Source organism: Geotrypetes seraphini, chromosome 3, assembly GCF_902459505.1.
Source record: "Geotrypetes seraphini chromosome 3, aGeoSer1.1, whole genome shotgun sequence".
Classification (NCBI taxonomy): Eukaryota; Metazoa; Chordata; class Amphibia; order Gymnophiona; family Dermophiidae; genus Geotrypetes; species Geotrypetes seraphini.
This window is the reverse complement of record NC_047086.1, coordinates 120,116,258-121,223,492: the sequence shown is the minus strand read 5'-3', so window position 1 is coordinate 121,223,492 and position 1,107,235 is coordinate 120,116,258. Positions and strand designations below refer to the sequence as shown.

General features: G+C 42.4%; 4 protein-coding genes and 1 long non-coding RNA gene across 17 annotated transcripts; 4 read left to right on the top strand and 1 right to left on the bottom strand.

Moving 5' to 3' along the window:
* Positions 1–71,361: 71,361 nt before the first annotated feature.
* Positions 71,362–74,268, top strand: LOC117357601 (interleukin-17F-like). Its single transcript, XM_033938426.1, has 3 exons — positions 71,362–71,415; positions 72,033–72,274; positions 74,031–74,268. Exons 1-3 carry the CDS (start codon positions 71,386–71,388, stop codon positions 74,266–74,268), a joined length of 510 nt encoding a protein of 169 aa, XP_033794317.1. The 5' UTR covers positions 71,362–71,385.
* A 15,649-nt stretch (positions 74,269–89,917) lies between these two features.
* On the bottom strand, positions 89,918–116,377 carry LOC117357194. The gene is made up of 3 exons (XM_033937568.1): positions 115,943–116,377; positions 94,384–94,625; positions 89,918–90,155 (listed from the first exon to the last, which is right to left on the bottom strand). The coding sequence occupies exons 1-3, from the start codon at positions 116,375–116,377 to the stop codon at positions 89,918–89,920; spliced, it is 915 nt and encodes a 304-aa protein (XP_033793459.1).
* A 27,100-nt stretch (positions 116,378–143,477) lies between these two features.
* Positions 143,478–149,892, top strand: LOC117357603. Its single transcript, XR_004538832.1, has 3 exons — positions 143,478–143,583; positions 146,085–146,228; positions 149,535–149,892. It is a non-coding gene; the product is annotated as an uncharacterized LOC117357603 (long non-coding RNA).
* Positions 149,893–151,324: 1,432 nt separating this feature from the next.
* Positions 151,325–151,578, top strand: LOC117357602 (NADH dehydrogenase [ubiquinone] 1 alpha subcomplex subunit 3-like). The gene is given in 2 exon segments (XM_033938427.1): positions 151,325–151,472; positions 151,475–151,578. Coding segments are annotated over 2 exon segments (252 nt in total).
* Positions 151,579–202,965: 51,387 nt separating this feature from the next.
* Positions 202,966–1,003,822, top strand: PKHD1 (PKHD1 ciliary IPT domain containing fibrocystin/polyductin). 13 transcript variants are annotated; one of them, XM_033936724.1, is made up of 66 exons: positions 202,966–203,141; positions 208,971–209,095; positions 210,964–211,041; positions 235,267–235,411; positions 249,685–249,775; positions 263,282–263,339; positions 271,488–271,566; positions 283,647–283,718; positions 295,918–295,982; positions 300,424–300,463; positions 301,519–301,589; positions 302,328–302,429; positions 307,222–307,314; positions 310,239–310,380; positions 312,956–313,070; positions 318,380–318,655; positions 321,686–321,775; positions 325,661–325,751; positions 329,652–329,794; positions 334,428–334,558; positions 336,493–336,677; positions 345,485–345,623; positions 347,371–347,531; positions 355,694–355,878; positions 361,475–361,597; positions 364,987–365,092; positions 369,377–369,652; positions 381,044–381,174; positions 381,345–381,480; positions 383,963–384,158; positions 386,843–386,910; positions 391,123–391,301; positions 392,610–392,736; positions 420,231–420,377; positions 449,540–449,765; positions 464,053–464,203; positions 601,314–601,470; positions 633,279–633,491; positions 654,892–655,099; positions 657,752–657,906; positions 664,307–664,501; positions 666,064–666,189; positions 677,573–677,706; positions 680,930–681,042; positions 684,133–684,238; positions 696,761–696,895; positions 701,512–701,647; positions 703,297–703,543; positions 721,265–721,442; positions 728,579–728,774; positions 747,101–747,166; positions 751,931–752,059; positions 773,819–773,956; positions 781,255–781,368; positions 786,298–786,385; positions 790,653–790,807; positions 793,354–793,503; positions 797,176–798,051; positions 803,011–803,173; positions 810,544–810,704; positions 901,398–902,427; positions 931,661–931,787; positions 936,138–936,225; positions 950,060–950,167; positions 969,028–969,183; positions 1,003,227–1,003,822. In XM_033936724.1, the coding sequence occupies exons 2-66, from the start codon at positions 209,041–209,043 to the stop codon at positions 1,003,661–1,003,663; spliced, it is 10,758 nt and encodes a 3,585-aa protein (XP_033792615.1). In that variant the 5' UTR covers positions 202,966–203,141; positions 208,971–209,040; the 3' UTR covers positions 1,003,664–1,003,822. The 13 variants fall into 13 exon arrangements, 11 of the variants coding, with proteins under 11 accessions (XP_033792615.1, XP_033792613.1, XP_033792607.1 ...); XM_033936722.1 differs by having other exon boundaries at positions 391,123–392,174; XM_033936716.1 differs by having other exon boundaries at positions 391,123–392,736; positions 773,861–773,956.
* The last annotated feature ends 103,413 nt before the right edge of the window (positions 1,003,823–1,107,235 follow it).

The following is a 1,107,235-nucleotide window of genomic DNA, read 5'->3' as shown; positions in this document are numbered from 1 at the left end:
ATACCTACATTCTCAGATTTTCCTTTACGCAGATTGTCTTGACCTTCTTCCCTGTTCCATTTTGCCCTGACTGTACCTATTTTCGCTGACTGTACCATTTTTTCGCCGATTGCACCACAGTTCGCTGATTGTTCCTTTTTCTCTACTTGTACCAATTTTCTCTGGCACCTATTTTCTCTGATTGTACCTTTGTATCATTTTCGCTGATTGTCCAGCCCTTCTTCGTTATAAACTGCCTCAAACTACTATGGCTTTGGTGGTATATAAGAAATAAAATTATTATTATTATTATTATTAAGGCAGAGCTTACAGGAATGGGATAGGGAGAGGGACAGCGACAAAACAGACGGGGCGGGGAAATTGAGTTTCTGTGGGGATGGGGGACAAATGTTTGTCCCCGTGTCATTCTCTAGTTTACAGTATGAATGTAGCCAAAGGTGTCTTGCTGGAAGTGCTGTGCTGAGGATATAGATTTGAGGTTACTGTAGAGGCAGCATGCACGCACTGACCAAGTTCCTCTTAGTCCAGGGTCTTTGAGCAATGGTAACATCTAGAGACTGGACTCTGGAGCTCATGATTTCAGGGTTCTGGAAGGGAGCCCTAGTCACCAGCCTAGAAGTGTTGCTACAGTGACTGGACTTTAATTTAAAAATAAGGAAGAAAAATCCCATAGAAACATAGAAGATGACGGCAGAAAAGGGCTACAGCCCATCAAGTCTGCCCACTCTGCTTACCCACCCCCTGTCTATGCCCTAATGACCCAATTTCCTTATCTTGACCCTCGTAGGGATCCCACATGGGTATCCCATTTATTCTTAAAGTCTGGCACGCTGTCTGCCTCGATCACCTGCACTGGAAGCTTGTTCCAATGATCAACCACTCTCTCTGTGAAGAAATACTTTCTGGTGTCGCCATGAAATTTTCCGCCCCTGAGTTTGAGCGGGTGCCCTCTTGTGGCCGAGGGTCCCTTGAAAAAGAAAATATCATCTTCCACTTCGACACGTCCCGTGAGGTACTTAAATGTTTCGATCATGTCTCCCCTCTCCCTACGTTCCTCGAGAGTATAGAGCTGCAATTTGTTCAGTCTCTCTTCGTACGAGAAACCCTTGAGCCCCGTCTCCTGTGTCCTTCCAAACAAAGGCTTATGGTGCTGGATCATAGCCTTGATTATGATTGAGCTGGAATCCCAAAAGAGCTTGAACAAACAGTAAGTTGAAAAGAAAAACACGGTGGCTCAAAATTTAGTGTTTATGTGAAAAAGCCAGAGGTCAACTTGCATCCCTTGTTAAGTCGCCTACATACCAGATCCAATCTCTGAGCATCTAAGGATTTTAATTTCACACTTGCTGCTGGTGCTTCTAGTTTTAGTTCTTTGGGGTATGCCTGTGAGAAGCTGCTAACGTTCTGATTTTCATTCCTTTGATGCAGTTCTTATTGTGGTCTGATGGATTTTGACTTGATTGCAGACAGGTGAATGACACCCAGCATCTGAGAACTGCTTACAGCTTTGTTCTTATTACCAGAATATATATATATTTTTTTAATGTACATGGACCATGTGCTCAATTACCCCCTTAAAATGACAAGTTTTTAATCCTTTAATTGGCAGATGGTGAAAACAGCTGCTTCATGTAACTTGATGTTGAATGAGAACAACCGTGCCAAGTAACAAGCATTTGAAGAAGCTATTCTCCCCAAAGAGCCATTAAAAACACATGTTGCCTGTACAGTACACAACAATGTGCAGACCCATGATTTGTAGAAAGCTACAAGATCCTTTCACATTAATTTTCACATTTGACTTTTTTTGTTTTGTGTGGAGTGTGAGTATAAGGGTTGCTTTATATGTGAATGTAGGAGCAAAGTGGCTTTAAATCAGGACTTCAAAATGTTTGCTCTGTAATAGTTATCAATAAAGTTTATACAAAATAGATCTAGGTAGTTTTTAATCATGTTGATAATTATAATAGAAGGAGTTGAGTTACTGCTAATGTTTTTTTTTTTTATTTAGCTCAACATGTATGGCATTGTGGTAGTCTACTTTGTACTCTCTGGCCTTGTTGGCATCAGAAATTTAGCAATAGCTTACCCCAGGAATGTCGCTCATTTTAGTGTTTGGCTGCACCAAGAAACATAAAAGCGTAAGGATGCTAATTCATGCAGGTAGAGGGTCCCCTTGCATGTTGTGACCAACTGGGCAGGGATGCATTTGCATACATTATGGTAATATTTCATAGCACTACTGGATATATATTTTGTGATGAGGCTGAGGGATGTGACTAACGGCTCCAGCATCCCAGCTCCCATCTGAGGAGCAAAACTGAGCACCCCTACAGGGACCACTTAACACTGGCATTAGAGAAATAAAGAAAAAATAGCTGGTGGCAAATAATCTTTTATTAGGAATATTGTTTAGTTCCATTTATATTAGCCACATAGGCAACTACCTAGGCCTGCTTTGATGCGGGCTCACTCAGCCCTACAATCTAGGTCTCTAATAATCACTTTCTAGCAGGTAAGCACAAAAAAAAAAGTAAAAGGAAGAAAACCAAAACAGCACTATATTACTGACTTGGGACACTAGGGCAGCTAGGTGACTGCTGAAGGAGAAGTTCAGCTATTTCAGCCACACAGCATAGCTGATCATGCAACTGTAAAAGACAGCTAATGTATGTATGACATCCCAGTACTGTGCAACCCATGGGGATTTTGCAGGTATAAAAAAGAAGCGGCTACTTAAGCTGAGTAGAACTGGCAGTTGTTGCAACTATAGTATGAGCCGGTTATTACAAGTAAGCAAACGGTGACTGTTGCAAGTATATAACAGAGGTGATGGTAGCAGGAGCGACACAGGTAGATGTAGTAGGACAGCAGCTGCTTTAGGAGAACAATATAAGTGACTGCTGTTACACGGGAGCAACCTAGACGAGTGCAATCCCAGTGGGTGAGTTTCTGTGCCAGATGGTTGCTGCCATTTGAGCAGCACAGCTGGATGTTGCCACTGTGAAATACCAGTGGGTGCAGTTAATGTGCAGTACTGATGCTACTGAGAAACCATGCCAGTGGGTGCAAGTGCACAACCCAGATGGACAACTGCACATCCTGGGGCTGGGAATCTTAGAAAGATATAGAAAGAACTGTGTGCACTAGAAGTGGAGGTGAACCACAGCTGAATGGAAAAACTGTAACTGGACCAGCTTTGAATTATCAGTGGCTACCAAACCGCTTTGCTCTTTTTTTCATAATTGAAAACGCTAATATCATGAATCTGACAAACTAAATAAAGTAGCATGTTGAAACATAGTACACTCATCAAAGCTGGTAGAACACAGCCAAGAGTTGCATTGTAGAGAATGAAATGGGGGGCAAATTTGTCCCTGCAAGTTTTGTCACTGTCCCATTCCTGCAAACTCTGTCTTAACTTCAGAACCCTCGAATACTGAGGTCGCAACGTTAGAGGGAAGGCTTCCAGAGCAGGCGCTGGACGCTTCCCACAGCTTTGCGCAATGCAGCACTCAGGGAGCCGGCCCGAAGACCCATCGTTGATCGCACCGTGGACCAGCCTGATGTTAACACCAGAGGGCAGGCCAGAAGGCAAGGCACATGGAGGGAGGAGACAACAACGGTAGGGGAAATGCTTTTATTTTTTTTTATTTAGTGATTTTACATCTGCCCTAATTGTCCTGTCTGTTTAGGAAGGAGTGCTTTTCTCTGGGGGGTTGTACTGCTTGCAGAGTCTTGCATCTTAGGGTTTGTTTGTGAATATTAGTACTTTTAATTTTTGGTCCTGCATTTGCATGGGGTTATCTGTTTTCTGCTAGGAATGAATGTTGAAAAGCATATGTGTATTTTAATTTTGTGGTTAACCATTATGTGTTGTTATACGATTATATTGTGTGTGTGTGTATATGTATATATATATATATATATATATATATATGAAAAATGGATGGAAAAAATTGTGTTACAATTAGTACTATTATGGGGGCGGGGTCTGGGGCGGAGATTGAGTGGAGATGGGCACGACTTAGCCCAGTGTTCTTCAACTGATGGTCTGCGGACCGGTGCTGGTCCACAAAATAATTATTTTATTGCTGCTGGTCCATAGGTGTCAAAAGATTTAAGAACACTGCTTTAGACTGTATCTGTTCTTATGTGCAGCAATCAGTTACTAATTAGTTAGCCATATTTTTATTTATTGGTATTTTAATAGTCACCTTGTTGAAGAGAAGCACCCAAGGCAGGGTACAGCAAGTATCTCTCAACATTTAAACCCCTACCCTCTTTTACAAAACCGCAATAGCAGTTTTTAGCGCAGGCCGGTGCACTGAATGCACTGCTCCCAACGCTCATAGATGTCAAAAGGTGGAAGAACACTGCCTTAAGGGATGAGTCCCAAAAACTATTTTCTTCCTCTGTTTTCATCCACTGACTGGTAGAGGGGCACAATCCATTGGTTTGACTGGTTCGAAAGAGCGCTATGGAAGAAAGTTTTTCTATGTAGGTCTGCAGTGTGCTTTTTTTTTTTTACAGGGTTTGTTTACTGGAGCTCTGAAGGGATTTCTCCTCTACCCCTCTCTCCCACCACCTCAGGTTTCTACTACTTTAGGAGAGGTGGTGTTATAGGGGTCCATATTAAGTTTTCTGCTTGCTGCCCATTTGGTCCTAGCTATGCCATCCCTGGAGTCAAGAGCCCTGAGACAGGAATCTCAGGTCTGTGTACAAGTATAGTGGTTGGTCTTCTGAGGGCAGAGATATGGATTCTAGGTCTTTATGCCAGACATAGAGGTTTTAGAGCTCACATACAGAATTCCAAGGTCCAGATAATACCTAGCTCAGGGCAAGGGTTCTTTATTCCTGGAGGTTTGGAAGCTTTCCAGCTCAGGAGTTCTGGAGCTGGAGGGGGAAAGAGGGTTTTTGTACCATATTAGTAACATACTAAAAGACAACAGTTAAGGACCACTATGATCCATTGTATCTGCCCGGTAAGGTTGTTAGTTGTACCCTGCCTCTCCCTGCTGGTTACTTCCCTTTATGCCCTTGTTTAGAGTTGTATCTGCTGTTCCATGAAGGTTACATCCCATGTCATAATACTCCATTCATTAGATGTATGAGCAAGACTTACCTTCAACTTTAAATCCCCTCAAGTTCACTTCCTAGTACTGTATACTTTCATTTTTTTTCTATTACTTTTTTCTGTCAGTTTCCCTTAGGCTAGATTAATGTTAAATCAATGAGACTAGCAAATTAAGTAACAGAGTAAAGTAAACCATTTTCAACTTATTTTTATTGTCAGACATCCAACAGCCATTTAAGGTAATTCAACAGGTTCATAAATACAAAGAAATAAATATATGAAAACAGATTGCCAGTACTCAGGAAAGTTTCACATTTTTCTAATACTTAAATGAAAATTAAAACACAAATAATAACGGAAGCACAGAAATAGAAACTGTGACCTTAGATATAAGGCCAGCTCAATCATTAGGCCAGCTAAGGACCTGTTTTACAAAGCCGCGCTAGCGGCTGCTGCATGGTAACGGCCCTGAAGCCCATAGAGATTTAAACGGCTTCGGGGCTGTTGCCGCGCGACTTTGTAAAACGGGCCCTAAGTGGCTGTCTAGGGTGGCAGCTTCTGGTAACTGCATTCAAAGCAAAACAAGCTCAAAGAACCAGTGGCATGTACTTATACCTGCAGGGATAGCAGGCATTTTTTAAATATTATACTGATTATTGAGATAATAAAGAGGCAATAAAGTCAAACCAAGGGATAATAATTTTATTTTAGTTTGAAGTATTGTGAGTGAAAGCTTAGCTCTTTTCCTGAAGAAGCAATCAACTGGCTAGTCACAAATGAGAACTACCACCAGCTCCACGTACTGTAGAAGTAGTTGCTTATCCATTCTTACTCTAGACGAGAGATCATTTTCATGCACCTTTTTTGACTACCCATGCAATTTTTCCTTAAATGAATCACCCTTATTTTCTACCTAACTCATTGCTGTGAGCCCCAATGATTCGGTGTTGAAATTTGTGGGATACAAGAAGTTGTAATGTATTATGTTACTGTATCATATCTGTCTATGTTCCATCTCTGCTTACACTGGCATTGGCATTCTAAAGAAGAATCGCTGAACAGATGCCTTAAATGTAGGCCATTCTTCAAAATTGATAAGTAGACAAAGACTAATTCAAAATACACACTAACCAAAATCCAGTGAGGTGGATTCTATTGACTGCGGGGTGTCAGATTGACCATATCAGCAGGTCTGTCAATTCCTCATTCATCCCCTACAGGCAGTATTTTTTATATCTTTTTTATATGCTTTTTATATAAGTATATATTTATGAACTTTCATTTTTGACGTTTTTTCATAATAAATTAGTGATAAGAACAATATTAAAGGTGACTTAGCTTATTTCTGTGAGTATATAAGTCATACTGGTTTGAAGTTTTTTTTCCTCCGATGTTATACATAGAACACTCCCCTCTGCCAACGCGTTTCGCCAGTCTTTCTCAAGGCATGGGGTTCTGATGCATAAAATGTACCTAGTTTGCGTATCAGCCGCTGCGTATCAGCCGCTGATACGCAAACTAGGTACATTTTATGCATCAGAACCCCATGCCTTGAGAAAGACTAGCGAAACGCGTTGGCAGAGGGGAGTGTTCTATGTATAACATCGGAGGAAAAAAAACTTCAAACCAGTATGACTTATATACTCACAGAAATAAGCTAAGTCACCTTTAATATTGTTCTTATCACTAATTTATTATGAAAAAACGTCAAAAATGAAAGTTCATAAATATATACTTATATAAAAAGCATATAAAAAAGATATAAAAAATACTGCCTATAGGGGATGAATGAGGAATTGACAGACCTGCTGATATGGTCAATCTGACACCCCGCAGTCAATAGAATCCACCTCACTGGATTTTGGTTAGTGTGTATTTTAAATGTAGGCCAGCATTTTACAGGCCTACATTTAAGGCGTCTTGTCTGCCACCTATGGAGATGCATAGGGATGCTTAAACACGCCCAAGGCCACTTCCAGGTGAAACCATGCCCTTGCCCCACCTTCGGCGTGCTTAATCATCTCTACGTGTCTCCGTAGACCCGCGACACATGCCTCCAATGTAGGTGTCCTTCCCCCTTTTTATTTTTAAAACATGCATCCCAATGGGCTGAGAGATTGTGGTAGGATGCCTAGCGCTGCCTACCATTGGGATGTGCGTTTGCAAATTCAGATCCTTTGGAGGCAGAGTCGGCCCTTAAGCCACCAGGTTTACCACATAAATGGTACTGCATAAAAGTCTGCCCTATTTTTATGTGGCAACCCATGGCTGTATAAATGCTTAAGTTGATATTCAGCACTTTGTTATAACTGTCTTAAAAAATAACTGGATATTCAAAACTGGAGCTTTCACAGGTCCCAGCTTAGAATAGCCAGGAGTAATGCCCTCGACGGTGAGCAAAAACACTCATGTCATGACCGTGAGAGACCCTGCTTCTGGCTACCAGTTCAGTATAGGTTTCAATATAAGATATTAATACTGGCTCATAAAGTATTATATTCTGGTGTTCCTATTTATCTACCAACACTGACTATCCCACCTGTACTCTTCAATTTTTAATGGACGACAGACTTGTCATTCTCCATTGATCTAAGGCTGTGGGAATCCACAAAAAAACCTCAGCTTTTTCTGCAATTGCTTCTGCTCTCTGGACTTCTCTGCCCCAGCATCTCTAGCTAGAACAAATATTTCCTCCTTTTTGTGCTGCGCTAAAATCTTTCTCACTATGCTGACTTTCTGAGCAACCAGAGCATGTGAGGACGCAGTGTTGGAGTGCCAGGGTGTGATTGGCATATCTATGAATGCTTGACCCTTTTCTTTCATTGATGGAGTTCTGCTTTTAATTTCTTCTATGAATTGGTATCTTATTGTGTACCACTTTGACTTGTTTTACAAAATGGGCAGTATATTAAATTTACTAGATAATAAACTGCCAATGGCTGAATATGTACTCCTATTTCTTTATGCATTGGACAGGTACTGAATACTGGTTAAACTCTTGCAATACAATTATTACTTTTGAAATGAACCATAGCATAAGAAAAACTGCTTTCTTGGATATGTTGTTCAGTTGGACAGTTTATTCAAAAGCAACTGATCCAAACATACTATTCTGCTATGTTAGCTTTCACTATATGATTATGTCCCTATTAGCTTCCCTAGATTTACTGAACTATTAGGTAGATCTGGGGACCAATGTAACTCTAACAACCTGACCTCTCATTCCCAACTCTGAAAGATATAAAATACAAGACATCTCACAGCAAATCATTCAACTACCAAATTGCAAACATGTGGAACTCACTTCCTATCGTAATTTATATAACCATAGTTTTGCAAAAATCTAAAAACATGAGTTTTGTAAGAAATCCCTACCAGGAGTCAAAAGAGACTCAGACTAATAATACAAGTCACCCCCCAAAAAAAGCAATGTTAATGGTTTATATTACCTCAGACTGATAACAATTTGATAACTTTATGTAGCATGTATAATTCTTTGCAGCATATTTAACTCTGTACAAAAATTCTATGTAACAATAGATCAGAATGGGATCATTTAGCACGGCCATTTCAGCATGGCCCTTTCATTGCAGCTGTTTCAGTGTGGGACTTTTCATTTCTGCCCTTTCCTAGTGGACAATGCGTGCAATGTTTTAAAGCCTACCATAATGCTGGCAGCACGGGGGTTGTCTAGGGTGTTGGGGGGGGGGGGGACATTGCCCCCCCATGAGTTTTGAGCTGTCAATCTGCATTGAACCACCAACAGTCCCAGCGTCATTTGAGGGGGTTTTCCACCCAAATGAACTTTAAGCTGTCAACCTGCCTTGAGCAGCCATCAGTCCCGGTGTCATACAGGGAATTCAGGAAACGCCTAAAAACATACCTGTTCCAGAAATACCTAAACAATTGACCTGCTCTCCCTCTCCCTCCCCCCTCCCTATTCCACCTGAACTTGCAGCACTGTTATAAATATAATCTGTTATCTTCATCTTATCGTAACTTTACGTTGCTATTTATCCCCAACAGGTCCTGTCGGACATTACCTACTAAAATGTACATATTACATTTTCGCTCAGCAAATTGTATTTCTATACTATTGCCTCCTGAGGTCTCTGATCTCTGTATTTCCTCTGAATATCTACTTATTGTATTTCGCTGAATGTCCAGCACTCTTGATTGTAAACCGCCTAGAAGTCGCAAGATTGTGGCGGTATAGAAGAATAAAGTTATTATTATTATTATTATTTAGGGCGGGTGCTTGGACAGAACCTACTGAAAACTTGTTATATTTGACAAGTTCCAATTTACAAATGACAGAATTTTTACTTTAATAATCAAACTCCAAGGGGGGTGAAAAGCCACAGGTGGTTCAGTAAAGAGTGAAATTGGCTCTAGTAATTTATAGAATGTGCTTGCAATAAAAATTACTCTGCTTGTAAACAGCCATGCTGAAATAGTCAAGGTGAATTAGGTACGCTGAAACAGCCACACTGAACTGGCTACGCAGAATCATCCTAGACCCACAATATGGGCTTGATCCAATCCAAACTTTAGTTTTACATATCGATTCATCCCTATAAGAGGGCTCGACTCAGTTAACCAATATTAAAAATATACAAAGAATTATAGAAAACTTTAAAGGTCTGTCTCCCAGTATGGCAATTTTTATATTCAATTCTTATGAAGATTCAGCAGGATATAAGATTGCACATAACATAACTACTTTTGCTACTACTTTTGCTGTGTCTGCTAATTTATGCCCTTGTAATAATGGTTACATTGGAAAGACAATCTTCTTGGCAGAACAGTAATATAGTTTAAGTAAAAATGCAAAAGAAATTCCATTGGGGTCTCTTTGTAAACAAAAATGACATCTTTTTTTCAGATCTCTGTTAGAACTATATGGAAGACTTTAAAACATTGCATGCATTGTCCGCTAGGAAAGGGCAGGAATGAAAAGTCCTACACTGAAACAGCTGCAATGAAAGGGCCATGCTGAAATGGCCGTGCTAAATGATCCCATTCTGATCTATTGTTACATAGAATTTTTGGGTCAATAGAAGTTAGGTAAGCGGATTGACTCTTTGAAAAATCATCTGCATTTTTATAAGATGTTTGTGTAATGATCATGATTGAATTTAGTTATCAAAATCTGTGGGGTTGGGGATGCTACAGGCTAGGGGACTGAAAGTCGGTTGAAAGGCTGAAGCTTTGCCTAGGCTGCCGATCACACTTGTATTGGCTCTAAGTCAAATTTCAAGTTTTATTTTAATTTGATATACCGCCTATCATTAAGTCTAAGTGGTTTCCAAACATTGTTAAAATAAATATAAAAAAATAAAAAAGATATTCAAAGACAGATACGAATAACAAAGACTGTAACATAAGAGTGATTGCTGATTATGCCCTGAGCTATTGAATTGCTATTGCTTCCATAGCTTTGGAGGTTGCTACTGTTGCCAGAGGCATAGCAAGGGGCGGAAGAAAGAAGGCATACTGCATTCCTACCCCTCCTTCAGGGAATTGGGGAGTCTCCTAGCCATACTCCACCCCTGTGTTTTTTAAATTCTGCTATTCTTCACCAGCAACGAGCAGGATTTTGTACCTGCTGCTCATGCTAGCTTGAGCCTTCCCTGTGATGTAACATCCTGGTCCTGCGAGTAGGGAGTTACATTAGAGGAAAGGTTCAGGGTTGGCGTGAGCAGTGGGTAGGAGTCACTACTTACTGCCAGTGAAGAATAGCAGGATTTAAGAGGTACTGGTGGGGAGGGGTACAACTACGAGACCCCCTATCACCAGGTGGGAGAGCAAAAACATTGGCTCTCTTTCCCTCCCCCCCCTTCTCACCATCTATTACCCTACACAAATTATCTGCTTGGGGAATTTGGCTAGTGGTTGCACGTTAACTTGTAGTCCGACTTGGGAGGAAAAGGTATGTACATGGAGCATTCTGTTATTTGTAGAAGTAATGCTGGACTAGGGTAGCTAAAAAGTACTGCTGATGAAAACAAGCTCACTTTGTTCCTGTGGGTTGGCCACACTTTAATTTGCATGCTCTGAGTACTCTATATATGGTTTGACACAGGTGCATCCAACAGTGACTGTCATTTTCTCCAAGCTGTAGGTGTAGGTGTTTGGCTCCTTCTTCAGCACAAGGATCTCCTGTCTAATTGGAACCGAGTTGAACTTCATGCCAAGGTCAATACAAAAGTCTGTCGAGCAGTTTGCCTGGAAGATGTCAGATGGGAATCTCAGGTTGTTGCTGTCCTTTCTGTGAACAAGTTGAAGAAAGTTTAGAGGCACAGTTATGAGGAATTGACAGGGATATATGGAAAGATGCTGGGAATGGTAGAAGAAAGGTACGGGAGAATTATTCCAATGTACAATAAACTGCCTAGCTCATATCCACAATTGAAAGTGCTCTGCTCTCCCTTTAATAAACAGAATAAATGGAAGATGCCAAATATTAGCTTAGAACTGCATAAAACCAATGGAGGTGGTCAAATATGCCACCTGTGATGGCACCCTTCTGGGTTTCCTAGTAGAATGGAAATTGGGTCTTTATAAAGTTTCCTTCTGAGCTTGCTGAAAAGGATCTTGTTTTCATTGCAGTACAACTTTAGACATAATGCTGGAACTCTTTTGACTAGAACAAATGAATTAAATCTATGATTTAAAGACGCTCTATCTTAAACTAGCCCTGATATCCAGCAATGTTGAAATGCTTCATCAGAGAACATGGTTTGTATTGACATGGAAAAACTTTGTTACACTAAGTTTTCTTATTTTATATATGAAGCAGTCATCAGCACATTTGATCCCTGTTGAGCAGGGATCTCAAAGTCCCTCCTTGAGGGCCGCAATCCAGTCAGGTTTTCAGGATTTCCCCAATGAATATGCATTGAAAGCAGTGCATGCACATAGATCTCATGCATATTCATTGCAGAAATCCTGAAAACCCGACTGGATTGCGGCCCTCAAGGAGGGACTTTGAGACCCCTGCTGTTGAGCCTTTCCCCCTACCCCCATCTTCTTCCTTTGTGAAATTCCTCATGGGAGTGGTTTTCTGACAGAGCTTAGAAAGAGGTGTTTATGAACAATGGGTTTGAACAGTTATCTGTTTGTGTTAAAACTAAAAAGGGGTTTCTGTCTATCACTTATCTGACTGCAAGAGGATTGTATACAATTTATGAAAGTTACATGGCTGAGTGTGCAGAGGGGGTGGGTAACTCCATATGCAAATAATGCACTGAGGGATGAACATTCAAACACTTGGATGAAATGTTATGCGTTTTAAGAGGTTATCTAATGAATGGGAATTGGGCTCAGCAGAACTGAAGCAGAATAGCAGAAGTGGATATCTACTCTCCACTAGTTCAGAAGGGAGAAGAAATGGTGAGGATAACAGAGCCAGCCTGCTGAAAGGGAGTCTAGAATCTATGAGTTTACACTGCCTAGAGTCGTATCTGTGCACTATATTCCTTTGGGAGGTGGTTCCCTAGATGGGAAACTCTGTCACTGGCTGTCACAGAGCTCTTTTTAAAGCTGGTGTTCTGTGTACCAGCAGAAGTGTACCACTAGGGGCACTCTTGAAGAAAAGGATTACATAAGAAAAGGAACATAAGAATTGCCATACTGGGACAGACCAAAGGTCCATTAAGCTCAGTATCCTGTTTCCAACAGTGGTCAGCCTAGGTCCCAAGTACCTAGCTAGATTCTAAGTAGGAAAACAGATTATAGCTGCTTATCCTATGAATAAGCAGTGGATTTCCCAAGCCATCTCAATAATGGCCTATGGACTTCTCTTTTAGGAAATTATCCAAACCTTTTTAAAATCCTGCTAAGCTAACTGATTTCACCACATATTTTCTCTGGTTTGTTTTATTTTATTTTTTTCAATTTATTGTTTATTCTCTGGTTTGTTTTAAATCTACTACTTAGTAGCTTCATCACATATCCCCTAGTCCTAGTATTTTTGGATAGAGTGACCAAGCAATTCACATCTACCATTTCTACTCCACTCATTATTTTATAGACCTCTAACATATCACACCTGAGCCATCTGTTCTCCAAGCTGAAGAGCCCTAGCCGTTTTAGCCTCTCCTCATAGGGAAGTAGTCCCATCCCTTTTCTCATTTCTGTCACCCTTCTCTGTACCTTTTCTAATTCTGATATCTTTTTTTGAGATATGGCGACCAGAACTGCCCATAGCCCATAGGGTGCAAATATAAGAGACACCATCAACAACTGCTATCGTATCAAGCAGCCATATGGGGTAAAGACCTAGAAAAACTAATTACGCACACAAACAACTATGAAGAATTCAGGAAACACCTAAAAACTTACCTATTCTTGAAATACCTAGGTAACGAACCGGAACATCAGCCCCCCTCGTAACATCATCACATACTTGAACCTGTAAATTGGTAACCCTAACCCCTAATCACTAACTATGAACACTCCATTCAATCTACGGATTATTTCTACTTCTGTATAAATAGCTTGGCACCTCCCGGCCTTGCAGCACACAAACTGTAGTTAACAGAATTAATGTTATCAGATGTACACTGCTATACTCTTTAATTCGTCGTATGTACAGTTTCCCTTTATTGTATTTACAGTTTCTCTTATTGTAAACCGCCTAGAAGTCGCAAGATTGCTGGCGGTATATAAGAATAAAGTTATTATTATTATTATAGTATTTGAGGTGTGGCCATCCCATAGAGCGATGCAAGAACATTATAACATTTTCATCTTTGTTTTCCATTCCTTTCCTGAAAATTCCTAACATTCTATTTGCTTTCTTTGCAGCCACCGCACATTGAGCTAAGGATTTCAAAATATCCTCAACAATGACACCTAGGTCTTTTTCCTGGGCAGTGATTCCTAACACAGAACCCAGCATCACATAGCTGTAGTTCGGGTTCCTTTTTCCCAAATGCATCACTTTGCACTTGCTCATATTAAACGTCATCTGCCATTTTGATGCCCAGGCTTCCAGTCTCACAAGGTCCTCTTGCAACTTTTCACAATCCTCTTGTGATTTAACAACTTTGACTAGCTTTGTGTCATCAGCAAATTTAATTATCTCATTAGTTATTCCCATCTCTAGATCATTGATATATATGTTAAAAACAGCAGTCCCAGCACAGACCCTGGGGAACCCCACTATTTACAAACACAAAGGGACTATAATAATTTTAAAAAACCCTCAAATACCCTTAGTGCAGATCCTGTTCTCAAAAAAAGAGATTTCACTTTTTACTCCTTTACAATAGCATAATTTTAAACCTCTTCGTAAGGCTCAACAATGCACTGTGGATTTAAAACTCAAAAAGCCACTACTTTGCTTCAGGAATCTTGAAAAGGGGGAGTGAAAGCCTCCACCTCGTGCCTGCTACTAATTTTATAACCATTCAGGCTACCATTAGAGTTACCTCATTGACATAAAGAAAATCCTCCTCCAAGTATTCCTATCTTCAGTAATAAATATTTTTTCAATAATAAATCCTTTGGCTGAGCAGACTTGCCACAAGAACAGCAGTGTGTATGAAAGACACGTGGGCCTGATCCAGTATAGCGCTGGGAAAGATAAGTGTTTATCATAACAGTATTAGTAACATTATATAGTGGCACACAATCCGGACGCAGTCCAATTACATTAGCGGAAGCGATTTTATGGTCACTTCTGACACTGCTGTTCTTTAGGAGTTTAGAGTAGGGCTCCCAGCGCATGTGGATGGAAATTTATTGAAATATTTGAAAAGTATTTATTATTGAAAATATATTTATTACTGAAGATAGGAATACTTGGAGGAGGGTTTTTTTTTTTAATGCCGATGAGGTAACTCTAATAGTAGCCTGAATGCTTATAAAATTAGCAGCAGGCACGGGTCTGAGGCTTTTTCTCCCCCTTTTCAAGATTCCTGAAGCATAGCAGTGGCTTTTTGAGTTGTCCACAGTGCGTTGTTGAGCCTTAGGAAGAGGTTTAAAATTATGCTATTGTAAAGGAGTAAAAAGTGAAATCTCTTTTTTTGAGAACAGGATCTGCACTAAGGGTATTTGAGTTTTTTGAACCCCACTTTGTAACCTTCTCCATTGAGAATATTGACCATTTAAACACACTCTCTGTTTTCTGTCTTTCAAACAGTTCTTAATCCATAAAATGACATTGCCTCCTATCCCATGACTTTCTAATTTCCTCAGACGTCTTTCATGAGGCACTTTGGCAAATGCCTTTTGAAAATCCAAATACACAGTATCAACCAGTTCACCTTTATTCACATGTTCATTCACCCCTTCAAAGAAATGCAGTAGATTAGTGAGACAGAGAGCTCAGAGGGACCAGAGAGCTCAGGGCAGAAAACCAACAGCCCTTGGGAGCTAGGCTCAAGGCAAATGGTTTTGGGGAGCAGCTCAGGGCAGAAGAAAAGGGCCTACAGAGGCACTATCAGTGCCTGAGGCGACCCTCTAGAAGGAGCCCTGTTACAGATGGTCACCGAGCCTTGATGTGGGCTGGTAACTGGGACCCCTAGCAGGAAGCTACCCCAGAAGATCCTCTCGAATTAAAGGAAGGCTACTGGAATGTGGATCAGCAGTAGTAGTCCAACAATGCTTAAGACTACATTCTTTGTTAGAAGTATTGTAAATAATGATTCTTGTTTATTCTGGTTTTGGTTGCCATATAACAGAGCACTGTGGATAAATTGTTCTTACTGAAGGACTTGAAATGTTTTATTGATTGTATAAATTTTGTTTTCTGTATGTTTTTATAGTTATTTTATGAATGTTATTTGTAAGCCGCCTAGTAATAGGCAGTTGAGAAGTTTGTTAAATAAATAGGCACCAGACCACTGGGGTGCAATTGGTACCAGAGGCCCAACAAGGGAGAAGTCTCCCTGGAGACTAATGGCAGAGGTGGAGAGCTCTTGGGATGGCCATGGCCCTCAGACCTAAGAGATAACCACCAGGAAGTTGCCAAGAGGCAAGCCCAACAGCTGGGAAGGACATCATCCACCTACACCTAAGAGCTTCCATATATTGGGTGAGAACTTGGGGACTGGACAAGAGTGCATTGTAAAGGGAAGGAGGAATCTAGGTACACATCCATGCCCACCTAGTGACTAAGCTAAGAAGCTTGGGAGGAGCTTACAACCACAGTGTTGGCAGTCAGAACTGAAAAGGGCTCAAAGGTTTTCGAAATGCTGGATTTGAAATGAGAATTAAAGATTCAAGAGACTATAAACAAAGGGTTTGTATATCTGAATAGTATATAAACCCTGTTGAATTATCTGCACTACTATTGGTTTAAGTGTGGAAGTACTGGAATTGTTAAAAGCTATTCATAACAATTTGTTTATTGATTAGGTCTATGTACATAGCTCAAATGTTTATTGATTAGGTCTATGTACATAGTTCAAATAAATCAGTTTAATTTATTAGCCAACCTTGTTCATAGAAGCTTTTTTGGGATTTTCCTGGGGGAAGAAGAGGGTGAACCCACCAGCTAATACTTGTTTTCCCCCAGATGGAGGCACTGAGTGAGGGACGGAGACTCCAGCCAGGTTAGGTCCCAGACCCAGAGCTGCCCTGAAGGGGGCATTACATTTGCATCATGTAACGAGGCTGAGATTGCTTAACTCATGAATGAGAGCATATTTAGAAGAGTTACTTACATGTAATTCCATGGGGAAAGGGAGTGCTTGCTAACATCCCTCCAGTGGCTTTGTTTGAAGCTTCTGGTTAGGTTAAGCTTCATGGTGAGACATGCTTTGAATTGCTTATTGGGTGGTCGTATGGCTTTATGCTGATGTTTCCTGGCTCTGCAACAGTGGCACCTCTTTGTGTGTGATCTTTCATGCTTGGCTTCTGTCAGATGAGCAGTCACGACAATAGCCAGCAATGCCAAAGCCTTTAGGAGAAAAATAATTTAGTTAAAATTGATGTAGTGGTGTATTTGGCCTCAAATGTTATTGCTGGGACCTAAGGTATACCAAGGAGTTCATAACACATCATCTGTGGAAGAACTCCTTGATCTGATTACAGATATGACTTTGGGGCTTATTTTCAAAAAAGATACACATCCAAAAGACAGCACTTGGACGTCTTACTAGTCAAAACGTCCAAGTGGGCATTCTCAAAACAGACTTTCTAAACGTCTTTCTGGTGGTTTTGTCTCCATATTAGAGGCATGTTTTGGGCAGGCTTAGGACTTGGACATTCTGCAGGCATAATCAAACCTTTAACAAAACATCCAAGGCTTTTTTTTTTCTTTTTTAGACATTTGGAGCTAGACCTATTTTAAAAGTGTCTAAATGCTATAAAGGTGCTCAAACTGACCAGATGACCACTGGAAGGATTAAGGCGTGACCCTCCCCCCTTACTCCCCCAGTGGTCATTGACCCCCTCCCACCACCCCAAATTGTGAAGAAAACCCAGTACATTCTAGTCTGTATTATGAGGGGGTACTGAAAATTTCTCAGCTCAACCAACCAACTTCCTAAAATCTTAGCATTATAGCTGAAAAGAGTGTTAACTTATTTCCTTACTTGCCAATTTGCAGAATTGTTTAAGGTCATTGATTGAGCCATATCCACATCATTCTCCTCTTGGTTGGGCTGAGAACCCTTCGGCGCCCCCTCTTACAGCTTTAGCCACAGACAACTGAGCCTAGCAGAGAAGAGCAGCAGGACACTTTTAAGGGGTACTGCAGTAAATTTCACAATTAAAAGTCCCAGGTATATATAATATAACTTTATTCTTCTATACCGCCATAACCATACGATTTTTAGGCGGTTTACACAGAAGAAGGCTGGACATGTCACTCTAACCCATCCAAAACCTACTGTACCTACGTACCTGCAGGCATAAGGACTATTGTGGTGTACAGGTGGGTAGAGTAAGTTTGGGTGGGTTTGGGAGGGTTCACCATACAATAAAAGCAGGTTATAGTGACATGTGTAACTGAGACTTTGAAATGTGACATTCACTGCAGTACCCCCTAGAGTGCCCCTCTGCTGTGCTCAGCTCTCTGTGAACAGTTTGCTAAGAATGCTGGCTGCTAGTATGTCCAAAAAAACTGGCTTTTGTGCCTTTTTCATATGGACTACTTTATATTAGAGAATGGCCCCAAAAATATACGTACTAAGAACCAAAAATGTCTAGATAGGTCATTAAAAAAAAAAAAAGACATCTTGCTGTTTTGAGAATTGATCTTTTCTCTACTGGATTTCTGGACATCTTTCCCAAGACATCCAAACTTAGATTTAGACATCCTATCAAAAATGCCCCCTCTGAGTTTCCCTAAGCTGGTGATAAGTTGTATATTGCATAGACACCATCGATGGATATGTTGCGGTACATCAAGCACTATAAATAAGTAAATAAATAAAACCATGGGAGACTTTACATATTGAAACCCCAGATACCACCGCAGCTATCTTCCTAGACAAGATATAAAATAAGATCAGCATACATCTCAATTATATTAAAAGCAACCACAGATAAAAATGGAAACTACAAAACTAATTAGATTGTGCATACAGTATAGTAACATATGGGGTCCTTTTACTAAAGTGCGCTAGCCAATTTAGCGTACGCTAAATACTAATGCGTCTATTATATTCTATGGATGCGTTAGCATTTAGTGAGCACTAATATTTTTAGCATGCGCTAAATCGGCTAGCTCGCCTTAGTAAGAAAGGGGAATAGTAACATAGTTATGCCTAATATGTTTTAGCACTTCTGTATCTGCTTTAGGGGCACATTGAATAACCTACAAGATATGTCTACTAACCCTTAAATTGATATTTTATAAATCTCCTTCCTTTATTGATAGTCTTAATACACTATGCCCCCACCCGATCACTTAGATCTAATGATCAACGTTTGCTGGTTGTCCCCTCTCTTAAATCCATTAACACACGGAGACAATATCTTTTTTTCAGTTGTCGCTCCACAATTGTGGAACTCCCTTCCACTACACATAAGGGAAGAACGTCTCATTGATAGGTTTAAAAGCAAGTTAAAATGCTTTCTTTTTAAAGATGCTTTTGACTGCTAGCTTTTTATAGTTAGGTCACGCCTTTTAACTCCAACTTTTGATCTTTTCTTAATTTTTTAATTTAATTTTATCCCTCCCTACTGTTATATCCGTTATCTGTCCCATTTACTATCATACATTGTATTTCTTCCCCCCTCTTCCCTTTTGGCCCTGTTTATGTTAAGTTTTGTGTCTGTTATTTGTATTGAAGCCTTGTATTTGTATTTGTTGATGTGTTATTTTTAGACTTGTTCATTGCTTTGTGTTACGATTAAGTGATTCATCAAATTTTAAATACAAACTTGAAACTTGACATGAATGACTTAAAAATAAATAATTTTTTTTATAAAAAAAATGATCATGAGTGTGAAATCACACAGAGTTATACCTCACAGTTACAAGCAAGAATTACTAGTGTAAAACCCATGTGTAAAACTGGAGAAATGATGAAAAATGAAACCCAAAATTATAGTTGTATGTAAGGGGTTCTCAAACTCCAGACATAAACTAAGTGCCCCTTTTACAAAGCTGTGGTAGTAATGCTGCCACGGTAAAAGCACCAAAGCTCATAGAAATTGAACGGGCTTTGGTGCATTTACCACAGTAGCATCACCACCATAGCTTTGTAAAAGGGGCCCTAAGAGAAAGAAAATATTTTAAAAACATAGAAACATGATGGCAGATGAAAGCCAAATGGTCCCTCTAGTCTGCCTATAAATATTGTAAACTATAAAAACTAGAGAAGAAAAAACATCCTTGTTCCAAAAATGATGGGAACAGTGAGTGCACGCTTATTTGATCATATTAATACATCTTATTTAGCAAAACTGCCCTTGATACATTTGATAAAATCCTATGGTACAGATCTCAAAACAAAAGCAGCCCAGGCCTCTTTGTACTTCTGAAACCACAAACTTCACTTGCTTTTAAAGTACCTATATTACTTTAGTCCTATTGGGGGCAGCAGAGGACCATTTTTGCCTCAGTAAAACTTCTCATAAGTTGTCTGTGCCTGTAATTTGCATATTATCAAAAAATGAAAGTAAAAAAACAGCCTGATTATAAATGGATTGACTGTTGAGCTGGATGTAGTGTGCATGTTGGGTGCTTGTTGTGTGGCATGGGGTGTATGGCTTGCTGTTCGATTGCCTGTGCATTGGAGGGAATTTATACCGTAAAATGTTATGGCCGATGGTCTAGTCTGGCTTTGTACTCATCGCGGGCCTTGTGGGTCTGGGTTGGCCTGTTGTTGTTTTTTGCTGGACATTGACCGGCTTCTCGATGGCCTATCTTGTACTGTGGAGGCTTGTATCCGCTTGTTTTTATTATTGCTCTTCTTGTTCCTCTGCTGGTTGTACTTGCCCTTCTGGGCTGTTTGCCTCTCAATAAACAAATATTTTTTTTTTAAAAATGCTAACAATGGGAGTCACCAAATGTTAAAAATAATATACAATATACTCATAACAACATAAGAGAGTCTCTGAGGGTGTACAACATATACAAATCAATTTTAAATAAATAAAAATAATGAAAAAAACCCAATGAATGTATATTGGTATTAGATCCCTAGTATGTGTCGAATGAGGATAAAAACTTGTGTCAAAAAAACTTGTACTGTAATTATGGTAAATTGTAACCTGTTGATTCTATATTATGTATGTTAACCTGTTACCCATTCTAAGTTCTTTGGGAAAAACGGGATAGAAAACAAAATAAAAAAAATAAAATGACTAAAAATAAAAGCAGCCAAAGAGTAAAAACTATGGGGTCCTTTTACGAAGGTGCGCTAGGGCTTTACGCACAGAATAGCGTGCGCTAGCCGCTACTGCCTCCTTTTGGACAGGCGGTAGATTTTTGGCTAGTGCGCGCTAATCCAGTGCATGCGATAAAACCGCTAGCACACCGTCGTAAAAGGAGCCCTAAGGTACGCTAGCCATTTTAGCATGCGCTAAATATTAGCGCGCGCTAAATGCTAATGCGTCCATTATAGTCTATTATATCTCTTACCTTTATAAGAGGTCCCCAGAGGGTGAAAAAATATTTACATGTAAAATAGTATAAATCTAACCTACCTCAATTTAGCTTACTTAAATCACCTTTTTAATGCCAAAAATATCATGATGAGATAGATCACATGGGGTCAAAATTTAAAAACACATAGAAATACTAAAAATTCCATTAAAATAGCTCTTTTTTATTTTAAGGACCTCCTGAAATAAAGTGTACCTCCCAGTTTGAGAAAATATCAGAAATGAGAAAAGACTGATTGAGAATTTTCTGGAAGCTTGGACTATCCATATGTGGATGAAAAAACAACTATAATGTCAGAGCAGGTTGATACTTGGAATACATTCTTTAGCTAAAATTCTCAACCCAAACTGCACCACTGCATAGATAACAACAGAAGCAAGACAACAGAGGTGAAGATGGTAGGATCACAAAGTCCTTCTGGCTCTCATTTAGTTTAGGTAATAGAGGTGGTGGAACTGGGATTTAGGTAATAGAGGTGGTGGAACTAGAGTTACCATACATCTGGATTTACCTGGACATGTTATCTTTTTGGAGGACTGTCCAGGTATACAGATGGATTTTGAAAACCCGGCAGTTTATAATAATAATAACTTTATTTTTCTATACCGCCAACACCCAAAAAGTTCTAGGCGGTTCACAGAATACAAGGACTGAACATTCCAGTGATGATACAAAGCACTCAAAAAAGCAAAGTACAATATTTCAATTATGAAAAATACAGTATGAAACTATGACATAGTCATCAATCAAGTAACAAATTTTTTGAACAAATAGGTCTTAACTAGTTTTCTCAATGTGCAATAAGATGCGGATTGTTGAATCAAATCGTCTAACCATACTTGAACTTTACCTGTTTGATAAGCCAAAGATCGATCAAAATACTTTTTATAATGGCAATTTTTGGGATTAGGAAAAGTGAATAAACTAGAATGCCGAGTCAATCTAGTCTAACAGTACAATTCAAAATGAGAGAAAAGATATAACGGAGCTAATCCAAGTAACATCTTATAGCAAATACAAGCAAATTTAAAAAATACTCTTGCTTCTATTGGCAACCAGTGCAGCTGACAGTAATAAGGGCTGACATGTTCCTGTATTTTCAATCCAAAAATTAAACGGACAACCGTATTTTGTATTAGCCTTAATCTTCCTAGGATGGTTTTATAAGCTCCCAAATAGATTATATTGCAGTAGTCAAGAAAAGATAAGATTAATTATTGAACTAATAATCTAAAAGAGGTAGGGTCAAAGTATTTTTTAATGGAACGCAATTTCCATAATACAAAAAACATTTCTTGACAAGCATATCGGTATGTTCCCCCAGGGTTAAATGACGGTCAAGTATAACTCCTAGAATTTTAAGAGGAGAGACTATTGGATATTCTTGTCCTCTTAAATAAAGAGTGTTATCTGTAATTTTATCATTAGGACTAGCCAGTAAAAATCTGGTTTTGTCAGTGTTTAATTTCAGTTTAAATTCAGTAGTCCATTGTTCAATCCGATTTAGGATAAAAGTGATCTGATTTTTTATTTCAGTAGTAAAAGAAATAACTGGTATCAGTATGTGATGTCATCGGCATAAATGTGAAAAATTACATTTAAGCTTTGTAAAAGATTGGCCAAGGAAGCAACATAGACGTCAAACAAAGTGGATGATAATGGTGAACCTTGAGGTACCCCATAAGGGTTACTCCAAGAATTGGAATACAGACCATTAATAAAGACTTCATATGATCTTTTTTCCAAGAAACCCTGAAACCAATCTCAGCCATTTCCAGAAATTCCCATAGCATCCAAACAACCTAATAGAATCTCATGGTCCACCAAGTCAAAGGTTTATGAAGACTCCAGCTCTGCCAGAGCTTGGAGCTGTATCTGAGAGGCCTCTGAGCATGCGTAGATGCGACACAATGATATCACATGCATACATACATGCATGTGACATTGTGTCACATTGTGCATGCTCAGAGGCCTTCCAGATGCAGCCCCGAGCTCAGGGAAGGTGAGGAGATGAAGTTTGTGTGGGGGCGGGGATGGGGCAGGGCCATGTGTCTTTTTTTTATTTAAACAAATATGGTAACCCTAGGTGGAACCAGCCTAGGACAAATGTGTAGATCTAATAGACAATAAACTGAACCAAGTTCAGGAGAAATTAGATGATCTTCGCCTTGACTTTACGGAGCTCCAACAATGAGCATCTTGGAATGCTGTGTGCAGGGCATGATGGATACAGATAACCAAACTCAGCTAAAAGACAAGCTGGCTATATTGCACAAAATATCTGTGCCATTGAAAAAAAAATGGAACCCCCCCAGGCGGTCCAGTCATTTTTTTCTGATAGCTAAAACCCCTGGTTTATTTTTCATAGCCAAGTGACGTTAGTGCATCAATCGCTTGGCTACTTTGCATTGAGTTTTAGCTAATTTACATAGCCAGATCAGAAAATGGGCGATCGAGGGGAAAAACATGTGGTGAGCTGTTTTGTGCATCAGGTCGGTACAAGTGATTGTCGCTAAAGCTGGGAAAACAAGTTTAGCGATGATCACTGACTTTAATGCATCTAGCCTATCTCCTACTGGGGCGACAAATCTTATTCGCAACTCTGTAAACTTCTTTTAAGAGTATTCAACTCACTCAAGCAACACTCACCCCCTCTTCTACAAAGCCGCGCGGCAACAGCCCCGAAGCCCTTTAAATCTCTATGGGCTTGGGGCTGTTACCGCGTGGCTTTGTAGAAGAGGGGGGTTTGAGAAACAAACATTTCTTTCTTTCAAAATACTTCTTTCCAAACACTTTAGCAGAATGCAGTCACTCATATGAACACTGTTCCTTAAGAAAAGTCATGGAAAATTCAATTACTTTTGCAAACTTTTACAGTTCACAGAAACTCTCTCTCAGAAAACATTTGCCTCTTCAGTTTCGAAGCTGCTTTCTCCCTGCCCTTGTGACCCTACTACATTAACCCCACCCCCCAAAAAAAACAAGAGTTCAGTGACATAGAAACATAGAGTGTGATGGCAGAAGAGGGCCGACAGCCCAACAAGTCTGCCCACTAAGAACCCTTCCTCCCCACTAAGAACCCTCCCTCCATGGGTTGACTTTGAGAGTAGTGCAGCCAGTCAGCATACAGTTTTCATAATCTCTAGGCAGAGCTAAACAACCCGATTGTAAAATAGTTCTAAAATAATAGCTTAAAACGTCATATTCAACTTCACTTATGCATGTAGGTAAGCACCAAACTTTGCTTCTAAGCAAAACTTCCCACAATTTAGAATTATTTGATTCTGAACTATTTTAACTAAATGGAACCTCTAGCAGTTCTCCAGCCACTGACTGTACAAGCAAACAGCACTGCACAGGAGCCACCCATCACATTCTCAAGACCCCCAGAAGCAGTGGCGTACCTAGCATATGTGACACCCAGGGCCCATTATTTATTGACCCCCCTATCTGTATGAAAACATGATTTTTAGTAACAATCCATACGTCACCCAAGAGTGTACCTAGGAAAAAGCAGCATCTTACATACTACAGTAAGCAGTACAACATCAATACACCCATTGTAAAACAAAGCAAGCCAGACTAGTACAGATCTATCCTGCACAGTCAATCCTAACAGAAAACCATGTCTTTTAAACACACAGAACACAGAAATATGGAATTTGTTATCACAAACTAACCACTCCCCCTTTTACAAAACTGTTGTGTGGTTTTTAGCCATGGTGGTAACAGCTTAGACTCTCATAGAATTCGGAGCATCAGAGCTGTTACCACAATGGCCGGCACTATAAAATGCTCTACAGTTTTGTAAAAGAGGGGACAAAATAGAAATACATAGACAAAGGATAAATTGAACCACCAAGAAGCTGGACTCTGCATACAATGCAACACCACAGAAAAAGTAATGCATCTCCTCTAAAGCAAAAAATAAATAAATAGAATTTTTTTTCTACCTTGTCTTTTCTGGTTTCTGCTTTCCTCATCTTCTTGTCATTCTCTTCCTTTCATCCACTGTCTACTCTCTCTCTGCCCCTTCTATATGGCATCTTCTCTCCTTCTATTCCCCTTCTAGAGACTTTATGCCTCCCCCTTCCATCTCTCCCTTCCCTCCCATTGGTCTGGCATCCATCTTCTTCCCTTCCCTCCTCCAATAGTCTGGCATTTCTCTCCTCTCCTCTTCTTCCTTCTCCCATATCCCCATGGTCTGCATTTCACTCTCTCCTCTCCCTTCCCCCACTTCCATCAGCATCTGCCCCCTTTCTTTCCCTCCAACCCAATTCCATGCAGTATCCCTTCCCTGCATACTAATTACATCAGCATCTGCCCCCTTTCTTTCCCTCCAACCCAATTCCATCCAGTATCCTTCCCCCTTGTCTCTCTCTTCTTTCCCTGCACACCAATTCCATCAGCATCTGCCCCCTTTCTCTCCTTCCACCACCCTTCCATACCACTCTGACCCCCTTTCTCTCCCTCTGCCACCCTTTTGTGCTCCTCTCTCCCTCCAAACCAGCAAGGTCCCGCGATGACTGCTTCTGCTGCCTCTGTTCCGGAACATGTAAATAACATTGGAGGGGGTGGGCCGGCAGACGAAGGGAGTTGCGACAAAGTCCTGTGATGACTGCGGTTGCCAGTCCACCCCCTCCGACGTCATGTACGTCTTCTGGAGCAGAGGCAGCAGAAGCAGTCATTACGGGATCTTCCTGCACTTCAGCGCGGCTGCTGATTATGCTTCAGAATAAGTACGGCAGCCGCACTGAGGTGCAGGTGCCGTTTAAAGTAGTGCGGGAGGTTCTGGACCCGGCCGGCTGTGCATCCCCCTAGGGCTGGCACCCGAGGTGGTCGGCATGCCCCGCCCTTGGTACGCCACTTTTCAGAAGTCTCTTCCAGCCCCAGTTATAAAAAAAATTTACCTCTAATTTATATTAGTCTCCTCATTGAAGAGAAGGGTAGGACATTTCAATGGGTGTTGTACAAAGGGTGTCTGAAATCTATATTGTGATGGAGGAATTTAAATTATACTTAGGGGATTGGAGTTAATTTAACTTTTGCATTGGGTTTATAGGTCTGGGTACATGAGTTGAGTTCACTTTTTATTTTTTGTCCTTTAGTGACTTACCAAGTAGGTGATGCCTTAAAACACACCTCTTTGGTATGTTATTTAATTCATCTCTATTTGACTTTTATAGTACTGTAGTATTTATGTTTGTATAGGCATGTTTTAGTCAATATCTTTTTAAGGCATGTCTGCTTTGATTTTAGGAATGATACAGTATATTTATTAACACTTTCATATGAGAGGCATTCAATAATTTATCTACCTGAGTATGAAAGAAACTAGCAAGCATGTTGAAATAAGTCTGTGCATGTTGTGACATGTCTAAAGGTTACTCATGCACAGTTGCAGCTCAATGCGAGTCTAACATTCCAAGAGACAGGATGTCAGGAGAGTCCTTGTGCAAGTCAAGTAAGAAATAGCTAGCTTTGGAGTACTGTTCAGAGATAAAAATTTCTCACAAAAGAAGGGAAAAAGCCAAAGGAGATCTATGAACCCATGACTGCAGTTTATGGTGAGTCTGCCCTATCAGCCTGCAAGCAGTTTAAGTGGGGTACAGAGTCCATTGAAGATGATCCTAGCAGTCTGTGGAAGCAACTTCCACAGAAATGTGCAAGGAAGTCGAGGATATAACTTTGTCAGACAGACAAATTAAAGTTTCCCGAATAGCTGAAGAAATGGGCATCTCGGCAGATATGCTTTGGAAAATAATTCATGAAAAGTTGGGCATGTCCAACTTTCAAGATGGGTTCCAAGAATACTGACACTATGTTAGAAGGCCTTGAGGTTCCAGTGCTCTCAGGAAAACATGGAGATGTTCCGTGAAGACCAAGTGAATTTTTTTTCATCATTTGATGCCTGGAGATGAGACTTGGGTCTATCACATTCATGTTGAGTCCAAAATGGAGTCAATGCAGTGGAAGCACAAGTCATCCCCCACCCCAAACTATTCAAGTCAGAAAAATCTGCAGGCAAAGTCATAGCAATTGTCTTCTGGGATGATGAACGTTTGCTTCTGGAGTTCATGCCACATGACCATAACCAGGGAGAGTTATATCAACAAAATGATTGCGGGAGTCAATCAAGGAGAAAGATGAGGAAAACTCACAGTAGGTATGCTGCTTCTTCACGACAATCTGCCAGTGCACATTTCACGACAATCACAGGCTGCCATCCGAGAATGTGGCTTTCAGCAGCTGAACCAGCCACTCTACAGTCCTGTCCTGACTCCCTCGGATTATTTCCTGTTCTGCGTTTTGAAGAAATGTTTCCGTGGACAGCACTTTTCAAATGTTGACGACATCAAGGAAGATGTGACATCCTGGTTTGAAAGTCAAGAACAAATTCCTTTCAAAGGGATTAAAGTTATTGCAGGAAAAGTGGATGAAGTGTATGGAGTTATCGGGGAACTGTACTGAAAAATAAAACAAAATTTTTTGAAAATTCTTTTCTTTCCTACTGAGGTAGATAAATTATTGAATGCCCCTCATATGTGTATTTGCTAACATTAGTGATTATGACTTAACTAGATTTGATTTAATTTTAAGACCATACTGGAACAGACCAAAGGTCCATCAAGCCCAGTATCCTGTTTCCACAGAAGCCAGTCCAGGTCACAAATAAATGGCAAGATCTCCAGATACAAAATAAGTACTGTATATAATATGTAAACCGCTTCAAGTTCCATCCCCTTTACCTTTCTTTTTTCTTTTCCTGCCCTCTGCCTACTCCTCATAGTCTGCCTATTTAGAATATTTTCAATTAAATATTTTTATAAGTGTGCATTTCTTGTTCCTTTATTTATTTTGCCTTTAACTTTTGTTTCTTTCTCATTCCTTTGTCTTGATCCTACATCAGTTTTTCATGTTTTCTTTATTCCTATTTTAATTTTTTCTTCATTTCCCTTTCGTTACATCTCCTCCTCCCCCCCTGTTTCAAGAGGCAAAAAAAAGAGCTATTATGTAGTACTGGTACATGTTGTCTGGATAAAGAAAAAAAACAACAACCCTGATTCTTTGCATAGCAGTTTCATTTATTTTGGATTGAAGTCTAACTTTTGTCCAAGACGAGACACCTTCTGTTCTGTAATGCAGATTGAAGCTGCAATATTTCCCTGTAAAACTGGCCATTCAAAAAAATGACTGTACTTGTGGTATCACTTCAGGGACAGTAACAAACTCCTTCCACTACAAGAGACTTTCCCCTAGATTGCCCAAATTTGGACGTGGATCCAGACCCATGTACTTGTATAAACTAGTCAGTTAGGGGCTAACAATCAATTCCAAGTACTGGATTTAGCAAGCACTTAATTAGGATTTATTTGTAGCTGCCCTATTCTGTAACATGTGTGCCTAAATGTTATGGTATGCAATTCCAAAGGGGGCATGATAATGGAAGGGTACAGGCGAGTCAAAGGTGTGCTCAGGATATAAATACAAGCCCGGATTCTCATTGAGATGCCAAAAGTTAAGTGGCTTGGAAGATTGGCTTAAATTCTTCAACTTTGTATAAGGTGAAGTCACAGAATTTTCTTAACTTAAGGTGGTGTTGTAAATCACCTTAATTGCCTTATACCGACACTGCTTTCACTCTCTCAGCCCTCAGAGATGCCACCAGGGGATCAAATGATCATATCCTCTGGCTTTATGCACCTAATCTTCATAGGGTTGATATTATATTTTTAGGTATGTTTTTAATTTTATAATTTTATAATTTTATTATTTACTCTTATTGATAATTTTTTAAAACAATAAATATACTAAAGAGTATTGATACTTAGCTTTATACGGAGTGGTTGCTGGAAAGGGATAGACAAGCCAACATGTTTCACCCGTAAAGGGGGTTTCCTCAGGGCTATTACCCCTGTAACAAAAAAGGCTGGCTTCAGTAAAAAACTAAGTCAAATAACATACACTTATAAATATAACAATTGTATCTGTACCTTGTTTATTCGTTGTTCACGACGTGACCACACGTCGTGAACAACGAATAAACAAGGTACAGATACAATTGTTATATTTATAAGTGTATGTTATTTGACTTAGTTTTTTACTGAAGCCAGCCTTTTTTGTTACAGGGGTAATAGCCCTGAGGAAACCCCCTTTACGGGTGAAACATGTTGGCTTGTCTATCCCTTTCCAGCAACCACTCCGTATAAAGCTAAGTATCAATACTCTTTAGTATATTTATTGTTTTAAAAAATTATCAATAAGAGTAAATAATAAAATAATAAAATTATAAAATTAAAAACATACCTAAAAATATAATATCAACCCTATGAAGATTAGGTGCATAAAGCCAGAGGATATGATCATTTGATCCCCTGGTGGCATCTCTGAGGGCTGAGAGAGTGAAAGCAGTGTCGGTATAAGGCAATTAAGGTGATTTACAACACCACCTTAAGTTAAGAAAAAAAAGTTAAGTGGCGGCAGGCATCCTATCACCGCCAAAGTTAATTGTTTTAATTAGTGCTAAATGATGTGGTAATTGACTGCATAATTTCAAACCAATTAAAAAGTAATTTAAAAATAAAGCGCCGCTACGTAGCTTCCAGGACCGGTGCCTAGGTCCCCGGTAGCTAGTGGCACATAGTGAAGCCAAAGCCCAGAAGTGGGCATGGCTAGGGGTGGTGCCAGACTTCAGTGGCATTATGCGCTGCTGGCTGTGATTCTTACGGGACCCTAAATGCCAGAAATGTAGGCTTGTGAAACCCTGGCTAATATTTCTGGCGCCTAGGGTCCTGTGAAGCCGCAATTCTGGAAGCGCTGCCTGTCTGTGATCGACACGCAGCATGCACCCATTTTGTAGATGCCTGCCATGGTAGGCACTGTTTAAAGCAGTGTGTCGCAAGATTTTTTTCTGCCCCGGTACATTAAACTTGGGCCCACATTTGGAGGGCCTCTGCACATGCATGGATGTCGATGCAATGACATTATGCACACAAGTGACATCATCATGTTGATGTCTGCGCATATGCAGAGGCCTGTGTCTGGAGGCCTCCAGACACAGGCCCTCCAGACACAAGCCCTGAGCTTGGGGACTTCCAGACACAGGCCCTGTGCTTGTGGACTTCCAAAACCTGGCGAGACTGCAGGGTTTTGGAAATCCCTCTATCTGTTAGCCCTGAAATTGCTATATTGGGGAGGAGTGGAGAGGAGGAAAGGTGTCGATGCCAGCTGACTTGCGTATAGGACGTCTCTCACAGCATACCCAGAATCTCACTGTGGCACACTAGTGTGCTGTGGCATACGGTTTGTGATTCACTGATTTAAAGAATCATCCCCATAGTGTTATGGAATACAGTCAAACCTCGGTTTGTGAGTACCGTGGTTTGCAAGATGAGCACAACATTTTTGCAAATCGTGACTCGCAAACCGAGCGTTGACTCGATTTGCGAGTCCCCCCCCGCCCGCGAACCAGCATCGCCCCCCCCTGCTCACAAACGCCACCCCACCGCTAACTGGCATCGCCCCCCCTTGCGAATGCCTGCCCGCCCAAACCGAAGCCTTACCCCCATCTGGCACCGGCACAGGAGGTGCCGGTGCCCAAAGATTGGAGAGAGGTGGGAGCCAGAAGGCCTTGAGCATGCGCAGATGCTCAAGGCCCAGTCTGGCAAACAGCACGATCTTCAGGCACCAGCACCTCCTATGGGTTGGTGCTGCATGCTAGTGACAGATGGGGGTAAGGCTTCAGTTTGGGTAGGCGGGTGTTCGCAAGGGGGGGGTGATGCCGGTTCACGGGGAGAATGTGGAAGCGCACCAGTGGCCTTGGGTGGGGGTGGGGGTGGGAGGTCTTTTGGGGATGTGGTGGGGTGGGGTGGAGCAGCACCAGTGGCCGCAGGAGGGGGAGGGGAGGTGGAACCAATCAAGTGAGTTTCCCTTACTTCCTACGGGGAAACTTGCTTTGATATACGACTAATTTGGTTTACGAGCATGCTTCTGGAACAAATTATGCTCGTAAACCAAGTTTCCTCTGTACCTGAAATTGTGTGCCTAGTTGCTATTAGTTGGGTGCCAGCATTTAATAATAATAATAACTTTATTCTTATATACCGCCAACAATCTTGCGACTTCTAGGCGGTTTACAATGAAGAGAAACTGTACAGACAGCGAATTACAGAGTATAGCATTGAACATCTAGTGATAGTAACAGGAGAGTTACAGGGTCTGTGTATTACACGGTTTCACAATGAGTAGCATTATACAGTCGACGATATTCAGAGCATAAGTAGGAGAAGAGAAAGGAGATTGTGCTTTGAGTTACAAGACTGTGAAGGTGAAAAAGATAACATAAGATGTTGATGAGAAGTAAGTTGTTAACTTGGTACATTTGAACGAAGGACGGGCACCAGTGGGAAAAACTGGTAACAATTAAAGATAGAAATTTTGGCAAAAGAGGGTAGATGGACTCCTTGGGATGGGAGGAGGCTCCGATTTTAGGGGAGAAGTCTGGTTAGGTTATAAATTTCTTAAACAAGGTGGTTTTTAGTTCTTTCCTAAAGATACTATATGATTCTCTGGCGGCATCAGTAAAGTAGCCTGTCCAAGTTTGCAGTCTACCTGCTTGGAATTTGAATGTTCTATCAAAGAAGGTGCGATATCTACAGCCTATGATATTTGTGTAGGTAAAGAGGTTACGGTTTCTGGTAGGCCTAATAGAGGAGTGGAATTCGAAGTGAGGTAGTAGGTAGCTGGGGGCCAGTCCCCAGATTAGTTTATAGCAGAGGCAGGAGAATTTGAATAGAATTCGTGCTTCAATTGGTAACCAATGAAGGAGTTTGTAGAATGGACTAACATGATCGCTCTTCTTTAGTCCGAATATTAGACGGATGGCCGTATTTTGAACTATTCTCAGTTTTCTCACATTTTTTTTAGATATTCCCAAGTAGACAATGTTACAGTAGTCCAGGGTGGATAAAATCATTGATTGTACCAATATTCTGAAGGATAGCGGGTCGAAGTATTTTTTTATGGTTTTCAGTTTCCAAAGGATGAAGAAGCATTTTTTAGTCACCGAGTTTATGTGCTCGGTCAGGGTCAGGTGGGTATCCAGGGTGACTCCCAGTATTTTTATGGTTTTTAGTATTGGGTGATCATGGCCGTTTACATATATTGTAATTGTGGAGATTTTCTCGTTTGGGCTAGCAAGGAAAATCTTTGTCTTTTCTGAGTTTAATTTCAGTTTGAAGTTTAAAGTCCATTTTTCTATTTCAAGCATGATGGAGGAGATATGTTTTGAGTTGGTTGAGGTCACATTTGTTATTGGTATTAGTATGGAGATGTCGTCTGTGTATATATAATAAGTTAGGTTAAGCTTTTGTAAAAGGTGGCCTAGAGAAGAGATGTATATATTGAACAAGGTGGGAGATAGGGGGGATCCTTGTGGGACTCCCGAGGGGCTTTTCCAGGGTTCAGAGTAATTTCCTTCATGGACCACTTGATAAGATCGTTTGGTTAGGAAACCTTGGAACCAGGTCCACACTCTTCCTGATATTCCCATTTCGTCGAGGCACCTAAGCATAGTTTTGTGGTCCACGAGATCAAAGGCACTGCTGAAGTCTAACTGTAGGATCAAGGCGCTGGAACTTTGATTGAAAAGGTCATATAGGTGGTTAAGGAGAGAGCCTAGGACTGTCTCGGTACTGAATCCTTTTCTGAATCCAGATTGGTGGTCATTTAGGAGAGAGTACTTATCTAAGTGATTTACTAATTCCAAGTTGACCAGCCCTTCCAGCATTTTGGTGAAAAAGGGGGTGCTCGCTATGGGTCTGTAGTTGGACGCCAGTGTGAGCGAGATCTTCTGGTCTTTGGGTATGGGTGTGATTAGGATGTGTCCCATATTTTCCAGGTAGGTTCCGTTTTTGAGAGAGTAAGTTGCCTAGTTAAATAGGTCCCTCTTAAATTCTGGTATTGCATCTTGCATGATCTTAGACGGACATTCATCTAGTAGACAATTTGATTTGGAGTATTTGTTGAAGAGTGCAAGGAAGTTATTCCAATCTGGGGGCTCGAAGTGGTTCCAGCTCATATCGCCTTTGGATTCACTACTCTGCGTTTTGAGGTTGAATTCAAGATTGGGTGGAGGAGGGGGTATTGAGGCTCTGAGGTCGGTGATTTTTTTCCTAAAGTGGTTGGCTAGGGATTTGATCGTGATGGTTATGTAGTATCTGTGTGGTGTCTGTTATTTTGCTTACTAGTTTGAATAGTTCTCTACTGTTTGTATTGGTTGTTCCTATTTTCTGTGCATAACAGTTATAATGCTTTTCTTTGATCCGATTCTTGTAATTTTTCATTTTTTGTTTCCATTTAATTTTATCTTCCACTTTGTCTGTTTTTTGCCATACTCTTTCCAGTTTTCTGAGATCTTGTTTGAGGGCTAATAATTCGGCGTCATACCATTCTTTTGATGCCCTTGTGTTCTTTTTGTATGATTGAACAGGAGCTATTTGATTTAGTGTGTCTTTTGTGAATTTGTCCCATCTAGTGGGGAAATCTTGCTCTTCCTCTATTTTGGGGTGTAGTTCATAATGGGTCCAGAATTCTGTTGGATTGGTGATGTTTCTGCAGGTGACTGTTTTTTTCAAACTGGTTTTGTTTATATCTTTTGCTGTTGAGTGTTTCTTTTGCCAACATAATTCAAAATTGAAAGTATAGTGATCTGACCATATGTTCTTAACCCATTTTCCTGCATGGTATTGTATTTTTTTTTTTTGCGTCGGGGTCTTTGAGGGAAAAAGTGACGATGTCCAGTTGGTGTCCCTTTTCATGTGTTTCCTCTTTGTCAGGAATTTCAAAGCCCAGGGTATTTAGGAACAAGTCGATTTCTGTCACTTCCGGTTTTTCCTTTTTCTCTAGGTGAACATTTATGTCTCCCAGAAGTAAGTTGTATGGACCTTTTATGGTATTGGATGAAAGGCATTCAAAGAATTCTTCTTTTGCACTTGACCATTTATTGGGGGGGATGTAGAATAGTGTGGCTATTAGAGATTCTTCCAGTTCCGGGTTGGTGATCTTGCAGGTGATGATTTCCAGATCTTCAGTGATTTTTGAGTCCATTCTGGTGAAGTCAAAGTAGCATTTAAGGATTATCGCTAGGCCCCCTCCTCTTTTCCAGCTTTGGCAAGTGTACCGTATTTTCACGCAGATAACGCGCACCCGTGTATAACGCGCACACGGGTATAGCGCGCAGAAACCACGATATTATATATAAAAACTTTTGTATACCGCGCTCACGGGTATAACGCGCATGCTGCCCGACTGTCCTTTCGCCCGCCCCGACTCTCCTCTGGCCACCCCGACTCTCCTTTCGCCCGCCCCGACTCTCCTCTGGTCACCCCGACTCTCCTTTCGCCCTCCCCAACTCTCCGTGCGCTGTCCCGACTCTCCGTTTACCCGCCCTGCCCTGCCCCCCCCCCGGTCGGGTTGGGCCCATGTGCCTCAGGCCACGCCCCCAGGTGGGACCTAAGGCTCCAGGGCCTATTCTGATTGGCCCACGCGCCTTAGGCCCCACCAGTAGGCGGAGCTTTGGGACGGATGGGCCAATCCGGCCTCATTCCGTCGTTGGCTGCCTGCCGGACAGGCGGGTTTGGCTCCCGTCTGTCCGGCCAACTACCAAAGGTACGAGGAAGGGGGGTGGGGGTGTCGTGGGGGTCGGCCAGGGGTGTCGCGGGTCGGCTGGGGGGGCGGTCGGAGGTTCTTGGGGGGGCGGTCGTTGGAGGGAGGGGGGTTTGCGTCGAGGGCAGGAGGGCCTGGGATCCCTCCTGCCCGTAATGTAGTGCGGGGTGGGGGTAGGGGGTCGCCGTGGCCAGGAGGGTTTGGGCTCCCTCCTGGCCCGATATTGTCGGGGAGTCGGCCGGGCAAGAGGGCTTGGGCTCCCTCTTGCTCCGATCGCGGGTGCAGGTGGGAGCGCGTGCGAGCGGTCGTTCGGGGTGGGGGTGCGAGCGGTCCTGCTGGGGGGGTGAATCGGGCGTCGGGCGGGGTGGGAACTATGTAGAAAAACTTTTGTATACCGCGCTCACGCGTATAACGCGCGAGGGGTATGCGCGGTAGGTAAAAACGCGTATAACGCGCGCGTTATATGCGTGAAAATACGGTAAGTGTTCACGCATGCTAAACTAGGCATCCTTTACAAAATACTAGCTTAGTATGCATCATCTTGGTACCTAACTGGGCACCATTTACAGAATCTAGCCCTCTGTGAAGTAAAACAGAACCATACAAAGAAGTTACACAGAACCTATGTAAAAATTTATCATACCATAACATTATTAAATCCTAAGACCCACACTGCACCAACACGTGCATGAAAGGAAACACTGCAAATATTACTACAGGTCCAAAAAGAAAAATCAAATATGTCTCTGAGGAAAAAAAAGTAAACTGGACTGCTTCAGGTCCCTACGTATGAAATATACAATAGCAAAAAAGTCTCCATTCATGCTTGAAAACCATCGACAGACCCTGACCTGATTCAGAATAAAGAGCCACAAAAGAGAAATAAAGGTGCAGACAGAAATGAAATGGAAACCCCAAAAAGCCAGATTCTTTACCCTGTGCAATACTAGAAAGAGAAAAATAGAAATGCATTTCCTTCTGCACTTTGAAAAATATAAAAACAGAAAAGAAACACATTTCCCAAAGCTGACATAATCCAGTCCCTAAAAATTGAAGAAAGAAAAAAATAACCCCCTTTTGTTTTCTAACTTTGGTCATTTTATTTTTCTAATTAGGATGGTCCCAGTTTTATTTCCAGTTTTCCTACCTTTTTCAGGGTCTCCTTTCCATTTCTTTTTTCTTCCTGTTGCCATTCCCTTTCATCTTTTTCATCATCATTTCTATATTATATTCCTCATTTTTTTCTTTTCTCCCACTCTCTTATCCTCAATCTTTTTCTCTTCTCCTTCCTGCCACCTTCCTTTTACCTGTCTAATCTCCTCCCCATTACCCCGTCTCTTTCTCCTTTCTAGTCTACTATTTCCTCTGTCTTTAAATCACTCCCTAATCCTCCGCCTTCTGTACTCCCTCCAAGCTCATCTACCTTTCCCTGACTCTCATTCCCTCTCATTTCTAGCTCCTTTGCTGCTACTTTACCGTTCTTGGATCAAGCTCTCTTCCCTTTCTATTACCTCCACACAGCTTCTCATTTCCCCCTCTTTCACCTCCTTCCTAATCCCAATTCCACACTCTCTCATCTTCACAAACCTCTTCTTTCCTCTGTCTCTCACTTTTACAATCTATCTTACACATGGTCATGCTCTACGGCTGACAGTTATGGGGATATAACCTTTGCAATAGTACCCAGAATGGGCTGACTGATATCTTGTAGCCAGTGGCATACCTAGCATATGTAAAGAAATAAACACTTTCAATAGTGATTGCTGTGATGTCCTATAATATGATATGAGAACAGCATAGGCTATACAATAATTCAAAAATGAAGGAAAAAGCCTCAGAAAGGGCCCTCCCACCTCCACCGAAGTGGTTTGTTAAAGGTGGTCAAGCGGTCACCTCATTGGCAAAAATCTTCAGTATATGTTAAAGCCTAATGCTGTGCTTTGCTAATGAAAATAAAAGATAGAAGAAAAATTTCAAACGATCAGCTGAAGATAAGTTGAAATTTTTCTTCTATCTTTTATTTTCTTTAGCGAAGCACAGCATAAGGCTTTAACATATACTGAAGGATTTTTGCCAATGAGGTGACCGCTCGACCACCTTTAACAAACCACTTCGGGAGGGCCCTTTCTGAGGCTTTCTCCTTCATTTTTGAGTTATTGTATAGCCTATGCTGTTCTCATATCATATTATAGGACATCACAGCAATCACTATTGAAAGTGTTTATTTCTTTACACATTGTGGATTCATGATATCTGGGTCATTTGTGGATATCTAGCATATGTGACAACCGGGGCCCATCATTTTTTGATACCCCCTCCATCTGTATGAAAACATGATTTTTAGTAACAATCCATACATCACACAAGATTGTACCTAGGAAAAGGCAGCATCTTACATACTGCAGTGAACAGTACAACATCAATACACCCATTGTAAAACTAAACAAGCCGGACTAGTACAGATCAATCCTACACTGTCAATCCTAACAGAAAACCATGTCTTTCGAAGACACAGAAAACACCTTCGCCTAGTTTGGAATTTGTAATCACAAACTAACTACTCCCCCTTTTACAAAACTGTAGTGTGGTTTTTAGCCATGGTGGTAATAGCTCAGATTCTCATAGAATTCTGAACATCAGAGCTGTTACTACCACGGCCGGCGCTAAAAAATGCTCTACAGTTTTGTAAAAGAGAGGATAAAATAGAAATACATAGACAAAGGTTAAATTGAACCACCAAGAAGCTGGACTCTGCACACAATGCAATACCACAGAAAAAGTGATGCATCTCCCTTAAAGCAAAAAATAAATAAATATAATTTTTTTTCTACCTTGTCTTCTCTGGTTTCTGCTTTCCTCATCTTCTTGTCATTCTCTTCCTTTCATCCACTGTCTACCTTCTCTCTGCCCCTTCTATATGGCATCTTCTCTCCTTTTATTCCCCTTCCAGAAACTTTATGCCTCCCCCTTCCATCTCTTCCTTCACCCCCGGCATCTATCTTCTTCCCTTCCCTCCTCCAATAGTCTGGCATTTCTCTCCTCTCCTCTTCTTCCTTCTCCCATACCCCCATGGTCTGGCATTTCACTCTCTCCTCTCCCTTCCCCCCACTTTCATCAGCATCTGCCACCTTTCTGTCCCTCCAACCCAATTCCATGCAGTATCCTTCCCCCTTATGTCTCTCTCCCCTTTCCCTCTACACCAATTCCATCAGCATCTTCCCACTTTCTCTCCCTCCACCACCCTTCCTTACCATCCTGACCCCCTTTCTCACCCTTCACCACCCTGACCCCCTTTCTCACCCTTCATCACTCTTCCATACCACCCTGACCCCCTTTTTCTCCTTCCACCATCCTGCTATGCTCCTTTCTCTCTCCATCTAAATCAGCAAGGTCCCGCGATGACTGCTTTTGGTGCCTCTGCTCTGGAAGAGGTAAGTGACGTTAGAGGGGGGTGGGCCGGCAGACGCAGGGAGTTGCAGCAAGGTCCCGCGATGATTGCGGCTGCTGGACCACCCCTCTGATGATACTTCCGGAGCAGAGGTGGTAGACGCAGGCATCGTGGGACCTTCCTGCACTTCAGCGCGGCTGCCAACTCTGGTCCGGAGTAAGTACGGCAGCCTCGCTGAGGTACCATTTAGAGCAGCATGGGAGGTTTTGAACCCGGCCGGCTGTGCACCTCCCTTGGGCTGGCACCTGGGGCGGTCCACACCCCCCGTCCTTGGAACACCACTGCTTGTAGCATATAATCTTTATGATATAGCTCCTTCTTACCTAGTCAATAGATTTTCTTTAGCATCATACAGACACAGTAGAAGAACTCATCCTTTGTTTAACTTTTCATCTGTCCTGGGTTGCAGGAGTAAAAAATTTCTTAATCATACTTTGGCATCTCAGGCAGCTCTTCATGACAACAAATTCCGAATATTGTTACTACCTGTTTTTATGGACATTTTAGAAAACAATTGAAGACATCTTTTTTCTAAATATTTGACTGTTTAATGAATCATCTTATTTTATGTAACATGTTTACTTTTATAACTTTTGTAAATCGCGTTGAATTTCTGGTTACGCGGTCAATAAACACAAGGTTATATTATGTTATGTTACTTTTTAGGATCCAGTCAGGGCTAGCATTCTCCATATCCTTTACAATTATCCACCCCTCATTCCAGATATTCTTGTCTTTCACACCTCTTCTTTCAGACACTATTCTCCCTTCATATCCTCTTTCTCCATATATTAATTCCCTCCTCACATTTACTCTCCATCTTTAGTGGACATTTTCCCCTTCTTCACTAATTCCAGACACTGTTTCCCTCCTTGTCCCTGTTCTCTCTCCAGACACTCTTCCCCACTTTACAACCATTCCATCCTCCAGATATTTTTCCTTCCTTTTCACTCATTCTTTGTATATTCTCTTCATTCCTCAATCCTTCCTTCTCTCTCCTTCCCTTTCCCTTCACTTCCATTGAGGCTCATTTATTTATTTCAGAACATTTATAACCCACTGGTCCACAGAAATAGCCCCCAGTGAGGAAGAAAAATCCACCTACAGTATGCTAAAACATAAACTAAAAAGTATTACAGTATAATATAAAATAAATAATATAAAAATCACTTTCCCACTGGGGTTGCATTTAAGCATCATAAATGAAGTTATGGTTGTTGATCTGATGAGTTTTGTATCGATACTATCCTCTTTCTATTTAGGGATTCTATGGGCTCCTTTTACAAAGGTGCGCTAGCATTTTTAGCGGACGCACCGGATTAGCACATGCTATAGCGTGCGCTACCTGAAAAACTACCGCCTGCTCAAGAGGAGGCGGTAGCGGCTAGCGCGCCGGACATTTTAGCATGCGCTATAACTGCTTGCGCGCCTTTGTAAAAGGAGCTCTATGGTCTATCCCATACATTTTTTAACTTGGTCACTGGTTTGCTTCCACTACCTAGTCTACAGGGAGGGCATTCCAGGCTTCCAACACCCTTGATGATGAGTGTGACTCTTGGGCAGACTGGATGCACCATTTGGGTCTTTATCTGCCATTGTTTACTATGTTACTGTGTAAAATATTTATCAAGCCTTTAAAGAAAAGCTTAATATCCACTTTGACCCTCTTAACTGTTGGACCTCTGGAGATTATGATGTTTCCTCTTCCAGATATTATTCCTCCCCCTCTAGCCTGTTTCTCCCAGGCTCTTTCTCCATCTTATCTCTCTCTTTTATTTGACTCTTCTCCCTTCCACCCTGCCACCAATCTCTATGCTGAGGCCAAGTTTGACCGCACGGTTACCTACCTTCCCAATACTCCTTACTGTGGATCTTCCCCAGGCCAGATGTAGAAGATGCATTTAATCACATGCCACACATTGCTTTTGTGGAGACAGTCTAAAACAGTAGATGATGGCTGATAAAAGACCTGTACGGTCCCATCCCAACCAGTCTGCCCAAGATAAACTCATAGCATTTGAGACTCTCTTCACCTTCAGGCATTCTCAGCCCCCATTTGTATCAGTGAGTGTGGAGTTGCATCTTCAAGAGCTAGTGGATCCATAGTGCAAGTTTCAAGATGAAGTGAACAGAAGACCGAACTTAGATTTTTTCCATAGTTGAATACCTCTGAAGTTTTGTGTTTTTTTTTAACTTGACCGAATGTGACAGCACACTGTATGACCATAGCTCTTTTTCAACCAACTCTAAGGGGTGTTTTTTTCTAAGCAGCGGTAAGCACTGACACATGCTTACCACAGCAAAAAAAAAAAAAAAAAAGGCTTACTGCTGTGTACTCGGATATCCCATGATAATATTTGCATGTGTGCATACTACCTAAAAGCTAAAATTAAAAAAAAAATTTTTTTGCACTGGGGGCAGATCCAGGGAGAGGGGGGTTAAATAGTGGGCATGTTCTGTTCTAATCAGTTAGCAACAATTACATTGCTGTGTGCTAATTGATCAGCATACGTTTAGTAAGTAAGCCCTTTCCATCTACGTAATGGGTGGTGGTAAGGGCTCACACACTAATTAGAAAATTAGTGCATGGCTATTAATGGAGAAAATAGAAAAAATTGGCTTCTTTATGTCAGGGCTAAAAATGTCCTTAATGAGCAGGAATGACCTGCATAAGGTTGTGCTAAAGTCACTTTTTACTGCAGTTTGGTGAAAGGGTCCCTAAATCTTTGATTTTTTTATGCACTTGGCTGTTCTCAGTTCTTAAAAACCTGTTGGATGTTGAGAGATTGCCAATTTTGTTAGAGCATCTAAGACCTTCTCTATTATTTCTTCTCTCAGCCTGAATTATACCAGGCTGTGTAATTTGTGTTTATCTCTGAGAAAAGGTGACTAAAGTATCAGACCCAAAGTGTTGAGAGTGGCTGATTTTTCATCTCATGAGTCCAAAAGCAGTCTGTGGAAGTTACATGTTTGAATTTCTATAGTTTTTTATTATTATTATTTTTATACTAAAAAGATGGCATTTGGACTCTTAGATTACAAATTATTTGCTCTAACATTATATTACAAATTATTTGCTCTAACAGAATTCATTAGAATTTCATTTTTTTGTTTCTAGATACTTTAGTCACCTTTTCCAAGAGATGGTCACAAATGTTCTTAGAAGTGGTGCCCTTCTCCATGACAATTGAAGGTAACTTACCAGTATCTCAGTTCCCTTCAGCCGAAATGCCATACTCCCTTGTCAATGCTGTGGGACTGGAATGTTCTTTGTTGTCTCTTAGACTGGATGATGTTACAGCTATGCTTGTGGGGATTTTATAGGGTTGTTAAATATTCCCACCCCCATCCATATTCTTATAATAACACCAGTTACTAGCTATATTTTTCTGTATTTACAGATTGCATTTAGGTGGGGAAAACCCCAGTTCTTCGTCTCGCACTCCAAAATGAGCATGAAACAGTTAACCTAATTAACACTGAGCTTGCATTTCTCAACATACAAAATGAAACCTTTGAAATTAACACAACACTTAGAAAGGCAGCAAAGAAGCACTTGAAGCATCTTTTTATTTAAAATTTCCTTGTAAATGTTTGGTAAAGTTTTCTGGGACCCCATTCAATTGCAGCAGTTTTTATTAGCTCGTGAACAGAAGTGAGATCTTACTTTATTTTTTTACCTTGCTTTTCTTTATTCATTTGATGAGAAATTTGGTTGGATGTCAGAGTCCTAATTTAGTAGGGAATGATTTGTGTTCTTTAGAATTCAACCCATTTCTTTGTTTTTCTTAAAACTAAGTTTAAGTGGATAGATTCCTAGAAGAAAAAGGGATTGGGGGGTATAGATAGGTATAGACCATTGCTCAGGCAATGGGCCTGATGGGCCGCCGCGGGAGCGGACCGCTGAGCAGGATGGACCTATGGTCTGCCTCAGCGGAGGCAACTTCTTATGTTCTTATGTTCTAAGTTAGTTAAAATACAAATATGTCTCCCCATTTAGTGGGCTTGTAAAGGATTGTTTCTTTTGTAATATTTGTTCAAATTTCGTATTGTAACCCTTTTTTTCTTTGATATCATTTGATATTATAAATGTATTAAACTTATAAATAAAGAAAAAAAAAAAAAAAAAAAAGAAAGGCAGCAAATAATTTTCTAGTCGTTATAGCAGTAGGCTAGAAAGCTGGGGTTTAAATGTTGCTTCTTCCACAGATGGTTCTTCACTCTCCATTGTCTCAAGTATAACTTTAGTACTGGATTAAAAAAAAAAAAAAGACATTACAGTCAAACCTCGGTTTACAAGTGCTGTGATTTGCGAGTGTTTTGCAAGACGAGCAAAATGTTTGCAAAATCCGCACCTTGGAAACCGAGCTTGCCTCGATTTGCAAGCCCCCCCCTGCGATCCAGCATCCCCCCCACTCACATCAGCCCCTCCCGCCACAATCGGCATCCCCCACTCACCCACCCACCCAAACACAATCGCTTACCCCGCTTTGTCACTGGCACCAGCACCAACGCACAGGACATGCTGGTGCCAGTGCCCGAAGATCCTCCCTGTTGCTTGTGCTGGGCCTTGAGCATCTGCGCATGCTCAAGGCCTTCTAGTTCTTGTTCTCTCCGAGATTCTCAGAGAAAGTGCCAAATGAACCTGATTGAATTTTTTGATTGGGTGACCAGAGAACTGGATCGAGGACATATGCTAGATGTAATTTACTTAGATTTCAGCAAAGCCTTTGATAAGGTTCCTCATAGGAGGATGTTGAACAAACTTGAAGGGCTGAAGTTAGGAACCAAAGTGGTGAACTGGGTTAGAAACTGGCTGTCGGACAGACGCCAGAGGGTGGTGGTTAATGGAAGTCGCACAGAGGAAGGAAAGGTGAGTAGTGGAGTCCCTCAGGGTTCGGCGCAAGGGATGATCCTGTTCAATATGTTTGTGAGTGACATTGCTGAAGGGTTAGAAGGAAAAGTGTGCCTTTTTGCAGATGATACCAAGATTTGTAATGGAGTAGACACCGAAGAGGGAGTGGAAAATATGAAAAAGGATCTGCAAAAGTTAGAGGAATGGTCTAAAGCCTGGCAACTAAAACTCAATGCAAAGAAATGCAAAGTAATGCATTTGGAGATTAATAATCGAAAGGAACCGTATATGCTGGGAGGTGAGAAGCTGATATGCACGGACGGGGAGAGGGACCTTGGGGTGAAAGTGTCTGAAGATCTAAAGGCGAAAAAACAGTGTGACAAGGCAGTGGCTGCTGCCAGAAGGATGCTGGGCTGTATAAAGAGAGGCGTAGCCAGTAGAAGGAAGAAGGTGTTGATGCCCCTGTACAGGTCATTGGTAAGGCCCCACTTGGAGCATTGTGTTCAGTTTTGGAGACCGTATCTGGCGAAGGACGTAAGAAGACTTGAAGCAGTCCAGAGGAGGGCGACAAAAATGATAGGAGGCTTGTGCCAGAAGATGTATGAGGAGAGACTGGAAGCCCTGAATATGTTTACCTATGGACCGGCAGAAATAAAAGAATTATTCTGTGGACCGGCGGTTGAAGAATACTGGGCTAAGTCATGGGCCAGACCCCGCCCATCTCTACCCAATTTCTACCCCAGACCCCGCCCCCATAATAGTACTAATTGCACCTTGCATGTCCCATGCCTCATCTGGAAGCCTTCCCTCTGACGTTGCAACGTCAGAGAGAAGGCTTCCGGTTCAGGCGGCCCGTAGGAGCCACTGCCCGTGGCTTTGTGCACTGAATCAGTTAGGAAGATGGAGTTGGCTTGAAGATAACCCCGCATCGATCGCACCGTGGATCGGCGGTTGAAGAAAACTGTTTTGGGCCTGATGCACGTGCTGGCCCTGTGGACCGGCAGGAAATTTCTGTGGACCGGCACTGGTCCATGGACCGGTGGTTGAAGAACACTGCCCTAGAGGAAAGGAGGGACAGGGGACATATGATTCAGACGTTCAAATACTTGAAGGGTATTAACGTAGAACAAAATATTTTCCAGAGAATGGAAAATGGTAAAACCAGAGAACATAATTTGAGGTTGAGGGGTGGTAGATTCAAGAACAATGTTCGGAAATTCTACTTTATGTAGAGGGTGGTGGATGCCTGGAATGCGCTCCCGAGAGAGGTGGTGGAGAGGAAAATGGTGACTGAGTTCAAAGAAGCGTGGGATGAACACAGAGGATCTAGAATCAGAAAATAATATTAAATATTGAACTAAGGCCAGTACTGGGCAGACTTGCACGGTCTGTGTCTGTATATGGCCGTTTGGGGAAGGATGGGCTGGAAAGGGCTTCAATGGCTGGGAGGTTTAGATGGGATGGAGTAGGTTTTAACGGAGATTTTGGCAGTTGGAACCCAAGCACAGTACCGGGTAGAGATTTGGATTCTTGCCCAGAAATAGCTAAGAGAAAAAATTTAAATTGAATCAGGTTGGGCAGACTGGATGGACCATTCGGGTCTTTATCTGCCATCATCTACTATGTTACTATGTTACCCATTCCACTCCACTCAGTATTTTATAGACATCTAACATACTGTATCTCCCCTGAGCCATCTCTTCTTTAGGCTGTAGAACCCTAGCCACTTTAGCCATTCCTCATAGGGAAGTCATCCCATCCCTTTTATCATTTTGTCCCCCTTTTCTGTAACTTTTCTAACTCTGCTATATCTTTTTTGAGATATGGCAACCAGCACTGCACACAGTTTTCAAGTTGTGGCTGTACAAGGGCATTAAAATGTTTTCATCTATGTTTTCTATTCCTTTCCTGATAATTCCTAACATTCTATTTACTTTCTTAGCCTCCATCGCACATTTTGCTGAGGGTTTCAACGTATCCTCAACAATGGCATCTAGATCCTTTTCCTGGACAGTGACTCCTAACATAGAAGCCAGCATCACATAGCTATAGTTCGGGTTTCTCTTTCCGATATGCATCACTTTGCACTTGCTCACATTAAACATCATTGATTTCTAAGTTAAAAGTGCTTAATCAGACAAGTTATGTACAGATATAGCAAATAACTCAAAGTTGAAACTTATCTTATCAGCATGTGTAGCAGCATTAAGAACTCCCAGCCCAACCAACGATGGCCAGCGTTTCACCAGATGGCTGCATCAGGAAATGTCAAGGACTGGATCTAGAAAAAAATAAATGTTATATCGTAACAAACATAGAAACATAGAAGATGACGGCAGAAAAGGGCTACAGCCCATCAAGTCTGCCCACTCTGCTTACCCACCCCCTGTCTATGCCCTAATGACCCAATTTCCTTATCTTGACCCTCGTAGGGATCCCACATGGGTATCCCATTTATTCTTAAAGTCTGGCACGCTGTCTGCCTCGATCACCTGCACTGGAAGCTTGTTCCAATGATCAACCACTCTCTCTGTGAAGAAATACTTTCTGGTGTCGCCATGAAATTTTCCACCCCTGAGTTTGAGCGGTTGCCCTCTTGTGGCCGAGGGTCCCTTGAGAAAGAAAATATCATCTTCCACTTCGACACGTCCCATGAGGTACTTAAATGTTTCGATCATGTCTCCCCTCTCCCTACGATCATGATTTGTTAAACAAAGCTTGCTGATAATTGTATTCCACCTGTTTTCACTAACTTTTGACGGCACTACAGCACGCTCAGTGCTGCCCATGCGAAGATGGATGTCTCGCGTCTGCAGATACTTATGAGACACACTCCCACTAATCCATGATGTAACATCCAGGAAGAAAAGAAAGGTTTGTATGCCTATGAAGTTAATTGCCTTCTCGAGTTAGATGAAGGTTTCTTCCCTGACGAGATTCTGAGGCATTTCCTTCGGATAGTTAAACTAACTAAATTATAAAGAGACAGAAATTCTACCTGTTTTCACATCTATATTGTACAGATTTTCTCAGGTTTAGTTATATGATTTATTAGGTTTGGTGTTGGAATTATAGTGAACCCCACTATTTAGCCTTCTCCATTGAGAATATTGACCATTTAAACCTACTCTCTGTTTTCTGTCTTTCAACCAGTTCTTATTCCATAATAGGACATTACCTCCTATCCCATGACTTTCTAATTTCCTTAGAAGTCTTTCATGAGGTACTTTTGTCAAATGCCTTTTGAAAATCCAAATGCACAATATCAACTGGTTCACCTTTATCCACATGTTCTTTCACTCCTTCAAAGAAATGCAGTAGATTGGTGAAGCAATATTTCCCTTGACTAAATCCATGTTGGCTTTCTCTTATTAATCCATGCTTATGTATATGTTCTGTTATTTTATTCTTTATAATAGTCTCTAACATTTTGCCCGGCACCAACGTCAGATTCATCAGTCTATAATTTCCTGTTTCATCTCTGGAACCCTTTTTAAAAATTGGCATCACGTTCTGGTACTATGCTGGATTTTAAAGAAAAATTACAAATTACTAACAATAGCTCTGCAAGTTCATTTTTCAATTCTATCAGCACTCTGGGATGTATACCATCCAGTCCAGGTGATTTGCTACTGTTCAGTTTGTCAAATTGACCCATTACATCATCCAGTCACAAAGATTTCTGAGTTTCTCCAATTCATCACAAGTGAATACCATTTCTGGCACCATAAACTCCCCCACATCTTCCTCAGTGAAGACTGAAGCTAAGAATTAACCCCCTCCTTTACAAAGCTGTGCTAGCGTTTTTAGCACTGGCCACCATGGAAACAGCTCCGAGTCTCATAGGAATTCTGGCTCTTACCAGCCGGTGCTTAAAATGCTAGCACAGCTTTGTAAAGGAGGGGATAATTTAATCTCTCTGCTATGGCCTTGTCTTCTATGAGGGCTCCTTTTATCCCATGGTCGTCTAGCGGTCCAACCAATTCTCTCCCTGGCTTCTTGCTTTTAATATACCTAAAAAAGATTTTACTGTGTGTTTTTGCCTGCAACACAATCTTCTTTTCAAGGTCTTTCTTCGCCTCCATTATTAGCAGCTTGAATTTGACTTGACATTCCTTGTTTTCTGTCAGATCCTTCTTCTACTTGGATTCTCTTTTAGCTCTAACAGCTTCCTTCACCTCACTTGTTAACCACAGTGGCTGCTATTTGGTCTTCCTTCCTCCTTTTTTAATACATGGAATATATCTAATCTGGGTTTTCAAGGTGGTATTTTTAAATAACGTCCACGCCAGATGTATATTTTTGACCTTTGCAGCTGCACCTCAAGTTTCTTTTTTTTTTACCATTCTCCTCATGTTATCACAGTCTCCTTTTTTTTTTTTTTTTAAACTAAGTGCTGCTGTGCAAACTTATTCCAGGGTTTATATCAAATCTGGTCATTATGATCACTGTTAACAAGCGGCCCCAGCATCATTACCTCCTTTACCAATTCATGTGCTCCATTAAGAACTAGATCTAGAATTACTTCACCTCTTGTTGGTTCCTGAACCAGCTGCTCCATAAAGCAGTCCTTGATTTCATCAAGGAATTTTATCTCCCTAGCATGCCCTGATGATACCTTTACCCAGTCAATATCGGAGTAGTTGAAATCACTCATCATTACAGTGTTACACTGTTTGTTATCCTCCCTAATTTCTGATAACATTTCAGGATCTGTCCATTCATCTTGGTCAAGTGGATTAAAGTACACTCCTATAACTGTCCTTTTCCCCCTTACACACAGAATTTCTATCCATAGGGATTTCAAGGTGTGTTTCTGCTCCTGTAGAATTCTCAGTCCATTTGATTCAAGGCCCTACTTAACATATAATGCTATGCCTCCACCAATTCGATCCACCCTATCACTACGATATAACTTGTATGACGGTGTCCCATTGGTTATCTTCCTTCCACCAGGTTTCAGAGATGCCTATTATATCTATCTTTTCATTTAGTGCAATATATTCTAACTCTCCCATCTCGTTTCAAACAGTGTTTGTCATATCTGTTCACAATTTGCTCCGCAGCTGGCATAGATAATTTGCAATCTTTAAAATCAGCCTGCTCTGTATTTAAAGAAACCTGGTCTACTGTGGCCTGTATTGCAATTTCATTGTCTTCCCTTTTGTGATGATATCTTTTGAGCGACTGTCGGTCTTCCACCAGTTTCTAGTTTAAAAGCTGCTCTATCTCCTTTTTAAATGTTGTTGCCAGCAGCCTGGTCACACCCTGGTTAAGGTGGAGCCCATTTTTGCAGAATAGGCTCCCCCTTCTCCAGTATGTTGCCCATTTCCTAACAAATCTAAAACCCTCCTTCCTGTATCATCGCCTCATCCATGTATTGAAACTCTGGAGCTCTGCCTGTCTTTTGGAACCTGCACGTGGAACAGGGAGCACTTCTGAAAATGCTCCCTGGAGGGGGTTTTGATCTTTGAATTAGTCCAATAAAAGGATCACCTTATTTCTATTTATAAACATTTATCAACATAGCTACAATAATATTTTATCCTAAAGAAAAATATATATAATTTTTTTTCCTACCTTTGTTGTCTGTGGTTTCTGCTTTCCTCATCTTCTTGCCACTCTCTTCCTTCCATCCACTGTCTTCCCTCTCTCTGCCCCTTCCATTTGGCATCTTCTCTCCGTCTATGCTGCTTCCAAAAACTGTCTGCCTCCCCCTTGCATTTCTCCCTCCACCTCATTGGTCTGGCATCCATCTTCTTTCCTCCCCTCCCCCAATGATCTGGCATCTTTCTCTTCTCTTCTCCTCTCCTCTTCTTCCCTTTCCTCTCCTCCACCCCCCCCCCCCCCGGGCCTGGTATTTCACTGTCTCCTCTCCCTTACCTTTCCTCTTCGTCTCTTGTCTTCAGGCTCAATTTATTTTCAGTATCCGTCTAGATTAAATTCTTTCTTACTATCTAGTCCTCAATTGCCCTCTTTTCACTGTGTATACATATAGTTTGCCACCTCTTTCCCTCACCCCTCCAGTATTTCATGAACTCTATCCTCTTTTCCCCATTTAGCATGTGCCCTTTTTTATTTATCCCCTCCTTCCATCATGTGCCCTCTTTCTCTACTCCTTCCATCCAGCATTTTCTCCCCTTTCTGTCCTCTCCACTAACATCCAGTATCTGCTTCCCTCTTTCTCTCCGCCTCACTTCCTTCCTGCATCTGCTTCCTTCTCTCCTCCCCACTTCCATTCAATGTCTGCTCCCCTTTCCCTCTCTCTCATCTGCACTTTCATCCAACATCTGCTTCCCCCTCCCCTCTCCACTAACATCCAATGGCTGCCCCCTTTTCTCTCTCGATCTACCTCACTTCCATAAGCATCTTCCCCATCTCTCTCTCTTCACCCCACTTCCGTAAGCATCTGCCCCTTCTTTCTCCCTCCAACCTAATTCTATCCAGTATCCTTCCCCATTCTGTCTTTCTCTCTTTCTCCCTACACTCCAATTCCATCAGCATCTGCCCCACCTCTCTCCCGCCACCCCATTTCCCTTTCCCTTCACCACCTTTCCATACCAGCATCCTAATCCCTTCTCTCTTCCTCCATCCCAATGCCATTCAGTATGCTGCCCCCCTCACCTCCCTATCATTGCTATTTGTTTCTCAAACCGGCAGCTGTAGCTGTAAACTTAAAAGCAGTTATCACGGGACCTTCTTGCACCTCCCCACGGCTGCTCTGGAACAAGGAAGTAACTTTGGAGGGGGTAGACTGGCAGCTGCGGGGAGGTGCAGGAAGGTCCTGTGATGGCTGAATTTAAAGTTTACTGCCTTTGCTGCTAGTTCGGGAAAGCAGCAGCGGCAGAGTAGGGCCGGAGATCCTGAACCCAGTGTGCTGGTTGTGCACCCCCGTAGATCATGCACCTGGGGTGGACCGTCCCCCTTTTGATACGCCACAGCCCTCAAGGTCCATCCAGTCTGCCCAACAAGGTAAACGGAGCCCTGCCCACCACTCCGTGTAGGCCCAGGTCACCCATGTTTCAATGCTGGTTGTGAAGTCACCACCATATCAACCATATAGGTAGCCAAACTTGATGCGGATGATAAGTTGAATACTGTCAGCCAGACACCACGTATCAGTCAAGATGCTTTCCCCTTCCTCTTATGCCGAAGTCTCCCCATTCACAGTATGTAAAATAAAATGATCGACATACTAGAGTTGTCGAACTTTCACCTGTCTTTTGCCACATGCGGGGCACAGACTGCACACATCTGTCTGGCATCGGCCTCCATTCCCCCATGCTGGGTTTGGCCACTCTTCTTTTTTTTCATTATTTGTGGGACAGACCATTCAAGTCTGTCCGGCATCGGCCTCAGATTCCACTATTCTTACCCAATATAACACCTCAGTAGCCATGTTGTGTTTCCATCTTCTTTCTATTTAAGCATCTCCTGTTGCTATCTCATGCAGTGTTGACTCTACCACCTCTCTCGGAAGGGTGTTCCATGCATCCACTACCTTCTCTGTAAAAAAGTATTTCCTGACATTACGTCTGAGTCAACCTCCATTCATGTCCTCGAGCTCTACTACACCTAAGTCTCTGAAATAGGTTTGTTTGAACATTAATACCATTCAAGTACTTAAAGGCCTGTATCATTTCACCTCCAGTCTCTACCCATACTTCTTATGGCACAAACCCTGTACCATTTTTGTTGCTTCTTCTGAACTGCCTCAAGTCTTTTTAAATCCTTGTAGAGATACATCCTCCAAACCTCTAGAAATGATTTTTTTTTATGGCAGAAAAAAAGTAAGATGGTTGAGAATGAAGTGCTATGTATGCTATTATAGATAGCAGACACTTGATATGGAAGAGAACTATCTTATCACTTTTTTATAGCATAAGGTGGAAAGTGTAGAAGTAGGTTATTTTTTGTCCTTAAAGATTTAAAGGACAAGAGGCAACTAAAAGGGCTTGTACCTTCAAAAATCTTACATACCTGACAAACTTCATTGAACATAAAGGTGAAGGTTTTATGGGGTAAGCATTTAGGCACATATAGTTTGTGCCAGCTATATACATGTATATGTGCACACTCACTTGTGAAAATGCCAAAATCTACCTAATCACAATTCTATAAATACAAGTATACTTTAAGTAACATGTATTTTACAGGTACTGTGTGGCTGGGACCTCCATCTTAAGTGTGTAACATATAGAATACTCTATGGGCCTGATTCTGTATAGGAAGCCCGGTCTCAACAGTCGCATCTCCAGCTCTATATTTCTTGCTTGAAGAGGTAGCCAGTGAGGATGATGTAATAAAAGCATACCATGATCATAGTTACATGATTTTCAAATCAATTTAGAGGGTATATTCTGCAAAAGTTGAAGCCTAGATCTTGAATGTACTCATACAGAGAGATCAGCATACAATGCATTACGATAATCCAGGTGTGATATCAATGCATGATATAACAGTTGAAAATACTCTTCAAGTGACAAGTTTTATTAAAATTTTATTAATTCACTTATCAGGATTTCTTAGCGAATTACAATAAAAGATTTAAGGGATAAAAAAAATTACAACACAAATAAAACTAAAACTTGGACATCTTGACTAACGGGAAAAGTAAGGTTAAAGGGTATAAAATACAATTGTAAAAGAAAAGAACATTTAAGGGAAGGACAAAAAGTGCCGGGAACCAGCCTGTGTTTCCTTGATAGTTGATGAACAGAGTCTGGAAATGAAAGTCGTCATAGTGTAAATGCTTCTTTAAACAAAGAATGAATATACTTGGTGTAATCTGAAGATATTTTTATAACAACCAGATTTACTTGTAGTTCCAGTGCAAGTATAGTCTGCAGAACTATGCTAAATACTTTGATAGAGTTTTCTACTGGAAGAACTATTCCTGATGTTAGAATTCAGAACAAAACATACAGAATTTTAGATGCTCTATTATAAAATTGCCCTGGTAGTGATTGCTACCTATTATGTTTATCATGGACTGGTTTCTTACCTAATACTTTAAAATGAAACTTTTTTCTGCATCAGGAGTGCTTGCCTTAAATGATCCTTTTGGAAATGCAGCAAGGAAAAAAAGGAATCACAGTGCATAGCTATTCACACCATTTTATGATATACTATCACATGCATAGAAGTTAGGTTTTGACTGCCAGAACAGTGCTACCCCCCAAATATATAAGTTAAAAATGCTCTCAATTCTAAAAGGGCAAAAACGTAAGCAATTGTTCTTTAGTTTGGAAACAAAAAAGGGGGTCGAGCACGTCAATGAGTGGGCTGTTGCAAATGGAAAAAAAAGGGGAAGATGAGCAAATGCTGAATGCTAGAAAGTTACGTGTGAGGTTGACTGTGCTCCACTTTCTTTAGCAATGATTTGCATTGAAAAGAAAACACGTCATAGTGTTGATCCCTTACCTTTTGTGGATAGTTCTGGATAGCATATAGTGAAACTTTATCTGGCAAGGTATTTGTTAAGGCATTTTAGAACTAACTCAGAACACCATGGGGCTAAATCTGTAAAGCAGGTGCTAATGTTTACATGCCAATTATGTATATAAATGTTTAGAATACCAGCATGTAATAAACCATTATTAAGGTGGGCTTAGGGGAATTCACTGCTTATTCCTAGGATAAACAGCATAAAATCTGTTATACTCTTTGGGATCTTGCCAGGTACTTGTGACCTGGATTGGCCACTGTTGGAAACAGCATACTGGGCTTGATGGACCTATGGTCTGTCCCAGTATAGCAGCTCTTATGTTCTTATATACGTAAGCAAAAAAAGGAGGAACTGGAGTATAAACACCACTGTAAATGTCCCCAAAACTCCAGTTAAACATGAGCTGGGTACTATACCAATTATTTCCCTCACTCTCAATACCAGTGAATCATTTAGATCAGGGATCTCAAAGTCCCTCCTCGAGGGCCGCAATCCAGTCGGGTTTTCATGATTTCCCCAATGAATATGCATTGAAAGCTGTGCATGCACATAGATCTCATGCATATTCATTGGGGAAATCCTGAAAACCCGACTGGATTGCGGCCCTTGAGGAGGGACTTTGAGACCCCTGATTTAGATGAACTTCTTTTAAAAGGGGAAAATTGGCTCAGAAGCCACGGGGCATACATTTGCACCGGAGCTATGAGAAAGAGCTAAGCGTTTTCATTGGCTCCCCCATGTTTCGATCATCGGCTAAAAAAATTCTTTGAATAGTATACATTTCAAAGTTCAAATACACTGATAGCTATATTTTTCAGCAATATCTCAGCAAGATTAAATATATATTAATGAATGCCGCAGTGCCATCAATAGAAGTGTGGTGGAAAAGCCTATGGTGCAGCACTGTGTCCAATTTTCACATAATTTCATTGATCTTAGATGTTTTGTGATAGATCACATTATTGAAAATCAGCGTGGGGGGAATAGGAAGCCCGCTCCTGAGGCGGGAACAACAATGGATCTAAAAGCTAAAGTCAGTGCAGCCAACAGGGTTAAATGCATCCATAGATTGGGTGAATTTTTATTAAATTAGAATCATCTCTTTAACTGTATTGCTTTGAGGTTCTGTTTCTTTTGTTTTCTTTGTTGCCCCTTGAATTTCTGTTTGGCGATAGGAGCAGTCTACTCATGATCAATTGATTGAAACTGTAGCTGCCTGAGTCTATCACTAGAAGGTATCGCTGTGATTGGCTCAAGAGCAGTTTATTTAAATAGACGCTGGGGCGCCATTTTAGCCCTGATCTTGTCATCAGATTGCATGTGTTTTTGCCACTTTAGGTAATATATTTTTTTACCTTTAGATAGATTCTAAATCTGTGTATGTCATTTCTAACTTTTTGAATTTTCTGTGCAGAGCCCTGATGAAACGATTTACTCAGTCGTGAAACATTGCCCATCGTCGGCAGAATACAGCAGGGATTGAGTCCCGGTTTAAGTTTAGTCTGTACAAAGACAGAAAGTGAGCTGATACAGAGACACGGAGTAACCAGCAGTACTCAGTGGTGCATCACACCTCCAAGTTAAGCTATGCTTGCGGTCAAGATGGCGGCGATGTGAGGAGCAGTGAGAGACGAGCCGAGATCTCTCTGAGTTTGAAATTATACCTCGATGCTCCATACGAAGAGGAAAGGGGTGGTTAGGGGTCCTTCCTCACCGGCCCTGGCGTCCACCCCGCTCCAACAAACCATGGACCGCTTCTTTTCTGCTCTTCCGGCACCAGCATTTTCCGGAGTGGAGAGCCTGGCTTTGGGCGGCGAGTTGAGGGAGTCGCTTGCCCTTTTTGGCATTGAAACATCCTTGTCTCCTCCGGTTGCCCTCACACCTCCGTGTCCAGCGACCGCCGAGACGCTGGGGCGGGAGGCACGCGATCCCGGAAGTGGAGGCGCGGGGTCTCCTGGCGGGGGTACGGCATCCGAGTTTGGTCAGCTGATGGAAGCAAGCAAGAGTGGGGAGAATTTGTCTTCACCGACGGAGGTTTCCTTACACAATATCTGGTCGTTGCTTCAGCGGATGGAGACAAAAATGGAAAAATCTTCGGAGGAGGTAACAAAAATAGGGGAGAACTTAGACTCATTGACTAAAACTGTGGAAACAATGAAATTGAACTCTGTTGCTCAAACTAAGCAGATGCAGGAGGAGATACTGCATCTACAACAGTTTAAGGTGGCTTCTATTAAAGATAGTACTTATATACATAAAAAATTAGAGCAATTTGAAAATTTTAATAGACGTTTGAACCTCCGTATTTTAAATTTTCCCCAAATTCCGGGTATATTGCCTTTTGACTTATTGAAAAGATATTTGATTGAAAATTTAAAGATTTCCTCAAATTGTATTCCTCCAATAAACAAAATTTACTATTTACCAAATAAGAAGATATCTGGAAGAGAAGGAGGAGAGAATGAGATTGAGAAAGATAAAAAACAAAAAATAATGAAATAGAATTTGCTAACGTGACTGCTCTTCTTGAACAAACAATATCTGTTGACACTGATAGAGCTATGCTCTTAGTATCATTTGTTTTTGAACAAGATGTGAACATGATTATGAAATTGTTCTTTAAAAACTCACAAAAGTTATTTGGGGAACAGAAAATATGGATATACCCTGACGTCGCAAAGACTACGCAAGAACGGAGGAAAGAATTTCTTTCTATGCATCAAGCTACTATTAATTTGGGAGCAACGTTTCTTCTAGCATACCCCTGCAAATGTTTGGTTAAGTATTTGGGAGTCAAATACACTTTTTTTTCTCCAAACCATCTGAAGGAATTCCTAGATGTGAAGAAGATCATTAAGGACTGAGGGATAACGAAACTTTAATAGCTGGTGCTAGATACATTAAGCCTATTTGTTAATTAAATTCTTCTTTAATTTTTCTCTCATATATTTTCTTGAATGACCCCCCAAAAAATTGAGGTCTAAAAAGGGGATAAAGAAATACTTTTTATTTTCATATGTATGAGTTTATAATACTTCTGTGTAGTTTGCCTCCCTGTGCTTATTGTAGCAAGATGTATTCTTGTAAGTTTTGTTGAATATAGAAATAAACAATTAAAAAAAAAAAAGCTATGCTTGCTTTTCATTTCATAATAGATATTTAATCTTGTTGAGATACTGCTGAAAAAAATAGATATCAGTGAAATGTATGCTATTCAAATAATTTTTTTAGCTGATGATAGAAGTATGGAGGAGCCAATGAAAACGCTTAGCTCTCTCTCATAGCTCCGGCGCAAATGTATGCCCCGTGGTTTCTGAGGTAATTTTCCCATTTTAAAATAAGTTCATCTAAATTATTCACTGTTATTGAGAGTGAAGGAAATAATTGGTATGGTACCCAGCTCATGTTTAACTGGAGTTTGGGGGAAATTTATAGTGAGACATATATATGTAAGCACATGTGCACACATATGTGTGTAAATACAAAAAATCCACTTATTCTATAAATACGCATATATTTTACACAGAAGGTTTGGATAGGTTCCTAGAGGACAAAGGGATTGAGGGGTACAGATAGGAGTAGAGGTAGGTTATAGGGATAGGAATAGAGGTAGGTTATAGAAATAGTCAGGGACCACTGCTCAGGCAATAGGCCTGATGGGCCGCCGCGGGAGCGAGATGGACCTCTGGTCTGCCTCAGTGGAGGCAACTTCTTATGTTCTTAACACGTATTTGATAGGTAGGTGTATGCAACATATTGATTCTGATACATAAGGTTTCATGGTGAAAGTTTTATGGGGTAGGTCACTAGGTCTTTCCTCAATCCAAAGCAGTTTGTATGCCATGTGTTGCCACCCTCCTGGCACTTTTAGCCGGCTATGGGTCCCTTATTGCCTTTATTGATCACAGTAGCAGTTCGACAGCAGAGATCAAGCATCGATTAGCACTTGGGCATACAGCCATGGTGAGCAAAGATGTCTCAGTCACCATCAAACAAAGACTGATTACTGCCATGAACACTCACAAAAGTACGGATAGGAACATGTTTTTAAATTTCCGCAGCTGTCATCCAACAAGTCTTAAAAGGAATTTGCCTTTTTCACAATTCTTATGCTTGAAACGTAATTGCTCTACTATAAAGCATTTCAACTGGCAATCGAAGCAGTTAATGCAGAAATTGGAGCTCAGTGGGTATCCCAAAAATATCTTGGAAAAAGCTTTTAAAAGAGCGAAATATTACCACAGGGAATGATTATTACAAGAAAAAACAAAAGGAAAAGATAACCAAGAGGAACATACAATGACCTGTGTATTAAAATATTCAGCCCAAGGTAGCAACGTAGCAACTATTCTAAAAGACAATTGGAGAATTATTAAGACAAATCCGATATTTGAAAATATGGACTTACGTATTGCATTTTCAAGGGAGAGAAGCCTAAAAGAAATATTATCTCCAATATCAAGGATTATAGATAATACCACCGATAGGAATCTTTTACCATTAGGATTTTCAGGTGTGGCAGATGTAATATCTGTGTGATCATGGTGTCTCAAAAAGAACTTACAAATCCACTAGATGGTAAAATATATCCCATCAAACAATTTTTGACCTGTTCTTCTGATCATATTATTTATGTCATCTGTTGTCCCTGCAATAAATTTTATGTGGGTATGTCAACAAGGCCATTTAGAACAAGGATGACGGAACATAAATCTAATTTAAAACACAAAAAATTGAATGCCCCTTTGGCAGAACATTGCACACAAATGCCACATAAATTTGATGACTTAAGGTGTTTTTGTATTGATAAGGAGACGCAGAATATTCGTGGTGGAGACAGAAAAAGAAGATATTTAAACTAGGCACTCTAAAACCAAGGGGCTTGAATACGATCATGGATTGGAATTCTTTTATCTAAAAATTTACTACACAACCAGCCCAGGCTAATGTCAGCTTCAGTGCAGATAAGCTGACATTTGTAAACAGCATAGACCAGGGGTGCCCAATACGTCGATCGCGATCGACAGGTCGCTCGCTCAGGTGACCCCAGTCGATCCCAGAGCGGGTTCCTTTCTTTCCTTCTCTTTTTTCTCCTCCTGACTGGCCTGCCTCTTGAAGAACGCCAGCCAATCAGAGTGCTGGAAGGGCGGGGTGAAGGTCGGTGGCGTACCAAGAGGGGGGAGGTCCACCCCGGGTGCACAGCCGGCCAGATCCGGGTCCTCCTGTCCTTCCTTTCCCCCAATCCGCGCTCGGGGCTCGCGCCTGCCTAGTCTGTGCCGCTGCCCAAATGGTGCTGTTGGTTCTTGCGAGACTCGCGGGAGTTGACTGCACCATTCGAGCGGCGGTGCAGGACCAGGCAGACGCGCTCGGGGCTCGCGTCTGGATTTCACTTCCGGCACAGATGGGGGAGCCTGCCGAGCTGACACCATTCGGGCAGCACGAGACCAGGCAGGCACGCTCGGGGCTCACACCTGCCTATTACTGCCGCTGCAGATGGAGACTTGGGCGGCTGTCCAGCAGGGAAGGCTGCCGATGCAGTGCAGGACCGCCAGGATTGCATCAAGGTACCGGGGGTGAGGGGATGTTTAAATATCAGGATAGCCATCTAGGGAGGGAGGGAGGGAGGGAGGGATTTTAAAAGGTCCTGAGGGTGAGGAGATGTTTAAAATACCAGGTTAGCCATCTAGGGAGGGAAGGAGGGATTTTAAAAAGTACAGGGGGTATGATTAAAAAAGGTACTGGGGGTATGTAGGGGGATGGTTTAGGGTACGAGAGGGGTATGGGGCCTGCCTGTCACTAGGTCTGCCTGCCTTCCCTGTGCCCTGTCCCTGCCTAGCGGCAGTGGTTTGGGAGAGGGCAGGGAGACAGAAGGAAAGAAGGGAAACAGAAAAAAAGAAATGGGGCATGAAGAGAGAAAAAAAAGGGAGGCAGGGAGAAAGAAAGGGAAGGGAGAGAGGAAGAAAAAGTTGGGGGAGGGAATGAGGTCTGGAGGAGAGGAATCATACAGGCTGAAAGAAGGGAAGAAAGATTGGATGCACAGTCATAAGAAGAAAGTGCAACCAGAGACTCATGAACACCAGACAACAAGGTAGGAAAAATTATTTTATTTTAAATTTAGTGATCAAAATGTGTCTGAATTTATATCTTCTGTCTATATTTTTCACTATGGCCCCCTTTTACTAAACCGCAATAGCGTTTTTTAGCGCAGAGAGCCTATGAGCGTTGAGAGCAGCGCTGGGCATTCAGTGCAGCTCCCTGCGCTAAAAGCTGCTATTGTGGTTTAGTAAAAACGGGGGGGGGGGGGGGATATATTTGTCTATTTTTGTATGGTTGTTACTGAGGTGACAGTGCATAAAGTCATCTGCCTTGACTTCTTTGAAAAACCCCCGGAATAGGAATGATAATTAACATTTTCTCAGCGTACAGTGTGCTTTGTGGTTTTTTTTAATTTTATTGTTGGTAGATCATTTTGACTTGGTCATTTTAAAAGTAGCTCACAAGCCCAAAAAGTGTGGGCACCCCTGGCATAGACAATAGTCAGCTTCAGTGTACATAAGCTGAAGCTTGTACACAGCACAGACAATAGGTTCTTTTAAAGAAACATCTTTATTTTCCCACATTTTGTGGAATCCACCACCCTTACATGCACACACCCTCACCACCCCCACCCCCACCCACATACACAACCAACACCAGCCTCTTACCTACCTCCCCTTCCCCTTCCCTCGCCCACATGGTCTCCCACGGCCCCTGACAGCCCTCACAGCTCCACCTCTAGGTAGAGATGAAGCCTCTGGACCAACTGGGACAACATCAATGTCTGAGCTGCCACTATCACTGAGCTGCCACTATCACTGCTGGAGTCAGTGTTCTGCTGTCCAAAAGCTGGCCATGTCACCTGAGTGGAGGAAGGCTGGCGTGGAACAGGCCCCAAGATCTGGGGGTGCTTTCTTTTCTCTGTGGCTCTGCGTCCTGTTGCCACTGAGCCAGTGCTGGAGGGTGGTGCAGGCACCTGATCAGTGTGCTGGCTTGTGGAGGGAGTACGATTTGTAGATCTCAGCTCACTCTTGGAGGCCTTCCAGCTTTGCAACGATAGCAGTGTTGGCATGCAAAAGCTGCCTCAGCAGTTCATTGGTCTCCCGTTGGGCCTCCAATGACTGCTGTCTTGCCTCCACACCCTCTCTCAGCAGCTGGAGCTTCTGCTGCCGATATCCCTCCAGGGTCAGATTGTGCCCCAGTAGCTTCTGGGCCAGTCTCAGTAGGTGGTGACGCTGGCGACTGGGTGCCCTCCAGCGGCCAGGCTGTGCTCCCTCACTGCCCTCCTCAGTATCCGCAGCCACATTGGCAAACTGCTCAGGCGGTGGGAGAATTGGCAGGTCCTCATCCCCATTGGCAGGCTCCTGTGGTTGGGTGTCCTGGGACTCGTCAGGTTCCTGCTGGCTGACTGTTGCAGCTGTCCCTGCACAGTCAGTGTGTCGATGCCACTGCATCCGGCCTCATCCTCGTCAGAGCTGGCATCTACATAGGGGAAAAGCACATATGGATGTCACAGCACATGGAGCAGAACCAAACAGGTGTTATGGAAAGGTTTGAAGAGCAGGTGTACTTACTGGCCCATTAGAGGAGTAGAAGAAGGAGGATGAAAGAGAGTTCTCTCAGAATATGGCACATAGGTGTGAGACTGGGGATTAAGACAAGTACATACCAGAAGGCTGTACAGGTGCGGCAGCTGAAGTGTCCTGTGTGCCCACACCATAGGTGGAGGTTGCTGACCCAAGGTGAGCACCAGCTGGTCCATGGGGCTGAGGTCTGCCATGTCAGCATCCGGAGGCCGGTTGCCTACCTAAGCTCAGACCTCCCTTTTGATGGCTCTCCATTTCTTCTTGCAGTCCTCCACATCTCGCTTATGGCGGTGGACTGCATTCAGGCGCTGAGCTATTGCTGTCCACACTTTGCTCTTGGAGTATGCCCCGAGTCTTTCTCCTTGGGGTGAGAAGAGCTGCTGGTGGTGTGTGTGCACCTCCTGCACCAGCATTTCTGTCTCAGCCTGGGAGAAGTTAGGCTTCCGGGACAGAGCTTTGACCGGTTTGGGAGCCATGGTGTCAAAGTACCCACATTTTTGATAATATGAGGTTAGACGTATTTATTCGCAATTAAGCACGTCCAACAAATCGTCAGTTGGACGACTTCACGTAATACGTCCATCTGGTCGGTTATGGACAAATCCGAAACACGTCTAGGCCACGTTTATTGGTACGTTTAAATCCAGGGAGCCGGGATATGTCTACATCAGCACGAACATCCGTCTCCTATCTGATCGGAGACACTGCCCTATCTACTGATGCAATCCTAACCTGTTTGCTGGATGTTACACATTACATCAGGGGTCTCAAAGTCCCTCCTTGAGGGCCGCAATCCAGTCGGGTTTTCAGGATTTCCCCAATGAATATGCATTGAAAGCAGTGCATGCACATAGATCTCATGCATATTCATTGGGGAAATCCTGAAAACCCGACTGGATTGCGGTCCTCAAGGAGGGACTTTGAGACCTCTGCATTACATGGTCTGCCTTTTCAAGCGTGCGGCTGTATTCAGGTAAGCAAGTATTCCTGCTTCATTGATGATGTTTTACATGCTTATAGAAATGGCTGGGCTCATGTTGCTGGTTACTCTCTGGAAAGCCTGTTTGAAACAGCGTTTAGACAAGCAGGGGGAAGCAATCTGCATAGGGGCCATAACAGGGTAAGGGCAAAGACTGGGTGAGCTTCCTAGAATACACCTCATCCCTCTCCCCGTCCCCCATCCCTGCCTGGGGGGGGGGCTCCTTATCCCACAATGCCACCACCTTCCCCCAATGATTGCTTCACCTTACCCCCTCCCCTCGCCTCCCCTGGATTCGTTCCTTACACACCCTTGATCCTGGCCACAGGTGTATGTGTGGCCTTGTTGGTGGCTCAGCTGTTACAGCTTTTTGGTGTCATTGGGAGGGGGGAGGGGGGAATACCCTCTCAGTTGACACTGGTCTGCTTCCTAGTGCCTCACCTCGCACATGTGTAGCTCCTATGGGATCTAACTGATTGCATATGAACGACAGCATTGCACAGCAGTCACCAGCTCCATTTTACATGGGTCCTCAATCATAATATGTCCCTTCAGTCGAGGGTTAGCACAGACCTCTAGAAAGAGGGGGAGCTATTCAAACAGTCAGGTGTTACATCCATTGCAAATCATGGAACTCACAAGTCTACATCTCTCCCCTTTTTCTTGAACTATGACTAACACAACCTCTGTCTCAGGTCCTGCATGTGACATGGTCCTGGTCTCAGCCAGATCTTACTTACAAGATGGCCACGTTCTCACTTTCAGTTGGCTGCCTGCCTGCCCTTTTGTTAGGTGCAGGTCAGTGGCATGATATCAAGGGATCACACATGACACCCAGTTTAGAGGTAGATATCTGGTATTTATTTTGGTCTGTTTTTGTAGTCATGATTCAAATATAAATGCATACACCTTTGCTGAGATAGACATGAATAGTAGAACACCTGGTCACAAATGACTGTCATAGAACAATCGCCATACAAATATGTACGCATTATGAGAACATACAATATCATACTTATGGAAACAACATGGCACACGCCTGTTCAATTGCCCCAACATGCCTAACACTGCTCCAACCTGTGCAAAGTAAGCGAGCAGTTCTGAGCCTCACATACCTTTTCATTTGTAAGGGTCAGAAAAGATCAGTGAGGGCTGTCCTGCTGCAGCAGCCTCTGTCTCCAGAGGTTGCGGCTTCTAATCTCAATGGTGCTCCCTGTACCCCTGGCCTGGTTACATCATCATCCATTGGCCCATAGGTTATAGAAGCTATTTGTGACCTCAGAAATGCAGCCTAGCATTCCCACTTTCTCAGTGTTAATCTTTATGGCCTCCTCACCACATCCCATCTGATGGTAGGGTCTTTTCATTTCACTGGACACCTGTTTTCCACTGATATGGAGAGGGTACACCTTATTGCGTTTAACACTGTCCCACCATATGCATGTCTTCCTACCCTAGTCATGGGATTGGAACACACCTTTAGTGCAACTATTGCACACCTTAACCATCACTGTACAGTTTGCATCTGTACATCACATCTCAACACTTGCAATCATTGGCAGAGCATATGGTGACAGCATTGTACACGACAGCCAGTAACATCAAGTAGGTTAACATCCAAGTAAGTCCCAATGAGATACAGTAGGTAAAGTCTCCTGAATATGTGAAGGAGAGGCCGTGTGATGTCCTTTCAGTCATTGGATTTCTGCCAGCTACTTGTGAGCTGTCACGGACACTGTTGGCAACATGATTGGGGCCTCAATGGCCCATTGCCAGCTTGCCCCTCAGGTTTGCCCCTTCATCCCCTAAATGGGCTCCTTAAAGATGGCAACCAGCTACCGCAGAAGGCTGACAATCTCCTGCAGAGTCTGCATAGTTTTGCACCTCCCCTCCTGCAGTTCGCTGCGCATTTGTCCCACAACGTTGAGCAGCTGTCCATACGCCTCAGGAGGGGGAGGAACTATTGGGGCTGCTGGCTGCAAATCATGGCATGGGGCCAGGGCTGCTGCCTCCACGACCACCTCTTCATCCCCTTCAAGAGGGGGCATATCCTCATAGAGGTCAGGGACCTCCCATGCGTCCTGCTCCTCCACCACGTGCTGCTGCTCCACCTCCACCTCTACCACCTGGTCCTCCATATCCGAGACCTCCACCACATCCTCAGGTGGCAGACTTTCCTCGGAGGCAGAGTAGCCTTCCACCTCCTGTTCTGCCTGTGCCTCTGCCACTGCCTCCCTGGCTGCCTGTAGGCACATATCCTGCACCACCTCCTGGGCTATGCCCTCAGCAGCATGCTGTGCGCGCCCTGTGTGCAGTAAGAATATGAAGTGAGGGTTACCATAGCGTGCATTGGTTGCATACTACATACACAATTACCTATCAACCCCCCCACCAAACCCAGTGAGACTAAGTGGGAGACAGGTCAGGCCAGTGTGTGAACACATATGTAAACTACTTTCTGTGTACAGTTACATCGGTATACATCTAAACAAAAGGTGGCCGGCTTATGCAGGTGACACTGAATGGCCTTGATGTATATGTTGACACAGTGGACTGACCGGTATCTCATCACCCACATTTTGGATGGCAAGAGGTTGCATACCAGAACAGCTGCCAAGGAAGAGCACATTCACAAGAAGGTGAGCTTTGAGAGGTAGCAGACACGATATGACATAGGATAGAGGGTGACAGGTGCAACTATGAAGCACACATTATGCTTAGAATCGGATAGTGTTTCTCTGAACCCCTTCTCTGCAATGAACTGCATTGTCAAGGAGGCATACCTGAACAAGGGATATATGCCTCCACAACAGCAGGCCTGACATTGGTCTGGAGCTATGAAGGTGACCTCCAGACCAACATGTGGCTGGCAGCTTCTGAGGCGTATATCCCTTGTTCAGGTATGCCTCCTTGACAATGCAGTTCATTGCAGAGAAGGGGTTGAGAGAATGAGCACTCAGTATGCTGCCAGCGCCGATATCAACTGCAGAGATATTCATTGATGTGACCATTACCTCCTGTTCCTCCATTATAGCTTTTTAGCATCTGATAGTCACCTCCACGTTTCAAGGTTTTTGGTATGTCTTACATGGCTGTGTTGGTGTGTGTGTGTGTGTGTGTGTGGGGGGGGGGTGCTGCCACTTACATCCAGCTCCGAGGCGGTGTCTGATGCGCTGGATGAGGGCTGGGTTTTCCCAGTGGACCCTGCGCCACCTGCGCCTCAGAGACTCGAGGCCCCGGTACACACCATAACGCCTGCAAGAAAGATATGGGGGAGAATAGGGTCAGTTGACAGTCCTTTTCAAACATATGCAGGGTTATGAGGGCACTGAGCACATCACATCTGTCATGTATATTCTGATGGGGTAGGGACATATCCAGAAATGAAACATCTGCCTGCCAAGATATTGTTATCCTTCTTTATCTATCTATGTTTCCTTTATATATATATATATATATTTTTTTTTTTTATGGAACACAGAATAAGCAAGCAGTTCCTTGAAAGATGGGGGTGGGACCAATAGGTGACAGGTTTAGAGACTAGGACACACTGGCTATATAGTGATAGGTACTCTGGACCAGGCCCTCATGGCAACATTGCGGGGTGGTCTTCTGCCATTGTGGCCAAACACCTGTTCCTCATACTGGAGGCAGAGCTCCACCAGGGACTCGGTCTCCCCTAGGGAGTAGTTTGGCTCCTTTCGCTCCACAATCACACCCGCAAGCACTCACACAAGCTCTCACACACACACTCACACACCCTCTCCCACACTTACTTTGGTGGCCACACACTCTTCCTAGCACGCCCTTCCTCACTACATGATCTTTCACTCCCACTATCACTCCTACTGTCTCTCCTGTCTGTCTCCCTTACACTCTCTCTCACTTGCTCTCACACACACACTCACAGAAATACTCTCCAAACACTCAATTCCACTCAGTAATCAATATAAACTAACCTATCCTCCACCAAACTCCTACCACTCTCCTAACTCCTCACACAACACCTACTACACCCACAAGGCTCGCACTTCCACGTGGTGGTTTATATATGGGCATGCAGGACGTTATTGGGGACAGTGTTACATCAGTAGGACATGTGTCAGGACAACTATAGATAAAGAGCGCTATACGACTAGCAAGTCATCCAGCGGATTGTGGCGAAGATAGTTGTACGTCTTGTTTGGACGATTGACATTTTGGTAGGTAAACTTGGACGCTTCAGTATAGCGTATGTGGACGTGTTTATGTTGGACGTCTTTCGTGCCGATAATCGATTGACTTGGACATCTTTCCTTTATCGACACATTTTCCTGGACATCTTACGCCACCGATGCATAGAGCTTTTATACGACCTATTGATTATGCCCCTCCACGTTCTTTAACAGACTCCTTGTACTACTATCTGTCATTCTCTCAAATATGTATATACAGGAATCTTATGTGATGTGACATATGTATACTGTTATTTTATTATTTTACTAGCTGATGCCCCGGCGTTGCACGGGTATTTAATTATAGCAATAACACTGTAAATGGATTCAAATAAAGATACTTTATAGTGGTGAATGAAAGTATTTTTTTACAGCTTAATAAAAAGTACAATATTCAAATTATAATGTGAAATATTTGACAAAATGAATACAATACAACTAACGCAAAACGTGATTATAAACAACAATTTTAGTTTCACCTCCTGGAGCAAGAACATATAAATTCTTGGGTGAACCCACCCTTGAGCAAGCAAAATAGAGTTGTGGGCCGTGAGACCCCCAGAACATATCACCCCAGGTAGTGAGGGATCTGCATACCAAGCTTCGTCCAAATCGGTCAAGCCGTTTTTGAATTACAGTGAGAATGGCAGCTTTTTACATATTTTCCATTGACATGAATGGGTGAAATCTGATTTTCTGTTTGTAGCTCCGCCCACGTGTGCAGGAGGGCCGCGAGACCCCCAGAACATATCAACCCAGGTAGTGAGGGATCTGCATACCAAGTTTCGTTCAAATCGGTCAAGCCGGTTTTGAATTGCTGTGAGAATGGCAGCTTTTTACATTTTTTCCATTGACATGAATGGGTGAAATCAGATTTTCTGTTTGTAGCTCCGCCCACGTGTGCAGGTGGGCCGCGAGACCCCCAGAACATATCACCCCAGGTAGTGAGGGATCTGCATACCAAGTTTTGTCCAAATTGGTCACAGTGAGAATGGCAGCTTTTTACATTTTTTCCATTGACATGAATGGGTGAAATCAGATTTTCTGTTTGTAGCTCCGCCCACGTGTGCAGGTGGGCCGCGAGACCCCCAGAACATATCACCCCAGGTAGTGAGGGATCTGCATACCAAGTTTCGTTCAAATCGGTCAAGCCGTTTTTGAATTACTGTGAGAATGGCAGCTTTTTACATTTTTTCCATTGACATGAATGGGTGAAATCTGATTTTCTGTTTGTAGTTCCGCCCACGTGTGCAGGTGGGCTGCGAGACCCCCAGAACATATCATCCCAGATAGTGAGGGATCTGCATACCAAGTTTCGTCCAAATCGGTCAAGCCGTTTTTGAATTACAGTGAGAATGGCAGCTTTTTACATATTTTCCATTGACATGAATGGGTGAAATCTGATTTTCTGTTTGTAGCTCCGCCCACGTGTGCAGGTGGGCCGCGAGACCCCCAGAACATATCACCCCAGGTAGTGAGGGATCTGCATACCAAGTTTTGTCCAAATTGGTCACAGTGAGAATGGCAGCTTTTTCCATTTTTTCCATTGACATGAATGGGTGAAATCAGATTTTCTGTTTGTAGCTCCGCCCACGTGTGCAGGTGGGCCGCGAGACCCCCAGAACATATCACCCCAGGTAGTGAGGGATCTGCATACCAAGTTTCGTTCAAATCGGTCAAGCCGTTTTTGAATTACTGTGAGAATGGCAGCTTTTTACATTTTTTCCATTGACATGAATGGGTGAAATCTGATTTTCTGTTTGTAGTTCCGCCCACGTGTGCAGGTGGGCCGCGAGACCCCCAGAACATATCATCCCAGGTAGTGAGGGATCTGCATACCAAGTTTCGTTCAAATCGGTCAAGCCGTTTTTGCGTGATCGCGGCACATACACACACACATACATACACACATACATACCTCCGATTTTATATATATAGATTATATTACACACGTCTGTCCTGTCAGTTGGTTTAGTTGTAGGACGTTTCCTACTTTCATTACACCATGATGCAGTGATTGACCCTACATTCTATAATTTGTCATTTATTGGCTTGTATAGTGGTCAATTTCTTGCTGTTTTTTTTTAATCTATAGAGAGTCAAGTGACTTGCCCAGAATCACAAGGAGCTGCAGTAGGAATTGAATGGAGTTTCCCAGCAGCTCAGCTCACTGAATTAACCATTAGGCTGTGTAAATATAGTCATTGTTGATAGAAACTGTGATGTCTAGAAAGTTAAATTTATCTGTAGAGAAAACAATTTTGAACTTTATTGAAGGATGGGAAACACTGAAAACTGATATTGTTTTGAGAGTCTTTTCTTCCTCAGTCTACATTATTTATTTATTTTACATATTTATACACCACTTACAAGTTATATCATAATTTTTTTTTTTTATCAATATGCTAGTAATATTTAAAGTGTTCAGCAAAAAGTAAACCAACAAACAAAAGCATAGCTGTATGGCTGGGGGGTTCACTGAATCCCCTGAAGGCCCTGATTGCATGCCACTGGAAGCGTTCCATTCTCAGTAGTTTGTGCATCTGATTGTGTCATTAGATTAATAAAGGTGGTGAGGACTGCATCCGTGGGAACAAAAGGCAACTTTTTGCTATCAGGCAAGCCTTACATAAAAATAAAACAGATATTTGAGTCCCTTGCATGACATCATTCATAATATCCAACAAACATTGCTGTGGCATGGCTTCCTCAAGTCTGGAAATGCAGCCAACTCAAATGTAACCATAATATTTACCTGAATGTTAATATCTTGGGACAATCCCATATGCAATCTGCTCAATATTCAGAGCTATTTAGCTGGCTAAGAATGGCTCCTAGTTGGCTAAATAGCTTATAGCCTCCTAAATGCTAATATTCAGTATGAGATGGTAAGAAAATATAAGAGCTTAGTGGCTAGCTAGCTATGTCCAGTTACTTACCCCCCCCTTTTTTTATAAAACCGCGATAGGGGTTTTAGCAAAGACTACTGCGTTGAATGCTCTGCTCTGTGGTTCTCCAGACACTCGTAGAGTTCCTATGAGTGTTGGGAGCAGCAAAGAGCATTCAGTGCACCAGCCTGCACTAAAAACCGCTATTGCGGTTTTGTAAAAGGGAGGGTTAGACAGCTATCAATGAAATTTAGACCATTGGCCAGCTAAGTTCAATGGCAAATCGGGCCACTTAAATAGATGGCCTATCTTTGGCTGCTATAAACTTAGCCAGCCAGCGCTGAAAATCAACAGGACTGGCTATGTTTTTAGTGGCCAAAAATAGACTGAATATTCAATGCTGGTCACTGGAAACAGCTCGGCATTGAATATCTAGGCTCAGTACTGACTGCAGAATTTAGCCCAGCTAACTCCTGTGGTCTGATTAGGCTCAATGTTTATATGTCACCTCTTCCATGCCACATTTAAGACATCTTCCAATTGATGGGAGCCCCAATTTCCTTGCTCTTCAGGGGTGTATATATAGCTTAAGTAGAAATTTGTAGTGAAGCTCCTGAAGCTATATACACCAAGCCTGGGCTATCTTGTAAGCTATGCAAAAATTGTTTATGGAATAGTTGTAAAGGTCCTGGGTCTACTTTTCCATTTTACTGTAAAGAGGCAAAGTCTCATAAATATTTTTAAAACCCACATAGTAACAGCCTACCAGGCCTTTATGAACAACTGGAAGGGGCCAGCATTCATCAAACTCTGATTCTTGGAAATCGACAATGTATGATGTTGACATACTGAGATCAAACATACAGTAGGTAGACTGAATACTATTATAATCCAAGTAATATGTAGAAATAAAACAAAAACACAAAGGAAAAACAAATTAATCCCACGAAAGCCAGATCATCTTACTCTACTAAATGTGACACCAATTTTAAGCCCACTTTACTCTAGCGGAGGTAACATGGGTCAGTTATGCCTGGATGAAAATCAACATTGCCAATTATGGGTAAATATTTAGAGTGGTGAGAGTATAATACAAACTTCTTTCTGATGAGATTCCATGTTCAGGGCATCGGTTTAAATAATAAATGAGTTTTTATTTTTTGGGGGAGGTTCTTTGCCCCAGCATGCAGTATATATAAGAGGGCTAGGATTCCTCCTATCAGTTTCTCTAATGTAATAGCACCGAATTTAGAAGTATGAAAATCCAGTCTCAAATATAATGTAATTGAGATGAACGACAATAAGCTTGAAGATCTGGAAATCCCAATCCTCCCTCTTTTTTTCAAGAGTTGCATATGACGTATACTCATTCTAAGTTTCTGAGACCCCCACAAAACCTTTCTCATTATTCTATTCCATGTTTGAAAATCTCTTAAAAACATAATAATTGCCATACTGGGACAGACCGAAGCTCCATCAAGCTCAGTATCCTGTTTCAACAGTGGCCAAGCCAGGTCCCAAGTACCTAGTAGAAACCCATTCCAGAGCTGAGATTGTGATGTCAAAATGCCTCATTCCAACCTTATCAGTGATGTCACAATGGCTTGATTGTCCTATACTTGGCTCACATAAGAGTTGCCATACTGGGACAGACTGAAGGTCCATCAAGCTCAGTATCCTGTTTCCAACAGTAGCCAACCCAGGTCTCAAGTACCTAGCTAGATCCCAAGCAGTAAAACAGATTTTATGCTACTTATCCTAGGAATAAGCAGTGGATTTCCCTGAGCCATCTCAATAATGAGTGGCAGGCACTGCAACAAATACTGTATATCCATTGAGGGAGAATAATCATTTTTATTAGGTGTATCTTACTCCACAAAGATATAGGGAAGGGATGCCATAACTTACAAAGATGTTGAGTTTCTTTAAGTAACTGAACAATATTAAAGGAATATAAGTGAAAGAGTTGATTTGGAATGAAAAGGACTACACTTCTCCCTCCCCATTCGCGGTTTCAGTAATCGTGATTTTACATATTCGCGATTTTTGAGGGAGGGGGGAAAAAGAAAAAAAACAACATCCTTAAGTCTTCCCCCCGGCATCCCGGCCTTACCTGGTGGTCTAGCGGGCTTTTGGGGCAGGAGCAATCTTCCTACGCTCCTGCCCTGTGCAGATCGCCATTAGGAAATAGCTTTAGGGAGTTTCCGTCGTAGTCTCGAGAGACTACGGGAGCTCACAGCAGCCATTTCCTAATGGCGATCTGCACGGGGCAGGAGTGTAGGAAGATTGCTCCTGCCCCGAAAGCCTGCTAGACCACCAGGTAAGGCCGGGAAGGCGGGAGGGAGGCGGTGGTGGGTCAGAGCCAGATATTTGTGGTTTTTCGCCATTCGCGAATCCAGAGAGAGAAGTGTAAATATTTAATCCAATTCCCTGCCAATCAAAGGGGAAATCTCCTTCCCATTGTTCCCTCAGAACCTGGGTCAAGATTAAAACTTCCAACTTATCTGCATTTATCCATAAGTAGCCAAAATCATTCAATATAGAGTATGTAAATTGTGTGATAATGATCTGTGAGGATTGGTGTTACCATCAAATCATCTGCAAAAAATGCCAGTTTTTAAACTCTTTCCTACCCATCAATATCCTAGGTTCTGGTGCAATTTTCAATGCCAGAAGTTTCATACATAACACAAAATGTGCCATGGACAAGTGGCAGCCCCTCATCCCTCTCTTGATAACAAAAGGAATGGAGATGATGCCGTTAAGTAAAATTTGTGTCCAAGGGCCCACATATAACTGGTTTGATTGAGTTTAAATTAATTTACTTGGTAACCAAACCAACAGTGAACATGGTCTGATTTTTTAGTAGATAAAAAGTCTGATATAATAATAACCACAAAAAGGATGATTGCGCAGATTCAAAAGCCACATGGAAGGAAATGACACCACCACATCACCACACATATTTTCCTATCTTGTAGTGAATTCATCACACCTGGAAACTCTAGAAAGCCCTGAAGCCTCCATAAAAAGACCCTCACTTGAGATTCAGACTCAGACAACTTAACAACGTGAACAAAGAGAAAAGATAAAGAGCGAAGACAAAGCAAGAAAATTATGAAGACTTTCACAACAAATACAGCAATGGTGAGATCAAATTTTGATTTAACTGTTACAACACTCACACATTTTGATATTTTAGACTGTGTGAGTAAATAATTTGTCCATCATCAAATCTCTCTCTTCTATACCATAATCTTGTTGCTTGCCATCAATGCAAGTTTTTTCCTGGGTTTTTTTTTTGTTTAGTTAGGCCAGGGGTAGGCAATTCCGGTCCTCAAGAGCCAGAGCCAGGTCAGGTTTTCAGGATATCCACAATAAATATGCATGAGATAGATTTGCATCTCAAGGAGGCAGTGCATGCAAATCCATCTCATACATATTCATTGTGGATATCCTGAAAACCTGACCTGGCGCTGGCTCTCGCTCTCGAGGACCAGAATTGCCTACTCCTGAGTTAGGCTAACCAACAGAATATTAAAATATATTTATAGAAGTTAAAAATGAATATTTTAGTTCTGCTTCATGCATGAAAACAGATTTTAAACCATAATAGGGCTCTCAAACCGATTTGGGTTGCTGGTCAGCTTTTCTCATGTTGCCATGTTTATGCGTTACTCAGCATCCAGAGGAAGGTCTGGGCTTTGCTTGTTTTGATGTGGTTCAAAAGAGATCACTAACGAAGATACACTCTTCTCTTGCAGTTTCGGTCAATGCTACTGATGCTTCTCCTTGCATTTGCTCTGAAGAGTTCGGTCAGGGGTAAAGTATTACCATCCAGCAAGAAGGGAGACTCTGCTCTAAGAGTGAATAGTAACTGCACAGCCAGAATAAGCCCCAAACTGCCTGAACACATCAAGGTTGACATCAGTGTTATCAGCAGGAACCAAGTTCAGTCCCTGGGCCATGATGTCAATAACCGCTCCCTCTCACCATGGGATTACAGGTATGATGTCTTAATGAGATCTAAATTTCTAGGGACACTTTTTACGATGTTTGAAAATATTCCCAGAAAGTTTCTCATATAATATTCATTAAAGAGATGTTTCTTTTTAATGAATCTATTGATTTACTCCCAGGTACCAGCAGTATAAATTCAAAAAAATTGATATAGAAACATAATTAGAACATTATCCTTCCAATAGTCTTAATTATAATTCTAATTATGGAAGTAATTCCTCTTCCCAAAACAGTGTCAATTCATATTTTATTTAATAGTCCATTCACCTTATTATAGTATGCTTACAAATGAAAATAAAGTTTTTATATTTTATTGTGTAATGCAAAAAAGAAAAATCCAACGAAGTCTGCAGCAAGCAAACAACAAAACAAAAACTGCAGACAAGTACTTGTCTGCAGTTTTTGTTTTGTTGTATATTTTATTGTGAAACAGCATTTCTTCATCGCTTACGATGGTCATAGTTTTGTAGCACAGGTACCATATTCTAATCTATGCTTTGATCAGCTGCACAATCAGATAGATGAAATGCCATTTCAGTTGAATAAAAAGTTAGTTTTAATACTCCTTTCTGAGGATTTTTGCAGTGTGCATTGGTTTTTGCTTAATGCAGTGGGCCTGATTTATCAAGCATTTTTTCCAAAGCTAGGATTAAAGCTCCATAAATCAGCCCCAGGCAACACCTGCTCCACAGTATCAAACTAACACTAGACTCCCATCAGGAAGACCAAGAAAATGGGGTGTTTAACTACTGCTGATATATAGCGGGTTGTGATACGTTTTGCTGGTTGAAGTGAATGTTGAGGGCATAGTTGGTTAATTGAAGTCTGAGGTTCTCAGGAAATGCACATTTTTTGGTCAGACGCTATGAGTCCTTTGAGGCGTGGCCTCAGAGTACCGTAATTCTGAGTGATAGTTGCAGGACCATTGAACTGATAGATTTGTTTGCAGTCTTATCAGTTGGTCATTTTCTGTTCATATTGCTACTAAACCGCAATAGCGGTTATTAGCGCAGGGAGCCACGCTGAATGCTCCGTGCTGCTCCCAACGCCCATAGGAACTCTATGAGCATCGGGAGCAGTGCGGAGCATTCAGCGTGGCTCCCTGCGCTAACTGCTATCGCGGTTTAGTAAAAGGAGGGGGGGGGGGGAATAGTTAATTTATATGTGGTGTATTCTGTCCATCTTCCAACAGCAAATAAGTAACAGATTCTACTGTGTAGTAACTAAGAGCAAACTGTGGTTAAGGAACTGCAATGGAGGTTGTGATTTTTAGTCAAAATTTAAAAATGAAGAATACAAATGCACATTTTTACAGGGTTTATTTTGGATCTTCAGAGTTATGTGTGTTTTCCTGAAGAACAAATGTTGACATGAAATGTAATAGAATGTATGTGCATAATTTTGCATCTGATTAAATGCTAGTCATTGTGTACACTCCTCTCAGCTACTGATATACTCAGGTATTCTAAAATCAGACAGGCGCATATCCTAATAAAATTGCACAGTTAAACAACAGTTGAGGTAAGGTCTTTGATAAGTCCTTAGCTTAGCCGAGCGCTTAATCACCGATTTTCCTTACTTCCCAATAACAGAGCTCTATGAAATTGCAATTTGATGATTTGTCTTAGACATAATATCTAAAATGCAACAAAAGTAATACACTGCTTTGCTAAGGTTTATATTTTCTGTATATAAACTAACCTGATTTCTTCTGTCCCCACATCCTTCCTTCCCCCTGGCAGCTATGATATAGATCCTCACAGGGTCCCCAGTAAGATTGCTGAAGCCAAATGCCGGCACTATGGATGTGTGAATTCTAAGGGGAAAGAGGACATCAACATGAACTCCGTACCCATCAAACAAGAGATTCTAGTCTTGCGATGGGAGATGAAGGGCTGCAACCAGGTCTACAAACTGGAGAAGAAGATGATCACCGTGGGTTGTACTTGTGTGAAACCCATTGTTCACTACGTTGAGTAAAACAGGAGAGAGATTCAGAAGCCTAGGTTAGAGGAATAATGGTTACACAAAGAAAATACAGCTAAGAAACACTTTGGGGACAATTCTATAAAGTGGCACCTAGAAATTGGAGCGTCTTACACATGTCAAAAGTGCCATAAACTGACAGTTAATTGTTTGTGTGCACCAGGCATTATTCTATAGGGTAGCACTTAAGTGCCATGGTGCAAGGGAGCGGAGCACAGGGAGGTCAAGGACTTCCAGTTAAGCACGTGAATTTATAGAATGCTAAAAACTATATGTATCACTTCACGTACTTATACGCACCAACTTACACCTGCCATTGACATGGTGAAAGAGGGCATGCCAACACATACGAGGGGCTACTGAAAGGTTCTCAGCCCAACCAACCACTACTACTACTATTTATTATTTCTAAAGCACTGGAAGGCGTATGCAGTGCTGTACATTTTAGCATACAATAAACGGTCCCTGCTCAGAAGAGCTTACAGTCTAATTTAGCTACGACATTTTGGGATTGGAGAAATTATGGTAGAGGAAATGATACAGTGATAAATTATGAGAGCTATTTTGGCACTGTAGCTGAAAAGAGTGTTTTCTTATTTTGTTGTTAATTTGCAGAAACAAAATTCTAGTTTTGATGTTGTTTCCGATCATTGATTGAACCTATTCTTGGTTGGGCTGAGAACGTTTCAGCAGCCCCTCATGCATGCATCAATACTGACCTTATCCTAGTATTCTATGATGGAATCTTGGCACTAAGATGCCATTTTAGAATTGGAACTCCTTGAATGAGGTGCCAATTTATAGATCTGCCCTTTTTATTTCTTTAGGAAAAAAGATCTACTCACTCCCCTCCCCCCCCCCGCTTTTTACAAAACCACGCAAGAGGTTTTTTAGCACCGGCCAATGCGCTGAATGCTCTGATGCTCATAGGAACTCTATGACCGTCAGAGCAGCGCCAGCCCGTGCTAAAAACCTCTTGTGTGGTTTTGTAAAAGCAGGGGGGAAAGTAGTGCACATGGAAAGTAGAATAATTGATTTTTCTTCTAGGTCACTATTTTGTACTGTAAGGCCATTCAGTTCTATTAAGATGTTGGAAATGCATTGATTTTGCAGTCTGAACTCTTATTAAGTTATATCTGTGACATGTTAAATATATAGGTTTTTTTTGAACCAGCATATATTATTCTTTTGGTTGTACGCATTTCTGAAATTCAGATCAGACTAGCATTTATAAAATGCAAAAATGTAGCAATGTTTAAGTTGCAAACATTTAAAAATTAAGATTATCAAAGAATATTTATATTTTATGTACAAAATCATTTGTATCACTATTACAGAAGTAAAACTAATATATTTATAAATATTTATTAAAATTGCATTTGATAAATAAAAGTGTCCAAAAAAGATTACCTTCATGTATTTTCTTTCTTCCACAATGCCATTATTATATGACTTGGTTAAAATGTATATGAGTGTACAGCACGGCTCCAATTCATGAGACGTAGGCTGGGTCAGTCTTGCTTTTACCCAAACTATATTAATGGGTTTGAAACTTATATTCTCTTAGAAGTTCATAGATGTAATAGGGCAAATCAGAACTCAGTCACCCTGCCACTATGGCAGAATTATCTGGAATGGTACGTTCTTTAGCACTCTCCAGACCAGTAGAGGTTAACTTTACGATTGGGTATATATCTAATCATGACCAGCAGGTGGAGACTGAAAACAAAACTTTGGGACAGTATATCCTAGCCCCTCCTCTCTATTTCCCTCAGTCTTCTTTCAGTCTCCAGCAGGTGTTGAGTGATCTGTACCCATCTCCCTTGGTAGGGCTGTTGGAATTTGTTTAGGGGTTTATTGTCCCTGTTTTTAGCCGGACGGAGCTTGGACGGACTCTGTTTGGGGGTTCGTCCGACCTCGGGGGTGTCAAACCCGGCGGGTCACGAGCGGGGTCCCTCCCCCCACTTCCTCCACCTCCCCATATTTTTTTAGAGGAGCCTCAGCAGTAAGCCTTGCCCCCTAAATCAAGCAAGGCATATTGCTTCGAGAGCCTGTGGAGTCTGTTCTGTGAAAAAAAAAAAAAAAAAAAAAAAATCCTGAGGTAGTGCTGGTCTGGAGGGTTGTATCCCTTTAAGAAAACTGTATTTTACTGTATTTTTTCAACTAACCGGCACTTTTTTACAGCTAGGTCGCGTATGGAGCAATGAGCACTTCTAAAGGGAAAAAGTGCTCATTGTGCTCCAGACGCGAGGCACTCGCGGCCGGCCTGTGCAAGCGGTGTTCAGGCCGGTGCGGTGGAGGAGCTCCGTCGGCAGCGGCTGCAGGCGCCCAGAGCTCCCCGCCGATGGTGCCTCGCGAGTCGGCAGGGAACGGTGGAGAAGCCCGGTCTTCTCCGTCCGCCCACGGAGGGATTCCCCGAGCCGCCGACGGTCGGGTTTTAGAGGATTCCCTCTCAGCTGATATTTTGACAGCTGATGCCGGCTTGCCTGTTTTAGCAGGCTGTGGAGGGAGCAGTTTTGGCGGGAAAGACGCCATTTTCTCTGTCTGGCCCCTCCATTTTGTCTTCCACCTCAGGTGACCTTCCCCCTGTTTTGGCTAAGCAGGGGCAGGTTTCTGCTGGGTCCCCTGCTGTGGCAGGGAGTCCCTTGGGACCCTCGGGGGGTTTTTCCCCTGATTTTTTCTTTTCTTTATGCAAAGCCTATTTTCAGGCGGCTGGGGGTCCCGGTTGCGCCCAGGGGGTCTCGGGGGGTGGGGTTTCCTCCGCGCTCCCTGCGGCTTTGCCTCTCTCGTCTGACGTGACGTCCCCTCCGCCGCCTCTCTTGTCCAAGCGTCCGCGGGTGTCGTGGGACGAGGATTTGTGGTCGGAGGAACGTGTCGGTCTGGAGGAGGACCTGGACCCTTCTGAGGAATTCCAGGACCCTCTGGAGGGGACGGAAGCTGGCGGCGGGTTGTCGGGTTTCCCGTTCTCCAGTGACGAGGCGTCCGTGGTGCGCCTTTTTCAGAGAGATGAGCTGCCTGACCTTATTCAACAGGTTTCTTCGGCTTTGCGTTTTGAGGACGCGCCGCCGGAGACTCCGCGTGTGGGGGACCCTCTGTTACAAGGGATCCGTTCCGTTTCCCGCTCTTTTCCTATGCATCAGGATATTCGGGATATTATTCTTGAGCAGTGGAAAACGCCGGAGACGCCGTTTCGGCTGGCGCGCAGCATGGCTCGCCTGTATCCCATTCCTGAAGGGGATCGGGCTACGTTAGCTTCGCCAGTCGTGGATGCGGTGGTCTCGGCTATTTCCAAGCGGCATACCGTGCCTGTTGAGGGCGGTTCTGCCTTGCGGGACTCTGAGGAGCGCAAATTGGAGACCATCCTTAAGCAAAATTTTCAAGTCTCTGCCTTTGGGGTCCAGGCGGCTATTTGTGGGGGACTGGTCGCTCGCGCCGTGTTTCGGTGGGCGGAGCGGGTCTTGGATCGAGAGTCTGACGACTGGTCTCTGGTGGATCAGGAGGTAGCGAAGATTGAGATGGCTGCCTCATTCCTCTCGGATGCTCTGTATGACTTGGTGCGGATCTCGGCTAAGTCCATGGCTTTTGGCGTGGCCGCAAGGCGTGTGTTGTGGCTGCGCGCTTGGGCGGCGGATGCTGCGTCCAAAGCTAAGCTTACTAAATTTCCCTTTCGGGGGTCGTTTTTATTTGGAGAGGACTTGGATAAGTTGATTCAGACTCTGTCGGACTCGAAAGTTCCCCGTTTGCCGGAGGACCGTGCCCGCCCGGCGTCTCGGGGTGGGGCGGCCCGGGGGCGTTTGCGGGAATTTCGCAAGTATCGCCCTGGGCGTGGGGCTGCTTCTTTCCAGTCTCCGGGGTTTTCCCGGGGTCGGTTCTTCCAGCGCATGCAGCCCTTTCGGGGGGCCCGTCGGGGGGCAGGGAATCCCTCCGCCGGTTCCCCCGCTTCCCGTCCTGCACAATGACGCCTTGCCGGCGCCCCCCTTGGTTCCGGTGGGGGCTCGGCTGCGCGAATTTTTCCCCAAATGGGCCGAGATCACGTCCGATCAGTGGGTCCTGGAGGTGGTGCGGGACGGTTATGCCCTGGAGTTCGCCCGCTCTCTGCCAGATTTTTTCCTCGCTTCTCCATGTCAGACTCCGGGGAAGACGCAGGCTTTTCGCCAGACCCTTCAGCGCTTGCTAGATCTCAGGGCAGTTGTTCCGGTGCCCCCTTCGGAGTGGGGCATGGGCAGGTACTCCATTTACTTTGTGGTGCCCAAGAAGGAGGGGACCTTTCGGCCCATCCTCGATTTGAAAGGGGTCAACAGGGCTCTCAAGATTCCCTCTTTCCGTATGGAAACTCTGCGGTCGGTCATTCTGGCGGTTCAGCCGGGGGAGTTTCTCACTTCTCTCGATCTGACGGAGGCCTACTTGCATGTTCCCATTCGGGCCTCTCATCAGCGTTTCCTGCGCTTTGCGATCTTGGGTCGGCACTATCAGTTCTGTGCGCTTCCCTTTGGGCTGGCCACGGCTCCCCGGACGTTCACCAAGGTGATGGTGGTCGTCGCGGCAGCCTTGCGGTCGGAGGGCATTCTGGTACACCCCTACCTGGACGACTGGTTAATTCGGGCCAAGTCGTTGCAGGAAAGCTCCCGGGTTACGGCTCGGGTGGTGGAGTTTCTCCGGTCGCTGGGCTGGGTGGTCAACCTTTCCAAGAGTCGGTTGGTTCCGGCTCAGCGTCTGGAGTACCTCGGGGTGCTGTTCGACACCTCCTTGGGGAAGGTCTTCCTCCCAGAGGCCCGGGTGAGCAAATTGCAGTCTCAGATTCGCCTGCTTTTGGCGTCCCGGTGTCCTCGGGCGCGAGATTTCCTCCAGGTCCTGGGGTCGATGGCGGCGTCCCTGGACGTGGTGAGGTGGGCGCGGGCCCACATGCGTCCTCTCCAGTATGCTCTGCTCCGGAGGTGGTCTCCCCAGAGGCACGGGATGGATGTTCCGGTTCCCCTGCGAGGCTTGGCGCGCTGCAGTCTGCGTTGGTGGCTCCGGACCCCTCACCTAGTTCAGGGGGTGGGTCTGGATCTTCCGCAGTGGACGGTGCTCCTTACGGATGCGAGTCTCCTGGGTTGGGGGGCCCAGTGCCTGGGTCACTCAGCTCAGGGAACCTGGTCCACGGAGGAGGCCTCCTGGTCGATCAACGTGTTGGAGACCAGGGCGGTCCGGCTGGCGCTGTTGGCTTTCCACTCCCTTTTGTTGGGCAAGTCGGTCAGCGTCCGGTCGGACAATGCCACGGCGGTGGCTTATGTCAATCGTCAGGGGGGCACCAAGAGCACTCTGGTGGCGCAGGAGGCGGCTCGGCTCATGGTTTGGGCGGAGTCGCATCTTCTGGACCTCTCGGCCTCTCACATTGCCGGGGTAGAAAACGTTCAGGCGGACTTCCTCAGTCGTCACTTCTTGGATCCGGGAGAGTGGTGTCTCGGCGCCGAGGCGTTTCAGTTGCTAGTGCGTGCTTGGGGGCAGCCCCTGATGGATCTGATGGCTACAAGTGGCAACGCCAAAGTACCCCGCTTCTTCAGTCGTCGCAGGGACGGTCTGGCCGAGGGTCTGGATGCTCTGGTCCAACCGTGGCCAACGGAGGGGCTGTTGTATGTGTTCCCTCCTTGGCCATTAGTGGGCAGAGTACTGCTTCGCGTTGTTCGCCATCCGGGGCTGGTGGTTTTGGTGGCTCCGGATTGGCCTCGTCGTCCGTGGTATGCGGATCTGGTGAGGCATCTGGTGGCGGATCCTCTTCCTCTGCCTCTCGGGTGCGATCTTCTGACGCAGGGTCCCATTCCCATGTTCGACCCGTCTCCCTTTTGTCTTACGGCTTGGCTCTTGAAAGGGGCCGCCTGAGTAAGAAGGGATATTCCGACAAGGTGATCTCTACACTTTTGGGGTCCCGGAGGCTTTCTACCTCTCGGGCGTATGTACGGGTTTGGCGTCTTTTTGAGGAATGGTGCCGAGCGCGGGGAGTGGTCTCTTTTCGCGCTTCTCTGCCTAACATTCTAGAGTTTTTGCAGGATGGCCTGGATAGGGGCCTGGCCTGGTCTTCTCTTCGGGTTCATCTGGCGGCCCTGTCGGCTTTTCGGGGGCTGGTGACAGGTCAGCGTTTGTCAGCCATTCCTGATGTGATTCGCTTTCTTAGGGCGGCCAAGTTGCTCCGGCCTCCCATAAGGCCCTCGGTTCCCTCTTGGGATCTCAATCTGGTTCTCTCTGTTCTAGTGCGCCCTCCTTTCGAGCCGTTGGATGGCTGTTCGTTGAAGGACCTTACGCTGAAGTCGGTCTTTTTGGTGGCCATTACTTCCGCTAGACGGGTGTCGGAGCTACAGGCTTTTTCTTGTAGGGCTCCCTTCCTGGAGTTTTCTAAGGAGCGGGTTGTTTTGCGGCCTGTTCCTTCCTTTCTGCCGAAGGTAGTTTCTCCTTTTCATGTCAATCAATCGGTGGTCCTCCCGGTCTTGGGTAGTCGGGAGGGTTCTTCTGAGCAACGACAGCTGCGCAAATTGGATGTCGGTCGGGTACTCCATGCTTATGTGCAGCGGACCCGGGAGTTTCGGAGCTCCGATCATCTCTTTGTGCTTCTGGCGGGTCCTCGTCGGGGGGCTGGCGCTTCTAAGGCTACTATTGCGCGCTGGATCAAGGAGATGATTGCTTCCGCTTATCTTCTGAGTCAGAAGCCGGTTCCGGAGTTTCTCAAGGCTCATTCCACTAGGGGTCAGGCGGCTTCTTGGGCTGAGTCGTCGCTTGTGCCTCCGGTGGATATTTGTAAGGCTGCGGTTTGGTCCTCCTTGCATTCTTTTGTTCGGCATTATCGGGTAGATGTTCAGGCGCGTCGGGACGCGGTGTTCGGTGAACGTGTACTGGTATCGGCCCTTCGGGGGTCCCGCCCGTGAGGGGACTGCTTTGGTACGTCCCAATCGTAAAGTTAACCTCTACTGGTCTGGAGAGTGCTAAAGAAGGAGAAATTAGGTTCTTACCTGCTAATTTACTTTCTTTTAGCTTCTCCAGACCAGTAGAGGTCCCCACCCTGTCTGTTGTTGTTGTTGTTGGGGCTGTTGCGCGGGCAGTTTTTGGTTTTTGCTGCGGGTTCTAGTATTTTTCTAGGGCCGGGGAGTATTGAAGAACAGCGGCTGTGGCTCGGCTGGCTTAGCTGGCGAGCTGTGGGGACCTTCTTCCTTCGGGAATTTCTCCTCTGCATTTTCCAACAGCATTTTTGGGTATGTTATTTGTTACTCCTTTCGGAGTATTGTTTTTTCTCTCTGTTGTTTTCCAGTTCTTGGTTCTGCTTGGCTATTCGGCAGACTGAGGGAAATAGAGAGGAGGGGCTAGGATATACTGTCCCAAAGTTTTGTTTTCAGTCTCCACCTGCTGGTCATGATTAGATATATACCCAATCGTAAAGTTAACCTCTACTGGTCTGGAGAAGCTAAAAGAAAGTAAATTAGCAGGTAAGAACCTAATTTCTCCTTTTCTAACATAGAAACATAGGGCTCCTTTTACTAAGGTGCACTAGCGTTTTTAGCGCGTGCAAAACCGCACGATAGACAAAAATAATAACGCAAGCTCTATGAAGGCATTAGCGTCTAGCGTGCGTGGCATTGTAGCGCGCTAATGCCCAAATGCACCTTAGTAAAAGGAGCCCATAATGGCAGATAAAGGCCAAATGGCCCATCCAGTCTGCCCATCCGCAGTACCATTATCTCTTCCTTTCTCTCAGAGATCCCACAGAATTACTGTAGCATATTCTTCTAGGTTTTATAACAAAAATACTCATGTTTGGAATAGGTGGGTTTGTGATATTGTGGGGACAATGAACCATAGTTTATCAGATACTAATTCCACCCCCCTTTAACAAAACTGTAGTGTGCTTTTTAGTGCCGGCTGTGGTGGTAACAGCTCTGATGCTCATAGGTATTCTATGAGCGTCGGAGCTGTTACTGCTATGGCCGGTGCTAAAAACCATGCTACGGTTTTGTAAAAGGGGGGGTCATTAGGTATTAAAATTTATTATAATAAAATAAACATAGGAAACTAGCAATAACAAAACTAGCAATAACAAAATAAAGAAGAAAAATAAAACTTTTCTCCTCACTAGGAAATGCAAAAACAAAGTCACCACTTGCTTCGAGAAAACTGGCATACATACCAAATTCAGACATACTACTAACTAAGTAGATAGCAGTATGATTGTAGATAAGGACCACAAGGCATACTCATTCTACCTAGTTTCCTTCCTGGCTCAATAAAAAAGAAATCATAAAGGATAATATTGTGTTATATGAATCTGTCTTAGTACTCACTGTCAACAGCCTCATTCATTGTCATGCTGTGTATAGTCTTAGGGCCTCGTCTTACATACCACAAAAGGGTGAACTTAGTACCAATTCTAAACAGCATAATAATAATAATAACAGTTTATATACCGCAATACCGTGAAGTTCTATGCGGTTTACAAAAGATTAAGCAAAGGTACAAATTGATTGACTTTAAGAGGGGTGGAGGAAAGAGAATTAATAGGACAGGAAATCCATTGTTGAGGAGAAAGTGATCAATAGGACAAGTTAATCGCTATTGAGGGGAGAGAGATGAGTGGATCAGTTGTCTAGATGCTTTAGGAACAGGTGTGTTTTTAGATGTTTCCTAAATTCCTCATAAGTAGTGGGCGAAAGCAATTGTTCTAGGTCTTTACCCCACGATGCTGCCTGGTGTGAGAGAAGGTGTTCATGGTGTTTTTTCAGTTTATAACCTCTCACTGGGGGGGAAACGAAGTTGACATGCAAAGTAGGCAGGGACACGATGCACTAAACAAAACCCTGCAACACCGACTGGGCTGGCCGATCAAAAAAAAGCGACTTCTGAGGACCAGTCGCTGAAGCCCTTTGTGACTGCCCTGCCTTCTGCAGCCCTGCTTTCTGCCCTGTCAGCCCCGATCTCCTGCTGCCTCAAATGCCTCCTGCAGCCCTGAATGTGCCTGCCTGCCTTCCAGCCCCGAACCCAAACACCCTGTCTGCCTGCCCCGACTCGCCCACCCTTCCCCGCACTGTAAGCCCGTGGTTTTAACCTGCGGGCTTAAGCGGGTTAAAACCACAGGCTCCAAAATGTTCCTCGATTGCCTATTTTAAAAAATCTATGTCGGCTTTGAGGTCCAGCACTTTTCAGGTTCCCTGGCTGTGCTCAGTGGTTTAAAAAGCAGATCCCCCTTCATTAAAAAAATAGAAGAAGAAAAACCCCCCACAACAAACTCTGACAGCCTGGAGGTCCAGCGCATGCTCAGACCATCTACAGATGGTCTGCGCCTGCACGGGGATCGCTGTAGAGTGATCCGTGCTTGCAGATGGGGGCGTTCCTCTGATCGCCCTCATCTACATGTTGGTGTTTGCTGAATTCATCGGAGCTGCCCGGATCGGGCCTGTTTGGGCAGGTTAGTGAATCCTAGGTTTGTTAAGGGCAGCAATTAAATGGTTTAAAGAATTCCTAAGAAAGCCAAAGTATTGTGTAAGAAAGAATGATAGTGTGTTATCTTTGTGACAGGCTCTGGAGTGCCCCAGGGCCCGCTGCTATCAGCACTGTTATTTAGCACTAGATTCTATAAATGGCACCTACAAAGATTGGTGTTGAAAAATAGCACTTAGCCTATAAAGTTAGGCACCATTTATAGAATAGCACTTGGTGCCATGAACCGCACCTAACTTTAGGCGTGGCTATTTATACCAATTGAAATGAGGTGTAAATCCTTGTGCCTAATCCCCCCTTTTATAAAACTGTGAAAGCGGTTTTAGATCCCCCTTATTCTATAACCATGTGCAAAAACCGCAGGAATGCCTCTGATCTGCCCATGACCCTCTCATGGCCATGCCCCCTTTTTGGAACTGCATGTAAAATTTACATGCAGATCCCACACCTAAATATTCAGTTTCAAATTTTAATTAATCCCAATTAGCACCAATAATTGCTTGTTAAGATCCTTATTATTAGAGCTAATTGGCTATTCAATTAAATTGCACGTGCAATTTATAGCACTTTTTATAGAAGGCTGTTAATGTGTATCTTTAGTTCTTTGGGAAAAATATGGGCATTTATATCCTATGCAGTTAATATTTTACACTTATAATAATAACGGTTTATATACCGCAGGACCGTGAAGTTCTATGTGGTTCACAGCGTCTTTATGCTCTGAGCTGTTTCCTCCACTGCGATCCTGCCTCTGACGTCAGAGGAGGGTGGGACCGCAGCAGAGGAAACAGCTCAGAGCGCAAAGATGCTGTAACTGCGATCTTCGGCTGCAGGCTCCAGCAATAAGGTAAATGGTTCGGGGAGACCATGAGCAACACAGAGGCCTTCCTGGGGGGGGGGGCAGTCCTTCGGGGAGACCAGGAGGGAAGCCGGACTGCAGCACTTCCCGACTGACTCTTCCCTGCTCGCCCTCTAAAACAGGTGCGGCAGCGGCCAGCCAGCAAGAGCAGCACTGCTGCTCCTGCTTTAGGGGGCGAGGGGAGAGGGTCCAAATCGGGAAGCCGATTTTTTAAAGATTTAAATCGATTCAAATCGATTCACCCGAAGTGAATCGGTGAACCGATTCGAATCATGAATCGGGCAGCACTAGTGCCAAGTAGGCGATGTTACAATAATCAAGTTGACTTAGTATAAGGGATTGTACCAGAATTCTAAATGATGAGACATCAAAATAAGCTCTAATGGACCGAAGCTTCCAGAGAGTGAGAAAGATCTTTCTAATTAAGGAGTCTACCTGTTATTTCATGGTCAGGCTCTGGTCCAGTGTTACTCCCAATACCTTCAAATACCTCCCAATACCTTCATAGTGGATTGAATGGGATAACTAAGGTTATTGATGCACATTGATGCTTTAGTGTCAAGTGGGTGTGGCGATGCTATAAAAAAATTTTGTTCTCTGTGTTTAGCTTTAGTCTGAATTCAGTCATTCACTTATGTCCTGAGTCAGATTCTTTTAAAGCAGTGGTCTTCATTAAATTTTAAGCTGGAGCCACTTTGGATCCAACTGAGCTGAAGGAGATCCATCAACTATCTTCCCAGGTGAGAAGACTGACCATGTGACACTACTGACCAGTATGTGTCAATGACATTTACCCCACCAGCCTGTCTTCAGAAGGTGGGCATTTCCAAATGCATTTTCTTCATCTACTGAGAAATGCCTTCTCCTTTCAGCTTGTGGCTTTTCCTTCCATCTGCTTTCCTCTTTGTGTGATGAGCTTGGGAAGAGAGGCAATTAGTAGCAGAAAAACAGCCAGAATGATGAAGAGGGCCGCCACAGAGGACTTCAGGAGCTGTCATTAGCCCCAAGGCCTTGCATTGAAGAACATTGCTTTAAAGCAGGGGTGCTCAAATGGTCGATTGCGATTGACCAGTAGATCGCAAAGGCAATGCAAGTTGATCACATTGCCTTTGCGATCTTGTTCTTCCTGCCTCCCCAAGCCAGGCCAGGCACATAAAAGCACCCGACCCACAAGCCTTCACCTCTGACGTCAAGTCTGACATTGGAGAGGAAGTTCTGGGCCAGCCAATCGCTGCCTGGATGGCCTGGAACTTCCTCTCTGATGTCAGAATTGATGTCGGAGGTGAAGGCTTGTAGGTCCGGCACTTGTACGCGCCTGGCCTGGCTCAGGGAAGCAGAGAGAAATCACCATGGTGGCTGGGGGGGGGGGGGGGGGACATGGAGAGAGAAAGAATCAGGAAGTGGAGAAATTGGCACGATGACTTGGGGGGGGGGGGTAGTGGGAGAGAGAAAGACAGGCAGGCAGTGGGAGAGAGAAAGAAAGAGAGATAGAAAGAAAGGCAGAAATAAATAAATATTGGATTTATAGTCAGAAGGAAGTGCAACCAGAGATTCATGAAATCACCAGACAAAAAGGTAGAAAAAATGATTTTATTTTCAATTTAGTGATCAAAATGTGTCTGTTTTGAGAATTTATATCTGCTGTCTATATTTTGCACTATGGCCTCCGTTTACTAAACTGCAATAGTGGTTTTTAGCGTAGGGAACCTATTAGCGTCAGGAGCAGTGCGGGGCATTCAGCGCAGCTCCCTGCAATAAAAAACATTATTGAGGTTTAGTACAAGGGAGGGGGTATATTTGTCTATTTTTATATAGTTGTTACTGAGGTGACATTGCATATTTTAAAGTCATCTGCCTTGGCCTCTGAAAACCCCCCCCGAATACAAATTATAACATTTTCTCTGCATACAGTGTGCTTTGTGTTTTTAAAATTTTATTGTTGGTTGATCATTTTGACTTGGTTTATTTTAAAAGTAGCTCACAAGCCAAAAAAGTGTGGACACCCCTTCTTTAAAGTATCAACTGCTAGGAGAACCCAAGGGCTCTCCTTCTGCTGGGCACTCCAATTTGAATTAAGGATTTTACGAATATTATCTGGAGCATAATGCTCCATAATAAAACCTGACTGATCTAAATCTGCAAATTATTTATTTATGTTTTTTAAAGGTCACTGCATATATATATATATATATATATATATACACAATCATTCAGTACTATCTCCTGAAAGTTATCTCTTAAGTGAATCAAAAATCGCAGCATGGTTCAGTTGAACATTTTCATGGCGCTAACTGATTCTCAGCAATGCAAAACCACTGCTTTGTGGTTAGCCACTCCATAAAATATTGAAGTGTCCATTATTCATCGAACTGGTGGTTTTCAGTACAAATGTTTACATTTTAAGAACATAAGAATATAAGCAATGCCTCTGCTGGGTCAGACCTGAGGTCCATCGTGCCCAGCAGTCCGCTCACGTGGCGGCCCAACAGATCCAGGACCTGTGCAGTAATCCTTTATCTATATCCCTCTATCCCCTTTTCCAGCAGGAAATTGTCCAATCTGTTCTTGAACCCCAGTACCGTACTCTGCCCCATTACGCTCTCTGGAAGCGCATTCCAGGTGTCCACCACATGTTGGGTAAAGAAGAACTTCCTAGCATTCGTTTTGAATCTGTCCCCTTTCAACTTTTCTGAATGCCCTCTTGTTCTATTATTATTCTAGATAGAGACATGCAATAGGCCTATTCAGTTAGCACTCTCATTAGCAGAGACAGAAATTCCAGAACATTATGCAAACAATGTTGGAGATTATTATTAGCTGCACAAAATTGATAGCCCAATGGAATGGAGAACAAGACTGAAAATATTATAATGCTTTTGTATTGCTCCATGTGGTGACTACACCTCAAATATTGTATGCAGTTTTGGCCATTGCATGTCAAAAAAAGATATAATGGAATTAAAAAGGTATAGAGAAGGGCAACAAAAATGCTAGAGGGGATAGGATAATTTTCCTATGAGGAAAGGCTAAACTTGGAGAAAAGACAGCTGAGGGGAGTTATGATAGTCTATAAATTACTTAGGGCTTCTTTTACTAGGGAATCCTTTTACTAAGGTGCTCTAGTGTTTTTAGCACACGCAGCAGATTAGCGCGCACTAACCCCGCGCTACGCGGCTAGAACTAATGCCAGCTCAATGCTGGCTTTAGCATCTAGCATGTGCGGCATTGTAGTGTGCGCTATTCTGTGTGTTAAAGCCCTAACGCAGCATGGTAAAAGGAGCCCTAAACCATAGAAGATTTGGGTGAAAAAATATTTCCTCCTATTTGTTTTAAAATTATTTCCATGTAAAATCAGTATATCAGAAAACAGAATCTATGTCCTTTTTATCATTTTTAATATTTGTTAGAAAGAATACCATTGGAGCAAGCTGAGTTCTGATTTTGCCCAGTAGCATCTATGGACTTCTTAGAGAATATAACATTCAAACCCATTTGGGTAAAAACAGGATTGACCCAGCCTTTCTCTCATGATTTGGAGTCATCTGGAAGATAATATTGTACTCTTCTGTACATTTTAACCAAGCCAGAAATAATGTCATTGAGGAAGAAAGAAAATACTTGAAAGTGATTTTTTTCTGGCATTTTTATTTACCAAATGCAATGTTAATAAATATTTATAAATACATTATTTTTTACTTCCATAATAGTGATAAAAATAATTTTGTACATAAAAACATAAATATTCATTGATAGTCTTTTCTAAATGTTTGCAACTTAAACATTGCTACATTTTTGCATCTTATAAATGCTAGTCTGATCTGAATTTCAGAAATGTTAACACCTAAAAGAATAATATTTGTTGATTCATAAAAACCATATATTTAAAATGTCACAACTATGATAACTTACAAAGGGCCGCTGAAAAGCTCTCAATCCAACCAAGAAGAGAATGATGCGGAGCCATGAAACTTACAAGTTATTCCACACTGTTCTTGACACTTTTCATATCATTGAAATGAAGTGTCAAGAAAAGTGTGGAATAATTTGTAGGTTTCAAGACTCCACATTATTCTCTTCTTGGTTAGATTGAGATCTTTTCTTTTCAGCGGCTCCTTGTCATGAGTTCAGACTGCAAAATCAAGGTATTTCCAACATATTGATAAAAATTAAATGGCTTTACAATGCAAAACAGCGAAAGGAGAAAAATATCACCTATTCTACTTGCCATTTGCACTGCTGAGTTAGGATTCAGTAGAGGTCTTTTTACTAAACTGTGGTAAAACCGTGACCCTAGTGTGCCTTTTCGCAAGTCTTACCTCAAGTTTATTAAAATTTGATAAATCACTTAATCAAACTTCTAAGCGATGAACATAAATAGAATTTATAACATTCAGTGGGTACAATATGCCAGATGTACAATAGACCTACACAACTTACGGTGCCAAAAGGGAAGGAGGGCAGGAAATACAATATTTAATAGTAAAGAGAACACAAAAGGGGAGAACAATAGGGTGGGAGAGTAGAAACTAGCAGAAAGAAGACAGAACAGAAAAAAAGAACAAAGATAAAGAGATGCCAATCTAACATGCTCTGGCAATTTAGGGCTCTTTTTACGATGGATGCGGTAGCGGCTAGCACGCGCTATTCCACACGTTAAGGCCCTATCATACCTTCGTAAAAGGAGCCCTTAGAAAGGGGGTGAAAACTGTACTGTTTGAGCGCTTCTTTTTTCTGCTGTCTCTCTTGTGCTGTTTTGTAATTGATTTTGTATGTAATTTTTGTTCCCCGCTTAGATTTGTGGATAGGCAGGTTATAAATAATTTTTAAATAAATAAAATAAATAAATTTATACAGCAGCCAGAAAATGCCCTATTTTCCTAATTAATGGGCATGCACTAATGTTGCCATTAAATGTGCCGTCTTTGACAAAAATTAGTGTGAGCCCTTACCATCACCCATTTTATAGGTGGTTAGAGCTCATATGCTAATTCCCTTAGACTACAGTAATGCAGCTGTGCTAATTGATTTGTGCTATGAAACCCAATCTCCACCCCCTAGATATGCCACTCTGAGACAAATTCATGAATTTTTTAGCATGTGGGATTTTTTATCAGGATGCCTCAGCACATCCCACAATAAACCCTTTTAAGTTACAGTAAGTGCACACTAGGGTTTACTGCAGCTCAGTATAAGGACCCCATAGTCAGTAGATTTCTCTTTTGTAAAGAAGTAAAGCGTTTCTTAGTTGCATTATCTTTGTATAATCGTTGTTCCTCTAACCTAGGCTTTTGGGTCTCTCTCCTGTTTTCTCATAGTATTGCAGGTGTTCTACCCAATGTAGTGAGAAATGTACTTCACACAGGTACAACCCACAGTGATCATCTTCTTCTCCAGTTTGTAGACCTGGTTGCAGTCCTTCATCTCCCATCGCAAGACTAGAATCTCTTGTTTGATGGGTACGGAGTTCATGTTGATGTCCTCTTTCCCCTCAGAATTCACACATCCATAGTGCCGGCATTTGGCTTCAGCAATCTTACTGGGGACCCTATGAGGATCTGTATCATAGCTGTGTGTATTGGAGGGGGGGAGGGGAGGGATATGGAAAGAGTAGAAATCTGGTCAGTTTACATAGAGCGATTGTTAACCTTAGCAAAGCAGTGCATTACTTTTGTATATTTAGGTATTATCAATGTCATCAAAATGTAACTTTATAGAGCTCTGTTTTCAGGAATTAAAGAAAACAGGTGCTTGAGCATTCAGTAAAGCTGGGGATGAATCTTACCACAACAGTTTTTTCATTGTTATTTTATTGAGTGATATGCTTGTCTGATTCTGGGAACATCACCTACTGTATATTAATTGCTTTTACTGGCTTAAGTGTTATTTTGACCTATTTAGAAATCAGATGCCTTATTGGATGGTCTTAGAGACAAATGGGCTAACCCTCAATTTTTCTGCTTTGTGACTTCATGGAACTAGTCCATGAAGACATCAGTATTATAAGTGGACTAAGCTAAAAGCCCATTAATTTTGCAGATTTTTGCACATGATCAAACAGACTTTCTCTATTGGCCAAATGGACATCAGGTGTGAAAACTAGGTTTAGCCTCCTTGTCTGTAAGACCATCCAGTTGTTCACATGTATTCTACTATATATCACGAATACATTTGCTCTTCAGACGTATGTTAAGGGTAAACACTCATAACTCTTAAGATCCAAAATAAACCCTGTAATGTGTTTCCGTTGGTCTGTTGCATTCTTCCTTTTGAATGTTGGCTAATAATCACAAAGCAAAAAAAACCCAGAAACTGCAGTAAGGATGCGGAGCAGAAAACCAAAAAGGCAGAAAAATGTACAAGGTGTAGGAATTTATTCAATAAAAGTCATAAACATATAAACAGCATACATGAAATAAATGTATCCAAAAACTGGTTCTTGTTCTCATGTGTACTGGACCCATGAGAACAAGAACCAGTTCTTGGATACATTTATTTCATGTATGCTGTTTATATATGTTTTTATGACTTTTATTGAATAAATTCCTGCATCTTGGCTAATAATCACAATCACCATTGCAGTTCTTTAACTAGGGCAGGAACCACATTTTGCTATTGGTTACTGCAGAGTGGAACCTGTTACTTATTTGCTGTTGGAAAGTGAACAGAATAATTAACATCTAATGTAATTATTTTATCTAAATAGACAATGGCCTGGTGGTAGGAGACTGCAAATATATTGGTTCAATATTCCTGCAACTGTTACTCATACCTATTGTACTTTAGGTTGCATCCTGAAGAACCTATGGTAATTTGAGCAAATTATGTGCATTTTCTTTGAAATTCAGACTTCAATTAATCAGCTATGAGGTGCCGCCCAACCAAGAAGAAAATGATGTGGAGCCACGAAACCTACAAGATATTCTATACTTTTCTTAACACTTTCTGTTTCATTTCATATCACTGAAATGAAACGTGCCAAGAAAAGTGTGGAATAACTCGTAAGTTTCATGGCTCCACATCATTATCTTCTTGGTTGGGCTAAGAACTTGTCAGCGGCCCCTTGTTTGCACTTAACATCCACTGCAACCAGCAAAGTGCATCACGAGCATTAAAATACCCCATTCGCATGGTCTTCCTGATAGGAATCCAGTGTTACTCTGATCCTGTGGAACAGTTCTTGCTTTGGTTTTTTCCTACCATATGTTGGACTTGATTTACTTCACTTTATTTCCCTTAGACTAGTGGTTTCTAACATGTAGCTTCATAAGACCCTTACTGAGTCAGACCAATGGTCCATCAAACCCAGTAGCCTGTTCTCATGGTGGCCAATACAGGACACTAGTACCTGGCCAAAACCCAAGGAGTAGAAATATTCTATGCTACCGATACAGGACAAGCAGTGGCTTCCCTTATGTCTTTCTTAATAATAGACTATGGATTTTTCCTCCAGGAACTTGTCCAAACTTTTCTTAAAACATGCTTCAGGGCTGCATGCGGCCCCCAAAGTCCTCTTGAGGCCCTCAGCTGGTTGAAATGCTCTTCAAATCCTTTAGGTAAATGCATTAATTTCAATCTAACCCATTTTTTATGGTAACTGCACACAATCACTTAATTGTGTTATTTAGGTGTCTCATTTATTGAATTTGCTACTGTTGACAATCCAGAATAAAGTAAGTTTTTAAAATATATCCTTGAAGTATTGTAGCATCAATATTAGCATTAATTTTTAATGTTTAATACTAGGGGCTCCTTTTATCAAGCCGTGCTAGTGGTTTAACGCGCATAACAGCGCATGCTAAACTGCCGGCCGCGCTAGCCACTACTGCCTCCTCTTGAGCAGGTGGTCGTTTTTAGCCAGCGCGGGGATTAGCGCGTGATGAAAAGTCATGCGCGTTAACCCCGCTAGCGCGGCTTGATAACAGGAGCCCTAGGTCTGAATAAGCAGGTCAAGGAAGTTTACAAAATTACTAGTATGTGTAAGCTTGAAATCTTTTAGTGGATCTCCTAGCTTTCTTGTATTCACACTGCGTCCCTTTACATGAAAAAGGCTGGGGACCACTGATAGAGAACTGGGGAAAAGCCTTAATAAATCAGGCCCACTACATTAAACAAAAAAACAATGCAAGTTGCAAAAATTCTCAAAGTGAAGAGAAATAAAACTAACTCTTATGAACTGAAATATAATTTCATCTATCTGATTGTGCAGTTGATCACAATATAAGTTAGAACATGGGACCTCTGCTACAAAAATCTGACTGTTCTGACCCTTGGATTCAACAGAAAAGTCTCCCTTAGCTTCGTAATGGAGAAATGTCATGTAGCATAAGTATCTTATTACTGGGCAGTGTGTGGCTCAGTGGTTACCACTACAGTCTCAGCACCCTGAGGTTGTGGGTTCAAATCCTATGCTAATCCTTATGACCCCAGGCAAGTCACTTAAGGGAAAATTCTAGGAGATGCACCCAAAAGTTAGGCGTGGAATTAGGCACCGTTCAGCGCGATGCAAGTAAAATTGGGTGCAGTTTAGTGAATCACGCTGAGCGGCACCTATCTTGGAGGTGCCCAATGAATAGGCCAGCTCTAGGCACAACTAAAAGTTAGGCAGCCATGTGAATGCTTAAGCATGCTTAAGAGCAGCGATTCTGGAACAAGATGCCTACAACGAAGCCATGCCCACGCCTAAGATGCATAACACCTATTTTTAGAGGCGCCTTGTTACAGAATCGCTTTTTCTTGATAGGCCTATGTTTCAATTATTGCTATTTAAAAAGCTTAATTGAGCTTGTTATTCAATTTAGATAGACGCCTCTCTAGGTGGGCGCCATCGAAATAGGTGCTTAACATTAGGCGCTGGTTATAGAATTTGGTCCTTAATCTCTCATTGCCCCAGGTACATTAGAGTGTGAGCACACTGGGACAGACAGGGAATACCTTAATGTAAAATAGAGAATGACACAGGGATAAATTTTCCCCATCCCTGAGGGAACTCATTTCCCCGTTCCATCCCAGAGAGTTTTTTTCTTGTCCCTGCCCCATTTCTGTCCTCATCTGCACAAGCCTCAAACACTTTAAAATCATAAGTGTTCGAGGCTTGTGCAGTTAAGGCAGAGCTTACAGGAATGGGACAGGGACAGTGACAAAACTTCGGGGACGGGATGAGGAAATTGAGTTCCTGCAGGGATGGGGAAAAATTTGTCCCCATGTCATTCTCTAATGCAATGGTTCCCAACCCTGTCCTGGAGGACCACCAGGCCAATCGGGTTTTCAGGATAACCCTAATGAATATGCATGGAGCAGATTTGCATGCCTGTCGCTTCCATTATATGCAAATCTCTCTCATGCATTAGGGCTAGCCTGAAAACCCGATTGGCCTGTTGGTCCTCCAGGACAGGGTTGGGAACCACTGCTCTAATGTAAAACCCACTTAGGCTATAAGTGGTATATAAATACTAGATAAAATAATTATAATATAAAAATTATAGCATGATTTCTTAGCATACTTAAGTTGACATTTTTTGGGGAAGATGAGTCATTCCCTTACATAGATTTATATTTAAGTCTGATCACTGATGCTGTTGGGAGGATAATATTTATGACCAGTCTAAATCTTCTACAATTTCTTGTAATTTATACTGCTGGTGTCTGGGAGTAATTCAATGGATTCATTAAAAAGAAACCTCTCTTTAATGAACATTATTACACGAGAAACATTCTAGAGATATTTTAGCATGGATTGGTTATTTCATACATCATAATGTGTCCCTAGAAATGCGAATCTCATTAAGACATCATACCTGTAATCCCATGGGGAGAGGGAGCGGTTCTTGACATCATGGCCCAGAGACTGAACTTGGCTCCTGCTGATAACCCTGATGTCAACCTTGATGTGTTCAGGCAGTTTGGGGCTTATTCTGGCTGTGCAGTTACTATTCACTCTTAGAGCAGAGTCTCCCTTCTTGCTGGATGGTAATACTTTACCCCTGACCGAACTCTTCAGAGCAAATGCAAGGAGAAGCATCAGTAGCATTGACCGAAACTGCAAGAGAAGAGTGTATCTTCGTTAGTGATCTCTTTTGAACCACATCAAAACAAGCAAAGCCCAGACCTTCCTCTGGATGCTGAGTAACGCATAAACATGGCAACATGAGAAAAGCTGACCAGCAACCCAAATTGGTTTAAGAGCCCTATTATGGTTTAAAATCTGTTCCCATGCAAGAAGCAGAACTAAAACTAAGTCATTTTTAACTTTTACAAATACATTTTAATGTTCTGTTGATTAGCCTAACTCGACTATCAAAATTCACAGTAAACATGCATTGATGCAATTAATCAAGGAGGAACTAGAATACATATAAGCAAACAAAGATTTTAGTTTGGAAGAGAGAGATTAAGGAATTTTCGCTCACACACTCTAAAATGTCAAAATATGTTAAATGTGATTTTTAATAGTTAATGTCTAAATATGATCTCACCATTGCTGTATTTGTGAAAGTCTCCATAATTTTCTTGCTTTGTCTTCTTTCTGCGTTGTTAAGTTGTCTGTGTCTGAATCTCAAGTGAGGGTCTTTTTATAGAGGCTTCAGGGCTTTCTAGAGTTTCCAGGTGTGATGAATTCACTGCAAATGATAGGAAAATATGTGTGGTGATGTGGTGGTGTCATTTCCCATATGAGCATCCTTTTCTGACTACAACTTTCTTTCTTTCTAGGTGTCCCTTTATGAAAGGAAAATCATGAACACCTTGGGGTTAATTCAATAAATGGTGCCAAAATTTAGGTGATGGGATGATGGGCAGTGAATACAAATTTTATAACAGCAGTTCTGCCTGGAATTGCTCTTACAAAATACTAGCTTAAGCCCACTTCTACATCCCTAATATTAAGCATGCACACTTACGCAAGTTCTATTTCAGACCTAACTTCCTCCGGCCTGACCCTATCTCTCTCATGACCATGCCTTCCCTTGAAGTTGCACGCACTAGAATTCAAGAGCATAACTTACAGAATAAAAACTAGGGCAATTACATACATAACTGCTAATTATGTACCAATTAAAACCAATGATAGTCAATAACTGGCTTTTAACTCCAATTAATAGTTAGTTTATTGAATTAAGTTCTACGGGTAACCGACCTTATTTTATAAATTGCCCACATAACTTTGCACATTTCTTCCGGATTCTTTATAGGTCGCCCAAAATTGGGCACCCAGTTTTGAGTATGGCTAAACTAATTAGTCAATCAGGAGATAAATATTGGTATTGATTAGCATTAATTGGGATTTAGGCTTGGATCTCTCCTATACCCTATTCTATAACATGCGTACCTACATTTTATAGAACACAATTCTAAATGGGTGTGACTATAGAAGGAGCACAGGCAGATCAATGGACACTCCTAGAAGTTAAATGTGATGCAGTGACATAGCGAGAGTAGGAGGCGCCTGGGGCAGTGGTGCCCCCACACCCTCCGCGCCAACCCCCTTCCTGCACCCTCTTCTCCTGCACCACACTTGCGCCCTCCCTTCTCACCCCTCTACCTCTTTAAATCGTCACCAGCGTGAGCAGCTTCTCCAGCCTGCTGCTCCCCCTGCCTTTCCCTCTGATGTCACTTCCTGGCCTCGCAACCCGGAAGTGATTTCAGAGGGAGCCAGGCAAGTAGCAGGCTAGAGTAGTTGCTCATGCTGATGAAGATTTTAAAGAGGTTTGAGGGAGCAGGAAAGAGAGGGCATGAACGTGACATGGCCCCCCCATGTCATGCTCACGCCCTCCCTACCCTGCGGAGCGGTGCCAGTGCTCCCACTGAGATGGTGCCCGGGGTGGTCTTCTCCCCCCCTTACTACGCCACTGATGTGATATTATAGAATGCGGTCAATTGTGTGCCCAGATGCCATAAATTAGGTGCCAGTATTACACTGTGTTTTAGCAGTCATAAATTCCGGTGTCCAAAGTTAGATGCGAAGACTTGGATTCTATAAATGGTGCCATGATCGGTAGCTGCCCACAAAAATCAATGCCAATCGCATATCAATCACGAAATAGCGCTGTTTATAGAACTGTGGCTATCTCACAGGCAACAGAACTGTAGGCTCGGGTTTCCAAAGCCCATACTTCTAGAATTTTCAGCGCCTATCTGTCTTGAGAATCGCAACTATGGAGGCATATACTGTCACTTAAGAGTGCTTCCAGTGTTAACCACACTTATTTTACCCTAAGGTGCCAGTAGGGTACCTCCGTAGTCGCAGTTCCATCTTTAGTGTATAATTGGGTACCCAACTTTATACTAAAGATGAAATTCAATAAATGGCACCCAAATTTAGGCACAAGGGTGATCTGCGCTAAGTTACTATTCTCTACAGAACACACCACACCCCCTTTATAGAACACTGGCATAGCATGTGACCTGATAGCAGCAGAGATGCCAGTCAACAAAGATGGCTTACGACAACTCAGGGTTACACACAAATAAGAGTGGAAAATGATTTCTTCAAACCAAGGAAGTTATTTTAGAACCTGCCTCATAGCTGGTATCTGTATAAAAAGTGACAATTTTAGAATATATATATACTGTATATTTTCTTTTCTATGTGCAAACAGTGGTGGCAGACACACCAAAGCAAGCATATCAGAGCCCTAAAAGGACTTCTTAACTTTAGAAAAGCTGTAAAAACCTACCTTTTTGCCTGGTCACTCCCTCAACTCTTCACCAGCATCAGTAAGTAATCCTATATGAAGATATATTTTGCAACACACTTTATGTAAACTCTATATTGTAACACTGTGAATGTAAACTGTAACCCGTTCTGAACACTTTAGGAAGGACGGGATATAAATCTATAAAAATAAATAAGTATACACGTATCTGATGGATTGGCCACACAAACTTTGGAATGTGTATGTGACCTTCCCAAACCCTGCACGAACCTGCTCCTGGGAATTCCTACTCTGGGCTTCGACATCAACTCCAGAAGTTGGAACTAAGAACAGTGCCAGGTGAACTTCTACGGTGGGTGTCCCAGAAATGCTAAAGAAAGACAATCATGGTCAAGTATTTTACACCACATTCATTGTTGGTTTAATCATGAATTGATGACTGACTGTTGGGAAGACTGGATGGACCGTTCAGGTCTTTATCTGCCATCATTTACCATGAAAAAACATAAGAATAGCCTTACTGGGTCAGACCACTAGTCCATTTAGCCCAGTATCCCATTTTCACAGTGGCCTGACAAACCCCCCAAAAGTAGCAACATTCCATACTACCAATCCAGGGCATGCAGTGGCTTCCCCCATGGCCCCGTTGTACAGGGCCATGGTGAGACCTCATCTGGAGTACTGTGTGCAATTCTGGAGGCCACATTACAGTAAAGATGTGCGCAGAATTGAATCGGTTCAGCGGACGGCCACCAGGATGATCTCGGGACTCAAGGGTCTCTCGTACGAAGAGAGACTGAATAAATTGCAGCTCTACACTCTCGAGGAACGTAGGGAGAGGGGAGACATGATCGAAACATTTAAGTACCTCACTGGACGTGTCGAAGTGGAAGATGATATTTTCTTTCTCAAGGGACCCTCGGCCACAAGAGGGCACCCGCTCAAACTCAGGGGCGGAAAATTTCATGGCGACACCAGAAAGTATTTCTTCAGAGAGAATGGTTGATCATTGGAACAAGCTTCCAGTGCAGGTGATAGAGGCAGACAGTGTGCCAGACTTTAAGAATAAATGGGATACCCATGTGGGATCCCTACGAGGGTCAAGATAAGGAAATTGGGTCATTAGGGCATGGACAGGGGGTGTGTAAGCAGAGTGGGCAGACTTGATGGGCTGTAGCCCTTTTCTGCCGTCATCTTCTATGTTTCTATGTCTCAATAACAGACTATGGACTTAACTATTCTGAGAGCTTAACTATTTTGAGTGAAAAAAAAAAATTTCCTCCTATTGGTTTAAAAAATATTTCCCTATAACTTCATCAAATGTTCCCTAGTCTTTGTAATTTTTGACGGAGTAAAAAATTGATCCACTCTGTCACCATGTTACTATACGAATATAATAGAATATGTAGAATCACTCCATGCAAATCTTTTATATCCAATCCACCTTCTAAGCACCAGTATTTGTCTTGTCTTATTCCCTCTGTAATTCCTCCACCTGAGCATAGTGAATTAATATACTTTCTTGTCCCGTTTGTCTGTCATGACTAGATTGTAAGCGCTGCATATGTCTAGTAGCATTATAGGAATGATTAGTAGTAGCAGTCTGTATTACATTATGTCAAATTTTGCATACCCAGCTTTCTAAATGTAACATAGAAAGCCCTCTAAAATTGCCCTCCATGTAGCTGATTTTAGAGAGCCCTCTTCGCCTGCTTCCTTTGATCTTCTCAAACATAATATCCTTCTCCTATGATCTTTCTCTTCTAACAGTGTGACCAAAATAAGTCGTAACTTCATTTGGGCTTCGAGTGACATAGGGCTAGCTTCACTAAGGCCACGTATCTGATCCGTGAGGGATCCGATCCTATCCTTGGCTGGGGGGCTGATTCACGAAGTGCCCTCATGCAAATGAGGGTGATCTGAATCATGCCCCCAACCGCCCGTACGGATCGCTTTCCAGCGATCCTGACGCATGTGCAGACCATATTCTTTGCCTGTAGATGGTCTGTGCATGCGCTGGCCCTCCGTGCCCAGCAGAGCTGGAAACTTTTAAAAAAAACTTTAATACTTTGCGAGCCCATGGTTTTAACCCGCTTTAAACCTGCAGGTTATAACCATGGGCTTGCATTGCAGGGAAGGGCAGGAGAGTGGCAAGAGGAGGGTTGGGGTGAGAGCAGGGCGGCAAGAGGAGGAGATTCGGGGTGAGAGCAGGGTGGCGAGTCAGGGCGGCAAGAGAGATTTGGGGCAGAGAGCAGGGCGGCAAGTCAGGGAAGAGATCAGGACGGCGAGAGGAGAGTTAGGGCAGGAGAGCAGGAGAATCCAGGCAGAGAGCAGGAGATGCAGTCGGAAAGCACGTGAGCGACTGGTCCCCAGCAGTCGCTTCTTTTGTTGATCGGCCAGCCCAGTCGTTGTTCCAGATTTGCTTAGTAAATCACTGCCTGCCTACATTTGCATGCTGTTTCCCCTCATTTGCATGTGCGGATCGGATCTGACGTTTCTCGGCACCAAGGTTAGTGAATCAGGTCTTGGAACAATCGGGTCGCAAAGTGGTTGGGACGATCAGTGTCCTTAGTGAATCTAGCCCACAGTTGGTTTGATATCTTCCAAAACTGATTCTATGCAGAATATGATTTCTTAGGGTGCCGTTTCATTGTTGTCTACATATTCTATTTTTAGTTTGCAGTTACACTCTCACTCAGTATAGAATAAGTATCTTTGTGTGTGTTAAGAAAAACATACTTTCCAGATTAGTTCTTCTTGTGGTCGATGGCACACAAAAAAAGTCTTCTCCAGAACCAAAGCTCGTCTTGTTTCTGTAATGTCCAGCTTTCACATCCGTAATTGACCATTGAGAAAATGAATACGTGGACAAGTCTGATCTTCATTTGGAGTGTTATTTCCTTGCCTTTGAATACTTTGTCAAGAGCCCTCATTGAAGAGCAACCCAATGCTATTCTGTGGAATATTTCTTCCCTGCTAGTTGCTTCTTTATTTATGAAAGAGCCCAGAAAATTGAAATAATTTACAACTTCTTTTCTATCACCTTCAAGCTCAAAATCTTCATAATTTTCCGTGTTCATGATCTTCATCTTGTTTATATTCAGTTCCAATCCCATGTTATGATTTTCAGCTTGACTTTTCTCAGTAGATACAGCATGTCTTCTTTGCTGCTGTTGATGAGCGTTGTATCATCTGCATAGAGCACTAGCTTTTACTGGGATTAATTTACAGTGCTGTGCAAAATATAAAGACAGCCAATGTAAATTTGAAAAGACTGACATACCAAGCACCACATAGAAATAAAACAAAAATGGAAAATAAGATACCAAATCCATTTTTCAATTAGCTTTCAGAGGCCAAAATCTCCTTTCTCAGGTCAGTACCATATACTGCTGCTATGGTATCCTTTCCTGACCTGAGGAAGGGAGTTTTGGTCTCTTAAAGTTAGTCAAAAAAATGTCCTAAAATTATTCTAATAAAAAGATCATCATTTCCATTTTCAAAGTATAAACATTTATTAACACAGTTATTACTACCATATATACTCAAATATAAACTGTGATTTTTGGGCCACAAAATTGGCCTAAAAATGGGGGTCCGGGTTTATATTTGAGCCAACACCCCCTCCCAGAATTTTTCAGGCCACCACTGCCAGGCTCTGCCCCCCTCCTCCCTGCCCTATCCTCATACCTCTGCTGATCCCTGGTGGAGGTGCAGTGGGCAGGAGCAAGCTTTCTGAACTCCTGCTCCGCTGCTAACCAGCTGCTGCAGATCATGTTTCTTCGGCCGCTGAGTAGCACGAGCAGGAGTGCGATTTGGTGCTGCTGCTTGGCATTGAGCGGCTTCCTTACTGGGATCCTGTGAGAATTTGCAGAAGCCAGTAAGGAAGCCGCTCAGCACCGAGCAGCAGCAGCAGCAGCAGCACCAAATCGTGCTCCTGCTCGTCCCGCTCAGCCGAAGAAACTGGAGCTGCACAGCCGGTTAGCAGTGGGGCAGGAGTTTGGAAAGTTTGGTCCTGCCTGCTGCATCTCCACCAGGGATCGGCAGAGGTATGAGGATAGGGCATGGAGGGCGGACAGAGGGCAGATCCTAGGAGGGAGGGTTCAGAGTCTGATAGGAGGGAGGGAAGGAAGGGTGCTGGGTCAGAGCTTGACAGAGGAGGGAGGGAAGGGTGCAGAGCCTGACAGGGGAAGGATGGAAGGAAGGGTGCTTGGTGCAGTATCTGACAGGGGAGGGAGGGAAGGGTGCAGAGCCTGACAGGGGGGGAGGGAGGGAGAGAAGAGTGCTGGGTGCAATGCCTGACAGGGCATGGCACTTGAATATTAAGCGGCCCAACTTATATTCGAGTCAACCATTTTTCTTCCTTTTGGGGGAAAAAGGGGGTCTCGACTTATATTCGAGTATATACAGTACTTTATCCTCAAGCAAAAAAAAAAACCCCAACCCAACACAAACCTTTTATCTACCTTGGTTGTCTCTGGAATTCTGCTTTTCTCATCATCTCTTCACTCTCTCATTCTTTCCAATGTCTGTCCTCTTTCTGTGCCCCTTCCATATGGCTTGGCCCTCTTTCTTTCCATTATATCCATCCCAAGTCCCCCATCTCTCCATGATCCATCATTTCCTTTCTGTGTTCGTCAGTGTCACTATTCAACCTCTTTTCCAGCATCACCCTTCTGTGTGCCCATCTCACCTATATGCCTATCTATATACCTATCTCACCTCTTTTCCAGAATCTTCATTGTGTCCCTGTCCTTATCCTCTCCCTCCCCCCCAAGTTCACCAGCTGCCCTCTCAATGTCCTTATCTTCGCCTCTTTTTTCAGTATTGTTCCCTCTCCGTGTCCCTATCTCCTCTCCCTCTTTCCAGCATTGCCCCAACTGTATCCCCATTAACCCTCCATTTCAGTATTATCCCCCTTTGTTTGCCTATCTAGCCTCTTTCTGCTTTGCCTCCCTCTGTAAACCCATCTACCCCCCCTCCCTTTCAGCATTGCTCCCTCTGAATCACTATCCTTATAATTCTCCCGCTTGCTCCTTCTTTGTGTCACTATTTGTCTCCATTTTCAGTGTCCCCTCTCTTCCCTTGTTCCCACACTCTGTAGCCAGCATCTTTCCACCCTTCCTCTAGCATGTATGATGTTTTTCCTTTCCTTCCATCCCCCTCCCTCCTCATCCACAAGTCCTGCATTTGGTCCTCTCCCTTCCATCTGCACCCGCACTCCCTTCTCTGCAGCCCTCTTTGGCAACTCTTCAGCGGTAGTGATTAAGACAGGCTGCTGATGTCGGAGCCTTCCCTCTGTGAGTCCTGCCTGTGCAGAAATAGGAAGTTGAAACAAATAGACGGGACTCACAGAGGGAAGGCCCCAACGTCGGCAGCCTGTCTTGATCACCGCCACTGCAGAATCGCCGAAGAGGGCTGTGGGGAAGGGGATGAGGGTGCAGGTGGAAGGGAAAGGGACAGATGGGAAGGCTGCCAGAAGAGGAAAGAGCTCCGGAGCATAAGCCGACCACGGCAGGGTTGATTTATTTTTTAGGCGGCTACTGCCGCCCCACAAATGGCAAAATCTGGACTACAGCAATGAATTAGAAAAGCCGCCCAAACATCCGACAGAGCCCCCCATAAGAGGACATATGATGTCATTGTGCCAACATCCACGCATGCATGAAAGCTTCCAAATGCGGCATTCAAGCTTGGGGAAGTTTGTCAAGGGTGGGGCTGGGGAGGAATGGGGCGGAGCTTGAGGTAGAACGGGGCAGGTGAGGGGGTGGAATGGGGCGGGAATAAGGTGGGGCCAGACATCCTCTTTTTTCTTATTAACCATCTCTTTTTTTTATAATTCCTAGCATCTTGTTTGCTTTTTTGGCCGCAATATGGATTTAAAACAAACCAGAAAATTTTTTCTTCACACAATGTGAAATTTACATTACATTACATTACATTACATTACATAAGCAGCATAAAATCTGTTTTACTACTTGGGATCTAGCTAGATACTTGGGACCTGGATTGGCCACTGTTGCAAACAGGATACTAAGCTTGATGGACCTTCGGGCTGTCCCAGTATGGCAATTCTTATGTTTATATGTTGTGCATCTGTTGTGTGAGTGTATATCCTGCACCTATGGTCGGAATGCAGCTGTTAGATGCAGGACACATACTCACACAACAGATGCACAAACAGCTACTGGCAGCTTCAGACCTGCTGGAAAATTTTGCCCTTTTGAGCATTACAAGAAATGCTAATTTTAATCGTAATGAGCTCCTTGTAATGCATTTGCATAGGGTTTTTGGTGGCTGCTACCACAATTGTAGAAGCCCCCAACAACCCTTTTGAGTACTGGAGGCTAAGCTGCCTTGCAAGTAAGACTGGCTACAACTAGTGGCATACCAAGGGAGGGAGGCAGGAGGGCAGTACACCCTGGGTGCAGCCCAAAACAGGGCACTCCGAGTGAGGGCCTGCATCATGGTCTGACTCCGGGAACTTCTTATGGCAGCGATAGAATTTTGAATTCACTGCTCAGTTGGCATCAGGTCTTCCTCTCTGCCAGGTCCTGCCTTCATGGAAACATGAAGTAAGCAGAATCCGGAAGAGAGGAAGGCCTGATACTGCCAAAACCAGAAAGTTCTGAATGCTGCACTGCCAACTGGGGGATGACAAAGAGAGAGGGGGGGGGGGGAGAGACATGCTGTACCCGATTTGGGAGAGGGAGGGAAGGAGAAGGAGACCAAGGAAGGGAGAAGAAAGGAAGAGAGATGCCAAACCATTGGAAAGGAAGGAAGGAAAGGAGATGCTAGACTAGGGAGAAAGGAGGAAGGGAAAGGAAAAAGATGAGATACCAGAACATGGAGTGGAAGGGAGAGATGGTAGAGAAGGAGAGGGGAGAGATGGCAGGGCATCAGAAAGGGAGGGAAAGGAAGGAGAGAACATGAGAGGGAGAGATGAGAAGAGAAGAGAGGAGAGAGATCCAAGGGAAAAGGGAAGCAGATGCCAGACCATAAGGTGAGTTGAGGTAAGAAAGAGGGAAGGAAAGGAGAAGAGAGAGATGTCAGAGCATGGGGGAGGGAGTGAAGACAGAAAGAGAAAAATGGGACAGAGAAAGAAGGCAGGCGCTGGATGGAATGGAGAGTGAAGAGAAGATGAGGAAAGCAGAAACCAGAAATGACAAAAGCTAGATAAAATATTTTTTGTTGTTGTTGCTTTAGAATAAAGTAGTATTGTAGCTGTATTGATAAACATTCATAAACAGAAAATAGAAATAAGGTAATCTTTATTTTGGATTAATTTTTATACATTTTTTACTAACTTTTGGATCCCAAAATCCTCTTTCAGTCAGTGGCGTATCAAGGGAGTTCGGGGGTTGGGGCCAGTCTACCTCAGATGCAGCTTCTAGGGGGTGTTCCTCCGATCGGCCCCAGGTGTCACATATGCTCCTGGCTACAACCAGTCTTACTTCCATGGCAAACTTTTGAGAATCTCTCCCTGAGTGTTATCTGCTATACAGAGTAATAAGCTCAGAAAGAGTGTAGTCTCTGAGCTATTTTTTCTCCACAATCACTGATTTGTGCTATTTGTGGTTTGAGTTGCTTGTGATCTGTGGTAACTTTCTTATTATACAATAATTTTTGGATGATTTTACAAATAGAATTATTACAACATACAGTAAATTATTCCTGTGTATGGGCTTCATTGGATGAATTTTTGGCTGAGGGGTGACAAAATGAGAAAGAACACACATAAAAGCCATCCATTTTTTTTCTGCAACTGTGGTTGCCTTTCTCACCTATCACCCTTCATGTCTCAAGATCATTATCTGTTTTTTTTTTTTTTTTGCAGAAATGCTGAATCTAGGCCAGTTGACAAAGCAGTTCTTGCAAATTTTGTGGTAAACATGTAGATGTATAGAATGGAAATTTACTTTTTATAACTGTACCATTGCACTAATTGACTCACATGTTTCTACTATCCTGGAAGTCTCGCACTTCACTGATCTTGGAAGGTGCCAGACATGCAATATTCAACTCTTCCATGCCAGTACTAAACCCCATAGGCACCGAAGTTTGAGAAAAAAAATAATAACCTGAGACAGTGGGCTGAGTTTTGTGCTTGCCTCAGTCATTTGTGTATCTATTTTTTCTACCAACTGAACCCTGGGTTCCATATCAGAAGTTGCCATACAGGAAAAGAAGCTTGGAGTTAATCACCCTTGATATTCAGCAGGACTTAGCTAGCTGGGAATGGCTCCTGGCTTCTAAGTCCCGTTTGGTTGGCTATCCGCTGATATTTGACGGAAGAAGCCGACTATCTCCTGCAGAATATCCAGCTTGCCAGCTAGCCAAGATACTGCTACTATCACCACTATTCATCACTTCTATAGCGCTGAAAGACATATTCAGCACTGTACATTTAACGTATGCAGCGCTGTACATTTTGACATTATAAGCTCGGAAGAGCTTACAATCTAACTATGACTGGCTATGTCGTGTGACATAGCTGGTCACTGCCAATTTTCATCAGCTGGCCGGCTAAGGCACATGGCTAGATAGACCTGCTTTTTAGATGGGTCTATTATTGGCTGTTAGCTTTAGCCAGCCAGCCAATGAATATCAGTTTGGCTGGCTAAGTGCAAATTGCCAAACTCTGACCCATATTTTCAATGCTGATGGCCAAATATGGCCCCCGCATTGAATATCTGGTATCACTACCAACCGCAGGAGGTAGCAGAGCTGCCTCCCCCAGTATCAGACCCAATATGTTGAAATCTTCAGTTCAGTTTGTGGTGGTGGTCAAGAACATAAGAACATAAGAATTGCCGCTGCTGGGTCATACCAGTGGTCCATCGTGCCCAGCAGTCCACTCCTGTGGTGGACCTTAGGTCAGAGACCAGTGCCCTAACTGAGACCAACCCTATCTGTGTACGCTCCGGTTCAGCAGGAACTTATATAACTTTGTCTTGAATCCCTGGAGGGTGTTTTCCCCTTATAACATCCTCCAGAAGAGCGTTCCAGTTTTCCACCACTCTTTGGGTGAAGAAGAACTTCCTTTTGTTTATATGGAATCTATCCCCTTTTAATTTTAGAGAGTGCCCTCTTGTTCTCTCTACCTCGGAGAGGGTGAACAACCTGCCTTTATCTACCAAGTCTATTCCCTTCAGTATCTTGAATGTTTCTACCATGTCTCCTCTCAGTCTCCTCTTTTCAAGGGAGAAGAGGCCCAGTTTCTCTAATGTCTCGCTGTAAGGCAACTCCTTCAGCCCCTTAACCATTTTAGTCACTCTTCTCTGGACCCTTTCAAACAGTACCGTGTCCTTCTTCATGTCCGGCGATTAGTGCTGCACATAGTATTCCAGGTGAGGGCGTACCATGGCCTTCTACAGCGGCATGATAACCTTCTCCGATCTGTTTATGATCCCCTTCTTAATCATTCCTAGCATTCTGTTTGCCCTTTTCGGCGCCGCCGCACATTGCGCGGATGGCTTAATCAACTTGTCGATCAGTATCGCCCCAGACATCCTGTATTTGTATATAAGATTTTTGTTATCGACATGCATCATCTTACACTTATCCACATTGAACCTCATTTGTCATATCGCGGCCTATTTCTCGAGCTTGTTTATGTCACGTTGCAGATCTTCGCAATCCTTCACTACTCTGAATAACTTCGTATTGTCCACAGATCTAATCACCTCACTCGACTTACCAATTTCTAGATCATTTATAAATATGTTGAAGAGCACGGGTCCAAGCACCGAACCCTGCAGCACCTGTAGCACTCCACTGGTGATGCTTTTCCACTCTCTGTTTCCTAACCACCAGCCAGTTTTTAATCCACGTGAGTATTTCACCCTCGATTCCATGGCTCGCAATTTTTTGAAGTAGTTTTTCATGCGGAACCTTGTCGAACACCTTCTGAAAATCCAGATATACAATGTCGACCGGATCACCCTTATCTATCCGCCTGTTTACTCTCGCGAATAAGTGCAGCAAATTCGTTAAGCAAGATCTTCCTTTGCTGAAGCCATGCTGGCTGGTCCTCATCAGATTGCATCCGTCAAGGTGCTCAATGATGCGGTCCTTTATCAACGCCTCTACCAACTTTCCCGGTACCGAGGTCAGACTCACCATTCTGTAGTTTACCGGATCATCCCTCAAACCTTTCTTGAAGATCAGCGTAACGTTCGCCACCTTCCAGTCTTCCGGAATCCTTCCTGATTTGATTGACAGATTGGCTATTAGTTGAAGTAGTTCAGCTATAGCCCCTTTCAGTTCCTTAATTAACCTCGGATGGATGCCATCTGGTCCCGGGGATTTATCATTTTTAAGCATATCAATCTGCCTGCATACCTCTTCTAGACTAACTGTCAACCCTGTCAGTTTCCCGTCTTCATTGCCCGCGTATAGCCTGTCGGCTTCCGGTATGTTATGTATATCTTCTTCGGTAAACACAGAAGCAAAAAATGTGTTCAGTTTGTTGGCAATGGCTTTGTCCTCCTGTAGCACTCCCTTTATTCCATGGTCATTCAACGGCCCCACCGCTTCCGTCACGGGTCATTTCCCCTTAATATATTGAAAGAACGGCTTGAAGTTTTTTGCCTCTTTGGCTATTTTTTCCTCGTAGTCTCTTTTGGCCCCTCTTACCGCCTTATGGCACTTGCTTTGTTGCTGTTTGTGCTTTTTTCATTTTTTATCTGTTTTTGACCTTTTCCATTCCTTAAATGAAGTCTTCATGTCTCAAAAAGGAAATAGAATGTTAGGACTTATGTAGAAAGGATTAGGGTTCTGTTCTTTCATCACTTCTTTTCAACATATTTATCAGTCCGTTGGCATCTCTTATCCAATCTTACAGTATCAGGTTTACATATACACAGATGACATCCTTCTTCCTGTTTCTCTGCTTCATATTGACTTATCTCAATTACAGGTCTGCTTCTATGCAGTCACAGTTTGACTTTCTAGACAAAAGCTCAGACTTACCAGACAAGACTTCAGATTGCTGGATTATAAGATCACTTAGTCCTCCATCAATTCCAGGTACACTTTTTGATTGTCAGATTACTCCCATTACAGGTTTTCATAAACTCTCATCATCCAAAAACTTTTCATCATAAATTCTCTTCATCAACAAATTTCTAATGTAGTGAAATCAGATTTCTTTATATTATGGATTTTATGTACTCAGAGATTTCATAGACTTTGATTCACTCCACACTGCGATCCATGCCTTTTTAATGTCTAGATTAGACTACTGTAATTCTATCTCTGAAGGTGTACCAATGGTTCAGATTAAACACTACAAAACTGTGCAGCTTGTTTTCTCCTCAGAGCCTCAAAATTTGATCAAAATTTGATCAAAATTTGACGGCCCTTTTCTGCCATCATACTCTGTGTTTATATGTTTCTATCAATATGTTGGCGCAAAATGTTTCTCTAGATTTAGAAATGAAAGTGTCTCTCAATATTGTCAGTGGACAATGTCTTGGGTGTTCAGGTTATGAAGACTGTTTAAGCTAGTGTTGGCTCTGCTTTTTTTGTATATCTTGACTTGTAGTTTTGGTTTAATAAACCACAGGAAAAACAAGTCTAGGCATACAACAGATGGAAAACTGAGAATGAGTTTTAGATATTAAATATAAGAGAAAATAACTTTTTCTTTCTATTGGAGAAGGATATCATTAGCACTGTAGCACTGTAACTTGAGCCAGGTACTACTGTACCTTGAAATGTTTCATTTAAAAGAATGGCAAGTGAGATGTCTAGATCTTGATATGTTAAGGTATGGAAATCCCAACTAGGATCCAGGTTTTGGCAGTAAAAATTGTCTTCTTCAGGGGATATACAATTAACTGGAAATATAAATAAGAACATGTAAATATGTACATAATTCTGTAAAAGCAAAAATCTAAAAATGAAAATAAAACATCTGCACAGTTATAAAGATCTGAACTGACCCAATATCTGAGCAGTCCAGATTTTGGAACTTCTACTGTACCAGCACTTGATTATATCAGGTCTTTCCAAATTTGCCCTTATGGCCCCACAATCCATCTTTGTCTTCCAGTTTGTTCAACATATGCAAATCTATCTCATGCAAATTCAATGTACATCACTTGGAAAGCTAAATAGCTAAAGGGTCACGGGGACAGGTTTGAGAAGTGTGGGTGGATGGAACTCAGATAAATGCATTTTTAATGTTCTTTAGTGGTTATCGATATGATTTTTAAGCAAGCCACAAGACTCTTTATGTGGTGAGGTACAGACGGAACAGAAAAGATGTTTGTGACTTCTGACCACATTATACAAGTGTTCATACCAGAATGACTGGAAAGAGGAAATTAACATCTCAGAAATTATTCTACTAGTCACTGCAGGTGACCTACTTTTCTAGAGCTTGTTAGACAATGCCCTTCCTCATTACCGTACTCATGTGGATGGGAAGAGCTCCATTGCAACTACTTCAAACTGTCTGAGAAAAAAAAAAAATTCTGAATCATAGTGAGGAAACATTACGTTGCTGCAGAAAATACACACTGACTCCAAATTAGAGAATGATATGGGGACAAAGTTTGTCTCCATCCCCGCAAGCTCTGTCCCCATCCCCACCCTGTCCCTATTGTTGAAGATTTCCTGAAATTTACAGGTGTGATAGGTGTTGCAGATTATATGAAAACTGAGTTTGTGAATAAATTAAAACTAAGTGATTATATATTATAACTAGTGTTTAAGCCCGTAACATTAATGGGTGCTAGAATAGATGTGTAAACTTTTAGCACAATGGGGCACTGAGGTGTTTCTTTCTATCTTTCTCTTTCTTTCTGTCTTGCTTTCTCCCTGTCCCCCTTTCTTTCTTTCTGTCTCTCTCCCTGGCCCTCTGTCTGTTTCTCTCCCTGCCCCACTGTCTGTCTGTCTGTCTTTCTTTCTGTCTGTCTCTCTCCCTGCCCCACTGTCTGTCTGTCTTTCTTTCTGTCTCTCTCCCTGGCCCCTTGTCTGTCTTTCTTCGAAGGCATGGACGAACAGAGGCACAGAGTTTCAAGTGCACGTGCATGCTTATTATTGATAAAATCATTTCCCCTACCTTTGTTGTCTGGTGACTTTATTTTTCTGTGCTTTTAACTATGTTTCCAGGGCCTCCTGCATGCTTCTCCTCTAGTTCTCCTTCCCTCTCCTATCTTCTCCCTTTCTTTTACCTACCCCCCTTGTACAGCAGTACCCCTTATTCCTTCCCTGCTCTCCCTGTCCAGCAATAGCCCTTCTCCCTTTCTTTTACCTTCCCCCTGTCCAGCAGCACCCCTTCCTTGTTCCCCCTGTCCAATAGTAGCCCTTCTCCCTTCCTTTTATCTCCCCCTGTCCAGCAGCACCCCTTCCCTGCTCCCCCTGTCCAGCAGTAGCCCTTCTCCCTTTCTTTTACCTTCCCCCTGTCCAGCAGCACCCCTTCCTTGTTCCCCCTGTCCAATAGTAGCCCTTTTCCCTTCCTTTTATCTCCCCCTGTCCAGCAGCACCCCTTCCCTGCTCCCCCTGTCCAGCAGTAGCCCTTCTCCCTTCCTTTTACATCCCCCTGTCCAGCAGCACCCCTTTCCTGTGTCCCTGTCCAGCAGTAGCCCTTCTCTCTTCCTTTCACCTCCCCCCTGACCAGCAGTACCCTTCCCTGCTCTCCCTGTCCAGCAGTAGCCCTTCTCCCTTTCTTTTACATCCTCCCTGTCCAGCAGCACCCCTTCCATGCTCTCCCTGTCCAGCGTCGTGGAGGGAGGACAATCTGTAGCACAAGGAGAACTCTTCTGGTTTTCGCAATGTCGCGGAGGGTAGGCAATGTTTAAACTGCCGCAGGCTCCAACGCTCATTGTCATGATGGTGAAACCACCACACACTCCTTCTTGCCACTACGCATTCAGAAACCATCGCATGAAACCATGCTCCTTCTACTGTGAATGAGGTGGCATGGAGGCATGGAGCACGGACGCGAGGAGTTTGAAGTGCGCATGCATGCTAAGGGTTTTATTATAGCGGATTTGGGAACTCAGAAGAGAGATCTAGTGAAAAAGTCTGAGACCTTGTAATTATAGATTGAAAACTTAAATTGCTGTATTTGCACTTTAGTTGTGCTAAGGAAGTTCAGAAGGTGACTTTGTGACTCTTAAGACATAGGCAAATTTATGTACCATTCATCATATATATCCATGGGATTTCAAGATAAGGTTCTCAGAGGAGCAGGAAACTTGGGGTTTTTACAGAGAGAATCTGTTTCTTATAGATTAGAACAGGGGTGGGCAACTCCGGTCTTCGAGGGCCAGAATCTAGTCGGATTTTCAGGATTTCTCCAATGAATATGCATTGAAAGCAGTGCTTGCAAATAGATCTCATGCATATTCATTGGGGAAATCCTGAAAACCCGACTGGATTCCAGTCCTCGAGGACCAGAGTTGCCCTCCCCTGGATTAGAACATACAATGCTAATTGGGAGGTCATACAGAAGTTAGGATGTATCTGCAGGATGCAGGCCTTTTACTGACATGATTGGTGTCTGAAAAGGTCAGAGTTCAAAAGTCTGTTATTTGAATTCACAGAACAGAGTCTCTAGCCCAGTCATGTGGGAGAGAGAATCCATTCTGGCAATTCTTATGGCCCCACTGTTCAAGTCTTCCAAACGTGATGAAAGTGGCTCCGATTAATTTCAAAGTCAATCTGCTAGTTTGGGTTAACCTTCAATTATCCACAGGGAAGTTCCCAGAAGATCAGGGTCAAATTGTGATAACACCTATCAAAAAGAATATTAAGGAATCATCAAATAATATATCTAATTTCAGACCCATCACAAGTATTCCGCTGGTTACTAAGCTAATGGAGGGGATGGTAAATGCAGAACTTATTATCTATTTAGATAAGTTTAACATACTGCATAATAATCAATCAAGTTTCAGATCTGGCTTCAGTACAGAAATAGTTATGGCCTCGCTATTAAATCACTTATATTTTCTTTTTAGTCAAGGCACTAGTGCTATGATTCTGCAGTTGGATCTAAGCTGTGCCTTTGACCTGGTGGATCATAGCATATTTGATTGTCTGGAATCCATGGGTATCACAGGAAACGTTTTTAATTGGTTCCAGGGTTTCCTAGGCAAAAGATCCTACTGGGTGTTCAAGGATGACAACATATCTTATAGCTGGGACAACACTTGTTTAATATTTATCTTAATTCACTAGGTAATTTGCTGCTAAGTCTAAAGCTCAATTTCTACATTTACGCAGATGACATCACTGTGGTTAGCCCGTTAACCTGTCTGTCATCTGATTTTATTAACTTCTTAGCTAATATTTAAATCAAATTGAGCTTTGGATGATTGTTTTTAAATTGAAATTAAATACTGAAAAAACCAAATTTTTTTAGCAACGCCCAATGAAAGGATAAAAGAAAACACGATTCACGTGAACGGGCGGGAATACAAAATTGAACAATCCATAAAAATGTTGGGTGTAACTCTCGATAAACATCTGACCCTGGAAAAACATATTGATCTACTGTTTAAGAAATGTATTTCGGTCTTATGGAAGCTCCGCACCATTAAGAAGATTTTTGATGAACCTTCTTTTCGTTTGCTGGTGCAGACATCCATTTTGAGTATTTTAGATTATTGTAATATTATATACTAGTTTTTTAGCCTGTTACATTTACCTCCTCCCTGTCCAGCAGCACCCCCCCCAATTCCCTGCTCCCCCTATCTAGCAGTAGCCCTTCTCCTTTACTTTTATCTCCCCCTGTTCAGCAGCACCGCCCCATTCCCTGCTCCCCCTGTCCAGCAGTAGCCCTTCTCCCTTACTTGTACCTTCCCCACTGTCCATTAGGAACTCTTCTCCCTTTACCTGCAAACCATGCAGCCTTGGGGCTTTTGGTAGGCCGGGCTACCTTACATTTTAGAAGTCCCCCACCCCATTCCCTGTGCAGCAGGGAAGCAGCATTTATTTTTTTTTCTGGCTGGCTCCCTTGTCAAATTTCAAAGCCGAGGGCAGCGACGGCTCCTCGACCGATCCGCGCTTACAATGGCCCCACACTTGTGGTCTGGCTGGCTCCCTTACTAAAGCTTTTGGAGGTGGCGGCTCCTCTTGAATCCAGCCCTGTGTCCAAAGCTTCTTCGAAGGCTGGCTCCCATGAAAATGTTATTTTTATGTTTAAAGCCACAGCGGCAGCTTCTCTCAAGAGGCACACCAGCGTCGGAAGCCTTGTCTAAAGTCATGTCAATATAAGAAGTTTTTTGCCAGAATTTTATCATTCCAGGCCGCTAAACTGAACATATGGTTTGGAAAACCTATACTTGAGGCTACTTCTTATTTTGATTTTAGAAAATCACTAAAGAAATGCCTGTTTGACATGTTTACATTTTAGTTGTGATACTGTTTTAACTTTTTCTTGCTTTTTAATTCTTTTTTATTGACTGTGTTATTATGTACTTTATATACATTGACTGTATGTATCTTTTCTGTTGTGAACCGCTTTGAACTTTTGGTATAGTGGTATACAAAAAAATAAATTATTATTATTATTATTACTGTCCCCATCACCCCCACCCTGTCCCTGTCTCTGCAAACTCTGTCCCTGTCTCCATGGACTCTGTCCTCATTTGCACAAGCCTCAAACATTTATGATTTTATATTTAAATCTTTTTATTAAAGTATTAAAAAGGGACAATATTCTGTACAACTGTTTATAAATCACAAATAGAGCCTTCCATTTCTATTTGGTTTTGGTACAACCTTCCCAAAGATTCAGTTGTGTATGTTTTTACATCATTTGTGAAGGTAACTGGATTGTCTTTCAGACATGGATGTAGAAGAGAACCTAAACTGTGTACTAGATGAACTGGAAAATAAGTGTCTGTTAAATGTTAGAAATGTTCCTTGATGCCAGCAATAGTGGATGAATCTGTTGCAGCTGGGCATATGATGGAAGGATGTTGCAGATGACAGACAAGCCACAAATGATGTTGTATAACAGTTGCTCATTGAAATCCAAAAGCAGTTCTGCAGCGGACCTTAGGAAATTGGAAGAATGGGCGTCTATATGGCAGATGAAATTTAATGTGGATAAATGCAAAGTGATGCACATTGGGAAGAATAACCTGAATCACAGTTACCGGACGCTAGGGTTCACCTTGTGGTGTTAGCGCCCAAGAAAAGGATCTGGGTATCATCGTAGATAATACGATGAAACCTTCTGCCCAATGTGCGGCAGTGGCCAAAAAAGCAAACAGGATCTTAGGAATTATTACAAAAGGGATGGTTAGCAAGACTAAGAATGTTATAATGCCCCTGTATCGCTCCATGGTGCGACCTCATCTGGAGTATTGCATTCAATTTTGGTCTCCTTATCTCAAGAAATATATAGCGGCACTAGAAAAGGTTCACAGAAGAGCGACCAAGATGGTAAAGGGGATGGAACTCCTCTCATATGAGGAAAGACTAAAATGGTTAGAGCTCTTCAGCTTGGAAAAGAGACGGCTGAGGGGGCGATATGATTGAAGTCTACAAAATCCTGAGTGGAGTAGAACGGGTGCAAGTGGATCGATTTTTCACTCCATCAAAAATTACAAAGTCTAGGGGACACTCGATGAAGTTACAGGGAAATACTTTTAAAACCAATAGGAGGAAAATTTTTTTCACTTAGAGAATATTTAAGCTCTGGAATGCGTTGCCAGAGGATGTGGTAAGAGCGGATAGTGTAGCTTGTTTTTTTTTTTTTTATTATTATTTATTTATTCAATTTTCAAAATACAATTCAAGATTTACTTGTACAGAAAGCTTTTTAAGTCAAGAAAAGAAAATCATAACAATATTATAAATTTTTAAGGATACAAATTAACTTAAATCGGCTCAAGTCCACAAATGATCCAAAATGTAATTATAAACGGAAAATACAAAGAGATAATATTAAGGAAAATAATGCAAGTCAGCTGATGAGGACATCTTAAATTTCCTATACTCCTCCATTCTTTCCCTTCTCAAGCCGAGAAAGAGATAGGAAAGTTGTCAGCTGGTAAGGCTCAAAGAAAACATATTTTTGAGAGTTATATTGTATAACACATTTACAAGGATATCGTAGGAAAAAAGTTGCTCCAAGAGCTATAATTCCTGGTTTTATCATAAGAAACTCTTTTCTTCGCCTTTGTGTGTCCCTGGCTAAATCTGGGAACATTTGTATTTTGAATCCCATAAATTCCTTTGCTCTATTTTTAAAGAAAAGTCTCAAAATCCAGTTCTTATCCATTGTTAGAGCTAAAGTTGCTACTAATGTTGCAGGAGTAGCCAACTCTTTGTCTGATAATTCCAATAATGCTGATACATCTATTGGACCTTGGCTGTCTTCCTGTTGCTGAGTTTGATTTTTCTTGGGAAGATAGTACACCTGTGTAAATGGAGGTAATGAACCCTCAGGAACTTCTAGTATTTCCGTCAGGTATCGTTTTAACATTTCTCGCGGGGTAATTGTTGTAATTCGTGGAAAATTAATCACTCTGATATTGTTGCCTCTTGAAAAGTTTTCAAATGTTTCAATCTTCCTTCTTAAATTAACATTGTCCTTAATTAAAGTCTCTTGAAGTTGTTTGGAAGATTTTAATTCATTTTTAATACTGTCCAATGATTTATTTGAGTCAGCAATATCTTGCTTTATTAAAGTAATTTCTTTTTCTTGGTCTTTCATTTTCCCCTCCACTTGCACTTGTTGAACATTAATTGTCTTCGCCATATTAGCAACCAGGTCCCACAAGGCATCTAATGTAACTTCCTGGGGCTTAACTATAATAGGAATTTGTAAGTGTGTATTCAAAAGTTTATGCTCACCATTCGACAGCTCTCCTCCAGTTCCCTCCGCTTGAGTGGGTCCAGTTTTAGTTGTTGCAGCACTCCCGTCCGTATTCAGGCTCTCCTGCATAGCCTGTGAACCTGACACGGCTTCTTCAACACAGCTCCGTGCAGCCTCTAGGGGAGAGCTCATGCCGACTTCCGGTTGGCTCTCTACCCCTGGGGAGCTGGTTGCACGGGGGTGCAGAGGAGGAGGTCTTACGTCGGGGCTCAAGGTGGTCTCCAAACTTCGGTGAGACACCTCTGCTCCGTTCCCAAGAGGTGTCTCTAACTGAAATCCCGACGTCGCCATGGTGTCCTGAAAACGCCGAAACAGCGCTTCAATGTTGCCGGAGGTAGGTGTTCCGGAGCGCAGGGAGGCCCCACCGGTGCTCTTTCCCCTTCTTTTTGGCATGTTTGAGGCAAAATTCCGCTCAAAGGAGCTCAAAAAGCTTCCAAACTTTAGCGTCAGTTCGGCGACTGATTCAGCAGCTTGCATCCGCGGCCATCTTGGATCAGGTCCTAGTGTAGCTTGTTTTAAGAAAGGTTTGGACAATTTCCTGGAGGAAAAGTCCATAGTCTTCTATTGAGAAAGACAAGGGGGAAACCGGTGCTTGCCTTGTATCGGAAGCATGGAATATTGCTACTCCTTGGGTTTTGGTCAGGTACTAGTGACCCGGATTGGCCACCGTGAGAACGGGCTACTTGGCTTCATGGACCCATTGGTCTGACCCAGTAAAGCTATTCTTATGTTCTTATGAGTTAATTTGCCAACTGTATAAGATGTGCCAAATTTTTACATATTGCTACTAGTCTCAAGTTTTTGTAGAATGACATGGGGACAAAGTTTGTCCCTATCTCTGCCAGCACTGACCCTATCCCTGTTCTCTCCCTGCCCGCTGGTACCCATCCCTGAGCTAGATGCACTAAACAGGATCAGTAAGACCTCATGGGTCTGCTCCGATCTGATTTTTGGCCAATTCTAAAAGAGCTATTGATGCACTAAAAATGTTGCATGCAAATGATTTGTATGGAGGGTCATCATAATCCCCATCTCTCCCATCTGATTGATCGCTGATCGCTGTGAGATTTACTCTCACACATGCACAGAGCCAGCAGGGGAAGCCCGAACAGCTGAGAGGTAGGGGAAGCCCCAAAGCAGCCTCCTGCCAAAGGAGGCCTACCTTTAACCATCCCCTGCCCTCCCTCTTCTTCCCCAAAAAGGCAGGAGGGATGCCCACTCCTTCCTGCCTCTGGATGCTCCCCCGAACCCTCCCCTGATACCTTTTTCCAAAGATGGAGGCAGGAGGGAAGCATTGTCCCGCCACCTTCAAGGCCCGCCAATCCAAAATGGTAGGCCTTCTCTCCTTGGTGCATCATGTGATGTATGGGAAGGGGCCCAAGGGGAGGGGCCTTAGGCATCTGAGCCAATCAGGGTCTTGGTCCATTCCCCATGCATCACAAGATGCACCGAGGAGGGAAGGCCCACCATGTTGGATTGGTGGGCCTTGAAAGTGGAGATACCATGCTTCCCTTCTGTTTCCAACTTTGGAAAAAGTACTGGGGGGGGGAGTCGGGGGTTCAGGGGAGCATCCAGTGGTAGGAGGGAGTGGACATCCCTCCTGCCTTTTGGGGGGGAGGGAAGGGGGAGGGTAGGGGATGGTTCGGGGTGGGCCTCCATTGGCAGGAGAGAGTGGACATCCTTCCTGCCAGTTTTCTCTCGTGTTGGGGGGCTTCATGGCAGGAGGGAAGTAGGTATCCCTCCTACCAATTTTCTCTCATGTGGGGGGGAGGCATAGCAGGAAGGAAGTGGGCTGTCGGTTCCCAGTGTCGGTGCTGGTTCATCAGGGGGAGGGTTACATCAAAGAGGGAAAAGTGTGGCGCAGTGGTTAAAGCTACAGCCTCAACACCCTGTGGTTGTAGGTTTAAATCCACACTGCTCCTTGTGACCCTGGGTAAGTCACTTAATCCCCCCATTGCCCCAGGTACATTAGATAGACTGTGAGCCTACCAGGGCAGACAGGAAAAAATGCTTGAGTACCTGAATAAACTCATAAACCATTCTGAGCTCTCCTGGGAGAACGGTATAGAAAATTGAATAAATAAATAAATTGGCAGGGAGTGCATTTTTTCTTTTTTAAATAGGGCAGATATTGTGCATGTATAACATGCACGTGCCCATTAAAAAAAAAAGGGGGGCTGAGCTATGGTTAGACAGGTAAGTAACTGGTCTTGACCAGTCACTTTTTTGTGCATCGGGAAACCATTTTAGAGCATCAATCACTCTGCTAGTTTACATGGCATTTCCATATTAATGAGCTTATTTGCATGGTCAGATCGGAGAATGAGTGGTTGTACAGAAAGCCACGTGATGAGCCATTTTCTGCATTGGGTCAGTAAAGGCGATCATTGCTAAACCAGTCAAAACTAATTTAGCGACAATCATTAGAAGATCGCTGACTTTAGTGCATCTGGCCCCTTGTGTCATTCTGTACTCCAAATTTCACAGCTAACCTCCCTCTACCCTAAAAAAAAATGTAACAAATATCTTTCCAGCTTCAAGTTTTTAAAAGGTTCAAAGAAAGTTTAGGCGAAGATGCTAAAAGCAGTGACAAATGTATTTGCAAGAAATATGTGTGTGCCCGCTCCTGACAGCCTTCTGACCCATACTAAATCAGGTTAGAGCAACTTATGGTGTTTTAAATATTTGTAAATTGGACTAACAAAATTATTTTTAAATACATCCTTCATGAAGTGGTTCCCAAACTACGGTACCTGAATGTAACTTGCCTCATGATACTACTGAAAAGATGGGAGCTGAAGTCAAGTAAATAAATATACTTTGGGTTAATGTCTAACATGGGATCACAGCAGTAGATGTGATCACATGAATAGGGTTATTCTCTCTCCCTCTGGATCTGCACTATGACCCATGTCTAGTAATGATAGTCACTCGTTGTCAGAGGATTGTGGTAACAGCAGTTAGCATCGTTGGGTTTAAAAAAGGTTTGGATAAGTTCCAGAAGGAAGAGTCAATAGTCTGCCATTGAGACAGACATGAGGGAAGCCACTGCTTGGCCTGGGATCAGTAGCTTGGAATGTTGCTGCTATTTGGTTGTTTTATGACATCTCGCTTGCCTTTCTTTGTTTGTTCAATACAGGTCACAACTAGCACCTGGCAAAAAAAACCAAATAACAGCAATATTCCAAGCTACTGATCCTAGGGCAAGCTGTTGATTCAAGGGAAAGAAGTTTTGAGAACTTCTGTATAGTGCACTAAAGCAGTGGTTCCCAACCCTGTCCTGGAGGAACACCAGGCCAATTGGGTTTTCAGGCTAGCCCTAATGAATATGCATGAAGCAAATTTGCATGCCTATCACTTCCATCATATGCAAATCTCTCTCATGCATATTCATTAGGGCTAGCCTGAAAACCCGATTGGCCTGGTGTTCCTCCAGGACAGGGTTGGGAATCACTGCACTAAAGAATGCTGTTTACAGTCCATTTGCAAAATTTTGGCCAATTATTGTGAAAATAAGATTAGTTATATCAGGAAAGATTTGGAGAAAAATGTTAGTGGCTTTTCCTCTTACATGTGATGTAGATTATCAATTTTTTGAAGTATTGGGAATAGCAATAGACTTTCCAGATCAGGGGTAGGGAACTCCGGTCCTCGAGAGCCGTATTCCAGTCGGGTTTTCAGGATTTCCCCAATGAATATGCATGAGATCTATTTGCATGCACTGCTTTCAATGCATATTCATTGGGGAAATCCTGAAAACCCGACTGGAATACGGCTCTTGAGGACCGGAGTTCCCTACCTCTGTTCCAGATTTTCTCCATTGTCTATAGCAGTGGTTCCCAACCCTGTCCTGGAGGACCACCAGGCCAGTCGGGTTTTGGGGATAGCCCTAATGAATATGCATGAGAGAGATTTGCATATAATGGAGGTGACAGGCATGCAAATCTGCTCCATGCATATTCATTAGGGCTATCCCCAAAACCTGACTGGTCTAGTGATCCTCCAGGACAGGGTTGGGAACCACTGATGTATCCTACAAACTTTAGGCGCGGTTTACAGAATACCGTTCAGCAGAGAGTTTTTTGGGGACCATATATGGAATTCACCCCTTTATATCCAGGGGAGTCAACTAAAGCAGTGGTTCCCAACCCTCTCCTGGAGGACCACCAGGCAAGTCGGATTTTCAGGCTAGCCCTAATGAATATGCATGAGAGAGATCTGCATATAATGGAGGTGCCAGGCATGCAAATCAGCTCCATGCATATTCATTAGGGCTAGCCTGAAAACCTGATTGGCCTGGTGGTCCTCCAGGACAGGGTTGGGAACCACTGGTCTATAGTGCAGGGGTGTCCAATATCGGTCCTCAAGGGCCGCAATCCAGTCGGGTTTTCAGGATTTTCCCAATGAATATGCATGAGATCTATTTGCATGCACTGCTTTCATTGTATGCTAATAGATCTCATACATATTCATTGGGGAAATCCTGAAAACCCGACTGGATTGTGGCCCACGAGGACCGACATTGGACACCCCTGCTATAGTGGAACTGAAAATTGCCTGAAGAAAGTAGTCTACTAGTTGTAAATTGGACACCACAGTTAATAAAATGGTTCTTGTAATATTCTCAGTGTTTCCCTATCAAATATGTATTAGCCTAGATATCTTAAGGCTTGGATTGTTCAAATATATTAAATATATTTTTTTTAAATGTGAGGGTTCAGGCTACTTTCCAATTTTCCTTTTTGAATAAAAATAATTGAACATAGGGCTCCTTTTGCCAAGGTGCGCTAGCGATTCTAGCACGTGCTTAGCGCGCATTACATTGCTGCGTGCGTTGATTGCTAATGCCTCCATAGAGCTTGCATTAGTATTTTTCGTGTAGCGGGGGGTTAGCGCACGCTAAAAACGCTAGCGCACCTTAGTAAAAGGAGCCCATAGTATCTTCTTAGAGAACATAGCTGAAGCCATTTTAGAGTTAGAGGTACCTTTGATACTGACGCTCTGAGATTCTCTGGCTGATAATATTCGACATTTTTTTTTTAGACAAGAGGGAGTTTTCACTGCTGGCAAGGTCCAAGGTATTGCAGTTTCTTGTGATTCTGGACAAATTATTTAATCCTCCATTGCTCCTATATAAGAACCTACATCTAATATGTAAATCATTTCAATTGTAATTATAGAAAAGTATCTCTAGTGCCATCCCCTTCCCTTCCTCTCAAGAACAATGCAGTTGAACAGGAACTTTATCCATTTATTGGGTAACTTTATAACCAGGTGTCACAGTTCAAGGCAACCAAAATGTGCTTATTTGATACAGAAAAGTAGATGCATAAGTTTCTATATAAAATACTAGTGTAAGTGGTTAAAAATATATCTGAACATAAGGTGTGATCACTTATATTTGCCCTTGAGATATTGTAAATGAGCATGCCTACATTTTGTAAATGGGTAGATACAGTGGCATAGCGAGGGAGTAGCACTCGGCATAGGTACGCCATGCCCTCCATACTTTTTTCTGTCACTCGCGTGCCCCCCCCCTTTCATACTTCTTGAAATGTTTGCTGGGGCGAGCAGCATCTTCCACCTTCTGTTTGCACTCTTTCTGACATAATATCCTGATCCCGTGACTGGGAAGTGATGTCAGAAGGCAGCCGAAGCTGGTGTGAACAGGAGGTGGAAGATGATGCTCGTGCCAGCGAACATTTCAAGAGGTATGTGTGGGGGGGGGAGGGGAGAGGTGCCAGTGCCCTTGTCAAGATGGCATCCAGGATGATCTGCCTCCCATCCCCCATACTATGCCACTGGGTGGATAAATTATAGCATTTTATAATCAAAACAAGCACTTGCTCACACTGCCCATGCTCAGCCTAAACTCCAAATCTATAGCGCCACTGGCACTGTTGATTATTATCTACTCCTTGGCACTCTATGCTCTATCGGATTTCATGACTTTTCTCTATCTTGATTTTCTTCTTACCTCTCTCAACATGTTTTCAGTGCTTGCCTTTGAGGTTCTTGACCTACCACTATTCTGTTTTTGCTTGGTATACTTCAAGACCTTGTTTAGGAATTATTTTCTTGGTGCTCCAATCTCCTCTCATAGTGCTCAGTAACATTTTTGTTAATGCTGGTGATGACCAGATTTACTTCTCAACATTAGAAATTTCACCAAGAAACCAGTCCCATATCTCAAGCTGGGTGTCTGACATCTCTGCTTGGATGTTCCACCATCATCTTGAATTTAACATGGCCAAGATGGAACTTCTTACTTTTCCTGCAATGCACTTTTCCTTTCCTTTCCTTTTTTTTTTTTTAATCTCTAGGGTTGTTGCTCTTATTTTTCCAGTTTCCTTGGCTTACTACCTCACAGTGACCTTTTATGCTTCTCTTTCCTTCTCAAAAACATTGCTAAAGCTTGCTGTTTTTCGTTTTCAACATTGCTACAATCTGCCACTTTCTTTCTCAGCATGTTACCAAAACTTTTGTCCGCTCTCTCATTACTTGCAATTTAATCATTATGGTTCTCACATGGAATCATCTTTTTCCACTGCATTCTATTAAAATACAGCTGTTTAACATATCTACCTTTAATATTGCTAGGACCATGCAGCTTCTCTCTCTGTCATCACATTGGCTTTCCATCTGCCTCTGCATACAGTTTAAAGATCTATTTCTCATGTACAAATGCATTCACTCTGCAGCTTCTTATGACATATAGTATATAGCACTGGTCTCAAACTCGCGACCCGGGGGCCACATGCGGCCCGCCAAGTACTATTGTGAGGCCGTCAGTATGTTTATCATAATCACAAAAGTAAAATAAAACAGTTTCTTGATCATATGTCTCTTTAGCTATAAATTACAATATTATTATTAAGACTTTGCCAAAAGGAAAGATTTATAAACTATAAAGAGTTTTACCTCATGCAAAATTGTCATTTATTTCATAAGACATTAACTATTTTTTTCTGCAGCCCTCCAAGTACCTACAAATCCAAAATGTGGCCCTGCAAAGGGTTTGAGTTTGAGACCACTGGTGTATAATATTCTCCTCTATCTATATTCTCTTCCTTAAGAACTCCGTTTATCTAGCAAGTCACTCTTACTTATGCTCTTTTCTTGCATTGCTACCTCCTGTCTCTATTCTTTCAACCTTGATGCACTGTTTGTCTAGAATAATTTTGCTGAGTGTGAGCACCATGCTTCCTCTCTTCCATTTTCAAATCCAGACTAAAAGCTTAGCAAAAGAGATTCTTTTACATCTTGATATTATGTATTCTCCTAGACCAGTGGATCCCATCCCTGTCCTGGGGGACCCCCAGCCAGTCAGGTTTTCAAGATATCCCTAATGAATATGCATGAGAGAGATTTGCATACCTGTCACTTCCATTATATGCAAATCTCTCTCATGCATATTCGTTAGGGATATCTTGAAAACCTGACTGGCTGAAGGTCCCCCAGGACAGGGTTGGGAACCACTGTCCTAGACCCTCTTGTTTGCCATCAATGTCTTGACTAGACTGTAAACTCTATGGAACAGGGGCTGCCTCTTATATGCAATTGTATAGCATTGCATATACTAAGGGCTTCTTTTACTATGCTGCGATAGCATTTTTAGTGCACGCAGGATTTTAGCGTGCGCTAAACCCGTGCTACGCAGCTAGAACTAATGCCAGCTCAATGTTGGCGTTAAGGTCTAGCACGCATGGCAATTCAGCAATTCAGCTTTCGAGATCTTGTCTGACTCTTCTTCAGATGTTGAAACAACCACTTTTCTCTAGGACCAGATCTGTCTGATCGAGTTGTGCAGTATGTTACACTCTGAACCAATACGTCTCATTAGCAAACCTTTTATGCACAGAAAACCAAAGTGTTGTCCACACAACTGCCACTCGTGAAACCACAGTATGAAAGTCAGCATTGAACACTCTCTCATGAGTCCTGAGCTAACCTCAAAGGTATTTCACTTTCAGCAATCTGTGCAATCACCTAAAATAGGGAAATTGATGATTCGGGAATCTCCAAGATGAAAACTTTTATTGAAAAACACCTTATGATGTAGCACTCAACTACTCCATGATTTTATCTTGGAGATTCATGGATCATATTTTTATTTTTTGGTTGTTCACGCTGTTTTCTGCCACTTTTAGCTTTCTTTTTTATTTTTATTGCCACTTTTAGTGATCTGTGGGAACTGCATAGTTTTCTTTTTCTTTGCTAATCTAAAATAAAACCTTAGAGCTAACTGATGCCTAATGTGTTTTTTTTTTGTTGTTCAATTAGGTTGTTGGTTTTTGTTTTTTTTTTAAATTTTTATTGATGTTCCAAACTTCAATAGTACAATACATAAATATATCACATATAATAAGTCATGGCTATCCCGGTCATGATAAAGAAAAGACAGCCTTTATATTGATCCATAGGGGGCTAAACATGTAATGATGTTCCATAAATGACCGCCTCATACGTTAGTGGGATTGATGATTTCAAAATGTTATTAATCCTACACCATATTGACCTCCAAAAGTTAAATATCAAAGGACAATAGAACAACAGATGATCCAGCATCCCAATGTCTAGATGACAGAGCCAGCAATTGGGTTTTTAACATCAGATGTTTTTCCCCCTTCTGTTTTCTTCATTGGAACCTTCACTGTATCCCATGAATTTGGGAATAGTGAGAACTATCCCCTCCACCCCTACTTACTACAGACTCTAGGATCAGTCACCTATTCACAGTTATTTCCTGCACCCTGCCTTTCACTATCAAGTACCACTGAACAGGGATGGATCTCAGGTTTGTTTTCAATAGACTTATTCATGCTTTCCGGTATTCTTCTTTTCTGCTATTAAGAGGCCAGGTTATCTGACCCAGTCTCTGTTTTTTGATAGCGACGCTAGAAAAGGTTCAAAGAAAAGCAATCAAGATGATAAAGGGGATGGAACTCCTCTCGTATGAGGAAACACTAAAAAGGTTAGGGCTCTTCAACTTGGAAAAGAAACGGCTGAAGGGAGATATGATTGAAGTCTATAAAATCCTGAGTAGAGTAGAACAGGTACAAGTGGATCGATTTTTCACTCCGTCAAAAATTACAAAGACTCTATTCTTATGTTCTTATGTCTAGCTCTGGATGTCTAACCCCCTCTTCTATTAAATTACGCTAGCAGTTTTTAGCGCAGAGAGCCACGCTGAATGGCCGGCGCTGCTCCCCACGCTCATAGGAACTCTATGAGCATCAGAAGCAGCGCGGGCCATTCAGAGTGTCTCACAGCACTAAAAACTGCTATCGCATTTTCGTAGAAGCTCTGTCCTGCATGTCTTGGGAAATGTTTGATTATGACCGCATGACATCTAAGACCAAATTCCGCCCATAATACACCTCGAACACTTGGGATGTATAGCGGCTGGAAGCCTAGACCGACATCCAGAAAGACGGTTTTGAAAATTGGCATTTAGATGTTTTTGCTATTTATGCTGTTTTTTTTTACATCTTAGGGCTCCTTTTACTAAGATGCGCTAGCATTTTTAGTGTACGCTAACCACGCGCTAAATGAAAAATACCAACGCAAGCTCTATGGAGGCATTAGCGTTTAGCGCGCACGGCATTGTAGCACACACTAAAACCGCTAGCGCACCTTAGTAAAAGGAGCCCATGGAGGGGCATAATCAAAAGGGACATCTAAGTCCGTTTACGTCCATCTTACAAGTTGTCCAAAGTAAAAAACAGCTTAAGACACATTTTCGAAAAATACGTCCAACTTTTTTTTTTGTTTTGAAAATCATCTAATTATACATTCTGCCGATCTAATCTTCCAAGCTGCTAAATCGTCCATCTTTATACCACATTTTCGTCCAACTTTTCGTCCAAGTCCAAAACGCCTAGAACAAGCCCTGTTGGACGTGGGAGGGGTCTGAAAAGTGATGGGCTGCACACCCAGACATGCCACCTAAATAGTGGGGTACCTTACAGGGCACTGCTGTGAACTTCACAAAAAGGATGCCATGTCTTCTCCTCCCTACAGCTCCCTTATAGGTTACGGTGAGCCCCCCAAACCACTTCCAGAATCCCCTATACCCACTTATCTACCACCCCAATAGCCCTTATGGCTGCAGGAGCCATTTATATGCAAGTAAAAAAGGGTTTGGGGGGTGTATAGGGGAGTGCACATGTTTCAGTATCAATGCAGTGATTACAGGGGCTTATAAGCATGGGTCCTCCTCCCCATGGGTCCCTAACCAACCCCCAAGATGACTTAAGCTGCCTCTGTGCTGGACGACTAGGCTTTCCTATGCCAGGCGGCCAGGTGATGATGGTCTGGAGGCTGAATTTTAAAGGTGGGATTAATATTTTTATGGGGGTGTGGGTGTCGGTGATCACTGGGGTAGTGTGTGGGGTTCTGTTTTATGTGTTTGCAGTGCTTATCTGGTGACTTTAGGTGGATTTTTGCGACTTAGACCATGTTTTACATGGTCTAAGTCACAACGTCCAAGTTCCGTCAATTGTGGGCTGTATAACTTTCGGTTATACATGCTGTACGACTAAGTCTAAGCCAGCCCACATCCGCCCTCGACACTCCTCCTGAAATGCCCCGTTTAGCTTTGGTCGTTCAGCAGCACTATGAAGGCCTAGGTCGTTTGGAAATACGTCCAAAACCCATTTTTAGTATCGGAACTTGGACGTTTTTGAGAAATGTTCGTCCAAGTGCCGACTTAGGCTGGTTTTTGGACGTATTTCTCTTTCAATTATGAGCCCCTTAGTGTTTTGAAATTGAGCCCCATAGTGTAAAAAAAACCCTTTATTTAATAAATTTAAAAAAATGATAGGAGAAAATTTATGGTAACTGAAAACATTACTGTTGTCAAGAAGAAAGAATATCATAACTGTGATTATGTTTTATTAATTATAAATGTGCTCTGTGGTTGTGGGTACCTGTGACCTACATTTCTTTCCTCAAAATGTGGGAACTAGTGAGGGAAGAGTGTGTAACAGTATGTCACTGTTTCATCAAACCTCAACAAGTAGAACCCAACAGAAAATCATCTCATTGTGGGGCTGGGGGAGGGGGGATTAGGTCAGCCATTTACCGAAAGATTGATTTAAGTGGGTCAAGTATGTCAGGTCATTTTCCATTACTGAATCGAGTGCTCCATCATATACCGGAGATCTTTTAAAGGCAGAATGAGAGAAAATGACTTGCCATTTCATGGGGGATGGGTGTGGGTGTGGGTGTGGGGGGCATTTTGAACTGGCAGGAAAGGAAAGCCTAATGCTGACATCTCTATGGTGTATTGTGGAAGCTGACAACACAGATTGTCATGTGTGCTAGGAACACAGGATGTGATCTGTGTTAGGAACACAGATTGAGAAATGCCCAAGTACCTACTTTTGACACCAAGTAGATGACTTGCAAAATTTTTTCAAACTTCAGTAGCTGGGGCATAATTCAAAAAAGACAAAAACGTAGCATTACCAAAGTGAGTCAGCCACTCCTATTCACCAGTTTGGCATTTCCCGTTGCATATTTTCCCCAGTGATAATATGAGAACCCGAATGCTTCTCTTTTTAATCAATTACCTAATTAGAGTGCTGCGTAGATTATTAACACGCAAGCGATTTTCCAATTGTTCCAATTTATGATACAAAATCATAGCTGAGGTACTAACTGATTGAAGTACTTTCACTTGATTTTGCATCTCCTCACTAGCAGATTTAATTTGTAACATCATCTTGTAATACAGAAATAGAAGACAACTTGAATAGAAAAAATACATAAATCTAATCTAATCTAATCCTTAGGTTTGTATACCGCATCATCTCCACGTTCTGTGCTACTTTCCCTTTAAGTAAATTCTCAGTCCAGGTGACAACTCGCCAAATATCTTTTAAGGAACTATCACCTTCAGGAACATCTTGAGTGGAAACCATCTCAACCATATCAAAACTGACCGGTTGCAATTTAGCTACGTTATCAGTCCCTTGAGATGCTACAATGGGATTTTACATTATTTCAGGTTTGTCCTGCAACCCATTAGGTATGGACTCCACCTGAATATGTACCTTATTTTTCACTCCATAAGATGCACCCTAGATTTAGAGAAGGAAAACAAGAAAAAAAACATTCTGAACCAAATTCTCCCTGCCAGGCTCTGTACCCAACCCCATACTCCTTGTCGGACTCTGCACCCTGTCCCCCCTTCCTGCCAGCTTTGTACCCCTGTCCCCCGTCTGGTGGTCTAGTGGTATTGCAGGGACAGGGCACAGGATGGGCAGGGACAGGGCAGGCAGGCCTAGTGGCAGGCAGGCTGGCCTAGTGACAGACAGGCAGGCCCCATACCCCTCATGTACCCTAAATCATCCCCATCCCCCCTACGTACCCCCCAGTACCTTTTTTAATCATAGACCCGTACCTTTTAAAATCCCTCCCTCCCTAGACGGCCATCCTCATATTTTAAACATTTCCCCACCCTCGGTACCTTTTAAAATCCTTCCCTCCCTCCCTAGACGGCTATCCTGGTATTTTAAACATCCCCCACCCCTCGGTACCTTGATGCAATCCTGGTGGTCCAGTGCTGCATCGGCAGCCTCCCCTGCTGGACAGCCGCCCAAGTCCCTATCTGCCGTGGCAGTGAGAGGCAGGCGTGAGCCCTGAGCGTGCCTGCCTGGTCTCGTGCCACTGCCTGAATGGTGTCAGCTCGGTCCAGCGCTGCATCGGCAGGCCTCTCCATCTGTGCCGTAAGTGAAAGGCAGACGCGAGCCCCGAGCGTGCCTGCCTGGTCCCGCGCCTCCGCTCGAATGGTGCCGTCAGCTCTCACGAGTCTCACGAGAACCAACAGCACCATTTGGGTGGTGGTGCAGGACCAGGCAGGCGCACTCAGGGCTCGCGCCTGTCTTTCACTTCCGCAGCAGATGGGAGAGCCTGCCGATGCAGCGCTAGGCTGATCTGACACCATTCGGGTGGTGGCAAGGGACCAGGCAGGTGTGCTCGGGGCTCGTGCCTGCCTGGCAGATGGGGACACGAGCGGCCGTCCAGCAGGGGGGCCTGCCGATGCAGCGCTGGACTACCAGGATTACATCAAGGTACCGGGAGTGGGGGTGCGTGGTATTCGCTGCATAAGAAAGAGCAAAGTGCGTCTTATGGAATGAAAAATACGGTATATCTGCAGGCAGGGGTGGAGGGGATCTAGTGTCGGGACTCAGAGATAACCCATCTGAAGAGAGAGAAGGCAAAAATGTACTGACAGTTTAAGTAATTCCAGTCAAACGTTTGTCCATAGCACCTTTAATCAGCAAGTTTTTTCACATATCCCTTTTGTTTCCCCATAACTCACTGTATAGCAGAGCTGGCTAATACACTTCACTCTATAAAAGAGCTGGCTGATATACTGGGAGAGTGGAGTGGAGTCTGTAAACATTGCAGGCAGAGATGGAAGGCTCTTTTCTCAATTCCAACACTCTCCAGAACCTCCTGTCCTCAGTTTCTCTCCATGGGTTCAATAGATATTATGCTTGCTATATGCTTTTTTTCTTGTACTCCCTGAAGAGGTGGTGGAGACAGAGACTGTGTCCGAATTCAAAAGGGCCTGGGATGGGCACGTGGGATCTCTCGGAGAAAGCGATAATGGTTACTGCGGATGGTCAGACTAGATGAGCCATTTGGCCTTTATCTGCTATCCTGTTTCTATGATACTCACCTCTTGATGTGGACTAATACATGATTGTGTTTAATTGTGATATTTATTTGTAACCTTTGTATTTTTTCTGAGAATGTTGTGACGTAGTATCATATTTTGCAAAATAATAATAAAATAAATGGCCACTCTGACCCCCTAGGCTTCCTCATATGGCACTACAGAAGTACTATGAGATGACTGTTAGGGGTTATGGCAGCCCTTTGGTATTCTGATGCAGTCCTAGTCAGCAGAAGCGTGCCTTAACTGCCATCAGGGTACCACTGGAACACAATGGAGGCCCTAGATCTCCTCTTCCAGTCAGAAGATACCGTGAATGACTGATCAATGGAATTCCTTCTTTGCCTGCTCATGAAAAGAACAGCTAGCAGTTTACACAGGTTACTTTTTTTGGCCCTTGCAGCCCTCTCCCGCTCTTCCATTTTGACCCCTTTTGCTGCAGCTGCTGACTGCTGTCCTGTGTACAGGCTGCCTTTTCAACAACAAAGCGAGGTAGGGGAGGATTTGTGCAGAGACGATGGAGCGTAAGGAAGCTTGCTTCTGCTAGGGTTCCAGTCTGCGCTCAGCTCTTCTTCAGACTAGGCAAACTCTCTGCAGTCCACCTTAAGAGCAGCTTGGGGGAGGGGGATTCTGCCGTGGTGCTGAACATTGTTTCTGGTTTAAGGTGAGCCTGAGAAAGGAAGGGGAAGACAGTGCTGGGAACCGAGGGACCCGTGAGGCAGCTGGGTAGAGAGCTCTGACTGAGGAGGGTGTGAAGCACTCGCTGCTGTCCCTGCAGCCCTCTCTGCCTCTGATCCGCTCCTAAACCACATTTGCGGTTTTCCAAAATTCATTGGCGCTCCTGGAATGGAACCCTCACAAGTTTCGGGGGAGTACTGTACATGAATTTAATCAGGTGCTCAAACATTTTTCACTCTCTGTCCTGGTGGGCTCACAATCTATCTAATGTACTTGGGCAGTGAGGGGATTAAGTGACTTGCCCAGGGTCACAAGGAGCAGTGTGCGGATTTGAATCCACAACCTCAGGCTGCTGAAGCTGTAGCTTTAATTACTGTGCCACACACTCCTGTATCTCTAGGATCATGCCTATAAAACAAAAATGAATTTTCTTTAATAACAAATAAGTTAAAATCTTATCCCTTTTTCAGTTCTTTAATTCACACTCTTCACTTGTATGTAAGCATCTACACAGTTCCTTCCATGAATTATGTGATTTGAACTTTTACCATCTCTTTGACGATGTGTAGTTGGTACTTAAAATGTGTTGTAATATTCCTGCAAAGTCTCTCTGGTTTCAGCGTCAGTGATCGAGGATATCAGTACTGCCGTAGCTGGTTGAAGGGGACCAAACCTCCTGGGAAGACGGACTTGGTTCCGTTTGACCAGCCATAGCAGTCTGCAACTTGTGTCAGCTTGTATCCGTTCTAGGTTCTCTTACCTGCAACAAAAGTAGAGAAAATAATTTTTTGATGGAAATGCAAACAACTTCTTACTGATATCATGAATTTGCAATTGTAGATGATCTTGTTTGATATAAACAAAGTCTTAACATTAATAGCTATTTTTAAAGTCAAAATAAGGATGAATGAGCTTCAATAACCAAGTACTGGACACAAATTTAATGGAATAATGAGAAGAAACTTAGACCTGTCATGAATTTTTCTCAAATATCTTTAGTGTTGAACATTTTATTGATAAAAAATGCCATACGAAAAAAGAAAAAAAAAACATTCAACAATAATACCCCATCAATATCCCCAACCCCTCCCCCTATTCCATTCCCCCTCCCACCACCCTCAACAAAGCCCCATAAGGGAATCAAGACCCACAAAACAAACCAACCTACTACACAACAGTAACCCGGGAATCTGGATTCTTATAATCCCCGGGCCCCAGGAACCACACTGGGCCAAGTACCATCAGAAACCCCCCCCATACCCAATCAAATCACACAATACAAAAAACCCTCCCTAAAATCCCCCCTCCACTATCAACCAATACAAAAATAAATTATAAAAAATACCCATAATCCATCCGGATCCTCTAATATCTTTAAAATGTTAGACCCAACCCATGGCATAGGCATAGCAGGAGTGTGGCTGCACCCCCTCACCTTCAACTCAGGCTCCCTCTGCTTTCATGGCTGACAGACAGTGGCATAGTAAGAGTGAGGGTGAGGGGGAAGTCTGCCCTGGGCACCCCACCTCCTCTTCGCCCCCCCCCCCCCGCCTCTTCCCATTCCTCCCCTCCATGCATGCACCTTCCCTTCCCTTCCCCCATACCGCTAGTCAAAGTTGTTGCTCGTGGCAATCAATAACGTGCTCTTCGTGACCTCATTGGCTATCCCGCTGACGTCACTTCCGGGTGCTGCGCATTGGAAGTGATGTCATAGAGAGAGCTGACGGGGTTGCGAGAAGCATGTTGTTGACCGAAGTGAGTAACAACTTCAACTAGAGGTACAATGGAAGGGAAGGAGGGGGCACATGAAGTAGGCGGGATCAGGGAAGGAGCGGGGGCAGAGACAAGGGTGGGGGAGGGGCACCACTGCCCTGGGCACCTCTCACCCTTGTTACGCCACTGCTGACAGGGATGCCAGACCCCATCAGCTGTGTCTGCAGCAGCACTAAATTCAGCAGATGTGCCTCGGCTCCTAGTTCTGGCTCTCTTGCGCATGATCAACTCAGGTCTAAATGAACATGTATGGAAGAGCTGGCATTAGCAGCCGAAGCACGCCTGCTGTACGAAGTGCTGCTCATTCAGCACAGGCGCGACTCAGGGAGGAGATAATCTTCAATTGGCAGGACTTGGTATCCCCGCCAGCAAAAGTAAAATTTTATTGCGGTGGGGAGGAAGAGGGTCTGGCTATGCTGCTGGCACTCAACTACATACTGGCATTACCATGAATAGGGTATTTAAGACTGAAGAATAAGTGTGCCTAGAATTGGCCTATTTAATGGGCACCTCCAAAATAGGTGCCGCTCAGCGTGATTCACTAAACAACACCCAATTTTACTTGAATCACGCTGAACAGTGCCTATATAGGCACCTAACTTTTGGGCACTTCTTATAGAATTTGCCCTTAAGTAATTAAAATCTTGGATGCTAATTTAAATACCTGCAGCAGAAAATGTAACACAGATGCCTAAAATTCCTATAAAAATATATAGAAAGGCTTGATGTGAAATGTGCCTAGCAGGTCTTCTACTAGTCATGTGAAGAGCTACTGAAATGAATTTCAGACTAACTGGGGTTTGACTAACCTCAAAGGTTATCCCTCCATCTGCTTGCCTTTGTATGAAGGCACAAGGATGAAAGGGATGATTTTTCCTTTGTGAGTTCAGAGGACACAGACACCTGCCATTTGTCTACCAGGCATCACTTATGAGAGAGCAACGCTGGCCACTCCAGCTGCACTTGAGGAGATCAGCAGATTGGCATCTGCCAGATCTTGAGATGTAAGGCACATGACAACATTAAAAAAATCAGGGACAAAAGTAGCATTCCCCCCCCCCAATTCTCTGGGGCTTATCTCCACATGTGTGCCTCTTGCCAACACACTGACAATCTTCTAGGGCCTTACACCTTATTTTCTCCTGTCACTGATACAGAAAAGGAGAATCACTGTTCTCATTTCAATCCTCTTCTATGACTTCAGGCTTTTGGGTCAGCAGCAGAGCAGTAACCAAAAAAGCAACACTAATTATTGAGAGCACCCTCTTTTTTTTCCTGTAGTCAAGGGTGGAAATTTTACACTTGAAAATGAGTTTCCAAGAACAAGCTTGTTTTGAAATCTGCTCTTTCAGAATATTAATGTATAGAAAATTCAATAGGGAGTACAGTTCAAGGGCATAATGATGTAATATATGGAAGTGTGGGGACAAAACCAGTGACAGAATTCAAAAACATGTGGGATAAACACAGAGGATACTTATAGAGAAAGAGGAGGGAATCAAAGCAAAATTAAATAACTTTCACACTATAATTGAGGTGTAGAGGGGTGTACGAGGGGTTGGCTGTAAGGTCCTCAGTCCAACCAACAAAATTGGGGCAGTCTCCATCGAGAGCTATACTATACACTTAGGCCCTGATTCTCTAAAAGTGCGTCCCGATTTTAGGCAGCTGTAGGCGTCCTACAGCTGTCTAATCAGCCAATCGGGATGCACGTTTAAAAAAAAAAAAAATGCTCCCCAGGCAGGCCGCCTATATTGAAGGCGAGGCCCGCAAGACACCTAGGCCCTGATTCTGTATAGGACGCCCGGGAGAGGCGTCCTATTCAGAATCGGCCTAAATTAAACCCCGATTCTGTAACCGGCGTCCATGTTACAGACGCGGGTTAGAGAATCGGGTTAGATTAGACACGGCCCGCTACACTTATCGCGGCAAGGGATCTCTCTGCCGCTATAAGTATAGCGGGCCGTGGCCCCCTGACCGATCACTGGCAGGAGGGTGCCCAAACCCTCCTGCCCGAAGACGCACCCCCCCCGACACTACCGACCGCCCCCCCGACACTACCGACCGCCCCCCCCGACACTACCGATCGCCCCCCCCGACAATATCGGTCGCTGGCAGGAGGGTGCCCAATCCCTCCTGCCCGAAGACGCACCCCCCCGGCGCTAACAACCCCCACTCCACCAAACCTGTTCTTATAGATGGGTCTTGTACGTCGAGCAAGCAGGCACGCCTCGTCGAAATGAGGCGGGCCCGCCCCTTCCCGGCCTATCCCCCAAAGCCTAAGGCCTGATTGGCCCAGGCTCTAGAAGCCTGGACCAATCAGGCCTTAGGAATAGCGGGTCCGCCCATCCCTACTAAGTCTAAGGTCTGATTGGCCAATCAGGCCTTAGATTAAGTGGGGATGGGCGGACCCGCTATGCCTAAGGCCTGATTGGTCCAGGCTTCTAGAGCCTGGGCCAATCAGGCCTTAGGCTTCGGCGGGATGGGCCGGGAAGGGGCGGGCCCGCCTCCTTTCGACGAGGCGTGCCTGCTTGCTCAACGTACAAGACCCATCTGTAAGAACAGGTTTGGTGGAGTGGGGGTTGTTAGTGCCGGGGGGGGTGCGTCTTTGGGCAGGAGGGATTGGGCACCCTCCTGCCAGTGACCGATATTGTTGGGGGGGGGGATCGGTAATGTCAGGGGGGGGGGGCGGGCGGTAGTGTTGGGGGGGGCGGTCGGTAGTGTCGGGGAGGGGGGGTGCGTCTTCGGGCAGGAGGGTTTGGGCACCCTCCTGCCAGTGATCGGTCAGGGGCCACGGCCCGCTATACTTATAGCGGCAGAGAGATCCCTTGCCGCGATAAGTATAGCGGCCGCGTCTACTTACAATGTAGACCAGCATTTTGCTGGCCTACATTTTTAAGCTTCTCATCTACTAGGGAGACGCGTAGGGCCGCCTAGGTTCAGCCTAAGGCCCGCCTAAGGCCCTTAGACGAGCTTAGGCATCTTGCGGGTCTCCCTAGGCTCCCGGAGGCGCCTTCAGGCCTGCTTGGGGAGCATTTTTTTTAAAAAAACGTGCATCCCGATTGGCTGATTAGACAGCTGTAGGACGTCTACAGCTGCCTAAAATCGGGACGCACTTTTAGAGAATCAGGGCCTTAGGGCCTCTTCTATTAAACTGCGCTAGCAGTTTCTAGCGTGGGGAGCCACGCTGAATGGCCCTCGCTGCTCCCAATGCTCATAGAGTTCAGCGCGGCTCTCTGCGCTAATAACTGCTAGCGCAGTTTAATAGAAGAGGGGGTTAGTCCAATAATTTTCCATTCAGCGAGGAGCTATTCTAGCACGGAGAGCCATTCAGCGCGGCACTCTGCGCTAGAAACTGCTGGCGCAGTTTTGTAGAAGGGGGGGGGGTAAGTGTATAGCCCTTGAAGGAGACTGCTCCAGCTTTGTTGGTTGGACTGAGAACTTTTCCGTGGCCCTTCATAACCTTCATGGAGCTGCAGGTATAATTCTAGCTACTTTATTGGGCAAAGTTGATGGACCATATTAGTCTTATCTGCTGTCATTTACTATGTTACCAAGTAACCCTGAAGCTTGAAACATAAATAAATGCATTTACTCCAGCTGATAATACAAGGTGTTAGAAATATTGACCCTATTCGATATTTAAATGCTTTTCATTGCATGAATAAAACAACTAGTTATAAAATGTCAATCAGTGTTAAAACATGGTGTTTATCTGGTTTTCTTTTTTTTTGGTATTATATGGGTGGAGTATAACAAACTTTCCTGTTTTGTTTACTTTGGAAAATATGTCAAAATCCTCATTTCAAAAATGGTGTTTGATGCACACCCACATATTCCTTATATAAAAAGTATATTCAATGTACATACTGTACAAAATGCAGCCGTAAGATTCATATATTGATTATGGAAATTGGAACTCCTACAACCCTACTACTTGAAACTGCATTGGCGTCCCATAACTGCAAGGATCAAGTTTAAAATTAGGCATCACTGCCTTTAAGATCCTGAGAGAGAATGTGTCCGACTATCTTACAAGAGTTGGCCATCCAGGGTGCCTCCAACAGATATTCTACCAGAAATCTTTTCCACTTCAAATTCCCAGCATGCAACAATATAAAGTCTACCGGACAAATTATCCTATCCATAAGAACATAAGAATTGCCGCTGCTGGGTCACACCAGTGGTCCATCACGCCCAGCAGTCCGCTCCCGCCGCAGCCCCAAGGTCAAAGACCAGAGCCCTAACTGAGATCAACCCTACCTGCATACGATCCGGTTCAGCAGGAATTTGTCCAACCTTGTCTTGAATCCCTGGAGGGTGTTTTCCCCTATAACAATCTCCAGAAGAGCATTCCAGTTTTCCACCACTCTCTAGGTCAGTGATGGCTAACCTTTTTGAGCCCGAGTGCCCAAACTGCCGCACAAAACCAAAGAATTTCCTCAAAGTGCCAGCACGTCAATTAAACCTTAATAACAAGATTTTAGTATCTAAAAACTCTTTATAAAGTTGCCTGAACTATGTAACATCATTTTTAAAGGTTGGAATCTTTGTATTGTCAGAGAATCAATTTGATTCACAATCCTTTGGTTTTCATTTCAATTTATTGGCAATTTATAATGTTTTAATGATTTCATTCATGGGCCGAATACACACATACTTTTCTCTGTCGCCGCACTCTTTGACCAAAAGATTTGTAAGCCTGCAACCACGTCAAGGTAGACTCTTTCAGCAGCTCCTCTCCCTCCCCCTTACCTTTGTGGCCAAGTCAAAATGATCTACCAACAATAAAATTTTGAAAACACAAAGCACGCTGTACGCAGAGAAAATGTTAATTATCATTTATATTCCGCGGGTTTTCAAAGAGGTCAAGGCAGATGACTTTATGCAATTTCACCTCAGTAACAACTATACAAAAATAGACAAATATTCCCCCTCCCTTTTTACTAAACCGCGATAGCGGTTTTTAGCGCAGGGACCTGCACTGAATGTCCCACGCTGCTCTTGAAGATCATAGGCTCCCTGCGCTAAAAAACGCTATTGCGGTTTAGTAAAAGGGGGCCATAGTGCAAAATATAGACAGCATATATAAATTCTCAAAACGGACACATTTTGATCACTAAATTGAAAATAAAATCATTTTCCTACCTTTGGTAATTTCATCAGTCTCTGGTTGCACTTTATTCTTCTGACTGTGCATCCAATATTTCTTCCCTTTTTTCAGCCTCCCGTATGCTTTCTCTCCTTCAGACCTCATTCCCTCCCCAAACTTTTTCTTTGTTTCACCCTGCCCCCTTCTTTCTTTTTCTCTCTCTCCATACCCCCTTTCATTCTGTATGTCTGTCTTTCTCTCTCTCTTCGTGCCCCATTTTTCTTTGTTTCACCCAGCCCTCTTTCTTTTTTTTTTTTTTGGCTCCCTGTCCCCCCCTTCCTTTCTTTCTCCTTGCCCTCTCCTATGCCACCACCATTGGGAAAATGCTGCCACCGCCACTGGGGAATAGGCTGCCACTGCCGCTCTCGGGAACAGACCGGCGCCGAGTTCGCCCTGCTTCTCTTCCCCACGGGGCCGACCAACTCTCGCCACTCGACGTCAATTCTAACATCGGAGAGGACGTTCTGGGCCAGCCAGGCAGCGATTGGCTGGCCTAGAACGTCCTCTCCGACATCAGAATTGACGCGGGTGGCGAGAGTTGGTCGGCCCCACAGGGAAAAGCAGGGAGAACTTGGCACCGGCCTGTTCCCAATGGCGGCGGTGGCACTCAAGTGCCTAAAGAGATGCAGTTTGCCAGCCTAGGGAGAACACTGGAGGGTGGCCAGCTGTGCACCCCCTTGGGGCATAAAACCGGGGCAGACCGCCCCCACCCCCACCTTGGTATGCCACTGTCTGTACCTCACTCCCTCCCTATGACCAAAAATTCTCCTTTCTTCTATTCCCCGTGTACACAACCATCTCTTTCCCTCCCTTCCTCTCTCCCAAGTCCTTGCCTTCTGTGTCCAAAAACACATTCCCTCCCCCACCTCAGCATCTCTTTCCCTCCCTTCCTCTCTCCCAAGTCCATGCCTTCTGTGTCCAAAAACACATTCCCTCCCCCACCTCAGCATCTCTTTCCCTCCCTTCCTCTCTCCCAAGTCCATGCCTTCTGTGTCCAAAAACCCATTCCCTCCCCCACCTCAGCATCTATTTCCCTCCCTTCCTCTCTCCCAAGTCCATGCCTTGTGTCCAAAAACCCATTCCCTCCCCCACCTCAGCATCTCTTTCCCTCCCTTCCTCTCTCCCAAGTTCATGCCTTGTGTCCAAAAACCCATTCCCTCCCCCACCTCAGCATCTATTTCCCTCCCTTCCTCTCTCCCAAGTCCATGCCTTCTGTGTCCAAAAACCCATTCCCTCCCCCACCTCAGTATCTCTTTCCCTCCCTTCCTCTCTCCCAAGTCCATGCCTTCTGTGTGCAAAAACACATTCCCTCCCCCACCTCAGCATCTCTTTCCCTCCCTTCCTCTCTCCCAAGTTCATGCCTTCTGTGTCCAAAAACCCATTCCCTCCCCCACCTCAGCATCTCTTTCCCTCCCTTCCTCTCTCCCAAGTTCATGCCTTCTGTGTCCAAAAACCCATTCCCTCCCCCACCTCAGCATCTCTTTCCCTCCCTTCCTTTCTCCCAAGTTCATGCCTTGTGTCCAAAAACCCATTCCCTCCCCCACCTCAGCATCTATTTCCCTCCCTTCCTCTCTCCCAAGTCCATGCCTTCTGTTTCCAAAAACCCATTCCCTCCCCCACCTCAGCATCTCTTTCCCTCCCTTCCTCTCTCCCAAGTCCATGCCTTCTGTGTCCAAAAACCCATTCCCTCCCCCACCTCAGCATCTCTTTCCCTCCCTTCCTTTCTCCCAAGTTCATGCCTTGTGTCCAAAACGCACTCCCTCCCCCTTTTGTGTTCCCCGATTGTCTCCCAGCCCATCTTAGCAACTTTCTCAGCAAAATGTAGCTCGAGCCGCGTAGGCTTGTCTTCTATTTCCTGCCTTAGGAAGGCCTTGCAGCTGGCACGCGCAGGGCCGCCATCAGGGCAGTACTACCAGGGGGTGCACAGGAGAGAGAGCTGAACGGGGACGATGGGGGACCCGCGGGGTTAAATATAACTCGAGCCGCGAGGCTCGTCTTCTACTCCGACTGCCCTGCAGCTCACACAGTCGATCGGAAATCTTCCCCGACGTCAGCGCTGACATCGGAGGGCGGGCTTAAGCAAAGCCCGGAGAAGCCCGCCCTCCGACGTCAGCGCTGAATTCGGGGAAGATTTCCGATCGGCTATGTGTGCGCGGCAGGGCAGTCGGAGTAGAAGACGAGCCTCGCGGCTCGAGTTATATTTAACCCCGCGGGTCCCCCATCGTCCCAGTTCAGCTCTCTCTCCTGTGCATCCACTGGTAGTACTGCCCTGATGGCGGCCCTGCGCGTGCCAGCTGCAAGGCCTTCGCGTGCCACAGTTGGCACGCGTGCCATAGGTTCGCCATCGCTGCTCTAGGTGAAGAAGAATTAGCAAAATGCTGGAACCAACTACTACTTACATTATGATCCTGTGACCACTATATCTGGTTCAGAAAGCTATTAAAAACATTTCTGTACCAAGACAGGGAGCCAACCCTGAAGTAACTAAAATGGTAATTGTAAAAGCCCATTTCTAAACTGCCTAATGCGACTTCTGGGACATAACAACAAGCCAACAATGACCAAGAAAAAAATGATGTGAATCCATGAAATTTACACGTTATTCCACACTTTTCTTGATATTTTTGTTTCATTTCATACTGAAATGAAAAGTGTCAAGAAAAGTGTGACATAACTTGTAAGTTTCATGGCTCCACATCATTCTCTTCTTGGTTGGACTGAGAACTTTTCAGTGGCCCATCATATAACCCCTTGCACAACTTTTAGGAACACCCCTGCCACTCCCCTGATCATGCCTTCTTTTGAGTTGCATGCTAGGGGATATAGGCATGCAAGATTATAGAAGAGGGTGATGGATGATGCACGTGCATATTTCAGTTATTGCCAATAAACTGAAATAAATAAGATCCATGTGGAAATTTTGGTGCCAAAATCTCAGCGCCATATATAGGATCTGGGGAAAATGTGTCATTGTAAAGTCTATGAATTATTTTTACCTGTAGACTTTGGGGGTAATTTATAAGGGGCATGTACTTTAAGTAGTAAAATACATACCCACTTTCAGGTATATTAATCATATATAATAATAATAACTTTATTTTGTATACCGCCATACCCAGAGAGTTCTAGGCGGTTCACAGCAATTAAATTAAGATTACAGACATAGTAGAACATTGGAGTTAACCATTTTAGGAATATACAGGTCTTTGTAATTGACAGGAGTATGCAAGAATGTACAGTAGGGAAAGTGCGGTCATTGAGTTAAATTGATTAGGTGGGCACAATAAGAGGGGAAGATGGAGGTTCTCGTGAGTTGGTGGGAGTTAAAGGAGTGAGATGGTGTTAGGGATTCTGTCCATGGAATAAGTGAGTTTTGAGTTTTTTTCTGAAGTCAAGGTAGGTAGGGGCGTCAAGTACAATTTGGGATAGTCATGAGTTTATTTTGGCTGCCTGGAAGGAGAAGGTTTAGTTAAGGAATCTTTTGAGGTGGCATAATTTTAGGGGGGGGGGGAAGGTGAACAAATAAGTTCTGCGAGAGTATTTATAGTTGTGATTTAGCTTAAAGTGCGGGTTGAGGTAGCTTGGGGATAGACCAAATACAGTTTTGTAGCAGAGGCATGCGAACTTGAAAAGGACTCTGGATTCGAATGGCAGCCAGTGCAGTTTATGGTAGAAAGGGGTGATGTGTTCCCATATATGTGTGTATATGGCAACATACCATACATGCATAAATAAACACACATAGAAAAGTATGCATCATATCATGATCATTATCCAGTTCTTAAGTTATTAATATTTTGCTCACTCAAATCCAGCAATCAACAAAAAAGAATAAGTGTGAAGCAATATAAGCCATATATAGCTTCACTATAAGATCTCCTATGTAGGTCATCAGATGTGCTTTCCGTGTCTTGATCACTTTTAATCAACAGAAATATGTGCACAGCTTAGGCAACAATTTTGTAAGTTTAATCGTTACTTAGCACTCCTCATTGACCCAATTTTGTACGCTTTACTCATGTGCTTTTTTTATACACTTTATTTATGCATTTTGTTTAAATACTAAATAGTATCAAAAGTTCCAATTTTTAAATATTCTTAAAAAGCACTTATCTGTGTGCTCTGCTCTATTATGCCAGCTGGGGATGATCTTCACCCGACATGTTTCTCGAATGGCTGTTTCAAGGATGCCTCCTGTGAACACCGTACAGTCCACTTCTCCCCGTATCGAAGTGGACTGAACGGCGTTCACAGGGGTCATCCTTAAAACATCCATTTGGTGAAACATGTCAGGTGAAGATAGTCCCAAGCCAGCATAACAGAACAGAGCACACGAATAATGCTTTTTAAGCGTCTGGAGGGCATCTGAACATGTGTAGATGTTGACATGAAGACATACATGCATGTGCACATGCATATGATATCATTGTTCCAACATCCGTGCATGTGCAGATGCCTTCCAGATGTAGCCCTGCAGTCAGGGGCTTCCAAAACCCATCTAAACTGCCAGGTTTTGGAAATCCCTCTAGGCACCTGAACTGTCCTCTAAAAAGAGGACATGTCTGGGTTCCCCCAGACGTCTGGTAATCTTAGTCATGGGAGTGGCTGAAGAGAGAGAGAGACAGCTGTGAGAGCAAGGAACCCTTCCTCTCCCCTCCCCCTCCAATAGTGGTAGATGAAGGTGATAGTGGTAACAACAGTGGAGCTTCAGTGAAACAACCAGCAGGCTGGCCAGGAGGAAGGGCCCAGCAGCCTTAATGAGACCTAACAGGAAGCCAAGGCAAAGAAGACAAGTTCCCCTATAACTCTCCTGAAGTAGCTAGGAAGAAAAGATGACCCGCCCCCTGAAGAAGAAGTAGGGCTTTCAGGCAGCATCAATAACAGAAATAGAAAAGATGAATGGAAGTGACAGAAAAAAGATAAGAGCCACTTGGAGCATTGTGCCTACAGCAAGAAATGAAGAAGACCAGTGACACCTACCGGTATGTGTAGAAGACAGGAAGCTTGGAGGGAGGGGGTGTAGAGCAGAGTAAGGAAGATAAGACCCCTGATGAAACAGGAGCACGAGCTGAAGAAACTGAGAAGCTGAAGGAGGCTAAGCTAGCAGCACAGATGCTAGGAAGCAACAAGACAGAACCAAGAGCCTCAAAAGCTGAGTGGCCATGAAAGAGAAGATAGAAAAAGTCTGAAAGTGACCAGGACCCGGCAGAAGTAAGACTGGAACTGCTAATTTTGCTGCAGACTGCAAGTACCCAACTGAAAGAGGTGCAAGCAACTGATGCAGAAAGTGGAGGAGTGAGATCCTGCTGCTAAGACTAGCAGACAGCTAGTACAGAAGTGCTATGTGGAAACACATCAGAATTACTATAGTGGCAGAAGACTCTAACCCAATTAGAAGACATCCACTTGAGAAAATCAATGGATTGTTAGGGCTGTAACTGAAAGAAATTCTCTAACTAGATAGAAAAATGTGTTTTATTTTTATTTGTAGCTTAGCTAACCAGTACAGAGGAGGGCACACAAAGAGATTAGACATATTTGTGTGTGAGAGGTCTTGAAGTGTGTGTGACCTTCTAGCCTTTTGTTAGGTGTGCCAAGGACAAGAGGAAATTTATAGCCCAACGTATGGGAGAGGAGCAGCATATCCAGAAACCCTGCTTATTATGCATTTCAGGACACCTGCTCGGCAGCTGTGGATAGACTTCAGGCCGGGCTTAAATATCTCTATCATATCTGTGTCATAATGGCCCTTTGCAATGGTACAAGTTGGGCTACTTCAGTACAAAGGAATCAGAAAAATATAAGCTTAAAAATATATTTGATAGGAAATGTAAATGATATATCCTAGAGCAGTGGTCTTCAATGCAAGGCCCATGGGACAATGATGGCCTGCGGGGAACTCTTTGGCAGTTTCTGCCATCATTTGTGGGTTTTTTTTGTGTGTGTGTGTGTGTGTGTCTACTCCCACTCTTTGCAGATCTGTGGATTTCCCCCTCCTTCCTCAGGTCCTTTAAATTTGTGAATCTTCATCGAAGATTAAGGCAGGCCAACATTAGACAGCCTGGGGGCCTTCTCTCACCTCCTCCAACAGCAACATTCTGTTGCCATGCAGGCAGAACTGGTGAAAGGGAGGCTTCAGAACTGCTTGCTATGGGCCTGCTTTAATTACCAAGGAAGACCACATGTTTATAGCACCTAGGAGAGGTAGGAGAGATTCCAGACCCATGTGAGGAGAAAGGAAAGGGGAAGAGGCGTGAGAGTGAAATGCTGACTTAGATGCTTGCTCGAGGAGGGAGGATAGTGGAGAGAAAGATATGCTTGGGGAAGGGGGGATAGGGTAGAGAGAGAGAGGAATGCTTGATTAGGGCAGAAGGATAGAGGCAGGAGAAAGATGCTTGCTCTGGGGAAGGGAATACTGGAGAGAGATAAGCTTGGGGAAGTGGGATGGGGAGAGAGAGGGGTGCTTGATTAGGGGAGGGGGATGGAGATGGGGAGAGAGAATGATGTTTGATCTGAGAAGGGGATATAGGGAGAGAGAGAGAGATGCTTGCTCTGAAGAAGGGAGATAGTGGAGAGGAAGATATGCTTGGGAAGGGGGGAGGGAGAGGGATGCTTGATCAGGAGAGGGGAGCGAGAAGCCATTGCATGTGGTGAAGAGTCAGCAGCTTGGCAAGGCACAAAGCTTTACCTTCTTGCCAAGCTCAAATGTCAGCTTGAGTCTGTATGATAGGTGACTGTATTGCTGGAGCATGTAATGAGATTTAAAATGGGGCCCATGGAGACTTTTTGGGGGAGGGCGTGGAGTTGTCAGGATATTAATGGCCAGTGGCACAGGCTAAGAAGATTGAATAGAGGTAATAGAGGTGTTTGAAACAGCATTTGAAGTGCCAAATATGTCAGTATTTTTGTGCTTTTATGGACATTGTGTAGTTTTTACATGAGGTCACCCCTTTCCAGTCTAATTATTTGAACATAATAAACCTCGTGACAAAACATGTATCTATTACAATGCAATTATTACTGAAATAATTCTAGAGTTGAAAAGTCCATTGGAACATATAGTTTGATAGTCTTGCTTTGCATTGCAGAGGACCCTACTTGAACTTGTAACTATGCATTTGTAACTATGACCTATGACCATTGTAACTTCCTGGGTAGCTGACTCAACCCATTGCACTGTAATCTAACCTTGAACTGAATAGGTAAAGACAGAATAGAAAACCTGATTAACACAACATAACTCTGGCTTTCACATTATAGAAAGAATCTTTGTAGAAGTTGTCTCAGGATCCCTGGGGAGAAAGTCAGAGGAACAAAAAGCAGGAAGGGAGAGAAAGACAAGGGATCTAGGACTTGGAACTGCAGTGGAGGCAGCATTTATAGCTCAGGCAAAGGAAGAAGACTCATATGATACCTCCAGTTAGCTAACCTTATACCAGCATTGAAGTCCTCCTCTAGGCACTTGCCTCTGATACTTCAGAGCAGCACAAAGAGCTGTGAGATAGTGAATGAAAAGCCAAAAGAGAAGCCGTCTTGGGCTAGTCTTTCATGATGTCAGCAGAAAGGGACTGCTGGGTGCTCTTGCCCAGAGCAATAGCTTCAGGATTAACAGCTGATTGCCAGCTAGGTTGGGTTGTGGAGGCTAGGTGTGAGGAAGAGGCTGTAGCAACAGATTAGAAATTTCCAAAACCAGATTTTTACCTTCCACAAATTTCAACAAATCATTGATGCAGAACCACAAGGACAAAAGCAAAAATCTCAGATCATGTCTTGAAAATAAGAAATACAAAAGTGTTTCTGTAGTTCTAATAGACTGTAGAAAAATACAAATTTAATAAGTTCCTCATTACTTTTTTCTTTCCCCCTTACTCTTTTCCTTGTGAACGCCAGTCTTCTGGTAAATTGTAGATTGTGAGGCCTGTTATTAGGGGTCATGGATCTGATATACTACTTTTCTGTTAGTAGCACCAAGATGGTTTACATATATTACGCTATTTATGCCATTTTTCTCCATTTCAGGACTGTACTAAGCCACATTCATAGGCAGTGGAACACTTTTTCATTTGGGGGAGGGGGCAGCAAAGGTTCCACCCTAGTCCAGCAGGATCCTACGGCTTGACCTCTCTCCAGCTCTCGACTCCCCCACCTAAATTCCCCGGCCGCAGAGAACCTCTCTCCCCAGTACCTGGGCTCCCTGTCAGCATGGACACGACGCAGCAACTCCGTGGCAGCTTTCTCCCCAGGGCCCGGGCTCCCCGCCAGCCATCGCCACCTGCTTCTTGGCCTCGTCCTGCAGCCTGCTGCTCCGAGGCTAATACAAGGGGGTGTGGAGGGCATCACCCCCAAATGTTGAATCAGATTCTTTGCGGCGAGTTCACCGCGTTGAAACAGCCGAGCTGAAACAACTGTGATGAACTGGCTGCGATAAATGTCTGTGTTCAATTGTCCTAGAACCTCTGAACTGTGTATGCCTCTAAGTACTTTAGAAATGATAAGTAACAGTACTAGTAGCAGAAAATAACAGTTATTGCCATTTTGGTTTCCATTTCAAACCTCATTATAATGCCTATATATTTTCTTTCTGCAGAGGATATGTATGTTGCTTTGAATACATTCTTTAAAGAGACTTTTCAGCAGAGGCATTACTCTCCAAACCATTCCATTAAGAAAAAGCTATTGCTTTCTAATCTTATCTGAAATCACAGGTTTTGCCTTGCCCTGGAAGTGGATTCTGTTGCAATTAAGCAGATTTGAAGGTCACGGTTGCCCTCTTCCCCACCCCCCCCTCTTGGAAGATGATAAGTTATCCGGAGGCATAGGGGGGGCTAGGGATGTCTTTCATGATCAGGGTAAGTGAACAGATGTCAGTTTAAAAATGAAAAGGCTTAAGGCTTGAAGCAGGAAGATGATCTCAGTGAAACCACACACTTCCTTACATTCCATAGCAGCGTAATTCATATGGGTACATAAAGAAGTGTGTTACCTCACATGAGAGACTGACCTTTGCCAGGCACTAAGAGAACTCAGACTGTTAAACACACACACACACAAGCAATTTTTTTGGTCTTGCCAATACTTTTGTTCTCTACAGCAGAAGTTTCAATACAATGTAACTTGGTCAGACGTGCACAAAAAAAAAAAATTGACCTTGATTTAGCTTTTATGTCCTGACAATGTCTAAGCTCTTGGTCAGCAGATCTCCATTGGACAAGGAGGGGATAGCTCTCCTGCCAGCCCAAATCTCCTTTTCCTGCAGCATGAGGAGAAAAATAGGTCACGGAGTGATGCTCCCCATTTACTTTGTCATATCCGCAACTCTGCAAAGTTCCAGATTATGACCGAAGGATGCAGATACTGAACAGAGAACTCTTCTTCTTTGGGTGTTTTTCCTTATTTCCTCCCTTCCCTCCTCCAGTGACCACCTCTAAGTGGAGGGGCTAAAAGGAAGAAAAAAGCTGGCTTCACGCTCAAAAGCCCTAGTTCAAAGGCAATTCCAGTCCACAGTTACTCTCTTTCTTCGCCATGCTGGCTCTTTCATATTCTGTTGACGTATAAGCTACTAAAGTCTCAAGTGCACCATGTGGTGGACTCAAACCACTTTGCCAGATTTTCAAGGGGTACGACTTAGCTTCCAAAGTCATAGTCACAAACCTTGCTGATATTTTCATAATGTTCATAATAAAATCTCTTTTGCTTTTTTTTATTTTAATCTCTTCTCATTCATTGGTCAGTCTAGCAATGCAGGTTTTAAAATGCAACTAAACTGTATTTCTTTTTTTTTTTTTAAGTGATGAAAATCAAGGGCATCAGTAAGAAACAGGAACTGCAGGGCATCTCAGAATCCTTTATAAAACTGAGCTGGATTTCAGCCCTTGTTAAAAAAAACAAAAAGGGAAATCGATCTGTTTAGTACTGAACACAATTCCCATTTTCACAGGTATTTCAGCTGTCCTGGGAGCTCAAGTTCACATACAAGTTTTCCACCCAGCTCATTTGCATGGGTAGCATCCTTGCATGCAAATGATATTGCTACCCAGAGGGAAATTTTGCAGGTTGGTACACTAGTCACTGACATACCACCTTCTCTATGGAGATGGGCTAGAACAGGGGTAGGCAATTCCTGTCCTTGAAAGCCACAGGCAGGTCAGGTTTTCAGGATAGCTACAGTAAATATGCATGAGATAGATTTGCATCTCAAGGAGGCAGTGCATGCAAATCCATCTCATACATATTCATTGAAACCTGACCTGCCTGTGGCTCTTGAGGACCAGAATTGCCTACCCCTGGGCTGGAAGGAGAAGGATGCTAGAGGGTCATATGCTTGTGTTGTAGAACTATGGTAATACTTTTTTTCCAAATCCCACGGAATGTGACAAAACGGAATTGAGAAGCTATCAGAGTTCTGACTTGGATATAGTCTCCTTCTATATCTTCTGAGTTTAAATAAAATTGAAGGAATTTAGGGTTAAAAAACAACAACATTCCAATGTCTGATTTCGGTCACCTTAAGCTACTGATTTGTCACCATCTAGAGCAGTGTATCGCAAACTGTGTGCCTCCTGAGATCTCTGGTGTGCCGCGGCACACTGGCAAGGAGGAGAGTCGTCCACGCCGGCTGCCTGCCTACAGGAAGTGCCTCTCACGGTGAGAAGCCTGTCCTGTAGGAAGTTAGCCAGCTCAGCTGACCCTCCTCCTGGCCGGCGTCTCTTCTCTTCTCCCCGCACCTCCCAGATCCCTGTAATGGCGGGGTCAGGCCAGATGGGCCTCCGCACATGCGCGGACATCGACGTGATGATATCACATATGCACGTGATGTCATCGCATCAACTTCCTGGTTCCTTCCTGCCAGGGTACTGGTTTTAGTGTGCTGCCAACCGGAAAGTTTGCAAAACACTGATCTAGAGGATTCCAAAATATAAAGTGGTAACAATGATTTCAATATCTAACAAATAATGCCTCTGATAGCTGCTTATGCAATTATTAAATGGAAACACCTATACAACTTAGAAGGCTTCTCATATTCATTAATAAAACTCTTTATCATGAGATGCCAATACTCCTCCTCCTCCTCCTCCTCCTTATCATTTCTATAGAGCTACTAGATGTACTCAGCACTGTTCACTAAACATGTAAGAGACAGTCCCTATTTCAAAAGAAGGTTCTTCTCTGTGCTGACTGAAATGAAGCATGCACATAACACATGGAATAACAAAATGTTTGAAAGAATTTCTGGTAGAAGAGCTTTTTAAAGGTGCATTTGTATCAAGGCTTTTGTAAAAGTTGAGGTTTCTATTAAATTACCCCTCCCCCTTTTACAAAGCTGTATTAGTGGCTGATATACAGAAAAAGCCCCGAAGCCCTTTAAATCTCTGTGGGCTTCAGGGCAGTTACTACATCGGTAGCCACTAGCAAGACTTTGTAAAAGGGAGGGTTAGGGTTTCATTCTCACTATAATTGTGCAAACGACCAGGTTTTACTAGCTTCAGTCTTCTTGAGTGCATTGGCTAATTAAGATAATTTAGGGCTAAATTTACTAAAAGGTACTCTCACCTTAGTTGGTTAAGTGCCATCGACTTGTGTTTGAGTTTTAGCGACTTGATGAATTACAGATCTAAAAAGAGATTGGTTTTGTGCTAGTCCAGTACATGCATAAAATCCTTCTCCAGCACCAAAGTTCAAATGAATCAGTCTTTTTTCTATAGTGTCCATTAATTAACCACATTACCATAAACTAACCTGCATTAATAAGTCCCATTTTGTGCAATGGGACTTATTTTTTGAAAAAACACTTTAATGCCATTAGTGTTGTAGCTTTCAAATATTCCATTCCAAGTCAAAATAGATGACAAAAATATCCCAAGTTGAGCTACACTGTATTTTTATTCTGAGGCTTCTCTCATTCTATTGGAAATATCTGAGAAATCTCTATCTCTATTGTTAGCAATCAAACTGTGAAGAGTCTAGAAAAACTCATACAACCAGGTCTCAAGAAGAAAAGCTGCCCAGTGCAAAATTTAAAAAAAGATAGATCACATCTACATATCTGACCATGCGGATAGAGAGATAAACATATATTAAGTTTATTCATTCCATATTGATAATTAACATGCTACTGAGACAGCCAGAAAACGCTCTTATTCTCATTACTTACCCAGACTATGGTACACCATCCCCCCATCCAAGATCATTGGACAGTCTATGGAACTTCAGGAAAGCTGTGAAAACCTTCTTCTTTACAAACCCAGCTCCCTAACAACCCGCGCCTGCATCCCTGCCAGATGGATCCTCCAGGCACCGACTAATAGACCAAACGGAATCTCACCAAAACTCGTATGCCACCACGAATATTACTTGAATTACTACCACCTGAAAAGAAAACTTTTTACCTCTGTTATGCCTATCTATACAGAAAATGCTGCAATTTTAAACAATGTCTGTATCTAAGTCTGTATGTTACATCTACACTGTAAATGCTGTGTCCTATGTCTTCCAAGTCTGTACTTTTAGTCTATACGTTACACCTATACTGTAAATGCTGTAATCTAAATCCCTACGTCCGCCAATCTCTGTATTCTCATGAAAGATTGATTCACTTTCACTGCGAATGTACTCTTGTAACCCGTTCTGGGCTCCTTTGGGAGGATGGGCTAAATAAATGATTAAATAAATAAATAAATATGGATAGACTTTTGTAATGCAGTTATACCAACAGAGATAGTTATTACAGATATATATTGGTGTAGATTATATACCATAAAGTTACCTTAAGACTGAGAATGTCTTCTGTCCTCCCTATGTCTGTCACATCGGTGCGTCAGGCTGCAGACAAGATACATTCACCGTGCTTCAGAGTTCACTCCTAAAGGAGGTCTCTTTCAGAAATGGTATGCGGCCTACTCCTAGGCCCTGGACACTTCCAAACTATGCTTCTACCATTTGATTTTTCTCTCTTTCTCACCTTTTCAAGAGTTAGAAAGACTAAAGTAGCTTATAATTATTTCTTTGCTGCCCTTCTCTCAATATTAGCATTTTAGCTTTATCGACTTTGTTACGAACTATTTTCTTTTAGAAATGTTCCCTGAGGTTAACTTTTTTGTGTTCCATTTAGTATCACATTTCTCATTCCCCTTCTAAATGCCTAACTTTTGCAGCTGCCAATTTAGTTATGCTAACAATTAAGCCTGAAGCTGATGCCTGCTTTCCAACATCATTCTTTTTTTAATCCTCTTTTTTCCTGGTTTGCTCAGCTATCCCCAGAGACCTTCGGGTGTCCCCTTTCCTGGTTCTCTCCTGAAGAACTTCTTGGTTTATGACTTGAAAAGGCCTGCCCTCTGCCTTTTGTATTCCTGCCACCCCAGCCCCCAAGCAGTTCTCACACCTGTCTGTGTCCTTTAGAGGCCTACATAGGTCATTCTATTACCTCCTGTCCACCTCAATCATGGCAGTGACAAGGCATGGAGAGCTGTAAAATTACACCTCTTCAGCTGTCCTGCTATATGAGGGAACATCCTCCATTCTAACCTATATCAGATGGGACAGTGGTTTTCTGTTTATAGCACAAGCCAGGGGAAAGGCAACATGATTTTTATCAGAAGAAAACCATGTGAAATTTTAAAATTGGCTTTCATTTTCATCACTAGACTAGGAAAGGGCCCAATAAACTCTTACCAATGGGAGCTCATGGTCACTTTGCACATTGCTTTCTGACTACAGCTATTAAACTCTCTATTTACTTTCTGCAGGTCATTACCAGAACCTCAACATGTGTGCAGTCTGAAGGCCTCTTTCCTAGATATTGCTTGTTCATGTAACCAGTGGTTACAAAATAAATATACAGTATATGTTACTGCTGGCCCAGGGCAGGAGAGACCTGACAGAGTTTTTGTTTATATTTTAGAGTTAAAAGTTTATAGTTTAAAGTTAAAAGTTATGAACTGGCAGCAAGATGGCATCTAAAATCGGTAGCTTCATCAAGAATGCCTGGACAAAGGAGCTTGTGATTACGGCTGCTGTTGTTATCGGCACTGTAGCTGTGGTGACGCCTTTTGTAAGTCCCTACACCAAATACTCTGTAATGATGAACAAGGCAGTGCCCTCACCTATCCAGTGCCGCTCCGAGACAATGGCAACATGCCAGATGTTCCGAGTCACCCCTGCGAAAAGCTCGGACCCAACCTAGAGTGGCTGAAGAACCTGTGATCATCCATCTACTACTTTACCTTAGCAGGCTTGTGTCTAACCCCGTGGTGGCTACTTTGTGTCCTATTTCAATTTCACTGCTTGGTGCTGGATTGGGCGGCAGGCTTTTGCCACGTCTGTTCTTTCTGGTCACAGGATTTTACCGTCTCTTTCACATGTAGCCCATTAAAAAGACTTTTGTACAGTTGGAAAAAAAAAGTTATTTTTATATTATCCAGCAAAGATAATGCTGTAAATGTGCAGGTGTTTCCATAGAATGTCAATACATGAAGCCAATTGGCTGGAACAAGTCAGGAAACTGCCTGAGTAATGGCAGTTGGGAGTGAGAGCAACTGAAGACCTGCTGAGATAGAGTGACAGGGTGCTCTGTGTGAGAGAAAGAAAATTTAGGTTTAAAGTGAGATTTTTGAGTGAAAGTATTAATAAATTATTGAATGTCTGAAAACTGAGAATCTGTGATCTACTTAGAGTAGTTTTTCAGCAGATTTTAGTGTAGAATTTGGATCTATAGGTTACCAAAAAGTATGTAATTTCAGTTCTCAGCAGAGATAAAACTAAAGAATATTTAATTACATTCTTTCCTAAGGTGAGAGCTTTGTTAATTTTAGGACAAATAATTTTTTTCATTCCCTTTCCTAGAGACACCCCACCTCACAATTTCTAGGCCAGCCATGTCCAATAACAGCTGTAGCATGATACATATTTCACCTCAGAGGAAGTAGACATGTTTGATACACAAACTTGACATCATTGTGACATTATCATATACACCTAGATGGCAGATTGTCACAAAAAAAAAAATAGGAATATGTGCTGGAGTACCTGATCATCTATCAGTTTCCTGTAGATTTGAACCCTTGGAAAGATGGAAGAAGTAACTTTAACCACGAAGACTCATCAGCTTCCTTTTAGGCAGGGGTTCCTGTGGTATGAGATGATACCTTAGGAGATCATAGCCATCTCAGTGTAAAAATAAATTTTCCTCTGGACCTTGGAAAACGACAGAGTGCAACTGTAAATGCCAAAGTCCTTTCTAATGAGTCCAAAAAGAGGATGTGAAAGTACCAGGAGGGTTTGCAGTGGATTTGAAACCACCAAGGCTCTTTCTGAACATTTATGTTGTGATTTGGGATGGCCTGGAGGTGTTGGGGTGATATAGCATCAGGAGACTCATAGGACAGGAAGCCTTGACCAGAAGGGCAGCTGATATGGTTCAATGGTTAAAGGCACTTCTTCCATCTTCCCAATGTTGTGGGGTCAAACCCCCAGGATAGTCAGGAACCCCAGCATATATTCCTTTTTTTTTTTTGTGGCAATCTGCCATCTAGGTGCATATTGATAATGTCAAGATTGTGCATCAAACATGTCTACTTGCTCTGAGCCACAGCCACTGTGTGTAGGGTTTCTCTTCTTATTTTCTTAACCTTTGGGAATGAGGGTTAGTATGCAATATATTTTTTTCATGTGCTTTGCTTGAGTAATGCATTAAATATCTCTTTCCATTATTATTAAAGAGGAGTACTCTTTATCCTAAAAATCAGAAAACCCATATACCTATATCTGGCTGCCTCCAGCACGCCTAACTCATTCCTAACGCACACCCAAAAGTAGACTGGTTTTGGAATGCCTTCATTTTAGATGAAAATATTGACGTCTTAGAATGCTTATGAATGCTGAGCACCTTGCAATTGTGCAAATGGGTGTCCATATTAAAACCATGTCCATGTCTATGTTGTTAGACGCATTTTTTTCCAATATGCATCTGTGAGATTGTAGACACCTCTTCTGAGATGTCCAACTTCTTGGATGTCCAACTTCTTGGACTTCTTTTTGGATGTCCAACTTCTAATTACTGCTTGTTAAAGTCATTAATTGTGCTTATTATTCAATCTATTTGGATGCCTAAGTGTAGTTCTAACCCATTTTCCTTTTGTCTCTTGTTTGTCTGTCACATACTTCCCCTTTTAATATGCCATGTACTAGTTGATGTTTCTTTTAAATTGTATTTCTTCTGTATGTGTTAATGGCATTATTTTTATTTTGTATTATGTTTCTGTTTTGTTTCTATATTTTATCATGTAAACTCGCTTAGAAATTGGATAAGCAATCAAATCAAATTTTAATAAAAACTTGAAACTATGGACGTATAATTTGCTCCTGAATATTGCTTATATCTGATAGTAAAGTTAAGGGGTAACTGGATCCAATTTAGTAGAAGTAATAGGTAGTACTATTTTAAGATTAGAATTTAAAATTATTTTGTAAAGAATTTTTTAAAAAAATTGTTTTAAACTGATTTTATGAGTTTCAGATATTTATTGGGCCGGTGTAATTAAAACTATTATTGCATTCTAACAGTGTTATTTAGTTTTGAAAAATATTTAAGTTCAGAACTGATTCTTTAATCAACTAAAAAAAGCCTCCTGGTCAGGTTCTTCTTGACACTCACCCCAAAGTCAAGATTTGGCTGGTGCATTTCTCTGTACACATCTCACCTCTAATTCATGCACTGAGCTTGAGGTAACTCAGTTACTGACAACTACAAATTTTAGGTGAAGCAAAGCTGAGGTGTATGGTCAGCAGAGTCGGGGTAGATTACATTCAGACTGGATATTAAACATTAATACTAATATTGATTCTACAACACTTCAAGGATATATTTTAAGAATTCATTTTATTTTGGATTGTCAACAGTAGCAGATTCCATAAATGAGACTCCTGAGTAACACACTTAAGAGATTGGTTGCAGTTATTATATCAAGTGGGCAAGATTGAAATCCAACACATTTATAGGATTTGAAGAGCATATCAGCCAACTGTTTGGGATCCACAAGTTGGAGATCACTGCTGTATGAAGCCCCAGTTCTAAGAACACTACTACAGCACTGCATACCACATGACCCCATGTGAGTAGGGTGTTATCCCACTGTATCTGGGATAACAAAATGGCACCAACCATCGACTCAAGGTTTTGAAAACTACTTTGTATACAGAAGCTTTTATATAAGGAATAATGTTGTAATAAATTTATAGGATCTGTTTAAACTTGCTGTATGTTGAATGATGATTATGTATGTACTTTTGTAAATTGCTTGGGTTTAAGCGGGTTAGAAATGTTATAAATAAATAAAATAAATAATTATTTACCAAATTAAAATTAACATCACGGTATTACTGTAACATTTACTATTACTGTAACATTGTATCTTCCTATTATGTAACAAATCAATCTTTTTTTCGATCTAATACTTCTATTGTATTTTCCACATTGTGTTTTCCATATTGTCTCCAACCATGGTACATGGGCTTGCCATGCCACTGGGGCTTGCACACATCTGAGAAGCTGAAAGCTATGCCATTGGTAGTCTCACTACCAGCAGGCTCTCACAAGGTGGACATGTTTCAGTGGAGATGCCAGACTAATAATGTACAGTACTATCCATCTGGGCAGCAGCACATAGGCAGTGCTGGAGATGGAGGATTACATTTAATGTGACAGTGGTGACAACACTGAATTTATACTGTGCAGAAGAAAGGCCCTGCAATCTATTTCTGTATTCTGCCAAGAAAACTTGATCATGAGACAAAGAATTGATGTATAGTGTCATCTGCCCAACCCTAGCCCTAGACGCTGAAGTGTCATGGCGGACAATCTGACCAATTCTATCGTGCGCCTCAAAATGGAGGATCATCCTTCAGGGAGGCACCAGCAGTAGTTCTCAGAGTTTCAGTTTGTCTGGCAAAATATAAATGCCAAACATAACACAGAAACCCCCCAAGCAGTCTCAAAGTAAATTAAGTTGGTTTTATTGTGTTCACTGCTCATCCCAGTAAACAAAAAAACAGTAGACAAAGGCTTGGCCCAAAGGCCCTTCTTCTATCAGCAAAAAGAAAGCAAAAACCAAAACAAACCAAAACAAAAAACCACACACAGAGCAAGAAAATCCACTGCTGCAAACAGTTCATGGATAAAGAAACAAATAACAGAACCAAAAATGCCCCACTTTTGGGTTTCTTTCCTCCAACAGCAAAAAGAAACTGGAAGGCAAACAAATACTGTGAAAGTTTTTGTACAGACTTTTCCAGGACTGGCAACCGGCCACACCCTACCAGGCACCCGGGCTTCAGTAGCCTTCATGCAGTCCTCTTCACTGGGCCCTTTCCACATTATATAGCTAGGTAGGTATTAAACACAGTTCAAACTTCAGGGATTTCTGTCCAATTGCCTGCTACACCCTAACAATAGCAGCATCCTTGCTCCTAGGGGACAAGTTGCTGAGTCTGCTTTAACTTTTTTGTGAAACAAAAAGTTTTCCCACAAAAATATCCACCCAGATCATAGCACAACTCACCAAACAACTCATGCACTCCCCAGCAGTTCCAACTGTAACTTGAGGCCTGGTCCACAACAAGGTTAGGCCTCACAATGGGTAAAGAAAGAAACCCTCCCAAAACTTTCTTCCCCAAAATACTGCCTTAGTCTTTAAGCAAAAAGTTAAACAGTCCAGGCTTCAGTCTATGCTCCTTTGCAAACACAGACAGCAGCAAAAATAACAGTGGTAAACTTCAGCATAATCAATTGCAAGTCATGGACAGATTTACCTCCATGGCTTCTATGGTTCCTGGCTCAGGTGCTGCTATTTCCATAGCCTCATCTGCCTCTAAGAGGGTACTCTCTCCTTTCAGCCGCTGTTTGCTCTGGAGAGACCTTCGGAGAAGCTCTTCTTGCCAAGCTCTCTCTAGCTTCTGTGCACTGGTCTTACGTTTCTCTGGACCATACCATAACCTGCCTGACTGAGGAGCAGGCTTCTGCTTGCTCTGGCTCCCCATGTGGCCACCTAGGATATTTTCTTCCCTATTCATTACAGGAACCTGCCTGAATCCTTGTTTGGGATAGTCAGCTCTGGGTGTGCTAGGCTTATTTCTATAGTAAGCCTGATCTTTTCTGCTTGAGGGGGACCCTGCAGCTTTGCCTTTCAGAGTGACAGGGCTGACTCTAGTGTCTGAAATGTCACATTCCCCCCCTCGTTAAAAGCTGGCTATCCCCAAAATTCAGAATAGGGTAAGAATTTTCAGGCATTCTAAACAGGATGTCAGCATTGGAATGGAGCTTCCCTGGCCAATGGACCAACTTAAAATGGAACCTTTGTAAAGCTAGATACCAGTGTGTTAACCTGGCATTGTTATTGCACATGGTATGAAGCCATTTCACGACAGCATGACCAGTAACCAAGGTAAACTCGTGTTCACCTAGTGTTCCAATGTTTGCATGGCCCATTTGGCTGCTAGGCATTCCAGCACTATTATGGCATAGTTACGTTCATTGGCGTGTAACTTCCTACATAAATGCAATAGGGGCCGCACACACACCTGAACCTCTTGACTGAGGACTGCACCTAAACCTGTGCCTGAAGTGACGGCCTGAAGTATTAAGGGTTTTTTAAAGTGTATTGCAGCTAATAATGGCTGATCGCATAGACTTGCTTTGAGATCCTTGGGGCTTGGGGCTTGGGGCTGCCCACTGAAGGGTGTCAGGCCCAACCTTCTTTAGCAGGATAGTTAGGGCCATGGCTCTAACAGCAAAGTATGGGATAAACCTTTTATAATAACCAATGAGCCCCAGGAATGCTCTTAAGTGTTTTTATGGTCAGTTGAGGATAAGTCCTAATACACTCTACTTCTGTTTTATCTGTCCTTGCCCTACTAGGTATTTCAACTTTCTCTGCCCTAGGAAACACTTCTTAGGATTAATTGTGAATCCTGCTGCTCTAAGAGAGCTGAGAACAGCTGCCAAATGCATCAAGTACTGCTTCCACATGGGGAAATAGATTACAAAATCATCGAGGTAGGCTTTGGCGTACCTGTGGTGATCCCGTAGACCTTGTTGACCCCCTTTAACAATTTGAAGCTGCCCCATGAAGTCCAAAGGGCATCCTCCTGAATTGATAAAGGCCCTTGGGTGTGCTACAGGTTGTCTTTAGTTTGATCCTGTCCGAGAGCAGGAACTATCAATAGACTTTCGTGAGGTCTGGGGTAGTTAGAAATTGGGCCTGACCCAGCTGATCCAGCAGCTCATCTACCATGGGCATATGTAAGGCATCAAACTGTGATACTTCATTCAATTGGCGGAAGTCTATGCAAAACCATGGTGTGCCATCAGCCTTTTGGCACAATCACAATCGGGCTACACCATGGGCTTTGCAAGGGCTCTATCACCCCCAAGGCTAACATTTCCTTCACCAATTCCTGAACCAAGACCTTCTTCTCTTTAGAAAGTTGGTAGGGCCTTACTCATACTATTTTACCCGTGATGGTAGCTATGCTATGAGTTACCACCTCAGTAAGGCCTGGCACTACAGAAAATGCATCCTTATAACTACCAACTAAGGCCTTTAGCTATGTATTTGCTTGAGACTGAGTTCTACCCCTGTGTTAACCTCCTCCTTTTGGCTGAGATTTGTTACTTGAGGCCCCAGGTCATCTTCTTGGCAACACTGTGCCAACAGGGCTAGGACTTCCCTATCCCTCCAGGGTTTTAGCAGGTTAATATGATAGGTCTGAACCCTTCCCTTATCATTCTTAACTCTATAGTTTACCTTGCCCAACTTCTCAACAACAGTAGCGGGGCCCTTCCATTGTGCTAAAAACTTATGAGGGTCTTAAAGAACAAGGATTAATACTAGGTCCCCCACTTGGAACTGCCTATCCTTGGCTTTGCGGTCATAGTAAGCCTTTTGCTTGTGCTGGCTCCACTCTAGGTTGGCTTTGCCTAAATTGGCCCCTTGTTACAACCTATTCCTGAGTTGTTCCAAATATGAGACTATATTGGTCCCTGTTTCCTCATGGCAATCCCATTTCCCTTTAACCATATCTAAGATCCCTCTTGGCCTCCTACCTGGTCTCCCACTTCAATTTGGGTTGCACTATTAGGCCCACACGTAAAATCCACATATTTACACACCCAACAATAAAGGCCTGCCATTACAAAAGATTCTTGGACAGAACTCTAGCCTTCCAGGCAGGTAAACTGAACGACTGGCTGGGTAACATTATCATGCTCTCCTCATCCTATATTAGTTTTAGAAAATTAGGAAAAACAAAATTGTTTAACCGATTTGTCACCTAAGAATTTGTTGTTCATTATCTCTCATATTCTGTAAACTAATCCATTGCTTCTACATTGTAACTATGTCACTGACTGTTCAGCTCTTCTTATTTGTATTTGCATTCAGTGTACTTGTATTCATTGTTTCTATATTGTAATTATATCGCTGCCTGTCCAGCTCCTCTTATCGTAAACCGCCTTGAACTACCATGGCTTAAAACTTTCCTATTCCAAGATGCCTTTACCAAATCCTAATCCTTACTTCATCTATTAAATTTTCAACACTCTCACGATTCTTATCTTCTTCATTAGGGCATCTCATAACATCACGCACAATTACCCTTCATGTTCTTTCCCTTCCCACTATATCATTTCTTCTAATATCATGTAACTTTTCCCCTCCTCCCCATCCATCCTCACGGTCGTGTTTGTCTGTATATGTTTAATATGTTTCCCCTATACTCTTTAATACACTATTAACTCGTTCTTACTCTTTTATTTTATTTTAAATTTTTATTGTTAACCGGTCAGATATTTGCTTTATGATCGGGATATGAAAAACTAATAAACTTGAAACTTGGCTTTGGCGGTATATAAGAAATAAAATTATTATTATTATTATTATACAGTACTACTCGAAAGGGTCCAGAGAAGAGTGACTAAAATGGTTAAGGGGCTGGAGGACTTGCCGTACAGTGAGAGATTAGAGAAACTGGGCCTCTTCTCCCTTGAAAAGAGGAGACTGAGAAGGGACATGATCGAAACGTTCAAGATAATGAAGGGAATAGACTTAGTAGATAAAGACAGGTTGTTCACCTTCTCCAAGGTAGAGAGAACGAGAGGGCACTCTCTAAAGTTAAAAGGGGATAGATTCCGTACAAACATAATGAAGTTCTTCTTCACCCAGAGAGTGGTAGGAAACTGGAACACTCTTCCGGAGGCTGTTATAGGGGAAAACACCCTCCAGGGATTCAAGACAAATTAGACAAGTTCCTACTGAACCAGAACGTATGCAAGTAAGGTTAGTTTCAGCTAGGGCACTGGTCTTTGACCTAAGGGCCGCCGTGTGAGTGGACTGCTGGGCATGATGGACCACTGGTCTGACCCAGCAGCGGCAATTCTTATGTTCATATGTTCTAAGTGTTGTACAATAAAATTAAATGGGGAAACAATCAAGAGACTAAAAATAATACAGGACAGGACTAGAAGAACCATGGCAACACTTGTATATGGGTCCAGTCAGCTTCTTTAGGACCCGAGAATGGACGATCATGGGCTGCCTGTAAGATCAATTTCTGCAAGCCCTGGGGCACCAACTGCTCTTTCATCTCCCCAAGCCCCTCCTGATACAGCAAACCCCTCTTGATCTTCAAGCATACATCCCCAGATTGGGGCTCTGAAGCCCTTCTCCAGACCTCCTGCAGTGAGGGGTCTGCCCTTTGCTTTGCCCTAAACATAGGAAAAGTTTCTAACATCTCCCGTGGCAACCAGGGAACTTCCTGGGCATGGGTCACTTGCTTTAGGGCCTGATTCCTATGTTGCCACTGATTCCCTACAACTATGAGCTTCTTTAAACTTATACTTTTGGAAGGCCTCTTCACTGAAGGGAAAAATTCTCCCCAACTCCTGTTTGGGCAGACCCTGGGAGCACGTGTTTACCAGGCTCTGTCTGGATTCCCGGTACTCGGCTAATGCGGGCCAGTTCCTATCTAATATGAGATCACAGGGACTCTCTGGGCCAATAGCTAAAAGAACCAGATGGATCTTGTCCCTATGAAGGATAGTTGTTGGCCTCAGGGGGTACTGGGTACTATCCCCATGTATATACCTAATGGCTATAGTGGCCCCCCTTTCATCTTCCTTCTCCCCAGGGAACACCCTTTTCCAAAACTGGGTGGCCATCATTGTTCCACCATGGTGTCTATCAAGGCCTCCATCACCTGACCTCCTATTGAAACTAGGGCTGAATATGCTCCTGGGATACCCTCACGAGAACCACAGGCTATCATGAAATCCCTTTTTTCTTTACAAAAGTTTTGAGTATGACTTTTCCCACACCTATAACACTGGGGACCTGCCTCCTGAGGACCCATTTTATGGTCTGGGGTTGTAGGGAACTTACGGACATGGTCTCTGAAATAGAGGTTTCTGTCCCCCTGAGACTGACCCTTTGCATCCTCTAACTTAGGAGTGCGATGTGGCTTCCCCTCTTCTTCAGACCCTCAGGCATCTAAATATGCTTCTGTTACCTCCAGGACCTGAGATAGGGTATGACAGCCTTGCCGCCTAATCCATCCTCTTAGGTTTTTGGGCACAGCTTTGAGCAGTCGTTCCTTCACAATTTCTGTAAACAGTGCCTTAGGATCAGCAAGGTAAGGCTGTAGCTACCTTTCCACCAATTTAGTCAATCTTTGTAGCAGAGCCTTGGGTCTATCCTTTTCTAACATTTGTGTGGCCCTGAACTGTTGTCTATAATGTTCCTGGGTGGGTGAGCCTTAACTAAGGTGTAATTTCCTGCAAGATCTGAGCTAAGAGTTTGAAAGCAGCCAAGGTCTCTCCAGCAGGGCAGTAGGCAGACAGCCCACTGGCCGGGTGGCCAGCCTGCAGCCATAGCTTTGCACTTGGAAAGAATTTAAAAAAGTCATCCAGAGTATCTCCAGGTGTAATCTTGCAAAGGTTCAGTAAAGCCAAAGAATTATGTCCTACTGGATGCTGTGCAACTGCATTTACAACTTTAGGAGTCCCCACATTCACGGCTGGTGTGTGGAAAAACTGTGCAAAGATCTTAGTCTGTTCTCCAAGAGCTGCTAGTAGTTCACCCTGCTGCTTCCATATGGCCTCCTGGCTTCCCCACCAAACATCATGCTTCGCCTTGAGGATCTCCTGCAAGTCCTCACTCTGCCTCTGTCTCTCTCCGGCCAGCACTGCTCTCAGCTGCTGCAGATGTACGTCGGTAATCTGGAATGGGACAGAGCAAACAAAAACACTACGAAGTGTGGTATCTTCCAACCGGGATCACACCCACTTCCCAAGTAGGCCCAGCCAACCTCCCCGCTGAAATAGCAGCCAGTCCTCACCAGCCCCCATCTAGGTACTCTTACCAGAGGTGCTGATGATTCTGCATACTATTTCGGGTACACTGCCCTGTGCTCCGGTTGGCCTGGTTCATCCTGGGAAAACCACAATAGCAAGGGTTTTTTTTCTGGATGGTACCCACTTTGTGGAATAGATTGCCAGTTTTAATCCTTAGTGCATGTTCATTTGAGAACTCTAAATCTTCACTGAAAACATTATTTTACTTTGGCATTAAATTTAAAGGGTGGATAGGATTAAGTGAGTTTTCCTGCTTGTTTGGAAAATGCAGTATGTCTTCTACATTTGGACTGATCCATTGTATGTTTTGGATTGTTTGGCTCTGAGTAGTTGTGCATCGTTCCTATCAAAATAATAGAACTCTTTTACAAGGTGGTGCTGAAAAGTTCTCAACCCAACCAACCAACTTCCTAACTTCTGAGCATTATTTTACCACTGTAGCTATAAAGAATGTTATTTTATTTCGTTACATGCCAATTTGCAGAAATGAAATTCTATGTTTTGACATTGTTTCAGATCACTGATTGAACCATATCTATGTCATTCTCAGTTGGACTGAGAACTTTTCAGCGTTCCCCCCCCCCTGTAGTTGTAATCTACTGTGATCTGTTTAAGCCTGTTTAAGTCCAAGTACAACAGTAGAAAATCCAAGTCAAAAGTACCTGGCAAGATCCAAGAGGTAGATTCCATGATGCTTATCTCTAATGATAAGCAATGGATTTTCCCAGGTCCACTTTAATAACGATTTATGGACTTTTCCTCCAGAAACCTGTCCAAACCAGTTTTAAACCCAACTTTGCCATCTGCTTTCACCACATCCTTCATCAATGAAATCTCAAGCTTAATTATGAAGAGAAACAAAACAAGGATCACCTGCATGAAACTTTACAAAGAGTAAAGAGCTTTTCCACACCTGGAGAAGTGGATGGGGCTTGATATACCACCTTTCTGTGGGTACAATCAAAGAAGTTTACATATAGGCACTTATTTTGTACTTGGGGCATTGAAGGGGTAAGTGACTTGCCCAGAATTAGAGAATGACACGGTGACAGTTTACCCGCGGCCACCGCATTTAAGCCGCGGGTCACCGCCGAAAACGGGGAAGAAAACTAGCAGTCGCTGCGGTGACGGGGACAAGGCCATTCACCGACCGCGGAAACGGTGAACAGGTTTGTCCCCGCGGGCCAATGTACCCCCTTCTAGGAACCGCTATTTACCACCCGACGCCCGATTCACCCCCCCAGCAGGACCGCTCGCACCCCCACCCCGAACGACCGCTCGCACGCGCTCCCACCCGCACCCGCGATCGGAGCAAGAGGGAGCCCAAGCCCTCTTGCCCGGCCGACTCCCCGACGTCCGATACATCCCCCCCCCGGCAGGACCACTCGCACCCCCACCCCGAAGGACCGCCGACTTCCCGACAATATCGGGCCAGAAGGGAGCCCAAACCCTCCTGGCCATGGCGACCCCCTAACCCCACCCCGTACTACATTACGGGCAGGAGGGATCCCAGGCCCTCCTGCCCTCGACGCAAACCCCCCTTCCCCCCCAACGACCGCCCCCCCAAGAACCTCCGACCGCCCCCCCAGCCGACCCGCGACCCCCCTGGCGACCCCCACGACCCCCCCACCCCCCTTCCCCGTACCTTTGGTAGTTGGCCGGACAGACGGGAGCCAAACCCGCCTGTCCGGCAGGCAGCCAACGAAGGAATGAGGCCGGATTGGCCCATCCATCCTAAAGCTCCGCCTACTGGTGGGGCCTAAGGCGCGTGGGCCAATCAGAATAGGCCCTGGAGCCTTAGGTCCCACCTGGGGGCGCGGCCTGAGGCACATGGGCCCAACCCGACCATGTGCCTCAGGCCGCGCCCCCAGGTGGGACCTAAGGCTCCAGGGCCTATTCTGATTGGCCCACGCGCCTTAGGCCCCACCAGTAGGCGGAGCTTTAGGATGGATGGGCCAATCCGGCCTCATTCCTTCGTTGGCTGCCTGCCGGACAGGCGGTTTTGGCTCCCGTCTGTCCGGCCAACTACCAAAGGTACGGGGAAGGGGGGTGGGGGGGTCGTGGGGGTCGCCAGGGGGGTCGCGGGTCGGCTGGGGGGGGCGGTCATTGGGGGGAGGGGGGTTTGCGTCGAGGGCAGGAGGGCTGCAGTGCAAACATAAGCCTTTCATTAAGACAATCCTGGTTCGCTTTTCCAAGTTAAAACAATTAGAAAAATATTTCTGGAGTGCTGTAATAAATTAAAATTAATAGTGCTCAGAACCCCCAAGGTAACTTCAGGCATCATTTTGAAGCTGGGGGGGGGCGGTCGTTGGGGGGAGAGGGGTTTGCGTCGAGGGCAGGAGGGCCTGGGATCCCTCCTGCCCGTAATGTAGTGCGGGGTGGGGTTAGGGGGTCGCCGTGGCCAGGAGGATTTGGGCTCCCTCCTGGCCCGATATTGTTGGGGAGTCGGCGGTCCTTCGGGGGGGGGGATGTATCGGACGTCGGGGGGGGGCATCAGGCTTTCAGGATGGGGACAGACCTTCAAGGGGGGACAGTGCAGGGAAGTCAGGGAATTTATATTAATTAATTTTTTCTCTGCGTGTTTTGTTTTTGTATAGTTATTAACTAATATTTAACTAAGTTTTAAAGTTTTAAAGAATGTTTCCTTTATACGTAAATAAAGAAAAGTGAATGGGATTGCAGTGGCGGTGACGGGGCGGTGAATGGGGTGGCAGTGGCGGTGACGGGGCGGTGAAGAGGATGGTGAGACGGGGACGGGGCGGTGACGGGGATGGTGAGACGGGGACGGGGCGGTGACGGGGATGGTGAGACGGGGACGGGGCGGTGACGGGGACCAATTTTTTCACCGTGTCATTCTCTACCCAGAATCACAGGGTCTCAGGCTGCTGTACTAACCACAAGGCTATTCCTCTACTTCTTCAGGAAGAAGATCACATTCACAACCTCTCACCCTTTCCCCAGATATCTGTGACATAGAGAACATAAATACAGGACTGATAGACATAGATTTCTATTCAAGCTCAGCTAAGCCAAGAAATGGTAATCAGGGCTATTACTCAGATATACGTTTTGTTTGTGCATCATTTCTTTAAAGTTATGCTGGATCACTTGTCTTTTGCATCAATGAGTTCAGAACTATGCAGTCAGGTCCTGGGTCCAGAAGACAAATTACTCCTCATCCACCCTAATTGAAGAACCATTAGCTTGGGTGGAGGAAATTTATCTCAAAGGTAGCATATGACTCAGTTCTGATATTGCTTGTTGTCTTGTTTTACTGTAAAGGGAAGGACAGTCTGAGACAGGGTTTACATATTGTCAAAGTCTTCTCCAAAGCTGCTGTGTCCATGTGTCAAGAGGAAGATATATTAGCAACCTGATCCTAGACTGACTTAATGGATTAGACTGTGTATTAGGATTGCAAGCTATCTACAAATTTGCCTGAAAGAGTGATCCAGTTAAAGATAAATCCTACTGCATGCAGGGACTTGTAGTTTTTTATTTCCCTATTGCAAGGATGCAGGAGTTTGAGTGCTACAAACAGGTCTGGTTTTCAGGATATCCCTATAGAATATGCATGAGATAGATTTGTATACAGTGGTGATAGTATCCATGCAGATCCACCTCATGCATATTCATTAGTGATATCCTAGCCTGGCTTGTTTGTGGTACTCAGTTCCTGAACCCCTACATTCCAGCCCTATTGCATTCCCTAAGAAACTCAATCCTGCAAGTCCCAGTGTACAGGGGTAAATCCCAGATTGGATCAAGATGTTTGGCAAACCTGAAGCCAGCTGAGATCCCTAACTGTGCTTCACATTGTTCACATTCTCACCATATTTGTACATTCTGTTATGTCTGTAATACTAGTAAGCATTAGTATAGCTTGCCTGCTTATTTTATTGAGGAGGGAGGGAGTGAAAAATACACAAAGGTCATATTAGAAGTGGGGATGGAGAACAGCATTAGTACCTGTAATATTTGAGGATGAAAAAACATCCACCATATCCACTCCATGCATATAGGTCAGGAAATAACTTCATTACTGCCCTACATAGAGGAGATAGCTAGCTAGTCTCCACTAGGAACATGATAGGGTGAACACAATAGATGTGCTGACTATAGCTCACCATACAGCTACAGCTTTACTGTACAGTCTTTATAGATTTCCTCACTCTGAAGTCTCCTCAGGCTTTGTACTAAAAGCAAGGACTCATCTGAGTTATATTGGCAATTGTAAGAGACTCTTATTCAGCTAACCCTTACTTCTGTAATCTTGATGTGAACCGCCTAGAACTCCCTGGGTATGGCGGTATACAAAAATAAAGTTATTATTATTATTATTCGTGTCACCAGCCAGACTCTATATTTCTTGAATGGCTTTCTTTAATAACATGAAGTAAAGAATAAATACTCACAATTAATGACTTCGAGGCATTTCAACTCTGTCATAGAATCTTCTTACTCTACTAGCTTTCTTTAGCCAAAAAGGGAGCTGGGAGTGTGTCCACACCTTGTGGAAATAACACTCTTCTCCAGTTTTAGATATAAAACTAAGCTGTTAGAAATAAAGGTGAAAACCTGGTGGGGGAACAATGTTAGATTTAGGTTCTCAAACAGTCATGCAGTCTGCAAATATGGCAACTGTTGTCTCTCAGTCTGAACAAAAAGGGAGGCAGGTTTAAGCTCTGTGGTGCAGCCTAGCTTGCTGGGAGAAGCAAAGCCCTCTGGGGATTTACGTCCACAGAGAACACTTTACTCATGCATCTCAGCATAAACACTTATATTAGTTCTTATATAAGAAACTGAGTAAATGGCAACATAAAATGGGGCAGAACAGTAGAGATACCCAGAATTGCTAAGGATAGGTGCCTTTTTTAACTGAGATCTTACATAATGTATTACCTGATTAATCTTACATAATGTATTACCTGATTGATCTTACATAATGTATTACCTGATTAATCTTACATAATGTATTACCTGATTAATGATCAAATTTTATGGCATAGTTTTTGTAACTATGTAAAATGTTTGTTTGTCTAACATTTATGATTGCAAATATGTAAACCATATAGGTAATATATGGTATATAAATTTAAAAATAAAAAAGTAATAAATAAATATGATAAACAAAGTACAGATAAGTAGAGTTATCAGGACGTATGTAAATCTAAGATGAACATAGATCACAATACAGATATGTGTGCAAATAAGTAGGATTTAGTATGAACATAGTACACGATAGTAGTATTATATGTGTATATACATAGGATGATTATGGTATAAATGTGTGCATATATGTAGGATGATTATAGTATAAATGAGTCTGTATTGAAAACCATTTCAGAAAACACTAACTCTGTATTGTAACACCTTTACAGAAGCTCATGCATTGTAACATCATTACAGAAGCACATGTAAACTGTACTGAATTGACTTCCCAGTCATTAGTAGCGGTATTGAAGCTTTCAATAAACAATAAACAAACATATCAATAAACCTGCATTAAGATACTATTTTCAGAATGGCTTGCTACTGCAGGAGCTCCCAAGATGATAATACTACATTCAGAGCTGACAAGTTACCTGTGCCTAGGAGGAGGGTTTTAGGTTAGCCCATAGTTTCTGATTTCTAATTTTTGTGACTTTCTATACTACTGTCTGCAAACCACAGTTCAGCTGGGGATTTCTTCCAGTGCTCTGGAATATAGTTTGTGGTGGTGACCACTGCTGCTTCTCAGTATATTCTAGTTAAACCAGAGTATGTTAGCATACATCTGATTATTTCAGTTGCCTTATTTTCCCTTTAGGCTATTCCATTTGCAATTTTCAGTTGAATGAAATTTCAGAAAGCCCTTGTCCTCTTTCCCAGATAATTTACCTGGATGTGTGAGTGGTGAGCCCTGAAATCTTTTGCTTGCCATGGTCTTAAAGTCTTGTAGTTTGTCCAATACCAAGGATGATCCTTGATTATTCTGACATAAATAAATGTGTACCTTGAGTAATCTTCTATAAAAGTCACAATTTCCTTGATTCTGTATAGGTCATCCAAATTTGGACATGGATTCCAGATCCTTGTGTAAAATAATTAGTCAGGCAATAACAATCAATTATTATCAGTATAAGAATCTTGGAATGATGATGAGCAGTGATAGGGAGTCAATGTTAAGTGATCAGGACAGGAGTGACATGGTCTAAGTAAGGAGCTCCCATCAGAAGTTTAATTGCCATAATTCCATAAGGAAGAGAGCATAGAAGAAAAAAGTTTGTATAAGTTTCGGGACAGGGAGAGTGAAGTCACTGTCCCACATATGAAGCTCAAGGGACCAAGGGGGCCAAGTTTTCAAGGAGAGAGATTAATGTTTTAGGCTTGTTACTAGATTTGTCAATGAGAGAAGAGATTTAGGACCTCTTAGGTGCACTTCCTTCTTAGAAATAGCTAGGTGGGCTTTACATAGTAGCAGTGAGGAACAGCATGATGATTCTAAAGTTTAAGTAGGTGTATGTCAACGAGAAACTAGGGATTGTGATGATGTAATGGTAACCTGACACAGGGAGGCAACTGAAGGCCAGGCAGAAGACCAGGTGGGTAATAGAGAATCAACAGAATTCTCAGCATATGCAACAGCATGAGTCAAAAAGTCATAGTTCACAGAAGCAAAGTTCCTAGAAAGCCTCAAGTCTGGCAAGGGAGAAGGTCAGGAAAAAAAATCTAAGGGAAAAAGAAATAAAGAAGCGATCTTACTAAGACAGATTGCAGATGGCCATATCCTTATTTATTTTTTAGTATTTATTTACCACCTTTTTGAAGGAATTCACTCAAGGCAGCAACTCTTTAAGAGATAAACAAGAAGTGGGGTTAAAAATCAGATCCAGATTATTGCTAGCTTGATTAATTAGGGCACTGCTGTTCTGAGTAAAATGCAGGTTAGAAAGAAAGACAGTGAAACTGGGAATTGAGGCAGAGGCAAGAACAGCTTTATCACTATCACAAATGGAGAGTGTACCATTCAAGATCGGCAATAATAAGTGAAAATTCTTTCAGTGAGAGGTTTCAATCATATCTCAATTAGGTAGCATGAGTCAAGTCAACTGACTAGTGAGAAGAAGCATTTTAGAGCAAAGGGCTCTAAATATTTAGGAGGCCCAGGTGAAGAAAGGAAGATAGGAAAGAAGGGAAAGGAGTTAGATAGTGAAACTGAACTGTGGAGTTGTAATTGAATTTTAAAAGAACACCCTGATATATTCATTTCCGAGCTAATGAACATTTATGCTAAAGAAATGTAGCTTGTTTTTTTTTTTTTTACAGTAATGATGAAAGTGGCAATGTGATAATTATTTAACCTAGTTTTGAAATAACAGTGATTACTGAAAATAGATTTGTAAAAGTTCAGGCTCATATAAATTACTTTGGAAAAATAAAAGAAGCACAAAGGCATAAATACAGATTTTAATAGAAGCAATAGTTTTAATATATACTGTAGCTTAGACACAGAGAAACCAATTACAAGACTTTTAAAAGTGAGCTGCTGTTGTCCCTCTGCTCTGTGGTCTGTGAGCATAGATGTCCGTCCCTCAGCCACCAGCTGTTCCCCTTGAGGTTTATACAGCTGTTGTTGAGGTAGGAGATGGCACAGTGCAAAGACATTGCTCATTCAGAACTAAGAGTCCCAGAGGACCTGGAGAAGGGAAGGTCAAAGGTGACAAAACAGGTGGAGAGAAAGACAAAGGAAACAGTGACAATTTAGGTCAAAAAAGGAGACTGCAGACAAATCATACAACAGTAGAAAAAAATGTTGGCTTGCATTGTGACAAAATGCAGAGATCTATAATCTACTTCTGTGCACGATGTAAATAATGGGTACTTTGCTCTTCTTTTTTATTCAAGCACATAAGAGGTTAATGTTAGAATAAAGTAGGTGCTAATGTTATATGCCAGTTGGACACATAAATGATTAGAATGCATATATGTGGGCACACGTGCAATTCCAGAATCTGTCCCTTCTACCTTGCTGTGCCATATGCTTGGAACAAGCTGCCCAAATCCCTACGGTAGACTCCATCTCTGGCAGTTTCAAGGCCAAGTTGAAAGCCCAACTCTTTGAGAGTGCTTTCAATTCCTAACTCCTCTCACCTTGGGTTTCGCATCCCCAACTCAATATATATCCTACCTACACTTCAGAAAATTATTAAAAACTAACCTATTTAACCGATTTGTAGCCTAAGACCCCTTACCCAACCCTTGCCCCCTAAGATCTCTTTTTTTCATACCTTTGCTTCCTGCTCACAGTACATTTGACCCCTTATATTGTACCTGTTTCATGCTTACATATATTAATTGTATCTGTATCTGCTGATTGTACCCATTCGCTGATTGTCCAGCCCTTCTTTATTGTAAACCGCCTCGAACTACTACGGCTTTGGCGGTATATAAGAAATAAAATTATTATTATTATATCATGTCTATCTGTCAAAGTTAGATTGAAAGCTCTTCTGAGCATGGACTAACTATAAATGTCAAAATGTATAGCGCTGCATACGCCTTTGAGAGCTATATAAGTGATTAATAGTAGTAGTAAATGCCAAATGCCTATGCAAAATTATATAAATATATATTAATTGCAAGATAGGCATACACTTGGGTGGAGCCAGCAGCATAGCGAGGGAAGGAGGTGTCCGGGGTGATGAAGGCCATCATCGCCGTACTGTGCACCCCCAACACTCTGCCCCACCAAACCTTGTTCCCTGTACTTTTCCCTGCCGCACCATGGCTCTATGTACCTCTTTAAATATTTGCTGGCAGCAAGCAGCATCTCCTACTTGCTGCTCGTGCTGGCCTCAGCTCTCCTTCTGATGCCACTTCCTGGTCCTGCTCTACATATCTTACATTCTAGGCTGTGTCAAAAAACCATCCATCTACATCAAATATATCTACATCAAATAATTGAACCAACAAATCATAATAAGACAATACATTGCATTTGCTTACCATAAGAACATCATTAATTCATTAAATCTAATCTAATCTAATCTTTGGTTTATATAATGGATCATCTCCCAGTGGAGCTCGATTCAGTTCACATATAATTAAGACTAGAGTACATAGCAGAAAACATAGGTGAAGGAAGAACTAACCCTTCCGTAAACATCTGAAAACCTGGCTTTTCTCAAAAATTTAACCACTCCCTCCTCATCTGACATCCTAGCTCTCTAACACTCTTCTTTCCTCCGATCTTCATCTAACCCTTTCCCTGGAGTTCCTTTCTCATTACAATCCCTGTAAACCGTGTCGAGCTCTATGACCATGGAGATGGCGCGGTATACAAACCTAAGGTTTAGTTTAGTTTAGTTTAATTAAAAACCAAAGTACATAAGAAAAGCATAATAAAAATAACTACAATATTATCATTTCATTGAGGCTGTAGTTAAACCATTTTAAAATTGTGGGAACAAAATTTTCAGGAATTTACGGAATAATTGCAGCTGGCCAAAAAGCCTAATGGAGTCAGGAAGTTCATTCCAGATCTCTACAAACTTGAAAACAAAAGATCGACTGAGCTTCCCAGCAGATTTAATTCCCTTAAAGGAAGGTAAAGCTAACTTACATCTTTGTGTGTTTCTCAAATGGCAAAGTCTAAGGGTATTCCAACATAAGGGGACAAAAGGATCAAAAAATATTCCATAGAGAAGCTTGAAAATTATGCATGTGCATTTAAACTGGATCCTAAAGCGAACTGGGAGCCAGTGAAGCTTTATCAACAAAGGGAAAACATGATCATACTTTCGTTTCCCCAAAATGAGCTTAGCTGCAGTATTCTGTATTAACTGAAGTCGTTTTAGACTGCTCTGCTTAATGCCCAGATAAACTGAGTTATAATAATCTAGCTGAGAAAGCACAGTGGATTGTACCAATACTGAGAAATGTTCTTGATGGAATAGTTATATGACCTTCCTCAACATGCGCAGACTAAAACAACACTTTTTTGTCAAGGAATTTATCTGTTCATGAAATGTAAGTGATGAGTCCAAGATGACACCCAGGACTCAAGATGAAAAATCTATATGGAATGCGATACCTGTTTTTAATGTAACAGAGGAAGGGAGGTTTTCTAATTTTGGCCCAATCCAAAGCAGGGTGGGGGGAGGTTTTCGGTGGGCCGATCGGGGGTTTGGGGGGGGGGCGTTTGTTTGGGGGGGGGGGGGTTGCATCAGGGCAGGAGGGCCTGGGATCCTTCTTGCCCGGATCTTAGTGGGGTGGGGGATAGGGTGGTTGCCTGGGCAGGAGGGCTTGGGCTCCCTCCTGGCCCGATCATAATCGGTGGGGCCAGGAGGACTTGGGCTCTCTCCTGGCTCAATGTCGGCGGGATCAGTTACACATGAAATAATATATTACTTAGCTGCCAATTGGTGTTAATAAACAACTATTGGATATGACTGGTATTAAGTGGTTCTGATTGGTACTAATTAATAATTACTCATGTAACTAAGCCCTAAGTTACTCATGTAACTGCCCTAATTCTATAAACTGTGGACCAGATTCTTTAGAGTGTGACCAAAGCTGCACGTGGAAATTGGTGTGCACTGCTATGTAACTTAATTGCTTAACCAATCAGCACCGATAAGTGGCAATTAACAAATAATAATAATTGGCAGTAATTGGAAGCTATACACAACTTTCTAAGTGCATTCTATAAAGTGAAGGCACCTAAATCACTGTTTCCCAAGTCGGTCCTGGCGATTTACATACCAGCATTGAAGACAGCGTATGCAAATCAACCTCATGCATAGTCATTGTGGATATCAATGTCGTAATCTGTTGTAAATCTGCTTGTCAATGCAGGTCATTTGCTAAGTGATGTAAACCGCCTAGAACTCGCTGGGTATGGCGGTATATAAGAATAAAATTATTATTATTATTATTATTATATCCTGAAAAGCTGACTGGCAAGTGGGGTGTGTGTGTGTGTGTGTGGGGGAGGGTACTACAGGACTGTCTTGGGAAAAGCTAGCCTAAACATGAATCACATGTACGGGTGCTAAGAAAGATTCTATATATGGTGAGTGCCTTTTATAGAATTGCACTAAGCGCCATTCTGGTTGGCGTCAAATATTTAGGTGTTATATGTAGAATTTGGGTGTGTGTGCACAAAATCCGTAGCACACAACTGTGAAGAGGGTGGACCTCAGAGGGGCCCAGCACTTGTGCACATGAGGTGTAGCAGAGCTTCCCAAATTGTGGGTCAGAACCCCAACCTTAGGGATCATAACCAGAGTGAGCTTTCCATTGGTACATCATTATTCTGCACCCCTGGGGGGGGGGGGGGGGGGGGTTCACATAATTTTATTTGGCCACTATCATGGAGTCATGTCCACAAAAATATTAAAAGCACTGGGATCTTGTTGAATACTAGCAATGAAACATTTAACTGTCAGAAATTAGATATAAACATTTATTCCAGCCATTCAGCTAGCATAAGTGCTCGAGACTAAAGTGCCAGACTGTGGACTTATTCTATAATGGCAATTGCACATGCTTAACTAGGGGCATAGTCTGGGTGGACTCGCAGGGAATAAAATGGTGACAAAATCACCATCCCCGCGAGATCTCTCTTTTCCCGTTCTGTCCTTGCAAGCTCTGTTCTCATCTGCACAAGCCTCAAACACTTCAAAATCATAAGTATTCAAGGCTTGTGCGGCTAAGGTAGAGCTTGCAGGAATGGTACAGGGACAGAACTCAGGGGTATGGGATGGAGATAGAGAGATCCTATGGGGATGAGAAAAGTTGGTCCCCATGTTATTCTCTACCCAGACTCCACCCCTACACTGCTCTGGTACTGACCTAATACTGCTGAGTAAGAAGTCAACTAGTTAGTAGCAATATTTAATCTATTAACCAGTTAACTGGATAAAGTTAAGACAGCAAATAGGTGACTCCAACTTTATGTAGGTAGGTACCAGACTAAATATTGAAGGTGCCCAAGTAAATGCCATGGCTAGTATATACCCAGATATTTAGTGTTGTCCAGATACAGCCTGGCACCAAATATCCAAGTCTAAAAAGGCCTCAGTTGCTGACATTTAAAAAAATACATACTAACTCTATATAAGTTTTATTTTCAATTAATTTATTTTCAACAATAATAATAAGCTATCACTGAACTGTATAGAATGACCTTTGGTGAAGAAAACAAAATCATAATCAACATCACCATTTTAAGAAAGAAAACAAATTATATCAAAGAGAATCTTTAAAGCCCTCAATAAAGGAAAACAAGACGATAAAACATTGAAGAAGAAAACTATTTTCAGGAATATAATCAGACATTAAATTGTCAACCAAGCAAAGTTACAAATGCAGCATTATTAGAGAGAAACTGGTGCAAACTCGACTAGTCTCATCTGCTAGAAATTGCTGAAGCTGTTCAGGTTGCCAAAAAATATATTTAGGGGGGAATTCATCAAAGGGCGCTAAGGGGCTCATAATCGAAAGAGAAAAACGTCCAAAAACCGGCCTAAGTCGGCACGTGGATGAACATTTCTCAAAAACGTCCAAGTGCCAATAATAAAACCGGGTTTTGGACGTATTTCTAAATGACCTAGGCCTTCATAGTGCCGCTCAACGTCCAAAGCTAAATGGGGCGTTTCGGGAGGCATGTCGAGGGTGGGAGTTGGGCGGGATGTGGACCAGCTTAGACTTAGTCATACAACATGTATAACCAAAAGTTTAACAGAGCCTAGACGTTGTGACTTAGACCATGTAAAACATGGTCTAAGTCACAAAAAACCACCTAAACTCACCAGATAAGCACTTCATACACATAACACAGACTCCCACACACTACCCCAGTGATCACCAACCCCCCCCATAAAAATTATATTCACAATTTTAAATTTCAGCCTCCAGACCATCATCACCTGGCCGCCTGGCATAGGAAAGCCTAATCATCCAGCACAGAGCTTAAGTCGACTTGCTTAAGCTTAAGTCGACTTGGGGGTGGGTTAGAGACCCATAGAGAGGATGCCCATGCCCATAAGCCCCTGTAATCACTGCATTGATATTGAAACATGTGCACTCCTCTATACACCGCCAAAACCCTTTTGTACTGGCATATAAGTGGCTCCTGCAGCCATAAGGGCTATTGGGGTGGTAAATAAGTGGGTCTAGGGGATTCTGGAGATGGCTCAACGTAACCTATAAGGGAGCTGTAGTGAGGAGAAGCCATGGCACCCTTTTTGTGAAGTTCACAGCAGTGCCCTGTAAGGTGCCCCACTGTTTAGGTGGCATGTCTGGGTGTGCAGTCCATCACTTTGCAGACCCCTCCCACGTCCAACAAGGCTTGTTCTAGGCGTTTTGGACTTGGACAGAAAGTTGGACGAAAATGTGGTATAAAGATGGACAATTTAGTGGCTTAGACGATCAGATCGGCAGGACGTATAAGTAGATGATTTTCGAAACGAGAAAAAAGTTGGATGTATCTTTCCAAAATGTGTCTTAAGCTGTTTTTAACTTTGGATGACTTGCGAGATGGACTTAAGACGTCCCTTTCGATTATGTCCCTCCACGCGTCTGCAATCATGCTAGTGCACAATAACTACTACAGACGCCCATTATCCATTATATTTCTATGGGCATCTTTAGCGGTTGATACATGCTAACATGATTGTGAGCACTGATAAGCTTATCTCCCTTTGATGAAATCCCCCCTTAGTTCCTTGAGATTTCAACATACATTTACATGAAATCAAAGAAAAAATTGCACCAATATTAGGTTAAAAACTGTATTGTGTAATACAACCCATGTGTCTTCCTTTCCCTAAGACTCCTGAGGAAAGTATAAGCTACTACTACTGCTATTTATCATTTCTATAGTGCTGAAAGGTCCCTGTTCAAAAGAGCTTACAATCTAATTTGGATAGTCAGGACATTTCAGGTTGGGGAGTTCTAGCAGAAGGAATAATACAATGGGTATGAGTATCTGACAGTGAGTGGGAGTTACGAGTTGAAAGCAGCTTCAAGAAAGTGGGCTTTTAGCTTGGATTCGAATACTGCTAGAGACGGGGCTGCCAAAATATAGACCATGTTTGGTCCTTAGTATATCCACTAATCTTGATTTTGCTTCTTCATTTTTTTTTTTATAACATTTTTAATTTTGAACTCCTCTCATCCTGGTAATTTGTGGCTTTTCTACTCTTTGCATTTTTGCTTTGATTTTTGTGGTTTTTTAAAATTTTTATTTCAGTATCAAGAACATTATGGGGCTCATAATCAAAATGGAAATACGTCTAACAACCGGCCTATATTGGACGATCAGTAAGACAAGTCGTCCAAGTGCTGATAATCAAACCGGGTTTTATACATATCTAAAAATGACTTAGGCCTTTTCAGTGCTGCTGTTCGACCAGAGCTAAAAGGGGCATTTTAGAAGGAGTGGTGAGGGCGGGATGTGGGCTGATCTAAATTTAGTCGTACTGCAAGTACTGAGGGCAGATGTGAAGAGGCAGACAGAACTACAGTCAATAAATGCATGGATGAGGAGATGGTGTGAGGAAGAGGGGTTCCACTTCGTGAGGAACTAGATAACATTTTGGGGCAAGAGCAAGATCTTCAGGAGAGATGGACTGCACCTGAGAGCGGCGGGAACTAGACTTCTAGTAAACAACGTCAGGAGAGGAATAGAGCAGGCTTTAAACTAAGAAGAAGGGGAAAGCCGACAGACGATTTGGAAGAAGGTATCCCGAGAGGATACTGAGTGGGAAAAATGCTGGGAAGACACAACGGGCAAAAAACAAGAGTTGACAGATCAAGAAGAGGATGATAAGAAGATTGTAGCACAGGAAAAGAAAATGAAGACAAAAAATACCAGAACTTAAATTGCATGTATACTAACGCAAGGAGCCTAAGGAATAAAATGGGAGAATTAGAAGTCATGGCCAAAAAAGAGAACCTAGACGTCATTGGGGGTCTCTGAAACATGATGGAATGAAGAAAACAAATGGGAAATAGCACTACCAGGGTACAAACTCTATCGCAAAGACAGGTCATGCCAAAAAGGAGGAAGAATAACCCTATACATAAAGGATAACATACACTCAACCAGAGTGGACACAGCGGCGACGACCAACAAATTAGAATCACTATCTATATATATAAAATCGGAGGTATGTATGTGTGTATGTATGTGTGTGTGTGTGTGTGTATGTGCCGCGATCACGCAAAAACGGCTTGACCGATTTGAACGAAACTTGGTATGCAGATCCCTCACTACCTGGGATGATATGTTCTGGGGGTCTCACGGTCCACCTGCACACGTGGGCGGAGCTACAAACATAAAATCAGATTTCACCCATTCATGTCAATGGAAAAAATGTAAAAAGCTGCCATTCTCACTGTAATTCAAAAACGACTTGACCGATTTGAACAAAACTTGGTATGCAGATCCCTCACTACCTGGGGTGATATGTTCTGGGGGTCTCGTGGCCCACATGCACACGTGAGCGGAGCTACAAACAGAAAATCAAATTTCACCCATTCATGTCAATGGAAAAAATGTAAAAAGCTGCCATTCTCACAGTTATTCAAAACCGGCTTGACCGATTTTAACGAAACTTGGTATGCAGATCCCTCACTACCTGGGGTGATATGTTCTGGGGGTCTCGCGGCCCACCTGCACACATGGGCGGAGCTACAAACAGAAAATCAGATATCACCCATTCATGTCAATGGAAAAAATGTAAAAAGCTGCCATTCTCACAGTTATTCAAAACCGGCTTGACCGATTTGAACGAAACTTGGTATGCAGATCCCTCACTACCTGAGGTGATATGTTCTGGGGGTCTCTCGGCCCACAACTCTAAGTTGCTTGCTCAAGGGTGGGTTCCTCCATCAATTTATATGTTCTTGCTCCTGGAGGTGAAACTAAAAATTTTGTTTATAATCACGTTTTGCGTTAGTTGTATTGTATTCATTTTGTCAAATATTTCACATTATAATTTGAATATTGTACTTTTTATTAAGCTGTAAAACAATAATTTCATTCACCACTATAAAGTATCTTTATTTGAATCCATTTACAGTGTTATTGCTATAATTAAATACCCGTGCAACGCCGGGGCATCAGCTAGTAGGTTATAATACCGGGAAGGAAAGGGCCCGAGATAAGGATGGGCCTGTACTATCATCCACCTGGTCAAACTGAAGCAAACGATGAAGAAATCAAAGCTGAGATGAAGCGAGAATGCAAAAGCGGTAACACGATTATTATGGGAGACTTCAACTATCCCGGGATAGACTGGAGTCTTGGAAACTCAAAATGCGCTAGGGAGACCGGACTGGACTGTTTCATGGAGCAGCTTGTCAGAGAACCGACGAGAGGGAATGCCACTCTAGATCTAATCCTTAATGGGCTAAGAGGACCTGCAAAGGAAATGGAAGTAGTGGGGCCGTTGGGAAACAGCAATCACAATATGATCAAGTTCAAAGTTGAAATTGAATATCGAAGGGAAAGAGAACCACAGTGACAACTTTTAACTTCAAGAAAGGAAACTATGAAGCGATGAGAGTAATGGTAAGGAAGAAACTTAGGAACAGCTCAAAGAAATCGCAGACTGTAGAGCAAGCCTGGTCTTTATTCAAGGACACAGTGAGCGAGGCACAAAATCTGTATATCTCCAGATTTAGAAAAGGATGCAAAAAGAGCCGAACAAAAGACCCAGCGTGGATAACTAAAGAAGTGAAAAAAGCGATAGGAGATGAGAAACATTCATTCCGGAAATGGAAAAAGGACAAAACCGGGGAGAACTTGAAAGAAGCACCAAAAAGAATGTCATCTTGTGGTGAGAAGAGCAAAAAGAGAATATAAAGAGAGGTTATCCAGGGAAGCACGAAATTTAAAATCGTTGTTCAGATATGCTAAAGGGAAGGAGCCGGCAAGGGAGGAGGTGGGACTGCTGGATGATGGAGATAGGAAAGGAGTGGTGAAGGAGGAAAAAGAAGTGGCAGATAGACTAAACATGTTCTTTTCGTCAGTATTTACAATAGAGAACACATCCAACGTGCCGGAACCTGAAAAAATCTTCATAGGAGATCAAGCAGAAAAACTAACATCCATCGAGGTTAGCCTTGAGGACGTACACAAGCAGATAGATAAATTAAAAACTGACAAATCTCTGGGCCCAGACAGAATCCACCCTAGGGTACTGAAAGAACTAAAGGAGGAAATAGCGGAACTACTACAGCAGATTTGTAATATATCCCTGAAAACAGGCGTGATCCCGGAGGATTGGAAGATAGCTAATGTTACACCTATCTTTAAAAAAGGGTCAAGAGGTGACCCGGGGAACTACAGACCGGTGAATTTGATTTCGGTTCTGGGGAAGATGGCGGAAGCGCTGATAAAAGACAGCATCGATGAGCATCTAGAAAGGAATAAACTTATGATAACAAGCCAACATGGCTTCTGCAAGGGAAGATCATGCCTAACAAACTTATTGCACTTCTCTGAAGGAATAAACAAATGGATGGACAAAGGGGACCTCATAGACATCGTATACTTAGATTTCCAAAAAGCCTTTGACAAGGTACCCCATGAACGCCTACTGCGGAAACTGAAGAACCATAGAGTGGAAGGAGACGTACACAGATGGATCAAAAATTGGTTGGTGGGTAGAAAGCAAAGGATAGGAATGAAGGGCCACTACTCGGACTGGAGGAGGGTCACGAGTGGTGTTCCGCAGGGGTCAGTACTCGGACCACTGCTGTTCAATGTATTTATAAATGATCTAGAAACAGGGATGAAGTGCGAAATAATAAAATTAACAGACAACACGAAACTATTTAGTGGAGTTAGAACTAAAGAGGACTGCGAAGATTTACAAAGGGACCTGAACAAACTAGGAGAGTGGGCGACAAGATGGCAGATGAAGTTTAATGTAGAGAAATGTAAAGTCTTGTATGTAGGAAACAGAAACCTGAGGTACAGCTATATGATGGGAGGGCTGGTAACGGGTGAAAGAAAAGGACTTGGGGGTAATAGTGGACAAGACAATGAAGCTGTCAGCACAGTGTGCAGCGTCCTCTAAGAAGGCGAATAGAATGCTAGGTACTATCAAGAAAGGCATTACAACCAGAACGAAAGAAGTTATCCTGCCGTTGTATTGGGCGATGGTGCGCCCGCATCTGGAGTACTGCGTCCAATATTGGTTGCCGTACCTTAAGAAGGATATGGCGATACTCGAGAGGGTTCAAAAAAGAGCGACACGATTGATAAAAGGTATGGAAAACTTTTCATATGCTGAAAGATTAGAGAAACTGGGACTCTTTTCCCTAGAAAAGCGGAGACTTAGAGGGGACATGATAGAGACTTACAAGATCATGAAGGGCATAGAGAAAGTGGAAAGGGACAGATTCTTCAAACTTTCGAAAACTACAAGAATGAGAGGGCATTCGGAAAAGTTAAGAAGGGACAGATTCAGAACCAATGCTAGGAAGTTCTTCTTTACCCAGAGGGTGGTGGACACCTGGAATGCGCTTCCAGAGGGTGATAGGACAGAGTACGGTATTGGGGTTCAAGAAGGATTAGACAATTTCCTGAAGAAAAAGGGGATAGAAGGGCATAGTATAGTAATCTTCTATTTATACTATAGATAGAGGATTACTATATAGGTCCTGGACCTGATGGGCCGCCGCGTGAGCGGACTGCTGGGCATGATGGACCTCTGGTCTGACCCAGCAGAGACATTGCTTATGTTCTTATAACCGAAAGTTTAACAAGGCTGCCTGGCCGGAACGTGTACATTGTGACTTAGGCCATGTACAACCAGGTCTAAGTGCCTAGAAGGTATCCAGAGTCACCAGATAAGCATTGCAAACACAAAGTACAGACTCCCAAACACACTGCCCCAGTGATCACTGACCTCCCCACAACACCATAAAAATCGGAATAAAAATGTACATACCTGCCTTCAGAACATCAGCACCTTGCATAGCAAAGCCTAGTAGTGTGTGGGGTGGGCTAGTGAACCATAGAGAGGAGGACCCTGGCCCATAAGCCACTCTAACCACTATATTTATGTTGGAACATATGCACCCCCAAACCTTAATGTACTGCCACATAGGTACCACCTGCAGCCGTGAGGACTATTGGAGTGGTAGACAGGTGGGTCTAGTAGGTTTTGGGGGTGTTTTGGGGGGCTCACCTGACCTATAAGGGAGTTATGATGAGATGTTTATGTGGCACCCTTTTTGTGAAGTTCACAGCAGTGCTCTGTAAGGTGCCCCACTACTCTGTTGCCATGTCTAGGTGTTCAGTCCATTACTTTGCTGGCCCTTCCCACATCCTAAAGGTCCTTTCCTAGGCGTTTTTGACTTGGATGAATTTTTGGACAAAAGTGGTGTATAAAGACTTAGGGCTCCTTTTACAAAGGTGCGCTAACATTTTTAGCACACGCACCGGATTAGTGCGTGCTATAGCGCGCGCTAGCTGAAAAATTACCACCTGCTTAAAAGGAGGCAATAACGGCTAAAGCATGCGGCATTTTAGCGCACGCTAAGCGTGCGCTAAAACCGCTAGCACACCTTTGTAAAAGGAACCCTTAGCAGTCTGGGCGATCAAACATCTGGACATACAGTTAGACGACTCTTGAAAAACAAAATATTTTGGACAAATTTTTTGAGAATGGACTTTAGACAGTGCTGACTTTGGGCGACTAGCGACTTAGGCCCAAAACGGACTTAGACGTTTCTTTTGATTATGCCCCTCTACACCTATATGTTTATGTTTTGTTTATTGGAATTTATAGACCACTATTCGATACACCATCATAGTGGTTTACATACCATAGTATTATTATACCTATATAATTTTTATTTCTTTGTAGGTGAATAGAGTGATGAAACCATCCACAGTATACCACAGCAGACATCTTGCTTTTTATTTGGGGACGGTTTTGTATTCATTGGTGCTCCACACTGAATATCTTGTAGCATTCTTGGAAGTAGTTTCTGCATACTCACTTTGTCTTTTGCTTATCTGTCTTTTCTATAAAAACAGAAGCACTGAAGCATCCAATCCTCCCCTCTAACTCCAGCAACACTTGTCCTGTCATGTAGCCAAAATAATAGCAAAATATTTGCCTCATTCCGAATAAATCTGACGACTAGAAACAGGCTCTCAGTACAGCTTTTTTATTGTGAGTGATTAATAATCCACATTCCCCCAAGATTTCAGGATCAATTAGAAAAATGCTGGCCTCCAAGAATGGGCAATTGGGAGAAGCTGTTTTCCCCATTCATTCAAAAGAAATCAGCTGTTCCACCTGTTTTCACACTCGGACATGGGGACTAGTGTTGGGGAAGCTGCATTTATGGTATTTCAAATATAATACATTGAACAAAAGGTATTTCATGTGACAAGGGAAACAAATGGTCTTTGGGCTTATGACAGAAAGAATAGATAATTGTTTTAACATATTGACACACTTATTGTAAGTTCGAAAATGAATAAAGATTTAAAAAAAAAAAAGATGTGATTCATAGAATCCAATCTCTTAAAAACAAGAGGTTCTGGGGGCTGTTTGTATGTAAAAGGTGATTGTATAACAGGGAGCCACATTTATACACCACTTGAGCCTGTACCAATATAGAATACTGTCAGCTTTTGATGCAATAAAACCCCAAAAGGAGAAGTCCCCTATGAAAAATATGGTTCATAGACGAAAGCATGAGGACAAAGCCGCTAAGACAAATGTGTGCAGGACCTCAGCGTGCCGGATTAAAACTTTAAACGCTCCAAGGGGATGTGTGTGGGGAGAACCCCCCTGAATTTACTTAGAAGTGTTGGTGCTGCCATTGAGAGGTTTGGGGGGAACCCCTCCCCCCCATTAGAAAGGAAAGTGTAATTTTTCCCAGTGTTTTAGTAAAAAATTATAGTTTACTCTTTATGTGAGGGGGTTTCCCCCACCACCCCAACGGCAGCGGCAACACTTCTAAGTATAGTGCAGGGGGTGTCCCCGGGGGGGGGGTTTCCCCCTACGCTCCCTCGTAGCACTTTAAAGTTACCTTTTAATCCGGCACGCTGACATCCTACGCACATTTGTCCTAGCGTCTTTCTCAGCGCGTGATTGTCCGGTGCGTTGTAGTCCCATCACCAAAAATACTACACTTACCCAATCACTTGACTAGAGCTCCAGAGTCTCTGGGTCTCTTCTTACCCGTACCATGACAACAGCAGAGATCAAGGCATTTCTGAACAAACTCATGCTGGTTCCAGACTGGCCATCACACACCCATAGGTATGTAAAAATGACAACTGAGGCTGTTAGTCATGTGTACTGTACAATCAGGAGAGGAAGGAGCATTATATTAGGGGTCAGATGGTCAGCATGGAGCTCATGAGCTATAACAGAAGCAAACAAGATATGGACGCTTTGCTGGATTTTGTTAAATAACATTAAATGAGCTGCATAAATGACATTTAAAAGACAATTATGTGGTTACAGATGTAGTTCAGACAATTTGTATGTTCAAATAAATATTATATAATTTCTACATATTTCAGCTGTGATTTGATGTAGGTAAAACTCACTTTAAGCAGGTTCTGAAGATTACTTTAGGTTCAGCATGCAAAACTACATAATTTTCCCCCCTCCCCCCGCAGTTTGCAGTGCTGGCCGCGGTGGTAACAGCTGTGACACCCACTATAAGCATCAGAGCTGCTACCGCCGTGGCTGGCGCTAAAAACAGTGCTATTGTTTTGGAAAGGGGGGGGGGTAGGTTGGTCACTAGTAGTTTGTACTACACTATATAAAATGTATAACTGCTCTAATAAAAATTACAGCTAAATTTCCTCTTCATTTTTACATTATATTCATTAAAAATAATAAATTTCATAATTTTCTGAAAAATAAAAATTCTGTAGGAAGATCATTCCAAAGCTTAGCACCAATATATTCAAAAGATTTACACCCTCCCCTCCTTTTACTAAGCTGTGGTAGAAGTTTCTACTGTGACCCGAGCGCTATATACACCGATGCTGTTCTGATGTAGAGAGCTGCATGGGAACGGGGATGATGGGAATCCCGCGGGACCCGTGGGGATCCCGCGGGGTTCCCCTTCGGGTCACGGGGATCCTGTGGGGTTGCCCCTCCTGGTTGCGGGGATCCCATGGGGACGCCCCTCAAGGTCTCGGGGATCCCGCGAGGTTGGGAGGCAGCTTGAGCCGACTGGCTCGTCTTTTTTTCCTGCCCTCCTGCAACGTGCAGCGTTCCCAGCATGCCACACGTAGCTGACCCGGAAGTCTTCCCCCCGTCTTGAAAGGGATGCAAGAGGGAGGAATGCTGGACATAGTGGTGAAATGAATGGAGGAAAAGTTGTGGCATGGTGCTGGAGAGGGGTGATAGGATAAATGTTCGGCATGGGGCTGATGGGCAGGGGCAAAAGTTGAGAAAGGGATAAATGCTGGACCATGGTAGGAGGAACCAATGGACAGCAACAGAAGAATTTACAGGGACAGTGGAAAAAAGAAACTGGGACCAACTTGATGGAAAAATAAGTCTCCAGACAACAAAGGTAAAAAACGGAATTTATTGACTAAAATATGTTAGCTTTGAGAAATGTATATATACTTGCTGATCCTTGCTGTGACTGGTGGAGATCCCCGAGTACTGCCAGCAGAGGACCTCCTCTAGAGACGGCCAGAACTCCCCTCCACCAAGCACAGCAGTCACTGGCAGCATCCATGAGCCACTGAGGTGCCAGCATCTGTGACTCAGGGATGTTACTGCTCCCTGCCAAGCTTGGCAAAAGGGACCCCTGACCAACTGCAGAGGAAGTCCTCAGCTTACAGTTTGGGGGGTTCTCATCAGCTGAGTATTTATATTTACATTAGAGGCTCTGGCAGAAACCAGTTTACAAAGTATGTATTCTTTCCAATTAATATTTCCAAATTAATAGTGTCTTTGCTTATTTGTAAATGGGTCTCTACCAGAGCCTTTAGTTCAGTAGCATAATTAAATGAAATAACTACTTCTGAAGTTTATAGGGACAGGTGGGGACGGATTTGATTCCAGCGGGGACAGATTTGATTCCAGCGGGGATGGGTGGGGATGGGTTTGACTCCTAGTGGGGACGGGTTTGACTCTACCAGGGACGGCCAGGGACGGGTTTGATTTCTGTCTCCGCGCAACTCTCTACTCTGATGCTCATAGAATTCCTATGAGCGTTGGCGCAGTGTCAGAGCATTTAGCACTCTGGGCTGCGGTTGAAACCTCTACCACAACTTAGTAAAGGGGAGGGGGGAGGTGTCACTGAATAAAGGCTTTAAATGAATATTTTTAGCCATTGAATAGCTACGGTAAGTTTCAAACACTGTTGAAAATGAGAAGCAACATAAGAGAAGCTCACTTTTGAACTTTGTTTCCCCTCCAGTTAGAGGATGTAAACTCAAAAGACATCATCAACACCTTTTCTCACATCAGGCAGCACTATGGGGTAAAGATCTAGAACAATTGCTTATGCCTACTACTTATGGGGAATATAGGAAACGCCTAAAAACATATCTGTTCCTGAAGTATCTAGGCAGCTGACTCGTACAACTCTTTCTCCACAATAACTGATCCCTAGAGCTGTTAATCACTAGCTTTTAACTCTGTTAAGTTCACACATTCTGTACCATCTTTTAATCATTGTAAACCACACAGAACTTCACAGTCCTGCGGTATATAAACTTATTATTATTATTAAAAGAAGTCCTATGTCTGACCATACCATGTTCTCTCATTCAATGCTCTTCCATACTCTGTCATATTGTTTGCCCTCCTTGTCCTACTCTACCAGTGTCCCACAAACTTTGTCGAGCTGTGGCACACTATATGTTGTGGCTGCGACTCAAGGCATCTGGAAGTGCGCGGATGTCTCTATGATGATGTCACGTGCATGCACGACACCATCACATCGATGTCTGCGCATGCACGAAGACCCTTCAGACAGGTCCCGAGTCACCAGTTTGGGGGTGTGTGTGCCAGCAAGAAAGAGGCACTGAGAAGAAAGGCGCTGGCGCTAGCTGATTGCCTACAGGACATGCCTCTCACTGTGAGAGGCACCTCTTGTAGGCAGTCAGCTGGCGCCGGTGCCCCTCCTCCTCCCCAGTGTTGCAGCACACCTGAAATCTCAGGAGGCGCACAGTTTTTGATACACTGTACTACACTATAATACAGTATAATATATTATACACCATATTCACCATACTATGTCTGCCATGCTACAATTTCTCATACCATGTTTACCACACAATGTGGCTGTTCCATGTCTCCCATGCTGTTTCATCATCCACACTTGCCCTACCGTTTTTGCCAAGTCATGCTTCGTAATACCATGCTTGTCATGCTATGTCTCACTATTCATATTATGTTTTACCATACTTGTTACCTATGTTTGCCATCTCTGTCAAACAATGGTTGCCATGCTATCTTCTACCATACTAAATCTGAGAGTATGGCACAGGGGTTATAGCTATGGCCTCAGTAGCCTGAGGTTGTGGGTTTAAACCGCTCCTCTCGGTTTCTCGTATGCTTGATAATCTAAAATCGGGAGCCTCAACCCTGATGAAAGTAATCTGAAACATGGGCATGTTGGTAGAGGCGCTCCCTTAAAGATATTCAAGTTAAGTACTTCACAAAAATAAACTGTTAAAAAAAAATATATTTATGAATAATTAGGAGAATTAAAAAATATAAAACAAAAAAGTATATCAAAAATATTGAATATATGATCCTATGAACAACGGGTTCAGTGATTTGTTTCACGAGAACCATTGGGGTAGTTTGACCCTCTGAGGATCGTTACCATCCCTAATTGTATTAAGGTATGGTAGGAAATTTGTTAAAGGCAATTCTTACAATGGCACCAGTTTACTCTCTTAGCGAGACCACCAGTTCTCCTGCAGTGTAGGGCACAAGATCCTTGTTGCCAGGCAGTGGTGAAGTGGGTAGCCACAGTAAGAAGTCCCAAGAAGGGTCTGAAACGAGCTCTACTGCTGAAACCAAAGAAGCCTGCAACCTGTTTCAAACAGCTGCAGCTGGCAATGAATGTGACTTAGCATATTCATTTACCGTTTGAAATGCAGCACATGTAGCCAGGGTGATGATCCTGCTTAGGATTGTGTATCACTGTTAAAAGATGTGGTGAGACGCACATACCTTGCACTTCTGAAAATGACAGTGGTACAACCTATCCATGTCAAAGGGATTTAGTTGACTTGCTGCGCCCTAAACTCAGTAGCAAATGCATTTGCAGAATACTTTTTTTTTTTTGGGGGGGGGAGGGGTGTAAAAGACAAACAACAAAGACAAAAATTTTTCAGCAAACCAAACCCATAAGACAATGAGACTTTAATCGTATAGAGCAGTGTTCTTCAACCTTTTTACACCCGTGGACCGGCAGAAAAAAAATAATTATTTTGTGGACCGGCAAACTACTAGGACTAAAATTTAAAAACCCCGTTTCCGCCCCATCTCCACAAGTCGGTCCCCACAGATCATCTGATCCCATCCACACAAGCCTCAGTTATGATTTTATATTGAATGTATTTTATTAAATTATAAAAAGAAACAATATTCTGTACAATTGTCATTTTATAAATACAAATAATTCAGAGCAGGATCAACAAAACCCCTGTCTCCCCTCCCCTTCACATATATCCCCTCTACTATCAAGAAAACTGAACAAGCTAAATTATTACAGAATGCTACACAGAAATATCATGCTAACAGAATACTGCAGTCACACATGACAGGAATAGTTTTAGGGGAGTGCAACTAGGGCAACTGCCCCCTGGTCAGAGAGCGCCCTAAGCCAGCTGGAAGCTAAAGAAGCACTGCCTGGGTTTTGCAGTCCCCAGTTATGTCTAACACCAGCTCTAGCAGGATATATATTCCAAATCTGATATATTCTAATCACAAAATAGAAATAAAATTATTTTTTTCTACCTTTTGTCGTCTCTGGTTTCTGCTTTCAATCTTCTTTTCACTCTCTTCCTCCCAGCGTCTGCCCTTTCTGTCTCTTCAATCCAGCATCTGCCCCTTCCATCCACTGTCTGTCCTCTCCCCTTTCCATATGGTGTCTGTCTTCTTTCTATGCGATGGTGCGCCCGCATCTGGAATACTGCGTCCAATATTGGTCTCCGTACCTTAGGAAGGATATGGCGTTACTCGAGAGGGTTCAGAGGAGAGCGACACGCTTGATAAAAGGGATGGAAAACCTCTCATACGCTGAGAGATTGGAGAAACTGGGTCTCTTTTCCCTGGAGAAGAGGAGACTTAGAGGGGATATGATAGAGACTTATAAGATCATGAAGGGCATAGAGAGAGTAGAGAAGGACAGATTCTTCAAACTTTCGAAAAATAAAAGAACAAGAGGACACTTGGAAAAGTTGAAAGGGGACAGATTTAAAACGAATGCTAGGAAGTTCTTCTTTACCCAACGAGTGGTGGACACCTGGAATGCGCTTCCAGAGGGAGTAATAGGGCAGAGTACAGTACAGGGGTTTAAGAAAGGATTGGACAATTTCCTGCTGGAAAAGGGGATAGAGGGGTATAAATAGAGGATTACTGCACAGGTCCTGGACCTGTTGGGCCGCCGCGTGAGCGGACTGCTGGGCATGATGGACCTCAGGTCTGACCCAGCAGAGGCATTGCTTATGTTCTTATGTTCTTATGCCCCTCTCCCCTTTCCATCCAGCTTGTGCCCCCCTCTCCTTTTTACATGATTCATTCCAGCTTCACTGCTCTCTTCATTTTTATCTCTCCTACACCAGATCTATCATCGTTGTCCCTCTCTACTTATTTTTCTGCTGACCCCTTCCTATCATCAATCTCTCTACTTTCTCATGCCTGTGTCTCCCCTTCCCCTCCTCTAATCTCTCTGCCAGCTGTTTCCTTCCTTTTTTCATTCTCCCTTCCCTCCACCTCCTGTCCAGCAGTAATTCTCTTCCCTCCTCTGCCAGCAGCATCTCTCCTTCTCCCTCTCCAGTAGCAGCTGTCCCTTTTTTTCCTTGCCCAGCAGCTTCCCAGATTCCTTTCCCTCCTCCCCTCCCAGAAGCATCTTTCCTTCTCCCTCTCCCTCTCCAGTAGCAGCTGTCCCTTTTTTTCCTTGCCCAGCAGCTTCCCAGATTTCTTTCCCTCCTCCCCTCCCAGAAGCATTTCTCTTTCTCCTTCTCCCTCTCCAGTAGCAGCTGTCCCTTTTTTTTCCTGGCCCAGCAGCTTCCTAGATTCCTTTCCCTCCTCCCCTCCCAGAAGCATATTTCCTTCTCCCTCTCCCTCTCCAGTAGCAGCTGTCCCTTTTTTTCCTTGCCCAGCAGCTTCCCAGATTTCTTTCCCTCCTCCCCTCCCAGAAGCATTTCTCTTTCTCCTTCTCCCTCTCCAGTAGCAGCTGTCCCTTTTTTTCCTGGCCCAGCAGCTTCCCAGATTCCTTTCCCTCCTCCCCTCCCAGAAGCATCTCTCCTTCTCCCTCTCCAGTAGCAGCTGTCCCTTTTTTTACCTGGCCCAGCAGCTTATCAGATTCCTTTCCCTCCTCCCCTCCCAGAAGCATCTCTCCTTCTCCTTCTCCCTCTCCAGTAGCAGCTGTCCCTTTTATCCCCTGCCCAGCAGCTTCCCAGACTCTGATAGTGGTTTTCTCCCCTCCCAGCAGCTCTTCTTACTTCCCAGCGCAGCGATTCACGAAGGCAGCCTCGAGTCCTTTGTTGGGTCGCGCCGCCTCTGAGGAAAGAGGAAGTTGCATCATCAGAGGCAGCCGTGACTCAGCAAAAGCCCCGAGACTGCCTTCGTGAATCGCTGCGCTGGGAAGTAAATGAGAGCTGCAGAGAGGGGAGAAAGCCACTGTCGGAGGCTCCCTAAGATCTCTCCGGCCCAGCGCATGCTTCCAATGCTGATCTTGCCGGTCCTGCGCGGACCAGCAGGAAGTTGAAATGAGTCAATCTTGCCGGCCCTTCGCGGCCCGGCAAAAATGTCCTGCGGACCGCCACCGGTCCGCGGACCGGCGGTTGAAGAACTGTGGTCTAGAGCCAGAGCTTTTTCATATGCTGGACCAGCACTTTGGAATCACTGGTCGAATAAACTTCAAACAAATCTTCCATATCCTGCATTTTGGAAACTTAAGTCAGTTCTCTTCCAGTATTATTATGCATCATTCTGGAGGTCTGTTGGTCAGGCTGTTCCCTGATTTATTTGATATTTAATAATATCCACTCATACAATATAATCTCGTTATAACGGACTTCAAAGGACTTGGAAAAACGGTCCGTTATATCCAGAGTTGCATTTTTTTAAAACTTTATTTAGGGCAACTTGAAACAACATAAATCGATGAACAACAGTCACTGCACAAACATATCAGCAACATCAATAACAAAACTCAGCAAAACATTGGTATGGCACGAAATGATTGCAAACCAGAACACTGTTCCGGAAAGATAAATACTCTGTCATTTTGATACTATATCACCGGCATGCCATGTGCCTTGTAAGCGGAGCCTGCATGTCCGTTATAGCCGAATAAAACTATAGCTAAAAGCAGCTCTGGGGACCAAAATAGTTGTCCATTATATCTGAAAGTCCGTTATATGTAAGTCCGCTATATCCGATGATTTTCTGTATGTTTATAATGGTGCACGGCTGGGCTCAGCGGACCTTGTTCGCTATAGGTGAGGTTCTGTTATAAGCGAGTCAGTTATAACGAGATTATACTGTACCAATTGAAAAATTGTTAAATTTGCTGTTTATTGTAAACTGTCTAATACTTTTGAAAAGGTGGTATATCAAATTCAATACATGCAATCCAATTCAATAAGGAAGGAGCAGTAACGACAGAACAAGATTCAGCCAGCAGAATATACAGTGAGATAAGAGGGAGCAACATAGCTAAGGACACTGAAATCATCCTCTACCTATGGTTAGGTCCTCTTTTACTAAGCCACGGTAGAAGTTTCTACTAGGGCCGGCCCAGGGCACTAAATGCTCCAGCGCTGTTCCGACGCTCATAGGAATTCAATGCGCATCAGAACAGTGTCGGAACATTTAGTGCTCTGGGCTGTGGTAGAAACCTCTACCACGGCTTAGTAAAAGGTAAGGGGGGGGGGATTAGTTTGCTAGGTCAGAAAAAGCCCACTGAGAAAAAAACCATCAGATTTTTATCCCCATTTTAAATTTTGTGAAAGAGCTTTCCATACTATTTCCAAAGGAAGGGAGTTCCATAAAACAGAGAGAAAGAAGCTGAGAGTGGTACGTTGGGTACAGTCTAGATCAGGATTGTCCAACATCGGTCCTCAAGGGACACAATCCAGTCGGGTTTTCAGGATTTCCCCAATGAATTTGCATGAGATCTATTTGCATGCACTGCTTCCATTGTGTGCAAACAGATCTCATGGATATTCATTGGGGAAATTCTGAAAACCCGACCTGGCGAAGGCTGAGGTTGGACATTCCTAGTCTAGATGGGGGTGGGTGGGGATTGTTAAAAGTGTGATTGGGATGACTAGTTGCATTGCTGCAATCAGCCTTCACCCTAAGCATGTGCTGGTGTTGGCGGCTCAGGGAGCTGTCACAGACTGCCAAAGTGGAGCGCGGCTTTTTTTGTACCATCGGTGGGAGGTCTTTAGCTGACAGGGACTGGGATTCCCACCAGTTCAGGTAGAGGTCCTTTTACTAAGGCGCTCTAGCCATTTTAGCGCGCTAAATATTAGCGCATGCTAAACGCTATCGCGTCCTATTGGACGCATTAGCGTTTAGTGCACGCTAAAATGGCTAGCGCACCTTAGTAAAAGGGCCCCATAATTTCTTATTTTAAGTTGAGTGTGTGTGTGTGTGGGTGGGTGGGGGGGAAGGTTTGAACCCAAATAAGAAAAGCAATAACAACAATGTCACTAACAATTGTAGTATTGTAATACGTAGTAAAACTCTGTGCCGGCAATTAGTAAATTCTTTTCTAAACACGTTTTCACTGTGCACTGGATGGCTGGACACCTTCCTGGTAAACAGATATGCTGTGTGTGTTTCAAGTTTTTCAAGTTGAATTTTAATTTGATATACCGCCTATCTAATAGTCTAAGCGGTGTACATACAAAGTTAAAATATATTAAGTTAAAAAAAAAATTTGTTGACAAAGACAGATACAAATAAACATTAAACCAATACTCGCTACAAGAGGGAAGAAGGGAGAATAATTACACTATATTTCTAAATATATATATATATATATATATATATATATAAAAGAGGGTAACACAGTAGAGAGGAGATATTAGGAGTAAGTCCTTTTTTTTTTTTAATAAATCTTTATTGATTTTCAAGTAGTAACAGTGCAATACATATGAATCTGAGTCTTGATGATTGGAATTATGCAGCGAAGGCATCTTTAAACAGAAATGTTTTAAGGTTGGATTTGAATTTCGCTAAGCAGTCTTCTTGTCATAGGTCAGGGGTAGGCAATTCCGATCCTCGAGAGCCGGAGCTAGGTCAGGTTTTCAGGATATCCACAATAAATATGCATGAGATAGATTTGCATCTCAAGGAGGCAGTGCATGCAAATCCATCTCGTACATATTCATTGTGGATATCCTGAAAACCTGACCTGGCTCCGGCTCTCGAGGATCGGAATTGCCTACCCCTGTCATAGGTGGTTAGATGTTATCACTTGGTACCAGCCATTAAAGCTAAACTAGTTCTCAAAAATCCAGATCCGGGATACAAAACTTCCCTTTCATACTAACAAATTATTCCTTATGTAAATCAAACCATGTAGCTGGAGTAACCTGTGATGCCCTTAAACAGTAAAGCTGTTGCAACTCAACTCTTCTGGTCCAGCCTTTGAAGGCATACAACCAGCTTAAATATACAGTACACAAACTGCTGCAGAGAAGCATGTTGCCTACAATGATTTTCGTACAGTAGTCCAGGCTATGGTTCTGTCAAGACTTGATTATTGCAATGCCCTGTATCTTGGAATAACAAAGGCGAGCTGCATGGCATTACAGGTTGCACAAAACGCAGCAGCAAGATTGATAATGGGATTGTCGAAATATGATCACATTTCGCCTCATCTCCAACAATTGCGCTGGTTACCAGTTGTTTTCAGGATACAATATAAAGCAGTAATGATTTGTCATCAATTCTTGTATGGAATCATACCAGAATTGTTTAAAAATAATATGCGTAGTTACTTATCAAACAGATCATTACGTTCTGAGAATTTAGATTTACTGAAAACAAATGCTAACCTGAGGCACGTGGAGAGTGGTAAAATGACTTTCTGTTGTGCAGGAGTTAAAATATGGAACTCCCTTGTGGGCCAAATACGAAACTGCCGTGAAAAGGGTTGGTTTAGAAAACTACTCAAGACACAATTATTTGTAGATGCCTTTTTCTAGTCAATAATTTCTTTCTCTGCCATAGTTGTTAAATTATTCATGATCTTTTTATATAAGTCTTGGTGTTAGTTTGCAGATATGATCTTAGAGGATTGTTTGTGTGTCTGTTTTATTTTTATTTTTTTATAATTTGATGTATGTAAATTATGTAAACCATTTAGTTCTAAACGGTATAGAAAATTTTAAAATAAATAAATAGGTGATACATACACAATATGGGGCTCATAATCGAAAGAGAAAAACGTCCAAAATTCAGCCTAAGTCGGCACTTGGACGAACATTGTCAAAATACGTCCAAGTGCTGATAATAAAAACAGGTTTTGGATGTATTTCTAAATGACCTAGGCCTTCATAGTGCCACTGAACGACCAAAACTAAACAGGGCGTTTCAGGAGGCGTGTTGAGGGCGGGAGTTGGGCGGGACGTGGGCTGGCTTAGACTTAGTCGTACTGCACAGGATCGACAGAACTTGGACGTTGTGACTTAGACCATTTAAAACATGGTCTAAGTCACAAAAACTCACCTAAAGTCACCAGATAAGCACTGCAAACACATAATACAGACCCCCACACACTACCCCAGTGATCACTGACCCTCCCCCACCCACATGAAAATATTAATCACAACTTGAAAATTGTGCCTCCAGAACATCATCACCTGGCAGCCTGGCATAGAAAGCCTAGTCGTGCTGCACAGAGGCGTCTTAAACCATCTTGGGGGTAGGTTAGGAACTCATGGAGAGGAGGACCCATGCCCATAAGCCCCTGTAATCACTGCATTGATATTGAAACATGTGCACTCCCCTATACACCCCAAAACCCTTTTGTACTGGTATATAAGTAGCTCCTGCAGTCATAAGGGCTATTGGGGTGGTAGATAAGTGGTTCTAGGGGATTCTGGAAGTGGTTTCGGGGCTCACCATGACCTATAACGGAGCTGTAGTGAGGAGAAGACATGGTACTCTTTTTGTGAAGTTCACAGCAGTGTCCTGTAAGGTACCCCACTATTTAGGTGCCATGTCTGGGTGTTCAGTCCATCACTTTGCAGACCCCCTCCCACGTCCAACAGGGCTTGTTCTAGGCGTTTTTGACTTGGACGAAAAGTTGGATGAAAATGTGATATAAAGATGGACGATTTAGTGATCTGGACGATCAGATCGACAGGACGTATACTTAGACGATTTTCGAAACAAAAACAAATTTGGACATATTTTTTGAAAATGTGTCCTAAGTTGTTTTTGAGAAACAAAAAGCTGCTATGCTACTAGTAACCCTAAGAGAGAAATTGCCTGTTACACAATGGCCAGTCCTCTTCTCCTGGCTTACTGTTATCCAAATCAGGGCTGTGGCTCACTGGATGAGCTGCTGCCTCTTTACCCAGAGGTTGTGAGATCAAATCCTGGTGCTCCTTGTTACCCTGCTAAATCACATAATTCTGCAACACCCACCACTTTGAAACACCACAGCAACAAAAAGGCAGTATATAAGGTCCCCCTTGTCTTTCCTTCCTGCCCTTTTCATCTTCAATCCCATTACATTTTCCTCCTATCTGTTTTCCCCTCCCCCAACCCTTCCCAGTGGCCAATCGACCCTTTTCTACCATCCCTTTCCTCCTTTATCTGTACCTGTGCTGGTTTCTGCTTGGTTGGGTCTTTCTTCCCCAAAGGACGGGTGCAGTCAGGGTTTTTTTAGGGATTAACCTTCAAAATGCAACATATACAATCCTAAAAGGAAATGGTACTTCATTAATAAGTTAGATGAGGGACACAAGGCAACTTGTAAGTACATCTGAAAGCAGATTAATCGCTGCCAGGTAGATTGGACCATTTTGGTTTTTGTCATCGTTTTCTATGGTAGTTTGTTATTTATATATACTGTATATACAGTAGCTCTGGAAGGACACAATGTTTAGCTCCTGACCAAGGACCACCACTGCACCGTGAGGACTAAAGTTAAAAATGGAGTAAAACTTAACAGTTTGACTGAAGGCTTATACACTTCTCCCTCCGTATTCGTGGTTTTGATTATTCACAGTTTTTAGTTTGCTGGCTCCTCCCCCATATTACATCAGCTTGCAAAGAGAAATCGCTGATTCCAAGCGTTTACAGAGAAAATCGCTGATTCCCAGCACTTTCGTCACCATGTTTTGCCTCTCCTTCAGGAACAGGCCAGGTCATGTTCGTGATTTCACCATATTCACGATGGTTTGTAAGAGAAAACAGTGAATAACATATGAAAAAGTTATTCACGGTTTTTCTGTATTCGCGGGTCTGTTAATCCCCTATCATAGCAAATACGGAGGGAGAAGTGTAATACTTTGTCCCCAATAGAAGTCAGCTCTGATTGTGCCAGGAGAAACAAGCAAGAAAAACAACACAAAAACAAACAAAAACATTTGCATTGCACAAACATAGGAGTGGAATTTATTACATAGCTATTATATAGGCTTTATATATCAGAATATTCTACACTGTATGCATGAATGTATGCAGAGCATGAGATGATTGATACATCCAGTATCCAGCCTTAGCACCCTGATGTCCTTTCCTGACAGGTGGTCTGGAGCACATTGAGTACAGATTTCAATCTATGTAACAGTACTCTGACCACAGAACTTTCTCTGTCTTTTTTTTTTCTGCATGGCAATGACACTTGCTATATCCAGTCTGGCATTATATGTCTGGAAACTTGGAATTATGCAATATGATAAACAATGATCTATTTATGTAGAGTCACTATATAGTAACTGTTGGTTTTTAAACATTTGCACATGGCAACAGAACTATACAGGAATTGTACAAATGGGTGCAGAATGATTTGCTGGCACTGTACCTCACTTCTATTCTAACATGCTGCTTATAAACATTTGCAGCTCTGTATTGCAATGGCCAGTAAGGGATTTCGGATTTAACTCATGCCTTTCCAGTTACTGAAAGTGAGTCTGGTATATACTGTCCTGCTCCCAATCATCCCTCAGTCTACAAATGGGGATCACACCGCAATCTTATTTCTGTTCCTTTCCTGCCCCATTCCTCCCTGCCCTTCTCTTGCTCCCTGTGGAATGCCCAATCTATCTCCAACAAACTTACTTTCATCCATGACCTCTTTATCTCTAGAAAGCTCCACCTGCTAGCACTAACTGAAACCTGGATCTACCCTGAAGACTCTGCTTCAGCTGTCGCCCTGTGTCAAGGAGGGTACCTTTTCTCACACATGCCTCACCCAGATAGTCATGGAGGTGGTGTTATACTTTTACTCTCACCAACTTGTAAATATCAACCCCTTCTTCTGCCTCAATCTCACCATTATCCTTCCTTTGAAGTTCAATCCATCCGTCTATTCACCCCTCTATCTCTCAGAGTAGCAGTCATATTTATCAACCCCCTTATAAGTCCTTCTCCTCCTTCCTCATTTACTTTGACTATTGGCTATTGGCTCTTCTTCTTTCTTAAACCCTCATCTCCCTCCCTTATCGTCAGCAACTTCAGCATCCTTGCTGATGACCCCTTTGACTCCTATTCATCCCGGTTTTTTTCTATAACGTACTCATACAATCTCTAGCTGTGCTTCACTGCCCCTATGCATCAGAAAGGCCACTGGCTTGACCTCGTCCTCTCCTCCAACTGCTCTATTACCGAATTCTGCACCTCAAATCTTACCATCTCTGATCATCAGCTGTTAACCTTCACAACTCATCACCATCCTCCAAAAAAACCCGATCAATCACTACGTTTACATTTAAGAACCTTCAGCCTATTGACCCTAGCATATTCTCTACCACTGTCTCATCCCTCCTTTCTACTACTATGTCACACAAGTCTGTCAATGAAGCTGTCCTCTCCTATAACTCCATTCTCTCTTCTTCTATTGATACCCTTGCCTCTCACATTACACATCTTGTAAGATGTGCCAAACTCCAGCCCTGGTTGACCCCCAAAATCCTTACCTGAGCTCCTGTGCCTGAGCTGCTGAATGTCTTTCTTAAATCCTGAACACATTCTGACTTCTTACATTTCAAATTCATGCTGACATCCTTCCAATCTACCCTCTCGCTTGCCAAACAAGATTACTACAACCGTTTAAATCTCTTAGTGCCAACCCTCACCATCTCTTTGCCATGCTCATCTCTCTACTCAAAGTACCCCCACCTCCTATCCCCTCCTCATTTTTCCCTCCTGATGATGGCGGAGCTCTTCCGTGACAAGATTCACAAGATCCACCTTGAATTCTCAACCATGTCACCTTCCCCACCACTCCTTCCAGCTGTCCACTCTGCCAACTTTCTTTTAACAACCTCTACCACCTTTTCCTCCTTTTCTGAAGTCATGGAAGAAGAAATTGCTCACCTTCTCTCCTCCTCCAAACCCACATCTGATCCTCTGATCCGATTCCTACCTGCCTACTCAGAGCCATTGCTCCCACTGTCATCCCTCCTGTCTGTCACATCCTCAACCTTTCACTCTCCACTGCACTGGTTCATGATGTCTTAAAACATGCTGTAGTTACACCTCTCCTCAAAAAAACCTTCACTAGACCCCATATCCTCCCCTCCACTATCGCTCCATCTCCCTCCTCCCCTTTCTATTCAAACTACTTGAACGTACTGTTCACTGCCGTTGCCTGGACTTCCTTTCTTCTCATGATATTCTTGACCCATTTCAATTGGGCTTTCACCCTCTCCATTCTACGGAAACTGCCCTTGCTAGAGTCTTTAATGACCAGTTCCTGGCCAAATCTAATGGCCTCTACTCTATCCTCATTCTTCTTGATCTCTCTGCTTGATCTCTCTGATCTCTATGCTGTCCTCGCTGGGATTCCAGGGTTCTGTTCTCTCCTGGTTTTCTTCCTATTTCTCCCGTCGTATTTTTGGTTTTGGTTTTGGTGGACGATCCTCTTCTGCCATCCCACTATCTATCGGTGTACCTCAAGGCTCCATCCTGGGCCCTCACCTCTTCTCCTTATATACCCACTCTCTCGGTACACTGATCTCCTCCCATGGTTTTCAATATCACTTCTATGCCAATGATTCCCAGATCTCCACACCAGAATTCAGGCCCGAATCTCAGCCTGCCTGTCTGACATTGCTGCTTAGATGTCTCATCCCCCATCTCAAACTGAATATGATTAAAACTGAACTCCTTATCTTTCCACCTAAACTCACCTCCCTCCTCTCGCCATTCTCTCTTTCTCTGGATAACACTCTCCTCCTTTCTGTCTCATCAGCTCGCAATCTTGGGGTGATCTTTGACTCCTCTCTCTCCTTCTCCACTCAGATCCAACAAACTGCTAAAATCTGTCACTTTCTCGTCTATAATATTACTAAAATCCGACCTCTCCTCTCTGAACACGCTACCAAAACCCTTATCCACGTTCTAATCACATCTCGCTTAGACTACTGAAATGTACTTCTCTTAGGTCTTTCACTCAACCATCTCTCTCCCCTTCAATCCATTCAAAATGCTGTTGCACAACTCATATTCCATGAGAGCCACTATGCTCACATTACCCATCTCCTTAAATCACTCCACTGGCTCCCCATCCATTTCCGAAAACAGTTAACTCTTCTTACTGACTTACAAGTACATTCACTCTGTAGAATCCTAAATATCTCTCCTCCCTTATCTTCCCCCCTATGCTTCCCTCCCCCATGAACTCCGTTCTTCGGGTAAGTCACTCTTATCTGTACCCTTCTCCTCTACTGCCAACTCCAGATTCCGTCTCTTCTTTTTAAAAACTGCTTTCAACTCTTAACTCCCACTCACTGTCAAATACTTTTACCCATTGTACCATTCCTTCTACCAGAAACTCTCCAACCCTGAGATGACCTGTCTCTCTGTCCAAATTAGATTGTAAGCTCTTCCGAGCATGGACTATTGAATGTTAAATATACAGCACTGTGTACACCTTTCAGTGATACAGAAATGAGAAATAGTAGTACTAGTAGGTAGTGGGGGGGGGGGGGGGGTTACCCTCTCTCTATATAATGGGTTGTCTGCAGTGAGATGCCAGTTTTATAAGTCCTAGTTAAGTGATAAGTGGTATTCTGTAACTTTAATGGGGTTCAGCTTGAGGGACACAGAGTCCATTCCAAGCGGGTTACAGACAATAAAAATTAGGAAATAGAAAGGAACGCCACAAATCAAAAGGTTCAAAACATTTTGTCTCTCATGCATCCTCCCCTGATCACTGGCTCAAAAAATCACCAACTGGCCCAATGGATCAAGTAACTGAGGATTCCAAAAATGCCTTCTGAAAATAATAAGTCTTGAAAAGCCATTTAAAGGTGGACAATGAAGTGCCTCTGACAACTGACTCCAGAAGACAGGGCCTACAACTGGCCACAGAGTATCCCTAAAGGTTGCAGTGGGAACCTGGCAGGCAAATGGGACCTGTGAGGAGCAAAGGGATCTCATGGGGACCTATGGTAATATATACTGGGATAGAAATGCTGGAGAAGACCCTACACGAGTTTGAAATAGAAGAAGTAAAGAGTAAAGAGTACTCAAAATTTGACATGCAGCCAGTGTTCGGTCTGCAATAAAGGGCATAAATGCAAGAGTGTGTACACAGTGGGAGGGGTATGAGCGGGTCCCACATTTGTTACCACTTCTTGAATTTACCTTTAAATGCTTAATATCCTTTTGTAGATGGTCCTCCAAGTTAGTTGTTTGTGGTATTATTCCCCTGGGTTTTTTGAATTTATATGTGCAATAATACCTTTATAAAATTACTCCCTAAATATGTCTGCTCATTGAATTAGATCACCAATTTGAGTATCAATTTAGTATCACAGCAAAATATTGCTCAAGTGTTCGGTGAAGGACTAGAGAGTCTTTTACTGATTTTTTTTTTTTTTTTCTTTACAGACATTGCAGCCTAATTCAGTTCAAGGGTAGCAAGAAAGACCACTACTTTTTTGATATTCAACATCAAATCTACTCTGTCTTATTCACCTTCCAACCTTCCACCTCTGCTTCTGGAACATTCTATATTAAAGACGGGGCAGCCCCAAAATTATGGTTCATTTAGTTTCCTGTGTCATTTGAACATAAGAATAGCTTTACTGGGTCAGATCAATGGTCCATCTAGCCCAGTAGTAGCCTGTCTTCATGGTGGTCAATCCAGGTCACTAGTACCTGGCAAAAACCCAAATAGTAGCAATATTCAATGATACTGATCCAGGGCAAGCAGTGACTTCCTTCATATCTGTCTCAATACAGACTATGGACTTTTCCTCCAGGAATTTGCCCAAACCTGTTTTAAAACCAGTTACATTAACTGCTCTCACCACAACCTCTGGTAACAAGTTACAGAGCTTAACTATCGACAGTGAAAAAATATTTCCTCCTACCTGCCCTTCCAACTCCTCTTCTTATCCAAGCTACTTGAACGTACTGTTCACTGCTATTGTCTTGACTTTCTTTCAGCTCAAGCTATCCTTGACCTGCTTCAATAGAGTGTTTTGCAGATTCTTCCTATGTATGCCTGAAAAGGGGGAGGGGGAGGCCATTTTGTAATGTTGGAGTGTTCTTGCCTTGAGGAAGGAATGTTTGACTGAAGTCTGGTTACATATTCAAAATGGTTTACATATATATGAGAGTACTTATTTTGTATCTGGGCCCATGGAAGATTAGGTGATTTGTCCAGGGTTGCAAGGAGCAGCACTGGGATTTGATCCCACAGCCTCTGGTTACAGAGATAGCAGCTCTGCTACTAGGCCACACCTCACCTCTAAAAGGTTACAAAGATTGCCTGTTGTGATCAGGCGGTGAGTGAGAGACCGCATTTCCAGGAAGTGAGGATGGATAGGGAGATCTGGTCCTGAGTGTGAGTCTGGCATCTGGGAATGACCCAGTAGGACACATAGCTGGGAAGAGTTCAAGCAGCTACAGCCTTCAGTTGAGTTGCTAAATGGGATGGGCTGGAGGAGAGATGGACTGATTGAATTCTTATAAATAGTTACCTATTGAGAATTTCAGTCACCTCAGAGAGTTATCTGTGGCAAATATCAACAATCAAGGAACTATTAGCTAAAAAGACCTGTTTGTTTGCTATGCTCCAGTTTCGACAGCAAAAGTTCCAGTTTAAAAGCATTCCTGGAGTGTGAGAGCATTTTTCATGAGATTGTGTTACAGGGATAGCTAAGGTAGTACTTTAAATCCCATGGCCTATTGGGATTTAGCCCAACCCTAGCCTATGCTCAGCTTGACAACCTGAACTCTGTTTTGTACATCCTAGTCTCAAGTACCTGTTTTTGAAGAGCATAACTGGTGCTATGAACTCTGTAAATGGGACCAGGGTTATACTCCTGTTAGGCTTCTCCTTATAAAAAGAGTGATCAAGATCAGGGCACCGGAGTCTCTAATGAGTGAGAGAAGGGGCTTCAACAATGTGAGAGCAAGGGGAACCTCCTAATGAGTGAGGCTTGGCATCTCTGCATTGCTGTGTATGAAATTCAGTAGACCCTTATGCTGCACTATGAAAGTCCTTGAATGTATGGCTGGCATCCGCTGCTATCCTCAGAGTAACCTAATGGCATATCAGCAAAAAGAGCACAAGTGGGAGACTTTTGTGTACCCTGGTTCTAGAGCTCTGGGCTTCTTTAATGAGTCATACATACGTTGACAAGCTTTTAAAGTTCGTATTTCCAGCACTGGAGTGACACCTAGTGGACCAATTGACATATCCCTGAGGCAGGCCTCCAGCAGGAGGCCAAAACACGGACCGTGTTGGGTCATCTATTGGATCCTTTTACAACAAGGACATTACACGTATAGGACATTTTAGTCATGTGTTTCTACATGTATTTGATTTTGAGTATTATAGAAATACACTTCCTCCTCCGTATTCGCAAATTCCATATCTATGGATTCACTTATTTGCGGTTTTAAACCACAAAAATCACTCTCATTTTTCAGGCTATTTTAAGCTCTGTAAGCCCCCCCCCCCCATTTAAGCCTTACCTGGTGGTCTAGTGGATTTTCAGGACAGGAGCGATTTTCCCACGCTCCTGATCTGTGCAGATCGCTCACAGGAAATGGCTCGAGAGACTATGGGAGCTCAAGGCAGTCATTTCCTGTGAGTGATCTTCACGGGGCAGGAACGTGGACAGATCACTCCTGCCTGAAAACCCGCTAGACCACCAGGTAAGGCTTAAGGGGGGGGGGGCTTTCAGGGCTTAAAATAGCCGGGGGAAGCGGGGGTTAGAGGCAGAACCGGCCCAAATTTTATTCACGGTTTTTTAATATTCATGGGCCGGCTCTGCCCCTAACCCCTGCGAATACAAAGGGGAAGTGTAAAGGATTGTTCTTCTCAAGGTTGATGTGTTCTATGCCACTCCCTACTTGTGCGCTTTTTGTTGGACTTTGCATGGGGTTTCTGTTCCCTTTTCTTTGCTTTACATTACAGTAATGGCATATCAGAACCTTTCATGAAATTCATTAACCGATGCTACTCATGCTTCACCCTGTATCCTCAAATTCCTCAGCAGCAGCTCCTGGCTAGCACTGATATTAAGCTTTTTTATGGGAGAGGAGCAGTTAAAGCACAGACATATTTGTCTATCCACCAGAACAGAATTTGAGTCTCCTAGTCTGAGAAAAGTTGTAAACTGCCTCCCAGTGGTCTCTTTTTAATAAAATTCCCTGTACTTTTTTTTTTTTTCATTCTAAATTCATTAAAAGTGCTAAGTAGCTTGTTAATGATTAAGTATGTCATATGCTCAGCTAGATACTTTTTACACTGACCACTTTCAGGTTATTCACAAACTAGTTTTGTGAGTTGCAGGGGTCTGTTGGAATAAATTACAGCGCCAGCTCCTGAAAACAGCAGACATTGCTTTTCCAAACTGATGTACTGTTTTCTTTTGAGATTTTTTTTTTTCCCCCCGGTAATTGATAGTATCAGGGAATGACTATTCTTTACGAAAGGACAATCTGGGAGACAACAGGACAAAGTGAGTATCTGGGAAGATATTTTGAGAGTAATCCAGTCATACTTACTGATGTTGAGAGCTTGTCCTTGAAGGTGATGGGGCTCCCCAGAGATTCTTGTGATTATCTATGGTTGGGGTCACTACCATGAGTTTTGTCCCATTGAGTAGGGTAAAATGTACAGCCCTCCTTTTCTGAGCAGTCAGAACTAAAACTCCATGCATTAAGCAGGATGAACAAACAAAAATGGGGCAAGAACCTCTAAAAAGTCGAGAGTAGAGTGATAATATGGATGACAAAAAAACAATATGATATAATCACTCAATCGTAGATGATTACTTGCTTCTGAATTGTGTACAACTGTTAGTGAATTTATATGCTCAGAGAAATGGAGGTGATAACAGGGAAACCCCAACACTACCACCTCACCGCCCAATCATCGCATAATTCAGAAAACTAGTTGTAAAGCTTGTCACTATTATGAATGTTTGCATTGGTGCAAAAATAATAAACATTATGTTATTGGTCTGAAACAGCAAACTTATCTTTAGCTTGCAGGTTCTGATGATGGGGCGGTGAGGTGGTAGTGTTGGGGTTTCCCTGTTATCGCCTCCATTTCTCTGAGCATATAAATTCACTAACAGTTGTACACAATTCAGAAGCAAGTGATCATCTACGATTGAGCGATTATATCATATTGTTTTTAAGCAGGGTGAAGGCAGAACTGATGGATCTGCCTTTCCTAGCATTGATCAGTAAATAGATTACTGCAGGATGTCCTTGTTAGAGACGTCATATGTGGAACCTCACTAATCCTTATAAGAATAGCTCTTCTGTCAAAAATTGTATTACTGACTATCTCTAGACGCATTCTCTTACCTCTCCTTGGTAACCTTTTCAGCTTTATTTTTCCCATTCCTTTTCTTGTCCCTTCCATAATTGTTTAATGTCCTGTACATTTTGTAGTTCTTCCCCAGTTTACCTCATGTTTATGAATTTGTCAAATTTATCCTGTCTATGTGTGACCTTGATTTGTACTACTACGTTCCCTTTCTTTTAATATTGTACGCCGCTCAGAAGCGTAAACGTTTGTACATGTAAGCGTTTGTATCACATTTTAAATAAAACTTGAAACTTGAAACGTAAAAGGTCGATTTAACGCGCACTAAATGCTAACATGCCCATTATATTCTATGGACGTGTTAGAATTTAGCACGCGCTAAATCGGATAGCGCCTTAGTAAAAGAAGGGGCGGTTTTTAGGATATCCACAATGAATATGCATGAGAGAGATTTGCCTGCACTGCCTTCTTGGTATGCAAATCTCTCTCATGCATGTTCATTGTGGATAGCCTGAAAACCTGGCCTGCCAGTAGATCTCGAGGACCGGACTCGGGCAGCCCTGGGTTAGACTTTCAGCAAGCAATATAGTTCTTCACATGACAAGACAGCGCAGGAAGAATGTTCATCATGTAAGGACCACCAAAGCTGTGCTTTATTTTCTTAAATGACTGTGGAATGTGCAGTCAGAGAATTTCTTTTTTTTGTCTCATTTCCTATATCATTTCTGGAAATGTTCATTTTGTTCGGAGGGTTTTTTCCCCCTTACGCATCATGGGGGCAATGTTGTTAAGAATTCACGCCCTTTTAAATTCTTACGCGATGGTGCACCCATGCTCACACTGCCGGGAAAGAGTGTGCACTCTTCTGAATAGTACGAGGGGAGTGCTGAAAAGTTCATCCCAACCAAGAAGAGAATGCTGTGGATATGGTTCAGTCAATGATCTGAAACAATGTTAAAAAAAAAAACCCCATAGGACTCCTTTTACTAAGGTGCGCTAGCGTTTTTAGCGCGCGTTGAAGATTAGTGCGCGCAAACACCGTGCTACACGGAAAATACTAATGCAAGCTCTATGGAGGCGTTAGCGTCTAGCGCGCGGGGCATTGTAGCGCACGCTAAGTGCGCGCTTAAACCGCTAACGCACCTTAGTAAAAGGAGCCCATACAATTTTGTTTCTGCAAATTGGCACTTAACGGAATCAGCACCCCCTCGTAAATACTCTTTCCAAAGAGTGAGGAATTCTGTCAGAAGAGCACACAGTCTTGACAGTACAAGAAAAAAGCATGCATTTTTTTGTTTTCTTATGCTTGTTTTTGTTAAAAAACAAACTATTAACATTTTCTGTCATTTCAAATTTATTTATTTAGATTTCTGTCCCGTCCTCCCGTGAGCTCAGAACGGGTTACAGAAGAACATTCGCAGTAGATTACAGTAGATACATTTGGTCAGAATATATTAGACATGAACGCACATCCTTAGAATTTATCTTTGTTTATTTGTTTTTTTGCTCTCATCTTTTTCTTTAGTATGTCAGGGGTGAGTTGGGCCCAGAGCATATGTTCAGAAATGATTGCTGTCTTCTTTAGGTAACAGTAATTACCGTATTTTCACGCAGATAACGCGCACCCGTGTAAAACGCGCACACGGGTATAGCGCGCAGAAACCACAATTTTATGTACAAAAACTTTTGTATACCGCGCTCACGGGTATACCGTGCATGCAGCCCGACTGTCCTTTCGCCCGCCCCGACTCTCCTCTGGCCACCCCAACTCTCCTTTCGCCCTCCCCGACTCTCCGTGCGCTGTCCCGACTATCCGTTCACCCTCCCTGACTTTCCGTGCACTGCCCCGCCTCTCCGTGCGCTGTCTCGACTCTCCGTTCACCCTCCCTGACTTTCTGTGCACTGCCCCGACTCTCCGTGCGCTGTCCCGACTCTCCGTTCACCCTCCCTGACTTTTCGTGCACTGCCCCGCCTCTCCGTGCGCTGTCCCGACTCTCCGTTCACCCGCCCTGACTTTCCGTGTACTGCCCCGACTCTCCGTGCGCTGTCCCGACTCTCCGTTCACCCGCCCTGACTTTCCGTGCACTGCCCTGCCTCTCCGTGCGCTGTCCCGACTCTCCTTTCGCCCGCCCTGCCCTGCTCCCAGCTCTGTAAGCATGCGCAATGGTCTGAGCATGCTTGCCGCTTAGTTTTCACCAAGGCTGTTTTTCTGGTGGTGTGCTTTTCACCACGTGGCTGTGGCCCTCCTCTATCTGGCCTTGTAATTTGTAATGGTCGGGTTGGGCCCATGTGCCTCAGGCCACGCCCCCAGGTGGGACCTAAGGCTCCAGGGCCTATTCTGATTGGCCCACGCGCCTTAGGCCCCATGGGACGGATGGGCCAATCCGGCCTCATTCCGTTGTTGGCTGCCTGCCGGACAGGCGGGTTTGGCTCCCGTCTGTCCGGCCAACTATCAAAGGTACGGGGAAGGGGGGTGGGGGTGTCGTGGGGGTTGGCCAGGGGGGTCGCGGGTCGGCTGGGGGGGCGGTTGGAGGTTCTTGGGGGGGGCGGTCGTTGGAGGGAGGGGGGTTTGCGTCGAGGGCAGGAGGGCCTGGGATCCCTCCTGCCCGTAATGTAGTGTGGGGTGGGGGTAGGGGGTTGCCGTGGCCAGGAGGGTTTGGGCTCCCTCCTGGTCCGATATTGTCAGGGAGTTGGGGAGTCGGCCGGGCAAGAGGGCTTGGGCTCCCTCTTGCTCCGATCGTGGATGCGGGTGCGGGTGGGAGTGCGTGCGAGCGGTCGTTCGGGGTGGGGGTGCGAGCGGTCCTGCTGGGGGGGGGGGTGAATCGGGCGTCGGGCGGGGTGGGAACTATGTAAAAAAATTTTTGTATACCGCGCTCACGCGTATAACGCGCGAGGGGTATGCACGGTAGGTAAAAACGCGTATAACGCGCGCGTTATATGCGTGAAAATACGGTATATATTTGAAATGCAAGTTAGAGTATTGGTTGTCCATCTGGATAGCCTATTATCAATAGAATACCAAATTAATTTGGTCAGCAGAAAATCTTTTTGCCTTGTAGGAAAATTATGAGTTCTTTATATTTTGATGAATCTGTTTTTGAAATGTAATCTATGTGGGACGTATGAAGTGCCTTTGGAAGAGATCGCACACAGTGCAGAACACTGCAATAAGAATGATTTTTTTTTTTCAGTTCCTAAATGTGATCATAGAACGGCTTATGTTACTAAGCTGCAGTGGCTGCCAGTGAACGCCAAAATTTATTTTAAACTATCTATTCTGATTTTTTAAAATTTTATATGGCTTGCCTCTACAGTATTTAATGGACTTAATGATGCTATCATTAGGTAGGTTAGGGCATTCCTCTCGTAAACAATTTTACATTTATTTTCCATCCCCAAGATCAATTAAGCAGTTTAGCCAATTGAGAACCTCTTTTGTCTGTCAGACTCCTTCAGTTTGGAATGATCTTGCATTTTCAATAAGATCCGAAACCAATTATATGGCATTTAAGAAATCTTTAAAAACATTCTTTTTTAGGAAATTTGTGTTGACAAATTAATGTGGTACTGTATGTTATAAATTGATATATATATATATATATATTTTTTTACTATATCAGTACGTAGTGTTTCTGGGGCTTTTTCCAGTAGGATATATTCTTATTGTAATCTGCCACGAACTCTTTGGGAGCCATGTTTAGAATCTAGCCTTATGGGTCAGATTCTGTATAGGATGCCCGGTCTCAGAAGCCGCCTAAGCAGCTTTTGAGAATTGCACACAGATGTCCTATATAGAATCGCATCTGTCCTCACAGACAGATGCCTAAGCCTGCCTAACACCATGATTCTCTAACCTATGTTCATGTCACAGTTAGAGAATCGGGTTGCCGCTGAGCTGATTGCGGCAAGGGAATCTCCCTGCCGCGATCAGTTTGCTGGCTTACATTTCCGATGCCTAAGGCCGTTTAAGCTTTCCTAAGGCCACTAGTCAAAGAAGCCACTGAGTGCCGGGCAGGCAGCGCCAAAGTGCGCTCCTGCTGGTTGCCGCTCAGCAGCAGAAGAAATCAGCTGCCACCGACCGGGAGGAGGTAGGAAGATGGGGCAGTGTGCACTGCAGAGCCTGGGAGGGAGGGGGGAGGCTGGTTGAAGAGCCTGACAGGGGCTGGGAGAGAAGGGAGCTGGGTGCCTATTCTTTGGACGTCCAATTGCCAATTATCGCTTGCTAAGACCCTTAAATTGCCATTAAATACTTAGTGTGGACGCCTGAGTCCCGCTTAACTTTAGGCAGGACATAGGTGCACTTAGGCGTCCTTTATAGAATCAGGGCCTTAGTGCACAACGTCATGGCTCCTAACTTTAGCTGAACTGTAGAGAATTACACCAAAAAGGAAGCCCAAGGAGGCCTCAACGACGAGACAATCAAGGCACAAGAGCGGAGTCATGAGGATGAGATGTCAATAATTCAGCCACGGGAATAAAGTCTTCAAGTCCTCACAGTGGTACTATCAATAATGTGAACTTTGAACTTTACACCCATGGCTGAATTATTGACATCTCATCCTCATGACTCCTTTCTTGTGCCCTGTAGTGAATTACCCCTTAAATCAGCTATTCCCCATCCAGCCCTCAGGGCACACCTAGTCCCTCTGGGTTATTAGGATAGCCTGCAAATCTATCTCATGCGTATTCATTGTGAATATCCTGAAAACCTGATGGGACTAGGTGTGCCCTGAGGACTGGGTTGGGAACGGCTGCTTTAAAAGCTTTTGCACACAACGAAGAGGGGGGAAACATAGTGAAATGGACATTTTCTGTTTGGAGTCTTCTTTTTAATTGACAGGCAAACAAACATGTCAGTGGTATTTTTCTATCAATTTTTAAATGAAGGCACTATACATTGCTGTTTGAACTTGAGCGACTACAAAATCTGAAACGTTCAGTGGTTCTTCGAAATGATATTTCTTTCCTGACACTATGCACATTTACCGTGGCTGTATTTTTTTTCCCCCAGGGACTGGACACTATTTATAGTAACCTAATGCATGAAGGAACTGTGAAGTCACCTTTGTTAAAGCTCAGTGATGATTGTGGTATCATTCTTGGCTTTTCTTAACACCATGGCATTGCACATTGGTGGTGAGTGTTAAAGAGGCCTTTGACATACTATATGATTTAAAGGGTCTGTGTTGAATAAATATGACACAGATATTTTGACTTCTAATTTTGGGAGGGCGAGTTAATGTTTGATATATTTTAAGAGAGTATTATGCCTTCTCTCCATTCTTTGTCTTCTTAAAATAGAAAGCTTTCAGATAGATCCATATCAGAACGAGGGACTATGAACTAGTAGTTAGGAATTTTCTTTCAAAAAGCTGCCTGAGCAAAAATATTTAAGGAAAATGGTAAACTCGCAGAAGGGAAATGCATACAGAAGTTCAATATTTTCACTGCATCTTATTCAATGGTAGATGGTTTTATCGTGGGCTGGTGAATTAAATGCTCTAATACTCATTGAATTCCTATGAGCGTCGGAGCATTTAACTCACCAGCTCGTGGTAGAAACATCTACTGCCGTTTAGAAAAAGGGACCCGTTTTTATAATTGTAATACTTTTTATTATTTTAAACTCAACAAATACAAATTTGAAAAGACAGTACTAGCAAAGAGCATAACAGTAACTTAACAGAAATGAGAATAGCAACATAATCTTAAAATAGACCCTTAGAAATGCAACTATAAATACATAATCATACTAATATTAAACATCCATATAACAAACCCCTACAACAAACACAAAAATTCTAAGTAATCATTGTCATCAATTTAAAATGTAACAACTCCTTTCACCAATAAGGGGGTCCTTTTACCAACCTACAGAAAAAGTTGGCCTTAGTACACCTTTATGAGGGTTTTTACCACTTGTAAAGGCCATTTTTTCTGCCCTAGAAAATGGCCAATTTTCTATTTTCTTAATTTATGGCCATGCACTAATGTCATTAGTGCATGGCCATTAACAAAAATGAGTGCATGAGCGCTTACTGCCTCGCATTTTGCAGGTGATAAGGATTCAGTTAGCACATAGCTATGCAGATATGCTGACTAGTGCAGAAACACCCTCTCTCTCTGCTCCCCGAAACACCCTTCCATGGAAAAAAAATATAAAAAATTATTTTGTATGCGATTTAGGCCAGATTCTATAAACAGCACAGTTGTCAATCAACTGCTAGGCATCTTTTATAGAATCCTGCCTAGTGTGACTAGGCATGCTTAGGTGTCATTTGGTGTCCTAGAGGTAGGCGCCGGTATATTAAGCCTAATTTACCAGTGCCTAACTCGGATGCTTAGTGATGCTCAAGTCAACCTATTCTCCGCCCCTAACCATAGGTGTCAGAGGGCACTTCGACATAGGTGTCACTAGTCGCCGCTCTGAATTCTGCACGGAACTCTTATTTTTTTAAAAATTTATCAATTAATTTCAATGGTGCGGTCAATTACCACGCCATTTAAGCTAATTAACTTGAGAACATAAGAATAGCCTTACTGGGTCAGACCAATGGTCCAGCCAGTCCAGTATCCCGTCTTCACGGAGGCCAATCCAAGTCACAAGTACCTGGCAAAAGCCCAGATAGTAGCAGCATTCCATGCCACCGATCCAGGACAAGCAGTGGCTTGCGTGCGGATCTTAGTTAGGTATTCGTGATTAGGGCACCTAAGAGTGACTAACTTAGGCGCCATTTATAGAATCTGATCCTCTGTGCAAATATCAAACTTATTGCAGGACGTCTGATCGCATCTGCAGCTTAGGAAAAAGAACCCCTAATGTTCACAGACTTTCTACAAAGTTATAAATACACAAGTGTAAAACTGTTAGGTGGTGAGAAACAGACTTAAAATACATTTTCCGATGAAGCTTTGAGTATGCATTTTCTGAGGCCTGACCTATAAAATGTGTTACAGTTTCTTGGAGGTTGATATCTAGTAAGGGATGTGCTCTTTCTCCATAGAATCAACCGTCAGTTTAAATATAGAGCCAAAAGCGGGGAGCGTAGCTGGTGGAACATGGATCATATTAACATTTGATGGTGAGTTTGGCACTTTCAATAAGAACTGTTTGTGCATGTGTGTGTTTGTCTTTCTTGGGAAGGGTAGTAAGAAGGTAACCTCTTAATGTTATAAACCATTTTTGCATGCATTATGCTGATTTACACATGTCAATAATAATAATAATAACGACTTTATTTTTCTATACCGCCACAATCTTATAACTTCTAGGCGGTTTACACTGAAGAGAACTGGACAGCGAATTACAGAATAAAAATAGCAAAAATACAACATATTTCTCAAAAGTCATCAGTATAGAGTTATTAGTTTTAAAATGGTTTCTGATTAGGAGATAAATCTGTCAAACAATGCAGTCTTAATTTCTTTCCTAAATGCGCCGTTGGTCAACCTGGCTCCGTTGATGTAATTGCCTAGCCAGGTTTGCTGTTTGCTTGCTTGAAACTTGAATGAGCTCTTATAAAATTAAGTCACATCTAAAAGTATGCATGTGCTTAGTAGGCAGGCTCAGGGGCAGAGTTTGGGTGGATCGTGAGCAGAGGCATGATTTACACACATATTGTAAACACATACATTCACATCTGCTACTGAGCAGGCATAATTTCATACATCTTCATTCCAGCCACAATTGCTACTGGATTTGTGTTACTATTTTATAAAGACACAAATGCACCTATGTGTCTTTATAAAATGAGTGAAAAATAGGTACATTTCTACCCTATTAACTGTCTTAAATCCTACCCCCCTTTTACTAAGCCACGATAGAGGTTTCTACGGTGGCTCAGAGTGCTAAATGCTCTGACACTTATAGAATTCTTATGAGCATAGGTGCGGCATCGGAGCATTTTGCACCACAAGCCATGGTAGAAACCTCTACCGTGGCTTAGTAAAAGAGGGCCAAAATTATCCTCTTAGTGGGCAGTTCTATAAAGTTAAACACCAAGATGCAGTACTCTTAATTGCTAGAATATTAGTGTACGTCGGCATTTATATGTCAACATTTAAGTACACCCACGGGTTACCATATGTCCTCATTTTAAGAGAACATGTCCTGCTGTTGGATTTCTTCAGATACGTCCTTGAGGTTTTTTTTTTAAATTTTTAGGAAAATATCCACTTTCTTTTTTGTGCATATGACCTACCCACTTAGACTTCCTTTTACAAAGCTGCGCAGCTGAGTGCCACGTGGCAAATGCTCTGACGCTCATTCCATAGGCGTTGTAATGAGGGAGGCCATAGGGGCCATGGCCTCCCCCCAAATTGCCAGCTACAAATACCTCTTGTGATGCTGCAGTAGTGGGACTCTCGTGGGAGCGGCATCTTACTACTGGTTGGCTCCCTGCCGCTTCCCTTCCCTGACATCAACTCCTTCTCCTCCACCACCACTGCCACAGTGTATCTACATCAAATATCTTGAAAAATCACAGCACCACCCTGATTTTAGCCACGGCATCTTCTCTCCACTGCAGCCTGCCCCAGCGGAAAATGGAAGTTGTCAGAGAGGGTGGGCTGCAGTGGAGAAGACGTCAGGGCTGGCAGCAAGGTGGCACTGTGCTTTTATAATACATTTAAGGTAGACACATGGTGGGAGGGGGAGGGAAGGAGTAGATGTCAGTGAAGGGATGCAGCAGAGAGAGCCAATCAACAGGCATGGTAGGGGGAAAAAGAGAAATGGATGTGGAGTGGGCAAAATGGGGAGAGGGATAGAAATATTTGGTAGAGAGGGCAAGATGGGAAAATGGAAAGATTCAGGGGAGGGTAAAGAAGGAGGAGGGAGAGATGGACTACTCTGGGAGAACAGAGAAGGGAGAGATGTCAGGCTTGGAAGGATGGAGTGGAAGGGCAGAAAGGAGAGATGCTGGACTTGGAGAGAGAGAGAAAGAGAGGAAAGAAATGCTGGGTTACAAGGGTGGAGTAAGCAACATGGAGGGGAGATTCTAGAAATGGTGGATTCATGTGAGAGAGTTGTCAAGGAGAGGAGTGAGCAGAATAATGAGTATAGGAGGGTAGAAATGTAATGGGAAGCAGATTAAAGGGAACAGGAGGATCAGAAATGTGAAAGCTAGGGGATGAGAGGAGACAGAAAGTTGATTAGATAAAAAGTAAAAAGGAATAAAGCAATGTTCCCTCTAAGCTGTATGGCCGCACATCTTTTGGTAGCAGGCTACACAGCCAGCACATCAGGACCTCTGGCCATACTCTGCTGCTGCCTGTGGTTTTGTGAAGAAAGAAGTTCAGCTGGAAAGAAAGAGAAGGAGGCTTACTTGGATGTCTTAGAGCCAGCAAGAACACAGGTACAGACCCTTGGGATGAAGCATGAACTTGGGACACAGAAGGGAAGAAGGGAGAGAGGCGCGTTGGGTCATAGAAGGGAGGGAGGGGCGCATTGAGACACAGAAGGAAGGAAGCATAAACTTGGGACAAAGGAAGGAATGAGGGGGGGCATGATTTTAGGTCACAGAATGATGAAAGGGAATGTGTTGGGACAAAGAAGGGAGAGAGGAGTCACAAACTTGGGACAAAGGCTGGAAGGAGGGAGAGAGGGGGCACAAACTTGGGACACAAGGGAGGGAGGGAGCATGAACTTGGGACATAGGATGGAGGGAAGGAGGGAGAGATGCTGAGGTGGGGAGAGAATAGAAAGGGAGAATTGTTGAGCATGAATGTGAGTGAGAGAGAAAGAGATTGTATACATGGGGAAAGGAAGAAAGAGGAGAATTGTTGGGCATAGGGAGGGAAAGAATTGTTGGACATGGTGGTAGGAGAGAAGTGAGGTAGAGAGAGATGAAAGGGAGAAATGTTGAACATGGTGGTGGAGGGAATGGAGGAAGAGATGTGGCATGGTGCTGGAGAGGGGTGATAGAAGGAGAAATGTTGGTCATGGGGCTGGTGGGCAGGGGCAAAAGATGCTACACATAGTCCAGGGCATAAGACAGGGAGAAATGTTGGATGTGGCAGTAGAGGGAGTTGATTTGATGGTTTACAATACTAATACAATTGAAATGAGGGATACATTACGGACTATAAGAATACCCTCTCTGTCCCAGCGGGCTCACAATCTATTTTATATTAAAAATAGAAGAAGAATTAATTCCTAAAGAGATATGAAGAAGAAGAAGTGTACTGTGGATTCAAAAAGGCATACAAAAAGGCTGAACAAAGAAACTACAAAATACAATATAAAGACATAAATAAAGAAGTAGAAAGCAAAAGAAAGGGCAAAATGTAGGCAACCCTATAAAGAAGTGTAAGATACAATAAACCCCAATCAGTCTTAAATAGATTTCATGAACAGCTCATCTGCCACAGTTGGAAAGATGTACCCTGTATCCCTCTCTCTCTCTCTCTCTCTTTCTCCACTCCCTTTGCAGCAAGGGAGGGAATGAAATAGAGAGATGATGAACAGTGAGAGAGAGGGAAATGTTGCACATGGCGGTGGAAGAGAGAGGAAGAAATACTTTGTGCTTTGTGGTTTAATTTTGTGGTTACCATTATGTATCATTAATAAGATTATATTGTGTGCATATGAAAAATGAATGGAAGAAATGGCATTTACAATTAGTACTGTTGTTATGGGGGCAGGGTCTGGGGTGGAGCTGGGGCACTTCTGGAGCAGGGTCTAGAGCAGAGCTTTTGGGCCCCCCAAACAAAAAAGCATTCCGCTGCATCTGGCTCATTCTATTCCTTTGGGTTTCGGAACATTTACCATGCCTAGGATAACCATATGGCTCCAGAAAAAGAACAGATTGAGACACCTGAGTTTTACGTCAAATGCAAGTAAATCCCGGATGTCTCAATCCATTCTCCTTTTTCTGGAGCCATATGGTAACTCTAACTATGCTGGCCCACGCTGCCCGCTTTAGTAATAGAGGGGATTAATAAGAAAAAAAAACATCTCTGGCCTATTAGTCTGGACACATAGGGGTGCTAAAGAGACAGAAGAGAATTGTTGATCTCCTCTATTTCCCTGATGATTGAATCAGTCAGAGGAATTTTGTTTGTGTAACAGAACTTTAAGCATCTTCACATGTATCTCGTAAGTCAACCAAAGTTGACTCTTCTGATAAATAGGCTTGGGCTCAGCCGGAAATCTGGAAGTTTTTGAAAAGCTGATTATTCTCTACTGCTGTGCTGTAAATCAGTCACTATTTGATGTGTGTTCATTAACTAAAAGCCATTTACTACGATTAAATATTTCTGTAATAAAGGTAGTAACCATTTCTTGGGTTCTCTTTTGTCCCTCCCCAAAGATGACAATTCTACTCAACCACTTATGCTTTATAAATACAAGGCATAAATGTATTTATTTAGTTTTAGAGCCCGTCCTCCAAAAGAGCTCAGAACGGATTACAAGGATACATACACATAAGTTTTCAGGATCAATATCATACTGTACATGGTACAGGATCAATAACAAGTTACAGAAAATTGGGATGATTTTAGATAACACACATGCTATGGGGAAACTAAAACATATATTAGTGAATCTATATGCTACAGGATCAATAATGAGCTACAGGATCAGTACACACATGTTATGGAAAACTGAGAGGGTTTTTCATAACGTTCATTCTATGGAGAAATTGAGAACACGCATGCTTTAGTGAATCTAAGAGTATACAAGCTATATAGAGTCTCAGGATGGTATCTGCAGGGCTGTAATAGATTAGAGCACAGATTCAGGGGCCCTGAGTTATGGTGCATTGGGTCCTGGTTGGTTAAAGTTTGAGGCCAGGAGCGAGTTGGCTCACGAACAGGAGCGTGTTTACTGCCTTCCGTAAAGGCAGTAGGTTGCCAATTTCCCTGATGGCAGAAAGGAAGTTGGTTCCATAGTTTAGGCATGCTGAAAGAGTACGATCACTTCTTGGCTGTTTCCAGGTGGAGGCAGTTTGCTGGAGAGCTGAACAGCCTGCGTTCAAGTTGTGATCGTAGGGGATGCCGAAAGTGGTAGATTCAGAGCTTCCTTGCTATGTAGTCAGAGATCATGTCATGGAAGCGTTTAAAGGCTAACATTAGTTTTTGAAAATAGAGCTCTGGTATATTGGAAGTCAATGGGCCTGGTTCAGTGCAGGAGAGATGTGGTTGAAAGGGCCATGATTCTGTAGGAGTCTCACTGCTGCATTCTGGACTCTGTAATTGGTGTTGCTTCTTGGCCTTTGTAGACACTATTGCAATAGTCCAGGTTGGCCAGTACGAAGGCTTATAACAGATGGATGAAGTCTGTTTCAGAGAAGTAATGGTGGATGGGTTTTAGTTGTCGTAAGTAGTAGAAGGAGGTAGATGCTACCTTGGAGATTTGGGCTGATAGAGTCAGGCCAGCATCCAGCACTCGGCCATGTAATTCCAGCAGTACTGTTTCGGTGCTGTGATAGCTTCTGAAACCAGATTGGTGTGTGGAGAGAGTATTCTGGTTCTTTGATGAATGTGATTATTTGGTGTAGCAATGCTATTTTCTAGGAGCTTCGATGCAAAGGGGAGGTTGGAGACTGGCCTATAGTTGCTCGGTGGGTCTGTTACTATAGTGTGTAACTTATTCTTACAGCAGTAGTGTAGCCAGATATACTATGTATTATGGAAGTCTCAGCTCAAATGGGCACACAATTCTACCCCTCTCATGCTATCTGACCCCACCTCTGCCCCTGCACCAGCAGCCCTCAACAAAAAATAAATACTGAGCTGAAAGCACTGTCCATGCAGTGCTCTTACAGTGGCAACACATAGATAGTACACCCAACTGAGGCAAGCAGGGGAGTTGCCTGTTCTGGCCGCCAGAGGACTTCTTCAGCTGGCAGTCTTGGGGATCTCCGGCAGCTGTAATAAAGTGTGAATCCCCAAAGCCCTCCCTACCCCCCCCCCCCCCCCGTGGCTATGCCACTGACTTACTCGAATAACTATAACTGTCTTGTGGGTAACAGCTAGTATTCTATAAGTTATGCCTGCAAATGGTGTCTATGGTGACTTGTTATTTGTATGGAATGAAAGGGTAATACCCTGCATTCTGTAACTTCTCCACATGCATTAGGGACTTGTGAGACATTACAATGGGCGGGATGTCAAGCAATATTATTACCTCCCTTTTACAAGGTACTCTCTGTGTAGATCAAAGGTAAACACAGCAGAGTCTGGGGAAAAAGTAAAAAACAAAACTTGCCTCAGCCCTGGAAAAAGATTCTTCAATAGGTTAGGGAGCATAATAATACTGTGTTCCAAAATAGTGAATGTTATTGAGACAAAAACAGAGAACAATAGCTGACCAATGTAAAATCAAGATTTTAATTTATAATTCAGATTCTCTTCCAAATTTAGGTCCTCTTTTACTAAGCTGTGATAGAGGTTTCTACTGTGGCCCAGGGCGCTAAATGTTCTGATACTCATAGGAATTCTATGAGTGTCGGAGCATTTAGCGCTCCAGGCTGTGGTAGTAGGGCTACCATATTTCTGTCCATAAACCCCTGGACACGTGACCCCGCCCCTTTCCACCTCCAGCCCTGACCCGTTCCACCTCCACCTCATCTGCGCATGCTCAAGAGGCTCTCCAGATGTGGCCGGAGCTTGTCAGGTCTTTCCAAAACTCAGCCAAACAGCTGAGTTTTGGAAAGTCCGTCCTGGAACCCGGACAGTCCTCTAAAAAGAGGACATGTCTGGGTTTTCCTGGACATCTGGTAACCTTATGTGGTAGAAACCTCTACCACGGCCTAGTAAAAAAAGAAAAAAAAAAGTGTGTGTGTTGGGGGTGGGTGGATTAATGAGCAATCAGATTGGGAATCCCATTCTTCTTTGGATCTCAGAATCACATGCACTTTGTACTGTTTTGAAGGAAGACCAATGTCTTTCATCTTTAGACATATGGGAAGAGTTCTACTAAATAGCTTCTGGGATTTAAAAAAAGGCTTGGATAATTTCCTAAAAGAGAAGTCCATAGGCCATTATTGAGATTACTTGGGGAAATCCACAGCTTATTCCTGGGAATTACCTACGTACTTGGGACCTGGGTTGGCCACTGTTGGGACCAGGATACTGGGCTTGATGTACCTTCAGTCTATCCCAGTATGGCAATTCTTATGTGCTCTAATGAGGGAAATAGAGAGGCTCTAAAGTCTCTTGACCCACAGACCTCAGAAATGCCTCGGGGTATGTTCCTAAGTCTTCAGAGAACATACACACCACAAGTGGCACCCATAGTCGTCATAGGTCTAATGTTAGTTATTTATATTTATTTAATTTAAATAGCTTATATAGATATTTTAGATATCAAAAAAGTACTCATCTTTTGTTTACATCTACGCGGGTGGGGGTAGGCACTCCGACATAGACTATGTTTCGCCCACACGGGCTGTATCAAGGAATCCCCCTGCGAATAATAACATTCTATTAGAATAATTTAAATGTATAATACTTTTAGAGCAATAAAAAAGCATTCTATCATACCTTACATCCAGCGACTCATGCTTCCCGCTGTAGAGTTTTATATAGGAAAACATGGCCGCGGCGTTCTAAAGCTATAAATAGCTGAATTCTAACGTAATGACGTATATCTAGCGTCAGACACACCTCCTGTCTTAATTCCCTGTCAGATCTTCAAGGCTTCATTCAAATTAAAGAGAACCACTCGATTTCAGCGTTAAGTCCTAAAGGTATCACAGTATTTAATCTGTAAATCCACTTCTGTTCTTTGAAATTTAGTTTTTCTTTAATATTTCCACCCTCCCACCCACTAGAGACCTGATCTATGACCCTCCATTTAATATCTTCAATTGTATGCTTTTTCTCCCTCCAATGTAGAACAAGGGGGGCCTCTAAATTCCCTGTTTTTATTCTAGACTTATGCTCTGTTAGACGAATATTAATTTTCCTGCTTGTTCGTCCAACATAAAGCAATTGGCAAGGACACCGAATCATATAGATGACTGAAGAGCTCTGGCAGGATGTATTCGAGCGAGCTCGATAGACAGTGTTAGTCCCCGGATCCTTCCAAGTGGGACCTTCAAGCGTTTGATCGCACCATTGGCATTGGGCACAAGCTTGATGGGTAAATGTAATGTTGTCATCTCTTCTTTTAATTTCGTAACGGTGTGTGGATAGAAATTCCCCCACTGTCTTCCCCCGTTTATAAGAAACAGTAGGATAATCTTGAAATTGAGGGCTGAGTTGGAGAGTCCGCCAATGATTCTTAATTATTGCAAAGAAAGCAGTACTTAAAGGCATATATGGAAGTACCATTATTAGCTGTTCCTCTAAAGGTTCTATATTTTTCTCCCTAAGGAGAAGAGGTCGTTGAGCAAACTTTGCCCTAAGATAGGCACGTTTGACTGATTTACGAGAATAGCCCCTCTCGTAAAACCGATCACTAAGATGTTTAGCTTGTATTTCGAAATCTTCATCTGAAGAGCAGAGTTTCTTAATACGTAAGAATTGACTCACCGGGATATTAAACTTCAGAAGAAAAGGATGATAGCTAGAAAAATGGAGGAAATGATTTCTATCCACTTCTTTCCGGAATAATGTTGTTCTAATTTGTTGTTTACCATTTTTTATCAGGAGGATATCAAGAAAAGAGATATGATTTTCATGGTAGGTCATAGTGAATTGCAGGTGAGGGTTGAGAGAGTTCAGCCATATTAAGAAATCATTCAGTTCGGATTCAGATCCGTCCCAAAAAATCAGAATATCATCCAGATACCTTTTCCAGAGGATAATATGTTGAAAATTGGAAGCAGGAAAGACTTTAGAAAGTTCAAAATGGGCAACATATAGACTTGCCAAAGTAGCCCCCATTGCCACACCCTGCGTTTGCTTATAAAAGTTCCCATTGTACCAAAAGAAATTTTCGGTTATTACTAACCTAGCTAATGCTAGAACCCATTCATATTTAAACCTGCCCAAATCTATCTGCATAAGAGTCTCTTTAATCACCCCTAAAGCAGCTTCTTGGGGTATTTTTGTATATAGAGATGTTATATCCAGAGTCACAAAAAAGGTAATATCCCCAAATTTTTTGTTATCTTCTAATATACGTAATAAGTGAGCAGAATCTTTTATATAGGATGAGATTTTCAGGACTTCTGGTTTTAGAAAGTGGTCCACAAATTTGGACAGTGGTTCTAGAATTGATCGTCTCGTAGATACAATAGGTCTCCCCGGGGGGTCTTTAAGTCTTTTGTGTATCTTAGGCAGCATATAAATTTTCGGGGTGGATGGTCCTACTTCTAGAAGGAAATCAGCTTCCTTCTGAGTCAAAAATTTTCTTTGCATACCTTCTTTGATAAGTTTTTCAATTTCCAATTTCAGTGTCTCTGTAGGATCTTTATCCAGCTTCTTATAAGCTAGAGAATCTGACAGTTGTCGGTTGACTTCTATATCATATGCTTTTCGGTCTTGTATTGTGATGGCACCCCCTTTGTCAGCTCTCATTATCATCAAATCAGAATTATCACAGAGTTCTCTTAGAGCAAACTCTAATTTTTTTGAGAGATTATATATCCTATTACCTCCATAGTATTTTTGTTCTAACTCACTCAGATCTTTCAATACTAGATCTCTAAAGGTAAGGAGAAAGGGTTTAATAAAACCGGGAGGGCACCATTTAGACGGTCTTTTCATAATTGAAGTATCAGATCCGGGAGGATTTTCTTCAAAAAATACCTTCAATTGTAGCTTCCTGAAAAACCGAAAAAAAGCAATCCTCATTAGATATGAATCATATTTAACTGTGGGTACAAATCCTAGGCCGAACTGAAGAACTTGAAGTTGAAGAGCTGAAAGTGTGGTTGAAGAGAGATTAATCACTGTTTCTGATATTGTTTTGAGCGCAGGCTCGGGCCGGTTTGGTCGCGAGGTCTCTGTATGAATTTCCCTCGTCCTTTGGGTGGTTCGTTTTGTTTTAGAGACGACGTTGAGCTCTCTTCTGTAGTTGATTGTAGACTAGAGCTATCAGTGGTTTCACCACTACTTCCATCTGAAGTACCAGTAGATCCATCAAAGACCACTTTTTTAGTGGTATTATATGGCCCCTATATGGATCTACTGGTACTTCAGATGGAAGTAGTGGTGAAACCACTGATAGCTCTAGTCTACAATCAACTACAGAAGAGAGCTCAACGTCGTCTCTAAAACAAAACGAACCACCCAAAGGACGAGGGAAATTCATACAGAGACCTCGCGACCAAACCGGCCCGAGCCTGCGCTCAAAACAATATCAGAAACAGTGATTAATCTCTCTTCAACCACACTTTCAGCTCTTCAACTTCAAGTTCTTCAGTTCGGCCTAGGATTTGTACCCACAGTTAAATATGATTCATATCTAATGAGGATTGCTTTTTTTCGGTTTTTCAGGAAGCTACAATTGAAGGTATTTTTTGAAGAAAATCCTCCCGGATCTGATACTTCAATTATGAAAAGACCGTCTAAATGGTGCCCTCCCGGTTTTATTAAACCCTTTCTCCTTACCTTTAGAGATCTAGTATTGAAAGATCTGAGTGAGTTAGAACAAAAATACTATGGAGGTAATAGGATATATAATCTCTCAAAAAAATTAGAGTTTGCTCTAAGAGAACTCTGTGATAATTCTGATTTGATGATAATGAGAGCTGACAAAGGGGGTGCCATCACAATACAAGACCGAAAAGCATATGATATAGAAGTCAACCGACAACTGTCAGATTCTCTAGCTTATAAGAAGCTGGATAAAGATCCTACAGAGACACTGAAATTGGAAATTGAAAAACTTATCGAAGAAGGTATGCAAAGAAAATTTTTGACTCAGAAGGAAGCTGATTTCCTTCTAGAAGTAGGACCATCCACCCCGAAAATTTATATGCTGCCTAAGATACACAAAAGACTTAAAGACCCCCCGGGGAGACCTATTGTATCTTCGAGACGATCAATTCTAGAACCACTGTCCAAATTTGTGGACCACTTTCTAAAACCAGAAGTCCTGAAAATCTCATCCTATATAAAAGATTCAGCTCACTTATTACGTATATTAGAAGATAACAAAAAATTTGGGGATATTACCTTTTTTGTGACTCTGGATATAACATCTCTATATACAAAAATACCCCAAGAAGCTGCTTTAGGGGTGATTAAAGAGACTCTTATGCAGATAGATTTGGGCAGGTTTAAATATGAATGGGTTCTAGCATTAGCTAGGTTAGTAATAACCGAAAATTTCTTTTGGTACAATGGGAACTTTTATAAGCAAACGCAGGGTGTGGCAATGGGGGCTACTTTGGCTCCATATGTAGCAAGTCTATATGTTGCCCATTTTGAACTTTCTAAAGTCTTTCCTGCTTCCAATTTTCAACATATTATCCTCTGGAAAAGGTATCTGGATGATATTCTGATTTTTTGGGACGGATCTGAATCCGAACTGAATGATTTCTTAATATGGCTGAACTCTCTCAACCCTCACCTGCAATTCACTATGACCTACCATGAAAATCATATCTCTTTTCTTGATATCCTCCTGATAAAAAATGGTAAACAACAAATTAGAACAACATTATTCCGGAAAGAAGTGGATAGAAATCATTTCCTCCATTTTTCTAGCTATCATCCTTTTCTTCTGAAGTTTAATGAGTCAATTCTTACGTATTAAGAAACTCTGCTCTTCAGATGAAGATTTCGAAATACAAGCTAAACATCTTAGTGATCGGTTTTACGAGAGGGGCTATTCTCGTAAATCAGTCAAACGTGCCTATCTTAGGGCAAAGTTTGCTCAACGACCTCTTCTCCTTAGGGAGAAAAATATAGAACCTTTAGAGGAACAGCTAATAATGGTACTTCCATATATGCCTTTAAGTACTGCTTTCTTTGCAATAATTAAGAATCATTGGCGGACTCTCCAACTCAGCCCTCAATTTCAAGATTATCCTACTGTTTCTTATAAACGGGGGAAGACAGTGGGGGAATTTCTATCCACACACCGTTACGAAATTAAAAGAAGAGATGACAACATTACATTTACCCATCAAGCTTGTGCCCAATGCCAATGGTGCGATCAAACGCTTGAAGGTCCCACTTGGAAGGATCCGGGGACTAACACTGTCTATCGAGCTCGCTCGAATACATCCTGCCAGAGCTCTTCAGTCATCTATATGATTCGGTGTCCTTGCCAATTGCTTTATGTTGGACGAACAAGCAGGAAAATTAATATTCGTCTAACAGAGCATAAGTCTAGAATAAAAACAGGGAATTTAGAGGCCCCCCTTGTTCTACATTGGAGGGAGAAAAAGCATACAATTGAAGATATTAAATGGAGGGTCATAGATCAGGTCTCTAGTGGGTGGGAGGGTGGAAATATTAAAGAAAAACTAAATTTCAAAGAACAGAAGTGGATTTACAGATTAAATACTGTGATACCTTTAGGACTTAACGCTGAAATCGAGTGGTTCTCTTTAATTTGAATGAAGCCTTGAAGATCTGACAGGGAATTAAGACAGGAGGTGTGTCTGACGCTAGATATACGTCATTACGTTAGAATTCAGCTATTTATAGCTTTAGAACGCCGCGGCCATGTTTTCCTATATAAAACTCTACAGCGGGAAGCATGAGTCGCTGGATGTAAGGTATGATAGAATGCTTTTTTATTGCTCTAAAAGTATTATACATTTAAATTATTCTAATAGAATGTTATTATTCGCAGGGGGATTCCTTGATACAGCCCGTGTGGGCGAAACATAGTCTATGTCGGAGTGCCTACCCCCACCCGCGTAGATGTAAACAAAAGATGAGTACTTTTTTGATATCTAAAATATCTATATAAGCTATTTAAATTAAATAAATATAAATAACTAACATTAGACCTATGACGACTATGGGTGCCACTTGTGGTGTGTATGTTCTCTGAAGACTTAGGAACATACCCCGAGGCATTTCTGAGGTCTGTGGGTCAAGAGACTTTAGAGCCTCTCTAACCACCACGCTATTCTTTTGAATATTTGGAGGGGTTTCAAATATAAGAGCCTGATATAATTGACTTCTAATGAGGGAAAAGCACACAAACCAGTCTCTGTAGCTTCTTTCCCAATTCTGCACCACCACCTAGTGGTAAAACACAAACACTACATATACACATTCTCGGTATTAGAGACTATGTTTATCTTTTATCTATGACAAGCTTTTCTGTAGTTAAGACAAATAGTTCCTGTACAGATTAATTTTTAAAATAAAAGTTTAACATTTCTTGCACTTTTATAGAACCATATGTAACTGGTCAGACAAGTTTGCATAACTCTCGCAAGGTACTAGTCCCCTTGAGGCCATCTTCTGTGGCATAGCCCCTGGTAGACCATTATGGACCTAGCAGACCCCCTGAGGACAGGGGTGGGGGAGAAGAGCTATTTTCAACACCCTAATGTAGAGACAATTTCTCACTCTTAGAGTTTTTCTTCTCCCACTCAAATATTCAAAAAGAAAATGCTGACCATGCTAATGAGGTTCAGTGAATCAATGCAGTAAGTTAATCTGCTAACTCAGAGATATTCAACAAGTCAAGGAAAGGGACTTGTGTACTGCCTTTCTGTGGTTACATGTTCAAAGTGGTTTACATGTAGCAGTGGCGTACCTAGGGTATGTGGCACCCGGGGCCCATCATTTTTTGACACCCCCCCCCCCCCTCATGGAAAAAATTTTTTTTTTTTTTTTGCAATAACCATGAAATGGAATAAATGGTCAGAATAGAAACAGGCAGTGAAAATTTTCTTTTATTGAACCTCATTTATGTAACCATTATTCCAAACATAACATAACATAAATTATGTCGGAATTGTCATGACATCAGAAGTACATATGGAGTAGTTGCAGGTGATGCTTGGGACAGTTCTGATTATGTTAGTTTGGTTTTATGTGTTTTTTGAATAGAAGGGTTTTTATTTCTTTTTTTAAGGTTTTGTAGTTTGTGGTCGAGGTCAATAGGTTGTAGAGTTGGGGGTCAAGTGTTGCAGCTCGAATGGCTAGGAGGTTGTCGAACAGTTTTTTTCTTTTGACGTTTTTGGTTGGAGGGTGTGTGAATGGTGCGTGAGTTCTCCTATGTCTGTTTGAAGTGGATTGAATTATTTAGCTGAAGAAATTAGTTACCCCCCCATTCCACACACATTAATTCTCTTCCATTTTTGTTCCCATTATAAAAAAAACACTGATAAGTTCCCAGGAAAAAAATACATTAAAATAAGAAGTGAAAACAAAGGCCCCTACAGATGAGAACATAACATAAGAATAGCCTAACTGGGTCACACCAATGGTCCATCATGCCCAGTAGCCCATTCTCATGGTAGCCAATAGTGCTGCCCGATTCAGAGAAAAATATTTCATTCGATTCGATTCACCCTGTTGAATCGATTTTTCGATTAGATTCACTGTTAATGACACCGCTTTTTAAGTTTAAACAAAGTATAACAATAAATTTCACAACAACAATAAATTTCACAAAGTACTTAAAAATAAAAAATCACATTTTTCCATTAAAGCAGTTCTGGAGACATTTGCTTGAACAGTCTTTTTTCCCAGTCCATAAGCAAGCAATATGAAAAAGATTTCCTTAATTATCTACTCAAACATTTTTGCTATTTACTTTCATTGTACCTAGACTATTATTCAGTAGAAAAAATTTAGTTTGTTCAATCAAGCAGAACATTCACTCATAGAAGTCCAATGTCCACACAGGATTTGATTGAACAAACCATATTTTTTCTACTGAATAATAGTTTAGGTATACTGAATAGCAAAAATGTTAAAGCCACACAGAAAAGCAGTAAAAGTCAATAGGTTCTCCAAGTGGGAACAACCTGATGTCTCAGCACTTGAGGAAAAGACCACGTAATAATGTTTATAAGATAAATCATATAAATGATTATACTGAAGCAGGGTGTCCTCAGCGTGAGAGGTAAGCGAGAGGAGAGAATTCTCCAGTGCTTTACACAATAAGGCTCCTCTGCCTGCAGTGCACACCATCATAGGACACCTCAGGTGTGCTCAAATTAATCAATGTGATAAATTAAACAGTGATAAACAATTGGTCAATCACAAGAGTGCAAGATCAAACAGGTTGTTCCCACTCAGAGAACCTATTGACTTTACTGCTTTTCTGTGTGAGTAGATAATTAAGCAAATTTCTGATAGCCTACAGAACTGATTCTCACTTTCCATCCCCAGCCCCCAAGACTTACCAGACCCCCCCTGCCGATGCATTTACTTACTGCCTGAACTGGATATTAAATCGTGGGGAAGAGAGGAGAAATGCGGGGAAAGAGCCAGCCAAAACTAGTATTTGTTGCTGCTGAGTGCACCAATCCAGGGCAAGCAGACGCTTCCCCCATGTCTTAATAACAGACAATGGACTTTTCCTCCAGGAATTTGTCCAAACCTTTCTTAAAACCAGCTACGCTATCTACTTTTAACATAACTTCTGGCCACTTCATTTTTAAGCTTAGATCTTTCCTTCCAAACAGAGACCTTGCTAGATGTCAAATACAGCACAAGGTAACTTCACATGGACTTAACTGTGCAGGAAATGAATCTCCTCATACACCCACCATATAGTGCAAAAATGTGCAAAGGTCTGTTTTTTTCTTTCGATCACTACATAGCCTAATGCCACACAAGCAGCGCTGTTACAAACATATTCTGAAGGTCAATGCTAAGGTTGACAAAGTTTCCTTCCTTGGACCAGAAGGAGATACTGACAAACCACTGGAAGAGATTCTAAAACAACTACCCAGAAATAACACCCAAAGACCCACTCAGTGTGTGAACCAGTTGAGTGGAGTGGACTAACTGGGGGTGGAAATGGGCCCAGAGTTTGCTCAGCAGAATTTCCCAGACTACCTCTTCCTCTCAACACACTGACATGCTACCACCACCACCAACACTAGGAACACCTCACCGAGTATGCCAGCAATGCTTATAAACTTTATAAAACACATTATTATATTTTCTTATAAAGCATATATTTTAACTGAACTCAGCCTTGCCATTCACAAAAATAGAAAAGTTCCCATTTCAAGCTGTCTCATGTACACTTTTCAAATCTAACATATTGTAATCACAAAACAGAAAATAAAATTATTTTTTCTACCTTTTGTTCTCTGATCAATATTCAAATCTTGTTGGTCCCAGGCTCTTGTTGTCTTGCTTGCCAGGGTCTCCTTTCTCCATGCTAACCATCCGTCTGCCATCTCTGTTCTCCCCTTCCGTTTCCCTTCCCTCTCCCGGAGATCTGGCATCTTTCCTTTTTTTTGTCTCCATCCACAGATTCACCTTTTCTCAACTCCCCACCACCCCAGGATCCACCATCTCTCCCTTTCTGTTCCCAACTATCCTCCTATCCAGTATCTCTATCCCCCCTCCACACCATCCCCTGTTTCCAAGTTCTCTCCCTTTCTGTTCCTTCCCTCCCTAAATCCCATTATGCACCATCTCTCTCCCACTCCTCTGTTTTTAGACCCATTATTTCTAACCCCCAAAGTCTGGCATATGCACGTATCTTTGAACCCCCCCTTCCCTCTCTCCCTCTGTGTACTTTTACACCAGGACCCCCCTCCCCCGAAGGTCTGTCCCCCCTCAGAAGGGCTACACCCCACCCCTGAAGACCTGCACCCCCCGAAGGACTTTACCTCCCACCCGAAGGTCTGTCCCCCTCTGAACGCCTAAACCCCACCCCTGAAGGCCTGCACCCTCCCCGAAGGATTGTACCCCCCACCCGAAGGTCTGTCCCCCCCCTGAAGGCCTGCACCCATCCCGAAGGCCTGCACCCACCCCGAATGCCTGCACCCACCCCGAAGGCCTGCCCCCACCCCGAAGGCCTGCACCCCCGAAGGCCTGTCCCCCCCCCCTTGAAGGCCTGACCCCCCCTTGAAGGCCTGCCTGCTTGTCCCCCCTTGAAGGCCTATCCCCCCTTAAAGGTCTGCCTGTCCCACCCCCTTGTAGGCCTGTCCCCCCTTAAAGGTCTGCCTGTCCCACCCCCTTGTAGGCCTGTCCCCCCCTTGAAGGCCTGACCCCCCCTTGAAGGCCTGCCTGCTTGTCCCCCCTTGAAGGCCTGTCCCCCCCTTGAAGGTTGGCCCCCCCCCCAAAGGCCTGCACCCCCTTGAAGGCCTGTCCCACCCCCTTGTAGGCCTGTCCCCCCCTTGAAGGCCTGCCTGCTTGTCCCCCCTTGAAGGCCTGTCCCCCCCCTTGAAGGCCTGCACCCCCCCTTGAAGGTTGGCACCCCCCCAAAGGCCTGCACCCCCTTGAAGGCCTGTCCCACCCCCTTGTAGGCCTGTCCCCCCCTTGAAGGCCTGCCTGCCTGTCCCCCCCTTGAAGGCCTGCACCCCCTTGAAGGTCTGCACCCCCCCCCCGAAGGCCTGCACCCCCCCGAAGGCCTGTCCCCCCACTTGAAGGCCTGCCTGCCTGTCCCCCCCTTGAAGGCCTGCACCCCCTTGAAGGTCGGCACCCCCCCCTGAAGGCATGCACCCCCCCTGAAGGCCTGTCCCCCCTTGAAGGCCTGTCCCCCCCCCTTGTAGGCCTGCACCCCCTTGTAGGCCTGTCCCCCCCCCCTTGTAGGCCTGTCCCCCCCCCTTGTAGGCCTGTCCCCCCCTTGAAGGCCTGCCTGCCTGTCCCCCCCTTGAAGGCCTGCACCCCCTTGAAGGTCTGCACCCCCCCCGAAGACCTGCACCCCCCCTTGAAGGCCTGCCTGCCTGCCTGTCACCCCCCTCCCCCTTGAAAGTCTGCCTGCCCGCCCGCCCGCCCCACCCTGAAGGCCTGCACCCACCCCGAAGGCCTGCACCCCCGAAGGCCTGTCCCCCCCCCTTGAAGGCCTGACCCCCCCTTGAAGGCCTGCCTGCTTGTCCCCCCTTGAAGGCCTATCCCCCCTTAAAGGTCTGCCTGTCCCACCCCCTTGTAGGCCTGTCCCCCCTTAAAGGTCTGCCTGTCCCACCCCCTTGTAGGCCTGTCCCCCCCTTGAAGGCCTGACCCCCCCTTGAAGGCCTGCCTGCTTGTCCCCCCTTGAAGGCCTGTCCCCCCCTTGAAGGTTGGCACCCCCCCAAAGGCCTGCACCCCCTTGAAGGCCTGTCCCACCCCCTTGTAGGCCTGTCCCCCCCTTGAAGGCCTGCCTGCTTGTCCCCCCTTGAAGGCCTGTCCCCCCCCCTTGAAGGCCTGCACCCCCCCTTGAAGGTTGGCACCCCCCCAAAGGCCTGCACCCCCTTGAAGGCCTGTCCCACCCCCTTGTAGGCCTGTCCCCCCCTTGAAGGCCTGCCTGCCTGTCCCCCCCTTGAAGGCCTGCACCCCCTTGAAGGTCTGCACCCCCCCCCCGAAGGCCTGCACCCCCCCGAAGGCCTGTCCCCCCCACTTGAAGGCCTGCCTGCCTGTCCCCCCCTTGAAGGCCTGCACCCCCTTGAAGGTCGGCACCCCCCCTGAAGGCATGCACCCCCCCTGAAGGCCTGTCCCCCCTTGAAGGCCTGTCCCCCCCCCTTGTAGGCCTGCACCCCCTTGTAGGCCTGTCCCCCCCCCCTTGTAGGCCTGTCCCCCCCCCTTGTAGGCCTGTCCCCCCCTTGAAGGCCTGCCTGCCTGTCCCCCCCTTGAAGGCCTGCACCCCCTTGAAGGTCTGCACCCCCCCCGAAGACCTGCACCCCCCCTTGAAGGCCTGCCTGCCTGCCTGTCACCCCCCTCCCCCTTGAAAGTCTGCCTGCCCGCCCGCCCGCCCCACCCTGAAGGCCTGATGCCCCGACCCACCCCGAAGGACCATTCGCCCCCCTGGCCTCCCCGCACTACCTATGAAGCAGCCGCAGCAGGATCGCGACGTCAGCTATCTTTGCGCTGCTTAGGAGCTGCTTCCTGCGCCGGGCTACCTTAAGCTACTGCCCCCCCCACGCCCGAAGGACCGCTCGCCCCACTGACCTTCCAGCACACCTATGAAGCAGCCCGCAGCAGGATCGCGACGTCAGCAATCCCTCAGCTGCTTGGGCGCTGCTTCCTGCGCCGCGGTCCCGCCCCCTCCTCTGACGTCAGAGGAGGGACGGGACCGCGGCGCAGGAAGCAGCGCCCAAGCAGCTGAGGGATTGCTGACGTCGCGATCCTGCTGCGGGCTGCTTCATAGGTGTGCTGGAAGGTCAGTGGGGCGAGCGGTCCTTCGGGCGTGGGGGGGGACTGAGCGGCAAGGCCGGGAACACCCCCTCAGGGCTGGTACCCGGGGCGGCCCGCCCCCCCGCCCCCCCCCTAGGTACGCCACTGACATGTAGACAGGTGCTTATTTTGTACCTGAAGCAATGGAGGATTAAGTGATTTGACCAGCATCATGAGGAGCAGTGCTGGGACTTAATCCTACAACCTCAGGGTTGGGAAGCAGCAGCTCTGCCACGAGACCACTCCTCACCTGATAGCAATGTTAAATGAGTGCTGCACCAAAGCCTTTGTGAGAGGGTCAATGCATGTGACACAAAAATGGAGGGGATGCAAATATTGCAGCAGTAACTGCTCACCTCAAAAATGTGAAACAAAAAGGAAACAAAAGACACAATAAACATTGGGCTTCAACGCTAAGAAATGTAAGGTCATGCACCTCGGTAGCGGAAATCCATGCAGAACTTACACCTTAAATGGAGAAACATTAGCTAGGACTTCAGAAGAACGAGATTTGGGAGTAATCATCAGTGCAGACATGAAGGCTGCCAAACAAGTGGAGAAGGCCTCATCCAAGGCAAGGCAAATGATGGGATGTATCAATAGAAGCTTCGTCAGCCGGAAACCTGAAGTTCTAATGCCACTGTACAGAACCATGGTGAGACCTCATCTGGAATACTGTGTGCAATTCTGGAGACCACACTACCGTAAAGACGTGCTTAGAGCCGAGTCGGTTCAGCGGATGGCCACTAGGATGATCTCCGGGCTCAAGGGTACGAAGAAAGACTAAACAAATTGCAGCTCTACACTCTGGAAGACATGATTGAGACATTTAAATACATCACAGGACATGTCGAGGTGGAGGACGACATCTTCTTTCTCAAGGGACTCTCGGTCACAAGAGGGCATCCGCTCAAACTCAGAGGAGGGAAATTTAATGGTGACACCAGAAAGTATTTCTTCACGGAAAGAGTGGTGGATCACTGGAACAAGCTTCCAGTGCAGGTGATCGAAGCCACCAGCGTGCTTGACTTTAAGAATAAATGGGACATCCATGTGGGATCCCTACGGAGGTCGAGTCAAGGATCTAGGTCATTAGCACTCAGACTTAACGGGGTGGGTCAGTAGAGTGGGCAGACTCGATGGGCTATAGCCCTTTTCTGCCGTCATCTTTCTATGTTTCTACTTGTTGTCTGAAGTCTTCCTCTAGGTCAGGGGTAGGGAACTCTGGTCTTCGAGAGCCGTATTCCGGTCGGGTTTTCAGGATTTCCCCAATGAATATGCATTGAAAGCAGTGCATGCAAATAGATCTCATGCATATTCATTGCGGATATCCTGAAAACTCGACTGGAATACGGCTCTCGAGGACCGGAGTTCCCTACCCCTGCTCTAGGTCCTTTCCGCTGTGGATCTAGGCTCCTTCCTCCATATCCTCTTCCTTCAGTCTCTTTGGAACCCTTTGGCAGGATCTCTTGGTTCCTCATCTCTCTTTTTGAGATCTGAAATGACGCTTCACACATTTTTATATTGGTAGGCTCCCTGAATCCTGGTTGACTCCTATTTGGCAATATCCTAACAAATATCTTGTAAGTGCCAAGATATCCTTGACACAAAAACTTGCCAGACATCCTTTCCCTCAGAAGCTCCATTGGTTACAGACCTGCCAGTAATCTGCTCCTGGCTGTGTGTCCTCGTCCCCTGCTATCTTCCTGCTGATCATAATTTCTGCACAGCCTCACATGAAAGGTTGGCTATGAGGGGATGCTGAAAAGTTCTCAGCCCAACCAACCAACTTCCTAAATTCTGAGCATTATTTTTCCACTTTAGCTGAAAAGAGTGTTATCTTATTTCATTAAGTGTCAACTTGCATAAACAAAATACTATGTTTTGACATTGTTTCAGATCATTGAACCATATCCACGTCATTCTCTTCTTGGTTGGGGTGAGAACTTTTCAGCATCCTCTCATAAACCTTTCATACCATCCCTTTTCTGTCTCCTGGGCCTAAGTGCAAACCCAGGACACCTCTGATTAGGAAGCTCTATACACCAGGTAGTCAACTTGGCAGAAAGGAGTTAAAATACAGAAGCATTACCCTCGTGTGAGATATCACTTTTTTTTCATTTACCCCAAGAATGCGGTGGATACCCCCTGCACCAGGCCTGAGACTCCTGGCTGATGAGTTTTCATCTGGCTTCTATACGGCAGAAAGGGGGAAAGAAAAAGAAAACATTCCCTTCAAAATTCTCTCTTTATTAACTCTTAAACTCTTCACTTGGCCTTCCTTATTGGGAAGCCAATTAGAAATTTCCTCACACCTCCTATACAGATGCTGGGAAAAGTGGTACCCTTAATATAGCTAATCCACTAGGCACATAAGAAAGGTACACTGACCATTTTTTGGTTAATATTTAGCTGGTGGTGGTTAATGGGTTTTGTTTTGTTTTTTTGTTTAAATGCTGACTGCAGCCAGCTAATTCAGTGGTTCATCTGAGTTTTAAGTGACACCTGGGAGTTATGTGGGTACAGCCTATATTCAGAGTTGTACCTACAAAGTCAACTGGGCAAAGTTAGGGCTGCCTTTCATTCATCTCTATGCAGGTACCAAGACCAAACCTCACTGATTCATCTCCAACTCTGCCCCCACACTGCCCTGGCACTATTCAGCGAGTGCTATGGCAGTCACACCAGATTTTGAACAGCCAACATCCAAGTTCTGTCTAGGCAGTGTTGTAAAACTTTTGGTTATACATGCAGTACAACTAAGTCTAGGATGGTCCACGTCCCCTCCCAAATCCCTCTCTCACCACTCCTCCTAAAACACCCCTTTTAGCTCTGGGCATACTGCAGCACTGTGAAGGCCTAAGTCAGTTTTAGATACATCTAAAACCCAGTTTGATTATTGGACGACTTGTCTCACTGATCATCTAATGCCAATTTAGGCTGGTTTTTAGATGCAGTTAAGTGGTGCTGAAAATCTGGAGATAGCCTGGTTAAATGATTCTTCATATCAATCACCCCCCTTCCTTGATACTTAGGTCCAGATTCTCTAAACAGCGCCTTTTTTAGGCACTAGTAGGGCACCTAAGCTCAGTGAAAAACACCATTTAAATGCCGGCTTTCACAGATTTTCAAGATGCCTTCTGGCACCTAAAATAATCAACGGGAATCATGCCTCCACAGGCACTTTACAGCGCCTAATGCTACTATGGGCGTGGCTAATGACTAAAGTGGCGTTAGGCGTCGTAAATCGCCTACAGGGGCACAATTCACATCAGAGGTAAGTGCTGGAAATGTAGGCCGAGAAAACCCAGGCCTACATTTCAGGCGCCTACCTTTGCCGGAGGCGCCATTTTCTAACCGGCGCCATTGACATGCAACCGGTGGCTGCCGACAGCGGTGCCTGTTAGAGAATCTGGGCCTTAGTTTTTCCAGAGTCACATACTTTAAGTACCTATTGACTTTTTGAAATCATTTTTCCACTTTTTAAAATCATTTGCAAAGATTCATCTCTGATTGCTCTTGTGCATGGACAACAAAAAAGCAGGAAACAGCACAAATACATAAGCAAACCAAATACTCTAGAGTGATACTGGCCTCCTGAAACAGAAGGAGAAGTCCATGAAGATAACACATTTATTGATAGAGAAATTTGACATGGGCCGTGTTTTGGCTAACAGCCTGCATCAGGGATCATCTGTGGAAAAATATCCAATATTTCAAAGAGTGCTAGTGAACAATGGGTCATCAGCCAGTAGCACAAATTGCATCTTGAAAGGTAAAATATGTACCATATTTCAAATACCAGAAGAAAGCCCATATTGGGTCTCTCTGTCAATAAATGCAATAATTATCTTCAAGGACTTCTTCCATTTCTTGAGGCCAATGTCACTTGGGGGCTCATAATCGAAACAGAAATACATCTAAAAACCAGCCTGGGAGGTGTTTGGGGGGGCTCACCATGACCTATAAGGTTGTTGTGGTGAGATGTGTATGTGGCACCCTTTTTGTGAAGTTCACAGCAGTGCCCTGTAAGGTACCCCACTACTCTGGTGCAATGTTTGGGTGTCCAGTCCATCACTTTGCTGACCCTGCCCACGTCCAAAAGGTCTTTTTCTAGGTGTTTTTGATTTGGACAAATTTTTGGATGAAAATGGGGTATAAAGATGGACAACTTAGCGGTCTGGAAATCAGTTAAACGATTAAAAAAAAAAAAAAATAATAAGTTGGACGTATTTTTCAAAAATTGACCTTTTCCCATGTCTGACTTTGGGTTAGCAACTTAGGCCCAATACGGACTTAGACACATCTTTTGATTATGCCCCTCCACCTGTTCTACATGAAAATTTGTTCTGCAGTTTTTCACAAAATGGTTCATTTAAATAGACTTTTAGGGCTCTTTTTTACTAAGGTGCGCTAGCGTTTTTAACGCGCGCTACAGATTAGCGTGCACTGCTCCCCACGGTATATGTAAAAACTAACGCAAGCTCAATGGTGGTGTTAGCATCTAGCGCGTGTGGTAATGCAGCGCGCGCTAAGCGCACGCTAAAACCACTAGTGCAGCTTAGTAAAAGGAGCCCTTAGTGCATCCTCTAATTTGTAGCAAACAAAAATGGACCAAGTACATAATTTCTGTAATTCAGATATGTTCAAGAAATTATTGCTGACTTGTTGTTGATGTCCTTCCCTTTGTTTGTGGTACTGTTTACATTCTAATGAATCTGTGTAAAAGCATCTTTGTTACTTACGCTAACCAAATAAATAACCAAATGAAAGTAACCCTGATTTTAGGAATACCTCATAACTTAGATCAGGGGTGCCCAACCTTTTGGCTGTAAAAAATGTTTCTGGGGCCGCACAAATGCGCAAACACTGCAGCAAGACAGAGGAGGTAGCCGGTAAGATGGTAAACACCCAGGGGCAGCAGAGGAAAACACTGCATCGCCCTCGACCGGGGGCCTCACAAAATACTTCACGGGGTCACATGCGGCCCTTGGGCCGCAGGTTGGACACCCCTGACTTAGATGGTCAATATCTCTCATTGTAACAAAGTGGACTCAGACCATTTTTATTCTAAGGGGCTCAAATGGAAGCAGTAGATATAGTTGAATAAATTAGGACTGGGAGACAGCCCTAAAACTCTTTTTCTGTTTCCTAAGGTCTCAGCTTGCAGCAGTTGGATCTGATGAATTCTGCAAATGGATCTGTGCCGGAAGTGTATCTAGTAAACCCAGATGTGCCAAAGATTCCTTGTGATGTTCAACCAGTGTTGTCAGATTTATCTGTCATCAAATGCAAGACAAGGTACTGTACTACCGTATTTTCACCCATTTACCGCGCACCCGTGTAAAACGCGCACACGGGTATAGCGCATGGGGAACATTTATGTAAAAAAAGTTTAATATAGCGTGCACACGCGTATACCGTGCATGCTAAAACCTCCTCCCGCCTACTCTGAACCGGCATCCTCCCCCCCGCTCGCTTACTCGAGAGAGCATTTTTTTTTCCATTCGAATCCGGCATTCCCCCTGCGAACCGGCATCCTCCCCCCCGCTCGCTTACCCGAGAGAGCATTTTTTTTTTTCATTCAAATCCGGCATTCCTCCTGCGAACTAGCATCCTCCCCCCCCCGCTCGCGTCACCCCCCTCCCCCGCGATCCTACATCCCCCCAGCTCCGCAAAGACAACTCTTACCCGATTGGGCACCAGCACCAATGCACAGGATGTGCCAGTGCCAGTGCCCGAAGATCCTCCCTTGTTGGGTTGTGCTGGGCTGGGCGGTGCGAGAGAGATCCTCCTTCTTTCTGTGCCGGGCTGGACTAGACTTTGAGCATTTGCGCATGCTCAAAGCCTCTGGTCTCGCTCTCTCCGAGATTATCTAGGTGCGCTAGATGCTAATGCCTCCATAGAACTGGCATTAGTAGCATGGGGTTAGCATGTGTAGCATTGTAGCGCGCGCTAAAAACACTAATGTACCTTCGTAAAAGGAGCCCTAAAACTGAATTATTAAAAAAAAATCTTAACGATTGATAATAATTTATTGTCAAAACTATATCTATTATTGGTGAAAGTGGGAAAAAATTAATCAAAACAATCAAAAGAATGCTCCACTTTTAAAGTTGAAAAGCTCACTCTCAATGGAAGAAAAAGACTCAGGGTTTTTTAGGTAAGGCATAATGCTCAAACCTCCTCCACCAACATCATGGCTCAAAAAACTTACTTAAGGAGTGGTAGTTTTGCACACCCTCTCTGGAAGTTTTTTGAGCCAATGATGTTGGTGGAGGAGGTTCGAGCTTTATGCCTTACTTAAAAAAACCTGAGGCTTTTTCTTCCGTTGAGAGCGAGCTTTTCAACTTTAAAAGTGGAGCATTCTTTTGATTGTTTTAATAATAATTTATGAAATTGATGTATTTGATAGTTATTTTTAATGTATGATCCTGACAGAGTATGGAATCAGTCTCTTGAAGTGTTATCCTGCTCTTGACCCTTTTGAGGTGAAAAAGTGGGTTAGAAAAACTCAAAGCAAAGAAATAGGAAGGAAAAAGAGGAGATACTGAACCATGTTGGGGTAGGAGGAGGACTATGCTATGGGGATGCTGGACTATGGTATGGGAAAGAAAAGGGGCAAAAAGATGCTGGATTCGGGGGTGGGGAGAAAGAAAAGAAGTGGAGATGCTGGACCACTGGGGTACAAGGGGATGCTAGAATAGACTATAGGAGGGGAAGAGAGGGGTAGGAAGATTGTGGACTACACCGGGGGTGGGGGGTGGGATGGGTGGAGAAGAGAGACGTGGAAATGATGGACCATGGGGAGTTGTTGAACCTTTTCATGTCCCTAATTGCCATATAACAACTGGAATACATTTTTTTTTTAAATTATTAATTTATAATTTTACATAAATTTCACAAGATAATCTTGCTCCATGAAATACAGGGAAAGAAACATTTCATAAAAATAAATTTAAGTACACAACTCTTACAATATACAGTATAATCAAAATCATACTAAAAAACCCTTCTTAGACCACAATATTAGGGGGGAGTGATCAAAGTATTTGAGAGTAAATGTACATATAATTTTCCCCCAAAAGAAAGGCTTAGTGGTATTTAACAACTGTTATATTTTCAAAAATCCCTCATAATCATTCCTTGATGATCTTTTTGATATCTATAAACTCCTTCAAATGGTCAGGAGAGAAAAAGGTGTATTTGATTCCCAAGTACCTGACCAAGCACTTACAAGTATATAAGAACATAAGAACATAAGAATTGCCATCTCCGGATCAGACCCATGGTCCATCGAGTCCGGCGATCCGCACACGCGGAGGCCCAGTCAGGTATACACCTGATTGTTCTAATCATCCATATCCCTCTATGCCTCTCATAAGGAGATGTGCATCTAATTTGCCTTTGAATCCTAGCACAGTGGATTCCTTAATAACCTCCTGTGGAAGAGCATTCCATGCGTCCACCACTCGCTGCGTAAAGCAGAACTTCCTGACATTTGTCCTGGACTTGTCACCCCTTAGCTTCAAACCATGTCCTCTTGTCCGTGTCACATTGGACAATGTAAATAATTTGTTTTTCTGCTCTATTTTATCGATGTCTTTCAGTATTTTGAATGTCTCTATCATGTCCCCTCGCAGCCTCCTCTTCTCAAGGGAGAACAATCCTAGTTTCTTGAGTCGTTCCTCATATTCCAATTTCTCCATACCTCTTATCAGTTTCGTTGCTCGTCTCTGCACCCTCTCCAGCAGTTTTATATCCTTCTTTAGGTTGGGAGACCAATGTTGTACACAGTATTCCAAGTGTGGTCTGACCATTGCTCTATAAAGCGGCATTATGACTTTCTCCGATCTACTCGTGATTCCTTTCTTTATCATGCCCAACATTCTGTTTGCTTTCTTTGCCGCTGCCGCACATTGTGCCGACGGCTTCAGGGTCCTATCTATCAGTACACCCAGGTCCTTTTCTTGTTCGCTCTTACCCAGAGTTGCTCCTGACATTCTATACTCGTGTTCCTTATTCTTACTACCTAAATGCATTACTTTGCATTTCTCCACGTTGAACTTCATCTGCCATTGCTCTGCCCATTTCTCTAGCTGATACAAGTCGCTCTGGAGTTCCTCGCTATCTTCCTGCGATCTGATTTCCCGGCATAGCTTTGTGTCGTCTGCAAACTTAATGATCTCACTGGATATTCCGCCTTCCAGGTCATTGATATATATATTAAATAGAATCGGCCCAAGTACCGAGCCCTGGGGCACACCACTAGTCACTTTCTCCCAGTCTGAGAACTTCCCATTTATGCCCACTCTCTGCTTCCTGTTTTCCAGCCATTTGCCTATCCACCTTTGTATATCTCCCTCTATTCCATGGCTTTGTAGTTTCCTGAGAAGTCTTTCATGCGGAACTTTGTCGAATGCTTTCTGGAAGTCCAAATAAATTATGTCCACCGGCATTCCACTATCAATTTGCTTGTTCACGGTCTCAAAAAATTGAAGCAAATTCGTTAAACATGATTTCCCTTTCCTGAACCCATGTTGACTGGGTTTCAGCAAGTCGTGTGTATCTAAGTGCCGGACTATGCTATCCTTGATCAGTGCTTCAACCATCTTTCCAGGGACAGACGTAAGGCTCACTGGTCTGTAGTTGCCCGGTTCTCCTCTCGATCCTTTTTTGAAAATGGGCGTGACATTCGCTATCTTCCAGTCATCTGGTATCTGTCCAGTTCTGATTGTCAGATTGGTGAGTTTTTGCAATAACTCTCCGATTTCAATCTTCAATTCTTTTAAGACTCTCGGATGAATTCCATCCGGTCCAGGGGATTTGTCACTTTTAAGTTTGTCGATCTGGTAGTATATCTGGTCCAACTCCACTTCAACTGTGGTGAGGCTGTCTTCTATTACTCCATTAAACACTTTCATTGCCTCTGGTATTTTTGCAGTATCCTCCTCCGTAAAGACAGACGCAAAGAAGGAATTTAGTTTGTCCGCAATTTGTTTATCTTCCTTAATGTACCCTTTTCTTCCCTGGTCGTCCAGGGGTCCCACCGCCTCTTTTGCGGGTTTTTTCCCTTTCACGTATCTAAAGAAGGGCTTGAAGTTCTTGGCCTCTTGCGCTATTTTTTCTTCATAGTCCTTTTTGGCATCCCTCACCGCCTTGTGACATTTCTTCTGTTCGTCTTTATGTTTTTTCCATGCTTCGGTCGTTTTGATGTGTTTCCATTTTTTGAAAGAGTCCTTCTTTTCTTTTATGGCTTCCTTCACCTGTCTGGTAAGCCATGCCGGTTCTCCCTTACCTTTTGTTCTCCCTTCCTTGGAGATCCTCGGAATGTGTAGGTTTTGTGCTTCTGTGATAGTACTTTTCAGTAGGGACCATGCCTGGTCTACTGTTTCAATTTTATCCACCTTTTTCTTGAGTCGTTGTTTCACCATGGCTCTCATGCGATCGTATTTGCCCTTTTTAAAGTTAAAGGTTTTGGTTAAGGTTTTGGCACTTTTTCTATTCCCGATGTCAAGCTTAAAGATGATCACATTGTGATCGCTCGTCCCCAGCGGTACCGTAACTTCTACTTCTTTTGTCGGTCCCGTGAGGCCATTTAGCACCAAGTCCAGGGTGACGTTGCCTCTTGTCGGCTCTTTCACCATTTGTTCCAGGAAGCAATCCCCTAGCGCCTCCAGGAACTTGGCCTCCTTGCCGCAGTTGGAGGTTCCTAGTTTCCAGTCTATCCTCGGGAAATTGAAGTCTCCCAATATTATTACATTGCCCGTCTTGCATTCTCGTTTGATTTCCTCTATCATTTCTAAGTCAGTTTCATCCGCCTGTCCCGGGGGACGATAAAAAAGGCCAATTTTCGTGGCTGCACTGTTTTGTCCAGGAATCTTGACCCAGAGGGACTCTAGCTTCTCTTTCGTTTCCATCGTAGCCACTTCAACAGATTCTACTCCTTCCTGCACATATAGGGCAATACCTCCACCTTTCTGCCCTACTCGATCTCTTCTATATAGTTTGTATCCCTGAAGTACTGTGTCCCATTTGTTTTCTTCATTCCACCATGTTTCTGTTATGCCAATGATTTCCAACTTATCATTTCTTGCTATTGTCTCTAGTTCCCCCATTTTGTTTCCTAGACTTCTAGCATTCGTATACATACATTTGAGTTCTCTTCGAGTTACTTTTATGGACTTTCTACTCTTTGCTGTCCTTACTGTTACTTTCACGGTATCCTTAACCGCTCCAGTGTTGTTTCCCTTGTTTGTTGTGCGGTCTTCCTCTCCTATGTCTGAGTTGTCCCTTTCTGCCTTGTCTTCCTTATTTGCTGTGAGATCGTCCTCTCCTGTGTATGAGTAGTAGCCCATTGTTCCTACATCGGGGCATCCTGTCGTCCGTGCCATCGACTGGTGGTCGACTGTCGGCTTTCCCCTATTTATTAGTTTAAAGCCTTCTCGATGGCCCTCTTCAAGTTGCCTGCCAATACTCTCGCTCCTTCCTTGTTGAGGTGTAGTCCGTCCTTTCTATAGTACTTGCTTTTCCCCCAGAACGCCGTCCAGTTGCGCACGAAGTCGAAGCCTTCTTCTTCACACCATCGTCTCATCCAGGCGTTAATAGCTTGCAATTCCCCTTGTCTCTTTCCATCCGCTCTTGGTACTGGGAGGATCTCGGAGAAGGCCACCTTAACCTCCCTGATCTTCAGCTGTCTTCCAAGTGAGCGGAGCTGGCCCTTCATCTCTTCCCTGTCATACTTCTGTCCGCTTACATCATTTGTTCCCACGTGGATGAGCACAGCAGTATCCTCTCCCCCTGCACTGTCTATGATCCTGGAGATCCTGTTGGCCACATCCTTCACTCTTGCTCCAGGCAGACAGGTGACGATTCTGTCCTCTCTTCCTCCTGCGGTGTGGCTGTCCACGTGACGTATAATGGAGTCTCCTACGATGATCCCCTTCTTCTTTATTCGGGGGTTTCTTGGGGGTCGTAAGTCCACGTCTTCGGTATAGGGCCAGTCTTCTTCTTCCAGTGCTACTCTTGAAATTGTTTTCGTCTCTTCAGATGGGGGGACGTCTTCCTGTGATCTCTCTCTTCCTTCTGGTGTGCGGATATCTCCTACCTCATCTTTGGTTTTTTCTGTGTTAGCTTGTGTGTCTTCTCTCCTCTCTTCCAGTCCATCTTTCTGGGTATCCTGGGTACAGCTTTCCAGTCCTGGGATCTCTACGTGTTGCTGGTGGGCTTCCTCGATGAATCTTTCTAATTCCACGATCCCTTCGCTGGTTTCGGGCTCCCCTAGCAACTTCTCCTGCATGCAGTTTTCCTCCTTCCTGGCAAGGAGTTCTTCGAGTTCCATCACAGTTCCCTCCAGCAGCCGAACTTGCAGTTTCAGGCTGTCCAGCTCCTCACATCGGCTGCAAATGTATGCCCTAGTCCCCGAGGGGAGGTAGTCATACATATTGCAGCCGGTGCAGAAGACTGGAAAGCTCATCTTCTGGCTTCCGTGGGCGCTCATGTCTTATTCTCCTTCTCAGTTGTGTGTGTCCTGTCCTCTTGATAGCAGTTCTTTTGTTGATCGCTGGTTTTGGTTGTGCTGGTGCTGTTGAGCTGTTTGGGAGTGCTTGTCTCGCGGTGTGCTGTGTGGCTAGGTAATAATACACAAAAAACAAAAGAACAATAGACAATAACTGGATGTTACTTACGTATTGGGGCTCCCTGTTAGTCGGCCCTGCTTCCTGGCTCCTTCTGCAGGCTCCTTTGCAAAGGCGCTCTTGCTAAGGCGAGCGCCTTTGCCGCGCGCCTTCGCCGTGCGCCGAACGGCTGGGCGCCGTTGGCTCCCTTCCTCTCAAAGGGAGCCCGGGCCGATGTGACCTGTGACGCGCGGGGGTGGGCGGAGCTAACTCTCGCCGCGACCCTGATCTGCCTGCCTGCTATGTCCTCCTCCCCTCTGTGTCTCTTGCTTCCTCCCTCTCCTCCGACTAACCTGCAAGGAAAAAGCAGAAAAACTTTAAAAAGAAGAGACGCCGCCGCAGTTCACCTCGTGCCCCGGCTCTCCTTCTCTCAAAGGGAGCCCGGGCCGATGTGACCTGTGACGCGCGGGGGTGGGCGGAGCTAACTCTCGCCGCGACCCTGATCTGCCTGCCTGCTATGTCCTCCTCCCCTCTGTGTCTCTTGCTTCCTCCCTCTCCTCCGACTAACCTGCAAGGAAAAAGCAGAAAAACTTTAAAAAGAAGAGACGCCGCCGCAGTTCACCTCGTGCCCCGGCTCTCCTTCTCTCAAAGGGAGCCCGGGCCGATGCTAATAAAAATGTTGCGTCCAATTTAAGTGTATCGACGTAGGGAAAGGAAATGTTTTCTTCACTCTTGAGTAGTCTTAGCAACATCAGGGTATATCCATATTTTCTGATCTCCGAACAATTTTTGAGAATTTTTTAAAATATAATTTCAAAATCATATTAACACCCTGTTCAAAAACGAAAGAAACCAACAGAATAGCTCTATCGGTATCTGCTTTTAACTTTTGTTCAAGTAAAGCAGATACATTACCAAAGTCAATCTGATTCTCTTTTCCACTTTTTTCTTCTTCTTCAGTTTGAGGCATCTTTTTAGTCAGAAGGTAATAGATTTTATTAATTGGAGATATATTGTTTGAGGAAATTTTTAAATTTTCAATCAAGTACCTTTTAAGAAAATCTAGAGGTAATACTGCTGGGGACAGTGGAAAATTTAAAAAGCGAAGATTTAAACATCAGTTGAAATTTTCAATTTGTTCCAATTTCCTGTGCATTAATAATAGTAATAATAATAACTTTATTCTTGTATACCGCATTACCATGGAAGTTCTATGCGGTTAACAAATGAAGAGACTGTACATTTACAGCGAAGTTACAATTTCAGTAATGTTACATTTACATTTTAGACGATACATTTTCAGTAATGTTACATTTACATTTAGACGATAAATTTACGGTGAAGTTGTTTTTTTCAGCTAGGTTGACATATACTGAGTAGTTACATTTGCTGTAAGTTACATACAGCGGTGTTACAAATAGCAGTGTTACATAGGGCGGTGAAGAGTCTGGGGTGAGTCGAGGTCAGAGGAGGAGGCAAGGAAGAGGGTGGATAGATCAGAGGAATTTGTCAAAAAGGTAGGTTTTGATTAACTTCCTTATTGTTTGGTAGGGGGGGGGAGGGGGGAATTGGAGATGAGATGCATTTGTTCCATTTGCCCGCTTGGAATGCTAGGGATCTGTAGAGGAATTTCTTGTAGAGGCAACCCTTCAGGGAGGGAAAGGAAAACAGGTAGGTATTTCGAGTACGAGAGGGGCCAGCAATTTCAAGGAGCTCAGATAGGTAATTGGTGAAGAGCCTGCTAAGGTTTTGAAGCAGAGGCAAGCGAATTTAAAGATGATTCTTGCCTCCACCAGTAGCCAGTGGAGTTTAGTGTAATAGGGGCTAACGTGGTCATATTTTTTGAGGCCGAAGATGAGGCGGACTGCAGCATTTTGTACTATTTTTAAACGTTTGATGGTGTTTTTATAGGCTCCCAGGTATATGATATTACAATAGTCCAGTATGCTTAAGATTAATGATTGGACCAGTAGACAGAGGAGAGGTGGTCAAAGTGGCGTTTGATGGTGCGAAGTTTCCAGAGGGAGCAGAAGCATTTTTTTTGGTATTATCCTTAATTGTTGCCATCTTAAATTGCTGCAAATTATGTATCTCATCCTGGGTTTGCCTGGCCTTGGCTGTGAACTCCGTTTTCATTAAATCTACAGTTCTAGTTAAGGAATCTAGGTTGTCAGTTATTTTAGATACCTCTTCTGTAGATTTAGTCATTATTGTCTCCTTTCGTTGGAGGAGCCGCCATATATCATTCAGGGACGCCTCTGTAGGAGCAGGTGTAGTTCCCTCTCTCTTGCTTGCAAACAACAGCTATTCTGCTGCAGGCATTGTGCCCTCGCTGGGAGACCCCCACGTATCCACTTTCGCAATCGTGAGTCTCCTGCTCCAGCGCCGCAGCAGTTGCTGGACACAGAGGGTTGAGGGATGCTGGAGGGGATAATGATATTTCCATGCCCGAAAGGGCAGAAGATTCTCCCACATCTCTGCCCAATGCTGAGCTCTCCATTCCTCCGGATACGTGCGCAGGTGCAGGGGATGCCAAGAAGAAGCGATGCATAGTCTGCTGGATCGGGGTAGAGACCAGAGCTGATGAGGAAATGATCCTAATCACCCCTTTCCTCTTTGTATGGGGCATAGCAGCAATGCTGAAGACTTTCAGCGCAGGAAAACTGGGAAGACAAATCAGTAGAGGAAACCAGAGAGCATTGCTCTCTACTGCATCTCCCTCGGCTTCTCAAACCACCGCCATCTTGCCACGCCCCCAGCAACTGGAATAAATTAAGCATGGAAGGAGGAGTGGCCAAGTGGTTATAGCAGTTGCTGCAGCACCCTGTGAGTTTGATATCTACTACAGCTTCTTGTAATTCTGGGCAAATCACTTAATCCTTCCTTGCCCCAGTTACAAAATAAGTACCTGTCTTAAATATGTAAACTGCTTTGATTTTGTAACCTCACAGTTCCATCCTCTATTATAGGTATGGACCTTATTTCTACATCAGCACCTTACAGTATATCGACTGTATATCTTGTTAAAATTCCTTCCATAGCACAATGTCCTCACTTATTTGACATATTTTTGATAAACAAGCAGAAATTTTCCTATCTATAGTTTTTGATTGCAGTTTGGTATCTTTATTGTCTCTTGGTTAAAGTCTAACAGCTGAATGTAAAAGCTGAAATTTCCTGTTGTAGAAAATGATTTACAGGTGGATTTAGTCATTTATTTTTTTTGTGATGAAAGAACACATTAAGTATTTTAACCCTAGACCTGCCTGCTTCCAGGTTGACACTAAGGCACTCATTCTGCAGTAAGAATGCCGCTGACCCTCTGGTATTTTTCCAGGGGGGAGTCTTTGTATCTGTTATTCTCTGCTAGGGAACATGGAAAGGACAATATTCAAAGACATCAATGTACACGTGCAGAAATCAGGCTTTTGAAAAGGGCATGCTGACTTATAGGATTACAGGACTACATCTCTGTACCTCATATTATGGAGTACAGAAGTTGTTGCCCAAGCTCTGTATTATGGTTATATAGATAAGGGCTTGTACCCCCTACATTATTTACTGATTACTTAAATGATTAGAAGAGTAGCACTTATATTCATATGTGTGCTCATAAATGCCTAAAGTTTCCATAAGTGATCTCTTCCTCTCAGTATAAGCATATCTTACCTAGTGTGTATTGTACAGGAAAGAGTATATACAAGGGTAGACCCTGGGTGGGACTTACACTTATCCTCATACCTTATTATATTCTGCATCTCTGGCCTCTAGGCATGGACACTTATACTAGCTCTATGGATGGAATAAGTGCTCTCACCTAACTTGGACACACTAACCTGTCTGAATTCAAGAAAGCCTGGGATAGGCACGTGGGATCTCTTAAGAGAGAGGAAGAGATCATGATTACTGTGGATGGGCAAACTGGATGGGCCATTTGGCCTTTATCTGCCATCATGTTTCTATGTTTGTTATGCTAGCATTCTATAAAGAAAAGTAGGCACCATCTTTCCTTCATAGAATAGGTGTCCCTTAGGCATCTACATATAGCTGCACTGTTAAAGAATTACAATAGCTCGTCTAACTTGGCCTCATCCACCAAAACTCCATTCAAACCACTTCCCATGGTTACACTAATGATCTACAACTACACAAGAGACAGCGCCATTAAACAGAACGATGATGGCATCGCCATCCAATAGCTACACACTACTCCATTTTTAAGAGTACCGTCAACTCCGATGAGACAGCCTTACTCTCAACCAAAAATGCTTACTACACAAATAATATTAATGCAGCCCCTAACACTGCTGTTTGTACAAAAGCTTGAAGTCCTTAACCTCATTTCATACCCCTAATAATCAGGACCAAATCCCACCAGCTCAGTCATTGGCAGATGCAGTTTATAATAAAAGCTCTACATTACATAATAATCAACTCACATAGACATCTTCATTTGCATTTATCTTTTCACCTTTTCCACCATCATCAATTTACTCCCCTAATCCTGCACTTGTTCCTCAAAGTACTTTTTCAAATTTCAGTCTAATTATGATTCCTGAATTAGGTAGGGTTATCAAACAGATGAATATAACTACTGCTCCTCCAGATCCTATTCCATCTACTCTGCTTAAATGCATACTAAACTCACTGCTCCCTTTTATCCATTGTATAATTATCCATAGTCTTTGTACAGAAATTGCCCCCCAAATCAAGGATACCTCTGTATCCCCCACTGAGCTGATTAATTATTGTCTCACTACAAACTTACCTTTCATTGCAAAAATTGTTGCAGCAGTAGTCCACCTACTACTGGACTTTATTTCCAAAACTCGTATACTTCATCCAATCCAAATAGCATTTTGTCACCATCATAGCATAGAAACAAATCTATTGGGAATTTCCAATTTCATCTACTGCTCTTGACCTCGTAGACCATAACTTGCTTCTTCAATGTCTCCATGGTACTGAATTATCCACTACGATCCTGGACTTGTTCTCATCTTATCTAGAAAATTGTTGCTATACGGTTCTCTCACACAAGTCTATATTACACTCCTATTGTCCAGGAGCTGGAGTCCCATAAGGCTCCATACTGTCACCTTTACTATTTAACATCTTTCTTGTCCCCCTTCTCATACTAGCACAATCACTCAAACTATGATTGTCTATGCTAATGATATTTGGATCCTCCACACCCTAGACTCTGACCTTTTTTCGTACAATCTCTCGGATAAATGAGAACTGACTCAAATTTCTCCATGGCTTCATGACCACCAATCTTGTCTTAAACCCTGACAAATCTAAATTCATGATTTTTGCTGAACAGAAAATAACTACTTTACCACAACCCAATCTTCTTCGTAATACTCCTGCTCCCCAAGTCGAAACTACATGCATACATGTTGTCCTGCTAGATTCAGACCTTACCTTTCATGCTCAAAGTTCTCATGTTGTTTGCCACTCCTTCTTTAAACTCTGGCTCATTCGGTCTGTCGGGTCTTTACTTCAGCACTTAACATCTTTATTCATTCTCGGCATATCCCAATTAGATTACTGCAACTCACTTTTTAAAGGACTTAGTCAAAGAACTCAAATGATGCCAGACAATCCACAACACTGCGATCTCATTCCTCACCACCAGATGGTATGACCATGTCACCCCTCATCTTAAAGCAGCCTATTGGCTACCAATAAGTAACCATATCACATTTAAAGTCTTATTACTGGTCTTCAAAGTACTGATCTCAGATGAACCACTTTACCTTTCTCATTGCCTAATCTCTTACAGTCCATCATGAACACATAGGGCTCCTTTTATGAAGGCGCGTTAGGGCCTTAATGTGCGGAATAGCGCACGCTAAAATGCCGTGCGTGCTAGCTGCTACCGCCTCCTCTTGAGCAGGAGGTAGATTTTCAGCTAGCGCACACTAAAGCGTGCGCTAATCCAGTACGTGCGCTAAAAATGCTAGCGCACCTTCATAAAAGGATCCCTTAGATTAGCACATCGAAACAGGCTAGTCACTCCCACCTACTATGATACAGTATGCAAGCACATCAGACAGTCTTTCTTTATAGTCCAAAGTCCTTATTTAAGAAATTCTTTACCCCATACCCCTATGCCAGCAGACATCCCTAGATCATTTTAAAAGCGAGCTGAAGACCTTCCATTCCACAACACATTCCACTAAAATTCCTTTTCTTCAGCCATAGCACATCCTGTTTTGTTTTGTTTTTTTTATCCTACCTCTCTTTCCTATCAAAATTGTAGTTCTTCCCTCCCATGCTATCTGCCTTTTTTCATATTTTAGATTGTAAGCTACTCTGAAGAGTCCCAATAGGGCTTGATAGTAAAATTTAAATAAACTTGAAACTTGAAGCCGTTCCATGTATTCACCTCTTTTCCATGAAGTATTTGCTTAGGTTACTCCTGAGTCTATTCTCTTTTACCTTCATCCCATGCTCACTCATTCTGGAGCTTCCTTTCAATTGAAAGAGACTCACTTCATGTGCATTTATGCAATGGAATTATTTAAAAGTCTGTATCATATCTGCCTTCTCCCACCTTTCTTCCAAAGCCTATGAGGAACTGTTTCAAAGGTTTTGCTAAAATTTAAATACACCACATCTAGCGCTCTGCTTCGACCCAACTCTTTGGTTACTCGCTCAAATAAATTAATCAGATTTGTCTGACAAGATCTGCCTCTAGAAAAACCATGCTACCTCGGGTCCTGCAGTCGATTGGATTCCAGAAATGTCATTATTCTCTGTTTTAGAAGTCTTTTCATTAATTTACATACTACAGCGGTCAGACTAACTGGCCTGTAGTTCTCAACCTCCTCCTTACTTCCACTTTAGTAGAGAGGAACCACGTCTGCCCTTCGTAAGTCTTCCAGGATCAACCCCTACATTAGAGAAGCATTGAAAAGATCAGACAGCAGAGCCACCAACCCCCTGTTTCACTAAGGTACGCTAACCGATTAGCATGCGCTAAACGCGTCCATAAACTAACATGCACGCGTTAAAGTTTAGGCACGCTAAATCGGTTAGTTGTGGTAATTGGTTAACGCACCTTAGTAAAAAAGGGCACATGATTTTGACCATTTCCTTCATTACCCTCAGATGTCTGCTATCCAGTCCTCTGTAAATTGTTCAAGGACGACTCTGCTTTTGTTTCCCTTAATCTATGAGCACAGAAAATAAATATTTGCTAAGCAATTCTGCGATATCCGTGTCAGCTTCCACATATTCCTCCCCTTCAACCTTAAGATCAGAACTGATTTTATTTTATCGACCCTTAAGCATACACATCCAAGGTGGGGGTGGGGGTGGGTGGGTTTGCATTGGAATTTAATTAGGAGAAATATATGGAGGGTTTCCTGTAGGTATGTACTTTTTCTGATTATTTGGTGGGGGGTGGGGGAAATAGTTGTACATTAATGTCTATAAGTTTAATCTGCATTTCGTGTAAACTTATGTATAATGAAATTGTTTGTTTGCACTATGGTATTTTGGAAATTTAATAAAGATTTACAAAAAAAAAAAAAAAAGAAAAAAAGATCAGAAATTCATCAAATGTAATCTTCGGATTGCCTAACAGTTTTCTCTATATGAAATGGTGTAAAAACAGTCTGCATCTGTAAGCGTGAAAACAATTGCTTCTGGCCCTCAATATGCATGATACAAATAAGAAAATGTTTTTTCAAATAATTTAGAAACTTTTTGATCCTGGAAAATTTATATTGTAATGGCCCAAGATGATCTGGATAATCTAAATCATAATATACGCATACCATAAATCTGTGCAAAAATTGGTTTGCATTCATTGCAGTCTGTAAAATGCCTCCTTCTGCAGGCCAGGGAAGAATGCTTGAGAGTGAATCATCTGGATTAATCAAGCACATAGTAACCACCTGCGATAATCTCAGGGAGAAATTGTTTGGTTTTCTTGTGTTCTTTTAGGATGTCACAGCAGGAGGGCTTATACAGGCTGGAGGTCATCGTTACTGGGCAAGCTGTGAACTACGTGTGTGACAGGAACTGCATGTTCAAGGTACCATGAATTGTCTGGTGTATCTCTCTGTCTAATGGAACCTCTTTACCTCATCTTGGACATTATCAGCACAATTAAAATATGAAGTTATGCTTCAGTCCGAACCTTACATTGCACAAGGAACTTGATGCCTTCTACTTCAAGTCCAGGTTCAAACCACAGTTCCCGCAGATTTATTTTTTTTAAGTTCAATAAGTTTTATTTAAATTTTCAAGAAAGGTACAAAAATGTAACAACAATGGAAGAGAATACGGAAGTGCAGTACACAATTCAAACGCACTGTAGCAAGCATTAAATCATCCGAAAAATCAGAAAGTGAAGCATATCATAGAGAAATTCATAAGCAGAATAACCCAAAAGTATATGAAATATATCACAATTCAGACATAAGGAGAGAGCAAAAGCTGCCAATTTCGCTCAAATGAGTGTAAAGATTTATTTTTAAAGGCAGCAGCTCTCTCATATTTAGCTGTGACACAAACCATGTTCCACCAGCCCGCAGATTTATTTAAAAAATTATATACCGCCTATTAGCTATGCGGTATACAAATTACATACACATTATCTTGAGCTACTTATCCTCAAAACAGCAGCAATTTAGATGACTATAATTGCTGGGCAAGACCAGTTACTTCTTGTGGAATGTAGTAGGGATGCACATGGGAAATGTCAAATATTTATGACATGGGCAAACAAAAATGAGCAGAAAATACCTGAAATTTCATATTTTTCTTTGCCATCAATAATAGGCACTCTTTTTAAAGAAGCATGCACTATTTGCAAAGAAGGAATATTCTTTATGAAAGAGCAGGTTCAAAAAAATGCCCAGAAACCCCCCCCAACAAAATGAACGTTCCCATAACTGACATGGGAAACAACGTAAAACAAAAATGTTCTAGCTGCACACCACTAGAACGCGCAGAATGATAGGAGCTGATCTAACATAGTAACATAGTAGATGACGGCAGATAAAGACCCGAATGGTCCATCCAGTCTGCCCAACCTGATTCAATTTAAATTTTTTTTTTTTTTTCCTTCTTAGCTATTTCTGGGCAAGAATCCAAAGCTTTTCCCGGTACTGTGCTTGGGTTCCAACTGCCGAAATCTCTGTTAAGACTTACTCCAGCCCATCTACACCCTCCCAGCCATTGAAGCCCTCCCCTGCCCATCCTCCTCCAAACGGCCATACACAGACACAGACCGTACAAGTCTGCCCAGTAACTGGCCTAGTTCAATCTTTAATATTATTTTCTGATTCTAAATCTTCTGTGTTCATCCCACGCTTCTTTGAACTCAGTCACAGTTTTACTCTCCACCACCTCTCTCGGGAGCGCATTCCAGGCATCCACCACCCTCTCCGTAAAATAGAATTTCCTAACATTGCCCTTGAATCTACTTGATCTGCAAGTGTTCCAGCAGTCCAGATAAAAAGCAGACAATATACAGTGCTCTCCTGGTCTTTTGCGGTCCCAGTCATTCGCGATATTTTCTGACCGCGAATGACCGGGCAGGAGAGGACAGCCGGAGCGCCGGCGAGTGAAGGAAATCACTCGCGGTATGCTCCGACTGCCTCTTCCTGCACTAAAGTTGGGCCTCACCAATCAGGAGCTGCTTTGACATGCAGCTCCTGATTGGTGAGGCCCAACTTTAGTGCAGGAAGAAGCGGTTGGAGCATACCGCGAGTGATTTCCTTCCACTCACCGGCGCTCCGGCTGCCCTCTCCTGTCTCCCCTTGCTAAAAACCGTATTCGTGGTTTTTCAACATTCATGGGGGTTCCTGGAACAGAGCCCCCGCGAATATCAGGGGAGTACTGTACACTAGAGAATGACACGGGGAAAAAATCTGTCCCCGTCACCGCCCCGTCACCGGCCCACCATCCTCTGCACCGCCCCGTCACCGCCGATCCCTTCACCGCCCCATCACCGCCACTGCCATCCCATTCACCGCCCCGTCACCGTCCCCGCTGCATCCATATAAGCCTTTTTCCTTTCACTCCCTCCTTCCAATTTGAGCCGGGAACACTAGCGATCGCACGGTCCCCGCGGCCACTACCTGCCTGCCCGGTCGATCCTGGTGTTTGGCCGGCTCTCTCCCTTCTCCTCACCTTGGTTTGTGGGTTTTCTTTTTCGGCAACCTGCGCGCTTTCCCAGGGAGCCGCACACGCGCGGCTGCTCAGTGTTCGATCTTCTGCTCTGCTGCAACTTCCTGTTTCCGGTTGCGTCAGAGCAGAAGATCGAGGCTGAGCAGCGGCGGGTGTGCGCGGCTCTCTGGTAGCGTGCGGGTCGCCGAGGAGGAGGATCTGCGGACTGGGATGAGGAGAGGGGAGAGAGCTGGCTGGACACTGGAATCGATTGGGCGGGCGGGTGTGAGCTGCGGGGACCGCGCGATCCTTCATGCCTCACTGCGGGGGACAAGACCATTCACCGCCCCGCGGGCGGTGAATGGCCTTGTCCCCGTCGCCGCAGCGACTGCTAGTTTTCTTCCCCGTTTTCGGCGGGTGACCCGCGGCTAAAATGCGGTGGCCGTGGGTAAACCGCCACCGTGTCATTCTCTACTGTACACCAAATGGTGAAAAAATAGTTGATAATTTATTGAAAACAGAAGAGATAAAAACAGTGCCCAATGTGGCCACATTTTGCGCACATACAGCTGCGTCAGGAGCAGATAACTAGAAACTGTAAATGAATGAAGCTTTGTGGAGCACTGTTGTGACCCTGTTGGTTAATTGCCAGGTTTGTTAACTCTAGAGGGAAGTGTGTCCCATTGGTTCCCTTTAGTTATCTGTCCCTAATGCAGCCGTACTTAAGTGAAACGTTGGCCACTATTTTTATCTTTCCTGTTTTCAATAAATTGTCACATAAAACTGAAGTGACACATTAACAGCCTGTTATAGAAAGCCGCGTGGCAACAGCCCCGAAGCCCATAGAGATTTAAAGGGCTTCGGGGCTGTTGCCGTGCGGCAGCCGCTAGTGCGGCTTTGTAAAACAGGCCCCTTAAAATCCCTAAAACATAAAATAACTCATCAATGCCAAACTGTTTCTGGAACTTGGAGGCTTGGTGGATGGCTGTCTAACTGCCAAGCTCCCACCTTTGAGCATCATATATTGGATTTAAAGCAATAATTTTTCTCCTGATTCATTTAAAATCTGTGGAAATTTCATCAACTAAACAAAAGTTACAAGAAACTCCTGCTAGATCAACAGGAAAGATCAAGAGATTAAAGGAGGATTCACAAACTTCCAGTGAGGTTCCTTTACCAATGAATGCCTTAGATATGATTGAGGTAAAGGAAGCATTAAGAAACATCAATTTAAACCTAATTGAAATGAAGAAAGAAATGAATCTTATGAACAGTAAGTTTGATATATTAAATAATAGAATGGACAAATTGGAAGATAGAATGGGAAAATTTGAAAACATACAACAAAATGTCAAGGAAGATCATAATATTTTGATGGAAATGAATAAAAAAACTTATAGATATGCAAAATAGGTCTAGAAGTCAGAATTTAAGAATAATTGGTTTAAAGGAAGGTGCTGAAGGGAAAAACATGATCTCTTTTTTAGAAGAAGCAATACCAAAAATTCTTCGAATAAAAATTAAAGGTGCACTGGAAATTGAGAGAGCACATAGAATTGGAAAGAAAAATGCTCAACATCAAGAAAAACCTAGAACTGTAATATTAAGACTATTTAGATTCCATCAAGTACTAGATATTTTAAAAGCTGCAAAAGAGGCAAAAAAATCTAACATACAAAGATTCCAAGTTGGTCTTTCTCCCAGATTTTGCATAAGAGACTGTCCAGGTCAGGAAAATTTTTTTACAACTTAGACAACCTTTGAAAGAAATAGGAGCTCAGTATAGATTATATTATCCTGCGTTAATGAAAATCACATACAAAGAAAAACTTCATCAGTTTAATGATACGGTAATTTAGCGCGTGCTATTCCATGCGTTAAGGCCCTGACGCACTTTAGTAAAAGGAGCCCTAAGATTGCAAAATTGTAAAAGGTTATGATTTTGAATTTCATATCTTGTATATGTTTCTTTTTGTAAACATTTATTTGAAAATTCTAAATAAAAAAAAAAAAAAAAAAAAAGAATGAACAGGTTTTTCATAACGGCAAAACACTTATAGGGTGTATGTAGTCTGTATACTTCTAGAATACTGGTACGGTAATAATTTTTCTTTCATACTGCTCCTAGCAGTTTCCTCAAGCTCACTTGCAAACAGCTTTCTTTGGGCTACAGTGCTATAAAACATTTACACCAAAGCCGGGGGGTTTACTATATTTGTATCCTATCCAACACAACCAAGTCATCGCAGTAATAATTTTCAGCCAGGGGCCACAGACTGCATCTCTCCCTGGTACAGACCACTAGTCCTGAGGTTGTGCATGTAGACTCACGCAGCTTGCTGTGACCCTTGGCAAGTCACCTGCTCCCCAGATAGACTGTGAATTCCCCTGGGAGAACGGTATAGAAAACTGAATAAATAAATAGGTGTTATTGAGTTTATTCATCCTATAGATCTGAACAATCCTGGTGAAGTAGCTATCATTAATGAAAAACTTGAAAGAATTAAACTCTGGTTGGATTCAAACATGTCCTTAAACGTTGATAAGCCAAAAGTCATGACTTTTCCATTCAAAGAAGGATTATCTATACAGGCTCCTTTGAAATTTGACTCTTCACCCATCAAATCTGCACCTTCATTAAAATTGTTAGGGGTCACTTTAGATAGCAAATTTTCTTATCATCTCCATATTAGTACGGTCGTCCAGTGATGTTTTCACCGGCTAAGAATGATAAGATCAATTTCTAAACTTTTGGATACTGCATCTTTGAACATCCTAATCCATTCCCTTGTTATTTCATGTATAGATTACTGCAATGCCCTTTTTAAAGGAATAACAAAAAAAGAACTTAGGTGACTTCAGATTGTGCAGAATACAGCAGTAAAAATAATTTATAATGCAAAGAAATATGACCAAGGGCTCCTTTTATCAAGGCACGCTATGGGGGTTAGCGCGTTAGACATTTCATCACGCGCTAACCCCCACGGCAAGCCAAAAAACTAATGCTTCATCAATGGAGGTGTTAGCGACTAGCGCGGCAGGTGGTTTTAACGTGCGGTATTCTGCGTGTTAAACCCCCTACCGCGTCTTGAGAAAAGGACCCCCAAGTCTTCCCCCTTCTGCATAAAGTACATTGGCTACCTATTAAGCACCAAATTAGTTACAAAATTCTCCTTTTAACCTTCAAAACCCATTTATATAATCAGCCAGAATTTATTGATAAACTACTTATTCTATATAGCCCATCCAGATCTCTCCATTCTGCAGCTCAAAATCTCCTTAACATTCCATCCTTAAAATATATTAACACTTTAAGATCCAATAATTTTGCAGTGACAGCACCTTCCCTTTGGAATTCCATTCTTAATTACATAAGGGAAGAAACTTCCTTAGGCCCTTTCAAGATTAAATTGAAGACTTTCCTATTCATAGACGTTTTTGATACATAACTGCCCTCGTAAGGGCAACAATCTCATTGTTGTTTTTCAGGTCAGCCCTCTCCTTATTATTCGCCCCTTATTTGTTTTTTCCTTTCCTTATTGTAGTTCTCCCCCTTTTCCCTCTTGTTTTAACTTCTGTTGGTCTGGTGTATGTATTTTTGTTTTTACTGACCAATCCCCAGTAATGATATGTTCTGTTTTTAATCATTTGTTTTTGTGCCATTGTATGCCAATTATGAATTTTATTGTACACCGCTTTGACTTTTAGACTAAGCAATATAACAGATTTTTAATAAACCTTGAAACCTTGATAGATGGTACTTCTCTGCTCCCATGGGCTATGTACACTTAAGAACATAAGAAATGCCTCTGCTGGGTCAGACCTGAGGTCCATCACGCCCAGCAGTCCGCTCACGCGGCGGCCCAACAGGTCCAGGACCTGTGTAGTAAACCTCTATCTATACCCTTCTATCCCCTTTTCCAGAAGGAAATTGTCCAATCCTTTCTTAAACCCCAAAACTGTTCTCTGCCCTATAACGTCCTCTGGAAGCGCGTTCCAGGTGTTGACCACACGTTGGGTAAAGAAGAACTTTCCATAGCATACCCAACTCCCAGGGCAGGATTAACCAATAGGCCACTTAGACACATGCCTAGGGCCCGAAATGGTCAGGGGAGCCTGATGAAGGAGGGCATCAACATTGGTTTTTCCAAACGGCGATGGGCCCCTCGATCAGCAACGCAGGCACCCCCGATCGGCAATGCGGGTAAGAAAGGCAACGAGAACTGTAATTGTGCAAGCGGTGCTGCTTGCCCAAAGCTTCCCTCTGACGCAGCTTCCTGTTTCCGCCTGGGCGCATGGTGGAGTGGGGCGGGGCAGGGGGGCCCAGTATACTTGTGTGCCTAGGGGTCCTCGACGAATTAATCCTGCCCTGCCAACTCATATCAGACTTGGGGAGAAAAGCCCTGACCTAGGAACCCAAATTGCCCCTACATGTTCTTATTCTGCTCTCTATCTGCTCCCAGGAACGCCTTTTTGCAATCTACTCGTATTTAAACTAAGGGCTCCTTTTACAAAGGTGCGTTAGGGCCTTAATGTGCGGAATAGCGTGCGCTAAATTGCTGCGCGCTAGACCTTAACGCCAGCATTGAGCTGGCGTTATTCTAGCAGCGTACCGCGTGGTTTAGCGCATGGTAATTTTGTGCGTGCGCTAAAAACGCTAGCGCACCTTAGTAAAAGGAGCCCTAAGTGTCATGAAAACTCACATGTCATTTTTGGCTGGTCGAAAGAGCCTGTTTACAAAGCAGTGCTACAAAGTGTCTTTAGTGTCCCCTTGCAAGGGTCTTTCCTGTGTACCTAAGCCATTTTTAGCGCAGCAGTAAAATGGCCAATTTCTGAATTTTTGCATTAAGTATCAAGCACTAATGTTAAGGGCAATAACTATTATCTTCACATTCAATAATAATTCATCAAAGTCTTAAATATTATTGAATGTGAGGATAATAGTTATTGCCTTTGATCTTAATACACAAAAAATATACAAAAGCTTGCCATTTATTTTCAAGCACTAATGTTGCCATTAGAACATAAGAATAGCCTTACTGGGTCAGACGAATGGTCCATCTAGCCAAGTAGTCCATTCTCATGTTGGTCAATGCAGGTCACTAGTACCTGGCAAAAACCCAAAAGGAAGGGGGGGGATTTGGGGGGGTTTGGAGGGGATCTGTTTTTGGGGAGGGGGATGCTTAGCTTGTTTCGATGCCCTAGGGTCCTCAGAGCCCAGACCCTGGGGGGGAACTTGGTTTGCGACTTTCTATTTTCTGCCTGGCATTTCACTTCATGGGGGGGTGCTGGTGGGGAGGGTTTGGGGGTGGAGGGAACTTGGGGTGGTTGGGTATTTTTTTGGGTAGGTATATTTGACATGTTTGTGTTAGGTTGTCTTTGCTTATGCAGACATTGCCTCTGTTTTTTTTCTGTGCTGGCATTTGTTGCTGCTGTATTCACTTCTGCGTGTATTTTTTTCATGTCAATAAAAATTGTTTACAATCTAAAAAGATTAGCCCGTGAGTCCTTAATGCCACTTATTTTGTGGGCAATTGAAGCTCACATGCTAATCAGTTGCCACAGACATGCCCCTTCCGTGGTAAAAGTAAAAATATATATTTTTTACTGCATGGTGTGCGCATGCTAATCCAGAACTTACTACAGAATGCCTGAGTGCAACCCGCAGTAAGCCCTTATAACCTGCGGTATACACCTGCTAGTACGTACTGCAGCTTGGTGAAATGATCCGTAAAGCAGGCAATTATTTGCCAGACCAACTTGCTTGGTAGAAATGGCTTTGAAAGTTGTTTTTTCCACTCTTTATTGAGCATGTATGGGTTTTAGTGCAGCCTCTGTGTGCTTATGGTTAATTTCTTACCATTGTAGAGTCCTGCATGCTTTTTATACCAGGTTTCTCAAAAATTGTCATGCCTGCATGGTCTCCTCTGAACAGGTCACTAGCATGTTTTAAGCAAACTTCCACTGGTAGCCTCTCTTTAAGCACTATACAGGGAATGAGCAAAAGGTCAATGTTTTACTAAACTGTACATTAAAAGTAAACAAAGTATTTTGATGGTTCAAACAGCTCAGAGAGCTAATGAAAACCCACCAGGGGACTTGGTTAATGAGACACATTCCAAGCTAAATAAAACACAGTATCTCTTTGTTATGGGGCTTGGAACTTGTGAGCCGTATTAAAGATTAATTTTTTCTCTCCAGTAGACTTCAACCTGCTGCAGGCAGTAGCATGTTCGAATGGCTCATGGAGGGTTTGCTTACCAGCTGGCAGTCACTGCTTATCACTCTAATCTTTTTTCCTTTTGGTGGTTTTGCCTATTGACCTTACTTCTGTGCAATACGCAGCATGAGGGGGAGCTTGGTTTTGAGGCTCATTAAATTTTTAACTTGTGCAGGCTTTGATTTGGAGAGGAAGCCAAAGCCAATAGATGCAGATTTCTAGAAAGGGAAAAGAAGGGAAAGCTTAACTTTAAAATCTTAAACTCACTAACTCTGCTGATGATCTCTGTTGTGTTGTAATATGCTACAGCAGTGTATCGCACTAGTGTGTCGCACGAGATTTCAGGTGTGCTGTGAGACGCTGGGGAGGAGAGGCGCCAGCGCCAGCTGACTGCCTCTTGTGGTGACAAGCACATCCTGTAGGCAGTCAGCTGCTGCCAGCGCCTCTCCTCTTCCCTGGCGTCTCACCTTTTTTCCGCGCTTCTTCTTTGTCACTTCTCTGCCCCCACTGGAAGCTCGGGGCCCTGTCTGGAGGGCCTCCGCGCATGCACGGACGTCGACGTGATGATGTCACGCATGCATGTGATGTCGTCGTGGCGACGGCTGTGCACTTCCGGGTGCCCTCGAGCCACATCTGCCAGTTTAGTGTGCCACGGCTCATAAAGTTTGCGAGACACTGCGCTACAGCAAGAATTCAGGAGTAACTCATGTCTGAGTACTAAATAGAAAGTACTCACAGTGAATCAGAAGCAACATCAAATCTAATATAATAAAACCTTTACCTGCGCATGCGCAATTGAATGTGTTATATTTGTGGCGCGTTTGCGGCAGTGGAGCCTGTGGCAGTTTGATTTGTGGCGGTAAGAGGAGCATTGCTATTGCTGACGTTGCTTCCAGCCTAGGGCAGGGAGGTAGGCTTCAACTCGCTGCTCCTGCTTGCTTCAGGCCTTCCTCGCTGCCGGGATCCTGCTCCTGCCTTCGCGGAAAAAGAAAGTAGGTGGGAACTGACAGCGATTAAGGACCGAAGCAAGCAGGAGCAGCAAATTGTGAATGCTGCGCTGCCGACGGCTGTGTGAGACCTGGGAGGAGAGGGGGGGGGGAACGAGAAACGCTACTGATGGATGGCCTACTACAGGAGAGGGGGAGCAGGGAAGGGGTTCTTCTGGACAGGGGGAGGTAAAAGGAATGGAAAAGGGCTACTGCAGGACAGGGAAAACGGAATGGGTGCTGCTGGACAGGGGGAGGTAATAATAAGGGAGAAGGGCTACTGCAGGACAGGGGGAACACGCAAGGGGTGCTGCTGCACAGGGAAGGATGGGAGGGAAATTCTGCTGCTGCATAGGGAAGGGGGGAAGGGAAGAGGAAAAGGGGGCCAGGAAGCAAACTTACTATGCTTTGGGGGAAGGGGTGTACTGAGGGGCAGGCAGCAATCTTGGTTTGCTCTAGGGTGGGGGGGAGACAGAAGGGGGCCCCGGGAGAGACAGAAAGAAAGGAAGGCAGGCAGGCATAGTGCCACAGAGAGAGACAGGCAGGCAGGGGGCCACAGAGAGACAGAAAGACAGGCAGGCAGCGCACGAGAACGAAAGACAAACGCACACAGAAAGACAGCGGTCAGGGAGAGAGACTGAAAGCAAGAAAGACAGACAGACAGGGGGCCAGGGAGAGAGACAAAAAGAAAGAATGACAGACAGACAGGGGGCCAGAGAGAGAGATAAAGAAAAAAAACCAGCCAGCCAGCCAGCGGCCAAGGAGAGAGAGAGAAAGAAAAAAAGGCAGACAGACAGCTAGTGCCAAGGAGAGAGAGATAAAGAAAAAAAACTAGACAGCCAGCCAGCGGCCAAGGAGAGAGAGAGAAAGAAAAAAAGACAGCCAGACAGCTAGCGGCCTTGGAGAAAGAGACAAAGACAAAAAGACAGACAGACAGTGGCCAAGGAGAGAGAGACAAAGAAAAAAACAGACAGACAGTGGCCAAGGAGAGAGAGAGAAAGTTTTCATTAAATTTTGTGATCTAAGTCTACACATCTATTCTAGCACCCGTTAATCTAACGGGCTTAAACACTAGTTGATAATAAAAGGAGGCTGTAATTTGTCTCTGCAGAATCAGTTTTACTCTTTAAATTCCAGTTTCCTAAAAGTGATTATATCCTGGTTGGTAGGGTCTATATTAGATAATGACATGGGGACAAATTTTTCCCTGTCGGAACTCATTTTCCCATCCCTGCGACTTCTTTTCCTATCCCTGCCCCATTCCTGCAAGCTGTATCTTCATTTTAAAATCACAAGTGTTCAAGGCTTGTGCAGTTAAGGCAGAGCTTACAGGAATAGGATAAGGACAGTGATAGTGACAAAACTCCTGGGGATGGGACGGGGAACTTGAGTTCCTGCGGAGACAGGGAAAAATTTGGCCCTATGTCATTCTCTGCTCTATAGCAGTGTTCTTCAATGCAAGGCCAAGGAGACCTCAAAGGTAGTGCCAATCATCACTCTGTTTAGTTTTTTCTCCACTACTTTCTGCCTCTCTATGCAAGCTCAGACAGAAAGTGGGAAGCAGATGGAGGGAAGTGTCACATGCTTGAAGAACAAGGCATTTCTCAATAGAAGCAGAGCATGCATTTAGAAATACCTAAATCCTTGAGAATTCCCTCACTGAAACATTTGAAGGTGGGCTGGAAGGGATGAAAATCATTGTCACACACTAGTCAGCATTGTCATGGCCCTGCAAGGGAACATATTTGGTGGCTTTCCTTTAGCTTATTTGGATCCAAAGTGTCCCTGAATTAAAAAGTAGTGAAGATCTCTGCTCTATAGAGATATTGGCCTTTATTTTTCATGTTATAAATTTGTGTACAACAAACATGGTAGCATCCAAGTTGCCTAATTAATTTGTCCACATTGCTAAGGATGCATTTTAGCTGCTGGTCCAAAGCTGCAAGATTTCCCCTTGTCCAGGATAATCTGTTTTGGACCCCTCCTTTGCATTTCATCATCTTCAGTGGAAGAGTACACATGATTCACACTTAGCTTCCTCCAGCAATGCAATAATCTAAATACGAGGGGGTGCTGTAAAATTAGCCCAACCAACTTCCTACATTCTGAGCTTTATTTTGCCACTGTGGCTGAAAAGAGTGTTATTTTATTTTGCAAAGTGGTAATTTGCAGAATCATAATGCTATGTTTTGACATTGTTTCAGATCATTGATTGATGGAAGTGAATAAAAAGAATAACTTGAAAATATCTAAAATACTGTGTGCTAAAAAAACATAATGAATAATGAAAGTTAAAATATGGGTCTCATAAGTACATGTCTTTTAGGTTTTAAGTTGTTTCATTTCTCACTTTCATTTCGTTTCTAACATCTCAGTTATACCCTCTTTCCTTACTTATTTTTACCATGTCATTGTACTGTGAGGTTCCACTTATGGAATGTTCATTCCAGGCTCCTTTCCATTGTTCTTTTATAAGTTCCCAATATAATTTCTTAGCACTTTTTTTCACCATTCTGGTCTCTAGTTTTCCTTGTATGCACAGTTCAACACCACTTTCTACTTGTTTCTCTTATACCGTTTTGGTTCACTAGATTTATCACTGTCTCCTTATGGACTATGCCGCTGTGGTTTTCCAAATTTCACACTTTTCTCTGGCGTTTTTTCCTCTTTGGTTTTCCTTTTTTCCTTTCGCCTTCCATAGTTAGGGTCAGCACCTATCCCCTTTATCTCGCATTGTGTTTTTCCCTCACTTCGCACTCTCTCTGATATTTCTCTCCATCGGTTCTTTTCCCACTGGTCAGTGTTTTAGACAAGACCCACTTTCTTTCATTGGCACCACACAGCACTAGGCTCACCCTAACACGTGGTTTCCTCCCACTATCCAACGCTCAGATAGAGGTCTCATGCTTTTTAGAACACATTTGGCTACTCATATTTTTGGTCACACTTCTTTTTTTCCTTTTCTTCTCTCTTCTTCTCATTCCGCGTCAGAATTCCATCAGTACGTTATTATTCATATTGTTGGGGCCTCTGTCTTTTTTCCTTTGTTGCACAGTTTTTGGCATATTTAGCTTATTTTAACTTTCATTATTCATTATGTTTTTTTAGCACCCAGTATTCTGGATGTTTTCAAGTTATTCTTTTTTTGTGCCAATTCAGATTTCCTTCAAATGTCTTCATTGGCATGTCTTTATTTTGCACCTGCACCACCTTCATTACCACTTTCTATTTCACATCAATGCTTTTGTATTGCATGCCATCTTTTTATTATTACTAGCTCACGTTGAACCTATTTATTCACTTCCATTTATACACACTCACTTATCATCCTTCCATCAGATCTCACCTCTTTTCAAGCATCTCATATTGTTAGCACCTTTTTGCAGTTGCATGCAATAATTAGGCCCACATTTTATAGAGTAGCACTAAAGACATTTGCATATTAATGCCAATTTGTGATGTCATGCTGATCCATAAGCACACACAGTTAGCACCTAAACTTAGACACTCCTCATATAGAACTGCCCCTCACATGTAGATCTGTAAATCGATTCTAAACATGCTGTTTGCTTAGCGAATTCGTGGTCCAGCGTTTGTGGACTCAGTCGTTCGTGGTTTTTCACTGCAACCGGCAGCCACTTTAACCATGTGGTTGCTAGGACCGCAAAGACTTCTCTTCATGGACAGGATAGCCTCTTCAACGTCGCTTTGTGCATCTGCTGCCAGGAAATCCCTGACGCCGCATTCTTTGCCAGAGAATGGAAGCCCTTTGCTGCCGCTGCCGTCAGAGAAAAAGAAAATGGCATCTGCGGTCAGCACAAAAAAAAAGCAACTGGCTCCAAAGGCTTGCAGAACCTCTTCCCGGCAGGTTTACATCTTCTAAAAAAAGTTTAAACTATGAAATATGCTTTTTTTTTTTTACCACATCCAATATTCGCAAATTTCAGGGGAGTACTGTACATTTATTTTCCCCCCTGGGAATGTGCTCATGGGCAAGAACTATTAATCTAAGGAGATGGCTTTACAAAATTGTCCCCATAAGGCTTTTCCTGCTGCATTAATAGAACTGCAAACCTAACAGATTTAGGATTGGATAGAGCAAAATGGTGTTTTAAAGGCTGGCTTGTCAATGTTAAATATCAAAGTATGGCGATATCACTTTGGAATTCAGCTGAGAATAGTGTGTCAAGTAATTTTTTATTTTGTTGCCGTATTTTAGTTTTCTTCTGATCAAACACCAGTGATTTATCAAGTCAACCCACCGTCAGGAGTTCCAGGTAAAATGATTTTTATTAAAAGATGATGTTTGAAACATGCACATTAGTAATAAGAGGTATTTAGAGTTATCCAGATCTGTTATCAGCCCTGGGAAGGAAGCCAAGATGTAGGAAAGATAGGGAGAAAGAAGTTTGAGATGCAGGAAGGAAAGGTTTATCGTTTATTTTAAACCAGATTGAATTGTGGATGACTGAATTTAAAGTGAAACTTAATTCTGAAAAAACCAAATTCTTCCTGGCGATTCCTAATGACAAAATTAAAGATATGTCGATATTTTTGAATGGTCAGGATTTTCCTATAGACTATTCCATAAAAATTTTGAGAGTGACATTGGACCGGCATCTCACCTTAGATGAAGATACGGATTTGTTAGTCAAAAAATGTTTCTCAGTCTAGTGGAAACTCCGAACCATTAAAAAATATTTTGATATAGACTTCCCCCTCCGTATTTGCAATTCCGTATCTACAGAGTCACTTATTCGCGGTTTTAAACAAAAAAAAAATTATTTTCATTTTTTGGGCTATTTTAAGCCCTGTAAGCCCCCCTTAAGCCTTACCTGGTTGTCTAGCGGGTTTTCGGGGCAGGAACAATCTTCCCATGCTCCTGCCCTGTACAGATCACTCACAGGAAATGACTCTAGAGACTACGGGAGCTCAAGGCAGCCATTTCCTGTGAGTGATCTGCATGGGGCAGGAGCTTGGGTAGATCGCTCCTGCCTGAAAACCTGCTAGACCACCAGGTAAGGCTTAAGTGGGGGCTCACAGGGCTAAAAATAGCTGGGGGAAGCAGGGGATAAGGGCAGAACCAGCCTGAATATTATTTGCGGTTTTTCCATATTTATGGGCCGGCCCTGCCCCTAACCCCCGCGAATACGGAGGGGGAAGTGTAGTATCATTTTGTCTGCTAGTTCAGTCTTCCATCTTAAGTATGCTTGACTATTGCGATATTATTTATTTGGGAACATACAAGAAAACCTTGAAAAGACTTTGAGTTATTCAAAATTCAGCAGTTCAGCTGATTTTTGGTTTGAAAAAAATGGGAACATACTTATTATCACAAACTACATTGGTTACCAATGGAGGCAAGAGTTTTGCAGTCCAACATCTGGTAATTTGTGTCATCTTCCATTCTGGGAGAGGGGAAGGAATAGGAGGGATGATAGTAATATGTATGGAAATTATTGAATTGTATATTTGTTTAATTCATTCATTACAATGTTATAATTGGAAATAAAACAATTGGGGGGGGGGGGAGGGAAGGGGGAAAAAGGGTGAAGGGAACAAGGGGAGTGTATAGAGGTAGGAAATAGGTCATATGGAAATATATTTTGGAGGAATGATAAAAATATGTATGGAAAATAATATAATATAATGAATATAATTGTAATGAATATCTTATTGTATTATATTATTATATATTTATTTGATTCCTTCAATAAAATGTTATAAATTACAAATTTTCCTGTATCTGTTTTAAATCAGTATTTGGTATGGCTCTTGCGTACCTGTTCTCTTACTTTTTTCTAGACCGTTTTAACAGGCCTACACGCAGAATCCATATGTTTGCTTACCCAACAGTAAATGCTTGTTGTTTTAAAAGATTTCTTGCATTATGGGTAGGAAAAATGAATGACTTGGCTGGGTAATATTATGCGTGCTCCATCTTATTTTATTTTTTGAAAATTAGTACAAAAAAACACAGTTGTTTGATCGATTTGTAACCTAACAATTCACTGCTTTAATTTTTATCTTTTTATCTTGTATGTATTTCTGATGATTTGTATTGTATTTTTTTCACTGATTGTCCAGTACTTCTTATTGTAAACCACCTCAAACTATTATGGCTTTGGCAGTATACAAGAATACAAATTATTATTATTATTATTTTAGCTCTGTCTGGTTAATATACTGTAGAGAATAGGGATTTGCTGTCATTTGTAATAAAATGCCATTGACTGGTATTAGAAAGAGTGAACACTATCCCCCCAATTCTGTAAATTGCACCCAAAGTTAAGCGCACAATTGGGCACTCGGCTATAGAATAGGTTCAGTTATGTGTGGAGCTTAACCCTCCCCCCCCTTTTATGAAGCCACGTTAGGGTTTTTTAAAAATCTCCAGTCATAGAAACATAGAAACATAGAAAAAAGTGGCAGAAAAGGGCTATAGCCCACCAAGTCTGCCCATTCCAAGTATCCCCCCCTGAATTTACTCCCTTAAAGATCCCACATGAGTATCCCATTTTTTTAAAAAAATCCGTCACGCTACTGGCCTTTATCACCTGGGGTGGGAGTCTGTTCCAATGATCCACCACTCTTTCGGTGAAGAAGTACTTCCTGGGATCGCCATGAAACTTCCCTCCCATGATTTTCAGCGGATGCCCTCTGGTGGTCGAGGGTCCCATGAGCCAGAATATATCATCTTCTGACTCGATGCGTCCCGTGATGTACTTATACGTTTCAATCATATCTCCCCGTTCTCTTCTTTCCTCAAGTGAGTACAGCCGCAACTTCTTTAGTCTTTCTTCATACGTGAGATCCTTGAGCCCCATGACTATCCTGGTGGCCGTTCGCTGAACCGACTCGATCCTCAGCATGTCCTTTCGGTAGTGTGGGCTCCAAAACTGAACACAGTACTCTAAGTGAGGCCTCACCATGGCTCTGTACAACGGCATCATAACTTCAGGTCTCCTGCTGACGAAACCTCTACGGATACACCCCATCATTTGTCTTGCCCTGGAGGAAGCCTTCTCCACTTGATTGGCAACCTTCATGTCCTCGCTAATGATCACTCCTAGATCGCGTTCCGCCGTGGTCCTAACCAAGGTCTCACCATTTAGTACATAAGTTCTACGTGGGTTTCTCCTGCCCAAGTGCATTATCTTGCATTTTTTAGCATTGAAGCCTAGCTGCCAAGTTTTTGACCATTGTTCCAGCAGCAGTAGGTCGTGTGTCATATTATCAGGTGATAAGCCACTGCCTACTATGTTGCAAAGTTTGGTGTCGTCGGCGAACAGTGATACCCTTCCTCTAAGTCCTTGCGTCATATCTCTTATGAATAAGTTGAATAGAATCGGGCCCAGGACCGATCCCTGCGGCACTCCACTGATCACATCCGATGCTTCGGATGGGGTACCGTTTACCACCACCTTCTGAAGTCTACCGCTCAGCCAATCCCCAACCCTTGTAGTTAGAATGTCTCCTAATCCCATTGATTTCAGCTTGTTCAGTAATCTTCGATGAGGGACACTATCAAATGCTTTACTAAAGTCCAAATATACCACGTCCAGTGACTCTCCGGCGTCCAGTTGTCTAGTAACCCAGTCAAAAAAGCTAATCAGATTAGATTGGCAGGATCTACCCCGGGTGAACCCGTGTTGGTGTGGATCACGCAGTTTTTCTTTGTCTAGGATTGTGTCAATATTCTGTTTGATCAGTGTTTCCATGAGTTTACATACTATAGACGTGAGACTCACCGGTCTGTAGTTTGCTGTCTCTGTCCTGCAGCCCTTTTTGTGGAGTGGGATTACGTTGGCTGTTTTCCAGTCTAAGGGGACCCTTCCTGTGCTTAGGGAAAGATTGAAAAGAACAGATAATGGTTCTGCCAGGACTTCCCTTAACTCCCTGAGCACTCTGGGGTGTAGGTTATCCGGCCCCATGGCTTTGTTTACTTTGAGTCTTGAAAGTTCGCCGTAGACACTACTGGGCGTAAATTCAAAATCTTGAAACGGGTCTCTTCGGATATCTCCCGTCTGCAGCTGTGGACCAGCTCCCGGCGCTTCGCGGGTGAACACTGAACAGAAGTATTGGTTTAGTAATTCTGCCTTCTCAGAGTCTGATTCTGCAAAGTTACCGTCCGATTGCTTCAGGTGTACTATTCCATCTCTGTTTCTTTTCCTGTCACTAATATAGCTGAAGAAAGATTTATCCCCTTTCTTAATTTTCCGTGCTAGCTCTACCTCCATTCGGAGTTTGGCCTCTCTGACTGCTGTTTTGACAGCTTTGGATATGTCTAGATAGTCCTCTTTTGCCCCCTCTCTGCCTAAAATGTTTGCAGGCGATAAAAGCGTCTTTTTTCTGTTTCACTAGATCTGAAATTTCTTTACTGAACCATTGGGGTCTTTTGTTTCTCCTGCGTTTACTTACTGTCTTTATGTATCGGTCTGTTGCTACGTGTAGTATGGACTTCAGAGACGACCACATAACCTCTACATTGTCAGTTTTTGCTTGTTTATGTAGCTCCTGATGGACGAAATCTCCAACGCTATCTCCGTTGGTGAGAACCAGGTCTAGTAACGCCTGGTCCCTGGTGGGCTCCAATACCAATTGCTTGAGACGTGCACCCTTTATGGAGTTTAATATTCTTCTGGTGCTACCCGTAGTCGCGGAGAGTGTGTTCCAATCTGCATCTGGCATGTTGAAGTCTCCTAGCATTACTGAGTCCCCGCGCAGTGTGATGTTCTCTATGTCCTCGATTAATTCCATGTCTTTGTCCTCCTGTTGCCTGGGAGGTCTATATATCACACCAAGGTATAGGCATTTTTCATTCCCTCTGGCCAGGTTTACCCAGAGGGATTCCCCAGTGTATCTAACATCTGTGATTCTGGTGGTTTTGATGCTTTCCTTAGTGTATAGTGCTACTCCTCCTCCCAATTTACCCACTCAGTCGCAACGAAGTAGGTTGTACCCTGGTATAACCATATCCCACCCATGCGATTCCGTGAACCAGGTTTCGGATATCGCTATCACGTCAAGATCGGCGTTTGCTATCTCAGTCTCTAATTCTAGAATTTTATTGCCCAAGCTGTGTGCATTAACATACATGGCCCTCCATATCTGTGAAGAGTTTACTTTATGAGTTAGTGTGGCTCCTAAATTATCAGTGATATTTTTCCCTGAATTATTGTGGATATTATTGGTACTTACCTTAGACTTGGTAGTGCGACTTGCCTCCTCAGAGTGGTTTCTTACTGCTCTGGAATATAAGTATGTACCCTCCCCCAACTTACCTAGTTTAAAGCCCTATGGAGTAGGCGGGCCAATCGATGTCCAAATACGTTTCTACCTCTTCTGGTTAGGTGGAGTCCGTCTGGTCCTTGTAGTCCCTGGAGCGTCTCGCCGTGGTTTAGGAATCCAAAGTTCATTTCTATGCACCATTCTCGGAGCCATTCGTTAGTCCGTTGAATACGCTCTTCTCTAGCTCTGCCTTTGTTTCTTACTGGAAGGATTGACGAAAAGACCACCTGTGCTCCTATCTGCTTCAACTTCTTTCCCAGCGCTCCAAAATCTCTGGGGATGTTCTCTGTGGCATTCCTAGCAGTGTCGTTTGTGCCTACATGGATGAGAAGCATGGGAAAATGATCATTAGGTTTTAGGATTTTGTCTAGGTTAGTGGTAATATCCTGGATCTTGGCTCCAGAGAGACAGCAGACCTCTCGACTGCAAATTAGGCCTGCAAATTGGTCCCTCGGTGCCCCTTAGCATGGAGTCACCAATGACTACCACTCTTCATTCCTTCCGAGGGGGCCGGTCTGCGTGCTCTGGATTTGACGTTGTGAGCTGGGTATCCTCATGAGCCTCTTCTGCTATTTCCTCGGTGGTTCCATCCTGTAAGATCTGAAATCTATTTCTTAGAGTTAGCTGTGGTATTGCTGAACGGTTATCCTGTTGAAGAGAAAAAGAAGAAGAAGAAGAGAGTGAGAATGAGGTGGGTTTATTTCGCTTGCCCGTAGAGGAGGTTACTAGTTGCCAGGGGCCAGCATCTCCAATCATCTCCTGTACTCCAATCGTTGTGTTTAGTGCTGTAGGTTTGGGTGTGTCAAGGATGGACCTGTCGTGGGTTCTCTCTGTGATGTGTGACAGTTCCAGGATGGCTTCGTCGATGAAGGCCTCGTCATCCCTTATGCTCCTCAGGCGCTTCACCTCCTCCCTGAGGCTCAGTAGTTCCTGCAAGATATCCTCGCCTAAATTTCCCAGCTCCTCTGTCTGCGTAGAGACTGTAGTCCCGCTGTAAAAGCTCTGATGCTCATAGGAATTCTATGAGCATCGGAGCTTTTACTGCCATGGCTGGCGATAACCCTAATGTGTCTTCATAAAAAGGGAGGGGGGTTAATTAGCGAATTAGCACTACAGTAAATTGGTAATAAATAATAATTGGCCTTAATAAACAATAATTGACAACAATTTTCAGTTATGTGTATACAGTATTCTATCAACCTAATTTCTATGGTGTGCAGCTTGAAAAAGAGCATGGGTGGATCAGTGGCATGCCAAGCAATTCGACAGGATGATATAGAGCAGTGGTTCCCAACCCTGTCCTGGAGGACCACCAGCCAGTCAGTTTTTCAGGATAGCCCTAATGAATATGCATGAGAGAGATTTGCATATAATGGAGGTGACAGGCATGCAAATCTGCTCCATGCATATTCATTAGGGCTATCCTGAAAATCTGACTGGCTGACTCCAGGACAGTATATTAACCAGACAGAGCTAAAATAATAATAATAATAATTTGTATTCTTGTATACTGCCAAAGCCATAATAGTTTGAGGCGGTTTACAATAAGAAGTACCGGACAATCAGAGTACTGTAATTTACACGCCTAACTGTCCATACTTTGGTGGAAGCATTTGCACTGGCCTTTGAGCAGGCATAAATATTTGGTGTGAAAATATAGATTTATGCCTGCTCCTAACGGTAGCTCCTTTCAGAATTGCCATAATAGAATTCATGCTTAGCACCTAACTTTTGACATCCTACAGAGAATTACCCTCTGTGTATAAAGAGGGCATGCTCTTAGAGTGTGCACTTGTATAGGGAAACTAAGCTATTGTGACATCACCAATGAGGTTGGCTCTTAGGCATTGATGGAATGAAGCATTATGACATCACAATATGAGGGACTACTGAAAAGTTCTCAGTCTGACCAAGAAGAGAATAATGTGGAGCCATGAAACTTACAAGTTATTCCACATTTTCTTCACACTTTTCATTTTATTTCATATCATTGAAACAAAAAGTGTCAAGAAAAGTGAGGAATAACTTGTAAGTTTCATGGCTCCACATTGTCCTCTTCTTGGTTGGGCTGAGAACTTTTCAGTGGCCTCTCGTAATGGGAAAAGAATGTACACTCTTTAAGAAAAGAGTCTGCTCCTCACAGATAGTGCATGCTCCTTTGCAGAGTGCACACTCTTCATATCATTTGTTCCGAAAGGAAAAATACCCAGAAAAGGTGGTGAATGTGGTACAGTTAAAGCTACAGCCTCAGCACCCTGAGGCTGAAGGTTCAAATCCACACTGCTCCTTGTGACCCTGGGAAAGTCACTTAATCCCCACCATTGCTCCAGGTACATTAGATAGATTGTGAGCCCACCAAGACAGACAACAAAAAAAAAAGTGAGTACCTGAATAAAGTCTTGTAAACTGTTCTGAGCTTCCCTGGAACAACAGCATAGAAAATTGAATTAAAAAAAATATGATATACAAGTTTTTGGGTTGCTCATCCCTAATAGATGGATTTGCTTAGTGCTACTATCTACAGAATTGTTATTTAAATTTTACCACAGCTACCTTGGAAAATAATTTTAAAAGTATTCCTTGTTTGACCCTGCAGTTTTCTCTTGCATCTTTTAATGTTCTCGTGCATCTTTTAATGTTCAATCAGGAGTATTCCCAAGATCTGCCTTCATTCATATAAAATGCACTGGTATGAGATGTATACATACTGTAACAATAAATAAATACATACATTAACCATAAAACTAGGCTACAAAAAATTATACAAAATAATATAACACACAGATGAACATTGAAAGGTGTGTGGAGCCCCAAATAAATTACATATCCTTATTGTATACTGTATACAATTTATATCACCAAAGACAATACTGCAGAAAACAAGAATGAAAACAATTATCAATGCTCAGTCACATTAATGGAATAAATGAATCAGCAAACATCAAGCAGTTTCTTAAAAACTAGCTGCCGTAAACAACCAAACACACACTCACCAGGATCTCAGGTGTGGAAATGATCAGAGCTTGACTTAATTGGGATGTGAAAGACAGAGCTGTGTAATAGAATGCTTGATTTTTATTATTCACCAAACAATAATTAACTTGAATTTTTTTTTTTTTTAATTCTCTATACAGGAAATTTGATACAAATCACTGGCTGGATCATTTCAGGAAGATATGAAACCTATGACTTTCATGTTGAATATATCAATGGGTAGATATAAGCATATATTTCACTATAAATTTTTACAGATAGGCCCCTGAGGAGTCTTTTTTTTTTTTCTCCTGTCAATTTATGAGCAAATAACCTTTCCCATATTATCATGAAAGGAGAAACAAGAAAATTTGGCCAATGTAGAAAATGGCAGCATGTTACTATGGCAACATGCATTTTTTTTAATGCCAGCACACAATTTTTAACACCATAATAATTTGCATGTTTAATGTTTACATTTTTTTATATACTGTTTCTCAAAATATCAAAGCAGTTTAAAATCATTTGGATAAGAGTAAAACCCAGAAATATCATAAAAGCTAAAGCATAGAAAAAGTGGACAGAAAAACAAGGGGAGATGGAGGGAAGGGAGACCACCAGAATGATTAAAACATTTGGTGCCACACACACCACATACTCAGCTCTCCAGGCCAAATGCGAGTGTAAATAAGTGGCCTTTCAAAAGGTTTTGGGATTTAGGGAAGGAGAGCTTCGTAGGGAGTTCAAGTGGAAGGGAGTTCCAGAGCAAAGGGACAATTGCTAAAAATGCACAATGCTGTGTAGATTGAAGTTTAGTCAGGTGAACTGGGGGTGGGGGGTAGGGAGGGTGGGAAGACTAATAATTCATGGGCTGTTGCGGAGCGGAGAGCACATGTGTGTTTATAAGGGATTAGGAAGGATGCCAGGGAAGAACAGTGTGCATAGTCTTGAAAGCTAATGAGAGAAGTTTTAAATTGTGTTTGGTAAGGAATAGGGGGCCAATGGTGTTCTTCAAGAAGAGGTGTTATGTGATCTGAACAATGAACATGGGCGAGTAATCTGATTGAAGTATTTCGTACCACCTGTAACATTTTAAGTGCTGTTGATGCTTTCTGCACAAGTTATGCTTGGTAATTAATAAGTTTGCAAATAAAAAAAAGTGCTGTTGATGGTAGACCTGTATAGATACTAACGTTACTGACTTTTTTGTGGCAAAACTTTTATATATATATATATATATATATATATGAAAAATAGATAACACTGGCCAACACTCATTTTGGTGCCTCAAATGTTAGACCTGTTTCTTGGTATATTTGACCTGCTGATTCCAAAAATGACACCAGTTTTCTCCTATCAGCTCTAGTTTTTGAGATACAGAACATGTGCCACTCTTCACTCTGCTTGCCCATTAAAAACTCTGGATATTTTAATGTAGTATTTAAATTAATATCTTTTAAACATGAAGGAAACATATTAAAAATTAAAAGAAAAGTATACAACATGGAAATCTACTTATTTCATACCAAAAGCACAAGTTTATGATATAAACTTTCCAGTCATTTGACACTTAAGAAACTCCTTTTATAAGACTTGCGAGAGTGGAATCTGCCAGGACAATCCCACATAAGATTCCAACAATGGCTGCTATCATCTTCCTTGGTATCTGGCTTCCATTGTTTTTATATCTTGTGAAATCTTTCACTTTGCTCTTCACTTAAGTCACCAAGGTTCTCTGGAAAGCGATCTAAGTGACTGTGCAGATAATGGACTTTAACACTCATATTACAACCAAGCCTGTTGAAATGAAAGAGCATATCCTCCACTAATTGTGTGTAGTTGTCTGCCTTCTTGTTGCCAAGAAAGTTTTTTCACAACAAGAACAAATGAAGACTAGGCACATGATTCAATTTCATTCATTGATGCCATGGAATGTGGGTCATTTATAAGTTGTCTGATCTGTGGACCATCAAAAATTCCTGTCTTCAGTTTTTCCATGGAAAGTCCAGGTAACATATAATAATAATAATAATAATTTATTTTTTTGTATACCGCCATACCCAGGGAGTTCTAGGCGGTTCACAACAAATAGATGAATTACATACAATGCGATTGAGAAAAGAAGAACATAGCAAGGCAATCGAAAAATCAAAACTAGTTTACATTGACAATTTGGGTGAGGGAAAGGCTAATACAGAGCAAATACAGTATGTACTGTAAGAGAATACAATTGGATTTATGAGAAGGGGGAACAAAGCATGTTAGATGAGAGGGGGAAGCAACAATCTTGGAAGGGTGGGGAAAAAGTAAAGGAAGAGGTGGGAAGCGTTGAGGAGGGGGAGGGGAGGGTTAAGGATTTGATCTGTTGCAAAGAAGAGATTTTGATCTGTTTTCTAATGTGGAGAAGGGGAACGTTAAGGCGGAAGTGGGGAGCATTAAGGATTTGGTCCGTTGAAAAGTAGAGTTTTGAGCTTTTTTCTAAAGTGGAGGTATGAAGAGGCGTCAAGTATAATTTGGGCGAGCCATGAATTTAGTTTGGCCGCTTGAAAAGAGAAGGTTCGTTCATAGAATCTTTTAAGATGACACGATTTCAGTGATGGAAAAGCGAACATAGTTATTCTGCGGGAGCTCTTATTATTATAGTTCAGGTTGAAGTGGGGGTAAAGATAGTCTGGTGACATACCAGATACGGTTTTGTAGCAGATGCAAGAGAACTTAAATAGGACTCTGGATTCGAATGGCAGCCAGTGCAACTTGTAGTAGAAAGGGGATATGTGTTCCCATTTCTTCAGGCCAAAGTTAAGGCGGATGGCGGAATTTTGGACCAATCTCAGCTTCTTGGTGATTTTCTTGAAGGCGCCTAAATAAATGATGTTACAGTAGTCCAGGACACTAAGAATAGAAGCTTGGACAAGCAGATGAAAGGAGGTGTCATCAAAGTATTTTTTAATGGTGCGGAGTTTCCAGAGCACCGAGATACTTTTCTTAAACACTAGGTCATATGCAATATGAAGCTCATAATCAAAACAAAAATACGTCTAAAAACCTGCCCAATCAGAACTTGGAAGAGCTAAAAGACAGGTCAGCCAAATGCTAATAATCGAAACGGGTTTTTAGACATATCCAGAGACATTTTAGGGCTTTGAATCCCGCTGTGCGCCCAGAGCTGAAAGGGGCATTTTTGAAGGAATGGTGAGGGCGAGCCAACGTACTGCAGGGATAATCAAAAGTTTTATGAGGCTGCCTGAATGGAACTTATACATTGTGACTTAGACTATGTAAAACCAGGTCTAAGGGCCAGATTCTGTATAGGACACCCAGTCTCAGAAGCCGCCTAAGCAACTTTTGAGATTCTCACACAGGCGTCCTATATAGAATTGCCTAACACTACGATTCTCTAACTGGCATCTAATTCATTAGTGCTGGTTAGAGAATTGGGTTGCCGCTGAGCTGATTGTGGCAAGGGAATGTCTCTGCCATGATCAGTGTAGTGGCTGCGGCAGGATACCCATCCCCCCGCAAAGACTACTGGTAGGAGGGATGGCCAATCCCTCCTGCTGGAATCACCAAAGCTGCCCCCCCCCCCGAATGTCTGCGACAGGAGGAGTGCCAAATAATTCCTGCCACACCTCGCTGTGGAAACCCCACCCCCTAAGATCATCAGCAGAAGGGATGCCTAAACCCTCCTGCCAGAACCCCCCACCCCTCCTCAGATCATCGGCAGGAGGGATGCCCAGTCACTCTAGCATGCTCCCCGACCCCCACCCAAGCCCACACAGACCCCCACAGTACCTTTTTTAAGTTGGCCAACTGGAGGGATGCTTCCTTCCTACAGCCAGCAGGAGTACCTCCATTGAATGATGGGCCTGCCCTTTCCCGGTGCACTTGGGATGCATTGGGGAAGGGCCTAAGGCCCTGATTGACCCAGGTACTTAAGGCCCCTCCCATTGGAGGGGCTTTAGGCACCTGGGCTAATCGGAATATTAGGCCTCTCTCCCAGTGCATTCTGGGATGAACTGGGAGTGGGCTAAGACTCCGATTGACCAGATCCCTTAGGCCACTTCCATAAGGTCTAACTTTAAATGTAGTGTCCTCCAACCACCATATATTCCATCAGTGGCCAATCTGTTTATGTTCATGGTTTCAGTTTTTATTTCATGTGTCTCTTTGCTTATGTTATTATGGATTAAACTGCTATAAGGGTAAGAGGGCTTTTGGAATGGTGCACTTTCAATATGTTTCCCTTAAAAAGCATGGGATTTTTTTTTAAGTTAGTTATCTACAGTAATTACCTGATGAGTCTATTTTTTTTAAGTTTACATGAGATTCATTTTTTTCCCGGCATTATGAGATTCATGAAATGTCATCCTTTTTTTTTAAACTATAGTACATATAGACCAATGGACAGGCAGAGGCACAGGAGCCAACTTTTCAAATATATTGAGGGTGCTAAACCCTATGGAAGTTATATCTGCAGAGGACTAAGAACATAAGAATAGCCTACTGGGTCAGATCAATGGTCCATCTAGCCTAGTATCCCGTCTTTGTGGGAGCCAAATCCAAGTCACAAGTAACTGGCAAAAACCCAAATAGTGGGTATAAAGGATAATTTATATAACACTTGAAGAAATTTTCTTTACACATCAGTGTCCAACTTCCATTTTATAATTAATATACCACTTTTATTAGCCCATTACTTTTTGTCATTCAGATGACACCCCATTTTAACAATTATCCTTTATACCCCCTTTTTTATTTATGATACTAGATTGTGGGTTTGATAACTTATAAAGTGATCCATTTGTGGTGTCCAAAAACCCAAATAGTAGCAGTATTTCATGCTACTGACCCAGGTCTATGGACTTTTCCTCTAGGAACTTGTCCAAACCGTTTTATAAAACCAGCTACATTAACTGCTCTTACCACTCTGATACCTTTTATGTTTTTCCAACATTCCATATGTTGGAAAGTATAAAAAGTGAAATCTACAGTATGTATAATGTAGTAACACAGCTTTTCTCAAAGAAAAGCTAAATCCAAGTTTACTGGTATTATTGCTCATATTTCTTAAGCATTTTCCCCACACTTCTGAACTGCTGGAAGCAGCCATGCTAACAAAAGCCATGAATTACCTCATAATCACTAGAGCTGTTTGGTTCCTACTGGTTGCAGTGTCACGAATGACATCTCGTGTGAATGCATGGACCAATCAAATCTCATTTCATGAAAGTCATTTTTGTCACACTGTTGTGAGCTTGGTTCTCCCCAGAGATGCCTGGGAATGGCATGAGACAAGCTAAAAGAAGCTAAAACAATCAAGGTCCAGCAGTGTGGTTTTTAATTGATGGAGATGAGGGCCAGTATTACAGTTTTTTAATGTGTACTTTACAGATACAGCACGCCTATAAGAAGTTACAGCTTCCTTTCACGCTAATTGCAACTGGCCCATTCAATTAGTCACTGCTCATTTGTTGTCAGTTAATCACGGCAGTTCATTGTGAAGCTCTGAACTGTACAGTAATTGCATCTGTTATTTAGAGGCTAGATAACTATTACCTTTGTTAAATAAATTAGAGATTTAGGGATAAATTGAAGACAAGGTCAGTGTAGAACTATTCAGCTGCTAGATCTCTTTGGTTTACTTGCTTACTTTAATGCATCTGTCCCTTCCTTCCATTCCTTGTGGTCATGGGAAATGCCACACTGATAACATGAATTATTTTTAGTACAAGATTACAAAAATGTCAAATGTTTTCATTGTATTATGTTGAAAGACAGTGGAGATGATTTATCCTCACTCTTTTTGGTTTTTGGAGGCTGAATACCAGCTATTGTAAAAGGATTAGTCAAGATTATGTAGAGATGTCCAAGGTTCTGTTTTGTGATAATAGCAGAGATCGCTAGTGGGAAGGGGAGGGGGGTTTCGGACTGAAGTCCTGTCTCAGAGGGGCTAGGGTGTTCTGGTTCCTCTAGACCAGTGGTTCCCAACCCTGTCCTGGAGGATCACCAGGCCAATCGGGTTTTCAGGCTAGCCCTAATGAATATGCATGAGAGAGATTTGCATATAATGGAAGTGAGAGACATGCAAATCTGCTCCATGCATATTCATTAGGGCTATCCCAAAAACCCGATTGGCCTGGTGGTCCTCCAGGACAGGGTTGGGAACCACTGCTCTAAACCACCAGGACTTGGGTTTTTGAGAAGCCTGTTTGGGACATGGTGGTCAGTTTGGTTAGAGAGAAAGGGTATCATTAGACATTCCTTCTCTCAACTGACCTTCAATGCTGTCTCGGATCAGACGTTAGTTTTCCAGCCCTTTTTTCCATTTAAACATACATCTAAATGCATTTATAAGCGCTTAAATATGGTCTGCAGTAATGGTTTCTACACCATTGCGGAAACCATTAGAGCATTCTACATACCCTAATGCTGATACTATTCCAGCACTGGTCACCTCTAGTGCTGGCAGTTAGGTTTTGAGCATCAGCCTAAAGAAGAGAGAGCCCCAGCAGTTATCAAAATTTATTTCAGCCCAAGGGCAAATGTAATGTTGATGTGTGTCTGCTACTTCCCAAATTGTGCTGAGCAAAAATAAGCTCAGGGATCATCTAGCTCTATCTTTTTTTCCCTATAAATACGTTTCTTTGTATAAGATCAGTCTAAATCAGCTCCACCCTTAATTATGGTGGACTAACATTACATAGAATTGTTTTATTGCCTTGTTAAATAGTGCAAGATATTATTGCACTGGAGAGGAATGTACTATCTTTTTCTTTAATCTGTGTAATATTTCTTTACTTTGACTGATATGGTTGTCAATGTTAAAAATTATAAAAAAAAAAAAAAAAGGAGAGAGAAAGTGTGTATGTGGGGAAGTTTTCAGCCTGGGGAATTTACCAAGCTTAGGCAAATTCCTTTCAAACCTGTCTTAATACCACTTCTAACCTGCCAATCTCATATCTAAGAAAGATAAAGATCATCTTTTGCTTCTTCCATTTGTGAAGTTTTTCTCACATGTAAAAGCTTTTCTGAATTTATACCTCATACACATTGCATGTAAACCACACTTACTGGGGCAATCTACCTTAAGGATCTCTGGTTTGTACCAGAGACAGTGGAGGTTAAGAATGATTTGCCCAACTTCTTATGTTCTAAAATCACTGTTCCAGAGACAAGTTACTCAGTTTCAGTAGGGAGCCATTTTGGCCAGCACTGTTATTGAACTTACATCTCAATTCAATCTGCTCTTTGTAGTCCCTGACTCTCCTCATTAGACGTGTGCACGGGGATGGGGACAATGGCAAACCTGTGGAAATTTGTGGGGACCAAAAAAATCGGTATTACCCCGGGCACGAGAAGGGATGGATTGAAGTGAATGTCAATGGGAAGGGATGGGGACTAAATTATGTCTCCCAGAAAAATTAACTTGAGGTCAGAGTAGGAAAAATTCAAAACATCAAAATAATACTATCCTCTGCTCTCATCCAGAGGAATCTGGAGACTGCTGCACATAAATCCCAACAAGAGACAAGCAACAAATACAAAAACGTGGAGAAAAAGACTCAATAATATCTGCACTGCACTAATATAGCAATGCCAAAAAATTGGAAGTGCAGCTTAATCACTAGTCAAAAAAACTCTACCAATCATTAGTCAAAAATGTATCAGAGTCTCCTATTACCTGCAAGCAGTTCAGATGTAAAAAAACCCCCACATGTTCTTGTTTGAAAAATCCAATCAAGCAGGAAAACAAGAAAAAAAAAATCACTTAGCTCAATAGGTCCAGAAGGTCAACTTCTTCAAAACAAATCCTGCTACACATCTCTCGACAGGAGCCGTGTTTCACACAACGCTTCTTCAGGAGAGTCAAACACAGAGTCACTTCCATATAGCATGGTGATCACAAAATGGCATTGTGCGAAACAGGGCCCATCAGCTTAAACAATAATGGTGATTCTCTGTCTGACAGAGTTCCTATACATAGAAGTCGGGCAGGGAATGTCTGCACATACAGAAACACCTCACAAGGGTGTCATGACATCACTTGGCAAATATCCAATCAGAGAAAAGCTCTTCATTCAATAACTAAATTTAAACCTTTTAGATGAATAGTCTGAAATGTAAAAATCAAACACTGCCCTCCTTGCATCAGCCTACAACCTACAGTATATCACCTCTACATGTGCTGAGCCAAAGTAGTTCGAGCACTACACATTTAAATGTAGAAAAGGCATGATCCAGTATGTAGAATGCTCCATCAGTGACTAAAGTATCTTATTGGTGGATATACAGTACCAATGCTCAATTAAGCGACTCTTAAGTTGTCTAGATGTCTGTCCAATGTAGACCAGCTTGCAAGGGCAAATCAAAGCATAAATCACATTAGCTAAAGTATAGTACATATAGTCACAGATTGTAATTGCATTTCCTTATCAGAATTTGGATCCTTAAAAACTGTAGTCTCCAGCATAAGATCACAAACCACAGTTCCCACAGCATAGTGCCAGAAGACTGGAGGGTAGTCAACATGGTACTGATTTTTAAAAAGAGTACCTGAGGTGATATGGGAAATTATAGACTGGTTAATCTGACGTCGGCGCCAGGCAAAATGGTAAAGACTACTATAAAGAACAAAATGACAGAACATAAACGTAAGCATGGATTAATGAGTGAAAGCCAACACGGATTTAGTCAAGGGAAATCTTGTCTCACCAATCTACTACATTTCTTTGATGGGGTGAATGAACATGTGGCTAAAAGTGAACCAGTTAATATTGTGTATTTGGATTTTCAAAAGGCATTTGACAAAGTACCTTATGAAAGACTTCTTAGAAAATTAGAAAGTCATGGGATAGGAGGTAATGTCCTTTTATGGATTAAGAACTGGTTGAAAGACAGAAAACAGAGAGTAGGTTAGAGAAACTGGGCCTCTTCTCCCTTGAAAAGAGGAGATTGAGAGGGGACATGATTGAAATATTCAAGATAATGAAGGGAATAGACTTAGTAGATAAAGACAGGTTGTTCAGGGCACTCTCTAAAGTTAAAAGGGGATAGATTCCATACAAACATAAGGAAGTTCTTCTTCACGTAGAGAGTGGTGGAAAACTGATACGCTCTTCTGGAGGCTGTTATAGGGGAAAATACCTTCCAGAGATTCAAGACAAAGTTAGACAAGTTCCTGCTGAACCAGAAAATACGCAGGTAAGGCTAGACTCAGTCAGGGCACTGGTCTTTGACCTACGGGCCATCATGGGAGCGGACTGCTGGGCACGATGGACCACTCGTCTGACCCAGCAGCGGCAATGCTACATAGGGCTTACTTTTCAGAAGTGCAAGCATTCCAGCGGGATTAGTTAATTCTCCCAATTGTATCAAATGTGATAAAGCTCTTAATACTCTCTCTCATGCTTTGTGGCAATGTCCTCTTATCAAATCATTCTGGTCTGCCATCCTATTATATTTAGGTTCATTATGGAATAGTCAATTAGTGGAATCCCCAAGGGGGGGGGGGTGTTATTTGGTAAAGCTGCTGCTTGTGGGGTATTTGGACAAGAAAGATGCATTTTATTTTAAAAGGCATGCATGATTGGTCACAAATGTTATTTTGCAATATTGGTTACAGAAAGATCCACCTAGTTATTGGCATTGGAGGAACCAACTCCATCGGTTACTTATATTTGAGGTGTGGGAGGTTCGTAGATTTCCTAGACGAACTCGTCTCCTTTTGAAAATCTGGGACCCCTATATTCAAAATCTTTCCTCTAGAGCAGTGTTCTTCAAACTTTTTACACCCATGGACCGGCAGAAATAAAATAATTATTTTGTGGACCGGCAAACTACTAAGACTGAAATTTTAAAAAACCATTTCCACCCCATCTCCACGAACTCAGTACCCGCAAACCATCTGATCCCATCCGCACAAGCCTCAGTTATGATTTTATATTGAAGGTATTTTATTAAAGTATAAAAAGAAACAATATTCTGTACAATTGTCATTTTATAAATACAAATATACAGAGCAATGACCAACAAAACCCCTGTCTCCCTTCCCCTTCACATATATCCCCTCTACTACCAAGAAAACTGAACAAGCAAGTTATTACAGAATGCTACACAGAAATATGCTAACAGTATACTGAAGTCACACATGACAAGAATAGTTTTAGGTGAGTCCCTCCTGGTCAGAGAGCCCTAAGCCAGCTGGAAGCTAAAAAAACACTGCCTGGGCTTTACAGTCCCCAGTTATGTCTCTAGCAGGATATATATTTCAAATCTGATATATTCTAATGACAAAATAGAAATAAAATTATGTCTAACACCAGCTCTAGCAGGATATATATATTTTTGTTGTCTCTGGTTTCTGCTTTCATCTTCTTTTCACTCTCTTCCTTCCAGCATCTGCCCTCTGTCTCTTCAATCCACTGTCTGCCCTCTCCCCCTTCCAAATGGTATCTGTCTTCTTTCTATGCCCCTTTCCCCATTCCATCCAGCCTGCACCCCCTCTCTCCTTTTTACATGATTCATTCCAGCTTCACTGCTCTCTTCATTTTTATCTCTCCTACACCAGATCTAGCATCATTGTCCCTCTCTGCTTATTTCTCTGCTGACCCCTTCCCATCATCAATTTCTCTACTTTCTCATGCCTGTCTCTCCCCTTCCCCTCCTCTAATCTCCCTGCCAGCTGTTTCCTTCCTTTTTAACTTCTCCCTTCCCTCCTCCTCCTGTCCAGCAGTAACTCTCTTCCCTTCCTCCCCTCCCAGCAGCATCTCTCCTTCTCCTTCCCTCCAGGTCCAGTAGCAGCTGTCCCTTTTTTCCCCTTGTCCAGAAGCTTCCCAGACTCTTTCCCTCCTCTCCTCCCAGCAGCATCTCTCCTTCTCCCTTTCCAGGTCCAGTAGCTGTCCCTTTTTTTCCCTTGTCCAGAAGCTTCCCAGACTCCTTTCCCTCCTCCCCTCCCAGCAGCATATCTTCTTCTCCCTCTCCAGGTCCAGTAGCAGCTGTCCCTTCATTTTCCCTTGCCCAGCAGCTTCCCAGCCTCCAACAGTGGCTTTCTCCCCACCCAGTAGCTCTCCTTACTTGCCAGCGCAGCAATTCAGGAAGGCAGCCTTGGGTCCTTTGTTGGGTTGCGCTACCTCTGAGGAAAGAAGAAGTTGCATCATCAGAGACAGCCGCGACTCAGCAAAAGCCCCAAGGCTGCCTTCGTGAATCGCTGCGCTGGAAAGTAAGGAGAGCTGCAGAGAGGGGAGAAAGCCACTGTCGGAGGCTCCCCATGATCTCTCCGGCCCAGCAGAAAATATCTCGATCTTGCCGGCCCTGCGCGGATCGGCAGGAAATTGAAGTTAATCAATCTCGCCGGCCCTGTGCGGACTGGCAGAAATTTCCTGCGGACTGGCACTGGTCCAAGGACCGGCGGTTGTAGAACAGTGTGCTAGAGCAGTGTTTTTCAACCTTTTTACACCTATGGACTGGCAGAAATAAAAGAATTATTCTGTGGACCGGCATCGGTCCATGGACTGGCGGTTGAAGAACACGGGGCTAAGTCGGGAGCCAAACCCCACCCATCTCTACCCAATCTCCACTCTAGACCCTACCCCCATAATAGTACTAATTGCACCTTGAACGTCCCGTGCCTCATCTGGAAGCCTTCCCTCTGACGTTGCAATGTCAGAGAGAAGGCTTCCGGTTTAGGCGCAGGATGCCCGTAGGAGCCACTGCCCGTGGCTTTGTGCACTGAATCAGTTAGGAAGAGGGAGCTGGCTCGAAGGTAATGCTGCATCGATCGCACCGTGGACCGGCGGTTGAAGAACACTGTTTTGGGCCTGATGCACTTGCTGGCCCTGTGGACCGGCAGGAAATTTCTGTGGACCGGCACTGGTCCATGGACTGGTGGTTGAAGAACACTGTCCTAGAGCACGCAGTATGATTCTTAATGTTTTACAATGAAGCTTTGGAAACTTTCATTGCATTCCAATACCTGATCATTTGTATCACTTTCCATTCCGGGGGAGGGGGGGGAGGGATGATAGTAATATGTATGGAAATTTAAATTGTTTATTTGCTTACTTCCTTCAATACAATGTTATAAATTGAAATAAAAAGAATGGGGGGGGGGGGAAGGGAAAAGGATGGGGGTGTAGAAAGGAATGGATTAGGTCATATGGAAATATATTTTGGAGGAATGATAGAAATATGTATGGAAATATTATTGTGAATCTAATTGTAATGAATATTTCTTTGTATTATATTGTATATTTATTTGATTCCTTCAATAAAATGTTATAAATTGTAACTGATGTTTCTCATTTTTTCCTCCTGTTAATTAGCCCCGCTATCCTAGAGGCTGAAGAAGGGTGGCTCACTGTTTGCTCTTTTGTCAATAAGAAAACTAGAGCAATGTAAGTTTCTTATTCACATTTATAGCATTTTCATCTTTGACTTTATTTCATGTGCCTTTTGAGTAAATGATCTTTATTTGAACTCTCTTTTATAGTGTGATTTATCTGGTGTTTGTTATCTTGATTAGAGCAGTTGATTATGGTAGGATAGTTTAGGGCAGGGGTAAGCAATTCCAGTCAGGATCTCCACAATAAATATGCATGAGATAGATTTGCATCTCAAGGAGGCAGTGCATGCAAATCCATCTCATACATATTCATTGTGGATATCCTGAAAACCTGACCTGGCTCTGACTCTCGAGGTCCAGAATTGCCTACCCCTGGTTTAGGGTTACCCTATGGCTCCAGAAAAAGGAGGATGGATTCAAACATCCGAGTTTTTCTTTCAGCGAAAACAATGGGAGTAAAACCCGGATGTCTCATTCCATCCTCCTTTTTCTGGAGCCTTATTGTAACCGTACTCCCTTGTATCTCTTCTTTTGTGCTTCTCTTTATTTAACTTGTCTTTCCTCTCATAGCCTATCCAACCCCATGTTGTTTCTCCAGCACACCTACTCAGTTCCTCACCCAGGTACTTAGGAATCCAAGCTCTCCCCATTTGGTCACTCCCTCTTCTGTATCCTCTACCCCAGCAATCGAGATTACAAAAACAGTTGCTCATTCAATCTCAGTCTCAGTTTCTCAACCAGGGTCCCTGATGGGACAAGATGTTCTGTTTGGCCTCTCAATCAGGGCAGTGTGACACGTTTTTGGAGGGGGCCAAACAAACCAGTCTCTGGTTTCACCATCAAGCTTTTGGGAATCCTTTTGCTAAACTGTTTTAAGCGTTAGTGTGCTTACCACACATTACAAAGACTTACCCCTCCCCCCCTTTTTAAGAAACTGAATTAAGCTTTTTGTTATTGCCGTTCACGGCGGTATTAGCTCTGATGCGTTGGAGCTAATACCGCCATGGCTGGCGATAAAAAAGCCTAATGCAGCTTCGTTAAAGGGGGTGTTACTGAAGGATGTGCACTGGCATCCCATGGTCAAATGGCCAGTTTGCACACACACACACACACCATGCACTAAAAAAAGTTTTAAAGTTTCTGGCAAGGGGCATGTTAGCAGGTGGAGAGTGGGTGTGACAGCATGGTTTGCTGTGTAGGGAGAGTATGGCACAGTGGTTAAAAGCTATATCCTTAGCACCTTGAGGTTGTAGGTTCAAACCTGCACTGCTCCTTGGGACCCAAGGCAAGTCACTTAATTCACCCATTGCCTCAGGTTTATTTAGATAGTTTGTGTGCCCCCCAGGACAGACAGGGATAAATGCTTGAGTACCTGAATAAGTTCATATAAACCATTCTGAGCTCCCCTGGGAGAACCATATAGAAAATTGAATTGAATAAATAATTGATTAGCATGAGATTAGTTCAGGGGTCCTTACCACCTAGAAAATAGGTGGTGGTAGGGGTTCATTGCTTAGGTTTCAAGCAGTGATTCCTCACGACTCTTACCTTTGGAACTTTGAAATTCTCAATAAAGTCCCTTTCAGGAACATCGTCACTCCACAGTGTTTTTTGGGTTTTTTCTGGTGGTAGGGGTTAATGCAGGAATTTTTTTAAATGGCCACATGCTAATGGCAAAATTAGTGCGGGGCCATTAATTAGGAAATGAGAAAATCAGCCTATTTCTAGACATAGCAAAAGTGGCCTTGCTGCATGGCAAAGACCTATGGTAAGGGCATGCTAAGACCACTTTTGCCACAGCTGTAGTAAAAGGGCCCCCTTAATTGCAAATGCACTGTTGGGCAAAATATAGGTAGAGCCATGCTCTCACTTGGCTGAAATGTGTTGAGTATTTTTTACCGGGTTGCAGCAGCTTTGAGTCCAGAGGTCTGGATTTACCTGGACATGTTCTCTTTTTTGAAAAGCTGTTGAGATCGGGGCCAAGACTGGAGTGCATCTGTGCATGCGTGCGACATCATCATGTTGCATCTGTGCATGCACAAATGCACTTCAGACACGACCCAAACAGATGAGGTTTGCTTGGGACTGTGGTTGGGGCAACACATTCTCTGTTTCCAGATGCAAAATCTGGTAACTCTAGCTTTGAGTTAGGGTTAGATTCACTAAGGCGACAGATCGGATCCGATCCGTGGCTGGGGGGCTGATTCATGAAGCGCCCTCATGCAAATGTGGGCGATCGGAATCACGCCCCCAACTGACCACACGGATCGGTACAGAGAGCACAAGATCGGGGCAGAGAGCAGGGTGGCCAGAGCAGGAGAATTGCGGCAGACAGCAGGGCGGCCAGAGCAGGAGAATTGGGCCAGAGAGCAGGGTTTTTACACAAGCGACTGGTCCTCAGCAGTTGCCTGTTTTGGATTGACCAGCCCAGTCGATGTGCCTGTATTTGTTTAGTGAATTGCGTCCTTCCTACTTTGCATGCCGTTTCTCCTCATTTGCATGAGCGGATCGGATTGGAGGATGATCGGCCACAAGGTTAGTGAATTGGGTAGGAGGAAAATCAGGTCGCAAAGTAGTCGGGACATGATCGGTGTCCTTAGTGAATCTATCCCTTAGTCTTTTCACTCCTCTTATACCCTCCACTTGACTTCTCTGATATGGTGACAGTAGATAAATTCTCGAGATTAGATTTTCTTTATCCCCCCTAAACAGGTGCCTTCTTACACTTTCTTCTATAAAAGAAAGCAAACATTGAGAAGGCCTTTGCATTTGCAGCTCCATTTTATACTCATGCTTTACTGCCATCTGGTGGTATAACAAAATTATTACTCATAAGAACATAAGAATAGCCTTACTGGGTCAGACTAATGGGTCCATCTAGCCTAGTATCCCGACTTCACAGTGGCCAATCCAGGTCACAACTACCTGGCAAAAACCCAACTAGTAGCAACATTCCATGCTACTGATCCAGAGCAAGCAGTGGCTTCCCCCATGTCTCTTCATATAAGGTTTATATCCCTAATCCAGGGAAAAAATTATCATCAGTCCTTAGGGCAAGGACACTAAGCAGGCAGTTCTAGGTGCTTACATTGATATGCATGCTATGTCTGCAAATGCTTATAATATTAGCACATTTGCACATATATGCGAATATTCTACCTAAACACTTCTGTAAATAATTAAGCTGAATCAAGGGAGAGACCATAAAATGTTATTTGGAAAACATTAGCGTTTTTTGGCGCTGCACTGTCTGCACAAGTCATTTTGTGATTTGTTTAAAGACATGTATACTGTTTTTTAGTCTACATTTGTTATCTGAGACCATTATATCCAATTGGACCCCTGAGGAAGGCATGTTCGCCAAAACATGGACCGTGTTGGGTCTGGTAGGATCAACACATTTGGACTATTATATCTATATTTGCATTTGGTTTTATTATGAAGTTACAAATAAATCATCTTTCAGAACATCCTCATCCACAGTCTTTTTGTTCTTATTGCTTGGACTGCTCTCACTGTGGAACATTGGGTCTTCCTTTTTTGTTGTTATTTGGAAAACATGCACACTTCCTAATCTCAGAGTCATTTTCCTTGTAAAGTAGGCCGAAAAGCCTGACCTTCAGTTTCCAAATGTCACAGCTTTAACTATAAGGTTATGTCCTTAACTGACATCATTATTACATTCTTGTCAATCACTGGACTTCCTGCATAAATTAAAGATAGACTAAATAAGAGTTTGATTTTTTATTTTCGTTAAATTGTGAACAAAATGTTTCGGTCAGTCTTTTTTTATCTGAAGAGCCATCATGACATCTTATGGTCACTGTAAATTCCTGCTCTGTGTTTTCTGTGAATTTCAATTTTTAGGCATGTTTCACCCAAGCAATAGTGCCTGCTGGGGATGCTCTGTCCCTCTGTCTCTCTATTTGTACATATAGGCATACAGTACACAAAGACACAAAGACACTCACATACTGGAACTCAGAGTGATAATGTACCAGCATTCTGGAAGAAGGAATCTATAATCCCCTGCATTTCTAAAAAAATCCGAATCCAATCCCCTGTGCCAATAGCATTGCTAACAAGCAAATAACCAAGCTCAGTATTATAAAAATAAAATATTTATTTATATTGCAAGTGGTAGGTAAGAATGATTAGTAGTAGGGTTACCATGCGCAGATTTCCTCCTGCCTGATGAGAGCAGGCAGTGGGGGGCGGGGATGAGTGGAAATGGGTAGGCCTGGGGGGCGGGTCTAGAGATCCAGATTTTAGTATAGTAAAATCTGGCAACCCTTATTATTAGGTATGAGACAGTCTAAGTCTTAGACAGGTTAGACTGCATAAGTAATACAATTACCCGCTAATGTTTTGGAATAATGTGGAAAGCAAACACACATTCCCTACAGGTTGTGTGTGTCATAGATTCTAAGATCTTGCGAACAGGGACCGTCTCTTATGTGTTTAATGTACAGCACCGCATGCGCCTAGTAGTGCTATAGAATTAATAAGTAGTAGCAGTGGCGTACCTAGCATATGTGACACCCGGGGCCCATCATTTTTTGACACCCCCCATCTATATGAAAAATATGATTTTTAGTAACAATCCACATATCGCACAACAAGAGTGCAGTGAGCACTAGAACACCAATACATACATTGTAAAACTAAACAAGCCAGATCCTGCACAGTCAATTGATCCTGTACAGTTGATGCTATCAGAAAGCCATGTCCCTTTCACAGACACACAGACAGATACACCCTCGCCCAATAAGGAATAATCACAAAGTAAAAATAGAAATATGTTGACAAAAGTTAAACTGAACCACCAAGAAACCAGACTCTGCATACAATGCAACACCACAACACCACAAAAACAGTAATACATGTAAGAACCTAAGAACATAAGTATTGCCGCTGCTGGGTCAGACCAGAAGTCCATCATGCCCAGCAGTCCGTTCACGTGGCGGCCCTCCAGTCAAAGACCAGCGCCCAACTGAGACTAGCCCTACCTGCGTACGTCCGTGTTCAGCAGGAACTTATCTAGCTTTGCCTTGAATCCCTGGAGGGTGTTTTCCCCTATGACAGACTCCGGAAGAATGTTCCAGCTCTCCACCACTCTTTGGATAAAGAAGAACTTCCTTACGTTTATACGGAATCTATCCCCTTTCAACTTTAGAGAGTGCCCTCTTGTTCTCCCTACCTTGGAGAGAGTGAACAACCTGTCCTTGTCTACTAAGTCTATCCCTTTCAGTACCTTGAATGTTTCGATCATATCCCCTCTCAATCTCCTCTGTTTGAGGAAGAAGAGGCCCAGTTTCTCTAATCTTTCGCTATACGGCAGCTCCTCCAACCCTTTAACCATCTTAGTTGCTCTTCTCTGGACCCTTTCGAGTAGTACCATGTCCTTCTTCATGTACGGCGACCAGTGCTGTACGCAGTACTCCAGGTGAGGGCACACCATGGCCCAGTACAGCGGCATGATAACCTTCTCCGATCTGTTCGAGATCCCCTTCTTTATCATTCCTAGCATTCTGTTCGCCCTTTTCACCGCCGCCGCACATTGCGCGGACGGTTTCATCGACTTGTTGATCAGAACTCCCAAGTCCCTTTCGTGGGAGGTCTCTCCAAGTACCGCCCCAGACATCCTATATTTGTGCAGGAGATTTTTGTTACTGACATGCATTACTTTACACTTATCCATGTTGAACCTCATCTGCCATGTTGATGTCCATTCCTCGAGCCTGATTATGTCATGTTGCAGATCTTCGCAATCCCCCTGCGACTTCACTACTCTGAATAACTTCGTATCGTCCACGAATTTATTTACCTCGCTCATTGTACCTATGTCCAGATCGTTTATAAAGATGTTGAAGAGCACGGGTCCAAGCACCCAGCCCTGTGGCATTCCACTGGTGACGCTCTTCCAGTCCGAGTATTGTCCATTTACCCCCACTCTCTGTTTCCTATGCTCCAGCCAGTTTTTAATCCACGTGAGTATTTCACCCTCAATTCCATGACTCGCAATTTTTCAAAGTAGTCGTTCATGCGGAACCTTGTCGAACGCCTTCTGAAAGTCCCAATATACAATGTCGACTGGGTCGCCCTTGTCTATCTGCCTGTTTACTCCCTCGAAGAAGTGCAGCAAGTTTGTCAAACAAGATCTGCATTTGCTGAAACCATGCTGGCTGGTCCTCATCAGCCCATGTCCGTCAAGGTGATCAATGATGCAGTCCTTTATGAGTGCCTCTACCATCTTTCCCAGTACCGAGGTCAGACTCACTGGTCTGTAGTTTCACGGGTCTCCCCTCAAACCTTTTTTGAAGATCGGCGTAACATTCGCCACCTTCCAGTCCTCCGGAATCTTTCCCGATACGATTGACAGATTGGCTATTAGTTGAAGCAGTTCAGCTATGGTCCCTTTCAGTTCCTTGATGACCCTCGGATGGATGCCATCCGGTCCCAGGGATTTATCGCTCTTAAGCCTATCAATCATCCTGCATACCTCTTCTAGACTGACCGTTAACCCTGTCAGTTTCTCGTTTTCACTCCCAGCATATAGCCTAATGGGTTACGGTATGCTGTGTATATCCTCTTCAGTAAATACAGATGCAAAAATCGTGTTCAGTCTGTCAGCGATTGCTTTGTTCTCCTTTAGCGTTCCCTTTATTCCTTGGTCATCCAATGGTCCCACCGCTTCCTTTGCAGGTCGTTTCCCTTTAATTTATCGAAAGAATGGCTTGAAGTTTTTCGCCTCCTTGGCTATTTTCTCCTCATAGTTTCTTTTGGCCCCTTTTACTGCCTTATGGCACTTGCGTTGATGCTGTTTGTGCTTATTCCAGTTTTCATTAGTTTTTGATCTTTTCCATTCCTTAAATGAGTTTTTTTTGTCTCTGATCGCTTCCTTTACCTCTACAGTGAGCCAAGCTGGTTCTTTATTCTTTTTCCTCTTTGATCCCTTGTTGATACGCGGTATATATAGATTTTGCGCCTCGGTGACCGTATCCTTAAAAAGAGACCAAGCTTGCTCTAGCATCTTTTCAGTGTTCATCCTCTTCTTAATCTTCTTCCCCACCATGAGTCTCATCCCTTCCTAATTCCCTTTTTGGAAGTTTAGCACCGTGGCCATCGTTCTGTACCGATGTTTCTCCCCTGTTTCCAGGTTGAAGCGGATCATATTGTGATCGCTGTTTCCCAAGGTCCCTTCTACTTCTACATCTTTTGCCAATCCTCGCAATCCATTTAGAATTAGGTCCAGAATTGCGTTTCCTCTCGTGTTTTCCTCTAATACTGTGCAAAATATAAAGACAGTAGATGTAAATTTGAAAAAACTGATACATAACAATCACCACTTTACAAATTAACAAATAAAAATAAAACAAATAATGAGAAATAAGAAAATACCATTTTATTGGACTAATCCCTGTAAGCTCGGTCCCCATCCCCGCAAACCACCTGATTCCATCCACACAAGCCTTGAATTGTTTTATATTGAACTTATTATAGTAAAGTATAAAAAAGAAACAATATTCTGTACAATTGTCAATTTATAAATCAGCGTCTTCTTCCCACTCTCTCTTCCCCATTTCCCTTCAGCGTCCTCAGCCCACTCTCTCTCCACTTTCCTTCAGCGCACGCACATATATATCATTTTCATTCATAGAAATTAAAGTCTAAATAATGCCAGTCACATAACAAAACATGATTTTACAAAAATAATACCCTGCACAGTCAAGCCTGCAAGGATTGCTAGATGTCTTTCAGCAGCTCCCCTCCCTCCCTTCCCCTTACCTTCGTGGCCAAGTCAAAATGATCTACCAACAATAAAATTTTAAAAACACAAAGCACACTGTAAACAGAGAAAATGTTAATTATCATTTATATTCCGTGGGTTTTCAAAGAGGTCAAGGCAGATGACTTTATGCAATGTCACCTCAGTAACAACTATTCAAAAATAGACAAATATACTCCCTCCCTTTTTACTAAACCGCGATAGCGGTTTTTTGCGCAGGGAGCTGCACTGAATGCCCCACGCTGCTCTCGATGCTCATAGGCTCCCTGTGCTAAAAACCACTATTGTGGTTTAGTAAAAGGGGGCCATAGTGCAAAATATAGACAGCATATATAAATTCTCAAAACGGACACATTTTGATCACTAAATTGAAAATAAAATCATTTTTTCTACCTTTGTTTGGTAATTTCATCAGTCTCTGGTTGCACTTTATTATTCTGACTGTGCATCCAATATTTCTTCCCTTCTTTCAGCCTCCTGTATGCTTCCTCTACTCCAGACCTCATTCCCTCCCCAAACTTTTTCTTTATTTCACCCTGCCCCCTTCTTTCTTTCTCTCTCCATGCCCCCTTTATTTCTGTATGTCTGTCTCTCTCTCTCTCTCTTCATGCCCCATTTCTTTCTTTGTTTCACCCTGCCCCCTTCTTTCTTTCTCTCTCTCTCCATGCCCCAATTCTTTCTCTATGTCTGTCTTTCTCTCTCTCTCTGTGCCCCATTTCTTTCACCCTGCCCTCTTCTTTCTTTCTCTCTCCATGCCCCCTTTCTTTCTCTGTCTGTCTTTCTCTCTCTCTCCGTGCCCCATTTCTTTCTTTCTTTCACTTTGCCCCCTTCTTTCTTTCTCTCTCCATGCTCCCTTTCTTTCTGTATGTCTGTCTTTCTCTCTCTCTCTCTCTCTCTCTCCGTGCCCCATTTCTTTCTTTCTTTCTCTCTCCATGCCCCCTTTTTTTCCTCTATGTCTGTCTCTCTCTCTCTCCATGCCCCATTTCTTTCTTTCTTTCACCCTGCCCCCTTCTTTCTTTCTCTCTCCATGCCCCAATTCTTTCTCTATGTCTGTCTTTCTCTCTCTCTCTCTGTGCCCCATTTCTTTCACCCTGCCCCCTTCTTTCTTTCTCTCTCCATGCCCCCTTTCTTTCTCTATCTGTCTTTCTCTCTCTCCATGCCCCATTTTTTTCTTTTTCTTTGTTTCACCCTGCCCCCTTTCTGTCTCCCTGCCCTCCCCCATGCCACCGACATTGGGAAGCATGCTGCTGCCACCGCCACCGGGGAAAGGCTGCCACTGCCGCCATCGGGAACAGGCCGGTGCCGAGTTCTCCCTCCCTGCTTTTCTTCCCCGTGGGGCCAACCAACTCTCGCCGCCCGACGTCAATTCTAATGTCAGAGAGGACGTTCCGGGCCAGCCAGTTCTTTCAGGAGGGCTGTACTATAAATGTTTTACTTTTGCTGCTGCGTCAAGCAACTTCTTCCATTCCTAGAACCTCAGGATTCTGAATTCTTTCCATTCAGTACAAAAACAACAAAAGCAGTTTCTTTTTAAAATATGCCCTTGACATTAGCAAGAAGGTTTCTGAGCACATCATTGCCCCTAACATTCAAAAACATCACTCAGGGCTCTGTTAAAGCACAGGATTTACAAAGTCCTCCTATCTTTCAGCCTTTACTACTTCCTGAATACCCCATTTCTTTGAAGGGTTTGTAACCCTAGGCAAAAGCCTGGATGTGGTCCAAACACAGGGTCTTGTCAACTCCTGCAAGCGGTAAGTGTTCTAAAAACCTTTACCACTTTGTTACTGCGAATAAATAGTTAAAACCCAAGTTGCTTTCTTTGAGCTTTAAAAAACACTGCAGGGCTCTTCCTCCCAGAATTGTTCTGCTGTTTAGAACCTGCCCAACCCCAACCCTTGTCTAGAACCCGCCCAACCTCCTCCCCCTCAGAATTTTCTACAGCTGCATTCCTAGAAGTATCCTCTTCCACAACTCAGTCCTTTATACCAGACTCCAGCCAGGGCTTAGCAGCTGCTTAATAAGAAAAGGAAAAAGAAAGAAATCCTTTTATTCTCAAAATCCTAGCAGAGTAATCAGGATTTTCTCTTGCAGTATCATGCAGACTCTTCCAGAGTCTTTAATCTTTCTCCCAAGCAGATTCCCAACTCTTCTTAAGATGGAGTGAAACTTACCCCCTCTTTTTTTTTTCTTTATTGATTTTCAAGTAGTAACAGTGCAATACATATGAATCTGAATGTATAACAAAATCGCGAACAGCACTTTGAACTTACAAATATTCGAAAGTAATCTTTTCCCCCCAACCCCTTTACTTAATCAATAATATAAATGCAATCATTCTTCCAATAACCCACTCTTATTTAAAGCAGTAATACATTCCCACCCTGGATGTGTAAGGAAATCAGACAAAAATTAAAGAGAAATGACAACTACATAGAAGCAATAAAAGATGCTAGCAGTTTTTAAACGCAGAGAGCCGCGCTTCTCCCAACACTCATAGGAACTCTATGAGCATTGGGAGCAGCGTGGGCCATTCAGTGCGGCTCTCTGCGCTAAAAACAGCTAGCAGGGGATAGTATGCTTTTTGTTTTAAACACCTCAGTTGTGCATTGAGCTCTGTACTTAGGTTTCCATGGGAGTGTCTTCCATAAGTTCCCCATTACATTCCATATGCTCCTTTTGAGGACATGTCCGGGGGTCCAGACGGCTTTTCAAAACCCAGCACTTTGTCCAGGTTTTGAAAAGCCTCCTCAAATCACGTCGGGCAGGGAGGGCCTCCCTGTCCGACGCAATGTGCAGACAAGAGTAGGCAGAGGGCTAGGGTGGGACTAGGGGTGGGATTAAGGCGAGGATGGGGGTGGATCTAGGGCAGGGGTAGGGAACTCCGGTCCTTGAGAGCCATATTCCAGTTGGGTTTTCAGGATTTCCCCAATGAATATGCGTGAGATCTATTTGCATGCACTGCTTTCAATGCATATTCAATGGGGAAATCCTGAAAACCCAACTGGAATACGGCTCTCGAGGACCGGAGTTCCCTACCCCTGATCTAGGGGGTCCAGATTTTCCGATTGAAAAATCTGGCCACCCTTTTCATATTCCTCCTCTGTTTCAGAGTCCTGAACCTCCTGCTCTTGCTGATATGGTAACTAAGGACAAATAACATCAAGTTTAGAAAGGTAGCTGTATTGCTGAGGTCTCTATTCTTTATCTTTGGTCCTGGTCCCATGTGGCTTGGCTGGAAGCTGTTCCTGCTTTGCTCTGCTCTGAAAGGCTGGGATAATTAAGACGAGGGCCAAGTGGCTGCTGGTTTCTAATTGGTCAGCGCTCACCAGTGAGTTAGTTGGCTGCCTTCATCTTTTTACCTAATGTTTTCCATGGGTTTCAATTCAGGACTGCACTGTTTCATTTTGCTAGCCTGAGTTAAACTTGAATGCCTTGCTGTTTCCCTTGCAGGTGGTTTCTAAGAAACTAGGACTCATCTTTGTTTATCTTCTTTTCTAGCAGTTGTCTAGGCTTAGGAACAAGCCTAACCCAGTCAGCGTTTGACACTTCTGACAATTAAATAAATAAACTATATATATATATATATATATATATATATATATATATATATATATATATATATATATATATATATATATATATATATATATATACTGTACAGTATACACACACACACCGGTCCTTTTCCCTTAGGCTTTTTATATGCTCACAATAAGGGCCATACCTGTAAGATTCTGTAAATAAGACAGTTGATTTGTAGCAATAAGTTCCTTGCAGTCATTCCGTTACATATCTAATCATTGCTCCACATGCATGGACTCAGAGGCATAGCGAGAACATAAGAATAGCCTTCCTGGGTCAGACCAATGGTCCATCGAGCCCAGTAGCCCGTTCTCATGATGGCCAATCGAGGTCACTAGAACCTGGCCAAAACCCAAGGAGTAGCAACATTCCATACAGAATCCCAGAGAGTAACAAGATTCTAGAATCCCAAGGAGTAGCAACATTCCATGCTACCGATCCAAGGCAAGCAGAGGCTTCCCCCATGTCTTAATAACAGACTATGGACTTTTCCTCCAGGAATTTGGAATTTGTCCAAATCTTTCTTAAAACCAGCTATGCTATCTGCTTTTACCACAACCTCGGGCAAGGCGTTCCAGAGCTTTAACTATTATTCCAGACTTAGTTGTTCTTCTGTTGTCACTTCCTGGGCATGGGGCCAGGAAATGATGTCAGAGAGACAGCCAAGGCTGGCGCAAACAGCAGATAGGAACTACAGTTCACTGCTGGCGAAGATAAGAGATGTGTGGGCGGAGTGGAAGCGAGGTGCTGGCGCCTCCGCTAAGAGTTACATGGGGAGGGGCAGTGTTGAGGGCGCAGGGAAGAGTGTGGGGCCTAACATATCTGTAATGTTGTTTTCATTCACCTTTTCAAAACTTATAAAATTCTCTATTAACAGATACCCTGTCCAAATGGACCGTGGGCACGGAACACTTCAGTGCTGTGTAGAAGGCAACCACATTGGTCAGTACAAGTAACAAGAGTGCTCATCATTGTTGTTTCTCTTATTTTAGCAGGAAAGGGACACATTATCTTCAGGGATCTACCCAGCTCTGCTTCTGCTCTGGTTATATATTCAAAGGTTTATTTTCTAAGCTGAGCTAACATTTTGTAATTACTGCATGGTAATTGTCAAAATTATCACATGGGAACTGCAAAACCTCTGTGTTAATGGTTGGCAGTGTTCCCAGTAGTTTCCTATTCTGTTAACACCACTTCAAGAATGTTTAATTCTTGAAGTGGTGTTAACTGTGCAACCTTATCTGCAGTGTGAACAGTTGACATTCAGTAGCTACCTCTGTGTTAATATTAAGTTGCTGTCACCCATTCCACACATTTTCTGCATTAAGGGGTGGGGGTGGAGATTGGGGCTGATATGCCACCTTTTTGGTAGTTTTACCACCATACTCAATAATGTTTACATATAAGTTATTCAAGCATTTTCCCTATCTATCAATGTGAGCTCACACTTTATCTAATGTACCTGGGGCAGTGGAGATTTAAGTGACTTGTTCAGTCACAAGGAGCAGCATAGGGTTTGAGCCCACAACCTCAGCATACTGAGGCTGTAGTTCTAACCACTACACCACACTCTCCTCAAATGTGGTAAGTTATCAAGTGTTACCTTTAAGATTAATTTACCAGTAACCTGGGTTAATAGTAACTAGGTCTCATTGCATAAAATGGGACCTGTGCTAAGTTAGCTTGATTTAATGGTAAAACAACCCATCTTAACAGTAGCCCACATTGATAATTTCCCCCCTAAATATTAGCTCACATTAACTGTTATCACAAAGGCTAATGTAGTGAAAACCATTCCAGTTCACAGTAAAGCTGGCAGATGGATGAAACCTAATCAGTGATATTACTTTCAGGGTTGCCACAGAATGAAGGTATGATTCTGGTAAAAGCAGGACTTTAAAATTTTTCTTATGAAGTAAGATCAAACTGGAAAAAAAGCAGTTTAGGAAAAAAAAAAGGGAGGGGGGGCAGGCTGCATTGAGGGGCTGGCCTGGTGGCTGCAGTGGCAAGTGCCATGTATTGCGAGGAACAATGGGCTCAGTCCCCATGCTTGGTCCTCCACCCCCCCCCCACCCCCCGGCAAGCTAGGGACAGATAAACAGAACCCATAACCCCTGGGTTAGAGGCATCTCAGACCTCACTCAAGGATGACACCCTGGTGGATACATTCTTAGCCCATGTTTGCAGTGCATTCTGGTAGATTGGCCGTGGCCTTGGGACATTATTGAAAATAACCGATTAGGTATACATGCTAAGGAAGTAGGGATAGTTGCAAATTAAGGCTGAGCTCCAGATCTCAACCTCTTGGAAGCTGTCATATCAAATCAATCAATCAGCATTAGAACACCAGAAAACAAGATGTACTTCCTTTATGTCCCTTTAAAGGACAGCTTGAAGCAACATTCCCTCTAAGCTGGGTGGGAGTCTTCCACCAGTAGTTCCCTAGCTCTCATGACTAAAAGCATGATATTAAAGTACCATACTCCATTAACAGGAAACAGGGCAGGCTAAAGCAATTTTGGTGCCCTTCCTCAAACTTAAGGTTACCATATGGCTCCAGAAAAAGGAGGTCGGATCGAAACATCCGGGTTTTACTTCCATTGAAAGCACTGGAAGTAAAACCTGGATGTCTCAATCCATCCTCCTTTTTCTGGAGCCATATGATAACTCTACCCCAGGGGTGGGCAACTCTGATCCTCGAGGGCCAGAATCCAGTTGGGGTTTCAGGATTTCCCCAATGACTATGCATGAGATCTATTTGCATGCACTGCTTTCAATGCATAGTCATTGGGGAAATCCTGAAAACCCGACTGGATTCAGGCTCTCGAGGACTGGAGTTGCCAACCCCTGCCCTACCGCAACCCATTTGATCACTCCTTTCTACTACAATGATAGCCTGTTGTTTGTACTCTTGCTGATGTGCTCTCCGGCATGTACGATATGGCCAGCTCTGCTGCAGGTTTAAATGCAAGGACAGAAGAATCTAGTTTCACATTTAAATCTGCAGCAGCGCTAGGTCAGGTGGCCGTACAGAAAAGAGGGCGCAGAGGTGAGAGCAGAACATGCTGTCCTAGATGTGAAAGATGAGCCCATGAAGCAGAGTTTTGACACCCTTCGGCTTTGGCACTCCTGAGCCAGTGCCTCATCTGACTTATGCCTTAAGCCAGCCCTGGCAGGACTACTAGCAGAGGCCTCCACTGCTTAGAGGCAGCAGTGTGCCTGAGATATATTAGGTACAGAAGGATTTCCCCGGGGGCTGAACATTCCAGTTTATTGGAAGGAGATTTTGCTATCTTACAGGTGAAAGGTTTGCAAACTCTCTTACCTTTACATACACTATTAGAATTTGACTGTTTAATTTATAACATTTTATTGAAGGAAATAATTAAATATAATATAATACAAATAGATTTCATTTCAAATAGATTCACAATTATAATATTTACATACATATTTCTATCATTCCTTCAAAATATATTTCCATATGACCCAAATCAACCCCCCTACAACCCCCACCTCCCTTCCCCCTTCTCCCCTCCTATTCACATTGTATCGAAGTAATTAATAAAACTATAATACAAAATGAGGAGAGGGCGCCACCTCCCCAGGTGCCGCTCACCCTCGCAACGCCACTGCATACAGTTTATATACATATGTGGATACATATATACATACATATGAACCAATATTCTGCATACTGTATTGTTTCTAATAGCCCTCTCACCTGCTTCAGCATCAAAATACCCTATAAATTTCATCTTAAAGCCAAATTTAGATTTTCCCCACTAATAGCCCACCCCCTGGAATTTATAGTAATTGGCATAGATTTTCCCCATTCCTCCCCTTCTGCGACATTTGGATCTCTCTTCTTACCTCTTCGTACAATTATGATACTGGGTTGGTGCAGGGCCTCAAGTATGCGCAAATGCTCCATAACTGTGAGAAGAGTTAAGATCTGGACATCATGGGGGATTGGGGGTGGAGGATGGAGGAGAGCAATGCTGGTTACTGGGGTAACAATGATGCCTCCATTAGTAGCCCACTCTAGACTCCAGAAAACCCATTCTGCCTGATATTTAGGGCTATTTAACTGGCCAGGAATGGCTCCTGGATGGTTAAATGGTGCTAAGCCGACCAAGCGCTAATATTCGGTGCAAGATGGCCACTGAAAATTAGAGCTTAGAGGATAGTGGATAGCCAACTCTTTTGCGCAACTTAGCCTGTTATCTGCAACATTTAAAGCAGTGGCTGGCTAAGATCAGCTATTTAAGCAACCTATCTTTGGCTGCTAAAATGTTAGCCAGTTAGGGCTGAATATCGCATAGCCAGCTCACTTTTTAGTGGCCCCTGGATATTCATTGACAGTCACCAGAAATGGCTGTGCATTGAATATCCAGGCTCAGCGCAACTGAGGGAGTTAGCCTGGCTAATTCCCGCGGTCTAAATATTAGCTCCAGAGTTTCTAATAATAGCCCAGGCGTTCATTAAAAAGAATACGGTAAGTGCTATTCTATAAATACATGTGTATCTTTAAATAGCGTCTGTTTTACAGGTAGACATTTACATGGGTGGGATTCACACTTGCGCACATAACTTATGGAATGCTACGTCATTTATGTGTTTCTAATATTTAGGTACACACATTTATGCCAGCTGTATGGCTGACGTAAGTAGTCAAACCTAACTTATATGTGCATATTTTCACTATTATGCAGATATTCTATACAGAAAAGTAGACCCCCTACGTTCTTTTGCAGAATAAACTCCTACCAGATGTCCCATTATAGACCTACACCCTTTGTTCTTACCTTACACAAGTTCAGTTTTGAAAAATATGCTCTGAAAACCACGTGATAGCTTGTGTGCTAATTTAGTTTAGATAATTGAACCCCATGGAATTTGCACCAGTTTTGATGATCACTGCTGGAATAGTATATGCTATGAATCTTTACTAATGAGTGATGGCCTCATGATAAAGCATTACACTTAGGATTGCTTCTCTACATTTCCTTCCTCTGTCTTTGATAACAAACATAATAACATAAGAATAGCCTTACTGGGTCAGACCAACAGTCCATCAAGCCTTGTAGCACATTCTCACAGTGGCCAATCCAGATCACTAGTGCCTGGCCAAAGCCCAAAGAGTTGCAACATTCCATGCTACCGATCCAGGGCAAGAAATGGCTTCCCCCATGTCTTTCTCAATAACTGACTATGGACTTTTCCTCCAGGAAATTGTCCAAACCTTTCTTAAAACCAGCTACACTATCTGCTCTTACCATAACCTCTGGCAAGGAAAATATTTTACCGCTTTTATAAATGTTATATAATAATAATAATGAGTAATTATTTTGTGCTAATTCTGATCTTTCCTTTATGGCAGGTTCACAGAATGTTAGCTTTTCAATTTTTAACAAGGGAAGGTAAGTTTCTTGTATGAAATCAGTGTCAATAAATGCCATTCCTAGCTAAAAGCCTTGGGCCATTAACTGGTAGGGTCCATATTCTGCTGCAGTAATTTCCAAGCATAGGCACCAAGCTTCCTGCTCTTTTCCACCACAGTCTGCAATTGGGATTTGGGAAAGGGGACTTGTATACTGCCTTTTTGTGGTTTTAGCATTCAAGGCTGACGTTCAAAGTGGTGGGCACTGGAGGGTTGAGTGACTTCCCCAGGGTCACAAGGAGTAGCACTGGGATTTGATCTCACAACCTCTGGGTACAGAGGCAGCAGCTCTGCCAGCAATAGAAATGCTACAGATAGGACTCCTCTGACCATTCCTGGTGCCTTCCCTTTGTTGTGTCTTACCTTCAGGAAGTTGCATCAGTAGAGGGAGGCCTGTCTGCAATACATTTAGAGGTTCACAGATAGAAAGGAAAGACACCAGAACAGCAGTGGGATGGGAGAGAGAGAGAAAGAGAGAGAGAGAGAGAGAGAGAGAGAGAGAGAGAGAGAGAGAGAGAGAGAGAGAGAGAGAGAGAGAGAGATGCCAGACCTGGTGGGGGGAAAGGAGAGATGCCAGACCTGTAGTGGAAGAGGGAGGGAGGGATGCCAGAACCATGAAAAGGAGGGAGAGATATCAGACAGCAAGGGGAAAATGATGCTGGGGTAGGGATGCAGGAGGAGGTGAAGGGAGGGTAAGAAGCTAGATGTAGAGAGGTACAGGGATAGGGACCCAGAGAAGAGATGATGGATGTGTTGTCAGAAGGAAGCCAAGGCCAGCATGAGCACCAAGTGGAAGATGCTGCTCCCGCCGGCAAACATTTCAAGAGATACGTGAGGGGAGGGGAGTGCTCAAGCAGCGGGAAGAGGCACTCAAGGGTCAGGAAAGAGCAGGGGGTGCATGATGCGGTGATGCCGGACACCATTGCCCCAGTTGCCAATCTCCCCAGCTACACCACAGACCCCATCGTTCAGTGTTAGCCAACCAACGCACTGAACTAGAGCCAAACTGAACTCCACTGTTCTCTTTTGTTACAGATCCATTGTGAGCAAAGATGCTTGGCTTATCAGTGCTAAACAGGAATTGTTTTTATATCAAACTCATCCAGGTACGATGTACACTCAATTATCCACTGTATGTTATCACATTTAAATATTTGTATTAAAAATCCTCATAGAAAGTTTTGGAAGTGATTTTGGGGTCCTTCTCTCACCACCACCATCCTGTAAAATGGGGGCATCCGATACCTAGAGTGTTTGAAGATATACCACTAGGGATCAGATGACTAAATAAGGCAACGCCTCCCTAGCGATGCTCCCCACACACTGGTAGAAGTCAGTTGCTGCCATTTTACAAGACAGTGGCAATGAAAAAAGGATGGCCTTGCGAAATAGGTTTTAGTCTGGACAGACCCAACCAATCAGGTAAATATTAGGGGTTCAGGATCTCTAGTTTAGTGCATGGGAAGTGAAAGTTATCCTAAGCACATGTGTTAGAATAGTATACACTAGAACAAAAGCTGCAAATGCAAATAATTCCTATGGGCTTCGTCACATTTGCCATGCTGGGAATCACTACCATGGCTTTGTAAAAGGAGCTCTTACCCCCTCTTCTACCAAGGTGTGGTAACCGATTAGCACACGCTAATTGCTTACGTGTCCATAGACTAACATGCATGCATTAGTGTTTAGCGGGCGCTAAGTTGATTGACATGCGATAATCGGTTAGCGCACCTTAGTAAAAGAGGGCCTTAGTGCATCAAGCTCACAGTTTGATTGCATTGAGCCTGCCTGATATCTCTATTGTCATCTTGTTTTTGTTTCATATGCTGATTTTTGTTTTCCAGATATAATCTCTGTCTTTCCTGTTTCTGGTAGTCTACAAGGAGGGACTGATATCATTATCAAAGGGGATTTCTTTCTCCATTCTGCAAAGGTTACCGTTGCAGGTGAGAATTTTCATTCCATCCTTGAAACAGATGTATCATCCTATTAACTTTTTTTTTTTTTCTAAATACCTATACCTGTACATAGGATGCAGCATGACAATAGTAATGATTAATTAAATTTGTTCACATTAAGCTCAAATTATTTATTAACCAACACCATAGTGCATAGTGAAAGTTGTACTCAAACTAACTAACTAAATACCACGGGAACTTCAGAATGGCAGCTGGGTCGCAAGACTTACGTTGGCTGGATTCCGCATTAGACCCATTGGTATTTTTTCTGGTGAAACTTATTTTATAATATTTTCTTCTTTTGTTTTATAATATTTTTCTTTTTCTTCTTAGTTTACTTTTAATCTTTTTACTTTTACTTTATCTTATATCTTATACTGCTAAATACATTTCAAATTGTGAAGCATGTACTTAGCTTGCTTTGCAGCTACACCCCTCCGACGTGATATCTCGTTTCAAAACTTTCATCAGGGATGAGGTGAGTATGAAAGCACGCTGCAAGGCCAAGCCCACAATTACTAAATGAACAAAAACTCGCTGAGTACAAAAAACAAACCAGTACAAAAAGCTAGCAAGTATAAAAAACTATTATACGTCAACCTGTGGCAAAATGAACTGTTTACTTTATTAAAATTTGAATACTTGGATGTACGTAAGGGTGGCCCTGGTCCCTGGCGGAAATTTCAGATAATTTGGGCCCCTGTATTTGAAGGTCTGTCCCATAGAGCCAGAAGTTCTCTCCTGAACTTTTGACACTGGAGTGCTGGGGTGAGGGGCGGTGGGTTTGGGGTCTGGGTTGGGTGGATCTACTGGATGGAGGGGGTGTTTGGGTCTTTTGGGCCTCCGTGAAGGATTAACATGGAGGTATTTGCGTTGTCTGCTGTTGACTTTGTACTGTTGTTCTGTTTGGCGTGTATGTTTGTAATATAAAAGTTTTCAATAAAAAAACCAAAACAACTATTATACTAGTTTTGAAGCCACTCACCGGTTAGACGCTGACTGATCCTTGTGCTGCAAAATCATCATTCTATCAATTGAAAATCACCACGGCGTCTCTCTCACTACTTGTAAAAGGAACCGCCCCCAAATCATCATGTGCTCAAGCAAACAGGTGAGCAGGATGTGCAATAGAATCCCTTACCAAAGAGAACCCTGGGCTTGCCCCAAAGTAGAGAGAAAAATACTGAAAGACGCTTTCTACCAAAACAACAAGGGAGAGTTATTTATAAAAAAGCCAATTAGAAAACTTGTTAGGCAAGAGGCCCAGATCATGCTGGCATGCAGCGCTGGGTACTTAATCAGCAACTGCTAGCCAATCCGCTTCCTCACTCAAACCTTCAGGAGCGACGGAGTTTGTTTCAAAAATCCACCTTAGTTCTCTCAAAGCTAAAAGTCTATCGATATCACTTCCCTCCCACCCTACATCAATGACTTCAATAATCCTTCAGCGGAGGTCATGTAAATTATGTTTTAATAACTGCCAGTGTCTAACCAGCAGGGCATTCTCTTTCACTGTGTGCACTCTGGACTTATGCTCATTGAGTCTCACTTTGACTGGTCTACTCGTGCGCCTAGTGTAAATTTTATTGCAAAGGCAGTGCATCATATAAATAACTCCCGCACTGTTACAGTTAGAGTTGTTATGGAGTATATTTTGCCGGTAATTGTATGAATCCAGCTTGTACCTGTCATTGCATAAGGGCACCATTGGCAAGTACTGCAAGTGGTATGGCTGCCTATAAAATTTTTAACTTGATTACCAGGCTTTATCATTTCTCCTATAGTTTTGGTGCTGCAGTAAAATATCATTAGCTTGTCGTCTAAACCACAGTTCTTCAACCGCCGGTCCACAGGAAATTTTTGCCGGTCCGCGCAGGGCCGGCAAGATTGACTCACTTCAACTTCCTGCCGGTCCTCGCAGGGCCGGCAAGATCAACATCTGAAACGTGCGCTGGACTGGAGAGATCTTGGGGAGCCTCCGACAGTGGCTTTCTCCCCTCTCTGCAGCTCTCCTTTACTTCCCAGCGCAGCGATTCAAGAAGGCAGCCTCGGGGCTTTTGCTGAGTCGCGGCTGCCTCTGATGATGCAACTTCCTCTTTCCTCAGAGGCGGCGTGACCCAACAAAGGACCCGAGGCTGCCTTCGTGAATCCCTGCGCTGGGAAATAAGAAGAGCTGCTGGGAGGGGAGAAAAACACTATCAGAGTCTGGGAAGCTGCTGGGCAGGGGAAAAAGGGACAGCTGCTACTGGAGAGGGAGAAGGAGAGATGCTGCAGGGAGGGGAGGAGGGAAATGAATCTGGGAAGCTGCTGGGCAAGGGAAAAAAAGGGACAGCTGCTACTGGAGAGGGAGAAGGAGAGATGCTGCTGGGAGGAGAGAAGGGAAATGAATCTGGGAAGCTGCTGGGCAAGGAAAAAAATGGACAGCTGCTACTGGAGAGGGAGAAGGAGAGATGCTGCTAGGAGGAGAGAAGGGAAATGAATCTGGGAAGCTGCTGGGCAAGGGAAAAAAAGGGACAGCTGCTACTGGAGAGGGAGAAGGAGAGATGCTTCTGGGAGGGGAGGAGGGAAAGGAATCTGGGAAGCTGCTGGACAGGGAAAAAAAGGGACAGCTGCTACTGGAGAGGAAGAAGGAGAAATACTGCTGGGAGGGGAGGAGGGAAATGAATCTGGGAAGCTGCTGGGCAAGGAAAAAAAGGGACAGCTGCTACTGGAGAGGGAGAAGGAGAGATGCTTCTGGGAGGGGAGGAGGGAAAGGAATCTGGGAAGCTGCTGGGCAGGGAAAAAAAGGGACAGCTGCTACTGGAGAGGGAGAAGGAGAGATGCTGCTAGGAGGAGAGAAGGGAAATGAATCTGTGAAGCTGCTGGGCAAGGGAAAAAAAGGGACAGCTGCTACTGGAGAGGGAGAAGGAGAGATGCTGCTGGGAGGGGAGGAGGGAAATGAATCTGGGAAACTGCTGGGCAAGGAAAAAAAGGGACAGCTGCTACTGGAGAGGGAGAAGGAGAGATGCTGCTGGGAGGAGAGAAGGGAAATGAAGCTGCTGGGCAAAGAAAAAATGGACAGCTGCTACTGGAGAGGGAGGAGAGATGGTGCTAGGAGGAGAGAAGGGAAATGAATCTGGGAAGCTGCTGGGCAAGGGAAAAAAGGGACAGCTGCTACTGGAGAGGGAGAAGGAGAGATGCTTCTGGGAGGGGAGGAGGGAAAGGAATCTGGGAAGCTGCTGGGCAGGGAAAAAAGGGACAGCTGCTACTGGAGAGGGAGAAGGAGAAATGCTGCTGGGAGGGGAGGAGGGAAATGAATCTGGGAAGCTGCTGGGCAAGGAAAAAAAGGGACAGCTGCTACTGGAGAGGGAGAAGGAGAGATGCTGCTGGGAGGGGAGGAGGGAAAGGAATCTGGGAAGCTGCTAGGCAGGGAAAAAAAGGGACAGCTGCTACTGGAGAGGGAGAAGGAGAGATGCTGCTGGGAGGGGAGGAGGGAAAGGAATCTGGGAAGCTGCTGGGCAAGGAAAAAAGGGACAGCTGCTACTGGAGAGGGAGAAGGAGAGATGCTGCTGGCAGGGGAGGGAAGAGAATTACTGCTGGACAGGAGGAGGAGGGAAGGGAGAATGAAAAAGGAATGAAACAGCTGGCACAGAGATTAGAGGAGGGGAAGGGGAGACACAGGCATGAGAAAGTAGAGAGATTGAAGATAGGAAGGGGTCAGCAGAAAAATAAGCAGAGGGACAACGATGATAGATCTGGTGTAGGAGAGATAAAAATGAAGAGAGCAGTGAAGCTGGAATGAATCATGTAAAAAGGAGAGAGGGGGCACAAGCTGGATGGAAAGGAGAGAGGGGCATAGAAAGAAGACAGATACCATATGGAAGGGGGAGAGGACAGACAGTGGATGGAAGGGGCAGATGATGGATTGAAGAGACAGAGAGGACAGATGCTGGAAGGAAGAGAGTGAAAAGAAGATTGAAAGCAGAAACCAGAGGCGACAAAAGGTAGAAAAAAATAATTTTATTTCTATTTTGTGATTAGAATATATCAGATTTGAAATATATATCCTGCTAGAGCTGGTGTTAGACATAACTGGGGACTGCAAAACCCAGGCAGTGCTTCTTTAGCTTCCAGCTGGCTTAGGGCGCTCTCTGACCAGGGGACAGTTGCCCTAGTTGCACTCCCCTAAAACTATTCCTGTCATGTGTGACTGCAGTATTCTGTTAGCATGATATTTCTGTGTAACATTCTGTAATAATTTGGCTTGTTCAGTTTTCTTGATAGTAGAGGGGATATATGTGAAGGGGAGGGGAGACAGGGGTTTTGTTGATCCTGCTCTGAATTATTTGTATTTATAAAATGACAATTGTACAGAATATTGTTTCTTTTTATACTTTAATAAAATACATTCAATATAAAATCATAACTGAGGCTTGTGTGGATGGGATCAGATGATTTGTAGGGACTGACTCATGGAGATGGGGCAGAAACGGGGTTTTTAAATTTTAGTCCTATTAGTTTGCCGGTCCACAAAATAATTCTTTTTTTTCTGCCAGTCCACGGGTGTAAAAAGGTTCTAGAACACTGGGTTAGCGCACCTTAATAAAAGGACCTCAAAGTCTATTAAAATATATAGGACTGGTCTGTTCTTTATTCTGCACATTGGATATTGCAAACAGATTGCTTTGCTGCTTTATTGGACCATCAATTTTACAGAAGACACACAAAAGTAATTTTAATATTTACATCTTTTGAGATTAAAAAACCCCACATCTTGAATTTTTTGTTTTGTTTTTCCAAGGTGTACCCTGTACAATTAAATACATCTCCCCAAATAAGATTGAATGTACAACTGGATCTGCTGATAATAACAGATTTACAACAATCAAGCCAGGTAATTTTAAAAGAGTGTTAATTAATAAAAACCCAAAAACGGGTCTTGGAAAATTACAATGGATTTTATATCTGAACATTAGAATTATTATAGTAAGTCAAACCAAGGGTCCATCTAGATCAGTATTCTGTTGCCAACAGAGGCCAGTCCAGTTTCCTTAATCTCAGAGATAAGCAGTTACTATCTCCGGATTTAACTTATTAATGGTTTGTGGACATTTCCTCTAGGAATTTGTCCCAAACTTTTTTTTTTAAATCTAGCCACATTGATTGCTTTTACCACTTACTCCAGCAATGAGTTCCAGAACTTAACTATACATCCAGGAAAAAAAAAATTGTTTTAAATGTGCCACTAAGTAACTTCATGGAGTGAGTCCTAGTCTTTGTAGTACATTATGAAAGAGTAAACAATCAGTTCACATTTACCCATTGGACATTATAGATCTCTATCATATCTTTACTTGGCCATATTTTCTCCAAGCTGAAAAGCCCTCATTAGCATTTCCTCATATGAGAGTCATTCTATCCCTTAATCATTTTGGTTGACCTTCTCTGCACCTTTTCTAGTTTTGCTATATATTTTTTTGAGATGCGGAAATCAGAATTGCCACACAGTACTCAAGAGGCAGTCTCATCATGGAGCAATATAGAAGCATTAGGACATTCTTTGTTTTATTTTCTACTAGTCTTTAAGTCCGTTACATTAACGGGTGTCTGTCTTTCTTTCTGTCTCCTTAGCCTCTGTCTGTCTGTCTGTCTTTCTTTCTGTCTCTCTTTCCTTGGCCGCTTTCTGTCTATCTTTCTTTCTTTCTGTCTCTCTCTCTTTGGCCGCTGTCTGTCTGTCTTTCTGTCTGTCTATCTGGCCACCTGTCTGTCTGTAATTCTTTCTGTCTGTGTCTCTCCCTGGCCCCTTGTCTTTCTTTCTTTCTCGCTCCTTGGCCGCTGTCTGTCTCTCTGGCCCCCTGTCTATCATTCTTTCTGTCTGTGTCTCTCCCTGGACCCTTGTCTTTCTTTCTTTCTCGCTCCTTGGCCGCTGTCTGTCTCTCTGGCCCCCTATCATTCTTTCTGTCTGTGTCTCTCCCTGGACCCTTGTCTGTCTGTCTGTCTGTCTGTCTCTCTCCCTGGCCCCCTGCCTATCTCTCTCTGCCCCCCCCCGAGTAAACCAAGATTGCTGCCTGCACCCCAGCACACCCATCCCCCCAAAGCATCCCCTTTTCCCTCTCCCCCTCCACTTCTTTCTGTCTGTCTCTCTCCCTGGACCCCTGCCTAGCTCTCTCTGACCCCCCGAGCAAACCAAGATTGCTGCCTGCCCCCCCAGCACACCCCTCCCCCCAAAGCAGCCCCTTTTCCCTCTCCCCCTTCACTTCTTTCTGTCTGTCTCTCTGTCTCTCTCCCTGGCCCCCTGCCTATCTCTCTCTGGCCCCCCGAGCAAAACAAGATTGCTGCCTGCCCCCCAGCATACCCCTCCCCCTAAAGCAGCCCCTTTTCCCTCTCCCCCTCCACTTCCCTGTGCAGCAGTAGCAGCCGGACGCCTCGCAGCACCTCGAAGAATACCCTCCTGCCGTTGCTCTCACCGCTGCACGTGCCACAAGCCGCCACAAGCCACAAATGGAACAAGGCATGGAAGCAGAAATCACGGCAGCAGGGAACATGCCATGTCAACTGCGCATGCGCGGTAAGGGTTTTATTATAGAGGATTCCTTTCATAATATTCCTCCCATCCATTTTTTTTTGGCTGCTGCCACATATTAGTCAGGCAATTTCAACACATTCTCCATGATGACTCCTAAATCCTCTTCCTCAGTAGTGACAGGATCAGTAACTATAATTTGGGTTATTCTTCCCAGTATACATTACTTTGCATCAGGCGTTCCCTGAGCTGGAAACATGCCCTATGTGAAATGCCACTAATGCTCCTGAACCACCCATTACATCATAGACAAGCAAGGGGGTAATGGACAGGCACCATTTTGGTGCCCCTGCCTCCAATGCACCCTGTGCAGCCCAAACACAGCTCACTATAGTCCTGTTTTGCACCTGTCCACATTCATCTGCGATTTAAATGCCCAGTTCTCCTGCCTTTCATAAGAACATAAGAATAGCCATACTGGTTCAAACCTATGGTCCATCTAGCCAATCCAGGTCACAAGTACCTGGCAAAAACCCAAATAGTAGCAATATTCTATGCTACTGATCCCAGGGCAAGCAGTGGTTTCCCCTAAGTATGTCTCAATAACAGACTAAGATTTTTCCTCCAGGAGTTTGTCCAAACCTTTTTAAACCAACTAGATTAACCACTTCTATGACATCTTCTGGCAAAGCATTCCAGAAGTTAACTATTGGTCCTTGAAAACTAACGGCAAGTAATTTAATTTTAATTTTTTATGCAGTAGTTATCCTAACTTGAGCAACAAAGCAATCAGGGCTTTGTTACCATTTAGATCTTCTTGTCCTTGCAAACTTGAATTTTCAGCTCTGACAGAAATTAAATTGAAAAAAAGAGATCTGACCAATAGGAGTATTAGGCCACTCCCAATACATCCCATAATGCACTGGGAGAGAGGCCTAAGATTCTGGTTGGCTCAGATTCCTAAGGCCCCTCTTATGGGAGAGGCCTTAAGTGCCTTAGATCTCTCCCTGGTGCATCCTACGATGTACTGGATAGGGAAGGCCTGCCATTCTGCATCAGGGATTTGCACCACTAATCCAAACACTGCATATCCGTTTATGGTACTACCATGGGTTTTGCAGAATTGTTTGAGGTTGTTTCTGCTATCTTTGAAAAAGTTACTTTTTTTCTATATATCTCACACGTTTCCAGGATTTATGTAATGTCTGCCCACAAAAAAAAAAAGGTCCAGGCAACTTACAGTCAACACATATACAAAGCTAATAGTCATATCCTCTCTTTTACTTCCTTCCCAGGTAACCGCGGTCTTCTCTTTGAAGTCTGGGAAGGGCCACTAAGCACAAATTTGACTGAAGGCATACCTGGTTACAGATGGAAGTTTGTTCCCAATGCTAGTACACCATTGGACTTTCTGCCTAAGGTACAACAGCTATTCAGGTAACACTTTCAATAAATTTTCAAATTAAATAAATATTTAGTTGTTCACTAGTGCATACACTGACGGGGGTTGTGTGTTTTACCCAGAAAGGTCAATGCCTGTTTTACCAAAGTATAATTATATATCATATAATCAGGGGACAATTGTTAAAATGTCTGTTGGTGCTATTTTTCATGGCCTTTGCACCAATTTTTAGAGTGAAAATACTTTCATTTGAAAATCGCCATGTGTATAAAGTACCCTTAACGCATATGCACATTTTTCCCCCTGTGAGTTCATTTTGCACAGAAAACAATCTGTCCCCATACGCCTTATGATGAAGACCATGCACCATTTTAGTAGCCTTCCTCTGGACCGACTCAAAAAGATATAAAAAGGATGGGGTCAGTCCAGAGGAAGGCTACTAAAATGATGAGTGGTCTTCATCATAAGGCGTATGGGGATAGACTTAAAAATCTCAATCTGTATATTTTGGAGGAAAGGTGGGAGAGGTGAGATATGATAGAGACGTTTAAATACCTACGTAATGTAAATGTGCATGAGTCGAGGCTCTTTCATTTGAAAGGAAGCTTTGAAATGAGAGGGCATAGGTTGAAGTTAAGAGGTGATAGGCTCAGGAGTAACCTGAATCTAAAGTCATGACAAGGGGGTTTAATCAGCTGAGGAGATACATCTCTTACCATTCTGACAGAGTCAGGGATGTCTTGAACTCTAGCAGTAGCACTAGCTTGCTGATTTTCTTTAGGAAATTCATTACTCACCTCCACACTTTTCAATACCGTTCTGGTGCTGTTGCTCTCAAGTTATGATGTCTGTGTAGGCGAGGGAAAACCCTTCACCCACTCCCATTCCGAATGGCAACAAACTGATCTGCTCATCGGCACTCAGTTGTATGGTGTGTGTCAAGACTGACCTGGAACTCAGAGGAGGTGGAGTGCTTCAGGCTATCGGGCTTAACAAAGCCTCAAGCAGCTACTGAGCCAATAACTCCTCATTCACCAGCTCAGTAAACTCATAAGAACATAAGAATTGCTGCTGCTGGGTCAGACCAGTGGTCCATCATGCCCAGCAGTCCGCTCACGCGAAAGCCCTCTGGTCAAAGACCAGTGCCCTAACTGAGACTAGCCTTACCTGCGTACGTTCTGGTTCAGCAGGAACTTGTCTAACTTTGTCTTGAATCCCTGGAGGGTGTTTTCCCCTATGACAGACTCCAGAAGAGCATTCCAGTTTTCTACCACTCTCTGGGTGAAGAAGAACTTCCTTACGTTTGTACGGAATCTATCCCCTTTCAACTTTAGAGAGTGCCCACTCGTTCTCCCTACCTTGGAGAGGGTGAACAACCTGTCCTTATCTACTAAGTCTATCCCCTTCAGTACCTTGAATGTTTCGATCATGTCCCCTCTCTATCTCCTCTGTTCGAGGGAGAAGAGGCCCAATTTCTCTAATCTTTCACTGAAATCTTTCAGCTTCTCCAACCCCTTAACCATTTTAGTCGCTCTTCTCTGGATCCTTTCGAGAAGTACCCTAAAGCCATTATTGCGAGCAGAAGATAATTACCAAGATAAAATATTTCAAGAAGGTCACAATGGCTCAGAGCACTGCTGAACGCATCCATTCAGATAGACCGCATCTTTGATTCTCCCCCCTAAGCATATTCTTTAAAGCACTGCACATAAATTCTAGTGTGCAGAACTCAAAAGGGGGCATGGCCAGGGAAGGGGCATGGAAGGGTCATCGACATTTCTAAAAGTTAGGTGGACTGTTATAGAATACTCCTGATCAATGCACAGTATAGGTGCAGCCATTTATACCAGGTTTTCATTGATGTAAATGGCCACACCTAAATTATTTTCACATGGATGAGTGCTTTGTACATTCTATAAACCAGTGGTTCCCAACCATGTCCTGGAGGACCATCAGCCAGTCAGGTTTTCAGGATAGCTCTAATGAATATGCATGGAGCAGAGATGCACACCTGACACCTCCATTATATGCAAAGCTCTAGCATGCATATTCATCATGGCTATCCCAAAAACCTGACTGGCTGGTGGTCCTCTAGGACAGTGGTTCCCAACCCTGTCCTGGAGGACCACCAGGCCAGTCGGGTTTTCAGGATAGCCCTAATGAATATGCATGGAGCAGGTTTGCATGCCTGACACTTCCATTATATGCTCTCTCATGCATATTCATTAGGGCTATCCTGAAAACCTGACTGGCCTGGTGGTCCTCCAGGACAGGGTTGGGAACCACTGCTATAAACCATGCCTAACTCTGAATGCAGTTTATAGAATAGCGCTGTGTAGATTTTTGCAATGCTGATTTTTAGGTGCCAAACAGATTCTTGGCCTTCCTATGTAATGCTTTATGTCTTGAACTCGATATCATAAAATTTGAGGCAGAAAGAATGACTCAGTTCTCTGAGTTGTCTTCCTGCCCAAACTGCAAGAGGTGACAGCTCCCCCACTTGTAAATGCAATGAATACATGAAGCAAAGTGATCTGCAATATTCACAAGATCTTTGATACTGACACATAAAATATGAAACTTTTTGTATTAACATGTTTTACTGTGCAGTGCCCGCCTACGAGGTTTCTTTGTAGCCCCAGAAACCAACAATTACACATTCTGGATCCAGGGTGATGATAAAGCTTGCTTATATCTTAGCCATTCCGAAGACCCAGAAAAAAAGGTATGGTCTTCTTTTAGAGAAAATACAAGTTGTCTTGCCTGTTTAGATTGTAAGCTCTTTCAAGCAGGGACTGATTTCTTACTCTTTGTGACTCTGTACAGCGCTGCGTGCGTCTGGTAGCACTATAGAAATAATGAATAGTTGTAGTAGTAGTTAAAAGAAATGTCCCCTCTCCTCTTATCTTTAGAACTCCTTTCAGCTTATAATATATACCAGCCCTGCACATTGCTTTTCGTCTATTTAGGGAGGCATTCTAGTAATGCCCATAAAACTCACACTTTGTTTTGTGTTATATCATGGTGCCTCTAACCACTAGGCTACTCTTCCACTCCAGAATCTGTGCAGAAATATCCTCCTACCTTCTACACTTATATTATTAATTATTTATTATGGGGCTTAATTTTGCCAATCCAGCAGAGTGGAAAATACAAACCCACAATATATAGAGATATTCAGAATGAGCAATGAATGTTTAATCTCCTATTTCAAATGCAATAAAAAACACTGGAGATACCCTGTATATCTTAACCAAAGCTTGTAACTGAGGATGACTTGACTACAAAACCCATACTCTATTCTTGTGCATTGAATTCATATTTATCAAATTTCAATTTCTCCTACATAAGAACACAAGAATTGCCACTACTGGGTCAGACCAGTGGTCCATCGTGCCCAGCAGTCTGCTCACGCGGTGGCACTTAAGTCAAATACCAGTGCCCTAACTGAGACTAGCCTTACCTGCAAACGTTCTGGTTCAGCAGAAACTTGTCTAACTTTATCTTGAATCCCTGGAGGGTGTTTTCCCCTATAACAGCCTCTGGAAGAGCGTTCCAATTTTCCACCACTCGGGGTGAAGAAGAACTTCCTTACGTTCCCCTTTTAGCTTTAGAGAGTGCCCTCTTGTTCTCTCTACCTTGGAGAGGGTGAACAACCTCTTTCTATCTACTAAGTCTATTCCCTTCATTATCTTGAATGTTTCAATCATGTCCCCTCTCAGTCTCCTCTATTCAAGGGAGAAGAGGTCCCATTACTCTAATCTCTCAATGTACGGCAACTCCTCCTGCCCCTTAACCATTTAAGTTGCTCTTCTATGGACTCTTTCGAGCAGTACCGTGTCCTTCTTCATGTACGGCGATAAGTGCTGGACGCAGTATTTCAGGTGGGGCGTACCACGGCCCAGTACAGCAGCATGATAACCTTCTCCAATCTGCTTGTGATCCCCTTCTTAATCATTCCTAGCATTCTGTTTGTCCCATTCGTCACTGTGGCCCATTGTGCGGATGGCTTCATCGACTTGTCGACAAGTACTCCCAAGTCTCTTTCCTAGGGGGTCTCTCCGAGTACCGCACCAGATATCCTGTATTTGTGTATAAAATTTTTGTTACCGACATGCATCACCTTACACTTATCCACGTTAAACCTCATTTGCCATGTCGCAGCCCATTTTTCAAGCATTTTTATGTCACATTGCAGTTCTTTGCAATCCTTCTGTGTCTTCACTACTCTGAATAACTTTGTATAGTCTGCAAATTCAATCACTTCGCTCATCGTACCAATTTCCCGGTCATTTAGAAATATGTTGAAGAGCACGGGTTCAAGCACTGAACCCTGCGGCACTCCACTTGTGATGCTTTTCCTGTCCGAGTATTGTCCATTTACCCCCACTCTTTGTTTCCTATCCGCCAACCAGTTTTTAATCCATATGAGTATTCCACCCTCAATTCCATGGCTCACAATTTTTCAAAGCAGTCGTTCATGCGGGACCTTGTTGAATGCCTTCTGAAAATCCAGATATACAATGTTGACTGGCTCGCCCTTGTCTATCTGCCTGTTTATTCCCTCAAAGAAGTGCAGCAAGTTCATCAAGCAAGACCTTCCCTTGCTGAAGCCATGCTGGCTGGTCCTCATCAGGTCGTGTCCGTCAAGGCGATCAATGATGTGGTTCTTTATCAGTGTCTCTACCATCTTTCCCGGTAATGAGGAAAGGTCACCAGTCTGTAGTTCCCCTCGAACCTTTCTTGAAGATTGGTGTGACATTCGCCACAGATTGGCTTTTAGTTGAAGCAGTTCAGCTATAGCCCCTTTCAGTTCCTTGATTACTCTTGGATGGATGCCATCCCTTCCCAGGGGTCCTTCGCGGGTCGTTTCCCCTTGATATATCGAAAGAACGGCTTGAAGTTTTTTGCCTCCTGACTATTTTTTCCTCATAGTCTCTTTTTGCCCTTCTTACCGCCTTGTGGCACCTGCTTTGATGTTGTTTGTGCTTTTTCCAGATTTTGTCCATTTTTGACCTTTTCCTGACTTTGTTTCATTTTCGATTGGTCAGTTGAGGGACACATGGAATAGAAATTCTCAACCCAGTCCTCAAGACACACCAAGCCAGTCTGGATTTCATGATATCCACAATGAATATGCATGAGGAGAGGCTAAAGTGGCTAGGGCTCTTCAGCTTGGAGAAGAGGCAGCTCGGGGTGATTGAGGTGGAGTGGCTATCCACAATATGCACCACAAGACAAGAAGGCACAGATGGATGTCCTTGAGTAGAATAACATTCTGGTACATACCCATAATGCATCAGGTAGAAACAGTAAAGATGTGTCTTCTTTCTTCTTGCAATTCATGCTGGAAAGATTTTTTACAGAATGGTTCAGAAAGATTTCTTGCAGAATGGTTCAGGCTTTGATGAGGTCAGAGAGGCCTAATCTTCAGGTGCAAATACGGAAACACCCCTACAGGGGCATTGCACCCCGTACCACATGCGCCATGGGGGGGTGGAGGGGCCACATGCTGGAGCCCTGGGCTATGCTAAACAGTCCCACAATGAAAGTGCCATGCTGAACTGGCAGCTCTTAAATGTCCTAGACCAGGGTGCCAATGTCCCTCCACAAGGGCCGCAATCCAGTCGGGTTTTTTAGGATTTCCCCAATGAATATGTATGAGATCTAGTTGTATGCACTGCTTTCATTGTTTGCTAATAGATCTCATTCAAGTTTCAAGTTCAAGTTTCAAGTTTATTAGGTTTCTTGATTAATCGCTTAATCAGACTTCTAAGCGATGTACATATTAAAATCTACATTTGTTAGGTGACAATACAATACATAAAATACTTAAAAAAGACTAAATTACACTCAATTTAACATATTCTTAACATTAGGTGAGGAGGGATGAAATACAATTCATTAAAGTAAAGAAAAGACATTAAGGGAAAATACAAGAGGGTAACAAATAAAAAATATAAAAAAAGTAGGGTAATAAGATAATAAAATTAGTTTGCAAAGGCATCCTTGAAAAGAAATGTTTTTAAGTTACTTTTAAATTTTCCAAATTCCTTCTCCTCCCTTAAAGAAATTGGGAGGGCATATTCTGTGGTGAAATTTTGAAAACCCAACTGGATTGCGGCCCTCAAGGAGGGCCTTTGACACCCTTGTCCTAGACTCTCCCCATGGGGCCTGTTAATATGTCAACAAAGTTCCCCTCCAAAGGGTGTTTCCTATTATGAGTACTATCAATCAAGCAGGAGCACAGCTGTCTGATCCTGAAGTTGTAGGAACTTTTTAAGTCAAAATTTAAACAGGTGCTATTACTGGTAGAGGCACTAGAGGCGTTGGATGAGCAATTTATAGAAGCAGAATCTGTGTGTCCTTTCCATACCTATACAAATTTGATATCTACTATTTTGAACTGATATATTTTTGAGTAAGTGTGTATATTTTTATAAATTCTAAAATATGTGCTTAAATGCAAATCTATCCTCAAATCCAATTCTGGGAATGCTTCCTCATGCTGCAGGTAAACTTATAAAAGAAAGTCTCTAACTTGGCACACTGAGCATCAATTCTATAACATCTGGGCACACCAAAGCCATTATAGATTACTAAAGCAAAGCTACTATGGTGCACTGATATCTAGGCACAACCATTAATATCAGGCAGTAATAAGAACATAAGAATAGCCTTACTGGGTCAGACCAATGGTCCATCAAGCCCAGTAGCCCATTCTCACGGTGGCCAATACAGGTCACTAGTACCTGGCCAAAACCCAAGGTGTAGCAATATTCCATGCTACCAATACAGGGCAAGCAGTAGCTTTCCCCATGTCTTTCTCAATAACAGCCTATGGACTTTTCCTTCAGGAACTTGGAATGCTCTCCCGTAAGAGGTTGTGATGGAGACCACCATTCTAGGATTCAAGGGCAAGTTGGATGCACACCTTCTTGCAAATCACATTGAAGGATATGGGTAAACAAGGTCTTCATCAGGGAACACCTAGCTTAGCCTCCGCGTGTGTGGGTCACCGGACTAGATAGACCTATGGTCTGATCCGGTAAAGGCATTTCTTATGTTCTTATGTTCTAAACCTTTCTTAAAACCAGCTACACTATCCACTCTTATCACATCGCATTCCAGAGCTTAACTATTCTCTGAGTGATAAACATTTCCTCCAATTGGTTTTAAAAGTATTTCCCTGTAACTTTGTACCTGTAGGCTCACAGAGCCCTAATACAGAGATAAAAGAGTTACAAAGCAGCTTTCCTCTGGGGAAGGAACTAAGAGAGAGTGGAAGTACCAAGGACATTGTTTTCCAGAACCTCCACCAAGACTGAAGGTTCACAAGAATACCTGCTACAATTCATATAGGGTTGGGGATACAGAACCCAAGGTGAGAGGAGTTAGGAGTCAAAAGCACTCTCAAAGAGGTGGGCTTTTAACTGGGCCTTGAATACAGTCAGAGACGGAGCCTGCCATAGGGATTTGGACAGCTTGTTCCCAACATATGGCGCAGCAAGGCAGAAAGGACAGAGTCTGGAGTTGGCAGCCAAGGGCACAAAGGAGGAACTTACCAGATGAGCGGAGCTCACGGGGGGTATCATAGGGGGAGATAAGTGAAGAGAGATAGTGCCCCCTTGCAGTTTTGTGTGGTAGTACATAACTGCTGCTTTATAGAATAGCATGTAGTGCACATACACACAGAAATGCCAATTAATGGTGCATAAGTCTAGGTGCCAGCTTATATAATTGCCTTTCGTGTGTATAAGTTTACTGGCATATTTGGGCGGGCAATTTCATGACAACCCACTTTAATTGGTAATGCTCTATTTTATCCATGAGAATGATTCTTAAAATGTCATATTAGAGACTGTGTTACCCACTGAGTACCATTAATGTGATTCTTCATCCAGATGAGTGATGTTAAAGGAGTAGGAAAAAAAAGGTTAATCAAAGGAGCATGTCACAAAAAAAGAAATACATTTTTCTTAGTTACAGTTTACTAAGCAGAAAATAATAACGAATGGTTTTGTGTAACTGCAGGAAAAGATTGCCTGTATTCCTGCCAACATTTCCAGATGGCCTGGCTACTTGGAAAATAACTGGAATGATAGCTGGCAAGAGAAATCTCAGAAGTTTGAACTGATTGGAGGCATGAAGTACTATCTAGAAGCACTGCATCATGGGATGGCCCCCACAACTGGGATGAGCATTGGGGTTCAGATTCATAACACATGGCTGAGCCCAGATGTGGTGAATACTTACCACAGAGAGAAGATTAGGATTGAGGTCTCTGCACTCCGATTTCCTGAGATTCAGGTCAGTGATAAGATACGATTTAAACCAGATAATCAAATCCAGAAAAAAAAAATGGTGCATGTATTTATATAACCCTGGATTCTGTACACTGCGGCAAGAGTTGTGCACACAATTTTGCATGTAAATTTGTGCGTGCAACTTAATCGTTTAACGGGCCAATCAGTGCTGAGAACACACAATTAACATACAACTATTAGAAATAATTGACACTAATTAGAATTTATGCACACAGCTTTCTAAGTGTATTCTATAAATTCTAGTGTGCAGATTTCAAAAGGAGGCATGTTGGATTATGGATGTTCCAGAAAGTTAGGTACACTGTTATAGAATATGCCTGATCCACACACAACTTAGGCACAGGCAGTTAGGCCTGGTTTACATTGGTATAAATATCTGCACCTAAATGTTTGTTGCGTGGATGGGTACTATTTGTGATTCTGTGGACACCTAACTCAGGAGGCCTTTATAGAACTGTACTAAGCACTTATCTTTTTGGCACCAATTTTTTTTAGGTGACATATATAGAATTTTACCCCACAAAGGCCATGTCCTTTTCAATGGAGGACTTTCAGTGAATCCTTTTCTCAGAAAATCCTGCTTTCCAGGAGGCATGGTAAGGTGAGGAGAAGGAGTAGTTTGGATGGGCATACTATATCAGTGTGGATCCCCCATGTCATAAGAAAAATCCATAAAACCTGATCCAATAAAACCTAGACATTGGCATTTACATTTAACCCCAGATACGAATAAGCACTTGCTGTAAGAAGTAGGTATAAATCAACTTCATTGACATAACCCCCCCCCCCCCCCTCCACACACACACTGCATTTCTCCCTTGGCATCAAATCCCCACAACACCCCACATGGTAAGGATCCAATCCAAACTAACTTAGGATAGGGACACAAATAATCACCATTTACCTCAAAATGTGCCCTAAACAGAACATTCAAGGGTCTTATGGGACACTGCAAGGCCACCCACACTTCACACATACACCCACAGTCTGAAAAAAAGAAGACACAGAAAAAAAGTGGAGAAAAAGCCTCAGTTAAGCTTCGTATGGCTAAAAAAAAAAACTCCACTTATGTGTCTTCACTATATCAAAAACAGTGGTGAAAAAATGAGGCACAAGAGCAGCCCCCCCAAAAACCTCACATCCAGCACGCCAAAATCTCACATACAAACATTGTGTGAAAAAAGATTGCAGTCCAGAGGCACAGTCAGAAATATTGCAACTTGAGCAAGGAAAAAAGAAAAACTTAGCTGTCCATGAAGTCCCAGCTGTCTTCAATCAGGCTTATTCGCAAGCCCCACTACCCAGGCCTCGTGGATAAGCAGCCCACCCGACGGGAAAATCTCAGTTTTGCTCTTGCTGCGTCAAGGGTGAAAAACTTCCTGCATCAAAGGCAATCCATCACGACCCTCTGTGCAAATCCTCCACAACTTTCTCAGCCAATGTAAAAATGGATCCATTCCCCCCACTCTGCACCCCCAAAACATCCAGTCCCTCCTCCCACCAAAACATGCTATCCCCCCTGTATATCTCTCCCAAAAAGAAGATCAATAACAAGGAACCCCCCTCCCAAGAGTCCTCCCACATCAAGGCCCGCACTCCATTGTCTGATTCCATCCCTGGCTTTACCTGTTTTGTGTATATAATTGGCTTTTTTAACTATCCACTTATGGCAGGGGTGTCCAATGTCGGTCCTCGAGGGCCGCAATCCAGTCGGGTTTTCAGGATTTCCCCAATGAATATGCATGAGATCTATGTGCATGCACTGCTTTCAATGCATATTCATTGGGGAAATCCTGAAAACCCGACTGGATTGCGGCCCTCGAGGACCGACATTGGACACCCCTGACTTATGGGGACTGGAGGATCGTGGGCATTCCTGCGATTTGTGTGCACTGCTACAGAATGTGCCTGATCTGTGCCTTAGGCATGGCGAATTACACAAGGTTTCAGTTGGTGTAAATCCCCATTCCCGAAATTTTGCCATAGAGCTCAGTGCTAAGCCTATTCTGTAAATGGCATCCAACTTGGAATGCCATTTATAGAATTAAGCTTAGTGCGCATTTTTTGTACCGATTTTTCAGTACCATATATAGAATTTACCCCTAAGTATACACTTATCTCTGAAAATGCTGGTATTCTGTACATTTATGTGCACATATGGGGCTAGATTCAGTTAATGGCACTTAAAAATGGGCGCTTAATTTTGGGCACCAGACATACGACTGCGGAAACCAGGCGTAAATGCTGGTGCACAAGTTAGTGTGCTGAGGCAGTCTTCTGTAACAACATGCATAACTTTTTTGGAAGGACCCTGGCCATATCCCCCTTTTCAGATACATGCCAGCAGGGCAGGATTAACCAATAGGCCAAGTAGGCACGTGCCTAGGGCCCAAAATGGTCAGGGGGGCCCGATGAAGGAGAGCATCAACATTGTTTTTTCCAAACGGCGATGGGCCACTCCAGCATCGATTGGCAACGCGGGCCCCCACTGATTGGCAATGCAGGCCCCACCCCGATCGGCAACACGGTCCTCCTCATCGACGGAAAGTAAGACAAGCAAGCAACGTGGGTAAGAAAAGCAACGGGAACTGTAATTGTGCAAGCGGTGCTGCTTGCCCAAAGCTTCCCTCTGTCGCAGCTTCCTGTTTCCGCCTGGGCGCATGGTGGCTTGGGGCGGGGCAGGGGGCCCAGTGTACTTGTGTGCCTAGGGTCCCTCGCCGAATTAATCCTGCCCTGCATGCCAGGGGATGTAGGTGTGGTGTCTTCTAGAATAGCATACAACCAGATGCATGCACAAATCCTGAATCATGCCAATTAAATGCAATAATTGGTTGTTTTCACTCAATTATTGCTAGTTAAGGACTTTTTAAATCAATTACTTTGTACGCATATCTTGGGTGTATGCACAGGTTTATGTAGAATTCAGGTGAATAAATGCAGGCAACCATTATTACTAGAGACTAGAATGTCTGTTAAATGTCCTTGATTTCAGAGACTTTGTTTTCCCTTTTAGACGGTGAAGCTCTCTGGCACAGGCTGGGTCAGCTTTTCTTGGGACAACACCTCTACCGGTCCAATACCTACAAATGCCACAGCTGATCAGGTCTGTAACTTTGTCCAAAGTTTTGGTATAGAAGCAGAGAAACATGATAGCAGATAAAGGCCAAATGGCCTATCCAGTCTGTCCATCCACAGCATTGACTATCTACTCTTTGCCTGTCCTACACTTTCCTGAATTCAGACAGTCTTTGTCTCTATCACATTCGCCGGGAGAAAATTCCATACATCTACCACCCTTTCATATTTTCATATGAGGTATGATGTGATAGATCTGTACTGAATAGTATATTTTACTATTTAGCCAAATATGAATAATGAAAAATATTATTTGGTTGAATACATAAGACCATAAGAGTTGCCATACTGGGACAGACCAAAGGTCCATCAAATCTAGTATTCTGTTTCCAACAGTAGCTAACCCAGGTCACAAGTACTTGGTAAGATCCCAAAGACTAAAATAGATTTTAAGCTGCTTATCCTAGGATAGGGTTATCATATTTGAAGACAAAAAATAGGACACATGACCCCACCTACTGCCCCGCCCATCACCCATTTCCTTGGTCCCCCTTCACATCCTCTGTACCCTTTTAGTGCTTCTATCTCTCTTGCCTTACAACCTCCCTCTCCTGAGGTTTTCTTTCTTTCTTTCTCCTCTTATAACCCCCCATGGGTACCCCTCTCTCTCCTTCTAATCTCTTCTCCTGCTGTTTCTGTCTCTCTCCTCCCTTCCAGCACTACCCAACTTCATGCTCTTTTCTCTGGCACTCTCTCCTTTCCATAATGCTCTTCCATCCCTCCCTCCATGCTGTTTCTCCAGCAGCATCCCTCCCTTTTTTTAGCTGAGCCCAGGTTTCCTGTCTTTGTTGCTTCCTCTATTGCTCTCATAATGTTTTACTTTTATATAATAATGTATTTAGTTAGATTTTAGAGTCAATAGCCTTGCTTATTTGATATTTCCTTGTTATATAGGATTTTATTGTGAGTGATGTGTATCCCTGGGTAGGGCTGGTTTTAGAAATGCTGGGGCCCAGGGCAGAAATTAAGGAGGGTACCCCTCTCCCAATTTCCATACCTATCATTACTGCCATATATGTATAAAATTGTTTTATACATATATGGTGGTAATGATAGGTATGGGGCTGGGCCTCCCATTTTGAGCTTAGGCCCCCCCTCAAAATGAACATCTCCCTTGCTTTAGCTGGAGGGAATCCCCAAGCCTCACCAACTGATGATCAGCTCCTCAGGTCCAGAGACCAGAACTTTCCAAGTTCTGCAGCTTGCAATAGTATTTTAGAGCTGCTGCTGCCTCCCTATCCCATTGGCTTCATGCATACATGAAAACAGTGGCAACTTGAGGATATGGCCACTAGCTGCAAAGCTTGGAGATTTTGCTAGCCTGAAAGAGGAAATCTTTAGTTGGCAGGATTTGGGAATCCCCACCAGCTCAAATATTTATATTTTGCATTCAGGTTGGGAGAAAATTTGGTTCCCATCCACCCGTTTTAGGCTTCAGCCCCACCCCACCCCAATTAGTTGTGTGACTATGCCACTGAATATAATACAAGTATATTTGTGATGCACATGTCCCAAAGCCAACATATTCCAGTTAATAAATTCAAAATAAAACACCTTTTCCTACCTTGTCTAGACATTCTGTTTTTCCATCATCTTGGTCCCAGTTTCTTTTTCTGCTTTTGTCTATCATCTACTAATTCTCTTTCTAGTGTCTACTGTCCATTTTTTCTCCTCTTCCCTCTTGCTCCATTCCTTCACCCTTTCTCTTCCCAACTGCCCTCCCATGCCATATTTCTCCCTTTCCAACTTTCCTATCCTCCTATTCTATACATTCCCCCCCTCCCACCCCCTGGTCCACCATCTCTGCCTTTCTCTTTCTGTCTTCCCTTCAAGTGTCTCATTCCCCTTTCCTTCATAGCACCCCACTTCCAACTACTCTCCTTTTCTATCCCTCCAGACCATTGCCCACCATCTCTGTCTCTACTTCCCCCATGTTTATGGCCCTATAAATCCTTCCCCTTCACTCCCCCCTGGCACATCTTTGAAACCCATTCTTCTTTAAAAACAAAACAAAACAACAAATCAACAAAAAACAGTTCTGGGGGCTTCCTGGCACGGCATGTCCTCCCCCTTTACCTCTGCTCGCATTATTGTTACAAGGGAATGCTGGCTGCGATAGTGACTCTGAAGCGCAGCCTGCGGCCTTCCTCCCTGCGTTCCTTGTGCCGTGTGGTCAGTCCAGGCTGAAAAAGGAAGTTGCATCATTGGGGGCGGAACACAGCACAAGGAATGCAGGGAGGGAGTCCGCAGGCTGCGTTTGAGAGTCAGAGTTGCTGCTGCAACTGCCACCACAGGCACGGATCTCAGAAGGAGCCACCACCCGCGGCTTTGAATGGAATGAGCTGGCCAGACACGCTGCTGCTCCAGTGGTGTACCAAGGGGGGGGGGGGGCGGTCCGCACAGCTGGTCACCCTCCACTGTTCTTCCTAGAGTGCGGCTCGCGGCTCGTCTAGAGCAGGGGTGCCCAACTGCTTCCCTTCCCTTCTCACCGCCGGCACCATGCTCTTTAAGCTCCCTGCTTCTCTCGCTGCCCGACCTCAATTCTGACGTCGAGAGGTCGTTCTGGCTAGCCAATCGCTGCCTGGCTGCCCGGAACGTCCTTTCCGATGTTAGAATTGACGTCGGGCGACGAGAGTTGGTCGGCCCCTTGGAGATCTCGGCCTGTTCCCGATGGCGGCAGCAGCAGCAGCAGCCTATTCCCCGGCGGAGGTGGCATGGGGAGGGCAGGAAGGAAGAAAGAAAGAGGGGGGGCAGGGAGCCAGAAGGAAAAAAGAAAGAAGGGGGGACAGGGAGCCAGAAGGAAAAAAGAAAGAGGGGGGGGGGACAAGGAGCCAGAAACAAAGCAAAAAATGGGACAAGGAATCAGAGAAAGACAGACAGAGAAAAAGAAAGAAAAAGTTGGGGGAGGGAATGAGGTCTGGAGGAGAGGAAGCATACAGGAGGCTGAAAGAAGAGAAGAAATATTGGATGCACAGTCAGAAGAATAAAGTGCAACCAGAGACTGATGAAATTACCAAACAAAGGTAGGAAAATGATTTTATTTTCAATTTAGTAATAGAAATGTGCCAGTTTTGAGAAAGAAAAGATATTAAACTTTAAATGTGAGTGCTGCAGAAAAAATAGAGTACTTGGAGGGCCGCAGAAAAAATAGTTAATGTCTTATTAAAGAAATGACAATTTTGCATAAGGTAAAACTGTTGCATAAGGTAAAACTGTTGCATAAGATAAAACTGTTAAAGAGTTTAACCTCATGCAAAATTGTCATTTCTTTAATAAGACATTAACTATTTTTTTCTGCGGCCCTCCAAGTACCTACAAATCCAAAATGTGGCCCCGCAAAGGGTTTGAGTTTGAGACCATTGGTATATAGGAAGATGAAGCCGGAATATGTTGAGAACTCTGTACAGACAGTTATATGACTTGAAACTCTCTGTGAGACTTCTTTGTACAATTATATTATTATTGGATTGTTATTTAAAGGCTGCATTTGTAATTAGTTTGCTTTTGATATTGAATAAATATTTTCGATTGGAAATATATATTCTTGTACAGACTTTTGATTTGGGGTATCTTTGTTGGGCCTGCAGCCTCCCTTGCTCACTCTGTGCATCTGGTAGTACTCTAGAAATAATTAATAATAGTAGTAAGGCAGCCTGACCTATATCAAATGCAGCCTGAACCCACTCATCACCTCTTAACAACATTCCTAGCCTCAACCGGCCTCAGTAGCAGAAGCTGGCATGGATTCAAAAGCCTCATTTCTATATGTCAATGTGCAAATCTGACCAGCTTTCAGTCCAATTTCAAATCTCAGTGAAAATGCCAATGTATTTTTGTTTTCTTTACCCTTTAGATCAAAACAGCAATAGAAGAAATACTTTCAGTAAAATGTAAGAGTAAACCATCTTCTGATTTGGTGCTATTCAGGATGGGGTTTGAGACAGGTAAAATATTTACATTATACTTAAAAAAAAAAAAAAGAAAAGAAGGCTTTACAAAGCCAGTTTCAATAGTTTGGACTATATCATCCTGAATAAATTTGCAATAAGCCTACAGCTAATTTTCAAAATGTCCTTTGTTGGCACATACAAATGTTTGGAGTCATTTTCTCCACTGATCAACCACAGCTTTAATGATACTCTGGCCCACACCTCAGCCAGATGCTACTTGAGGTTGTCAGTGTCATGAATCATCCTATAATAAACACGCTTTTGCATCCTATATCCCAAATCTTGTAATCGACAGGGTTCAGGGTGCCACAAGTCCAGCAAAATTAAATCTGGAGTCATTCTCTTCAGCAGCTGCACGGTCTCATGAGCATAATGAGCTGATGCACTGTCTTGCTGAAACACATGAACATTTCCAGCAGTACACTGAACGGCTTGTAGCAGTTATGATAGTACTCTCTACTAATGTTTGTACCTGGGTTGATGAAGAAAATCTCCATGCATCCTATTTTGGATACTCCAACTGTGACCATGACTGATTTGCTGAATGTTGAGCAAGTACCCAGATTGGCAATAATATAATATTTCTTCACTGCAGTCTATGTGTAAAGATTGGTCATATTGGATATTGATAGATGGCTCAACCAAGAAAATGTTCTCATCTGTAAACCAAATGAAAATTGGCAGCATGTGTGTTTGTTTGGAAGGGGGGTGGGGGGACTTGTGAAGGAGTTACTTGGACTGTGTCTGAAAAATAACAAGACCTAGAAGATCTCTTCAACTATAGACTGGTAGTCAACCAACGGTGGATATCTAAACTAGTAGACAAATTGGCCTGCCAACAAATATCAGACTTCCTATAAAACTTATCAAAGCTAAATCAGGCCCAATCAGTGTTCAGAAGACACCTGAGTGCTGAAACCGTACTAGTATATGTTGGCTATTCTCTAAATTGTAAAGTCTTCACCTCACTATTCCTTTTCTGTTTTACTTACTGTGAACCGAGTCGAGCCTTATTGTTATAAGAACATAAGAATAGCTTTACTGGGTCAGACACAGTCTATAAACTCAAGTTTTAGTTTAGTGTAGTAGCAGTACAGGACTCGGTCCTCAAACACCATGCTAAAGGAGAAGACATGCTGCTGGGATTCCTGGACCTCTTAGCAGCCTTTGACCTAGTCCAACACACACTGCTAAAATCAAGATTTTGAGAATTGGGTCTCAAAGGAAAAGTCATGGCATGGACAGAGTTCTTTCTATCAAATAAACTAATGAGAGTAGAATGGCAGGGGAATATAAGCAACTGGAAAGAAACAAACATAGGAGTACCACCCATGCTGTTCATAGCAGTGTCACCCTGGCTGTTCAACATCATCCTCCAACAATTAGGGAAACTCAACAGAAATCTGGGATGGGAATGCTACATCTAAGCAGGTGTCCAACTAATCGTCCCTCTGAAGAAACAGAACTTGAAGACTAAACAGAAGGCCTAGAGGGAATCTTCGGATGGTTCCAAACAAATGACCTAGTAGCCAACAAGGAAAAATTAGAACTACTTCTAATCAACAAATGGGATGAAAACAACTCAAGTTACCTAAATGGCAACAACGTAAAATCATCCATGGAGGGAGTTAGAAATATGGGAGTATGGCTGAACCAAAACATAGACATGACAATACAAATCCAACACATTGTGTAAAACACCTATGGAAAATTCTACTGGGTTAGAGGACTAAAACCTACCTAACTCTTCAATTGATGTCCAACATAATAATATCCCTGCGATGGGTCCCAAAGTGACGGACTGGGTCAGGAACTGGTTGAGTGGAAGGCAACAGAGGGTAGTGATCAATGGCGATCACTCTGAGGAAAGGGATGTTACCAGTGGTGAGCCTCAAGTTTCTGTTCTTGGGCCTGTTCTTTTTAACATTTTTATAAATTATATTGCTGAAGGGTTGTCGGGTAAGATTTGCCTCTTTGCAGATGATACCAAAATCTGCAATAGACACTCCGGATGGTGTGAATAACATGAAGAAAGACCTGGCGTAGCTTGAAAAATGGTGTGAAATTTGGCAGCTAAAATTTAATGCTAAGAAATGCAAGGTTATGCATTTGGGCTGCAAAAACCTGAGGGAACAGTACAGTTTGGGGGGATGAAGAACTTATGTACACAACGGAAGAGCGGGACTTGGGTGTGATTATATGTGATGATCTTAAGGTGGCCAAACAGGTTGAAAAGGTGATGGCAAAAGCTAGAAGGATGCTAGGTTACATAGGAAGAGGTATGGCCAGTAGGAAAAAGGAGGTATTGCTGCCTCTGTATAAGACTCTGGTGAGACCTCATTTAAAATATTGTGTACAATTCTGGAGGCCGCACCTTCAAAAAGATATAAAAAGGATGGAGTTGGTCCAGAGGAAGGCTACTAAAATAGTGTGTGGTCTTTGTGATAAGGTGAATGGGGACAGACTTAAAGATCTCAATCTGTATACTTTGGAGGAAATGCGGGAGAGGGGAGATATGACAGAGACATTTAAATACCTACGTAATATAAATGTGCATGTTGAGTCTCTTTCATTTGAAAGGAAACTCTGCAATGAGAGGGCATAGGATGAAATTAAGAAGTGACAGGCTCCGGAGTAATCTGAGGAAATACTTTACAGAAAGGCTGGTAGATGCATGGAACAGTCTCCTGGAAGAGGTGGTGGAAACAGAGACTGTGTCTGAATTCAAGAGGGCCTGGGATAGGCATGTGGGATCTCTCGGAGAGAGAAAGATATAATGGTTACTGCGGATGGGCAAACTAGATGGGCCATTTGGCCTTTATCTGCCGTCATGTTTCTATGATTACTCTCAATCTTTGACTACTCCAATGGAATCCTGCTGGAGGTTCCAAAGTATATGATTAGGCAGATCTAAATAGAAAAAAAATAGGTTGAGACATCCAGGTTTTACTTTCACTGAAAACAGTGAAAGTAAGGAGGACAGACAGAGACATCTGGGATTTATGTCCTCCTTTTTCTGGAGCCATATGGTAACCCTAACTGTACTAGCAACTCTATTGAATGTCTGTGTCAAACTATCCATTGTATCATCCTAGGTAACTGATTAACCTCTTTGAGCCAATCAGGGCCTTAGGCCCCTCCAACTGCTTCCGAATATGCATTGAGAGGAGGAAGGCCCGTCATTCTCAGCACGCGGCCCTGTAGGCAAGAGGGAGTAGGCTTCCCTCCTGTTAGTTTGTCTTTGGAAGATATGGGGGGGGGGTACAGGGATGTGGGAAGGAGGTCCAGAAATGATGGGGAATGAGGGAGGAGATGTCGGGGAGGGTCCAGGGATGTCAAGGGGGTGTCTGGGGATGTCAAGGGTCCAGAAATGTTGGGGGATGTTGGGAGGATAAGGGGGGTCTGGGGATGTCAGGGGAGAGATGTAGGGCTCCGCAGCTCAGCTGATCCTGGCAGGGGGAATCTCCAAATCCCCTAAACCAGCTTAGATGATGAGGATTCCTCTGCTGCGATCAGCTGATGGCAAGCCCTCAATGTGCTGTTTCCCCCCCCCATCTCTGAGTGGTGGGAGGGGGTCATGACCACTAGGTGAGTAAGGAGTGTCATGTCTTATACCCTCCAATGGTCATCTTGTTAGTTTGATCACCTTTGGGGCACTTAGACCTATATTACTTTGGTCTAAGTCCCAGCGTTTAAAGTTCCACCTAGGATGTCCTGGAAAAGCATCCGATTTCCACCCATAACACACCTCCCAACATGCCCCTTTAAGCTCTGGACTAGCCTTACTTACAAGTGTTTCATGACCAGAAACAATAGGCACTTAAGTCCTTTGTATGCAAGCTTTATTTCTATTCTTATTCAAATAATATAAAATATGTTTTAATCTCACCTAAGGACTGGATGATTGTGGTATAGATGGACACCTGACCAGTGGGACAGAGCCTTTTTGTGGCAGGTACAGCATCTTGAGGCCAAAACATCTAATAAAATGTTCTAAATCTACAATACCAAGATATGAGCTTAATACATACTCTCATGTAAGTACTATCTGACCCTGAATATCATGATAAAAGCTATGTGCCTTTTTACTAAAGAGTATTAAGCCTTTAGACCATGGGGTGTTGTGGTAGTTTCCCAGTTTCTATGCATTAAATTACATGTTGCTGAATTTTCAGTAATTTTATGCTAGGGGCATGGGTGTGGAAGCCTTAGACAGCTAGTGTGTTACTTATACGTACCTCAAACTGCTAACACTGTGAGAACATTTAACATCATCTAAACAGGGTGCAGTAGTGCTCCTGTGTTAACTTTCTACAGGTACTGTGTGCTATTGGAAACGTTCAAAATACTGAAGGGAATAGACTTAGTAGATAAAGACAGACTGTTCACCCTCTCCAAGGTAGGGAGAACAAGAGGGCACTCTGTAAAGTTGAAAGGAGATAGATTCTGTACAAACGTAAGGAAATTCTTCTTCACCCAGAGAGTGGTGGAAAACTGGAACGCTCTTCCGGAGTCTGTTATAGGGGAAAACACCCTCCAGAGTTTCAAGACAAAGTTGGACAAATTCCTGCTAAACTGGAATGTACGCAGGTGAGGCTGGACTAATTTAGAGCACTGGTCTTTGACCTGAGGGCCGCCGCATGAGCGGACTGCTGGGCAGGATGGACCACTAGTCTGACCCAGCAGTGGCAATTCTTATGTTCTTATGTAATGCAAGGCTTACAGTAAAAAAAAAAGGGAACAACCCCCCCCCCCAAAAAAAAAAAAAAGTGCCATGTTAAATCTGGGCTTAACACACAGTAAAATCCTATGTTATAATGTATTAAGACCAGGTTCTAGTGCACTTTAGTAAAAGGCCCCTATTATAGCTAGCTCTTAAAGGACTGTTTACTAAGTTGTATTAAGGCCCAAATTCTATAAATGGCGTCTTAAGCTAGATGCCCTAAGTGGAAAACACTATTTTTAAAGATTAAAATTGGTTTAAAGAAAAAAATGTAGGCGCCTACCAGTGCCTAAAAATAACAGCTCCTACATCATGGCTATAGAGGTGCTATACAACACCCAATGCCACTATAGACGAGGCTAATACCAGAAGTGACGTTAGGCATCATAAAGCGCCTCTGTAGCTGCGATTCATATGAAATGTAAGCGCCGGAAATGTAGGCCATGACAGACATTGTCCTACATTTCCGGTGCTTACCTTTTACGAAGCTGCAATTCTATAAACGACCCCATTGCGTGATTGACACACGATCAGCAGCTGTTTCTTAGGTGATCAGACACCGTCTACAGAATTAGGGCCTGTTTAAAGTGTGGAATTACCATGCATTAACAGTCACCACAGCTAAAGCAGAAATTAGCATTTTGAGGTATGGAGTAGGCATGGAAGGGGTGGAGACTTTGCCTTACAGTTAATGCCGAGATGGTCACCATGCGTTATCTATTGATGCGGCTGGTAATGGGTAGAAGTTAACGCCAATTCAAGGGACTAAGTTAAACGCATCATGCATTATCTTTCCTGCAGGTCTCCGTGTTAGTGCATGGCAGTCCTCCCCAAAATGTTCGGAGTGTCCCCAACAGTTAATATAGAGGTTTTGCAATTACTGCTTGCTAATGTTGGCAGTTACCATGTGGTAAATGCAAAACCTTATCGCGCTTTAATAAGTAAACCTCTAGAAAAAAAGATAGAATATTAAATCTAAAATAATAAAACACTGGGCACTAAGGTGGTACTTCTATAATAATGCACATATATATATGGATACCCAGATGGCACCTCTATAGTACCTATTCTATAAAGGAAAGTAGGCACCTAGGCCCATATTTTATAAATGGCGCCTTAACATAGGCACTGGTAGGCACCCAAAAAGCAGCTAAATTACCGTATTTTCACGTAGATAACGCGCACCCGTGTAAAACGTGCACACGGGTATAGCGCGCGAAAAACACAAATCTATGTACAGAAATTTTTATATACCGCGCACACCCGTATACCGCGCTTGCTGCCCGACTCTCCCGTCGCCGCCCGACTCTCCTTTCGCCCGCCCCGACTCTCCTCTGGCCACCCCGACTCTCCTTTCGCCCGCCCCGACTCTCCTCTCCCCCTTGAAGTTCTGTCCCCACCATGAAAGCCTGATGCCCCCCCGACGTCCGATTCACCCCCCCCCCGCAGGACCGCTCGCACCCCCACCGCGAAGGACCGCTCGCACGCACCCGCACCCCGAAGGACCGCTCGCACGCACTCCCACCCGCACCCGCACCCCCACCCTGAAGGACCGCTCGCACCCCCACAGGCTCCCGACCCCCCCCCCATCATGTAGAAGCTCCTACCGGTGTCCTGCTGCTTCCTCTTGGCGGTCCCGACTCCCCGACACGATCGGGGCAAGAGGGAGCTCAAGCCCTCTTGCCCCAGCCAACCGCGGCACCCCCCGACACGATCGGGGCAAGAGGGAGCTCAAGCCCTCTTGCCCCCCCCGACTCCCCGACACGATCGGGGCAAAAGGGAGCCCAAGCCCTCTTGCCCCGCCCACTCCCCAACTCCCCGACAATATCGGGCCAGGAGGGAGCCCAAGTCCTCCTGGCCCTGGCGACTCCCCCCCCGCTAGTTGTTCGGGCCAGGAGGGAGCCCAAACCCTCCTGGCCACGCGACCCCATACCCCCACCCCGCACTACATTATGGGCAAGAGGGATCCCAGGCCCTCCTGCCCTCAACGCAAACCCTCCTCCCAACGACCGCCCCCCCAAGAACCTCCAACCGTCCCCCCAGCCGACCCGCGACCCCCCTGGCCGACCCCCACGACACCCCCACCCCCCTTCCCCGTACCTTTGTGTAGTTGGCCGGACAGACGGGAGCCAAACCCGCCTGTCCGGCAGACAGCCAACGACGGAATGAGGCCGGATTGGCCCATCCGTCCCAAAGCTCCGCTTACTGGTGGGGCCTAAGGCGCCTGGGCCAATCAGAATAGGCCCGGGAGCCTTAGGTCCCTCCTGGGGGCGGGGCCTTGGGCACATGGTCAGGTTAGGCCCATGTTCTTCAGGCCCCGCCCCCAGGTGGGACCTAAGGCTCCCGGGCCTATTCTGATTGGGCCAGGCGCCTTAGGCCCCACCAGTAGGCGGAGCTTTGGGACGGATGGGCCAATCCGGCCTCATTCCGTCGTTGGCTGCCTGCCGGACAGGCGAGTTTGACTCTCGTCTGTCCGGCCAACTACACAAAGGTACGGGGAAGGGGGGTGGGGGTGTCGTGGGGGTCGGCCAGGGGGGTCGTGGGTTGGCTGGGGGGGGCGGTCGGAGGTTCTTGGGGGGGTGGTCATTGGGGGGAGGGGGGTTTGCGTCGAGGGCAGGAGGGCCTGGGATCCCTCCTGCCCGTAATGTAGTGCGGGGTGGGGGTAGGAGGTTGCCGTGGCCAGGAGGGTTTGGGCTCCCTCCTGGCCCGAACAACTAGGGGGGGGGGTTCACCAGGGCCAGGAGGACTTGGGCTCCCTCCTGGCCCGATATTGTCGGTGAGTTGGGGAGTCGGCGGGGCAAGAGGGCTTGGGCTCCCTTTTGCCCCGATCGTGTCGGGGAGTCGGGGGGGGGCAAGAGGGCTTGAGCTCCCTCTTGCCCCGATCGTGTCAGGGGTGCCGCGGTTGGCTGGGGCAAGAGGGCTTGAGCTCCCTCTTGCCCCGATCGTGTCGGGTGTGCCGCGGTTTGCTGGGGCAAGAGGGCTTGAGCTCCCTCTTGCCCCGATCGTGTCGGGTGTCGGGACCGCCAAGAGGAAGCAGCAGGACACCGGTAGGAGCTTCTACATGATGGGGGGGGGTCGGGAGGCTGTGGGGGTGCGGGTGCGGGTGGGAGTGCGTGCGAGCGGTCCTTCGGGGTGGGGGTGCGTGTGAGCGGTCCTTCGGGGTGGGGTGCGAGCGGTCCTGTGGGGGGTGAATCGGACGTCGGGGGGGAACTATGTAAAAAAAATTTTGTACAACGCGCTCACGCGTATAACGTGCGAGGGTATGCGCGGTACGTAAAAACCACGTATAACGCGCACGTTATATGCGAGAAAATACGGCAAGTGCAAAACGCTGTTTAAAAGACCTTTTAAAAGGATTTTCAAGGTGCCTACTGGCACCTAAAAAACAGCCCAGAGTCGTGCCTATAGAGGTGCTCTATGATACCTAACGCCGCTGTGGTTGTGGCTAACGCCAGAAGTGGCGTTAGGCGCTGTAAAGCACCTCCGTAGGCATGATTCATGGCAAAGGTAGGCGCCGGAAATGTAGGCCTTGAAACCCCGGCTTACATTTCTGGCGCCTACCTTTCCCAAAGGTGCGATTCTCCAAACGGCGCCGTCACGTAATTGATACGCGATTGGCAGCCGCCAACAGTGCTGTTTAGAGAATGCAGTCTCTACTGTACTTTCCTTCATAGAATACTAACAGGTGGTATATGCACTTATAGGGCTCCTTTTATCAAGCCGCGCTAGTGGGGTTAACATGCGTGACTTTTCATCATGGATTAACCCCTGCGCTGGCCAAAAACTACTGTCTGCTCAAGAGGAGGTGGTAGCAGCTAGCATGGCCAGCAGTTTAGCGCGTGCTCATACGCACGTTAAACCGCTAGCGCGGCTTGATAAAAGGAGCCCATAGTTTATATATATATATATATATACACAGTATAAATAATAAATATATTTTTTTGCAGGTGTGTTTTGCATATAAAGGATTTCTAAAAGATTCCATGAATATCTCACTGTCATATACCAACGTCTTTCAGAAAACTGTGAAGAAAAAACTGACTTGCCTTTGGAATTTTAATGAGAGCAGTCCAGGGAGGTAAGATACCCATGTTTTTGATCTACAAGATTAAAAAGAACCAGTGCAGCAAAGAACTTTATTACTATTTAGTGCTATATAAATACAGAAATTGCTCAGTCCCTAAATGTAATAGTACTATTAAGTATGTGTCTTATTCATCTAAATTTTATGAGGAAGTTAAACTAAATTTGTATAAAATTTAACTAAAAATATTCATTGCCTGCTGGCGACTCTTGTGTTTTAGCGATACTGTAACATTTTAATTATTCTTTTTCCACAAAGTCTCTCTTGAAATAAGGTGAAGGCTTTGCTTTCTAAATGAATCAGTTTTACCTTTTCTTAAGAACTTAGCAGTATTATCTCCTCACAAACTGCTCTAGCTCCTATTACTGATAAACAGGAGGGTCATCTTCTTCATCCAGGGGAGGGGAAGGGAAGGTATTTGGATTTAGCTTAGACCTTTTACAGTTGTAACTCAAGATAAGTTTCAGTCAGGTACCTTGCATATTTTTCCTAGGGTTACCAGCTGTCCTCTTTAATGTAAATCATATTTTATTGACGTACCATCAGAAAATACACAACATCAACCAGGAGTACAAAAATAGGCGAGAACACCAAAAGCACATCAAGAAAAAATTTTCAAATAAACCCAAGTACAACCCCCCGCCCACTCACAAATGCAACCACACCCTACCCCCCCAAAAGAGCCCCCAACTCTCTACCCATATCCCCCTAACTGAGAGAACAAAGAGATTGCTGAACAGGCTGTGTTCTTATGCCGTCCAGCCAGTACCAAACTGGTCACCCGCACCCCAACCACTCCTCCTCCCAGAAGCAAACCCCTCCCAACCCAACAAACCTACCACACCTGGCCCTACTCTGTTCTATCCCCAGCCCCCCCCCCCCCATGAACCTTCTGACTCCTTCCCTGAGCTTGGGGCTCTGCCTGGATGATCTCTGCGCATGCACGGATGTCAGTGTGACGAGGTGGGAGGTAGGAGGCAGGGGGCAGACTTCCCCGGGTGCCATCTTGGTGAGGACACCAGCACCTCTCCACTCCCCCACGCCACACTTGTGCTCTCTCTTTGTGACCTCCCACATACCTCCTTTAAAAATCTTCACCAGTGCAAATATCTATTCAAATCGGCCTGGCTCCCTCTGAAATTACTTCTGGGTCGTGAGGCCCAGAAGTTATGGCAGAGGGAATGCCAGCATGAGCAGCATGCCAAAGAAGCTGCTTGTGCAGGTGAAGATTTAGAGGTATGGGGTAGGAAGGGAGGGTGCGGGTGTGGTGGCCGGGCGCAGGGGGGGAAGCAGAGAGGGGGCGCAGGGGAGCACCACTACCCAGGGTGCTTCTTACCCTTGCTATGCCACTGCTCCTATCCCATGCAGCTCCTGATTGGTGAGGCCCGACTTTAGTGCAGGAAGAGGTGGTCGGAGCATACCGTGAGTGATTTCCTTCACTCACCGGCGCTCCGGCTGCTCTTTCCTGCCTCTCCAGCTGCCCTCTCCTACCCGGTCATTTGCGGTCAGAAAATACTGCGAATGACCGGGACCACGATTCGCTAACCGTGAATGACCGAGGGAGCACTGTATACCTATTACTATCCTTTTCTCCTTGGAATCCATAGGGATTCCAAGGTGTGTTTTCAGTTCAAGACTTTCATTGACATATAATGCTACCCCTCCACCAATTCGATCTACCTTGTCACTGCGATATAATTTGTACTTGTTATGATCATTTCCTATTTATTATCTTCCTTCTACCAGGTTTCAGAGATGCTTATTTTATATCTATATTTTCATTTAGAGAGGCAGAGCTCTGGGCAACCAGGTGTTGTTATAGAATAGGATCCTATGGTGCATCCTCGGGGGCACCTGAATGTAAGTGCCCAAATATCAGAATTGCTTCTGAGGTACATACAGCTCGGTACTATTGCTATCTCTTGCAGCTGGAAATTTGGCTGCATTAACTTCTGGAGAGATTGTGCTATCAGCTCTGGATTGCTCAGGGACCTACTGAAAAACTCGGTGGTGTTTATGGATCAAATTGACCTGTTCCCCCAAGTAAAAGACAGTGAAACACGTGGATGGTTCTATGTTGATGAAGTTATTGTGTCAAGCAGACACATAACAGGTATTTTGCATAATTTTGGTTTATTTTTTATTGTAACCTCTTGTAATGCTGTTTAATATTTACGTAGCATCTATATGATATGCTTAAAAAGAAAACTGTATAAGCAAGAAATTCTTTTCTTTTTTTTTTTTTTTTTTTTTATAAATTTTTCTAATTACATACCAAGTAATCACTTGTCCAGAAAATGGGTTAATCAAGATATAACTTTCTTGAAAGTATAAATCACGTTACACCTTAACACAGTTTTATAACGAAAGAAACTTTTTTCGGCTAACTCAACTCAAATCCACAACCTACAATTCCAAGATTACACATAAGCAAACAAAAAGAAATATAAATCTCTATAGCAAGATAGTCTAACTATAGAGCACTTGATAAGCAAGAAATTCTAATTAATTTTCAGGATCACTGGAAGTTTGACTACAAAATGGATGCTGATATTTAGCCATATGCAGAAAAAATAACTGGCCATCTTTGTCTGGATATTCAGCTGGATTACAACTGTAATATCTGGTCTAAAGTGAACAAAGCTGTCAGTTTTATTCATGTGTTCTGGCCAATCAGAGGGCTTCTTTTACAAAGCTGCAGAAGAGGTTTCTACTTCAGATAGGCAAGGTAAATGCTCTGTTGCTCATAGGAATTCTATGAGCGCTGGAGCCTTTACCTCTCTGGCTCGTGTTAGAAACCTCTATTGCAGCTTTGTAAAAGCCAGCGAAAGTTAATTGGGTAGCTTCGGGTAGCTTGTTCTGAGAGTTAGACAAACTTCACATGAACAGCATAGAAATTCATCTAGAAAATAAGTTTCAAAAATAGTGAATTGGGTTTGGCGAGAACAGCATCCATCTGCTCTTTTATGCCATATTTGGATGTTTTTCTTTTTTGGAAAATGAGCTCCATAGCTGCTACTAATGGATATTCAGCTGGGAAGAGCCAGTTATCTCCTGCTGAATATCTGCGGTTAGGCACTAAAACACTATTTATTCAGAGCTCTGGGTAAATCAGGTTCAATGGGTAGGAGTAGCTGTACGTCATCTGCATAGATGTAGAACTTAGTGTCCATTGACCAAATCAGCTTGGCTAGTGGCTTGAGGTAGATATAGTAGTAGTAGTAGTATACTGAATAGAACAGAAGATAGTTTCGATCAGTGCCCAGACTGTTGTCTGCCTGATAGATAGGATCGGAACCAAGCAAGTACTTCTCCATTGATACCCATTTCTGACTAAACTAACTGAGAAGATTGTGTTTAATCAGGTATCAGAATTTATTGAATCAACAAATGCAATACATCCCAACCAGACAGGATTTCGCAAACATCATTCTACTGAGCACTCTTTAATAGGAATGACAACAAAGATACTGAATCAACTTGACCATCACAGATCAGTTATCCTTATCTTACTTGATCTTTCCGCGGACTTTAACATTATTGATTATGATGTTTTGCTAGCTAAGCTATCTTCCATTGATATTTCGGGCCAAACATTCAACTGGTTCAAATCATATTTTGCTGATCACTCTTCAAAAGTAATACTCAACAAAACTACATCTCAAACGTCCAATATCGAATTTGGCATCCTGCAAGGCTCCATCCTATCTCCACTTTTGTTCAATATCTTCATAGCCCCCCTAATGACCCTTTGTTAGTCCGTTGGCTTTTATGTTTTTGCCTATTCAGATAACATACAACTTTTGCACCCCATATCCTCTGATGACCCTAACAAAATTCTTAACATTAATAAAAAAAAATGTGATCAAATCAGTCTCTGGTTGAAGCAGAATATGCTAGCTCTTAACATTCAAAAAACAAAGGCCTTACTATTCCCCTGGAAAGAAGGTACTTCCTTTGGAGCCCCTTTCACCATTAATGGCAATTCATTACAACTGATCAATTCAGTAAAAATTCTAGGTGTCATGTTTTTTTACTACAAACTTACTTTTCACGAACATATTAGTTCAGTGGTCAAGTCTTGTCATTCGGTCGGTGTCAAAATTCTTAGAACCAAAATCAATAAACATATTAATCCACTCTCTAGTGATCTCAAAACTAGACTACTGTAACTCACTGTTTAAAGTTATTACGCAAAGAGTGATCAGATGTCTATAGATTATTCAAATACTTTGTTCAATTCTAAGTCTTTTAGGAACTAAAATTGTGGGTCACTTATCCATACACTTTTGTATATTGTTATTTATATTATTTGTATGGACTTTCAGACTGCAACCGGGCACCACACCACCTCAGTTGCTAAACTCTTCGTCAGTCAAATCTTTATTAATCTTTTATTTTACTCTTTTTGACTATTTTTTAACTTTTTCTTGGATCTATCTAAAATTATCATTTCTTTTTAATCATCATATTAATTAGACAGAGGAACCTCACTTATCTTAATAGTGATCAATTCATCCTAATACCTCTCCCGACATGCATGTTTCAATGTTAGAAACTTTTCTTCAGGGTCGAGGTCACTAGAAAAACACACAAACGTTAGACTGTAGGCTTACTAATCCTAAAAGACTCCTACCAACAGTGCCTCAATTAAATTTGAATTCAAAAAAGTATGAAGAAAACAAGCCAAATCAGCATGGACGTCAGTGTTTGCCATTTGAGGGAGCAATTCAGTCATGAACTTTAGCCAAAATATACAGAAATACTCAAAACCGGCAAGCTAATGAAATAAACTTACAGGACTTAAAAGGCTCCTACGGCAGAGCCTAAACTAAATTAAATTTCAAATAACCATAAAAAAAGCCCAACCGGCATGAACGCCAGTGCTTACTGATTGAGGGAGCATTTCAGTCACAAATCTTAGCCGCGAGTGGAACAAGGGTCCTAAAGAGCAGCGGGCCCGACACACGTAACCGCGCGTATGACGTCATCAATCGTGTCGGGCTGGGCTCAATTTTAAAGGGAAAGCGGTCAAATAAAGTACTTCAAAAAAAGCGCAGACACATTTAGGACTTCAAAGAACAAACCCGGGGAATGGAAGGAAAAATCCTCACAGTATCGAAAACCATTCTATTTCTTCATTTAACCCCCCCCGGCACCAAAGATTTAAGTCTAACTAATGTACCAATCTTCTTAGACAAATTGCTGATTCCTTATGCACCTGCTCACCCACTTAATCAGCCGATCATTCACTACTTTCCATTCCATATTTAAAAATAATTAATACAAAACGCCCCAACATCTTTTCAGTTACAGCACCTCAAACATGAAATGCATTACTAACCTATATTAGAGAAGAAAAAAATAGAGGATCGATTCTAAAGCAAATTAAAATGCTTCTTATTCAACTTACCTTAACTAATAGACTGGTTTGCTAACGTTTCTTTCAGATTTCCTTTTTCCATTCCCCATCCATATTGTTTTATCCTTAAGTGTCTTCCTATCCTTTCATAAAATGTATTTCTTCCCCCTTTCCCCTTGGATCATGTACATGTATATGTCTTTATGAGTTTTTATGTAGCTTGTTAAAACTCTTTTATGCTTTGTACATCGCTTAGAAATTGGATATGCGATTTATCAAATTTTAATGAAAACTTGAAAACTTGCTAGTTGTGCTAGCATACTATCTTGATCCACAGTGTCAAAGGCTGCTGAGAAATCTAGAATAACATCGATTTCACAAAGGGGAGAAAGTCGAACCAGACCCGACCAAGGCTAAAGTGCTGTACGATGCCAAGGTTGTCGATGTTATTCTTGGAAAAGGGCGGAAAAATCCCAGAATATCTGATCCATTTTAATGGTTGGAACAGAAGTAGGAGGCGCTTTATTTGTAAAACTGATTGTTTACCACGTACTCACATTTATAGGACCCCCCAGGAACCCCTGAAGAAGACTTTTTGTCAAAACGCGGACCGTGTTGGGTCCTTTATCCCTAGCGGACTAAGTCCTTTAAGACTCTTATGTGGATGATTTACTTTTATGTGGATGGAATTATTTTATGTGGATGATTTCAGTGTACCTTTGGAACTTTGACACTTTCAAATAAAGTCCATTTAGGAGCATCGTCATTCCACAGTTTTTTTTTGGCTCTTCATGTCAGACCACTGGTTAAGTTAATTTTTCCCTTCCTGGGACCTTAGCCTGGTGCTATCTAGCCTTGCCAAGGCTCCTTTTAAGCTCATTCAATATGCTTCCCTCTTGGACTTGATGATCAAGTCCATTTTTCTGGTTGACATTACTTCAGTGTGATATGTGTTGGACCTACAAGCTCTGTCTTACAGAGAACTATTCCTCTGGATTTTGGAGACTGTGGTTTCCCTTTGGCTGAAGGTGGTTTTGGCTTTCCATGTTAATCAGAAAATGTGTTTAACTGGTTCCCTTGGGACTGGGATGACTTGGTATATATGTTTCAGTTTATATGGGAGCAGTGGCGTACCTAGGGTATGTGGCACCCGGGGCCCATCATTTTTTGACACCCCCCCCCCCCCCCATGTAAAAATTTTTTTTTTTTTTTTTTTGCAATAACCATGAAATGGAATAAATGGTCAGAATAGAAACAGGCAGTGAAAATTTTCTTTTATTGAACCTCATATATGTAACCATTATTCCAAACATAACATAACATAAATTATGTCTAAATTGTCATGACATTAGAAGTACATATGGAGTAGTTGCAGGTGATGCTTGGGACAGTTCTGATTGTGTTAGTTCGGTTTTATGTGTTTTTTGAATAGAAGGGTTTTTATTTCTTTTTGAAGGTTTTGCAGTCTGTGGTTGATATCAATTGGTTGTAGAGTTGGGGGTCGAGTGTTGCAGCTCGAATGGCTAGGAGGTTGTCGAACAGTTTTTTTCTTTTGACGTTTTTGGTTGGAGGGTGTGTGAATGGTGCACAAGTTCTCCTATGTCTGTTTGAAGTGGATTGAATTATTTAGCTGAAGAAATTAGTTACCCCCCATTCCATACACATTAATTCTCTTCCATTTTTGTTCCCATTATAAAAAACACTGATAAGTTCCCAGAAAAAAAATACATTAAAATAAGAAGTGAAAACAAAGGCCCCTACAGATGAGAACATAACATAAGAATAGCCTAACTGGGTCAGACCAATGGTCCATCATGCCCAGTAGCCCATTCTCATGGTAGCCAATCCAGGACACTAATACCTGGTCAAAACCCAAAGAGTAGCAACATTCCATGCTACTGATCCAGGGCAAGCAGACACTTCCCCCATGTCTTAATAACAGATTATGGACTTTTCCTCCAGGAATTTGTCCAAATCTTTCTTAAAACCAGCTACACTATCTGCTTTTACCATAACTTCTGGCCACTTCATTTTTAAGTTTAGATCTTTCCTTTCAAACAGAGACCTTGCTAGATGTCAAATACAGCACAAGGTAACTTCACATGGACTTAGCTGTGCAGGAAATGTGAATCTCCTCATACACCCACCATATAGTGCAAAAATGTGCAAAGGTCTGTTTTTTTCTTTCGATCACTACATAGCCTAATGCCACACAAGCAGCGCTGTTACAAACATATTCTGTAGGTCAATGCTAAGGATAACAAAGTTTCCTTCCTTGGACCAGAAGGAGATAAACCACTGGAAGAGATCCCAAAACAACACCCAAAGACCCACTCAGTGTGTGAATCAGTTGAGTGGAGTGGACTAACTGGGGGGTGGAAATGGGCCCGGAGTTTGCTCAGCAGAATTTCCCAGACCACCTCTTCCTCTCAACACATTGACACGCTGCCACCATCACCACTAGGAACACCTCACTGGGTAGGCCAGCTATGCTATAAACTTTATAAAACACATTATTATATTTTCTTATAAAGCACATATTTTAACTGACCTCTCTGACATCCTCAGCCTTTCCATTCACAAAAATAGAAGGAAGAAAAGTTCCCATTTCCTGCTGTCTCATGTCCCCGGCCTATACAATATTTTTTTTCTGCAGACCCTTCAAAAGTCTGACCAAATCCTCGTTTCACTTGCATTATAAAGTACTGAGGATGCCATCTCTCCCCAATCCCAGGTCCTAAAGTCTAAGACAGTAGCGCAAACTAATGCTGCCAGATACAGGAAAAAAAAATTTTGATTCGATTCAGCCCTATTGAATTGGTTTTTCAATTCGATTTTCCTGCCCAGTTGGGTGATTTTTTTCAAAACTCCTGGTGGGTTTTATAGCTTTTTCACCCCCTTTGGCTTCTCCTAACCACACTGGCGCTGTGGTGTAAATTAAATAAAGAAACAAAAAGGACTTTTCCTCTTTCTGTTAAATCCTAGCTCACGTTTGCAGTCCAACACCAGCTCTGGCAGGATACACATTTCAAATCTGACATGTTATAATCACAAAACAGAAAATAAAATTAATTTTTCTACCTTTTGTTGTCTGGTTATATTTCAAATCTTGTTGGTCCAAGGCTCTGGTTTTCTTCTGATAACTTGCTTGCCAGGGTCTCCTTCTTTCTGCATGCTAACCATCCATCTGCCAACTCTGTCCTCCCTTTCCATTTCCCTTCCCTTCCCAGGAAGTCTGGTATCTTTCCTTTTTTTCATCTCCCTCCACAGATCCACCTTTTCTTAAATACCCTTTCATCCGGCATCTCTCCCTCCTTCCCCACCATCCCAGAGTCCACCATCTCTCCGTTTCTTTTCCTAATTACCCTCCTATCCAGTATCTCTATCCCTCCTCCACACCATCCCTTGTGTCCAATTTCTCTCCCTTTCTGTTCCTTCCCTCCCTAAATCCCATGGTCCATCATCTCTCTCCCTCTCCTCTATTTTCAGACCCATTATTTCTTCCCCCCCCCAAAGTTTGGCATATGCATGTCTCTTTGAACACCCCCTTCCCTCCGTGTACTTCTAAATCATGGTCCCCCCCCAAAGGCCTGTCCCCCCTTAAAGGTCTGCCTGTCCCACCTTGAAGGCCTGCACCCCCCTTGAAGGCCTGTCCCTTCCCCTTGTAGGCCTGTCCCCCCCTTGAAGGCCTGCCTGCCTGTCCCCCCCTTGAAGGTCTGCACCCCCCGAAGGCCTGCACCCCCCCAAAGGCCTGTCCCCCACTTGAAGGCCTGTCCCACCCCCTTGTAGCTTCTCCCCCCCCCTTGTAGGCCTGTCCCCCCTTGAAGGCCTGCCTGCCTGCCTTTCCCCCCTTGAAGGCCTGTCCCCCCTTGAAGGCCTGCACCCCCTTGAAGGCCTGCACCACCCCCCTCGAAGGCCTGCACTCCCTTGAAGGTCTGCACCCCCCCCCCGAAGGCCTGTCCCCCACTTGAAGGCTTGTACCACCCCCTTGTAGCTTCTCCCCCCCTTGTAGGCCTGTCCCCCCCCTTGAAGGCCTGTCCCCCCCCCTTGTAGGCCTGTCCCCCCCCTTGTAGGCCTGTCCCCCCCCCTTGTAGGCCTGTCCCCCCCCCTTGTAGGCCTGTCCCCCCCTTGAAGGCCTGCCTGCCTTTCCCCCCTTGAAGGCCTGTTCCCCCCCTTGAAGGCCTGCACCCCCCTTGAAGGCCTGCCCCCCCCCCTTGAAGGCCTGTCCCCCCCCTTGTAGGCCTGCCTGCCTTTCCCCCCTTGAAGGCCTGTTCCCCCCCTTGAAGGCCTGCACCCCCTTGAAGGTCTGCACCCCCCCAAAGGCCTACACCCCCCCCGAAGGCCTGCATCCCCCTGAAGGCCTGCCTGCCCCCCTTGAAGGCCTGCACCCCTTGAAGGTCTGCACCCCCCCCCGAAGGCCTGTCCCCCCTTGAAGGCCTGCCTGCCTGCCTGTCACCCCCTCCCCCTTGAAAGCCTGCTTGCCTGCCCGCCCGCCCCACCCTGAAGGCCTGATGCCCCGACCCACCCCGAAGGACCGCTCGCCCCCCCTGGCCTCCCCGCACCACCTATGAACAGCCGCAGCAGGATCGCGAAGTCAGCGTCAGCGATCCCTGCGCTGCTTCCTGCGCCACGGTCCCGCCCCTCCTCTGACGTCAGAGGAGGGGCGGGATCGCGGCGCAGGAAGCAGCGCAGGGATGCTGACGCTGACTTCGCGATCCTGCTGAGGGCTGCTTCACAGGTGGTGCAGGAAGGTCAGTGGGGCGAGCGGTCCTTCGGGGGTGGCGGGGGACTGAACGGCAAGGCCGGGAACACCCCCTTAGGGCTGGTACCCGGGGCGGCCCGCCCCCCCCGCCCCCCCCTAGGTACGCCACTGTATGGGAGTAGTCTCTGAGCTCCTTTGCAGTCTGTGTTGGCGATTAACATTACTGTTGAGTTAATTCTTGAGCAGAACCGTTGGTTTATGCCTGTTCTAACAGGTGCCTCTACTTCACATGTATTGAGTGGCTCTCAGTGCTTGGGTACTAACTGTAGGTTGAGCTAGAGAACCCAGTGAAGTACAGCAGAGGCAGAGTGAAAAATCTGGAAGGGATTCCTTCTGCAGCAGCATGCAGCTATAGGGAAATAACCCATCTGTCTAGAATGTCTCACCTATATACTGGAAAAGAGCTTACCAGGGTAAGTACATCTCTTTTTAATGACTAGGAGCCATGAATTCCACTGTACGTTCAGTGACAATGGGTAGACAACGTTATACTTTCCTCACTGTAACCTATAAGTCCTGGATATTTACCAATGCTGTAAACAGGATGGTGTGCAAAAGCTTACATATAAGCAGAAATAGTACTAAAACCACATCAGGTCTCTCAACCTAGAACATCTTTATTATTTATTTTATTTCTTGAGAAAAATAATAGATACTCATCAAAGAGACCACCTTAGCTTCCTCTTCTTTTTTTTTTTTTTTTTTTTAGATTTAAAGTAGGGTTCAAATTAAAGTGTGCTTTAAAATGACATGTTCCTAAAGTTGCATGTACTGATGATTTTATTTATTTATTCAGTTTTTCAGATAGATCCCAAGCCAGCCCGTCCAGGTGGGAATATTATAGAAACCATCTCTGTGACAAGATTGTCACATACTTTCAAATTGATTTTTTGGGTTGCCAATTGTGGTGTCGGTCTTCCTTTCATAGCAGTAAGGTAGGAAGTCATTTTACTATTGTTCTGTACTATTTTCTGGGCAGTAAGGCAAGATTACATGACAACCAGTTATTCTGAATACTATTCAAAGTAAGACAACTTTTGGGGGGTTCAAGATGGGGGGGGGGGGTAACCATATTATGCCTTGTTTCCAAAACTCTCTAGTTCAGTGTATCACAAACTGTGTGCCACAGCAGATTCCAGATGTGCTCTGAACTGCCGGCAAGGAGAGGCGCTGGCTGACTGCTTATAGGACGTGCCTCACGGCGAGAAGCACGTCCTATAGGCAGACTCTCTTCCTCACCAGCATCCCTCCACCTCTTCCCGCACCTCCCCTCCTCCAGGATCCCCCACCGGCAAAGTGACAGATTCAGGGTCGCGGTTAGAGGGCCTCCGCACACTTCCGGATGCCTTCTGGTTAGGGCACCGGGTTTTGTGTGCCATACCGCTGAAAAGTTTTTGGGACACTGTTCTAGTTGGTGATATCATGTGGGGCAGATTAATAGTGGCCTACCCCAAGCATTTCTTTTGCAGTTTGCAATTGAACCATGATATCAAACTAACCTTTATAACTCAGTATAAAAGACAATCAATAATATCACATTTCATTCCACTATCATGCAGAGTCAAAAATCGGCTTTCATTCCTATGGGATCTTCAGACCACCACCACCGAGTAATATAACTTCAAGTGGTATCAATTTTTATTAGTAAGCCACACTTTTTCTTATTTTTATCTTTTTTTTCTTTTTGTTTATATTTTACTTTGTAATTTCATTTAGTTTCTAGATATATTATCTACAAACTAAATGAAATTACAAAGTAAAATATAAACAAAAAGATAAAAATAAGAAAAAGTGTGGCTTACTAACAACCCGTTGGGACTAATAAGGATTGATACCACTTGAAGTTATATTACTCGGTGGTGGTCTGAAGTTCCCATAAGAGTGAAAGCCGATTTTTTATTCTGCATGATAGTGGGATGAAATGTGATATTATTGATTGTCTTTTATAGTACCCCAAACATATCATGCTGAAATTAAATAAAATGTTAGAACTGGAAATATTTAGTCCTTGCAGACCCCACACTATTTTTGCTTACTCTGAACCACTTCAAGTCATAAGAATATAAGAACATATTGTAAGAGTTGCCATATTGGGACAGACTGAAGGGCTATCAAGTAGAGAATGACATGGGGACAATATTTTCCCTGTCTCTGCAGGAACTAATTTTCCCGTCTATTGTTGTGGTGTACATTTGGGTACAGTAGGCTTTTGGTGGATTTTGGAAGGCTCACCATAAGGGGGTTATGGTAAGATGTGTACCTGAGAACTTTTATGTGAGGTTCACTGCAGTTCTCCCTAGGGTGCCCCACTACTCTGCTGGGATATTTATATGGCTAGTCTACTAAGAATGCTGGCCCTTCTACATCCCAATGGTTTGTTTTTATGCGTTTTTCTTTTGAACATTTTTGTTTCCGAAAACGATACTAAAAGAGATGCACTAAGCTCAAAAACATCTAGAAGTCATTTTCTAAACAAAAAGATGTAGGCCGAAACACGGCACGTGTTGAGTGATTTGAACTTGTATCATACCAATAAAGCGAGACTGGTGATTAATTCATTTGGTGTGCTGTCTACTCCATCTCTTCTGTTGTTGGTGTCTTATTTATGGAGAGATTTTGTTCATCTGTTTTCTCTCTTGGTATGAAAAATGTCTAAACTTATGAATGGGTTTTGTATTGCAGAAGAGTCTTTTCCTCTGAAGAACCTGTATTAAATGGAAACTTTACAGAGTGTGTAGAATATGGAAATGGAAGTAGGACCTTGACAGTTGAAAGGTTACAAAATGCAACTCCACCCCTTGGAGGAACTTTTAAAATTCAGCTGTCAAACACAGTGATATCAGGTAAGGTAAAATATGAGACAACTTTTGGGGGGAGGAAAATGGTTCAAAAAGTTAGACACACTAAGGACAAACACAACTAAAAAAATGGCCTGATTTTTCAAGTGGCCTACATGACTGGTTAGCAGAGAGACCAGTAAATGATATCAGAGTTGTCAGAGGACTCCCTTGGAAGAAGCCTGATAACCCAGAGAAGTGAACCAAGAGTGAGTGAAACCAGGGAGGTCGTGTAGGTGTTAGAACAGTGTCCGGATGATCAGAGTTGACAAAAAATAAGATCATAAATGCCTGGGGAGTGAAGAGGTGAAGGGTAGTGACTTCTTGGCCCAATCACATCATCACAGACAATGCTAGATTATTTTGTCATATCATACATCATGTCCGATCATCAGACTCATTATTTATTTATTTTAAAAATTTATATACTGTTTAAGACTAAATGGTTTACATAATGTCCATGCACAGTATTTAATTTATAAAATTTTATTGAAGAAATTCAGTAAATATACAATAATATAATACAATAAAATAGTCATTACATTAAAATTCATTATATTTCCATCAAATGTCTTTCATTTCTTCAAAATATATTTCCAAATTACCCATTACATCTCTCAATACCCTCCCCCTATTTCCTCCCCCTTCCCTTTTCCCTATTCACCTCTCCCCCATCCCCCCCATAAATTAAAATGAACACATAATAAAAACAAGTACATAAATAAAAATAGACATATAGTAAAATAAACATATAAACAATTTTCAGAGAAATACCATAAGGTGGGTAAAAAATATCATGAGAAGGCTTTTGATCGAGTGGAGTGGTCTATCACATTTTGGCTTCCCATCCTCATTTATGAAAATGGTTCAATTGCTCTATGCTTTATCCTCTGCTAAAATTGCTGCAAATGGTGACTTATCAGATCCATTCCTACTAAATAGAGGCTCTCGGCAAGGTTGCCCTATTTCACCATTGCATTTCAACTTAGCCCTAGAACCTTTGCTATCTGCAGTCAGACAGAACTCTTATATTTCTGGTATAACGCTCTCTAATGTAGAGTTTAAAATATTGACATAAGATGATGATATTCTGTTGTACCTCATTAACCCTCACGCATCCATGCTAGAATTTATTGCTTTAATTTCAAAATGTTCTTCCTTCTCAGGGTACAAAATAAATTGGGGCAAAACAGAACTGATGCCATTAAATCCTCTTTTATATTGAGAACTACCAATTAAAATGGATTACCTTGTCAATAAAATAGCTTGGTATATTTTTTTCTTAGAGAATTATATACCTCCACTAAAATTAATCTAGATAAAATTACTCAAAAAGGTAGAGACTCTTTATCATCCTGTCTTTATCATCCTTCATTTAAGCTGGTGGGGAAACTTGACTATATGATTTTTTTCCTCCTTTTATAAATCTCTACAAAATATTCTAGTTTATATGAAATAAAAAAAACCCTAGAATATCCACTGCTAAACTGAAAACCACAAACATATGGGTAGGGTAAATTTCCCTGATCTTCACCTATACCGGGGGTCGGCAACCTGCGGCTCCAGAGCCGCATGCGGCTCTTTTCCACCTTTGCTGCAGCTCCGGTAGTGTGTCACGCAGGCATGCAGCTTACAAGTCCGGCGTCGCGGCGGGAAATAGCCATGCTGAGCAGTGAGCTCAGCACATACACAGATGAAAGCCTTGCTTGCTGATTGGTCCGGCGGCCCCACCCCGCCATGCCGCCGGACCAATCAGCAAGCAAGGCTTTCATCTGTGTAGTGCTGAGCTCACTGCTCAGCATGGCTATTTCCCGCCGCGACGCTGGACTTGTAAGGTGCACGCCTGAAAAAGAAATCATCCTGGCCGGGGTCGGTGTCATGCTCCGGAGATCTACAGCCTTCCTATCTCCCTCTCCCTTCTACCTGCTTCCGGCCACATCCCCTGCTCCGCGGCTCTCTTCGGCAACTCAGCAGCAGCGATCGACACAAGCTTCTGACGTCGGGGCCTACCCTCTGCGAGTCCCGCTTGTTTCAACTTCCTTTTTCCACAAAGGTGGGACTCGTAGAGGGAAGGCCTCGATGTCGGCAGCTTGTCTTGATCACTGCTGCTGACGAGTTGCTGAAGAGAGCCGCGGAGCAGGGGGGTGTTGCCAGGTGCAGGTAGAAGGGAGAGGGCCAGATGCAGGACTCGTGGGTGAGGGAGGAGAAGAGAGAGAGAAAGAGAGAGGGGAGGAAAACAAAAGGAAATATTTCATACTGGGCTGGGCCGGAGTGGAGGGAGGGTGGAAAGATTCTAGCTACAGGGTGCAGTAACAAAGGAAAAGGGGGGAAAGCTGAAAATGGAGATAGTGACACAAAGAAGAGAAAGGGTAAGCAGGACCTACTGAATAAGGATAGAGATACAGAGGGGACATGAAGAGGAGGTGAAATAGAGACATAGAAGTAATGCTGAAAAAGTGTGTGGGGGGAGATAAAGACATTGAAAGGGCAAATGGTGAACATGGCGTAAAGATAAGGACAGAGACAAATGAAGATTCTGAAAAAGTGGTGAGATAGGGATATAGGTGAGATGGACACAAAGAAGGGTGATGCTGGAAAATAGGTGGAATGGTAATTCTGACAGACACAGAAGGGAAATGCTGGATCAAGGAGAGATGGGGCTCAGGCTGGATGGAATGAGGAGAAATGCCTTGTTGGCCCAGAACTTCCTCTCCTACGTCAGAATTGACGTCAGGGAGCGGAATGCTGGTCAGCGCAACACTTCTGCAGGGAAAGCTTGGGACGGCGGTGGCTTGGGGGCTGTTCCCCGATTGCGGTGGCAGCAAACCGAGTGGCTTGGGGGACGGCACGGAGACAGAAAGAAGGGGGAACAGGGAGACAGAAAGAAAAAGTTGGGGGAGAGAATGAGGTCTGGAGGAGAGGAAACATACAGGAGGCTGAAAGAAAGGAAGAAAGATTGGATGCACAGTCAGAAGAAGAAAGTGCAACCAGAGACTCATGAAATCACCAAATAGCAAAGGTAGGAAAAATGATTTTATTTTCAATTTAGTGATTCTGTATATAGCATTAAGATAAGAAACAATATATGCAGTGTTAGATTTGTTTTATAATGGTTTTGCGGCTCCAAGTTTTTTTTTCTTTTCGAAAACGGGTCCAAGTGGCTCTTTATGTCTTAAAGGTTGCAGACCCCTGACCTATACCATAAGGTCTTCTTGCTTAAACAAGCTTCCAAATGGCTACACCCTTCTGATTTACCTAATCCACCTAGATGGTTTATTCTTGAATTAGCCATTGTATATTCCATACCTCTCTCCAGAATTAGGTTCATCTCCTCCCATCCACATAAAAAACAATCTTATCAAGTCTGCTACTTTTAATGTTTTGACACAATGAAATAATGCTCTGCAGGCACCTTGTTAAAAATTTTCATAGAAACATAAGAATAGCCTTACTGGGTCAGACCAATGGCTCATCTAGCCCAGTATCTCATCTTCGTGGAGGCCAATCCAAGTCACAAGTGGCAAAAACCCAAATAGCAGCAGCATACCATGTCACCGATCCAAGGCAAGCAGTGGCTTCCCCTAAGTCTGTCTCAACAGCAGACTATAGACTTTTCCTCCAGGAACTTGTCCAAACCTTTTTTAAATCCAGGTACATTAACCACTCTTACAACATCCTCTGGCAATGCATTCCAGAGCTTAACTATTCTATGAGTGAAAAAATATTTCCTCCTATTGGTTTTATGTTTCAATGAAATTTAGGTGCACATGCAGATGCATAGGTAACTCCTAATTAATGGCAATTAAGTGCCAATTTATTCCAATTATTGATCATTAGTACCTAATTGAGAAATTAGTTTATGCCCACATCTGTGTTCCATGCCCATATTTGAGCACTCTATAGAATCTGAGGATGTGTAAATGCTAGAAATAAACAATATAGAATTCTGCAAAAAATTCAAAAAACTTTCACAGAATTTTCAAATGTTTTGCCCAGGAGTACATGTTTCAGTGCATGACCTACTTCAGGGGCTTTATTTCAAACTGAACTGATTCCCAAAATGAACAATCAAAGGGATAGCTGTAATACTGTACAAAAAACTAGTGAAAAGGGGAGTCTTGGAGGGGAGGTCCAAGATGGCTGGCGTTACTAGAAGCGACTCTGAGAGCAAATTTTATGCCGCATTCAAAGCACAAGGGGAATGTCCGAGTTGACCCTTTGGAGAATAGGATGTCTTCCTCGGCACAACTTTCAATCTTGGACTTCGCTGCCAGCACCTCCAGTTCCCTTGTTGAGACCATAGGGTGATCCGCGTCATCTCCGCTAAGAAGAGATCCTGGGGATTTGGACCTGGAGGTATCCCTCTCCCTTCTGAAAGCTGTTCCTCCGCCACACACGGGACTCATGAGAACTGGTGGCAGTCATTCAGGGAGAGGTTCAGGGCAGGGCAGGAGCTCAAAAAGCTCGCTCGTGCCTGGTATACTGCTTGAACACTAGGGAATCAAAAAGGTACATGGAGGGAGGTGAGAGGTACAAAAATTATCAGAGTCGGCCAGGACATGAGACGGGAGGGATCCCTCCTGTCCCGGCCTACCACTGCACCACCAGGTCATACGGCTGGCTCAGTGGAGGCCTGCAGGACATCGGGAGAGAGGGGGGGACAGGTTGCAGTGCAGGGAGGTGGAACAGAGTACAGAGCCTGGCAGGGAGTGAGGGGAGACAGAGTGGATAGCCTGTCAGGGCAGGGAGTGAGGGAGGCTGGGTGCAGAGCCTGGCAGGGAGTGAGGGGGGCTGGGTGCAGAGCCTGGTAGGGCAGGGCAGATGAATATTAACACACACACCCCACCCCCCCCGGCTTATATTCGAGGCAACCTTTTTTTTTTTTTTTTTTTCTCCTTTTTTGGGGGGAAGAGAGTACCTCGACTTATATTCAGATTGTCTTATATTCAAGTATATACAGTAATTGGTGCCAATATTAGCACTCAACACCTTAAAATCTGCTTTAATTGGACTTAATTAAAAGGTAAGTGCTTAATTTGAAAAACTTGATTCTATAAAAAGTAGATGCCTAGCCCAAAGTACCTACACTAAAAGTGGGCGTGGTTAGGGATTGGATCATGGGCATGTGTTCAAGTTAGGCACCTCTTTGCGTGAATTAGATACCATTAGGTTCCAATATCAGCACCTAACTTTGGGTGAGTAAAACCCTGGCATAAATATGGTGTGTGTAAATGTTAGGATGCTAACCACCACCTAAGCACCCAGGCAATATTAAACATGATTCTATAATGGGTGCCTAAGTTATATAGAATCGGTGCAGATATCGGTGCCTATATTTAGGCAGACTTTATAGAATCAGGGCATATCTGCCAATATTCAGTCGGTGGTGGGCAGCACTTTGCCCACCACTGGTGATAATCCTGCATATTCAGTGATGGGCCATTTGCAGTGAGTGCCATTAAATATCTGGGTTTTTCAATGCTGGCTAGTGCATAGCTAATTAAGGTGATATTTAGACCTAATTGGCCAAAGCTTAACAGGAAAGAGAGATCTGCTTTTTATATGGCTTTTTTTCTGCCCACTAATACAGGTCGCCTTAATTCTGAATATTGGGATTTAAGCGGTCACAACCCCAGAATCATCAGCTTGTTTTTCAGCACTAACCAGGCATTTTCAGCAGTGATAACTGATTAATTGCCACTGAAAAGTCTAAGTTAGCTGCTGAGACACGAGTTAATCGGTTGGCAATCCTGTGGTTAACTTGGGCCGAATATTCAGTCAGTTTGCGCCTGGGCTAGATTGAAAAGAATCATATTGCATAATAAAGTTAGTTTGGGGTTTTATTCGTGTACAATATCATGAGCAATGGTGTAGTAAGGAGGAGCAGTCTATCCCGAGGACCATCTTGGTGGGAGAGCCGGCACCTCTCCTCCTCCCCGCCCCCACCTTCTGCTCCTTCACACTCTCCCTCCCACTGCAAGCGCACCTTCACTTCCCCACACCATACCTTTAGTTCTTCACCAGTTCAAGCAGGCATCTGATCTCTCTCTCTGATGTCACTTCCGGGTCTCGCACCTAGGAAGTGACATTAGAGGAAGAGCCAGCATGGGCAGCAAGTTGGTGCTGCTGCTCGTGCCAGGGATTTTAAAGAGGTATGGGGAGGGGCATGCACATGTGGTGGGGAGGGGCAGGGAAGGAGTGGGGGGGGCAGAGAAGAAGGCAGGGGGGGGGAGTGCCACTGCACTGGGCTACACCCTCACTACACCACTAATCATATAATAATATAATAATAATAATAATAATAATTTATTCTTATATACCGCCAAACCATTAGTTCAAGGCAGTTTACAGCAAGAAAGAACTTCACAAACAGAAAATACAAAATGGCAATTAAGTCACATATTTATCAAAAAGATAAGTTTTAAGAACTTTCCTAAATAAATAATGAGACTGAGCTTGGGGAATAAGCATATTCCCTCATGAATTAATTGCACTAGCCTGAAATGCAAAGGATTTTCCTAATAATCTCTTATAACGACATGCCCTTACCGATGGAAACATAAGTCAGTAAGTTTATCGTGTATTCTTATATGAATTAAAAAATTCAAAGTGGGAAGAGAGGTAGGTTGGAGTCAGTCCAAATAAAACTTTAAAAACAGATACAGCCAAATTTAAACAAAACTCTAGCCTCAAATGGCAACCAATGGAACTTTAAATAATAAGGGATTACATGATCATGTTTTTTTAAGACACTGCTTAGATGAAATGGGGCACTTGGGAAGAATCTGGAATTGGTTTCAGGGTTTTTTTGAAAAAAAGATCCTATCGAGTGGTGAGTGATGGAAAATACTCCCATTCCTGGAGTAATCCTTCAGGGGTACCTCAAGACTCCCCGTTATCACCCACACTATTTAATATATACATTTCCTGCAGAAGCTAAATTTAATCTTTTACATATATGCTGATGATATTTCCATTTTAATTCCTTTGAATAACATAACAAAAGAAATTTTAGAACAAATTTCTTATATTATGTCTGAATTAGAACAACAGACAACTAATTTTAAACTAGAATTGAATACAGAAAAGACAAAAATCTTTTTAGCAAGTCCAAATGGTCATGACTATCCAATTTTAACTTTGGTAGAGCACACAAATTTGGTGGTAAAAAAGTGCTTTTTTGTATTATGGAAGTTAAAGACCATCAAAAATTATTTGATTTCTTAGCTTTTAGACTGTTGGTACAGGCAATGGTATTATCCATATTGGACTACTGTGATATTGTCTACTTGGGCGCACTGAAGAAAGTTGTGAAAAAATTAAGAATAGTGCAGAACATGGCTGTTCGTTTGATATTCGGACTAAAGAAAAGTGATCATATCAGTCCTTATTACCGATCACTGCACTGGTTGCCAGTGGAGGCACGAGTAATGTTTAAAATCTCATGCCTCTGTTTCAAGTCAGTTTGGGGACTTGCACCTACCTTTCCTGCTATCTCATTTTGTGCAGATAACCAGGAACTGCAACCTATTTGCTTACCCGAAGATTTTAGGCTGTAAACTCAGGTCTTATTTAGATAGGATGCTTGTTTTTCAAGGAAGCAAACAGTCCTGGTTGGGTAACTATATCAGTGGAACATGTTGTCCTATGGCGCTTTTAAAAAAGAAACCAAGACAGTATTATTTGATAAATTCATTTCTTAATCTGTGCTTTTATCTTAATTTTTTTAACACAATTAATCTTATCCTATCAATTTTAAATTTTTAATGTCTTTTTAATACGACAGGTTGTATTCATTTTTTACTATTTTGTATTTCACTGATTGTCCAGTTTTTCTCTTTTGTGGAAACCGCCTAGAATTCTTCTGATTAAGGCGGTATAGAAAAATAAACTTATGTTATGTTATTCTGTATTATTCTGAGTCTATTAAGAATTTTGTTATGAGATCCCAGATAAACAATATTACAGTAGTCTAATATGAGCTATCTTTAATATATTTATTTGATACATATAGTATAGAACATGGCATTTGCTAGGATTTTGAAGAGGCATTTGAAAATGAAATATTTGAGAGAATTAGACTCTCATAAATGTGTGCGATTTTTTTTTTGTTTTGCTTGGCACACTTCCGTGTGCCTTTCCACATCAACTTTATATTTCTCTTTTAGGAGTTCCAGTGAACATCTCTTCCTACCACCTCAAGATGCTCCTGCAGGGCAACTCTGATAATTTTACTGCCCAATACATCAATTCCAGTGATTTCACTGTCCTCAAAGATCTAAGCACTTGTTACCATAATATCTACAGCCTTTCGTGGACCTCCATGACTGGTGATCTGCCTAATATGATCAATGTAAGTGTTGTTATTTCAATTTAAATGTTGCATTGATGGTGCCCTACATATTGATACTGAAATAGGGTGATTCAGACACATGGTGATAAGCCAAGATTCCTACTATCCATGAATTCTTTAGTGCTGTTCATCATTGACCTTACTGAAAAAAAAATCTCACTTTTGTTAGATCAAGGTCTTTTTCAACAGGAAAAGGTGCCGGGGCACTTTTTATCTATTCTCCAAGTTCGGGCTCATTTGATAACTCTGGCCAATGCTCATTTTGGTGTCTCAAATGTTAGACCTGTTTCTGGGTATATTTGACCCGCTGATTCCAAAAATGTCACCAGCTTTCTCTTATCAGCTCAAGTTTTTGAGATACAAAACATGTGCCATATGCCACTCTTCACTCTGCTCACCCATTAAAAAAATCAGGATATTTTAATGTGGAGGGGCATAATAAAAAAAAAATGTCCAAGTCCCCTTTTGGCCTAAGGCCTTAAATGTTGAAAGTAGAAGCAGGGAAAATGTCCATTATTATAAAAAAAGGACAAAAGGAAGTTTTTTTGATAATGGCCTGCATCTACGTTCACCTGTATAAATGCTCAGACCACCACTACGTCTACACTAACAACATATCACCCTAAAAAAAGCCTAAGTCCCAAACGCCCAACACAAGAGCTTTTAGGCGAAGGAGGAGCCGGTCTTTCGCCTAAAAGCTGGATTCTGTAACCAGTGTCTGTCAAAAACAACACTGGTTACAGAATCCACCCCCCCCCCCGACAACATCGGGCCAGGAGAGAGCCCAAGCCCTCCTGGCCCCGCCGATCCGATCAGGGCAAGAGGGAGCCCAATCCCTCTTGCCCCGCCAGCCACGACCCTCCCCAATGAAGATTGGGGCAAGAGGGAGCCCAAGCCCTCTTACCCCGCCAGCTGCGACCCTCCCTAACGAAGATCTGGGCAGGAGGGAGCCCAACCCCTCCTGCCCAGGTGAACCCCCTACCCCCCACCTTCACTAAGATACGGGCAGGAGGGATCCCAGGCCCTCCTGTCCTTGATGCGCCCCCCTCCCACGATCGCCCTCCCCTGCCGACTCCTCAACCCCCCCACACACCCAATCCCCCTCCCCGTACCTGTAAAAGATGTCTGGACGGACAGGTCCCAAGCCTGTCCGTCCAGCAGGCCAGGCATTAAACAAATGGCTGGCCTTAGGGCCTGATTGGCCCAGGCGCCTCAAACCCTGCCCAACCGGAATCAGCCCAGTAGCCTTAGGCCCCTCCTGTGGGGAGGGGGATTGAGGTGGGGGGGTCAAGGGGTCAGCGGGGGGGGGTGATCATGGGAGGGGGGTGCCTTGAGGGCAGGAGGGCCTGGGATCCCTCCTGCCCGTATCTTAGTGGGGGTAGTGGGTTCGCCTGGGCAGGAGCGTTGGGCTCCCTCCTGCCCAGATCTTCATTGGGGAGGGTCGCAGTTGGTGCTGCAAGAGGGCTTGGGCTCCCTCTTGCCTGATCAGATCAGCGGGGCCAGGAGGGCTTGGGTTTTCTCATGCCCGGATCGAATCGCGGGGGAGGGCTGATTGCTGCAGGAGAGATGGCTCATCTCTCCTGCTGCGATGGTGATCGCCCACCCCCCTCTGAACTGCGGCACTTCGGGGTGAGGATCGCCGGCAGGGGAGATGAGTCATCTCTCCTGCAGCGATAGTTGCAGTAGGCGGTAGGCAGGTTTCTGGGGCCACTAAGCTGCAGCGATCAGCTCAGTGCGCCCTTTTTCGGCACTTATACTTGTTTTGACTTGGTCTAAGTCAAAACGTATAAGTGCCGACTAGACAACCTGCCTAAACTTTTGGTTATACCTGCTGTGCGCCTATGTCTAGGTCGGCCCACCTCCCGCACTTCCCCCCCCTCTAAAAACGCCTTTTTTCACTCTATGCGTTTAGAGGCAGGGGAAAGTCTTAAGCTGGTTTTAGATAAGTCTAAAACCAGCTTTGATTATGGGTACTTGGACGATCAGGCTTTTTGATCGTCCAAGTACCCATTTATGCCACTTTGTAGATGGTTTTTTTTTTTTATTATGAGCCCCGTAGTGTTTAAATCAGTGTATCTCAAACTGTGTGCCTCCTGAGATTCCAAGTGTGCCACGGCACACTGAGGAGGAAGAGAGGCACCTGCCTGCTGACTTCCCTATGCAGTAAAGCGCCAGCGCTGCCCAATTCACCGAAGGCCTGCATGTGTACAACATGAAAATGTACTTTATTTCATACCAAAAGCACAAGTTTATGATACAAACTTTCCAGTCATTCGACACTTAAGAAACTCTTTTTGTAAGACTTCCGAGAGTGGATCTGCCAGGATAATCTCGAATAAGATTTCATAAGTCTGCCATCATGTGTGCATCCCATCTTCCTTGGTATCTGTCTTCCATTTTGTTTATGTCTTGGTGAAATCTTTCACCTTGCTCTTTGCTTAAGTCAACAAGGTTCTCTGGAAAGCAATCTAAGTGACTGTGCAGATAATGGATTTTAACACTCATGTTACAGCCAAGCCTGTTGAAATGGAAGAGTATATCTTCTGCTAATTGTGTGTAGTTGTCTGCCTTCATGTTGCCAAGAAAGTTTTTCACAACAAGAACAAATGAAGACTAGGTACATGATTCAATTTCATTCATTGATGCCATGGAATGTGGGTCATTTATAAGTTGTCTGATCTGTGGACCATCAAAAATTCCTGTCTTCAGTTTTTCCATGGAAAGTCCAGGTAACATATGCGCTATAGGGCTCATAATCAAAACTTAAACACGTCTAAAACCCTGCCCAAGTTGGACTTGGATGACCTGAAAGACAGATAATCAAACTGACTTTCTGGACGTGTTGTGGGACTTTTTATGCTTCTGAATACCGCAGTGTGCCCAGAGCTGAAAGGGGCATATATGGAGGAGTAGTTAGGGCAGCATGTGGGCGGGATGTGGGCGGACCTAGACTTAGTTGTCCTGAACGGATAATTGAATGTTTTATTAGATATCCTGGATGGAACTTATATGTTGTGACTTAGATGATTTAAAACCAGATATAAGTGCCAAAAATGTATCCAAAGTAACCAGATAACCTCTGCAGAGACAAAGTGAAGACCCACACAAACTCCCCCCACAAAGATCACAATAAAAAAGTACATACCTATCTCCAGAACATCAGCACCTGGTTTAGGAAAGCCTAGTAGAGCTGCATACAGGTGTCTTAAATAGCCTGCTGGGTAGGCTAGTGAATCATAGAGAGGAGGATCCAGGTCCATAAACCACTACATTTATGGTGGAACATGTGCACCCACCAAACCCCCCCCAAATCCTATACTACTGCCATATAGGTGTCACATGCAGCCATAAGGGCTATTGGAGTTGTAGACAGGTAGATATAGTGGGTTTTGTGGGTATGGGGAGGGGGGGCTCACCATAACCTATAAGGGAGTTCTGTGGCACCCTTTTTGTGAAGTTCACAAAAGTGTCCTGTAAGGTGCCTCACTCCTCTGTTGCCATGTCTGGGTGACCAGTCTATTATAAGATTGGCCCCTCCCATGTCCAAATGGTCTTGTTCTGGGTGTGTGGTTGAAAATGTGGTATAAAGATAGATCTTGTCTTAGACAAGCAATATCCTGGATGTACAGATATAATTTTTTTTTTTTAAATTCTAGATGTATTTTTCGAAAATGGGCATTTTCCCACTGCTGACTTTGGGCGTCTAGTGCCACACGCCCAAATCAGACTTAGACGTATGATATGATTGTGCCCCTCTATGTATTCAATGTATGAACTGTCTTTTTTCAAAGCCTTTACAAATTGTTTCATCAGGCCTAGCTTTATATGTAGTGGTGGCAGTATGATTCTATCTAGTGCTACCAAAGTTTCATTGATTGCATTTTGTCCTCTAGCCACCATATATTCCCTCGGAGGCCAATCTTTTTTTGCCCAAAGTTCATGTTTCTGCAGAAGAGATTTTTTAAATAGCGGTAAATAAAAGTAATACATTCAACCATATCTAAGAAACTGATGCAGTTTGTCCAATGCAATTATATGAATCAGCGCCCCAAATAACCCCAGGAACAGGTCAAAAATCTCAAGGTACCAAGAAAATGATTTTTTTTTTGCCTGTGTAATTTTTGTAGAAATTATCATAACCCCAGAGAGCGCCATAGACATATTAAATCACAGTAACATAGTAGCATAAATGACAAGAGATTAAGGCTGCACTCTATTCTTGTCAAGCCTTTGAGACTGCTCTGAGTTATTTAATTATTAAGGGACCACTCCTGTAGTAGGAAGAGATCTGTAAAATCATATAGTATTCACATACTATTTTTTATGTAATTGCTATTTGAATTGTGTCCCCTCATTTTTTGATTATTCGTTATTTAACAGATAAATACCAACATTACTTTCTACTCTATCCTTTATTGTTAATAATGTACCTGCCTTTCTCTCTCTCTCACACATACACACAACCTCTACGAAATTATTAATTAATTAGCAGTATATCAAATAAACATGAACTGTGAACTAACTATAAACTATAGAATGCTCTTTCACAGGAATCAATGCAACAAACAGGTAAAAAAACAGACAAATACAAAAAATATAACATTTGATAGGAAGAGTAACATAGAGAATTCTATATAATACAAAAGAAAGCATGAAAAACGGTTGCATTCCTTAATGTACTCTTAAGCATCCCCTACTACCGTATATTATGCTTAGCATGGTACATCAAAAATTAGATGTATTAAACTGCTAAGCCAGTATTTAACAATAGGCTTTCTACAGAAAATAGTGTATTGTGTTTTGATTGGCTTAATAAAGTTATAAAACTTGGAAAAAAGAAAAAAAAAAAAAAAAGAAAATAGTGATATACCCACAAATGTGCAAAACTTCCAAAACAATTTTATGCAAAAGTCCACTTTTATGATGTGAATTCATATAAAATAGATTTGTATTTGTAAACTTTCATACTCAGGCAACAATGCAAAAGACGTGGTGGAGACGGAGACTGTGTTTGAATTCAAAAGGGCCTGAGATAGGCATGTGGGATCTCGCAGGGAAAGAAAGAGATAATGGTTTCTGCGGATGGGCAGACTAGATGGGCCATTTGGCCTTTATCTGCCATCATGTTTCTAGGTTTCTATGTACTGTGAAGCAAAATCATGCAAAGTAGATTTTAATGCAGAACGTACGCAGGTAAGTCTAGTCTCAGTTAGGGCACTGGTCTTTGACTTAGGAGCCACCACGTGAGCGGACCGCTGGGCATGATGGACCACTGGTCTGACCCAGGAGCGACAATTCTTATGTTCTTAAGAGGATAACTATACTTCAAGGAGGTATAGCTATCTTTATGTATCATGCTTCTGAACCTGCCCTTCCGATGGTGGCAACCTTTAATTATAGGGACCGTAACAGTGGATTTTTAGGAAGATGAACATGTGCTCAATAATTGGTTTACTGATCCAAAGAATAATTTGGTTTTCAGTACATGAGCTTTTGAGAACTTGCAAGTCTTCTTAAAGCTGTCTGTGTCTTTTACATTAAATCTAACTAAATATGTTTATAATTAAATTAGTTATTTATGTTTTAATGATTCCAGGTGTCTGCTGAAAACCTTACTGGTCTTAATCCCTCAGTTAAAGCGCATATTGTGTATGATGGTGGTGTTTTTATTGGACCAATCTTTGGTGACATGCTGGCTACTGCTAATCAACTTACTCAGGTATGAAATGATGGATACCAGTCTTTGTGAATTATTCTTTGGGCTGCAGATTGTCTCTCTGGTGTTATTGGAACCAGGAAGGAGTTACTCCTGCCCCTCCTAGGCCCTAAAAACCTATAGGGGAAGGATATTCTTCAGAGGGACGTGAGAGAAGTATAATTATGTGCAAGGTGGTGGTAATAAAAAAAAAAATAAAAAAAAAATCGCCTATATGGAACATCCAAAACGTGACTGTGTGTTTTTATGCCTATTTATTAAAGGCAATTCACAAAATAATAAATCCCACATGATGTAAATTCAGTCAGTCCCAATTACAACACAATTTTTGTGCACATGAGATCAAGTGGCCAAAAAGTGTTCCATAAATATGTATAATGAAGTTTTATCACGTGTATGTAAAAAAACATATTGGCACTTGAAAAGTTCTTGTTGGGAACCCACTGTAGGTCCGTTACGGTGTTCAGCACAAAGAACATGCAAAATTCAATAAAGTACTGTCCTGCCATTTCATTCAACGCAGCAAAACTTATCAGCAATGAATCATCAACTGATGCCTAAAGTTGAGCACATAAATCAGCAGGCCTAGTCAATTTAAGCGCTTAGTTAATCTCCTCCTTTACAAAGCGGTTACAGCTCTGATGCACATGGAATTCCTATGAGCGTTGGCGCTGTTACCGCCACGGCCGACGCTACAAACACTAGCGCGGTTTTGTAGAGGACAGGGTTAACTATTTAATTAGCATAATCAGCGCTAAGAAGCTTTATTGGTGCAATAATTAGCTTAAATTAAAATTAATTGCTAGTTAGGGATCCAAATTGGTAGGTGTCTACCAGAAATTAGGTATGGTTAAAGGCAGATCTTGGGCGTGTGTTCCTTGAAGGCACCTCACTTAAGAGCCAAGAAAAACCTGGCATAAATAGGGGGCGCCTAAGATTTTGATGCCTACTGGTGACTGTCCAATTTAGGTGCTCCTAAGTAGGAATCTATAAACGGTGCCTAACTGAAAATTGACAGCACGATGTGCCGCATTCCTCAGTGCCAATGTTTTATGTGCCATTTATAGAATCGGGTCCAAAGTGTTCATCAAAAGCAGAAAATATTTTCCAATATTGTTATTCATCCAGCATTATTTATTAGTCTCTTTTCCCTGGAGAAGAGGAGACTTAGAGGGGATATGATAGAGACTTACAAGATCATGAAGGGCATAGAGAGAGTAGAGAGGGACAGACTCTTCAAACTTTCAAAAAATAAAAGAACAAGAGGGCATTTGGAAAAGTTGAAAGGGGACAGATTCAAAACAAATGCTAGGAAGTTCTTTTTTATCCAACGTGTGGTGGACACCTGGAATGCGCTTCCAGAGGACGTAATAGGGCAGAGTACGGTACTGGGGGTTTAAGAAAGGATTGGACAATTTCCTGCTGGAAAAGGGTATAGAGGGGTATAGATAGAAGATTACTGCACAGGTCCTGGATCTGTTGGGCCACCGCGTGAGCGGACTGCTGGGCACAATGGGCCTCAGGTCTGACCCAGAGGAGGCATTGTTTATGTTCTGGCTTGGCATTGTATTCTGAAGATTTTCTGCCTCGGGGGATTGTCATGACAAGGATTGTCAAGAGATTTTGAATGGCACGGACTCAGCTTCATTCAGCATTTCGATTCGTAATGTCATCAGGAGCAGACTACAGCATCCAGCATCGAAGGAGCATCAGAAATAGTGATGTCACTCAAACTCAGCTTATTAGGAGTTCCCAGGCAAACAAAATTTGATATTATCAAAAATATTGCTCTGCAGTATATCTAATGAAATATGAAATACTCACAAAAGATACATACAAAATAAGCTAATTAAACATAATGTGTACTTACCATGAGCTAGAATTGCCTACCATGGGATATGTTGAAGTGCATCACCCAAAATCATATACAGGCATGAGAAAGAAGCAATCAATTTCTAATCCAATACCTTTCTCAAATTATTTTAAATTTTTAACATAGACACAGATTCATTGAAGAACATCTTCCTTTGCTAAGGGGAGAGCCTCAGATCCCCATGCGTTGCTAGATTTTACAACAGCACTGGAAAGGGAATGAATACTCACCAGCTCTTGATCCCCCTCCTGTCCCGCTATGCACAATTACACATCTTCAATTTAATGTAATGATTTTGGAACGTTGCAAAAAAAATAGAGCTACTTAGCTGCAGGGCAGGGTTCATGAATGGTTAGTTAAAGAATGTCACTGCATCCCCACCAGTCCTCGCCGACATTCAGCTAGCTGCCGTTTCGTCCCCAAGTTGCGTCAGGGCTCTAGACCAATGTCTGCAAAAAAACAAGTAGAAAAGTGGCAGGGAACATATCTATTAGCAGAAAGACATTCCAATAATTCTGTGACTTACTACGGCGTGCTGTGTTACTCGTTCACTATGGCAGAGACAGCCCCAGGTAAAGCTGCTCCCGCTTAAGTGACTTCTGATGTCACTCACGTTCTGCCCGTTACCAGCTGACTGACAAGGCAGAAGCCACGATCTCATGTTGGGTGCCAAATTTGAATCTGTAATCAGAGAATGTTCCCAACCAGGATTGGTGAAGTAAAAAAATCTATTGAATGTCAAAAATGAAAATTCTGCATATTATTACAGTCTGACCACTAAGTTAAAAAAATATGTTGAAGTGCCCCATGGTAAATTTTCCAGTTTGCCTGCACACAGTTCACTAAGGGGGCATGTTTGGGGGTGGAGAGTTAGTGTGACAATGCTACTCAGTGTATGGAGCTTAGCCATGTGCTGATTAACATGGGGTTAACATTATCACCTACAAAATGGGTAGCAGTAAGGGCTCACGTGTTAATATTTTTAATGGTCATGTGCTAATTGTGCAATTAGCTTGTGGCCATTTATTCCAGAAATAAGAAAATTGGCCAATTTCCAGGTGCGACACAAATGGCTTTAGAGTGGCAGTCTGAGTCCACTTATGCCACAGCTTCAGTGAAAGGACCTCAGAATGTTCTATTCCATATAATTATTAGGGGTGTTTAGGAAAAGTCTAATAGTCCAGTGGCCTGAGATCCTAGATATTCAACGTCAGGTTGCAAGCAATAAAAATCCAGGGCAAAGGTCAGTGGCTCGCACTTAGCCAGCCAAGCCGATTTTCATTGGCTGGCTGGCTGAGGCTAATGGCCAAAGACAGACCTGTCTTTTAGGCAGGTTTATCTGTCCGCATGACCTAGCTAGCCAGCTGTAGAAATTCAGCAGTGACCATGTTGTCCGAAACAGCTAGTCACTGGACTGGCCGGCGAATCTGATGTTCAATGGGAGCTAGTTGGCTGAATATCGGGGGGCTATGTGTAGCATAGGGTATAAAATATGGTCCTGTTCTTGTGTTTTCTTCAGGTCACGGTGCAAGTGAATGATATTCCAGCCAGTTGCTCTGGAGCCTGTTCTTTCCAGTACCTCCAGGAAGTAACACCTCTCATCACTGATATTCAGTACTCCTCAGGTATAAGATTTGGTGTTGCTCTTGCAGTGGGAAAGATTTTCACTGAAATCAAAAGAGAAAAAATAAGCTAGACCCTTGGCTGTTTTACGTAACTGTTAGCTGTCTATTGTGAATCATTTTATCTTGTATGGATAATTAAAAACAAATGAAATTTCATTTTATCTCATTTTCATGGGTGATCTCTGAAAGCACCTGCTGGGACTCTCTTCCCGCCACTGAAAAATCCCAGCGCCACCAACTTTAAAAATTCAAGCAGTCCGCTATCGGCCTGCCACCTTTGTCAGGGTCTAAACAGAACAGAAGTTATCCCCTGTTACTTCTTCCTTGCTTGGTATCTATTAAGAATACTACTACATTATCTTGAAGGGAAAATGTACCATCTGAAAAAGCAGGTTCAAATCTCTCTGTTGACTTTTCCCTAGATAAATTTCAAAAGGAAAGTACACACATGATTCTCTGTGAGAAATGATATAAATTTTACAGAAAGGTACCAAACTAGGTGGGCTGTTTTTAAAAGAAAATTTTAGAGAAGTGAATTTCTTTATTACAATGTGCTTCAAATGTTGTTGGTTCACACATAGCCAAATACCTTAACACTCCCAAGGAAACTCCTCTTTTCTAATGTGAGTAACGGCTCCTTTTACAAAGGCGCGCTAGGGCATTAGCGCGTGCTAAATTGCCGCATGCACTAGCTGCTACCGCCTCCTTTTGAACAGGTGGTAGATTTTTGGCTAGTGCACGCTAATCCGGTGCATGCGTTAAAAACACTAGCTGTAGAAAGATTTATGGTCCACTAATCAGTTCCATAAACAAATACGTGCCTGTTAGTATTCTAGGGAAGATCATAATATCTCATCCAGGTTCAGCTTTCTTTGCCTACTTACACGACACCAGACCCAGGCTAATGAGAAATACTTTTATTATGAAAATAGAAAAATATAATTCACAAGCCAGCAGCAATAACTAATTATTGTTCACAAAATATCCGATTACATATATGAAACTCAGTACATAATTATCACAACACACTTGCTAGATAAATAAGTAAAACTAATTCTTACACTCTATAATTCCTTATAATAATAATTCCTGATTAGCAGCAACTATTACAGATTATCACCAAGAGTAGCTTCACTTCTCCTTATCCCGAACCACAATAGGATTCATTTATCTAACCCCAGCTGATAAGATAATAGAATTCCGTATGCTCAGCATCCAATTAGGCCTTGGCACAAAATCAGGTGAAAGGGAAGACATCTTCTACTCAGAACTGAAGATAAGAATTCTTTTGGCACCAGAACAAGAGTTCGTCAGTCACTGGAGAAGCTGTAACTTATGTTGGCAGCAAAGGTTTCCTTTATGTGATATGAAAACCAGGTCTGGATAAAAGTCCTGTTCCTTCGTTCCCTGGATGAGAGCTAATCACAAGAGGTAACTTTTCAGGACTTAATTATTATAAAAGAAGTGCATGGAGAACACCTATGATAAGATGCGAGTTCACCCACATCCTAGCACAGACTAAATTATAATTAGCACGTTTTCACTTGGATCTCGTCAGATGACTTCTCCAGACCAATCCAGAAACAGAACTTAGATGAATAGCCTTTCTGTATAGAGTCTCGTACAATCTGGGCAACAGAGGCACCTTTGTTAGATAGGAAGTACAGGAGCAATTCCTCCCTCAAAATTCATACAGGCTAAGCATGAAGGCATAGATGGATGTCCTTGACTAGAATACAGTTCTGGTACATACCCAGAATGCATCAGGCAGAAACAGCAAAGATGTATTCTTCTTTCTCTTCTTGCTAGGTTCAGGCTGGAATGATTTCTTGCAAATAATGGTTCAGGCTTGATCATATCAGAGAGGCCTAACCTTCAGGTGCAAATAAGGAAACACCCCTACATAGCACACCTTTGTAAAAAGAGCCTTAAAAGTACTCACATTAAGAAATGCCTACATAATTTTTATTTGCTATATGTTGATAGTGCGGAATGCATTTAAAAAAAAATAAATAAAATTTCAGAAATTTCAAATTTAACATGGGTGGCTAAACACAACTATTTTGAAAAAGTGATAGAATCTGTTCCTTCTGGCTATTCAAGTTTTTCATGCCAGGGCTTTACTTCTGGATTCTCCTTGAAGGTTTCTAAGATAGCTGATCAGTTTGATTCTAATAATTTATCTTTGAATTTTATTGTCCTTTACCTAATGATGATTGCTGGTCTAGATTTGAACCAGTATCTAACCAGCAAGTGACCCAGGTAATGTCTAAGGTTAATAATGCTCATTGTCCCTTAGTTATTTGTCATCTGAGCATTGTGAAAGTTTTAAAAAGTTTCACACTAGAGATATTTAACTGTTTAATAAACAAGTGTTTGAAGGAAGGATGTTTACCTGCATCTTTGAAAAGAGCTGCTCTGAGAACATTAATTAAAAATCATAATTCAAATCAGGATCTGGTTGAAAATTATAGACCAATACCATCTCTTCTATTTCTGACTAAAGACGGAGAAAAGGTGGTATATGACCAATTAGTAGAGTTTATTGATTTACATAACATATTTTGATCCTAATCAATTTCGATTTAGAACTAAACATGATTACATTACATTAGGGACTTCTATTCCGCCTATACCTTGCAGTTCAAGGCGGATTACAAAAGAGCTAACGACATTTCCAGTGAAGTTACAACAGTTTTGGGGTGGTTTTTTTTTTTTTTTTGTTACAAGGGAGGAGAAGTACCTGGATTAATTCTGGAAGAACTTGCAAATTGGATATTAAATTGACTGTACGTTACTGTGTGATATAACAAATAGATTACAGTTAGAGTACAAATAAGATTACGTTACATTTCAGGGATCTGAATACTTGGTTGGTGTTTTGGGGAGGAAGAGATTATTTAAGTGGAGGTTTTGGGGGAGAATTTATCTAGGAGGAGGGGGAAGGGTTGGGTTAAGATATCTGGATAAATTTTTTGAAAAGTAGGGTTTTGATTTCTTTTCGAAAAGTTTTGAAGTTGCCCGTTGCCGTCAACAGGTTGGAGATGGAGTGGTTAAGTTTTGCTGCTTGCGTCGCCAGAAGGTTATCAAACAACTGAGACATTATTAATGTTTCTGCTTGACATTGTTAAATCCAGTTTTGATATAGTGCAACATTATTTTTTGTAGTTACTTTGGCTATATCGACTACTTTTGACACCATAGACTACTCTATGCTGATTAACTGTTTAAAATCTGAAGGTCTGAACAGTAAAGTTTTAGATTGATTTTTATCTTTTTTTTTCTCTAATAGTTTTATATGAGAACTGGTCACGATTGTTTGACAGATTTTGATATTCTTACTGGTGTTCCTCAAGGCTCCTGCCTTTCTGTTGTATTATTCAACATTAGGGCATGCTAACTGGTTAACAGAGTTAACACAGGAACACTTAGCACCTCCTAAATAGCACGTAGCTTGTTCTTACATTAATTTTATAAAGGGATATGTGTGTGTGTTAGGTGCCATTGACTTGGGTTTGAGTCCTGTAGCGATTTGATGAATTAAAGATCCAAAAAGAATCAGCCAAGTGCTAGTCCAATGAGGTCCTCCAGTGTCATCCCTACAGTAATTGTCAACATGTCCAGCCACCTAGTTGCAGGTCACCCTCTTCGCCTAGTTCCTTCAGTTGTCCCAAACATGATGTCCTTCTCCAGTGATCTCATCATATGGGCTTTAAGTGACATATCTTGTCTGATCTCTGGACTGCCAGGAGGGCTAACAAATCGTTCCAAAATCAATGTGTTAGTCCTCCTGGCAGTCCATAACACACACAGAATCTTTCTCCAGCACCAGAGTTCATATGAGCCAATCCTCTTTCTGACTTGTTTTCATATCCGTAATTGACCACTGAGAAAATGAGTGTATAAAGGTATCATGTGCTAATATGAACATTAATGCATGACCTGTATAAAAAAGGTAAAAGCATAAAAAATAGGCTGTGGTACATCTGGGCTTAGCACGTGGGAAAGTCTCTTGTTTGTACATGCTAAGCCCAGATTTTAACATACATTAGTAAAAGAGCCCTTTTATTATTTAATACTAACATTTTTTTCATGGATGGGGGCAGGGCTGATAAATAAAACAACCCTGATGATCATCTATTGTACACCATATTTAGTCAATCATTTTATAAATACATCTTAATAACTATATAAAGGTATATACTGACCAGTGTATATTTGGAAACAAGACTGAGTGATTGATATGTTTGTTGCGTTTTGACCTTGTTCATTTCCTTCCCATAGATGATGGCATCAGATTTACAGTTTATATCACTGGATCTGGGTTTAGTGAAGACGAGGATGTGTTGCAAATAAACATCCACCAAACAAGCTGTAATGTCACTCATTTAAATGCAACAAGTATAACTTGTTTTATGGATGCTATACCAATAGGAGTGTATCGAGTGGCCCTACTTGTCCGACCCTATGGCTTTGCGTTGAATATAAGTGGAGGAGACATCTACTTCATTGTAAAGCCAAGACTTTTAGCTATTTATCCTTCTACAGCCTCAGAAATTGGTATGTATTGAGCAATTACAATATTACTAGGACTTATTCTTTATTTACAAATAATTTTCTTGCTCATAATTTTATTATTCTGCCTAAAAAATAGGGATTCAATAACTACTTAGGGGGTTGATTTATCAAGGGATGTATTCTAATCTGTGTGCAGAAATTAATTGGATCTTTCCTGTGTGTGCTTCGGACTAAGCAGCTAAATAAAATTTAAATGAGCAAATATCCTACTATTTCTTGATGCAGTTGCTGGTGCCAGAAAAAAAAGACAAAATAGTTGGGGACCCTGAGGTGGAGGGATCTTTCACCATAGGCAAATAGGAAGTATCTTCCTAGTTCAAACAAAGACTAGCACTCAGAATAGGAGAGAAACTCGGATATGAATCTATTAGCAATACAGATTATGAGATTAGCCCCAAAATTTCAGGGACTTATCCAGGCAGTTGGTACTGCTAACTAGATAAATGGATAGTGCTGTTTTAGGCTTTCCTCATACGAGAGGAGTTCCATCCCCTTTACCATCTTGGTCGCTCTTCTTTAAACCTTTTCTAGCGCCACTATATCTTTCATGAGATAATGAGACCATAATTGAACGCAATACTCCAGATGAGGTTGCACCATAGAGTGATACAGGAGCATTATAACATTCTTAGTCTTGTTAACCATCCCTTTTTTTAATAATTCCTAGCATCCTATTTGTTTTTTTGGCCGCCGCTGCACATTGGGCGGAATATTTTATCGTATTGTCTACGATGACACCCAGATCCTTTTCTTGGGCGCTAATCCCCAAGGTGGACCCTAGCATTCGGTAACTGTGATTCAGGTTATTCTTTCCAATGTGCATCATTTTGCATTTGTCCACATTAAATTTCATCTGCCATTTGGATTCCCAGTCTTCCAATTTCCTAAGGTCCACCTGCAATTTTTCACAATCCGCATGCGTTTTAACAACTTTGCACAGTGTGGTGTCATCTGCAAATTTAATCACCTCACTCATTGTTCCAATTTCCAGATCATTTTGTAAATAAGTTAAATAGCACCAGTACCAGTACAGACCCCTGCGACACTCCATTGTTTACTCTCCTCCATTGAGAAAAATGACCATTTAACCCTACCCTCTGTTTTCTATCCAATAACCAATTCCTAATCCACAACTGAACTTTACCACCTATCCCATAACTCTTTAATTTTCTCAGGAGCATCTCGTGAGGAACTTTATCAAAAGCTTTCTGAAAATCTAGATATACTATATCAACCATATGTTTAGCCACATGTTTATTCACACCTTCAAAGAAGTCAAGCAAATTTGTGAGGCAAGATCTCCCTCAGCTTCCGAAAAGGCCACAGCACAGAGTCAGTACTCCTTGACATCATTGATGATAGCTGGGCAATACTCGACAAAGGCAGTGATGCCCTACTAGTCCTACTTGACCTCAGCGCTGCCTTTGACACAGTCGACCACCACCTCCTCACATCCAGACTCTATGACCTCGGAATCAAGGACACAGCCCTCCAATGGATCACCTCCTTCCTCCATCAAAGGACCCAGACTGTCCTACTAGGAACACACAAATCTCGCCCCAAGCCTATCAAATATGGTGTTCCTCAAGGCGCCCTTCTATCCCCCCTCCTATTCAACCTCTACATCAGACCTGTCATTGATATAGCGCAGAAATATAGCATTAAAATCCACTCTTATGCAGATGACATCCAGCTGCTCCTCCCACTAGGCGAGAACCGATCGTCCCAAATTACTAACCTCCAACATTGCCTCTCTGATATGAAAACTTGGATGTCAAACAACAAACTTCAACTAAACGCCACTAAAACAGAACTCTTATGGATCAGGAAAAAAAGCACCAAATTCACACGTCCTACCCTAGCATGGGACTCCACTCTACTAACGGCAACAGATCAGGTACGCAGCCTAGGAGTAACTTTAGATGGACACTTATCCCTATCTGCCCACATATCCCAAGTAATCTCCACCTCCTTCTACTACCTCCGCCAACTGAAAAGGATCAAACCCTACATCTCCACACCTGACCTCGCCCAACTCCTCTACGCATATGTCCTCTCCAGAATGGATTACTGTAACTCCCTATTTAATGGACTAACCAAAAATAATCTCAAACGCCTCCAACGTGTCCAAAATGCAGCTATCCGCCTCCTACACAACCTCAACTACCATGATCCCGTCTCCCCAGCACTCCGCGCTGAACACTGGCTCCCAATTAGCCAGCGCTGTGCTTTCAAGGCCCTAGCAGTAGCCCACAAGAGAATTTATGCCACCACCCCCTCCTACATAAAATCTAAGCTTCCCATCTACACCCCCACTCGCTCCCTCCGCTCAAAATCGGAAATACGCCTATGCATTCCCCCTGGAAGGTCCCTCCTCTCAGAAACTGCCCACAAACGATCCTACAGCCACTTCATCCCACATCTCTGGAATAAACTCCCCCCCCAACTCAGGCAACAGAACTCTTTATTGACATTCCGTAAAATGGTAAAGACCCTCCTCTTCAACTAAAGATCTCCCTCAGTCTACACCCCCCCTTAAACCCCACCTCACTCTTCTCTCCCCTATTTAACTTCTCCTAAATTTCAGTATAGTCCTCTCTTAGTCTGTACTCTGATAAATTGTCTGTACTCTGAAAAATTGTTTGTACCCTGATAAATACTGCACAATTTTGTATGTCCAAGCACCTAAACCTATTGTACATCTTATTTGCCTAATTACTTCTACTGTGTATGTTTACTTGTAGACCGTTCTGAGCTACTGGGAGAACGGGATATAAATCTAAATAAATAAATAAAAATAAATAAATAAAAAAAATAAATCAGCTGAACCCATGCTGACTCCGTCTCATTAAATCATGTTTGTCTACATGTTTCACAATTTTATTTTTTTATAATCGATTCTACCATTTTGTCCGTCACTGAAGTGAGATTTACCGGTCTATAATTTCCCAGATCTCACCTGGAGCCCTTTTTAAAAATTGGCGTAACTTTGATCATCCTGCAATCTTCAGGTACTACAGATGATTTTAGCGACAGGTTACAGAATCGATCACTAACAGCAGGTCAGCAATTTCATTTTTAAGTTTTTTTAATACCCTGGGATGTATACCATCTGACCCTGACAATGTATCACTTTTTAACTTGGTGATTTGGCATAGTACATCTTCCAAATTCACCGAGATTTCTTTCAGTTCAAGGGGGTGTGGGGTGGGGTGGGGTTCATGCAGCTTGTACTACAAAAACTGTGGCTGTCTGTGACAACATTCTCCTGACTCTGGAGTACTTTTACAGATGTGTGCATGGATGGCCAGACTTTTCTTCTTAGGGCTTTGCAACTGGGCTGTTTCTCGATGGATGACCCTAGCTTTGCATGTGCTTAGGTAATGAACAATGAGACCATCCTCTGGCCCTACACTCAAGCTTTCTAGCTGCTAAAGGGGGATGGATCAGAAGCATTAGAATGAGGCAGGCTACACAATCTGTGGCCCAATGATATTTTAGCTGACATAATATCAGTAAGTAGGGAGCCAGGGTTGGGGGGCTATGGGGGGGAGGATCCTGGGGTGGGGCTGAGGGGCTCAGGGGAGGATCAGAGGAGGGTTGGAGGGGGGGGGTCCCTGTCCCGTTTTGAGAAAAAAAATAAATGGTCACATTAGGAATGAGTTACCTCTGGTAGAAGAGAGTTTTATTCTCTCTCACTAAAGGAACAGATGGCCCCCTAATCACTCCCAGTCCTGGAAGACTGCGACAGGTCACGTTTTCAGGATATCACTAATATGTATTAGAGAGATTTGCATGTTTATTACTTCCCTCAAAGTGTGGGAGTGCTTTTTTTTTCCCTCCCATCTGTGGGTGGTGGGATGGGGTCATGACCACTGGGTGAGTGTGTGTATGTGGGGGTTGTTCATGCCTTAAACCAGGGATGTCAAAGTCTCTCCTCGAGGGCTGCAATCCTGTCGGGTGTTCAGGATTTCCCCAATGAATATGCATGAGATCTATTTGTATGCACTGCTTTCATTCAGAATCCATTTCAAATGCTCCTGCCTGGCTTTTAAGATCATTCACGGCATCCTTCCTCCCTTAATCCCACTATTTTATAACTCCTCGAGTCCTGACTCTACCAGACCCGCCCAAAGGTATTAATTATCCTTCCCCTCTCTACACGATATTCACTGTGCAGGCAAACTGGGAAAATCCATTCTCTTCAGAATCACAGGTCTTTGGAACGACCTTACTACCCTGCTGCAGAACCTGGGCTCCCTCCAATTATTCCGCAAGCAACTGAAAACCTGGCTTTTCACTAAAATGTAATTCTATCCCCACTTACTCTTCTCTTCTATATATGAGTTCATGTAAACCTTTTTTATCCTTCTCTTCCTATATTTTCTTGTAAACCGTGCCGAGCTCCACAACATCCGTGGAGATGATGCGGTATATAAATTTAAGGTTTAGTTTAGTTTCATTGTATGCTAATAGATCTCATGCATATTCATTGCGGAAATCCTAAAAACCCGACTGGAATGCGGCCCTCGAGGAGGGACTTTGACACCCCTGTCTTAAACCCTCCATTGGGCATCTTGTCAGTTTGGTCACCTTTGAGGCACTTAGATCCCGTGTAAGTTCCGCCTAGGATGTCCTGGAAAACCTTTGATTATTGCCTACCCGATTGCCACCCATAACACACCTCCCAACATGCCTGTTTGAGCTCTGAATGTACAGCAGCTTAGAAGTGCTGCTGAACATCCAGAAAGTTTGTTTCGATTATTGGCACTTGGACATCCCTACTAATAGGACGTCCAATTGCTGACTTAGGCAGGATTTTGGTCGTTTTAAAGTTTTGATTATGCCCCTCATAGTATATTTGCTGTGTTCAAAGTTACAGTATGATGACAGACAAATTTGGCATGAGACTGAATCTTACAACTAGCTTTTAGCATCTGGAATGCATCATTTGCAACCCTCACATATACAAAACCATATTTTTGAGCTCACACGGACATGGCCTTGCTCTACTAGGTCCTCCAAGTCTAATGTAAAAAAAATGACCAAAAAACACAAAATTATATTGGCAAACCATTGAACTGTACTTTGCAAGATCTGCAAATTTCTCACTATTAATCTTTACTGAGTCATGGAGACCAGGGAGAAAAAGACTTCAAGGGCTCAAAGAAGCAGAACTTTAGAATGTTCTTGTCCTACCTCTACAATTTGAGCAATCATTAATCACAAAAAACCATCTTGGTCATATCCGTGACTGCATAAATCAATTTCGGCTCTATTCAGCCTTAATCAATATCCAACAAATGTTATTTTTTTGATATATACTGTATAGTGCATAAATGAACCTCTTAGCTTTTGGGCAAAATTCTGTGAGTACTCTATGTAGTGAATCTTCGGCTCAACAGAGCTTTGCCGTTTCACTCTTTCAAGCTTCTTCAGGAGTGGAAGGTTCAGTGTTCTAAACAAATCGTCAGCTCAAAAACCAGAATCCTTGTTTCTTTCATAAGAACATAAGAAATGCCTCTGCTGGGTCAGACCCGAGGTCCATCGTGCCCAGCAGTCCGCTCACGCGGCGGCCCAACAGGTCCAGGACCTGTGCAGTAATCTTCTATCTATACCCCTCTATCCCCATTTCCAGTAGGAATTTGTCCAATCCTTTCTTGAACCCCAGTACCGTACTCTGCCTTATAACGTCCTCTGGAAGCGCATTCCAGGTGTCCACCACACGTTGGGTAAAGAAGAACTTCCTAGCATTTGTTTTGAATCTGTCCCCTTTCAACTTTTCCGAATGCCCTCTTGTTCTCTTATTTTTCGAAAGTTCGAAGAATCTGTCCCTCTCTACTCTCTCTATGCCCTTCATGATCTTGTAAGTCTCTATCATATCCCCTCTAAGTCTCCTCTTCTCCAGGGAAAAGAGACCCAGCTTCTCCAATCTCTCAGAATATGACAGGTTTTCCATACCTATTATCAGACGTGTTGCTCTCCTTTGAACCCTCTCGACTAATGCCATATCCTTCTTAAGATACGGCGACCAATATTGGACGCAGTACTCCAAATGCGGGCGCACCATCGCCCGATACAACGGCAGGATAACTTCTTTCGTTCTGGCTGTAATACCCTTTTTGATTATACCAAGCATTCTATTCGCTCTCTTAGTGGCCGCTGCACACTGTGCCGACGGCTTCATTGTCATGTCCACCATTACCCCCAAGTCCCTTTCCTGGGTACTCTTATTCAATAACATCCCTCCCATTGTATAGTTGTACCTCGAGTTTCTGCTCCCCACATGTAATACTTTACATTTTTCAATGTTGAACTTCATCTGCCATTTCGCCGCCCATTCTTCTAATTTGTTCACGTCCCTTTGCAACTTTTCGCAGTCCTCTGTAGTCCGAGCTCCATTAAATAGTTTGGTGTCGTCCGCAAATTTTATTATCTCGCACTTCGTTCCTGTTTCTAGATCATTTATGAAGATATTAAATAGCAGCGGCCCGAGCACCGAGCCCTGCGGGACACCACTCGTGACCCTCCTCCAGTCGGAGTAGTGACCCTTCACTCCTACCCTTTGTTTTCTACCCTCCAACCAGTTTCTGATCCATCTATGTACGTCTCCTTCCACCCCATGGTTCTTCAGTTTCCGGAGTAGACGTTCATGGGGCACCTTGTCAAAGGCTTTTTGGAAATCTAGATATATGATGTCTATGGGGTCTCCTTTGTCCATCCGTTTGTTGATCCCTTCGAAGAAGTGCAATAAGTTCGTTAGGCACGATCTTCCCTTGCAGAAACCATGCTGGCTGGTTATCAGAAGTTCATTTTTTTCAAAATGTTGATCGATGTTTTCTTTTATCAGTGCTTCTGCCATTTTCCCTGGAACCGAAGTCAGGCTCACCGGCCTGTAGTTTCCCGGGTCACCTCTTGATCCCTTTTTAAAGATGGGCGTAACGTTGGCTATCTTCCAATCTTCCGGGATCTCGCCTGTTTTCAGGGATAAGTTGCAAATTTGCTGCAGTAGTTCCGCTATCTCCTCCTTTAATTCCTTCAGAACCCTTGGATGTATGCCATCCGGACCCGGGGATTTGTCAGTTTTTAGTTTTTCTATCTGCCTACGAACGTCCTCAAGGCTCACTTCTATGGATGTTAATTTTTCTGCCTGACTTCCGTTGAAGAATTGCTCAGGTTCCGGTATGTTGGACGTGTTTTCGTTTGTAAATACAGATGAGAAGAACATGTTAAGCCTTTCTGCCACTACCTTCTCCTCCTTCACCACTCCCTTCCTGTCTCCGTCGTCCAGCGGTCCCACTTCCTCTCTAGCCGGCTGCTTCCCTTTAACATATCTGAAGAATGGTTTGAAATTTCTTGCTTCCCTGGCTAGCCTCTCTTCATACTCTCTTTTGGCTTTCCGAACCTCACGGTGACATTCTTTTTGATGCTTCTTGTGCTCTTTCCAGCTCCCCTCAGTTTTGTCCTTTTTCCATTTCTTGAATGATTTTTTCTTATTGCCTATCGCTTCCTTCACTGTTTTGGTTATCCACGCCGGGTCTTTTGTTCGATTCTTTTTACACCCCTTCCTGAATCTGGGGATATACAGATTTTGCGCCTCGCTCACCATGTCCCTGAAGAAGGACCAGGCATGATTTACCGTTAGCCATGTTTTGGAAGTGTTCCTAAGTTTCTTCCTTACCAATTCCCTCATTGCTTCGTAGTTTCCTTTCCTGAAGTTAAAAGTTGTCGCAATGGATCTCTTGCCTTTTGACACTCCTACCTCAACCTTGAACTTGATCATATTATGATCGCTGTTTCCCAACGGTCCCACTACTTCTACTTCCTTTGCAGGTCCCCTTAACCCATTTAGGATTAGATCCAGAGTGGCATTTCCTCTCGTCGGTTCTCTAACAAGCTGTTCCATGAAACAATCCTGTGTAGCTTCCAGGAATTTTGTCTCCCTAGCGCATTTCGAGCTTCCAAGCCTCCAGTCTATCCCAGGGTAGTTGAAGTCTCCCATAATAACCGTGTTGCCGCTTTTGCATTCACGCTTCATCTCGGCTTCCATTTCCTCATCGATATCTCTGGTTTGCCCCGGTGGGCGATAAAACAGGCCCATCTTTATTTCAGGCCCTTTCCTTCCCGGTATTTTAACCCATAGAGATTCCGGCTTGCTGGCCGTCTCTGCTGTGTCCATTTGTGTGGATTGTATGCCTTCTTTTATGTATAGGGCTATTCCACCTCCTTTTTGTCCTGTTCTGTCCTGGCGATAGAGCTTGTATCCCGGTAGTGCTGTATCCCATTTGCTTTCCTCATTCCACCATGTTTCAGAGATTCCAATGATGTCGATGTCTTCTGCGTTGGCCAAGGCTTCTAGTTCCCCCATTTTGTTTCTTAGGCTCCTTGCATTAGCATATATGCACTTTAGATCCTGGTATTTTGCTGTCCTCCTTTCTTTTCCCTGTGCTTCGGTCCATATTTTCTTCTCTTTTGCTGCAGACATTGTAACCACTTCTTCTGGGTTAGTCGACTCCTGCAGTTTGTCCCTTGTTCCTTCCCAGCCATTTTTCCCCTCGGTATCTTCACAGGATACCGTCTTCCGAATCGTCGACCCTTTGTCAACTGTAGGCTTTCCCCTTCTTCTTAGTTTAAAGCCTGTTCTATTCCTCTCTTGACGTTGTTTGCTAGGAGTCTAGTTCCTGCTGCGCTCAGGTGCAGTACATCTTTCCTGTATAGCTTGCTCTTGCCCCAGAACGCCGTCCAGTTCCTCACGAAGTGGAATCCTTCTTCCTCACACCATCTCCTCATCCACGTATTTATTGATTGTAATTCCTCCTGCCTTTTCACATCTGCCCTCGGTACTGGTAGGATCTCAGAGAACACTATCTTCTGGGCTCTCATCTTCAGCTTCCTTCCCAGAATCTTGAATTGTTCTAACAGCGTGCTTCTTTTGTAGTCTCTCCTGCTGACATCGTTCGTCCCGATGTGGATCACTACAGCGGTCTCTTCTGTCTCCGCCCCTTCCAGGATCATTTCAATTTTGTCCCCGATGTCCTTGGTTCTTGCTCCCGGAAGGCAGGTCACCAGTCGGTCCTCTCTCCCTCCTGCTATGTGGCTGTCCACATGCCTAAGGATCGAGTCTCCCACTAGGATCGCTGACTTTCCTCTCTTCAATTTTCGCTTCGGTCTCAGGTCAATGTCCTCAATGTACTTCACTCTTTCTTCTTTTGGGCCTCGACTAGCCAAAATCTCCCCCTCTTGCGATAGCCCTCTGTGGGTGTCATCCTTGGGGTAATCTTCTTCTTGCTCTCCCTTGCATGTTGGTATCCGTGTAGCTTCTTCTTTCATCTGAAGTTCGTTCTCTTCCACCTTCGTCCTGTATGCCTCTTCAATGAATCTCTCGAGTTCCCTGACTTCCTCCTCAATGTGTCTCTCCGTGGCATGAAATCCTTCTAGCTCCTGAATCTTGTCCTCTAGTCGCTTGACCTCCTTCTTCAAGCTTTTCAGTTCCTGACACCGACTGCATACATACGACTGTCTCCCCGAGGGGAGATAGTCGTACATATGACAGTCTGTGCAGAACACTGGAAAGCTCATCTTCTGGCTTCCTTCTGCTTCCATTGTTGTTCCTTCTTTAAGATATCAGTTGAGATTACTTGTGACTTGTGCCCGCTTTGTGTCCTTTCTCTCTCCCTATCTGCTGTTGGTGTCCTCCCTGACTCTCTCTTTGTGCTGGTGCCCTCTCTTTCTTTCACTAACTGTCTCTGGTGTCCTCTCGCTCACTGCCTGTTGGTGGTGTCCTCTCTGTCTCTTCTCTCTCTGTGTTGGTGCTCTGTGCTGGTGTCTCTCTCTCTCTCTCTACCTGCTGCTGGGGTCCTCTCTCTCTCTACCAGCCGCTGGTGTCCTCTCTCTCACTCTCTCCCTCTGCCTGCTTGTTATACTTGTGTGAACGGCTTGGCCCTTTGTGTCTGTCTCTTTCTTACCTTCTGTGCTTTCCTTCTGTACTTGTCGCTTCTTTACCTTCTGTCTTACTCCGTTGCCTTGTCCCTTCTCAAAGGCCCTTCGCAAAGGCGCTCTCGCTAAGGCGAGCGCCTTTGCCGCTTGCCTTCGCCGTGCGCCGAACGGCTGCGCGCCGTTGGCTCCGCCCCCTTTCAAGGGGGAGTCCGACGCTGCCTCTGACGCGGTGGGGGTGGGCGGAGCGTACTCTCGCCGCTTCCCCGAGTCCTGTGCTTCTTCCTGCCTCCTTCCCCTGCGCAGAACTCTGTGTCTCCGACTCTCCCTCTCTGTCCGGCTACCAGAGCACGCTGCCTTCTTCTCCTTTGCTCTGGCAACCCGATTCAGCGCTCGCTGCGTTGGCTCCGCCCCCTTTCAAGGGGGAGTCCGACGCTGCCTCTGACGCGGTGGGGGTGGGCGGAGCGTACTCTTGCCGCTTCCCCGAGTCCTGTGCTTCTTCCTGCCTCCTTCCCCTGCGCAGAACTCTGTGTCTCCGACTCTCCCTCTCTGTCCGGCTACCAGAGCACGCTGCCTTCTTCTCCTTTGCTCTGGCAACCCGATTCAGCGCTCGCTGCGTTGGCTCCGCCCCCTTTCAAGGGGGAGTCCGACGCTGCCTCTGACGCGGTGGGGGTGGGCGGAGCGTACTCTTGCCGCTTCCCCGAGTCCTGTGCTTCTTCCTGCCTCCTTCCCCTGCGCAGAACTCTGTGTCTCCGACTCTCCCTCTCTGTCCGGCTACCAGAGCACGCTGCCTTCTTCTCCTTTGCTCTGGCAACCCGATTCAGCGCTCGCTGCGTTGGCTCCGCCCCCTTTCAAGGGGGAGTCCGACGCTGCCTCTGATGCGGTGGGGTGGGCGGAGCGTACTCTCGCCGCTTCCCCGAGTCCTGTGCTTCTTCCTGCCTCCTTCCCCTGCGCAGAACTCTGTGTCTCCGACTCTCCCTCTCTGTCCGGCTACCAGAGCACGCTGCCTTCTTCTCCTTTGCTCTGGCAACCCGATTTCTTGCCGCTGCTATGCACTCTTCATTAGCCTATACAAAACTTAGGTTATGAGATCTATGTAAACCATTTTGGTTGTACCACCGAAAGGCAGTATGTTAAAAATCTAATAATAATTTTAGCTAAATCCATCTGTAGAGAAGACTTGCTTATGCTGTTTTGTGATTACATTTTAATGTTTATATTATGTTATTTATTACAATTGTTATGATTTTATAGTGTGTTTTATGATTGTAATCAGCTTCGAGCACTAAATTGGAAAACTGTTAAGGAACAGACATAGATGAAATGAAGTAGATGAACAGATATTGTACCAGCAGAAGACACTTTCCAGTGACATAATCTGTAAACAGGAAAAGCGATTTATCATTTGTATTGTATATAATTTAAAAATTGATTTTGCAGGAGGCATATGGATCACTATAAGAGGTACCAATTTGAATGGGGTAGAGATGGTATTATTTGGGTCTCAACCTTGTCTGGAAAATGCGAGGTCTTGCAACTCTACTACCATCAAGTGTAAAGCACCAGCTTGGGTAAAGAGTAATTTCAATTGTGTTCACTTTCCCCCGAACCCTACCTCTTCTTTCTTTTCTATCCCCAGTCTTATTCACTAAAGTATGCTGTATGTTGATCTGGAAAATAAAAAGGAATAAAAAGGTCTTTATACATTAGAGAAATTACATTCCACTACATTTGTATCCAGGCAGGTGGCAATCACTCTGTGGACGTGACAGTCAGAATCAGGAGCCAAACTGCTGTTCTTGTGGAGGCTTTTAAGTACGATGCGTCTTTGAATCCAATTATTGTCTCACTGAGCAGAAACATCACCAGCTCAGCAGGTACCACTCCAATCATGGTTTATAGTTTATTAATCTTGTTATACCGCTCGTTCATTTTACTGGTCCAAGCAGTTTACAAAATACAATCAAATATAAAAAAAATAAAAGAACTCCATTGTTAAATAGGATAGACCTAACCCAAAACAAACAGCAAGCATACACGAAAACATTCACTCCTAAATAAAACAATAATATCATATTAAGATTTCACGGACTGCTGAGTGAAGATCCAAAACATTTAGAAGAATAGGCATACCGAATCCGACCAATGGTCTATCAAGCCCAGTATTCTGTTTCCACAGTGGCCAATCCAGGTCACAGTTACCTGGCAGAAACCCAGATATATGATTTCTTTGATAAATCAACAGTTTGAGAAATGAGCATGCCCCTTGTTGCTTTGAGTCAGAAGTGTTGCTACAGATGAAATATAAGTACCTGTAAAAATTATTATGATTTATACTGTGCCACATCACTAAGGAGCTCATTTTTTAAAAAAAGAGAAATGTCCAAAAAGTGGCATAAAGAGGTAGATTGACTTTTTTTTTTCTAAAACCTTCCAATTTGCTATTTCTAAAACCTATTTTCTAGCAGATTTCTATGCTGTTCATCTGCAGTTTGTTTAAAGCTCAAGGAGGCATGTTAGACATGTGGTGTGGATGGGACTAGGGTGGGCTTATGACTCGGACATTTTTCTGCCCTAATCAAATATTTAAGAAAATGTCCAGGGCACAGTCTTCTGGGGCTGGGCCTGTTTTAACAATGAAAAAGTGCCAAAAAGGCGCCCAAACTGACCAGATGATCACTGGAGGGATGTAAGCATGAACCCTCCACACACATCCAGTGGTCACTGATCCCCTTCCACCCCCAAATATATAAATGAAATAGTCCATACCTACCTGTATGACAGCTTCAGATGTTATGTCCAGTCCTAGTATAGCAGCAAGCAGGTTCCTGTCTCAGTTAGGGCACTGGTCTTTGACCAGAGGGCCGCCATGCGAGCGGACTGCTGGGCATGATAGACCGCTGGTCTGACCCAGCAGCAGCAATTCTTATATTCTTATGTTCACTCATGCATGATGTCATCGCATCGCATCCGTGCATACATGGATACCTTCCTGCCTGACCAACATGCAGTGGGGGGCAGGGATGGGATGGGGCAGAGCTGAGGTTAGAGCTGGGGCATAAGGGGGCAGGGATGGGTGGAACTGAACAGGCCTTGGGGGTGGATATAGGAGTCTGGATTTTACTGATGTAAAATCTGGTGGCCCTAATTACATGGTCCCAGAAAAAGTGCTTAGAACACATGGCACTTACTGTTATATGACACTAGTGGAGTTATCTGGTGTGACTAAGGAAATCCAGTATTTAATGATTAACATGTTAGAAAATTGTCATATTTTAGTTTCAAAGAGGGCTGGCAGTTTTCGGCAACTATTTCAAGTGAATGAAAACCTTTTACTCGTGTAGATGATTTTGAAAACTGTTCTCACTATGGTCAAATGCCAATACAATGGCTTCAGTGTGCAATCATCAGTGTGCCCTTATGGTTTTCGTGTGAAGGAGAATTTCATTTCCAGGATAATTTTTGTACCATTCTTGGGATTTACGTCATACAAGGGGGTGCTGAAAAGTTCAAAGCCCAACCAACCAACTTCCTAAGGCCCCCTTTTATCAAGCCTTGTTAGGGTTTTTTTTTTAAATCACCAGCCGCTGAGGTAAAAGCTCTGATTTCCTGTGAGCTTCAGAGTTTTACTGTAGCGGCTGATGATAAAAAACCTTAATATATAGCCACAAATGACTAAGATGTCATTAAAACAAAATGTATAAAATAATAAACACTTTCAATAATAATTAATGCTGTAATGTCCTGTAGTGTGATATAAGGACAGAATAGGCTATTAAATAACTGAAAATGAAGGAAAAACCTCAGACAAGGGCCCTCCCACCTCTACCGAAGTGGTTTACTAAAGGTGGTTGAGCGGTCACCTCATTAGCAAAAAACCTTCAATGAAATAAGAGCTTTATGCTGTGCTTTACTAATGAAAAACAAAAGATAGAAGAAAATCTTTTCCACTTATCTTCAGCTGATCGGTACACCGCTCAACCACCTTTAGTAAACCACTTCGGTGGAGGTGGGAGGGCCCTTGTCTGAGGCTTTTTCCTTCATTTTCAGTTATTTAATAGCCTATGCTGTCCTTATATCACACTACAGGATTTTATACATTTTTTATTTGATAAAAAACCTTAACACATCTTGAGAAAAGGGAGCCTAAATTCTGAGCGTTATTTTGCCATTGTAGCTGAAAAGAGTGTTATCTAATTTTGTTAAGTGCCAATCTGCAGAAACTAAATTCTATGCTTTGACATTGTTTCAGTTCACTGATTGAACCATATCCATGTCATTCTCTTTGTTGGGCTGAGAACTTTTCAACACCCCTTCATAGGTGAGCTGCCCCTGCATAATATTTTCCTTTCGTTCTAGGTGATCAGGTACTTCACATTGGAATGCTGACTTTTGAAAGTTATACCGATTTGAATGTAGAGGTAAAAATTAATGAGGTGTTGGCAAAGGTTGAAGAGGTAAAGAGCGATGGTATTGAAGTTGCCCTACCTCTACTGCCAGAAGGGTTATACAACATTTCCGTCACTATACATGGAATCAGAATCCATTCAGATAGGTAAGGAAAAAAATATACAGTGGGTAGTTGTACAGGAAAATTGTATTTAAATGTGAAGTGGATTGAATTTTATGTATGTATATTTAGAACCTGCTTAGGGCTTATGTATGTATATGTATAAATATTATTTATAATTCTCTCCCTTCCAACAATTCTCCTCTTTCTTCCTTTCCCCATGTACACCATCTTTTTTCCTCTCACACCCATGTTCAACAATTCTCACTTTCTATTCCCTCCCTCCACCCTATATCTCAAGGTCATGCCCCTTCCTCCCGTGTCCCAAGTTTGTGCCCCCTCTCTCCCTTCTGTGTTCCAACATGTTCCCTTCTCTCCATTCTGTGCACCAAGTTCATACCCCTCCCTCCTTCGTCATAAGTTCACACTCCTTTCCTTGTCTCAGTGCGCCCTTCCCCTCTCTTCTGTGTCCCAATGCACCCCTCTCCCTCTGTCCCTTCCTTTTGTGACCCAACACACCTCTCTCTCTCCCTTGTCCCAAGTTCATGCCCCCTCCCAAGGGTGTGTACCTGTATTCTGGCCAGCTCTAAGACATCCAAGTAAGCCTCCTCCTCCTTCCTTCCAGCCACACTTCTTTTTTCACAAAGCCACAGCAGCAGCAGAGTATGGCCAGAGTATGGTCCTGTTGTGCTGGCTAGTGGCCTGCTACCAAAAGGTGTGCAGCCACGCAGCTTAGAGAGAACATTGCTTTATTCTTGTTAACTTTTTATCTAATCAAATTTCTCTCTCCTCCTCTCACCCCCTAGCTTTCACATTTCTCATCCTTCTATTCCATTTTATCTGCTTCCCATTACCACATTTCTATCCAAATGTGCTCATTCTGCTCATTCATCTCCTTGACAACTTTCCTGCATGGATCCACCATTTCTGGCATCTCCCCTCCTTGTTGCTTACTTCACCCTTGTAACCCAGCATTTCCTTCCTCTCTTTCTTTCTCTCCCCCTCCCACAAGTCCAACATCTCTTGTTTCTGCCCTTCTACTCCCTCCTCCCAAGTGTGACATCTCTCCTCCCAACCCCCTTCCGGTCCTCAGTCCATATCCTCTCTGCCTTTCCCTGTCCATCTCTCTACTGCCTCCTTTGCTCTCCCTGAGTAGTCCATCTTTCCTCCCCCTTCTGCTTCCTCCCCTGAATCTCCTTCCCTTTCCACCAAATCCATCTCTCTCTCTCCATTTTTCCCCTCCATATCCATCTCTTCCTCCTTTTCACCCCTTCTACCATCTCTCCTTGATCCCCTCTGCCTTCCCCCATATACTTCTCTCCCTCTCTTGCTCCCTCTGTCATCCTCCAAATCCATCTCTCATAATATCCCTTCTACCCCCCTGTGCCACCTCTCTCTATGATCCTTCTATTCTCTCTGCCATCCCTGCCCATCTCTCCTTGTCCTACACAAATCTGACATCTTTCCCTCCTCCCCTTACCCTATTCCTGAGTGTCACATCTCTCCCACCTTCCCTCTCTTGAATTCAATATCTTTCCCTCTCCCAAGTCCTATATTGCTTCCTCATTCCCTTCTACCCCTTTCCCCAATCTGGTGGCACCAGACAGCACTCTTGTGGAAGCAGCATCTTCCTGCCGGCCAGCCCACCTGCTGATTGGCTTTCTCCACCGCGAACCCTCCCCATCTTTTCCTTCCCCACACGCGTGTACTCCACATTTCCTGCAAATGTCTGGGCAGAGGAAATGACTCAACGCCGCACTGCTGCCGCCGCCATCTTCTGTCCACTACCCGCCCACCCCCTCTGAAAACTTCCTATTTCCGCTGGGGTGGGCAGTGGACAGAAAACGACAGCAGTGGCAGTGCGGCGTTGAGAGTTGTTTCCTCTGCCCGATGATATTTGGAGGAAATGTGGAGTACACGCATGTTGCATGTGGGGAAGGAAAAGATGGGAATGTTTGCGGTGGAGAGAACCGACCAGCAGATATGCTAGCCGGCAGGAAGGTTCCCAGGAATGCCGCATGTGTAAATTCACTGTCGCCCCATTGCCACCAGCAATTTTTGGGAAGGCCCCTGTGCCCCCCCCCCCCCAGTTCCGGGGCCTATGGGCCAGCAAAATGCTGGCCTACATTGTAAGTAGACGCAGCCGCTGAGCTTATCGTGGCAAGGGATCTTCTTGCAGTGATAAGTTTAGCGGCCGCAACCACGTCCGCCTGTCCCCCCTGAATGATCATGGCAGGAGGGATGCCCAATCCCTCCTGCCAGAACCCCCCACCTCCCCTGGGAGATCACCCAGCCTACCCCCTGGACCTCCTCCCACCCCACCTGGATCCCTGCACCCCCACTAAAACCACTCCTAACCCCCCGCCCCCCAATATCCTCTCCGAACCCCCTCAAACCTTTTTTGTTGGCTGGACGGGTCCTCCCTCTGTGCAGCTGGCAGGCCTGCCCTTTCCCATTGCTTTGTGGGATGCACTGGGGAGGGGCCTAAGGCCTCGCCCATAGGAGGGGCCTTAGGTACCTAGGCCAACCAGAATCTTAGGTTTGCCCCTCTAAGCTTGAAATAAGCATCTGCTTACTTTCTTATGCTAGGTACCCTGTTATAGAATTAACCTCCACGTGTACATTTTAGGAAGCACATTCTTATATAAGGCATAGACATATCAACGTAGTCATTAGTAGACATCATGGAGCTGATTATACAAATTTGTTTTGTTTTCTTTATTTTACAGACTTGAGCTATTAATCCAGTATGTCACAGAAATTCTTCATGTGGACCCATGTTGTGGTTCCTTTCTAGGTAAATATCATCACTTTTTCTTTAAACCACTATAAACCATCATGCCAGTCAAGTGTATGTGCCTTATTTATGTTTCAGACAAAAGAAAATAGTGCAATAGGCCTGCAAGGTAGTTTGCCTGCACAAATAAGGAATAGGATATATTTTATGGAAAGCTTTTATTCTGTTCAACATATGGAAAGCAAAATAAAAGTTCTGCAGGAAAAAAAAAATCTGACAAGGGCAAACTGTTGTTTAGGCCTCAACTTAGAGAAGCAGCAATGTATTTCTTCATAAAAATAGGAGCATAAAAGTAAAGTATATTGCTTATATACAATACCTGTATCAACACATTTGCAAGCCTTTGCACAAATTTAATTTTATTTAAGAAAATAGCGCTAGTCCCAATTAGAATTCAGCAGTGGCCACCTAAAATTCTTTCTGGCCAGGCCCCTGATTATTGTCAGTACATGAACTCTCTTTATTTAGCTACAAGGGAGTTGAGGTCTTTGAGGGAAGTTAGACTGACTGTTCCATCTGTAACAACTTGCCACAAAATGATCAGTAGTTGGCAGTTGTTAATCAGTTGTGCTTCCAATCATGTAGAATAAATTATCTGGTGAGATTAGCAATATTAAATGTTATCATGCCTTTAGGAGGGCTGTAAAAGCTATATTGTCCCAGTGTATCTAACTAATAAGTAATATGATTTTGTTTAGTACTTCAGTGAAGTAATATGTTTTGTATTTTGTGAGAGGATTTGTTATGCGCAATCTTGAAAAGGGGGGGGGGGGGGGTTGCTGAAAAGTTCTCAGCCAAACTAAGAGAATGACACGAATATGGTTCAATCAATGATCTGAAACAGTGTCAAAACAGAGAATTTTGTTTCTGCAAATTGGCATTTAACGAAATTCAGCTACAGTGACAAAATGATGCTCAGAATTTAGGAAGTTGGTTGGTTGGTCTGAGAACTTTTCAGCACCTCCTCGTATATCCTGCCAAATCCTCATTAATTAGACTTCTAGGCTGGTTACAGACAACATATTGTTACACAGAATTTTGTAGAGTTAAAACATGTTACAAAGAATTATACATGCTATATAAAGTTTTACTAACCTTTATAAAAAATGTGACACGGATAACAAATAAAAAAAGTCGAGAACACTTATTTGGACATTTATTCTCAGCACCATATATAGTACTTGTAAGAATAATTAATCAAACATAACACACAACATTGCCCCTTCCTATGTCCATAGTGCCCCCATGCGTCCTTCCTTACCTCACCCCCCTCCGATGCCCGCCTGCCTCCCATCCCCCTTCCATTGAACACCACCCCATGCCATCCTGCCATCCCCCCATGCCATCCTACCATTAAACCCCCCCACCCCCCTCCGATGCCAGCCTGCTTGCCTCCGATCCCCCTTCCACTGAAACCTCCACCATTTCCACTGAAATTGACCATATAATCTGAGCTAATATATTATAAATAACATTGCCCTTGTTTGGGGAGGCTTGTATTATTAGTCTGAGTTTCTTTGGACCCCTGATAGGGATGTTATAGATCCTTCTTACTAAACTAAACTAAACTAAAACTTAACTTTATATAGAGGGGCATAGAGAGGGTGGATAGGGACAGATTCTTCAGACTGAAGGGGACAACAAGTACGAGGGGGCATTCGGAGAAACTGAAGGGAGATAGGTTCAAAACAAATGCAAGGAAGTTTTTTTTCACCCAAAGGGTCGTGGACACTTGGAATGCGCTACCGGAGGAAGTGATCAGGCAGAGTACGGTACAGGGATTCAAACAGGGATTGGACGGATTCCTGAGGGATAAAGGGATCGTGGGATACTGAGGGAGGAGCTGGGATGTAACACAAGTATAGAAAGCTAACCAGGTAATAAGTATAGAAACCCAACCAGGTCGTGCATGTGCAAGACCAGAGGGTTAGGACTTCGATGGGAAGATAGGACTTCAATGAGAAACCAAGGTTGCAAGGGAGCCCCTTCTGGTGATTCAGACAGGTCGTGACCTGTTTGGGCCGCCGCGGGAGCGGACTGCCGGGCAGGATGGACCTATGGTCTGACCCGGCGGAGGCACTGCTTATGTTCTTATACTGGGCAGGGCCGGATTTTCCTATAGGCTAACTAGGCTTCAGCCTAGGGCCTCAAGATCAAGAGGGGCCTACATTCAAATTGTTAGCAAAATTAAAATTACACTATTCTAAAAACAGTGAATGCTAAAACACTGAACCGAAAATAAGGAGAAATTCTACGCTTCGGGATGGGAATCGGCTCCAGCTGCAACGGGGCGCCGACTCGGCTTCTCCCTTTCTTTTTCTGGGAGGAGGATCGGGGAGGGAAAGATGTCAGTCCGGAAACAGCTGGGCAAAGCCCAGCCCCACGGGGAGAGAGGCAAAACGTGGATCTGTCAGGACAGGGCCGCCCAGACTGGCATCGGGGGTGGGGGTTTCAGTGGAAGGGAGATCGGAGGCATGCAGGCTGGCATCGGAGGGGGGTGGGGGGGTTAATGGTAGGATGGCATGGGGGGGTGGCAGGATGGCATGGGGAGTGTTCAATGGAAGGGGGATGGGAGGCAGGCAGGCATCAGAGGGGGGGTGAGGTGAGGAAGGACGCATGGGGGCACTATGGACATAGGAAGGGGCAATGTTGTGTGTTATGTTTGATTAGTTATTGTTACAAGTACTATATATGGTGCTGAGAATAAATGTCCAAATAAGTGTTCTCGACTTTTTTTATTTATTATCCGTGTCACATTTTTTATAAAGGTTAGTACCAATAACAACATGTTTCATTTAACATATTGATATATATCACAGTAATGATGTATTTTATTATCTCTCATGTAATTTACAAACTTAAAAATGGGAGGTGAAAGGGCCTCATAAGTGGAATAGCCTAGGGTCTCTTTTCATCTAAATCTGGCCCTGATACCGGGTCATCAATCTAAGAAAGCTCGACTCAGTTTACAGCAGTTAGATAGGACGAAGAAAAATTTACAATGATTAAATAAAAAACTAGAGAAGGTAATAGCAAAGTTTCAAAGAGATTAGTTTTCAAAATCTGCCTTGAGCTATTCCTGGTACAGCAGACAAGAAATGTTCTGATTAGATTAGATGATCTGTCTATTATCCTACTTGATGTAGAGGGCCATAGATCAATATATTACCTTTCTGTGGTACAACCCAGTGGTTTACATTAATTATATGCAAGTACTTTCTCTGTCCCTAGTTAGCTCACAATCTAAATTTTCTACCAGGAGCTGCAGTAGGAATCAAACCCAGTTGCTCCAAGTTTTTAGCCCACTGCACTAAGCAGTAAGCAACCCTTCCACGTTTATTTCTGTACCCATGTCCCTGTAACCAACATGCGTATGGCGTTCCACAGAGCAAATCTGTGCTTCAAATCCCTAGAAAGATCAAGTTGCAATCCACCTGTCAATGTGATTTCTCAGTGATAGTTTCTAAATTCCGAAATGATTTATCATCAGATCTGTGTTTGGAGAGAGTATATTCAACTTTTAGAAAGAAAATGAAAGCTTGGTTTTTCTCCGAGGTTTTTGGTTAATTTATAAAGAGGTTTTTTTTTTTATATATAGGTCTGCACTATGTTATCAAATATGATTAAAGTAAAGTAACTAGGGATGGTGTATACTTGTTACACAGTGCCTCTAATCCAAGTATTCTTTTTGCTTTGTTCACTTCTGGGAATTAGTTTCATGCATCTGCCATTCTTTATGTTAAGAAATGCATCTATTTTATTTGTGAGATTATTCCTTGACCTTTTGTTCTAGAATGCCCTTTCCACTGAACAATGCCTGCTTCTTTGCATTATTTAGACTTTGGGATCTATGAATGCCTCTGTTTTATCTCTACTCTTCCTCTAAGATATGGTATCCTTGTTGGCATCCATATGGCTCATTGCATAGGGATTAGGGTGCAGATGCTGGGACTCTCCTATCCAAGCAATGAGTTCTTTTAGGTATCTGGGTGTAATTTTTGATTCAAAATTGTCTATGAAGTCATACAATTTCATATCCTGGTTCTTAGATGACTCCACTCAGTAAAATAACACATTTTAACTTTAGCCCACATTGATACCCCCCTCCTTAGTAAAAGATTTTTAAAAGAATTGACATCTGATTTATCTGTAAAGCATAGCATATGGAATCATTATGGTAATTTTTTTTTAAATTATTTTTTTTATCCCTAGGTGGCACTCTACTTACCATTTCTGGTGTAGGATTCAGTAAGAACACTTCCCTAGTTTCAGTATTTCTAAACACAAGTTCCTGTGATATCATTAACTCAACAGAAGACAAGATATGGTGCCGAACTCCACCACTCCCTCAGCTGTCCAATATATCGCAGAATATCTCGGTTCCTGTCCAGGTTTTTATCAGCAGCAGTTCAGACGTTGATAGACCTAACATGGAATCTAGCAAAAGGCATTTTGTATTTACATACCAAGCAGAATTTACTCCTGTTGTTTCTAACGTTACCTGGAAAATAATGGATACTACTTTGTGGTTTTACCTAGAGGGCAGCAATTTGACTGATTTGGTTGTTCTTTTGGAAGCGACTAAATGCAAAATGCAGACTATAAATTCAAGTGAAACTGTAGACCTGTATACGTGTTCATTGCCACTGGAAAAGTTGGAAGCAGGAATATATCCTATCAGAGTTTTCCAGAGGCAAAAGGAATATGTCAATATTACATCAGCACTGAAAAGTTTCAAACTGGTTCCTCAGATATTTTCAGTAAATTCTTCACAAGGTTCATCTTGTGGTGATGTCTGGCTAACCATATCAGGTCTTGCTCTGCAGTCATTTAGAAATTTAGTTGACGTGAGTGTCATGGATAATTACACTTGTGCAGTTCAGATCTCTGATAATAACAGGATAGAATGCATGCTTCAAGCGGATCAATTTCTGGATGCATCGGACAACACTTCACAAATTCTTGAGGTCATGGTTACCATAAATGGAATTACTGGTGTGTGTCTGGGCAACTGTACATTTCAAATACTTAAAGAATGGATCCCCAAAGTTGACCAAGTGACTCATAAAGTCAATGGAACGGTGACTGCTATCTGGATCAGGGGACAGAGGTTGACCAGTGCAACTCAGGAGCTCAGCGTATTAATAGACAGAAGCTTAATCTGCAATGTAACATTCTGTAATCAGACCTTAATAGAGTGCCTTGTGTCCAGCATTTACCCAGGCAGGAATGCTATTGCACTTTTCAAAAGAAGAATTGGACAAGTATGTTTGAAATATAGTTCCATAGAGTTTATTATTACTCCTAAGGTGAAAAAGTTCTCACCACAAAATTTTAGTACCCATGGTGGAGGTCTTTTGACTATTGAAGGTGAAGCACTGATGGGAAAGAATACAACCTCAGTCCTGATTGGAAATAGAACTTGTGCTCTTATAGTGTTGAGCCCTGTTGAAATCGAGTGTATTGTTCCATTTGGGAATAAGACTGTTGATTTCATACTAGAAATAGATGGAATATTATATAAAGAAGGAAAGATACATTTTTCTGAGGAATTTACCCCCGTTTTGCTATTTGCATTACCTTCTGAGAGATTCATTTTGACAATAATGGTATCCAGGATTACTCAAGTAGAAGATATGAACATTTATGTTGGAGATTCACGTTGTCTAAACTTATCTGTTAATGCTATGATTCTGCAGTGCTGGGTCCCTCCTCTTCCTGCAGGAGAATATCAAGTCAAGGGTCATGATCTCAGAAGAGGATGGGCCACTTCTAATGTGACCTATACATCTCACCTGACTGTTACATCAATACACAACAATTATGGTAAGTTGAATAATTAACTACTTATGCAGCCTTACCAATGAAAATTAAAGGGCAAGTCTATAATTAGGCTCTGACATTTATATGCCTGCTGAGCATCTAAAAGTACGTAATAGTGTCACTTTTGCGGGTAAGTGTACACTTGGCAGCAAAGCACTGTTTTATAAAAACTCACCTAGGTGGCATAGGCCTGGATTCTCTAACCTGTGCTGTTGTCAGCGGCTGCTTTAAAACGGCTGCCGATCACTTGTCAATTACGCGATGGCGCTGGTTACAGAATTGCGCCTCCGGCAAGGGTTACACACATCATTGAGCCTGCAGTTATATCAGCTGTATGGCTGGCGTTACTATAAGCACATTCTAGCCAATATTTATTTAACCCGGAACAGCTTCTGGCCTGTTAAATAGCAATTTAGTGCCTAACCGTGGATGTTCAGCGGAAGATAACTGGCTATCTCCTGCTGGATAGTTGCAGTTAATGACTAGCTGCTAACTGGCTATATCACATGACATACCTGCTTAGACGTGGATATTCCAGAATAAAACCTTAAGCCATCAACCCCATGTGTCAAATTATTTACAGTGCTTCCCCGCAAATTTGAGGTCCGTAGTTCGCAGTCCCGGTCATTCGCGGTATTTTCCGACCGCGAAGGGAAGGCAGGAGAGGGCAGCTGGAGAGGTAGGAGAGGGCAGTCGGAGCACCGGCGAATGAAGGAAATCACTCACGGTATGCTCCGACCACTTCTTCCTGTACTAAAGTCGGGCCTCACCAATCAGGAGCTGCTTCGGAAGAGGCGGTCGGGTCATACCGTGAGTGATTTCCTTCACTCGCCGGTGCTCCAGCTGCCCTCTCCTGCCGCCCTCTCCTGTCTCCCCTGCCTAAAAAAACATATTCGCGGTTTTTCAACATTCGCAGGGGTTCCTGGAATGGAACCCCCGTGAATATCAGGGGAGTACTGTATAGCAAAAAGAGGGGGTTATCCAGATGATTAAAAATGAACAATTTTGTCATCAATTTTGTCATCAGTTTCTAACTTGCACTCAAGTTTGTTTTTTGGACTTATTGGTTAATCTCACAACAGAGGGCTTTTCATATATGATTTTTCATAAACCAACTGATAGGAATACCCTATTACACTACACTAGTTGTCATTCTCCTCATTTAAGATGCAACATTTCTGTAGGTCAGTTCCTGCATTTATGCAGGATTTGTTCATCAGTAGAAGAGTTTGAGACCCAGGCAGAAATAATGAGAGAGAAGTTTCTTGAGGGTGGTTACCCTGCATCCATCATGAAAAAAGTGTATAAGAGAGCTAGTTGGGCAGAACTTACATATTTATTACATTCTCAACCTAAAGAAACCATGAACTGTGTTACTTGTGTTCTCCCTTTTACATCTGGAATTCACATGGTCCAAAAATGTATATTAAAATATTGGCACATAGTGCAGTTACACAAAGTTTTTCAAGAACCCCCATGGTTTGCGTTTACTAGAGGCAGAAATTTGAAAGAATATTTATCACCTAAAACTAATCACCCCAGCAGTATACAGTAAAATAGTAGAAATCTAACCAAAATACCGCTAATAGCAATACACATCAGTGTTATTAGCCCGACAAACTTGAAGGGCTATGGCCTCAGAATCGGAGCCCACGCACAGCAGTGAAAATCACAGACTGAGGATAATCCGCGTATTATCCTCGGATTATCCTCGGATTATCCTCAGTCTGTGATTTTCACTTCTGTGCGTAGGCTCCGATTCTGAGGCCATAGCCCTTCAAGTTTGTCGGGCTAATAACACTGATGTGTATTGCTATTAGCGGTATTTTGGTTAGATTTCAAAGAATATTTATCACCATCTTTTCTTCTTCCGAAAACATCATCGGAAGAAGATACACATATGCCAGGTCACTTTCCTTGTGGACAATGTATTTTATGTGATTGTTCCTTTATAGGACAGATTTTACACCAGTGGTTCCCAAACATGTCCTGGGGGACCCCCAGCCAGTCAGGTTTTCAAAATATTCCTAATGAATATGCATGAGAGAGATTTGCATATAATGGAAGTGACAGGTATGCAAATCTCTCTCATGCATATTCATTAGGGATATCCTGAAAACCTGACCGGCTGGGGGTCCCCCAGGACAGGTTTGGGAACCACTGTTTTACACCTTAACATGCAAACAATTAGGTTGAGACACCATTGTACTTGTTTGATATCCCAAGTAATATATGCTATATGGTGCCCTTGTGGCCTAGTATATGTTGGTGAAACCACTAGGGTTCTGAAGTTGAGATTAATTGAACATCGCTCTTGTTTATGTCAACAGAATATGAATGCCCCCGTGGTAGTTTATTGCATTACAGCTCATCATGAGTTTTCAGACTTGAGATTTGCAGCTATAGAAGTAGAGGACATTAATGCTATTTTACTTGATAAAGAACAACGATGGATATTTTATTTAAATTGTATTCATCCGGCTGGTTTAAACTGAGAGTTTGATGTATGAGGAATTTTAGGAACTTTGAACTTTCCTTAAATACAATGTTATGTTTTGTGATGGATTGGTCTCCATGGTTGCTGTAAAGGTAATGCATAGTGGTTTTCATGGCTCTGAGTGTGATCAGCTTGATATATTTATTGTTTTTTGATTTAGTTTAAATTTGTTTTTGTTAAGTTCGAATATTGTGTGAATAACATTATTAAATGTAAGACAGTGAAGAAGTAAACAAGGTTGGGCATAAGCACTCAATGAAATTTGTACATTGATTTGTGAGGTAAGCTTTACCCTTTCTTACTCACTTCATCACATCACAAACGTTCTTACCTAGAGCAAACGTCAACATGCTGGGGGGTGTCTTCAAGGTTTGCGATTTTTACATGGTCACATTGCCATGTTAGTGTTTGGGCATGGTAATTTTTACATGGTGATGTTACCACAGCATTTGGGTGTGGTATTTTCACGTCTTGTGAAATGCAGTATTAAAAACAACTTGCCAGGAATAGCGGCGTGGAAAATACTTCTCCCTGTCGTGAAGTTTTTTGAGCTATACGCCACAAATGTTAGGCAAGTACCGGAGGTTTTTAGGAATGTAAGCAAGTATTTTTTAGTATTGTAGGTAGATTTATGTGTATAACTAATTAGTGCAAAATAAACAAGTCATGCGCATATCTCGTTGCTAGGGTAAACCATAAAATCTCCTCCTCGGATTTGTTATCTTTGCCAGTTTATACTAAGACAGAGACCAGAGCTATATGAAATATTTTATTATAGAAATAGAAAAATATAATTCACAAGCCAGCAGTAAATAATAACTAATTATTTGTTCACAATGTCTCTGAATACACACGTATATCTCATTACATAATTATTACACAATAATCCCTAAGTATTGTTTATTGTTTATTCAAAGTATTTGATTAAACGCTTATCCAGCAGTACAAAGAGTTGAACAAAATTTAAAAATTACAGGAAGACAGATGTGTCTGCAATGTAAAACATATATATGAGTAAATATAACTAATTCTTACATACTAGGTAATTCCTTATAATAATAATTCCTGATTAGCAGCAATCTAAAAATAGCTTATCATCATGGGATCTAACTATCCTTATCCCAAACAATAGAATTTTATCTGGTCCAGCTGAGAAGATAGATAATTCCTTATTCTCACCACTTTAAGGTTATGCCTTATCAGAACAGGGAGATGGAATTTGTCCGTTTCCTTCAGCATAGCAGATGTGAAATTTCCTCTGACAGGAACAGTCCGTTAGTCACTGGAAAAGCTATAAATTAGATCTGCCACAGTTTCCTTATGTGAGGGAACACAGATCTGTATAAAGATTTCTGTTTTCTTTTTGTCAAGGTATTTTTATTAAAAGATTTTAGAAAAATACAAACCAGTGGAAGGTACTAGTACAATAATCAGTAAAAATGAGATGAATATGACAACAGTATGATGCATGAGATAACAAGCAGAGAAATTTCGTTTAGAAGTTATCAAGCAAGATAGTAACATCATGAAAAAAAAAAAACAACATCTCATTAAACAAGAACAATAGACCACATATAGGTAGAGTGAATCGTCCTGGGTATAAATAAATGAAACTAGTAATAATAAAAATAAGAGAAAATAAAGGGTACTGTGAATTTGCCATTCATGGGTTCTTAGAAGAAAGGTAATCTTTTAGTAAATTCCATCTAGATTGAAATTTTGGTACTCTATTGCATGATTTGGCAAGATAAGCTTCCATTCTATACGTTGAACAGACTAAATTCCACCAGTGTGGGTAGGAAGCTTTAGATAAATCCTTCCATGTTGAGAGAAGAATTTTCAGGGCTAAGGTGATTAGCATGTCTAGTAGGTAGAGATCTTTTTTAGGGATTAAATGATTAAATGCAAATGATTTAAGGAGGAGCATTTGATATGAGAGAGCAACATTTATGTTAAAGATTGAACAAATCGTGTTCCAAACAGAGTGCCAAAATGTCTGAATTAGTGGACAGGAATATAATAGATGGTGTAAAGACCCTTCCTCACTCTTGCAAGACCAGCAGTTTTTAGAGTATGAAGCGTCAATTTTGTTAGATTTGATAGGAGTCCATTGTGCTCTATGAAGAAAGAAGAACATATTCTGTAGTATTGAAGCAGATCTAGATGTTTTGAATGTAGATGTAAAGATGGAGGACCAAGCAACGTCGGGAATAGACATCTTTATGTCATGTTCCCACGCTGATTGTAAAGGTGCTAAGTGGTTGGGCGAGAAGGATTTAAGCAATTTATAAAAATGTGATGCTGCATGACCCAGGGCGAGAAATTTCTGGGATTGACTGAGCAAAGTGGGGGGAGAGTGCAAGAGCGATGAGAGAAGACCTGATTTTTTGATAGCTGAGCGAAGTTGCAACCATCGAAAAAAGTTGGATTCTGTGAGGGAAAAGGAGGTCATCATTTCCTGAAAGGTAAAAAGTGACCCATTTGGATGACACACAGAGCCCACATCCCATACTTGATGATGGAACCAGGAGGGGCAGGAGAAGGGTTTCCTATCCATCAAGATATATTTATTAAACCATATGGGGCAAAACGCTGATTTATTCCAAGGTATTTCCAACTGGGAGTCGAGAGCCGTTAAGGCCTTGTAAGTGGTGAGCATAATGGGATTTTGTTTAATACGTGGTAAATTGTTTGTTCCCATGATACGTAGTAAGGGGAAAGGATATAAGAGGGAAAGTTCTAAATGTAGCCATTTGGGGATATCTGTAGATGAGGGATTAGAAAGCCATTCTGCACCCTGTCTTAAAATAAATGCTTTATGGTAGAGAAGAAGATCTGGGAAGTTAACCCCACCAGAGTCACGAGGAGCTTTTAGTTTTTGAAGAGAAATTCTATGAGGCTTTCCATTCCATAAGAAGCGTAACAATAGACGCTCAATTTGTTTATACAGAGAAGATGGAAATAATACAGGAAACATACTGAAAATGTATGTAATCTTGGGAACCACCATCATCTTTAAGGTGTCTAAACGACCCCACCAAGAGAGATGTAGAGGGGTCCAGGAAGATAGAGAATTCTGAACCTGTGAGAGAATTTTAGAAGTGATCAATTGTTGGGATGACCTAATGTCTTTATCAAATGGTAAACCTAAGTACTTAATGCCAGAAGTAACCCATGAAAAGGGTTGGGTCGCATAGATGAGGGAAGGACTAAAATCATGAAGAGGCATAACCTCAGATTTATCCCAATTGATTTTATATCCTGAAAATAGGGAGAATGATGAGATCAAGTGTATTAATGCAGAGAGTGAGTGTTCAGGATCAGTTAAGTATAGAAGGACATCATCTGCGTAGGCAGAAATTTTGATCTCAATCGAAGCTATGGAGATTCCTTTAATATCAGGAGAGAAACGGATGGCAGCAAGGAGGGGTTCTAAAGCTAAGTTAAACAAGAGTGGGGACATAGGGCATCCCTGACGAGTGCCTCTATGTAGTGTGAATGGTGCGGATGCCTCATCATTAACAATGAGTTTAGCAGTGGGGGATTCATATAGTAAAGAAATCATATGAATAAGGGATGGAGGAAATCCAAATCTAGAAAGGACGGCAAAAAGATATTTCCACTCCACTCTATCAAATGCCTTCTCAGCGTCTAAGGAGACAATTACTGAGGGTTGAGTAAACAATCGAGAGGAGTGGAGCACATGACATAAGAGTCTAGTGTTGTCTGCACCGTAGCGACCTTTTAGAAAACCCACCTGGTCTCTATGGATCAGACAAGACATTATCTTTTCTAAGCGAATAACCAAAATTTTTGCATAAATTTTATAGTCCAGATTTAAAAGAGATATAGGTCGATAATTCTTCACAAGGTCAGGGTCTCTATTCGGCTTCGGAAGAACTATGATGTTTGCTTCAAGAAATCTATGTAGAGAGGCTGGAGCATCTTGGATACCTTGATAATATGAAAGTAAATGAGGAGTCAGAAGAGCTGAGAATGATTTGTAGAATTCAGAGGATAATCCATCGGGACCAGGCGCCTTAGCTGAAGGTAGAGATGAAATGGCACGTGCAATCTCATCAGTGGAGATAGGTGCTTGTAGTGAATGACATTGTTGGTCAGAAAGAGTTGGTAAGTCAAGTGATTGGAGAAAATCTTGAATGGATGAAGAGGAAGTGGAGGTAGATTCCGAAGTGTAGAGATGTTCATAAAATGTACGGAAGTCTTCTAATATATCCTTGGTTGTATTGTGGAGTTGGCCTTTATCTGATTTGATGTGGGTGATAAGGTTTTTTGAATGTTTACCTTTCAGGTAGAGAGCAAGTAGATGACCCGATTTGTTGGAAGAGGCATAGTATGTGGTTGATCGACGAAATAATGAAGCAGAAGCCATGGAACTGAAGAGTTCATTGTATTGGAATTTGAGTTGTTGCAACTTTTTGTACATCTCAGGATCATGACGGTTATAAAGTTGAGTTTCATAGGTATGAATTTCTGCTTCAATTAGGTGTAAATTAGATTTCTTTTGTTTCAATTGGAAGGCTGAGAAGCTAATAACTTTTCCCCGCAGCCATGCTTTGTAAGCTTCCCAAACTATGGAGAAATCGTTGACTGAAGAAATGTTAGTATCAAAGAATGATTGAGATTCCTCCTTGATATGCGATATGAAAGAGTCATCATGTAGCAGGAAGTTATTAAGTCTCCATAGCCTGGATGTAGAAGATGTAGTCCAATTGAGATGACAGGAGACAGCCGCATGATCTGAGATGGAGATGTTATGTATGCGTGTCGATGAAACAATATTCAAAAGGTCTTTGGAACCTAAGATATAGTCAATTCTTGAGTAGGTTTGGTGGGGTGCAGAGTAGAAGGTAAAATCCTTGGTGGTTGGATGAAATATTCTCCAAATGTCGGACCAGCCAAATGAATCCATCAGAGTTTTGACTGAAGATCTAACTCGAAGTTTGGCTGGACGGCAATTCGATGATCGGTCTATAAAGGGATCCAATGGGAAATTAAAGTCTCCTGCAAAAATGGTGTCTGAAGTTAATGAAGAGTGACAGAGAGTTTGGAATGATTGAAAGAAGGAGGGGTCATCTACGTTAGGGGCATAGATGTTGAACAATTTTATTGGTTTTCCAGCTATGGAGCCTTCCAAAAAAGACCAGCGACCATTAGGATCAAATTTGTGAGCGGAAAGTTGAAAGTTAAGAGATTTTTTAATCAAAGTGATGACCCCATTCTTCTTACCCAAGGCCGGGGCGGCAAAGCAGTGTTGAACCCACCCGCCAGTGAGTTTGTTAGCTTCTTCTGTACTGAGATGGGATTCTTGCAATAGGCAGATGTCAGCTTCGAGGTGTTTGAAATAGTGCAGGATCTTTTTCCTTTTGAGAGGACTGTTGATTCCCTTGACATTCAGGGAGACAATGTGTATTTTTTTTATTTATTTTTTTTTTTTTCATCTTTATTCCTTTTTATTTCTTTCAACAAGTGTACAATATTATTACAAGTAATTCACATCACTCACTTGACATTCTTAAGCAATATTATTACACATGTTTTAATTCCCTCCACCCACCTCCCATCCCCTCCCCTATCAACAAAATATTTTATCCAAACATATACATATTTAGACTCTCCCTCCCCCCCATTTTTACAAATTATCCCCTAAGGAAAAAGAATAACCCTTAATCATTACAATATTCAATTAATGGCCTCCACACCTCCTTAAACCTTTTAAAATATCCCCTCTGTACGGCAAGAAATCTTTCCATCTTATATAAATGACAAACTGAGTTCCACCAAAAACTACAATTCAATCTAGAACAGTCTTTCCAATTAGTCGTTATTTGTTGAATTCCCACTCCAGTAAGAATCATCAATAATTTGTTGTTTGCTGCAGATATTTGACTTTTGGCCCTCATACACATTCCAAAAATCACTGTGTCGTAGGATAATGCTACATGATTTTCCATCAATATATTAACTTGATCCCATATTGATATCCAAAATGCCTGAATACATGGACAATAAAATAAAAGATGGTCTAAAGTTCCAATTTCAATTTTACAATGCCAGCATCTATTAGACTTAGAGCAATCTAATTTTTGTAATCTAGTAGGGGTCCAGAATGCTCTATGCAACAAAAAGAACCATGTTTGCCTAATAGATGCCGACATCGTACCTTTAATTCTCCAAGACCAAATACGTGGCCATTGAGATGCATTAATTTGATGCTTAATCTCAATGCTCCAAATATCTCTTAATCCATTTTTTGGTTTCTTATTCAAATAATTAGATATCATTTTATACCACTTTGCGGCCTGGTGTCCCAGAAAATCTGCCTGGAAACATAAGAATTCTAAGCTGTAATGATCATTTAAAGATTTCCATTCAGGGAACCCCACCTGAATAGCCTGCTTCAATTGCAACCACTTATAACTTTGTTTTTTATTCAGACCATATTTATGTTGCAATTGTGAAAAATCAAGCAGCTTACCATTATCAATTACTTCCGTTAAGGATCTTATACCTGCTTTAATCCAATCCTTCCAGACAATCTTAAACCCGCCTATTTGTATCTTGGAGTTTACCCAAATAGTCTGCTGTTTCGATTTTAAAATAGAATCACTAGTTAATTTATCTACAAATCGTAATGTTTTCCAAGTATCCATTAATACTCTATTGTCTTTACGTATTCTAGGCACTTTTATACCAAGCAGAAGATCAAGCCTAAGTGGAAAAATAAGTGATCTCTCCACCCTTAACCACTCTGGTAATTGTTCCAAAAGCTCTGGGAGGACCCAATACATACCTTGGCGCATGATATAGGCCTGATGATACCTATAAAAATTGGGAAAATTTACCCCACCCTCCTCAATTGGTCTTTGCAAAGACACTAGAGCCACTCTTGCAATTTTACCCAGCCAAATAAATTTAACCAGAATACTATTTAATTTTTTATAAAAAGACCCCTGAAAAAACACTGGTATCATTCCCAATTGATAGCAAACTACAGGCAAAATCATCATTTTAACAGTTTGAACTCTTCCCCACCATGACAAATGTAAAGGATTCCATTGCTCACATAACTCTGTTACTTTTTGTAATAAAAATTTTTCGTTTATTCTCATTGTCTCTTCAAGTGTTTTATTCAACCAAATACCTAAGTATTTTATACCATCCTCTTTCCAAATAAAAGGGAAAGAATCAAGTATACCTTTTGTACAATGCACATTTAAAGGTAAAATTTCTGATTTATTCCAATTTATTTTGTATCCTGAGAATTTTCCAAATGTATCTATTATCTCCAGTAGACATGGAATTGTTGTTTCCGGATTCCTCAAATGAAGCAATATATCATCTGCATAAGCGGATACTTTATATTCCACTCCAGCACATGGAATACCCTCTATGTCCTTTGCCTGTTGAATAGCTAACAACAAGGGTTCAAGAACTATATCAAAGAGCAAAGGAGATAATGGACAACCCTGTCTAACTCCCCTCTGCAATTTAAAAGCATCTGAAAAATTATTATTTATGTATAAACGAGCAGTTGGGGAGCTATACAGTGCTTGAATCATTTGTATAAATCCGGATCCAATACCAAACCATTCCATAGCTTGATACATGAAATTCCATTCTACACGATCAAAAGCCTTCTCAGCATCTAGTGATACTGAAAAAGCCGGATCATTAATTTGTCTTGTTAAATAATACATCTGAAATGCCAGTCTAGTATTATTTGAAGAGTGTCTTTGAGCAACAAATCCAGTTTGATTTATTCCTATTATATGCGGAAGAGCTTTAGCCAATCTTAATGCTAAAATCTTAGCTAATATTTTACCATCTACATTTATTAAAGATATAGGCCTGTAATTTGACACCAATGTTGGATCTTTATTTGGCTTTGGCAAAACAATAGTTAAAGATTCTGCCATAGTGCCTGATATACAACCTTTATTCAGTTGGTCCTGATATAGTTTTAATAAATATGGTAAAAGGGAAATTTGAAATTCTTTATAAAACTCCACTGTAAATCCATCTCCACCTGGAGCGGTCCCAACTCTAAGGGATTTCAATGCCATTTGTAACTCTTTTAATGATATAGGTTTATCTAAACTTCCTTTTATATGATCAGGAACCTTAGGTCCTTTAACTAAACTCAAAAAATCCAACCCATCTTTCTCTTTATCTAAATAAGACTCAGAAGAATACAGTGACTTATAATATTTTAAAAATTGTTTTAATATATTTCCAATTTGAGAATGAGAATGTCCTAATTCATCCTTAATTATGCTTATTTTCTCCTTTCTTTTCTTTGCTTTTAAATAATTTGCCAATAATCTTCCAGCCTTATTTGCACTACCATAATACATCGTTTGCTGAGCAAAAATATCTTTCCTTACTAATCCAGAGGAAATTTCATTATATTCACATTTTTTTTTTTAACAATAATTGAAATGTCTCTTGTTCCCATTTATTAACCAATTTTAATTCCAAATTTTTAATTTCTTTTTCCAAATTTGCAAATTGCTTTCTTATCTGTTTCTTTTTATACGCAGAATATGATATAATTTGTCCTCTCATAGTTGCTTTGAAAGCATCCCATAATATTCCAATCGACATTTCCTCTAGGTCATTAAGTCTGAAATATTCATTCATTTTTATCTGAAATTCAGTGCAAAATTTAGAATCAGCAAGCAAAGTATTATCAAACCTCCATACAGGTTTGGAATTATCTTGATCTAATAAGTTAACTTCTATCCACACACCACCATGATCAGATATCACTATTGGTTCTATGTCAGCTTTTACAACTTGCTGTACAATCTGATCTGAAACAAATATATAATCAATTCTTGAAAACGATTGATGAACATGTGAACAAAATGTAAATTCCCGATCATTAAAATGAAGAATACGCCATATATCTTTCAAATTACATGCTTGTATCAAATTTTCTAATCCCATTGATTTCATAATTCTACTAGGCTTTTTATCCATTATTGGATCTATAACAGCATTGAAATCCCCAGCCACCACTAAATTAGTAGTAGCCAGTGGTAAAACTAATTGTTGTAGAGATTTAAAGAATTCACTTTGATTCGAATTAGGTGCATATATATTTAGTAACGCCATTGTATTACTGCCCATGCTCATGTCAACAAGTACCCACCTTCCTTGAGGATCTGCCTTTACCATATTAAATGTTGCTGAACATTTTTTATTAATCAATATTGCTACTCCTGCCTTCTTTTTTACCGCTGGTGCAAATAAACATTGTTTTATCCACTTATCTGTCAGCTTCATAGACTCTGTTCCAGACAAATGTGTCTCTTGCAAGAAACATATATCTATATTTTGTTGTTTAATATATTCCAATACCTTTTTCCTTTTTATAGGGTGATTAAGGCCATTTACATTCAAAGAAAAAATTTTAAAACCCATTTTACAAATAAAATATAAAATACATATATAATCCACTCAAACATAAAATATACATTTTTTCTTTTTCCTTAAACCAATATATGAGTCTCCCTCCCTCCCCTCTTTCCCCATCCCCCCTATTCCCATCCCCCACCCTCCCCTCCCCTAACACAAATGCAAACTTCGAAACGCACATATTACTGAGCAAAAATAAACTTCCCACAGGCAATAACATACTCATTTTTCTTTCTCTAATCTTTCAAACAACCAACACTAAATTATCCTGCAGTCAATCCATTCTTCAATACCCTAAATACCTATATTTACTATAATTCTTTATTATATACTTCCCCTCTCATTCAAATTTCCAAACATTCTTCCATCCTATACCTCTAATATATTTATAAAAGTATATACCCAATATTTCGGAAACCATTTCTTACAATATATACCCCCCCAAGATTAATATTATTATTTTATTTATTTTTTTTTTTAACCTAAGTTTCTCACAACTTCAATGGAACATACATCACTCCATCCTATAATATTAATTTTTTTTTTTTTTTAACCTTACATCAAAAGAAGGATCAAACATTTCAACCAAGCAGACCTCATATTTTTTAAAACTCTCATTAATTTTCATTGCATCTTCAATCTATTACAGTCTATTCTCCATTCTGCACAACTGTAACACTTGTACATCTTCATCCTGCTGTTTCAGTCTCTTATTCCATCTTCTTGCAGATTGCTATTTCATCTTTCTCCAATAAAGTATTTTTGCAACATCATCCTTATATCTCAGTCAATTTCAGATGCAAATTGTAAATCTAAATAATGCTCAAGTCATTTCCATCAGTCCATCTTCACATCTTCTTCTCTTTACATCAATAGTCTTTTGTATTTTTCATCTTATTATATTCTAAGTTCCCACATTTCTCCAATGCAGCATTTATGTGTCCTCATATTATCTCAGTCACGCTCAAATGCAAATTATAAATTCACATTAAGAAACCATCCAAATCTTATAATTGTTCCTCATATTTTCTTCACTTCCTATATGCTCCATCCCTCTTCTTACCTTGTCAAAATCTTCTTTTCTTCTTTTCTTATTGTCTCTTTAAAATTTTTCATTTCTTTTCTTTAAATCTTGTTTGAAATGTTGATCCCCCTTAAACCTAACTGCAACAATTTTCTAGAAAATATTTTCTCCTTTTCTATTTTTTTTCCACTTTTTCCTTCTTTATAAAATATCTTTCAATTTTCACTCAAAAATATAAACCAAAAATAATCTAAGTATATTATTTATTACATTTTCTAAATAATTTCATGAAACCATAGGCAAATTATATTGATCTAGAAATTCCTGTAATTTGCCTGCTTCTTCAAAATTATAAGTTTTATTCTCATAAGTTACCCTCATAATAGCAGGGTATATCAATCCATATCTTGCTCCCATTGCTCTCAGTTTAGGTCTTAAATCCAAAAGCTGTTTTCTTTTGTAGGCTGTAGCTTTTGCAAAGTCAGGTACTATAAAGATCTTAGAATCCTGGCATTTAAGATCCTTGTTTGTTTTAGCCAGCTTTATAATCTCTACCACCTGCTGATGTCTTAGCAGCTTAAAGATTATTGGACGGGGACCCTTCTGACTATTTGATCTTTTCATAGGTATCCGATGTGCTCTTTCTATCTCCAAAGGAAAAGAACTTTTAAATGGCAAGATCTTTGGGATAAAATTAGTCACAAATTGAATAGGATCATTCTGCTCAATCCCCTCAGGTATCCCAATCAGACGCAAATTATTCCTTCTTTCACGATTTGATAAGTCTTCAAAATCCTTTTTCAACGCCTCTATTTCTCTGTGATCTTTTTTACACACCAGCATCTCTGCCTCAGATTTCTCAGCATGCTTTTCTAACTGCTCAATTTTGAAGTCAACTGCCTGCATTCTATTTGTCAGACTCTCTATTTCCTTCTTCACATCTTTTATATTTTTAGCGTTATCACTTACTATTTCTTTAATTTTCTGAAGTTCATTCATCAAATCACTGTTATCAATTTCTTCCTGAGGCAAAGGGACCGCTGTCGGGGATACCAAATCAATTTTTGTTCTTTTTTTACTTCCTGCTCCTGAATTCACCGGATTACTTTTACTAGTTTTACCCAAAGCCATTTCTTACTTCAATTCTCTCTTTTCCTTCACTTTTCTTTAATTTTAACTGCCAAAATCTTAATAAAATTTGCCTGTCACAACAGAGCTAATCCTCTACCCAGCCATCTTCGTGCGCTGCAAAGTTCTAGAATCTACAATGTGTATTTTAACCATTGAGGATTATATGACTGGTGTATGTCCACAGATGACGTTAAAAAAAAAAAGGCATATAGCCTCTGCTCAGCAGGAGATGAGTTATGAATGGTGATTTGATTACCAGTAGTTGAGTGTGTGGTTTTCACAGTATGCAAAGAGGAGGATAAAAGTAAAAAAGAAGAGGATGATTCATTCTGGTAATGATCTGGATCATAAACACAAACAAAGATCCAGAGATGGAAACCCATGCTGACAAGAGGTGCTCAGCTAGCCCTCACCTCGAACCAAAAGTGAGTACCAAATGATGCAGAGTAAACCTCACCAGACTTAAATTGAGTTCCAGTTCCTGAAAGAAAAGGTCAGGTCATAGCTCCTACTGTGATATCCAAGAATTTTTGCAGGTCGACTGGATCATCGAAGTTTTTGGTGGTATTATGGTAAGTTATCTTCATCCTTGCAGGATAGAATAGACCATATTGGGCTCCTATATTTTTGAGCTGAGGTCTCATGGCCAGAAAAGCCTTCCGCCTTTGTGCTGTTGTTTTGGCCAGGTCAGGGACTATCAAAATTTTTTTACCATCCACTTGTAATGTTGAAGAAGATTTAGCAGCTTGTAGGATTTGGATGGCTTGAGTGTAGCACAATAGTTTTAGTACTACAGGCCTAGGAGGTTTGGTAGGCAAAGGTGGACCCGAAGGGACCCTATGCGCGCGCTCAATCTCGAGCGGTGGGTCAAATTGGAGCTTTAAAGTATTAGGGAGAAAGGAGAGCAGGAATGATAGGAGATCTGAACCTTCAGATGATTCTGGGAGCCCGATGATACGAACGTTGCTCCGACGCATTCTGTTGGAAAGATCTTCAATATCACGTTGTAGAACAGACATCTTGCGAAAGTCACGTTGGATTTCTAAATATTGAGAATCGTGCGCTGCAAGTCTTTCCTCAGCCAGATCAATGCGAGCATTTTGCTGTTTGAGTTGTGTAAGAATGCCTCCGATTTCGTTTTTAATATCAGCTGTGGCGGCTAAGTTTTCTTGCATTAGTTCTCGCAAAACGTGGAGATCATGTGAGATTGAATCTCCCTGCGCTGTGGCGCCAGACACGGAGGCCTTAATCGGGGAGGGCGGTTCATGTTTAGATCTTTTAGGCGCTGGATGCGCCGCGGCCGGACCCGTTAGAGGAGCGATTTCGGGCTTATTAGCTTTAGCCGACATTCCGCTACCGATGGGCTACTTGCACTGACCTGATACGGCTCTCTGTGAGGTTTAAATTGATTTTTGTAACGAGGGTCGGAACGGAGAGAAGGCGCTAAGCAGCCATCTTGATCACGTGCATGTGACGTCCCCAAGATTTCTGTTTTCTTTACTCTTTGGTAGAGCTAATCACAAGAGGTAATTTATCAGATTTTATTATTATAGAAGGTGTGCAGAGAAACCTATGCTAAGATCCAAGCTCCCTTACACCTCAGCACAGACTACCATCATCAGATGACCTCCCTCTAACCAATCCAGAAACAATCCCAATTAGTCGCCTTTCACCAATTAGTAGCCTTTCTGTATATTCGTGTACCAGCCTTCAGCGAGAGGTGCCTCAGTAGATAAGAGAGACACATACTGATCATGGCAGCTCATCCCTCCTCCAACTTTCTCAGGAACTGAGCTGAGCAGATGTCCTTGACTGAAGAAACACAGAGTTCTTGTAAACAAGTCCAGAATGCATCTGGCAGGCAGCAGAGATGACAAAGATGATTTATTTTATTCTTGCAAAAGATGGTTCAGGCTTTGTGACATCATAGAAATAGAGAGGTCTAACCCCAGGTGTGAGAAGAAGGAACAACCCCTACGGTATTAACATATTTGATTTAATGAGTGGTCTTTATATTCCTTGTTTAGAAGTTACACTGTTTGGGTTGGCAGTTGCGACACAAATTGAAATAAGTGCACATACGTCGAGGAGAACGAAGTTAGTCTGTATAAGTATTAGGTAAGCAGTAGGATTAATAAATATATTCTCTAATTTTAAGAGGAGTGATATGGAGATATGGCTTCTTTAAAAATATATGGGAATAGTTTAAGTATCAAAGATTGTGGTAGTAGTTTTCACATAGTGGTTTCTGATTTTATTTGTTTAATCGTATTTTTGCTGTGAAACGCCCATGAAAGTTTTATATGGGACAATATGTTTTGTTCAATTGTATCTTCACTGCGAAATGTTTATGCAAAGCTAGTATGAGTTAAGATTTTTCCATAACGAGTAGAGTATGAATGTGGAGGTCATCACGATTTTCTGTATGGGAGATTATATAAAGGATCGAATGTATATGGGGGTTTAGTTATCATAATTGTGAATTGAATAATTACAATAGCATAATTCCAAGGATAGGAGTTTATTATATAGTGATGGAGTGTTAATTACTTCGTTTTTATTTGTAGAGAGGTAGCTTATATTCATTATCCCCTGAAGAAGACCCATTTGGGGTTGAAACGCCCACAAAAAAGAAGGGCGTTGGGAGTCATTAAACATCAACGTTGATGGTGGCAGGATCCACCAATTGAAAGTGTTGTCTTTCAATTAAAACCAAAGTTTTTTGCTCACACAATTTATGTTTTTAAAGAAAATATATTGATGGCTATTATTAATTTAAACAATAAATTGAAAGATTAAAAATAAACATTTACCATATTTTCACATAGATAACGCGCACCCGTGTAAAACGTGGGTATAGCGCGCGAAAAACACAAATTTATGTACAGAAATTTTTATATACCGCGCACACTCATATACCGCGCGTGCTGCCCGACTTTCCCGTCGCCGCCCGACTCTCCTTTCGCCCGCCCCGACTCTCCTCTGTCCACCCCGACTCTCCTTTCGCCCGCCCCGACTCTCCTCTCCCCCTTGAAGTCCTGTCCCCACCCTGAAAGCCTGATGCCCCCCCGACATCTGATTCACCCCCCCCGCAGGACCACTCGCACCCCCACCCCGAAGGACCGCTCGCACGCACCCGCACCCCCACCCTGAAGGACCGCTCACACGCACTCCCACCCGCACCCGCACCCCCACCCTGAAGGATCGCCCGAACCCCCCCATCATGTAGAAGCTCCTACCGGTGTCCTGCTGCTTCCTCTTGGCGGTCCCGACTCCCCGACACGATCGGGGCAAGAGGGAGCTCAAGCCCTCTTGCCCCAGCCAACCGCGGCACCCCCGACACGATCGGGGCAAGAGGGAGCTCAAGCCCTCTTGCCCCCCCGACTCCCCGACACGATCGGGGCAAAAGGGAGCCCAAGCCCTCTTGCCCCGCCGACTCCCCAACTCCCCGACAATATCGGGCCAGGAGGGAGCCCAAGTCCTCCTGGCCCTGGCGACCCCCCCCCCCCGCTAGTTGTTTGGGCCAGGAGGGAGCCCAAACCCTCCTGGCCACGGTGACCCCCTACCCCCACCACACACTACATTATGGGCAGGAGGGATCCCAGGCCCTCCTGCCCTCGATGCAAACCCCCCTTCCCCCAACGACTGCCCCCCCCAAGAACCTCCGACCGCCCCCCCAGCCGACCCGCGACCCCCCTGGCCGACCCCCACGACACCCCATCCCCCTTCACCATACCTTTGTGTAGTTGGCCGGACAGATGGGAGCCAAACCCGCCTGTCCGGCAGACAGCCAACGACGGAATGAGGCCGGATTGGCCCATCCGTCCCAAATCTCCGCCTACTGGTGGGGCTTAAGGCGCCTGGGCCAATCAGAATAGGCCCGGGAGCCTTAGGTCCCTCCTGGGGGCGGGGCCTTGGGCACATGGTCGGGTTGGGCCCATGTGCCTCAGGCCCCGCCCCCAGGTGGGACCTAAGGCTCCCGGGCCTATTCTGATTGGCCCAGGCACCTTAGGCCCCACCAGTAGGCGGAGCTTTGGGACAGATGGGCCAATCTGGCCTCATTCCATCGTTGGCTGCCTGCCGGACAGGAGGGTTTGCGGGGTGGGGGTAGGGGGTCGCCGTGGCCAGGAGGGTTTGGGCTCCCTCCTGGCCCGAACAACTAGCGGGGGGGGGGGGGGCGCCAGGGCCAGGAGGACTTGGGCTCCCTCCTGGCCCGATATTGTCGTGGAATTGGGGAGTCGGCGGGGCAAGAGGGCTTGGGCTCCCTTTTGCCCCGATCGTGTCGTGGAGTTGGGGGGGCAAGAGGTCTTGAGCTCCCTCTTGCCCCAATCGTGTCGGGGGTGCCGCGGTTGGCTGGGGCAAGAGGGCTTGAGCTCCCTCTTGCCCCGATCGTGTCGGGTGTCGGGACCGCCAAGAGGAAGCAGCATGACACCGGTAGGAGCTTCTACATGATGGGGGGGGGTCGGGAGGCTGTGGGGGTGCGAGCGGTCCTTCAGGGTGGGGGTGCGGGTGCGGGTGGGAGTGCATGCGAGCGATCCTTCGGGGTGGGGATGCGGGTGCAGGTGCGTGCGAGAGGTCCTTCGGGGTGGGGGTGCGAGCGGTCCTGCGGGGGGGGGGGGGTGAATCGGACATTGGGGGGAACTATGTAAAAAAAATTTTTTACAACGCGCTCACGCGTATAACGCGCAAGGGTGTGCGCGGTATGTAAAAACCACGTTAACGCGCGCGTTATATGCGAGAAAATACGGTAATAGGGATTGTTAGGAGGTGGTAGACATAAATGATTATATAAAAATATAAAAGTCAGGAACTTGAATTGATATATATATCATAAGAGGTTCTAAAGACTGATGTCTGTATAGTTATGATATGTCCACCACAAGTTTAATCGTCCAAAGAGGGAATAAAAAGAACATCAATAGAGACGTGTGTGTGTGTGTGTGTGTGTGTATATATATATATATATATATATATATATATATATATATGTATATATATATATAAATATATAAAAGTGCAAGTTATAAATTGATGACAATATTTTTTATTATCATAATGTTAAAAATTTTTTTTGGATAATTTTATCACCAAAATTGTTCTTTTTTGATCATCTGGATAACCCCCTCTTTTTGCTATAAATAATTAGACAAGGATATTCAGCACTAAATTGACTATGTTTAGAGGTTAGAATAGGCCACATAAATAGCAGGCCTATCTTCGACTGCTAAGAACTTAACTGGTTAGCACTGAATACTACCTTAATTGGTTAAGTTGCTGCAATCAAAAGCAGGGCAGGATTAATTTGTCGAGGGCTCCTAGGCACACAAGTACACTGGGCCCCCTGCCTCACCCCACCCCACCATGCGCCCAGGAGGAAACAGTAAGCTGTGTCAGAGAGAAGCACAATTACAGTTCCCGTTGCCTTTCTTACCCGCGTTATTTGCTTGTCTTACTTTCCGTTGATGGGGGGGGGGGGACTGCGTTGCTGATTGGGGTGGGGCCCGCGTTGTCAATTGGGGGGGTTCCACGTTGCCGATCGATACTGGAGGGGCTCATCGCCATTTGGAAAAAAACAATGTTGATGCCCTCCTTCATCGGGCCCCCCTGACCATTTCGGGCCCTAGGCACGTGCCTACTTGGCCTATTGTTTAATCCTGCCCTGGTCAAAAGTGAAACAGGATAGTCAATGCTGGCTGCTGGAAATAGTCCGGCACTGAATATCCAGGTTGAATGTTGGCAGTAGGTAGTCAAAACACTTCCCACCAGCAGCTGAATATCAGACACCTAGATTTTTGGCATCTTGGCTTGTGCTAGTAGCTTCTAATGGAGTCTGGACTCCCAGACGTGGTTATAGAATAGGCTATGAGGAGGTTTTGGGGCTCCTAAAAGGAATGGAAAATAGAAGAGCTTATTCTAGGTCAGGTAGTACGATGAGTAATAAAACGAGAATATAAAGGTTGCTGAGCTAACACTTTTGTTCTTTGTTTTATGATTGCAATCTAATTAATTTTTTCCATTTTAAATATCAAGGTTTCAATTTTTCAGTCCATTTCTAATTTCAGCATTGCCTGAAGATAAAGCCAGAAATATCTATCCTTAATTCAGAGGTTCTCATATGTCCTTATAGACCACTAGACAATATGCATGAGAAATATTTGCTTGCACTGAGATCCAGTGAAAAAAATATTTCCCCCTATTGGTTTTAAAAGTACTTCCCTGTAACTTCAATGAGTGTCTCTTAGGGCTCCTTTTACTAAGGTACGCTAACGCTTTAGCATGAGCTAAAGATTAGCACACGCTAACCATGCGCTAAATGAAAAATACTCTATGGAGGCGTTAGCGTTTAGTGCGTGCGATATTGTAGCGCGCGCTAAAACCGCTAGTGCACCTTAGTAAAAGGAGCCCTTAGTCTTTGTAATTTTTGAATGAGTAAAAAATAGATTCACTTGTACATGCGAAATGGACAGCTGTGTGCTGGTGACATCCAACTGGAGCATCCATTTTAGAAACTGAAACGTTCAAATTATGAACAGGGAAAACAAGAGAGTTTTATGGACATTTCTTCAATTGATAGTTCATTATGTATCCAAGCTAAACATATTTAAAGTATATGCATGGAAAGCATGTGGGAAATTGGGGGCATGGGGAAAGTGCCAGCACATATTTTTTTCCTGCTCTTTTATGCCTAAATATTAGTCTTGCTAAAACTTCTTACACATATAATTTTCCGATATAATTTAGGCACAGAAGAACAGCTTAGGGGGAATTCATCAATGGGCGCTATAATGATGCCTAAATCGGTCGGTGTTATAGAAGTGATAAATAGTAGTAGTAGTAGTCATTCACACTTAAGAACATAAGAACATAAGAAGTTGCCTCCGCTGGGTAAGACCAGAGGTCCATCGCGCCCAGCAGTCCGCACCTGCGGCGGCCCATCAGGTCCATGACCTGTCAGGTTTTCTTGATTTAGCCTTATAGCCCCCTTATTTTTCTATCTATACTCTTCCTATACCCTATCTACCTCTCTCTGTACCCCTCAATTCCCCTATCCTTCAGGAATCTATCCAATCCTTCTTTGAATTCCCGTAGTGTACTCTGCTCGATCACCTCCTCCGGGAGCGCGTTCCATGTGTCCACAACCCTCTAAGTGAAGAAAAACCTCCTGGCATTGGTTCTAAACTTGTCCCCTTCCAGTTTCTCCAAGTGCCCTCTCGTACTTGTGGTTCCCCATAGTCTGAAGAAGAATCTATCCTTGTCTACCTTCTCTATGCCCTTCATGATCTTGAAAGTTTCTATCATGTCTCCTCTAAGTCTCCTCTTCTCCAGGGAGAAGAGCTCCAGCATGTCCAGCCTGTCAGCGTATGAACAGTCTTCCATACCTTTTATCATTTTCGTTGCTCTTCTCTGGACCCTCGTTATGTCCTTCTTGAGGTACGGCGACCAGTATTGGACACAGTATTCCAGATGTGGGCGCACCATCGCACGATACAGCGGCATGATGACTTCCTTCGTCCTGGTTGTGATACCCTTCTTAATGATGCCCAGCATTCTGTTTGCTTTCTTTGAGGCCGCTGCACATTGTGCCGATGATTTCATTGTTGTATCCACCAGCAAACCCAAGTTTTTTTCAAGATTTGTTTCCCCCAGCAATGCTCCCCCCCATTTTGTAGCTGAACATCAGGTTCCTTTTCCCTATATGCATGACCTTGCATTTCTCTATGTTAAAGCGCATTTGCCATTTATTTGCCCACTCTTCCAGTTTGCTTAGGTCCCTTTGCAAGTCTTCGCACTCCTCTGCGGTCCTAACTCTGTTGCAGAGTTTGGTGTCATCCGCAAATTTTATAACTTCACACTTTGTTCCTGTTTCCAAGTCGTTTATAAATATATTGAACAGCAGCGGTCCCAGCACCGACCCCTGCGGAACACTGCTCGTGACCCTCTGCCAGTCTGAATATTGGCCCTTCACTCCAACCCTTTGCTTTCTGCCTACCAACCAGTGTCTGATCCATCTGTGTACATCCCCTCCCACCCTGTGGTTCCACAGCTTCCTAAGTAGTCACTCATGGGCTTTTTGGAAGTCGAGATAAATGATGTCTATGGCTTCCCCTTTGTCCATCTGGCTGTTTATCCCTTCAAAGAAGTGCAGTAGGTTTGTTTGGCACGATCTTCCCTTACAGAAGCTATGTTGGCTCGTTTTCAGTTGTCCATTTCTTTCTATGTGTTCACAGATGCTGTCCTTTATCAGTGCTTCCATCATCTTACCCGGAACCGGCCTGTAGGTCCCCGGGTCACCCCTCGATCCCTTTTTAAAGATAGGTGTAACATTCGCCAGTCCTCCGGTATCTCCCCAGTTTTCAAGGATAGATTGCAAATTTGTTGGAGTGTTTCCGCTATTTCGTTCCCCAGTTCTTTTAGTACCCTTGGGTGGATTCCGTCCGGGCCCGGGGATTTGTCGCTTTTCAATCTATCTATCTGTTGGAGGACATCTTCATGACTTACCTCTATTTGCTCCAGTTTGTCATCTTGATCCCCACTTATGATCTCCTCGGGTTCTGGTACATTGGATGTGTCTTCGCTCGTGAAGACCGACGAGAAGAATCTGTTTAACCTATCGGCTACCTCTTTTTCCTCCTTAACCACTCCCTTTCTGTCTCCATCATCTAACGGTCCCACCTCCTCCCTCGCTGGTTGCTTCCCTTTCACGTATCTGAAGAACGTTTTGAAATTTCTTGCTTCCCCAGCCAGCCTCTCTTCGTATTCTCTTTTTGCTTTTCTAACCACTCGGTGGCATTTCTTTTGGAGTTTTTTGTGTTCCTTCCGGTTTTCCTCAGTTTGGTCCTTTTTCCATTTTCAGAACGACATTTTCTTGTCACCTATCGCCTTCTTCACTTCATTTGTTATCCACACCGGGTCTTTTTGATTTTTTTTGCACCCCTTCCTAAACCTGGGAATGTACAGGTTTTCTGTTTCTTGCACCGTGTCCCTGAGTAGGGACCAGGTTTTCTCTACGGTCCCCATCATTCTAGAGCTGTATCTGAGTTTCTTTCTCACAATTTTCCTCATAGCATCGTAGTTCCCTTTCCTGAAGTTGAGCGCTGTCGATGTGGTTCTCTTCACCTTTGATGTCCCTACTTCTAATTTATACCGGATCATGTTGTGATCGCTGTTGTCTAGTGGCTCTACTACTTCCACTTCCTTTGCAGGTCCCCCTAGTCCGTTGAGGATTAGGTCAAGAGTGGCATCCCCTCGCGTTGGTTCCTTGACTAGCTGTTCCATGAAGCAGTCCCTAACAGCCTCTAGGAATTCCGCTTCCCTTGCGCAGTTGGAGTGTCCAATACTCCAGTCTATCCCATTTACAAAGTCAAGGCTGACGGTGCCTGTGTCAAAACTTAGGTGTTACGCACTGCTAAGTACCATGCGTTAGGTGTCATTGTGAGATGGAAGGGACCAGAAACTACTGAGCAATTAAGAAGGTGAACTGCCTTTATCAAGTTTCAAGTTTTATTTATATTTGATTAATCGCTTAATTAAAATTATTTCTAAGCGAATTACAATGTATAAAAGTAACATATGATTAAACATAATACTAAAATAGGAAATAACATATAAGATATTATAAAACTAACAATTTATACAATAAATATAATTAAAAAAAAAACCCCAGAAGAATTTACATAACAAATATATAATGAGCTAATAAATTTATACAATAATGCAAAAGATATCAACATCCCTACAGTGGGCAGCTGATACATCAAAGCACCTGTCTGTAGCATGAATGTATCAAATACCAGGTCTAAATAAGTTTCAAGTTTCAAGTTTATTATGGATTTTATTAATCGCTTACTCAAAATTCTAAACGATGTACAAAAACAGTAAAATTACAAGTTTCTGGGGGAAACAAACCAAATAAATATGACTAACCTGACAAAACATATAATACAAAAGGCAAAAATGGGGAAAGAAATACAAATTATTGATAGTAAATAAGACGAGTAAGGGAAAAACCAATAGGAAGGGGGAGAGCAGTGGGTTAAAAAAAAAAAAATTGGGAACTAAGATTCAATTAAGGCTTCTAATCTAGATTTCTAGCTGTCAAATGCATCTTTAAAAAGAAAGCATTTTAACTTGCTCTTGAATCTGTCTAAATTGCGTTCTTCTCTTATGTAAATAGGGAGGGAATTCCATATTTGGGGGGCTGTGACAGAAAAGATGAATTGCCGCCGTGTATTAATGTTTTTGAGTGAGGGAACTATTAATAGATGTTAGTCGGTAGACCTGAGTAATCTTGTAGAAGTATGGGGAATCAGTAATCTATGAATAAAAGCGGGAGTTTTATAAAGAAGAGATTTGAAAGACAGCAAACTTAATTTATATGTTATGCGGTGAGCAACTGGGAGCCAATGCACTTTCTTAAGGAGAGGTGTCACATGGTTGAATTTCTTGGCTTTCCTTGTGAGTTTAATTGAAGCATTTTGAATGATCTGTAATTGTCTGATTTCTTTTTGGGCAATTCCTTTAAATAGCGCATTGCAGTAGTCAGTTTTTGAAATCACCAGAGAATGAATTAGTGTGTTAAGTGACTTAGGGCATAAGAATTTAGAAACTGAACGAGTTTGATGTAGTCTAAAGAAGGTAGATTTAACAATACTACTAATATGTTCATGATGTTAGTTTGTAATCGAAAATAACCCCTAGGATCTTAATGCTACTGATCGACTGCAGGATAGAACCCGTGATAGTAATTGGGAACATGAGCTTATGACCATCTTTCCAGGGGAAGAGCATAACATTTGATTTATTAACATTGAGAGCTAATCTATTAGCGTCAAGCCATTGGTGAATCTGTTCAAGTTTCTTATTGATTGCTGTTGTTTCAAGAGGGTTATTGGAGTCTAACGGGTGTAAAAGCTGAATATCATCAGCATAAGCGAATACATTAAAGCCAATGGATTGGCAGAGAGTCATAAGAGGTGCAAGAAAAATATTAAATAACAGAGGTGAGAGAATGGACCCTTGAGGAATACCGTGTGTTGCTGAGAATCGTTCTGAGGTACCATTGTTGAAAGACACAATCGAAGACTGATTAGAGAAATAGGATCTAAACCAAGAAAGAACTTGATCTGTGATGCCAATAGTCTGTAGTCTTTCTAAAAGGAGGTTATGATCTATTGTGTCGAAAGCAGATGAGAGATCAATAGATATTAGAAGAACAGATTTGTGATGATCCAGGTAGTAAAGTATGGAGGTAGACATGCCAATTAAGGAGTGTTCTGTAGAATGTGCTGCCTGTTTGATTTGGGTGTAAAATGTTGGTTTATTCTATCTGAACATAGATGTCACTTTCTCTTCTGAAATCAGAGTTGGACACTGGAACGTTCATATTCTGGTCTTGACCTAAGGTTACCAGACATCCAGATTTACCCATACATGTCCTATTTTAGAGGACATGTCTGGGCATCTGGATGGCTTTTCAAAACCCAGCTCTTTGTCCAGGTTTTAAAAAGCTTCCAGCTTGGGACTGCATTGGGAGGGCATCTGTGAGGATGCAATGCGGTGATGTAACGCACATGCACGCATGTGATGTCATTGCATCACACCGCATGCGAGATGCCCTTTTGATGTAGCTCCAAGCATGAGAACAAGTTGAAAGGTTGGAGCTGGGGAGGGGCGAGGCTGGGGCTGGACAGGGCGTGACTTGGGTAGAATGGGGTGGGGCTTGGATGGGCCTCTGGGCGGGCCTGGGGCCATGGGTCCAAATTTTACAATAGTAAAATCTGGTAACCCTATCCTGACCTAGTTCAATCAAAAAGACACCCAGACCACACACCCCTAAGGATATACTGCAGTTTTAGACATGCATATCCTTCCTTTACAAAATCAGTTTTGGATTTACATGCAATGTCGATGTCTAAATGTCAATTCTCATACATCCAAAACAAGGAACAGAGCTTTAAAATAAGGTACTAATATATTCTTTTAGAGTAGGCTCACAGCCCATGGAAATTAGATGTCTAAATGATGGTGATCTGTTATAGAATCGCTTCCAAAATGATGGATATCAGTAAAATGTCTGTGGGCTGCAAATTCAAAATTAAAGATTTGTTTGGGTAACTTCTGAAACAATGCAGACAGAAATCTTTAGATACATATACAGTATATGCTGTTTTAACAGATCTCAAATAAAAGTGTAAAGAAATCAAATGAACACTGTAACCTAATACTTGTAGTGTGGTGTTATGATAGCGGCCTTAATCCTGATGAAAATCAGAATCCTAGTGAATGTGAGACCTTTTAATTTGACCAATGTAAAAACAGGTGCATGAGCCTTCAGATCCCTTATATGGCAGATCCCAATAATGTCTATATTACTAATCTCTTAGACAAGGAGAGTTTCAATTCCTGTCTGAAATGTATAGGCCTATAGGCATAAATTTCATATAGTATGCAGGCATTTATCTCGGATGGATCATCAGATAACTGTCAGGGCCTATAACTCCATTCAGCACAATTCCTCATTGATCCAATTTTGTTTAATTTTTTATGAATTTTTCAACAATAAACTTAACAAAATATAAGAAAAGTTGGATCAATGAGGAATTGTGCTGAATGGAGTTGTAGGCCCTGACAGTTATCTGATCCATCTTAAATAAATGCCTGCATGCTATATACATTTGAGATAAGAATTGTCTAAGTGATTAGTAATTTACAGTATAGACAATGGATTGACTTTCACACTAATCAAACTGGTGGAACATCAATCGAGTACAGGTCATTGGTGCGCCAACAATCGCACGCTGACACCTGCGCACAGGACGATTGCGCACCACCATTTCCAATGCTTTTATGGCTTACCGGAAGCGTTATGAGGGTGTATGGGAACCCCACTATACTTATAAATGCTAGCGCTCCGGGGGGGGGGGGGGAGGGAGGGAACCCTTACTACACTGAAAACTCCAGAACAGCGAGAGAGCAGAAGTTTTCAGTGTATTGGGGTGGGGGGTCCCTCTCCCAACCCTCCCAACCCTTACACCCTGCGCAACCACTTACACCCCACCTCAGAACGCTACTGGTAAGCCAAAAAAGCGCTGGAAATGGCTGTGCGCAATCGTCTTGAGCGCAGATGTCGGTTTGCAATTGACCTGCACACTTTAGTTATGGAACTATCACACTAGCCTACTGATATTTATGAATAGATCCCAATAAGGGGTATCTTGTTTTAAAAAAAATAGAAACATTGCTGCAACATATCTGGAAAAGGCTCTTGTTTGGCTCTTGTACCGTGACACTCTTCTATACATGACTTCAATATAAAGAAACACAAACTATTAAGCCATGTTTCCACATTATGTGGGAGAAAAGATCCTGAAAGTAGTTCACACATTTATCTTCCTTTTGAAGGTTGTCTGGGTAAAGGAGAGGTACATATTCGAGGATCAGGGTTTTCTCCAGGAAATACATCTGTGACTATCTGTGGCACCCCCTGTGGAATAAATGATACTCTGACAACACCGACTGATGTCAGATGTCTTGCTTGGACCTTGAATGGTTAGTACATCATGTTCAAACTCTTTCTATGAAATTCAACATGTCCTAAAAGATCAGGATTGTAAGACTGCGTCAGGTTTCGCTTTACAACATAGTTTGATTTAGATCCTAACTTTGACCACACATGCGTATTCATACCTACCCGCCCCCCTCCGAATCTGTGGTTTCAGTATCTGCAGATTCGGTTATTTACGGTTTTTGGACCCAGGACCCCCCCCCCCCCTTGTGAATCGCTCTGTTCCCGAGCTCCCCAGACCTTATTTGATGGTCACGAGACTATAACGGGAACTCACAGCAGTCATTTTCGATGATGGCTCTGCATGGGGCAGGAGTGTAGGAAGATTGCTCCTGCCCCATGTCACCGCTAGACCACCAGGTAAGGTCTGGGATGCAAGAGGGAGGTGGGGATGGGTCAGAGTCGGCCCAAAAGTTATTTGCAAATTTTTCTTATTCGCGGGCCGGCTCTGCCCCTAACCCCCGTGAATATGGAGGGAAGAGTGTATTTTCTTTAAAAGAAAGTACCAGCCATTAATCTTCTGGTACTGTTGTGATGTTAGGACAGATAAATGAAGTTATGGATTTTTATGTTGTATCTTAACCCTCTAACTTATGAGTGGTATATAAATGTTCGCAATGTACAAATGTATCATAGTTATGGTGACCAGTGGCGTACCTAGGGTATGACACTTTTTGTTTCATTTCATATTATAAAGACAAAAACCGTCAAGAAAAGTATGGAATAACTCGTAAGCTCTATGGCTCCACATCATACTCCTCCTGTTTGGGCTGAGAACTTTTCAGTGGCCCCTTGCAATGTAATCTAATATAGGTATTTTTAGTTCATTTAACCTAGGCTCAAGGTGGATCACAATCGGGAAAGAGAACAAGGTTAAATCCTATTGAATTACAATTATGTGCAACAAATAGAGGGGCATAATCGAAAGGGACGTCTAAGTCCATTTACGTCCATCTCGCAAGTTGTCCAAAGTTAAAAAGAGCCTAAGACACATTTTCAAAAGATACGTCCAACTTTTTTTTACTTTCGAAAATCGTCTAATTATACGTCCTGCCAATCTGATCATCCAAGCCGCTAAATCGTCCCATCTTTATACCACATTTCTGTCCAACTTTCCGTCCAAGTCCAAAATGCCTAGAATAAGCCCTGTTGGACGTGGGAGGGATCTACAAAGTGATGGACTGCACACCCAGATATGCCACTTAAATAGTGGGGTACCTTACAGGGCACTGCTATGGACTTCATGCCATGGCTTCTCCTCACTACAGCTCCCTTATAGGTGACGGTGAGCTCCCCAAACCACCTCCAGAATCCCCTACACCCACTTATCTACTACCCCAATAGCCCTTATGGCTGCAGGAGTCACTTATATGCCAGTAAAAAAGGGTTTTGGGGTTGTATAGGGCAGTGCACATATTTAAGTATCAATGCAGTGATTACAGGGGCTTATGGGCATGGGTCCCCCTCTCTATGGGTCCCTAACCCACCCCCAAGATGACTTAAGCTGCCTCTGGGCTGGACAACTAGGCTTTCCTATGCCAGGCGGCCAGGTGATGATGGTCTGGAGGCTGAAATTTAATGTTGTGAATAAAATTTTCATGGGGGGGGGTTTGGTGATCACTGGGGTAGTGTGTGGGGGTCTGTGTTATGTGTTTTCATTGCTAATCTGGTGAGTTTGGGTGGGTTTTTGTGACTTAGACCATGTTTTACATGGTCTAAGCCACAACATCCAAGTTCTGTCGATGCTGAGCTGTATAACTTTCGGTTATACATACTGTACAACTAAGTCTCAGCGGCTCACGTCCCGCCCTTGACACGCCTCCCGAAACTCCCCATTTAGCTTTGGACGTTGAGCGGCACTATGAAGGCCTAGGTTGCTTGGACGTTTTTGAGAAATGTTCATCCAAGTGCCAACTTAGGACGTTTTTTGGACGTTTTTCTCTTTCGATTATGAGCCCCATAATGTTCATTTTGAACTCAAGGGTCTTTGCAAAAATTGGGCAAACAAATAGAGCCATAGACACATGACAGCAGATAAAGGCCAAATGGCCCATCCAGTCTGCCCATCCACAACATCCGCTAAGAGATCCCACAGGCCTGTCCCATTCTATCTTGAATTCAGATACAGTCTTCATTTCCGCCACCTCCATCAGGAGACTGTTCCATGCATCTACTACCCTTTCTGTAAAGAAGTATTTTCTTACATTATTCCTGAGCCTCTTAACTTCATCCTATGCCCTCTCCTTCCAGAGATTTCCTCCATTTGAAAAAGACTTACCTCCTGTACATTAACAGCGCAGAGATAGTCAAACATCTCTATAATATCCCCTCTCTCCCGTCTTTCCTACATAGTACACATATTAAGATCTCTAAGTCTGTCCCCATGCAATTTATGACAAAGACCAGTGGTGTAGTGAGGGTGAGAAGCGGCCAGGGTGGTGATGCCCCTCCCCCGCCCACTTCTCCACCCCACACCCATGCCATGCATGCATGCCCCTTCCCCATACCTCTGCCCATGCTGTGCGCACACATCCCTTCCCTTCCCCTGTACCTCTAACTTCCTCAGCACGAGCAGCACCGCCAACTTGCTGCCTGCGTCGGCTCTCCCTCTGACATAACTTCCTAGGCGCGATACCTGGAAGTGCCATCAGAGGGAGAGCCGACACTTGTGTGAGCAGCAGGATGGAGTTGCCAGCGAAGAGTTAGAGGTATGGTGGGGAGACGTGAGGTGCACGACGGGGGAAGGGGGTAGGAGTGGGAAGGAGCAAGAGGGCGGAGTGGAGGAAGGGCACCAGTGCCCACACTGAGACAGCACCCGGGGTGGACCTCTCCCCTGCCCCTCCTTACTACACCACTGACAAAGACCACTAACCAATTTTGTAAAAGTCCTCTGGACTGAGTCCATTCAAAATTGTACAGTATTCCAAATGGGGCCTCACCAAAGAATTATACAACGACGTTATCACCTCTTTTGCTACTAGCCATTCCTTTCCTTATGCACCCTAAAATCCTCCTAACTTTAGACTGTCACCTTTTCTACCTGTTTTGCCACCCAGAGATCATCAGACACAGTCACCCCCAAGCCCTACTTTTCTTACACACACAAAAATATCTTGCCTCCTATATTACAGTGTTCTCCTGGATTTTTGCAGTCCAAATGAATTACCCCACTTTTTAGCATTAAATCTTAGTTGCCAATTACCAGACCGTTCTTCAAGCTTCACCAGATCATGGCACATGATATCCACACCCTTCCGAGTGTCTTCCCCAGGGGTCCCCAAAGTCCCTCCTTGAGGGCCGCAATCCAGTCGGGTTTTCAGGATTTCCCCAATGAATATGCATGAGATCTATGTGCATGCACTGCTTTCAATGCATATTCATTGGGGAAATCATGAAAACCCGACTGGATTTGGCCCTCAAGGAGGGACTTTGGGGACCCCTGGTCTACCCTATTACAGAGCTTGGTATCATCTGTAAAAAGACAAACTGTGCAAGACAGTCCTTCCACAATATCACTCACAAAGATGTTAAATAGAGCCTGTCCAAGGACAGATCCCTGTGGCCCTCCACTAACAACATCCTTATCCTCCAACCAAACTCCATTTACGACTACCCTTAGTCTTCTTCCACTTAACTGACTTTTAATCCAGTTTGTCACTTTGGGGCTCATACCGCATGCATTCAATTTATCAGTCACCTATGTGGCACCCTTTCAAAAGCTTTGTTAAAGTCGAAGTACACTTATGGCGTTTTAGCATAATTAGACAGAAGGTATATTCAACCCAATTTCTTGAATAGAGTAAAGTGTTTTAGCTGCTGAATAAAGGAAAACTGTATTTTGAAGATATTCAGGTGCTAATCCATAGAGAATCTTGAAAACAAACCAATAATCTGAACTGGATTCTCACCTGAATAAGCAGTCTGCAAGGGCTACCAGTAAGACTTGTTTATTTTACCATTAACTTGTGCTATTTTAACACAGGTCCCTTTTTATGCAATTTATGCAATGAGACCTAGTTACAAATAATACATCTTAACCATAGCCCACATTGATAACTTCCCCACCCCCTTAATCTGATATTTGTTCAAAAATGTATCTTCCAGTTCCATAATGAAAAAAAAATGGCTTGTGTGGTATCACTGTATTTTTTCATTTTTATTTATTAATTTTCAAAGAAGGCTCGATTGATAGCCAATGTGAAATCCAGCCTTGATTTCCTCTCATAGATTTTTTTAGATTGTTTGAATTCTGTATTTCTTATCTCTGTCCACCAGAGGCTGCTCAAGCATGCTTTTTGCAATCCCTGGTCATCTAACTAGCATTTGCAAAAAAGTTATGCAAAATCAGTGCAGCTTGACTCCATTACGAAGAAAGCTCCACCTTAGGACAACCAAAATCCTCAATATTCATTCAGTATATTCAGAGGAAGGGATACAAAAATGTGATGATCTTTTTGCCAAGTCAGTAAAGGCAGAACAATAAATTGTCCATAAAAGTAGAATGAAGGCAACATTAAAACCTACTAAATAATTTTAAATTCTGCCAAATGTAGTGTTTGAACTTTATATTCTTATTGTTGCAAAAAAATTACTTTATTAGGGAAAATTAGATGCTGATTTGATGGTAAAAAGTAACAAATATACATATAAAGAAAAAAATGTGCATTTTTGGGAGGGAAGGAGGGAGAAATAATCCTACAAATTTCCCTTTTCAGAGACTTTCTAGAATACTAAAAGAGCAACTTTTAAACAAAGTGCATATGTGTAAAATCTACAGGAACATTTTACCTGCAGACTTTATATCAGTTTTCTAAGCAAAATATTTTGCTTGACAATTGACTCAGGAACAGGTAAAGGGAAAATTCTACAGTATAAGAAGGGGAAAGCCGACAGTCGATGGTTTGGGAAACGGTATACCCAGAGGTATGCAAGAGGTTTGCAGGGAAAACTCACCGGATTATAGGCAAGATAGAAATTCTGATGGATCGAAAGGGACGGAAGCGAGGGAGACAGAAGGAGGAAGAAAGTGCAATACAGTAACAGGCCGCAAACATAAGTGTACACAAACGCAAGGAGCCTACAGAATAAAATGGGGGAATTGGAAGCTATGGCACAAAAAGATAACCTAGACATCATCAGCATCACGGAAACATGGTGGAACGAGGACAACGTCTGGGATACTGTACTACAGGGATACAAGCTATACCACAGAGACAGAGTAGGACAAAAAGGTGGGGGTATTGCCCTGTACATAATATTACCCTATACATAAAAGAGGGAATCGAGTCTACCAGAGAGAACACGCCAGAAACAAACAAGGTAAAATACTGGGAACAAATGCAACGGATACGAAGATTGGCATCTACTACCAACCCCCAGGGCAGTCCGAAGAGACTGATGAAGAAATGACGGACGAGATTAAACACGAATGCAAGGGCGGCAACAGAGTTATCATGGCGACTTCAATTATCCTGGGATAGATTGGAACCTAGGCAACTCCAGCTACAGTAGAAAGACCAAGTTCCTGGATGCTGTAGCGATTGCTTCCTGGAACAACTTGTCATGGAAAATAGAAGAGGAAATGCAATTCTAGACTTAATTCTAAAGGTATAGAAGTAGAAGGGATGCTGGGAAACAGTAATCACATGATCCACCTCAACCTAGACACAGGAACAAAAAAATCGATCCAGAATGACGGCCCCAGTACTGAACTTCCGAAAAGGGAACTATGAAGGGATGAGAGTCATGATGAGGAAGAAGATTAGGAAGAGGATAAGCACTGTAAATACGCTAGAGCAAGCATGGTCCCTTTTTAAGGACACAGTCACAGAGGCACAAAATTTATATATACTGTGTATCAACAAGAGTTCCAAGAGGAAGAAGAACTGGCATTACTCACTGTAGCGGTGAAGGAAGCGATCAGAGATAAGAAGACTTCGTTTAATGAATGGAAAAGGACAAAAAATAGCCAAGGAGGCCAAAAACTTTAAGCCGTTCTGACGATATATTAAGGGAAAACTACCCAAGAAGGAAGCGGTGGGGCCGTTAGATGACCAGGGAATAAAGGGAGTACTAAAGGAGAACAAAGCCATCGCCGACAAACTGAACACATTTTTTTGCATCTGTATTAACCGAAGAGGATATATCAAATATACCGGAAGCCGACAGGCTATACACAGGAAATGAAGATGGGAAACTGATAGGGACGACGGTTGGTCTAGAAGAGGTATGCAGACAGATTGATAGGCTTATAAACGATAAATCTCCGGGACCGGACGGCATCCACCCGAGGGTAATCAAAGAACAAAAAGGGGTTATAGCTGAACTGCTCCAACTAATAGCCAATCTGTCGATCAAATCAGGAAAGATTCCAGAAGACTGGAAAGTGGCAAATGTTATGCTGATCTTCATGAAAGGTTCGAAGGGAGATCTGGAAAATTACAGACCAATGAGTCTGACTTCGGTACCGGGAAAGATGGTAGAGACACTGATAAAGGACCGCATCATCGATCACCTTGACGGACACAAACTGATAAGGACCAGCCAGCATGGCTTCAGCAAAGGAAGATCTTGCTTGACAAACTTACTGCACTTCTTCGATGGAGTAAATGGACAGATAGACAAGGGTGACCCGGTCGACATCGTATATCTAGATTTTCAGAAGGCGTCTGACAAGGTTCCGCATGAACGCCTATTTCAAAAAATTGCAAGCCATGGAATCAAGGGTGATATACTCACGTGAATTAAAAACTGGTTGGCGGATAGGAAACAGAGTGGGAGTAAATGGACAATACTCGGACTGGAAAAGCATCACAAGTGGAATGCCGCAGGGTTTGGTGCTCAGGCCTGTGCTCTTCAACATATTTATAAATGACCCAGAAATTGGCATGATGAGTGAGGTGATTAAATTTGCGGATGATACAAAGTTATTCAGAATAGTGAGGATACAGAAGGATTGCAAAGACCTACAAAGAGACATAAATATGCTTGAGGAATGGGCTACAAAATGGCAAATGAGGTTCAACGTGGATAAGTGCAAGGTGATGCATGTAGGTAGCAAAAATCATATGCACGAATACAGGATGTCCGGAGCTATACTTGGTAGTACTTGTAGACAAGTCAATGAAACCGTCCGCTCAATGCATTGTGGCGGCGAAAAGGGCAAACAGAATGCTAGAAATGATTAAGAAGGGGATCACAAACAGATCTGAAAAGGTTATCATGCCGTTATACTGGGCCATGGTACGCCCCCACCTGGAATACTGCGTCCAACACTGAACACAAGAAAAAGGACATAGTACTACTCGAAAGGGTCCAGAGAAGAGTGACAAAAATGGTTAAGGGACTGGGGGAGTTGCTAGAGAAACTGGGCCTCTTCTTCCTTGAGAAGAGGAGACTGAGAGGGGACATGATCGAAATATTCAAGATATTGAAGGGAATTGATGTAGTAGAGAAAGAGAGACTGTTCACCCTCTTCAAGATAAAGAGAACAAGAGGGCACTTGTTAAAGTTAGAAGGGAAAAGATTCCGTACAAACGTAAGGAAGTTCTTCACCAAGAGAATGATAGAAATCTGGAACGCTCTTCCGGAGGTTGTTATAGGGGAAAGTACCCTTCAGGGATTCAAGGCAAATTTGGATACGTTCCTTCTGGAACCAAATATATGCAAGTAAGGCTAGACTCAAATAGTCTTTGACCTAAGGGCTGCCGCGTGAGCGGACTGCTGGGCAAGATGGACCACTGGTCTGACCCTGCAGGGGCAATTCTTATGTTCTTATAAACAGTGCTCAAAAATAGAAACATAGAAACATGATGGCAGATAAAGGCCAAATGGCCCATCTAGTCTGCCCATCCGCAGTAACTATTATCTCTATCTCTGAGAGATCCCATGTGCCTATCCCAGACCCTCTTGAATTCAGACATAGTCTCTGTTTCCACCACCTCTTCCGGAAGACTGTTCCACGAATCTACCACCCTTTCCGTAAAAAGGTATTTCCTTAGATAACTCCGGAGCCTATCATCTCTTAACTTCATCCTATGCCCTCTCATTGCAGTTTCCTTTCAAATGAAAGAGACTCGACTCATGCACATTTATATTACATAGATATTTAAACATCTGTATCATATCCCTTCACCCGCCTTTCCTCCAAAGTATACAGATTGAGATCTTTAAGTCTTTCCCCATATGCCTTATCACGAAGACCACACACCATTTTAGCAGCTTTCCTCTGGACCGACTCCATCCTTTTCACATCTTTTTGAAGGTGCGGCCTCCAGAATTGTACACAGTATTCTAAATGAGGTCTCACCAGAGCCTTATACAGAGGCATCAATACCTCCTTTTTCCTACTGGCCATACCTCTCCCTATGCAACCTAGCATCCTTCTAGCTTTTACCGTCACCTTTTCAACCTATTTGGCCACCTTAAGATCATCACATACAATCACACCCAAGTCTTGCTCTTCTGTCGTACACATAAATTCTACACCCCCTAAACTGTACTGTTCCCTCGGGTTTTTGCAGCCCAAATGCATGACCTTGCATTTCTTAGCATTAAATTTTAGCTGCCAAATTTCAGACCATTCTTCAAGCTTCGCCAGGTCTTTCTTCATAAATTGGCATTATGTGCCAGTCTATAAAGGGCACACACCTTTTATAGAATAGTATGTGGTGCCATTTCCGGCACTTAATTTTGGGTGCCAGACTTACTACTGTTGAAACCTAATATAAATGCTGGCGCCCATGTTAGGTGCACTTTACCCAGTATTCTATAACTACATGCATAACTTTTCGAATCACTCCTGACACGCCCATGCCACTCCCATGGCCTCACCCCTTTTGGGATATACACTAGGGGAGTCAGGCACCCTGCCTGGCATGCTGCCAGATGTGAAAGCAAATTTTAATGAGTGATGGTTAAGAGCCTGTTATCCAATTAATTTGCATACTTATCTCAGCAGGATGCCCAAATGTGGGTGTCATATATAGAATCTGGGGGCAAGTGCACAAATCTGATTATGCCATTTGGGCAAGAACTTTGTGGTGAACACTTACATCCATATTTCTAGAAATCAAGCTATACGAGGGGCCGCTGAAAAGTTCTCATCCCAACCAAGAAGAGAATGGCATGGAGCCATGAAAATTATAAGTTATTGCATACTTTGCTTGACACTTTTTGTTTTAATGATATGTAAGTTTCATGGCATCACATCATTCTCTTCTTGGCTGAGAACTTTTCAGTGGCCCCTCTTGTGTACCTATATACATGCTAACCTACTCCTTATTACATGTACACATTTTTGCCTGTATTGGTCACCTACCCATATGTGAGGGCAACTTTAAAAAAACTCTATTTCTGCACAAAAGGACCCAAGGCCCCCTTTTATCAAGCCGCTTTAGGGTTTTAAAAAAAATTTCTGGCCACTTGACGCTCATAGAATTTCTGACAATAAACTCTAACACAGCTTGATGAAAAGGAGCCTAAATTATGCAAGGATATGCTTTTGAAAATTGCGCTCTAGGACAACTTTGAATGCATTGAATGGGAGAACCTTTTTAAACAATTGAGAAAAGATTAGATTTTTCCTCATATTAACCATGACCTTAACTGGCTGCATCACTGAATAACATAGAGGATGCTTTGATTTTGATAACTTTGTCCCTCTTAAGCAATATTTCAGCTTTGCTGGACTCAGAAGTATGATATTGACTGACTTTACCCTTTGTCCCCCTCCATTATTTTATTTAAATATTCAATTTCCTATACTGTTCTCCCAAGGGAGCATTAATTTATTCAAGTACTCAAGCATTTTCCCCTGTCTGTCCTGGTGGGCTCACAATCTACCTAATGTACCTGGGGCAATGGGGTGATTAAGTGACTTGCCCAGGGTCACAAGGAGCAGCGTGGGTTTGAACCCACAACCTCAGGGTGTTGAGGCGGTAACTTTAACCACTGCACCACACACTCCCCCTGATAGCTGGAATAATGCAAAGATCCCATTTATTAAGAAAAAAATGAGTGCAGTCATTCATTTAAAGTTTAAGGAAATCAAAGGTACACATTTGAAATTCACTGTTGATATCTACTTCAGATAACTGAAAACCTTGGTGGCTTGCTGTGATGTCTATGCAAAGAGGAATTTCTACTTTTGGTTCATATATTATTGTATTAGTGTGCTGCATAGTACTTTGTGAATAGAAGACAATGTTCTAATTTCTAGTGACATTAAATCACAGTACGTTACTCCGTAGCAAGTTATTGCATGTCATTACTTGTTAGCAACTTTGTCCTATTCAATATTCATTACACTTTTCTTATACTACTCCCTGAGGATATATCCCTCAGATCTCTTCATTCAAATATCTCTTGTGTTCAATATTTTTAACTATGAAATACTTCAAATCAGCCAATACTGCACCAAGTGTTCAAGACAATATCATTTGTATTTAAAGTGGTCTACTTGTAATATCACAATGTTTTGGGCAATACCCAGAACTGACACTAGGTGTCAGAATATGTCTGTTAATTACAGAATATTCCCTCCATGTTACATGCCACTGATTAAGCTGCACATTTCCCTCTTGTGGAGACAGGTTGTTCTACGCACCATAGGATAGAGTCTTAAAGTGGCTTCAGTTGTGAAAAGGTTTTATGTCGAAAAGTGGTTTTAGTTGTGAAAAAGTCATCACCCTATTCACTAAAACCTTATGTCAGCTTTTTTTTTTAAAAAAAAAGAAAGAAAAATATTTAGAAAGGAAAGAACTTTAGGAATAATTGTAGGCTCCCTTTTATAAAGCCCAACAGTGCTTGTATTGTACACCACTTTGACAGTTTTAAGGCGGTATATCAAATTTTAATAAACTTGGAAACTTGGCGAGATTCTGTTTAGGATGCCCATTCTCAGAAGCTGCCTAAGTGGCTTTTGAAAATCGCACACGGGTGTCCTATATAGAATTGTGTCTGTCCTCATGGACAGATGCTTAAGCCTGCCTAACACCAAGATTCTCTAACTGGCATCCATGTCACAGATGCTGGTTAGAAAATCGGGTTGCTGCTGAGCTGATCGCGGCAAGGGAAGGTCCTTGCTATGATCAGTTTAGCGGCAGGGAAACCACCCCCATGAAAACTACTGGCAGGAAGGATGCCCAGTCCCTCCTACCGTAACCCCCAAAGCCACCCCCCCCTGAATGTCCGCGGCAGGAAGAGTGCCCAATTCCTCTTGTTGCCAACATCCCAAGACATCCCCCTAAAATGCCCAGTCCCTCCAGCCGGAACACACCCCACCCCAAGCCCATCTGGACCCCCTTAAGTACCTTATTGAGCTGGCAGGCCTTCCCCTTCCCAGTGCATCGTGAGATGCATCGGGGAGAGGCCTAAGGCCTTGATTGGCCCAGGCACTTAAGGCCCCTCCCATAGAAGGGGCCTTATTCACCTGGGCCAGCCGGAATCTTAGGCCTCTCTTGCAGTGCATTATAAGATGCACTGGGAGTGGCCTAACATTCTGATTGGTCAGATCCCTTAAGCCACTCCCATGGGGGGCATCCCTCCTGCCAGCAGTCTTTGTATGTGCGTGTGGGGGGAGAGGGCATGGGTTCTCTGCCACAGTTGCTAATCTGATCACAGCAGGGAGATTCCCTGCTGTGATTGGATCAGCAGCTGCGTCTATCTGAAATGTAGACCAGCATTTTGCTGGCCTACATTTCAGGCACCTATCACGGCCTTAGGGATACTCCTAGGGCTGCCTGAGCTCACATAAGGCCATTTCTAGGTGAAACCAAGGCCAGGGCTAGCCTTAGACAAGCTTAGGCGGCCATCCCTAGGCTCGCAAAAGCACCTACAATGTAGGCAACCCAATTGGCTGGCTAGATAGTGGTAGGACGCCTACCGCCACCTATAATCGAGACACTGTTTATAGAATTTGCCCCTAAATGCTCCAATGCCCAAATGAATTGAATGGGCATTGGAGCATTTGCTGCATATTCTGTAAATAAAGATATTTTACCAATTAAGCACTTATTGTGATGATTTGCACTATGACTGTGGTGCCAAAATGATCACTAAAACAGTTATGCAGTGGGATGCCAGAATAACAGATTTAGTGGTAAAAGAGGAAAACATCAGAACAGCACTGTACTCATAGAAGCGTTGATCCTAAATGATTACTTGGTGAATCATGTGGAAACAGGGAAGGTCTTCAAGTGCCAAAAAATACAGTCCAAGACCAAGACAATGTAGCAGAAAGATAATTTCCCATTATTTTGAGTGCCACAGGCTTGATTAAAAAGAATTTCCAAGTGCACCTGGATAAGGTGCTATACATATTACATCTTATGAACTCCAAAAAGAAGCTCTCTTTGGCACAATGTAAGTACTATGCTGTGCATTAGCACTAAATTGGAGATACTGAGATCATTCTCCATAAACTCTGGCTTAGGAATGAGGTTAATTCCTGCAATGGTGTATGTGCAAAATTCACTCTTTTAGAGAAATTGCCTCTGGTTAAACCATAGATATACGAAGGACTTGAGTAGAGGAACAGCTTTTAAATAACAGTACAGCTATAGATGCGGAGACCCAATAAATGTAGATGAGAGAATTTGGGGGGGGGAGGGTAGGCCATACAATAGCTAATGGTCCATCTAGCCTGGTATCCTACTTCCAACGGTGGCCAATCCAGGTCACAAGTACCCGGCAGAATCCTAAATAATAGCAAGATTCCGTGGTACCAATCCCAGGGCAAGCAGTGACTTCCCCCATGTCTGTCTCAATAGCAGAGTATGGACTTTTCCTCCAGGGAACTTGTTCAAATCATTGTTTTAACCCAGCTATGCTAATTCCTGTTACCACATTCTGTGATATCGAGTTCCAGAGGATGTGGTAACTATCATGTTGGATATACCATATACTTATATAAGTACATTATTATGCAAATATTATTGTTTAAATTGACTGGGTTAGGCTTTTTTTTTTTTTTTTTTGCAAGAGAATAAGATGAGGACTGTAATAGGAAGTAAATAAACCGCTTTGTTAATATGCCAAAGGACCAATGCTGATACTGGAGTGATAGATAAAATTATGTGGAAGTTTCCATCAAGATTGTTCTTTCAATGCTTGAGGGTCCAAATCCACCCTTAACCAGTGGTTTTTTGTTTTTTTTTTGTAGGAAAAAAGGTACAGGACAGCCTTAGAAGCTGGGTTACTATCTTACTATGCTACAATTAGATCTTAATTGTGCATTTGACTTTTTGGATCATGATTTATTACTATCATGTTTAGATTTATTGATTTACTCTCATAGATGGAAAAATCCATGTGGCCTTCACCAGGGCTCTCCTTTATCCCACTTTTTTTTAAATATTTATCTTTCCTTTTTGGATGTTCATTTATCAGATATAGATATTAAACATTATAGTTATGTTGTTGATATCACAATTGTTCTGCTAATTGCTTTTCTTTCACCTCCTGAGATCTCAAAGGTGGAATTAGTTTTATTCAGCATAAAAGGATGGATGTCTGATTTTAAGTTAAAGATGAATAGAGAAAAAAAACAAAAAATTTTCTAGCCCCTTTGACCAAGTGTGATGTAGATAGTATAACTATAGGGGGGGGGGGGGAATATTTATCAAATATTATGTTGATAATGATCATGTTGTATGGAAAGGATTCTTTATGTTTTGGAAATTAAGATCTATTAGATCTTATTTTGATAGAGTTCCTTATCAGTTCCTTGTTCAATTGTTAATACTGAGCCTTCTAAATTATTGTAATATTGCCTATTTGGCAGGGCAGCAGTCTCTTTTTTGAAATTGCGTATTGTTCAGCATACAGCAGTTAAACTGATTTTTAATTTGAAGAAATTTGAACATGTATCCCCATTTTACCGAAAATTACATTGGCTCCCTACAGAGGAGAGAGTTTTGTTCAAGTTTGGATGCTTTATATATAAAGCAATGTATGGTTCAATACCAAAATATTTGATGAATCAATTTTTATTTGCTTCTCTGGAACATTCTTTGCACAATTTATCCTTTTTTAAGTTCCCTGCAGTTCAAGGTTGTACTTAAACAAGATTTATAAATCAACAACTATCTTATCAAGCTGCATATTGGGATTTTGGAACTTGGACCATTGGTTAGAAAGTTTAAGATTTGCATGCATTTTAGAAAGCTTTAAAAAACTTATTTTTGAAATATTTGTAGATTATTAAATACTATGGCAAATGCTACTTAAATGTATTTGCAAAAATAAAAATAAATATAGAAATAAATATTTGTTATGTTTGTTATCTAGGGCTTTGCCCCTATGGTAGTCACACCCCTTTTACAAGTCATGGTGCATATAAAAAGGCCACTCAGTCCACGCACCTACGCCACCTAATCTCATCAGATGCTACTTAGTGCATATGTTTTATTGTCATGTCTATATTGTAAGTTATGTAAATTATGTCATCTCTGTCCTGTCTCAATTATTATGGATGTACTTTGTAACCCATTTTGGGCTCCTTTGGGAGGACAAGCTAAAAAATTGAATAAATAAATAAATAAAATAAATAAATGATTGAAAATATTACACCAGTCTGTAGAATACCAATACATCTCTTACTGGGAAGACATAACAGGATTCTCTACACATTCATTTATCCCTGTAGCCCAGAATCTGCCTACCTCCCCATCCCTCCTTGTAGTTTGGTATCAGCCCTACTTTCCCTTCCTCCACTCCTTCCTGTAGCCTAGTGTTAGCCCTTCTCTACCCCCTAACTTTCTCCTGTAGTCTGGCATCTCCCCTACCCTTCAATAATTCCCTCATCCCCTCCTATAAAGCCCATTATCTTCTCTGTCCTTCCATATACCCCCTACCCACTCATATAAAGACCTTCATCTTCCTTGCCCTTCCATACCCCCAACCCCTTCTATCAAGCCCAACATCTTCTCTGCTCTTCAATATCACCCCAAACCCTCATATAAAGCCTGGTTTTGCCCCTAAATCTGTACAACTCCCCTCTTAAGCTATGTTTTCCTAGAAGTGACAAAGAAAAACAGAAGTGCAGCTTGAAATTAAAGAAGTTTATTGTAAGAATTAATGAAATTCCCTCCTTCAGAGACATCAAAGCATCAGGAAAAGAATGTTCTCAGTGATTTCTTTGAAGGAGGATATTTCCAGCAGGTGCTGGCTTGAGCACAGTGCACATACTGATGTTTGGTGATGTAGTCTGGCCGCTAGATATTGTGGTTCTGAGAGATGAATGATTTTGTGTGTCAGCAACAAGATCTTGAATTTCACCCTGCTTTCAGTCAGGAGCCAGTATAGCTCTTTCAGTAGCAGGATGGCATTCATCTGCCTCGATTTACCAAACAGAAATCTTGCTGCTGCATTTTGTACCATTTGAATCCCACCCCCAGTCCCACCCCATCCCTGCCTCCTGTTGCCTATTTTCGGGCAGGATGTCTGCGTGATGTCATCGTGTGGCTTTGAAAAGCTGTCTGGACCCCAGACATATCCTCAAAAGAAGGACATGTCTGGGAAAATTCAGATGTCTGGTAACCCTAAGGTATGCCATACTGGCATGGACCAATAAATCACTTTAACGGTGGCGGCATAGTTCTTATGCTGGCAGGTACATATAAAGTCCTATTTAATCAAATTAAATCTTGCCCTACATACTTATATTCCTACATCACTCTTTTTGTGTAGATTCATCATATTATACATACATCTAGCTTGCTCTTTCAAAATATATAGAACCTATGAAGCCCTCAGAAGTGGCATAGGGTTTTGTTAATGAGCTGACAAAAGATGATTTCAGATAAGCATGCATTTTAAGACTATATTGAAATTAATAACAATAAAAGTAAAAAAATAATTGTGATGTTGAAATAGATTTGAAGCCAATGAGGAAGCTTGCGGTCATATATAAGTTTATATCGGGTGAAATATTTCCCTTAAGAGAACTGCTTCTGAGGGCTTCATAGGTTCCACATATACATTGAAGGAGCAAGCTAGATGTATGTCTAATATGATGAATCTACACAAAAAGAGAGATGTAGGAATGTAAGTACAGGCAATCCCCAGGTTAAGAGCGAGTTACATTTTAAAGCTGTTCTTAAGTCAGATTTGTATGTAACTCAGAACTTGTAGATTTTAAGGTTCTTTCGGCTTACCTCTGCTCCCAGCTGACAAAGGGGCCAACTGTCCCTACCCAGTGTTCCCTCTAAGGTACAAAACAAAAAAGAACCAACAAAAACTGCAGAAAAGATACTAAGCAGAGAACAAAACCCAAACTGCAGTAGAACATACAAGGAGCAGGAATTTATTAAAAAGTCATAAAAACATATAGCTCATATATATAAAAAAAAAAATCCTAAAACTGGTCCTAATATTCTCGTGGACTGTACACGACACGGTTCGTGTTTCGAAGAATACTTCCTCAAGTGTCCTACAAAAGATGGTGTCGTAGACAGATATAAACCATGTGAGAATGATACTATGGGGCTCATAATCAAAACAAAAAAAAACATCTAATAAGTGGCCTAAATGGGTACTTGGATCAATGCGGGTGTGTGTGCATTTTGTAACCGGTGTTTTTTTTGACAGAATCCATCTTTTAGGTGAAGGACTGGCCCCTCCTTCGCCTAAAAGCTCTTGTTTTGGGCATTTGGGACTTAGGCTTTTTTTTGGTTGATTATGTGTTGTAAGTTTAGACGTAGTGGTGGTCTGGCCGTTTAAACTGCTGAACATAGAGGCAGGGCATTCTCAAAAAAAATCCTCATTTTGGACATTTTTTTTTAGAATGGACATTTTCCCTGCTGCTACTTTCAGTGTTTAGGGCCTTAGGCCAAAAGGGGACTTAGACGTTTGTTTTGATTATGCCCCTCCACGTTTTTAAATTTAGGTCTATATTTGAGTCTAATTTAGGTTATTTAATAATAAAATAAGTTCTGAGTTGCTACATTTTTTTCCCTACGCGTAAAGGGGCATTTTCGATATGATGTCTTAAGTCTAATTTGGACATTTTGGAAAAAAACATCCAGAAATCCAGTAAAGAAAATGTCCATTTTCAAAACAGCCAGACTTCTATCTTTTATTTTTGAAAATGACCTATGTAGACGTTTTGGTCTTTAGTATGTCTATTTTTGGGGATATTTTCAAAAATAAAAACATCCACATGAAAAACGCACAAAAGCAAGTTTTGTAGATGTACCCAACTATGCTGTGTGATTGTGGCAGGGGAATCTCCATCAGCTGAGCCTGTTTCATGATTTTGAGCCAATCGGGACCTTAGGCCCCTCCCAACGCATCCCAAGATGCATTGGGAGAGCCCGTCATTCTGAGCATGCAGCCCTATAGGAAGGAGGGAGTGAGCTTCCCTCCTGCCAATTTGTCATCTGAAGGTACAGGGGTGTCAGGGGATATTGGGGGAGTCCAGGGATGTCTGGGGGGTCCAGGAATGTTGGGGGATATGGGGGAATTTTGGGGGGTCCAGGGATGTCGTGTGTGTGTGTGTGTGTGTGTGTGTGTGTGTGAAGGATATTGGGGGATGTCAGGTATCCAGGAATGTCTGGAGGATGTTGGGGGAGGGATGTATGACTCGGCAGCTCTTTTTTTATTTGGTTAGTTTGGAGATGTACTGGAGGGGATCGGAGCCTGGGAGAGAGAGAAGAATCTCTCTGCCAGTTCAGCTGATCCTGGCAGGGGGAATCCCTATCAGCTGTGCTGGCAGAAATCCTCGAAACCGGCTCAGCTGATGGGGATTCCCCTGCCACAATCAGCTGATGGCAAGCTCTCAATGTACTGTTTGTTTGTTTTCCCACCATCTTTGATAATAATAATAATAATAGTTTATATACCGCAGGACTGTGAAGTTCTATGTTGTTTACAATGATTAAAAATGCTACAAATTGAGTAGAACTAACAAAATTAAAAACTAGTGACTAACAGCTCTAGAGATCAGTTATTGTGGGAAAGATTGTACAAATCAGCTACCTAACTAAGTACTTCAGGAACAGATATGTTTTTAGATGTCTCCTAAATTCCCCATAAGTATTAGTAAGCATGAGTAATTGTTCCAGATCTTTACCCCATGATGCTGCCTGATATGAGAAAAGATGTTGATGATTCTTTTAAATTTACATCCTCTAACCGGTGGAGAAACAAAATTCAAGTGTGAGCTTCTCTTATGTCTATTGGTTGAGAAAGAAAAAAGGCCAGTTATATATTTAGGGGCTAAACTGAATAGTACCTTAAAGCAAAAACATCCAAACTTAAACTTCACACGTGCCTCCATCGGCAACCAATGTAGGAGTTGTTAGGAAGGAGTTACATGATCAAACTTCTTTAACCCAAAAATCAGCCTGACCGCTATATTTTGCACCAGTTGTAATCGCTGCATATTCTTCTGGGAAATTGCCAGAAAAGCGATATTACAGTAATCAGGTTGTCTCAGTATAAGGGACTGTACCAAAATTCTAAATGATGAAGCATCAAAATATGCTCTAATAGACCGAAGCTTCCAGAGAGTAAAAAATCCCCTATCTAACCAGAGTCTACCAGGGTTAGGCCCTGGTCCAGTATTACACCCAAAACCTTCATAATAGATTGAGTAAGGTAACTAAGTTTATTGGTGCACAATGATGTTTTAGTATCAAGCGGGTGTGACGAAGTTACAAAAAATTTTGTTTTTTCTGAATTAAGCTTCAGTCTAAATTCAGTCATCCACTGTTCCATCAAATTTAGTACTTCTGTTGCCTTAGGAATAACTTCAGAGAGAGGTAGCGAATGGGATAATGATCATAAAGTCATCTGCATAACTAAATAATTTTATCCCCAGCTGGGTCAATTGTGCACCTAATGATGACATGTAAACATTGAAAAACAATGGGGATAATGGTGACCCCTGCGGAACGCCAGATGGATAACTCCAGGTATCACAGAGATTGTAATTAAAACGTACTTGATAGGTGCGGGACATAAGAAAACCTTGGAACCAGTCTTAACACCTCTCCTCTGATAGCAATTGCATCTTTGGGTAGTGGAAGGGGGTTGTGAGCACTGGGTGAGTAAGGGGGGGGGGGGAGAGATCATCCCTTAATCCCTCCAGTGGTCATCTGGTCAGTTTGGGCAGCTTTGGGGCACCTAGATGCAACTAAAACAAATCTAACTGCCGGCATCTAAGTTCCGTCTAGGATGTCCTGGGAAAGCTTTGATTATCGCTGAAGGATATCAAGGTCTAAGCCCATCTGATGTCTGCCCATAACACACCTCCCAACACGTCCCTTTGAGCTCTGGATGCACAGCAGCCTAGATGTGCTGCTGGAAGTCCAGAAAATCAGTTTCGATTATCGGCACTTGGACATCCCAGCTATTAGGACGTCCAAGTGCCAACTTGGGCTGGTTTTTGGATGTTTTAAAGTTTTGATTATGAGCCTCTAAGCCTGCCATTGTTGCCACCCACTTTTAAGACTTGTGAATTTTGAGTATAACTCAGCCAAAGAAAATTTTCAAAGCTGTAAATGTGATCCTTACTTCAGAGAAAACCAACACCCTCATAAGCACCTTTCCTCCTTTGGCCTTGGGAGTTGAGCTGTCTGTACTGAACTCACTCCTTAGAGCAGTGGTTCTTAACTTGGGTTCGACCGAACCCCAGGGGTTCGGTGAGTCATTCTCGCGGGTTCGGCGGAGGTCAAAACACACCTCCGACTCATATAGCGCTTCGGTCACGTTCAATCATCTATCAGTTATTCAGTGATTTTGATCAAGACTGATCGTGTACTCGGTTTCTTGATCTATCAATCTGTAACTAACGCCTTATATACATCAATCAATTCCTGATCAAAATTTGTGATTTAACTGATAGATGATTGAACGTGACCGAAGCGCTTATGATTCGTGATGATATGCCCCGCTTGTCCATAATTGGCTGCAGGTGATCACGTAACATCGCTTGGCCTATCTGTCCTGCAGGGGATTTGATGCGCACAGTAGTCGAATTGTAACTGTTGTGATGGTACGTCGTGTGATACCTATCTTAATATTTTAATCCCTTACTAACTATGTCGAGCAAAATACAAAAGTGGTCGGACGAATATGTACAATATGGATTCACATGTATAACGGAACGTGATGGGAGTCAGTGTCCTAATTGCATGATTTGGAATGCCAAGTTGAGTAATTCTAGTTTAGCTCCGGCAAAACTAAGGGAATAAAGAAGGGTTCGGTGAACACGCATATGAAACTGGTGGGGTTCAGTACCTTCAACAAGGTTAAGAACCACTGCCTTAGAGGAAGCAATAGGCTCCAGGAAGATGAGTCTCCAGTAAATTTTAAAAGCCTGATCATTGACATTTTCATGCTCTAGAACAGTGGTCTCAAACTTGTGGCCCAGGGGCCACATGCGGCCCGCCAGGTACTAGTTTGAGGCCCTCGGTATGTTTATCATAATCACAAAAGTAAAATAAAACAATTTCTTGATCATATGTCTCTTTAGCTATAAATGACAATATTATTATTAAGACTTAGCCAAAAGGAAAGATTTATAAACTATAAAGAGTTTTACCTCATACAAAATTGTCCCTTTCTTTAATAAAACATGAGCTATTTTTTTCTGAGGCCCTCCAAGAACCTACAAATCCAAAATGTGGCCCTGCAAAGGGTTGGAGTTTGAGACCACTGATCTAGAATGTCAGCATGCTACTTAACTGCCTAATTTTCCAGCTTAGCAAGGAACCCCGCTAAATGCAAATGTAAATGTTGGCGGGGGGGTGTGTACTTTTTACCTTTAACAAGTTTCAAAGCAACATCAAGCATGTGCTTTTGCTGTGACACTAGGCAGAAAGTCCTTGGGTAAATTATAACAGCATACATTGCGCTCTGAAGTTGTGGGTTCAAGCCCAGTGCTGCTCCATGTGACCCTGGGCAACTCACATTACCCTCCGTTGCCCCAGGTGCCATAGTTAGAGTGTGAGCCTGCCGGGACAGATAAAGTGCTTAGAGTACTTGATAAGAAAAATAAAGTAGTAAACCATATAGATGCCAATTTTGGATATGTTGCAATATATCAAGAGCTAAAAAAAAAAATAAAAATATATACCTCTCCCCTCCTTTTATGAAACTTCGTTAGGCTTTTTTTTTTTTATTGCCGGCTACATTGGTAAAAACTCTGACGCTCATACAATTCCTATGAGCATTGGAGTTATTACCACCGTGGCCGGTCATATAAAAAGCCCAACGAAGCTTCATAAAAGGTGTGTGTGTGTGTGGGGGGGGGGGGGGGGGGGGCGGTGATAATATAATTAATGTAGTACATTGTACCATATAATTAATGTAGTACATTGAGCTTAAAGCCTAATTTCATTGCAGCTTCAAGTTTAATTTTCAAGTTTTATTTAGTCTTGATATACCGCATATCACACATCATCTGTATGGTTTATATTCAAGTAATTTATATTTGATAGTTAGAGTAAAAAAGAGGTAAAACCAGAAATATAGAAAAAGAGAGGAACTACAAGAATTGATAGGACAGGAGGAGAACAGTATAGGTAGTCTGTATATTCTATATAGACCATGCAGGCCGTGGTCTCAATTATACTCTGAGCAGGATGGGGGGGAGGTCAAGATCCTAAGAGGTGAGCACTCTGGCCTAAAATTCAGAACACAATACAAGTGCTGCTATTGATATCAAATATCGGAAACACTGCTTAGGTTAAGAAGCAAAATCATTAGGGAACATTGGACATTATCTTCTCTCTTTTCTTCCCTCTCTGTTTTCCTTAATCATTACTCTGTTTTAACATTTCTTTAGTCTTTCAGTTCATGACAAGCTGCTGCAGCTCATTATAGCTCTTGCAGAGCTCTGGGACAGCGACTATATGAAAAACACTGCAGAGAATCGCATTTCTTCCCTTTCTTTATGTTTAATTTCTCAGGTGATTCCTTATTCTTTTTTTTTTTCTTTTGAAGCATAAGCATTTCCCCCCTCTTATTTCCATATAAATGAATTCTATGTCATTCTCTGGAATTAGGGTATAGAAGAATGACTTGAAAGGTAACATTTCTTTTATCTTGCTTTGCTTCTGTTCCAATGATAGTTATTCCAAGGAAGGGTTTATATACTAAATCAGAGTTTATGGATGTAATGCTTAATTCTTTGCCTTATGTGGTGTCCTTTGATGAACCAGCTTAGGAATTATCCCAATATGTACATACACGTTCATGATCACAAAGGTCATGTCTTTCAGTTGTGACTTTGAGGCTGACTGAAAGAAACACAGGCGGCACAGAAAGGAATTGTCCAGGATAGGATTCCTCAGGAGGTATGAAATGATGAATAAATTTGCATGGGTTATGAAAAGCATAACCTTTGGAGGTGAAAGGGGGAAGTCACTGTGAGAAAGAATTAAAAGACAAACCCAAGGAAACAGCGACTGAGACTACGGGAAGGATTCTCAAAACTTACATAAGAATAGCTTTACTGGGTCAGACCAATGGTCCATCAAGCCCAGTAGCCTGTTCTCATGGTGGCCAATCCAGGTCACTAGTACCTGGCCAAAACCCAAGGTGTAGCACTATTCCATGCAACCAATACAGGGCAAGCAGTGGCTTCCCCCATGTCTTTTTCAATAAAAAACTATGGACTTTTCCTCCAGGAACTTGTCCAAACCGTTCTTAACGATGGTCGCTCCAGCCGGTGTAGCGTATTTTACCAGTCGATTATCAGAATGGTTCACCGTGGTCTTTTCCAAGCTTCCTGGCAGACTCTGACTCTGCCATGCAAATGTATTACAACAAGGTCATAAATATTAAAGTTATAGTAAATTGGGATCGTCAATATTTATAGGAGCACTCCGGCCGATTCTCTGTCATCACGAGGTGATTCCCCAAGCGTGGTGCTGACTTTTGATGACAAAAAATTACCGGCTGGTCCGGGGGTGCCGGTACTGTGCAAAGTGCATCTCGGGCGTGTATTTCTGGCTATGGTTTATCATAAAATAAAATAAAAAATACACCATTCACATAAATTATAGTAGCTTTGGTCGGAAAAAAAAAAGATCTCAATAGTACACTTCTCAAGTGCTTGCATTAAAGACGTGTTTTATGCACACTTGTTGAAAGCCGATGCTTGCACCTCCCCTCCCTTCCCCTTTATCCAGTAGCACTGGCACGCCTATGATTGACACAGTGATGTAACATTTGCTGGTAGTTCTCCGCCCCTCATGCCACCCATGGGCGCAGGTATATGAGCCGCATGTGACGTGCACCTATGACATGTGCATATATTGTACGCCAATAAGGCACGCACATGATATGTGTGCTTACAGCGTAGCTTTCCCAGCACAAGTGCCTAAGTACACCTCTTACCATGCTCTGTTCTGCACATGTGCTGATTGCTACCACCGGCGACTCATCTCATGTCAATTTGGTGACTCTCTACGAACCTCCGTGAACCTCATTTGCATGCGTGTTTTTTTCAGCAATGACTCATCTTTTTGAAATTGTTACATTTACAGCCACAACAATGGCCCGTCGGATTTTACCGCCAATAGTAGAGAATCTTCCTCTATGAATTGATTTGAGTCGAGTTTCATGAAGAGCTTAAAATAAAATAGGAGCCAGAGGGAAGAACATGAACCCTCAGAACTGTTATTTTCTCTTAAGTTACTGTAAACTGAACTTGGTGGCTAATTATATTATGAAGAACCTAAGCACCACCCACAGGCATCTTTAATAAGGAAGTTGACCTTAGCATCTAAAGTGATCTCCATCGGATGTGTGCAGTATTTCTGAAAAAGCAAGTATCTTTACAGCTGATATATCACATAAGTGATACTATATAGAAACATGACAAGGAACTATGTATGTCTAGTATGCGTATGACTAGTGGCGCTATAGAAATGATAAGTCGTAGTAGTATAAAGGCCAAATGGTGCAGCTTGTCTGTTCATCTGCGGCATCAACTATCTCCTCCTCTCCCTAAGAGATCCCACATGCCTGTCCCATGCTTTCTTATCAAATCCATGCAAGATTACCTGTGCATTTAGGAGATAGTCACTATGAACAAGAATTTAACAAGATTTCGATTTGGTAGTGCACAATCTGGAGATGTTTCCTGAAGCATGAAGATGCCATTCCTCTTCACTTCAATCTGTTCAGAACACTGCTGTGTGTCTTCTATTCTGCCAGGGTCATTATACCCACACTAGTGTTTTAGCCTGTTACATTAACGGGTGCTAGTAAAGCCTCCTTCCCTCACATGCCCCTTATTTTCAGCCCCAGCTCCAAACCCATTTTTACCCCTCCCAGCCCCCTTCTTCCATCTGTTCCCTTTCAGCCCGAGCCTCTTTTTCTCACCAGCAGCATTTCCCTCCCCACTCTACTTCCCTGTCCAGCAGCACCTCTTTCCTGCTTCCCCCATCCTGTAGCACCTCTTCCCTGCTCCCCCGTCCCTCTTCCCTGCTCCCCCTGTCCCTCTTCCTTGCTCCCCCAGCCCAGTACCACCTCTTTCCTGCTCCCCCCATCCAGTAGCACCTCTTCCTTGCTTCCCCTGTCCCTCTTCCCTGTTCCCCGGTCCAGCAGCACCTCTTCCCTGCTCCCCCTGTCCCTCTTCATTGCTCCCCCAGCCCAGTAGAACTTCTTCTCTGCTCCCCCTGTCCCTCTTCCCTGCTCCCCCAGTCCAGTAGCACCTCTTCCCTGCTCCCTTTGTCCCTCTTTCTTGCTCCCCCAGTCCAGTAGCACCTCTTCCCTGCTCCCCCTGTCCCTCTTCCCTGCTCCCCCGGTCCAGTAGCAACTCTTCCCTGCTCTCCCTGTTCCTCTTCCCTGCTCCAGTAGCACTCCTTACCTGTTTTCCTGGTCCAGTATGCAGCGTTGTGAGCATTGCGGCCGGCTTTTGCAAACCTCGTAGGCCACTCTGCCCTTCGGAAGTACATTTCCTCTGAAGTGATCGCGTATGTCAGAGGAAACATTCTACTGAGGTGCTGTGCGGCCTACGAAGTTTGATACAGCCGGCCGCGATCCTCATGGGAGCAGCGCCCAACCCTCAGCGGCTCGAAGCCCTCCTCCCGGCAGCCGCCACCAGCGCCGCTCCACGAAGCCCTCCTCCCGGCAGCTGCCGCTCCACACCGCCTTTCATGCGCCTTAGCGCACATGCGCACTCTGCCGACCACAGAACTACAGATCAGGGAACACGGCAGTAAGAGTGCACACGCGTGCTTAGCATTTTATTATAGTAGATTACTCCTCTCCTCAGGTCACTTCACTGGCTCAAAGTCCGTCTCTGCCTACTATTCAAACTCCTCTTACTGACTTTCAAGTGTACTCGTTCTGCAGCTCCTCGGTATCTTTCCTCTCTTGTTACCCCTATACACCCCTCCAGGAACTCCACATGCGAGACAGATCTCTCCTCTCTGCCAACTCCCATCTCCATCCCTTCTACCTTGCTACACCGCATGCTTGGAACAACCTGCCTGGCTTGCTATGTCAGAGGCTCCGTCTCTGGCGGTATTCTAAGCCAGACTAAAAACCTATTTATATGAAGCTGCATTTTAACACTGACTCAACCAACATATCTGTCTGTCATTCCCTTAATGGTTCCCTACCACCTTTTAGTCCCCTCTATGTGTCTTTCATAATTAGATTGTACCGTCTCATGCATGTACAAAGTACAGCACTGTGTGTGCCTGGTAGCGCTATAGAAATAATACATTGTTGTTGAAACAAAGAGAAGGACATAGAACCCCATGTGGACAACAGTGTCAAATAATAGTGAGGTAACAGGTACAAAAAGAAGCAGTCCAGTCCAGTCCAGTCATATTATTTAATGTTCAAATACAACAGCTGAGCTGCAGAGAAAGACTCAACAGGGATTTCACAATACTCATATAAAAGTCCAATTGCAATTTTTGGACTTCTATACGAATAGTGCGACCTCCCTATTAACTTCATATTCCTATTTAAATAAGTCAGTGAAATATCATTAGTGCATTATAGACTCCTGTCAATGGTATTTGTTTTTCCCATAACACAGCCGTGCCAAGTCTTTTTCTGCACCACAGCTATCGGTTTTTAGATGGTTTTCTATGTTGTGTTTTCTGAAGTGCATCTATATCTTAAGGGGATGTGTTGAGGGCATGTTTGGGTGGGATTCGGGTTGACTTATGATTTGAATGTTTTTCTGCAATAATGGAGCATTGGAGAAAATGTCCAGGGCAAAACTTGGTCATTTGAGGCTAGACCTGTTTCAATAATGGATAAGTGCCAAAAAGATGGGCAAAATGACCAGATGTCTGCTGGAGGGATGAATGCATGGCTTCTCATACTCACCCAGTGGTTTCCTACCCACTGCCACCCCCAAAGATGTGAATGAAACAGTATATACAAGCCTATATGACAAGTTTAGATGTTATGGCCAGTCCTATTAGAGTAACAAGCAGGTCTCTGGAGTAACCTGGTGGTCGGTGCAGTAAACTGCAGAGAAGGGGACCTAGGCCCATATCCCACTCTAACTAGTACATTTGTGATAGAAAGTGTGAGCCCACTAAAACCACCAAAAATCTACTGTATTGACATATACTGTAAAGGTGACACCTGCAGGCATAAGGGTATGAGGGGTGGGGGTAAACAGTTGGGTACAATAGGTTGTACGTAAGTTTGAGAAGGTTCACCATATAATGTTAGGGAGTTATGGTGCGATGTGTACCTGGGACCTTCTATGTGAAGTTCAATTCAGTGCCCCTAAGGGGTCCCATTGCTCTGCTGGGATGTCTCTGTGGCCAGTCTGCTAAGAATGCTGCCCCCTCCTATGTCTCAATGGTTGTTTATTGTGTGTTTTTCAAATGGATTTTTAAAAAATAGTTGGAAAAATAGACAAACTGAGGATAAACACGTCTAGGAATGGCCATTTTCAGAAAAATAAAAGATGGACGTTTTTGTGCTTTGAAAATGGTTATTTTCACTGCTGGATTTTTTAATGCTTTTCCCACACATCTAAAATTGGATTTAGATATCATATTGAAAATGGTAATCCACATAGCCTAGTCTATGGTATTCTGCTTCCTTAAAGCTCTTTTAAGATCATACTATTTGTGTTACCTTCAGTAAATGAGAAATAATGCTTCCCTGAAAGCATCCTTGCTCTCTGTAGAAAAATATTGTCTATCTGCTATCTTTCATCTACTCGTAGACTAAATTTTGCCAGGCCAATTTTCTAAAATTTTTAAATAATTGAAATCCCTTCTCATATTTCATCCATGTGTTTTCCGACTGTGATTTGCTCAGCACTTCCCAAGCTGGGTTGCTCCAAATCTCCAAAAGTTCTGGAACTCCTATTCCAGAACTTTTGGAGATTTGGAGCAACCCAGCTTGGGAAGTGCTGAGCAGCTGCTGGATCACTAGCAGAATAATATTTCCCTCAGCAAGTGAAGGATCATAGGATTTCTTTCTAACTGCTTGTTTTAACCTCAACAATACTCATATTATCCCAAAAGAGAACTCTTTTTTGCTGGCTTTGAGATCCATATAGTCATGGTGACAATTATAGAAAACATCCATGCCATCGTTTTTGAAGTACTAGTGTCCTAAGAAGTCCCAAGTCATGGTTTAATGCTTCAGGAGTGTCAACTAACAGTACAAGCTACTCTTTGACATTCGTCTTCAAACAGGCTTCAGCCTGTTTTTTGCGGTTCAATTTGACTCCTTTCCAACCTAGGACCCCTGAAGAAGGCGTGTACCGAAACACGGACCGTGTTGGGTCCTGTGGTTTAATTTTAAGGTGTTGTTTTTAACTGCAATCATTTCAATAAACTTTGCCTGTATCATTGTACATGTTACTGCAGTTCTCCTTGCTTTGTTTTGTCTTCAACCCTTTTACTGCAGATTTTGTTGGTTCTTCCGTTTTTTGTTTATGTTGCAATTCATAATTAAACCAACAATAAATGTGGTATAAAAATATATCATCCTGGTCTTGGTCATTTTCTGAACACAGACCGTAGAAGCCTGCCTGGCACTGGCCTTTAGTTCTTCACAGCCGCATTTCTTATCTAAGCAAGCACTACTCAACATATCAACACACATGTTTTATATTTATGTGTATTAAAACTTTATATACTGCCTAACCCAAAGAAGGAACAAGGTGGTTTACAATTAAAAAAATGTTAGACATAAAAACAAGGAACTCCAATATCATGATAAAAAACATCTATTTAACAATCATACACAGACACAGAGAAGCCAACATAAAAACAAACCTAACCATATTCTGGTGAAGGATGGAAATTGTGTGGGGATATAGGATGGTATGATGGGTTTCTGGTATAAGCGTTGAGGCATGGAGGTGAACCATGTTCTGTATGTGTGTGTGGAGTATATGTGCATTTCTTTCCTTCCCCACTTAGAATTTTCTCTCCTCCCCTTCCCCTTAGTCTCCAGCACTTCTCTCCTTCCCTAATGCCCACCCGAGTGGCCTTCAGCATTTCTCTCCACAACCTTTACCCCCCCCTCCCCTTCCCCACAAAAGTAAAGTGATCATGGGGCTGTACTGTTGATGCTGGCAGCTGCTGGCTCTGCCCTAGAAGAGGAAGTGCAGACCAAAAATTAAGGAAACAAACCCTACGAAAAACTAGGAGTAAAGAAAAAAGGGGGGAAGGAACTGTACATGTCAATCAAAGATGAAACAATTAAGATTTAGTCCAACAAATAAAACTGTTTTATTTGTTGGAATAAATCTTAATTGTTTCATCTCTAATTGGCATGTACAGTTCCTTCCCCACTTTTTTCTTTACTCCTGGAAGATGAAGTGACATCAGAAAGGAATGTGGCCGGCAACCGCCAGTATGAACATTGCAGCCCCACAATCACGTTACCTTTGATTTTTCCACTGCTGCTGCTAGTCTTGGCATAGTACCAGCAGCATTGGGGACATAAAAGGAATGGTTCAGGTCCTGGTACGTCTGCTGCATAGCCACGTAGCTTAGAGGGATCATTGATTTGGAGATGCTATGGCACCCATGGCTTCCCCTGGTCTAATGCCTATACAAATTCCCTCTTTGTCCTTGCTTTCTCTCATTCTCCTTTCCTCCTTCACTTGTTTTTCCTCCATCTTTCTTGTCCATCATCCATTTCCATTCTCACCATCTTTACTATTGTGTGCTTTTCTTCTCTACAGATTCTTTGGTGTTTCTGTGTAGTTTCACTAAGGACACAGAAGCCAGCTGCCATGCAAGGAGTAACACTGCTATCCAGTGTGATGTAGTGGTCAGAGTGGAAATTTACAGAGTAATAAGACTGGCATCCTATACCTACATCTGCAATGACTTGCTCTGTGCTAATCTGTCTGAGAACAAGAAGGATCTTCACTTTTCTCCAGCTTGTTTTACTGGCCTCTTTTTCAGGTACTTATGGTTTGTAATGCTTTCTTTCTTTCTTTGTTGCTGTATATTCATTTAACCTGAGATGCCTAGTTTTAAAATTAACCCATAGGCATCGGTCAGGGTATTAGCATCGTATTAGCAACTGGAAAAGAAGTAGAGTAAATCTAAAGCAGATCATTTGCAATACTAAAATGTCATCAGAGGAGGAGTATATGCCTATAGAATGTATTTATTTCAATGCTCAGTCTGCAATAAGACCCTGATACTAAGAGACCTGATTGCCAATCAAGAAGCTGGTATAGTTGGCATAACTGAATCCTGGAATCAGGATGACGACGGTCCTATTACGAATGATACATAGCCCTACAAAGGCAAAAAAGATGAGGCCTACTCATATTGTATAGATCATTTCTTTCTCTGAGGCTAATAGACAACTGCAATGAGCCAGGTCTAGAATTTGTGGTCTGCAGCCTGGGCAACCCTAAGGGTGGAAAAGACTTAGGAAAAATCCTGCTCTTCAGGCCACCTCACAAGTGAAATCTTGTGGAAGATAAAATATATAAACTGATCTCATATTACACCACAGTTTTTTCAGAGTTGATTATTCTTGGAAATTTGAATCTTGAAGAGGAAAATGATCCCAAAGTCCATGTATTCAAGAATATACTGTCTCAACTGAACTTTGATAGCTTCCCTCGGTACGTGAGCTAAGAAGCACAAGCACGTCTCCACTATCAGAAATGCCTCAACATCTTCTCATGCGTCCTCTCCATTGACGCATTCTAAGATGATTGATCACTGTCCTTACAGTTGGTGTCTCCTCAGAGCTATGCCTCAGCATTGAGGTTCCTGACCCCTCAACACCCAACTTTGAATGGTGCACTCGATGCAATAGGACCATTTCACCCTACCTGGGACTAGGGTGACCAACTGTTGGCCATGAATTTAAGGGAGATATATTTAGTCACGATAAATATATAGTAGCATGGTATCACTCCAGCAAATGTTCATGATATGGATAATGTTAAACAAAACAATTAATTTACATTGTATATAATATACAGGTCACAATATAGAATAAAAATTTACAAATTTACATGTTTCTTAGTCTTAACGTGTATGTACGAGGGGCCGTTGAAAAGTTCTTCATCCATCCAAGAAGAGAATGATATAGAGCTATGAAACTTAAAAGTTATTCTACACTTGTCTTGACACTTTTTGTTTCAATGATATGAAATAAAATGAAAAGTGTCAAGAAAACGTGAAATAACTTGTAAGTTTCATAGCTCCACATCATTCTCTTCTTGGTTGGGATGAGAACTTTTCAGTGGCCCCTCGTATTTGTCCACTGATGCTGCAGAACTTAATCGGGAGGATTCCCCCCCACCAAAAAAAGCTCATTAACTCTTTTCTTTATTAAAACTATTGTAGTTCAACCCTTTCCCTGTTGTATTAAGTCGGTCCTTGTATGATTTGAGATGTATTCTTATTTTATAATAATGTACCCCATTTAACAATGGAACTGCAAAATGAGACCTGCTCTCTATTCTCTGGACACTTATAAGGTTTCGGGCTGACTGAACCCCTTGTACAAAATGTTTATCAAGTGTTGCATACAGGGTGTTAAATCAGTAAGTGGGAACTCGTGTGAAAGATTTTATCCGAGTTCACCAGGGTTCAATACCGCCAAGTGCACAAACGTGCCTAGCAGGCATTACCTGCTCACATCATTTTAAAATACTCTGTGAGCTAATCTAAAAGTCTATAATTCATAATACAAAAGTTCTTTGCAACTTCTTTTTTTTTTTCTTTTTAAACTGTGTTTGTTACAAAAACTATCAGTCGCCCAAAACCCTGGTGTCTATATAATATTAAGAGAATTAAAGTGAATAATTCAATAACGCTATTAAATGACATTCATTCAAAAAGCTCCTGAAATGTAAAGCCTTGTCAATTTTAGACCCTTAATAAAGTAGCTAAAAAAGGAGAAATTAGGTTCTTACCTGCTAATTTACTTTCTTTTAGCTTCTCCAGACCAGTAGAGGTTAATCCTTACGAATGGGTATATATCCAATCATGACCAGCAGGTGGAGACTGAAAACAAAACTTTGGGACAGTATATACTATCCTCCCTTCTCTATTTCCCTCAGTCTGCCGAATAGCCAAGCAGAACCAAGAACTGGAAAACAGGAAGAAAACAATACTCCGAACAGGAGTAACAAATAACATACCCAAATGCTGTTGGAAAATGCAGAGGAGAAATACCCGAAGGAAAATGTCCCCACAGCTCGCCAGCTAAGCCAGCCGAGCCACAGCCGCTGTTCTTTAATTCTCCCCGGCCCTAGAAAAATACTAGAACCCGCAGCAAAAAACAAAAACTGCCCGCGAAACAGCCCCAACAACAACAATAACAGACAGGGTGGGGACCTCTACTGGTCTGGAGAAGCTAAAAGAAAGTAAATTAGCAGGTAAGAACCTAATTTCTCCTTCTTTAGCACTCTCCAGACCAGTAGAGGTTAATCCTTACGAATGGGACGTACCAAAGCAGTCCCCTCACGGGCGGGACCCCCGAAGGGCCGATACCAGAACACGCTCACCGAACACCGCATCCCGACGCGCCTGAACATCTACCCGATAATGCCTAACAAATGAATGCAAGGAGGACCAAACCGCAGCCTTACAAATATCCACCGGAGGCACGAGCGACGACTCAGCCCAAGAAGCCGCCTGACCCCGAGTGGAATGAGCCTTGAGAAACTCCGGAACCGGCTTCTGACTCAGAAGATAAGCGGAAGCAATCGTCTCCTTGATCCAGCACGCAATAGAAACATAGAAACATAGAAACATAGAAAGATGACGGCAGATAAGGGCCATAGCCCATCAAGTCTGCCCACACAATTTACCCACCCTCTTAAGTCTACTGACCCCTAAAGTACAATAATTGTACTGTCATTCTACTGACCCGCCAATTCAAGTCCTAGTGACCCTATCCCTTGGCATCCCCATAGTAGCCTTAGAAGCTCCAGCCCCCTGACGAGGACCCGCCAGAAGGACAAAGAGATGATCGGAGCTCCGAAATTCCCGGGTCCGCTGCACATAAGCGCGGAGGACCCGACCGACATCCAACTTGCGCAACTGCCGTTGCTCAGAAGAACCCTCCCGACTACCCAAGACCGGGAGGACCACCGATTGATTGACATGAAAAGGAGAAACTACTTTCGGCAGAAAGGAAGGAACAGGCCGCAAAACAACCTGCTCCCTCGAAAATTCCAGGAAGGGAGCCCTACAAGAGAAAGCCTGTAGCTCAGACACCCGCCTAGCGGAAGTAATGGCCACCAAAAAGACCGACTTCAGCGTAAGGTCCTTCAAAGAACAGCCATCCAACGGCTCGAAAGGCGGGCGCACCAGAACCGAGAGAACCAGATTGAGATCCCAAGAGGGAATCGAGGGCCTTATGGGAGGCCTGAGCAACTTGGCCGCCCGAAGAAAGCGAATCACATCAGGAATGGCCGACAAACGCTGACCTGTCACCAGCCCCCGAAAAGCCGCCAGGGCCGCCAGTTGAACCCGGAGAGAAGACCAAGCCAGGCCTCTATCCAGGCCATCCTGCAAGAACTCTAGAATGTTAGGCAGGGAAGCGCGAAAAGAGACCACTCCCCGCGCCCGGCACCATTCCTCAAAAAGACGCCAAATCCGCACATAAGCCCGAGAGGTAGAAAGCCTCCGGGATCCCAAAAGTGTAGAGATCACCTTATCTGAATATCCCTTCTTACTCAGGCGGCCCCTTTCAAGAGCCAAGCCGTAAGACAAAAGGGAGACGGGTCGAACATGGGAATGGGACCCTGCACCAGAAGATCGCACACGAGAGGCAGAGGAAGAGGATCCGCCACCAGATGCCTCACCAGATCCGCATACCATGGACGACGAGGCCAATCCGGAGCCACCAAAACCACCAGCCCCGGGTGGCGAACAATGCGAAGCAGTACTCTGCCCACTAATGGCCAAGGAGGGAACACATACAACAGCCCCTCCGTTGGCCACGGTTGGACCAGAGCATCCAGACCCTCGGCCAGACCGTCCCTGCGACGACTGAAGAAGCGGGGTACTTTGGCGTTGCCACTTGTGGCCATCAGATCCATCAGGGGCTGCCCCCAAGCCCGCCCTATCAACTGAAACGCCACGGCGCCGAGACACCACTCTCCCGGATCCAAGAAGTGACGACTGAGGAAGTCCGCCTGAACGTTTTCTACCCCGGCAATGTGAGAGGCCGAGAGGTCCAGAAGATGCGACTCCGCCCAAACCATGAGCCGAGCCGCCTCCAGCGCCACCTGAGTGCTCTTGGTGCCCCCCTGACGATTGACATAAGCCACCGCCGTGGCATTGTCCGACAGGACTCTGACCGACTTGCCCAACAAAAGGGAGTGGAAAGCCAACAGCGCCAGCCGGACCGCTCTGGTCTCCAACACGTTGATCGACCAGGAGGCCTCCTCCGCGGACCAGGTACCCTGAGCTGAGCGACCCAGACACTGAGCCCCCCAACCCAGGAGACTCGCATCCGTAAGGAGCACCGTCCACTGCGGAAGATCCAGACCCACCCCCTGAACTAGGTGAGGGGTCTGGAGCCACCAACGCAGACTGCAGCGCGCCAAGCCTCGCAGGGGAACCGGAACATCCATCCCGTGCCTCTGGGGAGACCACCTCCGGAGCAGAGCATACTGGAGAGGACGCATGTGGCCCCCGCGCCCACCTCACCACGTCCAAGGACGCCGCCATCGACCCCAAGACCTGGAGGAAATCTCGCGCCCGAGGACACCGGGACGCCAAAAGCAGGCGAATCTGAGATTGCAATTTGCTCACCCGGGCCTCTGGGAGGAAGACCTTCCCCAAGGAGGTGTCGAACAGCACCCCTAGGTACTCCAGACGCTGAGCCGGGACCAACCGGCTCTAGGAAAGGTTGACCACCCAGCCCAGTGACCGGAGAAACTCCACCACCCGAGCCGTAACCCGGGAGCTTTCCTGCAACGACTTTGCCCGAATTAACCAGTCGTCCAGGTAGGGGTGTACCAGGATGCCCTCCGACCGCAAGGCTGCCGCGACGACCACCATCACCTTGGTGAACGTCCGGGGAGCCGTGGCCAGCCCAAAGGGAAGCGCACAGAACTGATAGTGCTGACCCAAGATCACAAAGCGCAGGAAACGCTGATGAGAGGCCCGAATGGGAACATGCAAGTAGGCCTCCGTCAGATCGAGAGAAGTGAGAAACTCCCCCGGCTGAACCGCCAGAATGACCGACCGCAGAGTTTCCATACGGAAAGAGGGAATCTTGAGAGCCCTGTTGACCCCTTTCAAATCGAGGATGGGCCGAAAGGTCCCCTCCTTCTTGGGCACCACAAAGTAAATGGAGTACCTGCCCGTGCCCCACTCCGGAGGGGGCACTGGAACAACTGCCCTGAGATCTAGCAAGCGCTGAAGGGTCTGGCGAAAAGCCTGCGTCTTCCCAGGAGTCTGACATGGAGAAGCGAGGAAAAAGTCCGGCAGAGAGCGGGCGAACTCCAGGGCATAACCGTCCCGCACCACCTCAAGGACCCACTGATCGGACATGATCTCGGCCCATTTGGGGAAAAAGTCGCGCAGCCGGGCCCCCACCGGAACCAAAGGGGGCACCGGCAAGGCGTCATTGTGCAGGACGGGAAGCGGGGGAACCGGCGGAGGGATTCCCTGCCCCCCGACGGGCCCCCCGAAAGGGCTGCATGCGCTGGAAGAACCGACCCCGGGAAAACCCCGGAGAATGGAAAGAAGTAGCCCCACGCCCAGGGCGATACTTGCGAAATTCCCGCAAACGCCCCCGGGCCGCACCACCCCGAGACGCAGGGCGGGCACGGTCCTCCGGCAGACGGGGAACTTTCGAGTCCGACAGAGTCTGAATCAACTTATCCAAGTCCTCTCCAAATAAAAACGACCCCCGAAAGGGAAATTTAGTAAGCTTAGCTTTGGACGCAGCATCCGCCGCCCAAGCGCGCAGCCACAACACACGCCTTGCGGCCACGCCAAAAGCCATAGACTTAGCCGAGATCCGCACCAAGTCATAAAGAGCATCTGAGAGGAATGAGGCAGCCATCTCAATCTTCGCTACCTCCTGATCCACCAGAGACCAGTCATCAGACTCTCGATCCAAGACACGCTCCGCCCACCGAAACACGGCGCGAGCGACCAGACCCCCACAAATAGCCGCCTGGACCCCAAAGGCAGAGACCTGAAAAGTTTGCTTAAGGATGTTCTCCAACTTGCGCTCCTCAGAGTCCCGCAAGGCAGAACCGCCCTCAACAGGCACGGTATGCCGCTTGGAAATTGCCGAGACCACCGCATCCATGACTGGCGAAGCTAACGTAGCCCGATCCCCTTCAGGAATGGGATACAGGCGAGCCATGCTGCGCGCCAGCCGAAACGGCGTCTCCGGCGTTTTCCACTGCTCCAGAATAATATCCCGAATATCCTGATGCATAGGAAAAGAGCGGGAAATGGAACGGATCCCCCGTAACAGAGGGTCCCCCACACGCGGAGTCTCCGGCGGCGCGTCCTCAAAACGCAAAACCGAAGAAACCTGTTGAATAAGGTCAGGCAGCTCATCTCTCTGAAAAAGGCGCACCACGGACGCCTCTTCACTGGAGAACGGGAAACCCGACAACCCGCCGCCAGCTTCCGTCCCCTCCAGAGGGTCCTGGAAATCCTCAGAAGGGTCCAGGTCCTCCTCCAGACCGACACGTTCCTCCGACCACAAATCCTCGTCCCACGACACCCGCGGACGCTTGGACAAGGGAGGCGGCGGAGGGGACGTCACGCCAGACGAGAGAGGCAAAGCCGCAGGAAGCGCGGAGGAAACCCCACCCCCCGAAACCCCCTGGGCGCAACCGGGACCCCCAGCCGCCTGAAAATAGGCTCTGCATAAAGAAAAAAAGAAATCAGGAGAAAAACCCCCCGAGGGTCCCAAGGGACTCCCTGCCACAGCAGGGGACCCAGCAGAAACCTGCCCCTGCATAGTCAAAACAGGGGGAAGGTCACCTGAGGTGGAAGACAAAATGGAGGGGCCAGACAGAGAAGATGGCGGGTTTCCCGCCAAAAAGGCTCCCTCCATAGCCTGTAGCGGCTGAGAAACCTGAACAGTCTCAGCCGCTAAAGCAGGCAAGCCGGCATCAGCTGTCAAAATATCAGCTGAGAGGGAATCCTCCAAAACCCGACCGTCGGCGGCTCGGGGAATCCCTCCGTGGGCGGACGGAGAAGACCGGGCTTCCCCACCGTTCCCTGACGACTCGCGAGGCACCATCGGCGGGGAGCTCTGGGCGCCTGCAGCCGCTGCCGACAGAGCTCCTCCACCGCACCGGCCTGAACACCGCTTGCACAGGCCGGCCGCGAGTGCCTCGCGTCTGGAGCACAATGAGCACTTTTTCCCTTTAGAAGTGCTCATTGCTCCATACGCGACCTAGCTGTAAAAAAAGTGCCGGTTAGTTGAAAAAATACAGTAAAATACAGTTTTCTTAAAGGGAAACAACCCTCCAGACCAGCACTACCTCAGGATTTTTTTTTTTTTTTTTTTTACAGAACAGACTCCACAGGCTCTCTAAGCAATATGCCTTGCTTGATTTAGGGGGCAAGGCTTACTGCTGAGGCTCCTCTAAAAAAATGTGGGGAGGTGGAGGAAGTGGGGGGAGTGACCCCGCTCGAGACCCGCCGGGTTTGACACCCCCGAGGTCGGACGAACCCCCAAACAGAGTCCGCCCAAGCTCCATCCGGCCAAAAACAGGGACAATAAACCCCCTAAACAAATTCCAACAGCCCTACCAAGGGAGATGGGTACAGATCACATCAACACCTGCTGGAGACTGAAAGAAGACTGAGGGAAATAGAGAAGGGAGGATAGTATATACTGTCCCAAAGTTTTGTTTTCAGTCTCCACCTGCTGGTCATGATTGGATATATACCCATTCGTAAGGATTAACCTCTACTGGTCTGGAGAGTGCTAAAGAACAGGAACTTATCTTGATCTGCAAACCGCTGTTTTTTCATACAGGATGCCAGCTGATTGCCCTACAGAGCCCTTATAAGTGTCCAGAGAATAGAGAGCAGGTCTCATTTTGCAGTTCTAAGTTATTTTGACCCCTCTCAACTAGAGTAAGGCTCTTATCTTTAGCACCCCATTTTAAAATGTACATCACTTAGAAGTATTATAAGCGATATAATCAAATTTTAAATATATCTGAAACCTAATAAGGGAGTTCCTGAGAAAAAAGGGAAAGTTGGTCCTCTACCTGAGACATACCACTTTCTAGTTCTTTTCCAAGGTGGCAAATCCCAGTACTTCAGATATGAGCTAGAAGGCATACATTTAAAATGTTTTGTGGTTGTACATAGAATGCAGTTTCTTCTTTCTCTCAGGAGATGAAGATGAGCTTTCAGAGAGTGTTTATCTAAATGCTCAGTGACTTTTGATTTACTATTCAAACTTTAATTAGGGAGGGGATTAAACCCAACATCAAGAAGAGGAGATTTTTCAAAAAAGGGAGACTTAAGGGACTTTTCACAGCAGTTTGCAAGTAATTTTGTTAACAACTGTAAAATTAACTATGCTCCAGCATCTTTGAATGCATTTAAAACTGTTTTTAAACCAATTTGCAGACTCATTTGGTAAAGACAATTAGAGGACAGAATTGTAGCAAAGAATGGTATTAAACATACTAGTGAGTGATCGAAGGCATGATCTAGGGATGCACATGAGGAATAGAAAAAATATATATTGACAGGTGGAATGTAGGACAATTTGTATCAAATGTACAAATTCAGATACTGTGAAAGACCAATTTGGTTTTTAATTTCTTAAGTACAGACACCTGCCTTTGGCCATACTGTTTTCTTTTCTGTCCAAACTGATCCTTCACTTTCTACAGGTAAATTATCAGGATGTATCAGTGACTAGTAGACACAATAAAAAGTGACAGATTGGTTGCGGTGAGGACCCGGTGAATCAGGATGCTCATTTTAAGTTAACACGGACCAGATGGAACGCCTAATCTTTGCCCAAAATATAATTGCAAGTATCTATAGTCGGTTTCAGTCACAAAGCAATGGAGAAGATCAAAAAAGCAAATACACATCTCCCTCATTATTCGCAGGAGATAGGAGCAGAGCCGGACCACCAATGGCGAAAAACCGCGAATATCCGGCTCTGATCCACCCCCGCCTCCCTCTCGCTTTCCCCCGGCATCCTGGCCTTACCTGGTGGTCTAGAGGGTTTTCATGGCAGGAGCGATCTTCCTACGCTCCTGCCCCGTGCAGATTGCCAATAGGAAATGGCTGTGGGGAGTTCCCGTAGTCTCTCGAGACTACAACAGGAACTCCCCACAGCCATTTCTTATTGATTTTGATCACTAAATTGAAAATAAAATCATTTTTCCTACCTTTTTGTCTGATGATTTTATGAGTCTCTGGTTGCACTTTCTTTTTCTGTAAATCCAATATTTCTTTCTTTCTGCCCCTTCCCCTTTTCTTTATGTCTGTCTTTCTCTCTTCCCCCTGGCTCCCTCTTTATTTCTGTCTTTCTCTCTCCCCCTGCCTCCCCCAAGCCATTGCACCGATTTCTCCACTTCCTCGATTCTTTCTCTCTCCCTGCCCCCCCCCACCAGCCACCACGCTGATTTCTCCCTGCGATCGTGTGGGGGAGGGGGGGGGGACAGGCGGCCGCTGCTGCTATACCTATCAAGGCAGGGAGATCCCTTGCCGTGATAAGTGTAGCGGCCACGTCTACTCTAACCCTTTCTGTAACTGGTGTCTGTAACAGGGATGTCAGCTAAAAAATGTTTGTTTTCCATTCCTTTCCTGATAATTCTTAACATTCTATTTGCTTTCTTAGCCACCGACTTACATTGAGCTGAGGGTTTCAATGCATCATCAATGATGACACATAATGTGAATCACGTAGCTATACACTTCTCCCTCCGTATCTGCGGTTTCAGCATTCGCGGTTTCGATTATTCATGGTTTTTAGCTTGCTGTCTCCCCACTCCCCAAATTACATCAGCTTACATAGAGAAATCGCTGAATCCAAGCGTTTACGGAAAAACATCACCGATTCCCAGCACTTTCTTCACCGTGTTTTCCCTCTCCTTCAGGAACAGGCCAGATCTCCAATCATGTTATTTGCAGTTTCACCACATTCACGATGGTTTTTAATAGAAAACAGCGAATAACATATGAAAAAGTTATTTGCGTTTTTTCTGTATTTGTGGTTCTGTTAATCCCCTATTGCAGTGAATATGGAGGGAGAAGTGTAGTTTGGGTTTCCCTTTCCCACATGCATCATTTTGCACTTGCTCACATTAAACACCATCTGCATGTTGATGCCCAGTCTCACAGTCTCGCAAGGTCCTCTTGCAATTTATCACAATCCTCTTGCTATATAACAACTTTGAATAACTCTGTGTCATCAGCAAATTTAATTACGCAATAGTTATTTCCATTTCTAGATCATTTATAAATATGTTTTTAAAAGCAGAAGTCCTAGCACAGACCCCTGGGGAACCATACTATCTACCCCTCTCCATTGAGAGTACTGACCATTTTATCCAACTCTCTGTTTTCTAGCATTTGCATACAAACAGTTCAAATAATGTTTTTTTATTCCCATTAACAACTTGCTCAGTAGTTGACATTTTGAAATGTGCATATGCAAACTGTATGCTATAAACAAAATATTTCATTTTTTTATTTTGCTGAGGGACTGTACTGGAGACAGAGGTCCTGATTCTATAAAAAGCACCTGCCGTTAGATACCTACATTGACACATCTAGCCCATCTAGGTGCCTAACTTAAGCTCCGTTTTATTAAGCCACATTAGGGTTTTTTATTGCCAGCTGCTGCGGTAAAATCTCCAATGCTCATAGAATTCCTATGAGTGTCGGAGCTTTTACTGCAGCGACCGGTGATAAAATTCCCTAATGCAGCTTGATAAAAGGAGGCCTTAATTTTATTATTGGTTCAATCAGTGCAGTTAATTGAAGAGCAACATTAAAAAACTAAAAAACCCATAATTTTTCAGTAGGTGTCATATAGGCATCTACACCAAGATGCCTACTCTTAAAGTAGGTATGACTAGGGATGAAGTTTGGGTGTGGATTGAGTTATTCACTGGCATTTTAGGCCAACAAAACCCTGGCCTAATATACTGGTGCATACAAAACTGTGCTAGCGGCTGCTGTATAATAACTTTGCTGTAAGCCATTAATTCCCAATGGACTTCAGCGTGATTATCATCGGTTACTGTGGTAATTGGTTTTGTAAAAGGGGGCCACTCCCACTGCATTCCAGAATACACTGGGAAGGAGGCCTATGGGGCCTTAGGCATCTGAGCCAATCAGAGCCTTAGGCCCTTCCCTCGTGCATTCCAGAATGCACTGGGAAGGGGAAGGCCTGCCATTTTGAAGTGGCAGGTTGGCTGGCAGGAGAATGTGAGAATCCCTGCGTCCGGACATTCAACTGGGGTGGGGAAGGTTGGGGGTAGATTTAGGGGTGTGGGGTGGGGACCTGAGCTTTGGGTGGTATTGGGGGGAGGCAGCAGGAGGGAGTGGGAATCCCTCCTGACTGGCCTACCTTGGGTAGGGAGCGGCAGCTCCAAGGTAGGAGGAAGTGGGCATCTCTCCTGCCCAGCTTACTTCTTGTGTGGGGGTTCGGGGATTCCAGCAGGAGAACATAAGAATAGCCTTACTGGGTCAGACCAATGGCCCATCAAGCCCAGTAGCCCGTTCTCACTATGGCCAATCCAGGTCCCTAGTACCTGGCCAAAACCCAAGGAGTAGCAACATTCCATGCTACCGATCCAGGGCAAGCAGTGACTTTCCCCATGTCTTTCTCAATAACAGACTATGGACTTTTCCACCAGAAAATTGTCCAAACCTTTCTTAAAACCAGCTACGTTATCCACTCCTGCCATCCGAGTTCTTGTGGGGGTCCAGAGGTTTCGGCGGGAGTGAATGGGCATCCCTCCTGCTGGCTAACTTCACAGATGTGTGTGTGTGAGTGAGCTTGTGTGTGTTCAGTGGTTCCCTGTCACAGCTGCTCAGCTGATCGTGGCAGGGGGATTTTTTGCTGTGATCAGCTGATGGCAAGGGATCAGGTGTGATTCTCTAACCGGTACCTGTGACATGGGTGCCAGTTAGAAAATCAGGCCTGTTAGGGTTTTAAAGGCCTACATTTCAGGCACTTAAAGTTTTTGGAGAATCATGCTTAGTAGCGCCTAAGTCACACTCCGCCCATAGAAACACCCACTTAGGCATTAGGTGCCGCTAGGCACATATCTTTTGCCCATATATATATATATATATATATATATATTAGCAATTATCGAGACTATTATGAGTATTTTGTCAATTAAACCCCTTTTACAAAACCGCGATAGTGGCTTTTAGCACAGGATGGCACCCTTAATGCTCTGCGCAGCTCCTGATGCTCATAGGAACTCTGTGAGTGTCAGAAACAGCGCAGAACATTCATTGTGCCAGCCTGTGCTAAATACTGCTATCACAGTTTTGTAAAAGGGGGGGGGGGGTAAATTAAGCACCTAACTTTAGGTACCCTTTATAGAATCAGCCCCTCTCAGTTATAATAAAGACTTGCATCATTCATCTAGATTGTTATTGTACCTAACCAAGAGAGCTATTTTCAATGTACCTGTAATACAGAAACATAGAAAAAGAAAGGCAGATGAAGACCATATGGCTCACCTAGTCTGCCTAACTATGCCATCTACTATCCCTTCCTCTCCCTTAGAGATTCAATGTGCTTGTCCCAAGTTTTCTTGAATTCAAATACATTTTTCTTCTCCACCACCTCCACCAGGATGTGGTTCCATGCATTCACCACCCTTTCCATGAAAAAATATTTTCTGAGGTTAATTCAGTCTTTCCCCTTTTACCCTCAACTTATGTCCCCTCATTCTAGAGCTTCCTTTCAACTGAAAGAGATTTGCCTCATGCACATTTATGCCATGTAGGCATTTAAATGTCGCAATCATATCTACTCTCTCCCGCCTTTCCTCCAAAGTATACATATTTAAGTCTGTCCTCATATGCTTTATGATGAAGTCCTCTTATACCAATTCCATCCTGCTTATATCTTTTTGAAGGTGCGGTCTCCAGAATTGTATTTCTCTGCTAAGAGAAACCAAACTGCTTGAAGGGATTCTAAAAAAATTGTATATGGCAGCTTTTAAGATGATTAAGCAAGATGTCTGTGGAGTCAGTAAATGAAAATTAGGATTCGATTTTTAAAGTCTCATATACTACAATACTATATACCTGTTATTTAAAATGCTTTTCCTGTTTTGCTCCTATGACGGACCCCTGACCAATCTCTGTATTTTTAGGCTTTTGCTTCAAATGAAGTGCTGTGTGTCTTAGCTTTGAACCACCTCCCCCCCAGGCTAAATGTCAAATAATGGGGTTGGGGCAGATTTTGATTGCAGGGTATGGAGAAAAAAAATTGAGATAGAATATCTATTTATCTATCTAGCCATCTATCTCAGACCAAACATCTTGAAGTCATAGTTTTCTGACAAGGAACTCTTTATGCATTCTTCCTATTTCTTCTCCACGTATGGTTGCAAGCATTTACAGAGGTACTTGGCAGTATAACTGGCACATATATTGAATCTCCTTAGTCTAGGCTGTTAAGTAAGTTTAATTAAGTTAGCAAGTTAATGTTCCACTGTCAGCAACTGAGAGTCTCATTGCTATCAGCAAGGTAGTAGGAGTTGGAACCCTGAAATTAGCTCATTTTTTCACAGCTGGAATTAGAGACCGGTTAGCCAGTTGTTGTGTGTGCTTTCCAATTTTTCTGTTTCCCTGGGGGAATTGTAAATTATATGCTTCAGGTCCAAAGAGTGCAAAATGTGTTAATAGGGTACTAGAGGAGAATCACAAAGCCTCACTGATATTTGCTCCCAATGTTGGTTTTAGAACTGGTAGGGCAGTGCTATCCTTCTGAACTTGTAAAATGTTTTTCTGCTTTTTGTATGGATATAGAAAACGGAGAGGCATCGGTGAAAGATATTTACCACAAGCACTCTCATTGGCAAGGCGGCAGATAAGGAAAAACAAATAAACAATAAAAGAATGGAAACAAAATTACAGAAATTTGCAAAGTTTGACAAATGGTGGCCTGTAGTTGCCACAAGCTAATGGCTTGCAATGATTAATAAGAGTAAAAATAATTGCATTTCATTAAGATTGATGACACCCCATTTAACCTCCCCTCTCGTTTCAGCCCTAAAGTAGAAAGAGATGAAGTTCTCATCTATAATGGCTCTTGTAACATCACCATGGCAACAGAGGCAGAGATGGAGTGTGAGGCACCTAATCAGCCAATTACCGCCAAGATTACTGAGATATGGAAAAACTGGGGCCAGAACATTCAGGTATAATCAAATCTTTTTTACAGACTGATTCAAACAGCTTAAAATTAAATTTGTAATATTGTGTACATTGAAAAACCAATTTAGACTGAACTGTACTAATATATAATTCTCAATGGTAATGTAACTTTGAATAGCTATTTTAATGTAGAACCAGAGAATTCATGGTTAATGAGTGCAAACTTCCCCAGTTAATCATATATTTAAAAAAAACAAAACAAAAAACAAATGAGAGCTGTCCTGTTGCCTTTGGATTTTGTAGGTTTTATGTGTGTAAAATTATTGCTGGATATACCATTTATTTTCTTTTTATTCTATTCTCTTTCCTTTTATTCTATTCTCTTTCCCTCACTTGCCAAAACATTTTTTTAAGAAATAATTCCATCACTAAAGGTTGCTGAGAATTTGTTTTCTCTTTTGTTATAAAATAGCATGGTTGCAAGTTAGTCCACTTTCAAGGTAATAGCTAGATAAGACAAAACAAAAGGGATGTGTATAAGGTAATATCTTTTTTTATTGAACTAACAAGATATTTTTGACAAACTTTCAAAGTTAGTCCAATAAAAAGTATCTTTTATTTATTATCTTTCGTTATAGGTATGGATTAAAAGCAAATAGTTGGGTCCTTATTTAGATGAAATTGATTTATTTTAAGGCCTGGTCAGTTGGTATTATGGATTTAGAGCTCTGACACTCAGAATATACAGTATATTGTATTAATTGCTGGAGAGGGCACCTGGTGGTCATATTGCAAAGGGTTTCATTGTTTGACATACTCACCCCCCTCTTTTATCAAGCTATGTTAGAGGTTTTTAGCATGGGCCGGCAAGGTAAGTGCTCTGACACTTGTAGGAATTCTATGAGCTTCAGAGCATTACCATGCTGGCTCATGCTAAAAGTCTCTAGTGCAGCTTGATAAAAGAGGCCCTTAGGTTGATACCTAGACTGGTTCTTATGAAAACTTAACTAAAGTTGAGTCTGTTTTCACTAGGCACCTAAATGTTGGTGAGCAAAATGTAAGTGACTATGGGTGACACTACATAGGTTAGCTGCTTTGCACTCATTTTCAGATCTAGATTTAATTGTTCACCTTTCAAATCCTGTGCTGTTGGTGAGTTACAGTTCAGGTACAGAGAAGGCTTACTGTCTAAGGACCCCCATATTCAAAGGAATTTATCCAGAAAATGGCATTAGTAGCCATGATATTTAGTGGTACTATTCACATAGGGCCAGACTCTACAACAGCCGCTGAAAGTTAGATGGTGGTAACCGCCCTATCACCACCTAACTTATTTGGTTTAATTGGGTTTAAGTAGCGTGATAATTGGTCACACCATTAAAACCTCGTAAAAATTATAGCCACCACTATGCGTTTTCCGGGAGCGGAACCTAGGTCCCTTGCTGCTAGTGGCGCATAATGATGCAAAACACGGAAGTGGGCATGGTTAGGGGTGGTCCCAGACTTTGACATCACTCTGTGCCGCTGGCCATGATTCAGGAAGGACCCTGAGCACCAGAAATGTAGGCCTGTAAAATCCTGGCCTACATTTCTGGTGCCTAGGGTCCTAGGGAGCCGCGATTCTGGAAGCAGCGCTTGTCTGTGATTGACACATGGCAGGTGCTGCTTACAGAAATCAGGGCCATAGTGCCCTGGTGGAGCTGATTAGTTATCCAGACCTTAGTAACATAGTAACATAGTAACATAGTAGATGATGATGACGGCAGATAAAGACCTGAATGGTCCATCTAGTCTGCCCAACCTGATTCAATTTAGATATATTTTTTTTCTTCTTCTTCTTGGCTATTACTGGGAAAGAATCCAAAGCTCTGCCCATTACTGGCTTGCTCACTCCAGCCCATCTAAGCCCTCCCCAGTCCATCCTCCCCCAAACAGCCATATACAGACATAGTATCATAGTAACCATAGTAACCATTATAGTAACCATTATGTAGGTAATTATCTGAATAAAGCTGGGACAGAAATCTTGCTACTAGAAGTATACAGTGCTATATAGAAAACACGCAAGAGACAGTCCCTACTCGAAAGAGCTTACAATCAATTCTATTCAAGACAGACAAACGGGATAAATAGGGATTATGGAATTACTTACTGTGGGAATGACTAAACCAGACATAGATACTCAACAAATGAGGAATTGAAAGCCTCAAAAAGGTAAGCATTAAACCAAGATTTGAATATAGCCAGAAATGGAGCTTGATGTACTAACTCGGGAAGTCTATTCCAGGCCTACAATGCAGCAAGATAAAAGGAATGGAAACTGTTGACAGTGGAGCAGAAGGGTTCAGTTAAGAGAGATTTACACGACGAACAGAGTTCCCAGGGAGGAGTGTAGGAAGGAATAAGAGTGGAGAGGTACCGAATAGCTGCAGATTGAATGCATTTGTAAGTCAATAAGGGGAGTTTGAACTGTATGTGGAAACGGATAGAAAGCCAATAAAGTGACTTGAGAGGGCTAATGTGAGCATAGCAATACTGGTGAAATATAAGTTGTGCAGCAGAATTTTGAACAGATATTGAAGGGGAGAACAACCTTGAAATCCAAATGAGGACAGTATATCAAGAAGAAGGGGATGATCAACAGTCAAGAAAGATTAAGAAAGAATAGAGGCCTTTGGATCTGGCTACAAATAGGTAATTGGAGACTTTAGCAAGGGCTGTTTTAGGTTCTCAGGTTTTCTCAGGTTTATTAGTGCTTGATATACTGCCCATCGTAAATACAGCTAGGCGATGTTGAATGTAGAGGGTGAAAGCTGGATTGAAGTGAATCAAGAATAGCTTGAGATGAGAAAAAGTCAAGACAAGGTGGTGAACAGCATTTTCAAGTAGCTTCAATAAGAAAGGGAGGAGGAAGATGGAGTGATAATTGGAAGTCAACAAAAGTAAAAGGGATCCAATGAGTCTGCAGTGGATTTCGGACAATGCAAAACAAGAAGGAACTGCAGAGCAGATGTACAAGATGCAGGCATTTTTATTCAGACAGTCAATTGTTACGCATTATCAAGCCACCTTTTGACAGCTTTTGACGGTTCACTTTGTTATTTCAAACCAGAATTCTGGGACCCTTGAGGAAGATGTGTTAATCAAAACATGGACTGTGTTGGGTCTCCTCTTCTGTCAAAAGGTGGCTTGATAATGCGCAACAATTGACTGTCTGAATAAAAGTGCCTGCATCTTGTACATCTGCTCTGCAGTTCCTTCTTGTTTTGTGATAGTTGGAAGGACAGGTAGGGTCCAATGAAGGTTTTTTGAGTGGTGGTGTAACTAAGGCATATTTGAAGGAATCGGGAACAGTTGCTGTGGAAAGGATTGAGGATCTGACAAATAGAAGGGGTAAGAGTAGGAGAGATAGTACTGAGTAGATGGATGAGGATAGGATCAGAGGAATGAGTCTGGAGGAGGAAAGAAAACATGCAGTTTCCTCTTCAGTGATTTCAGAAAAGGTAGTGGGATTGTAGGAAGATTGACAGAATGTACTGGGGGAAGGATATATGGAGGTGACTTAGTTGAGAATTCAAGGTTAATCTTGTGATTCTTGTCATGGAAGTACACAACCATTGTCTGGGGAAAAAGTGAAGGGAGGGCGAGAAGTGAAGGCATTTTGAGTAGAGAGTTCATTGTGGCAAAGAGATGGTGAGGGTTGGAGCCAAGAGAGTTTGTGAAATGGATGTGGTAATCTGGTTTGCAAATGAAAGACCAGACTGGAAGGAAATTAGCAAGAATTTAAAATGTATGAAGTCAGCATGGGCACAGGATTTTAGACAAATGCATCCAACCGATCAGGCATAGAAATGTAGGTAATGGATTCTAGAGGGCAGCCAAGGCTGGGGTTTGGTATGCCTTACAGAACAATAAATGAGAGGAGAAACAGTATCCAGAGCAGAGTAAGAAATAGCCTCATTGTCAGACTTGGATAACATAGTGGATGAGAAGAGGGATGAAAGAGTGGTAGAGAGAATGCAAGGGTCAATAGCCTTAAGGTTCCTAATTATATTGGTGAAGATTGGACAGAACTGGGGGAGAATGTGACTAAGTGTAAAAGTTATCAGATTATGGTCACAGTGGGGAAGAAGTGAGGTGGAGAAATCGAAGAGTGAGCAGTTGGAGAAGAAGACAAGATCAAGGCAGTGGCCATTATGGTGAGTAAAGATCGTGGAGCATAGTTGAAGATTGAATGAGGATGTTAAAGCGAGAAACTGAGAGGCATAAGTCAGAGGGGTCATTAGCATGAATGTTAAAATCCCCAAGAATGAGAGCAGGAGATGAATGTTTGAGAAAAGGAAAGCTAGGAGTCCAAATCAGTAAGAAAGAAAATAAAGGGACATCAAAAAGTCGATAAAGGACTGCTATTTGGAGAGGTAGAGGAATGCATAGATGGATGGAATGGACTTTGAAGGAAGAAAAGCAGTGAGACTGAGGTGAACTCAGAATGAAGATGTTTGAATAAAAGGAAGAAGATACTGAGGCTTGAGAGCTGAGGAGAAGGTAGAAGACAAAAGGAATAGTGAGGTGATGAAAGCAGAATGGGGGCAATGTGATTTTGATATATGCAATAGTTTGGGATGGAGAAAGATTGGGAAAATATAATATCAAGAGGAGGAAGTGTAATGGAGCCATTGGAAAATAGGAGAATGGAAAATAAAAACCTGTGGAGAGAGAAGTGTTCAGTGCACATGCTGGGAGGAATATGCAGATGAATTTTAGACTTCTATAGCATCTGGTAGGTGGCTAGTGGGATCACTGGTCACCTAGAGTGGAAGCCCTGAGTAGACCAGGGTAGACCTGTGAGTCATTCGAGAGAATGCTGGGAGGAATATGCAGATGAGCTGCTAGTCCTCCGCAGCACTTGGTAAGCGGTCAGTGCTGAAATAGCAGTCCTGACTTGCTGGTATAGTTACCCAGGTACCAGCACTGAATATTGGATGAATATTACCCTCAATTATCTATCACTCAAAAGACCTATGCATAAAGCAACAGCATTACAGCACTGGTAAGTAAGCCAAGATTTAGATCAAGCTTGACTTTTTATCACTTCTTCCTGATGCATTTTGATCTGGCTTCAGACAGAAGAAATAATGCAGAATATACAGGAATCTGGAGTTCAAAACCCAGAAATGATGACACATCTTCCCCCCAGAAACGGGTTCTCTTGGCAGCCCTCACAATAACAGTTTTTTGTTTTTTCTCTAATAAGCTGGCAGGTAAAAGAAACAACAGTTATTGATCCCTTTTGTATTCTGATTTATATTTCATAGCTCAGGAGATATTAACCTTTGAAAGATTTTTTAAAGCTTACCCTGCTTATTTGTTCTCACAGAAATGAATCTAATTAGACTGAACTGTTTCTGTCCTAATCCGTACCATAACTGCAAGAAAACATTTGTGCACACAGCATGTGAAGCATTAGTTAGCACGAACAGCCTACAGTGGTTCAGGAAAGAAGAATTTGGGGGTATCACTATAATAATAGATTTTAAAATGTATTTTGTGCCTACATGATTAAGGAAAATGGGAGCCAGAAACACTGTAATATGTCTACTTTTTTTAAAAAAAATAAATATTACTTGCTGTGATTTGCTCTTTTCCTACTGCCTGTCTATTTATGTTATGCCAGCAGGGAGAGATGAAAAGAACAGAGCCATCCCTGAGGCACTCTGTGTTAATTTTCTGTAGCAACGCCCCATAATGCCCCGGGGTGACTTTCTTCTACATTTTACTCCCTGCCGGTAAAATGTGAATAGACCAACCAGTGTGAGGAGTGCAAAATGATAAATGCAATTTAGTAAAACTTTATGAGGACTTACGTGCCTCGTGTCATATGCTGTTTGCTGGCAATAAATTTGACACTAAAAAGGAAGTGTTCACAAATTACACGCTATAAAAATAACCTCTCTCTCTTTTATGCATCTCAATTGCTCCGATGTCACATTTGACAAAAATACATATGCAGCCCTAAATTTTCACCCAGCTTACACGATTGTTTGTGTCAAGTTTTACGTGTAATGCTATTCAGATGGATGGTATGGATGGATGGTATAATAGATAACTCTGCTGCTGAAGTGGCTAATGCAGTCATCTGTGCTAGCAAAAATACTTTTTCCTATGATTCAATAACATTGATATGGACATAGAAACATGATGGCAGATAAAAGCCAAATGGCCCATCCAGTCTGCCCATCCACAGTAACCATTATCTCTTCCTCTCTCTAAGAGATCCCAAGTGACTATCCCAGGCTTTCTTGAATTCAGATACAGTCTGTCTCCACCACCTCTTCCGGGAGACTGTTCCACACATCTACCACCCTTTCTGTAAAAAGTATTTCCTTAGATTACTCCGGAGCCTCTTAACTTCATCCTATGCCCTCTCATTCCAGAGCTTCCTTTCAATTGAAAGAGACTTGACACATGCACATTTATCGAACTTGTATGAATCTTGACTGCAACAGCCAGCTTAGGATCATATGACACCCTCAGATCTCTGCGCTGCTCAATAATCACATTGAGACAGCAAATAGCAGATAGGCAGTTTTTCTTTCATCGGGTTGTCATTTGTCCAATCATAAGACTTCTTTTAATATGTGCACCAAATTATCAGTGAACTGTATTACACCAAATATATAAATAAATAAATAAATAAATAAATAAATAAAGGCAGCACTTAGCTTTATCTAGTTGCTGCTGGTGTGGCAAACAAACGCCTGACCCGTACACCCAATGGCCCGACAGGACCCGTTTCGCCTAAAAAAAGGCTTCTTCAAGGGTCGTAGTGTCCGGGCTGAAAAGGAATTAAAAGAGTTGAATACATTACTTTTGGCTAACTCAGTCTATATATATAACATTATATTTACTCTGGTACTCACTGCAAACAGCTTGATCCCCAGTTAAACGGATCAAAAAATGGCGCCGGCAAACTTACCGAAATGCGCATGCTCTATTTAAAGCTACTGTAATGACCTCATCGAATGACATCATATTTTACAGATTTCATATTCGGGAAGTACTTTTTAGAAAGAAATTTTTTTAGAAAGAAATTTTAAACCAGGTTTTACTTTACAATATAACTTCAGTGTTCTCAAAAGAATGCATACCAGTCTATGCCATTGTTTAAACCTGACGGTTTTACGGTATTCAGGGTAAAAATCCAACGGCATTCTTTCTGATGTAATTGTCTTTGGCGGTCACCTCCTCTGCTGTTTATTTGGTATGGTACGTAGGCATGTCCACAAGGGCATTCAAGATTCGTCTCTCTGAACACAAATCCAATTTAAAATACAGTAAAGTAACAGCTCCAATAGTAGAACACTGTATTGAATTCAGTCACAAGTTCACAGATTTAAAATTTTTCTGCATTGATAAAATCGAAATAAACAGCAGAGGAGGTGACCGCCAAAGACAATTACATCAGAAAGAATGCCGTTGGATTTTTACCCTGAATACCGTAAAACCGTCAGGTTTAAACAATGGCATAGACTGGTATGCATTCTTTTGAGAACACTGAAGTTATATTGTAAAGTAAAACCTGGTTTAAAATTTCTTTCTAAAAAAAATTTCTTTCTAAAAAGTACTTCCCGAATATGAAATCTGTAAAATATGATGTCATTCGATGAGGTCATTACAGTAGCTTTAAATAGAGCATGCGCATTTCGGTAAGTTTGCCGGCGCCATTTTTTGATCCGTTTAACTGGGGATCAAGCTGTTTGCAGTGAGTACCAGAGTAAATATAATGTTATATATATAGACTGAGTTAGCCAAAAGTAATGTATTCAACTCTTTTAATTCCTTTTCAGCCCGGACACTACGACCCTTGAAGAAGCCTTTTTTTAGGCGAAACGGGTCCTGTCGGGCCATTGGGTGTACGGGTCAGGCGTTTGTTTGCCACACCAGCAGCAACTAGATAAAGCTAAGTGCTGCCTTTATTTATTTATTTATTTATTTATTTATATATTTGGTGTAATACAGTTCACTGATAATTTGGTGCACATATTAAAAGAAGTCTTATGATTGGACAAATGACAACCCGATGAAAGAAAAACTGCCTATCTGCTATTTGCTGTCTCAATGTGATTATTGAGCAGCGCAGAGATCTGAGGGTGTCATATGATCCTAAGCTGGCTGTTGCAGTCAAGATTCATACAAGTTCGTTTTTTGTTTCACTAGTTTATAATAAGGAACTTGTCATCACCTCATTTGCTAGTAGTAATTCACATGCACATTTATGCCACGTGACAATACCCCACAAGCTGCTGCTTTACCAAAAATTACTCCCCTTGGAGAACCCACAACAGGACTACCCCATAAAGAATCCAAATATAGGATGGCAGACCAGAATGACTTAATTAAAGGACACAACCAAAAAGCATGAGATAATATGCCAGGATCCTTATCACATTTAATACAAACCCGCATGAAAAGCTTGAATTTGAGGAAAAAAGCCCTATGTAAAACTCTATAAGTATATTCTCTCCAAACAGACCCTGTAATAATTTTTGGTGTTCTATTAATAGCTTGAGAAAAATCAAGAAGTGAGATCTGAATTTCCAACTCTTCATTCCGATTTTATAAAATTTTTCCATATGTACGAGTAGGAAGTAAATTCCACCACCACTTGTGCAATAAAGAAACTGAGATAGGCACATTGATTAAAAAAAGATATTATTCTATCATGAACTCCACTAGAAAAATCCAATCTCTGCAATTTATTCAAATAATTCATCAATTGCATGTAAACAAATAAAAGATCCTGGGCCCCCTCCTACTGTTACAGACAGGTCAGGTCTTTAACTTCTCTGTCTCATCCAATACCTGCGCTAAATAATAAATACCTTTAAACCCCCAATTTCTAAAAATCCTAGATGACATACCAGGTTGAAAATCTCCATTACCCTGAATAGGTAACATATCTGTTAAACGCGGATTGTAACCTCATAATTTAACTAAATTACCCCAGACTGACCTCATTGTATTTAAACCACTTCATTTTAAACTTCCATCTCTTAAACCAACACATGAGACGGGTTATTCCTTGGGCCTGATAAGATATTCAGATTCAGGAAATAATTCTTTCTAAGTCTCTGCATGTGTGTGGAAAGAGACCCCATGGGTCTATTGTACTTGCTGGTAGATTGTACGTTTTGTCCCTTGTTCCATCTGTTTGTTGAGTATTGTTCTGCTTTATATTTTGATGTATTCCTCCCACTCCAGAAATGACAGTTTCTGATTTTAACACTGCTTATAATAAGAAAGTGTGAAATTAAGACATCAAATTTGTAGATATTTCAAATTTGAACAATTCTTATATGTCATCTGTATTGATTTGTTAAAGGCGCAGACTGCAATACCAAAGCTAGAATATTGTAAAGAGCTCAAAAATATGGCAGTGTAGCATCATTAATGGTTACCAACAAGCACTTGGGTAATCTTTAAATGATGTATATTAGTTTATAAGATATACAATCAAGCAACATTTTAAATGAGCCCTTTTACCAATAGCATATGTATTAGTCATTATTCTAGAGCAGGGGTGCCCACACTTTTTTGGCTTGTGAGCTACTTTTAAAATGACCAAGTCAAAATGATCTACCAACAATAAAATAATTAAAACAAAAAACAAAAAACCCACAACGCACACTGTACACAGAGAAAATGTTAATTATCATTTATATTCAGGGTTTTCTTCAGAGGTCAAGGCAAATGACTTTAAAATATGCAATGTCACCTCAGTAGCAACTATACAAAAATAGACAAATTTACCCCCTCCCTTTTTACTAAACTGCGATAGCAGTTTTTAGCGCAAGAAGCTGCGCTGAATGCCCCTTGCTGCTCTCGATGCTTACAGGCTCCCTGTGCTAAAATCCACTACTGCAATTTAGTGCAAAATATAGACAGCAGATATAAATTCTCAAAACGGACACATTTTGATCACTAAATTGAAAATAAAATCATTTTTCCTACCTTTGTTGTCTGGTGATTTCATGAATCTCTGGTTGCACTTTGTTCTTCTGACTGTGCATCCAATATTTCTTCCCTTCTTTCTGCCTCCTGCATGCTTCATCTCCTCCAGACCTAATTCCAACCCCCAACCAACATCTCTGCCCTTCCATAAGTCCAACTTTTTCTTCCTCTCTCCCTGCCTGCCCCCTGCCACCCAACACAATCCATTACCTCCCCCAACTTTTTCTTCCTCTCTCCCTGCTCCCTCCTCTTTCTTTCTTTCTTTCTTTCTCTCTCCCTGCCCACTTTCTTTCTTTCTGTCTCCCCTTTCTTTCTCTCTGTCTGTCCTTTCTTCCCAAGCCACCGCCGGTGCCATCGTCTGGGAACAAGCCCCCAAGCCACCGCCGACATCTGGAAACCAGCCCCCAAATTCTCCCTGTTTCCCGACTCTGCAACAGGCCAGCAGTGACTGCAGAAGTATCAGGCACACCAGCCTTCCCCCCCCCTCCGTCAATTCTGATGTCGGAGAGGAAGTTCCTCTCTGACATCAGAATTGACGGAGGGGGGGGAGGGAAGGCTGGTGTGCCAGATACTTCTGCAGTCACTGCTGGCCTGTTGTGGCGTCGGGGAACAGGGAGAATGCAAAGGCAATGCGAATCTATCACAAAGCCCGGGATGGGCTCTGTGATCGACTCATGTTGCCTTTGCGATCGACCTTTTGGGCACCCCTGTTCTAGAGTATATGTCTGTAACTGATATGTTCTATACTGTGTATGTAATATTGCAACCCGTTCTGGCCTCTCTTGGGAGGATGGGCTAAAAAAAAAAAAAATCAAATAAATAAATGTGCATGTACTGCCTCCATTTTATACATCTCTCATGCATATTCATCGTGGGTGTTCTGAAAAAAACATGACTGATTGGGTGTGCCCCAAGGACTGGGTTGAGAACCCCTAGATTAGATCCAACAAATCTGTCATTATTCCTCACATTCAGAGCTATGAGACAACAATAAAATACTAACCTGAATGGCATATTTATTGCCTATAATCCTTCTGAACTAAGGGAGGGGCCTTAGGTATCTGGGCCAATCAGGGCCTTAGGCTCCTCCCCAGTGCATCCCAGGACATAACACTGATTTTGCATAGTCTGTATTGGCCCTTAATGTACAATTTTAATTCTATGATAATCCTACTAAAGATAAATTATGGTTTATAAAACTAAAAAGTTACTATTTGTGACCTGGTCTAGACTACTGGAAACAACTACACTGCAGGATATTTGCAGAGAAATTATTCTTTTTTTCTTTTCATATAGCCTGTTCATCCATCAGTGGCAACATAGCTTCATTTCACACAACACCAGTGTCTCTCAGGCAGTACAATCGGGCATTTTATCTGTCAGAGCATCATTAAGGCGCCTTGTTTCAATGACATTAGAGTCAGTTCAGAAAGCAGAAGTTTATAATGTTCCTGACAGTTCCTATTAAGATGTGCCTTGGGAGAAGTGTATATAGTCCTTTTGGTTCATTATTTATTACATTTTCTGTACCATTCTCCCAGGGGAGCTCAGAACAGTTTACATGAATTAATTCAGATACTCAAGCACTTTTCTCTGTCTGTCCCAGCGGACTCACAATTTACCTAATGTGGATAGGGTAATTGGGGGGGGGGGGGGAAATTAAGTGATTTGCCCAGGGTCACAAGGAACAACTTGGATTTGAACTCACAACCGCCAGGTACTAAGGCTGTAGCTTTAACCACTGCACCACACACACCACTGCACCACACATGCATATACTTATCGCCTAATCTGCCCTAAGAGGGGAAAGTGTTTGGATACCATGGGATTTGGACTGTACTTGAGTTCCCAGGAGATGCTAAGGCAGTGCATAGGCAATGCAGTAAAGAGTTGCTTTAATTGTTTATTTAGTGGAGTTTCATGCTGGAACTTAGGGAAGGATTAACAAATAAAAAGGCATAAAAGAGACAAACCTAAAATACTAATAGCAGAGTACAACTGCAGCAAAGAAAAACACCCTTTATCAACAGTTGTAATCATGATGGTCTTCTGAATGAGATCTCTTTGATGTGGTTCCTGAACCATCTCATAGAATAGTGCAAGGGCTAACATAAAGACAGTACTCTGAATTAAGTCCTAGCACCTCTTGCAATATAACCTGTCTGAGACAACTAAGGGCTCCTTTTACTAAGCCGTGTTAGGGTTTTAACGTGCAGAATGGCACGCTAGACCTTAACGCTGGCGTTAGTTCTAGAAGCCTAGCGCGTGGTAATTTCCTGCATGCGCTAAAAACGCTAGCGCACCTTAGTAAAAAGAGCCTTAAGTTTCACTGCAAATTACCCAGCCTTCCCCTCTTAGATAGTAGTCCTTGGCTTATTCAAGCCATGACAAACTGAGTCACTATCTTGACAGCCTATGACAAACTGATCTCTAAATAATCCAAGAATTAGTCTTACCTATTTGTTCCAGCTATTACTATGTTAACATAAGAACATAAGAAGTTGCCTCCACTGGGTCAGACCAGAGGTCCATCCCGCCCAGCAGTCCACTCCCGCGGCGGCCCATCAGGTCTGTGACCTGTGAAGTGGTTCCTAACCACTTCTATAACCTACCTCAAGTTCTATCTATACCCCTCTATCCCCTTATCCTCCAGGAACCTATCCAAACCTACCTTGAACCCCTGTACAGAGTTCTGGTTTATCACCTCCTCCGGAAGCTTGTTCCATGTGTCCACCACCCTCTGTGTAAAAAAGAACTTCCTAGCATTTGTTCTAAACCTGTCCCCTTTCAACTTCTCCGAATGACCCCTAGTGCTTGTGGCTCCCCACAGTTTGAAGAATCTGTCCTTGTTCACTTTCTCTATGCCCTTTAGGATTTTGAAGGTTTCTATCATGTCCCCTCTAAGTCTCCTCTTCTCTAGGGAGAACAGCCCCAGCATTTTTAACCTGTCAGCGTATGAAAAATTTTCCATACCTTTTATCAGTTTAGTCGCCCTCCTTTGCACTCCCTCGAGTACCACCATGTCCTTCTTGAGGTACGGCGACCAGTATTGAACACAGTACTCCAGGTGCGGGCGCACCATTGCGCGATACAGCGGCATGATGACTTCCTTCGTCCTGGTTGTGATACCCTTTTTGATGATGCCCAGCATTCTGTTTGCTTTCTTTGAGGCTGTCGCACACTGTACCGATGGTTTCAGTGATGTGTCGACCATCACCCACAGGTCCCTTTCAAGGTTACTCACCCCTAGCAGTGTTCCCCCCATTTTGTAGCTGAACATCGGGTTCTTTTTCCCTACATGCATGACTTTGCATTTCTCTACATTAAAACTCATTTGCCACTTTTTTGCCCATTCTTCCAGTCTCGTTAGGTCCCTTTGCAGGACTTCACAGTCTTCCGTGTTTCTAACCCTGCTGCAGAGTTTGGTGTCATCAGCAAATTTGATAACCTCACATTTTGACCCCATCTCCAGATCGTTAATAAATATATTGAACAATAGAGGTCCCAGCACCGACCCCTGTGGAACTCCGCTCGTGACCCATTGCCAGTCTGAGTATTTGCCCTTTACTCCAACCCTCTGTTTTCTGCCTGCCAACCAGTTTTTGATCCATCGGTGGATATCCCCTTGTACCCCGTGGTTCCTCTGTGATTAATACTTTTCACCTAATTGACTATAAGCAGCTGGTTCGTGGAACTACAACTCCCAGAATCCTATTTCTTTTTATTAAAATTCTATTGCTTATTGGATATGAATATCACAAATACGATAATGAGCATAATCAATGTACTCTGCCAACTTTTTTCTTAAACCAATATTGTCTCCTGGGCACTGCTCTCTAAGATGAGCAGGAGTCCCCCGGCTGTATTGCTGACTGTGGGAATTATTTCTTCAATATTGAGTCTTCAGTCATTAGGGGCAGGCAGGTTCCCTGGAATCCTAGACAGCTTGCCTGTTTCTCACTATTGAAAATGTGATAGTGAAACAGAACCACAAACTGGCAAGACTATAGGTGGAGAACTCCCCCTCAGTTTAGAGGGAACAGTGCTCCTGGGTTCCGCTTTAGAGCCCTCTGTATCTTTAATGTGCTATTTTCTCCCCAGTTCTAGACTGCTATTGTGTCTATGAATTATCTATGAAATCACAAACCATTTTTTAAATCTTCATTATAATAAAACTGAAATTAAATAACATACCCCCCTTTGCCTTTGGATTGCTTCTTCAAGATGAACATGCATTCAAACAGGAGAGAATATATATATTCTGAAAAGTCTGTTCACAAACTATATCATCACAATGCAGAGGATATTCATGAAATGTCTGTAATGAACTTTCCCCAAACCCATCCACCCCTGACCACAGCCTTTTAAATTTAGTCTTCTTGCCTCTCTTTTCCATTATGGTTACCTCATATTTCCCAATTAAGCAAACTGAGTTCCCCCAAAATTGAGAAGATAACAAAGGCGCATCTTTCCATGTTTCCAAAATAGTTTGAATTGCAACAGCAGTAAGTATTGCTATCAACCTCTTATAATCATTAGTCATGTCAATGGAAGCATCAAAGAGATTAAAAATTGATCCCGCATACATTAATGATACATCCATATGTAACAATATTTGAACATGGCTCCACACCTGTTGCCAAAAGTCTTGAACCATGGGACAATTAAATAACATATGATCCAGTGTGCCTTGTTCATGACCATAAGACCAGCACAAAGGAGAATATTCAGAATTAAGCTTGTTTAATTTAACAGGAATCCATACTACGCGCCTAATCACAAAAATAGAGATTAAGAAGCAGATTGACAACAAAGGAGCTCGAGGAATATGAATCTCCATTGATCATCAGATATAGACAGTTAATTCACGTGACCAAATGTCATGTAAACCATCTATATTTTGTTTTAGTTGCTTCAATTGTGCTGGTATTTTGTACCAGTTTGATGCTTCATGACCTAAACCATAATCCCTTTACACAGTGAAAGAATGCTTGGTTTAGGTGATTTCACTGGGATTTTTGAACAAGTGATAGCATGACGAAGTTGTAACCACTTGAAGCTATGTGAAAAGCTAACACGATGACTTGCACGCAGTTCTGAAAAGGATTTCAAACCATCTGATTGTAATATATCTGACACTGTGTATACAATATACCGGTTCCATCCATTCTTTCCATATAATGTGTTTTCCATCAATGCAGATATTCCCATTTCCCCAAAGAGGGCATAAATTTGATATTCCAAAGGGAATATCCAGCCGAGAGTCAATTTCAATAAGTGTTCTTTGAGTAGATCTTATAATAGGGTTTAGTTTCAAATGCTGTGGAAGCACAAAACAAATTAAGTCTTGCAATCTAAATGGGTGGAGCAAATTATGCTCTAATGAACACCACTTCGGCCAATTGTGCAGCTGGTCAGGTGTTAGCCAATACACAGCTTGTCTCAATATATAAGCACTGTGATACTTGTAAAGATGAGGGAAGTTTAATCCACCGCAGTCTTTAGTACGCTGTAAGGTTTTGAAAACGATTCTTGGTTTCTTATTTTGCCACAGGCATTGCAAATTATAAGGCTTAAAGTTCACTTATCTTTATTCGCTAACTTATCGCTAAATGAAATTAGTTGTAATCCCAATGGGAGACCACCTTTTCGCTGGAGCATCATCGAGGGAAAACCTACATCCACAGCATATGCGATAGCATATGCAAGTTTCAACCTTATAATTTACATTACATTACATTACATTACATTAGTGATTTCTATTCCGCTTGTGCCTTGCGGTTCTAAGCGGATTACAAGTTAGAGGACTGGACATTTCCAGTAGCATTGCAGTACATGTAATCAAGAGTGTGTCCAGTTACAATTGTTAGTCTGGACTTTTCCAGGAGAAATTGATAGCAGGAGGGATAGTGATAGGTTGTTTAGACGAATAGAGATAATACTGTTCGGATTCAGGGTATTGCTGGTGGTGGTGATGGAGGTGGTCGTGAGAACATTTTCTAATACTTTTGTGAGGTTATGATGATGGGAAGTGTTTTTTGAAGAGATGAGTTTTGATTTCTTTTCGGAATACTTTAATGTCTGTAGATTTGGTCTGTAGATTGGTGATGGTAGTATCGATCTTTGCTGCCTGTGTCGCTAAAAGGCTGTCGTATAGTTTCTTTCGTCGTGTTCCTTTGAGAGGGGGGTGAGTGAATAGGCTCTGAGTTCTCCTTAGTCTGTGTGAGAGGTTACGGTGTAGTCTGTTATTTAGGTAGCTGGGGGCTGTTCCATGTATTACTTTGTATAGTAATACATGGAATAATTTACAATGCCTGTGATAATAGACCTGTGATTTGATTTGAATATCAGGACTTGGCTACCTGGAACTTTTGCTATTAGTGCCATGCCATTGCTTTGGATGTGAGCTCTTCTATGCCGTTTTAAAGCTGTGAAGTATTATCAGCATATAATATATTCCTGCTATAAAGTAAACTGGCATGCCTAGATTAGTGGAGCTTTTTCAGACTTGTGATGACAGTGGGTATACCTTGATATGGCTGTGTGCCATTTGTATTTTCCCCTGTTTGTTTTGAGGTCTTTTTCTCTACTTGTTAAATATAAGCTACAGTAGGCTGCCTGTCTTTCTTTTTTGGAACAATCAGGGTACTTGAGTTCAAAACAGAGATCAGTAAAATGTACAAGGGGGTGAACAAATTTTTATAATACGCTCAGAGATATGAAACTCAGATGGGGAGTAGCAACACCCCTGTGGCAAGAGTTCACTGTCCAGTCATTGCGTTTTTTATGATATGATCACTCTCTGAGACTAGGGGCTCTTTTTACGAAGCTACGGTAGCGGTTTAACGCGCATAATAGTGCACGCTAAACCGCCGGATGCGCTAGCCGCTACCGCCTCCTCTTGAGCAGACAGTAGTTTTTTGGCTAGCGTGGGGATAGCGCGTGATTAAAAGTCACGCGCGCTAAAGCCGCTAACGTGGCTTCATAAAAGGAGCCCTAGATGTTTGTTTTTAACTGTAGCTTGATTATTAGATTTCTTTTTGTATTTTTTTCTTTTTTATATATAATCCATGATTCTCTCAAAAATTATATGTATGCAGATGACAAAAAACACAAACAGTGAAATCTTCACTTAGCTCTCAATATAGTGTTCAAAGACTAAAGACATTAACAACGTAGTTCTTTCTGAAGACTCAGATACTGTTGTCTCAAGCAAATCAGTAACATTTAAAGCTCCATCAGCGTTTAGTTTAACTGGTTCCATCTCTAGATTTATTCCTACATCTTTCTTTAATGGTAAATAATATATTTTAATTTAAAAATGGTTTACATTCAGGGGAAAATTTTGAAACCGCAATAAGATACTTTTTAAACATTTCAGTAGGAGTCATCCCTAATGATTTCGGAAAGTTCAAGAGAGGAATATTTAATTGACGATTAAAATTCTCTAATTGCTCAACTTTCCAATTTAGCTGGTTTTTGTCTTTAATAATTCCTGATGATAACTCTTGAAGGCTTTCCACCTTATCAGAAACTTGCTTCAATTTGTTAGTGAATTCTTCTTTAGTCCCATCTAATTTAAGACCCAAAGCAGTACTCACTAACATTGTGACCTCCTGTGAAGATCTGGCAACGGTATCGTTCAGCCTGGAGAGTGCTTCCTAGTTACTGTCCAGCCTTACCACCACAGGCTTCACCAATTGAGGGCCGACTTCGATGCTTGCTCCCAAATCTCCCTACTCCTTCCTTATTCTTGTGGTCTCTGCCCCATGAATAAGGTTTTCCCCCACAGACATCTTTTGGCAGGGCTCCCCAAGCAGAGCCGCGACTGAAGCTGGGCACGGTGATGGAACAGCAACTGGGAGGGATAAAGATGTCGCCAAGGCTGATTCCTCTACCTCTCCTCCTGTGGGGAACAATGCCGTCCTCACCCCAGATAACTCCAAGGGAGTCATGGTGGCCGCAAACTCCGGAATTGACTACTGCATCAGGGAGGAAGTTAATTCTGCCGAGGGATCTGCATGAACTATCCCCTTATGCTTGGTATGTGGCATTTCAGAGTTGAGGTAAATCTTTTTAATTTACTTACAGGCCAGTTCAGGAGCACGAGCACCTTGCTGCCACCATCTTGGAACAGTGCCTAGTGAAGCATAAGTTGAGGCACTCTCCGATACCTGACAATGCCTACCTGAAAAGTAGACATGGTTAGGGGCCTAATATAACAGTGGCCTCCTCAACAATGCCTAGTGACACCTAAGGACGCCTAGGCACCACTAGGTGTGATTCTACAAAAGACGCCTAGTAGTTGACTGACAACTACACAGACCAGCGCCTACAAGTTAGGCACAGTTAATCACTGTTTACAGAATCAGGCTCATTGTGCATACCAAAAACTTCTTCAACAAACATATAATATTTCAAAACTTTAAAAAAAATATAAAAAAACTTTTCATAAGTACCACAAAACATACAACTACAAAAAATAGTTAGCTGTAATAGAGAATTTTTTCAGCCTGAAATTTATTCAACATGGAATTATTTAGATGACCCCTACTATGTGTCTTGCTTCAAGCATAACCAGTATGTTGAGAATTTTAACATGCTGCTCTGGAATTCTTCAGTTGCAAAAATGGGTTAACAAGACTAAGAATGTTATAATGCCCTTGTATCGCTCCATGGTGCGACCTCATCTGGAGTATTGCGTTCAATTCTTGTCTCTTTTTCTCAAGAAAGATATACCCCCTCTTCTATTAAACTGCGCTAGCAGTTTTTAGCGTAGAGCTGCGCTGAATAGCCCATGGCGCTAGAAAAGATTTAAAGAAGAGCAACCAAGATGGTAAAGGGGATGGAAATCCTCTCGTATGAGGAAAGACTAAAATGATTAGGGATCTTTAGCTTGGAAAAGAGACGGCTGAGGGGAGATATGATTGATGTCTACAAAATCCTGAGTACAAGTGGATCGATTTTTCACTCTGTCAAAAATTACAAAGACTAGGGGACACTCAATGAAGTTACAGGGAAATACTTTTAAAACCAATTGGAGGAAATTTCTTTTTCACTACATTTCTTTTTTTTCTGACCTCCGGCTACGTCTGGAAGAACTCCAGCATGTGCGGATGAGTGTGATATCATCCGCGCATTATTGAAGGCTTTCCAAAACCCAGAGAATGAAAAAAGGCAAAGGAGATGTCTTAAACAACCTATATAGGGGAGGGTGTGGCACAGTGGTTAAAAGCTACAACCTCAGTACCCTGAGGTTGTGGGTTCAAAACCACGCTGCTCCTTGTGACCCTGGGCAAGTCACTTAATCCCCCCATTGCTTCAGTTACGTTAGATAGATTGTGAGCCCACTGGGACAGAGAGGGAAACTGTTTGAGTACCTAAATAAATGCAGGTAAACCATTCTGAGCTTCCCTGGGAGAACGGTATAGAAAACTAAATTAAAAAAAAAAAAAAAAAATATGACCTTTATTGTTAAAATGTCCCAACAAGGATCCGAGTTTCGGCATCAACAAATGTCTTCATCAGGGAATACTGAAAATATATAAAATATGAAAAAGCAAGCAATAAAAAGATAAAACAAAATTATCAAATAACATAAAAGGAAATTGTAAAACATTATAATACAATTTGAATATAAAACCATATACATAAAATGAACAAGCACAATATAAAAACCAAAGCATTGCTTATAAAACAGCATGAGAAGATATATTTTAAAAATTATATAAAGAAGAATGACAATAAAATGAGTGGCAGAGATAGAGGAGCTGTAAACCATTGTGAGCAAATAAGAATGAGAAAGTTTATGACATGAGACTAGCAGAGCCAAATGTGTATGCATGCTGTAAAATGATAAAACTACAAATTACGTACAAGGAACTGTTAAAAATATAAAGCGTTATGAAAAATGGAACATTGCACATAAAATGTGATAACAAATTGTGGAAAACAATGCATAGCACATAAAACAACATCATAATGAATAAAGGGCTCCTTTTACGAAGGTGCGTTAGCGGTTTAACGCACGTAATAGCGTGCGCTAAACCGCCGGCCGTGGTAGCTGCCACCGCCTTCTCTTGAGCAGGCAGTAGTTTTCCGGCTAGCGCGGGGGTTAGCACGTGATGAAAAGTCACGCTCGTTAAACCCGCTAATGCGCCTTCGTAAAGGGAGCCCGAAGTATAATGATAAGATAACATGTACCGGCAGTGGGGAACAATGATGAAACATTGAAAATAAAGCCAAAACTTTATAGTTAGCAGAAACCCAAAAGGCTTGATTTTGTATAGGACGCCCGGTCTCAAAGCCGCCTAAAAAGAGGACATGTCTGGGTTTTTATGGATGTCTGGCAACCCTATTTATGGTGGCTCTGTAATTCTGAGGGAGTGTTATTAAGGGGGAGCAGTAATCTATATATATAAAATCGGATGTATGTATGTATGTGCCGCGATCACGCAAAAACGGCTTGACCGATTTGAATGAAACTTGGTATGCAGATCCCTCACTACCCGGGATGATATGTTCTGGGGGTCTCGCGGCCAACCTGCACACCTGGGTGGAGCTACAAACAGAAAATCAGATTTCACCCATTCATGTCAATGGAAAAAATGTAAAAAGCTGCCATTCTCACTGTGACCAATTTGGACGAAACTTGGTATGCAGATCCCTCACTACCTGGGGTGATATGTTCTGGGGGTCTCACGGCCCACAACTCTATGTTGCTTGCTCAAGGGTGGGTTCACCCAAGAATTTATTTATTCTTGCTCCAGGAGGTGAAACTAAAATTGTTGTTTATAATCACGTTTTGCGTTAGTTGTATTGTATTCATTTTGTCAAATATTTCACATTATAATTTGAATATTGTACTTTTTATTAAGCTGTAAAACAATAATTTCATTCACCACTATAAAGTATCTTTATTTCAATCCATTTACTGTGTTATTGCTATTATTAAATACCCGTGCAACGCCAGGGCATCAGCTAGTTTCCTATAGATTCCCTCACACTGGGTCAGATCAAATGTGGCTCTAGCCTAATATCTTGATTCTAACTGTGGCGAAACCAGATCACAACTATCTGGCAGATTCCCAAGAAGTAGCATAATTCTATGCTACTACCTTCATGAAATGATTGCTACTTCCTTGTAGTAAACAAATCAAAAAACCTATAATCCAAATCTATACAGTTTGTCCAAAACAGAGGTCTCACTTAACAAAACCATGACATAGCAAATTCAACAAAGCCCATATGAATTGAATGTTTCATTGCATTTGCTGCATGGGAATCACTACCATGGCTTTATAAAAAGGAGCCTAGAATGTTGTACTTGATGTAAATTATAAAGGCGTGTTTATACTTTCAACCAGTTGTAGGAGAATTGAGCTCTGCTACGGGTGAAAAATGTTTGCAATCATTACATACCAAAATAATATCACCCACTAGAAAAAGTGATTCATCAAATTGATCAGAAAGAAAGAATAATCAAACATGCTTAAAGACATTTAGGAGCTGTTTTACTAAAGCTTAGTGTATGTGAACAGAATTAGCACTTGCTAAATACTGAGAAGCCCATTTGTGCCTATGGGCTTCTCAGCATTTATTTAATTTTCTATGCTGTTCTCCCAGGGGAGCTCAGAGTGCTTTACATGAATTTATGCAGGTACTCCTCTGACATATTTCCCTGTCTGTCCTGGTGGGCTCAGAATCTATCTAGTGTACTTGGGGGCAATTGGGTGATTTGCTGAGGGTCACAAGGAACAGTGTGAGTTTGAACCTACAACCTTAGGGTGCTAAGGCTGTAGCTTTAACTACTGTGTCACATCCTCCCCTCTGCATGTACTAATTCCCTTAGCACATGCTAAGCTTTAGTAAAAAGGCCCTCTTAATGTCCATTACAACAGTGAAAAAAATGTGCAAAACTTATCTGATAAGAGGCAATGCCAAAACAAAGGTCAGTACATTTCATATGGATGGATGATGCCATTGACTTGTGGCAACGTGCACAGTGAGGAATCTACCCTGTGATGCTTCACAGCAGAGTACAGGAGTGGTTTGCCATTGCCTTCTTCCATGCAGTGCGCAGCTCTGCTATATTAATACTACCCAACATAGGGACTCTCAGCCTACAGTACCTAACATTCTTATGTGGTCTCCTATCCAGGTACAACTCTGCTTAGCTTCCAGTAGTAAGAGTGGGCCTACTCAGGGTGGCCAGGCCATAGGCATAATCTCATATACATGTATATGAAACTATAAGGTCCTGTGCCAGTGTTCTAAAATGCATTTGTGTGATGCAGGCCCAACATTATCCAAATTTCACAAGATTCTTCTTTAAGAGGTTAAATGCCAGAATTGATGAAAGACACTATAAATTACTTATGCGCTGCTCAGACCTCACAAATATGAGCCTTGCAATCCAACCAAGACAACTAGTCAATTTCTGAAAGCTTTCGAAACAGGCTTTTATTCTACGTTGGAGGCTCTAAAAACCATGGATAGTACTTGAACTTACAAGTTTTTGACTTTACTTAATCTTTGTTGTTTATGCCTGAAGGAAAACTCAGAAAATACTTTATTGAGATCATACACATATATATTTCCACAGAGATTGCCCCTCAATTACAAAGCCATTTTATTTGCTTCCCTTATGGAGAGGACAACAGGCAATGAAAGGGAAAGATTAATTGGAATCCTCGAATCCTTGTTAGAACTTGAAGAGGACTTAGCCATTTTGTTGACCTCTTTGCTTTAGAATATGACTGTAACTAAGGGCCTGTTTTACAAAGCCACGCGGCAACAGCTCCGAAGCCCTTTAAATCTCTATGAGCTTTGGGGCCGTTACCACACTGCAGCTGCTAGCGCGGCTTTGAAAAATAGGCCCTAAATTTAGAATTTTTTTTTTAATTATTAGGATTTTTTCTTGGGCATAAAATATTTAAAATCGATATTAATTTGCTGCTGCAAAACTATGTAAAGCAAGTAATTAATGTTACCATTTACAAAGATAGGCATGTGAAAAAGGTTCTGCAGGTTTGTTTTTTTAAAAAAAAATATATTATTACACTTCTAGAAAGTGTATTAAGGCCCTTTTACTAAAACCTAGAAAGCAGGTTAGTGTACGAATGAACATGTGTAAATGTATTCAGACAAGTGTGGTGCCGGTCCACAGAAATTTCCTGCTGGTCCACAGGGCCGGCATGTGCATCAGGCCCGAGATAATGTTCTTCAGCCACCGGTCCACAGTGCGATCGATGCGGCGCAATCTTCGGGCCAGCTCCCTCTTCCTCTCTGCCGCAGTGCACAAAGCTGCGGGCAGTGTGTCCTGCGCCTGAACCCTTCTCTCTGATGTCGCAATGTCAGAGGGAAGGTTTCCAGATGAGGCGCGGGATGCGTGAGGAGCAACTGCCCACGGCTTTGTGCACTGTGTCAGTGAGGAAGAGGAAGTCGGCCCGAAGATAACGCTGGGGGCAGCATAAAAAGGCCAGGCGGGAGCAGGCTAGAAGGTAAGGCACAGTATGGAGGGAGGGAGACAAAGGTAGGGGAATGATTTTATTTTTAAATTTAGTGATTGAATTGTGTCAATTTTGAGAATTTACATCTACTGTCTGTAGTTTGCACTGTTCTGGAAGAAATGTATTTGTTTTTTTTTCTCTGGAGTTGTACTGCATGCAAAGTCTTGCATCTTAGGGTTTGTTTATATATATTAGTTTTTGGTCCCGTTTTTGGTCCCGTATTTGCATAGGGTTATCTGTTTTCTGGTAGGATTGAATGTTGAGAAGCATACAATGAGCTTTATGTAGATTAATTTTGTGGTTAACCATTATGTGTTGTTAATAAGATTATATTGTGTGTGTATATATATATATATATATGCAAAATGAATGGAAAAAATGGTGTTACAATTAGTACTATTATGAAGGCGGGGTCTGGGGTGGAGATTGGGCAGAGATGGGTGGGGTCTGGCCCACGACTTAGTCCAGTGTTCTTCAACCGCCGTTCTGCGTACCAGTGCCGGTCCACAAAATAATTCTTTTATTTCCGCTGGCCCATAGGTGTCAAAAGGTTGAAGAACACTGGACTATAGCATTTTATTGTATTGTGTATCTATGAAGCTAAAGCAATAACAGAGGAAAAGAAAATAGCAAATGGAGCAAGAGGTGAGAAAGAATAGTTAAATCTGTATTTCATGTGCAAAGCAATGAGAATAATAGCCAAAAGAGGAAATAAAAGCATCTATGTGTGTTTAAAAATGAGAGCAATGAAAAAAAAAAATCCCCTCCAACAGTGTGAGACTGAATCAAACCTTTAGCTTCAAATGCAGGCTTTCAATAGTTCTTTATTCAGCAGTCTTTAATACCTCTTCATTCTCCATATAGCATTCACTCCCTATAAACTGTGAGGATGTTTGATTGCATTTCTGGAAGTCTAGGAAATACAATGGGACCTGGCTCTACCTTGTAACCTTTAATTGTACAGTGTGCATAGAAAAGACCACCAGAGCATCAGGACAAGTACACCATATAAATGGTGCCAATCAATCAATGAATTTCCTGGGGGCAGAAAACTGGGTGGAAAGAATCCTTTGATAAATGAGACCCATGGTGCTGATTAAGTGCCTGTGATATCATTTTTGTCCTGAACACCTGCGTGGATATGCTTAGGACATCTGTTTAGAATTTCCTTAGAACTTAAAAAATTAACACTGCTACCTAACATTCATTTCCTCGAATAACCATTCATTTGCTCATTAGCTTGATTTCAGTGGACCGTGATGAAAACAAGATGTTGCAATGACTTATGATTTCTTGGCTGATTTACTTGCTAAGAACACAGAATTCAGTGGCCATGTTGAACAAAATCATTAAGGACCTCTCATACACTTCTCCCTCCATATTCGCTGCAATAGGGGATTAACAGAACCGCAAATACGGAAAAACCGCAAATAACTTTTTCATGTTATTCGCTGTTTTCTATTAAAAACCATCGTGAATGTGGTGAAACTGCGAATAATAGTTCCACCCAAGCTGAATATCAAAAAATCATAAAGCCACTAAAAAGATATTCACACACTATATCCCCCTACCAGAGATTTCAATAAGGCAGGTATCAAATATACGGAGAAAAGACCTCAGTGTTCCAGGAGAAAAACTCAGGGAACTTCTATGGCAGTTATAAAATTGTCATAGGAAACACATTCTTGGTCAAGAAAAACTCCGTTCTAAATTATTCTCACCAAAGCCTATTTCCAGCAAGCCAGAGGACAGAAAGATACCTTTAAAGATAAGTGCAGGTTATTTATGTTAAAAATTGCTGGAAATAGGCTTTGGTGAGAATAATTTAGAACGGAGTTTTTCTTGACCAAGGATGTGTTTCCTATGACAATTTTCTAATTGTCATAGAAGTTCCCTGAGTTTTTCTCCTGGAACACTAAGGTCTTTTCTCCGTATATTTGATATCTGCCTTATTGAAATCTCTGGTAGGGGGATATAGTGTGTGAATATCTTTTTAGTGGCTTTGCAAAACTGCGAATAACATGGTGGGAGACCTGGCCTGTTCCTGAAAGAGAGGCAAAACACGGTGAAGAAAGTCCTGGGAATCGGTGATTTTTTTCCCATAATCGCTTGAATTCAGCAATTTCTCTATGCAAACTGATGTAATTTGGGGGGAGGAGCCAGCAAGCTAAAAACCGTGAATAATCGAAACCGCAAATGCTGAAACCGCGAATACGGAGGGAAAAGTGCATTGTTGATCTGGTTTTCCTTTTGTCCCCAAGAAACAGAGCCAGTGTTAAACATGCTGGGGCCCAGGGCGCAAATTTGGGAAGAGGCTCTGAAGTTCACCAGCAGGCTGCAAAATAAGACCCCTCCCTACAAGACAAACTAATCACCATCTGCTACGGCCCACCAGAGGAATGGATAGAAGCCAAAACCCATATCAGTGCCTTATTAATTCAATCTAATGCTGCAAGACTACAATGCTATTCTAGTTGCTGGAGACCTGAACATACATGTAGGCAAAACAGAAGACAAAGACACCTTACATTTCCTGGGAGACAAAGATTTAGAGATCCTATCCTTCAAAAAACAAAACAAAACCATATTACAGGTCACCAACTGGACTTTATAATAAGCAAAAGAAAAAAGCAAAACAACCTAAATATAATAGCAAAAAACTGGACACCAGTAATATGGTTAGACTGCTTCCTGGAGAAGGGGAAAGAAGAAACCAAGCCTTGGACTGCTATGCAAAGAAGAACAAGTAGAGGCACTGGAGATGTCACAGCCAACTGATGGATACAGATCTTTTATTTACAGTGACACGACTAAAATATGTAACAACAAACAAAGTCCTGACTAGGATCCAAGTTTCGGCAACTTTCGGCGACTTTGTTTGTTTTTACATATTATAGTCGTTTCATTTCAAATAAAAGACCTGTTTCCATCAGTTGGCTGTGACATCTCCAGTGCCTCTACTTGTTCTTTGCAGACCACTTCCTGTCACATTTCACCATCTACTGGCAAGAACACCAAAATAAGAAAATAAAAGACAATGGAATTACCAAAGAAACAAGTAAAATAGATAATATTGTATTCCGGCAAAAAAAATGGATGAAAACCTTCACAACCAAGAAAAAAACATATTCATTAGGGGAGAGTGTGGCGCAGTGGTTAAAGCTGCAGCCTCTGAACCCTGAGGTTGTGGGTTCAAACCTATGCTGCTTCTTGTGACCCTAGGCAAGTCACTTAGTCCCCCATTGCGCCAGGTACATTAACTAGATTGTGAGCCCACCGGGACAGGGAAAAATGCTTGAGTACCTGAATAAATTCATGTAAACCGTTCTGAGCTCTCCTGGAAGAACGGTATAGAAAATTAACAAATGGAATAAGAACGTCAAAGTAGTACTAGATGAAATATACCCTAAACGAGTGAAAAATATTCTGATTCACAGAACTGCTATTACTGAAATGGGAATGCAGGGTCCTAGAAAAAAAAAATGGAATAAAAAGCAAACTGGAAAAGACAAAATCTTATGGAGAAAAAAGATCAATCAGTACAAAACCCAAACAAAACTAGCCAAATGTATGTATGTATGTATTCTGAACAAATCGGAAAAAGGAAAACTAGGTTTGAATAAAAAAATATTTCAAATAACACTTCCTAGTTAACCCAACTGAATTAGCAAACAAATTAACAAATACCCCAACAGTAGCTGAACTGGCAACCGTTTTCATAGCAAAAGTAGATCACATCAGAACTGACACTAACAAAAGAAACAAAGTGAACTGTGTAGAAGTACTAGGAAAAAGCCCAAAATCAAAATTGAAAGAAGACCTTCCACAAACAAAATGCCCAGCAGATAGATACTGGGAAGAATTCTCAAAAATCACAGAAACAGAGTTTATAAAATTACTACCCAAATCACAGTGCTCAATAAAGTTGTCTGTTCAATTTTCCTACAATTAAATCCATCAAAAATATACAACTATCTATTAGAATGGCTAAATGACTCACTAGAAAAATGAATATTCCCCAAACACCTTTTATGTAGAATGCAAAGAAAATATATGAAAACAAAATCCCTACAAACCATTCAAAGTTTAGCAGCCAGACTTATTTTCTAAGAGGGGCATAATTAAAAAAAAAATATATATATATATGTATAAGTCCCCTTTTGGCCTAAGGCCCTAAACATTGAAAGTTGCAGCAGGGAAAATGTCCATTCTCATAAAAAACGTCCAACATGAGTTTTTATTTTAGAATGGCCTACCTCTAAGTTCAGCAGTTTAAACGCCCAGATCACCACTACGTCTAAACTTACAACACATTATCAACCCAAAAAATAGCCTAAGTCCCAAACGCTCAAAACAAGACCTTTTAGGCGAAGGAGGGGCCCGTTCTTCGCCCAACCCCTCCTACCGAGACTTGACCCCCCCCACCCCCAAACCAATACCTGCAGGAGGGAGCCCAACCCCTCCTACCGAGACTTGACCCCCCTCACCCCACAAACCAATACCGGCAGAGGGAGCCCAACCCCTCCTGTTGAGACTTGACCCCCCCACCCCACAAACCAATACCGGAAGGAGGGAGCCCAACCCCTCCTGCCGAGACATGACCCCCCACCCCCAAACCAATACCGGCAGCAAGGAGCCCAACCCCTCCTGCCAATGTGTGACCCCCATCCCCCTAAAATATGGGCAGGAGAGATCCCAGGCCCTCCTGCCCATGGCGCACCCCCCCCCCCCCGTGAACAACCCCCAAACCCCTGTACTGAGTGTCAGTATTGGTTTGGGGGGTTACATCTCGGCAGGAGGGGTTAGGCTTCCTCCTGCTGATATTGTGTGGGGAGGTAGATCGGCAGGAGGGAGCCTAACCCCTCCTGCCAAGATGTAACCCCCCCAAACCAATACTGACAGGAGGGAGCCCAACCACTTCTGCTGAGGAGCGACCCTCCCACCCCCTCTAAAGTGCAGGCAGGAAGGATCCCAGGCCCTTCTGCCTGTGGCGCAACCCCTCCCCCTGCGAATGCCCCCTGAACCCCCAATCGACCCCTCAACCCCCGATCGTACCTCCCCGAACCCCATGACCCCCCGACCACCCCCTCACCCTCGACACCCCCCTCCACTTATGGTTAGTTGATGGAGCAAATGGGTCCTAAGCCGTCTGCCCGGCAGACCCGCCATCCTCTGAATGGCGGGCCTTAGGGCCTGATTGGCTATCTCTCCTGCCGCGATCGCGATCCCCCAAACTGCAGTGAACTGCGGCAGTTTGGGGGGAGGATCGCGATCGCGGCAGGGGAGATGAGGCATCTTTCCTGCCGTGATCGTTGCAGTGGGGGTGGGCAGATTGCCGGAGCCGCTGACTGATCGTGGCAACTGCGATCAGCTGAGCGGCCCCTTTTCGGCACTTATACCTGTTTTGACTTGGTCTAAGTCAAAACATATAAGTTCTGGCTAGGCAACCTGTTAAAGGTTTTGTTATACTTGCTGTATGACTAAGTCTAGGTCAGCCCACCTCCCGCCCTTTCCCCTCCTCTAAATAAGCTTCTTTTCGCTCTAGGCATTTAGAGGCAGGGGAAAGCCCTAAGCAGTTTTTAGATATTTCTAAAACCAGCTTTGATTATCGGTACTTGGATGATCTGGCTTTTTGATCGTTCAAGTACTGATTTAGGCCACGTTTTGGATGTTGGGTTTTTTTTATTATGAGCCCATAAGCAACTAAATATGATGAAGTCACACCCCTAGACCTTGAACTACACTGCTTTGAAGCAAGGTGTATTTTTAAACTATAAAAAATCAGTGTACATAATTTGACCTAGGTGGTTAGTACCAATATTCAGTGATACTAGCTAGTCTAGCTAGTTAAGTGCTGCTGAATATCAACTGATTGCCCCCTAAAAGCCAATTTAATTGTATAGGAGCCTCTCTTGACTGGTCAAATCGCTTTGAATATTGACCCTTTAATTTTTATCTTCCATGGCAAAACACAAGACTACATGTCGAATGTAATAGAAATACCACCCAATGACAAATACAACCTGATCAGCAACCATATGAGAATAAGATTCTCAAATCCTAGAGGAATCAAATACAAAATTGTTCACTCTACAACCTTTCCATGGCAAAATGGTAGAATCCTTTACCAGCACAAGTAAGGAACATCCCTTCCTACCAAAACTTCCATAAAGGTCTAAAAATCTTTCTATTTGGAAAATATCTTACCTACCCCCGCCCCTCCAGGCTATAACCAACAGAAACCAAACAAGACACAAACCTCTCCCATCTCGATAGATGATCAAGCAATACCCATCACCTCACAAAGCAGGAAAGTAACAGTCATTCTAGAACCCGTAATATCAAGATTACAAAACCAGATATGGCCAATCTTCTCTCCAAGCCATATATTATAATCATATGCCTACACGAACACAAATCAATATATCTATGTCATGAACCCTAATGAAATAATGTAAATCCTGGACATGGCCAGGCTCTTCTAAATTGCAAATTGCATTGAACTCCTGGGACATATTATCAATCCATAAATACTAATGTACATAAATACTAATGTACTAATAATAATATTCCTTATCATGCATAAAGCTTATAACATGCAAATGTTAGGACAAAATTGTGTGGTTACCATGGGGGACATTACACATAAGCATTTGTTTCATGTGAAAATGATGGCTTCATTGTAAGTATGATGAAAAAAATTGTACTATGGATGCACTTGAATAGACCAACGTGGTTATTAAAGTGAACTTTGTAGCAGATGTACCTATTAATCAGCACGTATTTAATAAATTCTGAAATCAAGACATAAGTTTAGCTTCTCAGCCTTGTGGATGCCTATTAATATGCAACTTAGCTAATTGCTGCATAATTGGTTATATCTTTCACTAACTGGCACTAATTTGCAGTGATGCATGAGTTATGTGTAAGTAAATTGTCTACTATGTAAATAAAAAGGGGACAGTCACATTGAGAGGGTCATGGGTGGGTCATAGGCATTTCGACTATTCTCATGCACACTTTCTAGAATACTCATCTCATTTATGCGCATAACTGCCTTATTTAGGTGCTAACAAATCCATCTGTTACAAAATACTGGAGATATAGTGTCAATATGAATTTGTATACATGAAATGGAGATTCCAGCTGCTTCAGTTAAGTACTTTGATTGACTTTGTAACGTTTTTTCATGATATTTTTCTATTGACTCCTTATTTATTCAAATGAATGGAGATACAGCATTGATATGCATTTGAATATATGAACTGGAAAAGTTAATTAATTCAGTTAAGTAGTTTGATTTTGACTGATTTTGTAACGTCTGTTTCATGATCTTTTTCTATTGATTTTCTATTTATTCAAAACTAGAGATATAATGGTGCTCGGATATGAACTTTGATATGAACTGTGGAATTTTTATATGACTCTTTGAAATTTTTGAAATTATCTATTCATTCACTTATTTATGTATTTGGGGATTGTTGTTTTTATACAGTTTTTGGAATTTTTTGCTTTTGAATTTTTTTTTTTTTTTTACAAAACACTCTTATATTTTCCTTGTCCCCACACTGGATGCACGTTTGCACTTTATATTTATTTATTAAGGTTATTTAAAATTATAAGGGTATCATGATGTACTGGGCAGGATTTATTTAGACTTTCTAGTCTAGTGCTAGTCACTTATGAATACCTGCCTGGGGCCTTTGGTTACTCGTAGGGCTAATTGAGCCCGTACTGAAACCCCTTTATTTAATCATTGAGTTCCTTTAATTATTAAGTTTATGATGCAACTACCATCCTAGCAAGCTTTAGCAAGGAAAATTGTACCAATGTTTCTGAATGTGAGTTTCTATATTATTGGTATTTATAATTTTTAGTTTTTTGAAGCCTATTCGGTAAACAAAATACTGCAGTCAGGATTTTGTTACATAAATCGAGATTTGACATGATTTCTCCATTGCTGAAATCTTTACACTGGCTTCTTATATCTACCAGGGTAGAATTTAAAATCCTATGCCTAGCACATAAAATTATTAATGATAATTCTCTTGAGTACTTGAATTCTTTGATTACACTCGATAGTTATCAAGGTTCCTGCAGGTCTCTTCATTGAAATAAACCATTGGTTCCCTCTTTGTCTTTGTAAAGTTAAAATCTTCATGCACAAAGCCATTTCCATTTACTGTGTTTCTGTTTTAAATTTATTACCTACTGATCTTAGACTTGAACAGGCCTTAGGCCCCTTCCCGGTGCATCTCACAATGCACTGGGAAGGGGCAGGCCTGCCTCATTTTTTAGCAGGGGAGGGGTCCGCGGGGGGGTTCTTCTGGCAGGAGGGGTTAGGCATCCTCCTGATGGTGATCTTCAAGGGGGTGGGGAGGTCTTCCGGCAGGTGGGATTGAGAATCCCTTCTGCCTTGTTTACTCAGGGGTGGGGGAACTGGCGGCCGCAGAAGCGGCCGCTATATTTATCACAGCAGGGAGATCCCTTGCCACGATAACTATAGCAGCCGTGTTTACAATAACCCGATTGTCTAACATGGACGTCGGTTACAAAATCGGATTTATTTTAGGTGGCCTTAGGCCCGATTCTATATAGGACGCCTGTTGGCTTCTGAGACCGGGCATCCTATACATAATCTGGGTTTGAGTGCTTAATGTTTTTCTTTTAGTGCTCACACCCTGGGTTTGAGTGCTTAATGTTTTGTGAACATAGTAAAGGTTGCTGATGGGACCATCATAGCACATACTTTCCCACAGTTGTTTTATGATGCTTAAATGTGTTCCCTCTAAGCTGAGCAGGTGTCCTCCAGCTGCATTGCTACCACTAGGGGGTGGAATATTTTCAGTCGCTAAGGACAGGTATGTTCCCTGGAGTCCTGCAGAACTTGCCTGTCCCTCACAATTGAAAAATGTGACAGTAAAACAGCACCCTCTATTGGTGAGACTGTGGGTGGAGGACTCCTGCTCAGCTTAGAGGGAACAGTGCTTGAAATTGTGAAGATAACTACTGAAGCTGCTTTTGTTAAGTCAGGAGGGGATGCTATAAAAGTGAATAAACAAAAATGAACACCTCATACACACTCAAAACATACTTTTAACATTCAAATCAACTCCTAAGAAATAAAATCTTTTAAATATTTTTTCTCAGCTTTAACTACATAATGAGCAAATAAACTACGGGCAGACCATTCTCAGCTGACCTACATCATTCTTACTCCACACAGCTAGATTTTAAATCACCCTATCAAGAGTTACGTCAAGAACAGCGAGAGGGGCATTGGAATGAGCCTAGCTGCTTTACAACCATTCCCCACATCAATTGAACATCATTTATTTATTTAATTTCTATACCGTTCTCCCAGGGGAGCTCAGAACAGTTTACATGAATTTATTCAGGGACTCAAGCATTTTTCATTGTCTGTTCCGGCAGGCTCACAATCTATTTAATGTACCTGGGGCAATGGGGGGATTAAGAGACTTACCCAGGAGCAGCGTAGGTTTGAACTCACAACCTCAGGGTGCTAAGGCTGTAGCTTTAACCACTGCATCAATCAATTTCAGAGTTGAGGCCAAGAGGACTCAACGTTTGCCAATTGAAGATAAACCTGTGTTCTCTCAATAATAAAAATTGCAGCCTGTATAAGAACCGTTTAGCCCAAATCCTCTTTGGAGTGTCCCACTTCCTTCCAGTGAGGCTCCAGAGGGGCCAGCTGACATCCCCAACGAACATTGCTTAAATGTTCAGCAATGCGTAATTTCATTACTCTCTTAGTGTGGACAATGTAATATTTGTTACAAGAATATATAATACAGGACTTAACTCGAATTACAATCGGTGTTAGTTCTTAGTACATATCTTATGCCATTAATATAAAATATATTAATACTGTCCTCTTTTAACACATATTGGTAATATACATATCGGTCGCAACTTCGGTGCCCCGTTGCACTTCAGAATGACAGTTGACACCTCGATGACTCAATATTTCACCCAAATTGCACCCACGAGAGAATGCAAACTTAATGAGATCCCTCAAACCCGGATGCACCTGTAAAACTGACCAATATTTTTTCACAATATCTCATATTCTATGACTGTTTACAGAATATGGCAAAGCACTCACCAGAGGATTTTCGGTTCTTGCAGGAGTGGAATGCACATTAAGCACGCAGGTTGTGGGTCTGAGCACTTCACAACATAATTTTAGCATTTATTAGTTTATTTTAGTTGTTTTCTGTGATTATTTTAAGTGAGGTGTAATAAGGTGACCACAATCAGTTGTGGATTTTTTTCTTGTTGAGACTTTTTAAACGGCACTAGGAATGTACAATCAAACTCAAGCAATTTATCATCATTCAATTTTAACACTTTTGTTAGTAGTACCGTTAGGAATTCAATCATACCATATGGTTCTTTACCCTCCGGTAGACCAAGAATTCTAAAAATGTTGTGGCATACTCTATTATTTGATTCTTCTATGTTACATTTTAGCTGCATTGTACATTTGACCTACCGTTGTAGAAATTTAATGGAATCGTCTGACACTTTTGATTTGTTCTCGAAGATTTCTGTGTGACCCTTAAATTGTACTAGTTCTTCCTTTATATTAGTAAGATCATCTTTAATTTCAGAAATGTCTTGTTTGGTTTCAGTTAATATTTATTTTATTTATTTCTAAAATTTCTTAACTGCCTATCACTAAGCAGTTAACAGCATAAAACATTTACAATGATTCAAAGAGCAACATATAACAATACTTTCAGTACACATATTTAACCCACTAAAAATAGCAGGGAACTACAGTAGGATTACATATCATCAATTGTTAATGAATCAAGAGCATTCACATAAGCCATAGAGTTCTTCTGAAATGGTTGCTAAGGGCTCGTTATCGCATTTACACATATTACTTTATTGAGGAGAAGCGGGCTCTGTATTTCACCATTTTTCAGGCTTACCTGTTGCCATGTTAACTTAAGAATATTGATTTTTAAAGATGATTTATCAATATTATATCACTATCTCACTGGAGTAATTTTTCTAGGCCACCATAAGGTACAAAGTAGTAAAACAGAGGCTAGAAGGATTGACTCTTTTGTTTAACTTGGGTTTACAAGGATTGTCACAATGAATATGTGTGGAATACATTTGCATGTCACAGAGACCCATTTATGCAAATTTCTCTCATGATTATTCTTAATGGAAATTCTAAAAACTTGACTAGCAAGATGTGCCTCCAGGAGAGGGTTCAGAAGCACTGGTAAATGAAACCAGAGAGAGAGAGAGCAGAAAGAGCAGATCAAAGAATTAGCAATCTAATATAATAAAATCTTTACCCACGCATGTACAGTTGAAATGGCGTGATTTATGCATCCTTGATGTGTGCCTCCATATCAGACATGCGCAGTACAGCATGTGGCACGTGTGCGGCGGTGGAGCCTGTGGCGGTTTGGTTTGCTGCGCGTAAGATGAGCCTGCAGCGCCGATTTTCCCCATTGCCGACGTCGCTTCCAGGCTAGGGCAGGGAGGGAGGCTTCAACTCGCTGCTCCTGCTTGCTTCGGGCCTTCCTTGCTGCTATGTCCTGCTCCTGCCTTCGCACAAAAAGAAAGTAGGTGGGAACCAGCAGTGATGAAGGACTGAAGCAAGCAGGAGCAGCAAGTTGTGAATGCTGCGCTGCTGATGGCTGTGTGAGACCCGGGAGGATAGGGGAGGGGGAGGATGAGACATGTTACAGATGGTTGTGTGAGACCACGGGGGGGGGGAAGGGAAGGAAATGCTGCTGATGCCTGTGTAAGACCATGGGGGGAATGCTGAAGCAGCAACCTTTTGGGGAGACAGAGGGAAAGAGGGAGAATGAAAACCAGGGAAGAGGGGAGGAGGGCTACTGCAGGACAGGGGGAGCAGGCAAGTGGTGCTGTTGGACAGGGGGGAAGTAAAAGGAAGGGAGAAGGGCTACTGCTGGATAGGGGGAGCAGGGAAGGGCTACTGCAGGACAGGGAGAACAGAATAGGTGCTGCTGGACAGAGGTAAAAGGAAGGGAGAAGGGCTACTGCAGGACAGGGGGAGCAGGCAAGGGGTGCTGCTGCACAGAGAAGGATGGGAGGGAAATGCTGCTGCTGCACAGGGAAGTGGGGGGGGGGGAGAGGGAAAGGGGACCAGGGAGCAAACTTGATCTGCTCTGGGGGGGGGGAGGGGTGTGCTGGGGGACAGGCAGCAATCTTGGTTTGCACTGGGGGGGACAGAAAGGAGCCATGGAGAGAGACAGAAAGAAAGGCAGGTAGGCATGGTGCCACAGAGATAGATAGGCAGGCAGGCAGGCAGTGGGCCATGGAGAGAGACAGAAAGGCAGGCAGGCAGCACATGAGAACCAAAGACAGATGCACATAGAAAGATAGCAGGCAGGGAGAGAGACAGAAAACAAGAAAGACAGACAGACAGTGGGCCAGGGAGAGAGACAGACAGAAAGCAAGAAAGAAAGACAGACAGGGGGCAAGGGAGAGAGACAAACATAAAGAATGACAAATAGACAGAGGGCCAGAGAGACAGACAGACAGCGGCCAAGGAGAGAAAGAAACAAAAGACAGACAGATAGCCAGTGGCCAAGGAGAGAGAAACAAAGAAAAAAGACAGACAGACAGTGGCCAAGGAGAGAGAGACAAAGAAAAAAACCAGACAGACAGACAGCGGCCAAGGAGAGAGAGAGAGAGAGAAAGAAAAAAAAAAGACAGACAGACAGCTCACACAGTAAGTTTTCATTAAATTTTGTGATCTGTTAAGTCTGCACATCTATTCTAGCACCCGTTAATCTAACGGGCTTAAACACTAGTATAGTATAATCTCGTTATAACGGACTCGCTTAAAACAGAATATTGTCTATAGTGGATGAGGTCCACTGGTCCTGGCCATGCGCCTTTATGAATATGCATAAAATCACTGCATATAGTGGACTCGCATATAACGGACTTTCGCATATAACGGACAAACAGTTTGATCCCCAGAGCCGCTTTTAGCTGTAGTTTTGTTCGTCTATAATGGACATGCAGGCTCTGCCTACAAGGCATGTGGCATGCCGGTGATACAGTATCAAAATGCAGCCTAGAAGAAAATGACAGATTATTTTTCTTTCCAGTACAGTACGACATAATGCTTTAGAACATCTTTTAGTGTTCTAGTTTTGTAATCATTTCGTGCTATACCAATATTTTGCTGAGTTTTGTTCTTGATGTTGCTGATAGCTTGTGCAGTGACTGTTGTTCATTGATTATACGTTGTTTCAAGTTGACCTAAATAAAGTTTTTTAAAAAATTCAACTCTGGATATAACAGACTGTTTTTCCAGGTCCCTTGAAGTCCATTATAATGAGATTATACTGTACTGTAAGAGCTGGGAGTCCAGCAGAGAGTATAGCCTGAAATCAGAGCCAATGAGATGCCAGTGTGAGTAAAACCCCCATTTCTTTGAGTGCATATGAACTATGTGCGAGTTAATCTTTTTCCTTGTGTTTAGATATGATCCTGAATGGTTGTCTTTTTTATTTTTTTAATACCTAGACCACCTCAATGTCCCAAAGGCTGCACGGAAAGTCAGATAGAATGAAGTGTTATCTTATTGTGGTAGAGAGGCTGGGCCAGCGCTACTTATTGCCCAGATGTACTTTCTAAAACTAGAGTAACTTTACTACTACAGCACAACTACTACTACTGCTACTTATCATTTCCATAGCGCTGTACATTAAAACATTCAAGAGACAGTCCCTGCTCTGTAGAGATTACAATCTAATCAAACAGACAAATAGGACAAGTAGGGGGGGCTAGGGAGTTTCTCAAGCATTGGCGTTTTAACAAATTGAATTATCAAGAACTTAAGATATAGGGCTCCTTTTACTAAGGTGCACTAATGTTTTTAGCGCACACACAAGATTAGCTTGCGCTAGCCGACAAATTACCGCCTGCTTAAAAGGAGGAAGCAGCGGCTAAAGCGCGCTAAAACCGCTAGCACGTCTTTGTAAAAGGAGCCCATAGTTTTACACTTATTTATGTGCCTTCACCATTATTGTTGTCCTCGGGGTTTTTTCCTGGTTTCTGAGTGGAGGAGTACGAGTGGCTGTCCAGGGTAGAGCTTGTAGCATGCAAATACCGTATGAGCATGAGTTGGAAAGGGAAAGAGGGAGTCAGGAGTACGGAGACATGTGGCTAGTATAGGCTATTCAGAGATGCTTGTGCATGAGGCAGGAGCTGTGGCTGACACTTTGAAAGAAGTGCTAAAGTTTGCTATGGCAACAGTGGCATTATCTCTTTAAAAATGATGAGATACAGCACAGCTGGCTCTTGTTTTTCAACTTTTTCAGAAGCTGTGCTTGGCTTTCATTCTGATGTCATGAGGTAGCACGAAGGAAAAAAAAAAGTATGTGAATGACTGTCTGTAATTGTTTTCCATGGGAGAAAAAGAAAATAATTTGTTTAGTATCCATAGTGATAGTCTGCCTGTGGCCTAAATATGCTAATGTGCTGCCTTCCATGGTGATCCCATGCTGACGTGCCATGATGCTATGGCCTTCTAACAATATTCTTTTTTTCCAAATGTACAATAATAAGCAACACTTCTTACCTGTAAATATCTTGAAAAGGAAAGAAACTGAGACATTTGAAAATATATAAAGACAAAGGGACTATTAGGTTTAAAATTCAAAGTTGTTTATAGGTAGATGTAGCACAGCAAAGAAAATCCCTGTCATGTTCCAAGTTGACCTCTTTTTGCCCTTGTAATCTGAAGTACCTCTGCATCACTTTTCATGGGAGGTGCCCAACTTGCCTTTGTTTTGAACTTCAGAGGAAAACCAATAGTACATGTTTAGCGAAACCATGAATGAATGACTATTTAGATTTAAGGCAGGCATGCTATATTCAGTTCCCATGCAAACAAGAGGGGGTAAGACGATATTTGCCTCAGAAATAGCACAGAAGTACAATGGAAAGAGGAAAACGAGATGTTGAATATTCAACCAAGAAGTTACTTTATTGTATAAATAATAAAATGGTCAAAAACTATGAACACGATCTATATCCTAATGTCCATCTTGGATATAAAGTCTCATGAAGAGATCCAACACCTGTCCTGTAAAAGTAGGATAAGTCTAGGAATACCTAGATGGACATTAGATGATCATTAGGATATAGACCTTGTACATAGTTTTTGACCATTTTATTATTTATACAATAAAGTAACTACTTGGTTGCATATTCAAGTTTCAAGTTTCAAGTTTATTAAGACTTTGATTTACACGCAATATCAAATATTTTCAATGCGTATTACAAAAGTTAAAATTTGGGGAAATAAATTATTTAAACAATAGACATAAAGACATATCCACAGACAATAAAAAATACATAAGGATTACTAGGATAAAATTACATTTGTTTAAAAAAAAACAAACAAACACATTTTTAGGGAAGAACAACATCTCGTTTGCCTCTTTCCGTTGTACTTATATTCAGTTCCCATAACACATATTCCATGCATTTCTAAACAGGTAGCTAAACCAGCCTGTAACAGCGTAAGCAAAGGTTGAGTATGGGCATTTACAAACACAGCCAGACTCCATTATAGAAGGTAAAATAAACTCTTTATTAGAACTCAAAACTGCGCATCCTGTTACTTCATAGGGCCGAGCACAGAAGGAAACAATTGCTTTATTTTCCCAAGCAAAAGTCCTGAGTAGTGCTGCCCGATTCAAAAAATTTTGATTCGATTCGATTCAGCCTATTGAATTGGTTTTTCGATTCGATTCGATTTTCCTGCCCAATTGGGTGTTGTTTTCAAATATCCTGGTGGGTTTATTTTATAGCTTCTACACCCCCTTTGCCCTCTCCTACCCACATTGGCGCTGTGGTGTAAACAAAATAAAGAAACAAAAAGGACTTTTCCTCTCTCTGTTAAATCCTAGGTCACATTTGCGGTCTAACACCAGCTCTAGCAGGATACACTTTTCAAATTTGACATATTGTAATCACAAAACAGAAAATGATTTTCTATCTTTTGCTGTCTGGTTCTCTTCTAATGACTCGCTTCTTCTTTCTCCGTGCTAACCATCCATCTTCCATCTGTGTCCTCCGCTTCCATTTCCATTCCTTTCCCCTGGTCTGGCATCTGTCTCCCCCCCCCCCATGCCCTGACATCTCTCCCTCCAGGGTCTAGTATTGCCTTTCCTTTCCCTCCCTCCCATAGTCTTGGCATCTCTTTCCTCTCCTCTCCCTTCCTGGGCTTCCTTATTCCTTCTTCCCTCTCTCCCCAATTGGTTGCAGCAACAGCATTTCTCTTCACCCTTCCCCTATCACTCTCCTCCTCCACTGCTCTCCCCCTCCTCCTCCACTGCTATCCCCCCTTCCCCCATCCACCCTCCTCCACTGCTCTCCCCTCAGTCCTGCTGCAGCTTTCCCTCTTCCATTTTAAGTCCAGCAGCACTCTCCTCTGTTCCCAATTCAGCAGCACTTCTCCCTCTCATCTCGCTCCTCCACTCAGCTCCAACAGTACCTCTCCCTCCCCTCTACTTCCATTTCCCCTTCCAACTAGCTGCAGCACCTCTCCTTTCCACCCCCAGGGCAAGCAGCACTTCTCCTCTCCGACTAGTAGGGCTCCTCTCCCTTCCCTTCCCTTTCCCTCCCCTCTGACTAGAAGCAGTATTTTACCCACTCACATCCCAGGTCTAGCAGCATCACTTCCTCCTCTCCTTGCCTCCTATCAGCCCCCTTCCCTCTTGTCTTCCAGGTCCATCGGCACCATGCCACCTTCCCGATTAACAGGCTCTCACCGGCTTGTGGATTCCCCGGTTTGACTCGGCACAGCCTGAAGTTCTGTTTGACTCCGGTAAAGAAAGTACAAAAGAAAAAAAAAACAGGTGCTTTTTCAAACCCTCCCAGTAACACTAGCCTGTATTAGCAGCTGCACCGCTCTCTCCTTCCGTAGCTTTAGTGAGTCAATTTGCTTCTGCAGCCTCAGAGCCTCTGGCTAGGCCATCCCGCCTCTGATGATGCAACTTCTTTCTTCCTTGGAGGCGGGACGGCCTAGCAGAGGCTCTGAGGCTGCAGAAACGAATTGACTCGCTAAAGCTACAGAAGGAGAGAGCGGTGCAACTGCTAATACAGGCTAGTGTTACGGGGAGGGTTTGAAAAAGCGCCTGTTTTTTTTTTTCTTTTGTACTTTCTTTACCGGAGTCAAACACAACTTCAGGCTGTGCCAAGTCAGGCCGAATCCACATGCCGGTGAGAGGGTTTAAAAAAAAAAAAATAGCAGAAATGCTCCGAGTTTGCAACCTATCCTTGAAAACTAGGGAGATCCCGGAGGACTGGAAAATAGCAAATGTTACACCTATCTTTAAAAAGGGATTGAGAGGTGACCTGGGAAACTACAGGCCGTAAGCTTGACTTCAGGTCCAGGCAAGATGGTAGAAGCACTGATAAATGACAGCATCTGTGAGCACATAGAAAAAAATGGACTAATGAAAGCGAGCCAGCATGGCTTCTGCAAGGGAAGATCATGCCAAACGAACTTACTGCACTTCTTTGAAGGGATAAACAACCAGATGGACAAAGGGTAACCCATAGACATCGTTTATCTCGACTTCCAAAAAGCCTTTGACAAGGTACCCCATGAGTGGCTACTCAGGAAGCTGTGGAACCACGGGGTGGAAGGGGATGTACAGATGGGTTAAAGACTGGTTGGCAGGCAGGAAGCAGAGGGTTGGTGTGAAAGGACACTACTCGGACTGGAGGAGGGTCATGGGCAGTGTTCTGCAGGGGTCAGTAATCGGACCACTGCTGTTCAATCTATATATATAAAATCGGAGGTATGTATGTGTGTATGTATGTGTGTGTGTATGTGCCGCGATCACGCAAAAACGGCTTGACCGATTTGAACGAAACTTGGTATGCAGATCCCTCACTACCTGGGATGATATGTTCTGGGGGGTCTCGCGGCCCACCTGCACACGTGGGCGGAGCTACAAACATAAAATCAGATTTCACCCATTCATGTCAATGGAAAAAATGTAAAAAGCTGCCATTCTCACAGTAATTCAAAAACGGCTTGACCGATTTGAACAAAACTTGGTATGCAGATCCCTCACTACCTGGGGTGATATGTTCTGTGGGTCTCGCGGCCCACCTGCACACATGGGCGGAGCTACAAACAGAAAATCAGATTTCACCCATTCATGTCAATGGAAAAAATGTAAAAAGCTGCCATTCTCACTGTAATTCAAAAACGGCTTGACCGATTTGAACGAAACTTGGTATGCAGATCCCTCACTACCTGGGGTGATATTTTCTGGGGGTCTCGCAGCCCACCTGCCCACGTGGGCGGAGCTACAAACAGAAAATCAGATTTCACCCATTCATGTCAATGGAAAATATGTAAAAAGCTGCCATTCTCACAGTAATTCAAAAACGGCTTGACCGATTTGAACGAAACTTGGTATGCAGATCCCTCACTACCTGGGGTGATATGTTCTGGGGGTCTCGCGGCCCACAACTCTATGTTGCTTGCTCAAGGGTGGGTTCACCCAAGAATTTATATTTTCTTGCTCCAGGAGGTGAAACTAAAATTGTTGTTTATAATCACGTTTTGCGTTAGTTGTATTGTATTCATTTTGTCAAATCTTTCACATTATAATTTGAATATTGTACTTTTTATTAAGCTGTAAAAAAATAATTTCATTCACCACTATAAAGTATCTTTATTTGAATCCATTTACAGTGTTATTGCTATAATTAAATACCCGTGCAACGCCGGGGCATCAGCTAGTGTATTTATAAATGACAAGGAAACAGGGACAAAATGTGAAGTTATAAAATTTGCAGATGACACTAAACTCTGTAGCAGGGTTAGAACCGTGGATGAATGTGAAGACCTACAAAGGGACCTGAACAAACTGGAGGAGTAGGCGAATAAATGGCAGATGAACTTCAATGTAGAGAAATGCAAGGTCATGCATATAGGGAAAAAGAACCCGATGTTCAGCTACAAAATGGGGGGATTAATACTAGGGGAAAGTAACCTTGAAAAAGACTTGGGTGTGCTGGTGGATACAACAATGAAGTCAACGGCACAATGTGCAGCAGCCTCAAAGAAAGCAAACAGAATGTTGGGTATTATTAAGAAGGGTATCACAACCAGAATGAAGGAAGTCATCATGCCGCTGTATCGTGCAATGGAGTGCCCGCATCTGGAGTACTGTGTCCAATATTGGTCACCGTACCTTAAGAAGGACATGGTGATACTTGAGAGGGTTCAGAGAAGAACGACAAGAATGATAAAAGGTATGGAAAACCTTTCATACGCAAACAGGTTGGAAAGGCTGGGGCTCGTCTCCCTGGAGAAGCAGAGACTCAGAGGAGACATGATAGAGACATACAAGATCATGAAAGGCATAGAGAAGGTGGAGAGGGACAGATTCTTCAGCCTATTGGGAACCACAAGAACAAGGGGGCAGTTGGAAAAAATTGAAAGGGGACAGGTTCAGAACCAATGCTAGGAAATTCTTTTTTACTCAGAGGGTGGTGGACACCTGGAATATGCTTCCAGAGGTTGTGATAGGACAGAGTACATTACGGGGTTTCAAAAAGGGATTGGATAAATTCCTGAAGGATTAGGGGATTGAGGGATACAGATAGGGGTAGAGATAGGACTATGAAAGGTTAATAGATAGAAGGAAAAAGGGGAATGAAGGGTTTCAGACAAAGGATCACTTTACAGGTCATGGACCTGATGGGCAGCCGCGGGACGGGCTGCTGGGCGCGATGGACCTCTGGTCTGACCCAGCGGAGGCAACTTCTTATGTTCTTATGATTGGATGGATGCTGGGATTCAGTGAGAGCACATCAATAAATGGCTATGGTATCTTAACTTATATATCAGTCCAAATAATGAAGTAGTATACCACCAAGCAAGGACTAGATATTCAAAACCTCTTTAAAAATTCTTCAATAACTGTATGTGGAAGCCTCAGTCCCACCACTCCACCGCTTTACCGTTTGCGCCTGTGGGGAGAATTACGTGGTTACCTTCATCATTGGCTATTCCGCATTCGTAAATATTTGAAGCATAAATAGTTTTAAATATATTTCAATCTGGCTCCCACGTTGGCGGACACAGAGATAAGTACACAGTATTATAAATAAGTAAATAAAAAGAGAATGGCACATAGCACTTTAAACACACATTGAAATATATTTAAAATTATTTATGCTTCAAATATTTATGAATGCAGAATAGCCAATGATGAAGGTTACCACGTAATTCTTCCCGCAGGCACAAACGGTAAAGCGGTGGAGTGGTGGGACTGAGGCTTCCACATACAGTTATTGAAGAATTTTTTAAGAGGTTTTGAATATCTAGTCCTTGCTTGGTGGGATTCAGTGAGAGACAGGATGTTGGGTATTAGGTAAAAAAGAGTATATGCTTTCCAAAGGGTAAAGAGGGATATTGGTAGTGGACTGCTTGTTCCTGAGCCCAAGATGGAGAATTCTGCACTAGAGGGAGGAATGCAAAGAATACCTATAAAGCTAAAGGGGCAAAGGAAATGATCAACAGGGTTGCATCATATACCTTAGGCTCTAGCCTGACTCTGACTGGCTTCCCAGTAACTGGAAGAAATGGGTCATATGTAACAATTAACTCATGAGAACAGAGATTACAAGCTCTAGCACAGTGGTTCTTAACCTTGTTGGAGGTACTGAACCCCACCAGTTTCATATGCGTGTTCACCGAACCCTTCTTTATTGGAAAAATAAAATATGATTTTTACAAATTTTTACAGTGAGGGAAAAAATAATATCAATTTTGAAAACAAAAAAGTTCTCCTATATTTCGAATAATAATAACATAATAATGAAATTTACTGCAAATCAGTGTGACTTCTGCTGTTGCCTCTCAGAGACCAGTTCAGAAATGCGCGGCTTTACCTTGCCAAGTGCCACTCTCATGCCATTTTCGCAACAAAGTCTGTTCCTTTTCTTCGTTTTTATGTCCAGCATCCTCGAAAAGGATTGCTCGCAAAGATATGTTGTAACAAACGGTATGAAAATTTCCAGAGCTTTCTTAGCAATAACAGGGTACGTTACCAATTGTTGACACCAAAACGTTGAGAGCGTTGTTGTTCTGAAGAGTTGCTGTTGAACCTGGCTCTGCTAAATTTCAATGATTTCATCGAGGTATTCATCATTGACATCTGTTGTCTCAACACTAAACGTGAACGGCTGTCTCACCCATGCTGGATATGACTCTCTTGTAGGGAAGTATCCGTCGAGAGACTTTGCAAGCTCATCTAAGTGCGTGGCAATAGTTTGCTTCTGTTCCGCGGGTACAGAAATGTCTCCGATTCCAGATACATCTTCGATCTTACTTACACAGTTGTCTAGTAGGGGAAAGTTTGCGAAGTTATCGTTTTCTGTTCGTCGTTTCCATAATGGTAGCTTTTTTTGAAAAGCTTTCAGGTTTTCTTCCGCTTCGATGATGTTGACTCCACCACCCTGCATCTGCTTATTGAGATGATTGAGAGCTGCAAAGATATCAGCCATGTACGCTAAAATGAGAATGAACTCAGAATTTTTGATGTAATCTGCATGACAATGTTGCTGCTCTTGCAAAAACAGAGCTAATTCCACACGCATGGCAAAAACACGATTCAGCACCTGTCCCCGGGGTAACCACCGAATGTTAGAATGGTACAGAAGTACCTCGAATTCAGATCCCATTTCTTTACACAGCTCCTTGAAGATGCGGTGCTTCAGAGCATTATTTCGCACATAGTTCACGCATTCCACAACAATTTTTAAAACTTCTGCCAGTTTTGGAGGCAAGGTTTTTGTTGCCAACGCATGCCTGTGCAGAATGCAATGCCTTAAAATGATGTGTGGTGCATCGGCACTCACTAGCGCACCAAAACCGGACTTTCTTCCGAGCATGGCTGGAGCTCCGTCCGAACAAACTGCAGAAACCATATCCCACGAAAGATTGTTGTCTTTGAAGAAGTCATCCACAAGTTTCTTCACATCAGTTGCCTTAGTTGTTGTTGTAAGAGGCTTACAAAATAAAAAATCTTCCTTTATCACGTCGTCTTTCACATAGCGCACGAATACTGCAAGCTGGCTTAGATTGGAAACGTCTGTGGTCTCGTCGAGTTGAAGGCTGAATTTTGCCGGACTTGAAATCAGATCTGCAACTACTTGAGCCAAGATGTCTTTGCTCATGTCCTCTATTCTGTTGCTGATGATGTCATTTGAAAGAGGAATTTCAGATAACTGAACTTCAGCCGCTTTTCCCAGCATGATATTCGCTATCTTCAACACAGCTGGTTTTATGAGTGTTTCACCAATGGTGTGTGGTTTGCCCTGCTTTGCGATCAGGTAAGCAACTTCGTACGATGCTGTGAGGATCGGTTTGTTGATGGGTACAAAGCCGAGAACAGGCAGAGTAGCCTTTTCATTGAATCTTGCTCTCTTCACCTTGAATTCAGCGAGCATTGTGTTCTTGTATTTTCCATCTCCATGCAGCTTAAGGAAGTGTTCCCTTAGTTTTGCCGGAGCTAGACTAGAATTACACAAATTGACATTGCAAATCATGCAATTAGGACGCTGACTCCCATCACGTTCCGTTATACATGTGAATCCATATTGTACATATTCGTCCGACCACTTTCGTATTTTGCTCGACATAGTTAGTAAGGGATTAAAATATTAAGATAGGTATAACATGACGTACCATCACAACAGTTACAATTCGACTACTGTGCGCATCAAATCCCCTGCAGGACAGATAGGCCAAGCGATGTTGCGTGATCACCTGCAGCCAATTATGGACAAGCAGGGCGTATCATCACGAATCATAAGCGCTTCGGTCACGTTCAATCATCTATCAGTTAAATCACAAATTTTGATCAGGAATTGATTGATGTATATAAGGCGTTAGTTACAGATTGATAGATCAAGAAACCGAGTACACGATCAGTCTTGATCAAAATCACTGAATAACTGATAGATGATTGAACGTGACCGAAACGCTATATGAGTCGGAGGTGTGTTTTGACCTCCGCCGAACCCGCGAGACTGACTCACCGAACCTCTGGGGTTCGGTCGAACCCAGGTTAAGAACCACTGCTCTAGCAGGAAGTTACTGATAGTTTGCCTTAGATGCTGAAACTGCAAATAAAAAAACAAAATGCACACACAACTGTTGGGGAATTGCCATCCCATTTCAACACTGTGCTATAGCAATACGGTCACCGAAGGCAAAATGAGAGGTATAAATGATTCTATCTCCTCTCCCCATACCCAGGCATGATCCTCATATTTGGAATTTTAGCATTTATTCTGATGCAACTTGTATCACTTTGTCAATTGCTTAAAAGTATAAATATAACAACCTGAAAAGGTACCATAAAATAACGATTCTCTTTCCATGATGGCAAATTATTTTTAAAGCAAAACATCTGTTCTAAAAAATAAATGAAGATCCTGTAGATTCTCAAGGAGCCAGTTGTTTCAATTTTGTTTCCGATGGTGATTTTATTTTTAAATTGATGAGCTTTGCAGCCCTTTCACCCGCAGGGCTCTTCTTGCTGTCTGTCTGACTCCTTCATGCACTGGTGCTCATTGAAACACTGGTGACAGCAGAAAAGCTCAATATGCGTAGCTGTATAGTCAAGAAGAGCTGGCAGGCATGCAAGCCTCTTAAGAAAACTGGAAATGCAGGAGCTTTATTGGGCTTGTGCTCCAGGGCAATATACTCACCCATGGTTTCTGCTTTAGTAATGTTGTACAGCTTTAAATCCCACAACAGAACATTAAACAGCATGTATATGCTTGAAGAACACTTGCATGGCCCGAGCACTGAGTGTCTATTTCTATTTATAGGTAAACATATTAGAGGTTTGTAATATTTAAAGTAATATTTAAACTGAAGATTTAGTAATGAATAAGAACAATAAAAATTGGGGGTTATCACTTATAAACATAAAGCAGTACAGAACAAAATGCTAACAGGTATGAACACCCAATTAGCATCATTGAAGACTACAGTGTTTGCACCGTGTTTCCCTGAAAATAAGACCTACCCTGAAAATAAGCCCTAGTCACCGGCAGCAGCAGCGCTCTCCCCGCAACCCTTCCATCTCTCCCATCCATCCGAACACCGACCGCAAGATCGAAATACAGTATCTTATAACAAACCGCATTGTCGGCAGCTCAGGCCCCATCGCGGCTTTCTCATGCCCGGGAGTTCCTCTGCCGTGTTATAAGGTTCTGTATTTCGGTCTCGCAGTTGGGGTTCAGATGGGTGGGAGAGATGGAAGGGTCAGCAGGGAGAGGGGAGTGCGCAGCGGCGGCAGGGGTATGGGAGGGATTAAAAAATGTTCCACGAGGGGGGGGGGATGGGAGAAAAGCAGGGTTATAAGCTGCAAGGGTTCTGCTGCACAAGGGGATGGGAGGGATAGAAAGATACTGCACAAGGGGATGGGGGAGAGGGGAGGAAAGATGGGGGAGAGAAAGGAAATAGGAAGAATTGAAGTGGAGGAGAGGAAGGGAGAGATGATTATTGTGCATGAAAAAAAATAAGACCTCCCCAAAATAAGACCTAGTGCCTTTTTGGGGCCCAAAATTAATATATGACAGTGTCTTATTTTCGGGGAAACACGGCAGCACAATTCCATATACTGAATCATGCACAGATAAGAATCTATAGAGGGAGATTTGCTTCAATATACAGTATGCGCACCATGGGAAGAACCAGAGATCATTGTAACCTATCTTCTTCATAGAAAATTTGAGCGTTTTAAGGATGCTTTTGTATATTATAAAAGTTTACAATACATGACCCCGATTGCAGAGTCAGGTGTCAATCACCACCAGTGGCATGAATCATAGTGTTATTAGAGGTGTCTCTGCCATTGTTTCACTTTACTATTTATTTAGATTTTTATCCCGTCCTCCCAGTAGCTCAGAACGGTCTACAAGCAAACATTCACAGTGGAGTAAATTTGGACAGTACATACCGTAGTTTAAATACATTTGGACAATACAAAGACTATACATAAGTTTAAAATACAAGGACTATACAGTAATTTAAGTAGAAGTTTTGAATGGAGAAGAGAGGTTAGAAGGGAGGGGAGTCTAAGGGGGGTGAGGCGTAGACTGTGGTTGAATTTTAGTTGAAGAGGGGGGTCTTTACCGCTTTCCGGAAGGTCATCAATGAGTTCTGTAGTCTGATTTGTGGGGGGAGTTGGTTCCATTGTTGGGGGATGAAGTGGCTGTAGAAGCGTTTGTGGGCGATTTCTGAAAGGAGGTCGTTGCAGCCATTTTCTTAATGAACAGTAGTGGGGGTGGGGGTGCAGAATTGAGTGAAGTTTATTTGTGCATTAAGGACCACTGGATCACCAGAGATGATGGGTAGGCCTGGGGATATGGATATGGCTACTAGGGTTTGAGTACTGATTGGGAAATGTGTGGCTTTCACCTGGGTGGGTCCTGACAAATATTCAGCAGGACCTGCATAATGCTGGTGCCCGGACATGGCCCGGCATTCAATATCGAGTCTTAAATATGTCTGCAATGGCCAGTTATAGAAAAGTGACAACTGAACGCATAATTTAATAGCGCAATTACCTGCTAATTTTAATTAATGACCAGTTATTGTCTATAATTGGTGCTAATTAGCAGTTAACATAAGAATAGCCATACTGGGTCAGACCAATGGTCCATCTAGCAACTTGTTTCCACAGTGGCCAATCCAGATCACAAACTCTGGCACAAACACAGATCACAAACTGGCAGAAACTCAAATAGTGGCAACATTCCATGCTAACTGCCATTAATCTGTATATTTTTTTTGTGTGTGTTCAATATTTTTTTATTGGGTTTCATAGAAAAATAACAACAGAAAAAGTATGACACCAATGAATATACATGAATAGCAGTGCAATGGTACAGAAACATTTAAGCCCAACAACAACTGGAATTGTGTTCAATAACAGTAGATAGATACAGAGTGAGTATACCTGCTTTCAAACCAACTAAAGTATATGAGTATATACTGATATGGGATGAATTGTTCGTAATGCATATATGTGACCCAGTTGGGGTGAATGTATACATATAGTACCATACCAATGAGAGATAGGAATTAGAGAATGACACGGTGGCGGTTTACCCGCGGCCACCGCATTTTAGCCGCGGGTCACCGCCGAAAACGGGGAAGAAAACTAGCAGTCGCTGCGGCGACGGGGACAAGGCCATTCACCGCCCGCGGGGCGGTGAATGGGTCTTGTCCCCGCAGTGAGGCATGAAGGATCGCGCGGTCCCCGCAGCTCACACCCGCCTGCCCAATCGATTCTAGTGTTTAGCCAGCTCTCTCCCTTCTCCTCACCTTAGTTTGTAGATTTTCTTTTTCGGCGACCCGCACGCTATCAGAGAGCTGCGCACCAGCTGCTGCTCAGTTTCGATCTTCTGCTCTGACGCAACCGGAAACAGGAAGTTGCAGCAGAGCAGAAGATTGAACACTGAGCAGCCGCGCGTGTGCGGCTCTTTGGGAAAGCGTGCAGGTCGCTGAAAAAGAAAGCCTGCAAATTAAGGTGAGGAGAAGGGAGAGAGCTGGCTAAACACTAGGATCGATTGGGCAGGCGGGTGGGGGCTGCGAGGACCGTGCGATCGCTAGTGTTCCCGGCTCAGACTGTAAGGAGGGAGTGAAAGGGAAAAGGATTCTGGGCCAAGGTGATGAAAACGGAAAGAAAAACCCACAGCAGGAAAGAAAGGGAAGGACAGGCAGGTGAGCCAGATGCTAGAAGCAGGGGGGGGAAGAAAGAGGGAAAAAAGCTAGATGGGGTTGAAAAGAAGAGACACACTGGTATGGAAGAGGAAGATAGGGGAAATCTGGACACAGGAAGGTAACAGAAAGAGGGGAAATTATGTGCATTGGGGCATAGGGACAGAGACAAAAAGGGGACATGCCATGTGGATGGAATATGGACACAGGGGGGGGCAATGGCAGATACATAGGGGAGATATTAGAAAAGTATATAAAATCGTACCCGTTTGAGGCTTTTATGTATGCAGCAGTGACGGTGACGGGGCGGTGAATGGGATGGCAGTGGCGGTGACGGGGCGGTGAAGAGGATGGTGAGACGGGGACGGGGCGGTGACGGGGATGGTGAGACGGGGACGGGGCGGTGACGGGGATGGTGAGACGGGGACGGGGCGGTGACGGGGACCAATTTTTTCACCGTGTCATTCTCTAATAGGAATCCATACTATGGATTTTAAGGAGTTGATGTACACAGCTGAGATGGAGGAGTAAGCAATTGTGATTTACAGTAGTTAAGTAAGGCTCCCATACTTTTGTAAATTTGTGATATCTATTTAACTTTTTTGCTTTCATATTGCATCAGTGTGCAAACCAGATTGCACCAGGCTGAGAAAGCGAGTTTATATTATAAATTGTGCATGCAAAGTTAAGAGTTCACGAGTTTAGCAGGATTAAAAAGAAAATATTTGGATAATCTCATTTAAAAAAGTACATAAGCCATTATTAACATGGACTTGGGGAAAATCCACTTCTTTTTTCTAGGATAAGGAGCATAAAATCTGTTTTACTCTTTTGGGATCTTGCCAGGTACTTATGACCTGAATTGGTCACTCATAGAAACAGGATACTGGGCTTGATGGTCTGTCCCAGTATGGCAATACATATGTTCTTATGCTACTGTAATGAGTGTCTGGACCTGGGAGGAACAAGGAAACATAGAAACATGATTTATTTTATTTATTTATTTAAAAATTTATATCTTGCTTAAACCTAAGCGGTCCAAATAATTCACATCAATCTATAGTTATACATTAGTATAAATCAAACCAAAGAGTCTATAACCTGTTATCAGTAGAACAGTTGTTTTTCAGCAAAATGCTTCTATCTGATGGCAGATAAAGGCCAAATGGCCCACCCAGTCTGCCCATCCACAGCATCCAAAAGACTGCCCATGTGCCTGTCCCACACTTTATTGAATTCAGACAGTCTTTTTCTCCACCACCTCTACTGGGAGACTATTCCGTGCATCTACCACCCTTTCTGTGAAAAAAGTATTTCTTTAGATTACACCTGAGCCTATCACATCTTAACTTCATCCCATGCCCTCTCACTCTGGAGTTTTATTTCAATTGAAAAATACTCACCTTATGCATATTTATGCCTCATAGTTATTTAAACGTCTCTAATATATCTCCCCTCTGCTGCCTTTCCACCAAAGTATATATATCAGGGGCATGTCTAGCAGTTACATACACAGGTAATAGAATACTAACATTTATGCACCTAACTTCATACAGTTAGCTGTGAGCATTTATATCAGCCATTGAGTTAACATAAACATATAGCAGACATATGCAATTGCCATCATAGAATTTGTGTGTAGTACACATTATCCTGAGCCTAATTGTAGGTGGTCACTGTTCCCTCTAAGCTGAGTGGGAGTCCTCCAACTGCATGGTTGCCAGTATGGTGGTGGTAGTGGTGGTGGTGGTGGTGGGGTGCTTCAAGCTCCATCTCCTTTCTCCATCTCGGTAAATAATAGAGAATGACACGGGAACAAATTTGTCCCCATCCCTACAGGAATGCAAGTTCCCCGTCCCGTCCCCATGAGTTTTGTCGCTGTCCCTATCCCTGCTCCATTCTTAGAAGCTCTGCCTTAACCACACAAGCCTTGAACACTTATGATTGTAAAGTGTTTGAGTCTTGTGCAAATGAGGACAGAGCTTGCAGGAATGGGGCAGGGGCAGGGAAAGAACTCACTGGGACAGAACAGAAAAATGAGTTCCCGCAGGGAAGTGGATAAATCCGTCCCTGTGTCATTTTTTAGTAAATAATACTGTTACCTAGTTTAATAGGGCAGGAAGATGCCTTTTTGTGGCCTATTTATCTTTATAAGGAAGCAGGGGAGACCAAAGACCCATTGGCTGGATGCCATCAGGAATGACATGGGAATGAACATCAAGTAATTAAAAGAAGCTGTGGAAAACAGGAATGCATGGCAAGGACTGGCCTACAGAGTATCCAAGGGTTGGACACGAGTGGATAGTAGTAGTAGTAGTATCTTTATAAGATATTAGCACAATTTCTGCAGAAACCGTGCTAGAACGAAGGCATATAAATTATATCTTGAGGACAAATATAAATGATAGTGCCTACTTTACACCTATATGTTTGCATTGTATTAAATATATTCAGAAATTGTGACACCACCCACATTTCACCCTAAGTCCTCCCCTGAAAATTCCTACTTTTAGGCCCGGCCTAATTTTAAAAGAAACATGGTATGTCAACATATTATGTGCGGAAAAGGTTTATCAAATTACACACACACACACGCAACCAATGACAGATTTTTTTTAGTTCAATAAGTTTTATTGTTTTAAGTACAGTACAAAATGAAAAAAAGCAATGTACAACATCTGAGTACAATGAAAGATTTTAATTTGGTATCATCAAATGTGATGTTGGGACTGTATAGTTTTTATTACAAATTCATAAAACCAAAAATCAATACAGGACCTTGAAAGCTAAACAAACACAATGCAAATTGACAATACCACTACTTTTCTCTGGTTATGGATGTTGAGAGCAAGACTGTTATAAATGCCATACATGGAGGGGGGAGGGGAGTAGGATCTGATGTAACACCTTTCTGTGGTTTACATATAGGTGCTTATTTTGTACTTGGGGAAACGGAGAATCAAGCGACTTGTCCAGAATCACAGTGGGAATTGAACCGACTGTGAGCACGGAGTTTATGTACCGGACACAGCCTTGGATGCCCTGACGCAGCTTAGTGAAACACTAGCTGTCCACTATCGGCCTGGACTGAGCAGACTTGCCCTTTAACAGCATTGTGCAGTTAAAGTGTATGGAGCAGTTGTAGTGGAGAAAGAATGGGGGGGGGGGGGGTTGAACGGTTGGATGGAGATCCATGATCCAGAGAGATAAAGTTTTTTGTAAATAACTTTCTGACATCTCTTGCTGGCCCGCACCCGCGGGAAGTGATTTTATGGTCGTTCATGAGCACAGCTGTTAGTTATAGGAGTAGTGAAGTTTGGCTCTGAACGCTGGTATTGATTTGTGTGCGTTTTAGGAGTGACAGAAATCTTTCATCGTTGTGGTATGTGAAGAGCAATAGAATTTTGGCTCTCAAGCGTAATAGTTTTAATGTATTTCAATATTTACATTTATTTATAAGAGATTATATATCTATATATTTAAAATAAAGTAAAAGATTGGAGGAACGGATGGAGGAAGGGTTTTTTTTGCCATTGAGGTAGCTCTGAGTGAAGCCTGGGTGCATGCTGTAGAGCTGCACCAGGCATGAGTCTGAGGCTTTTTCCTCCTCCCTTTCAGAGATCCTCACATCTTTTTTTAGTTTTTTTTTTTTTTTTTTTGGTGGGGGGACATTCATTCCAGTAATGCATTATGAGCTAAAAAAAAAAAAAAAAAGATTTAAAATGAAAGATTAAACATAAGTTACTCCTCACGCGGGAATGGAAATTTTTTTTGATGTTTCAAGGGTAGTGGTTTTTTGAGTTGAACCCAGTTCCCCTAGTTCTCAAGATACTGCACTAACCATTAGGCTGCTCCTCCACTAGGCATAGAACATGTCTTCCAAACTGTTTATAAATCAAATCATTTCAGAAGGTGTAGCCCATTATCATGAATAACTATCTTCTAAATATGTTTACAAAAGGGATTTTATTACTCCGGTTGTAAAAGAAGAGGCACTAAATCAAGTGGGATTCATAGAGGAAGAGGCAGCCTTTACTGAGGAAAGCTGAAGGAAATTTTGTGTATCTAACTGATGAACTGACAAAAACCTACATCCTGTCTAGATATGAAAATCAGGCTATGGTGTATGGTATACTGTATGGTGTATGGTGGGGGAGAGAGGTGGGTGTAAAGGAAGTCTTGAATTCTCATCAAACCTCTCTTTTAAAATTTGTCTTAAATTTCACCTCTGAGGGAATTGCCAAAAATTAGAAGCAAATTCTATAAACGGCACCATTAGTTAATTGATGATAAGCAGCCTACCACTGCCTAACTTAATTATTGTAATTGATTCAATTGGTACAGTAATTGACTGCGCCACTCAAAAACCAATTAAAAGCTCATTTAAAAAATAGAGGCACCCTTAGGTTTCTCCAAAAACTGTGCATTTGTCCTAATTAAAGAGGTGCCTAAAGGCTCCAACAGCTACTGTAGGCGAGGTAAACATTGGAAGTAGCCTTAGGTGCCTCTATAGACGCCATTCTCATGGAAGGTGGACACCAGAAATGTAGGCCTGTAAAACCCTGGCCTACATTTCTGGCACCTGCCTTTCACACAGAGGCGATTCTACAAATGGTGCCGTTGCGTGATTGACATGTGATCAGTGGCCGTTGTGTAGGCAGCTGCTTATAATGGCACTGTTTATAGAATCCAGTCCTAATGTTTCAGTTATGAGCCGATCTTATCTTATTTAAGGCTGTGATTAGAGAGTTGTAAAAAAAACAATTGCTTCAAGCATATCTAAAAGGTAAATTGCTTTCCTTTATTTTTAACCTCAACAACTTTCCAGGATTCATGTGAAACATAATTGCTCTACCCACCCCTAGTAAAGACTGAGATCTGAAAACAATGCTATGGTTTCATGGTAGTATGCCATCCTGCAATCTAACCCTCTGGTTAGCCCAGGAAGAAGCTCAAGGCTTGTAAACTAACCTGATGATCATTGTATGAAAATGAAATGTGTCAGGTCTGGACAGTATGTCCTGCAGCATTTACTTGCTTCTTTCTGAATGAATCATGAACAGTAGCAGAGTTGAGTTTTAAACAAAGGTTTGATATGCCTCTGAGGCTTTCTATGGCAAGTAGCTTTTCAGATCTTTATGAGCATTAGAAATGTTCGGACAATCTGGCCTATGACACAGTGAACCTCCTTCGCAATTTGAGGCAAAGCTCAAGTTAACAAATAACAGGTTTTGTGTAGGTCAGCTATATTTTTACATTTTAAATATTTAGTCAAATGTACAAGTGTTACAGTTATGATTATCTTGATATGTTTTATTAAAATCTGATATACTGCTCCAGCTTTCAATAGATCTAAGTGGTTAACAAAATTATAAACAATTGAAACAGGAGGGGAAGATTCAAGATGGCGCTTAACTGAGGAGTTGTTCTCTCTGTTTCCCTGAAGTCCTGAAGTCTGAGCCCATCAGCTTTTTCTTACTGGTATTATGGACAAGAGGAAGGGAATGGTGAAGGCTCAAGTCCCGGCGGCTAGCCAGATATCACCGAAGAGTCAAACCACTCTTACTCTCAAGCGCTGTAAACCCAGACAAGCAGCAGCAGTGGGAACGGGATCTCATTGAGTCCTGAGAATCTCACAGCACCCTTAGAATCTGGAAGGAATCTTTTGAAGGGACAGCAGCAACGAAGGAGCACAGGGAAGATTCAAACCACTGCTTTCCAGGAACCTCTCTCTGATGGAATTCCCCCCTCCCAACCTCCCAGGAGGTATAACATCCAATGTGTCCACTCCACAAGAATTTATGTGGTGGGGGGAGGGGGTGAAATGTTCCTTCTGAAGATATTGTAGAAGCGATGATTGAGAAAGCAACCATTATAACTTTGGAAGTACTCTGGGAGGCTAAACAGAATCTAAATTCCTCTTTTTGAGAATTGTGGACAAAATGGAATGTTAATTAAAAAGATTTTCTGAAAAATTGCTTTCCAGTCTCAAGACTGTTTAATAATTGGAGAAAGTATCATCTTTAGAACAGAAAGTTGAGGAAATACAAAATCTTGGAGTGGTTTTGGTGAAAAACAAGAACTTGGGCCCTCTTTTACAAAGGTGCACTAAACGTTTTAGCGTGCGTTTTAGCGCATTCTAAATCAACGCATGTGCTAACCGCTAATGCGTCCATAGGATAACATGTACACATTAGGGTTTAGCACGTAATATTTACCGCATGCTAAAAAGCATAGCGCACCTTATAAGAGGAGGTTAGTTCGAAGGAAGTTTGAATATTTGATAAACCAGTTAAGGACACATAATTTACGTTTCTTGAATTTTCCAAAGTCCCTGTTGATATCTTCAGTGGACTTAGTAAAAGATATTTCAAAGAGGTTCTCAAAATTTCAGAAGAAGCTCTTTCCCCGATTGTAAAAACTCAGTATGTTTTGGGAGAGAATCTGGGAGGACTGAGACCTCTGGAAGATCTGATCCAGTTGTAGATTTCTTGAATCTTCCTTCAAAATAGTAACACAGAGGCTGACTATAATTGTAAGTTTTGCTTTGGAACTGGATTGCAATAATATTTTGCGTCTATATTTCAGCAATATTAATCAGAAGTTTACGGGATCATATATTCGTATATTTCCTGATTTATCTCATGATACACAGATGAGGCGGCAGGTATTCTTGGCCTACAGACCAAGGGTGACTGCTTTAGGAGCCAATTTTGTATTGCAATTTTCTTGTATTTGTGTTATTCTTTTTGAAAGTATATCTTACAATTTCTTTGACCCTAAACAGCTAATGGATTTTATTTTAGACTAGTCTTTAAGCCCGTTACATTAACGGGTGCTAGAAAGCAGCCCCCTTTCCCTCTCCCCGTCCAGTTCCTCCCTGTCTCTCCATAGCCCCCCTTCTGTCTTCCCCCCCTAAGCAAAATGATCTGCCTCCCAGCACACCCCTCCCCCCCGAAGCAGCTCCCTTTCCCTCTACCCTGCCAATTCCTCCCTGACAGTGTCTCCGTGGTCCCCCTTCTGTCTCCCCTCCCAAGCAAAGCTGTCTGCCTCCCAGCACACCCCTCCCCCCAAAGCAGACCCCTTTCCCTCTACCCCTCCAATTCCTCCCTGACTGTCTCTCCGTGGCCCCCCATTTTTTCTCCCCCCCAAGCAAAGCTATCTACCTCCCAGCACACCCCTCCCCCAAAGCAGACCCCTTTCCCTCTGGCCCTCCAGTTCCTCCCTGTGTCTCCGTGGCCCCCCCTTCTGTCTCCCCCCAAGCAAATCTGTCTGCCTCCAAGCACACCCCTCCCCCAAAGCAGGCCCCTTTCCCTCTCCCGCTCCAGTTCCTCCCTGTTTCTCTATGGTCCCCCTTCTGTCTCCCCCCCCAAGCAAAGCTGTCTGCCTCCAAGCACAGCCCTTCCCCAAAGCAGGCCCCTTTCCCTCTCCAGCTCCAGTTCCTCCCTGTCTCTCCGTGGCCCCCCTTCTATCTCTCCCCCAAGCAAAGCTGTGTGCCTCCAAGCACACCCTTACCCCAAAGCAGGCCCCTTTCCCTCTTCCTTCTTCCCAGTTCCTCCCTGTCTCTTCGTGGCCCACGCGATTTTCTCTTCTCGCGGTCTGTCCAACTCCCCTAGTCCCTTGCCACCTCCGCCACCCCCTTCCTTTCCCGCGGTCGACAAACCTCTTGCCTCCAGCAGCCGCTGCAGCACTGTAAACACGTTGCTTCGCGGCCTCTACTGCCCCGATTTGCTCTTCCATGTACCTGATGACGTCATCAGAGAAACGGAAGAGCAAATGAAGGCAGTAGAGGCCGCGAAGCAGCGTGTTTACAGTGCTGCGGCGGCTGCTGGAGGCAAGAGTTTTGTCGACCGCGGGTAGGGAAGGGAAGGGGGTGGCGGCGGCGGCAAAGGACTAAGGTAGCCGGCCAGACCGCGAGAAGGGTAGGCTGAGAGGAACCCGGGACCGTGGCAGAGGCTCGTTGCACAGTGTAAATACAGTTGCTCAGTGTGAGGCTTCCTTCGCTCTTCCGGGTCTGCATTCCGACTCCTCAACGCGCCAGCCTGAGCCGGCATAGGCGGTTGAGGGTGGAAGGTTGTGGTCGGAGTTGCTAGGCTGCAGCGGATGTGTGAGTTGCGAGTGTGGGGCCTGCAGCGGCGCGAGGTGGAGACGGAGAGCAGGCTGTGGTGACGTTGTAGGCGCGCATGCGCACTCGTATTTTCCCGACGGACCAGGGAACACGTTTTTTTTAGTGCGCATGCGCGGCCTATCATTTTATTATATTAGATACAGAGGAACTTAAAGTGACTGTGCAACCTTTCTAGAATAGGTAACTATTGTTAGAAAGTGGGCTGCGATAAATGAGTGGGGTAGCAAGCTTCCAGATAGTAACATAGTAAATGATGGCAGATAAAAAACTGAATGGTCCATCTAGTCTGCCCAACCATATATGCTCTATAAATTTAAAATTTAATTTAAATGGTCCATTTTCGTAGGTTCTACCTACTGGAGTCTCCGTCAAAGCTCACTCTAGCTCATCTAAACCATCCCAGCCATCGAAGCCCTCCCCAGCTCACCTTCAACTGAATGACCATATAAGGAACACAGACTGTGAAAGTACTGGCCAGTACTGGCCTTAGTTCCTTCAATATATACCCATTATTTTTTTTTCATTAGAGATCCTCTGTGTTCATTCCTTGCTTGTTTGAACTGTCATCGTTTTCCTCTCTACCACCTCCCTCGGGAACGTATTCCAGGCACCAACCACCCTGTCCATAAAGAAGAATTTGCTAACATTATTCTTGAGTCTACAATCCCTCAACCTCAAATTATGCCCTCTGGTTTTACCATTTTCCTTTCTCTGGAAAAGATTTTGTTTTACGTTAATACCTTTCAAGAATTTGAACGTCTGAATCATGTCTCTTTTTCCCTTTTTGAATATTTTCATGTATCTTGGATCCTATTTCTTCTTTATTGTGGACTGTTTAGGATTCTATTTTCCTAAATCTGATTATTAATTGAGTTATTTTGCTGAGATTTCTTTATCACGGTTTACAATGATAAAATCAAGGGTATAGGGAAAAATAGTTAAAAAAAATAAAACAATAAAAACCGACATGGTAAATGGACTACGGCAAGGAAACATACTAGACAGTTAGGCTTACATGGGTGGGAGAGGTTTACAATGTATTGTAGGGAAAAACATAAAGGGAAATAACAAGAGATAGGGTAAGAATATAAAATAACCATTTTGTTCGTAATAAGAAGGTCTACAAATAAGATGGATCAAATGCCTTTATAAAGTAGTAGACTTTTAACCATGATTTAAAGGTCTTAAAAGATTTTTCTGACCTTAAGTATAGTGGTAGAGAGTTCCAGAGAGTGGGAGCCATGACTAGAATCCTGGTTAATGTCAAGAAACATCTGTCTAAAAGAGGGAACAGATAGCAGATGTTGATTAGAAGAACGAATATCCCTATTGGAGGGTCAGAAAGCAAGCCAAGAATGAAGGAGGTCATGAGGACTAAATATGGAAAGTTAGTACATTGTACTTGAATGGTATTCTGTAAGATATCAGAAGCATATGTTCAGATTTGAGTAGAGGTGTAATATGGCCATATTTTGAGTGACAATAAAGGAGACGGAGAGCGGTGTTTTGAACAAGCTGAAGGTGATGGAGTTGATATTGGCAGAGTCCAATTAAAAGAGAATTATAGTAATCTAGTTTGGAGAAGATCATGGAGTGTATGAGAATCCAAAGAGTTGCAATTTAAGGGTAACCGAACAGAAAAAAAAGCTCACAGAGCTTGAGGAATGAAGAAGAAACAATGATAGAAATACGTGAATGGAACAACGTGTTATCGAAGGTTACTCCAAGAATCTTAGTAGATGCTGAATATAACAGGGAAATATCTTTCAAAGTGAAGCATGGAAGCTGTGGTAGACATTTGGTAGAGGAAAAAAAATCATTGTAGAGATTTTATGAGAGCTGATTTTTAATCTATTGAATGTTAACCACTCAACCACCTTGTCTAATTTCTTGGAAATTAAACAAAAATCATTCTAGACTACTGCAACATCCTCTATCTCCCCTGCCCTGCAACCATGATAAAAAAAAAAAACTACAAACAGTACAAAACACAGCTCTGAGACTTATCTACTCACTGAGGAAGTACGACCACATCACAGCGGCTTACCTCGATTCACACTGGCTCCCAATACAAGCAAGAATACTATTCAAATTCTACTGTCTACTATTTAAGACCATAAACGGAGACTGCCCAGCCTACTTGAACAACTGACTAATCCAAACAACCACAACCAGACATAGGAGAACCCACACTACATTCATGCACCCTCCAAGCAGAAACGTCAATCGAAAAAAAAATGTATGATGGCCTCCTGGCCACTCAAGCAGCAAACTAGAGTACCAATTCTCCAATTTACTGATCATGACCCCTTCAGAAAAGAAATAAAAACCTTGCTATTCAAGAAATCCTTAAAGACAAACTAAAACAGCAAGAATCATCTCAATCCCCAGTAGCAACCCGCTCCACTCCATAATACCACAGGAAATGTCCAGATAACTCCCACGTATTCCTAAATGTCCAAATAACTCCTTATGTAATCTGCCTTGAACTGCAAGGTAATGGCGGAATAGAAATCACTAATGTAATGTAATGTAAAACACTTGAAGTTGAATGGGTAGAGCAACTGAATATCATCAGCATAAATAAAAAATATGAACCCGAGAGACTGAAGCAGTAATGGTAAAGGATCAAGAAAAATGTTGAAAAGTATAGGCCCAAGAACAGAACGCTGAAGGACACCTGATTGAAGCTGCTGGAAGGGGCCTGAATATTGAACAAAGTAAGACTGCTTACTGGGGAATGAGTTGAACCATTGGAGGGCTTTATCTATGATATGTAAATCCTTTAATTGATCTAATAGAATCGAATGGTCCACAAAAGCAGCAGACTTATCCAGTAAGAAGAGAACAACAACACGATTGCTGTCCAGAATGGCTCTTATATAGTTAGTTAGATGTAGCAGTGAGTGTTCAGTTGAGTGCTAAGGATGGAAACCTGTCTGGCGTGGATGGAGAGCATTTGTACAATCCAGAAAGTCAGACAGCTGTGCAGCAACCACATTTTCAGTGATTTTAGAAAGGAAAGGTAAGTTAGAAATAGGCCTATAATTGTTAACTTCTGCAGAGTCCAATTTAGGGGCTTTAAGCACCAGAGTAACTCTAGCATGTTTCTAGATTTGAGGAAATATTGCAGACATAAGACTATTAGAAACTATAGCCACCAAAGGACCAGAAAGATACTCCAAGATTCTTTTTATATGAAAAGAAGGAATCGGGTAATTTAGAGAAGAAGTAAATCGAAACGAAGGAACTACCTTCTTTTGGTAAGAAACAGAAGGAAGATTAAAAGCTGAGAGCTCTGAGACTGGAATCATGGAGGAAGGAATATCAGAAATGGAGAAAGAAGTAGGTACAGTTGGTAATGATTGCCATAGATGGAAACCATGAGCAAAGTCTTCAGCACTAAGGGAGTTCAGGGATTGAGAAGTAGACCTAGTAGAATGAGATATTCCAGAAAGAGAGTAAAAAAATCCCCACAAAAAAATGATACAATTGGGAGTTATTCAGATCCCATTGCAAAATTCTGTGTATATGGTTTCATTTTGATTTCCTTAGAGAGGTTGAATAGGACTTAGAAAGGGATTTAAATTGTGCATTGGTGGACACAGAAGGGGTTCTTTCTCCAAGAACGTTCTGTGCTTTGTAGGTGACATCATAAAAGCAATAAATCTGAGTGAAGCCAGGGCTGAGAAGATTGAAGGTTAAAGAGAATTAGTTTAGGAGGGGCAGAAAGTTCAAGTGCTGATTGAAGTGTATTATCCCAAATTTTAATCTGATCACAAAGGTCAAGGTCTTAATAATTGACAGGAAATGGATCACAGTTTTTTGAAAAAATTGTCTGCGGTTAAGTATTGGAGGTTTCTAATGTATTTGAGAGGACAAGGAACTGAAAGACCAGAAACTGAGGAAATTGAAGTTGCAAGAAGAAACTGAATGAGGAAGTGATCAGACGCTCAGTAGAAAGATTAGAAATATTAGAACAGAAAGATTAATTAATGCCTTGCAGAATGAGTGAGGCCAGAAACTAGTTGATGAAGAGAACAGTCATCAAGATAAGTCAGGAGGTCTTCAGTAAGATAATTAGAAGGGTCATCAAAATGAATGTTTAAATCTCCCACTATAAGAAACGGTGAAGGAAGGAGTGAAAATGGGGAGATAAGATCAAAAAGTTTTGAAATGGACGATCATGTTATTGGAGGTGGAATGTAGATTAATAATAGTGTCATTTCTAAAGGAGATGAAACCTTCAGTTCAAGGCATTCTAATGTTGATTGTGAGTTATACTGTTCCTCTTTGGCAATCACAGAATTTGACAGGAAAATTGCAAGACCGCCCACCTTCCTGAATGGCCGAAGGCAATATAAGACTATATAATCTGAGGGGCATGCCTGGTAAAGAAGACCCTCATTGCCAGGTGATAACAATGTTTCCAATATTGTAAAAACATCTATTTTCTCAAAGATAGAAAGGCATGAATTAAATGAACCTTGGAATGGAGGGACTGAACGTTTAAACTTGCAATTTTCAAGGAAGAATAATTTTTAGGGGAGTGAGCAGGTGAGAACTCCCTGGAAGAAGTCAGTGGAACAGAAATTAAATTTCTAGGCTTCGAGAAGGGAAGGCCTAACATATGACAACCTATGGCCCCATAAGGTAGGAATGTTTGAAGAATTATCCAGGATGAAAAGATTAACAATGAAGAAGAGCGAAAAATATAAAAGCATACTATGGAGATGTATGAAGGAGTACACTAAGGAGCACATCATGCTCCTTGTTTACACTCCTTCATCATGTGAGGCATCATGCGCCGCTTGTGGGATGGTTTTAGATATAGGCACAAGGGAGTGATATCACCTTTGTGGGCGGAGCTTTGATGAGAGGCAGGAAGCTGCGCACCGCAGCTTGGAGAGAACCGATGGAGGGCTTTGTGGGCAGAGCTTTGGTGAGAGGCAGGAAGCTGCCGTGTTTGTGGAAGTTTGGAGAGAACCAGTGGAGGGCTCTGTCTTTGAAGCTTGTCTGTCCTGCTTCCATTTCCCTGCAGGGTTCTTCTGCTCCCAAGGCAAAAGTAGTTTGGTTACTGGCTTCAGTTTCAGCTGTTTGTTCTAGCCCTGCTCTCCTCCCTTCTGCTTAGCCCTACTGAGATAATTAAAGCTAGTGATTGTTAAATTTGAATTAATAGAAAAAGAAAATTTAAAAAGAAAAAACAACAACAGAAAAAAAACGCTGTAGTACCTTTTGCAAACAATAACTTGCAATTGTTTCTGGCAAAATTTACTGTCTCAGAAACCTGTAATGTTCAAAACACATCAGTGTTTGGAAACCACGTGTACAGGTAAATGGTATCTTTCATTGAGCCGGTATTTTTATGTGCAAAACTACAAATGTGCAACAGGCTCTCATAAAGTGCTAAGTGAAATAAATAACTTTAAAATGTATCAAAAATTCGCACTTAACTTGTGTATAAGCTTGACTTGTAGTAAATCATTGTAGTTGTCCTAGAATGGCTAAACGCCCTACGGGACCCGTTTCGCCACAATAAAGGGCTTCTTCAGGAGTCTTGTATTTGTAAACTACAAATAAACAAATCATAAATGAGATTAATGTATATATATGTAATAGTGCAAGAAAACTTTCTACAAAAATACAAAGGAAGTACTCACTGTGCAACTTTGTTTCGGTTGACATATATAGAAAAAATGGCGCTGGCAAACTTTAAACGCCACGCATGCGCATTTTAAACATCCCTAAACGGTGACGTATATGATAATGCACATGTGTTGACTAAATGTCACATCTAGAAGAAAAAACTAACTTAATATCACTTTGAAGAATATTGTTTGTGCAAACAGAACTTATTAAAGAAAAAGAAACATTAATGCAAAATTTGCCAATTATAAAAAATGTTAAAAGAAAGAACACCAATCGATCTTGGAATTCAACCCTTTTGGTTTTAATGTGTCTAATCTGAATATCCAACAAGATTCCCGCTGATGTAACCTACGTTGTCTATTACCTCCTCTGATAGTCTGTACTTCTCTATCAATACCAAAACATTTCAGATCAGAAAATGAATGGTTCATCTGAATGCAATGTTCAGCCAAAGGAGCATTGCGTTTAAAACATTTAATATTGGACTTATGTTCCCCCATTCTGATCTTAAATGATCTTGTGGACATGCCAACGTATAACTTGTTGCATGGACACAAGATCATGTAGATGATATAATCAGTGGAACATGTTAAAAAATGTTTTATTTTATAAATCCTTCCATCTGATGGATTAATGAACTCATTTTGAGAGACCGTAACTTTGCAAATATTGCAATGTCCACATTTGAAAAAGCCTACTGACAATGATATTGGAGGTTTTCTGATATCACACATGGTCGGGGACAGAATGTCTTTTAAATTTTTATTTATAGAAAAGGCTATTCTTAAATGAACATCTTCAAAAAGAGGATTAGTTTCCATGATTTTCCAGTTTTCTTTTAAAATATGAGCTATAAAATTACCATCAGTAGAATATCGGAGTGCGCAGGTCATAATTTTATCCTCAAATGAAATATCTTTTTGTTTTTTTTGAAATAGCCACTCTTTGTGGTAATTTTTAGTTCGCTTTAAGGCTTTCTTTAAAGTTGTATATGGATAACCTCTTTCTTGCAATTTCACTATTAGCTCTTGAGATCTCATTTTAAAAGTTTTCTTAGAAGAACAATTTCTCTTTAATCTCAAAAACTGAGAAAAAGGAAGATTGTTTTTTAAACTGATAGGGTGACAGCTGCGGTAATCCAAAAATGTATTTCTGTCCGTTGGTTTGGTGAAAATGTCAAATTCAAAGTGATCTTCTTTTTGAATGATAGACAGATCTAAGAATTCGATGTTAGTTTTAGACCAATTCATGGTAAAATTCAAATTCTCATCGCAACTGTTAAGCCAAACTAGGAAATCTTGAAGATCCTTTTCTCCTCCCTTCCATAGGACCAAAATATCGTCGATATATCTATGCCAACCATACAAAACTTCTTCAAAAGGACATTGTTTTATCCAGCACGACTCAAAATTTGCCATATATAAATTGGCAACTGAGGGGGCAAACACCGCCCCCATAGCCACACCTTTCCGTTGTTTATAATATTTCTGATTAGAAACATAGAAACATAGAAAAAGCGGCAGAAAAGGGCTATTGCCCACCAAGTCTGCCCATTCCAAGTATCCCCCCCCTGAGTTTACTCCCTTAAAGATCCCACGTGAGTATCCCATTTTTTCTTAAAATCTGTTACGCTACTGGCCTTTATCACCTGGGGTGGGAGTCTGTTCCAATGGTCCACCACTCTCTCGGTGAAGAAGTACTTCCTGGGATCGCCATGAAACTTCCCTCCCCTGATTTTCAGCGGATGCCCTCTGGTGGTTGAGGGTCCCATGAGCCAGAAGATATCATCTTCTGACTCGATGCGTCCCGTGATGTACTTATACGTTTCAATCATATCTCCCCGTTCTCTTCTTTCCTCAAGTGAGTACAGCCGCAACTTCTTTAGTCTTTCTTCATACGTGAGATCCTTGAGCCCCATGACCATCCTGGTGGCCGTTCGCTGAACCGACTCGATCCTCAGCACGTCCTTTCGGTAGTGTGGGCTCCAAAACTGCACACAGTACTCTAAATGAGGCCTTACCATGGCTCTGTACAACGGCATCATAACCTCAGGTCTCCTGCTGACGAAACCTCTACGGATACACCCCATCATTTGTCTTGCCCTGGAGGAAGCCTTCTCCACTTGATTGGCAACCTTCATATCCTCGCTAATGATCACTCCTAGATCGCGTTCCGCCGTAGTTCTAACCAAGGTCTCACCATTTAGTACATAAGTTCTACAGGGGTTTCTCCTGCCCAAGTGCATTATCTTGCATTTTTTAGCATTGAAGCTTAGCTGCCAAGTTTTTGACCATTTTTCCAGCAGTAGTAGGTCGTGTGTCATATTATCAGGTAATAAGCATCTGCCTACTATGTTACAAAGTTTGGCATCGTCGGCGAACAGTGATACCCTTCCTCTAAGTCCTTTCGTCATATCTCTTATGAATAAATTGAATAGGATCGGACCCAGGACCGATCCCTGCGGCACTCCACTGGTCACGTCCGATGCTTTGGATGGGGTACCGTTTACCACCACCCTCTGAAGTCTACCGCTCAGCCAATCCCCAACCCATGTAGTTAGAATGTCTCCTAATCCCATCGATTTCAGCTTGTTCAGTAATCTTCGATGAGGGACGCTATCAAATGCTTTACTGAAGTCCAAATATACCACGTCCAGTGACTCTCCGGCGTCCAGTTGTCTGGTAACCCAGTCAAAAAAGCTAATCAGATTAGATTGGCAGGATCTACCCCGGGTGAACCCGTGTTGGTGTGGATCACGCAGTTTTTCTTCATCTAGGATTGTGTCAAGATTCTGTTTAATCAGTGTTTCCATGAGTTTACACACTATAGACGTGAGACTCACTGGTCTGTAGTTTGCTGTCTCTGTCCTGCAGCCCTTTTTGTGGAGTGGGATTACGTTGGCGGTTTTCCAGTCCAAGGGGACCCTTCCTGTACTTAGGGAAAGATTGAAAAGAACAGATAATGGTTCTGCCAGGACTTCCCTTAACTCCCTGAGCACTCTGGGGTGTAGGTTATCCGGTCCCATGGCTTTGTTTACTTTGAGTCTTGAAAGTTCGCCGTAGACACTACTGGGCGTAAATTCGAAATCCTGAAACGGGTCTTTCCGGTTATCTCCCGTCTGCAGCTGTGGACCAGCTCCCGGCTCTTCGCGGGTGAACACTGAACAGAAGTATTGGTTTAGTAATTCTGCCTTCACAGAGTCTGATTCTGCAAAGTTACCGTCCGATTGCTTCAGGCGAACTATCCCATCTTTGTTTCTTTTTCTGTCGCTAATATAGCTGAAGAAAGATTTATCCCCTTTCTTAATTTTCCGTGCTAGCTCTTCCTCCATTCGGAGTTTGGCCTCTCTGACTGCTGTTTTGACAGCTTTAGATCTGTCTAGATAGTCCTTTTTTGCCCCCTCTCTGCCTAAATGTTTGTAGTCGATAAAAGCGTCTCTTTTCTGTTTAACTAGGTCTGAAATTTCTTTACTGAACCATTGGGGTCTTTTGTTTCTCCTGCGTTTACTTACAGTCTTTATGTATTGGTCTGTTGCTTCGTGTAGTATGGACTTCAGAGTCAACCACATATCCTCCACATTATCAGTTTTTGCTTGTTTATGTAGCTCCTCATGGACGAACTCTCCCATGCGGTTGAAGTCTGTGCCTCTAAAGTTGAGAACCCTTGTTGCTGTGTTTGTTTTCGGGAATCCTTTCTTGAGGTTGAGCCAAACCATATTATGGTCGCTGGAGGCCAGTGTTTCTCCTACTGAGACTTCCGTGACGCTATCTCCGTTGGTGAGAACCAGGTCTAGCAACGCCTTGTCCCTGGTGGGTTCCAATACCAATTGCTTGAGGCGTGCGCCCTTTATGGAGTTTAATATTCTTCTGGTGCTACCCGTAGTCGCGGAGAGTGTGTCCCAATCTGCATCTGGCATGTTGAAGTCTCCTAGCATTACAGAGTCCCCGCGCAGTGTGATATTCTCTATGTCCTCGATTAATTCCATGTCTTTGTCCTCTTGTTGCCTGGGAGGTCTATATATCACACCAAGGTATAGGCATCTTTCATTTCCTCTGGCCAGGTTCACCCAGAGGGATTCCCCAGTGTATCTAACATCTGTGATTCTGGTGGTTTTGATGCTTTCCTTAGTGTATAGCGCTACTCCTCCTCCCAATTTACCCACTCGGTCGCAGCGAAGTAGGTTGTACCCTGGTATAACCATATCCCACCCATGTGATTCCGTGAACCAGGTTTCAGATATCGCTATCACGTCAAGATCAGCATTTGTTATTTCAGTCTCTAATTCTAGAATCTTATTGCCCAAGCTGTGCGCATTAACATACATGGCCCTCCATTTCTGTGAGGGCCATGTATTGTAGATGAAAAAATTTTCTTTCATCGTAATTCTTGCTAAACAAGATAAAAATTCTGTAGGGATGGCATGTGGTCTTTCTCTACTGTCCAATACGTTGGAAATGATATTTAAAGCTGCCTCCTGAGGAATGGAGGTATATAATGCTGTGATATCGAAGGAAGCAAGGATGAAAGGAAACAACTCACTGGGAATATCACTAAGTTTTACTATGACATCTCTAGAATCTTGGAGATAAGAATCCATCTTAGGAACTTCTTGTTTTAGGAATTCATCAATGAAAGTTGAAAGGGGTTCTAACAATGAACCCCTAGAAGACATGATGGGTCTTCCCCGGAGGATCTACCATGTTCTTATGTATCTTTGGTAGGATATAAAAAGTAGACGTGATCGGTGTTTGTCTATTTAAATATTTGTGATCACGTGAGGTTAATAAACCTACTTCTACTCCATGGTTGGTTAATCTCAGAATTTGTCTTTGTAAGCGAGATGACGGATTTAACGCTATTTGTTCGTATACATCTTCTTCATTTAGCTGCCTCATGATTTCTGCATGATATTTATCTTGGTCTAAAATGACCAAAGCTCCTCCTTTATCTGCCTTTTTTATCACAATAGTGTTATCTAATTTTAAAGTAGAAATGGCCGCTTGTTCCATCTTATTTAAATTATTAAAAAATTTTTTTTGAGAACCTTGCCATGTTGTGACATCTTTTAACACACATCGTTTGAACGCATGGACTATAGGTTGATACATTTTAAAGTTATTTATTTCACTTAGCACTTTATGAGAGCCTGTTGCACATTTGTAGTTTTGCACATAAAAATACCGGCTCAATGAAAGATACCATTTACCTGTACACGTGGTTTCCAAACACTGATGTGTTTTGAACATTACAGGTTTCTGAGAGCGGTATAAAAGAATAGCAAGAATTCTTATTAGTATCAGTCCTCTATTTTGCTTGTTGACTTTGATTTGTTCAAGAGGACTTAGTCCAGTTCTGTGGTTAAAAATTTACTGTCTGTCAAGATATCACAAATTAATAAATATGATCATTGGTGGGTATCTCTTTGCTAAAAGCTTGTGAAAAAAAATAAGTAATCTTTTGAATAGGTTCCAATCGCAAATAATTTGGTAATTGATTCCATAAACGAGGACCTAAATAAAAAAATGCTTTAGAGCTAGTATTTTCCCATTTTACCTTTTTTGCCGCTGGTATCATTAACCTATTATCTTGTAACGGTCTAAGTGTTCGAGAAGGAATATACGGTGTACTCAATGAATTCAAATAGGTTGGTTCTTGATGATAAAATACTTTGTGCGTAAGTGTAAGTACTTTGCATTTTATCATAAATACAACAGGAAGCAAATGATATTGTAAAAATAATAGTGTAACATGATCAAATTTTTGTTTGTGACCTAACAATTTTAAAGCTGTGTTTTGCAATGCTTGAAGACATCTTAACCATTAATTGGAAGATGGTTAAATGGCTGCTTTATGTAACTTGATGTTGAATGAGAGCAACAGTGCCATGTAACAAGAATTTGGAGATGCAGATCTCCCATAACAGCCATAGAAGACACATGTTGCTTCTGAGCAACAATGCCAAATAAAGGGTTAAATTAAAACCTGAAATTCCTGCATAAAATTTTGTAAATCCGTGTGTCACCGCGGATTGTAATTAATGAATGTGAACCGCCTAGAACTTCTTTGGGTATGGCGGTATACAAGAATAAAATTATTATTATTATTATTAAACTACTTTACAGTAGTCAGTTTTTGATACAATAAAAGCGTGGATTAAAGTATGTAAATTGGTATTTGTAAAATAATGTTTTATTGATCTTAGGGATCTCAGTGTACAGAAACCTTCACAATTTCTGAAATTTAATCATTGAATGTAAGACCTGAATCTGTAATGATCCCCAAATATTTAAATTTCTGTACCAATTGTATTTGTTTATCTAAATATGAGAGCTGCAATTTAGGCACTGTACATTGACCTGTAATCCAACAGGAAAAACCTTTCTCAACACTTAGAACTAATTTATTTCTCAACACTTATCTAACCAAGTGTAGTCTGCTCTAAGGCAGTTATACACATTGACAGGATCAATTTTTGCAAGTAAAAGAATATCGTCCACATAACACTACACCTTGATTCCAAATTCTTGTGTTATTCTTAAAAGCGGAACTATGAAAATATTGAACAGAGTTGGAAATAATGCTGATCCCTGTGGAACTCCAAAGGATAAATCACATTTTTTAGATATTGAACAGGGTGTTTACTACTGAAAATCTTCTATTGTGAAGGAAGGTAATAAACCAGCCTTTCTGATAATTCCTATTGAAATTAATCGAGCTATTAAAAGATGGCAATCAATTAAGTCAAAAGCAGAAGCCAAATCCAATGATATTGGAAAAGTATAATTTGCATTATCTAAGAGTTCTAGAGCATCATTGTAAAAACTACAAATGAGTGTTTCTGTATATGCTTTGGATGGAATCCAGCTTTCTTTGGATGCAAAACGTTTGTTTTATCTATAAACAAACAAAATTGTTTCAGAACGATTTGAGCCCCACTTTTTCTGGTAAACATAGTGGGGCTCATAATCAAAACTTAACCATGTCTAACAAATCCACCCAAGTCTGCACTTGGACGACCTAAAAGACAGTTCATCTAAGTGCTGATAATCAAACCAACTTTCTAGATGTGCCGTGAGATTTTTTACGCCCAAAGCTGAAAGGGGTGTGTCTGGAGTAGTAGTTAGGGCAGTATGTGGGTGGGATGGGGGCCAACCTAGACTTAGTCATCCTGTAGGGATAATCAAATGTTGTACTAGACATCTTGACCAAAACTTAAATGTTGTGAGTTAGACGATGTAAAAACAGGTATAAGTGCCAAAAAGGTATCCAAAGCGACCAGATTACTGCAGAGACAAAGTGAAGACCCCCACACACTCACTGAACCCCTCACACCCCCACAAAGATCAGAATAAAAAAAATACATACCTGTCTCCAGAATATCAGCACCTGTTATAGGAAAGCCTAGTACAGCTACACACAGGTGTCTTAAAGAGCCTGGGGGGTGGGCTAGTGAACCATAGAGAGGAGGACCCGGGTCTATAAGTCACTCTAACCACTATATTTATGGTGGAACATGTGTGCCCACCACAGCCCCCCACAACCCTACTCTACTGTCATATAGTAGAGAGTTGCGCGGGGACAGAAATCCCACCCGTCCCCGCCAAAGTCTCACCCGTCCCCGTGAGGAATCCCACCCGTCCCCACCCGTCCCCGTGAGGAATCCCTCCGTCCCCGCGAGGAATCCTCTCCGTCCCCGCCCGTCCCCGTGAGGAATCCCCTCCATCCCCGCCCGTCTCTATAAACTTCAGAAATAGTTATTTCATTTAATTATGCTACTGAATTAAAGGCTCTGGTAGAAACCCATTTACAAATAAGCAAAAAGACTTTATTAATTTGGAAATATTAATTGGGAAGAATACATACTTTGTAAACGGGTTTCTAACAGAGCCTCTTTTGTTTATAAATTTTTATCAACACAACTAATATACTACTTTATCCTGCAGCAAAAAAAAAAAAGAAAAAGAAATAGAATTCTTTTCCTACCTTTGTTGCCTGGTTTCTGCTTTCCTCATGTTCTCATTCAATTCCTTCCATCCACTGTCTCTCTTCCTTCTGCGTCTTCCATTTGCTCTGTTACTGTGCCTCTCCCTTTCTCCCCCCTTCCAAATTGGTCTGGCACCCATCTTCTTCCCTCCGCTCCCCCCATAGTCTGGCATCTCTGTCTTCTTCCCTGCCAGCGTCTTCTCCCCACTCTCTCTTCCCCATTTCCTTTCAGCGTCCTTCTCCCCCCCATCTTCCCCATGTCCTCTCAGCGTCCTTCTCCCCCCTCTGTCTTCCCCATGTCCTTTCAGTGTCCTTCTTCCCCCTCTGTCTTCCCCATGTCCTTTCAGTGTCCTTCTCCCCCCTCTATCTTCCCCATGTCGTTTCAGCGTCCTTCTCCCTCTCTGTCTTCCCCTTGGCCTTTCAGCATCCTTCTCCACCCCCCGTCTTCCCCATGTCCTTTCAGTGTCCTTCTCCCCCCCTTTGTCTTCCCCATGTGCTTTCAGCGTCCTTCTCCCCCCCGTCTTCCCCATGTCCTGTCAGCGTCCTTCTCCCCCTTCTGTCTTCCACAAATGCTTTCAGTGTCCTTCTCCACCCCTTTGTCTTCCCCAGTGCTTTCAGCGTCCTTCTCCCCCTCCTTCTCTCCCGCCCTGGGTGCAGCAGAGCCGGCCAAGTCCCCTTACTTTTGTGGCGCTTCCCTGACCAACCGACCGACAACAGCCCCGGTCTGACAAACCTCCCTGCCCTTAACCGCGAATCTAAATTTCCTTCTTACAGCTGCTGTAAGAAGGTAATTTAAGTGAAATCTGTTTTTTATTAAGCAACAAGCCATAACAAATACAAACAGCAGACAAAAGTATTGATAATTGTCCCCCCCCCCAACAAAAGAAAACAGGGCTCCCCACCTCCCAAGAGGACTGGACTCTGATGTCCTCTCAGGTTACAAAGAACCCCCGACCCCCAACCCCCCCCAAAGCAGACCCCTCCCCATACCCCCCACCCCCCGCCCCCTCCCCCAGATCAGACAGGCGGACTGGAATACAACTGCAGTCTATTCAAGATACTACTACGCACCCGAGGAGACAAACTGTCCAAATAGGGAGTCCAAATATGAACAAAGTCTCTGCTCCTTCGCTGTGAGGAAGAAGCCAGGGTGGCCTCCCAGCTGAGAAGGCCATGTAATTCATTCCTCCAATACCAGAAGGAGGGAGGAACATCCGCCAACCAGAAGTTCAGTATACACTTCTTCCCCAAAATATAACATTTGCTCAAAAACAATTTCTCAGCAGAAGTATACACAGAAAACAAAGAAAAATGTGCAAACAACATATGATATGCAGAAATAGGAACAGAAACCCGTATTCACGGTTAAGGGCAGGGAGGTTTGTCGGACCAGGGCTGTTGTCGGTCGGTCGAGGAAGCTCCACAAAAGTAAGGGGACCTGGCCGACTGTGCTGCACTCGGGGCGGGGCGGGGCGGGGCGGACCGCCCCCCTCCCTTGGTAGCCACTCGAGCCGCGAGGCTACTCGTCCTTACCTACCCTGCCTGCAGCACAGAGCCGAATGGAAGTCTTCCCGACGTCAGCGCTGACGTTGAAGTGAGGGAGGGCTTTGTTTAAGCCCTCCCTCCCCTCCGACGTCAGCGCTGACGTCGGGAAGACTTCCGTTTGGCTCTGTGCTGCAAGCAGAGCAGGTAGGGAGAAAAGCTGCGCGACTTAGTACATCCAGCCCCGCAGGAACCCCGCGACCCTCGGAGGCATCCCCACGGGATCCCCGTGACCCTAGGGGGCGTCCCCATGGGATTCCCGTGACCCTAGGGGGCGTCCCCACAGGATCCCCGTGACCCAAAGGGGGAACCCGCGGGATGCCCGCGGGTCCTGTGGGATTCCCGTCGTCCCCGTTCCTGTGCAGCTCTCTATCATATAGGTGCTACCTACAGCCATAAGGGATACTGGGATTGTAGACAGGTGGATATAATGGTTTCTGGGGCTGTTTTGGGGGGCTCACCATAACCTATAAGGGAGTTCTGGTGAGATGTTTATCTGGCAACCTTTTTGTTAAGTTCATAGCAGTGCCCTATAAGGTGCCCCACTGCTCTATTGCCATGTCTGGGTGGCCAGTCAATTACAAAATTGTCTCCTCCAATGTCCAAATGGTTTTGATCTGGACGTTTGGGACTTGGATGAGGTTTTGGTCGAAAATATGATATAAAGATAGACATCCTGGCGGTCTGGACAAACAATAGCCTGATAGACAATTTTTGAAAAAAAAAATTCTAGATGTATTTTTGAAAAATGGGCATTTTCCCACTGCCGACTTTGGACGTCTAGCGCTATACACCCAAATCAGACTTAGATGTATGTTTTGATTTTGCCCCTCCATGTATACAAGACATACATGGTGCTTAATGGAGGCACTATGAAAGTACTTTTACCTGCAAAAATTGCCTGTGGTATAGGCCCTTGAAACATTCTTTTTTTAACATGCATTTGGCCCTGTGCCTCCCTGACCACACATTCCTTTCTTGAGTTCTCCTATGTCCTCTTACTCCTGCTTAGTCGGAGGCTGGGGAGCATTTGGGGAGGAGGGGGGGGGGAACAATGATTCTTAGAAGAGATTTGTAGTTGTAGCTGTAATTAAACTGTTTTTAATTAGGGTTTTTTTTTTTTAAATCCTATTTTGCTGTGAATGTGACTCTTTCTTATTTTATTTTGGAGTTCCTTTCCTAAAGTTATATATTTTTAATTTTGTTAACTGCTTTGACCCATGTGTTGGATTAAGTGGTATATCAAATGACAATAAACATAAATATAAGCATGTGCTAAATAGATTTTAATTCCTTCCAATGTAAATTGTACTGCAAATTCCTATCTTTACCACCTAATCAGAAGATAATTCTCCCCCTCTCCTCCCCTCTCTCTCTAATCTGCCTTCACTTGAATTTTACACCACCTTGAACCAGAGTGACTCACAAATTGTAGATTAGATTAGATAAAGCCACTTTTTACCGCAGTTTGGTAAAAGGTTTAGTTAACGTTAAAAAATAACTGAACATATAGAGCAAGTGAAAGGATGAAGATAGTTTAAGAAGTGATACTTATCTGAAATAGATGTTTTTTAAAAAATTGTTGGTTTTTTTTGTTGTTTATTTATAGAATTTTATAATATTGCCAAGCATAAACATCTTGTACAGAAAAGTGCGATCAGAAAACAAATTAACTGAATTCCCAAAATTGGAGTACACAGTTAAGCTTAAAATAACAATACATAAAATATAATGAACTCATTTGATCACACACTAGTCCTCAATAATTGGATCCAAAATTTTAAAGAGTAGAGCAAAATAAATCAAACAATTTATCAAGAAAAGCCATATGTCTACTGCAGTACAGAGAGTTAACCTTCCTTAGGCGCAGCTATTCCTTTCTCAAGACGTTTCATTGAGAGAAAACTTATCAAATGAGATGGCTCTGTAAAATTATACTTCAAGGATGAGTATCTAACTACACATTTACATGGATATCTCAAGAAGAAAATACCCCCTATTTGATTCACTCCAGGTTTCAGGATTAAGAATTCTCTTTTTCTCTTTTGAGTCTCTCTGGAGACATCAGGAAATATCTGAATATGATGTCCCAGGAAGTCCTTGGATCTATTTTTAAAGAAAAGTTTTAGTATCCAATCCTTGTCTGGAGCCAAGGCCACAGACAGCAAGAGAGTGGCTGGAGCAGCCAATTCTCTGTCCGATTGTTCCAGTATTGCGGAAATGTCCAATGGTCTATCCCTGGATTCCTCAACTTTTTCTTCTTCTTTGGATTGGGATTTGGCAGGAAGATAATATACTCTTGTAAGAGGAGGTAAAGAGTTCCTGGAGGAAAAGTCCATAGTCTGTTATTGAGAAAGACATGGTGGAAGCCACTGCTTGCCCTGTATTGGTCAAACAAACAAAAATGGAGCAAGAACCTCTCTAAAGCATCAAGAGGAGAGTGATTAGAGAAAATATCAAAGAAAATATACTAAATAATCACTCAATTATAAGTAAATTGGGTGCTTGTAACCATACAACTGTTCATAGAGTTTTCTGCTCAGAGAAATGGAGGTGATAACAGGGAAAATCCCAACACTACCACCTCACCGCCCAATCATTGCTTCAACTCTAGGAGTGCTCAAAGCTACTTCTATTTAAAAAAATAGACATAGTAATTTTAATCTGGAACAGCAAACTTATCTTTGGCTTGTGGGTTCCGACGGACGTGGCCCATTTCGTTCCTGCTTCAGGGAACCGAAAAAGAGTTGTAAAAATACTCAAAGCAAGGGCGCGGTGAAACTCTGAAAATACAAAAATGTTAAAAGATGAAAACTTTATTTCTATTTAATGATCGTTAAAAATATACAAGGTAAAAAATATATAGAATGCATTAAGGCTACGAATGGCACTTATCAACTTAACGACTAATTTTTCGTATAAGCTTTTCATTAGAGCTACCTCCTCATAACGTGTCCGCTGCTACACTGACACCAGAACAGGTTTTAAAAGACTATTACGTCAGTACGTGATTGACGCAAACGGCTATCAACCAATTGAAACTCCTGCACCAAAAGCGTGGGCTATTTGAAAAACGAAAAAAGAAAAGAAAAATGAAAAAAAGGAAGAAACAATGCAAACAAGGAATATGTACCAAAGCAAAAGAAATACCTAAATGAAAAATCTATATATATAAAATCGGAGGTATGTATGTGTGTATGTGTGTGTGTATGTGTGTATGTGCCGCGATCACGCAAAAACGGCTTGACCGATTTGAACGAAACTTGGTATGCAGATCCCTCACTACCTGGGATGATATGTTCTGGGGGTCTCGCGGCCCACCTGCACACGTGGACGGAGCTACAAACAGAAAATCAGATTTCACCCATTCATGTCAATGGAAAAAATGTAAAAAGCTGCCAACGCAAAAACGGCTTGCCCGATTTGAACGAAACTTGGTATGCAGATCCCTCACTACCTGGGGTGATATGTTCTGGGTGTCTCGCAGCCCATCTGCACACGTGGGCGGAGCTACAAACAGAAAATCAGATTTCACCCATTCATGTCAATGGAAAAAATGTAAAAAGCTGTGGGACCGATTTGAACGAAACTTGGTATGCAGATCCCTCACTACCTGGGGTGATATGTTCTGGGGATCTCGCGGCCCACCTGCACACGTGGGCGGAGCTACAAACAGAAAATCTGATTTCACCCATTCAAGTCAATGGAAAAAATGTAAAAAGCTGTGGGACCGATTTGAATGAAACTTGATATGCAGATCCCTCACTACCTGGGGTGATATGTTCTGGGGGTCTCGCGGCCCACCTGCACACATGGGCGGAGCTACAAACAGAAAATCAGATTTCACCCATTCAAGTCAATGGAAAAAATGTAAAAAGCTGTGGGACCGATTTGAACAAAACTTGGTATGCAGATCCCTCACTACCTGGGGTGATATGTTCTGGGGGTCTCGCGGCCCACCTGCACACATGGGCGGAGCTACAAACAGAAAATCTGATTTCACCCATTCACGTCAATGGGAAAAATGTAAAAAGCTGTGGGACCGATTTGAACAAAACTTGGTATGCAGATCCCTCACTACCTGGGGTGATATGTTCTGGGGGTCTCGCGGCCCACCTGCACACATGGGTGGAGCTACAAACAGAAAATCTGATTTCACCCATTCATGTCAATGGAAAAAATGTAAAAAGCTGTGGGATCTCCAGTTATTTTACTTAGCAACCTTGACCCACCAAAACTTTGCAATGGCACAAGGCTTTGTGTAAAGAGGTTACTGTCCAATTTAATTGAAGCGACTATCTTAACCGGAAAGGGACAAGGTGAAACCGTATTTATCCCGCGGATACCACTTATTCCAACAGATCTTCCTTTTCAGTTTAAGAGATTGCAAATTCCAGTGAGACTTGCATTCTCTATTACAATCAACAAATCACAAGGACAGACTATTACATACTGTGGAGTGGATTTAAGATCCCCCTGTTTTTCCCATGGACAACTCTATGTTGCTTGCTCAAGGGTGGGTTCACCCAAGAATGTATATGTTCTTGCTCCTGGAGGTGAAACTAAAAATGTTGTTTATAATCAAGTTTTGTGTTAGTTGTATTGTATTCATTTTGTCAAATATTTCACATTATTATTTGACTATTGTACTTTTTATAAAGCTGTAAAAAAATAATTTCTTTCACCAGTATAAATTATATTTATTTGAATCCATTTACAGTGTTATTGCTATAATTAAATACCTGTGCAACGCCGGGGCATCAGCTAGTACTTTATAAAAATGCTCGCCACTCAATTTCACTGTTTAAGCCTCTCGGATGGAGAGTATCTAACTTGAAAATCCAGCTCTGTTCTTTCACATAAAGTATCCCTTTTAGAACACCCCCTCGAGGTAAGATGGGAGCTTCCAAGATGGAAAAACGTAATGCGGACACTGGATGATTTTCATGTGTCCAATTTTCATGTGTCCGCATTAGGGTTGAAGCAATGATTGGGCGGTGAGGTGGTAGTGTTGGGATTTTCCCCGGTTATCACCTCCATTTCTCTGAGCAGAAAACTCTATGAACAGTTGTATGGTTATAAGCACCCAATTTACTTATAATTGAGTGATTATTTAGTATATTTTCTTTGCCCTCTATTGGTAGCATGGAATATTGCTACACCTTGGGTTTTGATCAGGTACTAGTGACCTAGATTGACCACCATGAGAATGGGCTACTGGGCTTGATGGACCATTGGTCTGATCCAGTGAGGCTATTCTTATGTTCTACTGAGGGTTAAAATGTGTGGAAATATTCATTTGAAATATGATGGGGGGGGGGGGGGAGTGGGTTTAAGTTTAGAATTTAGAATTTCCTATATTTTTATTTCAGCTGCTTCTTCCCGTTGATGTGGACAATTATTTCCCTTCATTTTATTTTATGTGAAATAATTATCCCCCTATTTTATCAAGCTGCGCTAGAGCTTTTTAGCGCAGCTTTTGCTAGATAAGTGCTCCAACGCTGATAGGAATAAAAGCATCTAAGGGCCCCCTATACTATAACTTAAAAAAAAAAAAAAGAATTATAGATCTGGTACTTCGATTGTTGAGGTTATGTTCCCTCCTAAAAAATTATTGACAAAACTATACCATTATTAGGAAAACTACAAAATTATTGTCAGAATTGCTAAAAACATATTAAGATTACTGTATTATCTAACCACTTCTATTTTACAATCTTGGTCTCCTCTTTTTCTCTCCTGGTGGGGTAGAGCTGAAGCCATTAAAATGGTTTTAGCACCCAAATTAAATTACATTTTCAGCATAATACCTTTACCATTTCCAGCATCCTTATATTAGAAAGTGGACAGCCTTATTAGTAATTTTCTTTGGAAAAATAAAATACCTAGAATAGCACTTCGCAAACTACAGTTGCCTAAGATTAGAGGCGGGCTATATTTTTCTATTTTTAAAAGATACCACTTAGCTTTTAGATTGGCTCAATGTCTAGGTTGGTTTCAAAACTCAAATGAATGGTATGTTCCAAAATGGAAGGTATTTGAAAAACTGCTTATCTCTCCTGTACCTATACATCTAGTACCGTTCATGGATAAACTTCCATATAATATATCCTCAAAGATCCTTAAGTCTTCAGCCTCTAATATCCTTACGTTCTACAAATTTATAAATGGTCATTTTATGGAAGTGCAATATGTTCCCCTATGGTTTAACAGCGCCATTGATCCTCATAGTTTATCTGGGATTGAAGAAATTTGCAAATTAAGGAACATATGGACTCTTTCTCAGGTAGCTATTCAAGGTAAAATTATAACAATTCATGAATTGAAACAAACGATGGATTAATCTACTGTAGAGGCACATAACTGGCAAAAGATTTCAGATTCTTTTAATTCTTTACTATCCTTATGTAGCGAAGTGGCACCTACTTCACCTAACTTCTCCAAGCTTATTCAGATTCTTTTAGAGGGGAAAAAAAGAGCATCCAAGTTATATAAAATTATGTGAGAAATGAAAAAGGAAGTGGTAATCCCCTATGATGACCTCTGGGCTGAAGAATTGAATTTAATCCCAGATGAAGTAGACTGGAACTTCTTTTGGTCTCTATCAGCTCGGCCCACTATGTCAGCTTCAATTTGCCAATCTACATATTTTGTTTTGCATAGGGCCTACTTGACCCCTAATAAAATTGCCAAGTTTAAACTCTCAGCCTCATCAGGGAAGTGCTGGTCATGTAATTCTCAGCCTGGCACTCTTATACATCTCCTTTTTGAGTGTCCTAATGTACATTTATTCTTGTCAAGCATTTTGCCGAAAATACTTTCTATAACTCATTTAGACAGTGGTATCTCTATCTCTTACAGAGTCATTATTTTGTGCTCCTCGTGCCCAGATATCTCGATCCCATCAAAGTACTTTATAAAATATTTGACACTATGATTGCTCTGGCTATCCATCATATTGCCTGCAATTGGAAAGATAACTCCAATCTCAATTTTCACGAATGGTGGAATCACTTGTGTATGATTAGGAAATATGAAGAAATGATAGCTTTCAAATTTAATAGCATTGTTAATTTCAATCTGAAATGGGCCTTGCTAGATGATTTTTGTAGAAACCTATTATAGTTAAACGAGACTCCTTTGTTTCTGATTAAAGGTTCTACAGCTCTTGTGTGTATTTTTGTTTTATTTTATGTTTACTTTAGTTTATTAGTATATGTTCTATTTTATATATAAATTTGTATTAAGTTATTTGATTTCCTTTATTTTTGATTGATATGTGTAATTTATGTATAATATGTATTATTTGAAAAAGTTAATAATAATTATATAAAAAAAAAAGATTACTGTATTATCTTTGTTTGGATTTCCATTCAGACAGACAAATCTTTTTTCACTTTGATGTGTATTGATTGATCGATCTGCTGAAGTCTCATTTTTATGGTGAGTCCTTTCATTAAGGCTCATTAACTAACATAAGAATTGCCATACTGGGACAGACTGAAGGTCCATCAAGCCCAGTATCCTGTTTCCAACAGTGGCCAACCCATGTCCCAAGTACCTAGCTAGATTCCAATTAGTAGGAATAAGCAGTGGATTTCTCCAAGCCATCTCAATAATGGCCTATGGACTTCTCTTTTAGGGTTATCTACAGTTGCAAAATAATGCTCATAATTTAGGAAGTTGATTGGTTGGGCTGAGAACTTTTCAAAGAAACATGATGGCAGATAAAGGCCAAATGGCCAATCTAGTCTGCCCATCCGCAGAAACCATTATCTCTTTCTCTTTCTGAGAGATCCCACGTGCCTATCCCAGGCCCTTTTGAATTCAGACACAGTCTCTGTCTCTACCACCTGTTCTGGGAAATTGTTCCATGCATCTACCACCCTTTCAGTAAAATAAGTATTTCCTTAGAGTAAGGGTATTATCCAAACCTTTTTAAACCCTGCTAAGCTAACTGATTTCACCACATTCTCTGGCAGTGAATTCCAGAGTTCAATTACACGTTGTGTGAATAAATATTTTCTCTGGTTTATTTAAAATTTACTACTTAGTAGTTTTATCGTATGTCCCTTTAGTCCTAGTATTTTTGGAAAGAGTAAACAAGCAATTCACATCTATCCTTTCCACTTCACTCATTATTTTATAGACCTCTATCATATCACCCCTGAGCCATCTCTTCTCCAAGCTGCAGAGCTCTAGCCACTTTAGCCTTTCCTCATAGGGAAGTTGTCACACCCCTTTTATCATTTTTGTTGCCCTTCTCTGTACCTTTTCTAATTCCACTATATCTTTTTTGAGATACAGTGACCAGAACTTCATACAATATTCAAGGTGTGGTTGTGGAATAACTCCCACCTCCCCCCTTTACCTAAGACATGGTAGAGGTTTCTACCTCAGCCTGGAGCACTAAATGTTCCGACACTGCTCCAATGCTCATAAGAATTCTATGAGCATCAGAGCATTTAGAGCAGGATTCTGTAACTGGTGCCTAAGTCGGTGGCTGCTTTAAAAGCAGCCGCCAATCGCCTGTCAATCATTTCAGGGTGCAGGTTACAGAATTGCGCCAAGATAGGTGGCTGAAATGTAGGCCCGGAAAACCCAGGCCTACATTTTAGCCACTTATCATGGCCGCTAGACTTCAACAGCTGAGAGCAGCAGGGGAATTCCCCCTCCCTATCAGTTGAGCAGCAGGGACTCACCAAAGCCACGATTTTGGACACTGGTTACAGAATTGTGGCTTTGTGAAGTCCCTGCTGCTCAGCAGATGGGGGAGGGGAAATTCCCCTGCCGCGATCAGCTTAGAGCAGCCGAGGCAGGGAACCCTTGAACTCCATCGCAAGTCAGACATTCCCAATCCCTCCTACTGGTAGTCCCCCAAACATCACTGGCAGGAAGTAGGAGCACCCCTCTCAAACATTCCCACCCCCCCAAAACTCACCCACACCCTCCCCCGTATCTTTTTGTAGAAGGCTGGCCGGAGGAATGCCCACTCCCTCCCCTGCCTCTTCTGAATGGCGGGGATGCACCAGAGAGGGGGGTCTAAGGCTTTGATTGGCCAAGATGCCTAAGGTCCCTTCCATAGGAAAGGCTTTAGACACCTGGGCCAACCGAAGTCTTAGGCCTCCTTTCCATTGCATTCTGGGATGCACTGGGAGTAGCTTAAGACTCAGATTGGCCAGATCCTTAAGGCCCCTGCCATGGGAGTGGCCTTAGGAATCTGGCCTACCGACGCCTAAATTTAGGTGCTGGTTATAGAATTTCCCCCTTAGTGCTCCAGGATGAGGTAGAAACCTCTACCACAGATTAGTAAAAGGGAGGGGTAATTTACCATGCACTGAATCCTTTAGTGTGCCTTAGTAAAAGGTCATCTTTATTTTTTTAGCACTTGAGCTTTTTGAGATGTCTTCAGGCCTCTTCTTCAGAAATCAGACTTGAAAATTTCCACTCTCTCCAAATCTTTAGACACAAAATAAAAGGGATCTAGGAAAAATAAAATTCAGCAATCCTAACTCAACTCCATGAAACTAACAACCAGTAGATTAAAACAAATTGTGAAAAGTTCTTTATTCTAGTAAGCATTGCATAATTAAACGGTGGAATCTGTTGCTGGAGGATATGACAACTAATGTATGAGGGTTCATAAAACGTTTGGAGAAGTTCCTGGAGGAAAAAGTTCCTTTAAAAATGATTAAGCAGTTGGACTTGGGAAAACCCTTGCTTTTCTCTGGAATGAATGAAAAGAAATATCTCTGCTTCTTGGGATCTGCTGGGTACTGGACTGTCCCCTATTGGAGAAAAGATGCAGAGTTCAATGGACTCAGCATGGCACATCATATGCACTCATGCTATTTGATTATCTGATAATATGTTCCACAAATAAACAATAAGGAGCACTGAGGAAGGATCAAATCCCTTTGGGTTATCTCTTCCAAGTGCATTACTTTTTTTTGACATGTAAAGTGATGAGGAAACCTCAACAAGCATGCTCAGGCTGCACTCTCTAAAGTTGAAAGGGGATAGATTCTGTATAAACGTAAGGAAATTCTTTTTCACCCAGAGAGTGGTGGAAAGCTGGAACGCTCTTCTGGAGTCTGTTATAGGGGAAAACATCCTCCAGGGTTTCAAGAAAAAGTTGGACAAGTTCCTGCTAAACTGGAATGTACGCAGGTGAGGCTGGACTCATTTAGAGCACTGGTCTTTGACCTGAGGGCCGCTGCGTGAGCGGATTGCTGGGCACGATGGACCACTGGTCTGACCCAGCAGCGGCATCTCTTATGTTCTTATGCATTTAGCCAGTAGTGGCTTGATAGGATTATCAGGCACAAGGAGGGTGCTCACTTAGCCCACCATGCCATAACAACTGACAGTAGCCTCTATGAAAAAGACTGTGAGCCCTTTGGGGACTTGAAAAATACCTACTGTACTTAAATGTAATTCACCTTGAACTATTATTGAGAAAGGTGTGAGCTAAATCCTAAGTACAAGGAAATTGGTGCTTCCTTTAAATCTCATATAAGAGTAAAGTAAAAACAAAACAAAATGATTCTCGTATACAATCATAGGAATCGATCCATACCACCATTGTCTTCTGTTCTGATTCTATAAAATGGAAGTCGAACATTTCGTTCTGGTGAACAGCATTGCTTGGAGGTTCCACCTCTGAAGCAGGTGAGACTAGGGTGTCATCGTCACTCAATGATTGCTGCGCAAGGCACCCGGTGGTGGAACGCCTTGCTGCTTGAAGTCGAAGAGGCTTCATCTTTACTAAATTTTAGGAAACTGGTTAAAACAGTATTGTTGAATGATGCTACATGTGCAAATGGGAACGATGAACTTGAGGTAACAACGCTGGCTTTATGTCTGAAACTGATTTTAGGATTATTTGTTATGCTGCAATAGTTGCATGTCTGCTGAGCTGTTATTGATTGTAATTGTCTATGGTTGCATTATGTATGTTTTCTGTAACTTGCTTAGATTTCAGGATGTGTGAGTAAGACATTTTTAAAAATAAATAAATAAAAATTTATGAACTATTTTCAGAAAAGTCCCTTTCCTTCATCCTCCTCTTATCCAGTGTTCACTCTCTCTTAGTCCCTAATCCTCCCTCTGACTCTTCCTTGCTGCATCTTTCCTTCCTCCTCCATCCCTTGCCTCTCTCTAGCCTGCCCTGTTTCCTTCTTCACTGTAAGAGGTCCTTTCTCCCTCCTTCTCCATCATGTCTTTTATCTCTCTCCATCGCATCCACTCCCTATAAGATTCTCTTTCTGTTGGTCTCCAGTTCTCTCTCCTTATGTCTGCTATCCTCTGTTCTCTTAATTCCCCAACCTACTGTCTTCATTACCTCCATTCACCTCTCTCGTCTTCCATTCCTGATATTTTTTCTTGTACTTAGCAATGACAGAACAGTTTTCACAATGATTTCACTATGCGTTCTAGTCTTACTAAAATGTTAACTGAGACAATATGTTAAAAGTTGAGTTTTAAAATTTGCATTTGTTGCTCTCAGGATGTTCTACAGAGCTGTATTATACTTTTCACTATGCAGTCATGGAATTTTGGCACACATTATATGCACCGACCACACTCAAAATGCCCCTGGACAGTGTGTCAAAATCTTTTAATGTGCAGCTTGCTAGGTTTTAGTATCTTCACAATAGCTGAATATGTTAAATCTGCATTTTTTCAGGAAAATGCACTGATACTGAATGCTCTCCTAATTCTTTTGGTATTTAAAACGCAGAAGGTAACTCTCAGACACACACGTGCCATTGAAGTCTTCTGCATGTGTGTTCTCTGCATTAGTTTTATAAGCTCAGTTTGCCGTGAAGGGCAGGTCTTTGAAAATCACTGAACAGAACTTTTCTTTTGTAAATTCTGGTGAAACATTACCATTTTGTAATCTCTTTAATTGGCCCCAAGCTACAGACCTGTTCTAAGGCAGGTATTAATCCTTGCAAGACTTGTATGTGCAAAATGTCAAGAATTAAAGTACGGGGTTGGGGAAGGGGGTGCAGATGTTATCAGTGCTAGCAAAGTAACATCTGCAAGGTTGTTAAAAAAGATGTAGAAAGCCAAGATGGCTGCCACAGTAACCACAGGCAGTGTGAAGAGATAAATGGCTGACCCTGGCCTGTGTCAGGTTACGATTGATGCCACTATCAGCCCTAGTACCTTCCCAATGATTTTTTTTAAATCTCTGATAGAGTGTGTTATCTAGTTACTGGCATAAGGGCAATGGCCTGAAGGCAAAAAGAAGGTCATTCGACGAGGACAATCTTTGTTGAACTAAATGAGAAAAAGGACCTCGCTGGAAAGCAAAATAAATAAATAAATAAAAATTGAAGCGACTGCTAGGTGTATGGGATGGGATAAGCTTAAATTGTTTCTTCTGCTTTTTTTCTTTCTTTTTTTTTCTTTCTTTTAATAGGATGTGCCTTTGGCTGTGATGAAAAATTTAGGAGATGCCAAGGAAGTTTTCACTTGACCTTTTAGGATTTGCTGTGAAGCTTAACTCTTCCCTATCTGGAAAGAAACAAAACCATGAATTTTAATTGTTTGTACCAACCGCATCCTGAGGAAGAGTGAAAGATATATATATATATATATATATATATATATAAAACAAAGGAGAAAAAAATAATTCCTCTACAGATGGAAAATTACATTCTTCAAAACAAAAATCTAAGGGCTCCTTTTAAAAAAGGTGCATTAGGGCCTTAAAGCGTGGAATAGTGCGCGCTAAAATGCAGCGTGCGCTAGCCGCTACTACCTCCTCTTGAGCAGGCGGTAGTTTTTCGGGTAGCACGTGCTATAGCGCGCGCTAAACCGGTGCGTGCACTAAAAACGCTAGCGCACCTTTGTAAAAGGAGCCCTAAGTCAATGTCTCAAACATTTGCACAATAATTGAGGTGTGTGTGTGTATGTGTGTGTGTGTGAGTGTGTCTAGGGGGTGTAAATGCTAGAAATATAGCATGCTGGGAGCCTGTTCAACTGACCAAAGCAGAGTTGTTTCTTCTTATCTGTGATAGAAATTCTCTCTAAACCTGTTAATATCTAAGCAAAACAGACAATACCAACAGAAGATGAAATTTTCATACATTTTTACCGTAATTGACTTTCTTTGGATATATTTTCTTTATTTAATAAAGATGCCACCAAGGAAATTACTTTTTTTAAAGTTGAAGATGGTCCTCTAGTAGCCTTCCTTGGTAAATATTCCGGAGGAGATGGATGAAGTTTACACAATTTTCTTGCCTTTTCATTCTGGCCATGGAGAAGATTCAGTGCTGACACACCCCTGATATTCTTTCATGAAAAACTCAGGATTTTCTTTCGCCCTGTTTCTCAACTTCCACCCCTTTATGCACTGTTATCCCAAAATTAAGTTGTACTTACGAGAAAGATCTTTCCAAAAATACTAGGACTAGGGACACGCGATGAAGCTACTAAGTTGTAGATTTAAAACAATTTCTTCAGGCCCATGTTCTATAAACAGCGCTTTAACTTAGGCACCAGTAGGCACCTGGTGTGCCAAACACCATTTAAAAGCTCTTTTAAAACAAATTTCAAGGAACGTACTGGTGCCTAAAATAACAGGTCCAGAATTGCACCTTTGGTAGGTGTGGCTAATGCCAGAAGTGGCATTAGGCACCATAAAGTGCCTCCGTAGACACAACTCATATGAAACGTAGGCTCCGGAAATGTAGGCCTTGAAAATCCTGGCCTATATTTCCGGTGCCTACCTTTCCCGAAGGCATGATTCTATAAATGGCGCCATAGCATGATTGATATGCAATTGGCGGCCACTTTTAAGGTGGCCCCCATTAATAGTGCTGTTTATAGCATCCGAGCTTCAATGTGTAATTAACCTTTGTAATCCATTGCTGGAGAATATGGTGAAAGCAGTTAGCATAACAGGGGTTAAAAAGGGTTTAGCTAATTTCCTAAAACAAAAGTCCATAAGTCATCATTAAGAAGGACTAGGGGAAATCCATTACTTAGTCCTAGGATGAGCAGCATAAAATATGTTTTACTCCTTGGGATCTTGCCAGGTATTTGTGACCTGGGCTGGCCACTGTTGGAAACAGGATACTGGACATGATGGACCTTCGGTCTGTCCCCATATGGTAACTCTTTATGTTCTTATGCAACTCGAAAGGGTGTCTGGACCTGGGAGGGGCATATAGACATGTCAGGGGCATGCCTAACAATTATACAGGTACCTGTATTCGCTGTTTGTCCAGCTCTTCTTTGTTGTAAACTGTCTCGAACTACCACGGCTTTGGTGGTATATAAGAATAAAATTATTATTATTATTATTACTAGCATTTATGCACCTAATTTCATACAGTTCTTAATGTTCTTATCCTTGCATCTTTTTGAAAAAAGTAGTCCTGAAGGATTTAGGGGCTCTTTTTTAAAAATATATCTTTATTCATTTTTAAAGCTACACTTGTGCATAATACATTATTTACATATAATATTAAAATTAAAGCACAATACACTTACCAAGATTAGTAACAAAAATTATTTTCCCCCTCCCTTCCACTAATTAATCAATCAATAAATTCCAATAAGAACATAACAATATATCCCTTAAATACTTCCACAAAATCCCCAACCACCCCTCCCCCTCCTAGGATTCCCCATTTATCCAGATCAATCTTTACAATACTTAGGGCTCCTTTTACGAAGCCACGTTAGTAATTTAACACATGTAATAGCGCGCGCTAAACCGCCAGCTGCGCTAGCCACTACCGCCTCCTCTTGAGCAGGCGGTAGTTTTTCGGCTAGCGCGGGGGTTAGTGCGTGATAGAAAGTCGCGGTGCGATAAAGCTGCTAATGCGGCTTCGTAAAAGGAGCCCTTAGTTAATGGTTCCCAAACATCCATGGACTTTTTGTAACTACCTTTTTGAATAGCCATAAATCTCTCCATCTTAAAAACATAGCACAGGGACTCCCACCAAAATGAATATTTAATCTATCCCAATTTTTCCAGTTTCTTAAAATAAGCTGCATTGCAACCCCTGTCATTATAAAAGAAGTTTATTACATCTCATAGATATTTGACTCTTTTTCCTCATAAATGTACCAAATAAAATTCTATCATATGATAGAGCCACTGGATTCTCTAAAAGGTTATTAAAGCAGCCATCTTTTACCCACCTTTTGTTTTTCCCTTTTATGTTTCTTCTTCTCTTCTATCAAAATTGTAACTATTTCCCCATTTAGCCTCACATGTCTTGTATGTTTTACCCCCACATTATTGTGAAATTAAGTTTTTGCTCAGTTTGTAAAGTATGTTATATGTTTACACAACAAATTTGTTTTTATGTCATTTTTAACATTGTACTTGTTTCATTTATTAATACATGTCATTTTTATTGTACATCGCCTAGCAAATTATATAGGCGATTCATCAAGACTTAATAAACTTGAAACTTGAAACTTGATTAACTTGATTCCAAATAGAATTCCAAAATTTCAGCATCAATGCACAATAGTATAATAAGTACTCTTTTAATAAAATGCATAAAAAAATGAGCACAGCATGGGACTTTTCTGCACACCAAGCCCATTTTTAATAAGGCAGTAAAATAGGGCTTTTTCTTTTTACAGGTCCTACGCTAAGTTGTCCATTAGCTTGTGAGATCTGTAAAACATTAATATGAAAGCACTTACCAACCCCTCTTTAGGAGGTGCTATGTGCTTGTTTGCTAACCAGTTTAGCGTATGATAACCGTAACACAGTAGCTGGCTAACCCTTCCACAACCATTCTCCACCCATGCAATGCATAAATAAGGCACGCATTAGTGAGTGTAGTCAGGCAATTTACCGCTAAACGCTTTAATGCATTTTGCAGTAAGCCTTTTCTTGCATGCTAAGCCTGAGTTAGGGCATAGCACACTTTTGTACAACAGCCTCTTAATTTCTTGCAATTTCAGAGGAAAATGTGCATGCAAATATTGAACACAAGGTTAACAATCATCTTCATTTCATGTTGGCAATTTCAGGAGAGAAAATAGTCACAAAATCTCCGCTATAAGGTCAAAAAAGTATGTGTTAAGCACAGGCATTGTTAATTTCATTCATAATATATTTTAAAAGTTTTTAAGTACAAGTTCAAGCCTAGATCCAGAATCTTCAAAGACAGCCTATTTTGCCATTTAGGCTGCTGCTAACCAGGATATCTTTCAAATGTTCTTCGCCGAGGTTTAAAAATGTAAAAGTAAGCCATCTTACAACCCCATTGTCAGATCTGTCTCAGCATGCCATAACTACATAAAGAGGACTAGATAAATGCACAGTGTTTCTTCCAGTAATTGCCGTGTATTTGCTGAAAAGTGATGTCTAGCCACATGCAAGTCAGGAGGGTAACTGCTGGGATGCTGGGCAAGGTTTATATTGCTTCTAGTATGGGTGCCTGCAGCCAGTGGTGTACCTAGGGTACACCACTGGCTGTACCTAGGGTACCTGTAGTGGTGTACCTAGGGTACACCTAAGGGGATCCAGTGGTATAATTAGAGGGTTACTATACAATACAAAACACCCTTGGGTAATAGATCACTACAGGTCCTTGACCTGGGGGGCCGCTGCGGGAGCGGACTGCTGGGCGTGATGGACCTATGGTCTGACTCAGCAGAGGCAATGCTTATGTTCTTATGGCACCCGGGGCCAATCATTTTTTTTTTTACCAACCCCCATGTAAAAAATTATATTTTGTAACCTCCCCCGTATTAGGTGCAGTATGTCTCTCTCTCTCTCTTTGTTATCCCCCAGTCAAAATTGCAGCATTTAGAAGTCATTGTTCTTGCCAGCATCAAGCCTTCCCCTCTTCCAGTCCCACCTACTTCCTGTTTCTGTGAAGGCAGGACCCGGCAAGAGGAAGGACTGATGCCATTAAAAGCAGCAAGTTCTGAATGCTGCCGCTGCCAAAAGAAGTTCCCAGAGTAGGACCATGACGCCAGCCCTCACGTGGAGTACCCTCTTATGGGCTGAACCCAGAGTGGACTGACCCCCCTCCCCCTTGGTATGCCACTGCCTGCAGCCTCTTTTCAATTAATACAATACAATACAAATTTTATTTGTATACCGCTAATACCTCAAAAAGTTCAAAAAAATTTACAGTTTATTCAACACATATTCCTAAATATGTTTTCAAGGCTTGTTTAAAAACTCTTGTAATTATCTAATTGTACTAATATTTGTAGGATGAAGAAGAACAATAAGCCTAAGATTCAAATGACCATGGATTTCACCCATGACACAAAATAATAATAGACCTCAGATATCTTGGAATGGTTATCTAAATATATTATAATGAGGGCCTAGAGTCACTGTGGCAACAGCTTGCAGGAAGTCTTGAAGAACAAGGGATGAGCATTTGTTTGCATTGATATGAGATAAGGCTGCTGATATGGAATCATGAAGAAATCAAGATACTGGGCTCAGAATGTCTCTGTATCTATTTTATTCATGTGTCTCTATCTCTTCAGTCCTAAAATAAGCATCTTGGAACCGCACGTTTTAGGTATGATAAATCTCCAATTATTTGTACTTCATTAGTGAGGCTTCATTAGTGAGGCTATATGAGGTCAGATTAACTTCATTGACACCTGACTCAGGCATTTTGCTCTAAAACACAGCCTCTGTCAGGTTCATCAATAAAAGACTCTTTGATGATTCCTTGCTTGGAGGCCCTTGCGTGTGTTGTGTGCTGTGGCCCTCTTCACTGCTGTGCTATAATGGAATATGTCAATGACATATCCCATGTCATTGCGTGTCATTTTCAAATGAAAGTGAGCAGAAAAACCAAAAAAATTCATATTTTATCATTTGCTGATAATAGTGCACACTTTTTCATGAGACTGCACACAATTTACAAAGAGGGTACCCAGGCCCTGTTTCTATAGATGGTGCTTAACTCTTAGGCACCGTTAGGCATGATTGTCAATCATCTGCTATATGCCATTTATAAAATCACATCTAGTGGCGTCCAAGTGTTCTAAGGTGCCAGTAGGCATCGAGGGCCTGATTCTAAAAACCGTGTCCCAATTGTAGGCTGCGGTAGGCATCCTACCGCTGTCTACCGGATTAATCGGGATTCACATTTTTTAAAAATAATTGAAAGGGCAAAGGACGCCTACAATGTAGGCGTTGTCCGTGCATGTACAGAGACATCTAGGCATACCTACAGTTGCCTAAGGCTGGCATAGGCGTGGTTTATGCTGGAAGTGGCCTTAGGTGTCAGTAGACATGCCTAGGTACTTCTTGTAGGCGCGAGTCAGATGCCTTAAATGTAGGCCTGTGAAATGCTGGCCTACATTTAAGATGTCTGTAGAAGAAAATAGACACGATTCTGGATGCCACACCTACCAGTGATTGACACACAGTAAGCACCCGTTTTGCAGGCGCCTACTGCTGCAGGCACTATTTCCCGAGTTAGGCTCTGAATCCTTAAGTGCACTGCCATATAGGTCAAGGTTTCCTTGGGCCTGAGTGTCCCTAAGCCAAACCATGCCCAGAATCCACCCCAAATCCTCCTTTAATCATGCCTACTTGCCTCAAAATGGTAGGCGCCTATTTCATTTGTTAATCATTCTTTTAATTGACTTTTAATGGTGTTTTCAATTATCACTCTTGCTTAAGCCAATTAAGAAAATTAACACTGGGTTTTGCTAAACTGCGGAAGAGCTTCTTACCGTACACCAACGAGGTAAATGCGCCAACGCTCAGTGTCGTAATATTTGCCATGCCAGCCCCCTGCAATAAGCTCTTCCGCAGTTTAATAAAAGAAGCCCTAAGTTAGGCGCCTAGATTGGCTAGGCATGCCTATCTAGGCGCCTAACTTTAGGCATGTTTTTAAAAAAAATCATGGCCCTGTTGTGTATGTGCAAACCACTGTCCCTGCACAATGGGTGCAGAAAAATTAAGTGCTCCCTGTTTGCTCATAGTGCACCCCCTTTCAAACGAGTAAAGGGGTAAAGGACTTTCTTCCCATGAGAAAAATTGGCCAAACTAAACCAAATAAAATGAACATCCCAATAGAGCTTACCCACCCCAAGAGTCCCCTGCTCGAGGGACAACACACACACCACACTATGCAAACAAGCCACACCCCCAAACATACACCACAACACACACACCATATTTCTGGAGCTGATGAGGGAAACAGACTGTTCTTGCTCCAGGATATCCCCGTGGCTTATTGCTGTGCTAAGTGCTTTTATTGTTGGACATGTATTCTTTTCCGTTGCTGCTCATTTATCCATGTACTTCGCTTGTTTCTCTTGTTGACTCCTTAATAAAAATGATAAAAAAAAAAAAAAATTGAACATCCTATGAAATGATACAGGAAATGATACTAAATGACAATTTTCCAGCTGTTCATCCCTCCTAGTAACTACGAAAGATGGGAGGGCAGAAATGCCTGCTAATCTTGGATATAGCAGAAATCATGTGCCTTAATACCAGTCGCTAAAATAAATGCCAGGCTATATTTAGTCTCTGTCAAATATCAGATTTACCGACTGCCATAAAAAAATTATAGACTAATTACCATGAAATGAACATATACGCCTGGAAATCTCTGTGCATGGATAATAAAATGATTAGTTCAGATGGTTCTGTGCAATTGACGCATCTGTCTTTTCCTTCACTGGTCCATACTCCCATTAGCACAAGGAAACCTGAATGTTATGCATGTGTGCTTATCTGCATGCATTCAGTTCGTTTGGGTAACTTAGAAATTTAAGTGCACATATAATCAACTGTATTTGCTTAAACCTACAAATTAAACACCGTACAATTGACCTTTATGTATTAAAAACTTTTTAACACATATACAGTGAAGTGGTGTGGTAGCTGTTAATCCACCTTTAAAAGTACTGTGATAAATAGACATAAAACAAAGCAAAGAGTGGAAAATAAAATGATACCTTTTTATTGGAGTAACAATGCATTTTTGTATTAGCTTTTGAAAGCAATACCTTCTTGCAAATGATGATATACAGTATATCACAAATATATATGTGAAACATAAAAGCATTCCAATGACCAGTCTCATAGGGAGAGGTAGTAGTGGGTGGGGAGAGAGAAACAGAGGGAGATGGATGGATGATCAGAGGGTGACACAGTAGTATAGTTTTATGGTTTATAATGGGATTGAAAACCCAGATCTTTGTTAAGTCCTGTCTGGTACTTGTCAAAAGATTTTACGTTCCACGTACAGGAAAAATATTATTAAAATGAATGGATGAAATGAACAACAACAACAACAACAACAAAAACCTACAGGAAAATCTAGGAAAAAAATTTGGACTCACTAGAAAGTGAGCTGAAATTTTTTAGGTTGTGCCCATCCCTGTTCAGTCTATGGATCACAGTCAGGTACTAAAAATATCATTTGGCTGTCTCACCTTTCTTCTTGGTAGATGTTTTAAAAATGTATTTAGCTCATGCCTTTCTCAGAGGCTGTTAAATTCAGGTGCCGCCTGTTTATTTCTGAAGTAATAACTCACAGAATGCAGAGGGATCCCATCTGGATGAGAATGTGCTTTCTAGACTATTATTACTCCTCAACAATGGAGAGTTTTGAGTAGGCTTGATATCTGTTTATTCAGGTTATCATTTTAAGCAGTATTACATGTCTTTTTCCATAAGTGATTTTAACTATTAACTTTATATACCACTTTCAACATCTAGGGCCTCTTTTACGAAGCTGATTAGCATGGGACGCTGCTGTAACTGCCCCGAAGCCCATAGAGATTTAAAAGGCTTTGGGGCTTCTGCAATGCCGCAGCCACTAGCACGGGAGGGTGGGGGTGAGTGTTAGAGGTCTGCACGGGAACGGGAATCGCGGGGGTCCCGCGGGAATCCCCCCCTAACCCATGGGACTCCCACGGGGATCCCCCTCTGGCCCACGGGACTCCCAAGGGGACCCCCCTCTAGCCACAGGGATGGAAGGCTTTGGAAGCAGGGTTCATCCATATAATATAATGGACACGTCAGCCTTAGTAAAAGAGGGGGTTTATAAGTTAATTACCTGAATAGAAAACAAAAAAAGGGTTCCAACAAAGAGATTCCACAAGGAAAACAGCAGCGCAAACACAAAAGAAACTGTGGAATTGATGATCCTGTCAGAAGTAATTGCTGCTTTTTATGGGGACGTGCGGGGATGGAGGTAATTCCTTGCGAGGATGGGTGGGGACGGAGAGGATCCTGATGGGGACGGGTGGGGACGGAGAGAATCCTGGTGGGGACGGGCAGGGATGGAGAGGATCCTGGTGGGGACGGGCGAGGATCGGTTGGATTTCTGTCCCCACGCAACTCTCTGGTGAGTGTATTAAAGCACAGGCAGCGGAATGCTTTTTTGTTTAGGGGGGGCTGCAAGCTCCACCTTAGACCCCGCCCAATCTCTGCCCCAGACCCCACCCCATAATAGTACTAATTGTAATATCATTTTTTCCATTCATTTTTCATATATACATACAATATAATCTTATTAATACATAATGGTTAACCACAAAATTAAACTACACAAAGCACACGTATGCTTCTCAACATTCATTCCTACCAGAATACAGATAACCCCTATGCAAATTTGGGACCACAAACTAAAATTACTAATATATATAAACGAAACCCTATGATTCAAGAATCTGCATGAAGTATACAACCCCAGAGAAATAGAAACAAATGCATTTCTTCCTTAACATTGCAAAATATAGACATCAGATGTAATTTCACAAAACTGACACAATTCAATCACTAAATTGAAAATAAAACCATTTCTCCTACCTTTGTTGTCTGGTGATTTTGGTTTTCAAACCATCTTTCCCAGTCTCTGGCTGCACTTCCTTCTGTCTGTGCTCTTAACAGTGTATCTAGGGCCACCTTATCCATTTGCTGTTTTTCTTTCCTTCATTTTCTGCCATACATCCATCTTTTTCAACAGTTCAAAAACAGGGTAATATGTATGAAAAAAAGTAGATGAGAAACAGTATACTTTTGCGTATACCAATGAATCTAATTATATAACATATCTCCTACTCAAGATGTAGTGTAGAAAACATTGTCAATTTTTGACTGTTTACTACATTACATCTTGAGTAGGAGATAAGTTATATAATTATATACATCCATCTTTAGCATTAACTTATAACATTCAACTTTCTTCCATTTTTCTGCTTTCTTCTCAAAATCTACTTTTCCATGCCTTCCCTCCTGTCTATCCATGTGTACCATCTCCTCCCTCTTTCTTCTCCCCTACTCCCATCTATCCATAAGAAGAATTTCTTCTTATCTCTTCTCTGCCACACCAATTGCTGTGTACCATCTCCTCCCTCTGTCTCCCCTTCCCTTCCATCCCTATGCACCATCTCATCCCTCTCCCATGGTCAGACATCTCTGTCTTCCCCCTTCCCCCTCATATGGTCTGGCATCTTTCTCCTTTCCTTCCCATAGCCTGCATGAGGAGGGCTGCACATAAGAACATAAGAAATGCCTCCGCTGGGTCAGACCTAAGGTCCATCGCGCCCAGCAGTCCGCTCATCCACCTCGGGCTCCATGTCCTCTCCTGTCCACTCTGCCTTAGCTAGTTATCGGCGGCGAACTCAACCCGCAGCTCTGGCAAGAACAGCCGCATTTTCAATCGAGGCGCAGATGACACGTGCATGTTGAGCTGCAGTTTGGGCCAGAGCGCCGGGTAGAAGAGGCACTCGCGTCGGTGTGAGCAAGCGGCTGAGGCCCACAGCCGGTCTGGGGTGGGTAGGAAGGAGAAGATGTGCACAATAACACACTGGGCAGAGACAAGGCACCCACGTCTCCGCACAGAGCCATGGCCACCCGTGCATGAAAGGTTCCTCAGCATCCTAGCCCCGGACCGCCAACAGACCAACATCAATGACAAGACTGCCGGAGGGGGTGGGGCTCCTCTGCCAAGCGTATCCTGGCAGGAACCTACCGCCTTGCCAAGTGGGAGAGGGGAGTGCGCAAGCACCTACAGAGCCAGTGCTTACAAAAGCAGTGCAAATTTTGGGGGAGGTCACGGCCCCTGTGCCCCTCCTCCCCCCATTGCAACACCTATGTATTAAAGTGATAACATATCGGTATGCAGATGCATTGCCCATGATACTGTAAATCTGGATCACGTAAGGCATGGAAACATTGCGTAACATAACGTATATGTTTGGGAGATTTATAATCCAACCATCATAGTATCTGAAAAGAATACAACCAAAACATAAATACATCAAAAAGATAATTAAAACAAACCAGAAAATAAAAACAGAGATAAAAACATACTTAACATAAAGGACTAAATTTTATATATGGCACCTAAAAAATCAGCGCTGAAAATTTAGGCACAGTTAATAGAACAATGTCTGTGTCCGGGAACCACACCTAACTTTAGGTGTAGCTATTTACACCAATGAAAACGTAGTGACAATGCTCACATCTACATTTAGGCATGGATACCCTTATTTTATATCCGCGTACGTAACTCAAAGGAATGTTCATGACCCACCTGTGACCTTCCCATTTCTGTGCCCCTTTCTGACTTGTGCATAAAATGTAAGTGTGCATCCTGCGCCTAAATTTATGCGTATAACTTGTAATTGATTCTAATTACCACCAATAATTGCTTGTTAAAATGCCAGTTATTGGTGTTCATTGACTTGTTATTTATTTAAATTGTGCACGCAAAACAGGTGTGTGTCCAAAGTTGAGTACGTAACTTTCAGAGCTGTTTATAGAATTAGGGATAAAATGATCAAGCAAGCCCCAGTTGTCACATGCTAGCTACTATACCACATCCATTCCTGCCAATGCTCTTAATGAAGATAAGATGGTTATCCAGGGGACAGATAATATGGACGAAGCACTTCCCATGTGGGCAGAAAAGGATTAGGATAAAATAGTAGGGGATGATGAGGGTGCAGCGGGGGGAGGGGGGAAGGGGAGAGGGGGGATGGATAGTGGATGTGTGGGTGGGTCAAGGTAAAGGTTGGTGAGGGGAGCTGGTAGTGGATTAGGGAAAAGGCAAAAGTAGGTGCTAAGCAAAATGAAGTTTGTGCTGGATGGGAAAAGAGGTACTTTGGGAGAGTGGAGGGAGTTGGGTTGTGGGGATTTTTTTCTCCTTCCCTGGATGCTATTGTGCAGTGTGCTGGGTGGGATGGGATGTTCTCGGGTGTGTTTGGTTGGGTGGGGCAGGTTCAGAGGAAGGGGGTGGGGGACATGGTTGCATCTTCTGCAGGGAAGAAATATATCACAGGGGGAGAGGGGGGGGTTTGTTGACTCAGTGTTTAGAGGGCTCAGTGAAGGCCCGTTAAGCAGGTATCTCATGTGCAGCACCACCAAGAAACAAAAATAGGGGCAGGTTCTTGCAGCACCATGGGGAGGGTAAGGGTAAGGAGAGATTGTTAACTTGATGGAGTCAGCGGGTTCATTGGGTAGCTGTTGAAGTTGTGTTTTGTTCATAATGTACAATGTTAATAAATCTGCGGACATTGGCCCAAAAAATTAGAGTTAAATTAATTATTTGCATTTACCCCCTCTTTTACTAAGGTGCACTAACCAATTAGCGCGCGCTAATCGAATTAGTGCACGCTAAACACTAATGCGTCCATAGACAAACATGCACACGCTAGTGTTTAGCGTGCACTAATTCAATTAGTACACGCTAATCCGTTAGCGCACCTTAGTAAAAGAGGGTCTTAGTCTTAATGGTGTGGGTGAGTGGATGGAAATGCGAAGGGAACGTGTGAGTCCTAATGTTATGCAGTTAGAGAAAAGTTCTGAGAAAAACAATAGCCATTTTGGCTGCAGAAAAGGTTTGAGAATAATATCAATTTTATTTGCTCCATAAAGACAGCTGTGCCAGTCATTAACCTGAGCTCGATAAATAGTTTATTCCACCTGCCTTGGCCTGCAATAGAAAAAGAGCAGCTCCTTGTTTCTGAGAAAGGAACCTTCGGCAAAGATATTATAGACAAATAATCTGTGCTTCTCGCCTTTGTTTGACCTTATCTTGAAGCTTTAACCTGCTCATTTTAGAAGCAATTAAGCTAAGATGAGGTGGAAACTCAAGGGCTTCACCATACAAAAAAAAAAATCAGGAAGAGGGCTTGAGCTCAATTTAGCGTGCAAGGCAGATTCTGCTATCAGATGTTGCTCGAATGTTTCCTGCGTTGCCAGTAGGGTTCTGCCTGTTTCTGAGGCATGATGTAATTATGTGTGCATTTAAATCTGAGCACTCAATGACGTAATAGGATACATTATAAACAAGCACTGATAATGTGCAATATTTTTAATCGAACTAAAACAAATCTTGCATTTCAAATTATAGACTGACCGCTTTCATTTGTGACGCAAACAATGCACATGCACAGTACTTCCTGAAAACCTATCCAAAGTATTTGTTCAGATATTGTTTCCTTACCCAGTTACAGAAAGGGTTCTGCTTCTGGTCAGTGTCATTCTTCTTTTTGCTCAGGACATCTTTAATAGCTCTCCCTGTTTAGCCAATGAGAGACCTGGCTACAGAAAAGCACATATGCAATAATGACCCAGTGCAAGTTGAAGGGGTTATGGTGCCCTGAGTGATCTGTTGCTTAGCGCTTGGTGCCCTCCCCTCCCCCCTCCCCCAATGCCAGCATGGATAGGAAATTTTGTTGCTTTGCTTTGACACTTCTACTCTCCTCCACACACATCCATTAGCACTGCCTCAGGTTTAAATGCAAGAACAAGAAGTACCCGTTCTTACGTTTAAAACTGTGGCACACTGGTGGCCATGTACAGAAGAGAGCAAAACATGCTTTCACTATGGTGAGGCAAGCATTCGGTGCCCTTGAGTTTTGGCATCCTGAGCCATTGCCTCACCTGACTCATGCCTTGAGCTATCCCTATACTGGCCTTTTATAAAATGATTTATAAGATTAACTTGTAAGAATATTTTTCTACTACGACGAATAAACGGGATTGAAAGAAATGACCAGCTAATGTAGGGACATGTTTACTAAAGTGCAGTAAGGTTTTACCCTCACTAAACTTTAACTGCAATAGATAAGATATAGTAAAACCAAATCCTGTGCAGTAAATGCAGGGGGGTGTGCTCAATTTCTGCCCTGCATTTACTACACATGGCAGATGTTCATGACAACAGGCTTTGTGTTATATATAACAGTGCCAGCAATTTCAGAATCCCTGCCATGATGATGCAATCAGCTGACCCATTCTCCCCCCCCCCCCCCCACACACACACCAAAGATCATGGCCACTCACCCCGACCATCCAAAAGTAGAAGACTCCTCTTCCATAATCACTAACCCCCATGCCCAGACTCCACTCCCAAAGTTCAAGACTCTTCTTTGGAATCCAATCTCTACCCAGCCTTCCTGGACCCCACTGAGACCCCTGGGACTTACCCCGGGGCCATCCACGGTAGACTAATGGGTCCATATGAGAGTGATCCCCTTCTGTTTCCATCTGCCTTTCACCTGCTAGGGGTCAGCGGCTGCCATTTTGAACCTGGGGCCAGGCCAGGTAGGAGAGAGGGGGAGTACATTTGCCCAGGATGTTTTTTTAAAGGTTCGATTATCCCTGCCGAGTGTCCAAGTTCTAAGCCCGTCCAAAACATGCCTCTAACATGCTCCCTTAAGATTTAGATGCAATGAAGACAAAATGACCAGAAAGAACTCTAGAAAGTATATTTTGAGAATGCTCACTTAGACGTTTTAACTAGTAAGGCGTAGAAGTGCTGTTTATGCTATCTTTTAGAAGTCTGTCTTTTTTGAAGATGAGCCCCTTCGTCATGTGATTTTCCACTTTTTTCGTTCCATGAGAAAAATAAGGAACAAAAAAAGTAGAAAATTGCTGGTCTAAGTGTATAGCCCTTGATGGAGACTGCCCCAATTTTGTTGGTTGAGGTGAGAACTTTTCAGCAGCCTCTCATAATTGCAGAATATCAGATAGCCGGAAAATTGTTACTTATGTGCGTATGTGTGAACATACACACATACTTGACTAGAATGCTGGCTTTTATGCGTATAATTGTCTTCTAAGTGGACTTCTTATAGAATTACCTCCCTAGAGGTGTGTGAAGATGAAGGTCAGTAATGTGCTTATTTCAAGACTACTTTGTGAAGACGTATTGGGTTCCGTGTCTTTATAAAGCTACCACAACTAATTTGCAGAAACCATGAATAAAAAGAAGCCATGGATAATTACACCAGCTCAGAAACAGATATAAATATTTGTGCCTATACTAAGGGGCTGATTCTACAAACGGGCCTCCAGATTGAAGGCGGCAGTAGGTGTCCTACTGCTTTCTGGCAGCCAATCAGGACATACATTTTTTGAAAAAAGCTGCTCTAGGTAGGATGCCTACACTGTAGGCATTTGTCTAGGGCATTTGTCTAGGGCAGGGGTGTCAAACTAATCGCATAAGGGGCCGAAATCTGAAAAAAAAGGCTAAGTCACGGGCTGAATTTTTTTTAGGGGTTCTTTTATTAAGGTACGCTAACCGATTTAGCGCACACTAAATGCGCCCCTTAATAAAAGGACCCCTTAATCTTAGTAGATGTAAAGGGTTACAACCTCTCTAACCCCACACCAGCTCTGTGATGTAAACAAAACAAAGACTTTTCCCTCTCTCTTTTAGGTCCTAGTTCACGCTCGCTTTCTAACACCAGCTCTCCTTCTTTCTTCTTCCCTCTTCCCTTTCTTTTCTGGAGTCTGAGGGATGGATTGAGCAGTGCCAGGCTCATTTCTTCTTTTGCTTGCCCCATGCAACAGTGTGTGTATATGACAGCTTCCCAGCACTGGGGATCAGAAGGGCAGTGGAAGATATTTCTATGTCTGCTTGTCTGCAGGTTCGTGCCGTATCATCTGTAGGTTCACGCGGCCTGCAAAGGATCGCTAGTCAGCAGTAGCGAACCTAGCAGGCGGCTGTTGCCTCAGCTACACATTCCCTCTGGCGCGGTCCCACCTGTGGTCCCATACGTCAGAGAAGGGGGCGAAACCACACCAGAGGGAACATGCAACTGAGGCTACGGCGGCCTGTTAGGATCTCTACTGCCGACCGTATGAACCTACAGATGATTCAGCACAAACCTACAAATTATACGGCGCTTGTACCAGCGGGCCAGCTTTGGGGAAAATTTGAAATTGGCTGGCGGGCCAAATTTTGGTACACTGCGGGCCAAATTTGGCCCGCGGGCCAGAGTTTGACATGTCTGATCTAGGGAAATTCATAGGAACACTTAATCTCACCCAAGTTTGGGTATGGGTATAGTTTTGCCCGGAAGTGGCCTTGAGTGAGTTTAAGTGGCCCTAGGTGTCTCCCTAGAGCTGTGACATGTAAGCATGCAAAATGCTGGCCTATATTTTAGACCATTAAACCTAGACGTGGCCGGCTGAGCTGATCATGGCAAGGGAATTCCCAATCAGGTGAGCTAGCAGGACTGCCTGAAGCCAAAGTGTCAGAGAGTTCTGCCAGCTTAAGTGATTGGGGTGGGTGAAATACCCGTACCATGATCAGCTGAACTGGCTGCAGTAGAGGACCCACCCAATAGCCTCCCAAAATTTGCAGGAGGGATGCCATACCCCCATCGAGATTGGCAGGAGGGTTTAAGAAAGGCTGGCCACAGGGATACTTACTCCCTCCAGTCGGCAGGCCCACCTCTTCACAATGGCGGTCCTTCCCCTTCCCGGTGCACCCTTGGATGCAATGGGCATGGTCTAAGACTCTGATTGACCCCTTAGGCATATGAGCTAATCAGGGCCTTAGACCAGTGTTTTTCAACCTTTTTTGGGCAAAGGCACACTTGTTTCATGAAAAAAATCACGAGGCACACCACCATTAGAAAATGTTAAAAAATTTTACTCTGTGCCTATATTGACTATATATAAAGTAATTCTCTTGAATAGGAATCAAATAAACACAAAGAAAGTATTTTATAATTACTTTATTATGAAATATTAAGTAAACAGAATAGTGAAAAATTATAAAATACTTTATTCAGTGCGAAACCTGGGCCTGTTTGGCTGAACACAAAGCTGATATTCTGGCTGGAATCGAAGAAAGACACACACGTAGCTCTTCGTCAACAGCCGTTCCCTTCACCGCCCCATCACCGCCACTGCCATCCCATTCACCGCCCCGTCACCGTCCCCGCTGCATCCATATAAGCCTTAGTACTGTAATATTTAGCTTATTCCTTTCTTATAAATCAAAGTTCCTGCTGCTGAACTAGAGAAAGAGATGTTCAGCTGGCAGGGCTTTGTTTATAAATTTTTATCAACACAACTAATATACTATTTTATCCTAAAGCAAAAAATAAATATAATTTTTTTTTCTACCTTTGTTGTCTGGTTTCTGCTTTCCACATCTTCTCATTCAATTCCTTCCATCCACTGTGTGTCTTCTCTCTACGTCTTCCATTTGCTGTTACTGTGCCTCTCCCTTCACCCCCCCCCCCCAATTGGTCTAGCACCCATCTTCTTCCCTCCGCTCCCCCATAGTCTGGCATCTGTCTTCTTCCCATTCTGTCTTCCACATTTCCCTTCGGGGTCTGTTCCTCTCCACCCTCCTTCAATGTCTGTCCTATTCCTTTCCACCACCACCCTTCCCTCCCTCCTTTACCATCTGTTCCTTTCTACTACCCTTCAGCTCCTCTCACGTGGCTTATCTATCTACCTTCCTCCCTCTTATTTTCATGGCACGTTACAATGTAATTTGTGCAAGCCACTGGAGCCTGCGAGCTCGGTCCCTGTCCCATCCCCACAAACCATCTCGCTTCTGTGCTCCTATTTTCTCCATTTCTAATATCTCCCCTATGTATCTGTCATTGCCCCCCCCTGTGTCCATATACCATCCCCATGGCATGTCCCCTTTATGTCTCTGTCCCTATGCCCCATGCACATAATTTCCCCTCTTTCTGTTACCTTCCTGTGTCCAGATTTCCCCTATCTTCCTCTTCCATACCAGTGTGTCTCTTCTTTTCAACCCCATCTAGCTTTTTTCCCTCTTTCTTCCCCCCCCCTGCTTCTAGCATCTGGCTCACCTGCCTGTCCTTCCCTTTCTTTCCTGCTGTGGGTTTTTCTTTCCGTCTTCATCCCCTTGGCCCAGAATCCTTTTCCCTTTCACTCCCTCCTTCCAATTTGAGCCGGGAACACGAGCGATCGCACGGTCCCCGCAGCCACCACTCGCCTGCCCAATCGATCCTACTGTTTAGCCAGCTCTCTCCCTTCGCCTCACCTTAGTTTGTAGGTTTTGTTTTTCGGTGACATGCACGCTTTCCCAAAGAGCCGCGCACGCGTGGCTGCTCAGTGTTCAATCTTCTGCTCTGCTGCAACTTCCTGTTTCCGGTTGCGTCAGAGCAGAAGATCGAAACTGAACAGCAGCGGGGACCGGGGGAGTCTCATGGGAGCGCGTGCGGGACCCGGCCTGAGGCCTAATCAGTGTCTGCACCGTACGGCACACCAGGCAACATCTCGCGGCACACTAGTATGCCGCGGAACAGCGGTTGAAAAACACTGCCTTAGACCACCGGGAAGGGGAAGGCCTGCCATTTTAAAGAGATGGGCATGCCAGTCATAGGGAGTAAGCACCCTCCGGCTGGCCTTTCTTCAAAAAGGTAAGGGAGTGGGGGTTGTCAAGATGCTGAGGTTCAGGGGATGTTGGCAGTTGGGGGGTGTCATTGGTTCAGGGGGGTGATGGCAGGCAGGAGTGGGTATCCCTTCTGCCAGTCTTCAATGGGGGGATGTCAGGGGTTCGGGAGTGTATGGTAGAAGGGAGTGGGCATCCTGCCTGCCAATCACAATGGGGGGGGGGGGGTGTGGCAGGAAGGAGTGGGCATCCCACCTGTCGATTTCGGGGATACTGATCACGGCAGGGGTATTTCCCTCACCCCGATCAGCTAAGCCAACTGGACTCTCTGAAGCTGTGGCTTTGGGCAATCCTGTCGGCTGAGCTGATCAGGGATTCATGCTGCAATCAGCTCAGCTGGCCACGTCTATAAAGGTCTTTAACCGGCACTGGGCACCGGTTAGAGAATTGTGGGATTAGGCATCTGTCTGTTAGGGCAGACACAATTCTGTTTAGTATGCCAGTACATGATTCTCAGCCGCTTCTTAGGCAGCCACCGAAACCAGTGTCCTATACAGAATCAGACCCTAAGCGTGTACACATATATTTAATAAGAATGCATATAAATTGAGACTTTGTCCATGCTCTTCCCATACTTCACCTGTGAGCACCCGTCCACCATGGTTATTGATAATTGCCCTAGGATATACAGTATAGACCAGTTTGTATATCACAGGTCATTTTTAAAAATATGGGCTTGTTTAGGGTGATAAACTACAGTGTTCATTTACATTGCTGGTGTTTTTTATAAGCCATATTTATATAAACCTGAGGCTTAAAGCTCCTTAATGCTCACAATGTAAACATCTCTCCAGTGGGGTTAATTACCAGGCAGTTAATCCCCTATACTTTGTAGATTCTTAATCTCAGCCAAAAAGTCATGAAAAGAACTTCCTGTTCTCGCAATTCAATTTGAACTTAACCTGTAGCCCTTTTATTTATGTAGCTCACACCTTTCTAGTGACATTACATTACATTACATTACATTACATTACATTAGGGATTTCTATTCCGCCTGTGCCTTGCGGTTCTAGGCGGATTACAATATAGAAGATATCTGGGCAATTCCAGTAGAATTACATTACAGGATAAGAGTAAGTTACAGGAACAGTAAAGAATTATGATACTTCAATTTCACAGAAGATAATACATATCACAGAAGATAATACATATCACAGAAGATAATACATATCAACTAAATCAAGTTAAATTGGGTGTAGTGTAAAAGGGTTACAGTACATTCTAGATCACAGACAAAGAGATACTATAGGTGGGTGTTTCCAAAGGCGTTGATTGGGAACTCATTGGGTGGTGGTTAGAGTGATGGGAGATATTTTTTGAACAGTAGTGCTTTTATTTCTTTACGGAACTCTTTTATGTCTGTTGTTTTGGCCAGTAGTTTTGAGATGTCAGAGTCGATTTTAGCTGCCTGTGTCCCCAGAAGGTTGTCGTATAGTTTCTTACGACGAGTACCGTTGAGAGGTGGGTAGGTGAAAAGGTTCTGTGTTCTCCTTCTTCTGGGTGAGAGGTAGTAGTGAAAACGGTTGTTTAGGTAACTGGGTGCCGTGCCGTGGGTTACTTTGAAAATGAGACAGTAGAGTTTGAATTGTGTTCTTGCTTTTATTGGTAGCCAGTGAGATTCTAAATATGCATTGGTAATGTGGTCGTGTTTGCTGAGTGAGTATATGAGTTTGAGGGCTGTGTTCTGGATGGTCTGTAGTTTTTTTTATTGTGTTGGTAAGGCAAGGTAAGTAAAGGCTGTTGCAGTTATGGTAGGTATTTCTCTGTTCCCAGAGAGCTCATAATCAATACCCACTTCCCAATACCACTTCCCAATTCCTTCCTGATTCCCCAAAGCAACTTAATCTACTCTTTATCTCCTCTAGAAATTACCAGATATCTTCTTCATGTATTATATTTTGTGTAATTCTTTTGGAATCTGCCTTGAACCGCAAGGCAATGGTGAAATAGAAATCTCTAATATAATGTAATGTAATCAAGGGTTGTATGAGTGGGTGTTGAAAATTTATCAGTCCAACCAAGAAGAGAATGACATGGATATGGTTCAAACAATGATCTGAAACAATGTCAAAAACAAAGAATTTTGTTTCTGCAAATTGGCACTTAACAAAATAACACTATTTTCTGTTACAGTGGCAAACTGACACTCAGAATTTAGGAAGTTGGTTGGTTGGGCTAAGAATTTTGCAACACCCTCTCATACTTAAGGCAGCAGACGGTTAGGTAGATCTATAAAATTTGTTGGCAACAGTCACTTTTTTGATATGAGCTATGCAAACACCATTCGCCTGATCAAACAAAAATTTTATAGGTTTTTGTTCTTCATAAATAGCCTTAGTTTATTTTTTTTTTTTAAAGAATAATTCTTTATTCATTTTGAAACTTAAAATAGCCCATACATGAATACATTACAGGATATATTAAAAAATAGCACTTACAACTTTCAATAAAATATATAAATAACATTTTCATCCTCCTCCTATTTCCATATAATCAAGAAAACAATACCAATATAATATCTCCCTCCCTTCCTCCCACCCACCCCTCCCTGGATGTGTAAATTCTAATCAGAAGTAAATGGAAATATTCAAGTACTAGCTGATGCCCCGGCGTTGCACGGGTATTTAATTATAGCAATAACACTGTAAATGGAATCAAATAAAGATACTTTATAGTGGTGAATGAAATTATTTTTTAACAGCTTTATAAAAAGTACAATATTCAAATTATAATATGAAATATTTGACAAAATGAATACAATACAACTAACACAAAACTTGATTATAAACAACATTTTTAGTTTCACCTCCAGGAGCAAGAACATATAAATTCTTGGATGAACCCACCCTTGAGCAAGCAACATAGAGTTGTCCATGGAAAAACAGGGGGGATCTTAAATCCACTCCACAGTATGTAATAGTCTGTCCCTGCGATTTGTTGATTGTGATAGAGAATGCAAGTCTCACTGGAATTTGTAATCTCTTAAACTGAAAAGGAAGATCTGTTGGAATAAGTGGCATCCAAAAGTTCCAGTATTGATTTAAACAAATCAATATGTGGAAACTCAGGTTGAAAAGAAACTCCATGCAGTTGTTTCCCGGTTCAGAATGGAACCTGTGTTCCTAGTTCAGCATATGTGAGTGCTCATGTAATGTAATAACATTATGAACTGGGGCTGCATGAAGGAAACAGTTACAAACACAGTTATACCCCTCGCGCGTTATATGCCTGACGCGGTATACATAGAAACGATGTCCCTAGTGGTTATAGTGTCATAGAAAGTGTTTTATAGTTGGAATTACGGTGAGAATGGCAGCTTTTTACATCCTTTCCATTGACATGAATGGGTGAAATCTGATTTTCTGTTTGTAGCTCCGCCCACGTGTGCAGGTGGGCAGCGAGACCCCAGAACATATCACCCCAGGTAGTGAGGGATCTGCATACCAAGTTTTGTTCAAATCGGTCAAGCCGTTTTTGCGTGATCGCGGCACATACACACACTCACACATACATACCTCCGATTTTATATATATAGATTATTAATAAAGTTAGTCAATGGACCTCATACCCTTTTAAACCATTTATTACCTCCTTGCATAAATATCATTTTTTCGTATCTATAAACTAAACATAATGAGTGCCACCAAAAAGTAAAATTCAAACGATCAAAATTTTTTCCAATTTTTTGTGATCATTTGGATGGTTACCCCAGTCATAATACCCAACAGTCTGTTTTTATGTTTATCTATTGGTGGCTTAAGGGATAATAATGACCCACAGATTACCGTGGCTTTTTTGCTATGAGAGCAGTGACCATACAGACTTTTTTTTTGTGAATGAGCAATTTTCTCATGTAAATAAATGAGAGTTCCTGATTTACTGTTGGGCATGAAATCATAACAGAGGGGACAGTTCAACTCAAGCTACAAAATGAAAGCTGTAGGCAATAGAACTACATTGAACTTATGAGGCCTGTTGTGCTGGTTTCATGGCATCTGCTCTTGATCTCTAACACCAGGGAAAGATTAGGTAAAAATAGTTTCTTTAATCTCTGTTGTCCTTTTAAGTCACTTTCCTTTCAAAGGCATTTGTGAAAAAAAGACTTCCCCTGCTGACACAGAATGGACAACCATATTATTAAATAGAAGGCTGGCTGTTTCAGAAGCCATGTGTTTTGATGGGATCTTAAGTCCAATTAGTCATGCCCAATTACATGTAGGCAAATAATTGCATAGTGCTATTTAAAGAGTTAAAATCTAGATCTTGACGGTCAGTGTTCCTAGTATTATCTCACCAAACTAATGGCTATGGCATCTTTCCTAATTTATAATAATTAGTACCCAGTAGCATGCAATGACTTTTACAGTGGAGGCTGTAGTAAACGTTCAAAGAACAAGAGAGACCGAACAACCCAAACATACCTCCCACTAGAAAGCAACAACACTGCTTTATTTGGTCTCTGCCTCCCACTCCATCCAAAACAGCAATGTGGCTCAGCGGCTCAAACATCGTACCTCCCAATTCAAAACAAAATAACAGCTACATAAAACAGAGGTATTTGGCAACCCCAGCATCATCGACTCTACCAAAAACAAGAGGGACTTAGTGATCCCAAAGTAACACCTCCCATACCAATTAAAGAAGCCCAGCAACATATCTCTTCCTATGCACTCTAGCATCCTTCTAGCTTTTGTCACCTTTTCAACCTGTTTGACCACTTACTATCATACACAAGTCCTGCTCTTATGTCAAACTGTACTGCTGCTTCAGGTTTTTGCAGCACAAATGCACGACCTTGCATTTCTTAGCATTAAATTTTAGCTGCCAAATTTCAGATCATTCTTCAAGCTTCGCTTGGTCTTTCTTCATGTTTCTTCGCTAGGTCTTTCTTCATGTTATTCGCCCCATCCAGGGTGTCTACTCTATTGCAGATGTTGGCAAAGAGATAAATCTGCAAAGAGGTAGATCTTACTTGAGGCATACCACTGGTAACATCCCTTTCCTCAGAGCAATCTCCATTAACCATTACCCTCTGTCTTCTTCCACTCCACCTGACCCAGCTGGTCACTTTGGGGCCCATCCCATCAAAGGCTAACTATACAATCTAACTATACCACATCTAGCACACTCCCTCTATCCAATTCTCTGGTCACCCAGTCAAAGAAATTGATCAGATTTGTTTGACAAGACCTACCTTTAGTGAATCCATGTTGCCTCTGGTCCTGTATGTTTTGTCTTGGAAGGTCTATGTTTATTATTTGTTGTTTATTCCCTATTTATATTTACATTTTTAATGTACAACGCTTTTGTATTCCAGGAGAAGCGTTTTTTTCAAATTTTAATAAACTATGAAAACTATAAAAATTATGTTATCAACAAGATTCCAGAAACTTCACCATTCTCTGTTTTAAAGTGTTTCCATTAATTTGCTTACCACAGAAATCTCTTTCTCCTGCTCAGATTTGGGGGAAGTAGCAATTTCCTCCAGATGTGCTGGATCCTTCAGATCTGACTTTACTGCTACCTCCAAACACAACATTATTAGAGGGTGCAATTAGAAAATAAAATAACACAAGACCCGCCACACAGAGCATATGGGTTTACTTACTCAGATAAGGAGGATCCAGTGGATCATCTGGATTTGACTTAATTTCTGCAAAAAGAAATTTGCCAGTGGCTGCACACAAGAACCACCAAAGTTTTTCATAAGTGTGAAGTGCACTGTCTCTGCTTGATTTGCTTCCTTCCTTCCATACTCAGATTCAGATCTCTCTCTAGCTTGACTGCATCATGAGCCTTATGTGTTCCTTCATAGTAACATAGTAAACGACAGCAGATAAAGATTTGAATGGTCCATCCAGTCTGCCCTGTAATCATAAGAACATAAGAATTGCCGCTGCTGGGTCAGACCAGTGGTCTATCATGCCTAGCAGTCCGCTCACACGGTGGCCCTCTGGTCAAAGACCAGATTAACCGAGGACTAGCCCTACCAGCACCCGTTCTTGCTCAGCAGGAACTTGTCTAACTTTGTCTTGAATCCCTGGAGGGTGTTTCCCCGGAAGAGTGTTCCCAGTTTTTCTACCCACTCTCTGGGTGAAAAAGAACTTCCTTATGTTTGTACGGAATCTATTCCCTTTCAACTTTAGAGAGTGCCCTCTCGTTCTCTCTACCTTGGAAAGGTGTGAACAACCTGTCCCTTATCTACTAAGTCTATCCCCTTCAGTACCTTGATGTTTCGATCATGTCCAGATCCCCTTCTTTCTTCACATGCATTAAAATTTCAGGATTAAATTAAATGTCTCTTTTCTTTGTTATTTCTGGGCCATAAACCTTAGAAGTCTACCCGGTACTGTCCTTAGGTTCCAACTACTGGAGTTGCCATTGACGCTTACTCCAGCCTATCCAAACCATCTCCTGGATTCAGACTGTGAAAGTTTGCTCATTCATATTCTAAGTTGTGATCCTTTGTGTTCATCCCATACTTTTTTGAATTCCATTACAGTTTTCCTCTACATCACCTCCCTCAGGAGGGCATTCATAGGCATCCACCCACACTCTCCAAGAAAAGAATTTATTTAACGTTACTCTTAAATCTAGTACTCTTCAACCCTCAATTTATATTCTCTAGTTTTACCAATTTCCCCTTCTCTGGAAAAGATTTGGTCCTATATTAATACCTTTCAAATATTTCAATGCCTGTAACATATCACTCCTATCATATCCCTTCTCTTCTCCAGAGTATGATGTTGAGGTCTTCTAGTCTCTTCTTGTACTTCTTTTGGCACAAACCCCCTACCATTTTCATCGCTTTCCTCTGGACCACTTCAAATCTTTTAATATCCTTGGCCAGATACGGCCTCCAAAACTGAACATAATACTCCAAGTAGGGTTTCACCAATGACCTGTACCGAGGCATCAACACCTCCTTTCTTCTTCTAGTTACACCTCTCTATACAGCCTAGCATCCTCCTGACTACAGCCAAGGCCTTGTCACACTGGTTTATCACCTTCAGATCCTCAGACACTATCACACCAAGTAGGATTACTAGATGTCTGGATTTCCCTGGACGTCCTCTTTTTGAGGACTCTGTCGGGCATCTGAGTGGCTTTTAAATTTTAGAACTTTTGTCCTGGGAAACCAGACATCTAATAACCCTACACTCGTGCACCTATCCAGAGTCCTCTTCCTCCCCCCTCCCTTGCACCTATCTGGAGTCATCCTCTCTCCCCCTCCTCCCACGGGATCCTGTGCTTACTCACCCGGCGCTGCTGTAACTCTTCGTGGCATCGACAGCGTGAGTGCCTGGGTGAACCGGAATATTAGGCCCCCATTCACAGTGCATTCTGGGATGCACTGGAAGTGGCCTAGGATTCCAAGAATACACTGCGAATGGGGCCTAAGTTGGCCCAGGTGCCTCCTATGCACCGGGAAGGGGCAGGCCTGCCATTCGTGAGACGGCTGGCCAGCTGGCTGGAGGAAGGAAGGATGCCTCCAGCTGGCCAACATTTTAAAGCACAAGTTGGATATACACCTTCTTGCCAAATCATATTGAGGATATGGTAATTTCAGGTTTTCATAATAGAGAACCTAAATGGGCCGCCGCGTGAGCAGATCGCCGGACTTGATGGACCTCGGTCTGATCCGAGCGAAGGCATTTCTTATGTTCTTATGATTCTGGGGGGCTGGGGGGGGGGGTGATGGGGTTTGGGGGGTAGAGGGAGGTTCCAGTGGGGGGGGGGGATGGGAGGGAGAAGTCTGCAATGTGTATGTGAGGTTAAGGCAGGAGGGACTGGGCATCCATCCTGTCGTCAATGTTTGGGGGGGGGGGGTGTCCGGCAGAAGGGACTAGACATTTCTCTGCTGGCAATGTTGGGCTGGGGTGGGGGGTCTGGAAGGAGGGACTGGACATCCCTCCCGCCAGCGATGTTCGGGGGGGTGGGTTGTTCTGGCAGGAGGGATTGGGCATTCCTCCTGCAGCGATCTTCAGGAGGGGATGGTTATTATGGCCTACATTGTATGTGGCTACTGCAGACCTTGTAGGGCCACTTAAAGCTACTTACGGGCCAAGGCCCACCCATGCCTAGCCTTAGGCAAGTTTAGGTGGGCCCATTCGCCTCCCTAGACTCCCAGAGGCAACTACAACATAGGTGGCCTGCCTTGGGAGGTTTTCTTTTAGAAATGTGCGTCCCAATTGGCTGGTTAGGCAGCAGTTGGCTGCCTACAATCGGGATGTCGTTTATAGAATTTGGCCCACAAAATACCACAGAAACCTATTTTTTTTTTTGGTGTATATAAGTGTTTTGAAAATGAGCCGTGCATAACTGACAGTAATTTAAAATACATATGTGCTTGGCATGTTTCTTTTCTGCCCATGTCCTTCCCACATTCACTCCCTTCTCATAGTTATAAGCTATAGAATTTAGAGCTATGAATATGATAGTTATATGTGTAACTAAAATATACTGCCAATTCTAAGTTTCCAAGTTTATTAAAGTCTTGATATACCGCCCATCATATGACACCTGAGTGGTATATAAATATTTATGATAGTAATGGAAGAAATTGAAAGGGCTGGAAAGGGCAGTAAGTAGGTTAAAGAGGAAAATACAATAATTAATAAGATACTGGGATTGGGGGAGGTAAAGATAGGGGATCTGTCTGATTGCCATTGCAAAATATTCCTCCATTATCTTGTGACAGAGATATGAAAAAAAGGAAGGGCTGGTGAGTGATGGATGGGCATTGACTGAAAGTATCAAAGAGAAAAATTTTGAGTTGGGCTTTAAATTTGTCTAGGGAGGGCTCAAGTCTAATATAAGAAGGGAGAATATTCCAGATGGAAGGCCCAACTAGGGAGAAAATGTGATGGCAGATGGTATCATAAATTATATGATGGGAGTTCAAGATTACCAAAAGATTTTGATTAGAGGCGTGGAATACACAGGAGGGAGTAAAGGGGATAAGATAACAATCACGAAAAGGAGGAGTGTGGGCTTGCTTGATCTTGAATACATGATTCTCTTGAATACCAACCTGTGTGTTATGGGAAGCCAGTGTGATGATTTTAGAAAGGGAGTAATGTGATCAAATTTGGAAGCTCCTTTGATCAGCTTAATGGAAGTATTTGTGTCAATTAATTTATCATCAACAAGCCTAGCTCCAAACTGGTGCCCTGCAGAAAGTCCAACTCCTAAGCCCACCCTAAGCCCGCCCAAAGCACACCTCTAACCCGCCCCTTAAGATTTAGACACACTGGAGACAAAATGACCAGAAAGAAGTCTAGAAAGTCAGTTTCGAAATGTCCGCTTGGACATTTTGACAGTAAGACATCCAAGGGCTAGTCTTTTGGATGCCTATCTTGTTTTGAAAATAAACCCTATAGTTTTCTAGTTGTGAATGTAGCAGTGTATTATTCAATGGATGTTCTTCTGTTTGACTCGAAATTCCAAGCTGACATTGTTCTCCTTTATTTGTGTGAAAAAAAAAAAATCTAATATGACTTCTGCATTCTACACTGCTGCTAATATCAATGTTCCTCTATCTGCAGTATCTCCTCGTATTCACAGTCTGATCATCATTTTGCATTTAATAAAACAGAGAAATGATGATCTCTGGGATCTCTGGGCTGCAGTGCTCGGCAAAGTGGTATTTATTGATCATCAATCATAGTACTATACTTACAAATATGATTACAATTTTCATTAGCACCGGTTCGTATCAATCTGATTGATCACGCTGTAGAAAGGAACATATTCAGCTAGCAACACATCTGGCATGTTTCTGTTAGTATCAGTCACTTCTTTTATGATTAGTTGTGTTCTGCCCCCCCACCCATTTTTTATTTTCTTCTAGGCTGTGAGCACTCCCTCCCCATCCCCCCCCCCCCCCCCCCGACCCCCAACTCTCCTGATGCGATGATGCATGGAAGTAAAATAATGTTTCTTGACAGGTGATATTGTCACAGCAAGGCAGCAAAAAGTGATTGAGAAGCAGCAACTTCAGCGCCTGAAGGCTGAGCCTATGCATTGATTTAGCATCAGCTGTTGCAATTCAGATCCCATGTATAGCAACACGGAGCATCTCAGAGGGTCAGCAGTGCTTTGATGCGTGGCACTGATGTGCCATTAGCTAAGAAACACAAAAATATTAGGCTTTCACCACCCCCCCCCTAGAAAGTTTACTTCAGGATGAGAAGGGAAGCTAGAAGAAGATAGTTGAACTCTCATTAAAAAAAAAATAGAAATAACTGTTCTTGAGTGGTTATTCATTAAATATTTTGATTTATTATTAAGGATATATGACAGACTTTATTCTACAATCCTATTCAGGGCATCTCAGTGGAGATGCGAAACCATAAAGCACTTACAGATTTTTAAGGGGTGAGCTTTTACTTATTTATCCAGAGGGAGGAAGACATTCAGATTTGATTGTTTATTTTAATATGTGGAAATGAATAGTGCAAACAACATATGCTGCTGAAAATACATAATTTTCTTTGAATGTTCTGTGGCTGTATTTTTTAAGTCATATTTTTCTTAGGCAGTATTTTGTTATTCTTTCCATCTCAACAGATGTTGGAAAGAAATGATAAAATAAAGGGCCACATTTTATATGTGGCACCCAAAAAACTGAGCGCTAAGCACAATTTTATAAATGGCACTCTGAGTTGGGTGCTGTTTATAGAATACCATTTAATGCCAGGATCCGGCCTAACTTCTAGGCATGAGGATTTATACCACTGAAACCTTGCATAAATCCTCATGTCTTTAATTAGGTGCAGAATTGCTGTAATCTGTAACACTGTGCGCAAATTCTTGGAATGCCAGTGATCCCGCCTATGCCCCTCCTATGACACGCCTCTTTTTTATTGAAAATGTTTTATTGTGATAAGATATACACAGCTAATGCACAGAAACAGAAACAGAAAACACTGCAATACAATAGTGCAAAAGACAATCCACCAGAAACCAGATTAACAAGGAAACTTCTAATAGAAAAGAACATAGGGCGTAATAACTGCAACCTCCTATAATTATCCCCAACCTCCCTCCGTCTCCCCAATAAAACAAAACCACACAGCAAGCAGAGTCAAAATTCCCCCCATCAAGTCCAGTACAGAATCAGGACCGCAAAAAAAAATTATTCCAGATGCGATCATACCCAGGTCTCTTTCCATGTTGAAGGGCCATTAATTAATACATATGTTGCCACTGGTTCAATTTCTCTACCACCATCTGCCAACTAGGTGATACCGGCTGGTTCCAGTGAGCCGCAAGCACAATAAGAGCAGCTGTAAATGCCAACTTACCAAAATTAGATTCTACGTGTTTCAGATCAAGCTCATGGCAAGATAAAAGGGCATGAGGCCATGAAATAGGCACAGTCTTTCGCAATATTCTAGAGACATTCCCAAACACTGAGGCCCAAAACCCAAACAGTGAGGCCCAAAACATAAGGATTTACTTGTGCATCTATATGGGATGGTGTCTAACAAGATGTGCATGTAAATTCTAATTATTGCCAACTAATGCCAATTATTGGTACTGATTGGCCCATTACTGAAATCGTGTACACAAGTCGGGCACATGCCCAAATTTGCACACACTATTTTGAGCGCCATATATAGAATCCGAGAGGAAAGACTCAAGAAGGTCTATGTCTATCTAAGGGCAAAATAGCTCAGAAAATGTCGTGAAAGAGGACCACATTGATGTACAGCACTGTATGCATCTGGTAGCACTATAGAAATGCCCCAGGTACATTAGATAGATTGTGAGCCCACCGGGACAGACAGGGAAAAATACTTGAGTACCTGAATAAATGCATGTAAACCGTTCTGAGCTCCCCTGGGAGAACGGTATGGAAAATTGAACAAATAAATAAATGTGAAGGACAGACTGATGGAAAGACATATCAAATTTGTAAATGGGCTAGATTCTAGGAGTTCCAGAGAAATAATTTCCCCTCAAAAATGGCCTAATGCATGTCTATAGGAGTGAAAGTTCCAGCTTCTGCAGTAGAGATACGGTGAAACATAGCAGTTAGAGCAGTGTTTTTCAACCTTTTTTGGGCAAAGGCACACTTGTTTCATGAAAAAAATCACGAGGCACACCACCATTAGAAAATGTTAAAAAATTTAACTCTGTGCCTATATTGACTATATATAAAGTAATTCTCTTGAATAGGAATCAAATAAACACAAAGAAAGTATTTTATAATTACTTTATTATGAAATATTAAGTAAACAGAATAGTGAAAAATTATAAAATACTTTATTCAGTGCGAAACCTGGGCCTGTTTGGCTGAACACAAAGCTGATATTCTGGCTGGAATCGAAGAAAGACACACACGTAGCTCTTCGTCAACAGCTCTCAGTCTCTCTCTGTATTTGGTTTTTATAGCATACAAAAATAGACAAATATACCCTCCATCCTTTTTATTAAACCACAATAGCAGTTTTTAGCGCAGGGAGCTGCGCTGAATGCCCAGCGCTGCTCTTGACGCTCATAGGCTCCCTGCGCTAAAAAACACTATTGCGGTTTAGTAAAAGGTGACCATATTGTAAAATATAGACAGCAGATATAAATTCAGAACTGTGCATAGTAAGTGAAGGGAAGTTTTCATCTCTGGGAATTTACCCAGTTAACTATTAAGTTATTTGGGCAAATTCCTTTGAAAACTGTGGTAATACTGCCTCCACTTTGCTAAATTTAAATAAAATCATTTTTCCTACCTTGTCTGGTGATTTCTGGTTGCACTTTCTTCTTCTGACTGTGCATCCAATCTTTCTTCCCTTCTATCAGCTTTCTCTCCTCCACACCTCATTCCCTCCCCCAACTTTTTCTTCTTCTCTCCCTGACCTTTCTTTCTTTTTTTCTGTTTCTCTTCTTTCCTTCTGTTTCCCTGCCTGCCCCCTTTCTTTCTTTCTCCCTGCTGTTCCCCAAGCCACTGCCACTGCCATCGGGGAACAGGACCCACCAATGGATAACAGGCCCCAAAGCCGACGCCGACGCATGCTCTCCCTGACGTCATTCTGCAATCGGAGAGGAAGTTCCGCCCAGCCAGGCAGCGATTGGCTGGCCCGAACTTCCTCTCCGACTGCAGAAGAAGACTTATCGGCTCGATAGATTAGATCGCCAAGACAAAGTGAGTCCTGGGTGATCGACTCACTTTGCCTTGGCGAGCTGGCGGCCCTGCGGCACACCAGGCAACATCTCGTGGCACACTAGTGTGCCGCGGAACAGCGGTTGAAAAACACTGAGTTAGAGAACTACATCTTTCAAACTGTCTGCTTTCCCAGTTGCATAGCTAACACATAGACACACAGAGATACACTCACATCACAGATACACATAGACACAAATCAACACCTACAAAGATATACAGTATACGGAAGGACTGGAAATAATTCCATGAAGTATGCACTGCATGTTTTCCCTACTATGCTCCCTCCTCCCCTCCCACGCTACCCCTGGTGCCTGAATTACTGTCAATGAGTAGATGGCAGCTACCACAAATCATTATGATCAAATATACTTAAGAAAATCAATAGGAAATTTTGCTATTTTATCTTAAATGCAATGCACGTCATGCTCTAATGGCAATTTAACCCCTTTTTGATTGCCTGAATCATGCTGAAATAACCAGATCAAGCAATTTCTGCTGCTATTAAAGCTAAAAAAAAAAAAATAATTATTGTTACCACACAATATGCGTTATCTGTTATTCAAGAAAACACCTACATACACAGCTCACACATAACCCCCTCCTACACATACACACCCTACAGTAAGGCTATAATGCTGTAAAGAAAATAGAATGAGTTTGCTGTGTTAGTTTGACACAGAACTGTCCAGCTTCATATCAAAAGGAAATAATAAGGGTGGGACTGGTGGAAAGATATTATTCTTCCTAGACAAACCTTCAGTCTTCCTTTTCCATCAATTAACTTTCAGTTGTGACTAAGATAAAGGGGGCCAAAGTGGCGACATGAAGTAAAGTCATGATTTGAATTTGCTCTAGGAGCTTCATGCTTTATTGAATGTAGTGCTGTTTCCATGGGAACAAAGAAAGGAAGGTCTGGTGTTTGTCAGCAAGTAGCAGGTGTCCCTTCTGGGGTCTTTCCTCCACTTACCTTCAGTGGCATAGGGTGGTTCCATTGCCAGAATCTCTTTGGAAATGGCAGCCAGGCCAGAAGCAGATGTAATGCTTAACTAGACAAACAAGTGGACTTCATGATCTCCTCTTTGGATTTAGCTTCCCTAGGGCTAGGATGCCCTAGAGGTAGCGGGGATGCAGCTACTACTACTACTATTTATTATTTCTATAGTGCTACCAGATGCACACAGTGCTGTATGCAAGAGACAACCCCTGCTCAAAAGAACTCACAATCTAATTATGACAAACATAACAAAAAGGGTGAATCTATACACACTGTTCAGGTAGGGTAGTGGTCTCAAACTCAAACCCTTTGCAGGGCCACATTTTGGATTTGTAGGTACTTAGAGGGCTGCAGAAAAAAATAGTTAATGTCTTATTAAAAAAATTACAATTTTGCATGAGGTAAAACTCTTTATAATAAATCTTTCCTTTTGGCTAAGTCTTAATAATAATATTATAATTTATAGCTAAAGAGCCATATGATCAAGAAACTGTTTTATTTTACTTTTGTGATTATGATAAACATACCGAGGGCCTCAAAATAGTACCTGGAAGGCCACATGTGACCCCCGGGCCGCAGGTTTGAGACCACTGAGGTAGAGAATTATGAAGTGAATTATGAAGTGAACGGCACAGCAAAGTAGAAGAGACAGAATTTGGAGTTGGCAAAGAGGAGAAGGGTACAGACAAGAGAGACTTACCTGATGAACGGAGTTCTTAGGGCAAAGTATAGGGAGAGAGATAAGAGAGGAGAGATACTGAGGAGTTGCAGAGTGAATACACTTGTAGGAGTTTGAACTTTAGGTGGAAACAGATAGGGAGCTAATGAAGTGACTTAAGTTTAGGTAGTAGTGAAACATCCAGGTAGCGATGTCAGGTTGAAACTCAGCCTTGGATTCCTGTAGAAATTTCAGGTGTAGAAGTAGATTTATTGGCATAAAGGTGATACTGGAAGCTGTGGGAAGAGATTAGAGCACCAAGGGAGAAGTATAGATGTAGAAAAGAAAAGGTCCCAGGACAGAGCCCTGAGGTATACCAACCGATAGTGAAATGGCGTCAAAGGAGGATCTTCCAGAGCTTGCACTCAAAGTGTAATGGGAAAGATAAGAAGAAAACCATGAGATAAGAGAGCCCTGAAACCCAAGTAAGAACAGCATGTTGATGAGAAGATGGTGTCAAAAGCTGCAGATAGATCAAGGAGGATGCTGATGGAGCAGAGACATTTGGATCTGGCCAGGAACAGGTCACTGGAGACTCTAGCAAGGGCAGTTTCTGTAGAAAGAACAGGGCAAAAGCCTGATTGAAGTGGATCAAGGAGAGCTCATGAGGAAAGAAACTCAAGACAATGGTGGTAATCAGCACATTCAAGTAGCTTGGATAAGAAGGGGAGGAGGGATTTAGGGTGATAGTTGGAGGGGCAGTTAAGGTCCAGAGAGGGTTTTTTGTAGAGTGGCATAACTATGGCATGTTTGAAGGCGTCAGGCATATTCACAGTGGAGAGCAATAGGTTGAGGATATGGCAGATAGAGGGGATGACAGTAAGAAAGATGATGATCTGTAGGCAGGTGTGGATGGGAACAGAGGAATAGGTAGTGAGTTTGGAGGTGGAAAGAAAATGTACAGTTTCCTCTTTAGTGATTTCAAAGAAAGAAAAGAAGGCAGCAGAGTTTGACAGAGGGTCAGCAGAGCAAACTGGAGAAGGGAGAAGTGGAGGCAATTTGGTCAAGAACTCAAGATTAATCTTGTGAACCTTGTCGTGGAAGTACTCAGTCATAGTCTGGAGAGAAAGCAAAGGAGGGGGTTGGAGGTGAGGGCATTTTGAGTAGAGAGTTGAATGTGGCAAAGAGACAGTGAGTTGTATCCAAGAGAATTGGTCAAGAGGCTGTAGTAATCTTGTTTTGCAAGTGAAAGGGCAGATTGGAATGAGGTCACCAGGCATTTGAACTGCATTGCGGGATTTCAACCAGTGACTTTTCAGAGATCAGGCACAGGAACGTAAGTAGTGGGTCTTCAAAGTTAGCTAGGGTTGGGGTTTGGTATGCCTTACAGAACGTGAAATGGGAGGAGTGAGGGTATCAAGAGCAGAGGAGAGAATAGTATTAAAAGAAGAGGCTGCCTCATTGACAGACTTATATAGCGTAGTGTTTGAGATGAGGGGGGAGACAGTGGTGGAGAAGGTGCATGGGTTAATAGTCTGAAGATTTCTGAAAGTATTAGTGAGGATTGGTTGTGTCTTGGGGGAGGGTGATAGTTGTAAAGGTTATGAGATGATGGTCAGAGAGGGGAAGAATTGAGGTGGAGAAGTTGACAATTGAGCAGCTGGAGAAGAGGACAAGATCAGGTAGTGGCCATTCTGGTGCGTAGGGATAATGGAGCACAGCTGAAGATTAAATGAAGATGTTAGAGCGAGAAATGTTGAGGTTTAGGACTCAGAGGTATCATTAGCATGACTCTGCTTCACCCCTTCCTCATGTACATTCCCTAAATGTAATCCCCATCTTTATTTTTATATTGTAACTTCTTGCCCATCTCTTTCCTATATGTTTCTAGTATTGTCAAATTTGTCATAAGTTCAGTCAACAATCTTCAATGTATTGCTTTTTAAATTGTAATTTTTATTATGTACATCACTTTGAATTAAGATAAAGCGATTAATCAAAACTGAATAAACTTGAACTTGAACTTGAACTTGAATGTTAAAATCATCAAGGATGAGGGAAGGAGATTAAGGTTTGAGAAAGATGGAGAGCCAGAGCAATGATTGGCTCAGGTACTCACAGGAATGTAAGGTTTGACAGCTCAGACCCCCCTCCACCTCTCCCCCTTAAATTAAAATAATTTTTTAAAAAATCCCCAAAAACAAAATTGAAGATCGGCAGGAGAGATACCCACTCTTTCCTGCCGCATTGCATAATCACCCAACATTGCTAACCTCACCCTCAACAGGAGAGATGCCCACTCCCTCCCACCACCGACATGAAGTGAGTGGGCATCTCTCCCACTCCTGGGGGGGAGGGTATTGGGGGGGCATTGCATAGTGGCGGGAATGCCGGGTGTGGGTGTTGGACGGGGGGTTGCTTGACTTTGGCAGCTCAATTTGTTTTTGTTGGGGGAAGGGGTTTGCGTTTATTCTGTGCATGTGCCCATGGCTATCACCAGCGATGGGCACATGCAAATTTAGCGAACATTCACTACTCCACCAACCTCATTTGCAAGAGCATTTTTTTTAGAATGACTTGCTTTTTTTTTTTTAGTTCAATCATCTTTATCGAAAGTTTTTGAACATATACAAAGCAATAGGGCAACAATGACCAATATGTGAAGAAGATAATAACAGAAGACAAACCTTTTTTTTAACGGCTGTGACAGTGGTCCATCGGTTTTTAAAACAAATTTTTAAGAATCTAGTCCTCAATCCTTCAGTGCCCACCACTTTGCATGTCAGCTTTGAATGCCAAAGCCACAAAAAGGCAGTATACAAGTTCTCATTCCCTTCTCCCCCTTCCCTCCATGTCTGTCACGGTCCGTCCCTGCAAGCTCCATCTCTGTCACCACCCTGTCTCCGCAAGCTCTGACACAAGCTTCAAACAGCTATGATTTCATATTAAAATAATTTTATTAAGTGTAAAAAGAAACAATATTCCGTTCAACTGTCATTTTATAAATCACAAGTAATATAGAACAAGGATCAACAAAAACCATGTCTCCCCTCCCCTCTCACAAATATCGCCTCCACTACTGAGAAAACTGAACAAGCCAAATTACTACAGAATTCTACATAGAAAAATTATGCTAACAGAATTCCTTGGCCACACACACAGAACACAAATGCCAACTCCATAATAGCTGACCAAAAATGATAAACATACAGTAAATTAAACCAAAATCCTAAGAAGCCACACCTTGCATGTAGTAATACCACAGAAATAGAAAGTTCCATTTCCTTCTCTATTGTGCAATACAAAGATCACACACGGCAGGAATAGTGTTAGGGGTGTACAACTGGTACAGCTGCTCCCTGGTCCTGTGCAAATTTCTACATGTATGTCAGCTTTTCCCCACGTAAGGATGCCTTATCCTTCTGAAATCGCTTTGCATACTTTTGAATATTAAATATTGTTTATCTATACATACATAATGAGGTCAGTTTCCAAAAGCCATTCACCAGGGTAAATGTCTCATCAGGTAAAATTATGCAGTATTGCCTTTTTATCTAAGCTTGTGTGGCTGTCCATTTTGTTTTGGCTGCAACTGTTCTGTCACCCTCCCCTCCCCCCCCCACACACTTCCGAAACCGCTGCCCTAGGCAACTAGCTAGATGCCTAATGGTTAAACTGACCCTAAATACCAGAATTGGAGGGAAGCCAATGTGTATATCACAAAGTTGGCAATACAAATTAGAGGCAGGGATCTGCCACAAAATATGCAACTAACCAAAAGGCAGATCAGACTCAATGGATGTAATACAATTTATTATTATCGGACACCCGACGTGGCCAAGTTTCGCCCACAGGCTGCATCAGAGGTAATAACTGCAGCTAATATATTAGCACCAACCCTGCTAGTTATCATGTCCAAACCACACAGCAAATCAGATTATCTACATTCACACTGGCAGCATTTCCTGCTCCCAAAGTTGGTACAGTAGAGTTTAAGGCTATGAGAAGAGAAGTGATCAGAGGGAAAGAGGAGGGAGACAAAAATAAATCAATTTGATATGTTTTAATCGTAGTTGCTTTCTCCCACTTTACTAATTGCTTCTTCATTATAATGTCACTGGTTGTTTGTTTCCCTTACAGCAAAAAGTAATTAACTTTTGTATTTTCCTCTCTATTTTTTTGCCCTCCAGGAGATAATTATTTCTTTTGTTGTAAGAAGATGGTGGCCAAAACATTAGAAATAAATTAGACCAGATGGTAGTAAATACTATTTGAAGGTATACATACATCATAATAAAATAACTCTCCTTTTTTTTATCATTTGTTTCCCTTCAGGTAGAAGGAAAAAGGTAAAGATTTCCTCAGTATATTAAGCTGAGGTGCTGTCAGGGGCTCACAGTCCAGAAAGTACATACACTGTGTCTCCTAGCACTAAAATTAAATGTTTTCAACCGTAGATTCACAGTATGGGGAACTCTACACTGTGTTCCATCACTTAAAATGTTAACCTTGTCATACTGGCATCTGAAAGCAGAAACACTTGTTCTCTGTGTGCTGGTTAAATGGCAATCTGTCAGCACTGTAGAAAAGGCTGCCTTATGTGTCAGCCTGGTGATTTGGCAGCGTTTTCAGCATTGAAATTTAACTTTCCTATCGCTTGACAACCAGAGGTGAGGGTGGGGAAAACAACATGCTACATCATTTAGACATCTATATATATAAAATCGGAGGTATGTATGTGTGTATATATGTGTGTGTGTATGTGCCGCGATCACGCAAAAACGGCTTGACCGATTTGAACGAAACTTGGTATGCAGATCCCTCACTACCTGGGACGATATGTTCTGGGGGTCTCGCGGCCCACCTGCACACGTGGGCGGAGCTACAAACAGAAAATCTGATTTCACCCATTCATGTCAATGGAAAAAATGTAAAAAGCTGCCATTCTCACAGTAATTCAAAAACGGCATGACCGATTTGAACGAAACTTGGTATGTAGATCCCTCACTACCTGGGATGATATGTTCTGGGGGTCTCGCGGCCCAACTGCACACATGGGCGGAGCTACAAACAGAAAATCAGATTTCACCCATTCATGTCAATGGAAAAAATGTAAAAAGCTGCCATTCTCACTGTAATTCAAAAACGGCTTGACCGATTTGAACGAAACTTGGTATGTAGATCCCTCACTACCTGGGATGATATGTTCTGGGGGTCTCGCGGCCCAACTGCACACATGGCGGAGCTACAAACAGAAAATCAGATTTCACCCATTCATGTCAATGGAAAAAATGTAAAAAGCTGCCATTCTCACTGTAATTCAAAAACGGCTTGACCGATTTGAACGAAACTTGGTATGCTGATCCCTCACTACCTGGGGTGATATGTTCTGGGGGTCTCGCAGCCCACCTGCACACGTGGGCGGAGCTACAAACAGAAAATCTTATTTCACCCATTCATGTCAATGGAAAAAATGTAAAAACCTGCCATTCTCACTGTAATTCAAAACCGGCTTGACCGATTTGAACAAAACTTGGTATGCAGATCCCTCACTACCTGGGGTGATATGTTCTGGGGGTTTCGCGGCCCACCTGCACATGTGGGCGGAGCTACAAACAGAAAATCATATTTCACCCATTCATGTCAATGGAAAAATGTAAAAAGCTGCCATTCTCACTGTAATTCAAAAACGGCTTGACCGATTTGAACGAAACTTGGTATGTAGATCCCTCACTACCTGGGATGATATGTTCTGGGGGTCTCGCGGCCCAACTGCACACATGGGCGGAGCTACAAACAGAAAATCAGATTTCACCCATTCATGTCAATGGAAAAAATGTAAAAAGCTGCCATTCTCACTGTAATTCAAAAACGGCTTGACCGATTTGAACGAAACTTGGTATGCTGATCCCTCACTACCTGGGGTGATATGTTCTGGGGGTCTCGCAGCCCACCTGCACACGTGGGCGGAGCTACAAACAGAAAATCTTATTTCACCCATTCATGTCAATGGAAAAAATGTAAAAACCTGCCATTCTCACTGTAATTCAAAACCGGCTTGACCGATTTGAACAAAACTTGGTATGCAGATCCCTCACTACCTGGGGTGATATGTTCTGGGGGTTTCGCGGCCCACCTGCACATGTGGGCGGAGCTACAAACAGAAAATCATATTTCACCCATTCATGTCAATGGAAAAAATGTAAAAAGCTGCCTTTCTCACAGTAATTCCAACTATAAAACACTTTCTATGACATTATAACCACTAGGGACATCATTTCTATTCTACCACGGACACCATACATATAGAGTTTGTATGTTCTAACTGTGTTTGTAACTGTTTCCTTCATGCACCCCAGTTCATAATGTTATTACATTACATGAGTACTCACATATGCTGAACTAGGAACACAGGTTCCATTCTGAACCGGGAACAAACTGCATGGAGTTTCTTTTCAACCTGAGTTTCCACATATTGAGTTGTTTAAATCAATACTGAAACTTTTGGATGCCACTTATTCCAACAGATCTTCCTTTTCAGTTTAAGAGATTGCTAATTCCAGTGAGACTTGCATTCTCTATCACAATCAACAAATCACAGGGACAGACTATTACATACTGTGGAGTGGATTTAAGATCCCCCTGTTTTTCCCATGGATAACTCTATGTTGCTTGATCAAGGGTGGGTTCACCCAAGAATTTATATGTTCTTGCTCCTGGAGGTGAAACTAAAAATGTTGTTTATAATCAAGTTTTGTGTTAGTTGTATTGTATTCATTTTGTCAAATATTTCACATTATAATTTGATTATTGTACTTTTTATAAAGCTGTAAAATAATAATTTCATTCACCACTATAAAGTATCTTTATTTCAATCCATTTACTGTGTTATTGCTATAATTAAATACCCGTGCAACGCCGGGGCATCAGCTAGTATAAAATAAAAGGAGAAAGCGTTGTAAGATGGGACCTTTGATTATGATCATAGATGTAAATAATTACACGGCCTGCCATCTGGCAAACCCCGAGAGTAGGTTTTACCCATAAGATCTATCATAATTATTGTAACAAAACTATACTGATCGTTATGCTGTGATCGGAAAAACTATACGACGGCCTACTAGCCACCCAAGCAGCAAAAATAGACAACCAAATCTCCAACCTATTGACTACAAGATGTTCAGAAAGGAAATAAAAACTATACTCTTCAAGAAATCCCTTAATAAAGCTTAATACCATGAATACCCCCTTCTTACAATCCCTTCCCTAACCCCAGATCCTACTTTTCCCTCTCTTGGAAACCATCTCTGATCTAACGTTGTAACCCTTCTTCCATAACTCTTTTTGTAATCCGCTTTGAACCGAAAGGTAATGGCGGAATAGAAATCTGTAATGTAATGTAATGTAATTATGGCCCCCTTCAAAACTCTGCAAACCTGGTGCCTGTTTTAATGAGTGAGAACTTTTCATATGGCAAAATAACGCATGCATTTTTCATTATGAAAAGCCATTCCTCAACCTAACTCCACCTGGGAACACTGGCAAAATATGCAGAAAAAAGCAAAATGGGTTGCTTTTCACATATGTGCATACTTTACTTTGGTATAGGGTAGGCAGTAAAGAGCTGTTGTTTATCTACGTAAATGGCTTTCATTGTTGCCATCATAAGGAGCAATGCACTAACCTACTGCAAATGCTGCAGACTTGTAGCTTTTTAAGTGAAAATGAATGTGCAACACATGTACAGAAGCACAGTAGCAAAGAATATTGCAAGCAGACTTTGAATGTTTCCCCTGGCCATTAGTTCCAGCTGTGACAACATAGTGCTCCTTTCTGTACATTTATTTATTTACACATTTGTATCCCATATATCCAAAATCTGTGCGGGTTACATCACACTCATAAAATAAAAACAATACAATTACTTAATAACACAACAATATTCATCATACAGCTCATAAAATAGAACCATATATGAACTAAATCACTCCCAAATCCTGGAAAGCATTTCTAAAATGATGAGCCTTCAACTCTTCCAAAAGGATTTTTTTAAAAACGCATCCGAGAGAGAATTCCATAACTGGGGATCAAACCACAGAAAAAACTGTGTAAACGACTCAAAGATTTAAATATAGATCGAGCTGGAGGGACTACACTTCTCCTTCCGTATTCGCGGTTTCGATTATTCACGGTTTCGATTATTCACGGTCTTTAGCTTGCTGGCTCCTCCCACAAAATTACATCAGCTTGCATAGATAAATCATTGATTCCAAGCATTTACAGAGAAAATTGCTGATTCCCAGTGCTTTCTTCACCGTGTTTTGCTCTCCTTTGGGAACAGGCCAGGTCTCCCACCATATTATTCACGGTTTCACCATATTCACAATGGTTTTTAATAGAAAACAGCAAATAACATATGAAAAAATTATTTGCGGTTTTTCTGTATTTGCGGTTCTGTTAATCCCCTATCACAGCGAATACAGAGGGAGAAGTGTACTAATAATTGTTTAGACTGAGAACGCGGCGAGCGTGCGGGTATATACTGTATATCTCCAGTAGCAACAACGTCAAGTAGCAGAACATAGACTGATTTATATACCAAAGCCAAGATCTTAAGTTGAAGGGAAAGGAGTGGAGAAGCAGGCAAATGGTTAGTGCAGCAGCCTAAGAATCAGGAGATCTGGGTTCAAGTCCTACCGCAGCTCCTTTTTGACTCTGGGCAAGCCACTTAACTTTCCATTACTCCAGGCACAAAAATAACTATAGTATCTATGCATAATATGTAAACTGTCTTGATTGTAAGCACAGAAAGATGGTATATCAAATCCTATCACCCTTCCCTTTCAAGGTGCTGCATGGCATCCAAATTCCTGATGATGAAGTGGAGATAAGAGCTTCTCCTGCCACCCCAGGCCATAGCCACATCCTGAAAGGTCAACAAACTTCAGGCATCCTACTCCCTTTAAAAATGTCTGCTAAAGCTCTCCAAACTATACTTCTATGGTATCTCTATGTGTTCCTGAACTTTTTATTTCATCTTGGCAAATGGTGCCAGCTGAGCCGTAGATCATTGTTGCATCTAAGTTCGCTGGGCTTGTATTCTCAAGAAAGAAAACAACATCTTAGTGAGGTATAGATACCTTTATTGGGCCATGACGTGATATTCCTTTAGCACTAAGGGCTAGATTCACTAAGCAAACCGATCGTGTACTAATCGGTTTGCGAGCCCTTTGCGACCCGATTTCCTTCCGACCCGATTCACTAACCTCTGTCCCGATCATCCTCCGATTCGCGCATGCAAATGAGGGGAAACGGCATTCATATGCAGGCAGGAAGCGATTCACTAAAATTAAAAAGCAACACCGACTGGGCTGGCCGATCCAAAATAAGCGACTGCTGAGGACCAGTTGTTGAGGTCCTTTCCGACTGCCCTGCCTTCTGCCGCCCTGCTTCTCTGCCCCGATCTGCTCTCTTCCCCGATCTCCTGCTCCTGTCATCCCCGATCTCCTGCTCCTCTCTGCCCCAATCTCCTGCTCCTGTTAGCCCCGATCTCCTGCGCCTGTCTGTCCCAATCTGCTGCTTTGGCCGCCCTGATCTTGCCCCGAATCTCTCCTGCCTGCCACCCCAACTCTCCTGCCTTTCCCCACACTGTGAGCCTGTGGTTTTAACCTACAGGTTTAAAGTGGGTTAAAACCACGGGCTCGCTGGGCTAGTAAAAGTTAAAAAAAACCCCAAAAGCTGTGGTTCTTAGACGCATGGGCAGACCATCTATGGATGGTCTGCGCATGCGTCGGGATCACACACTAGCGATCGCCCTCATTTTAATTTTTTCTTTTGTGAATTGGTCGGGCCTGCATGGATCGGCCACAGATCAGGCACGGAAAGGAGGGTAGTGAATCTAGCCCTAAGGGAGAAATGTTAAAAGGAGCTGAATTGCCACCTGGGGCAACAAAATACCTTGTGGCTCAGTGGGAGTAAGGGGTCCTCTTCCCTTATTCATTCGTTGCTCTGGCTCTCAAAAAAAAACAAAACTAACTCCAATGTCAAGCCACCCTCCTCAGGAGCCCCATCCCCTTTCATATATAATGAAAAAAAACATGACCTGCCAAGTTTGCCCTGCCAACAATTTCGTTGTACAGTTTCTTCTTTTGCCTTAGAAATCCTTTGTGATTTGTTCTATGCACTCTTGAATTCAAATACTGCCTTGTCTGCACTTCTTGCCCTGGATAGTTGTTCCATACATACATTATCCTTTCAATTAAGTAGTATCTCCTTAGATCACTCCTGATCCTACTCTTAGGGAATGCAATGGGGAAATCAGAATTACAAGTCCCTGCATACATTGGACCCAGAACTAGATCAACCCGGCAGAATGAATCTGGATGAGGCAACGCTTATGTTCTTATATGTTCTTATGATCCAATTGGAACCTTAAAAATGACAGTTTATTGTTTACCCTGTGTTTAAATCCTAACCCTACCAACATATCTGTCTTTTATCCCCTCAGTGGTCCTCTACTACCTCTTCAACCCCCCCTCCAATTCCTTTCTTGAGCGCTAAGTTCAGGCTCCCCTCATACACCTCTAATTCTCTACAGGAGCATTTGGTCTGACTCCCCTTTTGTCCTGTGTATTTGTCACAATTTAGATTGTAAGCTCTTCTGAGCAGGGACCGTCTTTTACATATACAATGTGCAGCACTGCGTGCGCCTGGTAGCACTATAGAAGTAATAAATTCACTTGTTCTGCCTTTTTGCTCAGCACATGCTGATTGATTGACAATATTTGCCTATACACAAGTCAGACACAGTATTGGCTAGGTCTCCTGAGGCAGGCGTTTATTGTCAAAACACAGATCTGTGTTGAATCCTGCAACATTTTATGTGTATTGCAAACTTTCTTCTGTATATAACTGAATCAGGCACATTTATTTTTATCTCTTTGGTTTTTTTAAAATGAAAGATGCACAGCATATACTGTATACCTAGGCGCATTCCCTCTTTATGCGTTCTCTTATATATCGACCCTCTTAGGGGCTCTTTTACTAAAATGTGTTAGTGCATGGCTGTTTTAATGATTACTATGCTGGCAGGACAATATGAGCTAGTCTGCACTATAAATGCACTTTTTATAAATCAGGCTCCCACAATTATACGTGCATAAATGCCAATATTCTGCTTAAGTTTTATGTTTATTGAGAGCTTCTATACTGTTACTAATGACTGGGGGAGTCATAAGAACATAAGCAATGCCTCTGCTGGGTCAGACCTGAGGTTCATCGTGCCCAGCAGTCCGCTCACGCGGCGGCCCAACAGGTCCAGGACCTGTGCAGTAATCCTCTATCTATACCCCTCTATCCCCTTTTCCAGCAGGAAATTGTCCAATCCTTTCTTGAACCCCAGTACCGTACTCTGCCCTATTACGCTCTCTGGAAGCGCATTCCAGGTGTCAACCACACGTTGGGTAAAGAAGAACTTCCTAGCATTTGTTTTGAATCTGTTTTGAATCTGTCCCCATTAGTCAATTCAGAGCGGTTTACATGAGCTTCTGTAAAGGTGTTATGCTACCGTGTTTCCCCGATGATAAGGCAGGGCCATCAAATAAGACAGCCCCCCCTTTTTAGAAAAAATTGTAAAATAAGGCACCCCCCCGCAAATAAGCCACCCACCGATACCTGCGCTTACCCAAATCGGGTGGTACGGTGGGTGACTCCGTGTGGTCCCTCCGTCTACCGCAGGGGTCGGCAACCCGCGGCTCCAGAGCCGCATGCGGCTCTTTTCCACCTTTGCCGTGGCTCCGGTAGTGTGTCACGCAGGCGTGCATCTTACAAGTCCGGCGTCGCGGCGGGAAATAGCCATGGTGAGCAGTGAGCTCAGCACGTACACAGATGAAAGCCTTGCTTGCTGATTGGTCCGGCGGCCGTGCCGCCGGACCAATCAGCAAGCAAGGCTTTCATCTGTGTAGTGCTGAGCTCACTGCTCAGCATGGCTATTTCCCGCTGCGATGCCGGACTTGTAAGATGCACGCCTGAAAAAGAAATCATCCTGGCCGGGGTCGGTGTCATGCTCCGGAGATCTACAGCCTTCCTATCTCCCTCTCCCTTCTACCTGCTTCCGGCCACATCCCCTGCTCCGCGGCTCTCTTCGGCAACTCAGCAGCAGCGATCGACACAAGCTTCTGACGTCGGGGCCTACCCTCTGCGAGTCCCGCTTGTTTCAACTTCCTTTTTCCACAAAGGCGGGACTCGTAGAGGGAAGGCCTCGATGTCGGCAGCTTGTCTTGATCACCGCTGCTGACAAGTTGCTGAAGAGAGCCGCGGAGCAGGGGGGTGTTGCCAGGTGCAGGTAGAAGGGAGAGGGCCAGATGCAGGACTCGTGGGTGAGGGAGCAGAAGAGAGAGAGAAAGGATAGAGATACAGAGGGGACATGAAAGGGTAAATAAGGCATCCCCCTGAAAATAAGCCCTAGAGCATATTTTGGCCTTCCAAAAAAAATAAGACAGTGTCTTACCATCGGGGAAACACGGTACATGAGCTTCAGGAGAGATGTTCCATACAGAGTTACAAAGAGCTTCTGTGACGTGTTACAATACTTGGGCACTTTACTGAAATGCAGTGGTGTTACAATGCAGAGTTATTAATACTAACATACATTTATATCTCCAAGTGATAAGATTTTCCCAATATGTATGATCTTCAGAGCCTCAGTGCCACCACTCCACTGTTCAATTAAGCTTTCATAGCAGCGAGCTTTACACGTCAAATCGTCATAGGCTCACTTTACTTTTCAAATTTTATCAAATTCACTTTGTGCTTGTTTTGTGTTATAAAACTAACTATATTTTAAATCTTTCAAACTTTAAATAAGTCACTTATCTCAGCGGTTCCCAACCCTGTCCTGGAGGAACACCAGGCCAATTGGGTTTTCAGGCTAGCCCTAATGAATATGCATGAAGCAAATTTGCATACCTATCACTTCCATCATATGCAAATCTCTCTCATGCATATTCATTAGGAACACCAGGCCAATTGGGTTTTCAGGCTAGCCCTAATGAATATGCATGAAGCAAATTTGCAAGCCTATCACTTCCATCATATGCAAATCTCTCTCATGCATATTCATTAGGAACACCAGGCCAATTGGGTTTTCAGGCTAGCCCTAATGAATATGCATGAAGCAAATTTGCAAGCCTATCACTTCCATCATATGCAAATCTCTTTCATGCATATTCATTAGGAACACCAGGCCAATTGGGTTTTCAGGCTAGCCCTAATGAATATGCATGAAGCAAATTTGCAAGCCTATCACTTCCATCATATGCAAATCTCTCTCATGCATATTCATTAGGAACACCAGGCCAATTGGGTTTTCAGGCTAGCCCTAATGAATATGCATGAAGCAAATTTGCAAGCCTATCACTTCCATCATATGCAAATCTCTCTCATGCATATTCATTAGGGCTAGCCTGTAAACCCGATTGGCCTGGTGTTCCTCCAGGACAGGGTTGGGAATCACTGACTTATCTTATTTGTTTCTCTCTCATTGGCTCAGCCTGGGAAACATTAGACCCGACATGTTTCGCTTATGCTATCTCAAGGGTCCCCCAGAGCCTCCACCGTCATGCACTTCACTAGATTTCTTAAAGTACTTTCTTGCTGGTGTAAGAATCTTGATCACTTGGAGATATAAATGTGACATCCTCAAATATGGAGAATTGTATAAAGAAGATCATTTCTAATTGAACAGGGAGTTATTAATACTGACATGATTATGTCATAATCAATCATCCTACTTATGTTACTGGCACATTGATCATCCTACTTATATGCACACGTGTATACCAAATCAATCGTCCTACGTATATACACAAATAATACTAGGCTTACTATTGCTGCTAGATATACTATGGTCTCCTTTTACTAAGCTGCGTTAGGGCATTAACGCGCTGAATTGCCACGCATGCTAGACCTTAATGCCAGCATTGAGCTGACGTTAGTTCTAGCCATGTAGCACGCAGTGTAGCGTGCGATAATATCCTGCGTGCGCTAAAAACGCTAGCACACTTAGTAAAAGGAGCCCTATATTTACACATCTTCTAAGGAGGTTGGCCATTTCAACTAAATATAATCTGCCACTGACTGACTGACAGTGTTCCCTTGAGAGCCCTGAGGAAACAACATTACTATCGTGAAACAGCCATCGTTGGCCACCTACAACAGTGGCAAATTTGGCCACGGCAATCTATAACAGTCAAACTATGGGACAGCAAACCTATGGGACTTCAAAGAGAGCGATGAGCCTCATTAGAAACATTACAGCTCCAAAAAGATAAGTCTGATTTGCTTTCTGTTACTGTGAAAGTCCTTTGATGTAGTTTGTTTGCATATAGCACCATTGGCTATAGAAATTTGTTTTGCTGCAAGAGCTTTAAGGGTTTTTTTGGGAGTCAATGATAGAAGCATGAGGAGGAGCCAAGGATTTTCTAGCTCTCACTCATAGCCCTGGTGTGAATTTTCACCTTGTGGCTTCTGAGGCCTTTTCTCTTATCCAGCATCTACCTTGAGCATTACCTTGCAGTGAATAATTAGGCAGATATATCATAGCACATAACTGGAGGTGTTAGTTTTGAACAATTGTATGTATGTTCCAGCATAACTCCATAACGCATGGACAGATTTCAACCAAACTTGGTCTACATATCAGTTACTATCTGGGAAAAAATACTGTGAGAATGGGAAGGGGGTGACATGTAAAGAATCATCGAAAAAGACAGATTTTGCTTTGACCAATTGTGTGAAACTTGGGGAATGATGGCATACTATGCTGTGCTGTCATTGCTGTAACAATGCCTCCAAGGAAACATAATGTAATTGCCAAGTGCAATCAAAGCTACATCTAGAGCTTCAGAGACAGTCCAGCAGCATAAGGCCTGACTACAGGATATGAAAGAGAGAGCTGCTACATCTAGAGCTTCAGAGTCAGCGTGATGCCCGACTACAGGATATGAAAGATAAGTGTCTAATCCAGGGGTAGGGAACTCAAGAGCCATATTCCAGTTGCTTTTCAGGATATCCCCAATGAATATGCATGAGAGCTATTTGCATGCACTGCTTTCAATGCCCGACTGGAATACGGCTCTCGAGGACCGGAGTTCCCTACCCCTGGTCTAATCCATAGTGTTCGGGCTCGCTGAGACACTCCCAATGCCGTTTAAGTCCAAGATCATTCCCATAGAGAGGGCCATTCTTGCATCTGAGATTGGGATATCTGGGATTGGGATTGGGAAATCCGGGTTTGGGATATCCAGGCAACGATGGGTGATCAGCTAGTAAAACTAATACAATAGGCATGAGTGAGTGCCGTGTATCTGTATGAATAATAAGATATTATCAAAAGAATATTCAATTTTTAAAAAATAAAAGGAAGATAAGATAAATAAAAAAGCACAATCAAATTAATGGGTTTTTGCCTGTGACATGAGCAGGAGCAAGTGAATTATTCACGTAAACACCCAAATTGGGTATATAGCTCCATATTCTGGGACTTTTTTTTAACCCCAAGAAGTTAATGATATGTAAAATGAACTGATATCTATATCATTTAGTGATTGAGCTCCATGATTTAAGGGAGATTTGAGGTTTGTGTTGATGATACGTTTGGACCACATAGTCAGTTTCTGATTGGTTTGAGAAAGCAATGACATGGTGGCCATCTTGACCATGTGATTTTTCCTTCCACTTGCCCTCAGGTGGTCACAGTTCTCTTTCATTCACTGTGCCTTTCCTCTTCTCTGGGCAACTCCTTGTACCTCTCTCAATACTGCTGATATTATGCTCTGGGTCACCTCCCAGTCAGGGAATTTTGTAGCCTCTTCAGGCGGGTGCAATGGGGGAGGGGGGAGAATCACATTTTCTAAACAAGCAATGTCTTCAGTGGGGCTTAACCCCTTCACCCCATGTTGGGAATCATTTTTGTAATCCTGGTCCTTTTCACGCAGTTCAGGGGCACTGTATAAGCTCTTCAGATCAGGAACCCAAGCCAAGATATACAAAACAGAATTTGATCTGATGAGATGCACACAGGCTGACTAAATCCTGGTAGTCCAAGGGGTTGTAAGCTACCACTATCATTGCTGAAACACAGTCCTAGAAAGATGCATTCTCACTCCAGAAGTTTATTTTAAACTCAAGAACTTTTACTGCATACCACAGGTTAAAAAGGCACAATGGTGGGACATGTTCAGGTGTGGTGAGGTAGTTCCAAGACTGGCCCATGCTACCCACTCACTATAAAATAGATTTTATTTTTTAACGCAGGGGTGTGTTTGGAGGTGGAGAGTAGGCATGTCCTGCACCAATTGATTAGCATGTAGACATTGGAGCGTGTTAACTGATTAGGGCAGGATTAACATGGGAGCACTTACCACCTACAAAATAAGTGGTGATAAGGGCTCACATACGAATGGGCATGTGTAAGTGAGAAATTAGTTGTGGCCATTAATGGGAAAACAGAAATTGTGCTCATTATACAATACAGCTGTACTAGAAGGGACCTTAGTGTCAGAAACTCATATGCTAAAAGTAGCGCAGGCCACTTTATAGCGTAGAATAGTAAAAGGATCCTAATTTGTATGCCACTTATAAAAGAAACAAATAAAAAAACACCTTGATTCAGTCAGAGCAATTTTAAACAACATGTTCAGCCTGGGGTGGGGACGGAGGGAGGAAGAGGGGCTTGTTGTTAATGTAGACCAACAAGGCCCATATCTACTATCTATCTCTATTATATTTAATTTAATTTTGATATTTCCCCTTTTTTTGTTTTTATTTATTTTGAATAAATTAAATTAAATGAAAAAAAAAAAGTTCAGTGGATATCCATTTTGATGTATTTTATTATGCCACTTTGACAGTCTCTATTTTTTGCTAATTAACTTGTGCTTTTCTCCTTGTAAGGCTTTTGCTTTTTATTAAACACAAATATTTCTGGCCATTAACTTTAATGAGACCAAAAATGATTAAGCAATTAATGATGTGCTTCAGTTTCTTTTTTGACGGTTGGTTTATTCCTTATATATTGCAGTCTACAATAGTAGTTTTAAGGGTTGTGCCAGGATATTTTTGTGACCATACCTTTTAATTTTTGTTTGTTTATAATACAATGCATCAAAGTGAAAGGCTACAAAATGAAGCAATAAATATGGGATAATTTACCTTCTCAGCTCTAAATTGTCTCCTGTTAGTAGCGTTCCTCACACAGTGGAATGAAATGCAGTAAATGAAATACAGAGCTACTAGATTAAGTGAAATTAAAATATATTTCCTGTTAACATAAACACTGCTTTTGCTAATCATGCTATAAGTTATAGAAAATCTTTTAAAGCGATTAACACTACTATATCACGTGCTTCTTGCCGTCATCTTCACTAATATCAGAATCAGGCCATTAGAGCCTAGATCAGGGGTGTCAAAGTCCCTCCTCGAGGGCCGCAATCCAGTCGGGTTTTCAGGATTTCCCCAATGATTATGCATGAGATCTATTTGCATGCACTGCTTTCATTGTATGCTAATTGTTCTCATGCATATTCATTGGGGAAATCATGAAAACCCGACTGGATTGCAGCCCTCAAGGAGGGCCTTTGATATCCCTGGCCTAGATTATCATTTTCTAATGTCATAAAATCACTCTCATTGGTGAACCAGGAACTATAAAGTTTGCAGCCCAAAGAACCCAGGCAGAAGTGATCTATAGCGGAGGAAAATAGAAAATAAATGCTAGGAACAAAAGGACATTTTGAGACTTGGGGTATTCGTGCAGCCCACAAACATACATCTCTTCTAGTTAGTTTGAATGGTCTTTTATTAGCCTAATTTGTTTAAAATGTAAACAGAAATAGTGTTGGTGTATTCTAAATTATTGATAATAAAAGAAAATGTGCCATAATATGCTCCTTTGACCTCTTTCCCTTTCTATTTGAAGTTCTAAACAAATGAAACCAACTAATTCAGTGGCATCTTTTGTTGCAGACTGACCTTTTGCTTCAATTCTGTGCTCTGTGGTCTCGGAACTCAAGCTGGCTTTCTGGACACCCTCCACAAGATGGCGATAATGTCACAGTAGAACAAGGGCAGACCCTGCTGCTTGACTCCAGCACCTGCATCCTGAACTTACTGCATGTCAAAGGTTCTACTTTTGTTTCTTTCATTTTAGAAATTAGCTGCAGAGACTATGACTAATCAAGTGCTAGGCATCTGTATTTATTGATTTTTATTACATAAGAATCTAAAACGAGGAATTTGGAATCATTTAAGCTCCTTGTCAGTGCAGTTTGATTAATACTGAAGTGGATTCATCTTAGTCTTAAACTGGCTCCTAGCAGTCATTTGTCCACATCTCAGAACCAGGTAGCAATTTAGCACAGTTTGGCAGGACTGGAAACTTTTAAGTTCTGTGTCTGGAAAGGTAGGAAATAGTAGTCAATGCTGCAGGTGGAAACAGGGATGAAATTTTCTGAAGGCTTTTATGCATTCTAGTTTGCTCTCAACAGTGCCTGCAACCTTTTACCTTTATGGGCACTCACATAAAAAGAAACAATAGTTGCAAATCATTTTCTCCTCATGCGTTGACTGAATGTGAATATTTCGCCTTAGCATTCGTAGTAAACATGCATTCACTAATGTAACTGGTCAGTTTTGCATTTTATTTAGTGCAATTTGCTCTAGCAGTAGTGCCTTTTGAGTAGGGTCTATCTATATATTTGTCTGTCCATATATGAATAGGTTTGTGTATGCATGTACAAACAAACCCATGTTTTCTCCTAAAGTTAGAAAGAGGCTACAGATTAGGGCAGTGTCTCGCAACTTTGCAAAGCTGAGGCATGCTAAATGTGGTGGCCGCGGCTTGAGGACATCCAGAAATGCACGGACGTCAACGTGATGACATCATGTACACACGCGACATCATCATGTCGACATCCGCGCACACACGAAGGCCATCCAGACGAGGCCCTGAGCCACCAGTGGGAGGTGCTGGAAGGGAAGAGGCACGGAGAGAAGGAGAGGCGCTGGCGCTGGCTGACTGCCTAAAGAATGTGCCTCTCGCTGTGAGAGGCACGTCCTGTAGCCAGTCAGATGGCGCCAGCGCCTCTCCTCCCTGGCATCTCGCAGCATACCTGGAATCTCGGGCAGCACACGGTTTGCGATACACTGGTATAAAGAAACACTGTGCTGAGGAGGACAGACCTTGGGGAAGAGTGCAAAAGCTGCGAGGATGAGGAGGCGATTGCATGGTGAAAGGGGGCCAGAATACCTACGAGTATATGCTGCGAGGTACGCCATGTGTACTAAATCTATACCCGATTTTATTTCTTGTTTTATTTTTTTAATATTGTAATTTAAGTTGCCCTTTTCCCTAATGTTTCAATGTCAATTAGCAGCATATGTGATATATGTGGATTTTATTATTTTATCTGATTTTTATCTGATGTAAATCGCATTAAAATGAGATTTTGCGATCTAATCAAAGAATTTATTAAACTTGAAACTTGAAATATTTCACTCTTCCACACGCATCCCTCACCAAACAAGCACACACACGTATGCACATCTTCTACCCTCACCCCTCACCTCACTATATATACACTCTACTCCCACTTTCACTCTCAAGAGAAACAGAAATTTACACATGGCACCACTCATAAAAAGGTTTCCGACATCCTCATAGCCCTTGTTATCCTGCGACACTCGTTACCATGTCCATTAGATATGCATAAGTTTGTCAATCTATGAATGTGATCTTCTCAACTTGTTTTCAAGTTGTATTAACCTTCCAAAGGCAGCAAGACCTATAATTCTTTTTTTATTTTTAGAAAGAAAACATATAGAGGGCCATTTTTGAAAAGGACACTTCCATTTTCAAAGCCTAGCCACTAGATGTCGCCTAGTTGGACATCTAGGTCGACAGGATGTCCAACCCTCAGGACGCCTAACTTTATACCCCATTTTAGACCACAGAAACGTCTAAGTTGAAAACATCCAAATTCAGATCATTTACATTACATTACATTAGGGATTTCTATTCCGCCTGTGCCTTGCGGTTCTAGGCGGATTACAATAAAGATGATATCTGGACATTTCCAGTAGAATTACATTACAGGAGAAGAGTAGATTACAAGTAACAGTGAAGAGTTACAATACATTCAATATCGCAGCAGATAGACATAGCCACGGATTTACAATAAGGAAGATTTCTGGGCATTTCCCGTAGAATTACATTACAGGAGAAGTGTTAATTACAGGTAATAGTGAAGAATTACAGTACATTCAATATCACAGGAGATGTTACCTAGCAACTGAGACAATTTACAACTGGTGGAGAGTAAGAATTACAATATATTCTAGATTACAAAAGATGTTCCATGAGATGAGTCAAGTTTCTTCGGATGGAGAGTAGCATCATATGCCTATAAGTGGAGGTGTATTTATTGTTTTGATGATTGCATGATGTTGGTTAATTAATGTTGATGATATGGACAGTAGGGGTGTTTAGTTTGGGTTGGATAAAGAGATTCTGTTCCCAATGGAATTGGTTGGGAACTCATTAGATGGCGGTTTAGATTGATGGGAGATATTTTTTGAACAGTATTGGATGTGGGAGTAGCCATCATTGTGATGTGCTGGCCACATAGACATGTTAACAGAGTAGTGGGACACCTTAGAGGGCTCTGCTGGAACTTCACATAAAGGATGCCAGAAGTTCTATAACCCCTTATAATTTATGGTGAGCCAAAACTTCCCCAAAACCTACTATACACATCTGTCTTTCACCCCAATAACCCTTATAACTCCAGGTGGCACCTATATGGCAGTATAGTAGGGCTTTGGTGGGATTTAGTGGCCTCACATTTTCCACCATAAATTTAATGGTTAGAGTAGCTTATGGGTCTGGGTCTTCCTCTCTATGGTTCACTAGCCCATCCACCAGCTTACTTAAGACACTTGTGTGATGCATTTGTAGGCATTTCCATACCAACTGCTGCTGTTCTAGAGACAGGAATGTACTTTTTCATTCAGATTTTTGACGGTGGGAGGGGTCAGTGAGCAATGGGGAGTGGGGGAGGTCATGCCTTCATGTATCCCATGGTCATCTGGTCAGTTTGGGTACCTTTGTGGCACCTAAATCCTTCTAAACAGGTCTAGATCCGAATATCTAAGTTCCATCCAGAACGTCTTGGGAATGGTTTGATTATTGATGCAAGATATCCAAGCATGCCCATAACATGCCTCCCAATACGTCCCCTGGAACTCTGGATGCACAGTAAACAAAACGCCTCACTAGATATCCAGAAAGACAGCTTTGAAAATTGGCACTTGGATATCCCGGAAATTAGGATGTCCAAGTGCCAACTTATGATGGGTTTTGGATGTTTTTATTTTTTGATTATGAGCCCCATAGTATGGTGAGCTATTTGTTGACTTGGAAGATTATCCTTCTTCTTTTATGCAGGAAACATCAAAATGAATCATCCGTAATTACCCAGGGACTGGTTCTCTTATTTTAGAAACCCTGCAAACACAAGCCCTGAATCAGTAGCTGTTAAAACTACTGTTGTGCAGCCCAAAATAATTTATTTTGTGTCATTTCTCATGTTGTTCACTTGAATTTTCATTTCGTTCAGTCTTTTTTCTTCACTTTCTGTGTTATAGAAGAAATGAGGTTGTTATTGTAATGTACTCTCTTCTGGAAAGAGCACACCCTCTTTTGAAACAGCGTGCAAAATTCATGAAGTGTGCCCGGGTGTTTGCTCATTGTAACAAGTTCATTCTGCTGGAAGAACGCACACTCTTAATGGCACACAAAAGTTACTTCAGGCAGAGAAATGACACGAAACAACGCTGGAATTGCCACTGATATTTCTCATGGTGTTTCAAACAAATGCACATCCTAGTGGACTCTGCCTTTGGGCTCCTTTTACTAAGCCGCGCCAGCGGTTTAAAGCGCGTAATAGCACACGCTAAACCGCCAGATGCGCTAGCCGCTACCGCCTCCTCTTGAGCAGGCGGTAGTTTTTGGCCAGCGCAGGGGTTAGCGCGTGATGAAAAGTCGTGCGCATTAACCCCACTAGTGCGGCTTAGTAAATGGAGCCCTTTGTCTTTTCCCAGTCTTAACCAACCCAGGAAGTAGAAATATAGAAACATAGAAATAGACGGCAGATAAGGGCCACGGCCCATCTAGTCTGCCCACCCCAATGACCCTCCCCTACCTTTCTCTGTGAATAGATCCCACGTGTCTATCCCATTTGGCCTTAAAATCAGGCACGTTGCTGGCCTCAATAACCTGAAGTGGAAGACTATTCCAGCGATCAACCACCCTTTCAGTGAAAAAGAATTTCCTGGTGTCCCCGTGCAGTTTCCCGCCCCTGATTTTCCACGGATGCCCCCTTGTTGCCGCGGGACCCTTGAAAAAGAAGATATCTTCTTCCACCTCGATGCGGCCCGTGAGATACTTGAATGTCTCGATCATGTCACCCCTCTCTCTGCGTTCCTCGAGTGAGTACAGCTGCAACTTATCCAGCCGTTCCTCGTAGAATGTGTGACATAGGGATCTAATCAGAGACTTTCTTTGTGGCACTAATCTAATCTGGCTCGGGAAAATATTTTTTGTTGTTCATGATTTTTTTGGGGGGGAGAGGGGTAAAGAGGTATGCTTACACATGCCCGGTTTGTTGTTGTTTACTGAAAATTTATAGCAGTGTGAAATTTGTATTGGTTCTGGTGGCACCAATTTGTGAAAGATGTGCAACAAGAACCAGAACAGTGCAAGAGAGAAAAAAAAAAAAAAGAGCTCAGAGCTAATGATATCAGACTCCATAAATTCAAGGCAGCGGTCCTCAGCATCAAAGCCGGAGTAACACAAGCTGTTTGCATTTTCATAGCATTGAACATTGGTAGATACGGAGTAGGTGTATTTCTCAAAGTGTTGTTGATTGGGATAAATTTGCATTTAATTTTGTTACAAACCAGTTATTTATGAGGCTAGAGCAGTTGGCTCCTGAATTAAAGGAATATTTCAATGGAAATGATTTAGGACTCTCCCTTTGCTACAACTACAGCTTCTGGGCCAGATAGGTCCCCTGCAACTCATTTCTCTGGCCAACTGTACTATTCCTGCTGTCAGCTGGATCTATTTGCAGATCAAGTTTGATGAAAGTTGTCATGTAGAACATGATAAAAACTGACTCAAGCAACCCTCCTATCTGCTGCAAAGTCCTTGGGGGAAGGGGAAGGGGAAAGGAAGAAGAAGCACCAGTAGGCCAACAAGAGCAATTTTATACATGTCTATTTCTGATCCTAACGGACAGGTTTTCCTGAAGAAATGATATATAAAATTACCCCAAGAAAGCAATTCCGGAAGGAGACTATTCTATAATGGAATGCAATCACCTAGGAGCCGATATTCAGCATGACTTAAGTGGTCCAAAGAGACCTATTGGCAGCCAACTGCTGATTATCAGCAGCACCATGCCAGGCAGTGCCAATTAATATCAGCTCTTACCAGCCCCTCAAAAATGGGCCAGTTAGGGGCAGGCCAGAGGGCGATGCTGGAGCTTATGCGGACGCTGACAATATTCAGCCGTGAATTTAGGAAAGTTCAAAAGCTTTAGTACCGTCAGTTGCCATGAGAAATCAAGGCAACCATTCTGAAAGGTCACTGCGAGGGGGCAGCAGTGAAGGGACTGTGCTCCCATTCTCAAAGACCCTTGATGACCACCAGATATGCAGGGAGGTCAGCGGGAGGGGCTAGCTACACATGGGGGGGGGGCAGGCAGGGTTGGAGGAGGGGAAGGGGGGCATTTGGGGGGAGTGAGAGGGGGCACAGAATTTATTTTACTAAACACCCCAAAAAACTACTTATGCAGGCCCTGGCCTGATATTGAGGTGGGGTTTCCATAACTCTTATGTGGGCCTGGCAAAATATTGGCTAGACTCACATAAGGCATGGATTGGTAGCATGGAATACTGCTAGTCAGGTACTAGTGACCTGGATTGGCCACCGTGAGAATGGGCTACTGGGCTTGATGGACCTGAGCTGGTGTACATATTGTCACCTAAAAGTCAGAAATATGCTCATAACTTACTGTAGTCTATAAATTATGGATATAAAAGATGGAAGTCCCACCTATGATCCACCCATGTGTACACCCCCTTACAAGAATTTGTTACATAAATTAATTGCATACTGCCGTATTTGCAGTTTCACCAGTCACGGTTTAGGTTATTCGCAGGCTCCGCCCCCCAAATTACATCATAGAAAATTGCTGCTCCCAGCGTTGTACAGAGAAAATTGCTGTACTTTCTTCACAGGAACAGGTCATGGTTTTATCATATTCTCTAGGGTTTTTTAACAGAAAATTGCAAACAACATACAAAAAGTTATTTGTGGTTTTTCAGTATTCGCTGACTTGTTATTCTCCTATCACCCTGAATAAGGAGGGGGAACTGTAATGAGAATATATTGGGTGAGCACATCTAGGGACTGATTTGTGAAAGTGGCTTACAATTTATCCCTCCCCCCTCCCCTTTTTACTAAGCCACGGTAGAGTTTTCTACCAAGGCATGGAGCATTTAGCACCCTGGACTGTGGTAGAAACTTCACTGCAGCTTAGAAAAGAGAGCCATAATAAAAAAAATCTCACTTCTAAATCTTTCTATAGTCATCTTTCTATAACTTCAATATACTTATACGTTTATTATGCTTCATATGTTGCTTTTTATGATTTTATATGAATGAAAAGATGAAAATTCAGCTTTTTCAGAAATTTAAGGAGATCTTAAAAGCAACTTTATTTATGGAAGTGTTTTGCTGAAAAAACAATCTTTCTGCTGATTACAAGTTATAGAATTTTAGGTATGATTTATACCAATGTATAACTGTAGGTTGATGTGAGTTATGTATCGTTGTCGCTTGATTATATATGTCCTCTATAAACCACTTAGCATTAAGCGGGTTGTAAGTTTTTAAATAAAATAAATGCAAAATTTGACTATTGTGTTCACAAAAGCAAAGTTTTATGGACACAACAGACATTTTCTATACTTCTTAGGCGTGAGCAATTAGGAAATTACACTTACTGCCCAAGAATAAAAACTGTGTTATGTGGAGGGGCATTTTCAAAATGTACATCTAAGTCTGATTTGGAGCCCCCCCCAAAACCCACTATAACCACTTGTCTATAACCCCAGTAGCTTGAAGGCCTTTTTTTTTAACGACGCATTTGGAGTATAATAGTCCTTTTAAGGACTGTAATGGAATTTCGTTCCTTGCCTTTTCCTTATTCATTTTAATCTTTTCTACAAAGTGCTATTTATTTTTTGTTCCCCCCTTTTGTTTTGATCCTTCTCCCTCTCTTTTTCATTACACAAATGTATTTCCACCCTTTTTCATTTTGTTTCGATAAGTCAATGTTTGTCTGTGTGTTTGACTGTCTGTTTTAATAACTATAATTTGTTTTTAACTTATGCCTTTCTATTCTCTGTTTTTATATATTATGTAAAACCGCTTTGAAGTTTGATAAGGCGGAATATCAAATTTTTAAATAAACTTGAAACCTGAAACCCTTATGGCTGCAGGTGGCACCTAAATGGCAGTAGAGTGTGTGTGTGTGGGGGGGAGGTTAGAATACCTTATGGGCCTGGGTTCTCCTCTCTATGGTTCACTAGCCCACCCACTAGACTACTTAAGACACCTGTGTGCAGCTCTACTAGGCTTCCTTATATCAGATGCTGCTGTTTTAAAGACAGGTATGTACCTTTTTGCTCTCATTTTTGTGTAGTGGAAGGGGGGGTTAGTGAGCACTGGGGGAGTGTGGGGGTGTCTTACCTTGATGCGCGCAGTGGTAAACTAGTCAGTATGAGTATCTTTGTGGCACTTAGGGCTCCTTTTACTAAGGTGCACTAGCATTTTTAGCACATGCGCAAGATTAGCGTGTGCTAGCCAAAAAATTACCGCCTGCTTAAAAGGAGGCGGTAGCGGCTAGCGCGCGCTAAAACCGCTAGCGCATCTTTGTAAAAGGAGCCCTTAGACCCGCTGGATTTTGCTGGGACAAGTGCAGGCTTTGCAGGTTCGGGGTAGAGGTGCCCGTCGCTGGGTCCTGAAGGCTTGTCTTTTAGGTAAGAAGTGTATTCTCCAATTCTGGACGCAGGTGGAGGCTCCTTCTTTTTGGCACTGGAGGAACTGTCTACATGCCCTGCTGTTACTGGAATTTTGGGCCTTGACTTTCTCCTTAGACCCTTCTAAAACAGGTCTAGTTCCAAACGTATAAGTTCCATTCAGGATGTCTTGCAAAATGTTTGATTATCGCTGCAAGATGCCCATGTCTAACCCACCCTTGACATTGCCCAAATACACCCATAACACGCCTTCACCTCTCCCATCTCGTGCTCTCAAAGTACAGAGGCTGGAATACCTTGCTAGACCTACAAAAAGACGATTTTGATTATCGACACTTGGACATCCTGGCGATTAAAACATCCAAGCGCTGATTTAGGATGCTTTTTGGATGTTTATGTTTTTTTTAAATTATGAGTCCCATCATGTTATTAGTGCAGTAGCCTGAGAACCAGGGAACTGAATTTGATTCCCCATGCAGCTCCTTGTGACTCTGGGCAAGTTACTTAATCTTCCACTGCTCCAGGTACAAAACAGATGCCTATATACTGTGTAAAATGCAAACTGCTTTGATTCTAACCACAGGAAGGTGGTATATTAAAGCATATCCCCTTACCCTTCAGGGCAGGGACACTCTCCATTGTACAGCTGAGTCCTTTGCAAATAACCTCAGTGGCATGCCAGAAATCACGAGATAATTGAGGGTGGGGACAAGATCTGTACCCTGTTGCAGATTTTTTTTTTCTTTCCTATATTCTACTTTTAAACTCTGTAAACTCTTCTTTCTCATTGTTATCTATTTTTGACTTTATTTTGTTTATACGAGTAGTATGTTTTTTTGAACCACTATAAACCACATGGTATCCACAGTGGGCAATATATCAAAGAATAAATAATCTGAAATTCATTATTAAGACATAATATTAGTACACCTTTAAGTTAGATTCCATATGAATAGACATGTAGCTGAACCTTCAAACAGGTATATTTTCCAGCTGCTTGCCCTGTGAGCATGCATTCATTCCTTATAAACTTTTCTTGATTCTGCAGCAAAACATGCAGATGCTAATGGGACAATTTAGCAACTCAGAACATTAGAAGCTGGACATAATTTTACACTAAAAGCAGACTGAAACCAAATTACGTTTTTTTCATTTGAAAAAAAGATTAGCCTCTAAATTTGAAACAGAACTTGTTCCACCATTGTTGATGTTAAGGTACTAATTAGGGGCCCACAATCAACTATAAAAAGATATTTAAAATGAATTAAAATATGGTATTAATTTCGATACCGGCATCATAGTCAGCCACAAAACATAGAAACGTTTGATGAGTTAATAATTCATCTTTGATGCATCTCCAGTACTGCAATAGACAATTACAGCTGTAAAACATTTCAAATAACAGTATATAGCAGGGGTAGGGAACTCCGGTCCTCGAAAGCCATATTCCAGTCGGATTTTTAGGATTTCCCCAATGAATATGCATGAGATCTATTTGCATGCACTGCTTTCAATGCATATTCATTGGGGAAATCCTGAAAACCCGACTGGAATACGCCTCTCGAGGACCGGAGTTCCCTACCCCTGGTATATAGTATGGCATAGTATGCTTCTTAGAATGTCAACATAATAAGCAATAAAACATCTTAATACACAGCATAGGGTATAAGAGGAACTGGAAAATATAGATAACAGTAACAGGAGTAAGAAAATAAGGGGACTAATGTAAAGAAAGTTCCATGTTAAATCAGAAAGTTGCACGAATATGATCCCAGCTAGGTTAGGAGTGGATAAGCAAGTTCTGCTATGGTATACACTTCTCCCTCTGTATTCGCAGTTTCAGCATTTGCGGTTTTTAGCTTGCTGGCTCCTATCCCCCAATTATGTCAGCTTGCATAGAGAAATCGCTGATTCCAATCATTTAAAGAGAAAAATCGCCGATTCCCAGCATTTTCTTCACTGTGTTTTGTCTCTCCTTCAGGAACAGGCCAGGTCTCCCACCATGTTATTCACGGTTTCAACATATTCACAATGGTTTTCAATAGAAAACAGCAATTAACATATGAAAAAGTTATTCGCGGTTTTTCTGTATTCACGGGTCTGTTAATCCCCTATCTCAGCGAATACGGAGGGGAAGTATACAGCTTGTGTGTGTGAGACTAGCAGGTTAGTTGATTCTTCTATTAAAGATTTTGGAGAAGATTCGAGATTTCACCTGCTTCCTGATGTAAGCCTTGCCGTACTGGGACAGACTGAAAGTCCATCAAGCTCAGTATCCTATTTCCAACTGTGACCAATCCAGGTCACAAGTACCTGGTATGACTCCAAAAGAGTGGAACCGATTTTAGGCTACTGATCCCAGGAATACACAGTGAATTTTCCTACATCCATCTTAATAATGACTTATGGACTTTTTCTTTTAAAAACTTGTCCAAAATCCCAAAACATTTTTCAACCCTACAACGCTATCTGCTTTTACTACAATCCTCTGGCAATAAATTCCAGAATTCAATTACACGTTGAATGAAGTTAAACTCTGGATAGTCTTGCTTTGTGCAAAGTCTGAGTTCAATCCAGAGTGTGGGGGCTACTCCAGATAAGGCTTGCTGGCTGGTGATGTCCTATGAAGAGATATTTGTAAACCACTTGGACTTGTCATAAGAACAAGCGGTATAACATGTTTTAACAAAACATAAAACATTCTGGTTAAGTATACTTCTCGGGAGGACCTTAGGAACTTTGGAGGTGTTTAGAAGGAGATCAAATATCAAGTTTATTTAAAATTTCTTATACTGCCCAATCAAGCCTTCTAGGCAGTGTACAAAAATACCAAAACAATGTGCCAAATAAAATACAATTTAAACAGAAACAGACCAGGGGAAATGACAATTTTTAAAGGCATTGATGAACAGGAACAAAAAGAAAGAAGGGTTGGAACTACAATTGATACAGAGAAAGAGAACACATAAGGGAAAGAATAACAAAAGGAAGGGGAACAGAAGGTAAAACCTTTCTTGAATCTAAGTCATCCTTAAAAGGACAGTTTAAGTTACAAAAACATCAAGGAAGGGAAAAGTCTTTAACTTCACCTTAAAATTGGCAAGAGTTGTTTTTTCACATAAGTAGTTTGGGATACTATTCCAAAGAAACGGGGCACTAACCCGAGAAAATTGTGGTCCTCATTGTGCTGATATGTTTCAATGAGGGGATGGTAAGAAGGTTGTGAGCTGTAGATCTTAAAGTCTTAGTTTGGTTATATGGGATAAGTAAGTTATTGATAAATTCTGGCTGGTTATTTACTCTGGTTTTAAAGGTTTGTAGAAGAATCTTATAGGTAATCCTATGTTCTATTGGTAACCAATGAGCTTTATGTAAAAGAGGAGTAATGTCGTATTTTTTTTGCATTAAATATAATTTGTACTGCCATATTTTGTACTATTTGGAGTCTTTTTATTTCCTTTTTTGTTATGTCTTTGAGGAAGGCGTTGCAGTAATCTATGACAAAAATAACAAGGGAGTGGCTTAAAATGTTCTTCAAGTATTCTGGCCTAATTCTTTTAAGGGTCTTGAAGATTAGATATAGAATTTTAAATATATCCCTGTACTGTACTGGTAACTAGTGAAGGTTTAGCCGATAGGGTGTTGAATTCTGAAACTGCTGGAGCTGATGCAAACCCTTTTTAGTCAGACCAAGGTAGAGTGCATTTATGCAGTTTTTAATTATCCTGTGTAGACTGATATTCGGATATTTGGACTTTGGCAGTGTAGCTGAAACATGTCCCATGTTGATTCCCTTTAGCAATTTATGTATTTCTCCATGTATGTTTTCTGTTGCCAATATAGGCCTTTCCTGAAGACACCTTTGACTACACACTAGTTCCTTGGTTATCTTCTCTGTTTTTGTTGCTGCAAACTCTTTACGAGGGGGTGCTGAAAAGTTCTCAGCCAAATCAACTTCCTAAATTCTGATTGTTATTTTGCCACTGTAGTTGAAAAGAGTGTTATTTTAATTTTCATAATCATAATGCTATGTTTTAACATTGTTTCAGATCATTGATTGAACCATGTCAATGAAAAGTGTGGAATTTTCAAGTGTGGAATTCCGAACTGTCATGAAGTTCCTATTCCTGCAAAAGAAAACTCCAAAGTAAATCCATGAATGTATGATGCAAACATTGAGTGACAAATGCTCATCATACTCCACAGTGAAGAAGTGATATGCAAACTTTCAGTGTGGAGATTTCAAGATCGAAGAAGCAGCAAGGTCTGCGAGGTCTCAAATGGTGTCAACTCCTGAAATTGTTGACCATGTCCATGACCTGATTTTGGCAGATCAGCAAATATTGACTAAATAATTGCTGAGTCGCTATAGATATCCAAGTAACATGTTGAGTGTACATGTATAATCCAAGAGCAGCTGGGTATGCAGAAGCTGTCAGCCAAGTGGGAGCCCACATGTTTGAATGCTGACTAGGAACGACATAGAATGGACACTTCTAAGTTGATTTGGCAGCATTTTCAGCAAGTTGGTGCCAACATTTTGGAACAACTAGTTACTGTTGATGAAACATGGTTACACCACTATGATCTTGAGGCAAAACAACAGTCCATGGAATGGCAGCAGTCAGGTTCTTCAAGATGAAAGAAATTCAAGACCCAAAAGTCAGCAGGAAAAGTCATAGCTTCAGTGTTTTGGGATAAAGAAGGTGTTGTAATGACTGTCTATCTTCCTTGGGGCCAAACAGTTAATGCAGAATACTACTGTAACTTGCTGTGCTGATTAAACAAGGCATTGAAAGAAAAAAGGAGAGGGAAGCTGCAGAAAGGAATTCTCTTTTTGCAAAACAAGTTTCCAAAACAATGCATCTGCTCATAAGGCTGGCAAAACAATGGATATTCGACCCAGTTGGGGTTTCAGTGCATAGACTATCTATCCTACTCACCAGATCTCGCTCCATCTGACTATATTATTATTCCAAACCTTAAAGAGTTTGAAAGAGTGACAATTTGTGATTTGGAGGTGATTGCAGCAACAGAGCAGTATTTCAGTGACCAGACGTCAGAGTATTTTTTTGGAAGGGTTACAGAAACTTCAGACACGATGTGCCAAGTGTGTTGAACTTAGGGGTGAATATGCAGAATAACTTGTAAGTTTCATGGCTCCCTTCTTGGATCCCTTCTTGGTTGGGCTGGGAACTTTTCAGCACTCCCTTGTAGCTTATCCATTATTTACCTTTTGCCCTATTTTATAAAGGGATTACTTGTGAGGAAATGCAGGTTGCACAATTTTTGACACCGCAGATGATTATGAATTTCCCAGGTATCCACTGCATGCACAAAATGCTCATGAACTCCATGTGCTCTGTTCTTTTCTATTTAGTACTGAGTTGTTATTTTTGGCATCCATAATAAGTGTCGACCGATATGATTAAATATATCAAAAAAAGGGGAATGGTACAAGTACTGTAAATGAATGTTCAGCCTAAAGAAGGAACTTATTCAGAAGTGATAGCCATCTAAAATCCAACAATGCCTGACATTAATCCAGGACAAGCACAACAGAGTCCTTATTTAACTTTCTCACAATACATTTGAGAAAATATATTCCATGTTTGGAACCAGTGAATCAAATTCATTGGGTAGGAAAATTAGTTATGTTTTGAAATGGTTAGTTTCTATTAGACTGTTTCATCTAGTTCCATTGTAATGGTCTCACATTTTAAATTACAAAATAAGGAGAAAAAGAAGTCATGGGTATTTTAAAAGCTTCATGGGGAGATGGTCAAGGAGTCATCCTCTGAAACTCAAACTTTTTACAAAAGAGGTAACTTTGAACACCAGAGGTATAAGTAAAATCTTTCCCCCCCCCCCCATCCCCCAGTACTCATCGAAGGCTGGAGGCTATGCATATCTTAAAGATTTGAATATAGATGGGGAGTTTTCTGAGGTATATACTGTAATTTCTGGGTTATAAGTCATGCTTTTTTATATAAGAACTTGTGGGTGTGACTTATGCAAAGGTTTGACAAATGTATGAACTTTACTTATGGGTAATTTGTTACCAATGCTGATTCTTTGACCTGTTCTGCTGCATCCATAAAACTGCATCTTTTCTATTATTGCACATTGTCATCATCAACTTCATGTTCTATGATGGTCCGAGCCTGTGAGGCCCGGATGTGTATTCCAATAGAAAAGAAGATTACCCAATAAGAAGGAGGAGAACCAATGTCTCCTTGAAGAAAGAAAAGTGAACCAGTGTGGAATGGGCTGTGCATGGCTCCCTTCTTCTCCTCCTCCTCCTCCTTATGTTCTCATGGTGGGCTCTGAGCCACGCACTCCCCTCCCATGCAGCGAGCACTTGGGCTCAGACCGCTTGGTATAGAGAGGGATGAGGGCAGCATTGTAACATCACAACTGAGGCCAGGGAGCACATGGCTGCAGAGGGAGGGGGGTCTTGGGGTATAGATGGTGCCCAGGCTTCCAAACCCACTTTTTGCAGGCCTTATAAAGTATTTGTAGCCTCAAGTAGCAATTGCGATTCAGATATTATGGAGTGGGATTTGAACTGCTATGAGTAGTACCATATGTTTTGCCACATTGTATACAAAAAAATGACATATGTCAACTATACCAATTTATATTTATTGTTTTTGGTTCCTGTTACATATACAAAGGAGCGACTTATAATCCAGAATTTACGGTATGTATTGCAGTTTTAAAATACAGAATACATGTGTGCTTGGAAAGCCCATTCAGAATATCCCTCCTTTAAATCTCAACATACTGCACATATACATGTAAGAATTTATACACCTTTTCTAAAACCATTATTTACATATACAGTACATGATGATTTATACCTGTAAATCTGCTTTTTTAGTTTAATAAATTAAGTCTACAGTTTCTAAAGTTTACTCCTGTGCATGTAGAAGTGACTGTTGAATATGCTGACATAACTTTATATGGATATCTTATCTGTATAAAGTTTGGCCTGTTGTTTTTGCAGTATAACTTATACGAGTGATACACATGAGAAAGAGGAACCGAAACTATAGCTAAGTGGTGTAGGGTTCCATATTAGGAATCACTAACCAGGAAAAGGATCTTGATATTCACTATGATTGCCCTGTTGAGGATATGTTGAAACCCTTAGCTTTATGTGCGGCGGTAGATAAGAAAGCAAATAGAATGTTAGGGACATGAAAGGAACAGAAAACAAACATGAACATTCTATAATGCCCTTGTGTACAATTCTGGAGGCCCCACCTTCAAAAAGATATAAAAAGGATAGAGTCGGTCCAGAGGAAGGCTACTAAAATGGTGTGTGGTCTTTGTGATAAGGCATATGGGGACAGACTTAACGATCTCAATCTGTATACTTTGGAGGAAAGGTGGGAGAGGTGAGATATGATAGAGACGTTTAAATACCTACATAATATAAATGTGCATGAGTCGAATCTCTTTCATTTGAAAGGAAACTCTGCAATGAGAGGGCATAGAATGAAGTTAAGAGGTGATAGGCTCCGGAGTAATCTGAGGAAATACTTTTTTATGGAAAGAGTGGTAAATGCGAGGATCAGTCTCACAGAAGAGGTGGTGGAAACAGAGACTGTGTCTGAATTCAAGAGGGCCTGGGATAGACACATTGGATCTGTGGATGGGCAGACTAGATAGGCCATTTGGCCTTTATCTGCCGTCATTTTTCTATGTTTCTATGTATATTTCTACGGCTGCACCTTGAATACTATGTGCATTTCTGATCACCGTATCTTAAAAAAGATATAGCAGAATTAGAAAAAGGTACAGGTAGCGGGAAATTATTGGCCAATTATCTCAAAACTATAAAAAGAAAAGTAAAGATTGTTGCTATTAGAGACGAGACAGGTAAAATTCATTCCCAAATTGGAAATATTTTAAAACAATTTTTGGAATATTACAAAGCTTTATATTCTTCTGAGCTTTATTCAAATACAGAAGTTGAAGGTTTAGAATTTTTAAAGTTAATTCATGGCCCAAAAATTCCCGAGCATATAAAAGAAAACCTTGATGCCCCTAAATCACTTAAGGAACTCCAGGCCGCATTGAAATCCCTCAGAGTTGGATCCGCTCCAGGTAATGATGGGTTCACTGTGGAGTTTTTCAAATCATTTCAAATTACACTCTTACCACATCTTCTAAAATTATATCAGTCACAACTAACTAAAGGTTGTATTTCAGGTATTATGGCAGAATCTTTAACTGTAGTTTTGCCAAAGCCAAATAAAGATCCCATGTTGGTTTCACACTACAGGCCTATTTCTTTAATAAATGTGGATGGAAAACTCTTGGCTAAGCTAATGGCTCTAAAATTAGCCAAGTCTCTTCCTTATATGATCGGTATACACCAAACAGGTTTCGTTGCTCAAAGGCATTCTTCAAACAATACTAGATTGGCATTCATATGTTAAATTTATCAAAAACAATGAATGATCCGGCTTTCTCTGTCTCTTTGGATGCAGAGAAGGCCTTTGATCGTGTGGAATGGACTTTCATGTATCAAGCGATAGATTGGTTTGGTATGGAATCCAGATTTATTCAAATGATTCAAACCTTGTATAGTTCCCCTTGTGCCAGACTTTATATTAATTATACATTTTCTGAACGTTTTTTGTCTGGGAAGGGGAGTTAGACAAGGGTGTCCCTTGTCTCCTTTGCTTTTTTATATTGTTATGGAACCCTTGTTGTCGGCTATACAGCAGGCAAAGGGAATTACTTATACAGGTCGGGAATATAAGATCTCTGCTTATGCAAATAATATCTTGCTTCATTTGAAGAATCCTGAATCTACCATTCCGCATTTACTGGAATTGATAGATAGATTTGGCAAATTCTCTGGCTATAAAATAAATTGGAGCAAATCTGAGGTTCTTCCATTAAATGTACATTGTGCAAAAGGATTATTTGATCCATTCCCATTCCTTTGGAAGGAAGATGGAATAAAATATTTAGGTATTATGATTCAAAAAACATTGGAAGAAACGATGACAGTAAATGAAAAATGTGTGAGCATTACATCTTTCTTGGTGGGGAAGAGTCCAAACTATAAAAATTATGATTATGCCTGTAGTTTGCTACTAAATGAGTATGTTGCCGGTTTATTTTCAAGGGTCCTTTTATAGAAAATTAAATGGTATTCTCACAAAATTTCTTTGGCTAGGTAAAACTGCTAGAATTGCTTTAGTATCTTTGCAAAAATCAATTGTGGTGGGTGGGGTAAATTTTCCAAATTTCTACAGGTACCATCAAGCTTTCATAATGCGGCAGAGTATGTATTGGATCCTTCCTGAAGTCTTGGAACATCTCCCGGATTGGCTTTACTTAGAATGGCAACTCATGTCCCCATTGCAATTGTGTCATGTTTTAAATATCAAGTTACCTAGGATTTATAAGGACAATAGAATTTTATTCTCCACATGGCAAACATTATAATTTATTAATAACCTAATACCTATTCCGATTCATCAATCCACATGTCAGTCCTTATGGTTGAACTCCAAGATTCAAATTGGCGAGTCTAAGATCCTTTGGAAGCATTGGCTGCAGGCGGTTATACGTACACTAGATGATGTGGTATCAAATGGGAAAATGCTTGATTTTTCACGACTGCAACAATCATTCAGTATTTCAAAGTCTCAAGCGTATAAGTGGTTGCAGTTGAAGCAGGCCATTCAGAAGGGGTTCCCTGATTGGCAAAATTTTAAAAATCAGTATAGCTTGCCGGGCCTTTGCTTCCAGATAGATTTGCTAGGGCATCAGGCAGCCAAGTGGTATAAATTAATATCTGAACATTTGAATAAGAAACCTAAAACTAGTCTAAGAGATATTTGGAGCATTGAGACTAAGCAACAGATTTCTGCTACTCAATGGCCATGGATTTGGTCTTGGAGGATGAGATGTACAATGTCAGCATCTATGAGACAGACTTGTTTTTTTTTCTGTTATATAGAATTTTATGGACCCCTGTTCATTTACAGAAGTTAGATAGTTCTAAATCTAATAGATGCTGACTCTGTTATCTTGATATTGGGACACTGGATCATCTATTGTTCTATTGTCCCTTGATACTTAAATTTTGGAGATCTATATTGGGTCAAATTACTATGATATTGGAAGTCCCATTATCTTTGTCGTATGATGTAGTGTTGTTTGGAACATTATTAATGTCCAAGAGCCCAATAACTGCAAATAAGAATAGATTACTGCTCATCCTGACAGGAGTTGCCATACAGCTTATTACGAAAAACTGGAAAAATTGGGACAGGTTAAACTATACCTTTTGGTAGGAATCCTTATGCCAAACTTATAAGTTAGAACGTACAAATTCGTTACAATTGGGACACTAAAAAATTCAAAGAAATTTGGGATCCATTAACAAAATTTTGTTTGACTTGATCATTAGTATTACCCTTTGTTCTCTGTAGGAACATTTTTACACATCCAGGAGGGATGGGTGGGTTGGAGGGTATGGGGGAGGGGGAGATGTGTATTTATTATATTATTTGATTGTTCTGAGTGCTGTTTATTGTGTTAATTGTTTGATAATCTGTTGCACTTTAAGTTGGCTTTTAAAATGAATAAAGAATTGAAAAAAAGAAAAGAAAAAAGTACAGAGAAGGGTGACGAAAATGAAGAAAAGGGATGGGATGACTTCCCTATGACTTGGATTGGCCACTATTCAAAACAGGATACTGGGTATGATGGACTTTCGGTCTGTCCCAGTATGGCAACTTGTATGTTCTTATGTTATATGAACAGCAGCTGAACTTTGATATTTGTAATCTGTATGACTTTTCTTAATGTCCCTGGCATACCTCTAGTTCTGCTTCACTTTACATAGATGAGTTTTGGCCATAAAGTATAACAATTTCTACAACTAAACATAAGAACATAAGAAATGCCTTCATCGAATCAGACCCTTGGTCCATCCAGTCCCGTGACCCACACACGCGGAGGCCCAACTAGGTGCTTCCTAATGAAGACCCAGGTGTTCCCAGATGAGACCTTGTTTACCTGTATCCCTCAATGTGATTTGCAAGGAGGTATGCATCCAACTTGCCCTTGAATCCTATAATGGAGGTCTCTGTCACAACCTCCTCCGGGAGAGCGTTCCAAGCGTCCACCACTCGCTGTGTGAAACAGAACTTCCTGACATTTGTCTTGGGCCTGTCACCTCTCAATTTCAGTACATGACCTCTCGTCCGAGTCACATTTGACAACGTGAATAACGATGCATCTTGCTGGATTTTATCAAATCCTTTTAGTATTTTAAAAGTCTCTATCATATCTCCATGCATTCTTCTCTTCTCAAGGGTGAACAAGCACAGTTTTCTAAGGCGTTCTTTGTAGCTCAAATTTCCCATACCTTTTACTAACTTTGTAGCTCGCCTCTGCACCCTTTCCAGCAGGGGAGTGTGTGGCGCAGTGGTTGAAGCTACAGCCTCAGCACCCTGGGGTTGTGGGTTCAAATCCCGCGCTGCTCCTTGTGATCCTGGGCAAGTCACTTAATCCTCCATAGCCCCAGGTACATTATATAGATTGTGAGCCCACCGGGACAGATAGGGAAAATGCTTGAGTACCTGATTGTAAAACCGCTTAGATAACCTTGATAGGCGGTATATAAAAAACTTGAAAAAACAGGGATATATCCTTTTTTAGGTAGGGAGACCAGTGTTGGATACAATACTCCAGGTGTGGCCTGACCATTGCTCTGTAAAACGGCATTATGACATTAGCCGATCTACTTGTGATTACCTTCTTAATCATGCCCAACATTCTGTTTGCTTTCTTTGCAGCCGCCGCGCATTGTGCCGACGGTTTCAGTGTCCGGTCTATCAGTATCCCCATGTCTCTTTGCTGTTCGCTCTTGCTCAATGTCACACCTAACATCTTATATTCATGTTCCTTGTTCTTCGTGCCTAGGTGCATCACTTTGCATTTTTCTATATTAAACTTCATCTGCCACTTTTCTGCCCATTTCTCTAGCTGGTTCAAATCTCTCTGGAGTTCTTCACTATCCATTTGTGATCCAACTGACCGACATAGTTTCGTGTCATCTGCGAACTTGATTATGTTACTCGTTGTTTCCTCTTTCAATATGCATTCTGCAGGAAAGGGATGTTAAAAAGCACTTATAAAGTCAGTCTCTGATGCTATCTGTATCTCTGCTTTTGAATACTGACTTCAATACATAATCTTTAATCCATTAAATTATTGCAGCTGCATTATCCCCCCCCTTTACGAAACCGCGTTAGGCTTTTTTTTATCACCAGCCACAGTAGTATTAGCTTCGATGCTCATAGGAATTTTATGCAATAAGCCTAACATGGCTTTGTAAAAGAGGGGTATGTCAGAGGGAGAGTTTTTCCTTTTGTCATTAGATACTCAAGGGCATATTCTATAAACAACGCCCTGATTGTAGGTAGTGGTATGCATCCACTGTCTAACCAGCCAATTGGAACGCATGTTTTCTAAAACAACAACCTGAGGCAGGCTGCCTACACTGTAGGCATCTGTTGCAGGTGCAGGGAGGTGCCTAGGGATGCTTAAGCTCACCCAAGGTTGGGCGTGGGTATGGTTTCATATGGAAGTGGCCTTAGGCGAGCTTAAGCGGCACTAGGCATCTTCCTAGGGTTGCGATAGGCACCTAAAATGTAGGCCAGCAAACTAGACGCGGCTGCTTAGCTGATCATGGCAATGAAATCTCCCTGCCATGATCTGCTGAGCGGCCACAGCAGGATGAGACCAAATGATTACTACTACTACTACTACTGCTACTATTTATTATTCTATAGCACTACCAGACACATTCAGCGCTGTACATGACCTTCAACAGAGGACATATACAATATGCTAAAAAGCACAGAAAGAGATTAACAGTTAAGGTTAAGGGGCTGGAGGAGTTGCCGTACAGCGAGAGATTAGAGAAACTGGGCCTCTTCTCTCTCGAAAAGAGGAGATTGAGAGGGGACATGATCAAAACATTCAAGATACTGAAGGGAATAGACTTAGTAGATAAAGACAGGTTGTTCACCCTCTCCAAGGTAGGGAGAACGAGAGGGCACTCTCTAAAATTAAAAGGGGATAAATTCCGTACGAACATAAGGAAGTTCTTCACCCAGAGAGTGGTAGAAAACTGGAACTGTCGTAGGGGAAAACACCCTCCAGGGATTCAAGACAAAGTTGGACAATTCTTGCTCAACTGGAAAATACACAGGTGAGGCTGGGCTCATTTAGAGCACTGGTGTTTGACCTAGTGGCTGCCACGTGAGTGGACTGCTGGGCACGACGGACCACTGACCTGACCCAGCAGCGGCAATTCTTATGTTCTTAAGTGTTATCGTTCTATAAAACAAGTCTGCATTCTCCCTTTATGAACAATCTGGAACCAACTCTTAATACCTACCCACCAATGACAAGAATCCAGCTCATAGCTCCAGTATTTTGGAACATGAGGACAGTGTTGGGAAATCTTATACGGTCTGTATCTCACAAATGATGAGATAGTTTTGATAGGCTGGATGCGAAAATCAATGCCAAGTAGACTTCTATGATCTATGGCCCAGAAATATCAAAGAAAAAAGACAATTAAATTTAATCATAAATTTATAATTTGTGTAACTATAGGGAAGACTGGATGGACTGTTCAGGTCTTAATGTGCTGTCATTTACTATGTTAAAAATAAAAAAACAAAAATTCATCCCTTTCTAAAACCCTCATATAGTCTAGTTTTAGTCTGTTTTCCTTTCCGTCTGTATACACTGTAGGTGGTCTGTGAGCATTATATTCTTGACCGTTCTCTGGTTTATTTTCTTTGCGATTTCAGAGTGTTTTCCAGTTTCATTTTTCTTTTTGGGAAGAGGTGATATCTCAGAATGGTCTGTTTATTAAAAGATGGATATTTCCGGGCCTGAGGGTAAAAACTAATTGCTAGGTTAATTATGATAAGTGTTGGTTTTGATACTGTCAGAACCTATCGTATTTCCTTTTGGGGTTCCCTCTCCACCCAAAAAAATAGAACCAAAACATTTGGTCTTGTTACTCTTCAGAAGTGATTAACATTTTAATTGTATTTATTTTCTTGTGTGCAGGCCATAATAACAAGAGATGACTGATTTTTTAAAATAATATTTTAGGTCAGTCATAGGGCATTCCTTAATTTCTAGTACAGCCATAACAAACAATTTGAAGGTCACAACCCAAGATATTGAGCATATTTTCTTATTTCCAAATTGTCAGAAGCTTTATAAAGATGATAAAAGCTTTGACTTTGCCTTTAAAAGTCAAGCCTTCCTAAGAAGTAAAAGTTTATCTATCCTAAAGGCAGTGAAATTTTGAGAGTAGTTTTTTTAAAATCTGAAGGTTAAGCATATCAAATTAACTTGTATTATTTTTAAGTTTGTAGGTTTTGATATGGTTTTATAAAGAGATCTATCAAATGATGAAGTAAAATCCTTGCTAAGAAGGCCAGCTTCATCATTAGGCACACTGAGGAATTGCCTAGCATAGCAGATTTTAGGGTGGGTGCAGCCAAAACAGAACACCTGGGAAGCAGAAGTAGAGGGCAGACCAGGGACTGGTAAAAAGGAGTAGTTAAATTCATAAACCTTGCACATAATTTATATTCATAAATAGGTCAGCAAAATTGCAGACCTAACTTATGTGTATGAATGGCAACATGGTTGTCCCTTATATTCAGTGATACCCATTAATGGCTGACATTGCTAAAAAGTAAATATACAATTAAAAGCATTGGTGCTAGCACTTAGTGCCATTCTTTAAATGGTGTCTAATTTTTTTTTAGCACTGTTTATAGAATAGCGTTGGCCAAATTTTTCTGGTTCCATTTATAGAACTGGGTCCTTAATACACACTTAAGGATAATACATACACTCACTGTACTAATTCAGAAAGTTAGAAATGTTTTCTGATTCTTAATATTAAATATTATACTTTATTGCACAATCCAGAAGGCTTGCAAAAAGTCACTGAAGCATGAGGTAGACAATTATGTCAAAGGCAAATGACAGAATTACATTTTATTTTATCTGCAATAATTGTTCATTTTTGCTGCATCTTTTTAATCCCATGGATCAAGATTGCATGATCACAAAATCTACCTATACGTATATTAAGACAAAGTCAAAATATATTTCTGTATAGTGTCTAATGCCTATATATTTCTGATGAAAAATGCATTTTCATCTGCTGATTTTACAGATGCTTCCCTTACTTTATCTTGCGCTTCTTAGAATAAGGATTATATATTCTGGTGCCTTGGTTCTTGTTATGCGAGTTTTGGAAGTTATAGCAGACTGGCAGATTTTCTCCAGGTCCTGAGTGAATTTTTCTACAGTTTTGCATTACTTTATGTCTGGTACTGACATAATTTATGTTATTGATATTGTATTAGAAGCAAATATTTTTTTGAACAGCATGTCTTATGGGGAAATGCCCTGGCTCTGCTCTATACCTAATGTTGGGGGAGAGGCCAAGCGGTTCTGTGAATGCAGAATATATGTCTGAAGTTAATACTGTATGGAGAAAGCATATCTATACTTTCAGAGCTGTGACTCATTGGGAGTTGAAGAGAGCAACCTTTTATTGTAATCCTACTACCTACTCCCTACCCTCAGATGCTCAGTGCAGTACTGCTGTCCTCAATGTTGGGAGTGGGACAGGGTGGAGAAAGGGGCAGATCAGTGGTAGAGCAGGGCATTGGCTGGTGCTGTGTTTTTGCAGCATAAAAACTTGGCAAATCTTAGTGTACCATTCACATAGCTGGCAAGAATCTCCAAGCCCCAAAAGCTGAAGACATCTACAGTCCACCCCCCCCTAATAAAAAAAAACTGTGGCAGTGGCTCTGCTCCAAACTGCTGACACTTTCACCAGAACTAGTCAGTTCATGCAGGAGTCCTAATCATTACCTGGGGTGTTGGTGCCAGTGGCTCAGAGCACTGCGTTTGAAAGCTGCACCTTTCTAAACATGGGTTGGTGGGTTGTGGATGTCTTCAGCTAGAAGAATTAGGGATTTTTGTTAACTAAGCTATTTACCCCCTCCCCTCTTTTACTAAACCACGGTAGAGGTTTCTACCATGGCCCAGAGTGCTAAATGCTCTGACGCTGCTATGAGGGTCAGAACAGCATCAGAGAATGTAGCGCTCTGAGCCGCGGTAGAAACTTATACCACAGAATAGTAGAAGAGGACCTTAATTTTTAAAGTGTTTTTTTTTGGGGGGGGGAGGTGAGGTGGGGAGGAAATGCATGTCTAATCTAATCTAGTCTTCAGTTTATATACCGGGTCATCTCCCATCGGAGTTCGACTCAGTTTTGAGGATGAATTAGAGAAGAATCAGGAATAAGACCTGCATGAAAATGTAGGCAGAAGATGACGCAAGCATAAGACCTGCATATATTGTAGGCGAAGACCCCTGTGAAACCCCAAATAGTTATATTTCTAAGAGAGACATTATGCATATGAATTCAGACTTCTAAGTAGTCATTTTCCTCTCTGTCAACAAAAGAGAAAGAGATTCACCTTTGCTCCAGAAACCAGCAGTCAGATCGCCTGACTTGGCATCATTTTTTGGGACATGATATGATGTTCTCCTAAGAAGCACTAGCAAGGACAGTGTAACTCAGGAAGGTGGGTCTCTGTTCTCCGGAGTTATTAGTCTTAGTATTGGAAATGCATTTGTCAGGGAAATATAGAAAGGTCAATTTTGGCACCAGGTGACATCACGTTTCAGTATGGCTCTATGATAAGTGTATAGACCATCCATCCAATACAAATGACATATGTGACAACCAATGAGAAGTGAGTAACTAGGAGGTACCCTAGTCTACTGATATAATGTATATAAGGGACATGCTGGATGGCATAAGGGAGAGAAGGGAGAGAGGAGTTAGACCCAAAAGAACATCAGATTGCTATTTCGTATGTATGCTATCCTTTGTAGCCAATATACTGTACTTTGCTATTTCATGTGAGTTGCCTTATGCTTATTACCTATCTCATTGTAACTGTCACTGTCACGAGGTCTTTTATTATGGACTGATGATAAGATATCGCAGCCAGTCTTATCAGTTTATACCCAACCTACCCACTGGCTCACCCGAAAATTGTCTTCTGGCTACACCAGGGGTCATTATACAAGTAAGCTTGTTTTTGACCACTTGAGCTAGATTCTATAAAGAAAAGTAGGCAGCTATGTTTCTTTATAAAATATACTTGAAATAGGTGCCATAACCAGCACCTTTAACAGGCATCCTTTATAGAATTTCCCTCTATCTCTTTAACATGCCAATTAGTTTTATTGTTTATTGAAAACTTCTATATCACTACTAATGACTGGGGAGTCGATACAGAGCAGTTTACATGCACTTCTGCTATTACAATCGTTGAGCTTCTGTAATGGGGTTACAATACAGAGCTTCTGTAGTGATATTATAATACATTTGCATATCTTTTACATTCAGTCTTTTTCACTGTATATACAGAGTTTGCATGCTATATCTTCACCCTATATATACACTTTAATACACTCATCCCACGTGTCTCACGCAAAGTACTAGTAATGTGTCATGTGTTTACACACATCCTGGTAAATCTAGTTTCCTGTCATGTTCCTAGGGAGGAGATATGGCCAATAATTCTTGTATCGAACAGCCAATGCAGCTTACCCCCCTCCCCCATAGTTCAGTCCACAATAATCAATGAATTCAATGGTGCTAACAGCCTCAACTGATTCTGACCCAGACATTCAAATTAGAGAATGACACGGGGAAAAAATCTGTCCCCGTCACCACCCCGTCACCGGCCCACCATCCTCTGCACCGCCCCGTCACCGCCGTTCCCTTCACCGCCCCGTCACCGTCACCGCCATCCCTTTCACCGCCCCGTCACCGCCACTGCCATCCCATTCACCGCCCCGTCACCGTCCCCGCTGCATCCTTTTCCCTTTCACTCCCTCCTTACAGTCTGAGCCGGGAACACGGGCGATCGCACGGTCCTCGCAGCCCCCACCCGCCTGCCCAATCGATCCTAGTGTTTAGCCAGCTCTCTCCCTTCTCCTCACCTTAATTTGCAGGCTTTCTTTTTCGGCGACCTGCACGCTTTCCCAAAGAGCCGCACACGCGCGGCTGCTCAGTGTTCAATCTTCTGCTCTGCTGCAACTTCCTGTTTCCGGTTGCGTCAGAGCAGAAGATCGAAACTGAGCAGCAGCGGGTGTGCGGCTCTCTGATAGCGTGCGGGTCGCCGAAAAAGAAAATCTACAAACTAAGGTGAGGAGAAGGGAGAGAGCTGGCTAAACACTAGAATCGATTGGGCAGGCGGGTGTGAGCTGCGGGGACCGCGCGATCCTTCATGCCTCACTGCGGGGACAAGACCCATTCACCGCCCCGCGGGCGGTGAATGGCCTTGTCCCCGTCGCCGCAGCGACTGCTAGTTTTCTTCCCCGTTTTCGGCGGGTGACCCGCGGCTAAAATGCGGTGGCCGCGGGTAAACCGCCACCGTGTCATTCTCTAATTCAAATGTCAGGCCATATCTGGTCCTGGAAGTTATCTGAATGCCAGATATTTAGACCAGTGTGTGGATAATTGCCTGCATAGAGTCAGGACCACAGACCTCATTTTATCCATGCATTTACTCGGTTAGCAGTCTGAAAATCGCCACTAATCAGGTACGTCCCTGCTTTGCCCCGACTCCCTGTTCCAGACTGCCCTGGCTCTAACCAGATATTGTCAGTTATATGCTGCCAGCAGAATTTAACTGGGTTGGAATATAACCCAGTTAAATTCTGCTGAATGTCTACTCTTAGTAAATGGGGGGTTTAACCGTACTCTAAACCAGAAATGGTGAAAGGAAATTTGCAGAGGTCAAAAACCAATATGCCAAGCTATATATTAACATAATGTCTTCATGGTACCATTATGATTTTAATTGGTTTGCCTTTTAAATCTAAGTAGACAAAGGTAGTCTGCTTATAATGCTTAAAAAAATAAGCCATGAGAAGCAGAGCAGTTTTGTCCGCCGGCAATTTTTTCCTTCTCATTATGTAAAAGCATTAAAACTATAACTTGAAATAGCACCTATTACTATTCTCTATCTCCATAAAGCAAGGGCTGGCCTTTTCTATGCATAATACTCCGTAGCATTAGTCTCCTGCTTTATTGAAGATGTACAGGATTGGAACTGTTCATATTTTTAGCACTTCAGAATCGAGTGAAAAAAAGAAAGTAAGTAAGAGATTCTTCATTGTATTTACAACAGTTGATAAAGCAAACAGTCTCTGATATTTTGAGATGCTGGGATATTGTTTGCTTGATTGCTGGAAAAGAACCAGATTGATAATTATAATTTATACATCTTACACCTGATCAAATGTAGCCAGGTTATGTGTTACAGACGTTGGGTCATTTTGACCTTCCAACCCCCAAAAGTTGTTGACATATTCATAAACATAAAAAGAGGTCAAACTGAGTTTCTTAGGAATACATCCCAAAAAACATTTTAAAAATAGGTTTGATCCTACTTGATATAAAGGATGTCAGTCAACATTTAATCTAGACTAATTCTCTCAGTTAAGCAATAGACATCCACCAATATTTGCAGCTGCCCTGGAGTCTTTATAAGTAGATGCTGAAGAAACAGGAATGTATTGTGTTAAGCTTCAGCTTTATAGCCTTCAATCTGTATCAGCATAGGGTACCTTTAGAGAGTGACACAGGGACACATTTTCCCCGCCCCCCCCCCCGCGGGAACTCCTTTTCCCATCCTGTCCCAGCGAGTTCTTTTCCTGTCCTTGCCCCATATCTGCAAGCTCTGTCCTCATCTGCACAAGCCTCAAACACTTTAAAATCATAAGTGTCCGAGGCTTGTGCAGTTACGGCAGAGCTTATTGGAATGGGATGGGATAGCGACAAAACTCACAGGGACAGGATGGAGAAATTGAGTTCCTGCAGGGACAGGGAAAAATGTGTCCCTGTATCATTCTCTGCCTTTATACTAATTAAATAAAACATTGTCATATCTATTCAAGGAATATGATCATGATGGTATGCTGTGAAGAAAATATTAGGATTGCTAGTTCTATTTAAAAGAGATAATTTGTAGTATTAGACTACTTAGAGGGGCATTTTTGATATGACATCTAAGTCCAAATTGGGACATTTTGCTGAAAATGTCTCAAAGTCTAGCTTACAGCCATAATTGATCTAGAAAAACATCTAAATTTCTGGTTCAGCCATAGGAACATCTGTCTAGCAACATCTGTCTGATATTTCTAATGAACTGGCCATACAGACATCCCAGCCTAATAGTCTAATCTAATCTAATCTAATCTAATCCTTAGGTTTGTATACCGCATCATCTCCATGTTCGTAGAGCTCGACGCGGTTTACAGTAGGAGAAATAGGAAGGAACTACAACAGAGGGTTAGAGGAAGAATTGTGAAGAAAATTTAGAGGACTTGGGATGCCAAGATATAAGAGTTTCCTTGATTCCTAAGTTGGAGGGAGACTTACATTTTTTGAGAAAAGCCAGGTTTTCAGATGTTTGCGGAAAACTTGGAGAGAGCTCAAGTTCCGAAGAGGGGAAGTAAGGTTGTTCCAGAGCTCAGTGATTTTGAACTGGAGGGAGGTCCCTAGCTTTCCTGTGTGGGAAATGCCTTTTAGCGAGGGGAAGGATAGTTTTAATTTGTGGGAGGATCTGGTGGTATTAGGGTTTGAGGAATTCCAAGAAAGAGGGATAAAAGGAGGGAGGATACCATATAGGATTTTGAAAGTTAAACAGGCGCATTTATAGTGGACCCTGGTGATTATCGGAAGCCAGTGGAGCTTGGCCAGGAGCGGGGAGACATGGTCAAATTTACTTTTAGCGAAGATGAGCTTCGCCGCGGCATTCTGAATCCGTTGGAGTCTGTGGAGGTTTTTCTTAGTTAGGCTTAAGTAGATAGAGTTGCAATAGTCCAATCTGGAGAGGATGATGGATTGGACAAGGAGGGTAAAATGTTTTTGATGGAAGCAGGATCTAACTTTCCTCAGCATGTGAAGGCTGAAAAAGCATTTTTTTACCAAGGATTGGAGGTGGTCATTGAAGGACAATGTGGAATCAATGATGATGCCCAAGACCTTGCTCGAGAACTCAAGCTGCAGAGAGGAGCCAGAGGGTAGTGGGATGGAGGTGGGTAGGTGATCTAGTTTTGGACCAAGCCAAAGAAGTCTTGTTTTGGACTCCTTCAATTTCATTTGCACAGTGTGGGCCCAGGATTGTAGGTTCATTATACAAGAGGATATGTTCTTAGACAGTCATTAGAATGTCAGTGAAATTGGCTTTATATAAAGGGACACAGGTAAAATTAACGCCTAAATCCTTTCATATTATATGGTAAGCCCTCTAGGAACAACCTATTATACCTTCTATACCTACTATACCTTCAGGCTTACAGGTCACTTATATATTTAAGTACAGGGGTATGTCTATGTTCTGGGAGGGCTCATGTATTTGTATTGAAATGAAAGTGTTATAATGGAAACTAAACCTGGGTCCCATTGCTCACTGTCTTAGAAAAGAAGATAACCTGAGCAACTTTAAATCTAATCTTAAGACTTTTTTGTTTAAGGATGCTTTTGCTATTTAATTTCTCCTCCTCAATTTTCTTTTCAATTTTTTTCTTCTTCTCCTTCTTTTTTCTTTCCAGTTTCTCCTCTGTGCAGACATTTTTCCCATTCTTTTTATTTTTAAGTAAATGAGCAGAATCACCCAGGGATGTGCCCTGTATAATTATATATTCCCCTCTGTGAATAGATGTCTATGGGGACCTATCCCTAAATGAGTATTCTAGTAGTACCATGAGACTAGCCCTTAGGGTCAGAGGCATCATTTAGATCCCAGGTTGGCAGTAAGTGCAGGGGTGACAGTGCCCTATAGCTAACCATGCTTTAACTCCAAGTTGCTGTCCTTCATATCCCAGCCTTTGACTCAGCAAATGAGCATGCAGCATGTGTCACAGCTACTCAGTAAAAGCTATCATATGCTAAGTCACATAATAAGTTGAGTCGAGTCTCATTCATTTGAAAGGAAGCTGCTACAATAATTTTGAAGATAAGTGTGAGAAGTTTTTTATATACATAAGCTGACTACATGAAAGTATATTTTTTTATTATAACATTTTATTGAAAATTTTACAAATATACAAAAATGAACAAAGAACTGCATACATCAAATCATAAAGTCATATATAATAGTCATGTGATATTAACATTTTAAATCCTTATAAAACTTGTCAAGAGGAACCCAAATCCTAATAAAACTGGCAATGTTTATTTTGTTTGAGTGCTATAATTTCCTCGTATTTCCTTATAGCACATAGGTGATTCCACTATTCATGAAAGTTAAGTTTAGAGTTATCCTTCCAATTACAGATGATATGGTGGATGGCTAATGTAATCATAAAGTTGAAGATTTTTTTGAGTGATGATAGTAATGAGATATCTGGGTTTGAGGAATGCAGTATGATAGAATTATAAGGCAGAGGTATCTTATTTTTTATATCTATTATGGAAATAATTCTTTACCAAACACCCAACCAATTTGTTTGCAAATTAGGGCATGAATAAAGGAGGTGCAAGAGAGTCCCAGGCTGCTGAGTGCATGACCAGCACAAATCTGAAGATTGATATAACACCCTTGCAATCTTAGTAGGGGTCCAATAAACTCTATGTGAAATAAAGTAGGTAGATTGACAAATGGCTGCCGACCTAGTAGGCCTTGCTGAATATGTCCAAAACGACTCCCATTCTATTTCTACAGGATTTACATTTAGATCTTCTGACCACATGTCATCTTCTGACCACATGTCAAAGGAAACATCTTTCTCCCCATTTGTTTCTCTTAGGATTTTATAAAGTTTAGATGCTTCCCCCCCAACATTAGAGATCCTATAATCTTAGCAAAACTAGAAGATTCCTGTGACTCCTGATATAAAGACAATAAAGAGTTAAGAATTACTGAAATGAATATAATGAAAGTATAATCTAACTAATGAAATACTTTTTTCAAGCTGAATAAGATAAAGTGAGACCAGTGCCGATTAGATACTTACTTCCCTAATAGGCTCAAGATTTCATTGCTGATAGGGATTTATCACTGAGGTCTCTGAAAATCTATATGAATAATAAGTTTGAAGTAGGAATTGAGAGTGTGGCTTGCTTATAGTACTCAACTTCTAAACATTTTAGAGAAGAGCCAGTTGGAGTGGTATATTTCAGAGATATGCATATAATATAGTATTCTCTAAGTTATACGTGAAACTTTGTGCATTGCCTATTCTCTGCCCAGACTCTATGTATATGTATCCCCTAATTTCAAACTACACACTATCAGAGATATGTGTGTAGTTATAGAATAGTACTTAAGCGCATATCTGGCATGCATGTGTAAATGTGTGCACATTTACATATATGCTAGTATTATAAACATTTACATGCATGCATAAAAGTTAGCACATAGAAAGTTACCTCTGAATAAAGGGAGAGACATCTGTTTGCCTATTTGCATGTGTGTTTGTGTGTGTGTGTGTGTGTGTGATTTCTTTCTAAAGAGGTGTCCCCGGATGCATCTGTAGTCGGGACAACAGAACGAGGCTAATACAAACTGGGACCTGGTCATTTCAGGCGTGGCAAATGAAGAATCAAAAGAAGAGAATAGTTTTAATTGATAAATTATGACAACAATGATATTCTAAATCTCATAGGATGCATATTCAATTTTGATGTTGTTTCAGGAGGCAAACTGCTCTTCGTTGGACCTGGGCCCATTTATTTACATGCCCATTATATATTAATATCAGATGGTGGCAAACTCCAGGTGGGATCCTCACTTCAGCCTTTTCTTGGAAAAGCACAAATCCACCTCTATGGAAGTTCCCATTCTGTGCCCTTTTATCGATATGGAGTTAAATTTATAGCTGTGAGGAATGCAACTCTGTCCCTCCATGGTAAGCTCATTAACAAGTATTAACACTCTGTTTACTACTTTATATAATTGTTTAATAGTTTTTTATAAAGCTGTATATTCTCATGTTAAGAAGGTAACACTAGCTACCAGTTAATTACAGGGTATAAGAGTATATAAGATATTGTGGGGCATAGCCCTGGAATTGTTGATGAAAAGGTCAGAATCGATAAGACATAGGGCTCCTTTTACTAAGCCGCATTAGGAATAATGCGTACTAAAATGCCGCGCACGCTAGACGCTAACACCAGCATTGAGCTGGCATTAGTTCTAGCCAAGTAGCGTGGGTTTAGCGCACGCTAAAATGCTGCATGCACTAAAAATGCTAACACAGCTTAGTAAAAGGAGCCCATAGTTGGAGAGTAAGATATGTGATGAGTATAGGCTAGATCATCTAAGGATTAGTATTGTAGACTGATGATAACAGAAGAAAAACAGCATGTTATCTGTATCAGTTGATATGAAAATTTAATGTATAGTAATTATCTCAAGTTTTGTTTAAAAAACCAAAAAAACAAAAGGACACTGGAGGACGACAACCTTGAGGTCAGAGAATATTCTAAAAAATTAAAATCTGTACCTACTGATTTACCAAAGCTGTCATTTCTAATATCAGATTGTTTTATATATGGAGGGGCATAATCGAAAGGAACGTCTAAGTCCGTTTTCATCTAAGCCACAAGTCGTCCAAAGTAAAAAAACAGCCTAGGACACATTTTCGAAAAATACATCCAAAATTTTTTTTTGTTTCGAAAATCGTCTTAACTATACGTCCTGCTGATCTGATCGTCCAAACCGCTAAATCGTCTATCTTTATACCACATTTTCGTCCAACTTTTTGTCCAAGTCAAAAGTGCCTAGAACAAGCCCTGTTGGATGTGGGAGGGGTCTGCAAAGTGATGGACTGTACACCCAGACATGCCACCTAAATAGTGGGATACCTTACAGGGCACTGCTGTGAACTTCACAAAAAGGGTGCCATGTCTTCTCCTTACTACAGCTCCCTTATAGGTCATGGTGAGCCCCCCAAACCACATCCAGAATCCCCTAGACCCACTTATCTACCACCCTAATAGCCCTTATGGCTGCAGGAGCCACTTATATGCCAGTAAAAAAGGGTTTTGGGGGTGTATAGAGGAGTGCACATGTTTAAGTATCAATGCAGTGATTACAGGGGCTTATGGGCATGGGTCCTCCTCTCCATGAGTCCCTAACCCACCCCCAAGACGACTTAAGCCGCCTCTGTGCTGGACGACTAGGCTTTCCTATGCCAGGCTGCCAGGTGATGATGGTCTGGAGACTGAATTTTAAAGGTGTGATTACAATTTTTATGGGGTTGGGGGGGTCAGTGATCACTGGGGTAGTGTTTGGGTGTCTGTATTATGTGTTTGCAGTGCTTATCTGATGACTTTAGGTGAAGTTTTGTGACTTAGACCATGTTTTAAATGGTCTAAGTCACATCGTCCAAGTTCCGTCTAGGCTTTGTTGTAAAAGTTTCAGTTATACATGCTGTACGACTAAGTCTAAGCCTGCCCACATCCCGCCCAAAGTTCTTAGAATCTAATGGATTTCAAGATCCGAGGCAGCATGGGTTTAATAAAGGTAAATCATGCCAAATGAATCTGATTGAATTCTTTGACTGGGTGACCAGAGAATTGGTTCAAGGATGTGCGCTAGATGTAATTTACTTTGATTTCCTCAAAGCTTTTGACACGGTTCCTCATAAGAGGCTCTTAAACAAACTTCATGGACTGAAGTTAGGGCCCAAAGTAGTGAACTGGATTAGAAGCTGGTTGACAGACAGACGCCAGAGGGTGGTGGTTAATGGAATTCGCACGGAGGAGGGAAAGGTGAGCAGTGGAGTGCCGGAACCGATTTTGTTCAATATGTTTGTGAGCAACATTGCTGAAGGATTAGAAGGTAAGGTTAGCTTCTTTGTGGATGATACCAAGATTTTTAAGAGTGGACACCCCGGAGGAAGTGCAAAACATGAAAAATGATCTGCAAAGTTAGAAGAATGGTCCAACATCTGGCAACTAAAATTCAATGCGAAGAGGTGCAGCATGATGCATTTGGGGGTAGAAATCCGAGGGAACCGTATGTGGCTTTTATTTGTTGCATGAAACATTTATAGAATTCTGATGCTATTAATACTACCTATCAGTAGAATAAAGCAATATTACTAAAATATTACTTTTGTTTACACTATTTAAACACCTCTGCTTTATTCAAATATCTATGACAGGGAGACAATAAAAAGAAACCCACATTCACATAATTTGTACAAGATTAATCAAATTGTCTCATAAGCATTGCTTTAAATGGGTAAGGCAAAGTCTCAGTGCATGGCTACAATTAAGCATCATTGAAACCATTTGTGTAATCTATGATTTAACACTGAACTTAGTGAAAGACCCTGGAAAATTAGATTGGACAGACAGCACACATTTTCTGGTATCATATTGCTTAACATCAAAAAGAACATTTTGTGCTGGTTCTAATTTAACACCAGCTTGGTCCATGCTATAGAACAAATTGGAGTGTTTGTCAATGTTATTCTTTATCACTCGATCACAGTCTGAAATCATTAAACAAACAGACTTTGAAATTTCCAGCCATCTCACAGAGAGAACAGTGCACAAATTAATTTTTTTTTTTTTTTTTATCTGAATTGCTGAAAATATTCCACAGCTACGGTTGAGTTCAGATCCTCTACTAAGCACTGTCATTGCTATCTTTGATATGTTAATATGACTAAGAAGACCCAAGCTTACCTGTGAGTGGCAGCCGGGTGCTCGGGTGGTCATAGTGTTTTGGGAAATTTCATTGTTGCCTTTGGCTTTAACCTGCTTGGCTGCCAGTCAGTGCACACCACCCATAAACTGCCTGCCAATCTTGTGTCAGTTTGGAAGAGAGTCGCAGTCAGCCAGGGTGCCTTGTGCTTTTTGACAATATAATTATGGCCCCTGCCACCGTGTTGGGAGGCTGAACAAAAAGAGTTTTATTGATTGTTCAAAAGGGAGATATATCAATGTCTTTAATCAGGTTCACAGGGTTTCACTGGAAAAGCAGTCTGAGAGTTTCTTAAGAGAAATCCAACTTTATGGGCCTTGCCTATTCCTACTTCTTGATTTTTTTCTTTTTTAGTAAAATACATTAGAAATTGCAATTACTAACTGATCAAGATCAGCTATGACAATCTAATTCAGTCCTGTGGTTTTTTTTGTTTTTTGTCAACAATTCAGTGGTTAAATGTGTAAGAACATAAGAGTCACCATACTGGGTCAGACTGAAGGTCCATCGAGCCCAGTATCCTGTTTCCAACAGTGGCTAACCCAGGTCCCAAGTACCTAGCTAGATCCCAAGTAGTAAAACAGATTTCATGCTGCTTATCCTAGTAATAAGCAGTGGATTTCCCCAAGTCATCTCAATAAAGGCTTATGAACTGTTTTAAGAAATTATCCAAACCTTTTTTAAACCCTGCTAAGCTAACTTTTCGCCACATTCTCTAGCAATGAATTCCAGAGATTAATTACACATTGAATGAAGAAATATTTTCTTTGATTTTGTTTTAAAATCTACTACTTAGTAGCTTCATCGCATGCTCCCTAGTCCTAGTATTTTTGGAAAGAATAAGCAAGCGAATCGCATCTACCCTTCCACTCCACTCAGTATTTTATAGACCTTTATCATTTCTCCTCTGAGCCATCTCTTCTCCAAGCTGAAGAGCTCTAGCTGCTTTAAGGCTCCTTTTACAAAGGTGTGCTATGCGTTTTAGCATGTGCTAATCACACGCTAAATGCTAATGCGTGCTTGTTAGTCTATGGACTCATTAGCGGTTAGCGCGCATGTATATTTAGCGCACGCTAAAACACAGCGCACCTTAGTAACACAGGAGGTTAGTCTTTCATCATAGGGAAATTGCCCCATCCCTTTTAAAAGAACCAGGTCTACTGATCATCCTGCCATAACTGATCTTGGTGCACGCAGGTAAACAATTGTCAGACCTGATGTTCCCTGTCCGCCTAATAAACAATAAATCATTTTCATAATTGAATAAGGGAGGGGATATTGTTTTATAATATGAGGACCAATTGTAAGATTTCAAGTGTATTTGAAAGTTAAATTGATAAATGCAATTATTGTACTTGTTTTAAGATTTGAAATGAATAAAGATTTTATAAAAAAAAAAAGAATTTTAAAGCTAGTCTAAAAACCTACCTTTTTCGAAGAGTATTTGATCACTGATAACCTTCCTGCCGTCCTTCTGGTTTAGCATTGGGACATGTAGTAATGGGTGTCCTGAAGACCAGGAACCTAGCAGCAGATTAATTTCTCTTTCTCTCTGCCTTCCCTATTATAATTAAGAACGTAAGAATAGCTTTACTCTGCTCTTATTTTATCTAACTTGTTGTAAACTGCCTTGATTTGTTCATCTAAAAGGTGGCATATCAATAATCCTGAAACTGGAAACCTGAATTTACTTTTATAGCAGGGTTAATGCTAACTTGACACTGATTCTCATTTCTTAAGTATTGGTAGTTTTCAAAAAATCTACAAAGTTAATGTCAGACTGTGAGTCACTGGCCTTCAGAGACTCCTGATATACAATTCTTTTCCACTTTGGTTGAAAAGCAAATTGAAAGTTATGCGGTCTAATCCAGTTTGTTTTTCTAACTTTTCCTGTTAGTTTTGATGTTTGGACTATTATGTGTAGCCAATCCAGTTTAATTTTCAAACATAACATGCACAACTTGATATTGTGATAACATGCATTCAGGTGAATATGCAGGAAAAGGTATTTGGCTAACATTACTCATTGCAAAATTTGCATAATTTAATGCATGTGAACAGCACGGTGTTTCAATTCATTTATCAGGCTCATTAACCTTTAGCAAACTGAATAGAGAAACCTTGGGAAGGAACAAAGGAAAAGCCTGAGTCACTTGACCTCTCCTCTTAAAAGTTTTTGACAACCAGCCAAATAAATGTATCCCAGTAATCCCATGACTGATAATTTCTTCATGAATCTGAGATCGGTGTCCTGCATTTGGCGAGAGAAAAAGCCAGCATGGGGGAGTGGAGCCCGATGCAAGACAGACCGGCGAGAGACAGGTGAAGTTTTGACAGCGCCAGTGTGTTGATCATTTTTATTGTCACATACTTTATTTATTTATTTAAAAACTTAATATACCACCTGGAGTCACAGCGGTTTCCAAATAAACATACATAAATCAAAAACAAAAACAGTACAAATCATTCTACAAAATAATATCAACCCATGTGAAAACAAAACCTACAAATTCTTCAATAATGTATTAAAATGTTGCAAAAATTCCCAAACAATGTTAGGAAAGACAGTTTGGTTTCGAACAATTTCTTAAAGCTGTAACGATCTGCACATAATCTTAATGGTCCAGTAAGCTAGTTCCAATATGATATTCCAGCAATGGAAAACATTTGAAGTTGAGTTTTGAGAGGTTTGTGAAGAATGTTGGCTGCCTGAGCCCATTTCGGTTTGGGTTCTGGCAGGAACATAACGTGGAGCTATTATTAGTGTCTGTTGTGGATGTTTTGAAAGAGGGTTTAGAGCAGTGGCTCCCAACCCTGTCCTGGGGGACTTCCAGGCCAGTTGGGTTTTCAGGCTAGCCCTAATGAATATGCATGAGAGAGATCTGCATATAATGGAGGTGCCAGGCATGCAAATATGCTCCATGCATATTCATTAGGGCTATCCTGAAAACCTGACTGGCCTGGTGGTCCTCCAGGACAAGGTTGGGGAACACTGGTTTAGATCACAACGAAACCCTTTGCCTGATATCATTAGATATGTTGGGTGCTTGTGATTTAGTAGATCTGTTATTGCTGTTAAAGTTAGAAGATCTAAGAATGACTGCTACAGTATTACAATTGTTTACATCATATTTACTGGGTTGATGTTTCCAAGTTTGTAGTGGAAGTACTGCATCCAAGTTGGTTCATGTAGGGCAGTGTCTCTCAAACTGTGTGGCTTGGCACAGTGGTGTGGCACGAAAGATTACAGAATTTTACTTTATTTTAAAAAATTCCCTTCATAGGTATACACTAGAATAGATGACATGTACGTTGTATATATATAAATCTGTCAATGTTATGAGCGTCTGTGTGCCTAAGGATACAATCGCCCAGACAAGCATCATTCTTTGACGTGATTGGTCTATGAAAATTAACGGCAAGTAATTTTTTATGCAATAGTTATCCTAACTTGAGCAACAAAACAATCAAAGCTTTGTTATTGTTTGGATCTTCTTATCTTTGTGAACTTGAATTTTCAGCTCTGATGGAAATTAAATTGATAAAAAGAGAACGACTGCAGATGGTGGATGTTGAAATGCACGTTTGCTTGTCAACTGTCAAGCTGTGGTTTGTGTTAATTTGCACTCAAAACAAGCAAGCAAGCCTTAATGCCGGCTTGTGTTTCATTCACACAGGCTTTTGTTTTATACCATTCTCATTGCGGTTTATCTTAAACCTTAACAACCATGGACCCCTGAAGAAGGTGTGTTCTCCGAAACATGGACTGTGTTGGTTCCCTTAGTTTGTAGTAAGGTGATATCAGTAACTGCATTAATATTTGGTATCTTGTACATTTTGATCTGCAGTTTTATCTTGTTTTTTTGCTTATGCCTACCGTACTGCAGACTTTGTTGGATCTGTTTGTTGTGTGTTGTCTGTTGGGGCTTCCTGTATATAGACATCTGTATATAACTGTCTCCACAACTCCAGCTTCCACCCTTCACATACAAAAAAAAAATCCATTACACACAGCCAAGCCATACTATACCACTGTATCTGCTCTCACCCAAAAGACAGAGATAAAAATCTCATAACCCTGGCTCAATCTTTTAAACAAAAAGGATACAATTCCAAAATCATTTCCAAGAATATTGTTTCCTCCCTTGAAATACACAGACGCAACCTATTGCAGTACAAAGACAAGAAAACCACAGAAAGAATTCCTCTGGTGGTGACATACAACCCAGAACTGGAAAAAACAGAGAAAAATTATAAAAGACCTACAGATGCTATTCCAGGAGGAAATCTCAAAAGAAAATTGATCCATGCCAACATTGAACTGCTAGAGAAACTTCTAGTGAGTTCTGGTATATTCCTCGCTATAATCCATTGTAGACTTAATCATGTGAGTAGTAATAGGAGCTTAATTAGTAGAGCAGCAAGCTCAAATTTCACAGCCACACCTTATGATCTTGGGTATGTCACTTATCCTCCATTGCCTCAGGTAAAGACCTCCAGGAAAAATATCTACAAAGCCTTGAATGGAGACCGACCAAGCTATCTAAACAATCGCCTAATCAGAAAAAAACACATCGAGACCAAGGAGAACACAGGCACACTTTACCCACCCCCCAATCAAAGGCATACAAAGCAAAAAAATATATGACAGCCTATTAGCAACCCAAGTAGCAAGACTAGACCACCACCTCTCCAATCTGATGACCACAACGCCCAACTACAAAATCTTCAGGAAAGAATTGAAAACCATGATATTCAAGAAATTTGTCAATTGATCTAACAAAAACTTCTTGACTCCCCAGATCCTAATGCTTTTTTCCAACTATCAACCTTGTAATCTCCCTGGGAATGTCCAGACCAATTCTTTTGTAAACCGCCTAGAACTGAAAGAATAATAATAATAATAATAACAACAGCTTATGTACCGCAGAACCGTGAAGTTCTATGTGGTTTACAAAGATTAAAAGAAAGGTACAAATAGATTGAACTTAACAGGGTGGAAGCTAGAGATTAAAAGCTCAAGGGATCAGTTATTGAGGAGAAAGAGTTGTACGGGTCAACTGCCTAGATATTCAGGAACAGATATATATTTTAGGCGTTTCCTGAATTCTCCATAAGTAGTAGGCGTAAGCAATTGTTCTAGATCTTTACCCCAGAATGCTGCCTGATGTGAGAAAAGGTGTTGATGGTGTCTTTTGAGTTTACATCATCTAACTGGAGGGGAAATGAAGATCGAATGTGAACTTCTCTTATGTCTGTTGGCTGAGAAGGAGAAAAGGTCAGTTATGTATTTAGGGGCTAGTCCATATAGTACTTTAAAGCAGAAACAGGCGAACTTAAATTACGCGTGCCTCCATCGGAAGCCAGTGCAGCTGGCTAGTAAGGTGTTACATGATCAAACTTCTTCAGCCCGAAAATCAGTTTGACCACTGCATTTTGCATTAGTTATAAACGTTGCCTATTCTTTTGGGAAATTGCTAAATAGGCTATGTTACAATAATCAAGTTAACTCAGAACGAGGGATTGTACCAGGATTCTAAATGCTGGCATATCAAAATATGCTCTAATGGATCGAAGTTTCCAGAGAGTGATTAAGGAGTCTTCCTGGTCCTTCATGGTTAAGCACTGGTCTAGTGTTACACCCAATATCTTCATAGTAGACTGAATAGGATAACAAAGGTTATTGATGCATAGCGGTGTTTTGGTGTCAAGTGGGTATGGCGAAGCTACAAAAAATTTTGTTTTTTCTGAATTTAGTTTCAGTTTGAATTCAGTCATCCATTGCTCCATCAAATTTAGTGCTTCTGATGCCTTGGGAGTAATTTCCGAGAGAGTTAGTAAATGGAATGATGATCGTAAAATTATCTGCGTAATTGAACAATTTTATCCCTAGCTGGGTCAATTGCGCACCTAATGAGGACATGTAGACATTGAAAAGCAGTGGGGATAGTGGTGATTCTTGCAGTACACCAGATGGATTGCTCCAGGTATCGGAGAGATCGTAATTGAAACGTACTTGATAGCTATGGGAAATAAGGAAGCCTCGGAACCAGTCCAACACCTCTTTCCTAATGCCAGTTGCATCTAGGCATTGTAGTATTTTCCCATGGTCAACTAGGTCAAAGGCAGAGCTCATATCAAATTGCATGATCAGGGTGTTAAGGCCCTTACCGAACTAGAGACGCAGATTATCTAAGATAGCCGCAATTACTGTCTCAGCACTAAACAAAGGTCTAAAGCCAGATTGAGTTTCATGCAAGAGAGAGAACTGATTGAGATATTCCATAAGTTGGGAGTGTACCAATCCTTCCATGATTTTTACGATGAATGGAATGGATGCTTCTGGTCTATAGTTGGTAATCAGTGCTGATGATTCTTTACTATTTTTTGGAATTGGGGTTATTATTATGTGACCATTATTAGTGAGGAATTTTCCATTTTTTAGCTTATGGTCTAAGTAATTCAGCAGTGATAGTTTAAATTCTAAAGGAGATGCTTTCATGATTTCTGGGGGACATGAGTCCAGACTGCAGTATGATTTAGAGTATTTATTATATAGTTTGATATAATTATTCCATTCTAAATCTTGAAAGGAACTCCAGATCATGCCTGCTGGTATTTCATTTCCTTGTATGTTGGCTATTTGATTACAGTTAGTGTCATTTGTCGAACAGTTGTTTCTTAGGTTTTTAATTTTTGAATCAAAATGCTGTGCTAAATCATTTGCTGAAGGTAGTTTAATATTGTGCACAAGTTGAGAGTGGTTTGTGGTGTCAAATAAATTTGTAACCAAGTTGAAAAGCTCTTTTGTATTGATGCCTTTTGAACTAGTGTTAGATAAGTTGATTTTAGAAGAGTAGAATGCTTTACGTTTGTCTTTTATCAGTTATCTGTAGATTTTTATGTTAGATCTCCAGTTGTTACGGTCTGACACTTCTCCTATTTTTTTCCAAGTTCTTTCTAGTCGTCTTACTAATTGTTTCATTTTTTTTTTTATTGGCGGGATAGAAGACACCCATGTAATGTAACCCACCTTGAACTACTACAAAAAGGATATGAGCAAAATCCAAATCCAAATCCCAATGCATGGCTGTCTTTAGGAATGATTTCCTCTAGCTTGCAGATAATTTGTGTAGGTTCAGCAATTGGTATCTCTTCCCATTTGTTTTTCTCATCTTCCTTCTGACCTGGTATAAGAGCAAGCATCTGGTTAGTATTAATATCTGTCTCTTCTGTGATAACATCAGCTTTCTTATTGTCATCTGTAATTGTTTTCTTTTGTGTAGTCTCCATTTTTTTACAGTATCATTCCGAGTCATCTCAGTTGGTAAGATGCCAGGTTTTTTTAATGGCTTAAGGTTAGATAAACAATATGTCTGTTTGAATTTCCCATACTTGACTGAAGGCATACAAGCCTGAGGTTAGTATAATTGGGGAAGTGGCAGTATGGTCTTGATATCAAGGTGAGAAGTTGATTTAATGGATAGGGGAGTGATGGGGGCTTTACAGTCTGTGATTGGAATGGGATGGTTGGAGATATAAACTGAACAAGGACTGATGGGTCACAAGTGGGATGTATCAGATTTTGGCATTCATAATTCTGCTTGCATGGTAGTAGTATCTTTACTGCAGTGCGTCACAAAATTTTTTTACTGCGGCACACTAAACTCGGGACCACATGTAGAGGGCCTCCGAGCATGCGCAGATGTTGCCCAATGACATCATCATGTCAACATTTGTGCATGCTCAGAGGCCCTCCAGATGTAGCCTTGAGCTTGGGGGCCTTCCAAAAACTGGAGAAACTGCTGGGTTTTGGAAATCCCTTCATAGCTGAGGGGGCAAAGAGGAGAAGAGGCGCCGGCACCTGTGCCGGTAGTGACAAGTCTATATCGTACTGCGGCATACCCAGAATCTTGCCACAGCACACAGTTTGAGATTCATTGCTTTACTCTCTTCCAGGGCTGTGGAATCTCCTATTGTTCTAAAGTTTTCCTGTACCTTTTAAGCAACACTGGAATGCACTGTAACTTCTACCTTTTGTCTTAGTGTAAATACAGTAGAATCAGGTTTTAAGGAGTTGACTTTAATATATTTTAAGATCTTGACTAATAATACTTCGGTATCTTCATCATATCTACCAGTTGCTTCTCAACAGATCATCCCAATATCTGTTGGACCAGAGTTTCCAATATCTTTTAAATATTACTACATAAGCATAGTTTGCTTGTTTTGTTTAGAGTTTGGGGGGGTGGAGGGAGGTGCAAAGTGTAGGGAGTTCAGATTATTAGCAGGGAGGAGGGACTTTTCTCCACCTTTGCTCTGATAAACATTGGTTAACAGAGAGTCTACTGTATTTCTTAATCTGTTTTATTATATTCCTTTATTTTTCTTTTTAAAATATTTTATTTAGATGTATTTTCTTTTCTTTTTTTTTTAGCATTTCCTTATTAATTAATTTTTTTATATTTCATTATCTCTGATTTCTAATTGGGGCAATATTCAAGACCATTTATCTGAATAATGGCCACTGTTATCCAGGTAAATTTGAGGAGAGTGTGGTATAGTGGTTAGAGCTATTGCCTCAGCACCCTGAGGATGTGGTTCCAAACCCCATGCTGCTGAGTTCACAGTATGGCTGTGGAGATTATCTCCTAGATCTCCTAGAGGTAGCTTATACTTTAATAATGGGCATTTTTCAGAAGTGTCCCTGAAGAGAGTCAGAAGTAGCAAGAGATGAGCGGTGCAGTCCAGGTGGAAACATGTTTATGTTTATTAAAATTCTTTATATATTGCTTAGCCATACATCAAGATCAAAGCAGTTTATAAAATAATCCAGTCATAAATATTGATAAGAACTCCGTTAAAAACGATCTGTTTCTTGAATGATTTAAAATGATTCAAATTTTTTTGTTTACTTTAACATACATACAGATTATATTGCAGATTGCGACAAAGAACTCCTGTCATTTCAATGTAAAAAAAGCTAATTGAAAATAATGTACTTCCAAATATCTTTAAAAATTTACTAAGGATTTTTCCTTTTCAATTCCAATGGTAAACTATTCCACAATGCACACAATCTCTAGTAGATGCAAGATGAATCCTTGAAATATGAGGTATAACCACTCTATTATCATTTATGCTGGCTTTTACAAAACTGCAGTAGAAGTTTCTACTGTGGGCCGACAAGGCAAATGCTTCAACGCTCATAGAATTCCTATGAACGTCAGAGCATTTACCTCACCGACCCACAGTAGAAACATCTACCATGGCTTTGTAAAAGGAACCCTTAGGGCTCCTTTTATGAAGCCACGTTAGCGGTTTAACGCGCATAATAACTTATGCTAATTTGCCGGCCGCACTAGCCGCTACCGCCTCCTCTTGAGCAGGCGGTAGTTTTTCGGCTAGCACGGGGGTTAGCGCACGCTAAAAAGGTGCGTGCGATAAAGCCCTTAGTGATCTCAATAATCTAGTAGGAGCATAAAATAATACTAAGGTGAAAAGATAAGGAGGGGCCAGTCCTTCGCCTAAAAGCTGGATTCTGTAACTGGCGTCTGTCAAAAACAACACTGGTTACAGAATCCCCCCCCTCGCAACTCGTATGTCTCCTTTGGATTTCTATACCCCAAGTCACTCTGCATTTTTTTTGCACTATTATATAGCAGGTTTAAAATGGAATGCTTAAGTGATGCATGTCATATAGTATTCTATAAGATACATGTACTAGTTCTAGACCTGTCCATGCCACTCCCATGCTCCGCCCATTCATACACCCCTCCTTGCAGTTATGCACTAACCCCCAAATTCTGTATATGGAACCTAAAGTTGTGCACATAGCTGATGTACTTGCTGATTGCAGCAAATCGTGCACTCAGCACTTGTTGCCCCCCATGCAGGTAGGACCTGGTACAAACGACACTCAGACAATTTCAACTCAGAGTGGAATTTATTAGGCCGCAGCCAGCAGCGCAATATAACATTACTTATCTGCAACATATGAACATAACATAACGTAACAACATAACATAACAACAGCCGCACAGCATATGCCTATCTCCCTGCACGATGTAGGGGGCCGTACAAGCTTCCCCGGCTCGCCGGACCCTTCCCGTGCAAGGAGGTGTCCTCTCCTCAGCGTTAGGTTGCAGTGAAGCTCATGGCCTGGCCTCCCTGCCGTCCAAGCAAGGTGACGTGCCCTATTTCTTAACACTGCCCATATGTATGCTTTTAGACATATGCTGTGCTTACCTTCCACTACCCGTGGCTAGCGAAACCTCGCTTAGCGCGGGTTCCCCCCAAGTGTCATGGCTGCGGCCCGGGACGCATCAGTAGCGCTTCTATGCCATTCTGTAGGGTACTGAGGAATATGTCTAGGCCGATATCGGAGAGGTGTACCCCATCCGGTCGGTACAAGCCCGGACAGCCGTCCTCAAGCAGGTCATGTATTATGTAGAGGCCTCTGATGGTAGGCATGAATTTGCACATCCATTTATTTAGTTTTTTCCGCGTTCTCTCTACCGCTGAGTGGGATCTAGCTCCTTTCCAAACTAACCGTGGTATTATTTGCGACCACATTAACGTGGTATGGGGCAGCATGGCGGCTAACGACAAACAGTCGTGCTGCATTCTCTTAACTAGCAGGACACTGTTCGTGGATGTGATATCGTTCCCTCCCAGGTGTAGGATGATTGTGTGAGGACTGCAGTGAGACCGTAGCGCCCATTGAATGGATGGCATGAGCTGATCCCATAGCATTCCCCTTGTCCCCATCCAAGTGACCACTGCTTCGGACATCGGGAAGCCGAGATTAATACCCCCAGGTCTCACCTGAGTTCTTCTCTAGGCCCAATGCACGAAGGAGTGGCCGCAGATCCAGATGTGTCTCAGAGAACCTGCAACCGGGAAGAGGAGATGGGAGACGAGTTAGTAGAATATTGATTAGTGAGCAATGGGTAGACGGATGTATTTTCGGAATGCAGCAGACTTCCATCTCCCCAAGACTTTTATTTGATTGTCTGAGAGACCCTGGTCAGCAGCGGTGGTTGCTGCTCCTATGCGAAAGGAGTGCGTGCGGAAATGTTTGTCTTGCATACCTAGCTGAATCATGGAGAGTTGCAAAATTCTAGCAAATTGAAAACGGGACAGCGGAGACCCGTCGTAATGTAACAAGAGAAGGCCGGGTGCAATGGGCCTGAGGGCCATATAACGTAGAAAATTGTGTATTGGGCAGGCACGTAGATCGTTGGAGGGGTGTAATGATAGCCAGGTGCCTCTGGCTAGTTGGTCGGTTTTAGATCTAGGTATCTTGATAGATAAGGAGGTCTCTGTGAAATGGACGTTGGCTAGTAACATGCCTCCTAACGCTCCCGGACGTTTGGAGGCTGGGACCAGTTCACTAACGCGTAGGGCGCCATGAAAAGCCAGGCAATAGGCACACCGGAACAGCGTCACCTCGTATGCATTGCGGCATACTTTTGGCAGAACCTGTAGAATCAGAACTAAGTAATCGAGGGAAATAGGGAGGCGGCGGTCAGGGAGGGAAGCCTGCTCGCGCTCCCATCCTCTCATCATGCGGCGCACCACCGCAGCCTTCGTGGGGTTTGGGGAACCCATCGCCTCGGTGAAGAAACTCACGCTGGAGAGTGTGGCCGCTATCTTAGTTCTTCGTATGCCCGACTGTTTGGAGTGTAATATAAAGTGGACGAGAGAGGGCAGTGTGCAGTCCATCCCTGCAGATGTGTAGTCAGTGAACAGCTGAATATATCTTCGCCGAGTAGATGGGGATAGCGAGTTGAGCATCAACTTCCAAACCTCGGGGGTCCAAAGCGCCATACTTCGTCCGGAATTGACGTTGGGTGGTGTTCCGCTGCTGGGGCCAAAGCCCGGAATGTTGCCATCTTAAAGCGAGATAAAGCATCAGCAATGGCATTTTGGGAGCCGGGTATATGCTGAGACTTGACAGTGATGTTGTAGCGTAGGCAAAGCAGTACAATGTGTCTTAACAAGTTAATAATGGGTAAGGATTTGGAGGTTAACCTATTAATGGCTTCGACTACGGCCGAGTTGTCAGACCGAAACACAATGGACCTATGTGTTAACAATCTACCCCATAGGTGTAGGGAGACCATGATAGGAAACAGCTCCAGAAATGTAATGTTCTTGAGGATGCCTGAGCTAACCCATAAACTAGGCCATTTTGCTGAAGACCATGCCCCCTGAAAGTATATACCGAATCCCTGGCTGCCTGCTGCATCAGTATAGAGCTGTAGGGCGTCGGCATTTTCGGTAGATGATTGCCAGAACACGCGTCCATTGAAATTGGTCAGGAATGAGTCCCATAGTCTGAGGTCGTCCCTGATAGTTCCGGTAATTCTAATGTGGTGGTGGGGCTTATCTGCTCCCACTGTAGCTCTAGCTAGTTGTCTGGTGAAAATTCTGCCTATGGGAATCACCCTGGTGGCAAACGCCAGTAAGCCCAGAAGTTCTTGGAATTGGCATAATGTAGCCTTTTTCCGTGTACACATGTGATGTATTGCCGAATGAAGTTTATCGAGTTTGTCTGCAGGAAGGCGTGAGACTTGATTAATCACGTCCAGCTCAATACCTAGGAAGGTGAGAATGCTTGACGGGCCTACTGTTTTTTCTTGGGCTAGTGGGATGCCAAAGTGTTTGGCCAGTTGATGGAATGACGACATTAAATGTTCACAGTCATTCTGAGTCTGAGCTATGAACAGGAAGTCATCTAAGTAGTGGACAGCTAAACCATGTGACGTTGTCTGACCAAATACCCAATTTACAAATGTACTGAACTGCTCGAAGTAAGCACAAGAAACAGAACAGCCCATGGGCATACATTTATCAAAATAGAATTGCCCGTTCCAGTGAAAACCCAGTAAGGGAAAGGATTGGGGGTGTACCGGCAAAAGTCTAAAAGCAGATTCTATGTCAACTTTTGCCAACATAGTACTAGGGCCAGATGCTTTTATGAATGATATGGCTTGGTCTAGTGAGGTGTACTGTACGGAGCATAACGCTGGGTCGATGAAGTCATTAACTGCTGCCCGGCCGGGTGGGAAAGGTTATGGATGAGGCGGAACTTGCCAGGCTCTTTTTTTGGAATTACTCCAATGGGAGAAATAAGGAATGCGGGAAAAGGTGGCGTGTCGAAGGGGCCCGCTATCCGACCGAGTTGTAATTCTTTATCGATCTTATCTTGGACTATTTGTTTGTGGGCTTGGCATGATATGGAGTTTTTAGGAATTCTAAGCTGTAGATTGAGTGGGCCAGTGTAAGGTATGGAGAAGCCGTCTAAGAAGCCTCTCGTGATGGCGTGTGCGTCCTCCCTCATCGGGTATAATCTTAACCATGGGAGCAAAGCGCTAGCCTTGATGGGGGAGGGGGCCAGGTGCATCGGTGTGTGTTGGGGCAGGTTGAGTGAACAATCTGCGGTCTTTTGCATTCCTGCACTGGCTTGCAGGGTGTGTACCTCCGCAGGAGTGGCAGGCATGTCTGTATTTACAGTTGGTCCATGTGCAATGGCTTCTGTTGAATAGCCTACAGATCTGCTTTCCTGCCATGTGGCCTCCTTGTCGAGGAAATTGGGGAAGCGGCCGTGGTCTGTCTCCGAACCCTTGGGTCCCGCTAGTGGATCTGTCTGGGAACCTATCGGGCAGAAATGGCCGCAAAGCGCACATTTCGTCCATCCATAGATCAAATACTCTATGCTTCCATGTTATTGCTTTGTTTTCTGCCATACTTTTCCGGAATTTAATATCGTAGTTGAGCCAGGCCCATCCCCCGTATTTCTTGTGCACCCGGATAATTGTGTCCAAATATCTGATTAAATAGGGGGATATCTTTGGCTCTCTTTCTACTACTACACTCATGTATATGTGGAAGGCGAATATCCAGTTAGTTAAGGATTTATAGATCTTTGGTTTTCTCTCTCTCTCTAACTGTATGTATATCCTATCAGTCTCTATGTAGTTGTCCTCCTCTGGTTCTCTCTGTAATAAGGAAAACATGTCTACATAGTCTCTCTTCCATATTTTTTCTTTCACTGCTCTAGGGACTCCCGAAGCGAGAGTGGTTACACCACATGTGATGTCATCCCCTCCTCTGCTAACTATGGGGTCTGTTTGAACTGACGGCCCTGCGTTAATAGGTTCAGAAGGGGGTATAGCCCTAGACTGTTCGAAGATCAACAGTGCCTCACGTATACTACGTGCTAGAGTAAGCTGGTCCTCCGCCTGTCCATTAGCCAACCTGAGAGATGAGGGCGTAATGTGTGAAGAGAGAGCATCCCGTGTAACGGGCGCAATCTCATGTGCTAGAGGTGAGTATGTTGGTGTTAGTGGCTCACCTGGGACCAACAGCGGCTGTGCTGGTAACATCGGCTGTGCCGGAGGTGGGTATGTCGGTGTTGGTGCAGCTTGAGGTGGGGGTGGTGCCGCTTGTGGTGGCTCAACCGGGACCCGTGGTGACTGGCCCCCAAGAAGTCGTTGGTGCACCGTTTGAACCCCGTGCTGGAGTATCTGCCTCTGGAACTCCGCCATTAAGGCAACTAGATCTTGCTGAGATTGTGCTGCCGTAGAAGCAGCCGCTGCCGTTGAGGCCGTGGAAGCCTCTGCTGTTAGAGCCGCTGATGTTGTGGCACGCGTAGTCCTAGTCTTTTTTTGACTAGTAGCCGAGGGCTGTATCTGAGCTGCTGGTTTTGCTCGTGGCTTACGTTGAGCTGCTGGTTTTGCTCGTGACTTACGTTGAGCCGGCATGTCTATAAGAAGTACTAAAAGAATAGAGACAGTGAGGCTGGCTCTATAAATACGCATAAGATGCAATATAAAGACGTATAAAGACGTCAGTAACAAAGGCAGGCAAGAGAACCAGCTGGAGACCAGCGCGTTGGTGCCACGTTGTATAGCATATACAAATAGCCAACAAAGAATATAATGGCCAATAGCAAATAATAACCTGAAATAGCATTTAAACAGTAGACAAGCGCGTTGGTGCCAAGTTGTTGTTGTTGTATAGCATATCCACTTAGCACAAATTAGCATATAATGGCCTGAAATAGCATTTAAATAGCATATACAAATAGCCAAATTAGCATATAATGGCCTGACATAAAATGGCACATAGCATGCAGCCTTCAATAGCATAAAATGGCACATAGCATGACATAAAAGTAATTGCCATAATTAGCTTGAATGTCCTATACTAGCGGACGAGTTGTGCTGGAGAGTTAAAGTAAAAGCCAAATAATAGCATAAAATGGCCGTTAGTGCTGCAGCTAATAAAGTCTTACCTTAATCGGGCTACCAGGCTAGAGAGGGGCCAAGTGGGTGGTGCCTTCTGTCCCTTGGGCTCTATAGAGCCGTGGACGCTCCCAGCATGAAGATGTAGCGCATCCAACCACCCTTTGGCGGTCGGTAACCTGGCAGGTACCGGCGCTTCCAGCTCCTGCGGCGGACATTCCTCTCCTGCGTCCTCTCTCCGGCAGCTGCACACCGGGGTGTATAGAACCGGTGTCGGTATCCCCACGGGACGCTTATGCAGCTGCCGGATGGCGGAGCACCGGGCCGCAAGCCGCTAGCCCCAACGCGGGCCGCGAGGAGGGAGTCGCTGTCCCCGAACGCCCGCGCTCGATACCGCGAGCCGCTAGCCCCCACGCGGCCCGCGGCCTGGGAGGAGGGAGTCGATGTCCATGAACGCCTGCGCCGCCCCCCAACGCGGCCCGCGGCCTGGGAGGAGGGAGTCGCCGTCCCCGAACGCCCGCGCCGCCCCCCCAACCTGGCCCGCGGCCTAGGAAGAAGGGAGTCTGTCGATGCCGTGAGCCGCTAGCCCCCACGCGGCCCGCGGCCTGGGAGGAGGGAGTCGCCATCCCCGAACGCCCGCGCCGCCCCCCCAACCTGGCCCGCGGCCTAGGAAGAAGGGAGTCTGTCGATGCCGCGAGCCGCTAGCCCCCACGCGGCCCGCGGCCTGGGAGGAGGGAGTCGCCGTCCCCGAACGCCCGCGCCGCCCCCCCAACCTGGCCCGCGGCCTAGGAAGAAGGGAGTCTGTCGATGCCGCGAGCCGCTAGCCCCCACGCGGCCCGCGGCCTGGGAGGAGGGAGTCGACGACCGTGAACGCCTGCGCCGCCCCCAACGCGGCCCGCGGCCTGGGAGGAGGAGGTCGTCGTCTCCGAACGCCGGCGCCGCCCCCCCAACGTGAAGGGGGTCGTTCGGTGCCGCGAGCCGCTAGCTCCAACGCGGCCCGCGGCCTGGGCAGAGGGATTAGCCGTCCCCGAACGCCAACGCGACCTGCGGCCAGGGAGGAGGGAGTTGGCGGCCCTGAAAGCCGGCGCGGCCGACGCCGCGACTCCTCACAAGCCGCACCCCTCCCTCCCCTGCCCCAGCCACACGCGGGGAGAGCCGGCACCAGGAAGCCGAGCGGCAGGAAGGCGCGGCGCTCCAAGGCAGGCGGTCCCGTACGCACGTTCAAGGCGGGCCGCCCCCTCCGTGCCGTCCCCGAACGCCAACGCGACCTGCGGCCAGGGAGGAGGGAGTCGGTGGCCCTGAAAGCCGGCGCGGCCGACGCCGCGAATCCTCACCAGCCGCACCCTTCCTTCCCCTGCACCAGCCACACGCGGGGAGAGCCGGCACCAAATTTAAAACCGCCGAGCGGCAGGAAGGCGCGGCGCTCCAAGGCAGGCGGACCCGCACGCACGTTCAGGGCGGGCCGCCCCCTCCGTCCTCTCCAACATCGAGAGCGCCGGAGGGCGGCAGGGCGGCAGACCCTAGCAGGGGCGACGCTCCCCCTCTCCCCGCAGCAGACGGATCAGGCCGCGTGGCAGCAACAAACCGACAGATTCTTACCTGTCGAGTTGGTATTATGAGTTGTAGTTTATGTTTTTTGGAGTTTGCGAAAGCTGGGTGGCGGTGGAGCTATAGGGAGATGGGATGCTGCCTCTTTCTCCCAGCTCTTGCGTCGCCGAAAAGGGGTGCGTCCCCCTTCCCACTCCTCTTTTATCTACCCTCCCCCCTTCCCTCCGCCCCCCCCCCCCCCGCTAGTGGCAACGGCTTTCGGCCGATTTGCCATCGCTCCTCCCTATGGGGATCGGAGCTGATTCTAAAGCATCCTTTTTTCCCTATCCCAAATTTTTTCCCTTAATTGTTCTGTTTCTCTTGAAAAACATTGTAGTTCTTCCCCCTTTTCCTATATGTTTCTGTCCGTCCCGTCTAATTTATCACATAATCTTTTTTAATTGTCTTCCCCATTCTATGTGACACAAACTATAATTTTTATTGTACACCGCTCAGAAGTCTGATTGAATGGTATGAAAAGTTTTAAATAAACTTGAAACTTAATTAATTGTCTAATCAAAGCCAATAATTGGCGAAGAATACCTCACAATTGAAACTAATTGGGACTAATTAAAAGTTACGCACACAACTCAGAAAGTAAAACTCTATTAAAAAGCTGTAGTGCGTGAATTTGAAAAGGGGGCATGTCTGGGGTGGATCAGGGCATTCCTATAAGACGCATTATAGAATGTGTCTTATGCGTGCATAACTTAAGCTCAGGCATTTAGCCCTGGTTTTTTAGCTGGCATAATTGCCTGTGCCAAAGTTATGCATCGGTACCAGAGCTAAGCATGATTCTATAAAAGGTACGTGCACTTTGTAGAAGTGCACCAAGCGCCATTCTAGTTGGCACCGATTTTTATAGGCACCATATAGAATATGGCCCTAAACCATTATGCACTACCTTATAACTCATGGAGCACTTAAACGCATCATAACCAATTATGGCACCTCTGATATGTTTAAGAGGTGCGTAAGTGCAGATACCAAGTTATAGAATTGTCCTTCATTTGTTTGCTATGCAGATAAAATTTGCACCAGAGTTACCTGTTGTAGGTTACTAGAGAGGATTTGGGTGTTTTTTTTCCCCTTGTTATTGACCTGAGTAGAGTTTGAGCCTGGTTTTCTATAAAGCTTGTCTGTTTGATAACTGTTTGCCTTATATCTATATGCCTTATTTTTTATTTTTTTTTCTGATTTACACTCTTATTCTGACTTGACTTCATATAGCTCACAGTTATGTGAATGCTTGTTGTATTTAATGAACACTGAGTCTTGATACTTGTCTGGTTTTACAAAATTCAAGTGTTGGTTTGAGTTTCCTAATGCATCATGTGATGTGAGATTTGTCTCAGTCAAGAGGGTGAAGGAGATCAGGGAAGGATATGTTTATTTGGTTAAAAGGTAGTCAGCATTGGATGGTCCTGCTGCTCCCAGAACCCTGAATTCTGTCATTCTTGTCAATGTGGATTATGAACATCAGCCTTGTAAGTATGTTTCTGTGCTCTATCTTCAGGATAGGATCTCTGTAATGTGACATTAGTATTTATAATGGCAGTCAAATCCCTCCTAAGAAACTAGCATTACTATAAAACTCACTGGTACTCCTCAATAAAAATAAAATCACTCTGCTCCAAAAACTTGAAATAGGAAGACAAGACTCCCATTTGGTTAGCCATATGTAGCTAAGTAAGAAGCTTTTTAAGGACTACTCTACAGTATTTATGTTGTTCTCTATCTCTATTTTAGGTCGGCAGCCAGAAGTCACTTTTACACACCTGGACTCAGAAGCTTCTTTTAATGATACAAAATTAGTCCTAGAGAAAGCTGTTGACTGGAGAGCTGGGGATATAATAGTAATCAGTGGAATGGACTCTGAAGGAACTGTAAGAAATGAAGACATTGTTACCATAGAAAGTGTGAATGGCACAGAAATCTTAATTAAGCCACCACTCAAGTATGTAATGTTTTTGCTTTTTTTTTTTTTTTTGCTATTTTATAAAGAATTTATGTATGTTCTATGAAAAAGTTGAAAAGAAAATACTCTTTCCAAAAATACTAGGACTAGGGGACATACGATGAAGCTACTAAGTAGTAGATTTAAAACAAACCGGAAAAAATATTTCTTCACTCAATGTGTAATTAATCTCTGGAATTCACTACCAGAGAACGTGGTGAAAGCAGTTAGTTTAACAGGGTTTAAAAAAGGTTTGGACAATTTCCTAAAAGTCTGTAAATCATTATTGAGATGGTTTGGGGGAAATCCACTGCTTATTCCTAGGACAAGCAGCACAAAATCTGTTTTTCTACTTGGAATCTTGCCAGGTACTTGTGACCAGGGTTGACCACTGTTGGAAACAGAATATTGGGATTGATAGACCTTTGATTTTCCAGTATGCAATGAACGGAGACATAGATGACATTACAGCCTGGGAAAATATTGAAAATACTGTTCTAAATAGGATTGTACCAATAAAAACAAGAAAACTAAAACGGCAAAATAATCCATGGTTCACAGAACAGTCAAAAGTCATGAGGAAAGAAGTAAGAAGAGCATAAAAGAATATGGAGAACATTAACTGGAGGAAAAAAAAATAAAACAATACAAATTAGCAGTAATGGAAGCAAAAAGGTCATACAATGATAACCTGATTACCTAATCTAAAAAATTCCTCCAAATGTCTATTCAGAATCTACAACTCACTGATTTCTACAAAAGACATAACAGAAGGCCAAAATAACAACCAGACACAGACAACCTAGCATATTACTTTCAGGGAAAAATCAGAATATTAAGAGCATTATTCACAAACAACCTGGAAGATATCATAGATCCACACCTAACCAAATACAATGAAAATGAAAGGATTCTAGCTAACAGATGCTGGTCAAAATTCAACCCAGTCACCACTCAAAAGATCCTAAATCGACTGAAGAGAGTATATATATTTAAAAAAAAACACTATTATATCCAGCTAGCCTCCTAACTCTCCCCTCCCTCCCCCCAACTTTATGCATTGGCTGATGAACCTAGTAAGCAAATGCCTAGAAAACAGACTCTACTCCAAAACAATAACAGCTATAGAATTGACACCTATACCTAAAGCTACAAACCATGACCTGACCAATTTAGAAAACTTCAGACTGGTAGCAGGGATTCCAATGGCCTGCAAAACTACTTGAATTATGTGTAAGTACACAACTAGCTAAATTCATAGATCAAACAGATGGATTCCACAAATCATAACACAGCTTCAGGCCAAGGCACAGCACTAAACTCATAAGATTAGCCTGACAAGGTCAGGCCAATAATCCATCAAGCCCAGTAGCCCGTTCTTACAGTGGCCAATCCAGGTCACTAGTACCTGGCCAAAACCCAAGGAGTAGCAATATCTCTTGCCGGTATTTAGGTTTGTCGGGGGGGTGGGGGGGGGAGGGGGTTGCACCTTTGGCAGGAGAGCTTGGGATCCCTTTTGCTGGTATTCGGGTTTGTCGTGGGGGTGGTGCCAGCAGTACAGATTGGGCATCTCTCCTTCTAGTTCACGGCAGTTCTAGGGGGGAGTGCCGGCAGGAGAGATTGGGCATCTCTCCTGCTGGTTCGTGGCAGTTCGGGGTGGGGGTGGAGGGGATCGCGATCGCGGCAGGAGAGATTAGGCATCTCTCCTGCCACGATTGTTGCGGTGGAGGATGGACAGGTTGTCTGGGCTGGAACTTATACCTGTTTTGACTTGGTCTAAGTCAGAACGTATAAGTTCCATCTGGCAACCTGTCAACCCTTTTTGGCTATGGCTGCCAAATGACTAAGTCTAGATCGGCCCACCTCCCGCCCTTTCCACTCCTACAAAAACACCTCTTTTAGCTCTAGGTTTTCAGAGGCAGGGTAAAGGCCTAAACTGGTTTTAGATATGTCTAAAACCAGCTTTGATTATCAGTACTTGGACGATCTGTCTTTTTGATCGTCCAAGTACCATTTTTTGAACGTTCTTTAAAATTATTATGAGCCCAATAGTGTTTTTATTGTGATGATTAGACTGGGGCTTCATGCAAATTATTTTGAGGAAGATCAGTCCCAAATATAATACCAATGCCCTTCCTGGTAGTAATGTACACAGAAGTAGAAAACATTGCAAAATTTATTTGGAAAAATAAAAATTAAGAATGATTTGTACGAATTAAATTAAGTAAGGAATTAGGAGGCATCCATTGTCCTAATTTTCATTTTTATCATCAAGCTTTCATTCTTCATTAAGGGAGATTTTGGTTTCTGAATTTGGATAAGACTGAGAGGGAGGGGATGTCAGGGATCTGATACATTGCTTTTTGTGGTACAGCCAATATAGTTTACAATTATCAGTGCAGATACTATCAACCTATTTGGTTTTTGTTGGAAGAAAACAATGCATGCTCCTAACATGTTATGCTTGATTCCAGATATGGGGTTGCTAATGGGAATGGGAGATTACCTAAAGAATTTGGCTACTATGGAGACATTCAGAAAATTAGAATATACTGTATACACTTTGCCTATAACCACGTCATTTGTGCTATTAATGCATTGGTCAGTGTTAGCAATTTTACAACTCTTTGAAGTCTCTGATGTTTGTTGTAGGTTCCCGTATGGTATCATAGACCAATGGGTGGATGACCAGCACCATATTCTGAGACCCATTGTAGCACTTTTGAGCAGAGATATTGTTGTACAAGGGAACCTCACAATAGAAAGAATATTTCATTTTCTCGAGTGTGCAGAGGCAGGATTCTCAGGTAAGAAAGCTAAATTTGGAAATATGCTCAGTGAAAGAAAATATAAAAAATCTGGACTATATAACTTTTGGGATATCAGTCAAAAAGGACTCTTCCCATCATTTGTACAAATTTTAGATTCAAATCACTAATTTTAGATTCAAATCTCTAATAAAATGAAGTCTAAGTACATTAATCATTAGAGATCAATTGTTTTGTAGCATTTTAAATTTACACTTCCCCCTCCGGAATTGCGGTTTCCATATCTACGGATTCGATTATTTGCAGTTTTAAAACAAAAAATGCTTTTTAGTTTTTTGGGCTATTTTAAGCTCTGTAAGCCCCCCCTTAAGCCTTACCTGGTGGTCTAGCGGGTTTTTGGGGCAGGAACGATCTACCCATGCTCCTGTCCCTTGCAGATCGCTCACAGGAAATGGCTGCCTTGAGCTCTTGTAGTCTCTCGAGCCATTTTCTGTGAGCGATCTGCATAGGGCAGGAGCGTGGGAAGATCGCTCCTGCCTGAAAACCCGCTAGACCACCAGGTAAGGCTTAAGGGGTGCTTTCAAGGCTTAAAAAAGCCGGGGAAAGTGATGGTTAGGGGCAGAACTGGCCCAAATATTATTCGGGTATTTTAAAATATTTGTGGGCTGGCTCTGCCCCTAACCATTGCGAATATGGAGGGGGAAGTGAAATCTTTGTGTCAATTGTTACAGTAATCACATCAATATAAGAGGGGCCATTGAAAAGTTCTCAGCCCAGCCAAGAAGAGAATGATGTGGAGTCATGAAACTTACAAGTTGTTCCACACTTTTCTTGACAATTTTAGGGTCTCTTCTACTAAACTGTGTTAGCGGTTTTAGCGCAGAGAGCCGCGCTGGATGGCCCGCGCTGCTACCGACGCTCATAGGAACTCAATGAGCATATGGAGCAGCGCGGGCCATTCAGCACGGCTCCCTGCGCTAAAATCGCTAGCGCAGTTTAGTAGACGAGGGGGATAGTTTCATTTCATATCACTGAAATGAAAAGTGTCAAGAATTCTCTTCTTGGTTGGGCTGAGAACTTTTCAGTGGCCGCTCATATGTGACAATAAAAATTATTTTCTAATTCCACCCAAAATACTCCAGAGAATACTTCTTAAGCCAGTTGAAGTATGCACACTTTTAGTTAGTTTAAGGAGACAGTGTGAGACACTCTTTCATCAGAGTTAGAGGGATGGTTACTAATGTGCATTAAAGGAATAAAATGATTTTTGCCATTTAATGCTTGTTACATGGAAAAAGTATGTGTTATTCGCAAACTGATAATGAGATGGAAAGCACCTCATTATTGTACAAATTGAATTATCAATCTTGAGTTTAATCTTGCAAACCATTATTATAAAAAGAGAATGCAAGCTTTGAACTGGTTTTATCATTCCTTCCCAGCTCTATTATTCTTTCCATTATCAGAAACAATCCTCCTAATCCCCAATCTCCCCAACATCAAGCCTTAAACATTATGCCCTTCCCCCAATCATGATGCGGAGGAACTGAAGGAAATCTTGGTGAATCCAGAAGATGTACTAAGTCCGATCGACGAGTTAAAAAGTGATAAATCACCTGGACCGGATACAGGGTACTAAAAGAACTCAAACATGAAATTGCTGACCTTCTGTTTGTAATCTGTAACCTGTTGCTAAAATCATCTGTAGTACCTGAAGATTGAAGGGTGACCAATATTATGCTGATTTTTTTTTTAAATTATCTTTATTCATTTTGAAACCAAAAATAAGTGCAACACATTATACAAACATATTACACAATAATAGCACCTAAATTCAATCAAATTGTAATCTATGACAAATACATATAACACCCCCCATCTTCATATTCAAAAATTGCACTCAAATTGAAGATTAAAAATATTTTCCAACCCCCCCTCCCACCCACCCCCACCCTGGACGTGCATGATCAAGGGGCAAAACCAGCATCAATCACTCTTTGCAGTATTTTGTCAATGGCTCCCAAATATCCAGAAACTTCTTATAATGTCCCTGTTGTATAGCCATTATACGTTTCATTTTAAAGACGTGACACAGAGACTCCCACCAAAAGGTATAGTTTAATCGATCCCAGTGTTTCCAATTCCTTAAAATAAGCCATGTGGTAACCCCTGTTATAATAAAGAGAAGTCTGTTATTGTGAGATGATATTTGACTTTTAGCTCTCATTAAAGTGCCAAACAGCACAGTGTCGTATGTTAGTGCCACTGGATTTTCCACTACTTTGTTCACCTGATCCCAAATGGATCTCCAGAATTGAAGTGTCAAGGGACAATAATATAATAGATGACCTAACGTCCCAGGTTCAAGATGGCATCTTTTAGACTTGGAACTATCTAATTTCTGTAATCTAACCGGAGTCCAAAATGCTCTATGTAACAAAAAAATCATGTTTGTCTCATAGATGCAGACACCGTACATCTCATCCTCCAAGTCCAAATTCGTGGCTATTGAGATGCAGTAATCTGATGCTTTATCTCAATGTTCCAAATGTCACGAAGACCAGTTCCGGAATCTATTATGATGATTTTTTAAATAGGTTCTAGGGGAGATCTGGGAAATTACAGACCAGTAAGCCTGACTTCAGTGCCGGGCAAAATGGTAGAAACAATTATAAAAAATAAAATTGTGGAACACATAGATAAACATGATTTATAATGAGACAGAGTCAGCATGGGTTCAGCCGAGGGAGATCTTGCCTCATCAATTTGCTTGACTTCTTTGAACGTATGAATAAACATCTGGATAAAGGTAAGCCAGTTGATGTTTATGTATCTAGATTTTTAGAAAGCTTTTGATAAAGTTCCTCATCAGAGGCTCCTGAGAAAATTAAAGAGTAATGGGATGTGGCAAAGCTCCGTTGTGGATTAAGAATTGGTTATCAGATAGAAAACAGAGTTGTATGGCTAAATGGTCATTTTTCTTAATGGAGGAGAGTAAACAGTGGAGTGCCGCAGGGATCTGTACTGGGACCGGTGCTATTTAAATTATTTATAAATGCAGATTGTGAAATTGGAATTAGGAAATTGGAAGACTGGGCATCCAAGTGGCAGATGAAATGTAATGTGGACAAATGCAAGGTGATGCATATTGGGAAAAATAACCTGAATCACAATTACCAGAAGCTAAGGTCCACTCTGGGGGTTAGTACCCAAGAAAAGGATCTGGGTGTCATCATAGACAATATGATGAAACCTCCCACCAATGTGTGGCAGCGGCCAAAAAAGCAAACAGAATGCTAGGAATTATTAAAAAAGGGATGGTTAACAAGACTAAGAATGTTATAATGCCTCTGTATCACTCATCTGGAGTATTGCATTCAATTCTGGTCTCCTTAGCTCAAGAAAGATATAGCCGCAATAAAAAAAAGTTTCAAAGAAGAGCGACCAAGATGATAAAGGGGATATAACTCCTCTCGTATGAAGAAAGACTAAAAAGGTTAGGGCTCTTCAGCTTGGAAAATAGATGGCTTAGGGGAGATATGATTGAAGTCTATAAAATTCTGAGTGGAGTAGAACGGGTACAAGTGGATCGATTTTTCACTCCATCAAAAGTTACAAAGACTAGGGGACACTCAATGAAGTTACAGGGAAATATTTTTAAAACCAATAGGAGGAAATTTTTCTTCACTCAGAGAATAGTTAAGCTCAGGAATGTGTTGCCAGAGGTTATAGTAAGAGTGGATAGCATAGCTAGTTTTAAGAAGGGTTTGGACAATTTCCTGGATAAAAAGTCCATAGTCTGTTATTGAGAAAGACATGGAAGAAACCACTGCTTGCCCTGGATCAGTAGCATGGAATGTTGCTACTCCTTGGGTTTTGACCAGGTACTAGGAACCTGGATTGGCCACAGTGAGAATGAGCTACTGGTCTTGATGGACCATTGGTCTGACCCAGTAAGGCTATTCTTATGTTCTGACATCAGTGTTTCTTATGCTCCCCCCACTCAAAGCTGCACCAAAATCTACTAAGTCTAGAGAGTTTGATTTGCTTGTCTGGTTTTGCTATAGGCTTCTGTAATAAAATTGAGAATATTGTTAAGCAATTTGATCAGTGAAGTTACAACTAAAATGATTTGTCTACTACCTCCAGAGGAAATTGGTCACAATTTCAGCAGGTTTCTTCCTCACAACAGGTGAAAAATCTTACAAGAGTTAACATCTCTTTTTGTAGTTTGGGTGTTTTTAAACATTTACTTATAAAAGCTTTGAAGGATTAGGAGAACGGCCCACAGTAGGAGGGAGGGGAAGAAATTCCAGTACCCTGACACTGATAGAGGGGGACAATGGCTGGAGAAGATGGGGATTCAGGCATTGGACTGGAGAGATTTATGCTCTCCAAGTCTATTACATGGGGTGTCTATGTTTTTTTTTACCACAGCTGGTAACTACCCCTCTTAATCAGTATTCACCTAAGTTATTGACTTTCTAAAATTAAATTGCCATCCATAGATGGCTGAATGTATCATATAGCACAGAGAAACCACAAAAAACATTTGTAACAGGATAATCTAACCTGAAAAGATTGAGGGCCATTTTCAACAGGACCGTCTAAATTTGACTTGGACGTTTCCCAATAAACATTCAGTCAGAAGCACAGAAATGTCCATTTTTGAAAGCTGAACTGCTAGACGTCCAAATTTTTTTTTTTAATTGCCTACTTGAATGTGTAGATTGTCAGGATGTCCAATCCTTAGGATGCCTAACTTTATACCCCATTTTCAACCAAAGAAACGTCCAAGTTAAAAACATCCACTTTCAGATCATTTGAATGTGGGAATGGCCATTATTGTGATGGACTGGTCACACAGACATGCCAACAAAATAGTGGGACACCTTAGAGAGCACCCTTTATGGGAACTTTACATAAAGGATGCCAGAAATACATCTCACCATAACCCCCTTCTAATTTATGGTGAGCCCTCGAAATCTCCCCCAAAACCTACTATGTGTACCCACCTGTTTCCCACTTCAATAGCTCTTATGGCCGCAGGTGGCACCTATATAGCAGTATTGTAGGGTTTTGATGGGCTTACACTTTCCACCATAAATGTAGTGGTTAGAGTAGGGTTACCAGATGTCTGGATTTACCTGGACATGTTCTCTTTTTAGAAGACTGTCCGGACAGCTTTTCAAATCTCGGCACTTTGGGTTTTGAAAAGCATTGAAATCTGGGCCACGTCTAGAGGGCATCTGCGCATGTGCGGATGCACCATGGTGATGTCACATGCATATGTGTATTTGTGTGACATCCTCACGTTGCATTCACTGAAGCACAGATGCTCTGGAAAGATGAGGTTTGTGTGGGGCCGGAGTTGGGGGGCAGAATGAGGCAGGGCTGTGGGTGGAACGGGACAGGGCCATATGTCCTTTTTTTTTCCGACCAAAAATCTGGTAACTCTAAGTTAGAGTGGCTTATGGGCCTTGGTCCTTCTCTCTATGGTTCACTAGCCCATACAGCACACCCAAACAGGAGATCCTACCTTATCAAGGTAGAGACACAAAGAAAACAGTGAAGGCGAACATTGGTGCTCAATTGCTTTATTGTAGGCAAGACTCGATATGCTACTTTTGCTTCTGAACACTGGAGACATTGACATATTACTCTGCACGGCGGACATATCTTTATCTGGTTGTTTTGCTCGTTTCGTATGTTGAATAGACTATTTAAGTATTGTATTTCAAGTATAAGAGAAAATTTGTAACACATTGTTTCATATTAAGACAGACTCCTGAAGCAGGCCTTACACCGAAACACATACATATTGAGTTTTGCCTACAATGAAGAAATTGAGCACAACTGGTCACCTTCATTGTGTCACTAACTCATACACCTGGTTTCTTAAGACACCTGTGTGCTCTAGTAGCTTGGATGCTCTAATAGCATCCAAGTGTTACTGTTCTAGAAACAGGTATGTACTCTTTCATTCAGATTTTATGAAGATGAGAGGGGTCATATCTTAATATATTCAGTGATTATCCAGTCAGTTTGGGTATCTTTATGGCACTTAGACAATTCTTAAACAGATCTAGATCTGAACGTCTAAGTTCCATCCAGGACATCTTAGGAAAAGTTTGATTATTGCTGCAAGACGTCCAAGTTGAGCCCACCCACACCCCTCCCACCCCCCGTAACGCTGGATGTACAGCGGATGAAACTTCCAGGAAAATGGTTTTGATCATTGGCACTCGGACGTCCTGGCGATTAGGATGTCCAAGTGTCGACTTGGGCAGTTTTTGGGACATTTTAGTTTTTTGATTGAGCCCCATAATCTTTATGACAAGTTCCCATTATTTAAATAATGAATGCATACAAATTGCCAAGGCGTATGATTTTTATTAGCTTAGATTTGTTTCAATGTTTTTTTTAATGTTTGCTTTAGATGCTTCAAAGTGCTTTTACAACAGAAGTGAAAGGAAACTGGGATCCCGAGATATGGGAGCAGTAGTTATAGTGCAGAGCTTCCAAAATGAGCCAAGCTTAATCCAACTGGAAGGGGTGCAATTCAAGTATATGGGTCAGAGCTTCCAGAAGAACTTGAGTGCACTAAATATTGCAGGAAATGTTCACATGAATGGTAAATGAATGGATAATTCTTCTTTGTCTCTTTTTTCTTGGATTCCCTTCCACACCCTATTTGTAATGCTTGGCATGTGATATGTTATAACCAAATTCTAACATCTCATCAGTCTCAAAATGTAGGACTATATCACCCCAGTTGGAACCTTGTTAAAATGGGTTCTTGTTCCTGGTCTTCCAATGCTCTCTAATAGCAAATGTTTCTTCGGTGTGAATTGAGTTCATTAAATAAACTTATCTGAGAAGTCCCAGGAATTCTCTGTCTGTCTTGTACTTAGAAAACTTTTTATCACTCACTATAACTATCTTCCAGCTGCCGCCTGGTCTTCCTTTGTCTGCACTCAAGTCTGTTCAGACTGGATATTAAACATTAAAAATGAATACTAATATTGATTTTATAACACTTCAAGGTTATATTTTAAACACTCACTTTATTTTGGGTTACAGTTACCATATTTGTGAAGACAAAAAAGAGGACACAACCCAACCCACAGCCCCACCTACCTTTTGCCCATTTCCTTGGTCCCTCGTTCCATCCTCTGTACCTTTTTAATGCTTTTCTCTTTCTCTCTCTCTCCAACCCTTCTTCCTAATGGGTGCTTTTCTCTCTCCTTCCAACCCTTCTCTCCTGCGGGTGTTTCTTTCTCTTTCCTTTCAATCCCCCAACTCCCCTCTCCCCCCGCAGGTGCCCCTCTCTCTGTCTCGTTCTCTCTCTCTCCTGCAAACCTCCTCTCCTGCTGTTTCTGTCCCTCTCCTCCAGCACTACCCTACTCTATTCTTTTTCCTCTAGAGCACTCTCCTTTCCATAATGCTTCTCCAGCCCTCCCCCCATAAGGTTTCTCCCTACCTCCCTCCATGCTTTCTCCATGCCTCCCTATATGCTATTTCTCCAGCCCTCCCTCCCCTCCCTCCTCTAAACTTTGAAGCTGCATCTCCTCATGACGTCTTTAGTGCACGACTTCCCCACCTACCTCCTCCCTGGCCGCTGTAATTCAATCTTTGGGCAGCTGGCGCAACAACAAGATGAGCCTGCAGCCGCAGGCCTGCCCCAGAAGCCACATCTCTGCAGAGACTTTCTGTTCCCATGTAGACACTGTAGAAAGGCGGCTTCTGAAGCAGGCTGGTGGCAGAAGGCTCATTTCATTGCTGCTGCCAGCTGCCCGAAGATTGAATTACAGTGGCAGGGATGGAGGTAGGTAGGAGAGTTGGGAGAGCCAGCTAAACCTGGACAGACTCACCACTTTGTGGGCACATGGACAGTCATCTAAAAAGAGGACATGTCCAGGTTTTCCCAGACATATGGTGATCCTATTTTGGATTGTCAGCAGTAGCAAAATTCCATAAATGAGACACCTGAGCGATACACTTTTTTTGCATTTACAAGTAGGCAAGATTGAAATTAACAAATTTATAGGATTTGAAGAGCATATCAGCCAGCTGTTTGGGGATCACAATAAAGGACTTCAGGGGCCACGCATTAGAGACCACTGCCCTAAATCATTCTCCATATGCTTTTTGCCTTCTGTTAGATGATATTGTCCTTTGTGGTTTACCTTGCAGATTCATATATCCGTGGGTGTTCTCTTTGGAATTCCTTCAGTAGGGGTCTTAGTCTATCTAAGATACATGACCTACAAGTGGAAAATAATGTTTTCTATAACATCATGGGCCATGGGCTTCAAGTGGGTAAGTGAACATTTTTTCTCAGAAGAAACATTTGAGTTCATTGACTTGTAAAATCATGTTATGATATTTTAATTATTGTTTACTTTTGTATTTTCCTGTAGATTTTACAGCCTCTTTGAATGTAAATCACCTTGAACCTTTTTTGATATAGTGTGATTAATAAGTTGTGTATTAGATTAGATTCATCTAAATATATTAGGTGAACAGGTTAGGCACGATATTCAGCCCACAACAGTACACAGCTTGTAAGCTTCTCACAGCTGTGGGATTCATTAACTCCAGATATTCAATGCCAGGGCACATCTGAGAAAAGCCAAGTTTTCAGATGTTTCCGGAAGAGTTGGAGGGAGCTCGAATTTCGGAGTGGGGATGTAAGGTTGTTCCAGAGCTCAGTGATTCTAAAGGGGAGGGATGTCCCTAGTTTTCCAGCATGGGATATACCTTTTATAGAAGGGAAGGATAGTTTTGAAGTGTGAAATAATAAAATTTGCAGACGACACCAAACTATTTAGTGGAGTTAGGACTAAAGAGGACTGTGAAGATTTACAAAGGGTCCTGAACAAACTAGGAGAGTGGGCGACGAGATGGCAGATGAAGTTTAATGTAGAGAAGTGTAAAGTTTTGCATGTAGGAAACAGAAACCCGAGGTACAGCTATATGATGGGAGGGCTGGTAATGGGTGAAAGTACCCAAGAAAAGGACTTGGGGGAAACAGTGGACAACACAATGAATCCGTCGGCACAGTGCGCAGCGGCCTCTAAGAAGGCAAATAGAATGCTGGGTACTATCAAGAAAGGTATTACAACCAGACTGAAAGAAGTTATCCTGCCGTTGTATCGGGCGATGGTGCGCCCGCATCTGGAGTACTGCGCCCAATATTGGTTGCCGTACCTTAAGAAGGATATGGCAATACTTGAGAGGGTTCAGAAAACAGTGACACGATTGATAAAAGGTATGGAAAACCTTTCATATGCTGATAGATTAGAGAAACTGGGGCTCTTTTCCCTAGAAAAGCGGAGACTTAGAGGGGACATGATAGAGACTTACAAGATCATGAAGGGCATAGAGAAAGTGGAGAGGGGCAGATTCTTCAAATTTTCAAAAACTACAAGAATGAGAGGGCATTCGTAAAAGTTAAGAGGGGCAGATTCAGAACCAATGCTAGGAAGTTCTTCTTTACCCAGATGGTGGTGGACACCTGGAATGCGCTTCCAGAGGGTGTAATAGGACAGAGTACGGTATTGGGATTCAAGAAGAGATTATACAATTTCCTGAAGGAAAAGGGGATAGAAGGGTATAGATAGAGGATTACTATACAGGTCCTGGACCTGATGGGCTGCCACATGAGTGGACTGCTGGGCACGATGGATCTCTGGTCTGGAAGAAAAGTCCACTGCTTGCCCTGGATTGGTGGCATGGAATACTGCTACTTATTTGGGTTTCTGCCTCATACTGTGACTTGGATGGGCCACTATTGGTAAGATTCTGAATCAGAAAAAGTCACAGAATCTGAACACTTCTGGGAGTACAATTATTGATATGAGGTCTATTTTGATCAGAGGAGGCAGTAAGTGTTTCCTAGACCTCAGGGAAGGAACAATTCACTATAATTCCTCTTGATCACAGATCTTGCCTGCTGGAGAAGGAGGAGGCCAGAAAACACAGCACAGATTAGAATACAGGAGACACTCCCCATCCCCATACTTCTTTTCAACAGGAAGGAAAACTCCATATTTAGAGTGCAAAATATCCTGCATGCAAGGAACAGCAACTATCATACCTCTCTCACAAAGGAAAAGGGGATGAGAACCTATCCCTTAGTACCCTGAAGGAGGAAATAAAAGCTGTAGATTTCAGTCAACAAATAAAGGCTCCCTTTTATCAAGCCACGTTAGGATTTATAATCACTGGCCACAGCGGTAAAAGCTCTGATGCTTGTAGAATTCCTATGATCACTGGAGCTTTTACCGCAGTGGCCAGAAATATAAAACCCTAACGCAGCTTGATAAAAAGGGGGCCAAAATCTAGTCTACACAAAGGCGTTGGAATGGTGGAGACCATGGGGTCATGGCCTCCCCCCAAATTGGCGGTCGACAGTTGGTTCCCGCCCTCCCACCCATTTCCCGAAGTTGTACTTTATATCTTCGGGGCAGCCACCGCGCAGCGTCAACAAGCAGGGCTGACCTGGAACCCTTCATTCTACTTCCAGGGACAGATCTGCTCGTTGATGCTGTGCGATGGCTGCCCCGAAGATTTAAAGTACAACGCCAGGAGGAAGTAGAAACATAGAAACATAGAAGATGATGGCCGTTAAGGGCCATAGCCAATCAGGTCTGCCCACTCCATTGACCCACCCCCAAATCTACTATCCTAGGGATCCCACTCCTGGTGACAAGTTCCCTTGGCTTAACCCTCTAAGGGATCCCACATGGGCATCCCATTTGCTCTTAAATTCTTGCATGCTGTTTGCCTCGATCACCTGCACCGGTAGCTCGTTCCAAGGATCAGCCACTCTCTCGGTGAAGAAATATTTCCTGGTGTCGCCATGAAATTTCCCGCCCCTGAGTTTGAGCGGATGCCCTCTTGTGGCTGAGGGTCCTTTGAGAAAGAGAATCTCTTCTTCCATCTTGATACGGCCGGTAATATACTTAAACGTCTCGATCATGTCTCCTCTCTCCCTACGTTCCTCGAGTGAGTACAACCACAAATTTTTCAGCCTTTCCTCATACGATAGATCCTTGAGCCCCGAGACATTCCTGGTGGCCATCCGTTGCATCGGCTATACTCTCAGCACATCTTTTCGGTAGTGTGGCCTCCAGAATTGCATACAGTATTCCAAATGAGGTCTCACCATGGTTCTGTATAATGGCATTATGACTTCAGGCTTCCGGCTGACGAAACTCCTGCGGATGCAACCTAACAACTGTCTTGCCTTAGATGAAGCCTTTTCCACATGATCAGCAGTTTTCATGTCTGCGCTGATGATCACTCTCAAGTCTCGTTCTGTTGAAGTTCTAGCTAAGGTCTCACCATTCAAGGTGTAAGTTCTGCATGGATTTCTGCTGCCGAGGTGCATGATCTTGCATTTCTTAGCGTTGAAGCCCAGCTGCCAGGTCGAGGACCAAAGCTCCAACAAATGTAGGTCCTGTAGGAAGTGGAGTTGGGAGCTGGTGACGGCCTTGCCGCAGGATTCCGCTGAGGCTAGGGCAGAGCTCCTGGGCCCCCCAAACCAAACAGTATTCCGCTGCCTATGAGTCTATGTATATATGAACCTGGATTGACTGTGGTTAGCTTTAATAAAAAACAAATTTAATTCAGGGTGAACAGGATATATTTTTTTTAAATCAAAACTTTCAAAAGATCTCTGCTTTGTATTCTTAAATTCTGTTCACGTGCCTGACTGCATTTTCAATTATAAATGACCTCACAATGAATTCCAATTGTTTACTTTTAAGCAGATGCAAGTTTCCTCCTGATGAATCTGTTCATTACTACCCACCATAAAATGAAAAGCTCTAACTACCATCACTGTAAAGCTCTCATATGAAACTTGCAGCAACCACACTGTGCAAGAGTACAGAGCAAGGAAGCAAAACCAAGAAAAAAGTATTGCATATGCTAATTCAGACCCGGGGTGGCTTATTTGTTTGTTTAAAACTGTGTATTTTCTTGCCAAGAAAATATCTCATTTCTAGTACTGTCCTGGGGCAAGGTACAAAGACAAATGGCAGCAACTATGGTTACGTTATTTAACATTTCAAATACATGCAGTAAATTAAAAACAAAAAGCACACATTTTAACCCTTAACTTGCAGTGCAGTTTATCACAAGGTCACTTGCAGCATTTCTCATCAACTCTAATAGTATAATTGAAATATTTTTACATAAGGCTCAATTCACCTAATTTTTATATGATCATAGGAAATTATATGGCCAAAAGCTAATGTTTGAGTTTGATAAATAACATATTCACATCCTCACTTTTAAATAGCAGCTCGGAGGCTCTTTAGCCTGGATTCTCTAAATGGTGCTGGATTTTTAGGTGCCGGTAAGTGCCTAAACTCGGTGAAAAATGCCGCTTAAATGACTGTTTTCACTGATTTTTAAGGCACCTACTGGTACCTAAAAAATCAGCGCTGGAATCGCACCTCCATAGGTGCTTTATGGTGCCTAATGCTACTGTGGGCGTGGCTAATCTCAGAAGTGGCATTAGGTAACATAAAGCACCTATGGAGGCGCAATACACATTAAAGGAAGGGGCTAGAAATGTATGCCTGGAAAGTCCTGGCATATATTTCCAGCACCTGCCTTTGCTGAAGGTGCGATTCTCTAACTAGCTGTGCTGCATGATTGAGAAACGATTGGCGGCATTGGATAGCGAATACAGCCTTTTGTATTTTATAAAAGTCAGCAAAACAAAAAGCAGAAGATACAGGCTCCAAATAGTCTTTTATTAGTAATATAAAACAGGTAGATATATGTAGACTTGAAAATAAGTTTGAAAAACTGCCCAACACGTTTTGGCGCCGTGGCGCCTGCATCAGGGGCATCAATTGTTAATTAAATCTTGAGTCTGATCTATATATGAATAAGAACATATAGTATATACATCCACCTCTCAAACTGCACCACTCCTTATAGGAAATAGAGCCTATTCAAGCAGTTAAAACCAGCGTTTTGGGTATGAAACAAGGTTCCGCAATGATCATATGTTACTAATAAAAGACTATTTGGAGCCTATACTTCCCAGTTTTTCTTTTGTTACACTGCTGTTTGCAGTTTTCTTGTGCCTCTTTTTGCTACATTTTATAAAAGTCATACAGCATCTTTAATACAGGCCTCAATAAATTTTCATTAAATCTAGGATAAACAAACAATGTAGAACGCCCAAATTTGTATATGGTGCATAAAAGTATTTAAACAGAGGAAAAAAAAGACCTCAAAGAACTCCCAGAGTCAAGTCAATAGAACGACGCCAGTTCGGGGATTAGGGTACTATCATAGGTCAAAAACCTCTGTTTAATTTAATTTAATTTTTTTATATTTTTAAATATTCATTTTAAATTAATTTAAATCTATATGTGTTTTTTCAAATGCAGACGCCATTTTGTCAGACCTTGTGAGAGCAGGTCGGCAGCGACTGTGTAACAAAAAATCTAGCAACGATCCATTAGCTGTTATTTGGCAGAATTAAGTTCATAGCACTTCCCCTGAAGAAGCCTGTTAATGTGAAACAGACTTGGCCTCCGTCGGGTCAGAAAAGATAAGTGCTTTTTTATTCTCATATCAGTACACCACACAAAGCGTTGCTTATAGATTGCTGCTAGCTCATTTCTTAATTGAGCATGGGAGAGAATGATTTTTTGAAAATTAATTGAAAAAACACATATAGATTTAAATTAATTTAAAATGAATATTTAAAAATATTAAAAAATTAAATTAAATAAAACAGACCTATGATAGTACCCTGAACCCCAAACTGGTGTCATTCTATTGACTTGACTCCGGGGGTTCTTTGAGGTCTTTTTTCCTCTGTTTAAATACTTATATGCACCATATATAAATTTGAGTGTTCTACATTGTTTATTTATCTTGGGATTTTCATTTTTGAACACTTATCTAAGGTCTTCACTGTTTTTGTTTAGTTTGCATATTAAGGGCCTGTTTTACAAAGCCGCGTGGCAACGGCCCCGAAGCCCTTTAAATCTCTAAGGGCTTCGGGGCCGTTACCGTGCGGCTTTGTAAAACAGGCCCTAAATCTAGGAGCCAGCCCCAAAACTTAGGGCTCCTTTTACTAAGGTGCGCTATGCTTTTTAGCGCGTGCTGACCACGCGCTAAACGCTAATGTGTGAATGTTAGTCTATGGACGCGTTAGCGGTTAGCGCGTGTGTAGATTTAGCATGCGCTAAAATGCGTAGTAAAACAGGGGGTTAGGAGCCAGAATCTAAGCTCTTTATTGCTTTTCCTTTCCTTTCCCATCCCTCCAATATTGTCACCAGTGAAGTTTGGGGAGGGGCGCTGCATATAATAAGAGTACAGCTTTGCATGCATCTAGTAGCACTATAGAGATAATAATAATTAGTAGTAGCAGTAGTAGTAGAATCCCCTCCCAGATTATCAGTAGATCCTTTAGAAATTGACTTACTAAGATTTTTTTTTCCTATTCTGTGCTGTGGGAAAAGACACTTTAATAAATCAGTTCTTTAAGGCGCTTCTGCTAATCAATTGCAGAAGTCAATAGTCTCCCAAAGCATTCTGTCAGCTGAGTGACAGCACCCTCTAGATAAGTGAAGCAAAGAGGCAATTTATCTATTTATTTATTTATTTAATTCATTTTCTGTTCCATTTTCCCCCAAAGAGCTCAGAATAGGTTACAGGTTATTTGCCTCTTTATTTCACAAATTAAATCACAAAGGGGTCCTTTTTATTAAGGTGCGCTAACCGATTTAGTGCGCGCTAAATGCTAAATAGATTAGCACGTGCTAAATCGGTTAGCGTGCACTAAATCGGTCAGCGCTCCTTAGTAAAAGGACCCCAAAGTACCTGGAATGCCATAAACTAATACATTCCACACAATCTGATTTCAGAAAACACTTTTAGGGGCATTTTTAAAATGCTAAGACCTCCATAAAACGGCATAAATCGGCACTTGGATGGTTTTCTCACCAAAACATCCAAGCACTGATTTTCGAAGCTGACTTTCTGGACATCTTGCTAGGCTTCTTAGCTGCTGTGTATCCAAAATTTGAGGGGGCATGTTGAAGGCATGCTATGGGCGGGCTTTGGTTGTACTTAGGACTTGAATGTCATGCAGTGATAACCGAACATTTCCTAAGACGTCTAGAGTGGAACTTAGACGTCCAGAGCTAGACCTATATTAAAAATGTCTAAGTGTCAAAAGGGAACCGAAACTGACCAGATTACCTCTGGAGGGATTAAGTAATTACCTCCCAACACTCCCCCTCTCACCCCACAAAGATCTGAATAAAACAATACATACCTGTGTCTAGAAGAGCAGCACCTGGTATTGGAAAGCCTAGTAGAGCAGTACACAAGTGTCTTAAGTATCCTGGTGGGGAGGGCCAGTGAACCATAGAGAGGAGGACCCAGGCCCATAGGTCACTCTAAGCACTACATTTATGGTAGAAAGTGTGAGGCTTCCCAAACCGTACTACACTGCCATAAGATTTATTTGGGTGGTAGACAGGTGGGTATAGTAGGTTTTGGGGGAGTTTTGGAGGGTTCATCATAAATTATGGGGGAGTCATGGTGAGATGTACATTTGGCCCCACTGCTGTGTTGCCATGTCGTGTGGCTAGTCCATTATAATGCTGGCCCTTCCTACATCCAAATGATCTGGATTTGGACATTTTGAACTTGGACGTGTTATAGTTGAAAACGGTGAAAAAAGTTAGGCATCCTAGGACTGGACATCCTGACAGCCAAAATATCCAACTAGGTCATTTTGAAAATTTTCGACATCTAGCAGTTTCAAAAATTGACATTTCCCCACCCCAACTTTTGGACATCTTTTGGGAAATGTCCAAAGTGCCCTGACATCTGAGAATAGACCATGTATGAGCACTGAACAAGTCCTTGTACTATAATTTGACTTAACTAATGCATTTGATGTGGTAGACGATCAGCTCCTATTACTGATCCTGCACACTTGGCTAGAAGGATTTCTAGAAAACAGAACATACAGCATAAAAATGAATGGAGAAAGATTGGAAGAATTGTCACCATCAAGCAGCGTACCCCAAGGCTCACCACGCTCCCCAATACCTTTCAACGTACGAGCACTAGGCCACTTCTTAGACAAGAAAGATCTCATTTCTCCTACATAGATGATATTACAATATGTATTCATTTCTACAAAAAAGAAACCAAGATCAACAAATCAGTAGAGTGAGTGTCACTCATCTAGTTGCTGACTGGCGTTCAATATGAAACTGAAACTATATAAAGAATAAAACACATTTTTACTGATAAGCCCACTCAGAATCTTCAACAACGACACTCAAATAACACTGCATAATGTACCACTGAAACTAGAATCAGAACTGAGAATCCCAGGGATTATATTAAAAAAGAGCCTATCCTAGGAGGCACAAATGCAAGCATTAACCAAGAAAATATTCACAACATTGAGAAAATTGCATTTCTTCAACAAAGAAAACTTTCAGATCTTGGTTCAGTCACTGGTCCTATCCCAACTAGATTATTGCCACGTCCTTTATGTAGGATGCAAGAAAACATATGGCAAAAACTACAAACCATTCAAAATGTACAGCCAGACATATTTTCTCAGCAACCAAATATGACGAAGTGATACCCCTGTACATTGGCTCCCCTTTGAAGCAAAGTGTATTTGTAAACTATTTACACTGATCTTTTAAATCTTCCATGGTGAAACACCAGACCACATGTTGAATTTAATTGAAATACTACCCCAAGACAAATACAACCTGTATGAGCAACCGTATGAGGAATCAAATACAAAGCCATTCACTCTATAACTTTCCCATATCTGGCAACAAAATGGTGGAATCTTTTACTAGCACAATTAAGGAACACTCCGTCCTGCCAAAACTTTAGTAAAGGCCTAAAAACCTACCTATTTGGAAAATATCTTAACCCCCCTCCACCCCTCCAAACAACAGGCTGCGACCACCAGAAACCAAATGAGAAATCAATGTATCCAAGGCAGGATTAATGCATAGGCAAACTAGGCATGTGCCTAGGGCCCAAATATTTAGGAGGGGCCCTCTCAATTTCTGCCAAGATCCTGGTAAGAAAGTTGCAAGCAGAAAGAATGGTTGGCTGGGGGAGGCCAGAGCAGTGTGTACTCTTCCCATCCTCTGACGTCATTCTCCAGGCAGCAGAGGAATCAGCAAGCAGCAGTTCTTCCCTGCTGTGCCATCCTTTGCTGGTTTTCCTCTGCAGCAAGGACCAAGGGGACCTCATTCTGAAACTTTTGAAATGTATTTAGATTATGATAAGGGGCACAATGTGCTTGTTTGCCTAGGGCCTGCCAAAGAATTAATCCTGCCCTGAATATATCTCGATAGATGTCCAAACTCCCTACAAACCAGGAAAATTACACCCATACCAGAACTCATAAATATCAAGGCTAAGATGCCAGATATTACCAATCTTCTCACCAAACCATATGCTACTGTATGATGATACACCTACATCAGTGTATCTCAGATTGTGTACCACAGCACAGTGGTATGACCCAAAGAGATTCCAGATGTACCACAAGAGATTTCAGAAGTTTACAGAATTTTTTAAAATTCCCTTCTTAAGTATGCACTAGAATAGATGACATGTACGTCACGTATGCAAAAGTCTGTCAATATTATGAGCATCTGTGTGCATGAAGATACAACCACCCAGACAAGCATCATTCTTTGATGTGATTGGTCTTTGAAAACTAACGGCAAGTAATTTTATTTTTATTTTTATTTTTTTTGCAGTAGTTATCCTAATTTGAACAACAAAGGCTTTGTTACCATTTGGGTCTTCTTATCTTTGTAAAGTTGGATTTTCAGTTCTGACAGAAATAAATTTGAGAGAAAGAACTGCAGATGGTGGATGATGAAATGCGCGTTTGCTTGTCGACTATTGAGACGTGGTTTGAGTCAGTGACACGGAGTTTTATTATTCTGTGGCTTGAGTTTATTCTTCATCAAGTAGTTTACTATTTGAATAAGAACATAGGAACATAAAAATAGCCTTACTGGGTCAGACCAATGGTCCATCAAGCCCAGTAGTCCGTTCTCATGGTGGCCAATCTAGGTCACTAGTACCTGGCCAAAACCCAAGGGGTAGCAATATTCCATGCTACCGATCCTGGGCAAGCAGTGGCTTCCCCCATATCTGTCAGAAATAATTTCACTACTTGGAGATAAATTTCAGCATGCTACATAACAGTTGTTTATACCCCGAAGCAAGCATAAACCAAAATATGGCTGCGTCGGGCTCATTTGAATAAAATTAACTGTCACTGTATTGCACTGAACTTTTTTATTCAACTCATTTTCATATCTTTATGGGATCATGCCTCTTATTTTTGTTAGTTCCGATACTTAGGACAGTCTCCTCTTCTCTTTAGGCTGAGTACACATGGGTACAAAGTCCTCCATTACCAAAAGTAGACCTTTTATAGCTCTTGGTCACATTGATAGGAAGAGTCAGCATGAAACTCCTCTCCAGAATTGCTAGTGGTTAACTGAGTTGTTTTTAGGTCCCTTCATGAAACAGTCTCTTTTCCCAAGATAAACAAAATAAACAACATTTCTATCAGTGGAACTATCTTCCAGTCTTGAGAAACTGACTCCTTTGCTTGTCCCCAGTCTTGGAACTTATGAAAAAATTAAACAACTTTCCTCTCTGTACTCTCCAAAGCAAGGAAAAAGCTGTCAGAATTCTGCACTGGATATGCAGCTACTTTCCTGCTCCTGTGTTAGCTGTGTGCCTCCATTAGCACATTGTAGGGAGAGAGAGAACAACAGATTCCTTCACCCTACCTCACAGAACTCCTTTCAGAAAACATTAGGGCTAACCACATAACATTTCCGGAGCAATGGAGGTATGGTCTGTTCATAAGAGCACTCCCAAAGGAGGTACTCCTACAAATGAACCACATCAACTCTGTTTACTCCAAAGTATGCCCTGAATGAAAGAGACACATTAATTGATAAGGAATCCTAGAGGTCATTGCATGTGCCACATTCATTGCGAGTACCGTGATTTTTGAAAAGCATAGCTCATACATGTTTTTATAGCCCTGCTGTTTTGGAGAGTATCGTGTGCCACATCTGATGTAGTTAATTACTGTATATACTGTAATTGTTTTAAGCGCATTCAGAGTACGACACAAGGGGTTCTCCCAGAACACCATCTGTGAGGCCCAAACTGGGTTTACTTCTCCTAAGGCATGCTGTTAACCAGCTGTATTTCATTGATCTCAGTCTTACAGTTTAAAATTTGAAAAATGTTACATTATAAAGACTTAAAACCCCCCCAACATTTAGAGATCTTTTTATTAGAATTTGAAGTCGGCGTTACAAAGAAAAGATAATACACATCAAACATAAGAAGCAAAATATATACTATCTAAAACAAATTGCTTTTCAAATATAAAGGCCCAAAAAGTAACCTCTATAGGTATTCTGTTTCTTGCTTGTTTATTTCAAATCAATTTGCATTTGGTGATCTTTTGAAATCATTTTCAGTGTTTCATGATTGCTGCTGTTCAAACCAGAATTGGATTGCATGTATCACGTGAAGGATAGTATTCTAGTGTCAGCAGTACTCTGCTATACTTGACAGCCTTTGTTAAAATTACTAATTTTCTATCTCTCCTTCATTATAGGCCAGTGGCTTGAAGAGGGGCTGCGAATAAGACATAATGCACTCATTGGAGTGTCTGACACTGATGGGCTCTCTAATATTGAGGCCTTATTTCCAGCAGGCATTTATATCCGGGCTCCTGCTAATATGATAGAGGTAAGACAGGTTTCAAAATTAGAATCATGGGGGATAGGTACTTTCAAGTCAAAAGAAAGATTTGTTAACCACAGTATAAAGAAATCCACCCCATAAGTAGAAATTACCAGTACCTCTTGAATAGGATAAGCACACTTTCATATAGGAGGGGCAGCAGCGCCAAAAAAGCTGAGGCTGTTGCCAGGGAGGGAGGTAGAGGGAAGAGACCGGGGGGGGGGGGGGGAGGGAGGGAGAGGAAGTGAAAGGGGGCTAATCAGGAATGGAATCACAGTTAGTGGAGATAGAGAGAAGAGGGAGGCCAGCAGCTGAATGGGAACAGGGGTAGCGGATGCAGATTAACCAGCCCTGAGAGAGCCACGCAACATTCCCGCCCGCCTGCCCCCTAGAAAGAAATCTGTCGCAGCTATAGATGCAGAGGGTGAGGCATCACATTTGGGTCATAGAATCAAGCATCCTTGTTAAGAAAGAACAACGTATAGCAGTGGTCCCCAACCCTGTCCTGGAGGACCACCAGGCCAATCGGGTTTTCAGGATAGCCCTAATGAATATGCATGGTGCAGATTTGCATCCCTCTCACTTCCATTATATGCAAATCTCTCTCGTGCAAAATCAGACACATACCTCAAATTCTATATATAGCACTTTGAGTTGCATGTGCAAATTTGGCCATTTGCCCAATTTACATGTGAAACTTAATTAAATAATGAGCCAATTAGTGCTGATTATTGGCTTAAATTTATGTATGTAAATTTAGACATGGGACCTGCACCTAAAATCTAGGCATGGTGCTAAAAATAGGCTGCGGAATGGGAGGGTAATGAGCAGATTAGGGCATTCCTCAAATTTTCCCATGCAGTTCGAGAATAAGGTGCATCTGCTCCTAAGTTAGGTGTGAGGAATTAAACCATGGTTTAGTTGGTGCATAAGGATGTGTCTAAAATTAGGCATGGCTCCAGTGAATACATGATAGTCTATAAACCATGCCTAAATTAGGTATGATTTATAGAACACTGCTCGGCATTTTGTTGGCGCTGAATTTTAGATGCCATAAATAAAATTTATGTCATAGCAGGTAATGTCCATAGCATTTAAACACCAAATAAATACATGAATCAGTTGAATGCTGGCATATATGTGTGTATCATATACTCATAAATGCCAAAATCCGCTTAAACATGGTTCTGTCAAACATTTATATAACACATATTATACAGGTAGGTATGCATAGGGCCGAGTCTGTTTGGAGCATGTGCAGGATTTATTCTTAACCACATAGGGCTGATACTGAGACTTCAGGAACTCTGCGGCAATCCTGAATATTAATTGCTAGGACTGTATCCAGCCACAGGCATTCAATATCTGGGTCAAAGTTCGCCAATGTGGACTTAGCCAGATAAACCAATATTCAGCGGTTGGCTGGCTGAGACTTAGTGGCCAAAGATATACCTGCTTTATAGATGTGTCTATTTAGCTGCTAGCCTTAGCTGACCATCCACTGAATATTGATGGTGACTGGTTATGCTGCAAGACATAGCCTGTCACCAGCCAATCCAGGGAATGGGATATTCAGTGGGAGATAGCCAGTTATCTCCTGATGAATGTCAGTGGATATACAGCTATGTGGGAGTGAGGCATACTCCCTCACTGATACTACAATTATACCACTGTACAGCAGAAGGTGCTAGCTAACAGAGTGGAAAAGTAAGCCAGCTTAGTGTAAGTGGGATAATCCTGCTTAGTCATGAGGGTAGGACTCAGGCAGTGAGGAGTTCATTTGCCCTAGAATGGAGTCATTCAAGGAGGCCCCGAGTAGGGAGGTCTCCAGAAGGAGAGCTCGTTCCTAGCTGTGGGCTGGAGGAAAGCAGCGTGGCCCTCAAGTGATTGTGAGAAATACTGGCAAGGTGAGGCGCCTGTTAATTATTTGAAGACTGTGTGAAAGGCTGAAGGCAAGCCTGTGTGGGAGGCTGAATAATCCTTATCAGTGGGTTGTGGAGAACTCCAGGGAAGCAGAGGGACTAAAGAAACCTGTTGCAACCTGTATTTGGGGCGTGGCAGCTTTTGGCCACAAACAGTATCTTGAGCCCTATAAACCACAGACTCATTTCAAGACTTTTGCCTTTGAATTAAGAGACTATTTTTGCCTTTCCCTGAGCCTGTGAAGTAACAGTGTTCAGGTTTCTGAACTAATAAAGAGTTTTTGCTGCCCCTTTTATGTATGTGCATCTGTGTGTTCACAGACTTAACCCCAAAATCCGATCAGGCTAATACACCAGCCATTTGCTATTTGACTGGCCAGGAGCCATTCCTGGCCAGTCAGATAGCACTGAATATTTGCCGGATAGAGTATAGAGTTACATGTGTCCAGTCTTCGAATACTAGCATTTATACCAGCTCTAAGGCTGCCATAAGTGATTGATTGCACCTAAACCCTGAGGAACTAATGTTAGCTGTTACATAAGTAGTCTTTAGTGGAAAGTTGGTACCTGCTCTATTTTTATTTTATGTATTTAAAAAATGTTTGTTCCTCTCAATCTTAAAATTCTAGGAGGATTATACCATAATTCTATGGAATTGCCTTTATGGAATCATCAGCTTATTTCAAAATGTTTGAGTCAATCTGGACACTTTTGATCAGACAGATAAAATTGTTTGGCAATAACTAGGGAAAGAATCCAAATTCAGCATTTGTTGCAGCTTTGATCATAATTGCAAAACTGTGGAACAGGGAGATTTGGGGTTCTCATTGAACAAGCAGGAGACTTGGCATTACTAGTCATCAACACCTGCAATAAGTTATTTGTGGTGAGACTCTAATTTGACCCCACTTATGCATCCTGACTGGAAACAGTACTCATGGGAATGGAGAGCTTAAGACTTTAGTTTTTATAATGATAATAAATAATAATAATGATTAAAAAGAAACATTTCCATTCATTACCAAGAAAGATGTGGCGGGCTAGGCCCTGGTCACCTTGTTGGGCAGACTGGATAGAAACATAGAAACATGAGGCCCATCCAGTCTGCCCATCCGCAGTAACCATTATCTCTTTCTCTCTCCGAGAGATTCCCACATGCCATGATGGTCTTTTTCTGCCATCACTTACTGTGTGTGTTACTGTTTCTTCTCTAGGTGATTAAGCAAGTGATGATTTGACAAATCTATGTTTTGGAGAATCTTGTATAGTAATAGGGATATGTGTTTGATGAACTGAATTCTCTATAGGATAATACAGTGTTTGGTGCCGGCTATGGTTACTTCTTTCATCTTGCGCCTGGAGGACCATCCCAAACTCCTGTGCAGTCTTTCAGCAAGAATTCTGCCATTTCCTGTATGAGGTACATGAGATTCTTCTTTTTTTTAAATATATTTCATCACATCTTGAAATATTTTTCTCCCTTTTCATCCAGATCTTTCATTTGACTCCTTAAGATGATTTCTGATTTCTTCTTGAGAATCCTTTTTTAAGACATAACGTAGTGAATCACAGCATTCAGAGCCTTGTGCTTTTGCTGGCACACCCCTTGCACGACAAATATTTCTCATACCAATTTCAGCAGCATACCACAATCATGTACTGCTTTCCTTTGTTGAGATATGACCAGTCAGGATCAGGGAGTCTGTGAAAAAAAGATTAAATTAGACTTTGGTGACACTATAGCCCTTATTTTAGACTCTATTTATGTTATGAACATCTGAAAACTGGCATTTAAACATCCAGATGGCATGGATGTCCAAATCCAGGTTTTATACAACTGGAATATGGACATCAAAACTGCAGTATGTCCTCGTGGCAAGAAGCATGGTCTGGTCATATTTTATGTGGGACTAAGGAAAGGCCAAAATATACCGTAGTCATCCAACTCCAACTGCAGAAGAGGAAGGAGTGTCTGTGTCCAAAAAGATGAACATTGGTATTTAGGCTTGGTACCCAGCATATCCAGGTTACAGAAAGGTCAATCAGCTCTCTACTGAAGGGACTTAAGGAAGTCATCCCCTTAATCTCACACTTGTTGCTGCCCACATTGAGTGTGAAACTGGCAAGGGATACCAGGATCTTTGACAGGAACTGTGGCCATACAGGCATTCATGAAGAATAGTCTAATGGTTAGAGTTGTGGGCTGTGTGCTATGGGATCCCTGATTAAAATCCCAATGTAGCTCTTTATGATTGCTTATTTTTTTTCTGTCAAATCCTTCAGGCACAGAAAAATATCTACTGTATGTTAATGTACACCACTTCCATGTCATCTTGAAGGCTATTGAAGCAGTGTACGTTAAGGTACAATAGGACTTATAATTAAAAACAAACAAAGAGATGCCATGGTATTTCAGCTAGTGTCCTCTGTCTCTCAGTCTACTTGTTTTAACAATTAGCCTATTCCACATAACCGTTGTATGATGTGCATGTTGCTATGTTGCCACAATGATATCTGTGACCCTTGTTTTCCCACATTCATAGTTTGGGCGTTTCACTTTGCAAAGTGGACATTCATGCTTAATGGCACCAGCACAATCAACATAGTAGGTAAAAGCATTTTGCCTGATGATATGTCGGCGACATGGCAACTAGGCTTCAATGCTAAAAAGTGTAAGGTAATGCACCCGGGTAAGAGAAACCCGCACAGAACTTACATACTAAATGGTGAGACCTTGGCCAGGACCACGACGGAACGTGATCTAGGGGTGATCATTAGTGAGGACATGAAGGTTGCAAATCAAGTGGAGAAAGCTACCTCCAAGGCAAGGCAAATGATGGGTTGTATCCGTAGAGGTTTTGCCAGCAGGAGACCTGAAGTTATGATGCTGCTGTACAGGTCCATGGTGAGGCCTCACTTGGAGTATTGCGTTCAATTCTGGAGGCCACACTACCGGAAGGACGTGCTGAGAATCGAGTCAGTTCAGCGAATGGCCACTAAGATGATCTTGGGGCTCAAGGATCTCACGTATGAAGAAAGACTGAATAAACTGAGGCTGTACTCACTTGAGGAACGAAGAGAGAGGGGTGATATGAATGAAATGTTTAAGTACATCACGGGCCGTTTCGAGTCGGAAGAAGATATCTTCTACCTCATGGGACCCTCCACCACCAGGGGGCATCCGCTGAAAATCAGGGGAGGGAAGTTCCATAGCGACTCCAGAAAATACTTCTTCACTGAAAGAGTGGTGGATCATTGGAACAAACTCCCACTGCAGGTGATTGAGGCCAACAGCGTGTCGGAGTTTAAGAGAAAATGGGATATTCACATGCGATCCCTAGGGGAGTGAAACCAGAGGGCGGGTATTTGGAATGGGCAGACTTGGTGGGCTATAGCCCTTTTCTGCCGTCTTTTTCTATGTTTCTATGTTATTTTAAGTGGAATGGTGTGGTGGCCATGTTAGTTCACGTTCTGAGGTAATGTGTGGAAATAAAACAAAAAAAAAAACAACCAAAGGAAATAAGTTAATACCTTTTTGTATTGGATTCATTTAGTGCATTTTATGATGAGCTTTCAAAGGTAACCTTTCTTCTTCAAATCAGAAATAAGAAAACATTGATAAATATCGAGTTAGTCCAATAAAAAAGGTATTACCTTATTTCTTTGTTTTGTTGTTGTTTTATTTCTATATATTATCATGTATTTTAGAACAGGATATGCCAATGTACAGCCTGTTCTAAAGTACATGAGAAATGGAAGTTCAAATGTGATACACCGACAGAATGTCCTTATTCTAAATTGGACATTCTTTTTTTTTTATGTCATTCCGTATTAACATTTTTGTGATAAACTTACACCACTTTGGTATTTCTAAGATGTTTGCATAAAGGTAGAATGTAAACATACTATATCAATTCAGTCAGAAAGAATCATTGTTGTTGAATGATAGCACCATTGATGTCACCATGATAACAGTTGGCAATTACTCTTTTGCCTACCAAAGCACCTGTTGTGATATAATCCCACAAGCAACCAATAATCATGGATTTCTAATTGTGTGAGTGGCAGGTGCTCATATAGTCAATGAATACTGTATTTCAAATGATATTCAAGGGAGGAACAGTGAGAAAAAAGGACAAAAACCAATTTATGACAAGAAAGAGCCCCTGGAAGCTGACATTTGGCTTAGCAATGAGCAGTAAGCTGTACCAATTACACAACACACTGCAGTAGAAGCAGCATCGACAAACCCCTTCTTCCTTTGTTCCCCCTCCCCCCCAAACATATCCTCTGACAGTACTAGCTAGACTATCTCACTCCTGCTATAACAGGCAGAAGTTAATATAATGGGACATGTGTCATGGAAAAGAACATGAAATGTCATTTCAACAGTGATTTGGGTATTTTCCATGAAAAACACCTTTTAACCAGGAAAACATTCCTACATCTCTCCATGAGTCATAAATTACACTTACAAATTGTCTGTATGTCATATTTATAACTTCAACAGGTCTGGTCTCAGAATGTACCCAGAATATCTGCCACAGAGAGCAGGCAAAGCTGTTATAACTATTTTCCAGAACTTCCGAGCATATGGGAGTCAAGGTGGAGCTCAGGTAAAACGAGCTGCAAGATTAGTAAGCCACCTCATACTGTATGTTTATTCAAAACTGCTTTTGTGTGCCTTGTTAAGGCTCTCCCTAGCTGATGGCAATGTTTGCCTTTCAAGCTCCTTGGAGGTCTAGGACAAATTGCCAAATTAATTAAAAATATGAGTTGTTTATAGAACACTGTTTGCTAAGTTGTCAGTAGGAAAATGTCAACCTCTTTTTAGGGGTACACTGGTGATTTCTGTCTGGCAATGTGTGGAAGCACACAAAGAGGCATTTCTAAATCCAGTCTTAAAAAGCAGAAGGTATTTATAAGTTTCTACAGACAGCTACTGATGAATATAGATGAATTATAATGATGAATTATAGAAGTTTGATATCGCTGACTGAAAAGAAACTAACTAATCGGGATGCGGTTCGTGTAGTGTAAAAAAAAAAACTGAGCAGGGGAGGGCTGGGTAACTGTATTTATAGGAGGTACTTGCGCAGAAAGTTCCATTGCTTTCTTTAAAGGTCTGCTTTCTATTAGAATTCTGAGGGACAGGTGTGTTTACAATAATTTACTCCGTGTGTTTTTACTATAATTTACTCCAAACTTGTTTCCACTCTAAAAGCATTGATTGATTCCACTGGGGCTCATAATAAAAAAAAAAGTCTAAAAAGTGGCCTAAATGGGTACTTGGACGATCAGAAAGCCTGATCGTCCAAGTACCTCTAAACGCACAGTGCCTCTAAACGCACAGAGAGAAAAGAGGTGTTTTTAGAGGAGGGGAAAGGGCGGGCGGTGGGTGGGAAGTGGGCCAACCAAGACCTAGGCGTGCAGCAGGTATAACCAAAACTTTAGGCACATGGGCCCAACCCGGTCCATGTGCCTAAGGCTCTGCCCACAGGAGAGGCCTAAGCCTACTGGGTCTATTCCGGTTGGCCCAGGTGTCTCAGGCCCCACCTGTGGGCGGGATTTGAGCTGCCTAGGCCAATCAGGTCTTAAGGCCAGCCATTCAACGGATGGCTGGCCTGTCGGATGGACGGCTTGGCACCCGTCTGTCCGACCATCGTTATTGAAGGTACGGGGAGGGGGGTCGTGGGGTCAGCGAGGGGGGGCGATCTGGGGTTCGTGGGGGCCCTTGCGTCGAGGACAGGAGGGTGCGAAGACAGCACTGAGCCGCATGGAAGCAGCGGCGAGGAGAGAAGCCAGGGGAGCTGGAGAGAGAAGCCAGGGGAGCCGGAGACCAGCTAGCAGTGGCAAGGAGCGGGTAGCAGCGAGAGGAGGCTCCACCCACCCCCACCGCGTCAGCGCAGTGTCATCGCCCGGACTCCCCCTTAAAAGGGAGGGAGCAAAAGGTGCACAGCCGTTCAGCGCATGGTGAAGGCAAGCGGCAAAGGCGCTCGCCTTAGCAAGAGCGCCTTTGCGAAGGGCCTTAAGAAGGGCTGGGTCGCTACATCCAAGGACCCCAAGAAAGGAAGACAGCAAGGTAAGGAAGTATACACATACATGCACATATACAAGCAAAAAAAAAAAGGCAAAGGGGCAGCAAACACAGTAGAAAAGGAAGGATTAGGCCCAGGGGGGGGGCCACACACAAAGGGAAGCGGCAGGCAAGGAAGGCACTGAAGAATAGAAGTAGGGGCAGAAGACAAAGTAGAGGTAGGCCAAGGAGGTAGCACACGCACACACATACATAAAGACAGCAACAAGCACAGCAGGACTAGGAAAGGCGGACTTAAGAGAGAACACAAATACACGAGCAAAGGGAGAAGTCAGGCACAGAAGGCATACAAGAGGCAAACAACACACACGCACAAGCAAAGGGAAGCAGAGGACGAAGAAGGTAAGGAAGAGCCAGGCACAGGAGTGAACATACTAGCAAAGAGCACCAGGACTCCTAGAGGGCAGACAAGAATGGAAGCTGAAGGTACCCGGAAGATGAGCTTCCCAGTGTACTGCACGGACTGCCACATGTATGACTACCTCCCCTCTGGGTGGCAGTCGTATGTGTGCGGACGATGTCAGGAACTGAAGAGCCTGAAGAGCGAAGTTAGTCATCTGAAGCTCAGGATCCAGGAGCTGGAGGGACTCTACATCTCAGAAGACCCCTTCCAGACAGCCGAAGACCCCATGCGAGAGAGGTGCATCGAAGAACAAGTAGGGAGCTCGAGAAGTTCATCGAAAATGCCTACAAGAGAGTGGAAGAACAGGAACATGAGAAACGCAGAAACGAGGAAGACACACAGCGGAGGCCAAGAAACATCTGACACCAAGGTAGAGGATACCCACGGAGGAACTTTGCTGAAGAAGAGGCAAGACACTATCAGTGCCTAGAGTGAGAAGAAACGAATAACATCAAGGACACAGACCTGCGACCGCAACGGAAGCTAAAAAAAGGGAAATCTGCAATCCTGGTGGGAGACTCAATCCTAAGGCAAGTAGACAGTCACATAGCAGGAGGGAGAGAGGATCGGCTAGTGACCTGTCTCCCAGGGGCAAGAATGAAGGACATCATTGACAAGATTGAAAGAATCCTGGAGGGAGCAGAGATGGAAGAGACAGCAGTGATAGTCCACGTCGGGACGAACGATGTCACCAGGAGAGACTACAGCAAGAATGCACTGACTGAACAGTTCAAGATCTTAGGAAGGAAACTGAAGATGAGGACCCAGAGGATAGCCTTCTCAGAGATCCTGCCAGTGCCGATGGCAGAAGCGAAGAGGCAGAGGGAACTGCAATCAATAAATGTGGGGATGAAGAGATGGTGTGAGGAAGAGGGATTTCTCTTCGTGAGGAACTGGACAACGTTCTGGGGCAAGAACAAGCTCTTCAAGAAGGATGGTCTACACCTGAGCATGATGGGAACTAGATAACTAGCAAATAACGTCAGAAGAGCGATAGAGGAAGCTTTAAACTAAGCAGAAGGGGAAAGCCGACAGTCGACCTGGTATCAACGGTTCAGGAGACAGTATCCAGTGAGGGTACTGAGGGGGAAGAATGCTGGGAAGATGCATGTGGCAAGCAACAGGCTATGGAAAAACAAGGGAGACAGAAGAAGCGAGAGGAGGACAGAATGAACATACTGCAAGGGGAAGTCCAAATGGAACTGGACGATGGGAAGGAACAAGAGGAGGACAATAGGAACACACCACAAGGGGAAGGCAATATGAACATACCACAAAGGAAAGATAAAAGAGACAACATTCAGAAGTTGGAAGGTCAGGAAGGGGACAGAAAGAAGAATGAAACGCAAGGGAAAATAGCAAGGAAGGGAAAATGCCAGGACTTGAACTGCATGTACACTAATGCAAGGAGCCTAAAGAGCAAAATGGGGGAATTAGAAGTCCTGGCCAATAATTAGAGCCTAGACATCATAGGGATCACGGAAACATGGTGGAATGAGGAAAACAAATGGGACATAGTACTGCCGGGGTACAAACTCTACTGAAAAGACAGGACTTACCAGAAAGGAGGAGGAATAGCACTATATATAAGGGACACCATTCACTCGACCAGTGTGGACACAGCAGCGACAAATGACCAACTGGAGTCATTGTGGGTTAAAATACCAGGAAGAAACAGATCAGAGATAAAGATGGGACTGTTCTACCTTCTACCTAGGCAAACTGAAGCAGAGGATACAGAAATGGTAGCCGAGCTGAGGAGGGAATGCAAGAACGCTAACACCATAGTTATAGGAGATTTCAACTATCCCGGGATAGATTGGTGTCTTGGAAATTCCAAATGTACGAAGGAAACGGAGTTCCTGGAAACCGTTAAGGACTGCTTCATGGAGCAACTTGTCAAGGCACCAACGAGAGAGTCAGCGATTCTGGACCTGATCCTAAATGGGCTGAAAGGACCCGCAAAAGGGAGTGGAAGTAATGGGACCATTAGGAAACTGACCACAACATGATTCAGTTCAAAGTGGAAATAGGATTACCTAAGGGAAAGAGAACCAAGGCAACAATGTTTAACTTCAAGAAAGGGAACTATGATGCCATGAGACAAATGGTGAGGAAGAAGCTCAGAGACAGCTCCAAGGAAGCTCGGACTGTGGAACAAGCCTGGTCCCTATTCAAGGACATGGTAAACGAGGTGCAAAACCTGTATATACCCAAATTTAGGAAAGGATGCAAAAAGAATCAGACAAAAGACCCGGCACAGATAACCAATGAAGTAAAAAAAGTGATAGGAGACAAAAAAAAAATCATTTCGGAAGTGGAAAAAAGACAGAACTGAGGGAAATTGGAAAGAGCACAGGGATCATCAAAAAGAATGTCACCGAGTGGTCAGAAAAGCCAAGAAAGAATATGAGGAGAGACTAGCTAAGGAAGCAAGAAATTTTAAACCATTTTTCTGATATGTGAAAGGGAAACAGCCAGCGAGAGAGGAAGTGGGACCTCTGAATGAGCGAGACAGGAAGGGAGTAGTGAAAGAGGAAAAAGAGGTGGTTGATAGACTAAACAAGTTCTTCTCGTTGGTCTTTACAAAAGAAGACCCATCCAACGTGCTGGAACCAGAAAAAATCTTCAAGGGGGATCAAGAGGGAAAATTATCATGCATGGAGGCTAACCTCGAAGACGTTCTCAGGCAGATAGATAGATTAAAAATTGACACATCTCTGGACCCAGACGGGATCCACCTGAGAATACTGAAAGAGCTCAGAGACGAAATAGCGGAGTTACTGCGGCATATTTGCAACCTATCTTTGAGAACTGGGGTAATCCAGGAGGATAGCGAATGTTACACCGATCTTCAAAAAAGGATCGAGAGGCGACCCGTGGAACTATAGACCGGTGAGCTTAACCTCAGTTCCGGGGAAGATGGCCGAATCACTGATCAGGGAAGGTATCAATGAGCATATAGAAAGAAATAATCTGATGGGAACAAGCCAGCATGGTTTCTGTAAAGGACGATCATGCCAAACGAATTTACTGCATTTCTTTGAGGGTTTAAGCAAACAATTGGACCAAGGTGACCCCATAGACATCATATATCTGGATTTCCAAAAAGCCTTCGACAAGGTTCCCCATGAGCGCCTACTGAAGAAACTGTGGAGCCACGGGGTGGAAGGGGACGTGCACATATGGATCAAAAATTGGCTGGCGGACAGGAAGCAGAGGGTAGGAGTAAAGAGACACTACTCTGACTGGAAAGGGGTCACGAGTGGTGTCCCGCAGGGGTCAGTGCTGGGACCACTGCTGTTCAATATATTCATTAATGATCTGGAAACGGGGACGAAGTGCGAAGTTATCAAGTTCACGAACAACACAAAACTCTCCAGCAGGGTCAGAACTGTTGAGGAATGCAAAGAACTGCAGAGCGACCTGAACAAACTGAGTGAGTGGGCAAAAAGATGGCAGATGAGCTTCAATGTGGAGAAATGTAAGGTCTTGCACATAGGGAAGGGGAACCCCATGTACAGCTATACGATGGGAGGGAGGGTACTTGGGGAAGGCAACCTAGAAAAAGACCTGGAGGTATTGGTGGATAAAACAATGAAGCCGGCGGCACAATGTGCAGCGGCCTCAAAGAAAGCGAACAGAATGTTGGGCATTATCAAAAAAGAACGAAGGAAGTTATCCTGCCACTGTATCAAGCAATGGTGCGCCCACATCTGGAGTACTGTGTCCAATACTGGTCGCCGTACCTTAAGAAGGACATGGCGATATTTGAGAGGGTCCAGAGGAGAGCAACAAGGATGATAAAGGGCATGGAGAACCTTTCATATGCTGAAAGGTTGGACAAGCTGGGGCTCTTTACCCTGGAAAAGCGGAGACTGAGAGGGGACATGATAGAGCCTTATAAAATCATGAAAGGCATAGAGAAGGTGGAGAGGGACAGATTCTTTAGACTAGTGGGGACAACAAAACCAAGAGCTAATTCAGAAAAACTGAGAGGAGACAGATTCAAAACGAATGCAAGGAAGTTCTTCTTCACTCAGCGGGAGGTGGACACCTGGAACGCGCTTCCAGGAAAGGTGATAGGACAGAGTACAATACTGGGGTTCAAAAAGGGACTGGATGACTTCCTGGAAGCGAAGGGGATTGCAGGGTACAGATAGAGGGTTACTTACAGGACATTAGGCAAATAGGGTATGAACGTTTTAGGTTAGAAGCACTTACAGGCCATTTACCTGGAGGGCCGCCGCGGGAGCAGACTGCCGGGCACGATGGACCCCTGGTCTGACCCAGCAGGGGCAATGCTTATGTTCTTATGATCCTGTTGGGGAGTTCGGGGGTGCCCGGGGCAGGAGGGCTTGGGCTCCCTCCTGCCCTGATGTCATCGGGGGGGGGGGATTCTGTAACCGGTGTTGTTTTTGAAAGACACCGGTTACAGAATCCAGCTTTTAGGCGAAGGACTGGCTCCTCCTTCGCCTAAAAGCCCTTGTTGTGGACGTTTGGGGCTTAGGCTTTTTTTAGGTTGATTATATGGTATAAGTTTAGACGTAGTGGTGGTCTGGGCGTTTAAACAGCTGAACGTAGAGGCAGGCCATTATAAAAAAAAAACCTCCTTTTCGATGTTTTTTTTGATAATGAACATTTTCTCTGCTTCTAGTTTCAACGTTTAAGACCTTAGGTCAAAAGGGGACTTAGATGTTTTTTTTATTATGCCCCTCACTGTGTGCAGCTAGTTTTCCATCGAGCTTTTATCTCCAAATGACTAAAGGTGTTCTTCCATTTTATGTCCATGAGAAAAATGCTTAGTATGTAGGGTCCTAAGATTTGACTTTGAGCAATTTTCAGTACAATGCATTTTAAAAGAAAAAGGCATGCTCATGGGGCAGCTCTTTTTCTGTTCATTGTGGTGGAATCAGTGGCATAGTGAGGGTGAGAGGCACCTGGGGCGGTGGTGCCCCTCCCCACCCTCATCTACACCCCCACCCTCATCTCCACCCCTGCTCCTTCCCTGACCCCTTCCCTTCCCCCGTTTCTCTAGCTGTTCACCACAGCGACCAACTTCAATATGCTCCTCGCGACCATGTCCTCTCCCTGTGACATCACTTCCTATGCGTGGCACCTGAAGTAATATCAGCGGGAGCCGACACTGTCGCAAGGAGCACGGTGAAGTTGTTGGTCGCGGTGGTGAATAACTAGAGGTACGGGGGAAGGGGTGCGCATGCGTTAGGGAAGGAGTGGGAAGAGGTTGGGCGGTGGAGAAGAGGAGGGGTGCTGGTACCCCCACCATGATGATGCCCGGGGCAGACCAACTACCCCTTACTACGCCACTGGGTAGAATGCACTTCCTATGGCACTGTGGAATGAACAGGAGCTGGGTACATTTTAGAAAAGTATGTACAGTACTCTCCCAAAATTTACGGGGGTTCCATTTCAAGAAACGTGAATGCGGTTTTTTGCCTGTCAAAAGGCAGGGGAGGCAGGAGAGGGCAGCTGGAGCACCGGCGGGTGAATAAAATCACTCGTGGTCTGCTCCAACCGCTTCTTCATGTAGTAATGTCGGGCTACACCAATCAGTAGCTGCTTTGACATGCAGCTCCTGATTGGTGTAGCCTGACTTTACTACAGGAAGTGGCGGTCGGAGCAGACTGCGAATGAGCGAGTCCGTGATTTGCGAAACGCGAATTCGCGGGGGAACACTGTAAACTTAACTTTGTAAGTGTACATTTGAGAGGAAAGGGTGAGAGGGAAGATATTGAGTATGTGTGGAAGAGTGTGGTGCGGTGGTTAAAGCTGCAGCCTCAGCACCCTGAGGTGGTGGGTTCAAATCCACACTGTTCCTTGCAAGTCCCCTGTGCAAGTCGCTTAATCTCCCCATTTTCCTAGGTACATTAGATAGATTGTGAGCCCACTAGGACAGACAGAGAAAAATGCTTTGAGTATCTGAATACATTCATTTAAACTGTTCTGAGCACCCTGGGGAGAATGGTATAGAAAATTGAATGAATGTTGCTATTAGTAGTGTTTGTGTTGTTTTTTGTACACTGTATGGAACAGATTTGGGTAATGTGGTATATAAATGTAATTAATTAGCCTCCCCTCCCCCTTTTTTTACTAAGCCCAACAGTGCAGGCCGTTGTGGTAAATGTTCCGACGCCCATAGAAATTGAATGGGCATCGGAGCATTTGACACGCGGCATTCGGCTGCATGGCTTAGTAGAAGAGGGCCTAAGGGCCCCTTTTGCAAAGCCCTGGTAGTGATGCTGCTGCAGTAAATGCACTGAAGCCTATTTAATTCCTATGGCAGCATCACTACTGCAGCTTTGTAAAAGGGGGCCCTAACTAAATAATAAACTGACATCAGAGAGGGGTCTGAATCATTTTATAAGCGCTGACCGCTTTAGTTGTAAGAAATTGTTGAAAACTAAGCTCTTTGTGGATGCTTATTTGTAGAAATGAGTCTCTCTACCAAAACTCCTCAGCATAAGTGGCGATGAAAGTATTTAGTATTTAGAGAGATCCTTATTTGTTCATCATATAAGGTTTATTTAATTGGCATGAATGAAAGTTTTGTTTGCCAATGATGTGGGAGGTGGAGGTCAAGCACTTATAGGCTCACCATTAGCCTGAGGCTTTTTCTTTCATTCATAGTGATTTGCTCAGGAATTCTGGTGGAGAGACTAGTTTGTAGATTGATTTTCCTCCATACCTCTGTTTTTTGATTGTGTAGAATTCGCTTATTTGTAGAGCCATACCAGCCTATACTGTAATATGCTTCAGGGAATAGGTAGCTCCTGTTTTGGTTCGGGTCATTTAAGTCTTCAAGTAGACCAATTACTAGTCGCCTCTGCTATAAATTGATTGTTTGGGAGATAGTCTAGGTTGGGTATTGATCATTTGCTGGGAGGGAGTTGTAATTTGTTATTTTAGATAGGAATGAATGGTTATAGTAAATTTCTGTTTTGTGCTCTCAATTATGTAGGTTTATTTTATGGAAACCACTTGGTTTATAGGCAGTATATAAATTTTTTAAATAAATAAATAAATGAGCAGTTTGGGTAGTTTCATAGTTTGGGAACACCTATAGAAACATGGCCTCCATAGCCCTGATATTTAAAAGCACCTGTCTGCATAACACCTTATCTGCTTAGCGGTGCTGAAAATCATTATTTATCATCCTGGCACTATAAGAGCAATTCTATAAATTGGCACCCATATTAGGTACCAAATACAAGTGTGGTTATAGACCGCTAGCATCTATGTGCATTATTGATGCCAGTAAGTGCTAATTGCTATTCTATAAGTAAGCACCGAATTCAGTTGGAGCCATATTCTGTATATGACGCCTAAAAAAATCAGCACCAAAAAGGTCGGTGCTTTGTGCAATTCTCTGAAGTTATGTGCAGTTTATAGAATCACATGTAGCAGCTATGTGTATGACTAACATTTAGACCCAACCATTTATGCCAATGAAAACCAGGTCTAAATACCTGTGCCTGAGTTGTGCACAGATCGGGCATATGTGATCTAATCTAATCTAATCCAATCCAGTATTTCCGAGTCACACTAAACCTAAATAGGTTCAAGGAATTGCAGATGTATATGCTTTGACACGTAGCTCCTGACTGGTGTAGCCCGACTTTAGTACAGGAAGAGGCGGTTGGAAAATACCGCGAATCAGTGAAACCGCGAACCGCAAATTCATGGGGGAACACTGTACGGCCAATACCTCTTCGAATTTCACAAACAATTAAATACCTAATATTAGGCGCTTTGAACTTCCCTATCTGTCCAAAAGGCTCACAATCTAACTAAAGCAAAGTGTGCCCCATGGTGACACCTTTATCGAGACATCAGATTATAGAATTGCCCCATATATGTGTGATGGGCAATTCTGTTACCTACAGACTAACATTTGCATATATGTTATGCACCTAAATGTCTAGAATACTAGTACTTATGTTGGTATGTAGGTGTGTGTTTGCGCGCATATGTGCCTGCGCGCATGTGTGTGTTTAGCGTCAGGAGGGCTTTCTAAGCATTATACTGCAGATATCTGCTTTACTTTCATAGCATGCTTTCCAAGAGGGGCATATACAGAGAAGTAGTAAGGGGGAACAAGTATGACTAGATCCCTAATGCATTTAGCACACCATATGTATGCCAGCTCTAAGAATGCAGGTATAATTGCTGATACCTAAATGTTAGGTGTGTCCATGCTGGAGTTCAACAGTATTCTCTAAAGGAATGCTGGAGCCTAGATTCTATCATGCGGCCTCGAGCTGCCTAAATGGAGGCACCCAGTTATAGAACTGCCTGCACAGAGGATATTTCTATAAAGGAATACTTATTTATAGTCACCAAGCATGAACCTCTTTAGAACCTATTCTATATATATATATAAAAAAAAAGTAGGTGAGGGTTGATTATTTATTTATTTAAAAATTTATATACCGCATACAACTATGTTGAAAGCCTATAGTTTGCCTTGTTCACATAGATTTCATTTCACTGGCAACGGATTGAGTTAAAAGGCACCACAAATATACTATTATAGAGTGATATTGCCTTCCATATGACATACATAGAATCTTGTTTCCCTCCAATTATCACGTATAACATAGACATATCAAGACAACATTGTTAATCATCCCTGTTATAATAGGGATAGAGCACAAATTTAATCAGTTCAGAAGTACAAACAAGCTTTAAATCATACTTCGATGTCAGAAAAATTCTAGAAGGCGATTATCAACTGAAATACATTTTAGCATAAGAAGGCACTAGCAAACAATTGAGTTTTCAGCATTTTCTTAAAATTCATCCTCCCCATACAAAACCGCAGTCAAGGCAGTCCATAGTTGTATGCCAGCCACAGATATCACTGATGCTTCGATCCTAGCATGTATAGTCGACATTCTACTCTCCAAACTTAATTTCATCCCATTTACATCATTAGGTACAAGTAATTAGAGGTGCAGATTCTAGTACCTAGATTGTGAAAGAATGCCCAAAGATGATAGAATTTTATAATTTATGTGTGTACATTTTTACCCCACTCATATTCCACCCAAATACCACCCATGTGAATATCCACATGCAAGCTAAGTGCTTGGCAGGAAATTGCTTATTTACATGCATTTACATTCACACATACTAGAAGGCTGCGTTAATGCATGTTTTTGCCACTTAGGGCTAGATTCACAAATCCACGATCCGTGTCCGATCCGTGCCCAATTGCATGCAGGCTGACGAATTCACAAAAGACCTGCACGCAAATGTGGACAATCGTTAACACGCCCCCAACCCACTGAACGGGTCGCTAGAGACCTGACAGTAGTGACAGGCAAAGCAGCCAATCAGGGACTTCCTTAGACTCCTCCCTAAGGAAGTCCCTAATTGGCTGAGGTACCCCAGGCCCTTCCCAAGTGAGGAGCCCGAGGCACCTCAGCCAATCAGGGCTTTAGTCCCCACCTCGTGCATCGATACACCAAGGCGGGACCTAAGGCCGCACTCATCATCGTTGGAGGCCTAGAGCAGGAGGGACTGAACACCCCTCCTGCTCCCAACTGTAAAGGTATGGGAAGGGGTGGTGGGTCCCACTGGGAACCGGGAGAGGGCATCCTTTGGGTGCAGGAGGGCGTCAGCAACCCTCCTGCCATTTGTTTTTGGGGGTGGGAGAATAGTAGATATGGCAGAAAGGAGTGAGAACCCTCCTGCCATAATTTTAAGAACCACGTCAGGCGGGAGTGGGAACCCTCCTGCCATAATTTTAAGAGCCGCGGTTTAAGGTATGGGGAGGGGTGGGCCCGGCTGGGCCAATGGCGGGTTTGCGATGGCAGGAGGGAATTGACATGGGGACTGGGTGGGCAGCATCGGGCCTGATGGCAACAGCAATGGCTGTGGCGGGTTTCGGGTTAAAACCACGAGCTTGCTCTGCTAAAAAGCATTGCGAGCCTGTGATTTTAAAGGGCAGGAGAGTCGGCAAGGATAGAAGCGACTGGTCTTCAGCAGTCGCTTCTTTTCTGATCAGCAAGCCCAATCGGTGTTACAAAAATTGTTTAGTGAATCGCTGCCCTCAAAAATTTGTATGCCATTTCCCTCATTTGCATGCATGGATTGGGATGGGATTGTTGCACACATTAGTGGAAATTGGGTTGCAAAGAGCTCGCAAACCGATTGGTACATAATCGGTTTGCATTGTGAATCTAGCCCTTAAATCTTGGCAGCTCCTTAGAGAATTACCCCCATTGTTCCAGATTAAAGTGTGGGTGGCAGTATTCATTCAGCTTTCCAGATAATGCTGGCGGTGTCCACTCTATTCATCCACTGCTCATCATCTGGATAGCGCCATTGAATATCCAGATTTTATTAACTGCTGCGGAACAGATTGACCTTGGCATGCTAAGATTTTCTTGCTGCGTTGCGGACAAGGTCACTTTTCAAAATCTCCCTAAAGATCCCTATAAATAAAAACAAAATCATCCAAGTATTTTAAACAGTCTGAATATCAATTTTCATTCTCATTTCACATCGCATAGAGGTGAATGACTGACAATTGTTCAAAGTAAAATTATGAGAAGAATCTCTGCATCCTAAATGGAAAAAAAGTGTCTAATATTTTATATTTTCCTTTTTTAGATTCATAGAAGTGCAAACCTTCAGCTTCAAAATTTCCAGATTTATTTTTGCAGAAAATTTGGTCTTGACATCACAGAAAGCTTGGGGAACACTTCGGTTACTAATAGTTTGCTCATTGGTCGCTTTGCTAAACAGGTGAGCATAACGATTACAATCTTTCTTAGCTTTGCTTAGCTTAGGAGACCAAGATAGAAGACATCCTAATAAGGTTACTAGGTTGTTTCAGGTTATCAGGGACAGGCTGAGCCACTCATGGATTTGTTCCACTGCATGCTGGGACTTGCATTTCTAATTATAAAGAACAGTTGGCTATGTGGATAGGGTGGGGGTGGGATACTGAATGTTTCAGTATTGTATTTGTTATGGGGGCTCATTTTCAAAAAAGATAGATGTCCAAAAGATGGCATAAACTAATTTGACATCATTTACCATTTTATGTTTATCAATTTCATCAATTACCATTATAAGCTAATTATCTTCTCATCACTATGTTGCCAGGCTGGTGTTTGTATCAGCAATATTTTATTCCTGTGCTAGTTCACAGAGCCATGCAGATTCCCTTTCTTTTTCTTTTCGTAACCAGAGCTGTAGAACGGTAGTGTAATATGGGTTAGTAGATTTCTGGGAAATTAGATGCACTCAGCTGCATGCTCTGCATTGCAGCACCCCAGGGGTGTGATTATCTTTGATTATCTCATGATAACATTCCCTTTCTCATAATTTACATCCCCTTTGTCATAATTTACAGCTTAATTTATGCTCCACTCCCATTAATAATGATATCTATTTAACGTCCATTACAAACAATTTGCCATTAATTTAACAGGATATTAGATGTTCCGACTTTATTGTCTTTTAAATGAAACTTATAGAAATTTATAGAAGGGGAGGCAAGGGAAGAATCTGGATTTGGCTCATGTCTTTTCAAAGGGTTAGGAGGAAACTCATGGCTTTTCAGTAGGGAAGAGAAAAGATTTTGAATTTGGCTCATGCATTTGTCAGTTGTAGCTCTAGGTGAGTTATATTTGGGTACTGTAGGTATTCCTCTTCCTCTCAGGGCCAGGATGCACAAAGCTCTAGCAACCTGATTTAATAAAAATATTGAGTTGGGAGCAATTTTGGTTTTCTGGGGCATGCTCAGTACAAATAACATGAAAATCATATGCATGCTATTTGTGCTGAGTATCCCGGTGAAAAGCCTGTGCATAAGAGCTGAGTGGTAGGCACAACCCTTTTGCACAGATCCAGTAAAGTTCCCAATCGTGGGCGCTCCAGAGCAATTTATTTTTTTTATTTTTTTTTAATTCACATAAATATTCAAGGGAAATTTTATAAACTAGGGTGATAATTAAATATCTCAATCACTGATCACCTCAATAAATCAAGACATAAATCTATCAAAAAAAAGTCTTCAAAGACTCCAACTAATCCAGAATACTGCAGCCAAATTGATCTTTTCAAAACACAAATCTGACCATGCCTCCCCACTCCTTGCCAAACTACACTGGCTCCCAATGATCTCCAGAATCCATTTCAAATGTTCCTGCCTGGTTTTTAAGATCATTCACGGCATCCTTCCTCCCCTTATCCCACTATCTTACAACTCCTCCAGTCCTGACTCCTCCAGAACCGCCCAAAGGTATAAACTAGCCTTCCCCTCTCTACGCGGCATTCACTATGCAGGCAAACTGGGAAAATCCCTTCTTTTCAAAATCACAGGACTTTGGAACGACCTCACCATCCCGTTGCAGAACCTGGGCTCCCTCCAATTATTCCGCAAACAACTGAAAACTTGGCTTTTTACCAAATTGTAACTCTATCCTCCCCCCTTTTTCTCCTCCCTTCTACACATAAGTTTCATGTAAACCTTCTCCTTCTCTACCTATTATTTAAGTTCTTGTAAACCGTGTCGAGCTCCATATTCGTGGAGATGATGCGGTATATAAACTTAAGGTTTAGATTAGATTAGATCAAAAGGTCATACCAAATGTTAAAACGCTCAGAACCACAACCAAAACTCTAGTGATAATTCACGGAGCCAGTTGCATTAGAGACCATCATAGCATGTTCACCGTCTCCGCCACCTGCTGTCATAGAACCATCGTTCTATTGGATTTCAACTTTAAACGTAATAGTACTGCATAAATATGTCAGCTGTTGCCAATTAGTTGAAATAAAAAGCTGTTACTTATCTGACATGTAGGATAGCTATATTGCTGCTCTATAACTGCTCCGGGTTCATCCTTATGTTTATTACTAAACTGTTGCTGTCATACTCTTTCCAACCCCCCATATTCAGCCATAATATGGGTGCAGTTGTTGCGTGTCTGTTGTGTGAGTCCCACACCTAACAGCTGTGTTCTGACCTTAGATGTGGGACATACACTTACACAACAGATGCACAAACTGCTACCAGTGGCTCCAAACCTGCCGGAAAATTTGACCCAGTAAGAAGTGAGAGCTCCCTTCTGAGTATTGCAAGGAGTGCTCATTTTAATACTAATGAGCTCCATGTAATGCATTTGAATAAGGTTCTCAGTGGCTGTTACCACGATTAATAGAAGCCCCCAAGAACCCTTTTGAGCGCTAGAGGCTGAGCTGCCTTGCAAGTAAGACTCCCTACAACCAGTCTTAACTTCCACAGTAAGTTTTTGAGTTATCTCCCCCTCAAGGGCGCACAACCTGTTTCGCAATGGAGGGCTACATGAATTGTTTTCAACATCACAAGAAGCATCAGAGAGAGCAATGAAGAATAAAAGTTGAACTTTTAAAAAATATATATGTACCCAATATTATGTTTATTGGCATTTGATATAGCGCCCTATCTTGGAGAAGTTCAGGGTGGTGTACAATTTTTTTTTTTAAATCAGGTACTCTAAGTATTTTCCGTATCTTACCCAATGGGCTCACAATCTGACTACGATACCTGCAATAGTGTCATGGGGTCAAAGGTCTGCTAACAAATTTAAGGCTAGATTTACTAAAAAAAAAATAAGTTACTGTGTTAACACATGCTAGCATGCATCATTGAAAAGTATTTACTGCTGTTATCTTTTTATATAATGGGACATTTTTACTAATTCAGTAATACACATTAAGGGTGTGTGTGTGTGTGTTTAAAATTGGTTACACAAGGACTGTTTAAATGTCATAAATATATGACACTTTTGACATTACATCATTAAAAATATTTGGAAGTTTTAAAGATGAATGAAAGAAATTTAAACTGATTTAGAAACAAAAGGAAAGTTATATGAAGGTAATTTCTGAGGTATTTTTTCTCCCTTAATAGCATGATGTGAAGATCAAAATTCAGCTATGGGCTCCTTTTACAAAGGCGCGCTAGCGGGGTTAACGTGCGCGACTTTTCATCACGCGCTAACCCCCGCGCTGACCAAAAACTACCGCCTGCTCAAGAGGAGGCGATAGCGGCTTGCGCGTCTGGCGGTTTAGCGCATGCTATTACGCGTGTTAAACTGCTAGCGCGCCTTTGTAAAAGAAGCCCTATGTGTTTGTTTGTTGCATTGTAATAGATCCTTTATATCATGTTTTGTTGTTTTATTGAATATGTGTTGTATGAGAAGGCTGTAATCAGGGCAGGATTAATTCGTCGATGGCCCCTAGTCACACAAGTACACTGGACCCCTGCCCCGCCCCACCCCACCATGCGCCCAGGCGGAAACAGGAAGCTGTGTCAGAGGGAAGCTTTGGGCAAGCAGCACCGCTTGCACAATTACAGTTCCCGTTGCCTTTCTTACCCGCTTACCCGCTTGCTTGTCTTACTTTCTGTCGATGCGGGGCCCGCGTTACCGATCGATGCTGGAAGGGCTCTCCTTCATCGGGCCCCCCTGACCATTTCGGGCCCTACTTGGGCTATTAGTTAATCCTGCCCTGGCTGCAATTTGTTATTTTTTATTTGGATGTTTTATTGTACTCCGCAGGATATGTGGAATATAAATTTTTTAAATAAATAAATAAACTATATTGACTCCCAGTCCTTATTGAAGGTTGTGTTCTCAAATAATCAAGCCAGTCAGAATATGCATGAAATTGGTCTGTATGGTGTATGTTATGCATATTCATTGTGGACATCCTAAAAACCTGACTGGAGGGTGCATCATGAGGATTGAGTTGAAAACCTCTGCTGTAACCACAAGTAATGTCTAGGGTTACCAGATGTCCAGGAAAATGTGGACATGTTCTCTTTTTAGAGGGCTGTCCAGTTGCCTAGATGGATTTTCCAAAACCCGGCAATTTGTCTGAGTTTTATAAAGCCCCAACGAGCTCCGGCTTCATTTGGATGGCCTGTGAGAATGTCACACATCTGGGGGCGGGGATGAGGTGGAATGGGGCAGGGCTGGAGCTGGAACTGGGTGGAGCTGGAGGAAGAACTGGGCAGGGATGGGGCTGGGCCATTCTTCCAGGTATTTTTGCTTCTTAAAATATGGTAACCCTAGTAATTAACATTAAAAACATATTCAAGGGTATACAGGCTAAGAGTTTGTTTCTGTATTAGTAAGTCAAAAATTTTTGCCACAGAAGTTGACGGGATTTGTAGAAGGTGCCCTTTTTTAGCAAACTCTGAAGTGTACATTAGTATGTCAGCGATGATGTGTTTTTCTTGCAGAATTTCCTTAAATTGTTAATCTGGTTTGGCAAATGCATGCACACGGAATGAAGACTTGTCTTGCTTTTTTGCTCAGCAAGTTGATCCGTATTTTGACCTCTTGGGTTCTTCTTTCTTAAATCAGAGCAGTAGCTGTACGTTGGCAGGCCTGAAAACTCCCAAAAGGTTTGAGCTGTCAGTTAAAAACACAACCTTTGTGAACTTTGACCAAAGCTCTTGCACAGCAATCAGCACCTGCTCTGAGTGTTACAGAGGGCAAGGTATGTAAACCCTAAACCTTAGTTTTATTACTTATCATGTTGTTGTTTTTTTTTAATTAACCATAATATATTGTGGAAATTTAAAAGGGATATGAGCAAGATTCATTTAGGACTCCTTTTACAATGCCATGTTAGAGGTTTCTACCATGGGTTGGCAAATTAAATGCTCCGAAGCTCATAGGAATTCTGTGAGCATCGGGGCATTTACCTCACCGGCTTGTGGTAGAAACCTCTACCGCAGCTTTGATTTTTTTAAATTATTATTTTTGGCATAACAAAATCAAAGAAATCAATACATTTGTATGCCAAAATGCAATAGCTGACATTTATGAGGGAAGGCCCTGCAAAGAAAGTGATTTATATGGCATGCATTCTTTAGTCTTTATTTTCAGACTTTCTCCAGAGCAGATTCTTCTTGTTGGACCCACGAACCACAGCCCTTATCTTTCATTAATATTTGTAGGCAGACCATTTGAAAACATACCATTTGCAGAATCTATTTGATGCAGCTGCCTTGCAAATGCTTTGCATGGTTTTGAACTGGTTATCACAAACATAATGGCAACTAGAAATATGCAATCATACAAAAGTCAGCCATTTGTATTCCAGCTAGGGCAGGCTTAATTATTAAGCACACACCTAGGGTGGCAACTTCTGATTGAGGAGCTGGGGTGAGGGTAAGGGGGGTCACGGAATCAGTAACGTAGTAAGGGGAGGTGAGGGGTGGTTAGCCCCAGGTGCCATCTTGGTGGGGGCACCGGTACCTGTTTTCCTCCTCCTCACTGCTCCTTCCCACTCCTCCCCATGCCACACACTTACCTTCACTTCTCCCAACCGTACTTCTAGCTATTTGCTGGCGTGAGCAGCAACTGCAACCTCCCTGCTGGTGTCAGCTCTCCCTCTGACATCACTTCCAGGTCCCACACCTAGGAAGTGACATCAGAGGGAGAGTCGACGCCGATGTAGGTAGCAAGTTGATGATGATGCTCGTGCCAGAGACATTAAAGGTGATACAGGGTAAGGAAGGGGTGCATACACGCGGCATGGGGTGGTGGTGATGGAGTGGGTGGGTGTGTGGAGAAGAGGATGGGGAGGGGCACCACCGCCCCAGGCACCTCTCAATCTTATTTCCTTTGTTTTTATTTCTATTTATTATCTTTAAAAGTGGACTAAAATGGCCACCACACCATTTTACTCAATATGATGTCCATCTCTAGACGTTTTGCAAAAAACATCCAAAAACCGAGTGCCAAGCATTAGCATTTGATCCAGAAGTCCATTCAGTTCTACTCCTTTTTGTTCAATCCTTTTTTTTAAACCCAGTTACACTGACCACTTTTACCACATCCTCCAGAGCTTAACTATTCTCCTATTTCTTTTAAAGGTGTACCTAAATGTAATATAACATGAGCTACTACTTGAGATCCAGTAAATGCAAATATGTCTCATGCATATTCACTGTGGTAATCTAGAAATCTCAACTAACTAGGTATGCCTCTTCCAGAGGGCTGGGAAAAATTGCAATAAATTAAGATATATCATTATTTTAGTTTAATTTTACTATGACTACTTGTGATTGTTTTTCCAAATTTATAGTGAAATCCACAGAATCCTGTGAAATATGAATTTTCCTTTTAAACCTTTTTCAGGTGGCTTTACTGTTAAGACTGAGAAGATAAAGTTTTTAAATTCACCCTATCAGACAGCATTCCCATTTCCTCATGCTGCCATACTTGAAGACCTGGATGGCTCTCTGTCAGGATGGGAAGGAAGTCATCTTCTTGCTCACATGGATACACTTCCAGTTTCCTGTTGGGAAAGTGCAAATTCCAGTGGCGCTTTCAGAGGCAGTGTTTGCAAAAAAGATATTGTTTTTCATCGCATGTCCATTGGTTTGTAAGTATTATATTATACAACCTATATCAGAGAGAATCAGAGGTACATTCACTTAGCATATGAAAAAATATAAACACTAAACATTAAGGGGAAAATTTAGGTGCCAGTAGGCACTTCACCAGCACCTAAGTTAAGTAACAAACATCGTTTAAAATGTCACCATTAAAGCACCTACCAGCGTCTAAATAATATGCACTGGAAACACACCTACATTGGCGCTTTAGGCCACCAAATGCCACTATGAGCGTGGTTAACGCTGGAAATGGCGTTAGGTGACACAAAAGCGTCTATGTAGGTGCAATTCACGGCAAAGATAGGTAATGGAAATGTAGGCTTGGAAAACTCTGGCCTACATTTCTGGCGCCTAGCTTTTGCAGAGGTGCAATTCTCTATAGGGCGCCGTTGCGTGATTGATACACAATTGGTGGCCACATTTTAGACGGCAGCCGATATCGGCACCCTATAGAGAATCCGGGCCTAAGTGCAGAGGCCTAGCTACAATTGAATGAATCTGGCAAAATGCTCAGGGCCGCACAATGGTAGGGACCACCTATAGCTGAACCCTCCCTTCCACACACCTGGGTCCAGCACCTATACCATCCTGCACCCAGTTGCTTACCTGTCTTCCAAATGCTACAGCGGCAGAGACAGCCATGTCCCACCCTGCTGATGCATCTTCCTGTATGTTGGACACGGCAGAGGAAAGGACCTGTGGGCCAGAAAGGCAGCCTTTAGCACAACCTCTGCTGCTATAGCTTCTGGAGGAACTAGCAGGCAGGTGAGCAACTGGGCATGGGGGGGGTGGGGGGGAGAGGTACCAGATTCAGGTATGTGGAAAGGAAGATTCAGCTGACTCTGGTACCTCCCCTCCCCCCCCATGCCCAGTTGCTGTAGGCATGCCCTACCATTGGATATGCCTTGCCATTGTGTAACCCTGGGCATTTTGATGGGCTTGATCAATGATAGCTAGGCCCCTGCACTTAAGTTTCAGTGTTTATATTTTATTCATATGATATATGATTGTTTCTCCTGTCCAGTTTCCACTGAGTTCCATCTACACCACTGCTTAAGTGTTTATATTTTATTCATTGGAAGTTATTTCTACTTTTTTATATGATAAGTATTTTATTGTTACTTTAGAGATGGGCTTCATCTCTTTTTGGTCGGAATCAGGATGCTGTAGAAATTGAAACTACATAAAAAGTGTGGTAGGCAGAAGCTGATGGAATCAGGCTGTTACCCCAGAATTAGAACACAGACACACAAAAGTATGTACCTCACAAAGGTGTTAGTAGGCGACAGATAGGGCAAGGCAGGAAACACATGAAGTCAAAGAAAGGGATGATACAGAAATGATAAATATCTAGATTATGGGTTATGTAGCTAACATACGTGAAAAGCAAAAATTATTTATTAAGCTGTTACCCCCCTCTTTGACTAAGGTGCGCTAACCGATTAGCGCGTACTAATCGATTTAGCGCGTGCTAACGGGTGCATGTTAGTCTATGGATGCGTTAGGGTTTAGCACGCACTAATTCGATTAGTGTGCATTAATCGGTTAGCGCACCTTAGTAAAAGAGAGGCTTAGTGTTGTTCACAGTATTTTGGGGATTAAAGCTGTGTTATTACAGGGAGAAGATTGCTAATGCACGTTAATGACACAAATGATGATATTGAATGCAGCATTTAGATATACCTCTAGAGCTTTAGCTAACTGCATCGCTTTATTTATTTACCTTATAATATTTAAGTAGAGGTATAGTTACTCAACCGTAATAAAGTTAGCAATTTAACAGCAGCCAAATTTATTGCACGGGTCACCATCAGTACTGAAGGTTAGTGATTCATATTGTAAACTGAAATTTGCATTGCTGAAGCCTGGTTCATCATGCATTCCTGGTCGCTGAAATGCAAGGTTGGAGCATTTGAAGCATGGCAGCTGCTACTGAGCTTTGTAAAAGTGGGGGAATAGATTATAATTTCAGTAATAAACCAGGTAGGCTGTTAGCACAAATTACTAAGAGTTGGACATTTAATTGCTATGTTCAGGGTTTAAGAGATGACCAACAAAATTTCCATCATAAAACAGAAGAGATTGCATATATTTTTCTTTCTTATCTTTCTAAATTGCATGGAGGTCAGACAGCAAATTAGAGATTATCTTCATGATTCTGGTTTACCTGGTATGTGTCATTTATGTGCAGGGAAACTGATAATTGGAAGTGTCAGTAGTCTAGTGATTTACATCTACAGTATAGGGGTCCAAGGGTCTCTTATTTGGCAGCCTGATTCCAAATGGTAGTATCATGAGATTACCAGCAGGAACTGAGGCTCATTTAGAGTTAGGGAACAACAGGGATAGGAGTGCTTTGGGATCATTCTCCCCCCTCCCCCCTCCCCCCTACACACTTCCCACCAGATAGAACTCTGAAGTGATCAGGGAATAGAGGCGGGGGGGGGGGGAAAGGGTTAAAAGTGATAAGGGATCATGTCAGTGGAAGCAAGGGTATGTCAAAGAGGGATCTGGGGTTTGGAGCATACCAAAAGGCACAAAAAGGAAGGGGTGAGGCATATATTTTACAAAGCACCAATCCCTTAAAGCTGCTCCATGAGACAGAGAGAATAGAAAAAAGTATCTCTTGAGATGTTGCTACCTTTCCATAAATAAAAAAAATTAAGAGATTTAGGGGGAATTTATCAAAGTGCACCAAGCGGTTTGTGTGCACAGTTGCATTGGCGTACACAATTGCATTAGTGTGCTCTAACTGCTAAAAAATGCCCATTTAGCGGCTAGCATGTGCTAACATGGTTGCGCATTAATGTGCTTAACACCCTTTGATGAATCCCCCCCTTAATGTAAGCTGTGTTATTCATTTTTGCTTTATAATGAACTGCATTGTAATCATTTGCATGTTTCATAGCTGAATATTATTTAATATATGAGGTGGTATACATAAGAACATAAGAAGAGCCTTATTGGGTCAGACCAATGGGCCGTCAAGCCCAGTAGCCCATTCTCACGGTGGCCAATCCAGGTCATTAGTACCTGGCCGAAACCCAAAGAGTAGCAACATTCCATGATACCGATCCATGGCAAGCAGTGACCTATGTCTTTCTCAATAACAGACTATGGACTTTTCTTCCAGGAAATTGTCCAAACCCTTCTTAAAACTAGCTATGCTATCTGCTCTTACCACAACTTCTGGCAATGCGTTCTAGAGCTTAACTATTCTCTGAGTGAAAAAATATTTCCTCCTATTAGTTTTAAAAGTATTTCCCTGTAACTTCGAGTGTCCCCTAATCTTTGTAATTTTTGACAGAGTGAAAAATTGATCCACTTGTACCTGTTCTACTCCAGTCAGGATTTTGTAGACTTCAATCATATCTCCTCTCAGCCCCTTTATCATCTTGGTCGTTCTTCTTTGAACTTTTTCTAGTGCAGCTATATCTTTCTTTAGATAAGGAAAACAGAATTGAATGCAATACTCTAGGTGAGGTCGCACCATGGAGCAATACAGAGGCATTATAACATTCTTAGTCTTGTTAAAAAAATCCCTTTGTTAATAATTCTTAGCATCTTGTTTGCTTTTTTGGCCGCTGTCACACATTGGGTGGAAGGTTTCATCATATTGTCTACAATGCCATCCAGACAGAGACTGTGTATGATTTCAAGAAAACATGGTATAGTCACGTAGGATTTCTTAGAGAGAGGAAAAGATAATTGTTACTGCGGATGGGCAGACCGGATGGGCCATTTGGCCTTTATCTGGCATCATGTTTCTAATATTTCTGTCACACCACAATCTAACCAAACTTATTTCTGTTCCTCTCTTCCCCCGTTCCTCCCTGCCCTTCTCATGTGACCTGTGGAATGCCCTCTCTGTCTCCAACAAACTTACCTTCATCTACAACCTCTTTATCTCTAGAAAGCTCTACCTGCTAGCACTAACTGAAACCTGGATCTGCCCTGAAGACTCTGCTTCAGCTGCCGCCCTGTGTCATGCAGGGTACCTTTTCTCACTCACACCTCATCCAGATGGACATGGAGGTGGTGTTGTACTCTTACTCTCACCATCTTGTAAACATCAACCCCTTCTTCTGCCTCAATCTTACTGTTATCCTTCCTTTGAAGTTCACTCCATCCGTCTATTTGTCCCTCTGTCTCTCAGAGTAGCAGTCATTTACCGACCCCCTGATAAATCCTTCTCCTCCTTCCTCACTGACTTTGACTCCTGGCTGTCCTTTCTTGAACCCTCCCTCCCTTATCCTCGGTGACTTCAACATCCATGCCAATGACCCTTCTCACTCCTAAACGTCCAGGTTTCTTGCGCTAATGTTCTCATATGTTCTCCAGCTGTGCTCCACCACCCCTACTCACCAGAAAGGCCACTGCCTTGACCTTGGCCTCTCCTCCAACTGCTCTATCACTGAATTCTGCACCTCAAATCTTACCATCTCCAACCATCAGCTGTTAACCTTCACAACTCATCACCCTCCCCCCAAAACCAGACTAATCACTACCCATACATTTAGCAACCTTCAGGCTATTGACCCTGACACACTCTCTACCACTGTCTCATCCCTCCTTTCTACCATTATGTCAAACAAGTATACCAATGAAGCTGTTCTCTTCTATAGCTCCATTCTCTCATCTTCTAATGATAGACTTGCCCCTCCCATTTCACGTTCTGTAAGACATGCCAAACCCCGACCCTAGTTGACCCCTTTAAATCTGTTACCTGTGCTTCTGTGCCTGAACGTCTTTGGCTTAAATCCCGCACGCATGCCAACTTCATTCATTTCAAATTCATGCTGACGTCCTTCCAATCTACCCTCTCACATGCCAAAGAAGAATACTACAAGCATTTAACTAACTCTCTTAGTGCCAACCCTCGCTGTCTCTTTGCCACACTCAACTCTCTACTCAAAGTACCCTACCTCCTATCCCCTTTTCACTTCCCCAGACGATGACAGAGTTTTTACACAGCAAGATTCACAAGATCCACCTTGAATTCTCAACTATGTCACCTCCCCCACCACTCCTTCTGACTGTCTACTCTTTCAACTTCCCTTCAACAACCCCTACAACCCTTTCTTCCTTTTCTGAAGTCACAGAAGAGGAAACTGCATACCTTCTCTCTTCCTCCAAACCCTGTTCCTCTGATCCGATTCCTACCCGTCTACTTGGATCCATCGCTCCCACTGTAATCACTCCCATTTGTCACATCCTCAATCTTTTGCTCTCCACTGATACAGTTCCTGATGTCTTCAAACCCCTCCTCAAAAAGCCCTCACTAAACTCCACATCCCCCTCCAACCCTCCAACTACCGCCCCATCTCCTTCCTTCCCTTCCTATCCAAACTACTCAAACGTGCTGTTCACTGGCGTTGCCTGGTCTTTCTTTCTTCTCATAATATTCTTGACCCACATCAGACGGGCTGTCACCTCTCCATGTACAGAATCTGTACTTGCTTAAGTCTCTAATGACTGTTCCTGGCCAAATCCAATGGATTCTACTCTATCCTCATTCTTCTTGATCTGTCTGCTTCCTTCGTCACTGTTGATCAGCAACTCCTTCTCGACATGCTGTCCTCACTGGGATTCCAGGGTTCTGTTCTATCCTGGTTTTCTTCCTTTCTCTCCCATCATACTTTCAGGGTATGTTACGGTGGATCCTCTCCACTGCCATCCCACTGTCTATTGGCGTACCCCAAGGCTCTGTTCTGGGCCCTCTCCTCTTTTCCATATATATCTGCTGTCTTAGTATACTGATCTCCTCTCATGGTTTTCAATATCACCTCTATGCTGATGACTCCCAGATCTACCTCTCCACACCAGATATCTGTACAGGTATTCAGGCTCGAATCTCAGCCTGCCTGTCCGACATTGCCACTTGGATGTCTCACCGCCATCTCAAACTGAATATGGCTAAAACTGAGCTCCTTATCTTTCCAACTAAACTCACCTCCCTCCTCTCATTGTTCTCTATTTCTGTGGATAACACTATCCTCCTCCCTGTCTCGTCAGCTTGCAGCCTTGGGGTGATCTTTGACTCCTCTCTCTCCTTCTCTGCTCAGATCCAACAAACTGCCAAAACCTGTTGCTTCCTCCTCTAATATTACCAAAATCCATCCTCTTCTCTCTGAACACGCTCTCATCACCTCACGCTTAGACTCCTGCGCACCTATCTCTCACCTCTTCAATCTGTTCAAAATGCTACTGCACGACTCATATTCTGTGAGAGCCGCTATTCTCACATTACCCCTCTCCTCAAGTCACTTCATTGGCTTCCCATCCATTTCTGAATACAATTCAAACTCCTCTTATTGACTTACAAATGCATTCACTCTGAAGCCCCCCAATATCTCTCTTCACTTATCTCCCCCTATGCTCCTCCCCATGAACTCCGTTTATCAGGCAAGCTCCTCTTATTTGTATCCTTCTCCTCCACTGCCAGTTCCAGACTCCGTTCCTTCTTTCTTGCCGCACCATATGCCTGGAACAGGTTGCCTAAATCAATACGTCATGCCCCATCCCTAGCAATATTTAAATCCAAGCCTAAAGCCCACTTTTTGGAAATTGCTTTCAACTCTTTAGCTCCCACTCACTGCTGTCAAATACTTATACCCATTGTCTCATTTCCTCTACCATAATCTCCCCAACCCTGAGATGTCCTGTCTGTCAAATTAGATTGTTAGCTCTTCTGAGCAGGGACTGCCTATTGTATGTTAAATGTACAGCGCTGCATATGCCTTTCAGCGCTATAGAAATGATAAATAATAGTAGTAGCAGTAATTGAATGAAGGGGCATAGGGTGAAGATGAAAATGCGTAGACTAAGAAGTAACTTCAGAAAATACTTTTTCATAGAAGGGGTAGTGAATGCATGGAATGGCCTCCTGGTGAAGGTGGTGGAGGCAAAAAAATGTATCTGAATTCAAGAAAGTTTTGGATAAGTACATTGGCTCTCTAAAGGAGAGGAAGGGATAGTAGATGGTGTAGATAGGCAGACTAGACAGGCCTTATAATCTTTATCTGCCTTACATAAGAACATAAGAAGTTGCCTCCATTGAGGCAGACCAGAGGTCCATCTTGCCCAGCGGTCCGCTCCCGCGGCAGCCCATCAGGCCTAATTGCCTGAACAGTGTCCCTGACTAATTTTGTAACTGCCTTTAATCTTCTAATCCTATCCTTATAACCTACCTCTACTCCTATCTGTACCCCTCAATCCCTTTGTCTTCCAGATACCTATCCAAACCTTCTTTGAAGCCCTGTAGCGTGCTCCTGCTTATTACATCCTCCGGTAGCGCGTTCCATGTATCCACCACCCTCTGGGTGAAAAAGAACTTCCTGGCGTTTATTCTAAACCTCTCCCCTTTCAATTTCTCTGAGTGCCCCCTTGTACTTATTGATCCCCTTAATTTGAAAAATCTGTCCCTGTCTATTTTTTCTATGCCCTTCATGATCTTGAAGGTTTCTATCATGTCTCCTCTAAGTCTTCGCTTTTCCAGGGAGAAAAACCCCAGCTTTTTCAGTCTGTCAGTATATGAGAGGTCCTCCATACCCTTTATTAGCTTAGTTGCTCTTCTCTGGACTCTCTCAAATACCGCCTTGTCCTTCTTGAGGTATGCCGACCAGTACTGGACACAGTACTCCAGGTGCGGGCGCACCATTGCACGATACAGTGGCAGGATGACTTCCTTCGTCCTGGTCGTGATACCCTTCTTAATGAAGCCCAACATTTTGTTTGCCTTCCTTGAGGGTGTGGCGCACTGCGCCGACGCCTTCAATGATGTGTCTACCATCACTCCCAGGTCTCTTTCAAGGTTACTCACCCCTAGCGGTGATCCCCCCTATTTTGTAAGTGAACATCGGGTTCTTTTTCCCTACATGCATGACCTTGCATTTCCCTATGTTGAAGCTCATTTGCCACTTTTTGGCCCACTCTTCCAGCGCTGTCAGATCTTTTTGGAGATTTTTGCAGTCCTCCGTGTTTTCAACCCTGCTGTATAGTTTGGTGTCATCCGCAAATTTAATAACCTCACATTTTGTTCCTGCCTCCAGGTCGTTAATAAATATATTGAACAGGAGCGGTCCCAGCACCGACCCCTGCTGAACTCCGCTTGTGACCCATTGCCAGTCTGAGTAATGGCCTTCATTGTCTTTGTGTCATTATTTGCCTAACTCTAGCCTGTGTCTTGACCACTCTTCTGGCTTGGTAGTGTCTGTGTAAACGAAAACTATCTTGTTAGATACAACCACAGTGCTCCTGCATTTTGGCCCATCTGCTGCTTCCTTCCATCTGCCAGTCAGTGTCTACTCTGGCTCTACAGAGAACTTCTTCAGCTCGTGCTGTAAATCTTTGCAGTCTCCAAATATGAGAGGGATCAACTTAAAGGGAAAAGGGGCTGCAGTAGGTGAAAACATCTGAGCAAAGCCCAGGAGTCCTGATGTTCTCAGAGGTATCAGCTGAGCACCAATGTACATCCATTTGGAGGATTTCTTTATTTAAGTTCATGGCATTTTATTATTTTCTCACCTTTATTTACAGCATACTTATTTATTTATTTACTATATTTAAGTCCTAAGCAGGGTACATAAAAATATACACAATAAAGGTGTCCTTTTATTAAGGTGCACTATCCAATTTAGTGCACACTAAAGATTAGCATGCACTAAATGCTAGGATGTCCATTAAATCCCATGGGCATGCTAAATCAGTTAGCGCACCTTAATAAACATTGCAGGAACTAAAATTTAGTTGCCTCCCAACTTTCTATCAAATGATGAGGACAAAACTATAAAAAGTGAATTTCTTGCTAGACCTCAAACACCCAAGGCACTACTTTTGATTTTATTTGTACCCTTACTGGGGTGGTCTTTTCATCATTGGTCTTAGCAAATAGCATGTGCAATATTTTAATTAATTTTCAACAGGCTCTGCATAAATTATAAAGTGCATAGAGTGCTCTAAAAATGCTATATAGTGCTCTAAAGGAAAGGCACTTATCTGTGCGCCCGATGACCGTTTCACTTTATATTTCGTCAGGGGCTATGCCTCGGTTACAAGCACCAACATTTTTTAGTTAGAAAAGCCCATTCTTTGAGCTGAAACCACCTCTACTCGCGACACTGCACTCAGCCTCTATCGCCCACCTTTCTATGCCATCTGTACTGATAAACTTGGTACTGATACTTGGATCTGTACTGATAAACTTGCCATCTGTACTGATTTTAGAAGAGATTTGTCTATGGCTTTTTAAAATGTTTTGGTCTGTGAAAAAAAAAAAAAAGCCATGATGAATTAGACTCTTTGTTTTCATAATTTGTTCCTTTTATTTTAAAGAAAACACATTGATTATACCTGGAGGTAAGGGCAGTGCTGCTTCAAAAACTAATTTATTTAAAGTTAGCCATTTCATAAAGATGATAACCTACTCCAGGGCATGTAATAAGAGGAGTCTTCGCTCTGCCATGTATCTCGTGATACATCCGGGACAAACAATAGGATTTATTTAACTAGACTTCTTACTATGAATAAATGCTTTCATAGTTCGGAATTATACAGAACAGAAACAGAGAGCCAAAACACAGTGTATGCCTTGATCAACCATGATAGAGACCCTTAGGTTATGTAAGTTAATAGTAAATATGAACCACCATGTGAGGGCTTGTTTGAATTGGCGCTGTTCATTGGTTTAACAAATCCTTTGTGGGCTGTAGACACTTAACAGTTCTGCACACAATGCTTGAACTGAATTACATAACAGTTTGTACAACTAGTATGGTAAATTGGCACTTAAGCAGCAAAGTGCTATCCTGTTATAGTGCCATATTTCTAAAGCAAATTGCCCCTTAATTGAAACCTCTTTGTAACATTGTAGCATTAGTGATGAGTAATCATTTTTACAGTTTTGGAAAGCTTCATGCAATTAATGGGGGTGGGGTGGGGGTATTAATGTTGCCTTAAGAATGTTGCATTCTTATTCGCACAAACGAGACAAGGGAAATATAGTTTTCCCTTTTAAAAGGGTTTCTTCCCTAGTAATGAAGCTCTGGTGCTAATGATCCATGCAGACTCCCTCAGCAGCTTCAAATTGGAAATACTTCTCTGCTACTCTGCTTCATTAACAGGACATGAAGGTAGACTGCTTCGATTTAGGGCACAGTAAAACTGGTGGATAGTTAGCACAGACCACATTTGGGCTAATTATTGTTTGTACATTTCATTGACTGTACTCTTTCTTAATGTTAATGTCGGCCAATTCTCTTATGAAAAAAAGCAATAATTACAGAAAAATTTTTTAATGTGGGTCTATAAATCATTATGCTCTCAACTGAATTATATATTTTATTGTATTTTTCTCTATTCTATATCTGGGGAATTATTAGTGACAATAGGATTTGAAAAGGCAATTCATGATGATACAAGTGAAATGTAGATAATAAAAATGATCACAAGTGAAATGTAGATAATAAAAATATATATATGTTGTGCAAATAGTCAGTGACATCCAGAAAGTATTTTATTTGTACTTGAGACTCAAGAGTAATGTTAGGAAATTCTTCTTTATGGAGAGAGTGGTTGATGCCTGGAATGCACTCATGAGGGAGGCGGTGGAGAAGAAAACGGTGACGGTTCAAACAGGTGTGGGATGAACGCAGAGGATCTCTAATAAGAAAATAATGGGTATATATTGAAGGAACTAAGGCCAGTACTGAGCAGACTTGCATGGTCTGTGTCCCTTATATGGACATTCAGTTGAGGACGGGCTGGGGAGGGCTTTAATGGCTGGGATGGTTAAGATTGCCTGGAGTGAGCTTTGATGGAGACCAGGGTAGGATTAATTCTTCGAGGGCCCCTAGGCACACAAGTACACTGGGCCCTTACCCCGCCCATGCTCCGCCCCTACCCTGCCCATGTCCTGCCCCCATTTATCTGTTTTCTTATTTACTTCTTTATTTCCACTTGTATTTCTTTTTTTTTTAAATTCAAAACAAACAAAGATTAGCATACCAAACATCTCTGAACAAATCCCCCTTCCTTTCCTTCCCACCTACTTACCTAGGACTTTAACTCTGAACCCTTTCTGTGCATATATAAAAGTGTTCAAATATTTGTAAAGCAGTAATACTATTCAAAATATAAGTCTATATTAATAACCAAGTTTGCAATGCCTCTCAACTGCCTCACTCTACATCAACCAACTGTAGCCCATATGTATGTATAAACAACCAAATCTATAACTCCTCTAGTACGTTCCACTCCATGTATGTTAACTTGCAATGAAACAACAAAGGCAAGCAGTCCACCAAAGAATCCAACATGAAACAAAAGAAGATTGGCAGAAAATAAGGAAATTCAAATCAGGTTAGTTCAAGGTGCTCCCAAGAACCATGCCTGATGCATTTCACCAAACAAGGCTAGTTAACGCTAACAAAAAACCATGTCTTTCATACAAACAGAACAGAGAAAACACCTTCGCCTAGTATCCTCTCCCCCTTTTACAAAACTGTAATATGGTTTTTAGCCATGGCCAACGCTAAAAAAATGCACTACAGTTTTGTAAAAGAGGGGATAAAATAGAAATACGTAGACAAAGGTTAAATAAAATTGCCATATTGGTAAGTCATCCTTCAGCGGGCCCCCCTGACTCATCCCTTCGTAATTTCCCTTTCGGAAGTTCAGTGCCGTGGCGGTCGTTCTGGACCGATGTTTCTTCCCTGCATCCAGGTTGAAGCGGATCATATTGTGATCGCTACTTCCCAGCATCCCTTCTACTTCTACACCTTGTGCTTGTCCTCGCAGTCCATTTAGAATTAAGTCCAGAATTGTATTTCCTTTTGTATTTTCCTTGACAAGTTGTTCCAGGAAGCAATCGCCTACAGCATCCAGGAACTTTGTCTCCCTAGCGCAGTCGGAGGTGCATAGGTTCCAGTGTATCCCCGGATAGTTGAAGTCACCCATGATAACTGCGTTGCCTCCCTTGCAGTTGCATTTAATTTCGTCCGTCATTTCTCCATCAATTCCTTCGGACTACCCTGGGGATTAGTAGTAGATGCCAATCTTTGTTTCCAGTCCATTTGTTCCCGGAATTTTGACCCATAGAGATTCTAACTTATCTGTCGGTTGTGGTGTGTTCTCTCCAGTAGATTCAATTCCTTCTGACGTATATGGCAATGCCCCTACCTTTTTGGGCCACTCTGTCTCTGTGGTATAGTTTATATCTCGGTAGCACAGTGTCCCAGACATTTTCCTCAGTCCACCATGTTTACGTGATGCCGATGATGTCAACGTTATCTTTTTGTGCCATAGCTTCTAATTCACCCATCTTATTCCTAAGGCTCCTTACGTTCATGTACATACACTTGTGTTTGCGGCCTGTTCCTTTCTTGCATTTCCTTCCCTCTTGTGTCCCTTTCGATCTGTCATGCCTGTGATCTGGTGAGTCTTCCCCTCTATCTTCCTGCACGGTATCCTCCGGGTATACCTGTTCCCGAACCATCAACTCTCTCTCTTGGTCGACTGTCGACTTTCCCCCTTCTTCCTAGTTTAAAAATTTCTCAACTTGTCTCTTGATGTTGCTTGCCAGAAGCCTCGTTCCGTCTCTGCTGAGGTGGAGTCCGTCCTTCCTGTATAGCTTGTTTTTCCCCCAGAACATCGTCCAGTTGTGCACAAAGTGGAATCCTTTTTCCTCACACCAGCGCCGCATCCACGCGTTGACTGCTTGCAGCTCCATCTGCCTCTTCTTGTCGGCCCTGGGTACCGGCAGGATCTCTGAGAATGCTACCCTCTGCGTTCTTGTCTTTAGCTTCTTTCCTAGCATCCAGAACTGGTCCTTTAGTACATCTCTGTTGTAGTTCCTGCTACTCACGTTGTTCATCCCCACATGGATCATCACCGCCGTATCTTCTTCTTCCACACTGTTGATGATCCTGTCGATGCGGCTCACTATGTCTTCTACCTTGGCTCCCAGTAGGGAGCATGTATTGTTGGGCAGACTGGATGGACCATTCGGGGCTTTATCTGCCGTCATTTACTATGTTACTATGTTAACTCCATTTTTTATCCTTTGATCCTAGAATTATGCCAATGTATGATGATTCTTGTTTGCTGATTTAAAGATTGCTGGTTTGAATGGGGAGGCATGAACAGTTTTCGGCTTTGTGTACCTGGTTTTTAATTGCAAGCAGCTCTTCTATTCTTTTGTGTGTTCCCACACCCTATATTGCTCATGAACTCTATTACACAAGAATATTGCTAATAATAACAAAATATAAATTCAAAAATATATAGAAATGTTATTAGCCAAATAGTGGGAGTACCCCCTGAAAAATCATTTAATTTAAGTGGAGAAAAAGCCTCAACTTTATATAATATACAGACAGCAACCCAATGAGTTTTTTTAGCCGTTCTAATTTTGTATCATGGGCAAAAAACTCCACAAACTTTCAAAATGTAATTTTTCAAAAATGGGAAATCATCCCATCACTGTGCGCAGGGAAAAAAGAAAACAAAACAAGAGACACAATCCACTTAACTTCATAGGTGTCATCAATCAGCACATAATGCCCAATCCAGCATGTCGATCTTCCTGCTATAGCAAACTCAACGTTGGGGTGAAGATAAGGAACTAGCTGTTAATATCCAACAAGGCTCTAATTACCACCATTATTTGGCATTTTAACAAGCAATTATTGACATTAATTAGAATCAATTACAGGTTACACATGTAAATTTAGGCACAGGATCTGCACCTAAATTTTACACACAAGTCAAAAAGAAGGTGTGTGAATGGGTGGGTCATAGGTGCATCAGGGGTGTTTAAGTTATATCAGCGCCTAAATCTAAGCATGGGTATTTGTGCCACATTTCTATTGGAGCAAATGATGCAGTTAGATGCGGTTTCCTAAGTTGTTACATAATACAAGTGTACGACATCATTTATGCACCAGAATATAGGTGCAGCCATGCATGTGAACTCAATGGCAGACATAAGTGGGTACACCTGGGTACCATGCCACACATGCAACCTATATTACTCTATAAGTTGCACGTCACTAGGCAAAACGTTCATGATATGCCCTTGCACTTCCCATGATTTAAAAAGTATCACCAATGTCATCTGTCTTTTCAAGCAATATTATGGTATAAGGATTTAAATTCCCTAATTGTGACTTTGAGACTTCCCACCACGCATGTGCAAGTGCTTTCATGCCTGATGTCAGCTCATTGTTCTTCAGTTCTTAGTTTTCCACAGAGTGAAGAAGTTGTGTCTGGATTCTGTCCATACGAGTTGCCTTCCAGTCAACTATTTTTGCCTTTTCAGCTCATTTTCTTTTTTCATCTAATTAGTGTTTTTATTTTCTTTCTTCACTGTTGCTTCGGGTATTTTTTGTCAAATTTTGACGTTCAAACTTCCCTCAGTAGGGCTTCGGCCTGTCTAGTCTTCTTTCTTTCAACTTTTATTTTTTGGTCTCAGTTTTGCAATCATTGCATTTTTTTACCTTGCCAACAAGATTTTTCCTCTCATGTCGGGTTCAAAAAGTGCTCTTGTTGCCAATGGCCCATGTTGCTTGCTGATATGCACAACTGGTGCTTTCAGTGTCTTGGGCCAGAGCAACAAGTGGACTCTTATACCCACTCTTTTACATTGAAAAAAACGCTCCTTTAATGCTCAACGCATTCAACAAGAGAAGCTTTTTGGAGTGGCCATGGCCTCCTAGGACAAGTCGGTGCCACCAGTACCAAAGGTACTGGCATCTATGCCTCCCTTGACGTTGGACTCCATTCCTGCTTTGGGCAAACCTGCTAAGAAGCTGTCCTCTTCTTATCCAGTGTCACAGGAATCTTCAGCATTGAGTCCCTTGATGCATGCCAAATGTCGATGCCACCATTGATCTCCTTCAGTGCAGGCTGTGTCTCCTTTAAGGCGTGCTTGCTCATTGAGGTTACTCATGCCTTGGCACCCTACAGCAGCATTGGTACTGGCTGTTAAATCAATAATACCAGTGTAGTCCTTCCAGGACCAATTTAAGGAGTTTTTCCAACAGGAGGTGGCCGTGCTGTTTACAGCACATGCGGCACCGGTGCTTGCACTGACTCCCTCGATACTGGCCTAGCCTAAGCACAGCGTATCGAGGCCCCAAGGTACCAAACCTCACTCTCCTAGTAAGCCTACATCTTGAAGAACATTGAGATCCACGGTATCGATCCTCATTATTCTAGTAAATCTAAAAGAGTCTCAACATCTCATGGTACCAGTTCCCATTCACCTCGATATAAGTCAAGATCTACACACTCCTTGAAAAAGCTGTAGAAAAACGTAGATTCTATGTTGGAGAATCTGCCCCTGCCATTTGATCTCTTACAGATGAGTATTGCCTTTCAATATGTATAAGTTTGATATTGATAAATATATTAAGTAAACTTTTAGACCGATGTAGAGGCTGGTGCATTAGTCTGGAAAAAAAAAACAGCTTTCTAAACAGTGGCACTGCTGAGGTCACCAATATTCCTTACTCTATTGTGATGTTTAGACTGACAAAATACTTCAGAGAACATATTATTTGGGACTGTGTCCATCTTTGGCATTGATTTGTCAGATTCAGCTTTCTTCCATTTTTCTGTCTCTTTGTCAGTTCTAGTTTTCCATCTGTTTCCTTTACCCAATCCATATGCATCCTCCCTCTCTCATCTCTTCCCCTCTCATCCATCCATGTATGGTGTGCTTCCTTCTCTCTTTCTGTCCATTTCCCTCCATACATCAGGACTGGCTAAAAGAAGATCTTCTGGATCTGCTCTATACCTTCTACAGTAGGTCTGTGGAGGATCTGGCTTTTACGTATGTGCTGCCTTGGGACTCAAACTTGCCCTGTTCTGTCTATGATCCTGTGCTGCCTCTGCCAGATCCTCTGGCTACCCTGGATTCCATGCTGTATTGGTCTGTCCCAGATCCAGTGGCTGCTTATCCACTCTGATCTGATCCATTTTGGTAGGGCTTACCTTGCCTAGGAGCTTCAGATTTTGTTTACATTAAGGTTGGATTCAGGGGTTTCCTCTGGATCTGAGTTTTCAGCAGTAAAGTTGGATACGTAGATTCCAAGATCCAACTTTAATATATATTTTTTTAAAATCATAAGGGTAATATTCAGCATATTAACCTCATAATCCTAGCATCACAGTAGTCACAGCAGTATTGTCGTTAGTTGTTCCTGTTATATCATTATTACTATGATATTATATTGTAGCATGAATGTCAAGGTATATGCTTTTTGTTGTCACTGTCAAAGATACTGTCATTCATGCTTTAGATGTATGTATACATTAAAATATTAATAAAAATGATTGAACTAAAAAAAAAAAAATCATAAGGGTAGCTAGGACAGACACAGGATCTAGAACAGACTGAGGCAGCAGTGGATCTGGGGCAAAGCAGGGCACGTTGGAGTTCCATGTCAGAGACAGCAGAGGATCCAGATCAGTGCATAAGTTAAAGCTGGGTTCTCTGCTGACTTGACTGTGTATCTCCTTCCTCTCTTCCATTTCTCTTCATCCATGTGCATTTCTTCCTTTTCTCTTCAGTTCCTCTTCCCTCCCCTCCATCCATATGCATTTCTTCCTCTTTTCTTCCCTTCTTCTTTAGCCCATATACAGCATATCCCCTCACCCCTTCTCCTTCATCCATGTCCACATTCCCCTCTATCCCTTTCTCCCTCCCACCCTTCCAGCCATCCTTACCAACTCTTTCCATTTTACCACTTCCCTCAGTCCAATATCACCCCCTCTTCATCACTGAAGGCTCTTCATCACTGAAGTTAGCGCTGGTGTTAGGTCTGTATCCTTATTGCTGTGGGCCGGACTAGAGGTAGGCAGCCGGAGGGTGGTGATCAACCTGAGCCCGATGGAACTTGAGAGAAGAGGAATAGTTTCCCAAACTGTGGGACCCTATGGGTTTGCCCCCCCCCCCCCACTAACGCCGGCCCTGCTTGTTCATTTTGGTCAGCGATGGAGCATTGCCTGGTTATTTTCTCTGTCTATCATGTATGTCTGAAGTTTACCCACCAATCTACTTTCTTTGCAACTCCAACATTTTAGAATAGAGATGGGATTTGAAATAGAAACATGATGGCAGATAAAGGTCAAATGGCCCATCTAGTCTGCTCATTTGCAGTAACCATTATCTCTTTCTCTCTCTGAGAGATCCCAAGTGCCTATCCCAGGCTCTTTCGAATTCAGACACAGTCTCTGTCTCCACCACCTCTTCTGGGAGACTGTTTCATGCATCTACCACCCTTTCTGTAAAAAAGTATTTCCTTAGATTACTCCGGAGCCTATCACCTCTTAACTTCATCCTATGCCCTCATTGCAGAGTTTTCTTTCAAATGAAAGAGACTCAACTCATGCGCATTTACATTACGTAGGTATTTAAACGTCTTTATCATATCTGCCTTTCTGTGGTTATAACCAGTTCCACAGGTCCTCAGCCCACTGCACTAACCATTAAGCTACTCATCTCTGTATTCCTATGATCAGAATAATCTTACTTTAAAGTCTGGGGCTTGTTGAAAGCTCATCTGTTTATTTAATTGATTTTATGTGGATTTATGTAATTGAGCATTTTTATGGCTTTATTATTTGCTTGATACCTTCGGAATGGGAATGAAGCATCAAATAAAGAAATTTAATCTAATATAACCCAATGTGTTCTTGTTTTTCAGAAAAAAAGCTCTAGAAATACAGTACAATTTGATTGTGATTAACAGCAATAATAAAAGAACCATTGCTAATTATGTACTGGATACTTTATCAAACTTGTATGGCTGGATGATTCTTTTGGTGGATCAAGAGACCTATGTCCTGGGGTTTGACATGCCCTACATCAGCAGCAAGCTTCAGGTAATATTGAGTACAGTCAAACCTCGGTTTACGAGTAACCCGGTTTGCGAGTGTTTTGCAAGACGAGCAAAACACTCAGCAAACTTTTGACTCGTAAATCGAGCATTGACTCGATTGTCGAGCCCCCACCCGACCAGACCCGACCGCGGGAACCAACAGTATTGCTCCCCCCGAGGCCACCGGTGCTGCTATCGCCTCTTCCCCCCCTCCCCGACTGGCCCTGTCCTTACCTCTGCACTGCCGGTGATAAAAAGTGCCTGCAGCCGGTCTGCTGCTGAGCCTTGAGCATCTGTGCATGCTCAAGGCTTTCTTGATCTCATCCTCACCAAGATTCTCATGAGACTCGAGATCTCATGAGAATCTTGGAGAGGGTGAGATCCAGAAGGCCTGAGCATGCACAGATGCTCAAGGCTCAGCAGCAGACCGGCAGCAGGAACTTTCTATCACTGGTGGTGCAGGGGTAAGGACAGGGCCAGTCGGGGGGGGGGGGGGAGAGGCGATAGCAGCACCAGTGGCCTCGGGTGGAGTATGGGAGTCGGGGTGAGTCCGGCAGGAGTGAGCCAGCACCTGAGAGTCCCAGCAGAGGGGGTAGTGGCATTCGGGGGGGGGGGAGGGGGGGCAGCGTCCAGGAGCGGTAGAGCCAACAGTGTCCAGGCGGGCTCTGTGGCGGCGGCGTTTGCTTAGCCAGCACCACCCAAAGTGAGAGGCAGCAAACAGCAGCAGAGGAGGAGAATTGGAGGAGCCGCGTGGATGGGTCTGTGGCAGAGGCAGCGGTGGAGGCGTCCCTAATGGTAATTAAGTTTTTGGGGATGTGGAACGAATTGTTCAAGTTTACACTAACTCTTATGGGAAAAGTTGCTTTGATATACGAGTGTTTTGGTTTAAGAGCATGCTTCTAGAATGAATTATGCTCGTAAACCAAGGTACCACTCTATTTGTTTTTTTTAAGTGACAATCACTCATTCCTATCCTAGCTGCGAAATTGACTTTCCATAGTTTCCAATTGAATATGTAACAAAATGATATCTTTATCAAAGGAAGCAACAGTAGCCTCCAATGTCTCTATAGATTGCCCCATCTTCTGCACATTCACATCAATCTCACCCAAACTTTTCTCCACTTCAGAGAGCTTAACTGACATAATTGAAGCAACTGTTCCTTGCATAGAAGATTCAATTTGCTTTACAACTTGCCACACATTGTGTAAATTGACCTCTTTTCCCTGAGGCTCAGTTTCTTCAGAGGTAATTGCAGTGACCATCTATACCAGTGGTCTCAAACTCAAACCCTTTGTAGGGTGACATTTTGGATTTGTAGGTACTTGGAGGGCCTCAGAAAAAATAGTTTATGTCTTATTAAAGAAATGACAATTTTTGCATGAGATAAAACTCTTTATAGTTTATAAATCTTTCCTTTTGGCTAAGTCTTAATAATAATATTTTAATTTATAGCTAAAGAGACATGATCAAGAAACTGTTTTATTTTACTTTTGTGATTATGATAAACATACTGAGGGCCTCAAAATAGTACCTGGCCCCTGGTCTGCGAGTTTGAGACCACTAATCTAAACTGTCCTAGGGAGAGAGGCCTTAAAAATAGAGTATCCCTTACCCTCATTGCCAGTTGCCTTTCCCTTCTGAGGTAAAAGTAAAGGAGAATATTGATAACCCAGTGGGGAAACAGCTATCTCCTCCAACGATATGTTTCCAGGTTGAACAGGTGGAGTTCGTTCAAAGGATGACAGGGAAGCAACTGTTGGGGAAGTATCAATGTCTGTTACCGGAACAGCAGATCTTAAATAAAAATCCATGGGATCTTTTACCATAGTTGTGGTCGACGATGGTCCAAATATCGATTTATTCTTCCTCTTTCTTCACAAGGTAAAAGTCAATAGTCCCCTGTTTCCTGCTTCTCTGACCTGAGGAGCTAACTGTTGTGTGTGAGTGAGGTTAGGGTTATAATAATGGTGCCTGGCACGTGGGACAAAAGGATTATAAATTGTCAGAGAGAAACAATACCAAATACAATGAGACATAAAGATTACGGACTGTTAACTTACCTCTAGGAGATAAACAGAGTGGAAAGACCATGATGGAAGTTTTTGCTGAAAACTATGAGTAACAACAGGAAAGTAATGGGTGGGAAGCGACTGTTACAAAAATGGTGCCCATTTCTGCCAGCAGGAAGCATAAGGGAGGAGGTGGAATTGCCTGAGGGAAAGGCATTGTGATATCAGTGTGACATGCCATGGGGATGGATTCCCAGTGAGAGAGAGTAGACTGGAACCACACCCAAACTTACAGATTGCATGTGGAGAGCAAAGGGAACAATCATAAGATTTTTTCAGAAAGAAGTAGGGTTGGAATATCGAGCCTCCTTGATATAGGGGAGGATACCTCCAGACCAAAGCCCAGAGGGGGAGACCAGCTCTGAGAGTGTTGCACACAGACTGGTTCCCATAACCCTTGAATAGCTCAGTTTGTGGAATCACAAGCCTGGTCATGGGCCCCTCAGAGTTGAAGAGATGAAGTGGAGGGTGTGGTTGGGAAAGAGGAGTGCCAGCTACCTAGTGTACCCTAGGCCACTGTAATTGTACAGCTCTCGACTTGCAGGATCAGAAATAGTTGTCCAGATGATCGGGACAAGGACCTATAACAAGTATCTGGGGCACGAGAAACATTCCCTGCCTCCATCCCTCTGCATCTGATAGGGAAATCAATCCACTCCTTTTGAGGGTTCCCCAGCATACTGGCGAGACCTGGGAAGAATGCAGTGTATACTAAAAGATCTGGAAACTGAAATGCCTCAACCAGAAACCGTTTTTCAATTTTTGTGTCTGGCACTATGAGAAGTTGACCTTGCATTGCCCACTAAATTAAGCACCAAAAGACCACCCAGAGCAGGAGACATTAGGTTCTTTGGGAAGTCACTGAGTATTCATGTGTATGTGGGAAGAGTTGGAGGACACTTTGCCTGAGTGAGAGGGGGGATAATATAAAAAGGATAAGAGGAGTTAGGGCTTTTGGTCATCCTGTTTCTCCCACCAGAGCCCTAATACTGAGGGAGATTCCTGAAAGTGCTGACAGCAAAGGGAAAGTTTATGTGGGTTTGTGAGAAGAGCAGACCGCAGAATATTGTAGCTTGGCAGGAAGATAGCTTGGTCTGGGGCTGAGGAGCAAGGATGGGACCTGTAGAGGCTCACCAAGAAAACCAGTGAGATTTTGATCTCTCAAGAGTACCAACAGAAAAGGACAGAGCAAAGATTTTGTGGAGACCCAACTGAAAAGGGTAATTGTGAGAGTGAAAGAACCTGCTTACAGCAGAGCCTGTGGGGAGTGTTTCAGCATGGCAGGAAAGATAGAGTGGTCCCAGGCTGAGAGAAGAAGGTGAGACCCAGAATGGCTCACTGTGTATACAAAAGGAGTTGTATGAAGAGATTGGGGAACATAGCAAAAGTGTTCTGAAGTAGACTGTATCACAATGAGCTTTGGAAACAGTTTCAGTATTCAGATGAGAGTGACTTGTAAATAGTCTCGGCATTAAATCTACAATCAGGTTTCAAATAAAGTTCCAGTTATCAATTGCACCTTGGTCTCTGCTGAAATCTTTGATAAGAGATAAGATAGTGGCTGAGTGTGGTGATTGAACCTGGGAAAGTGATCCTATGGGAGCCAACTTTTAAGAATAATTGGGGTGCTAAACCCTTCATAAATTGCACCTCCTTGGTCAGACTGAACCATTTGCTCAATATTATGGGTGCTCAAGCATCTACAGCCTTAGGAGCCAATTTTTCAAAATGATTGAGGATGTTAAACCCAAGGGAAATTATCCCATCGATAGACACAGTCATGGAGTTCACTCAATACTGGGGGTGCTCAAACATCCAGAGCACCCACAGAACTGTGTGGAATTCTGGAGGCCGCATTACCGTAAGGATGTGCTGAGACTGGAGTCGGTCCAGAGAATGGCCACCCGGATGGTCTCGGGACTCAAGGATCTCCCGTACGAGGAACGGCTAGATAAGTTGCAGCTGTACTCACTCGAGGAACGCAGAGAGAGGGGTGACATGATCAAGACATTCAAGTATCTCACGGGCCGCATCGAGGTGGAAGAATATATCTTCTTTTTCAAGGGTCCCGTGGCAAAAAGGGGGCATCCGTGGAAAATCAGGGGTGGGAAACTGCACGGGGATACCAGGAAATTCTTTTTCACTGAAAGGATGGTTGATTGCTGGAATAGTCTTCCACTTCAGGTTATTGAGGCCAGCAGCGTGCCTGATTTTAAGGCCAAATGGGATAGACACGTGGGATCTATTCACAGAGAAAGGTAGGGGAGGGTCATTGGGGTGGGCAGACTAGATGGGCCGTGGCCCTTATCTGTCGTCTATTTCTATGTTTCTATGTTTCTATGACCTACCTTATCATATCCATCCCTGGCCTACACCCAGCTTAAGAGGCAATAAACTTTTCTTTTTGTGAATCCTGGTTGCAGGTCCCTGACCTGAGGAACTAAATATGCCTGACTGTGTGAGTGAGACCAGGGTTGCACATGGATGCACTTACCACCTCATGAGAAGAGAGTAAGCATTCATGTGCTATCATACAAGTGGCAACAAGTATTTTGAAATAAATGCAATGTGGAGTTCACACATCTATTCTATGCACCCTTCTCCCAAGTTCCTGCTCTCTAACAAGGCATACAGTTAATAACATCTGTGCATTTGAAAACTCAAGAGTACAAACCTTGATTCCATTGCTGTCCTAAACTCATTGTTGAGAGCACTGTTGCTAAATAGGTAACTTGACACTCTGGAATTTGTTGCCGGAGAATGTGGTTAAAGCAGTTAGCTTAGCAGGGTTTAAAAAAGGTTTGGATGGATTCCTAAAAGAGAAGTCCATAGGTCATTATTGAGATGATTTGGGGAAATCCAGTGCTTATTCCTTGGAAACAGGATACTGTGCTTCATGAACCTTTGGTCTGTTCCAGTATTGCAATTTTTATGTTCTTACAATTGGAATATTATTTAACATGCATACAGGGAAAGCTTTTTCAAAAAGCCCATTGTATATACATACTTGAACATTTATGCTTGTCCAAGTAGATATAAATGTCTGTGGCTTCATTTTAGGCATGCTTTCTGTCACATTGCCCCTAGGTTTATATAAAAAAACCCAAAGGGCTCCTTTTACTAAGGTGTGCTAGCATTTTTAGCGCATGCAGGATTTTAGCGAGCGCTAAACCTGCGCTACATGGCTAGAACTAACACCAGCTCAATGTTGGCATTAAGGTCTAGCGTGTGCAGCAATTTAGCGCGCGCTAAGGCCCTAACGCACCTTAGTATAAGGAGCCCAAAGGCTCTGAGGCATTCTGTTCTCCATTGATTCTATCCCATTGTTAATCTTTACTTTGTTCAAATGTCTTTGTTTCCTTTTAGGGACCTATTTACTAAAATGGGGTGAAGGTTTGCATGTACTGTGCTTTTAACGGGCAAAATTAATTCATGTTAAGTGCAAAATCTATGTGATAATTGTTGGGAGTATGCCCAGCTTGTCCTGTGCAGTTACAAAGAAGTTCTTTACTGTCATGGTAAGAACAAAACAAACCCACTTGGAGATACTCTGACCGATATTCAGACCGATACTCTGACCGATATTCAACGATACTGAAAATTCAGTGCTGACGCCATAGCCAGCAACGAGTTAAATTTCCAGTCTATTTTTGGCTAGCTGAGACATAGTTGGCTAGGCCAATATTCAGTGGCTAGACGACTAAGGGCCAGATTCTCAAAACTAAAATCTGCCTTTAACATGCGCACTAAACAGTTCTAGCCAATTTAGAACGCTTGTATTTTAGCGTCAGATTATCAAAACAGCTTACCGAGGTCTTTTGCGAGCTTTCTAGCAGTCTCCGACACTGCCTTACAAGTGGGATCTTCAATATTTAAATGAAAACTCTGGTGGATTTTTCAACATCGCCGAGTCATTCTCCAAGCGTGATGTCGACTTTTGGCGACAAAAAATCAGTGACTGGTCTGGGGGTGACGGTACAGTGCCAGCACTGTGAAAAGTGCATCTCGTGGCGTGTGTTTTGACTGTGGCTAATGAAACAAAATACAAATTACATGATTCACATAAATTATATATATTTTTCTCTTTTTATGAGAGTGGTAAAAAGCACGCTTCTTGAGTACCTGTATTATAGCTGTGTCTTATGTGTTTCTGGCTGTGGTTCATCGTGTAATTAGATTTTTTGTTTCTAATGTCAAATTTTAAGATTTACATGAAAAAGTTTGAAACATGATGCCAAATGATGCTGTATTTCCACAGCAGCCAAAATTCAGCATGAAAGGGAAACTGCCGTAAAAATGCTGGGCTTTTATCTGTTTTTGCAACTGCTACATACATGTGTGTCACGCACATATGACTAGGTCTTAATGAACAATGATGTACCATCCTTTTAGGCAGCTCTATCTGGCCACAGATATTGGCTGTGACTGGCTTATGTAACGCAACATAGCTGGTTACCGGACAATCTGCTAACCTGGATATTCAGTGGGTGATAGTCACCTATATCTCAACGAATATCGACGGAAAGCCAGCTATGTGCTATTTAGCCAGCTGGGAGACATTCCTAGTGGCTAAATAATGCTGAATATCAGGCTCACTGCCCTGAGGAAGAAGTTCTTTACTGTAATATATATTAAGGGCTCCTTGTATAAAGGCATGGTAACGATTCTGCCGTGGTAAATACAAAGCTCATAGGAATAGAATGGGCTTCAGTGCATTTACCACGCCAGGAAAAGGGACCTAAGTTTGCATTTATTATGGATGCACTTACTGCCTCCTCATGAGGAAGCAGTAAGTAATCATGTGCTATTACACAAGTGACAATGAGTTTTGTGCAATAAATGCAATTGTAGTTCACACCTATTCTCTACAACTCCACCCTCCCCCCAGTTCCTGCTCCCTAACAAATTAGCTTGTGTTGTCATGCCTCCGTAGTATCAGTTACCTCTCTTGTGCACTAACAATACATGCTAATTTTGTTAAACTGCTGAGCATTCTTTAATAAACAGGCCCTCTTAGCTTATGTGTTTTTATTTTCGTAACACAGCCTCTCTTTTTATAATTATGTAGTACGTGGCCACATTTGATAATTTTATGGCTGGAAGTTACTTGCTGTTGGAACACAAAAACTTATCAGTCTTCACTGTTGCCACGATAACCTGTGGAGGAAGGCAAGGACGTTTACTTCGGTCTCTTCCATCACCTGTCACAAACAAAGGCTGTGATTGGTTCTTCAACAGTGAACAGAGGAAACTGACTTATCTTGGTAAGCATGCATTATGCATTAAATCATATCTTGTGGTGCACTCTCTCTTGTCAGTTATTTCCCACAATGTGTTACGCACTATTGAGGCAGGCAAATGAGCTGAAACACTTATTTAATTGGAATGAGTGCATTTGAAGAATGCTAATAAATATTGTGTTGATAATCATGAATACTCGTATTTACCGTTGCTCCAGCAGTTTTATATCCCATATGGAGACCAATGTTGGACGCTGTATTCCAAGTGTGGTCTGACCATCGCTCTATAAAGCGGCATTATTACTTTCTCTGATCTACTCGTGATTCCCTTCTTTATCATGCCTAGCATTCTATTTGCGTTCTTTGTCGCCGCCTCGCATTGCGCATTGCCGACGGTTTAACTCAAAGTCTACAAGGAGGCCTGATATTCCACAATACCAGCGAAGAATTCAAAAACACAAAAGGTGGAACACTAGTTTCTGGAAACACAGGAAGTTATATAAAAGTTTATATATATTTATGTATTCCATAATAAAAGCAAAAGCGTGTCAGGTACAAATGACTATGTCAAAAGTATAACAGTTAGTGCATCCAATATACTCTGAGCAAGACCCATGTTTCGGCAATTCAGCCTTCCTCAGGGGTCCTGATAATGAGCGATTGAAAATCAAAGTCAGAAGCTGTTCATAATTCATACCACACCAAAGTTTGGGTACGACACATTGTGTTCTTAATTACAGTTCTTCCAATATTAAACCTGAGGAAGGCTGAATTGCTGAAACACGGCCCATGTAGTGTCCAGGTCTTACTTTTGTTTGTTTATACATTAACAAACGGGTCATCAAAAATGAAGAAGAGCATGAAAACTTTCAATTGATGTAAAACATAGAAAGAAGGGAGACTAATTTTATTCGATGAAGCAAGCATCACACACACAAAAAAAGCAAGGCTGATGCCCTAATGCAACCAAGGCAAGCTTTATTTGTATAGATATCATTAAATATAGTCCCAACAAGGATCTAGGTTTCAACACCAGACCTTTCTTTTTCAGGGGACAAAACAAATGGCACAATTCCATTCAATGAAATCATTCAACCCCCAGGGGATGCACCGACTCGAGGGAGGTAGGGGAGGGTCATTGGTGTGGGCAGACTTGATGGGCCTTGGCCCTTATCTGCCGTCACTTTCTATGTTTCTATGTTTCTATAAGTTCAAAGATCCAATACTTTTCCAGGGGATGATCCAGTATTGGATCTTTGAACTCCAGTTGGTGCATCCCCTGGGGTAGAATCATTCCATTGAATGGAATTGTGCCATTTAAACCAATGTCTGTTTCCTTTCAGCCAATGGGTAGCATCTGATGTCATGACGCATGTGCGCATTCTGCAGTTAAATTTCAGAGGCATTTCCTCTGCTACAATGCCATTTTTCAAACCTACCTTTCCTCAATTTCACTGGGACATTATTACAATTTGAGCGAAGGGGGTGTTGGACCTTTGAAACGGAAACCAGTTGGACATTGCAAGCATGCAGTTCTACTCAATATACTCTGTATTTATTCAGGGAGAGATAAGTATTACGCTTTAATCTCAGTTTTCAGCGTTTTTGTCCAGCTTTGATGATTTGATTTTTTTTGTAGGCTTGTATGAATTTTGGTCACTGTGTACCCTTGTGTGATGGGACAGAGGCGACCTGAACTCTAATGATTTCACTTTATTTCATTATTTAGTACATTATGTTTGTGCACTTGATTGTTTAGCTCACGGGTTTAGTCCTGGGATATTTCACAGGTAATATACCCTATTGGGTTTACAAGTGTGGCAGCTGTGCAAATAGGGGTTTGGATTCCCCATTGTGAGCTTTCAGGGTCAAGGGGAGATTTCTCTTGTTTGGAGTATGTTAAAAAGTAGGCATACATATGGAGAATAGGTGTGATTTGACTTAGGCATCGTTAAGTGTCCTACACAGGTTCCGCCAAAGTAGGCGGTCAACCTAATTCGGTCAACCCTCAAGCTATGGCCGCAGGTATTCGCACCCTAAACGAATCTTGTACCCAACATCCCCTATCAATTGACCTGGCAGCCGCCACATGGCACTCTAACATCCAATCCCTCTATAATAACCTGGTCCAGACAAAAACAACCCAAATAATCACCAACAAAGCACCTGCTCCCTGGTACACAAATGACCTCCGATCCATAAAACGATCCCTGAGGAAAGCAGAAAGGATCTGGGCCAAACATCCGGACAATGAAACCAAAACCCACTGGAAAAACATATCCACCACATACAAAGCTGCCATTCTAGAAGCAAAAAAGACCTACTACTCTCGTCTCCTACAACAAGCCCCTTCTAGATCAAAACAACTGTTCACCCTCACCAACCATCTCTTCACCAACGCCCAAAGGAATAATCAAATCAACCAAACAGAACTCGATAGCGAAACTCTCTCGGACTTCTTCCAGTCCAAAGTACAAAACATCCGAGCTAACCTCGACCTCAACACCAAACCCACTCCTACTCAGCTCCAACCAATTCCATATACCCCCCCTTCCGCCACTCTCTCCCAATTTCATTTAGCTACTCATGCGGAGGTCCTCGAAACCCTGAGAGAACTCAAACCCTCCAACACCATCCTCGACCCCTGCCCATCCAGCCTCCTGCTGTCTGCCGGAGACGCCATGGCAGAATCCAAACTCCCCATCATTAACACCTCTCTAACTACTGGAACTGTCCCCCTCAGCTGGAAATCAGCTATTATCAAGCCCACCCTCAAAAAACCCTCCCTTGATCCTAATGAACCTGGCAACTATCGCCCAGTCTCCAACCTCCCAATTGTCTCCAAACTCCTTGAACGAATTGTGCTCCACCGCTTACACCCTTTCATTGAAGAACAAGCTGCCCTATCCCCAGCCCAATCCGGCTTCCGTAAGGGCCACAGCACAGAATCAGTACTCCTTGATATCATCGACGACAGCTGGTCAATACTCGACAAAGGCAATGACGCCCTACTAGTCCTACTTGACCTTAGCGCTGCCTTCGACACAGTTGACCACCACCTACTCACATCTAGACTCCACGACCTCGGAATCAAAGACACAGCCCTCCAATGGATCACCTCCTTCCTTCACCAAAGGACCCAAACTGTCCTACTAGGGACACATAAATCTAACCCTAAGCCTATCAAATATGGCGTTCCTCAAGGCGCCCTTCTATCCCCCCTCCTATTCAACCTCTACATCAAACCCGTCATCGATATAGCGCAAAAATATAAAATCAAAATCCACTCTTATGCAGATGACATCCAGCTGCTCCTCCCCTTAGGCGAAAACCGGCCATCCCAAATTGCTAACCTCGAACTCTGCCTCACTGACATGAAAACAACAAGCTTCAACTTAACGCCTCCAAAACCGAACTCCTATGGATCAGAAACAAAAACACCAAATACCTACGACCTACACTAACATGGGATTCCACTCTTCTAACGGCAGCAAATCAAGTTCGCAGCCTGGGAGTAATCCTAGACGGGCACCTATCCCTATCTAACCACATATCCCAAGTAGTCTCCACCTCCTTCTACTACCTTCGCCAACTGAAAAGGATCAAACCCTACATCTCCACACCAGACCTCGCCCAACTCCTATACGCATATGTCCTCTCCAGAATGGATTATTGTAACTCCCTATTTAATGGACTAACCAAAAATAATATCAAACGCCTCCAACGGGTCCAAAATGCAGCCATCCGCCTCCTACACAACCTCAACTATCACGATTCCATCTCCCCGGCACTCCATGCTGAACACTGGCTCCCAATTAACCATCGCTGTACTTTCAAAGCCTTGGCAATTGCTCACAAGAGAATCTACTCCACCACCCCCTCCTACATAAAATCCAAGCTTCCCATCTACAACCCCACTCGCGCCCTCCGCTCAAAGTCAGAGATACGCCTATGCACCCCCCCCCCCCGGAAGATCCCTGCTCACAGAAACTGCCCACAAACGATCCTACAGCCACTTCATTCCACACCTCTGGAACCAACTCCCCCCCCAACTTAGACAACAGAACTCATTATTAACATTCCGTAAATCGGTAAAGACCCTCCTCTTCAACTAAAGATCTCCTCTGTCTTCTCCCCCCCTTAGGCCCCACCCTCCATTCTTCTATCACCTTCCCGAAATTCCAGTATGACCCTCTCTTACTCTATCCACTAACAAATTGTACCTAAACGCATATAACTTTCCTTAAACTAAACTACTTTATTTCCCCCTTCTCTCTTTCTGCTTACTCTCCCTGTATTTAATTCTCTCCAAAAACTATAAATCCAATCACTAAACCTGTTGTACTACTTATATGTCTAGTTACTCCCCACTGTGTATGTTCATTTGTAAACCGTTCTGAGCTACTGGGAGGACGGGATAAAAATCTAAATAAATAAATAAATAAATAAAAAGCTGGCCTGATCAGAGGCACCTATATCTAGGATGCCTAGTGATGCTTAAATCTGAATAGGTGCCGCTAGGCATGATCCTATATAAATAGTGCCATTTTTTTTATTGACAACTGCGCTGAGTGGCACCCACAATGTAGGCACCTGGAGGGTCAATATTAAACGTTACAATTCATTACTAAAAAAGCCAGGAAGAACTTCTTCGGAGATAAAATCTCCAGATCCAATAACCAGATCAGTGCGTTGTTTAACATTTGGTGCTCCTTAACTGCAAAAAAGGACCCATCCTTGCCCCCCTCGTCGCTATCAGCAGATGCCCTTGCAAAATTCTTCAATGAAAAGGTTACCACCCTAAGATGCTCCTTCCTGCCTACAGTATCCTACAACTCCCTAATCTCTACTGACCTCAACCCTTCCCTACTTGTCTCCAAACCCATTCCAGCTGACAGATCCTGGACCGTTTTTGAGCTTGTTTCCAAATTGCAAGTCTCCAAACTCTGCCTCAAACTAAAATCTTGCAAATGTACCTTGGACCCTTTCCCTTCTTACCTATTCGAGAATATCTCTACAAAGGCCATCGCTTCCCTCACCAAACTTATAAATGCTGCTCTAACATCGGGCCTTTTCTCCTCCGAAATGGGACATATTGCACTAACCCCTCTACTGAAAAAGACCGACCTTGATCCCTCTATTCCCTCCAATTACCGTCCAATAGCAAACATACCTCTCCTAACCAAGATGTTAGAATCCATCATAACCACTCAACTCTCATCCTACCTAGAAAGATTCTCTATTCTCCTACCCTACAAATTCGGCTTCAGACCCAACTTCAGCACCGAATCCCTATTAGCCTCACTACTCTCTAAGGTACAACAACTTCATTCTCGCAACAAATTCGCTGTACTTCTACAATTCGACCTCTCCGCAGCTTTCGACGTCGTCCATCATGATATCTTAATCTTCCAACTCTCTGAAATAGGCATAAGTTCCACAGTCCTAGACTGGTTCTCGAAATTCCTTCGCTTACGCTCCTATACCGTTAACATAAACGGTACCTCATCCCCTCCCTGGAAGCCGATATGTGGAGTTCCGCAAGGCTCACCCCTCTCTCCTATCCTTTTCAATATTTACATGTCTTCTCTGAAACTTCTTCACCTATCCTCCCTGGAAACTCTCTACTCATATGCCGACGATATCCTCATCCTCCTCGAGACCGAATCGAACCTCACTAATCTCGCTGAGAACATATCCGCGTGTATAATGAACCTCCATTCCTGGGAACATTCTGTACAAATGAAATTAAATGAGTCCAAAACAAAATTACTTTGGCTCAGCCCAATGTTAGATCATTTACCCACCTCCATCCCATTATATTCCGGCTCCACTCTTCAGCTTGAGTTTTCAAGCAAAGTCCTTGGCATCATCATAGACTCCTCTCTCTCCTTCAATGACCACCTCAACTTCTTGAGTCTTCATATGCTGAGGAAAGTGAGATCGTACTTTCATCATTCTCACTTCACCGTCCTTGTTCAATCCACCATCCTCTCTAGACTGGATTATTGCAACTCCATCTATTTAAGCCTAACTAAAAAAAAACTCCATAGACTTCAGCTAATCCAGAACGCCGCGGCCAAACTTATTTTCGCAAAAGGCAAATTCGACCACGTCTCCCCACTCCTGTCCAAACTTCACTGGCTCCCAGTTCACTCCAGAGTCCTCTTTAAATGTGCCTGTTTAGCCTTCAAGATCCTACATGGCATCCTCCCTCCTGTTATCCCACTCTTCTGGAATTCCTCTAAAACTAGATCCTCCCAAAAACTGAAACTATCATTCCCCTCTACAAAAGGTATATCCCGCGTAGGAAAATTAGGAACATCCCTCCCCTTTAGAACCACAGAACTCTGGAATAATCTCACATCCCTGCTCAGAGTTTCAAGTTCCCTCCAATCCTTCCGCAAACACCTGAAAACTTGGCTCTTTTCAAAAACCTAACACTTCCCGCTTTTTGGTTCCCTGTCCCTCTTTATCTTCCTAGCTCCTTTCCTATAACCCTTCATTGTAGCTCCTTTTCAACCTAACCCTGTAAACCGTGCTGAGCTCTACGCTTGTGGAGATGGCGCAGTATACAAACCTAAGGTTTAGTTTAGTTTAGTTTAATTTCGCACCGTTTATAGAATCTGGCCCTTAGTGCCTCCTAAATAGCTCCAGTGAAGAGTGGGATAGACCCCGTCAACCTTGGGGTAGACAATCTTTATTTGTATTCAGAAACTTAAAACCATAATACATATAAAACCACATGAAAAAGTCCAATGTATAGAATGTCCTGTGCTGGAGTATTGTAATCAATGACCCGGCACGATCCTTGTTTCAGCCTTCTGAAGCAGGCTTGCCTCAGAGTTGTGGTTTATAGGTGTAATAGAAATACATTGTATATGAAAAAGGTCAAGACTGCATAAGTAAAATACAAACCAAATTGAACTCAAAAGCATATAAATAAATTCATAAAATCAAATGTCTAATAAATCCATAAAAGCATAGGGACTAAAAAGGCATGAACCCTTGATGCAGGCCTCCATCAGGAGGCCGAAACACAGACCGTGTTGGGTCATTGATTACAATTCTTCAACACAGGACATTCTATATATTGGACTTTTTTATGTGGTTTTATATGTATTATGATTTTAAGTTTATGAATACAAATAAAGAATGTCTACCCCAAGGTTGATGTGGTCATCACACTCCCCACTTGTTCTTTTCTTGTTTGACTTTACGTGGGGTTTCTGTTCATAGAAACATAGAAACTGATGGCAGAAAAGGGCCACAGCCCATCTAGTCTGCCCACACCAATGACCCACTCTTACCTACATCTATGAAGAGATCCCACGTGCCAATCCCATTTTTTCTTCAAATCTGGCACGCTGTTGGCCTCAACTACCTGCAGTGGAAGATCATTCCAGCGATCAATCACTCTTTCGGTGAAGAAATATTTTCTGATGTCACCATGAAATTTCCCACCCCTGAGTTTCAGCGGATGCCCTCTCGTTGCCTTGGGCGCCCTGAGAAAAAAGATATCTTCTTCCACCTCGATACGGCCAGGGACATATTCGATCATGTCTCCCCTCTCTCTGCGTTCCTCAAGTGAGTATCAATTCCTTTAAGTTATATCAATTCCTTTGTCCTAAATAGCTCCCACATTAGTTTTATAAATGGCTACATGCTACTGTTAATTCCGGTTTGGTACATGGCCAGTAATGTAACAAAGAGAAAACAGCCATTTTTTGAGAGCCATGCTAGAAAAGGACTTTGTGTATGGGAAAATCCCATGTTAGGACACACTAGTGCAGTTTAGTAAAAGGGCTACATAGAGGGTCTTTCTGTAAAGCAGCAATAAAAACCTGAGACTAACTATAATTGATATTGAGATGCTCTCAGTTATTGTTCATAAATCCTTAAAATATCAAGGAAAGGAGATCTGTACCGTGGAAATGAAAAAAAAAAAGTTGATTTTTGCAAAGCTAAATAAAATCACAGTACTAAAAAAGAGCATATTTCTGGTAATATGAAAACAACAACTTGTCTTATGATGGATTTTTTTTCTCTACTCATAGACGTAATGGAACTTGAGTATGTGCAGTGGCATTCTGAACTGTATATTAGCCAGCCTCAAAGTGAATAAAAAGTGCATATTTGGATTAATACATTTTTTATCATGTCTGTGGGCAGTGAAAACTGTTAATAGAACATCATTGGTGACTCCTCCTTCTGTGCATGCCAAATATCTTTTTAAGCTAAGCTTAATATTTTCCTTTCATCTCACCCCTCCAGATTATTGAACAAATGCACTTAAACTAATTTCCACCTGACTTAAACTGTGTGTATGATGTGCAAGGATGCATTTTCTCTTTCCATTTTACCAACTAACTATAAAAGTGTTTCACTTATGTTGCAAACCATTTTTTATTTTTAGTTACATTAATGGTATGATATAATTAGTCAATTAATTAATCCAGTTTACAAGCTTTGTAGAATTATTCTGCTGTCACTCATGTCTAAGCCTGGGGCCTACATTTAGTCTCAGCTCCCTCTTCTGGTTCCGTTTCCATGACTACTGGCTACATCTGCTGACACCCCACTCTCCATTTATTGCTTAATTAAGAATTTCACGGTTATACCTTATCTGCCTCTAAGAACAAGAACACACTGTTAAGAAATTCTAAATTTAGGATACTGCACAAGGAAGGCCTTTCTTGTAGGCCTGACTTTGTGAAGTCTTTTCAAGCTACTCTCTTGGCAACTGAGCTGCCACCCTTCAATCAAAAATTATTAAATGGGGCAGAAATAATGAGCATGTAGCATATCAAAAGAAGGATGTTTGCTTGAGCTAAGGAGAAAAAAGCTGTAAGGGCCTACAAGCAGTCTTTACATCAAAGGAAGTTGGGCTGCTTCGTCAGCAGGCTGATAAAGCATCATTTGTTTCCATTTGACTTATGCAAAAGGTCTGGTATGTTAGAGTCCCGTCTTGCAGACGCAAGTTCCCTCTTCTTGCTCGTGTGTCAGCAGTTAGGCAGCTGGGCCCAAACAGCATCGGTCAGAGCGTATAATCACTTGACTCCATCTTAACAAAGGACACTTGTAGGGGGTGGCCAGGAGGAGGTCGTCATTACAATAGAAACACAATTATTGCAGCTGCTAGGAGAGCTATAATTCTTCCTAGAGAAAGCAGTAGACCTTCCAGAGCTGGGGAAACTTGAGCTTATTATTTATATTCTGACTTTTGGAATCACTTAGCTACGCCGGTAGGGTTTCGGCAGCTGCTCGTGTATAGCCTCTTTCTAATAATTGTACATTCTGTCAGGGGTCAACTTACTTTTGACCCACTTTCTTTGTTCCGATAAAATGCTGTCAGGAAACACTGTTGAGCAGTGGCAGGGGTGCATTAAACCCAGAATTAATGGTGATAAACTCATATTAGATGCCAGCTCATTCACAAGTGTGCTTGTAAATTTGCACAACCTTTTCCCAGCTGAGGAGAAAACCATAGGTTAGAATAGAAGACAGATATTACACAGCTGAACTTGTCTGGCATCGGGGCACTCTCTGCTTCTAAGCTGATCCAAGGAGAGAGCTGTCCAGCTAAATTGCAGAGACTATTCAATGAAACTGTGAGAAAGAGGAAAACTGTTTGACCAATAAGGATGAGTTGAAACCTACTGTAATTATGAGTTTCAACCTTGTTGCAGAATTTAAAAAAAGATGCAATCCTTTTTAACTCTAGAACATTATAACATTAAATATTGGCATTAAACAGAAGTATCAGCACAGGCTCATTTGGAATAAATTGGAAAATGAGGAGAGCAAGATGAATGGGTTTGACAATTGAAAAACCTGCAGTGAGACTGCTAACACCAGATATTATCATGTTACAAAACCAGGTATTTTATTTATATTTCTTATATTTGAAGCAATTTACATTCAGGTATTATTCCCTATCTGTTTCAGCAGGCTTATGATCTAACGATGGGACCTGGGGCAATGGAGTATTTGCTCTGGATCATATGAGGCAGTGTGGGAATTGAACCCGCAACCTCAAGGTGCTGAAGGAGGGGTTTTAACCACTAGGCCACTCCTCCGCTCTGTTTTGTAGGTGCTTTATAGTAAATTAGATACGTTTTATTTTAATATTATTATTACCTTAAAACGTTTGGAAAATTCTGTGACTCAGTGGAACTGTCCAACACTGTGCTAGGATTAGAAGCAGAAAACATGTCAGTGAACAGAAGATTTGATTGGCAGAATATCAAATGTAAGGGTTGCCAAACTGGAGATGGGAAGGGATATGAAATAGGGAGAGAGTCCTTAGGTATTGGAGAATGTTGTCTGATGGCAACAGATCCCAGCCATAGTTCAACTTATGTTGGAAAACCCAAAAATGCAGGTAAACTAAAAAAAACACACCCCCAAATCTATTTTACTAGTGATACAGAGGATAGTTGTATATGGAATTTCCTTGGAGGAAAGGAAGGCGAGTAGTGGAGTGCCTCAAAGATTGGTATCAATCTGGTACAATTTTGTTCAATATATTTGTGAGTGATATTGCTGAAGGATTAGGAGAAGTAAGCATTTTGGCAGATGACATGAAGATTTGCAACAGAGTAGACTCCCTGGAGAGTAGAAAATATGAAAAGCTAGCTGCAAACAGTTTGGTTAAATTAATTCAAAGAAGTGCAGTGTGATGCATTTGGGAAGTAAAATTTCAAAGGAGCTGTATGAACTAGGGAGCGAGAGGCTGATATACCATTACTACTATTAATTATTTCTCTAGCGCTACCAGACACACGCAGCGCTGCACAGATTCACAAAAAAAGAAGAAAACAGTCCCTACTCGAAAGAGCTTACAATCTAAACAGCCAAGACAGACAAACAGGATGTCATGGATACATTTAAGGGGAACGGTTAATCAGCGGACTGAGTTAGAGGGCAGAGGAATTGGGTTAAGGATTGAAAGCTATATCAAAAAGGTGGGGTTTCAGCCTGCTTTTAAACAAGGGAAGAGGCTTGACGGACAAACTAGGATAATTTATTCCAGGCATAGGGGGCAGCTAGATGAAAGGGACAAAGTCTGGAATTGGTAGTGGAGGAGAAGGATAAAGTTAAGAGCAGCTTATCTGAGGAACGGAGTTCTCTGGGAGGTGTATAAGGAGAGAGAAGCGAGGAGAGAATAAACACACCTGTAGGTCAGCAATAAGAAGGGGTGATAGTATCTGAGGATCTCAAGACTGTGAAACAAAGTGACAACGCAGTGATCATAGCAAGAAGGATGCTAGGCAGCAGAAAGAGAGGCAGAGAGACACACACACATAACCAGCAGAAAAGGGAAAGTGTTAATGCCCTTGTACAACTCATTGAAGATGCCCCATGTGAAATATTACGTTCAGTTCTGGAGGCCATAACTTGCTAAGGACATATGAATATTTGCAATGATTCAGGGGAAGGTGACAAAAATAATATTAGACATGAGCCAGGAGACATATGAGAAAAAACTTGAAGATATGAATATGTATATCTTAGAGCAGAGGTCGGCAATCTGCGGCTCTTCTGTCATGTATCTGCAGCTCTTCAGGCCCTAAATCTTTAATCTTCCTCCCAACCCCATGATTCCCCCCTGGACCACCAGGTACCTCGGTAGGCCCGGGGTGGGGATTGTAGGTTGGGAGGGAGATTAATGGGATGGGGCCTGGAAAGGGGAGAAAACTTTGGTTATGTGTTGGGGAGAGGGGGACAGGCAGGGGCATGGGAGGAGGGAAGAGAGGTGCAGAGACTTGTGAGGGGTTGGATGGAACAAAGAGGGGAGAGTAGCTAGACCTTTGAGAGGGAAGAGACAGTGAGAGACTTGGAATATCTCAAAATTCCTTCTCTACCCTTTGTGGTTCTTTGTAAATCCTGGGTCAAATTCTTAGGATAAATTGGCTATTAGGTTTAAAAAGGTTGCTGACTCCTGCCCTAGAGGAAAGGAGATATGATACAGACGTTTAAATACTTGGTTTGTATTAATTTACAAACAAATCTTTTCCAGACAAAAAAATCAGTAAAACTAGAGGATATAGATTGAGGTTGTGAGATGGAAGACTTAGGAGTTATGTCAGGAAATACTTTTTCACGGAGAAGGTGGATGACTGGAATTCCCTCATGGTGAAGATGATGGAGACAAAAACAGTGATGATGTTCCTGCAACCTTATCTTGATCTGACGGGAAGTTCGTCCCATGTATAATAGGTTGCAGGGGCAGGTGATGACATATATCACCCATGCAGACTTAAAGGTAGTAGATTGTCTCAAAACGTATTTTTTGCCAGCACTAGGTTGAGACAATGTTTTCACACATCAGGCATGATCCACAGGGCTGATGTCCACCCAAAACGGCATTATTATGTTCCTATGTATTTCTGTGAAGGCTCGTCAAATGATTATCTAAATTCTTAGGACATAAAAACACCATACAAGGCCTTTCGTTGAACAAAAAAATGAAATGCCAAAATCCTCCAATGTTTCTTGATGATGTTTGCTTCTGAAGTGGCCTGATCAGAAAAAAGTGAGGATGCAAATCTGTTTTTTTAAGAGATTGTTTATCCTGGGGTAACAATAGTAACTTTGTATTAGCATACCATGCTTGAAGATAAACTTGTTTTATAATCCATTCTGGATAATCCCTTTGATGAAACCTGTGAAATAGCACCTTGGCTTGTTTTTTTAAACTCCAGGTCAGTAGAACAAATGTGACGTATGCGCAAAAATTGACTGATGGGTAATGCTTGTTTCTGTCTGGTAGGATGGCAACTACTATATGTAAGTAGGTGTTGCAATCAGTGTGTTTACGATAAACGGTAGTTGTCAAAATATTCTCTTGTCTCACCTTAGTGTCCAAAAAGGTGATGACATTATTGTCATATGTCATAGTAAACTTTAAATGGCCATTCAAAGTATTAAGCCAGATACAGAATTCCAACAAAGCTGTTTCAGTGTAAGTCCAGATAAAAAATTTAGCTTCATTATATCTGACCCAACCATGAATGTAAACTTACCAAGAAGAATTCTATAGATAAACATTTTCAAAATGAGTAATGTATAATTTGGCAACACTGGGGGCCATATCCATGCCCATTGCTACCCCATGTTTCTGAAGGTAAAATTTGCCTTCAAATTCAAAATAATTTTTCTATAGTACAAGAGGAGATAAGGACATGAAAACTTCTTTAGTCACACGGTGATTGATGCATTGTGTTGTTAAACTTGTTCCACAATATTTAATTTAGGGCTTTTTATTGAAGAATGTTGCCGTATAAAGCCTCCAGATCCATGGTAACCAATATATCAGTGGATTGGACAGTGGTATTTCTCATCAGTCTCAAAAAATGAGTGGTATTCTGAACATAAGATTGTTTTGCAAACCACCGGTTTAAAAAAAAAAAAAAAAAAAAGCCCTGCAAATTTTGACAGGGGCTCCAAAATGGTGATCTTTTTTTTTTTTTTTATAATCTTTATTCATTTTTAATACTTTCATTAAGTGAATACAAGGAAAAGAATACATTTTACACTTTATATATCACCTAAAGTCTTTACAATATATAGTGAGATCAACATATTTCCCCCGTAAAAATTATTATATATAAATATTATATTATAAATTTTATATATATATATATATATATATATATATAAATGGTGATCTTCAATTCAGCATTCAAGTAGATTCACATGAAAATGCAAGCTGACTAGTTTGCAAAATTTTGGAATCAAAATGACACATTTGAACTGCTGTAAATATCGCTTTTTTAAAAAAACTAGGTTATAAACGTCTAGCAATCTGAAATAGAAAAGCAAGCAAGTCACAAGACCATGTAAGGCTGCATTTAGACATCTTTAAGCTGAGCTGGCTCTGTCCTTCCTATAGTGGGCAGCACGATAATGACATTGCTAGAGAGATCTGATCCTGCCCATTATCATTGTTATTTTCTAAAACCTTTGCCCAGGAATTCGTTCTTGAGTTTCATTAACCCCTCAGTTCTAATCCTGCATTTCATCTGAGAGGTTTCAATTGTGAGGAATGCAATAACAATTTTGTGCATAACCACAGTAGTAATCTTGTTTGAGTTATTATCCACGCTAGGTTTGAACTAGTCTCCTGAGATGAAAGGCTTGCGCATACTCTAGTCTTTTCCTTATGTTGTATGTATTCTCTGAGCACCTTAACACTCCCTTAAAACTATTGCCGTGTTTAGTTCTTCTGCCCGGATATTTTCTTTTTAACCAGAGGGTAACATTTTGCGAAAAGCAGACATTAATCAATGTTAGAGCATAATGGACTTTTCCTACATAAGAACAATGATAAATATTTTGGATAGTTACTTTGTATTCCAGTCAAGAAAGTGCTTTCTTTTGGGGTAAAAGGGTCAGAGTCATTTGGAACCATGTGTAGCATTATGTCACAATTTCTCAGCAATATTCCATTCAAGCAGGTGTTTTAGCCTTTTTAGGGAAAATCTGAGGAGTAGCAAATAATCAAATGGTCATTGCATCCTGTCTCTTGGAATCAAATATGTTCCATTTCCTGCAATACGTTTCAAAGATGCTAGAAATCACACTTTCTCAATCAGGGGTCCTAAAGAGTAGAATCATTAACCAATTTCTGTTACAATGATATAGGCACAACAGACGATATAGGCTTCAAAGACGTTATTAGCCGTGGCTTATAGCTCTTTGTGAAATGTTATAGTGGCATATGCATTTAAATTTGTGATGGGGCACTATTGCTCCTTGTTCATTTTGGCAGGCTACCTTTTGCGTATTTAATTTTGGTTTTATGTTATCATATGGTTTTATTAAATATATATGTTTTTATTGTTATGTGCTTTGGATTTAAGGTTGCTGCAAATTAATTTAGCCATTAACCTGTTAACCATGATCTAACAGTTACAAAATTAGTGGTGAGAGAGTAGCAACATTCCATGCAGAATCTCCAGAGTAGCAAGATTCTAGAATCCTCAGAGTAGCAACATTCCATGCTACCAGTCAGGGGCAAGCAGTGGCTTCCCCCATGTCTTTCTCAATAATAATAATAATAACAGTTTATATACCGCAGGACCGTGAAGTTCTATTCGGTTTACAATGATTAAAAAATGTTACAGATTGAGTAGTATTAACAGAGTTAAAGTTTAGCGGTCAGTTATTGTGGGGAAAGATTGTGCAGTGCAGCTGCCTACGTACTTTAGGAACAGATATGTTTTTAGGTGTTTCCTAAATTCCCCATAAGTATTCACAAGCATAAGTAATTGTTTCAGATCTTTACCCCATAAATCTGCCTGATATGAGAAGAAATGTTGATGATGTCTTTTAAATTTACATCCTCTAACCGGTGGGGAAACGAAATTCAAGTTTGAGCTTCTCTTATGTCGATTGGTTGAGAAAGAGAAAAGGTCAGTTATATATCTGGGGGCTAGGCCGAAAAGTATCTTAAAGCAGAAACATCCAAACTTAAACTTCCTCCAGGAACTTGGCTAAACCTTTCTTAAAACCAGCTATGCTATCCGCTCTTACCACATCCTCTGGCAACACGTTCCAGAGCTTAACTATTCTCTGAGTGTAAAAATATTTCCTCCTATTGGTTTTAAAAGTATTTCCCTGTAACTTCATCGAGTGTAATGATCTGTCTGGAGGTTCTACCTCCGCTTACACCCTATGCTATCTTCAAAGATGTTTTATTGTACACTGACATTCCAAGTAGCATATAATATAATATTATTTATTTAATTTAAAAATATATACACCACCTATAACTATGCAGTTTACACATAACCATACATATCATAGACCATAAATACAAACACAACACACACAAATCTCTGCAATGTCACAAACAATCCAGCATAATATGTACTGTTAGTTGAAAGTTTTTTTCTACTGAAATTGTATATTGCCTGTTCCAGATTGTTCTTGCTGTACACTGTCTTTCTTCAAAAAGGCAGTAGATAAATTCTAAAAAATTAACAACAACAAAAATTGGTACTTGAAATGACAAGTAATAGTAGATTTATAGAAAGACTTTGAAGGAAAAAGTTGATAGTAATATCAATAGTGATTGAAGTTCTTGGAGCAATACTGACTGGACTTCCAAAATAATTTGGAAATTTAAATTTAAAAGACATTACCCTTCCTGGAAAAGCATATGCTGTGAGCTGGTATCTTTATAAATCCCAGGCTCTTGAGTATGACCTGAATGAATGGAATTAAAACTAGCCAACTTTGGCCATGATATGTCACACATTAATAACGATTAAAATTTCAGTTCTGAAACTGTGGTTCTGAGTAAATTTGAGGATTGTCTTTTTGTTGCACAGGAACTTTGTAAATGGAATGGTTTACAAAGGAGTTTCTCAGCAGCACAAGAGAAAAAAAATCTTTATGGTTCAGTCCCTAAATATTTATTATCTTCAACATTTTTTATAGCATTACTTACAAAGACCTTATACTAAATGGATTGACTTAATTTTGGCACCAGATTGCAGAGAACCAATGAGATTCAAGATACATCAGACATTCATGGGTACTATACCTGATTACTAATTAACCAGGCATGAGAACACCCTCAAGAAAGCATTCAACATTTAATTATAGCAAGCTAGCTGAGCATATGAACATATGCTGCTAGCTCAAACTAGCACTTTAACTGACATCAAATTGCAATTATCAGAGAATCAAGTCTTTTGATTATTTCTACTAATTTACTGAGCACGTAAAATTAATGAATCTCAAACAATTAAATTCTGCACTATTGTTTTAGGGTGAAGAAATTAAAACAGGGCTTGTGTGAGGCGGAAGGGGAGAGAGAAACTGAACAAAGTATCCATTTCTCTCTTTATTGTTCTTTCTTTTGGGCTGCCTCTTCGATTTTTGTTGCAGAAATATTTTTTGCTATTGTAAAATAAGAATATAAAAACATAAGAATAGCCTTACCAATGTTCCGTCAAGTCGAGTAGCCTGTTCTCATGGTGGCCAATCCAGGCCACTAGTACCTGGCCAAAACCCTAAGAGTAGCAACATTCCATGCTTCCGATCCAGGGCAATCAGTGGCTTCCTCCATATCTTTCTCAGTAATGGACTATGGACTTTTCCTCCAGGAAATTATCCAAACCCTTCTTAAAACCAGTTACGCTATCTGATCTTACCACAACCTCTGGCAACGCGTTCCAAAGCTTACTGTTCTTTGAGTGAAAAAAAAATATTTCCTCCTATTGATTTTAAAAGTAACTTCAAGTGTCCCACGCTAGCATGAGCAGCAGTTTGGAGTTGCTGCTCAAGCCAGTGAAGAACTGAAGGTACGGGGGGGAAGGAAATGAAGGTACCTGCACGACGGGGGAGGGTGGGAAGGAAGAGAAGTAGGAAGGAGCGGGGGGTCAATGAGGAGGAAGGGTGCTGGTGCCCCCACCAAGACCACTCCCCCCATTCCTATGGCACTGGTTCAATCTCTAGAACAGGGCTGCCCAAGTCCGGTCCTCGAGATCTACTGGCAGGCCAGGTTTTCAGGCTATCCACAGTGAACATGCATGAGAGAGATTTGCATACCAAGAAGGCAGTGCAGGCAAATCTCTCTCATGCATATTTATTGAGGATATCCTGAAAACCTGGCCTGCCAGTAGATCTCGAGGACCGGACTTGGGCTGCCCTGCTCTAGCAACTGACCTCAACTGCTCCTTCATCCAAAGACACCGGAAGACTTTTGTCTTCCAAAGCCCCGAGAAGGAATGCTGCGCCCCCCCATCAACTGGCTTGGCTAAGATAACCTCTTTGGTCCTCAGACACCAGTTCTGAGTCATGGAGACATTTTGCAGCAGTCAGGACTTAGGGATCCTTTTACTAAGCTGCGTTAGGGCTGTAATGCGTGGAATAGCGTGTTCTAAATTGCCATCCGCGCTAGACCTTAACGCCAGCATTGAGCTGGCGTTAGTTCTAGCCATGTAGCGCAGGTTTAGCGTGCGCTAAAACCGCTAACGCAGCTTAGTAAAAGGAGCCCTAAGAGTCAAGATCTCAGATGCCTTGATCTGCTTCCCCTCTATGGTGCACCCCACATGTTCAACACCAGGGGCAAAGAAAACAAAGCTTGAAATCTTTTTGCTGCACTAGAGCCTGGGGAGCCTTGGACTCTGACGGGTAAGTTTGAGCCTAGCTCTTGCGCTTAGCCATTGTTATTCTTGCAGAGGTTCCAGATGCAGAGACACAGCTCAAGAATCATGCTGCCTAAACTTAATGTCATCTTGGTTTCTGCCTCTCTCTATAATCATTTTCGTTGCTATTTACTTATTATACGGTACTTTAATCCTGGTTTTGTTTTGTTCTTTTTTTCTGTTCAGTGACAGGTGAAGGTCAGGTTGAAGTGACATTTGAAATTGAAGAAAGGATCCCCTTACCTACAGCAGGTGTGTTCTGACCTATAAATAAACAACCTGGCTTCTACACCAGCCTAGACTTCCAATTGTTAGTTCCCATTTTATTAGTCTGTCCTTATGTTTGGATTGTAATAATTTTCAGAAGGCTTAAGATGTTACTCATTGAATAACACCATAATGTGCCATTTGAGGAAATGGTATACATTCGATAGTATTCTTCCTCAAATATAATAATAATAATAATAACTTTATTCTTATATACCGCCAACAATCTTGCGACTTCTAGGCGGTTTACAATAAAGAGAAGTGGTTTACAATAAAGAGAAACTGTAAATACAATAAAGAGAAACTACATACAGCGAATTAAAGGGTATAGTATATAGTTATCATGATCTACAAATGATGATCAAAGTGTTTTCTAATAGGTATGTGGATGCTAATTTATAACAGAGAACCTAAAAAAAAAATGACAACTGACGTTCTGTTTTTATTATATTGGATAAATCAACCTAAAGTGGCCACATGACTTTATAAAATAGACTACTACGCTGACCTTCATTAGTGCATGAATTCTCTTGCACAGATTTACACTTGCTCCAAAGGAGATCTAAATATTTTCATGTGTTCTATGGAAGTAATTTTATCACCAAACACCTATGTTAAATGGTCTTTTTTATTCTTATTTTATAAAGGTAACATGGTTGGTCTATATACAGTACCTTTAAAAATAGTCTTTCAGGAGAAGACCTATGATGCTCAAATTCAAATACACAAATTGATACAAGCTTCAAAGCTGGTGCAACTTTGTGCATAAATTCTATGCATGTAGTTGTAAATTTTATAAAATATGTAGGTACTGTACATTACAATTTCACTCCTGATCTGCCCAAGTTATGTCCCTGGGAAAGTCTATGTGTGTAATAAAATTTTGCATAAAAATAGGAATCTATATATATAAAATCGGAGGTATGTGTGTATGTATGTGTGTGTGTATGTGCTGCGATCACGCAAAAACGGCTTGACCGATTTGAACGAAACTTGGTATGCAGATCCCTCACTACCTGGGGTGATATGTTCTGGGGGTCTCGCGGCCCACCTGCACACGTGGGTGGAGCTACAAATAGAAAATCAGATTTCACCCATTCATGTCAATGGAAAAAATGTAAAAAGCTGCCAACGCAAAAACGGCTTGCCCGATTTGAACGAAACTTGGTATGCAGATCCCTCACTACCTGGGGTGATATGTTCTGGGGGTCTCGCGGCCCACCTGCACACGTGCGCAGAGCTACAAACAGAAAATCAGATTTCACCCATTCATGTCAATGGAAAAAATGTAAAAAGCTGCCAACGCAAAAACGGCTTGCCCGATTTGAACGAAACTTGGTATGCAGATCCTTCACTACCTGGGGTGATATGTTCTTGGGGTCACGCGGCCCACCTGCACACGTGGGCGGAGCTACAAACAGAAAATCAGATTTCACCCATTCATGTCAATGGAAAAAATGTAAAAAGCTGCCAACGCAAAAACGGCTTGCCCGATTTGAACGAAACTTGGTATGCAGATCCCTCACTACCTGGGGTGATATGTTCTGGGGGTCTCGCGGCCCACCTGCACACATGGGCGGAGCTACAAACAGAAAATCTGATTTCACCCATTCATGTCAATGGAAAAAATGTAAAAAGCTGCCATTCTCACAGTAATTCCAACTATAAAACACTTTCTATGACACTATAACCACTAGGGACATCGTTACTATTCTACCACGGACACCATACATATAGAGTTTGTATGTTCTAACTGTGTTTGTAACTGTTTCCTTCATGCACCCCAGTTCATAATGTTATTACATTACATGAGTACTCACATATGCTGAACTAGGAACACAGGTTCCATTCTGAACCGGGAAAAACCTGCATGGAGTTTCTTTTCAACCTGAGTTTCCACATATTTAGTTGTTTAAATCAATACTGAAACTTTTGTTCGGGACAGGGACAAGGTGAAACCGTATTTATCCCGCGGATACCACTTATTCCAACACATCTTCCTTTTCAGTTTAAGAGATTGCAAATTCCAGTGAGACTTGCATTCTCTATCACAATCAACAAATCGCATGGACAGACTATTACATACTGTGGAGTGGATATAAGATCCCCCTGTTTTTCCCATGAACAACTCTATGTTGCTTGCTCAAGGGTGGGTTCACCCAAGAATTTATATGTTCTTGCTCCTGGAGGTGAAATTAAAAATGTTGTTTATAATCAAGTTTTGTGTTAGTTGTATTGTATTCATTTTGTCAAATATTTCACATTATAATTTGAATATTGTACTTTTTATAAAGCTGTAAAAAAATAATTTCATTCACCACTATAAAGTATCTTTATTTGAATCCATTTACAGTGTTATTGCTATAATTAAATACCCGTGCAACGCCGGGCCATCAGCTAGTACTTTTATATGTGTATACCCCCCATATAATATTACATGAGCCCTTTTTCTTATGTGAAATGTGCTTTACATTACTTCTAGAAAACTACAAAAGGCAGAAATAGTCAAAGGGTTCAGAGAGTAGCCGCTCAAGGTAAATCACCTGTACACACAACACAAAACATGCGTAAATTTAATAAGAATAAAGTGTTTTGCGTTGTGTGTACAGGTGATTTACCTTGAGCAGCTACTCTCTGAACCCTTTGACTATTTCTGCCTTTTGTAGTTTTCTAGTTTAGGTAAGTGGCAGTGTTTTCCGGAGTTTTGTTCCGTGCTTGTTTAGTCTTACATTACTTCTGGCAGAATTCTGAGCGTGCGAGTTAGTGGTTCACATGACAGTCAGGTCTAAGCTGGCACAGGAGAAGGAAGCGATGTGATGTGCTTAAGGGAGTAAGGAATTCTGCACAAATTGTGAACCTTCAGAATTCCGCCAGGAGTATTTACATGTGGAAAATGATTTTATAAAATTACTCTTCCTGGGGTTATTTCTTTAAAGATCACAAAAATGTAGGTGTTGGGATGATGTGCTCTAAGCAGGAATTAGATAACTGCAGTTCCAGGTGGAACTGCCTTCAGAGAATACTAGCTTAAATCTTTAGTTTTGCATCTAATTTTAAGTGCAAGCACTTCCACCATTCAAATGGCTGGTGTAAATGTTTGTGATTAAAGTTGGTAGTAAGGTGCATAATTGCTAGCATTCCATAACCCAAGTCAAACTCTTTGGTATACCCCTGACCCTAAACAATCAAAAACTACCTCCTCCAGAAAAAGGGAGACCTCATTAAATATATAAACTGATAGTCACCGTATATGTTTAACACAAGCGATGAATAATTTATGACCTTTTTTTTTTTTTTTTTTTTAAGTTCAATAAGTTTTTATTAAGATTGTATTTCATAACATAAAATAATACAGACTAATCCTTTATATTATTAATCCCCTGGTTTGGGGCATTGCTTTCTGATATGATATGTATCAATATGCGTATGGATGTAATTTATGACCTTTTGATGTGACTCACTATTGGTCCATTCAAAACATTTCATTATAAACAAAATCCCAATAATATAAAGTAACTTATCTTGATGTTAATTACTGGCAAAAAGTTATTCAGTATCACAATGCTGGATGCCAAATTCCACAATAGAATCTCTAAAACACCTCTAGTCCTTGCTTTGAAATCTTCAACCGGAACACTGGAAACAGATAATATGCTCAAATAACAATGAAGCCATTAATCTCAGTCACAAACTACAAATTATTACTAAATACGTCTCCATCATGCTAAGAAATATTGAATGCTACCCATTGTTATCCATTGTTATCGTGCCACTAAGATAAGTGGTTTTTCCATGTATTTTTGACAAGCTTTATAAAATTTTGTTATAGCATTCTTTATTTATGATAAATTTGCTATTTTGCACAGAATTGCCAATTTGCACAGAATTTTCAGTTAGTCACTGTGCCACTAAGATAATGGTTTTTCCATGAATTTTTTGATAAGCCTTATGAAATTTTGCTATAGCACTCTTTATTACGATAAAATTGCTACTTTGCACAGAAATGCCATTTTGTACAGAATTTTCATATCAACTTCATTTATTATAAAATTACAAAATTTATTGAAAAAAAATTTAAGCACATAATGAATTATTGCATTTATACCAAAGGGACGGAGGCGGACCAATGATTGAAACCGCAACATTGCATTTGTCAAATAGCCATCGGCTGTTATGAGATGCAGCAATATGGTCTGAGGTTTTGCCTTTTTCCATAAAGGATCTATCAGTGCAATTTAATTGATACATTTAAATTTAGTTTTATTCCACTTTTGTTGTGTATTTGACATTTTGGCTGTAGAATTATTGCTTTTTTGTTTTGTTACAAATCAATTTAAGGACATAGTCTGCAAAAAAGAAAGTGTTCAGCTTTCTCTTTGCCATAAGAGATAGAATGAGGTAAATCTAGTAGTGAATGAATGAATCTTTGGCTTTGCAGCCCTACTTTTCATAAGAAAGAGATACTAGAACTCCATACAGAGCTGTGGGAGCAGGTAGTTGAAACCATTATCCTTCCTTCCATCCAATCCCCATTCCTTCCAGTCTCTTCAACTGCTTTCCACTCTTATTTGATTTTATTGATAAACTGCTTTGATTGTTCCATTGAAAGGCAGTATATCAAGCACTAATAAATCAAACTAACTAAACAAATACAACTATTACTGGCTCTGTCTGTCTCGTATGACATAGAATTATCTGTTCACGTTACTGAAAAGAGGAATGCCTGTTCATGATTTTGTTCTGTTCCAGCTCCCTTGTCACCACCTTCTGTTCCGTTGAAATGGTCTCTTCCTGAAGCATGGGAAGGTATCAAACAGGGCTGGGGTGGATATAACCACACTGTACCATCTGCAGGAGATGATATCATAGTCTTACCAAGTAAGTGAAAAGATCTATTTTGAAATTCTATTAAACAATTCTACTAAACTCTACTGGATTCTAAATTCTAGAATTCTAAATTCTGGAACTACAGTAAATTTATCCTTTATCTAGTAACTAATCATTCTCTTAAGAAAAAGAGAATAATCACAATTAGTCAAGAGTTGATCTGAGTTTTTAATACAAACTACAGCTTTTCATTCTATTAATAAAATCATCTACTTGGAGGTCTAGGCCTACAGGACATCCATCCTTTAAGACACCTAACTTTATACCCCATTTTCGATCAAAGAAGCATCCAAATCCAGACCATTTGGACATGGGAGGGCCAGAATTGTGATGGACTGGCCATACAGACATGCCAACAGAGCAGTGAGACACCTTAGAGGGCACTGCTGTGAATGCCAGAAGTACATCTCACCATATATCCATTATAATTTATGCTGATCCAACAAAACTCCTCCAAAACCTACCTGACCAACCTGTCTACCACCTCAATAGCCCTCATGGCTACAGGTGGCACCTAGAGTAGGGTTTGATGGGTTTTAGTGGGCTCATGCTTTCCACCATAAATGTAATGGTTAGAGTGGCTTATGGGCCTGGGTCCTTCTCTCTATGGTTCACTAACCCATCCACCAGGTTACTTAGGACACCTGTGTGATGTTCTAGTAGTCTTTCCCATACCAAGTGCTGTTGTTCTAAAGTCAGGCAGTGGCATATCAAGGGCGGGATAGGGGTGGGGTGTACTGCCCCGGGTGCAGGCCCTAGGGGGGTGGACAGCCGACCGAGTCCAGAACCTTATGCCCTACCCTTTAACGGGACCTGTACCTCAGTGCGGCTGCTGTACTTATTCTGGAGCAGAGTCGGCAGCCGCGCTGAAGTGCTGGAAGGTCCCGTGATGACTGCGGCTGCCAGCTATGCTCTGAAAGATGTACGTGATGTCAGAGGGGGTGGACTGGCAGCCACAGTCATCACAGGAACTTTTCACAACTCCTTGCGTCTGCCGGTCCACCCCCTCTGACATCATGTACTTTTTCGGGAGCAGAGCCAGCAGTCGCAGTCATCGTGGAATCTTGCTGGTTTGGAGGGAGAGAGAAAGGAACATAGAAGGATGGTGGAGGGAGAGAGAAAGGAGCATAGAAGGGTGATAGAGGGAGAAAGGGGGTCAGGGTGGTATGGAAGAGTGGTGAAGGGAGAGAAAGGGGGCAGGGTGGTATGGAAAGGTGGTAGAGGGAGAGAAAGGGAGCAGGGTGGTGGAGGGAGAGAAAGGGGGTAGGTGCTGATGCTATTAGTGTGCAGAGAACGGGGAGAGAAACATAAGGGGGAAGGATACTGGATGTAATTGGGTTGGAGGGAAAGGTAGATGGCAGATGCTGATGGAAGTGGGGGGAAGGGAGAAGAGAGAGTGAAATGCCAGACCATGGGGGTGTGGAAGAGGGAAGGGAAGAAGAGGAGAGGAGAGAGATGCCAGACCATTGGAGGAGGAAAGGGAAGAAGATGGACACCAGACAAATGGGGGTGAAGGGACAGATGGAAGGGGGAGGCATACAGTTTCTGGAAGGGGCATAGAAGGAGAGAAGATGCCATATAGAAGGGGCAGAAAGAGGGTAGACAGTGGATTAAAGGAAGAGAGTGACAAGAAGATGAGGAAAGCAGAAACTAGAGAAGACAAGGTAGAAAAAAAATTTATATTTATTTATTTTTTTGCTTTAGGGGAAATGCATCACTGTTTCTGTGGTTTTGCATTGTATGCAGAGTCCAGCTTCTTGGTGGTTCAATTTAACCTTTGCAGAGCGTTTTTTTTAGCACCGACCGTGGTGGTAACAGCTCTGATACTCAGAATTCTATGAACATCTGAGCTGTTACCACCGTGGATAAAACCACACTACAGTTTTATAAAAGGGGGAGGGGTTAGTTTGTGATTACATATTCCATACTAGGTGATGTTTCTGTGTTCTATGTGTTCGAAAAAAATGGTTTTCTATTAGCAGGATTGATTTGTACTAGTCTAGCTTGCTTAGTTTTACAGTGGGTGTATTGATGTACTGCTCACTGCATGATGTAAGATGCCTTTTCCTAGGTACTGTGTGGATTGTTACTAAAAATCATGTTTTTCAAACAAATGGGGGTGTCAAAAAATTATAGGCTCCGGGTGTCACATATGCTAGGTACGCCACTGGAGATAGGTATATACTCTTTCATTCAGATCTTCAAGGGGTGGGAGGAGGTCAGTGCACCAGGGGTCTTACATTTTGACTATTCTTTCTTGATTGAGATATTGACCTTAATTTATCCACTTCATAAATGTTATTATTATGAAATTTCAAATTACATGTTGATTCTCTTATGAATGATTCTGTAGCTCAAAACTTTTTGGAAGTTTTATATTCTCTTGGTTGGGAACAAATAGTAGATAGACCTACACATGATAAGGGTCATATTTTGGAACTGGTTTTCTGGGATAACAACACATTGTCATCAGTGATTAAAAACTGTACAATTTATTCAGTGCCCTGATCTTACCACTGTATGATTGATATTTCTATTTTTTTGAAAGTAAATTCTTCAATTATAGCTCAAGAGAAAACCTGTTCATATCGTAATTCGTATAAGTTGTCCAAATTAAAAGAGAAGATTGATAGTAAAATTGTTAATATTGTATACTGTGTTGTTTGCACTGCTGATGAGAAGTAGAATATTTTGTCACTAGACTCCTTAAATACTGAGACACCAAACCAAAAGCACAGTTGATTCCTTGGTTTACAGCTGAGCTTAGTGAATTAAAATGTAAATTTAGGAGAGTAGAGAGAGAAAGGAGAAAATATCCCTCTAGACTTACACTAGAGCAGTATAATTTGCTGTTGTTATAATATAAAACATCATTTCCATTGCTAAGAAGGATTTCCTTAACAAGTTGTTTGCTTTGAATAACTACATCAACAGATTTCATATCCCTCAGCCCTTTCTTCTATCTCTGGAGGAGGCCAATAACTACCAAATACAAATTGTAGTTTAAATATTAAAGCATTGGAAGTTCTTGGTGATCTACTAACTGATAGAATACTAATCAAGAATCTCCTTGAGCCATGGATGGAACCCATTTTTATTAACTTTATGACATCAGTTCATTCATTATTAAACATACTTAGTACATCTTCCAATTACAATACAATTACTTCATCAAGATCCAATGATAAATTACATACTCCAGCAATGTTCTTTTGGTTAGTTTTGATCAAATGAATTCATGTCAATCTTATTTCATTAATAATTTTCCCTAGCAACAATATAATGACTTAGTTATCATGCACTATTTAGTTTCACTCTTGTCAGCATTTACATTTAGACTATCTGAGATCATTATTTATTTCAATGCATTGGACATCTTGTAACAATGTGCTAGCTCAGGGCACAGTGTCCTGTTTCCTGTTCTAGGACTTAGGCACTTCCTCTATTCTGTTACTGGAACAGGATGCAGCTAAGTCAAAGCCTTTAAGCAATCACCTTAGTAGAAATGAAAGCATTTCTAAATCATTCAGCTTCATCTTTATTTATATATATTGGTGTCTTTCTTCAGTTATTCCAGGCAAGGGGCATCTCACACATATTGGGTTATGAGCCCCACCCACCCCTCTTATATCCTGCTTAATACTATTATTCACATCAAATTCAATAGAGTCAGTTCCCTCAGAATAAGGAATTCTTTACAATGGTGAATAAACTAATTAAACGTGATGACAATATATTTAGTTCTTCCAAACTTAGCAATGATGACTTTGCACAAGGATTTCTTCAAAAGGTAAGGACTATCACAGAATGAAGCTTTCTGACAGAATCTGAGTGTCCTTTTACAACATGTGATTCTTGATCTAATTTTCAGCTAGTCACTGTTGACCAAGTTAAAAAGCTAGTAACTAGAGTTAATTAGAAAATGAGTAAATTATATATCCTATATCATTCTGTGTTGAAAGCTTTAGGTGATACTGTGATCAGTGCCTTTGTATGCATGATTAATCTTTCTCTGTCAACTGGAAAATTACCTGCTCAATTGAAGATTGCTAGTGTGAAACCTGGTTTGAAAAATTTATCACTAGATCAGTCAATGTTTGGCAATTTTTGGCCTGTCTCATCTTTATTGCATCTAGCTAAGTTAATAGAGAATGTAGTTTATGAACAGTTATCAGATTTTTTTTATATCCTTGAATGTAATCTTAGATGACTACCAATTTGGATTTGGGCAGCATCATGATACTGAAACCTTGTTAATCTCTAGTTTTGATTTAGTGAGGAAAGATTTGACAAGGGTACGAGATATTGGTTAGTATCTTTGAATATGTCAGCTGTCTTTGATACCATTAATCATACCATACTGTCTGTCAGCAATGTTATTTAATATTTTTTTGTTGCCACTGTGTTAGTTATTAGGTTGTTTGGAGTTGCATTATCATCTAAATGCTGATGACATAACATAAACATAACATACATAAAAATGCACTTTTATACTACAAAACTGTTAAGTTCTATATGGTTCACAAAAGATAAAGGATCTACAAAATACATGGAATAAACAAAACATATCTAACTTCCAAAATCTTTAATAAAAATATTTTTAAAGTATGTCTAAATTGGTGATAGGTGCTGGAGGATGCAATTAAATGATTCACATCCTTGTCCCAAGAAGCTGCTTGAAAGGACAAAAGACGCTGTTGAAATCTCTTGGATTTACAACCCTTAACAGATGGAAACGCAAATAGCGCATGAGATTTCCTAGAATGTTTTGAGGTAGTGAATAGAAATGAATTCAAAAGATATTCAGGTATTAAACCAGTGTATGTCTTAAAGCAGATACATCCAAATTTAAACTTGACCCAAGCCTCCACTGGTAACCAATGCAACTGTCTGTAAAAAGGTGTGACATGGAGGTCCTTTTATCAAGCCGCGTTAGCGGGGTTAGCGCGCCGGAAATTTCATCACGCGCTAACCCCCACGGCCAGCGAAACAACTAATTCCTGCGTTAGCAGCTAGCGCAGCAGGCGGTTTAACGCGCTTTAAACCCCTACCGCAGCTTGATAAAAGGACCCCATGGTCATACTTCTTTAGATTGTAGATTAAAAGAACAGCCGCATTCTGTATGATATGCAATCTTTGGAGATTATTCTGAATTCCGGTGAGATGAACAATATTACAGTAATCAAGTTTACTCAACACCGTGGATTGCACAAGAAGTCCAAAGGAGTTTATATCAAAATAAGCTCTGATAGTTATAATTTCCAGAGCATATAAAAACCCTTATGAACCATCGAATCAACTTGATTTTTCCGAATCAACCTGATTTTTCAAGGTTAAATTATTCCTATTCACCACTCTATGGAACAAAGGTTTGAATTACTCAATTTGGGGGTCATTCTACCGGCACCTATGTTAATTAAGAAATGCCTTTTAAAATGGCAAAAAATGTTAAAGCACCTATTGCCGCCTAAAATATCTGTACCGGAATTGCACCTCTGTAGACACTTTAGGCCACCAGTGGATGTGGCTAACACCGGAAGTGGCATTAGGTAGCCTAAAACTCCTATGTAGGTGAAATTCACAACAAAGATAGGTACCGGAAATGTAGGCTGGAAGACCCTATCCTGGAGGTGTGGTTCTGTATACAGCGTCATCGCATGACTGACATGCGATCGGTGCCACTTTTCAGGCAACCATCAATTCTAGCACTGTATAGAGAATCTGAGCCGCTGTGCTTAGCCAAGGTAGATGAATGGATGTTGGCAAATAAGCTCAAATTGAACATTGCAAAAAATCAAATTATATTTCTTTCACCGTATCCCTCATATATTTCCCCTAAAATCACATTTGCAGATATTTAGGGCCCAGTTGTGACACAAATTTGAAACTTGGGAGTAAAGACTGACTCCAATTTTTAAAATGAGGTGACTCCAATTTGACAATGAGGTGTCAAATACAAAAAGTGATGAGTCAGGTATTTTGTAGACTACATACATTGCATAGATTAAGAGAATATCTGGCAGAGGATAACTTCAAGAAAATTATTCAAAGTTTAGTGTGTCCTTATTTTGACTACTGTAATGAGTTACTTTTAGGAATATAAAAAAAAACTTAGGGCTCCTTTTACTAAGGTGTGCTAGTGTTTTTAGCGTGCGCTAACCACGCACTAAATGAAAAATACTAACGCAAGCTCTATGGAGGCATTACCGTTTAGCGCATGCGGTATTGAAGCGAGCTAAAACCACTAGCGCACCTTAGTGAGAGCACTACAGGTGGCCCAAAATGCAAAACAGCCAGGGTAATTTTTGATATGAACATAAGTCTCTGCTTTTAAAACGTTTACACTGGCTGCCAATCACTTTGCTGGTGGAGGACCCTGGAGGAGTGCGCGGATGTCGACGCAATGATTTTACACGCATGCATGATGTCATCACATCAACGTCTGCGCATGGGCAGAGGCCCTCCAGCCGTGACCCTGAACCTGTCACTTTGCTGGTGGAGGACCCTGGAGGAGAGATATCAGCGAGGAGGAGAATCATCAAAGCTGGCTGACTGCCTACAGGACTTGCCTCTCACTGTGAGAGGCACATCTTGTAAGCAATCAGCTGGCACCAGCACCTCTCCTCCTTGCCAGCATCTCGTGGTACACAATTTGCGATACACTGGGTTAAAGCATCAAACTCTTCCACATTTTTGATACTTTTTGCTCCTTTAAATCACCCCTTTTTGGTGAAAAGCAGCACCACAGTCAAACTATAGAACATGATCGATACTTCCTGAAACCCCAAATTAAAATATATATATATTTCAGGATTTCCAGTATGACATATTTTTGTATTTATGACACAAGTCATTGGGAGAAATGAAAACATGTTATAATTCTGGGCAATGGAATGCTGTTTTGAAGCATAAAGATATGATATCACATAGCCTCTGGCAGGTTTTTTTTTAGGGATAGAATCCATTCTGCTGTTCATTTTCTGTGTTTCTTTGAACTTTCTCTGTTTGAAGAGATGAATACTAAAGCAGTCTATCTCACATAATAGTGCTTCTGTTAAACCTGATTTCCACTGAATGGCATGCTATGACATTTTATATAGAATTGGGACTGATCAAAGGCATTAGAAGTCAGTGCTGGATTCATTAATAGGGGTCTCAAAGTTGTATACTTAGACCAGATTCAGAAAATGGCATCCAAATTTGAGCACAGGAGAAAACTGGTACAGAACTATTTTTTTTTTTTTTTTTTCAATTTTCTATACTGCTCTCACAGGGAAGCTCAGAATGGTTTACAGGAGTCTATTCAAGTACTCAAGCATTTTTCTCCGATGTCCTGGTGGGCTCACAATCTATCTAATGTACCTGGGGCAATGGGGGGATTAAGGCCCAAATTCTGTAACCAGCGCCTAAAGTTAGGCATCTATTTCAGAGCCACCCAACTAGATAGGCACCTATCTAAATTGAATAACAAGCTCAATTAAGCTTTTTAATCAGCACTGATTGAAACCCAGGTGCCTATCATGAAAGCATGATTCTGTAACAAGGCGCCTCTAAAAATTTAGGCGGCCTTCAAAAAAATAGGCGCTATGCATGTTAAGCATGGGCGTGGCTACATGTTAGGCGCCTTCTTACAGAATCACTGCTCTTAAGCATGCTTAAGCGCTTGCATGGGTGCCTAACTTTTAGTTGTGCCTAGAGCTGGCCTATTTAATGGGCGCCTCCAAAATAGGTGCTGTTCAGCGTGATTCACTAAACAGCACCCAATTTTACTGAATCGCGTTGAACAGTGCCTATATAGGCACATAACTTTTGGGCACCTCTTATAGAATTTGTCCTTAAGTGACTTACCCAGGGTCACAAGGAGCAGCATGGGTTTGAACTAGAGAATGACACGGTAGCTGTTCCCCTCGGCTAGCCGTGGGTAACCTGCTGAAACAGTGGGGGGGGGGAGGTGGTGTGGTGAATGGCATTGTCCCTGGAATTAAGGGAGGCAACGTGCGCGGTCACCCTCCCTCCTTCCTACCTACCAGCTAAATCTATCTATCTCCCTCCCTCCCCCTTACCTTCATAGCACATTTTAAGCTGACAGAGTAACTTGTTCAAATGACTGGAACCTGCGGGCAGTTGCGTGCGTCTATGGGCAGAAGCTTCTCCTCTGACACAATTTCCGGTTGCGTCAGAGGAAAAGCTTCTGCCCACAGACGCAAGTGACTGCACGCAGACTCCGGTGGCTTGAACAAGTTACTATGTCAGCTTAAAACGCACCGTGAAGGTAAGGGGGAGGGAGGGAGATGCTTGGACCACGTGAGGGGTGCCAAAGGTGGCGAGAGGGAAGGGTGGTGGTGGAAAGGATAGGAACAGATGCTGAAAGGAAATGAGGAACAGATAGTGGGGAGAAGACACTGAAGGGAAAGTGGAAGACAGAGTGGGGAATAGGTGCTGAAGGGCAATGGGGAAGAGAGAGTGGGGAGAAGACGCTGAAGGGAAATGGGGATGAGAGAGTGGGGAGAAGATGCTGAATGGAAATGGAGAAGAGAGAGTGGGGAGAAGACGCTGAAGGGAAATGGGGAACAGAGAGTGGGAAGAAGACGCTGAAGGGAAATGGGGGAACAGAGAGTGGGAAGAAGACGCTGAAGGGAAATGGGGAAGAGACAGTGGGGAGAAGACGCTGAAGGGAAATGGGGAAGAGACAGTGGGGAGAAGACGCTGAAGGGAAATGGGGAAGAGAGAGTAGGAGAAGACGCTGAAGGGAAATGGGGGAACAGAGAGTGGGGAGAAGACGCTGAAGGGAAATGGGGAAGGAGGGGTGGAGAGGAACAGATGCTGAAGGGAACTGGGGAAGGTGGGGTGGGGAGGAACAGATGCTGAAGGGAACTGGGGAAGATAGAGTGGGGCGAAGATGCTGAAGTGAACTGGGGAAGGGAAAGAGAGAGGGAAGGTGGGGTGGAGAGGAATAGACGCTGAAGGGAAATGGGGAAGAGAGAGTGGGAAGAAGGCGCTTAAGGGAAATGGGGAACAGAGAGTGGGGAGAAGATGCTGGAAGGGAAGAAGACAGAGATGCCAGACTATGGGGGGAGCGGAGCGAAGATGATGGGTGCAGATCAATGGGGGGGGGGGTGAAGGGAGAGGCACAGTAACAAAACAAATGGAAGACGCAGAGAGAAGACATAAAGTGGATGGAAGGAATTGAATGAGAAGATGAGGAAAGCAGAAACCAGACAAAGGTAGAAAAAAAAGTTTGTTTCTTTACTTTATTTGCTTTAGGAAATAGTATATTAGTTGTGTTGATAAAAATTTATAAACAAAGCCCTGCCAGCTGAACATCTCTTTCTCTAGTTCAGCAGCCAGAACTTTGATTTCTAAGGAAGTAATAAGCTAAATATTGCAGTACTGAGGCTTGTATGGATGCTGCGGGGATAGTAGTCGCGGGGACAGGGTGGGGACAGTAGTCGCGGGGACGGGGCAGGGACAGTGGTCGCAGGGATGGGAATTGGGCGGGGATAGTGGTCGCAGGGGCGGGGACAAATTTTTGTCCTGTATCATTCTCTAGTTTGAACTCACAACCTCAGGGTGCTGAGGCTGTAGCTTTAACCACTGTCCACTCTAGAAATCAAAATGTAGCAGAAATGATCCAAGTATAGGTCAATGAAGCCATTGTGATATCACTGATGAGGTTGCCTCTTATTGGTGGAATGAGGCATTATGATGTCACAATACTAGCGTTGGTTATCAGAGGCTGAATCTTTTCACACTATTTATTCAATTTTCTATACTGATTTCTCAGGAAAACATAATATTTTACATGGAAATTTATTCAGGTATTCAAGCATTTTCCCCTGTCTGTCTAGGTGGGCTCACAATGTATCTAATGTACCTGGGGCAATGGAGGGATTAAGTGACTTACCCAGGGTCACAAGGAGCAGGGTGGGTTTGAACCCACAACCTTAAGGTGCTGAGGCTGTAGCTTTAAGTTTCCAAGTTTATTATGAAATTTGATTTATCGCCTATTCAAAATTCTAAGCGATGTATAATTAATAAAAAAAATTACAGAGTTAGGGGAAACAGACATAACTAACAAAAACTAATTCTACTAAACATATTAAAATTCAACCTATGTATACAAAGTCAAACATAAGGAGAGTTAGAGAAGAAATACAATTAGGTTGTAAAAGAAACAATTAAGATAAAAAAAACATTGGGAAAGGGAAGAGACAAATCATTAAAAAATTGTGGATAAGTTAAAGGCATAAGCAATTCATTTAATCCTTGAATGCATCTTTAAAAAGAAAACCCTTAAGTTTGCTCTTTCCAAAACCCTTTCTTCTCTTAAATAGATTGGAAGGGCATTCCAAGCTTGAGGGGCCATAACTGAGAAGATAGATTGCCGCTGTGTATTAATAAATTTTAAAGAGGGAATGACCATTAAATGTTGGTCATTTGACTCTAGTAATCTAGATGAAGTATAAGGAATTAAAACTTTATAAATAAAAGCTGGGGTTTTAAATGTAAGCAAGCATAATTTGTACATTATGCGATGAGCAACTGGAAGCCAGTGTGCCTTCTCAAGTTAGGGGGTCACATGATCAAATTTTTTAGCCTTCTCAATAAGTTTTATTGAAGCATTCTGAATAATTTGTAAGCATCTAATTTCTTTTTGAGCTAGTCCTTTAGACAGGGCATTACAATAGTCGATTTTAGAAATGACCAGAGAATGAACCAGTATATTCAGGGATTTGGGACATAAAAATTTCGACACTGAGCGATTTTGGCGGAGTCTATAAAAAGTAGATTTAACAACATAACTAACATGATCGTGATAGATTAATTTATCATCAAAGATAATCCCGAGAATCCTGATCTTGTGAATCAACTTCAAAGAAATGCCTTTAATAGTGATTGGAGATGAAAGTGTATGACTGTCTTTCCAAGGAAAAAGCATGATATTTGTTTTATTAATATTAAGTGCCAATCTATTGGAATTGAGCCATTGATGAATTTGTTCAAGTTTTCCATTTATAGCTGATATTTCAAGGGAACTGTTGGGGTCAAGAGGATGTAAAAGCTGAATGTCGTCTGCATAAGCAAATACGGAGAAACCAATAGATTGACACAGGGTTATGAGAGGTGCAAGAAAGATATTAAATCGATCCCTGCAAAATTCCAAAAGGTGCTGAAAAACTTTCAGAGGTTGTATTATTGAAGAAGACAGTAGAAGAGCGATCATCAAAATAGGATTTAAACCAAAGCAAAACCTGATCTGAAATACTGATAGATTGAAGTCTATCTAATAAAAGAGTGTGGTCGATAGTATCAAAAGCTGATGAAAGGTCGATTGAAATCAAAAGAACAGATGTATGATGGTCTAGGTAATAAAGTATAGAAGTTGTCATGCCTATTAAAGAATGTTCCATAGAATGATATTGTCTAAAACCCATTTGGTTTGGGTGTAAGACATTTGTTTTTTTAACCATTGCGCCACACTCTCCTCTCTATAAAGGACAGTACGAGTTGAATACTCTTTATAAAATAGAACTTAGAGCCCATTCCAGTACCAAAATTTGGGTGCTGGTATTGTGACCGGGTGCGGCCAAGCTGTGCTTAGCAAGTGGCCTTACCCAGTGCACATAACCCTCAGCCGAGCGGTTATGTGAGGTTCTAATGGTAGCTTGGTATTGGAATAAAGGAAAAGCAACCAGTTCAGAGTCAGAGGTGCAATTTCTCAAGAATACTTTATTGAACAAAAAATCAAAACAAAACCTTAAATAGGCTCCTTCAGGTTTGTATCACCTAGTATCCTGGCAGCATTTAGAACACAAATAGTCAGTTCCCAGCTTACTGTCTCCAAAAGAGAGAGAGAGAGAAAAAAAAACAAACAAAAAAAAACCCTGGTTCTTAATGTAAAGCTTTCTTCAAACACAAAAACTTTCCAGCCTTGTCTCAAAGTAGTACACATTCTACATTTTCTCCTAGCTGCCATAACAGGAAAAGATCAGCTTGTTTCCATACTTTCAATAGTGGGCTGCTCTGTTTCCTCTATCTCCATATCATGTGCAAAGTCTTCATCAGCTAACTCAATGTCCTGTCCAAACACAGTTTCACCACTCTCTGTGACTTCTGTATCACCCACTTCTGCCTGGTCTGGTAGCCAGGAGGAAGACTGTGGCTTCTTAATTCCTTGGGCTTGCAATCTGTAACTTACAACTGGCTGACTGGCTCTGGCTTGCTGGGTTAGGAGCCGGTGTGTACTCCCACTGCTTCTGAGAAAGTTACTCCCTTTTCTCTCACTGCAGGAAGCTGATTAATCCTTCCTGTAGGTGTGTTGGTGTAGCCTGCTCTCACAGAGCTCCTCACCTGGCCTAAACCAATTTGGGACTGATTGGAAGTGGCTTGTATTCCAGCCCTGCTCTTTCCTGCCCCTGGCTGTAGGCTTGCTGGGACATGTAGTCTTTCCACTTGTTTCTTTATACTTGGCTTAGGTAAACCTAAACCAGATCTGCCCGCATTTGGCATGGCTTTAGGAGGTTTCAGTGTTGGAAGGCTTGGCTTATAAGTGTTCCTAGGGGCTGCTTCAGGAATACTTGCAAGGGTTTTAACCCTATTTCCCTTCTCTGGCAAGGCTTCTTCACTAAGAACAGGGGCGACCCTGTGACAGTATTTACACCATATAAACCTGGTATAAATTCCAATGCCCAACTCTTGGCATTTGTGTGCGGGAAAGGCACTATGCAAATTTTTGGAATACCCTTTCCCTGCCCCTAGCCATGCCCCCTTTTGAGTTGTGCAATAAGCTATAATACTAGATTCCTAGTATGTGTCGAGTTAGGATAAAAACTTGTACCAGAAAAAAGCAAGAAAACCAAAAAACAATTTGTACTATGACTATGGCATATTGTAGCCTGTTAACTGTATATTATGTTTGTTAACCTGTAACCTGTCCTGAGCTCTTTGGAGAGGACGGGATACAAAACAAGTTAAATAAATAAATATTTAGGCATGCAGAGTTATAAAATAGTGCTCAGGAAGATATGTGTGCAAATATTTAATAATGTATATTAACTACAATAATTGATTGTCCTTTGGAAGGCTACTTCGTCACAAGGCATATGGGGACAGACTTAAATATCTCAATCTGTATACTTTGGAGGAAAGGCAGGAGAGGGGAGATATGATAAAGACATTTAAATGCCTACATGGCATAAATGCGCATGCATCGAGTCTTTCATTTGAAAGGAATCTCTGGAATAAGAGGGCATAGGACAAAGTTAAGAGGTGATAGGCTCAGGAGTAATCTAACGAAATACTTTTTTACAGAAAAGGTGCTAGATGCATGGGACAGTCTCCCGGAAGAGGTGGTGAAGACAGAGACTGTGTCTGATTTCAAGAAAGCCTGGAATAGGCATGGTGGGATCTCTTAGAGCAGTGGTTCCTAACCCTGTCCTGGGGGATCCCCAGCCAGTCGGGTTTTCAAGATATCCCTAATGAATATGCATGAGAGAGATTTGCATACAATAAAAGTGACAAGTATGCAAATCTCTCTCATGCATATTCATTAGGGATATCTTGAAAACCTGACTGGCTGGGGGTCCCCCAGGACAGGGTTGGGAACCACTATCTTAGACAGAGGAAGGGATAATGGTTACTGTGGATGGGCAGACTGGATGGGCCATTTGGCCTTTATCTGCCATCATGTTTCTATGTTTCTATCTTAGGTCAGCTCCAAAATTTGAGCACCATATATACAATTCAGGAGATGTATCTATAAATAATGAGATTAAAATGGGGGTTCTCTTAGATCATCTTTATATTTTCATTTTCTTAATGCATGATTCATTCTAAGCTAATTGCCTTCAAACAAATAGATATGCCATTTTTTTTGAGTACAACAACTGAAAATTAGGGGCATAATAAAAAAATTTAAATATCCAAAAAACTGTCTAACTTGGCACTTGACGTCCTAATTGCAAGGATGTCCACATTCTGATAATTGAAAACGGTTTCTGGATGTCTAGTGAGACATTTAGCCCACTCTGCGTCCAGAGTTCAAAGGGGCGAGTAGAGAGGCATGCTATGAGCGGGCTTAGACGTGGACATCCTGCACCTATAATCAAATATTTTACAGGACGTCCTAGATGGAACTTAGACTTTTAGCCTAGACCTGTTTTAGAAGTATCTAAGTGCCCAAAATTGACCAGATGACCACTGGAAGGATAAAGTAATGACCTCCCCACATTCCCCCAGTGGTCACAGACCCCTTCCCACCCAACATACCATATGAAAAAATACATACCTGTCTTTAAAACAGCAGCATCTCATATAGGAAAGCCTACTAGAGTAGCACACAGGTATCTTAAATAGCCTGGTGAGTGGGCTAGTGATCCATAGAGAGGAGGACCCAGACCCAAAGCCACTCTAACCACTATATTTATGGTGTAAAATATGAACCCATCAAAACCCACCAAACCCCTACTGTACTGCCATATAGGCCACCTGCAGCCATAAGGGCTATTGAAGTGATAGACAGGAGGACATAGTAGGTATTGGTGGAGTTTTGAGGGGGCTTACCCTACATTATAAGGGGGTTATGGTGAGATGTACATGTGGCACCCTAAATGTGAATTTCACAGCAGTGACCTCTAAGGTGCCCCATTCTCTGTTGGCATGTCTATGTGGAAAGTCCATTACAAGGTTGGCCCCTCCTAGATCCAAATGCAGACTATTTGGACATTTCTTTGGTCAAAAATGGGGTATGTTTTTATGTTTTTGCGGCTTAGACGTCCTGGTGGACAAGTTATCTAAGTAGACAATTTTCCCCAAAAAATATTTTGGGATGTTTAGCTCTTCAGCTTTCGAAAATGATTGCTTCTGGCTCAGATCAATGGTCCATCTAGCCCAGTATCCCATCTTCGTGGAGGCCAATCCAAGTAACTAGTACCTGCAAAAACCCAAGTAGTAGAAGCATTCCATGCTACTAATACAGGGCAAGCCGTGGCTTCCCCCATGTCTATCTCAACAGTAGACTATTGACTTTTCCTCCAGGAAAAGGTTGTCCAAACCATTTTTAAAACAAGCTACATTAACTGCTCTTATCACATCCTCTGGTACCGCATTCAAAGCTTAACTTATCTCTGAGTGAAAAAATATTTCCTCTTATTGGTTTTAAAAGTATTACAGTACTCTGTAACTTCATTGAGTGTCCCCCCTAGTCTTTGTAAATCTTGAGGCAGTAAAATATTGATCCACTTGTACACATTCTACACCACTCAGGATTTTATAGACTTCAAGCATATCTTCCTTCAGCCATCTCTTTTCCAAGCTGAAGAGCCCTAACATCTTTAGTCTTTCCTTTTACGAGAGGAGTTCCATCCGCTTTATCAACTTGGTTGCTCTTCTTTGAACTTTTTCTAGTGCCGCTATATCTTTTTTGAGATAAGGAGACTAGAACTGTTGGGGGATTCCATCATCAGAGGCATTAACCTTGGAACACAAGGCGAGGACACCAAAATAGTGAAATGTCTTCCAGGATCCTCAGCTACCAGGAGTTACAGGCAAATAAAGACTATAATTAAGGAAGAAACTAAGGATTTTAACACTGATATTGTTATCCATCTGGGAACAAATGACCTGGCCAACAACTCCACACTTGCAGAACAGAAAGCTTATCGGGAGCTTGGTGAGGGCTTGAAACCTTTTGTGAAGACTTTAGCTTTTTCTGAAATACTGCCTGCATATGGAAAGGGAGAGCAAAGTGTGATAAACACAGATGGCTCAAAGCCTGGTGTCATCAAGAAGGCTTCAGGTACATAGGAAGATGGGAAATACATGGAAGGACAAGAAGCTATATTGCAACGATGGGCTACATATTACTACAGCAGGAAAAAGAAACCTTGCAGAGAAATTTAGACAATATGGGGTTCATAATAAAACAAAAGTCTAAAAATTGTCCTAAATAGCTACTTGGACGATCAAAAATCCTGATCGTCCAAGTACCCATAATCAAAGCTGGCTTTAGACGTATCTAAAACCAGCTTAGGCCTTTCCCCTGCCACTAAACACACAGAGAGAAAAGAGGCGTGTTTAGAGGAGAGGAAAGGGTGGGCGGTGGGCGGGAGGTGGGCCACTCTACACCTAGGCATGCAGAAGGTATAACTAAAACCTTATAAGTGCCTAGTCGGCACTTATATGTTTTTGACTTTGACAAAGTCAAAACAGGTCTAAGTGCCGAAAAAGGGGCCGCTGAGCTGATCATGGCTGCTGCGATCAGCTCAGAGGCCCCAGCAACCTGCCTACCCCCTACAGCAATAATCGTGGCAGGAGAGATGCCTCATCTCCCCTACGATTCCATCACTCCTCTACCCGAACAGCTGCGACCCGCGGCAGGAGAGATGCCCTATCTTTCCTGCCGCAGATCACGGCAGTTCAGGTAGAGGAGTGATGGCATTGCGGTAGGAGAGATGAGGCATCTCTCCTGCCGTGATCCATCACCCCCCCCACACACATCGGAGCAAGAGGGAGCCCAAGACCTCTTGCCCCGCGGCACCGACCCCCCTCCCGATTACGTTTGGGGCAAGAGGGAGCCCAAGCCCTCTTGCCTCGTGGCACCTTCGACCTCCCTGACGACATCGGGGCAAGAGGGAGCCCAAGCCCTCTTGTCCCGCGGCACCGATGACCCCCCCGATGACATCGGGGCAAGAGGGAGCCCAAGCCCTCTTGCCCCGCGGCACCGATGACCCCCCTGACGATATCGGGGCAAGAGGAAGCCCAAGCCCTCTTGTCCCGTGGCACCGACGAACACCCCGACGATATCGGGAAAGGAGGGATACCAACCCCTCCTGCCCTGCGGCACCGACGACACCCCCAACGATATCGGGGCAGGAGGGAGCCCAACCCCTCCTGCCCCACGGCACCGATGACCCCCTGATGATATCGGGGCAGGAGGAAGCCCAAGCCCTCCTGCCCAGGCGGACCCCCTAGCCCCCACCCCTCACTACAATATGGGCAGGAGGGATCCCGGGCCCTCCTGCCCTCAACACAACTCCCCCCCCAATCAGAATAGGCCCGGGAGTCTTAGGCCCCTCCTGTGGGCATGGCCTTAGGCACATGAGTCCAACCCTCCTGCCTCGATATCGTCGGGGGGTCGTCAGTGCCACAGGGCAGGAGGGGTTGGGCTCCCTCCATCCACGATATCGTCAGGGCGGGTCGTTGGTGCTACGGGGCAAGAGGGCTTGGGCTCCCTCTTGCCCCGATATCGTCGGGGGGGTCATCGGTGCCGCAGAGCAAGAGGGATGTGCTCCCTCTTGCCCCAATGTCGTTGGGGAGGTCGGGGGTGCCGCAGGGCAAGAGGGCTTGGGCTCCCTCTTGCCCCGATGTCATCGAGGAGGTTGGGGGTGCCGTGGGGCAAGAGGGCTTGGGCTCCCTCTTGCCCTGATGTCATAGGGGGGGTGGATTCTGTAATCGATGTTGTTTTTGACAGACACTGGTTACAGAATCCTGCTTTTAGGCGAAGGACTGGCTCCTCCTTCGCCTAAAAGCCCTTGTGTTGGATGTTTGGGGCTTAGGCGTTTTTTGGGTTCATTATGGGATATAAGTGTAGACGTCGTGGGGGTATAAGTGTTGACGTAGTGGTGGTCTGGGCGTTTAAACAGCTAAATGTAGAGGCAGGCCATAATAAAAAAAAAAAAACTCAATTTGGACGGGTTTTTTTTATTATGGATATTTTCCCTGCTTCTACTTTCAACGTTTAAGACCTTAGGCCAAAAGGGGACTTAGACGTCTTTTTTTATTATGCCCCTCTATGTTTCTAGGCATTTAAACTAGAAGGTGGGGGTGGTGTATGTATGAAGGACAATTATAGAGACCACCCCCGGCAATAGAAAAGATGTGATAGTAGTAAAGATTGCAACATAAACAATATCAGCAATTCATTTCTTAGTATTGCAACGGAAAGTGAAACGACACAAAAATCTATACGAAAAAGTAGATTACCACTGAAAATTAGCTGGAAAGCGATGACCACAAATGCTCACAGTCTAAGCAGCAAAGTTCATGATCTGCAAGCCCTGATGTTAGAGGTAGATCTAGATATTGTCGCTATCACAGAGACATGGTTCAGTGAATCACCTGGATGGGATGCAAACATACTGGGATATAATCTTTTTAGGAAGGACAGAGATGGTCAAAAAGGTGGAGGAGTAGCTCTCTATTGAAAGATCAATATCCAAGCGACCGAAATGCAAGGGACCCGGGGAAAGGAAGAAACGATATGGATCGCTCTGAAAAGAGAAGATGGAACTTCTATCTACGTGGGTTTAGTCTACAGACCTCTGACTCAATCGCAGCAAATTGATAAGGATCTGATTGTGGATATCCAAAAGTTTGGAAGGAAAGAGGGGGTTCTGCTGTTGGGAGATTTCAACCTGCCGGATGCGGACTGGAATGTTCTGTCTGCGGAATCGGAGAGAAGTAGGGAGATTGTGGATGCCTTTCAAGAGGCTCTGCTCAGACAAATGGTGACGGAACCCACGAGGGAAAAAGCGATATTAGATCTGGTCCTCACAAATGGAGAGAGTATCTCTAATGTTCGAGTGGGTGCTCACCTGGGAAGTAGCGATCATCAAACAGTTTGGTTTGATATAACGGCTAAAGTGGAGAGCGGCCGCACGATACTTAAAGTCCTAGATTTCAAACGTACGAACTTTAATGCAATGGGAGAGTACCTGAAGAAAGAGCTTTTAGGATGGGAGGACATAAGAGAAAGACAGTGGTCTAAGCTGAAAGGAGCGATAAAAATGGCTACCGACCTTTATGTGAAGAAAATCAATAAGAACAAGAGAAAAAGGAAGCCAATATGGTTCTCCAAACTAGTGACGGAGAAAATAAAGGTGAAAGAGTTGGCGTTTGTGAAATATAAAGAAACCCAAGAAGAGGAGTGCAGAAAGGACTACAGGGTGAAACTGAAAGAAGCCAAGAGAGAGATACGTCTGGCGAAAGCACAGGCGGAAGAACAAATTGTTAAAAATGTAAAAAAGGTAGACAAAATTTTTTTCAGATACATTAGTGAAAGGAGGAAGATGAAAAATGGAATTGCTAAACTAAAAGATGCTGGGAACCGATATGTGAAGAGTGATGAGGAAAAAGCAAATGTGCTAAACAAATACTTCTGTTCTGTGTTCACAGAAGAAAATCCTGGAGAAGGACCGAAACTGTCTGGCAAAGTTACACGAGAAAATGGAGTAGATTCTGCGCCGTTCACGGAGGAGAGTGTTTATGAGCAACTTGAAAAACTGAAGGTGGACAAAGCGATGGGACCAGACGGGATCCATCCCAGGATACTAAGGGAGCTCAGAGAGGACTTGTTCAACAAATCTTTGCAGACAGGAGCGATTCCTGGGGATTGGAGGAGAGCGGATGTGGTCCCTATTCATAAAAATGGTCACAGGGATGAAGCAGGAAACTACAGGCCAGTGAGCCTCACTTCAGTTGTTGAAAAAATAATGGAAGTGTTGCTGAAAGAAAGGATGTTGTACTTCCTTGAATCTAATGGGTTACAGGATCCGAAGCAACATGGCTTTACAAAAGGTAAATCGTGCCAAACGAACCTGATTGAATTTTTTGATTGGGTGACCAGAGAGCTGGATCGAGGACATATGCTAGATGTAATTTACTTAGATTTCAGCAAAGCCTTTGATACAGTTCCTCATAGGAGGCTGTTGAACAAACTTGAAGGGTTGAAGTTAAGGCCCAAAGTGGTGAACTGGGTTAGAAACTGGCTGTCGGACAGATGCCAGAGGGTGGTGGTTAATGGAAGTCACTCGTAGTAAGGAAAGGTGAGTAGTGGAGTCCCTCAGGGTTCGGTGCTGGGACCGATCCTGTTCAATATATTTGTGAGTGACATTGCTGAAGGGTTAGAAGGAAAGTGTGCCTTTTTGCAGATGATACCAAGATTTGTAACAGAGTAGACACCAAAGAGGGAGTGGAAAATATGAAAAAGGATCTGCAAAAGTTAGAGGAATGGTCTAATGCCTGGCAACTATAATTCAATACAAAGAAATGCAGAGTAATGCATTTGGGGATTAATAATCGGAAGGAACCATATATGCTGGGAGGAGAGAAGCTGATATGCACGGACGAGGAGAGGGACCTTGGGGTGATAGTGTCCGAAGATCTAAAGGCGAAAAAACAGTGTGACAAGGCAGTGGCTACTGCCAGAAGGATGCTGGGCTGTATAAAGAGAGGCATAGCCAGTAGAAGGAAGAAGGTGTTGATGCCCCTGTACAGGTCATTGGTAAGGCCCCACTTGGAGCATTGTGTTCAGTTTTGGAAACCGTATCTGGCGAAGGACGTAAGAAAACTTGAAGCAGTCCAGAGGAGGGCGACGAAAATGATAGGAGGCTTGCGCCAGAAGATGTATGAGGAGAGACTGGAAGCCCTGAATATGTATACCCTAGAGCAAAGGAGAGACAGGGGAGATATGATTCAGACATTCAAATACTTGAAGGGTATTAACGTAGAACAAAATCTTTCCAGAGAAAGGAAAATGGTAAAACAAGAGGACATAATTTGAGGCTGAGGGGTGGTAGATTCAAGAGCAATATTAGGAAGTTCTACTTTACGGAGAGGATGGTGGATGCCTGGAATGCGCTCCCGAGAGAGGTGGTGGAGAGTAAAACTGTGACTGAGTTCAAAGAAGCATGGGATGAACACAGAGGATCTAGAATCTAATATAATAAAGCCCTAAGCACGCATGTGCACTCCCACCTGTGTGCTCCCATTTTCTGTGCGCTGTAGGGCACCGCAGGTAGGAGTGCGCATGCGCGAGAATCCCCCGAGCCGGATGTCTGCCGTGAAGGCTGTCGGCAGCTGTCGGCAGCTGCAGGCCGCGGCGGAAGATGGCTGAAGCCTGGCTGGAGGAGGACAAGGAGGAGCTGTGGTTCAGAACGCCTATGCAGGTACGTTTAAGTAATGTAGATTGGTTGTCACATGAATAGTACTGATGAGGCCACCAGCAGCTCTGAAGAATTGAAGAACAGTGGCTTAGACACTCCTATCCTCCAATACCCACTACCCACTCCCCCCTACCCCAAACTGACATCGTACTTACAGACCCAATGCTCTGGAAACTGATACCGACACTCTGTACTGGGCTGGTGAAGGACCTTTAGCATCTGTGCTTGCTCAAGGCTCACTGGACTCCCTTTGAGAATCCCAGAGAGAGCAGGAGCCAGCAGTCCTTGAACATGCGCAGATGTTCAAGGCCTTTCAGCCCAGCCCAGAGCATCGGCATTGACTTCCAGAGCATCGGGACTATAAGTGCGATGTTGATCTGGGAGAGGGGGTGGGGGGCAGGTAGTGGAGGATAGAAGTGCTAAACATTGGGGGGGAAGGAGAGAGAGCAATATCAGTCATCATGGTGGAATAGCAGTGTTAGTCATTAGAGGGGGAGATATAGCAATGTCGGACATCTGGAGGGGTTGAAAATAGCAGTGTTGGTCATCGAGTGAGAAGGGGAAGAGAAAAGCACCGTCATCAAAAGGAAGTTTGAATATAAACCGAGACCCCTATTTTTGGGCCATTTTTTTGCCCCAAAATCTCAGTTTATATTTGAGTATATATGTTACTCAGAATATCTCTATTCTGGTTGCAACAAATATATTTTTGACAAATTTCAGTGAAATGAGACCTATACTGATATAAAATTATATTATTTCAATTCATTTCAATCTGTGAATAAAAGCACTACTGTTTCCTTCCTAGACAGGACTGTTGTGGTAGATGTTTTTCTTCCTCCACTCAAAGGTCTGTACGTGTTGGGCGTTCTTGAATTTCCAGTCAATTCCAGTAACATCCTAAGTGCTGCATGCATTGTGGTGGCAGGAGGTGAATTAAAAATTGGTAAGTGGAATAGACGTCGGTATGAGAGAGCAAGCAGCTCAATAATATGTGTTGGTGAAAAGTGACGACAGATTAGCCCTGAAGAAACGGCCTTTATGACCGTGAAACGTTGGCTAAAATTGAATTATCACTTGTATCCCCACAACTATGAGCGATAGCTATTTCAGTCCTGCTAAGTAAGGTAGTTTTGCACACCCTCTCCGGAAGTTTTTTGAGCCAATGATGTTGGTGGAGGAGGTTCGAGCTTTATGCCTTGCCTAAAAAAACCTGAGGCTTTTTCTTCCGTTGAGAGTGAGCTTTTCAACTTTAAAAGTGGAGCATTCTTTTGATTGTTTTGATTAAATGTTTGTTTTATAAATACAAATATATATATATATATATATATATATATATATATATATATATTCTGTAATATGTAATCAGAATAATTTTAAGAACCTCTGGGATATTTCCTGTTACAACATTTTTTACATAGTTTAATTACATATCAAAAGCAAAACATTTAGGCAATCAAGGATTTAGTTAAAATATAGATCAATATTCAATTTGAAAATTATATTACAAAGAGGATTTATAACCTGCATAATATACTTCAATAGTTCAATGCGGTTAACATCAAGATGTCTCTGTAAACATTCCAGGAAACTGCAAACGAAATAGAAAAATAATTTTAAAAATTATACAATTTCAAATAAAATAAGCTAGGCACTGTCAAGGTTCATATTTGTAACATATTCCTTTTTTAAATTCTTTATTGATTTTCCAACTATCAATAGTGCAATAAACAAGTAGATGTACATATAATAATTCAAGAAAAGCACATTCATCTTGCAGAAATACATGAGCAATCATTTTTGCCCCTCCCACCCACCCAAATGACTAATCAAGAAAAACACAAATACATAGATTCCCTTCAATAACATTTCCCTCCCCCCCACCCCCGGACTGGAAAAACTGAGACCGGTTAAATTATAATTTCTGGTGGGAATCATTATGCCATACTTTTAAACTGGAACGTATAAATGCACTACAAAAGGGACATTATAGGAAATTTAAGGATGTCTGGGAACCATTGACAAAATTCTGTAAGGGGTGACAATTGATTTTAATTTTAGCCCTTTGAGCATATTTGTAACATAGTTCTAAAATAAGTTAGTCTTTAACAATCTCCTAAAAATGGGATATTCAAAAATTGTTCTAATCGTAAAAAGAGGAAAGTTCCGTATAAAGGCAGATTGATAAGATAAAGAAGATGTTACGTTCATCGATTTAACATTATGTACGGAAGGAAAACAAAGTAAAAATTGATTCCTAGTGTTATAACGGGAACCATCATTCAGCGAATGAAAAAATTTCATTATATATGAAGGTAACAATCCATAAAAGAATTTAATGACCAGAATACAAAATTTAAATTTTACTTTGGCCTCAATGGGTAACCAATGTAGTTCAAGAAAATAAGGAGTAATAGACCCAAACCTGCGCGCAGAATAACTCAGCCTAATGGCATAGTTCTGCAATAATTGTAGTCTTTTCTTTAAAATGACAGATATCTAACATACACAGAAATACAGTAGTATACTTGTGATAGGAATAAAGCTCGGTCAAGAAGTTGAAATGTGACAAAATCAAATAATTTCTTGACAGTTCTAAGTTTATTTGTTTTGCTTTTTTAGCAGTAGAAAAGAGTTTTTGAGTATTTTTTCTTAACCTGAATGTCCATAAAAAGACAGCTGCCCACTCCTACACTTAAGATTCGGGATGAGGGATCTGTTGGAATCTCTTTGTCCCCCAGAACAACTTGAGGACTGGAGGGGCATTTGAAATGTGACATTAACTGCAGTAATAATAATAATAATAATAATAATTTATTTTTATATACCGCCAAACCATCAGTTTGTGGCAGTTTACACAATGGTATTACAGTAGGGAATAGAAACACAAAGTCATAAAACAATTTTTTTAAATAGAAGAAAACACAATTCAGAATAAAAGCCCCCCTCTGCTCTGCTATCCTGGGCTCAAATGTCTGTGAAAATCTGAAACTGTACAAGAGGGTGCTGAAAAGTTCTCAGCCCAATCAAGAAGAGAATGACGTGGGCATGGTTCAATCAAAGACCTGAAACAATGTCAAAAGATAGAATTTTGTTTCTGCAGATTGGCACTTGATTAAAGAAGATAACTCTCTTTTCAGTTACAGTGGTAAAATAACGCTCAGAATTTAGGAAGTTTGGTTGGTTGGGCTGAGAACCTTTCAGCACACTCTCATAATAGAGGCTAGAATGTACTGAGTTTTTTTTTTTTTCATATCTGTAGATGGTGGGAGGGGGTCATGACCACTGGGGAAATAAGTGTGTGTATGTGGGAGGGGTCATGCCTTAATCTCTCCAATGGTCATCTGGTTAGTTTAGGCACCTTTTGACCCTTATTTGTTTTTTTTTAAACAGGTTTAGCTCCAAATATCTAAAAAAAAAAAAAAAAGCCCTGAACATTTTGTTAAAGGTTTGATTATCTCTGTGGGATGTCCAAGTCCTAAGTCTGCCCTAAGCCCACCCAAAACATGCCTCTAATACACCCCTTAAGATTTAGATGCACTGGAGTCAAATAACCAGAAAGACATATGGAAAGTCAAGTTTGAAAATGCCCACTTATACGTTTTCACTAGTGCCAGTTTATGCTTTCTTTTAGACGTCTATCTCTTTTGGGAAAATGAGCCTGATAGTATATTAAACATTAGATTTTCCAATCCATAAAAACTTACTTATCCTTTTGCTAAGGTGCAGTAGCTGATTTAGAGTGCACACTAAATGCTAACGCGCGCTAATGCATCCATAGGATATAATGGATGTGTTGGCATGCATTAGCATTTACTATGCGCTAAAATGACTAGCGCGCCTTATTAAAAGGACCCCTAAGTGTTTAGTTGTAGTTTATGTACATTTATTCTGGATTTAATTAATTGTAAGCAACCTAGAAGACTAGGCCCAGTTGCACTAAAGCCAGCGATCATCGCTAAACCTGTTTTGACAGCTTTAGCGATGATCGCATTTGCCGACCCAGTGCAGAAAACAGCTCACCACGTGGCTTTCTGCACGATCGCTCATTCTCCGATCCGACCATGCAAACAAGCTCATTAATATTAAAATGACATTAATATTGAAATGCGATTGATGCAGTACCATGGCTTCCCAATGCACAAAAGAAAGTGATTGCTTTTAGCAATCCATAAAAAGTGACCTGTCTAACCATAGTTTAGCCCCTTTTTTAAATGGGCACAGATGATATACCGGCAGACATGATCTGGAGCTCCTTTCAGGATTTAGAGTGGAATGATTATATCAGATTATATAACAAATACTCTAGATCTTATTGCGTTCTGGACTCATGCCCCCCAGAAATTATGAAAGCAGCACCTTTAGAATTTAAATTATCACTGATGCAATACTTGGCTTACAACCTAAACAATGGGAAGTTTCTCTCTAATAACGGTCACATTATTATAACCCCAATTCTAAAAAATCGTAAAGTATCCTCAGCCCTAATATCCAACTATAGACCGGTAGCTTCCATTCCGTTTATTATAAAAATTATGGAGGGATTGGTTCACACCCAACTGATGAACCCATCTTGATCAATTCTCTCTCCTCCATGAAACTCAATCTGGTTTTAGGCCATTATTCAGTACGGAGACAGTAATTGCGGCTATCTTAGACAATTTGCACCTACTGTTTAGTAAAGGCCTTAATGCCCTGATAATGCAATTCGATATGAGTTCTTCCTTTGATCTAGTGGACCACATGAAACTGCTGCAATGCCTAGATGCCATTGGTATCTGGGATAAGGTGCTGAACTGGTTCAGTGGCTTCCTTATATCCCGCACCTATCAGGTTCATTTTAATTATGAGCTTTCCGACACCTGGAGCAATCCATCCGGTGTGCCCCAAGGCTCTCCACTATCCCCATTGCTCTTCAACGTCTACATGTCCTCACTGGGCACGAAGCTAACCCAGCTTGGGATAAAACTATTTAGTTATGCAGATGATTTTACGATTATCATCCCATTCACCAATTCTGTCTCCGAAACTATTCTCAAAGCTTCAGAAGCTATAAACATGATGGAACAATGGATGACAAACTTTAGGCTCAAACTTAATTCAGATAAAATGACTTTTTTCATTGCTTCACCACATCCACTTGACATTAAATCACCCCTCTGTATCAATAACCTTAGTTACCCTATCCAGCCCTCCATAAAGATACTAGGTGTAACTCTGGATCAATGCCTAACCATGAAAGACCAAGTAGATTCCTTAATCAGAAAGGGATTTTTCACTCTCTGGAAACTCAGATCCCTTAAAGCTTATTTTGTTATATCGGTTTTTAGAATCCTAGTCCAATCCCTCATACTAAGCCTGCTTGACTACTGTAACATCGCCTATTTGGCAATTTCCCAAAAAAATATGCGACGCCTACAACTGTTGCAGAATGCGGCAGTCAGACTAATCTTTGGACTAAAAAAATTTGACCACGTGACACCCTACTACCGGCAGCTACATTGGCTGCCGATGAAGGCACGCGTAAAGTTCAAAATTGCCTGTTTCTGCTTTAAAGCATTACACGGACTTGCCCCCAAATACATTACTGACCTTTTCTCCTTCTCAACCAACAGACACAAGAGAAGTTCACATTCCAACTTCGTTTCCCCCCCAGTGAAAGGTTGCAAACTGAAAAAACACCATGAATTCCTTCTCTCACACCAAGCAGCATCATGGGGTAAAGACCTAGAACAATTACTTTCGCCCTCTACTTATGAGGAATTTAGGAAACGTCTAAAAACACACCTGTTCCTAAAACATCTTGGCAACTAATCCACTTATCTCTTTCCTCTCAATAGCGACCTACTGTCCTTTTGATCACTTTTCTCCTCAACAATGAATTTCCTGTCTAATTACTTCTCTTTCTTCTTCCCCTCTTGAAGTCAGTCAATTTGTACCTTTGCTTAATCTTTTGTAAACCACATAGAACTTCACGGTATTGCGGTATATAAGCTGTTATTATTATTATTATTATTATTACAATATCTGCTACATATAAAAAAAAGAAAAAAGCACTCTCCACTAAAGATGGCCCTCCCCAAAGTCCCAACCCCTCCAGATGAACCGGCACTGGAAACCAACCCCCCTCACAGCATCGAAAATGGCAGGAGGAATGCCCACTCCCTCCTGCCAGGCTGACCACCTTCTCCTGTGGCATCGAAATGGCAGGAGGGATGTCCACTCCATCCTGCCATTGAATGCTTACCCCTGAACCATCCCCTATCCTCACCCTTCCCCCTACAAAAATAGGCAGGAGGGATCACCATTCCCTACTGCCACTGGACTCTCCCCTGAACCCCCATATCTTTTTTTTGAAGATGGAAGCAGGAGGGAAGCATGGGTCCCTTCACCTTCATATCCCACCAATCCAAAATGGTAGACCTTCCCTCCTTGGTGCATCATGTGATGCACGGGGAGGGGCCTTAGATGTCTGAGCCAATCAGGGCTTTGGGCTCCTCCCTCTGTATCCCATATGATGCAGGGAGAATAGTCTAAGGCATCTGAGCCAATCAGGGCCATAAAGGTGGAGGGACCAGTGCTTCCCTCCTGCTTCCATCCTAAAAAAAAAAAAAAAGTACGATGGGTTTGGGGGAGCATCCGGTGGCAGGAGGGAGTGGGTGCATGGTAATCATCTGATTCCCAGTGTTCATCTTTGCTCGTCAGGGAGGGCAGTCATCAGTGAGGTGGGGGGCTTTTTCCTGCTCCCCCTGTCCATCAATACCTGTCCAGCAGCACCCCTTCACTGCTCCCCCTGTCCAGCAGCATGCCTTCTCCCTTCCTTTTACCTTCATCCCTGTTTAGCAGCACCCCTTCCCTGCTCCCCCTGTCCAGTAGTACCCCTTCTCCTTTCCCTGCTCCCCCTGTCCAGCATCCGCTAGTCCAGGCAGAATCGGGGCTTTTGCTAAGCCGACCCACCTCGCATTATCGAAGTGGGCCAGCCTAGCAAATGCCCCGCAGCTGCTGCTTTTGCTGGTCCGGGGGTGAGAAGAGGTGTCCCGCAGCAGCAGCGCAGGAAGTCAGCCGGTATCGGAGATCGGGGCAGAAGGCAGGCAGTGCGCATGTGCGGCATGGAAGCACACATCACAATGGCAGGGATCAGGGCATCATAAGTGCGCATGCGCGCTTAGGGTTTTATTATAGAGGATGACTGGGTATATCAAATTGTTGGCAGGGCGGCATTGTGTGTTGAGGATAGTATGCAATAAAGTAGGATAAAAGTGCTGCAATAAATCGTTTTGTTTCAAGGGGAAGAGTGTAGCAATAAGATTTTTTTTTGTACCTGACCAGAATGTGAAACAGACTGTGAAATACTAAAGAGATTAAAATTACAAAAATGATAATGGAAAATTCAACTCCCTATCATATATATATATATATATATATATATATTTTTTTTTTTTTTAGTTCTTCAACCTGTACATATTGAGCTACAGTTTGTGTAATAAATAACTTAAATGACTGCATCATGGAATAACTTTTGATAGAGATGAGTAAAGTAGAAACGGTTTTAGATCTTATTCTCACTGGAATGGAGAACCTGTTGCAAGACATAACAGTGGTGGCACAGTTTCCAATAGTAATTATAATACAATTATTACTGGAGAGAGAATAACTTATAAGTAAAACTACTGCAGTAGTATTAAGTTTAAGAGGGGAAACTCATGAGACAACAAGAATATTATCTCATGATGCAATGAGAATATTGTTTAGACCAGTGGTTCCCAACCCTGTCCTGGAGGACCACCAGGCCAGGCGGGTTTTCAGGATAGCCCTCATGAATATGCATGAGAGAGATCTGCATATAATGGAGGTGCCAGGCATGCAAATCTGCTCCATGCATATTCATGAGGGTTATCCTGAAAACCTGACTGGCCTCGTTGTCCTCCAGGACAGGGTTGGGAACCACTGGTTTAGATTGTGAAAACCTCTGCACTAGACTTCTTTTGAACAGCTATGGGGGGGAGGGGGCTCAGCAAATCAATAGCTTGCAGTAAGTTTGAACTGCATAATGCTCTCTATCTTGTGAGAAGAGAGTAGGAATTTGGGCAGTACGTAGTTCACTCAGAGCAGCATGATACAGATTGTTCTGCCCCCACTTTATGTGGCTATTTGCACAGTTTCTTATATAAGAATAAGTCTGAACCTTTCTTTAATCTGTGAAAGATGCTTGAATTATATCAACATGTGTTTCTTATTTAATAGGTACTTCTCAATATCCTTTGGAAAAAGAACAAAAAATAGAGGTTGTTCTTCGTGCTTCTGAGGGAGTCTCTTGTGGCCGCCTAGATGGAGTAAATGTAGGGCCAGGAACAATAGGTAATGTTATGTTATGTGCAATCTTCTATCCCCCCCAAATCCTCACAAATCAGAGTTCTAGGTAGGTTACAAGCAGCATATTGCTTCATAGATTTATACATAGAATCATACATGTTACATAGAGTTATACATGTTCCATAAAATTATACATGTAATGAAAAATAAAGCATCTAAAACAGAGGTAACCATTAACACTGTCCTTCTGTAGTGTAAACATTTATTACAAAGTTCGAGTCTCTTTAATCCTCTAACAGGGACTTCTTGAAAAGCCATGTTTTCAGACTTTTGCAGAACAGTGCATATACAGTGGATGCATGGATTTCGATGGGAAGTGAGTTCCATACTTTTGCAATTTGGTAGTTAAATGATTTGCTATGAGGCATCTTGTATTTTATATATTTCATAGTTGGGAATGACAGAATCAAGCGGTCAGAGTTACGATGATTAGTAGATATACTTAATAGTTCAGTAAATCTTGGGAAGCTTTTAGGGACGCCACCATATAGTGTTTTGAATGCTAAGCAATATATTTTGAATTCTATTCAATTTTCTATCAGTAGCCAGTGTAGCTCTATAAGCATGGGTGTGACATGGTCAAATCTTGATTTGTAGAGCACGCGTTTTGCCATGTATCAGAGTTTCTTTTATTTGTTTCATGGAAATTCCTGAAAGTAGTGCATTGCAGTAGTCCAATGCAGACAGTGTGGCCAACTGTACTTGTATCCTCAAGTGTCATAGGAAGATGTAAGATTTGACCCTCCTTAATTTCTGTAGTGTAAGAAAGGACTAAATTGTTAACATGATCTTCAAAACTCAGCAAGCTCTCTAAAGTGACTCCCAGAACGCTTGAGGATTTCTCAGTGTTAAAGCTAGTGCCATTTGTCAGATCAACGGTAGATGGAATTAGATGTGTGTGTCATCTAAACCAGTGATTCCCAACCCTGTCCTGGAGGAACACCAGGCCAATTGGGTTTACAGGCTAGCCCTAATGAATATGCATGAGAGAGATTTGCATATGATGGAAGTGATAGGCATGCAAATTTGCTTCATGCATATTCATTAGGGCTAGCCTGAAAACCCAATTGGCCTGGTGTTCCTCCAGGACAGGGTTGGGAACCACTGATCTAAACCATAAGTTTGTTTTTTCAGTGTTTAGTTTGAAGCAGTCTTATCGACCATTCTTGCACTGTAGTTAACACTCAGGACAGTATGGTAGCCATGTTTGCTTGGTTAATAGAAAAACATCATCAGCATGTAAAAAAGAGCCATTCTTCAGGTCTGCGAATGATCAAATTTAGTGTGGTCATAAAGATATTGTACAGCTGTGGTGAAATAGGAGCAACAGAGTGTGATATACCGTATGAAATTCTGCTGAGAAATCAAATTGTAATAGCATCATTTGTTCACCTGTACTTAATACTGATCGTACACTAGATACCAGATCTAACAAGCATGTTTCTATATTGTATAAGTTTCTAAACCCATGTTGGGAGGGTGATAGTAGATTCCAGTTTATAATATAGTCTTTAACTGGGAGGCGACTACAAACTCTATCAATTTTGTCATAAAAGGTATGCTTGCTACCGGTCTGTAGCTTGCTGGATAAGAATGGTCTATGTCTGCATCTTGTGGGAAAGGTGTAGGTAAGATTTCTCCAAATTCCTCTGAAAACCATCTTTATCTTAGTGTAGAATTAACCTTTTTGAGTAGTCAGTTCAGCATTTCTTCTAGCATATCTTGGTATAGGTGGGGTGGGCATAGATCCAGTTGGCAACCCATTCCAGATAGTCTGTTCATGAATGGTCTTAATTCCATTGCTGTGACAGTATTAAAATCTGTTAAAACTCTGTCCATTTGTATATCTAATGAGCTACTTTCAGAGTTGGCATCATCTAGTTGATTAGAGTGTTTCCAAATAACATACATATATTCTCAGTCTTTTTTGCAAAGTATAAAACCAATGAGTAGGGGGCTCTATGTTTGAGGCAGTCACCGATGAACAGTCTGTTAGTTTTGTCAGAATTTTGAACATTTTCCTTAAATCTGGTTTATCTACCCTGATCATATCTGAGTAATGTATGTGTTTGTGTTGTTTTAATTGACTGTTATAATGCATATGTTGTTTCCTCCATTTATCTCTAAGCGATTGATTTCCTTACTTCCACCAAGCTCTTTCTAGTTTTAAGATACTCAGTTCTGCCAAGTAGCACAGTTTTTTTGTCACTTCTAGGTAATTTTCACTCTTCTAAAGGAGCTAATTTGAATTCTATTAATTTCATCCACATTATACAATTTTGAGTTCATTGTTTGTAGAGAGGGCCCCAGCTTTTCCCAGGCTGTATATAAAGAGGAGTAACCAGCAGAAGAAGGCCTATATAGGTCATTGGTGAGGCCACACTTAGGGCCTCTTCTTTTAAACTGTGCTAGCAGTTTTCTAGTGCGGGGAGCCACGATGAATGGCCCGAGCTGCTCCCAACGCTCATAGAGTTCCTATGAGCTTCGGGAGCAGCACAGGCCATTCAGCGAAGCTCACTGCGCTAAAAACTGCTAGCGCAGTTTAATAGAAGAGGGCCTTAGTGTATTGTGTTCAGCTATGGAGGCTGTATCTAGCAAAGGATATAAAAAGATTTAAAGTGGTCCAGAGGAAGGCAATGAAAATGGTAAGGGGTTTGAACCAAAAGAAGTACAATAAGAGACTGTAAGACCTATATATGTATACTCTGGAGGAGAGGAGAAGCAGGGGAGATATGACACAGACGTTTAAATGCTTAAAGGTATTAATATAGAACCAAATCTTTTCTGGAGCAGGGAAAATGGTAAAACAAGAGGGCATAACTTGAGGTTGCAGTGAGTAAGACTTAAGAGTAGTGTTAGGAAATTATTTTTCACAGCGAGAGAGGTGGATGCTTAGAATGCCCTCCCAAGGGAAGTGATTTGGAATTATCAGGAAATGAATGGAAAACAAAGATGAAAATGTTAAAATGCCCTTGTAGTGCTCTGTGGTATGGCTACACCTCGAATACTATATGCAATTCTGTCCACCATAATCTCAGAAAAAAAAAAAAAAGATATAGCAGAATTATAAAAGGTAAAGAGAATTGTGATAAAAATGATAAAAGAGATGGGACGACTTCCCTATGAGGAAAGGCTAAAGTGGCTAGGACTCTTCAGCTTGGAGAAAAGACGACTCAGGGGTGATATGATAGAGATCTAAAAAATAATGAGTGGAGTGGAAAGGGTTTACTGTTTCCAAAAATACTAGGAGGCATATGATGAAGCTACTAAGTAGTAGATTTAAAACAAACCGGAGAAAATATTTCTTTACTCAACGTGTAATTAAGCTCTGGAATTTGTTGCCAGAGAATGTGGTGAAATCAGTTAGCTTAGCAGGGTTTTAAAAAAGGTTTGGATAATTTCCTAAAAGAGAAGTCCATAGACCATTATTGAGATGGCTTGGGGAATCCACTGCTTATTCCTAGGATAAGCAGCATAGAATCTGTTTTGTTACTTGGGATCTAACTAGGTAGTTTGGACCTGGGTCGACCATTGTTGGAAACTGGATACTGAGCTTCATGAACCTTCAGTCAGTCCTGGTATGCAATTCTTATGTTCTTATCTGCATATGAGAAGAGCCATAAGATGGTCTTGACGAAGTGACATTCTGTAATACAGAACACTAGAATAATGCAGCAGATATAATATAGATTTAGCCCCAGAGTTCTGCTTATGATGGTCTTTATTTCTCTGTTTATCTCTGTTTTGCTTTCCCATGCAGGCAAGAGGAACAATCTGTTATACCTAGAAGGGCTGCTAACTCTCCTAAATATAGCAGACTACTACAACCCTAGGTGTATTTATAAGTTCCATGTAAGAATTGATCTCCTACATGGACTCTGAGCAAACAAGTGGCTTCTCTCTCTGGATAGTGTTGTTGATTGTTTTAAATCATGTTTTAGATTTTAAGGTGAGGTGATATTTCAAAAAATAGGAAATAAGTAAAAATTAAAGTAAAATAATGGCAATTCTTATGCTCTTATGACCTATTCTCTTATTACTCTAGATCATGTATCGCAAAATGTAGTATGCCTTACGAGATTTCAGGTGTGCTGTGAGACTTCGGGGAGGAGGAGAGGTACCAGCTGACTGCCTACATGGCGAGAGGCACATCCTGAAGGCCGTCAGCTGCCATCAGTGCCTCTCCTCTCTGGTGTCTCTCCATCTTTCCACATCTCTTCTTTTTCAGGACTGCCCACTGGCAGCTCAGGACCCTGTCTGGAGGGCATCAACGCATGTGCGGACATCGATGTGATGACTTCATGCATGTGCGTGACATCATCGCTGCATCATCCACGCACTTCCAGGTGCCCTTGAGCTACAGCCACCAGTTTAGTGTGCCACGGCTCATAAAGTTTGTGAGACACTGCTCTAGGCCAAACTCATGATGCTTCCTTCTTCTCTAGAAATTCTTTATAGTTTAGAAAAAGGCCAATAAAATGTGATCCAAGCTCTATCGTTAAGGAGAGACGCTTGCCCTATGTGTTGATTAATGAGATGTTTGTTGTTTTGGCCTATTTATGGAAGGAGGGATCAACCTCTACATTCATTGAGCCTAGAGCTGAGCTCTCTGCTGAAGGCCATCTCTGTCCACTACTCTTCACCGTGCCTCACTCATTGCTATTCCTATTTGGGGTGATTTATATCAGGATGGAATGAGGAAAGTAGTACATTCATGACAACAATGTAGTGATCATTATTGTACCAAATACATTTGAATTGAAAATGTCCACATGGATATGATTTCACACAGTGGAAAAAATTAACATTTTGCCAGTTGTATACTTCCAGCTATTTTGAACACTATTTTAAAAATGTTGTTTTAGTTGAATGATTGCTATGTAACTATATTTGCTCGAACTCTGTTTGTTCCAGGGGTTTATGGAAAATTACAAATTCATAGCGCCTACCCAAAGAAATCTTGGACACATCTCAGTGCAGACATTGCTCCTGGAAATGAAAGGTAGTAGATATAGTTCAAATTTTATTTTCTCTTTAAAGGAAATATAGTCCGGTTGATTGACAATGGCTATATTAGCTCCAAATATTTAATGCCAGACCATGTCTGATCACCAGCACTGAATATTAGTTTGGAGTAAATTTCCCTGTTTGTTTTTGGATCAATCCTACATCCATCTTTGGCATTAACTTAACATTCAACTTTCTTCCATTTTTCTGCTTTCTTCTCAAATCTATCTACTTTCCCTAAATCTTCCCTTCCCTTCTATCCACATGCATCAACTCCCTGCTCACTCTGCCCTTCCCTTCCCTTCCACTCCCCTCATCCCTATATACCATCTCCTCACTCTTTCTTCTCTCCTATTCTCATCTGTCCATAAACAGCATTTCTTCCATCTCTTTTCCTTTCCCCACCCAACCTTATGCACCATTTCCTCCCCCTCTCTCCTTTTTCCCCTCAATCACTGTGCGCCATCTCTTACCTCTCTTTCTCCCTATGTCCTGACATCTCTGTCTTCCTTTTTGCCCCTCCTATTGACTGCCATCTTTCTCCTCTCCTCCCAACAGTATGGCATCTCCCATCCCTTTCCCTTCCCTGGTCTGGCATCTCATCTCTACTCCTCTTCCATGGTCTAGCATCTCCTCTCCTCTCCCCTCCCCTTCCCTCCCATGGTCTGTTCTAGCATCTCCAATCCCATCCCATCCCCTTCCCTCCCATCTCCTCTCCCTTTCCCTGGTCTCGCATCTCTTCTTTCTTCTCCCCTCCCCTATTCTGGCTCCTCTCCTGTCCCCCAGGTCTGTATGCTCACTCTCCTTTCCTTCTGATCTGTGTCCTCTCCTCTTCCCCTGGTTTGTCTCATCTCCTTCTAGTCTGTCTTCTTTCCTCTCCTCCTGGTTTGCTTCCTCTCTTCTCCTCTCCCCCTGTTCTTTCTCATCTCATCTCCTCTTCCCTTCTCTATTCCTGGTCAGTATCCTCTCCTCTTGTCTGATCTGGAATCTGTTCTCTCCTCTCCTCTCCCCTCCTCTTGTCTGGCATCTCTCCTCCTCACTTCCCTCCACCTTCCATGGACATACCTTAAAAACCTGGTGGTCTAGTGGCCTCTTTGGGGGCAGGAAAAATCTCCAGTCTTTCCTACCCTCTACTATCGCTGCACCGAACACTAATAGATTTTCAACATATCTGCCAAGACTTCATGTGACAGCCTTGTGAGATTCGCACTTACTAGGGTTGCCAGATTTTCCATTCAAAAAATCTGGAACCCTTAGACTGCCCCCAGGCCCACCTAGTTCCACTCATCCCCACCCCATCACACCCCAGTCCCGCCCAAATCCCACACTAGCCATGCCCTAGCCACGCCCCCTGCTGCCTGCTCTGGTCTGGCAGGAGGGCGTGCCCGCATGCGACGTGATGATGTCACACGTATTGCCCTCCTGTCTGGCAATTTTGAGGGAGTTTTTTCAAAACCTGGAGAAAGTTTTGAAAAGCTGTCCGGACCCCTAGACATGTCCTCAAAAGGAGAACATGTCCAGGGAAATCCAGACGACTGGTAACCCGCCTAGAACTTATCCATGAAATTGTGCATATTCTGTATTTTTACATGCATAAGTGATATATAAATGTAAGCTCCCTGTTGCAGAATTGTCATTAAAGTGGTGTACAAAGTATGACCCCCTCCCCTAGTTGAGATCTTTACTGCAAAATATGAGATGGAAGGATCTCTTGGGGGCCTCTATGATAATGGATGCAGGCAAAGCTGCCCAGGAGGGTGGAGGTTTAGAGATCCTAGCCCAGTGAGGTGGGCTAAAATGATACATAAGAGGAATTGAGTGGCCAGAGAGGGGTTTTTGGTTGCCAGCCCCACCCCCACCCCGCACTGATACCCCAAGCACTAAGAGGGAAGTCCTAGGGGGAGGAGGTGAGACCAGTGTTGTTGGCTGAAATAACTTCTGTGGAAGAGCAGAGGAGATTTGAGATGAGTTCCCCAGTTAGGGGAAAAAGAAAAGAAAGAGAGCCTGGTGGAAAAGGACACCCCAGACCGATGAGGAGTGAGTATAGAGGAGCCTCACTCCTGATTGAGTTTGTCCAGCAGTACCAGAGATCATTGGTCTGGGATGGGAGAGACAAGTCTGGACAATTACTGAATGTGACTTTTACCTCTTCATTCACTGGAACTTTAAATAATAGATATGTTTTTTATGATCTGTTGTTCGTTGAGTGGTCATTTCGTTGAGTGGTGAATGTTCCTGTTGTACCCGGGGTGGGGGGGATACCCTTCGGCCTTCTGGGATTTAACCTGGCCCTGGCCTGCACCCAGCTCAACATCTTAACCTGTTTTGTGATTCCTGGTGCGTGCCTGATCGTAAAAGCTTAGACAGCATCCACAACATTGTGAGACGGACCAGGATTACAGAAGCAATACAAAAATAATGAAGTATGCATTTTGATCAGGTGATTGAAGATTCTCTTGGCACCTTGCCACTGTCTTCAGGGATTATGTTGTGTAAGAAACAAACTGATAATGAGGCATTGATGAAGAAAGGCAAACACATGGACAGTGGATTATATTCATGTCCTCCTAAAGGGTTTTGATTTGTGGCCTATACTAGAAACCCCCACTGGAATCTAGTACACACCCAATTCTGTCTCAGTACTAGTTGCTGACTTGCTCATATAACTTTATTTTGTGTTTGCAGCCTAGTTTCTTACATCATGTTTGTCATAATAATGTGGGAAGCAATATTCATACCATGGTGATAGCTCTTCAAATCACAGAACTGCTCCTTGTGACCCTGGGCAAGTCACTTAATCCTTCAGTGCCAGCTTTGAAATGCCAAAGCGATAAAAAGATACAAAAAAGGAGGCAAAAAATGTCAATAAGGACTCTATGAGTGTGTCTATCAGCTAATCACTCCCAACAAACCAAACCACACAGGTGCCAAATATCAATTGAAGAATAGGGGCGCTCTCAGTGTGAGGTTGTTAGCGACGGGAGAACAAACTCCAGCGCTTCCACTTACAAAGACGGAGGTGAATTACCCCGCCTGCACACCATCATCGGGCGTCCCTAGTGTGCAAAATCAACTGTGCAGAAATACTAACAATAAATAAGTCACAACAGTGAACTAGTGAGAGAGTGAATCAAACTGAAAACCCACTCATAGAGTCCTCCCCAGCCTAATCCCCAAGATACAAAATGAAACCACAGCCAACTTAGCTTTTAAAGCGAGCCAAATGAAGTCAATGAGCATTGCGGGAAACCAAGATAGTCATAGGATCAACCGGTTTCGGGTGAAACCCTTCATCAGGATCTTAAGGCTGGAGCAGAACTGGCTGGGAGGGAAGCAGGAGAGCCCGCAGAGGCAACTAACTGGGCTTAAAACTAGTTGTTTTTGATTGGTTGAAAGTGGCTGATGTCATTTTGGATCTGCTTTTAAGCCCAGTTAGTTGCCTCTGCGGGCTCTCCTGCTTCCCTCCCAGCCGGTTCTGCTCCAGCCTTAAGATCCTGATGAAGGGTTTCACCCGAAACCGGTTGATCCTATGACTATCTTGGTTTCCCGCAATGCTCATTGACTTCATTTGGCTCGCTTTAAAAGCTAAGTTGGCTGTGGTTTCATTTTGTATCTTGGGGATTAGGCTGGGGAGGACTCTATGAGTGGGTTTTCAGTTTGATTCACTCTCTCACTAGTTCACTGTTGTGACTTATTTATTGTTAGTATTTCTGCACAGTTGATTTTGCACACTAGGGACGCCCGATGATGGTGTGCAGGCGGGGTAATTCACCTCCGTCTTTGTAAGTGGAAGCGCTGGAGTTTGTTCTCCCGTCGCTAACAACCTCACACTGAGAGCGCCCCTATTCTTCAATTGATATTTGGCACCTGTGTGGTTTGGTTTGTTGGGAGTGATTAGCTGATAGACACACTCATAGAGTCCTTATTGACATTTTTTGCCTCCTTTTTTGTATCTTTTTAAGCACCTTTCGGCAAACTTAGAGGAGTTTATAGTTTAGTAAAGCGATAAAAAGGTCATATAAAAGTCTGCATTCCCCGTTGCGGTTGGGAAGTTGGCCTCTGGAATTGCTCAAAATACCTCCGATGAAGTCTTACCAATGACTAATAGCTTTATTCTGCTGGTAAAGCTAATGAGTAAGAATGCATATTCAAAAACTTCTTATCCCATCGCAAAAATAAAACAAAAAGCGAAAAAAATATGTCGCTGAAGAATTTGTATACGAATAGTTGGGTTTTTTTTCCCCATTTCTCTTACATTACAGAATTGTTCTGAAAGATACAGTAGACTGGAATCCTGGTGGAAAAATTATCATCGGTCCCTCTTCCTACGAACCTCACCAAGCAGAGTTTGTCACACTTAAACAGCTTGATGGCTATGGCATTAGAATCCAGGAGCGACTCCAATACAGACATATTGGTAAGGACTAAGCTACAACAAAAAGGCCTAGCGTCACTTGTTCTATTTATATATATATATATATATATAATACTTAAAAAGAGACAACACTTAGAGGTCCTTTTACTAAGGTGCCCTAAGTGATTTAGCATATACTAATGATTAGCGCTCTTTAAATGTTAAGACACTCATAATTAGGGTTAACAGAAGTAAAATCTGCACCCATAGCCCCGCCCCCCAGGCCCACTCAGTTCCATCCAGCTCCACCCAATTACACCCACGTTATGCCCTGTTCTGCCCTAGCCTCTCCCCCTCAACCTGTTCCCATCCTTAGGACTCCATTGAGAGGGCATCTGCACATGCGCGGATGCAACGTGATGATGTCACACTCACACGCATGCACGTGAAGTCACTGTGTTGCTTCCGTACAAGCGCAAATGCCCTCCTGATGCGGTCCTGAGGTGGAAGCTCTTCAAAACCTGGACAAAGTGCTGGGTTTTGAAAAGCTGTCCAGATGCCCGGATATGTCCTCTAAAAAGAGGACATGTCCGGCTAAATCCGGATGTCTGGTAACCCTACTCATTATATTCCTACATGTTAACTGTGTCCATAATGGAGCCTAAGTCCTATGGTTCCATTATAGAATAGGCTTCTACTGTGTGCTTTCAGGGCATTTGAATGGAGGTACCCAGTTGTTGAACTGCCTCTAAGTACTTTTAAGGCATAATTGTTATGTGTAATTTGTTTAATTTCTACATATTGCAGTTACATCAAGTTTCAAGTTTATTTAATTTCTTTGATTACCTCGCATAGTCCAAATCCAATGCGATTTACATAAGTTCCAAAATTGTGTAAAATATTAAAAACCAACAAACATAACATTCATTACTAGTACTACATGTAAGGAGGGAAGAGGTTAACAACAATTAGCATAAATACAATTAAAAAAAAAATTAAGAATAAAGATAAAACAAGGGGAGGGTTAAGTCATAAAAGGTTTGGGAACAAATACCCGCTTGATTCTATTAGATCGTCTTCCTGAAACTATTATAGGCTATGACAAATCAATTGGAAAGCGTCCTTGAATAGCCAGCTCTTTAGGAGACTTTTAAACTTGCTAAGTGAGTTTTCATCTCTTATATTGAGTGGAAGTGAATTCCAAATTTGTGGAGCTGTAACTGAAAAGATTATATCTCTCTTAGAATATATAACTTTTAAGGAAGGTACTACTAGCAGGGCTTTGTCTTCAGATCTTAAGGATTTTATGGGGGAATATGGTATTAGTTATCTTTCTAAAATATTTCTATTGATGAATATTGTATACTGTTTAAAGCCTTTGTTAGGTATGTATCAGTGCAAAAATTGGCATTAAATTTAATTAAATATATCAGATGACCTTAACATATACAGTACATTTATTCCTGGTTTCCTGGTGAAGAAGAAAAGAAATGTTGACAACCCCAGTCTTCTTTTTATATAAGCATAGTGGTCTCATGTAAGAAGTAGATGAAAGAATGAGAGAAAACTGTTGAATTAAAACTTTATAAATAATCTTGGGTTTATTCAGAACAGCCAAATAGACTTCTTTATTGAAGGCACAAGACTGATTACTGATAAAGTACCGAATGCTCACAAATGGCAAGAAATGTTGTTACTCTTTGGGATTTTGCCAGGTACTAGTGACCTGGATTGGCCACCATGAGGATGGGCTACTAGCTAGATGGACCATTCTTATGTTCTTTTACAAAGCTGCAGTAGCTATTCCCATGTGGCTAGGGTTACCAAACGTTCGGATTTCCTCGGATATGTCCTTCTTTTAAGGACATGTCCGAGGGTCCGGAAAGGGTTTTCAAAACCCAGCACTCCTGAAATTGAGTCGCAGGTAGAGCAGGCAGTGGGGAACGGGGCTAGAGTGGAATTAGGGCATTTACAGGGCGGGGATGAGCAGAACTGGGCGGATCTAGGGGTCCGGATTTTCCGATTGGAAAATTTGGCAAGCCTACACAAGGCAAATGCAACGAAGCCCATTTCGTTTCCATAGGTTGCACTGGGAATTGCTACCACAGCTTGTAAAGGAGCCTAAAGAGAGCTAAAGACAAATGGACTACCTTTTCATTTCTCAGCTAGTGTTGGTTACCATATTTTATGATCCCGCCCTATTCCGTCTTCAGCCCCACCCCCACCCCCACAAAGCCTCCTCTCTTCTTCCAGATGAGGTCCAGCCGTGTCTGGAGGGTCTGGAGCATTCGTGAATGTGTGTGAAGTCATCCGTGCATGCTCTGAGGCCCTCCAGATGTGGCCAGAGCTTGTTGGGGCTTTCTGAAACCCGGACAAATGCCGGGTTTTGAAAATCCATCTGGGAGTCCGGACAGTCCTCCAGAAAGAGGACATGTTTGGGTTTTCCCAGACGTCTGGTAAATCTAGTGCTGGTATATGGTAGAGCTAGAAGACATGAAGAACCTCAGTTCAAGTAGGACTTCTTAGGGAAGAAACATATCAGTTGTCAGATTGTCCAGGCTGACATTTTTTAAACCATATAACATGCTTCTCTTCTATCCCCACAAAAGGAGGTTTTTACAGTGTAGAAGATAGACAAATACATATGGCTGCAGAGGTTGGCCTTTTAACACGAAATATACAAATTGCAGCCGATGTTGCTTGCTCTGGAAGAATTTTAGTTGGGCACCTGAAAAATAGCAGTGGCACAGAATTTCCAGGTAAGATAAATAAACTAGATCTTCTATATGATCTTCTATATGAGAAAAGATTGCAGTCCAGAGGCAGTCAGAAATATTGCAACTTGAGCAAGGAAAAAAAAAAAAACTTAGCTGTCCGCGAAGTCCCAGCTGTCTCCAATCAGGCTTACTCTCAAGCCTCACTAACCAGGCCTCGTGGGTAAACAGCCAACCCGACGGAGAAATCTCTGTTTCGCTCTTGCTGCGTCAGGGGTGAAAAACTTCCTGCATCAAAGCCAATCCACCCCGACCCTCCGTGCAAATCCTTCACAGATTTCACAATCAATGTGATGCTGGCAGCTAAGTGTTTCTTTTTTTCCTTGCTCAAGTTGCAATATTTCTGACTGTGCCTCTGGACTGCAATCTTTTTTCACACAATGTTTGTATGTGAGATTTTGGCGTGCTGGATTTGAGGTGTTTTTTGGGGGGCTGCTATTGTGCCTCATTTTTTCACCACTGTTTTTGATATAGTGAAGACACATAAGTGGAGTTTTTTTTAGCCAGATGAAGTTTAACTGAGGCTTTTTCTCCACTTTTTTCCGTGTCTTCTTTTATCAGACTGTGGGTGTATGTGTGATGTGTGGGTGGCCTTGCAGTGTCCCATAAGACCCTTTAATGTTCGATTTAGGGCACATTTTGAGGTAAATGGTGATTGTTTGTGGCCCTAGCCTTTTTACTAAACCACCATAGGTGCTATACATGCTTAATGCAGGAAAAAATGTTATGGGTAGTTTGCCTTTTAGAGTGTGTTAATCATGTGCTATTTATTGTTATATTTTTGGAGGGGCATAGCATGGGTGTGGAATGGCCTTGGAAGAGCTAACTAGCTAGCATGTTCACATTTAACATGATCTAACTGGATAATTTTGATTTAATGCAGAAGTACTTTGTGCCTCCTCTATAAGAGACTGTAAGGGTCACTTGCAAAAAAAAAAAAAAAAAAAAAATTCTTAATTTGATAAGCGCTCTGTAAAGTCCTGGGTTAGCATGCACAAAGCCTGGATTTTGCCACAGCTTAGTAAAAGGGCCCCACTGATATTAGTCAGCCAAAATTGTGAGTTATCTTCCTTTTTAAAGGACAAATTTTGGAACATAAAACTACTTTATTCACCAAATACTTTGGAAATTAATTTTTTTTGATATCTTTCTTTTATGGTTCTTATTTTTTAAGTTAACTATTGTAAATCGAGTTGAACTTAGAATATATAAAGCCAAGTATTAGATTAGATTAGATAAAATAAATGGGAAACCAGGCTTGCTGAACAGCATATAAATTCACGTATGTATGTATTTATTTATTACACTTGTGTAATATTGGGAGAAATTAAGCATATTAGATGCATGAATTTATCCCTGCTGTTATTAATTTTGGACCTCTTTTGCTAAACCACAGTAGAGGTCCAGAGTGCTAAGTGTTCCAATGCTGCTCCAACGCTCATTGGAATTGTGTGAGCGTCGGAGCATTTAGCGTACCGGGCTATGCTAGTAACCTCTACTGTGGCTTAGTATAAAAAAAGGTGGGGGGGGGGAGGTTATTTTTGTGAGTCTGTGTGATTATAAGCCTGCATCTTGTTTCCATTTTCTTCAGGCAATCCTAGAGCTACTAGGTTGTCCTTTTGTGAACTTTTGACGTGTTGTTGCCTATGTGCTTCCTGCACCTGCTTGGTAACTCAGATCTTCTGATACCAGAATCTTCTAGAGACTTCGGGAAGTTAATAGAAGAGGTCATAAATAAATGAGGGATTTATTCTTGAGGGATTCTATTTGAGTTTCTGCCAGGTAGTGTGACGTGGATTGGCCACTGTTGGAAAAAGAAAATTGGGCTAGAATGATGGTCTGACCCAGTATGGCTGGTCTTATGTTCTTAATTTTTGCTCCTGCTTTGCATGCCAAATTCGTCTTTGGTTCTCTGGTACCTCTCACCTTCCATCTCACAGGGAGAGTCCTATGTTTATTTTCCTGCTAGGCCTGCCTATACCCCTACAGGAACGCAAACATGGGCACTTTTTTTTGGAACAAACGTTCAGGAGTCTGTAGAATCAGAACTAACAAAAGTTGCTGCCTGGCATTGTGTAATGGTATGGGGGAACCACTGCACCCCAGAAAAATCAAGGTAAAGGAAAAGGAGATTTATTGAAGCAGTGCATTAGCATCCAGGCTATAGCCCGTCCACTAGCAAAGGGATTCATTATATCTATGGCAGAGGGGGATTTTCATTTACTTTTCCAGCAAAGCTAAATGCAGGTAGCAGATCACTTACATCTGACTACTGGGAGTAATCATCAAGTTGGCTGTGTTTTCTGTTAATCATGGCCGGCTCAAGGGACTGTGGTGCCCTGAGTGAATATTTGGTTTGATGCTCCCCCCCCCCCCCCCGTCCTCAGCACTCCTTCATATTGGCTACCTTCTAGCAAGCCAGCTCACCTGTATAAATCCAGGGGATGACAGGGGGAGGGGCAGGATATTCCCTGCTTGTTCTTGCCCCAGTGGCTCCTTTTTCAAAATTGTGCTGTTAAGGGGTTCAAGCAGCCATATAAAAGAAAAAGGCCCCTATATAGCATCTTGAACTCTCCCCCCCCCCTCCCCCCAGCAGTTGTACTACAAGATTGTTACTAGAGGTCAGCAGCCTCCTTCTGAAGAAGAGTCTTGAACGTGAACATACTTACTGGAAAAACTAAACAAGCTGGATCACAGGTACTCAGTCTTTTATGAGAATGGCCCTAAACTATGGAATACATTACCCCTCTCTTTGTGTCTGGAGCGTAGGCATGCAAGCTTCCAACAAGAATTTGAAAATGTTTTTATTGTAAAAGACTCTGATGCTGACTTGAACTGAAGTGGTGGTTTTATCTAACAGCATTGCAGTGTTCAAATCCAGACTCAAAGCCCACTCCAACCCATCTGCTATGCACCACTATCTGTCTTATCATTCTCTCTGTAATTCTCCCACCTGAGCACTGCGTATTGATGCACCTTCTTGTCCAGTGTGTCTGTCTTGACTAGATTGTAAGCTCTTTTGAGCAGGTACCCTCTTGTCTATGTTTTGATGTACATCACTGTGTATGTCTAGTAACACAATAGAAATGATAAGTAGTAGAAGTATTGTGATCTTTGCTTCATTTTTATTGTGCATGTTACTTGTATTTTGTACCCTGCTGAGGATAGTAGATCATGTAGGATATAACTGATGTAAATAAATAAAATCCCTAGATTGAATCTGTGAGAAAAACAATATGACTTGTGGTAAAATAGCCCATCTTAACGGTAGCCTGATAACTTCCTCCCTAGCATCTGATCTCTTTTGCTCTCTCTTCCGATCCTCCCACAATGACCAGCATTCCTGCATATTTTTTGCTGTCCCTTCCCTGTCTCTAGCATCTTTTTCCCTCCTTATCTGTTTCCTGTGTCCAGCATCTGCTCTCCATCTCCCTATGCTCCCTGAATCCAATTTCCAAGCAAGTAGGAATTGTAGGTAAAATATTTGCAAATATCTATTTGTGAAATATAAGGTCTGAGTAACAATAAAGGATTATATTCAAAATGTCATTTTCGTCTATAGCAATACTGCTTTTTTTTGTTGATTTTTACTGTAATTGAAATGATTCACTTGGGATTATCATTATTTCATTAAAAAGAGATTTTATTTCTTTGCAGGCACGCTTCAGCTTTCCAATGTGGAAATTGTGAACTTGGGATCTTTGCAGTTTTCAGCTATTGCTTTTAATAATGCACCTCCTGGATCTTCTATAACCTTCTCTGGGATTCATCATAGCTGTGGTGGTGGTATTCAAGCAATTGCAACTAGTGGCATTTTCTTACAAGACAATGTGGTATACAATACAGTTGGCTATGGAATAAATTTAGATGGTCGAAATCATACTCTTGTGAGGAATCTTATCATTTTAACCATGCAGCCTGAAGTACTACAGACTTGGGTGGCTGGCATCAAAGTAACACTGATTGATGGAGCCTTCTTACTTGCTAATGTTGTGGCGGGATCAGAACGCATAGCCTTCCATGTTAGGGGACAAGAATGTTCCTCAATAGAGAGGCCATGGACAGATAATGTGGCCCATTCTAGTCTTCATGGAGTTCACTTATATCATGGAGATGGGCTTCAAAACTGTACTGAAATATCTGGCTTCTTATCATTTAAGAACTATGACTATGGTCTCATGTTCCATGTTGCAAACAGTATACTAATAAACAATTTAACACTGATAGATAATGTTGTTGGTCTTCTGCCAGTTGTGTATGGACTGTCGGGTAACCAACACCATTATGATATGTATATAGAACTTCAAAATTCAGTCATCATTGCTACCAGCACATCTTTTGACTGCATAAAGGACAGAGTCAAGCCTTTATCAGCAGACTCAACTTCAGAAGATCGGGCTCCACACAATCCTTTGAAAGGCCGTGTTGGAATTATGTGGCCTACATTTACTTCAGCCCCAAGTCAATGGCCCCAGAGTCCATGGCATAAGATGCCGAGCGACCCATCGGTATTTGGACTTATGAAACTTCAAGGTCAGTGCACAATGTTTAATGAGATGCATTTGAGTATAAAAACAGGACTCAATAAGTAGTCCTTTTACCAAAGTGCATTAAGATCTGCAGTTAACATTGCTTAATGCAGGATTAGCTGAGTGTTAGCTACAAATCATGCATTATCATTCCCATTTGTATGCTGTACCTGCTAACAGCTGCTCCTTGTGACCCTTGGCAAGTCACTCAATCCTCCCATTGCCCCAGAGACATTAGATAGAGCAGAGGTGACCACACTTTTTTTGGCTTGCGAGCTACTTTTAAAATGACCAAGTCAAAATGATCTACCAACAATAAAATTTTAAAAAACACAAAGCACACTGTACGCAGAGAAAATGTTAATTATCATTTATATTCGGGTTTTTATTCAAAGAGGTCAAGGCAGATGATTTTAAAATATGCAATGTCACCTCAGTAACAACTATACAAAAATATACAAATATACTCCCTCCCCTTTTACTATACTGCGATAGCAGTTTTTAGCGCAGGGAGCTACGTTGAATGCCCCACGCTGCTCCCGACGCTCATAGGCTCACTGCATTAAAAACCTCTATCACGATTTAGTAAAAGGGGGCCATAGTGCAAAATATAGACAGCAGATATAAATTCAGACACATTTTAATCACTAAATTGAAAATAAAATAATTTTTCCTACCTTTGCTGTCTGGTGATTTCATTAGTCTCTGGTTACACTTCCTTCTTTTGACTGTAAATCCAATATTTCTTTCTTTCTGCCTCCTGCATGCTTCCTTCATCCAGACCTCATTCCATTCCCTAACCAACATCTCTCTCTGGCAAATGAGGTTCAACATGGATAAGAGCAAAGTGATGCATGTCGGTAACAAATATCTCATGCATGAATACAGGATGTCCGGGGCAGTACTTGGAGAGACCTCCCAGGAAAGAGACTTGGGAGTTCTGATCGACAAGTTGATGAAGCCCTCTGTACAATGTGCTGCGGCGGCAAAAAGGGCGAACAGAATGCTAGGAATGATAAAGAAGGGGATCACGAACAGATTAGAGAAGGTTATCATGCCGCTGTACCGGGCCATGGTGCGCCCTCACCTGGAGTACTGCATCCAGCACTGGTCGCCATACATGAAGAAGGACACGCTACTACTCAAAAGGGTCCAAAGAAGAGCAACTAAAATGGTTAAGGGGCTGGAGGAGTTGCAGTACAATGAAAGATTGGAGAAACTGGGCCTCTTCTCCCTTGAAAAGAGGAGACTGAGAGGAGACATGATCGAAACATTCAAAATACTGAAGGGAATAGACTTAGTAGATAAAGACAGACTGTTCACACTCTCCAAGGTAGGGAGAACGAGAGGGCACTCTCTAAAGTTGAAAGGGGATAGATTCCATACAAACGTAAGGAAGTTCTTCTTCACCCAGAGAGTGGTGGAGAGCTGGAACGCTCTTCCGGAGTCTGTTGTAAGGAAAAACACCCTCCAGGGTTTCAAGTCTAAGCTGGACAAGTTCCTGCTAAACTAGGACGTACCCAGGTGAGGCTGGACTCATTTAGAGCACTGGTCTTTGACCTGGGGGCTGCCGCGTGAGCGAACTACTGGGCACGATGGACCACTGGTCTGACTCAGCAGCGGCAATTCTTATGTTCTTATGTCCTCTCCTCTTTCTTTCTTTCTCCCTGCCCCCTTTCTTTCTCTCTCCCTGCCCCCTTTCTTTCTTTCTGTCTTTCTCTCTCTCTCCTTGCCCCTCCCCCCAAGCCACACAACCAATTTCTCCCTGCTTCCCTGACGCCAGGCCAGGCGCATACTAGCATCGGGCCCACACGCCTTCCCCCCCCCACCAGTGATTGGCTGGCCTGGAATTTCCTCTCTGACATCAGAATTGATGGGGGGGGGCGGGGGGGAAGGCTGTGGGCCAGGTGCTTGTACTCGCCTGGCCTGGTGTCATGGAAGTAGGGGGAACAGAATGCAAAGGCAATGCGAGTCCATCGTGGGATGTGGTCTGTGATCGAATCGCATTGTCTTTGCGATCTACTGGTCGATCGTGATTGACTTTTTGGGCACCCCTGAGATACAGTGTGAGCCTACCAGGACAGACAGGGAAAAATGCTTGAGTACCTGAATATAAACCACTTAGGGTTCCTTTTATTAAGCCGCGCTAGCGGGGTTAATGCGCGCGACTTTTCATCAGGTGCTAACCCCCGTGCTGACATAAAAACTACCGTCTGCTCAAGAGGAGGCGGTAGCGGCTAGTACAGTTGGCGGTTTAGCGCGCGGTATTACGTGCGTTAAACCGCTAGCGCGCCTTTGTAAAAAGAACCCTTAGACTATAAGTGGTATATAAATGCTAAAATAATAATAACACTGAAGCAGTTACTGCCTCCTATTTAAGAGGTTCTAAGAGCTCCTACTAATTAGCTAACAGGTGATACGTGTATATGTGCTAAGTAAATAGCATTTCCACGTCCATTCCTCATGTATGTTACACACCCCTGAGATAGAAATTCTGAGAAATTAATACACAGCTTATCACTGGAAAATGCCTTAATGCAATTGTGTGTTAGCCTATTTTCATGTGTTAACTGTGTATTAAGTGGTAGATTCAAGAAAAACTACAAAAGTTAGCTAAAAAAACAAATATTGAGCACAAAGCAAGTATTCTATAACTGCAAAGTTGGACACTGAACCAATCTTCAACACTAGTTTTCTTCTTGTGTATTGTAATTCACAACATGTAAATGTCTATTGAAGATATTCAGTCTGAGCTGTTCATTCCTGGAAGACTACTGGCTTTCCCCATTGATTTAATTTAAAAACTCTAGACTTGATACAAAAAAAAATACTGTCCTTCTTTCTCCAAATTTCACAATTTTAAATTAATCTATTATTTTCTTTATGCATTGGTCCTAAATCTGGAGCCATTTGTATATTAAAGGGTTAGTACACATTAGTGCTGCCCGATTCAAGAAATAAATTTTGATTTGATTCGATTCAGCCTACTGAATTGGTTTTTTGATTCGATTAGATTTTCCTGTCCAATTGGGTGTTTATTTCCAAACATCCTGGTGGGTTTATTTTATAGCCTCTTCACCCACTTTGCCTTCTCCTAACCACACTGGCGCTGTGATGTAAACAAAATAAACAAACAAAAAAGACTTTTCCTCTTTCTCTTAAATCCTAGCTCACATTTGCGGTCTAACACCAGCTCTGGCAGGATACACGTTTCAAATCTGACATATTGTAATCACAAAAGGGAAAATATAATTAGTTTTTCTACCTTTTGTTGTCTGGTCATTCAAATCTTGTTGGTCCCAGGCTCTGGTTGTTTTCTGATAACTTGCTTGCCAGGGTCTCCTTCTTTCTTCTTTCTCCGTGCTAACCATCCATCTTCTATCTCTGTCCTCCCCTTCTGTTTCCCTTCCCTCCCTCAGAGGTCTGGCATCTTTCCTTTTTTTCACCTCCATCCACAGATTCACTTTTTCTCAACTACCCTTTCATCCAGCATCTCTCCCTCCTTCCCCACTACCTCAGGGCCCACCATATCTCCCTTTCTTTTCCCAACTACCCTCCTATCCAGTACCTCTATCCCCCTCCACACCATCCCTTGTGTCCAACTTCTCTCCCTTTCTGTTACTTCCCTCCCTAAATCGCATTGTCCACCATCTCTCTCCCTCTATTCTGTTTTTAGACCCATTATTTCTTCCCCCACAAAGTTTGGCATATGCACGTCTCTTTGAACCCCCCCCTTCCCTCCCTCTGTGTACTTCTACACCAGGGCCCCCTCCCCTGAAGGCCTGCACCCCACCTCTGAAGGCCTGCCTGTCCCCCTGGCCAGTGCCACCATCCCTGAAGGACTCTCCCCCCCTTTGAAGGTCTGCACCTCCCCAAAGGCCTATCCCCCCTGAAGGCCTGCATCCCACCCCTGAAGGCCTACCTGTCCCCCATGAAGGCTTGTACCCACCAAAGGTCTTCACACCCCCACACACCCCCGGGAAGGCCTATGTGTTTGCCCTGGCCTCCCGCACACCATTTACCTAATATCAGCAGCCTGCAGAGAAGATTGCGATGCTAGCGATCTTTGCAAGCTTCCATAGGTCTTCGGAGCTGTTTCCTCTGCTGCGGTCCCGCCCCTTCTCTGACGTCAGAGGCAGGAACATGGCAGAGGAAACAGCTCCGAAGACCTATGGCAACTTGCAAAGATCGCTAGCACCGCAATCTTCTCTGCAGGCTGCTGATATTAGGTAAATGGTGTGTGGGAGGCCAGGGGGGAAGCTGGACACCAGCGGGAGGCCAGAGGGAAAGCCGGACACCAGCACTTCCCAACTGACCTTCCCCCTTGCCCTCTTTCAGCAGGTGCGGCAGTGGCTGGCCAGCAAGAGGCAGCGCTGATGCTCCTGCTTTAGGGGGCAAGGGGGAGGGTCAGTTATAGAATTGGGAGGCAGATTTTTTGTTGTTTTAAATCAATTCAAATCGATTCACCTAAAGTGAATCAGTGAACTGATTCAAATCGTGAATCAGGCAGCACTAGTACACATTATTCCTGAGATAAATACCCCATAATATACTTAACTAATCTCACTATGGGAGAAAGATCAGTCAGTTGTATAATTTTTAATTTTTTTTTTTGGCAGCTTATAAGCCAGGTCACACAAGCTAATGTTTTTTGATGGAATTATGTAACAATTTCAGTTGTATGATGCATGTCACATATCTTTTTCAAAATAACATTTAACATTTGACATAAAATGTAGTGGAGGTAGTAGTACAAGAAAAGAAAATCCGATTGATGAAACAGTAGAATTAGGAAGGATCCAAGATGAGATACAGAGGGCTGTTCATGCTCTTCAATTTTATTTGAGTCTGTAGAAGAAAATTTATTTAATTATCTTGAGAGGATAATTATTGGTACTGTTGTGCTATAGACAAACTGTAGATATGAAATATTCCCCATAATGCCATTCTATTTGTTTTTCAGAGGTTACCTTTTCCGGTTTTGTAACAAGTTGTTATAATGATGATAATGATGTTTGCATCATGTCAAATCCTGAAAACATGGTTATGTATCCAGTTATTGCGGAAAAGACCAGGATGCTAAGCATAAAAGATCAAAACAAATTTTATTTTCATTCGCAAACTAGGTACTGTATTGTGTCAGCATTTCATATACATATTTCATTGTTCTTAATTATTGGGGGGGGGGGGGGAGCTTGTCTTGCTATAGCAGAATATAGAACAGGATCCAAATTTTATTATATCTGTATACTCTTAGCACCCTTTTTCTAAAGCTTAGTATATCCTAAGAGAATTGGGGAGAAATTCTATAAACAATACCTATATCAGCAGCGCCTAGTGATGCCTAACTGAAATCTGTGTGCATTCAGACTTGGGAAAAGGTAATATTGGTCTTCACTAGGTTAAATCATTATCTTTTTAAAACTTTTTTAGTTCAGTACTCTGCTTTTCCAGCAAAGTCAGTTTAAACAGAAATGTAGCCTTTAGAGCAGTGGTCTCAAACTCGCAGCCCGGGGGCCACATGCGGCCACATGTATTATAATTACTCTTGGAAATTGTGCCACCACTGTTATGTCTTGCAACAGGTTCTGCATTCCAGTGAGAATAAGATCTAATAGTGGATTTAATAGTAGACATTCAGAATATATCTGAAAAAGGGGAAGTCTTGCAAATAAGTGATTTTAACATGCCAGATGTTGATTGGGGTATCCCTACTGCAGGGTCTTCTAGAAGTAGGGAGATTCTGGATTCTCTACAAGGAGAACTCTTCCAGTAGTTGGTAATGGAACCTACATGGGATGGGGGCCATACTAAACTTAGTACTTACAAATAGAGTAAGTATTTCCGATGTTATAGTGGGTGATCGTTTGGCATCCAATGATAAGTGCATCTTTTAAGTGTGTTACTCAGGTGTTTCATTTATGGAATTTGCTACTATTGACAATCTAAAATAAAGTGAGTTTTTAAACTATATCCTCAAAGTGTTTTTAGAATCAATATTAGCATTAATTTTTAATGTGTAATACCCAGTCTGAACAAACAGGTCAAAGCAGTTTAGAAAATTAGTTGTATGTATAAACTTGAAATCTTTTGGTGGCTCTCAGATCTTTCTTGTATACATATTATGGCCTTTTCCATGAAAAATATTGGAAACCACTGACTTACTAGGTCCAGCGAGGCAGCCAGTAACATCCATCCCTTACCCCTCCCATCTTGAGAACCAATGATTCCTGACCATACGTTGAAATGTTCTAGTCAGTATATGACAGCAACCAAAAAAGTAATCAGAATGTTAAGAATTAGTAGGAAGGGAATAGAAAATAAAAGAGAGAATGTCATGTTTTGCCTGCATCATGATGCATCTTATCATGTACAGTTCTGGTCCCTGCATCTCAAAAATGTCATAACAAGATCGCATCACACCAGTGCATGTGCGAATGCCATCTGACGTCACTTGTTGTTTGTGCAGGTTGAGGGAGGGGGCGGAACAGGGCATGGTCAGACAGAACGGGGCAGACCTGGGGGCAGGGCCATAGATCTGGATTTTCTGTTTAGAAAATCTGGTAACCCTAAGTGGGAGGTCAGAATACTTTAAAGAAAGGGCCGTGTTCACACTGATGATAGCATGGGTACATTCACTATTTCCTCTTGAGGCAGCGATGGTGTTACATTTCAGTCAGCAGTAATGACTCACACACTAGATGTCATAGACAACAATGTATCTGCTCCATTCCTATCTTTTCCACTATGCTGTGTTAAGCAGCTAGCATGGATGTTTGTATGTTGGCTGTTTTAACATACACTAGAATATAGTTTGGCACAATAGTGTGCCCGAGATTCTGAGTGTGCCACGAGAGATTCCAGAATTTTTCTTTATTTTTTTAAATTCCCTCTAAGTATACACTAAAACAGATAACATGTTTGTCGCATATGCAAGACTCTGTTAATGTGTGCCTCTGGATACAACCGCTCAGACAAGTGTCATTCTTTGACATGACTGGTCCTTGAAAACTAACAGCAAACAATTTTAGTTTTATATTTATTTTTTATGCAGTAGTTATCCTAATTTGAGCAACAAAGCAATCAAGTCTTTGCTACTGCTTGGATCTTCTTATCTATGTGAACTTGGATTTTTCAACTCTGACAGAAATTAAATTGAAATTTTTAAAAAAAGAGAACAACTACTGATGGTGGATGATGGGAAGGGGTAAAACATGGACCTCGTGTATCTAACACCACACGTCCTTTAAAATCTGAGATCCTTGCCACTTGTAGTTTCTGGCTCTGACAATTTAGCTCTGACGGATCCTAATGCTTTTCCCCTCTCTATGCTGAGACTAGCAGCAAAACTTTTGCCCTGAGGTCTGTCACTTTTAGTCTCAACATAGGGAAGGAAAAGCATTAGGATCCATCAGCACTAAAATGTCATAGAGGTCTGTCAGAGCCAGAGACTAAAAGTGGCGCGGACCTCAGATTTTTAAAGATGTGCAGTTCAGATCTGTGAGGTCCATGAGGTCAGATGCACTGCAGACCTTTGCACATTTTTTTTAACCCCCTCCCCCAGTGTCATCTTGCGGGGGCTCTCGGAATCTGCGTGGAGGGAGAGATCTGGAGGAAGGTACGATTGGGCTAATTAGCAAAAGCCACCGTGTGCCTCCTTCCTCAGCCATTAGGGAAGGCAGAGCCGGGGGCCTGAGCTAAGCGTGCAGAGAAAGTGATGGAATAAGCTAAAAGGCGGGCTTGTCAATGCACGGACCTCAGATTTTTAAGGACGTGCAGTTTTAGATCCACGAGGTACATAAGGTCCATGAGGTCCGGGTTTTACCCCTTCCCATGGATGATGAAATGTGTGTTTGCTTGTCAACTATTGAGCTGCATTTGCACTCAAAAACAAGCACATCCATTACATCGATTAGCAATTCTATTCTTCTACTTTACTTACACTGTTGTTAAAATTACCCATACATAGCTTAAAGAACGTTAAATAAATAATTCTCAAATTTAATTTTTGTTGATTTTGCAATTTTATCATTTCAATTATAATGTGCCACAAAAAAAAACATTTGCTCTGTTTAGTGTGCTGGAGCTAAAAAAGTTTGAGAGACACTGGAATAACTGAAATAACTTGTGCTAGCTTCTCAGTGCAGCTCCGTTAAAATATCTCTTAGAGTTACCATGAATTTTTTGGGGGGTTTTTTTTCTCAGAACTGCTAATAAAAATGTATCTACAGGAAATGAATCTGGGAGAAGAATGTGGAAAATTTTGCATGGCTGTTCTCTGAGAATAACCTACATTGCATTGCAGATAAAGCAGGATTGTTTTGGAACGGTTTTCTTTGCAAAGGATAAAAGAAGAACAAATGTGTGAAGGAAACCAAGGAAAGGTTGACTGCCTTGATTTGGTGCAATATAGCCTGTACACACTTATTGGTGATGCTGCCCTTTCATACATTTTTAAGAACTTGAATGAAATATAATCACCAGTGACTGGTTTGATTATCGTTTTTGTGCAGAAGCCAAGTAAAATTCCAGACAACTCAGACTCTTTAAAAATTGCCAGATTAAGTGTTGCTAGAAATCTGTTCTACACATCTAGCTACTGAAACATTGCTCTCGTGCAATGTTTTGTCACCTCCTTGGCACCCCTTGTCTCTTCCTTATTCAACTGATAAATCAAGGAATTATGTGGATCAAGAAGAGCAATACCGTCCATGTCTTATGAAGAAGTTCACGAGCTTCTAATAGCTATGAAAATTTCAAAAAACATTTCACTGTCAAGGCTGTAATTTGATACTAAAATGTAACTGGAATACAGTCATGGCTCAAACTCTGAAGAATATTTGATTAAATATGCAGCTTTCTACCATTTTCCTAAGAGGAAAAGATGATGACTTTGATTTTGAAGTCTTTTTATCTAGAGATGGAACGGGTGGTCTGACATTAGCAATCTTAAATGCTCAAGGGATAGGTAGCATAATTCCAGAAATTATCAAAGATAAACTTGAGAACTAAATCAAATGCAACAATATTGTTCCAGCTTATCAATGCCTTACTGACTCTGAAATATTTATATTAGTTCAAACCCCAAAGTAGACAGTAAGGATAATGAAGAAGAGAAAGAGTAATGTCTTCTAAATCAGATGATTCTTAAAAGAGACACCATTATGTGCAACCCAACTACTTGTTTATTTATTTTAGCATTTATATGCCACTTATAGCATATGGGGGTAATAATAATAAAAAAAAGTCTAAAAAGTGTCCTAAATGGCTACTTGGATGATCAAAAAGCCTGATCGTCCAAGTACCCATAACTAAAAACAGCTTAGGCCTTTCCCCTGCCACTAAATGCACAGAGAGAAAAGAGGTGTGTTTAGAGGAAGGGAAAGGGCGGGCAGTGGGCGGGAGGTGGGCCGACCTACACCTAGGCATACAACAGGTATAACCAAAACATTTACAGGTTGCCTAGTCGGCACTTAGACCTTTTTGACTTAGACGTAGTCAAACCAGGTCTAAGTGCCGAAAAAGGGGCCCTGAGCTGATGGCCGCTGGCACCATCAGTTCAGCGGCCCAGCAACCTACCCACCGCAAGCATCATGGCAGGAGAGATGCCTCATCTCCCCTACCACGATGCCATCACTCCTCTACCCGAACTGCCGCGACCCGCGGCAGGAGAGATGCCTTATCTCTCCTGCCGCGGGTCGCGGCAGTTCCGGTAGAGGAGTGATGGCATCGCAGTAGGGGAGATGAGACATCTCTCCTGCTGTGATCCATCACCCCCCTCGCAGTTCACATCGGGCTAAGAGAGAGCCCAAGCTCTCCTGGCCTGCGGCGATCCCCAAATTGAGTGGGCCAGGAGAGAGCCCAAGCCCTCCTGGCCCCACCGACCCCCCCCCCCCGCCTCTACTTGAATGGGCCAGGAGGGAGCCCAAACCCTCCTGGCCCCTGCAACCCCCCCGCCGCTACTTGAATGGGCCAGGAGGGAGCCCAAACCCTCCTGGCCCCAACGACCCCCTACCCCCCACCCCCCCAATACAATTTCATCTGAAGTTTAACAGTCCACCCTTTCCACCATTACATTGATGAACTGTCAATAAAATCACAAATTGTAATTCATCTAATTGATGACAGCAGTGATGCCAATGTTTGGTCTGCAGAGTTTCCATTATCTTGGTTCTTATGGTGCTTAGATGTTCTGTTATGTGGAGCTTAATCTGTTGCTGAGTCTGCCCTATATAATATAATCCACAAGGGCATATAATACAATGCACTACTCCTGAAGAGGTACAGTCAGTATGCTGGCGCAGATAGAATAACTGTGTACTATGTGGAAATATCACACTTTTAGTTTCTAAGGCATACTTACATAAAGAACAATGGCCACATTTTAAGTGTCCCTGATCAATAACCGGTGTTGTCTTAGGAGCCATCAATAACTCCACTAAGTTTTTATTATGAGTGTAGGCAAACTTGGGAATTTCTTTTATTAATAATAATAATATAACAGTTTATATACCGCAGGATCGTGAAGTTCTATGAGATTTACAATAATCAAAAGATGTTACAGATTGAGTGGATTTAACAATGTTCTGCCGGTTAACATTGATTGAAAGATACTACAAATTGAGTGGATTTAACAAAGTTAAAAGCTAGTGATTAACAGCTCTAGGGATCAGTTATTGTGGAATGAGATTGTGCAGGTTAGTTGCCTAAGTACTTTAGGAACAGATATGTTTTTAGGCGTTTCCTAAATTCCCCATAAGTAGTAGACGTAAGCAATTGTTCTAGATCTTTACCCCATAATGCTGAATGATGTTAGAGGAGATTTGATGATGTCTTTTAAATTTACATCCTCTAACCGGTGAGGAAACAAAATTCAAGTGTGAGCTTCTCTTATGTCTGTTGGATGAGAAAGAGAAAAGGTCAGTTATGTATTTAGGGGCAAAACTGAATAGTACCTTAAAACAGAAACAACTAAACTTGAACTTCACACATGCCTCCATCGGCAGCCAATGCAGAAGTTGGTAGGAAGGTGTAACATGGTCAAACTTCTTCAACCCGAAGATCATTCTGATCGCTGTATTTTGCACTAGATGTAGTCACCGCATATTCTTCAGGGAAATTGATCATGTACACCTAAAATATGCCAGTATTTTAAAATCACTGACCAAATGGGAGTGTGAAGTGAAAGGGAGCATACGTATTAGTGTATCTGAATTATTTTGTGCACTACTAGGAATAGCACTGTCATCAAATCATTCTATATGTGTATTCAAAGCTCTCTTGTATGCCTTTTTTTAAAGTAGATCTTGGGTAACCCCTTTCAGTAAACCTTTGATGTAATTTAAAAGCATGCTGTTTAAAATCAGACACCTCTGAGCATATCAGTCGTATGCCGACAGGGATGCTATCTCTAAGGGTCTTAGGATGGTAACTTCTATAGTGTAAGATCTAAATGTCATTATTTGTTATCTTTTGCTGATTACTCCTCCCTTTAACAAAGCTGCACTAGTGGCTGCCATGTGGCAAAAGCCCCGAAGCCTTTTAAATCCCTCTGGGCTTTGGGCAGTTACCGCAGTGGCAGCCGCTAGCACGGCTTTGCAAAAGGGGAGTAAGCCACATAGACGTAAGTAAATAAATCCCACTAGAGCAGTGTCCTGCAAACCTTTTGGCCAGAAGACACACTAAACTTAGTACCCCAGTCAGAAGGCACCCGGAAGTGAGCGGACATCGACGTGATGATGTCACGCGTATTTGTGATGTCATCACATTGACGTCTGCACATGCGTGGAGGTCCATCACTTCAGTGGGGGATCCTGGAGGAGGGGAGGTGCGGGGAGAAGAGGAGAGATGCCAGTGAGGAGAAGAGTCATCAGCACGGGCTGACTGCCTACAGGACGTGCCTCTCGCCACGTCCTATAAGCAGTCAGCCCACGCCTCTCCTCCTTACCAGCATCTCGTTGGGGCACACTTGGAATCTGTTGTGGCCAGGTACTAGTGACCTGGATTGGCCACCGTGAGAATGGGCTACTGGGCTTGATGGACCATTGGTCTGACCCAGTAAGGCTATTCTAATGTTCTTAATTGAAGCAGTTTGCATTTATTATATGCAGGTACTTTCCTCTGTCCCTAGTGGGCTCACAGTGGATATTTAGTTGATTTCCCTAGAGGCACAAAAAAAATGCAATGGGAACAAAACCCAATTCTCAAGTTTCTCAGCCCACTGCACTAAACATTAGGCTATTCCTGTACCACTAATGGGAAGTAAAATTTCACCCAGGTTTGGTCCAGGATTCAGGGTGTTCTGTTTTCAATAAAAAGTGATTAAGGATAGAGGTAACAGAATTTATTTTTGTTGCAGTATCGATGTACCAAGAGTGACATTTCTGTTTCTAATTTCTGGTTTTAGCCCTTCATTTTCAGCTTTTTGAAAAGAGTTGTGTAAGCTTTTCTTCTTTCATACAGTATTGCAAATATTAATAATTTTACTTCTTCACAGCAAGAGTGGATTTGAAGAGAAAGAATGTCCTGAAATGGAGTGCAAAAGTTCAAGAAAAGCTCTCTTCAAGGATTTAGATGGCAGCACCCTGGGCCTAAGTCCCCCAGTCACTGTTTTTCCAAAGTCTGAAATTGAAAGGACTCAGTCTTGCTTTAACATTGGTAAGTCACATGTGCTTTCAATATCTAAATGAAACTCTTTATTGTAAGGAGATATGGGCTTTTTAAAAAGGCATTTATTATTATTATTATTATTATTGCTACTACTACTACTAATAAAGCAAACCTTATTAAGGCCCCCTTATATCAAGCTGTGTTAGGTTTTTTTTTATCGTGGGTGCTTTATGGACTTTAAGAAATCTTAGAAGTATTAGGAAATACAGTATTTGCAACAAGATCAATTTAGATTGGTTGTACAAGCACTAATATTAAGTAAACTAGATTCCTGTAACATAGTTTATCTAGGAATTCCTAAGTATTTGCTTAAATGTTTGCAGACAGTACAGAACTCAGCTGTTCAATTAATTTATAAACTAAGGAAATCAGATAGAATTACACCATTATATATAAGCTTTCTTTATTTAATTTTCCATACTGTTCTCCCAGGGGAGCTTAGAATGGTTTACATGAATTTATTCAGGCACTTAAGCATTTTACCCTGTCTGTCCTGGTGGGCTCACAATCAACCTGGGGCAATGGGAAATCTAGTGACTTGCCCAGGATCAGAGGGAGCAGTGTGGGTTTCAGCCCACAGCTGCTGGGTGCTCAGTCTGTAGCTTTAACCACTGCACTACACTCTCCCTCTGGTTGCCAACTGAAGCCAGAGTCATGCTTAAGTTATGCTGTTTGGTGTTTAAAATATGTGGCTTGACTCTATATATGAACAATTTAATTTGCAGACCATTGGTTGGACACTATTATAATGTCCGTAATACTTTGACTTTACAATTCCAAAGTTTAAAGGGATCTGAATCTAAAAGATTGCATGCTATCTCCTTATCAGGCCACTTCTGTGTGGTTTGTCTTGCCAATTCAAATATGATCTATAGTAGTTAATAATTGAGATAATACCTTGTTTTATATGTACATTCTAGTTAATTAATCCTGTTTGTTGTATGTAAGCCGCTATTTGTTGGCGTAAGTGTTAATTCTGCCTCAGGACCACCCACATATTAGTTAGTTTTGGCTTAGGCACTAACCACTGATTTTCAGCAGCACTAACTGGTTTATTGCCTTTGAATATCCACAGTTAGTCCCAGACATGCAAGTGAAATGGCCAGGAACCTCTCTACACTAAATCTATCACTCTCCCTCAATCGAACTCTCTCATCACCCGTTCATAGAAATTAATCAGAATTGTCTGACAAGACCTTCCTCTAGTGAAATCATGCTGGCTCAGGTCCTTTAATCCAATGGGCTCCAAAAACTTTACTATTTAAAATGATTACATCTCACACCTGCTCAGTTCAGGGAAATAAGCACTAATACTCCAATTCGACCTCAGCAGTGCCTTTGAACTGGACCATGACATTCTACTCAGCCGTCTTGATGCCATAGGCATCTCAGGCCAGATACTTAACTGGTTCAAAGGCTTCCTAAAAAAACAATCCTATCACATCATCAGTGAAAAAACCTACTCCCAAACATGGATCAACTCCTGTGGTATCCCTCAAGGCTCTCCCCTATCTCCTACTCTATTCAACCTATACATGCCCTCCCTAGGCCAAGACTATCCAAGCTGAACCTCCAATCTTACATCTATGCAGATGACATCACAATCATAGTTCCCATCTCTACCCTATCAACCGAAATCAGACACTTCATCAATCATTGACCAAGTAGAACAATGGTCCACAAATTCCAAACTAAAACTAAACCCGGAAAAAACAAAAATATTTATGGCCTCCCCTCCGAACAATCCTGCCAAACCTTCCATCAACCTAAATGGAAGAAACTTCCCAATTGATCCTACAATTAAAATCCTAGGAGTCACCTTAGATCAACAACTGACATTTGAAGCCCACACCAACATCCTTATCAAAAAATGCTTCCACTTGCTATGGAAACTTCACACACTAAAACCATTCTTTGATTTCGCATCATTTAGACTGTTGGCCCAGTTGCTGATCCTGAGCTCACTGGATTACTGTAACATAATCTACCTACGGTCACACACAAAAAAATCAAGAAACTGAGGCTAATCCAGAACACGGCCGTTCGACTAATCTTTGGCCTGAAAAAGTCCCAATAGATCACCCCATATTACAAAAAACTTCACTGGCTACCCATTGAGGCCAGAATATTCTTCAAATTTGGCTGCCTCTGCTACGACTCTCCTCAGCACCGCTCCCACCTACCTCCTGAAACACTTCATCCTACAGGACAAACTCCGCTTCCCACGCAGAACACTCCTGTTTACATTCCCCTCCCCCCAAATGATGCTGATTCAAAAGATTCCTCAACAGGACTCTTGCCTTCCAAGCAGGGATATGGAACAACACCCTGAATGACCTAATCCTGAATTCACTAACATACCACACATTCAGAAAATCACTAGAAATACACTTATTCGACTTCTTACACGTTCCCTCTCCCACTCCCTATTTTGCCCAACCACATAACTGCCCACTTACCCCTTCCCAATTCCAACCGATGTTAACTCGCTGTTATCAGCATCTCTTATTGTACACCTTCTCGACCTGAAAGGTATGACGGGATATAAATTATTATTAATTTACCTCCTGAGTCCCTTAAAGCATCTGATTATCAGCAGAATGATTTGGAATTAGAGAGTGACACGGGGACAAATTTTTCCCCATCCCCGTGGGAACTCATTTTCCTGCCCCTGCCCCATTCCTGCAAGCTCTGTCCTTATTTGCACAAGCCTCAAACATTTTTAAACCATAAGTGTTCAAAACTTGTGCGGTTATGGCAGAGCTTACAGGAATGGAGCAGGGACAGGAACAGTGACAAAACTCGTGGAGACGGGACGGGGAAAAATGGGTCCCCATGTCATTCTTCATTTGGAATATCTTTTGAAACACATCTTGTCATACATTTATCATACTGCATATGTAGTATACTGCATAACAGAACAACATTTAGTTTAGAGTTCTGAAATTTATATTGACTAGGGTGAAAAGTAGTTTTCCAAAGATTATGATGACTTTAATTAGACCAGCATGAGAGTTATCCAATGACGTCTTAAGAAGAGACCTTTACGATTTCCAAAAATCACATACTGCATTTTCTTTGGACTGCCTTTGAACATTAAAAGATGTTGCAGTCCAGCAAGACTCCAATTATCGTTTAAAAAGCATTAGTAAATATGTAATGCTTCTATAGAGAGTAATTGGTTAATATATTTAAATATATGCTTACTGAAACAATGTAAACACATATACATATAGGCCCAGATTCTCTAAAAGTGCGTCCCGATTTTAAGCAGCTGTAGGCGTTCTACAGCTGTCTAATCAGCCAATCGGGATGCACGTTTTTTTAAAAAAAATGCTCCCCAGGCAGGCCTGAAGGCGCCTCCGGGAGCCTAGGGAGACCCGCAAGATGCCTAAGCTCATCTAAGGGCCTTAGGCGGGCCTTAGGCTGAACCTAGGCGGCCCTACGCGTCTCCCTAGTAGATGAGAAGCTTAAAAATGTAGGCCAGCAAAATGCTGGTCTACATTGTAAGTAAACGCGGCCGCTATACTTATCGCGACAAGGGATCTCTCTGCCGCTATAAGTATAGCGGGCCGTGGCCCCTGACCGATCACTGGCAGGAGGGTGCCCAAACCCTCCTGCCCGAAGACGCACCCCCCCCGACACTACCGACCGCCCCCCCCCGACACTACCGACCGCCCCCCCGACATTACCGATCCCCCCCGACAATATCGGTCGCTGCCAGGAGGGTGCCCAATCCCTCCTGCCCGAAGACGCACCCCCCCCCCGGCGCTAACAACCCCCATTTCGACGAGGCGTGCCTGCTTGCTCGACGTGCAAGACCCATCTGTAAGAACAGGTTTGGTGGAGTGGGGGTTGTTAGCGCCGGGGGGGGGTGCGTCTTCGGGCAGGAGGGATTGGGCACCCTCCTGCCAGCGACCGATATTGTCGGGGGGGGATCGGTAATGTCGGGGGGGGCGGTCGGTAGTGTCGGGGGGTGTGTGCGTCTTCGGGCAGGAGGGTTTGGGCACCCTCCTGCCAGTGATCGGTCAGGGGCCACGGCCCGCTATACTTATAGCGGCAGAGAGATCCCTTGCCGCGATAAGTGTAGCGGGCCGTGTCTAATCTAACCCGATTCTCTAACCCGCGTCTGTAACATGGACGCCGGTTACAGAATCGGGGTTTAGTTTAGGCCGATTCTGAACAGGATGCCTCTCTCGGGCGTCCTATACAGAATCAGGGCCTAGGTGTCTTGCGGGCCTCGCCTTCAATATAGGCGGCCTGCCTGGGGAGCATTTTTTTTTTAAAAACGTGCATCCCGATTGGCTGATTAGACAGCTGTAGGACGCCTACAGCTGCCTAAAATCGGGACGCACTTTTAGAGAATCTGGGCCATACTGTATACACATTGTCCAGTGCTAGTGTGGGATAGATGAATAACTTCATAGCAAAGTATATCCCATCTAAGTTTACTGCCATAGATCAGGGAAGCCTTTATGCCACTCACTGCTAAGCTGTAGTCTAGTGCACATGGCTTCCAGAGTGTAGACAATGAGCTTTTGGATGGTGATCTTATTCTAATTAATTTTACAGATAGAAACCGGCTGTTTGAATATATGCCTGCAGCAATCACTAAAATATCTGTTATTGTTTTCAAGGCTAGCAGATACGATCTTGGCTATACTGGCTAATAAACAAAGCAACATGCTTAAATATTTCCTCATGGGATTCTAACTGTAGAAAGGCACAATGAATAATGTTTACCTGCCAGGGCTGGCTGAAAATTGTAATTGTTTAGCCCCTAGCATTCACCTGCAAGTTCAAAAAATGACAAACATATTAGTTGGTGACTCCTAAGATTGTTGTTGGAGGCTTTCAAAAACCCAGAGACTGTTATTTACAGGATTTGGCTGATTTACTTCCCAATGCAATAATGACCTGTGAAATGAAATGTGAGGTAGGCAGTTGTTCCTCATTGTCTCTAGTAAAGCATCTTTTCATACCCCATTAAACTACCATTAATTTCATAAGACAGTTCTGTTGCAAACTCTATTTTTCCTTTTTTTTCTGCCTGTTTCTCTTAAATTCTACTCCCTTGTCTTCCTACCTTGCTGATTCTATTGCTATATTATTTTCACGTGGCTTACTAAGTCTTTTTAATGTTTTCCACCATAATGGAATGATGGAAGGAATTCTATTCAAGGGATCAAAGTCTGAAAACCATAAATTATCAGTAAACTGAGACTCGAAAAAAAAATCCAATTGTTTTCTATGGAAAAACTGGATTTAATTACTTGATTATTCCCAATACAAATGCAGAATGAGTTATTTACTTATTTTTTGTCAAAAATTTATCAACCGCCTATTCCTAGGCAGCATTACAAAAGTGACATTCACAGAATGGAACAAACATCTCAAATTACAGATCATTCCATATAAACAGTGGGTTCACATCCTAAAACCAGCATTAAGCAAAACATCTTTCATTAAAATGCCTCTGTAAAAAGTATAGTTTAAAACATTTTTTTCAACTTCTGAACTTACCCAAGAGGGCTTATGATTTAAGCTATACTTGAGACAATTGCAGGTAAAGTGATATGTCCAGGGAGTGTTACTTGAAAAAATGGGTTCTATCTTCCCTAAGGGTCCTTTTACTAAGGCGTGCTAACTGATTTAGCATGCGCTAAAGATTTGCGCGTGCTATATGCTAAGGCGCTAAATCGGTTAGCGCGCCTTAGAAAAAGACCCCCTACTGTGTTGGCTGCTGATCTGATCACTATGTTCTTTCTCCACTTTTTTGTCAGAAATCTTGGAATGTTGGAATGCTCAGTTCTAATGCCACGCTCCCAGGGCTGATGCTTCTGTTAGGCAAACTAGGTGGTCTCCTAGATCACCAAGACAGTGGGAATGGCCAAAGGGCAAGTATTTTAAATTTCCTCCTTCATTCCCAGCAGGAGCAGCTCTACCCCAGCACTAGTTTTAATTCCATTGTTAGGAATACACTTAAAAATACATTCTTTTCAAGCATTTGTGGGATTTCATGGTTCATATCATGTATTAGGCCTGGTACTGAGACCATGGGAGGCAGCCCAGCTACTTCCCACAATTCTTGGCAATCCATGATATTCAGTGTCAGGGCTATCTCCACACAGGGTAATGGGATAGGGACACAGAGTGGTGATGAAGAATGTGGGGAAATGGACACAGTGGAGATGCTGGACAGGAAAGTATAGGGGACACAGAGCAGGGAGATGCTGAACATGGGGAAAGATAGGTACATAGAGATGAAAGATGGATGGTTAACATGGAAAAATAAGAATGTCAAATGGGCAAGAGACCCTGGTAAGTGAGAAGAGAAGTTGGGGGGAGGGGGAAGGGACAAACCCTGCGACCGCCATAATTTGAAAAATAAAATGACCAGACATCAAAAGGTAGAAAAAATAATTTTATTTTCTCTTTTGTAATTAGAATGTGTCAAATTTGAAATGTGTATCCTGCCAAAACTGGTGTTAGACATAGTTGGGGCCCAGGGAAGAAATTTGGGAGAAGACCACAGTTTTTAGCAGGCTTAGGGCTCTCTCTAACCAGGGGGAAATTGCCCTAGTTGTACTCCCCTAACTTCATCCCTGGCATGTACGATCTTTATATTTTACACAATATAGGAGGGAATGTATCTCTTTCTGTTTCTTTGGTGTTGTATTACATTCAAAGTATGGCGTCTTGGGATTTTGGTATAATTTATGTTTATCATTTTTGGTCAGCAATTATTATATATTTGGTATGTGTCTGAATTCAAAAAAGCATGGAACAGCCATGTGGGTCTCTTAGAGAGAATAGAAGACAGAGATTCTGTAAATGGGTAGACTCGATGGGCCATTTGGATTTTATCTGCCATCATCCGCTATAATAAAACCCTTAGTGCGCATGTGCACTTCAAACTCCGTGCGTCCGTGATCTGTGCTCCGTGCCTCCGTACCACGCATGCGCAGTGCCTGTCTCAGCTGATTTCCTGCCTTCTGCCCCGATCTCCGACGCCGGCTGACTTCCTGCCTTTTGACTATGCTGCTGCTGCTGGGACGCCTCTTCTTCTCACTCCTGGACCAGCAGCGGCAGCAGTTGTGGTTTCATCAAGCAGCCCCGGGGCATTTGCTAGGCCGGCCCACTTCGATAATGCAAGGCGGGCCGGCCTAGCAAAAGCCCCGAGGCTGCTCGGGCTAGCGGATACTGGACAGGGGGGAACAGGGAAGGGAGAAGGGGTACTACTGGACAGGGAGGAGGAAAAAGGATGGGAGAAGGGCTACTGCTGGACAGGGGGGTGCATGGAAGGGGTGCTACTGGACAGGGGGGAGGGAAAAGGAAGGGAGAAAGGTGCTGCTGGACAGGGGGAGCAGGAAGCAAAGAAAGAGAAAGAAAGAAATAAAGAAAGAAAGGCCTCAGCGCCCCATTTTTGTGCTAAAAGTTTACACATCTATTCTAGCACCCATTAATATAATGGGCTTAAACACTAGTGTTTCTATATTTCTCTATATATGTTCTCTATATATGTTCTCAGTGTGTGACCGAGGTATTCTGTTAGCATGAATTTTCTTCAGAGCATTCTATAGTAATTTGACTTGTTCGGTTTCCTGATAATGGAGAAGATATTTGTGAGGGAGGAGGGGAGACAAGGGGTTTTGTTGATCCTTGTTTGGTATTGTATGTGATTTATAAAATGACAATTGTACAGAATATAGTTTCTTTTATTAGCTTTAATAAAATGATTTAAATATAAAATCCTAACTATTTGAGGCTAGTGCAGATGGGATCATACTGCACTTGTGGGGATGGGGCAGGAACAGGGGCAGAGCTTGCGTATTGGGGACAGTGCTCATAGGGACGAGCTGGGACAGGGACGGGGACAAATTTTGTCCCCGTGTCATTCTCTAGCAACTACTCATGTCCATTGAACCAGATTTCTCCGCAGCTTTGAATAAACTGACTGCCTCTCTAACAGCAATTTATGAATTGCTGACAAACAATAAACTCTGCCTAATTCCAAGCAAAACAAAGATTCTGTGGGTTCCTACCACAAGCAGACAGGTTAATGACGTCAAAATACCTGTGCTTTCTATCAAATATTACTGTTATAGAGTATAATTGGCTTAACCTTTTCAGAAAACCACTGAAGACCCGTCTCTTTAACAAATTCTAATTCCTAATTCTTGCCCAATCCCCCTCAGCTGTCCTCATCCCAATCCCCAATTGTCTTGATTTTAGATTAACTCATCTTTCTTCCCATTTGTAAAGGTATTCCACCCAAATTGTTTTCCCCTGCACCCCAATCTCTGACTAGATACTTCCTTTTGATTCAAACCATCTTGGTTCTCTTCCATTTGCAATTTGTATCCCAGAAAGTACTTTTTCTGTTCCCCTTACATCTCATATACTCATTGTATGTATCTCGTTGTAAACATCTCTTACTTCTTGTTGTAAACATCTCTCACTTTCATTGTATGTAACTTGTTGTAAACCGCTTTGAACTTATGGTATAGCGGTATATAAGAAATAAAACTATTATTATTATTTCTTCAGATTACTATGATTACCAGACTCCCTTGCTATTGTAGCTTCCAAATCCTTGGTGTTAATCAAGTCACAATGTCCAAGTTCTGTCTTGGCAGTGTTGTTAAACTTTCAGTTATACATGCAGTACGACTAAGTCTAGGATGGCCCACGTCCCACCCAAATCCCACCCTCACCACTCCTCCTAAAACACCCCTTTTAGCTCTGGGCATATTGCAGCATTGTGAAGGCCTAAAAGGTCAGTTTTAGATACGTCTAAAACCCGATTCGATTATCGGCACTTGGACAACTTGTCTCACTGATCGTCTAAGTGCTGATTTAGGCTGATTTTTAAACGTATTTCCATTTCGATTATGAGCCGCTTAGGCTATATGCAATGTATAAATACTAAAAATAAATATTTTTTTGTCTTTATATTTGAAAAATTATTACATCCTCCTTTTTGATATAAGAAGGGAGGACAGATTTCAAAATCTTTTATTTGGGTGACTTGGCCTGTTTTGAAAACTGCCCTCTCAGTCTAACTAAAAGTATACACAGGTTTCCAAAAACCTACACACTTTAGCTGCATTGAGGGGAGAAATTCCCTAGGGTTGAGTAGGTAGACAATTCGCAGAGGTTTAATTATTTGTCATGCAGAACTACACTGTGCAAAATCACATCCAAAAAATTTACAACTTCATTTTTCAATAGCTCCCCTTTGAAATACTTTCATGGACCCTGAGTGCAAATGTTATCATCAGCTATCAGACCTGTTGGAGTTTTCAAAACTGCATTCTTTATGCGGAGGCCCTCTACGTGTCAGATATGTTCACTTTTCTAATATAGGTTTGTCTTGGCTGCAACGCTTTTTTCAAGGAGTTGTCAGTTCTAGTTTACTTGAAACCGCATTATGCTATAACTTAATTAGTAATGATTTAATTACAGTTGCAAATTAAAGATGATAATGTACATAGTTGGAAAAATCATTGTTGTAAGGCTATGTGGTGTTGATTTCCCTCCAGTGAACACTGAGAAACTCTGTCAAGGTTGCAGGATTAAAAACTAGATACATATATTGCAGAAAATAGTGTTCTTTATAACTATAACTGTATGTGGAGGCATTTCATCATTTTGGGGTCTTTCAAATATTAGCATTTAATGAAATACATATTTCATTCATTTATGTAAAATTTTTTCCAATGTCAGGAAATACCAGAGTCCAAAATATTGTTTGTTTACTTTTTTTTTAATGACTTTTGGATATCCATATGGCTCTTAAGGTTTCTGATTAGCAAGGGAGACTTTTAAGAAAACTAGAAATATTTTACAGACTGCCTGCAGATCTGACATAGACACATGTACTGCAAACAGGAAGTTCAAGAAGACAAGCTTATTGGAGATTTAAAATCTCATATGTGAATGTTTTAAAATTCAATATCCGATTCATAAATGAGGGCTATAGTCTTCAGTAGAAAGAATTGTGACAAAGAAGAGTTGCAATCAAATGCACTTACTGCCAGCATAGCAAGTCAAACTATAGAAGCCATGTCAAATGGCAAGTGAATAGTGAAGCTGCTGTACCTCTGATTTTTGTGGAGAGAATAAGGTACAGAGTCACTGATGATAAAATGAGGCTTCCAGCTTTTCTATGATTCAAGCGTTTTGGTGCTGGGATAATAATAATAATAATAATAACTTTATTCTTGTATACCGCCATACCCAGGGAGTTCTAGGCGGTTCACAGCAATTTATCAAATTATCAACATATCAGAGTTTACAGATAACAACAATAAAGAACAATTGACATAGAACGATGTCGTTAAGATTAGCTGGAGAAGGGAAGAAAAGGTTGAGGGTAGTGGGAAGGGATGTTACAGTAAGAAGGAGAGAGAGGGGATTTCAGTGCATAGTAGAGAGGGGAGTTCAGTGCATTGTAGAGGATGGGGTGTCAGGGGTTGTGTCCGTGGAAAAGGTGAGTTTTGAGTAGCTTTCTGAAGTCGAGGTAGGTGGGGGCCTCGAGCACCATTTGGGCTAGCCATGGGTTCAGTTTAGCCGCTTGAAAAGTGAAGGTTTTGTTGAAGAACCTTTTGAGGTGACATAGTTTTAGTGAGGGGAAGGCGAACAGATGAATTCTGCGGGAGTTCTTAGTGTTGCAACTCAGGTAGAAGTGAGGGTTGAGGTAGGTTGGGGATAAACCGAGTACTGTTTTGTAGCAGAAGCAAGCAAACTTGAATATGACTCTGGATTCAAACGGTAGCCAATGAAGTTTGAGATAGAAAGGGGTGATGTGTTCCCATTTACTCAGGCCAAATATAAGGCGGACAGCGGTGTTTTGAATTAGTTTTAGTCTCCTGATGGTTTTTTTTTGTGGCGCCCAAGTAGATAATATTGCAGTAGTCCAGGATGCTGAGAATGGAGGATTGTACCAGCAGTCGGAAAGAGGAGTCATGAAAGTGTTTTTTTTATGGTGCGGAGTTTCCAGAGTACTGAGATGCTTTTCCTGACTGTAAGATCAGTGTGTTTCTCTAGGGATAGATGTTTGTCTAGCGTGACTCCCAGTATTTTTAAGGTTTGTTCAAGGGGGAAGGCTGAACCGTTCACTTGAATTGTGTTGTGTTCGATTTTGTCATTGGGGGTGGCTAGGAAGAATTTAGTTTTGTCGGGATTTAATTTTAATCTGAAGGATAACATCCAGAGTTCTATCTGATTAAGTAAGCTTGAGAGTGAGGAGAGCAACTCTGGGGTGAAATTGGTTAGTGGGACGACTATTGTAATGTCGTCTGCGTAAATGAAGAATTTGCGCTTGGAGCTTTGGAGGAGGTGTCCCAGGGAGGCGATGTAGACGTTAAACAGGGTGGGGGACAGAGGGGAACCCTGTGGGACACCACAGGAGTTGTCCCAGCTATATGAGTAAGAGTCGTTCTTGAACACCCTGTATGATCTGTTTTTTAGGAACCCATGGAACCAGTTTAGGACCTGGCCGGAGATGCCGATGTGTTCAAGGCAATCAAGGAGGATGGTGTGGTCGACAAGGTCGAAGGCACTGCTCAGGTCAAGTTGCACGATCAGGGCGCTAGAGCCTTGGCTAAAGAGTGTGTGCAGGTGATCGAGTAGGGAGGCTATGATGGTTTCGGTGCTGTGGTCCGAACGAAAGCCCGATTGGTTTTCATTTAGGATATTAAATTTTTCCAGATATGTGTTGAGTTCAGCGTTTACCACCCCTTCTGCTATTTTGGTGAATAGCGGGATGCTCACGATGGGTCTGTAATTAGACGGGGCGTTGGAGGGTTCTTTAGTGTTTTTTATAATAGGGGTTATTGTGATTTGACCTTGCTCAGGGGGGAAATTTCCTGTGGAAATTTCCAGGTCAACATATTGGCTTTGAAGTGGGTCGGTGCCCTTTTCATGACGTTTGGGGGGCAGGTGTCTAGTCTGCAGAAGGAGTTAGTATATTTATTATAGCATTTGCTGAAGGTTTGCCAGTCAATGGGTGAGAAATGGTTCCAGTTTAGGTCCGTTTTGTACCCTTGGTCCGGTTTTGATGTGTTGGTGTCGGGGAGGGTTGGGAAGGACTCGTGGGGAATGGCTGGGGCAGTTATCGAGGATCTTAGTTTTTGTATTTTTGAGTTGAAGAAATCTGCTAGGGTGTTAGCGGTTAATATGGATTCTTCTAGGTTGTCGGTGAGGGTCTCAAGATTATAGAGGTCGTTGACTAGTTTGAAAAGGTTACTACTGTTAGCTGTGACGTTTCCGATTTTGAGGGCATAGAAGTTTTTGCGTTTTTCCTTGGTGAGGTTTTTATAGTTTTTTAGTTTTAGTCTCCAGGCAACTCTGTGTTCTTGGGTTCCAGATTTAATCCAGAGTCTTTCTGATTTTCTTAGGTCCCTCTTAACTAGGAGCAGCTCAGAGTCGAACCATCCCTCTAGATTTGTAGTTCTAATTCTGCGGGTTTTTAAGGGGGCTATTTCGTTTAGTATGTTAGTGCTGTCATTGATCCAGGAGGACATAAGTTGGTCTATTTCTTCGTTTTGTTTTGTCATGATTTCGTAGTGGGACCAGAATTCTACCGGGTCGATCTTACCTCTAGTGGTGTGGGTTTTATTACTTCTTGTTTTATTGTGTTTGGTGGTTTTTTGTTGGCAGTCAATAGAGAAGTTGCATAGTCTGTGATCAGACCATAGGGAATCTGTCCAGTTGACTTGGTTCCAGTGGAATTTGGGGTTGGTTGGCTCTTTGGAGGCGAAGGTCACCAGATCTAATTGATGACCTCCTTGATGAGTTTTGACTGGGGCGGGTTTGAGATAACCTAGTTGGGAGATGAGAGACCAGAAATCGGAAATTTCTGGTTGGTCCGTTAGCTCTAGGTGAATGTTGATGTCCCCACATAGTAAGTTGTACGGACTTAACGAGTTAGCTAGCATAAATTCAGTAAAGTCCTCTTTGGCTAGGTTCCATTTTTTTGGTGGGATATAAAATAAAGTAGTTGTTAGTGAGGAGGCTAGGAGCTTTGGGGTTAGTGAGATAGATAATATTTCTAAATTGGGGGTGGATTTGGTGTTAAGTATGGTACAGTTTAGGTGGTCTCTAAAGATTATTGCTAGCCCTCCTCCCCTTCCCCAGGTTCTGGCTAGGGATAGTATCTTGAAACCTGCGGGGAGACAGTCTTTAATGATGATATCATTGTCAGATAGTAGCCAGGTTTCCGTAATTAGAACAAAGTCGGGAGTAGTTTTGTTCAGCCAGTCTTTGATCAGAATGGATTTGTTCCTCATCGATCTTATGTTTAGGTAGAAGCCTTGTAGGTTCTGGTAATTTGAGTGGTCAGTTGGGAAATAATGGGAGTAGACTAGTTTTTAAAGTGTACGTTGTTTTTTCGTGCGAGGCTTGGTCGGTCTGTGGGGGGGAGTGGGATTTGGGGTTGGAGATGGACTTGAGTTTGTGTGGTCGTATGGGGTATCGTGTGTGAATGTTGGAAATTTGGGTTTTACCATGCGGTGTGAGGAGTAAAGAACTGGGATGGGAGTGGAGTATAGTGAATCGACTGTGCAGATTTTTGTGCAGATTAGGTAAATTAGGAGCAGTAATGCGCATTGGTGCGAGTTTGGCCGGGCCATGGTGCAGAGCTCTTGGGGGGAACTGTTGGTAGAGTTAGAGAGTTTGTGAGAGGGATGTTGTGGAGATAAGGTGGGTGGGGTTTGGGAGGATTGCAGGAGGCGAAGAAACAATAATAGTAATAATAATAATGTTTTTCCAGGTTATACAGTAATAGTAATAATAATGATTTTCCAGGTTATATAGTGTTATACAGGTTAAGTTGGGCTGAGACAAAATTTGGCTGTCTTCTCGGCTGTGCGGGGCCAGCCAGGCTAGACAATGCTTATCTGGCTGTAGGCTCGATAGGTTACAAGCTATCTGGCTAGTTAAAGGATGAATACAGGCTACTGTAGTGGTATGCAAGGCAACGACCTGTTGCAAGGATGCTGGCTATGGGTTGCTGCAATGTTGCAAGGTTATGGGCTACTGTAATGATTTACAGGTTTTAGATACTTATCCGACTGGTCTGCTGGGTCTGGCTTCGTGGTCTAGTTTTGTGGTCTGGTTCTGTGGTATAAAGTGACTAGGTTGTGTCAAGTCAGGTCTGTGAGGTCTGGTCCGGCCGTTGAGGTCGATCTCTGCCACTGCGTTTGTGGTGTCTGGGATACGGTCCTATGGTTCCTGATTCAGGGCCTGAGCACTTCAACGCTGCGGCCTCGCGCAGATGCTCCGCAAAGGCGCGTGCTAAGGCGCACGCGCCTTTGTCGTGCGCCTTCGTCGGCACGCCGTGTGGCTGCACGCCACTGGGGCAGCTTGTTTTAAAAGTGGTTGGTCTTCTGCAGGTTCGGGAGGGGGCAGAGCAGTGCTACCACGCTCCTCTCCGCTTGAGGGACGCTGCAGTTTCGGCTGCCCAACAGGTCTCTGTGCTGGGGCCGAAGAAAAAGGCTGCACGCCGCTGGGGCAGCTTGTTTTAAAGGTGGTTGGTCTTCTGCAGGTTCGGGAGGGGGGCGGAGCAGTGCTCCCTCGCTCCTCTCCGCTTGAGGGATGATGTAGTTTCAGCTGCCCAACAGGTCTCTGTGCTGGGGCCAAAGAAAAAGGCTGCACACCGCTGGGGCAGCTTGTTTTAAAGGTGGTTGGTCTTCTGCAGGTTCGGGAGGGGGGCGGAGCAGTGCTCCCACGCTCCTCTCCGCTTGAGGGACGCTGTAGTTTCGGCTGCCCAACAGGTCTCTGTGCTGGGGCCGAAGAAAAAGGCTGCACGCCGCTGGGGCAGCTTGTTTTAAAGGTGGTTGGTCTTCTGCAGGTTCGGGAGGGGGGGGGCGGAGCAGTGCTCCCACGCTCCTCTCCGCTTGAGGGATGCTGTAGTTTCGGCTGCCCAACAGGTCTCTGTGCTAGAGTGTGTGGCTGCCCAACACTCTGTGATAGAGTGTGTGGAAGGGAAAGAGAAGAAAACAGATTGATGTCTGATAAAAGTAGCAACCCAGTCATGGGTAGGCCCTGGTCCCGCCATTTTGGAGGGAGGCCTACCCATTAGCAACTAGTGATAGGATGGCTGTCAACATCTGAACTGTCTAGTGCCCATTGTTAACTTTTGGACCCCAGCAAAAAAATCAGCCCTTATTATGCCACTGGATGAGAGGTTTCCATACTAGAAGATAATGTTACAAAGGTACCTTAAAAGTCTAGTGAGATGGGTAGGGACACCTAAGCTCGCCCAAGGCTGGGCATGGGCGAAGTTTCACCTGGAAGTAGCCTTGGGCCATTCAGAGTCTTAGGCCATGCCCAATGCATCCCAGATACCTAAGGTTCCTCCTATGGAAGAGGCATCTGAGCCAATTAGGGTCTTAGGCCCCTCCCCGGTGCATCCCAGGATGTACTGGGAAAGGGTAGACCCATCATTTTGAAGAGCATGCCTCTCTAGCTGGCCTTTCTTCACAAAGGTACATGGAGTTCGTGTGTGTGTGGGTGGGGGGGGGGGGGTGTCGGAGTGGGCTTAGGAGTGCTGGGATGGGGTCATAAGGTTTGGGTTGGTGTATCAGTGGTTGAGGGGTTTGGGGGATCAGGGGATTGAAGGGGCTGGTAGCAGGAGGGAGTTGGCATCCCTCCAGCCATTTGTGATGAGGGTTTCGGAGCTTCAGGGGGATGTGATGGCAGGAGGGAGTGGGTATCCATCCTGCAATTCATGATTGGGGATGCCAGAGCTTCAGGGGTGCTGGTGGCAGGGGGGAGTAGGCATCCCTCCTGACAAGGGGGATGGCGGAATTTGAGGGGCTGGTAGTAGGAGGAAGTACACCATGAAATGTATGATAAGGTGGTATAATAAATTCTTAATAAACTTGGAAGTAGGCATCTCTCCTGCCATTTTTGGGGGGAGTACATGTCTGGGGCCTCTGCCACAGCCAACTCAGATGATCGCTGCAGGGGTATTTCCCCCCCAATCAGCTCAGCACGTCTTCATGGAGTCCTGCCGGCTCAGCTGATTGAGGATTTCCTTGCCATGATCAGCTGATTGAAAGAGATCCCTCAGCAAAGATAGTTGGCTGAGCGATCAGACTAAGGCATAATTCTCTAACCATCACCAATGACATGTGTGCCAGTTAGAGAATTGGAAACTCTGTTTAGGATGCCAGTACATGATTTTCAGCCACTTCTTAGGCGGCCACCGGGACTGGCGTCCTATACAGAATCAGCCCCTTAGTGCTTGTATGGCATGATAGATACCTACTTTTCAGGGGTTCTGGGCATTCTTGCAGAGTCCCATATAATTCTGTTATAGCTACTAAATTTAGGCAGAGCCCTCTTGCAAGCTCTACTTGGTGGTACAGGGCTATGCATATCCAGGCTACTGCTGTTGTGTCTAAGTTCCCACCTTTGCTCTTTGAGGTGACTAGTCTTGTCCTTATGCTACTTCTCAAGTGATCTTCTTTCCTTTGCTTCTTCCTTCTCCAAGTCATCTCTTCTACTCCAAATATTAGAATTCCTCCACATTGGTCTCCAAAGTGATAGAAGAAAGGCTAGTGCTTTTACACCAAGGAGGAGTCAAATGCATCTCAGTTTCTAACATGAGCCTATAAGATGGTGTAATCTTTTTTTCCATGTTAAAAATCTACAATCATTCCTTTGTGAAATAACAGCTTACTGAAGAGGAAGCAGAAATTTTGCACATGATCAATTTTGAAATTACATGTAGCTGCTTTGTTTTAACTATGCAATTGTGCTAAAGTTCAACATATTTACAATTATGGGGGTTAGTGCATGCTAGAATACCCTTTTAGCACATATTGATACTAGTGGAATTTCACGATTTGGCTCTTTAGTGCAAATGTATAGCATCTAAGGCAGTAAAGATATTTTTTTAACTCTAATTACAGAAAACATTTTAAATATTTATCAAAATGTCTCTGTCTGCCAAGTCAAACAAAGTTCGTTCATGGCGGATTACAATTAAAACATATGTAATAAAAACAAACAGCATTAATCAGACAAAATAAATAGTCCATCAGCCTTCTTTAGAATAAAAAGCCAGATTGAACAAATAAGTCTTTATCTTTGTTCAGAAAGACACATAGTCCATCTCCATATGAATAGCCACTGGCAAGGAGTTCTATACTCTTGGGCCAACAAATGAAAAGGCACAATCATGAGTCATAGTCAAATGACATATGATATCGTTCCTAATATGTAAGGTAGTACTTTGTTTTACTAGCTTTCTTGTTCTGTTTAAAAAATTCTAATATGACTTTGAAGAGTTTCTTAAGAACTCAAAGATCCCAAAATCCCAGTATTTTTCCTTTAATAATTACAAATCTAAATTATGAGTAGTTGTGTAGATCACAAGGAGTAGATTCATTCCTCACTGTACATTTCTGGAGATATTAGAAATGGGTTTTCCAAGTCTGTATGTGTATGAGTTTCTGTTCTTTTCCACACAAAAAGGTGATGGCGAAAGCTAGAAGGATGCTAGGTTGCATAGGGAGAAATATGGCCAGTAGGAAAAAGGAGGTATTGATGCCTCTGTATAAGACTCTGGTGAGACCTCATTTAGAATATTGTGTACAATTTTGGAGGCCGCACCATCAAAATGATATAAAAAGAATGGAGTCGGTCCAGAGGAAGGCTACTAAAATGGTGTGTGTTCTTCGTGATGAGGTGTATGGGGACAGACTTAAAGATCTCGATCTGTATACTTTAGAAGAAAAGCGGGAGAGGGGAGATATGATAGAGACATTTAAATACCTACCTGGTGCAATTGCGCATGAGTCGAGCCTCTTTCATTTGAAAGGAAACTCTGCAATGAGAGGGCATAGGATGAAGTTAAGAGGTGATAGGCTCCGGAGTAATCTAAGGAAATACTTTTTTATGGGAAGGGTGGTAAGAGCTAGTGGAAACAGAGACTGTGTCCGAATTTAAGAGGGCCTGGGATAGGCAAGTGGGATCTCTCAAAGAGAGAAAGAGATAATGGTTACTATGGATGGGCAGACTAGATGGGCCCTTTGGCCTTTATTACATTACATTACATTAGTGACTTCTATTCCGCTCGTACCTTGCAGTTCTAGGTGGATTACAAAGAAGCTAACTGGACATTTCCAGGAACATTACAGTTTAGGTATTAGGATTACAAAGGAGCTAACTGGACATTTCCAGAAGATTTGCAAGTTAGGTAGTGGAATACATGGTTGATACTTAGGAGAGAAAAAATTACAAGAGGGGGTGAGACTATTAGAGGGGATTTACAAGGGGGGAGAAGGACAAGGGGAAGAATTAAGATATCTGGATAAATTTTTTGAATAGCAGAGTTTTGATTCCTTTTCGAAATGATTTGAAATTGCTTGTTGTCAGTAAGTTGGAGATGGGGTGGTCAAGTTTCGCTGCCTGCGTCGCTAGTAGGTTGTCATACATCTTCTTGTACTGAGTACCTTTGAAAGGGGGGTAAGTAAATGGGGTTTGAGTTCTTCTTTGCCTAGTAGTAAGATTTTGATTTAGGCGGTTGTTTAGGAAGTGGGAGCGGAACCATTTATAACTTTGAATAATAGACAGTATAGTTTGAATTGAATTCGTGCTTTATCTGCCGTCATGCTTCTATGTTGCTTTAAAATAAAGTAGTATTGTAGCTGTATTGATAAACATTTAAAATAGAAATATGGTAATATTTTTAATGGACTAATTTTAATACATTTTTTTACTAACTTTTGGAGACCAAAATCCCCTTCCTCAGGCAGTGGCATACCAATGGGGCGGGGAGGAGAGCATGGGGGAGCAGCCTAGGGTTCCGCTCCTAGGGTGCTGCTCCATCCTTTTATATATAGGATGGGGTGTTAAACAATGATTGCCCCGAGTGTCACATACCCTAGGTACGCCACTGCCACATTATAATGCTGTCAGCACCACATTTTGCATGGTGTTAGCATGGTCATGCACTATATTGTTTAGTATTGAAACTAAAAAGTTCTACTGTGGTCTTATATGACTACAAAACCTTTTTCACATGTATATGGTGGTATCTCTGAATGTTTTTGTAAACATTATGTGGCACATCATATGGAATTATAGGAGCATTGGAGCACTGTCAGAACATTTAGCACTCCAGGCCATGGTAAAAACCTCTATTACAGCTTAGTAAAAGGGGGGAGGGGGTAAATTATATGCTGACACTTGGCTATCCACACAAAATCTTAACTAATGTCAATTAATTAAAAATAAATCATTTCAACTGTAACCATTAAAATCAAATTTCATAATATTCGCCAATTTTGAAATAGTCATCACACTACCTGCTGCTCTGATGGGCGTGTGTTGACAGGTACAAATCTGTGCTGCTCCCTGCGCTACGCGTAAAAACTAACACCAGCTCAATGGTGGCATTAGCGTCTAGCACGCACGCGCAGCTTAGTAAAAGGAGCCCTAAGATTCCACCTTATGCGCTGGACCGAAGGTCTGATAAGTAGACAGTCTGGCTTTCATATAACACAAATGATAGTTACAAAATAACTCCAGTTCAGAGATGAAGTCACCGAATCCATCTTTCTCTAGCTTCCCTCTGTGCTTTGCAGACATTGTCTTCTTCTTGTCAAGAAGGATTCTTGTAAAACCAGCTTTGCTTCAATAAGTTGCAGTGAGTTAGTAGCTAGGATCCAGATGGCCATGTAATGCATTTAAAACCTGACCTGTGGTCTCGAGTGACACATACAACTCTGAATTGCCCAAAGATAAGCCATTCTGCAGAGAAACATTATTTATGGGTTTAAGATTAAATACAGAGGAAAGCTGGACAGATTTTGAATTAGAGTTAGAAAAGGAAATTCACATGGGACTATAAGGAGATAGAGGAACGCTTATCCATATCCATATCTACTAGTGCATATGTAGTACATCGATATTGTGTTGTGCTTCGTATTTTAAAATTTGTATATTGGGCAATATTGCATGTAGTCATAAGATTATCATTTTTCCAAAGAAGAAGACGATAGCAATCTTTGAGCCAATAAAGACCCCCCTTTTATGAAGCTGCATTAGGATTTTTTTTTTTTTTTAAATTATTTATTTTAGAAATTTTTGCATTATTTAACAAGCATATCATCTTGTACAGAAAGTGCAATTAAGAAAACATAATATTAAACACAACATTAAAAATACTTTCTATCCAAAAAAGAAGAAATAACTCTCAACTTAATCGCACACTAGTCCTCAAAATTAGGATCCAAGACTTAAGAAACGGAGTGATTTAAGGATACAAAATAACAACTAAAGGAAATCACATTATCTGATACTGAAAAGGAGCTAATTAGGATTTTTTTTTGTTGCCGGCCGCTGCGGTAAAAGCTCCGATGCTCATAGGAATTTGTTTGTTTGTTTATTTATCTCCCACCCTTATCCAGGGCGAGTTACACTTTTACACACAAAATAAGGCAGTACATTTAATATACAGATCACTTAAATAAACACACGATAAAACAAATTCTATGAGCATTGGAGCTTTTACTGCAGCGGCCGGTGATCAAAAATCCTAACACAGCTTCATAAAAGGGGGCCATAGTGAAGACTGCTATAGCCTGACAGAGTGTAGGGAGGGAACTTCATCATATGTTAGTACTTACCGTGGTGTAATTCCTAAATGTATGCAATCTCTTAGGGTGTTTCTAAGTTGCATAGGTTTCAGGTTTATTTAAAATTTGATTATATCGCTGCCTTATAATACTTCTAAGCGATGTACATTCATGCCTATGGATGTATGTATATTTTTAAATGCTAATAAAGATGATTGAACTAAAAAAAAAAAATTGGGTACATTATTATAAAATAAGAATACATCTCAAATCATACAAGGACCAACATGATACAACAGGGAAAGGGGTTGTTCTAGTAGTTCTAGAGGGAATCTAAACTAAACTAAAACTTAGCTTTATATACCAGGTCTTCTCAAAAGGGCTCACCGTGGTCTTTTCTGAGCTTCCTGGCAGACTCCAACTCTGCCATGCAAATGTAATCTGATCTAATCTAATCTAATCCTTAGGTTTGTATACCGCATTATCTCCACGTTCGTAGAGCTTGGCGCGGTTTACAGTAGAAGAAATAGGAACTACAACAGAGGGTTAGAGATAGAAGTGTGAAGAAAATTTAGAGGGCTTGGGATGCCAATATATAAGAGTTTCCTTGATTCCTAAATTGGAGGGAGACTTACATTTTTGAGAAAAGCCAGGTTTTCAGATGTTTGCGGCAAGGTCATTAATATTTACACGAGCACTCCGGGCAATTCTTTATTATCGCCAGGTGATTCCCTAACCTTGCTGTCCTACATTTGTGACCAAAATTTTCTAGCAGGTCTGAGCTGTCATAGCCTTACTTTCTGGTGAGTGCCTGAGTGATGATTGGCTAAGGCATTGACAGGAAACTAAGACTTTTGACAGCTCAGACCTGCCAGAAAATATTTCCTTGTTCCCATAACAACCCTTGACACTGCCAGCAGGTGGGATGCCCACTCTCTCCTGCCACCAGTGATTCCCATACCCAACAATTCCCTCTCCCTACTGCTGCCGCTGATGCACCCCCCCCCCCGACATCTCTATACCTCAGTCCTAGGCCAGCCAAAGCGGTGCCTACTCCCTCTAGCTTTCAGGCCCGCCTCTTCAAACTGGTGGGCCTTCCCCTCCCCAGTGCCGGGAAGGGGCCTAAGGTTCTAATTGGCCCAGACGCCTAAGGCTCCTCTCATAGGAGAGGCCTTAAGTGCCTGGGACAGTCAGAGCTTTAGGACCATCCCCAGCACAGCCCAGGGAGGGGAAGGCTCACCATATTAAAGAGGCAGGCCTCCTGGCCTTGGACTGAGAGGTACGGGGGTGTCAGGGGACATCACCGGTAGCAGGAGAGAGTTGGGATCCCTCCTGCCTGGGGGTGGGTGGGGGGTGAATATCACTGGCAGCAGGAGGGAATGGGCATCCCTCCTGCTGCGGGGAGGTTGTCGAATGGTAGGAATCACCAGCAGCAGGAGGGAGTGGGTATCCCTCCTGCTAGGGATGGTGGGGGGACAGGGACCCCCCAATGAAGAGAGGGAGTGGCCATCCTTTAATTCGGGTTTTTTTTTTAATGTGGGGTGTATTCTGTGCATGTGCCGATCACTTTCACTGGTGACTTGACACATGCAAATATAGCAACCCTCCACAACTCTCTGCAAACCTCATTTGCATGCACTGATTTTTGAGAATGATTCATCTTTTGAACAACATTATATTTATGCCACTGACAGCAGCCCATTGGATTTTACCACGAAGTTTTGAGAATCTTCCCCTGAATTACTACACACCTAGGGCCAGATTCTGTAGAGTGTGACCAAAGTTGCACTCCTGAATCTGTGTGCATTGCTGATTTGCATGCACAACTTAATTGTTTAACACCTATAATTGGTAATTAACACATAAAAATTGTCCCTAATTAGAATTTATACAGAAAACTTTCTAAGCATATTCCATAAAGTAGTGCACGTAGATTCTACTGCACGGATCTCAAAAAGGAGCACTGCCTGGGGAAGAGCATGGGCAGGTCATGGTCATGCCTACAAGTTAGGCAAAGTTATAGAATATGCCCTGTCCGTGCACCACTTAGGCGCAGATATTTAAATCTTGTTTTCATTAGAATAAATGGTTGTGTCTACATGTTAGTCATGCAGACGGGTACTATGCACCTAACTTCAGAGGCATTTTATAGAATCATGTTAAGCATCGTTCTTTTCAACAGCTCTTTCTAAGGTGTCATATATAAAATATTGCCCCTAGTGCACAGTCAAAACCAGAATCTATAGCATTATCTAGCTTTACAGCAGGAATTCACCATCATGTTGAGTCATCTGTAAAAACCAATGTATAACACTAACAAATCTAATATTTTATCTGATATTGTACCAGGAGGATGTCTGGTTTCATTATAAGAGAAATGGAATGGTGGCCATGTTATTTCACGTTTCAAGGTAATATATAAAAATAAAACGAAACATAAAGGAAATAAGGTGATACCTTTTCATTAGATTAACTTAATGCATTTTTTGATTAGCTTTCAAAGGTAACCCCTTCTTCCTCAGATCAGAAATAAGCAAATGTTGGCAAATATCAGTATATGCAGTATAAGGGAAATATGAAAGCATTCCAGTAATCAGTGGCGTACCTAGCCTATGTGACACCAGGGGTCCATCATTTTTTGACCCCCCCCCCATCTGTATAAAAAACATGATTTTTAGTAACAATCCACACATCGCATAAGAGTGTACCTAGGAAAAGGCAGCATCTTACATACTGCAGTGAGCAGTACAATATCAATACATCCATTGTAAAACTAAACAAGCCAGACTAGTAGAGATCAATCCTGCAAAGTCAATCCTAACAGAAAACCATGTCTTTTGAAAACACATAACACAGAAAACACCTTTGCCTAGTATAAAATATGTAATCACAAACTAACTCCTCCCCCTTTTACAAAACTGTACTGTGGTTTTTAGCCATGTTGGCAACAGCTCAGACTCTCATAGAATTCTGAACATCAGAGCTGTTACCACCATGGCTGGCACTAAAAATTGCTCTACAGTTTTGTAAAAGGGGGATAAAATAGAAATACGTAGACAAAGGTTAAACTGAACCACCAAGAAGCTGGACTCAGCATACAATGCAACATCACAGAAACAGCGATGCATCTCCCCTAAAGCAAAAAAATATATATATATATAATTTTTTTTCTACCTTGTCTTCTCTGGTTTTTGCTTTCCTCATCTTCTTGTCACTCTCTTCCTTTCATCCACTATCTACCCTCTCTCTGCCACTTCTATATGGCATCTTCTCTCCTTCTATTCCCCTTCCAGAAACTTTATGCCACCCCCTTCCATCTCTCCCGTCACCCCCATTGGTCTGGCATCCATCTTCTTCCCTTCCCTCCTCCAATGGTCTGGCATCTCTCTCCTCTCCTCCTCTTCCCTTCCCTCTCCCACACCCCTATGGTCAGGTATTTCACTCTCTCCTCTCCCTTCCCCCCCACTTCCATCAGCATCTGTTCCCTTTCTTTCCCTCCAACCCAATTCCATCCAGTATCCTTTCCCCGCAAACCAATTCCATCAGCATCTGCCCCCTCTCCTTCCCTCCAACCCAATTCCATTCAGTATCCTTTTCCCTTATGTCTCTCTCTCCTTTCCCTGCACACCAATTCCATCGACATCTGCCCCCTTTCTCTCCTTCCACCACTTTTTCATACCACCCTGATCCCCTTTCTCTCCCTCCACCACCCCTCTATGCTCCTCTCTCCCTCCAAACCAGCATGGCCCCTCGATGACTGCTTATGCTGCCTCTGCTCCGGAAGGCGTAAGTGACGTCGCAGGGAGTTGCGGCAAGGTCCCACGATGACTGCGGTTGCCAGTTCACCCCCTCCAACGTCACTTACATTTTCTGGAGCAGAGGCAGCAGACACAGTCATCGCGGGACCTTCCTATTCTTCAGTGCGGCTGCCGACTCTGCTTTGGAATAAGACGGCAGCCATGCTGAGGTACAGTTGCTTTTTAGAGCAGCGCAGGAGGTTCCGGACCCGGCCAGCTATGCAACCCCCTAGGGTTGGCACCCAGGGTGGTCCGCATCCCCCATCCCGCCCTTGGTATGCCACTGCAAGTCATAGTTTCACAGGAAGAGGGAGAGGTGGGTGGGTAAGTAGGGGACAGAGAGATGACAAAGCAGTTTAAATAGTCAATTTTGCTGCATGTAAAAAAATTCCGAAAAACATATACCTTGGACCACCAACACTCATCGGAAGCTATTATAGTATTAATTAAATGCATTCTAACTCACAACTGTTTCTGCTTTAACAATGATATCTATCTGCAAATAGACACCCAATATGCAAACCTCTTCATGCAGAACTAGAAGAGATATTTTTACATACATATTAGAGATAACCTCTGAAATACCTCTGGTATATTAACATTTTTAAGATGTGGACTGAGGGAGAAGAAACTCTCAAACTATTTTACAATTCTTTTAATACATACCATCCTACAATCAAATTCAAGATGACTATTCCCAAGAAAAAAGACAGTTTTCTAGACACCACAGTCTGTATCAACAATGGTTACATTCAAACATCTATAAACAAGAAACCGACAGACAGATGTAGCTACCCCCACAACTCCAACTTCCACCCCTCACATACAAAAAAATCCATTATACAAAGACAAGCTACATAATACCATAGTATCTACTGTGATCCAAGAGACAAACACCAAAAAACCCTGATTGAATTCTTCAAACAAAAAGGATACAACACTATAACAATCTCCAAGAATATTGCCTCATCCCTTAAAGCACCCAGAGAAAAACTTTAGCACTACAAAGATAAGAAAACCACAGAAAAGACCCCTTTGGTAGTGACATACAATCCATAGCTGGAAAAACTAAGAAAAATTATAAGAGATCTATAACCAGTATTCTAATAAGACGAATTACTTTAAAAAAATATATTCTCAGCTCTACCTGTGCTGATCCACCTAATCTGTCTAGAAACTGGTAAAAAGCAAATCCACAAAGAAGAGAATAACACATATCCTTGTGGTGTGGCAAGCTGCAAGCTGTATGAGCACATCTCAAAGGATCCCATAGTCCCTCATATAGGAAAAACATTCAGTATAAGGGGATTCTTCACATGCACATCTTCTAATGTGGTGTATATCATTCAATGCAAAACGTGCAAAGAAGGTTGCTACATTGGTGAAACAGGCAAGATGTTAAAGATTAGGATCAACTTATATAGATATCATATTAAAAATTGCAATGCAGACCTGGAAGTCACCTCTATCAGACAACTTTGGAAAAATTAACCACTGCACCAATGATATTATAGTGAGAATACTTAAAGGAAATTTTAAGACAAGTAAATAAAGCAAGACTTTTGAAATTAAAAATGATTATGTTTTGATGCCTACTAGACAGGACTTAACAAAGACCTTGGCTTAAGAACATAAGAATAGCGTCCAGCACTGGTCTCTGTACATGAAGAAGGATACGGTACTACTCGAAAGGGTCCAGAGAAAAGCGACTAAGATGGTTAAGGGGCTGGAGGAGCTGCCGTACAGCAAAATATTAGAGAAACTGGGCCTCTTCTCCCTCGAACAGAGGAGATTGAGAGGGGACATGATCGAAACATTCAAGGTACTGAAGGGGATAGACTTAGTAGATAAGGACAGGTTGTTCACCCTCTCCAAAGTAGAGAGAACGAGAAGGCACTCTCTAAAGTTGAAAGGGATAGATTCCATACAAACGTAAGTAAGTTCTTCTTCACCCAGAGAGTGATAGAAAGCTGGAACACTCTTCCAGAGGCTGTTAGAGGGGAAAACACCCTCCAAGGATTCAAGACAAAGTTAGACAAGATTCTGCTGAACAGGAACGTGCGCTGGTGGGGCTAGTCTCAGTTAGGGTGCTGGTCTTGGACCAGAGGCTGAAAGAAGGGAAGAAATATTGGATGCACAGTCAGAAGAATAAAGTGCAACCAGAGACTGATGAAATTACCAAACAAAAGTAGGAAAAATGATTTTATTTTCAATTTAGTGATCATAATGTGTCCGTTTTGAGAATTTATATCTGCTGTCCATATTTTGCACTATGGCCCCCTTTTACTAAACCGCAATAGCGGTTTTTAGCTTAGGGAGCCTATGAGCGTCGAGAGCAGCGTGGGGCATTCAGCGCAGCTCCCTGCGCTAAAAACCGCTATAGCGGTTTAGTAAAAAGGGAGGGAGCATATTTGTCTATTTTTGTATAGTTCTTACTGAGGTGACATTGCATAGTCATCTGCCTTGACCTCTTTGAAAACCCACGGAATATAAATGATAATTAACATTTTCTCTGCGTACAGTGTGCTTTGTGTTTTTAAAATTTTATTGTTGGTAGATCATTTTGACTTGGCCACGAAGGTAAGGGGGAGGGAGGGAGGGGAGCTGCTGAAAGACATCTAGTAATCCTTGCAGGCTTGACTGTGCAGGGAATTATTTTTGTAAAATCATGTTTTGTTATGTGACTAGTATTATTTAGATTTTAATTTCTATGAATGAATAGAATGAAAATGATATAAAATTACTTGCTTGTTTTTATGTGCGTGCGCTGAAGGAAAGTGGAGAGAGAGTGGGCTGAGGACGCTGAAAGGAAATGAGAAACAGAGAGTGGGGAAAAGACGCTGATTTATAAATTGACAATTGTACAGAATATTGTTTCTTTTTATACTTTAATATAATAAGTTCAATATAAAACAATTCAAGGCTTGTGTGGATGGAATCAGGTGGTTTGTGGGGATGAGGACCGAGCTTACGGGGATTAGTCCAATAAAATGGACTCATTATTTGTTTTATTTTTATTTGTTAATTAGTAAAGTGGTGATTGTTATGTATCAGTTTTTTCAAATTTACATCTACTGTCTTTATATTTTGCACAGTATTAGAGGACATGTATTACTGTTTTTGTGGTGTTGCATTGTATGCAGAGTCTGGTTTCTTGGCAGTTCAGTTTAACTTTTGTCTACATATTTCTATTTTTAGTTTGTGATTATTCCATATTGGGTAAGGGTATATCTGTCTGTGTGTATAAAGGGACATGGCTTTCTGATAGCATCGACTGTACAGGATCAATTGACTGTGCAGGATCTGGTTTGTTTAGTTTTACAATGTATGTGTTGGTGTTCTAGTGCTCACTGCAGTGTTTAAGATGCTGCCTTTTCCTAGGTATACTGTTGTTGTGCGATATGTAGATTTTTACTAAAAATCATATTTTTCATATAGATGGGGGGTGTCAAAAAATGATGGGCCCCGGGTGTCACATATGCTAGGTAAGCCACTGCTCCCACTTACCCATCAACCTGTCCCTCTTACTGTGAAACTATCACTGGAATGATTTCATGTTTCCCTTATTTTTGCTGATATTTATCATCATTGGCTTATTTCTGATCTGTGGAAAAAGGGGTTACCTTCAAAAGCTAATCATAAAATACATTAAATTAGTCCAATTAAAAGGTATCACCTTCTTTCCTTTCCTTATGTTTTATTTCTATATATTACATCCTATAAGAAGAAGCATTTCTATGACAGTTAAACCAGGAAACACACAAACTATGGAGCCTTGAAGACTTAGGGTGGGTGGACTGGATTAGAAACTCATTGAGGGAAAGATAATATAGAATGGTGGTAAATGGAATTCAAAGTGAAGAAAGAAAGCAGATGAATTGAGTGCATCAAAGATCAGTCCAGAGGCTATTTTTGTTCAGTATCTTCTAAGTGATATCAGGAGTTATAAGAGGAACTTTTTTAAAAATCTTTTTGCTACCCTGTTTCCCCGATGATAAGGCAGGGCCATCAAATAAGACAGCCCCCCCCCCCTTTTTAGAAAAAAATGTAAAATAAGGCACCCCCCCGCAAATAAGCCACCCACCGATACCTGCACTTACCCGAATCGGGTGGTACGGTGGGTGACTCCGTGTGGTCCCTCCGTCTACCGTATTTGCCTCCATGGCTGCGTGCCGCGCCTCGTCATGAAGTGAAGAGGAGGAAGTGACAGGACTGCAGCGCGCGCACGTGACTCCGCGCAAGGAAACACAAGCAGCTTCCCTCATCCCTCCCTAACGGAGACTGCAGGAGTTTGTTCACGGCCAGAACATCCAAAAGTGAGACACGCAGACAGGTTTCTTTTGCTGTGAGCAATACCACTTACTGTATATAAAGCCTGTTTAAAATGCATACGGTATATAAACAATGGTTTCACATTTTCAAGTCCCCTCTGATGCTGCACTACAGAATAATCTCTTTACTGTGTTTCCCTGATGGAGAACATTGGGGACATTAAATGGTACAATATATGGTATGATGGATAAAGCTGGCCATACACGGTACGATTTTTCGGCCGACCGATTCTTCAGCTGTCAAATAAGACAGCCCCCCCCCTTTTTAGAAAAAAATGTAAATAAGGCATCCCCCCGAAAATAAGCCCTAGAGCATATTTTGGCCTTCCAAAAAAAATAAGACAGTGTCTTACCATCGGGGAAACAGGGTAGTAACATTAGTGTTGCAACTGTGAATATACCTAAAGAGTGGAGCGGAAGGGTGGCCTAGTGGTTCGAGCGCTCCCTCAGCACCCTGAGATTGTGTGTTTGATCCCAGCCTGCTTCTTGTAACTCTGAGCAAGTCACTCTGCACACCATTGCCTCAGGTACCGCAGTTAGATTGGGAGCCTGCTGGGACAAATAGGGAAAATGCATAAGAATACCTGATTACTATTCAATGCGTTGTAAACTGCTTTGGGTAAATCTTTTCATGAGAAGGCAGTTAATAAATCCAAATAAAGAATTAGATGGAATGAAAAATGGTCTGAGAAGTGACTAACTTGCTTGGAAAATAAATATACTGTAGACATTACAAAATGCAAAGGCATGCATTTGAATTTAAAAAAAAAAAAAAAAATGAGGAAAAGGTAGAGGTTGAAGGGAAGTGTAAGACACTGATATTTATAAAACAAGAAAGATTCATTGCCATGAACAGATGATTATTTTAATGAAATAGATTATTTTAGTGAAATAGAATGACAAGGTGGTATATGGAGCAATTGGGATTCTAAGGAGAAGCTTAATTTAAAGAAAAAGGAATGATTGTGCCAGTTCATATAAGCCATTGGTGAGAGCTCATCTGGAGTACTGTATAGTATATCCATGTCTGGAGGCCATCCCTTATAAAATATTGTATTGCACCATGCTTCTCCTAAGTGCTAATACAGGTAGAGGGGCATAATAAAAAAAAGTCTAAGTCCCTTCTTGGCCTAAGGCCCTAGGTGCCCAAAGTAGGCAGCAGGGAAATGTCCATTCTTGAAAAAAAACATCCAAAATGTGTTGTTTTTTTTTGAGAATGGCATACCTGTATGTTCAGGCATTTAATCGCCCAGGCCACCATTATGTCTATCTTTAAGCCCTATTCCCGAAAAAAAATTTGCCCAAGTTCCAAACACCCAAAACAAGACCTTTTAGGCATGGGAGGGACCAGTCCTTCGCCTAAAACCATGATTCTCTAACCAGTGTCTGTCATAGGCACTGGTTAGAGAATTGTGGAACCATCCTCCCCCACCAATGATCATGGCAGGAGAGATTCCAGTCCCTCCTACCCAAACCTGCCAGGATTCCTTGCAAGCATCGCTGGCAGAAGGGATGCTCAGTCCCTCCTGCTGGACACCCCCAAATTCCCCCTGCAAGCATCGGTGACAGGAGGGATGCCTAGTCCCTCCTGTTAGATACCCCCGAATCCTTCTGCAAGCATCAACAGCAGGATGGATGCCCAGACCCTCCTGCCGGATACCCCCCTACTCCCACCCCCACAAGCATCACTGGCAGAAGGGATTTGCAGACCCTCCTGCTATATACCCACCACTCCCCGCCAAGGTAGGCCACCAGACCACCCACCCTCCAGCCCAACCGATCAGAGGGACCCTTTCAGCCTCCAGCCGGCAGGCCCACCTTCACCAAAATGGCAGGCCTTCCTCTTCCCAGTGCATCATGGGATAAACTGGGGAGGGGCTAAAGGCCCTAATTGTCCCAGGTGTCTAAGGCCTCTCTCATAGGGGGGGCTTTAGCACCTGGACCAACTGGAATCTTAGGCTTGACTCCCAGTGAATTCTGGGATACACTGGGCGTGGCCTAAGATTCCAATTGTCCAGATCCCTTAGGCCCTCCTGGGAGGGGGGTGGCTAAGGGATCTGGACAATCAGAATGTTAGGCCATTCCCAGTACATCCCAGAATGCACTGGGAGTCAGGCTTAAGATTATCCCTGCAGTATAACTAAGTCTAGGTTGGCCATTACTACTCCTCCAAAAATGCCCCTTTCAGCTCTTGGTGCACAGCAGCATTCAGAGGCCTAAAATATCCCTGGATACATCTAAAAATTCATTTTGATTATCGGCACTTAGACGATGTCTTTTAGGTCATCCAAGTGCCAACTTGGGTAGGTTTTTAGACGTATTTCTATTTTGATTTGAATCCCATAGCATATATGTGAAAGGAGACATGTACTGTATAGTATATGTGCAGAGCATAGTGAGAACATGGACAGAGCTCCCAGTTATGCACATATTTATTTATTTAAAACATTTATATATTGCCTAAAAATCTAGGCAGTTTACAATCAACATACATCTTATGTGTAATAAAAGCTGCTGCCAACCACACTTCTGTCCATTTTTATAATTATGCACATAATTCCATCAACTATCTTGTCCAAATTCTAAAGAAATCACAGATCTTACAAAACTCCCAATTATGCCCAATCCATTCACATAAATGCATCAATAAATAGTTGCATCTTCAAAAGTTTCTTAAAGATATCTCTAACCTTACATCACACCTACAACTGAGAACACTGAATTTCTAACTCTAGCATGCATTATGTTCCTCTCCTTTTCTGTAGATACTGTAATCTCATAACAATTTCAGATCTTAATGCCTTTACAGAATACCGAAAGGTATGCACGTCTCTGCCTCACATACTCATCTTAACAGGGGCACCACCCAGTCTCCTGGCATTTTTCACTAGCAGCAAACAAGGACTTTTATCCCCTTGCCAAGCCTTCCCTCTGACGTAACTTCCTGTTCACAGGACCAGGAGTGTCACAGAATCTGCATCATGGCTAGACTTCAATTTAATGTGACAACTTTGTTGGCTTTGAATTGGCTGTTTGTAAATCAGTGAGTGAAATACCATTAGTGATTTTAAGTTTTCTGATGCAAGCATTGTTATTTTTGCTGAAAAACGGCCATGTCGAGTCATTTTCTGCCGTCACAAGAAACAGGAGATACTACCTCCACAAACGTGAAAGCAGAAAACAAACAACGAAGGTGACTAATTGATGTTCAATTTCCTTTATTGTTTGAAATGACTCAACACAATTGTGTTTCGGCCCAAAGGGGCCTGCCTCAGGAGTCTGGGTATTGATGATGAATTGGTGAACATGAATGTTCAAGATCTTCTATTTTGGATGTTCTAGTGAATTCTGACAATTGCGTCTCTCAGCAAATTCTACTGATTTGACATAGAACTAGAACCCAAATCCCTTTTCAACAGAGCTACAGATAAAAACTGTTAAAAAATTTTTTTGTATAAATGTTTTATATATATTTTTCTATATTTTTGTATGGACTTTCAGAACACATCGGGCACCAAATGCTACCGGTAGCTACCATCTTCTTTGGTCCATTTATTGATTTTTATTTCTTTGTGTATTATTTTCACTTTTATATATGTCTTCCTTAATATTTAATATAATAGTGGACTATCACTCGTCATTTACACCATGAAGACTAGGTTAAAAGTCTATGATCTAGACTAGGGCTGTCCAAGTCCGGTCCTCGAGATCTACTGGCAGGCCAGGTTTTCAGAATATCCTCAGTGAACATGCATGAGAGAGATTTGCATACCAAGAAGGCAGTGCAGGCAAATCTCTCTCATGCATATTCATTGTGGATATCCTGAAAACCTGGCCTGCCAGTAGATCTCGAGGATCGGACTTGGGCAGCCCTGATCTAGACACTAACAGGAATTCATGCTTCGGTGTGGTAGTCTCAATCTTTCCCTTTACCTCAGGATGGAAACCTCTTATGCAAAGTGCAAATCTTAATTAAAAGCATATTATTTTTATCTTGCCTTTCCCACATCAGTATAGATAATTATTTTTATCTGACCACAAATCTTGCTTGTCACTCCCCCTCTCACTGTAGCCCACAAGAACATTAGAACTTAAGAATTGCCATACTGGGACAGACCGAAGGTCCATCAAGCCCAGTATCCTGCTTCCAGCAGTCCCCATCCCAGGTCCCAAATGCCTAGCTAGATTTTATGTTGCTTATCCTAGGAATGAATCTCCCCAAGCCATCTCAACAATGGCTCATGGACTCCGCTTTTAGGAAATTATCCAAGCTTTTTTAAACCCTGCTAAGCTAACTGATTTCAACACATTCTCCAGCAACGAATTCCAGAGTTTAATTAAACGTTGTGTGAAGAAATATTTTCTCCAGTTTGTTTTTAATCTACTACTTAGTAGCTTCGTCACATGCCCTCTAGTTCTAGTATTTTTAGAAAGAGTAAACAAGCAATTCATATCTGCCTTTTTCATTTCACTCAGTATTTTATAGACCTCTCTCATATCACCCCTGAGCCATCTCTTTTCTAAGCTGAAGAACCCTAGCTTTAGCCTTTCTTCATAGAGATGATATTTGCTGTCCCCTCCTCTAATTTATCCCTTATTTTCCTGTCTGTTGATTGTACCTTCTTTGCCTTTTTTCCTTTTTGTGGATTGTCAGTTTACTGTTTGTCCGTCTTTGTGGTCCTGATTCTACAAACAGCACCTAGATACTAGGTGACGTGGAGCGCGATTGTCAATCATCCACTAGGCACCCTTTATGGAATCACACTTAGTGGCACCTAAGTGGTCTTAGGCACCAGTAGGCACTGAAAGATTAGGCACACTGCCATTTAGGTCAGGGTATCTTTGGCTTAAATGAGTGCACCTAAGTTAGGTGCCTACCGGTGCTTAAGTCAAACCATGCCCTGAATCCAACTCTGATCTGCCCCTAACCACACCTACCTATTGGTAGGTGCCTCGGTGTAGAACCTACTTCAAAGTGGTAGATATTGCCTAATTAATTTTTTAATCATTTTAAATTATTTTTAATGGTGCTTCTTTATCAGTGCCGATTAGGCCAATTAAGAAAATTAAGTTAGGTGCCTAGATAGATTGGCACACCTAGGGCTCCTTTTATCAAGGTCCGCTAGCGGGAGTTAGCGCGTCGGACATTTCATCACGTGCTAACCCCCGCGGCAAGCCAAAGTACTAACGTCTCGTCAATGGCGGTGTTAGCGGCTAGCGCGGCAGGCGGTTTAACGCGCGGTATTCCGCACATTAAACCCCTACCACAGCTTGATAAAAGGACCCACCTAGTCTATCTTAGGGTGCCATTTATAGAATCTGGTCCCATTTATCTACCTTTTCCTCTATTTTAAAAAACTGCGTATGTTAAGTGCTAAGATTTTCATTATATTTGCGACTGAATTTGAACTTAAACTTAAAAATATACATATTTATGACAGATGAGCAGATCAAATTTTCAAATTCTTGGTCCAAGATAAATATATCCTTTCTCTTCCTCCTCTTCAAATACTAGTCACTAATAACAGACAAAAGGTTGTAGTCAAATCTTACTGCAAATAGTGCCGGTTATAAAATATACTAGTAAAGGGTGAGGAATTACTCACCTTAGGTTATCATCAAGAGGCTACAGCTACTAGATCTTCATCACAAGAGTGCCATGAGCATGTTTTTGGAGGATGTTATGATTTGACTTTTATTACTGGATGTTTGCCTGTGGTAATGTTGCTGGGACTAATGGAAGATGCAGCAGAAAATCCAATAACCAGCATATAGTATTGAAAATATATATAATTCAACTACATACGCCTTCAATAGAGTGGCATCAACACCATCGACAGGAGATTGAGGCAACAGCATTGCAAATATTGAATTGATTAAGCATGAATTTGATCTATTTTTGTAGCTGTAGTTCTTTAACAGATGGCTCTCTTTTGGATCCTATTGTAATTTTTGTGTGTCATAATGGTACGTCAGAAGATTTGTGTATGATATATAAGTTGCCTGTGCAGATAATAGTGCATTGTATGTAATTCCTACTGTTCTTTATTTGTTTGGCACTGTTTTTAGTTTAAAAATCAATAAAGATTAAAAATAAAAAATAAAAAAATGAAGATTTATGGATGGTGATGAATCTAAATATGTGTATGTTTCTATTGGCAATAGCACCATGAACGATTCAAGCAACGAGCAAAACACTGGGGCATATGGTTCATAGACATAATCGCGGAAGACAAAGGCGTGCGCCGACAACTGAGCGCAAGATGGAGGCACGCGCCGAAGAAAATTACTGTTTTTAGGGGCTCCAACGGGGGGTTTTGTTGGGGAGCCCCCCCACTTTACTTAATACAGATCGCGGCAGCGTTGTGGGGGGTTTGGGGGATTGTAAACCCCACATTTTACTGGAAACTTAACTTTTTCCCTAAAAACAAGGAAAAAGTGAAGTTTTCAGTAAAATGTGGGGGGGGGGGGTTACAACCCCCTAAACCCCCCACAACGCCCCCACAACGTGGCGCAGATCTGTATTAAGTAAAGTGTGGGGGGGGTTCCCCCCCCTGTCAGAGTCCCTAAAAACAGTCATTTTCTTCGGCACGCGCCTCCGCGCTGCGCTCAATTGTCTGCGCGCGCCTTTGTCCCGGCGCGCTTTTGACCTGACACCGGGGCATATAGACAGTAATGAAATTATAAAGAAAATATTTATCTTAAGGAGCATCTCTTTTGAGTCAATACTAGCTTGAACCTCAACATTTGTGTCACCCTCATTTCCTTCACTATTACCAGCCTCATGAATGGGCCTCATTTTTTTGGGTTTGCATCATTTTGTCTCTTCTGTTCCCATTTTTGAGGACAGTGTCCCGACATTCCCAAAAAAGAATAACTGAGGGGGAAAATATTAACAGGGGCTACCATTAAGAAAGGTTCTGTTACCACAAGTTATGCTATTTTAGCACAAGGTCTCATATTATACAATGAGATTCTGTGCTCAAATAACATGACTACGGTAAGATAATCCCTCTCAACAGTAGCCAATATTGATAACTTCCTCCCACCCCAAGTTTAATAAATTCAAGCTATTGTTTCTAGGAATTGGTGGGGGGAGGGAGTATAATTTAAGTTTTTATTGGGGCTTTCAAAGTTAAACAAGTACTGCATAACAGGCAACTGTTAGCCTCCATGAGGACAATTCTATAAGATATCAATAATTAGGCACCCAGGGGGTGCTTGATAGGAGTCTATTTTATATAGGAATATAGGTGCCTAATTTATTTTGAATGCTAGTCTATCTCAATGTACAGTATATTTTTTTTTTTTTTTTTTTTTTAGTTCCAGTAATTTTATTGATTTTATAAACAATAGAGTTACAGAAAAGTAAGATAAGCTTCCGAAAACTACGGAAGAAATCGAAAGAGAAGGACACCAACAAGTATATCACATTGCATAACAATGGAGGGTGGGTTATAAAGAATAATCAATAATACAATACAGCAGGTAAATAGGACTACATCAACTATCAATAATGAGCATGAATATAAAAGAGATACGAAATATAAAATGATGTGTGACATGTGCATACTATGTCAAAAATAAACATGTCTGATTATAGTCATACGAAGTCAATCATATAATTATCAAATCGGCAAATACAGCAATCAAATTAGTGCTCATAATAAACATATTGAAGATCACCATGAGTAAGACAAAAAGATCACGTAAGTGTACAGTCAAAGGTCCATACCACAAAAGTCCAGCATAATCGACCAAGTTTTAGTATAGGAAAGTATATTTAAAAGTTAGATGTGATCACTTACATTAACCAGAACAAGTGTAAGAATTAGCATCTAACTGCCACAACAATGCAAGTTATTAGTAGTCTATAAGTTACATGTGCAAGTGTGAATTTCTCCCCTGTGCATGCCCCCTTGCACAAACACACTATGGGCTCCTTTTACTAAGGTGCGTTAGAGCCTTAAAGCGCGGAATAGCGCGCACTAAATTCCCACGTGCGCTAGACCTTAACGCCAACATTGAGCTGGTGTTATTCTAGAAGCGTGCCGCGCGGTTTAGCGTGCAGTAATTTTGTTTGTGCGCTAAAAACGCTAGTGCACCTTAGTATAAAAGGAGCCCTATGTAAGTTAAGCAGATGTCAATTGGAGGAGCGTTTGTGAGGTCGTAATGATGCCACTTTCATTCATAAGGTTGAAGATTTAACACGCTGGATAGAATCTACTAACTGCTGGTGAGCCTACAATGGAACAAGTTTTGACTTTATAACTTTGGCTTTTGTTTTGAGTTGGAGTTTTTGGAGGAGGGATATTATATTTGCCAGTACTCTTGAAATAGCTGTATGCGAAACAGGGCCGCTGTTGAGTCTGACTGTTGCATTTTGGGTTTTTTGTTTGTTTGATGCTTTTTTTGCTCTTCTGGTGTTTGAACTGTTTTGTATTGGATTATTTGAGTCCTATGTATTCCTGTGTTTAAGAAGATTTGGCTGCAGATATGAACAAAGCTTACACACATGTTGTTTTGTGGAGTTTTTTTAGACACCTATGACGGTGATTAAGCCCCATGTTGCATCTTGATTGTGCTGAATTATGTGGGTGCATATATTCTGAAGCCTGTTTGTTCCCCACTTTTTTGGGATGCTGCAGCGGACTTAACAGCAGCAGGTTGAGGTTGCTGATTGTGCCAGGATCATTAAAGAGTTACAGGGGAGAGGAAAGGGCATACAGGGACAGATTCTTCAGGCTGAAGGGGACAACAGGTACGAGGGGGCATTCGGAGAAACTGAAGAGAGACAAGTTCAAAAAAAAATGCAAGGAAGTTTTTTTTCACACAAAGGGTCGTGGACACTTGGAATGCGCTACCGGAGGAAGTGATCAGGCAGAGTACGGTACAGGGATTCAAACAGGGATTGGACGGATTTCTGAGGGATAAAGGGATCGTGGGATACTGAGAGAGGTGCTGGGATGTAACACAAGTATAGAAAGCTAACCAGGTAATAAGTATAGAAACCCAATCAGGTCGTGCATGTGCAAGACCGGAGGGTTAGGACTTCGATGGGAAGATAGGACTTCAATGAGAAACCAAGGTGGCAAGGGAGCCCCTTCTGGTGATTCAGACAGGTCGTGACCTGTTTGGGCCGCCGCGGGAGCGGACTGCTGGGCAGGATGGACCTATGGTCTGACCCGGCGGAGGCACTGCTTATGTTCTTATGTTCTTATGCGGCAGGAAAGGAAGGAGCGAATGGGGTGGGGGCGAAGAGGGTGGGGGAGGGGTGCCCACAATCCAGGCACCTCTCACCCTCACTACGCCACTGATAGAACGGCCCTAAAATAAACACCTTTACATAAGAACATAAGCAGTGCCTCTGCTGGGTCAGACCAGAGGTCCATCATGCCCAGCAATCTGCTCACGCGGCAGCCCATCTATCCCCTTTTCCTTCAGAAAATTGTCCAAACCCTTCTTGAACTCCAATACCGTACCGTGTCCTATGACGCCCTCTGGAAGTGCATTCCAGGTGTCCACCACCCATTGGGTGAAGAAGAACTTCCTAGCATTGGTTCTGAATCTGTCCCCTTTTTATTTTTTCCCGAATACCTTCTCGTTCCTTGTAGTTTTCAAAAGTTTGAAGAATCTGTCCCTCTCCACTTTCTCTATGCCCTTCATGATCCTGTAAGTCTCTATCATATCCCCTCTAAGTCTCCGCTTCTCCAGGGAAAAGAGCCCCCAGTTTTCTCCAGTCTTTCAGCGTATGAAAGGTTTTCCATACCTTTTATCAAACGTATGGACTTCTAATCTAGTTGACCTGTTAAAAAATGATCTTCCACAGTAATAGTGTGGGACATGTGATAAATTGGGAAGAATATAAAATATTTGAAGCATTTAAATGTAATATTCTTGAGACATTTTTACCACCCAAGAAAGTATTGCATTCCTTATGTTCAGAAGGGGCAAATCAAGTTCCAGTGTTCTTTACATAGAAACTTCCTCCTTGCTCTCCATTTATACTAAGCATAACAGAGCCTTGACATGGAAGTCTAAATGTAAATAACTGCTAATTCCCAACTCAATAAATAATGACATAACCATTTAACTGATGGCTGTGAAACTTGGACATGATGTATTTTATTTCTATTATTTTGAGAACATGTCCACAAATAATCAGTCAAGACCAGCCACAATGTAAGTGTTAAAATTCTGCTACCCAGGAGGTCTGATTTGCTGGGAAATAGACTTATGCAGCAAAGGAAGTAGAATCCGCACTGGGGACTACCAGGGATCTTGAAATTATGTTCAATAATTGGGATGTTGTTGGTTCCATGTAGGTTCTGTTTGGATCCTAGTTCCTGTGGAATAATCAAATGCAGGCTCTCAAAATAACATCCTACCCATACCAAAAGTCTATTAGAGAAAAAGAAGGTTTGGGGGGGGGGATGATCAAATACATTTTTATTACAATTATTTCAAATATAATAATGGCCACAAAAATTGCTAGTTAAATATATGTTCCATCACCTCAAAGATCAAACTCTATGTTGTTTGTTTTGAAATTGTAAAAAAAAAAAAAAACCTCATTAAACATCGAATTATATTTATGGGCGATGAGCGTATCATAAATTTCCAGAACTTAGATCATAGGACCTCCTATGATCTAAATATCATTTCAGGTCCACATCCTGCGCTTCTTTCTTTTAATCATTTTACGCTCCCTCCCTCCGCATCCCTTTTAATAATTTGTGAGTGCTATCTATCTTACTATCAAGAAACCTTTTACAGAAATCTTTAAATGCTATGTTAAATGCTGGTTTTTTACATCAATATTGCTGTTTGCAAAAGAGCAGAGAGGACAACACTTATCTTATAGTGGACTTAACCACACACAGCGCTGACTTGCGATACAGGCTCCTGACGCCTTCTCATAGACTTTGGGCAGTTCAATCTAAAAATAGATCTTCCTCGGGGGATTTTTCGCGCTGCTTCTCTATTTAAATTCGGTCATCAAAATCCATTTTATGATACTCAAAACGCTGAATGGAATGGCGACAAAACTGTCTCGCACAAACTAGTTCCTGGCATAACATTGGTCTTCTTTGTCCACTTGACTTTCTGTTGATAATGAACCCTAATGTTTAGCTCTCTGTATAGGACACTCTTCTCACTGGCTGTAGCCTTCTATCTATAGAATGCACTTAAATCATTGTACACTGAACTCATGCTTGGTTCTAAATCTAGCTAACTTCTTACTTACCACACTTGACAGGCTTGAACACAACAGGGCACAGTGAGCTTCAGTTAAAGCTTTGGAAACAAATGTTTTTCTTAAATAGATTGCAGTTAATATTGATCATGTTAAAAATGCTGCTCATACAGTTGGACCTGACGGCGGCATTTGACCTGGTAGACCATAACATCCTACTGCAAATCTTGGACTCAATAGGCATCTCAGATAAAGTATACTCATGGTTTGAAGGTTTCTTAAAATCCAGAACATACAAAGTAAAATCAGACAAAGAAAAATCCAAACCTTGGTCCAACCCCTGCGGTGTTCCACAAGGGTCCCCACTGTCCCCTACTCTCTTCAACCTATATACGGCCTCTCTTGGCGTTTACCTAAACAAACAAGGCCTATCCTCTTATAGCTATGCTGATGACATCACCATCCTCATTCCTTTCGACCAACCAATGCTCTTAATGTCAGACACACTACACAGAACTCTAGCTACAGTTACGACTTGGATGGAAGACCACAAACTGAAACTCAACCCAGACAAAACTAAATTCATCCTCCTAGAAAATAACAAAATCCCAACCATAACCAACTTAGAAATCAACTCTATTAACTACCCTTTGCAAACCACCCTAAAACTTCTTGGTATGACTATTGACAGAGGCTGCACCATGCAACCACAAATTAACAAAACAATACAGAAATCTTTCGCAGTTATGAGAAACCTTAGACAAGTCCGAAAATTCTTCAAAAAAACACAATTTCAGCTCCTAGTACAATCTCTAATCCTAAGTTTTCTAGACTATTGCAACATCCTCTACCTCCCCTGCCCTGCAATAATGATTAAACAACTACAGACAATTCAGAATACAGCTCTGAGACTCGTCTATTCATTGAAAAAACATGATCACATTACTGAGGCATTCATCAATTCTCATTGGCTTCCAATCCAGGAAAGAATACAATTTAAATTCTACTGTATACTATTTAAAACTATAAATGGAGACAGCCCAACCGACCTAAACGACCGCCTCATCCAAACCACCTCTACCAGGCATAGAAAAACACACACCCCATTCACTTACCCCCCAATCAAAGAAGTAAACGGAAAAAAACTATACAACGGACTACTGGCCACTCAGGCAGCGAAGATAGACAACCAAGTCTCCAACCTATTGACAACAACCCCAGACTACAAGATGTTCAGAAAGGAAATAAAAACTATACTCTTCAAGACTTCCCTTAATAAAGCTTAATACCATGATAAAGCTTAACCCCCCTCTTACCATCTCCTCCCTAACCCCAGATCCTACTTTTCCCTCTCTTGGAAACCTTCTCTGATCTAACATTGTAACCCTTCTTCCATAACTCTTTTTGTAATCCACTTTGAACCGAAAGGTAATGGCGGAATAGAAATTTGTAATGTAATGTAAACTCCCAATCACCGGAGAACAATTGACTCTCTCTTCTGGTTCAAAGTGCCACTTCCACCACCATCTCTTTACTCAAGGGACACACAATACCTGTCAGAGCAGTCTTTTTTATTTTTTCATGAGGATTTTAATCATGTGGTTCACATTTTTCTCCATGAGAGCAATTGGCATGATAAATTCAAGCTGGAGAACTCCTGCAGCACATAAGCAAAAAACTACCACACTTGTACAAGTTCTTCTTCCCATTCTAGGACACAATAAAAAAACAAAACAAACACTAGCGGTTTTCCTAAAAAAAAGTATTCCGCATCTCCGGACATTATATATCAATTTCAAATTTTCATACCTAATTTTGTGTGTGCATCCAAGATGCACACGCTGCTACTACTGCTACTTATCACTTATATAGCGCTGAAAGGCGAACGCAGCACTGTAGATTTTGACATTTATAGATGGTCCCTGCTCGGAAGAGCTTACAATCTAACTTGGACAGACAGACACGACATATAGGGTGGGGGATGCAGAATCCAAGGTGAAAGGAGTTAGGAGTCAAAAGCACTCTCAAAGAGGTGGGCTTCTAACTGGGCTTAGAACAATGCCAGAGATGGAGCCCACCATTGGATTCAGGCAGCTTGTTCCAAGCATATGGTGCAGTAAGGCAGAAGGGACGGAGTCTGGCGTTGGCAGTTAAACAGAAGAGCACAGATAGGAGTGACTTACCAGGTGAGTGGCGCTTACCGGAGGGGGAGGGGGGGAATAGGGGGAGATAAGTGAAGAGAGATAGTGAGGGGCAGCACACAAATAAGTTGACTAATAAGCTCAGAAACCAAAAATAATTATTAATATTAATTGTTAGCCTTAAAATTTGCACATTCATCTCAGTGCATGTTATTCTATAAAGCAGTGCCTAACTTCAATCATGAAATGGGTGTGTGGCTAGGGGGACGTCAAGGGTGTTCCAGAAAGTTTTGTGTAGGTTAACAGAATTTACTCGAAGCACACCTAAGCTGGGTATCAGAATTTCCATATGCTTTTAGCAAATGTACATAAGGTGTCCGAAAGATAGGTGCAGGATCTGTGCCGAATGCTATTCTTTATACAGTAGAATAGCATTTAGGGCTAGAATCTATAAACCACACCTAACTAGGTAGGCACCTATAAAAATGGCATTTGCTAAATGTCAATCAAAGTTAAGCGCCATTTGTAGGATCAAGACTACATAAGTACATAAGTAGTCGCCTCCGCCGGGGCAGACCAGAGGTCCATCCTGCCCCGGCGGTCCGCTCACGCGGCGGCCCATCAGGCATATTGCCTGAGCAGCAGTCCCTGACTAATTTTATGCCTACCTCTACACTTATCTCTAAACCTTCCACTGCTCTTATCTGTACCCCTCAATCCCTTTGTCCTCCAGGAACCTATCTAGTGGTGACTAAATCAACTTAATCATAATCTTAGGCACCAATATATTAAGCCAGGGCTTTCTTGGTCTAATATACTGGCACCTAAGGTAGATACCTACGGATTCCTAACTTATCCACTCTGTTACAAAACTGTAGCACATTTTTTAGCACTGACTCTGGTGGTAAGAGCTCCAATGCTCATAGGAAATTGTCCAAACCTTTCTTAAAACCAGCTATGCTATCCGTTCTTACCACAACTTCTGGCAATGCATTCCAGAGCTTAACTATTCTCTGAATGCAAAAATATTTCCTCCTTTTTTTTTAAAGTATTTCCCTGTAACTTCATCTAGTGTCTCCTAGTTTTTGTAATGTTTGACTGTGTGAAAAATTGATCTACTTGTACCTGTTCTACTCCCCTCAGCCTTTTATTTTCCAAGCTGAAGAGCCCTAACCTTTTTAGTCTTTCCTCATACGAGAGGAGTTTCATTGGTTGCTCTTTTTTGAACCTTCTCTAGTGCTGCTATATCTTTCATGAGATAAGGAGACTATAATTGAATGCAATACTCCAGATGAAGTTGCACCATGGAGTGATGCGGGGCATTATAACACAGCTACTCTCTGCCCCCATACTTTATGCACCCCACAGTAGTGTTGTTTAACTTGTGCTACAGGACAAAACAAAAAGAAATCAACAAATCTGCAGTGAAGATACGGAAATCAAACCAAAAAAAAAACTGCAGAAAATGTACAAGGTTCAGGACTTTTATTCAAATCAATTAAAAAAAAAATTGCATTTCCAAAATGGGTCCTTGGTATGAAGGGTGCGGACCCAACATTAGTATAATCCCAATTGAATATGGAAAATCACTATTTGTTCAACACATTTATCAGCAATGGTCAGAGAACAAACTGGTGCTAAGTTCATATGTTTTCTTCCCAAGACCTCAAATACCTGAGACACTACTAAAATTGTTCTTCGTGTCCTTACTGGGGTGAAGTATTCATCATTGGTTTTGTATAGGATTGAACTATACAGGCTATAATTTAGCAATCTGGTGTGTGAATATATGTAAAAAATCTAGTAAAGAATACTTGAGGGAATTCATCACGGGGTACTAACCAATTTAATGTGCCCTAACCGATTTACCACGCGCCGCTAAGTCACCCATAGAAATATAAAGGGAATCTTAGCACTTAGCACATGCTGATTAACATGCTCTAAGGCACAGATTCTGTAAACGGTGCTGATATCGGTGGCCGCCTTAAATGTGGCTGCCAATCGTGTGTCAATCACGCATCAGCATTGTTTACAGAATCACATCTGTGGAGAAAGATAGACATTGGAAGTGTAGGCCAGGGTTTTCCAGGCCTACATTTCCAGGGCCTATCATTGCATGTATCACGCCTTTGTAGATGCTTTAGGATGCCTAACACCACTTCCGTTGTTGACAATGCCCATAGTGGCGTTCTGTGGTATAAAGTGCCTACATAGGCACGAGTCCAGCGCTGAATTTTTAGGCTCTAGGAGGTACCTTAAAACTTGGTTATAAACATCATTTCAATGGAATTTTTAACTGAGTTTAAGTGGCCTACCAGTGCCTAAAAATCAGCACCGTTTGTAGAATCCAGGCCTAAATGCTAAGATGCTCATTATATGAGGAGCAGGTGAAAAGTTCTCAGCCCAACCAACAAAGTTGGGGCAGTTGCCATCAAGGGCTATGTACTTACTCCAGCGATTTTTCCACATTTTTCATTCCATATTTTTCCAACGGAATGAAGAAAGTGGAAATCGCTGGACTAAAGACCTCTTTTACAAAGCCACGCTAGCGGCCCCGAAGCCCATAGAGATTTAAAGGACTTTGGGGGATGTTGCCACGCGGCTTTGTAAAAGAGGCCGTAAGTGTACAGCCCTCGAAGGAGACAGCCAACTTTGTTGGTTGGACTGAGAACTTTTCAGCTGCTCTTCATATTCCTATGGGTGTCTTAGCAGTTAGAGCACACAAAATCAGTTAGCGTTCGCTAAATCAATGCCCCTTAATGAAGTCCCCTCTTAGCTATTCTACATAAAATGATCTCCTTAGTTTGTTAGCTCCTTTCAATGACATCATTATTGCACCCAAATGCCATAATTTCCACACATTCTTCAAATCATCCTTTGAGTAGTACGAATGATATTTCAGTAAAAGAGGGAATGCTGTCATAGAAGATAGATAGATAAAAACAAATATTTTGATTTTTTGGTTCTTGTCTTTATTCACAGTTTTGAAATCTGCATTTTAGAATGCTTCTATTTATAGTCTTCTTCATAAGGGTCAAAAACAATAAATTCCTAAAATTTAAACTTTTCGACTTGAGGATCAGTTTTGAGAAAGGAAAAGACATAAGGAATAAATTCACAGTATCACTGATCTGTTATAATCAGATATGAGACTTTTTAGCCATAACAAAATTTAGGGCGTCTTTTATCAAGCAGCGGTAGAGTGTTTTACCGCGGGCCAGAGAGATAAATGCTCTGACACTCATAGGAATTGAATAAGCGTTGAAGCATTCACCTTGCCGGCCCACGGTAAAACGCTCTACCGCTGCTTGATAAAAGGAGCCCTTCATTTGTGAAATTTGATTGCTGACCTGATTTTGGCGTTAAGCAAATGAGTCTTGGCAGAATACAGGGCAGTTTTAGATCACCCGTTGAATACACTTTTGGCAAATGGTTTAAGAGGAGAAACTGATCTAGCAATTTGTTTATAAGCATACGTTTCTAAATTGTTTTGACATGTGTACTTTAGAAACATGCTAATCAGAATGCAATCTGATGCTGTTTTCCTGTTTTCAGTGAGAATAAAAAGGGGCCGCTTACAAAGAATATTATATTGCAAGGGATTTATTTTGGGCTTCAGTTGATTGTATGCGAAGTACATGTTTGTAAATAATAGCTTCACTACATAATTTGGTTTGATTATTTATTATAAAATAGGTTCCTGTCCTATGGGATTTGAAACCAAAGATGTGTTTTGAACAGCTGGCTTCTAGAGAGTGAATGGGATTTAGTTTGAGAAGCCTTGCGTTTTTCAACAGTGAAAAAGCTCTTACATTTATCTATATCTGGCCATATGTTCAAATTTTATCTTTTATTTTGCAAATATGATTGTGTCCGTTTATGATAGTCAAAGCATTCAACCCAATGTCATTAACTAGAATGAGAATCTCATTAGTAGGAATTACAGTTTAGATGTCTAGTCTTGTTGATATAAATTTATTGGATTATCGGTACTTTATTTGATGCACCAATGAAGCATGCTAATCAACAGCCCAATGGAACATAAACATATTTTCTGTTGTCATAATTGCATTGAAAAGTTGGCATAGATATGTTGTTTGATTCTTCTTATTGATATCCAATGATGACAATGAGCTAAAATTGCCCCAAAGCACTTTGGCCTCCACAAGGTGAAAATTAAGAAATAGCTCATCATTCTGAGTTTTTAGATTATGCCTGAAGCACAAAATGATTCAAGAGATCATGATGTCTGTGTATTAGTGCAGTCTTTCTTTCTTGGAGCACATCTAACCAGTCATTATTTTCCATATCACCATAATGAATATGCATGAGATAGATCTTCAAATAGGACCGAATTCTATAAAGGGCACTGGAAAATTGTAAATCATAGAATCACATATAAAATAGCATTACTCACACATAAAATATTAGTAAACAAAGCTCCTGCATTCTTAGAAAGATTTCTAATACCGTATATCCCCACTAAATCTTTAAGATCTGAAGATAAATCTTTGCTAGTAGTCCCCTCATTAAAATTCATTTATTCAAGTTTTTCTGTTACAGCCCTCAAATTTGGAATTCGCTCCCGATCAACATAAGAGAAGAAAAATTACTCAGCAAGTTTAAAAGTCTCCTAAAAAGTTGGCTTTTTAAGGATGCTTTTAACTGATTCATTTAAGTTTTAAGATTTTACATTGGACTAGGAACACCATCAAGTGAAAATTAAATGGGTAACATTCCCCCAACCTCTTGTTTCTTTACCTATCCCTTTTTATTTGTTTTTGGATTGTACTTAAGCCACTTTTTTCTCCTCTCTTTTTCAAATGTATTATTTTATTACAACTAGTACTAATTGCCTTGCTTTTTGATTTTTATCTTAACCTAATTTTTAACTGAATGTAAATCGCATTGGTTTTGGATTTTGCGATCAAATCAAACATTTTAAATAAACTTGAGACTTGAAACTAAAAAAACACACTAAGCCCTATTCTATGTATAGAACATTGCTCGATTCCAGGAACTACGCTTAACATTAGATACAACCCTCTATACCAACTAAACCCTGGTAGAAATCCTTGCACATAACTTCTGAATAGTGCCAGTTGACATCAATTGTTTTAATTGCCATCAGTGCTGATTAGCTTGTTAAACAATTAAATTGAATGCACAAAACAAAATCTGGGCCTTAGTGCATGAACTAGCACATTCTACCATGCCAGTGTGATAATGGCTACTATGTTAATGTATTAAAGCCCAGTTTCTCTAAACGGCGCCATTGTTGCGGCTGCCTTAACCCTTTCAGGACCATAAGGATCGTAGGCCAATTTTTGTGGTTTTGACGACATTTTTATGGTAAAAAGGGCTTGCAGATGCCAAAAAATTGATTTTTTTTGTGAAATATCATTATTTTTATTTAAAAAAATCACACTTCTGGCTTATGGACAGTGTGGCAAGTGAATCTTCTCGTCAATCTAGCAACGACGCTAATGAATGAATGTCGGAACCAGTTTGTTTACATAAAGGCAGTATCATATGGAATCCGTACATATCAAATTTAGAACTGTAGACTATCCCAATCAAAATTTATAGGATTTTAAAGTTATGGGACAAATATGTCCCTTGGTCCTGAAAGGGTTAAAAGTGGACGCCGATCATGTGTCATTCATGCAATATTACTACTACTACTACTACTACTAATCACTTATATAGCACTGAAAGGTGTACGCAGTGCTGTTCATTTTGACATTTTTAGATAGTCCCTGCTCAGATGAGCTTACAATCTAACTTGGACAGACAGACATGACATATAGGGTGGGGGATGGGTGAGGTGAGAGGAGTTAGGAGTTGAAAGCACTCTCAAAGAGGTGGGCTGAGGCCGTTTAGAGAATCACACCTATGGCAAAGAAAGGTGCCAGAAATGGAGGCCAGGGTTTTCAAGGCCTATATTTCCATCGCCTACCTTCAACGTGAATCGCACCTCTGGAGGCACCTACTGGTACCTAACGCCACTTCTGGTGTTATCCATGCCTACATGTTATCCATGCTAGGCTCCGGGAGGCACCTCTGGTGGCATAATTCCAGCACCATTTTTTAGGCCTTGAAATTTGTTTTAAGTAGCATTTTAAACAGCATTTTTTTACTTAACTTAGGCACTTATCGGTGCCTAAGTTAAAGCACTGTTTAGAGAATTTGAGCCTAAGAATGTATACCAATTCCCACAGAACCACAGCCATTGTGTCCTTGTCAGCCTTCATGTTTGGGAGATCTTTATTTTTTAAAAGTTCAATCGTTTTATTCAAAAATTTTAAAGAACAAATCATAACAAATATCTAATAATATACAAATGGGCAGACTGGATAGACCGTTCAGGTCTTTTTTTATCTGCCCTCATTTACTATGTTACTATGTAAATAATGGTAAATGCACTTTATATCCCCCAAAATACCACTCTGGGTAACCCTAAGCCTGTCAAGAGGAGGTTAAAACAAAATTAAATAAATAAATAAATTCAAAATATGATATAAGTAGTCTGACTTACTTGAGTGGGAGAAGACCAGGTGCTGTGGCATAGAAAAGGCAATGGTAAACTAGTGCAGTTCCCACTTAGAATATCAGGCACCAAATTAAATTCAGCACTTGCTTCCTTCTCTCTCCCATCCACACTTCCATCCAGCATAGGCTCCCCCTCTACCCTCCCCACTAACATCCAATGTCTGCCCTTTCTCTCTCTCTCCATCCACCAATCTTCCATCAGCATCTGCCCCTTGTCTCTCCCTTCTCCCCACTTCCATCATCATCTGCCCCCTTTCTTTCCCTCCAACCCAATTACATCTAGTTTCCTTCCCCCTTATGTCTCTCTCCCCTTTTCATGCATACCAATTCCATCAGCATCTACCCCCTTTTCTCCCTCCCCCACCCTTCCATACCAATATCTTGCTCCTTTCTCTCTCCCTCCATCACAATGCCATGCAGCAAGGTGAACCGGTAGATGCAGGGAGCTGCTGCAAGGTCCCGCGATAACTGCAGCTGCTGGTCCACCCCTCCAACGTCACTTACTTCTTCCAAGCAGAGCCGGCAGATGTAGTCATCGCGGGACCTTCCTGCACCACAGCTCGGCTGCTGACTCTGTTCTGTAACAAGTACGTCAGAGGGGGTGGACCAGCAGTCATGCTGAGGTGCAGGTCCTGCGGAAGAGTAGGGCAGAAGGTTCCAGACCCGGCCAGCTGTGCACCCCTCTAGGGTGTGTAACCGGGGCGGACCACCCCTCCTGCCCCACCCTTGGTATCCCACTGCTTCAGAGCCTTTCACCTCTTAACTTCATCCTATGCCCTCTCTTTCCAGAGCTTCCTTTCAATTGAAAGAGACTCAACTCATGTGCATTTATACCATGTAGGTATTTAAACACACACCATTTTAGTAGCCTTCCTCTGGACCAACTGCATCCTTTTTATATCTTTTTGAAGGTGCAGTCTCCAGAATTGTACACAGTATTCTAAATGAGGTCTCACCAGAGTCTTATACAAGGGCATCAATACCTCCTTTTTCCTATTGGCAATACATCTTCCTATGTACCCTCATGAGTCCCTCATGAAATATTTGCTTCTCAGTTTTGCTGGATACATTCAATTTATCATACCATTTCCTGTGTATGAAATAAAAATGTGGCATTTATAAATCAATGACAATAAACAAAACTTTAAACCATATGGCAGAATCAAATTTATCGATTTCTGCTCCAAAGAGCTTTGAAGCTAAATTAGTGTTAGCATGGATAGAGCTGATTGTTACAGTATCTAGAAACTCACAGGTAAAGCATATTGCCCAGAATAACAAACAAGTCGATTTAGACTTTGCTGAAAGGAATATTCCTGGCTTCAAGTCTCTTACCCTTATGAGAGATGATAACCATCTTTCACATTGCACAATGTGCACTTGTCAGGACTGGTGGAACATCCATTATGCAAAATGAAATAGATCTCAACAACACATACATTTATACTTACTTTCTAACATGCCCTCAGCATGTCTAGCTTTATGGAGAGGCTGCTTCTTGCTAGTGGCTTAAACCAGGAAAAGAAAATGTTAATGTCTTGTCGGTCTGCAATCTGACAAATTTGTAATAGAAAGCTCATTCCTAGTAGGCCAACAAATCGTAGACTCCACATATAAGCCCATTATACATAAATATTTATGTTTGCATATAATTAATTTACCACATAGCATTAAACAATGTATTCTATCCCAGAGAGCTATACTATATTAATATAGATCAGGTCAATATTCATATGCTTCCTATATTCAAGCTTGATGATTGTCCAAACTAGTCACAAAGGTCAAATGTCTTATGTCCCCTGCCAGTATGATTTTAATGGAGTGAACTGCTAGCTTTCATTCTTCTTTTTCTCCTTTTTTTTTTTTTTTTTTTAAATAATTTTATAAGGCAGAATCACCTCAGGGCACAGAGCCAGTCTGCCACTAAGTATTCATTTTTGCATTATGATGAAGGTTGAAAGAAATTTCAGCCATGAAGTGAACAAGCTAAGTCTCAGTCCTGAAGTATTAAGCTTTCAGACTGACATAGACAATATCTTTTTTTTCCTAGAGAAATATGCACCAATTTGAGCCTGACTGGTTAGGAATTAAGAACAGGAAAAGGGTAATCATTTTATATTTTGTAAGGAGTATTTCATAGCCACTTGTCTGCTTGGAGTGGTGATCAGAATTCAGATTTGTACTCAGTGCGGTGGAAATTCTGATATACATAGTCCTGTTAGTTCGTGGCTTTTATTATGGCACATTTCAAATTTGTCACAACTTGCCAGAAAGTATTGCAACTGAGGTTTCGACCCTGTTTTACTGTAGCACTTTAGATTCAGAGTTCACCACAATTGCCATCTAATGGTAAATATAAAGGGTAAATTTCTTCAAAATATGACCATTGAATGAACTTGACAAACCTTTAAAAATATTGACGTTTATATTGATATTTAGCATGTGGTAGGAAAATTGTTGTTGGCTTTTGTGTTTGTTATTTATTTCGTATTGTTGTATTTTATATATATTAAAAAAAAAAAAAATTATAGCCTGCTTATACCTAAGTGGTTCACAAAGCACCACCAGTTAATTTACAAAACCAGTTAATTTACATACATCTAAACAATTCTCTAATCTGAATAAACAAATATTCAAGAGAAGGCTTCTGCAAATAAAGTTGTCTTTAACACCTTCTTACATTTCTGAAAATCAGAAAGTAGCCTGAGTAGTCCTGTCAAGTTGTTCCATAAAAGCACTCCCACCACCAAAATTATGGAAGCTCTTATTTTCACATAATGCATGCTTATCATAAGAACATAAGAAGTTGCCTCCACCGGGATCAGACCAGGGGTCCATCGCGCCCAGCGGCCCATCAGGTCCATGACCTGTCAAGTGTTCCCGGCCCTAAAAAACCTATCATTACTTCTATCCGTATCCCTCAATCCCCTTATCCTTCAGGAATTTATCCAAACCTTCTTTGAATCCCTATAGTGTCTTCTGCCCTACCACAACCTCCGGGAATGCGTTCCATGTGTCCACCACTTTTCACTGACTAACTATGACATCCTTTCTGACTTTAAAGATCTTTTAGATGGCTGATACACTTTCATTACTTGAATTAGATACCAGGGGATCCCATGGTGAATCACTTTGAAGATCAGCAAGAGAACTTTATAAACAATCTGATATTTTACTGGTAACCAGTAAAGCTGTTTCAACAATGGGGTAGCACGATCAAATCTGCTTTCTCCGCAAATTATCCATGCTGCTGCAATTTGAATAACCTATAATGCCTTACATCTCGCAGAAGCTATCCCTAAATATAAGGCATTACAGTTGTTTAATCTCTGTATAATAACTGTTTGAACCACTATTCGAAAATCGTAATTTGACAACATTGGTTTTAGTCTGCTAGAAACTCACACCTGGAAAAAAAACAAAACAGATTTAACCACCGCTAGCAAGTGTGTGCAAGTGTGTATGTATGTTTTACTATGTAATAGCACAAAGTAGCACATGTAAAAATGAAATAGAATGCACTAACATAATAACACATTGTTTTATTTTAGCTTGTATTATTTTGGAGGTCATTTATGACATAAGAACCTAAGAATTGCCACTCCTGGGTCAGACCAGTGGTCCATCGTGCCCAGCAGTCCGCTCACGCGGTGGCCCTCTGGTCAAAGACTAGCACCCTAACTGAGACTAGCCCTATCTGCGTATGTTCTGGTTCAGCAAGAACTTGTCTAACTTTGTCTTGAATCTCTGGAGGGTGTTTTCTCCTATGATAGACTCCGGAAGAGCATTCCAGTTTTTGACCACTCTCTGGGTGAAGAAGAACTTACTTATGTTCATACAGAATCTATCCCCTTTCCATCTTATTCACATTGTGTAAGTGCTAGCATGCACTTAACGTAGCTTAGAAGGACTTATGGTTGGATGAGTTGAGCCATCCTGAAGAAGAATCCCAATGTACATATGCAAACTGCCTTCTATTTATAAATAGAAAATGGAAATAAGGTGATCCTTTTATTGGACTACTTGTAATACATTTTTGACTAATTCAGAGACCAAAAACCACTTCCTCAGATCAGGACAGGATACTGTAGCAGTAGTACACTGAGAAAAGAGGCACTTGCCTCGTAAAGCTAATTGAGAAATGTATTAGTCCAATAAAATGGTATTATCTTATTTTCCATTTTTACTTTATTTCCCCTCCACACCTTTGACCCTCCTTTTATGAAGCTGCATTAAGCTTTTTTATCAGTAGCCATGACTATATCAGCTCCGGCGCTCATAGGAATTCTTTGAGCTCCAGAGCTTTTACCACCACGGCCTGCAATAATAAAACCTAATGCAGCTTCATAAATGGGGGGGGGGGGGGGAGGGGGAGTGTATTTGTTAATTTGTAAAGTGATGATCTCTTATTGAGAGGAAGAGATAATGGTTACTGCAGATGGGCAGACTAGATGGGCCATTTGGCCTTTATCCGGCATCATGTTTCCATTTCTCTGTTTTTTTTCTAATTTACATCTACTATCTTTATATTTTGCACAATATTAGGGGACATATGTCACTGTTTCTGTTTCTGTAGTGTTGCATTGTATGCAGAGTCCAGCTTCTTGGTGGTTCAGTTTAACCTTTGTCTATTTATCCCCCCTTTTATAAAACAGTAGAGTGTTTTTTAGCGCCGGCCATGGTGGTAACAGGTCTGTCGCTCAGAATTCTATGAGCGTCTGAGCTGTAATCACCATGGCTAAAAACTGCATTGCAGTTTTGTAAAATGGGAAGGGGTTAGTTTCTGATTACATATCCCATACTAGGCGAAGGTGTTTTCTGTGTTCTGTGTGTTCGAAATACATGGTTTTCTCTTAGGATTGATGGTGCAGGATTGATCTGTACTAGTCTGGCTTGTTTAGTTTGACAATGGGTGTATTAATGTTGTACTGATCACTGCAGTATGTAAGATTTTTCAATTTACATACAATAGGGTCTCCTGAAGAAGGAATCGAAACGGGGCCACGTAGAGACCCCGAACCTGTTATAAACTGAATTATCAAGCTGCTCTCAATTTTCTCACAGAGCGATGTTCATTTGAAAAGATTTGTAAAGCTAAGAAAAAACAAAGTATTTTCATACAAGTGTTTGAAAGACTGTAAAGACATTTATTTATTTATTTACTTTTGTAATCAAACTTGGAGCGTAACCAGAACTAATAAAGTTGCAACAACTGAAAAATATACTTTGGTTCATCACTAGAGGGCGCAACTCTCTTCTTGAAGAACTCTATACCTCTGAGTGACTTTCAAACGTGACGGTTGCAATCCTGAAGTTTGGTTACCAATTTGAATGAGAAGACAGTTCTTTTATTTGAACTCTAATATTTTTCTGACTTCCACTAATATTTAACTATTAGTACCCCAGTGACATTATAAAGAAATTATATCTCTCTATTACCCAGCAAGCTCCAATGCAATTTTCCCCATCCCTTTACAGCTTCCCACTTGTTACTCTCCATTACAGGTGTAACTTCCTTTTGTTTGTAGTTTTAACTGGCCTTCAGTTTGTGACTTTCCATTTTCAGCAGGCTTGGATCATTTCCCCGCTCCACTCTCCCTCACTCAAGGCACATTCCTGTTTTCTCAGAACTGGTTCCCTAACCCCCTTTTGCACTACAGCGCTTCCCCTGGCATTCACTGATTCAATGGCGTAGCAAGGGGGGTCAGGCGGTCCGCCATCTTGTTAAGGGCACAGCACCCCTCCTCATCTCTGCCTCCCCTCCCCGCTCCTCTCCTTGCCACTCACGCATTCCTTGCCTTCCCTATACCTTTTTTAACTTCCCTGGCAAGAGGTTGCTGCCTGCGCGGCAACGGTGCTCTCTCAGCTTCACTTCCAGGATCCGCGCCCAGGAAGTGACATCAAAGGGCGAGCCGACACTGACATGGGCACGCTGCTAACGCCGGAGATGTTAAAAAGGTATGGGGAAAGGGGAGGGGAAGCAGGACGAGGGAGGGCGAGGAACATGGCAGGGAAGGGGTGCCACCACCCTGGGCACCGCTCACCCGTACCACACCACTGCACAGATTCTAGACCAATGGCCATCTTTTGTCTGCCTACATCAGATTCTTTGCCACATGCTCACCCTGAGCTCTGGATGCCCAGCAAGGCTCAGAGTTTGAAACCTCAAAAATGACATGCTGAGTGGAAGAACATGTTCTAGCAGCCCAGGGCACAGGAACATGCATTCATACTAAGCCACTGTGTTCTGGGGTGCCTGCAGGATATTGCTCCAATGGCCAAGGAGCAAGCATCTAGCTCAAGAAGCTGAGTTGAGACCTGGGAGGCGGTTGTAGTTTTACCAAGATTAAAGAGGGGAGCAAGGATTCATCAATTAAGCAAGAAGAAAGCCAATGAGCCAAACCAGGAAACACACAATTTGTGAGACAGCATGTCCCTTCTCCCCCGCGTCCAACATTGCCAATGGTCTGCCACCTCTTCCTGCTGCTGTTCTTGCTGCATCTTCCTGTTGCTTCCTGCTGCTGCTGCTGCTGCAGGAAGAAGGCTTATATAGCTTTATTTGGGTTACCATTTTTTGGGCCCAAAAATCGGGACACAAGGCTCCACCCTGTTCCGCCTCCAGCCCAAATCATTCCACCTCAGGCCCGCCCAGTTCCGCCTTTGGCTCCACACCGTTCTTCCCCAGCCACTCCCAGTTCATCCTCCGGCCCTACCCCTTCTCTCCTTCACCAAGCTCCGGTCACATCAGGAGGGCCTGGAGCATGTGCAGATGTGTGTGACATTATCCACGCATGCTCAGATGCACTCCAGATGCAGCCAGAGCTAAAAGAGATCTAATATTAAGGGTCTAATCCTAATATACATAATATACAGTTTACTGGTTACAATTTACCATAGTTATCTGTACAGTGCAAGTTTTCCAGTACAAGTTTTATCCTAATTGACACACATAGACAGTTTACAGGTTGGATTTGCCATAGTTACAGTGCAAGATTTTACAATACAATAGCTACAGGGAAAGTTTTCCTTATGTGACACATACTGGATTCTGGTACCAATATATATTTCTTTGTAATCCATTAGCGGCTGGCGCTAAAAACCACACTACGGTTTTGTAAAAAAGGGGTGGGAGAGGAGGGTTCTAGAAGAAGAACCAGACTTGACCAAGTTTCAGCAACTGCCTGCATCAGGGTTTTTCAGATTCTTCAATAAAAAATTAAATAATCAATTGAATGATCAATGCGTCTCAGAATAAATGATTGGGAGCAATAGTGGCTTCATTCTTAGGTGCTTTTTATTTTTTTATTGAATCTGATTCAGGCAATTGTCAAATCGTGGCCAAGTCAGGTCCTTCAATAAACTTGTATATATTTGGTTGAGCTGAACTATTGTGGAATGCTACCATTTTGTGTTTTACTTGGTTAAATGTCAGCTTTGTGATTTTTACTGTGGAGTGTTGCTGGTTGTTTAAATAGCTCCTGATGCAGCCCTTGTGTGTGTGAAATATTGCCAGTATCAGGCTTGTTATATTTTTTTTCTGTTCTGTGAATAAATCTTGGAAAAGGAATATTGCTTGATCTGCTTTTATTTTTTCTTCATATTGGATCTTCATACTTTGGTTGTTTCTCCTTCCTTGGACCATCTTTGCTCTTGCTGTTTGTTCTACCCTTTGGTCTGAACCAGTATGCCAATATTTATGCACTTTTTAAAATTTTAAATCTTTATTGAATTTTCACAGCTGTCAAAAAGTGCAATACAATGTACATACCAATAATAATAAACAAATAAGCACTTATAATCAATCAGTAACAATGCAACAATAACCCCCCCCCCACCCAACCAACATTTTCATCAAGGAATCATATTAAAGATATACCCCTTCCCCCCGGATGTGTATGTATTGTACCATCGGAATTAAGGATAAAAGAGGACTATAACTTTACAAAAGACGTCAATGGACCCCAAACTAAGTTAAATATCTTAGTATGTCAGCATTCATTTTCTCATACTTATAGCTTAAACATAAGTTTGCCCACCAAAAAGTAAAATTAAGACAATCACAATTTTTCCAGTTACGGGTGACCATTTGCTATTCCAGTCATAATAAGCAAAAGCTGACATTTATATTTATCCAATGAGAGTGATATGCAATATCATCCTGCATATGACAACCTCATATGTCAATGGAATCAATGACTCCAGTATGGTAGTAATCTGTCCCCATATTGACTTCCAAAAGTTGAGTATCAAAGGACAATACTTATGCACTTTTATAACAATGTTTGCCTTGAACTCCACAGAGTGAGGATTTGGCGTAATATAAGACCATATATAACATAACAGAAACTGTCAATGATGTCACCCTCAGATTCATAGTACAGTTCCTGAATGGCAGACAGAAATGGAGGCAGTCAGTCAGAGAAGGTCCCTCGTAACATGCAGTCAATGGCCCCAACAAAGAGGCAGGATGTTGTTGTTAGTTAACTGAGCCGCTACGAAGCACTGCTATTGTAATAATGTAGTCTAGAGGTTGTCATTGACATCAGAAGGGAAAACTCTTACCAGCCAATAGTCAGCACTATTTAATGGGCCAGAAATGGCGCTGACCAGTTAAACGATGCTTAACCAGCTCAATGTGAATATTCAGCACAAAGTAATTGGTTATCTCTGCTGAATATTCCCTGTCAGTGGTTAAAGTGTAACCGTCTATATTGCATGTTAACTGGCAATTTTCAGCCCTGGCCAATCAAGTTCCATGGCCAAATCAGGCTATGCAAATAGCAGTCCTGTCTTTGGCTACTATGAACTTAACCAACCGGTGCTGAATATTGAATTAACCAATTAAGTTTATGCCAGCCAACCCCCCCCCCCCCCCCTCCGGATATCCAATGCTGGTCACTGGAAACAGCCTGCTATTGAATATCTGCTGTGAGCGCCATGGAAGTTAGCCAGCCTGCTTCCCACGGTCTGAATGTCAGCCCTATACTCTTCTAATCTGAAGATGAGTTTCCATTTTCAATTTCTCCATCCATTGATAATGTAATGTTTAAGGTATAATGCTTCACAATGACTTTCCACGCAAATCTTATTGGGAAACTTGTCTCTGTGGAGTTTTTTTTTTCTCACAAAGTAACGACTATTTCTAATATGGATGTGAAAATGGACTGATCCAAACTTTAGCATTTTGAGTGATCTTTCAACACATGTTTTTTTTTTTTTCCTGAAGTTGAGGACAACTTATCTTTCCATGCTTTGCTGGAGATGTTAGGAAAATTTTGGTTAGTAATAAGATCTGGCAACATGAGTTGTTTTGTATTTCAAGTTTATTTGACTAATTCTTTCAGCACTTGTCAAGGGACCAGCTCTTTGTTTATGATTTTTTAAAAAACAATTTTTTTCCTATCTATTTCTCCAGTGTATAGTACAGGCACTTGTGGTGAGCACATATTACTCTAAGTGTTATGATGTTTGCTGTCAAATTCATTTATTTATGCAAGTGCTGTAGAAAGGCCTGAGGCCCATAAGCAGCCATGAAAGATTTCAGAGTCATGGTGTGGGGTCATGAAAGGAAAAAAAAAGGCTTCCACTGGTTATGAGAACGAAACTGACACAGGAAATGGTCACATATGGCACAGATTTATTGCGTCCGGGACTTCCCATTCAAATCTCATTATATCCACAGCTCAGAGCAGTACATGGCACAACCACATTCATTTTTAGTTCTGGCATCCGTTGAAATTAGCGTACAGTTTGAAACAGATGGCAGCGAGGTGATAGCTTTATCATTTTATGGTGAAAGCCAAGAATTGCATTTATAAAAGATTGCTGTTTGAAGCTTCTGGTTTTAAATTAAGCTGTGAGCGGTGGTGCTTTGTTTAGACATGCGATGTGGGCTCTGCAGTCACAAACTGTGACAAGGTGAAGTAGAAAAGGAACCGAGTGTGTCTTTAAAAAACAACAACCATAACCTGCTCTGATAACTTAAAGATAAAATGTAAAAAGTTAAAGTAGATTTTAAAAACACATATTTTCCCTTTGGGAATGCAGTGTTTCTAATACACAAGAAAGGAAACAAAGTATGTTTTAGTAGATCTTTATATTTGGAATATACATTTTCAGTAGTACTTAAACTTTGAATAACAAGTTGAATAGCTAACCCTTAGGGAAGTAAATTGCATTAGATGGGAAGAATGGAACCAGTATAGAAGCCATGGTGCTGAACAAATTCTAAGCAGTTACCTTTGAGGTCTCATGGACCTTTTTACCAAACCGCGTTAATCCCATGTGGCTAATGGTGCACCATTTACTTAAAAAATATATATATTGGGGGAGGGGGGATTAGGCATTAGACATGGAAGTATTATCCACTTACCTAGCATGTTCATATTAATGTGCGCTAACTCAGAGCAGAAGCACTTGCCTCCTAAATAAAAGGTGGTAAGCACTCCCACATTAATATTTTTACGGTCTTGCACACTAATGGAAAAATTAACACAGGACCTACAAAAAGAAAAAAAAGGAAAAAGATCTATTTTGGGGATGTGAAAAAGTCTCATGTTAAAACGCACAGCCAATTCTTAGTGCAAAATAGTAAAAGGGCCCCTTAATGTATTTTGGAGAAAAAAAACAGCCCTTATATAACTGAATCCCATCTAATCATTATATGTTGCTTGCTTTATAACTTCTATGTATTCCAAATCCCATTATACTTCTCTTGGATTGTAAATTGCCTTGAACCCCATTAGGCTTTAGAGCGACTCAAAAATCACAGATTAGATTAGAATATCACTTACCATATTTTTCAGACCATAAGATGTACTTCAGGCTGTGGGCTTCTTTGGACTGCAGGCTGCTTCTTCGGGCTGTGAGCGGTTTCGGGCTGCAGGCTGCTTCTTCGGGCTGTTCCTGGCTTTGGGTTGCAGGCTGCTTCGGACTGCGGGCTTCCTAGCACCAGACCACCAGTTGCACCTATGTATAGAGGAGGAAAAACCAAGAAGAAAAAAAATTCTGAACCAAATTTTTTTTCTTGGTTTTTCCTCCTCTACAGGTGGGTGCGTCTTATGGTCTGAAAAGCGGTAGTTGTCATAAAAGCATAAGAATAGCCATACTGGGTCAGATCTGTTGGTTTTTCTAGCCCAGTATCCTATCCAGGTTACAAGCACCTGGTGGAAACCCAAATAGTAACAACATTTTATGCTACCAATCCCAGGGCAAGCAATGACTTCTCCTATGACTGGCTCAACAGCAGATTGTGGAATTTTCCTCCAGGAACTTGTCCAAACCTTTCTTTAAACCCAGGTATGCTAACTGGATCATTCACCAGTAATAAGTTCCAGAGCTTAACTATTCTTTGAGTGAAAAAATATTTCCTCCTATTTGTCTTGTGTTCTGCTTCTGAGGGTCTCATTAGAAGGAGGTTTCATTCCCCTTGAGTTTATACAGAAATGAGCATTAACCTTGCCAAGTTCTGGAATTTCCTTTCCCTGGTTGGAGTAAAGACTGAACCAGAGGCGGTGCTGTTTATCGGGGGACTCAAGCAGAATATGCAGGCAGCTAATAGCAATTCTTGGTCTGGATTCAGTTAGATCATGCTATCGGAACTCACAGGAAGTAGCTGGATTCATTCTGATCCTGCCAACAGTGGCAGGGATAACTTCCATGTGTTACTAGATCTCTGAGATACCTCTGAAGCAGTGAGAGAGAAAGAGAGGCAGAGAGACAAGATAGTGATTGGAAGTGGTGCTGTGAACTGGGCACCTTCTGGGGACAGAGTTGAGTTATTGTCTTCCTGAGAGCAATGACAAGCACAGAGGGACCTCTAAAACAAAGCAACATGTAAAAAAAATCCTTACAATTCACCTGGACAGATTTCATTCAGTGACTGGGACAAGTAGGTGAACTTAATGTGGCACCAGTGAGCTTAGCAAAAAAAGTCAAGCCAAGAAGTATCCTGAAAGGGTTGTTTCCCTCAAAGAGCACAGACCAAGCATGATTGGGAAGTTTTTACCCTAAGTTAAAGATTGAACTTCCATTACAGTGCCAATTGGATTGTGCATACACTCTATAGTGCTTTCTCTGTTTTTGAACAGTTTAGACCTTTGGTTTACTATGTATTTTATTTTTGGCATTTTGCCTGGGATAGCAACTAGTGCATCCTGGCTAGGATTTCCATGACGGCAACTACTTTGGATGCATTAAACTAATGTCTCTTTGATGGTTAATATACTGGTTTATTTTCCTATAAATATAATTATATGCTACAGTACAATTAAGACATAAAGTAGAGGGCAGGTTAGGTGGAGGGGTAGCACTATACATTAAAGAGGACATCAAAACCACCAGGATCACAGATGTCAAGTATACCGGGGAGTCCCTCTGGGTAAACCTGGCAAGAGGTGGCAAAAAATGCCTGTATCTTGGAGTGGTATACAGACCCCCAAGACAACTGGAAGACATGGACGCAGAATTAATTGAAGACATAGAGAATATCACTCTACGGGGCGACACTGTACTGCTAGGGGACTTCAACATGCCTGATGCAGACTGGAACACATTTTCAGCAATAACCAGCAGCAGCAGGAGACTTTTGACCTCCATAAAGGGAGTACATCTCAGACAGATGGTAACGGAGCCCACTAGGGCCCAGGCGATCCTCGACCTGGTACTCACCAACGGGGAAAGCGTCTCAGAGGTCTCGGTAGGAGATAAGCTAGCCTCCAGCGACCATAACATGGTATGGTTCAACCTTGGGAAAGGATTCCCTAAATCAATCACAAAAACAAAGGTACTCAAATTCCGGGACACCGACTTCGCACGCATGGAAGATTTCATTCATCAGACGCTGCAGGACCAAGCAGAGACCGGTAATGTGGAAACTATGTGGTCGTACCTGAAATCATCCATACATGAAGCAACTAATCGTTACATAAAATCAGTAGATAAACGGCAAAGAAACAATAAACCCCAATGGTTCACTGAGGAGATCTCGCACCTCATTAAGGAGAAGAAAAAAGCATTTCTTTCCTACAAACGTACGCAGAGAAGAGAAACTAAAGTAGAATATAAGACCAGGTCTGCAGCGGTCAAAACAGCAGTTAGGGAGGCCAAACTTAGAGTAGAAGAAACGCTGGCAAAAAAACATTAAAAAAGGGGACAAATCCTTCTTTAGGTATATTAGCGATAGGAAAAGGAACACAGATGGTATAGTATGCCTTAGACGACCGGACGGAAACTATGCGGTGGCGGATTCCGAAAAAGCCGAACTACTAAATGAATATTTCTGCTCAGTCTTCACCGGCGAAGCACCGGGACATGGACCACAGTTGAAGGCAAAACAAGGCATGGAAGAACCATTTCAGAATTTTGAGTTCACACCTGGAGACGTCTACAGCGAACTGACAAGGCTCAAGGTAAACAAGGCCATGGGACCGGACAATTTACACCCAAGAGTGCTCAGAGAATTGAGAGATGTTCTGGCGGAACCGTTGGCAGTGCTCTTCAATCTCTCACTAAGTACGGGGAAAGTTCCGTTGGACTGGAAAACAGCCAACGTCGTTCCTCTGTATAAAAAGGGTTGCAAGGCTGAGGCTGTGAACTATAGACCGGTGAGTCTCACCTCGATAGTGTGTAAACTCATGGAAACACTAATTAAACATAAATTAGATACGATCTTGAATGAGGGAAATCTCCGGGATCCCAGTCAACATGGATTCACCAAGGGTAGGTCCTGCCAGTCCAATCTTATCAGCTTCTTTGACTGGGTAACAAGAAGGCTGGAATCGGGGGAGTCCTTGGATGTCGTATACCTAGACTTCAGCAAGGCCTTTGACAGCGTTCCACACTGCAGGCTGCTGAACAAGATGGAATCGATGGGGTTAGGAGAGACTCTAACTGCATGGGTTAAAGATTGGCTTAGTGGCAGACTTCAGAGGGTGGTGGTTAACGGTACCCTCTCTAAAATGCCAGAGGTGACAAGCGGAGTGCCGCAGGGTTCAGTCCTGGGCCCACTCCTCTTCAACATATTCATTGGGGATCTGACTCAAGGGCTTCAAGGTAAGGTAACCTTATTCGCTGATGACGCCAAACTAGCAATACAGTACATAAGAACATAAGAACATAAGCAGTGCCTCTGCCGGGTCAGACCAGAGGTCCATCCCGCCCAGCAGTCCGCCCTCGCGGCGGCCCAACAGGTCATGACCTGCCTTAATCACCAGAAGGGGCCCCCTTGCCCCCTAGGTTTCTCATCGAAGTCCTATCTTCCCATCAATGTCCTAACCCTCCGGCCTTGCACCTGCACGACCTGGTGAGCTGTCTATACTTATGCAACACCCCAGCACCTCCCTCAGTACCCCACGATCCCCTTTTCCCTCAGGAATCTGTCCAATCCCTGTTTGAATCCCTGTACTGTACTCTGCAGGATCACTTCCTCCGGGAGCGCATTCCATTTGTCCACGACCCTTTGGGTGAAGAAAAACTTCCTTGCATTTGATTTGAACCTATCTCCCTTCAGTTTCTCTGAGTGCCCCCTCGTACCTGTCGTCCCTTTTAGTCTGAAGAACCTGTCCCTGTCCACCCTCTCTATGCCCCTAAGTATTTTGAAGGTCTCTATCATATCCCCCCTGAGCCTCCTCTTTTCCAGAGAGAAGAGCCCCAGTTTATCCAGCCTCTCAGCAAATAGCCTCTCAGTAAACAGCTACAATCTACAGGACACTATGGAGCATGACCTGCGTACTTTAGAAAGTTGGTCCTCGATCTGGCAGCTGGGATTCAACGCCAAGAAATGTAAGGTCATGCATCTCGGTAACGGAAATCCATGCAGAACTTACACCTTGAATGGAGAAACTTTAACCAGGACTACGGCAGAACGAGACTTAGGAGTAATCATCAGTGCAGACATGAAAGCTGCCACTCAAGTGGAGAAGGCTTCATCTAAAGCACAGCAGATGATAGGTTGTATCAAGAGAAGCTTTGTCAACAGGAAGCCTGAAGTCATGATGCCATTGTACAGAGCCATGGTGAGACCTCATCTGGAATACTGTGTGCAATTCTGGAGGCTGCATTACCGTAAAGATGTGCTCAGAATTGAATCGGTTCAACGGATGGCCACCAGGATGGTCTCGGGGCTAAAGGGTCTCTCGTACGAAGAAAGACTGAACAAATTGCAGCTCTACACTCTCGAAGAGCGTAGGGAGAGGGGAGACATGATTGAGACATTTAAGTACATCACGGGACGGGTCGAGGTGGAAGATGATATCTTTCTTCTCAAAGGACCCTCGACCACAAGAGGACATCTGCTCAAACTCAGGGGAGGGAAGTTTCATGGAGACGCCAGGAAGTACTTCTTCACAGAGAGAGTGATTGAGCATTGGAACAAGCTTCCAGTGCAGGTGATCGAGGCACGCAGCATCCCAGACTTCAAGAACAAATGGGATACCTATGTGGGATCCCTACGAGGGTCTTGCCAAGGAATAAGGTCACTAGGGTATAGAATTGAAAGAGTGGGTCAGTAGAGTGGCAGTAAAATTACAATTATACTTAAGGGGGTCAGTAGACTTAAAAGGGTGGGTCAATAGTGTGGGCAGACTTGATGGGCTATAGCCCTTATCTGCCGTCATCTTTCTATGTTTCTATGGTTACTGAACACCGACTAGTCTCTGGTGAATATTGGGGTGCAAGAGAGTTTATCTCAGGGTTTAGGGAACAGTTGTCTTTTTTGATATGAGCCATTCACACAATAACTAAAACATTGATTCCAGAATCTGAAGGTTGTAGCCTAGGAAACTTCCAGAAGCTTGAAAGTGTTAGTAACCTGTCTACTGCAGAACACAGGAAACTGCAGGCAGATAGCGCAGGGACCTTGGTTACATGCTTTACACAAGAAACTGTGTCAAAAAGAGAGCTAATTTATACTGTTTGAATGATTTAGAGCAGGGGTCTCAAAGTCCCTCCTTGAGGGCTGCAATCCAGTCGGGTTTTCAGGATTTCCCCAAAGAATATGCATGAGATCAATGTGCATGCACTGCTTTCAATGCATATTCATTGGGGAAATCCTGAAAACCTGACTGGATTGCGGCCCTCAAGGAGGGACTTTGAGATCCCTGGTTTAGAGTGTAACTGACTTACAGAAGGAGCCTACTTTATTACAGTGGCTTAGGCTCAAGCCCACCCAAATTCTCATACCTTTGTTATGGCTGGTGGAGGATCCTCAAGCCTCACCAGTTACAAGGATCATCTGGTGGTAAGAACTCCTCCCTCTCCCACTTGCTCCAGCCTGCAGACCTGTCCAAGCACTGCATTGTGCTAGCCTCCCCTTGCTACACATGATCAGTTTTGTGCAAGTGTAAAAACTGAGCATGGGCAGGGGCAGTGCACAGATAGAGCCATGGGCTGGAGCAAGCGGGAGAGGGAGGAGTTCTTGCCACTGGAGGACCCTTGCAGTTGATGGAGCTTGGGGATCCCCACTAGTTTAGATATTTCTAATGCTTTGAGTTGGCCTGGGTGGAGGGGATGTGGAGACCACATGTGCCCACACAGTTTGTCCAGTGGCCCACCCAAAATTTAAGGCCTGGCTATGCCTCTGCTCTATTAATCTCTTCCTTTAGGAAATGATTGCTAGCTGTGTCTCTGTTGCATTATTTCCTTTGATTATGTGCTAAATATGTAGTCTAACTTTGGTTAGAGCAGGTGTGTAATTTTTGCATCTCATCTACCCCACAGAGTTCATTACAGACTCAAGCACAGCAGTGAGTTCCTGATTCAATCAGAGTTAGCTTGAGTGATTTGTTTGATACTGGAAGAGCTGTGAATCTCTCTGGGCTCTGCATGCTGTGGATTTTTGGCATGCGTAAATCATGGAAAAGAAAAAAAAAAGTCACAAGATAATGTCCAGCTATAAATGCCTCCAGTTCATATAATTAATATTGAAGCTGAACAACAGATTTAAGCCCCCTTTTATAAAGCTGCGTTAGGCTTTTTTTTATCGCCGGCCGCGGTGGTATTAGCTCTGACGCTCATAGGAATTCTGTGATCATCAGAGCTTTTACCACTGTGGCTGACAATAAAAATGCCTAATGCAGCTTCATAAAAAGGGAAGGGGGGATGGTTAAATGATACAGAATCTATACATCAGAGAAAGGCCATGAAATTGGTTGCTTTTAACATTTGCTTATGCTGCCCTTACAATTTGAAAATACCTGTTTACATTAGGACTGATATCAATCACTTAAGGCAGGAGTGTCCAATGTCGGTCCTCGAGGGCCGCAATCCAGTCGGGTTTTCAGGATTTCCCCAATGAATATGCATTGAAAGCAGTGCATGCACATAGATCTCATGCATATTCATTGGGGAAATCCTGAAAACCCGACTGGATTGCGGCCCTCGAGGACCGACATTGGACACCCCTGATAAGGTTTCATAAAAAATTAGAAAACTTTTTTATATAGAAACATAGAAAGTGACAGCAGAAAAAGGCCGAGGCCCATTGAGTCTGCCTACTCCATTGACCCACCCCCATAGTTAATCGCTCTCTGATGACCTTTTCCCTCGTAGAGATCCGACATGAGCATCCCATCTGTTCTTAAAATCTGGCACGGTGCTGGCCTCGATTACCTGTACTGGGAGCTTATTCCAGCTGTCAACCACTCTTTCGGTGAAGAAGTATTTCCTGGTGTCGCCATGAAACTTCCAGCCCTTTATTTTCAGCGAGTGTCCTCTTGTGGCCAAGGGTCCTCTAAGAAGGAAAATATCATCTTCTACCTTGATACGACCAGTGACATACTTAAACGTCTCAATCATGTCTCCTCTCTCCCTACGTTCTTCGAGAGAGTATAGCCGCAATTCGTTCAGCCTTTTTTCATATGATAGATCTTTGAGCCCCGAGACCATCCTGGTGGCCATTCGCTGTACCGACTCGACTCTCAGCACATCTTTATGGTAATGTGGCCTCCAGAATTGTACGCAGTACTCCAGATGAGGCCTCACCATGGTTCTGTACAAAGGCATTAGGACGTCGGGCTTCCGACTAACAAAGCTTCTCCGGATACAACTCAGCATTTGCCTAGCCCTAGATGAAGCCTTCTCCACTTGATTGGCTGTTTTCATGTCTTCACTGATGATCACCCCCAAATCCCATTCTGCTGCAGTCCTTGCTAAGGTTTCACTCTTCAATGTGTACGTTCTGCACGGATTATTGTTGCCAAGGTGCATGACCTTGCATTTGTTAGCGTTGAAGCTAAGCTGCCAGGTCGAGGATCAATGTTCCAATAAAAGCAGGTCTTGCGTCATGCTGTCGGACAGACTGTCATTACTCACAATGTTACATAGTTTGGCATCATCGGCGAATAATGCTATTTTACCTTGAAGCCCCTGAGTCATGTCTCTTATGAATATGTTGAAAAGGATCGGGCCCAAAACCGAGCCCTGCGGCTACCCCACTGGTCACCTCCAACGTTTTAGAGATGGTACCATAACCACCACCCTATGAAGTCTACACTCAGCCAATCGTGGACCCATGCTGTAAAATGTTTCCCCTAATCCCATCGATTTCATCTTGCTCAATAGCCTGCGGTGGGGGATGCTATCAAAAGCTTTGCTGAAGTCCAAGTACACGACGTCCAGGGACTCTCCCAAATCTAGTTTCCTTGTTACCCAGTCAAAGAAACTGATGAGATTGGATTGACAGGACCTACCCTTGGTGAATCCATGTTGATGGGGATCGCTTAGTTCCTCCTCGTCTAGTATCATGTCTAATTTGCATTTGATGAGTGTTTCCATAAGTTTACTCACTACCGATGTGAGACTCACCGGTCTGTAATTCGCAGCCTCTGTCCTTCAACCCTTTTTGTGCAGAGGAACGACATTAGCTGTTTTCCAGTCCAAGGTGGCTATTCCCATGCTCAGGGACAGATTGAAGAGTACGGATAACGGTTCCGCCAGGACGTCCCTGAGCTCACTGAGCACCCTGGGATGTAGATTGTCCGGCCCCATTGCTTTGTTCACCTTGAGTCTTGATAATTCATCGTAGACGTCTCCGGAAGTAAACTCAAAATCCCAAAATGGGTCTTCTGAACTTTGCTTTGCCTGCAACTGTGCACCGGACCCCGGTGCCTCGCAGGTGAAGACCGAGCAGAAGTATTCATTTAGTAGTTTGGCTTTGTCTGAATCTGATTCTACATACTTCCCATCTGATTTCCTAAGGCACACTATCCCATCAGTGTTTCTTTTTCTGTCACTAATATACCTGAAGAAGGATTTGTCGCCCTTCTTGATGTTCCTTGCTAGGTTTAATTCAGCTCGATGCTTGGCCTCTCTGACTGCCGCTTTCACCGCTGTAGACTTGGCCATGTATTCCAATTTAGCCTCCCTTGTCTCTGAATGTTTGTAGGAAATGAATGCTAGTTTCTTTTCTTTAACGAGATCTGAGATCTCTGCGGTGAACCATTGTTTGTTTGCTGATTTTATGTATCGGTTCGTTGCTACATGTAAGGTAGATTTCAAGGTTGACCACATATCCTCCACATTATCGGTCACAGCTTGGATCTGTAGTGCGTGATGGATGAAATCTCCCATGCGTTTGAAGTCAGCACCTCGAAAGTTGAGTACTCTTGTTGTCGTGCTGGATCTAGTGAAATCTTTCCTGAGGTTGAACCATACCATGTTGTGGTCACTGGAGGCTAACTTATCACCTACCGAGACCTCCGATATGCTTTCTCCATTGGTGAGTACCAGGTCCAGTATTGCCTGTGCCCTAGTGGGCTCCAATACCAGTTGTTTGAGTTGTGCTCCTTTAATGGTGGATAATAGCCTTCTGCTGGCGCTGGTTGTCGCTGTGAGCGTGTTCCAATCTGCATCGGTATGTTGAAGTCCCCTAGCAGTAAAGTGTCCCCCCTTAAAGTGATATTCTCTATGTTTTTGATTAATTCTAAGTCTTTGTTTTCCAGCTGTCTTGGTGGTCTGTATATTATACCAAGATATAGACACTTTTCTTTGCCTCTGGCTAGGTTTACCCAGAGGGATTCCCCGGTGTACTTGACCTCCGTGATTCTCATAGTTTTAATGTCCTCCCTAGTGTATAGCACTACCCCTCCTCCTAACTTGCCCTCTCTGTCTTGATGAAGTAAGTTGTAACCCAGTATAGCCATATCCCACCCATGAGAGTCCGTGAACCAACTTTCGGCACCACATCTAGGTCAGCATTTATTATTTCGGTCTCCAGTTCCAGAATTTTATTGCCTAAACTGTGTGCATTGACATACATAGCCCTCCATGCCTTGTGATTGCTAGGACCCTGTGGGGAGTTTCCCATCCGAGTTAGTGTGGCCCCTAATGAATTGTTTGCAATGTGAGTATTTATCATGGACTCAGAATTATTTGCAATGTGAGTACTTACCTCGGACTTGGAATTGTTAGCAAAGTGAGCACTTACCTCGGACTCAGAAGTGGAGCTGTGACTTTCATCCTCAGGATAGTTACCTACTGCACAGGTACCCTCCCCCAACTTACCTAGTTTAAAGCCCTTCAAAGCAGATGGGCTAGTCGGTGTCCGAAGACGTTCTTACCCCTGCTGGTTAGATGAAGTCCATCGGGTCCCTGAAGTCCCTGTAGTCACCATGGTTCAGGAATCCGAAGTTCATCTCCCTGCACCATCCGTGTAGCCATTCGTTGGTCCTCTGGATACGCTCATCTCTGATGATATGATGATATTTTAATTATTGATTGCTTTTGTATTTTCCCATAGATTTTAGGTTGTAATATTGAAAATTCACTATAAATATAAAGTTTTTAAAAAAGATTCATTGTTTGCTTACCTGTTTGGAATGAGAGGAATAAGATACAGTGGTATATCGGTTTACGAGTGCACCAGTTTGCGAGTGTTTTGCAAGATGAGCAAAACATTCGCAAAATCGGTGCCTCGGAAACCGAGCCTGGCTCGATTTACGAGTGCCCCCACCCCCGCGATCCGACACCCTCCCCCCCGCAATCTGGAACCCTCCCCCTGCGATCAGGCATCCCCCCTGCTGCGATCCGGCACCCCACCACCGCGATCTGAAGTTCCCCAGACCCACCCGAACCCGCTTCTTACTTTCAGCTCGGCCTCGGCACTGGCACCGGCATGTCCTGTGCGCAGATGCTCAAGGCCCAGCACAGAAGAGGAGGCCGATCTCTGGGCACCGGCACCAACGCACAGGACATGCCGAAGCCGAGCTGATAGTAAGAAGCAGGTTCGGGTGGGTCTGGGGGACTTCAGGTCGCGGCGGGGGGGGGGCCTTCAGGGGAGCAATGCCGGTTCTTGGGGGGGGTAATAGAACAGTGCCGCTGGCCTTGGGTGGTTGGGGGGTGGGAACGTATCAAAGCAAGTTTCCATTATTTCCTATGGGGAAACTCGCTTTGCTATACGAGTATTTTAGTTTACGAGCATACTTCTGGAAAGAATTATGCTCGTAAACCAAGGTACCAATGTATTGTATTAGAATACCAGCTCAGCTTAACTGGGGCTCATGGTATCTTGTGAAATTGGGGACCCTCAAAATTTTGCATGACTGGGTGGTGCCTTTCTTCCCTCCAAGTCAAGCCTGTCCCATGCTTTTTTAAATTCAGACACTGTCATTGTCTCTACCACATAAGAACATAAGAATAGTCTTATTTGGTCAGACCAATGGTTCATTCTATCCCAATAGCCCATCCTCATGGTGGGCAATCCATGTTACTAGTACCTCGCAAAAACCCCAAAAGTAGAAACATTCCATGCTACCGATCCAGGACAAGCAGTGGATTTCCCCATGTCTGTCTCAATAACAGACTATGGATTTTTCCATCCTTTCCATAAAAAAGAATTTCCTTAGATTACTCCTGAGCCTATAACCTCTTAACTTCATCCTATGTCCTGTTATTCTGGAGTTTGTTTTTTTTCTATTTGAAAACGGCTCACCTCCTGTACATTACTGGCATCAATATATTTAAATGTCTCAATCATATACCCTCTTACCTGCCTTTCTTCCAGAATAGTCAAAAGGAAAAGCAAGAAGACCAATGTATCACAGGAAAAAGAGAAATCTAAAGAAAAACAAACTGTGGAAAACACAATGTTCTTCACTTTCCTTTTATTTCTTCAAATGTGTTTTCAAACAAAATAAACCTTGTCCACATGGATCATATACAGAGGTAAAACGGACCCAACATGGGCCATGTTTCGGCTAACACGCCTTCCTCAAGGGTCCAAATCATTTAATAAAGTCGATATCAAATGTTCTGCTGTTCATACTTAAATATACGATCCATCAGAAATAAGTCCCAGCTGGTAAAAGAATGGTTGAAGGAATCTAATTTTGATTTTGTTTTATTAACAGAAACATGGTTGGTGTCAGATAGTGATATCATCATTAGAGAATGCCTCCCTTTAAGTTTTAAACTTATATCCTTGGCCAGAAGTAAGGGAAGGGGCGGAGGATTAGCCATCATTTTTAGAGATTCTTTAGATATTACTATTTTAAACTTGAAATCCACTTCTATTCTATCTTGTAAATTAACGTCCAATCTATTAGATGATGCCTTAATAATCACTTTGTTTTATATCCTGCCTAGAAAATGGACTCTAGCAAGGAGGATTTTTATGAATTTTTATTAACTCAATAGTGGGTTGTTATAATTTACTGATTGGCGATATTAGCATTCATCATGAACAGGTAGATCAAACAGAAATGAAAGATTTCTGGTCATTTATTTATTTACTAGTATTTAAGCTCATTACGGGTGCTAGAATATATGTCTGTCTGTCTTTCTTTCTATCTGTCTCTCACCCTGGCCCCCTTTGCCTGTCTGCCTTTTTGTGTCTCTCCCTGCCCCTGTGTCTTTCTTCTTTTCTTTCTGTCTCCCTCCCACTGTCTTTCTTTCCTTCTATCCCTCCCCCTCCATTTATCTGTGCAGCAGCAGCAACAGCATTTCCCTCCCCTCCCCACATCCCTGTGCAGCAACAGCATTTCCCTCCCCCCACTTCCCTGTACAGCAGCTGCAGCAGCATTCCCTCCCCCTCCATTTCCCTCCCCCCACACCACTTCCCTTGTGCAGCAGCAGCATTTTCCCCTACCTCCCTTTCCCCTTCCCGCGATCTGGCTGGCTCCCTTAGTCCCTTGCAGCTCCCCTTTCCCTTCCCGTGGTCCTGACAAACCTGCCAACTCAAGCAGCGTCCGCAGCACTCTACACACGCTGCTTTGGGGCCTTCTACTGCCCTGATTTACTCTGGCACGTCCCTGATGACATCATCACTGCTGGAGTCGGCAGGTTTGTCGGGACTGTGGGAAGGGAAGGGGGGCGGCAAGGGACTAAGTGAGCCGGTCAGAAGGCAGGAAGAGATGGGAGGGTCAATGGGGGTTCAGGTGCTTCGAGGAGGGGTGCCATGGGGGGGGTGGGTACCGACGAAGAAATTACTTACTGTGAGGGGGGGAGCCGGCAAGACCGCATGTGCACTCCTGCTTGCCACGGACATACGGATCATGGAACACGCAGGTAGGAGTGCGCATGCGCACTTAGCGTTTTATTATAATAGATTAGGTTTATTCCAAACTGCTTCTGAAAAGACCCACCAAAAAGGTCACCAGTTAGATTTGGTCACTTTTTGTTATAAAGAATTATTTAATCCTAGGATTTGTTGGATGCAAGCTAAATGGTCTGAGTCCTTATGGTCAGACCACTGATTATGTAATTTTGAATTCAATTGGCAAATAAAAAGAACCCAAGCAAAAACTAAAGAAAATAAAAGAAATATTAAATTCCAAGCTAGCAGAGGTTTGATCAACCCAGTTGAATTTTGGTCTCATTATGACATCATTTCAAACCCAAACGATGATATCAATTTTGTGGATTCCTGGACAAATATTAATACCCAGATTCTAAATTAAATGGCCCCCATTAAATTGAGAATAAAGAGACAAAGAAACTTAGATAGGTGGTTTGATACAGACTTGCTAGTTATAAAAAGGAAATTAAGAAAACTGGAAAGACAGTGGGTAAAATTGGGAGACATGGAACACAAGGTGGCCTGGAGGTTAAAAATAAAATATAAAATCTGATTAAAGAGAAATGTCTAGCTTTTAACGCTCAAAAGATAGGTAACCCATCTATTAATAGTAGAAGCCTTTTTAAAACTGGTCAGTGACATATGATATAGAGATATTCACCGGTTCCACAGAAGAATCCACTCTCTCTGCAGATGTGCTGGCAGATTTTTTTAAATAACAAAGTACAAAAAATTGAGGACTACTCTAGTAGCTTCTACTAACAATTATCTGAGTTTCCCTGTTTTTCAGAGTTTAGAGGACCCTAGAGTTGATATGTGCTAGGATAAGTTTGCAGCTCCTAACTGGCAAACTTCTGTAAGTTTACAACAAGTATGCAAACTCTTTGTAGACTGGACTGCTGTCCCCCAAACGTCATGAAAGATGCCCCGGTCACTTTCAAGCTTAAACTTTTCAACTAGGTTATCTCCTTACTGTCTAATGGGACCTTTCCGGAGGAGTTAGGTCAGATATTGATTACACCAATTGTCAAAAATTCCAAAGAATCTATTACCTTGGCTTCTAATTATAGGCCTATTACTAGCATTCCTTTGTTTACTAAATTGCTGGAGGGTCTGGTTAACTTGGAACTGACTACCTATTTAGATAAATTTAATTTATTATATGATAACCAGTCAGATTTTCGGTCGGGTTTCAGGACCGAAACAGTCATGGCTTCCCTGTTAGATTATCTCCACACATTATTTAGTCAGATTACAAGCGCTTTGATTTTGCAACTTGATTTAAGTAGCGCTTTTGATTTGGTCGATCATACTATTTTAACTGACTGCTTAGAATCTATTTGCATTTCGGCAAATGTCCTGAACTGGTTCTGAGGTTTCCTGGGCAGAGGATCGTACCAAGTGTTCAAAGATGATAAACTCTCTTATCGTTGGGTAAACATATGTGGGGTTCCTCAAGGCTCACCTATATCTCCGACCCTGTTTAATATTTACCTTGCATCATTGGGAAACCTCTTGCAAAGTTTAAATCTTAGGTTTTATATTTATGCTGACAACATCACTATAGTCATCCCCCTAACATGTCTGACAGTTGAGATAACAAATTTTATAGCAACTATTCTGAAACAGATACTGGTGCAATCGCTGATCCTATCTACCCTAGATTACTGCAACATCGCCTACCTGGGTATCCCCCCAAAAACAGTACAAAAATTAAGATTAGTGCAGAACACTGCAGTTCGCTTGATCTTCGGACTGAGGAAAAAAGATCACATCAGCCCCTATTACAAAAAATTACACTGGCTACCAATGGAGGCGTGAATACTGTTCAAATTTGCATGTATCTGTTACAAACAAGTCTGGGGCCTAGCACCTTCCTACCTGCAAACACACTTCACTCTGCACAACCCCACACGTACAACCAGAAACAAAAACGTCTTTGCATACCCAAAGATCACAGGCTGCAAATACAAATCCTTCCTAGACAGAACCTTCATGTTCCAAGCAAACAGACAGCAATCCTGGCTGGGAAACCACATAAATAAAGCCAGACAGACCTACAACACATTCCGAAAATCAATTAAAACCGCTCTATTTGACAAATTCCTTGCCTAATCAGATGACCTCTCCAGATATTCTTTCCCCTTATAGCCCCAATGTATTATGTAACTTCTTTCTCTCATGTATTCCTTCCCTATGCTTTCCTAATCATCATGTAACTTCCTTCTTCTTGCATTGTGTAATTCGCTGATTGTCCAGCCTTCTTTCTATGTGAACCGCCTAGAAGTCAGTTTGACTATGGCGGTATAGAAAAATAAAGTTATTATTATTATTATGAATTCTGGATGATTGATTTCAAATTAAAACTGAACCCTGAAAAAAACTAAATTTTTTCTTGCAAGTCCTAGTGACAAGATTAAAGAATCAATGATACATTTGAATGGTTTTGACTATCGTATAGAACAGTTCATAAAAATATTGGGAGTGACTTTAGATCGGCACCTTACCTTAGAACAACACACAGATTTGTTACTCAGGAAATGTTTCTCAGTTCTTTGGAAACTCCGAACCATTAAGAAATATTTTGATACAGCTTCCTTTCGTTTGTTAGTTCAGTCATCGATACTGAGTATCCTTGATTATTGTAATATAATCTACCTGGACGCCTATAAGAAAATCTTTAAAACTAAGAGTGGTTCAAAACACTGCTGTGCGACTGATTTTTGGTCTGAAAAACTGGGAGCATGTTACTCGTCATTACCAAAAATTACACTGGCTACCGATTGAGGCTAGAGTTTTATTCAAATTCACATGTATTTGCTTCAAATCAATCTTTGGTATGTCCCCAGGTTAACTTGTTTCCCATTTCTCTTTAAATCACTCCAATAAGCCCACACGTAGAGTCCAGTTATTCACATATCCTACTGTCAAATCGTGTCATTTGAAGTGATTTCTCAAGAGAACTCTCTCTTTCCAGGCATCCAAAATGAACGCCTGGTTTGGCAAAATCATGCCAAGAGTCTCATCCTATTATTATTATTTTTTTTTTTAGAAAACTATTAAAGACATAACTATTTGACAAATTTGTAACCCAAGCTTCCTAATGCTTTTTAAATACAACATGTATTATGTACATTCTAGAAATTGATGTATCTTTTTGAATTGTATATTCGCTGGATGTTCAGCCTTATCTGCTGTGAACTACCTAGAACCATTCATGGGCTGGCGGTATATAAGAATAAATTATTATTAGAGATCTGGCCAATCGGAGTCTTAGGCCACTCCCAGTGCATCCCAGAATGCACTGTGAAGGAGGCCTAAGACTCTGGTTGGCCCAGGTGCCTGAAGCCCTTCCTTTGGGAGGGGCCTTAGGCACCTAGTCCAATCAGGGCCTTAGACTCCTCCCCGATGCATCCCAGGATGCACCAGGAAGGGGAAGGCCTGGCATTCAGAAGAGAGGGCCTGCTGGCCAGAGGGAGTGAGCATCCCTCTGGCCAACCTCCCACTATAAGGTACGAAGAAGGGTCCCGGTGGGTTTTGGGAGTTGAAGTGTTAGTGGGGGGTGCTGGCAGGAAGAATTGGGCATCACTTCTGCTGGGGATGTTCGGAGGCCCACAGGAGGGTCAGCTGACAGGAGGGATTGGGCATCCCTCCTGCAGGGGATGTTAGCGGGGTGGAGGGAGGGGCACCGGCATAAGAGAGTGGGCATCTCTCTTACCAACTGACTTGAGGTCAAGAATGGTGGTTCCTTACCGCGGCCGCTCTCAGCCGATCACGGCAGGGGAATTTCCCCCTCCAATATCAGCTAAGTGGCAGGGACTCCCTAAATCACATATACTAGAAACCTCACTACAAAAAATATTATAAATAATAACTCATAAAATGTGTTAATAGAGCTCAGTAAAAATACTGCTTAATACCGGCAACAGTATATAGTAAGCAGCATACCAGACATCATCGCACCCTCTCTACATCCTTATTTAGAAATTTCAAATATTTGATGAATAATATAAATCACTTATCTCATTCTAACAAGATGGCGGCCGGTTAAGTCATCAATTGCACTGTCTCCCTCTACCTTTTTTACTTTTTTGGTTTTTCTCTGTTGCTTTGTTTATTTTTTATTTTTATTTTGTTTATTTCATTTAGTAGCTCACTTTATTTAATTTATCTTTATTAATCTTATTTTGATTTATCATATTGGATTGAGCCTCTATTCGTGAAAAAGGACTGACAGCTACTGATTTGACCGTTCGTTTCTGGTCTAACAGTTGAAAAACCTCCTTCCTACCTGATATTTCCTTGCACTTCTGAAGGGTGTTGGGCTGTGCCTGATGGTTGAGCCATGGCAAGTGACACTGGTAGTGGAGAGTCGAGAGAGTATCAGCACCGAAGTCAGTGAAGGGTGGCTGAGACATCGTGAAGCGGTAGCTGTTGGGACCTGGAGGCGCCATGTCTGAAGTGCTCAGCGTAGGCACTGAAACCGATAGGGATGAAACTCCTTGTATTCTGCTTGCAGGGTGACATCGGCAGGATAGGAGGTCTGCAGAGTTGTTTCATCTTGATGAAATTTCACCACACCCGATTCCTCACCAATCATGGGAGTGGTGTGGTGAGAGGTGGTGTCTGCGGGAGCGAGTGCTAGCAGAGTAAGGCGCAGTCCGGACCAGGGAGCAGTTGATTGAAGTCGGCATGATCTATGTGGAAGCAGAACTGTTCAGCGCACTGACCGTTGAGGAGACTGAGGGAGGTTTCTTTTGCATTGGAGGAGGTGTCCTGTAGTTGTGTGCTGAGGATGATAATGGCGGTTGATCGATTAAAACAGCTGATGGACTAGAGATGCTGAGAATGATGATCTGACTGAAGTGAAATTGAGACCCTCCTGACTCTTATAACATCGTGTTTAAAATTTCATTTATTATACTGTTTCTTATTTATTTTGTTTTACATCTTTATTTTAAATTTTCATTAGAATTCCATTGTCTAACGTTTTTTTGGTTTCTCTCTTAATTAATTAATTTATATATATTTAGTTTTAATTCAAATAATTTTAATTTAATTTACTTTACCCACTTTATTATTGCTGGGATGTACACTTGCTTCAAAAGAATATGGCCGTAATGAGATCAATGTTTTCTATGTATTCTTGTTAGGATGCTTTATATCTCCTTTCCTCTATTCTTTATTTTTCATATCTATTATTTGCTAATTTGTTTGTCCTTAGGTACTTTAGTTAGATTGTGAGCCTTCGGGACAGTAAGGGAATTTCAAAGTACCAATTCTTTATTTATCTTATTTTATTGTATCCTTAATGTATATTTCTCTGTAAACCGCTTAGAACTTAATGGATTTAGCGGTATATAAGAAATAAATTACATTACAAAATTACATTACATCTCAGGTGGTATGGAGCTTTGATGCTTGGTAGAAGGTCTTTAATCATTCTGCAGTTGTCCAGTAGCAAACATACCCCTTCCTCCTAAATCAATCCCAGTGTTCAAAATGGTGTATAGTGTCCAACAAAATACATGAAAAAAAATTTGCAAACAAAATCAAAATATTGATAATATTTCATTCCTCCTCTTCAGCATGCAAATGTTCACATCCTCTTCAACACAGATCGTGATTTGCCTAGCGTTATTAAGAAGAACTCATGTCTGAGGAGAAAAGGGAGATAAACTCTATGACTTATAAACAAATATCATTAAACTATAAAAAGAAAGTGAACACTTATAGTCAAGTAACTTGAAGGCTCCCAATGAGTGGGAGAAAAAGCTGCAACTTACTTATTTTTACAGGGAAACGTCATAGCTGAAAGAGAGGCTTGCATTACATGTAGGAACACGTCGGCATACATTTAAATAGCTCATAAAGTGTCACGCGGATGACTTTCACTAATGCAATGCGAGCTATTCATTTCTATGTTGAGTCCTAACGGGGCTACAGTTGGTTTATACAGCTGGACTGGTTTATACAGCTTTTAAGGTGGCTACCGACTTGAGCGCTGGTTACAGAATCTGGGCCTAAATGCCCCCATCTTAATGCACCATTAACTAGTTAGAGCATCCTAATTCTAATATGCTAGCTGGTTAATACTTCCACGCCCATTTCCCACCTTGACACCCCCAATTAAAAATATCTATATACTGTATATTTTTTTAAAAAATGCATGCGAGTTAGTGCATGCAAACAGGCAAATTACTACAAAACACTTTGCAGTAAGCCATTTCTCATGTGCTAAGTCCACATTAGGGCTTTGGGCACATTAATAAAAGAGCCCCCAAATCTCATAAAACTAAGGGCTCCTTTCATAAGGTGCGTTAGGGCCTTAACACGTGGAATAGCGTGTGCTAAAATGCCGTGCGCACTAGCTACTACCGCCTCCTTTTAAGCAGGCGGTAATTTTTCAGCTAGCACGCTCTATAGCGTGCGCTAATCTTGTGCGTGCGCTAAAAACGCTGGCGCACCTTAGTAAAAGGAGCTCTAAAAAAACACCCCAAAGAAACCCAAAACAACAGGAATTTATGTTTCATATAAACCAATCCAACAAAACAAAGGAAAAGAGAAAATGAAATGAAAAATGATATTCACAGTTTTTTCAAAAATAAATAAATACATAAAGCTATAATGAAACAAGAGAGGCACACAATGTGTAAGCAGAAATCATTTGTGTAGCAGATAAAAAATTATTGTACTTATTACTTTTAGTGGAAACACAGCTAACTCAAGGTTGCTCATAATAAGTTAAAGCTAGACGTCAATTGTGCAAATAAGATACAGAATAATAGTACTTACATGTTTGATTAGTACCACAAAATGGCACTAAAGGCTAGATGCTATTCCACAAAAGGTGCAGACTCGGTCAAATAAACAAAAAGGAGCAAGAACTTCTCTAAAGCATTGAGAGGAGAATGATTAGAAAAAATATCAAAAGAATATACTAAATCAGTGGTTCCCAAACCTGTCCTGGGGTATCCCCAGCCAGTCAGGTTTTCAAGATATTCCTAATGAATATGCATGAGAGAGATTTGCATACCTGTCACTTCCATTATATGCAAATCTCTCTCATGCATATTCATTAGGGATATCTTGAAAACCTGACTGGGTGGGAGTCCCCCAGGACAGGTTTGGGAACCACTGTACTAAATAATCACTCAATTATAAATAAATAAGGTGCTGATAACCATACAACTGTTCATAGAGTTTTCTGCTCAGAGAAATGGAGGTGATAACAGGGAAAATCCCAACACTACCACCTCATCGCCCAATCATTGCTTCAACTCTAGAAGCCTGTTGTAAAATCTGTCAGTGTTTGAAAAGTGCTCAAAGCTACTTCTATTTCCAAAATAATAAATGTAATGATTTAAGTCTTGAATAGCAAACTTAAACTTTGGCTTGCGGGTTCCGACAGACGTGGCCCGTTTCGTTCCTGCTTCAGGGAACCGAAAAAGAGTTGTAAGAATGCTCAAAGCAAGGGCGCGGTGAAACTCAACTTAACGACTAATTTTTCGTATAAGCTAGCCGTGCTTCTGTAAATGATGCCTAGGTGTGATTGGCAAGCGGCCGGTGCCATTTTTTAGGCACAGGCCGATTTAGGCGCTGTTTATAGAATCAGCCCCTTAATGTGTGCTAATACTGTTAGTATGGACTAAGGCCCTTTAGGCACCAACAGTTACGACTGCCATCAACTTAGCGTAATTGTTTGTGCCTTACTGTAGGCGCACCGAAGCTGACTTGTTCTTATATTCTATGATGGGATCTTGGTCCCTCTAGAATTAGTATTAAACATTGTGGCACTTAAATTTTGGTGACAATTTATACTTTGCCTGATAATTGATTTCTGCAGCAGTGATGGGTCACAGCATTTTGCAGAATTTTCAGAAGTGATTAGGCCTTAAAGCATAATTATCCTCCAAAACCAACGGGTTTCATTTGAGACGGAAAGATAGTTCAGCTCTACTTCTTAGCAGTTACGTTGCTTTACTTTGTTTTTATATGTCTAAAACCACCTTTTCATGAAGAGATTCACTCAAAATGGTTTACAATAAACTGAATAGTAATCAGCTACTCAAGTATTTTGTCCTGGCAGACTCACAATCTAACTGTGGTACCTGAGGCAATGGAGGATTAAGTGAGTTGACCAGGGTCAAGGGTAGCAGGCTGGGATCAAACTCATAACCTTTGGATGCTGAGGCAGCAGCTCTAACCACTAGGCCACTCCTCCCCACCTATAGTGTGAGCACTAATGAAAAAAAAAAATCATACAATAAATTAATTAAAATAATCCCATTTCTGGAGTTACATTATTACAAACTGAACAAACTGTTAGGAGAGGCTTATTAATTAAATCAGGAGTTCCAAAGTCTATAATTCATTTCTAAAAAAAATGTGTAATAGTATATGTAAAAATGTTCTTAGCCATTCAATGCAGTCTCTCAAGACTCAAGAATGCACAAAGGGCTTGATTCTATAAATGGTGCCTAGGTTAGGCGCCTTAATCACAGATACCTAGCGACACCCTAATTCTGCGTGGTAATTGACCACATCAATAAAAACCAATTTATAAAACATTCCCCCTCTTTTACTAAGGTGCGTTAGCCATTTTAGCACGTGCTAAATATTAGTGGGTGCTAAACGCTAACGCGTCCATAGACTTATAATGGGTGCATTCTAAAACGGCTAATGCACCTTAGTAAAAGGAGCCCATTATTTTAATGATCACATAGATATCAGTGCGGTGCCTAGTGACACCTTAAAATTAGGCACTGTTAGGGGCGGAGAATAGGCGTGGTTGTCTTAGACGTCGCTAGACGTGAGAGTTAGACACTGGTAAATTAGGCCAGGTAAAACCTGGACTAATATAACGGCGCCTACCATTAGGACAGGGGTGTCAAAGTCCCTCCTCGAGGACCATAATCCAGTCGGGTTTTCAGGATTTCCCCAATGAATATACATGAGATCTATTTGCATGCACTGCTTTCGTTATATGCTAATAGATCTCAAGCATATTCATTGGGGAAATCCTGAAAACCCGACTGGATTGTGGCCCTCGAGGAGGGACTTTGACACCCCTGCACTAGGACATCTAGTGATGCCAAAGCATGCCTAGTCATTGCTAGGCGGGATTCTATACAGGAAGCCTAGCATTTGATTGACAACCATGCCAACGGGTGCCTACAAGTTAGGCGCCCTTTGTAGAATCAGGCCCAAAATATCCTGACAAAAAGTCTTGTTTCTCTTAAAGAAAAAACTGCATCTGGGATAACTGCACTCTTAAAAGGCCACTGTTTTATGGTGGCTATTGTTGAAAGTGTTGTGTTTTTTGTTTTTTTTTTAAATCAATCATGATTTTGTAGGCGTACATATCATAGCTGCCCAGCAATCATCCATTTATATCTGCAGACAGTACTGTAAAAGTTATTCTTCTTTGAAGAAAGTAGCTAATGCATTTTTGTTTGTGCCAAGGCCTCTCTGTACTTTAAGCAAAGAAATTTATCATCAAATGACTACAAATTATCGAAGGAACTAGCATTGCTCACCTAAAGGAAAAATCATTAAAGTTGATACATTTCATTCAGTTTCAAAACAGAACATTTTTAAAGGGTAGGCAGGTTGTCGGGTGCCTTTGAGACAAAACATTTATTTTAAAAATACTATGTTTCCTTTCTTGAGATCTATTTTTCTAAATAAAGAATCTGAATTTTTTTATGGGGGGGGGGGGGAAAGATGCCCCTTGGCATATTTCCTTTTCCAAACATGAAATGAGGTGGAAAATCCTCATTTCACGATAGGAAGGACAAATATTGACATAAACTTAATATTAATCATAACCCTGCAAGCAACCTAAGTATGAGAAAGCCCAATTTAGAATTAGTGTTAGGTTTACAATTTGAAAATGGCTATTACCGTATTTTCGCGGATATAACGCGCGCGTTATACGCGATTTTACCTACCGCGCATACCCCTCGCGCGTTATATGCCTGAGCGCGGTATAGAAAAGTTTTTAAACATAGTTCCCACCCCGCCCGACGCCCGATTCACCCCCCCAGCAGGACCGCTCGCACCCCCACCCCGAACGACCGCTCGCACGCGCTCCCACCCGCACCCGCATCCACGATCGGAGCAAGAGGGAGCCCAAGCCCTCTTGCCCGGCCGACTCCCCGACGTCCGATACATCCCCCCCCCCGAAGGACCGCCGACTTCCCGACAATATCGGGCCAGGAGGGAGCCCAAACCCTCCTGGCCACGGCGACCCCCTACCCCCACCCCGCACTACATTACGGGCAGGAGGGATCCCAGGCCCTCCTGCCCTCGACGCAAACCCCCCTCCCTCCAACGACCGCCCCCCCCCAAGAACCTCCGACCGCCCCCCCAGCCGACCCCCCCGACCCCCCCACCCCCCTTCCCCGTACCTTTGGAAGTTGGCCGGACAGACCCGCCTGTCCGGCAGGCAGCCAACAAAGGAATGAGGCCGGATTGGCCCATCCGTCCTAAAGCTCCGCCTACTGGTGGGGCCTAAGGCGCGTGGGCCAATCAGAATAGGCCCTGGAGCCTTAGGTCCCACCTGGGGGCGCGGCCTGAGACACATGGTTGGGGGGGGGAGGGGGGTTTGCGTCGAGGGCAGGAGGGCCTGGGATCCCTCCTGCCCGTAATGTAGTGCGGGGTGGGGTTAGGGGGTCGCCGTGGCCAGGAGGGTTTGGGCTCCCTCCTGGCCCGATATTGTTGGGGAGTCGGCGGTCCTTCGGGGTGAGGGTGCGAGTGGTCCTGCCGGGGGGGGGGGATGTATCGGACGTCGGGGGGGGGCATCAGGCTTTCAGGATGGGGACAGACCTTCAAGGGGGGACAGGACTTCAAGGGGGGACAGTGCACGGAAGTCAGGGGGGGGTGAACGGAGAGTCGGGACAGCGCACGGAAAGTCAGGGCGGGCGAAAGGAGCGTCGGGCATCATGCGCGTTATATGCCTGAGCGCGGTATAGAAAAGTTTTGGTACATATCATCGTGATTTCTGCGCGCTATACCCCTGTGCGCGTTTTACACAGGTGCGCGTTATATCCGCGAAAATACGGTAATGTTGGTTTCACTAGCAAGCAGATAAGTGCAGTTACCAACAAAGAAAGAAAACAAATGGTTGAATTAAATGCATTTTATCCACTTTAGAAAACAGCTTCTGGAGTGCATCACTGTTAATTTTTCAGTAGTACTGTAAATAGAATATGTCAACTCAAATATTCGGCGGTCACTCAGAATTTATTAAATCCTGTCCACTGTGGCCTTTTTGTTAAAGGAAGGATTGCTATTGCCCTTAACATGCCATGCCACTTATCTATTCACATTGATTATCAGAGTCAGCTGTGACCAGGCCTCACTTTTTCCCTTTTTTTCTCTCAACCCTCTTACAAGCACCCCTGCTTAGATTTTCATGAGGAAATAATCAGATTAGGCCTTTAGTGGCGAGTTCATATGGAGTTCTCCTTCCCAATGTGCTACTAACCGAATAAACGTGTTTTGTGGTAAATTGTAAATGACATTATGATTACCAAGGCCAGCATGGGTTTCATTTAAAAGTGATCAAAATTGCAGGCTGCAAAAACTGTGACTGGCAGATGAGGCAATTTAAAGAAGAACATGTACCAATCCTGCAGGAAAAAAAAACATGGCAGGAAGACCCTGTAGATGACTAGAAATATCATGAATATGGCCATTTGAATATGGGGATGTTAACAGAGGTATGTTAGGTGTAATACATTTCTTGTTTCATGGGCTGAACTGGGATATTTGAAAGATTTTGGGTAGGTGGTCAGCAAACATGTTGCCAGAGTTCTGTAGTAATGAAGATTTTTTTAGAACAATTTCAGTGCTCCAGGGGTTCATGTTATGCTATAGAAGGCAACTTTTCAAAAAGAATGGGGATGCTAGCACAAAACAATTTATCCACTGAAACAGAAAAAAGTAATAACCTTTAATAAAATCAAGGAAAATTCTGTATTAATGCTATTTCCTGCAATTCTTTTCTGTGTACTATGTTTCAATTATGTATTAATATACAGATTGTGTAAGATTATTGACCTCAAAGGAAGTTAGTAGGTTTAGTGTCAGGAAACATGTTCCATTTCAGATTAGAACCATCGCTACTGATTAACTAAAATGAGGTCTACAGAATGAGACCAAGCACCATATATTTTGATATTTTTCCTCAGCTGCAGTTATTAACTCTTACCATCTCAAGGGATTAATTGCCTACTGATCTTCTCCTTTTAACATGCAGTCAACCCTGAGAGCACAAATACTGTCAATTCGGCATATTATTTATTTATGGATTTTTTTTTTTTTTTCATTCTGACTTAATTGCACAGAAGAGTATCTAAGGGATTCCAAAACTACATGGAGCTGCAAAAAGGAAATGTCTTGCTTCAGAATAGTGATAATTTACTATAGATCTTGCTGCCTTCTGCTAAAATTTTTAAAGTGTGTCATTTTGGAAAAAAGTATGTTTGTTGAAACATAAAATAATACATTTTAACATGTCTGGGGGGACTGTGGTTGCATGTTTTTGCTAAGCTAAATTTTGAGTAACTAAAGGTCATGAAAGAAAATCATCAGAGGATGTGGTTAGTATGACTCAGGGCTGTCTTTCCTCAGACAGAGAGTCACTCAGACATGCCAATTCATACATATTTGGTATTTGACACATATTTGGGCTTTTTCTCCAGCTCACATGCTATTCAAAGGATCAGTGGGATTAATAGTGAAGGGTAAAGAAGTACATAATTTAACTATTTTAGATTCAGAGAAAGAGACTGTATCTTCTGCCATTAGTACAGTTGGTGCCAAGCCAGGATATCCAAGGCTACTAAAAACTTACAAGCCCATGACCCAGTCTCTCTAGTACTGATATTGGCCCACTGACTTCCCAGAACCAAACACTGCATTTTCAAAGGCCCTCTACAATATAACACCCAAATACTTCTAAGACAAACTTTCTCTCTACACCTCAAAGAGAACACTAGGCTCCCAAGATGAAATATGCCTACATACACCATCAGGACACTCCCTCCAACTTCAGACAGCATGGAAATGATCCTATTCCCATGTCTTACCAAAACTCTAGAACAGCCTACCTCCTCATTTCAGAGCCCTTAAAGGATTTCTTAACTTTAGAAAAGATGTAAAAACCTACCTTTTTGCCTAGTCACTCCCTCAACCCTTCACCAGCATCTGTAAGTAATCCTATACGAAGATATATTTAAACACCCGGTATATAAACCCTATATTATAACCCTTTGAATGTGAACAGTAGCCCGTTTTGAGCTCTTTGGGGAGGACGGAATACAAATCTAAATAAATAAATAGATATGATGGTTAGATAGGTTGGTTAATAATTTAGAAATGCTCCTCAGACAGACTTTTAGCTGGGATAATAATGTCTGAAAAGTATTCCTTCTTAGCTTTCCTAATATTTACATTATAATTTTGAAGTTCATGCCTATAAGAACTAAATTTTTCAAGTGAGGGAGCCTTAAGCCACCATCATTCAGCTCTTCACAAATGCTATTGTAGAAGGCAGAGACTATAATGGACTGAAAACTACAGAGAGACTTTTTGCTAAAAAAAATTATAAACATGTCAAGACTAGACTTAATAGAGGCATCCCAAGATTGAGCTAGGGTATTCAAGGAAAGTATTAAAAAATCTACTGGAAAGAACTGAAAGAGTAGAGGACAATTGTCAGGATTCTGGGTAAGATGTTGAGGAAAAGTCTCCAGACCCTTAGCAATAGAAGAGATCTGGCATGATAAGAGGAAATAAAGACAAGTTTATCAATATTAAGAATAAGAATATAAGAATAGCCATACTGGGTCAGGCCAATGGTCTATCTAGCCCAGTGGTCTCAAACTCAAACCCTTTGCAGGGCCACATTTTGGATTTGTAGGTACTTGGAGGGCCTCAGAAAAAATAGTTAATGTCTTATTAAAGGAATGACAATTTTGCTTGAGGTAAAACTCTTTATAGTTTATAAATTTTTCCTTTTGGCTAATTCTTAATAATAATATTGTAATTTATAGCTAAAGAGCCATATGATCAAGAAACTGTTTTATTTTACTTTTGTGATTATGATAAACACACTGAGGGCCTCAAAATAGTACCTGGCAGGCCGCATGTGGCCCCCGGGCCGCGAGTTTGAGACCACTGATCTAGCCCAATAGCCTGTTTCCGCAGTGGACAATTCAGGTCACAAGTACCAGGCCAAAACCCAAATAGTAGCAACATTTCATGTTATCAATCCCAGGGCAAGCTGTGGCATCCTTTATGTCTGTCTGTCCTTTATGTATGTCTGTCCATAGCAGACTATGGACTTTTCCTCCAGAAACTTGTCCAAACTTTTCTTAAAATCAGCTACATTAACCACATACTCTGGCAGCATGTTCCAGAGCTTAACTATTCTCTAAGTGAAACAATATTTTCTTCTATTAGTTTTAAAAGTCTTTCTCTGTAACTTCATCGAGTGTCCCCTAGTCTTTGTAATTTTTGATGGCGTAAAAAATCGATCCACATGTACCTGTTCTACACCACTCAGGATTTTGTAGACTTCAATCATATCTCCCCTCAGCCATCTCTTTTCCAAGCTGAAGAGCCCTAATCTCTTTAGCCTTTCCTCATATGAGAGGAGTTCTATCCCCTTTATCATCTTGGTCACTCTTCTGTAAACCTTTTCTAATTTTGCTATATCTTTTTTAAGATACGGTGACCAGAACTGAATGCAATACTCAATGTGAGGTTGCAACATGGAGGCATTATAACATTCTTAGTCTTATTTACCATTACTTTTCTTTCTGTTTTTAAAGTTCAATCATTTTTATTAAAGTTTTTCAAACATACAAAAAGTCATTGACCAAATTCAAATACAGATACATAACATAATGCAATTAAATGTGGTCAAGAACTTACAGAGTAGAACAAAGTCAGAATAAACCTAGAAACAAACAACCTTGTCAGTCGTATGTAATAATATATAAAAAAGTAGTAGCATAAGTGACAGAGTAGCTTAAGCTAGTTTTACATTATACATGTAAACATATTAGATTCATAACATAGCTCAAGTACCATGAATGATTATTTATGTGCTTAATGATGTGACATGATGATCTAGCTCACTGGAAACTGCAGATAAGCAAGACAGACCCAATGCATTTAACAGTGGTGCCCCTAATTTTTTGTACCTTTTGATAGAGTTTTTCCATTCAGCTGCTACCCTTTCATATCGTGCATACAAGCATACTGTGTTCCACCATTCATTGTATGAGACATTAGAAAAATCCTTCCAATTTGCAAGGATTATTCGAATCGAAATTATTATGAATAACTGTATTAACTGAGACAGCTCCATTGGTAAGAGCAAGCTTGGTTTAGTAATGCTAGCTTTGAGATGTGGGTAAGATAATGAGACTGAAGTACCCACTATGGAGGAAATGTGTTTCCATATCTGGTTCCAATAATCTCATAACAGAGGACATTCATACATCATGTTTTAATGTTCCAATTGACATTTTACAGGACCAACAGAGATCTTCCTTATGGGTTTTACTCAATTTTGACATTTTAAGGGGTGTCCAGTAGGCCCAATACAAAAGAAAATAAGAGGATTGTTACAAGGCAGCTGAACTTGTGATTTTATATGGGAGAGACCAGATATGTTGCCAGGCATCGTTATCATCCCTTTTTCTAATTATTCCCAGCATTTTTGCTTTTTTGGCCACTGCAGCATATTGGCCGGAAAGGTTTCAGCTTATTGTCTACAATGACATCCAGATCATTTTCTTTGGCGCTGACCCCCAAGATGGACCCTAGCATCTGGAAACTATGATTGGGTTATTCTCATTGAACTTCGTTTTACATTTGTCCTCATTAAAATTCATCTGCCAATTTCCTATGGTCTTCCTGTAATTTTTCCACAATCTGCATGTGTTTTAACAACTTTGAACAGTTTAGTGTCATCTGCAAATTTAATCACTTCACTCATTGTTCCAATTTCCAGATCATTTATAAATATGTTAAACAGCACCTGTCCCAGAACAGATCCCTGTGGCACTCCACTGTTTACTCACCTACATTGAGAAAAATGGCCATTTAACCCTACCCTCTGTTTTCTGTCTGATAACCAATTCTTAATCCACAATTGAACATTTCCTCCTATGCCATGACTAATTTTCTCAGGAGCCTCTCATGAGGAACTTTGTCAAAAGCTTTCTGAATATCTAGATATACTACATCAACTGGCTCACCTTTATTCACATTTGTTCACACCTTCAAATAAATCAAGCAAATTGGTGAGGCAAGACCTCTCTTGGCTGAACCCATTTTGACTCTGTCCCATTAAATCATGTTTGTCTATGTGTTCCACGATTTTATTTTTTATAATAATTTCCACTATTTTGCCAGGCATGGAAATCAAGATTGAAAACATGCTAGAGAGGATGAAGCCAAGAGTGTGTCCTACAATGTGGGTTGAGGTATACATTTGCTTGGGAAAATCTAAATCACTAATAAAAGTCAAGATGGAAACACAGCAAGGATCAGAAGTACTATCTACATGAATGTAAAAATCCACTAAGACCAATAAATCCGAAAAGCAGACATAAATATCTGCCAGAGTTTGAAGTAGGGAATCTCAGACACAGGAGGGCAGTATAGTTGGATGACATGTAGTGATATTAGTGAGAAAATATGAACTCCTAATATTCTGGATAAGAAACGGACAGAACAAGAAAGCAGTAATTCCACAACCGAATATCAAATACACAAAAAAAGTGGAATGAAACAAAAATTAACATTATCAATTCAATTGCACTGATAGATCATAAATGGAAGAAGGCAAAACCTCAGACTGTATTGCTACGTCTCATAATAGCCAAGGGCTATTGACAAATGCAATATTATGGTTTCAAACATTAGTTCGCCTCCATCCTTTTCATGTGAATGCAATAATTCATTAAGTGCTATAACTGATGTCTTTTTTTAAAAAAAATTTCAATAGATTTTATAATTTTGTATAAATAAAGTTATTGTGATTGTCAACGTTAATAATAAAGTTGTATGAAGTCTTATACAAAGTTCTGTACAAAATGGCAATTCTGTGCAAAAATAGCAAAATAGCAGGCCAGGCCAGAGATTTCTACTATGGGAAATGATGAAGAAAAGATAATAGCTAGACCTCCCCCATGTTTAGAAGCCTGGGTAGCGTGAAAACCCTGAAAACCCAATAGCATTTTTTGTTACAGATATGATTCTTTCCCATGCTTTAGCCAAGTCTCTGTGAGGCATAAGATTTGGATAGTGGAAGCGCCTAAAAGCAGTCTAAGCAAAACTGATTTAGATTTTAGAGTGCGACAGGTAAGCAAACCTAATTCAAAAGACAGAATAGAGAGGGATGATTCAGCATGTACTACTCTTCTGTATGCCCTTTTGGCAAGACCCAGACAACTGCAACAATTCTATAATGTTATTTGCAAGATGGTGTATGAGTGGGACATAGACAGAGCTTCTACTTCCAAGTTTTATCATGGTTTGATCTACCACATTTCAAATGTAGTATCAAAGGGGTGTGCAATAATTATGCATGTTCTTTACAGAGCAATGTAAATTACATGAGTCCCTGCTTCACTTAAGTACTTATAGCAGTGGGTTGAGCTCTGTTATATATAGAGAAGGGCATAATTTTAAAAAACAAACAAAAAAACGTCTACGTCCCCTTTTGGCCTAAGGCCCTAAATGCTGAAAGTAGCAGCAGGGAAAATGTCCATTCTCAAAAAAACATCCAAAATGAGGGGTTTTTTTTGAGAATGGCCTACCTCTACGTTCAGCAGTTTAAACGCTCAGACTACCACTACACCTAAACATATCATCAACCCAAAAATAGCCTAAGTCCCAAATGCCCAAAACAAAACCTTTTAGGTGAAGAAGGGGCCAGTCCTTCACCTAAAAGCTGGATTCTGTAACCGGCATCCGTCAAAAACAACAATTGTGGCAGGAGAGATGGCTCATCTCCCCTGCCACTATCATGATCGTCTTCCCCCTGAACTGGTGCGACCCGCGGCAGGAGAGATGCCAGCGTTATTTGTAGAATCCAACCCTAACTGATTAGCATATGATTAGTGTATGAGCCCTTACTGCCAACAAAATAGGCAGGTATGAGGGTTCATGTTCTAATGGCAACATTTGTTCATGGCCATTAATTTGGAAAATGAAAAATCAGCCATTTTCTGATTACAGTACCAATGGCCTTAACGTGTGGAAAAACCCACATATGAGCATGCTATGGCCACTTTTTCCTGCAGCTGCACCTCAATCAAATCAGTTTACATATTTCACACAGGTACTTATTTGTAACTGGGGCAATAATGTATTAAGTGATTTGCCCAGAGTCACAAAGATTTGTAATGGGAATTGAACTCACCACCTCAGGTGCTGAGACAGCTTCCCTAACCACTAGACTACTCTTCCACTTTACAGAAATAACTGTATTTGAAAATGTTTTATACTAATAAAATTGTCTTTTACAGGTGTTTATTGGAAAGACAGCAACTGTGTCTACAAAAAAGAATTTCAAGGATACTTCTGCCAACAGATAGATCATGCAGCAGTCATCATAGAAAATATGGATCTGGAAAACAAAAGTATATCACCGGTGATGTCAATGACAGAAAGTTTTGTGGATGTCTTTAGTGATATGATCTCTCAGGACTGCACCTGTCATGGAAAACATGCTTCAAATTTTTATTCAGTATTGCCTTCATCTAAAGTCTCCAAAGTTTGTTTTACTGGTCCAACTCCTCATACCTTAAGACTTCGCCTTATTGGTGGTCAAAATACTACCAAAATTTTACTTGCTATTTTTTATGATGTACCTCTAAGTCATCATGTTTTCCTGAAGGGGAACTATATCCCACCAAGTCCATTTTCTTCGGAGTCTCTTCTGATGATGGGTGTGCATGCTACCAATGCATTTCAGTTGGCAAGCAACCTTCTATATGTTCTCCTTGAAAGAGATGATCCTATAGAGATATATACAAACATAGCAGTGCAAATGGCTTTCACTATAACAGGCATTGCTGGACAAGCCAGTGAAAAACAACTGGTCCTTCAACTCGCAGATATTGTCCAAATTCACCAGTCTCAGATCAGAATCCTCCAGAATATGCCAGGAAGTGAAAACACACTGAAATGCATCGCTGACTATGTCTCTAAGAGAAATCTTCAATGTCCTCCCATTTTGTCATTCAACAATATTTCTGCACAGACTGCTGTACAGGACATGTTTCCAAGAAAAAACAACTACAGTATCAGGCAACTGCAAAATGCAGCATTTACTGCAGCAAATATAGTGATAGTGGAAATAGGTGATGCACCACTCATGGGAGTCCCCATTTCAGGAGATGTGTTTGCTCCCCTTTTGTCAAATGAGAGATTAAACAATTTGACCAACTCTATTATAAATGCCCAGCAGACTGGGAAGTTGGAGAAACGTTTAAATCTACAAATAGATTCTTTAGTGATGCTGCAGCCCATCTCATTCTCTGCATCAGATGTTGGGTAAGTCTTATCTAAAAAATATTAATTGAAAAATATGCTTCACGGAATCTGTTGTATGTACCATTGTTAATATTTTCATTGCAAGAAAGATGGTGGAATTGGCTGAATTGAAATAGAGTCAACTAAATTTTTACCAAGGAAGAAGATACTGGTTTTGATCATCTGAACAGTCATTTATATTTGTCAAATAAATATAAAAACACACACATAAATAAATAAATCACTCCCCCACTTTTACGAAACTGCATCAGGCTTTTTGTATTGCCAGCCATGGTGGTATTAACTCCAGCGCTCATAGTGTCGGAGCTAATACCGCCATGGCTGGTGATAAAAAAGCCTAATACGGCTTTGTAAAAGGAGGGGTTTATGCATTTTATAATAATTAAAAAACATTTTTGCCAAGCTTTTGACAGGGTTATTACAAAGCAATGTGCTGTAGCTGGGAGTAGCACAGTTAAGCAAAAGCTTTAAATTCTGGGCATACAAATCTAGGTTGAAAGCTAAAATTGTAAGGAAAATGACAATTTCCTTTAGAATGTTCTACAAATGGTTCTACCAGGAATAACTTATGGGTTATCCATAATGACTTCTATGTAACAGACAGCATGAGATGATATTGTAGAAAAACAATCAGTTCAAATATTATAGGCTGAACAATATAATACTACTACTATTTATCATTTCTATAGAGCACTGAAAGGTGTATGCAGCGCTGTAAATTGAACAAATAATAGACAGTCCCTGCTCAAAAGAGCTTACAATATAATTTGGCTAGACAGACAGGACATATAGGGGTGGGGAGTATCTTGCAGAAAGAATGATAGGATGGACATAGATATCTTATGGTGAGTGAGAGGTGTTAAAATTGGTTTGAAAAAATAGGTTTTTAGCTTGGATTTAAATACTGCTAGACATGGATCTTAACATATTGACTCAACTACAAACCTCCGGATTCTATATAAAGCACCCAAATATGGGCATCCAAAATTGTGCATGATCCTGAGATCTGCATACAAATGAATTAGTTAATGAGCCATTAACAATCAATAATTGGCTGACTATCAATTATTGATGTTAATTAACAATAATTTGGATCAGTGTACAGATCTGGCTGCATGTGGTTCTATCAAGATTCACACCCAAATCCTGTTGCATGCAACCAAAAAGGGAGTGTGGCTATGGCAGGGGCATGTGTGGGTCAGGGGCATTCCAAAGAATTATGCACAGTGATATAGAATTTGGAGCTGCAAACCCAAGTTGCACGCCAAGATTTACTCCAGGTTTCAGTTGGTGTATGTCCTCATGCCCAAAGTTGGGTACAAAAATACACACTATTGGAATCATTATTAAAAAAAACAACAAATGTACAAGAAGTGGCCTAAGTCGGTACTTGGGCGATCAAAAAGACAGATCGTCCAAGTACTGATAAATCAAAGCTGGTTTTAGACGTATCTAAAACCAGCTTAGGCCTTTACCCTGCCTCTGTACGCATAGAGTGAAAAGGAGCGTTTTTGGAGGCGTGGATAGGGTGGGAGGTGGGTGAGAGGTGGGCCGACCTAGACTTATTCGTCTGGCAGCCATATCCAAAAAGGTTTGATAGGTTGCCGGATTGAACTTATACGTTTTAACTTAGACCAAGTCAAAACAGGTATAAGTTCCGAATCGGGTCGCTGAGCTGATCAGTTCAGCAGCCCAGGCAACCTGTCCCCCCCCCGTACTGGTAACAATTGCGGCAAATGGTGGGCCTGCCCATTCCCAGTGCATTGTGGGATACACTGGCGTGGGCCTAGAACCAGGGCCGGATTAATCAATAGGCCCAGTAGGCACGTGCCTAGGGCCCAAAACTGCGAGGGGGGCCCACTGAAAGACAACTCACCTTGCTATTTTTTAAAATAGCAATGGCCCCCCCCGGCAACGGCAATGGCAACAGCCCCCCCCCCCCCCGCAGCAATGGCAATGGGCCCCCCCCCTGCAGCAACAGCAACAGGCTCCCCGCAGCAACGGGAACGGACCCCCCCCCCCCGCCCGTAGCAAAAGCAACGAAAACATGGCTGGATCTGTTACTGGAAGGTCCCGCAATGATTGCTTCTACTGGTCCATCCCCTCTGACGTCACTTACTTGCTCTGGAAGAAGTGATGTTGAAGGGGGATGGACCGGCAGAAGCAGTCATCGCAGGACTTTCCTGTAATAGATTTGGCCGCGTTGCTGTTGCTTCAGGGGGGCCCGTTGCTGTTGTTGCATGGGGGCCCATTGCTGTTGCCACAGGGGGGGCCTGTTGATGCAGGGGGGCCCGTTGCTGTGGGGGGTAATCCGTTATGGGCAGAGCCGGCAGCTGCAATATTTGGAGGCTGAGGGAGAGAAAGGGGGCAGGGTGGTATGGAAGGGTTGTGAGAAGGATGGTATGGAAGGGTGGTGGAGGAAGAGATAGGGGGCAGGGTGGTGTGGAAGGAGAGAAAGGGGCTGATGGAATTGGTGTGCAGGGGAAGGGGAGAGATTTAAGGGGAAGGATACTAGATGGAATTGGGTTGAAGGAAAAGAAAGGTGACAGATGCTGATGAAATTGGGGTGCAAGGAAAGGGGAGAGCGACATAAGGCAGAAGGATCCTGGATGGAATTGGGCTGGAGGGAGAGAAAGGGGGCAGATGCTGATGGAAGCGGGAGGAAGGGAGAGGAGAGAATGAAATACCCGACCATGGGGGTGTGGGAGAGGGAAGGAGAGGAGAGAGATGCTAGACCATTGGAGGAGGGAAGAGATGATGGATGCCACACCAAGGGGGGGGGGGAGAAGAAGAGATGGAAGGGAGAGACAGCCAATTTCTGGAAGAGGCACAAAAGGACAGAAGATGAAAGGAAGAGAATGACAAGAAGATGAGGAGAGCAGAAACCAGAGAAGACAAAGGTAGAAAAAAATTTGCTTTAGGATTCATGCATCACTGTTTCTGTGGTGTTGCATTGTATGCAGAGTCCAGCATCTTGGTTGTTTTATTTAACCTTTGTCTACGTATTTCTATTTTTTCCCCCCTTTTATAAAACTGTAGAGCATTTTTTAGCACTGGACGTGGCTAAAAACCATACTACAGTTTTGTAAAAGGGGGAGAGGTTAGTTTGTGATTACATATTTCATACTAGACAAAGGTGTTTTCTGTGTTCTGTTTGTATGAAAGACATGTTTTTTTTGTTAGCGTTGACTAGCCTTGTTTGGCGAAATGCATCAGGCATGGTTCTTGGGAGCACCTTGAATTAACCTGATTTGAATCTCCTTATTTTTCTGCCAATCTTCTTTTGTTTCATGTTGGATTCTTTGATGGACTTCTTGCCTTGTTTTGCTGCAATTTAACATACATGGAGTGGAACGTACTAGAGGAGTTACAGATTTGGTTGTTTATACATAGTAACATAGTAGATGACGGCAGATAAAGACCCAAATGGTCCATCTAGTCTGCCCAACCTGATTGAAAGCTCTACCCGGTACTGTGCTTGGGTTCCAACTGCCGAAATCTCCATCAAAACCTATGCAGCCCATCTACATCCTCCCAGCCATTGAAGCCCTCTCCAGCCCATCCTCTATCATATCTCCCCTCTCCTGCCTTTCCTCCAAAGTATTCCTAGGAGGCTGGTCTACTTTTGACCACCTCTTAATTACCCCCTCTAATAATACTAACCCATTACATATCTTCTCATACAATAGATATTTTGAAGCACTAGTCATCAATTTCCTCCAAAGTATACATATTGAGATCTTTAAGTCTGTCCCCATACGCCTTATGATGAAGACCCCACACCATTTTAGTAGCCTTCCTCTGGACTTATTCCATCCTTTTTAAATCTTTGTTGAAGATGCAGTTGCCAGATTTGTCTCACCAGAGTTTTATACAGGGGCATCAATAACTCCCTTTTCCTACTGGCCATATCTCTTCCTATACACCCTAGCATTCTTTTAGCTTTCGCCATCACCTTTTCAACCTGTTTGGCCACCTTAAGATCATCAAGTCTCGCTCTTCTGTCGTGCACATACATTTTTCACCCCCTAAACTGTACCGTTCCTTTGGGTTTCTGCAGCCCAAATGCATAATCTTGCATTTCTTAGCATTAAATTTTATCTGCCAAATTTCAGACCATTCTTCAAGCTTCACTAACCCCCTCTTCTACGAAACCACGCTAGCGTTTTTTAGTGCAGAGAGCCATGCTGAATGGCCTGCACTGCTCCCTATGCTCATTGAGTTCCTATGAGCATCAGGAACAGCACGGACCATTCAGCGTGGCTCTCTGTGCTAAAAACCACTAGCGTGGTTTTCTTCATGTTATTCACACCATCCAAGGTGTCTACTCTATTGCAGATTTTGGTATCATCCGCAAAGAGGCAAATCTTACCTTACAGCCCTTCATCAATATCGCTTATAAAAATGTTAAAAGGAATAGAAACTTGAGGCACACCATTGGTAACATCCCTTTCCTCAGAGCGATCTCCATTGTCATCTTCCACTCAACCAATTCCTGACCCAGCTCATTACTTTGGGGCCCATCCCGAGGGCACTCAGTTTATTTATTAGACATCTGTGTGGAATACTGTCGAAGGCTTTGCTAAAATTTAAATACACTAAATTTAGTGCATTCCTCTATCCAATTCTCTGGTCACCCAATCAAAGAAATTGATCAGATTTGTCTGACAAGACCTACCTCTAGTGAATCCATGTTGCCTCTGGTTCTGTAATCCACAGGATTCCAGAAACTTGACCATTCTCTGTTTTAAAAGTGTTTCCATTAATTTGCTTACCACAGAAGTCAAACTTACTGGCCTGCAATTCCCTAGTTCTTCCTTCCATCTTTTTTGTAGCGGGACCACATCTACTCTTTTTCAGTCCTCCGATACTACTCCTGACTCTAGAGAAGCATTGAAAAGGTCAGTCAGCGGAGTTCCTTCATATAGTGATATTTAAATACCTACTTGGCATAAGTGCACATGAGTCTCTTTTATTTTAAAGGAAGCTTCAGAACGAGAGGGCATAGGATGAAGTTTAGAGATGATAGATTCAAGAATAATCTAAGTAAATTATTTTTTTACAGAAAGGGTGGTATAAGCATGGGATAGTCTCCCAAAAGAGGTGGTGGATACAAAGACCGTGTCTGAATTCAAGAAAGTATGGGATAGGAATATGGGCAGACTGGATGGGCAGACTGGATAGGCCATTTGGCCTTTGTCAGCCATCATGATTCTATGCTTCTGTGTACTACCTTCTAATATTATGGACCTGCTTAACTTAGAATAAAACTGAATCATGCCTGATCTGAGTGCTTTGAAGACCTGTATTTGGTCTCCTACTTATGGTGAGGCATAAGATGTTGGGCTGAGGCTATGGGATGCTTTGGCTTGCAACTGTTTTTCTTATCACTTAAGCTCTCATTTCAACACTTAAAAATAACAACCCAAAGTTACAGAGGTGTGCCATAACATGACCAAGCCATTCGATACCCCAGCTGTAGAGTCTGTTTAGAACTTTTGGAGCTTACAGAGATTTACAGCCAATCAGTTGTAAACAAAGATCTTTGTGAGCAGTAATTGTTTGTGAGGCAATTGTTTGCTCAGACCAGGTTGGAAGAACACATCAGCCTACCCTCCCCCCCCCCCCATTTTTAGGGGTTGGCCTTTATTTATTTTTATTTTTTTTTTGCAAAGGTGGGCTTAATGAGAAACTATGTCAGAGCTGGGGGTATTTTCAAAAGTCATCCTTATATTGCTGAAGGGAGACTTTTAGAAATATTCCATACTATTTGGGGAGAATTGTGGTCCCTGTGCATCACCGTCATAGATATAAGGATGGGTACTGAACTAATGCCTTGTCTGGTGGTACTTTATTACATACAGACAGGAAGAAATCACCAAGGGGACTTAATCATCAACATCTCAGTTAGTTAATCACTGACTAACTGATTTATTTTGGATGAGTTTGGGATTTAAATATGTTCAAACTGGTTAACATAACATATAAGAACATAACATAAGAGTTGCCATGGTGGGACAGGATGAAGGCCCATCAGGCCCAGTATCCTGTTTCCAACAGTGAGCAATCCAGTTCATAAGTACCTGACAAGATCCCAAAGAGCAAAACAGATTTTATGCTTCTTACCCTAGGAATAAGCAATGGATTTTCTCAAGTCCATCTTAATAATGGCTTGGTTTATGTACTGTTTGCTTAGGAAATTAGCCAAACCTTTTTTAAACCCTGCTAAGCTAACTGCTTTCACCACATTCTCTGGCAACAAATTCTACAGTTAACTTATGTGAGTTAAAATATTTGTATAGGCCAAATTTTGGGATGTAAGAGTTTAGAGGTCTTATTGGACTCCTCTTTACAATTCCAGGGTCACATTTCTTTAGTGGTATGGACAATGTTTTTTAAGATCCGTTTGGTGTTGAAATTACAAGATCTGCTTTCTCCATCTAATTTCTGCCAGGTCATGCAATGTTTTGTTGTACCACATCTGTGTGGACTTTCAAAGAAGTCACTGAGGATTTTATAGGTAGAGCAAAATGTGGTAGCACGTATATAAAATTTTTATCAAAAGTAGTAGCCTGTTTGCTGACATTATATGAACCTTCTCATACCTTAAGATCTCAATCACAGCAATTATTAGTCGTTCCGTCGATGCAATTGATAACAAAGGTAATATATCATTTCTGTATCTTTAGTGTGGTAGGTCCGCAATTATAGAATGCTCTCCCAGACACTGTTCAACAGGAAAGAGACTTGGGAGTATTGGTCGACAAGTCGATGAAGCAGCGAAAAGGATGAACAAAATGCTAGGAATGATTAAGAAGGGGATCACGAACAGATCAGAGAAGGTTATCATGCCATTATACCAGGCCATGGTGTGCCCTCACCTGGAGTACTGCGTCCAGCACTGGTCGCCGTACATGAAGAAGGACACAATGCTACTCGAAAGGGTCCAGAGAAGAGCAACTAAAATGGTTAAGGAGCTGGAGGAGTTTCCGTACATTGAGAGATTAGAGAAACTGGACCTTTTCTCCCTTGAAAAGAGGAGAAGGAGAGGGGACATGATCGAAACATTCAAGATACTGAAGGGAATAGATTTAGTAGATAAAGACAGGCTGTTTAGAGGGCACTCTCAAAGGTTGAAGGGGGATAGATTCTATACAAACTGTAGCGTGGCCGGCCCTTATGGCTTGCAGTAACCGGCCTACGCTCACAAAAATTCTCCCCAGCGTGCTTCCCCAAAATGGAGGAAGTCCCTGTTGTGCAGAACTTAACCTATGAGTTTAATCAGAATGGCCTCACACAGGTAAGTTAAGGAATGAAAATCAAATTTATTGTTCAATTCACAATTCTCAGGAAAATGCATCAAAAGAAAATATACTCCAAAAAGATCTTTGGCAAAAAAAATAGTACAAACAAAATATCCTAGTAGCCAGCCTGGTCTGGATATCGGTGCCAAAGTTCTTTATCAATGTCCCAGGTGTAGCAGAGTCTCATAATAGTCCTTGACTCTCTCAGAGTCTTATTCAATAAATTGGCATTGTATAAATCCTGTCTTCAGCTCACAGGATATTCCCAGTTCCTAAAAGGAACTTGCTACAGTGCCTCCTAGAGCAGCACTCTTGATAAGCAAAAAAAAAACAAAAACTTCTCATGCAGACACAGCTTAGGCTAACATACATTCCCTTAGTTAGCATACTTCAGATAAATCCTTATGTTCAACAGAAATGGAATCATTCAACAAAACTTAGGGAAAAAAAAAACAATTCCACATTAATTAATTTCCATTTCTTCCAAGATTCCCACCTCTGGTAAAGAGTCGCAATCCATAGGTTCTCCTTCAGGATTAAGCAGGATTGTATCATCTGATTCTGTGTCCAGCATTTCAATGTCCCTGCTCTCAGGGGGACCTGGAGGCTCCTTCCACCTGAGAGCTTCTCCTCTGTCTCCCTTCCTCTTGGTCAGCCAGCCCTCTAAATGCTGCCAAGCTGTTGTACCACGCCCAGCCCTACTCCGGGGCTGAACTTCCTTCAGCTGTGTTTTCCTTTTCCCCTGCTTAGCCAGCTTGACACAAAATGGAGGATTTAAAGAGCCCTTACCAGTTTTCATCAGGCTGTGTTCTGCCTCAGGTTTAAACACAGCCTGTGCTTCCTGATCTTGTTCCTGCCTATCAGGGATAACATGGTCAGCCCGGACTAGTTTCAGGGAGTGATTTTTGTGACTCTTCCCTGGCACAAGGCCGGCATTGGACTCGGGCTTGTGACATACCCTCCCCCTTAAACCATGACCACCCGGGCATGGTCTAACTTCCTCCGGGTTCTCCTGCAAACGGGAAAGCCTAATAGCGATTACGGGCCTTACCGCCTTTCTTGCCTGTCTGAACTGGTGGTGGTTCAGGGTCCCTGAAGTCATCGGGCCATCGCAAGACCGGCCCGCCATACTTGGCTTCTAAGCTCTTGGCCTCTTCCTCTTCCTCAGTTGCCATATCGGTGACTTGTTGGGCTAAGGCAGTCATAACTTCAGCCATACTACCCAATTCTTTGTCCCGTATTTTATTAACCTGACCTTGAATGTCTGCCATACCCTTTTCCAATCCCTTTAAGGAGTTCTGTATCCGGCTAACCTGTTGTTTCTGTTGTTCCACCTGCTCTTTAGGGATGTGATTTTGCTTTGACCACTTTTCAGACTCCTGCTGTTTGTCAGTCAAAGCTTTACATACTATTTCAAGGTCTTTTATATTCTGGACAACCTTTTGTTGTTGGGACAAATTACTAGCAAGCTGTATCTTAACCTGCTGTACCTGGTCATCCATCTGAGTCACTAAACTCTGAAGTTTCTTAGACTCTTGCTGACATTGGTCTAAAATGTCTCCTGTGAGTTTTTTAGACCAACCTTCAGGGGGCCCCTGGGTAGGAGTGTCATGGCCTTCCTCCTGTTTCTTCATCAAAATTGACCACTGGTGCTGAGCTGCTTCCAGCTCTTTTTTCCACTCCTCCCTTTGTTGGGCGCTTATCTGTTGTAGATCCCCTTTCAGCTCCTTAATATCTTCCCTGAGAGCCCCTAGGTTTTCTCCCTGAGTGTCAGCACTCTTCTGGGTTCCTTCCGGGGAAGTGCCCTGAATCTCGGCCCCCTCTGTGTTCCCTGTAGAGCCAAACCCATTTTGACCCCTCTTTGTGTCCCGGAGATGGGTCCAACGTTCCAACTTTGCGTGCCAAATGCGCTCACATATCATTTGGGCAATACGTTGGCCAGGCTTAACGCTATAGTCTGCGTTCCCTTGGTTGACTAATACAACCCCTAGGTTACCCCGAAAATCAGGATCCACTACTCCTGCAGCTACATCAATGGCATGTTCTAGGGCCAAACCTGATCGTGGGGCTATCCTAAGATAGGACCCGGGCGGCATAGACACCTGCAGGTCCGTATGTACCAGGGCTCTACTCTTAGAGGGAATTATCAATTCCTCCGCAGCATACAAATCAAAGCCCGCTGCCCGTGAATAAGCCTGTGTAGGGGCGTGAGCATTATCAGAAAGAGGCACCCACCGAATTACTGGGGTCCATCTTTTCCGATGAGGCCCCCATCCCTGGGACCTGCGCCAGGAGGGACGCCTAAACTGACCACTTTCCTCTGGGATGTGGGCACCTAGCACCTGCTTGGCTACCCCTGTAAGGGAATCATTTTGTTCGTGTTTTCCCACTCCCGCTAGGTCCTTTACTGGGGTCTGGGTAAGCCAATCCCTCCCTAGAATCACCGGATAAGGAGAGGCGTCTAAGACAGCCACGGATAGATGTCTTCTTACCCCCCCATAATCGACTACAACAGGGTGTAATGGGTACTTCCTAATAACCCCATGTATGCAAACTATGGGCACCTTTTTATCAATCTTTTTATCTTGTTCCTTTCTGAGCAGCTGGTGCCAGAAGGATTGAGACACTACCGACTGTTCGGCCCCCGTGTCTACCAGAGCACTTACTTTCTGTCCAGCAATGACCACTTGTACTCTGTATTCTCCCGGGATTATATCACAGCCTCCCCGGCCTATTACAAAATCCCTTCTAACCCTACAGTTCCGCTGTATATGGCCTACTTTACCACAGCGGAAACATTTGGGACCCTCCCTACGTGCGGGACCCCCGGGCTCAGGAGTTTTCATCTCCCTAAAGGGTGGTTTTTGGGGAATGATGTGTCTATTGTTAGGTATAGACTCTTTCCCTACCTCACCTCGGGAAGAAGGAACTACCCTAACTTCCCCTGCAGAACCCCTAGCATCCAAATAAGCCTCAGACACTTCCAAAACTTGCATAAGGCTCTTACAACCTTGCTTTTGCACCCAGCCTCTGAGCTCCTTGGGCATAGATTCTAGGCATTGCTCTTTAATAATTTCAGCAAAGAGTGCCCTAGGGTCAGCTAGGCAAGGTTGTAACCAGCGTTCAGCCATTTTAGTTAGGCGTTGGACAAGGGCCTTAGGTCTTTCATAGTCACCCATTATGGCTGATCTAAATTTCTGCCTATAATGCTCATGTGTGTAGCCTAAGTAGTCTAAAATGTGTGCTTTAACATTTTGGTAGTTGCTGGCTAAATCAGGGTTCAAGGTTTGGAAGGCAGCCAAAGTCTCGCCCGCCAAACATGGTAGCAATCGTGCTGCCCACTGTTCCTGCGGCCAACCAGCGGCATTGGCCGTCCTTTCAAAGGCTGAAAAAAAGTCATCAGGTTCATCAGTGGGTGTAATTTTATGTAAGTGCATCCAAGCCAAAGGATTGGCTCCTACCAGCTGTTGGGGTGCTGGATTTAATAGCGGTGCACCCATCATCGGTTGCCTTGGGGCTTGAAGAAACTGTGCAAACAGTCTTGATTGCTCCCCCATTGCAGCCATGAGTTCTTGGTGCTGTGTCTGTGCGCGGTCCTGCGCCTGGTTCCAGCGATCCTGGCTTGTCTGGAAGACCTCCTGCATCTCCTGGATCTGCTTCTGGCGTTCTCCAGCGATCAAGGCCAAAACCTGCTGCTGCTCCATCTCAAACACCTGAAATGGAATCCAAAAAGAAAACAAAACCAAGTGTGGCTCCTTTTAAGTTTTGCCTGACCCTCCTCCCACAGCGTAGCCGACCAGCCTCCCTGAGTGATACTTTTATCCTCAACAGCCCGTTAGATTAGGTACTCTTACCCGCGGTACTGATGAGTCTGCGCACTGTATCACTCTGGTACTCGGGAACACTCCGACTCTGGTCTGGATACCACTGCTCCTCCAGGATGGGTCTTGCGTCCGACTCTGAGCCTCTCTGAGCTTGGAACTGCTCTCCAAAAGAACTGGAACACCGGCTTCCAAGGTCCCAGCGCAGCTGATTTCCGGTTGTCCTGTGGCTTGTTTTCCGGTGTCTGTAAGTCCTTAGTCCACCCGCATAAGTCCACAGCTTCTCAATAATCAGCTCCAACAAATTCAAAAGTAAGTCCCAAAAAAAAAACAATTATTATTTTTTTTTTTTTCCAAAAAAAAATTTTTTCAACAACAGGGGGTGCTGTATCCCACTCTGATACCACGTGTAGCGTGGCCGGCCCTTATGGCTTGCAGTAACCGGCCTACGCTCACAAAAATTCTCCCCAGCGTGCTTCCCCAAAATGGAGGAAGTCCCTGTTGTGCAGAACTTAACCTATGAGTTTAATCAGAATGGCCTCACACAGGTAAGTTAAGGAATGAAAATCAAATTTATTGTTCAATTCACAATTCTCAGGAAAATGCATCAAAAGAAAATATACTCCAAAAAGATCTTTGGCAAAAAAAATAGTACAAACAAAATATCCTAGTAGCCAGCCTGGTCTGGATATCGGTGCCAAAGTTCTTTATCAATGTCCCAGGTGTAGCAGAGTCTCATAATAGTCCTTGACTCTCTCAGAGTCTTATTCAATAAATTGGCATTGTATAAATCCTGTCTTCAGCTCACAGGATATTCCCAGTTCCTAAAAGGAACTTGCTACAGTGCCTCCTAGAGCAGCACTCTTGATAAGCAAAAAAAAAACAAAAACTTCTCATGCAGACACAGCTTAGGCTAACATACATTCCCTTAGTTAGCATACTTCAGATAAATCCTTATGTTCAACAGAAATGGAATCATTCAACAAAACTTAGGGAAAAAAAAAACAATTCCACATTAATTAATTTCCATTTCTTCCAAGATTCCCACCTCTGGTAAAGAGTCGCAATCCATAGGTTCTCCTTCAGGATTAAGCAGGATTGTATCATCTGATTCTGTGTCCAGCATTTCAATGTCCCTGCTCTCAGGGGGACCTGGAGGCTCCTTCCACCTGAGAGCTTCTCCTCTGTCTCCCTTCCTCTTGGTCAGCCAGCCCTCTAAATGCTGCCAAGCTGTTGTACCACGCCCAGCCCTACTCCGGGGCTGAACTTCCTTCAGCTGTGTTTTCCTTTTCCCCTGCTTAGCCAGCTTGACACAAAATGGAGGATTTAAAGAGCCCTTACCAGTTTTCATCAGGCTGTGTTCTGCCTCAGGTTTAAACACAGCCTGTGCTTCCTGATCTTGTTCCTGCCTATCAGGGATAACATGGTCAGCCCGGACTAGTTTCAGGGAGTGATTTTTGTGACTCTTCCCTGGCACAAGGCCGGCATTGGACTCGGGCTTGTGACAAAACGTAAGGAATTTCTTCTTCACCCAGAGAGTGGTGGAAAACTAGAACGCTTTTCCGGAGTCTGTTGTAGGGGAAAACATCCTCCAGGGATTCAAGACAAAGTTAGACAAGTTCCTACTGAACCGGAATGTACACAGGTGAGGCTGGACTCATTTAGAGCACTGGTCTTTGATCTAAGGGCCGCCGCGTGATCAGACTGCTGGGCACGATGGACCACTGGTCTGACCCAGCAGTGGCTTTTCTTATGTTCTTATATCTTTTCACAAGAATTTGAAGGCCTATTTTTTTCAAAGGGTCTTCTCAGGTTTAAATATGTAGAATTATTTTACTGTTTCTTATTCTGTATGATGAAGAATAGATTGTATTAGGGAATATGTTTTTGGTCCTGTTTATGTAACTTTTATGAATGTTTGGATATGTGGAATATAAATGTTTTAAATAAATAAATGCATGATAAAAATGTTCAGACAATTTTTATAAAGCTGGAGGCTGGTTTATGACACACAAAGTTTGGATTTTTTGATTTTGGAAATCATTTCTAGAGTTTAAGATGAGTATTACAGCGATCACAACACGATCCAGTACAGGCTAGAAATTGGACCATCAAAGGTGAAAAGAACCACAATGACAGCACTCAACTTCAAAAAAGGGAATTATGATGCCATGAGGAAAATGGTGGGAAAGAAACTCATCGATACCGCAAGGAAGATAGAGTCCGTAGAAAAGGCCTGGACCCTACTCAAGGGCACGGTACACGAAGCACAGAACCTGTGCGTCCCCAAGTTCAGGAAAGGGTGCAAGAAAAATAGAACAAAAAACCCAGTGTGGATAACAAATGCAGTGAAAAAGGCAATAAGCGATAAGAAGGCATCATTCAAACAATGGAAAAAGGACCAGACAGAAGACAACCAAAAGGAGCATAAAAGACACCAAAAGGAGTGTCACCGGGTGGTTAGGAAAGCAAAAAGAGAATATGAAGAAAGACTGGCAGGGAAAGCAACAAACTTCAAATCATTCTTCAGGTATGTCAAGGAGAAGCAACCAGCTAGGGAGGAAGTAGGACCCTTGGATGATGGAGACAGAAAGGGAGTGGTAAAAGAGGAAAAGGAGATAGCGGACAGGTTAAATGAGTTCTTCACGTCAGTTTTCACAATGGAGAACACAACCAACATTCCGGAACCCGAGGAGATCGGAAAAGGAGGTCAGGATGAAAATCTGGTCCAATCTGGTCCAATCTGGTCCAATCTGGTCCAATCTGGTCCAATCTGGTGACCAAGATGGATGTCCTCAGGCAGATAGACAGGCTAAAGTGTGACAAATCACCAGGTCCGGACGGCATTCACCCAAGGGTACTCAAGGAACTAAGGAACGAAATAGCTGAGCCACTTCGACAAATATGCAACCTATCCCTAAAAACTGGAGAGATCCCAGAGGACTGGAAAATAGCAAATGTCACGCCCATCTTCAAGAAAGGCTCAAGGGGAGACCCAGGAAACTACAGGCCGGTGAGCTTGACCTCGGTCCCGGGAAAGATGATGGAAGCGCTGATTAAAGACAGCATTTGGGAACACATCGAAAAAAATGGCCAGCTAAAGTCGAGCCAACATGGCTTCTGCAAGGGCAGGTCATGCCTCACAAACTTATTATACTTCTTTGAGGGGGTGAACAGCCAGGTGGATAGAGGGGAATCCATAGACATCATTTACCTTGACTTCCAAAAAGCCTTCGACAAGGTACCACACGAAAGACTGCTAAGGAAGCTATGGAACCACGGGGTGCAAGGGGAGGTCCACCGATGGATCAAAAACTGGCTGGTGGACAGGAAACAGAGGGTTGGAGTAAAGGGCCATTACTCAGATTGGAAAAGGGTCACGAGCGGAGTTCCACAGGGGTCGGTGCTGGGTACGCTCCTGTTTAATATATTTATTAACGACCTGGAGGCGGGAACAAAATGTGAGGTTATTAAATTTGCAGATGACACTAAACTATACAGCAGGGTCATAACCATGGAGGACTGCGAAGACCTCCAAAAAGATCTGACAACGCTGGAAGAGTGGGCCAAAAAGTGGCAAATGAGCTTCAACATAGGGAAATGCAAGGTCATGCATATTGGGAAAAAGAACCCGATGTTCACTTACAAAATGGGGGGATCACCGCTAGGGGTGAGCAACCTTGAAAGAGACCTGGGAGTGATGGTGGACACAACATTGAAGGCGTCGGCGCAGTGCGCCACAGCCTCAAGGAAAGCAAACAAAATGTTGGGTATCATTAAGAAAGGTATCACAACCAGGACGAATGAAGTCATCCTGCCACTGTATCGTGCAATGGTGCGCCCGCACCTGGAGTACTGTGTCCAGTACTGGTCGCCGTACCTCAAGAAAGACATGGCGGTACTTGAGAGAGTCCAGAGAAGAGCAACTAAGCTAATAAAGGGTATGGGGGACCTCTCATATACTGACAGACTGAAAAAGCTGGGGCTTTTCTCCCTGGAAAAGCGACGACTCAGGGGAGACATGATAGAAACCTTCAAGATCATGAAGGGCATAGAAAAAGTGGATAGAGACAGATTTTTCAAACTAAGAGGAACCACAAGAATAAGGGGGCACTCGGAGAAATTGAAAGGGGAAAGGTTTAGAACAAACGCCAGGAAGTTCTTTTTCACCCAGAGGGTGGTGGATACATGGAACGCGCTGCCGGAGGATGTGATAGGCAGAAGTACGCTACAGGGCTTCAAAGAAGATCTGGACAGGTACCTAGAGGACAAAGGGGTACAGATAGGAGTAGAGGTAAGGTTATAGGGACAGGATTAGAGGTAAATTATAAAATTAGTCAGAGACCACTGTTCAGGCAGTGGGCCTGATGGGCCGCCGCGGGAGCGGACCGCTGGGCAGGATGGACCTCTGGTCTGCCCCAGCGGAGGCACTTTCTTATGTTCTTATTTCTTTTTTTACTGTGCTATGTGTAAGCCATTTATTTTTGTTATATTTTTATGATAATTTATAGACCTCAGTGTTTACCTTTACTGAGTTGAAATGCAGTATACCAAGGCTCTGAAGAAACTAAACTGAGCTATACATGGGCTTTCTTGGGGATGATATTCAAAGTGATTTAACCAGCTATATGCAGCTCCTGGTTGGTTAAATCACTTCTTTGGGGCTATCTGCTGATAGTCAGCAGCACTTTGTGACAGACAGGACCCTGTCTCATCCCCAGACTCTACTGCTAACCTGCATTATGCTAAGCCAGTGCCTATTCCCAGAGAAAGGAAAAGCATTATAAAATCTTACAAGCAGGCAATAGGCACAGCAGAAAGGCAGATCAGAAGACCTAAGGCAGCAGCAGCTCAGGATTCTAGTGTATTTCCCTATTATTCCTTGTTCCAACCTGCAGAAAGGAAAATTTCCTTTAACCCTGCAGTATTACAGCCGACACACACAGGATTAAAGACAGGGGAGGAGTCAGGAGAGCTGACTTGCAGCAGGTAGAGCAGGAGCCCGGGAGAGATTAAATCTCTACAGTTGAATGCAAAAGGGAGGAGGAACAAGCCAAAATGAACTCTTTGCAGTGCTTGCCAGGAAATTATGGGAGAATTTATAGGCCAATTCCTCTACCACGTTGGTCAAGGCAACTAGAAACCCCCAGGCAAGAAAGCAACTCATTTCCTAGGGAAAGGTTAGCTTGGGAGGGGGAGAACTCTGAGACAAAGTTTACACAAGCAGGCTGGGGGAAACCTGGCTTCTCACAAAGTGGGGGAAGGGGAGTTACAAGATAGAGAAAGTACTGCTATGGAACTAAATGAGCAGGGTTTTGAATTGAATAACTTAGATTATGATATGGAAGGTGGTTATGGACCAGAGCAAGGGGTTTTGGAAGAAAGTATGAGTGAATAGAGCTGTGTAACTGTAAAACCGTCCTGTTTGTACTTGTAAACAGTGATCCTGTGCTAGGAAACTAAAACGGAGGTTTAATTGATTGTTTAGGGACAGGAGTGTGCATGCAGTGGTGTACCAAGGGTGGGGGGAGGAACCGCCCCGGGTATATGCCCTAGGGGGGGTGCACAGCCAGCCTGGTCCGGAACCTCCCACACTGCTCTACAACAGGACCTGCACCTCAGCGCGGCTGCCATACTTATTCTGGACCAGAGTCAGCAGCCGAGCTGAAGTGCAGGAAGGTACCGCGATGACTGTGTCTGCTGCCTCTGCTCCGGAAGACATAAGTGACATTGGAGGGGGTGGACGGCAGACGCAGTCATCGCGAGACCTTGTCGAAACTCCCTGCATCTGCCGGTTCACCCCCTCTTATGTCACTTATGTCTTCCGGAGCAAAGGCGGCAGATGCAGTCATCGCAGGACCTTGTTGGTTTGGAGGGAGAGAGAAAGGTAGCATAGAAGGGTGGTGGAGGGAGAGAAAGGGGGCAGGGTGGTATGGAAGGGTGGTGGAGGGACAGAAATGGGGGCAGTTGCTGATGGAATTGGTGTGCAGGGAAAGAGGTGAGAGATATAAGGGGAAAGGATACTGGAGGGAATTGGGTTAGAGGAAAAGAAAGAGGGCAGATGCTGAATGAAGTGAGGGGAAAGGAGAGGAGAGAGTGAAATGCCAGACCATGGGTGTGTGGGAGAGGAAAGGGAAGAAGAGGAGAGAGATGCCACACCATTGGAGGAGGGAAGGGAAGAAGATGGATGCCAGATCAATGGGGGTGAAGGGAGAGATGGAAGGGGGAGGCATAAAGTTTCTTGAAGGGGCATAGAAGGAGAGAAGATGCCATATAGAAGGGGCAGACAGTGGTTGAAAGGAAGAGAGTGACAAGAAGATGAGGAAAGCAGAAACCAGAGAAGACAAGGTAGAAAAAATTTTTCTATTTGTTTATTTTTTGCTTTAGGGGAGATGCATCGCTGTTTCTGTGGTGTTGCATTGTATGCAGAGTCCAGCTTCGTGGTGGTTAAATTTAACCTTTGTATATGTATTTCTATTTTATCCCTCCTTTTACAAAACTGTAGAGCATTTTTTAGTGCTGGCCTTGGTGGTAGCTCCAACCCTCAGAATTCTATGAGCGTCTGAGCTGTTACTACCGTGGCTAAAAACCACACTACAGTTTTGTAAAAGGGGGAGGGTTTAGTTTGTGATTACATATTCCATACTAGGCATAGTATGATTACATATTTCATACTAGGCATACTTCCATACGGAAGGTGTACAGGATCCATATTCTGTAATTGGGTGGAGTATGTTCCCACCCAGACTGGCCCTGAGTTAGGAACAGAGGGCAGTGCTGTGAGATATTTTTGCTCTGTGGAGCTGGGGCACTTGTGAGAGTGTCCTTTGAATGACTGCAGCTATTAAAAGCAGTTGGAAGTTTGGCTAAGGTCAGGACAATAGCCTAGTAGTGCCTGCAAGCCAAGGAAAATGACTTTTTGTCACTTGTTGAGGGGCTATAGAACTGTGCTAAAATTGCAGTCTCTGGGACAAAGACTGGATGAAATAATTTTGCTTTATTTTGAGAGATATGATAAAAGCCTGAGCTTGTGGGACATTATTGAAGCGAAAGCTGTATTTTGGCTGCAAGGACTAGTTGAGGGAGCAGCCGGGATATTTTGGGTTTTGCTTTCCCTATATGGAAAAAATAATGAGGAAAACAAAGTGGTTTTCTTTTTAGACATAAGGACTGTCTTATTTCCATTGACACTTTGTGGGGACTAGATCCAAGTGCTCTTGGTGGGTGTTTGGGGCCTTGCCTGCTTGCGGGTCCTGGACCCCGCCACAACTTAAACTTAGGGCCTGATTCTTTTTAGGACGCCGATCACTTGTAATTCACGTCTACATTGCTGAACAGATGCCTTAAATGTATTCCAGCATTTTGCAGGCCTACATTTAAGGTATCTGTCACACCTATGGAGTTTTGTAGGCGGTTCTACTTCAACTCATTTAAATCCAAAATAGCCCCATCTTAAAGACTTGATGAAGACCATTAGTATAAGGGATAGCTGGCTGCATAAATCCGAATATTCAGTGCTGGTGCCTGGCCAGGGAAGGACACTGGATATTCAGGAATAATGCCGGCAGCTAAAAAAAGTGCTCACTGCCACAAGGTGAATATTGACCCCCTTCATTTGTATCACAGAGTTTTATTTATTTGTTTTGTCCTTATCTCTATGAGGTACAATTTATATTTCTCCCACTAAGAAGATTTTGGCTTAAACATAGCATTTGGGATTCATTACACTCCTTTCCTTGGCATCACTGCCTTTATTTTTATTCAGTGAACAAATCAACATACCTTATTCCATACAGTGCTTAACTGCCAGTTAATTCCCCATTCAGAAGGAATTATTGCACAGTCCAGTATACTGCAGTACAATTTAACAAAGCAACTTTCATTCATATAGCATCACAAATGTTTCACAATTACACAGAGCTAGCATTGAGTGTGGTGCAATTTACAGAATGTATGAAAAAAACAGTCATCCAAGAAGAAATTCAAGCATTTGGACCAGGATAATAGGACAGAGTTTAACAGGGAGGATTGATGATCACAGATGAAGGAGGTTCTCAACGGCATCTGCAATGGGAAGGAGAATTAGTAAGACAGAAGGGGGAAAAAAAATGCTTCTGATTTTACTTTCGGGCCAGATGAGAAAGCTTATGGTAGAGCAGAATCAGTTGTGGGATAGTTTCCTATAGTCAATCTTACTTACAGTTAGAGGGGTTTTCATTTTCCTGATCCATATCATTGGTTAATATGTGAGACACCGCATGTTTCATGTCGTCACTTCCACATTCCAACAAATTGCAGGATCAGATTTTCACCAATGACACATTGGTAACCTTAATGTAGACTGTAGTATGTTTTAGTTGCTTTGCATAACAAATTTACCACAGAAAGCATTCTTTCACATGGTGTGTAGTTTATTGAATTGTGTCAGCTAAGGGTTAAAAGGGATTTTTTTTTTTTTTTTTTAGTTTGACTGTAGGTCCTCTGGCCCGCAGGCCACAGTCACATTAGCAACTGAAAATTGGATAACGACAGTACAATGACAAATCCAGGTTGCCTGCAATAAGGTGCTAATCCCTTTGCTTTAATATTGGAGCAGCATGTAATGATGTTTAGACATCACTCTAGTTTACTGACGACCCCACTGGGGCCTGCAATAGAACCTTACAACTGTCTAACAAGACATCAGGTGATTCTCGTCACCACAGCAACGGACACTGGAATCTAATCTTCCCTCCATCCCTTTCAGGACCCAATAACACCTAGATTGTATAAGTGACCCATCATTGCTTGGTAACTCAAATCAATTAACGTTAATTCGCACAATGCTATGATGTATTGTGATCACTTTCATTTCAGAGAAGGGGGAGAAATTGCTATAATTCACCTACAATGAGGTTGTCCATGCTGCTGAGGTATTAATTGGGTGTCCATATTAAATGGAAAAGGAGCACAGTAGTGAAAGGAAAGTGGATGAGTGACTCTCTTGGCTGCTATTGACCTATCAGAAGAAGGCAATGCCCTTTTCCTTTGCTTTTATCTATTACAGTTTTTCCTATTGCGTGTCAAGTTGATGTATTATAAAAAATTCATTTGGTGACCTTTCACCCCCACAGCAGATTAAACAATTTCACTTGGATGGCATCATTAACAGGACCCTGCATTTAATGATGATTTCTCTAAAAGGCCACGGAGATTCGATTTTAAGCTAACAGATTTATTGCACTATTATAACATATCGTAAAAAACTGTACCACCTACAGTATGGTTTTAGGATAGAAACTGTTTAAGAGTTCATGGGCGACTGAAAGTGGTATTACCTTGGGATATACCGAAGTAGGATATCTCTGACATATGATGCTGTTTACATTTAATGATAGATTTTCCAAACAATAACTCAGCTGTGCTTGAGAAGTGGCTGCTGCTCTGTCAAAGACTGACTTTACATAATACGAAAAAGAATCAAAGAAGGATTAGATAGATTTATTTGCTTTTCCTGCTGTCTCTTGTATCGATGATATAAACCTTCACAGTCCAAGATGGAGTGCAGTAATAAAGATGCGTTCAGCATTATAATGGACAGTAGGTAAAACCAAATATGCAAAGCCAAATATGCCTAGTTTCAGCCTAGTTTAATATAAGACATTAAAAAAATCAATGTTTTTAAGTTTTTAAAGTCAATTATGCAAAAACAGAAGCACTCTGGAATAGTCCAGCACTGAACGAAAAAAAAAAAAAATGACCTGCTTCTCTCTGCAGTTTATACAGTATGATTGAAGGACTCAATCTACTCAGTTTGAGATCAGAGAGAATCTATGGCAAAAGGACAATGAATTTAATACTGCTAAAACCGGAGCTAAGGGCACAAGGGAGGTCAAACAGCAATAGATCCAGAGATAATGAGAAAACTTACCTTGCTGTGAGTTATGGGGAAAATTTTATATAGTGTTTTTCATGAGTAAAACATGTTTTACATGTAGAAAAGGAATCTTATAAAATTATATGGCGGTATACATGCAGGCATACCAAAGATAGCTTCTGCTTGTATATACAGGCACTCCAGTTTAGGGTGGAGCTGGAGTTGCTGATGTATGTGCATATTTTACAAAATACATGTACGCATATGTAACACACTTGCTTTGAGACCACTTGTGTGCAATTCTGAAAGCCTATTTTGTAAATACGCATAAAGTCCTCTATTACCTTTATAAAATACTACCAGGAAATTGAAACAACTCTGTATAGAAATTATACTCAACACATTATTGCTAATGGCTATTAATATTTATGACTTATTTGGACCATCATATAGAGGGAGCATATATCACCACGGCTGGGATTGCATAATGCGACTACTTCCTTGATCATTACATTATGCCGTTCCAGCAGTGGTGACATAAACTCTCTCTATGGTGGTGCAAATAAGTAATAAATATTAATAACTATTATCACTAATGTGTTGAAGAATATCATTTCTATAAAGAGTTGTTTGGATTTCCTGGAAGTATTAAATCTTCTCTGAGATATTTTAGCATTTATAAAATAGGCATTAATACTTTTAGCCATTCTTTTATGAAATTGCCCTCTATCAGGGCAGTTCTTTCAGCTAGATGTTATCCATGTAAATATTTAGATTGTGTGCTCTTGTATATGCCAAATGGGGCCTCACTAGAGACTTATATAACAGCATTATCACCTCCCTTTTTCTACTGGCCATTCCTTTTCTTATGCACCCAAGCATCTTCCTGTCTGCACCCAAGCATCTTCCTGGCTTTGACCGTCGTTTTTTTTTCTACCTGTTTTGCCACCTTGAGATCATCAGACATAATTGCCCCCAAGTCCCGCTTTTCTTTCATACACAGAAGTATTTTGCCTCCTATACTATACCATTCTCCTGGATTTTTGCAGTCTAAGTGCATGACCTTGCATTCGTTTGCATGAAATCTTAGATGCCAATTAACGGACCATTCTTCAAGTTTCACTTCAAGTCTCATGCTATCCACAACCTCTGGGGTGTCTAACCTATTAGAGAGCTTGGTATCATTTACAAAATGACAAACTTTGCCAGAAAGTCTTTCAGCAATATCTCTCACAAAGATGTTAGAAAGAGCCAACCCAAGGACAGATTCTTGCAGCACTCCGCTAACAATGTCTTTTTCCCCTAAGCAAGCTCCATTTACTGCTACCCTTTTGTTTCCTTCCACTTAACCAGCTTTTAATCCAGTTTGTCACTTTAGGGTTCATACCGAAGGCATTCAGACCCGGATTCTGAAATGACATTTTTAACTGAGTTTCAAGATGCCTATCTGTATCTAAAAAATCGGTGCTGGAATTGTGCCTCCACAGGCACTTTAGGCCACCTAATGCAACTGTGGGTGTGGCTAATACCAGAAGTGGTGTTAGGCAGCCTAAAGTTCCTACAGCAGTGCAATTTACATCATAGGTAGGTGCCAGAAACGTAAGCCAGGAATACCCTGACCTACTTTTCTGGCACCTACCTTTGCTGGAGGCGCGATTCTGTATCCAGCGCCATCGCATGATTGAGACGCGATCCGTGGCCACTTTTAAGGTGGCTTCCAATAAAGGCACTGGTTACAGAATCTGGACCTCAGTTTATTTATCAATCTCCTATGCGGCAATCTCCTATGTGCCAAAGGCTAAAGTCCAAGTACACCACATCTAGTACTCTTCCATATCCCATGTGCCATATCCCATGTGCCCATGTTCCGTATCCCATGTCATGTGCCATTTGCCCATGTTACATATCTAATGTGACCATTTATTTTTTTCATCAAAACAGGACATCTATTAATATTCAGTCCTGCCCCCAATCCCGCCCTAGCTATACCCCCAGCCCTAGCCCCGCCCCCAATTTCTTCCATTCATTTTCATGTACACACAATATCTTATTAATTCATAATGGTAAACATAAAATATTTTTTTAAAAAAACCCACAAAGCACACTATACGCAGAGAAAATGTTAATTATCATTTACGAGTTTCAGGTTTTTTTTCAAAGATGTCAAGGCAGATTACTTTAAAATATGCAATGTCACCTCAGTAACTATAGAAAAATAGACAAATATTGTGCAAAATATAGACAGCAGATATAAATTATCAAAACAGACACATTTTGATCACTAAATTGATAATAAAATCATTTTTCCTACCTTTGTTGTCTGGTGATTTCATGAGTCTCTGGTTGCACTTCCTTCTGACTGTGCATCCAATCTTTCTTTCTTTTGCATCCAACATTTCTTTCACAATCCAGCCCCATCCCCTTTGGGTCCAGGTCTCTGTCTCTTTTCCCTCTTTTGCAGTGTCAGTTCTCCTTTTTACCTTTGTTTCAGGTCTCCCTCTCTCTCCCCCTCTGTCTGAACCTCCCATAGTCCTGCATCTGCCTCCTGTCTTTCCCCTATCGCCCAAGCCTTTTTCTCTGTAGTCTTTCTAATGTGCTTACACCCCCCCCCTTTCTCTGCCTCTTTCTCTCCTTCTTTTCTCTTTATCCTCCTTTTTTCCCTTCAGATCTAGTATCTGTCTCCTTCCTCTTTTCCTCCTCCCAGGTCTGGTATCTGTCACCTATCTTTCCCCCCTGCTCTGGCATCTATCTCTCCGCTCCCTTCCTCCTGTTCTTCCCTGGTCTTCCTTCTCAATTTATTTTCTGCCTCTGTCTAAATTCTTTTTTACTATTCAGTCCTCAATTTCCCTCTTTCACTGTGTCTACCTATAGCTTGCCACCTCTTTCCCTCACCCCTTCCAGTAACTAACTCTATCCTCTTCCCTCAATCCTGCATGCACCCTTTTTTCTTTCTCCTCCCCACTTCCTTCCAGCGTCTGCTTCCCTGTCCCCCACACTTCCATTCAGTGTCTGTTTCCCTCTCTCTACCCCTTCCATCTACTGTTCACCTTCTGTCTCGCCCCTTCCATTCACTGCCCTCTCTGCTCTTTCCATCCAGTGTCCGCCCTCTCTTTCTCTCTTCCATTTGGCATCTTCCCACTTTCTATGGTCCTTCCATAAACTATCTATCCTGTGCCCCTTCTCTCCTTTGTACATGATTGATTTCAGCTCTGTCACCTCTCCATTTTTCTCTCTCGGTCACCACCCCCTCCCCTATGCTCTGGCATCTCTCTCTTCTCCTTCCTTTTCTTCCCACCCCACGGTCTGGCATTATCCCTTCCCTGAGGACTATGAATGGTGGCTGGCTGGGAGGGGGTAGGAAAGGAAAGGGATTTGGGGGGCAGGAGGAATATGGAAGCTTCAAAAAAGAAAGTTATGTGGGTCCCAGATGATAACTGTCTTATGCAGACCCTGACTGAATATCAGCCAGGACTCGCATAAGCCCCAGCAGCCCACATCAGGCAAATTTGCCCCCAGTATTCAGTACTGGGGCTTGGACATGGCCTGACACTGAATATCTGGGGCTAATTTAGCCAATCATGGTCAGCGTTTAAATAAAAAACGCTGATCACCACCAGCTGACTATCAGTCAGTGTGGGGTTTTTTTTTTCCGGTAGATGTACATACAGGTGGAGTTTGGGTAGATCTTGTGTAAGAATCACATGCATATAAGTTACATAATAGTAGGCACATACACCTATGCCAGCTCTGTCATCAGTGGCATAGTAAGTAGGAGGGTCTGCCCTGAGTGCCATCTTGGTGGGGGCACCAGCAGCCATCCTCCTCTCTGCCCCCTGCTCCTTCCTGACCCTCCCTGTTGCACACCCCTTCCCTTCCGTCATTTAACTGTGCAGGAGAGGCTTCAGCCTACTCACTGTATACTCACTGAACGCTTCTCATACAATTTGTCCTACCTCACTCCCATTAAGAGGAAAAGCATATGCACTACTCATAGTTAGAGTTATTCTGTAACTATGCTCCCATATTTAGATGCCTGGAGGGCACCGCTATGACAATTATTCTATGTCACATACAGTGACGTAGCGAAGATGAGTGGAGCCCGGAGCGGTAGTGCCCCTCTCCCGCCCTCTTCTCTGCTCCGCTCCTTCCCAGTTCCCCCACCACATGCGTGCCCCCCTTCCCAGCGCGAGCAGTAGCAATGACCCTGCCTAAAAGATCCCAACAATTGCGCACCTCCCCGAGCCACCATTCCCCCAACCCCAAAAAGATGTTAGGAGGGAAGCCCACTCTCTCCTACCAGGAAAGATCTTCCCCCTACCCTCCACCCCCCCTGAAGAAAAAAGCAGGAGGGATGCTCACTCCCTCCTACCATGAAGGCTCCCACCCACCCGCTTCCTCCTCCCTTCCATGAAAAAACAGCAGGAGATGCCCTCTCCTTCCTGCCACCGCAGTTCTTCTTCCCCCTCCTGGCCCCGGTGCTCGTACCTTAAAGTTGGGAGCAGGAGGTACCGAAAACACCTCCTACTCCTACTCCTACTCCTACTCCTACTCTGCTCACTACGCCACTGAGCCTTAGGCCTCCTCTGCTGCAACATGTGATGCATGGGGAGGGGCTTAAGGCCCTGATTGGCATGTGCTAAATTGGTTAGTGCTCCTTGATGAATTCCTCCCTTAGTCATATAGGGAACCAAGGAAAAGAATGTTTTTTTATTTCTCTGTTGGGTCCCAGTGTGTAATGAGTTAGCATATTTAATTAAATTCAAGAGACCTAGAAATGTGTGTGTGAGATACCTAAATTATACTCATTATCACAATATTCATCATTGTTTGAGAGTGTTTTCTGTTTTCATGATCGGTATAATTGAATTTTCTATTACTGAATAATCCAAGTTAAAAATATATACAGTATAACAATAGACCTCACTGTTCAGGTCTGAGAATGGAAAACTGGCAAGCCAAACTGAGCTAGGGAAGGAGAAGATACAAGGAAAAAAAGATGGAGTAAGGCAAAATGGAGAAGAAAGGGAAAATGTTTCTATCAAAAAATATATCCTATAAAATAACAAATAAATAATAAATAATGCTCAGTGATAGCCAATAAGAACTCCAAAGTATAAGGACACAGGCCTCTGCCAGTTCAGGCTTATATACATCATAGCACTCCTCCCTTCCTACCACTAAACAGCTAAAGTTCTAAAAGACTAAAGCTCTAAATAAATATTGAACAAAGGGGGGTACTTATCTCTGCTGGAGTTATCATAAGGTCCAGGCCTCTACTGCTAATCCAAAAAGTGCTATGTGCTCATCCAAACAGTTCAAAAAGAAATAAAAGAAAAAAACCAAAAATATAAAATCCACATGTTATCCAAGTCAATCCTTCATCACAAAATCCATCTGAAGTGTTCTGCTTCTCTTCCAAAACTTCCTCATTGTCCAGAATTAGCACATGAGCCCTTTTCGCCACCTATTTTGTGGATGGTAAGGGCTCAGGTACTAATCCTGCACTAATTAGTTAGCACACACCAATTTATATGCATTAACTATTAACAATTAAAACATTAACGGTTAACAATTAAAACATTCATAAGAGTTAAAGGACAGTACAGTTACAAATGCATTCAGTTACATCACAATCACATAGTAATTGAGTCCACTTAATTTATGTCAAAAGCTCAACAGATTATCCATCTCCACTGAATAAGGTGCGATAATTACAATTCAGGTTTCTTATCAAATATGCCTACTAGCAAATTAGTGCAGAAACACCTACTATCTGCCCTCCTCCTCCTATATGCCCCATCACAAAAAAATTAAAACATATTTTTTGGTACGTGGTTTATGCATTCAATTCAGAATTAAAAACAAAAAAAAATAAGAAAAAACTGCAGATCAAAATGTATGAGATGCAGGCTATGTTTATTTATACCACATATTAATGCAGTTACTGATATCACCGGAATTCCAAAGTAGGTCTAAAAAATGATTATGATTGCTACGTGATGGTCTATCATTAGGTGGACTCGAAATGATAGGTGCATTAGTGGTAATCCGGCTTGTTAAAGGAGAGGTATATTCCTCATCTGAACAGCTTCTTATGCGTTTTCGTCCTCTATCCTCTATATGTGTTTTTTTAGGGACCCGAGTATATGTTTTATGGTCCCTATTCTGTTTTTTCTGTGTCCTATTATTTCTAGAGGTGGATCTATACGATGATCTCTTTCTTTGATAAACTCTTGATTTGCACCAAGGGTATATACTACTATTTTGATAATCCACATTGTCACGTTTAAGTTTGTCCATTTTGTTAGCTTTGATGTCTTTCTTGTATTCTGTCATCTTGATGTTAACGTCTTGTATAATGTGATCAAAACCTGAGTCTTCTTTTTTGACGTACTCAAGTTTATCCTCAAGTTTAGTTCTAATGATATCTGACTTCTGTTTAGAAGTTTCTATTAGAAGGATCATAAGATCTAATGAACATTTGTTCAAAATATAACACCATTTGTCCAGAAAAGCCTGGTCATCATTGTACATAGTTTGGCCTTTCATAATCTGTAATTTTCTTGGGATCATTTGTTTCCGGCAATATTCGAGTAAGAAAGCATAATGGAGGTCTGCTCTAATGACTTCCCTATTCAACATGATCTCCTTCCAGGTATCAAAAAGTGATGATGAATCGTCATTGTACATAGTTGGGCCTTTCATAATCTGTAATCCTCTTGGGATCATTTGTTTCCGGCAATATTCGAGTAAGAAAGCATAATGGAGGTCTGCTCTAATGACTTCCCTATTCAACATGATCTCCTTCCAGGTATCAAAAAGTGATGATGAATCGTCATCGTCCTCTTCTATAGCTGGTTGTTCCTCCAGTAGATTACTGAGCCTTTCTTCCAGAAAGCTAAATACATGGTCCCAGGTGGAGAAGGCCATGTTGGATGAAGGACCAACAGACAACACACAACAAACAGATCCAACAAAGTCTGCAGTACAGTAGGCAAGAAAAAACTGCAGATCAAAATGTACAAGATGCAAATTCAGAATTTGCCACGGGATACCTCAGCACATCCCACAGTAAGCCCTTTTTAAGTTGTGGTAAGCACTTGCTAGTGCTTACTGCAGCTTAGTAAAAGGAGTCCTATGTAAGTTACATGTGAATAACACTTAGGCATCCTGATGGCACTTTTACCATATGTTGTACTTAAGTGCTAGTATATATTATATATAATAATATGCACCAAAAGTGTCTAAATGTGGGCACCTAGATTATAAAACTGCTCTTCATAAGCATCTTATGGTTATAAGACCTGAGGTGACGTACAGATTTTCAGTTTATCACCCCTGTTCCACTCAAATTAATCCCCCCCCCCCCCGCCCACTCCCTTCGGGAATGCCTACCATGGTTTGTATGAAAGGAAATATGATTGCAATCTATCAGAAAGAGAGCATTTTTTGCGTGGCCACAAAGCTGTGATTATTGTATTAGATAACTCTTATGTGGATTTGAACATGGTGTTACAGAAGTAAGGCCATGCCGGGGAGGGACCTGAGCCAATCAGGGATGCACTGGGGTCTGATCCAACAAGGATGTTATGGGAGTGGAAGGGGTGATCGGAAGGCAGGGCGCTTGGTTATGGGGGGGAATTCAGGGGGTCCCAGTTTTGGCAGTGGAGGGGGGCACATATGGCCACGCCACTGCTGCCAGCCATGTTTTTTAATAGTATTCCTCATTTATATGCTCAAGCGATTACCTCATTGTTGATTATGAGCGCAGAGAGCGACTTGGTAAATATTTCCTTAGAACTTACACTAGATATCATGGTGCCTCTCCATAAATTACATGATGTATAATTGTTAACATTTTGTACTCAATACAAAATATAACAGGTAACCAATGTAGCTGTTTCAATACTGGAGATATATAAAGCATGATTTCCAGTTTTTATTTATGATATTTCATCAAAGTAATAAGCAAACTATATAGGCCATATAGTCTTTATTTGCCTTCATTTTTCTCTGTTAAATGCATCTGCGAGTCCCACAAAGAAATCATGGTATTTGCAATTACTTGTTCCTTATAAGTGACCAACACTTTATTAACCTCTAGTCATCTGTTATTCACACAAAGAGCTCTGTGGTTTTATTCTAACAAAATGCAGAGGCTTCAATTATAGTTTCTTTGTATGTTTACCTTTAATTGGAATTAATCAGATATATATTTCTTCACATTTCTTGCATGTGAAACAAAATTTCAGTGGAGCAAAAGTTGGTAGTTTCCTGTATGTGCAACCATATAAGATGTATATCCAAATTCAGCCCTCAGATGGAGAAGTAGAGAAAGCGCTTCCAAGTCAACCAAAAATCATGTTTATAGACAAGTGGGTAAGAACCTTGGTTTTGTTTTAAAGTTATGTACTGTTTCCTTTGTTTTCTAGTATCACAGCAACTCTCATGAGCCATAATATCTTACAAGAGATATATCAAGATAGTTTCAGTTGCTCTAAATCTGCCTCCTTCCAGTTATAATATTTTATATTGGTACTCATTAGCTCATATATAAAGCTGACTTTTTCTCATTCTGTGCTGTGGCAAAAATAAGCACCATAGTCTAAAAAATTGGACCTGATATTTAAAAGGTCTTCCATGTATGGGTTATTAGTAGCATTATCTGGATAAGGCTGCTGAAAATCACTACAGACTACTTGATATTATCCTGATAGAATCTAAGCAATCCAGGACAGAGCCTGAGCAGAGGCAGGATTTATCCAGAGATCAGTAATATTCAGCAGTAGTATCCTAATAACTAACTGGATAACTTAGGACAGTGGTAGGCAAACTCATTAGTCAAAAGAGCCAAAGGTCTGTCTTCACCTCTAGTATCATAGAGGACTTAGATCTTCACCTGTATACACCTGTCTTCCTCAACTTCCTTCTGACTGTGCATCCAATATTTGCACGCTTCTAGGTATCATCATTGAGGATACGTTAAAACCTTTAGCTCAGTGTGCAGCGGCAGCTAAGAAAGCAAATAGAATATTAGGAATCTTGAAAGGAGTGGAAAACAATGAAGAAAATGTTACCTTTATATTGCTGCCGCACCTCGAATACTGTGTGCAATTCTGGTCACTGTATCTCATGAAAGATATGGCAGAATTAGGAAAGGTACAAATAAGGGTGATGAAAATGATAAAGGAGATAGGATGACTTCCTAATGAGGAAAGGCTAAAGTGGCTAGGGCTTTTCAGCTTGGAGATAAGAAGGCTCAGGGGAGATATGATAGAGGTCTATAAAATACTGAGTGGAATAGAAAGGGTAGTTGTAAATCACTTGTTTACTCATTCCAAAAATACTAAGGACTAGAGGGCATGCAGTGAAGCTACTACAGTAAGTAGTAGATTTAAAACACACTAGAGAAAATATTTATTCATTCACTGTGTAATTAAACTCTGGAATTTGTTGCTGGGTAAAAGCAGTTAGCTTAGCGGGGTTTAAAAAAAAAGTTTGGATAATTTCATAATAGAAAAGTCCATAAGCCATTATTGAGATGGCTTGGGAAAATCCTCTGAATAAGCAGCATAAAATCTGTTTTACTCCTTGGGATCTTGCTAGGTCCCAGTATGGCAGCTCTTATGTACTTATTTGATTAACACATTAGCTTCCAGTTTTCTTTGGTAATTTTGCTGTCACATTGTACAAAATTACCTACTCAGAGGTATCTTATCATCTTCTGGCGATGCAAATGTTCCATGAGGAGAGCAAGCAACAATCTCAAGAGATAGTATAGTGAAATTGTCCTTTGACATTCCCTTGTATAATACTGTTCAGTTCACAAGCTAGGAGGGAATGGAATGTTCATGCAAATCCAGCGATTTGATTGGCTGAACACCCTCTGGAAATAAGATAAGGTTTTACTGCAGTTGTAAAGTCAAGCAATAAACAAAATGCCATAAATCTACATCCCATGGAATTCTTTTGCAATGAATAATCACAGGGAGGGAAAAATGGAGTTGGAAACAGGACCTGAAGCAATGATTTTATCATTCATGTATTAAAATTGCATTTTTTTCATAAAGAAATATTAAATCGAAAAACAAACAACATATATTTTATGTTGACATATGTCATTAATTTTATTAAAGTTCCATGTGCAAACACTTGCAAATCTAAGAAAGTCAAGTTTAAGCTTGGGCCAGACAGCTAGCAAAAAAGATTGTTTTTGTAAGGAAAAATCATACAAATGGTGCTTTATGTAATGTTTCATGCATCTGTGTGGCACCTGCTGATACCCACCCCTATATTGATGATGTATTTTTAGAGTTTTTTGTAGACAAAAGAGTGTTACCCAAGGAAACGTTCCCTCTTTGAAACCTGCTACAGACCCTCTGGGGTCCTTTTACTAACGTGTGCTAACCAATTTAGGCCCTCTTTTACTAAGCTGCAGTATAGGTTTCTCCGATGCTGCTCCAACACTCATAGAATTCTATGAGTGGGCTTTGGGTATACTTAAAGGTGGGTTAGACATGGATGCCTTGCAATAATAATTGAACATTTTGCAAGATGTCTTGGACAGAACTTAGACGTTCAGAGCTAGACCTGTTTTAGAAACGTCTAAGTGCCACAAAGGTGCCCAAACTGACCAGACGACCACTGCATTCATCAAGGTAAGACACCCACACATTATCCCACTGCTCACTGACTCCCTTCCACCACATAAAAATAAAAACAAAAAAGATACATACCTGGCTCTAGAACAGCAGCATCTGGTATGGAGAAGCCTAGCAGAGCATCTGGTGTATAGAGTTATCTGGTAGGTGAGCTAGTGACCACAGATAGGAGGACACAGGCCCATAAGGCACTCTAACCACAGCTTCTATGGTATTAAGCATAAGCCCATCAAAACCCACCCAAACCCTACTATACTGCCATTATAAGTGCTACCTGCAACTCCCCACAGCCATTTCCTATTGGCGATCTACACGGGGCAGGAGTGTAGGAAGATCGCTCCTGTCCTGAAAGCCCGCTAGACCACCAGGTAAGGCCGGGATGCCGGGGGGAAGGCTAAACTGTGGGTTGTTTTTTTTTCTTTTTTTCCCCCTCCCCAAAAAATCACGAATATGTGAAATCGCGATTGCCGAAACCGCAAATGGGGAGGGGGAAGTGTAGATCTTTTTTTTTTTTAAAGGATGTCTAGCGGTTTAAAAATGGGTGTTTTCCTGCTGGATATATCCAAAGATGCACTATTGAAAATGCCCCTCTAAGTATTCATGGACTTGCCCTAGGAAAGTATACAGAAAAAACAAGCAAACCCTGAATCAAGCTTTCTGATTATGTTCAGGTTTCTTGATTTTTGGTGATTTGTTGGTTCTTTTCAAAAGTGAATGTGTGTGAAATTGAATTAAAACGTAAAATTGGTTTGACATGCATCAATCAACTTTGTGAGTATAGTGTTATAAAGAATGTTTTGGGTGAGAAAATATATTTTTTTATATATCTAAAAGAGCTTTAATAAAATTACTTCAGGATTTTGTGTGTAAAAGTATATGGGGTATTAACACATGTACTGTCCTGGAATGCATACATGTTCAGGGGGGAAGTTGTGTAAAACCTGGGGTGAGTCATTAAAAGTCCTAATTTGGGAGCCTGATTAGCAGTAATAATGCAAGATTATCACTAGGGGTCATTGTAGCCATATTTTCACCTGGGGTCATAAAAGCACCATTGACTAGAGATCTTTCCTGCTCTCTCTAGACACCAAGGATCCCTGGTAAAGCTGGGGATAAGATCAGGGATATTGCAGGTAGGACCTGGAGTGGTTTGTTTATGACATGGGAGTGAGTGTGTATGTGTGTGTGGGAGGGAGGGAGTGTTAGACGGGAGTCTTCTTTTTGGAGACCTTTAGAGGGGATTAGCTGTATTCCACAGGAAAACAGTTGTGTTTGGGGAGATCGTATGTGTTTAGGGGAGAAGGAGGGTATTCAAATGTTTTGTTGGAGAGATCTAGTAGATCAGATATCTGAATGTAAACCGCTTTGAATAGAAGTGGTATATAAGAAATGTAAATACATATAAATATCATGGGGATTGATCATTATCTGGGCTCTGGCTATGTGGGAGTAGTGATTTTAAAAAGTTATATCAACTCTTATGTATGTGGGAGTGGAGGAGGGGAGGGCCTTGTTCATCTGGCATCCAGTGACTGCTGCAGAATATGGTTCAGTATTAGAACATGGGTGAATATGGATAATTTCCTAAAAGAGAAGTCCATAGGCCATTATTGAGATGGTTTGGGGAAATCTACTGCTTATTCCTAGGATAAGCAGCATAAAGTCTGTTTTACTACTTGGGATATAACTAGGTACTTGGGACCTGGGTTGGCCACTGTTAGAAATAGGATAATGAGCTTTATGGACCTTCGGTCTGTCCTAGTTTGTCAATTTTTATGTTCTTATATGTTATGTGATGGAATTCTGATTATATGAAAATAAAGACTGAATTAGTATGCCTTCATTTTATTTTTAGATTTTCCTCTTTCAGCTATTTTCAGATGAATTATCAGTCCCTCTTGATGTACATAAATTGCCATTTTACAAATATTATAAACACTTGAAAAATTAAGGACCTTATTCAAGAAAGAGATTTTCCACTGGCACCGAATGTGTAAATAGAAGAAAAAGTTCTAAGACTCTAAACACAAGTTGCTGAAAATATAACCTTCCATTTTTTTGTTTGCAGGGTCAGAGAGTTGAAAATCTAGGGCACCCCTTAAGGCCATGGTTCGTGTCAGTACATCTTCAAGGCCCTTCAGAAGCTGCACTGAAAGGTAATGTCAATATTTTACTTCAAATAGTTCTGCAGTTACAAAGAACAGCAGTAGAAATTATTGATCTAAATGTTTCAGCTGATGAAAACTGACTTTAGTATGCAGCACCTAACATGCAACCATGACATGTGTGTTAGAATATAGAATGCTTTGGAATATGTTTCTTCTTGGTATTCCCAATCAGTTCAATTTCTAATTATAACATAAAAAGCTTGGAGCAGGCAACTCCATTTTGTACTCTGTTATGACATGCCTTGCAAAGTCTAATCATAGATATTTGGCATTTAAGCACCGGGTACAAAAGGTACCTTTCCATCCCCTCCTCTTTCATGAGTCTATTTTATGGATAATTATTTTTCTATTTGCACCAAATTTATCCCCTCTTTTACAAAAGTGTAGCGCGGTTTTTAGTGTCGGCCATGGCGGAAACAGCTCCTACTTAGGAGCTGTTACCACCATGGCCAGTGATAAAAGCCACACTAAGTTTTTGTAAAAGGGGGGGTGTTAAAGTACATGTAAACCCCCCCAAAAAACCTAAGCATTTTCAACACTTAGGGCCAGGGCAGGATTAATTCGTCGAGGGCCCTAGGGCTCCTTTTACGAAGGTGCGCTACGGTTTTTAGCGCACGCACAAAATTACCGCAAGCTATAGTGTGCGGTAGCCGAAAAATCTACTGCCTCCTAAAAAGGAGGCGGTAGTGGCTAGCACGCTCAGGAATTTAACGCGCACTATTGCGCACGTTAAGGCCCTAGTGCACCTTTGTAAAAGGAGTCCTTAGAGAAATGCATATAAAATAGCATTATTTTTATAGAATATGGGAGTAATAATCAAAAAAAAAATAAATCTGAAAAGTGTCCTAAGTGGCTACTTGGACGATCAAAAAGCCTGATCGTCCAAGTACCCATAACCAAAGCTGTTTTTTAGACATATCTAAAACCAACTTAGGCCTTTCCCCTGCCTCTAAACGCACAGAGAGAAAAAAGGTGTGTTTAGAGGAGGGGAAAGGGCGGGCAGTGGGCGGGAGGTGGGCCGACCTACACCTAGGCGTACAATAGGTATAACCAATACAGTTTAGTCAGCACTTAGACCTTTTTCACTTAGACAAAATAAAACCAGGTCTAAGTGCCGAAAAACGGGCTGCTGAGCTGATGGCCGTTGGCGCCATCAGTTCAGCGGCTCGGCAACCTAACCATCGCGGCAGGAGAGATGCCTCATCTCCCCTACCGTGATGCCATCCCTCTTCTACCCGAACTGCCGCGACCCCATGCTGAGCAAACAAAAATATTTGCATCCTGCAATTCATAAAGCTAGTTGTAGATCAGCACTTATATTTCATATAAAATGAATGAGTCTCCGTATCCTTTTTTTGCACGTGCAAAGTTCTTGCTGACATCACCAACATCACGACCCTCCTCTACTGGAGAATTGCGTCCAGGACCTGGCAACTAAACTCTCAATGCCAAAAATGCAAGGTCATGCACCCTTGGCAACAAAATCCATGTAAGACTTACACTCTTAATGGTGAGATCCTGGAGAGAAACTGTAGCGGGAACGAGACTTTAGGGGTGATCATCAGTGCGGACAGGAAGACTGCAACTCAGGTGGAGAAAGCTTCATCTAAAGCCAGATAAATCATGGGTTGCATACGAAGGAGTTTCGTTAGCCGTAAGCCCGAAGTCCTAATGCCTTATATAGGTCCATGGTGAGACCCATCTGGAATTACTGTGTACAATTCTGGAGACCACATTACCGCAAAGATGTGCTGAGACTTGAATCGGTCCAGCGAATGGCCACACGGATGGTCACGGGGCTCAGGGATCTCCCGTATGAGGAACGGCTGAATAAATTGCAGCTCTAACTCCCTAGAGGAACGCAGGGAGAGGGGGGACATGATAGAGACATTCAAGTACCTCACACGCCGTATAGAGGTGGGGGAGGATATCTTCTTCTTCAAGGAGCCCACGTCAACACGAGGGCATCCATGGAAAATCAGGGGAGAGGACATTGTCATGGCGACCACCAGGAAATACTTCTTCACCGAGAGGGTGGTGGATCGATGTGAATGGTCTTCCGATGCAGGTGATTGAGGCCAGCAGTGTGCCTGATTTTAAAGCTAAATGGGATCGAAAGGTGGGATCTCTTCGCAAGGGAGGTAGGGGAGGGTCATTGGTGTGGGCAGACTTGATGGGCCTTGGCCCTTATCTGCCGTCACTTTCTATGTTTCTATAGTAACATCTGGAACAGAGCAGAGAAAGTGCACAGAAGTTGCTCGAACTATGGCATACTAAGGCATAAAGATAAAAACACTTGTTGATACTTCAATCACCATTTCGCTTACTTAAGTAAACTCTAAAACAGTAAAACCCTCATTTTATAAGCCCTATTCATATTTGACAGATGCGAAAAAATGACATCTTACAAGGGCCAGATTCTTAAAACTCACCATGCATTTAACGATGTTCACTAAACAGGTTTCTGGACCTCCCATGACTTAAGCCCCACCTGATACAAGGACTGCCTACATCTCACAAGCCCCCCTACTTCTCCATCTGAAAGGTAGCCCTCGCCTACCAAAGGGTACCATTGGTGGTCTGGGGAGAGGGTCTTCTGAGGGTTCAGATGGTCTTCAAGCAGAAGTGAAGCCCAGTTGATCCTTCCCAGTCTTGCACTGGTTTCAAAATGACACCCCTAGTGGTAGTCTCACATGACTACCACTAGGGGGTCATACTTCCATATAAGAAAATATATGGAGATTTGAACTCTAGAGGTTGTCGCACCATTTTGAAGCTGGAGTAGAACTAAGCATGACTGAAGTCCCCCCTAGACCGCCTGAAGACCCCAGAGTCCCTGGATTCACCAATGATATTAAGGTAACTTTTGGGGAGGGTGAGACTACTTTCAGGTGGGGGAATAGGAGGATGGAGAGTGCTTGTGCTTCTGTGGAGGTGGGCATGCCTTGTGCTGAGGTGGACTTAAATTGGGGGGTGGATGCACGGGGGACCCTGATCTAATAGTTAGGAGCATCAGACCATGGCTTTGCCTGATGCTACCAGGCCATGGGAATAACACTGGCTGTGAGGTGACTTGCAAGCAGTGTTACTCTCTTGCTCTGGGATTAAGCAACCTAAAGTATCAGGATCTCACAAGTTGCTCAGTTACCACACCTTGATGAATTCCCCCCTCAGGGTCATATTTACTACTATGCACTAAGTGTGAGCTGACTGTTAGTGCTGTCCCATACAAATGGCTGCTAAACACGGCCAGAAAACAACAAACAGACTGCAGACAATGTACAAGATGCAGGCGTTGTTTATTAGTAAATGCAGTAACATATACAACCTTATAGCCAACCAAGGGACCCAACACGGTCCGTGTTTCGGATGACACGCCTTCCTCAGGGGTCCATGGTGGTTAAGGTATAAAGCAAACACACGCCAATCACGATCAAATGGGGTCAAGCAAGTCTTTTTTACCATTGTGTAAGACTTGCTTGACCCCATTTGATCGTGATTGGCGTGTGTTTGCTTTATACCTTAACCACCATGGACCCCTGAGGAAGGCGTGTCATCCGAAACACGGACCGTGTCGGGTCCCTTGGTTGGCTATAAGGTTGTATATGTTACTGCATTTACTAATAAACAACGCCTGCATCTTGTACATTGTCTGCAGTCTGTTTGTTGTTTTCTGGTTGCTGTTGTTTACTGCAGACTACGTTGGATTTTCTTTCTCCCTTTTGTGCTAAACACGGCCAGCATCCTAAACATCTTATACTTATTGCAGGAGTGGGTGGGATATGGGCAGAGATTGGATATGGACTGCAAAGCCAAGAAATTTGGTCATATTACCCCTGTTCTTTTGTGCATTCACTGATTGCCTGCATAATACCAAATTAAACCCAGTTCCTAATGCTCCCAGGGCTGATTTAAAAGGTACCAGGGCTGCTTAAACCCTCTCTGATTGTAGCCCCCAGATTCAAACCCTCTCTGATTGTAGCCCCCTTCAATCATAGCACTCTGTCTCTATTCCAGCACCCCCCTAAGATCATTCTTTAATTGAACCCTCCAAGGCATTCTTGATCAGACCTCTATCCTGAAGCTGCCCTTTGTCCCCTCCCCCAAGGCATCCTCTTCACCCTGAGCCATGCCTGAGCCGCTGCTTTTTAACTTGCATGTCAGACCAGTACTTGACATCGTTTCGACACACAGAATTAAGATCCATCCCTTCGCTGATGATATCCAGCTTTACTTTCTGTTGGGATAACACCAGGACAATGAAATAAAAAAAACTACAATGCTGCCTATTTGAAATCAATCTGGATAACTGTAAACAAGACTACAATTAAATACATCCAAAACTGAACTACTCTGGATTCATAAGAAGAGTTGTGCCAACCCTCGTCCTTCCTTCTCCTAAGGCAAAGCAACCCTAATAGCTAAGGACCAAGTCTGCAGCTTTGGAGTAATACTTGACTCAAGTCCTAAATCCCAAGTAGTATTAACCTCATTGTACTTCTTAACGCCAGTTATGGACAATTTGCATGTACTTTTCCTAGACAGATTTTATACAACTACTTTATGCCTTTGTCCTTTCCCGCGTAGACTACTGCAATGCATTATTTGCTGGCCTGTCTACATAGAACCTACTATGATTACAACACCTACAACAGTTCATCTACTGAAAACTCTGAAAATCCATGATCCCATCACCCTAGTGCTGGCCTTAGGCATACTGACTGCCTATTCATAATCACTATATCTTCAAAGCCCTGCCACTAGCCTACAAATTCTTTGAAAAAATGGTCCCAGCTTATATGTCAGGGAAACTAACATCCTATATTTCAAACCGACCTTTAAGATCACAAGGCAAAAAAGACTGTCTACAATATGCCTTCAGCAAAAACCCTTCAGTTCAAACAAACCCGCAGACAAGCCTATTTCCATTTCTTACTCAGAGTATGGAACCAAGTCCTGCCATCTATCAGATCATTGAAAGGAACATTAAATTTTAGGAAAGTAGTGAAAACCCATCTTTTTACTTAATGCTGTCCATGAAGACAGCTCCTTTTTCCAAACAAACTCTAATAAGGCTCTCCATATCTGCTAACTGGAGAACCATCTCCATTGACTCATGAGCTGTTGTCAAAATTGTCTTGTTGTTGTAAGAAGTCTCAACTTGTATGTTAATTTTGTCTAGCTGTCCTACAACAGTATGAAGTCTATGCCCCTATGTTAAAATTGTCTTATCATCATCTGAAGTCCTTACTCAGACTATCTTATTACTGTCCTATATTATATATGTAAACTTGCAACCTGTTCTGGGTTCTTATGGGAGGATAGGCTATAAAACTGAATGACTAATTAAATAAATAAAATCTTCAGGGTCATTACCTGGAGGTCCAGTAGTTGCTGGTCAAGAGCGATCCATCTTCGCTCCTGCCCAACCAGTGCATATCCAAAATGGGGCCCCTACAGTACCTTTTACCACACCTTGAAAACTTCACCCGTAAGTTTGTCTATCTCCAAGTTGAATTCATTGATTGCATGTTATGCTTACATTTGATTATTTTACTATTGTTATGCCGTTAACACAATGTAAGCTGTTTATGTTAGCCTTGAGGGAATCTCTTTATAAAGGTGGTTAATAAATCCAAAATCTCAATAAATATATAAAATAAGAAAATGACAGCTATTCACTCCAATGTTTTGCTGTAAAGATAGCGAGGGGCTGGGAAAAAGCAGCAGTTGTAAACTGGGTATGGGAGAAGGAGTGCAGGTAGGAATACTTCAGTGACAGCTCTTGCCCAGGCTTACGATATGGCATCTCGAGAATGTTTAAATTTGATATTCATGAGTGTAATAAATGTTATTAGAAGTGGAGGGGCATTTTCTTTCTTTCTTTCTTTCTTTTTAAAAAATCTTTATTCATTTTAAAACATAAAGAAAGTGCATACAAAAATAGAACAATTGGCACCAAATAACAGCACTTATTATTAACAAATAATAATATAGACATCTTTCCCCCCCTCCTCTCCACCTTCCCTCCCAATCTAGATGTGTGTAAAACTCAATAAAATGGAAGGCTTGGACTATTAATCGGTGGATACAAAATTTGCTAAGGGTCCGCAAATCTCATTGAAGTTGTTACCATAACCCTTTGTTTCCGAATTCATACATTCATATCGATAACTTAAGCACAGGGATTCCCACCAAAAGGTGTGAATCAGTCTATCACAATTCTTCCAGTTTTTTGTGATCATTTGTATAGCAATCTCAGTGATTACAAGAAGTAATCTATTATTAGCTGCAGAAATTAGAGACTTGGGTTATAATATAGTTCCAAAGAGAACCATATCGTATGACATAGGAATGGAGGTACCCAATATCCTATTAATTGTAACCCATATCAACTTTCAGAAGCCTGATATTAAGGGGCAAAAGTACAACATGTGATCCAGCGTGCTTATATCAAGATGACAATGCCAGTATCTATTAGACTTTGAACTATCTAATTTTTGCAAACGAACAGGGGTCCAAAAAATCCTATATAACAGAAAAACCAGGTTTGTCTCATAGATGCTGGCGCTGTACATCTCATCCTCCAAGACCAAATCCGTGGCCATTGAGCAGCAGAAATCTTTTGCTTTATCTCAATATTCCAAATATCCCTTAGGCATGTTTTTGGTTTCTTATTCAAATATTCTGAAATTAATTTATACCACTTGGCTGCCTGATACCCTAGCAAATCTATCTGGAAACATAGGCACGGCAAGCTATATTGATTTGTTAAATTTTGCCAATCAGGGAACCCCTTCTGAATGGCCTACTTCAACTGCAACCACTTATATGCTTGAGACTTTGTAATACCGAATATTTGTTGCAGTCATGAAAAATCAAGAAGTTTTCCATTTGATAATACATCTAATGTTCATATGCCTGCCTTAGACTCGCCATTGTGAATCTTGGAGTTCAACCATAAGGACTGACATGGTTGTAGCACTGGTATAGGTGTTAGATTGTTAATGAATTTTAAAGTTTTCCATGTATCAAATACAATGCAATACAATGCAACCAAAAGGAACACAAGGAAAGCCAAAAGGAGTGCCACCGAGTGGTTAGGAGAGCAAAGAGGGAATATGAAGAGAGACTAGCGGGAGAGGCAAAAAATTTCAAATCATTCTTCAGGTACGTAAAGGGAAAGCAACCAGCGAGGGAGGAAGTGGGGCCCTTGGATGATGGGGATAGAAAGGGAGTATTGAGGGAGGAAAAAGAAATAGCGGACAAGTTAAACGACTTCTTTACGTCGGTCTTCACGAGGGAGGACACATCCAACATTCCGGAACCAGAGGAAATAGAAAATGGAGATCAAGATAGCAAGCTGGTCCAATTAGAGGTGAGCCAGGAGGAGGTCCTCCAGGCAGATAGACAAGCTAAAGAGCGACAAGTCGCCCAGGCCCGGACGGCATTCACCCAAGGGTGCTCAAGGAATTAAGGAATGAAATAGCAGAGACACTTCAGCAAATATGCAACCTATCCCTAAAAACTGGAGAGATCCCGGAGGACTGGAAAATAGCAAATGTCACGCCCCATCTTCAAGAAGGGTCAAGGGGCGACCCGGGAAACTATAGGCGGTAAGCCTCACATCGGTCCCGGGAAGATGATGGAGGCGCTGATCAAGGACAGCATCTGTGACCATATCGAAAAAAAATGGACAGCTAAGGTCGAGCCAGCATGGGTTCTTGCAAGGGTAGGTCGTGCCTCACAAACTTATTGTACTTCTTGAGGGGGTAAATAACCAGGTGGACAAAGGTGAACCCATAGACATAATCTACCTAGACTTCCAAAAAAGCCTTCGATAAGGTACCACATGAGCGGTTGCTCAAGAAGCTATGGAATCACGGGGTGCGAGGGGAGGTCCACCGATGGATCAAAAACTGGCTGGCAGACAGGAAGCAGAGGGTTGGTGTAAAGGGCCACTACTCGGACTGGCAAGGGGTCACGAGCGGGGTTCCTCAAGGGTCAGTGCTGGGACCGCTCCTGTTTAACATATTCATTGACGACCTGAGGCGGGAACAAAATGCGAGGTCATCAAATTCGCAGATGACACCAAACTATTCAGCAAGGTTGAAACCACGGTAGACTGCGAGAATCTCCAAAGGGATCTTACGACATTGGAAGAATGGCGATAAAAGTGGCAAATGAGCTTCAATGTAGGGAAACTGCAAGGTCATGCATATAGGGAGAAGGAACCCGATGTTCACTTACAAAATGGGGGGATCAATGCTAGGGGTCAGTAACCTTGAAAGAGACCTGGGAGTGATTGGTAGACACAACACTGAAGGCGTCGGCACAATGCGCCACAGCCTCGAGGAAAGCAAATCAAATGTTAGGTATCATTAAGAAGGGTATCTCGACCAGAACGAAGGAAGTCATCCTGCCACTGTACCGGGCTATGGTGCGCCCGCACCTGGAATACTGTGTACAGTACTGGTCACCGTACCTCAAAAAGGACATGGCAATGCTTGAGAGAGTCCCAGAGAAGAGCAACTAAACTGATTAAGGGTATGGAAAACCTTACATACACTGACAGACTGAAGAAGCTGGGGTTGTTCTCCCTGGAAAAGCGGAGACCTCAGAGGAGATATGATAGAGACCTTCAAGATCCTGAGGGGCATCGAAAAGGTTGACAAGGATAGATTTTTCAATTTGAAAGAAACCATCAAGAACAAGGGGTCACTCGATGAAATTGAAGGGGGACAGGTTTAAAACAAACGCAAGGAAATTCTTCTTCACACAGAGGGTGGTGGACACATGGAACACCCTTCCGGAGGCCGTGATAAGAAATAGCACAGTACAGGGTTTCAAGGATGACCTGGATAGGTTCCTGGAGGACAAAGGGATTGAGGGGTACAGATAAGAGCAGTGGAAAGTTTAGAGATAAGTGTTGAGGTAGGCATAAAATTAGTCAAAGGACCGCAGATCAGGCAATATGCCTGATGGGCCACCGCGTGAGCGGACCGCCGGGCTAGATGGACCTCTGGTCTGCCCCGGCGGAGGCGACTACTTATGTACTTATGTACTTTTGTACTTAATCTTGGCAATTTAATACTCAATATATGGCACAATCTTAAAGGGGACAAGAGTTGATGTTCTAAAATCAGCAAGTCCGGAAGATGCTCCACGACTTCAGGAAGGATCCAATACATACCCTGCCACATTATGAAAGCTTGATGGTATCTATAAAAATTTGGAAAATTTACCTCACCCGCCACAATTGGTTTTTGCAAAGATACTAAAGCAAATTCTAGTAGTTTTACCAAGCCAACCTAATTTAGTAAGAATACTATTTAATTTTTTATAGAAGGACACTTGAAAATAAATCAGCAACATATTCATTTGGTAGCAAACTACAGGCAAAATTATCATTTTAATAGTTTGGACTCTCTCCCACCAAGAGGGGCATTTTCAATATGATGTCTAAATCCAAGATTAGACAGTTTGGGAAAAAACATCCAAATATCCAGTAGAGAAAATAGCCATTGTCAATTCAGAAAAACATCTATCTTTTTTTTTTTATGGCCATTTCACAGATGTGTTTGTCCTCAATATGTCATTCTGAACCATTTTTTAACCCCCCCCCCCCCTCCAAATATCCAAATGAAAATCATACAAAAATGAGCTATTGGGACATAGGAGGAAGTCAGAATGTCCACACAGACATCCCAGCAGAGCAGTGGAGCACCCTAGGGGGCACTGCAGTGAACGTCACATAAAAGGTCCTAGGTACACGTCTCATCAGAACCTCCTTGCATTTTATGGTGAGCACTCCAAAACTCACCTAAATCCAACTATAAACTACCCCAATAGCTCTTATGCCTGCTGCGGGTGTTACCTATATTTATTTATTTAATACATTTATATACCGCTTTAAGTTTAGGCAGTTTCCAGTATCAAAACAAGCATAAAATTCCATAAAATAGACAGACATAACATCACACATTATCCACATGCCAATAAGTACATGAACAAACCATAATTCACAGTTCACGTACATTTTGCCCTAATAGGAGAAGAAAGTAGTTGCTTCCAATATGATACTATTATGCATTTAGCAGATGCCCAGCCTAAACGTTTTGCTGTCTGTTGCTATTGCAAACCTTGATCATTGTAAAGTCCCAACAAGCATGATTATGGTATAAGAGCAAGAGAAGTCGTCAAAATCTTTGAATGCTCTACCCCCACCCCTTTCCAAAATTGTTATACGAGTCACTCACAGGTTCACCACATATGCAGGAATGAGCCTACTCCTTGAACACAAAACCAATATGTATCATAAGTAGCTGGAAATATTTTTCTCAAATGTGTTGGAGTGTAGCACCATCGTGTAAGCACTTTATAAACATTTTCTTGTAAAAAACACATTTAGAAAAATTTTTTTTGTTTATCTTCATCAATAAATCTTGACCCACTTTTGAATAAGGAAAAAAAGATCTTGTTCCCATTAGTCATAAATGGATGCACTATGTTTTCCAGATCTGTAAGGGGCTTATAAAGTAGTGAGAGAGGCCTTGGCAATCTACCTATAGCCAACCACATATTTTCCCAATGATCAGCTAGCACTGGGTTCTCCCTTTACCAACCCTGAGAGGCAAGGAAATGATGCATTTAAAGATAGATGTAGTAATCAAAAGACCCCCAAGGTATAACAATATCGAAAGGACTGTAAATTCCATTAAGGCTCCCCATTCCAGAAAATGATGGAATCTACATAATCCTTTATTCGCTCACCTGCGGAAAAATGGCCTGCTCACTTCCAGCACCAAATCAGGGTTCATTACATGATAGTGTAGACATCTCCTCCTGATGCCCCTCACCATTTATGAAGGGCAGTCCACGACTCGTAACAAATGCAACATAAATGGATTTTCCAGACAGAGGGAGATATCCCTCAATTGGGGCAAGGGTCTCCTCAAGTGGTGAAGCAAAATAAAAGGATAAAACCCCTGCTCCAACCAAACACTAGATTTTCTCATCCCAAACTCCCAGTCCACTAAAAATCATAACTGAGCTGCCCAATAATACCACTAAATATTTGGGACTTTCCTGCCCTCTTGTATAGGACCCTCAGGAATAACCTAGGGTGTTTATCATCCCCTATAAATATAAGGAAGGCCCATTGCACCTATTTTAATACCCTTTGTGGGATCTGAAGTGGCAATACCTGAAATAGAAACAATAAGTGGGGCAAAACATTCATTGTTATATAGCCCCACCAAGAAATCCAAAGACCCTTCCATTTAGGCCCTAAATAGTTGTGTTACTAATTTTGAGTAATTGTAACCATATAATAACTTAAGGTCCTGGTGCCACAGAACCCACAAATAGCATATAATTCTTGGAGCCAGTTTAAATGGAAATAAGAACATAAGAACATAAGAACATAAGCAGTGCCTCCGCCGGGTCAGACCACAGGTCCATCCTGCCCAGCAGTCCGCTCCCGCGGCGGCCCAAACAGGTCACGACCTGTCTAAATCACCAGAAGGGGCCCCCATGCCACCTCGGTTTCCTAATTGAGTCCTATCTTCCCATCAAGTCCTAGCCCTCCTGTCTTGCACCTGCACGACCTGGTTGGGTTTCTATATTTATTTTCTGGTTAGCTTTCTCAGTATCCCATGATCCCTTTATCCCTCAGGAATCCATCCAGTCTCTGTTTGAATCCCTGTACCGTACTCTGCCTGATCACTTCCTCCGGTAGTGCATTCCAAGTGTCCACGACCCTCTGGGTGAAAAAAAACTTCCTTGCATTCGTTCTGAACCTATCTCCCTTCAGTTTCTCCGAGTGCCCCCTCGTACCTGTTGTCCCCTTCAGCCTGAAGAATCTGTCCCTATCCACCCTCTCTATGCCCCTCATGATCTTGAAGGTCTCTATCATATCACCCCTGAGCCTCCTTTTTTCCAGAGAGAAGAGCCCCAGCCTATCCAACCTCTTAGCATATGAGTAGTGTTCCAGCCCTCTTACCAGTTTCGTTGCTCTCCTTTGGACTCTCTCAAGTACCTCCATGTCTTTCTTGAGGTACGGCGACCAATATTGAACGCAGTATTCCAGATGCGGACGCACCATCGCTCGATACAGTGGCATGATGACTTCCCGCGTCCTGGTAGTTATGCCCCTCTTTATGATGCCCAGCATCCTGTTGGCTTTTTTTGAGGCCGCTGCACACTGTGCAGATGGCTTCAGTGATGCATCCACCAGCACACCCAAGTCTCTCTCAAGATTGCTTTCTCCCAACAATGCCCCCCCCCAATTTGTAGTTGAACAACGGGTTCTTTTTCCCTATATGCATGACCTTGCATTTTTCCACGTTAAAGCGCATTTGCCATTTGTTTGCCCAGTCTTCCAGCTTGTCTAGGTCCCTTTGCAGGTCCTCACACTCCTCCCTGGAGTTAACTCTGCCGCACAGTTTCGTATCGTCTGCAAATTTTATAACCTCGCACTTCGCCTCTTTTTCCAGGTCATTGATAAATATGTTGAAGAGTAACGGCCCCAGCACCGATCCCTGTGGCACACCGCTCGTGACTCCCCACCAGTCAGAATATTGGCCCTTTACTCCGACCCTCTGCAGTCTACCCGACAGCCAGTGCTCGATCCATCTGTGCACATCCCCTCCCACCCCGTGATTCCACAGTTTCCTAAGCAGCCTTTCATGTGGTACCTTGTCGAAAGCCTTTTGAAAATCGAGGTAAATGATGTCGATGGGTTCCCCATTGTCCACCCGACTGCTTATTCCCTCAAAGAAGTACAGAAGGTTCGTTAGGCACGACCTTCCCTTACAGAATCCGTGCTGGCTTGTTCTCAGTAGGCCATTTCTCTCAATGTGCTCGCAAATGCCGTCTTTTATCATAGCTTCCACCATCTTCCCTATAATTGAAGTCAGGCTCACCGGTCTGTAGTTCCTTCAAAAAAAGTTCCCCTATTTCTGTAGTATTCAATCCCATTAGCACAGATTTCCCCATGTTAATTTTGAAACCCGATACTGCTCCAATGGTTCTAAACTCTCTAATGAGTACTGGTAAGGTTGATCGTGGCCGATGTACATATACTAAAATGTTGTCTGCAAATAATGCCATCTTATGTGTCTCCCTCCCCCCCCCCACACACACACACACACACTTGCAAGGTGCTCGATATACAAAGCAAAAGGGAGAGGAGACAGGGAATTTCCCTGTCTAGTACCCTTTCTATTAAGAAAGCAGCCGTATACTGCCCATTAACTCTGATCCTCGCTTGATGGGAGCCATACATCACTTTAAGGCCTGTACAAAACTTGTCTCCCTTTCTGCACCTGCCAAGGAAAACCCAGTTTACCCTATCAAAAGCCTTTTCGGCATCGATGGCAAGCAAAACAGCATCTGCCCAGGTGTGCTGGGCCTCCCAAACCAGATGCAATGTACAATGAATATTATCCCCCATCCTCTCCTGCAGATAAGCAATTTGGATGTTTTAGCAAACAAATGGCTCCTTTTACAAAGCCGCAATAGCCTTTTTTTTTTATTGCCAGCCATAGTGTATTAGCTCCAACACTCATAGAATTCCTATGAGCATCAGAGATAATACTGCTGTGGCCGGCGATAAAAAAAAAAAAAAGCGACTTCATAAAAGGGGGAAAAAATGTCCAAATGTGACTTTATGCCATTTTTTAGATAGTTTTCACTTTTTAAAATGAGCCCCATAATAATGTAATAATCACTCTATTGGTTGCCATAGAAAACCATGCAATGTTAAAATATACACTGTACCTCCTGTATTAAAGACAGTATTTCAATTTTCATTTTGTAGGAGACACCTATGTTGAAATACGAGGTGGCTGGGCTAATTTTTCCAATTTGGCAGTCTCCAAATCTGGGTCAAACTGGTATCTCATTTTCAATGTCACCTCTCCACCAGGTAATAATAATCTACATATTTCTTACCAACTTGTATAATGCAAATTACTTGCTTCACAAAATCATTTGTGCTTCATCAGGCAAGAGTGACAATGCATAATTTAAATATGCATCAAGAAATACACATTTTCCTATTGTTAGCTACTATATCACATCCAGGGTACATTATAAGTTGACATTTGAGAGGCTGATTGACTCATTCAAGTGGTACAGTGATAGACAGAAACTGCAACGACTGGGCAGAGTTCTACAGATTTTAGTTACCTCAGGCAGGATTACATAATCTCCAATAGGTGAGTCACCATCTCCTGAATTCTATAAAGGTTACCAAAATTTGCATGCCTAATTTTGGGCATGATTTTGAGATGCGTGTGCAACATAACAAGTCAATTAACACCAATAACTGATGTCAATAAGCATTTATTTGGATTTACACACGCTTCTGTATGCACTCTGGGCTCCGCTTACAAAGCTATGATAGTGAGCTCTGGGGCAGCAAATGTGACACAGCCCATAGAAACTGAATGGGCTGCATCAGATTTGCTGTGCTGGAGTCACTACCACGGCTTTGTAAAAGGGGCCCTCTGTTCTATAAAGTTGTGCACTGAAATTCTCATGTGCAACCCAAAAGGGGGTGTAGCTATGGGACCTGGATGGGCGGGGCAATCCCATTATTTAGTCACGATGTTATAGAATTCCAGAGTTGCACACTCATTTTGCATGCCAGGATTTGTGTCAGTCCACATACACAAAGCTGGTCACAGGAATCAGCACTTGGCACAAAGCTCCTTTATAAAATGCAATTTCAGTGCAAATCTTTCTGGCACCTAATTTTCAGTCCTGTTTACCGAATCAGACCCTACATAAAAATATTAACCTCTTAAGGAACAGAGAGAAAAATGGGTATTAATTGTAGGTAATGATGACCATAAGATAGGTGTTACACTGTAGGAATACAAATACAACAAATGTCTCAGAAAAAAAATGACAAAGATGTTTAAACTTGAAACATTTTTTATTTGGGTAGAACAAAATCTCCAGTCAAAATGTAAGTTTAAAGTACATTCAACTGAATGTTTACACAAATTTACTTTCTAAAGTCCAAAAGTTCTATTTCTGTACTTTCTTCAGAATAAATTCAGAAACTTTATTATAGTAACAGCATGATCTTTGATAAGTATTCTTTTCAGTGTTTTACTTCACAAATACTGACTATTTCCCATAACCCTAGAAGTTAAGAAAGGGTCTTTGTATATATTTAACTTTTAGGGCTCCTTTCACAAAGCCGCGCTAGGGCCTTAACTCGTGGAATAGCGCACGTTAAATTGATGCACGCGCTAGCCGCTATGCCTCCTTTTGAGCAGGCGGTTGATTTCTGGCTAGCGCATGCTATAACGCGCGCTAATCTGGTGCGTGCAATAAAACTGCTAGCGTGGCTTTGTAAAAGGAACCCTTAATTTTCTGACTTCTGAGGAACTCCCGAGGGCTCTCCAGACTACCAGAGTATGTACCTAGGTAAATATCTTTCTGGATACATACTTATACATGTGTATACAGTGGAACCTTGGTTTACGAGCATAATTCGTTCCAGAAGCATGCTCGTAAACCAAATTGCTTGTATATCAAAGCAAGTTTCCCCATAGGAAGTAAGGGAAACTCGCTTTGATTGGTTCCACCTCCTCCCCCCCCCCCCCCCCCGAGGCTACCGGCGCTGCTCCATTCCCCCCCCCTTGAAGAATCCGACGCTGCTCCAAACCCCTCCCCGCAATCCGGCTTCCCCCCTCCCTGCGAACCGGCATCCTCCCCCCACTCGCGTTGCCTCCCCTCCACTGCGATCCTACTTCCCCCCCCCGAGCACAAAGTCAAACCAGGTCTAAGTGCCGAAAAAGGGGCCGCTGAGCTGATGGCCGCTGGCGCCATCAGTTCAGCGGCCCGGCAACCTACCCACCGTAAGCACCGCGGCAGGAGAGATGCCTCATCTCCTCTACCCGAACTGCCGCGACCCGCGGCAGGAGAGATGCCCTAGGTCAAAGGAGACTTCTCCGTCATGTATTTGATATTTAATTTTATGTGACATCCATATATGTCTGATGTTTATAGAATGCATCCTGCAGGCTTAGTTGCTTGTCTCAACCAGTACACATATACTCTGTGCCGCTTTCAGGCTTTTACCACACCTTGATTTACCATGAGAGTCAACAACCTGTGGTATCTGGCAACCGCATGTTGCTGACTCCCATGTAAAATAAAATAATGCTGCTTGTAAGCCACATCACAAGCAGCGTTATTCCATCAGTGAGGGAACATCGGACCACCAAGTCACAGTGTAATGCTCCTGGGCATATTACATATTAAATAGGTGGGGCTGGAGTGCCGTTTCAAGCACAAACTCCCTCTAGCAGCATCCCCAAATCAAGACCTTCCCCATATTATGTCTGCTAGGCAGAACCCCCAACTTGAATGATGTAGAACCACTCATAAGTTTCCCCAATACACACTAGAAGAAACTTCAGTGACCCTCCACCCCCACATCCCCAAAGCATTCCCTCCAGACTTACCTTTATAAAATCCCTGGGGAAGAACAATCTCCAGTCACATGGCTCTTTGCTGGTTCCATGATCTGAAATGGTGTTAATGGCTCCTAGTAGTAATCTTATGGCACTACTGCTAAGGGTGATGTTTCCATGTAATGGATTCTTTACGTTTATATGGAAACATACTGATAGGGATCACTGATGCCATTTTGGATGGCGGCATCGACAAGGGCAAGAGCAACTGGGTATTGCTGCTGCCTACTACTGCTACTAAAAAGTATTCAGGTTTCTGTAGTGTAGTGGTAATCATATTCGCCTCACCCTCCAAAGATCCCTGGTCCGAAACCAGACAGAAACAGCTCTCTCCTTTAAGGGGGAGAGTGTGGCGCAGTGGACAAAGCTATAGTCTCAGCACCCTCAGGTTGTGGGTTCAAACCCACACTGCTTCTTCTGACCCTGGGCAAGCCACTTAATCCCTCCATTGCCCACTGGGACAGACAGGGAAACATACCTGAATAAATTCACCATTCTGAGCTCTTCTTGGAGAATGGTATAGAACAGGGGTAGGGAACTCCGGTCCTCGAGAGCCGTATTCCAGTCGGGTTTTCAGGATTTCCCCCAATGAATATGCATTGAAAGCAGTGCATGCAAATAGATCTCATGCATATTCATTGGGGAAATCCTGAAAACCCAAGTGGAATATGGCTCTCGAGGACCAGAGTTCCCTACCCCTGGCATAGAAGTTTAAATAAATAAATACTACTAGGGACCAGGGATTTGCAAAAAGGTGGCTATACTATGCATAACAAAAAGACTGTTTAAATAAACTGCATCTTGTACCATTCCCTGCAGTTTCTTCTTTGCAGTAAATAGTTTGATGAACCACAAAAATCACATTATGCTGAACCCGAAATGCTACTGGCAACCAGTTTTTTAAAATTAGTTAGTTTTCTTTACTCCGTGTATTGTTTGTTACTAAGCAATTGAAAACGCTGCAGGTCTAGCTAGCTTGTGACTCGCAAGCCAGCTCCATAATCGTTTTCATAATGGCTTGATTTATAAACAAAAAACAAATTAGCAGAAGAGCTTTGACTTTCAGCTTCAAGATTTCTAAATCTCACTGCTTATGTCTAAATCTAAAGTCTGCAATATTTATTATTTAACCAACTAGGAGTGTAAATATCTACCAAATTACACTATAATTTGCTCTCTAATTTGAAGACTGTGAAGAAGATGCAATTGACCAGTTCCTCTACAAATTACCAACCATGTGTTTTGTGTAATGACATTGAAAATTGCTTTTACATCACTGTGATGGTAGCACATTTAAATTAAAAAATAGGACCTCGCTAATACCCTATTTTGCCAAAAAATTATATATAGTTATTGTTTTAATTCATATAATTAAGCAGTAACTTCATGCATGCTATTATTTGAAAAGTCATGTGATCTTTAAGAAGGAGAAACTGCTTAGTTTTCATTTAAAGATATAAGGCAAGGAAATAATGGAGAGTCTTTCAAAAAGTGTACTCCTATTTTAAGTCTCAAAGCTCTTTCCATTGCTTATGCACATGTGGAAAAAAAATAGCTCAGTATGGCATAAAGGCCCTGTAGTGCTTGCTTTATGTACTGGGTTAGAATCAGGTATGAGGTAAACAGAGGGAGATATTGGGACAACACGGTATATGTTCTCTCTGATGAGAACTGGATGTCAAATATTAAGAGTACTAATGTTTAGGCCTGTTACATTAACAGGAGATAGAATAGATGTGTATACATTTAGCACAATGGGGCGCTGAGGCATTTCTTTCTTCCTGGCTGTATGTCTTTCTTTATCTCTCCCTGCCCCCGTTTCTTTCTGTCTGTCTTTCTCTCTCCCTGCCCCCTTTCTTTCTGTCTGTCTTTCTTTCTCCCTGCCCCCTTTCTTTCTTTCTCCCTGCCCCCTTTCTTTCTTTCTGTCTTACTTTCTCTCTCCCTCCCCCTTTCTTTCTTTCTCTCTCCCTGCCCCTGGTCCGTCTGTCTATCTTTTTTTTTTGTCTCTCTCCTTGCCCGCTGTCTTTCTTTCTTTCTGTCTCTTGCCCTGCCCGCTGTCTGTCTTTCTTTCTGTCTCTCTCCCTGCCCCCTGTCTGTCTTCTTTCTTTTTGTCTCTCTCCTCGTCTGTCTGTCTTTCTTTCTGTCTCTCGCCCTACCCCCTGTCTGTCTTTCTTTTTTTTTTCAGTCTCTCTTCCTGCCCCTCTGTCTGTCTGTCTTTCTTGCTTTCTGTCTCCCGTGCTCTGTAAGGGTTTCATTTCCTTTCCAGTCGGTTGGAAGGGAGGATTCAGCTTTTTTTGCATTTTCCAGCTGGGGCAATTGCGGAGGTACATGGGAGGTACATGCGGAGGTACATGTTTTTCTTTCTTTCTGTCTCTCTCCATGCCCCCTGTCTGTCTTTCTTTCAGTCTCTCTCCCTGCCCCCTGTATGGATTTCTGTTTTTCGTTCTGTCTCTCTCCCTGCCCCATATCTTTCTGTGTGTCTATCTTTCTTTATCTCTGTCCCTGCCCCCCATCATTTCTGTGTGTGTCTTTCTTTCATTCTGTTTCTCTCCCTGCCCCCCTGTCTGTCTGTATTTCTTTCTGTCACTCTCTCTCTGGCCTCCTGTCTGTCTTTCTTTCTTTCTGTCTCTCTCCCTGCCCTCCTGTCTGTCTCTCTCTCCCTGCCCCCCTGTCTTTATTTCTTTCTGTCTCCCATGCTCTGCAAGGGTTTCATTTCCTTTCCAGTCGGTTGGGAGGGAGGATTCGGCTTTTTTTGCATTTTCCAGGTGGGGCAATTGCGGAGGTAGATGGGATGCGCAGATCCCTGAGATGCAGGCAAGATGTCTGGTCACAGCTCTCCTCCCTCTTACCTTCGGCTCCTTGGATTCCTGGGCAAGCAAACCCAGTCAGGGACATGCCTCATGATGATCGTCCTCATTTCCAAATGCCAAAGAGCGGCGGTCATCTTCCCCAATGCTCAGCGGCAACCAGAAGCGCCCCTTCCCCCTCCGCTGCAGCGGTTGTTTTTATTTTTTATATCGGCAGGGGTTTACTCGGCAGACGGAGAGAGAGCGGGAGGTGGGAGTAACCGCCGTGGTGATTGCAAATGGCCCCAGAATCGCTGAAGGCGGGCAATGGGGAAACCGCTGCAGGCTCCTTGAAGTAGGGGAGAGTTGTATTTTACTGTTCATGTGGAGGCACGGAGGCACAGAGCCACGCTAAGGGTTTTATTATTATATTCAACCAGCAGTAGTCAGCATTTTTTAAAAAAATGGATATTCAGTGCCAGGCATGTCCATCCAGGCATTGGCAAGAATATCTGCAGCTAATTTATCATGTAGCTTATTTGAAATTTTGCCAATATTCATCCAGGACCCATATAAGACACTTTTGTGGGTCCTAGCTAAAAAGGGTTGGGACATGCATAGTGGATGCAGGTACCCTGTTCTCTCCTGATTCTGATCTCCCTTTCACCCCTTGAAGAAAGTACATACCCCCTTCTGATCCCATCTTTTTCCCGAATGAGGCAAGATCTCCCCTCCCAGGTTCATATCCATCTCCCCTACTCAGAAGTCTCTTGTGGCCCAGTGAGAGTGATTGGGGCAGGAGTGAAACCCACTCATTCCTGCCCTTAGCAGTTGCCTTATAAAAGTGGCTGCTAGGATTTCTAGTGGGAGGGATTCTTTATCCTTCAGGGTGGGTGGAAGAGAGGGAGGGGCGATCAGAGGTATGGTCTTAATCTTCTTCCAGAGGGTGGGAGGGAAGGAGGGGGCTTGGCATCATTTCAGGACAGGACCCAGATGTTAACCAGGCACTTGTCAATATTGAGACCGGTGCTCAGTTACATAAAGTTAAACAGCCTTTTTTTTCTGTCCTTACTTTACGAGGGACCATTGAAAAGTTCTCAGCCCAATCAAGAAGAGAATGATATGGAGGCATGAAACAAGTTATTCCACACTTTTCTTGATACTTTTTGTTTCAATGATATGAAATGAAATGAAAAGTGTGGAATAACTTTTAATTTCTTGGCTCCACATCATTCTCTTCTTGGTTGGGCTGAGAACTTTTCAGCAACCCCTCATATGTAGTCGTTCCATTGGTTAGCAGACTGAAAATTATTCCACCTCACCCTTACTCTGCCCCCAGACTACACAAATAAGCCAGTTTTGGCATAGGTGGTTATAGGGGATATTAAGCAGCACTGTCCTTTAAATATCACTGAAGATGCCCAGATAACCCCACATAAGTGAGTTAAATGGCTAAGAGCCTTTGCTGGTCATTCAAATTGCTTTGAATATCTACACTACTGTCTTTACTCTGGAAGAAGGAAAAAATTTTTGCTAAAATTATAGGAGTCAAATTCTAGTCATAAATCTAATTTATGAAAGAAAAGAGCAAACACTGAGCAGAGTGTGCCAGCTGCACACCATCATCTGGGTGCTCCTGTGTGCTTTAAAGTGCAAACAATGTGCAGTAAATAAATATATATAAAAGTGGCCCTATGTTATTCTGGGGCAGCAAAAATGACAAAGAGGAGGTTGCATCATATTGACTAACCAATTTATGGGAGCCATAAGCTTCTGCAGAAAATTATCAATATTGCCAAATGAGTACAAACTCGCACATACGTAGGACAATAGAAGGCTGTAGGTATTTGTTAGCACCCTTTGGGAGATTATTAGGTTTTATTTACCTCCTTTTTTTTTTTTTAAGAAATCTACTCAAGACGGTGTACATAGAATCCTTTAAAATAATCAGTGCATATAAAATCAGTTTAATGCATGCCAATCTTCAAATTAACGTGTGTAAAGTTGATTTCCATAAACTTTTATTAACAAGCACATGAAAATGAAAACACATGTCTGAAAATCAGGTAAAATATCTAAAAATGACCTACATCCCTAGCAGGCATAACTAACTCCTCCATAGTGGACTGCTAGGCAAAAAGTAGCAGGAGAGGGAACAGGGGTATGCTAGACAAGGAAAAGGTGATCAAGGAGCTGGAAGAAGGAAAGGGAATGATGGTGGCCTAATGCACTTGTTTGCCTATGGCCTCATATATATTCAACTTTGCACCTTCTTTGCCTTGATATTTGATTGCAGGGTCCCTCTATTTTTTCTGGCATGTCTTAACCACAATATTTTCTGTTCTGTCTGCTGCACGTCACTTGGATTTTCCTTCTGTCTATGGCAGAGTATTTGTTCATTTCATTGTGCATTTTGTCTTCAGGGTTCTGGCTGACTGCCTTTCTCTTATCCTGACTTATTTTGTTTTCCCTGCCTGTATTTGCAATTTCTTTCTACTATGCTACAGCCAACATGGCCCTTAGGGGTACTATATCTCCTGTACTCTTGTCTGTTACCATTTACCATCATCCTCTTATATTTGTTCAGTTGGCATCAGTTAATTGGCCAAGTGCTTATTTGGTTCAAACTGTTTTGATGCCTCTCAGTATCAATGAAATATACTGAGTATAGGTTATTCAGGTTTTAGTTATGGCTGCTGCTTCTGTGTTTTCCACTTCTTCACTCAGAATCTAGCTCAAATATGAGCCACATATCTAGAAACATTTTATCTGACCTGTATACTCCATCCCATAGAGCTTCTTGTTTCACTAATGAGTTAAGAACATAAGAAATAGTTTTATTGGGTCAGACCAATGGTCCATCAAGCCCACGGTGGCCAATCCAGGTCACTAGTATCTGGCCAAAATCCAAAAAGTAGCAACATTCCATGCTACCGATCCAGGGCATGCAGTAGCTTCCCTCATGTCTGTTTCGATAACAGACTATGGATTTTTCCTCCAGTAAATTGTCCAAACCTTTCTTAAAACCAGCTATGCTATCCACTCTTACCACAACTTCTGGCAACGCGTTCCAGAGCTTAACTATTCTATGAGTGAAAAAATATTTTCTTCTATTGGTTTTAAAAGTATTTCCTTGTAACTTCAACGAGTGTCCCGTAGTCTTTGTAATTTTTGACGGAGTGAAAAATCAATCTACTTGTACCTGTTCTACTCCACTCCACTCAGGATTTTGTAGACTTCAATCATAAAATCTCAATAGATCCCATTTCCACCCCGCTCACCTCTGGGAGCAGAGGATGACAGATCAAAAGGAGGTCAATGCGGTAAAGGGTGGCATGTGCCCGGGAGAGGTGGGAATAGTCCTGTTCCAATGGGTTCAGCACTCGCCATCCATTCACTAGGTTTAAGTTGGTGAAAAGCAGAACGGGGACCGTAATGGTCTTAAATGTTTCTCTTCCCACCCTAGAGGAGCGATCCAGCTGAGGGTCCATTACTTCATTGAAATCCCCACTTGCAATCATGGGCACCTCCCCAAAGGCCAAGAGACGATTGCCACACACCCCTTTTTATGAACAGCAGGAGCCTCAAAATGGCAGCCCACCCACCATGTACGTAATTTGGTGTGTTCCGCAGATGTTAATCTGGTTTCCTACAGAAAAGCTATGGTGGTCTGAGTGTGGTTCAACAACTGTAGAATCTTAGAGCGTTTAATAGGAGAATATACACCTCCCACATTCCAGGATGCTAATTTAAAGTCTATTACTAAGGTGGAACTCCTTCTTGTGAACAGAAAAAGAAAAATAATACCACAGTTATGGCCAGAGGGTGTCCCAGCCAGCACCCCCTAGACCCAGTCCTACCACCCAGGTTGCCGATCCCTGTGTCCATGGGAAAACCCCACCCCAAACCTCCTCCCCTCCCCTTACCCAATCTACCAACAACAAGACCCACAGCACCCCCCCTGTGGCCCTTCCCTCCATTCCCCCTGTGAAACCCTGCACCATAAATGGCACCACTTCCAGGAAGCTAATACACCCTCCACAGAGACAACCAGACACCCAAGCCCCCTCACCAGGCATCCCATCAGTTGAAACTCCCAGAAACCCACCCCATTAGCAGCCCAAGAGAGAAAAAACAGGAAAACAGGAGAACCCGATGAACAATCCACACCACCATCCATACCAACGCACCCTCTGTCCTCCCAGCCAATGCACCCAGAACCATGCACACCACCCCTACACAAACCAACTTACAACAGTATAGAGCTGGAGCAGATTGTACCCAACCCATACCTAGAAAGAATAAGAAAGAGAAGGGAAAGCTACATCCAGAGAAAGAGGGAAAGCAGGGAAAGTTTCTGTAGTGCTGTTCTCCACACTCTAGGACTGCAGAAAGCCAGTCCCAAAAGTTCTCCAATCACTAAACCAGTCCATGCTGGGGCAAAGAGGCTCAAAGTGTGTTCATGCCGCTCCCTCCAGCAGATGGTCATCCACAAATTTCTGCGCCTGATCCAAGGAATCAAAATGATGCGGTCTCCCCTGATCGATCACCTTGAGTCATGCTGGATAAAGCAGAGCAAAGGATATCTGCCACTGCACCAAGCAGGAACTCAGGGGGGAAAAGTGCCTTCAAGCCTGAGACACTTCCACCGAATAATCTTGAAAGCAGAGAATCTGTTTATTCTCATGCAGGAGTTTACCACCCTGTCTCAGTGACTGCAGGATCTCAACTTTGTGATAATTGAAAAGGTGGCAGATCGCCACTCGCGGTTTTCCCTGACGTTCCCTCCTTGGGTCCAATCTGTGTGCACATTTAATACGATGGGGCCCCACCACTGTAGATAGATACAAAGTTTTTGTCAGTCTACGCTCCAAGAAGGCACCAGGAGATTTATCATCCACTGCCTCTGATAGTTCCATGAAATGCAGATTATTGCAGTAGGACCTATTTTCCAAGTCCTTGATCTTCGCCTTAAGACCAGCGAGGGTAGTGGCTTGAGTTGCCTGCTCCTGAGTAATCTGCTGTACAGCATCCTCCGCATTACTGATGCGTTGTTAAGCGTCACGCCCATCCGATGTCAAAGAGGTGAAGCACTGATCTAAATTGTCCAGCTTATCCAGGATACGTTATAGCTTATCTCTGATGGTAACCTCCAAAGCAGCTTGGATCTCTGCCATCTCTTCAGACATCCATACAGAACTGGGAGACATCGAAGGTGAAATCGCCTGGTCCGCCATCTTGGATTCAGCAGATTTGGGCTTTTTCTGCTCCTTTCTCATGATTTTAGCAGCCATAAGCCCTGCAGATCTGTCCGGTAGCCTATAATATAGTTATGGACTCAATATACGTATATAGTGAAGGAGCGAGGAATAACTTTGCCAATAATGTGCAGATCTGTTTCAGGTGTCATGGAGCTGTAAGTGATTACTGCTTACAGCTCCATGCTTCCGCCAGAAGTCCCCCAGCCATCTGTTTTCTAAGCTGAAGATCCCTAACCTTTTTAGCCTTTCCTCAAACGAAAGGAGTTCCATCCCCTTTATAATCTTGGTCGCTCTTCTTTGAACCTTTTCTAGTTCTGCTATATCTTTCTTGAGATAAGGAGACTAGAATTGAACGCAATACTCCAGGTGAGGTCCAAGTATGGAGCGATACAGATGCATTATAACATTCTTAGTCTTGTTAACCATCCCTTTTCTAATAATTCCTAGCATCTTGTTTGCTTTCTTGGCCACCACTGCACATTGGGCAGAAGGTTTCAGCCTATTGTCTACAATGACACCCAGATCTTTTTCATGGGCACTGACTCCTAAGGTAGGCCCTAGCATCTGGTAACTGTGATTTGGGAAATTCTTCCCAAAATGCATCACTTTGCATTTGTCCGCATTAAATTTCATCTGCACAAGAAAGAGCAGTTGTGAGGATCAAGAGCTAAAGTTGGGCCTGTGGTCACTTAGACTCTAAAGCAATTGGCAGTATCAGAAGGGAAGGATGAAGAAGAATTGCCAGGCCTAGGAAGCATCAGGAAGCAGAGAGAGCAGTTATACATTGGAGGAAGATAGATTGTTTTCTTTTTGTAAGTATTAATGATATTGTTAATGGCATTTTTATTATGTTCATGCTCTTTTTTATATATATATTGTAAACTCGCTTAGAAATTAGATAAGCGATTAAATCAAATTTTAATAAAACATTGAAACCTTGATTATATATGCTAGAATCATTTTGAATATTTCAGCCAGAATTTCAGCCAGGAACTGTGTTTTGCTCTCATAAGATCAGAGTGCTATGTATCTTTGGCTTTCCACCCTTAAGCTGAAACCAGATGCAAACAGAGAATGCATTCAGGAGAGGGAGTATGATTATTTTCTATGGGCTCAAAATTCAATGCGATATAACCAGCCAGAAATGGCTCTTGGCCAGTTAAATCACCTCTTTGGGGTTAACCAGTTATTTTTAGTGACACTTAACCTATTAGCGCCACTGAAAATAACTAGTTTGTGTTGGGGGCATTCCAGGGACAGCACTTGATCGTTAAGTGCTGATATTCTGAAAGTAACAAGCCAAGTGAATTGCATAAATAGGACTGCATAAAAAGTCAGTCCTATCTTTATGCGGTAACCCATAGCTGGTTAAGTGCACTTAATATTGCACTTAACCAGTTTTGTGTTAGCAGCTGTGCAATCCTAAAAAATGAATGCCAGTGCCTAGACAAGGCTGCTGCTAGAACTCATAGCAGCCATTTTGAGGTTGGCATCATGATGGGCTGAACAACGATGTTCTAATCTTGCACACCTGATATGATAAACCTGTGTGTGATTTGAGCCACTTTACGTAGGAGGATATGTGGGGGTGTCCTAATTTATTTCTCAGTTAGAATACACATTTTTGTGCTAACTTTTGTTTCATGAGTAAATCAAGGAAAAGCTTTGTTGTTTACTTGCAATTACATCACTTTCTTTTCCAGAGATAAATAAAAAAAAGATTTAACATCGATATGTGAACATTTCTTAAGAAAGAACTGAATATTTCATGGGGTGTCCTAATTTTTTCTCCTGACTGTATGTGAGAGTATATGAAACAAGACCCCTGAGGCAGGCCTTACAGCCGAAACACATGTCGGGTCTTAACAGTGAATAAACAGATTAAGCATTCTTCTGTGTTCTTTTGTTCTACCTTGAGGAGGTAGAATCTCCTGTATTCATGTAGAGTATATGAGCAACCATATTATGAAATGGCAATGTAGATGTTCATGGTCAGTAACATATGTAAATATTTAGGAGGGGCCGCTGAAAAGTTCTCAGCCCAACCAAAAAGAGAACGATGAAGAGCCATGAAACTTACAAGTTATTCCACACTTTTCATTTCATATCATTGAAATGAAAAGCGTCAAAAGAAACGTGAAATAACTTGTAAGTTTCATGGCTCCACATCATTCTCTTCTTGGTCGGGCTGAGAATTTTTCAGCGGCCCCTCATATGAGAGCAAGTTTAGAAACATGAAAGTCCATTTTTCTTCAAGTTGACATAGAGTTTGATATACCTAGTCAGTTTTAGGGCTCCTTTTACTAAGGTGCGCTAGGGCTTTAACACATGGAATAGCGCACGCTAGAACTTAACGCCAGCGTTCAGCAACTCTGATCCGGCTCCTCCACAGACAAATCCCATCAACCTATTTACAACTATCCTTCCTGGCACAGACCAGCCAAACCATCCAAATCAACAAAGTCCCACCAACTCCTAAAAAACTATCCAGAACAAGGCCCACTTCAAATCCCAGTGATAAACACCAACTGCAAACCCCGCACACCATACAGGAACCAGACCAAAAACAGAAACCTAAAAAAGTTAATATATTCTGAAACTCCCACCCCAACCAGCTATGGGATACTATCTAAATACCCGCTCCATGAGAAACAAAGCACACATAATAAATGACTGGATATTGCAAACAAAGCCAGAGTTCCTATTTCTAACAGAAACATGGATGGTCTCTGACACAGACATTATCATGAAAGAAATTCTACCACAGGAATACAAAATACTCCCACTATCAAGAAGCTGGAAAAAAGGAGGCGGCCTAGCGATTATACTAAAAGAACCCTTTAACTACATTAAGACAGACTCCAAAATATCAGAAAACCTAGAAATACTAACTTGCAAAATCACTAACACCCAATTAGAAGAATCACTGACTACTACTCTATTTTATATCCCACCCAAAAAATGGTCAAATGCCAGAGATGAATTCTTTGAATTCCTAACTGTAAATACTCTAAAAGGATCATACAATCTGCTTCTGGGGGACATAAACATACACCTAGAACAAAAGGGAAAGCCAGAAGTAACCGAAATTGCCAACTTCCTAATGTCACTCGATTTTCCAATTTCAAACACAGAGATAACCCATGAAAAAGGACATGTGGAGGAGTGTGTGGCGCAGTGGTTGGATCTACAGCCTCAGCACCCTGGGGTTGTGGATTCAAACCCCGCGCTGCAACTTGTGACCCTGGGCAAGTCACTTAATCCTCCATAGCCCCAGGTACGTTAGCTAGATTGTGAGCCCACCGGGACAGAGAGGGAAAATGCTTGAGTACCTGATTGTAAAACCGCTTAGATAACCTTGATAGGCGGTATATAAAATCCTAATAAACTTGAAACTTGAAACTTGACACAAACTAGACATAGTTACTTTCTCTCAAAAAGAAACCCTTGATCCAAAAATACAATACTACACAGGGACCTAGAAAAAATGCATCTGATCAGACCACTATATTGGCAATTTCAACCTACGTTGGCAAAAAAAGAGTTCACAACCGAAATACAAAAGTAAAAACACAAAAACAATAACCAGTCGTGGTACCATAAACCCAACAGAATTCTGGGCTCACTATGAGCTACGTCCCACAACCAACGAAATACAGGAATTCCCAACAAGATGGGAAAAGTTCAGTAAAGACCTCTTAGACCAAATAGCCCCATATCAAACATACAAAAAGAAAGATACTAACTAACAAACAGGAACTAAGAAAATTGGAAAGAATCTGGCAAAAAACAAAAGAAATAGACAAGACAAACTGGAAACAAAAAATGAAAATATACAAAAATCTGATCAAAGAAAAATGCACAAAGCACTACGCACAAAAAATTGGTTCAACAAAAATAAACAGTAAAGAATTATTCAAACTAGTAAAAACGTTAACAGACACAACACAAATCCTGAAAAAGGACAATGAGAGCACTCCATCCACTCAAACCCTAGCTAACTTTTTTAAAAATAAAATCACTGACCTAAGAACTACTCTACCCACACCCACAACCAATACACTTCAATACCTTGAACCCCATGATCAGGATCCCAGAACAGACCTAAATTGGGATCACTTTGAATTCCCAAACTGGCACCAGTTCCTAAGTTTATTCAACAAATACACCAAATCTAACTGCCTACTCGACGAATGCTCCCCTAAAATCATGACAGTTGCCCCCCCCCCCTCCCGACTTCAAAATGGAACTATTCACGTGGTTAACTACTGCCCTTACAAACGGAACATTAAACAAGGATATGGGACACATACTGATTACTCCTATCCCCAAAAAACCTCAACAGCACTAACATCCAATTACAGACCCATAGCAAGCATTCCCCTTTTCACAAAGCTACAGGAAGGATTGGTCAACCTACAACTAACAGACTACCTAGAAAATTTAACACCCTCAGTGAACACCAATCAGGCTTCAGGAAAGGATACAGCATAGAAACCGTCATAGCTTCCATACTAAACCAGCTCTATGATTTTTTCAGCAAAGGCAAAAGCGCATTGATTCTGCAACTAGACCTCAGCAGTGCGTTCGACCTAGTAGACCACGAAATCATGCTACTGTGCCTTGACGCAATAGGAATCTCGGGAAAGGTAATGGAATGGTTCCAAGAATTCCTAACAAACAGATCCTACCAAGTAACCAGCAACAGAAATTACTCCAATCCATGGAAAAACCCTTCAGGGGTACCTCAAGGCTCCCCTCTATCACCCACATTATTCAACATCTACCTCGCATCCTTAGGTCACCTACTACAAAAATTAAACTTAAAGCACTATATATTAGTGCTGCCCGATTCAGGAAAAAATTTTTTGATTCTATTCGATTCAGCCTACTGAATTGGTTTTTTGATTCGATTCGATTTTCCTGCCCAATTGGATGTTTTTATCAAACATCCTGGTGGGTTTATTTTATGGCCTCTTCACCCGCTTTGCCTTCTCCTAACCACACTGGCGCTGTGGTGTAAACAAAATAAACAAACAAAAAAGACTTTTCCTCTCTCTCTTAAATCCTAGCTCACATTTGCGGTCTAACACCAGCTCTGGCAGGATACACGTTTCAAATCTGACATATTGTAATCACAAAAGGGAAAATATAATTAGTGTTTCTACCTTTTGTTGTCTGGTCATTCAAATCTTGTTGGTCCCAGGCTCTGGTTGTTTTCTGATAACTTGCTTGCCAGGGTCTCCTTCTTTCTTCTTTCTCCGTTCTAACCATCCATCTGCCATCCCTGTCCTCCCCTTCTGTTTCACTTCCCTCCTCTGGAGGTCTGGCATCTTTCTTTTTTTTCTTCTCCATACACAGATCCATCTTTTCTTAACTACCCTTTCATCGAGCATCTCTCTCTCCTTCCCCACCACCCATGGTCCACCATCTCTCCCTTTCTTTTCACAACTACCCTCCTATCCAGTATCTCTGTTCCCCCCCCTCCACACCATCCCTTGTGTCCAACTTCTCTCCCTTTCTGTTCCTTCCCTCCCTAAATCCCATTGTCCATCATCTCTCTTCCTCTATTTTCAGACCCATTATTTCTTCACCCCAAAGTCCGTCATATGCATGTCTTTTTGAACCCCCCCTTCCCTCCCTCCCTCTGTGTACTTCTAGACCAGGGCCCCCTCCCCTGGTCTGCCCCCCTCCTTTGAAGGCCTGCACCTCCCCGTGAAGGCCTGTACCCCCCTCGAAAGCCTACATCCCCCCAAAGACCTGCCTGCCTGCCTGTCCTCCCTGAAGGCCTGTCTGTCTGTCTCCCCCCTTTGAAGGCCTGCATCCCCCCAAAGGCCTGCCTGTCTCCCCTGAAGGCCTGTCCCCCACCTTGAAGGCCTGCATCCCCCAAAGGCCTGCCTGCTTGTCCCCCCTGAAGGCCTGTCCCCCCTTTGAAGGTCTGCATCCCCCCCAAAGGCCTGCCTGCCTGTCCCCTCTTTGAAGGCCTGCATCCCCCCCCCCCAAAAGCCTGCCTGCCTGTCCCACCCCCCTTTGAAGGCCTGCCTGCCTACCTCCTCTAAATGCCTGTACCCCCCTGCCCCGGAAGGCTGCACCCCCCCTCTGAAGGATTACACCTCCCCTCCGGAAGGCCTGCTGTCCCCCCTGACCTCCAGAATCAATCTCCCTAACTTCAGCAGCCTGCAATAAGATGTCAGAGAAGGGGCGGGACTGCGGCAGAGAGAAGACGCTCCGAAGCAGTTCAGCAGCTTGCAAAGATCGCTAGCGCCAGCGATTTTATTGCAGGCTGCTGAAGCTAGGGAGATTGATTCTGGAGGCCAGGGGGAAGACGGAGAGCACAGCAGCGGGTAAGCCACTTCCCGACTGACCCTCCCCACTCACCCTTTAAAGCAGGAGCGGCAGGCCAGCAAAAGGCAGCGCTTTCGCTTCTGCTTTAGAGGGCGAGTGGGGAGGGTCAGTCAATGAATCGGGAGGCCGATTTTTTAGCGGGGTAAATCGATTCGAATCGATTCACCCGAAATGAATCGGTGAATCAATTCGAATCGTGAATCAGGCAGCACTACTATATATACGCAGATGATATATCCATCCTAATCCCCTTAAATGACATCACATATGAAACTATAGATAACCTCTCACACACAATGATAGAAATCGAAAAATGGACCACCAGCTTCAAACTAAAACTAAACACAGAGAAAAGAAAAGTCTTTTTGGCAAGCCCCAACGACAAAAAAAAGAAAACATCGTTAAAAATAAACGGCCATGAATATCCAATCTCCAAAACCATAAAAATACTGGGTATCACTCTAGATATTCACTTAACCATGGCTGACCACACAAACCTACTGGTGAAGAAATGCTTTTACACGCTGTGGAAGCTAAGGACTATTAAAAATACTTCGACACAACATCCTTTAGATTACTGGTGCAGTCGCTGATCCTATCTACCCTAGATTACTGCAACATCGCCTACCTGGGTATCCCAAAACAAAAAAAAATTAAGATTTGTGCAAAACACTGCAGTTCGCTTGATCTTCGGACTGAGAAAAAAAGACCACATTAGCTCCTATTACAAAAAATTGCACTGGCTACCAGTGGAGGCGCGAATACTGTTCAAATTTGAATGTATCTGTTTCAAACAAGTCTGGGACCTAGTACCTTCCTACCTGCAAACACACTTCACTCTACACAACTCCACACGAACAACCAGAAACAAAAACATCTTTGCATGCCCAAAGATCACAGGCTGCAAATACAAATCCTTTCTAGACAGAACCTTCACGTTCCAAGCAAACAGACAGCAATCCTGGCTGGGAAACCACATAAATAAAGCCAGACAGACCTACAACACATTCCGAAAATCAATTAAAAACGCTCTATTTGACAAATTCCTTGCCTAATCAGATGACCTCTCTCATGTATTCTTTCCCCTTATAACTCAAAATGTATTATGTAACATCTTTCTTCTCTCATGTATTCTTTCCCCATGTTTCTACAATTTATTATGTAACATCTTTCTTCTTGCATTTTGTAATTCACTGATTGTCCAGCCTTCTTTCTATGTGATCCGCCTAGATGTCACTTTAACTATGACGGTATAGAAAATAAAGTTATTATTCTAGAAGCATAACGCGTGGTATAGCGCATGGTAATCTCCTGCATGCGCTAAAAACGCTAATGCACTTTAGTAAAAAGGAGCCCTTAGTTTTGGGGTGATATCAACCACTGGGGAATTAAAGGGATGTCCTCCTTTAATCCCTTCAGTGGAGTGTCACTCATTCAGAGCACTTTTCTGATAAATAGACATCCTAGGTACCAGGTCTAAATCTAGATGTCTAACTTTGTGGACATCTATGGGGAAGAAGCATCTATATTGCAGGCCCATCCTAGTCTGTTCCATATGGATATCCATATGGATAACTATATGGATGCTCCTCAGCTTTGGTATCAATTTGTGTGCAAAGCAGATTCCGGTGCTTAAAAAAAATCCCTTGACAAGCATGGCATAGTCTGTGTTTTGACTTTGAGAACAGTTTTATAATTCTCATCTTCATGAGTACCAGGTTGTTCAAAACAGAATGTGGTGCAAAATAATTTTTTACTCTAGGAGCTGCACATTTTAGTTCAATAATGACTTTTTGTCTTAAATCAATGCTTATGCTAATTAGTCAGTGTGCTCTGTGTACTCTATTAAATATTTTCCATTGTCTTTTAATTATGCAATTTTATTTTCCATTTCTATTTCAGATGCCATGTTTTCTGCACAATCCAGGCCATTCAATATTTTCCCATTCCATATACAAGAAAAATTAAGCACCATACTTGTTGCGGTCCTGAGTTCAGTTGCCTCTGTGTTCACTTTGGGCTTAGGATTTTACTGGTGTAAGAAAAAGAATAAAGTCAGTAAGTATATAGTACATACCAGAATGACACCTCTCTTTGAACTATTATTTTTACCTCTAATCACAGTAGTACTTCTTAATGAATAAAAGCATAAACCAAAGTGTGAGATAAGCAAATCACATCTCTTGAATCCACATATAAAACAAACCCTTCATTAACTCTAACGCAGAGAAAATGATCTCTAACAGAGGTGTACAGCTAGAAAAATGTTTCATTATGCTTCCCCGCAAATTTGCAGTCGACGGTTCGTGGTCCCGGTCATTTGTGGTATTTTCTGACTGCGAATGACCGGGCAGGAGAGGGCAGCCGGAGCGCCGTCGAGTGAAGGAAATCACTCGCTGTGTGCTCCGACCGCCTTCCTGTACTAAAGTCAGGCCTTACCAATCAGGAGCTGTTGTCAAAGCAACTCCTGATTGGTGAGGCCCGACTTTAGTACAGGAAGAGGCGGTCAGAGCATACAGCGAGTGATTTCCTTCACTCTCTGGCACTCCGGCTGCCTTCTCCTGGAACGTAACCCCTGCAAATTTCGGGGGAGTACTGTACAGGGATATATGTTCTTTTAGGCTTCTGCAATTGACCCTAAAGAAAGCCACAGCATGATGGCTGAAACGCCAGTTCTTTCTACACAGACAAAGTGAGACCTGGAAACCTGCTACAATCATGTACAGGGATGTTCATGTAAAAAATAAAAAAAAATGTCTCTTTTTGGGTCCTTTTGCAAATGGTTTTGTTGATTTGTGGACATTTTTGAGAGTTTGCTTCACACATCCGTTGTACATAATAAACATTATATGGTGACAAGAAACTGATACGAAAGGAAGAAAGATGAACTACAGGATATATCACTGTATAATGGCAGTCAGGCCTCACAAAACAGTTACTTATAAAGAAGAATTGCTGTTGTGGCTGTCACTCTTCAAGAAAATGGGGTGGTAAGGTGATGGGGAAAATTTTGCATGTTATTCAGAGAATGGGAGGAGACTGCATAGTACAGTTAGAGCAGTGGTCTCAAACTGGCGGCCCGGGGGCCATATGTGGCCCGCCAGGTTCTGTTTTGAGGCCCTCGCTATGTTTATCATAATCACAAAAGTAAAATAAAACAGTTTCTTGATCATATGTCTCTTTAGCTATAAATGACAATATTATTATTAAGACTTAGCCAAAAGGAAAGATTTAAAAACTATAAAGAGTTTTACCTCATGCAAAATTGTCATTTCTTTATTAAGACATTAACTATTTTTTTCTGAGCCCTCCAAGTACCTACAAATCCAAAATGTGGCCCTGCAAAGGGTTTGAGTTTGAGACCACTGAGTTAGAGTGTGTTACTTACCTTGCCCTGTCATTTTTGCTGTTAGTGTGGGTTAGCAGGTGCCAAATGCCTTAGTGCTAATTGAGTCAAAGTTTAAGTGCACTAATGAACTTTTCAGTGTGGTAATTGTCAAGGACATGCTGGGCATGCCTCCAACCATTAACACACAGCTTTAAGTTTTTCTTTTAAAGCATAATACCTGGAAGACCGAGCTTTGCTCAGGAAAGATGGGATTACATAGAAACATGATAGCATATAAAGGCCAAATGGCCCATCTAGTTTGCCCATCCACAGTAACCATTATCTCGTTCTCTCTCTGAGAGATCTCACGTGCCTATCCCAGGCCCTCTTGAATTTAGACACAGTCTCTGTTTCCACCACCTCTTCCGGGAGACTGTATCACGCATCTACCACCCTCTCCGTGGTTGTTTGGGTTATCTTGTGTAGGTATTGGGGTGCACATTTCTAATGATTTCTTGGACTCAGTTCTGTGAAGGAGCTGTCCTAAAACTGTAAATGAAAATAGTCTCATCTCTCTTGCCATTTTCATCCTTTTCCTTACCCCTTAGTACTTATTTTCTCCAACCTGATTCCCTCTTCTGAGAACCCTCTATCAGCCCCCCTGCTGTTTTGAATTCCATGCAGTTTTGAATTCCATGCAGTTCCTCTCCCTGTCCTTATCTGTTTGTTTCTTCAGCCCATCCCTCAACCACTTACTGTATTTTTTGCTCTATAAGACACACTTTTTCCACCCCCAAAAAGGGGGTGGAAATGTGAGTGCGTCTTATGAAGCGAAGATACAAATTTAAGCCCGCTGCCGCTGCATATTTTAAACACCCCCGGCCGCCGCTGCATATTTTAACCCCCCTGCCACTGCCACATATTTGTAACCCCCCTGCCGCCGCCACATATAAAAAAAAAAAACACCACTGCTGCAACTTTAATCCTACTCGCCCGCTCGCTGCCGTCGTACCTGGTGGTCTAGTGATTTTTCCTGGCCAGAAGCACAGAGATCAAGAGCAAGCCCTCCGCGCTCCTGCTTGGGCCCACGCCGATCTCCGAATGGCTGCAGTCAGTTCTCGTGAGAACTGACTGCAGCCATTCGGAGATCGGCGCAGGCCCAGGCAGGAGCACGGAGAACTTGCTCCTGATCTGTGAACTTCTGGCTTGTGTGCTACCGGCTGGGAAAGATGGGAGGAATTAAAAAAGGTACCGAGGGGGGATGATTAAAGGTACAGGGGGATGATTTAAAAAAGTACTGGTTATAAGGTATGGGGGGATGATTTAAGGTACTGGGAGGCATGTGGGGGCGTGGGGGATGATTTAAGATATATGGGGGATGATTTAAGGTACTGGGGGCATGTGGGGCTATGGGGGATGATTTAAGGTACTGGGGAGGTCTGGGGCCTGCCTGCCTGCCACTAGGCCGGCCTGCCTGTCACTAGACCACTAGACCACCAGAGTGTGTGTGTGTGTGTGTGTGTGTGTGTGTGTGGGAGGGGGGGGGGGGCATTGTACAGAGCTTGGCAGCTCCTCTGTGTTGTGTGCTGTTAGTCCATTCCTCAGAGATTTCTTTAGCCAGTCAATAAGCTGCAGAGGAAATAGGACCAATTGCTTATGAGACATTAACTTTCAGGTTGGCTTTTCCTCACAGCTTATTGGATGGCTAAGGTTCTTTAGGAATGCCTGACCAATGGGCTGCAGGGGGAGGTGGGAGCAGTACCTATAGAGACAGTACCTTAGCAACTTTGAGTCTTGGTTTGTTCTTGTAGCCTATTGGCTGGCTAAGCTTCCTTAAAAATGTCTGACCAATGTGTTGCAGTTATCTTTGTATCAGTTTTAATTTCAGCTGTGTTCTCCCTTTTACATTCCATAACTCTTCCCTCAGCCTCTGTTTCACTCAGAATCCCTTTGCTACAGAGAGAGTGCCTTAGGAAATGGAGTACTTCAACAGTCACAACTTTGTGTTCCTCCTGCCATGATGGCATGATGCTCTAGGATGTTGGGCCTGTTGATCAGGAAACCTCTTGACTGCAGTACGACCCCTCCACAGTTATAGTCTGGTATTTCAACAGTCTTTCTCAGTGCATTCCAAGTCCCTGATAACTCCCAAAATTAGACCTAGCTAAATCAACTTCTTATACCTGAAAACCAGACGGAGACTATGTAGAAGCGGACTCGGAAAAAGCCCAACTGTTAAATGAATACTTCTGCTTAGTCTTCACCCGCGAGGCGCCAGGACTCGGCCCTCAGCTACAGACAAGGGTTGACGCAGATGACCCGTTTAGTAATTTCGAGTTTACACCCAGCGGTGTCTGCTGCGAGCTGTCAAAGCTTAAGGTTAACAAGGCAATGGGGCCTGACAACCTGCACCCCAGGGTGCTCAGGAAGTTGTGTGATGTCTTGGCGGAACCGCTATCCGCGCTCTTCAATCTCTCCCTTAGTACGGGTAACGTCCCGTTGGACTGGAAGACGGCTAACGTTATTCCACTCCAAGAAAGGCTCCAAGATGGAGACAGCAAACTACAGACCGGTGAGTCTCACATCAATAGTGTGCAAACTAATGGAAACTCTAATCAAACGCCAATTGGATATGATCCTGAACGAGGAGAATCTACGGAATCCCCGTCAACATGGATTTACTAAGGGGAGATCCTGCCAATCCAACCTGATCAGCTTCTTTGTCTGGGTGACGAGGAAGCTGGATGTTGGGGAGTCCCTGGACATCGTATACCTGGACTTCAGTAAAGCATTCGATAGCGTACCACACCGCAGGTTGCTGAGCAAGATGAGTTCTATAGGATTGGGTGACACATTGACGAAATGGGTTGGGAACTGGCTTGGAGGTAGGCTTCAGAGGTTAGTGGTGAACGGCACCCCCTCCGAAATGACGGAGGTAATCAGTGGAGTGCCGCAGGGCTCGGCCCTGGGCCTGATCCTATTCAACATCTTTATAAGAGACTTGGCAGAAGGGCTGCGAGGTAAAATAACATTATTCGCCGATGACGCCAAACTAAGCAATATAGTGGGCAAAAGCACAACAGACATAAATTCAATGTCCGACAACACGATGCACGACCTACTCCTACTGGAGCGCTGGTCTAGGTCCTGGCAACTCAGCTTCAATGCCAAAAAATGCAAAGTCATGCACCTAGGCAGCCAAAATCCATGCAAGACTTACACCCTTAATGACGAGATCCTAACAGGAACTGAAGCAGGTCGAGACTTAGGGGTGATCGTCAGTGAGAACATGAAGACTGCCAATCAAGTGGAGCAAGCTTCATCCAAGGCAAGGCAAATCATAGGTTGCATACGCAGGAGTTTCATCAGCCGTAAGCTGAAGTCATTATGTCATTGTATAGATCCATGGTGAGGCCCCCACCTGGAATACTGTGTGCAATTCTGGAGGCCGCATTACCGTAAGGATGTGCTGGGACTGGAGTCGGTCCAGAGAATGGCCACCCGGATGGTCTCGGGACTCAAGGATCTCCTGTACGAGGAACGGCTGGATAAGTTGCAGCTGTACTCACTCGAGGAACGCAGAGAGAGGGGTGACATGATCGAGACATTCAAGTATCTCATGGGCCGCATCGAGGTGGAAGAAGATATCTTCTTTTTCAAGGGTCCCGCGGCAACAAGGGGGCATCCGTGGAAAATCAGGGGCGGGAAACTGCACGGGGACACCAGGAAATTCTTTTTCACTGAAAGGGTGGTTGATCGCTGAAATAGTCTTCCACTTCAGGTTATTGAGGCCACAGCGTGCCTGATTTAAGGCCAAATGGGATAGACACGTGGGATCGATTCACACAGAAAGGTAGGGGAGGGTCATTGGGGAGGGCAGGCTAGATGGGCCGTGGCCCTTATCTGCCGTCTATTTCTATGTTTCTATGTTTCATTTTTCTAGGGTTACCATATTTGCGAAGACAAAATTGAGGACCCATGACCCCGCCCAAACCTCCCACTAACTGAGCTATATGCACTCACCAGTAGATCAAGTGTGTGCAGTATATATGATACCCAGTGCCAATCATTTTTAACACCCCCTCCTCTATATAAATGTTTATCAAAATAGCTACAATATTACTTTGTCCTAAAGCAAAATTTTTTTTACCTTTGTTGATTTTTTACCTTTGTTGATCCCAGTCAGCATGGATTCACCAAGGGTAGGTCCTGCCAATCCAATCTCATCAGCTTCTTTGACTGGGTAACAAGAAAGTTGGACTTGGGAGAGTCTTTGGACGTCGTGTACCTGGACTTCAGTAAAGCTTTTGACAGTGTCCCACACCGCAGGCTGCTAAGCAAGATGGAATCGATGGGGTTAGGAGAGACACTAACTGCATGGGTCAATGATTGGCTGAGTGGCAGACTTCAGAGGGTGGTGGTTAATGGTACCCTCTCTAAAACATCGGAGGTGACCAGTGGAGTGCCGCAGGGCTCGGTCCTGGGTCCACTCCTTTTCAACATATTCATAGGGGATCTGACTCAAAGGCTTCAAGGTAAAATAACACTATTCGCCGATGACGCCAAACTATGTAATATAGTAAGTGAATGCAGTTTACAGAATTATATGGCGAAGGACCTGCTTACATTGGAAAGTTGGTCCTCAACCTGGCAGCTAGGCTTCAATGCTAAGAAATGTAAGGTCATGCACCTCGGAAGTGGAAATCCATGCAGGACGTTCTTCTTGAACGGAGAAACTTTAACTAGGACTTCAGCAGAACGAGATTTAGGAGTAATCATCAGTGCAGACATGAAAACTGCCAATCAAGTGGAGAAGGCTTCATCTAAGGCAAGGCAGATATTGGGTTGCATCAATAGAAGTTTCGTCAGCCGAAAGCCTGAAGTCATAATGCCGTTGTACAGGGCCATGGTGAGACCTCATCTGGAGTACTGTGTGCAATTCTGGAGGCCACATTACAGTAAAGATGTGCGCAGAATTGAATCGGTTCAACGGACGGCCACCAGGATGATCTCGGGGCTCAAGGGTCTCTCGTACGAAGAGAGACTGAACAAATTGCAGCTCTACACTCTTGAGGAACGTAGGGAGAGGGGAGACATGATCGAAACATTTAAGTACCTCACGGGACATGTCGAAGTGGAAGATGATATTTTCTTTTTCAAGGGACCCTCGGCCACAAGAGGGCACCCGCTCAAACTCAGGGGCGGAAAATTTCATGGCGACACCAGAAAGTATTTCTTCACAGAGAGTGGTTGATCATTGGAACAAGCTTCCAGTGCAGGTGATCCAGGCAGACAGCGTGCCAGACTTTAAGAATAAATGGGATACCCATGTGGGATCCCTACGAGGGTCAAGATAAGGAAATTGGGTCATTAGGGCATAGACAGGGGGTGGGTAAGCAGAGTGGGCAGACTTGATGGGCTGAAGCCCTTTTCTGCCGTCATCTTCTATGTTTCTATGTTTCTATTCTGGTTTCTACTTTCCCAATATTTTCTTCACTCACTTCCATCCAGTGTCTGGCCCCCCTCTCTCTCTCTCTCTCTCTTCTATCCAGAATCTGCCTTTTCACTCTCCCTTCCATATACTATCAGCCCTCTTCCACCTTCCATATGGCATCTGCCCTCTTTCTATGCACCTTCCATAAACTGTCTACCCTCTTCCCCTTCCATCCAGCCTGTGCTCCCTCTCCTTTTTACATAATTCATTGCAGCTTCACTCCTCTCTTCATTTTTATCTCTCCCTTTCCTGTCCCCCCTCCCTATTGCTCTGGCATGTCTTTCCTCTCATCTCCTTTCCTCCTTTCCCTATCCTATGGTCTGGCTGTCTCCTTCCTTTTCATCTCTCACTTCCTTCTTCCTTACCACCCCCACCCCCACCCCCCATGGTTTTTCATCTCTCTTCTCTCCTTTCCTCCCTCCAGGTCTGGTATCTCAGTTACTTTCCCTCCCACTCCATCCCATGTTCACCAGTGGGGTACCGCAGGGCTTGGTGCTTGGACCTGTGCTCTTCAACATCTTTATAAATGATCTGGACATTGGTATGACAAGTGAGGTGATTAAATTTGCAGATGATACGAAGTTATTCAGAATAGTGAAGACTTAGGGGGGATTACAAAGATCTGCAATGTGACATAATCAAGCTCGAGAAATGGACATCAACATGACAAATGAGGTTCAACTTGGATAAGTGTAAAGTGATGCATGTCAGTAACAAAATATGAATACAGGATGTCCAGGGAGGTACTTGGAGAGACCTCCCAGGAATGAAACTTGGGAGTTCTGATCGACAAGTCGATGAAGCCGTCTACGCAATGCGCGGTGACAGCAAAAAGGGCGAACAGAATGCTAGGAATGATAAAGAAGGGGATCATGAACATATCGGAGAAGGTTATCATTCCGCTGTACCCGGCCATGGTGCGCCCTCATCTGCGACCAGTACTGGTTGCCGTACATGAAGAAGGACACGGTCCAAAGAAGAGTGACTAAAATGGTTAAGGGGCTGGAAGAGTTGCCGTACAGTGAGAGATTAGAGAAACTGGGCCTCTTCTCCCTTGAAAAGAGGAGACTGAGAGGGGACATGATCGAAACATTCAAAATACTGAAGGGAATAGACTTAGTAGATAAAAACAGGTTGTTCACCCTCTCCAAGGTAGGGAGAACGAGAGGGCACTCTCTAAATTTAAAAGGGGATAGATTCCATACAAACGTAAGAAGTTTTTCTTCACCCAGAGAGTGATAGAAAACTGTTATAGGGGAAAACACCCTCCAGGGATTCAAGACAAAGTTCTTGCTAAACTGGAACGTACGCAGGTGAGGCTGGACTCATTTAGAGCACTGGTCTTTGACCTAAGAGCCGCCGCGTGAGCGGACTGCTGGGCATGATGGACCACTGGTCTGACCTAGCAGCGGCAATTCTTATGTTCTTATGTCTGGCATCTCTGTATGTTTATACAAACTTACTTCCAATAATACACTGTGGTAAGCACACACCACTGTATTGAGCATACAAGCTGTATGTTATGCCGTGCCTCAGAGACCGAGTCATCCAGCAAAATTTACTAGAGCCATTCTTCGGTCAGAGTCTCGATCATTGGCAACTGGCATGTGCTAACTGCACTAAATATTTTTTTGTTTTTTGTTTTTACGAACTTTTTTTATAAATTTGTTCTTTTAAAACATCATAAATATCTGAACTCTTTAGTGTAAATGTCATAAATATAAAAAATCTTTAATAAGATAGTGCATAAATTCCAAAAAAGCACTTATCTGAGTAGGTTGTCAGCACTGTTTTAAACCCAACAGGGCCACCGTTTCACCTGGTATGGCTTCATCAGGGGAAAACGTAGACAGTGCCTAAAACAAAGAATAATATGTTAAATTTAGTGATATATTGACTAAAATGAAAGTCAAAATTCAATTCAATATTGCATATAATATTCAGTATTTAACAAAGCAACTTACGGAATACGGAAAAGACCTAGCTCCTAGGCATGTATTTCTCCAAAATGGCGACGGACATTAAGAACGCCAAGCCATTTAAATTGCCCAATACGGGCCAGCTGGTACTTATGTCACTCACGTGACAAACGTGGGTAACCTGATACCTATTAAAAGGTAAGCGTAACCTTTCAATAGGTATCAGGTTACCCACGTTTGTCACGTGAGTGACATAAGTACCAGCTGGCCCGTATTGGGCAATTTAAATGGCTTGGCGTTCTTAATGTCCGTCGCCATTTTGGAGAAATACATGCCTAGGAGCTAGGTCTTTTCCGTATTCCGTAAGTTGCTTTGTTAAACACTGAATATTATATGCAATATTGAATTGAATTTTGACTTTCATTTTAGTCAATATATCACTAAATTTAACATATTATTCTTTGTTTTAGGCACTGTCTACGTTTTCCCCTGATGAAGCCATACCAGGTGAAACGGTGGCCCTGTTTGGTTTAAAACAGTGCTGACAACCTACTCAGATAAGTGCTTTTTTGGAATTTACTATCTTATTAAAGATTTTTTATATTTATGACATTTACACTAAAGAGTTCAGATATTTATGATGTTTTAAAAGAACAAATTTATAAAAAAAGTTCGTAAAAACAAAAAACAAAAAAATATTTAGTGCAGTTAGCACATGCCAGTTGCCAATGATCGAGACTCTGACCGAAGAATGGCTCTAGTAAATTTTGCTGGATGACTCGGTCTCTGAGGCACGGCATAACATACAGCTTGTATGCTTAATACAGTGGTGTGTGCTTACTACAGTGTATTATTGGAAGTAAGTTTGTATTTTCACGATTTTGATTTATACTTCCTCAGTATTTGTATTTTGATCTCTGTATGTTTCCCTTTCTTTCCTGGCAATTTCCCCCCCCTCCCTCCTTGCTCTGCCATCTCTCTCCTCTCCATCCATCCCCCTTGTCTAGCATCTCTGTCTCCTTACCCTTCAACATCAGCATTCTTTGTCCCTATCACCCCTGTACTTCGCTAACCCTTCTATCTTTTCTCTTTTGTCTACACCAGATCCAGCATATCTTTGTCCCTCTCTCCATTTTTCTCTGCTGACCCCCTTCCCAGCATCAATCTATCTCTCTCATGCCTCTGTTTCTCCCCTCTCTTTAATCTGATCTCTCCATTCCACCTTGCCCCTCCTCCGATCTCCCTCCCAGCTCTCTATTTCCTTCCTTCCTCCCTCTTCCCCTCCAAACATCATCTTACCTTTTTGGTTTGGTATTTCCCCTAGTCCTTCCCCTTGTGGTTTTCCACTCCTCAGAGACACATTGCTGGCAGTATCAGTGATTGAGACACCTGCTGCCAGCCAACTCCTAAACTCCTCTCTGTTACATCCCACCTGCATGGGAACAAGAAATTGCATCACAAGAAGTGGGAAACAGCAGAGAGAAGAGTTCAAGAACCAGCTAGCAGTGGGTGTCTCAATCATTGATGCTTCAGGCAATGAATCTGAGGCTTGGAAGGTAATACCACATGGTTGGGGGAGGGGTGTGTGCAAGAGATACTAGTCAGGAAGTGCCGGGAGGAGAGGAAGAGAAGCACAAACCAGACTTCGGAGGGCAGGGGGGTTCAGATTATGCTTAGCCAAAAGTGGATGGGCTTGCAGGTGGCTCTTTTTTTTTTTTTTACCCAGACAAATATGCACAAATTCATCCAAGTTTTAAAAAATGTCCGGACACCTGGACAGTCCTCTAAAAAGAGGACCGTCCAGTGAAACCCGGATGAATGTTAACCCTACCATTTTCAAGATCAGATTCAGAGTTTTTAAACAAGCATACAAATATACAATTATTGCTCTCAGGACTAAGTGCAAATGATAATACTCTTAAAGGTCATTTTACTAAGCTACAGTAAGCACTAGACTTAGCGGCAGCCTTTGACACTATTGATCACCATTTATTACTTCACCGCCTTTCTTCCATTGGCATCAAAGACCAAGTTTTAGATTGGTTTCAGTCATATTTTACCAATAGATCTTTTTCAGTACACTTTAACAATTCTATTTCAAAGCCATATCAAACAAATTATGGAGTACCTCAAGGGTCCATATTGTCCCCTTTACTATTTAATATTTATCTGGCCCCCCTCTTAACCCTATGTCAATCTATAGGATTTACAGTGTACGCCTACGCGGATGATTTTCAACTTTTACATCCCATAGATTCTTCAAGTTCCCAGGATATATTCGAAATCAACCGTAAGCTGGCCAAAGTTCACGATTGGTTGAACAATAATCAACTTTCTTTAAGTATCAATAAATCTACATCTATGCTTTTTTCAGGGAAAGAAGGTGTACAACTCATCAACCCAATCTTAATAGATAACAAACCTCTATACCTCACTACCAATACAAAAATCTTAGGCGTCATTTTAGACAATAATCTTTCTTTCAGATTACACATCAGTGCTTTGGTGAAAAATTGTTTCTACATACTGAGAATGATCCGTTCATTGGTTCCCCTTCTCGATTCATTTTCGCTCAATACCTTAATTCATTCTCTAGTGATTTCAAAACTAGACTACTGCAATTCCTTGTTAAAGGGGGCATATCTTAAGGATATAAGGCGCCTCCAAATCATACAAAACACTGCAATAAAAGTAATCTCAGGTTCAAAAAAATTCGATCATGTTACACCTCTGCTTCAAAACGCTCACTGGCTACCAATTTCATATAGAATTACTTATAAAATAGCACTATTAGTCTTTAAGACAATAAGAAATAATACTCCTGCATTTATAGATAGGCTTCTGATTCCTTACAGCCCGTCAAGAATTCTCAGATCATCCTCACAAGCGTCCCTATATGTCCCCTCTTTAAAAATCATCGGTACTCGCCGTAACCTGATTTTTTCGGTTACAGCCCCTACTATTTGGAACTCACTCCCTCTTTATTTAAGACTTGAACAAGATTTGAATAAATTCAAAAATAGTTTAAAGTGTTTTCTTTTTAAAGAAGCCTTTAACTAAAAGTTTATTTTTCGGTTGATTCCTAATTTCATCGTTTTGTATTAAACTCTGATTATATATCCCCTTTTTTTTAGATTTTCAAGTTTGCAAATTTTTTTCTCACATCATCCTTATGTTCTAACCTAATCTGATTAACACATTTTTTTTTTTTTTTTTAATTGTATTTTTTCTTTTCCCTCCTTTCCTACTGTTCCATGTGTTTGTTACCCCAGTTCGTTTTTTAATTTTTAAGTAATTATTTTTATTTACGATGTATTTGTGATTTAAGAAATCCAATTTTATTTCTTTGTAAAACGCTTTGTATCCTGAAAAGCGTTTAATCAAATAATTTAATAAACTTGAAACTTGAAACTTGAAACTTTCCACAGCTTAAAATGGCTTATCGTGAAACATGCTCAAGCATCCTGCAGTGAGTTTGAGATTTGTATGTGCAAACCATGTGCTAAAAAAATATTTTAATTTTTTCTGTAGAGGTGTTATGTTGAGACGGACGTTTCCATAGCGATCAGTTAGCCTTGCTACATTACCGCATCCTAACTAGTACAGGATTAGCACACGAATCATTATCTCCTATAAATTTGGTGTTGGTAAGTGATGCCATGCACTAGTGGCAAAATAAGTGCTTGGCTATTAATTGAATAAATAGAAATATTGGCCATTTTACTGGTACAGCATTAGTTAATCAGATTACAATAAATATTTGACCTGGATGAAGATAAAATCTACTTATCTTGATATTTATAATAAACATCCTTTTACTACGGGGTCCTTTCATTAAGCTACAGTAGAAAGCCTTAGCACGCCTTTTTGTGGGTTTTGCCCCACGTGTTAAAGCCAGTGAGTACCCTGGCAACTATATGTCAGGGGATCAAGCGTACCAGAGTTCTGACCCTATCCCCCTTTCTTCCTGTTTGCTGATGTGTGGGAAAAAATTAGTAGGCAGTGGCCCACCCTGTTCTACTGTCTATGGTGTTATATGACCTTTTTGTGTTTAATATTGCTAGGAAGCCCAGAAAAGAGATGGTGGCTTAATTAATTACTTTTTTCTGATTTACACAAAGGATTAATGTGAGCTTGCTTCCAGCAGTTTGGCAAAACTTCAGTTTGTAAAGACAAATTAAATAACTCCGGGTATAAATGATGAAATGTCCCTCCAGTTTAGATAACTTGGTTTCAAAACCTTTTGCACCTGCTTTTTTTTTTCCTCATTAATTTAAAGCTATTGTTTACAAATGGCATCTTCTTTTCTTTGCTTGTAATGAAAATTATTAAATGAGTCTGGAATGTGCCCTGAAGTCCTATGTATAGTCTGAGGTTATGAGTAACACTTCTACTTTTGCCAAATAATGAAAGCTTTTGCATTGCATCTTTTCAGAGGAAAATGTATGTATATTTTAGGGAAAAATAATAAGATTTTAAATGGTTATACAGGCTCCTACCATATATACTCAAATATAAGTTACTCTGAATATAAGCCAAGATAACTTTTTCTCCCCCCAAAAGGAGGAAAAATTGTTGACTTGAATATAAACCGGGGGGTTAATATTCAAGTGCCCTGCCCTGCCAGGCTCTGCACCCTGCTTTCCCCTCCCTCCATACCCTGTACCCTCTCCCTCCTTCCTGATGCTGATGCTTTGTAGGCCTCCACCAGGCATGCCTTAAGATCTGGTGGTCCAGCAGTGGGCTGGGACAGGAGGGATCCCTCCCACCTCCTGTCCCAGCTGACTATGACAATTTTTACCTCCCTCCCACCTCCCCCGTGTACCTTTCAATTCGCTGGTGGTCCAGTGGTGGGCCGGGACAGGAGTGATCTTCCTTCCCCATGCATAGCTGCTAGCTGATTGTAAGGTTGGCCATGTAAGCTATTTAGACAAAGTTAAAACCAAATATAGCATAATATTTTCTAATAAATTATTCTGTCTTATATAGAGAAGAATGTTCAAAGTTATTTGCATGAGTAAAGGGCATTTTATTTACATTGTTTTAATCACTTGAAAGTTGATTGTAATTTTAGCTTCATTGTGAGAAAGAGTTTAGGTTGAAAGAGGGAAAATATGCACACAGATTTAATGTTCAAATCTTTGCACATACATTTTCAGCTAAACTTTACCCACAGATGAAGCAGGTGGACACGACAGCCCATACTTCATACTTAGAGAAAGCACCAAAGCAAAAATCACATATGAAATTGAATATTCATGGAAAGGTTATGAGTAAAAACAGTGATATTCTTTCATTCTGGAAATGAAATAAAAGTTGATTTGTTTTTTTATTTTGTTGCTTGTCTATTCCTTTGTCTCCCTATGTAAGCAATCTATAAGTTGATAAGGGGGGTCACGTGTGCAGGAGACACCTTCAGTGCTCCTGATTCGCTAGGATCCAGTACTCAGGGAATAAGTGTATATATAATGGCACTATGATCCTTTTACAAAGGTGCGTTAGGGCCTTAATGTGTGGAATAGCACGCGCTAAAATGCCGCACGCACTAGCCGCTACTGCCTCCTCTTGAGCAGGCGGTAGTTTTTCGGATAGCACGCTTTTTTAAAAAGGAGCCCTATATGTATGTAGGACTCTAATTTATACCTCCCAAATCCAAGTTCTATCATGCACAGCCCAATCCTAACAAGAATAACCCAGGTCATGTATTATTAAAAAATCCAAAACTTTTATTTACAGTAAAATCTAGCATGAATATATGAGCAAGTCAGAATTATGCAGAATAGAAGAAAGAAAAGCTCTGCTTTTCTACCAAATATTGCAAACACACAGCAACCCTCACTAAGCCTCTTAAAGATAGGCTATTGTCACTATTTCCCAAATAATAATAGAGATGGTTTGCCACTCGACTGCAAGGTATGCGGATAGCGAAAGGCAGGCAATCCAAATGAGCACTGTAGATGACGTCCTCAACTTCTCCTCATTCAATTCCTTCCATCCACTGTCTGCCTTCTCTCTGCATCTTCCATTTGCTCTGTTACTGAGCCTCTCCCTTCCATCTCTCTCTCCACACCCACCTCCCCAATTGGCCTGGCACCCATCTTCTTCCCTCCGCTCTCCCCATAGTCTGGCATCTCTGTCTTCTTCCCTTCCAGTATCTTATCCCCACTCTCTGATCCCCATTTCCCTTCAGCGTCTTCTCCTCACTCTCTATTCCACATTTCCCTTCAGCGTCTTCTCCCCACTTTCTTTCCCTATTTCCCTGCAGTATCTTCTTCCCACTCTCTGTTCCCCATTTTCCTTCAGTGTCTTCTCCCCACTCTGTTCCCCATTTCCATTCAGCGTCTTCTCCTCATTCTCTCTTCCACATTTCCCTTCAGCATCTTCTCCCTACTCTCTGTTCTCCATTTCCCTTCAGTGTCTTCTTCCCACTCTGTTTCCCATTTCCCTTTACTGTCTTTTCCCCACTCTGTCTTCCACATTTCCCTTCAGCATCTTCTCCCCACTCTCTGTTCCCCATTTCCCTTCAGTGTCTTCTCCCCACTCTTTGTTTCCCATTTCTCTTCAGTGTCTTCTCCCCACTCTGTCTTCCACATTTCCCTTTAGCATCTTCTCCCCACACTGTCTTCCAAAATTCTTTTCAGCATCTGTTCCATTCCTTTCCACCACCACCACCCTTCCCTCTCACCACCCCCTTAAGCCTCTGTTCCTTTTCGCCGCCTTCAGCAGCCCTTGCGCAGTCCGACCATCTCCCTCCCTCCCTCTTACCTTCATGGTGCGTTACAATGTAATTTGTGCAAGCCGCCGGAGGCTGCCTGAAGTCACGTGCATCTGCGGGCGGAAGCTTCTCTGACGCAACTTCCAGTTGAGGTAGAGGAGAAGCTTCTGCCCGCAGATGCACGCGACTTCAGGCAGGCTTTGGCAGCTTGCACAAATTACACTGTAATGCACCACGAAGGTAAGGGGAAGGGAGGGAGATAGATGTGGCCAGTAGGTAGGAAGGAGGGAACTGGCCGTGCATGATCAGTGACCACTCATGTTCCCTCCCTTAACTGTGGAGACAAGGCCATTCACTGCTCCATGGGGCGTTGGATGGCCTTGTCCCCGTACCCGCAGTGAGCACTTTTTTTCCCCCATTTCGGCTGGTTACCCGCGGCTATTGTGTCATTCTCTAGTTTTGTAAAACCTCATGCACATTATATCAGCCCAGTTCATTTCAGCTCTAGCCTGTCAAGTGTTCACTGTAATATATCCTTGACAATACAGCACAAGGCAGAAGCAGATGCATGCTATTCCACAGCCATGCCTATGTGATAAGCCACTGGAAACTGGCACCAACTCTGTTATATTATGCATATGGCGCTATATAAAAATAAAGTTATTATTATTATTATTATAAAACTCTCACACCTATCAACTAAATCTACTTTGTAAAATGTTTGAATAGCTCCCCTTATCCCTTTCACCCCATGGACCCCATCCTTATTTAATCTTATGCAGCCCTTAAATATAGTTCAAAATGGGACTGGGATGTGTCCTGTAACTTGTTAGGATTTTTGTAGCCATTGTATCATTTGGGATGGCCCTGCCTCTTGGAATACTTTTCTCTTTCTCTTCTTTCTTCACCCTCTGCTCCCGTGACATCTCCTAGTCATATCTGCTGCCACTGCTCTGCATCCTGCTCTCAAAATACTATTCTCTGTTCCTCTACTACCACATATCTTCCCTACCTACCTGCCCAGTCTTCTGGTTGTCATCCACCCTATTTTCTTGCCTAATTTGTAGCATTGTTCCCATTATTTCTACTTCACCTTTTCTCCCCTAACTTCCTTTATTCACTCTTCTTCCCAGTGGCGTACCTAGGGTATGTGGCACCCGGGGCCCATCATTTTTTGACACCCCCCCCCCCCCCCCATTGTAAAAAAATTTTTTTTTTTTTTTTTTTGCAATAACCATGAAATGGAATAAATGGTCAGAATAGAAACAGGCAGTGAAAATTTTCTTTTATTGAACCTCATATATGTAACCATTATTCCAAACATAACATAACATAAATTATGTCTAATTGTCATGACATTAGAAGTACATATGGAGTAGTTGCAGGTGATGCTTGGGACAGTTCTGATTGTGTTAGTTCGGTTTTATGTGTTTTTTGAATAGAAGGGTTTTTATTTCTTTTTGAAGGTTTTGCAGTCTGTGGTTGATATCAATTGGTTGTAGAGTTGGGGGTCGAGTGTTGCAGCTCGAATGGCTAGGAGGTTGTCGAACAGTTTTTTTCTTTTGACGTTTTTGGTTGGAGGGTGTGTGAATGGTGCACAAGTTCTCCTATGTCTGTTTGAAGTGGATTGAATTATTTAGCTGAAGAAATTAGTTACCCCCCATTCCACACACATTAATTCTCTTCCATTTTTGTTCCCATTATAAAAAACACTGATAAGTTCCCAGAAAAAAAATACATTAAAATAAGAAGTGAAAACAAAGGCCCCTACAGATGAGAACATAACATAAGAATAGCCTAACTGGGTCAGACCAATGGTCCATCATGCCCAGTAGCCCATTCTCATGGTAGCCAATCCAGGACACTAATACCTGGTCAAAACCCAAAGAGTAGCAACATTCCATGCTACCGATCCAGGGCAAGCAGACACTTCCCCATGTCTTAATAACAGATTATGGACTTTTTCCTCCAGGAATTTGTCCAAATCTTTTCTTAAAACCAGCTACACTATCTGCTTTTACCATAACTTCTGGCCACTTCATTTTTAAGTTTAGATCTTTCCTTTCAAACAGAGACCTTGCTAGATGTCAAATACAGCACAAGGTAACTTCACATGGTCTTAGCTGTGCAGGAAATGTGAATCTCCTCATACACCCACCATATAGTGCAAAAATGTGCAAAGGTCTGTTTTTTTCTTTCGATCACTACATAGCCTAATGCCACACAAGCAGCGCTGTTACAAACATATTCTGTAGGTCAATGCTAAGGATAACAAAGTTTCCTTCCTTGGACCAGAAGGAGATAAACCACTGGAAGAGATCCCAAAACAACACCCAAAGACCCACTCAGTGTGTGAATCAGTTGAGTGGAGTGGACTAACTGGGGGGTGGAAATGGGCCCGTAGTTTGCTCAGCAGAATTTCCCAGACCACCTCTTCCTCTCAACACATTGACACGCTGCCACCATCACCACTAGGAACACCTCACTGGGTAGGCCAGCTATGCTATAAACTTTATAAAACACATTATTATATTTTCTTATAAAGCACATATTTTAACTGACCTCTCTGACATCCTCAGCCTTTTCCATTCACAAAAAATAGAAGGAAGAAAAGTTCCCATTTCTGCTGTCTCATGGTCCCCGGCCTATACAATATTTTTTTTCTGCAGACCCTTCAAAAGTCTGACCAAATCCTCATTTCACTTGCATTATAAAGTACTGAGGATGCCATCTCTCCCCAATCCCAGGTCCTAAAGTCTAAGACAGTAGCGCAAACTAATGCTGCCAGATACAGGAAAAAAAAATTTTGATTCGATTCAGCCCTATTGAATTGGTTTTTCAATTCGATTTTCCTGCCCAGTTGGGTGATTTTTTTCAAAACTCCTGGTGGGTTTTATAGCTTTTTCACCCCCTTTGGCTTCTCCTAACCACACTGGCGCTGTGGTGTAAATAAAATAAAGAAACAAAAAGGACTTTTCCTCTTTCTGTTAAATCCTAGCTCACGTTTGCAGTCCAACACCAGCTCTGGCAGGATACACATTTCAAATCTGACATGTTATAATCACAAAACAGAAAATAAAATTAATTTTTCTACCTTTTGTTGTCTGGTTATATTTCAAATTTTGTTGGTCCAAGGCTCTGGTTTTCTTCTGATAACTTGCTTGCCAGGGTCTCCTTCTTTCTGCATGCTAACCATCCATCTGCCAACTCTGTCCTCCCTTTCCATTTCCCTTCCCTTCCCAGGAAGTCTGGTATCTTTCCTTTTTTTCATCTCCCTCCACAGATCCACCTTTTCTTAAATACCCTTTCATCCGGCATCTCTCCCTCCTTCCCCACCATCCCAGAGTCCACCATCTCTCCGTTTCTTTTCCTAATTACCCTCCTATCCAGTATCTCTATCCCTCCTCCACACCATCCCTTGTGTCCAATTTCTCTCCCTTTCTGTTCCTTCCCTCCCTAAATCCCATGGTCCATCATCTCTCTCCCTCTCCTCTATTTTCAGACCCATTATTTCTTCCCCCCCCCAAAGTTTGGCATATGCATGTCTCTTTGAACACCCCCTTCCCTCTGTGTACTTCTAAATCATGGTCCCCCCCCAAAGGCCTGTCCCCCCTTAAAGGTCTGCCTGTCCCACCTTGAAGGCCTGCACCCCCCTTGAAGGCCTGTCCCTTCCCCTTGTAGGCCTGTCCCCCACTTGAAGGCCTGCCTGCCTGTCCCCCCCTTGAAGGTCTGCACCCCCCGAAGGCCTGCACCCCCCAAAGGCCTGTCCCCCACTTGAAGGCCTGTCCCACCCCCTTGTAGCTTCTCCCCCCCCCTTGTAGGCCTGTCCCCCCTTGAAGGCCTGCCTGCCTGCCTTTCCCCCCTTGAAGGCCTGTCCCCCCTTGAAGGCCTGCACCCCCTTGAAGGCCTGCACCACCCCCCTCGAAGGCCTGCACTCCCTTGAAGGTCTGCACCCCCCCCCCTGTGGTCACCACTTTAGCCTAACACAGGCAAGGCCAAGATACAGGTGACTACAAACACAGTACTTTTTGCGTGTGACCCGGACCGGAGTCACCCTGCAGGCTGGATTGGAGTTCAAACACAAAACAACAAAAAAAAATACTTAATCAAATGGTTGAAAATATCTTTCAGCTTTACTCTGGATCAATATACAGGTAAGTAGTTCATCAGCCGTGATATCAATGGCAATGGCCAAACTAACAGTCCCAAAACATGTCCAAAACAAGGAAAAATAAAGTTCAACACAAACTCAGGCTGAAAACTCAGCTTCTCTTTGTCAGTCCAAAACTTTCAAGTCATTTGGGTAGTAGCACAACACACAGTCCAGTGCACTGCTTTGCAAAACAACAGTGCTTCAAACAAAGAAAAAACAAGCCTCTGGCAGGATTGAGACAAATGCCAGGAAGAAGGAGATAGCTCTAGGTTTGCAATTGAAAGCCAAAAAAACAGCTTTACAAAATTCCCTCCCAGCTGGAAGCAAACCTCTCCCCGCTTCTCCAAGCTTTCCACAATACTTCTTAACTCGTGTGTTATATAAAAAAACAAAACACTACCCAAACATTTCAGCGGAAACTTCACTCACAGTTTGTGGCAACAGGCTAAGGCCACCTGCATTCTTTCAGGGTAATCAACTTCTCCAGCAGCACAGGTTTCTTCAAAATCCATGGGCTCTTCCCTGAGCCTGGGCAAGTCCTCTGCCGGCTCAACTTCGCTCCATTCCATAGGGACAGGACCATTGACCCTGTTTGGCTTGGGAAGAACCCTAGGGAGGCAAGGCACAAACTTCCTCCCTAACCTGTTGCCTTGTTTGAAAGCCACTGCTGGCTTTTCTACTCTTGGGGAGTGGCCTGACCTAGCAGTGTCAGCTGACGACCAGGGACCTCTAGAGCTCCCCCTGGTGGTGATTCATATTATCTTCCCTCACCTTCATCTTCCCAGATCCTGGACTTTCTGTACCGGGTTTCCTAGATTAACCCTGGGTTTTTTATTCACCTAGAGCTTGGGTCGGGCTTACATCTGCTTGGTCACACCCCGAAGGCCTGTCCCCCACTTGAAGGCTTGTACCACCCCCTTGTAGCTTCTCCCCCCCCTTGTAGGCCTGTCCCCCCCCTTGAAGGCCTGCCTGCCTGCCTTTCCCCCCCTTGAAGGCCTGCACCCCCTTGAAGGACTGCACCCCCCACCCCCGAAGGCCTGCACTCCCTTGAAGGTCTGCACCCCCCCGAAGGCCTGTCCCCCCCCTTGAAGGCCTGTCCCACCCCCTTGTAGGCCTGTCCCCCCCTTGTAGGCCTGTCCCCCCCTTTAAGGCCTGCCTGCCTGCCTTTCCCCCCCCTTGAAGGCCTGTCTCCCCCTTGAAGGCCTGCACCCCCCTTGAAGGCCTGCACCACCCCCCTTGAAGGCCTGTCCCCCCCCCCTTTGTAGGCCTGTCCCTCCCCTTGTAGGCCTGTCCCCCCCCCCTTGTAGGCCTGCCCCCCCCTTGAAGGCCTGCCTGCCTTTCCCCCCCTTGAAGGCCTGTCTCCCCTTGAAGGCCTGCACCCCCCTTGAAGGCCTGCACCCCCCTTGAAGGCCTGTCCCCCCCCCCTTGTAGGCCTGTCCCCCCCGTGTAGGCCTGTCCCCCCCCTTGAAGGCCTGCCTGCCTTTCCCCCCTTGAAGGCCTGCACCCCCTTGAAGGTCTGCACCCCCCCAAAGGCCTACACCCCCCCTGAAGGCCTGCACCCCCCTGAAGGCCTGCCTGCCCCCCTTGAAGGCCTGCACCCCCCCCCCGAAGGCCTGCCCCCCCTTGAAGGCCTGCCTGCCTGCCTGTCACCCCCTCCCCCTTGAAACCCTGCTTGCCTGCCCGCCCGCCCCACCCTGAAGGCCTGATGCCCCGACCCACCCCGAAGGACCGCTCGCCCCCCTGGCCTCCCCGCACCACCTATGAACAGCCGCAGCAGGATCGCGAAGTCAGCGTCAGCGATCCCTGCGCTGCCTTCCTGCGCCACGGTCCCGCCCCTCCTCTGACGTCAGAGGAGGGGCGGGATCGCGGCGCAGGAAGCAGCGCAGGGATGCTGACGCTGACTTCGCGATCCTGCTGCGGCTGTTCATAGGTGGTGCGGGGAGGCCAGGGGGGCGAGCGGTCCTTCGGGGTGGGTCGGGGCATCAGGCCTTCAGGGTGGGGCGGGATCGCGGCGCAGGAAGCAGCGCAGGGATGCTGACGCTGACTTCGCGATCCTGCTGCGGGCTGCTTCACAGATGGTGCAGGAAGGTCAGTGGGGCGAGCGGTCCTTCGGGGGTGGCGGGGGGACTGAACGGCAAGGCCGGGAACACCCCCTTAGGGCTGGTACCCGGGGCGGCCCGCCCCCCCCGCCCCCCCCCTAGGTACGCCACTGCTTCTTCCTAACCATTTTTTCCTAACCTCTCCTTCTATGGAATTGTTCTGTGAGAATAAAAGAACTAGTTCGTTTTCTCTGCATCTGTACCGTGAGTAATGTGTTCATGGTTCCAGAAGATTCTTACTTTTAAGCCGGGAGCGAAGTAGTTCTGCAGATTTCTTAGGCAAATTCAAATCACTTACTAGATCATTAAATGCACTCTGAGAGAACCGTTGTGGAGTAAAGTCGTTTTCAGGCTGGTAGACATCATCAGTATCGTTTTTGGTGATTGCGTCAGGTTCACTTACAACATCATCTTCTGCCAGGTTCTCTAAAATAGCTTGAGGAAGAGGAGCATGCAGGTCTTCTCCATATAGAACTGGTCTAATAGCTGAAGGAATGTTTGGATACACAATTTGGTTATTTTTCAAATTGCACCCCTGAACATTAGCTAAATAGAATCAACAGTCATTAAGGTGGTCTTTAGGCTCCCTCCACACCATAGGAATTACAAATGGCATGCAAGTTTTCTTTCCTTTTGTCCACAATCTTAACCTCTCAACACAAAAGTGGCAAACTTTCTTTAGCCCCCATGCCTTATCCTGGTCACCAAGTTTCACTTTAAAATAAGCATAGTAAGCTTTTTTTTTTTTTTTACAAAGTCTGTTATATCCGTTCTTTGCTTAAGCACTGTATAATTTTCACAAATGTAACAGAAAACATTTGGATTGTTCACACACTTGCGGGTAGATATTGTAGTACCTGCAATCGCAATCTATACAGTATATATAAAATCGGATGTATCTGTGTGTGTGTGTGTGTATGTATGTTTGTATATATGTATGTTCCAGCATAACTGAAACACATGGAGAGATTTCAACCAAATTTGCTATACATATCACTTACTATCTGAGAAAAAATACTGTGGGGGTGGGAAGGGTGTGACATGCAAGAATTACCAAAATGACAGTTATATCGTATTCAGTTTTCATAAACTTCAACTTGTGGTGGATTAAATGTTAAAGGTTTACAGTAAAGCTGACCTTGGGCTCTGTGTGTTAAACACCACGTACCATAGTGTTTAAACACACAAAGCCCTCGCTACAAGAAAGGTAAAGTGCTCCCCACCACCAAAATCCATATGGACAAACAATGCAGCAGCACAGACAGTCAACAGGCCACTGCTCCCAGACACCACCTCACTTTCAGAGACACTCAAGCACAGACACAGTCTACCCCTAGGGCTGGAGACTGAGATGCAACCGAATAAATGCAGACCGAGAGGGATTTGGTTGGGGCAGGAGCAGGAGCACAGATGTAGGGGCTGACAGGTGAGTATGGGAAAAAGGAGCAAGGGAGAGTTTTGTAGAGGCAGGCAGGGCAGAGAGGTGTTTGTGGAGTGGATGAAAGTGAACAGAGATGGTGGTCTGGCTCCCAGGCTCTTGAATCAGCTTCTCTGCAGTCAGCACCAATGCAAGCAGTCCTAATGACAGGCTGCAGCCAAACTTTAGAGGGGTGAAAGTCCCGGCATTTTTCTCACTGCACATCTCATGCTGCCTAGAATTGCTGATGCTTGTCGGAAATGCTATATCGCCCATGGGCATGCTTTGACACCCGCCCCCCCCCCCCAAGACCATTTTTGACATTTTCACCGCATCCACATTTCTAATGTGTATGCCATTATTTACCATATGCTATCTTTCATTATTGTGCATGTTCCATATTGCTGTGGGACCTAATTCTAAATAATGCAAGCTCATATGATTAGCATACACAAGCACAATAACATGTTTTAGCATATCTAGCATTAAGCCTGTTTCTTAGCCACACCCTTGGTTGACTGGTGGTAACCAAAAAGAGACACAATTTTACTGATGAATTTAAGATTAATAATGATAAAAGCAGTAGAAAGAATGTAGCCGAGTTTCATCTTCTTTTTTAAATTATTTATCACTAAAGCATAGTGAAAGGAAATGCTATAGCTTATTTGCCTTGATACTTGGCATATGCCTTCCAAGCAGTGTTCAGCTGTATGCCTTAAGGACACATATCTGCTATAAATTCATTTTTATCTAATTTGTCTGAGATCTAAGCTTCCTGTGGAGGTCTGAAATCAAAACGACTGATTCTGTCTGATGTTGGCACTGACATAGCATGTCTGCTGACTTCCTTCTGTTTATAAAGATTCGGGGGGAGGTGACCATTTTCATTTTGCAACTTCACATAGCGAACATTTAGCTGGGAAAGCTCATAGGTATGCAGCTGATTGGAGCAATACGGTAAATAATCAAGATATTTTTGCTAGAGAAAAGCCAATCATTGATAGCCCTCAAGGAGTAGGTTCAGATGAAAAATCCAGAATACGTACGTGTTTGGATATCTGTGTTATAAGGTCTCGCACGGTTTGGCACCCAATTACCTTGCTGACTTTTACAAGATATAAACATTCATTGCGTATTACAACTTTATTTGCATATTTCCACCGTTCACTTTCATGTCATGTAGCTAGTTGGGATGCTGACTTTTACCGATTATTAGGTAATTCAAATTCTTATTTGTATTTTAGGAAATTATTGAAAGTTTATCTATTTATTAAATTCTGTGAATTACTCAGTCCTCTTTTATTTTGTTAACTGCTGATTTCCAAGGTATTATGGTATATAAATAAATGTTATATTATGCAATATCTTAGAATAACATTTGTCTCTTAGAATGTTCCGTGTTTGTTTATCATTATTTGAAAGTATTGCGTGCTTTAGAAGAGAATTTTCAAATCTAATATGTTTTTGTTATGGCCCTGTTAGTAGTTTTACAGTTAAATCTCAGCTTTCACAGATCTTCACAGGTAAAAATAATGGATTTCATATACCACCTTTCTGTGGTATTACCAAAACAGTTTACATATTACATACAAATCTAGTAAAGGTTTACTATCCCGTCCATCCTCATACATCTTTGATACATTCTCAGAACACAAAGACATAAGTAAAATAGTCTAGGCCACATTTGTATATATGAAATTAAAAAAACATCAAAGGCCTTCAGTATTTTCCCCTGTAGTCATAAAAAGGTTTGAACTAATGTGCACACAGGTGATTATAACACACACCTTCTAACACTTCTCAGTGCTCAGAGAACTGTTTTTAACTTATGAGACCACTGGGTGAAGCAAAATTTTAGCCCACTACTGATACGGCTCAATTCTCAATCATTGCACTGGTCCCTGTAGTATCTTTAAGTATAATACTTTTTTTTTTGCTTTTTAAAATACTTTTTTCTTTTTAAATACTCCAACTTCAAAAACAGACTTAGCTTTTAATGCAGGGGTTCAACGGGTTCTGACGCGTTTCACCGTGCTGCCTCAGAGAACCCGCATCAACATGAACTTAATTCTGCCCCCCTCATGTCTGTTTTTGTTTCCAGAGGAGAGCGACACGTCTGATAAAAGGTATGGAAAACTTTTCATATGCTGAGAGATTGGAGAAATTGGGTCTCTTTTCTCTGGAGAATAGGAGACTTAGAGGGAATATGATAGAAACTTACAAGATCATGAAGGGCATAGAGAGAGTAGAGAGGGACAGATTCTTCAAACTTTCAAAAAATAAAAGAACAAGAGGGCACTCGGAAAAGTTGAAAGGGGACAGATTCAAAACGAACGCTAGGAAGTTCTTCTTTACCCAACGTGTGGTGGACACCTGGAATGCGCTTCCAGAAGACGTAATAGGGCAGAGTACGGTAATGGGGTTTAAGAAAAGATTGGATAATTACCTACTGGAAAAGGGGATAGAGGGGTATAGATAGAGGATTACTGCACAGGTCCTGGACCTGTTGGGCCGCCGCGAGAGCGGACTACTGGGCACGATGGACCTCAGGTCTGACCCAGCAGAGGCATTGCTTATGTTCTTATGTTCTTGGGTGTTATAAAAAGGTTGCCATAAACCAAAATGCCATCAATAGCTATGAGAATTAGTTACCAGATTAGTAGGTTATTTTTCAACATAAACAAAATCAATATGGATTCATTGACTTGATGTTTGCATAACAACATGACAACATTTGTAAAAAAAAAAAAAAAAAAAAAAGGATAGTAAGTTGTACCTGATAAAGACAAGGTCTGATTGATCACATGATATTTCCTCAGAGCACTGATTGGGAGAAAGTCAGTGACCCTAACATTGGTGCAAGTAAAATGGTAAAAGATAAAGAACACAATATATGGCTTCATGGAGAAGAGGCAGAATGGATTAGTGAAGAAAAAGTGATGTTTTACAATTCTATAGACATTTTTTTAAAGTAGAAATCAAAAAGCCATGGGAGAGGAGACTGGTTTTTGTTAGCCATTTAGAAGGATAGGCAGCATAATAATATAGACCCCTTTTATCAAGCTGCATTAGGGGTTTTTATTGCAGGCCTCTGTGGTAAAAGCGCTGATGCTCATAGAATATCTATGAAATGTCAGAGCTTTTACTGCAGTGACCAGCGATAAAAAAACTCCTAACGCAGCTTAATAAAAGGGGTCTTAATGCATGTAAAATGGTAGCTGGTTATGGGATAGCCAAGGGAGTAGGATTAAATGATCAGTTTCTCATTGAAGACAGATGAATAATGGAAGACCCCATAAATCAGTTCTGAGACTAGTGTTGTTTAACATATTCATTAATGAGCTGGGAAGGGAAGCAATGAATTTTATGATTAAATCTGTACATGATAAAGAATTATTCAAAGTAGTCAAAACACAAGCTGATTGAGGAATTGCAGGAGGATTATGCAAGGCTGGGAAGCTTGCCTTGTAGATCATATCTAATGTGGACAAGAATAAAAATGATGAACATAGACTTTACCTTATGGTTAGAATTATTTACCTCTATCTGCAAATTCATATCAGATCCTACAATATGTGTATCTTTAGAAGCATTAGAAGGTGGTGGTATACCCAGCAAAATATCCAGTAAAAAACAGAAGAAAAAAATATCTCTGCACAGTCTACACAACAAAAGAAAAACAGCAGAGGGCAGTCCACCAATGGCTAGGAAGGATATCTGAGGAACCAATCGTTGAATATCCAAGAGTCTTCAATTGAACTAAATATGAGGACTCACCACAAGTCATGTTTCAGCCATTAGGCCTGCATCAGGAGTCTAAAATATAAATCTTTTTCATCAGTCATTTTTCTCTTAGTTCAATCAATTATATTATCTCGTCTTGATTACTGTAACGCTATCTACCTCGGCATTATAAAAATTTGTCTTCATAGATTACAATTAATTCATAGTACTGCTGTAAAGTTGGTCTTTGGAAAATATAAATTTGACCATGTGACCCCTTTGCGCGAGTTTCCCCGTAGGAAATAATGGAAACTCGCTTTGATATGTCCCCCCCCAAGAGAACCGGCATTGCTCCCCCCGAAGGCCCCCCCTGCAATCCGGAACCCTGCCCCCCATGATCTGGCACCCCCCCCCCCGTGATCGGGCATCCCCCTGCTGCGATTGGGCACCCCCCCCCCCCGCCGCTTCTTACCGTCATCTGGGCCTGGGCACCGGCACCGGCTTGTCCTGTGCGTTGGTGCTGGTGCCCGAAGATCGGCCTCCTCTTCTTGCTGGGCCTTGAGCATGCCCAGGCCCAGATGATGGTAAGAAGTGGTGGAGGGGTGCCCAATCGCGGCAGGGGATGCCCAGTCGTGGCAAGGGGTGCCGGATCGTGGGGGGAGGGTGACGGATCGCGGGGGGAAGGTGCCAGATCGCAGGGGGGGGCGCTCATAAATCAAGCCATGCTCGGTTTCTGAGGGGCCGATTTTGCGAATGTTTTGCTCGTCTTGCAAAACACTCGCAAACCGGTGCACTCGTAAACCGAGGTACCACTGTATTTCTTTTAAAATTCTACATGGTATCTTTAATCCTCTTATTCTTTATTTTGGAATGTTTACCGATTCTCCTTTGCAAGAGGTATCCAACAATTTAAACTCTCGCTTCCTTCTAAAAAAGGGATTAAAGGAGTCAAGATCTTCAGTCAATCGTTGGTCTTTAAACTCTCTCAACTCTGGAATGATCTCCCCTTTTTATTAAGGAGTTCCTGTTCATTTCAATTTGTCCGTAAATCTTTAAAAACTACTCTATTTGCCAAACATTTTGAAAATTAATTCTTTTGAAATTTTGCTATTATTTTCTATTCATCATTTGTAAATCATTCCCTGTTTATTTAATTGCTGTAAACCGAGTCGAGGCTTCTCAGAATGATGACTCAGTATACAAAGTTAAACTTTTGTATATTTTAGACTAAACTAAACTAAACTAATCATAAATTATGCATCCAAGCATAACAAATAAACCAAAAAAGAATATTCCAATAAAATAAAACCAAATAACCATTCCCTTTAACTGTATCCATGACATCCTGTTTGTCTGACTTGCCTGTTTAGATTGTAAGCTCTTTTGAGCAGGGACTGTTTTCTTCTTCTTTGTGACTCTGTGCATACCGTTTGGTGATCAATAGATGCCAGATGATCACACAGTACATCAGAAACAATTGAAAGCACTACTGTAAGTCCAGTATTGTAAGTCCAGTAACAACTGATGGAACAGTATCAACGTACATAAGGACTTATTTTAGCTATATCAAATAGGTACCACATACGTAAACATCTACAGTATGTGCTTTTCCAGCCTAAATGCCCTTTTATAAACCAATCCTCCACATATTTACAATGCTTGATTCTACTTTAGGATAAACTGTTTAGAAAAAGGACTTTTGAAAATTATTTGCAAAATGTTAGAAATTATTTAGAAGGAAATAGAAAATAAAAATGTGACTGTCATGCCTTTGACTGAATCTGTGTGATTGCACCTTAAGTATTTTGTGAAGATCTTGTTATTTCATCTCACAAATGATAATAGAATCTAATCTAATCAATAATTTCTGAATTGTTCAGGTTTCAGGTTTAATAAGGATTTGATTGATCGCTTAATCAGAATTCTAAGCGATGTACATATCAGTAAAATTACAAAATTTAGGGAACAATACGACAACTGACAAAAACTAAGTCTTGCAAGACTAATTATAAACTAACATTACAAACCCATTAAAACACAAGGAGAGGTAAGGAAAGGAAATACAAATTGTTTGATAATAAGTAAGACATTCAAGGAAAAACCATTTAGTTCAAAGTGATTTACATTAAAAAAAAAAAAAAAAAGCCATAATAATTCTATTGGGAAAATAGAATTCCTTGGTGTCCTTACAATTCTTTAACTACAAGTACTAACTTTACAATCTTATAAAAATGTTACGAAATTTCCAATAACTAACTTCTGTCCTTATTTATATAGGTAAATCATTCCAAATAACAACAGCAGCATACATAAAAGAAACATTAAATTGACATTTAAAATGTATACCTCTAAACGGGGGAACTGCAATAAAAATGTATTACACTTCTCCCTCTGTATTCAAGCTTTCAGCATTCGCGGTTTCAATTATACACGGTTTTTAGCTTGCTGGCTCCTCCCCCCAAATTACATCAGCTTGCATAGAGAAATCGCTGATTCCAAATGTTTACAGAGAAAATCACTGATTCCCAGCACTTTCTTCACCGTATTTTGGCCTCTCCTTCAGGAACAGGCCAGGTCTCCCACATGTTATTCGCAATTTCACCATATTCACAATGGTTTTTAACAGAAAACAGTGAATAACATATGAAAAAGTTACTAGCGGTTTTTCTGTATTTGCGGTTCTGTTAATCCCCTATCACAGCGAATACGGAGGGAGAAGTGTACTCAATCCATTAGATGAATAATGCAAACGTGAAATGAATAAAGTGAGATGATCGGAAGCCTCTGCCTGTATAATATGATGAATCAGACAAACAGTGTAGAACTAGAAAATTTATAGAAAAAGGCAAGAAAAATGGTAAAAGGAATAGAGTGGCTTCTTTATGAAGAAAGGCAGACTTAGTTAGAGCCCTTCATCTTGGAGAAGCCTGAACTGAAAAGGGATATGACAGAAATTTGTAAAATATTGAGTGATATGGAGCAAGATAACAGAGAATGATTAGTTACCATTTCAAATAATTCTAAAATTAAAGAACATTTCTTCAGTCACTGCACAATTAATATATGGAATTTATGTGGTCAACTCTGTTTCTACAGTATAGCCAAGTTTCTGGAGAATGGTACATTTATAAATTTTTAGCGATACACTTGGGGGATGATCATCTCTGATTCCTGGGAGTGACCAACAGAAAATAGGGTAAAGGTAAAGAGTCATGGATTTGATATCCAAAAGAGTTTACATATTAGATGCAGATACTTTCTTAGCCCCTAGTTTGCTCACAATCTAAGTTTGGGTCCTAGGGCAAGTCAGTGATTTAGCTAGGAATGAATGCAGAAGTAAGAAAATAGGCACCTATAATACTATCTTTTCCAAGATAGTTGGACAAGGTGGGGTGGGGGAAATCCCCTTTATAACTCCAGACAGAGAGTGGGTGAGGAGCATTTGTAGAAATTGAAGGGTAATTTGTGCATAGAGTATGTAGATAGATAGGGGATCAGGGACAGAGTTTGATGGGCAGGGGCTTACATATGAGGTGTCTAGAGGAGTATCTAAAACAATAGAGGTTTGTCTACTGTGGGTGAGATGCCCAAGGTGGGGAAGTAGGAGCCCATGTAAGTCAGAGGCACAGTGGTAGTGTGATGTGTGGTGAATGATGCAGGGGTATGGGAGTGCGCAATGCAGTATATATATGCATAGGGAGCAAAGGAGAGGAATGTTGAATGTGGTACACTGTCAATAGGGCGCAAGACAATTGCGCCCCAACAATTCCGCTCCGTCAAATGCACGCAGCGACAATTGTGTGCATGAAGAGAGCAGAATTGTTGAAGCGCAATTGTAAGTGTAGTGGGGGGTTTGCAGCAATCTTATAATTCAGAGAGCGTCGGCATTGAACAACCCCTTGAGCGCGTCATTGTAAAGGTTCCCCCCACCCCCCTCAGCATTGCACCCCCCCCCAAGAGCGTGAGTGTAGTAGTGAGTTCCCACACACACACACCCCCTCAGAGAGCAAACGGGAAAGCAAAGGGCAGCAAAGCAAGTTGTGTGCTCAGAGCGCGAGCTGTAAGTGTAATGGGGGGTTCACCCCACCAGAAATTAGTACTCAAGGATTAGGGCCCGAATGTATCCCTTATTAACTCAAAACAAGCCCAGTTTTGATTGATGAAGTGGTGAGGATGTTTGAGGAGTAGGGTGTCTGGAATATCTGCATGTGAAGCAATGATATGAACACCCCTGACGCAGCAATTTTATGCGAAATGGAGGGTTCCCCGTTGGGTGTAAGGACTGCCTGGCCTGGATTTGGAAGGCATTAGCAGCTAAGTTATTTTTTTCTTGCTTTTGCTGTGGATGTTATGAGCTGGACTATACTACCATTTGTTACATTCACCCACTGACTTTCATCTGTATTAGGTGTGCTGTTTGATACCACCTGGTAGGCTACTTTAGTTGCCTTGTTTTTGGACTATTTTTCAGCATTTACATATAAACAGATAAACAGCTTCTGTAGGAGTGGAGTTTATTTAGGCCAGATGAAGCTGAACCGAGGCCTTTTTCTCCACTTCTTTTCTTTTTCTTTTTCCCTTTTTCTCTTGGGGAGTGTGAATGCTGTTGGTTGTATGTTTAAGGCCTTGTAGTGTTGTTGGGTGTGTGTATCGTTTGTCCGTGTGGGGCTTGTTTTGAGTTAATAAGGGGTTCACCCCACCCCCACCCCCAAGGAGAGCATGAGTGTAGGGGGGTTCCCCCCACACCCCCTCAGTGCAAATGGGAAGGCATACAGCGGCGTGCATTTGTCCTGCGTGCAAATGTCGGGGCAGAAATGTCAGCACGCCAATATCCTGCGCACATTTGATGGGTCACCATTGAATGCACAGTAATCTTGTATTAGGCAAAGGGCTTGTAGAGGTGGTTTGAAAGTGAGGGGGAGGCAGTGTCTGAGATGGATCTGTAAGGCATGTGTAAGGGATTCAGAGAAGGGGAGGGGTCTGAGATAGATCTGTAAGAAGAACTGGAGAAGTAATAGAGGGGAGCCTGGGTAAGTATCCCTGGGGTGGTTTTGCTAGGAAGTATAGGAGTACAATGGAAGGGAGCATAGGAAGCATCTCAGGTGGCTTTGCAGAAAGGGATAGAGGTACAGTGGATGGAAGCTTGAGGACGTGTCCAAGAAGGATAGGGGGTTACAGTGGAGGAAGCCTGGAGAGATGTCTGGAATAGGTCTGCCAGGAAGGATGGGGAGTGCAGTAGAGAGGAGCCTGGAAAGATGACCAGGGTGGTTCTTCCTGGAATATTATAAGTTCAGTGGAGGGGATCCTGTCCCTAGGGTAGGTGTGCTGGAAAGGGTAAGGATCTGCTGGGAGGATGGTATACTGTAATAGAGGGCGCCTAAGGAGAGAGAGCCCATAGAGAGGATGGGGGTACAAAGAAGAGTTTAGGAAACATGTTCTGTCTTTCTTTTTTTCCCTTGGGGCATATAACCCATTTTTTAGGACAAGTATGGGACACACAGCACTTACCTCTAGCAGTGCTGACATGTTTCCGCTGGTCTTCATCACTCCCTTCCCTATGCAGCATAGCATTTCATGGATAATCCAAGGGTAAAAGAAAAGACAAATATTTGTCTCTAAAGGATGACACAGTGCTTTGATTACATGGAATGGGCTGTGCTCGAGGTCCTTTCCAGCCCCAACATCCTGATATCACGGTGCAGTGAAATGCTTTAGTGTTTCATCTCAGGCTGCACAGTATGAGCTGTAGAATTCTAAATCTTTTTGATAGACTTAGGGCTCCTTTTACTAAGGTGCGCTAGTGTTTTTAGCGCACGCAGGAAATTACCACGCGCTATACCGCAAGCTACGCTTATAGAACTAACGCCAGCTCAATGCTGGCGTTAAGGTCTAGTGTGCGGGGCGATGTAACGCACGCTATTCTGCGCATTAAAGCCCTAGCGCACCTTAGTAAAAGGAGCCCTTAGACCCCCCCCCCAGCACCAGCTCAACATGAAATACTTAAGCTCTTTAGGTTCAAACAATTTTTATTGATGCAAACACAGCAAATACAACACCAGCGCACCCCAAAGGTGCACAGTACATATACAATAATAGAACAAGTATATACAACCAAACTCCCTCCCCTTCCTTCTCTACCTAGGGCAAGTGAGATTAATGAGGGTGAAAAGGTATAAAGCCCTGTACTCTTATGAACCCCAAAAATGTCACACCACCCCTTCCCCCCACCTGAATCACTTATCCTATCTTTGACTAATTGCTAGAATCTTCAATATATCCCATTTCCCCTCCTCAAACCCCCCTCATCCCCCCCATGATACTCTCCACCCCACCCCACCAGTACTCACCATTACTCTCCCAACCCAACTAACTAACAAATTAGGACACCCATCTTAAAACCGCACTGCGACCCTTAGGATGTAAGACTTGCAGATAAGGCTCCCATATATTCAAAAACAACATCTTTCGTTTCCTAGACTCTCCGGCATCTTGCGCCTCCCAAATGACCAACTAATGCAATTGGGTCCACAACTGTCCAGCACTGAAAAATAAATTTCCTGGCCAGTAAACTCATCTTCCTACACAAAGCTCGATGCCCCCTAGGTAAATGGCCAAAAGCCTCTGGCAAATCCAAGACAAAGTGGTCCGGGGTACTGTGTAAGACTCTGCCAATTAACCCTGACATATGAGATTATACGCCTCCAGAAGCGCTGAATAATGGGGCAGAACCAAAAGGCATGTCCCAAAGCTTAAGCTCTTTACTGGCTGCCCATGACATGGGGGTGGAGGGATGCATTGAAGACCAGGATCGGGAGAGAGCATGGCAGCGCTGTTAGAGGTAAGTACTGTGTATGCCCTGCTCATTTCTTCTCACTGCCACAGGTTTTAGCTTTCTTTTTTTCACACCCAATGAAACTTCTGTATAGGTCCAGCAGCAAGTGGTCCCCAGTGTTTTGCAGGCCTTGCTAAATGGTAGTTATTCCTTTGTCTTAAAGGATCCCCATTATGGGAGATGCTATGCTCTGAGCTCAAAGGACATTTGGTCTCACCTTACATGGCACATCTTATATTTTTATAATTTTCTATAAAGTCCATGACCAATTAGGCCCTCGGGTCTAAGTAATTCTGTCATAATATATCGTTGATTCACCTTTTAAATAGATAATCCCCCAGAAGAGATTAGATGATAAAGGAGAAATAAAGCAAAATCAGTTCTTAAAGTGAAACACATGTTATTTGTTTTATTTTTATAGATATGAAAATAAGGACCAAGTCAGAAAACACTGCAGCTGAATTACATAAATTCCACCACAAGGCAAGCAGCTCTGAGACTAGGATTAAACAGAGCAATTCATCGAGCGATTCCCTTGGACAACACAAGGGTAAAAGGAAAGACAAATCTGTGCCTCTAAAGTATGACACAGGTCTTTGTTTACGTGAAAAGAGTTGTGCTTCAGGGTCTTTCCAGCCACAGCAACCTGGTGTCAAAGATCTTGACACTTGCAGAGAACGCCAGTCATTGTCCACACACAAACATGCACACAAGGCAGAAGGAAATCCACTGCATCCGAGTACGATGAATGAGAAGAAAATCCTGAATTGCCAAATGATTTCTGAAGGAATTGGTGAATTGTGGAATCAGGCTGAGAAGATCCCCGAGGTGAACCAGAGACTTTCTTCCAAGCGTTAGAATGTGGGCCACTCCAGAAACACTTGCTGCTACATGGAGAAGAGATGCCAAAGTGTTAAAATAAAGAGCACACATAGGCATTTTGCACTCAACTAGTACCGATGGTATATTTAAAAAAAAAAAAAAAGTTGGGACAAAGGATTTTATCTTAGTGTGGTATCTAACAAGTTTGTCACTACTTTTACATTGCAGTCCTAAATAAATGAAAAATTATTGTCCAGTAAATAAACACAAAACACATCAATTGTTAGAATTCATGTTAGTATATAATGAGAAAATAGATCTATCACAAAATACCTGCTATTTGTGGGTGAATCATATGAAAAACATGCAAACTACAATATTGTGGATGATGCAGTGAGTGAAATGTGAAGAAGTGGCATTTATATTATATGAACTTTGCTTTCTGTTGTATTATTATAAACCATGCCTTCACATATTGTGACAGCCTGGCCAGGCCCAACAGACTAACCTATACTGACCCAGCACACAAACGCTGGCCGAGCGGAGTCACACGGAATTGGTACTAGGTACTAGGAAAAAAAGTTATCAAAAAGAGAGTTACAGCTTCCAAAATGCTGAATTTCAAAAAGGATTTATTGAATCAGGATTTTCAACCCAAAGAAAATAGCTTTGTAACATTCAGCATATATTTCCACCTTCTGGATTCAGCATCTACTTCATAATCAGTTTTTTTTTTTTTTCCAAAAGGCACACAAATAAATGCAAAACAGCTTCAGCAAAAATATCAATAATCTGTACTTCTTTCTAAAGCACAGTTCATGTCCCTCCTTAAGGCAAGCCTCACTGCTTGGCCTTCTTAGGCTGAGCCAAACGCTCCTTCCCTAGGTATTTCCACAGTATTTCAATATTTTTAAAATTCTCTTTCAATTTTAGTGCAGTGCACAACTTGACATGCATCCTTAGCTTTTCTAACAAGGCCAAGCTCAAAGGCATTAGGGACCATCCTCCTCCCACAATGACCACTATTCTGGTCTCTCCCCAAAAAGGATCCTTTCAGGTTGCTATTAATCCAAGTTCCTCTGTATGCTTATAGCAAACTTGTCCTTATTCCAGCTTTCTTCACAATAGGCAAAAACTTTCTTTGCTTGACTTTTCTTTGCCCTATTTAAGGCTTAAAGCTATGCTTGTATTACCACACCTTGCAGGATGTGCTTTACAAACTTTCTCAAGTGGCAGCATTAATTAATTCTCAAATAGAGGCTTTCAAGATCACAGTCCCAGCAGCTCAGGTACAAAAGTGTGTGTGTGTGTGTGTGTGTGGTGGGGGGGGGGGGGGGGGGAGACTCCCTTGAGCAGTGCTAGACCAATTAATTTCAACACAGTTTCATTTTCACTCATATTCTGTCTCCATTTGACTTTCACTTAAAGGATAATATCTTCACAGCACTCCAAGAGCTCTTCCTGGCTTAACATTTCTCTGCTATCATCATAGTCTGCAAGGCCATCTTTCTGCATTTCTACTTCTGGACTTTCAAATATACATTCCTGAAGTGTTCTAATCTGCTTCCTTTGGTGGGCTACATTCCTGCTCTCCAAATGTGGCTGAATCTCAGGTCTCACTTCCTGCATCTGCTCAGAGCTGCTGCTGCCATTGCTGCTCTTCTGACCTCTATTGCTCTGCCTTCTTTTGCTGGGCTCAGGAAGGTTAGCAACAGGTGTGACTTGGTCCCTAATTAGCTGACTTCTAGTGAGGTGTGTGTGCACCCAAACTGGCTCCCTGCTTATGGCTTTGTGTAGGTTGCTTAGGAGCACTACCTACAACACTGTTGCCAGGTTTAATAGTTCCTGCTGAGTATAGTTTCATTTTGCTAAACTCAGGCATAGGCAAAGATAAATAGGTACCCTGCTGCCGATACACACTTTCCTTTGACTTCTAACAGTATGCCTTAGTCCTAGCTCTAGGCTGTGGTACAGGTTCAGGCATATCTGTAGTTTGAGTGCGTTTAGCCTGTCTTTCCCCAACAGGCAGCTTCTCCAGGTTTACCACAGGGTTCACAGGGGCTTTCCTGTGACAATATTCATAAATAAATATATTTTCCTATTTGGATTTGAAAAACCTACATCACCACGGCCCCCATAATTCAACATGTAGCATTCAAATTGTATCCTTTGGGAACATTTGGGATCAGCCATGCTAAGCAATCAACATATTCTGTTCTGGAGAGGGAAGAAAGACCCCCTGCTGTTCATGAAGTGTGATGCTGACTGATTATATTACTTATTTATTGGGATTTATTAACCTTGAAATGCCTCTCTTCAAGCCAACAGGGATGGCAAGAGTTTCCATTGCTGCCTGTCTATGTAGTTGTACATAGACATTTAAAGAGACAGAATGGGACTGGGGAGTAAAGTCACGTTTTTCACTTTCTCAATGATTTTATTCAAATGAAATGAAACACATTTAAGAAAATCTCTCTTTTATTAGAAGTGGGTTGCTGTTTGAATTTCTCTGGCCTCTAGCTGCTAACTGCATTGACAAACCAGTTAAGTAAAGGAAGGATGAAGGGTGGGCCAGATGAGTGTCCAAAAATTAACCAGACAGTGCTGGCCTTTGATGATATATGGTTAACTTTAAGCAATTAAGTTGGACCACGTAGATAACTGTCCTAAATTATCAGAGGCTCAACTGAGTCATTTTTCCTCTTTGACTATCAGGTTAATTATAACTGGATAACAATTGGCTATCCCACTGGTGAATATTGATCTCATTGTATTTAATTAATGTTCATATTGCACCTCCTTGGCTCATTGGGTTCTACTTGCTACTGATAGCATGTTTGTTTGTACATTATCATATAGCATATATAAATAGACAAAATTTGTGTTCAAAGTTCTTATCACTTGCAGGCAACACCAAAGAGCAAATTTCTAACTCTTATTGTCCAACCTCTCAATCTGATGCAACACAGCTATGGTAATCAGCTGTCACATATGAAGCTCATTGCTATGTCACTTAGTAACTCAGCTTGACACTTGCAGACAACCCCAGTCATCGTTCAGACTCAAACAAGCAAGGCAGAAGGAAATCCACTTCATGTGAAGGTTTTATTTATTTGTATCCCACCTTACCCAAAGCGGGTCATAACAATATACATATACAAACAGAACAAATACAAAACAACATTATCAAACAGTATAAAAATATCATGTAGTGACCAGTGCCCAAACAAATTGCATTATATGTACTCAATTCCCATATTTCATCTTACAAAAAAGATGTTTTTTTAACAATTTTTTTAAACTACCGAAAAATGGTTGACTCAAATGTAAGTTAGGCGGCTTAATATTCAAGTGCCTTGCCCTGCCAGGATCTGCACCCAGTGCCCTTTTCCTCCCTCCCCTGTCAGGCTCTGCACATAGCCCCTTCCCTGCCAGGCACTGTACCCAGCTCCCTTACCTCCCTCCCCTGTTAGACTCTGCACCCAACCCCCTCCCTGCCAGGCAGTACAAATAGCCCCCTTCCCTCCCTGCTCTCCACCCTTACCTGCTGTATACCTGGAATCCCTGGTGGTCCAGAGGTGTAGCGGGCAGGAGTGAGTTTTCCATTCTCCTGCCCCGCTGCTAAACTGGTTGCTGCCGCAAATTCTTGCTTCAGCTGTATCAAGCAGGAGTGCGCATTGGCACTGCTGCACTGTGCTGAGTGGCTTCCTGAATGGCTCCCATGAATTCTTGCGAGACTCACTTCAACCATTGAGGAAGCTGCTCAGCGCTGAGCAGCAGCATCAAAGTGCATTCCTGCATGGTACAGCTGAAGCCAGAACTCGTGGCAGTGGCTGGTTTATCAGTGGGGCAGGAACGTGGAAAGCTCGCTCCTGCCCACAACACCTCTGGACCACCAGAGATTCTAGGTATGTGGCACAGAGGAGGCACAATGGACAGGACAGAGAGGGGGGGGGGACGACAGGATGCAGAGCCTCGTGGCCTGGCAAAGGCCTGCGACAAGTCCGGGAGGGGACAGGTGGGCACTGGGTGCTGGTATGAATATAAACCAAGACCCCCCCATTTTGGCCCAAAAATCTTGGTTTATATTCGAGTATAGGGTACATAAATTTGTCTGCTGGCGTATATCTAGAGGAAGATTATTCCACTCATGGGGGTCTACACAAGAAAACATACTCTCTCTTAAACAGCTTTTATCAGTTGTATTTAACCTAGGTATCACTCAAATAATAATTGTCCTTATTCTATTGGCTATACACATGACCTTGTTTTTACTGATAAAGCTTCACAAAGCAATATAAATGATCTTTCTTGTCCCTGCCTACCCTGGACTGATCACTTCTTGACTCAGTTCTCAATGTCCTGTTCTCCTGCAAGAGAAAATCTCTCAAGTAGGAAGCAAATACATTAGCTTTAGAGTCTGAATGTAAATTTTTTTTTTATCACTTCCTGTTAATTACCCCTACATAAGCTTTCATTACTTCCTATAGAGCAGGGGTCCCCAAAGTCCCTCCTTGAGGGCCGAATCCAGTCGGGTTTACAGGATTTCCCCAATGAATATGCATGAGATCTATATGCATGCACTGTTTCAATGCATATTCATTGGGGAAATCCTGAAAACCCGACTGGATTCGGCCCTCATGGAGGGACTTTGGGGATCCTTGCTATAGAGACACAGGCATCTACATGAGACCCCCACACCTGCCACAGTACTAGGCAAAGCTGCCCCATTACTTGAGCCCAAGTTCTCTGTGGCAGCATGGCTAGCGGCTGGCTTCAGGACCTCTCAGGAATATGGTGCACACACACACAGACTGCAGGTAAAAGTCAAAAGAATCTAATCCCTAATGATAGGTCCAAATGGCATGAAATACCTTTAGTTATAAAGAAATACAATACATACTAGTTGTAATAGTTGTATAATATACAAACTAAATTAAATTAGTTGATCCTTAATCAAATATTTATCATACAAATGTTTTTTATAACTTTTATAAAAAATTAATATAGGAAGAATGTTTTGGGGTTTTTTTTAACATTTAACCCCCCCCCCCCCACACACACACACACACAAACTTTTATGAAGCAGCATTAAGGTTTTTTATCGCCAGCTGTGGCGGTAAAAGCTCTGATGCAAAAAGAATGCCTATGAATGGAGCTTTTAATGCTGTGGCCTGCGATAAAAAAAACTCTAACATGGCTTCATGAAAGAGGGATTAATAATAAGTTATTCTAAAATTGAACTGCATGATATTAAAAAGGGAAAGGGAATGGGGCCTTGTAAAATGCCTTTTCATACAAAAACTAGGCATATATAAAACGGAAAGAAAAAGTCTCCAAGAGCGCCAAGCCGGGATAGCTTACAGAGCTGAACTCTTCATCATTGGCATAAAAATCCTCTCATTTCCTTTCTTACTGCTATAATGAAATCAAAACAACTGGCATTGCTCTTCAGCTTCTTTCGATAGTCAAAACTAATAGTTCATGGTCAATGATGGCCAACATCTTTGTTATGCTTCGTCTTCCGGCGGTCCCGCCCTTTCTCTGATGTCAGAGAAAGGGCGGGACCACCGGAAGACGAAGCAGCGCAGACGCAGGGCTCACAGAAGGGCCGGGACGCCAAGAGGAAGCAGCAGGACACCGGTAGGAGCTTCTACATGATGAGGGGGGGGGGGGTCGGGAGGCTGTGGGGGTGCGAACGGTCCTTCAGGGTGGGGGTGCGGGTGGGAGTGCGTGCGAGCGGTCCTTCGGGGTGGGGGTGCGGGTGCATGCGAGTGGTCCTTCGGGGTGGGGGTGCGAGCGGTCCTGCTGTGGGGTGAATCGGACGTCGGGGGAGGGCATCAGGCTTTCAGGGTGGGGACAGGACTTCAAGGGGGAGAGGAGAGTCGGGGCGGGGGAAAGGAGAGTCGGGGTGGCCAGAGTAGAGTCAGAGTGGGCGAAAGGAGAGTCGGGCGGCGACGAGAGAGTCGGGGCAACATGCACGGTATACGGGTGTGCGCGGTATATAAATTTTTTTTACATATATGTCGGTTTCCCGCGCGCTATACCCGTGTGCGCATTTTACACGGGTGCGCATTATCTCCGTGAAAATACGGTAATTGGTAAAAACCATTGTTAAACATTTTTTTTTTTTTTTTTTGCTTTGTCTTTTATTTGCATAAAAGAAAAAACAAGCTTTGAGGAAAAATAACAATATCCAATAAGGAAATAATGCATATAATATTTAACATAAATGTACTATGCAAACAGTCCACAACTTGAGGAGAGAGAAACAAGCACTACAAGGGTAGTTGCAATCCAAGGAAAATAAAACATATCATTATTATCAAAATTAAGGAGCAAAACGGTTGTGTTCAGCTAAATAATCTGGCTAGTGATATCTGTGGACCTCTCTAAGGCTTCTGAAGCGGCTTTGCCCTCCAAGAAAAATTGTAATTGATCAGGTTCATAGAAAACATATCTGTTGGATTGGTAATGAATACAACATTTACAAGGAAAGCACAGCTGAAACACTTTTTTAAAAATGTAGATGCCTACTGGCGCCTACATCACATTTATATAGGTGCCTTAGAACACCAAAGGATGAAGTAGGTGTGGTTAAAGCTGGAAATGTCCTTAGGCGTTCTAAGGCGCCTCCATAGATGTTATTCTCATCAAAGATAGACACCAGAAATGTAGGCCTTTAAAACCCTGGCCTACATTTCTGCCACCTATCTTTGACGAAAGCTGTGATTACATAAATAGCACCTTTACAGCTGTTTTTTAGGCAGCCGCTGATATTAGTGCTGTTTACAAAATCTGGCCCAGTATGTCTATCTTTTTGAACGATTTAAAAAAAAAAAAAAAAAAATCCCTTTGAAAGAAAATTGCATAAAACAAACTGTTGGGCTGTAGAAGGGCTAGCGTTTTTAGTAGACTGGCTACACACACATCCCAGCAGAGCAATGGGACACCCTGTGCGGAACTTCACATAAAAAGGCCCACCCTCCAAAACCCACCCAAAACCTACTGGACCAAACTGTACACCACACCAATAGCCCTTATGCCTGCAGGTGGGATTTGGGTGGATTTTGGAAGGCTCACATATTCCACCTTAAGTATAACAGTTAAGCATGGGATATGGGCCTGAGTACATCTGTAGACTGCCTTCTAGGCTACTTCAGGAACCTAATAGGACTGGCCATAATATCCAAAGCTATCATATAGGCAGGTATGTACTGTTTCATTTACATCAGGGGTGTCCAACCTGCGGCCCCGTGAAGTATTTTGTGCGGCCCCGGTCGAGGGCGATGCAGTGTTTTCCTTTGCTGCCCCCGGGTGTTTACCGTCATGCTGGCTCCCTCCTCTGTCTTGCTGCAGTGTTTGCGCATTTGTGCGGCCCCAGAAACATTTTTTTCAGCCAATGCAGCCCAGGGAAGCCAAAAGGTTGGCCATCCCTGATTGACATCTTTTGGAGGTAAAAGGGGGCCAGTGTGCACTGGGGAGGGGGGAGTGAGGTGGGGTCATGACTTCATCTATCCAGTGGTCATCTAGTCAGTTTGGACACCTTTTGGGCACTTATTCATTGTTAAAACAGATCTAGCTCCAAATCGTGCCCTGGACATTTTCTAAAATGTATAATTGCAGAAAAATGTCCATATCATAAGTCTACCCTAGTCCCAACCAAACCATACCTCCTACATGCCCCCTTGAGATTTAGTCATACTGTAGATGAATAGCATAGAAATCTTTCTACAAAATGGGTTTCAGAAATAGTGAATTGGAAGGGTTTAGAGAGAAAAACATTCATCTACCCCTTTATGCCACTTTTTGGACATTTGTAGTTTTTGAAAATGAGCCCCATAATTTGATTGTGGTGATGTTAACAGCAGTTCTGCGTTGCGAATGGTAAACATAGAAACATAGAAGATGACGGCAGATAAGGGCCATAGCCCATCAGGTCTGCCCACTCTACTGACCCACCCCCAAGTCTACTATCCTAGGGATCCCACTCCTGGTGACAGGTTCCCTTGGCTTAATCCTCTAAGACAGTGGTTCTTAACCTGGGTTCGACCGAACCCCAGGGGTTCAGTGAGTCAGTCTCGCGGGTTCGGCGGAGGTCAAAACACACCTCCAACTCATATAGCGCTTCGGTCACGTTCAATCATCTATCAGTTATTCAGTGATTTTGATCAAGACTGATCGTGTACTCGGTTTCTTGATCTATCAATCTGTAACTAATGCCTTATATACATCAATCAATTCCTTATCAAAATTTGTGATTTAACTGATAGATGATTGAACGTGACCGAAGCGCTTATGATTCGTGATGATACGCCCCGCTTGTCCATAATTGGCTGCAGGTGATCACGCAACATCGCTTGGCCTATCTGTGCTGCAGGGGATTTGATGCGCACAGTAGTCGAATTGTAACTGTTGTGATAGTACGTCGTGTGATACCTATCTTAATATTTTAATCCCTCACTAACTATGTCGAGCAAAATACGAAAGTGGTCGGACGAATATGTACAATATGGATTCACATGTATAACGGAACGTGATGGGAGTCAGCATCCTAATTGCATGATTTGCAATGCCAAGTTGAGTAATTCTAGTCTAGCTCCGGCAAAACTAAGGGAATAAAGAAGGGTTCGGTGAACACGCATATGAAACTGGTAGGGTTCAGTACCTCCAACAAGGTTAAGAACCACTGCTCTAAGGGATCCCACATGGGCATCCCATTTGCTCTTAAATTCTTGCACGCTGTTTGCCTCGATCACCTGCACCGGCAGCTCGTTCCAAGGATCAATCACTCCTTGGTAGAAATAAATATAACACCAGTGAGTATGTATTCATGCTTGAAGAATAGGTGTAGGTAATGAGCTATAAATGAATTGATTGGAAACGCTGAAAAGTAAGAAAATCATAAAGAATACACCACAGGTTCAGAGGAGGAAAGTTTAATATGTCCATGATCCATGATATGTGAAAAAGATAATAATAATAATAATAATAAATGAAGAAAATAAAACATGAACATATGTAAGAACAACAAAATGTTATATTTTACATACCCCCTCTTTTACTAAGGTGTGCTATGCTTGCGCGTGATAAATATTAGCACACGCTAATCACACGCTAAATGCTAGCATGTACATTTATCCTATGGACACGTTAGTGGTTAGCATATGCGTTGATTTAGCGCACGCTAAACACGCGCTAAAACGCTTAGCACACTTTAGTAAAAGAGGGCCATCGTGTATTTTTAATTATGTAACCTAGGGCTCCTTTTCCTAAGCCGCGTTAGGGCTTTAACGCGCGAAATGGCGCACGCTACATTGCCACACGTGCTAGGCCTTAATGCCAGCACTGAGCTGGCATTAGTTCTAGAAGCGTAGCGCGCGATAATTTCCTACGTGCACTAAAAACACTGGCGCACCTTAGTAAAAGGAGCCCTTAGGCTGCAATTCAAAAGGATCTCTCACTTTCTTACCTCCTCTCTCCATGTACACGCAGTATTTACCTAGCTATCATTTATCTGTATTGCAGCACGTTTATCCATCAGTCAGTACCGCTATCATTTGTGTTTGGCAAAAGTTTATGAAAAAGAAATGAACAGTAGCAAGTTTCTCCCTTTTCATGATCTAGGCCAGTCTGTTAGCCAAGAAATTTCATTTGAATCTTACTTTCAGGCAGGGAGTGACAAGAGAGTAGTGTAGAGTGAAAATGAAATGTAAATTTTATTAAAGACCCCTCTCATCTTTGTGTATCAATCCAGATTCCAGCCTAACCTAGCAAATCAAATCCTGTTTTCACTAAGCCTCAGGGCAAACTGAGAATCATTTCTCCCTAATACCATTCCCTCCAAGTAAAATATTTTCGTGTTTAGTAAATGAAAATTGAAAATGCAAACCCTGTTCTAATCCAAAGAAAAAGTGTGTCTTCAAAAGAACATTTGAGAAAAAGGATGTAGCACTTATTTGGGGCAAAACCTCGGCTTTTCTGTTGGCTTAAATGCAACAGATGATGGACTAAGATCTAATAGAACCCTACTGTCAGCAAATTTGCTCTCTTGTCATCTCAGTGCTCAATATCAAATCCAGAGATAATGTCCATGTATCTGATAAAAATATGAAAACTAAATAGCATTATCAACATGGACTCACAGTCTATAATGAGACCATGTACACAGACAAGTTGTTAGAAAAATAACTTTGACATTAATATAAGGATATAACTTCACATAGAGATTGCATATTGTAACATTCTCAACTTGGTGACTATATTAGCTCAGACTCCATGGCAGTCAATATCTCTTTGAAGCAGTGGGGTGGCAGGAAATCTGAGTAGTAGAGTCAGAATTAATCTATAGAGCCAAGCAGTCAGAAATACATACCTAGTTGGGTACGACTCAGAGTTAACTGTTCTGTACTACCCGCATGGCTTAGGGTAGAATCTATGATGCAGGGATGATAGACTTGAGATCATATACAGTGGATTAGTATGTTGAACAGAGTTAGCAAAATTTCTTTTCATTTCATTTATTAAAATTTATATATCGCCTCTTGCCAAGGTGGGATATATAAAACACACATATGTTAAAAGACATACCCCACATAACAAAAATACACAGAATTACAGGAGAGTCCAAGGGATTACTTTTACTAAACTGCGCTAGTGGTTTTAGCACACACTAGACGCTAATGCCACCATTGAGCTGGCGTTAGTTTTTACGCGTAGCACAGAGGCACTAATCGGCAGCACATGCTAAAAACGCTAGCGCACCTTCGTAAAAGAGGGGGCAAGTTAGTGCAGCCCATATTCTATACAAACAGATGTTGCTTCAGCTGGTGCTTAAACTGAACCACATCCTTTTGCTGGCATAGTCCTACAGGTAGCAAGACAACAAAAAGATTATGGAACTGAAGATTGGAGGTCAGCATCCAAATAACTTAAACCAATAATAAAAACAATTCACCAGCCTACATTGGAAGCTTATGTGCTGTGCAGTTTGTTTGTAGCCTCTTAACTACTTGGATTTTTTTTGGTGACTTATATTTAAGACATCCAAGGACCCCTTAAGGCCCCTGAGGAAGGCATTTTTATTTTGCCCTAACATGGCCCGTGTTGGGTCATTTTTATTTTATACATTATTTGGTTTTTATCTTGTGGGTCACTTGTGACTATACATCCTTTGTGGATTGGTGTTAAGATTATTGTTTTTAAGTTATTTGGATGCTTATTAAACTACAAAATGGTATATTCAATCTTCTGTTCCACAATCTTTTTGTTGTTTTGCTGTTACATTTCCTTTGTGGAACCTTTTGGTGCTATTTGAATGTTGTTATTTTGTTTTATAGTCCCACAGGTAACATATTCCAAGTAATTGGGCCAGCTACTGTGGAACTCCTCGTCCTTTCTACTCTCACATAATTATTCTTTGTGATTTTGAAGACAAAAATGTGATTGCATAAGCTCACCTCCAGATGCTTCAGCTGAGTTTGGCAGTGGTCAGGAAACATAAAGATGAATATAATAGACAAGTGCTGGGTTTTGTTTTGTTTTTTTTTCATTTTTGTTTGCTGTCATTTGTGTGAAAGTTCCTTTGCTACCTCACAGCTGTCATTTAATGCAGTTTCTGAAGATACTTTAGGTCAGCCCGGCATTTTAGATGTCTGTTTTTGAGGGTGTATCCTTCTGTCCATATCTAGGATGTTCTTATGCACAGCAGTTTAGCTGGGTCTGAAGAGCTAGCAAACAGAACAACTAAACAGAAAATGCTCAAAAGTCCTCAAATATAGGGAATCAATACAATTAGGGAGATATTTAAATCAAATAAAGGGGAAAAAAACCACATGAAAATAGCTAGCATATTAGCAGTACAGAAACCAAATATTATCTATATTCAGCAGTCCTCGGTATGGCAGCACCAAGCTGAGCTTCTTCTGGAACAAACTACCTACCTGCATAAAGTCTACTGAACTTCAGGAAAGCAATAAAAAACCACCTCTTCCCTTGACCCTCTATGAATATGCACTAACCCAAATTCCCCAGACCTTGCGAAAAGGGCACTGATCCTCCACTGTCCCAAGTCTCAAACACTGATGTACTTTGTCCTACCAAGCCTTATGCTGTCACCCTTTATATTACCCATTATACAATGCTTTACCCTACCAAGTCCCCTCCGGTGCTGTAATATATGTCCTCTACTGTGCAAGATCCCTCCATTCTATGTACTATGTCTGATCATGCTGTGGTTTGTCATACAATGCTTTACCACACTTTCTCTCTCTCTCACTCTACTATACTACGTTGTATCTTCCATACTATACTTGCCATACTATGTCTACCATGCTACAATTTCTCACGCTATGTCTGCTAGACAATGTTTGTAGTTCCTTGTCTACCATACTAGGTTCTATCATGCTACATGTCATACAGTCATGTCATACTAGGTTAGCCATGACTGTAATACTATATTTTACCATGCTATATTTTGCCATACTGTGCTTGTCATACTATATCTCACCATACCATGTTTGTCATATTATGTTTTACCATGCTTTGTTAACTATGTTTTTGCCATATTTGTCAGACAATGTCCTGCCATGCCATGTCTGCCATCACTTTGGATAAATATACTTTATTATGTATGCAAACTTTTAACCCATTCTGAGCTTTTCTGGGTGGATGAGATATAATACAAAATAAATATGTTTGCCATTCTGCATCTTCTTTGAGTCATAATTTGTTCACCCATGCACTCAAAAGCAAATCCATTATACTTTAAAATCAGTGCCTTGATATGAGAAAACTGTGATACTTTACTTCATGAGATTTGTCATTTAGAAATAGGTCCAATTCAGCAACAACATCATTTCTGTCACTGCCATCAACATTCCAAAAGCAGAAAAAAATAATAATCATGACAGTCACTACTGGATAAAGCTGGTACAGTTTGTTCTGATGACAGTTTCTTTGTATTTCATCTTTATTCCATCATCTTTAACCCAGTGAAGATGAAACTGTGGCAGCATAACTGCAGCCAAAATCAAATATTTGTGGTCAAGATAATTACCAAAATGCTGACTGAGTCCAGACTGAAGTGCATGAACTAGAGGTGAGGCATATTTAAGGTCTCTACCAACTTTTTTCAACAAGACCAAAGTGAGCAACAAAAAAGCCCAAATAACATTTTGCTTCAGTTTGAAGAGTATCCAGAGCAGCTGCTGGTGGATTCATGACATAGGTTTGCTGGTAAACACAGTGGCGTACCAAGGGGGGGGGCGTGGGGGGCGGTCCGACCCGGGTCCAAGCCCTGAGGGGGTGCTCCCGGTCCGGTTCCTTCCCCCCCTGCGTCCGGTTCAGCCCCGACGTCTCGCATCTGGATTCCTCCCCGCACTATTTACCTGAAGCAGCCTGCAGCAAGATCGCGATCCCAGCGATCTTTGCACTGCTTCGGCTGTTTCCTTCGCCACGGTCCCGCCCTCCTCTGACATCAGAGGAGGGCGGGACTGCGGCAGAGGAAACAGAGCCAAAGCAGCACAAAGATCGCTGGGATCGCAATCTTGCTGCAGGCTGCTTCAGGTAAATGGTGCAGGCAAGCTGGGCGGATGAGCAGTCTTTCGAGGTGGTGGGAGGGCGAGTGGTCCTGAGGAGAGTGGGGGTGCAGGCCTTTAGGGTGGGGCGGACGGGCGGGCATGCAGGCCGGCCTTGGGGGGGGGAAGGAGACAGGCCTTCAGGGGGACAGGCCTTCAAGGAAGGGACAGGCAAACAGGCCTTCAAGGGGGGGGGGGGCAGGCAGGCCTTCGGGGGAGGGTGCAGGCCTTCAAGGGGGGGACAGGCCCTCGAGGGGGGTGCAGGCCTTCAAGGAGGGGTGCAGGCCTTCAAGGGGGGGACAGGCCTTCGAGAGGCGGTGCAGGCCTTCAAGGGGGGACAGGCCTTTGAGGGGGGGTGCAGGCCTTTGAGGGGGGGTGCAGGCCTTTGAGAGGGGGTGCAGGCCTTCAAGGGGGGGACAGGCCTTCGAGGAGGGGTGCAGGCCTTCAAGATGGGGTGCAGGCCTTCAAGAGGGGGGTGCAGGCCTTCAATGGGGGACAGGCCTTCGAGAGGGGGGTGCAGGCCTTAAAGGAGGGGAAAGGCCTTCAGGGGTGGGATTCAGACCTTTAAGGGGGGACAGGCCTTCAGGGGAGGGGGCCCTGGTGCAGAAGTACACGGAGGGAAGGGGGAGGGGTTCAAAGAGACGTGCATATGCCGGACTTTGGGTGGGAAGAAATAATGGGTATGAAAATAGAGGAGAGGGAGAGAGATGATGGACCATGGGTTTTAGGGAGGGTAGGAACAGAAAGGGAGAGAAGTTGGACACAAGGGATGTTGTGGAGGGGGGAATAGAGATACTGGTTAGGAGGGTAGTTGGGAAAAGAAAGAGAGAGATGGTGGACCCTGGGGTGGTGGGGAAGGAGGGAGAGATGCTGGATGAAAGGATAGTTAAGAAAAGGTGGATCTGTGGAGGGAGACGAAAAAAAGGAAAGATGCCAGACATCCGGGGGAGGGAAGGGAAACGGGGAGGACAGAGATGGCAGATGGATGGTTAGCAGAAAGAAGGAAGATGGAGACCCTGGCAAGCAGGTTATCAGAAGACAGCCAGAGCCTTGGACCAACAAGATTTGAAAAATAACCAGACAACAAAAGGTAGAAAAACTAATTTTATTTTCTGTTTTGTGATTACAATATGTCAGATTTGAAATGTGTATCCTGCCAGAGCTGGTGTTAGACCGCAAACGTGAGCTAGGATTTAACAGAGAGAGGAAAAGTCCTTTTTGTTTCTTTATTTTATTTACACCACAGCACCAGTGTGGTTAGGAGAAGCCAAAGGGGGTGAAAAAGCTATAAATAAAACCACCAGGATGTTTGAAAAAAACACCCAATTGGGCATTAAAATCGAATCGATAAACCAATTCAATAGGCTGAATCGAAATTTTTTTTCCTGAATCTGGCAGCACTAGTTTGTGATACTGTTGTAGACTTTAGGACCTGGGATTGGGGAGAGATGGCATCCTCAGTACTTTATAATGCAAGTGAAACGAGGATTTGGTCAGACTTTTGAAGGGTCTGCAGAAGAAAAATATTGTATAGGCCGGGGCCATGAGTCTGCAGGAAATGGTAACTTTTCTTTTTTTTTCCAGTTTATTAGTTTTTATTGAATATTATAAGAAATTTACAGAAAGCAGTTCAAACACACAAAATCTGAATAAGACACAATGGTGTAGAAAAAATCTATGTCTACAATCATTTACATACAACCAGATTAATAAAAATAATCCAGGGTATTTGTAACTGCTAATAGAAGATATATGAAAGGCAGAAAAGCAGGGAAAGTGAAATAAGAGAGAGGGAAAGAAAGAGGGAGAAAAAGAAAAAGAGAGAGATAGATAGATAGAGAGAGAGGCAGAAGTGTCTACTGGTTAGAATGAACATATGAATCTAAGAATGACCAAGGTGATTTATTTCGCACCATGTTTCTGGAGAGTCGAGAAATCATGTTTTTCTCATATGCATAAGATTCAAATTTGTGATACATGCTCAGAGAGTTCTACCAAAAGGTGTAGTCAAGTAGCGAGGATGATTTCCAATTTTTTAGAATATGCATAAGAGCTGTTACAAAGAGACAGCAGGAAATGGGAACTTTTCTTCCTTCTATTTTTGTGAATGGAAAGGCTGAGGATGTCAGAGTTCAGTTAAAATATGTGCTTTATAAGAAAATATAATAATGTGTTTTATAAAATTTATAAGCATTGCTGGCCTACCCGGTGAGGTGTTCCTAGTGGTGGAGGCAGCGTGTCAATGTGTTGAGAGGAAGAGGTGGTCTGGGAAATTCTGCTGAGCAAACTCCAGGCCCATTTCCATCCCCCAGTTAGTCCACTCTACTCAACTGGTTCACACACTGAGTGGGTCTTTGGGTGTTGTGTCTGGGTAGTTGTTTTGGGATCTCTTCCAGCAGTTTGTCAGTATCTCCTTGTGGTTGAAGGAAGGAAACTTTGCTAACCTTAGCATTGACCTTCAGAATATGTTTGTAACAGCGCTGCTTGTAATGTAATGTAATATATGAGGTTCAATAAAAAAAAAATTTTCATTGCCTGTTTCTATTCTGACCATTTATTCCGTTTCATGGTCATTACAAAAAATATTTTTTTACATGGGGGAGGGGGGGGTGTCAAAAAATGATGGGTCCCGGGTGCCACATACCCTAGGTACGCCACTGGGTAAACAACAAACATTTTCCTTGATTTACTCATGAAACAAAAGATATCCACAAAAATGTGTATTCTAACTGAGGAATAAATTAGGGCACCCCCACATATCCTCCCACTTAAAGTGACTCAAATCACACAGAAGTGTATCACATCAGATGCACATGATTAGAACATCGTTACTCAGCATTTTGAAGGAGGTCTGCCCTACTTAAATCTCAGACAATTAGTTTGGTGTGCTCATGACTGCTGAGGTGAGAGTGAACACCATGGTGACCTCAAAAGAGCTGTCTGAGGACTTTAGAAAGAAGACTATAGCAGCTTATAAGTCTGGTAAGGGGTTTAAAAAGATCTCAAAATAATTTTATATTAGCCATTCCACAGTCTGGAAAATAGTGTACAAGTGGAGGACTTTCCAAACAACTGCCAACATGCCCAGGTCTGGCCATTCAAACAAGTTGACCCCCAGAGCAGACTGCAAGATGCTAACAGAAGTCTCCAAAAACCCTAAAATGTCATCATGGGCCCTACAGCAGGCTCTTGCTACTGTTGATGTGAAAGTGCATGCCTCTACAATCAGAAAGAGACTGCACAAATTTAACTTGCATGGGAGGTGTACAAGGAGGAAATGTTTGCTCTCTAAGAGAAGCCACCATGTTTTTTGACTCGGAGCTTCACTAAGAGATTGGTTACTTGTATGTCCTGAGGCAACCTTTTTTGAAGCGAAACGCTGGCCATCGTCGACGGGTGGTATATCTCTTCCAGACACAATCAGTATTGCTCTGATGAAGCATTAGCTGCTTAATCATTTTTGTAGTCTCTCAATGCAGCATAAACAACTTAGGGATTCTATTGCATTGCACAAGGCTTTCATTTAGTGAAACATTATAGAGGAGGTTTTTATGCCAGTGATTATACTAACCCCCATAAAGCCTCCTATTTATCTACAATTTTAATATATTGTTGGGTTGGAGGAGGGGATATGAGGCTTTTTCCTATCTCGTGATAATTTTCACAATATTAAGCCGGTTGGTCAGTGCTTGCCAATCCCATTTTGTTTCTATTCAGAGTCTTGGGAGACTATTTGTGAATTACTCCTTATCATTCACGTGGTGTGTGTATTTACAGTGCTGCAAACATTTTGAGAGTGTGGTTTTTTGTGATGCTCTCTAAGAGAAACATCAAGGCCAAGCTGAAGTTTTCCAGAGAGAACGTAGACAAACACCAGGACTTCTGGAATAGTTTTTTTTATGGACAAAAGAGTCTAAAATTGAATTATTTGGACACCAGAAAAAAGGACATGTTTGGCGTACACCAAATACAGCATTCCAGGAAAAGAACCTCATTCCAAATGTGAAGCATGGAGGTGGAAGTGTCATGGTTTGGGGATGCTTTGCTGCAGCAGGACCTGGCCAGCTCACCATCACAGAATCCACCATGAATTCTACCATGTATTAGAGGGTGCTTGAGGAACATGTGAGACAATCTGTAAGAAAATTAAAGCGGAAGTGGAACTGGACCTAGCAACACAATGACCCAAGAACTGGCTGTAAATCTACCAAGAACTGGCTATAAACTAAGAAATGGAGAGTCTTAGAGTGGTTGAATCAAAGCCCTGATCTTAATCCCATTGAGATGCTGTGGGGGTGATTTGAAACAGGCTGTGCATGTAAGAAACCCCTCAAACATCTCACAGCTGAAATAATTCTGCATTGAGGAGTGGGCCAAACTTTTCTCAGAGACTAATAGATGGCTACAAGCATCTCACTGCAGTTATTTCAGCCAAAGGGGGTAACTCTAGCTATTAGGGTGTAGGGTGTCCTAATTTATTCTTCAGTTAGAATACACATTTTTGTGGATCTATTTTGTTTCATGAGTAAATCAAGGAAATTTTTGTTGTTTACCTGCAATTATATCACTTTCTTTTCCAGAAATAAATTAAAAAACAAGATTTGACATCGATATGTGAACATTTCTTAAGAAAGAACTGAATATTTCATGGGGTGTCCTAATTTTTTCACATGACATTATGGGGTAGATTCTGTAAAGCATGTCTAAAGTTAGGCGTCATTTAGACATCCAGCTAAACGCGATTCTACAAAAGTTAGACATCCTTTATAGAATCGCGCTCAGTGTCACTCAGTGTCAGGTAGACATCCACATTTTTAGACGTCTTTAGAGAATTGCTTTTTAGGTGGAAGTTAGATGTCCATTCAAAGTCCTTAACGTTATAATGTTTTATTATTATAAGATTATTAAAATGGCAATTTTATGCTGTTTTTTATTAAAATTGTAAGCAGTGAAATGCTGGCACTTCTATAGTTTATTTTTTCAATTGGATTTTTTTTATTTCTCTTCCTATCACAGCGAGTCAATGGGATTTGAACCAGCAACATTAGGGTGGAAGGATGTAGGTTTAACCAGTGTGCTACAGAGTGAATTAGTAAACTGTATACCAATTGTAAAACTAGGTTTTATGGGCATTATAAAGCAAGTCTACTTTTGAGCATGATTTAGGTGATCAATAGGTGTGAGTTAGGTGGACAGGACTTAGGCGGGCTTTGGACATCTTCAGTGCGTTCTGCTAAATAGGTTTAAGGGGCTTTTATTTTTTAGCAAATACCATTGCTGTTTGCAAGTTTCAAGTATATTAAAATTTGATGAAACGCTAATCATAAATTCTAAGCGTTTTAACAATTAAAAATTAAAATGGGGAACAATTAACATACTTGTTAATGACAAGACGTAGTATACATAAAAACAAGAGGAGAGTGGGGGAAAAACAACTTTAAAAGAAAAGAGTACAATTAAGGTTAAAGACAATAGGGCGGTGAGGGAAATAGGGCGGTGAAGGTAGACCCATAGATCTTTTAGCATTCATATGGATCTTTAAAGAGGAAGCATTTAAAGTTTCCCTTAAATTTATCTAAAATTTGTTCAGTCCTTATATGTGAAGGTAATGAGTTCCAGATTGTAGGGGCTGTAGTTGCGAATGAAGAAGCCCTACGAGTACTAATGATTTTTAAAGATGGAACGTGAAGAAGGTGATGAGATGCTGATCTTAAGGTTCGTGAAGGATCATAAAGAATGAGAAGCTTATAAATGAAGGCAGGTTCTTTGGTGTATAAGGTTTTAAAGGAAATTAAAGCATTTTTCTATGTAATTCAATATGGAATTGGTAACCTGTGTGCACTATTTAGCAGTATGCACTCAGTTATTGAGTGAGAGCACCCAAGAAAGGGACTTGGGGGTATTAGTGGACAAAACAATGAAGCCGTCAGCACAGTGCGCAGCAGCCGCTAAGAAAGCAAATAGAATGCTAGGTATAATCAAGAAGGGTATTACAACCAGAACGAAAGAAGTTATCCTGCCATTGTATCGGGCGATGGTGCGCCCACATCTGGAGTACTGCGTCCAATATTGATCGCCGTACCTAAAGAAGGATATGGCGATACTCAAGAGGGTTCAGAAGAGAGCGACATGTATGATAAAAGGTATGGAAAACCTTTCATACGCTGAAAGACTGGAGAAACTGAGGCTCTTTTTCCTGGAGAAGCGGAGACTTAGAGTGGATATGATTGAGACTTATAAGATCATGAAGAGCATAGAGAAAGTGGAACGGGACAGATTCTTCAAACTTTCGAAAACTACAAGAATGAGAGGGCATTCAGAAAAATTGAGAGGGGACAGATTCAGAATTAATGCTGGGAAGTTCTTCTTCACCCAATGGGTGGTGGACACCTGGAATGCGCTTCCAGAGAGTGTGATAGGACAGGGTACGGTATTGGAGTTCAAGAAGGGATTGGACAACTTTCTGAAGGAAAAGGGTTACGTAACAGGTCTGGACCTGATAGGCCGCCGCGTGAGCAGACTGCTGGGCATGATGGACCTCTGGTCTGACCCAGCAGAGGCACTGCTTATGTTCTTATGATCAAATTTCTTCTTGTTCATGATCATTTTTATGGCAGTGTTTTGTATTAATTGTAGACGATGGATGTCTTTTTGACAGACACCTGTATATAATGAGCTACAGTAATCGAACTTGGAAATAATAAGGGAGTGAAATAGAATGTTAAGAGACTTGGGTCAAGAATGTTTGCTAAGGATCTGATCATTCTGAGCATTAAAAAACAGTTCTTAACAACTACACTAATCTGAAGGCAGTAGGACAATTTACTATTGATCATTTCACCAAGGATTTTAACTGAACTAATGTAGTTTATCGCAATGGGAGATGTTATGTGAATATTTTCTTTCCATGGAAAAAGAAGACAGTTGGTTTTGGAGGTATTTAATGAGAGCATATTTTCACAGAGCCATTGGCTGATAATGTCTAATTTTGAGTTGACGAGATTAATGTCATTGGGACTGGATGCGTCAATGGGATGGATGATCTGAATATCATCTGTGTAAGCGTAAGCGGTAAGACCGATAAACTGGCATAAAAAATAGAAGATTTTGTATGCAATATATCTGTACTCATGTCCCCTGTTTATGTGGTGCATTATTAAATGTATTTTGAGCTTAATAAAGCAAAAATAAAAGCCCCATACATCTATTTAGAAGAACGCATTGGAGACATCCAAAGCCCACCTATGTCCCGTCCACCTAACTCTAAATTCCAAGGGGGCATGTTTTGGACATGTTTTGGGCAGGCTGAGGGTGGGCTTAGAACTTGGACGTTTTGTAGGGATAATTGAACATTTAACAAAATGTCAGGGATAGACCTGTTTTAAAAAGGAATAAGGGTCAAAAAGGTGCCCAAACTGACCAGATGACTACTTGAGGGATTAAGACATGACCCCCCCTTCTCCCCCAGTGATCCCAGGTGCACCCTGATAATCTCACAATGAGGTCAGCATTGAGCAGCTGCATACCTCCATTTGCAATGAAGTAGAAGACATGCTAAGGTCTATATCTGTTTTTTCTGTTTTTAAGCTTTTGCAAATGATGTTATGTATGCAATCTATTTTTTTTTTTCATGTGCCTTCTTTGCTTTCAAGAATGACCTGATTGGAGCACTGTTTAGTCAGAAAACAAGGGTAGCTTTTTAGCAAGAACCCTAAAGCTATGTTTTTCATATGCTGTGCTTCAGTTAATGGATGTTTTCCTCTAATTAGCAAATATCATTGTTGTTTGTCCACAAAAATAGAAGGTTCTGCATACAATATTTCTGTTTTGATATGCCCTGTTTATGTGGTACCTTATTAAATGTATTTTGAGCTCAATAAAGCAAAAATAAAAACCCAGAGAACTATTTAGTAGATCGCATTAAGGACGTCCAAACTGTGCCGAAAGTTCTGTCCATAGAACTCAGGTCTATTTGAAGCCCTAACTATGCTCAAAAGTAGACTCCTTTATAATGCCTATAGGACCTAGTTTTACAATTGCTATGCAACTTGCTAGCTCACTGTGTAGCATACTGGTTAAACCTACAGCCTTCTACCCTTATGTTTCTGGTTCGAATTCCAGTCACTCTCTCTGATAGAAGAGAAATAAATAAAAGCATTAAACAAATCACTCTTCACAATTATAATGAAAAACACCATAAAATCACCAGGGATGAAACATCAGTCCAGAACGACGGCCACGGCACTGAACTTCCAAAAAGGGAATTACAAAAGGATGAGACTAATGGTGGGGAAGAAGATTAAGAAGAGGATAAGCATTGTAAAAATGCTAAAGCAAGCTTGATCCCTTTTTAAGGACACAGTCACTGAGGCATAAAATCTATATATACCATGTATCAACAAGGGATCCAAGAGGAAAAAAAAAGCAAAGAACCAGCGTGACTCACTGTAGAGGTGAAGGAAACGATCAGAGACAAGAAAACTTTGTTTGGAATGGAAAAGGTCAAAACCGGACGAAAACTAGAATAAGCACAAACAATATCAACGCAGGTGCCATAAGGCAGTAAAAGGGGCCAAAAGAGATTACGAGGTAAAAATAGCCAAGGAGGCAAAAAACGTCTAACCGTTCTTTTGATATATTAAGGGAAAATGACCCGCGAAGGAAGCAGTGGGGCTGTTGGATGACCATGGAATAAAGGGAGTGCTAAAGGAGGACAAAGCAATCGCCGACAAACTGAACACATTTTTTGCATCTGTATTTACCGAAGAGGATATACACAACATACCGAAACCCATCAGGCTATATGCTGGAAACAAAGACAGGAAACTGACAGGGTTGATGGTCAGTCTAGAAGAGGTATGCAGGCAAATTGATAGGCTTAAGAGTGATAAATACCCGGGACCGGATGGCATCCATCCGAGGGTCATCAAAGAACTGAAAGAGACTATAGCTGAATTGCTTCAACTAATAGCAAATCTGTTGATCAAATCGGGAAAGATTCCAGAAGACTGGAAGGTGGCAAATGTTACACCGATTTTCAAAAAAGGTTTGAGGGGAGATCCTGGAAACTACAGACCAGTGAGTCTGATTTCGGTACCAGGAAAGATAATAGAGGCGCTGACAAAGGACCCCATCGTTGATCACCTTGACGGACATGGTCTGATGAGGACTAGCCAGCACAGTTTCAGCAAAGGCAGATCTTGTTTGAAGAACTTGTTGCACTTTGAGGGAGTAAACAGGCAGATAATAATAATAATAATAATTTTATTTTTATATACCGCCAAAGCCATAGTAGTTCAAGGCGGTTTACAACAAGAAGAGCTGGACAGTCAGCGAATGAAAATAACAATGGAGATTTTGGATACAGCGAGAAGGAAAAAATAACAGTGAGGATTTTGGTTACATAAATAAACAATGTGGGGAAACAAGAAGATGTGAAAAGGGGTATAGTAGAGGGTTTAAGGGTTCTTGGTTACAAATCGGTTGAACAGGTTTGTTTTAATTAGTTTTCTGAAGTTAAGGTAGGTTGAGGAGAGTTTGATGAAGTTGCCTAGCCAGTTGTTTTGTTGACTTGTTTGGAAGGCTAGCGTGACCCAGTCTACATTGTATATTTGGATTTTCAGAAGGTGTTCGACAAGGTTCCACATGAATGACTACTTCGAAAATTGCAAGCCATGGAATCGAGGATGAAATACTCACGTGGATTAAAAACTGGCTGGAGCATAGGAAACAGAGAATGGGGATAAATGGACAATACTCGGACTGAAAGGGCGTCACTAGTCGGGCTTGGACCCGTGCTCATCAACATCTTTACTTTTATGTATTTCGCCTTGATCCGCAAGGCATTGGCGGAATAGAAATCACTAATGTAATGTAATCTTTATAAATGATCTGGATATTGGTACGACGAGTGAGATCAATAAATTTGCAGATGATACAAAGTTATTCAGAGTAGTGAAGACACAGGGGTATTGCGAAGATCTGAAATGTGACATAATCAGGCATGAGGAATGAGCATCGACATGGCAAATGAGGTTCAACGTGGACAAGTGTAAACTGATGCATGTTGGTAACAAAAATCTCATGCATGAATACAGGATGTCCGGGACGGTACTTGGAAGGACCTCTCAGGAAAGAGACTTGGGAGTTCTGATCGACAAGTCGATGAAGCCACCCATGCAATGTGCGACGGCGGCAAAAAGTGCGAACAAAATGCTAAGAATGATAAAGAAGAGGATCACAAACAGATCGGAGAAGGTTATCATGCCGCTGTAGCAGACCATGGTGCGCCCTCACCTGGAGTACTGCGTTCAGCACTGGTCGCCGTACATGAAGAAGGACACGGTACTACTCGAAAGGGTCCAGAGAAGAGCGACTAAAATGGTTAAGGGGCTGGAGGAGTTGCCGTACAGCGAGAGATTAGAGAAACTAGGCCTCTTCTCCCTTGAAAAGAGGAGTCTGAGAGGGGACATGGACGAAGGGATACTGAAGGAATACTGAAGGGAATAGACTTGGTAGATAAAGACAGGTTGTTCACCCTCTCCAAGGTAGGAAGAACAAGAGGGCACTCTCCAAAGTTGGAAGGGGATAGATTCCGTACAAACGTAAAGAAGTTCATCTTCACCCAGAGAGTGGTAGAAAACTGGAACACTCTTCCGGAGTCTGTTATAGGGGAAAACACCCTCCAGGGATTCAAGAAAAAGTTAGACAAGTTCCTGCTAAACTGGAACGTACGCAGGTGAGGCTGGACTCATTTAGAGCATTGGTCTTTGATCTAAGGGCTGCCACATGAGTGGACTGCTGGACACGATGGACCACTGGTCTGACCCAGCAGCGGCAACTCTTATCTATATATATAAAATCGGAGGTATGTGTGTATGTATGTGTGTATGTGCCGCGATCACGCAAAAACGGCTTGACCGATTTGAACAAAACTTGGTATGCAGATCCCTCACTACCTGGGATGATATGTTTTGGGGGTCTCGTGGCCCACCTGCACACGTGGGCGGAGCTACAAACAGAAAATCAGATTTCACCCATTCATGTCAATGGAAAAAATGTAAAAAGCTGCCATTCTCACAGTAATTCAAAAACGGCTTGACCGATTTGAACGAAACTTGGTATGCAGATCCCTCACTACCTGGGGTGATATGTTCTGGGGTCTCACGGGCCACCTGCACAAGTGGGTGGAGCTACAAACAGAAAATCAGATTTCACCCATTCAAGTCAATGGAAAAAAATGTAAAAAGCTGTGGGACTGCTTTGAACGTAAATTGGTATGCAGATCCCTCACTACCGGGGGTGATATGTTATGGGGGTCTCGCGGCCCACATGCACACGTGGGCGGAGCTACAAACAGAAAATCAGATTTCACCCATTCAAGTCAATGGAAAAAATGTAATAAGCTTTTGGACCGATTTGAACGAAACTTGGTATGCAGATCCCTCACTACCTGGGGTGATATGTTCTGGGGGTCTCGCGGCCCACCTGCACACATGGGCGGAGCTACAAACAGAAAATCAGATTTCACCCATTCAAGTCAATGGAAAAAATGTAAAAAGCTGTGGGACCGATTTGAACGAAAATTGGTATGCAGATCTCTCACTACCGGGGGTGATATGTTCTGGGGGTCTCGCGGCCCACCTGCACACATGGGCGGAGCTACAAACAGAAAATCAGATTTCACCCATTCAAGTCAATGGAAAAAATGTAAAAGCTGTGGGACCGATTTGAACGAAACTTGGTATGCAGATCCCTCACTACCTGGGGTGATATGTTCTGGGGGTCTCGCGGCCCACCTGCATACGTGGGAGGAGCTACAAACAGAAAATCAGATTTCACCCATTCAAGTCAATGGAAAAAATGGAAAAAGCTGTGGGACTGCTTTGAACATAAATTGGTATGCAGATCCCTCACTACCTGGGGTGATATGTTCTGGGGGTCTCGCGGCCCTCCTGCACACATGGGCGGAGCTACAAACAGAAAATCAGATTTCACCCATTCATGTCAATGGAACAAATGTAAAAAGCTGCCATTCTCACAGTAATTCACAAATGGCTTGACCGATTTGAACGAAACTTGGTATGCAGATCCCTCACTACCTGGGGTGATATGTTCTGGGGGTCTCGCGGCCCACCTGCACACGTGGGAAGGGTGGGTTCACCCAAGAATGTATATGTTAAGAACATAAGAACTTAAGAAGTTGCCACCACTGGGTCAGACCATTGGTCCATCGCGCCCAGCGGTCCGCTCTCGCGGCGGCCCGTCAGATCCATGACCTGTAATGTGGTTCCTGTCCGTTTCTGTAACCTACCTCTTCTTTTTTATCTGTAACCCTCAATCCCCTTTTCTTTTAGGAACTTGTCTAAACCTTCCTTGAAACCCTGCAATGTGCTCTGGGCTATCACAACCTCCGGAAGCGCGTTCCATGTGTCCACCACCCTCTGGGTAAAAAAGAACCTCCTAGCATTTGTTCTAAACCTGTCCCCTCTCAATTTTTCCGAGTGACCCCTTGTGTTAGTGGTTCCCCACAGTCTGAAAAATCTGTCCCTGTCCACTTTCTCTATGCTCCTCAGGATTTTGAAGGTTTCTATCATGTCTTCTCTAAGTCTCCGCTTTTCCAGGGAGAAGAGCTCCAGCATCTTCAACCAGTCAGCATACGAATAGTTTTCCATACCTTTTATCGATTTAGTTGCTCTCCTCTGGACCCCCTCGAGTACTGCCATGTCCTTCTTGAGGTACGGCGACCAGTATTGGACACAGTACTCCAGATGTGGGCGCACCATTGCACGATACAGCGGCATGATGACTTCCTTCGTCCTGGTCGAGATACCCTTTTTAATGATGCCCAACATTCTGTTTGCTTTCTTTGAGGCCGTTGCGCACTGAGTTGATGCTTTCAATGTTGTGTCCACCATCACCCCCAGGTCTCTTTCAAGGTTGCTTACCCCTAGCAGTGATCCCCCCATTTTGTAGCTGAACATCGGGTTCTTCTTCCCTACATGCATGACCTTACATTTCTCTATATTAAAACTCATTTGCCATTTTTTTGCCCACTCTTCCAATCTTGTTAGGTCTCTTGTTAGGTTCTTGCTCCTGGAGGTGAAACTAAAAATGTTGTTTATAATCAAGTTTTGTGTTAGTTGTATTGTATTCATTTTGTCAAATATTTCACATTATAATTTGTTTATTGTACTTTTTATAAAGCTGTAAAAAAATATTTTCATTCACCACTATAAAGTATCTTTATTTGAATTCATTTACAGTGTTATTGCTATAATTAAATAGCCGTGCAACGCCGGGGCATCAGCTAGTATTCTTATAAAATATTATAACATTAAGGACATTGTTTGGACATCTAATCTAAAATCTGATTGTCTAAAGGATGCCTAAAAATTTAGACGTCTAAACAGTGCTGAGCGCCACTGAGCGCGATTCTACAAAGGATGCCTATCTTAGATGTCCAAATGAAGCCTAACTTTGCAGAATCAGAGCCAAGATGCCTAAATGATAATGATGTTTCTATAATTTGTTTCTAAAAGTGATGGTTAATGTGAAGGGTTCATACATATTTTGTATATATATATTGTTCCTCATTTTTCTTTTTTCTGTTTGGTACAATTTGATTTTGCCAGGTAAACAGAGCTTCCTCATGATGTGGACTTGATGCTTTTTTATGGGAAATAATGTCCTTTAAAGTTACAAAATATTTCTTTGCATTTTATTGTATATCTTGTTAAAGATGTATATTAAAATACTGTTAATAAAAAAATATTTTTTTCTGGTGAAATCTCTAATAACCATCAAGCAGTGATATGTTATTTCAGTTTCATATGTTAATATAATACAACTACATTAGAATCCTCTGTGAAGTACAAAGTGATATACCTTTTTTTTTAAAATGAAAATACGTTAGCATTTTCTGTGCTGGATAGCAATTAGTCTTGAAAATTAGTGACACTCTAAGGACATGTACATTAACATTCATCTGGCGGCTACTGAAAGTCGTAATAGGCACAAGCATTGACTAGGACCAATATTAGTCATGATACTGGAAAACTATCCTAGCTTTTGGCTGCCTAAAGGCAGTAGTGATCCCTAGATTGTCCTGTCAGTCTATTTGATCTCCAAATGAATTGCTTTTGATAACAGCTGTATTAATGCAGAGCTGTTCCACTGGGTCTTCTTAAATGAGATGCCTCTCTTTCATCTCCTACTCATTTCAAAACTCAGATAGACTTGTTAGAGGATTTTAATGCATTGATTTATGTTTTATTTTGCCTGATTTGAGGCAGCATTTATTTAGTATTAAATTCTTCTGAAGCCTCTTTGTGAGACAAAAAAATGATTGAACACAATATTTGGGATCATAAAAATCTTTCTGCATTCTACTTTTATTCCTTTCCATTGCCAAATAGGAGATCAGTTTTATTTTGCATATGGCAACTGTGCCAAACTGATTAATACTGGCCGTTTGAATCAAGTGTGAAATTCTGAAACATGCCTCTAATACACCTCCTTAAGATTTAGATGTACTGGAGGGAAAATGACCTGCAAGACATCTAAAATGTCTGTTTCAAAAATTGGCACTTGGATGTTTTGGCGATTAAAATGCTCAAGCGCCACTTTATGCTATTTTTTGGACATCTTTCTGTTTTGAAAATGAGCCCCATAGCCTATAAGAACAGTTACTGAACTGGTTATTGGTCTCCAGCCAAGAAAAACAGTGACGAGTTTGGTCACTTTGAAGTGACGATGAGGCTGAAGCTGGTTACAAGGAACATTTTACTGTGGTCAGTAAGACAATGATAACAAACATGAAGATGCAAGAGATGAATTAGTCCACAGTGCTTCTTAATGTAGATGATAATGACAATGATAATATACAGTATAAAGTATTTTTTGCTATATGGAAATCAGATGTTTCAAATAGTGATTCTCTTGATCAATATCTGCAGACCCTGGCAAAAGACATCAGTAATATTTCAGCCTGGCCTGATGTGAAAGAACCTTTTATTCGTACTGAGCAATTCACTTTCTACCAGTTCAGTTTATTGAACACCTTTTTAACTTTGCATGAGTGACAGTCATTTTCAAAATTTAGTTGTCCTAAAAAGCAAAGTAGATTTTGGATGGGGTTAGGGTGGCTTTAGGACTTGGATAATCAAACCTTTTTGAAGGTATCCAGGACATCATTGAGACATTTGGAGCTAGATCTGTTTTAAAAGCATATAAGGACCTAAAAAGTACCTAAACTGATCAGATAACCACTGGATACATAAAGTTATGACCCCCTCACACTCCCCCATTGGTCACTGACCCCCCTCCCCCCCAAAAAAAAAGTTAACTAAACAGTATATACCAATCTCTATGACAATTGCAGATATTATGGGAAATCATAGTAGAACAGCAAGCAGGTGTTTAATGTAGTCTGATGGGCGGTATAGTGAAATTTCAATATATCAGAAAATGTAAACAAAACGTGTTAACTACAATATTACAGATCCACTCAAGGTTAACTACAAGGTTAGCAGACTACTTCTTGAACAAGATCAAAACTGTGCAGTCGGAAGTAGCCAGCAAACCACCAGCACAAACTCAACCCAGAATGGCACCTGAACAACCCTAGAAACCAGTAAGGCTGATCTCATCTGGTCCACCTTCACTATCCTATCCATCTCTGACACACAAAAACTATTAGGCAAACTGGCCACCCGATGCAGCCCCTTAGACAATTCCTCCCCTCACCTCCTCACATCAGCACCCGAGGAAATTATCATATGGATCAACACCCTCCTGAACAAATCCCTAAACCAAGGATGCCTACCGGAAGAAATGGGAAAAATAAGTTTGACCCTAATTCCTAAATTTTCTAATACAGATCTCGCCACTCCCTCAAACTACAAGCCTATTGCTGGCAACCCCATTCTCACCAAGCTTCTTGAAACCCACATAAGCAAACAACTAACAGCATACATAGAACAACATTCATGCCTTCATCAGACACAATTCAGTTTCAGACAACAGCACAGCACAGAACTCCTCATCCTAACCTTACTAACCAAAATCAAACAACTGCTAAGTACAGGCCGTCATATCTGCCAAGTACAGTCTGTCATATCTGCAGCTTTTCACTCAGTTGATCATCAATTACTCCTAACAAAATTCTCTGAGATAGGGGTAACAGATACGGTACTGCGCTGGTTCACTGACTTCCTCATGAACAAAGAATACACTGTCAAAAAAGATGGTGTTTATGCCAACAACTGGAGGGCCTTCTGTGGAGCTCTGCAGGGCTCACCGCTCTTTCCTATTCTTTTCAATCTGTTCATGAGCTCACTTGGATACATCCAACTTGAAGATGAGAGCATAATGTCATACCCAAACGACATTCTTCTCCTCATACCGGCGGCAGAAAATCAAGCTGACACTCCCAAGAAAATCTCTGATAATATAGAAAAAATCCAAGCATGAGCAACCACTCAAAAACTAAACGCCACCAAAACCAAGGTCCTCTATTTTCACAACTCCCAACAAACAGCACCAACAAGCATCACGCTTCAATCGGACAGCATACTTATTGTAGAAAAAAACTCTAAAATTCTAGGCTGCATACTAGACTCCACATTATCCATGGAACCTCAAGTATCCCATCTTCGAAAGAAAGCCTTCTTCACCATGAAACAGCTAAGACTCATCAGGCCATACTTCCACCAGCATCACTTTGCCACCATTGTCCAGAAGATGGTTCTATCCCAACTGGATTACTGCAAATCCACCTACTTGGGAATCAACATCACCCTCATCCACAAAATGCAGCTTATTCAAAACACTGCAATAAGACTCATCTTCAGCCTGAAAATAATACGACTCAATCTCAACCTACCGCAAACAACTCTATTGGCTACCCATCACACCTCGTATAAAATTCAAAACAATATCATGCATCACAATATCTATGGCAACTCAGCTGCCCCACCCATCAAACTCTTAACTGATGCACAGTCCACCTCACACAGAATTCTCAACAGGATCCAATTGAAGCTCCCCTTGACAAAAAAAATCTCAAGTACAGAAGAATCTTCCAGTCCAGGTTCACCTACTCAGAGTCAAAATCTGGAATGATCTCATAGAGACTATAAAAACTTAAACCAACCATACCCTATTCCGGAAGAAACTGAAAACTTCACTCTTCGACAATTAATTCTTCTAAGATTGTCATAAGCACCTGACTGTTATTTAATTGGCCTAGGATTTTTGGTTTCCTGTCCCCCTTCTGCTCCATCCTCCCTCCCTCCCCTACTTCCTTTCCTTCCTCAAGTTGCCTAGAGCCTGTTTAGGTGTGTGCGACACACAAATATTAGATTAGATTAATGTAATCAATTAGTGCCTAATGTGAAGGAAAGATCTCAGAGGACCACCCCAAGGATCATATTTCTATTCTCCTCTGGATATTTTGGTAGTAGAGGTTATCTTTCATTGACCAAAACCTTCACTTTCAAATGACTGTATATTTAGACAGTTTTGATCAAATTTTCTACTCTAATAATTTATAGAAAAAAAATTTGATTCATACTTTTTTTTCTTTTTTAAAAGTAAGGAGAGTTGCCTGAAACGCTGGAAGTGCAGCCCAACATTAAAAGCCCCTCCTACATCCCAATGGCTTGTTTGTGTGCATTTTTCTTTTGGGTTTTTTTTCCAAAAATGTTTCAAAACAATAGACACACTGATCACAAAAATATTTATGAAATGGCCATTTTTGAAACAAAAGAATAGACATTTTCCTGTTTTGATAATGGTCATGTTTTCTACTGGATATTTGGACATTTTCCGCAAAATGTCCAAAATCAGATTTAGAGTATCAAGAAGAGGCACTAGAGATGTCACAACCAGCGTGGGAAGTCAAGACTTTTATTAAACCAAAATGATAAAAACGACGAAATCCCAAGTAGGACCCAGTTTTGACGACAAAATCATCTTCCTTAGGGGACAATGTTTATCTGAGGTCGCCCACCACCAAACTCGAAGCTTTCCTTCTTCGGTGACTCTGACACAACCTTTCTCCCTCTGAGGAAGGTGAACATGGACTGGAAGATTCTGTGGTTTTAAGTACCATGAACACTGCAAATATTTTGGTTGCTATTTGTTGTCTCTTGGCTGTACCTGTCTCTGTTGCATTGTATTTGTTTACCTAAAGACTTGAGTTCAGTAAACAGTTGCTTCAGAATAACATGATTGGATGTGGCATAGCTTACTGAAAGAGTAGAATATGTGGAGAGAGAGCAAAGCTGCTTATAGACTCCTAGTGGTTACTGGTCCCAGCTCTGATCCTAACTAAATGGTCTTTATGTAAAGGGGTTTTCCATATTCCAGGTACTCTATATAGGCACTGGTTTTCTAAACCTACACCCCCATCCCACATTGCATAATGTTGTATAGCTATTAAGAAGGCATCTTCAGTATTTATCCATAAGGTGCCATAATATGGCTGAACCATCCCTCTTCCACATAGCAATGAAAGAGAGAGAGAGAGAGAGAATCAGAATCTTCGTTATTGGTGAAGTTGGTACAGATGAATTGAGTACAGGTTTCTTGGCAGGCTCTGCATTTTGTTTGAGCCTAAGTGGTTTGAGGGCTTTTGTGACCCAGTCACTCTACATAAAAGGGTTACAGATGAGAGGGGTACGCTGGATAAATTAGAGTAAGTGAAGAAGAGGTGGGGTTATAGTGATGTTGCAGTGGAGTTGTATTGTCACCCCCCTTTTTTGAATGGGGGTTTCAAAATGAACAATTTAACAGAAATCAAAGTTAGAAGAGGGTAAGGTCCATGTGAGATATCATCATGGATTCCAGGGGTGAAGGCACAGTCTTGTGTTACTGCAGGCCACGTCATGTGATGTGAGGATTTATGCAAGGTTCTGCTTATGTGTACTGGTTATTTCATTACCATCTATCTAAAATATGACAATTGAAAGTTTTATTATTGTTATTACATGCTGATTTGTTTAGGGGTGGTTTGGTAATTCGAGTGTTTATTGTGTCCAGTTCTTTCAATAAAGCTATGGCTGCTTATTGCCACTTGCAAGTTGTTCAAATGTTATTTTGAGAAAAGTAGGGGAGTAGAAGTGTGAATGCCTTTGTTAGAGTAATCACCCTAGAGCTATTAAGTTCTAATTGCTACTAAGGTACTGTCTATTTACTTTGAAGAAAAATTGGGTTCAAATATGACTTCTAAATGTGTTTTGCTGGGGAATGGAAGAGGACAGAAAGGGACCATGGTAAAGCATTTTCAATATGTTTATGTAGAAAAATGATTATGCTATCATACACTGAACATGGCCTGTACTGTTATAACCGTCAATGATTATCATTTCAACAGAAATATCTATAAATACTGTGCTAATAAAACTCTTTATTTTAAACAGTAGCAATCTGACCAATTCCTGTGGTAGTTATTTGATTTTGTTTCTTCAGGGGCAGATATTTTTTTGGGTTTCTAGCACTTTCATATTTTCCATGTATTCCTTATTAAAATCCTGTTGTCCTGACCATTGTCACTGCCACTGAAGTCTGGTTTATTTACTTGAAAATCTGATTTGTTTCATTTTATTACTGTGTTTGTGAAGTAACTGATATCAGATTCTGAGGGAAAGAACTGCCATTTACCAGCAGGCCATGATGGCTCTGACTCGGTCTGCAGGCCCGATTTGAGGCCTAGTCTGCCTCGGGGCTTCTGCAGAAATAAGATTACTGGCAATAACTGCTTCAACTGCTTTGAATAACAGACAGAACTCAGAGAGCATAAAATTAGCATAAACACAGCACCAGTGTTCCCTCGGTGGATTTAAGACAGGCGGGGTATAGAAAATTGACTGAAATGGGGGGTCAGACAATGTAGAAATTTTAAACGGAAGAAATATAGTTTATCAGATATGAGGTATTACCTTTTCTATATTCATGCAATTTTAATAGTAAAATGACAGACTGACTGAAAATTAAAGATGCAAAATCTCTACAAAAATATTATCTTTCAAGACAAATTATTTTTAATCATGACCAACTCTTCCTTCCTGAGGGTAAAATAAACACCTTTGCTTTTTTTTCATCTTTGTATTGATTTCTTTCTTTAGGGGAATATTAGTTTGAGAAGAGTAGGTCTTTTAGAGCGAGGATGATTATAAACTGAACAGGGTTGATTTTTTTTTTTTTAACAATTTCTCTATCCGGTATACTTATCAAATATTAAACTTAAATATGGTACAGACAAATCTAATAAAGAATAACATTACTGTGGAAAGGATGTGTGCTGCACATTTTAAATACACATGAAAATATAGAATTTGTTTTGTGTTAATAATCAGATGCAATGAGCATTCTTTTTTCTCCTTGTAAGTTCAAATCCATTGTTACATAGAAACAGTGAAAAATGAAGGCAGATAATGACCATATGGTCCATTTAGTCTGCCTAACTATGCCATCAACTATCTCTTCCTATCCCTTAGAAATCCAATGTACTTGTCCCAAGCTGCCTCGAATTCAGTTGCATTTTTTGTCCCCACCACTTTCATCGTGAGACTATTTCACGCATTCACTACGCTTTTTGTGAAAAAATATTTTCTGAGGTTACTTTTGAGTCTATCCCCTTTCACCTTCAACCTATACTCTCCATTACACAGTTTAATTTGAACTGAAAGAGACTCACCTCATTCTCATTTATGCCACATAGGTATTTAAACATGGGCTTATCAAGTAGCAAAACTTTGGAAAACTTTACCAACTTTACCAGCACTGGTCACCGTAAATGAAGAAGGACACGGTACTACTCAAAAGGGTCCAGAGAAGAGCGACTAAGATGGTTAAGAGGTTGGAGGAGCTGTCGTACAGCAAAAGATTAGAGAAACTGGGCCTCTTCTCCCTTGAACAGAGGAGATTGAGAGGGGACATGATCGAAACATTCAAGGTAGATAAGGACAGGTTGTTCACCCTCTCCAAGGTAGGGAGAACGAGAGGGCACTCTCTAAAGTTGAAAGGAATATATTCCGTATGAACATAAGGAAGTTCTTCTTCACCCAGAGAGTGATAGAAAACTGGAACGCTCTTCCGGAGTCTGTCATAGGGGAAAATACCCTCCAAGGATTCAAGACTAAGTTAGACAAGTTCCTGGTGAACAAGAGCTGCGCTGGTAGGGCTAGTCTTGGTTGGAGCACTGGTCTTTGACCAGAGGGCCGCCGCGTGAGCGGACTGCTGGGCATGATGGACCACTGGTCTGACCCAGCAGCAGCAATTCTTATGTTCTTAGTGTAATATTATTTAGTCATTTGTATCTTCATAGTTATTTATTTAAACTGCTGTGAATTTCATGGTGGTATTGGCGGCATATAAATAAAGATTGTATTGTAACTCTATCATATATTCCCTCTCTCTTTCCTCCAAAGCATACAGTCTTTAAGGGCTCCTTTTACTAAGCTGCAGTAGCGTTTTTACCGTGCACTGCAGATTAGTGCACGCTGCCCCCCCACACACACACTACGCGGAAAAACTAATGCCAGCTCAATGGAGGCGTTAGCGTCTAGCACGTGTGCTAAAACCGCTAGCGCAGCTTAGTAAAAGGAGCTCTAAGTCTTTCCCCATAAGCTTTATGATAAAACCACCAACCATTTCAGTAACTATTCTCTGAACCACTCCATCCTGTTTATATCTTTTTGTAAGTGCAGTCTCCAGAATTGTACACAATATTCTAAATAGGGTCTCAACAGATTCTTATACAGGGGCATCAGCACCTCCTTTTTCCTACTGGCCATTCCTCTCTCTATGTACCCAAGCACTATTCTAGCTTTCACTATTATTGCCGTTTCACCCCATTTGGACGCCTTAAGATCATCATAAACTATCACACCCAAGTTTGGCTCCTCTTTCAATGCACAAAAATTCTTCACCCCCTAAACTGTGCCGTTCCCTTGAGTTTTTGCAGCCTAAATGCATGACCTTATATTTCTTGGCATTAAATCTTAATTGCCACATTCTGGATCATTTTTCAAGATTTGCTGGGTTCTTCCTCATGTTCTCCACACCATCAGGGGTGTCTACCCTATTTCAGATTTTGGTATCATTCACAAAGAGGCAAATTTTACCAGTTAGCCTTTCAGAAATATTGCTTACAAAAATGCTAAAAAGAACAAACCTAAGAATCGAACCTTGCGGCACACCACCGGTAACATCCCTTTCTTCAGAGGGGAATTTGACCTGCTCCCCTAAATTGCTATCACTTCATGATGGAAATTTAAGGGCTCCTTTTACAAAGTTAACGCGTGTGACTTTTCATCACGCGCTAAGCCCCGTACTGGCCAAAAACTACCGCCTGCTCAAGAGGAGGCGGTAGCGGCTAGCACGTCCGGCGGTGTAGCGCGCGCTATTACGTGCGTTAAACCGCTAGCGTGCCTTTGTAAAAGGAGCGCTAAGTGAAACATTTTGTTTAAATAAAACGGAAACAAGAAAATAAATATTATTTGAACCATTTTATAATAGCACACCATATTATCTCTTCCTCTGTCCATTTTAGGCTAGTGAATCAATTTACCTATACCTACTGTTAAGAAGGATAATAATACATTTTGTAGTGTGCAAGGCATTTTATAAAATAAATTCTTAGCCTCAGCATGAAAGACCTTTTGATGACTTGAATGAAAAGAACATGGAGAATGTTGGCACTGAATCAGGAGGGTACTGAACAGATGGTCAGCATTGTGCTACTAGTTTCTTAAAAGGACTTTCACTAGCTCCGCCTCACTTGGCCAGGCACATTTTGCATTTAAGAAATATTTAGCTAGCTATTCTGTGAACCTATAGGAGCTCCATTCATCATCTCACTGTCCATGTCAGAGACAAGAAACATGAATATGTGATAGAAGATCTTGTATCTAATTGTAGGGGAAAAGGGAATATTTCTGTGTGCTTTCAGAGAGATGTTGTTATTGATTTAGTTAATTTCATTTATTTACAAGTAACAGCCCAAAAGAATTAAAAAAAATAAAACATTCTACTTACAGGGGCTGCTTTGAGTTCTGGGCTTGGTGGAGACGAAAGGGATCAGGGGTACAAACTGTGGGTGGATGAGCTCATAGGGCTCCTTTTACAAAGGTGTGTTAGGGCCTTAACACGCAGAATAACATGCCCTAAAATGCCGCACGTGCTAGCCGCTACTGCCTCCTTTTAAGCAGGCGGTAGTTTTCAGCTAGCGCGTGCTATAGCACGCACTAATCTTGTGCGCGCGCTAAAAAAGCTAGCGCATCTTTGTAAAAGGAGACCATAGTGTAGGGTGCTGGTCATTTGTTTTGTAGAGACCTGGACTTTGTACCCACCTATAGTATGCAATTACTGGCTATCCTATTGGGTAACATAACATAAATTTTTATTTATGTATCGCATAAGCCTTCCAATTCTATGCGGTTTACAAAAGAAGCAAAACTGACCAAAGTTAGCGAGCTACAACATGACTTGGTAAGAAGATTAGCAGAGGAAGTACAAAGGTGGTTGGCAGTATATATTTACAAAGAGGTAGAGATGACTAGTGACATAGAGCTGCCACCTGACTTGGCAACAGCGGTAAACAGTAATGTTTATAGGAGTTGGCAGCTGAGATTTACATGGGGGTTGAGATGATCAGTGTCAGGGATCTATGTCTTAATTGGCAAACGAGGTTAGCAGTTGAGATCAGAGAATAACTAAGAAGGACAGCTAAATTTTGAGAATAGGTGTGTTATTAGGAGCTTTCTAAAGTGCATGTAGGAGGCTGATGCTTTGATTAGCTGGTTCAGTTCTGGGTCTTTGGAGGCAGCTTAGTATGATAGTAGCCTGCTGCTGAATCTTTTCTGAGTTCAGCCTTTGATTGAGGGGAAGGTGAAGAATGAATGCTGATGCGTAGATTGACCAGGTCCAGCGAATATGAATTGGTTAGTAAGGTAGTTGGACAGTAGGCCATACAATGCTTTGTGAAAGTTAGCCAAATTTGAAGAGCATTCGTCCTTCAATCATCAGCCAGTGCAGCTTTTGATAAAATGAGGTTATGTGGTCCAGTGGCATACCTAGGGTATGTAGCACCCGGGGCCCATCATTTTTTGACACCCACCCCCATGTAAAAAAATATTTTTTGTAATGACCATGAAACGGAATAAATGGTCAGAATAGAAACAGGCAGTGAAAATTTTCTTATATTCCAAACATAACATAACATAAATTATATCTGAATTGTCATGACATCAGAAGTACATATGGAGTAGTTGCAGGTGATGCTTGGGACAGTTCTGATTGTGTTAGTTCGGTTTTATGTGTTTTTTGAATAGAAGGCTTTTTATTTCTTTTTGAAGGTTTTGCAGTCTGTGGTCGATGTCAATTGGTTGTAGAGTTGGGGGTCGAGTGTTGCAGCTCGAATGGCTAGGAGGTTGTCGAACAGTTTTTTCTTTTGACGTTTTTGGTTCTTTTGACGTTTGTACATCGCCTAGAATGTAGAATAGGCGATTAATCAAACTATATAATAATAAACTTGGAAACTTGGAGGGTGTGTGAATGGTGCGCGAGTTCTCCTATGTCTGTTTGAAGTGGATTGAATTATTTAGCTGAAGAAATTAGTTCCCCCTCATCCCACACACATTAATTCTCTTCCATTTTTGTTCCCATTATAAAAAACACTGATAAGTTCCCAGAAAAAAAATACATTAAAATAAGAAGTGAAAACAAAGGCCCCTACAGATGATAACATAACATAAGAATAGCCTAACTGGGTCAGACCAATGGTCCATCATGCCCAGTAGCCCATTCTCATGGTAGCCAATCCAGGATACTAATACCTGGTCAAAACCCAAAGAGTAGCAACATTCCATGCTACCGATCCAGAGCAAGCAGACACTTCCCTCATGTCTTAATAACAGATTATAGACTTTTCCTCCAGGAATTTGTCCAAATCTTTCTTAAAACCAGCTACACTATCTGCTTTTACCATAACTTCTGGCCACTTCATTTTTAAGTTTAGATCTTTCCTTTCAAACAGAGACCTTGCTAGATGTCAAATACAGCACAAGGTAACTTCACATGGACTTAGCTGTGCAGGAAATGTGAATCTCCTCATACACCCACCATAGGGTGCAAAAATGTGCAAAGGTCTGTTTTTTTCTTTCGATCACTACATAGCCTAATGCCACACAAGCAGCGCTGTTACAAACATATTCTGTAGGTCAATGCTAAGGATAAAGTTTCCTTCCTTGGACCAGAAGGAGATACTGATAAACCACTGGAAGAGATCCCAAAACAATACCCAAAGACCCACTCAGTGTGTGAACCAGTTGAGTGGAGTGGACTAACTGGGGGGTGGAAATGGGCCCGGAGTTTGCTCAACAGAATTTCCCAGACCACCTCTTCCTCTCAACACATTGACACGCTGCCACCATCACCACTAGGAACACCTCACTGGGTAGGCCAGCTATGCTATAAACTTTAAAAAACACATTATTATATTTTCTTATAAAGCACATATTTTAACTGAACTCTCTGACATCCTCAGCCTTTCCATTCACAAAAATAGAAGGAAGAAAAGTTCCCATTTCCTGCTGTCTCATGTCCCCGGCCTATACAATATTTTTTTTCTGCAGACCCTTCAAAAGTCTGACCAAATCCTCGTTTCACTTGCATTATAAAGTACTGAGGATGCCATCTCTCCCCAATCCCAGGTCCTAAAGTCTAAGACAGTAGCGCAAACTAATGCTGCCAGATTCAGGAAAAAAAATTTCGATTCGATTCAGCCTATTGAATTGGTTTTTCAATTCGATTTTCCTACCCAATTGGGTGATTTTTTCCAAAACTCCTGGTGGGTTTTATAGCTTTTTCACGCCCTTTGGCTTCTCCTAACCACAATGGTGCTGTGGTGTAAATAAAATAAAGAAACAAAAAGGACTTTTCCTCTCTCTGTTAAATCCTAGCTCACGTTTGCAGTCCAACACCAGCTCTGGCAGGATATACATTTCAAATCTGACATATTATAATCACAAAACAGAAAATAAAATTAATTTTTCTACCTTTTGTTGTCTGGTTATATTTCAAATCTTGTTGGTCCAAGGCTCTGGTTTTCTTCTGATAACTTGCTTGCCAGGGTCTCCTTCTTTCTTCTTTCTGCATGCTAACCATCCATCTGCCAACTCTGTCCTCCCTGTCCATTTCCCTTCCCTCCCCAGGAAGTCTGGTATCTTTCCTTTTTTTCATCTCCCTCCACAGATCCACCTTTTCTTAACTACCCTTTCATCCGGCATCTCTCCCTCCTTCCCTACCACCCCAGAGTCCACCATCTCTCCCTTTCTTTTCCCAATTACCCTCCTATCCAGTATCTCTATCCCTCCTCCACACCATCCCTTGTGTCCAATTTCTCTCCCTTTATGTTCCTTCCCTCCCTAAATTCCATGGTCCATCATCTCTCTCCCTCTCATTTTCAGACCCATTATTTCTTCCTCCCCCCACAAAGTTTGGCATATGCACGTCTCTTTGAACACCCCCTTCCCTCCGTGTACTTCTAAACCAGGGTCCCCCCCCAAAGGCCTGTCCCCCCTTAAAGGCCTGTCCCCCCTTAAAGGCCTGTCCCCCCCCAAAGGCCTGTCCCCCCTTGTAGGCCTGTCTCCCCCTTGTAGGCCTGTCCCCCCCTTGTAGGCCTGCCTGCCTGTCCCCCCCTTGAAGGCCTGTCCCCCCCCTTGAAGGCCTGCACCTCCTTGAAGGTCTGCACCCCCCGAAGGCCTGTCCCCCCCCTTGAAGGCCTGCACCCCCCTTGAAGGCCTGTCCCACCACCTTGTAGGCCTGTCCCCCCTTGTAGGCCTGTCCCCCCCTTGAAGGCCTGCCTGCCTGTCCCCCCCTTGAAGGCCTGTCCCCCCCCCTTGAAGGCCTGTCCCCCCCCTTGAAGGCCTGCACCCCCCTTGAAGGCCTGTCCCACCCCCTTGTAGGCCTGTCCCCCCTTGTAGGCCTGTCCCCCCCTTGAAGGCCTGCCTGCCTGTCCCCCCCTTGAAGGCCTGTCCCCCCCCTTGAAGGCCTGTCCCCCCCTTGAAGGCCTGCACCCCCCTGAAGTCCTGCACCCCCCCCGAAGGCCTGCCTGTCCCCCCCCTTGAAGGCCTGTCCTCCCTTGAAGGCCTGCCTGTCACACCCCTCCCCCTTGAAAGCCTGCCTGCCTGCCCGCCCGCCCCACCCTGAAGGACCGCTCGCCCCCCTGGCCTCCCCGCACCACCTATGAAGCAGCACTACCTATGCTCCCGACCTTGCCGTTCAATCCCCCCCCACCACCCTCGAAGGACCGCTCGCCCCACTGACCTTCCTGCACCACCTATGAAGCAGCCGCAGCAGAATCGCTACATCAGCGATCCCTGCGCTGCTTAGGCGCTGCTTCCTGCGCCGCGGTCCCGCCCCTCCTCTGACGTCAGAGGAGGGGCGGGACCGCGGTGCAGGAAGCAGCGCAGGGATCGCTGACGTCGCGATTCTGCTGCGGCTGCTTCATAGATGGTGCAGGAAGGTCAGTGGGGCGAGCGGTCCTTCGGGGGTGGGGGGGGGGAATGAACGGCAAGGCCGGGAGCACGCCCTCAGGGCTGGCACCTGGGGCGGACCGCCCCTCCCGCCCCCCCCCTTGGTATGCCACTGATGTGGTCAATGAAGATTAGCCTGACAGCAGTGTTTTGGATGATGCTTAATTTCCAGAAGTGTTTGTGTAATTCCGCTAAGTATATAATGTTGCAATAGTCTAGGATGCACAAGACTAGTGCCTGGACTTGGTTTCGGAATGGTGCCAGTTCTAGTATTTCCTTATGGATCTAAGTTTCCATAGAGTGTTGAGGCCTTTGTGTACAACATGATTCACATGGGCTGACATGGATAGTTGTCTGTCTAGGTGGACACCCAGGATTTTAATCGTAAGGGAGATTGAGAAGTTGGCTCCTCTCAGGGTGAGGGAGTCCATTATGAAGTTTGTGGATGAGGCTATGAAGAATTTTGTTTTCTCAGTGTTTAGTTTTAATTTGGAGTGGGTCATCCAGTCTCCTTTGGTGGGCAACTAAGTTAATTCTCTATATTTCTATGTGCGTCAAGCAGGTGATAGGGAGAACAATAGTGAAGTCATCTGTGTAGCTGTAGTGGGCGATGTTTAGGCTTCTTTGATGATCACCTAGAGAGCCTAGGTAGACTTTGAAGAGGAGGGGTGACAGTAGGGAGCCTTGAGAAATGCCACAGCTGCTAGCCCATTGGTTGGATAGAAACATAGAAACATAGAAATTGATGGCAGAAAAGGGCCATAGCCCATCGAGTCTGCCCATACCAATGACCCACTCCCCGACTTTTACTCCCCTATAGATCCCATGTGAATATCCCATTTTCTCTTAAAATCTGACACGCTGTTGGCCTCAATCACCTGCTGAGGCAGCTCGTTCCAATGATCGACCACCCTTTCGGTGAAGAAGTACTTTCTAGCATCACCTTGAAATTTCCCTCCCCTGATTTTCCGCGTGTCCTCTGGTTAGTGTATCTTCAAAGTGAACTTGGTAGATACGAGATTTCAGGAAGCCTCGCTTGCTGTATTAATGCACAACTTTCTCCATAACTCTCTTTTCATGTAGCTCATAGCAAGTTAGTACCTCTGCTACCAGATTCGCTGGTACATAAGATCATAAGAATTGCTGCTGCTGCGTCAGACCAGTGGTCCATCGTGCCCAGCAGTGGCCCCCAGGTCAAAGACCAGTGCTCTAAATGAGTCCAGCCTCACATGTGTACATTCCAGTTTAGCAGGAACTTGTCCAACTTTGTCTTGAATCCCTGGAGGGTGTTTTCCCCTATAACAGACTCCCGGAAGAGTGTTCCAGTTTTCTACCACTCTCTGGGTGAAGAAGAACTTCCTTACGTTTGTATGGAATCTATCCCCTTTCAACTTTAGAGAGTGCCCTTTCGTTCTCCCTACCTTGGAGAGGGTGAACAATCTGTCTTTATCTACTAAGTCTATTCCCTTCAGTATTTGAATGTTTCAATCATGTCCCCTCTCAGTCTCCTCTTTTCAAGGGAGAAGAGGCCCAGTTTCTCCAATCTTTCACTGTACAGCAACTCCTCCAGCCCCTTAACCATTTTAGTCGCTCTTTTCTGGACCCTTTCGAGTAGTACCATGTCCTTCTTCATGTATGGCAACCAGTTCTGGATGCAGTACTCCAGGTGAGGGCACACCATGGCCCGGTACAGTAGCATGATAACCTTCTCCGATCTGTTTGTGATCCCCTTCTTAATCATTCCTAGCATTCTGTTCGCCCTTTTCGCCGCTGCTGCACATTGCGCGGAAGGCTTCATCGACTTGTCAATCAGAACTCCCAAGTCTCTTTCCTGGGAGATCTCTCCAAGTACAGCCCCGAACATCCTGCATTCGTGCATCACTTTACACTTATCCACGTTGAACCTCATTTGCCATGTCGATGCCCATTTCTCGAGCTTGATTATGTCACATTGCAGATCTTCACAATCCCCCTGTGTCTTCATTACTCTGAACAACTTCAGATCATCCGCAAATTTAATCACTTGTAGAGGAGGAACCTTTGGTGATCATGTGCTAAGTGCTGTCTGAGACACTGATTAACCTGTTGGCTGATATAAGTACAGAAACCTAACAAGATGATATTTTTTGAGCTGTACACCCCTAACGAGGAACAGGTCACTCAGGAATATCATAAGCCAATTAAAAGACATGCCTAGCTCTGAGCTTCCTTTCCACTGTTGTTTCCGCTGCTGCTTCTCCTCCTCTTTTAGGTCATCTTGACCCTGACAGTGAAGTAAAATGTCTACATATTTGGCAATTTGATCATCATAAAGTTCTTCCAGGCTGAGTGGAGTCGCGCATAGTTTCCTTTGCCAAGACTGCACTGGTAACAAGACCGGGCCCCTATGCTTTCTCATACTCCTGCATGGTGAACCCTAGAAGGAAGCAAAATAGGTATTTAACTATATTAAGGCCTCTATTTTAAAATCATGCCCATGTAAAGAGCAGCATAAATATTTAAATAGACATTTAAAAAAGCCTGTGTTTACATGTGGAGATCCACATCATGCAAAGATTTCATGAAAGCATGGTTTGGGTGGAACATAGATGGGGCATGAATGGTCATGTTTATTCACATTTTCAGAACAGGAATATACTGTACATCTGGGTTTTTACCAGCTCAGAATCACGTATGGTTCTTAAAAGTATTAGTTCAAGCAGGGTTTTACATGAGGAATTAAGGAAGTCATTCATCCTAATCATCCTTTTTTAAAATTTTCACCCCAGCCTAACTACTTCATTGGTGGCACTCGCAGGTGTAACGTGGAAGTCTAAAGTGAAAGTGGATATAATATCTGTTAAAACATAGGGCTCCTTTTACAAAGGTGCATTAGGGCCTTAACGCGTGGAATAGCGCCTGCTAAATTGCCGCGCGCACTAGCCGCTACCGCCTCCTTTTAATCAGGCGGTAGTTTTTCAGCTAGCGCGCACGCGCTAATCCGGTGCATGCGCTAAAAACGCTAGCACACCTTTGTAAAAGGAGCCCATAGTTTAGAAGTTTGGAATGCCTGCTACTAATGGACTAATGACATAAAGATCAGTTCTAAAAATTTAGAAGTTGTGTGCACAAATTTATAAAAATAAGATGCCCTTTTGTGAATAACATCACAAATTGGCATTTGCCTGCCTGTGTGCTAGGTGCAGTTCTATTTATTTATTTATTTAATTTGTTTTCTATCTGTTCCCCCCAAGGAGCTCAGAACGGGTTACAGGTTAAACATACTGAATATAATATACAGTTAACAGCTTACGATTTGCCATAATTACAGTACAAGTTTTACAATACAAGTTTTTTTCATAACTTGACACATACTAGGAGTCTAATACCAATATACATAATATGCAATTTACAGGTTAAATTTTCCATAGTTACAGTGCAAGATTTTTCAATCCAAGTTTTTATCCTAGCTTGACACATATACATTTCTTTGTAATCCATCAGTCATGGGCAGGGGAGTTATAGTTGCACACTCCCAAATTCTATATATGATGCCTAGAATTATGCACGTAGATTGGTGCTCATAGCCAATGCTGAAACACAACTTAATGGATTAATTGGCCTAATTAGCACCAATAATTTGCAATTAACACCTTGTAATTGATGCTAATTGCAACTAATTAAAAATGATTTGCACAATTTGGAAATTGTGATTTCTGTAAAAAGTATGCACCAGTTGCAGTGCATGAATTTGAAAAAGGGGCATGGCTAGGGGAAGAATGAGGGGAAGAATGAGTTGAAAAGTTACACTCATTATTATAGAATACACCCACATGAAGGAGTCTGCAAGATGCTACCACTTCCTTCTGGATACTTTCTCACATTGTTGTTGTTGTTAGGTGCCAACGATTCGTGCTCGAGTCCTAGCGACTTGTTGAATTGTGGATCTAAAAAGATATTGGTTTTGTGCCAGTCTGGAAAGGTCCTCCAGCATCATCCTCATGATTACTTTCAATGTGTCCAGCCATCTGATTGCAAGTTGCCCTCTTCACCTGGTTCCTTCGATTTTCCCAAACATGATGTCCTTCTCCAGTGATCTCTCTCTTCTGATGGTATGACCAAAATAAAACAGTCATAACTTTATCATTTGGGCTTCGAGTGACATAGCCAGTTTGATCTCTTCCAGAAGCAATTTAATTAGTTGTTATGGTGGTCCAAGTCATGCCTAAAATCCTTCTCCCAGGACCAAATCTCAAATGAGTCAATCTTCTTTCTGTCTTGTTTCCGTAGTGTCCAACTTTCACATCTGCAACTGATCACTGAGAAAATGAGTATGTGGATAAGTCTGATCTTCATTTGGAGTGTTACCTCCTTGCCTTTGAATACTTTGTCTAGAGTCTTCATAGAAGATTGACCAAATACTATTCTGCAGAGTATTTCCTCCCTGCTAATTGCTTTTTTTGTTTCAAAAAAGCCCTAGAGATTAAAATCCTTTATAACTTCTATCACCTTCAAGCTCAAAATTGTCATCATTTTCCGTGTTCATGATCTTCTTGGTTATATTAAGTTCTAACCCCATTTTATGACTTTTGCTTTTGATACAGCACGTCTTCTTTGGTGATGAGTGTTGTATCATATGCATAGTGCAGGTTATTTATATTTCGACCACCAACTTTGAAACTGACACTTTTTTCCAAATTTGTTTTTCTGAAGATGGTTTCACCATACAGGTTGAACAGGTAAGGTGACAAGATGCATCCTTCCCTGATGCCACATTTTATTGGAAACCAATCAGTGTTGCCTTATTCAGTTCTCATTGTAGCTTCTTGTTTTTCATATAGACTCTCTATCAGCTGAGTAATATGTTTGGATATTCCCATTTTCACTAGAGTTCTCCATAGTTTATTGTGATCCACACAGTCAAAAGCTTTGCTGTAATCGATGAAGCAAAGGTATAGGGGGTTTGGTATTCATTGCTCTTCTCCAATATCCATCTAACATTGGCAATAATGTCTCTTGTTCTTTGACCTTTTCTGAAACCAGCCTGAACTTCGGGTAGTTCTTGCTCAGCGTATGATTGAAGCCCTCGTATTATTTTCAGCAATATTTTGTTGGCGTTTGGTATTAATGCAATTGTTCTATAATTTTTATAGTCCTTGGCATCATCTTTCTTCAATATAGGTATGAACAGTGATCTTCTCCAATCGTTTGGACATGTTTTCTCCTTCCAAATCTGTTGACACAATCGAGTGAGAGCCATGTTTTCGATAAAGCTCTAGTTGCTGCTATGACTTCTTTTTTAAAAATATCTGGTTCTTTGGCTTCAGTTTCCAGTTCAATTTCCCTAATGTTATCTTCATTGCCTTGTTTGTATAAATGTTAAATCATTGTTAGAGCTACCTTAATATAGGTAGCTCTTCCTTAAGGGAAGTAACCAGGAAGGAGGAGTCAGGGAGACAGGCATCAGGAAGTATAAAAGGGCAGGGCCAGAGCTAGGTCAGGGAGGCTCTGGGGAAGGAAGGAGGAAGAGGTGAGTTCCATACATGCCTTGCTACAACCCTTAGATACTCAGCTTGGCTGAAATAAGCCAATCTTCCTTTTGTTGCTGAATACCTATGAGTTTGCTCTGAGGTCTGGCTGGGGCCAGACCCAGTTGCCTGACTGAGGAAAACTGTTGAAAAACTGTGTTTGGGGCATGGCAATCATAAGCCATGGTCCATGTTTTGGGTCCTGTCAGCTACAGGTCCCTCTAAGAACGTTTTGAACAAGAGGTAGTTCTGTGCATGCCTGGCCCTGTGAAGAAACAGGGTGCAGGATATTTCCTTTCCTTTGAGTTAATAAAGATGTTTCCTTTGCCTTTTGTGCTTGTGTTTGGCTGGATACGGGCCCAGATCCAACCTACTCTCTCGCAGTTACAACCCAATGAACGCATAACTTAAGTACAGGCAGTTAGGTCTAGTTTTAGCTAGCCTAAATGCCTGTGTCTAATTTATGCATTACAGAGCAGCACTAAATGTGATTCTATAAAGAATATATAGAATCACACTAAGGGCTCCTTTTACAAAGGTGCATTAAGCGTTGTAGCACGTGCTAAATAGTGCACGCTAAGCACACGCTAAACGCTAACGTGTGCATGTTAGTCTATGGACACATTAGCGGTTAGCACTTGCGTATATTTAGCATGTGCTAAAACGCATAGCACACCTTAGTAAAACAGGAGGTAAGTGCCATTCTAGTTGTCACCAATTTTTTTAGGCACACTATATAAAATATGGCCTACTAGTCTTTAAGCCCGTTACATTAACGGGTGCTAGAATATATGTCTGTCTGTCTTTCTTTCTTTCTGTCTCTCTCTCTCTCCCGATGTCTCTCTCTCCATGACTCCCTTTTTCTGTCTGTCTTTCTGTCCCTCTCCCTGCCCCTGTGTCTTTCTTCCTTTCTGTCTGTCTCCCTCCCTCCTGCTGTCTGTCTGTCATTCTTTCCCTCCATTTCCTTGTGCAGTAGTATTTCCACCCCACTTCCCTGCAACAGCATTTCCCTCCCCCCCGACTTCCCTGTGCAGCAGCAGCAGTATTTGTCTTCCCCTCCAGGTCCCTGTGCAGCAGTTGCAGCATTTCCCTTCTCTTACCGCGATCTTGCCTACTCCATTCGGCCCCTCCCCCACGTTCTGGCCTGCTGTGATCTGGCTGCTCCGTTCGGCTCCTTGCAGCTGGAGTCCTCTTCTTTGTCGGCCCCCCCTCCCCTTCCCTTCACTTCCCGCGGTCTTGAGCTTCGGTCTGGTCTGGGCTGCTCGCCTTGCCGTATTTTTTTTTTTGGTTGAAAGACGCGGCGGTGGCTCCTCTCATGATCCCCATCTGCGTCGAAAGTCCGACGCAGGCGGGGATCGTGAGAGGAGCCACTGCTGCGTCTTTCAACTAAAAAATGCAATACGGCAGGAAGCAGGCCAGACCGAAAAACAGAACTGTAAGCCGCGCATGCGCACTTCCTATGGGTCGCTACAGCTCACGGAAAAGCGGCGCATGCATAGGAAGTGCGCATGCGCGGCTTACCGTTTTATTATATTAGATACTGCGTAATAGCAAATGGGCTGTACCAGTGGACAGAGCATGGATATGTCATGGGCATGTCACCTAGCCACATGCACACCTTAGATATTAGTATCAGATGTTCGCATTGCAAGGTGCACCTACCATTGACCTAGTATAAGCTTTTGAGCCTAAGTTTCGACACACCAAAGTAGCTTTGTGCTTCTGTTCTCTAATGGGTTAGACGTGCCATAATGCTTATTGAATCAGCACTAAGCACATTTCTTTGTCTCACCTACATTTAAGTGTCACTTTATAGAATTGTCCCCATAGACAATACCAGGTACTCAGTATTCCAAATTTCGAAACTACATTTTATCAGCTATTTTATTTATTTATTTATTTATTTATTTCGATTTCTATCCCATCCTCCCAGTAGCTCAGAACGGGTTACAAGCCAACATTCACAATGGAAAACATTTTGGACAGTACAAGACTATAGAACAACTTAAGTACATTTTGGACAGTTCAAAGACAATACAGCAACTTAAGTATAGGAGAGTGCAGAAAGGAAGGGGGAATATAAAGGAGTCAAGGGGCAGTTTGCAGTTAGAATTTCAGTTGAAGCTATGATACTTTCACTTTCCCTTTATGTTTATGTTTACTGTAAAACTTAATATACCACCTTTTCTAAGCATAGGTCAAAGCGGTTTACAAACAAAGCTAAAAAAAAAGTTGCATTGAAAAGGAATGTCATATTATGACAGGAAAGAAATCATCCACAGAGAACAGTCAGTCACACAGTTAAATCTGTCACTAATTGCTAGGATCAAACAATGTCTACTGTTAAGACTCCTGAAGCAAAATATCAAAATTAAGGTTTAAAAAAAATGAGTTTTCAACATTACCTTACAATGCTAATTGTTCTTTATACATTGTGTAGCTGGCAGATATCTTTTTACTTTTCTGGTAAATCAGTGACCACTATGTTAATTAGCTGAGGTCAATATTTAGCTAGTGGCATTTTGCTGACTGCCGCTGCTGTATTCTGGCACTGAATATCTGGTTTTGGTAGAGCCAGTTAAGGGAAAGGGATTAGGACTTATATACTGCCTCTTTGTAGTTATATAACCACACTCAAACTGGTTTACATACAGGTGCTTTAAGCATTTTCCCTATCTGTCCTGTTGGGCTCAAAATCTACCTAATGTACCTGTGCCAGTGGAGGATTAAGGGCTAGATTCACTAACCCCCAATTCCATGTCCGATCCGTTCCCGATTGCATGCAGGCCGACAAATTCACAAAAGGCCTGCATGCAGATGGGGACGATCCTTGACTGATGGCTCCTGTCACTGCTGTCAGGGCTTCTGCCGGCTTTTTTTATTTTTCATTTTTTTTAATAGGCCGCAAAATATCAGGCCTATAAAACAAATGAATAAAAAGCCTCCCGACTGGCACGGCACACCCCCCTGACCGGCACGGCACACCCCACGACCGGCACGGCCCGACCCGACACCCCCATACTTAAAAGTTGGGAACAGGAGAGGTACTCAGTCCTTCCTGCTCCATAGGCCTCCTTTCTGCCACTGCCACGGCCCACCCCAGCCCAGCCCAACACCACCCATACCGAAAAGTTGGGAGCAGGAGGGGTGCTTAGTCCCTCCTCCTCCGTAGGCCTCCCACCCCCTGACCGACCCAGCCCACCCCGGCCTGGCACCCCCGTACCTACAAGTTTAAAGCAGGAGGGGTGCTTAGTCCCTCCTGCTCCTCCAGACTCCAGCAACGCATCTGCCTGGGCCTTAGGCCGTGCCCCATTGCACAGGGAGGAGCCTAAGGCCCTGATTGGCTCAGGTGCCTATTGCTCCTCCCCCCTTGGGAGGAACCTGAGGCGCCTGAGCCAATCAGGCATTGAGCAATGCAGCACATAGTGGTTGTTAATCTTGAGTTAGGCACTGTTTATAGAATTGTGCCTAGCAGCATCCTAACTAGACTTAAGCACTGCTAGGCGTCAAAACCTTAGATGCTCCCTATTTAGGCCAAGGTTTTCTTGGTCTAATATGCCCACAGCAAATGTATGCACCATGCAAATGACAGCCATACTTTTATTCCATTCAGTATTTTATAAGAGGTATTTTATGTGCCATGAGGGAGTGAATGGTTTATGGCTGGGTTCTCATAAGATCACACTAAGTGGAGCTAACCTGCTAAGTCAGGGGGCATGGCTCAGCAGTGAGACTAAATGCCCTGGAGGAGGCCCCAAGTGAAGGAATCCTCCCAAGGATTTCCGACTGGCTACAGTACCTGGAAGCGGCCCTCCAGGATATAGATGCCCTGTTCAATCTGTTATCCTTTCACGGTTAGATTATTGTAATTCAATCTATCTATCTAAGTTTAACCAAGAATAGCTTGCGACTAGGTTGATCTTTAGTAAGGATAAATCTGAGCAAGTATCTCCACTGCTGGATAAGCTTCATTTGTTTCTCATATTTGCAGGATACACTTTAAATGTGCCTACTTAACTTTTAAGATTCTATTTGGCATATGCTCTCTAGTTGTTCCTCTTTCCTGGAACTCTCAAAGACTGGGTCTGGTTAGGACTATGCAAAAACTTAAACTGTCTTTTCCTTTCCTTAAAGGCATTGTCTCTATTGGTAAACTAGGGAAATCCTATTCATTTAAACTAACAGAAATATGGAACGATATTCCCCTAAGGTTAAGAGAATTAAGTTCACTTCAACCCTTCCGCAAAAACTTGGTTATTCTCAAAATTGTAAGTTTAAGTTTCTTCAATTTCTTCAATTTTTTAATTTATTGGCAAAAGAGTCGAGCTTTATTATATGAAGATGACCCAGTCTATAAATTTAAGTTTTAGTTTAGGAGCAGAGGCTCGGTGAAATAGGAGATGTTTCTTTAAACCACATGTGCATACATTACCACTTACACACATACATGACTAAAATTCTGACAGTACTATGAGTTGTTCATGTAAAAATGAATAGTTTCTTTAAATAATACCCTTCACCTGAATTGTTCTGGGAAGAGCTTTTGGAGGGTTGGTATGAGTCATATTCCCCCTAAGCAGAGAGATCCATCAAGAAAAGATCACACGTCAATCCATGCCGAACCATTAACAGCAATGAGTTACAGCAAGCCTGAAATATTTCTTGAGAGAAAGGCAATTTTGATGGCATACTGTAAGTATAACTTCACTTTTTATGGATAATTGCAGTTGTGGCACTTTTTATGATTCTTTAGCATTCCTATTGTTTAATTTTTCTTTTTTTGTCCATACATTTCTGTAACATACTACTTTGTAACATACACTGTCAAATTTGTTTAAATTATTCCAAGAGACAGGAAATGCTTTTTAGAGAGATTGAGTACATTCTGTGTAGCAATAGACAATACTTTGTTGCAACTAGCCCCTGGGAAAAGAAAAAAAACAACCAAAAACCTCAAGCTATATCTTAAGTGAGCTCATGTATTTTTATTTTATTAGAGTTCCATAACTCTACTGCTGCCACCAACAGGCCACCCATAAAATGAACATCTCCTATTAAACGTCCACACTATGGTCTATAATTTAATCTTTTTATATGGCCTGCATCTTCTTTTACAAGGCATTTACCCACTCCTTTACAAAGCCGCACTAGTGTTTTTAGCGCCAGACGCGGCGGTAAGAACTCTAGTCTAACGCTCATAGAATTCCTATGAGCATCAGAGTTCTTACCAACATAACCAGCGCTAAAAACGCTAGTGCGGCTTTGTAAAAGAGGGGGATAATTCAGAGGAATGAATTAATATTTTACAGATAAAGGGAGAAAACATTATAATTTGAATAATACAACCCCCAAATAAAACCCCCAAACATTAACGGGCCTGATTCTATAAACAGTGGTTAAAGCTACAGCCTCAGTACCCCGAGATTATAGGTTCAAACCCACGCTGCTCCTTGTGACCCTGGGCAAGTCACTTAGATTGTGAGCCCACCAGGACAGAGAGGGAAAAATGTTTCAGTATCTGAACAAATACAAGTAACCATTTTGAGCTCCCCTGGGAGAATGGTATAGAAAAATACATTCAGTGCAGTTTTCAATCAACTGCTAGGCATCCTTTATAACAGTGTCCCACAAACATTTTGATGCCATGGCACATTAAACTCGGTGCCACAGATGGAGGGCATCTGGAGGTGCACGGACATTAACGTGATGACATCGTGCGCATACATGACATCATTGTGTCGTGTCCGTGCTGCACCGAGGCCCTGAGCCTATTTCTACGCCGGTAGGTGTCACCGACAGAGGAGAGGCGTCAGCAGAGGAGGAGAGATGCCGATGAGGAGGATAGGTGCCAGCGCCGGCTGACAGCCTACAGGACACCAACAGCCGGCACCTCTCTCCTCTTCGCCAGCATCTTGCGGCACGCCTGGAATTTGCGCCGCGGCACACAGTTTGTGATACACTGCTTTATAGAATCATGCCTTGCAACACCTAACTCAGCTTAGGCACTGGTAGGTGTCATCGTGTTAGGTGCCGGTATATTAGGCCAGGGGTTTCTGGCCTAATTTATCGGCGCCCATCACAGATGTCTATAAACACCTAAGTCATACCACAGCTATTCTTCACCCCTAACCATGCCTACTTTTCGAGTAGGCGCCAGAAGATGCCTTGGTTTAGGCATCGGTAGGCACCATGCCGATTTCCAAACTGAACATGAATTGATTGTTTTTTAAAAAATCATTTTTAATTGGCTTTTAATGGAGTTTCCAATTATCATGGCATTTAAGTCAATTAAAAAAAAGAAATTAATTTCAGCTTGGAAATCAACTAGGCACCACTAAGCGCCTACTGGCGTCTAATCTAAGTGCCACTTATAGAATCAAGGCCTGAGAGCTGAATTAAATCAAATATAGGTGCCCTCAGTCCCCAGCTAAGGACAGTCAACATTGACAGGGCACACAGAGCTGAGCATAAAGAAGGGTAGGGGGGAAGGAGAAAGAGGAGTGTTGCATAATACATGCAGTGGTATGAATAAGTGTAAGCTGAATGTGCTTTTATTGTATTATTATATGTTACATTTTATGTATTGCACTATTGAAGTTTGGAAAATCAATAAAGAAAAAAAAAAAAAATGGCAGAAGGGAAATACAATAGTAAGCTCCAGTGCCCGAAGTCCTTAGTCAAAGCTACGTTTTTTGGATCTTCCCAAACACCCATACTTTAATCAGTGGCTGACTTTAGTACCATCTGTTTCAATAGCAGCAAATTGTAAAATTTCAAGAGAGCATGAGAGACTGATAATAAATAATCTCTTGGGGAAAACAAATCCAGCAAATCATAGACCCTGGTGCATAATCATCAATCATTACACCCCCTTTAAAAAGCTCTTTCACTTACAGTAAGTGGCTTATTTGTAAGCATTATTTTCTCACTGGGGACTTGTGGGTGGATGTTGTTAATCTTTATAGAAACCAGTTGTTGAAAATGCAAGGAAACCAAAAGACATAGAAGGCAACTGGTATGATCACAATAACTGGGCCAAATATTCTATGAGAAAAGGAAAGATGTGTTTAATAAGATCAGGAAATTTCTTTTAAGATGTGTACTTACTATGCATCACTGTAAAATGTAAATCTCAAGTTTATTATTAAGTTTCAAGTTTATTATGGTTTGATAAACTGCTTTAATGCCAATGCGGTTTACAATCTAAAACAATTTTAAAACAAACAAAAATAATTAAAAACAAGGGAAAGGACATGTATATGTGAATTGGAATTGTCATGACATGGCACAAGAGGAAAAAAGGGGGTTAGGTTTACAATTTATAAAATAAAAAATTGAAAAGGTATTGGGAAGAACAATATGGAGAAGGGGAAGACTTAGGTAATCCATTGAACTAAATCTCAAAAGCATCCTTAAAGAGAAATGTTTTAAGGTTAGTTTTAAAGTGATTAGAGTTAGCGACTACAGAATAAATGGTTTTGCGAGTTGTGTTATAAAATAACTGACGAAGGAACCATAAGAAGATGTTGCTTAGATGATCGTAAAGTACGCAAGGTTTCATACGGGATCAGAAGTCTGTTGATAAATGAAGGAGAGTGATTGGCCTGAACGTTGAACGCAAGAAAGATAATTTTAAAGGTGATTCTGTGGGAGATTCTATGCACATGTCTAGGAAATGTAGTTGTGTGCATGTCTACATGGGTTGCTAGTTGTCATCCTTAGCTGGCTTTTAGGGGGGAGGAAGGGGGGGCAAGGAGAAACCATGTCTATGGGTGTGTTGCATTTCAATAGTTTCAAATTTGAGGGTTTGATTTTCTAACATGACACCTATCAGAGAAGTCCAAAGAAGTCCCTATTCTAAGCCTATTTTATAAAGGCAATTGATTAGAGAAACTGGGCCTTTTCTCCCTCAAACAGAGAGATTGAGAGGGGACATGATCGAAACATTCAAGGTACTGAGAGGAATAGACTTAGTAGATAAGGACAGGTTGTTCATCCTCTCCAAGGTAGGGAGAACGAGAGGACACTCTCTAAAATTGAAAGGTGGATAGATTCCATACGAACATAAGGAAGTTCTTCTTCACCCAGAGAGTGGTAGAAAACTGGAACGCTCTTCCAGAGTCTGTCATAGGGGAAAACACCCTCCAGGGATTCAAGACAAAGTTAGACAAGTTCCTGCTGAACCAGAACATACGCAAGTAGGGCTAGTCTCGGTTAGGGCGGTAATTGTACAGTCTCTTCTTCTGTTAACCGCATGGAACTTCCATGGTAATGCGGTATACAAGAATAAAGTTATTATTATTATTATTATTAGTCTTTGACCAGAGGGCCACCGCGTGAGCGGACTGCTGGGCATGATGGACCACTGGTCTGACCCAGCAGCAGCAATTCTTATGTTCTTAAATTGGTTTCCAGACAAACACATTTACATCTGCTCTAAAGTGTACTCTATTCATGTATTTTATAGAATATATGGATGCATCCAGTGGCATAGTAAGAGGGGTGCGGATGGCCCAGGGTGCCGTCTTCACAAGGGGGCACCTGTGTTTCTCCTCCTCCACACTCCTTCGCATACCTCTTTAAATGTTTTCCAGCATGATCAGCATCTTCCACTTGCTGATCATGCCGGCCTTGGTTCCCTTCTGCCATCGCTTCCTAGTCGCGGGACCAGGACATGATGTCAGAAGGGTATCAAGGCCAGCGCAAGCAGCAGGTGGAAAAAGCTGCTCATGCCGGCAAACACTTCAAGAGGTACGTGGCGGGCACTCAAACGGTGGGGAAGAGTGAGGAGCGGGCACACAGCGCAGCGATATCAATGGCCAATCTTCCTCGCTATGCCACTGGATATATCAAAACTCTGCTACTGTTCTGCCTAAATTAAGTCCCCAGAAACACAAGCAAGCAGCATAAATCCACGTACATGTTACCTTAATCTTATCATCATCCCCTTAATTCATTGTATCACAAACTGAGATTTGAGGTGTGCTACGAGAAACTGGGAAGGGGGAGAGATGCCGATTGCCTATAGGACGTGCCTCTCGTGGGGAAAAGCAGGTCCTTTAGGCAATAGCCAGAGCCAGCGCCTCTCCTTCTCTCCACGTGCCTCTCCTGCTGGCACCCCCCACTGGCAGTTCAGGGCCTGTCTGGAGGGCCTTTGCACATGTGTCAACATCAACGTGATGACATCATGTATGCGCGTGACACTTCCGGATGCCTTGAGCCGCAGCCACTAAGTTTACTGTGCCATGGCTCAACAAAGTTTGCAGGTCACTGCCTTAATTCTATGAACTTGGATTGCCAACTTTACACATACTTCCCAAATTCTATATTTGGTGCTTTGAGTGCATGCCCAATTTATGTACACAACTTAATTGAGTAATGAGCCAATTAGTGCCGATATATGGGCAGTAACAAGCTATTACTGGCATAGATAGGCAATTATTAGAATTGATGCACACAACTTTTTAGGCATAATCTATAAAGAGATGTGCATAAATTCTACTTCGTGGATCTGAAAAGAGGACATGGCTATGGGAGGGGCCTAGGCAGGTCATGGGCATTCTAGCAATTTGCATACACTGTTACAGAATATGTCTGATCCATGCCTAAGTTAGGCATGGGGAATTATACCAGAACTAGGACCAACTGGAACACTAAATGAGTTGCCAGAAATCCACTGTGTAGACTGATAAAAATGACTACCCCTCCAACCCTGATACCCTGGAAAGAGTCATAATCCCTTGTCTACCAGAGAACATGAACATTTGAAATGTGGAGGCTGGCCTCATGGTCCTTAACATCACCAGAGTCATTTCTGAAAAAAACTATCTATCAACATCTCTGAAATTCCAAGCATCTGATTTTTCCCTGATCAAGCTCATAAGAACATAAGAGTTGCCATACTGGGACAGACTGAAGGTCCATCAAACCCAGTATCCTGTTTCCACCAGTGGCCAACCCAGGTCCAAAGCATCTCGCTAGATCCTAAGTAGCAAAAAAGATTCTAGGAATAAGCAGTGGATTTCCCTAAGTCAGGGGCGTCAAAGTCCCTCCTCGAGGGCCACAATCCAGTCAGGTTTTCAGGATTTCTCCAATGTAATGTAATGTAATGTAATTTATTTCTTATATACCGCTAAACTCCGTTAGGATTCTAAGCGGTTTACAGAAAATGGACAATAGTGTGCATTAAAATTATAAGTAATATAGGTTTACAGAGAAATATACATTAAAGGATACAATAAAAATAAGATAAATAAATAAATAAAGAATAGGTACTTAGAACTTCCCTTACTGTCCCGAAGGCTCACAATCTAACTGAAGTACCTGGAAAAATAACAATTAGTTGAGTAATAAAAGTAAGAAATAGAAATAGAAGAAAAAATAAGAAAATAAACATTCTAACAAGACTACATTGATCTAAGGACTTTGAAAGGTAAAAAAGAAGAGAGATAGGAATAGCTGCAGAAAGGAGGAACCGTTGAGCAATAGAATTTTGGAGAAATTTAAATGTTAAAAATAAAACAAAACAAGGGGCAAATCAATGAATGAAATTAACAATAAAATATAAACTGGAAAAAAAAAGTGAAAATATAAATCAGAACAGTCAGATTAAAGTCCAGATTGAGATGACTTCACTGCTAGGCCACCAAATTTCACCAGGTATCATCCAATCCTTGCCAACACACCGGAAGCCCCAGATCCAGTGTCTCTGCTTTTCGAACTCGACCGAGATGTTCACATCCTCCTCCTGCATGCCAAACCTGATGAACTTGTCTCTTTTTGGACAGGTATTGTGCCATTTTAATCGTGCGCGGCTCCTCGGCGACCATGCCATCCGGGCTAACCATGGCCTCCCCTTCGTGCAACAAGTAATTCATATACATAAAATATAACAAGACAAGCACAATAAACTTTCAGACATTAATTGTGCAACAAGTAATTCATATACATAAAATATAACAAGACAAGCACAATAAACTTTCAGACATTAATATACAATTAAATTTTTCCCCACCCTCCCACCCAATACTCAAATAAAATAAAACCCACAAGAAACTATCCATATTTACCCTGAATCAAGTTCCAATGCAATTCCCTTCCCTCACCCCCCAACCCACCCTGGATGTATATGTCAGTTCAGGACAGGTCAATATTGAAAGCGATTTGACCAGCCAGAAATGGCTCCTGGTCAGTTCAATCACTTGTTCAGGGCTAAATTGTCATTTATATATGTATGTATATGTATATATATATATATATATACACACACATATATATATATATATATATATATATACATACATATACATACATATATAAATGACAATTTAGCCCTGAACAAGTGATTGAACTGACCAGGAGCCATTTCTGGCTGGTCAACATAAGAACATAAGAACATAAGCAGTGCCTCTGCCGGGTCAGACCATAGGTCCATCTAGCCCAGCAGTCCGCTCCCGCGGCGGCCCAAACAGGTCATGACCTGTCTAAATCATCAGAAGGGGCCCCCATGCCACCTTGGTTTCCTGATGAGTCCTATCTTCCCATCGAAGTCCTAGCCCTCCGGTCTTGCACATGCACGACCTGGTTGGGTTTCTATACTTTCTCAGTATCCCACGATCCCTTTATCCCCCAGGAATCTGTCCAGTCTCTGTTTGAATCCCTGTACCGTACTCTGCCCGATCACTTCCTCCGGTAGCGCATTCCAAGTGTCCACGACCCTTTGGGTGAAGAAAAACTTCCTTGCATTTGTTTTGAACCTATCTCCCTTGAGTTTCTCCGAATGCCCCCTCGTACCTGTTGTCCCCTTCAGCCTGAAGAATCTGTCCCTATCCACCCTCTCTATGCCCCTCATGATCTTGAAGGTCTCTATCATATCACCCCTGAGCCTCCTTTTTTCCAGAGAGAAGAGCCCCAGCCTGTCCAACCTCTCGGCGTATGGGCAGTGTTCCAGCCCTCTTACCAGTTTCGTTGCTCTCCTTTGGACTCTCTCAAGTACCGCCATGTCTTTCTTGAGGTATGGCGACCAATATTGAACGCAGTATTCCAGATGAGGACGCACCATCGATCGATACAATGGCATGATGACTTCCCGCGTCCTGGTTGTTATGCCCCTCTTTATGTTGCCCAGCATCCTGTTGGCTTTTTTCGAGGCCGCTGCGCACTGTGCAGATGGCTTCAGTGATGCATCCACCAGCACACCCAAGTCTCTCTCAAGACTGCTTTCTCCCAACAATGCCCCCCCCATTTTGTAGTTGAACAACGGGTTCTTTTTCCCTATATGCATGACCTTACATTTTTTCACGTTAAAGCGCATTTGCCATTTGTTTGCCCAGTCTTCCAGCTTGTCTAGGTCCCTTTGCAGGTCCTCACACTCCTCCCTGGAGCTAACTCTGCCGCACAGTTTGGTATCGTCTGCAAATTTTATAACCTCGCACTTTGCCTCCTTTTCCAGGTCATTGATAAATATGTTGAAGAGTAACGGCCCCAGCACCGATCCCTGTGGCACACCGCTCGCGACTCCCCGCCAGTCAGAAAATTGGCCCTTTACTCCGACCCTCTGCAGTCTACCCGACAACCAGTGCTCGATCCATCTGTGCACATCCCCTCCCACCCCGTGGTTCCACAGCTTCCTAAGCAGCCTTTCATGTGGAACCTTGTCGAAAGCCTTTTGGAAATCGAGGTAAATGATGTCGACGGGTTCCCCATTGTCCACCCGACTGCTTATTCCCTCAAAGAAGTACAGAAGGTTCGTTAAGCACGACCTTCCCTTACAGAATCCGTGCTGGCTTTTTCTCAGTAGGCCATTTCTCTCAATGTGCTCGCAAATGCTGTCCTTGATCATAGCTTCCACCATCTTCCCTATAATTGAAGTCAGGCTCACCGGCCTGTAGTTCCCGGGGTCACCCCTCGATCCCTTTTTGAAGATAGGTGTGACATTCGCCAATCTCCAGTCCTCTGGTACCTCTCCAGTTCTTAAGGATAGGTTGCAAACATGCTGGATTGTGTCCGCTATTTCTTGTCTTAGTTCCTTCAGAACCCTTGGGTGGATCCCGTCCGGACACGGTGATTTGCCGCATTTTAACCTGTCTATCTGTTTGAGGACATCCTTCTTACTTACCTCTATGTGCTCCAATTTTCCAGCCTGTTCCCCACTCATGAGCTCCTCTGAGTCCGGTATATTAGATATATCTTCTCTCGTGAAAACCGACGAGAAGAACGTGTTCAACCTCTCAGCTATCTCTTTATCCTCCTTTATCACTCCCTTCCTATCCCCATCGTCCAACGGCCCCACCTCCTCTCTCGCTGGTCGCTTCCCCTTTACGTAACTGAAGAATGCCTTGAAGTTTTTCGCTTCCCTGGCCAGCCCCTCTTCGTATTTTCCTTTTGCTTTTCTAACCTCTCGGTGGCATTCCTTTTGGCAATTCCTGTGCGCCTGGTGATTTTCCTCCGTTGGGTCCTTTTTCCATCTCCGGAAGGATACTTTTTTGTCATTTATTGCCCTCTTTACTTCTGTTGAGATCCAAACTGGGTCCTTTGACCTCTTGTTCTTGCAGCCTTTCCTGAAACTGGGGACGTACCTTCTTTGTGCTTCCTGCAGGGTGTCCCTGAATAGGGTCCAGGCGCTTTCCACAGTCTCCATCCTTAAGATGTTTTTGAGCTTCCTCCCCACCATTTCCCTCATAGCAACATAGTTCCCTTTCTTGAAGTTGAGCGCAGTTGTTGCGGTCCTCCTTACTGTGGGTGTCCCCCTTTCTAATGTGAATCTGATCACATTGTGGTCACTGTTGCCTAGTGGTCCTCCCACTTCTACCCCACTTGCAGGCCCCCCTAATCCGTTCAGGATGAGGTCAAGAGTAGCACTCCCTCGTGTCGGTTCCCTGACCAGTTGCTCCATGAAGCAGTCCCTCACAGCTTCTACAAATCCTGTTTCCCTAGTGCAGTTGGAGTGACCCGTACTCCAGTCTATCCCTGGGTAGTTGAAGTCCCCCATCACTGTCACACTTCCAGTCCTGCATTCCTGTCTCAGTTCAGCTTCCAAGTCGTGTCCGACTCCTTCCGGCGTACCAGGTGGGCGATAGTACAGCCCCAGTTTTATGCCTGCACCCTTGTTTCCTGGCAATTTGACCCATAGCGATTCCAGCCCCTCTGCCTTCGTTGCCATATCCATCCCGACCGAGTAGATAGAGTCCTTTATATATAGTGCTATGCCTCCCCCCTTCTTGTGGGTCCTGTCCCTTCTGTAGAGTTTGTACCCCGGCAGCGCTACATCCCAATGATTCTCCTCTGTCCACCATGTTTCTGTAATTCCAATTATATCCAGGTCTTCCCCCTTGGCCACGACCTCTAGTTCACCCATTTTGGCCGTGAGGCTTCTTGCATTTGCGTAATAGCATCGCAGGTCCCGTCGTTTTTCCTCCACCTCTGCATATACCTGGGCCGCCTCTCCTGTTCCCTGTATTTCTGCTTTGCCCTCAGCTTTTACCCTCATAGCTTTCAGTTTCCCCACATTCCCGTCACCCCACTTCCCCGCTTTTCCTCCGGGTTTTCTTGCCCCCTCTTGGGCCCTGGCCTCTGTTTGATCCCCCTCGCCTTGTGTCACCTCTATATTGCCCTCCGTTTTCGCCCTTGTGCCACCCAGTCCCCCTGTGTCCCCATGCCCCTTAGTCTCCTCCCAGCAAGCTCCCTTTACCTGTTGTTTCCCTCGCTGTCTGATCATAAGATCCATCGGTCTCTCTACTTCCTCTATGCAGTCAGCCCGTTCAGCATCTGTTCTGGATACTGTTGTCCGAAGCGTCAACATCAGATCAGCTGTCGGCTTTCCCCCTCTCCTCAGTTTAAAGCCCTCTCGATCTCCTTCCTCACATTGGCGGCCAGTAGTCTAGTTCCCTCTGTGCTCAGGTGCAGGCCGTCCCGCCGGTAGAGCCTACTCTTTTCCCAGAACGACGTCCAGTTCCTCACAAAGTGGAAGCCCTCCTCCTGGCACCATCTCCTCAACCATGTATTCACAGCCTGGAGGTCTGCCTGCCTCTTTGCATCTGCTCTCGGTACAGGCAGGATCTCTGAGAATGCTATCCTCCGGGTATTCCGCTTCAGTTTACGTCCCAGGACCCTGAACTGGTCAGTCAGCGTGGCCATGCTGAAGTTCCTCCGGCTCACATCATTTGTTCCGACGTGGATTATCACCGCTGTCTCCTCTGTCTCTGCTCCGTCCAGGATCCTCTCGATCCTATCAGTGACGTCTCGTATCTTGGCCCCTGGGAGACAAGTCACTAGCCGGTCCTCCCTTCCTCCAGCTATGTGACTATCTACCTCTCTCAAGATCGAGTCTCCCACCACAATAGCAGACTTCCCTTTCCTCAGCAACCTCCTCTGTCTCAGGTCCGTGTCCTCTGTGTAGTGCGGTGTCTCTCCCTCGGGGTCTCGGTGAGTCACGGTCTCCTCCTCTTGTGTGGTTCCTCCGCTAGGTCCTTCCCCGGTGTCGCCTTGTGGATCCTGGGTCTCTTCTGCCGACATCCGTCTGTACAGCTGCTGGTCCTGTCCTTCCACCTTCCTATAGGCCTCCTCGATCAATCTCTCGAGGTCCCTCACCTGGTCCACAATGAGGCCTGCTCCGTCTGTGTCCTTGTTTGACCAGCTCGTCTCCTCTGTGTTGCGTAGTCCCTCCAGTTCCTGGAACTTGACCCTCAATCTGCCGACCTCCATCCTCAGGCTATCCAGCTCCTGACACTGACTGCATATGTATCCCCACCTTCCCTGTGCAGCAGCCACAGCAGCACCAGCATTCCCTCCTACCCCACACCACTTCCCTGTACAGCAGCAGCGTTTCCCTTACCCCCCCCCCCTTTCCCATCCCTCGGTCTTGACTGCTCCCTTAGTCCCTTGCCGCCGCCACCCTTCCCTTCCCGCGGTCCGACCATCTGCCAATTCCAGCAGCGTGTACAGCACTCTACACACGCTGCTTCGGGGCCTTTTACTGCCTTGATTTACTCTGGCACGTCCCTGATGACATCATCAGAGATGCGGCAGAGCAAATCAGGGCAGTAAAAGGCCCCGAAGCAGCGTGTGTAGAGTGCTGCAAACGCTGCTGGAATCAACTGGTTTTGAGTCGGGACCGCGGCATCCCTTCACGGCTGGAGTGTTTTGGGCTTCCCTTCCCGCCCCGTGAGGTGTCACCACGGCTCCTCTTGATCCCGCCAGCGTCGGAAGCCTTCTCAGACGCTGGTGCGGCTGGTGAGAGGAGCCGACACAGAGAGCAGGAAGTCCAGCGCTGGCGGCGACTGGTAGGTGCTTGAAAGTAAGGCTAGGGATTCGCGCATGCGCACTCCTGCAAGACCACGGACCTACATCTCACAGATCAGGGAAAACGGAAGCAAGCAGTTGAGTGCGCATGCGCAGCTAGCGTTTTATTATATAGGATAACAGAAATAAACATTATACAACAGGTAGAGTTCACAAAAGTTTCAAAATCGTAAATACATATCAGGCATATCATATATAGACCGTTAGTAGGAAAAAGAATATGACATTTAAATTGTTTGCAAGTAACCCCCCTCTTCTACAAAGCCGTGCGGTAACGGCCCCAAAGCCGTTACCGCGCAAGATTTAAAGGGTTTTGGGGCTGTTGCCATGCGGCTTTGTAGAAGAGGGGGGGTAAGTGTTAATGGGTTTCCATAAATTACAGATAAAAGTTGCTTGATGTGAATACCGTTTTTCAGCCGCATACTGCTCATAGCATTTATATAAGCACAAGGAATTCCACCAAAAAGTATAATTAAGCAAGGGAGCAGATTTCCAATTCTGTAAAATTTGTTGTATACCAATTGAGATCATAATATCGACCAAGTTCGCTTCGCATGAGCAGTTTAAATTCTTATCCTGAATTTCAGATGGCTGTTACAGGCTTGTCAATTAGGTGTAGCTTTTTTTCCCTATATTTTTAATAGGTATTTATAGCGCTGGGGGGGGGGAATAAACCTTGCTGAATCTAGGAGCCAAACAGAAATAGTAAGCCACAGGGCAGTAGAAGTGGGGGAACTCCCTTTGGTGTCCATGTTCATGATTAGTCAGATAATGAGCGGCACCTGAGTGTCCTGAGAGTTTCATTAAGGAGCTGAAGAAACTGAAGAGAGTGTTAAGGGAGGCTGAATGCGTGGCAGTGACTGATATTATCTCTTCTCAGATGCTGGTCTAATGACTCCAGAGGGAGGAATCTAGTACACAGAAGTGGCTAATGGCATGGAAGGCTAATGATTCCAACTCATCCTATGTAGGCCTAGGCAGAATCAAATTAAGGCCTGTTTATCAGGACTCACACCCCAAACCTCTAGGCTCTAGATATGTGTCTAGTTTGCCTGCCCTGAGGATAGAGCATCAGAGCCAGTATCTATTTATGCTCATTTAACAATATGGATTCAGGCGAGAGAGAGTTTCCTTTTTATAGTCTTTTGTCCCTAAAGTGTGGGCAAGGTTTCCTTTTTAAAACTTAGAAGTTTTCTCCTATAGTTTTGCACTTCAAGCTCCGTTAGTACCAGGGTTGTGATCATGCCTATAAAGGGCCCTAGACATTGGAAATGTAGGACAGGGTCTACATTTCTGGTGTTTAGGGTCCTTGTAGAATTGTGCCCAGTGGTACCTATTGACACTGAAGTCCGGTGCTGCCCCTACATGCGCCCCCTTCCTGGGCTTCTGCATTACTAGGTGCTGCTCAGCACCATGGACCCAGGTGCCAGTCCCAGAAGCTGCCTAGTGGCACCTAATTGTTTTTAATGTGGTTTTAATTGGTTTTTAATGGGGCAAAGCAATGCTTTTCAGAGCAATGAAGTGTGTTTCCCTACGGACAGAGAGGTGTGAAACCTAAGTAGTTCAGGGAGCAAGCATGTTCATCTCAGATTGTATAAGTACTGCCCTATGTGATAGAGATGCAGGCACAAGTAGGGATGTCATGTCATACTGTGGTTATGAAATATGTCATGCACCTGGCACTCCCCCTTCACCTCCCTATTTCCTTTGCCCCCCTTCTCTATCTCCATACAGGTGGAAGACCTCTGGAAGCGGGGCCAGCTCCTATGGCTGCAAGAGCAAAAAATCTTTCAGGGGATGCGGAAGGAACTGCATGCCCAGGCAAGTGAGTAATGAGTCCATCTCATAGATCCTTTCTTCTTTGCCAGCTACTAGGCGCTAATGTCCAAGCCAAAGCCAATGGTTGGTCCTTAAATCCCATAATCAACTCTTAGGTAACTATGTGCATCTCAGAATATGCCATGGTCAAATATGTAGGTGACGGAGTACCTGACTGCAACCTATGTCTATGTTTTTGCCCCCTTTCTACTTCCTTCAAATTCAGCAATCTTTCTATGTTGCCTCCTTCTCACCCTACCTTTATCACATTTATCATGTGCCATATAGAAAGATTTCTGAATCTGAAGGAACATTGTTGGATTTTCCATTTAAATACTCTTAACCCCTGCAGGTCTGAATGAAGATCTGGAGTGGATGTCACTGGTGTGAGCTCTTTCTTGAGGAAATGATAAGTAGTTACAAGGAAGCTGTGGCTTGAGATATCGTGGCTAGAGCAAATGAAATGAAGCAGATGAAAGATCTGCAAGAATCTGGGTAATTCATGAATTTATATCGTGAAATTTTTTTTCTATCTAATCTTGGCTCCTACCGGGTATAACTCACACTGGATATTGTGGGTGTTAACCTTCTATTGGATGGTGGATTGAGTCTATATAGAAGCAAGCTATATCTCTGTATTTTCAACTAAGTGACACTGATAAACTGTTTCATTGTTGCAGTTGGGCTAAGGCAATATGTCACCTCGACCCTGATGAAGCAAGTGAAACATGAATTCATGTCAGGATGAGAATACTATATAAAAAATATATATATTTATATATATATATATATATTTTTTTTTTAAATAGAAAAAGTTAAATAAAATGTGGATTAATGAAGAGTTGAGCTGAATTCTTTAGAGTCATCTACTCTAAAGCCAGTTGAAGATTCTGCAAACTGTGGTAGTATGTCTTGTATATGAGCTTCTAATGACTGATTTAATGTGATTGGTTGGCTGATATTAATTAGAATGTAAAAACCTTCTTATATAGTAGTTAGGAGAGAATAGCCATCTCTGTGTAAAAGCGATTTTTCCTCAGACGCAAACAACAAAGTCTTCTTGCTGTTTGCAACCCCCAATCTCTTAGATGGGAAAGAAAAGGTTGGAAAAATACAAGGGGCATTATGGATTTGAAAAAGAGACCACTTATTTAAAAAAAAGGGGGGGGAGGGGGTTAACTGTTATCTCTTCTCTTGTTCAAAAAAAGGAGGAGGGGGTGTATAACAAGTAACCTATCTCAAAGCCTCACACCCACCCCAACAAAAGTGAGAAACCGTGTCCACTATATTCACCAACCGGGCAACCATAACACACCTCAAAACCAACTCGGCTCATGGCCGTCACGTCCGTGAAAATTTGTCTGAATCAACCCATCCATGCATGGGGCACATAACCTCATCAAACCAGCTCAATAGTGGGAAAACACACATCAAGGTTTTATACAGTCACATTTACCCTGACTACTCATATACTTCCCTTTAAATAACACAGACCCAAAAAACTAGATCATACATTCCATCCACACACAAAACTTCTTACATTTCAATCTAAATTTTCCACCCCCAAATTCATCACATAAATGTTTCTCACAAACAAGGAATCAAAGGACCCTCAAAAGAAAACCTTCCATTCTATGGCCCGATTAAGACCCACTGGTTCAAGAGAATGTAGGCGATAGATCCAGCGCTGTTCACACTGGATCAAATATTTATCAAAATTACCCCCCACCCCCAATTCCTACAGACACAGTATCAATTGCAAACACTCTGAAGCAATCAAAACTGTGTCCGCTCTCCTGATAGTGTTGCACCAGGGGGGTACCTGGCTTGTTGGTAGAAATGGCAGACCTATGTTCAGTCACACGCCCATGTAAAGATCTCATTGTTTTGCCCACATACATTATAAGAACATAAGCATTGCCTCTGCCGGGTCAGACCAGGGGTCCATCGTGCCCAGCAGTCCGCTCCCGCGGCGGTCCCCCAGGACCATGACCTGTAAGTGATCCTTTACCTAAATCTTTTATTCCCTAATCATTTAATATCCTGTATAGTAACCCTCAATCTATACCCTTCAATCCCCTTCTCCTTCAGTAAATCATCCAATCCCTTTTTGAAACTCAATATCGTACTCTGTCCTATCACCTCTTCTGGAAGCGCATTCCAGGTGTCTACCACCCTCCGAGTGAAGAAGAACTTCCTATCATTTGTTCTGAATCTGTCCCCTTTCAATTTTTCTGAATGCCCTCTTGTTTTTGTTGTCCCCGCTAGGAAATAACATCAAAGGGCGAGCCAACACCGATGTGGGCATGCTGCTCACGCCGGAAAAGTTCAAAAGGTAAGGGAAAAGGGAACTGGGTGCTCACGCGGCACTACAGTTAAAGACTTCCTCTTCCTTTGGTAGTCAGTATTCTTCCAGATGGTAGCCAGCATCCAGCGGCACTTGCCTCCAGCTGATGCCAACACCGGCCCCCCTCTGCACATACTCCATTTTTGCAAAAGCACTAAGTATGCGAGGCCTGCCAGTAGTGGGATCAGCTTCAGGCAGGTGCTGCCAGCTGCCATTTGGAAGAGCGCTGGCTGCCAGAGGAGGAGGAAGTCGTTGGCTGGTGGGGTTTGGGGACAGTGACATACCTAGCATATGTCACACCCGGGGCCCATCATTTTTTGACACCCCCTCCCCCTTTTACAAAACTTCCCACTTTGTACTTTAAAAAAAAACCCTGTTAGTTCAGTTAACACTTTTTTTAACTTCTTTATTCATTTTTAAAACTACAATTGTGCACAAAATATAATATAATTACATAGAAGATTAATATTATAGCACAATACACTTTCAAAGACAATAAGAAAACTTATTTTCTGCCATCAAATTGGACAACAAAATCTTTAAAATATATATAAACCATCCAACCATACTTTCTAATCAATCCCAGTGCATATCCCCTTCCCCCCTCCCCAGGATGTGTACATTTTCCTCATTAATATAAAAATAATCAGTCCTTAGAATATTTAGTTAATGGTTCCCAAACGCCCACAAATTTTTTATAATATCTCTTCTGAATAGCTATGTATCGTTCCATTTTAAAGACATAACATAAGGATTTCCACCTGAAAGAATAATTTAATCTGTCCCAATTTTTCCAATTTTTTAAAATAAGCTGCATGGCAACCCCCATCATTATAAGCAAAAGTTTGTTATTCTTTGTTGAAATTTGACTTTTTGCTCTCATAGATGTTCCAAATAAGATAGTATCATATGATAAAGCCACTGGATTTTCTAATAAATCATTAATGATCCCAAATAGATCTCCAAAATTCCATTATCAAAGGACAATAAAATATTAAATGATCCAGTGTCCCAGCTTCATGGGACGAACTTTATGGACGAACTGGGGTCCAAAAAAAAACATGTTTGTCTCATAGATGCTGACAATTTACATTTCATCCTCCAAGACCAAATTTGTGGCCATTGAGACGCATTAATTTGATGCTTTATCTCAATACTCCAAATGTCACGTAGACCAGTTTTTGGTTTCTTATTCAAAAATCCAGATCCTAATTTATACCTTGGTGTCCTAGGAAATGTACCTGAAAACATAAGAACGTATATTTATCTTATCATTCCTTTTGTTTATTCACCTTTACACATCCATAGGAGGTGGGGGGTTGGAGGGAGGGGAATAAATATTGATGGTAACATTTGGGTAACTTTATTCTTCATTTATACTATATATTATGTTATATTATGTTATTGTTATATGTAGGAAAACTGAATATCTTGAATGATATATATGTTACCTGTACAGATATTAGTGTAATGTATGTAATACCTACTGTTTGTTCATTTGTATGACACTGTTTTAGATTAAAAATCAATAAAGATTAAAAAAAAAAGAACGACACACTTCTTAATACCATCCCTTCCCCCCCCCACTTTGTACTTAAAAAACAACAACAAAAAAACAGTCCATTTGTAAACATCCTGGTATTGATACAAGCTAATAGACCCATCATGAATACGTTTTGTTCCGGCATGATGATACCTAGCAATATCATTTGTAACCTATTTGCTAGGGCTTTTGCAAATATTTTCGCATCAGCATTGATGAGAAACAGAGGTCTATAGTTCGATATCTTCAATGGGTTTTTATTAGGCTTGGGTTGTATGATAATGTTTGCCTCTGTAAACGACCCAGACACATTGCCCGAATCTGTGAGGCACTTGAAAAAGGGAAGCAGCTGAGGGATCAATAGTTCACGGAAAGCATCTGTTGTGTTTTGTTTGTATGTTTTGACAAACTTGTATGATCTGTTCACTTATTATTGGTCAGGAATCTGTATGTTATAAAATGTATTTTATTCAAATTTTCATCAATATAAATATCGAACTAAAAAAACCCCACAAAAGCAGTCCAGTTAGCACTTCTTAATGCCCCTCCCCCTCCCCACACTTTGTACTTTTAACCCCCCCCCCCCAGTTAATCCAAGCCCAACATGTTCTCACCCTTGTCTCCTGTCCGGTCCAATGCTGCCAAGCTGAAAAAACTGCTGGCCTCGGCAGTGATTCAGCGTTGTTGCCCACGGCTCCCCTTCCTGCTTTCCATTTGCCGCGGTCCACCCGGGCGGAAACAGGAAGTTGCAACATTGAGAAAGACCAGGCAGACACGGAAAGCAGGAAGGGGAGCCACGGGCAATGTTGCTGAATCACTGCCGAGGCCGGCAGTTTTTTCAGCTTGGCGGCATCGGATCAGACAGGAGAGAAGGGTGAGAACAGGAGAGGGGAGAAGGGTGAGAGCTTTGGGGCCGGGCTGTGAGAAGGGGAAGTTCCCGGACTATGACTCCAAGGCAGGGAACACCTGCCAGGTCAGGTATTTAATATTTTGGGTAACCCATTGTGGGCCCAGACAAATTCCATGCTCACCTATCTTGGGCTCAGGTCCACCAAAAATTAGCCATCTGGCTTTGCCCCTGTTTCATATGATAGCAAAATTTCTAGCACATACTTTCTAAAATAATCAATCATATTACTTTTCTTTTTTTATTTTTGTAACTCTGAGATAATTATTTAAATCCATATGTCTGTTCTAACACTCATATATAGGCATGGTTCATCTTATGCAATTCATACTATAGGCATCATTGCATTAACAGAATTTTGGAGGGTGTAATCCACATACTCCATCCATATTTCTTTCCATTTGCTAATTCACTTCATTCAAAATCTCACAGTTCCGTTTGACAGGCGTGCAGACAGCATTATCTATGTTAGAAAATGGAAGCGGGATTTCTGGTTAAAAAATCACATCCCACTGTAAGGAAGAAGAACTGGATTGCATGCCTGGGAAAAAGTAGACGCATCATGAAGATTTGGAAAAGTGTGAGCTAACCCCCCCCCTACATAAAATGAAGAACGAATGATTTGGCTAAATGGCCAGTAGCAAGATTTAGAATCTTGCTCAGACATTATAGGTCCCCAGTCTCGCCGTTCTACCAATTGAAGACTCTTGCTATCTTGTACTGCGATAAATGATTATCTCCCATCTTTGGATTCCCATTAGCTCACTCCAGGCAGCGCTCAAAAGCAGAAGAGAAGAGAAAAGGCTGGCAGCAAAAGCTCTACAACCAATGCACATTTGGCAGTGATGAAGGACTCTGCTTTCTGTCAGTGCGTTTGTGCTGTGACACATATTCTCAAGTGATTAGATTAACGCTGGCAAAGCCAATATGAAAACCCACACAGATTACCACTGTCACCGGCAGTAATTACATTTATTCATTTCCATTTAGCCAAGTTTCTACAAGCTGAGCAAGGGGCCAAATAAGCAATAAACACAGAGGCAAGAAATTAAAATGCTGATCCGTTTGCTGTGAAAACAATCAAACGATCATCTTTCTTTAGGCAGCTCATTCATCATTCGAGAAGGCCACACTGTGATGATATGGAGGCCGGGAACTTAATGTTATTACATGTAAATTCAGTAACATGAAATTACTGTTTCTGATGTGATTTTACTAATAAATTAGTTCATTTCTACCTTTTCACAAGGGACTTACAGACCAGAGCGAATTGTGTTTATCCTTTAATATTCTTTTCCCCATTCCAAGCATTTTTTCCCCCACCGGTCTGTTTTTTTCTTTCCCATTTATTTGCTATAATTGTTGAAAACATCTCAGTGGATCTAACTGACATTAAAGCTGTTTTTCCCCATATCACATTACCCCTGTGATGACACTGTTCTATTGATTTCAATGCCTTGAAAAAAATTTACTGTACCTTCTAAGACTTTAGGAGTAGTTTTTAAGGCATTTGACAGATAAGACCCTTAAATATGTGGAGGAAAAAAAATGTAGGTTTATGTGTTGTCTTAGATCCTCTAATCCAAAAGGACCTAGTACTGGATTTATCTTCAGTTAAAGAGGGTTCATCTATTATGGACCAGAAATGATGCATTTTGTTGTGCAGCAGTAAGCGTGTGAACACTGACCCAGAGGAAATGATGGCTTCCACAGATTTCACCCCATTCTGCCAATTAGGAAAGAGATGGCTCCTCTCTGAGGCTCTCGTATAGGTTTTATTTACTGTATTTATTTGTTTATACTGTACCATTTAAAAACCTGTTCAATTTGCTATCCATGGTGGGATGCAAGACAACATAAAAAAATGTTGTGGAAAAGGAATATGATTTGTAGCATGCCAATTGTTAAAGGAAGAGTGGTTATGGTAAAATGCTCTAAGGTTTGGTTCTATAGATAAAGGGGATGGAATCTGATATACCAGCACTCTAATTTTAAGATTTTCAAAAAAGACCTAAAGACCTATTTCAAAAAAATTTAGTATTAATAATTCCTAAATATTGTAATACTATCTACTCGTTTGTATCTTCATAATAACTTATGCCGCTGTGGACTTCATGGAGGTATTGGCGGCATCTAAATAAAAATAATATTGCATTGTATTATTTTGCACCTGAGGCAATGGAGGGTTAAGTGACTTGCCCCGAGTCACAAGGAGCTGCAGTGGGAATTGAACCCAGTCCCCAGGACACCGGGCTAAACTAGGGGGCTAAAAAGGAGGACGTATTGAGACATCCAGGTTTTACTTCCATTGCTTTTAACGGAAGTAAAACACGGATATCTTAATCCGTTCTCTTTTTTTTTTTTTTCTGGAGCCATACGGTAACCCTAAGCCAGGGGTAGGCAATTCCGGTCCTTGAGAGTCGGAGCCGGGTCAGGTTTTCAGGATATCCACAATGAATATGTATGAGATGGATTTGCATGCACTGCCTCCTTGAGATGCAAATCTATCTCATGCATATTTATTGTGGAGATCCTGAAAACCTGACCTGGCTCTGGCTCTCGAGGACCGGAATTGCCTACCCCTGCCTTAGGCTAACCATTAGGTTACTCCTCAACTCCGCTGTATTTTCAAATAGGGAATTCAACTGGTAATGTGTTGTTTTCCTGAAAATATATGTACTACAGTGTTGGGACACATATTAATGTCATAGCAGGAAACTTTGGGAGCCTTTTTACTAAAGATAGCATGTTATCAGCCACAGGACCTATTTTATTCCTATGGGCTCTGTTGGAGATAACATGCACTAGACTTTAGTAAAAGATGTTTATTAAAAAACTTTATTAAAAACTTTATATACTGCATAACAGCCTAAAAAGATCTTTATATTCCTTTTTTTAAAAAATGCAATAGAACAGGGCTTAAGGAGTGGTAACATACAATTTTACCATGCACTAAACCCACATTTAATGAAGCACTTTCTGGGGGATTTTTAAATACGTGTGCACGAATGTCATTAGCACATGGTACTTGCGTGGAGTTAATGTGGGAGCACTTGCTGCCTTCTATTTAGGAGGTACTACGTCTCCGACTCTAAAGTAAGGTGCCTAGATCGGCGCACCTAGATTATCTGGGCGCCTAACTTAATTTCCTTAATTGACTTAATCATAGCTGATAATTGAAAGCACCATTAAAAAACAATTAAAAATCAATTTTTAAAAATGAGCCAGTAGGTACCTAGCTTGGTATGAGCCTAGTACTTCAAGGTAGGCGTCTACATCAAGGCACCTATCAGCAAGTAGGCATGGTTAGGGGTGGTTTTGGGGGCAGGTTTTGGGTGTGGTTTGATTTAGGCGCTGGTAGGCACCTTCCTTAGTTGCACTCATTTAGGCCAAGAAAACCCTGGCCTAAAAGGCAGTGTGCCTAAGGCAGGGGTGGGCAACCATTTATAGAATCACACCTAGTGGTGCCTAAGCGGTCCTAGGTATCGGTAGGCATTGAATCCTTAGGCCAGAGGTGGCCAACTCCGGTCCTCGAGGGCCAGAATCCAGTTGGGTTTTCAGGATTACCTCAATGAATATGCATGAGATTTATTTGCATGCACTGCTTTCAATGCATATTCATTGGGGAAATCCTGAAAACCTGACAGGATTCCGGCCCTAGAGGACCGGAGTTGCCCACCCCTGGCCTAAGGATTCAATGCCTACCGACACCTAGGACCGTTTAGGCACCACTAGGTGTGATTCTATAAATGGTGCCCATTGGATGAATAACAACCATGCTTATTGGTGCCCATGAGTGCTCTCATGGCCCTCTATGAGGCCCTAAGTGCTCCCATGTTAACTCTGAATTATCCAGTTAGACCGTGTTAAGTATAACACATTAGTTGATGAATTTGTACATGTCCACTTTCCATCCTTGAGCGCCCCTTCCCAAAAATATTTTTCAAAAGCAGTAATGCTTATGTTAACAGACAAGAAAAGCCAAAATATTGCAAGATGCATTAACACATTTGTACAGTACCCTGTTTTAGCATGCTAATTGTATGTTAAGGGCTTCACGCCCTTTAGTAAAAGGGCCCTTAAATACATTTTACTATTATTTTTATTATTTAAATGCTGGCTGTAATGATCAATTACTGTATATCCGAATATTCGGCACCCATCCTCGGGACACATCTAGTCCCATCAGGTAAATCTATCTCATGCATATCTATTGGATAACTCAAATTTTTAAAACCAGCTATTAAATATTTAATACAAACAAGTATTATATGAATAAATTCAATTTTAATCTTATCTCCCACAGTTCATTTCATTACAGTACTTTTACAACTTACCAATACTTAGGGCTCCTTTTACGAAGGTGCGCTAGCGGTTGTATCGCATGCACCGGATTAGCGCGTGCTATAGCGCGCATTAGCCAAAAATCTACCGCCTGCTCAAAAGGAGGCGATAGCAGCTAGCGCGCGTGGCAACTTAGCGTGCGCTATTCTGCACGTTAAGCCTCTAATGCACCTTCGTAAAAGGAGCCCTTAATTTATTAATAAATATCAGAATAATTTAGTCAGTGAACCTAATCCTCATCGCTCACACTCACACTCACTTCCCAACTTTCACACATATACTACAGTCATTGTGATTACTTTTATCCAAAACTGGATCTTGGTTAGTTCATGAGTTCATTAGTCCATGATCATCTAGTGCAGGGATCTCAAAGTCCCTCCTTGAGGGCCGCAATCCAGTCGGGTTTTCAGGGTTTCCCCAATGAATATGCATTGAAAGCAGTGCATGCACATAGATCTCATGCATATTCATTGGGGAAATCCTGAAAACCCGACTGGATTGCGGCCCTCGAGGAGGGACTTTGAGACCCCTGATCTAGTCTGAGAGGCTTCAAACTGAGAGTTGCACAACAGTCTATCACATGAAGATCACAGTTTCTTAAACACAATCGGCAGGCCTCACTGTCCTCATGATGGTCCTGTTCTTCAATTCATAAAGCATTGAAGAACAAGACCATCATGAGGACAGAGGGGCCTGCCGACTGTGTTTAAGAAACTGGTTTTCATATGCTAGACTGTTGTGCAACTCTCAGTTTGAAACCTCTCTGACTAGATGAACACGGACTAATGAACTCATGAATTAACCAAGATCCAGTTTTGGATAAAAGTAATCACAATGACTGTAGTATGTGTGTGAAAGCATTGAATATCCATGGTCACTGCTGACCACAGGAGGTAGCTGGCCTACCTCTCATGGTCTGAACATTAGTCAGAAGTATATGTGTTTGGAAGACACGAGAAAGTTAATCCCACTTATTTTCTGAATTTTGAGAATAAAATTATCTGTTGATATGAGTAAAGTTTAACATGGAATGGGTAAATCTGGTTCAGATGTGGGTTTGGGTCCCTCAGTGTTGGAATCCAATTTTCGTAGATAATCATTGTCAGCTTCAAACTGATTCAAACCTGAAATATGTATTACACCCCCCACCCCTGGCCAAATTTAATTAGTTTGACCTTGTCCCTAGATTTGAACTTGTAGTCAAAGATGATATGAATCCTCAAATTTCTTGAATGCATGTACAAAACTTTGCACCTGAAATGAGTCAACAGGATTTGAACTGGGTGACTTTAGAGATCTGAGTCAAGAATGGTTTGCATTTGTCTGAACTGAGCCGTGAATGGATTAGATTTGTGAGCCCCATCCGTGACCTCTCTCGGTTTGACTTTGCTTATCCAAGCCGGTACATATTTTTATTATAGGAGCTATAAAGGTCTATTCTTTATGAGTGACAGAAGATCACACATCAGTGATTTAGTCATGCTTAATGAATGAAATATGTGTACTGTATGTGTCTCTTTAAAGTGATATATTTCTCATATCTCACAGCAGGTCAAAATTTGGTGAAGATGGGTAGGTGGAGCCCAAAGACAGAAAAAGAAACATGTGATCTTTCTAGTGCCATAGGATGCTCATAAGTGTTTTTCTTTAATTCATCTCTGAAATTCATGTATTCCCTTTGAAGCATATCATATAACAATATGATTAATAAATATGCTCCATGTGTGAAAGCATAAAAGATACATGACCGCATACGTTAGACGACAAGAATTCTCCTCTTCTATGGAAATTGTGGGTTTATCTACTTGTTAAAAAATTTAGTTGTATTTTCTCTCTTACGTTTTTCAAGTTTTATTTTCCTGCAGTACAATAGCAATCATTATTATTAGAAAGACAGCAGTACAATTAATAAACAAAAACATATTGAATTGATTGTTATGCTCTCTTATACAATGATGTTTTTTTTAATTCTTTTGAATATAAAGAATGGCCTCTTAGGGGTCATGTACTAACCCCCAAATTCTGTATATGACACCTTAAGTTATTCATGCAAAATAGTGTGCACAACTTGATTGATTTGATTGGCACAATAATTTCCTAAAAAAGAAGTCTATAGGCCATTATTGAGATGGCTTGGAGAAATCCACTGCTTATTCCTAGGATAAGCAGCATAAAATCTGTTTTACTACTTGGGATCTAGCTAGGTACTTAGGGCCTGGGTTGGCCACTGTTGGAAACAGGATACTGGGCTTGATGAATCTTTGGTCTGTCCCAGTATGCCAATTCTTATGTGAGCCAAGTATAGAACAACCAAGTCATTGTGACATCACTGATGAGTTTGTCTCTTAGGCATTGGTAGAATGAGGCATTATGACATCACAGTCTGAGCTCTGGAATATTGCTACCTTTTGGGTTTCTGACAGGCACTTGGAACCTGGGTTGGCCACTGTTTGAAATAGGATGCTGGGCTTGATGGACCTTTGGTCTGTCCCAATATGGCAATTCTTATGTTTTTAACACCCTGTAATTGATGCTAGTTGGCACTAATTAAAAAGTTGTGTGCAGAACTTTAAAAAAAGTGTGATTCTATAAAAAAAAACCAACATGGGCCAATTGCAGTAAGCAAATTAGAAAAGGGGGTGTGACCAGGGGCAGTTTATGGGTGTTCCTAAAAGTTATGTGCATTGTTATAGCATATGACCAATCCACATACTGTACAACTTAGGTCAGTGGTCTCAAACTCAAACCCTTTGCAGGGCCACATTTTGGATTTGCAGGTACTTGGAGGGCCTCAGAAAATAAATAGTTAATGTCTTATTAAAGAAATGACAATTTTGCATGAGGTAAAACTCTTTAGAGTTTATAAATCTTTCTTTTTGGCTAAGTCTTAATAATAATATTGTCATTTATAGCTAAAGAGACATGATCAAAAAACTGTTTTATTTTACTTTTTTGATTATGATAAACATACTGAGGGCCTCAAAATAGGACCTGGCGGGCCGCATGTGGCCCCCGGGCCGCGAGTTTGAGACCACTGACTTAGGTGCAGGCATTTTGGCCTGGTTGTAGCTGGCCTAAATGGGAGCATCTAAAATGTACTACCACTGCTTATCATTTCAAAAGCGCTACCAGATGTACGCAAAGCTGTACATTAAACATGTAAAAGACATGTTTAATGGTATTTATTGTTTATTGAAAGCTTCTATATTGCTACTTCTGACTGGGGAGTCAATTCAGAGCAGTTTATATGAGCTTCTGTAAAAGGTGTTAACAATACAGAGATACTATGTTCATACTAAATCCTACTTATTTGCACACATAATACAAAATATATTGTAAATTTCTATGATAAAACCTCCTGCACCAAATAACAGGTAAAAGAGTGTGGGGGTCGTATGTGGGGGTAATTTTGTAAGGGAATCTTTGCAGAGATACAGGCGATAGAAATGTATGTGGGTTGTTGCAAAATCACCCCCATGTTTTAAGATAACTATAGCTGCACATAGTTTTTTCCTGAACTTGCAGTTTAAGTTTGTAGTTGCTGCTTGCACAGTTTTGCACAGTGGAATTAGAAATATGATCGATTCTCATATTTTTCGTTTTGCACTTTTCTGGATATATATATATAGTAGCCATGAAAGTTTTTTTTGCCTATGATGGATGGATGGTTGGGTGGGTGTTTTTTTTTCCCCCCTCCTGTATAAACTGAGGCCTTTTCTTTCGTTGGCTTTCATATGGTATCAGAGTTCAGTGCTTGTTGCTGGGTGTTCAATTCTCTTTTGTGGAGATTTTGCAAACGGTATTTAGATTGACTATACCCTCATTTCCTCTTTTTCAAGTTTTTGGGATCCTTTTAGTAAGCTGTGCTAGCGGTTTTAGGGCGCGCTGCAATGCCGCGCGTGCTAGACGCCAACGCCTCCATTGAGCTGGCATTAGTTTTTCTGAGTAGCGCGTGGGCAGCACGCGCTAATCTTCAGCGCGTGGTAAAAATGCTACCGCAGTTTAGTAAAGGGAGCCCTTTCTTTGGTGTCAATATAACGATGTCCACTTTACCCTAAAACCTGGTGTGGTGGCATTAGAAAGTTAACTTTGCTGAGAGGTATCTTGTTTTTCCTTAAAATACAACATAGTTATATCTAGAATGGAAAAAGAGAGGAACATAATGATAAACTTAATAGTCCAAAAGTGGGATAGTAAGGATGAAACCCATAAAAGCACACTACTTTGTCTTTCTATTCTGAAACATTGCAGGCTAAGTAAGAATATCTCTCTATATATCACCAAGAAACAAGATTGTTTATTTATAATATGGTGCTGAGCAATGGTAATTTTCATTTACTTATTGATTATAATTTATAATGCCATTAGCTTTTTAAGCTACCATTAACTAATGATGGGCTCTGAGGGGCTTATCAGGGCCCAGAAGCATTTTTCAAAAGTGTAATGGATCCCTGTCACAGTGGCAATAAATTGGGTTATATTGTTATCAAATTAAACAATGAAAGAAAGGGAATTAGCTGTCAATAATAATAATTAAAAAAAAATCCCATGGAGGCTCCTGATTATTCCTAGCTAATTGTATCCATCAAACAGTGAACTCCCACAAGAAGTTAAATACAACTAACTGAGGCCAAAAAGGCCAAATTGTGTTACAAAATGCAACACCAGGGGCAGCTGTAAGAGATAATTAGGGCTGTCACTGATAAAGGCAAGGCTTTATTAGAAAACTGGATAGCCTCCAGGCAGACTTCTGGCCCAAGGACAAAGATTCAGCAGTACAAGAGGGGCTAGATCTGAATTACTGTAAGGGGGAGGCGAATGCCAGGGTGTGCCTGAAATCTCTCTCTGTTCCAGTTCCCTGGAGAAAAGGCCTCTGTTCTAAGAGTTCTGATACGGTGATCATTTCCCTCGTACCACTTCCTGATCTTACATTGCACAATTAAAGTTACAGCGACTAAATCTCTCATAATAGCAACAGTCTCAATGCATGACAGATGATTTTAATTTGCTTCTTTTAAGGACCACTTTTATAATCCTTCCAGAGATTTATTGCAAATGAAAACAGAGAATCATTCACATTCGGGTCATAACAAAGTAAGATAAAAGTGACTGGAAATGTAATTCAGTCCTCTAATTTCTGAAACATTCTGTTTCAAATTTTTTTTTTTTTTTAAATACCAGTATTAGGGACTCTCTCCTTGCTATGTAAATTTTGATAGGCCTCTTTACAAACATTTGTCCATAGTTGCATAAGAACATAAGAATAGCCATACTGAGTCATAATAATGATCTATCTATCCCCAGGATCCTTTTTCTAACATTGGCTAGTCCAGATCACAAATATTTATTTATTTATTTAAAAATTTATATACCACATACAACTATGCGGTTTCCATATCACATACGTAAAATCTTGTTTCCCTACGATTATCACATATAACATAGACATGTCTAAACAACAGGGATAGAGCGCAAATTCAATCAATTCAGAAATACAAGCAAGCTTTAAATCATACATTCGATTTATATCTCATCTAGAGAATGACACGGGGACTGTTTACGCGGTAAACCGCGGGTCACCGAAATAAATCTGCAGGAGACATTTGTAACTGGTTTACCACAGGAATGGGGACAAGACCTTTCACTGCCTTGCGGGAATGGGGACAAGGCCTTTTACTGTCTCATGGGAGCAGTGAAAAATCTTGCTCCTGTAGTAAAAAAAATTGCACCCATGTCAGACTCGGCATCTTCTCCCCAGCTCCTTTTGCGCCTATTTTACCTTCAGGAGCCAGCCATGCCACGATAAAGACAGAAGGAAACTAAAACCAAAGCCTTAGACCAATGTGATTGAAGAATAAAATTACCAGACAACAAAAAGAAAAAAAAAATTATTTTATATTTTGTGATTAGAATATTTCAGATTTGAAATATGTATCCTGCTAGAGTTGGTATTAGATTTAACTGGGGACCGCAAAGTCCAGGCTGTGCTTCTTTAGCTTCCAGATGGCTTAGGGCTCTCTCTCTGACCAGGGGGCAGTTACCCAAGTTGCACTCCCCTAACATTGCCATGTGTGACTAAAGTATTCTGTTAGCTTGATTTTTCTATGTAGCATTCTGTAGTAATTTGGTTTGTTCAGTTTTCACAATAGTGAAGGGGATATTTGTGAACGGGAGGGGAGATGGGTTTTGTTGAATCTTGCTCTGTTTTATTTGTGTCAGAGGAGAAGCTTCCGCCCACACACACGCAACTGCAGGGCGGCACAGGCAGGCTTCGCTGGCATCCGTTTCTTTTCTAAAGTGCCGCAAAGGTAAGGGAGAGGGAAGGAGGAGGGAGATAGATTTGGCCGGAGGTAGGGAGGGAAGGGGCCGCACGCGCAATCAGTGACCACGTGCCTTCCCTCCCTTATGTTTCTTTATATTGTGAAGATAAGGGGGAGGGAGGGAGATTCTCGGGCCGCTGAAAGGCGGTGAGGTGGCGAGAGGGGAGGATGCTGTGGGGACGGGGCAGTGAAGGAGATGGAGGGACGTGGTGGTGAAGGGGACGGCGGGTTCAGGGATGGGGCGGTGAAGGAGACAGTGGTCCCGTGACGGGGCAGTGACAGGGACAGATTTTTTTCCTCATGTCATTCTCTAATCCCGTCCTCCCCAAGGTGCTCAGAATAGGTTATATGGTAACATACATAACAGTTAGCAAACAAGGCACATAATTAACAACAAGGCACAGAAGACTAAGGCAATATGGGTACAGTGAGATGCATCTAGTTTAATTGTTCTGGATTAGTAGACACTTGGAGACAAATTCTATAAATAGCATCCTGATTGTGGGAAGCAGTAGACATTCTACCGCTATCTAACCAACCAATCGGGATGCACCCTGAGGAGGATCGCCTACATTTTAGCCATTTTTATGAACTTAGGGAAGCGTATAGGGCCGCTTAAGCTCACCCATGGCTAGGTGTGAGCATGGTTTCACCCTGAAGTGGCCTTAGGCAAGCTTAGGCACTAGGCATCTCCCTAGGACCTTAATAGGCACCTGAAATGCAGGCCAGAAAAATGCTGGTCTACATTTCAAATAGACGTGGCCATTGAGCCTATTGTGGCAAGGGAATCTCCGTGCCGCAACCAGTTTAGCAGCTGTGGCAGGGAACCCATCTCTCCTGCAAAGATGACCAGCAGGAGAGATTCCCAGTCCCTCCTGCTGTAACCCCCCAAGCCGCCAAATGTCTGCAGCAGGAGGAGGGCCCAATTCCTCCAGCCATTACTCCCCCTTGAGACATCCCCGGGTAGGAGGGACGCCCAGTCCCTCCTGCTAGAAACCCCACCCACACCCCTAAGATCATTGACAGGAGGGATACCCACCCGGAACCCACCAGTACCTTTTTTTTGTTGTCTGGCCAGAGGGATGCATACTCCCTCCGGCTAGCAGGCCCGCCTCCACAGAATGGCAGGGCTCCCCATTTCTGGTGCATGGTGGGATGCACCGGGGAGGGGTCTAAGGCCCTGAAGCCCACTTAAGGCCCCTCCCATAGGCACCTGGGCCAACCGGAATCTTAGGCCTCTCTCCCAGTGTATTCTGGGATGCATCAAGAGTAGCCTAAGATTCTGATTGGTCAGAGAGAGGCCTAAGAGAGAGAGGCCTAAGATTCCGGTTGGCCCAGATGCCTAAGGCCCCTCCTATGGGACAGGCACTTTCTAGCTGGAGGCTCTGACCAGGGGTTAATTGCTTGAGGGGATAACTGCTTGAGTACCTGAATAAACTCATGTAAACCTTTCTGAGCTTTCTTGGGAGAACGGTGTAGAAAATTAAATAAATAAATAATTGAAGACATGTTTCCTCCTTGGAGTGGAGGGATCTGTTTGGAACATAAGGTGGGAGTTTGGCTGATATGTAGCTGGGTGACATGTTGTGTAAGAAACCCAAATCATAGCAACATTCCATGCTACTCATAGGAGCCAACTTTTGAAGATAATTAGGGGTGCTCAACTCATAATGCATAGCAAATTTCCCCTCATTCAGAAAAAAAAAGAAAAGCGAAATACATCTGGTAATGAGTGATCAGCACTGCAACACTTCCCCTGGTACTTAGAGATTTCAGGCCAATGGCCACCTTTCTACCAGCAGAGTCCATTTCATATTCTTTGCCGCACGCTCACCCTGAGCTCTGGAAGAACAGCAAGGACCACAGATTGAAACCTCAAAGAAGACATTCTGAGTGGGAGAACATGTTCTAGCCGCCCGGGGCACAGGAGCATGCACTCATATTAAGACACTGTGTTCTGGCCTGCCTGCAGGATATTATTCCAGTGGCCAAGGAACAAGCATCCAGCTCATGAGCTGAGTTGAGACTTAGGAGGTAAGTGCAGAGTTTTACCAAGAGTAAAGAGGGGAGCAAGGATGTAGGAATTAAGCAAGAAGAAGGCCAAGGAGTCAAACCAGGAAACACACAGTTTGTGAGGCAGAATGTCCCTTCTCCCCCATTCCCAATATTGCTAATAGTCTCCTTCCACTCTTCCTGCTGCAGCTGCTGTGCTACTTCTTTAGGCTCACACAGCCCAGTGCCCCCACCATTTCTATCTCCTGTGAAATGTAATGGGGGGATTGAGAACAGTGCTGCTCTCCATTCTCTCTTGGTTCAATCTCTGACCATAGATCCTCTCAGTATCAGAGCTGCCAAGAGAAAATAAGTTTTAAAAGGGAGATTTTCAGTTCATGGTATTCCATCCTTCTACAACCTTCTCCCCTTTGCCCATTCTTCTAATGAAATATCTTATTTATCCCCAGTGACTGCAAGGTTGGAAGAAAAGAGCAGATACCAGAAGATACCCCAAACTTATCCACCCATATATCTCTCACCCAGTGATTCTTGGGTTTGCTCAGGTGTGGGGAGTGGCTAATAGATTCAACCATGAGAACAAAAATGTAAAAGTTATCTTTTTGTTGCTTGTTTTGTTTTTTCTTTTCTTCTGAGTGTCACCCCTCCAGAAAAATCCAACCCTTTCTTCATCCTTTAGTGCTTCTTCCTTCCAAACTGATCCTCTTTCTCAGAACCCTTTTCTTAGTCTATCTCCCCTATCAGACCCCTGCCCTTTGAATTTCACACAGTTCTTCTCCCTCATCTGTTTCTTTCTTTAGCAATCTCTCACCCACTTCTCATGCCTCGAAGCTTGTATTTACTTCAGCTCTGTTCTCTCTTTTACAGACTCTTTTTCTCTCACAAACTATCAGTGCCTATCAGGCTCATTATCAAAAAACAAGATGTCCAAAAGCATCTTAAATCGACACTTGGATGTCCTAATTGCCAGGACGTTTAAGTGTCGATAATCAAAACTGTCTTTCAGTACATCTAGCGAGGTGTTCCAGCCTCTGTACGTTCAGAGCACGAGATGGGCATGGTGGAGGTGTGCTGTGGGCCGGCTTTGGGCGGTCTCAAGGGTGGGTTAGACATGGACATCTTGAATAAATAATCAAACATTTTACAAGATATCCTGGACAGAACTCATACGTTTGGAACTAAACCTGTTTTAGAAGGGTCTAAGTGCCACAAAGGTGCCTAAGCTGACAAGACGACCACTGCATGCATCAGGGTAAGATACCCCTACATTCCCCCAGTTCTCACTAATCCCCTTACACCCACAAAGATCAGAATACAAACGTACATACCTTTCTCCAGAACATCAGAACCTGATATAGGGAAACCTAGTAGAGCTGCACACAGGTTTCTTAAGTAGCGTGGTGGGTGGGATAGAGAACCATAGAGAGGAGTAGCAAGTCCCATAAGCCATTCTAACCACTACATTTATGGGTTATAGACAGGTAGATATAGTGGAATTTGGGGGTGTTTTTTTTGGAGGAGGGGCTCACCATAACCTATAAGAGAGTTCTGGTCCGATATTTATCTGGCACCCTTTATGTGAAGTTCACAGGAGTGTCTTTTAAGGTGCCCCACTTCTCTGTTGCCATGTCTGGGTGGCCAGTCCATTATAGGACTGGCCCCTCCCATGTCCAAATGGTTTTGTTCTGGGAGTTTGGGACTTGGACAAAATTTTGGTCAAAAATGTAGTATAAAGATAGATATCCTGGAGATCTGGGCGTCCCAATGGCCTGGACATCCAGATAGAGGATTTTCAAAAAGGTGGGGGTCAGAGCAAGGAGGATGCTTGGGTGCATTAGAAAAGGAATGGCCAGTAGGAAAAAGGAGGTGATAGTGCTGTTGTGTAAGTCTCCGGTGAAGCTCTATTTGAAATACTGTGTACAATTCTTGAGACCACACCTTCAAAAAGATATAAATAGGATGGAGTCAGTCCAGAGGACCACTACAAAATTGATTAGCGGTCTTTGTCATAAAGCATATGGGGACAGACTTAAAGACCTCAATATGTATACTCTGGAAGAAAGGCGAGAGAGAGGGGATATGATAGAGATGTTTAAATATCTGTATGGCGTTAATGTACAGGCCGTGAATCTTTTTCAAATGAGAGGGCATAGGATGAAGTTAAAAAGTAATAGGCTCAGGAGTAATATAAGAAAATACTTATTTACAGAAAGGATGATGAACGTGTGGAATAGTTTCCTGGTAGAGGCAAAGACTGTGTCTCAATTTAAGAAAGCATGGGAGAAGCACATGGGATCTCTTAGGGAGATGGTGGTTGCTGCAGATGGGCAGACTGGATGGGCTGTTTGAACTTTAACTGCCATCATGTTTCTATGTTTCTATTTAAGAGCATAAATTTAGCATCTCATCTTATTTTTTTTTTTTAATATCAGGCCCTTAGTGGTCTGTATAAAATGAGGTGATGACTGTTTTGTTCCCAATGGATAAATCCATATGACTTACCACATTCTCTTTTCAACTGATGACAGTTTACAATCTCAACTGGAATGTCAACGAATGAGTAACAAGAAGGCTGAATCATCATCTTAGTTTTAGATATGTTCTTTCCAGAAAAGAATATACACAGTTTTGTATGACTTTATAGAAAATGGAGGAACATTTTAAAGTCAAAGCATGCGAGATTAAAAAAAAAGTATTCATATTTTCAGCAGCTCCATTGATAATGGGTGCATCTTATTTCTGGCAAGTTTGTTGACATTCTGAAGTTTATATTCGAGTCTTCACCATCTCAGATCCATCGCAGGCCTTTCCTCAGGCCAATCGGAAGCCTTGCTGGTCCAGTGGTGAGCCAGGGCAAGAGCGATTCTCCTGTGCTACTGCCCCATGATGTCTCACTACTCAAAATGGCTGATGCAAACTCCCACAGTGGTTGCTATGTTTATTTACCACCTTTTCATGAAGAGATTCAACCAAAGTGGTTACAATACATCAAATAATAATCACATACCTTCACCATCTGTCCCTGCATGCTAACAATCTAACTGTGGTATCTGGAACAATGGAAGGACTAAGTGACTTGTCCAGAGTCACAAGGAGTAGGTTGGCATTGAATTCACAACCTCAGGGTGCTGAGGCAGCTGTTCTAACCACTAGGCCACACACTCCCATAGTAATGGCGCAAGACTGACGTGAGTTTGCTTTATATTTGAGTCAACATTTTTCCCCCTTTTTAGGAGGAAAAAGGTTACTTCGGTTTATATTTGGATAGATTTATATTTGACTATACAGTACTCCCCCCCCCCCCCCCGATATACACGGGGGTTCCGTTTTAGGAACCCCCACGAATGTTAAAAACCCACAAATACTGTTTTTAGCGGGGGGAGATAGGAGAAGGCAACCGGAGAGGCAGGAGAGGGCAGCTAGAGCGCCGGCGAGTGAAGGAAATCACTCGTGGTATGCTCTGACCGCCTCTTCCTGTACTAAAGTCGGGCCTCACCAATCAGGAGCCGCATGTCTAAGCATACCGCGAGTGATTTCCCTCACTCGCTGGCGCTCTGGCTGCCCACTCCTGACTCTTCGGCTGCTCTCTCCTGCCTCTCTGTCTGCCCTCTCCTGCCCGGTCATTAGCAGTCGGAAAATACCGCAAATGACTTGGACCGCGAATTTGCGGGGGAGCACTGAGCTCTGGAACAACCTTACCTCCCCTCTTCGGAACTTGAGCTCTCTCCAAGTTTTCCGCAAACATCTGAAAACCTGGCTTTTCTCAAAAAATGTAAGTCTCCCTCCAACTTAGGAATCAAGGAAACTCTTATATCTTGGCATCCCAAGTCCTCTAAATTTTCTTCACACTTCTACCTCTAACCCTCTGTTGTAGTTCCTTCCTATTTCTCCTACTGTAAACCATGTCGAGCTCTACGAACGTGTAGATGATGCAGTATACAAACCTAAGGATTAGATTAGATTAGATTAGATTAGATGGTATGTTGAATTTTCCACAAATTTACTGGATTGGATCCTACATTGCTTCATATACTCATGTTTTGACTTGTACAGTCTCTATTTTTTTTATTATATTTACTTACATTACCTACATCTTCAAGAAAATAGTTTAGAAAGAGGTACAAAATTTATGCTTATGAACAAGAATGCAAGACAATAAACACATTTTAAAGAATTATCCTAACAGGATGTTCCTATTTTGTGCTTATAGTCAAAATACTTTTAAAACACAGCTCACTGTATACACAGTACAACAATTTATTGGAGAGTCTACTTCTGAACAAGGATCCCCATTAGGCCTCCAAAGTACTAATAAAGAGTGCTTTTCTAATTTGGCACAATGTGCTAGTGAGTTTAATTAGCTAGAGTAGTTAATAAATTAGGCCCAGCAAAGGGGAAAAAGAATGTCTAAGGGAAACATTAGCTGTTAAGCATTCATCAGACTAAACTACAGTAGATGCTCTCAGCCACATTGTTTTTATAAGTTATTCTCACAGGATTTGAAGAGCTCTGTGAAGAATGACTTTTTTCAGCATTTTGGCTGCCAATACTGTTTCTTCGCTTCAGAGTATCAGCTGGATTTCGTTTCTGAATGTAGAGTTGCTATCTTTCCATTGCCTGTCTGTTCCACGTAGCTGCTCAATTTTTAGACTGCCCAAGTGCCCGTGTAGTCTTGGGGTTCTGAGTGGATGTTAGAATTGTATGGCTAGATTCATCCCTGAACTGGATATGATTTATACCCCTGAGAACAAAACCAGGTCAAGTCCACTTTCTTACAATAGGAGATAGTGGCAAGCTATTTGGCAAATACTAAGAAAAATCTACTTAAAATGTGAATAATCCAGAATACTGCAGTTAGGCTCATTTATGGACTGAGAAAATAGGACCACATCACATATTGCTATCGTAAATTGCATTGTTTACCTGTGGAGGCACAAATTCTTTTTAAATTGGGGTGTCTCTATTATAAGGTATTAATGGGTTTGGTTCTGTTCTATCTAACTGAGTTGTTTTGTTATTATTCTACGCCAGTGATTCCCAACCCTGTCCTGGAGGAACACCAGGCCAATCGGGTTTTCAGGCTAGCCCTAATGAATATGCATGAGAGAGATTTGCATATGATGGAAGTGATAGGCATGCAAATTTGCTTCATGCATATTCATTAGGGCTAGCCTGAAAACCCAATTGTCCTGGTGTTCCTCCAGGACAGGGTTGGGAACCACTGTTCTACGCAACACTCGTGTATTGCCAAAGCCTTTTTTGTTTTTCCTCCATCTAAGGCCTGTAGGTATAAAAGATATCATGATAAAACCCTCTCTTTTCAAATTGCTTTACGGGACAAGGATTTCAAGCGGCTTTCATCATCATCCATTCCTTACCTTCATTACAGGTAACAACTTAAGACTTTCTTGTTTATTAAATTTCTTAGCACTTAATACTAATATATTCTTCACATTGATTTATGTATCGTAGCTAGACTTTTGTAAACTGCATTGAACTTTACAGTAATGGCGGTCTAGAAATAAATTCTTATGTTATGTTGTGAGGTATGCATGTCAATAAAAAAGAGCAAATAATAACTGAGTTGGCTTTAATCTAAATGTATGTAAGTCTAAGTCTGTAGGCCATGGAGGCTACGAATCAAAGCAGAGCTGAAATAATGCAAAAAGTAGATATGTCCTACTTTTGCTTGTAAGCAGTAGCATAGTAAGGGTGGGTGGGGGAGTGGACCCCCCCGTGTGCCGTTTTGGTGGAGGCACCAGCACCTCTTTGCCCCACCCCATGCCACACTCACTCTTTCCCTTCGCCACTCCCCATGTACCTCTTTAAAAATCTTTGCCATTCCGAGGAACTATTCTAGCCTGCTGCTTGCACCAGCCTGGTTCCCTCTGAAATTACTTCCAGTTCGCAGGGCCCGGAAATGATGTCAGAGGGAACGCCAGCATGAGCAGTAGGCTAGAAAAGCTGCTCATACAGGCAAAGATTTAGAGGGGGTGGGAAGGGAGCACATGAGTGTGGCAGGCAGGCATGGAAGGAGCGGGGCGAAAGCAGAGAGGAAGGCACAGGGGGGTGGGGCACTGCCCCGGGCACCTCTTACCCTCACTACGCCATTGCTTGTAAGAGCTCATTTGGGGTATGTGGTATCCAAACTATGGAGGCTGCACATGCTAGGATTAGATTCTCTAGCCTTGAAAACTCTATAAGAAATGTGTGTAGCCATAGGTTCTGTATGAATGTAGGTACCAGGGGGAGCAATCCTCTGTTTTCCGTGATGGTAAATGCAATCAGTTGTGCCCGTCTTCCAATGGTGCTAATGAAAGCGTGAGAACAGTTTCAGTCGGCATCCACTGGATAAGATTTATGGCACGTTATTCAATGTCACATGCATATCATGTCAGAGCTGTACCAAATTTCACTATTCACAGCAGAAATACAAGAGGGGGGGGTCAGATCTATGTCAAAGCTGGTGCAAACCAAGATTTCCACCTTTAACCCTGATATTGTTCAGAGCAATGGACTGACTGAGACATAAGGGATTTGAAATATGTCAAAGCAGGATCTCTCATGCTTAGTTGTAGTTGCAGTGTACAAAGCTTTCTATGTAAATTCCTTTTTTTCCCATAATACAAAATATTTGTTGTCAGCAGAGCTGACATTTCTCTGTTCTATGATGGAGTTTTCCGTGGGACTACACTTACATCAGTGTCTCTCAAACTGTGTGCCAGAGCATAGTGGTGTGCCCCGAACAGATTCTGGGTGTGCCACGAGAGATTCCAGAATTTTACTTTATTTTAAAAAATTTACACTAGAATAGATGACATGTATTTCACATATACAAGAGACTGTCAATGTCATGAGCGTTTGTGTGCATAAGGATACAACCGCCCAGACAAGCATCATTCTTAGATGTGATTGATCCTTAAAAACTAAGAGCAAGCAATTTTAGTTTTATTTTTTATACACTAGTTATCCTAACATAAGCAACAGAGCAATCAAGGCTTTGTTACCGTTTGGATCTTCTTATCTTTGCGAACTTGGATTTTCAGCTCTGACAGAAATAAAAATCGAAACTGACAGAAATTAAATCGAAAAAAAAAAAGAGAACGACTGTAGTTGGTAGATGATGAAATGCGTGCTTGCTTGTTGACTATCGAGCTGTGTTTTGAGTTGATTTGCACTCAAAAACAAGCACATCCATCGCATTGATTAGCAATTCTATTCTATCTACTTTAGTTTCACTGTTGTTACAATTATCCATACATAGTTTAAAGAACTTTAAATAAATAACTTGCAAATGTATTTTTTTTTGTTGGTTTTGCAATTTTATAAATTCAATTATAATGTGCCGTGAAAAACATTTGCTCCATGTATTGTGCCGGAGCTAAAAGATTTTGAGAGACACTGACTTACACGATAAGAGTGATTATCATTGTGATTAATATGTATAGACAAATAAACATAGCCATGTAAAGCTTAGCAGGTATAATTACTTGCCATTTTGAAGTTTGATGGTTTTGAAACCAAACAAGAGTATTTAAATGCAAAGCAGCTGAGTGTCACCAGGCATTGCTACATAGACAACAATTAAAATTAAGAATCACGGGAGCACAACTAAATCTAGTGTAGTTTACTGCTTGACTAAAATGGCTCAGTTCCACTCTTTGTTATACTGTCCTTTTTCTTCTGTCTGTAAGAGGATAATTCTCTGCATTTCCTCAAAGGAATGTAGGGCCTACATTTCTTTATAGGATACTAGTCTAATAGTGAAACTATGGGCTCCTTTAACAAAGCCGCGTTAGCGGCTTTATCGCATGTAATGTTTTAGCACGCGCTAACCCCCGCGCTAGCCGAAAAACTACCGCCTGCTCAAGAGGAGGCGGTAGTGGCTAGTGCGGCCGGCAAATTAGCCTGTGCTATTATGCACGTTAAACCGCTAACGCGGCTTCGTAAAAGAAGCCCTATGTTATTAATCTGAAACTGCTTTATTGGCTATTGCCATAGAGTTTTACTGATAGTATCACCATGGATGGCATTTGATGTTATAGCTTATATGTATGTTGATATTGAATTTTTGTTCACTGTATTTGTGTTTTATATTTTATGTATGTCAATTTTGTAAACCGCTGATTTTCTGGCAGTATAAAATTTTTTTTTAATAAATAAATGTATTGTATACATAAATTAGGTGTGAGCACAGGGCTGGCACAAGTTTGGGTACCTGTACAGATGATATATGCATATGGTTTGTCTGAAGCTAAGGAGAATGACTAAAACCAAGTTAGCTGAGATTTATGGATTCCCTCTGTGAAAGCAGCCCAAGGCTTGTTGAAGTACCTAGACTGTAAGGGGCCAATATAAGGGATAATTTTCTAATTTTCAAAACTACTAGGACTAGGCGGCATGCAATGAAGCTACTAACCCCCTCTTTTACAAATGTGTGCTATGCTTTTTAGCATGCGTTAAATATTAGCACGCACTAAATATGTGCTAAACACTAACGTGTGCATGTTATCCTATGGACACGTTAATGTTTAGCGGGTGTGTTGATTTAGCGTGCACTAATTGTGCGCTAAAACGCTTAGCGCACCTTTATAAAAGATTTAAAACAAACTGTAGAAAATATTTATTCACTCGGTGTGTAATTAAACTCTGGAATTCATTGCTGAAGAAGGTGGTAAAAGCAGTTAGCTTAGCAGGGTTTAAAAAAAAAAAAAGGGGGGGGGGGTTGTTGTTGTTGTTGTTGGTTTTTTTTTTAATAATTTCCTAAAACAAAGTCCAAAAGCCATAATTAAGATGAACTTAGGAAATTCCTAGGATGAGCAGCATAAAATCTGTTTTACTCCTTGGGATCTTGCCAGGTACTTGTGAAAATGGAGAAAAGACAAAATACATTTCCAATCTGTCTTTCTGACACCCAGCTGAGCTTGAGCACCCGCAATATGAAGTCTACTTTCCATCTAATTTCTTCATACCTTTCCTTCTCTCAGCTGCTACTATCTAGGAGATTGAAGGGTAATGGAAAAGGCAGGTATGAAACTGGGGGTACTCTTAAGCCAATCACAACTGGAACCTATGTGTAAGTGTATATCCTGAAACAAAAGGCTAGAAAATAGTTCAACATTCCAGATGTGTTTGTTACTCTTCTTCTGAGTTTTGGCTCATGTGTTTTGAAGTAGTTGCTAACAGTGAGTTACATTCACAAACTGTAAAGAATTCTCCTGTCCCTGGAGGACTTACTGTCTAAGTTTGCATATGAGGCCATGAAGGGTTAAGTGACTCACCAAAGATCACCAGTGGAATTTGAATCCTGTTATCTTGTTCTTGGGATACTGTTCTAGCTATTGATATATTTCACAGTTTATATGCATGTCTAGGTGTTCTTGTTCTGGATGGGACATTTGGCCTTTATTTGCCGTAATTGTTTTAACCTGTCGTGTAGACTTTTGTAGAGATAGCCATATCAGGTCACTGGATCCTAGTTAGTGATATGCTTTTATCACATTACCATGAATGACAATATGTTAGTCCTTAGGATAATGAGAAAGTATAGCCAGTGACTATGAACTCTTCTTACCTTCTCTTGTTACTATACATTGTAGAACAGTGTTCTTCAACCACCGGTCCATAGAAATTTCCTGCCGGTCCACAGGGCCAGCACGTGCATCAGGCCCAAAACAGTGTTCTTCAAACGCCGGTCCTCGGTGCGACTGATGCGGCGTTATTTTCGAGCCAACTCCCTCTTCCTAATTGATTCAGTGCATAAAGCCAAGGGCAGTGGCTCCTACGTGCATCCTGCACCTGAACCGGAAGCCTTCTCTCTGACGTTGCAACGTCAGAGGGAAAGCTTCCAGATGATGCACAGGACGTGCAAGGTGCAATTAATACTATTATGGGGGCGTGGTCTGGGTAGATTGGGTAGAGATGGGCGGGTCTGGCCCACGACTTAGCCCAGTGTTCTTCAACCGCCGGTCCACGGATCGATGCCGATCCACAAAATAATTCTTTTATTTCTGCCGGTCCATAGGTGTAAAAAGGTTAAAAAACATTGTTGTAGAAAATACAAGAGCATCCTATGAATGCTGATATACAATGCTCAGTATCATGATTTACTTATGAAGATGAATACTGTGGATTAACACTTTGCAAAATGGAATGCTAATACCTGAAAGATGCCACCAGGAGATGATCTAGTTTTTTTTCCCCCCTTTCACTATTACTGAAGGTCTAAGTAGTTTATAGCAGAGTCAATATTCAGTGCACAATTTGGCAGTGCAGCTTTTAATCTTTCTCAGCTCAGCTTCAAGAGCACAGAATCTCCTGTTACCAGCTGGAGTTGGGAGTGACTGCCCCAGGGGAGCTCCAAGCCTAAATTTCACCACTGAGAAAAGCAATAACAGGAGTCTGTTGCTGTCTAACCTGCCATATAAAATGAAACAATCAAACATGACAACAAGAGATGGGGGGGGGGGGGAGAAAAATCACTGGAGGCAAAAGTGATGCAGTAATGTGTCCCAGCTTCACTATTTTTATGTCCATATTCTTTTTTGTTTCAATTAAGAAAAAAATAAATCCAAAGAAGGTATATGATAATGCAGTTAAATAGATCTTTAAAAACACAGAATGCTGTGTCTTGTCAAAAGCGCTGTAAGTGATTTATAAATCTGATAGCAAAAATAAAGGCATTTATGAGTCACCTGCTCAAAAAGAAAATGGTTGTTCACTTGCAAAGATGTAGGAGGTGGGGGTTGGGGTGGAAGAGACAGAGAAAGAAAAAGAATGGACGAAAGAGAGAGTGTAAAGTTTACCATTTTGGTATTTTTTCTATGGGTTTAAAAAAAACAAAACATTTTTTGCTGTTGTTGAGACACGTCTCATTATAAAGGAGCTCCTGTCCCTCTGAGCTTACAAAGAACTGAGTGTTAATCGTTTTCGAACTTGTAGAGTTTTTCCTTTTGGGATCTGCAGGATTTAGCCCCTGATTCCCAAGGGCTCTTGTAATCAATTATAAATTGCTGAAGCATCAACTAAAAAAAGGCAGAGATTGGCCATCTTTGCAGCAAAAGATTCTCCTGGGTACAGTTGAGTCTAAACCTGCCTGAAGTCAGAGAAGGGACAGAGGGTCAGCCACAGACAAAATCACCTTTTTCAATAAGAGGTACCGTAAACTGTACAAATCTCACTTAGATATGGGAGTTGACAGAAACTGCATTTGAAGCCATTCAGCCCAGAAAGGGTCTGCTGTCCAAGCAGGGCTCCGAAAGGTTTGACTTCTCATTTCAAGTGGCACCATTCTTTCTTTTCACCCTTTTTTATCTCCCAGCTTTTGTAGTTGAGTATTTGGTGTTGGACATCACTGCAGTGGTTTGTTTATGTTGAAACTGATTTCAATGCTTTACGTTAAAGTATGTAGTGATAAATCTAATCTAATCTAATCTAACCCACAATTTATCAATCGCACTGTACCAAAAAGGTTCAAGGCGATTGACATCCAAAGAAGCTGTAAATCTACAGGAGAATACAAAAGAATCAATAATTAAAATATCATCATGCCATGAATATTACAACTCAGTCAGCATCAGCAATATGTTATCTCACCAATTTGCCAAACTGGTTTCGTTTCAGACGCAATGGTTGGAGATAGCGGTTTGAATGGGAGAGGGAGCCTTGATAAAGCCCTTTGAATCATACGGGCGAAACATGTTGGCGATCGATGTTTCTACCCTCCCGATTAGCGTCGAATTTACAAGCTAAGTACTTTTAGCATATATTTAAAAAATTTCTTTAAAATATTTATAAAATATACACAGTAAAACGTATACTGGGTCCGATGAAGAGTGGGAGCATAAAGCCCCGCACAATGAGATGGTTTGAGTGTGTGGTGGCCCGCTGAGGACCTGAAAACATTGTTAAACCATATAGAATGAAGTTTGGCAAATTGGTGAGATAACATCTTGCTGATGCTGACTGATATATGATAATATTCTTCATTCAAATTGATTATAGTAGTGCCTAGGTTCACATGAATATTACAACGTCATATAAAAAAAAGTTTTCAAATTTGTACAAAACCTTAAGTCATTGACATCAGTCCTAATGTGTACAGGTACATTATTCCAAATTGTAATAGCAACGTAAACAAAAGAAGGGTTGAGATGTTGTTTATACCGTATTCCTCTAATCTGTGGAAAATGTAGTAATAAAGAACCACATAATCTTGTGAAAGAATAATGCAAATGAGAAAAAAAGCAAAATCAGATTATCTGAAGAGTCAGTCTGTAATATGTAATCAAGTATGGAAACTGATTATGGTCCGTATATTCTTGGAAATATCTTTGTAGGTTACAGTGCATGTTCCCATTAATAATTATATGGCAGTAAAGCCGTTTGTTGCTGAACACTGTTGAGGAGTGTGTGGCGCAGTGGTTGGAGCTACTGTCTCAGCACCCTGGGGTTGTGGGTTCAAACCCCACACTGCTCCTTGTGACCCTGGGCAAGCCACTCAGTCCTCCATAGCCCCAGGTATGTTAGATAGACTGTGAGCCCACCGGACAGAGAAGGAAAAATGCTTGAGTACCTGATTGTAAAAACTGCTTGGATAACCTTGATAGGCGGTATATAAAAACCTAATGAACTTGAAACTTTGGTAAATTTTGGGTATGAGGGAGTTTTGTCAAAGAGCTCAGGGAAAAACTGTCACTTTTGAAGTCAGCCGCCACACTTTAGCAGACATAAGCCAAAGAAGCCTGATTCAAGGTCCTAGAGAGAGCTCAGCACCACAAAATAAACCCTAAGGTGTACTGGGCCTGCCTTCTTCAGGGCATAAGCAACCTCGGGGTGGACAGGGCTGGCCCAGGGCTGCAGATAAAATGGAGGAAAGAGAAGAAAGGGAATCCAGATGAAATTGCTATTCTTTCTATTTGTTCTTGTGTGCTATGGCAACAAAGGAATCCCATGATGTATTATTCGTATGTGCAATAATCAAAACAAGGAAAATATAATTATGAAAAATAAAGCAAAAGCTGTCATGCCTACATCCCTCCAGTGGTCATCTGGTCAATATGAGCACCTTTTTGGCACTTAATTGTTATTAAAACAGGTATATCCCCAAACCTCCAAGCTGTATCCTAAATGGATTCTTAAATGTTTGATTAAGGCAGGAAAATGTCCAAGTCATAAGCCTGCCCTAGTCCATGCCTCTAGCACACCGTCTTGAGAGTTAGATGAATTACTGATCAACTTATGATTAAAGTGTGGAATTTGTTACTACATAGTAAATAATGTAATGCAATTTTATATGGCTTTTGTATGGCCGATGACTGGAGCAAGGAGTGTGGTAATTACGCCGATCAGTCCAGTCTATGACTGTGCGTAGGCTCCATATCTGAGGCCTTTTTCCTTATAGAGAAAAGTCACAGAGTTTTATGCACTTCTCGAGAATAGTGGGAGTAATATTTTTCTGAGTATAATATTTGACTATATACACCACTTGGGTTAGTTTATTTAGGTTATAGAATTTTGTATTCCACCAACACTCAAAAAAGGTTCAAATTATATAAATGCCAGAAAGGAGCGATTGTAAGGGCGACAAAAGATTGCAGACAGGCAAAAATATCTGGAAAAGTTAAGAGAGGCTTGTAATGTAGTCAGGAAAGCAAAGATGTAAATGGCAGAAAAAAATAGCTGCCACGGTAAAACGGGGAGACAAGACATTTTTTAGATATATTAGTGATAGGAAGAAGTGAAAAAGTGGCATTATGAGACTCAAAGGTGAAGGGGAGGAATATGTAGAAGATGATAAAGAAAAGGCCGAATTGCTTAACAAATATTTCTGTTCTGTGTTCATGGCTGAGCGCTGGGAGCAGGACCGCAGAAGACAAAAGTGAATAGGGATGGAGGAGTAATAGACCCTGATCGATTTTCAGAAGGTTGTGTTCGTGAGGAGCTAGCTAAAATAAAGGTAGACAAGGTGATGGGGCTGGATGGTGTACATCCGAGGGTGTTGAAGGAACTTAGGGAAGTTCTGGTAGCTTTTCTGTCTGACCTTTTCAACGAGACTCTAGAGTCGGAGGTGGTACCAGAGGACTGGAGAATGGTGGATGTGGTCCCTCGCCACAAAAGTGGAAGGAAGAAGTAGGGAATTGCAGGCTGATAAGTCTAACTTCTGTGGTAAGCAAATTAATGGAAACACTTTTAAAACAGAGAATGGTCAAGTTTCTGGAATCCTGTGGATTACAGGACTGGAGGCAACATGGATTCACTAGAGGTACATCTTGTCAGACAAATCTGATCAATTTCTTTGACTGGATGACCAGAGAATTGGATAGAGGATGTTCACTAGATGTAAAACATAGAAACATAGAAATAGACGGCAGATAAGGGCCATGGCCCATCTAGTCTGCCCACTCCAATGACCCTCCCCTACCTATCTCTGTGAATAGTGGTGTATTTAAATTTTAGTAAAGCCTTTGACAGTGTTCCATACAGACGTCTAATAAATAAACTGATTGCCCCTTGGGATGAGTCCCAAAGTGACGGGCTGGGTCAGGAACTAGTTGAGTGGAAGGTGACAGAGGGTTGTGATAATGGAGATCACTTTGAGGAAAGGGATGTTACCAGTGATGTGCCACAAGGTTCTGTTCTTGGGCCTTTTCTTTTTAACATTTTTATAAATGATATTGCTGAAGGGTTGTTGTGTAAGATTTGCCTCTTTGCGGATGATACCAAAATCTGCAATAGAGTAGATACGCCGGATGGTGTGAATAACATGAAGAAAGACCTGGTGAAACTTGAGGAACGATCTGAAATTTGGCAGCTAAAATTTAATGCTAAGAAATGCAAGGTCATGCATTTGGGCTGCAAAAACCCGAAGGAACGGTACAGTTTATGGGATAAAGAACTTATGTGTATGACGGAAAAGCGGGACTTAGGTGTGATTGTATGTAATGATCTTAAGGTGGCCAAATAGGTTGAAAATGTGACAGTGAAAGCTAGAAGGATGCTAGGAAGAGGAATGGCCAGTAGGAAAAAGGAGGTAATGATGACGCCGTGTAAGACTCTGGTGAGACCTCATTTAGAATATTTTGTACAATTCTGGAGGCCACACCTTCAAAAATATATAAAAAGGATGGAGTCGGTCCAGAGGAAGGCTACTAAAATGGTGTGTGGTCTTCGTGATAAGGCGTATGGGGACAGACTTAAAGATTTCAATCTGTACATTTTGGAGGAAAGGGGGGAGAGGGGAAATATGATACAGATGTTTAAATATAAATATGCATGAATCGAGTGTCTTTCATTTGAAATGAAACTCTGCAATGAGAGGGCATAGGATGAAGTTAAGAGGTGATAGGCTCCAGAGTAATCTGAGGAAATACTTTTGTACAGAAATGTGGTAAATGCGTGGTACAGTCTCCCGAAAGAGGCGGTGGAAACAGAGCCTGTATCTGAATTCAAGAGGGCCTGGGATTGGCACGTGGGATCTCTCAGAGAGAGAAAGAGATCATGGCTACTGCAGATGGGCAGACTAGATGGGCCATTTGTCCTTTATCTGCTGTCATGTTTCTATGTTTCTATCATATCAAGAATTTTCTAAACAAATAGGTCTTTGTATTTTTCTAATAATAAGAACTCATGGTTCTCAAGTCCTGTGGTAGAGAATGCCAGAATTGAACTGTGCGATAATAAATTGAACTTTCCAACACTTTTTTGTACTGAATTCCAGAGAAAGATGGAAAATTAAGTAAACTTATATCTCTGGCTCGAGAAGATCTAGGATTTGAAGAGAATAAAAAGAGATGAAGCAGGAACTCAGGACTGGAAACTTTTGGTTTTTCTGTTATATAGAAGATTTTGGACTCCAGTTTGATTGCAAAAATTGGATAGTACAAAATCTAATAGATGCTGGCACTGTCATCTTGAAATTGGAACATTGGACCACCTTGTATTTTATTGTCAGTTGATACTTAACTTCTGGAAGTCAATTTGGGGAAAATTAATTTTGTTCTAGGAGTGAATATTCCGTTGTCATATGATGTAATTCTATTTGGGACATTGTTAACATCTAATAGTCCAATTGATAAACATAAAAGTAGACTTCTTCTTATAATGACTGGGGTGGCCATTCAATTGATCACTAGAAATTTGAAAAATTTGGGCAGTTTCAATTTTAGCTTTTGGTGAGAAACACTTTGTTTATACTATCGTTATGAAAGAATGTTAGCGGAACAATCTGGGAAAAGTAAAAACTTTAAAGAACTTTGGAGTCCATTAGAGTCCTTTGTTAAACAAATTAATGATTAGTAATTCATTAGATTAAGTTTTCTTTGCACACATATCCAGGGAGGGAGGGAGGGGTAATTAGTTTTAGTAATTTGCAAATATGTAAGAGCTGTTTTTTGAATTCTGTGAATGTATACTGTTTGCACTTTTTATCTGCTTAGAAAATCAATAAAGATTTATCCCAGGACTAGAACCATCAAAAATTTTTAAAATTATACATGACGTTCTCAAAATGATAAGTGCATGTAGGGTTAGCCAGTGGAGACTGATCAGACAAGGTGTAACTCCGCCAGACTTATTTAAATAGAAGATCAGTTTTGCAATGGTGTTCTGGAGAATCTGAAGCTTAGAATGTAATTTAGCTGTAAGGGAACAGCATATTTATTTGCTTTACTTGTTTGTTTTTTTTAAACATATGTTTATTAACTTTTTTCAGAGTAAAACTAGTCACATAAAATCTCTACAGCCAAAAAGCATACGTACCAAGCATGAACAACAAATGAAACCTGTTTTATAAGTATACACAGCAAAAATATTCCTATCAGCATGTGACCTAGTTAGGAAAAAAAAAAAAAAAAAAGCAAGCTATTCAGTGCACATGGTACTCTCCCATAATAAGAAAGAAATAACAGTAACAGGCATCAGTAAGCTGCCAAATACATATCCTAAAAACCCATCTGTTATACTTAGTCCAAAGCAAACACCAGATGGACTGGACTTCCCAACACTAGTGTATCATAGTGAGGCAGTCTCAGAATAAATGATGAGACATAACAATGTGACCAAAAAGATAGTAAGTCTCAAATTAGAAACTGACCGTCCCTTTAAATTTCCCCTCATCTCATCTTGAAAAGCATTGTTAGTATCTACCTTTATACTACTCTGAGCTACCTTTAGAAGCATAAGATGATATTAAATAAATGATAACCAAACCAGGTCAGAAGTGAAGGACAAAGACAAATTAGACATGGCAATTTGGTGGAAAATATAAGGAAGGACCTAGTGAACTTGAGGAATGGTCTGAAATTTGGCAGCTAAGATTTAATGCTAAGAAATGCAAGGTCATGCATTTGGGCTGCAAAAACTTGAGGGAACGGTACAGTTTAGGGGTGAAGAACTTTTGTGCCCGAAAGAGGAGCAGGACTTGGGTGTGACTGTATGTGATGATCTTAAAGTGGCCAAACAGGTTGAAAATGTGATGTCAAAAGCAACAAGAAGGATGCTAGAGTACATAGGGAGAAGAATGGCCAGTAGGAAAATAGGATGTATTGATGCCCCCATATAAGGCTCAGGTGACACCTCATTTAGAATACTCTGTACAATTCTGGAGACTGCATCTTCAAAAAGATATAAACAGGATGGAGTTGGTCCAGAGGAAGGCTACTAAAATGGTTGGTGGTCTAGTCTACATCATAAGGCATGTGGGGATAGACTTAAAGATCTCTGGAGGAAAGGCGAGAGAGGGGAGATATGATAGAGACCTGGGGCAAATTACTTAACGTTTCATTGCTCCAGGTACAAAAGTTAGATTGTGAGCCCACTAGACAGGTGCCTGCAAATAGGGGCTAATTTGATAAATGGCGTCTAAATGAGCCAGCGCATAAAAAAAGACGCCGGCCGTATGTCAATCACACTTAGCCACCATTTACAAAATCGCGGCTAGCAGCACCTATGTAAAAACTTAGGGACCTGAAATGTAGGCAAGAGTTTTAAATGCCTACATTTCAGGCCCCTAAGTTTTTTGGAGAATTACACTTAGCAGCACCTAGCTCATGCTCCACCCATACAAATGCCCACTTAGGCATTAGGCGCTGCTAGCCACATTGCGATAGGCCCCTAACTTTTATAGAATCAGATAAGCACATATAGCCTAATTAATTTTTTTAAACATATTAATGAGGCTGTTAAAGGTATTTTGCCTAAGAGTAACCTAACTTTAGCCACCCTTTATAGAATGTGTATAGTGCTGCATATGTTTAGTGGTGCTATAGAAATGATTAGTAGTGAAGCATGATGTTATCAATTTTACAGGAACTAGAATTATAAAAAGTACTGCTTGTTGGAACTTATAAAATGAACTCAGCTCTGAGAGAATCAGGCTCCTTCCTCCTCTTTCAGACCACTGAAGCCTGAGACAAAAAAAAAACTGTTAAATGTCCAACCAGTGGCCAGTGGATTAGTACAGCACTGTTAACTACCACTATTCTCCAAGAACAATATGGGGCTCATAATAAAAAAAAAACCCAAACTGTCCAAAGTGGCCTAAATCAGTACTTAGATGATCAAAAAGACGTGGAAGGGCATAATCAAAAAAACCGTCTAAGTCCCTTTTTGGCCTAAGGCCTTAAACGTTGAAAGCAGAAGCAGGGAAAGTATCCATAACCTAAACAAACGTCCTTGTTTTAATAATGGCCTGCCTCTACATTCAGCTGTTTAAATGCCCAGACCACCACTACGTCTACACTTATCCCCCCACGACGTCTACACTTATACCCCATAATGAACCAAAAAAATGCCTAACCCCAAACGTCCAACACAAGGACTTTTAGGTGGAGGAGCCAGTCATTCGCCTATAAGCTGGATTCTGCAACCGGTGTCTGTCAAAAACAACACCGGTTACAGAATCCACCCCAACCCTCAACCCCCACAACATCCCCCCCCCACGACATCGGGGCAGGAGGGAACCCAAGCCCTCCTGCCCCACGATCCCTAACCCCCCCGATTATGGTCAGGCAGGAGGGAACCCAAGCCCTCCTGCCCTGGGCACCCGCGGCACCCTGCGACAACATCGGGCTAGGAGAGAGCCCAAGCCCTCCTTGCCCCAGCAATCCGCGCCCCCCCCCTGCCGATTATGTTTGGGGCAGGAGGGAGCCCAAGCCTTCCTGCCCCGCGGGGCCCCCCCCCCAATTATGATCAGGCCAGGAGGGAGCCCAAGCCCTCCTGGCCTCTTGCCCCCACCCCTCTACACGATCAGGCAGGAGAGAGCCCAACCCCTCCTGCCCAGGCAGACCCCCCTATCCCCCACCCCCCACTACAATATGGGCAGGACGGATCCCAGGCCCTCCTGCCCTCGACACAACCCCCCTCCCCACAACGTCCACCCCCCAAACCCCCGATTGGCCCCCTCTCCAACCCGCGATCCTGGGTTGGGCCCATGTGCTTAAGGCCCCGCCCACAGGAGGAGCCTAAGGCTCCCGGGCCTATTCTGATTGGCCCAGGCACCTCAGGCCGCACATGTGGGCAGGGTTTCAGCTGCCTGGGCCAATCCGGCCCCATTCCTGAGCTGGCTGGCCTGCCGGACAGGCAGGCTTGGCACCCGTCTGTCCAGCCAATGATTTAAGGTGGGTGGGGGTGGGGGGATCATGGGGTCGGCGGGGGTCACGGGTCAGTGGGCGGGGCTGGACGTTGTGGGGAGGGGGGTTGTGTCGAGGGGATCCCTCATGCCTGTATTGTAGTGGGGGAGGGGGATGGGGGGTCCTCCTGGGCAGGAGGGGTTGGGCTCCCTCTGGCCTGATTGTGTAGGGGGTGGGGGGCGAGAGGCCAGGAGGGCTTGGGCTCCCTCCTGGCCTGATCATAATCAGAGAGGGGGCCCGCGGGGCAGGAGGGCTTAGGCTCCCTCCTGTCCTGAACGTAATCGGCAAGGGGTGGGGTCGCGGATCGCTGGGGCAAGGAGGGCTTGGGCTCTCTCCTGGCCCGATGTTGTCACGTGGTGCCAGGACTGGCGGGGCAGGAGGGCTTGGGCTCTATCTTGCCCCAATATTGGGCATCTCTCCTGCCGCGGGTCACGGCAGTTCGGGTAGAGGGGTGATCGCATCGCGTTAGGGGAGATGAGGTATCTCTCCTGCCGTGATGGTTGCGGTGGGTAGGTTGCCGGTCCGCTGAACTGATCGCGCCAGCGGTCATCAGCTCAGCGGCCCCTTTTTCGGCACTTAGACCTGTTTGACTTCGTCTAAGTCAAAAAGGTATAAGTGCCGACTAGGAAACCTGCCTGAGGTTTTGGTTATACCTGCTGCACGCCTAGGTGTAGGTCGGCCCACCTCCCGCCCACCGCCTGCCCTTTCCCCTCCTCTAAACATGCCTCTTTTCTCTCTGTGCGTTTAGTGGCAGGGGAAAGGCCTAAGCTGGTTTTAGATACGTCTAAAACCAGCTTTGGTTAGGGGTACTTGGACGATCATGCTTTTTGATCATCCAAGTAGCCATTTAGGACACTTTTTAGACTTTTTTTTTTTTTCTTATGAACCCCATATTGTCCAAGTACCAATAATCAAAACCATCTAAAACCAGTTTAGGCCTCTCCCTTGCCAATGAATGCCTTGAGCAAAAAGAGGTGTTTTTGGAGGAGGGGATAGGACGGGAGGTGGGCCAAGCTAGACTTAATCATACAGCAAGTATAACCAAAAGTTTAACAAGGTTGCTCAGTCAGCGATTGTGGTTTGTCAGGGGGGGGATGCCGGCAGGAAGGCTTGAGATACCTCCTGTCGGTGATCACGGTTTCGTCGGAGGGGGGGGGGTGCCGGCAGGAGGGCTTGGGATCCCTTCTGCTGGTAATTGTAGTTTTGTCTGGGGGGGTGCCGGCAGGAGGGTTTGGGATCCCTCCTGCCAGTGATCGCAGTTTTGTTGAGGGAACACGATCACGGCAGAAGAGATTAGGCATCTCTCCTACTGCGATCGCTACGGTGAGGGGTGGGTGGCAGTTACAGGATTCTGAAATTGGCATTGTTTTTTGACAGACGCCGGTTACAGAATCCTGCTTTTAGACTAACAACTGGCCCCTCCTTCGCCTAAAAGGTCTGGGCTTGGGCGTTTAGGACTTGGGCTATTTTTTGGTCGGGAATGTGGTATAGAGATAGACTTAGTGGCAGTCTCAGCCTGTAGATTACTGAATGTGCAGGTAGGCCATTCTCAAAAAAACCCCTCAATTTGGTTGTTTTGTTTTTTTTGAAAATGGACATTTTACCTGCTGCTGATGGTGATAATTGTATTGTGCAGAATATAAGGGCGGGGGGGCATAACTAATATGGCTCCCCCTAACCAATATATATATATCAGATACACTTTTAGTTAGGGCTCTGAAAGACACTAATATTATAGCTGAATAACAGAAATCCTTCACACA

Excerpts from the sequence above, each read along its gene's own strand:
- LOC117357601 (XM_033938426.1), top strand. The coding sequence starts at position 71,386 with ATGAAGACTTTCACAACAAATACAGCAATG. Across the intron at positions 71,416-72,032 it reads TCACAACAAATACAGCAATG|TTTCGGTCAATGCTACTGAT; the intron begins GTGAGATCAAAT and ends CTTCTCTTGCAG. Across the intron at positions 72,275-74,030 it reads CTCTCACCATGGGATTACAG|CTATGATATAGATCCTCACA; the intron begins GTATGATGTCTT and ends TCCCCCTGGCAG.
- LOC117357194 (XM_033937568.1), bottom strand. The coding sequence starts at position 116,377 with ATGGCGACGTCGGGATTTCAGTTAGAGACACCTCTTGGGAACGGAGCA. Across the intron at positions 94,626-115,942 it reads AGACAATTAATGTTCAACAA|TTTCGGTCAATGCTACTGAT; the intron begins GTGCAAGTGGAG and ends CTTCTCTTGCAG. Across the intron at positions 90,156-94,383 it reads CTCTCCCCATGGGATTACAG|CTATGATACAGATCCTCATA; the intron begins GTATGATGTCTT and ends CAATACACACAG.
- PKHD1 (XM_033936714.1), top strand. The coding sequence starts at position 209,041 with ATGATTGTGGTATCATTCTTGGCTTTTCTTAACACCATGGCATTGCAC. Across the intron at positions 283,719-295,917 it reads AATAAGAAAACTAGAGCAAT|ATACCCTGTCCAAATGGACC; the intron begins GTAAGTTTCTTA and ends CTCTATTAACAG. Across the intron at positions 781,369-786,297 it reads TGTAGGGCCAGGAACAATAG|GGGTTTATGGAAAATTACAA; the intron begins GTAATGTTATGT and ends TGTTTGTTCCAG.